We start from the raw sequence: 1,071,323 nt of genomic DNA on the forward strand, positions 1-1,071,323 counted from the left end.
CATCAGCAGCAGGCTTTTCAGCCATGAATACTAACTGACCGACCACCCTCCTTGTTTCTCATCGGTCACGGTTCCCACTGTCGCGGGCTCCCTGCGTCTAATTCGCCGCCTGCCGCTTTTTCTTTCATGCCGCTGGCCCTTACTCGATTCGTTGTATATCCTGTTCTACCGCCGCGTGGGTGTATATGTTTGGACGGAGACCCTACGGCGCAAGCCCACTAGTTCAACACCAACACTAACCCAACCGCAACTCCGACCTCTGGTTACTTACTGCGCCCCCACCGTGTCCGACAGTATAGCGGTGACGAGCTTCTTGCGCCCCGCGACATTGCGAGACCGCAGGGAACGTTCTCCGCCCTGTCTATATACATGTACACATATTCAACCGAACTACAACGAGGCACAACTTAGCTAGGAGGACAGCGAGGACAGGGTGCAGACCCTAAGGTCAGACGACACGATGGCGTCGTTCAACATATCCGACTTCCCCTGCCCGCCGCCTTTCTTGAACGAACTGAAGTTCCCGTCTGCTGGTGGTTGTGAGTAAAAAGTCTTGTCGAAATCTGGTGCTTCGCGCGCAAGGCTAAAATTTTGCAGTTGTGGACGGACGGTTATGTCAAACGCTTGGTGGTTTGACATGCTGCTTACCGTGCCCCATGACGGACTGGGCATATCCCGACAGCTTCAATTCGTCCAGCCAGGTGGCCAACTGGATCAACGTGGTGGGTGTGGTCTGCTGCGTCTTCTTGCTAGCGTCATGGGCTTTTCTCCCAGTTGAGAAAACGCACCGCCATTACCTTAGTATCAGTCTCACCTGTGCTGTGATGTTCATGAACGTGAGTTACTTCCGCCCCCGGAGGCGGCGTGGCAGGGAATCCTTTTCTAATGGTTTATAGCTTGGCTTCATCATTCCGCTCGCAGGCAAACCCGAGCAGTGCTTCAATGAAATCACGCCTCATGGCATGGACTCGAGCAGTATGTGCGCAGCCTCCGGGGCTTTCTTGATCGGGGGTGGCTGGGCCGGGGTCATGTGGGTTTTCCTGCGATCTCTGTCCCTGCATCTTCAGATCTGCTGGCAGACAGTGGTCGGACGGAGCTTCATGTGGTTGTCTCAAGTGTTAGGCTGGGGCATCCCCATCGTCGGTCTGATTATCGCCTTGATGGTGAGCGGAGTGTCGTTCCGATTCGGGCAGACGTGCCATATCAACCACCAGAACAGCTTGGCTGATTTCTGGATCCCGCTCCTGGTCTTTGCCGGTCTCACCGTCATCATCCAGTTCGCGACCTTTGGGTACTGCATCAAGGTTTACCTGGCGTCGTTGGCAGACAGCAGCGCCACCACCGAGGGCTCTGGAATGCCGTCATATACGGCCAGTATCCGTACCATGACCCCAAAGCAAGCGTACCGCCGAGTCAGGCGTGTCATTCAGCTACAGTGGCGTGGTATCGTCATTGTGCTGATCATTATCTGCGATGTTATCTTCTTCGCCGTCATCTTCGTTTTCCAGGACAACGTAGTCCAGGCAGCCAAGACAGGCACCAGGGCTCAGGCCTGGGTTGAATGCTTGTTTCAGACAAAGGGAGACAAGGCCGCATGTCTCCCATCGGCCAAGAACCTGGTCGTTCCACTTCCGACCGTCGTGGCTGTTCTTATTCTCCTTGCTGTGAGTTACCAACCCCCCATCCATCCACTGCGGTTCCAACTGGAGAGAGATAGCGACTGACATTGGCGGCAGATGAACGGCATTTGGCTTCTGTTCCTCCTTGGGCGCTGGTCTATGGTGACCGGCTGGCTCGAGACGTTTGGCATGACGGGAGGAACGCGGGCGAAGAAGGAGTTTGTCTCCATGGATGCGCGTATTGATTTGAAGAGCGATCCTCGTAGCTATGAAATGTTGTCTCATGACTCCGGAAAAGACGCGGAAGCTGGACTAACGCCGATTAGCCCTGCGATGTCGCCTATGAGCCCGCAGAATAGACGCCATACACCCGACTATTTCGGGCCCGGCGCCACTGCCACACGATACCAACCACATTCGCGATCCTTCTCCTCTCCTAGGCCGCCGCAGCAAGCGGCCCAGGGCGGATGGGGGGAGGCGGGGTCGCCATACCAACAACAACACAATTTCCCGCCGGTGCCGCAAGCAGCAGCAGCAACGCCAACATCGGCCACTTGGGAAGCGGAATCGCCATACCAACAACATCAACAGAGCTTCCCACTCCGTTCGCCGTCACGGCAGGCCTCGGGCAAGGGGCAAGTCCCGGACGGCTATGTCGATCCCCTCGGGATGAACAGGATATGAAGCCCGAGGCAGGTCAACTCTCGTGGTTCAATATAATACAATAACATGCTAAAAAAACACACGAGAATGGTATACTCGCATGCATGCAATTCAAGTTTCGATGTCCGAAAAGAAAAAGAAAAAGGGTTTTTTTTTTTAATATGACCAGGCACATACACGATCCCGCCCAATTGTGTATACCGGGGCCATGCATGGCCAGGTACAAAAGATTTCATTAAATGTCAGCATAGCGTATAGGGAGGAACGAATGATATCCAGGAGTGCTAGCCATGCTCATATAAACGAGGTGCAATTCCAGTTGAGGGTTTGACTGAGAGATGGCCTCGAATAGAGGAGGCAGGGCGCCGGTTTGATATTTTAGGGCAAAAGGGACAAGGGCACGGGTTTAAAAGGGGGAATCTGAAGGGATGACGTGGGACATCGCGTTCGACGTTGTTCACATGGAGATGTTCACAAGAAAAAAAAGGATAGAGCCACAATATGATGTACGACAGTCGATGTAAACAAGATAAGTAGTTAGTGACGGGTTGAGTGCGATTGATTTGATGGCAGTCGATTGAATTGAATTGAACCCTGCCTTATTATATTAGCCTTACCAGGCTTGCCAGTAGGTACATGTAGTCAGCCGGCCTTGGCCCCCACGCCCGCTGCCCCCAGACGCCCAGACGCCCATAGCTTTCCCTTCTCCCCTCAACCTTGGAACTCTGTCACAGGAGCGACATGGAAGAGAGCGCGAGAGCGAGAGTGGGAGTGAGAGAAAGTGTGTGTGTGAAGAGAGAGAGAGAGAGAGAGAGAGAGAGAGAGAGAGAGAGAGAGAGAGTCAGGAAGAGTCAGGAAGAGTCAGTCACCCGTGTCAGCAGCAATCCCATCAACCCATCCGGAAGCTTTCTTTTCATTCAATCCCTTACTCACGTCAGCTCGTGGAACCTCGTTTGCTCGCTGCGTAGCGCAACTCTTTTTCTCCTCTACTGCTACAATTGGCCGAGGGTTTGGTTAGGGTCGATCGCTATCAATTGACGTCAATCCCATTTTCCCATCTTCTTTTCCCATCACCAAGTATCAATCCAATAATACTGTTTTTCGACTCTTTTCCTCCTTTTGCTTACCCTCCCCTCAGCAATCGGCCAATGATGAGGCCTGCGTAGACTCGGCGCACCGTCATGATGTTGATTCTTGTGAGCCTGCTGCTGCTGGGAGGATACTTCCACTACCTCTTTAAGGCCGATGCCACCCTCGGCCAGCCCTGGACGCCAGATGCCGACGCCAGGCTGTTCAGTGAACGACCGCTGCCGCCACCGATCCCCGAAACCAGCATCGCCACCTACTCCCTGCCCCTCTCCACCAGGGGCCGCGACATTGTCGACACCGCCGGCCGCCGCTTCAAGCTGTCCTCGGTCAATTGGTATGGCGCCAGCGACGAGCTCTACATCCCCGGCGGCCTCGACGTCCAGCACCGCTCCGTCATCGCCCAGACCATCCGCAACCTCGGCTTCAACAGCGTGCGTATGCCCTACTCGGACGAGATGGTCATGCTCAACCCCCACATCCTCCCCCACCTCCTGACCGCGAATCCCGATCTCGTCGGCTTGCGCGCCCTCGAGATCTTTCAGGCCTGCGTCAACGCATTGACCGACGAGGGCATCGCCGTCATCATCAACAACCACATCACATCCGCCACATGGTGCTGCGGCGCCGATCCCTGTGACGCCGGCTGGGCCAACGACCACCTCGGCCCGCTGTGCAGCGTCTCCCAGTCCGAGGAGGACTGGATCCAACACTGGGAGACGGTCATGCGCCTGTTCTTGGGCAACCCCCGCGTCATCGGCGCCGATCTGCGGAACGAGGTGCGTGGCGTTTGGGGCACCATGACCTGGGATCGCTGGGCGACGGCCGCCGAGAAGTGCGGCAACCGGCTGCTAAAGATGAACGATGACTGGCTCATCGTGGTGGGAGGGACCGAGTCCAACAACGACATACATGGAGCCGCCACCCGGCCGGTGAAGCTGGACGTGAAGAATAGACTTGTCTACACGGCGCATGTGTACGCCTGGTCCGGCTGGGGCAGCTCGGAGGGGCGCTATTCCAAGCGGAGCTACGAGTCGTTCATCCAAGCGATGCGGCGCAACTGGGCGTACTTGGTCGAAGACAACACGGCACCGGTGTGGATAGGGGAGTTCGGGGCACCGCAGCACCCGGGGCTCGGCGACGCCAACTATTGGAACAACCTGCTGCGTTTTCTTAAGTTTCTCGACGCGGATTTTGCCTATTGGGCCATCAACCCGCGGAAACCCCACGATAACGAAAAGGAGAGCTACTCGTTGGTGGAGGATGACTGGGTCACGCCAGTCCTGGACTACCGAATGAGAGATATGACGGAGCTCATTGCTGGCGGCAGCAAAAGGGATGACCCGCCTACTGAGCTGTAGGGTTGTCTCCGGGCCGGCCCGGAGCGAGATGGATGATCTCATGCTATGATTGTTGTCTTGTCTGTCTGTATTTGTATTTTTTTGCTGGGATTGCATTGTACATGGGCAGGGGGTATTGCATACCTATGTGTGTTTACATAGAGATGTGGCATTCATCGGTTATGGCTGGCAAAAGAAAGGCACTACAAGAGAAGACTACGGCACCAAAAGAGCTTTAGATTTTTTTTTCTTCTTTTTTTTCAATCTACTCAGCGTTACTCACAAGGATGCTGCCTCTTCATCGATATCATAACCCGAGAGGGAACGAATGTGACCCTTCGAGATTGACAGACGTTACAATGCAGCCTATATACGCCTTTGTCTACGAGCAGTGTGTGACACACCAGCATCGTATTGGTACTATAGATGTGCTGCGCCAAGATTCTTCATCAAGATACGATATACGACGCCTGCATAGGCGCAGAAAAAGAAAGGGGTGCCTCGAACGAGAGTGAGAAATTAGTGGCACAATTCTAAACCCAGCACCGCTATCATGTCAATAGCCACCCGACTCCCCTCGACGTACATGTCTATAATTACCCGTGACACACTATACTGCCTGGACCTATCAATCCTTCTCGGTCTTTCCAATAGTGCCAACCCTCCTCATCCCTACGATACTTATAATCAACACTGTCGCGGAGCTGGCGAAGATGGTCCAGAACGCGGCGCGGTAGCCGTCCATCGTCGCCGTCTTTCCCTCGGCATTGGAGTGGTCCGTGACCGATGCTGCAATTGCAGCAGTTACGGCAAGGCCAACAGCGTTACCGAACTGCGCGACTTCGTTGAAGACGCCACCGGCAAGCGATTGGATCTCGGCTGGGAAAGCGTCGGATATGAGTAGATTCGAAACGCTGAAAAGGACTACAAACAATAGTTAGTTGAGGTTCATCTTTATTCGTTTTATCATGTTTTCTTTCGCTGTAATGAGTGAGGCTCTTACCCCAGGGGTTGACGGGGCAGAGGAACAATGCCCAAAAGGGTCTGAGCCAATAGTTCTCGAGTTCATCCGCGGTGGCCATGAGAGCCGGTGAAATGAGAGTGATGCAAGTGGAGACAGCCACAAGTGTTATAACCTTGACCCGCGAGATGATGTAGACCAGGACGATGTTGACAGATGTACCCATGACGATCTGGGAGAAATATCGGATAGAGGACTGGAGAGCCGATAAGCCCTGGACTTCTTGGAAGCTAGCGTGTGGTGTTGTGTCAGCAGATACATTCACGGCTCGAAGCATGCATAGTCCAGGGGCAGCGGGACATACTACAAGGTGGTGAAATATTCGATGCCGTTCAGCGAAGACCAGCAGAAGAAGACACACAGGCAAGCCGATGTGAAAGAGGCCTTACGCCACAGCCGGTTGGGTATAAGTGCAGGCTTTCCCACCTGAACTTGGCGACGCATCCATAGGGGGAAAGCTACAAGAAGCAGGATCGACACGACGAGGAGGACTATTTGAGCGGGTTTCTTCACGTTGCGCCACTCCGATGTGATCATGGCAAGCACATACACTGCAGGTTTCCGGTTAACCTTGGTCCTGTACGGAGATACTGGCTCGGAAAGAGCTTAAGGGGATTTTTCTTTTCGTTTCACAGAGCCCACTTACTCAATAAGGCCAAAGCAACGCTAAGGATAAGTACCCCTATCCAATCGACATCTTCACGGAGGCGACGCGCCCACGTCTTCTTAGACGGATGCCGGACGTCTGGGAGGGACCAAACCGAAATGACGGAGATGACGAAGTTCACCGTGGCCATGATCCAGTATGCCCAGCGCCAGCCGATGGTGTCGGTGAAGATGCCACCGAGCACGAGGCCCAGCGCGTAGCCCAGGGGCTGGGCCATGCCGCTCATGGCGAACGCCGTGTTGCGCCAGTGGCCCTTGGGGAAGGTATTGGTGATGAGGCTGACGCTCGTGGGCAGGCACATGGCCATGGCGATGCCCAAGCAGGTCCGGAACATGATGACTTGGATACCCGTGACGGAGAAGCCGAGGGCGACGGTGAAGACGACGAACAGGAAGCTGCCCACGACCCAGACGCGCTTGGGTCCCAGGATGTCGGCGAAGGAACCGAAGACGTGCAGGAGACATCCCGCCGCGAGGGCGTAGACGGCTGCGGGCCAAAGCATCTGGCAGAGCTCGGTGTCAATATTGCGTTCCCTTGTCCCAGGGGGGAGTGTGTGACACTGCAAGAAGTGGCGTGCTCAAGTCTGCAGAGACACACCACAAGAAAGGGCCAGGCTTGAGTCTCTGCTTACCAGACCAGTGGGCAAGCTGACGTCCTTGGCGATACGCGGAAGTGCCGCGATCAGGATTCCCGAGCCCATTGTGTTTAGGAAGTTGATACCGGCGAGGGTAGTGATGACGCCCACTCCCTTCGTCTTGGATACTCTCATCTGGAGAAGCGGAGGCGAGCCATCTTGGCCGGAGGGCATCGACTGGGCCTCCTCGTCGGTGGTAGCTCCTGGGTGTTCATTGTCGCTCGGTTGCGGGTTCGACTTCTCTGTTACAGCGGGAAACAAATCGTCTTTGGATGTCTTTTTGTCCATGTTGTTGATGAGGTCCTATTGAAGCTTTGCGGAACGAATAACGAAAGGCTCGAAGCAGAAGAACTGAAGCTAGCCGATGCCCCGTTTCCCGCATTTATCAGGACTTCTGGGACACAGGGGGAGAGATGGTTGCTGTCCCCTTTATGACTAATATTGAAGGTGGGTGACATATTGGACATTGCCCAATCCTTCCGTCTCCTTGTCGTCCTTGTCGTCCTAGGCCCGCCCATGTCCAATGTCGCACCAAACAAAAGGACGCGATGGACGAGGCGAGGTTTCTGGTCAAGCAAGTCACGGTGGAGTCTATTCTGCTAAGGGAAGGTGCGCAACGAGGGGGCAAAGTCAAAGCATTGGATTCATGCTTGACCGACGATGGACGCCCCCCCAGTGAGGAGTACAACCACGTTGAAAAGTGATACGTATAGTCCGGGTTGGGGATCCCTCAATGGATATGAGCATGTTTCTCTGTACACCGCCATGTCCCCTTTCGGCGGGTTTGTATATGATAGGCATACATTGCATGCAACTGAGCGGCGCGGCCTGGGGTCTGGCTCAGATACGTCGTCCCCAGGCGGTTGGGACACGATACGACACGACAGGACTATGTATCGGTGTAACGCAAATGCGGTGATACATGTATGCCTGCACTGCAGATATTACCAAAATAGTAAACCACCTTTGACCTATATATACATTGATCTACTAAGCTGCATTGGTTTGGTTCACATCGCCTCGATCAGGTACAGTATGATGATGCGAGGAAGGAAGGACAGGGGGTTGGATAAGTGCATTGCATGCCTACATTGTAGGTATGTACTGACTTGATGCATATTTGGAGTCTCGTATCCTCATGCAACATCTCCAACATCTAGGCCAAGCTGACTCATCTATGATGGCGGTTCCGCCCATGACCGTAGCTGAGCGAGGATACTTAAACCAACACCTTGCATGCCCAACCTGCAGAAACCAGGACACCATCACGATTTGTATTGATTGCTCCATCCGGCCCCCAAAACTTCTCAAGAACCCACACAAGGCAGACAAGGCAACGACTCAAGGCCAATAACGCAACAACACCAGATCAAAATGGGTTCACCCAGGACCGATAAGATAATTCTGTATACCAACCACACGTGCACATGTACGTCGCCGCCCACTGCACCACTCCCGCTCCCCGTTCCGCATCGTAGCAGCCTGACCCTGTTGAACAGGGGCCAACCGCGCTGACGTCGTACTGGCCGAGTTGAGGGTCCCCTTCGAGGAGAGAATCATCAACGTCGATGGGCCGCGGCCCCCGGACTTCTTGAAGATCAACCCTCGCGCGCTGGTGCCCGTCTTGATATGGAACGACAAGATCATCATCGAGTCGGCCATCGTCTGCCAGTTCCTCGTGGACGTGTATCCTTCGCACCTGTGCCCACCCCCCCACGACCGCCGAGGGGGCCCTCCGCCGCGCCAGCATGTCCTTCTTCACCGATGCGTACTGGAGCAAGTTCCATACCACCCTGTTCAGGCTCTTCGAGTCCCCCACTGCAGCCGATGAGGAGCAGGTGGTCGAAGAGGCTGTGCAGGGTTTGCTTCGGGAGGTCGAACCGCTATTGGGGGACGCCGCCCCCTTCTTCGGGAAGAGCCAGCGGCTTACCCTTGCCGAGGTGAGTGAAACCCAAGCACAGGGGTGGACAGGGACCCCGGTCTTACGTACATACCTTAAGTCGAGTTCCCCCGTCGATTTACTCCGACTCTGTACCCTGGACTGGCTTCTGTTGTTTGCTGTCGTTGTTGCTGTTGCTAATGTTCGATGAACAGGTCATCACCGGCCCATTTGTCATTCGGGCCGTCACGCTGTCCAAGCACGGGGTCTATCCCACCAGTCTGAACCGCCAGATCGAGGACAAGGCGCCCAACTTCCACAAGTGGGCGATCGCAGTGTCTAACCACCCCAGCATCACTGCCGTCTTCGACGAGCAGGTCCACGTTGCCCGCTCGCGAGCTAAGCGCGACCGCATGCGGAAGGCTGCCGGCCTGGCCCAATGAGGATCTACGGCCGGCCCTGGTTGGCTAGCCAAACCACATTTGGGAACTTTCCAAAAACAGCCCTCTGCACCTCGGGATGCCAAATTCCCTGTACCGGCGCGCGTGTGATACACGGGAAGCAGTACATAGGCGAGGGGATCATGATAGCGGGTCGGTAATCAAAGAGAGTTCAGTGATCGCTCGTCCTTGTATTGCCGCGGCTATGTGATTTGATGAGTGTGAAGTCTTGCTACCAATACCCAATCGTCTAAAATATACACGGCAGCGAGCGTTACATCCTTGGCCCCCATCACCTGCACTTTGCCTGCTTGCCTTGCTTGCCCGTACAAGATATGCATTAGACCCTTTTCTATCTATCTACTCGGCAACCTCGGGGAGTTGCACCCGTGGCTTTTCTCCAAGTTGGTCCCGAATCTCCTTTTCGACTCGTGCCAGGTCGCCCTGGTCCTGGCCGCCCCACACGATATCCGCCATGTGCGAGCCGTCGTTGTCACCACCATCTTGGCTCTCATCTATGGTCGCAGTGGCGGTAACGACAACACGCCCACTCTGGACCAGGGTGTACAGCCGCTCATAGATCTCGTCCGCGTGCGCCCCTGGTACTCGAACGCGGCGAACTGGGCCAGCGGCAGCCCGCGACGCTCCCAGAAGTGGCCCGCCATAAAGCAGATGGGCATGGACCCGGTGAAGCGCGCGTTGAGGTCCACGACGAACTGCTGGCCGCCGCCGCCGCCGCGCTTGTCGACGACGATGTCGATGCCCGCCCAGCCCACGAAGGACGCGGGCAGCTTCCGCGTCGTGTCCCGCAGCGTCGAACGCACGTAGTCCCCCCAGCCGCGCCTGCGCGCTGTAGTCGATGTACCCGCCCACCCACTTGCCGCCCGGCGTCAGCGTCTGGGTCGTCACGCCCAGGATCAGCGGGTCCTCGCGGTCGTGCGCCGTCCCCGGCGCGCCTACTAGGAAGTGCACTGCGAGGTCCTCGGCTAGGTCCACGTAGTCTGACACGAGCACCTCGCCGACGCCGCGGCGCTGGTACGCCGTCAGCGCGGCCATCGTCGATGCGCGCTCGGCTTCGTTACGCACTAGGTAGGTACCGAAGCCGCAGCCGGCGCGGCAGAGCTTGACGACGTAGGGGACGGGCCGGGCGTGGAAGAGGGATGATGACGAGGCCGAGGAAAGGTCTGTCGTCTGCAGGTCCACGATGATAGAGGGTGGCGTGCGCATACCGGAAGTCACGAGGTACTTCTTGGAGTTGATGTCGTAGGCCTCCTGTGGGTCGATAAGACAGTCGTGCTCCTTCATCCAGCCCTGCGGCCTCCAGAATAGCAGCTTCTTGTTCTGATTTTCAGTGCCGTGAGCCTCTCCTATCGCAGTCTTAGCTGTCATGCCTCGAAGCTGCTCAGACACAGGGCCTTTGTCTAGATCCACGAGCCGGGGTATGTGCCGCTGGCTCGGGTGCAGCTGCGAGAGCGCGGTCTTCATGCCCTTGGCCGTGATGTCGGGCCCGAAGAAGAGCACCTCCATGTTGCCGAGCCCCCAGGCCCGCCGTAGCGGCTTGAGTCCCAAAATGACCTTCCTCAGACGGTCCTGCTCCGCCGGGTCGTCCGAGAACGGCACCGGCTCCTCGTCCTCGGGCCAGGTGAGCTCCCGCGGGAAGTTCGCGTGGAGGTCCAGGTGGCCGAAGACGCAGTACATGGTCACGACGAAGGCGCCACGTATGCCGTTCTCGCGGTACAGGTCCGCCAGTGTCGTGTCTAAATGCACGCCGGGTAACTTGGGAATGATCATGGTGACGTAACGCTTCGTGCCACGTGGGACCGAGAAGGTGTGAAGGTGGATTGGAAATTGAAGTTCTATTACAAGCAATTTCGTCGCATTTTAATTGACCAGGTCTCTTTTTCTCTCCCTTGCGTCTCTCAAAAGGATCGTCCCGGAGATCAACTAGATCTTTCTTGAGAATCTGTGCCGCAACGATTCTTTCGCAGTCATCCCGTTTGGCGCTGACATGACAGAACGTAGATTTCTCTGTTCACATGACCCCGGGCTCGCTTACATCACGTCAGCTAACGACGACATGTCGGTGAGGCTCAAAGTTGACATTCATTCCCAGGGTCTCTCTCTCCTGCTCACCTCAAAGTCAAGATTCGTCGCCACTACTGCTTTGGTGCCTGGTTCCCGAAATCCGAGGACGGCGAATCCTCCCTAGCCGTCCACCGGTCTGTGTTTCCCCGGCAGCGCGGTCCGAACCCTGCCGTTCGCAAACTGTTGCCCTCGTACAAGAGGGGGCCTTGGCTCCGACGTGGGGCCGGCCCATGATTGGACCGCGTGCGCCGGGGTCTGTTATATGTTATTTGCCCAATGCGGCAAGACGTCTAGGGGACCAGGTTTGCGGAGGATCTACAAGACAAGGGACTGTAGGCAGGCAGGCAGCTCAGGCGCTTCTCTATCTTGCCATATGCAAAGCGCAAGGCAACAGGATCCTTATCACATTTCAGTATTGGCACCAAGTGATCCGGTGCATCTCGCGTGTTGGTTCAGCTATCCTGCGCCGCTGGGCTCCCTAGTTAGGATTCAGTTCCCCAGCTGGCCGGCTCAGAATGGGTCGAGCCACTCTCGCGAACTATTTCCCCAGATTCGCGGCCGGGGCTACTTTGTTGGTAGTTTGTTCGTCGTGCGTCTATATGCATGTTGGTTCACAGTGCTAGGGGTAACTTGCATATGCATCTACCCCGAATTGCACCCACCACCAGAGCAAATCTGCCAGGCTCGATAGTTTGGCCGCAGGGTCCCATGCCACATTGGCGCTATCGTATTCTTATGAGCGCTTATATCATTTGCTAATATATTTCAGGTAGGACGGTTTGGCCAGTAAAGCTATCAGGGTTGTTTGTGTTGGTTGCGGGGGTGATCACATTGTCAAAATAGGGGGGCCCCTTTTCTCCATTTAGGGGGCTGGTACATCATATTTCCCAGCCCGTTAGTCTTGTAAACTACGGTAGAAAAGTTCCCATTTCCAATAGCAAACTACTACAATGTAGCACCAGTACTGATGAGAGTTGTGGAATGCTGCATCTGACGTCTTTGCCATCTCTAAAGGGGTGTGTGAACGGGTGTAGTCCTGTCTTGGAGATGCAAGCCAGAGCGTACGATTGAATAAGACCCTGATGGCATTCCTTCGGCACAGATTATCAAACTCAAAATGAAGCTTCTCGATCTTTTCGAAATAGCGATGCTTCGTTTCTGTTTTTATAGTTGTGATCCTGGCTGCTCTTCGTATACCCAGGACTAGAGAAACCGCAATAAACAATTGCGAAAACAAGACCTCCCCAGGAGCCTACTCGGTATTCACACTTGGAGCCCTCTCGACGTAGAATACGAACCCCCACTGTTGAATAGAAAGATGAGAGAAAGAGAGATAATACATCTACCTATTAGCTACGCGCTAGGGGGGTGCAGTCTTGTATAGTAGCCCCATTCTGTAGTGGTTCTTCGCCATTTTTCATTAGCCCTTCTGTCACGGGGCTTCTGCTCAGCATTAGCTAGCGAAATGGGCAACAATATTGTATGTTTGTAAAGCTTCTCGCAAGCTTGTACGACCACGTCGGCGCCCACTTGGGTTTCGAGGATCAAGTGTAACGAAAGTTCAAATAGTAAGTTTCCGACAGTGAAAGTTCGAATGGCGAGAATTCGGATTTCGAAAGGCTAGATAGAGAATGTTTATTATATAAAATATGTAGAGTCTCTGTCAAGTAATAAAGGAATTGGTCCATTCTCTTCACAGAGAGAACTATTGCATCGCCAGCCGCTTCAAGACACCCTTCGCCATACGATCAAACTCCTCTCAATTGCCTTTCGACGAAGGAATCAATACTCTCTTTACCACTGTATCTTGAGTGAATACTATTCAGGATGGAGGCCAGCGGAGAACTCATCATTGGCCTTTTCGCCAAGGTTATGCAGGCCACGGAAAGCGGCTTCGGCAACTCCTGCTCATCAACATCTGCCCCCGCAGAAGCTTCCCCTCGACGAGGCTATCAGGGCAGGCCCGGATCTGGGTGTACCAGGCAAGATTTACAATACGTGAAAGGAAGCCTATGCTTCCCGTTTTGGTTCCGGGAAGGGCCCCAAGGATAGCGATGTCAGTACGGACTACATCTCCTACGCCAGAAAGACCTGGTCTCAGTAACGAGATGAAGTGAGGCATTGTCACGATGTATGGAGGCGGCTCGGATGCCAGCAATTATAGAGCGTACGCCAGTTATGACAAATGTATGACCCTGAATGTCCTTGACTACGCCGAGCTCTCGCTATTCATGATGGGGGCGCCCATCACAGTGTCTGACGCGAAGAGCCTTGACCACGTGATCTTCTACGCGGCTCACGCCCCATGAGACTCTTCATCACCACCCCGCAGTGACGGCCGTGGTCCGTCCCTCACGTCTTTGACTGTGCGGGCTTGGGATGATATTGGCAGCATCCAAACCAAGCAGGGCCAGTCCTGAGGTATCTGACAGGGATCCTTTGCCAGTGGCGCGCCTAAAGAGCTCGACCTCCCGGCTGGCAAATTCATTCAATTGTTTGAGGTTACGTACGGCCATAAGCTAGGTAAACTCAAGTTTGTCACCAACAAGGGTCGGTTCATCGAAAATGGGGGTGCGCGCCATGCCACCATTCAGAACAAGGTCGAGCTTACTGGCTACGAGTTGACGAGCATCATCGTTACCAATTATGAGTCTCACATTCCCCCCCGGCTGCGAGGGGATCATATTCGGTTTTAGCTTAGTACTCACAGACTCTTCGCGAAACTAGCGAACGAGATCAACAATGAGCCGACCACCTCATGGAAACGGACGGCAGCTTTCGATATTGGTGGGCGTGGGTGGGCTTGTTCATTCAACCATGAACCATCGTCTTATACTACTGGACGCTCATTACAGGGTTACCCTTTTTCGATATATCTGTGGCTTATATCTTATGGCTTTCGTTACTAAACTGATAAATATAGATGATATTTACCATTACGAGCCAATGTTCGAAATGAAAGATTTCATGCTCGAATCTGTTTTAAGAAGCTAGTATAACAATATGTAAACCCCATGTAGTCGTTTAGGGATAGTGTGAGTACGTTTCCCGTCATGCAATTGGTCGGTAGATAGGTAACAGAGACCTTCAGAGCATCAAACCAAGTCCGCGGTCCAATCTCTGAAACGACGGATAGGAACAGACTTGAAGTTGTTCATCTCGAGGAATCCAAGCTGGGCGTATTTGCTGGCAGCCCGCCACAGGCTTAACGTCAACGTCATTGGTGATATAGCAAGAAAACCACACTTGTATGGCTCTTGGTAAAAAGACCGGCTCCTGAGGTGCTCGAGTCGATATGGCGCTTCTTGATCATTGCACGGGTCGTGGCAGATTGACAAGTTCCCCAGGTTCCTGTGCGAAGGATGCGCCATAGCTGCCAATGGGGCAACACTATCCACCCACTGCACGTGCTGAGGCCGGCCAATGCTTGAATACTTACCGTTGAGTCTTGTCTTGGAACCGCGACTATCTAGCAACAGTGAGGTGCTCATGTGCTGCCAGCTATGACTCTGCAAACCTGGGCGTACAACCTGTGCAGCTACCAGCTGCTGCGCAGCGATACGTTTAGCAAATTATATCCCCATGAAGGCTCCCCGCTAAGTACGTACCTGAGCAATGGTCTGTGTCGAAGGAACCATGGCTCACATTTCGCAGTGAATTTGTCTCCACGCTACGGTTCGTATATTGGCTTGGGTGGTCGTCATTCATGCTCTCTCATATACTCCGCTCAACTAGATACTATAGGCAGGCTAAACTTCAATAAGCAATCAATCTCTGAACAGCTTCGTAAATCCATCCGCAGGGGGCTGCAGCCAATTTCTCTCGTCGTACTTGGTGCCCTCGCCCTCTATGACGTGGAAGGTGTAGATGATACGGCCCTTCTGGCTTAGGTTCTTCTCGCTCTTGTGCAGCAGGTTGCCGTGGATCAGGACTAAATCACCGGCCTTGACCTCGCCCATGACGTACTCGTCCGTCTCCTTGGCCCCGCCCTGCAGGTGCTCGCCGTACCCCTCCGCGTTGGGGAACTTGGGCCCCTGGTTGTTCATGAACGTCGTCCCCTTGCCCTCGGCGTCCCGTACGAAGCGCTGCTTCACCGGGGCCCAGAGGTGGCTGCCGGGCAGGAAACTCAGGCAGCCGTTCTCGACCGTCGCATCCTCAAGAGCGTACCAGAATCCTACGGCGCTCGGCGGGTCCGTATAGAGAAAAGTGCTGTCTTGGTGCGGCGGGACGGCGCCGCCAATCTCGGGCTGCTTGCAGATGACCATGCTCTGCAGTACGCGGGGGGTCCTTGAATCCCAGAGAGCGCGCCGCCGCCGCCGGGTGCGACTCCTTACGCCCGGCCTCGACCGAGCCGCCCGTGGTGCCGGCGCCCAGCAGGTCCGGGTTGTAGACAGGGTCGAGCAGGGCCGCGAAGGGCGGGGACAGGGCGTGGAGGTAGTGGCCGATCTTGTTGATGGCGCGGGCCTTGGGCTTGGTGAGCTCGCCCGTCTCGGGGCTGAAGGCGTCTTCCTCGAAGAAGAAGCGGACCTTGTCGCCCGAGTCGAGGAAGTAGTCGTCGCCGACGTGGGCCGACCGCTCGCCCGTGCTGAACTTGGTCATCGGGTGGTCGGCGAGCGAGAAATCCTCGAGCAACGTGTGGGTCTCGTCGAGCAGCGCCTTGACGGTTGTCGGAGGCAGCGCGTTCCGGACGATCAGGTAGCCGTCGCGGTGGAAAGCCTCGAGCTGCGACGGCTTCAGACCGCCGTAGGGCCCGTGGGGGCTGTCCTCGGCTGTGGTTGTCATGGTGGCAGGCTCCGAGGGTGCTTCGTGGGGCTGCCTGTCGGAAAAGCGCGAAACGCCGCCGAAGAGGAGATCGTCCTGCATTGGTCTCGGGTATGTCTAAGGAAATAGGCGAAACACGCGCGCAGTACGTTATCGGGATGTTCGTGCTTACTTTCGGGTTGGGCTGACGCGGGGCAGGACGGCCGGCAGGCGGTTATTGTCCAAGTCAAATACGGTTCTCCACTGAGGGGTACCTACCTGCTGTCGCCCCTGTACCTGTACGCCCCTGTACGCCCCTGTACAACGTATGCGACATGAACCAGACTGTGCCCAGATAGCCCCTGCTGCGTGCTGTGGCACAGTGTCATTTGTTTGCGCTCCCACCCTGCATGTGCTTAATCCAGCTTGCTTCATTTCATTGTCGGCCAAGCCGTTGGATCCTGTTTCTTTCCATATTCATTCATTTTCTTGGTCACATTGTAGGATCATTGTAATTACCGAACGAACGCAGTCTCGACTTTGAAGGGTACGAATATCCAGAGCTCACGTGTATTCTTGGACAGCAAGCAGTATGGCGTCAACCAACGAGGTCCTCGCAGGACCCCCAGCCCCCCGAGGTCTTGGACGACCGCATATGGGTTGATGGCTGCTGGGACTTCTTCCACCACGGCCACGCCGGTGCCATGCTGCAAGCCCGTCAGCTTGGCACCGAGCTGTACGTTGGTGTACACTCGGATGAAGACATCCTCGACAACAAAGGACCTACGGTCATGACTTTGCAGGAACGGTAGGGCAGCATCTTCCGACTTACGATCCCGCGTGAAAGCCATTGCTGATGACCTGTGGTTTCTACGCTCTAAAGACTAGCTGCGGTTGACGCCTGTCGCTGGGTCACGAAGTCTGTCTCACATGCGCCCTACGTCACGCAGCTGGACTTCATCAGCCATTTCGGTTGCAAATACGTGGTCCACGGCGATGATATCACGTCGGACAGCAGCGGCGAGGACTGCTATCGGTTTGTGAAGGCAGCTGGACGATTCAAGGTCGTTAAGAGAACCCCGAGTATCTCCACCACCGACCTGGTTGGCCGGATGCTACTTTGCACCCGGACGCATTTCATCAAGTCACTGGAGAAGGTCCTTTCCGGCGATGAGGGTCATGGGACCGAATCCGAGAGGAAGACCGAAGGCGACGCCATGTCGAAGCGGATCCAGCAGTACGCTACCGACGCATCTGGCAAGAACCCGGGCGCCGATGTCTGGTTCTGGTCGGCTTCCCAGGCCGCAAAAGCCGAGGCCGGGGAGGAAGAGAAGGGATCCTTCCGTCAGTTTCTGAGAGGAGCCGGACCTCAGCCAGGACAAAGAGTCGTGTACGTCGACGGTGGTTTCGATTTGTTTTCTAGTGGACATATCGAGTTTCTCCGTCTTGTCGTCGAGGCTGAAGAGAACCTGGCCCGGAAGGAGGGGGTGGTACGACCAGCAAGCTGTCGATGAGCGCAAGGGAAAAGGCGGCGACTATGGCCCCGTGTTCTTGGTGGCAGGAGTCCATGACGATGAGGTCATCAACCAGTGGAAAGGGGTCAATTACCCCATCATGAACATCTACGAGCGAAGCTTATGTGTCTTACAATGCCGAGTATGTTTGCCAAAATCCTTACATGACACAGTCCATTCGAATAACTAACATATGATCTCAGCATGTCAATGCGGTCATATATGGCGCTCCTTTCTCGCCTACCAAGGCATACCTCACCGCATCCCCATGGGGAACGCCCGATGCCGTTTACCACGGTCCAACATCCTTCATGCCGTTATCATATGACCCCTATGAAGCCCCCAAGCAGATGGGCATCTTCCAGGAGATCTCCCAGCATCTTTTCCAAGGTGTTAATGCTGGTACAATTGTTCAGCGCATCATGGAGAGTCGCGCCTTGTATGAGGAGCGACAGAGGAAGAAGGGCATGAAGGCCACCGTTGAGGATGCTGCACGAGAGCGGGAGATACTGGAGGAGGAGCAGCGCCGTAAGGAGGAGAACATGTCGAAGTCATAAAAAGTGAACAATGGTCCAATTTAGGAGCAACCAACCGGAAGCCCCGACAAGGATACGAAGACCCTTCAACAGGAACACATGGCGGGTAGGGATCCGGATCAGAACCGATCAGCCTTTCAACCAGTAATAGAATAAAAAATATACCCCAGGCTTCTGCCTAGGCCTCCCCCTGAACTGACGGTAGAAATTTTTACCGGCATCTCCGCGGTTGGAATAATGGCAAAAGCTGAAATTACACAATCTGATTGAATGGACCCACTCGCGCTCCTTTGGTAGCAAAATAAAACATCGTCAATTGGGAATAGCATGACCTTTATAGGTCCTAAAAAAAGAACTAGACAATGGCATCCTCCGAAGGGGTTTCTGTGGTACTTGGACAGACCAATCTGGTTCTACAAAAGGCGGCATTTGTCCACAAGGACTGGAACGTAGAGAGCATTGATAGCTGGAAGAAGGCGAATCCGAAGGCAAAGGCATAGGCAAGTCCGTGATTTCCAGCGGCGCGTCTTTTTAGTTTCCAGGGATTTTTGCGACAAAACGTCAACTTGCAGCTAGGAGCTAGGCCAGCCCGAAAGCATGGACTCGCAGGCGCTCAATGCATTTCCCGAGTGCTACCTACATACAGAAGGAGCTTGGGCCATGGCCTCTTCGCAGCTCAACACGGGAGCGTAAATGCAGATCAGGTCATCGCAGAATCACAGACCAGAAGATCCAATAGCCAGCTCATGGGGGCCGAGGACGCCGTGAACTACAAATGAGATGCATCGAACCGAGATTGGGCGTGTTGGGCTCGCTGCTGCGTTGGCATTGGCAATCAATCCGAAGCCGGGCTCGTCAGAGCGCATCGCAGCGCAGGCGGCAGCGCAGGCGGTAGCAGGCCTCGAAAAGGGGCTGCCCTGCCTGCTTTGTTAATGCACAAACGTTGCCACCAGGGCAGAGCAGGGAGCAGGGCCCAGGGCCCAAGGCCCCAGGGGTCCTCCTGTTAGTAAGAACTACCTGGTGCCGACCTCAGGGCTGCCTGGTCTGTGCACGGGACGGGTGCAGTGGATTTGTTCTAGAAGGCGTCAAGAAGTCCGGATCGAAGCTTTGGAAGGCGGCAATTGAAGGAGGGGAAGAGAGTCCTGAATGCAGAGCTGGCTGGTCGGAGGATGAGTGATTGGCCTGGAAATACGTCAATACAGCAGGTAGTCGGCTCGACCCCACCACCCTCACGACACGCTACGTTGTACACTCGCAGATGCCTTCCGGGCGCCATCATTGATCAGTTCTTGGGGTCGGGATCTACAAGGCTGTGTGCGTGTGTGTAGTGAGATCGCGTCTGTGCCTGCCACCTCACAGTCTTACGGAATAGAAAAGTGCAGGCCGCGGTCAAAGAAGAAAGGCGCAGGTTGAGACTTGAGTACATGCCGGATGCTTGATTGGGAAGAAGCGCTGGAGCGAGCCACCCGCATTGCATTGCATCAAAGAACAAACAATGGTAAAAGACAGTCATCCATCCATTGATTGATCTGACCTCTTTCACGGGCTTCCCCCCTCCCCCCATCTCTAAAAAAAGACAAATCTCGCAATCCAACTACTCTCTACTGCAGTTCGCCAGATAGGCATCAGATTGTCTATAATTCCATACCTACCTACATATATTCGACTCGTCGCCTCGCCCGGCGCCTCGCTACGGCATTCTTTTTGGAAATACCAAGACCTCTCTGCCTCTGTGCTCTACCCCTCCCCTTCGTTCCCCTCAATCAGCTGCTTCCCGGCGACTTGCAACAGAAACCCGACGCATTGTAAGAACAGGCTGAGCACGAATCAGTGTCTCTCCCTCCTTCTCGAAATAAACATCGGCTAGTTGTTGCCTGCCCAAACTCTGTGGATTGCGGAGTAAGTGACGCATCTCTCTCTCTCTCTCTCTCTCTCTCTCTTTCTCTCTTTGCCCGACTTCAACGAACCTCGACTCAATGAGCCCAAGCAATTGTGCATGCTGTCTGACTTGTCGTGTCTTAAGCCTTCCCCTGCTTTTTGCTTGATTCACACTTCCTCCTTCCTGCCATTGGATCGCCGGTATTCAACATCACTCATCAGTTCCAAAAGCAATTCGAGAAACGTACGTTGGAAAGACCGTTTTTAAGCACCTTCCCTAGCAGCGTCAATCTCCTGGCAAGTCCCGGTTGTTCGTTGATTCCTTCCCCTTCCCACCACCCCCATTTCCGCCGGTGGTCGCTAGTGCAGCTCGCTATCTTCAAACCTGACCCGGATCACTTCTGCACTCTGCTTCTTCAACTCCCTCCCAACAACACACACACACACACACACATCCTAATATCCCAAGACAATACCAACAACGCCCCCCTTGGACGTTGTCGCACACACTCCCCAGAATACCCTCAGTCGTTTCCAGTGCCTGTCCCAATCTCCGCCTGGCCTTGCGCTTCTAAATGAAGCGCACACGCACCACCGATTAGCGTCCTGCCCACTCAATTGCACTCTCCACAATCGGTAGTCCACCAGGTGGCATACCCCAGCTGGAACCAAACTTCCAATTAGCCACTACTTCTCCCTACTCTACAAGTCAGTCATATAATAAGTTGCCTTGAGCCACCAGCCTCGAGCAACGCAGCTAGGCACTGAGCCGTTAGACCAATCTATTCTTCCTCTCTCTACCCAACAAGTTGCGACTACTGCACCACTTCATCTTCTAATTGTCTGCGTCTCGTCGCGGTCGCTCTTACGGTCACCATCCATTTGTTCTCCCTGCCTTCCCACCTATTCAGTTTCGTTTGATCACAGCTTTTGTCTTCGCGGGGACTGTGTACCCCTTTTGGCGAGACACACTCGACCCTTTCCCTGAGAGCCTTGTGCTATCCTGCGCTACACCCTTTCACAGCACCTCGTACATCCTACGCCATGCCTGACACGGCCGCTTACCACAGAGAGTTGCAGGCGCTTGAGCAACGTCTGCTGCAAGACAGACCCACCGACATACTACAATTCTGCTCCGATTACTTCATCCGACGCCTTGCGGACGAGCGAACACACCACTTGTCGAAGAAGGCGAAAAACGGGCATACCCCTGAGCCTCTGAAGATGTCTGGAGCAACCTTCAGTAGCCCCTTTGCGGCCAATTCAAATCCCTTCGGTGGTAACAACGGAAAGACGGACACTGGATTAGGGGCACCCGCATCCAGCGAAATGCTGAACATCATCGAGGAGGACGAGAACGATACGGTCGCATCTCCCTCATCACCATCCTTTTCACTCTCCAACTCAGGCAACGGCGGCCAGTCGCGTGGTTTCTTTGGCGGTGATGCCCCGACAGATGGACCACCGCACTCGATGAGGAGCTCTCCGGACCCAAGTTCGTATCCTGCCCAGTACAACTTTGGAAGGCGCACGTCAGTATCCGCCGAGTCGCTCAAGCCGGTGGCGGACGTCAATGACAACTGGACTCCCCCTACCTTTCCCAAAACACCCGAACAACTAGAGCGTCTGAAGAAAGCCATCTCCGGCAACTTTCTTTTCAACCATCTGGACGACGAGCAGAGTGCACAAATCCTCGGCGCGCTAGTTGAGAAGCCAATTCCTGCCAAGGACATCAAGGTTCGTAAATCAGTTGAGAGATCAACGGAGATCTTTGACTCGATTAGATCGCTAACATTGTTGCTTCAGGTCATCACACAAGGCGATGCCGGCGATTATTTCTACGTCGTCGAGAAGGGCACCTTTGATGTGTACGTAAACTCATTGGGTGCTCTGCAGCCGGGCCTTGATGGCATGGGAGACAAAGTCGGTACCATCCCGGCCGGAGGCTCGTTCGGTGAGCTTGCGCTCATGTATAACGCACCACGCGCTGCGACCGTTACGTCAGCAGAGTCTGGCTGCAATCTTTGGGCGCTTGATCGCGTCACATTCCGCAGGATTCTAATGGAGTCCACATTCGCGCGTCGCAGAATGTACGAAAACTTCCTTGAGGAGGTGCCGCTCCTCAAGAGCTTAACACCTTACGAACGCTCCAAGATTGCAGACGCGCTGGAGACACTGAAGTTCCCTACGGGTCATGTGATCATACAACAAGGCGATATTGGGACGTCCTTTTACCTCTTGGAACAAGGCGAATGTGACGCCTACCTTGACACGAATGGACAAAGGAAACATGTCAAACACTACAAGAAGGGCGATTACTTTGGCGAGCTTGCTTTGCTTAACGACGCGCCCCGGGCCGCGAGTGTCGTGAGTACCACAGATGTGAAGGTGGCCACACTGGGCAAGAGTGCCTTCGCCAGACTGTTGGGCCCTGTCGAGGGCATTATGAGGAGAACAAAGTACCAAGGAGTGAAGTCGGGCGTGGAGGACATAGATCCTCTTCAAGCTGCGGCAAGGGATTAGGACTTGGTTGGGTTGATCAAATTGGGATTCGAATAGGTCAATGGCGCATAGCTTAACGGTAGCAGGGGTACGAGAGGGCGATTAGAAACAAGCCGTTGGCGGCACATGTTCATGTATGGGTAGCAGTTTTACCATTACTCGGTTGAGAAGGCGTTTAAAGATACCTTCGCTTTCTAATTAGATTAACGCCTCTACCAATGCAACACGACGCGATTAGAGTTAACAAAACTCCGTTTCCTGCTCTTCGTGTACCCATGACGACCCCATGCTGGCAGTAGTATTATTGCCTTAATAGGTCCTAGGTCTTTGTCTGCAACAAGATTACGAACGAGGAATTGCTCATATTTCTCAATGTACATTTCGCTCGTCACGTCACGCCAAGCTATTCCAACCCATTCATGTTCTGAGTGTGTGCCAAAGCTGTTATTCCTCAACGCCATTCCCCCTTGCGGCGGCCTGCCTTCGCTGCTCAATGTCGTGCCGTAACCTTTGCACGGCCACTTCTGTCTCGAGGACACGGCCGACGCCCCGGCGCCAGGTAGCGTCAAGCCCGCGGAGCTCCTCGCCGACCTCTGTCTGCATCTGGCGGCGGCTGTGGTTGACGAGCTCGATGTCGCGCTTGACGGCGGCCAGGTCGCGTTCGAGGCCGGCGAGGTCGGCCTCGGCCTGCCAGTTGCCGACGAGCCAGGCGTTCTTGCCGTAGCGGTCGAGCAGGCCCAAGTGGGCGTGCCGCGCCGTCAGGTAGGCCTGCGCCGTGTAGGCGCGGGCCAGGGCGGTTTCTAGCTCCTGCGGGTCGGTGGCGGCGTTGACGTCGTCCTCGTCGACTTCGTAGCGCGTCAGGTCGATGGCGGCCAGGGGCTGCTTGGCGGCGAGGCGGGCCTGTTCCTGCTGCAGGAGGGAATTGGCGGTGAAGAAGGGGGATTCGACCAGGGGCGGTAGGGACGGGTGGGTTTTTGTTGCGCTGTCGTCGGCTTGTTGTATGGAGGCGAGCTCGGCGCTTATGAGGTTTTCGGCGTTGGAGCGCTCGTCGGCTGTGGGCTCTTTGTCTACGTCTATAGAGTTTGTTAGCTTGGGGATGCTGATGCAGCACTGCGAGGGGGGTGGGTAGTGAAGAAGAACAAAGGCGAGAGAATTGGTGGTGATGTCGACTTACAGGGTAGAGACTCGTGGACGGTGGTTCGGATCGACATGTTGTCTGTCTGTTGGGCCGCCCGCCTGGTTCTACGACAGGTTTGGGCTGGGTAGTTGAATCAATTGCTGCTAGAATATATGCGTCGGTGTACAACTGCGATGCTATGTCGTGGGCGGTGTAGTCTTCTCTAGTCGTATTGATGTTTGGCAATGGGCAGTGAGCGCATCGCGATCGCGAGTTAACCATACTCTACCTATTTACCTACTCAGTATCCTCCTACCTAACCTACTCTGATAAGGCTTATCGGGATGCAACTTTCCAGCAGAGGCCCCACCTTGAGGGAACAGGCCTACGAAGTAGGTCAGAAGACCGCTGCTGGCTGCTGGCTGCTGCATAAACTGCCTGCAAGGGGAGGGAGGCACTTGTTGTTAGCTCTAAGCTTTTTAGGCGCGCAGCAGCATTAACAAGCGTTCCTTTGGCCTGCAATGCGACGGTCAATCGTGCTTATGACGACACTAGTTGGGGTAGCACCGGCTTGCCAGCTGCTGAAGTCCGAACTGCCGCACTTAGGAGTTGAAGCTCAGTCGTGGACAGCGCTGGCTGGCTGGAGAGCTTCCCGCCTATTCGTTAGGCAGTGTCGCCAACGCCACGACCTAAATCCAAGATGGAGATGGATCTTGATCGATGCTCGCTGGTTTGACTCATGAGCGCGTAACAGCCAGCTGCTGCACATGACAATGGGCCACAGAAAACATGAAGTTGAAATAGGTCCTGGCTGTCCCTCTCCACGGGTCTGTCGATCTTGCTACATGTACGAACCCATTCCATACTTTAAGTGCATGCTGTCCCTGCCAAGGATAACCTTCTATTCATTGTTCTATTGATTCGATTTGCCTTCGACTTTGGTTAACCCCCCCCACCCTACACTCGTCCGGGTCATGCCCGATGTGATGTTGGTGCTAGCTCCCTCGACCTCTATCATTACAATTACAAGATAGCAGTTCCTCAGGAGACCAACACATAAGAATACCAGACGTCGTGATACTGTGCAAGTTTGTCGAGGCTGGCCCTCCTACGTCACCTTTGAAATGGAGACTCCATCTCGTTCCAGGGCACCCTCTCGCAGAGATGCCCTTCTCTTCGCCGTCATGGTATTGCTAGTTTCCACCACAACACTTATCTCGTTATTGCCCAAGAATTTCTCCCACAGACTTCCGTGGAATATACCATCTGGTGAAGGCCACGGCGCAGAAGGGACCGGCCACTTACAGGACATTCCGGGGCCTGCGCAATATGATGGCACGGAAGAACATGAACATGGAGACGAATATCTGCTTGGCGTCGGAAAAGCCGACATCACCGGCCCTTGCGTAGAGATCAATCTTATGGGCTACGCCGACCCGAACCAGATCGGCACCGGATTGCGACAGAGGCTACATTCGCGAGCCTTTATCGTTGCTGACCCGCAGCGCCCTGATGAGCGCTTTGTCTACTTGGTGCTGGACACGCAGTCCGGAGATACCGCCGTACGCTATGGCATCCTGTCCGGTCTACAAGAGCTGGGGTCCGGATATGCCGGCTACGGGCAGCACAACATTGCCGTAACGGGAACGCACTCGCATAGTGGGCCCGGGGCTTGGCTCAACTATCTTCTGCCGCAAATCACGAGCAAAGGCTTCAACCACCAGAGCTATCGTGCCATCGTGGATGGTGCCGTCCTGTCTATTCGCAGGGCGCATGAGAGCCTCGCTCCCGGCCACCTGAGCGTGGGCTCAACCAAGGTCTTCGGCGCCAACATCAACAGAAGTCTGTTTGCCTACCTCGCAAACCCGGAGACGGAACGATCCCAGTACAACACTAGTGCTGAAGACGATGGCTCGGTGGAAAAAGACATGACCCTCCTGAACTTCCAGCGAGCTTCCGACAAGAAGAACATTGGTGTCTTGACATGGTTTCCCACCCACGGAACCTCGGCCTATGGCAACAATACCCTAATCTCTGGTGACAATAAAGGGGTAGCGGCAACCCTTTTTGAGAACAGCGCGAAAGGCGACGAGAGTTCTGCAGAAGGGTTTGTGGCCGGGTTCTCGCAAGCCAGCGTCGGCGACACGAGTCCAAACGTGCTCGGCGCGTGGTGCGAAGACGGGACCGGCCAAATGTGCAGCTTTGAGAATAGCACCTGCAGCGACGGCAAGCCACAAAAAATGCCATGCCCGCGGGCCCCTTTTCACTGCGGACGATACCGGGACCGCATCGTGCTTCGAAGTGGGCAGACGTCAGTTTGAGCCCGCCAGAACCCTATACAGCCAGCCGCACAAGCTGACTCCAATACGTGGTCGCTGGGTGAAGTCCTTCCACACCTTTCACGACATGTCGAACTACAAGTTCGCGCTATCGAACGGCACCGAAGTCGCCACGTGTCCGGCGGCTTTGGGCTACTCCTTCGCGGCCGGTACTTCGGACGGCCCGGGCGCTTTCGACTTCACGCAGCACAATGGCGGGCCCAACACCACCTCGCCCGTGTGGGGTGTCGTCTCCGGCCTCCTGAAGGCGCCGACTGAGGAGCAGAAGGCGTGCCACCACCCCAAGCCCATCCTCCTCGACGTGGGCGAGGTCCAAAAGCCCTACCTGTGGACGCCCAACGTGGTGGACATCCAGGTCTTCCGCGTGGGGCAGATGTTCATCGTCGTGAGCCCCGGAGAGGCGACGACGATGGCCGGGAGGAGGTGGAAGAACGCAGTCGCAGGCGAGGTTGCGGCGAGGTTCGGGCTCGCTGAGCCTGGGCCCGGGCCTCACCCTCAGGAACCGGTTGTAGTGCTGGGCGGCCCTGCGAACAGCTACACGCATTATATCACGACTGAGGAAGAATACGGGTATGTATCCGTCTTTAACTTGCCCTGCCCACCCCCCAAACATATTTTCCGGTCTAAGTTTGTTTACTTTTTTTATTTCTTCTGGTTGCTAATTTGAGTGATCCAGCATCCAACGCTACGAAGGTGCCAGCACCCTTTATGGTCCACATACACTGCAGGCTTATATCAACTTGACCCTGTCATTTGTGCCGTATCTGGATGCGACTTCGCGCAAGAACCCCCGGTCGGACCCGAGCCACCAAACAACGTGAATCGCAGTTTGAGCTTCGTGCCCGGTGTTGTATACGACTCGTCGGGACTAACGAAGAGCTTCGGGGACGTCATCAACGACGTGCCCGATGTTGTTCAGCGCGGTTCAGACGCCACCGTTGTCTTTGTGGGTGCCAACCCGCGAAACAATCTACGGCTAGAACAAAGTTATGCCACTGTCGAGAGGCTAGTCACGTCAGGGGATGATGATGCTACCAGTGATGACAACAAGGCAGAGCTCCGGGCTAAACAGACCAAGGAGCGAGGAGGAGGCAGCAGCCCTCTAGAGGAAGAAGAGAAGAAGTGGATCGCCGTCCGTGACGACAATGACTGGCATCTGGTGTTCCGCTGGCGCCGGACCAGCGAGCTGCTCGCGACGAGCGAGGTCACCATCACGTGGGAGACGGAGACGTGGACGGAGCCGGGCGTCTACCGCATACGGTATTACGGGGACTCCAAGAGCTTGGGCGGGAACATTACTCCCTTTGAGGGTGTCAGTAGGGAGTTTACGGTCACTGCTTGATCCGATGGTATTGTTGACGAAATTGCGATATATTTGTACATTCTAGGGTTTCGGTAATAAAACTGGTATATATTTCCAAGTTGTCATGGTATGAGTATCGTACCTTCTCTCTAGGCTTTCCCGCGTGTCGTCGACCCTGATGGCCACGTGGATCGTCGCTCTAGATCCGTGGGCCAGGGACGCCGTTCCGGGCTGTGGTATAGACAACACGCTACTTGCCACTGTCACTGTACATCGCGCTCTCGTGGAACTAGTTCTGGTCACCCGTCTTTGTTAGGGGTGGGGTTAGGGTTAGGGTTCGTAATCATGGGTCGACCGTACGTCCTCCAAACTGTTGGAATATCGTCTCGCCACTTTTTTTTATCGCGAACTGGCATTCTTTATCTCCTGGGTAGTTAGCATCGACGTCTGTATTGGTTATCAGATTCTCCAGAGAGTTATATTCAATCAACTCCAGGACGAGGCGACTGGGGCGTCCACACGCTCACGTTCGTCGAGTCTTGTAGCCGGCTTGGCTTGAGAACGCTCGACGGGCGGTGTTCTGTCAACTTGGACATGTGTTGAGACCCTATAAGTCTCTTTCCCATATCCGTGAACACTTCTCATTCCGTTCATGGTCCCTGAGTCGAGACAATCTCATCCATGACTAAGCGATCTACAAAAAGGGGTATCTGAAACAAAAACGAATCGCGCCACATGTTATGACACATGGAAACGAAGCTATAAGCTCAAGAAACCTTATCGTGTAGAACCTATACTCCTCCACAAATACAGCTGTGGTCTAGCCCCTGCTCGTTCTCCTTCACCACGAAGGCCTTGACAACGATATCATCGATGAAGCGGCCGCCCTGGTCGATATTTTCGCACTTGGAGGCGCCAAGGAAGGATCGAGTACTGGGCCCAGGCATAATGGCGTATCAATACCACCATGGAAAGCAGTATGCATGGGCAAGATTCATGATGTCTTCATTCAACACTAGTAGTATATACGTCTAGCGACCGACCAGATAACTTAGTATAGCCGTTCTCCCGCCCTAGCAAAACATATTTCATGAACTTGCTTCTACAGATTGATATGCAACGCCCAAACTCGCTAGTATGCTCGTAAAAGGGACATTATGCCGAGATGAAAGTAAAACTAATAATATAAAAACAACGATGATATAAGGAATTAACGATTGTTTTCTCAAGTTCCAGAAATGGGTATCATCTGATCTGACCGAACAGCCAATAGGGTTCACAAACAGAAAAGAAAAGAAGAAAACATGACGTCCAGCAGTGGGGAAATCACCACATATACGTTGATAAAAGATCCCTCTTTCCCTAGTTGGGCAGTGCCAGCAGCGCGAAGTGGCCACCCACGACAGGCCTGGCATTGAAGGTGATGCCGGGGAAATCGCCGGTGTTGCCGTCGAACAAATCGGACATGGGCCTGTTGGTGGGCGTCGCGCTGATCCAGTTGGCCAGCTTCTTGATGAACATGTCGCGGGTGTCGGAGCTCGCGATGGCCGCCGCGAACAGCATCCAGTCCGACTTGACCCACGTGTGGCGCGTGTCGAGCGGGACGCCGTACTCGAGCGCCACGGTCGGGTAGAAGGCGGACTGCATGTCGTACACGGACTGGGGCACGAACGCGGTCCCGAAGCCCAGGAGGCTGTTCGCGTACAGGTTGTACAGCAGGCCGTGCGAGTCGCCGTCGCCGTAGGAGAGGGTCGTGTGTGGCGGGTCGGCGGCCTGGTTGATGGCCAGGTTCTGCCACTGCGGCAGGTACGAGGTCGCGGTGTCGCCGAAGCTCTTCTCGTCGTCCGAGTTGCCCGTCATTTTCGCGATCTCCGACATGGCCCGGAGACCGATGATGCCCTTGATGGCAAGGTTGGTCTGGTTGGCCAAGGAGCCGGCAAAGTCGTCCGTGGAGATCTGGTTTGCGGGGACGAGGGAGTCGTCGACAAGGTAGCCGGCCCATTGCTTGAGTAGCTTGTAATGGGTATTCAGGTAGTTTGTGTCGCTAGTCCGCTGGGCATAAGCCAAAGCCATGATGACCATGTTGCCACACTCCTCAAGCGGCATCAGCTCGTCGTTCCCAGCTGGGTAGCCCTTGGCATTGGGGAAAGTGCCCAAGTCATGGATCGCATTGGTGTTGGGGTAGTGGCCGTTTTCCTGGTTGATAAACAAGGGGTCCATCATATAAGCCAGAAGCTTGGGGTTCGTGTAGAGGATGAGAGGCATTGACGGGAAAATGACGTCGACTGTCTGGATATCACTGTTGGAGCTGATTTCCTTGAGGAAGACCAAGGGGGCAGAGTCGGTGCCACAGAATTGCAGGGCACCAAACGTCTGGCGGACGCTTAGACTGGTGATGGTGAGGTAGTCTTGGCCAGCAGCAGCCAGAGAGTCACTGGCAACTCGGTTGTCAAGATCCGTGGATAGACCTGACGCTGTGGAGTAGTCGTTATAAAAAAATGTCATCTAGTCAAAGTTAGTCCCGAGCCCTCGCATCGAATTGCGGATAGTATGCATACAGCATCCAAACTGCTGGAAAAGTAGCTCTTCCATAAAGCCGGGACCTTAGTCAGACCATCGCCTTCGCCCAGGAAGGAGATGGCATTGTCTTGTGTCAAACCAATAGCGAAGAGGGTAGAGACACTTTCGCTACCAACGGCTCCGAGCCCTTTGGTGAATCCAAAAACTGGCCTGTGAGAGGGTTTAGTGTACGTTTCAGTACTGATAGAAAAATTGCCAGACATGATCGCTACTTACCACTGATTGCTGACTGCGCGAAAGTTGGTGTCTTTGCTGTTTGCAAGGGCCCCGTCCTTGGCGAAACTGGCTCTCACATCCACATCTGGCCCGCTCTGGTACGTGAGCTATTGACTATGTTAGCAATGGATTCAGAGGTTTATCGGATGGCCAGGTTCAGTGTGTTCTGCAAAGACTTACACCATCGCCATCTGCCGTAGCCCAGTACCACGTCCCCCAAGCTGCTTGTTCTCTATCCTCGGCCATCTCATTCTGCTGCTGCCGAGTGATTGTGTGATAAGCGACGCCGCTCGCAGTGTCGTAGTCCCACTCAAGGACTGCACTGTCGTCACCCGAAGCCCATTCTATAATTGTCATTAGTAAATCATGGGACCGTCTGGCATGTTCATGGAAGAACTCACCACCGCTGATATCGGTGTAAATCTCGACATCGTGTGTTGAGCCATCCAGTGAATGCACAGCCACGTCGAGGTACGAGAAGGTTAAGGATTGCCTCTTTAGATCGTTGGGTGTGACGGGGGACATGAAGGTAATATTCATCCCGACTTTACCTCCGACGTCCATGATGAAGGTGCTTCTGGTAGAAGTGTAGGAGAACTCCGTCTGATCTACAGCTGCAGGGCCATTGGCAGCAGCACCCATCCACGTGTAGGCAGTGCCATCCACGCGAACCATACCGACCCAGCCGTTGGTGTGCTGACTGTTATACTTCGTTAGCTTCGGAATCTCATCATCATCACCATCATCAGTAAACATGGTGAACAAAAGCGTACCTCCAGAACTGTGGCCACTCTCCCGCGAGATAACCACCATTGCCGCCGTCCTTTCCTACCGGCAGCCAGGTGTTGATATATGGTGACCGGACTGCCAGTGGTATGGCCGGTGGTCGTGCCGGAGAGAATGTAGAGGCAGCATGTACTAGTCCTCCAGTCAGCGCCACTTGGGCAACTGCGGCAATACTGAGCCTCATCGTGGGTGGTACACTTTCAACAAACTGCCAGCCAGGAGAGGAAGAGAGCGAGGTAGTGAGGTAGAGACGATGTCTGCCTTAAGAATATACGGAAGGGTAGAGAGAAACCAAGACAGGCATGAGAAGAAAGTTTAGGGCGATCTTAACCAAGGGCGGGCGGGAGTAAGAGTAATTATACGAGTCTGATTCACAATGGGGAAGGGAAAGGAAACCGTGCCGTTTTCCGTGGTATAGTCGACCGACTAGGGAAAAGGATCTTCTCAGTAAGATCAGACGCTGCTGCTGCTAAGCAGCCAAGTCTAGAGGGAGGAGTATGTAGAAGCCGGAGAGGCTGCCAAGTGGGTTGTCGGGTGTCATTGCATATCGAGTCGGGGGCCATACTCATCCACCTTGGGGGTGAGAAAAGAAATCATGGGACTTGCTATTTCGACGTGCAACACGGTCCTATTCGTCGGCCTGACCGCGGACGGCCGGCTTGTTAGGAAATGGGCTTCACTCCCATGTCAGGAGGGCCCATCTCGCATGCGAGGGAGGATTACTCGCGGCGGTAGAGCAAGGTAGACATACAGACAGGCCGGTGGGTAGGTTCGCCTCTTGGTGAGGTCCGCCCATGCGCTCGCCATCGTGTGAAGGCCTAGCGGGGGTGCCCTCCAAGGAAGAAGATGGCTTAAACGGCACGAGAGTCAAGAACCCGTTCAGCGCCGTGAGCGAGGCAGGCGGGTCGGGTGAGCCAGACCCAGGTATGTGGGTTGGGTTTGGATATCTGGACACGCGGTAATGAGCCCCTCAGAAAGCGGCGTCGCGATTGGGCCGAGCGACGGACATTACAGGTACAGGTCTGAGAAACATCCCGAACGGGGCATGGCAAGTGGTGCAACGAAAATTAGACTACGTGCATCTGTCTGTCTAATGCGTGCAACCATAGAGCAGTAGAGTTCGATAGGTGGCCGCGTTAGGAAAGTGATCTGCCAGTCATGGGAAGGAAAAGAAAGAGGTAGCATCATAAAATCAAAGACAGCAGGGATGGGTCACTCGACACGACAAAATGCGTTCCGAAGGGTGTCAGCTACCACCCGACATGGGATCTGGTAGGAGGGAACTTCCTGAATCGATTGTAGATGGATGGATGGACGGCCGGTGGTGTTTTCGCCCCGTCGTTAGCAACTTACATCGCCGTGAAACAGTGAGCGAAGGAGATGTTCAGCACACAAGCGTGAAAGAAGATTAATGGACGGAGGCTGGCCCATGGTACGAGCCGGCGAAAACGGGCTCGGGTGTCGGCCGCTTTCCGGACGAACACAAGAAATAAGCCTTATCAAGCAGCTACGCCATTTTCGACGGTGTCATGGAGAGTGCCTATCCTCAACCCGAGCAAGGCAAGCCACCTCTTCAGGCGCTGTTCGTCTGATGGAAGAATTCCTTATTTCATCCAGGACGTTCGCGCGTTTCTGGACGAGTTCGCGATTAGCGGATGCGTGATTAATCTGACCGCCTGTTTTCTATGCTGGTGCTACTTGAATCAGGAGCGCATGATTAGGTGCATGTCTAGGTTAGATCACTTTCGACGTTGGCAGCGCGAGTCCGCAAGTCCGTAGCTAAAAGCAAGGGAAAAGGTCCCGCACCGCTGTGATTTGTCGCCTCCAGCCTTACACGAGATGAACCTGCAATTAACAAGGCGAGTGCCGTTGCCAGCATTGCCCGTTTCAGCATCCGCAATGCGGCGTGGCTGATTCGCATCGAGAGACGTTCGCAACTCCTGCATTACGGGCTAAGGCATAACAATAACAGACGAAAGGAAGCCAGACCTCTTCCGCCGGCCTGGATATGTATACCTATACGCAGCATATCACCAACTTCCAATTGCCTGCTATGATGTAAAGATTCGATACCTCAACTCCAAGGGGAGGGGCACTCGATCGACCCTTGTTTCTTTCATGACTCCTCATCGTTGAACGCCCCTCTTCTCGATTACTACCTCAGCCAAGGATCAGACGTTCAGCTAAAACGAGTTGCACCCTAATCACACCGGGCCGTCTCTCAAGGTGCTTGTGGGGATGAGGTAATTCCCTCTTTTCCCATTCCCTGATTTCTCCAGCGAAAGGTACATACTGCGACTGACACACCACCAGCCCGCCAAGGCGTGACCGGAACCACGAGACGGCTCAGGCGGTTTTGCTCATGCCTGGTGCCGCCGCCGCTCCTGGCCCTGCCTACGGCTGTGGCGGCGTGCATATGCGGGCGTCTAGCGATGCAGAAAGTACCTCAGGTAGGTCGCATCTTGACGTGCTGCCTATATAACCCGGCCGGCCTGTCGAAATTGGTTAGGCGTTATGTTAGACGTACGCTACCGATTCCAAGCGTCGGCAGAGTAGGTATAACCTCATCGATAAAATGGAGTCAGGCGCGGTTCCTAGCAGCGCTATTGGTATTCCGTTGTCTTTCTATCAGGGCCGCGCTGAAGATCCTGGGGAATCCTAGTTGGTGGGGTCGAGGTGGGGGGGGGGGCCTTCTTACCAAGATCTTGTGGAGGGTCTGAGGCTTGGAAGAAATAGCGCCCAGTCGTCGGCAATTGGCTGCATACAACCCGACATGCAAGCCACAGCCCATACCTATGCAATGACAAAATGTCCTCGGCGCAAACACGAGCTCACGCACTGCATCATCTCCTGAAATAGCTTTGGTACGAGAATGCGCTTGCCTGTTGCCGATCGCAATATGTCACCGCCAGGTCCCGGGTCTGGGTACCATCAGCCTCCCTGCCTGCTGCTGGCTTCCTCTTTGCCTGCCCGGTGCAGTACCCGGTGGCTGGCGTCTTTGCCCGGCCATCCTTTGATCGACAACCAGATCGCCAGCTAGCCTGTTCATCCATCGATCTAGAAGCATGGGGACGGTCTCGCAAGCCAAGGACCAGCGGATGGGTCAAGAGGGTTTCCCCGCAAAGTTCTTTTCAACTAAGATGATATGATATAGTCTCCGCCCTTTTCCCTACATCCTATCAAACATCGTCTACTCGGTCACCTGCCGGAGCTAGTTGGATCACGGGCACGTTGCGTAGCTCCATTTTCGCGGACCCAATTCCGTAACAACACATAGAGAAGCCGCACCATCGCCGTCGCGGCCCAAGCAATAAGCAAGCAATAGCCAAGTGACGGGAGCGATGTGACAAGCTCAGTAAGAACGGTGGGCCAAGAGAGCCTAGTGGAAGGATTGCCAGCTGGGCATGATATCTCCAAAACCGCCAACCACCAAACCCCAACCTACCTTTCATCAAATTCTGGCATCGGTATTTTTGGAGACTCGGCCTTCCATTTCGATCGTCTACATGCTTTCGGACGAAAGTCGCATTCCATTGCCCCGGAACCGCTGTTGTTACGTGACATTGAAAGGTAGGACAGGTCCCTTTCAACACGTGAGTACATTCCAAGCGGGAAACTCCTGCCGCTTCTCACGATCCCATTTGTCGCCGCCTTCCGGATTAGGAAGGCGAGCACGGTTGAGCTGTCAGCGGTATATATAAGGGGTCACTGGGTCGGCAGCCTGCTGCGGGGGTGACAATCATCCAGTCAGCCCTACTACGATCCCAAGGCGTCGGGATTGTCTGCCCTTCTATGCAGGTATATGAGATCCTCGAATATGGTTGGGCGGGCTCCGGCAGGCTAGGCCATTCGATATGGGGCCAACGAAAGGCATACTTCTGGATGCACTATTGTGCCAGCGTGACAGGAAGGGTTCTGTATGTGTGTGTGTGTGTGTGTGTGTAATTTCCGATATATCTCATTTTCTCCGCAGCCTCGCCGCAACCCTGTGCCCGAATTCCTCGCCGTCGGGTCTATTTTCAGCGAGGTTTGGGGTAAAGATGCAAGCAGCCGAGACTAAGACTCGGGTCTCCGGCCGAACGTCAATGACACCACACGATGCCACATACTATACACAGCTGACCGCATGCATATTTCTCAACGAGCGAGTCCCAGGACCAGCAACTATCGATGAACACACCCAATTTCGCGGCACGAGTAATGGTCGCGTTTGCCTGTAGCCCTATCCCGCTTGCCAGCAGTCTGGTATTGATAGCTTCATATCGTACGATGCAACCGCATACATGCACTCTGTCGCGGGGTTTGCTTGAGAGGGAGGCTGTCTAACGTGGAGCGTAACCTCGGCACTTCAGCTAGTTGGTCTCGATACCTTCAAGATGACCGAGATTGTGAGGTTTGCGTGGACTCATAGCCCACCACGGTCTTGAAAGGATTTCGTTGGCGCTGGATACTGCCTTCTTCCACCCCCAACTTTCTGAGTTCCGCTTTGGAAGCTGGTGCCAAGGCGTTATTCTGTTGATGTGGTGATCGTCGAGACTGTGACTCGCATCGTAACTGTAACTCGGCCGGATAATAATATATGCAGGCGGTGCCGGTGCCAAGCGCAACGTGGGAGATGCAGTCGTAGAGACGAAGAAACGTGTGCTGCTCGTTGGGTAGTATAAGCCGAGAACGGTGTTTATCTGGAATATGAAGATCATATAGTTCCAAATACTGCGCTACCGCGTGGTCGACATCTTGACATTTGGGTCGTTTGTCTCAGATATCCGGATCTGCAGATCGGCGGCATGCGTTATGATGCACCTTATGCCAACCTCACTTCTCTAGTGTGCCATGGGAAGATCATTGAAGAGCAGTGATCGGCCGTTTAGGTGACATTTCGAGTCCTCCCAATTCCGGTTAAAGACGCAAAGCCTGACGTATGTTGGACCTGCGAGGCATATGAGCTTTACACCTAGCCACGGAAAGTACTCACCATATTTCCTTTCTCAACCCTCAATGCTATGAGTGACGTCTTTTCAGAGTACTGATTCCCAATTTATCGCAAACAACGCCAATGCGACAAGAACCAAAAACTCGACAGCCGCAAGGAGCGACACCAAGCCAGATTTTCTTTTCCGGTTTGGCAGTAGGAATGTCTTACAACGAACGAACGTCAAAAGTCAATCTAGCGTTTTGACAGAAAGGAACAATCTAGCAGATGACGTGAATGAGTCCTGGTGAGACAGCCCGGCTTCGTAGAGCGCACAACAGTACGTGGCACTCTTCTGTGTTAGCGAATGATGGCGGCTCCTGACTGGGAAGTCGGACATTATCATTCAGTAACACAGAACCATCGCATCGGTATGGTTCTACATGAAACCACATCACGCAGGGACCGCAATTACGTGAGAGAGAACACACCTGGATGAGATGTTATGAGCGGGAAAATTATATTTCCCAGATAGAGTGCAGTCTGGTCCATTTGCTTGGCGTAGGAACAACAACCGCCCAAGTGAGATGAATCAATCAATTCTAGGCGGCCAGTTGAGTCGAATGACGGTAATCGCGATTCCTCAAACCAGAGAGTGTGCCCATGAAGGCCCCATCAAGTAGCGTACGTCTGCGTTTCAGATAAGCAGATAAACATACGTACTCATCCGAGCTCCTTTTGGTCTCCGCCATCCACGATCGTGAAATACCTGGTTCGAACAACTACCGGGACACGGGGTGGGACTACGGTGAAGCTGATATTTATCCCAAACTTGACATAAATGATGTGGTATGACGGCCTGCCAAGTCTGTAGCCCTATTGAGAAGTTGCGCCGATCTGGTTCCCGGGATTGAGCTTACGAATTCCTCATCGTCGGGACTCCCAGTGGGACGGACGGCGATGGGCCCCTAGATCTGCTCTGTCCGGGTTCTGACCTTCATCGGCCGAAATGGAATATGGAGAATCGGGACAGGATGAGCCCCTCCACGAGGACGTGTTGCTGTCGGCGATGAGATGAGAGTCAACCAACCTGAAGCACGCAAAGAGATGAATTTGTCAACGGAGCGCAGCGATATCCCGACGCGTGCCAGTCGGACAGCCCATTTGATCGCTGCAGGCAACATCCTGCTGGTTGTCCTTGTAGACAGGATCGGCCCCTTTGCCGTTCTTAAAATTTGGACTGTTCGTCCCAACGCTGGAAAGGATTCTTCTCTTTTCATGCTGCAAGCTCATGCCTCTCCAGGTTTGACTTGCTAGGTTTGCAGAGGAGATGGAAGGTCCGCCCGTAGTCTGGAATCCAAACTGGCAGAGGTGATGTTATAGTGGGTATGGATGTTGCTCAGCCGCCTCCTAGCTGGGGACAGGGGGTTGAAACGAGGCTCAGCGGGTGCAGGGATCCGACTTCAGATATACAGGTAGGCATGGGTGGCACAGACGGAATATTCTCCGTGATGGGGATGGGACGAAGCAAGGGGAGGGAAACTTTGTTCGAGGACTGATGCGTGCGTGTCGAGTAATCGTCGACGACTGACTCTTCCTCCGGTGTCGTCAAGATATATCGAGAGAGGCCCACTCTTACTGTAGTACAGTAAATGGGAAGGCTTTTGCTGGTAGTGTCAGTGCAGCAGCCTTCCGATCTCAATCACGAATTGATCTTGCAGATTCTAGACGCCAGAATGGAACGCGGGTAGGGCCCGTCCCTGTTCTCCTTACTGGTGAGTGCAGAGTAATCAGCATGCGTCTCCTCCGTGATCGAGTTTTTGGTAGTTTGCCAGACAGACACACATCTTACATACTGGCGTATCGCTGGGTGTTCACGTTAGCTAGCGTCACCACCACATCAAGTAGCCGCGATGTCCACCACTTCGGGCCAGGTTGCCGTCGGCGATAGGGAGGAGGGCACTGGTGTGATCGGGCAGTGACAAGTTGCACACAATGCATGTTCCACCCACCGGTGTGTAGAACGGGAACATGAGAACGAAGACACATAGCCACTGGCACGATTGACTGATCAGCTCCAGGTAGGCGCCTGCAACGTCCGGCTGGGCAGTTCGGGATTTGGCATATTGAGGCATGAAGACCAATCTCCCCGCTCTGTACGCATAGCACAACAGTCTAAAGATCAGACAGCGAGCAGCCATGGGCCGTTTAGCTAGACGCGAATGGTGTGGACTCGTTTGGGCGGCGGACGTTTTACAATCAAGCGAGAACTGAGGCTAAGGGGGGTTGTTGGTGGATCTGTCCAGGGACTTGCCAGGTCCTGCCTGGGCGTGCCTGGGCGTGTTCAGGGCGTGTCCAGGGCATGTCCGTCCAGGATCTGCCTCCCGAGGCGCCAGTTAGTTCCCATTGGCCGCTTCAGCATCTCTATCGGGCAGGGCCCAGGGCCCACCCTCTCTAAGCCCAGCTCCAATTGCCGCAACCTAAACCAGAACAGCGTCACAGCGAGACCAGCCGACCAGCGACCAGCGACCAATCGACCTCCACTCCTGCCACCAATCCTCCCTCCAAGTAGGAACCCTTGATCAGATCAATCGTGGTTTCCGCGCCCGTTCGCATGAATCCGCCCAAACCGACCCTGGTCCATCTATCTACTCACGGCAGCGTTTCCGGACGTCTATCCAGACCTGGCTAGACCGCGAGAGCCCTCCTCTCGCTCTCTGACTCGTCCATTGCCCAGCTGCAATGTAGCCCGACGGAGTCCAATCCACTTCCGATCAATCCTTGGCAGGGGTAAACGAGCTCCAAGCACCATGCTGGCGTTCTAGAAGACGCTCAGCACCGGGTTTCTAGCCTGAATATCGTCCCTGCGCGGTTGCAACCAGGTATGATCATCGTCCTGGCCACCGGCGGCCATCTGGACAGCCGTCTCGGTGTAGTATTTTCCATCGTCAGCAGCGAGTGGAATCCGCCCGCAGTGTTTCTTGCTTCACATCTGGTTTGGCAAAAGCTTACTGGCCTTAATTCAAGTGTGTCTCTGATCTCGGGATGGTACAGTAAGGCTTGCCGGTGCAGATGACAGCCCATGTCAGCCAAAGCCTCTCAGCTCATTGTCGACGCCGTCAGGTCGTTGACGGAAGCTTAATGGCGCCGCAAACTGCTGGTCGTTGCAAGACGTCCGTTAGCGGTTGCTCATGATGATATCGGTACCGGCCTCGCACCACCCCACGCCGTTCTTTCTCTATCGACGGCAGCAAGTACTCAAGAACCTGGTCAGAAGAAGGCGCAGCCATGGTCCCACCATCTGGTGCCTGGATCGATGGCCAGGATACTGGCGATCTCTCACACAGCTTCTCCTGATCGGAACCCCTGGCAAGAGCCTTTTGGGAAACAACCTGGCCGAGAGACTAGCCGGATCACTATATACCACGCTCCACTATAGGGCTTTGGCGCAACTAAGCCGCCTAGTACGGGCTGGAGATGATTGCAGGGGTAATGGAGGTTCTCTGCAAACTCGACTACCAGCACGAGACAGGTTGATGGCAGGCAATGAGGTCAGAAGTATTAAAAGATGCGGCTTGACCTCATCACATTCACTTCTTTCTCCTCATCATCGCCTCTTGCTTCTTCATCACTCTTTCTTGATTCGGGTTTTCTGTTTCTATATCTGGTGTGCTCAGTCACCCATTTCTCTCTTTCTCTTCTTCATCAACTAGCTTGATCTTTCGGACTTTTTTCCAACCGTCTCTCACAATGTTGTTCAACACTCGCAGCGTTTACGCTGCTCTTTTCGTTCTTTCACACGAGGCCCATGCCGCAGTAGCAGGAAACCATACCCAGGCTGCCGCTCCCGCCGGCGGATACCCTGTGGCACCTCTGCCCCCCAACGTCGCGGCTCCTACTTCTCACTCCTCGTCAGCGGCACTGACATCTGCCGCCGCTTCTCTCTCGTCAGTCGCACTGACATCTGCCGTCGCCACCTCTCTTTCCGCCTCTCTGCCTTCCTCCAAGGCAGTTACGTCTGCGGCAGTATCTCTCTCCGCCTCGCTGTCCTCCGCCTCCGTAGCCGCCACCACCCAGTCTAAGTCGCCTGTCGTTCAGCCTCCCCCGCCGGCAACTGCGAAGAACGAGACTTCCCCGGCCGAGAAGGGCTCTTACCCCGTCGCCCCGGCGCCCAAGGCTAGCCAGACAGCTCCCCTGCCGCCGCCACCTGCTGCTGAGGGTGCCGTCAAGAATGGAACCGCTCCCCCGCCGCCTGCTGCCGCTATCCCGCCCCCCGCCGCCGAGGGTGCTAAGAAGAACGGCACTGCTCCCCCACCACCTGCTGTCGCTGAGGGTGCCGCGAAGAATGGCACTGCTACGCCCCCGCCGCCACCTGCTCCCATTGCCAACGCTAAGAACCAGACTGCTCCCCTGCCTCCTCCCCCGGCGGCTGTTAACGGTGCTGCCAACAAGACCTCCGCGGTTTCCTCGGCTGCCACCAGCTCTGGTTTGTTGTCTGCCAAGCCCTCTGCCGGAGTCCCAACCCCTGCGCCTGCTGCAGGTGCTCCCTTCGCCAACGGCACAGCACCTTTCCCCAACGCTACTGCTATCGCACCCGCTGGAACAACTACTATGGTTGTTGGTGTCACTCAAGTGCACACTGTGATCTCTTGCGCGCCTACTGTCACGAACTGCCCCGCTGCTACGCAAACCGCGGCCGTGTCTAGTGCTTTCGCCAGCCTGCCCAAGGGTGCCATTTCTAGCGTCGTTATCACCAACGTTATCGACCTGACCACCACCGTCTGCCCTGTCTCCAACGCCGCGTCCATCTCGTCAGGCATCATCTCCAGCATTGCCAGCAACCACCCCGTTGTGACCACAACTGCCAAGGATGGTTCCAAGGTAACAGTCACTGTTACTCCCGGTATGGGCGGCGGCGTGCCTGCTCCTACTGCTGCCCCTGGTGCTCCCGGTGCTCCCGGTGCTCCCGGTGCTCCCGGTGCTCCCGGTGCTCCTAAGGGCCCCGGTGCTCCCGGTGTTCCTAAGGGCCCCGGTGCTCCCGCTGCTCCTAAGGGCCCCGGTGCTCCCGCTGCTCCTGGTGCTCCTGGTGCCCCTGGTGCCCCTGGTTCTGGAAACAATGGTGGAATTGTCGCCCCTGGTGCTCCTGCTGTTGTCACCACCACTGTTGCCGGCGGCGCCCAAGTCGTCGTCACGGTCACTGAAGCCATGACCCACACTGGTGTTGTGACTGCCACCGCTACGGATGGTAAGGGCCAAAAGGTTACTCTCACAGTCACGGCCAGCCATGTTGCAAGCACATCGGCGAATGACGCTGTTGGCCAGAACCCTGCCCCTGCAGCACCCTCCACTGTCTACATCACTGCACCTGCACCCCCTGCTGCCGTGGCTTCCACTGTCTACATGACCGCACCCGGCGGAGCTCCTATCCCGGCTGTCACCGTCACTGCCTCTGGAGCCCCTGGTGCTACTGTCACGGTTACCGCTCCGGGTGGCGGTGTTGGCGGTTCTGCCAGCGTCATTACCGTGACTGCCCCCGCCCAAACTGTCGTTTCGACAGTCACTGTCAGCCCCGTCGCAGGTGGCGTTTGCACCTGTGTCCCAGAGACTCCGGGATCTGCAGCGCTGGAGAAGCTCGCTGGTCCTCCTGCCCCTGGCAAGCAGCCTCCTCGACCTATGGCTCGCCGCTCATTCGGCCACCACCGCTTGGCGTACGCCGCTTAAGCTTGATCGAAGGCTAGTCACGCAGCACAAAGCTAAAGAGTTTGTTTACCTCTGTATCTATCAAGACCAACACGCTCGTTACGATCTTCTCACTTTCACGACTCTCTTTGACGGAAACCTTTTTACGGGAACTTTTGGCGTTTTTTATACACACGGTCTTTCCTTGACATTGAGAAAAGACGATTGCAGGTTGCGCAATTCATTGTACATTATATTGGGAGCAATCCATAACACAAGTTATATGGGGAGGAGGATTCAGGAAACCGGTCCAGTCATTGGGCATCGCCAGGGGCGGGCCAGGAATGCGGGAACGGGAGGCATCATCGGGTGTCGACCACTCGTCTTGATTCTTCACGGATTCAATTTATCGATACCCATGCAAACATATCTTGGCTCATTCATTGTGTATCGTGACCTGGGTTTGACTTGTGACATCTTGGTGAAAGCAATAGTCGTAAACGAGACATTCTACATTACGTCTGAATATTCCGGAAAGAGGGGCATGTGCTGGTCACACCACAGCCTTCCTTGCTAGATCTTGTAAGTCCGTGTAAGTCCTTGCTCTCGTTTGCTTGGCTTACTAGCCTGTTAGGCCAGTTCGTCTGGGCATTGATCGGCTGCGGTGCCGTGGATTAGTTCATGAGCAGGCTCGGGGGCTATGCTTCGCAGTTCATACTTCCTAGCACATGCATGCCTCGTGGACCCCATCAGAGCGTGAAACTCGACCACTGGGCTCTAGCGGGGTGCTAAGCCGTTTCACAACATAATCAAATCTCAATCTTCAAGATCCTGATACCCGACAGTCAAGGTATATCTCCAGTCTTATATTTGATGCCAGGACAGCATCACTTTCTTCCTCTTTACAACTCTGTCGTGGGGCTGCCACGATAATGGCATGATGTTGGACCCGAAAAGCCGGCTTTGTATGCATGATGGACCCTGAAGAGATTTGCGTCACCTGGTACATAGGTTCACCTTGCAGCCAAGGGTGAGACGAAGACCTGGGCCGTCGACCTGGGGAAAGTCGGGGCGGGTTACCGCGGCAGATACCGATTCTTACCGGCTGTGGTCATCTGGTCTTGTTCTTCTGTTTCTGGTGATATCATCTGCTTCACTCGTTCTCGTTTCCAGCCCTTGTCGATGATGTACGCAGGAGGCGATGAACTCTTTTGCCTTTTGCTGCAAATAAGGATACGACTAGTGATGGCATGCAAGTAGGCTGTTTGTAGTGCTAAGTAAACAAGTAAATATAAAGTTGCAACTACTGCACTAGTGTCTTAGATGTGTGGTGGGCCGTGGAGGGAAGCCCCTATTTTCTACCAACGTACCTGCAGGAACCAATTCAACTTGCCGGCTAGAGGATTAGCACATCTTGAATTGACAGCAATACCACCCGCCGTAGTATAACCTCCAGTATGTTTGCTGATCATCAAAGCTGTACATGTACAGGGTATTATCTTGTGCGGGGAAGTGGGATGGCACATGTACAGCCGTGCATGACAGCGTGCAGCTAGGACAAATCAGAGGCTGGCAAATGTTCGTTGTCTGCGGTGACTGTTATCCGGAAGCAACGAAAGACTCGGTTCTTCGTAGGATACGAAATAGTCGAATCAGCGGAGGTGGCACACCACCATCACGCCCAGTCTGCCTACTTTTGGAAGAAGGCGGGCATGACAAGGCCCATCTGCCGGCCAGGTTGGATGGCATCCAACTTCGAGTTCTCTGTGTTGCTCGCCCGCACACTACGCGTCCCGGTCCATTATGTTCCAGTTATACCCAAGAGTAAATGTCGTAAAAGGTATACCTGGGTCATGGCGGAAGCTGCGCTGGGGGCTCTGGGGGGCCTTGTCATCTATACTTCAGATTGCTAACAGCCTGATTGATTCTACTCGCGAACTGCGGAGGAGCATCAAGACTGCGAAGGCGGCACCCAAAGAGATGACGTACTTTTACAACGAGGCCTCAATCTTCACACTTCTCATCGAAACACTCCATGATCTTGCAAAGGACGCGCCGAAGCCTACTGAGCTCGAGGCTGTACGGAAGCGCGACCGACTGCTGGGCAATATAAAGCAGCAATGCGACGTCGTGAGAGGCGGCGTGGAAGAACTGGTCAGCAAGTTTGATAGGACCTACAGCAACACGCGGGTCATGACAGTATGGGCCCGGGTGCTTTGGGTGATCAGGAGGCCGGACCTGGAGCAACTACAGCTCCAAATGAACGACACTAAAATGACGCTGAACACGCTCACAATAATGCTCCAATGGGATGATGCAAAGAGCAGGGGGCAAAGAGACAGAATGTATGCCTGGAAATTCTCAAGCTTCTTCGTGCCCAGTTACTGACTGACCTGTTATAGCCGCCGCCTCAAAAGACAGCTCAAGGAGGCGAGAGAGGGCATGGAGCAAGCCAAGAAAGAACTGCAAGCATATGTAGAAAGACAGTATATCATGGACAACCGACCTTCGGGGAAGATGGACGCTATGCTCGATAGCACTAGGGTGATTGAGGGTTTCGTCGACCAAGCCTTGGATGCGGATTCCCAGCATCGGAGAGAAGAAAGAAGACGAAAGCGAGCACAACGGGAGGAAAGAACACCACCATCTCACGATCTTATGGCCGTGAATCTCGGAGAACGTGGTAGGAGACCGCCATCTCCTCCACCAGACGACCCCGATAAGTTCGGTTCCGGGCCCTCTAGGCCTAAATCGCCTGGTCCGGGGCCTCCTCCGGGGGATATTGGAAGGGGTGCTATCACCTCCAATCCTAGCCCCCTTCAAGTTCCACCCGTAACCAATGGTGAAATGCAAGATGAGTTGGTGGAAGAGACACGACCTCGTAGCTTGTCACGTCCAAGACATAAAGTACACCAAGGATCGCCTGCACTACCGCTTCCTGTGGTCCCTCTAGAGCACGCGTCACCACCCCCGTCCCCTCCTACAACTCCACCAGGCAATGGTCTACGACAACAGAACCAGTCGTCTGAAAAAACGCGGCCTCGAGGGTCTCCGAGCCAATCACCCGATGTGCAGAGGGGCTTACCTCTATCGCCATCTCTTACAAACCAGATAGTCGATAATGTATGGCAGGATCTACTTTGGCGTGAGATGATGGAAGAGGTGCGGCCACCGGGATATTCAAGCCCATTGCCTGGAGTAGAACGTCACTCACCTTTACCGTCGCCGCCCCCGCCAGTCCCACCACGCCCAGAGCCGCGTAGGAGACGCCGACGAGCCGTGATATCGGAGGAGAGGGGCTATCGGCCAAGCGATGCCAAGGCGTATGTTGCAAACAGGACGAATGGTGCCCCGCCACCAGAGACTGAACCGAAGGAGGAGGAGCAGCAGCAGCAGCAGCAGCAGCAGCAACGGCCTCACGGAAGACCAATGAGACTAGCCAGAGATGAAAGAGCTTTGAGTTCCCAAGCTCGCGCGAAGCAGATGTTGCAGCAAGCCCAGGAAGAGAACGCGCCCCGGAGAAAGCTGTAGGAGGAGACTAGGCGGGAGCCAAATCCGGAGGAAAGCCGGCCACGGAGTTCGAGAAGCCGCAAGGAGAGAAAGGGGGCGTCTCCCTCTTCGCCTTCCAAGGACGAGGGGACTAGTCGGGAAAGCAGACCGAAGGAAGATGAACGGAGGTCTGGTCGCAATGCGTATTCTGGAAGAGACGCGAAGGGGGCCCGCAGCCATTGGTGAGGGTCATCATCACCCAGAGCGACAGATTGAGTATTGTTTGGCAACTGGCAAACTACCGCACAGGGGAGTCTTTAGTATTGCTTTCTTGGCTGGTGGAAATAGAGAAAAGATAAGTTTCTTCTCGTAATCCGAATGCCTGAGCTCGGATACGACTAATAGGACGTGGACAGTGGTTTGTAGCAGAGAGCACAAGATATGACGAAAAAGGGGTCGTCGGTATATGCAGTCCACCGTACCCAGATTCCAATCTGACTGAAACTACATTGCCTAGACATTGACATCTCAAACTGGCCTGAGACCCTTGGTCATTGCCCGTCCACGTAGTGTACGGTTGATGTGCCGCGTCTATAGCAGTTCATGATGCAGCGTGCAGGGCAAAGCGCGAACCATGGGGGTGCTCTGCCTCGATACGATATGGGCGTAGACAAGGGACGAATGTCGCCGGCTGCACGGCATATGAAGCCACCTAGCGTAGAGTAGAGCCCCAACTCTGAAATCACGGTCGATATCCACGGATTCCCTATACCCCGACGTGTCGCGCAGTGAAGACGAGATCAGTCAGATCGGGTGCCAATCTTTGAGCCGAGACAGAAGCCGTTCGTATCAATCAGATGGTGGTTCGGCGTCTTCATCCAAGGAAAGTTTCCAACGATGGATGCGACAAGGGCCCCTTCGCTTGCTTCGCGTCAATTTGCGGACAGATTACCCCGGCATTGGCATTTCTTAGTAGGTAAGTACCGACCAAGGCCTACCTACATCCTAGGTAAGGCCTAATTCCCAGCCCTAACTCCCTGGAGCACGCATATGCTGTTCATCTGGCGGTGATGAATCATTATGGAACCGACAGCACAGTCCGGCTTTGGTGTGCTGTCAGGTCCCCAATTCATGCTGGCGGCCGTCCAATGACGAATTAGCGGCATCCTCAAATCTTGATACTGTAGCGTAGCGAGCCGGCGCTATTTCACTAACAATTGACACCTTTTTCCTTACAAGTAACCTAATGCTCTGGTGATCCCTGCACCCACCCGCTCGACGCCGAGGCAAATGCGCTGCGAGTAATCTTTTTTCAGCCCCTGGCACCTGGCCTGGCCCATCCTTATGGAAATTTGGGCCGCCGGTGGCCTATCATTTCGGGCCTGGCTGGAAATTGTTGGATATTTGTTGTCTATTATTGTCCCTGATTATTGCTTCCGCTCTGCCTCTCCTCCGTTTCCGTTTCCCCATCCTCACAAAAAGTATTGCTGGCACAGGCAGACTATCCCTCCTCTTGTCCCTCTGTGCGCATCCTTCGACCGACGCGCATTGGATTGCCCGTCGTCCATTCCTTCTACCGCCTCATTTTTGGACCATTGCGCCGCTTGACTTGGCTTGTACGGAAGGTGAAGAAATAAAAGAAAAGAAAAAGTACCCCAAGATGTCGGGTAGATACTCCTTGCGCGAGACCCCTCGGTATGTGCATGACCTCTTTTTTTGTCTCTGGCGGCTTTGACTTTTGGTTGGCACCACGTCAAAAATGCTTAAGTGTGCACGGAAAAAGATCAATCGAAGTGACAAGTGTCGCCGTTGCCTCTGCATTGCAGCGGTCACTCGAGGCTAAACCTTTTTTCTCCTCTCTCGAAAATGTGGTGATGTGGCTCCATCGTGGCTGGCTAAAGCCGAGGCGTGAGGGCATCCACAATACCACACAGTATAGTTCTCTGGGTTATGTCGCACAAACAACTCGAGACCTGCAGCGGCTGACGGCAGATGATATCAACAGCAAGAAGGAGTTGTTCGAAGGCATGGTCCAGACCCCGGGCCGCCGCAACTCGCGACGCAAGTCACAGTTCCCCTCGGTCGAGTCCGACGAAGGCGACTCTAGCTCCGCCGCTGAGACTACCACTACTACGTCCACCGCCGCCGCCACCGGCAGCAAGAGGACCCTGCGACGCCGCGGCACCAGCAAGTTCGCCGAGAACCTTAGCGAGGACGACGAGGTGCCCTCCAAGGAGGAGGAGTTCAGCCCCGTCCCGGACGATAAACTGTCAACCATGTTGAACGGCGCCGACAAGGCCAGCACGGGGGCTCTTCAAAACGGCCACTCCGATCGCAGCGCCGGCGCCAAGATTGTCGATGGTTGGATCGAGGGTCAAGATCCCAAGCTCGACTACTCGGGAGAGAAGGAGTTTGGCGGCAGCCTGGGTACCCTGTGCCTCATGATCGGCTTCCCTGCGCTGATGTACTACATGTGGATTGGTTCCACGTACTACGACGGCAAGCTGCCTCTGCCTGCCGAGGGCCAGTCCATTGCCGACTTTGTCAAGCACATGGGCGACCTCATCTACACCGGTGCCTTCCCTCACCTCCGAGCGTGGCAGATCTACTGGACCTACTACGTCTTCGAGGCCGCGTGCTACCTCTGGCTGCCCGGTTTCTGGGCCTACGGCAAGCCCCTTCCCCATGAGGGCGGCAAGCAGCTTCCCTACTACTGCTCGGCCTATACTAGCTTCTACTTCACCATTCTCGTCATGGGAGCTCTGCACTTCTCTGGCTACTTCCGGATCTACACCTTCCTGGACGAGTTCGGCCCCATCATGTCGGTGGCCATTCTGTCTGGCTTCCTCTGCTCCTTCGTTGCCTACTTCTCCGCTCTCTGGCGTGGAGCCCAGCACCGCATGACCGGATCTCCCATCTACGACTTCTTCATGGGTGCTGAGCTGAACCCCCGCATGTTCGGCATCCTCGACTTCAAGATGTTCTACGAGGTCCGCATCCCCTGGTTCATCCTCTTCGGCCTCAGCGTGGCCGCTGCGGGCCGCCAGTACGAGCAGTACGGCTACGTGTCGGGCGAGGTCATGTTCCTGGTCATGGCCCACTACCTGTACGCCAACGCCTGCGGCAAGGGCGAGCACCTGATCGTGACCACCTGGGACATGTACTACGAGAAATGGGGCTTCATGCTCATCTTCTGGAACATGGCCGGCGTGCCCTTGTCGTACTGCCACTGCACCCTCTACCTGGCCAACCACCCGCCAGCCGAGTACGCCTGGAACAAGTACGCCCTGGCCGCCCTCTACATCTCGTACCTGGGCGTCTACTACGTCTGGGACACGTGCAACGGCCAGAAGAACTCGTTCCGCATGATGGAGCGCGGCACCTTCGTCAAGCGCAGCACCTTCCCCCAGCTGCCCTGGCAGGAGATCAAGAACCCCAAGGTCATCGAGACGGACTGCGGCGACCGCCTCCTCTGCGACGGCTGGTATGGCCTCGCCCGCAAGGTACACTACACCTGCGACGCCTACTTCGCCATCACCTGGGGCCTCATCACCGGCTTCAGCAGCCCCTTCCCCCTGGTTCTACCCCGTCTTCTTCTGCGGCATGATCGCCCACCGCGCCATGCGCGACATCCAGCGCTGCCGCACCAAGTACGGCGCCGCCTGGGAGGAGTACGAGAAACAGGTTCCCCTACCTGTTCATTCCCGTAAGTTTAATCTCTTTGCGTATATAATTCGCCTCATTTGAAAGATCAGCCACAGCTAACAAGTGTCCCATAGTACGTCTTCTAAACTCAGCAAAGACACACGCCGAGAGATGACAAAGACCTGAGCAGTTGCTATATCATCTCCGATATTTACTTGCTTTTCCTCGGAGCAACATCCATCGGCAGGCACTGCGCGTCTTACTTGCCCATGGGGAAGGGAAACAGATCCCCCTTCCTATAAAAAACCCATCACCACTTTCTCTTCAATGTCTATACTTGAAACAGAACATATTTGTCCGCAATTTACAACCCCCTTTAATAGTCCCAAGGCGACCGGACGGGCGTGCGAGGAGAAATGGGGTAGTAATGATGACCAGGAGAGGCACAATGGAACGAATGATATTTATCATTTGTGTCCTGAGAGTGCTAGTCGACCTGAGAAGTAGTCACTGATGCGGCATACGATGAACGTACTTAATAATACAAAAAGAAATTCAAACATAACATTCTAGTCTGCAGTGTGTCGTCAGCATATAAGAGGCATGTTGATCGTGCAGAGCACACAGAGAACTCTAGCACTAGGTTCTTGGCCAATGCCTCGGCACTTATGTGAAAATCATCGCAACACCCATGCTTAGGAGAGCAAGTACAGGTTGACATTTGAAGTGCATGCGAAACTACCCGAGAAATCTTGTATATAGGCCACTTCTGCTGTACAAAGGTCTGAAAAAACGTATTTCTCATTCTTCAAAAGTTCTTCAAGTACCAAGGCAAGTCAGACACAGGGTCCGAGTTCTTGGGAAGAATCAGCTGTACATATATGTGGTATCACGAAGGGTTGCGGACGATCCGAGACACTGTACACTTTTAAGGGAAAACGTCCAATTACCAGCCTAACGTACAAACCTTTCCCCATCCAAGCGTTCTATGATGAGAAACCGATCCGAAGTGGTAACAATATGTAGCAACAACAGTAATACATATGAGCTTTTACTCATCACCACGGCACACCTAAACACCCGCCTGTCTTTCCCGCCTCATCGCAAACAATAAGAGACGGCTTGACAGCCGCTCTCGAGCCACACCTCCTTTATTCGTAATATATTCTGAAATCTGATTCTGCGACGATTCAGTCCCAGATTTCCTCTCCTGTTCGCATCGATCTTCTCGAGGGCGTTGATAGCTTTTTGTTTTTTCATCGTCGTAGATACAACTTGTCGGGATCAAGTGCTTCTTTCCTCTCGAGACATCGTGCATGCCGCAGTGCAACTGGGATTACACTCCCGACTTGTTGAGCAGTCCTCGTTACGCTTAGCAGCTGGAGTCGAGGGTAGCCTTGGAGTTCATGAGAAGGGCAACAATGAGACCGTAAAGACCCAAGACTTCGGCGAAAATGAGAATCAGGATCATGCCGACGAAGAGACGGGGCTGTTGGGCAGTTCCGCGGACACCAGCATCACCAACAATACCAATGGCGAAACCCGCAGCCATACCGGAGAGACCGACGGCGAGACCGGCGCCGAGTTGGACGAAACCAGTGTAGAGGGAAAGCTCCTGCTTGAGACCGTCCGAGATCAGGACGGAGACGACCAGGCCGTAGATACCGATGATACCAGCCATAATGACGGGAACAATGTCTGTAGTGAAATGTCAGCGACGGAACGAACCAAGATGGATTCCGGGAAAGGCATCGTACTCTTGACGATCAGGTCAGGTCGGAGAACACCCATGGCGGCAATACCGACACCAGACTTGGCGGTACCGTAGGCGGCACCCAGGCAGGTGAAGACGATGGCGGCCGTGCAACCCATCGCACCGAAGAACGGCTACATGAACATGTTAGCTAATCAAGATGCGTGTTGATGATGCGAGCCCCCGAGGCTTTTTCTGTCCGATCGATGGGACGTCGTCGGGGAGAGGGAGCGTCGATGGCTCGGGGGCGTGATTTGTTTCAAGAGCGAGCAAGTACTAACCGCGTAGACGGGGCTAGAGAGCAGGAATCGTTAGCAAGGAAGCTCTACCATGATGAAAACGGAGGTGGACAGGAGGTTGGGAGGCCTCATGGCGATGCTGGGAGCTCGCGCGGATGGAGCTCGAAGCTCGCGAGGTCATAGCCATGGGGCAGAAAAAAGGCGCGGATCGATTACGTACCATGCCTCAGAGAAGGTTACCGACGACATCTTGAGAAGCGTGTTGTGGTTGTGGGAATGGGATGATTGGAAAAAGAGAAGAAAATGGAAGAAGAGGAATGGGAAAGAGAAGGACTGGCTTCGCGACAACAAGTAAACCGGGGAGGTGGTTGAGATGAGTGGTTTGGTTGGTTGATGGGGAGTTTTTGTTGTTGTAGGTAAGTAGCTTCGACTGAAGGCGAGTTGCGGCTTGTGCTGGAGAGCAGAGGTCAAGTTGTTCCAATGCCTGCTGGTCCTGCGCTCCTGCGCTCCTGCGCTCCTGCTTTGCTGCGTTGCTGCTGCTTTGCTCTCTCTCTGGCCTGCCCAGTGCAGCCCGTCCTTGCCAGGACTGCCTGCAGCTTCTGATTGGCTCTGGCTGGGGCCGCAGGGGGTCTCGTTCGAGTCATTATGTCAGCTCGTGGAGCACTTCGGGGACCCGGAGAAATACTAGGCCGACTCAAGCAGCGCCTCTATGTACTACTAGCAGGAGTCCTCTGCAAGGCCCAGCAAGACCCAGCAAAGCCCAAGCACCAAAACACTTCATGCAGCACCAGGTGGCCCGGTCTAGCTTATTCCAGCCTAGCCTTATCCAGTCTAGCGGCAACTCTCCAGTCCCAGACTCCCAGTCACCAGTGGCCAGGTAAGCACCAGCCTCGCACAGCACAGCACAGCACAGCACCGCCACAGCGATACGGCAGCAGACCCACTCCGATTGCTGGGAGCTTTATCATTTGCCGTAAATCTTTTTTTTCCCTATCGCGAAAAGAAGTTGCGAATCCTCTCCAACGAACTATCCAACATCTCTCAACCCCTTCCTTTCCCGTGCAATTCCTACAGGGCGAGCAATCGCAAGGAACCCTGACGATCTATTTGTCCAGCGCTTCGGTCTATTCATCTTATCCGATCCCAACCTCATCGACAATGTCGGCCGACCAGAACACCTCTGCCGCCTGGCCTCTGGCCTCTCCCCAGCTCGCCCAGGAGCTCCTCGACCTCACCCAGCAGGCCAGCCACTACCGCCAGCTGAAGAAGGGTAAGTTGTCGATACTCTTCTATATTTGCCCGCAGCTCCAAGTTGCCACCGACTTCAAGTTGCCCACACCTTCAGGACCCTCGACTAATACCTTGACCAGGCGCCAACGAGGTTACCAAGACTCTCAACCGTGGTATTGCAGAGATCGTGTTGTTGGCCGCGGATACCTCTCCTTTGGCTATTCTTCTTCATCTTCCTCTGCTCGCTGAGGACAAGAACGTTGTCTACGTGAGTACACCAGCCTGGCCAAAGAGGCCTGCTTCGATTGTGTCGAGAAAATGCCCACTAACAATCTCGCAGGTCTACGTTCCCAGCAAGATCGCCCTTGGCCGTGCCTGTGGTGTCTCCAGAGCCGTCATCGCTGCCTCGTAAGTCGAACCCGTCGAGTTGGAATCTGCCTGAACCGAGTTGCTAACGTCGTCTTAGAATCACCTCCAACGAAGCGTCCGATCTCAACAACCAGATCCGCACCATGAAGGACAAGATTGAGCGCCTCATGATCTAAGTCGCCAACTTATGACTGGTAATAGGCATATATTGTGTGGGCTTGGAGGAGGAGTTGGCTATGCAATCTTGCGTATGGACTAGTTGGGCCATGTCCCCATCTATACCCATGGAGGCATTATTAGTTGATAGCTGCAATGGACTAGGAAATTGCCCGAACCTTGAAACCTTATCTGTGAAGTAGAAAAAGGGGAAACAGTGGTAGTAACCGCCATGTGTAGCGGCACAAGGACGATGTGTTACATGTGATTGGGTGGTCTGCCACCCGTTCTGACCCGGCTCCTGATGCAGTCCCAACATATTGAGTGTGACCCCCACCATGCACGCCAGGCAGAGGAGGTCGACAGTTGACGAGCTGAGCATCTGCCCCACCATCGCTAAAGATCGATCGTTATGTCATTTGGCGCTTTGCTTGCAGTCGCACCCCATTCAAGACTGCACTATCGTCTGCTCAACAACACCACCAACTTACCATTACCCCCCTCTGCTCCTCGGCTGACCTTGGGTTGGGTTTCTTTAATATATACTCCTGCCCAAACCACTGCGCCCTTTTCTACTGCTCTCGGCCTGCTCTTCTTCACCGTATATCATTTTGTGCAGCCCATATGCATTAGTATACATAGCTTACTGTTTAGACTTCATCACCTACCCACCTGCCCCAAGAAAACATACCATGAGCAGCCAGATGAAACACCAGCCCTCGCCCAACCGAGTTTAGAAATCATAGAAACCTCTGGTGGCAAAACCACAAGCCACCCCAAACCAAATATGCCTGCCCCCTTGGCACGAAAGCTCTTGATATGCGCCGCCGTCGACGGTCTGGTTATCCAGCCGCTCGCGCAACAAAAGGGCCAGAGAGCACCCTCACCCCCGTCAAGGTCCGGTACGGCGAGGCGACGCTGTCCTCGTCTCTACCGTGGGACCAGCTGCCTGATGTCTCACGGCCGAACTCGTCGTTTGAGGCCTTTGGTATTATCGGTACGAGATCCTGAACTTTGTCTTTTTACAGGGAAGCGCATCGGGCCGTTCAAGCGCGAAATGGAACCTTCAAATCCTGGGCGCATGGACAAGGGAGGAGGAGGAGGAGGGACACCTCTCGAACGACTTCGCTTTGCTGACCAGTAGCTAACTTTCATTCCTAAGGGTTATTCACGGTCTCGCGACTTTCGTATCTGATCACGATCACCGGCCGCCAGCAGGTTGCGCAGGTCCGCGGATATCCCATCTACGTCGTCACCGACGTCGCCCTGACGCCCTGCACCTCCCAGACGGAGGCGGAGTCCGCGATCCGCCATACCAGCGTCCAGATCCGACGGGCGAACCGCGCGCGCGAGGGCCGTCAGGAAGGCGATGGCACGACCGACGACACGGACACCGATGCAGCGTCGATGCTGGACCCGGGAGGCGACGATGACGTGCAGAGCGATAAAGAAGATCCGTCATCAGGCAAAGACGGCAACAACAACAACGGTGGTGGCGGCGGCGGCGCCGCCCACGCATCAGAGGGGATCCAAGGGCGCAAGAGCTCCATCGCACAGGACGTGATCAAGCGGCGCGGTACGTACGGCCGCTTTGCGCAGCGGTGGTTCAGCCACGGCGGCTGGATGGAGGACCAGAAGCGCAGCTTGGGAGTTAGCGACACTGCGCCCGCCCCCGCACCTGCTGCGTCGGAGGAACGATCGCAGCAGGAGACCGCGAGTGCCGGTGAGGCGGACGCAACGAAAGAGGGGAAGGAAGTCAAATCGGACAAGGAGCTCGGCCAGGCCGTCGTGGCCGAGACGGCTGACAAGGGCGTCGCCACCGCCGTGTCCACGGCTGAAAGCTTGCTGCCCAAGCTGTTGCGCATGGCGCATATCTGGTTCGGCGAGAGTAAGAGCTTTTACTTCTCCTACGACATCGACATCACGCGGAGCTTAGAGAAGAACGGGACTCGCGTGGCAGAGTCGCCGCTGCACCACACGGCCGACCCCTTGTTCTTCTGGAACCGTAACCTCCTTCACCCATTCGAGGAGGCCAACGAAAGCGCCCTTCTTCTACCCCTGATGCAGGGGTTCTTCGGCCAGCGCCTCTTTGTAATGGACCGTAATCCGCCCCAGGTCGACAGTGATGCCGCGCCCAACTCGGTAGAGCTAAGCGAATGGAAGCCCCGCCAGGACTCTTCGCTGGACCCGGACAACCCGCCCGAGGACAGCGACCTGCGGTCGAGCGAGAAGAAGTTCCTCATCACCGTCATCTCGCGCCGCAGCACCGAGCGCGCCGGCCTGCGGTACCTGCGGCGCGGCATCGACGACGAAGGCAACACGGCCAACGGCGTCGAGACGGAGCAGATCCTGTCCACCGCGAACTGGGCCGACGGCAAGGTGCACAGCTTCGTCCAGATCCGCGGCAGCATCCCGCTCTTCTTCACCCAGTCCCCCTACAGCCTCAAGCCCGTGCCTGAGCTGCAGCACTCCGAGGCGACCAACTTCCGCGCGTTCAGCCGGCACTTTGAGCAGCTCAGCGCCCGCTATGGGAAAATGCAGCTCGTCAACCTCGTCGAGAAGCACGGGGTCGAGTCCCTCATTGGCAACGCCTACGAGAAGAACGTCGAGATGTACAACCAGGAGAAGAAGGCGGCAAGCCAGGAGGAGCTGGCCTTTGAGTGGTTCGATTTCCACTCGGCCTGCCGCGGCATGAAGTTCGAGAACGTGAGCTTGCTGATCGACATCCTCGGCCCGCGCCTCGAGGAATGGGGCAGCACGGTCGTGGACAAGGGCGACGACATCACCCAGAAGCAAAAGGGGGCGCTGCGGACCAACTGCATGGACTGCCTGGACCGCACCAACGTCTGCCAGAGCTCGTTCGGCAAGTACATGCTCGAGCAGCAGTTCAAGGAGGAAGGGTTCGATATGGGGGCCCAGCTGGACCAGCAGACGACCTGGTTCAATACTCTGTGGGCTGACAACGGAGACGCCATTTCGAAGCAGTACGCCTCGACCGCCGCTATGAAGGGAGACTACACGAGGACGAGGAAGCGCGATTACAGGGGCATGGTCAACGATTTGGGGCTGTCGCTCACTCGATTTTACAACGGGTAAGTCTTTTTTCTTTTCTGATTGAGAGATCAAAGGGATGGGATGAGAAGCTAATATTTCTTGTGGTAGTATGGTCAATGACTATTTCAGCCAGGCCGCAATCGACTTCTTCCTTGGCAACGTCAGTGCACTGGTCTTTGAGGAGTTTGAAGCCACAATGATGACCAAGGACCCGGCCGTCTCCATGTCCAAGATGCGCGACCAGGCAGTTGAGACGTCCAGGAAGATTGTGGTCGAAGAGGACAAGGAAGACTTCATCGGGGGGCTGGACTTTGCTAAGCCCTCACGATTCGGATTCCATCAAGAGCCTGCCATTTGAGGAAGTCGTGCTGCTTTTGACGGACACCGCGCTCTATTTGTGTCGCTTCGACTGGAAGCTCGACAAGGTCTCTTCCTTTGAGAGGGTCGACATGTCTCATGTACTGGGTATCCAGGTTGGTGCCTATGTCACCTCAACTATCTCCCCTGCACAGGCGGACGAGACGAAGAACATAGGCTTGGTGGTGACGTACGAGCCAGGGGAGAAGGACATCCGCCGCGTAAACACGCGATCGCTGTCCAGCGTGTCCGGACCGCGGCCCCAGGATGGCGGCATTGACGACACCAGTGGCACGCCGACTGTTGCTTCACCCCCCTTCTACCGCTGGTGGACCAGGAGGAATTCTCGGGCCGATCTTCGGCGGAGGGCGCAAGCAACAAGACCAGCCAAAGCAGCCGCCCAAGAGGATTGCACTCAAGGCCTTGTACGCGCAGTCGTCTCTCGCGGATGCGGCTAGAGCCAAAAACATGGCCAACAGTAATATAGACTCCAAGGTGTTGACGGAGGCACAGCATGTCGATATGATCGCGGCTGAGATCGAGAGGCTGGCCTTTGCCAACCAGCCGCTCGCCAGGGCCCAGGGCGAGGCGGACCGGAAGAGCATCGTTGAGAGGAAGGATATCATTTCGCTGGCGGAGGCGAAGCGAAACACGGGGTTGCTAGAGCAGTTGGGCCATTCCATCAAGAAGCTGGTTTGGGCTTGATTGATCATCTCTCGGAGACGTAGACGGGCTGATTCGAAAACAAAAGGGGCATTAATGGCAGACATGGCATGCAAAGCGAGGGCGTACATATCCTAGAGGCAAGGAGCATAGCATAGATACGCTTGGGGACCTAGGTTCAGCCGGTTGCGGTAGTGTCGTTTTCCTCGGGGGAAGTAGTAGTAATAGCAACGGCCTTGTATAGGTGCATCTGATACCGCATGTTCTCCAACTGGAACGGGTACCGCAGTTCCGGTGCCATACGGAACCAGATGGAATCGTGTGACTCCAACTTTTCCCAGCGACAACGACGAGCAGGGGTGGAATCACTGCTTGCCTGCTGTTGCGGCTGCTTCTTGTCGACGGTAAGCAGGGTGTGGTCCATGAGCCACTGCATGGGGTACTTCTTCTTCTGGGCATCGTCACCCTTGCCCACCGCCGCCTCGGAGTAGCTCCCAGGACTGTCCACCACGAGCAGCAGCGAGCCCTCGGGCATGCAGGCTGTGAGCTTCCGCAGGAACGCCGTGGTGCGGGCGATGCCGCCTCCTGTGTAGAGCTCGTTGAGCGTGAACAGAAGTGTCACGAGTACGGGTCCGGCCTTCTCCTCTTTGCCGAGCACGGCCTCGGTGAGCTGCTCCGCCGTCATGTCCAGGGCGTCCTGCTGCGCAAAGTTGCACGAGAGCCGTTCGGCCGGCGCGACCAGTGCCCGGTTTGCCTTGTGGGCTGCGGGGCTGGCGTGTATCGACAGACGTGGCGGTGTTGTGAGACTTTCCTGTAGCTTCGATACTACCGAGCCCCAGGGTCCTGTGTCCACGAGGCGGATGTCTCCTTGCAGTGGTTTCTCGCTGCTATCACTAGCCTCGGAGTCGTCTTTGCTGTCGCCGCCATCATGTCTCAACAACGACGCAAACGCGACGAGCTCGGCCGCACCGCCGCCAATGGACAGCATCCGGAGAGGTTGGCGGTTAGCCTCCTTAGCAGCAGTCGCATCAATATCATCCCCATTGGCGCGAAGACGACGCAGGCGATCCCCGTCGACAACCAGATCCTCGAGCTGTTCCCGGATCCCTTCCAGGACCTTGGCGTAGCACAGCGCCCGCGTGGGGCTCCATCGCGCGGCGTAGACCTCGAGGTACTGCTCGTTGCCGAAGGCCTTTTCGAAGTCCCGGTTGTAGAGGGCCGACTTGACCTCCTGGAGCACCGACGTGAAATTGTCCAGGCCCAGCACGTCGGCGAAGGTGTCGCTGAAGATGTTGAGCAGAGCTTGCTGCCGCTTGAGTTCTGCAGGCGAGAGCTTGGATGCCTTGACTGGTGCTTCCGAGGCTGATAGTTCATCTTCCTCCCTTTTGGACTCCTTATTGCTAGGTTTCTTGGGCTTGTTTTTCTGCGGTTTGGACTTGGGCGGGGGTTTTTTGGCCGCCGGCGCCCGGTCCGGCAACTTGTTGTGTTCTCTCGCCATGCTGAAGTTGGTGAGAAAACAAGAAGGGAAGACAAAATTCTGGCCTCGCAATGAATGGTACGAGTTTATGTGTTTTCAAGTAGCTTGTTGAAAAACTCTGAAGAAGTTTGAGCTGGTGCTGGAATTTCATCAACCTCGACATGAGTTTAGTGGCGGTGGGGCCCGGCAAAAATGAACAATACATACATCAAATATGGAAATCATGCAAATGCAGAACAGAATCATTGTGTGGTTTGATCATAGATGAATTATATCATGTTCTAGCTGGTTTGAAAGTCGCTAAAATGTTTTAAATAATGATAGGATGTAACCTCGGCTGATTCCTGGACTCTCGTTGAAATTCAAAACGATTTCTCAAATCCAGGTGCCCAGCAATGGGTCGATATGGTTGATCTTTGCCAATAACTAGGACCCTCGCACCATAGAGAAAAGGTTGCGAGTGCCATGGTACGCCGAAGCGTGTTTTGGCATGTTCAAGGAACATAGAAGCACGCATAAGCACATTCACGAAACATGCTAGACAGCGGGAACCCAAGAAGGGTAGCAGGAACGAACTGCTTTGTCAGTATTTGGAGAACTCCAGTTCCCTTTGATACTACCTGAAGTTCTACTGATCTCGTCCATTTTGAATGGATCGAGCTGCCTGCGACAGGAATACACATCTGTCGCTACCGGCTCTTGGGCCGGCCCATCTCGGGCTGGATGATGCAAACCAAGAGGCAGCACCATGGGGCCATTTCGACCGAGCCTCAGAGGAATCGGATACATCCCCTGGCAACGTCCTCAACACTACTCAGGGTTTACAGTCGCATAAAGCAACGAACGACCCAATAATATCATCTGTTACCAGAGTCAGCAGTAGCCCCATTGGTTAGTTCTCGGAATTGAGATAGGATGACAGACTTTCAGAGATAGTTGAGAAGATTATTTGATATGCGGGTTTTATCGGCATCTGCACTCGTGACACTAGCAAGCTAGGCCTGAGAGCACTAGGCTGGCCCCCGCGTATCTCATCATGCAAGTGGAAGCAAGGCAGTCAAGTAAACATACCTTTCAGACAGTCTCAGCCTTCCTGAGAAGCATCCTCTTGTGTTGGGGGACGGTAGGCCCGACGCGGCGTTGTGTTGTTTTTGGGTGTTTGTAGAAGATCCACAAAGCCTCAAGTGTCTGGCTGAACCTTGCGCCTCTTTTCTCGCATGGCTCTCAGCTTGTTCTTGTCTTCCTCAAACTCTCTCAAGAAAGCAGCCTGTTCGGCCTTCTTCTTCTCCCGCAGCTGCCAGCGGTAGAAGTTTTGGGTCTCGTCCTTTCTCTTCTCTTGCCTCTCGAGCATCTTCCTCTTGGCCTCTTCGGCCTCGTCCATACGAGCAGGAGCCACACGGCCACCACGAGTGACTGTGACGAAGCCATCCTCGTCGGGTTCGTTGCGCAGCTCTCTAGCCAGGCGTTCGGCCTCGGCCTCCTTCCTGTTGTAGACGGTGAAGAATGCATCAACGACAGCTTGCATGACAGCGTTGCCGGGGTACACGAGCTTGTTGTGGGCCTTGAGCCAGGTGGAGCCGAGAGCCGGAGCCTTGTCGCCAACGCCCTCGCCCCAGACAGGGTATTGCTTCGTCTTGTGCAGCTTCTTGACTGCTTTCAGGACGATGTCAACGCTGCGCTCGTCGGCGAGCAGGACAACGGCCGAACCGCCGCTTCGGTGAAGTGGCCGACTCCAAGTGGAGGGCATCTCAGCAGCCACCTCATCTCGTATCCGCTGGGCTTCTTCTTCCTCTTCTCGCTTCCTCTTCTTCTGGAGCGAAGCTAATCGCAGAGCCTGGGCGGGCTCGATGGAAGACTTTGTAGCCTTTGCATTGCACTCGAAGGTGACGGCCTCGAACTTTCCGGCGCCTACCAGACTGGTAAAGAGGGAGCGGAAGTGTGGCTCGGTGCTGTCCACGGGGGCATTTACAAGGTAAAGACTTCGCTTGTCGTCCCTGGTGATAACCTTTGCATTTCGGCGCAGGTAGATGTGATGTGTCGTAGGAGCGGGGAAGGATGGCAGTGGGGGGATTGAAATAGGAAGAGTCAGAAACTCTTCCTGCGAGGAAGATGGCTGTTCAGCCATGGTTGATTGAGGACTCAACGATCACGACAGCTCAAGCATGTTGTATGTGAGACGATTGGAACGGGGCGTTGCAATGAGAGAAGGTTGGAAGAGAAAAAAAAGTTCGGACATGGGCCAAAGGTTTTTTGAAGCTCCGAGTGGGGCAATTGATAAGATTGAGAGACCTACTAGAAGACTAGACCCAGCCGCCTGCATAAGTCTAGATGCACAAGCCCGTCAGTCAGTATCAAGCTTCGGCTATCAGATGCAAGGAGTCCAGATGGCAGTGATGGCAGTACCACGTCGTACATAGCCCGTCGCTCTGGCCCCTGGACATCAGGGTGTCTCCATCCCATGTCGTCGTCGATGCACAAAAGTAAGTATCAAACATCTACCGGACCTCGCGATGCTACATACTCTTTGTCGCCGCGCGAGTGTGATGCCCAAACGCGACCAAAATCTGTGCACCAGGGCCCCTGGTGCGAGAATCCGGCTTCCACTGCCGCCAAGACTATACCCAGCACTCTAGCCGTTAGAGCCAACTCCACCAACACCACCATGTTGAAGAGATTGAAGACCCCGACACCGCGTGAGCTCCCTCGGAGCAACGCACTTGCCGCTGATGGTTGTTTGGTTGTCCACCGCCCTGCGGGCCCCGCGGGACCGATGGATGCTTATATCAACCAAGTTTAAGTACCAAAGTTGAAATACGCTTGGAGTTCGTTGGTAACTCGGTCCGGTCTTATTATATAACATTATCTTCGCATCATCCATCTCACTGCCCTGCACCACTCAATCGCACGAGTGTGTGTATGCTTGTCTGCATATGTGAGAATAACTGGGAGGGAACAACAGACGGGACTGCTCTACTCTCACCATTCCTCTCTGATGACTGCCTCATAAAAAGATTGATACTCGGGTTTTCATGACAGTATCATGCGTCTTCTCGACATTATCTGGCATTTCCTGTCAGGTGCGCCCCAGGCGGGCGCCGCCTCCAAGCCCCCGTTCCTGCTGAAGCAGCGCTCGTCCTCCTTCACCATCATCCTGACCGTGTGCCTGGCCATCTTCACCGACATCTTCTTCTACGCCCTGATCGTCCCCGTCGTGCCCTTCTCGTTGACCGTTCAGGTGGGCCTTGGCGAGGACCAGGTCCAGGAGTGGACATCGATCTTACTGGCCTGCTACAGCGGCGCCCTGTTCGTGGCTAGCCCGCTGGCGGGCCTGTATGCCGACCACACCTCGTCGCGGCGGTGGCCGCTGCTCCTCGGCCTCATAGCTCTGGCCGCATCAACTTTGCTGCTTTGCTTTAGCCATTCCATCGGCCTCCTCGTGCTCGGACGCCTATTGCAGGGCGTCGCCGCCGCCATTGTCTGGAGCGTGGGCTGTGCCCTCCTAGTAGATACCTTGGATACTGCCGTAGGTGTCGCCATGGGCTATGTCGGCATCGCCATGTCCATAGGCCTAATTGTGGCACCGGTTGTTGGAGGCGCCGTTTATCATGCTGCCGGCTATTATGCCGTGTACTATATTGCTTTCGGTGTTGTGGCTCTTGATATCCTGCTGCGGCTCTTCATGATCGAGAAGAAGGTGGCGCGGCAGTGGATAAAGGAGGAGACACCCGCATCTGCCACCGGGAGTGATAGGGACATAGAGCACCAAGCACCGACAGCTGGCAATGCTGGTGTCCAGCCCCTGAACACACAAGTGGGAGCGCCGGTACACAGGGAAGGCAACCAGGAAAAGGAGGCAGAAGAGGGCGGGCAAAACCCGGAAGCTCCAAGTCACACAGCTGCAACAGCACCTTCTACCAAGCGGTCTAAGCTACGACCAGTCCTAGTCCTAATCAAATCACCACGCCTGCTTGCGGCCCTATACGGCCTATTCGCCGAAGCCGGCATCATGTAAGTCTCGAATCTTGCTCTATTTTTCCTTCCATACGAGTCCCCTCTTCTACCCCCGAATTGCATGCTAACCACCCATCTACAGGATGGGTTTCGATGCCGTCCTGGCGCTTTTCGTCAAGGAGACGTTCGGCTGGAACTCGACCGCGGCGGGCCTCATGTTCCTCAGCATCTTCCTGCCCGGCTTCATCGCGCCGGGCGTCGGCTGGCTTGCGGACCGCTACGGGGCCAAATGGCCGTCATTCGGCGGCTTCGCCGCCTCCGTGCCGCTGCTGGTATGTCTCCGCTTCGTGACCGAGGACACCATCGGCCACAAGGTTATGCTATGCGTCCTCCTGGCGGCCCTGGGCTGCGCGCTCGTCTTCTCAAACACGCCGCTGATGGCCGAGATCACCTACGTCATCGACGAAAAGGAGGCTGAATACCCGGGCATCTTCGGCGAGAAGGGCGTCTATGGAATTGGGTATGGGCTGTTCACCATGGCGTTCGCTCTAGGCGGTACCATTGGTCCATTATTCGCAGGCTATGTGCACGCGGGGCCCGGCTGGGGCACCATGACATGGGCTATCGCTGTGTGGGCTGCATCGGGGGCTGTAGTCGTGTTTTTCTGGCTTGGCCGCACGCATACAAAATCGGGAACAGACACCAGTCCTCCTGCTGGGAATGCGTCAGAAGGGTCGAGAACATCGGCGTAGGATTCAAACAATCATAATGTAATGAGATTCGGGTCGAACCCCAGGAATAAATCTGAACTCTACTATTCTAGAAGAATCCATGATAACATGATCTTCGCCCGTTCATTCTCCCTTAGTGATAATTCAACTCTGGATTCGCCCTGAGATTGCATCGGCAACGACACTCCGGGACTGGACATTCGACGTGGCGCGCGAACCACTGCCGCGCGTGATCCAGATGTAACACGTGCTCGCATTTAAGACAGAAGGTAGGGAACCTAGCCGCAACCTTCTTTTCGGGATCTGTAGCCGCCTCGGGCTTGTCGCTACGAGAAACGCCAACGACCTCGAGACATACTACGCAACGGGGTAGGTGCCGCCCGCAATTTGGACAAGCGACACCGGATTTCATGCTTGTCGTCATCAGAGGGTTCCTGAGACCTGTGACTGGTGGTTGGCTGGCCCCTGTTTTGGAAAGTTCGTACTCGGCGTCGCAGTAGACGCAGCGAAGCGCGATCTGTCGCGAGGGCGGCTTCACAGTAGGCCCGCCGTCACGCTTGCTCTTCTTGGTACTCTCGACCTCGAACTTGGTACGGTGATAGAAGGCTTTGTGACGCTGCAGGTACGCTCTGTAGGCATTCCGCCATGCATGACAACGGTAGTCATCGATGTATCGAGGCGCGCAGATCGACGTAATCAAAGTTGCTGTCTGGACATCGTTGAACTTCTCAACATACTTGGCCAGGATATCCACTAGCTTTTCCGTGATGCCCGTCAACACAATTCCCTCGACATCCCCTGTGTGCACTGCTCTGGCAACTTGCTTATCGAGCCATTTGGAGAGGGTCTCGTCATCGAAGTATCGGAAGGCCACGAATGTGCGCTCTCTTAACGGCAGCGAATCTTGGTTGGCAATTGTTTCCCAATTACCCGTAGCGATGAAGGACGATATAGCCCGCAGATACGGGTCTGTTTTGGAAGCAACGGCATCGTCAAAATCGAGTTGTTCCTTGGCCAGGTTCACATCCCCACGCCCGATAAGTTGTAAAGCGAGTGATACAAACAGGAGCTCCGGGTACTCTGTACTGGCACGCTTCAGGATCTGAATGGCCTCTTTTGTATCACCCCTGAAGAGCGCATGAGCAGTTGCCATGGTATGCCAAGAGGAAGTGCGTTCGGATACGGGTGTCTTGGTAAAATCAGTAAAATCAGCCTGGTTAGATCTGCCCCAGCTGCAGATCCGCAAACAGACTTGTCGGTGGGCTGGCCACTTTGTCTCAATACCCTCGTATTTCGGAACTCCGAATTGCTTAATGGTAGACTGGAGGCATCGTTCCCAAGCTGCTCTATCAGGAATAGACATCCCTTCGGCTAGCCTTGTCGAGCCTCGTTGCCCGAGATCATTAGCCCAGATGGTGCGAGTTCCCATGTAACCTATATCTATCCCCATAGCCACCATACCTTCGTCCTCTGCATCTTGTTCAGCACCAGTAATCCAGTCCCATACGTCTCGAATCCAAGGATCATCTGATACTATATCTCTGTTTGCTGCGAAGTTGAATAAATACTTGTCGCTCGCTCGGAGCAACGTCACATGATCCAAGAGAACCTGAGCATCTTTGGGAAATCCCGCGGTCTCCTGTGTTAGACTGAGCAGTCGCTCGTGTAATTGTCGATTGGAGGGCGGCCCAGGGCGGTCTCTCGATAAGTCATCCATCTCCTGGGTTATATCTTCGACGGTGGAATGTCGTTTCCCGCTCTTGCCGGTAGGTTTGTTTTCTCTCGTAATTTCTTTGGCAAATTGCCTTAGAACGCGTAGTTTCTCCGCCGTGGATGAACCGTTCGAGTACGTTTCAGGCAATTCCGTGTTACTTGCCTCTATATCATGAGTTTTGTGGTACTCCGAAGGTTGCGATGATAAAGTACGGTTCACAATCGCGTCAACATCTGCTGGCGTATCTCCGAATATGGGTACGTCGGAAAGGGCCTCATTCACAAGCAGCGGGCCAACCATCTCTGGGAACTGGGATGCATCGAACTGCATGAGATCATGATACGAGCCAGGCTCTGTTCTTCGTCAGCGGCGCTTGTCTACAAGGTTCGGAAATGGCGATACTGACCCTCAATTCCTCTGTATGGCGGTTGCCATGGGACCATATCGTATAAATGGTCAGTGGTATGCGAGGGCTTCTCGAGGATGTCGAAAGCACCGTTGGCACGTAAGACGATGGCTCTTGGCGTTAAAGCTGGAGAATCTACGGTTACCCAGTCGAAAGACACTATCCGATCATTCCTCTTGTCGTGACTCGAGTAGCCTAGATCAAGCTCGTAAGACCTGCGCACCTGCAACAGTTCAGGACTACCTTCATACTCCATATCAGGCGTCGTGAATTCCCTGTGCAAGTCTAGAACCTTGAGCTGACCAGTGCGAGAAAGTATGCCGAGCAAGCCTCTCTGATCTCGACAGAAGCGCAAAGAACGAATCAGCGAGTGCTTATCTGCAAACTGTTCTGGCTGAACGTCGATAGCCTGATCTAGCTTCAAAGCAGCACCCCAAGGCAGATCATCGTTATCCACGGCTTCCAGATACGACGGAGAGGACGATGGTCGAGATGTTGCCCGTCGGTCCCAGATAACGACACTCGGCTGATCCAATGCTGTTGATGCAAAGTAATTGGGGTCTTTGTAGTCAATAGACAAGTTGTTGTTCATCTTGGTCGGGTAAGTGATGACAGCACCGTTGGGATCTATAAGGGTCAGTATTCAGTGTTGTCGTCAAGTACTTTGAAATTCAACGCACCACGGAGATCGTATATACGGATGCCTTGGTTCTTGATTCCCGCGGCAAGCGTTTGAGGCGAATCCTCGAAGAACTTTACACTGGAGACGGCCACACTTGGCTCCAGCCGATTAACAGGGTCGAGGATGCTGGAGTTGTCCAAGGCGAAACCAGGGACATTCGCGTCGATAGGGGAAACACGGCTGACATCCCATATATGAAGACATTGGTCATTCCGGACACGCTCAAGACCGACGGCCAGCAGGCTGCCCGTATTAAAGGCCACCGCATGGCATAGTCGAGACACACGAAGGTTTAATTCCATGTAAGCGTTGAGTCATCGTCCACTCGAAGCAAGTTGACGACACCAGAGGAAGTACCAACGGCCACGAGGCCTGGTATGGACGGCGACCAGTCATAGGTGGTTAGGGGAGGGAAGTCATCATGCTTGGTGCGCTTCTTGAAGTCGAAATGGCCGCGCTGTGCGTGGCCGGTAGCCTCATAAAACTGAACAATACGATGTTGCAGATTGACGTGAAGAAAACTGTCGTATGCCGAGTTGGGCGACCATTTGATTAGTCCTGGCTCGGGGCGGTCCATGATGTTGGTCTTCCAAGCCCTGTCTATAGGGTCAAGCAACAGCTGTGATTCCCTGCACGTGCAACAGCGCCTCGATTGCCTACACGATGCAACTCATATGGCCCCGGAAGTGGCGGTGGGATCCGATGAGCATGGTTCTTTGACTACAAACAAATATCGAGCCTTATGAAGAACGAAACATGGCGCATATATTGGGCATCTTCGATTGAGCTGGAGACTTGCAGTATGAGAGGACTAATTGATCAATCCATCCACCGAACCGCAGGTAACTAGCGTGCTTGGTGTATGTACATTGGATCAATGTGAGTTTCCAAAGGGCGATAGAAGCCATCTCTCATTGGCCAGATAGAGCTGGAGCTCTGTGGGGCATATAGCGGAAGTAATTGCTACTTTTCTCCGGGTCCGCCAAAAAATTCCCAAAAGTTCAATGTTCCCGTCCATGGGCAAGTGCGATTTACATGCTGAAAGAGGCCCCTCCAGATTATCGCCAGTAAGTTGCAGCAAAATCACGAACAAACAACAACCAACCTCACTCCTGCAGAAAGAGATTTGCACCCAAACACAGCCAAAGCAACCCATCACCAGCACCTAGCCATGGCCGGCTTCAAGAGAAAGCATTCGGACGGCGACGCCAGAGAGAGCAAGCCCCGCGAGTATGTGCCTGGCTTACAGGCACCGAAGCGGCGCAAGAACAAGAACGGCAAAGTAGTCAAGGTCCGGCCGAACAACCTCAACTGGGTCAAGAAGCGCGCCAGAACCATCGAGCGCCATTTCAGGACCGGCCAGAACCTGCCAGCAGATAAAAAGAATGACCTCGAGCGGGAGCTCGCGCATTACAAGCAAAAAATTGAGGAGGCCAACGGTGGAAAGCAGAGGAAACAGATGATCAAGAAGTACCACATGGTACGGTTCTTCGGTAAGTCACGGCTCCCAACTTGGATCCTAATCTGCCTGTTCAGAAGCATGGACTGACTTTAGCCACAGAGCGCAAGAAGGCCGACAAGCTCGCCAAGCAAATTCAGAAGCAACTTGACGCATGCGAGGACGAAGAAGAGAGGAAGCAACTGGAGAAGGATCTTCACGTCGCTCAAATCGATGGCCAATATGCCAGGAACTTCCCCTATCTCGAGGCCTACGTCAGTCTCTATCCGGTCAAATCATTAGGCCTCACAACACAAGGCGGCGAACAACCAGAGACTGCGAGCACAGCAGCGCAAGCTTTGCGGAACGAGAGACCACCGCTGTGGCATGCGATAGAGAAGGCAACGGAAGAGGGCATACCCGCATTAATTGCAATCCGAGAGCGCGACATACACAAAGGGCATAATCGTAATTCGAAGAAGGCCAAGGCCCAGGCTGCTGCGTCCTCTTCGGCAGATGGCACACGAAAAGACGCGAAGATGAAGGACGCGAATTCTGCGGCCAAACCTGACAACGACGACGACGGTGATGATAGCGATGGTGGGTTCTTTGAGGGGGCGTAAAGAAGCGCAGTAAAGGAAGCCCCAGAACGAACTCTGTATGTATGAAGATCAATTGATACCCAACGCGCTCGGAAAGAGGCAGCCTACAGTTGCCATAGTCTATAAGTATGACCTAGGGGGCGAGTGGTGGTGAAGACTACGACGTCCAGGTTCAAGAGGAACAACTCCTGCGAGTACTACGATATTGGCGAATTCAATCTGAATTTAAGAGCCTGTTCTTCCCAATCCTACCCTGCACCTGTGAGGTGATGAACGGAATGCATGTAACCGTGTGTATAAGCCACTACTACAGGATGTACATGCGTGTAGCCACAAACCGGATGGAAAAAAAAACAGGCTCGCCTCGAGTGTTGAACGGCTCTGTTGGAGTTGGCCTGAAAGTTGGCCTGAAAGTTGGCCTCAAGACGTTGAGAATTCTGCCTCGTTGCCTACCTAACGTCCTTTGTTCGCATTCCTTGTTGGCGGATGCTTGAACAGTGAGTTGATGGTGGGCCTCTTGCAGCATGTAAATATACAAATGAGATGAGTGCCTGGTAGTTGCACTTGGATACCCATTTCCTCCCATAGTAACTGCACCAACTCATTAAAGCGGCTTAGAAATAATATTTATTGTTCTGCTTCATATATGGTCTTCCAAATTCGCCATAGCAATTTGCTTTCTTTTACTCAGTGACGACACATGCAGCCTGGTCGCCACGCTGCCATTGATAAAAGACCACCGCATCTCACTTTCTGGAGGTACTTACTTACTTGCTAAGGCTGCTACCAAACTCAACCCCACCAAGCAACTTTCATCAATATATAAGACATACTTCGCACCTTCTGATCTGATCTCTTCGTTTAGGAGGCAGTGTGACAAACTGGATGGGACCTTCACCGTGGTCATCATCGCGAGAAGAGAAGTAGAAACGAGAGAGTTGTGTCCCCCAAAATGTCTACTTCGTTTGGCGCCAATGTCTACAGCGACATCCTGCAATGGGTCAACATGCAGCAGCAGCTCGCGATCTCGGGCCAGCCCGCCACCATGACGGCCGCCCAGCACAAAGCCGTCAAGGACCTGCACCAGCTCATCAAGCCTCGGCCTAAAGTGACAGAGCCTGAGTTGGGAAAACAGGACTGGATCGGGTTGCTGAATCGTAAGTTCTTCGCTTATTTCTTTTTCTTATCGCCAAACGCCAATAATATGCTTGACCTTTTTTACTTACACGCTCCCCAGGCTACCGTCAAGTCAAGCCCGAGACGCATGGCATTCAATTCACCGATGAGCCAGTCAACGACCCCCCAGCGGCCCTGCGCTGGCAGTGCTTCTGCCTGATCGCGGAGCACCCGCAGCCCTTCCCGTGCGCGGCGCGGGGCGTCGACCCAGCCACGGGTCTCGTGCCGTCCTTCGCCAAGAAGCAGACCGCGAAGCACTACGCCGCTAGGTGCGCGGTCGAGTGGCTTGTGCAGCAGGGTCTCATGCCGCAGAGGCTCGCAGCAGAGGTTCCTGGTGCTGCCGCTCTAAGAGAAGCAGGAGCAGGAGCAGGAGCCTCGCCGCCGGCACCGGCGACGACAATGACGCGGCCACTGCCGGTGTCGTCATCGCCATCTTCGCCCGAGGCTAAGAGACAGAAGATGACGGCGTCGGAGCCGGTGGAGGCTTCGTCCTCGTCGGTAGTCAAACAGGAGCAACGAGACGTCGAGTCTGCTGCAGCAGCAACAGCATTGAATGAGGACGATGATAATGATGCGGTGGGAGGATCCTTCACCGGCACAGTGTACAGCCGGCCCTCCCTCATGAACACCACCGCCGTCGCCAAGATCCCACAGAGCCAGCCGCCCCAGCCGCCCTTGATAACCCTGTTCACCTCCTCGTCCGCCGACAGCAGCGCTAGCAACAGCAGCGGCGGAACGCCCATCGTGCCGCCCTCGGAGCCCCGCACGTCACCACCGGCCACCATCGCCAGCATCAACGCTGCCGCCCAAGAGCACAGCGGTGCAAAAAGGTCACGGCGCAAGTGGCCGAACTCTGCCACGCGCTGAACATCGGTGCTCCCTGCTACGAGGTGACGCCGGACCCCGAGAACCCGGCCTACTTCTCGGGCCATCCCGTCTTTCACTCCGTCCTGGAGGCCGGCCACTTCCCCCCACGGCACCGGCCATGTCGAGAACGTCTTCGGCAAGAGCAACGCCAGGGAGGAAATCGCGAGACGCGTGCTTCTGGAGCTGCGCAAGATCAAGCAGCAACGCGACGACATAAAGAAGGAGTTGATGGGGGGACTTGGGCCCGACAGTCGGCTGAGGAAGTGGAACATAATATGATTATCAGCAGAAATCAGCTTAGGAGTTTGCGCTTTGATTTTATCTCAGGGATTCATGCCCCCCCCTTATAGCGGTAGTTATAGCGGTAGTAGGGCTCTCATGATGCTACGATGGATATTTTGATGACTTGGACGTGGCGTTTTTCGGTCTCTGCAAAGGAGCTACATACACCTAAGGTACTTGTCCCCGTGTTAAATGAGCTAGGTAGATAGGGACAGGAGGCAACTTTGCAAAACACTCACGCTGCCGTAGACACAACCCCGATGATTGATGATGTTAGCATTAAAGCTACTAGTTCTGATCTGATGTGAATCTGGCCATGCTCATGTAATCCTGATCTCATGCAATTGCCAACGAGGAAATTTTCCTGTCCACCCCCTCCTATGCATCGCCTGCCGGCAAGCCTTCCAGGATCTTATGCAAAAAAACAAAACCAAGAAACAGGGAACCAAAACAGTCTATTCTACCGGGGATTCCTACAAATTCGTTATCGGTCTGGGGGATTCGAACATGTATGACTTGCTCATTCTCGCGAAGCATCCGTGGTCGTTGTAGATGTGCTCACTTTGCCTGCTTCTTTCCCATGTCGATCTTCCAACTCACTGCGCCGCGTATATGCTGTAGCTCATAGAAATCTGGAGAAACCGTCCATCGCGCCAAAGCACTGAAAACCTAAAAGCGGTCTTTCAGGGGTATCATCGTCAAATCAAGCACCTCGAGCGCCTTAGGCCCTTGCACCTTTGTTGTCCTTTCCTGCCAAGTATCATCCCCCCTCCAAAGCTCTTCTGTGTCGTCATGCTAGGCTCAACCCTGCTCAGGTGCTCATCGTCTATTCGTTCATTTGACACCAAGGGTGGTCAAGTACTTGCGTAATATCGTAACGCTGCGAGACGTCTCGGTTGAGCATGCATCGTATGAGATCGATACTCTCGTCGCTGATCGTGTAGGGAACCCGCAGATCACGATCCATGATCTCGTCGATGCTGTAAAACGGGTTCTCCTTGTAGATGATGGTGTAAAGAAGAATACCAAGAGCCCAAACATCTTGTTCTTTGCCACCATAGGGTTTACCTGCCAGGACTTCGGGCGCCGCATAATCTGCGAGATGGTTAGCACTCGTCTCAGTCACAGTAAGAAGGGATCAGGGTTGACGTACCAATTGTGCCCACGAAGACATCGAATGGCCCACTCTTGATGTATGCTGCACTTCCGAAGTCGATAAGCTTGGTGTGACCCTCACCATCCAAGATCACATTCTCGTCTTTGATATCACGATGCACAACCTTAGCTTTGATGTGAAGGTGGTGTACAGCTTTGGCCACCTGGGTAAAAATGCTGCGGCACTCGTCTTCTTCCATGTTGGCACGAAGCTCGATGTAGTCAAAGAGATCCATTCCCGGCAAACCATGAGGGACCATTTCGATATAGTAGTTGATGTCGTCCTCAAAGAAGTCTTCCATCTCCTGGATGTTGGGATGTTTGAGTCCGTCCCTGCGAAGGTAATCCAAGACGTGGATCTCTAAAGGCACTGTACCCAGGCGTCGGTCTCTGGTCCATGTGTCGACAAGGATACGCCGCTTGGTGACATATTTCAGTACGACTTTCCGGCCGTCCCCATACTTGTAGCGGGCCAACTTGACTTGGCCATAAGCGCCCTGGCCCATTTCCTCAAGTATGACAAAGTCGTCAATCGATTTCTTGCCTGGGTGCGGCTCGACAACTTGTGGCACGGGCATTGCTGGCTGTTCGGGTCTCGTAGTGCCAGTAATTTTAGCTGCTGCGGTCTTCGCAACCTCTTTGAGTTGTTGCGCCAAATTTGTAGCCGCCGAAGACTTGCGAGGCTCGTCTGAGTCAGACCCAACGTCCTGTGGTGTCGGCGCCGTTGTCTGTCCGGGAGAAGGCTGGTGCAATGGTGTCGCTGTGCCAGACAAAAGCGGTGTACCAGTTGTGGTAGCAGTCGTCCTCGGCGCATGGAGGTGTCTGGAATACGTTATCCATAGCGCATACACTATCTCCGGACCGTGTGCTGTTATAGCTTCCTCTATCGGAGAAGACTCGTCATCACTTGTACCACTGTCATGGCCGGATTGCCTCTCACTTTTGACGACTCGCATTTGGACGTCAATCTTGAGTGACGTCCCATCCCTATGCTTGGCTGGCAGCCCTTCGGGGTTGAGGAAATTGGTTGCGGCATCAGGCCGCCCATCTCGAACAGCGTGGAATGCGGCTGCTTTTCGGAAACTATGCTCAGGTATGACGATGCCATCATGCAAGTCCACACCTTCTTGCTCGATGAGTATTGTGACAATTCTGTCAAAATCTGGAATTAATGTGTTGATGGGGAGGCCCTCGGATTTCTCGTAGCCGAAGAGCGCGCCGCAGAAGACTGAGTTTGAGCTCTTGATCTTCATCTCCTCCGGCTCCACGACCACTATGCCCGCGATGTGAGGAAAACTTGACACACGTAGTTCCGTCTCGCCCATGGTCTGGTGGATTGTTGCCGGAATGTTGGCCATACCACTATTGCGGCAAGTGTAATATCTACGTTTCGCGATTTGCGCATAGTCAATAGCACCGTAGCGAGGATCAATCCCTTGGCGAGGTATCCGAGGTATAAGCCTGCCAACGTCCATACCGGGTTGCAGCATCTCATCGCCGAACAGAGGTCCGGTCTCGCCTCTGATCTTGGTAACGATGCCCTCTTCATCGAGAGTCAGAAAGGCGACATCCTCGTGGATCTCTTCGAGAACCCATATTAGGCCCACTCTCTTTTCTTTTACCCAGAGACTTGCTGATCCGGTCGCTCCATTTCGTTTTTGGATTGGCACCACATCACCACACAAGAGAACTCCTCTCGACTTCGACGAGCCGTGGCTGTTGTCAACCCGCGGCTTGGACGGCGTCGTATCTCCACTGTGGACAGTTTGCGCCCGGCGAGTTGGTGCTTTTGGCGGTTGCGACCTTGAATTGGGCTTACTCAATAACTGCGCAGTAATGCCGCCACGCCCCCTAATAGGCTTGATCCACTTGTAGGCGGTGGTGATGTGGGAGGGGTTTCTTGAGTCTGGACTTTGGACAACTCAGGTTCAGCGTGCGATAGTTTGCTCTCTAGCCAAGCCCGCCTTTCCTCTTGCACGACTTCCAAAATGCCCATCTTTCGAACCTCAGCTTTGGTGACACCAAATACAAGACAAGCTAGGTCATTGGCAGCTACAATGGTCCATGGAGGCTTCGATTCGGTGGTGAAAATGGCCTGCGCAGCAGGGACCCATCTCGTAGAGTGCCCATGCACCGTAGAGCCAAGACCTGGAGGACCATTGAACGCAGGCTGTGCCGACAGTATCGGAGATAGTAGTGCCTCGGGATACGCTGAAATTGTTGACGCAGCCTGGCCCGGTACAAAAGGCTGAGCCATGGCGTCCATCAGCTTCTGTTGCATAGAGACGGGAGCCACGTCTGTGTAGGTTCGTTTCAGACTAGGCTTTCTGGAAGATGGCGGCGAAGTCTTGGCGGTGGTCGCAGTGGCGGCGCTTTCGTTGGTAGGAGTGCGAGATGAAGCTTCGGAATCTGTCTGGTCTTTCGCCGTGGGGAGTGGTTTCGAGTTTTGTTCGTCGTTGGCCTTGGCAAGCGTTTCTGCTGCTGGTTCCTCCGCGCGAGCTCTTGTGTCAACGGGAGACACCATTGGAGTTGCATACGAGTCGGGGCTACTAGTTCTGGGAATGGGAATGAAGTCCTTTTCAAACACGTTGTCCCCAACCGCGTGAGCAGGCCCAGTCAAGGGGCCGGGCACGTAACTTGACTCCGAAGTTGATAGGTTACCGGCACTTACCAGTTGTGCCTTTGCCAGCAAATCGAGCATGCTCTGCGTCTCTAAATCGCCAGTCAACCTAGCCTGTGCGCTCGCCATTGCAGCATTCGATGCTGCGGCCCAGCCCATTTTATCTCTCATGAACTCTATCGATCGCTTCAGGACATTCTGGCGGCTATGAATGAAGTCTTCGGACTGGTGTGCGAACGAGAACGAGTGCAACGATTCGGAGGGGAAGCGTGAGAGATCCTCGGTGAAGCTAGGAGAGGCCGGACCGGATGATAGGCCTGAAGGCATCATGGAAATCATAGACGACGATCTCGGAATGCCAGCAGAGGGACTTCGGGAAGATGCAGCAGATGAAGGGAGGGTGGGAGTACGCATGGGTTGGTGCTGACGGATGCGTCGCAGACCAGACAGACCGAGGCCATGATCGTGGTCTGTTATGAGGGAAGACCTATACTTGCAAATCATCAATACAACATTCGTAAAAAGATATATTTATTTCTGTCTATGTGGCATTGGCATTGGCATGGCCAGGTGCGTAAGGCAATGGCCGTGCAAGACGTGGAATGTGACCAACGTAAGCAAATGCAGGTAAGGGACCTGGTGCATGTGATGTAACCCAGGTGTTGGAAGGACGGTGTACAGAGGGCTAACACAGCTGAACCAACAGGCACATGCCTGCCGCTCAAGAGTGCAGTGTACGGTGTGCTTCGGGGGAAGTCATGGTCGGGGTATAATCGTTCGGACGGGCGGCAGTGACAATGAGATGTTGGAGGGGGATGGGGACGTTTTCGCACCTTGTGACCGAGTCATAGTCTGCACTAAGTCCTGATCCCGCGTCGAAGGAAAAGCGTACTCTCGATGTCGAGTCCTGCTGCTGCCTCTCGAGGGCCTCTGCATCTTCCGAGACGACAGCGAGGTTTCCGGTGCTTCGGTTTTTGGGGATTTGCAAGGTGGGCGAGAGCTTGTTCCGGCCGCGGCCACGCTGTGGCTCTCCATCTTGAGGTTTGTCGTCGGAGTCGGCGCCTTTTATCGAACCATTTCCATCAGTGCCCATTCCTAAAAGCTGCGAAGAAAGGCAAAGTTCCTGAGGAGGGGTGCTGGGACCAGTGTGGAAATTTGCAGTTGCCGAGGGGAAGGTTGAAAATGGTGTTGGGAGTTTGTAGGTCTAGAGTCGCAACGATTCCAAAACTCACCGTGTCCCTGGTTCAACCCATGAAAATGTTTCATACTTGATCGCAAATAGAAGGTTTCTACAAGGAGGCCGCGTGGAAGCTCGAGGGAAGAGCGAGCGGGGGGCCAAGTAGTCTTTTTCAAGGAGGAGGAGGAATGGTCGTTGAAGATAATTAGGTAGGAGTCGATCCAATGGCGCAGGCGGGCAGGGCAGGGGGGCAGGCAGGCGGATTTGGCCCAGTCAGTGCACTGCAAGACAGACAGTCAGGCGGGCGCAGCACTGACGATAGTGGCGGCTACCAGGTGGTGGTGGGCGTGATGGGCGTCAAATGCGATGCGCGGGGTAAAGTGAAGTACAGAAGTAGGTTAGGTGCTTGGGTTCGTAGGTTAGGTTACTGCAGGCAGGTAATAATCTTCTTTTTAGTGGTCGGGGTGCCTGCGATGGAAGCCTTCCAGGAGGAATGGGCTGGTTGTCGTACAAGCTTTAAAAAAAAAAAAAAAAAAGCTGGTACTGGAGCTAGACGAAAGTAGTTCCAGGAATGGAGTCAGTCAGTCCCAGCCAGGTGATTCAAAGACGGGAGAAAGAAAGGTGCTCGCTCTCTTTTCGCGCTCAAGAGAGAGAGAGAGAGAAAGAGAGAGAGGTAACCTTTCGCGACCAGGCCAGGACAGAGCAGAAGAAAAGGACCAGACAGGAATGGCGGGCCTCCTCTGTATGGCTGGCAACCTCTCAAGCCAAAAACCGAGGATGGTCACCTGCTTGAAGGTATTTCTTATTACAGCAAGAAAAAAAGCCTGGTGGGCTGAGAGGTAAGTAGGTACCTTGGATTTACTGGACAGTATAGTGAATGTCCACGAATACGACAGACGGTAATGGTTAAGAAACAAAAAGTTTTCGAGGTTGTTGGCTCATGGATTCGTCTTGATTTTGTTCGTCTCATGGGCCGTCTCGGGGAGTAAAGATTTCCTGTCGGGGCTATGATTGGGCCCTCGTCATGTTAGTCAGGTGCTTAAAACTGCTCCGCGATGGGCTGTTGCTTTACCAACAGTCGGGTAGCGTGCGGAACCTATTCCTCAGACACGCTCGCTAGGACAGGGCTTTCCCCTCCCAATTTCTGAGCAGCAGATGCACTAAGGTAGGGGATCCGGTCCTTTGGTAGACTTGGCTTCTGCTTCGTGTCCGCTTGTTTGCACGTACAACGTAGTACAAGTAGTAGTAGTAGTAGTAGTAGTAGTAGTAGTAGTAGTAGTAGTAGTAGTAGTAGTAGTAGTAGTAGTAGTAGTAGTAGTAGTAGTAGTAGTAGTAGTAGTAGTAATAGTAATAGGTAGCAGCAACAGTATGGTTGTTTGCTTTGCTTCGCAAAGTAAAATATTACAGGTGCCGGTTTTTCCGTCGGGTCTAACACCGCAACGCTGTTGGGTGTGCTGCACGTGGAAGGATCAGTAGGTATTATGTAGTCCACGGCCCAAAAGTCTTGGGTTGAACAACACACGGCTAGAGCCGCACCTGCGCACCTTATAACATGAAAAACACGGAGTGGTTCCGTATTAATAATTCCCGGTCACTGAACCATAAATCTGCTGCTTGCTTGGTAGGTAATGCTTTGTGCGGGTTGATTACAAAAAAGAGGCCAACAGAATAGAGCCTGTGGCAAGACGGGAGGAGGCATCCAGCGCAGCAATTGCCCTGACAGACAGCAGTGCTGATAAGTAGGTCGCTCCTCGAGAAAGCAAAACGAGCAGTTGTCGGCTGCTTTCTCTGTGGTAGGAGATCGGTCTGCCTGCTAAACCGTCCTCGTATCGACGTCTTGCCTGTTCTATACTATTCAGTAGTCTCCCGTCTCAGTGGGGGAAAAAGTGAGGCTTGGGAAAAAACCGATGAATAAGTTGGGGAATCCAAGGTTTTGCAGTCCAAAGTGGAATAGAGGAGTCAGGCACAGTGAACCGATTTTTCTGATAGGATAGTAGTGTGTCGACTATATGTGCTCCAGAAAACAGTTATTATTAGGTCGAACAGGCAAATGTGTATGGTGGAGGTGGTTTCGAGACAGCAAGCAAAACAAGGCGCCTTTGTAGATATACGGGTGTCCATTCTCACAGCAAGCCTCTATTGCTGGCTCGCCGACAGCAACATCCAACCGAGAATCAAAGGCCGTCATCTTGTGTTATGATGTCACACAGCACGCCCTTTCGCGGGATGATACAGCTGCAAAGGGCTAGAGGTCTTCTTTCGTTCGGTATCATCTTCTGCTGGACCCGCTTCGCAAGTGATGCTAAGTACGTAGGGGTAGGCGCCTTCGATACTCCACTGACAGCCCTTCTCGAAAACATGCCAAGACGCGCGCCACAGGCGGCTTTCAGGGTAGGATCCAGATGGAGTTGATAGGTTGGGTCAAGCTATTCCGGTCCTAGGGGATGCAGCAGTACATCATTGCCATGGTACAGAGTCGTTCTGATTTGACCGCGGAACGTTGCTGCTGCAGCTGCAGTGTCGTTCAACACAGTCTGATGGGCGGCGACATTGCTAGATCCAATGAGCCGCTTCCCAATAAGCCAATCCCCCTCAAGCGGTTTGAGGAAGTGAGCATCATACTCAGTGGTAGTGGTGGGGGGGGAGAAGTCCAGCATGGCTCACGGTGGACGGGCAGTATGCGTTTTTATCCGAGCTGGCCTCGGTTGGTGGGGTCATTCTGATGTCTGTATCCTATGTGTAGCTGAACCTACTTACTTTGAGCAATAGATCTTCGCAAATATCATGATTGAGGCAAGTCAAGAATCACTGCAGGGTGATAAGGGGGGGGGGACGGACTCTTATCAATTTCGAGGTTCCGAGTGGCCGTTCTAATAGGAAAGGCGATTACTTGAGCAAGTGTTATCGGCAAACACCTGTGGCCAAATGTGGCAGGGGTAGCTTCCTGGTATGCATTCCAGCATTCCAGCCATTAGCCTTCCCTGATTGCGTGTGGGCGTCGATAGGATTGTATGAAGGTAATTTACTATGATGCAGATAGAATATCAGGTTTAGAAGACCCAGATCACCTACTACAAGTATGGGGACAGTTGGTGTTTCCTGCCACCCGAGGCCACATGTATTTCATGCTGAGTGCTCGTTCTCCGAGGGGATTAGTCAACCCAGAGAAGTGTTACCTGATAGTGCGAGTACGAGGTCCATTGTCGCTTCATTGCAAAGACATAGCTATGTTGAGGCATTAGGTTTTGTCGAGGAGGAGGAACCTCTCCGGTCCGATGTATCAGTACCATTCCTCCGTCTTACTGCTATGCTTTCGCCGAATTAGAATTACTAACAAGAGAAGTTTGCATGTTTACCGGGTATGGTATTCCCTCATATCAGTGCAACACCCCTTTACGAACGCATAGAATTAACATGAAATATAAATAATACTATACGATTGCACGTGCATGTTAATAGGTTACAAGAGCAGTGTGCAGTGTATCATTCTTGGCTAAATTCTATTTGGGTTCATTTCAAAGAAAGGGCGCAACCGGTCAGTCAGTATAGTCTGATATATCGTTCTACTACTATGGCAGAGTCTCTACGGAATATTGTCCTGATGTTGGGCCGTCAAACACTTGTGATAGCCTGCCTTTAGATGCCCGAAAGTTTGTTTACCCTTTTACTAGAGCTACCGTCTTCAAGGGCACCCACGCCTTCGTAATGCCCGTCCTAAGCTCCATACCTACTCATTGCGAGTCAAGCAACCAGGCCAACCGAGCCGTAGAACGCCATAGGTTGACATCCTCTATATGGGTCGTTCTACGACGTTGCCGGTTATTGTCTAACTCCCCTAACCACGTACCATTTGCTAGGGGTAACAGAGTTGACCTATCCCGTCAAGGGGATACTGCAAACCATTGGAGCGGTCGAGGAGTAAACAAGCACGAGTCATTTGAGCCAACAGAGAATTTGTCTATGAGCAGGTAACAGGAGCAACAAGCATGTTGCCTTTAGCGGTTGGCGTTGGCATGCTGTTGTGTAGTCCCAAATTTGCCCTGGCGAAATTCGCGCCGCCATTATACTTAGTATGGAGGGCTTGGTGGAATAGAAACCGCGAACGGAGCATTGCCCCAACATATATAGTAAGCCTCAGCAACTGCCTCCGGAGCGAGAGAATCCTGTCGCATGGGTTTGTGCCAATGAGTGAGTGCATGGAGCACTTGTGCCATAGACTTGAACGAATCGGAGATGTAGTCTTCGGTGGTCTCACACAAATACGCATGCGCAACAACCGAGGCACCTTTACCATTGCATCAACCAGTGTGTTCAAGTATACTAACATAGGAATGATATATCATTAAATTTGAGAGAAAACCCCGAGCACTCACATACATGTAGGCGATCTTTTCCCTTCTTCTTGACACTCAGAATGTCCTTATCGGATAAGTAACGAGAGAGACGCTGCCCCCCCTGCACGCCTATTCGCTAGGATGGAGCTAGCTGAGAGAAACTGGAGGCTTCTGCTGCCCCCAGCTTTTTCTGCAACAGCCAATAGTCAGACAGCCCTCACCGATTGCGCGCCGCCCGCAAAGAAGCATCATACTTCAGTCTAGCAACTCAATCCTTCTCAAGACCGAAAACGAACATTAGTGGAATACATGTGGCGGGTTTCCTGGCTATCGTCGATGGTAGGCTGGCTGCCCTTGCTAGCCTTGTTGCATACTGCTTGCTTCTAGGAGCGACACACAGTGGCATTACCCAACCAACGCGGGAGGCTGTCTCGGATATATCCAAGCCAATGTGGCTTGCTCGAGAAGCAGTCTCATAGGCTCGAACCCCCTTAACTTACTTACGGTAGCGCATCTGTACGAAGGGACCCCGTTGACTTCTTTCTGCAGCCGGCTGCATAAAAGTCCCACCACCCAACTCTAGTGCTCCGAGCTCAGGCGCTGCCGAGGAAATATGGCTGAAGATTCATCCAGGCCATTGTGGGAAGGTGACGGGTCTTGTTGGGTGCTGTTTCGAAATCCAGCTGGGCTGGGCCGTCGCTGGGTGGTCGCTGGGCCGTTTAGAAAGCCAGGTGGCAGGCTCGTTCATATGATTTTTGGCACAAAGCCGCGGGGTTCCGAGTCCGAGTCTGCAGTGTCAGCATTGAAGCATACCTATCCCATCAGAACAGCATGGTGGGCCGTACTTCTTGCCGAACTGTTTCCTTTCGCACATTATTCAAGCTGATAACTCTGTGTCCCTGGGGAAAGTCAGAAGGGGCCCTATCTTGAATGGTGAGACATGGTTTAACTGACGTTACTTTGGTCGACGTCCTGGTGACAAGGCCCTTATGCAAGTCACTTGGTCTGATAAGAGCAGAGGGAGATAGGGACAGCCGATGGCCGTTCCGGGCAGCACGCGTGATCCAACCCAGCCTCTTCCTGACCATCTGAACAACTGCCTCCCTGCTTCTCAGCTGGACAAACAGAGTAGCTGGATGGGGATTAGGATTAGCCAGCCGGGTCGCTGGACAAAGTCAAGCGCACATGTCGCATCACATTCAAAAGATGGAGGGTGGAGGGCGAGAAGCGCCAAGACACACACCATGCATGGAACAAGAACATTCCTTCCCCTCCGCGCCCTTTGGTGGGAGACAGGCCTGCTACTGTACATATAGTAGTAGGCCTGCTAGGCCTGGAGCCTGTAGCCTGTAGGCCGGCCCCTCACCGGGAAAAACAAGGGTCTCGGCTCACTCCCCCACCATGGGCGTCCCTCCCTGGTGTTGCCCCTCTATTGGATCACTCGTGTGTGTGTTTTCCCCACGATAACACCCGAGATTCTGGATGGTTGGATGTTTCCCGTCCGAATTGTATGGTCAGATGGGCAGGAACGGGGCCGTTACCTGGCGTTCCACCAAATATTGCCATGTTGATTGTACGCTTCTCGTGATGAGCCCATGGCATCCTGGGAATCATTTACTGATAACCCTTAACCCTACCGCTCTGCTTTGCTTCCACAGAGCTTCGGCACAGTGTGTTATGGACGGGTGTGAGAAGCCTTATCTCGAACCTGTATGCTGGCATGCTCACTCCCTCGTACATATAAGCGGGCGAGTCAGCTGGAAACCTGCCGACCTTCGCGTTCGAACCGACCGAGTCAAATACTAGAGCCCAGTAGCTGCCACGCCAGACTCAGCACGAGCCCGAACAAGAGACAGGCAGCTCGTTTCCCCGGCCCTGGCCAAGCAACCCCCCGACCATTCATATCTGTCCATCAGTGGATCTGTTTTGAGGTCTTTTCACACGCTTCTGGCTACTATATATCCATCTGCTACTACTAGCTGTCTTCCCACGCTCCACCTGCACCTCGCCTCGTCGGACTTCTCAGCCTCTAGTTTATACAAGTCTCAGGCACCCCCGACTTTCTCCATCCTATCTTCTCCTATAGAACGGCCCCCTCGTTCATCTTCCCTCTATCTAGATCTTCCAGGGAATGTTCCTGCATCTAGAAACCTAACCGGGACAGCGCTGGGAAACACCGACAGCTTTTGACTCTTTCGTAAACGTCAATCATTCGCTTTTAGACTCGTTCGCTCTCCAAATACACACAACCGCCCCGCTTTCCGCCCAGGCCGGTCCTACCAACGACAGCATCATCTACTGCTGCCGGTCCACAAGGGAATGCTGCTGTGAAAGGGCCCACTCGGTTGATTCTGTCCTTATCAATTGCCTTGGACGCCTTGCTTTTGCTAAATCACTGTGCATACTCCTGCTCGACGCAGCAGCTATGGCGGATATCTCGGCTGATACGCAACCGCCTCCAACCAGCCTGGTCGAGGGGCTGGTGAACCCGGAATCGCCAGGTGTAACTCAGCCTGAGGGTCCTATCAAAGGAAAGCGCCGTCAACGGCTACTGCAAGAAATCCAGCGTATCTCTTCGTCTTCTTCATTACGCCAGTCGAAACGCTCTCGCTCATCTCAATCACCCTATGCTACCCGGGGCAGCTTGTCTTGCGTCAGTCTCTCTGGAAACTCGCCATTTGCTCAGTATCCATCGGGTGCGGCGTCTCCTGGATACCTTGCCCATACCTCTCCCGGCACGCCGACGACCGAGTTCCCCAACTTTGGGGAGTACGAGACACGACATGCCGTGCGAAAGCTTGCACATGGATCTACGCCATGTCTGACGCCAAGCTCGATCGCGCTGCCTGCCGACTTAATCACAGCCCGCTCCCGCTCCGGCACTACGCGAAAGCCGCCTTATGACTTCTGGGCTAACATGCCTGACGAGATTCGGGTGCAAATATTGTCCTACTTGGAACCAAAAGAGCTTGTCCGCGTGTCTATACTCAACAGGGACTTCCACAGGTTTTGCTTTGATGGCCAGTTGTGGACCAACTTTGACGCCTCCGACTTCTACAAAGATATCCCTGCCGAATCGCTGGTCAAAATTATCACTGCGGCCGGGCCGTTCATCAAAGATCTCAACTTGAGAGGCTGTGTCCAAGTCGAGCACGAACGCAAAACAGAGGTGGTGGTTAGGGCATGCCAAAACCTGATCAACGCAACTCTTGAAGGCTGCCGGAACCTCCCAGGCGCCACTTTGCACTCTCTGATCAAGACCAACCAGAGACTTGCAAATCTCAACCTTACTGGCCTCCCTGCAGTGAGCAACAGTACTTGCAAGATCGTCTCTCAGCACTGCCCGCAACTGGAGACATTCAATGTGTCCTGGTGCAAATCAATGGATGCCAAGGGCATCAGGATGGTGGTTCTTGGCTGCCCCAAACTTCGAGATCTACGGGCCGGGGAGATCAGGGGTTTTGACAACCTAGAAGTCGCCAAGGCCATTTTCGAAACGAACGGCCTCGAACGTCTAGTCTTGAGTGGCTGTACGGAACTTAACGATGAAGCACTGCGAACTATGCTTCATGGTGTCAGGCCTTCTGTGGATATACTTACAGACAGGCCGATTGTACCGGCTAGAAAGCTGCGTCACTTGGACTTGAGTCGCTGCAAGAGCCTGACCAACCATGGTGTCAAGGCAATGGCCCATTTGTTACCAGATCTCGAAGGGTTGCGACTCAGCGGCTGCAATGCCATAACCGACTCTGCACTTGAGCCCATTGTGGCCAGCACCCCGCGTCTTACTCACCTTGAGTTGGAGGATCTGACTGAACTTACGAACGGCTTCCTGTCCAAGCATTTGGCTAAAGCTCCGTGTGCGTCAAAGCTTGAACACCTGTCCGTCGGCTACTGCGAGAACATCAGCGACACAGGCATGATTCCGGTCATGAAAAACTGTACCAGCCTCAAGAATATTGAAATGGACAACACCCGCATTGGCGATCTTGTACTCGCAGAAGCTTCCGCCATGGTTCGATCCCGTGCCGCCCGCTCATCAACCTATGAGTCTCGGCCGTATGTTGGTCTGCGCTTGGTAGTTTACGATTGTTCCATGGTATCTTGGACTGGCATTCGTGAGGTGCTCTCTTGGAACGCCGAGATCCGTCAGCCCTCGGGGACCACAGCAACCTACCCAACCGAGATCATCGGGTTGAAGTGCTTGTACAGTTGGCAACAGACTGTGGACCAGCACACGCAGAGAGTCCTGCGAGGCGATTTTCTCGCTGCTGGCAGGCTGGAGCGAAAATGGACGGACTATATGCAGGCCATTGAGGAGGCCGGTGCGGGTGGGGCCGGCATCCGCCGCAGGAGACGAAGGGCTCGGGAGGCTCAGCAGCTGCATGCCGATGAAGAAGGCGCCGGTGCTGGACGGCGGCGCGCAAGGACGATGGCAACGTCTTGTGCCATCATGTAAAATGGGCAAGCCGGCTGACAGCTTTCACATAAGCCGGTTTGTGGCGCAACGGGGCGAATCTGATACATAGGGTGGCTATTGGTTTTTGTGGGATTTTCTTGATGAGCGTTAGGCAAGGAGTTATGCTGTACAGGAGGCTGTTTCTGGAATTCCTCATTCTCTTGGAAGACAATTTGTACGGGGTCTTTTCAGGGTTACGCATCTTAGGTAAGTAGCTATGGAGAGTTAGATTGTTCTTATATGAGCTTCATCGCCAGTCGCACTTGGTATCCTGCTATGTTATACTGCCGTGCTCTTGTCAAGCTGGGAAGATGGGGGCCTATATCGATACGACTTACTACATGCGGACTTGGAGATGCAAGTTCATTGGCTGAGCGGAGCCGAGGTCCGATCCCTTGTATTCCGCCCACGTGATCCACTTCTAAATGAACTTCCAAGGTTCTTCACTCCTGGAACGCGGAGGCCGCTTCGCTTGCGTCGACGTTAGATGGACTGATGTGTGTTATCTTCCTCCTGTCTTCGACACTATCACTTGCCACCATTATCCTCATCAGGGGCGCCGACTTGCACCTTGATTACAGCCCAAACGACTTGGGCTTTCTTCCTTGCTTACCTACCTACCTAGAATAGCAAGCCGCTACTACCCATCCCTGACCATGTTAGTCGAGTTCATAGCGCAACCACAGCAACTTCCAAGCCTGCCGCAAGCCTCTCCCGCCTATCAAACGTATCCCGCTCTGGCTTCTCAAAACTGACATTGGCAACAAAGTTTCAGTGGCTTCGTGTGAGCTGCTTTCTGGGCTGGCTTCCTCAGATCAACTTGGCTCCCTTCTCGGATGTCTTTGGAGGTCATATACGTGACCCGGCATGGGGTAGGTAAGACGATGGGGTCGTAAAGAGTCCATCTTGGGTGCATCCGTTCATTCGGTCGGTCGTTCATCCAGCCGCAGAAGCGCTGCATACTTCATTCACTCCTCATGATTTCCCCAATGTCTCTCCATCGTTTCTGGGCATTGCTTACCAAGAGCCCCTGGCTGAGACTAATGCGAGCCGCTACATACGAAATGAGCTGCCACCAAGAAAAACATCTGACCCGATCGAGAAGCTGACTCCTTTGGGCAGTTTCGTCCGGCCTTCAATGTCGACCCGGCCACTGGGACCTACTCACTGGCGATCCGGTCTCCCACTGGACTGCCCACCGACCCTCCCCTGACTGCGTATGGCGCCGATCAGGCCAACGATCTGGCCCGGCACTTACTCAAGGTCGATCCGCCAATCGATCAGGTCTACTCCAGCCCTTATTATCGTTGCCTGCAGACAATCTCCCCCTTTGTGGCAAGACTAAAGGAGGGCGCTACTGCAGCTGCAGGTGATGGGCGCCGCCCTCAACCACCGTCGATCGCCCCCTCTCCAGACCCAGGCCCAGGGGGGTCTGGAGGGGAAGGAGGGAGAGAGGCAGGTGGAGGGATCCGCGTAGAGGCAGGCATCAGCGAATGGTACGGGCTGGCGCCCTGGGAGCACCCTACGTCGGCGCCCCTGTCCGAGCTGACAGCGCTCTTCCCCAACTCCGCCATCGACGCCAGCTACACGTCCCGCGTGGTGCCCCCGCGGCACGGCGAGTCCATCGCGCAGCTGCACGAGAGGGCGGCGGCCGCCATCGCCGCCCTCGTCGAGCAGAGCGACCGCGAGGGCGCCAGGGCCATCGTCCTCAACACCCACGCCGCCGTCGTGATCGCGCTGGGGCGGGTCCTGACGGGGCGCATGCCGGCCAGCGTCGAGGAGGAGGACTTCAAGGCTTTCACCTGCGGGCTCAGTGTCTATCGCCGCCGACGGCCAAGGGTATGTCTAGCAAAAAGCTCAACGTATGAAGTTACACAAAAGCAAAAGCAAGAGCAAGAAAAAACCAGACCAACTGCTTGCCGCTCTAAAGCAACTGCAAGGTTTCTTTATTGCTGTTGTTTGACTCGAGGAGACTTGCATATGGGAGATTGGCAATGGGGGCGACTGCGTTGGCGATCTGGGGAAAGACAGCTTGGCTAATATGCTTGTGTGTATAGTCGCCGCCCGAGGCAACAGCGGTGCCGGAAGGATCTCGCGTCCCCGGCGGAGTTTCATCCGGGTCGATCCAGAACACCACCAATCACACGACCTGGGCGGATGGGTCTGGCGTTGGTGGTGGCTGGGACTGCGAGGCAGATTCGGACTGCTCTTTTCTGCAAGGGGGCGAGGAGCGAGGATGGTAAGTGTAAAATTTCTGTTTACTCATCTTGTGTTTTCGTATTTTCTTATTCTGCAACCCCCGATGGTCCAACGAACGAAAGACTTCCGCTAACGTTACTCCTCCAGGCGATTTTCCGGTGACGAGGACTTCGTGTCGCTTGGTAGCAGAACACTGGAAGACGCACGCGCAGGACTCGGTGTCGTTGTCGAGAAAGGGGGTGGTGGTAGCAGCAGCAGCAGCAACAGGCAGCCCCAGAGTGGTGATGACGAGACAGGGAATAACGGCAAATCCAAGCTTTAGGGCCTGAGGGCGCTGCTAAGATGATGGCATAGTTGAGGCCTGTTCCTGTCTGCCCTGTGCATTTGGTGACGTGCCACCGCGGAGAGCGGGAGGGAGATCAAGAGAGAGCCTTGGTAGGTAATCATATGTCTCCGACCGGCTTTTCCCGATTCATCCGTGGCTTGAAGGGCGGACATGTACGCCCGCTGACTGGGATGTCCTTCTTTTTCTTTGGTCTCGTGATCGAGGTGCATTCTGTAAAGCCTAGGGTCCAGGATCGAAGAGGGCCTAGTGGTCGATCGACAAGCTGTCACAATAACGATTATGTAGTGGGTATTATGACAGGTCGCAAATGGTCCTTTAAGACAATGCAGCCGACAGGGGGACTAGTTCATCTTCTCATCTCAGCTAGGAAGGATATCTTCGTCCTTCTACATCCATCCATCCATATACAATAGCGGCAAGAGCCCCGTTTGCGACCGAGACAAGGACTAGGCCTCAGGGGCCAAAAGACAGTACAGTCCAATGGCTGCCAAAGTAGCTCTCTGCATATCAGAACGTTTCTTCCCCTCCCACATCGAGGTAGGGAGGGGGCACATCATATGATGCTATCGTTGACAACGCCGGCGACGATACAGTTCGCGAACCAGCCTGGTCCCGCCATATGTCACATTTACCATCGGCGTTGGGCTCAGTCTCTTCTTCGTTTTTCCTGCGGGCGTTGATGGCAGTTGGCTTTGACTGGCCGGACCGGATGCATGGGAACGCCTCGTGGTCCACGATCCGGCAAGCTGCCAGCCAAGCTGCAGGTCATTCTATTCTGGCCTACACTACACTGCTTCTTGCGTAGTACAATTTGTCTCGGCTTTTCCTTTGAGGCGCTATCAACCCCATCCTTGACGGGTTTGTTTCAGCTCTTGACTTGTTTGGTCCAGGTCGAGGGGCAGGAGGTGGGTAGAGGTGCCGATCTATGTAATAAGATCTGGGCCGAAAAGCAAAAACATGGTTTCACAATGGGCTGTCATCCACATACTTGGTCAACACACTTACAGGGGACAGACGTGAGGAGCGATTATGGACCACATCTGTAAGGATGTACCCCGCCGTTTCCTGCCGTCTCGACTACGGGTCCTCCGATTGATGGTTCTTTGCTGCCCATCTACTTTTGCTTTTGCGAGCTTCTTGCTCCGGCGGTGGCACTAGTCCTGTATTGCCATGTTCAACCCGTCGGGACCTAAAGGTCGTACCACAATCTGACCAGATGGCTGGCAGGGGAACATTGGCATCGAGCCTGGTGGAGATGACGATAGGAGCTGAATGAGGCTCGGGGTGGACCTTGGTTCTCGAGTGGCGGCAAAGTCTTGTATAACGTGCAGCAGCGTTTTTGCCAGCTCAACCTCCCAGGTGTCTAGTGTTACTCCATGCGTATTGGCAGTACCAGTGAGAGGTGCGGTGCATTGGGAGATTGGAGCTGCTTTCTTCTCTTTCCCCATGCAGTGAGGACGAGTAGCGGGCTTAATCATCGATGGGGCTGCGTTTCTTTCCATGCTCTTCTTGCCGGCCGACCAATTGAAACGGTGGGAATGCCTACATCCAGGACCGCGATCCACGCCACGTTGCCTTGCTGGTTCGCACTTTCCCAAACTTCCGCCCAAGATGCTGGCCTTGCAGAAGTGAATGGAAGGCCAAGATGCACACACACACACACTCACACTCACACTCACACACACACGGTGTCTTCCGTTTCCGGACCAGAATAGGCAACCACAAAGACATTGGGATGCATCCAGCCGGTCACTGGTCATCGATCGCGAGGAAGATTGCTTTTTCCCGCTGGCGGGATTTGACGATCGACCCATTGTCGCGAGGACTGGAGGTCTGTCTGTCTGTCTGTCTGTCCGTACAACTCAGACAGTGCCATAGTTCGGTACAGCCAATCTCGTGCTTGCTGGCGGGGGGAGGTTGATTAATTCTACGACTTGTCAGAAATTGGGCGGCGGGCGTCACCACCCAGGCCCCGATGCCTCACTAAATCCTGCTTGGCTGCAGATAATCTTCATTGGAGTGGGAGTGTATGACGAGAATAGGGGACGGGGGGGCGCGACCAGAGGAAAATGGGAGAGGGGCGGGGGAGAGGAAACCGAAATTGTCCAACCTCCCCGTCAGCCCGGGCCGAGTCTCGACCACGTCCAGACGTCTAGACCTCCTCACTTCGACTGGCCAATAATAGGGTCGCCGTCGGCTGCGCTTACGGGAGCCCTTGCCGCGCGCTTTGCCTGGCCGTTCGGCTGTTGTATTGGGGCTCAACTTTCAAGCTGTTGGTTGCACCGACATTCACACTTACATCCCAGGGAGGGCTTAGACGCTGTTCGGCCAGCAAATTGCGAAATGAGCCACGGTCCGTATTCAAAGGTCTTGCCGCCCGGGTCGCCCCTCGCGGGGGCTGGCTGGCAGCAAGGCTCATCTCATTATGTGTGTGTGTGTGTGTGTGTGTGTGTGTGTGTGTTGTCCTATCACCTCCTCGGGCTCGAACCAACTGCATATTCTTCTGCCCACCTCCCCGGAGCCCCAGAGTCGCAAGAGGTTGCAAGAGGTTGCAAGAGAAACTCCGGCCCGTCTTTTTTCTTGCTCATTAGAGACACGCACACATATAACCCGCATACAAATGCTCCCCTTTTGGGGACATGTTACCAGGGCTGTGCCATGTCTATGCGCCATCCTATTGGTTACCGCCAACACGGGCAGCTTTTCTACAGGCCATCCATCGCCCATCACATCGCAGGGTCAGCATTCTCTGCACAGTGTCAGCAGCTCCGGCCTGCCACGCAAAGTGCGGAGATGGTATGATCGGTGAAGGCATAACAATCCTGCAACGATCTCTGCGCTCCTGCTTGGCTGCGAAACAGGAGGGGGAGGAGACGAGAGCGGAGGTGTGCCCTGTTATCGTGGTTGCACTGCACGGCGCAACGCTACGGGCAGCGGGTAAGGATCATGCAAACAGCAATAACCCCATATCCCAGAAATGACGCCCGTGGCTGTCACGTACACGGGACGGCGTTGGCAGTGATAAGCATGCCCAAAAATGTGCCCGCTATCGAATATCTTGCATGGGGGTGGGAGGTATCATATCGACTTTGCCATCCAAGACAAGGGTCCTCCTTTGGCCCAAGTCTCTACCCCCTTGCGTGTAGAGGTACATGGATCTGGCACATGCTTACTCGCTTGGGCGTATAAGGCCGTCTCTCAACTGCGGTGTATCCACGACTGCTTGTAGGTAGTTCCTCCGCGCAGCAACCTCGCCCACTCCTCCAACGCCATCCTCCCGCCTTCGATGCTGGTGCAGAAAGTGGCTCACCCTATCCAGAAAAAGAGGCTGCGACATTTCTGGATCATCAATATATTTCAACAGAGATGGGCACTACTGTATATGCTTTTCTTTTCCCCCCTCTCCTTTCCCTGTTCCCAGTACGTACCGCTGGCAGATCTCGAGCCTGAGTGGGTGGAGAGACAGCACCACTACCGCTGTCATTCGGCCGTCTTTGCTTGATTTTATTTTTTTTCCCCTGGTCAGGTCAGATTTGACAGGACAGATGGGCCCTCCAAATCGAGATGCACACCCTCTATAGGCGAACCTTCCTGTCGGTAACACTGTTGGCAGTCTATATTAGACACTGGAGTCTGCCAACCCCATTTGTTCCACTTCTGTCCCTCTTCCGTACCATACCACACTTGTTGCTCATAAGTCCTCCGATTCCCTCATCATCCTTCATCTTATCTATCGGTTTTGATGTTCTTCATCGTTTGAGATTACCCTCATATTGTATTGTACACTCTTGGCAAGCTTCCCAGCTCTATCTCTGCGACATGGCGATTATGCTCTACAGCAGCTCAGCCAAGATGGGCGCGGATTCCGTTCTACAGAGCTTGCCCCAGCACTCAGCTTCTTCTCTCCGCCCGCTGGCTCTGCAAGCCATGCAAAAGGTCGACGAATCCAGTGCGGTGCGAGAATGGAAGCTCAGGCGTGACTCGGCGCTCTCCCACGATTTCTCGGATAGCTCGTCCACAACCCCCGGCTCGACACAGTCCTGCTACACTGAGTCGGACGCCGCCTCGACAGCGCCCTCCTCTCCTCGCACACCACGACGGAGGTCGGAACTCGCCGAGTTGAGCTTCTACGCCCTGCCGCTGGACACAGCCCATCATAAGTCATCACCACCATCGGCTCGGATGCATTCCAGTCCCGGACTATCAGGGCTACTACAGCCGGCTCCCTCGGAGCAACAAAGCACCTCCTTGCCTGGGCCTGCTCAACTCCTTAGCTCTGTTGCAGGGACGCCATGTTCGTCACCCAGCTTGGAAGCCCAGCATGACCGGCGCAAGAGCTCGACAGATGTGTCAGTAGCTGGTAGCGACGCCAAAGGCTCTGCCCTGGATCAACTTACAGACCCCATCGCAGCCGAGGCTCTGTCACGGCTTTCACTAAGCTGCACTCTTCATCGGAAACCAAGGCATCGCGTATACAGTCGCGGGCTGTTCAGCCGCCGCAATTCTGCCCTTAGCTCGATGGAGCATCACCCAGCTCGCTTTATGAAAAGAGAGAGCTACAACAGTCATCCCTCAGAGTATGGTCGCTGTCACGTACTACGACACGCCATTGGCGGATACGTCAAGAAGGAGAGACACCCACCTCTGCCACCTCACCGCGGCGGCGGCGGCTGTGGCGGGAGGATAAAACAGAAGAACCAGGGCCACTGCAACAAGCCCTACCCATGGGAACAGACCTGCTGGATTCGCTACCATTTCGAAGACCTGAAGCAGCCTTGGACCATGGTCGAGGAATTATTCGACCAAGAGTTCCAAGACCCGGATTTTGAGCGTACCAGGCAAGGCCTGCAGGGCTCCTTCTATCGCCAGAACAAGATGCTGCCGCGCCTTGACCAGGTGTCAGAGCGGTACATCGGCATGCCCAACGGACACATCGCACTCGAGGTCGTCAAGAAGCGGGACCAGAAGCACCGACGGGAAGGCTTCTTCAACTTTGTTAACCTGTACCCTGAATGGGCAGTGCAGTTCACTTGGGTATCGGAGGAACACAAGCAAGAAGCAGCTCGGCTTCGTATGTACTCTCCTCTCAGCCTCCAATTAAGGAGGCCACCTATAATATCCCATCCAGCAAGCTGACTTGATTATTTCAGTGGATCAGAGGTTGCAGGACCAAGAAACGATCAAGCAAAAGGCCATCGACGCCGGCCTATGGGTCAAGGACTTAGGCAAGGACGAATGTTCCTGCTGCGCGCCGAAGAAGTGGCTACCCAAAGAAGAGGATCTCCAGCGAACACAATCTACCACCCCTACTCGCCGGCAAAGCTTTTAGTGGCCATGCATTTCTTCGGGGCCGTACTCGTTCCAAGATCTATTTTCTTCGCTACTACTACTTCTTCTTCCTCTTCGATTCTACCATATGTGGCTGCTACTAAGCACATTCATGTCTATACATATTACAACCACAACACATGTCCATCTAGGACCAATGTGCTGCCTTCTACCACACACTATTCTTATTACGACGACGAACGCGAACTTACGAAAGAAATTTGGAACTTATTTTGCTGGCGGAGAATGATGAACTTCTTGTACTACTTGGGCTTTTGGGGGGGTATTACGGGCGCTTGAATATTCGTTGGTTGGCTACTGATTTTACGGGTACACTTCACATTTTCTTTTGTAAAACTCTAAAACAAGACTCACTCGATGCGCGAGGAATCACGCCAAAGAGGAACGGGTAATCTTGTCTGGTTTCTAGCATGGCGTCGTTGGTCCAGGGGGGAAAGGAGATAACGGCCCCCTCTTCAAATTACGAAATAGTCGAGCGATGGGAAAACGGTGGTAGTGAAATGAGCAGTTGGTTGACTTATCATATTCATCAAGTATGTGAAAATACAATACGAAAAAAGCGAACGGTACAACTACAACTTCTCCTCCAGATCCCAGACGGGATGGCCTAGCCAGAACAGTAACGAGCAACCTTCAACACCGCCAGCCAGTGAACGGCAAGCACTGTGAAATGTGCCAGACCAAGAGCCGAAATCTGACCCGCAGCAGCAGCGCCTCTGCAGCGGTTAGCAATCCAGTCGACCATGCCATACCCGGTCACGGTCCCAGGACGCACGGGCAGGGCAAGTCAGCCATGCAACAGTCATGAATGAGCAGGCGGCAATCGTCCCTCCTTTCCCCCCAGGTGGGGATTCTGCCCTATGGCCGACCCCCCTGTCCGTCAAGGCTTAGGACGATCTAGGGAAACCCCATAACGTGAACCCCGATATATGGCGAACGGGGCCCTGTCTTCATGTTGGGCGTTTTCCTGAAGCAAGGAGTTTCCCAGGTTTCTCCCCACTGGGAGTCATTCCCAAGCAAATAGGCGGAAAGAACAACGCCAAGTCCCTGCCTGAAGAGCCCTCGCCCAAGTAGCCATAAACCCCGAGAACAGGGAAAGAAGGGCAAATGGAAAGAAAACACAATACAACAACCAATCGTCGCCCGTCCGCGCCGCTCACACAGCCAACTTGACATTTTCGACGCGAATCCTTCCATCCTTGCTGCCGGGTCGCAGGATCATTATAGCAAACTCACATGCCCTCGACTCAGCCTACCCACCTACCACCTGCTGTCCAGTAGCTGTCCAACCATGAGCTCGCAGCTCCCTTTCTTCACCTGGCCATCGCTACCCACCCATCATACACCCCTGCATACCACCTACCACTGCTTCGAAAGATCCCATGCAGGACGTTGACCGTCGACCGTCGACACACACCCAACCACAAAAAAGAACAATTCCTTTCTTTGACTATTTGGCCCGATGGAGAAAGAAAAAAAACACATCCACCGGAATATATCAGAATAAGCGAGCGCGACCCTCCCCATTCCCATCCTTCCTTCTGCAAGACAGGTTTCGGAACAAAACCAACACGGCTCTCCCATAGGGCTGCCCGGCGCAACCCTACAAGGCGCCTTCGGGGCAAGTTGCTCATCTGTAGACCTGCTGCGTGCTGCGCATTTTTCGCTTTTCGAAAGGGGTTGCCCGCCCGTCTGCGCGCCCCCTTCGGCCCGGGGCTCGCACACCGCAGCTCAAGGGCCGGACAGAGGGGGGCCAAACGGTCTGTCCCCAACCTATCGACCCGAACAGTGATGTATGTATGCATCGAATGGAAGCGAAGTTAGATGGACTTCCAAGGAAGAAGAAGAGGAAGAAGAAGAAGAAGAAGAAGCCCGTGATTGACAATGCAATGCTGGGGCTATGTACCTACCTACCTGTCCCATGCGACCCCCCTCTCCCAATGCAACCCCAAAAGCTCGACGGCACGCGCAAACATTCATTCACTCATGCGCGCAAACAATTGTGCCCTTTCGCAACCATATTACTTCGACTTCTGTTTCTGTTTCTCCTGTACTGCTACGGAAAAGCAAACGCTCGTCTCCTCGGCCGCCAACTGAGCCAGCCCCATGGCATGGCATAGCATGGCAGTTCTTGATTTGTACATGAGATGCAAGTCACAAAACAACGTGGGCGGTCGTGGCCTGCCGATGCCCCCTATAGCACCAAAATTTCTCCAAGCATATGGCATGGGCGGCTTCCCATTTGCTTGCGCAAGTGCTTTATCTCTCTCTCACACACTCTCTCTTTCTCATTCGCTCGCTTGTTTCTCCAATTGTTTCTGATCCTTCTTCACCTTCCTTCGGGCCTCCCTTCCTTCCATGATTCCTCCCGGCCCGGGGAGAAGGGCCAAGGCTGATTTCGCTCTTTCTTGCCGTGAGAAGAAAAGGAGTTTCGCAAAAGAACCAACAACGACATTATGAGGGATTCTCGTCCTACACACCTATAATGCGTAGTGCTTATGCATGCGCGTACCTTGCTATCCCCGTTCGTCGGGCGGGCTTTTGCAGATCCTCCCAAAGATGACAAAAAGACAGCAACGGCCGTCCATGGTCATCGAGGCGGTGGCTGGGCTGGGCTGGGCTGGGCTGTGTGTGCGAGGGTGAGTCTAAAGGGGGCGCGACCAGTGACATCTTACATAACCTAAGACTGTCTAGTCCGCCAGATGCCGCCATCAGAAAAGGAAAAAGACAAAACCAACGCAGGTACGCCATCTCTACTAGAGGCACGGCAACGGAAATCATGTCAGGTTATTCTGGGCTGACAACGTTTGGTGGAAGGGGCGAAGCCTTTATTCAACCTGTCCCGCCGTTTTGGGGGGATTGTAAGCATGATCACTAGCAAACCACATGAAGAACCAACCGTCGAGAAGCAAGAGCGAAAGGAAACGCGTAATTATATATTGCCTTTTGCTCCTGCCTGATATCGCCAACCTTTGGGTTGGAGGATAGTCAGAATCAAAAGAAGGAATGCGGCATGTTTGCGTGACACCGACACTCTTTGCAATTCCATTCGCAAGTAGGAGAAGTGCTCATGCATATGCTGGCTTTTCATGATCCGGGAGAAACCCGTGGGAAATACCTACTCATTGGTTCGATCTGTTTCATCCGCCGCCGAGCATCCGAGAGGATCACGTAGAAAACCAGACAGGTCATGTCAGTTGAGTGGAAGAAGAAAGCAGATTGGGAGGTGTGTCAATGGTCCTCCATGCCGTTCAAGGGTCTCTGGGCGGGAGCTTAGGCAGGTCTCGGAATCCGGGGGTTAGTGTCGTTTCTGGTCAGTCCGCTCGTTGCTCTACGTGGCAGTCCGCTCCTGGCGGGAGAAAAGAAAAGAAAGGTGGCTTTTTAAGATATGTAGGATTTGCTTTTGGGTGCTTCCGCTCATCGATTAGCCCCGATCCTGCACTCTTGACTTGGAACTGCATAGCGCCATACGAGATGCAGAACGGTCTTTTTTTATTTTCGACATATATTGCTTATTCTTTGGAAAGCCGCTTGGCAATTGCTTGGCTACCACTCGTACATATCGTGTGTTGGTATGCATGCAGGAAGTACTGTGACATTGTCGCTGCAATAAAGCCATCTTCTTCACGCCTAGCTGAAAATAATGGTTCGACACAGGCATTAGCTCCCGAAGATGGGGACGTTTGGACCCGGTACTTGCTCCTGCTTTCTTCAAGGGACCTGTCCTTTCGGTGGTGACATCTCGAGGTCCTGCGCTAGATAGGGTTCTCCAAAGTCGAGACCAAATGCATACCAAAATAGAGAAGGGCCAATGCGGTGGCAGCCCGCCGTTGTTCGCCCGCTGGGTCGCGTCTCCTCTCCTCTCCTCCCGTCGAAATATTATCGTGGGTCATACATCAAGTACCCAAGTCCTGGACTTGCAAGGTATGTGTACGTATGGCTTTTGTCCCGTTTTCGGCCAGCCGCGAGTAAGTATGTTCTTGCATCCAACACATGGGAAGAAGTAACTGCCAATCCTCCCCTATCCGAGACAACGCATACATGTATCCATCCAGGAAAGGTGTCGGCTGGGAGAGAAAAAGAAAGAGAAAAGCTCATTTCGTTGTTTCTTGCCCAGGCAGTTAGTCATGTGTGGCGATCCCCTCATCATCATCGCCACCATCCGAGACCCCCTGGAAGATCCTCCATGTTATCCAAGTAAGACAAACGACAAGTTGGCGGCCCGTGAGGCCGCCAACCAGAAGGGAAGGATGGCTGGGCGATGGGCCGACTGACTACTCCATCAAAAAAAGGGGGCGTACATATGCCATCTACCAACCTACGCTGTTCTTGTAAAGGTAGGTGCCACCAAATGACCAGCTTTAAGCTGAAAGTGTATGTAATCGTAAGGAGGTCGCTGGAGCCAGTCGTCGATGAAAGGACACAGGAGACGAGATAAAGAAAAATGAGCTACATACTGCATAGCACAGGCAGGCATGACCACGCCAGACAGCCCGCCAGGGATAACGTGCAAATTTGGCCGCATGGACAAACGCGATCCGATGGTGGTGGAACCAAGTAAGGGGGTGCAGAGGAGGAGCGAGAGCTCTGCCCCCCCCCAAGCCAGTAGCCAATGGGCCATGTTGTTGAAGACGCAACACCGCGGCACTCTCGCCAATCAATACCATCCCGTAGGGCTATTGGCCGACCTTGATGACACGAAACGACACGCGGTGCTGCTACCGCCGTGGTGTCCAATCTCGCGTATCGTATCATCGAATGAACAAAGCCACCCAACCTCCTGACGAGGCACACATCTCGAGACTTTCGACGAGAACCAATATGCCTCATTGGCCATGCCACTGCCGTTGCCTCAGGATCATCATCATCACGTTAACACAAACGAAGTGAGTGAGCGCAAGGGACGGGCAAGATACTACACCCTTACACGTCCATCAACCCCCTGACCTCAGGCTCTTTTGCCACTGCATGGCCCAAATGCGACTCAAGTCGCCCAAGTTTGAGTGGATGACAGATGCTCATGCAAGAAATAGATGGGGTCGTCCCAAACACAAAACCAACCGCATACGATTTCATCCCCGTGACCTGGGAAATTTGGGCCGGGAATAGAACAAAAACACCATATATACTTACCTGCCCCCGTCTCTCTGAAGAGCCAACAGGTCGTTTATGCCCCTGTCTAGCCAGTCTTCACGAAGGCCCCGTGCCCTTTACCAATGGGTTGGTTGACCCCTGAGCCGAGGGGGCCACGGACATCATCATCATCACCAGGGGGTCTGCTAACGAGACCCTCGGGGGACTGGAATCATGATCACACTCTTTTTGGCTGTCAAGTTGAACAGCATATGTGTAGTCCTAACAGCACCATCGTGGGACAGAAATTGAGCCACGCCCTAATAATAGCCAAGACCAGCATGTGTTGTGGCTATGGTGAGGGGGTTACACAAACCAAACCGAATAGCATCGTGGACGGCTTTTAGTAGTAACCAGTACGCAAGTGGTATTCTAGTAACTATTCTATTACTTATTAGACACGGAGACTGTAGTTAATCCATACTGTCAATGTGTATGCCATACTGGGGCATTGGGTCACACCTCACAAATGCTTTGATATCAGACCATCTGGACCCCTGAAAGACTTGAAGCCGTCCTTATCAGATTCGTCGTCATCCAGGTCGTACTCCTCGACGTCTGAAGCATTGTTTCTAAATGAGTAAGGGTTCAAGCCGAATTCGTCATCTGAAGCCACCTCATCATCAGGATAGTCCGCCGTATAGTAGTTTTCCGCTATTTTGTCAGTCAGCAGTAGCTCCATATTTGCTTGCGGCATTGCTTTAACTCACCATTCTCATCATCCTCATCCTCAACCCATTCGTTTTCGCTATCGGAGCCCTCGCCATAGAACAGCTCTGAGTCGGGTTCATCGTCGAAGACTAGAAGACCGATGCTTCCTGGAGCTATATTCTGCTTTTCCATGGTGCTGAGCGGGACGCGGATATACGTCTCGATGATGTAGTCATCATCGTCCGTATCGGTGAAATCGGCCTTGGCGTCCGGCATATCCTCATCAGTCTTCGGCACCTCTGGATGGCGTTCTGTATAACGCTTTGCAGGCACCTTGGGTTTGTATTTAAGCTGTTGGGACCGTTTCGCAGCCGCCGCCTTCTCTTGCTCGGCTTGCTGAAGATTCAGACCAATCTGTTGCATTGTCCAGGCGTTCATATCTTCGGTAAACTTGTCGAGCTCAACATTCCGCCTGTCAAGCATCGATGCTGGCAACTCAGACTGGGTGGCAGCAGCAGCAGCATTCCCGCTCTTCTGGTTCCCCGTCTTTTGTGCAAGCTTATTCACTCCGGGCTTCTTGAATTTGCGCGGCTCTGCCTCATCCATGTCCACATCCGCAGAGGCTTGATCAGGGAGACTGGTTGGTTGAGCTGTGGCATCGGTAGCCAGCGTTTGGGCGATCCGGTCGATGCTCTTGGACGGCAAGCGCTTGATCTTGCGCTCCACGAAGAGGGCGGGCGCAGGGCGCTTTCTCGAAACGCCGCCATTGCGGGAAGTAGGGTATTGCGAAGCAGCCAACAACATCTCTTTCTTTGACATATGAAACCGTCGAGGCTCGGAGCTGGGAGAGACACCAACAGCGTCGTTGGGCTTCGTATCGGTGGCAGGCAGGTCCTCATCTTGCCCATTCTTGCGCTTGTTGTTTGGCTGGCCGACTCGCTGGGATGCGGCGCCCTCGTTTGTCGGCTTGGGACTGCTGTGAATGATCGGTTTCTGCAAGGCCGGGGGGATTTCGGCGAACACTGGCTCCTGCCGTTGGCGCTGGTAGACGTAGCTCTCGCTTCTGTGTCGCTTGGTGTCCTGCAACCCTGATTGCCAGTTATTTGTCAGTATTTTACCCATATTGCATAGCAGGATTCCAGCTTACGCAAAAACGATACTGGCTCGTCTTCCGAGCCAGCCTTTCGCTTGACGCGAATTGTCTGCGGCGGAACAGACATCGTCAAAGGTGGGTGTGGTGGTTGGCAGGTGGTGGTATGTGACAGGACAGTGAGTACCGATATGGCCTCTTTTGACGTTGCTGGCGTAACTGGAAATAAGGTGACTGGCCTGAAAGTAGATTTATTCGAGTGATGCAATAATTGGCACTCCTACGACAATGTCAATAGGTAGATCAATTGAAACAATATGGATTCCCCACGCACGAGCCAACGGTTAGTCGTTCAATTGCATTTGAACAACCTTCCCCGCCAGCTGGTATCTACCATCACTTCCAATCAAACTAAGCCATTCTAACAAATATGAACTTTTGAAGCGTCGGTTCTAATCAGTAGTAGCATAAAGAAGATACCACTCAGCCTTGGAAACGTCTTGGCTGTTGACTTGGGCCAACGTATCTGGGTTCCTCGAGCCTCGCGCCCTCCGAATAAGATCAATGCACACCCTGGTTCGTACGATTGTTGGTTGGTACCCAAATTGCCCTTTTCAAGCTGGAGAGATCGATTTCAAGCTTTCAATAATAATGCCAGAATATATTCCACGTTTTGAGGATAAAAGAGCCAATAAGAACCGAAGAATATATTTGAAAGACTTCTCCGTAGGACCCTAAGTCGAGGACCTCGAGGCCCTTATCTAACGTTCTTACGAACCGCCATGTACTGACTGAATGGTGGATTATGTCGTTGAATACCGCCTAGCCCAGCTCCAAGCAAGCAGTGGTGGGGCTTGAACAGGTTGGTGTGTACGCCAGACGTTGACTTCCTACTCCCGTTGTTAATTCAGTAGTGAATATTCAGGAGCCGGCAATCTTTGGCAATATCTGATTCCATACTGCCAGTAGCACGACGAGCAGAATGGTTCAAGAATTTATTATCTCATTGATAGCTGTAATCGTTTATTATCGGCTTACGCATTTCCCACCCTCTTTGGGACGTTGTGTGTTCCGGGTACCTACCTCCAGGACTGTGGGGTAAAGAAAGCGTCGTGCGGGGGAGCGTTGGAGCTGACGATCCTCCTCCCTGCGGAGATCCGATTCGAGCGGTTGCAGTGTAACTGCAAGTTCGGCAGGCAATAGAGTGAATCCAGAATAGATTTTGTTTCCAACCGCAAACGGGATGCGCCAGCATTCGCCATGGCATTCAGAAACGTCTCGCGGTTCTCCGAATATCTGAAAAGACCATTCTGCAATGACTGATGGCTGCGGTTGCGTGGTTGCAGGAGGGGCGTTTCCACTAACTTCAAATGTTCCTATCTGACTTTGGCTAGAGCATGCATCTCTGTATCTTCAAGACTCGACCAGGAGATACATTGGTGAGAAAAGGCGGGTACTGGCGGGCTGGCTCACAAGCGCTCAGCGCCCAGGACGCGGACGCGGGGTTGTGTGGACTTTGGACCACTTCTTCTGCAATTCTACCAGTACCACCGCCGGCTGGCCGGAAGTTCATGGGTTTGTGGGGACCATCAGCTCCCAACGTTCATGGCAGAACCCATGGGGACGTCGACCCGTCGTAGATCTTTGTGTCTTCGGGGATGAGTGAGATGTGTCGCGACAGGTAGTGCTCGGTAGGACACGACCTCAGAACTTCATCGCTCGACCTATTCACGCATTTCGAATTATCTGGGCTGCGGGTGTCGAGGTATGTATTTGAGAGGCTTGGGGGCTCTGGATCATGGGAAGCCTGGAATGGCACCATGCCGTCATCCTCGGGGCCCCGCCGGTCGTTTCATAGTGGCGTTATGTATTGGGCATCTTCACGTAAGCTAGCCGGGGAACTGCTGCAGCCGTGACATATATCTAGCACAACCCTGTTCTGCTCGTAGATACCTGGTCCCAGACTTTAATTCACTCAATCTCGATTGGTCACTACCTTAGTTGCAGGCTTCCGCTTGACATGGCTACTTGTACTTACCTGATATGAAGGGGAAGCTCCCACTGGCACACCCAATCTGTTCTTCCCGGTAATCTCTATAACTCTCGTGCAATGTCCAAGCCTCCAAGGCCTCCATCTACTGTACTTGCTGCCCAACAGACACAGAAGTAGACTGTCCGCACTCCCTGCCCTGCATACATTTTTCTGAAACACACACACCTATGGTTCCTACGGCTTGTTCCATCCAATCCCGTTATTTGCCCTGGAAGGCAAGCTACCCGAAGTTTCCTGTTAGTCGCATCTCCAGAATCCGGACGACGGCCTATCAGGCCCGAGGAACCCAGGAACCCGCCTTATCCGCTGAAAGTCTCCCTCCTCAACAACACGTCGGTATTCTTTCATCTGTGCCCACTTGTTCTGAGGGCCCTGGAAGAAGGTTCACGTAACGTCCTTGGCCAGCACCCGCCAACGCCAACGCACGACTGCTTTCAGCTTCTCCAACTCAGCCAAGCACTCAAAACCTTGAAGCCTCCTTCAAGTTGGCAGGGCGAAAACCTTGTCCAAACGTCCGCTACATCTGTCATGAGTACGTAGTAATCGCTATTTAATGAAGATGTCCGCCATGGCTTCAAAGCAAGTCCCAGTCACCATCACGTACCGCAAGCCCGGAACTAGCCCGCCCGTGTTTCTATCAGGTACTTTCAGCGATCCCCCATGGCAGCCCAAGGAGATGTCCTATGTGGTAGATGACGACAGTAACCACATATTCCAACTGAAGACGTCTGCTCCCGAGGGCTCCAAGATTGAGTATAAGTTCAGACTCGGCCCTGGTGACTGGTGGGTTCTGGACGAGACAGCAGGCACCGGTAAGTTGAGCAATCTTCCGTTTGGCACAGCGGTACAGGCTAACAATACCTCACAGTAGCGGATGATCTTGGAAATCTGAACAACGTCATGACGGTCCCTGCTTCACCCGGTGGTGGGAACATTGACGATGATCTAGATGATCTCGCCGATGAGGACACGGCTGATCCTCCAATGCTACCCCATGAGAGTTACAAGCCTGACGACATTGAGGAATGGCCCATCAACTTGCCGACTACTGATCAGGAGATCTTTGGGACTTCACGGAAAGGCGAAGATGAGATCGATACGAATGATCCTCGCTTCGAGCATTTCCCTTCCGAGAACCGCCACTCGATCATCGCTGCTCTGAGGAAGATCGAGGGTAGCGTGTCAGAGGATGGCACTTCCATCGCAGAAGACTCACTCTCTCACGGCCATCCACTATCTCCGCAGATATCTCCAATGACCCCGGACCCGTCCACGTCGCCTAAGAGCCAACGGCGGAGTTTTAGGCCGGATCTGCCGAGTGACCATGCGATGGAACTCCCACGTTCTCCACGCTCGCTGGCTTCTCTCCAGTCAATAGAGGAGACCATGGAAGAAGAGCCAAGTGACACTATTGAGGACAGGATCTCTGGAAACGACCCTGAAGTGCTGCAGGACAGGCGCATTAGCAACGTGTCGCCGGGGTCTGGAAACATCCAGACGATCAAAGGACCTGTAGTGACACCACTTGAACCGCGCGAATCTGCCTCCAGTGAAGATGAAGGCATTTCGATGGCACCGACTCGCAAGGAGAACGACACGAATGCTCTGCGACACCGGGGCAAAGCCAAGACTCCCACCAACAGTCGGTCCAAGACGCCGTCTAGTGTAAACTCTACGCACGGAGCCAGCAACAACGGTAACTGGTACGTGAAGAGTTTCACAAACGATGTGCAGAGCCATGACTGATTCCTACGATTTGTACCCAGGTTGCAAACGTTCCTCCATGTGGTCTTCGTGGATTGGGTGGGAGGTTTCTTCATCCGCTTCTGGAATCAGTTTCTACGCGGAAGGAAAGGACAGACGTAAGGCAAAAGCCCAGTGCGAACACGTAAAAGCCCGTCCTATCTCTCCTGATATTATACCACAAACGAGACCGCCTGGTGGTTAACATTATTACCACAGCGTGCTGGCTGTTGGCACGGCTGGGTTGCTTGTAGGAACGCTATCGAAGGAACGAGTGCTGCAACTGACCGGTTCATGGTGGCATCGGTTAAAGAAATTGATGTAGTTTTCTATATACACACACTATCGCTTCTCTATCTTTTATGCTCGGAGTTGTTATGGGAACGGCAGAACGGATGGTTCCCGTCACGACTGTGGCTGAGTGCTGCTTGACTGTACAAAATCGACTATACTGTATTAGTATAAAAGCATACATCTTACACAAGTATGATTAAGATTATATGCATTTCTCTGAATGACGGTGATACGACAATTGAGAAAATTTGTCGTTGCTGCCCAATGTGTCCAGTTTTTCCACTTATATGAGGAGAAAGTCGGTGGCACATGTATCCCATCCATTTTTTATACTTGCCGGCCTGCTCATCCTCGTGTTGTTAGTATGGTATCTTGACTGCTTGCATCTCCCGAACAGCACCCACAGCACTACACATATGAGTTGGCATATTCTGGCAGATGTCAAGTTGATCTAGCGTACCATGGTTTCTTTGTCTTCTCGGCTCTCCAGAGGGGGTGTCAGCCTATCATCTGGCTTCTTCCGGCTCCCTTCTGATCTATCACCGGGTCCGCCATCAACATAAAAACGAGGGCATTCATATGAAATGTGTTCCAAGGGCTCCCGCGGTATAATGTCTATTCTCTTGTGCGATGTTCTACGTAGTGGCTAGGGGTGTAATTGGTCCCCTCTGGTCGACGAGCTTTCTTATCACTTTTCCACAATGCTCCTCGAAACGCTTGATAGCAATGACACCGTCCGGCGCCATCAAGAAGACCCAAAAAGTCTCAAAAAGCCTTCTTACTTTTACCAGGGATTGCAAGGCGTGCGCCTCGCGCCGCCGCGCATCCTGGCCGAACCTCAAGCCCCTCAAACGCACCAGCACATTGGAACCCATCGAGGGTCTGGTGCACTTAGAAAGACTCAGGGCAGTCCTCCAGCCGCAGCCGCAACGGAGGAGGAACGCGCTGATCATAGGCTGCAAAGCGGTTGCGAGGCTGGTTTGGCGCCGCCGCCGATGGGCGACATTCGGCGGGACGACGGAGGCGATGATAATACCCACATTGGTCATCGGCGTCGAGTTCGGCAGTGCGTCGACTGGCAAGCTCGATCCCTTCTGGAGCAATCGACAATCGCTGAGGGGAAATCTTTGTGGCCGTGAGGGATGCCCTGGTGGAGGAGGGCATCACCGAGTACGGCCTCGAGGTCACGCTGTTGAGGTTGCTGCCGGATTCGTTTGTGAAGGCTGGCGACGGGCTGCTCGGTCAGGTTACGGCTGTCATATTGCCCGAACGGAACGTTTGACGATGCACGAGCGCGGCAAATCCATGGAATATTCTCCCCCATCCCTTCTGCGAATACTTCCCATCGAAGTTGAGCTTGTGGGCTCCACAGACTCTCTTCTGGCGGTATTCGGCCTCACGTCCTGTTGCATTGCCATCATTACCAGCGAACCTCAAAGTAGTAAATAAAGAAAGTTTACCATATAAACTTATTATGAAGAAGCTGATACGTATACAATAATAGAGAAGTAAATGACTGGACATGCCATGGCGGTTAGGTACATTGACGTCGGCTATATTGAGGAAGCACGTTTAATATGTAGATATGTAGAAAACGGAAGCGCCATAATCCCTGCACTGACCCCACAAGCGCCCCCGTAACGTCATATGCAAACGGAAAGCTCCCCCAACTTTTTTTTCTTTGACGGTTCTGCGGGCCGGAGGCGACGATGGGAATTCGATTTTTCGACAACTTTTCGTTCATTCATTTTCCAAAAACAAGCATGCAGTCCATTTCTGCGGCGCGGATATGCCCGCTGTGCAAGTGCAGCAGCACGGTCGCGAGACCTGCCCAAGCGCTGGGCCGGCCATGGCTTGCGCCGCGATACTACGGTGCCGTGAGCGGCGGCGGACGAAATAACCGGCGAACTTCGAGCCCGTCCCGCATGGTACTTTCCGACAACGTCTCCAGATCCCCGAGCTCGCGCTTCGGGCGCGGCCGCGACAGCGAAAGGCCCCGGCGCAAGATCGACGGGCCCTTTGCCGCCATGAATCAGACCAGCTTCCGCGGCAGCAGGGAGGCGCATTGCCGTCGGCCGGCAGATCGCAAGGAAGTGGTCGTGGCGGCGGCAAAAGGAGGATCGCAGGACGAAGGCCATGAAGATGCAGAGCTCGCTGGCCTCGGTCTCCTACGGCCACAGGACGCGCATGAAGGAAAACATCAGTGGGATCGAGTCCTTTGACCAACTGGACCTTCTTCCGTCCGTCAAGACCGCCATTACCGACGAGGTCCTCCAGGGCATGGTGGACATCAAGCCCACACCAGTGCAGCGGCTTGCTATCCCTGCTTTGATAGGGCAGGATATAGGATCTTCCAAGAAGAGAAATAAGACGGGTGGGCGGGAGGAGTTCCTGCTGGCGGCGGAAACGGGTTCCGGCAAGACTCTGGCATACCTCGTTCCTATTGTGAACGCTTTGAAGGAGGCCGAGGCGGCCGATCCGGCAATCCAGAAATACCGTGCGTACTTTGACAAGCAGAGAGCAGCCATGCAGGAGCCGGACTACACAGGGCCGCGAGAGTTTGACCCTCACCCGACCGCTGCGCGTCCTAGAGTCATCGTGCTGGTTCCTTCAGCCGAGTTGGTTGACCAGGTTGGTGCTGTGGCCAAGAAGCTTTCGCACTCGGTCAAGTTCAAGACAGATCTCTTCTCAGCAAACGTCGCGGCCAGGATCATCCAGAGGAATATGTACTCGCCCGGAGGCATCGATTTGATCATCTCAACGCCGCACCTACTGGCATCCATGGCCGATTCGGACCCGAACATCCTGTCTCGGGTCACTCACTTGGTCATTGACGAGGCGGATTCTCTTCTCGACCGAAGCTTTTCGCCAGTGACTACGTCTATTTTGGATCGTGCTCTGCCATCTATGAAGCAGCTGATTCTTTGCTCTGCCACGATCCCGAAGCGATTGGATAACTACATGGCAACCCAGTTCCCCGACATGGTCCGCATTACGACACCTAACTTGCATGCCATTCCACGTCGTGTGCAGCTCGGTGTTGTGGATGTGTCCAAGGACCCCTACCGAAACAACAAGAACCTCGCTTGTGCCGATGCGATCTGGTCAATTGGAAAGGATGCCGCCCAGCATGAGGGCTCCGTCGTCGGGGAGATGGACGTCAAGCGCATCATGGTATTCGTGAACGAGCGAGAGAAGACACAAGAAGTCGCCGACTTCCTGGTCTCCAAGGGCATTGACGCGGTGGCTTTGCATCGCGACACTCCGGATAATCGCCAATCTGAGATGATGGATTCTTTCACCACGAAGGACCGGCTCAAGACGGACGCGAAGCCGCTGACGAGGCCGTCCAATTCAGGAAAACGCTCTCTGCCCAATACTAAGGTCATGGTCGCGACCGATTTGGCGTCGCGAGGTATCGACACCCTGGCCGTCCGCCACGTTATCTTGTACGACGTGCCTCACACCACGATTGATTTCATTCATCGCCTGGGACGTGCTGGCCGCATGGGCCGACGAGGAAGAGGCGTTGTACTTGTTGGAAAGGACGATAGACGTGACATTGTCGCCGAGGTACGAGAGAGCATGTACATGGGACAGGCCCTGATCTAGAGCAAGAAAGAGAGAGAGAGAGAGAAGCTTTGAGGAGTTAGATATGCTGTATATCGCCTCTCAAGCTTTGTACTGTATGTTTGTACGTTTGTGTACGAGATTATCCGATACCACCCCCAATTATGTATATGTAGATATGTACTTATGTACTTTATGATGACTGTACTACGACGAACGTCTCAGTCCTCGCTCCCCCAAACCAGGGAAATCTGTAATTGAATATGGCCAATCAGTGATCACGACAACATTTGTAAGGTTGTCTGGGCTTTGACATGGTGGTGACTTCATCCAACATGAAGGTATCATCGATTGGAAGGATCATAGCTCAAAGGTGGGGGGCCTCAGCCAGGGTAGCTTAGCCTTAGCTTCCAGTGGTGGTAATCCGCTAGGCCCTTCCCCCCCCCCAAAACCCCCAATAGCCCTGGAGCTTGTCCTTAGGACCGTAGCACGCGTGACGCGACTTTGCACTTCCTTGCACAATCGTGTTTCTCCCACCTTTTTGTCTCGACAGCCCACCCTAAACCAAGCAAACAATAATACTCCTGCCACAGACAGCTCGGCTCTGTCTACATGCATGAGTAGCCCTGCGCCATCGCAGCATAGTCTGGTCAAATTTTTTCCCCCTTGTTTTCAATCTCTCGCTGATTGAAGAACGACTCTCCGCAAGCACACGCACGTACAAACACAATGCCGCGTCCGAAACGAACTCGGGTCGCGTCGACGCGCAGCGCCGCACCAATCGCCCAGAAAGAACCAAGCCCAGCACCGCTTCCCGTCGAGCAGCCATCTTCCAGCGCCAGCACCGACATATACGATGTGAGCGATCGTGAGAAACCAGGGAGGCGCTCGACGCGTAGCACCGCGGCCAGAACCAGTGCTGCTGCAACAACCAACCCGCGCCAGGCTGCCGCCATCGACGCCTCCAAGAAGAACCGCGACTCCGCAATGCAGCGCCTGGAAAACATCACCTCTACCGTCACAGGGACTACGGACACCACAGAGAATGAGGCGGAAGACTCGTCAGATTCGGCCGAGATTGAGGTTGGCCGGCGCGCCGATGCGACACCTCCCTGCGCTACTGCTGGCGGGCGAAGGACCGACTTTTCGGGCTTGGACTTGGACGATAGCATGTTCGATGACCTGAACACAACGATAAACACGGCGGGTCCTGCTAGCGCGCAGCGATCGCTGGACATGTCGACGCTGACAGCTAGCACCTACAAGCGGCGACCGCGCGGCAACAGTTTCTTGAGCCGAAATGACGGGCCTATCCGGCCCAGCAGTCGCGCCGGCCCCAACACGCCCGCTTTCGGCTCGACTTTCGACATCACCAATTTCAGGAGACGCCCAAGGGAGCCCAGTATTCTGGGCACGGCTCAAAAGGAACGCCCGCAGAGACCTGAGCCAGAGAGCGATAGTGGCGAGAAACCGGATGATGAAGACGATCTGGAGAGTGAGGAAGAGGAGGAACAAGTGCCCGCAGAGGACTTTGCACCTGAAGCTGAATCGACGCCGCCCCCGAGACGGTCTTCGAGGCGATCTGCGGCAGTTGTAGACGCCCGAGAATCTTCCCTCGAAATCTCGTTGAGCGTAAATCCACGCAAGCGCAAATCCACCGAGTTGCATGAGCACAGGCCTCGGTCTTCTCCCTTTGCAGACAATCCCCTGGCTGCAGAAGAGTCTGAAAATGAGACCGCATCGCAGACTGGCAGCCTGCCGCCTATGGATGTCAGACCATCAACGCCTGTGATGGAGGAAGAAGACGTTCCTCCGCCACTGAGCAGTTCCTCGGAGGAAGAGGTTGAAATATGGCCTCCATTGAAGTCTCTGGCCAAGGGGCGAACGAGACGGGCCCCTTCAGTCCAGCGAAGAACTCCAGTACGCGACATTGGCGGTGACAATCTATCTGATATGTCATCTCCGCCCTCTCTCACCTATTCCCCGAACTACGATGAGCCCTCCCCGCCACCCCCGCAACGCACTGTCAAGACCCGCAAAGCCGCAAAGGCGGAAGCCAAGCTTACGACCGCGGACCTCACGGGGCTGCTACCCCGCCGTCGTCACAGGAGCAACAGAGCCGACCCCTTCGCAGTTAATGATACGGAGGAAGAGGAGGTCGATGCCACTGGGCTGGGCAACGATGACGACGAGCTCTATCATCTGGACGGTCGGTCGACTCGGCGGCGACCTGCACGACCGCTGGCCCGTTCCGGCAACAAAAACCAGAACGAAACTGCTGCTGCCGGTAAGACCACAGCGGCGGCCCAGCGCAAGGGCAAGCAGCCGGCTCAGCCGGCCGCCAACAAGAGGTCAACAAGGAGGCGGACGTATGGAAAGAATTCCGACAAGGAGAACGAGGGGGACCAAGATGAGAACGACAACGAAAACGGCAACGAGAACCAAGACCCATTCCGCGAGGGGGAAACGACAGAGAACAGCGACGAGTTGGTGGCGCGCGTGGGCGTAGAGCTTAAGAACGCGTCCCGCAAGTTCGCCGAGGTGGACAAGTGGGAGCTGGCTTATGAGACGATGACACAGAGTAGCTCCCCGAGTAATGCTCGGTAAACTATGTTGGCACGAAATGTCACAAAGGAGAAAAAGAGTAAAGCGAGATATTCGGTCGAGGGAGGGACTTGGGGCAAAGTTTTTTCTTCATGGTACATGTTCCCGATTCTGGGTGTTTCTTGGGGGCAAGGTTTTATGTATGATGCCCTGGGTCTTGCACAGTGTTCTGTTCTCGTTTTGGTCAGCATGATGCGCAATGGGCAGGGCGTAAAGATAGCGGTCGCGGAGTTAAGGAGTTCAACAACATACCTTTCTATGGTTTAGCCTGGCATTTCTGTGCCACATCTCAATGCTACAAAACGGCGACTTGACATTTGGGGGCCCCTGGGCCTGATATCCTATCCTATTGACCCTCCCTCGAACCAATGCTACCTCATGACGCCTGTGCTTGTGCGTCGTGATCGCCAGCTTTCAGTGGTAATAGGAAGAGCCGCTCCTGTGTTGCACATGCATGTCCGCCGTTCTAGTATAAGTGACGCTATCCTTTCTGCCGGATGAACCCTGGCCATCAAATCTGGAGCGGCCTAAGTCTCTGGGAAAGGGGCAGACGTGTCACTTGTTCTTTGGGTATGCAGCTCGAGTTTTTGTTTCGGTTTCGCCACTTATTGTCGCCGTTCATGATTTCAGGGAAACATGCTCAATGGTTTGGTCGATGACGGGCAGCAGCTCGGCGACCTTGTTTCCATCGCGCAGGGCTACTGTGACGCCATCTGGTGTCAGGCCGGACATGCGGAAGGCCTGTATATGTCAACATCTCAAAACCATTGGGCTCTCCATATGAATGCACTGTTTAGGCAAAACTCACCTTCTTCAGATCGTCGTAGCTCCCTTCCTTGACCGTGTACTCGCGGATGACGTCGTCGGTGTCAAAGTCGACGTAGACGCGCGTGTCGCGGACGCGGGCGACGACGTGGTCGAGGCGCATGAAGAGGCGGCAGAGCAGCAGCATGCGCTGCTCGTGGACGCGCGTCTTGACGCTCAGCATGCTGATGCCGTTGTCGTCGAGCTCCGACTCGTAGAGGACGACGTCGTCGAAGAAGAGGATCGGGTCCCGCCGCTTCAGCAGCTCGAGCGGGATCTGCTGGGCCGGGCGGGCCGGGTCGTCGGCGGCGGGGCCTACGGGGGCTAGCTGCGGTATATCCTTGGTGTTGTTCTGTGTGTTGTTGTTGTTGTCGTGGTCGTGGTCGTGGTCGGGCGACGAAGGAGTGGAAGAAGAGCTAGGAGAAGTGGAGGAAGAAGGGCTGGTGGTGGTGCCTCGGTAGGTGGTGCTGTAGGACCAGTCGTAGGGCTTGACGACCTCCTTGATGCCCGCGCTCGTCTGCTCGCGGCTGGCGCTCCAGGACTTGGCGTAGGCGACCTGCAGCATGTTCTTGTCGGTCTTATCGACGGCGTCGAGCGCGTCGTACGCGTTGAACTCGATGCGCCAGCCGGTGGGCTCGTGGCGGACGGACACGACGTTGTCGCCAAAGATCATCTCGGGCACGGGGATGCCCAGCCGGGCCTCCATGCGCGCAATGGGCGCCGACTTGGAGATGGGCAGCTTGCGCGTCGTCACGGTGAAGCGGCCCTGCGTGTGTTGTGTTGTTGCGGCCGCCAGGTGCGCCGGGCTCGGGTACGGCTCCTGGGCCGAGGTGACGTGGCCCGGCGGGCCCATGCCGGTGGCGGGCACCGTGGTTGAGGCTGGAGGGGGCATGGTTGATGGTGCCGCTGCGGTGCGATGATGGGTCGTCGTCTGAGCTCGGTAGAGAATGTTGGAAGGTGGGATGAAGTTGGAAACCGGAGCCCCAAGCAGCTGAAGTGGAGGGCGGAGGGGTAGCTTGGGCCGGACCCACTTGCAAGGTTTCGGCGCGTCATCCGCTGGGAGCTCACTGGTGTAGTAGTAGGTTAGGTACTTACAGCAAGTCAGTATCAACCCCCGGCTGGAAAGGAGATGGCTCTGTGTTACTGCATGTAGGTTTCTTGTCATCCTTCCCGTTATACCCTCCCTCTACGCGTAGGTCTTAGTGGATAGAATGCCATATTCACCTTTACTTTATTGTACATGAAAAACGTCTAGCTACTGTTGTTTATTAGGTCTTTGCTGTCTAAAGTTATCCGACCAGAATATTTCATCTTCCCAATCCTTAACGTAGCCTTTCCTGCTAGGCGGCGTTTTGTTTTCAGCCTCCTGTATTGCCTGGTCCACGTATTGTTCATAGGTTCCCTTTGGCTTTTCCGCAAAAGTCTCTGCGAGTATAGCCAGGGGAGTGACTGGCTTCTCCAACATTGAATAATCGTGAATCTCGATGAACTCCTCCAGCTTCTTTGGGGCATGATAGGCCAAGCCATCGGCGATGTCAAGGAACTCCTTCAGGCGCTCCAATGTTGCCGTATCAGCCACCCGTGATGGGAGGCCGGAGTAGAGGTCTCGTAAAGAAAAGAAGTGGCGGCCTAATAACCGCGGAAGCCACTGGCCCAGCAGCGAGTCATGATCCGAATGCTTCGGATGGTATCGTGTTTGCCCTCCCAGGAGAATGCGCTGCTGCTCTTTCTCGAGCAGATGCCAGTCGCCCTCGCGTATCTTCCCGTCCTCCGCACGTACTCGCCGCAGCAACAAGGGTATTCGGCGATGGCCACCATCGCGTTCTGTTTCCAGCCAGACCCGGTCGACCATGATCTTGAGGATCTTGAACTCGCGCTGCCGAGCCTTGACCCTCTGCTTGTGGGTCTCCATGTCAGGCAGGTAGCAGCTTTGCTCGTTGTTCCTCATCGAGGCAGCCATGGAGTAGTAACAGAACTCTAGCTGTTCCGTCAAGTCGGCCGAGTCCGTCTTTCCAAGCCAGGCCCTCAGGATGTGGCATCGGTGGAGGGTATCGAGCTGTTCCCTCCGCTCCGACTCGTTTGGGTTTTTTAGCAGGAACTTCAGGTCGCGGATGCCCATGCCGTACATGCGCACCAGAAAACTAGTTCTCACCCTGAAGGGGTCGTTCTCACGCAGTATACCCTTTTCGAAAATGAAGACGTCTAGCGCGATGTTAGGACCCAGCCAGGGCCAATAACAATGCCCTTTCCGCGCAAAGCTGATCAAGCCCTCGACTGGCTGGCTGAGCAGATTCAGCCCGAGCCCTCCACGAGGTGCCATTGCTCGAAAGCTCTCAATGATGTAGCAGCAGCGCCACAGTATCTCTGAAACAAATTGCAGAAAGGGGAGCGAAGGGACGCAGCCCACGCTATCGATTCCCATCAAATCTCGATTGGCATTGATCACTTCTCCAAGGTGATCCTGTGACATTGCACGGATAACACCGGTCGGCCAGAATATTGGTTGCGAAATGGGCCCGTTATCCAGTAAAGCCGGATCCGTGTGCGAAGTGGCTTGCAAGGAGCATCGAGAGACGAGATGCCGAAAAAACTTGGCCATGTCTTCTGGTCCGTCTTGCCTGTGCAAATACAAAGGATCGAACGGAAATTCCAGCGATTTGGCATGTTCGAATGATGCGGCCATGCCGCAGTCTAATCTGGCGAGAGGGGATACACCGTTGAGCAGGTGCCCGGCATCGTGATGTTTGAGTGTGAGTCGAATCCCTTTAAGGCCCATAGCTGCTTGAGCGGCGACCCAGGCGATCTTGGGACCGGGCGGGAGCCGCACGTCGAATGTTGTCTCAAGGTAATATCGTATAGATTCCCATGGTTCACCTCTCTCGTCGGGTAGCCGTCGCATCGTTTCCAGCCAAAGCCCCAGATTTGTTGTTGCATCAAGAAGCCGAGTTGCTTTTTTCAGCGTCTCCGGCAAGTCAGTTCCGGTATTTGGCGTCGAGGTGACCTCCGAGTTAGGGGCTGCGGCATCACCGATGCTCTCTGAGCTGCTTTGCTCGTCCTCTGATACGCTCCTCCAGGAACCTTGTAAATTACTTGACTGCCGTTCACCACCACACAGTCTTGGCGGAATAAAGAAGCCCCTGGAAACCGTTGTGCGGCCATTTTGTGACCCAAAATTCGATATAGTGTTGTTGGTAGTTGCCGGTACACCCGCCAAGTATCGTGACTCGTTACATGGCATTGTATAGATTAATGGGCGCGGATGGAAGTCGCTAGTGGTGAATCCATTGTATATTTAGGTAACTCGAACTCGACTGCGTCCTCATGGTATATATAGCCAAAACATATAGCCAAAACATGCCGTCTCCGATGGATTTTGCTGGTGATGTATGCCATGGTTCCGGAGATACGTTGGTGTCTCAACCTGGATGCATGGATATTGTATAGTATTGAGTTCAAAATCTACTTTCCGTTTAGGGATATAACTATAGGAGACTGACCACTTCGAAGATGAACACCTCAAAATGTACCGCCAGTGCCTTGCTAAACAACCAAGTAAGCAACATCATACCGGCTAAAAGTCTGGCGCATATAAACCTGGAGCACAGTAATAGACTTTACGAGGTCCACATCCAGATCCACGGTACGTCGAAACCTTTATGGTAAGAATAAGTTCTTCCGCGCAACGGATAGTAATGCTGTGCATGAATAGCTGAATGGCGGGCGTGCTGTTTTAGTACGCCTGAAGATCGCCCTGTCATCCTGGAAGGACCGTGTCAAGAGTCGAGGAGCTGGAGGGATTCTGAAGATCCACATTTTCCTCTGTCCCAGCGCACCCATCTGCGTTGCTGCAGGACCTTCATTGCTTCTGGCTGCATCCCCAAATGCTGTCCAGTCATTTATGGCACCGGACTTGCTGTAGGCATGGCAACATACCAACTGCTGGCATTGGTAGATCAGACGAAGAACCCTATGACCCTATACACATTATAATGGGGAGAGATGAGCTGATAGAGTAGAACTGATTGGGCAACGTATACCTTGGTTCAATTGGTATAGATGACGATTGGGTGGATCGAGCCCCCTGTCTGACATTGCTTCAATCTTTCTCGTACAAGGTAGGAGGTTGTTGAGGCATTGCGACTCGCAACGAGCTTCTCGAACAAGATGCCCGTCCTCGAGGTTGCGAAGTGCAAGGCGTGAGCATCCCACCCTACTCTCTTGGAGCACCAGACGGAGTGAAACCATAAAAAATGGCTTACTCTTGATGTTCGGTGTCGTGACGATTCCTGGCTACCAGCTGCGCACTTCTGCCGGACCCCCAGCCACAATCTCAAACCGGACAGAAGCAATGGTGACCGAACATTGTTAGCGATTTCACACACGTTGGGCCAAACGCGCCTTCCGTGCCTCGTCGTCTCTCTTGGCGTCGACTCTGGCCAAGAAATCCTGCCTCGAAGTATACGATTGCTTCGACTTTCCTGCCAGCTGGAGCTCGTCTTTGATACCGGCCTTGTCGACGAAGCCTGCCCAGTCCATGCGACTCTTCTCGACCACGTTGAGCTTCTTGGCCTTGGCCTGCTCGCGTATCTGCAAGCGAGCGGCCACGTCGAGGTTCAAGTCACCGCGCGCTGTCAAGCCTTCGATGACTGGCTCGAATATTGACCTGAACGCCTTTCGTGGCTGTCGTTTCGACGGCTCTTCGTCGTCGGCGTTGAGAGCATCGTCTGCACCTGGCCCTAGTGAGTCCAGGTAGACTTTGGCTTCTGCCGAATCCCGCGGCACCATTTTCTCTTCAGTGTGGACCTTGCCGGCGAAATTATAGGTTCGTTTGATTTTGATCATCGCGGGACCCTCAGATTCGGTAGCGTCCTTCATTGGAGGAGCCTTCGAGGCCTCGGTTGGCTCGGTGGTCTCATTGGCGCCATCGCCCGGCAGTTTGTCGTTGGTGGCATCCTCGGTGGCAGACTTCGACGGCACAACTGGGCCGGCCATCATCTGAGCCCATATATCATTCACATCCACGGTAACGGGGCCTGTCATGGCATGAGATTTGCGCTCGGCTTTCTCAGTCGCTCGCATGCTTCGCGTCTTGATAAGACCGCCCTCACCACCTTCGTCATCATTGGCAGCTCCATCTTTTGCTGTGTGCTTCTTTTGTCGTTTCTTCCCTTTCGATATGATGAGTTCGTCGCCAGAGTTTTCGTAGTCGCCTTCTCCGTTGTCGGGCTCAGTCGTGTCGCGCTTCCGCTTCGCTGTCGCGCCGGGCTGCACGCTGTCGTCCTCGGACTCTGAGGCGTCTTCTTCCTTCTCGTCTGCCGCCACGGCATCGGGAGAGAAGTCAGAATCCTCCTCGGAGGCGTAATCCTCGTCCAAAAGTGGCTCTGTGGACATGATTATGTGTGTGTGGTTGAACGGCGTTTGGGCGGCTGTGCAAATGATTGGCGAACTTTGGCTGGTAATCGGGACGTTGAAATGCGACTATCGATCAGATCAATTGATGCAGGGATTGTTGATTTACAGGTGCTTTTAGCGGCTCCGCGGGGGAGCAAGCACTGATGGGCATCAGTCAGAAGTTAGGACGCGTCCAGTTAAGACGGCACCCGGGCAGGCAAAAAGCTTCGATTGGGCCCATCCAATCAAACCCTGTAGCTTCAAATGCCTCGCAGCTTACTGCCTCGCGGCCCAACGGCGGCGGCGGTGAGTCTATCTGAGATATTACGACGTTAATAATTTATGTCAACGTTGGCGACAGCAATTGATGGGATGAGATGTTCGTTTTAGACGACATAATTTCATTTCTAACGGTTCTATGGCCTTTCGTTATTCCCAATTGCAATATCCCATCGGTCGGTGCTGGAGGTTTGACGCTGCAACGTGCTCGACCAATGGAATATTTCTGCAATATATACATAGTGGTGACATAAATTACAGTACGAGAGGACCATGGTGCCGAGTGACTTTCAAACTTCCAATTGACATAGCCCCCAGGGCTGCACCTGAGTAGCTCCGGTCGCTCTGGGCTGTCTATTGCTCAAACTCATTTTCTTCGTAGACGTCGTGAGGCATTTCCCCCCATACAGCCTCAACCGCAGGCCTGCTCGTGATTGTGTTTCTTAGAATCCCCAGAAGCCCTTGACGAGGAAGGCGGCGTAGCCGGCGAGGCCGAGCATGGAGGCCAGGGTGCCGTAGTAGCCGACAGGGCGGCCGACACCAATGGCGTCCTCGCGCTGCATGCCGAGCTCGGCGTGGAGGACACGGAAGGCGAAGAGGGCGCCGAGGGCACCGGTGAGGATCTTGCGGTTGCCGCCGTTGAGCTCGACGACAGCGGCGAGGGCAAAGGCCAACGGGACGTTCTCGGCGAAGTTCTGGTGGGCCCGCGAGGCCACGAAGAGCTTGCTGTCGGACAGCTGCTCGCCCCGGGAGGAGCCCCGGGAGGAGGTGGAGCTTCTGGAGCTGCTGCTGGAGGAGCTCTTGCTCTTCTGGGAGCCGTCGCCCAGTGCCTGCTTGCCCTCGAGGCGATGACGGACCACGCGGGCGCTCAGGAAGGTGAAGTAGGCCGTGAAGGGGACGGCGAAGCTGCCAGTGATCGGCAGCAGCGGTACGAGGACCGGGTTGTTGAGGCCGAACTTGAAAGACATGATGTAATGATTCTCTGGAGTATGGTACGACGGTTGATTGGTAGCTGTGCGGTGACTGTCAAATGATCTTTGTTTATTGTGGCAGACTTAGTTTACGCGGTGAGAGTCTTGAAATGTCCATGCTTCAATTGTGGTCCTCTGCCGATTCGGCAGAATATTGTTCCCGCCTTTGGGCCGCCATGAATGCATCATACGGTCGATAGCTGCGATGATGACACTAGAACGTGCAAAAATCCACATGAGCTATGAGACGCGTCTTTCGCTCTAGGCATTCCCCTAAAGATAGATTTACTGATTTAGAAGCGATACCTGACCCAAACCCATCCTGACATCATTTCAAGATCTACAGCCCCGTGCAGCTGTGTTCCAATGCTCCAGATTAAGCTATGACATTGAAGAAGACCCGTAGATGCGATACATCAACTCGCGGGGCTGGTACGACGAGCTTTGTTCAAGATTGGCCCATGGCTGAAAGTCAAACTAAGGGAAGCCCCCGATTGAACAGTCGGCAAGAGCAGTATATTCAATACTCGTTCAAAACGGCATGTCATGCTACTGGCTGAGTATGATGTGTGACAGCTATACACCAAGTACTCATTATACATGTCATTCTAGTGGTTAGATGGAACGGCTTCTCGTAGCGAATAACATACACAGCTTGCCGATGTGGTGTAGCAACTAGCAACGTTATCCAATACTACATACATGACCAGTAGCCTGCGCTCTCCCAGCACCCATACGGTCGCAAATGTGCCACTGCGGCTATAGATAGAAATAAGGGCAAAAAATGGGTTGCGATCTGGAGTTGCGATGCCGAGCAACACCCGTTTGTGCTGCTGACCCCACTGAAATACCGTCAGTACTGTCCAAGTCGGGAATATATGACGTCAGCGTATACTCCTACGTCATGATCCTGTGGGAGTCTCACAGAGGCTCGACAACGAGTCGTTGCTCAGCCTGGCATTGCATTCTACAACCATCAGACCATCCAACGACTCGCATAGTCCAGATACACTGTAGCATTTGTCCGAATCGTCAAACGCCCATATCACGTCACGTCAATCAGGTACCCCATCATGTCCCCCAGCGATAACAACAACACGCAGCCTGGCCTGGTCGCTGGCCATGCCGAGTATGTCAAGGGCGCTGCCGAGGTAAGTCCGTCATTTTGGTGACACACGATCCAAACCCTGGAGTCCTATCCAAACACAGATTGCTGACCGACCCTGCGAGCAGTCCACCATTGGAAGCGCGACCGGCTCCACAGCCTGGCAAAGCTCAGGGGAGCAGGCCAAGGCCCACGCGGTCGGCGTCATGAAGCAAGCGAGCGAAGGTCGCGATCCGACACAGGGATACGGCAAACTCGAAGAGACAGCGGGCAAGGTCACAGGATGTGAGGGCATGCAAGAGGAGGGCGCGGCGAGCAAGAAACCGGAATAGGTGTGTCTTCATAGAGGCCCTCGACTTCGGCACTGCCGTGTCGGGCCTTGTCGTTGCTATTGCCAGCCCTGAATGGACTGAGTCATCACCCTGGCCAAGAGTCCAGAGCAATGTTTGTACTGTTACTTTTGATGGATTGGTCTTAATGAGTTATGAGATAGGAAATTTTTAAATTTTTGCAGCCGAGGGCAAGCCCAGTGGGTATCATTGAATCGGATGCACTCCGATCAAATACAAATTTGTTGCGGCCAAGTCGCGATGCCTGGTACCCAGGTCGGGGACCGTTGCGTGGCATGGCATGGATTACCTGGACTGACAGGCACAATTGGAGCTTCAGAAGGTGCTGATTGATGCAACAAGGACAACTTACGTATGGTATGGGGATAATACCCACTGCCAAGGGCGTATGAGGAGTCTGCATGGTCAAGTTCACGATACTGACAGTCAGGTTTGCCGATTACTGAGAAGTTCACATGGTAGCCCACTTTGCTACGCCATGATCTCAGTAACGCATGATCGTTTTGCAACCTCCTTACGCATTTGGGGACAACTCAACTCCAGACGATGTCATTCCTGGGATGACTATCATTGTGGCATTTGTCAATAATGTATAGCCTGATTCGTGGGGGGTACTCCGTATGCGGTAGGTGGGAGATAGATACCGTATCGAGCAGTCGGAAAAGTCCCAGAAAAAGGTCCCAGTGTCGGTCCCAGTGTCGGTCCCAGTCGCAAAGTCCGGGTGGGCAAGAGACGGTGCCACCAAGCTTCACTTTAGCTGAACTCTATTCGCGATGGAATCTCTGGCATGCGGCATGCCACGATGCGATGTCAGTCCTCGCCTGAACCCTTGGTCCCTTGGGCTGATGGAGTCTTGGCCTTGGAGGAGGACGCTTGAACGTAGCCGAGTCATCGCATCAGCCCATTACCCGTTAAGATGGTTCACTTGTTGGCGTGCTTCTAGGGACAAAAGCCCCGGCTTACGTACAGTAGAACCAGTGCGGCCCAGGGCTGGCTCTTTAGACTTCTGCGAGCTGGCTGGTGCAAAGGCTAGAAGGCTAGCCGGTTAGCAGGTCAGATAGCCGATCAGGATCAGGTCTAAGGTGGTCGGCTTTTCCTTCCTCTGTACTTTACTGACGACTCGGGTCCATGTGGCCGGTGCAAGGCTCTCTGCGGCCTGTTTCAGGGTTGCTCTGGAAGGAGTTGCTTTTATATCGGATCGTCAGCTCGCCTTTGTTAGTGGTAAATCGATCGATAGCGCTAGATCTAGTATGCCCTGGCTCCCCTACAGGGCCTACAGGGCCTACAGCCAACAGCAATGTAGAGCCTCGAATTACTTACTGTATTGCGCTACAAAACATTGGCCCGATACAGCCTAGGTAGCAAGGCATTAATTACAGAAGAAGAAAGAAAACCCCAGAACACAGTGACAAAAACAAAAGTCTATCAGCAAAGAAACAAAACACAAATCAGGTCAGGCGCACAGGCTTTTGGGCTGCAACAAAGTGGAATGTCGAGAGCCGCCCCCGACGACAGCAACGTCATTATCAGGAGTTCCAGGGCATTTACCCAGTAAAGGCATGCCGACAATACCTGTCAGAACCCCCAGGACCTGGTAAGGGACTTGGGGACTTGGCAAAGTAGCCTCTTTTGGCCCCTCCTGCTCGTCACGTGGGGGTGGCAATCTGGTGGCAGCCCCTGCGGTGCTGGCGGGACCCTGAACATCAGCCAAAGCTCGTTCGCCAGCGACTCCGCCCGCAGCCCGCACAAGGGTGAAGGGTCTTTTTTTTCCCATGAGGACCCCTAAAAGAAAAATCCGATGCTGGGATGGGCAGGTGCGGGCAGCACGACACTGCGAATTTCAATCCCGCATTCCCATCCCATCCCATCACCCCTTCTTGGCCGCCCCCCATATCTTCCACGCCCCCCTTCCTTGAAATCGCATGCTAGGATCCCAACGCCGCCTACCCAGTCACCCAGTCACCCAGTCCTCTTCTGGCGACTTTTGCACTACCACCTCCCAATACGACTACATATCTGCACTGCCTGCTAGTCGCTTCCTTACCAACATACCTTTCTCTGGTGCACGTCATAGGGTCTAGACCTTTTTAGTTCCTGGTCTAATTTATCAACCCTCGGAGAGCCGCTCTCTCTCTCCAGCTTCGATGCTCTATCTTTGCCATGGTGCCTTATCCTACTCTTTCTTATAGCACCCTACCTTTGTGATCAACACCAACCAACCCCTCGGCGCGCAGCGCGTGTTTATTCGCTCTGTTCCAGGTTCGCCTGTTGCACGAAACGCTCCTCGGCACACCCGGCGATACTTAGCCCCTCCTTTGGCGGGAGGACAACAGGACCCCTTGAATGCTACATCAGGACTTCGTCCGCTGCTAGGCGCTTTCGAATTCCACCTGTTCGGTTTTCATGTTTGTTGGCGCTCAAACCATTCCGGTACGAAGAAATCTTGCTCGAGTCGGGTTTTCCCGAGCTTCTACAAGTCCGCGAAACCAACATTAATACCCCGTTGGAGGAAGAGTTTTGCTCGACGGTGTTCCCCACACCAAAAGTAAATCGAGCAGTCAGTCTATACGGCAGAGGCTCCATTCAATACGGTCGATGCCCACAGTCATAGCACCCACCCACGCGAATCAGACCCCTGCATAATGGATAGCGAAAGCAACCAGGAAAGCGACTCCCGAATTGAGTTGCTGCTTGAGGAACGCCAGCAGTTGACTGACGAACTTGTGCGAGAACCCTATGATTTCATCCTCTATCTTAAACGCGCGGTTTGTTACACGAACCTGGCTTACCCAGATCTGGCAGCTGGCGATGCTTACAGGGCATTGATGCTGACGGACGAGGCGCGCGATGAGAGTTTTGAGTATCATGAGCAGGTCCTCGAGACTCTGCAAAAATACGGCGTCGATAAGCTTCCTGAGGTTTTCGACCATGGCCTACTGTTGGATCTGGCCCAGGATATTGCGCACGGCCCAACACTGCTGGCCAACCTGGGCGCAGTCCGCAGCTATCAGATCCTAGCGATGGGTCTGCTGCTTTGTGGCAGTCTGCAGAGCGCTTACAAGTTCTGCGAGCGCGGCCTCCAAGCTGCACCCACGAATTCGGAGCTGCGCCACATCCATGGCTACATAGAAACCGTCGCCAAGCGGAGGATACGCCGCAACATCACCAGCGTGCATGATCTGCCCGACTGGGGCATGGTCCGGAGAGAAGTGTACCCTTGGAACCACTACGAGCCCGACCGCTTCTCGCAGGACTCGCTTGGCTTTCTAAATGAACGACTGTCGGCCATGGCCCCCTAAATGCGCGGTTCGGGTTGCGACGCTCCCTGTGTTGCTCGAGAACGCCAGCAACACGGACGACTACGAAGTAATTCCAACTTGCAAACAGCTCGGTGTCTTTGCCACGGAGGACATTGCTGCTGGAGAGACGGTTCTTGAGGAATATTCCCTCATTACTGCCAACAACCGTCTGAAAGACACCGTCTGTGATGCTTGCAGTGGAGAACTTCCTCCACTTGGCTGCGAGTCCGAGGCCGTAAACTGTCCCGAGTGCTATGACACGGTCTTTTGTAGCCAATACTGTTTCGATCAGGCGCAAGAACTGTACCATCCCGCCGTGTGCGATAAGGAGGTGGATTCCATTGCCAAGGATACCGATGCGAAAGACGCCGATGAAGCTCTCCATTTGCTGCTTCTTGCCAGAGTGCTCGCCATGGCCACTCATCAAGGAATCCACCCTCTTGAAGTCAGCCAAATAAAGTACATCTGGGGCGACTTTGTTCCCACCAAATGGAATGAAATCGACCTGTCGCCGAATGCTGGCCCACCGCCAGACTGGACCCTACCATTCTCATTTAGTTTCAACATCGAAACGCCTCTACACATCCTCGAGAATATGGATATTGACATCTACGCCACCTTGGCAGAACACGATCTGTGGGTCCTCAATACACTTTACAGCAAGACTCGCGGAACAGCCTCAGCCCGCAAAAACCCCCGTGATGGCCGACCGGATGTTGCAGCTGTGCACCCCTTCTGGTGTCTAGCCAACCACGACTGCGATCCGAACGTCACTTGGGAGTGGGGAGGACGGATGGTGCTTTCTGCCAGAGAGCGGCGCGCAGTCGGTGATCGCCCAGGCGGAATCAAAAGTGGTGAGGAGATCTTGAATCACTACTGTGACGTCACACTCCCCGTTCAAGATCGTAGGGAATGGGCATCAGGTAGTCTAGGTGGCTGGTGCATGTGTGCACGGTGTAGAAGAGAAGCGGCAGAGCCCATCCCTAACGGAGTCGCCTCACAGTAAACTATACCCACAGCCCACCCCTAGCGGCATCGGCAAGATTGCAGAGCCAATGCGCTTGCAATGGCTGTAGCTGTAATAGGCCCATGCGGAGAAGGATACGACGAGAAAACGGTTGGAGGACAGCGTTCCGATTTATTCACCAAGCCACATTTCCTTCCGTACACGATACCCAATCTTTACATAGGCTTTTTTGATATGCGGGTGACGCTGGAAAAGCAGAGGCATATACGAGACGAGGACCAGGAAACACGGCAGATATTGGCCCCATTTCTGTGAAAGAAATACATTAGCAATAAAGATATAGTAACAACAACAACAACAACAAACATCACGCAACATCACTTGGGCCCCGGAACTGGTCCTTCCGGTGTCGTTCAAGAATGGATGCGATCATGGCAACAGGCAAGCTAAGCCACCCTGCGCCTGTGAATTAAAGGAGGATGAAGGCACCCCAGGTAAGGCAACCTTCATACCACCAGTACGCATTCTTTTATTTGTGTTGGTGATCTGCTGGAGACTGGACTTGCCGACACCCTGCAACTTTCTCCGCTAGATTTTCTCTAGTTACACATGAGAAATTGTGTTGTGTATGCATGGGCAGGTGCTTTTAGCTGCTATGCACGCTTCCCCTTAATCGAGATTAACATGTGGGCTGTGTAGAGCCTATCAAGGCCCGTGTTGTCGGGATTCCAGAGGGAAAACAGTTGAGGAAGAGAGGGGTAAGAGATCTCGTACTGTCCATAATAGCAGCTGACTCTTCAAGTTGTTGTATGGTAAAATTTTAGCAGCTTAGCTCGGGACGCCTTACATGCGTATTCAACGCCAGAGATTATCCAAGATAAGTTGCAGTGGCTGGCTTGCGCCCGCGCCAGACGAGTGTCTATTTATATCGTCTATTCTCAGGGGTGTCATTACTACGTCTTTGCCTTTGCCTTTGCGCGGATGTCCGACCACAGTTTGTCGATGATCTGGAAGACGGCTGTGACGTCTCGCCGCACAGTCTCGTTAAACCCAGCCCCGAGCCTCTGCTGGATCTTGTCCGGATGCCATCGAAAACGCTCCTCCTTCAGCTTCGAGAGGAAGACTGACTCGCCAATCTCGATTGGGTCTAGTCCGTTAACGAAGAAATCCCGTACGGTCTCGGGATTGATCTCAGCTCGGTCTCCATCACTGCTGCTGCTGCTGCTGCTTCTGGCAACCGGCCAGCTCATGCCCTCAAGAGTGCCATCCCAAGAGGCCCAGGCCGCGGCGTACTCTTCATACTTCTCCCGCCAGCTCCGCCTGCGCCGTCTCTCCTCGCCGCGCCGCAGGCTCTCCTCCATCTGCCGCGTCAAGCGGCGTGCCTCGGCCTCCTTGTCGTCCTTGGCCCTCTTCGCCTCTTCGCGCCGGGCGCGCTCCTCCAGCAGGCCCTGGTGCGTCTTCTCCCACATCTTCTGCCGCACGTACGCCGCGTACTCGTCGTCCGTCATCTGCTCCAGCTCGCCGCCGCCCTCCGCCGACGGGCGCGCGTTGGCGTACACGTGGATCGGCTGCCCGTAGACACCCTCCCAGTACGCCGCGCCCTCGTCGTCCGCCATGGCGTCGAAGAGCGACTGGCGAAAGGCGGCTTCCGGATCCAGGGGCGGCGGCTCGTGAGGGTTCGGCGGGGTGGGCGAGCGCGTGCGGGTGCGGTGGCGGTGTCTCCGCCGCCGGTGCTTGTGATGTTCACCGTGGTGGCTTCTGCGATGACTCCGTCTCGACTCGCGGTCGGGGTCGGGGTCGTCGTCGTCATGATCTTTCACTTCCCCTCCCTGCCGTCTCTGCTTCGCTCAGAGCGCCGCCGGCCTTCTCTGTCCCGGCGGCGGCAATCGTCATCGTCATAATCTCGTTCGCGACGGCGCGAGGAGCGATGTGAGCTGGAGTGTTTTGACTTGAAGCGGAATTTGGTGGTTTTGCGATCGCCATGTCTCTTTCCGTCGTTATTGCTGCTGTCTGGGTCTTTCGAGCGCGCCCTCTCTTCGCCGGCGCCGTCGTCGTCTGGAAGATGCGGCTCACTTTTTGGCGGGGCAGTGTCAGTGTGGTAGCTGTCGGCGCGATCCTCCACCTCGGGCGACAAACGAGGGAGGTCCGGATTGATGGACGACAGGATGTGCCGCCTCCTGGGAGACGACGGTGCGGTGGTCATGGCGGTTTGTTCATCCTGGGTTTTAGCCGGGTGTTGATTGGCAATGCGACGACGGGAATCGTACGTAAAGCAAGCCAAGTTGCTATCGATGTGTTGTTGAATGGATGGCGGACCCCTGCTAACAGTAAGTCCGATAATAAGCTTTATCAAGTCAGACCACCCCTGTAATTGTCGGTCATGGGTGTGGGTCTCTGTTTTCGGCACTCCAGGTCAAGCCAATAGCTACCACAGCAAGCAAGTACCTAACCTCTCCATCATCTACATCATTGTAAAGCACCGCAGCCACCGTCGCAAACCATTCCACGCCACTCTATTTCCTCGGGCGCCAATATGAGCAAGCCAGGTCTGTCGTACGGTTTAAATCTGAAGAAGGCGACAAACTCCAAACCTGCGCCGCCCAAGAGGAAGCCCATCTTTGGAGGCGATGACGATTCAGACGACGATGGTGCCAACAACAGTGGCCCCCAGGCCACCAAAATCACCGAACTCGACGATGACGGTTTCTCGTCCAAGCCGGCGGCGCTGAGCAAAAAAGGCCTCCAAGATCCAAGACAAACCGGCACTTAAAAAGAAGCCGCAAATATCCATGTTTGGCGATTTGTCGAGCTCTCTGGAGTCGCGCAAACACCAAGAGGCCGCGGAGGAGCTGGATCCCTCGATTTACGACTACGATGGGGTCTACGACTCGTTAAAGCCGGAGAAGGTGGCCGCGCCCGAGGATGTCGACCGGCGGCCCAAATACATGAAGAGTCTCCTGCAATCGGCTGCGGTACGCAAAAGAGACGCGCTGATTGCCGAAGAAAAGAAGGTCGCCCGGGAAAGAGAGGAGGAGGGCGAGGAATACGCGGATAAGGAAAAGTTCGTCACCGAAGCCTACAAGAAACAGCAAGAGGAGAACCGGCGCATAGAGGCTGAGGAGCGAGTACGGGAAGAGGAAGAAGCCAAGAAAAACAAGGGCGGTGGTATGACGGCATTCTACAAGGACCTGTTAAATCGAGGCGATCAACGACACGCCGAAGTGATGAAGGCCGCAGAGGATAAGGCAAAATCAAAGTCAGGCCCGGAAGCCCCCGACGATCAATCTCAAGACCAACAAAAAACGAGAACCGAGGCCGACATTGCAAAGGAACTCAACTCGAAAGGAGCATCGGTTGCTATCAATGACGATGGGCAGGTCGTCGACAAGCGCGAATTGCTCAAAGGTGGTCTCAACCTGGGCGCGAAGAAGCCCGAAGTCCGCAGAGACCAGCGCGAAACCGAGCGCAAGCAAGACCGCTCCTCTGCCGGGTTTGTTGGCGCAGGAGGCAAACAGAGCATGCGCGAACGACAGTCACGTATGATGGAGGCACAACTCGAGGAGTCACTCAAACGGTCCAGGGAGAACGAGGCTGAGGAGAGAGAAAAGGTTGAGCGTGCCGCAAAGAGCAGGAAAACCGAAGGCGAGATCTCGAGCGCAAAGCAGAGATACCTTGCTCGAAAGGCCGCGGCAGCAGCTGCTGCAAACGAGCAGTAGCGTGCAACTTCAAGATACCCAAAGCCGTTACCCAGGCAATTCCATCATATTCATGTTGCCGCCCGAGACGAATGTGATAGTACATGGCGATCTATGTTTAGGGATTCCGGTACCCGGAGATGCCCGATGGCAAATCCGAAAATCCAGCCGATAACCTCCCGCTGCAGAACTGCAGCCATAATATACAGTATAGCGCGGCGCACCCGATGGTATTGTGTTCTCGATTCTGGCTCTATTGTCCTCCCTCTCGCCTCAATCGTGTAATATATGTGGTGCTGACTTGGTTCCACGAGGACATGTACTTCTCCATGCACTGAGTGAAGCATGTCTGCTCGCCGCTGGATAGGGAAGCACCGGGTTTCGGGACACACTTCTGGAAGCAATGCTCGTTGATTTTCTGCGCCAATTGGAATTGTATCAGTTTCTGTGCTGCTTGGGAACCGGCCGATAAGACTTCCTCATACCTCAATCAGCTCGCGCGCATTGTTCATGGCATATTGCGTCTGGACCTGCTTGATGACTTCTTGCTTGACGCTCTCGGAATCCATGATGGCGGAGTTGGGGTTGGTTGTTATTGTTGGTGGGTTTCTATAACGGCCGAATTCTTCTGGTCCTTACGTTCCTCTAACGGGTCTAGGAAGAGTGATGGTCGACGGAACAAGCCCAATAGCAATCGATACAATCAATTGGAGGCTCGAAATGTGACTGTATTAAAGAGTTGAGCTATCAATGATGCCTCTTCGGGGCTAAGATATTTATTCCTCTAGCGCATCCGCCTGGCCAGGCATGTCCCAACTGGGTGAGCCGCCAAAAGTAAGTACCCGTCCCACTGTTTTCAGCGTTGACATGTGGCTTTGCCCTACCAGCTACAGTGGGGGAGTGGCTGAAGCTCTCCTCGTCCTCCCCCTGGGGTATGCCGCACCTATCCGCAGTCGATATCCTTCCTTCCTACACTTCGTCTGATGAGTGCCACTTGAAGCATCAGGGGCTTTCGCTCTTTCACAAGCACCCATCCCGCTAGTTGTGAGTTGACAACTTCCAACGGAAGATGCAACTGGGTTCACGACTCTGTCGGCAACGTCAGCCATAAACAGCCCGGTTGGAGAAGCCGCCAACGACCCCCTTTGCTTTGGCCCCATAGATCTTGTCGCCAATGTCTCCATTGGTGTAGGGCACCAGGTAGCCATTGTCGTCGCACTTCTCGGCTTCTCTCGCCACGACGATATACTTGACGAGTGGGTGCATCGCTAGCCTCTGTAAGGCCGCCGGAGCAGCGTAGCAAGACAGGATCACTACGCTCCTCAGGATGCACCCGGGCATTCCCAGCAGTCGGTCGCATATCAGCTTGATGGTATCTCCCGTGGCGATGACAGTGTCAAGTAGAACAAGCGGGCCAATGCCCTCGTCGTCTTGTCGAGGAAGCGGCCTTCTGCCGAGCCATTCCACGGCCACGTTCTGGCTGCTCTTGGACTTGGAACATCTCACCAAGACACACGTTGATGATGGGAGTGCGGACTGAGCTCCCACGTACATAGGTAATCCGGCCTCAAGGACTGGTATCAAGGTTGCCGAGGTGAGAGACGAGTCGTGATCTTGGGCAGCGGCGACGAGCTTTCGAGTGAGAGTGTGAATTGTACGTTGCATGATATGATTCGAAGCATTCGGGGCGCAGAAGGTTTCCATTAGGGAAGAAACTTCGCTTGCTGGGAGCGTCAGGATAGGAGCTCCCATGGGTTGCTTTGACGACATTATTCCAGTGGAATCAGGATGAAACGACTACTTGAACATTTTACGGTGCAATCAGTTAAAATTTATTTATCCGCCCATCGCCCTATGACTGGCCTGGATGGCCTGACTGGCCTATTGACTGTTTGGCTGCTCGTTGCAGTCTGGTTGACTGGTCATTAGTGGCTGGCAGGAGGGTTGGCCTTCACCAGGCGAGAGACCCTTGTGAGAGAAACCGAGAAACCTGCGCGGCAACACGTGTAAAGTACTACAGTAGGCTGTTGCGAGAGAAAAAGCTCGTCCTACATTATACACCACCACAGCGCAAGACTTGGCCACAAAACAGGCATTGCCACACAACACCAGCGACAGCTTGACTGCAACCAATTGTACACACGCCACGGGCGGCTCCGATCATGCCGATCAAACTCATCTTTGATTTCGATGGAACTTTGTTCGACACGCACCGTTCCATCTCTCGCTGTATCAAACTGACCTTCGACGCGCTGCTGCCGGCCCAAGCACCGTCCGAGGCCGAGGTGCACCGGTTTATCTCCAGCGGAGCGGGACTGCAGGATACGTTCAAAGCGCTGCATCCCGATGCTGGAAGTCACTTTGACGAAGATAGCTGGACGGCAACGTACCGTTCGCTCTACGCGGAACACGGCCAGCCCTTGATCACGCCATACCCCGGGGCTTCGGAGCTGCTAGCGACACTTAAAACCCGCAATATCCCTGCGGCCATTGTCAGCAACAAGGGCGTGGCGGCGGTCGTGGCGGCGCTCAGAAACAATGGCTTGGGCGACAGCATACGCGAGGATATGATCGTTGGCGACAAGACCCCTGGCGCTACGAGAAAGCCGGACCCGGGCAGCTATCTCAACTTGCTGATGCCAGCGATGAGATCTCAGGGACATGCCGACCCTATTGATGCGTCGAGCGTGCTGGTCGTCGGCGATACGGAGGCGGATATCCGGTTTGCGATCAATATCGGCGGCGCCATATCGGTCTGGTGTAGATATGGGTACGGTAATAAATCTGAATGCGAGAAGTTGAAGCCGACCTTCACGGTAGATTCTCTCCAGGAGGTAGAGGAAATCATCAACAGTTGGCAGTGATGTATTGAAAGGTGCTAGCATACATGTCAAAGCCATTGTATCTCTCTGTTAGCTTGGATATTTTGTGAACAATATATAGAACAAATAGATTGTTTCCTGCTTTGTTCCTTGGTATGTCGTATAATATACTATATAATGCACGCTTTATCTCCTCGGCTATGTTTGTTGCGTAGGACACTGGACTAGCCTCGTCTCGATCGGTATTGTCCCGTATCGATCAAGCGACAAAATGACACTCGAAACTATGTCTGTTCATCCTGGTAAGGGGAACTGTTTGATGATGGTTTTCCAAGAGCTGCCCCTGGAATTCGACCCATCTGAGCAGTGGCTCGACGGTCACTCGCCAGAACACCCATACTTCAATAATGCAGAGAAGGTTGAACGTTTCGTGGGGCTTATTAAAAAGGAGCTACTGGATTGCATTCTTGAAGGATGCCAGATCCTACTTAACCTCAACGGCGCCAGTAAGTTGCGTCTGACGTTCGAACACGATGCGCCTGTTTGGCGAGCAGCCGTGTCGATGCACAAGTATGGCGTCGTTTTCTTGGGCAGTCGGACAGACTGTCGAAACGATTTCATGTCCGTATTAGCGTCAAATAAGGAAGCCTTCGAAGCGGTTGACTCATTTCTGTGCACCGAACGAAATGCGATACGCGCCATCAACTACGGCGTCCACCGATGGATTACAACGAAGAACACCAAGGTAGACCATCCGGCCAAGCTTATCCCGGCCTACGCCTTTGCCTCCATCGACTTTCAGCATATTGCGGTAAGATCTCGTGACATTGAAGGCGACAGCGCTCGCCTGCTCGACCCCACCGAAGCCCTCTGGGACCTCCACGACTTTGCACACCATGCCGCCGCCGCCCTGTCACCGGCCCTGTATGGCAGCAAGTACTTCACGCACCTGATCAAGCTCCCTCCCCGGCTCACTGCGCTCATACGAAGCCCGGGAATGGGAACAGCTAAGCCAAACCCCCTTTGCTCAGATGGTGTGATCTTTAGCGAGTTACTAACACCATTGTTCGAGGACGAGATGCGCGCCGTCGCCAAGAAACAGAAGAAATACACATACGCCTCGCTGACCGACCATCTGGCCGAGTCGCTGGCCGCCTACCTACTGCAGCAGCGTGCGCTAAGACATGGCACGACGGGCGCCATGGTCACGATGGAAGCGCCCATCACGCCCGAGCAGCTCGCCGTGCTCGCCCAGAACAAGGCGTACGAGCTGGCAGCCTCGGAGGTCGAGCAGCGCGTGGTGACGCGCGGCGGGCCGGCGCGGGACGAGCGGGACAAGCTCGACGCGATGAGCTCGGCGGACAGGATCCGGCACCTTGCCGCGTCCCGCAGCTGGATGTACTTCGAGGTCCGGAACACCGTCAAGCACCGCGCTCAGAAGCTGGCGTACGCAAAAGTTGCCAGGCACATGCTCGCCAGGTCGGGAGAGGAGGAAATGGGTGATGCGGATAGGCAGTTGGCGCAGCTGATTCTCATGGCCAACGAGTACATGGGCTGGGAATGGGGGCAGGTGCCGAACTTGTGGGAGATACTACTGGGCATTGGGGTAGCCTAATAGCCGAACTTTGCAGGATGTCCCAATGCCAGCCATTGTAGAATAGAAAAGGATTGCCGTTCCAATAAGAATGCCATATCAGCTATGAATATGAATCGACTTTATATATCAGTGTGAACGTTTAGTATAAGGCATCGGGTGGTTAGCGCACTGCCACCCAAGCCACATGTAGCGTGAGAAGACAGGCAGTAAGGTACCTGGAGCAGAGCGCGCTTATTTACGCCAGAGACCCCAGTCGGGAGTCGGACAGCTTCGATTTTGGGCAGTTTAGCAGTTAGCAGTTACCCTAGCACCCGACATCAGGTGCCTCGGTGCCTCCAAAAGTACTTAGTACCCTTGTATCCGCTTAGGGACACTTACACTAGGGGACGGGGAGAGTTTAAGACAAGCCTTAAGTCTGACCACTGACAGTTGCACGTTCTCTCCCGGGCCCCGGTTTTATTGGCAGCTACTGGTGCTTCGATGGAGGACAGGCAAGAGGCCAGCTAACGATTGATGGAATTGGTCGAATTCGTTTTGATTCCAGTCCTCCCACGACCACGACAACTAGCTGGCCATCGTCGCACAGCACACTTCTTCTAGGGGCCTTCTTGCGCGGCAGACGCTCAACAGCACTCCTTCAGCTTCTTCTCCTTCTTCCCTTCCCACCATTCTTTTCGCCCGGCTCAGCCCACAATGAGGTGGCAGACTTGGTTGTCGTCGGCCTTGGGGCTGGCAGCGACTGCTCGCGCTGCAGTGAGCCATGACGAAGAAGGAAACATTCGCAGCATTTCGGTCAGTTCCATTGCCCTTCTACAGGCTCTGTCGCCCTTTGCATTGAGTCGAGTTGACTAACATGGCGCTCTCCCAACACAGCTGCGAACGCACACACTAGTCCAACCCTACCTCGACTCGGATATGGCCAGTCGCTGGTACGAGTTCGGAGGTGATACCATCATCAGGACAGATTCGTATGCAACCCGGCTCCGCTTGCCGCTCCGCATATCCCGACAGAGGCTAACCTGTGCCTAGATACGTTCGCCTGGTGTCAGACCGTCCCTCGCAAAACGGCTGGCTGTTCTCCCGCGTACCCCTGACGGCCACCAACTGGGAAATCGAAGTCGAGTTCAAGATCCATGGACAGCACCAGCTTTACGGCGACGGATTCGCCATGTGGCTTACAAAGGAGCGCGGAAAGATGGGCTCCGTCTTTGGGCATGCCGACAACTTCGAGGGTCTCGGTCTCTTTGTCGATACCTACAAGAACAACCGCCCGGGTGTCGTCTTTCCCTACGTCATGGCCATGTACGGAGATGGAAAGACCAGCTACAACAAGGACAACGACGGAAAAGACCAGGAATTCGCCGGCTGCTCTGCCCGTGGCATTCGACATGCCAGCGTCCCGACCAAGCTCAAGTTGACCTACTTCCAGGACAAGCAGCTGAAGCTGGAGCTGCAGTACAAGTCGGAAGACGAGTGGACTCTGTGTTTCGAGACGAGCGAGCCCCCGGCCATCCCATCGGTCACCTATCTCGGCTTCAGTGCCGAGACTGGCGAGCTCAGCGACAACCATGACATCATCTCCGTCAACGCAAGGAACCTGTACACGTCTGGCGGGCAAACCGGCAGCAAGTCTTCTCCCGGAGGACGTAAGAGCAAGCAGCAAAAGCCTGAGAAGCAGGGCGGCGGCTGGGGCTGGTTCCTGTTCAAGATTGTTATGGTTGGCGTGGTGCTCGGAGGCGGCTACGTTGGCTACACTGTTTACCGAACCAAGAACAGGTCTCACCGTTTCTAAATCTGAAGGGCCGAGGCGCAAACGAGTTACGACGAAAAAAAGGGGAGGACTTTTTCTACAGTTGTTACTACACGAATCGAATCGTATATACCACTCTACATCATTCCAAGTCGCGGGTCTCCAGGTGCAGTCAAGATACACGCGGCGTATGAGGTCTTATGTGCTGTATGGCATTGGGCACAGACTCGGATATAAGTACTTAGGATTAGGCCACAAATATGAATCAAAGAACGAAAGGTTGCTAGTGCACACACTCTTATTGGATCGCCTGCAGAATTTGGTTTTTGGAATGGTCCATGATACGAAATATGGCCATTTCAGGATTTGGCTTATGTAAGTCGTCAAACCGCGGTTGATTGGACTGGGCATCGTTTCTTGCTACCTAGAACAACACGAGAGTGCCGTGCTATAGCTCAGAATCCAGACGACCATGAAACGGAATACCAGAGTAGTTCATCCCGTAGAACAAATTATCCTGCGCAAGGGCAAAAGCCATGGAATGCATTGAAGATGCGGCTGGTCCTGCGATGCCAGATGATTTGCAACAAAGTGTAGCAAGATTCCTACGACGACTACTCACAAGGGTGTTGGCTATAGGCCCGCCTGGATCGATATGCTTGCAGACGTCCAGTCCTTAATATAGAACACATCGGCTAACCCCAACCTCCAACCTCCAATGACGCAGGGTTGAGGGCTAGAGGGAAAACTGCTACATGGTACCTACAGCTTTCTGTACCCCACATTCACCCACCCTTCTATTCAGTCAATCATGCGTACCATTCGTGCCCAAGCGTTGCCATGATGATGTTCCATGTCAATGGTTCAGCTATTATGAAGGGTGCAGGAGATATATGCCGGCAGCTGATATGTACGCCATCGAGGCTAGGTAGTAGCCAGGTATTGTATCTGTCTACTGACTGACCCAATGTTTAGCTGCTATGAGGCTACAGGCTACAGGCTACAGCACCCGGGTGAGAGTTGAGCAAGCAAGCCGTTGCGGGATGTCGATCAGCAATTCCTTCGAGGCTGATTTGGAGTCAAGATCACCCAAACTCCGTGTCTGCATGTTTGTTCCTATCAGCGGTATGTTTCCGCACCTATCAAGCAAGCATTCGCCTCCGTATCCTACCTCGACTGCACGTCAGTCTACGATAGGAAATTGGCAGGGTCAGATCTGGTCGTTGCATCGTTGCGTGTGTACTGTAGAAAAGAAAGAAAAACGAAAGAAGGAAGCGCGCGCTTGCTTTCCTTTAGCTCTCTCATCTCACGGGAGTGAGGCAGGTCTTCCTCTCTGCCACCCTCTCGCCTCCCCTTTCTCTCTTCGCTTCAACGCTCTTTCTTGCTTGCTTTCACTCCTGCCCCTTTCTCTATCCTCAACGAGCCAATGGGGAAGTTGAAAAGGTGAGGAGGGTGTATTATTTTCCCGATGCCATTGCCATGTTTTCGCAAGCTAGCTCAACTTGGCAGAGCGAGCTGAGACTGTAGGAGTTGCTCTGGTCAACCCCCCCCCCCCCCGCCCCCCGAAATACCCCACCCTGGCTGTCCACTCAACCAATTCTCTAACTATCTCGTCACTTTCGTAGCCCATGCTCGCCGTCTTTGAGGCTTCTCTTCGACTACGAAACCTTAATTCAGTTGAGCTGACTAGTTGATCGCTGCTCTGCTCAACCTTAAGAGCCTCTGCCGTCGGAGCCTATTGGTCGATCTGCCTATACCCTCCGGCAGACAAGGACAAGGGAAAAGCCTGTCAGGACCCGGGAGTTGCATCGTTTCAAGACACCTTGCCAATTGCTTGCTTCTTTTTTTTTTTTTTTTTTTTTTGCCTCCTTCCAGTCTCGGTCTCTCTCTCTCTCCTTTGCCTGGCCTGCCTCAATCGGACCCAATTGCAAACACAGATCGGTACTTTGTTTTTTTGGGAGGGCCTCTCCGGTCGAAAGTAAACAAGAGCCGCTGTATACCTACTTGCCAATCTCCGTCCTGGACTCCTTTTTATTAGTGCTCCAAAGATAACTCTGGATTCCAATTGCATTGGCAGCCGCCCGCGCCCACTTAGGACCTAGTCGTAGGTACTCTGCGGGGAAAGGCTTTGAGCGAACAAGGGACACACGACCTTTGGACCTACCTCATTAGCAGCCCACACAACTGTCTACCTACATACCTGCCCTTCCCTATATACCGAATCTGCGACACCTCTTTGTCTCTGGATCTCATCTTCTTTCTTGGACACCCGCTCCTGCTGATGAAAACAACCGCAACCCGGACCTCCTTCTCAGACCCGGCCACCAGTTGAGCTTCCTACCGTTGCACCCAAACCTTAAAGCAGCCCGGGACTAGGCTCGACTCTACCGTACCTACCAGCTTCGAACACACACACACACACACATACACACACATACACATACACGTCGACCTATCCGGCAAGCATAGCTGGGGCGTGCCAATAGCAGTTGCAGAGACTCCAGAGTGTGCCGTCTCGGTCGCAGCAGTGGCCCGCCGTCCATAAGCTGTTTACTTGACTCCCGCGCCTGCCCTCGGCTCCAAGCGCATCCGCCCGGCTGGTTCTTGATCGGAGCTACGATCCGTCACATTGGCACATTGGCGACGCAAGTAGTGCCCTACCCGAGTCGAACCCACCGCTCCTACCCACACTGCCGCTTTGCGAACGTCAGCTTCCTGCCTGACACACCACAGGCGCCAATTCCTGCTTCTCGCCAAGTCCCTCACACGGCTCTGCCAGCTTCCCAATTGACCGACCGACACGGTTGCTCTTGCGTACATAGCTGCTTAGCTTGGTAGTCGTACTCCACCGACCACAATACACCGAGGCCCTGACCCTTCGCTACCTTCCGCAAGCAAAACACATGCCGAGCCTAGGATTTCTTAAGAAGAAACGGACGAGGGAGGACAAGTCAGATCCCTCTTCCAGCCAACCCACAAGTCCGGTCACCCCAATCACGCCGACGTCCGCGAGGCCATTCGATAATTCGCTCTCGCACACCTCGACCCGGACGACTACAGGCAGCTCCCTCTCGCACACGCACACCAAGTCGACGTCTGGGAGCTATCAAGGACTCACAGAAACACAAACTCCAGCTTCGGCTGGGGGCGGGTCACAGATGAGTTCCCAATCGGGTCAGCAGCAGCCTCCCTTCGGGATCCAACACACCCCAAGCCCCGGCCATGTCGGCGCGCCACAAAACCTCCCCAGCATCAACAATCTAATACACCCTCCCCAGACTGATGGTACGAATGAGTATACACAGTTCCCCAACTATCCAGGCATTGGTCGTGCTAACAGATGAGCCAAAAAGGCGCAGGAAACAATGGCGCGCCTCCGGTCCCGCAACATCAAATCCAGGCACCGACCCAACGCCAACCGCATCACCAATCGACGCTGTCGGAGTCCAGAGTAACAAAAGGCAAATACTCACTGGGCGACTTCGACATGCTACGGACATTGGGTACAGGCAGCTTTGGACGCGTCCATTTAGTTCAATCGAAGCATAACCAGCGGTATTATGCCATCAAGGTCCTAAAAAGGCGCAGGTTGTCAAGATGAAGCAAGTCGAACACACCAACGATGAGCGGAAAATGCTGAGCGAGGTTAAACATCCATTCCTCATCACGCTATGGGGTACATTCCATGATTGCAAGAACATCTACATGGTCATGGACTTTGTTGAGGGCGGCGAGTTGTTTTCGTTATTGCGAAAGTCTGGCGTGAGTCGAACCCCCGCCCTACATTAACTACAGCCATGCGCAGTTCGGCTGACCGATTCTGTTGTAGCGGTTCCCCAACCCGGTGGCCAAGTTCTATGCTGCCGAGGTGACTCTGGCGCTCGAGTACTTACACGCGAAGAATATCATCTACCGAGATCTGAAGCCAGAGAACTTGCTACTGGACCGACACGGGCATCTGAAAATAACAGATTTTGGGTTTGCCAAGCGCGTACCAGACAAGACGTGGACATTGTGTGGCACGCCAGACTACCTGGCTCCCGAGGTTGTCAGCAACAAGGGATATAACAAGTCGGTTGATTGGTAAGTCTCCGGATCGGTGGTTCCGTGGATGGAGCCCAGCTAATGAGGGGTTGGCAGGTGGTCCTTGGGAATTCTCATCTACGAAATGCTTTGCGGCTACACCCCTTTCTGGGACAGTGGATCTCCTATGAAGATTTACGAGAACATTTTGAGGGGCAAGGTTAAGTACCCGCAATACATCAACCCGGATGCGCAGAACCTACTTCAGAGCCTCATCACGCCAGACTTGACGAAGCGCCTGGGCAACTTGTATAGTGGGCCACAGGACGTCAAGAATCATCCGTGGTTCGCCGAAGTCACGTGGGACCGGTTGCTCAGAAAGGATATAGATGCTCCTTACACACCGCCCGTGAAGGCCGGGGCAGGCGACGCGAGCCAGTTCGATCGGTACCCGGAAGAGCAGGAGAAGTATGGGCAGGAAGGAACGGACGAGTAAGTTGGAGACGCCGATTGATCAGGGGAAGAACGCGCTAACACTGACTAGGTTCGGACATTTGTTTGGTGACTTCTAAGTGCCTCCGGCACAAAGCGGCCGGGGTGTTTGTTGGTTGGTAGACCCGAAGCGGTGTGAGGTGTAGGATGGCGGGAGGCGACGGAGTATACGAGAGCAAGAAACATGGATTAGGGATAGAGATTCTGGGTGGTCAGTCTGGCCCGGCATCAGGTACAAAAAGGACCAAAGGTGAGTTTCCTCGAGGGCTGCATTATACTCTTATGCTCTATTATGGGACGACGGAGTTCATACGCTAGGTACGAGGGGTATTTTGGCGGCTACGACTATGGATAGCGCTTACCTTGAAGTGTTTGCTTTCCGATAGCAAATAACGAAGGCAATTATTTTCAGTTTGTTCCAGTGCGGGTTGGACCACGGCCTGCATCGTCAGGGGGCCGACCATGTCTTTCCATTCATGAGACGGAACCAGACGATGGCCGAAACCCCTGTGATGGGTTTGGATGGGCGGAAGAGACGTAATAAATTGGGAACCGTTGAAAGAAGCTTCAGGCAAGCAAACGAGGTTGCGTTGCTAGGAGGCGGACCCCCCCCCCACATGGCATGGCGGTGGGCCAAGTTGTCCCAGTCCTGGAGCCAGGCTCTACTGTAGCTGTAGTACAGAACTAGAACTGTAGGTCGAGCAAGCAGCCAATTCCAACAGACGCCGGGTCGGGGCCCGGAGGCTGCGAGGGCCTAGCAGCCTAGGGGCCTAGGACTAGGGGGACGTCGCGAGGTTTTATACAGATTAGGCGCTCCGTACGTGCAATGGCCGTTGCTTACTGGGTCGAAGTATAACGAGATTGAGGTAAACACGTCAACTCGCTAGCTCTGGAGCTTGGAGCTCGATCGATTCTGCCGGTGCTTTTTTTGCTTTGCATCGCGGGCGGGCGGGCGGTTCCATTCACCTACCATGCCCGTCACCGACTTACCGGTCTCTGACCGTACGTACGTACATGTTTGCCTGCTCTCGCTCGCCTGCTGGATGTGTGTGTGTGTGTCTCCCTCGTTCACCTGTTATCCCTCACCTCTCACCTTGGGCTACAGGTGCCAAAGATAGAGTGCGTGCATGCATATGCCTACGCATATACTTACAAGTCAGTATGTACCGTATACCGACCGTACAAAAAGGAATATCATACAACAGCAGCAAACCAGCAAACTGCGGCTCTCTCCTTGTCCTATTCCCCACCCATACCCATGCCACTGGGGAGAGAGGTCTTTTCGCTTCGAGCTGATCGACCCGCCTCGTCCATTATTGGCTTCCCGCTTATTCTTCCTTCCTGGGACGACTGGAAGAAGCGAAAGGAGCTGGGAAGCAGACGAATCTTCATTTCAACAACCCATCTCACATACCTCTTTTTCGCTGGCGGGACAAGGCGACAATTGGTCTGTTTTTATCGCTAGATAGCTGGAATTGTCCAGCTTTTATACTGCCTGCATCTTTTTCGTTTCTTTTCCCACTTCTTTGCTGCAGATCCCCCCCGGGTCCCTATCCAATATACGCGAAGCGGAGCGTCGTCGTCGTACTACCGCGAATGCTTGCTTGATTGCTTTGTTGGTGCTTCCATCCGAGCTTTCCTGGGCATCGATTGGTTCCAGTTAATCCGGGTTTGGTTTTCCTGCTTGGCTCTTCTTGCTGTCGGCTGGGTATATATCGTTGCGAACTGTGTTTTTTGCACTGCCAAACCGCCAAGAACCAAGAACCAAGAATCAATTAATAAGAGGAAGCCGGCCCAAGATGGATGATTATATGTTCACCGCCCACGTCAACCAGACCAAGGTTGTCAGCGAGGCGACGAGCTTCCTGGAAATCTTCAACTATGCTGTACGCGTACTCGCTCTCCTTTTTTGCCCTGTTCTCGACTATAGTCTGGTGGTGGTGGTGCCGCCCTCTGCCTCCTTTCCTTCTGCAAGCTTCGGGGATATTGTGCTTTTTCCTGGCACGCCGCTTCCTCGTTCTGGCATTGCCAAGATGGAAGGGAGGGAGGGAGGAAGGAAGGAAGCAGAGCGGTTTATTAATGGTCTTTCTGGAGGACTCACGGCAACTTGATATGATAAGACCGACTGACCAATTCACTACAGGATCCTGCCAAGAACACTATAGAGGAGCACCCGCTAGAGGCGCTGGAGTTCGAGAACTTTCTGAACCGCCGGGTAAGTGCCTCCGCGTCCCATCGTCCCGGTCTTGGCTCTCGATCGCAACGGGCCCGGCTCAAATCTTGTTTGGACGTTGGCTCTGCGCCATCGAACCGGTGCCGGATTTCCGGCAGTGGAGCTTCCTTCATTTTACCTGCACCCTTATTCGCATCGCATCTCATCTTATCTCATCTCGCCCTCCAGCCAGCCCATCCATCTACATGTCTGAGATCTAGATCCAGTAATTCCAGAAGCCTTCCATGGCTAGCTAAACACCCGTGTCAACGGCAAACCCCAAAGGCCTCTTGAAATTGACACTTGTTTCCTCAACCTACAGGGCGCTTTTGAGCCACCGAAGAAACACGACTCTAAACTCCTCAGCGGAATCCGCTTAGTGTAAGTGAGCCGTCATGCTATACCATGCCACCGCCACCCTTGTGTGAGACACGACAAGAGACGTTACCAATGCCTGACTAAAACAAACACGGACAGACTCCAGAAGAATGCCAAGCATCCCGAAACATTCTCTCCTCATCACATCTCGTTGGAGCAACACGAGTATGCCTCCATGGTGAGGACCTTGCGCCTGCCCTTCCGTGCCATAGAGGGCACAAGTGTGGTTGGCCCCTTTTTCTGGGCCTCTTACGACCACGATGCCAACGATCCTCATCTCCGTAAGAACGCCGCTTAACTCCATCCCTCCTTTGTTATGCATCTTGTAAAACTGCTATTCGGCCTGTGCAAGCTCGTTTGGCTAACACTCATTCTTCAGAGATCATCCATCGAAAGTCGGATGTCCGCAAGAAGGGGAAGACCCGTGGCTGGGAGCTGATGCTGTCACACTCCTTCAACACCAATATCACTACTGGCTATGTCAAGGGGACGCCGTCGTCTGACATCAACGATGCCATCGAGCATCTCAAGTCCTGCGCTGCCCAGGTGGCTCACCCCTTCCTCTTGCCCGTCATCATCTTGTCACATGACCTGTCCTCGCGCTCGGATCAGAAGCAGCGCGAGGCGCGCGCCTGGCTGAGACGGCTCGAGAACGCCGTCACCATGCGCAACGAGATCGACGAGAAGGAAGGCTACATGGATTTTGACCTCGACGCCATCAATCGGGACCTGGTCGAGTGCCACTCGCAGGTGCTGTGGAGGCGCCCGCAGGCCTACCAGGAGATCATCAAGGAGGTCCACGCCGGCATGGACAAGTACTGGCAGATGACGGACCACAACCGCCCCGACATTACGGCGCTCCACGACAGTCTCGTCAGTCGGCTGGAGTTCTACCGCATCAAGCTGACGGGTATGGAACATTATGTGCATACGACCCTGGAGAGATTGAACATCCAGCGGCAAGCTGTAAGTTGTGCCTCCCTTCTCCATCATCGTCTCGTCTCTGTGGCTTGGCCCTTGTGCCAATGTGCTCAAGGAAGACATGCTAATATAATCAACTTTCTTGTAGCTGTATAACATCATCGCACAGAAAGAGTCCAAATTGAACTTGGAAATGGCTGCCCAACAACGGCGCCTGGCTCACGCCAGCAAGCGCGACAGCACGGCCATGAAGACGCTCTCCCTACTCGGCGCTCTCTTCCTGCCGGGGACCTTCCTGGCGTCGCTCTTCAGCATGAGCTTCTTCGACTTCAACGTAGGCCCGGAGTTCCCCGGCATGGACCCCGACGACTATTCGGGCAAAGGCGCCCAGGTCTCCGAGTACCTGTGGCTGTACTTTGTCGTCACGATTCCGCTTACGCTGGCCATCGTCGGTGCCTGGTGGTACCTTGACCGCAGGCGGCAGAAGATGTACGCCGCCGAGGACATCGACATTGAGGAAGGCATCGGCCGTATGGAGACGGAGATCATGGCCGTTATGCGCAAGAAGACGATGAGCAAGGCGACGACGTGGAATTCGGGGACGTCGCCCGCGATCCAGCTGGTCAAGAAAGCCGGCTAATGCTCCTATGGCGCGCTCATCTGGGGAAAGCTGGCCGGCTTACAACCCCCTATACGCTGGTAATAGGTTTTGGGGGCCTGTAGCCTTGGAATAAATGCTTTCCCTATTGGGCCCGAAAGGATAGGATACGAAAGCCACGGGAAGACGAAATCAAGACAAGTCAAGGAACGCGGGCGCTACTGGCCAATTTGGAAAAGGCCGGGAAGGGAAGGAAGAGAGACAAACCCCAGACCAGACCTTTGTGGTCCTGGATAGATCTTTATGACACTTACGACCCTCACGAACGACTGGTACGAGACCCCAAAAGATCAGCATCGATATAGAGAAAATATTAGCAGAGCAGTACGAAATATTTATAATCCATTTGCGTGGATATAGTGTCAATATACTTAGTTGCGTTACACTATGACCCATTTACTTCTTTCTTGTTAGTTCTCGGCCATGGATATCTGCAAAGGCCATGGCAAGCAGCAGCAGCCGCGCGGTCCCTCGTATACGTGTCTGGCATACACAGGTTACCAATGGCGGTGATCATCGGCGCCCATAGTACCACGCAAGCAAGCTGCCCGCCTACCTGTCTGTTGAGGATGGATGGTGATGGATCATGACAACGTGGTTCTTGTGCAAGTCTACCTGCAGATGTGGTACAGGCACAAAAAAAGCTGATGAGTGGTGAGCGGTGTGCCACCACCGCATCACGAACCCCCTCCGGTGGCTCCCTGCATGGTCTGGTGGGTGGGCGGCTACGGGACCACAAAGCAGCATGCACGTATGAGTGTCACTTCTCCTTACTCCGTTCTCCCCTTGTTGACGACGAGAACAGGAGGGACAGACAGGGACGGGTATGCATCCAGAACATCCCGAGGAGGCTCTGGCTGGCAGTCCACCCCCGACTGGAGGTGCATCGTCGATAGAATGTTCTTTCTAAACGCCGATGTCTTGGCTGTAGGCTGGCTATACTATCGTCTCAAATAGGTAGCTGGCTCTATACTCGCTCCCCGTCGCCGGTAGTTGGCTGTCTTTTTTTAGTCAGCATACATACTGCACCCAACTCCTTGAGGCGAGGCAATGCACATACAATCATATACATGCAGAAACTCAAAGCTTCCTGTGTGTCCTATTCAGTCCACTGTCTCTCCCTCTCGCTCCCTGAATTAGGGTTCGGAAATTCCGTGTCCTTAAAACAACAACCAACCAGGACCACCACACACACGCCCACGCACACACGTACGCACGCATATACTCCGTCCATATTTCCGAACACGAAACACCTACCTATTATAGATTGCTGCCCCCCTTCACTCCACGAGATACCTTCAACGGTACCATCAAGATCGGATTCGACGATAGCGATCGAAAAATAGGGTTTGGGTACCCTACATACAAAACACGAGCGCACACACCAAGTGACCTAGTCAATGTTGTGTGTGAATGCACCATCATTTGTTTACTTTACCCACAGTACACACGACCTTGTCTGTTTACCAAATCACGGCAGCTGCCGTGGAATCCGTAGAATAGAGCGAATGGAGACACGCGACCGGGATGGGCCTGGTCTTGACAGCTCAGGCTGCCAGGCATAAGCTGTTGTGGGTAGCCAAAGCAGGAAAAACAACCCGATGGCGCCTTGCTTAGTTGGGTGGGGATCACAGTATAGTCTTCAACATTGTCAAAGCATAGGTAGATAGCTCCCTAGCTGTCCAGGCATACAGTCAGCGTGCGAAGAGAAGAGATGGACGAGCTGGTCGAACAACAACGTGATATATATTATTCCTCGGTGTGGGTAACGAGACTGCTCTCGGCACAAACACACGTACAAGAACAAAACTATCTAAAGTCCGAACAAAAAAAAGGCACTGGTCTCTTTTTTCATATTTCTTTTCCCCAGTGCCGGTAGTGGATTTTGGTGTTTGTGGGTGGTACTTGTACAGCCAGATAACCTAGCTGCTAGTTCCCCATCGATGCCCATGCATGTACAATGACATCGACTCGTGCCTTGCCGATCCATCCCGCTACTGGTCTATAAACCAATGTATACCATGTGTATATCGTGGGGTGTCTGCCTATCATATCCAGCACAGTGTAGGCAGCAGTAGTAGTACTATTTCGGAATGCCAAACTTAATGGTCATTTCTTCTTTGTTTGTGTTTTTGTCAAAAGTCCTAGCTCTTTCGTCCAAGACGTGGGTATTAAATTGTGTATATGGGTTGCGGTTGCCAAGCGGTTGCCACCCCTCGAGATCCTCTCGATTAGGTAGCATGTTGTTAAAAACCAAAAATATAGTTCCTCCAGGATGTTGAAGTGGAGAAATCACCCTACCTACAGCAGAACGTGGTTTGCTGCAAAGTGTGGGTGGGGGGTATTTGCAAGGGGGGGTATAAAGTTGAAAGAAAAACTGCTGGCCGAGACTGTCCAGAGACCGAGCACAAGCAGTAGCATTAGGACTACCGGCTCAAAGTCGCCAAAAACCCTCTGTCCATAGCAGGAGTTCCGTATGGATCCGTTCAACGTGCAACCTCGTAATGTCGTGTGGTGATGATGATGATGAGAAAAGGAAAACGTCGCTAAAAGTTCAAAGAGGCCCGCTGCCCGGAAGCGGCTGTTGACCAGAAACCTCCAGGGCCGCGGGCATATGCAATGCCGTTGTTGTTGTTTTTGATGTTGTCGCAAGGGGAGATTGCCGCAACGAATAAAACCGGACAAGGGCTTCCGCTAGAAGAACCACAGGAGGCCATGTGTCGAATGAGAACACCGAATAGAATGCCGATCAAGAGGAACGCCGCCTCGATCATGCCGTGCCGCGCAAAAACCATTCCAGCCAGCCAGCCAGCCAACCGAAACCGAAACCAATCCAACCGTCCAAGCCGGTGGTTATCCCCACCTTCAAAAACGCCGCCGATGCAATGCAGAATTATAAAGAACCAAGTTGCAAGAGTGCTTGGATGGCCTCCCGCTCCTGAGTGTTGGGGGAGGCGGCCAATGCAGCCAAGTCGATGTTGTCCAGTCGTGGCTCGCGGAGCATGCCAGTGCCGGAGAAGCTGCGGTAGGCTCCGGTGCTGTTCATGCGGGAGGCAAAGTCGCGATGAGCATCAGCCGGGCTCGAGTAGGAGCCTGCGCGCAATGCAGCAGCTCCAACTGCTGCCCAGTCTTCGTCATCGGTGGCATCTTCCGGGTCGTCGTTCATGGTCATGTCGTCGTCGCCAGCTTCGGAGCAGGAGGCCGAGGCGGGGCTATCCATGGAGTCGAGGGACATCTTGTCCGCCTCGTTCTCCATCATGTTCACATCATGATCATCATGCGAAAAGACTGCCGAGTTGCCAATGCTAGTGGCGCGGACGTTCAACCTGGATCGATCGTTCCGTCTAGCGGCCTTGTGGATGGGAATGCCTCCAGCAGGGTAGGATGTCGGGCCACTTGCTTCGGGGGACAGTCGATCGGGGGACATTCGAGATCGACAAGGCTGGCCTCGTCGCCTCGCGTTCCATCGCCCCCAACCGACCTTCTCAAACAGCACGTCACCGTTCACACCTCCTCCTCCTTGGACGCCGTGTCCGTGTCCATGCCCTCGACCTTCCAGCGCCGCGACGACCAGCCTCCGGGCCTTGGGCGGCGGAATGCCAGCAAAACCAGGTACTGATGTCGTCAGGTAGCCCATGATGTGACGGATGGCCAGAGGGCCGTGGTTCAGCACGATCTCGGGCAGATGGTACTTGGAGAGCAGAGCCGGAGTAATGGCGCCGGCCGACTCGAAGGTTGGGGAGCCTACCGAGTCGGTTTCGGTTCCATCGTGCAGATCCAGATCTGAGTCGATGGGCTCGAGGGGCTGATGGTGTTTGTGGACCGTCTGCAGCTGGGCCTTGAGGCCGTGGGGAGGCAGCGCAGGGGATATGGAGTTGGGGGAGTCGGGAGAGGGTGGTTTCGTGTCACAGGGACACTCCGTCCAGCCGCTACAGCAGTTAAGTTGTCTCGGGGGATGGAGGTCTTGGGGATATCGCGGGCAGCAGCTGATGCCGGGGACGCCATGTTGGAAATGTGTAGAAGTGCTTCAAGACGAGTCTGGATGGTGTCGCGACACAGAATTAGTATGTTTGGAAGATGCAAAGGGAGGGTTTGCTGTTGTGTGCGACGGGTAGGGTTGAGTCCGAGTCGGGCGAGGGCAACGGGCGATAACGACTTACAAAGCGACAGGTCCGGAAGTACACAGGAGATCAAGCGACGTGGGCTGTCCTTGCTTTCGGGGGAGGAAGGCAAAAAACGATTGTGGCGAGATGTTCAGCGCTGGCGCGATTATCTTGACCGTGACAAGAAGATGACTCTTGGGTTGCAACGAAATGCGTGATGTTGTTAGTTGGTGTTGGTTGTGCTTGGAGGAAGGGGGAGAGGGATCAGCCCGAAGGTGGAAGTGAGCGACAGTCGGGTCTAATGTATTGGCATGTGTGACTGGACTGACTGGCGGACGGCCTGAGAGAGAGTGAGAGTGAGTGACTGACTGACTGACTTGGATGACTGTGCAAGCCCAAGCCCAAGCCCAAGCCCGAGATAAGTCTGGTTAAGGCATGTAGGGAGGGAGCGGGAGGTACATGGCGGCAGGTACTTGGGGTAGGTAGTGAGTGTTGAGTAATACATGTACCATACCAATAATAATAATAGCCTGGGGTGGTGCTATTGTCACTGTGAGAGCGAGCGCGCTAGGTACCTACCCGGGAACTAGACGGCTAGAGGCCCTCAATGCTCCATGCCTGCTTGTTATCGTTGTGCTGGTGTATGCCTGTATGCCTGTATGCCTGTATGCCTGTACATAAACGTACAGTATGCAAGTGCGGTAGCTGCACTCTGGAACCTGTTACCGACATAGTTTGTGCTGCTGCCACTGCCCATCACCCATCACCACTCACCACACCCAATCAACATACAACACACGCACGCACCACTACACCTCAGTTGCAAGCACAGTACGAAACATTTCGCCTGGAACTCTGGCCAAACTGGGAAGAAAGACGCGCAAAAAGGACTATCGGTCAGAAATTTTCGCCATTGGGTAACAAGGAAAAAAAGAGGAGGAGCCGTTTGTGTGCGTTGTACCCCCAGGCCCAGGAACAAAGGGCGGTGGCTTCTTTTCTTCTTCTTTCTCCTTCTCCTGGCGCAGAGATCGCAAAGGTCGCTGTGCGCAGGAGCTCCTCTAGCTTCTGAAGCACTTACACGGAGCCAGGCCAGATTCCCAATTAGAGAAAAACCGGGGCGTTGGCCTAGCAAAGGCCGTGTGGTAGGCCGTGAATGGGCACAGAATGGCTTGCAGTGGCAGCAGCTGCACATGGACCAATCCCACGGACTCGACTGGCCCCCGTAACTTCTGTAGATTCTGCGCGACGGCTGAGAGGGATGGGGGGCCGGAGAGATGGATGGAGCTGATGGATTGATGCGCTGGGAATAGCAGCAACAGAATTACCAAGGCGGTCTGTACAGTGCACACTGTGCCGTCATCTCATCCCGTCCCATCGATCCCATCCCATCCCTTAATTCGGTAACCTAGGGCCTCTCATCAATCATCTTCTCAGCAGCCCCTGTCGTGCGTTCCTTCGAGACGGGTCGGAGTTTGGGTAGGGAGAAACCGGGAGTGTGTCGTTGTCAGCTAAGGCCAGGCCACACGGGGAGGGCCACAGGCACAGGGCCACTACTATCTTTCGCCAATACCGTGCCTCATATGACAATTACCACTTGACCTGAGCCACCTTGGATCAAGTGTGTGTCGCGGTCGATATCCTGTTTCCGTCGCACCTTCCTTTCTTCAGCGTGCAAAGCCTCATCCACCACCACCATCAAACCACCTTTTCTGTGCCTGCTCTATGGATTGCACTGCAGCCGGTTGCGTCATGGTTGCCGAGATAGTAGGATATTGCAACCAACAATCGGTTTGCTTGGGAATTACTCCTCTTTCTCAACTCTCTCGCTCACTCCTCCGCCTCCTCTCTCCCCCAATAGGAATCGTATGTTTCCCCAGACTGCTGCGGCCTTATAGGTATCAATGGTCGGTACATGGCTGCCCGTCCCGAATTGCGTGTGCAGGTAAGTAGCTACTAATGGTAACTGCGGCAAGTGGGCTTTAATGACGTACGCGCGTCTCCATCTGCATTGTAGTCTGCTGCGTCCAAACAGACCAGACAGCTTGCTGCCGGCTTGTTTGAGAGCTAGAGATCCTCACACGTGCAGGCATGTGAGGTGTTGGACTTGTTTCGGCACGCACTACTTCCCAGCATTCCCGCACCAAGCAGCAGCAGCAGCAGCATAATTCCAACGGGAGGAGGTACGAAGCAACAAACTCAAGCCACTACCAATCCGGAACCTTCAAAGACGGCGTGGCTCTAATGCGCCAACGGGGCGCGAGCCTAACACGAGGGAGCGACTCAAACCTCACCGTACAGTGTGACTGCGACTGTCTTTCGCCTGGAATCCCATGACCCTCAGTTCATGTACTTACAGGGTAGTCATTCTCCATTTTGAGGATCCCGACTGACTTGGATTACTGTACAACAGCGCATCGGACGCGAACAACAAAGACTCATCGTCGTTGACCGTAAGACACATACCCATCCACAGCGGTCATCAGATCAGGGGAATTTGCAATTTTGTAATATTCTTTTTTATTTTCTATTTTTGTTTTTGCTACCGCGCCGTTGTGTGAAAGGAAAATAAAGTGCACGATATCCACCCTCCAATTTCGGCTTTGATCCCTTTTGTGTGTGTGTAGGTAATTAAGGGTATATCACCGTCCAGGAAGTTCTTAGTATTAAACCTCTCCTTACTACCTAAGGTTAGAGAGTGCTATGGCCAAAAAGCATGCCCCCACGACGCGACGCCGTCGTTGATATCTAGGGTTTACCATGGGCCGCACCAAACCAAAACAAAAAAACGGTTTTGCTCGTACCTTATTATTATACGATCACTACGCTCAGCTATGTCCCAATAGTGCGTGGCAGAGTCAGGCACAGCATAGCATAGCGTGGCGAGGTAGGCCAAGTAGAGATGATCTCACATCATTCTCAAACCACCTGAACTCTACAGTAGATAGCGCCGTATTGGTTGATTCAGGGGCCAAACGTGGTCAGACTCCCACGATGCGATATCGTATAGGATTCCGATGTCGCAACCCCCCCCCCAGCCTCATCAGTCACATACGCAGGTGTGTCGGGATGGGACGGGTCAGATAAGGGAGGGTGCACACACGTTATCTTCCTTTCTCTCTCGGTTTCGGTCGTCGCACAACTTCCACTACCCTAATCGAATGCGATATTTTGCACAACTTGCCCGAGAGATATCTTGTTTCGGTTGCATTTCACCTTACTCGTACCTAACTTCATGCCGATCGCATCTCGTCGCATGCCCAGGTCAGGCTAGCCGAGCTAGAACATGTAAGTACGACGTAGTTGGGTACCTGTCAGCGCGATATGCTTTCTCGGCCGATGCGCGCGCGTGTTCGGATAGTCCGCCCAAAGAAGCGACTTGCACGTTTGGGGGCTCGCCCATCTGATTGGTCGCGAGCTGGTGTTCGCTACTGCTTGCTGCGGCTGCTGTCAATCCATCCACTGCTGCAGATCCAGAGGAAAAAAGACTAAATTGATTGTGAATGTACGTTTGCGGGGGAGGTATCGTCGGTAATGATTGTGCGTGCGTGTGTGTGTGTGTGTGTGCGTGCGACATGCGACATATGCAACAAAAGCCGGAGGACCCCCGCGCTGTTGCTGGAAGAGGCAAAAACAGCAGCAAGTTGGGTGAACATGTGTCCTGAACCATTTGCTGGGAGTTGATCCCGCGACCTGCTGCGATTGCTATTATTACCTAAGGTAACCCTTTCGCCTCCATTTGGGCTAAGAGTCCGCGCGGGATGGCAAGGCGATCGCTGAGATGGGAGAATAGAGTTCAGCTGCTGAGTTTCCATGAGACGGTCTCGTCTCAGGTCGCTTCGAGATTCAGATAGATAGTCGAGCGAGCGAGCCAATCAGCGGCGGGGTTGGGGGCACAAGACAACCTTGTTTGAACCAGTGGGTACGGATAGAGGTTGAAGAGAACTGGGGGTCGACTTACACACACACACACAGGTTCGTTAGAGTATTAAGTGGCCTATCCCTCTTGATTACAACAAGGAAACATCCAAGGTCGGACGGATCCCGGGAAGATGCCTATCCACTCATGTTTAGCGTATATGCTACACGCGTACGCATATACTCGTACTTGTGATATGCATGCATGTACTCAACTCAACTACAGTAGACCGACCACCCGGATCTGCGGATGACCGTTTGGCTGCCAAACGCACTAGCTCCACCGGGCGCCGGTCACTGGGACATACTTCGCACATTTCGTAATTCGGACTTGGACAAGTAGCGAAGGCATCCTTGACTTACACATTCCAAAGCTGTGGCGGGCATTACCCTAAGCTGGAAGCTGGAATGGCCAATACCCTTGCCATGTGTGAACGCAGAGCTCCCCGGCGCATGTTCATGCTACCGCTTTATCAGTCTGCCCAGCACAATGAGCATCGTCTCACGGCTGCACCATGTATACTCGGGCAAAAAAAAAAAAGAAAAAAAGAAAAGAAAAACAGCCTCGCTTAAAGAACAAGTGGATGGATGGACTTGGCTCGGGGTCGCTTGGCCTTGTCGTAGATACATTCGGCCGATATGGCGTACGCTCTACTTTAGAGCACCAAGGCTTATATGACGTAGCGATCAAATACCATATCATATATACCAGCATGCATGTGGGTTTAATATTAGGCCTTTTCTTTTGCGACGATGCCTAAGCACACGCACCATGAGGCACCACTAAAATGCCCTCACATCCATTGGGGGTTAATGACCATTTTGTCGCCATACACTTGCAGACCAATGCGGAAGGTCGACTCGGACGAGATGTATTATCAGTCCCAGTATGTGATACTGTGTTGCTGAGGAACTGTAACCGGTGGCCTTGAACTTGGTGGATCTGAATGCGTGCTCCGTCACCAACTACCAGGAAAAGAAACATGATCCCGTTGTACCGAAGGGCACTAGCCGTGGTCATGTAGTATAAAGATGCTCGATTGGGGTGCCACATTGAGGGGTTTCGCGTCTCCATCCCCAGCTTTCCCGTACAGCCCAGCCCGTACATAAGCCCGAAACCCAAGGCGCGGCTCGACTATCTACCCCGCTGCTGCTGGGCGACACCATTATCTCCTACCGGTCCCCCCACGTTGCCCAACCACGCGATGTGATAACATCCGGTTGCGTCGTATTTCTCGCGATTAGACCGAAATCCCCAACCATGTTCACGGCATGGCAGCTCCGCATGCGCACTCTCTTCCAATATAGCGCAGATAACCAACCCCAATGGCGGCTCAACCGCTTCCGTTTCTTTCCGCTTGACAGCCTGGTTGGCCTCTCGCTTTCGAAATGAGTTAGGCTTAGGGTATGCTTAATCCCTCACTTGAAAAGGAGGCTTCTTGATTGTGAATATCTGGCCCTCGGATATTTGCCGTGGGTTACACGCCGCCTGTCGAGTAGACACAGGACATCGCTATATGTTGTGATCGAAGAAGGGTTTGCCCTAATGTCACAGATAGCCCCAAGCATTATCCTGTAACCATACTATACACCGGATGTCGGTATCTGAATGAATGCCCCCGACGTTCCTCATACTGTTAGACGCCCCGGCGGATGTTGAGATGGGGTCTATCAAGTTAGTTACTGTCATGTGGCTGCTAAACACAAGGCCGAGACCGCAGTTTCTTTCACACGCCTGTTGTTGACGGTGAAATCCAGCCCGACAAGACCTGACGCAAGGCTCCTAAACGAATTACCAATCGCAGAATTTCTCGTAGCTAGCCTGCTGCACAACCTTTTCGAAACGGAAAAGATGATCCGTAGGAGGCTCAGGATCAGCCAGCAGCATTGTCGAAAATGTATTGTCTACAGGCCTAAGCAACGTCAGTTTCTCGTAGGTCATACAACAGGAGGAGGATGTGAGGGGGATGCGCTCGTACAGCTTTGAGAACATTGAGGTTCTCTTGTGATTGGTAGTAAACGCGTCGGTACTGGCTGATACTCTCATGTAATACAACCTGTTTGGTGGTATACCCGTCACATATAGCCTTCATCTTCAGTTCCATCTCTTTCCTCAGGAAAGGCTTGCCTAGACTGGTCTCGAAGTTCATCCTGTCAAAGCCTTCGATTAGAGCCACCCCCAGGCGAGTTGGGATAAATTCCATTACCCCTCCTCCCCTTGCTTGCTGCGGTGCTGCTGCCCCTCGTCGGCCTCCGCGCCCACGGGCACCACCGCGGCTACCGCGACCGCCACGGCCCCCTCGACCGGCCGGGGCCTCGTCAGAGTTCTCTGCGTCGTCGTCACCGCCGTCTTGCCGACCGGAGCGAGGTACCGTGCGCACATAGTCGCGGTCTTGTATTTTTTGAATGTGCTCTGCCATGGTAGCATCTGTGCCAATGCCATTCGCGTCCATTAAAGCGATGAGATCGGCTTCGGTCAGATAGCTTGGGGGGCTGTCTTCCCTTCCGTCATCATGGCCTCGTGTGGCTCGAAACGCTCGCCCAATGTGAACTTCGGCAGTTCTGCCGTCCCCGTCCATTTTTCGTAAACGTAAACCTCCAAATAGTTACGCTCGAGTACAATGACGCCATGAGCGTGGAAGCTCTCTTCGCCGTAAAGAATGTCGATGTCGGTCGCGACTCCTTTTGCATCCTCTGAGCAGCAAGCCAAGAATCGCCGGACTACGAATTCGTAGATCTTCTTCTCAAACTCGTTTAGTGCTGCCGACGGCCCTGCGTACGTGATGGGGTGGATGGGAGGATGAGCCTTATCGTCGTGTCGACCATCCCTGGGCTGTTGGAACCCGCCGTTCATCAAGTTCTGGGCGAATGCGCCCCATCGGTTATCCTGGGCCTGTTTCTGAACCAGGGTCCGCAGGTTCATCCCTTTGTCAAACCTGTCTGTTTCTGTTCTAGGATAGCTTATGAAACCTTTGTTGTAGAGGCTTTCGGCGGCAGTCATGGCTTGCTGTCCAGTCATGCGAAGAAAGCGGGTGGACATCTTCTGCAGCTCTACCGTAGTCAATGGCAGCGGCTTCCATTTTTTGGTCGGCTTCTCCTGCACCTTGGTAACTACTGCTGTCTTCGCCGCAAGACACCGCTCGTACAGGATGACAACGGAGGCTCGGTCAAAAAGTCGGTTGCGCAACCAGGAGAAGTTAACATCGATTCCGTCCTTTTTGTGCTTCACTTTGATACTCCAAAATGTTTCCGGTTTGAAGTTCTTTACTCGGAAGTACCGGTCAACGACAAATCCCAGAGTAGGGAATTGGCAAGACCCTGATTTATAAATAAGCCTCACCTTACCATCAATAAAGGTCAGAACTGCACTCACCATAACTTATGACCAAATTTGCCAACGGGCCGCCGAGGCTTTTCAGATTGTTGGACAAGAATCGTGTCAAGGCATAGCCTATCCTAAGGTCTAGCTCAATCCTCGCAGCGACAGCATTGACTTGTCTGTCATCAAGCATGATTAGGTGTCGAGCTGCGTGCAATATGTGCCTTGAGATCGATCAGTTTCACATTCCACAGCGAGGGTCTATCTCTCACTCACGCCCTCTCGATGTTGCTGAACCTGGCTCTCTTCACAGTGAGAGCAGCATTTCCCTTCCGAGCAGCCTCGCGGATCTCGTGGCCAATATGCTCGCCTTCTCTATCACAATCGGTCCAGATGCACAAGCCCTGAGAGTATCTAGCTTGGGTTTCGATGTTTTGGGCAATGTCTTTCTTGTCCTAAAAGAGGGATGCGTGAGCCTGGATAGTTGCACACAACAGTGGCACCGGAAGCTTACGTCGGCAATAACAGTGTTGACAGGAGCGTCAAATAGGCGTTCCGGGGGCGGGTGCTTCCAGTCTTTGTACTCGGAAGGAAACTCGACCGCAGTGATGTGCCCCAAAACCGAGGTCATGGTGACTGTGCAATTGCCCCAGGGCTGCCCGCCGAAATCGTAGTCGAAGACATAATTTTTTATATATTTGTTCCGCGTGTTACGCTAGCCTGCTCTCAGCAAGGGGCCCCGAGGACCATGCGGACTTGGGGGCACAAACTCACCGTTTCTGAACGGCCGCCAGAAAGATGCTCAGCAACAGCTTTGGCGATTGAAGGCTTCTCGGCCACGCAAAGGATCTTCATCTTGGAACTGTACCGCCGCTGGGTCGTGTTCGATACCTGCCGGGCTATCGCAACGCGCTGTCGCGCGGTAGACAGAAAACAGATAAACCTGAGCATTGACGGAAAGGTAGCTTGAAGGGTCGTATAGTCTTGCAATCCATGTCTATCACGGCAAGCCAGGCATCGATCCAAGTTGAGTCGGGAATCGGCAAAATCTGCCTCGAAGCATGTCAGGTGTGTGCAAGAGCTTTCCTAGTGCCTCTATTCCTGACTTCCCTGCTTGTTTTGAAGATGCCTTCGTTGCATCAGGCAGAATCTGCTTCAATGCTACTTTCAACGTTTCCACGATTGGGTGAAGATGAAGCTCAGTTGGTGATGCATACTTACCTATTGATCTAGCAGGTAGGCAGGTGGCAGGCACCTCAAGGGCATGTTTTTAGTGGTTCCTGCCCGTTGTAAAGTCAATATTGAATTGGGACGCGGCTAGGCAAATGGGCCTGTGCGCTGACTGCAAATGACTTAGCTCAGGGTCCCTTTACCGGCACGGCCGCGTCCGACGTTTCCATGACGTCCTACATACAACCATTCGTGGGCATATATAACCATCAAGTCAACATCATACCGCCCATGCATGAGGTCTGCTTGCCTATATCAAAGTGAACCAACGCCCTCTATTCAGTTCATTGCACGGTCATTGGCGTGATAATGGGTGTCCCTCTCCTCCAGACGCTCGAAGAGTGCGCCGACTATTCCAAAACAGTCGAGCCATATCTTCTTCAGCTGTACGAGTTGCCAGCAAGACTGGCGCAGAGCGCAAGTAGCTCAGATGCCCTGCTTGAAATCTATAAGAGCACAAATCCTCTGGTCTCGGGCTTTGCATTCTCAATCTTCTTGGGGTCCATCTTCCTCGTCGCGTCAGAATTCAACAGAAACTACTCCCAAGTAGATCGCATGTGGAGTTTGCTGCCGACCATTTACAACGCCCACTTCGCCGCATGGGCTCATCTGAACAAGTTGCCTACCCAGCGTGTCGATATCATCCTACTTTGGAGCGCTATCTGGAGCGTAAGTTTGGTTCCATGACTGGTTATGGGGATGAGCAGGCCGCCTACTAAAAATTGGGTTTCAGGCACGTTTGACCTTCAACTACTGGAGAAAAGGCGGTTATACTATTGGCTCTGAGGACTATAGATGGTGAGATCGCCCCTCTCATGACTGCACCACCATGATGTTCAGCTGACGCTTGCAACAGGGAGATTATTCGCAAACAAGTCCACCCTGCCTTGTTCTTCATCTTTAACGTGACGTTCATCTCCTTCATACAGAGTGTCTTGCTGTTTATGCTGGCAGCTCCGACATATATCATCCTGTTGACGACCCAACATGAGCCCGATCTAACGACTGCGGATGTGGTCTTCACGTCTGTGCAGCTGCTACTCGTACTATCCGAGTGGTTCAGTGATCAGGAGCAATGGGGTAGGCTTACTCACATCTCTCATGGTGCAGACATTCAAGCTTACAATTCCAGACTATCAATCAGCGAAGCAAGAATACCGAGAGTCCGCAGTGGTGCCCCAAGGATACACGCAACAAGAACTTGAGAGAGGCTTCATCACAACCGGCCTCTGGGCGTATTCACGCCACCCAAACTTTGCGGCAGAGCAAACTATCTGGTTCATGCTTTACCAATGGAGCTGCTACGCAAGCAAGACGCTTTACAACTGGACTGGACTGGGTGCCCTGTTCTTGGTCATGCTGTTCCAAGGGTCGACGTGGCTCACCGAGTTCATCTCGGCGCGCAAGTATCCCGAGTACAAACACTATCAGCGACAAGTCGGCGCACATATCCCCGGCTTCACTGCGTATAAGGCACCAGCACCCAAGGTCATACGGACCAGCGAGCTGGCCAAGAAGCATGCGGCCAAACAGGAGTAGCAATGATGCTCACGAAGCGGCTAAGGTATCGGCGCTCATCTTGCGAAGATATCCGCATCCGCAATGCACAGTGACGCAATTGTGCATCTTTAGCATGCCCAGATGTGCCAGGAGCTTAGCAGACCGATCTGGTCGTCATCTCGGGCAATTTTTTGAACGTGCCAGTTGCCCGATCGAAACGAGATTCGATACGAGGGAATGCTGACTGGTTTATATATCTTTCTGGGTCGCTCGAAATGAGATCCGGTTCGCCTAGATTATTGAACCGGTACACCAGCGGACCCATTGATTTGTTTGGTAGCAGAACACGAACCGGTGATGAACGAAACCAGAAGAGGCGTGTGTCTCGTGGCACTGGACTCGAAGGATGTGAGAGGGTGTGTTATCCGAGGCGAACAGCATTAATTGATTTTTTTGACAACTCTTCGTATGACGCTAGGGGTTCGCCCGGCATATAGAGCGCATATTTGAGTGGTGAAGAGCCCCAAGGCTAACTGTGGCTTTAGATCCTGAAGGAGCTGACAAATGCATGCGTCCGTCATTTACCAGGTGTTCAGCACGACCCCTCACTGATTGATTGTCGTCTACTCTGCAAGCGGGCCCCCTTAGATTAAGATGTCTTCATTTCGACGCCGCCCGGGGCTGTTGCCAGGATGGTGGAAGCCGTGGGCACGCGGGGTTCGACTATCACCCTTGTGAGCATGTGTAGTTATTATTTCCTATTTGAGGCTCTTTACCAATTGACCTCGTGCCCCCTAATACATGAGCTTGGGCGAACAGGCGATGGGTTACAGGTATCCGATTGGTGAGAGCAGAGATACCATCTCACAATCTGGCCTGGACCGAGTTGCGATATCGGTGGGTCCGTTCACTAAATAGGACAAGCTGGAAGGACAGGATCTACACCTAGTCAGTAGAGGACCCAGGACCCAGGACCCTACCTGCAGCAAGCACGGCTAGCGAGCATGTGCAGATCCCAAACCCTGCGGCCTCGCCCGTCCTGCGTCTCGTCTCAACAACCGCTTCGCTTCACTCAACAACAGCCAGACCACCAGCCGGCCCTCCTGTGCCACTCGGGGCGACGGACTTGCTTCACACTATTACGTCTTGACGACGGAATCTCGTGTAGGATGGATGCTTCTGCGCTGCAGATTGTTGATCGTCTTGAATTGCCATACGGGTAACCACAGGCGCAGTTGTTGAGTGGGGCACCGGCCTGTAAATAGCGGCAGTTCGTAACGCAAAGCACTCCCTCCCTTCAATGTTCCCCTGGCCTGCAGGCTAGGTCGTCCAGTCCCACCTGCCCCAATGCGTTGATGCTATCGTGAAGAAATTAATAAATACCCTCGACCACTCTTTCCCATTTCTCTCCATTTCCCCCTGGGGTCCTGACCTTCTAGACTTTATTCATTCCGTGTTATTGCTCGATACCCATCTCCACCCAGTTCCATTTGTTTTTTCTCTTCCCTTTGCGATTCTTAACTTTCAGACCACCTTGGACTAGAGGACGTTGAAGAAACTCTTCCTCACCTTACCCTTTGTCGGAAACACGGGGCACTACCACACCTAGAAATACTTACGCTCGACAACTCTCTCAACTTGTTGTTGAACGGCTGGCTGTCAAGTCACACGGACATACTGCCGAGACTGCCATCCTTAATAAATCCCCTCCATTACACCACCACTTGAAGATTCTACTTGGTTCATCGCGAGACGTCAGGAACGTTTTCTTATCCTTCTAATACCACACCACACACACACACACACACACACAAACCAACATGTCTTACATCGGCGACGCACTCACCTACATCACGGGGCTCCTCGCCTCCCCCTTCGTTGCCACTCCCTCTGCCACCGCTGCGCCCTACCAGCCCGCAGAGGAGGGCACGAGCTACTTCCCCAAGACCGCATACTCCTCGCGGCGATCATCCATCTCATCCAACTCGACCCAAACGAGCGCCGTCTCCGCCGAGTCCTCCCCGCTTCTCCAGCCGCCGGCTCTGACGAGATCCTACACGGGCACCAACCCGCTCCCTCCCCTGGCCCGCGACTTCCCCGCGCCCAAGGAGGACCTCGACATCGCCACGCAGCTGGCCCGCACGCCGCCCAGGCGCTCTCTCCACGACTCCCTGCGCCGCGCCGCCACGACGGAGCCTCGACGGGCCAGAGTCGACAGTCCCGAGATCAAGGCCAGAAAGCTCGCGGCGGCCAAGCAGGACATGCTCGCTTTGGCCGGACGCCACTGAAGCGCAACCCCAAACTTGACACAACACTTTCGGGGCTCAACTTGGGCCTCGACACTATACCCATGGGAAGCGACGAATTGGGCAAAATCGACTGGCGTATCGGAGTCTTGTCACTAACAATTCGGATGGGGGTATTCCGTTTTTCTTTTAACACATAGACGGCGACGGCGTTTTACTTGCGTGGCAAAAAGGTTTTGGGCCAGTATCTTTGTGTAATACCATACCACGCGGCCTTGACTGCTCCTGTTCTCTTGATTTCTCAAAAATTGATACAACATATTTACCTTGCTTCATCCTTGCATTCCCCAGTCGCGTGCCCTGTTTCCACTTTATGCCCCATCCTTTACTGGATTCTCGAGCGCAGGTTGAAGCCGTATGCGAGGATCGCGCCAAATGTAACCATGTTGAGGAGTGAGGAGATGCCATGCAGCTGGCCGAACTTCTTGTTCAGAGCGGCCATCTCCTGAGAGTGTGGCGGGGCGTCCCAGCTTCTCTTGCCGTCCTTCGTCTCTGCAGTTTGGCATGGCTGTTAGTAAGCCCCCTTCCGGCTTTGACATCTTGTGTTTCAGCTTACCCTGGTCCCTACGCTTCGCGGTCACCGCATTCGTCGCCGGCAGATAGTAAGCCCAGTTCACCAGTCCCGTCGCAAAGGCAGTGGCCAGCGGCGCCAGCACGCTCCAGCGGTTGTACTCGTCCAGGACGCCGCGCAGGCCGCTCGCGCAGACCCGACTGCCGGGGTAGGTCAAGGCCAGCACGACGGGGAAGATGGTCTGGATGCCGAAGTAGGCGGGGAACAAGGCACGCTGCAGGATGGCGAACTGCGGGCGCTCGAGGACCTTGAACGAAGCTGTGGCATTTACGAAGGACTGCGCATGGTTGAAACAGAACAGGTCAATATGTAGTAAGTAAGGAGGTAAAGAGGGGCATATGCTTTCATAGGCTATATGAAATCAGTGAACAGAGGCGAGGACGGCTTACATGGAAAACTGTTGTTCCTAGGAGGGTTCCATAGCTAGTAGGATAGAAATCGTCAGTTCCCAAGTGCTCCATTTGCTGAATACCTCCAAAGATATAAGCTCCAGTGGATTGGGGGACCTTGAACATACGAGATGACATGGTACGGGCCTGGCTGCCACAAGGGAGAAGCCATGTTTATTGGTTGTTCACTGACTGTGACGGGTAAAATGTATATACGTGCTGATATATCGAGGTCAAAAGGAAAGAGAAGAGGTCGGATTAAACGCAGGATTGAGCGGGTCTTTTGGGGCTGTTGATATATGCCTCTCGGAACATCAATACTGGGACCCCCAGGACATGCACTGTAAGTACGGAGGAGCATTCCCTCGATCTCCATGACGCTACGATTGATGGGTCGAACGTGGGAGCCAGGTTGGGAGCTTGGGCCCCTCTCAAGCTTCCCCGTTTGGTCGCCAGGCACCGCTAGCTTCATGCAGCTTTAAGTGCTGTGGTCCGACTTTCAGTGGAGTAGGTGGAATGTGTAGCACTCGCTCATGATCAAATCGAACAACCGAGAGCTACAGCTATGTAGGTAGCATGGAATACTGGATGAATTGATGTATGCAAGAGACACTGAGTTCTCAAGTGGTACTATTGTACTGAATCTGAATACAGAAGAAGTTTCTCGTTGCGATCCTCGATTTCTTGGTAATAGGTTGGCTTCAAACATTATCTCTCCATCGCCTAGAGCTCCAGGCAGGCAGGTTCATAAACCGTGATTCTGATCGTAGTTCGCGTAAAGTGGACCCACTCTAGCTGCCTCTCCCTTGACGTCTAGTCGCGCCTATGGACGTGAACCGTGCCGCGACTGCCTAATCATTCCTTGTCTGCTTCTGAGGCAGATCACTTACAAAAAATAAAAGACACTTAAGGAACTCACTCGCCCCATTGGTTTGTCATTTCTTGTACTTCCCGCAGAGACGTCTTTGATATCAGCCACCCTCACATCCCACGATTGCACATTACTGGGCACAACATGGCGGACAAAGAAGCTACAGTCTACATCGTTGACCTTGGGTCGTCCATGGCCGACTGCCACAATGGCCGAATTGAGTCGGACATGAGCTGGAGCATGCAGTATGTTTGGGACAGGATCTCCACCACTGTTGCTGCCAACAGGAAAACGTGGAACATAGGCGTCGTTGGCCTGAAAACGGATGAAACCGATAACCCCCTGGCCGAGGAGGATGGATACAACAATATATCTGTCCTGCGAGAACTTGGCCCCATGGGCATGGCCGGGCTTCGAAGCCTGCAAGAGAAGATCCAGCCTAGCTCGACAGATGTGGGAGATTGCTTGTCGGCTATTGTCATTGCCATGGAGATGATCCAGACTTTTACCAAGAAGCTCAAGTATAACCGCAGGATCTTTCTTGTCACGAACGGAGAGTCTCCCCTTGGCGAAGACGAAGAGGCCGTGACCGAGATAGCCGCAAGGATAAAAGAGCTGGGAATCGAACTGACAGTGCTGTGGGTAATATTATCCACGTTCTACCGAGAAAGTGCTAATAGGATTTTAGGGGTGTGGACTTTGATGACTCTGAGTTCGGCTTTAAGGAAGAGGACAAGACAGAGCAGAAGACCGCCAACGAGGTTTCGCTCAAAAAGCTCACCGATGCTTGCGACGGTCAGTTTGGGACCATTGCCGAGGCCATCGCAGAACTCAGCGTTCCGCGCCTAAAACCGGTCAAGCCGTACAAGTCATACGAGGGGCCCTTGACCCTTGGAGACCCTCAGCAGGGCGCCATGATTATCGAGGTCGAAAGATACTTCAAGACCCACAAAGCCACGATTCCGCCGGCAAGCAATGTTGTCCTGCAACAGAACCATGCGACACAAGCTGGGGACGGCGGTGCGATGGAGGGGGTTCAATCGACTGGTGGTGACTTTGCTGCAGTGAGCAATGTGCGGACATACAAAGTCAACGACCCTAGGGAACCACTAGGCAAGCTGGAAGTCAAGCTTGAAGATCTAGCCAAAGGCTACGAATATGGTCGGACTGCTGTGCACATTAGCGACACCGAGCACAATATCACCAAAATCGAAACTACCAAGGGATTTGCGATTATCGGTTTTATCCCCCAGGACAATTTCGAACCTTTCGTCAACATGGGAGATAGCTGCATGATCGTACCTCAGAAGTTCAACGACGAGGCTGCGATAAAACTATCTTCCTTCATCCACTCCCTTCACGAGCTTGAATCATATGCCATCGCTCGGCTGGTCATGAAAGACGGCAAAGAGCCTCTTCTCCTCATTCTGGCACCCCACATCGACTTGGAGTTCGAATGTCTATACGATGTCCCCTTGCCATTTGCAGAAGATGTTCGCAGCTATAAGTTTCCTCCCTTGGATAAAGTTTTCACAGTCTCCGGTAAGGTATTGAACGAGCATCGACAGCTACCATCGCATGATTTGTTGGAGACCATGAGCGAGTATGTGGATGCCATGGACATATCGACCTACGAAATGGATGATGACGGGTATGTGAACTGTCTTGGGTACACTATGCCTCCACAACCAGAATTACTGACGGGCATGTAGCAACCGGACACAAGAATATGCTCCCGTGGACGACTTATACTGCCCAACCTTGCATCGTATAAATCAAGCTGTTCGCCACCGTGCCATCTACCCCGACCAGCCAGTGCCGCCTATCCCCCTATCCTCGTCAAATATGCGAAGCCGGATGAGGCCTTAGAGCAAGCGGCCAAAACAAGACTTGACGACCTGATTGAGACCGCGGAAGTCAAGAAAGGTGGGTTGCCCTCGCATGTCCTGATCTTGGATTATACTAAATTAATTATACTAGTGCCACCCAAAGCTACTGGCAGACGACAGAGGGACAAAGTGGTCCCGCGTTCTGGGCTCGATATCGACGCCCTCCTCAAGCAACCAGAGCACAAACGCGCCAAGATCGACTCCAATAATGCAATCCCAGAATTCCGCCAGATTCTCAACACGAGTGACAGCGAAGATGCTGTCAAGGATGCTGCGAAGCAGATGGGTCAGATCATACGAGATCTCATCAGCGATAGCATGGGTGATCTCAACTATGAACGTGTCATGGAGGACCTGGGCGTGCTCCGCGAAGGTATGGTAGACTTTGAGTTTGCAGCTTTGTTCAACGCCTTCCTGCTGGATCTCAAGAAGAAGATTCTCTCTGGTGAGCTGGGGGGTGACCGGCGCGAGCTGTGGTGGATGCTGAAGGGGAAGGGACTCGGCTTGATTGACAACTTGACGGTGGAATCGTCAAACGTCACGCCTGAAGAGGCTGCTGAGGTGAGTGCCGCCCGCTTTAACCCTATGAAACTCGTTCAAACTGACCGTATTATACAGTTCTACAAGAAGTAGCGTTTCGAGTAAACCTCGATAAGCTACTGTTTGAAGTAAGGGCTAATAGCACGTGCAGTGCCGGACTGACCTCGCTAGAAAGGGGCATGGCTGTCAAGCCCCATCGTTGTACCTTTATTCATGTTCTCGGTTTCTGATTGATGGGATGTACGAGTAAATCAGAAATGTGTGTCACGTAGAAGCCATTATCTGCTGGAGAGCTCATGCAATGCGAGCAGGAGTGGTATTGTGCAATAGACCAGTATACCTGGCCAGAGAAAGCCCACCATATTACCCCCAAAAATCTTGTTGCCCGCGTGTCTAGATGTATTGAGATTCCAGTCAATTACATATTACTGGTATTGGCGTCCAAACATACGCCAAAAAAGTTGATTTTATTTTGTTCATTGCGCTTTTTTGCTTGGTGGTGGTCCTCGAAACAAACAATTCACATCTTCATTCCGGTCACGTTCATCTGACCTACTTCCAAAGTGATTATTGTTCACACTAGGACTAAAAACAATAACGGAACTGATCTGAGTGGGCTCTCGGTGAGTGAATTGGCATACAGTCTCAAGTACGTAGCTGGTGTCTGGGCTGATCATAAACGCATTGCTTTGTCACACCTTCCCGTTTGTACTGCGCTGGGCATCGACTTACGTTTCTTGTCTTATGGCAGCAGGTACAACCCTCCGGAAACATTCTGACCCATTGAAAGCACGTTGAACGATCTGTTGCAGTCAACCTTACATTGCACTCGATCTTCATTCTTCGGTAATTCCGCCAACATCCATCACAAGGGACAGCACTGGCTTTGGTTCGACCTACAAAGCTTATGAGGTAAACATGTCGTCGAAGGCTCACCATACCCGAGACTCTCCCGAGCCTATCGTTCTCTATGCAGGCGGCGCCAGTATCGTCTTCCCTCCCGATTCGGACACATCGCAGCCTGGTGGTCAGATTGGCTACATGAACAGTGACGATGAGGGAAGAATATTTGCTCCCCCGCCACAGAAACCAAACAAGAAGAACAAAACAAAACGCCGTCGTCAAAAGGAAACAGGTAAATGGCTGTTCTCATCTCACTTCACTATATCGGCTGCTAATTGTGGTAGTCTCCGCTCAAGATGCGACCACCACTATACAGGCATCCTCAGCGACCATCGATCTGAAGAGAGATGACATTGCTCCGGAGGGCCTACTCCTATGTCCGTTCAAGCTCGTCAGACAGTATCCTTACAAATATGTTGGGAACATGAACCGACAGAAGGTACGTTTCCTCAGATACCTGGGTAACCTAGGTCTAACTTGGCTATTAGGTGCAAGACTTCTTCGAAGACCGTCTATTCAAGGGTGAAGGCTGGAACATGTGGGCTGCCTTACTTGCTCTGTATGGGTATACCATACTAACACATGCATTGCTAGGTTCTCTATTCACGATCCCTCATCCAGACGGGAGCCACTGTTGCTGGTGCGTACTACCGACTTCGATGAATTCCTTCAGGGTGTGAATCGAGAACTTCGTACTCTCCTCGCAGTTCCCAGTGGGAAAGAAACCGAGAAATTCACCCTCCGATTCCTTGGTTGCCCTCGTCCGCAGTTTGCTGGTAAAGTAGGAAGCCAAGATGCATACTATGCATTGAAGGGCAAACTTGCCCAGTCTAGCCCCAACTACATCTACCTTCAACCTACAGTTCTGAGTCTCTTCAAGGACGAAATGGACAAAATCTACGAATCCGTCAAGACACCCAAGCCCAAGAAGGATCCCGCAGTCCAGCGAGCCAAGATCATTGCCAAGCAGAAGACGTTTGGCCAAACCACCAAGCGCGTGCAGCGTTATCTTGGTCTGCGTACCCGCACTGCGTATTCAGTCGGCCAAGGTAAAGGTTTCCATCTCCTTGAAAGGGTTTTCTGGAACTGACCATGCTTTCCAATAGATAAGGGATGGAACATGTCAATGCCACCGCCCTTTGAGACCGAATGGGATGTTCGGTTCGTATGCATCGACGTAGAGGCCCATGAGTTCAACAACAAGAATATCACAGAGGTTGGCATCGCCATTCTTGATACTCAGGATATAGTTGGACTGCCTCCAGGTGAAGGTGGGAAGGCCTGGTTTGACAAGATCCAGGCACACCACCTTCGCATAAAAGAAGCGGCTCACTTGGTGAACAGTCGTTTTGTCCAGGGTTGCCCCGAGTATTTCGACTTTGGGTAAGTTTCCTGCCTGTAATATTCTTACCAATACTGACTTTCTGGAATATGTGTAGTGAGAGCGAAATTATCCCTCGGAAGGACACCGTCGAGAGAATTGAAGCCATCATCGGCACCGGTCACAAGAACGAGACTCCAGTCGTCTTGGTCGGACATGAGATTGCCTCCGACATGAACTACCTCAAGGGCATTGGGTTCAACCTCTGGAGATCGCCTCTCTTTCTGGACGAGGTGGATACCAAGAGCATGTTCCAGCGTGTTCGGAGAGATCCCAAGGTCCGCAAACTGGCCGTCATGTGCAACGAGCTGGGCATTCCGGGCCGCAACTTTCACAATGCTGGGAATGATGCGATGCATACTCTCAGAGCAATGATTAACATGGCCGTGCTAAGAAAGACGGGGTATCCCGAGATCGTTTCGACCACGGAGGACCCTCGTGAGATCCCAAGGTATGGCCCTATTCCAGATGAAGTGTAAGACTCTCAATGTTGATGCAATATAGCGAATCAGAGTGGACCGACGGGGAAGGCGAGGATGGTGGTCAATGGTACAGATCAAAGGAGCCTGAAGATTGTAAGTGCCCGACTCGCATCATGTATTACGAAGAGCCTTCTGACCAAAACCAGCACGACAAGCCCCCTCAGGATCCTACTCGAATCATCAGCTGCAGTGGTAGAGGGCGTGGGCGTGGGCGTGGGCGTGGGCTTGTGCTAGACCAATACGTTTCCGCACAGCTTGAGGGCACATTAGCTATTGCGATATTTTGTTTTTATATGTCAACTCGGATCAGAGGAGAGAGAAGCCCTTGAAGGGCCGTCCGCGGTTTTATTCCATAGAATACCAACCCCGAACCAACCAGATGCGATGGCCACCTGCCGAAAATGCCCCAAAACCGATTCCTAAACGCCGTCGCTTTTTTACATGCCGTGGTGATTTCGTACACTATTTCTATACATGTGTCGCTCCGATCGACATTACGGGTTCTTCTCGAGGAACTCCTTGGCTTCGTTCACCTTGGTGGCAAGGTAGGGACTGCCTCCTCTATCGGGGTGGTTGAGCAGCATCAGAGTTCGGTGAGCCTTTCGGACCTTCTCTTTCGTCACGGCACGTTCGCTACGTCGAGTTAGCATATGGTTATTGGGCACTTCGTCGACCAAAGATCCGCCTTACTTCAGAGATAATATGAGGGACGCTTCACGTTTGGTCATGCGGGACTCGAAGCCGCCCTTGTAGAAAGCCTTGCCCATCGCTCCGACACCACCTCGCGATCGCCTCCATGCGACCAGTCCGGCACGACCCTGGGAAAGCGCAGTTAGTGGGGGATGTTCGCTCCAAAGCGATGACGGCGGTTAGCACATACAAGAAATGCGGCGACAGCAACGCCACCTCCGAGGGCAAGCATGGAAGCCATGGCGGTCTTTTGGTATCTGAATTGGAGAGAGAATAAGGACTCGCGACGGGAGCTGAGTGGAATAGGTTTGTGGTGAATGGGCAAAACGTGCTGTCGCAAGTAAGTCGCTGCTGGAGAGGTTTTGATGGTTAGCGTGGCGGCCCCCACTCTTAAAGATAGTCCCTGTTGACCCCACATGAATTTTTGTATCAATCAGAATCTTCCGCTGAGTTTGACATCTCAATCCAGGCAGCTACAAAGAACTTACCAACAACTTCAACGCAGGATCCCATCATTCGCGACACCTTAAAACCGTACCAGCTACTCCAAACCCACAATCGTGGTCTTCGTCAACATGCGTATAGAAATTTGCTCGTTCTGCTCTAGACCAGCATATCCTGGCAGGTACCCTCTCCGAATACTCTCAGGCGGGTGACAAGAAGGATACGCCTCACTCGATTTCCCTGGAGATACTGCTGCATCTCCACGACCTCTCACAACCCGATACTAAGAGGAATGAAACAGTAAAAATTACGTATAATACTCTCTGTTTATAACAAGTATTATGGGTGCTTTTTATCTATTTTATTTCTTAAGTAGGGGCTGATACGAAGTGCTGAATATCTGATTCCACGTCAAACGATCTATTCGCCAGAAACGAGACCAATTGGTGTAAGAGACCCTTGCAGCACTTGGACTGCCCAGTCGATCACGTGGTGGTGTGCTGTACGGGAATCAGATATTCAGCACTTGAGGGGATAGCTATCACTCGGGTTTTGCGGTCCTTGTTCTGTCACCCGCCTGCTCCTCGAGTGACGCTCCAGTCGTTTTCTAAACATGGTCGCTAACCAAAGATGGACTACAGGCAAAGGAATACAATTCGTGAGAAATGATGCGAAGTGCTTCCGATTCTGTCGCTGTAAGTTCTCCTTCCTCACTTGCTGTAGGAAATGGCGCCCAAGGAAACGCGCTGCCTGTCTACATGTCTACTGACACCTACCTCGCAGCTAAGTGCCATAAAAAGTACGTTGATTAAGTCCCTTCCTTTCGCCTGAGTAACGCCGTAGACGGAATATCGCCCTTAGGCAGAGAAAGCCACCCTCGAGGGCCTCTCCGCCAAGGGACCCCTCCTTGTCACCTTCTTACGGATATCTACGACCTCGTCCAGAACACCCACTAACATGAACAAAAGCTTCAAGATGAAGAGGAACCCGCGCAAGCTGCAGTGGACTAAGGCGTACAGAAAGGCGGCCGGCAAGGTAGGGAACTTCTTTTGAAGTAGACATTTTCAAAGCTTCTCTAACATCTTCTATAGGAGATGACGGTCGACTCGACTCTCCAATTCGCGGCACGCCGTAACGTCCCGGTCCGCTATAACCGGGATCTATGGAACAAGACGATGCAGGCCATGGCACGTATCAACGAGGTCCGAGCAAAGCGCGAGAGGGTCTTCTACAAGAAGCGCATGGCTGGAAAGAGGGAGCGAGAACTTGCGAGGGATCGCAAGCTTGTGCAAACGCACTCTCACCTGTTGCCCCGCATGCGCGGCAGCGAAAAGCGTCGCCTCGCTATCGAGCAGGGTCTGGCCCAAGAGGAGATCAACCGACTCGAGGAGGAGAATGTTCTGCCCGTCAAGACCAACAAGCCGTTCGGAAAGGAGAAGATACGCCAGAAGGTTCGCATCGACGGTGGAGTGGAGGAGGAGGCCCCCGACAACGACATGGATATCGATTCCGAATAAAGCGTGTGCTGTGGATCGGCTGTCACTGGTCAAAAAGACTGGGGGTGCTCATGATTTTGCACAGGAATGTGGAGGACTGTCGGCCAAGAATGACGGTATCATTCACCATGGCGTTTACTGCGGTTCTGCGCTTGTTTTCTTCCGGGGCATGTGTTAAGGCGTTGGTGGGCTACCCTTCTGGGAACCAAAAATTCATGGATGTTTTATTTCCCTGCGATGATACACCATGCCGAGTGAATCACAGGCTCAATTCCGTCAGTGTTCGTCATGGTGAAACTACGTTTGAAAGGCCAGAGCCGAGATGGCAAATCCATACCAGTAGCTATCGCCGTGCTGTCCACCTTGATCGGTATACGAAGGTAGTTTGAGGGTCCCGAGTGCTTGCCTCACCCAACTGGTAGCAGCCCGTTCCATTGGCCCGCCACAAATCCCTGTCGCAAGTCAGCAATGCCAATGGTGTGGATTCTCTGCTTGCATTTGTATTGCTCTGGCTTGTTCTGGGTTGAGCCATCAAAAGTATCATAGAAAAAGGGTATATTTGGTCTATGAAAACACCATTTGCTCCACTTAGATGTAAAGGGGTTCGGGGTCCTGCCTCATACTCGCCTCTTTCGCATGTCTTTCATCCCGGCCTGCCTCTCGGACCATACCAGGCTTCATGTGCAACCTCGCCAGCCAACAACGCTTTGCGTGTGCATATCCAAGTCCATGTATATTGCTATATACAATGTATGCAATGTTTGTAGAGGGTCGGGGCTGTGTAGCCCCTTTGGTGATCGACCCGTTCTCCGTCTCATAACTCCGTACAGAAAAAGAAAGGTAAAAGCATAGTACTTCTCTCTGACCACTTGAGTACTCAAATGTCCATCCCGTCCACATCGCCCCCCGCCCCCTTGGCCGGCTACCCCTACCCGGCCCCGCCCGATGTGGCCCGCCGGATACAGCTGGTAGGCCTTCTTGGGCTCCGCGAGGATCGTCTTCACGTCATCAAACACCTTGGCGTCGAGGGCGGCCTGGCGCCGCCGCCTCTGCTCTTCGTCGTACTCCTGCTGGGCCGGGTCCGCCGTCCAGTTGCCCGCCCCGCCGCGGCCCGAGTACCTTGGTTGCGGCTGCTGCGGCTGCGACGACGATGACGGCGGCGATTGGGACTGCGGCTGGGCGTGGGCGTTGGCGTAGGAGGCCGCCCGCGACGACGACGCCGAGGAATTGGCTTGATGGTGGTGCTGCTCGGCCTCGGCAGCGCTCACAAAGTTCCCGGCACCGCCCCGGCCCGATCGCGCATATCCACCGGCGGAGGAGAGGGGAGGCGGAGAGACCGAGACGGTGGCGGGATCGGAGGGGGGCGGGTCGTCGTGCAGGGCGGCGGGTTTCTGGGCCTCGAGGTCCTGTTCGCCGCCTCCTGCAGCCCCCTTGCCAGTCGCCTCCTCGATCTGCTGCGGGCTGTAGTAGTTGCCCGCGCCGCCGCGGCCGGCACGTTTGTAGGTGTCCATTACGGATGGGTGCCAAGCGCTGTGCGTGCGTGCGTGTGTGCGTATGCGTGTGTATTGCGCTCTTTTACCCCCTATTTTTTTTCTGTTTACTTCTTATTTCCTTTGGGGCCCCCTCTCTACGGAGTATCTCTCTCTCTCTCTCTCTCTGTCTCCTTTCTTCTGCTTCTTTCCCCCTTTATTTCTCGTTGGTTGGAGTAGGAGTAGTAGTAGTGGTAGTAGTACTGTATGTATCTCTCTCTTTGGGCCTGCTCCGTACTATGTGGTTGGGCAGAGCAATACTCCGCTTCGGATGGATGGATGATTGGGCGGCAGGGCGGCAGGGCGGCGCCTCTCCTATTACGACGGAAGGGGGAATAGGGTGGAAGAGGGCGTATCGCAAAAGGATTGGGCGCGGGCTTGTCCCGAGGCGGAAGATTGTGGGATGTTGGTGGGTAGGTGGTGTGCTCGCAGGTGGGTAGGGGGATGATTTCGGCAGTTGGGATTGGAAGGTCTACCTTTACTATTGAATTGCTTCGCTCGCCCGTGGTTTTTGCTTCTACGTATCGGAATGCAATGTAATGTGCAAATGTGGACAGGGGTAGGTAGTGCAGTCAGTGGCCCAGTTGTCATTTTATACGACGGCGAACTTGCACTCCTAACCTTACACGTTTTGTACATGTAAGCAGTGTCGCATTATCCAAGGTTGCGCTGTTGCTTTATTAGGTTGTTTCAATCAGAGTGAAGACGTCGCTGGCGGAACCCATTCCATTCCCAGACCAGACAGGTCAGCTACTGTAGAGCAATCCAAAGATACAGCACCAGGGCGGTGTGCGGGGCTGTTGCAATGCTGCACGAAACATCCATCGTGCACTCGTCCATGGGCTACTTGTACTGATTCGAACGGGTTGGCTTCCAGACTTCCCGTCATCCATTCCCAGCCCCCGGGCAGGTCAGGCAGTCAGGTCACTTGTAGGTACCGGCGTGCGTTGTTCCACCCCCTGAGAGATTGGAAAGAAGCTCTAGTGAAGCTATGGACCTTTTCGAAACAGCGTTCATGCCGTGGATCGTGGATGGGTCCCGGATGGGAACTGGGCTGCTGGGCTTCGCACGCGTGGCAAGCACCGGGTACGGGTTGTAACTGTACGCGGCCGCGTCAAAGGGGGAGGAGGGTCCCTCTCTGAATGTGGATGCGAATTCGATGGAGCTATCTGCAACTCATTCAATAATTCGTCAGGTGGTATGACGACACAGGCTTAGGAGAGACCAAAAAAAAAAAAGTTGTCAACAGCGCAATCAATCACAATTCCAAGCGCAGAACGTAACAGACAGGTGTGCCTGCCTCCTCCTGAGGTCAGCTAGACCTTGCTAGTACGAGGGGGATAGTCACCAGTCTCTTGCGCTATTTCAGCAATCCGGACAGCGCCGACCAGCGAACAAGCAACATTGTAGTCCGAAATACTGGCAGGTCAACTTTAACGCTCTTTTTTTTGGTCGCAGCGACGTCATTGAGGGGACATTGGTTTTAGAGCCAATATTGGTGAATACCCACCCCGAGAATAACGGTGAGATAATCGTGAGTCACACCTAGAAGCCCTCGATTTCCGTCGTATTCGAAATGAATCTCGTAACCGACATTTCGAGAGCAGAGTGGGAAAAAAGAGAAGAAAAAAAAGATAGAGAGCATTAAGAAATTATTCACTGACGCATGAACGCTCTGGTGCATAGTCTGTAGGTTAGTAGTGTTGGTTGATAGCAGCCTGGCAGCGATCAAATGTTCACCACCGACCATTTATACACACTTGCTACATTAGATAGCCTGATGGCCTAGCCACTAGGTTAGGGTTCAAACAGATCGAGCGCGATAGACGGTAAAGATGATCGGATCGCAAAACACATACTAGTGAACTTTTTTTCCCCGAGCAACGAAGAAGGGTTTTGCGATGTGAGTGGGATTTGTTGCATGGGAGTTAAGCAACTTTACCATTCAATACTGTATGGCGGCGCATGGTAATCTCGCGATGGTGGGAGGGAGGGCGAGTAGGGGTCATCGTCCGACCAAACGTGTGTACCTGCAGCATCTCGAACGACATGAACTCCCCGAAGGTCCCGAAGGCCAGGTCAGCTCAGCCATGTCAGCCCAGCACGCCCTTCCCAACAAAGGCTCCCAGAAAGGGAGAGAGAGATCTGTGGTAGGATGTGTGTTGGGAAGATCTACTGTAGTACTGGGAAAGCAGCCATTGCCCTGCAAGTAGAACAGCAGTCAGCGTATCACCATCCACAACAACACCACCACTACCACCACCACCACCATCGCCATGATCACCGTGCCATGTGCGCACGCTTACTTTAATCCTACCTACATGATTTTGCGCTGCATGATATCGAAAAAAGGCAATTGATGCATGTTATGAAGAAGCAGGTACGGAACTGACAAATAACCGACCGAGTTGTGCGTTTCATAGGTTTTCTTTTCCCGACTCTTTGGTTAGGCTAATGGGTTACGCCCGGCCACCGACGAACGATAAAACGGATTGGGCGGGTAGTAGATTGGGCCTACGCTGATCCCTCGACTATTTCTGGGTGTCGCTGCCAGGCACCGCAATGGCGAACACGCGCGACCGTTCTGCACGAACGGTAGAGGGGTGCGTACAGACAGACCGGCCAGGCCAGAGTCGGTCGGCGTTCTGAGACTCGTTAGCTGCATCCCATTATACACATCACCATATAAACTGGGAAACCTGTGAATAATGTCCGAGATGCCAATGAAACAAACAGGCCACGGTGGGGTCGTGACAGGCTGTCAACTATCAGGACGGGAAGGTCTTAGTGACAATCCGGCTGCGTCGGTCGATCGGAGGGCTTGCTGCTACTGGCTCTAAAACTTGAGACCTAGTAATGAGCAGCCTTCACGACGATGGTGCTTATGCTGCTTGTGGAGGACATATCAGTACATACCGGTCTGGCCAAGCAATTATTGCATTGCGGTAAGAAGGTGGTGTTTCCCGCACGGTACGGTGCTGCTGTGTGGTGACGAGTCCATCCAAGTTCCAGGTGTGGTGGGAGAGGTGAGGAAGAGTGTGTGTCACTTGATCCAAGTTCTGGACCTGCCCGCGTCGAACTGATGACTGATGAATTGGTCTTCTGACCTGGGACGGACTTCACCTTAGCTCCTACCGTCTCTAACGGCAATTCTTGCAAGGCGCAACGCATGTCCATTTATCCAGCCCACAATATTCTGATCTACGATCGCGATCTTGGTTTTGGGCTGCAAGCGCCAAAATTTCTAAAAACGCAAGTAGGCTGGTATAAAGAGAAATGGCGCAGCATCGTCAGCATGCAAGGGCGGTCAGGCAGTGCCACAATGTCCACGGTAGATAGCAGTGACACTATGTAGTTCTTTAGGGTTCGAAACTTGTGCCTACATAGTAGCAACATAGCGATAGGCGGCTACATACTCGCTATACTCTCCCAAGTAGCTGATCAGCACCTAGGCTGCGGGATCACCCGACTGTCAACAGAGTGGCAGCGAACGGCGGTCTTAACCTATTTAGAGAATGTTCCATTTTCTGACCCAGCGCACTGAGACGACCCTTCGAATTTTCCAATTCCACTATTCCTCACCATCGTTACTGGACAGAAAGCAGGCAAGTCATGTCCTCGCAGCCCAGGACACAATTAAAGTTTTCCAGTTTTTTTTCCCTGTTTTTTCTTCTTCCAACGGTCCAGAAACGGATGCTTAGCGTGAAAGCCGGCGATGAGTGGAATCCAATACTACTCGATGGAAGTTGAGCGCCGCAACGAACCCCGTGGGCAGCTTCACCCCTACCGAGGTTTAGATTCGTACTTCCCCCTCAGTTGCGGAAAAGTATTAGATAGCCCCATGACTGACTAAGTAGGCAGGCAAGTAGGTGCTGTCTAGGGATGCCGTTATCGAGCTTCGAACAAGTGCTGTGAAGTCCTCCACCATGTCCGTATCCAGCTTACTTTACCACACTAGCTGTCATCCTCTTCAGGTCATGTATCAATAGCTCAGGGGACATCATCTATAAGCTTTGCTTTTGGATTCGCCCGCCCCGGTTCCTGGCACTTGTGTATTTCTTCTTTCTTCACGTTTCCTTTTCCTCAAACGTCAGGCGCCCTCGAGTTCGAATTGCGCCAAGATACGTAGTCGGAAACATGACAGTAAGCACGCTTACCAGCTTACTGCCTGCGTCGTTGTCGGCTTCTCGATTCCTGACAAAAACCACTACTCGCACGTACACATGTAAACTGGAGCATTGCCAACACCAGTTTGATGGCCTTCCGGGATGGCAAGGAGCCAATGAGGAGAGAATATCCGTGGCCCGCGATACCACTGCTGGAGGGGATGACTGGATGGATCATGGGTCTAGTTCCCCATGCACGATAAAATGTTCGGACACCTGAGAGAGCGCACCAGGCCACGTTTAAATAGTACCTGCGTCCCAAAGAGTCGAATCCGCGTGCTGATCTCTACCACCCCTGGTCTCGTTGCACCTGCAGCGTTGAGAGCTGGTTGTCCAGACGTGCTTTATTCGATACTGGCCTGACAGTTCTAGATCACCTTCTACTGTTGCCGGTCCTCATAAACGGCGACAATGTTGTGAACCATGACAGCTACCATGAAGACGCATTAGTCGTTCATCCCGTCCCGTGTTTCCAAATTGGCAGCGCTCTGAAGAAGCTCAGTCACGATAGCGGCGATCATTCAGGTCCCATGTCTCGCTTGGCCCCGGAATTGCAAGCTGATTGCTGAGGGTGCTTCACTGCTCGTAACGACTCGAGCTCCGAAATGTGGAGAGATGTCGTTGCACCAAGTTCTGAAGTTGCATCTGAAAGCCGCACTACCCCTCCTGGAGACCCAAGTATCCTAGTCCTAGTGCACAATATCCTAGTCGTGATCTTTTGACCCGAATCGGATGTACCGTCGTAGATTGCGCGCACCACCTTACTGCAAGGACACAATTGTCGGGGATCCGTGATACGGACCTGGATCTATGCGCGTTACAGAACTCGACGAGTTGCGTGTTCAGGAATTGGCTCTCCGCGAAAGGAAAACCCAGTTGGAGTGTTTTGGTTTTTTTTCTTGCTGAATCTTGCGCAGTCCATTCTTGGAAACTTTTTTTTGTTGTCCTGGGTTGCTGACTGGCATGGTAGGTAAGGATCAGCATCACCCGTGGCATGGACAGGGTTTCCATGGTCGATTTCTGAGTCCATCCTGTACGTACTGGCAGCAGTATGCAATCATGAAATGGGCAGTGTGATCGAACCCCGATCGGCGTTTCTTTTCTTGGTCGGTTACAACAACAATAACAACAACAACAAAAAAACCTCGTATGTTAAATTCCGAGCTTTTTTTTCGTGGGCATATTATATTGCAAGGCTCATTTTGACTATTGTTCCCTAGAATACCTAGGCCAGATGTCTTCACACTATCGTTGCAGATCAAACATGGAAAGGGCAAAGCCAATATATTCGACAAGGGAAGATGGGTAAAACAAAGGGCTGACGTTCCGAGCAGCTTTGCCCTTATCAAATAACAGTGCCCGGAATCTCAAGTGCGGGGCATCTTCCCATTGTTCGTTTCACGCCCTTTGCCCCTAGTCTGACGCCCTGCTATCTATTTCAAGCGCCCGACCAATCACAGCCGCTGGAGCAAGGCGTGGCATCGCTAAGCAATTGCTCGCATCTGGCAAGGTCTGGCGGCATCGCCATCGCTACGGTTGTCTTTGGCTGCCTGGCTTATGGCGCCCGACATTGCGTGGTTGCTCACGTACCTGGCCTAACCGCGATTAGGCGAGACACTCAGCTGATGTAGAAAGTGCTAGAAGCAGGCAAGGAGACACAGCCTACAGAATGGGCAGATAGGTGAATCAGATCAATAAGCCCGCGAGGAGAACAGGTGGTGAGCTGGCGTCCCGAAAAACGGAAGAGTACTTTCTCTCTTTCTCCCTCTCTCGCCTATCACGACATTGACCGGGTGCATGATACAGTAGGAACCCATTCTAGTTGCAAAGCAAAAGATATACGAAGCATATCCTCGCAAGTCGGACCACTGTGCAGCGTTCCCCGTGTTCCTTCTCGCGCGGAAGCCAGCCTCGATAATATGAATCGCCGACCTGTATGTAGCGGCAGGTATGTAAAGGTAGTCGATACGCGAATGGAGCTTGTCCTTTCCCGGCCAGCCCGTTCGTTGCGTCAATGTTGTTCTCCGTTCCGGGCCAAGTTCAAAGACCTGTCTCCAAGAGTGTGCGAGCATTAATAACAACGTTAGGTCAAAGGCGAGTCTACGATATGCCCTGCCCTTGTGTGCCGCAGCGCTGGCCACTGTCCAATCACAGCGCCGAGCCTACGTGTAATACCTATGTAGGATAATTTTCCGAATCCAATGGCCAGGCCTCCGAATATGTAATTGGCAAATGTCGCCAGGCATAGCATGCCTGCCAGCCAAATCGAATGGTCTCGATCGCTGCTGTACCTTATACACGCACACATAGCATGGAGGGAGTCGAATCGAATCACGATCCCGCCCGCTCCTCTACAGTCTATAATCCACAATTACCTCCTTGGAACTTGAAATCATTCGAAACGGACAAGCCAGGGAAAATTAAATTTGAAATACCTATCGAGCAAACTCTATCTTATCTCGATGTTTTGTTTTCCGGGAGTCCATTCCCTGCCTATCCGGTGCAAAACATTGGGCGTCTCGAGCGGTAATTCTATCATTGCTGATGTAGCAGTACCGCTACCTAGAGCCCAATGAACGACGAACCGTTTCAATCCTTTGGAGGGGTTTCGCCAGTGCCAGTGCCCAGCCCAGCACTGCAATATGCAACAATTGCCATAACCTACCACCACCATGCAATGACATCTTGACATAAGCCATGTACTCTTCGGAACATGTATATCACGACTATACTGTTATGCTATTATAGTATACACTATGCGTCTCTGCTGTATAATATGCACACGCACACAATCCAAGACACGAGACGCACCTCCAATAATTTTTCCCCTTTATCTCCCTGGCCTCCTTTTTGAGCACGTACCGTAGAGCTATCCTACAACATGATTTCCAAATTCCAAGGCACGCCGGTAATTCTAGAAGTACCTCCAGTACGGGCTCGTGCTGAGATAATCCTGACAAGATTAAAGTACCTGCCCAGCGAGCTTCCAAGTGTCCGGTGGAGTCTGAAAGAGGGCTGTGGAAAAAGGTGGAGAGACTGAGGACCTGAACTGAACCACTGAGCCCGGACCGAAAGTTTGGGCTAGGTAAGGTATGGAGAGGATAGCTAAGGACACGCAACCAAATCATGAACCGCACGCCCCCCTTCTCCCTCTCTCTCCCTCTTCCCTCTGTCCAGCATCCAGTATCCCCCCCTCAGAAACGGAAATAGATGTGGTTAGGTTAGCCCCATACACTGTGCTGCTGCACGTTGCTGCACTTTACTGCTGCTGCTTGCTGCTCCTACTGCTGGCGGCGTCGTATGCTCAGGTGTTCGGTAACCTACCTACCTATCTCCTCCCCCTTCCCTGGCCTACCACGCCTACAGTATCATGCCATGCCTACTCCAGCGTGTGTGCTGGGGCCTAGGTAGGTACTTGCAACCTACCTGCCTAGTCCAGGTAGAAGTTAGCTCAGGCTAGACACGGGCTCTCTCCAGTTGATTACTCCAATGCACCCGACCAAATAGAAGAGCAGACAACGGCGGCGCTTGTTGCGTACCGACCGATCAGTGATGGACTGATACGTCCGTCTGTCGGGTGGGTATCCTGCGTATCCTGCCCCCCCTCTCTCCTTCCCACGACACACCCCTCCCCCTTCTCCCCTCTGCCTGGGCCAGCATTGGGCTTTGGGGTAATGATAGGAAGGAATCCAGGTAGTAATGGGTTGATTATGTACGTATGTACCAGCATGCATGTACATCCTCCGCCCGCTGATACGTGTGTTGGAAGGACAAGACGGGCACCCATCGCCCATCGCCCATCGCTAGGTACGCTGAGAGGCGCGAACAAGCCCGGCGCATGGCAGCTGCCGCTTTGTACACATTCAGTACCTCCCTCTCCCATTCCACGCTTCCAAGGCCATACCATTATTACCAAGGCGTAGTCCGGTCCTGGACTGTCCATGCCCTTCAACCACCACCACTACCACCACTAACTTACCACTCGAGCCTGACCTTTGTCTCCCTCCCTCTCCCTCTCCGACAAAAAAATAAAAATAAAATAAAATTTATTATTACTACAAATTGTTTCTATCCAGCAAAGGAACAAATTAGGCCTGGGCTTTATTCCACCACCTCTTCTTGGCTTCGACTTACTGGCCTGCCTTCATTCCCACCCACACACACTCGCACACACAATACCTACGGCCAATCACCCAAGTCACGCTCGCACCAGACCACTTGCTGCTACCACCCTCTCCAACCAATGCATCCACCCAACCCTCGCCCTTGAATCTCACCACCACTCTACCACAAGTTGATCTTCTTTGCTGGCTCACCTTGCTTCTTTGCTTTTGCTCACTTGCACGCTTGAACGACCGCATAAGTCTCGCATCTATGCTACTTTTCTCGTTGATTTGAAGTCATCACTACTCCTATCACGCGGCAATGGCCTCCTCTAAGGTATATATTCCCACTTGCTCCACGGGAGGCGACTTGGAGTCCCGGAATAGGACACCCGGTGCTGATCGCCTTGTGTGCCACAACAGGATATGTCGACAACAACAGTAACGAGGCCATTGAACCAACACCGTCAGTCGCTGACGTCGAGCTCTACGAACCCCCTAGCCAACACCCGATTACCCTCCCATTCTCGAAACAACTCCCACACCCACGCCCTCTCGGCCCTCTCCGGGGCCTTCAACGTCCATCGTGTGACACGCCGCAAGAGTATGACCAATCCAGGAGCCAACGTGGCCGCAGTAGCAGCTGCTCTCAGCGAGGCTGGTGACATGATGACTGCTCTTCCCATGACTTCCAACTCCCGTCGGGGCACCGTCTCGAAGCCCGCCGTCGTCCGGTCGACCATGCCCAGCAGCCTTCCTTCCCCGCCGGGCAGCCTCCCAACCCACAAGTTTATGATGTCTGGAAAGCCCGAGGGCCAAGAGAGTGCCATAGACGACGACTCCAACGATATGTCAGGCGAGGATCTCGGAGAGAACGGATTGCAGTCGGCCAAGGTTCGGCGTGCTAGTGACGGCCAGCCTCTGTCCAAAGACGGCAAGAAGAGCAACCGCCCTGACCTCCGCTGCGAAAAGTGCGGCAAAGGATACAAGCATAGCAGTTGCTTGACCAAGCATTTGTTCGTGCCCATTTTCTTGCCCATAGTCTCCTCCCCGCAGTCCCTTGTTACGGTTGCCGGCTAGAGTCGTGTCAGAAAGCTGAGGTCAAGGACCCGCTACCGGATATATCCTCCCTCCCCGAGCCCCCGGATTATGATTGATGGACAAACGTGTTGACTTTGCCTGGCTAGGTGGGAGCACACTCCCGAGTGGTCATACACATCCAAGCTTCTCATTTCCAAACACCAGCAAGTTCAGCTTCTCGAGGCCGCCTCGGTGCTGGTGCAGATGAACACCGTCATGGGCAACGACATGGATGCGACCACACCACCCGACTCGGCCAGAGATTTTGCCAGCGAAGCCGGGTCAGCGTCTCCTACCGCCTCCGGCTATTCTGAGCAACACGACGGCCACAGCTCGGCCGACACCACACCCCCGCCCCACGCCGACCCGTTCCGGAGCATGTCCAAGAGGTACAGCAGCGGCAGCGGGTATGCGCGGTCATACCAATCAACCACGTCGAACGGATTTCTCTCCGGGAGCATCCCAAGTGGATCCGGGTTCGGTCATAACCGCCAGGGTAGCACGGACCGTCGCCCTCCGTCATCGGGTATGAACAACACTGGCAAAGAAGATCGCGACCTTGCTGCAGCTGTCGAATTGCTTAGTTGCAGCTTCAACAGCAATGGAGGTCGGGATAGCAGGCTGCCCAACGATGCTCCCCCAGTGCCACCGTTGCCAGCTCAATACCTCGACCATGCGGTCACAAGCACGAGCTTCCTGGATAGCTTCTCCCCTTTCGCAAGTAGCTATACGGCTCGGCAAATGCCCGAGAGCTTCACGCGGGGCGAGTCTCGCTTCACTCATCACGACGAAGATGTCAAGATGGAAGACAGCGATGGCGGTAGCATGGATGACGAAGATGATCGTCGTTCCAGGGCTCGCAACAGTGAAGAGGACGACGAGGGCGTCTTCGGGCGTATGGAGGAGTAAGAGAAGGAAAGCCTGCAAATGCGGCACCATGGAGAAACTGGCGCAGTACGCTGACTCCCATGGGGATGACATGACACCATTATGGCATTTGTTGTTTCCTTTGTATACCACTTAAACGTATATTCACCACATGTTGTGAAAGTGGTGGTTCGCTCCGCCACCGAACCTCAGCACCGAAGAGAGGAGGGCCCTTGGCGGTACACTCCACGAGGTTAAAGTGAGGATCGGGAGGTGCGTCGAGTGAACACCGAATAACATATTCGACCCAAATAGATCCTTGGAGGATCTCTTGAGGCAGAGAGTAGAATGTCTAATATGAGAACTAAGACAAACTCGATTGTTCTCTGTATGAACCAATAAAGTCAAAAATGAAAGCACACATCTTACCTGACCCGCGTGAAATATAACAGAAATAAATTCTGGGGGGATGGAAGAGCCAAGCCATGGAAGAGATGCATAGAGGACGGACGATAAGGCTGTATGGATGGAATAAGGGACTGGATACTTGCGAGACCTGGATGGCATGCTATCTACAAGCCTGAGGCCCATGGACCTGCAATGTAGGTAGGCTGGCGGCAGACAGGGTGCTATGTTCTAGTGTTCCATTGGGAGAGGGTATGGGACTATGCAAGCTGTTGTCGCAAATCACCGGCTTATTGTAGGGAACTGGCTAAGGCATGGCATACTTCCAGACGGACCTTGAGGGCTCTGGCTATGCCTGTATGAATCGAATCACAGCTCGTGTAGTGTCGATATAGCGTTGTTTGGATGAGCCATCATACTTGCTCATCTGCGCCACCCAAGTCTACCTGGCTTGGCCTTTGGCACCCAAAAGCTGTCATATGTCAGTAGATAGAAACACAGAGGTTGTATGGATGGAGAGCGCCGAGATGGAATCCGGGGAGTATGGTGGATGATGGAGAAGTTTGCGTCGAGCTCCAATGCTACTGATATGAAACCGGGCACCAGATAAAATGGAAGGGAAAAAAATGCAAGAATTCACAGCAAACAACGTCAGGGAGAATGGATATGATATTGAGGGGGAGGCTCGAGGTTTATGAAAGAAGCAGCTGGGCATTCAGGATGAGGATGCTGAGTGCAAATCCCTAAACGACCTTCTTGTCGTGGTAGAAAGTGTTGGCGATCACAAATGGTAGTTGGTGGGCCCTTTGAGGTTGAAGACATCCTTTTCCATTGATGGGACTGCAATCAGTTTTTAGCGGTGGTGGTTGGCTCAATCAAAACCGCTAGTTGGCGTAGCGACCGACCGGTTGACTGAAGAACGAGGAACTTTTCTCGCCGGGAACTGGGAGAAGGAAGGGAAAGAGAGAGAAAAAAAGGCCAAGCTAAGCTACCTCTGGCCCGACGTCATCCAACGACCTGGCGAACTGCTCTTCTTCTCCCCACAAATTCCGCATCTCCATCTCGATGATCAACTCTGCAAATCTGACGATCGCCTGAATTTACCCTTCCCTTATCCAACCACTCAATCAGTCTCGCTAGATTGATCCCCCGCGCCCATCATTTCCGTCTCCTTTCCCATCGGAAAAAGCATCCCGTCCGCAACTAGCAAGGAAACGAAACTCATCACCATGCGCACGCGACGACAGGCTCAGAATAAGATGGCGACCGCGAATGCGGAGTACTCCGAGGAGCCAGAAAGCAGCCCGGCGCCTTCTTCGCCCAATGCTGTAGCTGTCACCAAGAAGGACAGCCCAGCCCCGGCTCCGACGACCGAGATGACGACGCGTCGTGGATCCAAGCTGCCCAAGCACGTTCAATTTCCTCTCGTTGTTATCCTGAGCCTTGCCTTCTCGTCGGTGGGCTATTCGCTCGTCTACCCTTGGACCAAAGGCGTACTGGCAGAGCATGCGCGAGTGCTCGACTCTTGGAACGAGGTTGCGCTCCTGACCGGTTGGAGAATGTAAGTTTGCGACAATCGCGCTCTCGCATATCCCACATTGAGAGCTCAGCATGGCTAACGACTACGCGACTCAGTTTCGAACTCGCGTTAGGTTGGTATGGCAACTACGATAGCAACGACCTGGTCTCGTTGACTCTGCTGTCCCACGGCCCTCCGGTAAGATATCGAACGGTCAAGTTTGCAGGCGTTTCTGGCTGACCCAGGCTCTATAGCTGTACCTCTTGTCGGCCTTTTACAACACGCCCGCCCAGGCGCTGCTCCTTGCCCTTGGCATTGAGACGCTTTCGACCTATCTCCCATTCCGGCTTCTGCGCTCGCTATCGCCTATGCATGCCGACCCCTCAAAGGTGCACAACGCCGAGCTGCTTACCGATAAACCCATCGCGCTGCTGACCAGCCTACTGTCGGGCGCCATCTTCACCATCAGCTTGTTTGCGGCGTATGCGACCTACCTGCCTGGATTTATGGTTGTGTACCTGAACAACCTGCCTTCGATTACGGCCGCGCACGAGGTCTATTATCTCAACCTTCTGCCGGTCACCTTGCCGCTCGGATTTGCCGCCACCTCGTTCATTTTCACTCCCGCCGAGGCCGAAGAAGAGCCCAAGGTGCCCGAGAGCGAAACGTTCGACCCTACTGAGGCATCGTTGAAGGAGACAGTCTGGTGGAACTTATGGGGATGGAGCAACAGAACCAAGATGGTAATGAAGAGGACAGCTCTGCTTATGGCAATGACTGGCGTCAACACTACGCTGCAAACCGCACTCACTGTCGAGGGCGCTGAGGTGCCTGGTGCACTTGCTTGGTCCTCGGTCTGGGTGGTTGCTTCAGCTTTTACTGGTGTGGCCTTGGGTGCTGTTGGAAGCGAGTAGAAATACGTATGGGAGATGTGCGTTTTGTGCCTCGTGGCCTTTGACCAGGGAGTCGACGAGAGAAGGAGCGAAAATGGTGCGCCCGGCGTATATGGCTTTCGCCCCGGATATGGCCAGTTTCCCACCTACCAGGCGGGCGAAAGGGGTTTCGCAATTCTTTCCAAGAACTTCTAGTGGTTTGACGGGCTCCGTGGTGGCCTTGGTACTAGGATATCTACTTATGAGCCCATACGGTTGGTACTTGATACCATTTTGGCTGATACTAGTTCAGAGAGAGGAAGATAGAACCATTGTAATGTTGATCGAGGAGTTAACGGTTATACAAAGAGAATACGAATTGTCTATTAAATGACACATTCCATACTACCCTTCGACCAGCCCACCTTTCAGCCCTACGATGTGATCTCATCAATTACATATAAAAGCTCCACCTCCAAGCTATTGATGCATCTCTTATTATAGTTGGTGGGCCTTGGTGGGAGGATAGCTACATTATAATTCGGGGTAATATCAGGTTTGACATCATCGGAGGTCCCATCGGAGCACCCAAGGAGGGAATGAATGCAATTCCACTTATCAAAGTCACTTAGAGTATGGTGATATGCAAATCCGGTGGATGTCTACGTGCCCGTCATGCCATGGGTAGTGAGTTCGTTAGACACTTACCCATTCGATCTGTTCGGTAGGTAAGGTAGTGAGTGTTAAGGCCGACGACAGTGTTGGAAGCCAGTCTTGTGAAGGTCACTATCAAGAAGCTTTGGAACCATCCAACTAGACTGCGGAATAACACTGCACTGTCCAGTAAAGCTTCAATCAAATGCTGTTACAACATATAACACACGACCGGAATCAAGTATTCACCAGGTTGTTTTGCCAGTCATTGAATGCTTAGACACCTCACATGCTCGGTGTTGTTCTACAGTACCGTAATTGAAGCGGAAGCTTCAGGTACTCACTCACCTTACCAGGTACATGAGGTATCGCCCAGGACCCTCATCCCCAGAAAGCTTGGGCCCCACGCTGACCTGCATCCAGTCCCGAAGTTTTTCCGGTGGAGGCTGCTGGGCGCGATTGAATGACGGGGCTTCGTGTTACAGCTTCCCTACCGTAGTCGAGGAACTGCGATGCCGACTTCTACTATCTACCTGCCGTCGCCAAGTCAGTGAGCCATCACCAGCTGGTCGCTTCATTCTTTTTCGCGCGCATTTGACCGCACTCATTTAACCATTACCATGGTAGTTTATTCTTGATAATATTCGTCGCAAGAACTTGACTTTGCTGCTGCACCGCAACATGGCGTCTGCAGTAGAGGCAAGCAGCCCTTCCGTGGCCGACCCTGCGCCCGCTGCCGTGGCCGAGCGCAATAGCGACGACATGGACATTGTCGATGAAGGGACTAGGTCGCCGACAAGCAAGCAGGAGCCTGCGATACCAGCTCAACCTATCGAAGCACCCACTGCCAACAGCACTCTCGACTCCTTCAACATGCGCGCCGATCCTGATGCGCAAGCAACCGTGTCCGATTACATCGATTTTGTCGACCATCTGCCTTCCGACATCCGTCGCTCTTTGACTCTGATCGGAAAGCTCGACCAGACGTATGCGGATTCCTCCATCAAGGTTAACAAGCTCACCTCGACCTGGAGCAAGCTCCCTACGCTTCCTGCAGATCAGCGGCCTCTGCCTGCTCAGCTGCGCGCCGAAATATCCGAAAACCTCAACCGTGCTGTCAGCTCACGCACATCTTCATACGCAGAAGCCTGCCGCATGTCCGACTATGTGAATCGACATGTCAACCGTGCGAAAACAATCCTGGCCAAGCTCCAGACGATGCGAGAAAACTACCCCACCGAGGAACAGAGAAGTCCTGTGCAGACGAGATCTCCTCAGATGAGTCGGACGCCCAAGGTCACGCTCCGAGTAGACAAGGATGGCCAGAAGGTCCGCGGACCGCCCAGGATAACAGTCCCCGGCGAAGTTCTGGCGCCATATGACATCGACTTCAATGCCTACAGCTCATTCAGCGAAGAAAGCTCGGACGAGGACGAGATATCGGTGTCGCCAGCAAGAATGAGTCCTGCACCTCGGATCAAGCTGGTCAAGACCCCCAAGGCGCCCAAGGATAAGGTCCCCAAAGCACCTCGCCAACCCCGCCAGCAGGCTACATCAGGTATGCCAATGCTGTCTACGAGCACGGCGCTGGCAAAGCTGCAGCCTCCTCCAGAGAACGCAGTGCCGGGTTCCCATGATGCACCATGGCTTCAGCTTACTGCGTACGAACTTGCTAGGCTCAGGAAACGCATGAAGAAGAATGCCGTATGGAGCCCGAGCGACACCATGATTGCACGGGAGCTCAAGAACCTGGGTCGCGGCATCGAAGCATACAGAGCTGCTGAGAGGAAGGCCAAGGATGAGGGTAGACCATTTGAGCCTTCGCTGCCCGCACCTGTTGTGGATGCCGACTCGGGTATGCAGCACCCCCCTGAAGGTGCTATTAGTGCGGAAGCCTTGGGTGCGGAGGAGGTTCAGCTAAGCAATCGCGGCATGAAGCTCAATGAGGCTAAAAAGCTCAAGAGGGAAGCCATGTCCAAGTTGGCCGGTGACGATGCCGAAGAGTCCACGAGGAAAATGATGGAAACTGCGCGCCAACTCCTTAATCACGAGGCTAGCCCATCGGTAGCTGGAAGCGTGCAAGGAAAGGGTTCGGAAGCTGGTCCATCTCAATCATCTTCGCAGTCACAAAGCAAAGCACCCAAGAAGCCAAGAGAGAAGAAGCGGAAGCGAGACTCTGAATCCGAAGTTCCCACCACGGTTAAAGCCGAGACTATTGAGACTGGCAACGGCGTTCAACAGTCTATCAAGCCCCAAGTGAAGCGCACAAAGACTGAAACACCAGTGCCGCCGCCTCAGATCCCCAGGCCTACGTCGCTGCCGCCTCCAGTCGAGACTCCCGTGCCACCACCGCAGGTTGTGCAGTCTGCCCCAGTCGTGTCTACAACGCCTGTGCCTCTTCCGGTGCAGCCGTCGGTACAGCCGTCGCCGAACTCGACTGCTTCGGCTGTCAAACCCGCAATCTCGCCGACGACAGGGACCAGTCCGGCCCCTGTGGCGATGCCTATGCGTTCGGCGACACCTGTCCCTGCGCCAGCAAACAACAACAACAACAATGCTGCTAATACGACGACTACGGTACCCACCAAACCATCGGCGGAGACGCCTATTCCGCCGCCCGCCAAAACATCCACTACCCCCATCCTACCCCCAACTCGGGATCTGGGCAAGCGGGAGACGAGAAAGGATCATAAGAGCCTACAACCTATCGCAACCAACGCGACCAGCGCAACCAGCGCGACCAACGCTACCCCGAAGCAACCTTCATCTCGTGGCAACACTCCAGTTACCACGCCTGTGCCTGAGCCGCAGTCAGCGACCAGCCGTCGGCCGGTCTCCCGTGGAAAAGCAGGCAGTCAAGAGCCGCCTGCTACTCTTACGGTAGAACGACCTCGGCGCGCAAGTACGGCTCGCAACACACCGGTACCCGCGGAACCTCGCCAGCCGAGTAAGCGGAACAAACGCCCAGCACCGGGCATCGTTACTTCAGCCTCAGGTGGCAAAAGCGCTGTCGGTAGCCGGAAAGTGCCGCCTAAGAAGCGGCCTCGTGGGCCGAACAAGTCCACTTCTAGCAAACAAGTTGAACCGGAAGCCGAGGTGGAGTTGGATGAAGATGGTAATATCATCGACCCAGATGAGCCAAGGTATTGCATGTGCAACGGGGTCAGCTTTGGCACCATGATACAGTGCGATAATGTAGATGTGAGCCGCACCGACAGCACTTCGATTGAACCCTCTACTCCAAGCCCGACTGCAACCCCAGCAAGTCACAGCACGCGCAGCAACAAGCGTCGCAAAGTCATACCTGATGATAGTCACAAACTGACAGGCCCGCGTACACAGAACTGCAAGCAAGAGTGGTTCCATCTTGAATGCGTCGGACTCAATGCTATCCCGGCCCGCACCACCAAGTGGTACTGCCCCGACTGCCGGGTAGCACTGAACATTGGAGAACGTGGAGAGGTTACTTCCAGAGGGGTGAAGCTGTGATGGGGGCCATTTGACAGGCGAGATTCGGAACGATTACATGGAGGGTTCACACATCGGGACACTCCCAGATACGGTGTGTATAGTTTACAGGGCAAGAGAGCGACTTTGGAACTCGGGAGTTATTAGCTGGAGTTGAGGACTATGCGTGCGGCAACGCCATTCACCGACCACGAAGCGTGATATTAGCAAGTAGTGGCCAGCACAATGAGAGAGAACCGTGGTGTAGGATCAAAGGTGTGTGATGCTCGCGGGCATTTAGTACCCTAGCCAATAAGGAATGCGAAGACAGTTGTGACCAAAACTCGTAGATTTGTCATATGATATTCTACCCGTGCTATCTAGTGGATGTGGGCTGTGGCCTCTTTCTCTGGTATGTTAGATACTTGTGTATGCTATGTGCCTGCATAGCATAATCAACACAATATGCCTGTCTGGAAGGCGCGAAACAGAATGGGCATCTGTGTGTTTTGTTGCGTACCCTCCTCGGGCTTTCCTTGCTTCACTGTCATTAATACATACATAGATGAGGTCAAATATGCAAACTGCAACTTCTGTGAATGGATTTGAACCTGTAAGTGGTTCATGCAGCCGGAATCTACCTGCCCCTTTGAAGCGGCAGCTAACGAGGAAGTCGAAGAGGAAAGAGGAAAGTAATTGGTGGCCAAGGGCAGGCAAGACCTGAACACACCTGCTCTGCTAGACGATGTTGAATCCTGGTAGTATCTATATTAGGCAAGCACCATTGGAGAGGTGAACATACCACTTCGACGTATTTCCTCCTCCTCCGTTCCACGTCTGGCCATGGACATCATCACTTCATCAAGACTTACAACAACATACAAGCACACTTCCACGAAACAACTCAAACAACAGCACACGACGAGCTAGGTTAGCAATGCTTCCTGGACCGGTACGCTTTCCGTTGGCTAACCCTTCTCCATCAGGCACAGATCCAGACCTTCCGTCACCGGCATCCTCATTACCGAAAGAGGATCCTACTACTGCTACTACTGTTGCTACTACTTACTGCAACTACACCTTGTGACTCTGTTATTATAGTTCATTCGCCTCCCAGCAACGACACCGACGAAATGCAGAGCCAAGGGACCGGCGGATCTATTCACAACCCTGTTGTTTATCCTTCGCCTCCCGGCGACGACAGCGACGACGAAATGCAGGATAACGGGGACGGCGAATCTGATCACTCCCCTGCTGTTTATTCTTCGCCTCCCAGCGAGGACAACGAGGACAACGAGGACAACGACGACAGCGACGACAGCGACGACGGCGACGAAATGGAGATTAGCGGGGACGACGAAGCTCTTGACGACCCGGAGCGGCCCCAACTCCGGATCATCGTCCAGCCACCCACTTACATGGACGAAGGGACGTTGCTCGGCCGCCCGCTCGTAGTCCTCGGTCCCCTCGACGTCGCATACTACGCCCTCAACGGCCTCAACCTGGAGACGGACGAGCCGGCAGAACTGGGAAGGAGGAAATCGGTGTTGTCCTCGGATGAGTCGGAGTCGGGCCGGAACGCGGGCATGGACAACGACGACCCGGACTTCCACGTGCAGCCAGAAGCGCTCCGGGTAGGCCTCGTGCGCCCCAGCGAACACTATCGATCCGAAGAAGAGCCGCAGGGCTACGGCTACGCCATCTGGCACAACCTTTCTTTTTATAGCAACGGTGACGACTTGCGGTTTTGGATACGTGCCATGGACGCGCGGGGAGAGGTCATCGCCGGCATCACGACGGACGCAGTTTTTGTAGAATCCATTGACAGCAACGAGATGGTCGGGCAGCCTGATAGTTTCGGTGGGTCATTCGTCTCTCCTTCCCCAGCTATATATAGTCCGCTGCCCCTAGGCATTTGTTTTACTGACTGGGTATATTCGCTCAGTCACCTTTGACCAGCTACTGTGGCTGCAGTCGCTGCATCGCAAGTACCCGCACCACTGAACGTTTGAGCCGTTCGGCGATGAAAAGTGGTATCGTTGTACGCACCCGGATTGTCGGATCAGAGCGGTCCATACCATGCTGATCGGAAGGTCGGACGCTAACTGGCTACACAGGGGCGAGAGTTTTCTAGGCATGGACGATTATTAGAAGGGACAAGTAGAGGCTTGGAAGAAGAGGAGGCAATGGAGGGTTGTGAAAGAGACTTCAGACTTGCGAAAGAATAAAATTACAACATGGGATAACAAACGCTAGAGCAATCGAAATTCATGTTTACATGTTGGAACCCGAACATTTCCTCGTACGCTTCCTTGCCCCCCTCTGATGATACGAAGTGACGATGACCCATTACCCCCTAAGCACACTACCGCGGTCATAGCTCTCGTCCAGCTGCACCCGGAACTTCTTGGCCTGCTTCTTCTTCTCCTGGAGGCTGTCGGTGCTGCCGAAGCGGGCGCGGGTGTCGTCCGCGAGCCCGTGGAAGAGCATGGCGAGGGCGCTGCTCTTGAGCGGCCGGGTGCGCGTCTTCTGGGTCTGGTAGATGGCGCCGACGAGGAAGAGGTCGGCGCCCAGGACGACGAGCACGGGCAGCACCAGGAAGCCCCAGCGCACGTGGATGTAGGACTCGGTCGAGACGGCGGGCCCGTGGACGGGCTCGGCGCCCCAGAGCGACCGGAAGGCCACCGTGACCGACGTCGCCACGTCGGCCATGAGCATGGCGAGGCCGTCCTGGCCCGGCTGGGCGTACTCGTAGTAGTTCCAGTAGAAGGCCGTCACGATGTCCGAGTCGAAGAAGGTGGTGCCGTTGGAGATGCCCACCGTCAGGTTGACGGCGACGGTGCGGTCGTTGATGGTGATGGTCGAGTTGTTGGTCGTGCGCGTGGCGCCGCCCGCGGCGAAGACAGAGGTGAACCAGCCCCGGAGGCTGAGCATGGAGTCTTGGCCCAACAGGTAGTAGGAGGCCGAGGACGGCGTGGTGTTGTTCTTGTCGGTCACGTAGACGCCCAGGTCGGTGCCCGATGGCTGCGTCGTCGTGTCGATGACGGTCTGGTTCACGACGGTGTGCGTCACGTTCTCGGTGAGGGCGCCGACGGACACGGTGGCGTTGATGGTCTGCAGGCAGGCCGAGAGGGAGCACTGCTTGGCCCAGGGGCTGCTGTTGCCGGCGGGCCCGTCGGCGGCCTCGGTGCCCATGAAGATGAGGCGCAGGATGGTGGAGTAGGGCATGTCGCCCGCGGCCGAGGGGATGTAAGGGGTCATGCTGAAGACCTGGCGGCTGTCGTTGAGCTTGGCGCCCTGGGGCACCTGCCAGCCGCAGTCGCTGGCGTTGGCCGGGTTGCCGCCGCAGTACTTGGTCAGCACCGAGGTCAGGGGCACGCACTCGTAGCAGACGCCCAGCGTGTCGAAGACGGGCCAGGTGCAGTTGCCGGTCTGGCAGTCGAACTTGAGGGAGGCGGCCGGGCGGCCGTTCTCGGCGAAGAGGCCGTTGTAGACTGCGGACTTGAGCGGCAGGACAGGGACATAACCAGCTTAGTCAAGTAAACCCTTTATCAGTACTCATAGTCTGGCTGGGGTTTGCAGAGAGGCGAGACGAAGAAACTCACTGGGTGATGTTGTTCCTGGCAGGGCACCTGTGAAGTTGAGGGCACGGGGTATCGTGGCGTTCTGGGGGTGGTTGACAGCCCTCAGCTCATACGTCACGATCTGTTGCGAAAAGGGGCTGAAAGCTAGAGTAAGGATGGCGATGATGGCACCGGCAGAGCCGAGTAGTCTGGTCGACACCTCACATATTAGCAGGCTTATAAGTCGAGATCAACAATGCAGTACGAACCCTCCTCGTCTAGATGCGAGCAACTTGATGGCGCCTACGACGCCACGGCTGGCTTCATCAAAGGTTTCCATGTCAGACAACGGCACCTTGGACTCCTTGAACCTGATCCACTTTATCTGCGACAGGCCGTTCTGGAGCGAAATGCCCAGGGTCGTCACCGACATGGTCGCCAGCACCGCTATAGCAGTGTTGAGAGTGAGGCGGTACGGCCACTCGTAGAGAGAGCGCCTGTCGTAGTGGGCGATGAGGCCGATGATGGCCGCCAGCGCCGCGAGAGAGACGAACATGGTGACGATCTCAATAGTCCACGTGCCGTCCTTGTACCACGCCCGTGACGAGCCGCTGCCCTCATTCGATGATTTGAGGGATGGCGTTGCCCCTTGCAAAGGGCGGACGGCGGCGAATGGACTGGCGCCTTTCCCCAGGGTGCCGCCGCTGCCGCTGGGTACTCGTGATGACTTGGCAGTCAGTAAGGCCGCATCGTTCCAAGAGCGCTCGACTTCTTCTAGCTCGATGCTTACTGTGTTTTCCTGGTCATGGTAGATGGCAAGCTCGGGAACTCCCATAGATGCGTCGCCCACATCCGCAGAATGTTCCTCTTGATGAGGGGTGCCGCCCTTGGGCGAGAGCTGGCTGTCATAGCTCAGGTCCTGGATAGGCGCGTAATGGGCCATGATGGGATATTCCTATCAAGTAGCAACACACACAGAGACACTGGTCCGAAACCTGAACGGAGAGCACTCGAACGATCATTGTAATTCCCGGCACCCACGAGGCTCATATACATGTGCAAGTGGTTCATGGTCTACTCTGACCGGGGTCTGGACCCTTAGCACCGTTAACGTCCTACCGGGCTGAGCAGCCACCACGCACCAACGATACGTTGAGGCTCTGTGGTTGGTCGAACCTTTTTTCTAGAACAGGAAAAGTTCGACGCTGCTGCATGCAGTGAGATTTGGAGACTTACAGCTCCGGGTGGTGGGCTTCAGCCTTCTCGTCTGCCGCGAGCAGCGCGGAGGCCGACCAACTTCACATGTGTGTAAAGCCGAGGCAGACAGCCATCCTCCCATGTCGAACTGTGGGATCGCTCCGGGGCCAGCGATGGACCTGTCTGTATGCGTGGACGTTGACGAGAAGAGACGAGACGAGGGCGAGAGGGAATAATCAAACAAGATTAGACATGGGCGGATTGGGTTCTGCCAAGTGGAATGGTTTGGTCCTCAGGGACCATGGCGGCGTGGTAGGATCAATACCAAGCCCGCCAGTAGATAGATTTCTATGGCATTGGATGCCTACCGTCTCGTTGCGACACCGCCTTAATTTCTGGTGAACTTCCTACCGGTGCGTTGTGCGTGGTGTGTGGCGTTGATCCCTCCCTCCCATCACCACCATGCTGTTTGGTAGTGACATCTGCAGGCTCTAAGTAAACACCAATAAGATCAGCTGCAAAGTGCCCGTAAGGAAGGCAACAAAAGCAATATAACCAGCGGATCTCCGGGCTCGGACCCTTCTCGATGCAGGCCGACCACCCACTCCTCCGCTCATAGCCCATTGCCACACACACACACGTGAGAGACGGGCCGTGGAAATCTATAAATATAGATGATAGACTGCTGCGCCTCGATCTATCTCCTTCGACTAGTCGGCTCGAATCTTCTTCCTGAAGAACTTCGAGGACGCCACTCTTGATTGTACACCATGTACGATGACGATATCGTAGAACCCGTCAGAGGACGAACGGCGATCCCCCAAATATTCGAGGGCCGGTTGGCTCGGTGAAGGTAAGCGACATTCGACCTCGTCCTTTGCATGAGTAATATTCGGATGTTACTTGTTCAGGCGACTGGAGTTGTCGGTAGATTGATTAAATCGCGGGGTGCAGGGGTTGCGGGGCTGCTAGTTGCACCTTTTTAGTTGCACTCCCGCAGTCACCCCCACTATGGAGAAGAAACCGAGGCACGTTGAAGATGGATCCTCACCTAGGCACGTAGTCGTCTAGCTAGTGGTCTAACCCGCGCGGGCTCCTGTCCGCTCCTTCAGGTATCAATCATATAGGAATCCCAAAATCACACATCAGTTTCTCATTGAGGATCCCTCAATGACCAATACGGGTTCAATTGCAGTCGTTTAGATATCCCACAAACAAAACACACCGCCCGTAACCATGACGGAACGTTCAGGCACCTTCACGGTCGAGTACACCGGCCGTGTCGCCATTGTCACCATCTGCAACGAGAAGAAGCTCAACGCTCTGAACTTGAGCGGCTACTACGAGCTTTCCCAGATCCTGCGCGAGATTGCCAAGCACGACGAGGTCTTCATCACCTTTCTCACAGCCAAGGGGCGCTTTTTCTCCGCGTAAGTTTTCATCAATGTCAGCATCATCTACTAGCGCGCATGTCATCTCCCAAATGTCAAACATGCCCGACTAACCACACACAACAAAAAGCGGCGCCGACGTGTCCATCTCACGCGCCACGCCCGAAGATGGCCCCTCCAACGACGTCTACCAGCAGTGGCTGCGCAGCTTCGTCGCCAACAACCTGAACACGACGCAGGCCTTCTACACGCACCCCAAGGTGCTCGTCGTCGGCCTGAACGGGCCCGTCGTCGGCCTCTCGGCGGCCCTGGTGGCCTTTGCCGACTTCGTGTACTGCACGCCGTCGACGTTCCTGCTGACGCCCTTCTCGTCCCTGGGCCTGGTGGCCGAGGGCGGCGCTCGCGCGCCCTGGTGCAGCGGCTCGGCATCAGCAAGGCCAACGAGGCCCTCATCATGAGCCGGCGCATCCCCAGCGACGAGCTGCTGCAGACGGGCTTCGTCAACAAGGTCTTCGACATCGACGTCAAGAAGGACGGCGGCGACGCCAAGTTCCGCGCCGCCGTGCTCCAGGAGATCGACGACCGCCTCGGCGAGCACCTCGTCGGCGACAGCTTGACCGGCATCAAGGCGCTCATCCGGAAGCCCGAGACGGAGGTCCTGGACAAGCAGAACGTGGCCGAGGTGTTTGCCGGCTTGGATCGGTTCATCACGGGCATCCCGCAGGCGGAATTTGCCAAGCTTGCTTCCGGCGCGAAGCGTCACAAGCTATAACCCAATCAGCTGTGAATGATAATTTGTCACCATGGGATCTTCTTGTAAAAAATAGCAGCGTAATCGCAAGCAAGCGCATATATGAAAATTCAATTGACTCTTGGGTATATCATACGAGAAGCCCAAATAACAGGCTCGTCCGTCTCCAGTACTCTTGTGTCGCCTTCCGGAGTCTTTCACTGGCTCCGTCCTCCAAACCAGTCTTCTTGAGCACCTCGTCTGCAAGCTTCTTCAGTTCTTCGTTTGGAGTTTCGCTTGTGCCCAGGTAGACCTTGAGGAGATGTATGTCATAGAGCCACTGAATAAGCAGATCCTGCCGCTGGTCGGTGCTAGAGGTCTCCTTAGTTGCCGCGCCAGAAGCCTTTTCAGATTCTTCTTTCTCATCCCCAGGTGTTTCATCTCCCCCGCTCTTCTCGTCCTTCTCTTCCTTCTCGCCCTCACGCTTCTCCTCTCCATCAAGCACCTTGTCCTTCACAGGCTCCTCCGTCTTGGCTATGGCACCTTCTGATTCTAGCGCTGCTCGCCAGGCATCGCCAAGCTGTTTACCAAATATCTTCTTCAGCAGGTCTACAGCCGAGGGGCTCCATAGATCCAGGCCAGCATACCCCATTGACCTGATCAAGTCTCGCAACAACTTGAAAACGCCGGGCGACGGGAGTGTGGGCAGGGCAGGCTCGCCCTCCCAGAGGCTTCGACCAGTGACCCGGGTTCTCGCCAATGCGCCCGACGAGAAGTCCTCCAGCGGTGCGAGTCCAACCTCCACAGCAAGCTTCTCTTGTAGAGATGGGACACTCTCCAGGCCAAAAGACTTGGTGCTGTCCAGCTTCGGTAGTTGCCTGCGAATGGCACGCAGGACACGAAGTAAATACATGGCGATATGGCCGCTGTCGGCACTGCCCATGTGCTTCTGCCACAGCGTGTTTAATTCTTCGTCAAGTTGTTGGAAAGACTGCTCAAGCGCTGTGTTCAGACGTTTGTTGATCTTGTCGGGGTCATCCTTGCTCAACAGCTTCTGGCGGACCTCGATCGTCTCTTCGTCTTCGATCTCTTCTACATCGTTGTCCCAGCGCTGGCGTTGCAGCTGGCCGACAACTTCGTTCACGTCGTCAATCAGGCGGTACCAAATCTCATAGCCCGTGACCGCCTTCGCGACCGTGTTGTTCTTGCCATGTAAACGGGAGAGGATTTCGTGCGTGACTTGGGCGGACCCAACGCCCATGTCCAGGTCCAACATTTCATCGGACCATAGACCATTGTACTGATCGGAAGTGCCCGCCCGCCATCCTTCCAGCGTGGCACCGACTTCGGATCCCACGAGACGAAGTTTGGAAACCTTGACATCCAGAACGCCCAAGAGCCGGTTGTTGATGGTGTCTCGGAGCCCGTCAAGCATGACGGAAGGGTCGAGGCCTCTCGCCTTGCCGCCGTCCTTGATCCAATGCTGCAGCACGTTGGTCCGTAGATCGACAATGCCCTTGAACTCGTTCATGTGCTCTAATATCTTCTTCATGCCCTCTAACAAAGCCTCACCTCCTTTCTTGGCCCAGGCGGTCAACATGTCCTTAGCCTGTTTACCGTCTAGATCGTCGTGTCTAATGAAGGGTGTGAAGTACTGGACCTCATCGCCGCACCACTTCTCGTAGATGTCAAGCTTCAGACCTTCCAGAGTTCGCAGCGATCCGTCTGCAAGAAGTGGGTTTTTCTTCAAGCTTGCCAGAGCATCGGAGAGCTTCGATGGGACAATGTACTGAACATCCAACAACGTCCTGGTGTAGAGGTCCAGGCCCTGGAGGACGTTCTCGGTCCCTCTCGTCTTCTCGTACTCTTCCACATCGAACTCGAAGGCTATCGCCTCGCCCCGGACATTGAGGAAGTGACGCAGGGCGTCTCGGGTGCCTGAGCTGGAGGCCAGACTGTACGCGCACAGTGCCTTGAGAATATCCGCTTGTTCGAGACCGTCGCTGATCCTGCCCAGCACTTTCTCGACGCCGCGCAGAAGCCGCCTTCGCAAGCTGCCCAGGTTCTTCTTCGCGGCCTCGACCGCAGCGCGGAGCTCCTCGTTCAGCTCGCCCATGTCGCCGAAGCTGGAAACCAGCAGCCGGCTCAGCAACAGCACCTTGGCCGCGAGCATCAGCCGCTCGCCCCGCCCTCCCGCGGCCCCCCCTCCCGCGGCGCCGCGCAGGAGCTTGCCGACGGCGAGCCCGCAGGCCTCGAGCAGCTTGACGCGCGCGACGCAGCCCATCTCGGCCTCGGCGTCGTCGAGCCCCCGGAAGCGCGCGAGCCCCGTGATCTTGCCGCCGACGACGGTGCGGCCGCAGCGGCCGCCCATCGCGCCCAGGATGTTCTGCGTGCGGGTCATGTCGTGCCGCATCTGCACGATGGTGTCGGCGGTGCCGAGCAGCTCGCGGTAGCTGTTGCCGACCTGGGTGCGCAGGCGCGCGGCCTTCTCGTCGATCTGGGCATGGAGGCTCTTGTGGATCTGCCGGATCTGCGGGAGCGTGTAGGTGGTGAAGACCTGGGTCGACGAGGTCAGGTTCGAGGTGTCGGGAGTCGCCATGGTGGGTGGTGCACCGCTTCAAATGTCTTGCGCCCCAATTGGGATGGGCTGGCTTCGGTAGAAGGGAACCGACACGTAAAAGCAAGTCGTAGAGCTTCAACGGAGCATACGCATCTCTGGGCGAGTGTTTGCGCTGTACAATTGCTTATGCAATTATAGCAGTTTAACTGCTTGGCTGAGTGAGCGTTGGTGGATTGTTGCTACGCTGGAAATAACATGTGGCAGCACTGACGTCCAGCGGGTACACTATTATTTACTAACGAAATACATGCAGGTAACCATAGCAATCCCATACATCTATCAAAACGTACGATGAACACTTCCAATATCAGCACTTTCTTCTCCAGGGCGAAGGTAATTGAATGTGAATTTTGTATATCAATTTGGAGGTAAATCTAAATCGTTTGCTACAGGCCCGCCGATTTCTTCAACTTTCCCAATGGCAGTACAAGTGGCTTTTCTCATACAGCTAAAAGCATTTACAGTATTGCTTGCTTGATGGCAATTTCACCCAAACTTCGTGACGAACAGCGATAAAGGGGTTTTACAGGACTATGAGGACCACTTGACCTCGAACTCAAAGAAGTTGACCTTCAAAGGATCCGAAGACGTCTTCGCAGGCCTCGCAACCAGCGGGCTAACATCCAACAGCCACTCCTCGCCATCCTTGTCGTTCTCGTCGGCGAAGATCCAGCAAATCTCCCGCAGCGGGACCTTTTCCTTCACGTTGCCCGCCTCGTCCAGCAGGAGCCGGTAGACCCACGCGCTCTTGCCGTTCTCGTCGCCCTCGCGGACGATCTCGAGCGTGACGCCCCTGCCCGGGTCGACGGCGGCGCCCAGCGGGCCGACGCTCCAGTCCGCCCACCGGTCCGTGGCCACGGTGCTCAGCATCGGCGCGCCCTGGTAGAACTCGACGCCCGTCTTGATCCACTTCTCGGACGACTGGTCGGGCGTCGCCGGCGGCGCCGAGACGCGCTTCAGCGCCAGCAGCAGGCCGCCCTGGTCGTAGCGCTCGGTCCAGTCGGCCCAGAAGGTCACGCGGGCTGACTGGAACTTCTTGAGCTGGCCCGAGGAAGTGCGCGAGATGGGGGCTATATGTCCAACCTTATTAGTCTGCCACTTGCCATGTATAGCTTATTCAAGGTTATAGGTACCGTTCCAGACATCCTTGGACGGAGGCTTCCTCCAGATATCAGTATCTGGGCCAGCTTCAAGGATAAAGGAGTCTTTGGTAGTGTCCATGTTGTTCACTCGATATACGAAATACGGGGGAAAGGTAAGGTTTGCTTCAGGTTTGGAGCTGCTGCGAGGAGTAGATATCGCACAGAGCAATCAATGACTCCCGAACGAGGCACCAGCTGGATTTTATGTAGCAAGCTAACCGCGAGGAGCTCAAGTGGCATCTGGCATCTTCGAGATTAGTCACAGTGTTCAACTATTTCGATGCTTCTGGGCTGAGCTGCGTCGTATTCCTCGCTGCTATATAGAGCACCCCCGCCTCGCTCCTGGCCAATCATATGTCGCCGAAAAACGTAAAGGACCAGCCGATGCGGTCGCCAAGTCCTCGAAATCCGGTGATGACCCGGGTAACCCGATATTCAGCCGCCCGGCCTGGAAATACCAATCATTTTCATGGCTAGAGGCAGCTTTGCCTCATTGATCGTCGGTTCGCAACGTGTCACCTTGCGTCAAGATGGGGACAGCTGAGCTTCTGCGATGCTTGACGAATGCCGGACACCTGGAGCCGAGAGCCGCTTGGCGGACACGGCCAACCAAGAGCCTAGACTCTGTGATGAGAGTGCGGGACTCTTTCGTTCTCGACTTACTGGGTGGGTACATGTCAGTTTGACAGAAGAAGCCAGTTATGGATTGATGTTGCTTTTGCCCAGGTTTGAGTAAGTGCTGATACTTAGCCGTCGGTTATATGCATCATTTGATGGGTTGATACCATAGCTCCGAGCCGAGGACCGGCTTTGATCGGTGGCTTGAGTGGCGGAATGCAGTCCGCATGGCGCGAGGCCCCGACCATATGTAAGCATATTTGGATGAATATGGGCGTGAGCTGGCCAGCGTCGTCCAGTCCACGGGCTGCTTCCTCCCGGGAGTCTACCTGCACGTGTACGTGCTCGCCGCGTTCGGGGCCTCGGGCTTCCGCTCGGCCTTGACGATCCTCTTGGTCAATATCACGGTCACCGTAGGATCCGTCCTCTTGGGATCGCTGTCCGACAGGCTGCACTTGAGAACCTGCGTCGTCATCTCGGCCCTCTTTGGCGGGACGGTTATGCTGTTGATTTGGGGCCTCTTGTCGTCGCGGGCGGTGCTCTACCTGTTCTGCGTCGTCTACAGCCTGTTCGTCGAGGGGTGGACGTCGATGTGGCCCGGTGTTATGCGCGAGGTGGCGCGGCGGGCGACGGCTGTGCAAGACATCAGTGAAGGCAGCGTCGAGGGCCAGGCCCAGGCCCAGGGAAACGACGATCCCGTCATAATATTCAGTAGCTCTGCGTGGGACGCGACGTCGGGAATGCCATTTCGGGCCCGCTCAGCTCCGGGGAATGCCTCGGCAAGGGCTGACGAGCGCGGGCTACGGCATTGGGTATGGCAGCTTGATTGTCTATACTGGTGTGACCGGGCTTCTCAGCGGAACCAGTGTCGCCTTGAAACGTTTGGGTGTACTTTGATGATCTCCTAATCTGGGTGTCTGAACATTTGGATATCAACTGTCTTGTATTCATAAGACCTGCTTATTTAGGGGCTCATATGCGCAGACTGAACATGATTAGTGCAAATGAACTCTTTCAAAGAAGATATAACAGCTAGCGCAGTGACAGTATTTCACTACAACCATGCGATCTGAAGACTGACACGCCAACGGTGTGTTGGAGTAAATTGGCAATGGCAGCTCTCCAAGACCATCATTTATACTTTACCACTTAGGAGGTCGCACAGGCACCATGTGCCGTATATCGCTCTACCAAGAACATCCAACGTAATCGGTTTCCCGAAGTATTTTATCCTTTCCTGAAGCTGAGAGGCCATAAAGCTTTCACTACGGAGTTGCCATGCCGGGTCGCCGACGGCTTACGAACCGGCATCATAGGTGGGTCTCCACCAACTTCGGCCTCCGCTCGGTTTTAAGATATGCCTGCCGGTGACGTGAATCACTGAACACCAAGTCGACTGGATAAATAGGTGGCAGCCCCCATTCATTCAGAAGTAATCAAACTGCATCTCGACAATACCAACGACCTTGATGCATAAGATACTCAGAACCGCTGCAGAAATGTCGTCAAACTTGACAATCCAGTCGACCCTCAAGCTGAACAGCGGCTATGAAATCCCCCGCCTTGGCTTCGGCGTAAGTTCCACTCTCCCTCCGCGTTGCAGCAGTTTGTAAGGAGGGTCATTGGTTGGAGAACCAACCCGCTAATGCCGGAACGAAACACACCAGGTCTACCAGGTGTAAGTGGCCTTTTCTTTTCTCGCCAAACCGCTAACCGCCATGCAATGCAAACCACAGACCGCAACCAAGAGAAGCAGTCCGCTAACACCCCCCTTCACCAGTCCCATCGAGCAAGCCGAGTCCTGCGTGCGCGAGGCCCTCACCGAGGGCTACCGCCACGTCGACTCGGCCGTGGGGTACAGGAACGAGGCGCCGTGCGGCAAAGCGATCCGGGACTTCGCCTCCCCTTCATCGTCGGGCGGTAGTGCTGGTGTCGCGCGGGAGCACATCTTCTTCACCTCGAAAGTGCGCCCCCTGAAGCTGTCGTACGAGAGCGCCAAGACGCAAGTCGACGCCACCCTCGCCGAGACGGGCCTGGGCTACATCGACCTGATGCTGATCCACGCGCCCTACGGCGGGCCCGAGGCGCGCAAGGGCGCCTGGCGGGCCCTGGTCGAGGCCGTGGACGCGGGCAAGGTCCGCTCCATCGGCGTCAGCAACTACGGCGTGCACCACCTCGACGAGCTGGAGACGTACACCCAGGAGCTCGCGGCCGAGCGCGGCGGCGGCGGACAAGAAGGTAAAAGTGGGGGTATCATCTCCGTGGGCCAGTGGGAGGTGCACCCGTGGCTGCCGCGCGACGACATCGTCGACTGGTGCCGCGCCCGCGGCATCGCCGTCGAGGCGTACTGCCCCGTCGTCCGGGGCGAGCGCGCCGGCGAGACGGTGCTGCAGGAACTCGCGGCCAAGTACGGCAAGACGTGGGCGCAGGTTCTGATCCGGTGGAGTCTGCAGAAGGGACACGTGCCGCTGCCCAAGAGCGTCACGCCCTCGCGCATCAAGGAGAATGCGGAGGTGTATGACTTTGAGATCAGCGAGGAGGACATGGCGAAGCTGGAGACGAAGGAGTATTCCCCTTGCGCTTGGGACCCCACAACGTCCCCTCTAGACAAGTAGGGATTGGGAAGTAGCAATAAACATGGGTTCAAGGGGGCAACTTTGGCTAGAGCAACAGTACACATCTTATAGAAACAGCACAACTCTAGATACAAACTATCGTGGTTAATCAATATGCCCTACCGCTATTTTCATTTTCCGTTTTCCCAGAACTCCGACTGAGAACCAAACTCATAAACTATATACGTTCTTGGTTTTGTAACCCTTGCGGGCTATACCCAGACCAACCCTCTTTTTGTTGCCGCTATGGCCCCTTCTTAGTTACCCAGTAAAGAAATACAGTTTTGTGCAAGTTAAGGTGCCCCGGATCCGGCCCGCTCCCAGATCGGTCTCTGATCCCAGCGTTCTTCGTCGTTGCTGCTGGATTCGGCATCCTCGACGTACGTATCATCATCTTCGTCATAATCGACGCCGCTGTAGATGAAGAACTGGACGAAAATGCCCAGATCAAGGAACAGAGTGCCCAGACTGCCTGCTATCCATGAGAGGTTGACGAGGATATATCGTCCATAAATCTGGCCGGCCTCGCCGGGCTGGCAGTGTCCAGGGTGGGCGCAAGTCGGCTCGTAGGCGAAAATAGAGAGAACGTATGTCAGGTTGCCCAGGCAAGAGAACAGGAAGAAGAGCATGGAGATGCCTTCGACCGACTTTCGCCGCCAGTTGAGCAGGAGCTGCGGTAGGCGCGATCCGAGGTACAGTATCGCGCACATCCAGCCGAAGATTTGACCCCAGAGGTTGAACTGCGGGCGGTCCGAGGGTCCAGATTCGTGTTCGCCCGCGGCACGACGGCTCAAGTACCAACCCGCCACACCGGCGACGCAGACCATGAGGATGGCCGTCGAGTGGGTGAAGAAGGTGCGCAGCTTCGTGGGCGGCGGTGGGGGCATAGACGGGACGTCGGAGATCATCGGCACGGCGGGCGAAAGATGTTCCCAGCTGTGCCAGCTCTGTGTGCTGCCACGTCGCTCCCTATTTCTCAAGTGTGCGTCCAGCAAGCCGGATCTTTCGTTCGGCTCGCCAATCTCCCGCACGCGAGTGGCCTTTGGCTTAGGCGGAGGTACTTCGTCCTTCCAAGTGAAGCCCTTGTAGTAGAAACATTGAGCCAGTAAAACCACATCAGCTATGGTGTAGTATATAGCAAGAATAAGCATAGTGGGCAAAACGCCCTGTAGTATGGCGCCGAGGATGTTGAAAACATCACCGACTAGCCATATGATGATGAACTGCAATGAAAGACCTTCAGCAGAACCGCGTCTGAAGTTTTCCGCAATCTGCGGGCTGAAGACGACTATCCATGCTGCTATGGATATAGACCTTGGGGGTAAGGATGTTAGCTGGCGTGTTTTTTTTTTTCGGCAAACGTGACTGCGACAGAAGCTTTCGACTCATGATATAAACCATGTCTGAATCTTCTCGAGTCTGAGAACGGAACAATACCGAAGTTGTTGCTGCTTTGATTTGGATGAAGAACTTACCCACAGATACCAGATATCGCTTCGACGTCCAAGTTCAACGGGCCAGTGGGAGGGGCCATGGTGGTGGTGGGTGATGTCAGTTGTAGCACAAGATGGCCAACCACAGGTATGTGTGTCAGACACTGAGCAACGACAGCCAATGTGAAGACTGGCTCGTAATCTGCAAGCAAATGCTTATTGGTGAACTATACAGCTGGAATCTGAATGAGCGATTGATAAAAAAAGGCAGTAGATGGCGTTCCAATTCGCGGAAACGAGCGAAGGCGACTACCAAACAAGAATAAGAGAGGCGCCCGTCATTGAACATGGATTTTTTCAGACTGGTGACTGAGACTCTCATCCCCAGTTTTCGTAGCGCAGCTCACTTACTCAGCCAGGACCACTGCGTCCCACGTGCACTGAAGGATTTAGGCCCGGCCAGGATAGGCTCAAGATGACGCTAGAGGGCAGTCTTGCGGGGGGACGGCCAATTGCAGAGCGCTCTGGTTCTGTTCCGGGGGCCGCAGGCTCTTGGGCTCGTAAGCAGTGGTTCTAGTGACAGCGGCATCCCCATGGCTCTGGGTTGGGGAGCTAATGTTTCGCTTGCCTGCTTGCAAATGCAAATGCCAAGCACGCCCATCCTTTTCAGCCGCCACTCAACCCACCCACCACCACACCACCACCCAACGCCGCGACATCCCATGTGGTACCTTTCCAGGGGTTAGGGGGCCATGGACTGAATGATCGACGCGGCGATAACCGAGCTTCACTTTCGTTCGTGATTGATACACGCGCAGTCAATCCTCTTCTTTGCTCGAATACGGCCCATTCTCGATAGGCTTCGTGCCTGAAGTGAAAAGCGCACTTGACAGGACAGAGTTTGGCTCAGTGGTCCGATCAGGTCCCTCCGGCCATCATGTCTGCCGACCTCTTCGCCGAATTCGCCGAGTTCGAGGCGCCCCCAGTCTCGCAAACACCCCGACCTGCCAAACCCTCCTCGGACCCGTTCGATCTCTCCAGTTTCGGAAGCAACAGACAGACCTCCTCGGCGCCGCCACCACAACAGCAGAACCAACCGTGGCCCGCGTTTCAATCGACTCCGGATCCTTGGGCGACGCCTGCGACTACCACATCGACAGCACCGATATCACTTGGCACCGGCACCGTAGGCAATGACGACGATGATGACGACGAAGGCTGGGGTGACTTCGAGGTGCCGGAAGATACAAAACCAGCAGTGTCAAATGCGCCGCCCGCTTTACCAGCAGCCGAAGTGGCCAAGCCGTACCATGACATACCCGCCAGGACAAGGATAGTGCGGGCACCGACTATAGATCTACTATCGAACAGCCTCATCTCTGTCCCAGGTGGCAGTAGCCAGGCGGGAAAAACTTTGCTGGCCCAGAGTCCAAAGCCGAAGCTTGAAACGATTACTCAAAAGAGCACGCGTAAACCGTCTAAACCAGATCCTAATGTTCTGTTTGATGCAGATGATTTTGACGGTGACAACCCGGAGGATGATGATGACTTTGGAGATTTTGAGACTGTTCCTCCACCCGTCTCATCGCAGACGGCGACAAACAGTGTGCAGCCCAAGAAGTCTGCTTCACAAATGTTAGCCGGTCTCAGTTTGCAACCTGCCTCAAACTACCCGCAGGCCCCCAAATCTCCGTCTTTCCGAGAAAGGAACCCATTTCCTGGGCTTGCTCTCAATACGCCTGCGCCATCCGTCTCTGCCTCCAAGGACGACCCCCAGTCGTCGCCCATAACTGCTTGGCCGACGCTGGATAATATGGATTCAGCTGGTAGCAACAAGATGGATGATGGATGGGGAGATTGGGACTCTTTCGACACGAGAAAGCCTGCATCGAAGAAGCCTGCCTTGAAGAAACCTGCGTCGAAGAAGCCTATCTCGACGAAACCTGGCAAGGCCAGTGCGCTTTCGCAGAGTACCGATGCGAGCTGGGATTGGGATGCTGCCGATCCAACAGCCGATGGGCCTAGAGACGACGGCAATCAAATCCCTCCGAGTAATGTCCCCCTCCATCCGTTCTGTTATCAATATTTCCCCAGCTTCTTGGAATGGCCAACGCATCGCTTTACAAGCCTGTCAGCGGGCAACCCTTTTCTACCAAGAACCGTATAATGGCCGATCCAAGGACGCTGGAGTTTTTGAAGGGTTACATATCACTTGCTACGGTTGCCGCTCGTATCATAGCCGGTCGAAAACAACGCTGGCATCGAGACAAATTTTTAGCCCAATCTATGTCCATTTCGGCAGCTGGCAGCAAAGGGATGAAGCTCGCCGGTATCGACAAAACCCAAGCTGCACGCGAAGATCGCGAAGCGGGCGATGTACTGGATGTCTGGAAGGAGCATGTTGGCCGCCTCCGTTCTGCACTCGCTGCTGCAAATTCAGCAGCAAAGGACCAGCAACTCAGGATACCTGAGTTGCGAGAGAACATGCCAGTTCAGACAGCTAAAGGCGTCCCTACATCCACGAAAGCCTGCATAGTATGTGGACTCAGACGAGACGAACGAGTGGCACGAGTGGACTTTGAAGTCGAGGACAGCTTCGGCGAATGGTGGGCAGAGCATTGGGGTCATGTGGCCTGCAAGCGGTTCTGGCTGAAGCATGAGAACGCTTTGCGTCAACGGTGAGAGCGGTCTCGACCGTACCAGCGGGACTTTTTTACGTACCCTGCCTTTAAGATGGATCGTAGCCAGCCTCCTCGGCTTCTGACGCACAAGTTTGGCACGGAGACGGAGACAATCTAGTGGCTGATCAGACGATCCGGTGAGATTTCAGCCGTTGTGGCCTTCGACGCCAATCCGCCCGTTCCATGCCAATCACTTGGATAGCCTGCGATGTCTGGATTTAAAGCTCTTACTAACAAAGATGGACGTCTCGTTCGTCCAATGGCCGCATTCGAGGTATCGAAAACCAAACTACTGCACGGGGAACTACTGCACGGGGACTCCTCTCTTCTGCATATTTTCCTCGTAAAATATTTTAATACCACACGATATACCCCCGTTGTGATTCGCCCTCCCAGATAGCTGGTTGCTAGAAATTAAACCAATCAAGGTATTTACTCCTACAGTGTCTCGAGCACAAGAAATGGTATGGATACACTGAGCTTGCACATATGGGCTCTTGTTTTTCCCGATTAGGCACTTTCGACATGGAAAGATGGAGCACCGTGCTGTTGTGACTAACAAATGCTACTGGATGACGGACAGGGGCCTACCTGAATCACCAGTGAGGCTTTTTCTCACCAATAGACTTTGCAGCCCATGTGTAATGCGATTTTCTCTTGGTACTTACTTGTTCTTCCCTTGTCGATGGTGACCAGTAAATACAAAAGGCCGCATGTGTCTCCTACCTTCTTTGGTCAGTGGATGTCTCGGAGAGAATGTTCTCTCCGCACTTTGCTGCCAGATAGCCTGGTCTCAAACCGTGTATGAGTGTTATTGGTTGGGAAGGGACCAATGGGCTCCACGAACGCAGGCCTTGCAGATATTACTGGCGTTTTTCCCACTATGAGCATTCGAGAGGGGTAGCTGGTTCAGAGAATCTGTAAGTACCAAGGTAGGTAGGAGTTCAAGTCACTTCGCTCGGCCAGCTCCCGTACAAAGCAGAACCATATACGTTTGTATAGTAGTTGTCTAAGAATACACATATTTGAATTACGGTGTGCTCTTATATGGTATTCCAGTGGCTGAAGGGGATATAATAATATCTAGGATGTTTTAGCGAGATGTTACTGAGCCTCAATAACCTACGTGGCGTGTCTTCCCATCTGCAAGTCGCTATTCTCAAAGAGATGCAGTATGGTTTCTTATCATTACACAACCGGGATTTTACACGCACCTTCACCCTTTCATAGTTCTGTATTTACTGGCATACCCCCTCGGGCTCCATAATTGGAGCGTTGTAGACGGAGAGTAGCCTGTGTGGAACAAATAGAGTTGAAGCTTCAGAAAGGGGCTCATCGTGGACTAAGAGCCAACGGGCGGGTTCACCGCCGACCTTATTCTAAAGAGAAACCCTATACATTTCACAGTTACACGGTCAAATACACACATATAAGACGTCGGCGACCATGGCTAAAACCTCTAAGCGTGAGCTGGAATCTCTGGGCATCGTGGTGGATGCCTCAGAGCAACCCACGCCAGGACACTTGGCGCACTCGAACATCCCCGTTCCAGATCACCACCAAGATAATGCGGTTCCGGCCCCGGCGCCTTTCGTCCCCCAAGCGCCAGCTGTAATGGACGGCGTTGAAGGCAGTGAAACCTCGGAAGACTACACGGCAGATGAAGATGTCGAAATGACTGAAGACGGCGAGTCCTCAGAAGAAAACGGGAACGAAGATGAGCTTGAGTGGTGGGAAAACCAGGAAGATATCGCAAAGGCGCTGCTATACCACGATAGATTGCCGGATTTCCGGGGGAATTCCTCTCTGAAAAGAAATACATTACTCACTACCAATGTCGTCAGTGGCGAGAAGACATCTTTGCCTTGTGGTTCGCGAAGACCGCATCGAAGACATTTCACCTGTTAAGCTGCAGGAAGACTTCCTTCATAACACTGCTAAAACAACTTGGACAATCTGGCTAGGTTAGTGATAAATAAACTGATAAATCCAAAGCACTGCAGCAGGAGATGCTCATCTCTTCACGGCTCTGTCCGAGCCTCCTATGAATAGTACTGGGAAGGAACGGACCGACAAGGTCAGGGTAACGAAGTATCTGCAAAAGCTCGGCACGTTGATGAGTTCGGGCTACATGGGTATTCACAGCCAGATCGATAATAGTCCGGCGCAGACTTATATGGACAGTCTGACCCAGCTGATGAGACAAGACGGCCGGCCCGGTACACGCAGTGAGATATTCGGGCCAGAGCACTTACGTGCCTTCCACTGGAACATTACCAGGAACCATCTGACACCGCTGTCGTACGCCATGAACCATTTCGTTTCCGTGGACCTCCCCGATCAAGCCGACGACTGTCACATGGCCTCGCTGAAAATCGCCTTCCACCTCATCAGGAAAGGGGCGGATCCACGGCGGGTCGACCCCGAAGTCCGCAGAAAGGTCCTGGCGGAGTACCAGAGACGGGCCGCCGCTGATTTACCTCCACAGCCAAAGCAACAATTGTTGAGGGCCTTTTGCCGGGACAATATGGCGGGGATGGCGGTCCGGCACTTTTGCGAGAACTCCGGGGAGTTGGCGTATATGCCCCCACCTACTTCGTCGCTCACAATACCAACGTACTTCCGGCTGGTCGGGTCTGGTTTAGGTAGAAGACAAGGGAAAGTCATAATGAATCAGTGTATTCCAGACAACGCTAATTGATAACGTTCCTGAGAACTGCAGAATGCCTACTTAGCAAGACGGCTGGCTGGTGCAATAAGTACGTGCGATAAGAGATATAGTAGCTTACCAGCAAGACTTCTGCATCCAAATGTCTAAATCCCTGCGTCTTTCAAAGGGTTGATAATGTACCTCAGTAGTGATCGGATGAGCTTCACTTCATCATCAGACAGACAGCTTGTAAATATGACACAGAATGCTCCCATATGATCCATGTAAGAGGTAGCCGCAAATAATGCAGCAGACCGACCATTATACACCAGGTCTGTACCAACATATTTTCACCACAGCAGCTTTATGCCAAGGCACGGATGCGCTTACATTAGCTTGGTGAAGGTATTAGTAGATACGCCCATACACCCCTTAGATCGTATCCCAAGCGGCTTCAAGCTGTTGCGGTTCTTTGGCTGTGCCTGGTAACCTCCCTACAATTTAGTCATTATGAGTCTACTACGACCCTCAAACTGCCATATGGCTGACTACATACAACCGAGTAGGTACTCATTGATGCAAGGGTCTTCCTGCCGCATGTGGAAGTAAATCGCCGTGTCAAAATAAGTAGGGGAAAGTCATGTTGACTGGCTATTGATTTGTCAATCACGAGCGTAGGTGCTCGCTCGGCTTTGTTTGAGTACATGTAGGCAGTTGATGCGTTGATGCAGCTTGAGCTGTCCCACGACACACTGATCGTGCCTGCCTTGCTCCTGCTCCAGGCCCGAACAAGTGCAGGCACAGGCAATACTACAAATATTGCCCGGGGAGGTACATGCAATCCCAACCCTCACCCTCTTTCTCCAAATTGCCCGACATCGACGAATCCTGCAAGCACATGCGGTCTTTATGCAAACAGGTCAATTGTTCTTGTTTCCCCCAAATCCACGAACGCACGAACGAATGAACAAACAAGCAATTGGCGGTTGAAACGAACGGAGCGATCGACTTTTCCCACCAGACCAGACAGGCGCTCTCTCCGCCCCCACAATTCTTCGACTCTCACAGTTGCGCTTGGGAACTTGAACACAAGAAACACAAGAAACACAACACACGCACACAATACAAAGAAACGAACGGGAGCCACATCAACCTCCTCTATTTCCTCTTCCTCCTCACCACCTCCATCACCGCCGCTACCGACCTTTTCCTCTGCTCTTCGCCAATAACCACCCCCTTCCCCCCTTTTAACGCTCCTCCTCCGTGCCGTCTCTCTCTCTCTCTCCTCGCTCGATCTTCCTCTACCCCTCCCCCAGCCGCCACCAAGACTCAGACCTCCCCTGTCACCGCGACCCGCACTTCTCCCGCATCCGGCCTTTCTCGTCGCTGGCATATCGGTTGCATTCCTACCGTCTTACAACGCTGGATGCCATCATTGCCCGCTTGATCGCACATACGGCCGCATAAACCGCCCCAGCTCCCCAAGGCGCGTGTGAAGCTCTGCTCTGACGTCCCGAGACCCTCTCCAACTGTGCCCTCAAACGGCCCAGTCCCCTGACCAAGCGTGCCCACGCGGCTAGTTAGTCCCCATACCCATACCTACCTTACCTCCAAGGTACCACCGCAACCCACGTACGACACACTACTGGACGTACGTAAACGCAACAATTGGAAGCAGACAGCTTGAGCTCGGTTCGTTTAATTTTTTGCGACCAACCAGACGCAGCAATCGTCAACCCCACTGCCAATTCATCCCACTCTCTTCCCCAAGGGAAAGAAAAGACACAAGACCAGGAAAAACTCCCGCGATTTACTCTGCGTCAAGCAACGGACAAGGTAAGTTGGTGGTGAAATGGCCGGTGATGCCCCCCGCTTTGGTCTTGCTTCCTCTCTCTCACACGCCCTCGCTCGCTCACCCAGCCCTGCCTTCCCCTTCCCCTCTCCCTCTCCACTGCCCGCCGTGGTCACTGTTTCTATTTTCTACTACCACATGTTGGATCGTGCAGCGCAGATGCACAGAAAGCCCACCGCTGGTCAAATATAGTCGACTTGGTCGTAGCCTGTCCTTACACCCGCTCACCCTTATTTGTGAATGTCACATGAAATATCCCATTTCCCATACCGTCATCTCCACCACCCGACCTGATCTACATCTTGTCTACTGCAAAGTGCGAGCTTATCAGAGCTAGCTAACGCCGCGACTCAACTAGCTAGGCCCAGAGCTCTCTGCTTCTGCCCACCATTCGCCAACAGCAAAAAGGGCAGCTCATTTGCGCAAATCAGCATCACCACCCAGCATCACCGTTTCGCATAGTGCATTGCTCCTGTATACCTGCATCGTGCGCTACACAGGAAGCTCGAGCATTTTTCTTCTCTTTCAAAGCTCGGCAGTTTTCGTTTTTGTTGCTTGCCGTTCTTCATCATGTCTGTCTCCCAAGACGTCATCCCGCCCAATGGCGACATCCTTGAACAAGGAATGGACAACTTGAAGCTCGAGGGGGATCTCGGCCCAGATGGTCAACCTGCTCCCAAAACCGACGAGGAGTATGCCGCCACCAGCCTGACGCTGCGCGCCATTGTTTCCTCTAAGGAGGCCGGCGTCATCATCGGCAAGGGTGGCAAGAACGTAGCGGATCTGCGTGATGAGACAGGCGTCAAGGCAGGTGTCAGCAAAGTGGTACAAGGCGTGCATGATCGCGTTTTGACTATAACCGGAGGCTGCGATGCCATTTCCAGAGCCTACTCGATAGTTGCGCGCGCGCTGCTCGAGGGTGCGCCGGCAATGGGCATGGGTGGCGTCGTGCAGAACAATGGCACACATCGTATGCGACTTATCCCCGAATCCCCAGATTCCACCTTGCTTTGGGGGTGGACTTTGCTGACATAATCCAGCGATCAAGCTTCTCATCTCGCACAACCAGATGGGCACCATCATCGGCAGACAGGGTCTGAAGATCAAACATATCCAGGATGTGTCAGGCGTTCGCATGGTGGCACAGAAGGAGATGCTGCCACAGTCGACCGAGCGAATCGTGGAGGTCCAGGGAACTCCCGAGGGGATCCAGCAGGCCATCTGGGAGATCTGCAAGTGTCTGGTTGATGATTGGCAGCGCGGTACTGGCACCGTGCTGTATAACCCTGTGGTCCGTACCCAACCGGGTGGTGCGGGGTCTCTGCCCAATGCTGCTGGCGCACCTGTCGGCGGGGTGGGCAATTACGGTGCTGCTCCAAGCAGAGACTATGGAGGCCCTCGTGTAACGAGAACAGGAAATGGTGCTGATTTCAGCAACGGCGGAGGACGTTCGTACCGCCGCTCCGATTCTGATGCGGGTACCCGGGATCGCCAAGGCCCTCCTACCCACGACGAAAACGGCGAGGAGATCCAAACCCAGAACATCAGCATTCCCGCAGACATGGTGGGCTGCATCATTGGCCGGGCTGGAACTAAGATCAGTGAGATCCGCAAGACGTCTGGTGCCCGCATTTCAATTGCCAAGGTATGATGACGCCCGAGAATTCATCGGCCTCTCTCTACGGTACGGGGCAATGTGCTAACAGTAAGGTATAGGCGCCTCACGACGAGACTGGCGAGCGCATGTTCACCATCATGGGCACCGCCAAGGCCAACGAGACGGCTCTCTTCTTGCTCTATGAGAACCTGGAGGCGGAGAAGATGCGTCGTAGCCAGACGCAGGTCCAGGAATAGAGAAGAGGCTTCGTGGATGGCGGAGTCTTCCGAACTTACCAGAGTGGAGAGGAGGGAAACCTCTGCGAGGAGTGATGCTCAAGCGTGCTGTTGCGATTTCCCATGTTCTTGTACATCAAGCCTAGCACTGGCGCTGGTCTAGGCTTACTGGCGGGTGCCTTGCACGCCCGCTCTTTCCAAAGACACGGATTGATATAATTGTCTGGAGTATTTCTAATGTTGGTTGGATTTGGCGAAAGGAACCCTGGTTGTAAGGCGGGGCGATTCCAGATCTGACTTGGCCGCAAGGCTGACTGACCTTTACACAATGCTGGCGGTCATAACGATACGACGTAACGACAACTACTCTCCCCATTTCTTTGCCCCCGGACGAAACGGCCGACGTGATCGGCTGCAGTCTTCATGTCTTTTTTCCTTGCTTGTTGTTTCAGATATCCAAACCTTCACCCACACAGAGAGAGTCTCACATAAACACCACTTCCCCCGACTTTCCTTTGCGCAGCTCTAGGCCGTCCATGAGGCGCCTTCGACAAGGAACCGACAACCGTCTCTCTCTTTCTCCCTCTCTCTCGACGGAGGGCGGCTATTGGACGCCAGTCGAGCTGAACGGATGGTGGTGAGCATGCGCCTACGTAATCGACCTCACTCTCATGCACCAAAGATTCCCGTTTGTCCTGGACGAGAATCGCCCCAATCTCGTCATATCGCGTACACCCCCTTCATCGCGACCCCTCCCTCGCTATCACCATTTCTTTTTCCCGCCCATGCGCACTTTGGAGGCCTGAGTCAAGAACTCTTGCCCCCCCTATACAAGACAAGCAAAGAATCATTAGTGGACCTCGTGTCGGTCCCCTCGACGGACTGGGTTGCATATTATGTTCACGTTTTGGAGGCATGGGTATAGCTCTCTAGGATTAAGCCTGCGATGAGGCGGGAAATTGGGATGTCAAGTACGCCAAAAAATTTAAAAATTTACCAAAGCCCCTGGGGCGGCCCAAAAGCACCAGTTTTGAGACGTGACCATATCATATGTAAAGTGTGTATCTAAGATACACATGCAGGCATATCGTATCGGGGTGCGGTGAGGTCGAACGTTTGTCTCTAGGTTAGTTTCTGATGCCATGCCGCCATGGACGGACCGAGCCTCCACTGAACGGACTGGACCCCTCGGCTAAAGCACTGATTGTACCTAGGCCGTCTCCAGCAGTACTTATGCACCCCACGTTCGGACAGGGCACTGGTGCTAAAAATACGTACTCGTGGGTATCCAGCGCGCTGTCCCTTGAATTCTGCCAATCTGTCATCAACTCTTTTGATGGATGATGGATAAGACGGACAATCCACCATAAGCCGAGTCCGTTTTCAGGGTTCAGGCTCGTTTTTCTCTCGTTAACCGCCTGCCTGATGGTTTGATATCCTAACTCGTGCCTGATTCTTCTTTTTTATACCTTCCTTTCCTCTCTGCCACCGCGAAGTGCAAAGCGACGACGCGACCAATTGTTGACTTGGCTCGTCTTCATCCTTGTCGTTGCCCCTTGCACTCGTTCTTTATTTACTCCAATATCCACCAAATACTCGGCTGCCTGGGGGTGCGCCGCGCAGTCCACCGACAATGGCGCGTACCAAGCAAGTTAAGCCCATTGAGCGCCAGCCTTCTTCCGAATACATGGATGGGCAGAACTCGACTTCGAGCAAGCGCAATGTCGATCCGATCATGGCGCATTCCGACAAGTCCAACGGCGCATTGAGCCACTCCACCAAGGCCGCCGTCGCCTCCGCCGCCCCCGTCGAGAAAGCAGATGCCGGAGTGCTGCAGCTGGTGATTGCCGTTGCAGGCATCTACGGTTCCTTGTACGTCACACCTGCCCTGCCATTCCCCTTCCCAAATCCCGCTTTGTAGAGAAGAGCTGTGGCGACTAACCCTACCCTACTCACGCCCGGCAGCTTGACATGGGCCTACCTGCAAGAGAAGCTCACGACGACACCCCACGGTCCCTCGGGCGCGACCGAGGTCTTCAAGTACCCCGTCTTTCTAAACACGATCCAGTCCCTGTTCGCCGCGACCACGGGCGCCATCTACCTGTACTTCAGCACCCCCGAGGCGCGCCCCTGCCGGCCATCTTCCCGTCGCAGCGCATCGTCGCGCCGCTGCTGCTCGTCGCGCTCACCAGTTCCCTTGCCTCGCCGTTCGGCTACGCCAGTCTCGCCCACATCGACTACATCACCTTCCTGCTCGCCAAGTCGTGCAAGCTGCTGCCCGTCATGTTCCTGCACATCACCGTCTTCCGCAAGCGCTACCCGCTGTACAAGTACCTCGTGGTCGCGGCCGTGACGGCCGGCGTCGCCGTCTTCACGCTGCACTCGGGCAAGAAGGGCGGCAGCAAGAAGCACACGTCGTCCGAGGAGCGCAACATGCCCTGGGGCCTGCTGCTGCTGTCCATCAATCTGCTGTTCGACGGCCTCACCAACAGCACCCAGGACTACATCTTCAGCGCCTTCCAGCCCTACACCGGCCCCCAGATGATGTGCGCCAATAACCTCATGAGCACCGCCGTCACGGCCTCGTACCTCTTCTTGAGCCCCTGGCTCGTCCAGTCCGGCATCGGCGAGTGGCTCGGTATGGATGTGGCCGGCAGCGCCGGTGAGCTCGGTGAGGCCCTCCAGTTTATGGCGCGCAACCCGTCCGTCTGGGCCGATGTGCTGGGTTTCGCGGCCTGTGGTGCGGTGGGACAAGTGTTTATTTGTAGGTTCCTTTCTACTTTGACCTATGCGACACCCTTACTAATGCCAAAATCAACAGTCTATACGCTTTCCACCTTCTCCTCGGTCCTGCTTGTCACTGTGACCGTCACGCGCAAGATGTTCACCATGATCCTGTCCGTCGTCGCCTTCGGCCACCGCCTGACCCAGATGCAGGTTCTGGGCGTCGGCCTCGTCTTTGGCGGCATCGGCGTCGAGGCCGCCATTGCGCGCCAGGAGAAGATGGCCAAGGAGGAGGCCAAGCGCAAGGCGAAGGCAGCGAAGGCGCAATAAGACCAACACATTTGCTCCATTTCTCTTCCTAAACTAAAGAGAAATGAGACTCGACGAGACTTGACGGGTATAGAGGGCGTACCCGCGCGTATTATTTACTGCGAGAACGTGAAGACCGCTTTTATCAATTAGTTAACTTACAGAGAGCAGAAACGGAGAAACGGGTCAGAGGCATGTGCTTTTCGTTTTCGGTTAAGAAGGATACCCTCACACGAATGGTCGATGTAACAAGCCTTGCAAGGTCGTCGAGAACCGGTCGGTACATAGAAATAGAATTCAAGTGACAACTGTCTACATACGCTTAAGCAGTAGTATTTACCCCTGTAAACTCAATTGTCTTGGAACTGGAAAGTCGTTATCGCTACCAATACTTATCAGTAACACATATCTGTATATACGCAGGCTGGCTAGACGAGTAAGACAGGGAATCTACGGAATTTGAAGTGTGTCTGTACGTTCCTTCCATCATCGGAGGCGAAACTGACTAAACCTGACTAATAGAGACCGTTGGAGAATAATACAGGCAAGATAAGTAAAGCCAAAATAACACAGGTTGCTCTCACGCGAACGGTCGCTCACAACCTGCAGAAGAACGAATGATGTTTTGATGTGTTTGGATTTTTTTTCGTAGATTTAGTTTGTCCTACGAGACTATATACAATTATTGATTGGTTGGCTTTAGTTGGATAAAGGAAAGCAAGCACTCGAGACGCAACTAAACCCACAGGGAAGAAACAGCTTGGTAGAGAAGGGCAGGTAGACGGAACGACCCGACAATGACAAATAGGATCATCGCCGGTCCGAAGAAGCCAGAAAGGCCCCTTCCCGTTTCCCCCGACCCCTCTGAACAAACTCCTCCCCTTCCTGTGTGCGTGCGCTTTTCCCTCGCGAGCTACCCCTGTCCTTCTTGCCAGCGTGAGCAGGTATATGGGTAAGGGTGTCTAATCCACGACAGCCCCCCTCAGCACACGCGCGTTTCCCATCAGCTGCACCAGCAGATTTCGCCTTGGTTCCCCTTTCCATCCGTTCCATACCGGCACTTTCCCTCAAACTCCTGGATTAGACCTTGCCGTTCAGGAAATGTGCTTTCAGTAGAGGAGTCCCTGTTGGCGAGGGGAAAAAAACAGGCTTCATGACCCGATCACGTAGACGCCTTTGCCACCACAAAGAGCCAAGATACTGCCCGGCCGGTTTCGGTAGTGAACAAGAAAAATGAAATGAAACGCGTTTCCGGGTATTTCCGGGTTTCGCCCATGACCGCCGGTTGCTGCGCTATGCCGTACTTTTGCACGAAGAAAATAAGAGAACTCCTGATTCTGCTGTAGAACGAACGAACGAACGAACGAACGAACACGTGGCTGGGTTTGCAAGTGTATGACAAAGAAAAATGCAGTTTGCTCGGTAAAGGTTCCGTAACAATGCTGTTTATAAAAGCCGTTCGGTGCTAGGTCAAGCTGTCCAAGAATCTCATGGACTAGGTGCTGCCTATTCATGACTGAAAGCTAGGGATGAGCTTAAAAACGCCAGTGTATGCCGTACAACAGACGCTTTGCAAAATGAGCTAAGTCGATTTGGCACGCTGGATTGAATGTATGGAGCAGATACACGTCTCGCAGTTATGTCAGGACGTATGGGTCGTAAGTCGTCGATCATTATGTGCCACATAGAGTACAGATCTCAGGTATTTTGATATCGAGTTCGCTACTTGCTTGCTCTATAACACCTCGTCAATAGATCGCACGATCGGCGTTTCTCCCTTGGTGGGAGGGCTTCTAGGGTCGGCGACCTGAGTAGGCCGCACAAACGGGTTGAAGGGATCGCGTGGGAACATTGATGACCTCGGCGAAAGAGGCCGTCGCTGGGCTCCTTAGGGGTTGGCGGTACTTCCACAAACTTCATCCCTGGTATCTCATCGAAGGAGTCGTGCAACGGATTGTTTGTCATGGTTTCGGCCCTGGGTGACAACAATGCATCATCGTCATGCAGTGCGTGTGCCATTTGCATATCTCTATCCATCGATGCGTCGGCATTTCCGTTGAGCGACATAGGTTCCTCACTGTCGCCGAAATGCAGTCTAGAAAACCCCATGCTCTGGATTCCATGCCCAAAGCGGTGCATTGCAAAACCTGGAGACGGTGGAGGCTTGGACTCATCGGAAGGGGGGAAACCGGGCGAAGGTGGAGGTTTGAAGGCGTCGACAGGCGGAAAGCCTGGTGATGGCGGTGGCTGGAAGAAAGACGAATTTCGTGGCGGGAAAGTAGAGTCGGGTTCTGGCTCCAATAGCTTCGGTGCCTTTAGTCCCATTTCGCTGTCCAAATTAAAACGACCAAACTTCCCTAGGTCCTTCTCGTCTTCTTTCTCAGCCCAGGAGAAGCTGGATGGGGCAGAAGATGGGCCAGGTGATATGGCCTCCAAGGCCGGTGTAGATTTCCCCCGAGCATGAACCGGGCTCTTCTCCGGGCTTTTGGTACGCCCTGTCTCGGGGCTTTCATCTGGAAGGGGCGCACTGAGAGGCTCCTTGGGGGCAATGTCGATAGCATCAGCCGAGAGTGTAAGTCTATGTTTAGTCGGACTCCGCCCGCTCTTTAGCCCAGCTGCAGACCGAGGCGGGAGCTTCTTCTTAGCAATCTCCTTTTGGAAGTCCTGCAAGCAGTACATGAGACGCATGTTAGGACTGATCCATCGGCTCTTGGACTGGGCAGCATAATAGGCGTCGTTGACGCTCATGCCGGGGTTCTGATAGAGACCGTACGCAATGATGAGACTGGCAGAGCGACTGGCACCCTGCTGGCAATGGACGAGCACCTTCTTGCCCTCTTTCGTCCGCTTCTCAATCATCTCGCAAAGCGTCATCAGGTCGGTTGCGATATCGGTGTTATGATCCCATGGCATGTGAATATACTCGGGCTCTTTGGACGTATCCGCTGCTTTGGGGGTAGTGGGCGTCTCCACACGATCCTCCATCGGATATTCAAATGCTGTAGCGAAACTGGAAGTTGAGACGGCGGTATCAGGGATAGGTGACTCAGCGACCGGCTCCTCCTTTGGTGCCTTGGCTGGAGACGACCCCGCGAAAGGATTAGTAACTTCTCGTGCCACGTTGATCACAACATCGAATTTGGCGGCCTCGTCAGCAGTCGGCTCCAGGTAGAGGTAGACGTTATCTTCATAGATGGCGATTGGGCCATCTGGATAGCCAGGGGATTTCTGGTCCTCGTTCGCTTCACTCTCATCGCGGAATGGCTCCATATCCATTCGGTTGGCAACTTGGGATCTGATGGGAGAAGAAGAATCTTCCTCAATGATCGGATCGTCAAACGTGGCTTTGGGGATGGAGTGTTTGGTCGATGGGCGAAGCAATTCTGACAGACCCGACTCTCCACGCTCCAAAACTGTAGGGAAAGCCATGCCGCCAGCGGGACCAAAGGTAGCAGATTTCATGCCGGAGAGCATGTGCGGTGAAGACGTTGAATGCTTAAGTGCCCGCCTTTGTAGCATAGGCAATGCAGGAGAGCTCGGCACCTCAAGCAGGGTAGGGCGTATGCTGGCACCGACATTCAAGCCTTTTGAGTCTGTCTTGAGGCTGAGCTGGCTTGGCTTGCGCTTCATAGCGGGGATGGCGGGCTTTATGAACGAAGGCGAGGAGGGCTCGGAAACCAGAGTCGAAGATAGAGACGTCTGGAACGGGGGCTGGATTGATAGGCCCTTCATGTTCCGCGCTCTTCTGGGAGACGGAGACGTCATTGGCCGCGGTAGGTCGCGCGGTGGCTGGGGTGCGCCGTCGTTGACCGTGAGAGTATTCATGTTAGATGATAGGCCCGATGACATGCCAGAAAGTCCTCCGAACGTGGTCGCCGGGAAGGAGTTGAGAGGTATCAAATTGACAGGCGAATCGGGTGAAGACGACGGTGACGGGTCAGAAAGAGACGATGTATCTGTCGTAAGCGTTGTAGTGGGCGAGGAGTCAGCCGATTCCGAGTTGTGTGTAGAAGTGCTATCATTGTGACGGTGCAAGTGATCTGCCAGCGGTCGCAGATGCTGTTGTTGCTGTTGAAGCTGGGTGGGAATCTGCGGTGCACAGGTCGGCTCCATGTCCATCATCTTTGAGTCCACCATAGTGACCATTCCCCTTCCACTTTCGTCGTAGGCCTCGGCTTCGGGGTCCAAAATGGACATAAATGAGGGGATTTGGTCCTCGTATTGTCTGCGGGCCGCAGCCGACGGCATGTTTGGGCTCTATTAGTCGTCTCAGTTGGTTGCCGGGCTTGCACACTCGGGAGTACGCTGTGTTTCTTTTGTTTGGCCCTGTTAGAGTTGGCGTTGTCTGCCAGACGTAGCGCGCAGGTCCTCGCGACCTGAATTAAATGTGCTGTAAAGGAAAGCTATCCAATGAATGTAGTGGGGTGGATAGACGAGGGCGATAGCCTGACTGTGGACAGCGCTGCTGAATCCTATGGTTTCTGTTTCTTCGTTTACCCGTCTTCTTCCTCTCGAGGTTGTCCCGGTTCCGTTCGGCTCAGGCGTTGACAAATATTACTAAAGGCGGAGGGAGGAGAAGAGGGAAGGGAAGCTGGCGTAAATAAAGGTGAGAATGGATGGTTGCAAGTTGGGGAGGCGGAGGTGGATGGCGACGGGGCGATGTTGATTGTGTCGTTTCCACGCAACCACTATCGCATGGCAGCAATTGGCTGTCAGCACCTTGAACCAGAAACCGCAAGTAGCATAATAGATGCAAGACACAAGTAAGGAAGACTCGGGATGGGGGGTGCGGGCGGTTATGGACGAGACGAAGCGTCCGGGTCTGGTCGCTTACAAGTAAAATGCGGGTGGGTTGAAAGGAAGATCGTTTGGGTTCTGACAGGTTTGACAGGAAAGAAAAAAGAGGTTTTGTTAGGGAGGCGGTCGAGAAACAGAAAACGGACAGACGGTGACGGTACTGCAGTACAGGCCTGACACAGGGCAATCTCTGTGTGAAGGTATCTGCGAGTTGTGTCTGTGTCTGGGTAAAGAAAGTAAAGTGTGGGAAAAGAAGACAACAGCGCGGGAGGAACAAGGAAGGGAAAGCGGGCGGGCGGCTTTTCCAGTTTGGTGTCGCGGTACCGATTCAACGATATCCAATCCAATCCAACCAATTGTCCTGCGCTTCCAGTCACTTTTAGTAGTATTCCAATGAAAGACCGAGGGAACTAGAAGAATGGGATTGAATTTAGGCCCATTGCTACCACTTTGTAAGAATGAGAAGTACAAGGGTCGTCTTAGCGACAATGGCGGGTCTCAGGTACCCCCCGAGTACAGCCACCCACCGTTTGATGACGGCTGCGAGGTATTGAATCATTTTGGCAAGACAACCCAAGGATTCCTTCTGCTGTCGGCGATTATTATTAGATTCTCGACTGCCTACCCATTCCTCGCCGGCACGAACTCCCCCTCCCAACTCTATAGCAGAGAGTCTCGACTCTGCCTGCGCAGACTTGGAAGCAGCATAGTTCAGTCAGAATCCAAGGTTGTCACCAGCCGCTGGTTCTTTTACCTACCTAGTCCTCTCTGCCTTAGGTCGAGCCTCCATTGGAACCCGTTTGGGCCAGGCTTGACGTGCGAACGGTACCTATTTCCTACCTACATAAATGCCGACGCTGGTTTCAGGGTATGCACTCCCCTCCCACCGACGGGCGCCTTGGCTCTTACTCTGCTGATGTTGGTATGCAGTAGTGCTTTCTTTCAAGATTCTGTTCAGCTCAACAACACTCAACAATGAGACCATTGGTTACCACCACATACAGGCAGGACTGGACAATCAACACGGAAGAGTCCATGAGACATACCCTCGAGGTACAAGGGCTCCCCTCGCGGCGTTACCTAGCAATTATTCGCAATTACGCAAGCCTTGCTTCTCCGGGGGAAGTGCTCCTCCCCCCTACAAGTGGGAATACAAGTAAGCAGGCCACCATGGCCTGGGAAGAAATCAACCAAGGACTCTAGACTGGAGGAGGCCTAATTTTGGCGGCCGCTGTCCATGGCGATACATGAACTGTACCGCGGCGACCAAGGCTAAATTAGCGGGTGGGAAGTACTGGCGGATGACCCAGCAAGCAAGAATAAACCCTCTCCCCCCTGTCCGTTAGCCCAGGTTGCGTTTTGCGAAACCTGCAAGTTTCTATTTTTAAATAGGACGGCGCTACCGCTGGCGAATCACAGCCCGGCACCCAAATTTGGACTCTGCAGCTGATAATTTCGCAAATGCCAATCATCTTCGCCGCCGCCGTGGATGCGCCGGCTTGGTATTCGTACGGCGGGCGGCGAATTGGATGTATTGGGATGCGAATATGGACTCGAAGCCGGTGGCAATCTGTGTCTGCTTGACTGAGCCTCAAGATCCAGAAAAGGCGAGCAGTTGGTAGGCAATTAAAGTAGCTTGTCCATAGGTACCTAATGGAATGGAATACCACGATTCGGCATTCCAGCACGCACCTTGCCAAACCCACGCCATCTAGATTACTGTTCAGCCCATCGCCGCCGTTGCAGGCAGTGCCAGTGCGCCGTCTAGCTTCCTTGCCCGCTGTTAAACAGTCGAATTTGGGAGCCTTTAACGTCCAGCCGGCTTCACACTTGTCAACAGTATCAGCTGGGTGTCGCTATTCGTCCTGTGCGCGGTTCTAGGCGTGCGCTACCATATACATACATATAACAACAGCAACGGGTTGCCGTCCAGAGATCCCCGTCGCATATTGATCTCCCAGTTCACCCGGCCAATTGGTATTTGTTTGTTTGACCGTCTATATGCATCCTGCTATTAACTTGTTTTTGAAGCATGTTCACGTCAGCTCAAACCTATTCCTTCCTCGCCGCCCGACTCTCGTTCGCGCCGAGCCAGGGACCCCAGGACGGTCGCAAGCGACCACTTTCATAATATACACGCGCTTCTCTTGTGGCACGACTCGTTGCTTTCTGGGCACACTCTGTCCATGGGATGAAACCAAACAGGAGCCATTCAAGGAATCAATCCTTTTGGTCAACCAGGGCGGGCTCATACCCTCTTCTGTTTCCTTTCAGCCTCATTGTTCCGTTGCCATCGACCATCGGCGCGGGTTGTTTGAAACGGCCGCTAGTCGGTTTCTCCAATGAGCCGCGACGGCCTGGTTGATTGAGCACCACGGCAAGAACTCTTGGGCTTGATAGACGCCAACCACCTCCCGGTAGCCAGGTACACGATCTCTAAAACTTGTCTTCCCGCGTCTAATAGTGGCTACATCATATAATATAATCCGATTCTAGCTGGTTCCGAAAGCGGTGATGTTGCCCCGTGGACGTGGCTCACGTGGAGATCCGCTTGGTCGCTCAAGTGACACCGTCAGGTAGACTGGGTTGTTTTACCTTCATGGCAGTCGTGTCTCAAATTCAGATTGTAGGAGCCGCATTCCAACTTACCCCTGCTTCAAGACTACGTTGATATCCTGTTGAGCAACAGCAAGCCATCTGCGAAATGCATTTCACAGTATCCGCACTGTACAAAAGAAAGAGGACGAGAGAGAAAGAAGAAGAAAAAAAACAAGAAAAAAAAACACGCTTCTCTCCAGCATTTGTTGCTGCCCGTCTCTTGTTGCCTATCAGGGCAATACCAGCGTTCGTTACGTTTCACCTTCCCGTCAGGACCTTTGATCAAATCCACGTCGAGCAGCTCCTGACAATCACTTCTCTTTTGAAGTTTTGACACATTGATGCGTACGTGCACAGCCTTCTGCTATGCACTGTCAAACAGTACGTCAGCTGCCTCTCGCTGCCTGCCAGATGGGGGAAACAACGGCTTTGAGCACTGAGCCCTCCCTTGAACTCGCTCGGGCTAAGCCTCGTTGGCTTGCTACCCAGTGCCTAGGCACTGCGATACCCACCCGATGCGTCGGCCGAGGTGGAGATGAAGTCTGTACCTCTGCTGTACGGTCGCATTCAAAATGGCATGGTCGATTGGCCGTGGGTCCTAGGCTATTCTGGCGCCGGTGCTTGGCGGATTCTGAAACACGGAGTTGGCTGCTCACCCCCCCTCCCCCTTGGCTTGCAGCCTGCAGCAGCAGAGCAACACACTCACTCTCAACTTGACCTCCCTCCCAGCAACCCCTCCCAGCTCCGGCCTTGACCGCAATATGGCTCCAACGTCCATCCATGCTCGGCAAAGGAGATAAGCTAATAAACACCTACAGAGCACATATGCGTGTAATGGAATACTCATGTATTATAATAGGTGTAAATAGTAACATATAAAACGCGTATATATATACGTATTATATTAATCGCGGTAAACCTCGGAATATTACGTTACGCTATATAAATAAGTGTTTTTTATATATAGTTAAATAGTGTAACGTGAATCCGATTAATTAATACGTTAATTTTATTATATAATAATATTTAAAATACTATTTTATAATAAATCGATCTTTTTTAAAAAAAAATTTATTTATTTAATAAAAAGCCGTAAAGACTTAAAAATTTAAGGTTAATTTAACGTTTTATTAAAAAGACGGCGTATATAAAAAATATTAAAATAAAGTATAACGTGGTTTACCACTACGCGACGCATATCACTTAGCGACGCACCTTTTCTATTTCTCGACCCTTTTATATAAATTAATTTAATTATAACGTTTAAATTTAATTAAAACTACTCGCTATTCGATTCTTCGCTTAATTTTATATCTTTTTATATATTCGCGTATTATAACCTGTTTCGCCGTAAATATTACAGCGCTTTTTACTAGTTACCCTCCGTTTCGACGAACCCTTATTTTTATTTTTATTGGGCGTTAAACGCTTCTTTTTTACCTTTTCGTTTTATAACTGCTAAAATTCCTTAATAATAAAGGCTCTTTTAAGCTAGACTCGCGATTTTTTAGCTCTCCGGCGCTTAAAAAGTGTTAAATTAGCCTCTTTTAATATATATATTTTATCGCGTATAAAAGTTATTTTATAAGCTATTTTAATTATATTTTTCGCTATTTAGTCTATTATATTTAAAATCGGTATCGGAGAGCTTTTTTAATAGGTAAATACCCTTTTTTAATATAAATAAAATATTTAGTTATTTATTAAGGGTTAAACGGGGTTTAAAGGTTATAGGTATTAGCCGTTTCTAAACGGGATAGGTTAAGTATAAACGTTCAGAGACGTATATTTAGTTTATTAATTACTTCGTTAAGGTTATAAAGTATTAAACTAAATATACTAAATCTAGATTTGATATTAATTTCCGTAAAAATAATAAAATACGCGGCTTTAAAAGCAATAAAAAATTTAAGCTTAATAATATAATTTATAAAAGCTTTAATAAATACGCTTTAAAAGCGAATAAGATATTATATCGAAAAATTAAAGTAAATACGATAAATAAGGAGGTATATTAATAATAATAATATCGTTATTTTAATAGTATACCTCGAATTCGGCCGAAATATAGTTTTTATAGCTATCGAGAATTAAAAAGCGGTAGCGACCCTTCGTTTACAATTTAATATATTTATCGAAATACTTAATCTAATTTAGGCTTATCTCGTTATTAATCTAGCTATTAAAAATCGACTTAATCACTTAATCGCCCGATAAATCGGTTTCGCGGAACTAATTCGCGAAGTAATATTAGTTTTAAATAATTAAAAACGGCGGAATATATTAACTTTACGAATTAATATATTTAATCGCCGTTATTTATTCCCGATTATTAAACTAAACCGACTTTACCTTTCTACGCCGCTCGGCGCGTATTACGACGAATATTAACCCGATTATACCTATTATAAAACCGATCTCGTTAAAATTTTAAATATTTTCATTAATAATCCCGTATTTCGCCTTTATATTTACAACTGACGTAAACTAAATAAAAATAACTTTAAAATCCTTATAAAAAGCCCTTTAATAATCGTACCGACGATTTATTTTAATTTTTAAATCCGGGTTATAATTAATAAAACGCTTAACTTAATACTTACTAACGCGATCGCCGCTACGTAACGCGGTAAAAAAATTAGCTATATCTTTTATACTAACGAAATCGGGAAGCATCCTTTAAATATTTAAATTAATTATATATTTATAAAATACCTCCTTTTTAATTAGATTTATTTTATATCGTTTTAGTCGAATTTCGCGTTTTAAAATTCGGCCGTAAATTCGATAATATAAAATTAATTCGGGTATATTATAAACTTTTACTACTGCTCTTTAGCTTATTTAATTCGGTCTGTTTCGTATCGCTTAAATTATTAAAACTATCCGATCTTTTTAGGATTAATTAAGCATTATAGTTATAAAAGTATTACGCGTTAAAGTTTAATTATATTAGAATTAAATTAAAATGCGTCGTTAAGTAATATACGTTACGTAATAGTAAACCACGTTAAGTATTTAACGCTATTTATAATTATATAAAAAGAGAGGCCGCTCGTAAACTATTACTTTTCCTTTAAAACTATTACCTTAATCGTATTACTATTATTAATGAATTCTTTAATTATTTATAAAAGCACTACTTTAACTATACTTTTCGCGAAAAGGTTAAAAAAAAAGTATAATTAATTAAAAATAACTTCCTTAGCCGAATATTAAAAGTTCCTATTCGACTTCATTTAATTAACCGGGAAAAAAAACTCCCCCGTACTTTTTAGAAAAAAAGTTTTTACGATAAATTTATACTTTATATTATAATTACTACCGTTATAATATATTTTAATGAAACTATCGACTTTAATATTTACGTTAAGTATTATAAATAGATAATTTAAAGCTTTATAAACGTAGACGAGAAAAAAACGGTCGGATAAACTTACCTCCTCGTTAAACGTTAAAAATAACTAATAATAAGAACGATAAAACCGCTACCTTTATAAAATCTATTTTATTAATAAGTAATTCCTCGATTAAGACTTACCCTCCTCTTATTACCGTTAAAGAGACTTAAAAACTAATAAAGAAAGGACGCTGCTTTAATTATTATTAAATTAATCACCGGAAAACTAATTATCCCTTAAAGCAATATAATATTAAAGGACGTAAACCTGTTAACATTAATAAAATCTATTAAAAGTATAAAAGATCTTCGCTTAACCTCCTCTTTAATAATCGTAAGCTTAATTAAGCCCTCGTTAACCGAAGGGATTAAAAAATTAATCCTAAGGAATAAAGATTCCTTTTTAAAACAAATATTAATTATCGGTAAAAAAAATTTAATAACGATACTATTTAATTTTTTATAAAAATTAATTAAAAAATCCTTTTTAACCTTTAATTATACTATAAGTAATAATAGATTATCGTTATTTATTATCGTAACCTTTATTAATATAGGAATAGCCGATTATTTATTTATAAATATAAATTTTATTAATAAAGTAATTAAATAATTAGGCGTAAAACGAATAATCGCCTCTCGGCCCTATAAAATTAAAGGTTTTAACGATAAACCTTCTTAACTCCTTAACGTAATAATATTCGCTAACCTATAAATTTATTATTAAAGCACTAGGCTAGTCCTTTTTATAATAATTAATATAAAATATAACTTTATTATCGAGCGGAAGTAATTTAAGGAATATAACGTTATTATTCGTTTAAAAATTTATTATTTTAATTATCCCGACGATTAAAACATTACTAAAGACACGGATATATTAATAAACGGGGTAAGCGTATTATTAAAATATTTAAACTACTAAAAAAATACGGATACTCGAAACCGGGCTTTAAAAGCTTAAATTAAAAAAAATAAACGGGAACGAAACGGCTAACTCTTTTAATTAAAAGCCCGCTTTATAAAAAGAAAAGGCGCGTAATTATTTAACACTTTTAGCTCCTCGATTATAAAAGAAATTTTTTTAAAAATCTTTCCGTATATAACTTATTAATTAAATAAAGGATTAATTAAAATATAACGTAATCTTAACGATAAATTATAATAACTAAAATAGCTAAGCAATAATTATAAATAAACGTCGAAACGTACGCTTTATTACGATTAAAAGGACGAACGCGGCCCTTATCGCCTTATTCGCGACGTAATTAATTAATACCATTAAAGACACCCGATATAATAATCCTAAATACCCTAAGCTTTTATCGGAGCGTAAAAAAAAAACTTTTACTAAATCTATAAAATAACCCTTTATTAAATTAATAAGTTTATTTAAAAAAGGAAACCTTTCGGGATAATTCCTTACTTAAAGATAAGGACGAATTATACCGGAAAATAAAAGAGATAATACTTAAAGTATATAAAAAATTTTATTACGTATTTAATAAAGCATAATTTAATAAACTAATTAAATACCGCGGATTAATAAATTATAAAATTAAATTAATAAACGGCACGAAACCGAGTAATTTAAACTATAGCTCACTTTATAAAATATTTATTAAAGAATTTACCGTAGCCTGAAAATATATCTCGAAAAACCTTTAAAAAAGCTTTATTATATTAAATAACGCCCTTTAAGTGGCCTTTATATTTATAGCCTTTAAAAATAACGGCGGGCTTCGCTTTTACGTAAATTTTAAGAAACTAAATACTATTATATAAAAAGTCTAATATTCGCTATTATTAATCGAAAAAACCTTCGATAAAATAATTAAGGTTAAAATTTATATTAAAATTAATATTCGATAAGCCTTTTATAAAATCCGCCTAAAAAAGAAAAACGAAAATTTAACGACTTTTTAAACTTATTATAAAGCGTATAAATATAGAGTCCTCTTATTTAAACTAATTAATAAACTATTTACTTTTTAATGGTTTAATAACGATTTACTATAAAAATACCTTAATAATTTCTACTACGCCTATATTAATAATATTCTTATTTATTTTAAAAACCTTTTTTAATATAAAGAATATATAAAAAAAGTCCTTTAAAAACTATCGAAAACTAACCTTTAAGCCGACTTTAAAAAATACGAGTTTAATGTAACGAAAATTAAATACCTCGGCTTTATTATTAAAATCGATAGCGTCGCTATAAACCTTAATAAAATCACCGCGATAAAAGATTAGTTTTTATCGACGAATATAAAAATAATGTAATTATTCCTTAGATTTTATAATTTTTATCGTAAATTCGTTAAAAACTATAATAAGATTATTAAACTATTAATAATATTAATAAAAACCGATAAGCTATAAATTTAAAGACTTAAGTAATAAATTACTTTCGATAAATTAAAGGACACTTTATTATAAGCATTAGTCTTCGTGTATTTTAACTATAAAAAAAGATAAAACTTAAAATTAATTCTTTTAATTTTATTATCGCTAGCGTCCTTTCTTAAAAATAAAATAATAAAGAATAACATTTAATTAAATATTTCTTAGAATCCTTTTAAAGTTTAAAGTTTAATTACCCTATTTATAATAAAGAGTTATCTACCGTAATTTAAAGTTTATAATATTAATGTATAGAATTAATCGATCTTTAATGCTCCGAGTCGTTTATTATTATTATTAATTATTATACGCTCGAATATTTCGGTATTAAATAGTATCTTAACTCTTAATAAATCCGTTAGACCGAAATATTAGCTTAATACGACTTTATTATTACTTACCGGCCCGGGAAAAATAATACTATCGCGGATACGTTATTTTAAAAAGTAGAGGAATTAAAGACCTTTAAAGTTAGGAAAAAAAGCGAAAGATATTAAGTTATTTTTAAACGTTTTAATACGCTATTAGATTTTAACTTTAAAGCTATTAAAAGTATTAAAATTATATTATTAAAAGATAATATCCCGCCCCTTAATTTATCGGGGATATTCCTTTTTAAATGCTTTTTTCTACGTTAATCGATAATTAAAAGACTTCGAAGTTTTACGCGAGAAAACGCGTATAAATTATAAAAATTTTATATTAATTAATAGACTATTATTTTATAAGGGAAAACTAATAATTTCGTCGAAAAATAACTTTTAAACGAGAATTATCGAGGACGTTTATTACTAAATAACGATTACTTACCCGGGAATAAATAAAATTAAAAAGCTAGTTTCTTAAAGCTATTAATAACTAAGATTAACGAACGATTATAATATATTTATCGTTAATCATATATATTTACTAATTAAAATTTTATATATAAAAATATTAAAAAAGCTCCAGCTATTTTTAATATTTAATTAATCGTAATAGGATATAATAATAAATTATAAAGCTATAAACCCTTTAAATAAAGAAATAGGCTACGATATAATAATAATAATCGTTTACCGTTTAATGAAATATAGTTAAACCTCCCTTTATAATAAAAACGTAAACGCGAAAAAAGCCGTTTAACTTTATTATTAAAAGCTATTTCGAGTATTCGAACTATTACGAACTATAATTAATAATAAAAGTACTTAGTTTATAGCCTTCTTTTTAAATAAAATCTATTAAATACTAAATATTAAATAAACGTTCGCTTTTATAATATATTATAATATAACTAATTAAATAAATATTATAAATAAATATATAAATTAACGGCTGCGATTATTCTTAACCTATTATTAAAATAATTAAATTAATATATTACCCGCTTTAAATTACGTTTAAATTACTATCCTATATAATTCCTTTAAAAGGATATCCCCTTTTAAGGTAAAACGAGGTTTTAAGCCCTAGAGCTATTTTAATTAAAAAAAAACCTAAGATTTAAAAAAGTTTCCCCTTAATAAAAAGCTAAGTCGAGCCCAAGCCTAATAAAACGTATAAACTATTAAAGAGTACGTTAAAACCGCGTAGCGAATAATTTTAGCCTCTTAAAAAGAATAAAGGAATAAACGAATAAATATTAAAAAAATTAAACTTTAATATAAGCGATTAAATTTATATTAAAAGGATCGCCGGCTCGGGAACGAACTAACCCGGTAATAAATTAACCTTCCTTTATATTTAATAATCCTTTTATGTTTTATCCCGTAATAATTATATTTATAAATTAAACGCTTTTAACTCGTAAAAGAATAAAATATATTATACCGATTAATTCTTTAAAGACTTTAATAACCTATTACTTAAATAGGCTTCGAAGCGCTTAATTAACGAAATTATAAACTTTAATAAACCCGAAAGCTCAGAATATAAAATACTTAAAATTAAAGTATTTTAAACTTATTATTATAAGTTATAATATAAAGCGAATTAAGTTAATTAAAAAAATAATAATATTTAATATCCGGCCTCCGATTTTAAAAACGCACCGGATAAATTAAAGGATTTTTATTACTAAAACCTAGATAAAGTTAATCCCTTAATTCGATTAACGTAATAAAAACTTACGGCCGAGAAAAACCGCTTTAATAAAGATTATTTAAATAACGAATTATTAATATCGAAAGAAAACCGCCGATTAACGAAATAAAGGGTTAAATAAACTATAATAAAAATTTTTAAAAGAAATAAAAGAGGAGGATAAAATTATTTTAAAAAGGCCTTATAATCGAGTAATTAAATAAAAACTTAAGATTATTTATAAAAAATACCTTCATTTAAATCCCTTTTAAAACTATTAAGGCGCCGCTTTTTTATAAAGGGGGGTAATAATATAATATATTAGCCTGTGCGCTAGTTAATATAAAAACCCTACGTTAACCCTATTACCTTATTACTAAAACCGACCTGCCGCATCGGCCCTAGCTCGAATTTCTCTTCCTTTTTTTCTTTGTCGTAAATTACATTTATTTTAAGACCTACTTGCAGCCCCGTTTTATTAAGACCTAATAGCGTGACTCGTTATAAATAATTAAACTTTATTTTTATATAAATGGAATAAGAAAGTTAAATCGAAAAATTACGAATAATTTATAAAGCGACATTAAAACTATATTAACGTTCACGTATACGTATTCTATACGCCCGTAATTAAATAACGTTAAAAATAAAATAATAATTCCGGCTTAAAATAATTTTTTTTATAAAATACGAGGCGAAATAGTTATAAAGTAATTAAAAAACTTTTCGAATTTAAACAAAATCGGTAATTCGAAGCCTCGTTAATAAAAACATTATAATTAATTTATAATTAAAAAAAGCTTAACGTGGTTTACTATTACGCGACGTATATTACTTAGCGACGTATTTTAATTTAATTTTGATATAATTAAACTTTAACGTATAATATTTTTATAACTATAATATTTAATTAATCTTAAAAACATCGGATAGTTTTAATAATAATACTTATAACCTTTAAACGCCGTTTAACCCTTAATAAATAATTAAACACTCTATTTATATTAAAGAAAAAGTTTTTACCTATTAAAAAAGCTCTCCGACACCGATTTTAAATATAATAAATTAAATAACGAAAAATATAACTAAAATAACTTATAAAATAACCTTTATATATAATAAAATATATATATTAAAAAAAGCTAATTTAATACTTTTTAAACGCCGAAAAACTAAAAAATCGCGAGTCTAACTTAAAAAAGCCCTTACTATAAAACAATCTCAGTAATTATAAAACGAAAAAGTAAAAAAAAAGCGTTTAACGCCTAATAAAAATAAAAATAAGAGTTCGTTAAAATAAAAAACGACCGGTAAAAGGCGCTATAATATTTACGGCGAAACAGGTTATAATATACGAATATATAAAAAAAATATAAAATTAAGCGAAAAATCGGATAGCGAATAGTTTTAATTAATTTTAAACGTTATAGTTAAATTAATTTATATAAAAAAGTCGAAAAGTAGAAAAGGTACGTCGCTAAGTAATATATATCGCGTAGTAGTAAACCACGTTAAAGATTAAACAGCGTTTAAAAATTATAAATATTAGCCGTCTTTAAACGGGATAAATTAAATATAAACGTTTAAAAATATATATTTAAATTTTTAATTATCTCTGTCACAGTTATAGCAATTCGGGAGGCAAAGCTATAAATTATTACTTTATTATAGAAAACCGAAAAAGATAGGGAAAAAGGAAAAGGTTTAGCCTTACCGGGACGATTTCCTTATTTAAATAGGTGGGGAAAAGTTAGGTGGCGCTCGGGCTATCTCTCGCACGCCCTTACCCTACTCTGGTTAGTAAGGCCATTAAAGGCCTGTTTTAAGGTGCGCCGTAGTAATCTCGTTAAAATTATAAAATTTAAACTAAAAACGTTAAATCCGGATTTAATATTATTTTTTATAAATATAACGAAATACGCGGCTTTTAAAACGATAAAGAATTCGAGTTTCGTAATATAGTTTATCGAACCTTTTATAAACAGTTCGATTTTTTTTAAATATATACGCTTTAACGGTAAATAAAGTATTATATTTAAAAGTTAAAAAAATAAAAAAAATTAAAGAGGTATATTAAACGTAATAATATTATTATTTTTATAATATTGTTCGAATTCGGCCGAAATATAGCTTTTATAACTATTTAAAATTAAAAGATAATACGTGCTTTTTATCCGCTTTTTTATATATTTATCTAAATACCGAATTTAATTTAAGCTTGTTTCGTTATCGGTTTAATCGTTAAGAGTTAATTTAATTATTTAATCGCTTAATAAATCGTATTCGCGAGATTAATTTACGAAATAATATTAATTTTAAATAATTAAAAACGGCGGAATATATTAGCTTTACGAATTAATATATTTAATTACCGTCGCCTATTCCCGATTACTTAATTAAATCGACTTCGCTTTTTTATATTAATCGGCGCGTATTACGATAAATATTAACTCGATTATACTTATTATAAAACCGGGTTCGTCGAAATTTTATATGTTTTTATCGAGGATATTATATTTAGCTTTAATATTTACGATTAGCTTAAACTAGCCGGAAATAATACCTATATTTTTATAAAAGGCCCTTTAATAATCGTATTAACGGTTTATTCGGGTTTTAAGATCCGGGTTACGGTTAATAAAGCGCTTAATTTAATACTTACCGACGCGGTCGCCGCTACGCGATTTTAAGAGAAAATTAATTATATTTCTTATAATACCGATATTAAAAAGTAACTTTTAAGTATTTAAATCGATTATATAATTACGAAGTACTTCCTTTTTAATTATATTTAATTTATATCGTAAATATCGGATTTCGCGTCGTAAAATTCGGCCGTTAATTTAACCACGTAACGTTTCGTATAAAACGTTATATATAGCGGTAACGCGTTTTTAACTAATTTAGTTTCGGCTTTTATATATCGCTTAAATTATTAAAACGATTCGATTTTCTTAGGATAAAATTAATATAATATTAATAGAGTTATTACATATTAAAGTTTAATAAAAGAGATAAATAGAAATGTTAAGCGTCTTAATAATACGGCCTATTTAATAGTAAACCACGTTATTTAATTTTTCGCTTTTTATAAAACTTTATAAGTTTTTATAATTTAATAATACTTTGATAACGTGCTTCGCCTTTTTTAAATAATATTTTTAATATTTAAAATACGAAACGATCGCTAGCATTTTTTAATTTAAAGTTTTATAATTTAATTCCGGCTTTAAAAACTTTCTTAAAAAAAGAAAACCGGGTATTAAAACTTTCCGTTATCCTTTTAAAAAAGTTCCGGCTATTACGAACCGGGAGGCGTTTATTTCGAGCTTTACCGGCTCTTCGGGGTTAAAATAAGTTAATAACGGCGCTAATTAAAAAAATTACTTTAAATATTTAAAAGCTTACTTTATAACGTTATTTAACGGGAATAAACTCTTATTTCTTTTAAAATCACGCCTTTTTAAAAGCTTTATTAAAAGGGTAACGATTCTCGAATATTCCTTTATAAATCGCTTATAAAAATTATAAAAACCTAAAAAAGCCTATAGGTCGTAAACGGAGCTTAATATAAGCTACTTTCGAATAATATTTACTCGTAACGGGTTTATTAATACTCCTTTTATAAAAATCTAATACTTTAAAAACTCGAATGAAATTTAAAAAATTAACATTTAACGCGCTTAGTATATAAATCCGCTTATAATAACCTTTTAATAATTTATTATATATACTTTTCGTAAATTCTTTTATTAATAAAATAAATTAAAATATTATTTAAGTATACCACGTAATATATATCGACTAATTCCTTAAAACACTACGAAATATAGTATTAAAATATAATTAAGGCGTTAATAAAACTTATAATTATTACTAAGAACTCGTAATAGTCGTATTAAGTACGGAACGCGGTTTTTTATTTATCCCTTAATTTAATACGAATACGGTAGTACGTATTCTTTAGGTCGATTTTAAAAAAAACTTTTAATTATAACACTCTATTTAATATTTTTAAAATAAAGGATAAAATATAACGATTCTTAATCGTAACCTTATTAAGCTCTCGATAATTAACGTATAACCGTAGCGTCTCGTCTTTTTTAAGTACGAAAAAAATAAAGGCCTTTATTAGGTTTTAAAATTCGCGGATCTTCCCTCCCTTTTTTATTTTATTTAGCTATTCGTATAAAGCCTTTAATTCGAAATACGATAACGAGTAAATAAGCTTATAAAAAATTCTATACCCGGTTCGAAATTAATAATATAATTTACCGATTAATTAAATAAGAAAATATTACATTTTTCCGTATTAAAAAAAGTAATAAGTTCGTTAAAACACTACGAAAAAAGCGCGGTAAAAAAACGGTTAATAACTTTTAATATTTTTTTATATATCCTTTTTAAGGATACCATGGCGTAATATTAAACTCGGTTTTTATAAGCGTAATAAAATATTTAAGGTATAGAAAGTTAAACCCGCGCTGTATTAATAAAAGACTAATAATAGTTTAGCCCCGTATTAAACACTATTCGTAATATTTATATAGCCCCATAAAATAAAAAAACGGGGGCGCCGGTATATTAAAGGTCCCGATTAATCGCGACGTAAAACCGGCGAATTTTTTAAATTACCCTTTAAAAATTAATAATATTAAACTTTACTTAATAAATATTATACGTAAAGATATATAATTTATTAACCGACGTAATCGATACTGCGCGGAATAAGGCTCGAGATAATTTAACCTTTTTAACGAAAATATAATTAACTATATTTACCTTTAAATAAATATTTAAATCGATAAACGTATAAATTAAAGTAGCGCGTAATAATAAAATAACGACCGTAATAAAGTTGCGTAAAGTTTTAAACATTTCTATAATTAAACTAATAATTAAAAAGAGTACTTTTTTATTTAAAATCTATAGCTATTTCCCGATATATATTATATTAACGCTATATTTAAAGCTATATATTTATTAACGTAATAACCCTTCTTTTTATATTAATAATAAATAATATAATTTAAATTAAAACGATTTATAGTATTATTAAATAAAAATTATACGTTACCCGGGTAAAACGGTAAAGTAATAATATTTTACCGAGCTTTAAAAAGGTTTATTTTACGCTATTTAAGGCTCCCCTTTTTAAACTTAATAGTATTCTCCTCGTTTTAAAACCGTTTCCTTAAAATTAGCTTAGTTTAACTATAAAGCCTTCCGTTTTTTATAAAAGCGGGGAGGATTTTTTATCGTTATTTCGTAAAGTTAATTATATTATTATATTAATTCGGGAGGTTATCGTAATAATTTATAATGTTTTAATATAAAAATAAAAAAAGTTTCCCGAAAAAATAATATACACGTTTTTTATCGGAATATTAATATACTTAGCTTTTTAAAAACGATAAATATTTATAAAACTACTTCGAATCTTAACGTGGGAATTAATAGGCTTTTTTAATTATAAATTAATTATAACGTTTTCGTTAATAGAGCTCCGAATTATTAATTTTATTTAAATCCGGAAAGTTTTTTAATTACTTCGTAACTATTTCGCCTCGTATTTTATAAAGGATTCCGTTTTAAATTAAAATTATTATTTTACTTTTAATATTATTTAATTACGGGTATATAAAATACGTGCGCGTAAACGTTAATATAGTTTTAATATCGCTTCGTAAATTATTTATAATTTTTTAATCTAACCCTTTTATTACGCTCGTATAAGAATTAAGTTTAATTATTTATAACGAAACTTAATAGGCTTATTAAAATCTATATTTATATTATTAATTAATAAAACCCTATTCGTATTATCGCTAAAGTAATTTAAGCTTTAATTACGTTTATTAAGTATCGAAAAAGTGTCGCTACTATTATTCGAAAACAATAAGGGCGAAAAAGGGTTTTTATTATTCCCCGCGTAGTTAAAACGTAATTATTAATTATTAAGTTTTTTAAAGCGTTATTTAAGCGAAATACGGTTTATTATAAATTATTTTATTTCCTTTCGTAAACGTGTTTAAAAAGATTCGAAAGGGAGCTTTTCTAGTCTCGTAATGCCCGAGACCCTAATTACGGCGTCGTTTATAAACTTAAAAGGATTTTTTTCCTATAGTAAATTCGGGGCGTTTTCGGAGCTTTTTTTACTCGGGTTTATATTAAAAAGGGCGCGCTTTATAAAAGCTTTACCCTTTCTTTTAAAAATCGATATCGTTACTAAGTAAGTTATTATAAAAACGTTAAAATTATAAAAGGTGCACGAGTTTAAATAGTAATAATCCGTAAAAAGTAATAAAAAAACAAAGTTAACGCTTACCTTGTTATATTTTTAAAGGGCTTAAATTTTTATATATATAAGGCGATTAAGTAAAGCCGGAACCGGTACGTAAGTACCCCGTTCCCTCTATTCCTATCATAATACGTAAATTCATTAATTACTTAATATAATACCTTATATATTACTACCTTACTTTTCGCACCGTATTAAAGTTAACTTTCTTTCCTTTTTCATTTTTCTCCTCTTTAACTTAATATATTCTAATTTCACCTAATTAATTAATTTCGTATATGTTATTAATAGCGCTATATAATTAATAAAAATATTTTTAAGCGAGTATTTTTTATAATAAATTTTATTAAAAACTATTTTAAAAATGAATTTTAAAGTAAAAAAATAAGTATAAAAGCTTTTATTTATATTAATATACGTGTATTAATATATATACGTGTAAGTATATATTCGCCGAGATTTAATAATTTTTAAGTTATTAATATAAAAGCTTTTTTTTAAAAAAACTTATATAATAATAAGCGTTTTATATTATAATTATATTAATATTAATAAAAAAATATTTCCCCTTTAAAATTAACGCATTAACTTCCTTAGTTTAATATAGAGTAGCCTAAGCGCTATTTTTTATGTAAAAACGTGAAATACATATACTATAATATACGTATACTGCGTTACGCAAAACGCATTCGTACATCGCTAGGTGTGGACGATGCTCCAAAACGACATGCTCATGCGACCACCGGCCCAGATGATCTGCCCACCATCCGCACATAGCAGTTGCCCATTTGCATGATGATAGTGATGGGGGCTCGTCTTCGCATGTTCCGTTGATCAAAGGATGGATCTACCTCGATTATGCGAGTTCATCACCGATCGCCAGCAACTGGTCCAGTAGCCCTTTTTTAGAATTCACCGCAGACAAGCAGCAAATCAAGACTCGAGCTTGTTCATTGATCGGGTCGAGTTGACCTTCATGCCAAATTCCGGCGTGTCCAGCAGCATATGAAATCCTAGGGCTGGCCAGACCTAAGCTTATGAAATTTTCGCGACGAGCCGACGTCGGTGTTCTTCTCGGCCTGCATACCTAGAATGGTCGTGATTCGTGTCGTGTCGCCGAAGCCCCGAAACCAGGCGGTCACATGATTTTTTTTCTCTTCTGCTGCAAGCTAGAGCCCTACTGCGATTGGCTCGGCGTCCTCTGCGTGAACAATCTAGGGTGCTGTTCTATTTGTGCCTCATCCCCGCGGCTTGGGCAACCGATCGTGGGGAGAAAAGATTGTAACCATTGACGGGACGGTGGACTTTGACAAAGTAGGAAACGGCTTCGGTAGTTCGTGGATCGTGAAGCGGAACGCCCACATTCACGAGCACCGGAACTCCGTGCGCGGCGGGTTGGGTTCCCACTTGCCAATAGTCCCGGTCCACCTGAGCCGCCGCCGTTGGAGGCGAGGCCCTCACGCTGCCTCGGCTGCCATGCTGCCATGCTTTCTACTAGCAGTGGTCTGCTGCTTCCGGGGTAGCATCGGGACGAAGTCACATCGTGTTCGTGATTATTGCCAGTTCCGGCGCATGTACACCACAGCATACCAGCTGCCCAGACCTCACTTAATCGCAATGGAATCCCACCGTAGTAGTAGGTTGCATCGGTCCTTTTCTATGGTCCAGTCCGTCATGGTTCTTGGTTACGAGCTGCCGGCAACATCGATACGGATGATGATGACGAGGGGTTTTTTTTGGACTATTTGACTATGGTTGTTCTTTGGGGTGCCGGGTATGGATTCTATTTTTGAATGCATTGTATATAGCAATGCTCCGCGACTTCGCTGGCCTGCAGTCTTAAAAAGGAGATCAAAGGTGCTGCTTAATACACGCGTAGCACTCGGGAGTTTTTGAAAGGTCTCTTCGAGGTTTTCTCAACCCAATTTCGCCAGAAATTCCGCTCTATCATTTGGCGAATTTCTACGGAACAATCTTTTTGCAGCTTTAAGAAGGTCTTCAGGTCAGCCCATATTCGCTACATCTTTGGGGTCTGACGAACCCGAGAACCGAGCTCTCCTGGAAAGTAACCTTCCGGCTTACACCAGTATACCCCTCAGGATATCAATCACGCAAGCTAGGTGTCAACAGTTGAGACAACTTTGGCCAAGTTGGTTTTGGTGTATGATCTTCTGTTCCCTCCGGTTCCGATTCCCACACTCGTCATTCGGGCGCCCCGATGCCCCGACCACCGAAGATGGGCAGCGCAATGCTGGCGATCCGCACGTATGAACACTGCGCTGTACACGGGAGGAAGAACATTGAATATGGTGGGAATGAATCTGCGCCATAGGACCATCGCGAGTCACTTGGCTATGCATGTATACGCTGTCAGACTCCCCATGCTGTGCACCCGTTGGCAGTAGCCAGACGATGGGCCCCGATTCTCCTCTGTTCACAATGGCTATTTGAACCCATTCAAGGTGAAGGTATCAACCAAAGAAATATTCATTGCTTTAGGACGTTCAGAAACTATGCAGATACACAGTCAACCAATGGTGGCGTTGCTCGCTCCAGGGGTCCTGCGGACTTTATGTTAAAAGGTATTCCTAGCCTCCCAACAGTACGGTGATGGCGTTTGATCTTCACTAGGCCCAGGTCCGAGGCCGTGCAACTGGGCAGAACCTATCACTTTTTGCGGCATTAGGGGTCATGTCGGTGGTACAAACATTAAAAATCAGAGAGGTTCCCCTGCAGGCGGCGCGGCAGAGTCAGTGTGTGTGCTGATCTAAATGAAGGAAACCGACGAACATATCCAAGATTGCGGAGCTGCCTCAGGAGTCTGGGGGTTCGATGTGTATGCGCCAGCCCTTTCGGGATAATGGTTGCATGAAGAGCAAATACCGGTACGGTGGTTCTGCTATCCTCTGGGGATGATTATGACTTGATTGTACGGGAGGTTTTCGGAGCTAGAAGAATGATGTCAAACTGGAGTTGGCTAGGGATACATGTGCGACCGCCCATGATGCCCCTATTTTGCCCACCTGCCCACGCCTTACTTCATGTGGTTTCTTCAATCTGCATAAGGGTATGCTTCACAACTCGACCAGGGTTGAGGGCGATGTTGAAGAGGTAGAGATCGACTTGTGCGCAGTGAGCTGAGTAAGACCTGGATTCTGCTGCCCTGGGCAAAATGGCGTCTCGGCTAAGTATGTGTTTCATCTCCTATTTAGTGAACGAATTTAAGCCCGGAACTTTTCGAGTTGGCTGTTTGGTTTTCTGTCACATGCAAAAAAAGAAGAAAAAAAAAAAAAAAAAAAGAAAAAAAGAAAAAAAAGAAAAAAAAAAAAAAAAAAAAAAAAAAAAAAAAAAAAAAAAAAGAAAAAAAAGAAAAAAAAAAAAAAAAAAAAGAAAAAAAGAAAAAAAACACTATATGTGACATTACCAGTCTGCATCTTTATCTCGGCTAAGTTTATATTTTGGCAGATCGGTTGCACCCTTTTTTTTTTTTACATAGCATCGTGGGTAGCGGGAAGAAGTGGGCTGAAACTCGATCGTTCTTTTCAAGATGCCCCATCAGGAAACCCAATCTGCCAGCCTCCTCCTGAGAATTGATGAGACCTTGTAATGGTGCCCATACTATGTAGTAGGCCAGTCTGGTTGGCCAATGCTGTGCATATGCCCGTGTGCAGTACGATATCCGAGCTCAACCCCACGCAAAGCACGCACTACGACTTGCTTTTCCGACCCTTACTACCAGTAGAAAGCTGTCAGCTCTGTAACTCACACGATGCGCCTTGGACGAAGCGTTTGGCTTGGACCGGCTGCTGCACGAGTGTGTCCGGCGCACTGCCCGATAGGCCAGACATTACGCAAGCAGTCGCCAGCAGGGGGGATGCAGAGCTCTCACTGGATGGACTGGCATCCCGACATGATGATGGTTGTTGAAGATCAACAAACATAAGGTTGGTGGACAACTCACGAATGCAGGCATATCGTAATATCGCAACAGCCTCGCAGAGTCATGGATCGTGTGCGCCAAATTCTCCATCTGGCCACGCCATAATCCCCAGTTCTGCCCAGTCCCGGTGCTAAGTGGAGTGGAAAGCGACCTCTTCATCGAGGCCAGGCTCTTTTAGCTGCTTCTTAGGCTCCTCATCGACGAGTGACTGCCCGCCCAGCTTACAAGATAAGTGGTGCCACCCCCATAGCACCCAGGCTGGCAGGCGATGAGTGGCAGCCGCCGGCCGGGGGAGATTAACGGCCTGCCCAGTCAACTCTCGTCATGAGGCGGGAGCCCAACCTTGCATGCTCACAATCAAACCGAAGCATGAATGTACATAAATGCGCGAGGGATACAAGCACATCACACCTTAAACGTACCATTCCGCAACCAGCGTCGTAGCCAGATAGATAGCCCTTACCTAACCTGAAAGTTTAGAGGGTTTTAGTCAAAAAGAGAAGCCGAGAGGGAAAATGCGACGGCTCTAGAAAGAGGGAGAGGGAGAGGGAGAGGGAACGGAACGGAACCCCTCACTCCTGCAGTCCACCTCCATCGTAGATCGCAGGCAGCGAGGTGAGGAAGAGATCTCAATCCTTAAACCATCTCCTCCATCGAACGACCCGAGCGCAGCGAAAAGAGAGAGAAAGAGAGAGAGAGAGCGTCCCGTCACTGTCACGCTGCCGATCCCTTGTCATGCCATGACCTTAACACTTTGATTTTGTCTTTGACTGCCCTTGTCAACGAACAGACCCCAATCCTACCCGAAGTAGTCGCTGCGACTGCTGCGCTGCATGTCGGGGTTTTCCTGTCGAATGGGATAATTTGACGAGTCTCGCTTCTCCGGTCAATCGACTCCTATTCTCACCGGTGTCGAAAAGGCAACCCCGAAAAGACATCTATCTATTTTCTTTTGCTTGTTTCTGTCGACCCGACAGACTTGCGCGAACCGTCTTGCCGTTTCTTCTTCCCTTTTCACCCCCCCCCCGTAGTTCAGTTATTTAGGTGGCAACGTGGTGACGCTGTCGGCAGCTTCTCTCCCTCATCACCTCCTCTCTTGAAATCTTCGTTTGCTCGTTCTCAGTGCATACATACCCACAGCGAAAACGCCTATGTCACCTACCTGCTAAAGCACTTACCACAGCCGCAGGCCTGAGCCACCGTTTTCCATGGATGTCCAGTCCACAACCACCCAAAACCCGAAAGCTCGAGCAATGCCAGCGGCCTGGAAACTCCACTCATACCCCGAATAATAATCAAAATCCCTAGAATACGTTATTAGGAACCCACGGCAGCAAATTCGAGCTCATTTGAGAGTTCGGATGAGCAGAAAAAGCGAAAGACAAAAGGCAGAAGGCCAGTCCAAAAAAAGAGGACCGGGGGTGCATTGCATTGAGAAGGCGAATTAGTAGGAACAGTGCGCGCAAGAATCATGGCAGAGACACCTGATACCGCTAAAGCATCAGCTTCAGCGGCCCTGGCCAGCAATCCCATTCCTGCCCATCAGCCGCCGGACAGCAGCGAACCACCCCCGTTTTCATCATTGTCCACCACCACATCCACCGCGGCCATATCTCCAACGACCTCGTCGGACGCGCCAAATAATCGCACCAACTATCATGATCATCGGCAAAGCCACAGCTCATCCAAGTTGCCAGCTTTTCGTTTCACTGACCTGAAAAAGGAAAGCTTGGCTCATCCATCCTTGTTGCACGGCATCCCGTCACCTGTCACCCCGGGCGATACCGAGACTGAGACGCAGATTCAACCGTCCTCCAACGCGTTTGATAGAGGACGAGAAGATCCTTCTGCTACTACTCCTGTCTCACCCGAACAATTGCCCGCTTCCCCAGACGCGGGCCCCGAAGATTCTCGGCTTTCAACCTTCCAGGCGCCTGGAACCAACTCCACCGTGCAAGGCGCGACAACCAAAATTGACGCGCGACACACTGGCTCGCCGGATCCGGTGTCGTTAACCCAACCTGAACCTGAGTCTGCGCCTGCACATGCAGACCAATTGATAACAACAAAACCATCGCCACCGTCCAATACCGACGGAATCAAGTCGCCATTGGCCACTACTGACTCCACTGAGACTGTCGTGGCTTCCCAACCACCGAAACGTCGCGCGCCAACGTCTAGTACTAGTACCAGCGTCCTAGATTTCGCATCTGGTCCGCGCCAGGCGCTGGGCGCTCATCAACGATTTAATTCAGCAGAAGGCAGCCGGAGTGCTGCAGGCGACATTGCGCAAGACTGCGCGCACGGCAAGAGGGAGCTCGTACTCCCCAAGTCGGTCAAAAGAAAATCGGCGTCTGACGATAAGAGGACGTCTGCCTTTAGAAGGCCGCCTGTATCCTACAAACCGCCAGGCTCAGCTGGCTTACCACCCACGGGACCCTCAACATCTATACCACCCATTCGTTCGTTTCGATCCTCCGGGTCAAGGCGAAGCTTTGGGATCGACATGAATTTCACATCACCTCGTTACGAAGACGTCAAAGGGGGCGATTCCAACCACCGCGACAGAACACTCCGGGCTTTGGAGGGAAGGCAAGACGACGATACGGTTCGCTGGGCGCCACAGGATTCCGCAGCAGACCGGGCAGAAATGGACGACGACAGTGGTGATGTCTTTCTCAAAATGGCACGGGAGGAACCAGAGTCCAACGCGGTAGTAAGTGCATATTCTCAATGGCTATTTCGGCACCTATGCGTGATCTATTGGCATGGGGGAAAAAAACACATGGAAGCTGCGCCTAGCACACATGACTAACCATACGTAGTCGCGAGTAATACGATCACATCGCCGGCCATTATCCGCGGCTGTTCCCTCCTATCTACCTCTATCTCCCCCTCAGTTCTCCAGGCGAATGTCAGACCAGGAAACTTCAAGGAATAGAGCTTATGGCTTGGACCAAATGGTGGAGAGGGCTTCACCAAAGCGGATCTTGACATATCGTCAGGACCAGAGTTCAGACGGCACCAAATCTAAGGTGAACGGCGCTGCATCGCGGCCGCCCATAACGCCACGAACAATACCAACCCAGGACGTCCTCTCGGAAGCCAGCTCTGCGTACGGTCGTAGGAGGCAGTCCATAACAGAGTCGGCTGCTGGTGCCCCCGCACGCACGTCGTCTACGTCTCTTAAACAACCTGGTTTGTCCTCCTACGGTACTGGCCGTACATACAACTCATCGCCACTCGTACCCCAGAAGCAAGAAACCCAGCCCGGGGATATCCAGACCGAATCATCCACGTCAACAGCAGCACCTTCAACTGTATGGGACGAGCTTGATGAACTCAAGTCCCGTATCCACCGTCTTGAGCTGACCGGAAAGATCCCCCCAACATCCGGGGCAGCCATGTCGCGTGCCTCGGACGACAGGCCACCGACTGCCACTACTAATGCGACCACCATGTCCGCGTCGCCCAAACGCGGCTCGACCAGTGGAGTGCAGCACAACGATGCTTCCAGCACTATTTCTACATCGCAACGAGAAGGCCACCCGTTGCTTCAGTCGGCCTTGGGCAAATCGAAGTCGTTCCTAACTTTTGATGTCTACAGCGCCCTAGAGACTGCAGCTAGCGATGCGTTGGCCTTATCGACCATGATCGGTGCTGCTGGCCAACCAGGTCCCATATCTAGTGGCGCCTCCAACACGGGCGCCGGCGCAAATGTCACCAACCGCCAGCTGAGACGGAAAGCGGACAGCATCTGCCGCAGCCTCACAGAGCTGTGTCTGGCGCTCAGCGAGGGGCAAACACAGCCCAAACAGCAATTGCAGTTACTACAAGAATCTACAACCACGCCACCTGCGGAACCTGAGCCTCCTTCGAGTCCCACTATTAGATTCACAGGACTGGCGAGCCCATCTATTCCTAAATTTACTGGCGTTGCCCCCAGCGACGACCGAGCGCGGCCATGATCGATCGAAGCCCACATTCTCTCGTCACGAGCCCAAGGGCCATGTCTCGCCTCGAAGAGAAACGCAGCAGCATGCTGCAGGCGAGCAATGTTTCCAGTCCCAGCAGGTATTCTTCGAATTTGCCACCAACGCCTTCTGATGCGAGCGGTCGGAGAACCTCGCTTCTGATTCCCCGTACTCGTAGAGCCGTGACGGAAGAACCAGAGGAGCAGGCTGGACGCAAATCAACACTACTCCGAACGCGTCGCGCAGGAACGGAAGAGCCGGAGGAGACACCAATGCGTTCCACATCGTTGCTCCGGACGCGACGCAACGTGGAGTATGAGGAGGAATCGCCTCGGATGAGAGCACCATCCCGTACCATAACCGAAGTCGCTGTCACGAGAAGTGGCCGAGAGTACAGGTCCAGCGTTCCACTGCCCTCCATCGAGACCAACCACAGCTCCAATGTTCCGCTGCCCTCCACCGAGATGAGCCCTTCGGCTTCTTCGGCCTTGCCCAGGAAACGATTGACACCCTCCACCCTCAGTTCGCGGCTCTCGCAGCCGTCAGCTTCGTCGAGCGGACTGAGTTCTCGACGATATTACAATGAGAGGGTGACACCTGAGCGTGAACGTAGTGAGCGTGAGACGAACAGCCTGTCGGACAAACTGGCGGAAGAACGCGGACAGAGGCACGTCTCTCTGGGGTCCATTTCACGCATTGCCCGAGCTGGGAGCCTACACATGAACGGGCGCAACCGGGAGAGCATGGCGGCGAGCAGCCCGACGACGGCCCAGAATGGGAGATATCGATGAGACGATTGCTACGATATTTTACGCTCATGATCTTTGTACCTATAGACCAGCCATTTGAATTATTCTGATGATGGCGTTTGCTCTGCGCGTGGACACGGCATAGGCAGGCAGGAGGTGGTTTTCTGGAAGGGTTCTTTCACATCACAATACCCCCATACATTCTCCCCGGAGCGTTATTATCCTGTCATTACAGGAACTTGCCAAAGCGGATTTGGGCCTGCACCACATGATTTTACTTGTATATCAGTTTAGCGAGGGCATAGGAAAGATTTTGATTCATCAGGCGGGGGGGATTCGGCATAAGGAAAAAATCAGCCATGGCTTGTCCACTAAGTTTATGCAAATCAAAAAGGCGTTACTGAAAGGGGGAAGGAAACACTCGTCCGTGTCTGGATATTCTCGGCCAGAAGCTGAGGGAGTGGAATTCACGAAGCTGTACCATGTAGATATGGGGTCTGTCACGGCCGACAATAATGTATCAATATTTGGGTTTTGTGGACAGGCACACTCGAACAACGATTTTCATGTTTTTCCGAAGCATCTCTAATGCTACGCGATCTTGATTTAGAAGCAATGTTTGGCCAGTGACTCTGGTGGCTGCCATGCTTTTACTATTTCTAGTCGTACGTAGGTAGTGTCTGGAGATCGTCTTGTTTACGTAGCGGGCCTTGCCAGTGACTCAGGCCGAACGTTAGGTAGCCTTCCAGAAGTCGTGCCCAGTGCCAGTGCCCCACCAGCCCAAGAGCAAACACACATTTTGATGTTAAAGGGAGTTCCAGCAAGAATACATAAAGTACACCTGCTGCTTGCTGATTCACAAGGCGCCCTGTTCCGGAATCAAATACATAAGACCGGGAAACTGGCGCTCATCAATCGAGCTAGGAGGGTTGCATTTCTGCCCGAGTCTCTTCGGTCTAGCAAGACCATCCACATCAGAGGAAATCGCCACCACTACGGCTACGGCAACGCAACAACAGCACGGCAGCGACTGTGTGACTATTCCGCCACCCCGCTGCTTTTCTATCAAAGCAACACCACACGGTTCTTTTATTCGTTTTCAAGCTTGTCGTCATCCAACCGCCAGCGGAGCAGTGGTGCCGTGTTGACCATGGCTGACGACGGTCTCATCGATGATGCCGCCGCCGAGAGGCTGGAGAACCTCGCCCTGCGAGGGGGCCGGCAAGGCGGCGGCGGCGGCAGAGGAGGCAAGCGAGGCAAACGAGGGGGCGGCGGCGGCGGTCACGAACCGGATCGCGAGGTCTTGCTCAGCAAGGCGCTCTCGGCCCTGCTGAGACACAAGGCTAGCGATGCCGGCATCGAGATGAACGGGGAAGGCTTCGCTCGGTTGGACCAAGTGGTGAGTTTTTATTTATTTATTCCCATCTTTCTGGTTTCAAACGCCTACTAACGCCCATCTCCTCCAGTTCCAATGGCCCCGGATCCGGTCTCTCAAGCCGACCCTGGCGGAGATCCAAAAGGTCGAGCGGGACAACGCCAAGAAGCGCTTCACCCTGAAGCCCGTCTCGGACGCGGGCGCCGACTCGACGGACCCCAAGGACTGGCTCATCCGCGCCAACCAGGGCCACAGCATCGAGCTCGCCAGCGAGGCCCTGCACGCGTCCATCACGCTCGAGGCCGCCAACGTGCCCGACGTCATCGTCCACGGCACCTACTTCGCCTTCTGGCCCGCCATTGTCGAGAGCGGTGGGCTCAAGAAGATGGGCCGCACCCACGTCCACTTCGGCACCGGCCTGCCCGAGGACGGCAGCCCCACCACCACCGCCACCGCCGCCAGCAGCGGTAGCGGTAGCAAAGAGCCGCAAGTTCACGAGGCCGTCGACGAAGCGGCTGCAGCGCCGGCGAAGGAGGAGCGGGGCGGCAAGCCCAAGGTGATCAGCGGCATGCGCGCCGACGCCGAGATCCTCATGTTCGTCGACGTCGAGGCCAGCCTGCGCAACGGCGACATGAAGTGGTGGCTGAGCTCCAACGGCGTCGTGCTGACCGAGGGCGACGAGAACGGCTGCGTGCCGCTCAAGTACTTCAAGGAGGTGCGCGGACGGCGGCAGGGGGTGGGCCAGCTCTGGAAGGACGGCGAAAAGGTCGCCGATCTCCCCGAGGGCATCACGATCCGGACCCCGCAAGGCAAAGACCGTCAAGGCGGTGGCCGAGGCGGCCGGGGCGGAGGCAGAGGTCGGGGCCGGGGCAGGTGATGATTGATTCTAAGCATGTACATCTCACGATGAAAATGGTGGTCACGCCTGTGCAGAAAAGGGGCCACGGTCGAGATATGACATAACGTCCTCTACATCTTAGACAGGGCTAGCAACAACCGACAGATTCTGTGCGCCAACTGCTTTTCAGGCCCATCAGGGGCCAGATCACGTAGCCCAAATCTGACGAGGCCTCTATGCGCCGCGTCAGTCCGCGGAGATTCAGACAACAATGAGAGGTGGAATCAAGTATAGAGGTTTTTATTCATTACTCCCCAGGACATCTAAGCCTCCCCGAATTGATATAAATGCGTACAAGGTGGGAGTTAAGCGTAAGAGGTATACAGGCGCAAGTCGAATTTCGCCTTCTCCAAAATACGACTGCGACTTGATAATGGATCATTGCAGTCAATACACAGTCATTCATGCCCGCTGGCTTCCATAAGGCAATAATGAAGCGCTGGTGTTGTACTCCTTGGGGGATACTGACCCCAACCCGCTTTCGTCCCATCGTCGTCCATGATAAAACTCTGATGTCGCTTACTCATAACATGTTCTTTTCCCATCTTTCTATCCGCATTTATTGCAAAAGATGAAATTTCAAACCACCATTCTGTTTCTTCATCTTCTAAAAGTCGACGCCGGAATTATCACGCCAGTCATCCTAAACCTGATCATCCCCAGCAACGGACTCGTACCCACCGCGCCTCCTGCCGGAGGAGGCCAGCCCGGCGTCCATCAGAGCCGGACTCTCGTAGACATCGGTCCAATTAATCTTGCGTCCACCGAGCATGGCCTCGCCCGTCTCGCGGCGCCCGAACATGGGCGCCGGGTCGCACCAGAAGTCCTTGCAGTTCTGCATGTAGCCCTTGGAGTAGGGGTTCTTCTTGTTCTTGCGCCTGTTCTTGCCGGCGCCGGTCGCAGCGCCCCGGCCTGTCGCCGTCTCTATGAAGGTGTCGATGCCCAGGATGCGGCTCCACTGCTTGATGAAGCCCTGGCGGTGGCGGTGGCCGGGCACGCCGTGGGGACGGTTGCCGAGCGGGTCGTCCGCCGCGCTGGGGGCGCACCGGCATCGGGATGGTTGGGGTCCAGCGGCGCGCCCGTCGATGTGAATCCTTGGGTCTGGTTGGCCGATGTGCCGTCGCTGATGCCGTACATGTTCTCGTACGTCGTCATGGCGCGGGCGACCTGCACGAACTGCACGAAGAGGAGCATACCGACCCACGTCAGCTGCAGAGTGGCCCAGATACCCAGCAAAACGAGATAAGGATCGGCGTTGAGGACCTTGCACACGCTTTCCGAGAAAAAGGTACATTTGTCCGAGGCGGACGACGTCAACGTCGAGAAGTAGCTGTAAAGCAACCAGTCAAAGGACAGGATACCGATGGTCAGAGATATGAGGTAGAGGAAGAAGTGACGATGGTTGTTGACGCCGACGCAGTTATTGACCCACGGGCAGTGGTGGTCATGCTTTGCCACACAGCGTTGGCACTTCTTGCAGTGCTTGCTTCGCAGAGGCGTTCGGATCATGCAAGACACGCAGAAGTTGGCTTCGTCAAACTTCCACAGGCTCAAGAGCTCGTCAATCACGGCCTTTTGCTCAGCAATCCCGTTCAGTTTCGGTACATAGCCAGGATCGTAGACCATGCACGAAATATAGAAATGCACAGTCATGCCGAAGAAGGCGGCAAACACGATGTTTAGGAAGAAGCTATCGGAGAATGTGCCTGATGAGAGGTTAGTACCAGCATGTCAGATTCGGATAAGCAATACTCACCTGGCAATACAGACCACAACCAACTCGTGCCGACCAAGAAGAGCGACGCAGCGAAGATGCCCGTCAGCCATGGCTGCGACAAGTTAGCAACGTTGGTGTTTGACTCGGGGAGGGCAAATACGTACTGTTTTGTGAAGATGTCTCATGTCTGGTGGTCCAAATTCGATGACCTGGTTAGTTACCCATTGGAACCCAAAGCCCGCTGCAATTGCGATCGGTACGGACAAGATGATGGGCAGGTAGGATAACACTATCAACTCGGACCAGAGCATAGCGACTGGTAAGACGAAGAGGAAGCGGTTCATGAAGCTGCGCTTGTCCTGGAGGAAGTAGGATGCGCCGGGCCACCAGGGTATCGCGGCATGGCCATCCTCGGTGTAGCCGCACTCCTTGAGGGCGCGGTGCCAGGCGTTGACGGTGTTGAGGTCCTGAGCCGTGATCGCGGGCGTCTTGCCCGTGTCAGTCTTAGCAAAGCGATCGGCACCGTACTCGATAATCTTCAGGATACACGGCGGCGACCCCTTGACCAGCGCCCAGTGTAGCGCCGTGAAGCCCTGCTCGTCCTTTGCGTGCACGCTCGCGCCCCATCTGAGGAACAGGTCCACGCATAGGGGAAATCCCTTATACGCCGCCCACATGAGCGCCGTGTGACCATAGCTATCCACAACATCGACGGGGATGCCTTGGTGGAGCAGAAGCGTGATCAAGAGTATGTTCCCACCAAAAGTCGAGATGTGAAGAGTGTTGTAGCCTTGCGAGTCGGTGATGAGAGGGTCGGCGCCATGTTGCAGAAGAAGGTTCACGGTGTAGTAGTTGGAACGTTGGGCGGCCCATTGTAGAGGCGTTGCGACAGACTCGCCGCCTTTCTTGTTGATATCGGCGCCCTTGTCGATCAGGAACTTGACCATTCCATACTGGTTGTTGATGGCCGCCCACTATACACCAGTCAGCATGCTGTTCTCGCCTCAATCCCGTGGCTCTGGGCGCTCACATGTAGCGGCGTGATGCCCTCCTCGTCGGTAAAGGTAGCATCGTACTCCTTCTGCTCAAATAGCTTCTCCATAGTGGGTATATCTCCTACTCTTGCTACTTGCATGATCTCGGGCTCTGATGGGGGAGTAGTCCCCTGCTGCATGCTCCCCATCTCGACGGCTTCTGCATTGACCTTGGGAGTGGCGGCAGCGGCCTTGGACGCCGGCTGTTTCGGCATGCCACCGGCCGAATTGCCGTTGGATTGCGACATGAGCGCCGTCAGTGTGTTGGTGCCTCGAGCTCTCGTGTGGTTGGAATTGGTCGCAGGCGTTCCTTTCGGTAAGGGGGAAAGTTGCTGACGAGAGAGACAGGTTTAGGGATAGACGTCCCAGCAGGGCGTTGGAAGTTGAAACGGAGTTTCTCGTCGCGTGGCTGCAGAAGGCAAGATCGGATGACACCACACACCCACTGGAGCGCAATGCAGGACGTGCGTCGGGATAAAGAAGACGAGCAGTTTCGCGCCGGGCTAAAAGAAAAGCAGAAGACTCAAAGAGCAGTCAGAGTATGAGCAAGACACAATACTTGTACATGCAGCTAGCCAATTACTTTTGCGTCAGCTTCTTCTGCCCAGGCGGGAGAGAGAGAGAGAGAGAGTTGGTCAGCGGCCTTCGGCAAGCTGTTGCCAGTCGTCAGTCCCTTAACTTAATCCACGAATCCAGGGCGTCTGAGCCACGGCTAGTGCTGCACTCGCATCCGAACAGCGCCCTGCCATTGGCCCAAAATACCCCGGCCGACCGACCAGGGTATGTCTGTCTATCATCAATGCTGTACAGTACCTAATCGAGCCAGATTGGAAGCCTCAGGCTTGGCAAGACAACTTTACCGACCTACATACAGGCTACAGTCACCTACTGGCCTAACCACACAACCACTAACCTAGCCTAAGCCTACAGCAGCACACTGGCCACTGACACCTAGCTCCAGCCAAACTATTCCCGTCATTGGTAGCAAGGATCTGCATCGTGCAAGGCTCCGACTATAAGGCCACAATCTTTCGAGAAACAACACCTGTGCTTCCCTAGCCTTGGCCCTGCCGCCCTATTTAACACCGACAGGAGCAACAGTGCTTCTGTCTTCCGAAGCATCGATTCGCATCTTCAAACATGCCGACCCCCATGGAGCAGTTAATCGAGTACATCGAGTACATCCTGACGCCTTCGACCCCCGTCTTCGTCGTCGGCGCCCTCATCGTCGTTCTCGTACCTATCATCGTCCATATCTTTGTGACCCAGTCGACGCCGTACACGAGCCTCCCCTCCGTCGTCCTCGTAGGACCCCCGGGCGCTGGCAAGACGGCCTTATTGACCCTGCTTGAGCGCGGAGATGCTGCGATATCCACCCACACCTCGCAGGTTCCCCAGTCGATCGAATTGACCGTCTCGGTCGACCAGCACCTGTCCTTCCGCGAGGCAGTCAAAGATGACGCTCCCGGCGAGCACAAGAAGTTCCTGCTCGTCGACACCCCCGGCCACGGCAAGCTGCGCAACTTCGCCATGGACAGCCTCGTTGCGCGAGAGGGTCTGAAGGGAATCGTCTTTATGCTCGACGCCGCCACGCTGGACGAGAACCTGGCCGCCACGGCAAACTACCTCTACGAAGTGCTGTTGGCTCTCCAAAAGCGCGTGAGCTCGGTAAAGACGTCGAAGACGCCTAGTGCTATCAACGTTTTGATCGCGGCCAACAAGTCGGACCTGTTCACGGCATTGCCCGCCACCTTGGTCAAGAGCAACCTGGAGGCTGAGCTGGGGAGGATACGAAAGAGCAGAAGCAAGGGACTGCTCGCTTCTGGAGTCGGCATTGACGACGTGGACAACGGGGAGAATGATGATTGGCTGGGCGAATATGGGTCGGAAAAGTTCACGTTCGGCCAGATGCAAGAATTCAACCTTGAGGTGGATATCGTTGGCGGCAGCGTCACCGAAGGCAAGGTCGACAAATGGTGGCACTGGGTCTCCGAGCGCCTATGAGTTTGGGGCATGGCATATACATCAAATGCCAGGGCCCCCGCCACACCGCGAATTCCGCAGTCGACTCGGCCTCGATAAACATACTAATACATAATGCAATGGACTGCCGACCAGGTGCCAGTACCGCCAGCCATGCCCGTTTCTCACATATTCGTTGGTGACCTCAACTTCAGTGAACCATTAGTCTTGGGCCATCCAGGGTTGGGATATCGCGACGTAGGACTACTTGATTTTCAGCCATGACTTCACGACAAAGCACTCTTAACGATTACTGGAAGTCAAAGGAACAGACTGCTGAAAACGATCTAGCTATTTCGATTGCTACAGCCACTTGCAAAACATACATTGTCAATCACACCAGAAGCTATCGCCCGACTACACCGAATATTGAACCCCTGACTTCGGCAATCGTAGCCTCTGCCAGTTGTCACTGGTGTTATAGACCTCATGCATTCCTCGTTCAGTTGCCAGCTTTCTGCGGTGCATTCAAATAGAGGCTTCCCAGGTCAGAGCAACGCCAGTTGTCATCGTCCTGCCAGCCATAGCGAGTACACTGGAATTTCCCAGGTGCGCAAGCGGCAGACTGGCCAACTAAGAAACCTGCCAAGATAGGCATACTGGTGGAGAAGCGCATTTTGCTCAATGGCAGTGGTTGGCTACGCCGAGGTCTTGGGATACGATGGTTGACACACGGCCATCCGCTGGGAAATGTCTGCCCCTTTTATACAACAAACCCATTTTCCGCCTCCTCCTACTCAGAGAGGCTCAGCCATGGACGAGACGCCGACTCTTCTGGATTACCCCTACTTGAGAATGCCGACTAGCTCTAGGCCGCCGGAGAGCATCAATCACTTCAATGGCGGTGCCAGTAATTTGACCGACAGAAGGTGGAGTGCTCGGTTCTGCACAATTAGTTTTGTCTTACAACGCCACAACTCGGCCGACTCAAGAACTACATCGTCAATCCGCCATCTAATCTTGAGGTAGAGGCGATGCGCTCGAGGTGGCAGGTATTTGTGAAGGAAAGCCTTTTTCCCAACAGTGTCACCAACCGTGCCCCTTTCGCGGGGCGTGGTACTGTGGTCGTCGGGGATCGCCCAAAGAGCCTGAAGCGTGTCAGGGTTTTCGTTCGCTCTTAGCGCAACCTCGGCAGTGTATTGCCTGTCGAGCTACATCACTGGGCCGAGGAGCTGAATGCGAAAACCAAGCTGGATCTGGTTAATGAGTTCGGCGCCAACTTCACCATCAATGACCTATCCGGACCCCATAACCTATACTTCAGCGAGACACAGTACAACGAGATCTCGCACATCAACTTCCAGTTCAAGACCGCGGCCAGCCTCAACTCGCGGCTCGCCGAGCCGTTGCTTTGGACTACAAGCGATCGAGCGTTGATGAGGACTGAGGCCAAGTTGAGCACGCTGTTCGCGTGGCCTGGCTCAATGCGTTGTATATGTACGAGGTCATGCCGGGCCCGGACCCAGAGCCCCTGGATGTGAACCAGACGGAAGCGTCTATTTACTGCGTCGATTTTGGGAACCAACCCGCGAGGGGCGTAGAAGAGATACTGCCAGGCTTTGCGGCGGCGCTTGAGAGGGCCGGCGGTCTTTTGTTGTTTGATGATGAGTACCATGCTGGGTTAGCGGAGCATAGCTCAAGGTCCTGTCACACCATCGAGCGTCTTTGGAACGAATGAGTATAAAGTTTCTTGTCGTTTGTACCATATTCTGGGTTCTGTATAAAGCTATTGGACACGACACGTAGTGTGATCACCCAGCACATTCCCGCAGCCATCATGAAGCATTCGATCTTATAGGTGACTCTAGTTGTCGTACTTGTCATCATGAAAGAAACAGCAGACCATAACTATGAAATTATTGCTCTGATGGTATGCTCAGCGTTCTGTGTCTTTTCCACTTGCGATTCTCTACGTTGCTGGCACATGTTACATTAAGATCACACATAACGGCATGGGTAAGCCAGCAACAGACCCGCGATGCCCTGGTCTCCTCTTTAACCATATCCACTTTGCTTTCTTCATATTTCAACGCAGCCCATCAACTGCTCTCCTATACATGGGTAAGCAGCCGGTAGAGAAATAGTTCTTCGCTGAATCGGGTTTCTCATTAGTTCCAGGGACCGTAGCACTATGTGCGACTATTGCACCTGGCTCTGTAGATCTTGTTGTTGCAAGGCTTCAGGACATTCACTTGGTGGCCACCAGCTTGGTTGACAACGGCCTTCGGCTTATTCAACGTAATCGATATAGCTGCACTTAGTACATTATTTATCCATCAGTCAGTCCATCAAGGACTTTAGCACTAGTGGTTTAGTGGTAAAATCCATCGTTGCCATGTTAAAAGCAGCGTTCGATGGGCCCCGCGTTCGATTCGCGGCTAGTGCAGCGTGGTTGTATCTCTTTTTGAGCATTTGTTTGCCTTGTTTTTTTATTTTCTTTGTGGCCGTGTATAGAACAGGATATCGTGGGATATGCGCTGGAGTTTTCCATCTAAGGGGGCTTCTTGTGGCTGTGGAGGATCGGAGCGGCTGGAACCAATTAAAAGGCTTGGACAGCTGCTGATGTGGGTCTACCAGATCTTACCTTCCCCCTATGGCCCTCCCTTCTTCTTCTTCTCCCCCTTTCTCTCCTTTCAATATTTAATTGTTTTCCATTTGTACTTCTAGTATTGGCTGAGACCATTTTCTGTGCTTGAACCGGCAAGGTATAATGAGGAACAAGCCCAGCATCGCGCTTCGTTACTACTCCGGGCTTACATAGTAGACTTTTGGTCCACGGACTCGTTGTGTAACTCTTCCGAGTAGACGATCGAGAGGCGAAAGCTGAGAAGACTCGGAAACCATCATGACTTAAGTTGAATTGGTAGAATGTGGTCACATTATATTCGAGCCCTCGCTTACTGAGTACAGCTTTGTTGCCACTGGCAGGCCGTATACCCAAGCTTATGAGGGTGATTCACACAACCTTCTCTCGTTGGGCTCTGTTTGAACATGGCTTGAACTCATTGTCATCCCTATCGTGAATTCCAAGCTTATTCGGACTTTCTCTATCTTTCTTGCCACTTCAAGACTACGTAGTCATGAGACTTGGAATCCATACTGGTAACGGTACGTGATGCAGATACAACAAGAATTATACGTCTTCTATGTCCATCCCATATGCAGAAAGCCCAGATGAAAGAAAGCATGTGAAACCCGAATACACGGGCACGATAGTGGCGGGGTGCCGGGGACCTTTCAAGTACATCCAGCAGATGCCCCCCCCGATACTGACCCTTCCGCATGAGCTAATAAGCGCGCCTATCCCCGGATCTGACACGAGGGACGGGCGTGGAACCCGGGTCGCTGACGTACACAGTTCAACGTTCCCGCAGTTGCATACCCAGATGCCGCAGCACGTAGAGTCGTGGGGTTCAGACTTCGCTCGTTTATGAAAAGTATCGGCCGCTAAGTGTTTTAAAAAGGCTTACCACAATTATATAAGTATGCAGAGCTGTCACGAGGTTGATAGCCCGGCCTTGGTCGCGTTCATGATTCTGCCGGGCTAGACAGTCATTTCACAAAAAAAGGGGCTGGAAGTAGGGGTTGGATACATGTCAGTATCCAATAAATGCATTATAGCGTGCAGCCGGCCTGAACCATCACTATTCCTTGATGACGTTGAGTCCATCCACTCTGTTCGTGCAGAAATCCTCATCTAGATACGTGAGTTGATCTAATCTACGTAAAGCTGGCATGATACCACTCCCCCAAAAACGCCGTTAATCATATGCGTGTATATATATATATATATATTCTCGTAATTCTTTACTTTTTCGTAACCTATGCCTTGACCTGCTTCACCATCCAGGTAAGCAGATCAACCTTGGTGACGACGGCCAGAGGCTTGCTCAGGGCCTTCTCAGCGCCGCTGGCGGGTTCCGTCACGACGGCGGCGCTGTTCCACTCGAAGAACTTGCTGAGGTCGGTCAGGGGGTGTTCATGGTGATCTCGACAAACTTCCTGCGCTTGCCGCCCTTGCCCTCGCGAAGATCGGTCACGACCTCGTCCATGCGTCCAAAGTCGAACATGACTTCCTTGACGGGGGTCTGGCCAGTGGCGCGGCCGCGCGAGATGTAGCTGAGCAGGTTACCCAGGGTGACGAGACCAACCAGCTTTCCGCCGGGGCCGGCCAGCACGGGCAGCTGATCGAAGCCCTTGTCTCGCATGGTCTCGATGGCTTCGGAGCAGAGGCTCGTCGAAATCACCGATGTCACGGGCTTGAGGCGAAGCGCGCTGACGGTTGCGCCGGCGTAGGGGTCCTTCTGGTCGGGTACGCTCTCCTTGGCAACGGTCTCCTTGGCGGCCTTGTCGGTTTCGGAGAGCAGGTCGTTGGCGGACAGCCAGTCGTCGTCTGCGAACTTGCTGAGGTAGCTCCTGATGCTGTCGGGGAGGACCACGACCACGACATCATCCTTGGTAAGCTTCATGTCCTTGACGGCCTGGATCATGGCCGACATGGCACTGCCGGAGCTGCCTCCAACCAAGAGGCCTTCCTCGGCAATGAGCCTGCGGGCCAATTGGAAGCTCTCTACGTCCTCGGTCTTGTACCACTTGTCGACGGCCTCGCGCACCAGCACTTCGGGAAGGAAGTCGTAGCCGATACCCTCGACCTTGTAAGGCTGATCCCGGTGCTCTTCGTTCAGGCTCTCGGGCAGGGCAAGGATACTGCCCTGGGGGTCGGCCGCCACAATCTTGACGTCCTTGTTGTGCTTCTTCAGGCCCTTGGAAAGACCAGTGATGGTACCTCCCGTGCCGGCGCCTGCGACCAAGCAGGTCACGCGGCCGCCAGTCTGCTTCCAGATCTCCTCGGCCGTGCCGAACTCGTGGGCGAGCGGGTTGTCCTGGTTCGAGTACTGGTCCAGGATGTGGGCGTTGGGGAGCTCCTTCACCAGTCGTCGCGCGACACCGATGTGACTCTCCGGGGCGTCCCAGGCGGCCTGGGTCGGGGTACGGATGATGGTGGCGCCGAGGGCGCGCAGCACACTGACCTTCTCGGCGCTCATCTTCTCGGGCAGGGTGATGATGGTCTTGTAGCCCTTGATGGCACCGACGAGGGCCAGACCAATACCAGTGTTGCCACTGGTGGGCTCGATGAGGGTGTCGCCGGGCTTGATACGGCCGGAGCGCTCGGCCTCCTCAATCATGCGCAGGGCGATGCGGTCCTTGACGGAGCCGCCGGCATTGAAGAGTTCGACCTTGGCGTAGACTTCGCATTCGATGCCGAGCGACTGAGGGATCTTGTTGAGACGGACGAGCGGCGTGTTGCCAATAAGTTCTGTAGCCGACAGAGCAGTGGCAGGCGGAGGAGGACGATGGGGGAGCGAGGTCGCGCCGTTGGCGCCGTTGGTGGTGGCCATGGTGAGAGAGGGCTGTTGTCGGTGGACAGTTATGTACAGTTTTTGTTATGGCCGAATGAAAGAGGGGATGGAATGTTTGAGCGGAAGGCACAAGGCAGAGACTTAGTGGTATTCTCTGCGGTGGGCACAACTGGGGAGCAGAGAAGAAAGAAACCGAGAATCAGTCGACTTTTTGTTTTTTTTTGTCCCGCCAAAGCCGACTTTATGCGAGGAGGCGATCGTCCAAAGTCTAGAAGGCGCAAAGGGTGTATATACACATGCCAACTTAGTGGGTCATCCCTGTCCAATTCAGCCCGCATGCTTCCTGGACACTCTATTGGCGCTCTGGACAGGCATCCAGCGTTGCACAGGAACCGTTCAAACCGGTCAAACCCGATACAGAGTCTCAGATGCCTACATTACTTAAGTAACCTACACCCTAGGTTACAAAGAAACACGATACTTGCCTTTCGAGCGGTGATGGCGACACCGCCTTCTCCTCAAGGAACTCATGGTCTTCTCTCTATACACGTGCACAATTGTAGCCCACCTATTTGCCTTTGGTACAAACGTGTGTTTGGAAGTTTGGGCGCTAAAAGACCAACACACACACACACACACCGACACCGCCGTTGGACCCTGAGAACGACCTAGACATGACAAATACGAATTGCCTTGCCCGCAACATCTACTTCTCGGGAGGGCCGTCCCTCCGCCGTGAATCCAACTCCAGCTCATCTTCGCGGTATATCACGCCATATTCAACCACCCACAGCTGATTCGCCACATATGTTGATGAAGCTGTTACGAAGTACTCCAGCGACGCACGGGCAGGAGCACGGCCAAGAGCGGTCCTTCGAGACATCAAGCCATCCATCGTCTGTTTGGTCCAGACAGGTACTCATGTCCAATATGCTTGGTACATTTCCCAGTGAGCTGCGCAATACCTAAACGAGCCCGAAGCTCCCCAACATGATAGTATAAAGCCTAGGGAGCAATGTCCCAATATTGGCCCCGAGAAAACGTTGAAAGTGTGCCTGTCTCGATCTCAAACCCCTTATGCGTTGTGTCATTGTAGTCGATAGAAACAGTTCTAGCATACATCCATGAAGCCGAGAGATATGTAGATGGAGATCCTCCCAAGCTCAACCCCGGGTGGTTGCGTGGACCGGCACCACCAGGAGTAAAGTGGCTGGCGGGTGCTCCGCTAAGCCACAACTCCATTTCTTGCACTGAATTTTCCCTTCGCGCGATCAATTCGATTTCCTCTTTTCTGCCTACAACATTATGCAGAATGATTTCCTACATTCTCACAAACGATGGTGGCAGTTTCCAAACATGCAACAACCTGCAAGTCTCAAGGAAAACGTCACATCTCTTTGAGAATGAAGTCCCCAGCTGGCGACGCGGAGGATTCTGGTAGATCCCCATCGTCGAATCAGTGAAAGCAACGGACTATCGAAAAGGTAAGCGCATAGCTCCCAGGTTCTTCTGCCAGGAAACATTACTTGTGATACAATACAAATCAATCCCGTCTTCTGCCATGCTCGGTCAGTGCTAGCTCTCTACGTCTGATCTTGAGCTGGATACCTCATCTCGAGTGTACAAGACAAGAGCAAACTCGCACAACGTTCTTTGAGTGCGGACCCTCCTGGCCACCAGCGTCGAGGATTTCGCAATTACTCTGTTGTCACATTTTACACTTCCCGTTTCAAGTAATCAAAAGTAATCAAGAGTTACGAGCATATAGAATATCAATGTCAATTATCTTCAACTTGCTGGGTAGGGTTCTATCAAAACAAGCATTCGAGTCCCTTATACTTTCTCGTGTGTTGTGAATGTCGTAATATAATTCTATGTCTTAATACAAAGAGTCTTCAACACATCGGCGACGAAGCCATCGTGGAAATACAGGTTAGGCCTTCCACTCACCACCGATCCATCGGTTGAAGAAATCCAGAGATCCCTTGGGCTGGTTGAAAGGCACCATGTGGCCAGCTTCATAGATGCGCATGAAGGTGAAGTTGCCACTGGTCTTGACCTGACCGTAGGCCTTGTCATCAACAGTAAGATCGGTCATCTTGGCAGAGTTGAAGTCCTTCTTGCCGTTCCAGACAAGAGCCTCGCTCCAAGCCTTGTTGCCGAGCCAGTTGCAGATGTAGTCGGCATCACCGGCGTAGATGAGGACAGGGATTTGCTTGAGCAGATCCGGGACAAGCAGGTGGAATGGCTTGGACCAATCACCGTTGAACAGGAAGTTGCGGTTGAGCTCGCTGTTGCAGCTTTCGTAGCCAGTAACCTCGGCACCGAGCGCCTTCATGACCTCGGGCTGGTTCAAGTACTGGGCGATCCACGCAGATTGGCTGTAGCAAAGGTTCTCGGGGTCCTTACACTTCTCACGGATATCGTACACGTTGTAGCCAGAGCGCTGGAAGGGACCAATCAGGGCGTTGTTGCAGTAGATGGCACTGGGAACGCAGTTCCAGACGCTCTGGGAGTCGTAGCAGCCCTGGATAAGAGACTGGCATCTGGGCAGAGCGTTGTCCATGGACTGGCACTCGCTCTCCTCGAGGATAGGGCCGTAATGGCTGCCATCGTCACCACATGCCATGGGACGGTACTCGGCATACTGAGTCTTGGGGTCTGTCAAGCCATTGCCGATGGCGATGCTCTTCAGGTTGATGTTACGGTTCTTATGGGACAGGATCTCGGAGGCGAAAACGGGAATGTAGTGGCCAGCGTACGATTCACCAGTGATGTGGAATGGCTGCTCGGCGTATTCGGGGAAGTTGTGGAAGAAGAGGGTCAGGAGGGCGTAGATGTCCTTGCTAGCAGCGACAGTGCTGGAAACGGAACCGCCACTGTACGAGTAGCCAGTGTTGACAGGCTGGTCGATGAAGATGACCGAGGCGTTGCTGTTCCACGAGTAGTCGTTGTACACCAGCTTGAGCTTGGAGTCGACGCTGGAGGGGGCCGAGCTCCATGAAGAGACCCATCATGGAGGAGCAACCGGGGCCACCGTTCAGCCAGAGGACGACGGGGTCATTCTTGGGATCGTTTCGGGACTCGAAGAACCCTGTATAGCAACCACGGGTTAGTAAACTGCCCGAGCGTGCGGCATCATCAGAAAGAGAGGCTTACAGTAGAACAAGTGCTTGTCGTTAGCCTCGTCATCAAGGTATCCACTGTACTGCTTGACCTTGTCGACGCCGAGGGACGAAGGGTCGACCTTCTTGGCGCGGAGGTTGTATGTCTCGAGGCTGCCATCGATCTTGCGCTGGTTGACGCCGTCTCTATCGACCCACATGCTCTGGATTTCAGCGCCCTTCACGACGTGATCCCACTCGCTGTCAGGCTTGCGCTTGTGAGGCTTGGGCTTCTGCTGGGCGATCATGTCCTGGGCCTTGTCCATGAAGCCCGGAACCAGCAGGCTCAGCTCATCCCAGAGGCCCTTGGCCTCGGTGGGAATCTGGAGGACATCGTCGACGACGTTGTGAATGGCGTCCTCGATGCCTCCGAGGACTTGCTGCTCCTGGGCAGCGACCGACGAGATTGCCGCTGACGAGGCAAGCACGGCGGCTAAGGTCTTGGAGAACCCCATGTTGGCCGCGCGACGTAGTGAAATGGGGGAGGCAAACGGGGTCTTTCGTGGATAGTGATAAAGACGATGGATGGATTGATGGATAGTTGTAAGTCGGAAGTACCAGAAGAGATGGATGGGATTGGGAATGCGGGTTTTATCAATGAATGCTTGACTAAGTTGCGTGGGTTGCGCGTTTCGGAGGGAGGGTGCTTGAGCTCCTGCCTCAACCTAGCTCTTAGTGTCTAGGTTCCTGGAGATAAGCCCAGGAGATGGATCTTGTGACAACAGCCAAGACCCGTACTACGGGGGCGGATCACAAATCCGGAGAGTCGCCTAGCTGCTTCCCATCTACCGATCATTGGCCCATCAAAGGCAGCAGCAGCAGCGTTCATGATTCCACATCGAAACATCTCACTGGATCAGAGTATTGTATGTGGTAAATCTATATATGATATATTGTGCAATACATACATAGTATACAGAGGTATCAAGGAAGCATCATGCTAAACCAAAGCCCCTCAAAAGCGAAAGCTAGGGGAACTCGCTCAAGTGCTCGCATGATGTAGGTAGGCAGGCACAATAAGCCAGGTACATTCAAGGATCTGCACCCAACAACAAGCCCAGCCGGTGCCAGCCACAACACCCAGCTTTCTCGCCCGTCTGCCTCGTCACCTGTCCAACGTGCCTAGCGGTTGGGTCCCACCAATAGTTCAGAGTCGCGCCCTCTTTCGTTTCACTTCTGGTACGGGATGCACCCGGCTCCAGGCCATGTCATCATCATTCGTTTCGGTAGCAACTCCCAATCGCGCGAGGCATCGGTCAAGCAGATACCAACAACAATAAAAGGGTCGCGTTCGCCCCTGCATCCCGGCCAAGGGGGTCTAGAAGCTAGCACGAGTCGAATAGCCCCTTCTTCTTCAGCTGAACAAACCCATTGTTATCTCACGAATCAAACAAAACAAGCATTCAACCGATTTGACAGAAATGACTGGCCTGGGAGTCTGGGACTTGCAGTCGGGTGTCAGTGAGGACCTTGATGGCCAGCCAAGTCGGGAGTCCGAGGTAAAAGTCCGTAAGAGTCAAGCCACTGTGGCTGGCTGTGCTAGCTGACCCGCAATGAGGTATGCTGCCTTGAATAAAAATATGTGAAGCGAACAACCCAAAGTCTAGTGCATCGCCGATAGACCCCTCCATACCAACCTGCCCCTCCATTCAAAATCCAGATATCCCATCCATAATCTGCGACCTAGGCAGAGGGGGGGAAACGACAGAGAGAGAGAACGACACTCCGTCAGCCCGCACCAAACAAACAGTCCAACCACCACCACAACAGCAACCATGTCGCGCCAAATAAATCAGCCCAGCAACCAGATCAAGCTCACCAACGTGAGTCTGGTGCGCCTGAAGAAGGGCAAGAAGCGCTTCGAGATCGCATGCTACAAGAACAAGGTCCTCGAGTGGCGCCAGGGCATCGAGACGGACCTGGACGAGGTCCTGCAGATCCCCAACGTGTTCCTCAACGTGTCCAAGGGCCAGACGGCCCCCAAGGAGGACCTGGCCAAGGCGTTCGGCAAGGACAAGCCCGTCGACGACATCATCCTCGAGATCCTCAACAAGGGCGAGCTGCAGGTGGGCGAGAAGGAGCGCGCCGCGCAGCTGGACCGCGTCCACACCGAAGTCATCAGCATCGTGGCCAGCAAGCTCGTCGACCCCCGCACCAAGCGGGTCTACACGACAGGCATGATCGACAAGGCCCTCGACATGCTCAGCTCGCAGGCGCACCAGGGGGCCGGCGATAAGAGCGCAACGGCCAGCGGGACGGGCACCCCAGCGACTGGGGAAGACGCCGAGGCGAAACCGAGAGCCAAGGAGCACGTGTGGACCGGCGTCGTCACAACCAAGAGCGCAAAGAGTCAAGCTCTCGAAGCCATGAAGGCCCTTATTGCGAACCAGCCGATTCCTGTGTCGAGGGCTCGCATGCGACTCAGAATCACATGTTCCACGACCGTGCTAAAACAAGCTATCAAGGCGCCGAAGACGACAGAGGCCGCAGATGGGGAGCAGAAGGTGGCACCAGGGACAGTCAAGGATAAGATTTTGGGCTACGTCGAGCAGGTCGAGTCTCAAGACGTGATGGGGTCAGAGTGGGAAGTAGTCGGCTTCGTCGAGCCAGGTGCCTTCAAGGCTCTCTCAGACTTCTTGGGCAACGAGACGAGAGGGCAAGGGCGGGTCGAGGTGTTGGACATGGCAGTAACTCACGAGGACGACTAGAGCTGAATCCTTTTGCGGTAGACATATAGCGTAGCTCGGTGTTGATGACTCCATGACACACACTATTTGATCTTAACGAATTTATTTGGCATAGGGCATAGCTACCACCATCCAGTTTCATCAAATATCGACGTCACAAACGTGCATCGTTATCATGGCTTTTGGGAAGACGATGTCTCTTATTTTTTTAGAGTACATCCATCACTGACCGAACCCTTTCCGTAAAGCAAAGTCGCATGAATTCATGACCATACGACAACAATGATGCACGTGTAATTTCAGTCCAGCCTTCACGCCAATATTCCCATCGCAATGAATGACCAGAGACCATGAAACCACCCTTTTTGCCATAGCATTCGTAACCGTTTAACCACCCTTCTTCTTGGAGACACCGACAGTCCGGCCGCGACGACCAGTCGTCTTGGTGTGCTGACCACGGACACGGAGACCCCAGTAGTGACGGAGACCACGGTGAGCGCGGATCTTCTTGAGGCGCTCGAGATCTTCACGGAGCTTGGAGTCGACACCGTTGGCGAGGACCTGAGAGTCCTTGCCATCGACGATATCGCGCTGTCTGTTGAGGAACCAGGTGGGGATCTTGTACTGGGTAGGGTTCTGGATGATGGTGACGATACGCTCGAGCTCTTCGGAGGTGAGCTCACCGGCGCTAGTAAACTGTATTAGTCCCTGCATTTCCTATTTCCCACTTGCTGTCGGTTGGATTGGATTGATCGTACCGCTTGTTCAGGTCGACATCGGCCTTCTTGCAGACCAAGTTGGAGTAACGACGACCGACACCCTTGATGCGGGTGAGGGCGTACATTACCTTCTCTTCACCCTTGACATTGGTGTTGAGGAGACGCAAGATCTGTGGGTGTTGCTGTTAGCCAATCCACTTCTTCCATGATATCTCGCCGTGATTGAGCGCGTAAAGTGATTGGGATGGGTGTCGAGGCAAAAAGTTCCATCGGGTGTCGCCAGCGCACAGGCTGCGGCGCTGGTGGGAAACTGGTTGCGGGCAATTGACTGGAGGCTAGACTTACGAACTGGAAGTTCGTCTTCTCTCCCGAGACGAGCGACATGATGGGCAACTGTTGGTGGTGAGTTGCCTTTGATTCTTGACTGTCGAGAGAATCACAAGTCACAGAAAAGGTGTGTTAAAATCCGGACTGGGTCTAATTTTCGCAATTGCAGAAAGTGTGGTGCGCTGCCCCGGCCCCGGAAAAACCCTTCGCATTTTTTGTGCGCCAAAAGTTGGGCGGGGGGCCGCGGCTAGTGGGACCCTCCCAAAACTTCGCTAGGGTCGACTACTAAACAGCTCTGGCACCACCTGCAAACTTCTCCAACTGCAGTTCCAGGCAGAGCTTCGACTCCCTCCAACATTTATTGCAAAGATCCCGGGTTGATGATTCATGTATCAGCTTTGGTCAGGAACCCGTTCCCTCACCATAATATGGGTGAGGTATTTCAGTATGCTGGGTGGTAGGTATGCAATTGCTTCAAAGCAGGTTTATCTGGCCAGCTTGGTATATCAGACGTCCAGCATTTCGGAACACCTGGTTGGACAACCAATGCACTCGGATGTCGGCTTCCAGGTGGTGGGAGCCTATGTCTCACTGTTTTTCTATTCTTCCTCATTCAAAGAGTACCCCTTTCAAGAAAGTTCTTGACAAGCCCAGCATCCTGGGCGGCCTATGATGAAAGAAATCAAAACTCTCGATCAGATTATATTCTATGTGAGCTATTCATACACTGAAAATTCTGAGGCCTGTTCAATTCGTTGAACCTTTTTGCAACTACATAGCTAGCTTAAGCGCAAATCCATGCATCTCAGTAATCGTATTACCTCAACAGTCTTCCTGCTTGGCCCCGTCCACCCATTCAACTTGTTCTTGCCTGTACGTCATCAGATGTATGATGGCGAACACACCGTACAGAGACGTTGCCATGGCAGATGACGGAGAATGCTGTATGATATACATTCTGCTGATGGTTTGACGGCTTCCAGCGTCTCTCACTTCCAAAATGGCATATGGGCACCACGATTATTGCATGGAATAACTGCTGCCACTTTCTCCAGGCTTCCTATATCCTGTGGCCAGCGGCTATCCCACTGCTACTACATATATATATCCCATCAGTGCTAGGTAGTTACCCAAAGGCGAATACGGTTACTATATTGGCACTCCTGCTCGAGTACTGGGGATGCTGTTGTATAACATAATTGCCATTACTCCCTGTTGCCATCACTACCTAAGTTGATGGCGATGTACATAATCCTCTTGAACGCCTAAGCAATGATTTAAGCCAGTAATCTCGTCAATCAAGTGGGTTCACTGTGCATGTGCCAGCCGTCCCATTCCATCGATAATCGCCTTACCGGGCGCGCCTGGCAAAGCGCATTTGCGGAAATTCCAGTGGGAGCGCCAACTTAGCAATCTGCATCTTTCCCTTCCCGCCTTCCGGATCCTTTCTGACGAGAATCTTCCCACCTATTTGCTTGTAGTATTGCGTGAACTCCTTCTCTGTTAAAGTGAGGTCATAGCGTAGAGCCTCGGTATTGAATTCGTAATTTTCCAGAATGGACACGAGGGCGCAGCAGTATGTCTTCAACAGATCCGTGTGGCGCTTTCGTACGTCTCCGCCATCCGAGAATTTCCGCCTGATGCTGTCGATAAGCTGCACGGGGGCTGGGTCCAGGAGCTCCTGCAGCTTCTTTCGGTCTGGGAGCTTGAACGAGCCTCGGTCCTTGCCCTTTCTCATGTTCTTCGAAATGGTAAGGAGACAGCTCAGGTACCGTAAGATGCGCAGGTTCTGAACTGGATGAAGACTCCTCGCAACATTCCAGAAGCTCTCTGTCACGTATTTGTTCGGGTTCGTGAGGGGGCTCTGCTTCTTGGCAATATCTTGCCAGTCTTTGATAGGTATCGAGGATATCAGATCGGCACCAATCAGCTCCTCGGCCTTGTAGACGTCTTGGATCTCGGTAGCATCGAAGTTTCCGGGGGAACTGGTTTGGCCTGGTCGGCCTGTGCCTGGAGCTGTTCTCTCGACGCGATGCCACGTGCGGCTTCCGAAATCGAATCCATAATCGCCATAGACGAGGAGTCGAGCTTGGTAGCACCTTCGATATTTGACCTGCCCGGGCCAATGGCATTCTCTGTAATAGAGGCGATAGCCTTCTTTGCCTTCTTGGTACCGAATTCCATACCAAGAGTATTTCGCTGTTCTGTCATAGTCTACGAAGCGGTTAGTACCAGCCAAGATGGAGGAGGGCTAGGCCAGAGGAAGCATACCTTGAAATCGGCGTCGGCAACATTGTCCTCCAGAGGTTTCTGCGCACAAGGGACCCCGCGCACTGTCATCTTCTTCGCTTCAATCACATCGAGCTTGCCCGTCGCGGGATCGAAAACGCCAATGTAATGCTTGAGATGCGACTCAACCCCGCCATCTCCATCTTCCTTGGCGGTATAATCGACTCGGTCGGTGCTTGCATGAAGCAACAGTTCGGGCGGAGAAGCCTTCTTGGACTTCTTCTGGTTCTTCGCGGGTCTGGTATAAGCCTGGAAGTTGAGGGGCGGCACGGAGAGTCCTGGAGTCGATGCGACCACTGGTGCGCATTCGCGAGCACTTCGTACTGATGCAATCTTAACGATCTGTGACTGTTGCGGTGCTGCTTGGCGAGCTTTCTTGACCTTCTTCTCTTTGCTGGAGCCGGAGCCCTCGTCGATTTTGCGCTTGCTTCCCATTGTCGGCAGTTGTCTGAGGTCCGATTTGCGTGGGGTGCGGAATCGTCCACGGGTGCCTTCCTTCGGCTTTCAAAAAATAATTTTTGGAGTAACAAATTCTGCCGCTCAATCGGCGCATACCCCTGCTGGCGGTGAGTTAAGGTTGAGCCAGTGGGTGCAGCAGGTGGGCTAGTCTAGTGGGGCAGATGTGCCTAGGACCCTGGATGGTTGGAATCAACGGTTTGCACTCTTGATTCAAAATGAAGTATTTATGTATGTTAGGTAATCTACTAGAGTAGCTGGACCGAATAATCAGTAAGTAGGTATTGGTGGAACAGTTGGCTGGAGGTAAGTATCAACGGAGTAAGTTGGTGGCGTGGTAACCAGGACACATCAATGACCCGTATGTCGCATTGTATATATAAGCATCCGCTAACGCACTGCACTTTGGTCTTGAATCAACATCGACGGAACTAGAATGCTGGTAGAGTGAGGCTTTGGTAGTCTAGAGAAATTGGCCGGGATGACCAGCAGCTGTAGAGATGGGATAACTGGCTACAGGTCAATCTTGGCCGAGTAGCTGGCGGGATAGCTGGCCCGAGAATGCGGACTGTTGCCAACGGTTGTTGTCCCGTCATGATATTTATCTGAAGAACCACCCACAAATACACACTCGCGCCCAACAATCGCTGAGTCGAGCGAGGCTTCGAACTGCTACGCATTGGAAAGTTTGCTATTAAGACAGCCAGCCCTGTTATGTACTCATACACCTGCTCTTCGCTATAAATACACAGTCGCATTGCTGCGAGCTGGACGCTATCTGTACAAATAACCCTAGCATCTAAGGGTTGCATGTTTTTGTCTCAATATTAACCCGTGTGAACTAAGACAAACACTTATCCTTCAAACTCCGGCATAGGTTAGCAGCCGGCAATACTCGTTATAAATCAGATACAAAGCGTCCCTCCAACGCCGTGCAATTTCCAAGTCGATAGTGCTGCGTTCATTGTTTGTTTTCGAAGCTTCATAGAAGCTGGACCAAAGAGCCTCAAGAGTGGTTGGAAACCACTCTAGCGACCTTTGGTGCGTTCGGGGAGTGCCTGCACGGGGCCTCGCTCCTGATCCGACTCCTCGCCGGGCACCTCTTGCGGTGCACTATGGGCCAGCGAGCTGCTGAACCGCGGATGCGGCTCGCGGCGATCGCTGCCGTGCGAGCGGGTGGCGGACAGCGAGGCGCCGTCGACGCTGGTGTTGCGCGACGCGCAGGGGCTGATGCCGCTCATGTGGCTGTGGGCGCCGTGGCTCGTCCGGCGGTGCTTCTTGCTGCTGCCGAAGCTGAAAGCGAAGGCGTTGAGGATCTTCTGGTGCTCGAGGTTCTGCTGCGTAAAGGGCCTCTCCAGGTGGGCATAGCTGCCGTCGTCTCCTCCCCGCGACGCCTTGTCCTTCTTGGATCGGCTGGGCCGGAAACCCGTTAGAGTTCGTATGAAGCGCGACGGCGACTTGGAACCTGGCTCTAGACCCTCGCTGTCGGGAGTGACAGTGCCTGTGCCTGCTGTTTCATTCTCGCCGGAGCTGGTGGACGGTTTACGCCCGTGGCTCCACCATTTGGTCTTGGCCATGGTAGAGAGCCGCGGCGGATGATGAGATGAAAGAACGAGTAATGAGAAAGGTTTCGATTTGATTCGCAGCTGAATAGCTGAGTTGCTAATCTGGAATGTCGATTCAAGAGATGACGTTCAGTCTGGTGTTGTCTGTTTGCCAGTCGTTGCACGCCTCGGCAGGCGATTGTAGGCCAAAAACATTGATTGATATACTGAGAAATGAGGAGAATGGAGGAGTTAAGTTTATTCCCCCCCTTGCCTCCCAGCAACAGCAGATGGAACTGACATCTGCCAGAACGTGCTTCGAACGAGCCCAGCAGTCATGCATACTTCCAGTGTATGGGGTCGGTCCTACGTAAGGTACGCGGGGAAGGTTTACGGGGGTTCGGTCACAGTCATGCACGATGGCGTCACTCCTATTGGACCCCAGTGCTATCTGTCCGGGCGAATCAACAACCGAGCATTTCCCCGTCCGCTGACGGTCAGCTGTTTACAAACAGCCACTCAGCGTCAAGGTTTGCAGGTCTTGCTGCTAACGAGGGGTCGGGACCGTCGGGGTAGTTGCCAGAGCCGAGCTGGCGTGACTAGAATCGTGCTGTGGTGGTGCCAGTATTACGTACGGTATGTCGATTCCACCGGTGCCTCTCCGTTGTCGCTAGGCGGTTTCCTCGAGGTTGGAAATGGAACGGCGTGAACTCTAGAGCGTACGTACTATGAACTCGGCGTTTTTCGGATGATGGCTGGCCAGGGGTCCTTATCCTGACCGTCTCACTTGGCGCTGACAGAACAAAACTTCGCGGTCGTGATACATTCAGGGGCGTTCTGTTCCTCAGAGAATCCACTCATATGTTCCCAGTCTTCTTCAAACTTATTCAAGGTATCTTCTTAGACTGGTAAAGGGGTCGTCTGGTCTGGTTGGGTGTGTGCTGTCTGTTGGCACAGACCGGCTTGAGTTTGTTGCTGTGGCAGCTGCTCTGTTCGTGTGGTGTGTCGCTGGGGGAACACGATACATAAAGTTTCGAAGCAAATTGGCATATGATTATTCCTGCCATGGCATCTGATGCGACCTATGGATTATTTACTTCATTCTATCTTAGATCCCTTGGAAGTCCAATGGGTTACCCGTCCGGACTCCCCATCTCCCCACGATCGCTGACCATTCATTCGCATTGCCGTTTGGATGGAAGTATTTCGTTGTAGGGCTGAACGTCGTGTGTCTAGGCTATTGGTAGATAGCTTCACATGGCGTAGTGCTGTGGCTGTCACGTTGGCTAGTAGTCTTCAACAGGAAAGCCGAACGATAGCCCGTTAACACTCGGTTCTTACTCGAGTCAGCCCCCTTTTCCACGGCTGTCCAGTAGATACGATACAGGCCCATGGCTCCATGGCGATGTGCACAGCCATCTGTGCCCCTCGGTGTCCAGGACCGGCTGCAAATCACCCGCACCACGTCGCTCTCGCTGATCTGCTACGGGCCGTAAGCCGCGATACTGTAGAGTAGCGGATAAGGGCAATCGGCACTAGATGATGTCAAATTCATCCCATGCCTTCGCCTCGTTCTGCGCTTTACCCAGGCGAAAAGACGAACAATAGTCATAGCCACTGCCCAGCACCAGCTGATGTTTTGCAGGGCTTGGACGGTTTGGACGGTCTTCTGGGAACAGAGAAGGAAAGAACACGCTCTCAGACCCAGTTCGTCTCGCTCGAGTCACACCATGCAGAGGTATTTGTCGTCCCTAGACACGGATGGAACACTCTCCTGCCGCGGTGATTGGCCGAAGCGTCGCTGGGCTTGCTGCGGCTGCTCGAGGCCACGCGCAATGCGCCCACGTTCGTCTTGTCTACACGACATGAGAAGGGGACTTCTTCATCCGAAAAACACTGCAGCGGCTACAGCGACGTTAATCAGGGGACTATGTCGGTACACAGTTATGCCAGGGGGATGAAGTCCACCAAGACTCTCTTGGCAAGAAGAACACTAGTCACCGGCATCATCAAGTCCGTTTGAAGTATTACAGTTGGCAAAGGCGGGTCTACCAATGAGGAGATGGAGCTGTCCTTGGTTTTCGTTGCTACTCAGAACGATGGTTCATTATTGCTTCACGGTGGCTCGGCATCCGATGAGCCCATCTAGTGCTGCGGAAAGGCACCACTCGTCCGGTTCTCGATGTTCAGCTGCGGTTTGGCAAGCCAAGACTCTTGTATATATGGCTAGGACGCTCAGCCTATCGAGTAGACATTATCTCTGCCCATCATCACATATTCTCAAGCTATCGATTCCATAAGCCATACAGCCAAAGAGTTCTACACTACGCATCTCTATCTTTCAAGCATTCGTTCCCACGTTAGTCGGCTTTGACGCCAAACATTCGAAGATGAACCCGACTCTACAAAACGACCAATACGACGGTGCTTGCCGGCATCCACCGTCGTATACAAAACTCCTCTTCCTGAACTTGGTCTCGCTGGTCTGCCCCGGGGTAGTCGGTGGCCATTTAGTTCGTCGGCCAGCCTCCGATCAAGACACCGACCCTCTGCTGGAACCACCATGAGAGCACCATGACTTCCCTATCTCAGAACACATACTGATCTGCAACATTTCTGCCCGTGAGAATTGTTCCGCTCGGCTCGTCTGAACATGCGCTGTTTCTCGGTCCGGCCCTCGGCGGGTTAGAATCGGACCCGGGCAGACCTCTCCTCTCCGGATCATCTAGAGATAGCACTGCTGCCAAACGCCGGAACGCAGTAGCCTGAGTCCCATCCTTCCGCTCACTCAATATTCATATCTTGGATGATATCACCCCCGACGGCCATGTCATGGCGTCCCACGCTCGCTCATACAATATCGTATGCGCCGGACGTTTACGGTTCTCTCGTTTATGACCATTAACACGGCTATACGTTACCTTTCGCCGGGCGCGATACGACATTCACTTATTTGCCAAACTTTACGTTTCTCATATCTGGGTTAGACCCGCCCACTTTCGTTCACTTCAAGCTCAAATGCTGGACTCGTCACTCTATCATGCCCATTGGCAGTTCAACGTTCATTCTTACGACGCTCGTTACGGTAACGCACGCACCGATAAACACACTCGCTTGTTCAACACCTTCGCTTATACAGCATACTCGCTTCAACAACCACACTCGCTTCAACAACACTCGCGTTCAACGGTACACTCGTTTACAACAACCAGACCACTTCTATATCGCTCGCTTTCTCAATACTCGGTTCCTCAACATCCACCTCAACAGTACACTTGCTACTACGACACTCGCTTATATACCACTTGGTTCAAGAAAACACGCTCGCTCGTACACCACACTCGCTTCCACAGGTTCACTTCTATGTCGCTCATTTTTTCAATACGCGCACCTTCAGCACTGGCTTCAACACCTTCACTCGCTTCTTTCGCAGTTCTTCAACAACACATTCATTACAACGACACTCGTTACTCGACACTCGCTTCCACGACACTCGCTTTCATGTCAGTTGATTTAAGAAAAGACGCTCGCTTACACAACACACTCTCTTACACACCACGTTCCTTTCCATGACGCTCGCTTCTTCCATTCTCGTTCTTCAACGCCCACTTCAACAATACGCTCGCTTCTTTAGCACTCCTTTAGCAACTCAACAACACACTCGTTACTACGACACTCATTACCATAGCACATGGTCCAAGAAGAGACTCTCGTTTTTGCAACACTACCGCTCATTCTACGCGCTTTGCTTTTACGTCACTCGCTACTAAGATACACTCGTTTCATCTGCATTCCCTGCTTTCAACCGCACTCGCTCTCACGGCAAGGAACTGCCTCTCTTGCTCCACACTCTCGCTATACAACAACACATACTCCAAGCCCCAGATTTGCTCTTTCTGTCGCTACTGGACATCAACCGTGGCCTCCTGCCTCTCTCGTTTCCGGCAGCACACCCATCCGCTCCTTCTCTCACCCCCATCAGGGGCCAACTACTACACTCGTTTTCAAAAAGACGACGTTCTCTACTAAACAACCAATGATCCGTTCTTCGGAACCATTACCACAGTCGCTACTTCAACGATGATCTCACGCATTATCACCACTCTCGCTACCCGCTGCCCAACTCGTTGGTTCCTCACTTTGATCTCGCCTGGCTAATATCACCACGCTCTTTGCTATTCCGACACACACACACACACACTGGTTCAGGGACACGCACTCGCCTAGCACACTCGCTCTACCTCAACCAACCCCGGGATATCATAATATCCCAGACTTCATTCGTTCATATCATGCCTCATTCCTTGAGCATTACAGTCTTTTCCAGCTCCCTAGGGAGCGTTTCTCTCATTCGACTTTACCAGAAACCGGTACATCACATTTTACAACTGTCAAGAACGACTCTTCCTTTCATTTACTCATGGTACCATGCTCACGGCAGTAAATTCCCTTCTTTTCTTACCGCTACGAGACTAGCACCTCGGCCTCGTCCACTCTTTATCGCCCCCTTCGTACGGGCAATAACCACACTCGTTTCAACCCCAGACTAGCAACGAAATTTGCTCCTCAGGAATCATCGTCACGACACTCGTTACCCAGGCCTTTCGACTTGACTGGCACATCTAACTACACACACTCATTTTTTTCGGATGTATGAGAGCTTAGGCCTCTCTATTTCTCTACTCCTTTGGAGGCAAAACAAGCCCGCCAAATCCCCGTACATCAAAAGTGTCGCTCCTTTTCACTTTCTGTACCACGACACGCATGGGACCGTTCTTTTTCCCACCCACACCGGCTACCTTGCCAATCGCCATTTTACGAATACTTTTCGTTCACTCACTTCATCACACACTCTTTTCATGCGCACATATCTCAGCATTTTCTGGCGTTCTGATGCGAGCGTTGTCGGTTACGGACTTTAATGAGTTTTATTTCTTTTTCATGTATTCGGTTCAGGGGCGGGGCGTCTGTCTTGGCACCCGTCCCAACTGGATGGGTCAAAAATAGTTGATGCATTTTTTTTGGAAAAAAAAATTAATCTATCGCAGGCAGTACAATGATTACAATGCAAAATAATGTCCCAATTATAAGCAACTTACTTGAGAACTTGGGCTGGTGAAATCTGTGACATGGTGTACAAACGTTTTGGTATGATCACATTGCTCGCCAACTGCGTCATATCAGCCTTTCTTTCCAGTGGACTGCCAACATGGAAAGCCTCCGTACCAATGACCTGCCCTAATGCCCTGCATAAGTTGAATGACACCCAGTCATCACCATTTGTATTATGCACGCAAATCGTTCATGCTCCACGGAGGGGTGAGTGGAGAGTAGCGATTGAAAATGATGCACAGAGGGGATATTCTGTTGAACTTGCGCCGTGTAAAAGTGTCCATTGACGGCGCATTGGTGAGGTGTGGGCATGATGGCATTGGAAACCGGAAAGACGACTCTATGGATACTGGAATGAAGCCAACGAGCCTATCAGCCATCCATCAAAGCGAAAGCTGTTCTGACGAAGTGGCATGTGATGTCGTCGAGACAAGCCTTGGAGTCGCAGAGCTCGAGCTCGAGCGTACTGTGGCACGCGACCAAGAAAGCCATTGTCAGTAGCACGCTGCTGACGCTCGAGTAGGTAGGTAGGTATTTATTCGGAAATTCATGTTAGGCAAGCACGTCCACACTCGAATAAACACCCAAACAGACAATATCGGTGCCATAACTCAGTTCACTGGCCATTGACACCTTAACGACTGCTGCATGAGGCTGGCTGTGGTGGTTACCTCGATCTTGCCAATGCCATTGCCAATGGGGACTTCCACGGAGCAAATTGATGTCACATACACATAATTGTCACCAAGCATAGAAAAACAAAACAAATTGGTTCATGTCATCAGAAGCAAGCTTGTCAATTGACTGCTTAGTAAAACCCATTCCATTTTCCGGTTCCTTCATGAAATCTCAGCAGATATTGCTTCTGAGAATCGTGTCGTGTAAACACAGCTCTGGGGTCCGCCCGATGGTAGCTTGACCAATCGGCCCTTCCGTGCAAGCTCTATCCATTGATGGCCCCGGGTCCTCCCCTCATTCCAAGCCCTGAGCGGCGTTGCCCTCCAGGTGATGCATCATTCTTTGGGTGCGTGAAGATGACGTCATTTTCGTTGACTGGTGGATTGGTCGACAAGACTGCTGCTGGCGAAAGGATGGGTGGAAGCGGTTGAATCATGGATGCCGCTCATTTGCTGTTGGAGAGGCGACTGTGATCGAGTAGAGGCGAGTTGTTTACTTGCTGCAGAGGTGGGAAAACACCATGTTAGTGGCCTGCGGGACATCGAAAGATGGTGTGGTCGTTCGGGTGACTTACGATCTGGCTCTCATCTTTCTTCTCTTGCGCTTGAGGCGTCTAACGCGCTTCTTTCTCCACTTGGCTCTCATCGTGAACGACTTGACTGTAGAAGGTGGTGGTGGTTAGCTCGTGTTGTGCGAGTTGTCCGCGGGACGGATGACGTCGGGAGCTTGTTGTAGTGCGACATTTGCGATTGCGACCTGCGCCCCTCCAAACGCCATCACGGAGGAAGTGGTGCGAGACCAGCTGCCGCCGTGAAGGGAAGGCAATGCGGGAAAGGCATTGAGGGCATTGGGTTGGCTGCAGGCCAACCGGGCTAGCAGAGGGAGCACACTTACTGGAAGTTTACGATGAAGGTTGATGGTGATGGAGGAATCGAAAGTGAAGCTGCGGGAGCGGGCGAGAATTACCTATGTAGGTCCAAAATCCAAATGCGCCAGGCTTTCGTGGGTGGTGGGGTCCGGCAAAAGTTTTGGCCGGGCAGAGGTAGGGTTGCGAATCTGGACTTTCGTGCGGGGCTGGTGTGCAGACTGGACAGAGACTGGAAGCTCCTTCCCTGCAAACCTGCAAACAAACCCGCCCCGATGACCTCAACCTTGGGCAACTTCGGCAGGCGTGGTACGGCGCATTACGTACCTGCCTGTCTGCCGCAACGTCAAACACCTCGTGACCTCCTGCCCAAGCACAACGTTTCATCCAAAACGGCTTATCGTCGGATAAATGGCCAGCCCAATGCTCACTCACACTTGCTCACATATCATGGGTAAGTTACGTCGGCTACCCTTTTGCATAGGTAGATATGGACAGCAGCTAGGTTAGGTCGATTGGAAATAGTGTAGATATATAAAGTAAGTACATGCATGTATTTAGTACGTGGTTCGCAGCAGCTCACGTCATGGCTCGGCCTTGCCTTACCTAGGTTAGGGGCTTGAATAGGTAACAAACCAGTAAACCAGCATTCACCATCATAATATTGTTGACCAGGCGCTGCTCTTCAACCGCAGCTCTCGAGTCGTCAGAGTCCCAGGGCCAGAAAGTATTTGTGTCCGTATACTATGCTTCCCAGCCTATGTAGCCTCTGGATGGGGCAGGTCTATATGCGTACCGAGGTTCTGGTCCATGCGCATAGGGGCGATTTGCCCTTCTACACCATACCAATTCGTCGTCCCAATGGATATCCGCTGAGTATCTTGAATGACATGTTCAAGGCCGACACCAAGAAGCTCAAGTAGACCGTCTTGGGTTGTGTAATGCGAGAGCTCTGAACGTCTCGGTTGTCTATACTAACCCTACAACACTCATCGACAAACGTACTGCCCTCAAGTGGGTGGCCAACCAATTGTTAGTAACAGCTTTTGGAGCCGACAATGCATTTGGCAAAGGGTGTTTTCCTCCCTTTGTTGATGCTGCCACACCTTGAAGTTGTGTGAAAACGGTCATTGTCTTTCTTGGTCGATATGGCGTCCTTTGTGAGCAAGCCCCCTTTGACGCCCTGTACCGGGACTGCTTCCGGGTCGCGCATATATTGAGTCGCGCTGGTACGCATTGTTTCCGAGACGATGAAGGTAGCCCTCGGTAATATTCAATATCGTCGAGATTGGTTGTTTCGAAAAGGTATTATTCCCACGGTAGAAAAAGAAAAAAATAAAATAAAATAAAAAACAATCCTTGTCCGAAACCAGAATGTCAGCCGTAGCTTCTTCTTCTTCTTCTTCTTCTTCCCCCGAGGTGCCCAAAGCAGCTCAAGCAGCAGCACATGGGCGGCAAAAACCCCACGACTCCATGTCGGACTTCGCCTGCCTCCGCTGCGAGTCCAAGGGCATGAAGTGCGACTTCACCAAATTCACGGTCGAGAAGGACCTGGACCCCATGTGCGTGCGCTGCGTCCGCGCCGGCGCCAAGTTCTGCATCAAGCAGCGGCTCCCGCAGCCCGGGGGCGACGAGCGGCGCATGATCTACATCGATCCCCGCGTCGGTGATGATTACGATCGGGATGAGGTCTTTGACATGATCGACGACTATTTGAGCGGGCCCCGGACGTATAGCTTCGACGGTACCCTGCGCCGGCCCAAAGACAGCAACAATTGGGCCCTTCCAGCGTGGCCCCAGGCTGACAGGTTTGCCCAATTCGAGAAGTCGGAGAAGAAGAAGGAAGGAGAGCCTGCCGAGCCCGCAAGGGAGGGCTCAGCGGTAGCCCAGCCAAGCGCAGAAGAGCAGCGGCAACAGCGAGGGGAACGACGTAAGAAGCTAACTCAAAGGGAGAAGGCGGCGGATGACTGGGTCGAAAGCGCCGACAAAAGTTGGGGGAAAGTGTTGCCTGCTAGGATCAACAAAAGTAAAACACAGATCCCGGCCTTGAAGACAACTGTCAGGGCTAGTCAGGCCCAGCATGATCTCGATTGGGATGCGTTCTGTGGCGAATGCGAAGCCCAGGGCCTTACGCCCCCTTCTCCAGAAGACAAGCCGGAGTTGGAGACAGCAGAGACGGCCATTTTGAGAGCGAACCTCCAGAACTACCCAGCTCGGCGAACTCATTTGACCGAAAACCTGAAAGCCATGCGCCCTGCCGCGAATGATGAATAGTCCTCTCCGTTGAGGACATTACGCATATAAACATACCCACATAGGGATTCATACTGGGACATTAAAGTTGGCTCATAATCAATTCATTATTTAGACCTGAAACTGAACTCGTGATAGAACGCACCGTTACTCAGCTGTACCAACCCTGGGATAGTGTACCCGGCGTCTACGTCGGCTATCAGTGACTTATCAGCACTGGTCGACGGATTGCAGTACAATTCGTTCCAAACAGCAGTGGTCCATGCTTAGGGGGTGTGGTATGTCGAGGTCGAAAATCATGAGCTACCCCTATTTGAACTCTATTTGAATGGGACCCTTCAGATCGAATGGGGGTAGCTCGTAGTTCTTAGGTGCCGCTCTCTATGGCAATGGGTAGAACTCACCACGCGATAAAGTCAAAGACCATACGACATGCATGATTCCATAGTCCAGGAATTAAAAACAAGAACATCTTAGTCCTTGAGTAAAATATACTTGTATGGACTCCGAGGTCAGGCTGGCTTTACTGCACAGTCGTCGAGCTTGATGCTGGGTTACGATACACAACTTTAGGTGGCAGTTTACGATGCTTGCATGTGGGAAAATTATCATATCGCATTTCTTCTTATGTTACTTACCCAAGTCAACACTTCACACCCAGTTTCTCAACACAGCAACAGATTTCTAAGAGTCCTTCTTGGCATCAGCCGCCAAAGCAAGCAGCCGCTCCTTCCGGGCCTCCCTCCGCTGCAACTCCCGGCCTCGCGAAACCACGTACCCGATCGAGTCATTCGCGACCTTCACCCCGGCCTCTTCGAGCTTGGCTGCCCGCTCCTCCAGCAGCCCGCTGCCGAAGAAGAACGCGTCGCAGTTGGGGCAGCTCGTACTGGTATTAGCGTCCCAAGGTTGGAGGCAGACGAGGCACTTACCGTCGGTGGCACACTTGGGGCAAACCCATCGGTCGCCGTCGCCCTTGCTGCGGTCGAGAGTGTGGTCGAGGACGTAACCGAACTCGTGGTCGCAGGGATAGACCACGCGGCCCACGAGCAGGTCGGTGCCGGCGGCTTTGAAGGCGGAGATGTTGTTAAGAGCCATAGCAACGATGCAGCGTCAAGAGCAGGTAATTGGCGTTCAGGAGGGTGAAGTTAGTAAGATGTTGATTTGTACACTAAATTCCCGAGAAGCGGGCCTGTGATATTTATACGAAAATGACCTTGCCCACCATGATGTCCCTGTATTGGTTTGTGCGAGTAGCTGGCCATTGTTCTCAAAGATCCATATTGTTTGGACAAAGGGGTATGTGATTATGAACGGAACCCATGACAAGGCCATAACTCGGGCCACAACTCAAGCTGTGAATGCAGTCTTTGGTATAACAAAGGAATGTTCTGACAAGTACAAGACGAGCCATGAAACCTGGAGACATAATCTACGTATACGTGATAATTAGGCACAAGTCTCGGTGGGCAGGTGGTCGGACTTGTCGTTAATCGGAGGGGCAGGGAGGACAAATACCATACAGATAGCAAGTGAAGCATAATCATACAAGCAAGCCCAGTGAAATCAGAAACACTCTTCAATTTCATTTAATTCGCAAATTGGTACACTATCTCATAATACTGTGACATAAATTCGTACAAGACATCACCACGTTTCATGTCGAACCATCATCCCTCAATAGAACCTCATGTATCATCATTAATACTGAATCAAACCATCCATTATCTCTTCTCATGAACCTCGCCATTCAGCCATAGATCCAATCTGTTCACTGGTTCATCCTCGTGCGAAAATGTTCTTGAAAGCAGCCCGGATACCGCTAGCAGGGGCCTGCTTCTTCTTCGCCTCGGCATCTCTGGTCCTCTGGCGCTCTTCGCGTCTCCGATGTCTCTCCTCTTGCGGCGGCCGCGAGGTCTTGGGTGGTGGTGGCACCGCCTGCTCGGGCTGAGGTGACGATGGCCTGTGGTGGTGGTGGTGGTGGCGCCTGGGCGAGCCCGAAGAGGGCTCGCGGTGCCTGTGGGATCTCGAGCGGGAAACACCGTCCGTCTTGGGAGGAGCGCTCTCTCGCGCCGTGCTCGACCGCTTGGCATGTTCCGAACGAGGCGAGTCTCTCGAAGAACGCGATAATGGTGCGGGTTCGGCGGAACGCGAGTCTACAGCGGGAGTGACAGTGCTCTCTCCTCTGCTGAAAAATCTCTTCTTGGGAGGGTTGGCAGGGGCAGCACCGACGTCATCCCTGGTTAGGGGTCGGTCAGATCGCGAGGAGTGGCTTTCTCTCCTCGAGCTGCGGTGAGAATGACGTCGATCGCTCGTTGGAGTTTCAGGGTCGTTGCTCTTTGCATCGCGATCCCTGTCGCGAGCTTCCTTGGCACGACGTTCTTCTTTGCGCTTGTCGTGGGCTGCTTGCTCTTCAGCGGTCCGCTGCATAGATTCTCTTCGTCGCTCTTCCTTGCGTTTATCGTGAGCAGCTTGTTCTTCAGCAGTCCGTTGAGTGCCGCCTTCTCGGGCTCGTCGCTCCTCTTTACGCTTCTCATGCGCAGCCTGCGCTTCAGGGGTCCGCTGCTTTCTGCTGGAGTGTTCCCGGTCGGAGTGTTCTCTGATAGAGTGCTCTCTATCAGAATGGTCTCTGCCGGAGTGGTGCTCCCGGGTGTTCTCAAACGAAACACCGCTGTCTGCTCTCTTCCGAGTCCGACCAGTGACCAGCTCAGACGCTGAGGGAACAGAGCTGCCGCTATCAGCCCGGCTTCGCCTATGGTGATGCTGAGAGCCACCACTGTCGCCACTCTTGCTCTCCGACGAACGGGAAGAATGGTGGCTGTGGCGGTGGTGTCTGCGACGTTCACTGCGAGACTTGCCTTCATCGTCTGTGGAGAGGAGGTCAGTAACAGGCACCGAAACGTTTGAAAAATCAACGGTGTGATTCCCTGCCACCCCGGATGCCATGACACTCTCAGACGCTATAGAATGGTGCAGTGCTGTCGCCATACGGGAACTACCCGGCTCGGCATCTTGACGCGGACTAAGTTCCTGCGCCGCGGCATACATAACTACCGCGGCAGCCACTTCCTCCTCTGCCCTCCTAGTCCTCTTCTTGCGTTGGCTCCTCAGACTTCGTGCGCGACCCAGTGCCTTTGCTCTGGGATCCGATAAATCTGGGAGGACCATGACAGGGGTTTCTGCTCGTTCGTCCAGTGAAGAAGCTAGATCAGACTTGTTCACCCGTAGATGCGCTGTTGACAAGTCGACCTCTGTTGGAGTGCCAGAAGGACCCGAAGTTGGACTGGTAGACTCTGCGTTTGTCTTGGCTACGCGATTCTGCTCAAGGTCAGCGTGATGTTCTGATAATGGTAAGTCGCTTTGACAGACCAGATGAGGTTGCGATTCTTGGGCCAACTCACTTATGAAGTCGCGTCTAGCTCGTTCGAAAGCACTCTCAGTAGAAAGCTTGTCTCTTCGTAGACTCCTCTGGAGATGGTCCTTCGAGGGCCATGAAGGTCTTCCATAGTCCGATGTCCCCACTGAGCCTTCACCTGAGAGCCCACGGTCGCCCTCCGTACTATAAACAGAATCGCGCAAGGCTTGCCGTGAGTTTTGGTGCGCAACAGTTCGAAGAAGATTTCTAGATGACTGATGGCGAAGTGTACTCTTAGATGACTGATGTCGGAGAGAATTTCGCGAAACTTGGTGTCGGAGAGACTTAAGAGTGTTTGTTGAAGGTTTGTGAGAAATCACAGCACCGCCAGCAGTGATCCCTGCTACAGCAGCTGCACCTTCAGCGATGAGGTCTGAGTCGCTAGCTTCAACTGGAATATCCTGGGCAGCCTGTTGCTCTTCTTTGACTTGTGGTACCTCGGCCTCTTCAGCGACAGCAGGAGCTTCGACTTCAGCGACTGTAGGCTCTTCGACTGGAGCAGGTTCTTCGACTGGAGTGGGCTCTTCGACCTCAACCGGTTCCTCAGCAGCATTAGGCTCTTCAGTGGCAGCCTCGACGGTGACCGGCACTTCCACTGGTGTAGGAATCGCAGCTGGAGCAAGATCCTCGGCTGGAACAACCGCCTCTATCGCAGTAGGCTCCTGTGCCACAATGGGCTCCACGGCGGTAGCAGCCGCTTTGGTGGCAACAGGCTCTTGAGCTGGAACGGGTCGCTCTACTGGGACAGGCTCTTCGACCGTAACGGGCTCCTCGACAACATCAGGTTCCGTGGAAACAAGTAGCTCTGCAGTTGTAGCAGGTTCTTCAGTAGCAGGCACCTTGGCGGACTCTTCGACAGCAACGGGCTCTTCGACGGCGACGGGCTCTTCGACGACGACAGGGTGCTCGACGGCGGCAGGCTCCTCGGCGACAGCATGTTCCTTTCTAGTCACTTCGACTTCGGCATCCTGGATATCTCGAGTCTGAGCCTCTGCCTTTTCGACGGCAGGTACCGCGGAAGGTTCGTCGACGACGTTTTGCTGCTCAACTTCTGTTGCGGCGGGTTCCTCGGGCTTGGACACTGGCTCTTGTTCAGCGCGAGGCACAGTCTCATCTTTCACGACGTCAACCACAGACTCTGCGGCAGAAGGTTGCGGCTGTTTAGCAACGGATGAATCCACGAAGTGTTCTGACTGAGGGCGGCTGGCTTGGTTATACTTAGCGACAGCTGCAGCGACGGCTCCGACTCCGACGGCGCCCAAAGTCCCTTTCTGAACGCCAGACAAAGTCGAATCTGGCCGAGTTTTTTCGGTGTCATCGGATGGGGGTACAGATATGTTGTCGACGGCGGGGGTAGTCTCTTCGGGAACATCGCTGGTCGGGGGCTTAACAGCCGCGGCAGTATCCTCCGGCTTCATGTCCTCCTGCACTCCACTGGCACCCAAAATACCTTCCTCCTGAACTACACTATCTTCCGGGGTGATTTCCTCCTCTAAACCAATCTCAGGGCTGCTCCCGCCAATATCAAGAGCCAATGCACCAGGGGTGGCTAAAGGGCTACTGGGGAAGGGGGACTTACCTTTCAGATCCTTGGCCTTCGATTCAGGAATAGGGCCGACTGTATCCTTGCTCTCTTCCTCCTCTTGTACCTTCTCAACTATAGGCTCGGCTGGCTTCGCGGGTTCTTCGGCAGGGCTTGCTTCAGTAGCACCAACGACTATGGCCTCCCTGGTAGACTCCGGCTCAGCAGCTGCGGGAGCCTCTGGTTCTTGGACTGGCTCGGGTTGAGCTGCAGGTTCCTCGACTGTCGCAGGCTCTTCGGCAACAGCCTCTTTTGGTGCGGGTTCCTCAACAGCAGCAGGGGCGAGTTCCTCAGGGGCAGCCTCTTCAACAGGAGCGGCCTTTTCAACAGGAGCCGCCTTTTCAGCAGGAGCCGGTTCGTCGACAGCACCCTCTTCTGGTGCGGGAGGCGCTTCGGCAGCTGGCTCCTCGGCAGCAGGAGCAACAGGTTCCTCGACGACAGCGACGGCAGGCTCTTCAGCGGCAGCAGTTTCTTCTACTACTTCAGCCTCCTCAAGCGCTGGAGGTTCCTCTGCTGCGACAGGCTCTTCAGCAACCGCCTCCTTTGGTACGGCAGGCTCGTCCATAGCAGGGGCAGCGGGTTCTTCAACGACAGCAGCGGCAGTCTCTTCTACTACATCGGACTCCTTAGGTGCAGAAGACTCCTCAGCAGGCTCTTTTGCCGCAACGGGCTCCTCAATTATGGCAGGCTCCTCAGCTGAAGCGATAGCCTCCTCTACCACAGCAGCCTCCTTAGGTTCAACTGGCTCTTCAGTATGGACAGGCTCTTCAGTGGCAGGAGCTGCCGGTTCATCGGCAGCAACTGGGGCTGGTTCTTCCGCAGTAACGGGTACAGGCTCCTCAGTGGGAGCAGGGGCAGGCTCAGCAGGAGTAGCAGCCTCTTCAACAGGAGCAGCAGGCTCCTCAACAGGGACAGAAGCAGGCTCCTCAACAGGGGCAGAGGCAGGCTCAGCAGGAGCAACCTCTTCAACAGGAACCGGTTCTTCGACAACAGCAGCTGCAGCAGGTTCTTCAGCTGAGGCCGGCTCTGTCTCTGCGATAGATTCCTCCGTTTTAGCAGGCTCTTCAGGGGCAGAAGTTGCGGGCTCTTCGGTAGCCGCGACGGAAGGCTCTTCCGTAACAGGAGCAGTGGCGTCTTCGGCAGGAGCGGCAGGCTCTACAGCGGGAGCAGGCTCTTTGGCAACAGCATCAGGAACCACCTCAGTTGTAGCAGGTTCTTCTACTACAGCAGGTTCCTCGGTCGCAGCAATAGGTTCTTCGACAGGGGCAGGAGTAGGCTCTTCGGCAGGAGCAGGAGCTGGCTCGTCGGCAGGAGCAGGGGTAGCTTCTTCAGCCGCAGCAGTAGTAGGCTCTTCAGGGGCAGCAGAATCTTCGGTAGCAGCAACCGGCTCCTTAGATGCCTCAGCCTCTGCGGCTGGGGCGCTGTCCTCCGCCGGCTGACTTCCAGCTGCTGTTATATCCTTGGCCTAGAAAAACCCAGTTAGTAACAAAGACTGCGAAAACAGCAGGAAACATTATGGGGACCTTTCTCACCTCTTCGGGGGCGTCAGCAACTGCCTCAGGCTCAGCCGCTTCGCTGGCAACTTCCTTGGGAGGCTCCTCTTTGGCCTCCTCGTTAGAGACCTGAGGCTCCTCGGGAGTGGCCTCGGCGTCAGGGGCTTGGCTTTCGGCAGGTGCAGTCTCTTCCTCAGCAACAACCTCTGTAACTTGTGGTGCCTCCATTGCGTCGCCCTCTTTCGACTCGGCAGTAGCTTCAGGGGCTACCTCTGTTTCGTGGCTGGCCTTATCATCGCTGACCTGAACCGAAGTATCCGCGGCAGCTTCCGCAGCTGCTGGGGTGCCTTCAGCTTCCGCAGGTTTCTGCTCTTCGGGGGCTTTAGGGACGTCTTCTGAGGTCTTCACGGGCACTGAAAGGTCCACGCTGGTCTCAGGGGTTTCGGTGGTTTCGATGGTTTCGGTGGGTTTTTCATCAGCGGCGGGGGCATCCTCGACAGCCGACGTCTCTGCAGCAACAGGCTCGGCGACAGGAGCATTTTCTACAACAACCTCATCTGCGACCGGGGTAGCAGCCTGGGTCTCTTCGACAGCTGGCTTCTCAGTGGCAGGAGTCTCATCAGCCGCAGGAGTCTCATCAGCCGCAGGAGTCTCGTCAATATCAGGATCCTCTTTAGAAGCCGGGGCCTCTTCAGCAGCCGGGGCCTCCTTGGCAGTTGTTGCTTCAGAAGATGCCTCCTTAGCAGTGGCATCTGGGGCAGACGTGTCTTCGGTAGTCGCATCCGCAACATCTTTCTTGGATGCAGATTCTTCGGCAGTAGGCTCTTTGACAACGGCAGCACCTTTGTCCACGGACGCCTCTTCGACCAGAGGCTCAGTGGCAGCAGGCTCGTCGGTAACAGGCTTGTCGGCAGGGGCGTCTTCGACAGCTGGTTTATCCTCGGCCGCCGGTACCGCTTCCGCGATGGGCAAAGTCTCTTCGGAAGTCTTTTCCTCAGCTTTAGGCTCTTCGGCTGTAGGTTCCTCAGTTTTAGGCTCCTCGGATTTAGGCTCTTCAGCTGCGGCTTCCTCAGCCTTGGATACATCGGCAACAGGCTCCTCGGGAACCGTGGACTCCTCAGAAGCAGTGCCAACAGGTACAGCAGGTTCTTCGACAACAGCGGGGGCAGGCTTCTCTGTAGCACCAGCGGTTTCTTCAGCAACGGGGGCAGGAGGAGCCTCAGTGACTGGAGCAGCCGCTGGCTCAGCGGCCGGTTCAGCGGCAGGCTCGGAGACAGAGTCCTTGGCAGCAGAAGCAGCAGGCTCCTGAGTAACTGGAGCAGCGGCGGTCTCGGTGGCGGGCTCCGCAGCTGGCTCATTAACTGGCCCAACAACTGACTCGGCAACTGGCTCTGCGGTAGGCTCGGCATCAGGCTCGGCATCAGGCTCTCGGACGACAGGGGAATCTTCAGGAGCAGGTTTATCGTCGACGGCGGGCGCTTCCTCAGCTGCTGGTTTTTCAGCAGCGACGCTCTCATCGGCAGCCGGGACCGTGGCTTCCTCGGTAGGGCTCGTGGTGTCTGCGGCCGCCTTCTCGGCCTCGGGGGCACTTTCAGCTGGCTCTTGCTGTTGTGGTTCAGGAGCCTTTTCCTCGGCCGTAGCCTCCGGTATCGATTCCTCGGCATCTGCTACTGGCGCAGCCTTCTCGGTAGGCTTGTCTTCGACTGGTTCAGGAGCAGGCGTTGGGTCAACCGGTGCCGCCTCTTCACCCTTATCATTGTCTGCAGGTTCAACCTTGTTGCTGCTCTCCTCGACAGCTGGTGCAGGATCAATTTCCTTGGCATCAGGGGCTGGGGTCGGTTCGACTGCTGCGGTGGCTTCTTCGTCTGGCTTCGCAGTTGCATCCGACGCTGCCTCTTCTTTGACCTCAGCTGGGTCTGGGGTAGCCTCAACGGCCTCATCAGTCGCAGCAGGGGCATCCGCAGCAGTATCAGCCGGTTGAGCATCAGCAGGTGCTGCCGTATCCTCAGAAGCAATCTCCTTCGGTGATTCCTCAGCCGGTTTTGATTCCTCAACCTTGAGTTCTTCGACAGCTGCTGCGGGTATGGCCTCTTCGGGCTCTTTGGCCGGTTCCACTGATTCGGTGGGCTCTGGTGTTGCTTTCTCAGCTGTGTGTTCGGCCTTGACCGTCTCCTGAGCGGGTTCGGATTCTTTAGATGCCGTGTCAGGTTCTTTGGCAACTTCCTCTGTGGCCTTGTCCGAGTCAACGGGGGCATCCGGAGCAGCTGCCGCGTCCTCGGTAGAGTCTTTGACATCGTCCTTGGGCTCCTCCTTGGGCTCGGCTGTTGGCTCCTCCGTAGGCTCAGCTGCCGGATCCGCGACAGGCTCCTTGGCAGCCTCCTCTACGACCTCAGCCTCTTTCCCAGGTACATCCTCCGCTGCCGGCACTTCTGATGGCTCGGCAGCTTCCGGAGTGGAACCAGCATCTTGTTCTACTGGCTCAACCGCTGATGGTTCAGGGGGCAGTTTCCTTTTGAGGTGCTCCCTTTGCCGGGGCTTCCTCTGCAGGGGCCTTTTCTGTGGGGGCCTCTTCTACTGGGGCTACCGCTTGAGGAACTACTGCGGTTGCGTCAGTGGGGGCATCTTCTGCGGGGACGGCGGCGGCAGCGGCGGCAGGCGGCTCTGTCACCTCGGTGGAATCAGCGGCGGGTTCAGCTGGCGCTTCTGCTGCAGCTTCGTCCGGTTTACTCTCGCTCGTAGCCTCGACGGCCGGTGGATCTTGAGTATCTGCCGCGCTGTCTATAGCCTCAGGCTGGGATTCAGCTGCAGGGGCATCCGCAGGGGCATCAGATGGGGCGTCTTCCTCTTTGGCTGCCGGTTCATCTTCTTTCGTTTCTGGAGCAGGTGCAGCTGGCTCTTCTGCCGCAGACGCATCTTCCGAAGCTTCTAGTGCTGCTGCTTCAGTGGGTGCTGGCGCGTCAGCACTTTCCGCCTCAGCTGTGGTTGGTTCAGCTTTCGCTTCCGGCTCAGCCTCAACGGCGGGCGCCGGTTCAGCTGGTTGTTCGGCGGAAGCTTCTGGCCCCGCCTCTTTCGTCTCCGGGGGATTCCGTCTGGGGAACCCCCTCTTCTGTTGACGGTGGAGGAGCTGCCACGTCTGCCGCAGCAGCAGCAGCAGCCGGCGGAGCACTTGGTGTCTCCTCCTTTACTGATTTACTGGATGTCTTCTCTGCGACGGGGTCTGCCTCAGCTTTGGCTCCCTTGTTAACCTTGTCCTTCTCCTTGTCGGCCTTTTTCTTAGACTTTTGCTTCGCTTTCCGCTTCTTCTTTGGGTCTTCTGGCCAATCCTCTTCGGGCTCGGCCTCTTCCCCAGCTTTCGGCGAAGTAGGCGTTTCTGGCTCTACCACAGGCGGCGGGGAAGTGGGCTCGGCAAGCGCCTTGTCCTTCTTCCCCTTCTTACCCTTTTTGCTCTTTTTAGAAGGGGTCTGTGGTTGTTCTGGCTCTGGCTCTGGCTCCGCTTGAGGCTCTACGGCCTCCTTTGCTGCCTCTGCCTCCTTGGCTACAGTTGGGGTTAGCATGCCAACGATTTCTCTTACAGTGCTGCTTTCTCGTATCAGAACTACATACCATTCTCGGCCTCGTCATCTGAGTTACTGATCTCTAGAAACTGGACTTTGGAAAAGTCGGCGACCTGTACGTGTGAGTATGGGTCGACCCGCGCGGGGCAATATGTGATTCCATCTGGGCTGTTCATACTTTCTGATCCTCGACCTGTTGGTCATTGACCGGTGGCTCCTCCTCCCAAGATAGGTCTTGAGAAGCGCTCCGGCTCTTGTTCTTATTCTTCTTCGCCATATGCAAGATGACTGATTAGGCGTGCGGAAGGGTGCAGTAGTCCCGCAAGGCGATTGGTCCCCCGAGTGTGGGATGGTCTCACGATATGGGTATCAAGGTCGTGGCCGCGTGAAACGGTTGCAGAAAGGATGTTTGCTTGACAATCACAAGCACATGAGGGAAATGGGCACGTCACTCCAGCCAGTGGATCGCTTGGAGACTCGACGGAAAGGTGTATAAAGAAAAGAATCCGATTGACTGGAAAATCACTGGCAAAATGGGGAAAATAAGTATCACAGTACCTCTGCCGTGCAAAAAGGTAGGGTTCCCATCTGTAGGTATGACACAAAGCATGAGTGAGCGGCGGTTGGGATCTGGTTGCCGGCTTTGGGTCGTCTATACTCCACCGCGTCCGATCTCTACGTAACCCAGATCAGCTATCCTTGCAGCACTCGCCGATGCCCCACGATGGCTTGGGCCAAGTCAAGTTTCCGCGAGGTGGAAGTTCTTGTGATCACTATGGTGCGCAGGCATAATTGGCCGGGGTGGCGGGACTGGCGCCACGTCGCAAACGCAACAACGGGGGCAAGCGCCGTAGCTTTCCAGACGCAGCCGGACTGACGAGAGACAAGCAGATGCAAGCTGGAGGATAGCGGCCCAATTCTTGCTGCGAGTAGACCGTAGACTGTGTGTAAGCCCTGCAATCAGATCCAAACATTATGGGTCCCTGCCTGGCCCCACGCGCATCGCATCGAAGCGTTGCGAATGGAGGGCTGACGGTAATCGGTTGGACGACAGGGTCGATGAGGGTTATGCTGGCTAATCATGCAGTTCGTTTGGATAGCGACCCCTCTATGATACCTGCCCAGATACCTGCCCCTCCGGGAGTGGGAGGCTAGGGAGGGAGGGACGCTTGACGAGTAGGGACGCGAACCACGCCGCCAAAGTTGGGGGATAATTGGGCCTCAATGTGCCCTCCATCTTGTTTCCAGATGGAATAACCAAGCGAGTGTATGCGCATATCGGTTATTGGTACAGCAGAGCGAGCATCGCCAGGAATAGCAGTTCCAGGCCCGTGGTTCCTGAACTGGGCGCTTCCGGGTGAGGCCGCAACCCAATGCGCATAAGGGCAAGCCGAAGAAGAGGACATGGCAGGAACTACAGTCATGCGCATACAGCAGATTGGCCCGGCCTGTACCGGAAACGTACCGCTAGCCGGAGGACTTGGAGGATCGACAAGCCGAGCCAAAAGACGCAAGAAGACGTTGCTTTGTGCTTTGTCAACTGCTACGTGGTCGTGTTTGTTTCCCTCGCTTGAGCGTCGCATCCTTGTCAGCTTGAAATGCCAGTCACCCAATGCCTGACGGCAGCGGGAAAGACCGGGGCCTGGAAGCTCAAATTGGACTGCCTGACAATCCAAGGTTAGGGCAGCTACAGCCCAGGCGCTAGCCAGTCTCGAACTGGTCAACACCATGTTGAAGTGCAAACCTTTTCACCTTTATCACATTGCAGTATATGATATTGTTATATGTCAGCTGCATTAATGCCAGGTTGGGAGAAGAGGTTGGGAGGCAGCCTATCGTGAACGTATCGCTTTGAACCGGTGATGAAATAATATTGTTGAAACTGCCAGCACACTCAACATACAGTGTCTTGGGCCCCCGACACAAAGCAGATGAGCTATAGGCACAGCACCCGGGCTATTTATTGTCACCGTATTAGCTGCCCAGATCGTGGGCTCTAGCACGTGTCCGGCGGTATCGTTCCACCAGATTGCCAGAAGGTTCGTCCGTAGAGACTCACTCCGCTCATAGGGCCTTGAGGCTTCACGTGCCACATATTGATGCCCCGACAGGGATCATTCCTTTCCGAGCCGATCCCTGGAAGCAGCGAGGTTGTCTACTCTGTTATCCATGTAACACAGCCATAGCCCGCCTTACAAATACCACTCAATCCTCCAGGATGTCTCTCGTAGACGAGTCAGTCTACGGTGATAACACATAAGCGCCGCTGCCGTCTCAAGCTGCCTGTCTTAACTTGCGCCTCAACTTGATTTTTCTAATGGAAAGAAGGAGGGAATCAGATGATGTTACAGGGTCTTAGCACTTACCGTACTCCATATGCACACCTGCTAACGATCGTGTCTATTGGTTTATACATGGCAAAGTCCTCTTTTTCCCACTAGCTTCTTGGTAAGGATTTCCGGGAGATATCAGGGACTTCGGGGGCCGGCAATGTCGCATGAACGCTGAAACTACCCTCATTTCACAGAGGAGGGCGTGTATTCATTTTCAGTGATTGATTGAACGCAATGTTGCTTGCGGTCCTCAAAATCAAACATGGTAGACATTACAAGATACGTTACATGTTCACTATATTCAAAGAGGCAGTATCGATTGGCACTTGCATAGTTGTTCGGGGAAAAGGTTATGCTTAAACTCAGTATCTATTCCAGTCGCCCCCCAAAGTTGGAAAACTGAAATGGTTTCTCCATGCATATGCCTCCTATTTTGAAGTGCTTGAGGCTACTGCAGTTGTCCTGAGCATTCTTGGACTGTCTTGGCGTTGCTTGATTCACGAAAGTTTGTCTCGAGAATGATACAGACCACGACTCCACTCTCGAGGGACATGGAGCGGTGTAACGCGATTTTGTCCAGATCTTGCAAGTCAAGATCATCTTGGGTAGACGGAGGAGAGAGAATCGATCTATAGTCCCCAACCTCCCCGGAGGGCTAGATAGTTTACTAAGCAATGGATTTGTCGGTGAGCCCAGTGGGCTCAACCTAACGTCTAACCTGAACAATAACCCTCCGTAGATCACAAGAAGTCTCAGAACTACTTCTGAGAACAGACGTATGCACGAACTCCTACGCCCCGGTGAAAACCAAATAAGACCAAAGCAACGAAAAGACAGGGCTAAGCGGCGGGCTCAGTTCCCAAGACACCCAGCAGCCCATGTACAAGCCCTGACAGCCGCCAAGAAGCATGCTTGGGTCAGAAAACCTCCATGATATTCACATGCCACCTTCATGTATCGACATCTGACTTCCTCAGTGATCATTTTATGTCTTGATCCGCAATAAAGAGGGTGAGTACACGTTGAGGAAGTGACTACATTGCCATTTCGGCTTGCAACTTCCTGAGCTCCTCTTCCTCGTCGTCCTCGGCGACTGGTGCCTTCTTCTCGGCTGCAGTCATTCGATTAGTCATGTTCTCCGAGGCCGGGTATTATGGTATCTTACTCTTTGGTGCATTGGGCATTCTGTGGATTTCATCTGCAACGGGGACCGTTCCGGACTTGAGCATCTGCTCATCCAGTTGCTCTTGTTGCATGTTCTCGAGCTCAGCTTCCAGCTCCTCGTCATCGATAGGGTCTCCGATCTGGTTTCCGGTGATGGCGTCGACAATTTCTTTGCTGAGGTCGTTCTGTACTCTGATCTCCTCCCTGTATTGCACAGTTAATAAGATATCCAAATGACAAGTGAAGTGAAGCGAAGTGATAGCAACGCACATAGTCTCGTCCACCTTCTCTGGCGTGAGCTTGCCATGGATCTGCTTCATGGCTTCGCCAGCCTTCTGCATCGCTGCGAGCGTCTCTCGGTTGATATTGGCCGACTCGATGGCGTTGATCTGTTGCTCTAGCGTTCCGATTTGTGCTATCGTCTGGTCGAGGCTGTTCTCGTGTGCCTTTTTCCGCTTCAAGGCAGCCTTGGCCGCTGTTTTGACAGTAGTATCAGTACCTGCTTGCCCGGAACAACAGATAAGCAACTAGACCACCCACCGTTCTTATTCGTGTTCACATTTTTCCGGGCAATGGCATCTTGCTCGTCCATCTGCGTCATCAGGTGCTTCTCGCGCTTCTGCAGCATATCAAGTTGTTGTCGTAGACCGAGAATGGCATTCTTGGGACTGTCCTTCTTCTTCTGAGCCGCTCCACCACCAAACCAGCCCCAAACGCCCGACATTGTGATTTTTTTTTTTTTTGATGAGGCGAACACGGAGGAGATGGGGGAGAATGAAAACCGGACTTTCGGCGGAACAACCGATTCGGTGGCCCGGCTGTCGTGTGCTTCGGAATTTGGCGCAACTACTGGGCGTCGAGTGCCACGATGACGATGGCGGGGTAGAATCGACAAGGCAATATCGCGCCTGAATCAAAGTGCAAATGAAGGTCGCTGTGGTGGGATAGGGGAATTAGGTTACAGGATTCTGGAGGATGGGTTGTGGACTCGGAATGGGCGCGCAAAAGTTAATCTGTCAACCTTTGCGATCAAGGGTCAAAGGATAGAAGCCTGGCGCTCCAGATTCGCAGCCGTTTCGGTAAGTACAGTATGATGCAACAGCAGGTGCCAAGCTTAGTCGCGGCCTTATCGGACAGCTGCGTGACCAGAGGGGCCAGCTGACTAAGAACAGCCTCTTATCAGCCTTATCGGGCAACGCCCCCTGTGAGAGTATACATCGGACTTAACACTGACAGTTCATTTGTGTATGCACTTGACTTTTACAATGCGAAAATGTTATATATTATTATGAATTGATTTTCAATAAAAGTAACTCTCAAGAAGAGAAGGACGTTCTTGATGTCCCTAGACTGTTTGGCTTAAACGTTGGGTCAAGTGTTCTGGGGAGAGAGTATCGCAGATGTTAGCCGCCTCTAAGCTACCGCCGCTTGCAACCGTATCAGCAGTCTACCACTGGCAACCTCCTTCTAGCACGCCCGGTAATTTCCCAAACCAACTTGCCAGTGACCAAGTCATGGGAACGAACAAAGGTAAACACGGCCTACTTGCTGTTTAACTCGGATCTCATGTGGGCACGATGCTAATCTGACACAGGCACCCTTCAATCGCCGATATGTTTGTGATCCTCTGTGTGGATTGAGAACGTGTTGCCTCTCCGCGCGTAGCTTGCCCGCAGCCTACCGGAGCTGCTGTTCATCAGGAAGAATCGAGATTTGTCCGTTCAAAGACTTTGATTATGTCGTATGGTCCTGTGCCCTCGCGAAGATGTCTCCTTTCCCATCTTCCACAGCATGAGGTGAGAGACAAGGTTAGATTCTTAGGCTGGTGAGTATATGTCGAACTATGTCGTCGAGCTGCCTAGCATCTTTTAACTGACTGTCAAAAGCGTAACATCGTACTCGACCGCCTCTGGGACCCTGATCCTAGAGCATCCGTACCCTCAGGACAGCCACGTGAAAGTGCACCTGGACGTAAAGCTCCTTCTGCAAAGCCTCGACCATGAACAGACAGACATCGGCCAGTGGGTCCACGTGATTGGCTATATCACTTTAGTACCGAGGCCATCCAGCAAAGCTCCGACCGTTGACTGTGGGAGGGTTCATGTCCAAGCTCTTGTGCTGTGGCAAGCCGAGGAATTGGATCTTGCAGCGTATGAGGCATCCTTTTGAGCTGACATATACAGAAGCGCAGGAGTCTACGTTCCTCGGTGCTACAGGCGCGTCTTTCGGGTGCATCGATGGCATCGCTGCCCGAAACACGACCATCCTTAGGCAGAGAAGCTGCCCACACATCTCATCGCAGATGCCTACGAGGCCTGTGTATTGTTCAAAGAGTCATATATATTCTGGAAATCATCTTGGTTATGCGAGGTCACTGGAACCGACCATTGGCCTGCCATTGACACAAAGACGTATGGTCATGGGCGAAAGTGGTTACCGTGGCATTCGCTCCCCAATGCCGATCGCACTTCACGGCCCTGCAAGCTTTGGAGGCATCTACCTATTTGGCCTGTGACTGTCACCGATGCATGGTGCCAAGTAAGAGTTTGCTTTCCTACGGAGGCGCATTATTGGATGTTTCTCCCGCAGCACGGGCTGATCAGGTCGCCCTTGGGCTGCCCTGCTGGCTGCACATGCAAGGACAATCGGGTCGGAATCTTGGCTTCATCAACCTGCGTTGCCTTGAAACCAAACATGTCCATTTTCGGAGTATCGGGCCCAGTTGAGGAGAGTTTCGAAATGCAATACGAGGGGAAAAGTGCAATATCTATACCTTGCAAAGCCCAATGGGGAATAGGTGTCGCCCCAAAACCGCTTAGTTACCATTCTCTTTGCAGCTGTGCAGTCCAGCCATTCAACCTCGCCGCATCCTGTGAGGTATCCACCAGGGTATCAGCACTGCCAGATGGCAGCTCATCGCTGGACGGCCATCCTCCGTTCGCAATTTGCACTCCTCGAGGTATTCGCCCGCTCTCGAACGAATCATCCAACAGTTCTTTCTCCCTGTTCGGCCAGCCAGAGAGCTCCCGCCATGTCTTGCAACCAACCGATCGAGTGACTTGAGGTGCTGGTGTCTCTGTCCGGCTCATGGTAGGGCGGTGGGTGCTTCCTGTCCTCGCCATGCGCCCGCCTATCTTCGAGATCCCTCACCCCTTCGTCTGTCGGTGTAGGGTTTCTGCGTATCGTGAGTCTTTCGGTCGCCGCTTCTCCGTTTGGACACACTCTCGGCCGGAGTTTGCGATATCAGGACCGGCTGGTGCAACGGCCGTTTCAGCGGTTTGTCCGGGTCCAACTTGGCCGCTGCCTGTTTCTCCCAGATTTCTCTCGACTTGATACATATATCATCAATTTGTTCCTTTCGTTGTTCTAATGTGTCAACGAGCTGTTGCGCAGAAGAACGACAGTAATTAGGGGAAAGGCTTACATCCGTCAAACAGTTCCCGGCTGTCGTGATGAGGAATCCATCTTCTCCCTGGGATTTGTGTGAGCAGCGGAAAACGGGGCCGTGAAGATCGTCCATGGATCAGCATACTTCTCGGGTGTATGTTCTGACGGTCGCATCAGGTCCCAGGTAGTACTGCAACTCTTGGGTGATCACTTTCTTGTGGATATCATGCCGGGGAATCCAGTACTTGTTGATCACGGAACCTGACATGTTCACTCCCTGCCAGAATCGCCGACGGACAGCTTCAACAAGAGAACCAACAGAGAACGGATACAGTAGTTTTGGACAGCAGCAGCCTGGCCATCTATTGTACATATTCTGTCTCCTCACGGAAAATTCGAGTCAACAAAGAAAACATTTCTGCACCTGGCAGGCAGCCTAGGCCGTGTATGCATGCACTCCATGCTTCCCCAGCAACCTCCCTCTCTGGTCACTGCCTAAGACAACCTGAACATGGGTCAGCTGCATCACTGTCAGTTTGGCGATAAGGATGTACAACCGGGTATACTGCGAGGCCCCTGATCTGGTAAGCGCAATGCAGTGCACTTGTACTGCATTATCTGCCTTGTCCGCCTCACTTACACCGCCCCGTTTTAAGCCAAGACGAATAGCAACCCCAGCTCCTTCACCTCTACGAAACAGAACTCCCTCAAGCTTCATATCGCCCATAGCGCCTATTAGAGCTTTTTCGATTTTAATTCATTGGACATGAATGAAAAAAAAGGGCCTTGATCTCGTCTCTTGCTCTACGCGAACCACCGCCAATTTGCGTGAAGGTGTATGTGGTAGTGACACTTTCCCGGAATTGCTACACGATCTCAGTCACTTTGTGACTGTCTGAACTCATAACAGCACCGAACATGATACGACTTGCGGCTCGTCCCGTCGTAGCAGATCCTGACAAGAGAAATGCAAAGCAAGCCCAATAAGTAGTTCATGGGTAAGGTGAAGATCACACGGATGACTGGGCCGTTCTGCATTTATCAAAGTAATACAGCCAGCAGCAGAAGCCCCGCTATACATGGACTGTGAATACTGGCAACAGTTTGGGATGCAACCGCTTCCTGTTCGGCTTACACCACTCCACACCACACAGGAGTGGTGGATGACCTGGCCGAATACCAACCCCTGTTTGGGAATGATTGGCTTTTAACTCAAATCCAACCAGATGTCATTGGCGCAGGTCGTCGCTTTGTTTGTATACCGTTGTTGACTTTTGAGTCATCTTCCCCCTAGTCGGCTCCGGCGGATATGATTCAATATCACAACACCGGTTATAACCGCACCAGAATTTCTCGCCTGAATCTTTCCGGCAAACAGAAATGAGGAGGTGCTAGTATGCGACCATACACGCGCAGCAGCAAGTCAGACCAACTCATCCAACCACGGATCGAGGAGATGGTCCGAATATGCTGGCAAAGCCCCCCTTGTCTGCGCCGAGGTTTCGGTATATCATCGCCAACCAGCCCGACTCGTGACATAGAATGGGGATTTAGGGAGCGAGCGACTGAGCGACTGAGCGAGTAGGCGCGTGTGGCCGACAAAGAAGCAATCTTGCCCGCCGCCTCCATCGATCGCCCTATCACGAGCAAGCTCTTAGATGGAGGTCTCATGGAGGACATAAACCCCCGTCACTGTAGACTCTGTTGGATCATTCGCCTTGGGACTAAATAATATCGCGTCATCGGCGAATGATGGCGCCCAATAACAACCCCCCGAGGCATTTACTTCTCCGGTTCTCTACCAATCTTGGCTGATGCCCAACAGAATGTGTGTCGTTGTATTGCTGCTGCGGGTTTGGATATCTCCCGTATTCGTGATAAAGGGTGTGTAGTGCGGTCAATCATGTACTGTAGATGTTTATTCCCGGAAACTGCCAGCCGTCTATCAATACATACACTGCCCAAACAAGTGAGGAAGAACACATGCTAGGTGGGCAGACCCCGATGGGTCTCTGCCTGGAGACAGCGACACTAGAATTGTCACGGAACATAGCCATCCAGATGCACCTTGTAACGTAGATCCATTCATCATTGACCGACATACTTCAATCCTCGATTATTTGGCCGAATCACCCAAGAACGTTTTAGTAATCACGTCACATGTGAACTTGTTGAACCGCTGCCAATCTTTTTACATGAAACTGTGAAGGGGCCTGGTGAAGATATTGACGGTGCGTCCGGATATCGGGAAGCAGCAGTATTGTTTTGGCTCAACAGGCATGGAGTAGGAGCTACATCATGCAGTCCTCGTATGACTTCCGCAGGTATGCCCAGCCAAAGCTCGCCTGACTGCCCAGATCGAACCAGAAAGCGGCTTCCTTTGGCCCAGCTCCGGATACGATCATCCCTTATCCGCCGGCCACCCCGCCCATAACAGAAGTACAGGCGTTTCTTCTTGTTGACTTCAACTGTTAGAGTCTGAGCCAGTGTGATATCTCTCGAGGTATCGAATCTGTCATTTATGCGATGTGATGATCCGAAAAGGTCGTCTTAACAGCCTCCGACTGCCCATCACCCCTATCCAGCCCCTGAGAACCCCTAGATTCCCAACAAGCGCCACAGCGCCAGTCAACCCACGAGTACCCATTATAACAATGGCATAATCGATTGCAGAATTGATTTCAACCTCACTCTACGCATCGAGTGGCATGACGACAAAGCAGAGCCAACCATCCGGGTAAGCCGCTTCCCGCATCAGCTCCTCGAGCGGCGCCGTAAACGGGACGTGTGCGCCATGGAGTATGACGTTGGCCAGCACCGGGTCCCGACTGCTTGGAAACAACTTAGGCAGGAGACTTCGGAGAGCGACTCCCAGTGTTTGCGGGGCTCCTATATCCCGGGTTAGTAAACGATACAAGGTAGGAAGAGAAGGAGAGACGCCGTTAAATGAGGAGGGGGTCAACTTGCGCTCGTTAGCCCGAGGCGAGACGAGCGACTGCACAACCTTGAAGGAGCCTGCGCCGTTGCTGTTCTCGGCAACTGAGTTGTCTGGAGACTGCGGAATGTATAGACGAATAGGCACATTCTTCAGATCCCGCGACGTATTCAAGAGGCGCGTGTTTACTTTGTTAAAAGCAGTGTAATCATCTACCGCACACAGACGGGAGATCAGCAAAATGTCCCAGGCGGGAATGGCAAATTGATCAGAACCAGAAGAGACCATTGCGGTTGATGCGGATTAATGTATCGACTTACTGTCCTGAACAGCATTCCACAGCGCCGTCGTGTTCTCCTTGGACAGAGACATGATCTGTTGCGCATTGCCATTCCGTACAAAGTCGGCCTGCATAGATATACTACTTTTTAGCATTTAACTCGATATTACTCATATTCACTAACATGGGCTTGCCACAACGAAACTATTAAGAGACAAGACAAGACAAGACAAGACAAGAACAAACCTCTTTGGCGCTATTGAGGAAGGTATCCCCGATATCCCAGCTCATGCCATCGCCGACAGTGAGGCGCCAGGGCAGGGTCGGCTGGTAGAGGTCGATGAGGAGCCCCGTGGCGAGGTTGCGCAGCAGCACGTCCTCGTAGTGGAAGCTGGAGCAGGGGAGGCCGAAGTAGGCAGCGAGGCGCGGCAGCAGCAGCGACAGGTAGCCGAAGCGCGGCACGGCCGTCACGAAGGGGGCATTGGGCGCGGCGGCGTGGGTGATGTAGACAGGGATCTGCAGGTCCCAGAGGGCCTGCGGTATCAGTGCGGACGACGCAGCCGACGATGACATGATGGCTGATAACGGACGGCGGCTATACAAGTGACAAGGGGGGGTGGATGGGCGGTGGCCGGTCGGTCTGTGTGTCCTTGTCTCAACAACAGATTGCTTCTGGAAACGATGCAGACGCAACCTCGGCCACTAGGCAAGCATCATTGCTTGGCTCTCTTTTTCTTATCTCCGATTCTCGATATATGTATCGCTCTCTCTTCCACAAAGAAATCGGGCGATTGTTTCGGTGGTGGGCGGATGGGCCAAATGAGTGACTGGGCATGCATGCTAGGTACATCAAATGTATGTTTGAATGGATGGGTGGATGGCTTGAGGTCCATGATCTTAGGTAAGGTCAATTAGGCCGTGAAAGCTGATTCATCAAACCAGCAACCGCTACGGATATCCAGTTGCCAGTACGGCATTTGTCCCGGGCGGCCCCTGCATAGGTTCAAATGTTTGATGTACCGCAGCGGCGTTAGATGTACCGGTACTTTGGATGAACTGGTTGCCTGATGAAGCACAGGGAACCATTGATTGATCATGCCGATTTGAAGCGCAAACACACATGCGCACGCAGCAGCAACAGCAGCAGCGTTTGGATGCGGGGCAAAGCAAAGCTGAGGCTGGGATCTGGGATTGAGATGGTGCTGGCTGGCTGGCTGGCTGGCTGGCTGGCTGGCTGGTGGGATGCGGGGCTGGAATTGAAGCTCAGGAAGATGAAGCTCTATCTTGATTATTCTTCTAGGATGTAGCAAGCTCTCTCTGCAGCTGCATCTGCAGCTCCTGTCCAGAAGAGGCAACCCGGCCACACCTCTTCCATATGACTCGAGCTTGACTCCGGGGCAGAGCCAGAGTCAAGGGGTCCTGCTGCTTGCTGCTGGCAAGGTTGATCGAAATCTTCACCATCTGAAACATCAAGATTCATCTCGTCGCTCCGCCATCTGCATTCTCTTGGCGATCCTGAAGTCCATCTCCGTTTCAGGGGCAGACCTATTTGGTAGATAAAATATCTAGTCAGATATATACATCCATGCTTACAAATGTACATAGGATTATGCAATGGCACGTCCCATTACGACAGCTAGTAGGATGTGCATCTAATATCAAGACAAAGGACACATGCACGTACGCACGCGCGTTAGCAACGCACACTCAGCGTTGTCTCGGCATGCATGCTGAGACACATATATATGCCTCCCCCATATGTACATGGCCATAGCCTTTGGCTCGAGTCAGACACCGCAGTCTCTGCTTAAATCTCGAGCCACCATTCATCTACGAACAAGACTGGGACCTGGACCTCGCATGGACGAAGACACATGTTTTACCATATACATTCATATATTGAATCTCTTTCAGACACACTACAGTAGCCGCTGTCCAGTTCATGCACACTACTCTCTTGGAGTCTTGATAGTCTAAGCCACATTACGACCTCAGCAGCAGCACCCACCCGCCCCCTGTTGCAACGACACCGCGCTCTGCTGCCCAGAGGCTGCTTGCTACTCGGCTGTGTCTACCGCCGTGTTCCAAACCATCATGTCCATCCCTATAGTCGACACTCCTGCGATCCATTCCCTTTCCAATGCATCAAGCCATACGCGCAAGTCTTGTCACAACTGAGACCATATTTATAACCCCTCCCTTCTGGCTTGCGCCATGAATTCCCGAGTCTTCGACACCCCGTATGGGTCAAGTTCGATTCAAGGCCAATACCCAAATCGCTTGTAACCAACAACCCGAATCAAATGAATGGCGTCAAATCCTCCTCGCGGGGTATTGCCAATAAAATGCACCAATGCCATCTGTATGTACTTGTCCACGCTCTAGTAAGCGGAAAGTATGCACGCTGCCCATTTCTAACCAGAAAGCCTGTTGTAAAAGAAAAAAAAAAAATAAAAAAATAAACCACTTCCTAGACCAACGCCGCCAATGAATAATGATGTGCAGATCCGAAGAGTAAATTTTGAGAAAAAGTTCAGTGCTATACCAACAATATATGGTCCGCCATGCTTTGCTGAAAATATATACCAAGCGTCTTTGTGGGCGAACCCTACATCTTTTCTTTTTTGTACAGGGTCCGGAAAGTGATAGCAGTCGCTTCATCTTGGCGACTGCCTACTCGTTTGCCGAACCGGGGGGTCGTAACACATAATACCATCTGAACCGGGCTGGGTTCATTGAACGGGATGGGGTGGTGGCATCGACTGCGGTGCGTTGCCTGGAGAGTAGTAGTCGCCATAGGGTGGTCCCATCTGCTGTGGCCCAGTGCTCGTCATGCTTGAAAAGCTCGAACTCGTCCCCGGATCCAACTCCTCCCTCGTAAGCCCAAGTTTCTCTGATATCGCGATCAGCATGTTGAGATCGGCTTGAAGTGGACTAGATGGCGACGAGGTCAATTTGAAAAACTCGATGGTTCGCGACAATAGTTCGGCGAGTAATTCGCGAGGGATGAACTTTGAGAGGATCTCATGCTGATAGCAGGCGGCCAAGCAGAGAAGGTTACCCCATTGTCTAAATAGTCTTATTAGTATTACAACGAAGAAATCGAGGAGGGCCAGCGACTTACGCATGAGCCGTGGTAAACACGTTTGTCACCAAAAGGCGATGCTTAGAATCGAGCCCATGAAAGGCGCGAGTACTCTCAATGAGTGCGTTGATTCCGCGCGCAGCATATGTCAACGCTCTTGGAAATGTCTCAGGCGTCATATTTGGCGGCAGGGGATACATCGAGACATCGACGGCATCGTGTAAGCGACGCGGAGTCTGGGAAAACAGGCCCTCCGACGACCTGTCCGGATGTAAAATAGCGTCGAGGAATGGACGGTAGAGGATGTTCTGGGATCCCCAGTATTTTGCCCGTAGTCGTGCGGAGAGAATATCTCCGGCAGGGGGATCTGAGTCCCTAAACGTAAACTCTGCGGGCACCCACTGGTGTCTGCTGCTTTCCAATGATGTCTGCAGGTATTCCATCTTCTCCTCCGTCGTACCATTATCCCTGGAGCTCGGGTTGTAGAAGAGTTCATGTATCAGGTTGAGCTGTTTGCGAAGATACAGCTGTGCGGAGTAGCTGGACATGATGGCGTTGCTGTATCCCTGGAGAGCCAGATTAATGTTCGGATAAGGCATCTGTTCTTCGTAATGTAAGATTCCAGTTTGGGGAACCCGCAGCTCGGCAAGAATATCGCTCTCGAGTTGAAGACAAGTCCAGAAAGCAAATGCAAGCTGGTTGTCCCTCGTTTTCCCTATTTTCTCACCGCGTATGGTGTATCGACTAAGCCGCGACATGCTCCTATGTAAGGTCAGTATACAATTCCCTCCAATGAATGGGGGAATGGGAACTTACGGGCGCAGACAAACCAAGAGCGTCCGACCTGCAAGCGCAATGTATGCCCAACTCTCCATAACCCGTCCCAGTTGTCCATGGTACAAGCCGAGAAATATCCAAGTGTACACATGCTTCAGATTCGCACCTCCGATATGGCTTCCCACAATATCAGTAGCCAATGCGAAGTACTCCAGTCCAGGTATCACGTCGAGGTTGCGCTTGAGCGTATGCGCACCCTTGGGCATAGAAGTACCCCCTTGGAGCGAAGAACGGCGACTCCCGAGCATCCGCTCATTTTCTTTCGGAGACGGAAGCCCGGATAATTGAGGAGGGTGAGGCGGCGCCCCCGGCGGTGACCCCTGGGATCCCTGCACAGGCGAGACAGGGACACCATTCCGTACAGATGGAGATTGGGTGTTGGCATTGTCATGCTCATTAACAACATCCGGAAGCTTACCCTTGTGAAGGCAGATTTTTCCGAGTGCAAGTACAGAGAGCACAAGAGCGCTGTGAATGCTCCTGAAGGGGAGATTCGCTTTCTGAAGTGATACCGGTTGGTTCGCATCCTCGACTGCAGGAGAGCGTTTCCGTTTTGTGCCCGATTCTGGCATGGTGGCGCTGGGGGCGCTACTGGATCCTACGAATTTCGCAGAAGGTGGTGCGCTGGTAGCCTGCTTCTCCTTGTCCCGAGGCAGGCTATACAGAAACCTCGCGACGAGGGCATCTAGCTCCTTTGGAACAATAATTGGGTGCATGCAGAGGATGTTATCCTTGAAACTCTGAACGTATTTTCTAACCTTTGAATGGTCAAAGTCCGGAGTGCCATCAACGTTCAAAGGACCACCCTTATATAAGCTGAGGCTCGGGTCGTTCAAGGGCGCACACTGTCCCCAGTTCTCGCCTGGCGGTGGCGTTGGGGCATCAGAACCTTGTCCGTCCATGTCGTTCACATCGGTCATAAGGTCGTTGTAGTGAGGTTCCTTTAAAACGCTTTTGACCTCCATATCAGTGCCTTCACCCTTGCCATGGACACGTAGTAATCCTCGCTGTTGCTCTTGCCGTATCGGAAACTCGTTGACGTGCTGTATCCTTTCTGTTTGTAGCGTGGATTCTACCAGTCTAGCAATTGACGGCCATCCTAAAAGTAGGCCTGCAAGTGTCGTGTGATTGGCAGGCATCGATGGCTTTCCCGGATCAACAGGTGGTTCTGGTTCCTGTTCTATTTCGATCTCGTTGGCTTGCTGGAAAACTTGGTCGGCGGCTTCCTTGGTCATTGCTGGCTCTCCGTTCGTTTCTCTGTCGGATTGGATTTCCTCCTCGCCATCATGCTCATCTTGAGATGTGTCGAGATCTGCAGGAGATTGCGCCAGGTCATGGTTGTCCTCGACCGATTCCAGCTTGACGTTCTCGAGTGAGCCTGCATTGGTCAAAGCCCTGTCGATTTTGTTGTCCATTCGCTTCAAATTGCTCTCCATCCGTTTGTCCATTCGTATCATGCGATCATCGAGTGAAGTCATTTGCGTCTTGAGACTCTGCATTATCTCCAATATGTCCGCGCTCACTTTATCGGGCCTATATTCCCGTTAACAACGACAACAAGACGACACGGGCCGGGCCGGGCACTTACTGTTTGGCAGGAGGCTCCCGGTAATTGCATTGAATCCCCTTCTCCTTGCAGTTCTTGCACGGCTTCAGCTCATCGCACTTGGCTTTCAGTTGCCGACAACTATCACATGCCTACAACAATAAAGGTCAGTGATGGAATGCAGTAGGCGTCCTCGTCTGGTGCCTACCTGAGAGGCGCGTTGCGCTTTTCTTTTAGCTGTCGCAATGGCCACCGGAGCAGGATATGGCACCTCTGGGCTCGGAGCATGCGGCCCATAACCGTGGGCTTGAGCCTCATAATGGCCAGGAAGCTGGACAGGTGTTGGAGGGGCAGGCGTGTAATTTCCGGGTCGGTACATGGCAGGCGACTGAGGGTATTGCGGGCCGTTATCGAAACTCGGGGGCCTTCGGTGGTCGTCCTGATGGTGGTTTGGATGAGGCATCCCTTGAGGTGTGGGTGGTAGACCATCTGGCGCATTGCCGGTCGAGTTCGGTCGGCGCAGCTGGGGGAGGGTCATGTCTTCTTGGGCAGGGTCAGGTTTCACAAGAGGCTCTCTGGAGTACTGGTGGTACGGCGGGGGATGTGCGCTGGTGAAGGAGGATGTCGATGGTGTTCCTGTATTGGAGGTGGCGCAAACCGGTCTGGCTCATGATGACGGCGCTCGTCAAGCTGGGCTTGCACCGGGTTGGGAGGCAGCTCGCCGGGGCGAGAGAACGGATGATGATGAGGAGGCGGCGGTTGGTATTGCGGTGGAGGTAATTGGGGGTGATGAAGGCCAGCAGAGTGCGGCGGTGGTGGATTGGTTGGTTGAGGTTGCGGAAGCTGCTGCCAGTGCGTCGGACCGACAGCTGTGAGACGAGGTCGTTTGGCCTCGGGCGGTCCAGATTCCATGTTTAGGTTGGTATATGTAGTCACATAGGCCGCTTTGAATTAAAAACCAGTTAAAGGAGAGGAAAGGCCATCAGTGAGACACTGCAGAGCCGGCTGGCATAGGATGTTGCCGGCAAGGTACCTCGCCGGGAAGCCAGGCAAATGCAGAGGGCGTAGGGACCCTATAGTGGTGCGTCCGGCGGCTCTAATTGGTTACGATGACATAGGAGGACTTGGGACTTTGTCTTTCGTGGAGGAGTGTTCGAGAAGCTTGTCACCCCTTGATGTGAGGCGCGGCGGCGAAAATAGACGTGCCAGGTTCTCGGGTGCAAGCTTCAAAGCCACAGGGGGGAAAAAAGCCCAAGGCAAGAAGAGGATCTGCAGTTGGGCAGAGACGACGGACGGGGCTGCGATCCTCAGAAAGGAACGTGCTTGGGGGGTGGGTGGAGAGGAACTGGCGTTCGGGTACGATGTGAAGCTCTCAAGGAGATGCCGAGTATCCCTCGAGGTGCAACAGGAGATTCGGAAATCAAGCAGAGGGAGAGAGGGTCAAGGTCAATAACACTTCACAACTAGTATGTAGCTGGCAGGTAGCTCGAGGTGTTGTTTTGCCAGGAGGACAAGCAGACTTGAACTATCGGACAAAAAGGCCGGTGAGAACAGGGTACCGTACCGACGACCCTGCAGGTCTGCCGAGTGTCTCGACAAAGAAATAATTAAAAAAAATAAAAACCGAAAGAGCTAGGAGTAATGAGCGAGCAGGGATCGGCTGACCAGGGCCAGCGAGCAAGTGGGTAGGCCAAGATAGGTACAAAAAGTACCTGGCCCGTCGCAATAGACGACCGTCAGTACCTCGATACACGCTTGGCGCCTCTCCACCCCCCTCGCGCTGCAATTGATATACTACAAGTGCTGTCGCTGTCGTAGCGTGGAAGGGCTGATAGCGGTGGTGATGGCAATGGAAATGGTGTGTATGGCCCGGCCACGCTCCTCCCAGACTATGCTTCTCCTTCTCCCTCTGCTTCTTCAGTACACCGCAGGTACAAGGTGAAACCAAACGGCAAGGTGCTAGGTAGTTGGTCGGCCTGTAGCTGGCTCAGGGCCGGATTGGAAGATAGAACAATCAATGGGCTGCGGTCAGTCCCGTTCGGCTAGGATGCAGGCAGACGCCGTGTGCTGAGTCTGTACCGGTGTAGGTATATGAAAGTTGGCGTTATGAGCAGCTCACGACTCGCGAGATGTAACTCGAACGGAGCAATTGAAGTGACGGTGACTTTTTGGTGAAACAAGTGGATTGCCTTAAGGTGATGAGTGTGAGAGGGAAGAGGGGAGGGAGAGATGAGAGCCAAGTACTACAGTACAGGCTGAGGTGACTGGCCTGGTCGGGTCTTCTCTTCTGGTCGCCGTTTGCTTCGAACGAACAAGAACAAGTTCGAGGTGCTGACATGGGTCTAGCTGAGAGGTAGATGGGATCTACTGCACAGGTACGCTGCTAGCCCAAGCCTCAAGAAGCAGAGCCCCCGCATTCGTTCTTGTGCCATCTCTTCTCGTCCTTTTCTCACTTTTCGACTTCCGCTGCATCTCACGAGGCGGCAACGGCGCTGCACGGCAAGCAGTGCTACGGAAAAGGGTGGGCAGTGATTAGGATTGTTTTTTATACTGCCTACTATACAGTTTACGAACATCATGGAAGGTTTCGTTATGAAGGAGAAAAACCAACACAGAAAATGGAAAGAGACATCAAAGGCAAATCACCAATGCGCGAGAGAGAGTCATGGGAAATGGAGATGCTGTCGCAGCAGAAGAGCTCAACCTCCATCTACAACTCCATATATGTAAGCCGGTGGAGAAGGCTGTATGGTACATATGCAGCCGGATCTATTATATGTACAGTACAGGTGCATGCGGTATTACCTGAACGCTTCTTTGACCGAGTTGGAGCGCGAACGCCAGGTACTCTACCTCAGGGTACATACTGTACATCAATGGGTTTGAACGAATTCATGGCGAACCCGTCAGCGAGCGAGCTGCCCAAACCTGGTAATGCAGAAAGTGGGGTAATGCTGATTTGAAAGGCAGATCCAAAGACAGAAAAAGCAAAGGCAAGAAAAAAGAAAAAAAAAAAAAAAAAGAGGCGCACATACACACATGAGGCGACCGACTGGCCGACAACCGTTGCTGACCGTTCGTTCCTCCAGTACATACATGTGTGTATGGCCCCTCAAGACCCCCCTGCGACCACCACTACATTACACAACCACTCCCAAGCTGTATCACAATCTTGAACAGCATCCTCGGCCGTCCAGTGATGCGGACGGATGACGCTCTGGCATTGAACCCATCAGGATGAGGGGATGTGTGTGTGATTCCACGCTCTCCATTCATTGCTCGCTCGAATGCAACAGGAAAAGGCTGCGCCATGTTAGACCTGTCTGGGTCTTTGGAATCTTCTCCATCCTAACGGCCAAAGTACTTTATTAAGCCCGAGCCTACTACAACTACCTTGATCAAGTCAAGTGACTGACTGACCTGACTTGACCTGAACATGGCTGAGAAAAATACCGTCTGGCTGGTCAGCAGCCTTGCTGCTTGCTTTTGGCAATCAACCCATCAAATCAATCTGAGGAGTGGTATGTAGTTACCAAGCCACAATGAACAGAACGAGATCGGTAATGGGATAGAGTATGATCAATGTGGGAGACGGCCGGCTCCCTCCTCCCAGTTTGCATATTTCGGTTACACGATCCGTCATATCGTTGGCAGTTTCCTGTGGCTGGCGGCCTAATAAAAGCCAAGTCCTAAGGTTAACTTGTCAACTGGTCAACTGGAGGGGTCAGACCAGCCATTGTGCTATGTGGTTGTCGTTGATCGGCCTACCTCGTACCATCATGAGACATTTCCTTTCTGGAACCTTGGGGTAGGTTAAGCCTCCGTGTATTAGGATGTCTACCTACATGTAGCTCACTAGTCAGAGCTTCGAATGGCAAACTCAATCGAAGCTGACAGGTAAGATGGATGCAGGTAGGTAAGTAAGTAGGGAGGTGGGGGGGGCTGGTTCACAACTATTTGCCCCTCACTCGTGTTGGGTGAAGACTGACTGCCTACCTCAAGGTATTTGTCTTACTGTAATTGCACTACAATGTATCGCACTCGATACAAACGGGGCCATGCTTCTCTGCATGTAGTCATCGGGGTTGGCAAGCTTCACACTTGTATGTATATATCAATACATATGTCGCGAGGCTGTGTCTCCAGCTATTGACTGTCAACTCTTGCTAAATTCTTCGGCCCATCATCACCGGTGCAGCCCAGGCACAGGCATCCTCGCTAAAGCTCAGCCCGAGCTGGTGTCCTAAGCAGTCCAACTGGGTTGCAAGATTCGGTTCTAGAATCTTTCAGAGGCCCGAGATTAACCTAGTGGCCAAGTGCCATCCTGGCGGTGAAGCTCTTTTGCTCCATTGCTCCAGTGTACCAGACACACAGACACCGCCAAATTGGCCCCGTCAGCTGTGTGTACTAAGAGGGCGATGATGATGATTGATCATCTGGTGACGGTACATCACTAATGAGAGAAAGCGGCGGCGATTGCGATCATGGGCAATGCAAGATAGCTGGCGATTTGCGAGAGCGGCTGTGGGTGCTCGGCTGTCTCTGTTGCTGCAAGGCTCAACGGCATGACTTCATGCAAGTTCTAAAAGTGGTAGAGAGTGGGACACATGATCTTCTTTTCGACGCGAGGGAAGCTGCAGCAGCATGGGTGCATTCAATTGACTTGCATACATACGTGAGATGGCTGTTCGATGCAATGGACAGGGTGCGCGAAAATGGCCGTGTTTTCCTTGGATAAATGTTGAACGAACGCAGCATTCGCAGCCCGAGTTACTTGATTGTGTTCCAGAAGCTCCAACGTGACTATATCAGGCCTTACTAAGTCCGTGAACCACTTGCCCAGTCCGTCTCCTGGTCCGACAGTCCCTTTGGGGCCTTGGAGCCTTTGGGGCCTCTAGGGTTCGCTTTGCGGCTTTATTTAGATGCGTTTGCTCATGGCCCCTTCGGTGGTGCCTATCCATACGTCCGTCCGCCACTACTCCGGAAAGGGCAATATACCAGACTGCATTGAACCTGTGTGTATTTCCCATCTCCCCTTCTTCGTCTACCGGCCACTGCCCGAAGGCAAGCGGTTGGAGGGAATCAATGCACCATGCTAGCCATGGCGGTGAAACCGTGCCAAAGAGGGGCAGCCAAGGACCAGGCTGCGAGAACAGGAACGAATTAGAAGAAAAAAAGGCCAATGACATAACTGGGGGTGCGACAACCTGCTTCGCGAATAGCTTATAACCTTAGTTGGAACATTGCGCCGATCTTCGTCTCAAGCCCATTGTAGGGGCCCATAAGCGATGTCGAGCAGCGAAGCGGGTCGCGCATTGAGCCACACACTCACTCACACACACACTCCCACCTAGGCACCACGAACGCACATGCGGATACATGGTCGTTATTTGAGATAGAATGACACATATGGATTCTCGTAGATGGCGGTGTAGGACGCTATAACATACTGCTGCGTCTTCCTTTGGAGGATAATCGCGCGCATGAACAAGACGCCGCCGGCAAATGCGGTCCTTTTCAACCAGCTATACCTCCAACAATCCGGTATAACGAAGAACACCGTCGTTATACCGGATCTAGCAACGGAGCCACGTGGTGGAAGGCAAACTTTGAAGACCCCTGATCTTATACATCCTGGGCGTCCGCGCCATGCCGAGCGCTGCAATAACGACTGAGGTCCCCCGTCACATTGAACCAGACTGCCTATTGCAGGCAGCAGCGAAGTGTGCCACCACCCGACTTCGACGGCAATCCATCACACACTGAGGATGGGCTGCAGGTATGGATTGAATGTTTAAAACGTCCGTATTCGGCTTCACCATTGTTTGCAGCACCTCCATACAGCATACATCACCGTTGGTCGATCGCAAGCGAACAGCAAGGGGTTAGGTTAAATATGAAGTTCGATGCAGGCCTGGGGTATGTAGCCAATAACGCGCGTCGACGAATTCCAGCAGGCTGGAACCTTTGAAGAATTGTCCTTTTTTGCTTCCTGGTGAAGCGACGGGCCCCTGCTAAGCCAAAGGTCGAGTGCGCCAGGTTGCTTGGTAGGTATGTACCGGCCGAGGTTTCATCCAGGAACTTAATCTTGCCCAGAGACAGCACGATGTTGGCGGAATCTATCAATTCCCAGCACTTTGGTGCCTCGGAGAAGGCAATGTCGACTTGACAGCTGAGCGAGCATTGTGGCTTGCAGTACTCGAAGGGCGGATGCCTCTCCCATATTGCATTACACCATCATCTGGAGTTGGGCGCTCGTATCAAAATGATTGATTAGGCCGACTGGGCATCCAGTTAGTGTCTTGATCTGCCCTAGGCCGACTGCTAGAAAGGCACTAGAAGCTTTCAACTCGTCCGATAACGACGTCAAAGGCCGGGCCAGGCTAGGCTGGAGGCTAGGGGGATTTCCTTCCAGCCTGCCGCCCGTTCTGGCGCTGCTAATAAGATGATTCGACATTGCAGCGTGCCTTGTCAGAGTTTAAACCGTGGGGCTGCGCTCATATTGCTCCATCGTCGCCCATGCGCCCCCTGTGTCTGTGTATGTAAAAGTTACTTCAGTGATCTCCGCAGAATGCTACATTCTCCTCTCCTCGCTCGCAAGGAACTCGGAGAAGCTCGCTCGCGGTCTCGTGAGCGTGGCAGGGTCGAAGAAGCATATCCATCAATGTGATACCAGCGAGCCAAATTGATCAACCTGAAGAAGTGGGCCGGCAAACTCTTTAGAGCCGGCAGTGCCGACGACGATCTCTCTTGCAAACCCGTTTTGGCTGCGATCCAACCAAGTAATAAAACGCCCAAGCCATCTTCCGAAGCAAGCTGGGCTAGCCAGCGATATTCCAATGACGATGGTGATGGTTGACAGGCTGCCCAATACGCACATTGGAGTCCGAGAAAGATTCAGGTTGCCCAAATGGATGGTCTCTTTCCCCTCTCCGTCAAGACACCAACTGCATGTCAATCCGCAGTGATGCATACTTCCAATTCTTCTTCTATGCGCAAGTACATGCATGTATTCCCATGGCATCATCCTGCTCAGTGTATCTGTAGGTATAATAAGGGCACCTTCTACCGCGATCCTCAAGCTGCCCATTGCTACAATGGGATACTGCCAAGACTACGGATGAGGGGTCTAGAAAACGTAAACGCCTACATAGGCACCGAGCAGACTGCGAGTTCAAATTGCCGATGGTATCAACTGATGGATCCATATGACCGATTCGAATCCAAACTTTGGCAGTCTTTGGTTCATTGCACTGTCCGTGACACGAAGAGGCGCGACTGAATACGGTCCCAGTAGCGCGCCGCCTGTGGATAGGCAGTGATGGTTATACCTTCTGCCTATTGCCTATACAAACCTACATTATTGCTATACGACAGTGGATACGTCAATATATGCAGGTATCATGGTGAGCAGCCAGCCTCACTTTCGCCAATAGACAATTACTTCTTCTATGTTTCAGGCCACAGGGCCATCCATCAGAAGAATGTAGTCGGAAATTGCACTCGAGATACTCATCAACGCCACATGGCTCCTCGTCGAGCTAGCAATCGAATCCGCCGGGCGTCCTTCTTGGTTGCTCAGCCCGCGAGCTGCATGACTGGCAGGCCTGGGTTGCCAAGTTACCTATCAAGTGAGGCGGGAAATGGGCAATCGCCAATGCTGCCGGAGAAGCCATCGTCAGGTCAGAGGCGAGCCCTTACCATTTCTTCCCAACTGGGGAATTGATGCGCCGTTTGTGACCATGGATTCGTCATGAAGCTTGGGAGAAGTGTCACTACTGCGTCGTTGCGGCTCTTCGCTTACACATTCATTAAGGATGTACTCCGTATATTCGCACCACGTCAACCAGGATCGCATCAATGATACATATCGGCTAGAGCCTCGAGAACGGTGATTTATCAATGCGGCGTCTTGTCTCACTTCATGTTGCACTGGTGCATGCTGGCTGGGGTTGGGCAATGTCCATCCAAGCCACTTTGTCGCCTGTCAGCCGGTGGATGGAATAGGTAGAACGATTGATTTACAATGCGTTCGTGGTTTTCAGCATCGCTAGGAGCCTTGTCCTTCGAAACAACAATTCCGCCCCTCTGTGCGGTCCAAGCGAAATGCCAGTCCGAGAGATAAGACATCATCGATTCAGTAAGCTCTGCTATCTGCATTGCAGCTTTTTGTTCTCATACTGGTTCTCCCATATCCAATGTAAGAGCCATTGTAAGTGCCCAGGCGTGCATCGTCCAACGATCACGACTGATGGTGCCGAGGTATAGGTAGACCAGGTGCATGCTGTACACATCATATCATCATCGTCTCCTCATATTCCACTCTACCTTCTGCCTCCGTCACCGAAACGGACGGCAAAATGCGGGCAACACTAGAGGTGGTAATGGAAGCGCCCGCTACGGATATACATATACTTAGTGGGATGGGTAAGTTCCAATCCCTCCACCGTGTAGAAGCCAGGATAAAGCCATGGTAGTTGTGCTCAAGTTATGCTAAAATACTAAGCGTTATTTAAAGATCTGGTTCGTGCGCGGTACACGACAAGGGGGTCGAAACTTTTGCCTGACACCAAGTATGTATCTCTCTTAATAGGTATATATGCCTATTATACGCCATCTGGTGAAACTGCAGCAGCAACCATCAAACCCCGACCAAGATTGATTGTCGACACCAATTCACAGCATATGCAGCAGAGAAAACTCCGAGCGTCAAACGACAGCACTACCCGGTTCTGGTCTTCCCTCCTAAAGAGGGAGCATGCCACTCACTACTGCAGGCCGTCATATGACAAGTCATATTGATGGCCAATATGGCAATCCTAGCAATACGGTACGAAAATGTAGTTTGTCCATGTTACTTCGATGAAACGATCTTCGAATGTACGTACAGTAGTCTGGACCCCGTCACCGTCAGGTCAGAATCAAGTAGCAGTAAGCGAAAAGCAATGAGAGGGAGAAGGGCTAGAACAACGAAACACGCAAGTAAGTGCCCAATCGGAGGGAAGATGCAGCAGAACATCTACATACTCTTGTGCGCTCTAGTCTATTGGATCATATGGACTGGCACTCGACACTGATCCACGGGGATGAACACAATATACGTGAACATTATTAAATCCGCCTCCTGCGGCACTGCGGCACAGCGGCCAGTGGCAGCCTCACTGCGAGAAGCCACGCTTCCGTGGCCTGATGACTGGCTCGCCCGAGAGTCCGGATAGCATGAGGACCCCTGGGGGTGGCCACCCACTCTAAATGCCAGCCAGCCAGTCTGGAGAACGCCCTCGCTCGCGATCGCGGTCGCATCAAGGCACGCTGGAGATCAGAAACCAAAAGGACGTCGATGTGTTAGGCCCCGGACCCCCCTTCTTTTTCGACATATCATAAAATTATCGTAATGTAGCATGGGGAAAATGTGTCAAACACACACGCACGCGCACACAACACCCGAGAAATACTACTACCCAACTAAGGCTACAGGAGGCGACTGGCTGCTGACTGGATGCGATGCTTGTCACCAACAAACAGTTGCTGCAGCGAAACTGCAGCATGGGGGGTGGGTGGTAGGACAAGGGGGCAGGTCCGGTCGGTGGGGTGTGCAATAGCCGAGAAGATCGGCTCAGTGATTGGACGGGCAAAAGGAAGCTGGACATAATGTCGACCGGACTATCCAAATAAGGAAAACACCTCTTGGGCAGATCGGCATGTACAGGTACAACTCGGAAGGCCGTCATACGGCGATCTGCTGGTTTGGTTATGGCAATGCAAGTGAAGCTGTTCGTTGGTAGCATGCGATTGCTAGGCGAATGCTATGCGAAAGCAACAATCAACCAAACACGGTTGGAGGATTGGAGACAGCGGTAGGCATAATGCACACGCTTCGAGGCACTGCATTTGCGCCAATCTCGCCAGGGCAGGTAGGTAGGTAGGTTGGTAGGTTGGTAGGTTGGTAGGTTGGTAGGTTGGTAGGTTGGTAGGTTGGTAGGTAGGTAGGTAGGTAGGTAGGTAGGTAGGTAGGTAGGCAGGCGGGTAGGCAGGTGGCATCTGTTGGGCATTTGTTGCCGAAACAACAGCGTGGTCTCGTTATCTCTGAAGAAAAGAACTGCTACTCTACTCGTCCTTTGCCACTGCTGTTGGCCGCCGTGTTCGTTGTCTGTCTCGACCGCGGCAGCGAATCAGCGCCCAGCAATCCGACAATCACATCCCGGGATAGCTCCTGGCCAACCGTCTTCTGCCCTTCAGTGAAAACCAGGTCGCCCCTCTTCCCCAGGGCGTCCCGTGCAGCTTCCTCGAGCAGAATGCCGAATGCGATCAGGGCCGTCTCGTCCATGCTCTGCTCATCGATGTTACTGCTGCTGCTACCGCGGCTCTCAGCAGCACCGGGGCCCCGTGCCGCCGCGCCCAGTGTTGCGTAAAAGTGGCTGGCGTAGCCATGGACCGCCTTGAGCATATCACTATCCGGAAGCACGTCTCTGCCTCCGCCGGGCAGAGCCTCATGTGCGTGATAGACATCCTTTTCCGCGAAGCGGATTGGCGCTTTCACTCGTCGGAAAAGGACCTCCTCAGGGGCGAGCGTGGAGTCGCGAAGCCTCCCGGCCTGGTCACGCCGATAAGGCGTCGCCGCATCAGAGTCTGATGCATCTTCCAGTGGAAGTGTTGTCGTAACTCGGCCTATTCGTCATTGCAATCGTCAGCGACTCTGAGAAAACGGTGGACGTGATTACTTGGCAGTCCGTTCCTGCCCAATGACGACTTACCCGCTACTGCGTCATAAACATTTGCATCTCGCTTGCGACGCTTGTGTTTCTTCTCGGCAATGTTTGGGCCTGAGGAATTCTCGGTCTCGGAGAGAGATGTCGACTGCGCCCTGGATTGGCTTCTCTTAGAATTTGACGAGGCCATCACCTCCTAGATGAAGTTGCCTGACCAATTCCTGCAAAGACGTGGCGGATGTCTCAGCCGGGCTCAAGCAGAATATGAATCTTCTTGCAGTGCACACCACCGAGCATGGTACGTTGAGGCAATGTAGTGTGATCTCACTGGAATGCCATATCATGTGCACGGCTTCAAAAATGCACGTGGGCGGCAATTGATTCCATGTCTGGCATCTCTCTGCTGTGAGAAAATATCCAGTTATTAAAGTCCGAAGACACTCTCCGAATTTCTGGAATGTGCACCAAAAAGAATGTGGGGTCGCTCTTACCTACACTTTTTGGGGTTGAGCCAATCACGGATGTGTTTTAGCCTTGGACCTTCCTCGGACTACTTGGAGGATGAAGCTCCATCATGGTCTTGTTCAACATCACGTCTCCTTAGAATCTCACCAACGGTCCTGCTTATCCTCTCCAGTCAGCGCAAAAAGCCCCGTTCCATCGGATTGAATCGCTCGGTTCTGGATAGACAAAAATCAGATGCATGAATTATCTTCTGTTTGAACGTTCCACTGGGAACCTCGGTCCCAATGTATTTGCCCGATTGCAGACTACACAGCTCTTACACTCGTTACAAGCAGCCCCGACGCTCCGGTTTGATGGGGGTGAGCGTGGCACTGTAATCCAGGATGACCAGGCTGGTCCTTCCGCCATCGGGGGCGAGAAGAGGGCAATATGGGCACACCAGTCTGGAGTTAACGCTCTAGCCATCGAAAGGTTTGATGGTCGGCTGATGATATCCGGCGGCTCGGATGCCTCATTGAAGATATGGGATCTAGATGCGTGTGCGAATCCAGGCATTACCGGCCACACTTACACTCCGATTGCAAGGATACCCCGTGGAGACAAGGGACACAAGTTTGGAATTACTCATTTATCCTTCTATCCCTTTGATTCGGCTGCTTTTCTTTCGGCATCGTTCGACCACACCCTGAAGCTTTGGTCAACAGAAACGGCGACTATCTCGGGTTCGTTCAATCTGGAATCAAAGATCTATACGCATGCTATATCTCCTATTGCCGACCATCTGCTTGTCGCGTGCGGGACCCAGTACCCCACGGTTCGACTGGTGGATCTGCGCTCAGGTTCTAGCGTCCAATCACTCGTAGGCCACAACGGTGCTGTTCTCGCAACGGCTTGGTCACCGCGGCGCGAACATGTCTTGGCTACAGGCAGTGTTGACGGTACCGTCAGGATTTGGGATGTGCGCAGATCCGGTAGTTCCATAGGGATGCTTGATCAAGAGGATAGCCTAGGACTCTACCGCAACGGGTTGCTTGGCCTGGACGGCAAGCTTCGCTCCCGCGTTTCCGCCAAAGCACATTCCGGCCCCGTCAATGGCCTGACATGGACGGACGATGGAAACTATATCATCTCGGCTGCCCAAGATCGCCGCATTAGGGTCTGGGATGCCGCCACAGGCGCGAACACTCTGGCAAGCTTCGGTCCAAGCATCAAGAACAGCCAACTTGCCTCGGTGACGATGTTTACTTCGCCGGTTGGCCTAACACATCCGACGAAAGAACTGCTGTTTTGGCCCAATGAGACTGAGATTCTTGTCCTGGATCTTCATGACGGAGCAGTTGTCACCAGGCTACGAAATACAGGTCCTGTTATGGCCGGCGTGCGCTCTGGCAGTGGCGCGGAGAGGACCGTCAAGAATAGAGTCACCGCTCTGGCGTGGCGTGGGGCAGGCGGAGGTGGTGAGTCAAGTGGGGTGGTCACGGGCGGCAACAACATGGCTGGGGCTATATTTAGTGCGCATCTGGACGGGCATATCAGAGCTTGGGTACCACGACTAGAAGGTCAACATGAAGAGGCCGAGGCCGACGACGAGACGAAACTAGCCGAAGGCCGGTCGAAGAAGCGGAAAGTGCTTGACGACGTCTTCCAGAGTCTGATGGGCAAAAAGATCACCTTTACCTAGCGTCTGGCGCAGGTGTCACACTCTGCGTGCAAGCACAGCTGGTACAGTGTTTGGTCTAAAGTGTACGATGCCAAAAGAAACGAGGCTGATGGATATCCGATTCCCAACTCCTGATCACATGACTCTCTGTTGCTGCAAGTGCCCCATTAATGTCGCACGTTTGCACGGTGGTTCAAGACGGCAAGGCGCCACGATCAAACGAGTCTTGACATGTCTCACTGAGGTGGCCATTAGGTTTGGGACCCGGCATATGCATTGGAAATAAGCAACATCGTGCTGGTGAGACACCTCCTGGCACTAATATTCTCCGACGCTAGTCGATGTGTCAAACACACAATCGAAGTCTCACCTGCAGAACGATCCGAAGGGGTCATGTCATACATGCGTTATAACATCATGATCCCTGATTCTGTCCGCTAACTAAGGGCATGATTGCGCCATATATTTGGAAGCCTAGATCCCTATACTTGCATTGTACTTATACATCAATATGAAGTATCATGTTATTCGCCCCCTCCACCTTCTTTTGGCACCTCACTGCTAATGTTTGCCATGTCGTCCCTTGCGGTGAGAAGGCATCGCGATCTGCAACTAGCGAGCACATCCGGGAACGACGTGTTCTCCACAGTCTGATAGATATGCGACTTAGAAAGGCATACATACTTATACAGCACCGAGTTATCCGTATAGAAGTTACCAAATGAGTCCCTCCAGGGGCTGGCTTACATCAAACCCGAATTCCCTGCAGCACGTCCTCCCAAGAGGGGGCCGGCTGTCATCCCGTTGCCCAATCAGATATTATTCAAGAATCTACATCCGCCAGGCTACTCTTCGATGCAGAAGATCATTGCCAACATGCCGTTTGAGATTATTCCGCATTCATGTGGATTTTCCATGGGTTCTACTTGCTGCCAGTGAACCTCAACACGTCGGGCTGTGGCCGGCCGGCTGAAGAGTTTGCGCAGCGAGTTTCCCAAAGCCCAAGACAGGCTCTAAATTGCACTCAATGTTCGACTCTATACATACTCGGTCAGCCAATTTATACGAAGTTGTTCCCGAGATGAAGCGCTGTGAAAATTTCCTGCCGATCAAAAGCCCAGACGCATTGCGGTCGCTGCGGAACAAAAGCAAAACGGGCCCCATGTAATGTCGATCATGGGTGCGTGCTATCTCGGTTCGGAGGCTGAAACCGAATTTGTACCTAGGTAAAGACATTCGATGAAGACTCTGCGCTGGGCTTAGGTTTCCTAACGCAGCGTCACGATAGCTCCATGCCGGCAAGGGAAGGGGCTGGTTTCCTGCCACGCGTTGGCACACCCGGCCACCACAACAGACGGCCAATATTTGGCAGCACGGCAGGTGCCATCCGACTCATTCCATTTACAACTATAGAGACGGTGTATTCTTTCTTTCAAGAACACCGTCGGGATAGCTCCGTATCGTCTCATCGCCCGATCATCTTCACAGGAATAAGATGACTACTGGATGATGATTGGTCATTGCCGATTATCGGGTACTGTAGTCTCTTCTACGAGAAGGCAAGACTAATATCTTCGATTTCGATGACTACTCAGATTATGACAGATATGGGAAATGCCTCCAATGGAAGGTGCACACGCCTGCGGTCGTTACTCCGCGCCAGATCTGATATCTTTCGAGATTCCAAGTCTACGTGGACAGATCTACAGTGCATGTACATGCCAAGTGGATGCAGAAGGGAATATCTCCCTGAAGGGGATAAAATTCCGAAGGGGGCCCGATACCTGGGCTGCCCAATGTTGGTGCCTACAGGCCGTGTTTTCCATACGGTTGCTTTTTTGAAAGCACGTGCTGACCGAGCGGCAGTCTGGAACCTGGAGTAGCCGCCGTGTGGAGGTCCTAGACATATGGCAGATTTGTTTATGCCGCCTCAGCGTGCCGCCGATGAGGTTGTGATGACGATTAAACGGCCGCTAGGGAACGCATTTCTCCGCTGGCGATTACATGCAAGGAAAAGCAAGTCAGCGCCCGTCCCCCCACCATGTCACACCACTTGGCAAATAACAAGTTGCTGCAGGATTGCTCTGAACGGCCAGATAGTCCAATTATAGTCGAGCCCAGCGGAAAACCTGGTCAGCTCGGAGCCGGGGTTAGCTCGGACGCTGCGCCGTATCAAGATTAGCCAATGAGATCGTCCCCTGGCTTCCGGGGAAAACTGGGCTTGACCTATAAGATGCTCCGAAAAACCCGACAGACTGGCTGGGACAGATAGCGGAGTGACGGCTCAAGCTGTGAAAGACCTACTACCCAGGTCTGGTTTCACAAGCCCGATCTGCAGCTAAGTAAGTCTGCCCTACTGTCCCGAGATGAACCAGCACTACCACCCGTACCGCCTGGACAGCATCAGTACATACGCTTGCCCTTACGACGTCGGCCGCCGCTATTACCAATTCCCTCGCCACTTCTCCCTTTACAGGGTAACCCGCCATTGCCTCATATCGCCCCTCCTCCCCCTTGGCCTTATGCAAGAAGCAAAAATGTTACATCCACGGAGATGCTTAGGATCTACAAAGATGCAGCTGTATGGCCAAAGAAGCAACACCAGCAAGTCGACGCCATAAGGCGCCAGCGGCCACCTCGGGGTTTATGTGAAAGATCCACCCTGACAGCCTGCCCATACTCGAACCCATCCCCTCCCGCATCCCCTGCGGCTCCTCATGTGGTGAACGGCTCCGTTTTGGTTCGCCCGCTTCATTCGCTCGTCCGCCCTGGACAAAATTGTCTGCCCTACCTGAAGCTGCCTGGTATCCTTCCTTACCTGATAGCTTTTGAGCACCGTGTAATTATCATGCTGCTGCCCAAGGTCAATTGATGGTGACAGTAGGTGGGTAACGAGACCCAACACCGAACCTGCAAAGATCGTGTATGGTCGGTCCCTTCTTCTTTTTGCTTATCTATGCCACCATCATGGGCCAACTAAGCAAGTACTTGTGCCTGTGGCCAGCCATCCTCATATCATTGGTTGGTCCAATGGACATTCTGTCACCTGCCGCCGATGCGCGCCTATAGTAAGCTGGCCCTGCCTTGCACATAGTGAAATCGGGATGGTCTTGCGAGTATGTTTGTATATGCAGATACACATGTAGTCATCATTCGTCATGCCTCCTTGAATCCCGCTGCTAGGGGAGTGGAGTATCGCTGGAGGATCAGGTCCGGTAAGCGGCGGGGGAATCTCTCTCTCTCTCTCTCTCTCTCTCTCTTGGAGAGGGTGGCTGGGCTCAGAGGAGGGGACATGTGATTGTATTTCTTTTGCTCGTTCTGGGTTCCTTTTTATGACTTCGTCCTAATTGAGTTTATGTATGGGCATAGATGCATGAAAGCGAAGAGAATCGCAGTCAGACGCCAAGGACAGGAGGCATAGGGTAATAGTTTGCGAAGGGCCCGCCAAGAGCCGCAACCAGCTGCCTGACCGATCAGCCAGTGATGTGATAGCATGGAAAGGTACTCCTTAGTCAGCAGGTGTCCATTGTCCATTGGCACGGTTGGCCGCCTGTAGACCGGAGTGGCTGTGGAGTTGTGGATGGGATGGGGTATGAAATGCGTGAAAGGTATCTTGACTGCTGGTATCGTTATTATGAAGGTCTGTGTGTCTTGATGCTACTGGCGGCGCGTTACTCTCCTGAACGAGGCGGAACTTTTGGGGGTGCCTGCGGAACAGCGGCTGGGAAAGCAGGGCTTTCGAGACTTTGGATGGGTGCTATCGTTCATGGGGAACACATACAAAGGACTGGATGAGTAATCATGTGCCAACACCTGGGCAGGCTACATTCGACAGCACGCTTATTGATGTGCTTTTCACCTCGAGGAGTCGGCTTGCGCCGCGACGTGGTGCAGCCTCTCGCTGTACCAAAAAAGGCTAATATGGCCCAACGCTTTCTATATTTCATCCACACACTCATGTGATGTTCGTAATGGGCCATTTGTGCCTCATATATAGTCATTAGGAGAAGTTCATGATGACCCCCAACGAGTAGGACCCTATAACACTCTCCCCGACGTCGAGGTCAAGCATTTGATGTTTGTCAATGCTTGATACTTGTATGGGACGACCAAGCGGTGCTGAATATGTAGTGTAAGTCAGCAGTAGTCTCTCCATTCAAGTATAAAGGAATCTGGGCAAGGGAAAACGTCAACTGTAGCGTAACCCCTTGCCCACCGCGATGACCGAGACGCCATATACTCATGGAGCCTACCATGGCTTGACTGCTTCGCCACTGTTACTCAGAGGTGATAATTGGACAAGCGAGCCAGACAACGATGGGTTTTAACCACATCACCCACTAGATCCTTCGCAGGTAAGTCCTATAGGCTTAATCAGCGAGCTCCTGTCGTCGTCCTTGCCCGCTTCGCGCTAGATGTGAGGGTGGTATTCGATGCCATGGGGTTCCCAGTATAAACTCTGTGAAACATGAACATTACCATAGCCCTATACCCATAGTTCACCAATCATATGGGCGTTCGTAGCTGGTAGTATGGATGCTCTCTATATCATTGTTCACGATGTCGTCGCTGTGGTTGCTGCTAGGTGCTAGTCAGGCTTCGACGTTGCGGTCTGTGAGCAGCGATCCGCGTCTATGCGTTCTATCCCAAGTAGAGCGATCGCTCCATCGAGAGTATATGTGATCTTCTGATGCTCACTCGGGTTATTGCGTCAAGCAAGTTGAACATATCAGCAGATTGGGATTTCCGAGATTAGGACTGTCAAGTGCTTGACGATGATGGAAAAGGGGGTTCGGGGGAGAATGCAGGAGCATGACGAAGACTCATAGTGAAGGTCAGAAGCTGCACAAAAGCAGACCAGCCTTATCACTAGTCACGATACTATCTGGGAAGGCTGGTTACTCGAAATATAATAAAATATATTAGCTGCCTGCAGCTCATACGGGACCTAGCTTGCCGCAGAAAAAGGGGACCAAAGCCTCAAGAGGCCTAAGGATCTACACACTCCGTATAGTGATACATAAAGTCCTGGATACTAGTAAACGAGCACCTCATGTCCAAGGATCCAATAGAAGCTGTTCGATATGCTACTGCTGTCGCTACTTACAAAGCAGCTTGTATCGGCATGTCGTTGAGCGTCGGGTCATAAAATGGATTCCCACTTGATAGAGGGACTGAGTCTCCTCGAAAGGTCCCCCAACAGACCCGAACGACAAATGAATACCATGATGACCATCTGAATCGCCATTAATACAGCTTAAATGCTCCAGGCAGCTTCCAATGTGAAGGGATATCGGAAGCCTCACGTCATGGACGCTACACTGAACCAAAGCCGAGCTGCCAGGCTCTGAGCCACAAGGCAGGCCTCTATCTATCCCTTAGCTGCTGGTTTCCTTGAAGAAGCCTAGTATCGACATACGATTCAGCTCCCCGCCAGCTATATGATACGTTATGACCAGTGTTTTGATACAGTCACATAAGTCCGTGTGTCATTTCTGGAATCCCTGTATATAAATCACCACTAACGGCACTTGATTTCTCACCAGACCTCTCAAAGCATGCCGGTTGGTCATTTTGGGCATCTCACTCCTACGGCTGCACGCATCCCTCACTATCCATCTCATCTCAGCCCAAAGGTTTCATCTGCCTCACGTTGTATAACCATGTAGAAAATGCCCTATTACAGGCAGTAAGTGAAGTGACTCAGAGGGGCCCCCCTAGTCTCTAAGCATGCCGCAGCAACGCCCAACTCGGTAGCCCAGCGCAGCCCCTCCGCTTTCTCACATGGAGGTTTATCATCTTACGCAACCTCTGCAGTGCTACCAATGCATGGGGCTTTGGACATCTTGCCGAGCAGCTGTTTCTAGAGGATCAATATCATTCATCGCCCGGGCCGGCCGGCCGGCCGGCCGCATGAGCTTATTCCAATAGGCAGCCCCAACGAAATAAGGCGACCACTGGACGAGGCCTGCCTTGCAGTTCAGCTCCGGCTACCTGCCGGCGCTTAGGGCTGAATCAACTTCTTACTGGCCGGTTGTAGGTAGACTCTTGTGTGACGTCGGGGGAAGTTGCTTGGGTTACATGGTTCGTGCAGCACCAAGGAGTCTATCCCCATCCTCCAATACAGATGACGAATGACCCCCATGGTGCACCGCGGAGTCACTCTCAGCCCTACCGGAAAAGTAGTGTAACCACAGACCTAATCTCATGGGATACATCAGCTATATACCCAACGGACCGGCGGTGTCTGCAGTCACCTGCATAGGCTGCAATGTGGTGGTGCATGAAGGCTACGGGCAGTGTACATTCGACCTGAAGGCGAGATACTTGTGAAATACACAGACGTCGATTTTGAGGCAAACCTCCGACCAGTTCATCTGCGTATTACTCTCAGGCTGGTCTCTTCACAAGCAGCCAGTAATCTCTCATCATCCTGATGATCCTACTCAAGCATAAGCATCAACCCATCGATCGATCCAACATACTTGCCTCGCCTGAACCTGCCCTCGGAACCAGCCTGAGCTACTCGCTCTTATTAGACTGCAACCCAATGGCCAAGTGACCGACCCATTCCCATTACCATTCCTATTTATCCCCTCTCTGCTCACCCGTGGCAACGTGGAGCTTACGACATCTTCTCAAGACGCGTAGTGCCCCCTGGATCTCGCCCAGCTAAGCTGTGCGGTTGACACAGAAATACTCGGACGTGGGCTTCAAGTCGGCCTTCAAGCCGCGGTCGCGGCCATCTCCATCATTATAGAAAAAGGCCCATCCCCATCACGACGCGATCCGCGCTGCCCTAGCGCTGCCCCGTCACGCGGCCCCCGCAGATGGCGCAGAAGGAGCGCAGGATCACGGTTCCCGAGTCGGACGACTGCGTGTCCTCAAACGTCTTGAGGACGGCCGCCGGGTCGTCCCCCTCCTTTAGGAAAGGTGATCTGGACTTGCTGTTGCATTTTGAGATGGTACCTGAATCAGATAGGGGTACTTTTCGGCTAGGTAAGTTGTGCGTACATCGGCTTTGTACATTACATTACTGGCCAACATCACGCCGGTTGCCTTCCGGTATGAGCCGCAGTGGCATAGATACGTCGACAAGGGCGCGCCGGTGACGTTGATCTGGACGGCGCCGCATATGCACGACGCTGTTCTGCGGGTGTTGGACATGATGGGCGTGACTGTATGTGTGATGCCTGATTGAGATTAGATATTTCGCCGCCACCCTTCCTTCAGTCAACGACCGGCCGGCATATGGAGGGGGCCTTTGGACGATGATGATCACATCATTTATTCATGCGTTTTGATCGACTTATCATGAGCTTGGGCATGCCGCCCTTCCCCGCACCGCCAGTTGGCCCAAGGGAATTGAAAATGGCATGAGGAACGGGGGGTTCTTTGTTACACGGCAGCCTCCAACATGGCGAGCAGATTACTACGACGGGCGAACGAAGGGGCCATTGCATGGTCCGGGTGCGCAAAGCGTAGGTACATGAAGTTGGCTATTGGGGGCAAGAAGAGTTGACTTCAATTCTTCCCACTGCATCCGGCCCTGTTTTGTTTTCTCTGCATCGCAAGGTCGGGGTTATCGTCACAATAGGTGCAATTTCCTCGAGTGTTGGCCATGCTGAGTTTGATGAAGGCAATATCAAGGCATACGTTTATCAGGCCACGTCTTCTGCTGCAGCAGGTGATGCTGATGTTGCAGCCTTCTGGTAGCATTCAGGGTTCAATCTCGATGGAAGTTGTTCAGCTTCGCGCCTGCCGCCTTGGCTTTCGGGCTTAAGGTTTGCGTGTGTATCCGTTGCTGAAGTTCCATGCTAAGGTTAAGGGATAAGGTTGCATTCGGATGGATGGACAGTCAAAGAAATGAGGCTACCCCGACACAATGTCTGAGCCCTATAGTTCAGCCGTGAAAGCTATAGAAGCTCAGCTGTGAAAGAAAACAACGAGGATGAGAAACCGCTCAGCAGCATAAAAGTGTAACCGCCGTTGTCCGCCGGTTGGGTAGAGAGGGCACTGTCGGTGCCGGGTGACAATGACAGAAATGAGTCAGGGCATGAAACTGGGTGTCAGCAGGTGGCAGGTGTTGCCCGCCATCGGCACGTACGTGTACGGGTTTCTCGTCATCGCGATTGACCGTCACGTCTTGTTGGCTTAGGTTAGGTATGGAAGAAGCCATCAATGCCTGTCGTTTCGTTTCAATGGCGACAGGTACCGAGGCCGGGTTCCTTGCAGTGGTCAGTCGCATTAAGGAGAGAAGCGACGGAGGTTACCCAGGCTCTGGGACGCTGGCTCTGGGACGCTGGCTCTGGGACGCTGGCATCTTGGCGTGCGTGTAGGTACTTAACATACTGTACTGCAAGTACTGCAAGTACTGTAGACAGCCAGTGCTGGAGCCTGTAGCCTGTAGCCTGAAGCCTGAAGCCTGAAGCCTGAAGCCTGTAGCCTGTAGGCAACCTGGCAGCCTCCGTCCCCGCTAGCGGCGGCAAGCATAATGCACTGTTTCGAGGGGTCCCGACCATGGATTTTAGTGGGCTGAGAAAAAAGAGCGGGGATCCGTCGTTCAATCCGATATTGCTACACTCTGAATCGTCCCGCTAGGCGACTTGAGACGGACAACGCATTAGATTTATATTGACTACCTATAGGATGGAATCAAGCAGGCGGGCAGGGCGTATGTGATGATCCAGAGCCGACAGGATATAAGCCAGTGCCAGCACCACCAGCCCGTCCCCCTGGGCCTGAAGTTTTTTTTTTGTTTCGAAATTACGATAAAGGGAGATTGCCAAGAGATTACTTATTTATAGCTGCAACTGGTTAGTGTCAGGAGACCGGACGGCGCGAAGTGCGCATCAGCAAAATTAACATTAACCCGACCAAACGGACGGGCGGCTTTCGATTATCACAACCTCACTTCGCCCCCAAGGTTCCCTCCTCCCGAAGACCCAGACTTCGCCAACGCCCACACAAGCAACATCACACAGAAGATGCCATTCACAGACCAGGAGTGGGAAGAGGTCTCCCAGGAAGTCCCCACCACCGGCGAACCCTTCATCCAGCAGTACCTCGAGGGCCGTGAGCGCCTCATCGCCCAGGAGGCCACCCAGCGCAGCGATGCCTCCTTCCGCCAGGGCCTCTCGCCCCTCGCCCGCCGCGCCTGCGCCATCGTCGAGCGCATCCGCAACCAGGAGCAGCGCACCATCTGGACCCCCCAGCTCGAGGACGAGCTCGCCAAGGAGAGCGAGAACATCACCGTCCACCCGGGCATGATGTTCTCCCTCTCCAAGGACCGCATGGAGCAGACCAAGCTGTGGCAGATTGTCCGGCGCATGCCCAAGGGCTCCCTGCTGCACGCCCACATCGACGCCATGGTCGACTTCAAGTTCCTGCTCGACGTCCTCATGAAGGAGCCCGGCATGCACATCTCGGCCGACATGCCGCTGACGTCGCCCCGGGCCCTCGAGAACGCCACCCTCCTCTTCCGCTTCTTCAAGACGGCGCGGACAAAGGACAGTCTCTACAGCAGGGACTACGCGCCGGGCACCTTTATCCGGATCACCCAGGCCGCGGACGCCTTTCCCGACGGGGGCCGAGAGGGCTTTCTGAAGTGGCTCCACAGCCGCTGCACCCTCTCGCGGACCGACGCCGTGGCGCAACACCACGGCGTCGACGAGATCTGGACCAAGTTTTACAAGTGCTTCCGCGTCGTCAACTCGTTCCTCCACCACGAGAACATCTACCGGCAGTTCCTGCGGCGGCTCATGCACTTGCTCAAGGATGACGGCATCATGTACGCCGAGCTACGGTTCGCGTGGGGGCTCGACTACTACCAGCAGGGCAGCGAGACGCCCGACACGGACTACGTGCACATGATGGACGTGCTGGACGAGGAGGTCAAGAAGTTCCAGGAGACGCCCGAGGGCAAGGGCTTCTGGGGGTTCCGCATCATCTGGTGCTGCGTCCGCTGGCTGCCGACGCGCGACATTGTCCACAACATGGACCAGTGCATCACGACCAAAATCACGCATCCGCACCTCATCGCCGGCTACGACCTGGTCGGCCAGGAGGACGGCGGCCGCCCCCTGCGCGACCTGCTGCCGGAGCTCTTCTGGTTCCGCAAGCAGTGCGCCGAGGAAGGGGTCAACATCCCCTTCTTCTTCCACGCCGGCGAGTGTCTGGGCTCCGGCAGCGAGACGGACCATAACCTGTACGACGCGGTGCTGCTGGGGACGCGGCGTATCGGCCACGGCTTCAGTCTGTACAAGCACCCGCTCCTGATCGACCTGGTCAAGGAGAAGCGCATCCTCATCGAGAGCTGCCCCATCAGCAACGAGGTCCTCCGCCTCTGCGGCTCCGTCATGAGCCACCCGCTGCCCGCCCTTCTGGCCCGCGGCGTCCCCTGCTGCCTCTGCAACGACGACCCGGCCATGCTGGGCCAGGACACGGCCGGGTGCACGCACGACTTCTGGCAAGCGCTCCAGGGCTGGGAGAACCTGGGGCTCGCGGGGCTCGGGTCCCTCGCCGAGAACAGCATCCGCTGGTCCGCCTTCGAGGACCAGACTGCCGACGAGTGGACCCGCGACGTCAAGGAGGCCTCGGTCGGCAGCGGCCTCAAGGCCAAGCGACTCCAGGAGTGGGCCGTCGACTGGGAGAAGTTCTGCCTCTGGGTCGTCGACGAGTTCGGCACCGACGAGGACGCAAACGGTGCAATACCTCCTCCTACTGCTGCGGCGCAATAAGCAGATCAAAGGGAAAAAGGGAAAACACGCCCAGTGCGTGTGTGAACTGCACGGAGAAACCAGTGTGGCCACACGGCTAGAGACGGGATCTGCCACTGTTGAAGTATTGGCGGTGATGGGAAGCCGTCATTATTTTTCAGTCTACAGATCCAGGAGTTCGCATGGTTCCGCCATTCCCTACCACTCCAATCTTGCGAGCTTTGCTTGGACGTCATCTGAAGGATACTTAAGGGACGCAAACAAGGGATTTGGGGGAGAAGGGTGAGTGGGGACCAGCATAGCCTGCTTTCTTTCTTTTTCTTTTGGTCAGTCAGCCGGCATATTATTTGGGCGCATATGTACTAGGTAGAGAGCAGCATATATCCCTTTTTTTTTCAACAAAACTGCTTCAGGTTCGACGCGGGCGGGGGCAATTTTCATGGAAAGGCATATAGAAGGGAAAGAGAAAGAGGTAGAATGTTCAAATGCGCAAAGAATCAAGAAGAAGAAGAAACAGCATAAGAAGCGGGAAAACTACATAGCCAGAGGAGTAAGGGGCGGTTGGGAGGGAGGGTGGCGTTGTCATTTTTTTGTTATTCAACATTTTTTCACAACATTGCATGGTGCATTTTCAAATCTTCATTCACATACCATTAGACTAGGTAGTAGTAGAATAGGTAGGTAGGTAGACTGCGAGCGATATTCAAAGCAATTTGATGCAGGCTGGTCCTTTTCCCCTCGAGCCTCCAGGCAGAAACCTGCGATAGTAGGTAGTAGCTACATGCCTGTGATCCCCTATGCACATTGTTGATTTACGGGCAACAGGCAGAAGGTCCGTCGAAGGGGGTTGTGAAACATCAGGAGGGGGGAGAAAGAGAAGGTGGACTCGGTAGAATGTGAGATTATAGCTACCTATACAGTCATTCGGCTTGCAGTAGCCGGTAGGGCTGGGTAGATGTGCGACGGTGGAGTGAGTAGGTAGGGCAGTCAGCGGCAGACCGGTGCGCAGCGCGATTTCGTATTTTCACCCATTGAATGAGCCTCCTTAGTCGACGTTGGTTTCATCCGAGGGAATGTGTGTAGGGACCGATAGGTTGTGCAGAAACATATCAACCAGGCACGTACCGAGGTAGTCTGGGGCGCGCGCCAGGCCCAGTGACCCTTTGTGCATAAAGTGTGCAGGGGATCCTATAACGATGGCGGCACTACCTAATATGGCTATATCCATCTGCAATGTAGGTAGGTAGGTCTGTAGGAATGTATTCACATCCAATACGCTTTTCGGTGTGGCGAGCGCCAGCGCAGAGAAGAGGCCCCGGTAGAGATGGGAGAGTGGGCCAAGGTCATAGGGCTATATCACTTGCAGTAGTGAAATGCAACAATGCGGGTTACAGCAGCGTTGGGGGGGGAGGAGGGAAAAACACAAGACCACTCAGAGGCCATTGGTGGGTTCCTGCTCGTACGAGTCAAGGCAATCGAAGAAAGCAGATTCTCAGGTCGGTCTGGGTAGATGTGGTAGCCTACCTACCTACTTACCTACATGTACTTAATACACATATGCAAAGCAACAACAGCCAAGAAGCAAGTGCGACTTGGCTGTGGTCCTTCATTGGGAGATTTGGGTGATTGCTTGCTCAGTTCGTATATGCGAGAAAGCGAATATCTGGTTCTGGGTCTGTGCTACAAGAAGGGTAAAGTACAGCAGAAAATAACAGTGACTGCCTATGACAGCGATTGCTCGCCTTCAAGTTGCCCTGAAAAAGAATCGGCAGTGCCTGCCATCACAGGTTCTGCCTCGAAACAGCCTGAATCTACCCTCGGAAAAATGTTGGTTTCTGAATTGTCCGATATGATGTTTGGATTTGTATAGATGTACTTGAAGTCGCCTGGACGTCAAGTGCTTTCGACAAAGATGAACCGGGGAAACGGACTAGGAAAAAGACATGTTTGTGAAAGAAGGCAAATGACAAAGCCAAAGGTGGGAGCTGCAATAGTAACAGGGCTCAGAAACCTGGTCCCCAGATCTCCTGAAGCCAAGCACGAAGCCCAACTGGTTGAACAGGAACCATCTCGTTGAGGTTTGGGTTGCTGAAATGGAACCGACCATTTGCTGTCTGAACAAGTTGCTGCATGTGGCACCAGTGTGTCCAGTCTTGGTGGTCCTCGTAATGCTGGAGCCATGAAAGGAGTTCACTGTATGGCCTGGTGATTTTATTGAACGTGACTTTGTCTAGTCAGTAAAGTAGTAGTATGACAGCGAACGGAACGATAGATGCGGCGTACCTCCTCGAACTTCCTCGCAGACCTCTACTAGGTGCTTTGTTGACAAAGAAGCACCGCTCATCTTGAACTCTCTCGGCCAGCTGTCGAGGCCAAGCTCAACGGCTGCGGCGACGAACCGGGCTACATCATAGACCGAAGTCATGGTGATATGTACCGAACGGCCCTGGGCGTTGACTTCGGGTATCTCGGCGGTGCCATTGCGAAGATTGACCAGATAGTCCCCCTCGTTCTGTACGTTGGAGTTGTATCCCATGCTGTAGGCATCAAGGCCTCCTGGGGCCAGCCTTTCGTAGAAGAGACCGCACGAGAACACGGTGAACTTCATCGAATGTGATCTCGACGTTGACCAACGCCGAAGGTAGTCCAGGGCTGTCGAGGAGCCCCGGTCCAAAGGGTCAGTATCACCGGGCCGGTGACTCAGGGCGCCTTCGAACTCGGAGGGGACGAAACAGCGTACTCGGGCTCGTCTGGCGGCATCTATAAGGTTGACTTGTGGTGTACCGCAGATCGTCGAAATCACGAGGTCGACGCCCTGAAGGATAAATCTGAGGTTGTCCATGTTGTCATAGTCGACAACCGCGACTTGACAGTCGAATTCGTCGAATTCGGGATGCTCCTGGATGGATACTCTGTTAGTTCTGAGGGAATAAGTCGTGGCACTCGGGGCTTACTTGAGTGGAAAGCACGATGAGGGCATGGGCGCTTTCGGAAAGCTCGCGGACGAGGATATTGGCGAAGCCGCCGCCCCCTGCAATAGCGATCCGCATCATGGCTGTTGCTGTCTTTGCGGACATGTTGAGGTAAAGTTCAGTGATCCGATGGCTTTATAGCTTTGCAAATCCTTTTGGATATCAGATCCAACGTTACCCGGGGTGCACTGGTTGTCAGTCACAGCGACGAGCAATCCAATTCACAAGCCACCGAGTCTCGCCGATCTGATACACCCGTAGAGCCGGTAAGTGTACCGCCTGACGAGACAATATTTGGCTATTACTCTGAGTGGTTGTCGGGACCGGCCGCAGGCGATAGTGAGGTTATTGAAACCATCAAGCACCGGCACCCAAATAATGGTTACACACTGGCATGTGCAGATGAGCAGATGCCTCAAAGGGAGATAGAAGCGAGATTCCCCAAGATGAAATACCGGGAAGTAAGGCTGCAAGCATAGATGTGGGTGCAACCCCTGGTGCATGTAAGGTACTTGATATAAGGTTGCGGCATCGGATTTCATAGGTAGGCAATCCCTCACGGGACTACTTCTGGGCCACTTTGAGTCAATGCTGGCACGAGCTCGCCACCACTCTTCCATTGAAGCTACCCGAGATCCCTTCGGCACTTCGCAACGTATCTATACCTGTAAGCAAGCAGTACTTCCGCAGGGACCGTTGGTTCCTTCTCAAGAACCATACCTCTTTGCCTTGAGTGGCTATCATGCCTTTAACTTCATACCGTAATCAGTCGAAGGTGATTTCAGGGCCTGTTCTGCCTAGCACCTCTGTCGAGTCCGCATTAGGCATGTTGTGCAGTGGCATACGTCGGCGGAGGCCGAATGAGTAATAAGTAGTACCCCCTGAATTAAGCAACCCCCTCCAGGTGGTCCTGATAGCCTTAGTACCACCGATACATAGACATCTCCACATATGCTCGAGTCCCAGGCACAGCCGTATGTCTCAGATATGGTGTAGGGGACTGCGTGGTCACGGTTGATACCCCGGCCGCAGACGCAAGTAGGTATGGTAAGCTGGTTGTGATTACCAAGAAGCGTAATGTGTTAAGGAACATCATCTTGTAGTCAAGTTCCAAGTCCATGGTAACGGTGCAAGCTAATGCCCGACTTGCATGTGAAGACAAAGCATCCCAGGGACATACGGGAGACTTGTCTGGTACAAGCTTGTCGACGACGACAGAACAGCCAAAGACAGTCTAGGTGGACCGCCATAGACCTACCTAGAACTGGCCTGTTCGGTGTCCGCCCGTTGGCGGCAATACTCGCATGACAGTGCGTCAGCACGCTTCAGAAGTACATGTATGTTCGCGTTGCCTTCTCAGTGCCATCGTAATCTCTCACCGAACAGGAGCAGGCTCCAAAACGAGGATAGCACCGCTTCGAGCTAGCCAGTAGGAGACGGGTGGTACAAACTCGATAATAAATTAGGCCGGCAAGGGTCGACAGGAAAAAAAGTAAAACGGTTATGGGAGGACTAGGTGGGCTGGAGTTGTAGAGCAGTCCCGGACAGACCATGACAGGGAGTTGGTACTGGCCCCTAATTGGCGAGAAAACGGGCTCGACGTGCATGATGTAAATAGGCTGCATTCTTGGATTCCCAGCCAGTGACAGGCGAGGGTGACAAAAAGATGATGATTTTCTCCGTCCGGGCAACGCGAGTTGTGTTGAAGATGATAGTCAAGCCAGGTGGGGGCAGAATTTGGTGGAGTGAGCGTGCCTACATGTAGGCAGCAAACCGTGTGTTGGAGAAAGAGTGCAGAGAGGGAAGAGAGCACCAAGAAGTGGAAGGAGCGACGTGCTGGAGACCACAAAGTAACCCCGTCCAATTCCCCCACAGGCAAGGCAAACTCGAACCCCCGAGGTCCTACTCAACTCGACTCAACCCGGCTCGACTCTTGTGAAGTCGAGTATAGGCTGTAGGTGTACGACAGGACCAAGTGCACTTGTTGTTTCTGGCATACTTCCCTAGCCAGATCATGTACTTTAATCAACCACATACGATTGATTAATGGAGCCCATACAGCCAGCTCCTCATGGAAACCACTGATATGCGGTCACTGCGGGGCGTCCAAGACAGGTGACTGCTATCGTGCATAGCATCAAGCGTTTTCCCATTCGCCCAAAACTGCAGGAGAGGCACTGCTTTTACTTCCTGCCAAAATGTGTTAGATTCTACGTGATAGATCCAATGGCTTTGTATCGTGTCAATACTGAGTCACTTACAGCACATCTAGAGAACCTCATGACCTGCCCGAACAGCAACGGACATTGTGAGCATGGTTTGCCTCCTTTCGTCACAAACCGCAAGGCTTACGTCAAATTTCCCTGTCTAACGTTGGATGAGATCTAACGTTGGATGGGATGGACACTCGGCCGAAGAATTGGTCGTTACGACCTTGTCGGTTTCTGCATCTTCAATGCCCTATTTCCGAGTCCTGTTACACGGAGATGACAAGTTGGGTGTAACTGCTGGCTCGACGCCGAGAGCCAATCACTATGATGACTGTATGTGGCCATTTCAGGTGTAGCAAAGTTGATGTAGGCGCGTACGAGGCCCGGGAACGCAGCCGTTGGTGATAGGACTTCGGGCAGAGCGAAGATGAAACTATGAAGCCAATCCCACGGCCGCGAATCTGACCATCCCCAAACGGCCCCCAAATTAACCAGCCACTAATGAGGCTTAAGCCAATCGTGGCTGGGGGTCCTCATATCTTGGTTACACAGCTCGGCGCTATAAAACCGGTCTCTGGGGCGGACACCATGTCAAGATCCCGTCAAGGGTGTCGTAGATGAGCTGAGGGTTAACCATGTCACCACGCCTACCAGGTTTGCAGGCATACTGGCCGGATGCCGGGATCCCAAGCAACATGCAGAAGCCCAATAGGAAAAGGTTACTAGATGCGGAAGGTTGCAACTGGGGAATAAGGTGCGAAGGACGGGTGAGCTCGGACGGTGATTGTCAATTCTGTCTGTTGACATTCGAAAATTTGATGGCTAAGGACGTCATGCTTCACGCTCACGTATGTCGATTGGTCCCTGGGTGAACATGATAATAGCCCCTTGTCAGCAGCCAGGGCACGCAGACTAGTAGACTGAAATTTCCTCACCAAGCCAAGACAAACATGCACCATCGTGAATGAAAAATATGTGATATCACATGCGCCTCTCCATCCGTTCTATTCTTGATGTGGTGGGTTTTCTTCTGTGCCTCTTTCCCAAGGAGCACGCCCATGTGTTTTCAGCCGCTTCGAAAGGCAGGGACGGGAACTCCCATCCTGGCTCGCCCCAGCGTCTATCCCTGTCGGGCCATGTTCCCTGCTAGTATGAAGAATACTGGAAGCCGAGCGGTAACGTAGTTTTCGACCTTAAGCAACAGCTCGACATCAAAGCAAGCCCATATTCATAATGGCCTGAAATGAAATAAGGGAAGGGACTAAAGCAATGGATGGGAAATAGAATCGTCCATAATCATTAACATAATCGTGTTCTGCGCCTGCAGGTGCACCTTACCTATGTAGGCCGAGGCAACATTAGATTTGAGGCAATTAGGGGGCCAGGTCCTCCAACCGATGCATCCTCTCCATCCCAAAAGACGGACTTCCACCACCGCTGGGACGAGCACTTCTGGAGGAGCGTGTTAGCCTATAAATCGGACCAGGGTGACTCCAAAAGTTGGAGTTGTTCAGCCTCCAATTGCCTAAAAATGTCTCTGTCAACTCCCATTAGGTAAGGTTCTGGTAAGGATAAGGACCAAGGCGTGATCATAGTGCGGGGTATTTGCCCACTAATAGCTTAGCCGTACTGCTGCTGTCGCACAATGGGAAACTACGTTCGGATGTGCGATGGTGGGATGGTGGGGTTCGTCGACAAGTAGTGGCGCTCCTCCTTTGAAGATCTGCCTCCATGTACCTTATCAACCCGCGCGCTCTTATCCTTATCAGCCTTCGTGCTCGCGATTACTATTACCACATGGCGGTTGACTGATGCCCGAACTACGACATCGGAGCTTTACCGGCGACCTGCCCCCAGGCATTGAAGTGCTCGTCATTTGCTGGGGGCCTGCTCATCGGCCTTGGGTCCCCGCGGCTTTGGTAGTGTGCTTAGTACAACTACCTCGCATGCTATACTTAGGTCTTAATGAACGTTGTCTTTAGCTACCTAACTTCCTTCGTCTTACAGACTTGCGTGAGCCATTGCTTTATCTCCGTTGCTTGCTAAGCACTGTCAACCAAATATTTCCCTGAAGCGCGCAACTTTGCTTTACATGTCCGATACCATTTGAACCCTCGGATTTACTGCTACCTAAGCTCCGCGAAACGAACAGCGCTTGTCCTTCAGAGACTCACTACCACAATGGCCGAGACACAGAAAGCGCGCGGGATCCGCATCGCTATAGACCGCGGCGGTACCTTTACAGACTGTGTTGGCACTCTGAATGGCGAGGACATTGTCATCAAGCTGCTGTCGGAAGACCCTGCCAACTATGACGATGCGCCGCTGGAAGGCATTCGCCGCATTATGAGCCATTTCACCAAGCGCGACATCCCGCGAGGCGAGCCCCCTCGACACCTCCCAGATCGACTCGATTCGCATGGGCACCACAGTCGCTACGAACGCCTTGTTGGAGAGAAAGGGCGAGACAATTGCACTGGTAGTTACAAAAGGCTTCAAAGACTGCTTAGAAATCGGCAACCAGAGTCGACCCAAGATTTTCGACTTGGCGATACGGAAACCGGATGTACTATACGAAGAAGTGGTCGAGATCGACGAGCGAGTCACCCTCGAGGACTACGCAGAAGACCCAGCACGGAAGGTCACAAAAGCCGATGTGCCAGCCAGTGATGAGAGTGCGAGCACGAAGGATTTGGTTATGGGCCTGTCAGGAGAGGCTGTCCGCATCTTGCGCCGGCCAGAGGAACAGGGGATCCGAGACAAGCTTCAGACCATCTTCGACAAAGGCATCAGGAGTATAGCAGTGTGTCTGATGCATGGTTATACATTTCCAAACCACGAGGCTTTGGTCGGCAAGGTTGCCAAGGAAATTGGCTTTCAGCACATATCCCTCAGCCACGAGTTGATGCCCATGATCAAGCTTGTCTCAAGAGCGACCAGTGTATGTGCCGACGCATACCTCACACCTGCCATCAAGAAGTATATCGCCGGTTTTCAGAAAGGCTTTGCAGGTGGCCTTGGCACTCAGAGTGTCCTGAATGAGGCAGGCAGCAAGGGTGCCAGGTGCGAATTTATGCAAAGCGATGGTGGCTTGGTTGATGTTGATAAGTTCACCGGCTTGAAGGCTATCCTATCTGGCCCTGCGGGTGGTGTCGTGGGTTACGCCATCACGAGTTACGATGATGAGACAAAGATACCTGTCATTGGGTTTGACATGGGAGGTAAGCTTTGAACCCAAAAATTGGCTACTGTACGCGCTAACGCTATGCAAGGCACCAGCACGGATGTCTCACGATATGGAGAAGGACGATACGAGCACGTGTTCGAGACGACCACTGCTGGGGTGACTATACAGTCACCTCAATTGGATATCAACACAGTGGCTGCCGGTGGCGGTAGCAGATTGTTCTTCAAGAACGGACTGTTTGTGGTTGGCCCCGAGTCTGCTGGTGCCCATCCTGGTCCGGCATGTTACCGAAAAGGGGGCCCAGCAGCGGTCACAGACGCCAATCTGTTCCTCGGACGCCTTTTGCCTGATTTCTTCCCCAAGATTTTCGGCAAGAACGAAGATGAGGCCTTGGATCCCGAGGCTAGCAAGCGTGCTATCCAGCAACTAGCTGACCAGATCAAGAACGAAACAGGCAAGGATATGAGCCTCGACGAAGTTGCTTATGGGTTCTTGACCATTGCGAACGAAGCTATGACAAGGCCCATCCGTTCAATTACCGAGGCCAAGGGCCATGATTCTTCCAAACACAGGTTGGCGACTTTCGGTGGCGCCGGTGGCCAACATGCCGTTGCCATCGCCGAGGCCTTGGGCATTCATCAAATTCTCGTCCACAGGTACTCGTCCGTCCTGTCGGCGTATGGTATGGCCTTGGCCGACGTCGTTGATGAGCGTCAAGAGCCCGAGTCAAAGGTCTGGAAGGAGGACAAGTCCGTAATTGACGAGTTGAAGACAAAGGTGGAGAAGCTGAAGGACAAGTCACGACAGGCTTTGGTTGATCAAGGTTTCAGTGACAGTGAGGTTGTCTTTGAAGAATATCTCAACATGAGATACCGAGGCACGGAGTCGGCCCTCATGATCATCAAACCCACCGACAAGGACTGGGACTTTGGCGAGGCGTTTGTGAAGCACCATCGGTATGAGTTCGGCTTTACCCTGGATGACCGAGACATCATAATAGATGATGTGCGAGTTCGCGGTATTGGCAAGAGCTTCAGCTACCAAGAGAAGACCGTTGACCAGCAACTCAAGGAGGTTAAGCGACAAGACATAAGTGGAAAGCAGCCTTACGGAACGTCGCAGGTTTACTTCGAAGGGGGCCGGAAAGATACACCAATCTACAAGCTGAAGGACCTTTCAGTTGGCGACGAGATCCAGGGGCCGGCAATGCTGGCTGATGGCACGCAAACTATCGTTGTGACCCCCAAAGCAAAGGCACTAATCTTGGAGACGCATGTCATCATCGATCTCGAAAGGGACGGCAAGGAAGAGTAAGTCCCATGAACGCGGTCCTGGCCGATTCGTTTTCTAACACCTCTCAGATCACAAAAAGGAACTTCCGAAAGGGAAGTCGATCCAATTTTGCTCAGCATTTTCGGCCACCGCTTCATGGCTATTGCGGAGCAGATGGGCAGAGCTTTACAAAAGACAAGCGTCAGCACCAACGTAAAGGAACGCCTGGACTTCTCCTGTGCCATTTTTGACGCAACTGGAGGTCTCGTAGCCAATGCACCCCATTTGCCTGTCCATCTGGGCTCCATGTCTACATGTGTACGAACACAAGCTAAAATATGGGAGGGCAAGCTGAAAAAGGGGGATGTCATTATTTCCAACCACCCTTCGTATGGAGGAACTCATCTGCCTGACATCACTTTGTTAATGCCGGCATTCAACGAGAAAGGGGACAAGATTCTCTTCTATGCCGCATCGCGAGCCCATCACGCAGACATTGGAGGCATCACGGCTGGCAGTATGCCCCCACACTCCAGGGAATTGTACCAGGAAGGCGCAGCCATCAAGAGCGAAAAGATTGTCAGCGAAGGCAAGTTCAATGAAAAACGCATCACTGAGTTGCTATACAATGAGCCTGCCCAGTATCCTGGCTGCAGCGGAACTCGTTGTCTCGCAGATAACCTCAACGACTTGCGAGCGCAAGTCTCAGCTAACCAGAAGGGTATCTCTCTCATCGAAGCTCTTATTGAAGAGTACGGCGAAGACACTGTCCAGTTCTATATGGTCAACATTCAGCAGAATGCGGAGAACTGTGTGCGCGATCTCCTCAAGAAAGTTTACAAGAGATTTGAAGGCCAGAACCTTTCGGCCGTGGATTTCATGGATGACGGTAGCCCAATTCGGCTTCGCGTCACTATCGACCCCGAAAAGGGGGAAGCCATTTTCGACTTCGAGGGAACAGGACCTGAAGTGTATGGCAACATTAACGCGCCCGAAGCCGTCACGTTCAGTGCAATCATTTATTGTCTGCGCTGTCTTATTTCCGAGGATATCCCGCTCAACCAAGGCTGCCTCAAGCCAATCCACGTACGGATTCCACCTCGGTCATTGCTTTCACCCTCGACAGGTGCCGCCGTCGTGGGTGGCAACGTGCTGACGTCCCAGCGCGTGACCGACGTCATCTTCCGCGCCTTCCAAGCCTGCGCCGCGTCCCAGGGCGACTGCAACAACCTGACGTTCGGGTTCGGCGGCAACCTATCGGGCAAGGAGGAAGTCAAAGGATTCGGATACTACGAGACCATCGCGGGCGGTTCGGGCGCCGGCCCAGACTGGGAGGGCACCAGCGGCGTCCACACCCACATGACCAACACGCGCATCACCGACTCCGAGGTCTTTGAGCGCCGGTACCCGGTCCTGCTCCGCGAGTTCTCGCTGCGCGCGGGATCCGGCGGCCGCGGCCAGCACCGCGGTGGCGACGGTGTTGTTCGCGACATCGAGTTCCTCATCCCCGTCCAGGTCTCCATCCTCTCGGAGCGCCGCGTCTACCGGCCCTACGGTCTCGCTGGCGGCGAAGACGCCCAGTGCGGCCTCAACGTCTGGGTCCGTCGCGTGGCCAAGGTGGATCCCGAGAAGGATCTTGCGAAGCAGCAGGGCCATGCGGAAGAAGAGGGTCATGATAGCACCACCGAGTTCGAGGAGCGCTATATCAATCTCGGCGCCAAGAACAGCGCGCCTATGAAGCCGGGTGATCGCATCATCATCAACACGCCCGGTGGCGGTGGCTGGGGCAAAGTGGGTGAAGAGAAGATAGCCTCGTCCAAGAAGGATCACACCGAGGCTTGGAGGAAAGGTAGTCATGCCGCTCGGGAGGAGCTGGCGTTGCAGGCGTAAGCGAGGGAAGGGGGACAAACAAGTCAATAGGGCGAAGAATTTGGATAGGTTGTATATGATCTGGGGCAGACTTGTGCATGAGCAAGCGACCTTAACCTATATCTGACGTATATGTACGAGAGGATTGATAATGTACGACCACGATGATAATACTTTGCCTGACCTCGTTCGCTCTCATGTACATATGCGATGTTAATACTCCGGTAAACCCTCCTTATCTTAAAATCTCCAGTGGCATGACACGGATGAACGAAGGAGATGCTTGAATGTAATAAAAGCCAAGTACGACGAAAAATCAGTATGACGAGAACATGTCACAGGCAACGCGAGGGGCTTATCGTGTATTTATTTGCCTTGTATCGATTGAGGCAGAAGATGTGTCTGTCTTTCTATTCATTCATAGCACGTTTCTCGTCAAACCCGCTCCGTATCGAGAGTCCAGGATCGTTCTGTGCTCGGCTAAGACAAGGTGTATTGTAGCGGCAATGCAGATACGGAATCCGACTCCCCAACACCTGCGCACACCTCTGGTCGGGATTACCTAACTTCTATTTATTCTGTTGGCTCAAACCGACTTCAATACTAACGACGTCGAATTGACCGTTCGAGAACAAGCAAGCGTGGCACCCACCAGTTCCTGTGGCAAAAGATCTACTTCTGCTTCATGCCGCTTCGCTGTGAAATCCAGCGTATGTAATTGACATGGGGTCAACAGTCATGAACGCCGGGCCGGAGCCAGCTTTCTATGCTGTAGATGTAACTCCTCCCATCAAGTCTTCGTCGTCCACGTGACTTTCAAAGCCCATAGTCGGATCCAGCTCGCTCTTATCGGCAGCCCGTTTCTGTTCTTTGATGAGGTGCTTGATATACTCTCTGCTGGTCCCAAGGCGCTCATTTGTGGCCTTGAATATAGGCTCGAGGTCTTTGAGCTGTACGGCCGTCTTGGCAAGCTCCTGGGCGTATTCTGCTTCCGAGAGGACCGTGGAAGACGGAAGAAATGTCAAGAAAACTGTTCCGTCATCATTCTTCTCCAAGACGCCCTTCAAGCTGTTCGAGATGATCATGTTCTGAATCAGCGCCTCGATGTCATCGTCACTGTTTAGAATTGCGCCGGTCTGGGCACTTTTGGTTTGCTGCCGGATTTCGGCTATCGAAATCTTCGAGAAGACCTTTTGTAGATTCTTGATCTGCCACTCTTGGTAGGCAGAGAGGACCTCTTTCATGAGGCCCACGTTCTGGTCATCTTGCCAAATCTGGCTTGACTTCTCGACCTCGCTTCTCAGCTCCTCTGCGTTGGTCGTATCGAATAGTGAGGCGACTTCTTTGTAGGGTTTGCCGAGGATCTGGTAAGCCTTGGCAGCTGCAGGACCGGCGTATTGTGGTATAGGTATGACCTTGCCCTTGGACAAGAGACTGACCAGTACCCATTTCTTGTATGCCTCGGCCATGATCTTACTGCAGCCACCATCGCGGGTCGGGAAAGTAAGGATGCGCTCGAATGCAGCATGCGCTTTCTCCCAGTCACGCTTGGAGCAGAACATCATACCACTCAGCAGATCGTACTCTAGTACAGATGTTGCCTTGACGGGATTGGTGAAACCAGTGTCCTTGTGTATGTAGACAGAGGGGGAAAGTGTCATGTCGCAGAGCATTGCCGGCCGCTTCGAGTTCGCCATGCCAGGGTAAAAGACGATATTCTTCTCCACTACCTTCAACGCCGGGTCAATGTTGTTCGTGTTGTAGGCAAGCTTTGCGAGCTGAAGATGTGTTGAAGTGAACATGCTTCCGGTCGGATCGATTTTGAGGATAGCGGCAGAGACGACCTCGACTGCTACGGCAGGCTGCAGCGGCAGCAATTATTAGCACATAGAGCCCAGCAACTCTCCCAGGCGGAAACAACATACAGGCAAAAGCGAGCCGTTACAGACGGCAGTCAGGATTTCTGACAGATGGGAACCCGCATATCTGATTTGTCGAGGATCGAACCCCAAGAGGAATCTGACCAGTTTGTCCAGGACAAACTCGCGCGGCTCTACTAAGCTGGGGACGCATAGGCTGTGAAGGACGGCGAGGTATGATAACGAGTTGTATTCGGGATCGGTGAGCTACAGACAACAATGAGTTAGCCAGGGGACAGTTGGAGCAAGGAAGCGCGCTCCCAAAGTAAGTCTCACTTCTAGCAGTTGGCCTCCATACTGGCACAAGGGAACCGGAGGGTCCTTGAGCAGCTTGGTCAACTTGAGGAGATGCGCTTGAATGGCTTGGTCGTAGGCGACATCATCGTCCAGAGGCCCCTCTGGAGGGAAGGCCAGGCAGGTGGCAAGGGCCTGGTCCATCTTGGTCTGGTCTGATTGAGGGTCGCTGATGCGAAGGGTGACGACGTAGTCGATGACGGTGACAAGGCAGGCAAAGGGGAATTTGATGAAGATGGTTGTGAGGCGTGGATATTTCTGCGGCAAAGAGGCGCCAAGATCCAACCAAAGATCGATTTTGGGGAACACTCTCGTGCCTTTCTAAGGCTGAAGGCTGGATCTGGATGGATTCATGACATCTAATCACTGATTGGAGATAATGGGGTTGAGAGTTGAGTTGAGCTGGCCTGGGTTGGGTTGGGTTGGATTGGATACAATACAGACCAGTGGCAGCCTGGAGCTGGACATCAAATCAATTGGACAAGGTTGTTTGTCGTATGTAGGCGGGGGCGGAGCTACCCTGCAGCTGCTGCAAGTACCGCCGTACCGATACCCCGCCATCAATCCTTTAGCTTCCAGGCTTAGCTTAGCTTAGGTAGCTTTAGGTAGGCGGCAGAGACAATTGACAGTTGAGCATGGAATTTCGGAGGGGTCTTCTAAGTTCTGGGTCGTGATGATCCTCTCATATACCAATACGGCTCTCAACCTCTTAAGTTTAATTCTGGCGCGGCTATAGACACGCCACACAACCGAAAACATGGCGCACGCATTCGAACCATTGAAGAATGATCTCATCCTGAGAACCGCCTGGGGTACAGCTTCCCCCGATGAAATAACAGTGTATGCATGGCATCTCGACTCATGGCTGATACAGCGTCCACCCGCAGGTCAGGATGTCGAACGAGCACCCATATGGATCATGCGCCAAGGTCAGTCTCCGTCCATGGATGCCAATCATGTTCCATAGCTGACCCTCGTGTTTTCCCTGAGGTGCAGCCGGCCGCTACCTGCCCGAATACCACGAAGCCAAAGCCGGCCGCGACTTCTTCGAGTGCTGCCGGGACCCCGAGGTGGCCTCGACCCTGACGCTGCAGCCGATTGAGCGCTTCGCCGGCCTGATCGACGCCGCCATCATCTTCTCCGACATCCTCGTCATCCCCCAAGCCATGGGCATGGTCGTCGAGATGGTCGACAAGCTGGGCCCGCACTTCCCGGAGCCCCTGCGCAGCCCCGACGACGGCCAGTACGAGCGCGTCATGCAGAAGAAGGTCGACGTCGCCGCCGAGCTCGACTACGTCTACAAGGCCATCACCCTGACCCGCAAGAAGCTCCAGGGCCGCGTCCCCCTCATCGGCTTTTGCGGCGCCCCCTGGACCCTGCTCTGCTACATGACCGAGGGCGGCGGCTCCAAGACACACAAGGAGAGCAAGACGTGGATCTACAAGTACCCCGAGGCCTCCAAGGCCCTGCTGCAGAGGATCTCCGAGGTCTGCGTCGAGTACCTGGCGCTGCAGGTCCAAGCCGGCGCCCAGCTGATCCAGGTCTTCGACTCCAACTCCGGCGAGCTGTCGCCGTATACGTTCAAGACCTTCAGCGAGCCCTACCTGGCCTACATTGCGGAGCACCTCCCCAAGCGCCTCCAGGAGATGGGCTTGGAGAAGGTTCCGATGATTGTATTCCCCAAGGGCGCGAACCATGCCATCGATTCGGTCTGCAATATCGGCTACAATGTCATTGGTCTGGACTGGGTTATCGATCCTGCTGAGGCTGTCAAGATCAGGGGAGACCGAAAGATTGTCTTCCAGGGTAACGCTGATCCCGGCATTCTCTACGGTTCTCACGAAAACATAACGGAGACTGTTGAGCATATGGTCAAGGGCTTTGGAGGAGGAAAGGGGGTTGGATAGCGAATCTTGGCCACGGTAAATAAGGCTCTCACCCCACGACGGAATACGAAAACAGCTAACATTTAAACCCCAGGTGTTACACCATTCGTCAAGCCGGACGATTTGAAGTTCTATCTATCAGAGGTTCAACGGTGCTCTAAGCGGTGACGGTCAGCGGACCCCCCTGTTGGCTATACTGCCGATGCGCAAGGCTACTGTAGCTGGGAGATCTCACTCCATTGGGACAGTATCTAGGTCGATTAGGCACCTGTAATGTTATTAGACTTATTAGAGAATGTCTCTGCTCCAAGAGCATAGATGAGCCGAGGGAATATGTAAATAATCAGTACAAAAAAGAAAGCTACTGTTGCTTACCATGAGACGGCCCAGCCAATCTTGCCGCCCAGACTTTTGCATACCCCTTGACTACTAAGGTTATTTGATGCAACCTCTGCACAGCACAACGTACTATCACCACCACCATAGTCTTTGAGGTGATCCTTGATAAGCTTAGTCGCGACCGCTTTGGCGTATCCACGGCCGCGGTAGGACTCTTCACAGTGGAGGCTGCTCAATGAGGCGTCTGGGCCTTGACTTGTTGTAAGGGTTTGTCTTATAAGAGAGAAATAGAGAGAGAGAGAGAGAGAGAGAGATAGAGAGAGAGAGATAGAGAGAGAGAGAGAACGCTAAGATCAGGAAAACAGGTAGCTGACATACCTAGGAAACACCAAGTAATAGGGGTACCATCCTCCAGCATGATTGCGGTGCTGGGTAGTAACTTGACTGTTCTCCTATAAGTCTCAGGGTAAATGGGATATATGTCAGCCCAGGCCCACGCACTCAACCATCTCCATCATTGATCATTTTCTTCTTTCTTCTTGAACAGTCGTTCATATCCCTACTTTCTCTTCCCCCTGTGATCGAGACCAAGTAGGCCGCCACTATCCACCAATCAAGCAAAGAGAAGAAACGATACGAATAGACAGCACTTACTCCTTCCGCGGCACGTCCGACCGACTCAACACCAACGCTATATCCTCCCTCCTCACCGCTCCCCACCGCATCCCAGGCTCCAGCAAGGGCTCCTCCTTACCGTTCCCAACAAGCGGCAGCCCCCGCACGTCCAGGAGCCACTTGTCGTACAAGCTGACGTGCGAAGAGGCGACGCCGGACTCATCCCTCAAGGCTATCCGCAGCGCCTCGTTCAGTGTGCCCGCCAGGATGCAGGGGCCTAGCGGCGAGGACTGCGAGGGCGTCGCGACGTGGTGCTCGCGGATGCGGCGGGCGGCGCGGAGGAGGGAGACGGTGTGGTGGAGGGCTCTTTGTCTCTGCTCCTTCTTCTCCTCCATCTCGCTGCTACCATAGCGTTCCAGAGTAGAATACATCCACATCTGCGTCTCGGGCCCGCGGGAGATGTCCAGGTACGCCGCTGTGAACGAGTGATAATGATTCTGAGTGTCGAGTCTTGTTGCCGCTGCTACCCCTGTTCCATTAGTAGGCGAAGGAAGCGCCGCGTCGGACGCGTAGAGGATGCGGGCATGCTCGGTGATGCCGCCGGGGAACTTTATGAACTGCAGCCGGCGCAGCAGGGAGAGGGAGTGGGGGAGGTGCGCGGACAGGAGCTGGAGGAGGGCCTCGGGGGGTTCAGGGTGTAGATCTCTACTACATCGCCGCCGCCGCCATCGGGGATAGACATGATTACGCCTTTAAGTAGGTATCTTGCCTGGATAAAGTGTAGGAGGTAGATATGCTGGGTTTCTCCTTCTGGAAAACTGCAAGGGATATATGTTGACTCCTTGTATGTATAACACCAAGGGAAAGAGAATGTGTAAGCCAGGGCGAGCGAATGAGGCGAGTCTATTAGTATGTAAGTAACCTCGGTATATTTGCTATTTGCAGCATGGGCGCCTGGTTTGTGAGGGACGGGACGACGGGCTGGGGTAACACGTGAGTAGACATGCATGGAGGTCATATACGGAGGTGTAAGTCGGCCCAGTAGCCGGCCGCCCGATGTCGCTATGTCTCGGCTCCTGTCACAAAGCCAGGCTGCCTTCTGAGTCAAACATAATAATACATCGTTGACTCGGCGTAAACAACCCAGCAAACAGCACATGAATCTCGGCAAAATATGACAAGTTTTTTTTTCTCTTTCTTTTTTTCTTTTTTTTTTTTTTTTTTTTGGTTGTCGTCAAAATGGGATCATCAGTCCAATTAGAAACCGTCTTGCCAACAGGCAGACCTAGACTGTAATTTCGCCAAAGCTCTTATCCAGAAAAACCCCAACTCCATGCCCAGAAGAGCACTCCAAAAACCCCGGGAAAGTCAGAAACCTGTACCCAACCTCCCGCCCCCTTTTTGTCGCCTCTTCATCGAAATGTGGTATATGTCGTAATGTGGAAGAAAGAAAAAGGAAAACCCTGACCGGCAAACCAAACATACGCCTCTGATTTGACCGAAAAAATGGCAGGATATTGGTATCGCATCATGTCGCACTGCGTCACCTAATAAATTCTTCTTCCTCTCCTGTTGGGTTGGACCACAACCCCTTCCCGCAGCATCCGCTGGACTCAACGGCTGAGAAGAAAAGAGTACGCCAGGTCAATAGGTGAGGAGACTCTGCCTTCGACTCTTCTTTTTCAAGCCTTCTTCCCGAAAAGCCACCCCTTGCCTTTGGCGGCTAGGCTGGCGTCGGGGCTCTTGGTGCGCTTAACGTCTTCGTCCTCGGTCTTCTTGACCTCCTTGACCTCGGGGATCTCAGGGCTGCCCAGCTTGACGACGTTGGCGGCGCCGCCTCGGCCGACGTGCGCGATCCCGTCGTTCTTCGGTCGCTCCACGACGCTGGAAGGGGCGAGCGTTAGCCATGCATGTTCTCAACAAGTACTGTCTGGGTGTTATGCGATGATGGTCCCGCGCACGCGCGGAAGGCATCACAAAACACGGTGCGAGGTGGTGGTGGTGGACGCAACAGCACTTACGGCTCGACGTCCTGGAGGGCCCGGGTCTCGGCGGGGTCCTTGTTGGTGCGCATGTTGCCCGAGCCGCCGCGGCCCGTCGTGACGACCGTGTGCTTGAGCGTGGGCGTCTCGAGGTCCTTGGGCTGGATCTTGGGGGAGTTGGAGGCGTCGCTGATGTTGCCCGCGCCCCCGCGGCCGGTGGATGTGAATTGCTGTTGCGACATGGTGCGCCGTGCCTCTCGCTTATGCGGTGGTAAAGAGTGAGTGTGCGTCGGTCCGTCGTCGTCGTCGTCGGCGTCACCGAGAACCCTTCTCTTCGCTTTCTGGCAAGCTTTGTGGATGTCTGCAGCAACAAAACAGAAAAAGTAGAAAATGGCGGAGTATGGGCAGTTCTAGTCTAGATCTACTAGCTGGGTGTGTAGATATTATCTAGAAGGTTAGTCGTATGTAGAGTGTGTCCAGGTGGATAATGCGATCACGTCACAGGAAGAGTTGGCCGCTTGTGACCCGACCCGGCTTGGATTTTGATGTTAGTCGCATCTGGGTTGGAATAGCGGGGGGTAGAAGGGTATGATGTATCTTCGAGTCTGTACTTCGGGAGGGAAACAGGAAACGAACCTTGGAAGTAAACAAGTTCCCGAATAAGGGTCCTCGCTGGAATACGATCCTGGTTTAAGGTTTGGCTAGAAGCAGAAGCAGGAAGGATCGAATAAATACCGTTTGTCTGTACCTGCCTGGGCGGCTGCTGCTGCTTTTGCTTCACACAGCGGCCTAGGCGGTCTTTTCTTCAATGTTCCTTTCTTCCCCACCGCATGACACGAACATTGATTGAGATTCTGCATACCCGGGCAAACATGGCGTTGACATCACACGCTCTCTCTTTTCCAATTCGGTAATATGGCGCATCGCCGTCGCCCAGTTTGTATATTCCATGCACCACCTCCCCCAACGCCGGAAATCGAGTCACCACCATCGCGACTAGTAACTGACACTACAAGCAGTCCCCCGTCTTACAAAGGAGCCCCATTGCCCATCGCCCATCGCCCGCCCTGCTTATTGATTAGGTAGGACCCTTCCGCCGCTAACAGATATTCTCCCTCTTTCTCCCTCTGTTCTTCTTGTCGCCTCCCTCTTCCGGCCCGCGGAAGAGGGAAGGGCAGGCGAACGAGGACCCCGCCAGCCAGCATACGGCGAATGAACCCAATAAGCCAAATACGAGTTACGAAGACGTAATGGAAACGCCCTGGGCCACCAGTTCAGGACACCACCAAGACAACCACCGACGCTACCCATCCAGGAAAAGGGACAAGGAACCATTCGCGATGCGGCCCGTCGATGGTGTCATTCGTTTGTTCCCTCTCCATGATAGCTACCAATATGCGATTCATACAGTCCATTGTGGCTTGAAGGATCTGCAATGCATATAGATATCTCAGACACTGTAGTATACTATGTTGCTTTCCCTATCCTGATTGGCTGCGACTGACAGTAATCGCTATGCTATATCCATGTGCTGGTACATGTGGTATTGCCTTTACGTTCGAAGGGGTCAGTGTATTTACCGCTTCTTCATGAGTATGTACATTCGTCGGGAGTAGTCTGATAACTCTCCCTGAGTAATAATAGCCGACTTTAGAGTAACACTGGGAGCAGCTTGACGTCTTCTATACAGGTCATGCGTGCGACACAGCTCAACGCCCTTTCGAATCCTGAGCCGGGTAGCTCAATGCTCTCATTCGTCGTCCTCCTCGTCAGACCCCTTGCCTCGTTTGGCTTTGCCATCAGCACCCTCCTTCCTGATGGGGATCTTGATGCCCTGAGTCGCAAAGCATTTGCTCAAGTAGGTGCTTTCGCAGACGCCGGGGAACTTCTTGGCACTGTAAACTTGGAACGGATCGCTAAAACACTGGGCGAGGACGGGTGCTTTTCCTTGGTTGACACGCTGGGGATCACTGGTCGAAGCATCGCCTACAGTGCCAGGAATTCCCACGCTGGTGAATGAGAATCGAAGACTGTGGGTGGTTGTCAGTAACGGTGCAGAAGCGCGATCAGACTCGTTTGAACTTACCGGAAGTAGCCCTCTGTTCTCACACTGAGATCCTGCAGAATGAACCAAATCCCAAACTTGTCCTCGGGATCCAGCAACCTATTCGCACTGGTCACCAAGCTTCCAATGAGATTCCTCGTATACATTCCATTTGGTGGTGTGGCGAGGGAGTTTGCTCGTTGTGGCGTCAAGTCCTGGGGATAACGGCCTGCATAGCCGTTCTGCGACGGCACAGACTGCACATTTGACGGCACAGAATACTGACCCACGTGCCCTTGGTACGCATAGCCATCTGACAGGCCATCGTTAGCATATAGGTCTGCATCTCCACCAAAAGGAGCCTACTTACTTGGTGCCTGGCCGTACCCGTGGCCGTATTGCTCGCCTCCATAACTGGAAGGAGGTTGCGATGGTGCCGCGAACCCTTGGCGGACCATTCCTGGGTAGGTGTCGTAAGACGGACCCCCTTCCTGCAACTCCCTAAACGACTGTTGCGTTGTTGAAGAGATAGATGGCGAATTCTGCGAGTGCTTCACCACGTTGACTTCCTTAAGACCGTTCCATGACCATAAGTCCACCGAGAGTATGAACATCTGGTGCTCGACATCGCTGTCACACTATTAGCATTTTTGCCAGAACTTCCAGCGCCGACAGTTTCGGGCACGGAGAGGTAAGCTGATCTACTCACTTGCTGCTGACTTCCCTGCCCGTCGTCTTGTCAATGACTTGAAGACGAATGCAGGGTGGCGGCGTGATGGGCCGCCTATCCTTATCACCGAAGCCACACATGCGAGCACGCTGAGGTTGCTGCACACAGACCAGCTTGTACTTCCACTTCGAGTCCTCTTTCTCCGTCGACATGGGACGCGCATGATCGGCCAGATTTTGTATATCCTCGTTGACAGTCTTGGTGTTTTCGGACAAGGCGCGCAAGGAGATCCTGGGCCCTTCGGGTATAGGGCCGTTGCCGTTCTGGGGGCGGTCGAGGACGCTAGGCATCGGCCCCTGCACATACTCGGTGCGGGTAGGAGGCAGATGCGGATGCGGACGCGGAGGACCGGAGTAGTACTGAGGATAGGTGTGATGGGGGCCTGGGAGACTGTGTTGCAGAGGCTCATGCGAAGGCGGAGGGTGGTGCGAATATTGGCCGGGGCCTGGCGGCGGCGCCTGGCCTGCCATGTGGTGTGGTGGTGGGTGGTGCCCGTGGTTGGGCGAGGGGTACGGTTGACTGCTCATCGTGCTATAGCTGGCAGGGTACGGGTAACGTTCTGGAATGCTTCTTGTGGTCGTTTCTTCCCGTGATGGACCGCTCTTGTCTTCTCGCGGGGGGACTCGCCGAAGCGCGTCGAGACCTGGTTCGTGGGGGCCCTATTGCAACACTTGTACCAGGCTCGCTGGCTCAGGGTGAGATGGTAAGCGTGGTACTGGGAAAGGCTGACATGGGGGGGGGGACGCCGACGGATACGAGTAAAGTATAAACCAGGATATAACAAAGACGGGATGGAGTGGCAGCTTACTTATATACTGTGGCCTTGAGGACGAGAGTTGAGCGATGCGGCGTAAGGTTCAGCTGATAAGAGCTCTCGACTTCCCTATCGGAGAAGGGCACTTGACAGTAGCTGATTCCAGGGTTCCGCAAAGCGTATTATATGGGACCGGCTTCTGAGCAAGACTTGATAGGAAGGGACGACCAAGTCGATCGAGAATGAAGATGAGAAGGATTGAGGAAGCCGGCAGCAGACCTCGAACACCTTGCGAGACGAGCCCAAAAAGACCGGTAAGAAAAACAATGTGAAGAACAAAAACAAGAGCAACCGACGTCAGACCAATAAAGTCAATAGGCACTTTAAGGCAGGTAAGTACCCAGCTGGCGGCTTATGTAGCACCGATGGCAAGGTAGGTAGTTGGTAGCTTGAGCTTGCTCTGCGGTTTTTCTGATTTGCTTTTAGAGGTAGAGGCAGGGCAAAGGTTCTGTCTTACCAAGATGCATATGGGCACAGATGATGTGAGGCTGGGGGAGGCGCAACTTTATTTCTTCTCTGGCCTCTTCTGCGCGGTTCAGCACGCAACACAACGCGACGCAACGTAACGCAATGCAGTCGATTTTGTGTGGGCGAGTGGTAAGTTGGTAGCTGCAAACCCAAGCGCCGAATCAAGATGGGGATTCAGGTGTATTTCGGGCGTGGGAGGCGACTGGGAAAAGGCCGGGTCGTTCGTACAAGTACAGGCAGTTTCATTAATAAGTAGCACCTACCCAGTACCAAACATACGGACAGTACATTACCTAACAGGCCTCTGTGGTTACCGTTAGAATGGAGACGCGGTAGACGGGGACGGGGACGAGGGGCAGCCGACAGGGAACAGGGGCCAAGACAGCGCCCAAATCGTTCGGTCCCCCCACTTTAAAAAGGCCGTTACAGCTGGCCAAGTACCTACCAGCCTACCTACACACACCCCTAACATGAAGTCGGTATGTAGCGAAATATGTACCTCCAGTCGCGTTGGATCACCACTGGGCTTCAATTTTGGAAGTCGGGATAACACTGACTACGTGGTGACATCGAACAATCAGTCGCCCATCGGAACCAACTCCATAGCAGATGCAGTGGAGTGGGACAGCCGCCCGCCCAGTAGGATGGCAGACAGGCCTATAACCCTATGGGCCAATGGGGTAACAGTCGCATAGTGGGGGGAGGATGGAGGATAGCCGGGACTTCTGCTCAACGCGCTCAACTCAAGGCATAGTAGTACGGACGGCATCCGCGAACCTCGGCGCGGTAGGGCAAGGAGGCGCCATTCGCTACACTGGACCCTGAACATCGAATGGTAGGTACCGTACATGAGGATATCGACTCCTGCACGAATCATTCGCCTGCAGGATCGTGGCTGTTCGTTTTGCCGGATCGAGGGAGGCCGGTATATTAACGCGCTTGATATATCATGCCGTGAGAAAGAGAGCAGGTGGGTATACTGACTAGAGTGCCATGGCTTGCTGACAGGTTGGCTACCTAACGTACAACCAAGCGGCAAAGGTGCAAGCAAGGGGCTGCAGCTGAATCAAGTCCCCCCCAACGTCTTTCCTCCCATTCCCGTCGCCAGTCTTTGTCAATTTCCCAATGGCGACTCAGCCATCCGATCAGAGAAAAGAGATTGATTCCCCCAAAAAGCTCGTGGCTGCAAACCGGGCGGGTCTTGTCAAATCCTATCACAGGCCGTGACGTCGGAGCACCAAGTCTGGTACGGGGCCCAATACCGGTGTCAACTGCAACCCACATCTGCACTGCAGACCATGGATGCGATGCCCAGGGCCAGTGGAATCGAATGAAAAGCTCGAGTCGCTCTCTCCACTGCCCCTACCCAGCAGGAAAGGGAGGGCCCAGAAAGGGCGCCTATCTAGTACCTAAGGCATGCAATGTTGTCTTATTGATTTCTGCGACGCGACAGGAATAGTCCTACATACGCGTGCGTGCAGTTGCGCTATGCTGATGCTACCTCCCTTGCTCCCTTGGAACTTCTCGACGGGCAGGATTGCGGGGGATCAGTAGCTGGCGGCGTCCGAGATTGGCACTTGGCAGCTGCTAATTATGCGCGGGATTCATGCCAAAGCCAGACTAGCCCCTGGTCCAGGCTAGAGGATGGCTATCCCACACATCCCACAGCCATCGTGGCTAACACCCCTGGCCGTAATGTGGGCAGAGATTTGCGTTAAGCGCGAATCACTGCGACTGTTTATCGCTATCTGCTTTTTACCCATCCCATGGCGACCAACCCCGAAAGCCATGCGACGGTGAGCTTCCTCCGGCCGGCACCGCACCTTGGGGCCCAGGCTCGAGGCAGTGAGCCTCCGAGTGACAGCAAATGAACCGAGTCCAGACGGCATTTGACGGCATGCAAATTGAGATGCGCGGCCAACATCGTATCTCCGCCCCCACCGTACCGGACGACTGGCCGACCTAATGTAGCATTTGATGTGTGCCTCTTCTGGGTAGATTGGTAAATTTACCATAGAAGCCCAATGTCGTGACGCAGGGAAAAAAAGACATACCGTACTCAGCGTTCCTAATCTCGGCCTTATTCTGCCGCCTTCAGGACAAAATAGGGAAGGAGAAAAAGCCAACCCCCCATACGACGACGCCAATATCGACTTCGTCATCGCTGAAGACCTACATACGTGGCAGAAGAGCAAACATGGGGTGGCGGAGGTTTCCGTACACTTATATCCGGCATCACTCGGGCCGGAGGCGGGCAGCATGGGCTAGATAGCAGGGACAAGAGCGCCATGTGCCAGCCGTCGTTCAGCTCAGCGGCTGTGGTGGCACGTCAAAAGACGCCCGGGAAGAAAGACTCCCAGGGTTGATGGCCATTCGAGCCCAACCAACCAACCAACCCTGCCTCGGTTGTCTACCGTTCTTGACCCGAGTTCAATAATGGCATGATGATGACGATGATCTATGGCGGTATACACGATTGATGTTTGCACCTCCAGTCCCCAAGATCGTGCTCCATGGGGTACAGCCCGGACACCGTCTATCTCCAAGGACACGCCACTGGCGAAAGAAAGAGAAAGGGCGCGCCGCAGCGCCTCTTGTGCTGCATTGCAACGGAAAGGGATTGCCGACCCACGTTCCTTCAGATCGATGATAGCTAGATTGTAACCTAGATGGGAAGGAAGAATGCAACCTAAGTGTGCGACTTAAACCACCACTACTACTGTAGCTACCGACCATTCCAGCGACAACCGGATTGGGCCAGCCCTAAGGGTAGAAGGAAAAGAGAAAATGGAACAATCTGTGGGGGGGGCAGGTAATACATGGAAACCACGAATCTTTCTCCCTCCCTTACGTGCCAAGTGATATAAATATATTTATTGCACGCTCCCTCCGGCAAGTAAACAAACGGTTTGTCCCTGGCGGCAGCCCCTGCCTCGGAACCAGAATAGAAACCCGTTGCATCATGTCGGATAGTATCCCTGCCTGGTTGACAGCCGCCCTTGACACCCCCATTCCGTTCCTGCTTTTTTCTAGGACTTTCTTCTTCTTCCTTTTTTTTTAATATTCGCATGGGGGCCATTACGATGGGCCGAGTGGGCAGAGACGTCATGAGCGCGATGGCAAGATAAACAAAGGACTTTGCATATAAATCTAATACACATCAAGTCAATCAGCTGTACCACGAGGTGTAAACTAAGAGTAACATCGGGCTATAATTATGTACTATAACTAACTCTCTTTGCTGCGTCTCTCCTGCGAGGCTGCCTGAGGATTCTGTTTCACACACACACACACAAGTTCTAGCCGGGGGAATCTACTGAGCCAGGCTGCCAAGGTAGACTGAAATTCCGACAGCTTTTCGTACTGTATCTCCTATCTCTGCCATCCCCGTCCCATACCCCCCGCCATCATATTCCGTAGCAGTGATGCCTCGTGAGGAGCCAGGAGAGTTCTTCCTCAAATAAGCAGGTCGACCGTGTAACAAGAAAGGAGCTCCATCAGAGAGAAGCAGAGGAATACAACAAGACACTGCCCCAAGTTGGCTGCAAGATTTGACCACTCAGGTGTGCTCCTTCAAGCCGAAAAGATTTTCTTGCAAGAGACCCTACCCGCCACTCTCTGGAGTAGGTAGGGGGTATTTGAAACGGAAGCAAAGAGTAGAACCCAATCCCAAATAAGAACCATTCATTGATCGATCAACTTTTTCGTTTGCCGAGCATCCTTGTTTTGCTCCCACTTGATCGTCACGTCTCCGCCGCCCTGAGTCTGCTTTTACGTCTGCCACAATGGATTTGCAGTTGCTCATGAATTCCATCAGACGTTGTTCGTACAGTCATATGCCGTTTCGGTCAGGAAGAAACAGACCTGGAAACGCCTATGTTCTCCCCACGCTTTGCAAAAACATAAAAGAGGATTATGATAAGATAAAAAAAGAAATGTATGGGCGCCGGTGCTGTTGTCCGTCTCGTTATGGTCTTGTACACGGGTGGCAGGTTTGAAAAAAAAGAAGAAAAAAAGAACCCGCCACCCAAAGGCTGTGGTATCGAAAGTAGAATGATGTGAATTCCCACTTCTCAGGGAACTACAAGTTCTCCAGTGACGAGGTGGGTGCGGTGCCATCAGGGCGTTGAAGGAATGGATTGCCGAACGTTGTTCGTGTGATGTGTGTGAAGGGTTTAGTCATCTGCCAGTTTGGCAAAATGCTTAGACCAGAGCCAGCCGACCAGATTATTCGGGTCGTCTTGGTTCTTAGCAAGCCATAGCTCACCCTTCTCAGCAATAACATCGAAGATCTGCGTTTTGTTAGCTTGGTCTTGAGTCAACGAGGGCATGGGGTAAGACTTACTTCTCCAGCTTGGTACGTCAGGTAAGGGTACCCTGCTTCATGCTTGGTGGTTTCGATGTTAAACTCGAAAAGGGATGCGGCTAGCCAGAGTACATTGTATCCGTTGATTGGCGCTCTCTCGCGGGACGAAGCACGAGAAGACGCTCGCGATACACGCACTGCTTTCTCCGGTCCATCTGGCAAGGGGAGCGCCGAGTGGAATAAACCCGAGTACCTCTGGGTCTCTGATGTAGACGGGGCTTGGGATGTGTGCGCGGCATTTGGATAGGGTCGCGTATGGAAATTTGATTCCAAACTTTGCCGTGGTGCCGCACTCGATTCGTAGCTTTGTCCGGTGCCTGGCCTTGTCGAGCCAGGAGCCGGTGGCCGAGGATGACTAGTGACCACATCTGCTGTATGTGGCGACCCTGAATTACCCCGTGTGTGGCCGTTGATTCCAGCATAATAGTCCTTATAGTAGAAGGAATGGGGGCTTGGAATCGAGGCTTGTGTGGGTGACATTGTAAGCTGGCCACTGTGACGCCGAGCGAAGTCTGGCGTAGGTAAGCTAGGGGCTACATCACTGTTGATCGATAGACCCCGACCACGGGTGGAAGCAGACGACAGCTCAGAGGGCCTCGAACGCAGCTTGGGTCCTGAACCTTCTGTGCTACTGCCCGCATTCGACGTACGGCCTCGCGAGGTCGGGTTAGCAATGGTAAGTTGGCCCATTTGGTCTTCCTGGAACTTGAAATCCCGCTGGAACGATGTGACGACCTCGGAGAGCTCCGGCACCTGCTGTCCATCGAGTACAACCTTTACCTTTTCTTTCCAAATCGAGTACCAGTGTGTCTGAATATTGACAAAGTTGCCGAGACAGATGTTTCCGACCTTTTCGGTCAATGCTGATAGCTTGGGCAGTTCCTTCTTCAAGGCCTCATTGAGAGCGTCATACTGTTCTACGCATTCGGACAGCTGCTTGTCCATTTTCTTGCCGGCCTTTTTGAGCTGGATTGATTTCTCGTAGTCGAGACGTCGCTTTGCTCGCTTCTTCATAGCCAACGAGGGATTACCATAGGCTTTAATGACGAGCTCGAAAGGCTCAATGACTTGTTTGCGCACTTGCGAGAGCTGTAGGACGGTTAGCATCACTTTCTAGAAACACAGCAGCAGTATGGTGGGGGCGGATACGTACATGTTGTTCTAACGCAACTTTTTCGATATCCCGCATGGATACATTGAAACGAACCCATTTGCTCTCAATCTCCGGGTGCGGCGAGGGCTGGAGGCGCATGACGAGCTCCATGGAAGAGAGATACTGGAGGAACTCGTGGACATATGTAGCTGTTTGGCGCGTGTAAAACTCAACATCTCGAAGCACTACCTGTAGCCGAAGATAGTCATCGCCAAACTTTTCATGGAGCTTGAGGTAGTCGGGATCCTCTGGCGGTCGGTTTGTTGACTGAAGCTTGTCGACACGTTTGCCAAATGCCTTGGCAAACCCAGCACGGACGTCAGACTCCTTACGTTTCCGTCCGACAATCTGGCCAACCAGCTCAAAGTTCTTCTTTGTCTTGTTTATCTCCTCTATCGCATCTTCGAGTGAAGCCTTGGCAGCCTCTAGAGCAGGCCGATCCGGGTGGTCTGGTGGCGTTTCATGAAGCAGCTGTATCAGAAGGTTCGGATATTTCGTGATTCTCTGCATCGGCTTTATCAAAAGAGAGTCCAGGTTCCAGGCTTTCGTCAGGTCCCTTGCAACCTCGTTGCATTCATTCAACCAGACCTTCACGGTGGCGTCCTCCTGTATCTGGATAAGACGTTTTGCCGCCTGGTCACTGTTCTTGAGAAAAGATTCATGAGCAACCTTCATTCTTTCCATGTTGCGCGAGAATATGGGGCCAAGGGATGTCTCTCGATCTTTGGAGTCGCTTAGATGGCTTGATGCTTTGGCGGATCCTGTCCCGCTAGACGTTGTGCCGTCTGAGAGTAACGAGACATCTTTCGCTCTGTGGCTCTTCGGGACGTATACGCTAGATACGCCCTCTTTGAGTTCTGCCAGAAAAGTCGAATGGAAGGCGATGATCTGATCCGTGTTCCGGAAAATCAACTTGATAGTCTGATCGTCTAGTCTTGGGCACGCCTCTGCAGTCCCCTTGTATATTTCTTCGACGATGTTCATGTCACGGATGAAGAAGGCTTCGGTATCCACCAATTCCTTGATAGTCTCGAGGCGTGTGAACAGTCTCTTCTTCTCCTGAGGTGATAGCCCAGCAGTAGCTTCGCTCTGCTCGATGCTGTCTGCAAGAGTGGTCTGACTGTCAAGACGGAGTCTCCCATCGGTAGTCTCGAAAGAGCCCTGATCCACTGAGCGGGGTGTCGACGCAGGTTGGTCAAAGTTCTCGCTTTGCGGTCTTGACATTGAAAAAGAGCTTTGGTCGTCCCGGGCGCCATGCAAATAGCTGCTGGGCCTGGTGTCGTCGTTATTGAAATAATCGCTTGGCGGTGCAGAGCTCAGGATGTCCGGGAATCTAGCGTCCTCGGGCGGTGGGGGGGAGGAGAGTGGTCTGGCAGGACAGGCACTGGGTAAGGGACACTGTTCTTGCGAGTAATATAGTCCACAAGGAAACCGTCCCCAGTGTCAAGTTCAGGAAGCTGAGGTTGGTCGTCATAAATGGGACCGCGATAGCTGCCATGTGGCGAAGTTCCCCGACTCGAGGGGTATGTCCTCGAGTCTCGATCAAACTGAGCTCCATGCGACTGGGATTCAGTCTCCGAAACAGAATCACGGTTGGGGAATTGGAAGGATGAAGGATAATCGCTCCGGCTCTCGATAGAATAATCCGTCCAAACGGTGTTCTGGCTCGCGCGGTTGGTAGATCCCGAGTTTCGGGGTACCGTGAGACTCGGTCTTGTCTCCAACGTCCGTCGCGTTTCGAGCGAGAATCGGGGCTCGGCAAGAGGTTCCTCCATCGACCAAGTCCGGTTGTGACTTCGAACAGAAGTGCCTGATGTGGAGTCGCGCAGCCCAGCTGCGGAGTCAGCAACCTTGGGACCGACATAGAATTCTTCGAGTTTTGTGAGCCCACGCTCCTGATCGCCGGAGCCTGCACTCAATGGGGTGGCTGTAGCATCATAGTCACCAGCAAGGGGCGAAGCTTGTACAGTGACAGCAGAATGTGACGGTCCTGCCTCTGCTTGTTTGTGGGCCTGAGTGGGATGTTCGGATACAATAGGGGCGGGAGTAGTATCTTTCGGCTTCGACTGGAACTCGGAATCCCTTCCAATAATAGTGACCCTCGTTTCGTACGATGAGGCAGTAAAAGGCTGCGGTACATACTCGTCATCCCTGTACGAGCCTGGAATATCTGGCTCTGTACTGAAATCGCTACGGGTCGGGGTAGGCTCGGCTGCCTTGTCAGGCGATGCCGGATCGAACGAAATCTGAAATGATACAGCGTCATCTTCTGGAGGCAGATCCTCGAAAGGAGACCTATAGCCCGGCGTTTCGCGAGAAGTCTGAGGCGCTGAAATTCCCAAATTATCGATAGCTGGTGGTTCTGGAGACAGTGGCGTTTGTCGAAGCGGTGGTTCTGTCTGCGGTTCGCCGTCGAACTCAGTCGTATTGGACACCGCGGATAAAGGTACTTCGTCCTGAAACTGGGGCGATCCCATTGGAAAACTGCCAGGTATCCCCAGAGTTGGCGAGTCTCTTGTAAGTCCGACCTCCTCAACTGCTTTTTCCCTCCCAGCATTTTCGAAGGTTGTAGTAATAACGAGGGCCGGCTGCTCAGGCGCGATATCCGCTACGGTCGAATGGACATCATTTGCAGTATCCTCAACCTGCGCCCTTTCCTGCCTTTGGATCTCACTCAAAGCCAAAGCCAGGGCAACTTGCTCTTGCTCTTGATCTCGTTCTCGGTCCTGTTGCCTTTTCACAGCGGCAATCGCAGCAGCTACCTCTGCTTCCTCGACTGCCCTCGCAGCTTCTATTTGTGCTGCCTGTTCTGCTTGAGCAGCAGCTTCTGCCTCTGCCTGTGCTTGGGCCTGAGTTTGAGCATGAGCTTCTGCCTCCGCTTCAGCCTCAGCACGAGCTTCTTCCTCCGCTTCAGCCTCAGCACGAGCTTCTGCCTCCGCTTCAGCTTCGGCTTGTGCTTTGGCCTCTGCTTCCTTCTTTTTCGTTCTCTTTCCGCCGCCGCCTCTCTCCTGGCGGCTGCTTTTGCTTCAGTTTCCCGTATGCTCTTTGTATACGAGAGCTTAATCTGTTCCCGGCGGGATGCGAAGTCGATAGGGCCTATTGATAGCTTCCTCCTGCGTGGAGGCTCATTAGCCTGCCTAGAACTAGTCCTAGGATCTACTTTGCTTGGCGACCGTCCCCTTTCGGCGGCTCTCATGCGTGAGCTGGTCGTGGTTGCAGCAGACACTGGCTGGCGGGGTCTTGAGCTTCGCAATGGCGGAGATAATTTTGGAGGAGGTGCGGAAATGTAAGCGTTCAATCTTGCTCCGCCATTTGAGGTAGTCGTGCCTGGCGCTCTCTTGCTCGTCGTTTGACTTGTGGGCGTCTTCGCTCTTGACTGGGTTGTGGGAGTCTTTGCTCTCGCAGTCGAGGCGGCCGCTCCAGTCGCTGCTGTTTTGGCAAGATTGCCTTGCGTCCTTGTTGGCGGCCTTTTGTGCGTGCTCGGAGAGTTGGATCTGGAGAACGGAGGGCTGGTAGTAGTGGAAGAGGCAGGGCTGTTTTGTTTCTGCTTTTGCTTGGACATTGATAACTTCGATGCGGCTGAGGCGGGTTGCGGCAGATTTGAACTCGGAGTCGACTGTTGCTGAGGTTTCGAGGCTTGAGGCGTTCGTGAAGATGACTGGCTCGATTTCGTACCTACAAGATCACTGTGAGCTCGAGCATGATGAGCTTTTGTAAGCTTCTTAGGCGATCTATTCCCCTCGTTTGCTCCGTTGGCATTTCTGTGCCAATCTGTCGGAGAGCCGGGCTCGATCCTGGATTGCGACAAGCTCCGATGTATACTGGAATCCGACGTCCTCCTCGGTCGTATACCTTCGATCCCAAATCCAGCAGCTGCTACATCACTTTCACCAGGGGGCAGCTCACCAAATAGCAAAGGCCTGCTTGGGCTGTTGTTGCTTTGGTTTAGGCTAGGCATAGGAGGGGCTTCGGTAGGAAGCGTAGGCGATGTTGGCGACAAGCTATTCATCGACTTGGATGTCATGTGGTGAGAGTTGTTTGAGCCCCGAGGCTTTGCAATCCGGCTTGCGAACGACTGTGAATTGCTTGACGTGTGGTCCTCGGCGACATATTTGTTCCTCTGCGTTGTGCGCGCCGAAGAAGTCGATTTCGAACTCCCATGAGTTGCTTCACGCGATATAGCGGAACGTGAAGTTGAAGGTGATGCGCCATTCGAGTGAGACGAGCCACCCACGCCACGATAGTTCGATGGTGTTGGTGGTTGTGAACCTTCACGAGCCGGAACACGTGGAATGCCGGTTTTTCGAGAGGCGCTGTTGCTGCTGCTGCTATTACTCGTATACGCGGTGGTGTTCTGATCGAAGCGCTTCTTGAGGTCCTTGACACTTGGTTGCTTCCCACCAGCAGACGGGGGCTTTGAGCCAGGTTTGCTGTCGACGTGCGGCTCGTCCACTGGCGCAGACACAGAGCGTAACGAGGATCTGCCTCCGTTTCTACTGCCCGCCCCAGCTTGCGAAGCAGGAGAGGGGATAGAAGTGGTATTGCCAGTCATGGTGCGTTTTGACGCCGGCGGCGATCGCGGTTGTGAGGAAGTCGAGGCAGCACCCGGGTGATGCCTCTGGGAAGGCAGCATCGTCGACGCCATCAGATTGCCGTGGTCTGCATGGAAGTTCTTGTAGAAATCGTCAGGCTCAGCCGCGCCATGGGGATTCAGGGGGTCGTTGTTCGTGAGGTTCGCATTGGCAAGCGCCGCCCGGTGATTGTTTGCAGCATAGGATGCAAGGGCGGCATCAATGTCTATATTAGAGCTCTCCCCTGGAGAATCCAAGTCGGAATAGTGGTGCTGGTCCAGCCGATGCCGGTGCTCTGGGCTGTAGCCGTAATCGTACTGGTTGTGATCGTCGAGATGGTGCTGAGGGTAGTGATGGGAGTAGGGATCGTGCCTTCGGTTTGGCGATTGAGGTTCGAAGGGACGGTCTGCCGAGTTCAGTGGGTGGGACGGTCCAAAGAATCGGTCCTCCTCGTCACGGTTGCCGGCCTCCATTCTCTAGTGGTGGCATCACCCTGGGCTTTCAGGTTCCAAGGGAAACATAAAGTCTCTTTTCGTGCTCTTGGTGGCCGAGCCAAAATGGCTGCAGGGACTGGCGTCTGGCGAGCGGCAGGCAGGGTTCGCACGTTGGATTGGGCACGGAAGGCAGGGACAGCGCAACTGCCCTCGTAGGCTCGCTGGTATAAGGCTGATTCGCTGACCCCTCTGGAATGGTGTTTCAGGAAGATAATTCAAGTTTTAGGCATTCACGTCCGCTGCTATGCTCGCATCCATACAAGAGCGACCAAGCTGCTGCTGTGTGCTTGCTGCATGTGTGTCAAGACGCACAAACTGGGGGACGTCGTCTTTCTCGTTTCGAGGCTAGTTGGTTAGGTCGAGAAGAAGCGGCGAGCTACTGCGACTGGTGGAGGCTTTTTCGTTCGGCAGTGGGGGGCGTGGTCGCAGGTGTGCAGGTGGGCGAGAGAGAAAACGGAACTGATGAACAGTCATCGGCCTCGTTTCTGCTCAATCTCCAATCTCGTTTCGTTTGGACGTCGACGTGGGATTGGAACAAGGTGTTTGGCCCAGGGCTCTCCTCCCTCCTATGCGCGAAGCAGGCAGGTATCCTTGAGTATGGGGATGGATGCACTGCATATGTAACCAAGAACTGGAAGACTTGCGAAAAGGGTGGTGCGAGCAAATGGTAATTGGGCAGAAGATATCCCAGTCCCAGTTCGCAAAAGCAATGATTTGCTGGCACGCAGCAGCGTGTTCAAGGGTAAGGGTAGGTACAGTAGGTACAACGTACGAGAGAGGCAGAGTGAGATTGGGATGGGAAAGAAAAGGGCCGGGGGTCGATCTGAATGTATGTACAACATCCATCCCATCCATCCATCCATTGATTACCGTAGCAGACCATGAAAATGTTTCTCAATACATAGGTACTTTTGACGGTTCATGGACCGTTCACCGGGGCCAACCGTTGAGAACTGACATGGATTGTGTGTTCATGCTCAAACTCTTACATCCATACTACGACCAGACCGGAGGAATTGAACAGAACAGCTCGTTGTGTAAAGGAATCTTTCTCTCTCTCGTGGGAACTTCCCCATGCCTCGTGGAGAGAAGAGAGGGCTCTACTTTGTTTTTGCTATACTATTGTAATATGTTTTCGCCTCCCTTACTTCAGCGTTCTTTCTTTTTCATATTGGGCCTTGGTCGGACGATGGAGACCCAGGCAGGTTTGACCGCGGGATAGGTAGTCAGTCGTCCGCATTTCTTCTCCACGCCAGCTCTGGAAACTGGCGGGCTGGTGGGCTGGCGGGAGCACATCATCATCATCATACCCCTTCGTTCAAGCCATGCCTGCATGCATGCACGCATATGCGCACGCATGAGCAGATTGGCTTTTCTTCATGGGCAGAAGTGGCAGAGTGTAGCCAAGAGCCTCTGGTTGCACCACAGGACCACAAATGTTGGCAAATGCCCGGCAGCGTACATAAGCGTGTGTTATGTGTACAGATCAGAGAGCAGATGGTGGTATGCGTGGAATCCTTAATCAACTTTGGTGTTGGGCAGGCCATAAGGTGCCTGGAGCCGTTCGTGCTAGTTTTGCTGTTAGTGACATTCTCGAGAGCGAGAGCGTCGCCCATGAGTTGGTGGCTTGGCGGGCCTGGGACGGTTCTTTTTTTGATTACATGAAGCAGTAGTAATCCGGGATCCAAATCAATCAAACCACCGTCCTACCTTGGACATGCCGTTCAGCATATATCAGCCGTATCGCAGGCGGTAAGTCATGGATCTTTCACTGTCTACGGAGTACTTACCCGGTAGACACTCCAAATGCGACTCGGCCACATTGAACCAGTACAGAATGTCAGCGGGGATGGCCTTTGTGTGAGCACGGAAAGGGTTCGACAACTGTGGCCGCACCTGGGGCGCAAAGTTGACCTTAAAATCCCGGAAAGCTTCGACCAAAGCTCCTTCCAGCGTTTGCCCAGCAGTCGTCCCATTCGGACGGACTAGCCTACCGGTTCCTCGGTGCAATGGTACTTTACATACATGTAGGGTTGATATTGTGCCAAGCATCCTGATCCTACCTCCTGCTTCCATCTTCCATCTTCCATCTTCCATCCAAAACGCTGTGAGAAGATATATGATAAGTGTGGCTTGGCAATCTTATTTCATTGCCCTGTCGCTTTATTCTGTGTCGCTCGAGTCTCTTCCCAGGGGTGGTAGGTTCACGCTGGAATTCCGATCCAGGCGGGCTGTCTCTTCTCGAGCGAGTCGCCAATTCGCCAGTCCCCCTTTTTTTGCGCTCGTCCGTTTCGCCTGCACCCGCGCACGCCCACCCGTATCTGTTCTGATGTCTTCAGACGAATCGAATGGTTGTTGTCGAGCCTGGGGAGCCTCGCTCGAGCGCCCCCAACGTCATGATTCAAGCCACTTGGGATGCTTAGATAACCCAATCACAGCATGCGATTCGACTCGTATGAGCAAGTGAACTTGTCTCTCATCCGACTTAGGTCCAGGGTTAGGAGGGAAGACATGCACCCGTCTGTGCCCGTCTGCGACGCCGTTTCCGTAGCGCAAGTATCGGATGGAGCGTCTCCTGTGAGTACCGTAATGGATCTCGTGGCCTGGCTGGAGACCGAAGAGCGCCCAACCTTAAAAGGCGGGCAGGCCCATCTGCTGGCGGCCGGATCTGCAAACTGCCTATCATCAGCGTCCACATGTATGTACTTACATGAAGACGATAGCGTGAGTGACCCATACAACCGACCTGACGAGGATAGTTGGGCGTCTGGGCTTCACCGGGCCCCTTTGCATTCTACTATCGCGCAGTATCTATCGACTGGTATGCCCACAGATAGTCAACTGCCCAAGTGAAAAGGGCTACCTTTTCATATCGATAGTGCGGCTGATCAGCGACGGCCTAGTCGGTAGGTATATCACCTGTGCTATTACTCATCTCTGTGCAGCTGTATGGCCAGACAAACAGAAGGAAGAGCGCTAGACTGCTAGACATTGCAGAACAAGGGTGCTCCCGTATGTATTGCGTCCTGTCTCTGAGCCAAGATCTTTAGAATGCGGAGCAAAATGCCACTTTCGACATCCACCGTTGTTTTACCTGAAGCAGCGATTGTATTCTCGACTCACTAGATCCAGGTCATTTGTGACAGCTGTCTGCAGGGCACTTTGCACAATTTTTATCAGTCGCCCACTGAGGGGCGTAGTAAATGTCCCCATTGCCCAATGGCGGCATAACGGAAGCATCGCAGGATCAGCTCACTATTCCTTGCGTGAGCAATTTGGGCTGAATGCACATGAGGTGGTTCCCAATGTTGGATGGTAGGTACATGTAGGTAAACAAACCCCAAAGTTTCGTTTTGTTCCAGTTTCCCATGCTCAACAAGCCCTAAAGCGTCGAGTGTCTCTCCCTCCGGCCCCATGTGAGTACAGATGGGTAAACAGAGTTTTGTCCGGGCGAACTCGGCTGATGAAATCAACACAATGGGCCAGACAAGTTGCGACCATGAGCTCAAGAGGTATCCAGAAATCGTGACAGTTGCACACTGCACTTACGTACTGCAGGCAACCAGAATTGCTAGATGTTGAAATCCAGGTTACGCGTGAAATCAATTTGATCGAATCTTGGGTCCGGATCAGCAGACCGTACGATTGATCCCTGATTTGGCTGGACCCAAGATGCCTCGGGGAGCCGCTAGGCTAAATGGCTGTTCATCAGATCAGTGGGCCTCCCATCTCACTAGTGGAGGAAACGCGTCCAAGACCTCAACCCGCGTTTCAAACCTTCAATGCCATTCAGCACTATTGACTGCAACTGCAATTGCAACTGCGACCCTTCAGACCGTCGTTGATTCACGGCTATATCCTTGTTTTGGTGGAAAAGAGAGGCCGAGCTGGCAGATGCGCTCCCAAATTCTCCCATTACAGCGGCAACAGAGACAATCTGTCAGAGAACCCGGTTGCTATGTAAACAGGGCTGTTTTACACGCCCAGACGGTTGGCTGCCAATGGCGATGATCGTATTGCAAGTGCAACATTATAACAAGCAGCATGCCGACGGCCAAAAAACGCAAGCAGGGCCAAGTCGCCCAGAAACATGCCCCGCAAGAGCCTCTGGCTAAGAAAAGGAAACACGCACAGGGGAAAGGATCTCATGAGTCAATACCGCTGACGCCTGTCGAGCATGTTGTACTGGATCAATACTATCCACAGCTGCTTACACTCCGCGACTATGTTCTCTTGAAGCTTCCAGCCACATCGCGGATCAGAAAGAGAAAGATTGCGTCGACCGGATCCAGTGCAGCTGTTTCCAATGGTGAAATCACGGACATAGAGCGGGCTGTAGGGCGAGTACTCGACACCACATTAGTTGGTGTAGCCCGGCAAACAAAATGCATCCCAGACAAACGATGGGAGCAGTGGGAGACATTCTCTCAAAGGGGAGACGAATCATACGTGACTCTATCTGACGGGCTTGCAGGAGCACGTTTCTCGCAATCCGAGGTGCGTCTGTCTTGTGGGAACCATACCAATGCGTTGGTGCCAATGCAGCTGATAAAGCGAATAAATAGATCGTGGACTTTGTCATCTGGATGATGTTCTCGAAATCCAAGAACACAGGCAAATGGTTAAAGCACCTACTCTGTGACGGTTTCCGGAGAGACTACAACTCTCGATTACAGGGGCCGTCCACAAACCACGCAGCTAGCATACCTGGCATATATTCCATCTACCCGAACCAGAGGGTCGAGCGGTTGAAACAGAGCCCATGGCCTGAAATTCTCAAGCTATTGGGTAACTCAGGTGACCGTATAATGATGGACTTGCTGCTAGATTGCTCGGTGTTTCTGCCTATTGGGTCGTGTCAGGGGAACTACTACCAGATTAGCGGTCAGCTCCTGTAAAATCTCAATTCCTTTCGCAATGCTAAGTATATCACAGGGCAGCCACTGTATGATACCGAACTCTTGGCGAAAAACCATCAAGACGCAAAAGCGTCGTCAACTGGTTTCCAGCGTTCGACTACGGATATCAAGTTCGTCCGCAACCGGATGATGTATGCCAGACCTGCCTTGAATGCCCGTGGCCTTGTTCATTTTGGGCTGAGACACATACGTGAGTGGATCAGGTGCCGTTCGAGTGATTATTCTCTGACAGACCGCAGATGTTTTGAATCGCTCACCATATGTAAAACCCGGCTCGGAATCTGCCTGTGATGCGGGCGTGCTGGCTAGTAAGAATGATGCCAATACTTTAAGGGTCATGATGTACATGTTCCCTCGACAATTTGGGCTACACAATGCATTCAACTCCAAGGTCAACTTCTCGGAAACCTCCCAGAGATTGAAAGACTACACTCTTCGTGAACAGGAAATACAGGACAAGTTTGGTGATCTTGCCGATAACAAAATCCGACTCAAGAAGGCGAACCCGAAGCGTTTAAGAGGCAGGGCGAAGGAGCTCGTGCGAAAATTGCAGATACTGCATTCTCGTTGCTCGTATAGTAAGCTGCTTCAACATTACTGCCCGGTATGGCTATTTTTGCTTAGGTTCCCTGTGAAATGCACTTACAATATCTAGGTGAATGAAGATCTCGATTGTCAGGAAGTCGGACACGTTCGACATGATAAGACGCCCAAATCGTCAAAAGGAGCAGAGGGGAAACTTTTTAAGAAAAGGCTTCAGCCGCAGCCTCCTTTTTGTTCTACACAGAAACTCATCGAGCTCTCAAGTCCAGTATCGCAGGTGTCTGCCTTCTGCCAATCAGTTTTGTCCAAGATCGTGCCTAGCTGGTTTTGGGGTGTCGGTTCGGCCCAGGACCACAATAAAGGGGTAGTCATGAAGAAGATTGACCAGTTCATTCATCTGAGGCGATTTGAGGGCATGTATCTTCATGAAGTGGTGCAAGGAATGAAGGTACGATATAACATCATCAGGCTGTGGAAGAACCGAAAGAGCTAACATCTCACAGGTCACCGACATTGACTGGTTGGCACCTGAGCAACTGATGGCCCACAAGACGTCACAGACCGACATCCAAAAGAGGATTGAACTGTTTCAAGAATTCCTGTACTATGTGTTTGATTCTCTCCTGATACCCCTGATCCGCAGCAACTTTTATGTCACCGAATCCAACACTCACAAATACCAGTTGTTCTTCTTTCGTCACGATGTCTGGAAGTATGTCGCAGAGCCTGCCATGGCGGCAGTAAAGTCGAAGATGTTTGAGGAGGTGAGCATCGACGCAGCTCTGAAGATACTGGATTCCCGCAGCCTTGGCTTCAGCCAGGTGCGACTGCTGCCCAAAGAAAGCAGCATCCGTCCCATCATGAACTTACGGAGGAGGATGGGCGCAAAGGGCAACAGCAATACACTAGGGCCTAGTATCAACACTATTCTCGGGCCTGTACATACTATGTTGCAACTAGAAAAGGTAAGTCTAAACATGGGAACAATGACCACCTATCGAACTGTACGACTGGCTGACTGCCACATAGTCTTTAAATCCTGCAAAATTAGGGGCTACTATGTTTTCTGTGGGCGACATCTACAAAAGAGTGAAGACGTTTAAGTCGAAGATGAATCAGTCGGCAAAACCCCTTTACTTTGCCAAGGTGGATGTCCAGGCCGCTTTTGATACCATCCCCCAGTCGGCAATTGTCGGCCTACTGGATTCCATTCCACAGCAACGCAGCTATCGTATCGCAAAGCATGCTGAAATATCTAGCACCATAGTGGATGGTTCCATGGATTGCAACAAAGCGGCCAAATCGAAACCCTCCCGGAAGTGGCTGTCGACTGCACTCCGAGATCGAGACACAAGCACATTTCTCCAGCTGATAGAGGGTCAACAAAAGACCGCGTCAAAAAGGAACACCGTCTTTATAGACAGTGTCGTCAAGAAGCAATACGACACAAGCGATTTGCTGCAGCTCGTAGCTTCTCACATCCAGCAAAACCTCGTCAAGATCGGAAAGAAGTACTACAGACAGAAGAAAGGCATCCCGCAGGGCTCCGTCTTGTCGTCCATCCTGTGCAACTACTTCTATGCCGATCTTGAGATGCACGTCCTAAAGTTCCTCGACTCGAACGACTGCTTGCTACTCCGCCTCATTGATGATTTCCTCCTCATCACGACGGACCGGAGCAAGGCCGCCCGCTTTGTGGAGACGATGCACCGAGGCGTGCCCGAGTATGGGGTACAGGTCAACCCTGCGAAGACCCTGGTGAATTTCGACCTCGAAGTCAACCAAACCACGGTTTCGAAGCTCGATGGACGTGGTGGTCACGACGGCTTTCCCTACTGCGGCACCCTCATTCACAGCAAGACGTTGGACATTACCAAAGACCGAGATAGGGGCAAAGGCCCCGCTACCATCACCAACCTGAAGCGTGCCGCACTTGGCCAAGGTGAGGAGGATGGGCTTGCCCCCGAAAACGCAACAAGGCCAGCGGCGCCAACACCATATACAACTCGCTCACGGTGGAGTTCACGCGTGTCCCCGGTCAGACATTTGAGCGCAAGCTCCTCAATGCCTTCAAGATCCAGAGCCACCTCATGTTTCTCGACACATCCCACAATGCCGCCAGCACAGTGCTGTCGAACCTGTTTTCTGCCTTTATCGAGACTGCCGACAAGGCGTGGGCCTACGCGCGCTGTCTCTCCTCCTCTTCCTCCCCTTCTACAGCTACGTGTACTGCGGCGGCCAGAAGGAAGACCAGTGACAACAACAACAACAGCAAACTGCAAAAACAGCAACGGGGCCCCGTCAGGCTTATGATCCGTGCCGTCGCCAAGCTCGTCGATGTCGCCTTCCTGCTCGCCAAGAGCAAGGCCCGCCGCGCGCGCTACCCCGACTACGTCTGCGACGTGCGCCGCAATGAGGTCGCCTGGCTCGCGTACCACGCCTTCCTGCAGGTCCTGAGCTGCAAGCAGGCTGGGTACGGCGAGGTGCTGGCATGGCTGCGGGCCGAGATCGACAGGCTGGGTTGTCTGAAGGATATTCGTGCGGGACGGGTTCGGCGTATCGTTACTTCGTGATTAGGCATGATGTAGTTGGTTGGCGCGTCGTGTTCGTCTTATCAACAAATGCAGAGTTACTGGGGGTAAAGAAGCCAAGATTCCTCGCGATACCATTTGTACGGGATCATACTCGTATACACGTGCGTGCATAGTTGGTTCGCTCACCACTGTCAAATAATCCAAACTATACGCCGATTCAAACATCTACGTGCCCAATCTTGTCATTGTTGTTTTCGGCATGAACAGATAACCACGCAAGATTAAGCACAGATTTCGGAATTCCTTGTTATCCCTCCTTTCAGGCCTGAGCAGTTGTGGGAAAACCGTTGATTCTAGTGAATCTCAAATCCAGATTCCATACGTTGTATATATTAACTCAGGGGATACGCAAGTTTTCATGTTTCTCCAAGGTATCCTCTTGCTTGAGTATGCTAATGATATTGTTTGATTCTCGCTTCTCCTTAAAGGGCGCGGGAAAGGGGGCCGTATCATTTCTTTCTCTCTTTCTCGTCTACATTCGCGTTATATGTTTTACACTCTAACACCGGAACGACAAAGATATTCCTGGGAACGGAGTTGAACCGAGAGTCCTGGTCTTCTGCCTAGTGCGATAGACACCTAGGAAGATGGTATCAACAACGATAATATGTCGTCCCCTCCGGCTTACCGAGTATCATCACCCGATCCCGTCCCGTCAGTTCGTAGATGTTTTGCTAGCTGTATCTAACCGCAGCACATTGACGACTAGTGCATCTCGGTTGTAGTGAGGGTCGGAGATCTCACCTAGGGGATTATTCGAGTCGCGTGTAGTCTATGGCGATAAGTTTGGGTTCAGCGTGGGGGTTTTGAGCTTGATGGGAGTTCAAATTGCAGCATTTATACCTGGTAGACATCCTCGAGGAGCATATTGTAGCATCTTCCGTAGACCAGCTCGTGAGAACAGGCAGGACAGAAGAATTCATGTACTTGAAGGCACTATTCGATCGCGGAATATGATAGACGCTAATACATATGCATGTGATGCAGGGGGTGATCACTACTAATGCATGCGAGTTATACATGGGAATGTAACATCGCACCTGTCAAATACTCAACAGGACCACCAGTCAGATGGCCTCTGGCTCAAGCAACGGACAAGATTGACCAGCAGGCGATGTCACAGTCGCGGGTAGATTAGACACCCTTCGGTAGAATAGCCGTGACCGAAACAAATGATACCAGGGCGCTTGCGGCTTGCCGTGGATAGAGTTGTCGATGGAAAACCCGTAGGCCTACCAGGCTCTTCTTCGTGATTGGAGCCGGGCCAGCCTCCACACTTGCATGGATGCGTGCCGCCAGTCTCGGTGTCCAAAAAGGTATCGGCCGTCGAACCCCATGCCAGTCCCAACCCTTCAACGAGGGCGGCATCTTTTGTAGGAAACGAGGCGCGCGCTGAAGGGCGCAACCATAACTATTGGCATGTGATTGACTGACTGACTGACTGGCTGACGGACTGACTGCAACTACAGGTCAGTAGGTAGAATGATAGCACTGTCGCTTTCGCCATCGCCGCCGCCATATGTTGTAACCTGAGGCTGTCCGCCTAGATCCTAGAGCGACGACGACGACGTATATGCATACGGGGACAACATGCGGACAAGAGCGGACGCAGCCTGTTCACCATCCCGCGAAGAGTTAGTCAGAGGGTATGGCATATCACGGTAGGTAATAGGAATCGACCCCCACGCAAAGCTGAGAGGCCTGCCGACCTCAGCTGGAAGGAACCCTGGCTGGCTGCGGATCATGGCGCGTTGCAATGGGCCGCTTTGGGCGGCGAGAACCCAAGGGGCCCAGAGATTTTATTCTTTCAACCCCCCCCGTTCCTCTCTTTCCTTCTCAAAGGCTTGCACCTCGCGGGATCATATGGTCTGGATCCGACGCATATACTATCCGTGCCTGTCCACAAGCCGTCCCGAAAGCGCAAGCCATTAGCACCAAAGCCACCCATGACTGAGTTCGAGACGGGCGGCGCCAGGAAGAACCCATACTCTCTCGTGCCTTTTTGTTTGTTCGTCTATTTCTCAGCCCACCCCGCTCTGCGAAGCATTACTATCAAGCTCCTGTCAGGGTGCGACAATGTAGCTGTTATCCTTTGCTTTTGTTCATCTTCGTCTTCAGCAGGTGGGCAAATCGACGAGAGCAGCATAGTATATGGCATGAGAAGCGCAGGAGACCGAAGGAGAGAGCGTGAGTGAGGCTTCATTCAGATGCAGGCAATCTTGCTCGGTTGCAAGAGTGGGAACCCGCAAGGGCTTCGTATGTCTATCGGTCCTGATTGGAGCCATTGTTTGAGGTTCGAATCAGGATGAGCAATGGATATTCGACGTCCTGACTCTCTTCAGCTAGCCAAAGCGAAGACCCAATTGTTTTCTCATAAACCTTGCTCTGCTACGCCCAAACCAGACATCCTTTCCACAGTAACCCAGTCAGTAAACAATGCAAACCAACCAACGGTCATAGTTGATTTGTAGATTGGGTTGACAAGTTGACAGGTATTTATTAGTCAGGATAGTCTGTCTATCTGTCTTGGGTACATATCACCGATCACTCACTTTGTTAGTAGCAGGCCAGCTGAATACGTAAGCGACTCGCTCAAACCTTAAAATTCTTCTTTTCCAGACCGGTCCGGTAGCGGTAGGAAGATAGTCGGGGTGAGCGATAACGACATTTCCTACGGAGTATACTATGCCTACATGTACCGTAGCACCGACAATAATTACCTAGGTATGTCGGTTAAGGTCGGTACATACCGGATCATGAGAAAAAGCCTCCCAGGCAGGGGATTGACCTAGAATTCGAGAGACCTCTAAGCGACTGGGGCACTTCACGATTGAATGAGATCCGAGTCCAAGCTTCCTCAGCCAAACGGTCGGAGATGGCTCCATATATCGTACTTTGTGGTCGGACAGGGGGGGCGGCCAAATCGAATGCATCCTCGGACCACATCCCATCTCTCCAGGTGGGCTGGACAGACCGAGCAAGGCACCGAGGGCGACCCCCACAGCCGGAATTATTCTCAAGAGCCAAATCGTCTCGAGAACGGCACCGCCGCCAGCCGCGCCTAAGGCGGATTTCCCGGGGGCTGGTCTGTTCTCCGACTCGCATGCATCATACTGTTCGTGAGCTCGTATGTAAAAAGGAAAAAATTTGCTGGTTAGGGACCCCCTGGTTGCGTAGAGAGCAGGCAATATGGAAGTTCCCGTCAAGGGATTTTGCAGGGGCGGATGGTTCCATGTGAAATCAACCTCGCCATAGGAGGACCCTGGAATATTGAACCTACCCACCACTGTCAGTGCTCTACTTGGTATTTCTGTCATGTTCGTGATATGTCTAGGGTATGCTGGAACAGTAGACAGCCAGGAACTTGGGCCTTGCTCGCTCGGTTCCTTTTAGCCATATATAGTAAACGAGCACAGGGCCATACCGTCTCGCCCGCCATGTCCTCCAGATCGTAGAAGACGCAGTCGATGGGCTGGGAGGCAGAAGTTAGGATGGATACCGGATGCCACCCAGGAGCTGGTTGGGAAGATGCTTGTTTAACAAGACTATAAAGAAAGAAAGGAGCCCATCGCCATTATAATACAGACACAATGCAATGCTGTGTGCAACCAACGCACAATTAGAATGTGGACGGGCGAAGGGAGGCTGGCAGGATGTAAGTTAGAAGTCGAAGTAGGGTAAGCTGCTGATTTGAGTGGGTTTGACGCTTGCGCAGTTCCCTGCCGCGACCCAGTCTGCCAGTGGGAGAGGAGACTTCTTCGGCGCATAGAACAGGGACCGGCCCAAGCCCCCCTATGCTGCAGGTGATGGGATACATAGATGTGGTGGTGGGTGTGGCACCATGCTTAAAAGAGCTCGAAGGACGCCGGACGCCTGGCCTGACATGGGTGAATTTGTTGGATGCCGGGCGCGCACTTGATGTACTTTCTAAAGCTTGCGTATTACCGTTCAGCCATGGCGGGGGGGGTGGTTCGCCTTTCTTGTGTACTTCCTAGGCCTAGCAGTAGTAGCAGTAGCAGCTGGCAGGACCTCGAACAATCATGTCTACGTTCTGCTCGCCTGGTCTTATACGTCGGAGGCTGGTCAGGACTCAGGATAGTATGCCATTTGACTGACATGACAGCTCCTCGCCTCACTTATAATTAGATTCCTCTGACATCGAGTCTGTCTGTCTGTCGCATCATGCTCTCTGCGTAACCCACTTCTCGAGGTGCTCCTCCAGTCACCGCTCCGGGTTCCCCCTCAACCCCCGCCCCATCTGCGACTTGCGCCAAATGCATCGGTCGGGGTAGTTAGCTCGCTGTAGGCTCATGTAGCGTCGTAGGCAGTCCCTCCTCCTGCTGCCCCCCCGGTTCACACTCGTTTCCTACTTAGTGTACTTCAAGATGCGACGCAGGATCCATTCACCGAAATGGCCTGCTTTGTCGCTTTTTTTATTCCAACATGGCCATCGACTGCTTCGAAAGCGTCGCTCTTCCTCCTCGCTCTGCAAGTCGCCTGCCTGACCAATAGTTGATTCCTCCAGTCTTCCTACCCAATCCTAGCTCAACTGCAAATCCGCCAAAACTAGTCCCGCCGCTGCCTTGTTCACGAGTACCTGGCCTTTTCTTCTACCTTTCGGCCTCGCTCCTGCGCCGAGAGCGAGCGCATTGCTCTCGCCTACGCAAATCTGCTTCGGACTCTCTCATCCGGCCGGTGACTGTTCTCCCTTACTGCCAGACACCCGAGACGGGCACTTCCAATCGGCTATTCCCGACTGCGAGACAGCTCCCGACCCGACCCGAAGAAGTTGCGAGTCGGCTTTTTGTGTTTGTTAATGATTTGATTGCGTGGAGGCAAAGTTTACGGTGAACTTTGCTCTCCATTCCGAGAACAAAAGGTCAAGGCAAAGGTCTTTTCTCGAGCCGGGCACGAGTGCGGGAAAACGTAGCCTGTGTTAGGCTTCTGCCGTGACTGACGAGTAACGCGACGGACGGCTCTGGTCTGCGACGGCCATAACGATAGCTATTCCAACTTGCTTGTCGCAAAGCTCGTCGCGAGGGGGCGCCGCAGATGTCGATGAGGAACATAGTCATGATGGACCCGAACAACTGGAATGGGCAGGATCATTCCATGACTCCAACGGGCGAAGATGACTTCCAACAGTTCTTTGAGTTGGGCGGGATGTCGAACATGGGCGACGGGCTGCAATTTGACTTCCAGGACTTCAATCCCACGACCAATCCTCCCATGATACACCCTCACCAAGGCCATCATGATCATAGGGACACAGCAATGAGTGGTACCGAGGCTGCGGGCATCATCGCCAGCAGTAGTATGCCAATGCCGACCCAGATGATCCCGACCACCTCGGAATCAATAGTACCAAATGTTCCATCCCAGATGCTTGGTTCTCAACACCCCAATTCTGGCGATGCGCTCTCCGACCTTGACGCCCAGATCCAATTTCTACAACACCAACGGATGCAAGAGCAGCATAGGCAACTTCAGGAGCAAAATATACAGTTCGAGGAGCAGCAGATCAACTTCTTCGCCCAGCAGCAGCGGAATATGATCCCTCCCACACCTCAGAGCCTCGAGATGCATCCTTCAAATCATTTCTACACACAACAGCAGCGATCGCAACAACAGCAACAGCAACAACACCGGCCGGGTGACCAAACCCCTCAACACTCGCATGGAATGTTTGATGGCTATCCGAGGCTGAAGGACCAAACAGACGTATGTCAAGCGACTCCCTGGGATACTAACAATCACTCACTAACTTGTAAACAGATGGCCTTCACGCCACTGGTATCCCCAGCTGTTACGCCGTTGGACACTCAGTTCTCGGTCGAAACACAATACACGGTGCCTGGGGCCTACTTTAGCCCTCTCACTTCGCCCGCTTTACATGCTCAGAATCCCGAGTCGATACCGAACTTCGATCCAACCCACCATGGCTCCACGGCCACAAACTCACCCGTGGAGATGGATCTGGAGTCTAACACTCCTCCCCCAGTGCAGTAGACCTCTCGAAGAAGGTGCGGCAGAAGAATGTGACCAAGGCAAGAAAGTCCGCCGTAAGACAGTCTCCCATCGTGAAACCGCATCGGAAAAAGACGGCTTCAACCCCAGTCATGAACGCACAGGTTTTGAGCGAGTTGGCCGAAACAATTACAGAACGAACTACTGTCAAACCCGCTCCTCTGTCCACGGCCTCAACGGAGGACTCAGAGAACGCTTCTGTATCACCGGAGGCTCTGTCGGAGATGCCGCCCCCTCCTGTCCCTCAACCCAGATCCGCCCGGCAATCGCCTTACATTCAAGCCCAGAACAGCAACAACGGATCCTCTCATCCCGTGCCCGCGACATTGAATGGTGGCGCCTCGCCTGCAACGCCAGCATCGTTGTTCAGAATATCGCCCAGAAACAAGTCAGCCGATCCCAGCAACCCCGGCCAGATAGCTTCGGAACATATTGAGAACTTCGAGTTGCCCGAATCTGCCAACTTCCCGAAACCACAACTTCCGCAAATTAACACGCAACCCGACTCAGCATCACCTGATACGGAGGCTGGTAAGAGCTCAAATCTGCAGCCATTGCTATCGCCTGTTTTTGCTCGTCCCTCGCAACCATCCTCGGCAACTGCGAGTCCACAGCTAACCCCGAAAATGTCGGGTAACTCGCGCAAAACACCACTTCTGGCCGCCAGAACGAGCCGGAAGAGATCGAGCGTGAGCTCGGTGCAGGTCTCACCCGCACTTTTGCCTCGGATATCACCTAACATCAAGCCACTGCTGCCCGGCACCCCGGGGTTATCAGCTGAAGATACTGCGTCGCGCCTATTGACTTCCAAGTCAAACTACCAGAACATTCTGGAAGGGAACACGGTACCGGGCGTTTCATACCCAAGCGAGCTTTCTACCAACCTCACTTCGAAACGGACGTCACACAAGATTGCCGAGCAAGGTCGACGTAACCGTATCAACTCAGCACTGCAGGAGATCGCAACACTGCTCCCAAAGAGCGTCATTGCGGAAAAGAGAGAAGAGGAAGGGGAGAGTCCTGGAAGCGATAAGATGGACAACAAGAAAGAATCCAAATCGACTAGTACACCGAACAGCAAGGCGAGCACGGTGGAGATGGCGATAGTTTACATCAAACAGCTACAACAAGAAGTAGCAGAGGCCAACAAAAGGGCCGAGGAGGCTGAGAAACGGTTGGCGGCATCCTAATATTATTAGGATGTCCCCACAGCTCGGCCTGTATTGGCGATACATGAGCAGGAAACGGATGGCTTGGGCTCAAAAGTAATAAATGGTCGCGGACATTGGGCGTTTGGTGACAGGCATAAATCGGTGGGAAGTTGTGGATGACTCATAACAGGAGGTATACATCTCGAGTATGACGCCTGTAGCGTGTTACTGAGAGACGGGCTGAACCAACTGCATTTTTGGTGAGCAGGTGTACATAACAGTAGCGTATATACGTTTTAGTGCAACCCTCGGGTGGGGGGGGTTGCCATGAAGGACTTATGATACAATACAACGATAGGTTAATGTATAAAGCGTAACACCCAATGTCTATCAAGGACTTGCAAAGAAATTACGAGATGGAGGGTCGACTTCTCAGGGGTAACACTCGGACAAACTACCAAGCCCTACTTACACTGGTGATGTCGAGGAGGAGCGGATTTCAGCAAAGACTAAAGACAAATGTAAAGAATACGCATTTAAAACCCTGCAGCTCTAATCATTACAACAATGCAAAACCACAGCAGGTATCTTGCTAAGGTTCAAGAGGATCTCACCGAACGCCACGCCAAATCCAAAGACCACCCATCCCCATTCCATACTCTAGAGTCACCGAATCAACCCCTAGCCGGGGCCTGGTTGCTAAGCACCGTAACGACGAAAGCGAAGAACCTGAAGAACCCTCCGACTCTAGGAAGACGAATGAGCACAGGCCCCCATCATGATGTTACACAATTGCGACTCTTTCTTTTTTTTTCTTGTCAGAGAACCAGTGTTCTACAAGTACTTCAGTTTCCGCGTCGCAAAAACGGACATCGTCGCGCTGACCGCCCCAATGAACATGCAGACCGCAATGGCATTCGGCCCATCCGTGGCGTGATGCTCGTCCGGCTGGGCGTCGTGCGCGAGCTCGGGGCTCTTGCCCGGCTCGAGGACGGCGAAGACGATGGTGCTGATGAAGGTCCCGATGAACTGGGGGATCGTCGTGTAGATGTTGAGGATGCCAAAGTAGATGCCCGAAAGCTCGCCGGAGCCGCTGGCCTTGTCCAAGCCGTCCTGGCCTTGCCCGTGAGCGCCGCCGTGTTCGAGATGCCGGTCCGTCGGGCTGCCGGGACGGTCCAGGTCCGTCATCTCCACGGCGGCGCCGTTGGAGATCCGCTGGTACGAAGCGTTCGACTCGGGCCCGCCGCTGAGCTTGTTGACTTCGACGCCGAGAAATGTGGTAGGAGCCCACATGGTGATCGTCCAAGGCAACCCACAAATGCACATGATGACCGTCGCAAATCGGAAACTAGTGGCAAAGGGGGCCAAGTAGAGGGCGAATGCGAACAAGCCATTGCCGAAAATCCATGCCGTCAAGAGACTGGGCTTATACTTGTTGAGCTTCTCGAGGTAAGAAGCGATACTTTGTGGAGGTCTGTGGGTGAAGTTGTCGTCCTCGGGACTCCGGATGACCAGTGGCAACACCCAGGAACCAACCGCCGTAATGCACGAGTAGATGACCAATGCAGTGCTCCCGATGCGTCCTATGTCACCGAGAGCATCGCCGCTTTTGGCATCTTCTGGAACATCGTAGCGGTAGTAAGTTTCGCCCACCCACGTGGTACCGTAGAACAGGAAAGGGAACCAGCCAATCCAGGCCCACAGTTGTACCATGCAGATCGCTCTTATCCGCGGGGGCAGATGAAGAATTGTAGACCAGATCTGGTGGACTACTTTAAACCTCCCTCCCGGCTGGTTCGGATCGTGCCTCACGCCCACCAGAACTCGCTCTGTAACAGCCCAGCATGTAACAGCGGACGCTCCCAGAATGCCCACAGCAGCGATAACGGTTAATTTCTTGAACTGTGTATCACCAAGGAAGCTGCCTGTGACCTTTTCCAGGTCAACCGCGCCGGCAATGTAGCCGATCAGGTGGCCAATGGAAGACATTCTACCCCCTTAATAAAAGTCAGTACACCCGTTGGACAAGACAGACGGGTTGACCTACCCCAGGCAGCACCATCTTGCTGTTTAGATATGGGAAGCGCATCGACTACCAGACTTCGTGCTGCGGACATGACTGCTATAATTTAGTGCCCATATTTACCATACTTGTACTCATGGTGGGGACGTACCAGCGTTGATGGAGAAATCGACAATGTAAATCGAAAGGACCGCCACGAATATGGTTATATTCTTTACACCTTCCCCTTCGCCGAAAAATGCCGTCATGATTTCTTTAGTGAATCCGAGAACGAGCAGCCCGAGCGCAACGACGATGGAGCCACCAGCTATAAAGGGGCGCCGGCGACCCCATTTCGACCTTGACTCGTCCGCAATCGCACCAACAATAGGCTGCACGACGAGCCCAGACAAGGGACCAGCAATCCATACCAACGAGGTGTGCGACTTGGACAAGCCAAGAGACAGTAAGTAGGGATTGCCATATGTCATCTCTACTCCCCAAGTGAACCTGTAAAGCAAATAGGCGCGGTCAGTCAAGGGTGGAGTCGTGACAGGAGCCCAGAGGTCTAGCCGACTTACACGATGCCGAGAGTGCTGAAGTTCAGTAACAGCATGCGCACCGTGTCCGAACTGCCCTTAATTGAGGGCTGCCCTGACCATTTTGACATTTCTGCAGGATTCTTTGGGTTGCGCACCCAGCCGTCGTCTTCGTCTTCGTCTCCGTCCTCTCGTCTGCCGTCTGCACTCTGAGATGCAGCTCGTAGGTTGCTAGTGGGTACTGCGTAGGGGTCGTCGAATGGCTCCCAGGCCTCGCTATCGGAGTGGTTTCCGTCGTCTCTTGGTCGGTGGGAAGAAGGGGTTTCGTTCAGGTTGGGAGTGCCTGGGATCGAGGGTTGGACTTTCAGGCCATCTGGCGTTGTCGTGGCCATAATAGGGCGCGGGAATGCGGCAGGGTATGGTGAGATGGGTTGGCTGCTGACATTGAATACAGGGATTGATACGTAATTGCGAGATCCACCGTCACCCCTTGGGCCCTTGGGATGTCTTGGGGGCCCGGGGCCTGGGGTTGGACGAAAAGGGAGACGGGTGGTACCGCGTTCGCGTCAGTGAGACATCAAGAAAGGCTCCCTCTGGACAGGTGGTGATCTAAAATGAGGATAGATGATACAGGTGTCTGCAGGAGGGCGTTTCTGTGATGATGGTCTCATCGCCTCGCGTCGCATAGGACGGGGCTTCCCCAAGCTGGAAGTGCATTACTGCTGAACTTATTAACCTCTGTCTAAGTACAGTACCTCTTGCTCACCCTTCTGAGAACGTCCCGTCGCATGTGCCTACCCCGGATTAGCTCTGCGCTGGCGATCATGACGTCGGGAATGACCGCTGGAGCTGGAGCTGGAGCTGGAACTGGAGCTGGGAGCGTTGTTCACTGGATACTTCCGTCGCTAAGAACGCAGCGCATTTGCGCCTACCTGGACATTCATATATCGTCTACCCTAGCATCCTGCGTTTATTTCAGAGGTTGGATCTGATGTGAGCCGTGCTTCATGAGAGAACCGGAGTAGGTACAGCCAGCTCCAGCCGGCAACTAACCAACACATGGCATGAGTTTGGGGGAAGTCTCGAGTAACAATAACTGAGTACACGTAATCAGACTCCAAGCAGGCATGGCACTTGCTTAAGTACATGCTAGGTACATGTAGCTAAGTTGCGCCTTGCTGCTCGTAGATGGCCTGCGGCATAACCGGCTCGAAGAATAGGTAGAGATGAAGGCGTCGGTCGCATTGATTGCGCTGGTTGGATAGGTAAACTAAACTGAAGAAAAGATGGCATTCTAAGATTCAACAGCGATCTCGCGGTTGACATTTCCCCCAAAAGACAAATGCGCATGGGTTGGGTATTGGGTTCCGATTGGAGATCTACATGTAGGTACCATATCGAAATGCTTCGAGCAACTCGCCGCAATTGGATCCATTGGGCAGGCGCTAATGGAGCAAATTAACGGCCCGGGTTCCATACCTACCTCTTTTGCGGGACCTAGGAGAGCCTCTTGGAAGTTCGGACTCTTCCAATGGAAGCATGTTTGCTGCGCCTGCCCCGCCGCGCCTTGCACACAGCTGGCCAGCTCAGCAATGGTTGGCTCCGATCTAGGAACGTGGGGTCTAAACTCACTTAGACACTCGCACCACCGTCACTAGGACAAAATTTGTGACCCCTCCAAAGCAGTCATCGTGAAGAGTCAATCGCTGCCAATTGCGTCCCGATCGCGTCGCAACGATTCCCCTGTACATCATTGCCCTCGCTTCGATATAAGGAGGCCAGCAGACTCGGTATAACAGCGTATATTCACTACAGCCTGCTGCGCGTTCGCGACGTCGACGACGATCCCCACCTCCACTGCCGGCTCGAGCTATACAAGTATCACCACAAGTCGCCATAATTTTTCGGAGCAGAAGGGCCAGCGTTTCAAAGCCTGCATCCCCCTCAGCATATTGCAGTAGTCTCCTCGGTATCCAGTAGAGAGCCACCAGCACGATGGATTTGGTCAACCAGTCGGTATACCCTTTTACCGCCCAACACCTCGAACTGTCCCTTATACCCAAACCAACATCACTCTGGAGTCATGGCTGAACTAATTACCCTCGGAACCAGCCTAGAAGGCCGCCTACTCTTCGCCGTTCCCAAGAGTGAGTATACTCCTTCGCATCGGCAATGATTGTCTCTGCTAACTGACACCGCCTCAGAGGGACGGCTGAATGGCGCAGCGCTCAACCTGCTCGGAAGGAGCCGACATCCAATTTAGGAGAGAAAGCCGCCTCGACATTGCCCTCGTTAAGAACCTTCCTATCGCCCTGATCTTCCTCCCCGCCGCCGATATCCCTACTTTCGTCGGAGAGGGCCAGGTCGATCTCGGTATCACCGGCTACGACCAGGTTCAAGAGCACGATGCCGGAGTGCGCGCCATCTACCGGCAAAGACGCTTCTCTGGCGAGATCACGCCAGAAGAGGAGAGCGCCAAGACCGCGGCTTCCGGTTGCGAGACCGTCATGGAGCTCGGCTTCGGAGCTTGCAAGCTCCAGGTACAGGTCCCAGTGAAGGGGCCATATAAATCGCCCAAAGACTTGATCGGAAAGAACATTGGCACCAGCTTCGTGAAGCTGTCAGAGAAGTATTTCGCCAACCTGGAGCTCGAGGCCGGGTTCAACCCTCAGGACACCCCGAATGGCAAGCTGCGAACCCAGATTATCGAGCTGAGTGGTAGTGTCGAAGCAGCCTGTGCTCTTGGTGTTGCAGACGGCATTGTCGACCTTGTCGGTAAGTATAATCACGGTGGTTGTCTGTTCAACAACAAACCTAGGTAACAATTACTGATCCTTTGGGCTCTAGAGTCGGGTGAAACCATGAAGGCTGCCGGCCTGATGCCTATCGATACGGTCGTTGACTCGAGCGCCATTTTGATCAAGTCGCGGTCACCGCGGAGTACGGAAATGGTCGACTTGATCGCATCTCGCATACGCGGTGTTATCACCGCCCAAAAGTTCGTCCTGTGCCAGTACAACATCGAAAGATCGTCCCTGGCCTCGGCACACACCATTGCACCTGGAAAGCGTGCCCCTACAATCACGTCCTTGGATGAGGAGGGGATGGGTAGCCGTTTCCGTCATGGTAGAGAAGAAGAAGATTGCGACCGTCATGGATGAACTGACCAAGGTTGGTGCGACGGATATTCTGGTGCTCAGCATTGCGAACACGCGTTGCGACTAGAGGAGCAATGCGAAGCTCGGGTGAAATATAGTAGAACCTTAGAGTAATATACGCAATCCCGTAAACAAGCGATTAGTACGGTCAGCTGTGGCACATTGCAGCGGATTTGCACCTAGTTGACCTGATAATCAGGCCATGATGCGAGTCGTGGCATACGTGGGCGAGCGAGGACGTGCAACCGAGCTGCCCACTGGTCACCAAGTCGGTGATATCGTTACTCATCGATATCAGCTTCGTGTGGTGTCAAGCTTTTGAGGCTGGAAGTTAGCAAGGGTTCGGCTCGTTAGAATTGCCCGTTGATCTAATGAGGACAGGCCCGGACCTGTGCTAGTGGAAATCACCAAAAGCCAGTACGATGCTGGAAATACAGTCTTTAGGTAAGTCGAAATAACCAGGTGGAAAAGGTCCAGCCGTACTTCTAACCCAGACGCATCTACCGGCGTGACGGGCTGGCGGGTTTTGGGAGAACTACATAGACCCGGCCAGTTGGGCGCGACTAGGTAATCGACGATTTAGGCCGAGTCGACGTCACATCTATTAATACATATGATGGGTTCCTGGAGGATCTGCTTACGCTTTTAACAGCCACAGCCAAGCCAACAGCTGTTGGAGCAATCGGAAGCGTTCGAGAAAAAAAGGCCGAATAGGGTCTAAAAACATTGATTTTCTTCTTTTGCCTTTTGGGAGCAGTCGTCGACTTCCACCCCGCGCAATCCCTTCTTGTACGCACCTCCCATGCTACTCGAGAGTCCCAACCGTTTCACTGAGGGGGCCTAATGAATCGTCGCTGTCTCGGGACTGAACACCATGCAACAACAACCGGCAGAACCAAAGAAGAAGGTGACGATGGCTGCTCCGGCACGCCCGGAACCCGCAAAAGATGCCGGAAATGAGAACGCGGAGGAGGCCCAGCAGCAGTCCAAGTTGTATCGAGTAAGTCACCACTTTTTCCCACCCCTCACCCCCATCCCGGTGATGATCAATTAGGACCGTTCCACGTACTGCAGAATACTGGTTATGTTGTTTATTTCCCGCAATGTAACATCGCTTGGCAATCGAGGCACGCTGTTACTCGAATGATGGAACTCTATTGCTAATTTTGATAGATCGTCATGACACCCATCAACCTCATCTCCTTCATCCTCGGGCTCTGGCTCGTCGACTTGCGGTATCGGTGTCAGCGAGAGCACGCTCATTCACATTCGCATCCGCATCCGCAGCAGCCATCCTCCTCATCATATTACCTACCGGCGTGGCTCTGGCGGCCGCGCAGACCGGCGGAGGAACCATTCTACTACCACACGAAGCAGAAGAAATTGATGCGGATGGAGGCTTCCGAGGCGTTCAAGTTGCGCAACAGCGTTCTCTTCGGGCTGGTGCTGGCCGCGATGTTTGTGCTCTGGGCGACGTCGTGGATGATTCGCAGCGTAGTGGCGTGGTTGGTGGCTTAGTGTGCGCGCCCCCCCCTTACTTGCCGATGCGGTCTCATGTCCCATCGCGTTGGACGAGCCTCGGCTCTACCGCTGAAGCTTGGTGAGAGGATGCGGTATATCCGAGGGGTCCCTTACTACACTTCCTGGCGGGTTGGTTATATGTCGTGATGAGGTTTTGTTAAAAAGTAGTGGTGTCTCTATGTAGCAGTCATCGTGGGGGAGCGTCCTAACGTGGGGTGCTTTTTTGAGCACAGGGTCATACTTGGGTGACCATAAAATGTGATGGTAATGCCATCCATCGGGTATGTAGATAAGTGCAGGGGTAACTACCTATAGGGAGTGAGTGCTATCCCAATTTGGTGGTATCTGTATAGGACTTCCCGTGCACCAAACGCTAGGTTTAAGATGCCCATGCCCGATCGGTATGCTGCCACTCCCGAGATTGGCTTGAATGAAACCGGGTAGGGTTCCTACACGGCTCCGGTATCCGAGACAGGAATCATTTGCATGGCTGCGGTAAGCTCATGATTCGAAGCCCATCTGGGCGTGCGATGCCTGACTCGGAGAGCCGAAGAGCTGGAGAGCCTAGGTATGCTACCGTAGCCGAGGGTCGCATCCCGAGGTTAGCTGGCTGGTGTTGGTCGATCGTCGGGTGCGGCGTATGATAGTGGCACCAGTCCATTGGAAAGCTGCATGGGCGAAGATTGCACCTGTGTGGCTACGCGCACTTGAGGCTCCGATCAATGTCAATGGAATGGCATATGCGGCTTTCACGCCTGTCTGGCCAATGCTATCTGCACGTAGCACTTGGGATACCGCGACCTAGAGGATGGTAGTACGACTAGGTACTCGCACAGCTTGTCGTGACTTGTTGCAGCCGTAACAGCATAAGGCGGGTTGGTTTGACGTCAACACTGCCGGGCTCGGTGCCCGGTGCCCGGTGGACACTCCCTTTGTCTGTTGGACTTTGGATGGTAATATCTAAAAACCCTGTACCACGTGTATAAATCTGAAATATGTAGCTGGAAAGCCAAAGTAAGGTACACACATTGATGCCTGTGCCTTGCACCACGGAGGAAAAGGCCTTGAGCCTTCTGAGCATAGGTAAGTAGGTAGGCATTCTTATAGATAGATCTAAGGCAACTCTACATGTGTACCTGAAGTCTATAAGATCAGTCACATATTACGGAGGACGGATGCTACGTTATTAGCTGGCTTCAGCTGGCTTCCAAGCAGGCAAAACTAAAAAGAACTTGAGGGCTGGCGTGCTGGCGACAGAATTATGGGCGCTCTAGCGTCGAATTTGCCGCTGTGGAACAGACACGGGATCACAGCGACAGAGGGCCAAACGAGTCGTGCTCCATACTTCTTCTGTACCTGCTCCGGGTACGAAACCGACATCATCATCGATTGCGAAAAGAGTGCCGGTTCCAGGTTGCCCGCCGCCCTCTCTCGTCTTTCGAGAGTCGCGTGTTCCGTACCTTGATAGCTTTTGCCTGCGCCTCTGCATGTGCCTATGCTTTTCTTGTTCCTAATCTAACATTTATCATTACCTGCGTCGGCCGCTCCGTCGTTCTGGCCTCTTATTTATTGACATACTTATTCCCTTATTACCCTCCCCTCGTAAATCCCGTCGTTGCTAGTTCAGGAGAAGCATGACTTTATAGACGAGTTAGGGTTGCAACCATCTCAAACGACTTTGGGTTAGGATCGTTGGAGCAAGCAGGCTATACCCGCCTTGGCCGTGCATTGCATGGTGCAAACCCTCCAACGAAAAATGACTCCCCTCATCGGTGGTGCTGACTTAGCAGACACCTACCGTCAACTCTACCGCCACCGTGCCCAGCAGGAGATTGATGCTGGGAACAAGATCCCTTTTCTCTTCACCTTCCACTTCCTGTCCACGCTTGTCATCCCCCCGCTATATCTAGCCATTCCCCATAAGCAGCGGCCCTGGCTTTACAACGCTCGCTGGCTGGTTCTGACACTATGCGTCTGCTGCAATGTGCGAATGGTCGCGTATTCTACTAGTGGAAACCCGGCTATGGGCTATGGCTGCGGGCTCATTGCAGCCTGGAGCACCATCCATATCTTTACTTTGCTGGTGTGGACAAGACCTCAATGGGACGCCAAAAGGGTAGAGAGGTACACGAGGACGACGACGCCCGAAACGAACGGAGTGCTGCAGGGCAACGGCCACGCAAAGCAGGCCTCGGAGGCCAATGGCAATGGTGTGAAGCACCTGAATGGGCATGCCAACGGCCATGCGTCACCGACAACTACAGAGACGACAAAAGCAAATGATGCTGTGGTGTCCTCCAACGGACATGCCACAAATGGACATGTGCCCAGCGGGCTGAGGGAGAGACACCCGACCGACGCGGAGAAGCTTCATCAACACTCTCTTGAGTCGGCGGCCGAATCTCCTGACGGCAAGGTAGAATTCCGTCAACAGGACTACTTCTATAAGTGGCAGGAATACCCAGAGGATGCACCCTTTCGTACTCGTTTCGATTGGGCATTTGATATTTCCACCCAGATGCGCATGACAGGTAAGCAAGCACCAAGCTGTACACGCCCAATGCTACAAGACACTTTTTACTGACCGCGAAACAGGTTGGAATTGGGCAATCCGTGTTATACCGCCCTACTACCCCCCTCCTATGGGTGCTGATGGCAAAACCCAGGAGCCACTGGATGTCATTCCCAACAGCACCCCGGAGGGGTATGTACGATACAGGACGCGCAGCGAGTTTATCTTGCAATGCATCGTTACCCGCCTCGTACCGTGCTATCTTGTTGTCGATCTCTGTGCCACGCTGATGACTCAAGATCCATACTTCATCTTGGGGCCTGAGCATAATGAGCCTTTGCCCGCGAATCTCGCCTCCTTGCCCGCAGCCGCCCTCGCACTCCGGCGCACTGTTGTCTGCTTCCCCGGCGTCCTCTTCGCTATCGACCTGGCCTTTAGCGCCGGCGCACTCCTGCTAGCCTGCCTCGGCCCGCTCGTTGTTGGTTTCCGCGCCCACCCCTGGCACATGCCCACCGCCAACGGCTCCTTCGTCGCAGGCGTGCTGGATCGAGGTCTCGAGGGGTTCTGGGGCCAGTGGTGGCACCAAACCTTCCGCTTCGGCTTCGCGGCCCCGACGAACTGGCTTGTGCGAGAGGACTACCTGAAAAGGGGCTCGCCCCTGCACGCCTTCGTCGGCGCCATCGTCGCTTTTGGCCTGTCGGGCTTCATCCACGCGATGGGGAGCTACTCGACGGTCCGCCATTCGCGGCCTTGGGACCCGCCCGTCTTCTTCATACTCGCGGGCGCGGGGGCGCAAATCCAGCGCACGCTGGCCCGTCACATTCTCCGGGAGCCCATCCAGAAGCACGCCCCGCGCTGGCTGCGTCGCACGGGCAACCTCGCCTTCACCTTTGCCTGGATGCACATGATCAGCTCGTACCTCCTCGACGACTTCAGCCGTTGCGGCCTTTGGCTTTGGGAGCCTATTCCTTTCTCTTTTGCGCGCATGCTCGGCCTCGGGACGCCTGGCGGGAAGTGGTGGAGGTGGGGGGCCTGGATGATGCCTACGTGGCATTGGGGGAAGCATTGGTGGGATAGCGGTATTGCGATGTAAAGCAGGGAAGAACAATGGTGTTGTAATGATGACTGATGATTTACTTTATATTAGAAGGGGATTTGATTAGATGCAGGGTTGGATCGATCTTGGAAAGAAGAAGAAGAAGAAAAGGGGGCAGACAAGACAAGAGAAGACAAGAGTTAGGTCAGAGCAGACCTTGGGTATTCTGGATAGGGGAGTTTGGGAGTTCGTTCACATATGCCTGGGACAGACTGTTAACTGGACCTGGAATTATCGGGCATGGGGAGGAAACGGATTGATTAGAACCAATATCAGCAAGCAATCGATAATGAGATCATAAAAGGACCACGGGCATTAGGCATGACACCGCAAACCAGTGAGACTAAGCGACTTGAGGATTTCAATGTTGGTCGTATTTGACTTATCTACTAAAAGAAAAGTTCTAGGGATTCCTAGGTAAGAATTCCAAGATACCGGTGGGCACGTATTGACAAGTTTTGAGACGGGACTGAGTATATGTGCTCTTGTTAAACATTCGAAAAGGGGGTCACGGTTTACAGAAGACAGAAAACCAAACCGCGATGCAATCAGAACGAGGAAGCTAGGCAGCTCAGAGGGTAAGATGATATTTCTGGATTGAACCGAATGTATTCAATCCCGATGGCTGCTGTGTTAAAATATACGTTCTGCCATGCCAATACCGCAGCCGAGGAAAAGCTATGTATACTACAATCTCATATGCCCATTAGACCAACATATTAGTATGAACAAACTGAGTAGAGAAAGCTCGGCTTCGTGAAATCCCACAGTACCTTGATTGTCGTGTGAAACCATAAGAAAAATTGAATCCGCTGCTTTAAACGTCGCCGCCCAGCTACTCAAACTGCCATCCCCTGAAATCATCCACGAACCGCACGGCTGCGGCCAAGTACCTTTCGTGAACATCTCCCCACGTTTCTGCTGCTTCCTTCATCGCTCTCACGGCTGCAGCGCTGTCTGTTAGTCTCTTTTCTCAACGTTGTCTATGCTGTGACAAATTGCGGATGGCAGGTCTCTCTCACCTTTCACGAGATGGGCGTCTGTGCGATAGGACCCGTTAAGCGCCTTATCCACGACGTAGTTCCACTGTTTTCCTTTCAGGTCCCCGGGCTGGACGTAGTCGTCGAAATCGATCTTGGGCCGGTTGAGGGCCATGTAGAGGGCGACGGTCAGGAGCCACCACTGCCGCACCACGTTGATGTGGAACTTCTTGGGTATGACGGGGAGTAGGATGCGCACTGCGTGACTCGTAGTCAAGATGTGGCAGATGAAGAAGTTGTACGAGTGTGCCCCCGGCGGCACGGAACCGACCAGAAACGCCACGGCCGCCTCCTGAGAGTCTTGGAACTGCTTCACGGGATCCTCAAACGTCCAGGCGTTCCAGTACTCCAGCAGGAGGTCCTCGTGCTTCTCGAACACGGAGTCGAAATTGTGCTCGCCGGGGGTCTTGAACAGGCCGTCCAGCCTCTTGTCGTTCCTCATCTTGTCGAGCAGCTCGCGGGGAGAAGTAGAGCCGCCGCTGGCTGAGGGCTTGGTATAAGACGGGTCGTCCAGATACTTGTGCAGGAAGTCATACGAGACGGAGGTCATGACGAGAGCCTCCATGCCGATTTGCCTGCTGTCCAGCTCAAAGGCATAGCCCAAATGGATCAAGGGGTGACCGACTGTAAGTCATATTAGACCGACTGAAAGTACAGGTGAGTTGTAAAACTTACGACCACTAATAAGACAGTTCACCAACGGCTCCTCGCCCTCAAACATGAATCGATGCACGACCTTTTCCATTCATAGCCGTCCTTGTTAGCTAGGTTATCCTCGTAGAAGTCCAGGTAGGCCCGCTGGTATTTCTTGTCGCCGAGGAAGTCGCGCCAGTCGCCCTCGGTGACCTCGGCCGGCGACGGCTTCCACGGGTCGAGCTCCTTGATCTCCTCCTCGTAGATGGCGTGCTGCTGGTTCTCATTGGCGCCCAGGATGTAGGCGGAGCCGAGGATGTGCGGCGTGTGGTTGTGGAAGTGGTTGGGCCCGTATATGACCGAGTGGTTTACATGGTTGGCCTTGAGCAGGTGCTTGAGCGTCCGGGTCCGCTTCTCGGGCGACGACTCCAGCTCGTGGACCTTGACGGGCGGGAGGTCGATGGATTGGACGGACCCGCCGCTGCCGAGGAACCGGTTGACGATGGGGACATAGGAGAGTAGTGAAGCCATTTTGAGTTGAGGGGTACGGCTCGGACCAATGGCGGTATGTACTTGGTGAATGATACCGCTTTGTATAGCAACAGCTCTCAGTGTAAGGCGCTGTTCTTATCTCATTCGCAGCTCATCTCCTAGCGGTGTCAATCCGGATGAGCACAATAAATGTCAGACTGTTTTTAAGATCGGGTCATCCAATGAACATATACGATGTCGGTAGCTGGGGAATCGTACTACTTTCGATGTTACTTCCTTATGATGTAAGTGTGGGCAGATGGGGAGAGCTAGCTTCTATTCTTTATTTAGAGGGGTCGACGATTCATTCACAGTGCGATGTTGGGTAAGCACCTTACTTCTAGCACCGATGAGTCCGAAATGCGACCCCCAAGGGCCCTAACTGTCAATTGCGCCCCCCCAAAGCTCAAGCTTTAAGCACTAGGCTAAACCCGGAAGCCGCCTAAATCCGACCAAACCTTGCCCTGAATTGAGTTCCAATTGGTCTGCGCTACAAATATCCGCCGCCAATTTCTCAACAACATCAACAACAGCTTTCCGAGATGCCCCAGTCGGACGATATACTCATCTACGCCGAACTTCTGTCTAACGTCGGGCGAGTCTCCGTAGCATGCGATGGCCCACTCGATGGAACAAGCACGATTGCTGCCACTGTCTCAGCAGATAGTCTGAGTCTGACAGTTGGGAACCATGAAGTTGAGAACACGTTGAAGCTTCCTGACCGGGTAGTATCTGCAGAAGACGCAGCGCAGTTCTTGAGAGTTCAAAGCAAACACGCCAAATCCCACCAATGGAGCCTTCCCCTTGTGCCCACGAACGGTCTGTCGACGCGTAATAGCCAGCGCCGTGCGGCACCAGATGCCCAGGCAGCAACCCCTTGGTCTGCCCAAGACCTGAGTCCGCGTTCCTCGATTTACTGCCGGGGTTGCCAGGCTCCACTTGTGGCAGAAGGCAGGATCGAGACCTGGAAGGACATGCCAAGCGAGAACTGGGCCGAGATGATGGAGTTCTGGCATTGCCACAAGCCTCACGACCATGGGCATCATGACAACCAAGGTCTTGCATCCAGAGGCTACGGCGCCAACTCGAGGCTCTCGGGGCAAAGCGGTGTTGGACTCGTGGACTTGGCCTCACTCTTATTCGCCCAGGACGACTGCTCTAATGTTACCGTAAGTTTATCTACCCCATGATGTATGGTTTTCCTTATCTACTGCTTGCTTCGTGGGTATATAGAAGGTGGCCAAGTCAGCTTAATCTGCATTTCAGTGGCGTGGTCACCGATACTCATACCCTAGATTAAATGATGTCTCCGATTTTGGCTCGCGGTTGCCGAACCCTAGGCTCTTCGGGACTATGGGTTTGGTTTCTGCTCTATGCCAGGGGCCGCCTTTGTATTTCACCAGGACTTTCTTTGGACGTGGAAAGCTTGGGATTTACCAGAGGTACATTTGCATACGGATTTCCTGTACGCATTCTCATGTAGTATAATCCAAGTTGAGCCCTCCAATAATACAAAATAATCTGACCCATCCAAAACCATCTCTATCCACGCAAAAGCTCAGCATCTTACTATGCATGTGCTAACTACGTTATGGACAGCCATCAACAATGCCGACTTCGAGTGACAGTATGGAGTTAGAGAGTACCGAGTCCAAATCCAGCAATGGCTCAACTCGCTTAGTAAACCAAGGAACTCCTCTGTCTTGTAGTAACTGCCGATGCGAGATAGGCGTGTCTCACCAGGGCCAGACGTCCGTCACGCTCTTCAAATGGGCCATATCGATCCAGAGTCCTACTAGCAGCAGCACAAGCTCCTCTCCAACCCTCCAGCCCAGTCTGTCGCAGTGCGTGAGCGCCATGCTCCTGGCGACCCTCTCACGCTCCGCCTGCTCCAAAACCGTCATCATCCCCTCTATCACCACTGCTACTAGTACTAGTAGCGCTACGGCTGGAGAGCAGCAACAACTCCTTCACATATGGCTCTTCAACCAGGACATCACCTTCACTTCGACCAAGCAGCGCCCGGAACAGAGGCCCGTGTCCGCCGTCAAGGTTTTCTACCGCTTCGTCAACCAGGCCGAGGCCGATAAGCTGGTCGAGTCCATGACCTCGGATGTTCAAGACGTCACGTTACCGGCCGCCGCCGCCGCGCAGCTCCGGGAGGAACTGGAAATGAGCAACGGTTATCTGCCTAGCCCGGTACGGAACTTCAACCAATGGAAGATAGGCTTGCTGGAGAAGTGGAAGGGGAACAAAGTTAGCTTAGCTTCAAGCAGTTTAGACAGACAAGGCCATAAATGAAGACAACACAAGAACCAATCCAGGTTTAGTCTATAGGAGTAACTCCGTACGAGCATTGCATGGGGATATATAGAAGTTACAGATGACTGACGTCCGATACGGTTACCCAATCACATCACGCAAAATGGCACAATCAGCTTTATGGTGGTTCTTCTTTTGACTAATGCACAGGGTGTATATGAACACGGGTGGTGGTAACAAAGGGAATCCTTGCTCTGCTTCTGGTATTATCTAGTCCACCGTCTATTGGGGCTTGGCAGAGACGATTCCTATATGTAACGATTAGTAACTGGACAATGTAGATGCTAGTATCACATTCATGATAACTTACGCTCGACATCGGCAATGCTCTGCTGAAGAATCTGCTGGAGGACCTTGGGGTTCTCAAGCTCCTTCTTGACCTTGGCAATGACGTTCTCAGCCAGCTCCCGCTGCTGGCGCTGCTTGACCTGACCCTCGTAGCGCACCCACGAGTCCAGAACGGTCTTGGCCTCAGCGGCCAGAGCGGTGGTCTGCTCGAGCTCGTAGGCCTTAGCCTCGAGCTGGGCGGTCTCCTTGGAGACCTCGAAGAGGGCCTTGGTGGTGTCGATGACGCCGCCCATCTGCTGGACGTTGTCGATGCGGTCTTGGACGGCCTGGGTGTGGTCGGCGCGGGCGGCGTTCAGGATGCCCTTGATCTTGGCGTTCTGCGCCTCAGCCCACTCCTTGTACATGGGGCCTCCGTACTTGATGAGGGCGCCCCAGACGGACAGCAGGCAGAAGGCGACGACGGACTCCTCGTTGACCACGTAGTACTCGCTGCTGATGGCGTAGATGGACAGACCGGCCGCGGAGGACAGGATGGCCGACTTGGACATCAGCGAGTTGCCGGGCAGCGAGTCCAGGATGGACTGGGCCTTGGTCTTGGGGTCCGGGGTGTTGGTGGACGGGACGTTAGAGGCATATCGGTTGGCGCTGACGGAGGAGGCGAGAGCCGGCAGTGCTCGCGAAGAGACAACTGGTCGGAGGCGGGCAGCCCCTACAGAGAAGATGTGTGTGAGCGCGGGTCCTAGGTGAGGCAATTGAGGCTCCTACGGGGAGCCTCGATGCGAATTGACTTACCGAAGGCGGTCTTTGCCAAGCGGGAGGCCATTGTGAGATGGAGAGGTGATGCGGAGGTGTACTGGCGAGGCGAGGCGATTGGTGTTGCTTGGAAAGTGAGGTTCTTTTCTCAGGATTGCTTGTGGGTCCGCTTGGGAAGCTCTGCGATTCGGATCAGGTCGGCAACCTTTTCTTCCGAGGCTTCCTTGGAAGCTGAGAACGAACCTGCTTGACCGGCCGAACAACGACACTCCCGGATTGCAATCGGGGTAATTGGAAAACAAAATACCTGAGATGCCAGACGATATACGATAGGAATATGGTTAAAATGAATGTGGTATGAAACACTCGATTCAATTCAACGATTGCCAATTGAGGTGCAGCTGCAGGCACTTTCAGATTTATGAAGAGGTCAGAGTCCCGTCCGGCTGTCCGCTGAGAGATCCTGCCAGGTCCAGACAGCTGCCAGCCGCTACTGGGCACTCAACCACAGATCACTCGTCAATTGAGGCCTGAGTTCAAACCTTGGACGCCCGCTAAATCCACTCTATGCTGTAATCCCGGCATTGGCCTATTCGGCCGATAAGCGATAACAGCCAAAAAATAATTTACTATCGATCGCTATCGATCGCTATCTATCGCCGACTAGCCTTGCGCTCCTACTACTATTCGAGGCAGCACCCATCGACGAACTGAAGATGCCGAGCAAAACGGCAGAAGCCCCTCTGAAGAGGAAACGCTCGAAAGGTTCAGAGAAGCCGAAGAAGCGTGCGCGATCAGAAAGTGGCAGCGGCAGCGATGCGGAGGACAATGCGCAGGCCGAGATCCTGCTCCTCGAGAACGGAATCCTCGAATCGAAGAAGAACTACAACAACATCACGAGACTTCTAGACCTGGCCAGGAACAAGAAAGATGGAGAGTCATCACTTGTTGCTACTGTGGCGTTGTGCCGGGTGTTCCTGCGTCTCCTTGCCCAGGGCAGCATGTCGAAGAAGGCCGATCAATCAGAGAAGGAAACCATTGTGATCCAGTGGCTGAAAGACCGTTTGGTGGACTATGAGGGTGTCTTGATCGATGCTCTGGCCGAGGAAGATACAGAATCAACTGCGCTCACGCTAGCCATGCGCGTATTGAAGGCCGAGGGACAATACCGAGACAACAAGGATGAATACAGCTTTCCGGAGCCGTTCCTGAAGGACATCGTCCACGCGATAATCTTCGATGGCTCTGAGGATCTTCGGGAAGAATTCTGCGAAAAGTACCTCGGTGAAAACTGTGACGTCCGTTACTACGCTTTCAAGGCTATGAGCGAAATCTTCGGCGCCGATGAAAGCAACCAGGCCACGCGGGAGTCTCTGTTCAACAACGCTTTCGAAATGCTCTCGTTCTTTGACGAGGTCCCCTCCACGATGGAGGAGATGGGTGAATACTACCTCGAGAAGCCACCGAAGAAACACCCGGTTACGATTCTTTCACAGCAGAAACGACTAGGCCAAGTGGCGTGGCTCGCAACCTTGAGGCTCGGCCCTAATAGAGATCAAAGGAAACAGGTGCTTCAGATCATGACGCGGTCGATCGCTCCTTGGTTCACACAGCCTGAGTTCCTGGCCGACTTCCTCACGGACAGTTACAACGCTGGCGGAAGCATTTCACTTCTTGCTCTGGGCGGTATCTTCTATCTGATTCAGCACCGCAACTTGGATTACCCGTCCTTCTATACGGTACGATATCTGATTCAAGACTAGCAAAATTGGTTTAGCTGCTAACTCTCCTACAGAAACTATACTCCTTGTTGGACAGTGACATCCTCCATTCAAAGCATCGGTCTCGCTTCTTGAGGCTGTTGGACACATTCTTGAACTCGACACATTTGCCCGCAGTCCTCGTAGCCAGCTTTATAAAGAGGCTCGCCCGGCTATCTCTCAACGCGCCTCCTGCTGCTATTGTCAGCATAGTGCCCCTATTTTATAATCTATTCCGGTAAGTCCAAAACCCTCCAGTCAATATTGTTTATAGGAGCTCATTGTCATCTAGGAAGCATCCGTCTACGACATTTATGATGCACCGTGTGCCCCGAACCAAAGAAGAGAAGACCTTGATCGAGAATGAGGGATGGAACGACCCCTTCGACATGGCAGAATCGGACCCGATGCTCACCAATGCGATCGATAGCTGTATATGGGAACTAGTTCAGCATCAGTCTCATTATCACCCTAACGTAGCTACGGTGTCCAAGATCATCTCTGAGCAGTTCACTAAGCAGACATACAACGTAAGATTGTCCTATCCAATCCCTCCTTTCTCTGCCTTTAGACCCTCCTTTTCGAATCATACCGGACAGGCCAGCAGAGACAAAAGACACAGAGTATCGTCTTGGTTCAACTTGTGCGGAAAACTAACAATCTCCACTTAGCTTGAGGACTTCCTCGATCATTCCTATGGTAGTGTAAGTATACCCCTGAAAACATCATACTTTGCGGTTTTGCTGATTGTATTCTCCAGCTTCTCGATGCGGAGCTCTCAAAACAGGTCAGAAAGCCACCTGTAGTAGAGTTCATGATACCCAAGAGAATCTTTCTGCCACAAGATCCAGCTTCTGGTGTCGAGGACAATCTTCTTACCAAAATCTGGGGGTTCGAGTAAGAATTAGCCCAAGTACGAAGCTCAAGTCGATTCCTTGGGCAGATACTGAAGAAACGATAACCCACGAGATGACCTGGAGTTGCCTTGCGCCACTGATAACCTCCGGCAGGCCAAAACCTCGCAGTCCACCGGAGCATCTCGATCGGCAGGCCCAACAAATGGGGAGTAAACCAGAGGCACCGGGACCGGGACCGGGACTGTGAGTCGATAGCAAGGGAGCAGCTAGCTACCTGGGACTATCCAAGCATGTCAGGCAGAAACACATGCATTGTGGCCTTGATCCTTAATGCAACTGGTTTGGTGATGCATCATGTGTCCAGAGTGACGTACAAACTCTTCCTTGGCTTAACTTTGCCACTCGTATTTTTGAACTTGGAAGGGATGGGTTACGGGAGGAGCTGATGACACAACGGGCAGTTGGTTGTGGCGCCCAACAGCAATCGCGGCCGACAAAAGAATGTAGTAGCAACGTGTTACGGGATGGATGCAAGGCACGGCACACATGAAGTCAGATTCTATCAATAGCCACCACCACCACCACTAGTCTAATTGAAGCCTTCGAGATACCAGCTTGTGACACGAATTCGGGTTCATGCTGCGCAACTATTCTACTGTTTCAGAATCGCCTCTCTTGGTTGAAATGACTGGACCAGATCGAAAGCAAAATCTCTTCCCATCATGATGATCCATGGGTAGCTTTTCGGAATCATTACCGGTTTCGTTTGGGGATGATGCTCGATACGGATACTGGCGACTTCTCGCCGTACACCGCCATATGGACTTGCGGCTGGCCTGGAATTTTTGGAAGCAATCAGACGTCCCAACCCCGGTTATTTCGGCAAGGCTGGGGTGTCTTGTTCCTTGTCTTGACGTCTTCTGGGCACGATCCTTTCGTAGACAGCCCTTATAATGGACTCTTGTTATCAAGTGGCGATGAGTCTAAATCGACCGTTATACAAGAATAGCAATAGCTCCCGATGCCTGGGGGCTATACGTGATGTCACACGCTGACCCGGCACGCTTTTTTGTTGTTGCCCCGGGTACCTTGCTTAACTGCCGCACTAACCCTGCGGGTGTCCGGGGAGCACAGGATTCTAGAATAACGCGTAAGCTGTGTGGTTAGATAACCGAACGAAGCCATCGCATCTTCCCAAGCATGGTGCTTCCTCGCTCCAACGTAGCGTCGAGCGTAGGGCGGCTCTCCCGTTTGACTTCCTTCAACCCATCTTCGTAATTACATTGGGTAGGAAGAGGCTGAGTGCCCGCGCGTCCAGAAATCGCACCTTGACTTGCGCCTAGCATCTCCAAATTCGGTCGTTGGTGTTTCAGCTGGGAATATCTGCTTGGCGGTGAATGTGTGTAATTTTTTTCTTCGTATGTTTTCATTGGGCCTCATCGGGGAAAAAGGGCAGGTGAAGATTCTAGATTGTCATTTCGACTTGCATACCCCTCATTCTCTGCTCGGCCAAATCTCTCACACGAGTCTCGGGAGCGTGTAAGTAGTGAGTACTTGGCACGGGCGTCGGGGCCGAGGCAAGCCCATGATCACTTGTGAGAGGGTATGTAGGTAGTAGGTAGTAGGTAGTAGGTAGTAGGTAGTATGTAGTATGTAGTATGTAGTAGGAAGCCATCGTGCCCGTCCGTGTGCCTTCACCGCAAGCTCGTGAAGAGGATCTGGACCTCTGCACGCCCAATGACAGGCGGTCGGCGGAGCACGGCTGGGCTACCGACTCGCCGGCACGCGTCCGCGTTTTTTTCCACAATGGAACCCCCGCCGGTTTCCCTCGCTCCTTTAATCCTGAATCGGCATGTCGTGCCCGCTAGAAAACCGAGTCACGATGACCTGGAGTGGGCGGGCGCGATGTCGTCGTTGGCTGGCGATAACAACCGATCTTTGCCATCCCGCTGCAAACGGGGAAAATCTACAGGGTCCAAGTTGCAAAACGCAATGGCCAACAAACCAAGCATCCATTAATCCTTCCCTTCATCTATCCAATGCTTTCTAAGCCGACGGCGCACCTTACGTACGCATCTTTTGTCTCTTTGGCTGGGCCGAAAGACTATCGCGTACACTATCCACCCGGGCTTTGATGGCATTCGGTGTTTCTCCCTGGAGTTTCCGAAAGAACGATCATTCATTACTTGTAATGGCTAGGAAATAAGCATTAGAGAGCAAGACGGAAATAGTAACTATACGCTCATGCCTTTGAAGCCCGTCGTCGTGCGTCGTCTGATATGCCGGGATAGACGATCGCTCGAGCACAGGCTACCGGGAGACAGGAAGGACCATTTCTGCTTAGCAAATCGCCTAAGGCGTTAGTCGACCATGCAAGGCACGCCGTTGGATGCACAGTGCAACAGTGTGCATAGAGAGCTTTTGATGAGGAAAGGGCTGAGGGTGAAAGGCTTCGTAATAGCGAGCAAGCCTACTGTCAGCTAGCCCAGCTAGCACCGGGAGAGAGCTTGGAGAACTCGGCGCGCCCAAGCCACAGGAAGCATCGTGCCAAGGTTGCAAGGCAAGGCCAGGCAAGGCCAGGCGACGGCGGCGGCGGCGGCGGCGACGACGACGACGACGACGATAACAACAACAACGACGACGACTGATGAAATTTTCCTGCGTCGCGTTCTCTTTCTCTCATCAAGGTTTGCCCACCAGCCCATCCTTGGCGGAAAAGGAAACACCGCCGCAGCAGCAACGGACGGGCTGGTGCAAAAAGTGAGCTGAGGGCATCTCATCCTAGACCAAGATAGATTGCTTGTCTGCACCAACGAGCGAATCCCCTCGCTTTGGGTTCCAATAGACGACTCACTGATCACTCACCGCCCCATGTTCAGCGCCCAATCTCTCGTCCAATGTCGACTGTACATATTCTCACTACGACCATTCGAGATTTCACTCGGGTCAAGCGCGCGACGGAAGAAAAAGAAAAGGAATGCAGCTACCGACGGCCTGCCTACAGTGCTAGGGATGGGATGGCGGATGGGGTTGGAAAAATTGGGAAATGGTCGATTACGGTTCCTCACTTCCGTTCAATGCTGTTTGTTCCCAGGGCCAAACCGGGTGTGTGTCTGCGTGTGTGGCCGCGGCCAGTCCAGAGGCGAAAACGCTCTGCGAACGAACGGGGCGTCGTTTCCCAAAATGTGACGGGCCGGCCTTTTATGCGACCTGGTGTCACACATCTTGGTAGTTCGTGCCCAATGCTTCGCCGTCAGCCAGTCGGTCTCCTTCAATGCAGTCCGTCCAGTCTTGTCCTGCTCTTCTTGGTACTTGCAAACGACCACCCTTCCCTTCGCAGCAGTTGTCGGTGAGGGTGCGCGCGTGAGACTGGACGGCCGAAACCCACCCGCCGCCCAGCGTCCGTCCAAACGGGAGGCGCTGCTTGAGTTCCCCGTCAGTGGGATTGTCTGCGTGCGTCCTCGAAACCGCGCACTGTACTGGATCTCGTTCCGCACGAGCCTTGCCTGCCTCACCTCCTTGTTTTGATTTGAGATTTCGCGAGAGAGAGACACACACACAGAGACCGTTGTCTGGCCATAGCGCTCGCTGCTGCTGCTCATCAATGCTAACTAAACCAGCCCACCGGCATCTGAATACCGTCATCCAGGCAGTGGCCGGGCCACCAACTTGAGGGACCTTTTCTCCAACGATCTTCGCCAGAAGATGGCCATTCGTCAGCGTCGGGGCGCAACTCCATGATTATGAGGAGACTCGATCCCGCCGGGTGCTTCTCCGCCATGAGTACGAGATCTCTGAAAGAACCGCGGTTTTTTTCTTCGTGGTTTACCTGGGTCGACGATGAATGAAAATCACATCATCACCTGAGCTTGGAGCGCATGTTCCACGATGTCCGAGGGTGCCGTATAGGCAGGCCATATTTCGCATCCTCTCCTGCCAGTCGACCTCGGAAGGAAGAGGCTGGCGCCGGCGCTGCTATTGCTGCTATTGCTGCCGCTGCCGCTGCCGCCGCTGCTGCTGCTGCGGCCCATTTGCCCGATGCAGCATCTACAGTATACATTTGAAGTTTGCAGTCACAGTATGCCTCTTAGGATCAGAGTGCATCGCGACGCGGGCATGAGCAGCGGCCCACCTTGATGGCATATGATACGCGGCCTGGATATCGGCCTTTGTTGATCAGCTCAACTCCTAAGCCTAATAGGAACTAGAGACCCGGAATGAAGCGAAAGAGCTCTAGAGAGAGAGAGAGAGAGGAGAGGAGAAAGCCGCTTCTCCTAGTTGCTAGCAAGGGCGCTGGGCAATCTGATGCCTGGGTTCAAGTAAGATCACGCCCATGAATTCTAGAGTCGGTCTCTCCGCTACTGTTTGGTTCCGCGGTTTGGTTCAAGCTCGAAATGTTTGGTCTGATGTCTAGACTCTATATGGGACGACGACTCTCCACCAGCCTCAGCCCAGCGCGGCATATGCGCATGGAGTCAATGCGCGTAGTGTTGTGTTCTGAAGCTGCACCGTGGTTTTACAGCCTCGAGTTTCGAGACGCAGAGGCTGGAGAAAGAACCGGGGTCTGCTTACTACTCCGTGGGACGCGTAGGTCTCCTCCTGTCGGAAGTGTAAATAGAGTCACGCATGTTGGGATAGCCATGGTACCCGTAAATTCTTCTTCTTCTTTTCCTTCTTTCGCTTCCTTCTTCCATTGAACAGTCGGTCAAACAAACTGTAGCTACCCCTGTAGCTCCCGGATACATAGCGCCAGGGCCCTGTAGCTCTGGCGGGGCCTTATTTTTTCCCTTCCATGTCAAACCAGAGCTACATACACGACTAGTGGGCACCTGGCCATTTCGGGCTCCATCGTCTGTGCTCCAGCTTGTTTCCGGATTCGATTCCATCTAGGGACAGAGGCCAAGAGCCCAGCAGAAACCGGAAGCTCGTGCTGGGATCAGCTTTCCCAGCAGTTGGCAGGTTGGCAGCAGTAATGCGGGGAGGTGCATCCCGGACCGTTTATGACGGAGACGGGCAGATTTTTTCTCTTGGCTGAACCGTTCAGCCATCTGCTTGGCTGAAGGAGTCTCGGTCACTCATTGGCAAGGTCGGGGAGGAAGGGGAAAAAAAAAGAAGAGGAGCTGGAGAAGGTTGCAATGCGATAATTGATAGCTACAGTGTGCGCAGTTTCCAGTGGTCGGAGATCGGGATCTGATAGCAGTGGGCAGGGGTGCAGAGATCGCCTGCCAGGCTCCTAGTCTCACATCATTGATCTGACTGACAAGAAGGAAAAAAGGAAAACAGTGTGTGATGTTCCCGCCCGTCCATCCCGAGGTTCCAAGGTATGTAAGGTAAAGGTCAGGTCAACGGAAGGTATACCTGCCCAATGCCTTTCTGTTTCTGGAGGAGGTTGGCAACCTGCTGCCGCAGGTGTGCGTCAATTCCATACAAGTAACTGATATACCATCCCCCAGGGACCGTCAGGTGTGACGAGGTGGGATGACGCGCACCCTTCTCGTAAAAGCTGGGAGAAGAAGCCCTCACTCCGGCCGAACAAATCGGCCATTCACACACGCGGTTGGTGAGCAGCTCCTTGACCGTCATCAGGCTCTGAAACACCCTGGAGCGTCATTTGGCATCTAACGGATATCATGTGACATCAGCTGGGCTTTGGGTTGAGTTGATCTGATGTTTGTAATGCGCGCATCGGACTGTTGACTGATTGATTGTCATTGACACTGCGGCCGGTTCTGCCACAGCCAGCCAGCCAGCCAGCCCCGGGTAGTGGCCCGGAAGAGCAGGCCGGCGGGCCTGGGTGTTATTATGATTATTCATTCTCTATTTCGTCCCAAGATCACACACTATCTCGCGCCCATGGCCTATCGCCGGCCAAGTCTCATCACATCGCAACCCAAAGCCCTATTTCTCAAACCCTCTCAACTGATCCCCCTTAAGGCCTGACATGACAGGCACAAGTGACCACAGATGCGAGGGGGATTGCAGAGAGGCTTGGTTCAGCGCTCTCGAGCACCAAACATGGCGCTCCGGGGTTGAGAGCCAGTCCATGAGGCTTGTCAGCAGTCATGATGACCCCACGGAGCCGCTGGAGCAAATAGGACTGAGTCCCCAAGATGGCTTCTAGTGGCTGTTAACCGTCGGTGGTCCAGTGCGAGAGCAAAGGGTTGCATGGCCACACACAGTACATGTTGCTATTTAGGTAGCAATTGCAAGCAGCAGCGCCGAAAAGTCGAGGTATCGCGGTATCTTTTGCGCGATTGATGCCCAACCGTGCCATGGCGCGAGCTCTCCCGGCAGGGCTGTCGCTCCTCAGGCGCTCCCTGACTGGAAAACGAGCTCCCCCACCCCCATCTTTTCCTTCTAGCCTTTGGCCGGTTTGGGAAAGCCTGTTTGCGTAGACTCCGAACCGTTCGTCTAGCGCCCGTTTCATTTCTCAAATGGTCCAGGTTCCCTATCATCTTGGTCGCATAGCATCATGGGCGTGTAAGTCTACTTAGTCTTGCAGATAGTACGGTCCTTGGGTCCTTAGGCGCAGAAGGGGGGATCAAGTTCCATGCCCGTTTGACCATGCCCTCGTTTTTCCCGTCGTCGCCTTTGTCATGCGTTACTTCAATGTTATTTACGGACGGACGGGCGGGCGGGGGAGAGTAATTAAGGATGAGGGTACGGTTGTAAGCTTGAATGCTGAGCCCGCCCTACCGTTACAGACAGAGCAGCCAGAGGAAACACAGCGATGGATCGATCCGATGGATGCGGTCTGTTTCTCATCTTCTTACTCGTCTATGGACGGGGTCATCTGGGAAAACAACTGGGCATCTCCCCCTACGCAAAAAATGGTAGGGGTCTCACCTATCGCCCAGTCTGGGGCCTCAATCGGGTTAGTCATAAGGTTAGAGCAGAGAATGAATGCGGCCGCGGAGACCAAGACGGACCAGCAGTCCAGGACGGTGTTGGGCTGGGCAGTCAGTCAGACAGTTCCGTCACTCAGCCAGTTCCGTCAATGGCAGTACAGAAGCAGACGGATGGATTGATTGCCTTGGTGCTTGGGGTGAAATCTCCCGCAGCAGCCAGATACGGTCGAGTTACATACCTACCCACGCCCCTCCCACACCATTGCATGTAGATGGGATGGCCCTACTTGCCTACCCACCCGCGATGCTAAGAAGCGAAAAGCTCCTGTTCGTCGGCCACAGGTCTCGCGGGCTCTCTGGCTCCCCACCCAGCAGGCCATGACATTGTAAAGTACGCAGCAATTGGTACCCCTCCAGTATCCAGCCCACCCCGGTCCATCGTCTCTCCCGTAGCAGCATCCCATCCCATTCCCATACCCATTCCCCTACATGATTAAAGCAGGTAACTGGGCTAGTGTCAAAGGGTCACCCTGGTATCCAGAAACCTGACCTGACTTGCACTTGCACTTGCAACCCGGCCCTGGGTCGCTCTCGCTCGCAGGCACTTTAATAAGTAGAAGAGCTGCTCCATCCCGTCGAGAGAATCTGCCCCCATCTGAAAAAAGAAGGGTAGCGAACTTATTGTTGCTACTCACAACTCGACATACCTGCGTCCATCTCTCTCTAACATATCTTATTACCCATCATATTTCTCCCACCACCCATCTATCTCAGTCTGGACGCCTGTGTCTGAGATCCTCTTTCTTTCTCTACGCCTGTTTTATTCTACTTCACCTTGTTAGAGTTCAGAGAGGTGAAATACTTGGAGACCATCCTCCCCCTCCATTTTCATCCCAACGAAGAGTGTGAGTCGATCCCGTCCGTTCCTACAACATGCATGCATACAGTTTTCCTGTTTAAAACCCTTCCCGGCTTCCCGCCCTCCCCACCAAAAAGTCACTTTCACCAACCTCTTATCACTGCCTCTTGTTCTGTCTCGACGCTCTGAGACTCCCATCCCCCTTCCCAGTTCGTGTACAAGCACACAGCGTGAGAGTGAGGGCAAGACTTGCATAGTCTTAAGGAACCGCCATTCCTTCTGCTTTGCTTGCATAAGAAACGGGCTCACGAACGAGCTGTTGGGACGTCATTTGCCAGAGCCACGGGACGAGTTGTCTTGTTTTCTACCTTTGACACTATAATCGCGTTGTTCTCTGTTATTATTTGGGTTGGGAGTTGGCCAAACGCCCCCAAACCACGACCGAGACTTGGACCAGCAACAGTGCACTAATACGGAAAGACAACAGCTTCTTATACTCTTCGGCGGCAACAGTAAAAGCGTAGCCACACGCACACCACTGAAGTTCGAGTGTTACCCGCAACTCTCGAACCCATCACCCTCACCCTCACCCTCACCCACCACCACTCACATCCACATCTTGCAATGGTCTCCAATTACCAGGTCCCGGCTTACTTCAAGCCCAACCCACTCTCAGTCGACACGGCGCACGGGCAAAAGTGCTTCGACGACGAGGACCATGGCATCTTTGACGACTCAATCATGGATCACAGCGCGATAGACTCGGGACTGGAAATGTCCCCTCCTATGGCGGGCAGCCGCAGAGACTCCTTTGCCGTCTCATCCTCATTATTCTCCCCAAAGACAGAAGACTGGCAGTCGGTAGACATGCAGTCCGTGCCGTCAAACAACCCTTTCCTCCCGCCCAACAACCCCTTCATGAACGTGGACCAGTCCCAAGGATACGGCAACCAAAATCAGTGGTCTCTCGGCCAGGCTTCCGGCACATGCACCCCTCTCCAGGCCTTCGACGGCATGCCCGCCGACTACGATGGCAGCGCCTCCCTCTTCTCGCAACGCCCCATGTCCATGCAAACGCCCTTCAGCAACCCCGGCGCTCAGGTCCCCCTCTTCCAGTCTGTCGGCCCCAACAACCACTCGATACCAACTTCTCCGCAGAAGGAGTGGATGGGCAAGGACGTCAAGAACCAGCAGGCCATGATCCAGCGCATGCGCCCAGAGAGCCCCATGATCCGGTCGCACAACGACCTGCGACGAGGCGATGGCATCCGGAAAAAGAACGCCAGATTCGACATCCCCGCTGAGCGCAACCTGAGCAACATCGACTACTTGATCTCCCAATCGACAGATGAGCAGGAAATCAAGGAGCTGAAGCAGCAGAAGCGCCTCTTGAGGAATCGACAGGCCGCTCTTGACTCGAGGCAACGGAAGAAGATGCACACGGAGAGGCTCGAGGACGAGAAGAAGCAGTACACGGTCGTCATCAGCAACCTGGAAGACGAGGTCGCCCAACTCAACCTGAGGCTCGATCAGCTCATGCGTGACCGCGAGTTCACCCAGAACCACATCGAGAACCTCCAGATGGAGAAGGAAGAGCTCATCCAGAACCACACCATTGAGAGTGGCGAGCTGCGCAAGAAGGTCAGCGTCCTCACCGACCATGTCCACAGACTCGAGGGTGCCGCGACCATCAACAACGGCAACGGCAACAGCGGCTTCTCCAATTCCTTCAACGGCATGGACGGCATGGCGATGGACGCAACCTGGGACAACATGAACTTCATGGGAGACTTCACCATGGAACAGGATGTTAAGCAAGACGTCCAGATCGTTCCGGCGAAAAAGCCCGAGGTGACCTTGCCTGCCGAGGTCGAGAAGCCTTCCACCCAGAACGGCCTTCTCTTCATGCTCTTCCTTGTTGGCGCCTTCGTCATGTCCAACCGGTCTGCCCCGAGCATCCCGCGCGTGTCGGAAGACATGCGCGAGGCCTCGGCGGCCGTGCTGGAGAACGTGCTCAAGGATGCGGGTGTCTCGCACGCCCCTAACGCCGTCACCGCTGCTGTTGCGCCTCAGCCCTCGGGTACGAACTGGGCCACTGCCACGCCCATGGAGCTCCAGTCTGGCATGGATGGTGTCGCACCGTCGATGCTGGGCGAGCTCAGCGACTCTCTTACACAGCCTACCCAAGAACAAACCACGGAGCAGATCTTCTCCATGACCTCTGCCCAGTACAACGGTGCCACCTCACAAGACTTCCTGCAAAACACCCCCGTGCGCTCGACGAGCCAGGGCCGGCGCAACCTTGCCGAGTCCCTTGCCGCCATGCGCAACAACGACAAGCAGTCCGCTGCCGATGTCTACACCCGCTCCCTTTTGTGGGACCAGATCCCTAGAGACGTTGTGCGAAACTTCGCCCGGATGGTGGCCGAGGCGAACCCCCCACAGCGATCAACACGCAAGTAACGACGCCAACTCATGACGATTTATGACAAAATGAACGACGACAGAAAATCGAAAATCTTCTTTTCGATCTACGCAGCGCTTTTTTTTCTTTCTTTCCTATTTGATAGTTTCCTTATTCCTTCTTGGTATCTGGTAATACAGTCCACGACGCTCACCGCGCAACAACAACTCAGACCAAATGTGTGCTCACGCACAGCAACGAAATCAGCTCTTGTCTACTTTTTGTCTGCGGTCGTGTCTCTTTTCATGTTTATGTGTCGAGAATTAGCAAGCGATGTCCAGCATTTTTTTGTATTTTGATTTGGAATTCCGTTTTCCTTGTGATGTGTCCAATAGCCAGTATATTGGCAACACCATCTCCTACTCTTTGGCTTAGCATGGCGAAAACGGGCGGTTGAGGGAACACATAGGGCGGGGCCAGATGTTTCTGGCCACCAGCTTATTACTTCTGTATAACGATCCTGGAGGTCAGGCAGGGCATAGGGGGACAAGGGGGGGGAGGAAATTGGGATATCGGGATGCGCCGGGTGCGCCGCTCTGCATTCAGGATCGAAGACAAGAGATCTATGAATAGCATATGCGCACAGGCGGGGAGGTAGGGGTGACCATTTTTTCTTTGGATGGAAGAGCGACCGGTTACGATGAATAATGTCTCACGACAGGTTGGATGGATTTGACGGAGGACAAGCGAGAGCGACGGGCTGATGCGATGGAACAGTCTACGAGGCACGAATCAGACGATTTTTTCTGAGCTTGGAAGCCCTCATCGATTGGCTCCTTTGTTATTTTTCTTCTTCCTGGTTATTGGTATTCGAGAATGAGCCACAGCATCAGCACAATATCGACAGCAACCGCAATCAGCGCAACAGTATGGCGACATTTGAAGGCCCTGTATGAGTTCGCGTATCGAGCAACGCTCCTTTTTCTCCATATACCTCTTGTGGCTAGCACAACGTGACACCCGTCAATGATAACGAACTACGAAGCTTCTATTCTCACATTTACATATTCTCACACACATCACATACAAGCTTTCCCATTACGCCGTGCACACATGTGACTGCATATACTTGAACTCAAATATATTCCTGAGGATTTCCCTGGTTACGTGGAGAGGAACACTCCTGCACCACCTTTGTGCCGTGACCAGAACTGAACCATTATAGTATAGACAATAGCCGGGGGACCGCGACTAAACTCGTAATCTGACGCAGCTCTCATCCTGCAAGGCCAATCTGTATACACTATGGTCCTCCCCACAGGAACTCTATAGCATAAAACTTTACACCTAGCCTATCAGCTGGCCTTTGCCTGTCTCTCCCTTGGGGGCGGAGCTTGGTAACTACCTGTACCTTAGTCATGTATGCTTAAGATAAAAATACAGCCAGCCGCTTTTGTCTATTCGAAACATGTCCGGTTGAATTCCCGTCTCTTGGTTTTCGTACGGGTAACATAACTCGAGGCAAAAAAAAGAAAATTCCCCGGGCTGGTAACCATACCATATATATCCCAGCCATATCTGTTGAGATGTTATAATACAGCCGACGAAACGGTAACCGGCGAAGGGGCAAAAACCAAGGAAGTAACAAGCGTGCCCCACGCCAGGTAGATCTAGTTCGCCATGTGTGCTGAGACATGCTCGTTGTGATGCTACACTTTTTCTTTTCTTCACTTTCTTTTTTTGATTTATGTTCGCCTTGAGACATACAGATACAGGGGGCAGGGTGGTGGGTTAGGCAGGCAAGATGGTGGCGGGTGGTGGTGCATACTTCCTGTAAGTCCAGGTGCTCGAGCCTCTGCTTGAGTGGATACGAAATGACGGTGATTGGCGACGAACTCCCATTCGGGAGTAAAACGCGAAAAAGAAAAAAGAAGGAACGGAAAGCACGCAAAAGGTCTTGCTTCGCTTCCAGTTCGAGAGTGCTGGAGTGGATGGGGTGGGTGGGGGGCGAATGAGGAAGGGAGGGAGGGAGTTGAGAAAAAGAATAGAGATAGTCAAGTCATCGATCGCCATGGTTCAGAATATGTGGTTGCGTTGCGTGACGAGACCTCGTGTCCGGAAGGAGTGGTTGAGCTGGTTTTGGTTACCGGTCGTTTTCTTTCCCCAAATATCAATTAACAGAGACGATGCTGTTCGTGTTATGGCTACAGGTGGGCGTTGCCATCTGCTTGGTACAAGGTTGTTTCTCTACTTGCCTAATGCAGTAATAATAAAGTACGTTGGGTCTGGTATGCCATCCCTCAGCAATGAGCTCTCAGCATTTTCCCTTTTGCTTTCCACTACATTCAGTCGCTATGGTTTATGCTATCGTTTTATCCAATATTTAAATACTGTACGTACCATCACGGCAGTAACTAGCCCGGGTCTTGTTGTTCTTGTTGTTCTTATTGTTCTTGTTGTTGTTGTTGTTGTTACTGATCATGCTCCCCGGCGCAGACCCCAGAAAGAGACTGGAGCATACGCCAGATACTGGCACGCAACCTCTAATAGTCTGTAGCTCGCATTGACATCAACCCGGCGATGTGGGAGTGGGTGGGCAACAGGAGCCAAGAGGGTGTATGAGCTGCATGCGCCGTGATATTTGGTGGGTGTAAGTGTACGTGCTGGGCGCTCTTGGAGGTCAGGCAGGATGTGGGGGGAGGCATGATCGACCACCAGCAGGACAATAGTCGATGCGAGAGCACTGGCTGGCCCCCATCACGGTGCGCACTGCAGCCAAGGCATATCTGGTCTGGGGTTGCCCTCCTGAGCAGAAAAGATGAAGAAGAAGGGGGACACGACCAAGTAGAACATCCAGCCAGCCGTAGTGTAGTGGTGTGGTGACGGCCAGACGGTATCCTTGGGTCTCTAATTTCCCCTCGTTTTCACTCATTACGGAAAGACATGAGAAGAGGGTTTCCAAAAAGGACTCGATATTGCCTGTCCGATTTGGTCGACCGCATCACGATGCAGTATCCCAATGGAGGCATTACATACGCTGCGGCGGGTTCACGAGGACCACCCACCCCCTTCATTGACAGATAGACACAGTGATCGACGGGCTAGGCTAGGTAGGGGAGATGCTTTTTGATCTCCTTTGCTGCTTACCACTTGACCGGCAACTTCATATGCAGGCAGCTTAGCCTCGGTGAAGTCATATCGCAGAACACGAGAAAGAAAGAAAAAAAGACTTATAACATGTCGAGATATAGGAACATGGCGACCACGAGCCAGCGTCATTCCGAAGTCTAAATTAAAATGTTCGGTCGGTCCCTTTGTTTCATGTTGGATCCTACCTCAAGTCAAATGCATTCCTTCTCTCAGCTCACACCCTCCTCCGGCAGAGCAGCAGCAGCGGCGGCGGGCAGAAGCACTCTAGTAAGCCGAAACAACGACGGCTTACATACAGCTCCATCGGGTCATTGGACCTGGGGACATTCCTCCCAAGACCAAGACCGCATTTCCTTGGTTTTCCGAAAGTCTGACGGTTCGTGACGACGCGCCCGTGGAAAAGCGAGCGAATCAGTATCTCCTGCTTATCTCTACTTTTCTGCCTGGGCTCAGGTGGGCGAGTAGAGTGATCGGATGCTTCCTTCTCTACCCATCCACGGCATTGGCATATCCATTGATGACCCTATCTCTGTCCTATCGCACGTGAGTTACTACGGGACAAATAAAGCACTGTTTTTTTTTTAATTGTGCCGGACTGGGCCGAGACGCGAACGAACGATACGATGGGGCAGGAACGATACGGCGAGGAAGGAGCGAAAAGCGGAGTGGACGGAGTTTTTTTTGTCTGTCGCGCGGCCATTTGCTGCTACCGTTTTCTACCCCGCCATGCCGACAGAGCCCCAGCAAGTCAGACGCGCGACTTACACCGAGAAAAGCAGCCGTTACGTTTCTTTCTTCAACCTCACTCGCTGGGCGCGCGCGCGCTCTCCATCGTTGATGCTTACCTGGGGACCTGAGAGCGAACCAAGGGCGTTTCTTTCTTGGGCTGCCTGCCTCCTTCGAATCCATCCTGAGGTTACCCGCTGTCAGTTCTCCCGCGTTTCAGAATGACCAACTAAGATTCGCAACATCCTCCCCATTCTCCAGTTACACGGTCCAGTGCAAACGGCTGCTTCTTATTCGTCATCCTTATGAGTACTCACTGCGGAGAAGAGGACGACGACGATGGACAAGACGAGATCCCGTCTTGTCAGACCTACAGAGTTCCATGGTTCCATGCTCTTTCACGTTGCGCCCTGGCTCGCTCGCTCCCTTGTCCCTGCCCGTTGTCTCAGCGACTCGTGTCGTTTCTCGTTGCTTTCCCGGCCGCACACAGCCCACCAGGGCCACCACAACCCCGGAAAAACCGGGATCTTATCAAGTCTAGAGCCACGGGCCGTCTCGTCCTCCTTGCTTGTGTGCTCGTCGTCGTGGGAAAGGGAAAAGAAGCTAAAGCGACGCAACGTCTTACGAGAGAGCGAGAACCACCATTGAAACGGAAGGGCGACACTGCGCCCTGCGCATAACAAAAAGGACCTGCCTGCCTGCGCCTGCACCTTCTTCGTGTGGTATGCGTATGTACTTGTGTGTATTACGAGCACTAGCGGGAAGCTGCGCGACCACATCTAGATGGACGAGGACAAGAATGAAACGCACAATTCCTTCCCCCGATTCCTCCTCGGAGTTCTGTATACCTCAGGTTTGTAATATAATAGTGGCCGGCGAAGGTACTTGTCCCCCCGTCTCGTTTCCTGATCCGAGTCGCTCTGCCCGCTGCTGTGCGTCGCGATCTCTCTCCCGTCGTAGAACCCTCAACCTTCGCCCGGCCAAGACCTCTCACGTGTGATCTCAACGAGGACGAGGATGTTACCTAAGTTTAGGAGACTAAAGAGGAAATGCACGCTCGTTGAGAGTCATGCTCGAAGAAGAACCGCGCACTCCTAATGCTTCCCTCCAACGGAGAGGGTGTATTTCCCGAAGACAAAATGAAAGAAGTGCCGACATAAACGTCGACTCAGCATTGCATATTTGGAGAGAGGAGAAATGTGAAGAGGTAAGACACTGTCAGCACTCTAAATATCCCTCACCTCCCATCCGTCTTCTCCCTTCTGTTCGTTGGTTGCTTTTGGCTGTCAGACTTCCGAAACTGCCTATCTATGTTTGTGCATTCACCCAGTGACACGCATTTCGCATTTCTTCACCACCGTTTTCTGTTAGAATCGGGTGCCATCCGGATGCCGACGACGCAACCCCCTTCCCTTGAAGCCTTACACGAAAAACGCGGTTACCATCCCATATTACACGCATGCATGTTCTTCATCGTACATGGACGACGGCCCTATCGATAGACTATCGGTTCCTTGCCTGTCTGCGTACATACCTAACTCGGGGTTACTGGAGTAAGTGAGTACATATGTAGTAAGAGCGGTAGTCCCTGTTCGGGTCAAGTGATTCGTCAGCCACTATAACACGATACGGCTACCGGCGTCATAGGAATAGCCCTGCCGGGAATAGATTGATCAAACGGAGAACTTCGAAAGCGAAGAAGAAACGAAGCAAACCGTTTCTAGAAGCAACAAAGCCTCTAGCCTCGACGAATCCCGCCGGGGCGGGATGGGCTGAAACTTCCCCTCTCTTCCTCAAGATAGTTTTTTTTCCCCGTCACGGGATGATGGATGATTGATTGCATGCATTCGTTTGGCTGACTACATACCCCAAGCTGACGGACTGAGTGAATGGCTGACCGTCAAGCCAATAAGTGTAGACGGGAATCTACCGTGTATGTGTAAGCTTGCATGTAGCAATATATTGGCCTCACACCCACTGTCTGCTATTGACTCTCGAGTCCTACGAGAAACGCGCCGATTCCTACCCCCGAGTCCACCATTGCTTGTGTATGTGTGTGTGCCTACGTACCTGTATGCCTTTTGTAACGATGACACCAACTGGCGAGAAGAACAAACCAGACAGAAAGGAATGCCGTCCGTCCAACCCTTTCCCCCCTACCAGAATGTTACGTTCCTCCCCCGCAAATAGGCATGCGTGCATTGCATGCATACTTACATATAAGCACATACAGCCTGCTGCTGCTGCTGCTTATTACCTACTTTGCTGTACAACATCCATCCGCCCCCCTTCGGCACAGCTTGTTTCGTTCCCCGATTTGTAGGTAGACAGGCAGGTAACATCCCAGTTCCGTCTGACCAACAGGTCAAAAAGCCTTCTTTTGCGTCCAATGGAAACCCCCTTATGCAGCAGCAGCAACAACAGAAAGCCCAGCCTCGATCGCGATGAATGTCTCGCCGAGCATACATACATCACACACACACACACACACACACAGTCTAAATCGAATTGCCGGCACCGCATATTGTCTACTGCAGGAGTGTGAGTGGTAGTAGCAGTGGTAATAGTGATATTGTAAGCAAGAAGCATCAAAAGGGGAAACCACCCCATGACGTGAATTATATTCTTTGTTAATTCTCATTTGAAGAAAACTGTAAAAAGTCCGTTTTTGGGGCATCCTCCAAAAACATCGTAAGATCCTAGCGCCAACTGGCTGACGAACCTGGCCTGACTTTGCTGTGCTACTTCTTTTTGCTGTGCTTACCACCATTCCCATTGGCGTCAGGGGGATTGTATTTGTCCTTCCATATCCTGCGGGTTACCAAGAACTCGTCAGTACAGTAAGGCGCGACGATACGAAGGGAGAAAGCAAACGAAAACATCATGAAGCGGGAGGAAATACAAATAACACAGCCTCGAAACGTCAACAACGTATGAGGCATTAAATCAAAATCAAGGGATGAAAAAAAGAGGGTGATCAGATGTGAGATCGCGCGCGTGCAGTGTGCTCCAAGGCAGATAGGCAGGCATCGGCTGTTGAGATGACAAGATAGCCCGGGAGGGAAGAGAGTAGCAGTGTGCGGGCTTAGGAAGGAAAGATGCGCGACTGTTTCTCCCTAATGTTCCGAGCTGTTTGTGTATCTGGGCCACCAATCAAGCCCCAGACGGGCTGGAATGGGCACTCGCCCGCAGGGCCAACCACAGGCTATGGAAGCAATATGAACGATGGATGGGTGATGAGTGACCCCAGGTTGGATTGCGACCACCCCAAGAGGCCCTGCCTAAAAGGGGTGGGAAAACAAGGCGAACCGGCCAAGAAAAGGGCTGGGCCAATTAATAGCCTATCAAAGCCCGCTGGCAGGTGTCATCTGCGACGGCCGTTCTGCAGGCCTCGGGCCGCGCCAATGACAAATGACGAAACGCTTATAGACGAAAAACAACAAGAGAATCGAAGGAAGGCAAGCTGGAGAATGCGACTTACCATGTATTCCCTAGCGTCTTGTTTCCGTTTTGCTCGGCTAGCCGGTAGTACTTCGCGGCGGAATACTGCGGAGCGAGAGAGAAGCAAATGCTGTCAGCCTCATGTGATAGATACCAAACCAGTTGGATGCGTGCGCAGCGGGCGTGGAGATCATGGCTTGCGCCGAGGGATCTGGAACCAGGGGGAGACTCCATGAGGCTTATTGATGCCCAACGTCGCCGTGATAAACATGACCCGCGATCCCTTGGAAGCCTACAGGCTCAGCCTCCCTCGGGCCTCGGGCCCATACGGAGGAATATCCCAAGCCACAGAGCCCGTAGGATCGAGGCTCCATCGTCCACTGGGACGCCGCCCGACCGCTGGACCGCCTCCCAATGACGAGGAATGACATCTCGCCTTGGGTCACTGGCTTCGACAAACAACCCGCCGGCGTTGGTTGCGTGATGTGAGATTGGGTAGGGGATCGGATCGCTTCATGCCCAACGTACCTTGTCCTTCTTGCAGCCGAAGCCCTCGACATAACACCAGGCAACCTCGTTCATGGCGTCTAGATCCGGCCATCTCATCGTCAGCCGACCCGGGGAACTCGTAATCAAGTTCGATCGATCGATGATCCCTTCCTGGGTGCCAAAACTTACCCGTGTCTCCAAGATTCGCGGCAGTCTCATAGTACTAATGATTTGCGACCCAACGCGCGTTAGCGAGCTGAAACCACCCCTTTCCGGTAAAACATCGCCCTTCGGCTGCGGGCAGCAGCAGCCTGCTCTTGCTACTGCAAGGGAACAACAGCCTAACAAGGAAGGCTATGAAGATGATCATGATGCGCACTCACCTGTTTCGCTGCGACCGAATCTTTAGGGATACCCCATCCATGACGGAAGCAGTTGGCCAGTTCGAAGATGGCCAGAACGAGCTCGCCCTTGGCCGCGCCCCCTTTCTTCATGCCGGCTTGCAGTGCCAGGTTCTCGACCAAGGCGGCATTGGACGCCGCCGCCGAGAGGAAGGTGATGGCGCGTTCAGGGTCTGGCGTGCATCCCCAGCCGTGCCTGATGTGATGCCAAAAACAGGATGTTAGCATTTGTCAGCCCCGGAGGCTCTCGCAGGATGAGATCATGATAGGTCGGATCCCAATCAATAGATAGATCGGAACGCCTCAAGTTTTGCAATAGGCAGCATCAACACCACATCCACCACCACCACCTCCACCAGCGTTGCCCAATGGGTCACGTCTACTACGACTGAAATCATGTGTCCAGAGGCTCGGGTCCGCTCTGTGTACTTCCTGGAGGACTACTGACCGTAATGCAAGCCCGTAAAGCACTTGGCTCAGGGGGTTGTTAGCCCCATTGGGATCCGCCAGAATGCCAAACTTGACCGTAGACTGCTCCAACTGCCCGTCCTCGTGTAGCCGTATCGCCTCCTGAATGTCAGCGTCGATCTGCTGGGACGACACCTTCCGCTCGTTGGTGGGCCTCGGCTCGTTGCCCGCCGCCGCCGTCGTGATGGTGGGGATCCCCCGGTCGCCGCTGTACTCGGCGCCGATGTTGAGCGGCGGCAGCTCGTACGGGTTCTGCTTCTCGGCGAGCGGGCTGGGCGTCACCGAGCCCGAGCGGCTGCGGGCCTGCTCGGCCTGCTGGGCCAGGATGGTGGCGCGCGCCTCCCATTCGGGCTCGGCGGCGTCGGGCGGCAGGTTGATCGTCGGCAGGTTCTCGGGCACGAACTCGGAGGTGCTCGTCCGGCGCGAGGACGACGAGCCGATGTGCAGCCGTTGCGACAGGCGCCTTCCCACCGTATCCTTCGGCCTTAGCGAGTTGTTCTGCTGCTGCTGCTGCTGCTGTGGCAGTTGCGGCGACGGGAGTGGGGGAGAAGGCGAAGCGGAAGCGTCGGCGAAGGGATCCGCCTTATTGTTGTTCGGGCTCGCGGCGCTGTTGCCGCGCGACCGGGTCTTGAAGACGTCGAGGCTGCGTCGGGGTTTGGCGGCGGGCGCGGCGGCCAGGGAGGAGTCCTTGGCCGTCTGGTACTCGTCTTCGGGGGCGGGCGGGAAGATGCGCTCCTCGGTATGGGTGTCGGATCGAATGAAGGTAAACTCTGGCGCCGCCAGCCTGCCCACCGTCTCGGTCGCATCGGCCGAATAACCTTCGGACAACCGATCCTTCTTCTTTAGCATGTCACGGAGGCCCATGTTGTTCGCGAAAGGTTGTTTGTGCAGCAGATGCTAAGTATGTTTTATAGTTTCTGGCCGAGCGAGATAGATGGAGCGACAAAGATAGAGCGAGACGCATGCAGCGAGACAGAGCGAGGGAGAGGATGTAAGCAAGACGCGGGCGTTTCTGTTCGGGACTGGACTGGTCCTAGTCCTAGAGAGCCACTTGATGGTTTCCAAGGTTATGGGTAATTGCGACGCGCGCGAGAGAACGGGAGAGGCGGGACGGATATATTATATATGTACCGGGACTGGAATGAGGCGCAACGCTATGGATATTAATAACAGAGTCAAGTACGGGCTAACGAGGTCGCTGCATTGAGCGGTGGTGCTGTCGGTCGCATGTTGCTGCTGCTGCTGCTGCTTGCATTTGCATTGCATTGCATTGCTTTGCCTTGCCTTGCTCTTTATAACAGAAAGAGATGGCGCAACCCTGTTGTGTGTGTGTGTGTGTGTGTGTTGGGTCCCTCTCCCTTCTTCGCCTTATCCCGCGAAGTCATTTTCAGCTGCTCCTTCCCTGCCCGCTGGGAGTCATTAGTGATCCCTGAGCAGTCCCAGCAGTCCCGCGAACCCCGCCTCTACTTTAAGTCTTCATCCCAAGGCAACTGGGTCTCTTTTGAGGGGCACTACTGTGGCTGAGCCAGCCCCCTCCTCCCGAGCGAGACGCTTGCATCGCCCCCCCCGGCCGGCCGCTAATGAACCGCTAGCCTTTGTGTGCCGAGACTCTGCTCTGCTTGGACGCTTTCAACAAACGCCGGCGCCTACTTGTGTCAAAGTTCGACCAGTCACGTACGGTATATCATTCTCGTTGCTATTAGACGCTGGGATCGAGCTCCTTCGCTGAATGCAGGAAATGAGACATGCCGCTGAGACCTGGGCAACGAGCTTCAGCAGTGTTTATGGGCATGTATGTACTTTGGTGAATCTCGTAGCTGCCATTAGACCCTTGGTCAGAATTGGGCGTGTACCGTCTCCTCATAATCACGCCATACCCGATGTTCTTGGTCCCTTCCAGAAGGCACAGGCACTGACAGAACTTTTATCACATTCGACGTAAGGCTTGGCGATAGTATACTTGGTAAATGAAAACGCGAACTTCACCGGCTGCATCAGTCTGGCTCTAGAAATTATGGGATGTGATGGCGACCCAAATAGGGGTAAGCACCAACAGTGATGAAGTGAAAGGAAGACGATATGCAACCAACAATAATGGCGATACTGTAAGAACAACCAATTGCATTTTATCATGGATCTTGATGATCTATCAGCTTCCATCATTTCTGTATATACGTCGAACTGGTAGCAGCGGACGTTGGGAGGTGTTGCATATATCACTGGTTTGAGTCAAGTCTCTTGATAACCTATGTCGATAAAGCCAGTCATGAACGAACTTGAACTGAGTGGCGGGTATATATTCATAGTAATGGTAACTTCTCCAACTCCGCATCTGGTCCCTGCTGAAAGCTCTTCTTCTTCTTCTTCTTCTTCTTCCTCCGTGTGTTCTCCGGCCTCTTCGACCTGTCCACCAACCCCCTCCACCGCCGCCAGAACTCTCTAAGCAGCACCTCATTCAACGATTGCAACTCCACCCCGCGTGACGTCGCTGCCTGAGATGTCGACCGAGGTGCTGCCATCCGGGGCCTTCTCAACTCCGTCGACGCTCGATCCATCCTGGCCGTCGATGACCGTCGTCAGCCCGCCGCCCGTGAGCTTCAGGGGCTGCCCGTTGACGACGAGGGACTCGCTGTTGATCTCGTCGGCCGTCTGCAGGCCGCCGGACGCCGTCATGACCTCGCCGACCCCGCCGCCGATGGTCCCGTCGCCGAGGAGGACGCCGTGGCCGCTGACCGTTGTCCGCTTGTCGGCGGCGATGGCGGCGGCGGTGTCTGGTTGGGTGATAGGGGATCTGTCCCCAAGTCCGGCTGGCGGGGGCAAGGGGATGGCCCTGATGGGGGCGGTTACGAGAGAGGTCGCGAGGAGTAGCCGTACACAGAACAGCCCAAAGCGGTAGTGGCTGATTGTGGCCGACATTATAGTCAAAGGTAATAATGACCTTAAAGGGAAGTTGAGTGTATAGCAGTGTGGTATTATTGTTCGTTGATTCTCATGCGCGTCCTTGAGGAAGTGGCCAGGAGGCCGTATATATAGACAGTGCTGCTCCTCTCCTCATATGTCCCCAAATGTTTCGTTTCTGGGGCAGGGATGGTATACCGATGTGAAGCTCGTTGGCATACATCTTGACGTTTCAGCTGACCCCAGATCGCACATGAGGTGTTTACACGTTCTTGGCGACGAGCAGTCCCCTCGAGATTACCATGCCGAATCTTGTCGTCGACTGAACGAGGATCAGGTCAGACTTCGGGTAGCCCTGAGAATCTAGGAGCTTGACAGAACGTACAGTACGTTGCTCCTCCGCCTCAGCGATGCTCATCTTTGGTTCGTCCGTACAATGATGTGCGACATGCTTGCCCCTGTTTCTCCTCCAGACATATGCCTGGCGCTCGTTCGAGATGCCACAATGTCTCGCTCCAGAGCTTCCTGATACCATGAGTTAATGCACATGAAGTTCTTATGCTTTTCTCAGGACATTAAGGGCAAGGCACGTTAGGGTCGATGGCTGTACATTACCTGCTCTCCAAAGCGAGCTACTAGTGTACATGTCTTTAACTGCCATACGAGTCAAGATGGAAGTGAAGTTTTGCCGTCATCCGAAACTGTGCTGCGTCTCATATTGAATATCTTCTACACATGACAGGCACGGGTTCATCGAATGTTGATTGGGATGACATATCATAGGTTACCTCAAAGCAAAATGAATTTGGCCATTAGCCAACAGAATTTGTGACGATACTATTCAGAAGGCCAAGACACTCAACAGTCGAGGCAACAGAATAGGGTCCATGTTCAATCCATGTTAAGTCAAGTAAGGTTCTGCTCTGCCGCGAAAACTTATCGGACGAGACTGCGCCCTGCTGGGCCAACTTGACTAGCCAACTTCTCACCATGTTTGACTTGCTATGACCAGCATTACTTATGGGAAATGACCTGGCAGTGATTGAACACGTCAGGCCGGAGTGGTACTATGACACACGGCTTAAGACGACGAAAGTGCTTCGAGTATACAACACGAATATCTAGATGGTAATCTGGCCTTGGGCACTTGTCCTCAGTCACTGGATAGTACAAGAACACATAAGGGAACATTGCTGTTGCTCACTTCTAGCGCTTGCTTCTCTTGTCTCGTCTACTGGGTAGCAACTGTCAAGTTCCAAACAACAGGCAATCAGTAGATGAATTCGCTAGATCATCCGCGAGTGATGACTACCAAAGAAACTGCCCGAGCACATAAATCTGCCTTTACAGCTACCGGAAGTTGAAAGTCTTGCCTCGTGGGTGTATTTTGTCAGTGGGTTTTCTGCGTTTCACTTCAATACCCAGAGTTCAGGCAGAAAGATCAGTCTCTCCCTCAGACATCACATCGAAGCTGACTTGCTCTAACATGGCCTTTTTCAAATGGAGAGGCCAACGGCCCTTCCCCTTGCACTCTCACCAGACTCAGGCCATTTTGGCTGGAGCCTGCAAAGACAACTTACGTTGGCAATACATATCAGAGGCGAGATACAGTACATATGGGGCAACGGTTAGGCAAAAAGGCGTGAAGCAACTCCTATAATGTATTGCCAGGAAATACGCGTCTATTCGCTCAACTGGGCAAACCCACCAAGCCTGCTACTTCTACACTCCATCAGACCGCTTCTACAGTGATGATGGACATATTGTTATAAATACTTCTCAATTTGACAGGCCGATCTGCTTGACAAGAGTCTCGCTTACGACTCACGTTTCTCGGCAGGCAGTAAAATACAGTACCAAGCCGATCAGTGCCTCATGGTGTCTGCTACGGCATCTCACGTTCTAGTCACCAACAATCTATTAAAATTACTTATTGAGTGAGTAGATAAAACTATTCTGTCCGTTTGGAAGATTGGACGACATTGTAGTGGCGGCTATTGTTCTTTTGAACTGTTGCCCTGCGGTGAGTTACACGCTGCAGTGGATCGTTGCCCTGCAACCCCTATTCATCACCTCGGCCAGATAGGCCAGAGAGGGCAGCCCCTATACACATATTCGTTTCTATAGGGTGTATAGTATGTGTAGGTTAGGTAAATAGCTGGTCTGCTAGAGGGAGGCCCTGGTAAATTTCTTAATTCCCTATTGTTGCCTATTGTTCCCCAACTCCCCCTCAGGTGCCAATAATTCCTACCTATGGATTGCGGCAGAAGGTCAAGACCGCGCCAACCACCTATGAATGCAAAGACTTCTTGCATTTAATCTTTGGTTGACCACCACCCTGTGGGCTTCCATCAAACATTATTTAAGCACTTAAGGTCCTCAACTTCGACCTTCAAGCTTCTCACCAAAACACAAAAGTGCCAACTCTGTTCTTCCCAACTTCCTTGATGACCGTCTTTCTCCTCCAAACACATCGCCTTCCCACCCTCAACACTCTTTACAAAAATATTGAGAGTAATTACATCCTCCCAAGTCGTCGCACATCAATAATTGAAGATGGCTTCATTCAACCAAGCTCCCAGTGGCCAAGAAAACCCCAACGAGCGACTGGTTTATAACCCGAGCATCTGGTCGCCCCAGATCAACCCTCCGCCTGGCCTAGGCAACGTTGCTCAGGCCAACCCGCCGCCGCCTGGTCTAGGCAATGCCTACCAAGTCAATCCATCGCCTGGCTTGGATAATGCCACCCAGGTCAACCCCCCGCCTGGCTTTGGCGACTTCAACGTCGTTGGCGGCCAGTCTCAACGCAGCGGCAATTATCCCGGAAACGTCGGCTACCCGGCGCCCAACGACATCTGGCGACCTCGTCCCGAGCCGAACAACTTCGTTCAGCAGTACCCAGAGGCCACCAACCCCATGGGCCAGTATCTTGAGCGCGTTAACAACTGGCAGCAGTACCCCGGATCGAATGCCGGCATGAATCAGCCTCTTATGCCCAGTGCCGCCGGCCAATCTCGCGAGCTCAGCGGCTTTATTGGCCAGCAACCTCGGGCCAATAATGCAACGGGCTATCATCAAGGTAACAACGCTGTCGGCCAGCATCGCGAGATCAGCGGCTTCACTGGCCAGTATCCTCAGGCCAATAACGCAATCGGTCATCGTCATGGCAACAACACTGTCGGGCATCGTCAAGGTAACAACGCTGCCGGTCAACAGCGGCGCGCCGCTTACCCCCTCGAGCCGCAATCGATCCCAACGCAGGCCGCGCCAGCAACGAGCCCCTGGAGTATGACCCCAACTTCACGTTCTCCGAGAACTACAAGGGATCTCGCCTGTCCCGCAGCAACTTCTCGGCCAATGTGAGCAACCAGGAGAATTGCAGTGTCTTTATCCGCGGCCTGCCGCCGACCTGCACGCCCGACATGCTCTTGCGCAACATTCGAGGATGCGGTACAAAGGTCTTTGCTCTGCACATTAACGAGCCCGACCGGAAGAACCCTGACCACTGCGCGGCCAAGCTGGTCTTCTTTGAGCCGCACGGAGTGGACTGGCTGTGGGAGCAGATTGAAGCTGGCACCTTCATCGTCGCCGATGAGAACGGCACTGAGTACAAGCCGAACGCCTGCCCGAACAAGATTCGATCGGCCCCGATAAGCAGCGAGGACCAGCGCACTCGCGTCCTCCTGATCTCAGGACCGGCCTCCGTTGTCTCCGCCGAGAGCCTCAACCGGTTCTTCAGAGCCCGTTTCCGCTACGAGGTAGACTGCGTCTACACCACGTACGAGGACCCCAACTGGCGCGCGATGGAGTTCCATTTCTCTTCTGCACGCAATCAGTGCGACAATGCGGTCAAGGCACTGAATCGCCTGGCTTTTTCTGGACCAGGACCTTTGGGACCCTAGGAAGACACCGAAGACTGGCGCCAGATCCAGTTCCAGTATGGCCCTGACCCTTGCGCCTAGGTTATGTCCAGAGGAAATCATAATCGTGCTATGCCATGATTATGTGAGGGATCGAGAAACTGAGGGACAAGGGGTTATGAGATGAAGTCGGCAAGCACAGCAATATTCTTGCCCTTCACAAGTTGCAATGAATCACGAAAACACATACAGACAGTTCCCACCCCGAAGCAACTACAACCTCACCCCATAGATAATCAATGAAATGGCAAACACGCCTTATCTTACTTGCTGGATGCATGGAATCGTGACTGACCTGACCTCTACATATCAACTGTTGTAGATCTTCATGTGATACTCTCGCCAGCCTTTGGCAAACAATGTATCCAGCATCTTCGACCCCGCACGAAGTTGACGATCTTGGAATGACTGACTGTTTCGAGTAAATACTAACCGACAACTGCGGGGATGCATATATGCTGTTGGCACATCATCGCACTGATTCGCCATCGCTTCCCGTGCAGGTACGGGATGGAGGTGGAAGATGTCGGATGATTGGAGGCTTTATCATCTGAAAGTCGCATTTTCTCAAACGGTTTTATGCATGATGGGAACAGGGTTGCCGCCAGCTCTCTAGCCGCATAAAGGCGACCGCGGGACCCTGCTGCGATCGAGTCAATCAAGAACTCACGAGATTCCTTTTTGGTTCATATTAAAGAAAGGCAGTTGCTCAGTTCTCTTTCCCACCCAACTTCTACTACATCCACAAACGGTTACGTTACTTGTCTGTCTGTCCTTCGAGCGAATCAAGAACCAACCAACATGGCTCTCCTGGACCTCGGCCTCGACAAGACAGGCATAGCCCTCGTCGCACTCGCGGCCCTGGTGCTGTGCTACGGCGTACAAGCCGTGGTGACCTGGTACCGCCTGCGGCACATCCCCGGCCCGTTCCTAGCCTCCTTCTCCTACCTCTGGCTCGGCAAGGTGACCCGGAGCACGCGACAGTGGCACACCTACCGCGACCTGCCCAGGCAGTACGGCAGCCCGTTGGTGCGAGTCGGGCCCAATGAGATCAGCACCGACGACCCGGAAGTCATCCGGAAAGTGTCGGCTGTCCGCAGCCCCTACGGCAAGGACTCCTGGTATGACGATTGCGGATAACATCTGCGGAAAAAAAAAAAAAAAACCTTAAAGGAGAGTATGTGTTGATGGTTGGTTTAGGTATATGGGATCACGATTCAATCCCTACGAAGACACCATGTTCACCACCCTGGACATCGCCGCGCACGACAAGCAGAAAGCCAAGACGGCCTCCGCCTATTCTGGCCGGGACACGACAGCGCTAGAGGACGGCGTGAACGACCACGTCAAGGAGCTAGTCGCACTAATCAGGAGGAAATACCTGAACAAAGAGGTTAAAGGCGGTGGCGTTACCCAAGAGCCGAACCGCCTGCTCGACTTTTCTAAGATCATCAGCTTCTTTACTATGGACGTCATCACCCGCGCCGGGTTCGGCCAAGAATTCGGCTACCTCAAAGCCGACGAGGACCTGCACGATTTCCTACGCAGCGTGCGGGAGAACTGGCCCGTGATCGCCGTCACGCTTGATGTGCCCTGGATACGAAACGTGTTGTATTCGAACTGGTTTCTGCGGTGGTTTGGGCCCCGAACGACGGACAAGGCCGGCATGGGGAAAGTCATGGCGTAAGTAACGACAACTCTCAAGGACACCTAATTCCTACTTAGCAACGAGGGAACCACGGCTTACACGGTTTTTCGTCTTGAAGAGTAGCAGAGAAACTTGTAGGAGACCGCTTTCGTCCCGACTCAAAGAAGCAGAGAGATATGCTGGTATGTACTCTTTCGACTTTGCATATGGCTTAACGTGGAGCTGACAGCGACTTGAACAGGGCGCCTTCATGGCCCACGGCCTGACTCAGAAAGAGTGTGAGACCGAAGGACTCTTCATGGTGATCGCCGGCAGCGACACGACAGCCTCCGTCGTCAGGAGCACAATGCTCCACCTCATGAGCAGCCCGCGAATCTACAACAAGCTAAAGCGCGCGATCCGGAAAGCGGCCGACGAAGGGAGGGCGTCCAGTCCCATCACGTTCGAAGAGGCCAAGGGCATCTCTTACCTCCAAGCCGTCATCTACGAGGGTCTCCGCATCCGCGCACCAGCCCCCGGGCTCTACCCCAAGACGGTACCACCGGGAGGTGACTGGATCCATGGCAAATTCATCCCAGAAGGAACGGCTATTGGCATGAACGCGGCCGCGTTGACGCGTTCCAAGGCCCTCTTTGGAGATGACGCAGACCTCTTCCGGCCTGAGCGGTTCGAGGAGGTCGACGCGGCCGCGCGTACCAAGCTGGAGAACCTATCCGAGCTGGTCTTCGGCTATGGCCGAACCATGTGTGCTGGGAAGCCCATCGCTTTCATGGAGCTCAACAAGGTCTATTTCGAGGTAAGTGTGTGCGTGTGCTGTCGGGGTTGTGCCAGATGTTTCTTGACCGGCCCAGGGAGGGTTCAACTCGCTAACTTGCTTCTACTAGCTACTTCGTAGCTTCGACTTTCAGCTGGCCAATCCCTCCAGGCCGTGGGATAGCAAGAGCTACGCCGTGTGGGTTGAGGAGAACATGTGGGTGAGTGTAACTGAGGCGTCAAGTACATAGGGTGTGTATGTGTCTGTATAGATCAGAGCCTCTGGATGTCGTTTGTTATGTTATGTACCTGCAATAAATTTAGAAGTGATCATCATTGGGACACCTAATCAAATACCGATAATTGTTTTGGAACAAGCTGTCGTGTAACCCATTTTCACCGTCTTGTGTAGCCTTACGGTACACCGACAATGCAGGCAGGGCGGGTGTGCGACGCGGAGTAGAGGATGCGAAGGAGTAGAGTCCACATGCCGATGAAGGAATGGGTGGTACGTCCCAGCTGAAGTGGACAAGAAAATAAAACAAAACATGTAGATTTCCATATGCACGCAAAGTGCATTCGAGATCTTAGTGGCTGAACCCTAGCGCCAACTCCCAACGACCATGAATGCACATACCGAGCGGAGGTGGAAACCCGTCATGAAGCTAGGGCAATAGTAGCTGGGATGGATGGTGTGCATCGGTGGACGATCCAAGACCGGCAGCAATTCCTTACCCCCGGTGGAATCCATCTGTCATTACTGGAGCGGTATTGTGAGATGGGGGCCCGGGTAGGCAACGAAGTCATGATCTGGGCTGGGCTGATCAAGGCGCCAACTAAAAAGCACACTCGGCATCTCCGGTCACCATCCAGCCGCCCGTGATCTGCTATTTGTCAACTTGAGACGGTGACTATCGGTAGTGATCACCGTCGTAATATGATGATGACGCGGTGAGGACAGAAACATAACCCCAGTGGAGTTGAGATGGATGGCGGATGCTTGCCTGGAGCAAGATAAGACAGAACCTTGCCGTTCCATGCGTATGCATGAAAGCCTTGGCAGTGACCTTCTAGTGCTCTTCCAGTGCCCTTCCAGAAGCCTTCCTGTTTGGTTCTGACGTGGTATATGCAAGGATGATGCCGCACATATCCCTGTCCGGCTGACGATCAGGCGGCGAGGCGGCTGGGGATGAGAGCCTTGAACCTTTGTTTTATTGCACCCTCCATCATGCCATCGTGGCCCACGTCCGTTTCCGACTGTATCAACATATCAAAATCCAGCTTGCTACATATGGTACTTCCTCAACTGACATTGTGATACTATTAGGCGATACCCGAGTTCCTAATTTCCGTTGCCGGGGTCACTCTGTCAAAACTATCAGAAGGCTGAGTAGAGACTGCATACAACTGTAACAATCAATGTTGCTTTGTCGATCTTTCACTCACCATTGGAAGATATGTGGACAGCCACACACCAGTATTTGGAGTCCCCGAGTAAGCCACGGGCCAGCCTACCAGACCGGTAAGAGCCGGCCGTGTGACAGGGGGAGGCGAATGATCACAAGCCGGAATTCTCAAAAGCCAACGCAAATAGATTCCAAAGGCAGAGATACCAGCTATGCCAAGTAAGTAGGAGGAAACACGGCATGCAATCTTCTCAAGCGGTAAGATAAGAAAAGTTGTGAAGGATAACAAGAATACGGCATTAGCAGCAGGCTCGCATTTCGTCGTCTATAAGTCAAGGGTCAGAGAGAACCTTACCAGGGCTGCTAGAGGTCTATACAGGAACACCACAATAGCAGCAGTGGAAAGCATCATACGTAGACAAGCTTTCCCCAAAAACTTCGAGACAAGGAGCCGAAGAAAGAGGAACTTGGGGTGATTTAGGATGTCTGGAGTGCGAGACAAACACGGCTGAGATGAACCAAGACGCGGTGACCAAAACGGCCACTCCTTTCGTCTTTACGTGATCGCTTTTTCTTTTTTGTCTTGTTGCTTTGCGAAACCTCACAGGCAAGGCAGGACCGTTTTACGTTTCTTTGGTGTAGGCTGCCCCTTATCCAGTAGTACCATACGCTGTTCTTCACTCAAGGTGAACAGAACCACGAAGAGAATGCCGTTTCTTCCGGCGGAAAAATGGTAACTCTGAAGACCTGCATTAGACCAAGTTCATGAACAATCAGGTGGGATTTAGGTCGATAGCATCACCATGGTGCCAGCCTTGCCGATCTTTACGCTCGTGGGTGCCCGATCTAAGAATCCCGAAAGGGGAAACCCTAGATCATCAAGGGGGTTTCCACCTCATTGGAAAGTCAGGGTTGTCATGTGACAGCTCTGCATCATTTGGTTTCGTAGCGGTGAAGGTAGATAGTAAACCAACAGCTGGCCAAGACATCATCATGGCTTTCCATCTCGCCAATGTCCCTGTTTTATATCATGTGAGAAGTCTAGAGTTACGGCCGATCAGAAGAAAAGAGCAAGGGTGTGACGCAGCTCATGTGGATTACGGAAATGGCGTAAACGACAGCCACAACCGCAGCAGCCTGTATAGGACTTGTGAAAGAGTACCTGCGTGAAAATGCGTGCTTGCAATTAGATTCCCTGTCAGCATCTACCTGGCCAGCCTGGTGGAGATGTAACCCTGAGGGGTCTCGAAATAATTGCAGCAAGAGACCCCAGTTGCAAAACTGACAATGCCTTGTCAAGGCTGCAGACCAAGCTATTGAGTTCCTTGGGGGTGCAAGACATGCTAGCATGGGTGGCAAAAGTCGATGCCCTGCAGGCACAGGCTTAGCATACATACCGCTCATCTCTTTGCACAGCCCAATCCAAACCACGTGGGAGGTGTTGTGCACCTCGTCGTTGCCCAGTTGGTGGTGGTGTGGTGGGCAGGGAGGAGACTGGAGACTGTAGGCCACATCAATTGAGCGTATCATTGCAACCAATTCATCCACCTTGTAGCGGGTGAAGGATTGGCTGCCGCCCTGTGGTTGGTGGTAAGCTTCTAGCGTGGATGGTGGTATCATTGCTGCATCTGGTATATATGATTAATAAGTGCGCCAGGTCGAGTCCTTGCCAAAAGCGTCAGTGGGAGAACTCATGGCTTGTCTGAATGCTGGGCTGCTGTGACGCTGTTGGAAAACTATTCGAGTCATCTGCCCCAAGCCCCTCCAAGCGTACAGGACGTTTAGTTTCCCAGCTCGTTTGACTTGACGGGTGCCATCCTATTCGGCGACAAGATACCCAGGTGGACAGGGGGGCGGAGTGAGACATTCTGTGATTCTTACATATGTAGGAAATGTACTGGGACTGTTCCTATTATCTCCAAAGGTATACCTAGGTAGTACGATTGATTGTGGTCCAGTTTTCGAGTACCCTCGGATGTGACGTTTTCAATAGGTAGAGATGGAAGCAGCAAAACTGCTGGTCGACAGGTGCAGCTGTGAAACGAAAGCAACTGTCCTTCCATTCCAGAGTGATTCCAAACTTTGCACGGAGTGCTGTGAGCCGTAAGTGCAGGCTTCATATGCAGCGCCCGCATGCTGCAAAACCGTGTACGCAGCTTGTGTTATGTATGGCCTTAATAGATACATAAGGACCTGCTTGCTTGAAGCTACTGCACCAATACAGGGGCGCAATTGATGATGAGACATGTAAAAGACCGGACAAGGTACTTGTTAAGATGGTAGTCGTAGGGCAGTAGGGCTAGCTAGGGGACGCCCAGGGAGCAGTAGGGAAGGAATCCTTCCAAATAACCCAGGGCCGATCCAACCAGCCATCCGGCGTTGCGCTTTCCTGCAAGCTTAAGCTGTTTAGCTACACCATGCAGCCGCCGCGTCCTGAGACATTCTATTGCGCCCTCCGAGCGAGCTTCGTTGGACCATCTTGATCTCTAGTCCAAGCAAATCCAAGCTCAGGGTAAAGAAACAATCCTTTTACGTAACATGTGAAGGGTGGCGGCGCAGCCTGACTGCCGCTCAGGTTGTCTGTCGGGCGGAAAGATCCAAGATATGGATATTGAATGACGGATGGCGATTGCGGCACAGCAGCAGGTCGATTCCCACCCACCCTGCCACCTGCACAAGAACTGTTTTCCGGGCCACCGACGCCTCCTTCAGGTAACCCAATCGCGGTTATGTAACTCAGCAGGCCCCATCTGCAGCAGTTCTGGTGCTGAAACCCTACCCCCGAAGACCTGCCCGTCTGGCCGAAGCAACAAAATCAACAGCCACGACATCAGCACCTTTTGAAAACCCGGGCTTGGTAGAGCGCCGAAATCACATGGTGAAATCTACATGTTCTTTTATGACCTTGGGATGGCGTTTCTGATCCTTGTTAGGTGCGTCGACATACGCGGCATACATACTGGGAGAGTTATTACAGACTGACGGGCAAAACATCCACGTTGAATGGAAATGCTGATGAAAGTGGTCTTGTTTATTCCCTGGCCCAGCATCCAATCAACCTACCTCGAACAAGATACAGGAGTAAATCCGGGCCAACAAGGAAGTTTCTTCGGTGGCACAAGGCCTTTTGCACCTGCTAGTGTCGTGCATCTTCCTTCTCATCGTGAGGTGCCAATGAGACATTTCCAGGTTGGGTGCCGGCTCTGGGTCTGCAAAGAACTTTTGTCGTCGACCAGATCAGTGCTGGGAAGCAAAACTTCCATGGGCTTACCGAGTGACTAAAGGGGCGGAATGCAGCCGCTAGACAGCACTGTTTTCCAGCAACAATCGTATCTCGGTAAGACACTACTCCATTGCTCGGCGAGAAAAAACCAAGTAGTTGGATTGGCGAAAGCGTTGTTTTCGGCCATTTAGGTGCTCTACCTGGTGCTAACGTGCCGCATATGGTATGCGATCTGAGACAAGTGAACTTGGGGGTTGCAGTGGGAAGATGCCGCGGGCAATTCTTCCACAAAAATAAGATATGATATGACGACAAGCATATGCACTGAAGAGTGTCAGTCACCCAGTTCGGTCGAATATGCAGGGACGTACACGTACCGTCTACTACGGGTGTACATGCCGCGGGAAAACGAATACTTGGGAGCTACATACCCAGGGATTTTACTCCTTTTACCTAGGTACGATTTCGGCCCCCGATTCGAATCCATAAAAACCGTGTCAGCAGGACTTTGCGGGGGAGCTTTCCGAACGCCTGCCCAGAAGCAGATCAGGCCCGAGAAAATACCGCAACGGACAGTGAGGCGGACATCAAAACCGAAAGTCGCTTTTGGAGTACCTAGGACTTTGAATTCCCATATCTAGACAGGGTTGTACTGCCAAGGTTGGTGCGACGTTGGATACTTGTGGTCAGGCCAGTATACCATTGAACGTTCTGACTTGCCCAAGGGAACCCGGAGCTAGACGCGGTCTAGGACGTTGGGAGCTACCGCCTCGTATTCCGAGAAAAAGAAAAGAAAAAGAAGGAAGCTCATTGCTCAACTGACATCTAACTGTCATGGGCATAGAAAGTCCTACCCAACACAGGTAAAGCTCGACATACCAGCTCCAGGTCAACACACGCGCACCGTATGATATAAAACCTTTGCTGCTGTCGCTAGCAAAACCCCCTCCTCGACACCACCCATCCTGTTGTATACTCTCCCAGAGACCTGCTGCGTTGTTCCATGCTTTGATGGGAGGCCCAGCACGCCTTGAAGCACAGCAATACGATCTTTCGCAGTTGCAACTTACACACTGCTTGCTCCCCTTGAGACAACCTCGCCCAGTACCCGTCCCGCCCCGAGCACTACAAACCACCATTGTTCAGATATCTCGTATCCCGTCTCGTCATCTGAAGACTCAACATGTCTGTATATAACACTTGTTACAAGAAGCGGCCCTCGGGTCGCAGCTCCCGGCACACCGTCCAGGAGGACCAGTTCACCCGACACCGTCCCCCGCACTTTATACAAGAGAACATCCCGTCGGGGCAAACCGCCGGGTCCTCAAACGAGCTCACAGACGAACTCGCCCAGGAACTCGAGAGCATGGCCATATCTGGAAGAAGAGAAACGGGTGCACGCCCGCTAGGCTCTGCTCGCACCAGCACCAGCACTTCCAACCGCACCCCGAGTGGCCGCCGCCCAGGCATTGCCCAATGTGCCCTTATACAGGCGCAAGACCCCGCCAAATACTCTCTGACGCCTGAAACGCTGGAGGTCTTCAACCATGAGCAAGGCGGCCATGAACACTACCCCGACTTCTCCAACTGGTGCTCCGGCACGTATAATCCGGGTGCCGAGCCGTATGCCATTACCGACGCCGCCACTGCCGGCCCTGGTTACAGCACGTATGCGACCAGAGCTGCACGGAGCCAAGCAACAGACGCATCCTGGGTTGTCGTCTCCACCCCGGACGAGAGACAGCACCGCATCGAGGAGAACATCAGCGGGGCCGGCGCCCTGTTCTGTGACACACCTGCCGAACTAGCCTGGAATGACTATGATACGATGTACGATATTGTGTATGGACGAACCCCTCGGTAAACGACAGAAAAGCAACGCATGGGAAGGAGTTGCTTGATTAGAGAAACCAGTCTCTCATGATTAGAAAGTTTGGACGCGCACGGAGTTAATGTTTCATTTTCGTCTTCTTCATTTAAATGTTGGCATTTCCCAACTTGGCCCACTTGGCTACACAAGAGCCAAAACGATCTGGGCTAACGATGTTACAGGGTCGGGATTGACAAGGGAGGGAGGCCTTTTTCTGATTCAGGGTACACGGTGTAATCGATCCAATGCTTCATGATAGATATCGACTTCATCTCGAAGGCGTAACCAATATAACGGTCTGGGCCATTTTGGTTTATCTTTACCCCTTATAATGATGTGACCCCTTAGTACTGGACACCTTTTGGCAGTCATGGCTCCGCCCCGTCTCCCAAACAAAAGTTGAGACTCGGTATAGGCATTCTCCACAGTGGACTGCTGCAGACCAGGTAGATCTCCCCTCATCTGGCAGCAGCCGGAAAAGCAAGCACCCATGAAGACGCTCGTCCACATACAGACAGGAACCCAAGAAAAAGAACAGCCAAAAGGAAGAAGAAGCCAGCCCTTCGGGTCCCTTTTTCCTCCAACTCCCGTTCTCCAATTCTCGCGTACCTTGGGTCCTAATTTTCCGTCGCCTCCCCACACTCGCGATGCGATTCATGGAGTCGCAGCGACGGAAGACATTCTTGCCGCCATTTAGGCTAATACCAAGCTCGATGACCCAGCGACAGAGAATATTCGGAGACTGACCAGGGCAGTTCGACCTGGGCATTGGAACGGGTCTGGAATTTCCCCAATTTTACCCCAACTTGGGGAAGGAGAGCGCATGGGGGTGCCACTGTTACCTCCAGCTTACACCAATTGCTCGGTGCAACAAGACCCGTTATAGTCGAGGGGCCACCAGGGCAGGGGAGCATGAGTGACAAACACCACGTCCCCTAGGCGGTTCCTGCATGTCGATGGCGTGCTTGCGGTGTCGCTCGTGAGGGGAAATTTGACAAAAATATGGATAGCAGCGGTGTGCGAGATAGAGAGGGAGGGGGGTATAAATATGTATATGACTGATACAATTGCGCCAAATGCTTTGATTGCCTCGAGCTAGAAGGTGCAAGTGTGGCACTCAATCCCGTAGACACTGGCCAACTTGCGTGGATATCTCATACCTTCGTCTTACGGCTTCGCCAATACGGCTGACCACAATGCATATCTCAAAATGGTCCACGCTCCTCCTGCCGCTGATTCTCAACAGCGTCGCAGCACTCGCCGCCACCGACGGCCATGTCAGCCATGAGGAGGGCGGCAAGAAGCACTGGACTGGGATGTGGGTAACGATGCCACAGCTCACTGAGCCGGCCAACCTGCCGCCAGCACCATACGTGAGTGGGGAGAGAAGGAAAGAGAGAAACCGGCATACCTCTGGAGATGAAATAGGGGGTATTTCCAATAGCAAGTACTCACACTGACAGCGCCCCTAACCAGAACGCCAGCGGCATAGTCTTCCACAACGCCACCATCCGCCAAACCGTCAAAGTCGCCCTGAGCGCCAGTACGATCCGTCTGCGCCTCTCCAATGCCTTCGGCGGCTCCGACCTGCCTGTCACAGCGGCGACCATCGCGCTACCGGCCAACAAGAACGGCTCGACGGGGCTATCAGCCATCGACCCGTCCACCGTCAAAACGCTGACCTTTTCAGGCGGGAGCAGCGCCAACTACACCATTCCCATGGGCGCCCTCGCAGTCACGGACCCGATCGAGTTCCCCGTGGAGAAAGGAGCCGTCGTCACGATCTCTTTGTACCTCGCGGAGGGCCAGATGACGAACCTCATCACGTCGCACCCAGGCAGCCGAACGACATCGTACTTCGCACCCGGGAACGTCGTGAGCGCAGCCGACGTTGTTTCTTCCGAGGCGGCCACCCCCACCAAGAGCGCGGACCACTGGTACTTCATCTCCGCCCTCGAAGCCTGGCTCCCGCGCTCCCAAACCAGCGCCCTCGCCATCGTCGGCGACAGCATCACCGACGGCCGCGGCAGCACCACGAACCAAAACGACCGGTGGCCGGACCGACTCCAAGCGCGCCTAAACGCTCACCCATCATCATCATCATCCACCGCCGCCAACATCGCGATCCTCAACCAAGCCGCGGGCGGAAACCGGGTCCTGCAGGACGGCCTCGGCCCCAACGCCCTCTCCCGCATCGACCGCGACGTCCTGGCCCAACCCGGCGTCCGCTACGTCCTCCTCTTCGAAGGCGTCAACGACATCGGCACCGCCGCCGCCGACCCCGCCTCCCAGCAAGCCGTCGGCGCCCGCCTGATCGCCGCGTACGACCAGATCCTCGCCCGCCTGCACGCCGCGCGCCTGCCCGTCTTCGGCGCCACCATCACGCCCTTCTGCGGCGGCGCGCCGGGCCTGCAGCCGTACTCGGACCCGGAGCGGGAGCGGACGCGGCAGCGGGTCAACGCGTGGATTCGCGACAGCGGCCGCTTCGACGCCGTCGTCGACTTCGACGCGCTCGTGCGCAACGCGTCGCGGCCCGAGCAGCTCGGCGACGCGTACAACAGCGGCGACTATCTGCACCTGAACCCGACCGGGTACAAGGCCATGGGCGAGGCGGTCGATCTGGCGCTCTTTGACAAGTTTGCTGACGGCGTGGATCGCATGGTATGAAAAGGGGCTGGAAGTGTCGACTCGGAGCTTAGGAGTGGAGTCTGGTAGAGATAAGTAGCAAATAAAATAGTGTTCAACACCAGACAAAGATACCTGCAGGGTCACTTGGGTGTGCCCCTAACTTATATACACAGGCTAGGTAAGGCCTAGCGCAAGAGGATCATCAAGTGGCAAATCAGACGCGATTGCTAGGATGGCCCGTAAACATTGGGCATCAAAGTGAGGCGAGGTTCAAGATCACCGCGTTGGCATAATCCAAACCAATAAGCAAAATCGTTGCAAAATGAATCCAAAAATCAAATCGTAACTGTTGAATGGGAAGAATCCTGAATTACATAAAGCTCGAAGGCTTTCTTCTCAATGAACGCCAAGCGCTATGACTCCGTTTTACCCCTTTTTCTATTGGCTACATCCTATCCCTCTAGGCAGCACAAGGTACGACAGTCTGACGAGCTTATGCCCATAAGCGGCACATACCGTCGGCACCGGCAGACACCAGCCATGGGTTGGTTGGGTGCCAGTCGATATCCATAACACCGAGGTTATTGATCACTTTGTGGCCCTTCAACTGCTTCAAAGGCACCAGCGTGGGATCCGTCATCAGATCGTTGTGGACACGTCCATGGAACAACTGGATTGTACCATCATCACTAGCATCCGCGAACAAGGGGAAGCTGCGCGAATACTTGACCTGTCTGATGGCATTGGGATGGAAACGCATTGTCTTGAAGGGTCGGGCAGACAGCTCAAGATCATGCCAAAGCAGTCGACGGTCGTAGGAACCGACAATCAGATGGTCACCAGAAGCGGCGTGGATGTCGAACGACGAAATCCAGCGAGCTCCGGGTTGTATGGCCTTAACCAACTCCTGCTTTTGCAGATCGTAAACTCGGATGGTTCGTTGCAGGGCGACGAATAGGAGCGGCCTCGAAGGATGGAACTGAGCTGTCTGTGCCAAGCCCGGAAGCTTACGGAAGGGGATTTGTGTCAAGTGCTTAGACAGTGTGTGAATCGCTACGGCAGAATGTTTGCCGGTAGGTGACACGGTACAGAAGAAGTCGCCACGTCTGTGCCAGTTAATGACCTTCACGTCGGCACGTACTGTGATCTTCAGAAGCACTCCTTGGTCCTCGAGTCGGGCTCCCGGACGGGCCCAAGTACCAGGCGGGTCCTTGCGAGCTCCGTTGCTGGTCAGGGTGGCCTGCTTTCCATTGGTTGCGTATCCGAAACCTGTGTCAAGTGCGGCCCGGTTCGCCTGCTGTACCTCTTGGTCCAGCAAAGGAGAGATAATGAAGTAGACGTCTTGGCCTGCAGCAGCAGTAAGAATAGCACTTCCAGGGCGCCATCGTACCACGTTGACAGGCTCGTCAGCACTGATACGGATGCTGGCCATCTGCTTGCCGCTGCGAAGTTCCCAGAACTTCACAGCTCCATCGTCGCCTCCACTGGCTACCCATTGGCCAGTAGGGTCGACTGCCACAGAGCGAACTCTGGTGCCGTGGTTGTACTCAACAGCACCAACCGTAGGGAATGGCCTCAGCTCATCAGCGCGGGGAAGTTTCGGAAGCAGCGAGTTCGGATCGATATTCAGACGTGTTCTCCGAACACGGGGGGCGAGGTAGAGATCGAGACACCTGCAAAAATTAGTGAGTATTGGCTCCCAGTTGGTAATGATGGAAACACGTACCGTTCAAAGGTTTCCTTCACGAATGTATCGTAAGCAGGTACCTTGCGCAAAGCGTCATAGCCTTGAGGCAGATATGGCTTCTCCCTCTCCTCAGGGTCTGTCTCTTCCCATTCCTTCTTCTCATCTTTGCTGGGAAGGTACTCAGGGGGAGGGCTAGCAGTGACCGTTAGTTTATATGTAGAGAAGCAGCGAGTGGGAAAGGGAGTGCATACTTGTATGACAGATCAAATCCTGGTGGCGCCACCTTCGGGGCCGGGATGTGCATCACATGTGGTGGTTGCGCTTCCTCGTTCGCCCATAAATCGTACATCTCTTCTTCCTCATCTTCGTCCTGCTCCCGCTCCTCCGGAGGCTTGTACGGTTGTATGCGTCCTTCACGGATGGCCCGAACAATCTTCATGATTCGTTGTTGTTCATGTTTACTCGGCAAGAATCGGCGCTTGGGTTCGGGTGCTGCCGAGATAGGCATCGTCTCCTCCTCATGAGTAAACCATGGAACATACTCGGGGTATGGGTCGTATTCCTCTTCCGGAATCTCCTGCATCTGAACCTTGCGTAGAAGCTCCAGTTCCTCCCGGCTGAGGTTCAGGGGCTTGCCAGTGGCAGGGTCGGTAAGGCCGGTCCAGCCCTTAGGGATCTCGATACTGAAATACTCATTAGGATATGCCCACGGCCAGATTATATTCCCTTGGAGTGACTTACGTATCCAGGAGGGCATCAAGAGCCTTGCCAGAAGCTGGCCTCATAATCTTCTTGCCGTCAATGTTGTAACCGATATGTGGGTATTGATCTAATACAAGCAGTTAGCAAACATGAACAACGGTATCCTGACGAGCCGTGGAAGCGCCAAGTGACCCTTAAGACCTCGAGGCTTGTAACCCGCCAGGAAAGGTGTAGACATACCGTAGAATTTCAACGGAATATTTCCTATCGTGTTTTCCGGATCTTGCGCGTCGGAATCGTCAGAGTCGTACACAGGGTCGATCTCGTCGTAAACGTAGCGTTCGCCGCCATTGGCGTCCTTCTCGACACGGTACCGGGGCCCGTCGTTCTCGTCGTCATCCTTCTCGTCGACATCTGGGTCGGACGGCACCTCGTCGCTATCGAGGTCCTCGTCGTCTTGGCCGTCGACATCTTCGGCCTCGTCGTCGCTGTTCTCTTCGTCTTCCGAGTCATCGGAGAGCACACCCTCCAGAACGCCATCGCCGAACTCATCGTCGGAAAAGGTAGCAGCTTCGGCCTCTGCCGCAGCAGTGGAAGCCTTGCGCTTCATTTGCGACCGTGGAGCCATCTTGATGCTCGGTTGCGTACTTGGACAAAAGTCGTTGCGCAGGTCGACTTTTACTGCACTTGAACGCCGTCTAATTGGGCCTGGGACTTTGCCTGTAACTTTTTTTCGAGCTAGGTGGGGTCCCTAATGTTTTCTGCCGTCCGGTAACTTTTTGGCTCCTTACCGCTTTCCAATCAGAGACTAGCATGGCTTCAAGCAATTGACCGCCTGAGCTGTCAGGCTCGACTCCCACCATTGAATCAGCGGGTGGAGCTTCAGAAGTTAGAGTGCTGGATAACGCGAATTTCAGACATCATCATTGGGGTTATAGCTCAGTGGTAGAGCGTTCGCTTTGCATTTGTAAATCTGCGAAAGGCCCTGGTTTCGATCACCAGTAGCTCCAGTACAAATTGAAAAATTCTCTTTTTGCCGTTCCTGGTCCTTTTTACTTACATGTATTCAGAAAGATCCATGGTTCAGTTTTGGACTTCGCTTCTCTATCCCCTTGATGGCGACAGCGCTGCTCCCACCATGCCATATCGGTCGGTCTATACACATTCAGAAATATTCAGTGCCCTGGTGTAAATGTTCATCCTCCTGGGCATATTGTCGTATCGCTTACAGCGTGTGGTAACTTTCATACTGCAAGCTGAAATCCTGAATTTATTATTTGTATCTGAAGTATTCCCAGCATCCAACAACAGCTAAAACTTCCTCTCGTACTTGAGATCCTTGAGGTCAGCATCGGTCGAGACCCGGACCCGCGAGCTGCGGATCTCGGATCGGGACATGATGGCCTCATACACGGCCGCGAACTCGGAAGCGGACGTCACACCATGCTGCTTCGCGTCTTCGTCGACCTCCACGCGCATGGCGAGGTAGATCTCATTGAAGCGCACATTGGTTTCGGCATTCTCCCGACTGGCGGCAGCAGCCATACTGAACAGGGGACCTTGCGTCATGGCCGGCAAGGGGAATAGACCTAAGTCGCCCTGGGCCCCGGTGCAGATAGTGTAGGTCGCAGGTTTGCCCTGCTCCAGTAGGTAGCCGATGGTGTCGCGGTATGCGACTGCGAGATTGTTGTGATCAGTAAGGTGGGATCTTACAGAGTGAGAGAGAGAGAGAGAGAGTAAGGGGCGGCTCGACATACAAAAGTTGGACTCAAAAGCCCTTGACATGTTGTCGCGAAGCTGAGCGGTGGTAATATCTTGCAGAGCAACTGGGATATAGTCGGCGCCAACTTCATAACAGTTTTTTGTTAGTATAAGCCTATCGTCTTACCAGTTACCCAGTAGGTAGGTAGTAGCAGCAGGAGGAAAAGCTTACCGCAGGTGAACACGTGTTGGAAAACTGGCAACTTCCCAGCCCGGGCCTGTTCGACTACGCCCCGTATTCCCGTGTCAGAGACCACATCGGCTTCAACCAGAGTGACCCCTTCGGACGTCCCGAGGTTCTTGAGGAGTTTCTCGCCCGACTTCTGGTTTCGAACGACGGCCAGGACTTGTCGCTTCGAGTTCAAGGCAGCCGTGACCGCAGAAGTGCCAATGTTGCCGGTCGCACCGACTACGAGTACGGTCTCCATTGCTGTTGGCGCCGAAGGTACTGTTTGGGGTGGTTGGGTTGGAATTGTCCTCTGAAATGTCACCTGCTCTAAGATGATTGAGTTTGATGATGATGATTTGATCTACAGCACTTACGGTCGGATGGACGAGTCTTTATATATTCTGGTTACATGGTCTTAATGGCTTCAGGGAACACTGAAGATTATTACTACAGACAAGAGTATAGGAATATCTCGTTGATGACATCCCACACCTGTCTGTTTGTGACGATTTGTCAACCCACGGAACAAACTCGCAATTCTCGCGCCTACCGCAGTATCATTTGAGCCGAAAAGTCCGGATTCGTTTGTCATCAAAATCATATCAGACTTGTGCCCAGATATGCAGCAAAAAGTCAAATACTTGGCAAGGCAGCATGTTACGCTGAGTGGTTGGTGGATGATGGTCTGCAGCAAGTCGATTGGTAATCCTTCCGGGGTTGGCACGTCACTCCGCGGGGGATTTAAGGCTAGCATGATCTGAAGCTATGTATGTTGGTTGCGATCTGATAAGGGGATGACGCCTTTTCCGATGGCGTTAGACTCCTCCTGTCCATGATTTGGCCATGCCGGTTGTCGCGTTACTTCAATTGCAGTGTGCGAAACCACATCTGGAATAGATGAATAGCTGCCGGGGGTTTTGGGTGACTACAGGCGAAATCGTGAAAACAGCTAATCCAACATGAGCCAGGGGATAGACTGCGGAGTTATTGGCGGCATTAGTTACTGGCAGTATCCCCGGCACTGGGTTCCGCGAAGCGGCCTCGGGTTCGTCGGCCGTCGGTTCGTAGCTCGGGGACTCCTTGACTAAACCCCGTACTATGGGTAGGATTAACCATGGGTATTCGATTCTGGCCATGACCATTTACACTCAATATAACAACGCTCCGGGCTAGAACCCACTCGCTCTCCCATGGAAACAGCTAATTCCGTGTCAGCGCCGAGTTGTACGAAAACTATAGCATGACGCCTTTGCCCAGGACTATGCCCTGCGCTTCGCCACAGACCCAGGTTCCCATGTGAGCCTCGTGCCATTTCTACGACGGTGTGTTATCTTGTAGGAGCGATATACCCTTACAGTTCGCTTGCCGATACACGATGGTACTTGCACACTTGCCCAACCCCATGCAAAGCTGCATGACGAAGCAACCGCTTTGCGCCATCGTCAAAAGAGGTCATCGAGCCTTTTGACATGGGCCTCATGCTCTAGGGAATATGCCTTGTGCCCGTAGGGAGGCATATTTCACCCAGTTCAAAGGCTGTACAGCCATAGCTGTTCCACGTAATCGTTCATAGCGTCTTGGTGTCAGTGACTGCGCCGTAATGATGCAGTTGTCCGTCATGTTAATGATCCAGAGGCTGATATATACTGACGAGCTATGTTGTCGACCTACCCCAATTGGTGGAATCTCTGGATGAGGCGATCGCAGGCCAATATATAACGAGGTTGATGGGCAGTAGTCACAACTTGGAAGTGAGCGTAGATCCAGTGCCGTTTCAGAATGTTCCTGGAAGGAATCCTGCTTGGTTCTATTCAACAAAATGACCACAAGTGGAAATAGTTGGGTACATTTGAGGTCAAACGACACACATCAACTGAAAGAACGCTGCGACACCGGCGTGCCTGTTATCTCAACTGGTGAGGAGTAAGGACCCTGGACGGGAAGTCCAGAGCACGCAAGACGGTTAATAATAAAAGTACCGGGGGTTGGGGTGGGGTATCCGAAGTGGGAGTCAGTAGCAGCCAGTGGCCATGGCCCGCGTACTTTAACCCGCTACGACTAAAGCAACTACAACTGGACACTCGAGGAGATTGCGGCGAATGTCCGAGATAGCTCTTCTTTGGTCTATGTAAACGCATACACAGTATATAGCCCTGAGAAAAGAGGCTGGATCTTCGGCTTCCATAGGATAATTTTGTACCTGGATTGTTATTTGTTGATCTTCTTTCCGACGTCATGCCTTCTTTCTCTGTAAGTACCTCCCTCCTCGGCTTACGGTGGATCCCGTTCGTCTCGTGTGTTGCCGATGAGCTTGGGGGAAGCCCGTGATAAAGTCGACTTCATTACAGCTCATATGCTAATGCAGATCCCTTGATCTATAGCGTCTCGTTCGGTTCCTCGCCAGAGATGGCAGAGTTTACTACGGTGATGCCATTCTGCCCCGTGGTGTCACGGATATCGCCAAGACCCGGCAGGCCCGCATCGTCACGGGCGATATCTTCGGCAAGCACGAGGTGACCGACCAGGTCGCCAATGTGCGTCTTTTGCTGGCGCCTCTGGCTTTGGAGGACGTGAAGACGGTCCGGTGTCTTGGGCTGAACTACGAGAAGCATGCCCACGAGGTACGTGCCACTTCCCACTCAAATCGAGAGTAACTCGACGTCATCGACCATCATGCGCCATTTGCTGAAATGTTCCAACTACAGTCAAAGATGGCCATTCCGAAGTACCCGGTGCTCTTCTACAAGCCGGTGACGTCTTTGGCCGGGCCGACAGATCCCATCCCCGTGCACCAGATCGCCCAGGAGGAGGCCGGGCTGGACTACGAGTGCGAGCTCGTCGCCGTGATCGGCAAGCGCTGCACCGATGTGTCCGAGGCTGACGCCCTCAACTACGTTCTTGGCTACGCCATCGGCAACGACGTCTCGCACCGGGACTGGCAGATCAAGCGCGGCGGCGGCCAGTGGTCCCTCGGCAAGGGTTTCGACGGCTGGGCTCCGTACGGGCCGGGCATCGTCTCGAGCGACCTGATCAAGGACCCGCAGACGCTCAAGATAGCGACCCGAGTCAACGGGCAAACCGTCCAGGAGGAGAACACGGCGGATATGATTTTCAACGTGAAGCAGACGATCTCCTTCCTCAGCAAGGGCCACACACTCTTGCCCGGAGACTTGATCTTCACAGGCACGCCGTCTGGCGTTGGTATGGGTCGGGAACCGAAGCTGTGGCTGAAGGACGGCGATGTGGTCGAGGTTGAACTCGAGTCTGTGGGCACTTGCACTAACACGGTCGAGTTTGCCAAGGATACCGCTAAGCTCTAAGCGAGACCGTGATAGACCGGATTCTGAATATGAGCTCATACTTGCTATGCCTCGTCCTACTACCTAAGAGGTGATTGGCCTGGTAGACTCCAGTAGATTTGAAAACCCCCGATTGGTACGGGCGCAATCCCAAGCCCATTTCATTGGAATGATGTGTTGAGGCTATAAGTTGGCACAGTAAAAGAAAACGTCCATATGCGACTATGACCCTTGGCATGGCTTTCTATACATGATGGATCAAGGCTTTCGGCGGCAAAATCGGCAACTGCGAGGCTTCTCTTGCAGGACTACGGCTGTTTTCCGTTTTTGGAATGCTTAAACGCAGCTGACAGGTTGGGGTGTACGCTAGAGCAGCCATGCACATGGTCTGGCGTCGGCGCAGTAGCTGTTGTGGTGTTGCACCGCCCGCCACCACAGCAAACCAATGGCCACCACGGTCTGCTTGTGTACAATCCTCCACAGCCTCTCCTTATCAGGCAGCTTGTCTTAGACTTCCATGAAACCAAGGTCCATCGAGCACATTGAACAAGGTGGCTTTCCCCACCCTCAGCTCCCACATGTTCGACTTTGCCAATCAGCCCACAGCGTGGCTGGAAAGGGGGGTCACGCCCGGTGACCACTTCTGGGCAAGGCTCACTTTCAAGCAATGCGCTAGAATTCCGGAAGGATTCGTTATAGGACAAGGGGCTAAGGCAAGACTTGACTTTTGTCCCTGACTGCTGGATTGGGTGACCGGGGCTGCATCACAAGCGGGCTTCTCCTCACCATCATGCCTTGAGCGCCGGCCTGCCTGGTGCGGCTGAGACTCAGTATTAGGCTCTCTGGCAGCAATGACCAAATATTTGGTGCAAACCAGCTCAAGTGTCAGAATGGGGTTGCGGCTGTCCCGAACATCTCATTCTCAATTTGAATATATATATATTAAAGCGGACCAAAGCGTCTTACTGTGCGATATTGATTGTCGTCCATTTCGTAAATGGTAGTTCTTATCTCGAGTAGGATTCTCAGGACCAACCCTCGAGATAACTAATAACCACCAAGGCCAAGTCCGAATCGAATATCAACAAACACAGCGGCGGGGAATGGTAGTTCGCTTTCCAATTGCTATGCATGGAACTGTCGGCCCTCACACATGAGCTCCGACTCTTCTCACCTTGGTGGCGATCTTGCTGTAATTGCCGCTACACTAATCGCCTATAAGGTGTTTGACATGCTGCTGGTCCCATCCAAGCAAGACGACCAAGATGCTCCGGCAATCGCAATAACCAAGGCTCCAAAGGGAGATAAGTCAAAATGGAAAGGAAAGGGGAAAGAGATCATTGGAAAGCCGGTTGCGACCACAGCATCTGCTATCAACGATGACGCAATAGAGGCTGGAGACCCGGTGGACTGGGCACAGTACGAGCCACCGCAAGGACTGACTGACGCTCATCACTTGGAATTCGATATCATCGAAACGCTCCTGAAAGAGTCTATTGAGAAAGTCAAAGCTCGTATAGTCGAAAAGGCGGTGCGCAAAGCTGAGGCAGAAGCCTTCAAGCACGAGAACGACGAGACTAAAGGGGAAGCCGCCGAGGCAGAACAGACGGAAAGCGTAGCACCAGAAGTTGCTCAACAATCACCGAGCACGGACGGGTCACAAACAGACGTGGCGACTCCGGCGTCCGAAGCCAGCCCTCGACCATCAGGTTCCGCCTCTGTCAACTTTGCCGGGACCAGACTGACAATAGACAAGCACGGTCTATTGCGACCAGCCCCTATTCCCCCAAATCGATCAAGCGTTCGCTCCTTGGCTTCTTGCGACGGCTTAACAACAGCGACAAAGCCGAGTCCAGCAGCACTGCCTCCTCACGTACTCGATATAGCTCAGCATCAAGTCTGGATCTGGACGCACGTTTGAACGCACTATTGGCCGGGAAGGGCTGCGATCACAGCAGGGCCCGAGACGAAAGCACGCCGGGCAACAGTACTGATGCCGAATCTTCTATCCACAATGAACAAGTGTAAGTTATATCCCGTCTCATCTTCACGCGCCACGCTCTCGAGTTGACCTCATCTTTAGCGAATGCGTATCCTGCCTTGACGACTTCGACCCCGACGAGATGGTGAAAGCGCCCTGTCACAATTACTGCCAGGACTGCTTCACGCGCCTCATCACCTCCGCCTGCGAGCACGAGCAGCACTGGCCGCCCAAGTGCTGCCTCAACCCGATCCCCGAGCCGACCATCCTGACCCTGACGGACGAAGACCTGAAACAGCGGTACCGCACCCGGGCCCAAGAGTGGAACATCCCTGTCTCGGAGCGCGTGTACTGCCACCAGCCCGAGTGCAGCGCCTGGCTGCGCCCGGCCCAGATTGACCGCGCCCTCAACGTCGCGCGCTGCCCCGCGGGCCACCGGACCTGCACGCTGTGCCGGGCCGCGCACCACGGCGGCGGCACCTGTCCGCAGGACACCGACGTCCAGCGCACCACGCAGCTGGCCGAGGAGGCCGGCTGGAAGCGCTGCGTCGGCTGCCGCGCCTACGTCGAGCACAGCGACGCCTGCCAGCACATGACGTGCCGCTGCGGCGCGCAGTTCTGCTACGTCTGCGGCGCGCGCTGGCGCACCTGCGCCTGCACCATGGGGCAGCTGGTCGCCGTGAAGAACGCGGCCCGGGTCCGGCAGGAGGCGCGCGCTGTACAGCAGGCTCGGGAGGAAACCGAGGCCGCCGAGGCCATACGGCTCGTGGCCGAGTTCGAGCAAGAGGAGGCGCGCAAGGCCGAACTGCTGCGACGGGAGCGCGAGCGGCGTAAGGCCGAGCGCCGGCGCCGCGAGCTCAAGGAGCGCATTGCGCGGGAGGAGGCCCGCCGCGCCGCGGTCGAGACCAAGTTCGTCAAGCTGCGCGACGCCCTCGAGGAACTGCACGCCCTGCAGCGAGTCGCAGTCAGGCAGGAGCTCAACCGCCGCGCCACGGAGCTGCAGCACGAGGCCCACGCGGCCCGGATCGCACTCGGCGAGAAGAATGCGACGGAGCGCGAGAGGCTCCGCGCCAGTGCGGTGTCGAAGCTGTCGGCGCGCGAAAAGGAGCTGGACAAGGAGCTCGCGGCGCGCATCAAGGAGGAGCGCCGGGTCGAGGAGCAATACCATGTGCAGCTCCAGACGCATTACCGCGGTTTCAGCGTCGGCAGCAAGAAAGGCAAGGAGAAAGAAACTAAAGAGACAGTGGCGGCAGATGTGGTGGCGGAACGTCAGATCGAGAAATTGATGAAGACACTACGCCGCCGTAACGACGAGGGCTTCGTGGCGTGGCGCAAGTGGATGGACGGCGAGTGGGAGACGTACCAGTGTCACGTGCTCGGCGGCCGCGACATCCGGCTCGAGTCGCTCGACGTGGTCGAAACCCGGCTGGAGGAGTCGGCGCAGCAGGAGCGCGCGGCTTTTCAGAAGGAAAGGAGGGCGCACCTGCAGTGGGTCGATGTCGTGGTCGAGGAGCGAGAGAAGATGCTCGCCGAGATGGAGACGGACGAGATGGACAACGGCGGCGAGGATATCGCGGGGTGGCTCGCTGAGCAGGAAGCGATTGCCAATGCGGCCCTAGAGGATTTGGCCCCTTCTCCACGTTCTCCTACATCTGACCATAGCTGGCCTCTTGCTGGCTCTATGCCGCGGCCTCTAAGGTCACCACTTTTGATACCTTCTTCTTCAGCCAGGAGGATCGCTCGCCAGCAAGGCGGTCTAATCCCAGAGACAGCGCCTCGTACCAGTCGCCTGTATAGTGTGACAACAGTCAGATAATCAGATAGATACAACAGCAATATGACACATCAGCTCTAGTTGGAGGCTTCAAAATTACGACCGAATTGACTTGGATCTAGTAGTATGACCTAGTACTCTCACTTCTATACTGATCTTGCGTACCCGGAAACGCCCCCGGGGGAGGGATCTTGGCCGCCTTCTCGTCGTCGTCGGAGCTTAGATGATCTTCGCCGTAATCGTCAATCCTGTCAGGGGGGCCCTCATCGCTTCTAGAGACTGTGCACTTAGTTTCGGCGCCTCGTAGGGCTTGATGCTGTGGATCTCTCTGCCAGACGGCAACCCTGATAATAAGGATGCCGGAGATGGTACAGTTTGCGTCATGATCTGTGAGAATGTTAGTAAACTTGGGGCTTTTGCACTCAAATAAGATCCATCAATTCTTACCGTATCGTTCATCTTGGTCCATTTCTCCTCCAGCATCTCGATCACCCGTGTCTCCTCTAGTTTGCCGGCATCAGCACCCCATCCAGAACCCTTTTCGACCTTCTTGTCTTCTCGCTTGTCCGACCACTCCTTCTTCATGCGACTGAGACTCAGTCCCTTCTTGGCCTCCTTGGGCTCGTGGCCCAGCTCCTGGAGGCCGCACTGCAGCCATCCCAATGCTGTGCCCGTCTGGCCCGACAACTCCGCATCGATCCCGAAGAACCGGCAGGCCCGCGCCCGACTGGCCATGCGCAAGTCCTCGATGTAGCGCATCAGTCCCTCGTTGAGCTTGGACGTCCCCTTCGTCGTGGCCTTAGCCAGCGCCGAAGCCTGGGCCGCGTGGTCGGCGGCAGCCAAGCACAATCGCGCAAAGAGGTGGGCGCGCACCTTGGGGATGTCGGGCGCCTTGTACATCCACTCGGTGTCGTTCTTGTTGCGGTTCTGGGCCACGACGGCCGGGTAGGGGTCGTCCTTGAGGACGGCGAGGAGCGTGGCCTCGGCCAGCGCCAGCGAGGCCAGGGCGCGCGTGGTGGTCGCGGCGATGTCCGCGCAGGGCGGGCTGGTGACGTGGGCCTCGGCCCGGCGCGCGAGGAAGTCGTGCACCGAGGCCGCGTCCAGCAGGTGCTTGGCCGCGTTCTGGATCGCCGTGGTCCGCTCCTGCGCGCCGAGGTGCGCGCCCGACGTCACGTACAGCGGGTGCAGGGCCGCGCGCGCCAGCAGGCTGTGCGTGTAGCCCAGGGTCGACAGGGTGAAGAACAGCTCGTACTCGAGCGACTGGATCTTGACGCGGGCTGTCTCCCGCCCGGGCACGGCGCTCTCGGAGACGGTAGGTCTCCACTCGATGCTGGGAGTGGAGGCCAGGGTCACCCCGATGGCTTCATCGTGTGCTTCATGCAGTGACCGCTGCTGGCTGAGACCGGCATCCACGGCCAGCAGGTAGGGGATGTAGTTGTCAAGGCTGTTGACTAACGATGGGAGATTGGGGGCTTGGGAGGCGGGTGGCAGGCGCTTGTGCTTCTTCAAGGCATCCCTTACCACCCCGCGATGGGTGCTAGCATTGAGGGGCAGTGAGGGGTGGGTTTCGCAGTTGAAGCTGGCGGAATATGAGAAGGAGGAAGTCGTCGGGAGCACAAAGGGAAAAGGCATGGTTGGTATGGAGAACGAAGATAATACAGGTCTCAGATTGCTATTATCGTACACCACCACAAAAGTAGTAGGAGCGGCAGTTGGACCTTGACAGAGATACTCTATTGCCGAAAGACCTCATCGTGATTGTATAGCCCAGCTTGAGTTCCTTGGCATCGCTGCACTTCCCACCTTCCAAGTGCGCCCTCAAGCTAACAAGCCAGGCAAGCTCGTGCCACTTTTTGGCCCACGCCAGCTGTTACGGCCCTGGAATACGGTAGCGAAACGCTGGGGTTCGAAATGACTGCGAGTCAATACGCGCAATGCTGCTTTGGAACCATCGTATCAAATCAACTCAATTCAATAGTACTGAGAACATATATGGTCTTAATAGAGCTATCATTGATGCAATGGTGGTCTGTCTTGCTGACAATTTCACTAATTGTTGTTGACCCGGCGCCAAATTCCAGGTAGGCTAGGCTACCCTAGGTGCTCGGTAGGTAGTACTGTACAGGGCGCACAGCACTGGCTTACTTGTAAGTACATCGCTGGATGACCCGCAGCTTCCAGCTAGCAATTGAATTGGGAACATGTTTCCGAAGCTCCTAAGGTTAGCTTGAGGTTCAGGAGACAGTCCCTGAACCCTAGCCCAGGTAATTAAAAGTCCAGAGTTGCTTTTCTGTCCAGCACTTGAAGCTGCCTCGTACCTGGTCGACTTCACGACTTTCGAGCCCGATGCCGACGACACTCTCTTCGACCTTTTCTACACACCGGTGAACCATGGCTGCGCCGTCGTCCGCCGCCCACAAACCTCGTCGCAAGGCAAAGAAGACCGCGATGTACGATGCCATCGCGAAGCCCGAAGCCCTCGTCCGAACACCCTCGTTCCCTCTTGCAGCTTTCCTCTGGCCTGCCCGAGGCTCGGTGTCACAATGGGAGGTCCTGCCGTTAATCCTTATGGCCGTTGGCCTCTTTAGATGGGCAGCAGGTCTTTGGGGTTACTCTGGTAGGCACACATCTGGATGATTATTCTGCACTTTGCGCGACAATCGCTAATAGCTGCGCAGGCTTTCAGGCACCCCCTATGTTCGGCGACTTTGAAGCCCAGAGGCATTGGATGGAAATTACGACACAGCTTCCCATCTCACAATGGTACTTCCACGACTTCCAATGGTGGGGTCTCGACTACCCGCCTCTGACAGCCTACCATAGCTGGCTGCTCGGCAAGATTGGAGCTATCATTGATCCGACCTGGTTCGAGCTGTTCGCCTCTCGCGGCTCCCACGACCCGACGTTGAAGATATATATGAGGGCGACCGTCATTGTCTCGGAATATCTGATCTATATACCTGCGGCTGTCATCTTCGTCAGGAGATACAGCAGGCTCTTTGGCGTGGCGCCGTGGACAGCCTGGGTGGCATTGGTTGCGATCCTCATGCAGCCGGCAACCATACTCATTGATCATGTCCATTTCCAGTATAACACGGTTATGCTTGGGTTTGTCCTCTCGAGCATGTCCAGCATGCTGGCCGGTCGCCATATCTGGGCTGCGGTATTCTTCGTTGCCGCCCTTGGCTTCAAGCAGATGGCTCTCTACTATGCACCAGCTGTGTTCTCCTTCTTGCTCGGAAGCTGCATATACCCCCGAATCAATGTCGGCAGGTTCGCCACAATCGCCATAGCTACAGCTATCTCGTTTGCGATCCTGATTCTCCCCATCGTTCTCGGTACCCTGTATGATGCTAGTCGTGGTATCGATTCTCAGCCAGACCTGGACGGCCCACATCCACCACTGCCCATCTTTCCGCAGCTTGCGGAATACCTTGATACGAATGCAATCTACTACCCTGTTGTTGAGCAACTAGTGCAAATGGTCCACAGAGTTTTCCCATTCTCGAGAGGCCTCTTCGAAGACAAAGTTGCCAACTTCTGGTGTGCAATCAACGTGGTTATCAAGATGCGCAAGTACCCTGCGGTCTTACTTCAGCGCATTTCACTTGCAGCTACCCTGGCGGCAATTGCGCCGGCCAACTTGACACTTCTCGTCCGGCCCCGCAAGGAACTCCTTCCATACGCGTTCGCTGCCACGGCCTGGGGCTTCTTCATGTTCAGCTACCAAGTTCATGAGAAAAGCGCTCTGCTGCCCCTTCTCCCCATGACAGTACTCCTTGCTGGCAATCAGGGCCTCGGCAAAGACATTAGGGCGTGGGTGGGATTCGCCAATCTTCTAGGTGCATGGACTATGTTCCCCTTGCTTGCACGCGTGGATCTCAAAGTACCCTACGCCGTCCTCACTCTGTTGTGGGCGTATCTACTAGGGCTCCCGCCGACATCTACGAGTGCGTATTTCCAGGAAGGCCAGAGCGCGTGGCTTCAGTGGAGCACCGCCATTGTTCACGGTGCTTTCTACCTTCTCATGATTGTGTGGCATGGTCTTGCGCAATTCGTTGCACCTCCCCTGATAAGCCTGACCTGTGGGTCGTCGCGAATGTCGGAATCGGCGCTGCTGGCTTCACGCTGTGTTATCTCTGGTGTCTTGGCAAATTGGTCCAGGAAAGCGGTATACTTGCAAGAAACGCGGGCCAAAGCCCAGGCGGAAAACCGAAAACCCAATAAGCGCCGTGCTCTTTACGCGAATTGAATTAGACTCTTGACTTCTGTAGTCTTGACAGAATCTTAACTCCATTGCTGCGGAAGTCTTCGCGGAACAGAAGCTCACAGACCACCTAGCTTGCGACGTCATCAACTTGAAATCGTCTCTGGTGGACGAGGAATGGAGCTAGGAAGGCGTCGTAAATACGAATCTTTTGACAGGAAGAAGATGCCGCAAAATGGCACTCTCACCTCTATAGAACAACTAAAAAATACCCACAATGACCAACAACAACGTATTGCAGCACACGCTGTGTTTTCCTCTTCCCCAATGGGCGAATACGCCGAATCGTGACACAGCTGATCCCGACAAACAGGTTCTCAATCTCACTGGTTCTTGGATATATCATATAAGCCGTGTGGTACCGGATTTGGAACCGTAGTATTTTCCGGGCAACCTACGGCCGGCGGGCGCTTAAGCATCTAATCTTAGGTACGCTCCGCGCCGTTCGAGAATCAACATACCGGATATTTTTGCCGATGCAACCTAGTCCTCTCCGCTCGCTATTTATACTGCGTGTATTATAGGCCAGTTATGTCCTGCAGGAAATAGATCGATCCTTCCTCCTGGGTAGATGATCCGACGTACTGACGATTTAGGAGTCCCTATGACCAACACCAGCTTACCAAGGTATTATTGATGATGCAGTCGTCTCTGATATCCCCCAGTATCGGTAGAGGGCGATTGTGTACACCTGGATTTGTGTAAGCAGTGTCAAGACCGTCAAGGGTATTGTCGCGAACCTACACGATGGTGGATGCTTCTGCGTCCAAAGTTGTATCAGCCCTGTCAGCCTCCTGAAATTTGCAGTGGGATGATGTGTATCTACTTTTAACTCAAGATTCACCTCGATCAGTTAGGTATGGAGATGATATGCTTGTTGATCCCACTCTTCCCCTCTGTCTCTTTGGACTACCACTTCCTGTCTTTTGGCAATATGTGAGTAGCGGCTTCCAGCTCTCGTTCACCCACTCGACAATATGAGACTGTTTCTGGGAGCGTTTGCCTTCGCGGTCGGAGCGTCTATGAGTTCGGCACATGACACAAATCCTCTTCAAACAGGTTCCCTGGCGACGCAGCCCGCTGTCACGCCGGTGATCCACACGATCAGTGTGGGAGCAGTACGCCAACACTATACCCTTTGAGAACATACGTCCTGACTAAATTGTGTACAATCAACAGGCAGGGCTTTCCTTCAGGCCAGACTCAACCACGGCGAATGTGGGAGATATCGTTCGTGAGTTGCACCTCCCGCTGTCTGTGGCATACATCAAAGGATGGTGTTTTCTCATCGCGATTGATGGCAAACAGGTTTCAACTTCTACCCTACGAACCATTAGGTCGCCCGAGCCGAGTTCAGGTATCCATGCTTACCATATGAGACCGTTGAGACCGGACGACGGGGCTTCTACAGCGACCTCGTGCCGGTCCAGGCCATCCCGAACGAGCCTCCCCATTTCGATGTCAGAATCAATGATACCGAGTCTGTTTTCTTCTACTGGTACGATCATAGCACTGGACTCACACGCTCGACCCTGTATTACTGCGTCCATCTCTTCTTAACACTCCTTTCTTCCCAGCACTGCACCTGGATCGTGCCTTGAAAACTCGATGGTCGGAGTCATTAACCCAGTACGCATTGCTTTCTCTCTGTTGCTGAAATTATAATGGTGTATATAGGCTAATCAGCTAGCAACCAAAAAATACAGAATGGGACTTTCACACTTGATATTCAGAAGCAGTATGTCCTTAACTCGACGTTCGAGTTTGCTCCAGGGCAGCCACTTCCTACCGAAATGCCGCGGTCCGACCCGAGGGTACCTGGCGGGTACATGCCATTCGCAGCAAACACGACAGGGTCTCAATATGGGGGCGGTGGCGGCCAGGATTTGATGTCAGGGGCTGTCATTGCCGGTATCGCCGTGGGCGGCGCGGCCTTGCTCGGGTTGGTCGCAGGCCTTTTGTTCATGGGCTGTCGTAAGCGGCTCTTGTGCATGGTCCGTCAGCAACGAGGCCATATCGCGCCGCGGTCCGCGCCGTCACCGTCCCCGGTACCTCCCGCCCGACCGCCGCGGAGCCCGCATAGGGGTTCGGAGGGGCTCCTCTTCGCCTGCCAGGGAGAGCGAACACCGTCTTCTCGGTCCGTGACTCCGCGAGGAGGCGCCGCCGCATCAGGATCAGCCGGTAGAGATGTTCGTCGCATGAACCCGACGGCACAAGAACAAGGTGACGAAGTAGTAGTGGCATACTCGAGTCCCGAGGCTCCGTACTACGGAATCATTAGCCCCATGCGCGAGAAACCGGTGCACTACCACCGCCAACAGCAGCCGTCACATGGTACTGCCACTTACTCGTAAGTGTCCTCCTACTCCCTTCATCCTCTTATCGCGCGAGGAGGAAGATGACACTGCCAAAGCAATGGTGCCTGACCCATACCATAGCATGAGCAGCAGCCAGTACCACCCGAGAGCTCCCATCATGCTGGCGGCCTCTACCACCCCGCAGACACCGCCACCGGTCGAGCTGCCGGCCAGCGCGGATCCGGGAAACTCGCCGCTTCCGCGGTACTATAATAACAACTGGGGCGTTCCGGTCAGTTGGCGGAGGGGCGTCAACTGTGATTACCGGCCGGATAAAGTGAACGACAACATGATCTGACGGTTCCTAGTTTTATGGGACGCAATAACGCTCCAACGACGATAAAAACAACGATGACACCAACAATAACCACAACCACCGCAAAATCTGTTGGTGTCGTGGCCGCCCCTCACTCCCTCGAAACGTCATTATATACCAATCTTGTATTCATATGGGGGTCCTTAGCCATTGCCTTGCAAAGGCGTTTTGGCTGCATGGTCAAGCAATTGTACAATATGCTTTCTGTATTAGTAACATATTCGTAACTCTCTGTACGGTGATGCGCGTCGGGCAGCGCAGACATACTTCGGATTACCTAAGGTATTCGTGGGTAGACGGGGTTGGGCAGAGAGTTCGGCGCATGGGGAAATGGCAATGTTTTGAGTTCTGCCAGACTTGGGCAATATGAAGCAAAATTCGATGAGACGCAATCGTATCGTATGCAGGGCTACTAGCTGGTTCGCACATGATCTGGAAGCATTGCCAGCTGTAGGCCATGCAATAGAGATGGGTTTCTATACCCATCGAACAATTGGACTGCGAGAGCACGTTCAATGTGGTTTCGGTTCAGAGCATTGGCCTATTGTCTTGCCGAGGTCCCCGAGGTGTAAATGGATGTCTTACGTTCACTCCACCGTACGGAGTGTAGTTGGCAATGCAGGGGTCACCTCTTCTTCAGACCAATGGTGGGCTCTTGAGGTTCGTGATCATGTCCTCCTTGCCCCAAAAAGGAGTTGGAAGCCGGTGCAGGCGCCTATGCGACAATAGCAGACTATTTATGGATTGCGGGGCCCTCGCAGGCTGAGCTGCAGGCACCGGAATCCATCAGGAAGCATGACTGATGATCGCGGCATCACGAAATGACGTAGATACGATTGCAGCCCTCAGGGTATAATGTGTTCTGCTAGAAGAAGAAGAAGAAGAAGAGGAGAAGCTCGCCAGACGTCGCCAGCATAAGGGCTCCTACTAGAGGCTGATTACTGTTGGGGGGAAAAGGACACCCGAGTATACAGAGAAAAGTATTAGGTGTTCTTTGTTCTATTTTGGGAGCGGCACGGCACCTTGCATCGACTCGCCAATTGCTCGGGAGGTGCGGAGGTGGCTGTAGTGTAGCATCACCATCATCCCCTAACCTGGCCTCTGTGGCTTGTGGTGGGAAAAAGAGGACAGCATGCCCATGCCCCCGGCAGCCGGCCTTGTTCAAGGCCCTGACCGATGGACACTGACTGACTGAGAGACAGACAGGCAGACAGACCTCTCCGTAACGGTTGCTCGTAAACCAAGCAACAAACACCATGCAACTTGACTCGTATCAGAGACAGGCCTAACACGAATGGAAAAGACTGCGAGAGGTCAACCATTACTGTTCGTTGAATGTATTCATTAGGTTAGAGCATGGTTCAGAAGATGGATCACATAGCTCTCAGCATCAGCCCTCTTTACTCAGCTGTTACCCACTGAAAACCACTAGACCCAACCAATTAAGGGCCCTGGGTGGACGTGCCGAACGGACCAGGTGGTATCTCCCGTGTCTTTGAGCTCTTTTAGCGGGCACTTGGGAGTACTCTAGGTTGCCTAAGGTACTTGAGTTCTGCTTGCGCTCAGGGGCCTTCTCTGGTAGTTTCAAAGTATAGGCCCTATGGAGTACATAAGCTGCTCGGCTCATCGTCAATCACTAGCAGCAGCAGCAGTAGCAGTAGCAGCAGCAGCAGCAGCAGCAGCAAGCAGCAAGCAGCAGCCACCACCCTTGCAATTGCTTTTCACCAATTGAGCAGAGTAAAGGACACGGTTGTGCCTGCAACGGACACGGAAGCTTACCATTTCGACAGTGAGAAGACTGAGCGTGCCACCACTGCGCCAGTACCAGAACTGCTCTCGGCATCACATCACCGCGGTCGCCTTCAAAAAGGATTTCCTTTTTTTTTTAAATCCCACCACCCTACCCTACTTCCCGTCATTCCCACTCACGTCGCTGGCTGCCGTTACTTTCTCTCGTCTTTGCCAGCCTTTCTCCGCCCGCGTCTGCTCTGCTATCCACATATTTTTTTATAAGAGCGAGCTTCCGCGCTCCGTCTCCGTGTGTCCAACCACTCCCATTGAATTTCTTGGCGGAAAGAAGAAGCCCCCAGCTTGGCGACTTTTGATTCTCTCTCCCCTCCGCCGACCCAATTCAGCCAAATCACCTCTCTCTACCTGCTCCTCGACGTGATAGTCTCCACGGAAGCTTGATCGTCCTCACAACCACCTATCCGCGCTCGCCGAACAAGCAGGTCTATATCGATTTGCCTCCCCCCCAATTTCTCGACAACATGGCACAAATCAGAGGCACTGCCGGGTACCACCTGGGCGGCCAGAACCCTTTCGGGGGTGCACAAAGAGAGGGTCCTGCAGATCCGAGTCCGCTCGATGCCATTCGCGAACAAACCTCCAAGATCGAGGACATGCTGGATACGTTTAGTGAACCCATCAAGCCGTAAGCTAGCCTTTGGAATTCCTCTCCTCCCACGCGCTCTAAGCTGCGTAGGAGCTCGAGTTGGTGATTGCAGTAGAGCTGACAACGTCCCTGTATCAGGTACCTCCCCGTCATTGGACGTTTCTTGATTGTCGTGACTTTCCTCGAGGACGCTCTCCGAATCCTGACGCAATGGAACGACCAATTGCTATACCTCCATGACTACAGGCACTGTATGTACATCCCTGACCTCGCGTCTACCCTGTTTCGCGCAACTGCGGAGTGCTAACCTTGAGCATCAGTCCCCTCCGGCCTTAACCACACCTTCCTCCTGGTCAACGTCCTCACCATGGTCGCCTGTGCCACCATGGTCATCATCCGCAAGCACTCCGACTACGCCGTCGCCGGTCTGATGGGCGTCGTGGTGGTCCAGGCCTTCGGCTATGGCTTGATCTTCGACCTCAACTTCTTCCTCCGAAACCTGTCCGTTATTGGCGGTCTCCTGATGGTGCTCTCCGACTCCTGGGTCAGGAAATCCAAGGCTTTCGCTGGCCTGCCTTCGCTCGACGAGAAGGACCGAAAGATGTACTTCCAGCTCGCTGGCCGCGTCCTCCTGATCTTCCTGTTCATTGGCTTCGTCTGGAGCGGCGAGTGGTCTCTCTGGAGAGTCGTTGTCTCTCTCGTTGGCCTGGTTGCTTGCGTCATGGTTGTTGTCGGTTTCAAGGCCAAGTTCAGCGCCATCATGTTGGTCGTCATTCTCAGCATCTTCAACCTCCTGGTCAACAACTTCTGGACTGTAAGTAGCATTTACCCCCTTGGCGCGCCCTTCCAATTGGACCACATACTGATTTACGTAACAGCTTCACGAGCACCACCCCCACAAGGACTTCGCCAAGTACGATTTCTTCCAGATCCTGTCTATCGTCGGCGGACTCCTCCTGCTCGTTAACAGCGGCCCCGGTCAGTTCAGCATCGACGAGAAGAAGAAGGTCTACTAGAGCGAAGCTATATACCACCAATCTGGGTGGTTCAAGAGGCGCCCCCAGGGGCTTGGGGGAGGTTATCAGCGACTGGCTCCTAAGCTATGTTGAGGTGGATCTAGCGCGCATCACTTGGCGTCCAAGGGCCTGAAACGGATCTAGTATCTCAGATTAGCAGACGGGTTGAAACGGCGCAGCCTGACCCTCTGTTTTCAGTATTGTTTGTAAAAAGTGTTACAGTTAAGGATGAATGAAGAAGTATGACGGCATTTTTCTAATGATACAACATCTACCTGAACCCCCTCGATCAGAGGCCCCAATCAAATTTTTGGATGGAGTGAATGTGTGAGCCAAGTTCAGTTTGTAAATTTGTATTCGATTCATCGTCGAGATGCCAATCACATCTGCCAGCAGGAAAGGGGTTGGATATAATCAGCATTGATCAGAGCTACAGTGAGTGACTAAGGTGTTGGCTTGCATCGCAACTAATGAGTGGTAGTGGTACCCCTTTTTAAGAGACGGGCCGAGCTTCCAGGGCGAACCCCGAAATGCCTCTTTGGCATGAAGAATACGAAAGAATAAATTACCGAACGACAGTAGAAGGAAATAGATGATGAAGAGATGGGCAGCCCTTTGCCATATTGGGCGAGCTTGAGTACGGCGTAAAGGGCTCCCGAATTGCTCGAGGTCGCAGCCGAGCTCTTCCAGTCGCTCTTTGGCATGGTACCAATACCTGGTGGCTGCCGTAAAGGCAGCAACGCGGACGGGGTCCCCTTTGGCCCGCTCCTCCCCGAAGGCTTCGCGAAACACAGCATCGGGGTATATCGCCTCGTTCACCAGACCATGACCGATCAGCTGGGCTATGTAGTCGTGGAGACGTACATAGCTGCCGAAGCTTTCCGGGTCTTTCCATTCTTTTAGCATGGCCCTTCGTCGAGTTCTGCTGTCGTGGGGGTCCCGGCTTGAGGTCGAACAATACATCCTCGTAAGTCATTGGTAAGAGCCCATGCTTCGTACTCTTCATCCGATTCCTCCATATTCGGCTGGCTTTCTTCTTCCGTTCGATTCGAAATGTATACCAAAGTGGAAAAGTGGCTAGACGAATAAGCCAAACGATGCCATGTTGGCTTGACTTATGGCTGCCATATAGGGACAAAGACCTGAGATGGTTTGCTTTGGTCGCCGAAGACAATCTCTACCAAACAGTACGACGTAGCTGTATGAAAACTGCATTCAAACAAACATTGATGTATTCTTGCAGCACATATAACGAAGCGCATCATCACGCACACAATCCTGACCCATGCGGCGCATATTTGAGGGCTCGAGGCGATCTCGACCGTTTGCTCGACATTGAGAAGCTACAGTGAGTGACCACCTTCTTGCCCCTAACTGATCAGGAAGTCGGCCTCAAATCACAGCTACTGAGTGGCAGGGCCCTATCCAAGAACAACATGGACCAGAACAGAGGCTATCGACATCTAAAGAAACTCTTGACCATACGTGTTGCCGCGTAGCGACTTTGGTTGACTGCGAACTGATAGGATAAATACAACCTTGGCTCGTATGGCAGCACCTCTATCCAGCATGATGAATCTGGGACAGGCTTCAGCGTTCAAGATCAATTCATTCGAATTATGGTGTTACAATTTCAGTCCCAGGAGCGCCATCGATGCGATCACACATTCAACATTCTGTGTTTTTGGTTGTTTCTTTGAGCAGAGCCCGAGCCCCTGATGGCGCTCATGAACTGTCAGCCAACAATGACACCCCATGCACTTGCGATAGAATCAAGTATGATAGTAATAGCGGCAAGATACGCTCAAAATAGCGACAAGCTAAGCACAAGTGACTATACCATCACCATGTCGACCTAAACTAGCCGACCGCTTTTTCATAGCCCCCTTCTGCCCGCAGTTATACATAGCGCCAACCTGCCAACTGCCACCGGTCCTGCAGGCTATACATACTTACCTATAATTGGCGCCGTAATCCACTGCACCCACCCCGTATCGCCGCATCGCACCGCCCCCGGAACGATCGTTTCCCTGCCTGTGGTGGTTTTCTGGGGCTCCGTAGTACTGCATTGCAGTTGTCCTCGGCGAATCAACACCACATTTACGGTTACGGGTGCTTACTGGTTTCATACATACTTACCTATACCCATTCCCGCTTTTTGTTGCTGTTTTGTGTGTGTCTTTGGCCACCAGACATGCTGTATCACAGCCAGGAGTACCAGTAGCACATTGTCTCTGGCACGATATTGTTATTACTATTACTTTTATCAATCAGCATACTCAACCACCCTACTCTATTTCCCTCTTCCTTTTCCCAGCCACACCCCCACACCACTTAACAAGATCTCCAAAAAGCAGCAACAGGCACCGTGAGACATGGCAGAAGCCGTCGGCACGGCCCTAGCCGTCGTAGGCGTGCTGGGCCAGATCTTCGACGGGTGCGTGAAAGCGTACGGCCACTTCACCACAGCCGCGCAGTTCGCCGAGCAATCGCGGGGCCTGGCCTGCAAGCTGCGCATCGAGGAGATGCGGCTCGTGGTCTGGGGCCGGGCGTGGGGCGTGACCGAGGGCAAGCTCGAGGCGCATCTCATGGACGCCTACGGAGGAGGTCCTTCTGCCGGTCCTACTGCTGCCACAACGAGACTGGCACCGATAGGGCCAGGTCCGCGGGGGGGGAGGAGAAGGCCAAGGTGGCGCGATGATGAGGTCCCTGGCCGTGCAGATCCTGAGCGAGCTGCACCGCACCATCACGGACGGCCAGAGGTTGCGGGAACGGTACGGGCTGGTGGAAGACGAGGATAAGGGCATTATCAATGGCAGTAAAAAGGGGGCGTCGGGAGGAACTAAAGAGGCGCTGATCAAGCGGTCCAGCGATCAGAGTAGTAAGAATGGAGGAAGCAGCAGCAGCGGCGGCGGCGAATGGAGCTGGCGAAAGGAGTTCTCGATACGCGCAAGATGGGTGGTAGCCGGTAAGTCCAGTTCCGATTTACTGTGCATTCACGCCTGTAAAACAAGAATAGGAGAGAAGAAGTATGCTGAGATACCGTGTTCAATGGCAACAGATAAAGACAAGTTTACATCTCTGCTCACAGATCTAAAAGGTGACTAAATAACCCCTCCCCCTTTTGACTCAGCCAGCCCCCGCAAGCTGACACCAGATTCTCTATCCCGTCCATCAGACTACAACGACGGCCTAGAGCAACTCTTCCCAGCCTCCCGCATCCCCGCCATCCAGCGGACCTGGGTAGCCGAGCTGCTCCAGTCGGCCCAGCGCGACGTCGAGCAGCTCAGCCTGCTCGAGAACGCCAGCGACGCCGTGTACCCCAAGCTCAACGCCTCGGCCAACCTGAAACGGCTCCGCATCAACCTCGACAACGAGCCGCACGGCAAAGCCGCCTTCAAGCCCACCTTCGCCTGCAAGGTGGCCCGGCCCGCGCTGGCCGTGTCGGACCGGGACCCCAAGCGGAGCGAGGGCTTCCACCAAAGAGGCAGCGGCAGCGGCAGCAAAGACGACCAGTCCGACGCGGTCCTGATCGAGTGGGTCGACTACGACCGCGAGGACCTCGACGAGAAGTTCGTCCACTTGCGCCGCCTCGACCAGCTCGCCCGCATGATGAACTCGGCCACGGACCGGCACCCGGACCTGCACACCATCGACTGCCTCGGCTACACCGACGACGCGGCCCGCAGCCGGTACGGGCTCGTCTACAAGGCGCCCGCGCCCACGTACGCGACCCTGCAGACCCTCATCTCGAGCAGCGACCTCAAGACCCCGGACCTGAACGAGCGCGTCCGCCTCGCCCAGACCCCTCGCCGTCGCCCTCTGGTCCCTGCACGCGCTCGACTGGCTGCACAAGTCCCTCTGCTCCAACAACATCCTCTTCTTCCCCTCGGCCTTCACCGCGGCCGCGACGCAGCCCACCGCCGCCGCCGCGCTGATCCCGGACATCTCGAGCCCCTACCTCGTCGGCTTCGACACCTCGCGGCCCGACTTCGACACCGACATGTCGGTCGCGTCCAAGAACCCGTCCATCCTCGACCTGCACCGGCACCCCAAGTCCCTGAGCGGCCTGTCGCGGCGGCCCTACTGCAAGAGCTACGACGTCTACAGCCTCGGGCTCGTCCTGCTCGAGATCGGGCTCTGGAAGCCCCTGCAGGCCTACTACAAGCCGAGCTACTCGGCCGAGCGGTGGCGGGACCGCGTCGTCCTGCCCGTGCTAGTCCCGGGACTCGGCAACAAGACCGGCCGGGTGTACCGCGAGGTGGTCGAGCGCTGCCTAACGGCCACGGACGACATAAGCAGCGAAGAGGCGGGACAGCTGATGGAGAGCGTAGTGGCGGCCCTAGAGAGCATCCATGTATAATACATTATTTTACACATTTGTTTGAGCGCCTGTCCAAGCATGCGTGATATAGCAGAGGCGACATCATAAGCATAAACCCAATATCAGTACCATTATCATTATAACGGACAACCTCAAGCAATGACCAGATTGTCAATAGCCTGTCTAGCCAACGCGATAATGCGCTGACAAGTCGGCGTCTCGCCCTCCTTATGGAGCTTGAGCACGGCGCTGTAGTTGCCGCACTTGGCCGCGTGGACCGTTGGGTCCATGACGGCGTGGCGCGCCCTCGACCGGTTCTCCATCTGGATCACGAGGTCCTTGAGGCCGAGGTGGCACATGTCCATGGAGACGGCATTGCTGGCCGGAAGCCCGCTCATCGTCGTGTCCACAGGCTCGTTGATGCCGTAGACGTCGACCCGGAGCAGGGCCCGCACCGTCAGCCGCCAGATCGTCGGCTCCATCAGGCGGTACTCGAGCAGCTTCCCCGTGCCGCAGCCGCCGTCCTCGGCGAGCGGGCCCCAGAGCCCGCCGTACCCTTCCATGCGGAAGGGGATCTCGCGGCGCTCCGCCTGGGCCCGCGCGGCCTCCTTGTCGACGAGCCCCAGGATCCGCTCGTACGCGTGCGCGATGCTCGGGATCAGCGTGCCGAGCAGCATGAGGTTCTGGAAGTTCTGCATGACGTGCGGCGAGAACTGCGACATCGACTCGGCCAGCTCCGCCTCGGACGCGAGCATCCGGTCCGACGCGCCGTTGCAGACGGGGCAGTTGACGACCTGGTACGCCGTCTTGGCCGCGACGCGCGCCTGCCGGATCCCCTCGGCCACGCTGTTGGACAGCCGCTGCATCGAGTCCAGCGCCAGGTACAGGTTCGCCGTGCAGGCGCACCTGACCACCGAAGAATTGCTGCTGTTGCCGGCGCCGGCGCCGGCCGTCGTCGTCGTCGTCGGAGGCGAGTTGGTGTCGCCGCTGGTGCTCTCGGCGGAAGCCGAGGAGCCCGAGGACATGTTCGGCACGCTTCCCGGCGGGGTATCGGCCATGCTGATCAATGCCGGGTCGAGATTGGACGACGACAGGGATGGGGCCTGCTCGAGTCCCCCTGCGTCGCCAAAGTTCACCTGGCCGAAGTTCATCTCCATGTACCCAAACTGGCCCATCTCGGGCGCTCCCTTGTTATTATTATTGCTGCTGTTGAGGGCCATATCGTCATGTGGCGGCAGCAGCGCCATGTCATCCAGGAGGCCCGAGGGCAGCGACGCATCGAACATGGTGTCGCCGCCGCTCAGGAAACTCAGAAAGGCGAGGCCGGGGTCCTCGGTATCGGGCGGGACGCTGACCATGGGGGTCTTGTTCGGGGACTCCTCCAAAGTAGTGGGACTGGCGGAGGCACCCTCGCTGTTAGTCGCCTGCTCCTCGCGCGGTCGTTTCCGGGGTCGGCCCATCTGTTTCTGGGGCGAGTAGTGGCAGACGATGCCCTCGCGCTTGCACCGGGCGCACCCGTCGGCCTCTTTCGAGCACGCCAGCTTACGGGAACCTGTGTCGATGGAAAAGGATCCGTCCTGTCAGTGGTGTGGTGGTCTTCAGAAGACCCACTGGGCAAGTGAGGCGACTTACGGCATTCGTCGCAGGCCCGATGCTTCGGAGCCGAGCTGAATTGCTCTATCCCAACATTTGCGGACGACATTATCGCCTTTCACGTACCGGCTTGCCACGGCTTTTGGATCTGGGTGGGTATAGAAACGGGCTTGCACGACAATGGTCATTCCATGAGGCCTGTGAATGTTCAAGTGAAGATCTGGCCGCTTTGCTGCTCATTCCTGAGGGTACAGTAAGTAGTCGTAGGTAGTGAGTAGGTAGGTGGTGGGGGGAGAGAGGGATTGGTCGATTCGTAAGCGCGGATGACTGGAGGTGTTATACACACCCCCAGGACCCTAAGCCGCACACCCCGTAAGCTGAGAATTGGACTGCACAACAAAGACGCCCGCAGCCATGTACTGGATTGGTCGAGTGTATTAGAGGATACCGGCCTTCTGCAAGACACAACTATGATGCCACGGTGAAGCGTCGCTTACATGTTTGTTGCACAATCCCTCATCCGCCGAATCACCACCCTTGTAAGTCTGAAAGACCACCAAAATCATGACAAAACCAAGTCGTAGCATTTCAAGGACACAATAGTGATAGGTACAGGATTCCTACTTTGCGTGTTCATGGTAATACTTCATGCAGCGTAGACTCCTATTAGCTGGCTGTTCTCAACGCCTTGTTTTGTTCTTGCCCTTCTTCCCCTTTGCTCTGTCACTCACCCGCTCCAGGCGCCGTTTCTCTGCGCGTTTCTATCTTGCAGGTTGCTCCTCCGTAATCTTGTCATTGTCCAATACCTCGACAGAACTCAGGTCTGCAAGGAAGCGTCTGATTCGCAGACCGGTCTTTTGTCGAACCTGTGCATCGAATGAATCGTCAGCCGCTGCGTGAACAGCTAGCTGAAGGCCTCGGAGTACATCTCGATCCTTGATGTCGCTGTCGTCGTAATCGAAGAAGACATCCAAGTCACTCAGGGCTTCTTCTACCGCACTTCTCTTGGGCTCTGGAGTAGTATGAAGTTGAATTTGGTCGCTATGTGGCGGAGGGCCGTTTGGCTTCTTTGGTGATGCAACCTTTGGCCAAGGTTGCCCTTCCAATTCGACAGGTGGATGATCCTGAGCGGCCACAGCCTGTGCGTCTCGACAACTCTCATTGTCTTGGATGACTGGCAGTGGATGAATATTCTGACGACGCTTGCTGACAAGGACACTTCCACCTTGCCAATGCCTCGGCCTATTGGTTGAGGGTCCAGCGAAGCTACGCTGTCCAGGGTATGATTCAGGGCGATGGTTCTCGTCCTCCCTTTTCTCAGTATTACGAGACACAGCATCCAATGCACGCTCTAGAGATGAGGTAGTGCTGATAGTATGTTTCCATGTACGAGGAAGCTCCGGTGCAGGCGAGTGCTTCTGGGGACGAGCCACTTGTTTTATAAAACCCTGGAAAGGGAGATTGCTATATTTTCCCTTCGCGGCTGTCTGGTTGTTCTGAAACTTGGGCCTTCTCTCCATAGGAGGTCCATCTTGTACTCCTACTCGGGGAATTGCAGCCAGGGCATCTTCTCGTTTCAACCCAGGCGGTCGTTTTCCCAGCGCTTTGACTGGCTTGCTCAGTGTGCCAAGAATGTCCAATTTTGCAGGTCCCTGTGGCGAACCGTTTCGAGTGGAATCTCGGCGTAGGTCTTGAGGAGGGGTCGGTGGTACCTTTTTTATCAAGGGCAATTGCGTAATATGATCAGTAGGTGGGAGGTTTTGGTGGCGGGATTGGGTACCCTCAGGGATGTTTGTTTCTTCTAGGTTGGTTCGAATTTTGCCATCAGAAATGATCTTGATTTTGTTGGCCGAATTGGGCTCAGGGCTTGCCGGTTTCCCAGCTGCTTCTTTCTTCCTGAGCCATGGAAGCGGCCTTCTTTGAACAGTATCCTCCTTCTTTTCTCGCATTAGCTCCAACATAGCCGTCGAAACACCATCTTCTGGTGTGAAACGGATATACGTATCGTCGCTGTAGATAGATGATGTACACCTATCATCATTTTGCCCGTCTAGTTCATTCACAAGGGGAAGTGAACCCCGAAGCTTGTTGTCCCTCCTTGAATTGGGGCCTGGGAACTTGGCCGCGACCTCGGCGGGAAGCTTTCCCCTTTGCTCCTCGGAGGTCACGGCGAGGCCTGCAGCTTGAAACTCGCTTCGATAGGGGAGCAGAGGTTTGACGGTGTGGATTGATGGTTTGGAATCAGACTCGGTTGGTGTGATGACCGGAAGTTTGCCTGCTGCACCAGCCGCTTCCGCGTACTTTTCCAACTCCCTCGTGAAGTGCCGGAGAGCCTTGCACTGGCTAGATGTGCGAGATGGTATGCTGGGCGACCGAGGTACCTCGTCGGCGAACTGGCCAGGGGATATTATGGATGACAACCGTCTTTGCTGAGCAAGTGTGCGGTGAATGGAAGCCCAGGTCGCCGGGTCTGAGATACCGAATCGTTTTCGCTGGTCTCTCTCTCGTTGAGTTTTGGCGAGGGGTTCGTCAGTACTGGGCAGTTCTGCTGGCAAACTGTCTGTTCGTCTGCGAAGAGCACCGGCCGGCTGCCCTTTTGAGGGAGAACCCTCGGGAGGCGGGAGTGTGCCCCAATATGGATCTCCTAGGAAACTTCCCAGGAGCCCAGACGCTTGCTTCAAAGAGAGCCGTTCCTCTCTGCTCACGGGCCGCTTCCTTGGCTTGCTTACTTGACGTCTAGGAACCCGCCTACAAACACGAAAGCCGCAACTCGAACGACCCGTGCTACGATTCTTTGGGCGTAGTTTAGCGATCTCTACCGGCAGCGGGTTGCGTATTACTTCAAGAGCGGCCCTGTGTGGGTGGCTGTCGCTGAAATCCCGGGAATGGGGGGAGGTTTACCCTTGGCCGACGATGAGGGCTTCCTTTCTAGGGTACGTCGAGTGTAGACATCGTCTGCAGTCCAAGAAGGAAAATGAGACCAGAAGACCAAAAAAGCAGATAGGTGGTCGACGTTGTATAAGCTGCAAGTAAGATAGATGGCTGTTGGGAGCGAGGTATGCGCCATTTGAGCTCCTTTGCGCGCATTTGAATCGACGGCGTCTGGCTGATGCGTGTTGTTTGCACAAGCCTCAAGTACCTAACTTCCCAGGATTGTGCCTTCCCATCACGCCCATTCTACTCGTGTTGCGTAACATGGTGATTCCATCGGACTAAACAAGCCTTATTAGCTCCTTCGGTGGTGATCTAGTAAATGCACGAAGGCTCCCCTGCTCCCCTGGCCGCAAAACTTGGTCATTGGGACCCAAGGCTGTGATTGTTGATCAAGAGGGTCAGAATTAATGGATATCTGTGATCCCTGGAGCAGAGTATACTTCCAATTGACGACGACCTTTGCGTAGTAAGAACTCTATGGCTGCGAAGTCCCTCTTATCGATTTTGACGCTTTTGTTCATTTCAGACCTTCTTTGGCGTCAGTGGTCCCATCAAACGACGGGAGAAGAAAACGAGCCTTACCTGGCAAACGCCTGGAAGTGAGAGCGTGTCGCCTGTTTTGGAAGGTTAGCACACTTGTTTAGGCAAGTAATTGAACTGGCTCCTGACGGAATGGCAGAGTACAGTACCTCTGGTTTTGCACGAGCTGCACGGAGACATTGTCGATAAAGTGAGAGGACATCTCTCTGCAACCCCGACAACCGCATTCTCAGCTACAGATCTCGGTAAGTATTTTCTTCAGTCGCAGTGGTTTTCGACTGTAAAGTTACGTTGAAGGTGAAGATTCGAATGCCGCTTAACTTGTCGGGATCTACGTCAGTCAATGTCAATGTCGTCAGTACACTTGCTACTCTGCCGACCGTGCTTCTTTCCTGCCGGCCCGGTCGCAGCTGCCAGCCCATTACACCGCACCGTGCGACTGGATTGGCGACCTTCAGAGGAAGTGCCTATCCCGAATCATCTACTCGCATGATGCATGCACCATGTAAGATGCATGCATCTCCTTACTAAGGTTAAGCAGCAGCTGCCACTTCTGCATCTTCGGTCAGATCATCCCTTGTATTAAGCAAGGTTTCGACATCCATCATACTTGAGACGCCGCAACCGACCGCGGCTAATCGGCGACGTTCGGTACGACCGGACGAGAACACGTCCCTCTCGAGATACCGGTACTCGTGAAATCGGGATCCCATGGGTTCCTGTAACGGCCGGCAGGTCGCGGGCTCTCGGTTGTAAAGATGTGCTTACACCTTAGGATCGTTACTCGCAACCGACTGCTACCCTGTAGCCAAATAGGAGTGACTTTACATGCCTATGGTGCGCTTGCGGCAACCCGCCTGTTGCTTGTCTTGCTTGAACCCTTACTTGCGATTCGATGTTAGAAATAAAAATAGTGAACCAGCCGTCTAAAACGTCTCCGTAAACTGTACTTTCTGACACACATCGCTCTTATACCTGCAAAGAACCCTTCCCCCTTTATCCGACTTGACTGTGATAGCAAACCGTGTCTACCGCCACCGCTATCCCAAACATGGACAGCAGCAGCAGCAACGCCCTCGTAGAGGTCGACTCCCTCATCATCCAAGCAATCGTCAACGACGAAATCGACCAGATCTCGCCCTCGCCGCACCCAGGCGTCCGTCACCCCCAATCCTTCATGGGCGCGCCCCTTACCACCATACCATCAGCAGCAGAAAACCCAGGTGTCTCTCCTCCTCATCACGACCATGGCCGAGGCGGCGTAACTAGGGAGATGCGCATGGACACCCTCTGCTGCGGCGCCCACGGCCTGTCACTACTCATCACCGCCATCAAAGCCGGCCGCCCCTGCCGCAGCCTGCTCTTCGACGCCGGGCCCGAGGGCGAAGTCTGGGCGCGCAACGCGCAGCGGCTCGGGCTCGACGTCGGGGCCATCGAGCACGTGGTGCTGTCGCACTGGCACCGCGACCATTCGGGCGGGCTGGTCAGCGCGGTCAGGATGATCTCCGCGGCTGCTGCTAAGAAGGCAACGTCCACATCAACAGCAGTGGTCGTCGACGTGCACCCCGACCGGCCCGCGTTCAGGGGCGTCATGATACCGGCGATGCAAGAGCCCATCTCGCTGCAGGCGGATCCAACGGTCCGGGAATTACAGGACGCGGGTGCCGCGGTGCGTACTGAGGACGGGTTACAGACGGTATTGGATGATATGTTCCTGGTGTCAGGCGGGATCCCGCGCGAGACGGACTACGAGGGAGGCATCCGCGGCGCGATTACCTTCAACGAAAGTAGTGGGAAATGGGAACAGGACGAGCTCATCATGGACGAGCGCTTCGTCATGTGCAACCTCAAGGGAAAGGGGCTCGTCGTCTTCACGGGGTGTAGCCACGCTGGCGTCGTGAACGTCTCCCGCCATGCAGTGCGGTTGGGTGGTGGGGACGTTCCGCTGTACAGCGTCGTTGGAGGATATCATCTGGCAGATGCAAGTAATGAGAAGATGGATAAGTCCATGCGGGATCTAAAAGCACTGAAGCCTGAGATACTTATGCCTGGGCATTGCACCGGGTGGCGTTTCAAGGTTCGTATAGAGAACGAGATGCCGGGGCACATGGCCCCTATCTTTGGTGGGACGAAGTACGAACTAATCTAAGATACTAAGCCCAATGGTATGCTGCCATACCTCTGCGGGTAGGAGTAAGACTCGCGATCGTCCGGCAACTTCTCCTATGTATTATGTCATTCGCTTACTGTTCGCCTGTCTACACATGAGCTACGTTGATATTGATTCCGAGTCAACATGGGTGCAGTGGTATATATTCCAAACAAAATTCCAACAATTGACTGAGAGAGGTCTCGTCGTCTTAATCTATATTAACTCCTTGGCATCGAACCCCTTTCCCTGACTCCGCTTCAACATCATGATCTCCTTATATTTCTCCAATAGCAACACAAACCAATCGTCAAACATTCGGAGACGCCAACTCACCCCCAACCCCATAAAAAAGCATCAAAGGCCAACTGAGAGACAGAATCGTGCTTTCGTCAACATATCTGAGCAGGTATCCGCAACCCTGGGCTCAAGGGGTTCCGGAGCGGATCGCAGTTGATACAAGCCCTGGACACCCTCGTCATCCAAGTTCAGGCTGCTCAGCCCATAATAGCCGTGAGAGCTTTCGTGACCGCCTGGCAGTGATGAGGACGACGGTGAGACCACAGGGGTCAAAGGGGAATGGACAGAGTACGGAGAGGTCTCAGGTAGTGAAGCTGTCGAAACACCCCGGTGTACTTTCTGGTCCCCCTGCTCCTTCTGCTCCACCACGACCGGAAGCTTTCCTTCCTCTCTCTTGGTCTTGGTCGCCATCTTCTCGAGGTGCTTGTTGAACAGGGTGCGGTTGTACCTGCTACAGCAAGCCGAAGCCGACCGCCGGCCCCGCAGCCGCTCCGCGATCTCCTCCCAGTCCAGTTTGCCCTTCTCGCGTAGCTCCAGCAGCTGGCGGTCCTCCTCGGCCGTCCAGAAGAAGGAGGCGAATCCCTCTGGCTCATATGTTGGCAGCTTTGGCGGTGGAGGCGCTGGTGGTGCCCGTGGCTCTGACATGATTGCTGCATTGCGGGGGCCGCCGTGCGGCGCGACGGCAACTGAGTAGCAGTAGCTGTGGTTGTTATTGTTGCCGTAGCGGCCTGGGTCGTCGAATCCTCGCGGGTGGAGCGGATCCGGCGGGCTGGGTGCGCTATCCCACAGTAATCCGGCTCTTCTAGACTGGTCATGGGTGATCAGCTGCCGAAAGCGGCCCCGGATGGTGCCCATAGTTTGGACTTCGCGGCGCCGTGGATTGTCCCGGTGGGCAGTCTTCAGCGTGGACGTGGGCCAATTTCCAGCAAAAGACAAAAGAAAAGCCTTTGTTTTGCCTCCCCAGATAGCCATCCGATCTTCTCCTCCCTCTCCATCCCATCAATGTTTGTTGGATGATGGTGCAGACAGGGATCTGGGAGTTGTGTGCGAAAGCCAACAACGCCATTTACCGAAGCGCCGGAAACCAATTGGCATACGGTTCAACCCGCAACCTATTTTTATACAATCGCATTAGCGGGTGTGATACCAGTAGGGAGGCCATTGGCATACATTTCTAGCTTCAGTTATTGATAATAGGCCAGGAGCTATTCCAGTTCTCGAGGTTACCGTCCACATTCGGCCGTGGAATGTCGATCAACAAGAGAGAATTGCGCGGAATTGACGAGTGGTCCTGTGCGGAATCAAAGGCAGTCGAGGCCACAACCCGTCAGGAATGCAGATCCAGTCCTTTCTCATTCACCTCGCCTTCCGCATCACCATTATGTGCCCGAGGCCCAGGTTGCGAGCCCTGCCATCTGGACCACTCCAAGAATAGATAAGCGAAGGATAACGTCGAGATTGGAAGGCCGAGCGGGCCGAACAGAACCAACATCCAGATATGTCGCTCGATCGTTCTCGCAGGAGAGTCGTGAAAGAACCTGAGGAAGTCAATGGCGAACAGGGACGATATAAATGTACAAACGCCGAACAATGTCAACATCCACAGCTTCTCTGCGTCAGAATAGCGGGGGCTTCTCTTAGCACGGCGATTGGCAGTGGGCTTCAGAGACGAGCTGAGGGACCAGAGGATGAAGACATTCATCATCAGCGCTATCGAGAGCACCCAATTCTCGTACGTCATCGCAAATGGGGTGTATTGGTACAGTCTGTGGGGTTTTCGGCAGTGGCTCCTGCGTGGAGGAAAAGAGACCTCTTTGTGTGTTTGTACTGGAGCTTTGGGGTATGAAATTACATTAAAGAGCTGAAATAGTCATATGAATCGGACAAAGATGCTCGTTTGGTCAGCTCAGAGCAGACTTTTGGCGTCCAGAGGTGCAAGAGTCCAATATGAAGAGCCAGGATTCAAGTGAAGTCAACACCAGTTTCCGCAGCCTCCAACCACTTTGTTATCTCTGTCCGCCTTGCTGCAACTGGCAGCTGCTCCAGAGGGATGTTGTGCTGAGACAGACATGACCACACAGTTTCCGTCTTGACGAAGGGCACCGAGCATCTCGCACGATAGATACATAGCTAATTAAGGCAGCCATCGAGCCATGTGAGATGGAGCAGTGCACGAAACTCTTCTGTCTGTTTACGCAAGCAGTGGTGGAAGGCATGACTTAGCAGCTGCATGAGGGCTGACCAGCCCTCGGATGTTTAGTGATCCCTCGTACTTGTTCCATAGACAAGCTACCTCATGGTTGATGACCGACCGCATGCATGGAAGCAATGAACCAAACCGGGGATCTGGAGGGTCTGCCACTATCCTTCGGGAAGGAGCATCGCGCTCAGTAGCAGGTATCGTCCGTTCCCACAAGCAAGCAGACCTTCGCGGAGGCGCTGTTTCCCAATACCGCCTTCATGCACCGCTCTGGTGGCAAGTCGACAAAATAGCAATCAGGAATTTTCGGAAGCTGCAGCTCCTCAAACATAGGTACCCTGCTCTTGTGCCGTCAACTCCCTTTCACCCCCAGAACCCCGCGATTCTCTCCTTCCAGACGACAGCAATCATCGCCAGCAGCGTCACACAGAGAAGTACATATAGGCAGGGGCTCTTGACAAGTCCCCCCACTCGTCAAATCCAATTTCGATGGAAGCCATCAGCGAACTGACCGGCCCTGCTTTGTGCCAAGCAAGCTGCGAAGGGTTGGCTTGCCTAGGTACTTATTCAGAGGACGCTACAGCTCAACAGAGTTGAGTATTGGAGCTTTCATGTGGCATACAACCTTCTTCTGTGTGAAATTCACAACCCTTTTGTGGAGCAACCAATCGCCATCGGAGGATCGAGCCCGGCTGGCAAAACAGATGTTCCTTTTGATGTGTTTTTATATGTTGCTTGACCTCTCCTGGGCGTATCTGAGCGCTCAGTCGGTCCTGCAGTGTGGTAGTCGGTAAGAGAGAGTGTGGAAAGGTAAGGCGTGGCGAGCGCCATTGATCTCAAGCTAGGCCCCTTTTTCCGTAGATGGGTCAATATCTCGACATATTCAATATTCGCTTCCCACGGGCCTAGGTCAATCGTAGCTGGAACTCATGAAAGGGAATCCACCAATGATCATCGCGATGATGAGCACTCCCTCCATCTGGGCAAATAGGGGAAGACTTGTATACAACTGTTGTGTGGGACACGGACTGGTGCGTACATCGAATACTATGTGAGTCTTGATATCCCATTGAGAAAGGTCATGCATTACAGGGGGCCTTACGGATTAGCTAAGTATGTCCCTTACGATATCCAAGACCCAATACCATGCCACGAGCCGTTTCAAGCTTGGATACGAAACCTCCTCGGCATTTTCCGACCGTTCCACTACGTCGTCGCCACGAACGGGCATTCACTAATCAGTGATAGACATATACATCTGTGATTAGCAGGTGAGGCTCCGGCCGGGCTCGAGCCTTGCTGCGAAGGACGTCGTCCATTAGTTTCGTATCAAGAGGGCTCCGCACCGTACAATGTGGGAGGAAAGTAAATATGTCGTTGAGATCGATCTCCGACAAGCATTTTACAAGGGCCGTTGAGTCTGAGAGAATCCCTTTGGATCGCGCGGCTTTCTCATCAAAACCTACGACCTCCACAGCTAATATCATGAATTCTTTTAATAACAGTCCATTGCTCGACTAAGTAATAAGTATCTGTATGTCTAATCCGTGTATTCCCCCTCACCCGGCCGACCCAAACAATGCATGTGTATGTATGTCGATACCATGACAAACGCATAGAATAAATACGCGGTAAGAAAGCAGCATGTAGCCCGTTTCCGTGTAACAAAACTGCTTTACATTCTGTTGTTCTTCTCTGTTCCCGCACGTACGGGAATGCGCATCCATGTCCAAAAGGTACATATGTACGTATTAGGCGTTCCTGTAGATATAGAGACCTGCCCACCTTGGGCAGACCATTACCCCTCATGCCGACGACGCCCCGTGTGACCAAGCCCATTACAAGAGGTATTACCCGAAGCATAGAATCGAGCATAAGTTAGTAGCAGGGGGATGTTGGCCTCCCCTTTACACAATCTTGTAAACCCTCTTGGCGATGAAGAAGCACCCCATGCCGAACATCAGTAGCCCGCCCGTGATGCACCAGAACCAGGTAAGGTTGCCCTCATACTCCTGGCCCGGCACCCACACGTTCATGCCCCAGAGACCCGTTATGATGTTCATAGGCAGCACAATGGTGCCGAGCACTGTGAGCTTGCCGAGGGTGTCGGCCGTCTGCTCCGAGCGCTCGTTCATGCGAATGTTGATCTGCGCCAGGTAGTTTCCATGAGAGCGCGCCAAAATCACCTCGTAGTGGCTCAGGTTGGACGTCATGGTCACAATATGATCCTGAATATCGCCCAGGTACAGCCCGATCTCGCTGCGGGGCGCCACCTCCCAGTGCTCGTTGCAGCGCTTCGCAAAGCCTTTGATGACGTCGGCTTTGTTGCCCAGCAGGCGATAGAGACCCATGACCTTCTTGCGGCAGCTACCGACACGCTGAAGCATATCACCGTCCGACGGGACCTCGCCTGCCATTGTATCGCCTGCAATGCTTTTCTTCTCGCTGGCGTCCTTGTCTTTCCGACCATCCCTCTGACGACCGTCCTCGCCATCCGGATCACCGCCCCGATGTGCCATCAAGATCGCGTCGTCAATGTCGTCGACCTCTTCCTCGATCTTCTGGATGAGCGGTACAAACACATCGGTGATGTCGTCGATGATAGCGTAGGAGATCCAGTCGGCACTCAGAACCATATAATCCTTCAGTTGACGGATGCGTCGCCGTACATTGGCGGGGTGTGGCGTTTGCTGGAAGTGGAAGGATATGACGCCCTCGCGAAACACGACGAGGTACAGGTTCACAGGCTCCAAGTGGGTGGCTGATTCGGAGTCCTGATCGAAAGAGCGGTAGTTGACAAAGTAGTAGTGTCGGAACAGTTCCACCTTCTCGCGCTGCTCCTGTAACATAATATCCTCGGAAGTTAAGGGATGAATGCCAAAAGTCTTCTGAATGACTTTCATCTCGGCCTCGGTTGGAGACAAAACGTCCAGCCACCACACAGGTCGATCGCCATACCGGATTGGTTTCTCGGGCTTGGGGCTCGTGGACTTGGTTGGCGATTTGATGCCCATCGGGAAGCCCATCGGCGTGGCTTCGCCAGACTGATGTCGTGATGGCATGGACGAAGGTACATGCTCAGACAGGTGAGTAGTATCAGTGGATTCATTGCGAGTTTCTCGATTAGAAAAGGCCATTGAAGGTACCTTCGACAAGGTTTCTCCGTTCTTGAGCGAAGAAGTGAAATGTGAATTCATTATAGTGGGCATCTGTTCCAACTCGTCATCTTCGTCCGAAGACGAATCGGATAGAATGGGTCTCTCCGGGACGAAGAGCTCCCTGAAGCTGGCGTCTGGCTGTACCAACTCCGAGATGGTCTGGCTGTGAACGGTGCTCTGGAACTCCTCATTGAAGTAGGTGAAGCGGTAGGGAGCATCTTCTTCGGCCCTGAACCATCCCTTGTGTATCGGCCGCAGTCTACCATTGATGAGCTGGGGCTCGGTAATCTTCTTGATGCGCCTCTCATCGCTGCGGCCCTCCTTTTCTATTCTGCTCCACTCCTCCAAGATAGCCAGGTCGGGCCATTTCTCGCGGCGGCGTCTGCTGCGGCGCATGTTGTTTCGCTGGTCCCGCGCCTGGTTCAGCTCATCGTCGGCGATCTCGGACATGCCCTCCTGCGGGAAGCACACATCTTCCTGGGCCTCGAGCGCAATGGTATGGCGACGTTGAAAGCTGGGGGACCCATGCATGTGGTGATCGCCCGTATCCTCGTCGCCGAGGCTATTCACATCGTCTTTGGACGCTGATGCCAACTGGTCTAGCATGAGCTCATCTCCAAAGTTCACATCCATGCGGTCCAAACCACCCAGCCGTGGCGACCCAGGCATGGACGGCGGATAGTTAACATTGTACCGTTCAGTCCCCGGGGTCGGGGGGCCTAGCAAGCCTGATTGACCACGCCAACTCGATTTGCTAGAACCACGATGCATGCTGTCGCGGTGCTGCCGGCCACCCCAGCTGCCCATACCATCGCTCGAGCCATATATCCTGGAAGACGATTCGGTTCTGGTTGGGCCCGGAAGGAGCGGCGCACTCTCACTCATGCGCGCAAGTTCGTCTTGTTCCTCGTCGTTGTTGTCGTCGCCTGCCTGGCTGTCATTCTTATAGGCAGTACGCGGTCTGGGTGTCTGCTGCTCGCCGCCGCCTCCTCGGGAGAGTTGGAACGAGGCAGCCATAATCGTGGAAGGTCTCCGAGGCCTCGAGCCCCAGGGGTGTTCGCGATGATCTAATAGGGCTTCGCTCTCGATGCTGGTGTTGCTCAGGTTGCGCCCGCGCATATAAAAGTTGTTGGGGCGGGAGGAGGTGGGCTCGTCGCCTCCTCTGTGCGGGGATGACGGGCCGCCATCTTCATCGGCGGGTGCTGCAAAAGACTTGCGCCGTGGTCGTCGGTGCTTGCGGCCGCCTCTGTGCTTCTTTTTCTTGGGGATTTGTGAGCCCGGCGAGACATTGGAGGATTCGGCTGGGGTCGTCTGAGATGGACCAGCGAGAGTTGGTCTCGCCCGGTCCAGCGGGGAGAAGGGATTGCCGGAAGTAGCCATCGCGCGACCCTCTGCTCGGATCTATCTGATCAATTGCTGGTGGATTGCTCTCAGAAGTGAGCTGGCGTTGACATTGACAATATGTATGGCGGATTGAATTTGGGAATGTCCGGACAAAGAATGCCGGTCAAAAAAAATGACGGGATGAAAATGCAGCTGGGATTTTCAGGAGTGACAAGGTTGGAGCTGCAAGTATGCGCTGGAAGTGCTGGAAGTACGGCACCTGGGATCGAGAACCAAGTATTGGATTATCCAGGACCTGTAAGCCGCTGATAGGATTACGGGAAATGGATATGTACTGTACTGATCATCGAGGTCCAGGTACAACTCCTACAACTTAGGGTGGCCTATCCCATTCTAGGCCTAGCGTTCGTTCCTGGCTGGACAGAGCCGTCTTCTGCATCAATGGATGGATGGATGGGCTTTCTGGTTCTGGGACACAAGGCCTGGAGGGGTGATCAATGCTCTGGTGAGATTGTTTAAGTATGTATGCAGAGGAGGTGGTAGCAGAGAAAGAAGGAGAGGAGGAGTTCAATTTTTCTGGACACAAAAAGGCGGTAATTCACAGCCGGCCTGATGATCTTTTTTATTACCGCGTTTTTCATGATTAGGTTGAACTCTATTCTGGATGTTTCGTTTGGGAGTCGGGCGAGTGGTGAGGCCAGCGGAAAGACCAGCAGGCCAGCGCCTTGCTAGCTGTTAGACCTTCATCCGATATGCACGTAGTTCCGGCTCAATGTATTATTGATGTACAGTACTGGATACTGTCTGCAAGTACCCTATCCAGGCCAGCCCTCTGAGCTTGAGCTCTGCGCTCTGCCTGACAGGTGGGACTTGGGAAAATACACCATCCAAGTACGTCATCGTTCGCTCTCCACGCCACTACTTGCGGTCGGGCAGGAGACTGGTCGTACGGCTTATCGTGTTTTTCGTGTCCGGTAATCACTTACGGGCCGCTACCAGCCTGCTACGGCCTCCCCCTTTCAGTTCACTGTCATAGCAATAGCTGCCGGCAGTCCACCATGCCAAGACCTAATCGATCGAAACAGGCCTGACGAGAACGCAGCATACTTTAAAAAAGTGTTTTTCTCCTTGCATAAGTTGACGCAAGTACAAACTATCGCAGCACTGCTTGCGGGTGTGCTAACAAAACTGCGCATTGAAGCTATTACCATATTGAGACACCCCATCGAGAAGCAGAAGTAGGTTTAGCCTGGCTATTGGCAATATTCGAACTTCAGACGGTTTTATATTCTTTTCTTTCCGTTTCCACCAAAACTGCAATCCGAGCCTTTGGGCTCATATGGTATCAAGTAGACCCTATTGACCCCTGCCAAGATCGCCACACGTCCAAATGAACTACGCCTAAAACGCCTTCTTTGACCCTTTCGGTACTTATCTTGCTTGCTTTATACTGTTACAAGCTCTGTCGTGAACCGGCCCTCATGCTGCCGAACAAGGCCCTAGAACGATGCTCTGTGCTTCAACGCTGAGGCATGAACTGAGCACGCAAGCCCATGATTGTCTGGCGCTCGGCTTCAGGGAGTTGGTCGATCGTAGATTGAGGTAGCTCCAGAACCATCTTCATGAGCTGCTCCGGATCTTGTCCTGCTGCTGCTGGTGCCGGCGCATAGCTGGGCTGAGGCGCCGCCACAGGGGGTGCAAACGGAGCACCAACCGGCGGGGTCGAAGTAGCAACACCAGGGAAACCAGGCATCACCGAAGGCGGGTAGCCAGCAGGTGGTGCCTGGACCGGAGGTGGCGCATTCTGATCAACCACAGAGTGAATTGTCTCAGGCGACACCAGTCCCATAAGCAGGAGAGCCTGGAAAATGGCATAGGATAGCTGCGGGGCCTGGTTGAGGAGCTCCGTTGCGCGTGCAGGGTCGGTCGAAGCCAGAGATTTCATCTGCGTGAGGATGTCTAGCAATTGGGCCGGGGGCAGCGTGTGCAGGGTCCGGGAGATCGCATCGTGGAAGCTCACCCCAGGGGGCAGCTCCTTTCCGGGGGGCAGCGGAGGCAGCGAGCCAGCAGGTGCGGATTGGGGTGCGGCGTTAGCGATGCCATTCGAGTGTTGGCCGTAGGCCCCGGCATTGGCGGCATTGCTAGGTCCAGACTTGTCCTCGTCCTGGTCCACGCGACCCTCGGTGCTGTAGTCGACGCGCAATTTACGATTCATGACTTCGTAGTCGTTCAGGTTTCTGACTGCCGAAGCTGCCGAGTCTAGGACAAGATGCAGTCAGTATCATGGGACAGCAAGAGCTTCTGCTGGGAGAACCTACCTGCGTCTGGGTATTCTGCGAAGCCAAAGCCCTTAGGTCGGCCGGTTTCCCTGTCGTACACGAGTCGGAAATTGAGCACCTTGCCTGCCGTACTGAAGATGTCGGTGATCTGTTCTTCGGAAAGGCCTGTTGCGAGAATGACGGTTAACGGCTGTTGGCTGGCAGCAGGCAACGGGGGCGCGCAGGTGCAGATTGGGCGGTGGACTCACCATAGGGAATGTTTCCCACGAAGACGACTCGCGAGGGTGGTTTCGTAGACATTTTGCCTGGCACTATGGAGCTCGTTCGCGCGGGTCTAATGCAGCAAAGGGAAAGAAGCGATGGGAATGCGTACTGCGACTACACGCGCAGCTCACTCGCGGGCTAGGTTGGGATCACGTCCAAAGTCAAATACAGCGAGCTACAGGAAGTGTATCGTCACTGTATTATGGTAGGTGCTCTTCAGGTGAATAACTTAGGAGTAAGTATGCCCCCGTCCCCAAGCCTGAGCTTGAACTGGTCTTCTTCTGTGTTTTTCCCGGACCGAGATCTGCAGTCGGTCACAAATAAATGTTGCGTGCAAGATGGGATTGGATCGCACCTGGACTTGCAGCTCAAGGTTGCGGCGTCAATTGATGGCAGAATTGGCCGTCACGGACTGGCTGTAGGTACTCTGAAATACCTGGCCCCACTTACCCTACGCAAACGCGCAAACAACCATCCCCTGCTCCGGAAAAAGATTAGGCCCTTTGGCCTTCTTAGTTGCCTGTTGGGGTTAGCGCGTCTGACTGAGAAGCTCCTACCCTTGCAGACGGGGCCCAGGCAGCGGAAGAGCTCCAATCAAGTGCACAGATCATCGACCATGGTGGGTTGGACCATCTTGCCGAGATCATCACTTTTCGACGTAAAGCTCAGGTCCGATCAATCGCCTCAGCAAGGCAAATCCGACTGAAAGCAGCCCGACCAAGCTTCCACTCAGGCAGACACCAGACCCAAAGGTCCAGCTTGTCAATATGTCGCAGAACCCATTCCAGGACCAGCTCAAGCGGCTGGAGGCCATTGCCCGCCGTACCCGCATGCCCGGAGGTGGAGGAGCCCCCAACCCTCGCGGTGCCGCAGGCATGTTCGCCGTGGCCGCCGTGGGTATCGGTGGCGCCATGCTCTTGCAGAACTCCCTTTTCAACGTGGATGGCGGTCACAGAGCTATCAAGTATCGGAGGATAAGTGGTGTCAGCAAGGAGATTTACAGCGAAGGTTTGTCCGGTCTACGGCGCCTACGTGATGGTATGATCTGACCTGCTAATACTCCCCCACCAATACAGGAACACACATTAGAGTCCCCTGGTTCGAGACGTCGATCGACTACGATGTGCGCGCAAAGCCGAGAAATGTGTCTTCACTTACAGGCACCAAGGACTTGCAGATGGTGAACATCACCTGCCGTGTGCTGTCCAGGCCCGAGATCAACGCTCTGCCGCAAATCTACCGGACTTTGGGACAAGACTACGACGAGCGCGTCTTGCCCTCGATCGTCAACGAAGTCTTGAAGAGTGTGGTTGCGCAGTTCAACGCCAGCCAGCTGATCACACAGCGTGAGATGGTGGCCAAGCTGGTGCGAGAGAACCTGTCGCGACGAGCAGCAAGGTTCAATATTTTGCTGGATGATGTCTCACTCACGGTAAGTCCATAGCGATATGTGTCGATGGGATCAGGGTGTACTGATGATTGCATACAGCATCTTGCCTTCTCTCCCGAATTCACAGCAGCTGTGGAAGCCAAGCAAGTGGCGCAACAGGAGGCGCAACGGGCCGCCTTCATTGTCGACAAGGCACGACAGGAGAAGCAGGCCATGGTTGTCCGAGCCCAGGGTGAAGCTCGCTCAGCACAGCTTATTGGTGATGCCGTCCAGAAGAGCAAGTCCTATCTTGAGCTGAAGAAGATTGAGAACGCACGTCTCATCGCAACAACGCTCCAGGAAGCTGGCGGCCGCAACCGATTGATGCTTGACTCCGAAGGTCTTGGCCTCAACGTGTTTGGCGATGATTTTAGCAAGAAATAAGGACCAGACATGAGTTGGGATTGCAAGCAAAACGGCGCCAGACATCTCCCCTGTATTCTAGGATTTTATAATATTGTAAAGTAGGTCTTACATGCCTGTGTCAACTCCAAATATCCGAGGTTGCTACGAGCGACATGTATAGTTGCTCTATGACACTATGACTGAGATGTTTCCTCGCAACTAGAGCAACCGTTACTTAGTTCATTCGGCTGAGACAGCAGTACCTGATAGGGTGGAAGAAGTTGACTTGTACCATAACGTCCTTCTTCGAGCCCTGGAGTACGGATATTGGAGAGTGCCATCATCGATCAATCAATATGTACGGCAAGCACCTAGTCCATTATAAGCGACCCACCCTGCAGTTAGCAACCCCACCATTACCAGGCCGCCAGTGCGCTGCCTTCCGCCGTTTCGATCATCAAGCAGCCTACCAAGCGAACTCATAACTCAACCTTCCCTCTCTCAATTCACCAAATATTGGAGCGGCAAAACCATTTCCTTGAGCGCCAAAGTCGTCTCTTACGTTTGTTCTACAGAACCCCCATCGTCAGTCCTTTACAGCAACCGCCACCATGCTTATCAAGTAAGTCAGAGCTACCCCGCCAAGATCGGCTCCGTGGCCTGCTTGCCTTCTTCGCAAACAGACGGACGGACGGACGGACGGACACGCAGACAGAGCTCGTGGGCGGATATGTAGTCCAATGTTGCTAACATTCGTCCAACCCAATAGAGTGCGTACCCTCACGGGCAAGGAGATCGAACTCGACATCGAAGCCGACTACAAGGTCTCGCAGATCAAGGAGAAGGTGGAGGAGAAGGAAGGAATCCCGCCTGTCCAGCAGCGCCTCATCTTCGGTGGCAAGCAAATGTAAGCCGAGCCCCCTCTGTTGCTCTCCCTATCCTGCGAGTCACATTGCGCGCCCGCCGCCACCCATACGCTTTCTCTCTTGCTGCGATCTCATCCCTAGGCCTCTCGGCCATGTACATGTACGTAAAACTGACGCAAACAACTTCCACTCCCAGGACCGACGACAAGACGGCAGCCGAATACCAACTCGAGGGTGGCGCAACACTACATCTGGTTCTGGCTCTTCGAGGAGGACGATAAGCTGCCGCTGGCCTTCAAAGCATCCTTCGTAACTGCTCGCGGCGACCGAACCAAAAGGGAGCTGCAGGCGCATTATGTTTATGGAAAAGCCCCATCATTCAAACGCTACTCACGCCACGACGACTGCTGTCTGTTTGGCGGTATGCAAGATCTAAACATCGCAGGCTTCTTCCGAGGTTCGGAAAAGGGGCAGCGGCTTTCTGCTTCCTGTAGAAGCAGACGGGGCAGGGCTTCCCAGGCAGATGGAGGAATAGCAGAATAAAACCACTTTCTTCTTTCGGGCGTTCAAGGCGTCAATATCACGATTCTCCATTCAAATAGAAATGCACGCAGCATATGGGCAATGAAAAGGTACTGGAGTCAGCAAGACTATCCCTAAAATGTCTCGCCAGGTAGATCCAGAAGCCAGGAAAACCCAGGTGAGGCTGTGTGGACAGGAGTGCCACAGGATATGACATGCGTATATGCCAAATTATCACAGGTGCTAATTGTCTTGCCTCCGTTTTCCATACTTGTGAGATGACAGTACGTCTTTGAGGTCGTAGTTGAAGCAGTGATAGTCTGCCTTCGTAACAGCAGAAGAGGACTGACTAATAAATCATGAACTAATACGATATGGGCCCTCCTATATTGGGGCCCCCTATGCTTGCTGAGTGTATAGGTAGATAGTGTTGAGTGTTTATGTACACTCCTTTTTGCATCGATATTACTAAAATTTATATACACTTAATTTCAGTGTCCAACTCGATTGTAAGCCATATCGTGAAAACGCATCTTACCCATACTAGATTCATATCAGATAAACCCAGGAAATGGTCCTCACTGTGCCTGAGGCACCCAATCCAACAGCAGGTGTCCTGGTCGGGGGGCAATGATGACCATCCGTCAGATCGACGCCCCTCTATTCGGTGTCATTGAGTCATTCAGGGATTGGAAGAAGAGTAGGAGGAGATGGAATGGGGTAGTTCCTCGCATCTCTACTCCGTACCAGGAGCACTCGTACGAACCATCTCAGTACTGTGGCTTATCCCCTCGTCCCTCAAGATGTTGCCAGTCAGGCTAACTGCTTACTGATCTAGAGTTGCTTCCCGAATATCGATTTCTCTTTTCTTCGACTCCAGCCCTTTCCAATGGGACAATTATGCTCTGGGGTATATACACTGTATGACTACGATTAAATCGGCCATCTACCTCTTAACGGCCAAGTTGAAACGGCTGTCAAGATCGTTGTCCTTCAGCGTGACGGAGGTGTTTAGAGGTAATGTCAAGTAGTTTCCATGATATCCTGTCTCGACGAATGCCTGCTCTTGCCATCGAATATGCGCAGTAAATTTTCACGTACTAAATACGGCATCGAAAGTCACCATGTATGCAAGCAGAGTTGCAGATGTGTACCACTCCTGAAATTGCAAAGACGCTTTATACCTGGCCCCATGCTATGCTGATGATTTCTTTATTATACAATCCATGTTCTCGCGGGTATCTCGAGATGCCAAAACCCAATCACTTCGCTCTTCCAAAATTCTACCCACTTTGTCTTTGCTTGCTTACTTATGCATATGAATTCTCTGCGTCTTACAAATCCCAAAATGTTACCATTGAACGCCTGCCTGACCTATCTTCCCGAAGAAATTGCGAGCCCAATATTACCGATAAACTACAAACGAAGGCATCGCCCATGAACCCGATCCATAGACGCTGAACGTCCCATGTCCGGGGGCACCAATCTCGAAACAACCCCTAATTTGGGCGGGGAGCTTTGCCCTTGGGCTTCATGAAGACATCCACGGCCTTCCTCTTCCGAGGAGGCATCGAAGGCTTGAGAGGAGGGCTCGCGGCCTGGGCCTTTGGTGGGCTTGAGGGCGGAGATGACCCTACATTATTGTTTGCCGGTGCCTGGCGGATCTGTGTCTCGACGCGGCGCACGGTGGACGATGTACTGCTTCGTTGTTTCCCGGGCAGAAGGGGTCTGGACACCTGTCTGCTCGGCTCCGGCTTGGCGGGTTCGTCGTCGAACATCGCTTCCAAATCGTCCTCGTCCAGTAGACCACCGCCGCCGCCACCATCCCCGAAGACATCGTCGTCGTCGTCATCCAGATCGGAATCCGACACAATCGTGGGCTGCTTGCCCGATTTGATGTTGCGCAGCCGCGCTTCTGCCTCCTCCAAACTCTTGCCTCCGAAATCGCGGTCCTGGAAGGTCCGTTTCAACGTCGGGGGCTGGATTTTCAGAGACGGCTGCGACTTGATTCGATGCTCGTTGACCAGGCCTTGGGGTGCATGCTTGATCTGACCACTGTTGACTCGAAGGGCGTTGGTCGGGGTTGCAATCTTGTTGCGGCTGTGTATCTCCTTTGCCTCACGCTTGACCTTGCGCATCAGGCTTTGTGCCGTTGTCACCTTGGTTCGCGTGCCACTTGTAAAGCGCAGCTCTCCCGTGTCGTTGCTGCCACCTCTTCGCCCGGTACTTACCTTCTTGTCACCCTTGAATCTGGAATCCTTCGGCGGCTGCGGCAGCTTACGACGGTCGAACGTCACGATCTCGCTCGTGTTGGCCTGCTTCTTCGCCTTGATGCCGGCAAAGGCATTTCGGAGTTTCTCTGCGGCCTCGGCCTTGTTTTTCGCGTCCATCCGGCTGTATTTTGCGTAGACCCTGTGCCAAAGCTGCGGCCTCGAAGGTTTGAGATTCTCCTTCTCGTGGAGGGTGGGGAATTCCCGCTTAATTAAGCGCAGCCATACTTCTTCATCCTGTTCCTCGAGGTGCGGGGAGGCTTCTTCGATGGCACGCAGTTGCGCGGCTGAGTCTATACGCAGAAGGATGGGTCGAATTAGATCGTAGTGTGCCGACCCGACGTCTCTGATATCTTTGAGTTGGTTAGCAGTGATCTTGGTGCAGTCGACAGGACTGTCGTTCTGCAAATCTGGATTGTCTTGAGGCATGATTGTACACAGACGGGCAGAATGTTGCGACTGTCTGAAGCAAGATTGCAGCTGGTAGTGATGAATGGAAGAAAGGAAGGAGGCAGACGGTAAGATCTGCGCGAAAGCATGGAGGTAGGACAATGAATGGAGGTTTGAGGCAAAGGACAGTATGATACCTCGTAACGGCAGGTACTCGGGAGGAAGCAGCAAATAGGAGCGTTGAATACATACCTCGAACATTTTTGATGCACACTGCAGTGCATAACTCAACAAGAGATTTGACCATTTTGCTGTTTAATAGGTTCTCGAAATTGTAGGGGCTCGGTGTTGGAATATCGATACTTGGGTATCGAGGTGCTTGGCCATCCAGGCGCAAGACTATCGGGGTTGTCGTCGAGTGGCTCTAGCATAAACAGCTAATCGACTCGAGAATGTCTTCGTATATATGTGGACTAGTAAAGCATGGGTTGGTGACGGTAACCAATGCAAATCAGCGGACTATAGAGCAAAGAGCGAAAATGGGTGACATGGCTTTATGGCGTCTGACACGCTCACAAAAGAAGCATTGCTTGTGTTGATGACAGAGTGAGGTTCCTTTGGGACGTCCAACTTTAGCATCGGAGTTGACTGTGCCCCATTATTAGCCGCCCCTCCACTATCCTACAGGAGATGCCCCCCCATAGTGGCATTATCTGACGCATACGGCTAGGCCACACCGACAACACAGCCTATTGGCATCGTAAAGCCGAGACATGGAATATGCACCTGAATGAATATCTGCATGTGATGTCAGGGCGTCTCGGTTTAAATGATTGTTCAAGGACTCGCATTCCACTATGGAGTATATTGGAAAAGACACTAATGACATACAGCTTCGACCAAAGTTCTGCTGTATAGAAGAAGGTCAACACTATTCTACTAATCGTCCTGACATGGACGCTACACTAAAAACCCTCCTCCCCCTTATGACACAATCCACACAATGAACCCTCTCGCAAGATTGATTTTGATGACCAGAAGACCCCCAGCAGTTTGTTGGTATCTCCCCGTCTTCCCGAACTCCGCAAACGCCACCCTGCCGTGGTGCGATGATATAACCAGAGAAATATCGCAATAAAGTGCCAATAAGTAATGTGTACATGAACCGTCAAGCTCGTCGAATCACCCGCTACAATGCCGTACGCCTCGCATAGTCGTAATGATAGCCATCAAACGCCTGCTTATGCTGCTGCCGCCACTGCTCGAGACGATCCCGCTATCGCTGGCTCTGGCTGTGTTGCCTGTTCCTCTTCTTGGCTAGCAATCTCACCACCGGCCTCGCGCTCCGCCCAAGCACCCCACAGTCCACGCTTGCCGCGCACTCGGATCGGACCACCCAGGACGCCTTCCTTCTGCTCCACCTTGATCGCGTCCTTTGTTGCAAGGACCAGGCACTCAAAGAACATCTTGGTCGCATCGGCCTTGATCGTACGGTTTTCGGGCAAGAGATCTTGGAACACCACCGAAGTCTTTGTCCGCTGCTCCTCGCTCTCGGCAGCATCCGCCCCGAAAAGCTCGCGGAGGACGTGGACAGCGTGCTTTGTTCCCAGGGATACGGGGCCGCTGTCGGCAGGGTGGACGATGGGCGCAATAGTTTCGTCGAAAGCACGCATAGTGCTTTCGTCACGGGCGCCGTCGTCATCGTGCGTGCCCATACCATCGTCGGCCGGGATTTCCAAAATGGTACCTTCTGGGCCGACACTCGGCTCGCCGAAGCCTCCCTCCGGCATAGCCAGGCCATCATCCTCTTCTAGCTCCAGGCGAGGGGACTTGGATGCACCTTGCTCTTCCTCACCCATGTCCGCAATGCCACTATCACGCTTTCGCTTCAAGTCGTTGGCGGGCCGAATGGCTTCGAGAGAAAGCAATCCTCTCAGCTCCGGAGCCCAGGGCTTGCTGCGGGCGTCGCCCATGATATTAGGAAACGAAACTTCCAGTGCTCTTCATCTCCAAAAGAGCCAGGAAGTAGGGATCGCGCGGGATGAAGCTTGGTGCCTTGAGGATGTTGGATCTGTCTTGTTGTTGCTCCTTAATGTGAGCACTTGTGAGTTGAGTTGCAGCATCGAGACCGAAGACTTTGCGCTTCTTCGCCGACTTTCGCTGCTGTTGGGGCTCTTGTATCTCAGTCTCTTGTCCAGGTTCGTAGATGCTGGTGTTGTTAATTCGGGTCCACTCCTCAACATCCCTGGCAATGTTCTCGTCGATGTCCGAGAGCGGGGATTCAGAGATACGGGCGCGGCTAGGGAGACCGGCTCCGCCCACTTCTGGCATGGCTGATTCGTCGCCAATGTTGAACTGGAAGTCACCCTCCATGGGAATATCACCATCGTCGTCAGCGATTCGGATGGCGCCTTCTCCAAGATCCATTGCGGTCGAGGCATCACCCTTCTGAACGCCGAAATCAGCTTCGCTGAAGACGTCATCTTCGATCGAGCGAGCGGCGGGAGCATCTCGACCCATTTCGATGCTCATATCCTTGCGGGGCTGCTCGTCGTCATCTCCGAAATCCAAGACCAGGTCGAGGTCGTCGTTGTCGATAATTGCAGGACCATCGTCAATGTTCATATCGTCTACTTCAAGGAACTGGCTGTTGTTGAAGTCTTCTTGTAGGTTAATGTTTTGGTTGCTCGGACGCCCGCGACCTCGCCCTTGTGCCTGTGAGCTACTTTGTGTCGCCTCGACGTCCATTTGCGCCAACAACCAGTCGGCATTCGGAGGAGGCAGGATTCCCAGGTTGTCGGCAGGTGTAATGCGATCAGGAAGCATCAATGCTTCACGGTTAGGTAACGGGAGGTTCTCGGGGATATCATTGTTGCCAGTAGAGCGAAAAGCCTCAAGTTCAAGTTAGTCGAGCAGTCAGCGACGGGATCCTGGGTATTACGTACCATCTTGATTTTCAAGAGAGCCTCGTTGCAGTCGTCAAGGAGATAGCGCGCCTTGCGACTATAGATTCGGACCACACCCAGCAGCAGGTGGCCACTGAGTCGCAGAGCCATAGGGGCCTGGTTGGGGTCGATGATGTCTTCGACATTCTTTTGAAGGTTGGTCTGGAGAATACTGGACTTGTTGAGTCTACGTTCTAGGTTGGCCGACAGCCAGACACGGGCGAGAGGCCCGGTCTTCTGCAGCAACGTCTCGGAATAGAACATTGCGACCGCGACAAAGACGGCGGTGGGCTATGCAAAGCAGGAGGTTGGAGGGCAGATTAGACGGTATAATTCAACATGAAAGGCAACAAGCAATGACGACAGATGCGACAGCGCGTCAACGCGGGCAAAGGAGGGGTGCAGTGCGTGGCGGTGATGAATGCTGGAGGTGGAGTGTAAACAAGTGCTCAAGCGCGTTGCAAGCTGTTGACTGGGGGAGTGGAAAAATCGCGTAGGGGCGGCGGATCAACGGTTGCTTCCTCGCTTTTGGGGAGTCGGTCAGGCGCGCAAGCTTGCGGGAGCCAGGAAGAGCGCGAGATCAGTCGGCTTCTTCGGCCGGTGCGAAAAAATTCGGCACTGGATAATGCAATTGCAGTAGCGATCGCGACGAGAGTGAATTAGGCGATCGACTGGGAACGTGGTGTTAAAGCGATGAAATGGGCAGGAGTTTGAGAATTGGGAGAGAGGACGGAGAGCAGGTAGATGGAGGGGGACGGGGGACCTGGACCTGGACCTGAACCTGAACCTGGGCTTGCGCAGTGTTCGTGTGTGTGGCTGCAGTGCACTTGGACTGGAGCCAGAGCAGAAAGGTCTGATGTGCAGGCAGACGGTGAATGAGGGAGTCCAAGGGAACAAAAAAAAACCCAGTGGCTGGGCTGGACCTTGGAGACGACCCTCCCGATTCCCAGTCGCATCCTCGTTGCACGAGCCACATTACGGGGAGATTGAGCAAAACGGAGGGCTCTGATTGGACCGAGTCGCTCGGCAGCGGAGCATGATTCCATCAAGGGTAGCTCTGTTCCCTGCATACGGACTAGCTCGTCACAGCTATTCATGAATTCATGACGGGATGTGAATAATTGTGTGGCTGGTAAGAGTTCAAGAATTGGCATTGGTATGCGCTTCTGTTCGCATCATCATCCCGGCCAACGACATGCATACGTTCCAATACATTGAGTAAGCATCCAGGAACCATATGCCCACGCCAACTGGGTTGAATTCCATATGTCTGCGGAGGTATGTAGCTTACCGCCTTGGCTAGATATGCAACCTCTTCTGCTCGTCGTTTGTCCGTGTGCATCAATGACCAAGGGCGATACAGACATCCACAGACATAGTTCATAGGTGGTATGTTGAGGCTGTACTCAGACACGGCATCTACTGATCACATCCCTTAGGCAATAACTTGAGCTTAATTCAACCACGCGTTGACTTGCATCCCGAGGAGACATTCCGTCATGGGTGGGCGAGACACATGTCCTCTGCCTACTTCATACACCGGATTCAACCAAATATTCACGACCATGGTATCTATACACACATGGGCAAGAGCATAGATTGGTATCATTGCCAAATAGTCCGACATTCTCAGTCGATCAATGGGTATGAGTCGCGGACTGTCATGCTACCTAACATAACTGCGTTCCTGTTGTGGGCGTACGCCCGAAATATATAGTATGTAGTAACTTTGAATTACTGCAGAACATACCTACACCAATGCAAGTCTCCAGATATTACGTGGCCGTCGAGATTGTATGTGCATAGCCAAGAGGCATGCATCTATGTTCTACATATTTCTGTTGGTATCGTGCAGTATTCTCGGCCACTACGTTGTGAGTATTTGGGTAGCATACTGTATGGTCCCTAGCTATCCCATGTGTATGTATTCCACTAAATGTTCTAGCTTCCGATGATTTGGTCTCGACACCTCTCCATCCCTAGGACTTTGTGCATGTATGCATGTATCAGCGGATGACACTTTGCAAGGTTCTCCTTTCAGCCTCATGGGTGCTCCTCGGTGCACTGCAAGGGTTAGGGGCGACATTTTTAGCGTCAATCTCCCAAGCCAAGCAACAGGAGCCAAATTGAGAAGTGCCTAGGTTAGGTGGCGTCAGAGACTCAGAAGCCCGGGACAGAAGCCCGGGACCTTAACCAGTCCCCAGGGCCCAGGGAACGCAACCAGAACCAGTGCAGCTTAACTTCAATGTTCCCGCATAACGGAGGTGAACACGTCCACGCTTCACAAAAAGTCATCCCCATTTGGGCCGAGTACCAAACCAGACCAACGCTTAAATCGATCGGCGAAAACGCGCCAGTCCGCCTGTCTGTCTCATCTGGAGAGTGCCAAATACTTCATTATCGACGTAGCCACTATGATGTGAATAACGAGAACACATTTCCTCCCTTTTGCGAATCCCCTTGCATTGACTTACCTGGCTTCAACCTTCCCGACCAGTGGAGCTTGGCAACCATCAGCTTGGCTCTCTGCACCATCGCCATCGCCATCGCCATCGTCTTCGTCGGCTGCCTTGTCTTCCGCCCCATGAAGCATTGCGCAGCGACAAGTTCGCGGCTCCCCAACACCGGCCAAGATGCCTCCCTGGCCATTCAATAAAACCGAAGAAGGCGGCATCCCGCTTCTGCCCGTCGCAGTCCCCAGCATCACTGGCGGCGATCGGGGTTTCGATGATAATGAAGAGGACCACGCCGGTAGGTCACATACAAGGAGACCAAAGCACGAGAGGACTACCTCGGCGCAGTCGCGGGTAAGTGGTTACACTGTCGTCCCCCCTTCCTCCCCAAGGGACTTGACGTTAACCTATCTTGTTTGCAGTCGGTGGCAGACCAGTATTCTTGCATGACCGCGAGCGAGACCGCAGCACAACTACGGACATCCCTCAAGCATGGCTTAACCCCTGTCGAGGCCCTGTCCCGATTGCGTGACTTTGGAGCGAACGAGATACCCCACGAAGACCCTGAACCGCTATGGTTACGATTCATCAAACAGTTTCAAGAGCCGCTTATTCTTCTACTTTTGGTATCCGCTCTGGCGTCAGTGGTAGTAGGGAATATGGACGATGCCGTCAGTATCACTGTGGCGGTCACCATTGTCGTCACCGTCGGATTTGTCCAGGAATATCGCTCTGAAAAGTCTATCGAAGCTCTGAACCATCTTGTTCCTAACCACGCCCATCTGGTACGATCACACGTCACAAAATCTGGTTCTAATGGCAAGAGCTCTGTTTGGCCCGCGGTCGGTAGCGAAGACGCTCCCCGGGAAGATGGAGATCTTGGCGCATCAACCCCTATGGAGGAGGTTTCCGAAGCAGCTTCGTCAAAGGTCATGGCTGCAACATTGGTACCTGGAGATTTGGTCCTATTCACCACTGGCGACCGCATCCCTGCCGATATACGGGTCACACATGCCTCGGATCTGACGATTGACGAATCGAACCTGACGGGTGAGAACGAGCCTGTGAAGGTCACGGCTCAGTCACGGCTCAAGAACCTGCAATCGCCACAATTCGGTGACTATAGTAACAAGCGACTGCCTAGCCCTGCGGCTCTCTCGCCCTCATTCCATAACGATGCATCCAGAGCGGAGCCAGCAAAGGAAGGTGCGCACAACATTGCGCACATGGGAACGTTGGTCAAATCCGGACACGGACAAGGCATCGTCTTTGCGACTGGTGGCGACACCCATTTTGGCACTATTGCTGCGAGCGTGTCGGGTACCGAAAGCCCACGATCGCCGCTTCAGCTGTCCATGGATGAACTAGGCTCCCAACTCAGCAAGATCTCATTCGTTATCATCGGCTTGATTTCCATTGTTGGTTGGCTACAAGGAAAGAAGATCCTGGAAATCTTCACGATTTCTATCTCCCTGGCTGTGGCTGCCATCCCGGAAGGCTTGCCGATTATCGTGACTGTCACCCTTGCACTCGGCGTTCACAGAATGGCTAAATACAATGCGATCGTGCGAAAGATGCCCAGTGTCGAAACTCTTGGATCAGTCAATGTTGTCTGTTCGGACAAGACGGGCACCTTGACGATGAATCACATGACGAGCGCAAGGATGTGGTATTTTGGAAAGAAAGAAGCGATTGACGTTGAATCGGACGATGAGTTGGCGGAGAAGAGCCCAGATGCGGCGGCACTCAAGATACTTCGAATCGGAAATATCGCCAACAATGCACGCCTATCCCATCATGGGGGTCCCAACGGGGCATTCGCGGATAGCCAGCACAAAGATCCGACCCACTCACGATGGGTCGGCCAGCCTACCGATGTCGCTATGCTTGATCTTCTCGACAGGTTTAAGGAGCACGATGCCAGAGAGTCCACGGGTCCGCGCACTGCTGAGACACCCTTCAGCTCGGAACGGAAGTGGATGGGTGTTGTTATCGGAGCCGAAAATGCGCACCACGATAAGGAATACGCGTACATGAAGGGTGCCATCGACAGAGTCCTTGATGCCTGTGATACATACATGGCAGCTGACGGTCGTGAGTTCGTCCTGGACGCAAACCGTCGCCGTGAAGCAACCGAGGCGGTGGAGCGTATGGCCGAGAAGGGTCTTCGTGTTTTGGCCTTTGCCAGTGGTCCGATCTCGTCCAAGTCGCACAGAGGAAAGCCGAGCTTCAACTCGAATTCACGAAGCAACACGCCTGCAAGCCATGAAAGGAGCGAGAGTCCTGCCGTGCCCAACAACGAGGAGCTCTTCAAGGGTCTTACATTCGCGGGTCTTGTAGGAATGAGTGACCCACCCAGGCCTGGCGTTGCTAGGTCGATTCGCAGATTGATGCGTGGTGGCGTCAAAGTCATCATGATCACCGGAGACTCGAGCACCACCGCCCTTGCCATTGGAAGACAACTGGGAATGCACATCGCCACTGAAAGAGAAGCCTCCGCCGGTCAAGCGGTCATCAAGCCTGTACTGCAAGGAGATGAGGTCGATGCCATGTCCGAGCACGAGCTCGCATCGGCCATGCAGACGACCACCATCTTCGCTAGAACTAATCCTGAACATAAGCTTAAGATCATCCAAGCACTGCAGTCGCGTGGCGACATCGTTGCAATGACGGGCGATGGTGTCAACGATGCGCCTGCGCTGAAGAAGGCAGACATTGGTATTTCAATGGGTATGCACGGCACAGACGTTGCCAAGGAAGCCTCTGACATGATTCTTACGGACGACGACTTCTCCACCATCCTGCACGCTATCGAGCAGGGTAAGGGCATCTTCAGCAATATCCAGAACTTCATCACATTCCAGCTCAGTACCTCTGTTGCCGGCCTGTCGCTGGTCTTTCTCTGTACTTGCCTGGGGTTCAGGTCACCCCTGAACGCCATGCAAATTCTCTGGATCAGTAAGTCGACGCACAAATAGCTACGTCAAGCAACTGGTCGATACTAACTCCACGACAGATATCATCATGGACGGCCCGCCGGCCCAGTCGCTTGGTGTCGAGAAAGTCGATAAAGACGTCATGTCTCGGCCTCCTCGCTCCCGAAGCGAGCCGGTCCTGACCCGGAACCTGCTCGTACGCGTCATGACGCAGGCAGCCATTATCATGGTCGGCACCATGATCATCTACACGCGCGAGATGCTGTCGGACGGCGAGGTGACGCGCCGGGACACGACCATGACCTTTACCTGCTTCGTGCTCTTCGACATGTTCAACGCGCTCAGCTGTCGCTCCGAGAGCAAGTCGCTGCTCCGGGGCGAGGTGGGACTCTTTTCCAACACGCTGTTCAACTGGGCCGTCGCGCTCAGCATTGCGGGCCAGCTGCTCGTCATATACTTCCCCTGGCTCCAGGAGGTCTTCCAGACGGAGGCCTTGGGCTTCTGGGACCTGATGCGGCTCGTCGTGCTCTGCAGTACGGTGTTCTGGGCGGACGAGGTGAGGAAGTGGTACAGGTACGGGAAGAAACGGCTTGGCGGGTATAGCCAGGCCGTGTAATTGATTACATATAATTACAATATTATCAATAGTAGGTAGTGAACAGCTTCCACTTGGGGAGGGAAGAGGTTCGCACACGGTCTGTGTGTGGCCTGCATTGCCACGCGTCATATATAGCGCTGTATTATTTATTCATTGTATACACTGATGGGAAACACTGGCCCGATGACGTTGCTCGAAGTGTACATACATAGAGAGGAACCACTTTAGAGTTGGAAATACCATTGTCAGCAGGCGACCGACTTAGCATTGGACATAGTCTACCCCTTTTTAATATGTCAAATTACCCTCATGGCTATGACACATCAACAGTATAGCAAACCAGTTCTCCGATATCACCATCGGATTGTGTAGGCAACGACCTCTCCTTGGATCCATCCCAGCTCAGCCCAAACATTCGTGCACATCACCCCTCAAATACCCCTTTCAGATCTTGGCCTTGGAGTGTCGAGCGTTCTCAAAGTGGTTTAACCCGACAAAACTACTCCATCAGTTTCTCCATTCGCGCGCGCACTGTCTGCTCGCCTTGCATGAGCGGCATGCCGCCTCCCTGCTGGGCTTGGTCGGTCATCTCGACCCCTTCCTTGCAATGCTCGATTCTCTCGGCGTAGAGGGAGCTGATGGCGTGCTGGAAGGTTTCCGCCTCCTGCCGTACGGAGGCGACCACTTGCACCATCCTTTTCTCGAAGAAGGCCTTCTTCTCTATTTCCAGATCGAGCCGCAGCAGAAGATCCCGGGTACGAGTCTCCCTGCCAGGATGCGTACGGTTTGTTAGCCACCGTTCATGAAAGGTTTGTGAGAGGAGTTATTGAGATGATCAGCCACGAAGGAAATGCTCCAACTCACTGTTGATTTTGCTCCTCCTCGAAGCGTTGGGTGAGTTTCTCCATCAAATCGGTCAGCTTCTCGGCATACGCTTGCTGCTTTTTCTCGCTCTCGTCGGCGAAACTAGCTCGCAGGCTTGCCTGTTGCCCATTAGCTTTTAGCACCCAGACGAAGAAGAGGACGAAGAACGACGGCGACCAAAAGAAGCTGGGGCATGGTGAACAGTATTCTGTCCTCGCACCTTCTCAGCCAGGTTGGTAGACCTACGATGCTTTGCATGATACATATCGTCGCTGCATTCATCTTTGGAGGCACCAGTTTGTCGACCTCGAGGACGGTGGGGGCTTCATCTCCATCTCCGTCTCCATCGGACGAAGAGGGGGACTTTTGCGCTGGGCGCTTACGACGAGGCATGGTGAAGACTTGTTGTGTGCTTGCTGCTGGTGGCCGTTGCCCCAGGGAAGAAAGCCAGGGTAACTGGAACCAACTTGGATGTGTCCTAAGTGGGAGTGAGGAAAAGTGAATTCGTGGTATTCTGTGACGTGTACCAGGCCTGGGGAGATATCGCTTGCTGGAGAGCAGGTTCACTTCTACTGCGGGATGGTAGCAGAGGCTGCCGAGACAAATTTGTACGTGCTTCTATCAGATGTAGCTGAATATGTGTGCAAGATGCAAATTAACAACGGAAGGCAGGAGCAAGATCACAATTGTGTGGTCCCCCACATGTCGTGCCTTCCATCTACCACCCCCAAATGGCCCTTCCATGTAGGCAGCTCCAAGTATTTGGGTTCGCAGGCCTGCTTCCAATTTATTCATCTACCCAGAGTGTCAGTAGTAGCGGGTTGTCTGTCCTCCTATCTCAAACGAGAAAGATACACTAGATACGGAAATGCGTATACTAGACTAATCATATTGTAGTCCATAAGTGGCATCAACAATTAGCACCATGCTAGAAGTAATATGAACAGTTATCTCATGATCATCTCCGAATTACGCCTGGCTTCAGTTGAGGCCATCACAGGCAGACAATGATTGCCTCTGTGATTGGCTGAGACGCTGAGTAGGGAGGGAGGCAGGGGTCGTGGTGAACGCACAGGGATGCTAAGGTACAAGTGGGCCCGCTAAGCGGACAAGCGTGCCTTTGCCTGCCTTGGGATTTGATAAAATTCTTATCAGTCCCGTCCCCGATTAGATTCCCAAAAATTTCCCAAAGTCGAACGGCAAGACGGAGCCCCACCAAAAGGACATTGCTACCGCTTTCCAGGACTCGAGAGAGACGAAAGCAGTCGCCTGCTACTGATCGATTGCAATGGGTCTCGCCGGGACGAAAACGTAAGAATCACCCTTGTCCGATCCGCGGAGAAGAGGACGCAGAAGCTAACGTGACCTTCCAAAGGCGCCGGAAGTTGGCCTTCGACCCCAACAACACCAAATGGAGTCGGGATGAGACGACCTTCGGCCAGAAGATCCTTCGGTCCCAGGGCTGGGAGCCGGGCCAGTTCCTGGGCGCCCAGGACGCCTCCCACGCCGACCTGCACAGCGCCGCCAGCGCCGCCCCCATCCGGATCACCCTGAAGGACGACACCCTCGGTCTCGGCGCCAAGGTCCGCCAGAAGCAGAGCGACGAGTGCACCGGCCTCGACGTCTTCAAGGACCTCCTCGGCCGCCTCAACGGCAAGTCCGACGACACCATCAAGAAGGAGCAGTCCCTCCGCTCCGAGATCAAGACCAGCGCTTACGTGGAGCGCAAATACGGCCTGATGCGCTTTGTCAAGGGCGGTCTGCTCGTGGGCGACCAAATGTCCGAATTGCTGAACAAGGAGGAGCCGGTCAAGGATGAAACAGTGAAGGGGGAGCCAGTAAAGGAGGAATCCAAGGACCAAATATCATTGGCTCAGGTGCCGACGCAAGAGGACGACGGAGCTTCCAAATCAAAGAAGGAGAAGAAGTCCAAGAAGCGGAAGGCAGAAGAATCCGAAGGCCCAGAAGAGTCGGATGTGAAAAAGGAGAAGAAGAAGAAGAAGCGTTCCAAGGAGGAGCCCGCTAAAGAGGATACCGCCAACAGCTCCACACGCGAGGAGGAGCGCAAGGCGAGAAAGGAGAAGAAGAAGTCCAAGAAGTCGAAGTCGGAGGAGACTTCCGCAGTAGATGACGAGGAGGAGAGCAAGAGCAAGAGCAAGAAGAGCAAGAAGCGGAAGGACGAGGCAGCCGAAGAGGCCGACGACGTGTCCGAAGAAGCCAGCGACTCCAAGAAAAAGCAGAAGAAGGACAAGAAGGAAAAGAAGGAGAAGAAGCGGAAACTACGGGACACCGCGGACTCGTCGAGCGAGGAGGCCGCCACCACAGTCGTCACGATGGCCTCCACACCCACCGCAACTCCAGTCGAATCGGGCACCTCAACGCCCCAGGCTCTGTCGACCCGTCACTTTGTGCGCTCGCGGAACATCGCATCCAAGAGAAAGGCATTGGATGCGGCTGCCTTGGCCCAGGTAAGATCGCCGCTCGCTCATTCACCATGCTTCCGCCCTATACTAACAATGTTGCAGATTTTCATGGTGAAGCCGGTATAGAGCAAACCTAGACATTAGACACATGATACCCGAATGAGAACGGTGACTTACAGATGCCTCGATTATGTTCCGACTGTTGGTCCTCACCCCGAGCTCTTGTTCTTCCTAGATGGCAAAGGCGATTCCAACTACGACTTTAGGGGTGCCCTCTAAACAACTAGAAGGCCGGTCTTTGAAGCGTAATTAATTATCAAAGGTGGTTGCGAAGAATCTGGACAAGCCCCTAAATCTTGTATGGCAACACCTATATTCCCAGGACTCATAAGGTCAGGGCGATTAGAATTTATCGGTTTTGGAGTAGCTAGCAGCGAGGTGATGTGATGACTGCGGTATTGATCTTAACTCGGGGAAATGCGATGAGATTAGTACGAGACAACATAATACTTGGTCAACCCCTTATATTATCAGATACTATACAATGAACAGATGCCAAAACCAAAGCAATCGTATACCTATGGGAAGCACCAGGCCTGATCATTGTTTTGTATCCCGGCGCAAGTCGCCACACGTCAAACAAAACCCGAGAATTTGTCTGTCAACTGCATCGTATACTCAACTAAGCCATATTCCCGATGAAGCCGAGTGAAGATACGGGTAGGAAAGAGGAAGGTATTTCTCAACCTCGTGTAACATGTCAGTGGACTCGGGGGCGCATAGAGATTCGATGCCAGAGCCGAACCAACTTGAGAAATGAAGATTCCTGTGCTGACATGATAGCAGAAAACTTGGCATCCAATGAGATTGATAGAGACGAGCGGCCAATGCATCATCTACATACAGTACCGGTGAGTGGCTTGGAGAGGCCCGATATCTGTCTTAGCTACTCCTGGCTCGTCTACTTCCTGAAGGGGCCCAACAAACCACTAGATGAGCCATAAGCTTTTCTACATCCATCATATAGCCCCTTAACAGCAGACTCTTCAACAACAACTTGACCTATCAAGTCTTTGGTAGTATAGTGGTCAGTATGCGAGCTTGTCATTGGGTTTCTCCAGTCACAATTACCAAGGTCGGTACCCAGGTAGGTATGTAGGTACCAGCGTCCAGGCACGAGCTAGCCCCAAAACGGATATCGCCCCACCCAGGGTCCTCCAAATTCCCGGCCTGGAAAAGTCGCGTCTCTGGCACGTTCTATGCGAACTTCTGTCGTGGTCACTCGACCGGGGTTCAATTCCCCGCCAGAGAGAGACTTATCTTTTGCGTCGCGTTGCGATGATTTCTTGACCACATCTTTTTAATTCCTCTGTGTTTTATCTCTCTTTTGCTTGCTATTTCTTTTTGTTGCGCTCAAAGTCTATTCGATGGCGCGACGGTGACGGTTATGGTGGGGAGTGCGCAGAATCTGCGCTGTCGGAGGAGAGGACGAGACTTTCACGTAGACTCATAAAGATAGGCACAGGAGAAAAATCACGAAAATGGGAACACTGCATGGGGTAATATAAGATAATTTACGTCTTTTCATTGCTTCTATATGCAAGGCGGGAAAGGAAGACGGCCTATTGAGATGACGAGTAAAGGTCGGATAATCAGCCAACCTCGAGACGAAACTCCCCTGATGCGACGCAACGCAAACGCTTTGATGAATCAATGGGCAGATAGGCCAAGTGAAGGCACACACCACAGCTCGTCATGGGCACCTGGCAAGGCCACCAGAAGTTTCCCTCTAGCAGAGCCGGCGCCCTGATGCTGAGTGAGCAGGGAGGAGCCAAAAAGACGGTAGTAAGCCTAGAATCTGCTAGATCTGCTGGATCTGCTGAACCCAGCTAAACTATCTCCGGGCCTCTCCATCTCTGTGGACCGTTGGATATGCATGATAGTACAGATATACAATTATAACATGGTTGCTTAAGTAGTTGGTGGGGTAGGTGGCGGGTTATGGTGAGCTGGGGGGAGAGACGATAAGCAAAAAGAGCAAGCAACGCTGCTTAGAACTCCCATTCGTCGTCCTGAATGGACTTGATGGCCCAGTTGAACTTCTCCCTCAGAGTCTTGGAGAAGAACTTCTCAATGGGGACATCGAACTTCTTGCAGAAGACAACGGTCAAGCGGGGATCGATGTAGTTCTGTGTAAGGCAAGTTAGTACAGGGTCTTCTCTTCGTCAGGGGGTAGGTATGTGGCTAAGTTCAACTTACGATCTTGGAGGTACCCAGGGCAACCTCCTTGTTACCCTCTCGGTCGGCGGCAGCGATCTCTTGAGTGTGGATACGCTCATCGATCTTCTTGACCGCAGTCTCGTACTTGTCGACGGACGGTGACTTGCCCTCGGGCTCCACCTTCTTGGTCTTGGCCTCCTTCTTCAGCTGCTTCTCCAGCTCATCGACCTCCTTAAGTCTTGCCTTGAGCTCTTTCTCGGGATGTGGCTTCTCACCATCAGCCTTGCGCTTCTCGTTCTCTTTCTCAAACTTCTTGGTCGTCTTGGTCCGTTGCTCCTCCACCAGGAACTTGATGTGGTCCTGGATCCATTGCTCGTCGAGTTCCTCGTCAAGGGCAAAGTAATCAGCACCCTTCTTCTTCTTTTGCTTGGGGTCCACAGCTAACATCATGGCCTTGGTGCGCCACTTCTGATACTTCAGGCCCTTGATACGGTCGCCCAACTTCTCCATCTGCGCCTCGTGGTTGGCACCAACTGTTCTTTTGTGATTACACAGGATGGCCACTTCGCGGTTGGCTTTGTTGTAGACGGCGATTTTCTCAGCCATGGTCAGATGGGTGTTGGCCTCCATCTCTCCGAGCAGCTTGCTCATCGTATATGAAGCGTTGTAAGTACGGAACACCTTGGCAGTCAACCCCTTCATGTACGTGGACAAATGCTTGTTCAGTGACGAGGTTGTAAGTCGATCGAAGATATCGTCGCCTTCGGACTTGGGCGGCTTCTTGAACATTTTCAGGTTCTTGAAGACCTGGCGCTCGACCTTTACCTCGTCATAGTAACGAATACTGTCCTTGCCCAAGAAGTCGAAAATGACCGTGTCGGGTTCCCGTAGTGTGATGTGCTCGTACTTGAGAGAACAGCAACCGACAGTTTCGGCCTCGTTTTCAGTGTCCTTCTCGTTGCCGGCTCTCAGGGCGAGCTTGTCGATCAAGTAGATGGCTGTAGCCCTTTGTCGATCGGCCATAACCTCTGCACGGAGATCGCGGGTGTAATCTCTGCGGATCTTGTCGATATACTTCTTGAGCTCACGAGCTTTTTCAAACTTGTTGAAATCGGCCTGTCCCTTGACATCGCTGTTCGCGGCAAGCATAACATACTTGTACGCGCCGTTGATGTTTTCCTGCCACATAGCCAGCCAAGTGGCGGTCTTGTCGTGCTGGACTGCTTTCCACTTGTGGCCGGGCGGAGGCGCAGGCACCTTGGCCTCTTTGCCGATGTTGATGGTGATCTGCTCAGGCGCTACACGCAGCTTGAGTCTGCCGGTTTTGGGATGCTCGCCACGGCCGCGGAACAGACTGGGAGGTTCGACTCGGAAGTTGCCAACCTTTTGGGTCCTTCCATCCCACTTGCAGAAGTTGTAAGGCTTCTCGAGCTCTTTCTTGGCTTCGCTTTCGGCCTTTTTCTCCTCTTTGCTCCGGTTCTTCTTCATTTCGCTCTGTGCTTGCATATATTCAAAGATGGGTTTGAAGTCGAGCTTGTCGAACTTCTTGATGTCAACCTTGTTTCCTTGTTTGTCCTTGGCACCGCCGGTCTCATCGACAACCTTCTTAAAGTCGGCGAAGAAATTGCTCTGGAACGTAGGGTTTTCCACATGGTGAGGTTGATGGAGCATACCGCCAAAGAAAGTCGCGACCTCTTCGGCATCCGGATGAAGGGTGACCGGTGTACCATCGTAGAGAAGCTTGACATGCTTGGGCAAAGGCTCGTACGGCGGTGGGAACATGACTCCGTTGTGTTCGAGGGTCTCCCACTTGGTAGAATCGTCCTCCTTCTTGGGTTTATTCCACCATTCGAACTCCCTCTTCATCGCCTTCCGCGGGCTCTTCGCTTTCCTCCTTCTTGGCTTTCGTGCCCTTCTTGGCAGGAGGAGCGGCGGCTTTGCCCCGGACCGGAACGGCAGTCTTGCCCTTGGCAGGTGCAGGTGCAGGTGCAGGTTTCGCCTTCTTGCGAATGGGCGCATCCGAATCGGATTCCTCCTTCTTGACCCCATTCGTTTTGCTCTTGACAGTGCCGTTAGATTGTCGCTTCTTACCCTTGGCACTGGCAAGAGGGGCGTCTGAGTCAGACTCGTCCTTGACCACCTTCTTTTTCGGTGTAGGCTTCTTAACATCCTTTGCTGCGGATTTCTCGATGCCCGCCTTCTTTTGGGCAAGTTTCACGTGAAGAGGCTTGTCGTCATCGTCCGAGTCCATATCCAGCATGTCGCTCTCGCTAGCCTTGGGCGGCAATTTCGTAGTCCGCTTCAGGGGAACATCATCACCGGAATCGTCTGAGGCGGCGGTCTTCTTTTTTTGGCGCTTAAGCTAAAGCATGTCAGTACGGATTCAAGGCTCGACGCAGCTGCGTAGATGAACAAAGAGCAGGTGCATACCATAGGTTGGTCATCACTGTCAGAATCATCCTTGTAGCTGGGCTTTTGGCCGATTGACGTTCGTGTCTTCCGCTTGTGACCGTTGACCGCAGGGCTGTCTACATCCATCGCATCGCCATCCTGGACGGGACCATTGCGGATAGACACCGGGGCAGCCAACGGGGTTCCTGCCGCATCGCCTTTGTCCATGGCTTTGTCTTCCGACTTCGAGATGGTGTCTGCCGAGACTAGAGGAAAAGAAAATTAGTTTGATTTGTGAGGCGAAATCATTTAATGGTGCGAATGAGGCCAGCCAGAGTAGAGGTCGCGTGAATGGGTCGGTTCGAGGGTTGCGAAAGGAAGTGGTTGGAGCCGCGGGTTACCGCATCGTGGGCAGTGAGTCGCATTACGCGATCTGAACGTGGCCCAATAAAGTCGGGGAAAATACTTACGCTTGCCATTGGGGCGTGCCAAAGGCATGTCGTCGTCAGATAGATCGGAAGACATGATGCTGGTGGTTGGGTGACTGTGTCGCGTCGTGTGGGAGAATCGCCGCTCTTGCGAGATCTGCGTAACGAGGCTGATTTCTCTAGGGAGCTGGTGTGTTAGTCTTGGAAAGCCGGGCGTGGAAGCGAGTGTTGAAAGGTTGGCGTCAAAGGTAGTAACCGTATGAGGCCAGGCTGGATATTTTCAACACAGGCGCTGGAGCCAACGGTTATTCCGCAGTGCTCGTTGGGTAAACATCCACGATGAGTTTCCCAAAGGTCGAATAGAGAAAAGGTGAAGTCGACTGGTTGTTAGCCTAGAGTGGTGTGAATTGTTGATCGATTGTCCATTCAAAACCGAGTTTTCTTGCTGCGGAAGCCAACCGAGTCTATAGAAGAATGGACAGCAAAAATCGAGAGAAAGAGAGAAAGGGAAGAGGGAAAGTGCGGCTCGCTGCGACTACCGGGGGAGAAAAGAAGAAGAAGAGAAGCCTTACCCAAGTCTGGACTTGCGAGAGGCAGTTGTCGCTAGGTTCGCCCCGGTGGTGAGATTAGTGGAGAGTGGATGGCTGATGCAGATGGAATACTGCAAGAGAAGAGAGAGAGGCCAGTAAAGAGAAAGGCTGTCTACCTGGGTATCGGCTCCGCGCTTTCCAGTAGCAGGATTATCCACTTTGTACCTATTGTAGCCAAATTACTTACTCGCGAATATAGCATGGATCGGTACGTAGGCTGAATGGCAGGTAGATGACAATCATTGCAGGAACGATTATGTCACGAGATTGAATACAGACGCAGATGTCAGTATTGTTGTTCATATTCTTCATCAAGCAAGGTTCTTCTATTGTTAATGGTAAGAGATTCAATGTTATGTAGATTGGCGGCAGAAGGGAGTGCATTTGGGCTTCTGGGCTTCTGGGCTTCTGGAAGCGCGAGTCGGTAACAACAGGCCAATGAGAGGCAATGAGAGGGAGAGGCTCGGCTGGTGGAAGGAAGAATGTGGTTGTTCTTCCACAAAGAATTGTCAGTGTGACATGAATGACGAGAGAGAGGGCGCGCAAGGAGTCTAGGAGTCTAGGAGTGCACTGCTAGGAGCCGAGGAGCCTGGGAGCCTTGGAAGCCTAGGAGCGCGGCATCCACTCCGCCGCCAGGGCAAGAAAAAAATATTGCTAGTGTCTGTAGGAGGAATGGCTGGGCTGATTAAGTGGACTCTGTGATTGCTACTTTCGATGCAAGTGAGAGGCAGCGTGAGCGTGAGAAGAGCGTAAGCATGCAGGCAGCATGGGAGGAATGGGTGGTCTCTTTCCGCTTACGTTAAACGCCGAGAGCAACCAGCCTGCGATAGAAAGCAGAACAATGGAGGCCACGGAAAGGGAGGGAGGTGTGCGGGTATCAGAAAAATCTAAAGCGAACCACCAGCCGTCACATAGTCTGCGAACAGGTGGCAAGATCGCGGTGGAGAAGCGAAACGATCCCATCCCATCGGATAAACATTGAGTGCTTGGAATGTGGCTGGTCCTTCGGTGTGTGGCTGGTGTAGATAGCTCCAGTCCTGGTCCAGCGGAGTTTGCGAGATCTGAGTGGCTCACACAAAACCGCAAGTGCTCAGTGCTAGGTCACTTCTGGGTACTTACGGAAGCTTAGTCGGAAAGAGTTAGGCCCGTGCCGAAAATTGACGAGAGGGAAAATGGAGCTTTGCTTGGTAGCAAGCAAGACAGAGCCAGACAGTTGAGCCCGAATTGAACCGACTCCAAGTAAATCAATTTGATCCATTTCAACCACCCTCCATCGACCCCAGACCAATTGATCGCGAGGAGCATCCGTGGTCAACCGTGTCACCGCTGAGATTCGAACCCGGGACACCAATTACCTTCTACTCCCCTCCACGATGTTCTCGAGGGCGGCAAGACCGGCTCTGCGCGCTGGAGCCGCAGCTGCGGCTATTCCTGCTCGGTACGTCGGTCATTTCCTGCGTGGTGTGTCAATTTTGGAGCGGAAGAGTTTGGGAAGAACACAGTCGCTTGTCAAGGGCATGGAACCGAAGAGACGGATCTCATTGACCAATGGGTCCGGTCCGGGGGGACGAATGCCATATGACGACAATTTAATCCCGGAGCGTTGGGGTTGCGGTTTTGAGTTACATATCGAACAATTGAAAAGCTGACCACTATTTCGCTCGACGCAGCACTGCCAACAATGCGGCCACCTACGCCACCCTGCGAGAGATCGAGGGTCGTCTCAAGTCGATTCGCAACATTGAGAAGATCACCAAGACCATGAAGATTGTCGCCTCCACCAAGCTCACCCGCGCCCAGCGAGCCATGAACGAGGCCCAGAACTACGGTGCCGCTTCCAACGAGGTCTACGACGCTGCCGAGACCAAGCCCCTCGAGGGCGAGGAGAAGAAGCCTCTCTACATCATCTGCAGTTCCGACAAGGGTCTCTGCGGTGGTGTCCACTCCGGTCTGTCGCGATGGGTCCGCCGCAACATCAACCACGGCGAGGCCGACCTCGTCGTCATAGGCGAGAAGGCCCGCTCCCAGCTGGGCCGTACCAACAACCAGGACATGGTTCTGAGCTTCGCTGGTGTCGGCAAGGACGTCCCTACCTTCGCCGATGCCCAGGCCATCGCCGACCAGATCGTCCAGCTCCAGACCCAGTACTCCGGCATCAAGATCCTCTACAACAAGTTCATCAACGCCACCAGCTACGAGCCCACCGTCATCGAGGCTTTCTCTGAGGAGGCCATTGCTGCCTCTCCCAACTTCTCCGCCTTCGAGGTCGATGAGGAGCTCATCCCCAACATGCGCGAGTACGCTCTTGCCAACTCTCTGTACTGGGCTCTGGCCGAGGGTCACGCTTGCGAGATCTCTGCCCGCCGCAACGCCATGGATGTAAGTCTTGTCTTCCTGGTAGTGTATTTTAGATCAGATATTGACCACATTTCGCAGAACGCCTCCAAGAACGCTGGTGAGATGATCAACAAGTACCAGATTCTGTTCAACCGAACCCGTCAAGCCGTCATCACCGGAGAACTGGTCGAGATTATCACTGGTGCCACGGCCTCCGCGGACATGTAAATTGCTGCTTGAAGCGACAAGATAGAGAGACGGGAGGGGAGCGGTTCACACGCATAATTCCCTTTGTAACAAGTACCCTAGGCCCTCCGTGTACTAAAGCCTCAATAAACTATTTCTGAACTTCTGACCCTTGTTTCTTTCTATTGCCCCTTTTCTGGGCCGGCGTACGCCGTTCGCCACGCGCATGCTGGTGTGATATCGCTACATGAGTGCATCAGCGGCTTGACCATCTTTGAGAGTATGTCATCGATGCTCTATCTCGAGGCAACTCGAAACTTCGATTATGAGAATCTGCTCATAATGAGTGCGCAATTCCCGCAGGCTTATGTCTCCTGTCCGTAATACTAACCCTATGAAGATTGTCCCTGGAGTTGCGTTTACGTGACTTCGGTTCTCGTTGACTGATTCGAAGTAGGATAATTAGCAACGGGATAAATGGTAGACAGTAGAACAGCTGCCTACCCAGTTATGGCAACTGTTGCCTGCATCAGTCCTGGATAGAACGTTGTTCAATTTTCTAGTCTTTTCTTTCTTCTTATTCCTGAGCCTATATCAATATAAACACACCTCCCCCTTGGTAAGGCTCTGAGGCACCTCCCTGCCAGAAACCCGATACGAGACAACAAAATAAACATTCGCTACCGCTGGGCCATACGGTGTATCCTCTCCCCTTCTCTTCTTCCCCGGGCCGTCGTGCAGCAACATATACAGCCGAAAGATGGCTTTACGTTCTGACGACATCCCTTAAGGGGGCAGAGACGGAATACCAATACAACCAACCCAGCCCAAAATCAAATTACTTAAACCAAAAAAAAAACTCCTCGTCTTCTTCTTTCACCTGCCCCGTCAGCAACTCCAGGAAGCCCGACGTATTCCGGGGTTTTCAATCAACCTGCATTCCCTCGTTCTCGTCGTCGCCATCCGTCTCTGGCAGCGGTGGATAGTCACTGCTGCCGTAACGCAGTCGTCGTCATCGTCCTCGTCGTTGTTGTATCCGTCTACTTCTTCTTTTTCTTCTCCCCCCCTCTTCCCAATCCTCCATCTCGGTATCGTCGTTATCGCGCTGCTGGGCGACGGGGCGAGCGCGACGAGGAGGGGCTGGAGGCGCGGAGGCGGGAGCGGGGCCTTCCCCGAGGTACGGCAGCTGCGGTAGAGCGATGTTGCTACGCCCCGACGTCGGCGCGGACAAGGGGGAAGATGGCGGCGGCGTCGTTCTATCAGCACTACTGTAGCGGGGGCCGGGGTGGTAGTGACCGTGTTGCGGGCGGTGCTGGGGAGGTGGAGGCAGCGACGGTGCTGGCGGTTGGGTGGCGGCGACATTACTAAGCATTTCCAGGCCATCTTCATTGCCGTAGCGAGGAGCAGCGCCATCGTCGTTTCCGTGGCGAGGAGGAGCATGGTAGCCGGCGCCCTCGTATGGGGTAGGGTAAGGGTTATAGTTGCTGTAGTTGCTCATGTGCCGATCATCGTTATTGGCAGCATTGAAAGGTCGCTCCTGAGGACCATACGCGGTGCTGTGCATCCTCGTTGGTTGAGGATGATGAAAAGCGCCGTTGTTGTAGTAGTTACTCTCAGCGGCCGGGTGTGGGTTGTAAGGAGTACTGTCGTTGCGGTAGCCCCCTTTGTGAGACGTGGGTTGATGGTGGATAAAACCACCAGCGTTCATGATTCCACCATCGCCTAGTCTTCTGGGGGAGGGCCAAGCGGGACAATCGAGGGATAATTCCATGGCTGAACTCGGTGAGTTCCGGGTTGTCTGTATGGACTCTGAGCGTTAGCATATAGTTCCGGTGGAGTAAGCCCGAGACGTTGAGAGAAAGCAGTTGCTTCCAAGATAATTAGTGACAATGGGGATAAGCGGCCATCGACAATGGTAGCTAGCTTATGATGGAATGTGACCGCGGTCTATCTGAATCCGAACAAGGGGCAGCGAAGCTGTGAAGTTTGCGACTTGGTACTCATGAGACTGCGAAGGAGGCGAAAGCTCACATGGTGCTAGCATGGGGATTGCAGTATCACTTGACTACTCCCACGACGCCGGTGTTGCATGAAGCATCGACGGCCGAGAAGAAGATATGAAAAGGGGGTGGGTATCACGTACGGACTTCCAGTTTGTTCTCCTCCGTTGGGGCGCGGGCGTCTAAGATACCCCCCGACGCCTCGCTCCTCCGTGGCGGCAAGGGCAGGATGTCTCCGGGCCGGGGGTGTGGTATTCCGTCATTGAAGTAGGTGACCGGCGTTTGGTTCCACTCGGCCCTCGTGGGTGCCAGCCTGACCACGGACTCGAACGGCGCGCGTGGCATGCTTGGATTCCAGCGGGACGGGCAGGCTCGCCGTGCCTCTTTGCTCGCAGAAGCAAACTCCAGTTCTTGGGGAAGGAAGTATGCCACAACGATAGTATCTTCTGGGCGCGACACAGCGTAGGACCCGAAACCCGGAAGCTCGCCTTCCACGTCGAGGATCTCGGCTTCTCGTTCTCGTTTCTTTTCTTCTCTCTTCGCTTTGGACTTGGCGATCAGTTCCTCGTCCCGCTGCTCTTCCGCGCTTGGCGGGGTCAAGGTATCGGCAGCAGAGGTGGTAGAGGAGGCAACGGCGTCGGCGTTGGTGGTGTTGCGGAGCGGGGATTTGACAAAGGGGGCCTTCCAGCGCTTACCCACGCCGGCATTCGTCCTTAGTCCAGCTGACGGAGGCGGTGACTCGTAAATTTCTGAGTACAGACTAGACCACGGAATCTGCAGCCTCGGATGGTGAGGGGCCCTCCGCTGCTGGTGCCCTTTGAGCCGCTGCTGCTCTCTCAGATGCCGGTCTTTCAGTCGGCACCTCTCGTCCTGTTGCTGCTTCAGGAGCCGCTGCCGCTCCTCCGGCCGAGACGAAGCCAGCGCCTGTGTTTGCTGAGACGCCAGGCGCTCTTGCTCTCTCTCTTGCTGGTCCGCCAGCCGCTGCAGCTCCAGTCGCTGCGGTGCATTTGGTTCGCCGATAAAGTCTGTTAAGTTATAATCCCCATTCCCGTAAGGGATCTCAACTTCGCCGTCGCCATCCCCTGCTGATGAGTCCTTCTCAGTCATGTTGGGCCACACAAGCACAACGGCCCTCGTAGTAACTAGAAAAGAAGGCGGAGGAAAGACTCAAGAGTGGTGAAGAAAAAAAGGGCATGTCCTGGTTTACTCCGCTTCCACTTGATTATGTTCGCCCTGAGCAGAAACTTGATAAGGCCTCTTGCAATATGAATATAGCGCAAATATGTTTTTTGCAATAGAATGACAACTGGTAGGTTGATCGATTGGATTTGTGGGTGAGGACTCCGAATAGTTAGGTTTTTCATCGTGGCACTTCTGTTTCTCAAACCTGGGGGGAGTGGTTTGACGGGACAGTGATTATGCCAATGATGTTTGGTTCATGTTTCCATTTTGTTATTCTACATGACTAAACACCACTATCATCGTATTATCCCACCGTATGCCTAGATATACAGTAATACATGTATCTAGAGTCACCCTTCCACATAGACAGTAATGACTGACACGAGATGGCGATAATGCGGCCTCTAGTAGGGCTTGGTGTTGACTCAACTCGACCCCCAACATCTATCTCCCTGCCTGAAATCCGACAATCACGCAATCAATCCTAGAGAACGTGCCCTTGAAAATCTGAAGTATAAATACGGTGGAACAGATGCCACGTAGTAGACATTCACAGCCAGCCCTGCCCTGCCCTGCCCTGATGCCCTATGCATATATTCACGGTCCCAGGGGCAGCAGCAACTCAATTCTCCTGGCCCACACACACACACACACACACACATATATATATATTTGTAGATATGACCTACACCAGAAGTCGGAAGCTGTTATCCTCTTGATTCGAATGCGCTTTTCCTATAACACTTTTTGTGGGTAACCGACCGCCCTGTTGATCCAATCAGTCATTATACACGATGGGATAAACATCGTTATACCCTGCGGAATGGACATATCATAACGTTGTGTTACTGGCACCAACTTATCCATGGACAGTACAGTATGGCATAGTCCAGTGGGAGCAGCGCTCTCTCGCCAATAAGGGACCACGGCAAGATACTCTAATTACACCATCACTTAGATATCAATGAAAACAAACATTGCTCGCAACATGTATTATTATACTAGTACTGAGAATTTTCGCTTGCGCCATTCCATGAGTGAATGAAGGTACTTGTCAGCAGCAACCACCGATGCAATGAGGCGAAAAAAGGAGAAGATGGAAGGAAGTAAGCCCCGGCCAATGATGAACTCCGAGCTCCAACCCCGTCTCCCGTTTGTGCAACCCGAACCTCCCCCTCCATGTGTGCGCCAAACGGCCCGACCATATGTGCAAAAGAAAAGTAGCAAAACGAGCTAGGTAGTGGCTCTCATTTGGCTATTTCGACATCCGCCACGCTGCTCTTCGCAGATGTGCCGGCCTTCTGATTCCTCTTCCTCTCAGACCGTCCCGAGAGGCCGTCCGAGCCGGTACCGCCACTAGCGCCATCCTCGTTAGCCTCGTCTCCGGTGACAAGCTTATTGCCAGCCTCTTCCCAAGCCTGCCGCACCTCGAGGGCTCGGGCATCCCAGTCCTTGGCTTTGGCCTCCCACTCCTTAAGGTCCGTGGCGTACAAGCGCTTCTGCTCCGCGGCCTGCTCCTCAAAGGGTTTCTTCTGCTCCGCCGTGGCCTCCTTCCACATCTTGCTCGTCATGACGCGCACCTCGTTCGGGCTGGGCTTCCCCTTGCCGGGCCGCCGCCCCAGGGCGCAGCGCTGGCGGGCCACCTCGAATTGGGTCTTGCTGTACAGCAGGTACGCGTTGCCCGCGACTTTCTGAGGGAGCCAAGGCCTGTCGCCGATCTGCGAGTATATGTGGGCCCAAGCTGCGTCCTCGTGGGCGTCGAGCTTCGCCTGCTTAGCGGCCCTGAGGGAGACCGGCGCTGCCGCATCCGAGGACGCTTTGCGCTTGACACCCTGAGGTGCCACAGCGGCCGTCGATTCTTTGGGGATGACGAGAGGTACTGGAATGTCGATGGGACCAAGCATGGCATCTGCGACCTCGGAAGCTGCACGAAGACCTGAGAGATAGGCACCATGAACTGTCGCCGGGTGCGTCCCAATGGTATGTTCTCCCGCAAAGTAGAGATTGCCAACTGGGCGTGCCATGGTTTCGTAGTCGTCAGGCTTCATCCCAGGCCCTGCCGAAGAGTAGGAACCACGCGCAAATTTGTCCGAGCCCCAGCGTGTGACGATCGCTTGGGTAGGCTTGGGAACCTTTGGGCCACATATGCTGCGCAGAACCTCCGTAGCCTCGGCCACCAGGTCGTCGTTCTTGGTGTGCTCGGTATCGAATCCGGCATCACCGGCCATCAGGGCGAGAAGAACCGGCACTCCACTCATGTTGGATACATTAAACCACTGGAAAAAGCGGCCTCGCTGAGAAGTGTACTCGCTCTGTCGCAAGCTGTGGCGAGACAGGGGATTTCGTAGTACGCCGAAGATGTCGCAGTTAGAGTCCCAGAAAGCTTCTTGGTATACGAGGATGATCTTGTTCAGGATACCAAACCCGAGTCTCCCAATGACGTCTGTTTTCCACGGAGGTAGGGGCGGGTCGAACTCCACGTTACCGTGCTTCAGCACACCTAGTGGGATGGTCGACACGACGTAATCAGCCTCGAGGGAGTACTGCTCGCAATCAACTCTGGCTCTGCCCTTGCCTTCAGGATCGTAGGTAATCTTCTTCACTGCAGATTTCTTAACAATGTTCAGTGGCGAAGGAGACATGGACAGGCCCCAAGGCACATCCTGATACCCGCCAACAACCATGGTGTGCTTTCCTTCCCACTCGTTGCCGGCATCGATATCCCAACCGCCCAGGCTCAGCTGGTTGTAGTTAATAGCATTGCTGTATTCCAGGTTCGCAATGTGCCAGTTGATCAGCCTGTAGTCCTGTGGCGTAAGGTCGACGATCTCTCGATATTGCGAGATCGCCTCATCCATTAGGGACCCGAGCGTGGTTGTAGGATCCTTTGCTGCGGCCTCGAGATCCAAATCTCGGTCTACCGTCACGCCTTCCTTCAGAGCCCACCCCATCTCCTTGGCCTTAAAGGCAGCCTTATGAGCAGCTGGCGTGCCTGGCTCAACATGCGTTCGGCCTGTAGCTCGATCGGTGGATACAGGCACGAGGTCAACTCGAGGTCCCAGACTCTGCTGAGACACTGGCGGGGCCTGTGGTAAAGCGGCCGTGGCTTCTTCCGTCTGTGCGATGGTCTTGCTTCCTTCTGAATTGCCGTCCTTGCCTTCGTCCATCAGACCTCTGTTGCCCTCGATCAACTTGGTAGGCTCATTCTTGAATTTGTAATCGCTGACTCGTTCAAGGCAATCGTTGTAGAGTTTCTCAACTAGCAAGTCGCGGTGAGAGTCAACCGGCTTGCCGTTAGCATCGTACAGTATCGTCTCTGGCTTTAAAGCGTAGTAAGGCAGTGCCATCTGCCCCCTCACCAGGACGTGGAGGGGGTTGCCCCGGTCAAAGCCTGTGATGATCATTCCTCCGGCTTCCACGCTGTGCCGTTTGCCCTTGAAGTCGAACAGCCGCTGACTCCGGCTTCCATCGACAGCTCGCGAGTAGACACGACCGCCCAGGCGACTCCTGCCTTCTAGCATAATGACTATTGGTGGGTCTTCTCCTAGTTCCTGAAACTGTCTGGCATACTGCTTTGCAAGTGCATCGAGATGCCGGGCACAGCCGAGACCGGACAGCCCCGCGCCTATCACCGCTATTGTCTTCCTCTTCCGGTTCAGAGGAGGCTTTTTGGGACGCGTTTTCGACAACGGGACTTCGCAGCAGCCATAGTTGATGTATCCGCGGCGCAATAACCAGTCGTAACATACATTGGCAACATCAAACCATCTTACATCTTTCGCACAGCCAATTGCCTCGTCACGTGCGACCCCTATCCGGGGGTTGTTAAGCCACAGCCGCAGGATGCCATTCCGTATGTTCAGGTAGGTTGTGACCTGTGCGTGGCTGATGTGGTCTCGTAGCATCAAGTACTCATCCTGATGGAGGGCGTAGGGGTTCAGTCGCGACCGCTCGGCCGCCTCAATGCACTGGTGTGCGTAGTCATACGGCGCAACGTCAGTGGGTATTGACACCTTGGGGCGTACATCGAACACTTGTCGCGGCTTGGCTTTAGTAGGCGTAGGCATTGGTTTCGTGGGCACCCCCGTATCTACTGCTTCCGTAGGCACCTCTGTATTTACTGTTTCCGTAGGCGCCGTGTCCGTGGGCAGCGCTTCCGATGTAACGGGGGTGGTGGCTTTGCTCGATGGCGGCGAAGGTGGGACCGATGAGAGCTCCGAATTATCTGACAGTGCCGAAGCAGTCGAGGTGGTGGATTTCCTCAAGCTCTCTCGGAAGCCTAGCAGGCTTGCATCGACGGCAAGATCCTGGCCCTGGCGTGACCTATGCGACGACTGGTCAAGAACGGGGTTGAGATGGACAGTATGGAATGAGAGCAACGAACAAACGCAATGGAGATTCGCAAGAAAAGAAAACACCCCAGAAGAGTACTTACTCGGTCTCATCATGTGATGCGGAGCCGGATGCTTGGCTATTCATGTCATCGGTATCCATATCCATGCCGTCTATTCGTACAATGATTTCAGATTCGGTCCTCGGCGTGCCTTTGGATGTGGGCGGGCCGGTGTGGGTGTCAAGCCCGGAAGGCGAAGAAGGAGTAGACGCGAGGTCGGGATGACGATGGTCACCGTCCTTGGAGGAGGCCAAAACCGATAGATGTAGGTCCAGCTGGTCCAAGTCCACGGCCGGCTGGGGCCCCAAGCTTTTCTCCCCCTCCAACAGCGTTGTCCCACGAGTGCTACTCATAGTCCCTCGGGTATTCCGCTGTTCCGCTAGAATGATCAAAGTAGACGATTTGTTTCGGTATCAGGTGTATATACGGATCAGGATGCTGGTGGGCTGGGACAATGATGGGGATGACCGCAACTTGGCGACTGGTGGTGGTGATGGTGTATAATACGGACGCTGTTGTGTCCATGCGAGTTCAGCACCCCTTCCGCTCGACACCCCAGCTATGCCACAGAAGGTGCTACCGTATAATCATATCACGAAACGGGTGGCGGCTCGATCTACTCGGTCTTATTAGCCCCGTGCCGAAACAGGCGGTTCCATCTGAACGATGGCTCTTTATAACATTGAGTATCCCCAATGGCGAAGAGTAAGAGTGGTCGGAAGGGACTAATCACAGTGAGAAGACTTGGCAAGTGGGCACTGTACCTCTCTAGACTGACTGAACTGCCCGGGTTATTACAGCACAGCTTACTCCAGTGGCAATTGGCTATCAGCCGGGTCGAGGCGAGGATTATTCGGTGGAGGCGAAGGGGATTAAGCCGTGCCTACGATAGTCAATTGGCATTGGTCGACTCAAGCGTGCGTTTGACTATATGCACCGACACAAAGGTCATTACGGCAGAGGGCGAGGGAGATATATATGCAGTAGAAAGACAGGCAGGTAAATTCGATGTAGTGAACGGCTACAGGTGCGCAGGGTGGAGCCACTTCCGAAGCAGTTCTGTTTCGCCCGTCTCGTCACGTGCACCCCAACTAAGCCAACCTACTGCTTCTCGCATCATGGCATCGGCAGGCCACGTCCGGAACGAAAAACGCCGACCACTTACACATACATCCATCATCATCGTCATGCCACCTGTACAGTTCTATGGTTCGAATATTGCTAATTCCTCTCTCTTCAAGGGGGATGAAACACTGAAGCAGTGTTGGAATACTCGTGTATATTTCTCGACGGGTAATGACGGCACGAACACTACCCAGCTATCAACGTCACGATCGAGCATTGTCATTTGTTGCATACGACGCAAGACGCCAGATCGACACGCTGGCCTATTCGCACTGCTCGCGAATAACTCCTGCGACTACTCCCAGCTGGCTCCCAGGAAGCTGCTGGCATGGATGCAATTTCGGTATAGTTGCCAATCTGACAGTCTTCAACACTGTACTTCAATGTATTGCAAGATATGGGTATATCGGTAGCGTTTACCCGCCACCATCATCACTACTCGCTTGGCGGGCTGCAGTCTCAACTACGCAGTGCCTGTCGCAGGAACCTTCGGCCGTTCTTTCGCATACGATTCCTTCTCGATCGCCGCATCCATCATCTTATTTCCGCTGATGATCGAGGTCGTGCAAATAACGATATTTCGTCGGGCTGATGAGAGAAGCAAAAATATTAGCAGGGGGAGCAATATCGTGTGAACAAGAACGGGAAAACCAACCTTCCTCCTTCTTGGCTATAAATCGTAGCGCGGCAATTTCTGTAAAAGTAATGCCTCCAACGAAGACAACAAACACGGTCTTCTTCTCACCGCCTCCAGACAAGAGAGCCCGCGCCTTGACTGCCTTATCCTCGCCCTTTTGTAAATCATCAAACGTTTGGCCCCGTGCGTGCTTGACGGCTTCATCGAACCCCCGCCAGCCCTGTGCGCCCCCACCCGTGGTTGTGCCCGTTGACGTTACACCATTGCCACGTGTAATGCCCAGCAAGTATTGCTTTTGTAGTATACACTGGACAAGCCGAATTGAGAGTGGCGCATAACCGCTGTATGTATATGCGATATCGTTGGGATCGTGTTCGTTGACTTCATCGACAATTAGACGCAATTGTTTCCGGAGGTATGTGTAGTTGGTCTTTGTGCCTGTCGCCGTCCCAGACCCTGGTATCGGTATCATGCTTGCCATTGGTGATGCTCGGGAGAGGAATAGTTGCAATTTCTCCAGGTTATTGAGCGTGAGGAGGTGCTGGTAGCCGTAGCCCTCCAAAACCAGACGTCGGAACTGGTCATATTCTTTTGACTTGATTCCACCAGAGATGCAGGAGTAGATACTAATAAGACGCAACATTTCCGCAAGAGGCATGTCTCTGGCAATGAGTTCTTCGATGGCATCAAACTGGGAACTGGGGTCGGCGCCGGCGGCCAAGTTCTGTTGTACCTCGAGCATCCGACTGAACTCATCCGTCTCTGTATACTTCTTGATTTCTTCGGCGAGGCCTGTATGAATCTTGAGACTTTGCTGTTCAGCTTGGTAGCCTGGCAGTTTCTTCACAAACTCCTTGAGCTCAGCCGTGGTTCTCGATGTATGCCGGCTATCGTAGTCGCTCTGAAGACGCCTAGCAACTTTGTGAAGAAGAACACCGACGATGGCAAAATTGGTATCGCGCAGGCCATCATACAACTTGTCGGAAGAGTCGAGCTGTATCTTCCGCTTCCTCGACACTGAGCTCGCTGCTGGCGGTGTGCTGGACGTACTGGAAGATGGTTGTTGAGCCGCGGCTCCCACAATGGTCGAATCAACGTCCGCTTGGTTGTTCTGGATCTTGAAAACTTCATCAATGAGGCCTTCGTAGGTCAGCTGCTTGAGCAAAGGGGTGACCATATCGACTTCACGGTCGATAATGATAACACTCTCCATTGTGTTGCTGGGCGTAAGCCTGGTCCTGCTGGATTCAGATGTGTCGTCTCCGGCCAATATCTCTTGTCGCATGCGCGCAAGAAGTGTCGAGACCCGCTTGGCGTTGTCGCCCTTGCCAATAACCCTAGGAAAGAGACCATGTTTGGACTGAATCTCCATGAGAGCTTTGGCCATGAGAAAGGCCGGCGTCGTGTCCTTGCAGAGGTATAGATCCCGAAACGAGTCCTCGAGCTCAAGGGATAGAACGTCTCGTTCGAGAGGGAAGAAGTATAATGGAAGCTCATGAATGTTGACGTCGCCCAAAACACCGCTCTCCTCCAGCAGCTTGTCGGCAACCAGTGTTCGGCGGGGCACCCAGCAGATGTGAAATTCGTGGCCGGTTTGGCTCTCACGTTGCAGTCGCTTCACGTGCTCTATATTATATATTGTTAGCAAACCACAACGGCATCTCACGTCTCCAGCATGCGATACACGCTGCGAGCTACTCTTGTTCTGTTCTCAATCGCAGTGGGGCGGTAAGGGACTCCCCATGTGCATGCCAGACAGACTGGGACCAAGAAACAAAGGACAGGTGCTCACTCACCAGCAATAGCCCCCGCATGGCGGGCGCATTCGCCTCGCGCCATGAACACCACATTGCGCTGGCTTGTATCGGCATTGTTGTTTTCGATGAAGAAGAACTTGTTCACACCGTAATCCTGGAGCGTCGAGACCTTGACCACGGTGCCGATTGGGCCGGCAAGGCTTCGTTCAATGACGAGGTTCTTCTTACCGCGGACCTAGAGAGAGAAAAAGCGAAATGGTTATTGGACGTTCGTTCGTGCGGTTCACAGCTATCGGGGGAGGGGAGGTTGGTTGGTAGAGGTAGCCTTACTTACAGATTCTAGAAGATAGAGAAGGTCTTTACGAGCCTTGTCCTTAATCTGTTCGGTGTCGAACCCCACATGAGGAGACATTATGTATGCGCTCTCTTCATGGGGGTGGGAGGCTCGAGGGTGAGGAGGTGGAAGCGTGAGCTCGCGAATGAGGTCACCAGGTAATCAGTGTGAATCCCAGGTGGGAGCGAGCGCGAGTGAGCAGCAATCACAATCAGTTGGGCGAGCTTCCCGAGCTTCAGCACAGCATGCACAGCACCGCGACCGGTGGATTCTGGGGTTCGGGCGAGCTCTAGGCCCGTGTCGACGTCACAGGGAGGTACACGCTAAAATTAGCACTGTATCGTATCGCCGGAGATCATGTGCCAGAACCCCACCAATGCCTTCCTCTAGCCGACCCCAAAGTCGGAGGAATATGGGATTTCAAAGAATTCCATGCGGCCTACATAATCATCTACGGATATACTCCAGATACAGAGGCTATCGTAACAAAACGCAATGCTGATGTCTCAGATTGCCTCGTGTAGATAGTTGCGCAGCCGCACTACACTACTCTGATAGCAATGCAATCGCAATGAAGCCCAGGACTAATACAAGGAAGAATGACAGACCGCACTCTTGATGTGATTGTGCCGGCTTCAAACCTAGCATTAGAAGCTACAGTACGATATCTTTCACCAATGTTTCTCATATCGTTCCCCGTGTCGTATGAGTCTTCGTGACCCTGTTTGCCTTTGGTCGGCAGGCGCCAGAACCGCAATAGCTATGTGCCGCTCTGCTGGGGTCTGCTGTAGGTAGCCTCAGAGTGGCCGGAAGAGGAGATTCGCCGCCTATACTTCGTTATCGTGATAGTAGAACTCGATATCTTTCGGCCGCGCTTTGTTGGTGCTGACGAAATCCGCGTCGCCCTCGGGCCGGTGGTTCTTGGTGTTGCCCGTGAGCATGCTCTGGATGCTCATACACACGCTCTCGACGTTTTGTACGGGACTCCAGCCCGAGGAGCCCAAGAGGTCCAAGCAGATGATGCCGTTGGAGTAGATGTGCGGGTGCATGGGTATCGGCCGGTTTTCTTGCTTAGTGAAGACGACCTCGGGAGGTTCTGTGGCGGCGGAAAACTAGGTTAATACCTAATTCGTGATGCTTGCAGATTCTGGGGCGCACAAGGGATACGCAAATGCCTGCATGCACACCTACATACCAATTGGATATTGCTTGCCGAACCGAAACTTGAGTCGGTAGGTCTCGCCGGCGTAGATGGGGTTTTGGTCGAGGACCTGTATGTCCAGCAGCCATTCCTGCAGGTCGTCGGCCTTGACCAGCGTTATGCCGGGCGGTAGGCTCTTGGATACCTGCTCGCTCGAGAAATCATCAATACCTGCCGAAACGCCAACAGCAGCAGTGACATGGTGGTGTAGCTTACTTTTGCGAGCTCCTTGCCCAGCCTCTTTGTGCCCAAGGAGGACATTGTGGTGGTTGTTGTGGTCTGCGGCGCAAAACAAGGTTGGGGGGTGACTCTCCTCTCTGTGTGTGCAAGTTTCGATGGTGGGGGTGTGATGGTTGGCGGCAACGTGATGTGACGGAAGCGCTCAACTCAACTGGGTCGGATGTAGAGAGGCGGTGCTCAACGCCTGGTGTCTGCCAGGCAACCACTTTAATCGAAAGTTCGAAACAACCGGCCGTCTGTTTCGATATCCACCAGATGTTGGTGCAGTGTTGCTTCGATCTCTGCGGAATGCTCGGTGGATTGCCTACATGTAGGTAGGTAGTCGCTTGCTGTGAAACAATCAATAATCGGCAGCGCAGGCGTAGGAGAGTGTCATGCCGCACGGGAGGAATGTTGAAAGTGCGGCCGGCGCGCAGGATGCGATGCAACCCCCCAGTTATGGGACCTAGCGCCGAAGTGGCGTCAACTTGGATGGAGAGCCGGGCAACACTGTTGATCAGCAGCACCCATCCATGCCAATGTCTTCAATGGAATGGACGGGCTCGTCGTCTGGGACTTGACCGCCAGGCAGGTAATCACAATGAGGGGATTGCTGGGTGTCGTGGCAGGTGAAGAGAATTGAGCTGAAACGCATTTGGAGTGGAAGAGGTTTAACTAGCCCTCAAAACAAATTCGGTGCATGCTGTACAATCAGGATGGATGCATCTCAACTGTGACTAGATGTAACAAGTTTGGATGAATTTTGAATTTATTAGTTTATTAGGGTGTTAAATGAATATACGCGTGGTCAACAAGCTGTATACGACACCCTGAATCGGGAAACCATCTGATACATCCAAGTAATACCACAGCGGGCAGGTCAGAAAAAAAAAAAAAAAAAAAAGAAGAAAACACCGTCTGGCCACCGCTGGCCACCTGAGATGTAATTTCAACGTTGCTAGTGGGAGTATCATTTACGATATTTTACATTGATGGCACCACCGCTTGCAGGAGGGAATCGCCAGAAGCGCAGATGCGTGTTTGAGCAGACGGGCCCCTAGATCATTGTCGGAAACCACATACTCAACAAGTTGAAAGGAAAAAGAAACAAGAGATATAGCTACCGGCTGACTAGACCATGGTCGACAACAGTGATCGTATTGTATGTACTTCAACGAAGTTACTGATGGACATGGAATCGAGAGAGTCCAGACGAACATGCGGCCACTAGCAGAAGTATTATCCACCCCGCCGGCTAGTTGGCTTAGGACCCTGACTTAGGTACATGCTTATCGGGATTCTGACAGGATGAAAGATGTATGTGAACATCGATCATACACCCCTTGAAGCTCAGGTATGTAAGTCGAATCGTCAGCCATATCGATGAAGATACCAGATGCTTTTCTATAGGCCATAATAGGCCATGGTCGGCCAGGCACGTGTCACGGGCGAAAGAAACGATCTCTCCTCGTTGCCGTTTATTGACCGTGCTTGTGGAGAGCGCGCTTACGAAGACGAACCACCTGGCCGGATCCTGGTGTAACTTCTGCTGCTGCCAATTACTGTGCTGGCGTTGGCAGCATACCCATCTGTTGCCGACTTCCCGGCTTAGCCACAATGACATTCTCCAGGCCAGTCAGTACTCCGCGGGCCCGGCCCCTGCTTGCTGTTCTGGTCGCTCCGTCCCGCCGTTGGAGAGATGTTTTGTTCTACCGTATCAGTACGCCGAGGAAGGGTTGCAGCCAGGCAACTTCCTTGACGGGTATGTCGCTGGTAGGCACACAGCAGATTTCGCCTAAGAAGGCTGGATGTTGGGCTGTCGGTCATTGCGGCTGAGCAGCGACATGGAAGTCTGTAACCTATATGGCCATTCCCCTGCTGGTTCGTAGCAAGGCTTTTTTCCGTAAGCCAACCTGGCTCAGTCCAGCCCCGTACAGTCCAAGTGAGTCCCAGGGTAGGTAGGCTGTGGGCAGCAGCTCGTATCGTGTCGCATCGTTTCATTCGCACACGCCAGGCACAGCCTTGTTTGTTCAATGTGACGGAGTAGGAGAGTTATGACTTGTGTCATCGTGCGTGTGGCCTCCGGTGCGCATTGAATAGGCTCTGGGAGAAAACCTGCCAGCAGCCATACCCGACCGGTCGCATCCTTGTTGAGGGAGTGAACATCAAACAATGAGTACAAGTAAACAGCGCCCTCCCTTCGTCGATCCTTATCGCCATCTTTGAGACACTTGCTACCCAGCAGCGCAACTCTCTGGACCCTCTATTACGAAGGCCAGAAACCAAATTGATTTTCACATAGAAGACAAAACCTTTCCTTCTTCAAAGCTTTCTTTTCGTCGGATCATATTTCAGTCAAGCCAGGTTACCACGTCTATCCGCACCTGTTCAGAGTTCACCCCTGCTTCTGATTGACTTATATCGGGACCCCCGCGGCTCAGCCCCTCCCCAGGCAGACCCTCCTTTACGCTCTAACGTTGGACGCCAAGCAGGTTATATTTACGTCCAGCTGAAGCCCACTCTGAAGCGGCTTCAATCAATTGCTGCTTCTGGGTTTGAAAAGTGTTATTTTTCAGGTGAACCCGCGCCTGGCTTCGGGCTCCCAAGTGTTTCCCCCAAGACGAAAGGCTATCCAGTTTTCCCGTCGGGTCTCCAGGCCTCCCAGTCCAACAAATACGACGCACGCCGCTGCGTTTACGGCCAGACGGACTGCTTTTCTTCTTCTCCCTCGAAACCACCAACCAGCATCATTACCCCACCTTGACCCTCCTAGTTCGATTCTCATCATCTTTCCTCAGTAGTCGCGTCCCCCTAAATTACATACTTGTTCCAAGTGCACCCTTCGCCAGTCCAGCGACGACTGCGACCTGCAAACACCAGAATCCGCAGGAACAATGAGTTGTAAGTCCATGATCTCGTGCGCAGTCGCTTTCGGCGGGCGGCAAAACTGTGTGCTAACCCGTTTGTTTGTTCGCCTGCAGTCTCGGGGATGCTCAGCCGCCTTCAAGGCCAGCCCGACAGTTACGATAAGAAGGCAAAGTACCGATTCGGAAAGACGCTCGGAGCCGGCACGTATGGAATCGTCCGAGAAGCCGATGGCCCGACCGGCAAGGTCGCCATCAAGATCATCCTGAAGAAGAATGTCAAGGGCAACGAGAAGATGGTCTACGACGAGCTCGACATGCTGCAGCGCCTCAAGCACCCTTCGATCGTGCGCTTTGTCGATTGGTTCGAGTCGAGGGACAAGTACTACATCGTCACAGAGCTCGCGACAGGCGGAGAGCTGTTCGACCGCATTTGCGAACAGGGCAAATTCACGGAGAAGGACGCCTCCCAAACCATCAAGCAGGTGCTTGGAGCGGTCGACTACCTTCACCGCAACAATGTTGTTCACCGAGGTGAGTCTTTCCCCACAGTGGCGGTTGTTGACTCTTTACTGTGTTGCTAACGCCAATGTCAGATCTCAAGCCCGAGAACCTGCTCTACCTGAGCAAGGACCCCAACTCCGATCTGGTCCTGGCCGATTTTGGCATTGCGAAGATGCTCGACACCAAGGATGAGGTTCTCACCACGATGGCCGGATCTTTTGGCTACGCCGCCCCCGAAGTCATGCTGAAGAAGGGCCACGGAAAGCCCGTCGACATGTGGTCCATGGGCGTTATCACTTATACCCTCCTCTGCGGTTACTCCCCATTCCGTTCAGAGAACCTCCAGGATTTGATCGACGAGTGCAGCAACGCCCAGGTAGTGTTCCACGAGCGATACTGGAAGGATGTCAGTCAAGACGCCAAGGATTTCATAATGCACTTGCTGCAACCCGAAGCCGACAACCGCTGGACGAGTCAGGTACGTGAACAATATCCGTGCTCAAGCCAACAGCCGGCATACCAAAAGAAGCAGTTACTAACACCCTGTATAGCAAGCACTTGACCATATCTGGCTTAGCGGCAAGAATGCGACCGACCACAACTTGTTGCCCGAGATCAAGGCCTACATGGCCAAGGCGCGCCTCAAGAGAGGTATCGAGATGGTTAAGCTGGCCAACCGTATCGAGGCGCTCAAGATGCAGGAGGATGATCCCGAGAACCCCGACTTGCCTCAGAACCCCGCCACCGCCGCGTCGGCAGCGGCTGCTAGTGGCAAGGACAAGCTCAACAAGGCAGTCAAGGGTGCCATTTTCCGCGAAGTGGTCATGGCCAAGGTTCGCGAGATGAAGGAGCAGGAGCAGACGCTCAAGGTCAAGGAGGAAGTAGAAAAGGAGGCCAGACGAAAGAGCTTCGGCGGCTAGAATGGACCGGCAGGAGTTTAGCAAGGGGGTGGGGAAGGGGGGACGTTGATTCGGAGATACCCTTTTTGAGCAAGAGTTCACGGAGGGAAACTGCGGGAACTACATAGAACTGACCACGCAGGGTCTGCTTGGAAACTACCTAGTCTTTTCGCGCGGAGTCTACGAGGTATCGAAGGAGGATGAAGGCCATTCATTTTCACAAATATCCAGAATCGCTATTTCATGTGCGGCTATCTATCAGCTTGGTGATGATTCGATGAGCAAAGCTATGTCCTGGCGGCCCGTCATGCTGCTATCTTGTCTACCGTAACACTGCTATTTCAGTCCGGTACTTTGCATAGCATACGCAGTGTATTACTAGGTCAAGTGACAGCTCAAAGCGCAATTTTGATGCCCGTGGATTTCACTTGAAGTCATAAAATAGGGTTGAATGGATTTTTTGATAGTCGTATTGCTCTTTAATCATTAACCACTACCAGCCTAGGTATCATGCAAATGTTCCGTCCTCTCTTGGTACAATAGAAAGAAAGGGATAAAAACGTCTCAAGTCGTAGTACATGTACACACTGCCTTATTATACAACACAGTACACATACATTAGAAAATGTGAAAACAAGAATAGAAAATAGAAAACAAAAAGATCAAAAAAGACCTTGACGATGATAAGAAACATTATTGCGACCTCGCAAATGCCTCCCCTGTTCCGTCTGACCCTTCGCCGCCCTCCCCCCTTTTCAAAGATAAAAATGGCAGAGAAAATGACAGAGAACTTTCTATTGGTGGTATTATGCCGAGAACGCCTTTTTCCCCATTTGGAAACGTTTTGCTTCCTTCCTCCCCTGACCCAAGTTTGGTTTGGGGGAAGAGGTAAGCCATAAGTAATGATTGGTCATAATAGGCTAAGTTTGAACAAGTTTGGGTCATTCTTCAAAGCGCAATGGATGACCCGATAGAAATGCCGTGTAATAATGTAGGCAGGGTGTTGATTATGTTTAGGTGCTAAGTCCCTGGGACAGAGGAGCAGTTGGTATCTAGACACCGAGCTCGCCGAGGACTTGCTCACGCAGCGCCTCGTAGCGTCGGTTGTCGAACCGCTTCCTCTGCCAGCCGCCAGCCCGGAGACGCTCGATCCGGTCCCGCAGCCCCTCGTCCGAGACCGTCGTCCCGGGACGGGCGATCGAGGCGGCGGACGCGGGCAGCTGGATCTGGACCTGGTGGTGGTAGCTCGTCTCCTGTCGCGCGTTCATGGACGGCGTCATGGTCGCGTCGGACGAATCACTGTCGCTGCTGAGGGGGGCGCGCGTTCCACGGCTCCGACGGCCGGGTGAAGGGGATGTAGTAAGGGCCCGTGCTGGACTGCGACCGGCCGTGGCTGAAGTTTTTAACATTGTTGCTGTTGCCTTTGCTCCAGTCCGGCATCGTGAAGTAGGTCGGGTGCGGTTGCTGCCGCTGCTGCTTTTGTTGCTGCTGCAGTTGGAATTGGTGCTGCTCCTCCTCCATCCTCCGCATGTGCGCCTCCAGGTCGAAGAAACCCGGCGACGCTTGCGTCTTGGGCGAGTAGTTGGCGTGCTGCTCAAAGACGGCCACTGTCGTGGACGTGGGCGTCGGCGGGCCGTCTGAGTCCTCGGCCGAGGAGGACGAGGCGGAGAAGGGGAGATGTTGCGCGTCAGGCCGGGAATGGATGGCACGGGCGGCACTTCGGGCACGGAAGGAACCTCAGCGGCCTCCTCGGACGTCACGAGGAGGTCTTCGATGGCGTCGCGGTGGTATGCGATTTGCGAGCGCAAGGCCGAGAGCTGCGAAATGAGGCGGTTCATGGACCGCGTCTGGAGGAAGAGTTCCAGGTTGAACGTGTGGCCGTCATCGTCAGCCGGTGGGGCCGGTGTCGACGACCGCTCTGGGAAGGTGAGCCTGTCTCGCGGTGAGGGTGCTGGCGATGCCGGTTCCGGTTCCGTCTCGGCAACTGAAGCAAGCGGTGCCGATACAGAAGCCGCAGATTGTTGCTGCTGCGGTTCAGGCTCGGGCGTGCCGAATATGTAGTAGTTCTCCTCCCATCCCAGGGTGGGACTGTCCGGGCGCATGTAGGGATCTGGCTGCAGCGAGGGCTTGGTGACTTCCTCGAGGTCTGGCAGGCCCGAAAACGAGACCTTCTTCTTCTTGGTGGGGCGTTTGCCGCCGCCCGGCGTTTCGTCGCCCGAGGACATTGAAGACCGCGGCGACATGGCTGATGCGTTCATGCAGGAGTTGAGAGACAGCGAGGGCGAGTGCGACGCAGTCGAGGACACGGACCCCGATCGGGACTTCTGGGTGGTAACCTCCTCCGCTTTCACGATCAGAATTGCCGCGTCCTCGTAATGCTCCCGTGCGTCCCGCAGCAGCTTGGTGCGGTAGGTGGAAGACTGAGACAACGGCCGGGCACACATCTCGAATGACGAAGCGGCGTAGAAGTGCAGATAGACCAGGTGGAGGGGCTCCACGTTGGACAGGTCTTTTAGATTCTCGAGAATTTCGCAGCACCTTGCTGAGCAAGTTCGGTACTTGCGGTTGAGATACTTTTGTTTCACTTCGCTGAGTGTCGTTTTCCACTCGTCCGCGGTATAGGGTAAGACGGTAAATTGCTGGACGGATGTCGATATCGAAGGGCGCCTAGGGTTCCTTGATACCGCGACGGGCAACGAATGCTGTCGACGATGCGTCGGGGCCGGAGGACTCGAAGGTTCCTGTACAGAAGCTCGCCTCCTCGACTGATAACCACCGGAAGGGACTATTCGAGAGGCGCCGCCAGACGGCAGGAGGAGGGGTATAAGTCCACCCATCGTGAAGGATGCTGGAGTATGGCCGGGTCCGACAATGGTCCAAGTCACAACGGAAGAACTCTCAGAAAGCGGTTCCTAAAGGAGGGAACGCTCACGGGACACCGCCCGAGTAAGAGAGGTTGGGGTCTGTTTTTGATGAGGCCTCGGTGGCGAGACTAGACGGAACCCAATCTCTGTCTATACGCAAAGGAGTTGGAGCGTACAGCTGCTATGGCGCAAGACAACTTTACTTAGAAGAGCGTGCAGTCTGAAAATAGACTTGAGCTGTTCGGACTGCGTCAGGACCAGAACGGATGAACAGTATTTGTGAGATCAGACCAAAGGAGAAGTATGGCGTGGGTGCTGACACTCGACAGACGACAAGAGGCTGTCTAGCGTGTGCGTGTGTCGGGAGACAATGCGTCTTGTCCTGGGCCAATAGTCCGTGAGGGCGAGGTAGGGACTGGAATGGGGAATGATGTCGTAGTTGAAGCCGGGGCAACCCAGACTATTCAGAAACCACGGGGTTTCAGACGCTGAAGCACAGGCCGGTAAGGCTCAAGCCGACCTCGACACTCCAACGTGCAAGAGGATGGGCCGAAAGTGTCAAGTCAAAAAATGCAAACTTGTTCAGTGTTTCCTTGCGTCGTCTGAAGGGCGGTTTCGCGGAGACCCGATTAAATCCCTGGGAAGTGTGCAGTTGCTGCTAACCTGGGCCGAGATGGACGATCCGGGTGTGGTGTGAGAGGTGTGTGGGTTGCGTGTAAGTGATAAGCGACTGGTCAGTCCCGTTCACTGTAGATTCGCAGATCTATCTCCCTTTTCCGATCCACGACAACCCAGTTCAACACGATAATACTGTAAGAGTAATAGTAGGCCTTTGCAAACTTGGAGAACCCGATGTGAGACGTTGGCAGGAGTCCAAGGGGGGAAGAGTAAAGTTCGATTCAAGAAAGAGGTTGTCGGGTCCTGTCTTCCACGCAGCCTTCAGTACACGCGGCAGCAGCAGGCTAAACCTTAAAGCGGGCAACGGACGGGCGAGGGGCGAGGACTGTCTGTGTGGCTGTCTGGGAGGTTGACGGTGATGGCTGGTTGGACGGGAAAAAGTCTGTGAAGAAGCAAGCAAGCAGCCAAGGAACGGAATCTTACACAAAAGCAACTAGAAGAACAAGAAGCCCAAAAGTGGCGGAGCAAGAAGGGAAGAAGAGAAAATAAAAATAAAAATAAAAAATACGAACATGCAAGAGGCAGGTTGTAGAATAATAAGAAATGATGGAACACCACGCTCATACTACACATCAAGCAGGAACCGACAGGAAAGATGGATAAGGCGACGCTACTCCGTACAAGGTGTATTGATGTATCGTTTCTGGCCCGGGCCAGTCTTGTACGGTGCATGCAGCATGTACTACTAGGCACAGCTGCCATACCACCCAGTCCAGGCTACCCCCGTTCGCCTCTTCCCTCGAATCCGTCCCCCTTAAGCGAAGCGGATTATACTTCCCTAAGTACCGGCATCGAGCTTAGACTCAAGCCCCAAAAGGCACGACGGGGTAGTCCCTGTATGCCAGTGGCCAGGTAATGATGGGCGTGCATATCCGGTTTAGGTACTGAAAAACAAGGTCGAGACGGGGGAAAAAAGTGACAGAAGGGAAATAAATGAACACCCATGCCCGATTGACCAATCTGCCATCTACCCTGTCACACACCCAGCCAGCCATGCCGAGCCGATCTGCTTTTGTTCAAAATCGGGCGTCCCTGGTGTATGAGCTAGGGCCTGTGCTCCCTTGGCCCCCTGGAAGCCCGAGAAAAAGAGAGACGGTGCGACGGCTCACCCACCGTATCGTATTTCATGCTTCATTACATCGAACCCTTCGCCGCGTTGCATACTCGTGGCAGTAGAGTATAGTAATGCTTCAGCCGCCTTATTAAGATCCCCGTCTGTTTGGCATGGCAGGCGAAAAAAGGGCAGAAATAGCATGTTTGGCCGAGTCTAAACATAGCAAAGCTCCTACATTCGATGCAATTTCCCTGTTGCAGGCTTGCTTCTATTTCCAAACGAACTTAAGCAACTAGATACGCAGACTATTTCGTGATGGCTTTGCTTATTCGGGTAGCAGCATTTCCAGCCAGGCGTTCCAGTTGGGGTGTGCAACCAAAGTACGCCGCACCGTATTGTACGTAACCGCTTGCCGGTCGCTATGGCGGCTTGATTATGTCCTCTTGCAAGCCGCAATCCAGAGGCTGGAGGAGTTCCATGTGGGATGTGGGAGCACCGATGAGATTTAGAAGGGCCTGGTGGCAGCAGAGCGGACAATGCGCGCTGATTGGCGATTGGCATGCGGGTTTGCGAAGGGCAGGGCTCGAACCCCCATCTTTGCCCATCCTTACCGGGAGGCAAGGATGAGCCAGTCGCGTCTCGTAGGGAAACCCCTGCACATGATCCTGACTAAATCAAGGGTCACCTCCTTTACCCCTGCGCAAACTCCCAGCCTAGTCGGCACTGGAGCTGGAGTACAGCAAGAGCGAAGTCGCAACGACGACAAGATCACACATCACCTTGATTGGACAACAACAGCAACCCGGCTATCTCCGTGGCCCAGCATCACCGAAAAGCAGAGTCCGCAATTGGGCACCATTGGTGTAATACGAACACCCATCTGACTTGATCCCCAAGTAGTAGGTACAGTATGGACGCCGGCCGAAGTCGCGAGAACCCACTCGCGTGCTTCTTGTTTTCTTTGGTGATCTACATGGCATGCAGGCGATAGGCCTCGTTCGGGTCCAATCGTATTCAAGAGCTGCGCCATCAAAGTCCCGCCCCAAAGGATGAACGAGAGATTTTTACTGCGCAAAAAAAAAAAAAAAGACCCGTTGGCACTATCGTGAGGGTTTCCACGATCCAACCTTGCTTTAGTGTATGCCCTCTTCCTCTCGAGGTGCATTAGACTGCCCTGCTTTCCGTCCAAATCTGGTACGCACAAGTGCCGGGGGTTGGCAGTTGGTGCCGTGAACTCCTCCCATGAATGCCACAAATAGGCACTGCAACCACCAGAGTACACTTGCCTAGAAAAAGAAGCTGGTGGCTCTTCTATTGCTCACCGACGTGATTGTGTTGTTCACTTATTCCCTCACTCATCCGTGATCAACGGACACGCGTTCAGCCTGCCCCAGCCGCAAGTCGCACCTGTGTGTAACGGCGTGGGTATTCGGTGTTGCTACTCGAGAATCAGCACAGATGAAGCGCAGTCTGTGCCAGTCCGTTCTGCTTGCCATCATTGGTCCCTTGGGAAATAAGATCGCGCAACGATTGCTCGCTCTTTCCCTCAAGTTGCACCACTGACGGATGGCCGTGCTGGACGGCCGTCTCCAGTCTGTAGGTATCCAAAAACGGAGTCCCATACCGTACCTAGGTCCAAGTAACGATTGGAGCCCAGCGCAGTTAGTCCCAGTATCTTGGAATAGTGCGTCAGAAGTTCAGACGACCAAGCACCGATCGATGCGGCGCAACCGACGGACGACCGTAAGGAACGCCTCTTTTTTTTTACTCTTCTCTTTTTCTTGCCTATATCACTTATCATATACTGTATGATATTCGTGAGTACATACGGAGTTTCCCCCAGTCCAGCCTAACCTTGCTGTTGGCGACGGATGATTGCGACGCTATTTCCCTCAGCCCACCAAAAACCGTTGCATCAGATGTGCCTTTAAGGTCTGTTCGCGGTGGGGGGGTTTTGGGCTTCCTTCCTTTCATGAACAAGCACAACGCTCTGAAGCGCGGCGTAATGAAAAGCCCACATACACCAGATCCCCCGATGGAGTCGAACCGACATTACTCTGGGCTCTGGGCTTTGGGCTTTGCTCGGTGAGGCGGACGAGTGGTGAGGCCCGCCTTTGCCATGTGGTTTTTGGTCGCTCTCCTTGATCGGTAGTTGCACACAAGATTTTCCAATCGGGGCATCTGGATGAAGCATAGGCTGGTCGGCCTCGACCCCGCCTTGTCTCCAGGCATGCGTACAGATGAGATGGATGTCCCATCCGGAGAAAAAGCTCATCTGAAGCGCCATCACAGCTGGAGATTTCAGCGCTAGGCTGGCAAGGCTGGTTTCTCCGGCGCGAGGATAAACATTTGCTGGCTTGCTGTTATCAGCGCCATTGTCCATCAATCAGATGCCTGCCGGAAGCGTCGGCTACAGAGGCCTGCCAGCCAGTGCCAGCCAGGCAGCAGATGGAAGAAGCCGTACCTGGGCCAAAGAAAAAGGCCGAGTCGTCCGTCTCTCGGGTTGGATTCCGAGGAGTATTATCTGCAGGTTCCCGCATACGCGAACCAAACTAATCACAAAGTGTATTCCTACTTTCGTCCCTTCGACGTTGCAGCTGAAACATACTCACGGCCTAAAACCTTTTAGTTGCAGCTGCAACCTGGCCGCGGATTCAAGGGTCCATGGCCCGACTAAACATACCTGCACATACGACGATACGTGACCACCGTCCTGTCAAAGCGTTATGACAGGACCTACTATCACGCTCGCCAAGTTTCTGACAGGTCTCGTGAGTTCGAGAAAAGACTGGTCGACCTGGATATGCTGACCTTTTCCAAACTGCGCGCGCGTGTGCGTGTGCGATAGAGAGATCATCGCCGTGGTGCTTTGGTTCAATGCCACCATAATCTCGACGAGCCGGGGGGCAACTGGGAAGCATCCTGGAAGTGGTATCATCACGATTGGCATTGGCCATCGCTACCTATACGACTATCTTGCCCCCTATATTCCCAATGAAATGGAGATCTCCCGCCTGCCCGCGGTCGCTAATACTTTCTCGTCTTATGCTTGATTCAGAGCTGAGTGCTCGATGAAACTTGACCTCTGCAGTGCGCGTCATTGGGCACCGGAGATTACACCGCAGCAAAGACCGCAGCAACCAGAACTGTTGCACGCATGCATTCCTACGCCCACCGGCGGGCAAAGAAAAGGCCATGATGCAACGACGTACATGCATCGCGCAGTCCGGAAGCACAGTCGTGCGTCAACTCTAAGACATCTGCCACGCAAGTTTGAGAAGAAAGTGATCCAGATAATCCGGGTCTGGAACCACTGCATGCGCCACGTTTTCTACCGGTATTTCCCGTCTAAGCCGACCTCTTTCCAGCCCTCTTTTCATCCGGCCAAGCCGACGCTTCTTTCATGACTCTTGCTCCCGCTTCCTGTGCGCCGGCCCGTCGGTGCGCGTTCTGAGAAGGGATATCCCAGCCCAGGCGACCTGTTCATCTGTCAGTTCCCGAGTAAGGGATGCGGCGGTTCATCGCAAACCACGACACGGCCGCTTGTCAGACCAGTGAGTGAGCAACGAGAACCAAAGCACACCTGTGATGGACGGGGCGTCCATGCATTGCATACTACGTATGGCATATAGGAGGATTTAGACAAGTTTAGGCTCCCTCCAGTCAGATGAAGATGCGATACTCCTCTACTGCATCGTCACCCAGATAAGTCGCACTATATCAGGGCAAGGATAATTTATATGATGTTGAGCTCTGACAGCGGGACAGTTATTAATTTACAAGCAGCTCAGCAGCCACCAACTGACTTGGCTACTTTGGATGAAAAGTTGGCAGTTCGTACGTAATATACAGCCCCCTTACCACGTGTGTGTGTGTGTGCGGCTTTGAACATTGCAGCATACATCAATAGCCAGGCTGCGCAGTCTTAGGCGGGCCTCGACGATTTGAGGTCGGTAAGTGGAACCGACTTTCGGAACACCAGGCAGATCGGTCATTCAAGTCTCGACTCTACTTGTAGGGTTCTTCATTCCCTCTGACGGAGCGTTAAGGCGTCTATCCATGCATTCAGTAAGAAACTGACCGAGTTCACCGACGGGGATTACCTACACCCAGAGAAGGATGGGCCGTTATGTAGTACCAATCTCGACGAATATCTGGTTTTACGAGACAAAAGAGGATTGATACTGGAAAAACTCCACCATAAAAGAACGAGGATGATGCACTGTCCCGACCTCTCTTTCCAAAGAGGGAAATCGGCTCGCAATTTGGTTCGATCTCGCGCCTCAGCCAACCCATGATCCCTTCCCCCCTCACGGGCCATACTAGTAGTACACGCACTGCTCCCCCGCACTTGCAACAATTCATGGCGGGGCCCTTTTTGGTTGTTGTTCCCTCTTCCGTCTTTGCAGTAGTTAGGGTACCGGATTTGCGATCGGGACGGAACCGGGAGGAGGAGGAGGAGGAGGAGGAGGAGGAGGAGGAGGAGGAGGAGGTCGTGATGGTGGTTCTTTATCGGTCAAGAGTTCCCATCTAAGCAGATGCATGAAGATATCTCTCGGTCCTTATTTTTCTTCTCTCTCACGAGTCCAAGCGGTCAACAACAGCACTCTCCTCTTCACGATTTCTTTCTCTTTCCGATTGACCATGTTACGTTCCGCGCAGGTGGGAACCAAAACCAACCACCTTCTTTCTCTGCAGCACCTAAGAACGGTGACAGGGAGAGGGGAGCCATTTGGAGCCTTGTGACCAGAATTGTGACTTGTGACTAGCCTGCGTTGCCGGCCTTGCCTGTAAAGAGACGTCAGGCAGGTCGCGGAACCATGGTTTTAAGTCTGTAGGAAGTGGCCAGCACCGTGGCAAACTGGCCTGACGCCCGTGGGCTTTCTCTGAGCACCCGGTATAGCATCGTTCGCTTATGCTGGTACAAACAAACAGACAGACAAGCACACATGCACACCGATAGAAATTCTCCTTATCACAATGTGACAAGTCGCATATGTGCGCCTGCCCAAAGTGGCTTCGCCTACAATGACACACTACTGCCCTATTGTGGACAGTAACCATCCATCTTAACCATTGACACACCAAACTTTTTCTCGTCTCATGTGTGTATTGTAGCAGCCCGGGGAAAGGATACCCTGCATCTCTGCACAGGTGGGTGGGGAGGCAGTTATGTAGCATAGCATATGTGTGTATGTCTACCTGCTTGCGCACCCGAGATGGATATTATCAAAAGGAGGGGGAGAGAGAGAGTCAAGCATAACGGCTGCGCTCTGCACACTGCGCGGCGGGCATACGGGATCGGATGCCTAGGATTATGAATATGGGTTTGTTAGGGAGAAATGCCGCGATTGGAGCCTACGAGCGCGTTCGTCGGCTCGTCGTCGAATTCTTCAGGATTGATCGACGTTCCTACTCTCGCGTTCCTTCGCTATACCTGGGTATCTACCAGCCACCCTTGCTCGCCCGCCCTGCCGAGCCCGAGCCCGACCAAGGACCCAAATCCCCTTTTGGTTCTTCTCTCGCCTGGACTTGGAACTTGGACACAGATCGGATACCTTGGCTGGCCTTGTCCTTGCCCAGCAGCCGCAGGAGGCAGTGTAGAGGTAGGCAGGTGACAGGTATGTGTGAGGTGTCCAAGGTTGGGATGGGACCCCCTCAACTGCTGCAGCAAGCTGCAGTAGCCGACCCGAACTTCTCATCATCGGCTAGAGACACCGACTATTGAAACAACAGTGGGGGTGTTTCATCATTCGGCAAGCCCGTTCGTCTCGTGGGGTTTGGTAGATACCGCTGTTTGCAGCTGCTTGGGAATGGGCCTGTATCGCGACTTTACGATGGGATAGGTAAATCGCATCATATACACCGCAACAACGAGATCTGGGTGTGATGTGACAGAGTGGTTCTATTTTTTTTGGACTTCATTCTTTCATCTAAATGCCGCTCTAAGCGGAACTGCCGTCGACAGGCGCAGCCGGTTCCACCGCTGCGGCAGTCTCGCCCGGCGTGATCTCCTCACCTCGGATACCGTGGACGACGCGCAGTCCGTCGGCTCGAGTTGTCATCTCGTCGAGCTGTTGCTTCCGCTGGATGCGCTGCTTCACTTCCTCGGCAACGTTGGCCAGGTCCACAAGCACGCCTTCCTTCTCCGGGTGACCGTCTCTTAGACCCATCTCCTTGATCTTGACCTTGCCCTGCGCCAGTTCGTCCTCGCCCAGCACGATGGCGAAAGGGACGCCATTGCCCTCGGCTGCCTTGAACTGGTTCTGCAGCTTGGGCTTCTTCTTGTAAAGGAATTCGGCCTGTCCCAGTATTAGTTTTCGGCTTCCAAATTGATTATGTCCCGTAACGGATCCCAGCTGCGGGAAAGGAGCGAACTTACGTTGATACCCGCCTCCCATAAGGTATTGCACACGGACATGCGCTCCTTAAGAAGACCCTCGAACCCTTTACCGCCAAATGCCATTACGTAGACATCGACTTCGTTTTTCCTGACCTGAGCAGAGGTCTTGTCGGCCTCCATGCGTGCTTTTGTGATAGAGAATATCCGGTCGACACCGAACGAGATGCCCACACAGGGGATCTGAGCCTTGCCAGAGAACATGCCCACTAGATTGTCGTAGCGACCGCCAGCAGCGACACTGCCGACACCAACGGACGGGTCCGCCGATCGGTCCTCGTCGGCGTCTGTTGTGCCCTTCTTGCCCTTCTTCTTCGGCGCAGGGACGACCTCGCCGGCTGCGGGCGTCGAAGACGGAGCCGAGCCTTCTGTCACCACTTCGTAGATGACACCGGTGTAGTAGTCCAGGCCACGGGCCAAGCTCAAGTCGAAGGACACGCAGCCGGCGGCGTTGAAGGCGTCGAGGTACTCGAATAGCAGATCCAGCTCATCCATGCCCTTCTTCATGAGCTCGTTGGCCGACAGATCGGCATCCGCGCGCAGCTCGGCAATCAGGTCTTTGCCTCCCTTCTTCACAACCCACTTGCCAATCTTGTCGGCGCACTCCTCGGGGAGGCCCTTCTCCTCGACCATCTCCTTGCGCACTTCGGCCCAGGGGAGCTTGTCCAGCTTGTCCACGGCGGAGGAAATGGTGCGGATCTTGTCCTCGGGGACACCGCAGACCTGGAAGATGCCGTCGAGGATCTTGCGGTGGTTGAGCTTGATGGTGTAGGTGCCCTGCCAGCCGAGGGCGTCGAAGACCTCGGAGACGATGCGCAGGACCTCGGCGTCGGGCAGCATGGCGTCGTACTCGCCGGCGATGTCGAAGTCGCACTGGTAAAACTCGCGCATGCGACCCTTGGTCATGGCGGGCTGGTCGCGGCGGTAGACCTTGGCGATGTGGTAGCGCTTGATGGCCTGGACGTCCTTGTTCATGGCGAGCCAGCGGGCGAAGGGGACAGTCAGATCGTAGCGCAGCGAGGTGATCTCGCCGCCCTGGTCGGCCAGGTCGTAGATGAGCTTGCTATCCTCGCCATACTTGCCGGCCAGGATCTCGCGCAGCTCGAAGACGGGGGTATCGATGGTAACGCCGCCGTGTCGCTTGAATACCTTGGTGATGGTGTTGAAGATGTGGTCGCGGATGACCATATCAGTGCCCTGCCCTGGGGATATATCAGTCTGCTGTCGCGCACCCTAACATGGATTGCAGGTGCGTGGGTGCCGCTTCTTACAGTCCTTGGTGCCCTTGGGGGTCTTGAGGTCGAATTTCTGTTTCGGCGCCATGATGGGCTCGAGGGCTTCGAGGGATTCGTGGGGAGGTTGTGCGGGCGAGGAGGCTGTGACACTGTAGGCTCGCGGGGTAGCGGCAGCCTTGGCAGCGCGAGTGCTGATAGCGCTGGTCTGGGTTGCGGGCAATCGCTGTCGCCGTTGCAGAGGCAGAGGCAGAGACAGAGACAGAGACCGAGGGACTGTGCGAGGCGAGGCAGCAGTGAGGGATAGTCGTTGGGGGCTTGCAGGAGGCCTAAAGACGGGTCGAGGTAGAGGAGGCATTCAACAGCGAGTTTCGATTCTGAGTGTTGCGGCAAAAGGAGCCCCGCAGTCGACCTTTGCTTCCCTCTTTTTCCAATTCTGACCTATGCCCCTCCAAAAATTGAAATCTGTGAGTCAGGCGGGTCGAGTTTGCAGGGAGAGACGCCGGAACCAATGCAAGGCTGATAGCTTAAGTAATGGGTAAGGTAAGGTGCTGCTGCTGGTAAAGGTGTTGGCTCTTTTAGAGGCAGTTATTAGTACATATACATTAGGTGAATTTTCTGACCAGCCTAACGCTGAACGAACAGGCGACATTACTACTAATTCATTTGGCTGCCGGAGATCGGCGGGCCTGTGTCGACATCCCACCTTCAACGGGCCTCAGCATGGAGGGGTAAAACTGTGACGATATTGCTTGCGCTGCATAAAAAGGTACCTACATACCTACTTGTATACAGCGCATAAGTACGTGTGCAGATCTGCATTTATCTACAGCAACTTCATCCATAAGGCAAGCAAGACGAGTGTGGTATCAAATCCAAAGTTTATGTGGTACAGCAGCGCTCTTATGGGAGACTCTCCTTTCAAGTGGCGTGTCAAGCAAGCGTAGAGTGTTTACCCCCCATCCTCCTCCCTCCCTCCCTTTCTTTCCAATCAGCAGGGAGTGCCTCGGCCCAGCCTGTCCAGCTCCAAGTGAAAGGGAGAATACAGCACGATGCTTATTCATCCTCGAAGGGCGCGGCCTTGCAGTAATTGACGTTTCTGCCGGGCTCGGGGATGGAATGGGCCTCGACCTTGAGCCACTCTCCCACCTGCCATGGCCGCCGGCGCAAAGAGTTCTACAGAATTTCGTCATGGATCGGAACACGTGTGTGGGCCACACATCGGGTGCCTGGCACTCTTTTCCCCGGGAGGTCCGGCCAGCAATGGTGGTCCCAGGCGGGGACATGTTCATCTCCATCTCGTCGTTCTTCGAGGTCGCTGATGGTGGTGTTGGAAGCCAGCAAAGCCGGCGCCTCAGCCGTGGCCAAGCCGGCCGACGCGATGGCCATCTATTCTTCTTGTTTGTGTGGAAGGGCTAGGCCTGGTGCGGCGGTGATGACGGCTGCCAGCAACGCCAGCAAAGCGGGACGTGGTGAGACCATTTTGTTGCAGTGAGTAAGAAACTAGAGGGCGAGTAGCAGGTGTTATGATCACACCCAATGTACGTGATGAAGAACTAAAACCCACGGATGGTATGGCTGGTACATAATGACACTGGAACTGGCCTTTATACTCGGGCATGCCGTATCCTCTTTGCGGGAGTTAGATATCAACTCTCGACGAGTTCACGAGGACCTCGTTGGACAGTAACTAAACCCGAGCAAACGAGAGCCCCTTCCCTCATGCTATAACTAAAGTCGAGCAATATCCATTCCCCTTGATTTTCCTCTCAAGTCTGCTCTTACGATCTGAGTTGTTCGAATCTTGATGCATGATGGATCGATTTAAGACTACTGTATCTAAGATTGTAGATTGCACTCCATCAGGATTTATCGGGAGTAATTGACCGACGTATTGGTACAAACACCTATTGAGGGCATATTAATGACACAATGCCAAGGTAAGTAGATCATGCGATCCATCGAGGAAATAGAAGCCGCTTAAAGGTGCACTCATATCTTCTCTTATGAATACCTGGCTTCCATTACACCGTACTTACTCAGTGAGGTTTTGCTGTTCTCCCATGGATAGATTATTGCTCTTGTTAGGGACCTGAACCTAAACCGTGTATATACGTCGTTTCTCGAACCTCCCTCCGACACAGATCAAATCCCCATATACTGTTTGATTGTCGGAGGGTATGATGCCCTGTGTGGATAGTTGATCTCGTCGTTACTTTTGCACGTCAATGCACGATCATGTCTGCGCGACTGATCAGAACCCTCGCTCTCATAAGTCTACCCCCAGCCTTTCCACCCACATGCCCCACTCAACGGACAAGTCCTATATGCCGGACGGCATCATAATTTCATAGCCCATTTTATTCGGTGCTCAGCAGACCAGTAGGCCGGCCAGCCAGCTCTTCAAGAAGTCGTCGGTACACAGATGAGGTCGCCGATCTCCAGGTTATCGCAATCGAGACCCTTGTTCTCCCTCAGGATATCGTCGACCTCCAGGGCTTTGCGATTCGCAATGTCCCAGCACGTGTCGCCCTGCTTGACGCTATAAGTGCGCGCGCCCGGCGCACACTTGGGCACCACCGGCGCCGCCGCACCGCCCCCTCATTCCCGCTGCCGCTGCCGACGGTCTTGTGCAGGAACCAGAAGACGCCGAGCAGGAACAGGCCGATGATGGTGAAGAAGTTGAGCAGGGGCATCATGTCGGCCCGCCACGAGATCTTCTGGTTGCCGCTCCAGCTGTCGTCGGGCTCGGCGTGCTCGTCGTAGGCGTAGGGCGGGGGCGGGGCGTCCCCGTCGCTGTAGCTCTCGTTGGGGCGGCTGGTCGGCGGGGACGCAGAGGAAGAGGGCCCGGAGATGCGCGTCAGGCGCCCGTACTGGCTGCCCGGGGCGCTCTCCCAGATGCTGCCGTCGCTGGTGTCTTTGAAGGTGTAGGTCTGGTCGTCGGCGTCGTACCCGATGCGCACCATGCCCTCGGGCAGCCGCTCCTCGTCCGTCTCGTACTGCGACCAGCGACCCATGTTGGTTGGTTATGTGATGTGACGGATGTGATTGGTGCACGTCAAAAGCTGGTAGGTTTTCGGGATGTCTTTCTCGAATAAAGCAGGGATTTCAAAAGCGAAGTTCTGCGAGTACCAGCAGCAAATGATTGATTGATTGATGGATTGATTGAGTGATTGATTACCTATCTTTTGGATGAATTGAAGAAACAGTTTGCTAATATCTGCGTCGCTGCTTGGATTTCATTCCCGCATGCACCGTTCGATGGTACGCGTCAAGGGGTGCCCCCGACGCCCGCTCAGCCACCACTGACTGCATTGCCGAACAAAGTGGTCTGACGTCAAGCCGGGGCCCCTTTTGTTTCATGCACCACACCTCACTCTAAGGATTGAACTTAGCGTCTTAGTAGTTAAACTACTAGGTTTTTCCAATTAAACTAACATATTTTTAAATTATCACATTAATATAATAATTTGAATTAAAATAACTCCAACCCACGATCAAACAACGACAGCCACGTACTCCGGCTGGCGAGGCTCGCTATTGCCGACAACACCACACTGCGTGCCTTGTTTGAGGCGACGATGAAGCGAAAAAAAAATCCGGCTTGTTGTATTCTGCCACGACGGCGTCTCGAATCATTGACCCATCCGCCATGCGACCATGCTCGACGCAATTCGTGCTGCGCGATGCCGATCTCAATTCAATGTATCGCAACCCAGGCAAATGGGATACGCACGCGCATGTCTTCACGGCCGGTTTACCAGTTGCCATATGTGAGAAATGGGCAAAACTCCTGGTTACGTTACAAACCGTCTGGCGAGCCAGATCCAATGCCAACCTCGATGTGAGATGCAAAGCTTATGTGACCAATAGCAGATGCCATCAATGCCAATGCCAGAAAACTGTTGGTGGGAAAAAACGTCTTCCGGAGATAGGGTGATCTGACTGCATATAAATCCTGACGTTTGACGATTGATGGTTTTTCGGATTCGTACTTTGAACTCTGCGCCGTGACCACCTGCAAGTTCCTACACTCGAGTTCATCCGTGCGAAAGCAACGATCCTTGACCTCTGCAGCCTTGAAAGCCCCGAGGGCCAAGTTACGAAGTGATCATTACGCTGCTACGAATTTTCAGAGTTGGCATCATACCTCATATCCTAGAGGATAAAAACAAAATTCGACGAACAGGGAGGAAACCATGACTGGCTTCTACGACAACCCCTTGGCCTCCATGGGCACCGGCTTGCTCGGATCAATCTTCGGCATCGATGTCGAGTCACTCTTGATCTGGGGCACCGGCCTGGCCTGCCTATCCAGATTCTGCTACGGCGTTTACAAGAAGGACACACTGGGTTGTGTGTCGTTTCGAGAGCTGTTTCTTGCCATGTCGGTCTTTTGGTTTATGGGCATCCTGATTGTGCTGATAGCAGAGGACTTGATCAAGGACGGACAGCGATCTCTTCCAGCAGCTGCTTTTGTGTGAAAATGTAAAAACCACTGGTTGGAGGAGTTCTGGACGAGCCTCTTCACAGGCCCTCGGCTATACGTTTCTAGCAAGAATGGCGCTGGCATTGTCAAGGGGGAAGAGCATGTCCAGGCTGCGAAATGGTAAGCGACAGCTTTCATTTGTCATATGAACACAGAAGTTTAGCCTCCTTCAAATTCCCTTTACGTGCTGTACAGCTTCTCAACCTCGTCTTTGTAGTCCGCCAACACCCATATCCGATCCAGCGTCCCCTTGCCCAGCCTCCTGAATGGCCGCGCAGAATCCGCCACAATCACCTTGTCCCTGGGAATGCGAACCTGGCCCACCGGCTGCTCGTTGACTTCATGAATCAAAGGCCCAATCTCTTCCTCTCCAAGCTGCGTTGTTTCTCGCTCATCGCTGCCACTACTGACCAGCTCCAGTATGACGAAGGGCACAGGCCTGCCCTCGCCGCCGACCAGAGCCGTGGCGACGAGCGGGTGCCGCTCGAGCCCCCCTCTCCATGTTCGTCGCCTTGACCTGCTGCATCCACTGGAGCTTGAACAGGTCGTCGGCCCGGCCCCGGTGCAGCCACAGGTGCTTCTTGGTCGGGTGCGGCTCGTACAGGTCCTCCGAGTGGTGTACGTCTCGGTCTGGGAACAGCTCGAACGCAGGCTGCCACCGCGCCCACTCGGGCTTCTTGTCGAGGACCAGCTCAAATCTAGGCCATCGTACGGACGAAATGAAGTCATGTAAACGCCACATTTTTCTCGAAACTCTATCAGTACTATAAATTGCTACTTGCAAAAGGGAAGGAGGTTATCCAAACAGCCTGTCAAAGAGGGGTCGTAACAATCCTCAGCCGCAGGAAGGCTGGTACAGCCGTGCCATACTGGCTGGCGCAGCCGCTTCGTAGTAGCTGTAAGTACCCATATTCCGGCAGTGCCCTTTCTCCTGCTCATTCTATGCGTGTCTTTTCTCCTGCTCAACTACCTCCTCAAGACATTCGAAAACGACATCAAATAAGCGTCCCGACCTGATTGACTGGTAGACACGCGTGTTGTATAGTCCGATACTTGGCGAAGTACCACTAGGCGTGGGCTTGGTCGAGGCCAGGTGCTCCTCTCCCAGAAAGGGGATGCCAAGATCTCTTCGGAGGAACCGATATATACGTTTTGCGGCCTGACCAATGTATGGCGACGCATCGGGCGGACCGTGGCCAGCTTTCCGACCTTCTATTTCTATGCTACGTAAATCTAGCGCTTGGCATACTGCTAGGAGGTGTGCTGATGCAATTTGAGAAAGGACGTCCACGGCCTCGAGCGTATAGCGTGCCGATACGAGCGCCAGAGAGTTGAGGGATTGGTTGCCCATTTCGGCTGTCTGAACGTGTGACCCGACGGGGTTGGCTAGGAATCCTAATTCCGAGGTGAGGCCGGCGATAACCACGTCAAGCCCTTTGAACAGGAACGAGTCATTGGTATCGTCAGAACACAGATTCGGCGGCAAGCCCCAGCTAGTAGCCGGGTTGATCATCTCGGTACATTGGGTAAAAAAGCATGCGGCCGATGCTTTGGAGGCCTTGGCGGAGCTTTTCGACCGCCGACGTAACAGCGCGTGCCTATCCAATAAGAGGTGTCAGTCAGTGCCTTTGATGTCTCTGTATAGATGACATACAATGCCGCATCCAAGTCATATTTCGAGAGGCGCGCCAGGAAAGAGGGGATAGGGGCGAGTACTAACCTGAAAATTACCGCCGTGGAATACTCGGCTTGTTTCCGGATCGATCACAGGGTTATCCGTCACAGAATTGAGCTCGACGGTCAATTGGTGGTATGCTAGACAAAAGTCTTCCAGTACGGGACCGATCCATTGGCTAGACGTGCGTAATGAATATCGATCCTGTCGTAGTGTGACATCGCCGCCATCGTGCCGGTTGAGTAGGCGCGACCCGTTCAAGAAAGCCTTGATATTCCGGGCGCTATCCACCTGCCCCGAGTGCGGCCTCACCCGCCCGATAAAAGGCTCGAAGCTTTCATCACTGCCGCGCAATGCCTCCACGCTCATGGCTGTTAATACCTGCGCTAATGTCGCAAGGTTGACTGCTTCGTACGCGGCAAGTGCTGCGACCCCCGCTGATACGGCCGTCCCGTTTACGATGGCGAGGCCCTCTTTTGCGTGTAGGCTGATGGGCGTTATATCAGCCTCCGCCAAGGCGACGTCTGCTCTTGTAGCCTTCCTTGTCGTGCCGAGCCGTGGGCCAGTATATGCTGTAGCGCTCGGCTTGCCTTGCATCACGGCGCCGATCCAGGCGAGGGCGCTTAGGTCCCCCGACGCCGAAATGCTCCCACGAACGGGGATGCGCGGCACCACATCCTTATTCAAGAGGTCTACCAAAGATGCCGCGATATCGAGCCGGATGCCTGACGCGCCGCCGGCCAGGGAGTTTAAACGGATCAGCATCGATGCCCGGGACCACGATTCCGCCATGCAGGTGGAAGAGAGCGGGTCGTTCAGGGGAAGCGAACTTCTCATCACGGCGCGCTGCTCTTGCCTTTCAGAGAAGCAATCGCCAGGGGAGTCTCGTCCATTGCTCTGACCAGCATGTCCATTAATCTTCGGGACGAGCTGCTGAATGTCGTCTGCAATGATACCACACGTCAGGTGGCTAATCAAGCTTTGTTGGACCCTCTCAACATCGTCCGATCTCGTATCGGCGCTACCTCCAAATCCCGTATTGACGCCGTAAATAGCATGGCCCATGGCAATCTTTTCCGGAATGATTGTGGTGCACGCTTTGATAGAATCGATCGACTTGGCCGTGAGCCCCACGTGTACAAGATCTCTTGACACTGCTATTACATCGGAGACTGTTAGGCTCTGCCCGTCAATAGGCAGGCTCGTCTTGGAAAGTCTGGGCTTTTGAGACAGGACTAGGTCTGTAAACGACCACACTGGGCTGGACATGCTAACGGTTTCAATGAAAAGGACACAAGGTCAAGAATGTTGAGAAAGAAAGAGCTTTGACGGTGAATTCTTGTTCTCAGATCGGCCGATGAGTCCATTATTTGGTCATATTTATGACCCGTCAACCGCCAGCAAGTGTTTTAAGAAGCAAACATGTACATTGCGATCCCCAGTCAGTATATTTGCCATCCTGTATGGCTTACACTGTAACAGAAAGCAGATACAATCGCCCACAAGCAATGTGGTTTCCTGGACGGATGCACGTGGCGTTTGAATGGCACCCGAGACTTTCGGGTGACGTTGCCAGCGTTCATTCTCATTGCAGTCACTCTCCGCGGTCTTCACCCCTTGGACGTTGGCAACAGGGACACTCAGTGTCATTCCCGAGCCCTACTTGGAAACTCCGGAAGGGCTCAAATCATCTGACGTGGGCACTACATGATTACGCTATAATTGGATTCAAATCGTTAATTACACCGAGCCCTACGGATCATTCAAACGCATCCGTATTCACAGCCAACCGGTCGTTACGGGAAGACTCCAAACGCCGAAAAGAGCAAAACAGCCTGCCCCTGTGTTCTTTGAATGAGCACACTCAGCTTCGTCCGGTCTATCATGCCGCCGGCTCCTTGCAGCCAATGACAATCAGAGACTAAAATCCCGCGCCAGGTATTGTATTACATGAATTCCTGATCCGTCAGCACTTGAAACCTGGTGTCAGATGGGTTCCAAAACATAGGACTTTTCAAGAAAGGAAATAGGAAACAGACGGTCCGGGCTATGTGGCTGAGCTTGTCAAGTTGCTGCAGTACAGCTTCACATCTTGGTGCGTTGTACAGTCCGAACTGCGCATCCGGGAGTGGCTTCGGAGGTCTGGCAAAAGGGGGAATCGGGAGAACCCATGCTGGGACGAAGGCACACCGGCAATCCTTGAGACGCGGCCCAACCAAGAAACAGCCCGAGACTATGGAAAAGTATTTCGGTTTCGATCCCGAGCAGATCGCGCAACCAGCTTCTGCGCCTTCAAGGTCAATCATATGCCCTGCCACATTTTGAAGCTGAAGTCGGATTGCTTCCAGAATCATATCTTGAGCCCGTCTGGTACAGATGGTGCTCGCCACCTGCTGTAGTTATGCTCTCTTTTGATCAAGATCAGAGCGACCTGCTCGATCGATCGAGCACCTTTTCTGGAATTTCTTGTGGAGTGTGGAATAGACAAGAGGCCATGACACATTGGGCGAACAAATTGATTATATGCGACACCAACGTAGGGTATCTCCCCACCGTAGATCACCTGCTCGGGCATAGCAGATAGCTGCTGTACGTTATGGACGTACTAGCCCACGCCGAGCGTGGTGCTCCCACTTTGTGATAAGGCTTAGGGTTATCGTGGAAATATCTTCTCAGTGCATTTCTTTTGATGCTCTACAGGATCAGTTCGGACTTTTCCTCTGCGTCCTCCTTTTCCGTGATGCCTTCCCAAGTCGGCTCGGATGAAATTACATCAAGAAGCCTCTCGGATCCTTCGATCAGCCGCACATCCTACTACGACCTCATGATAGAAACGAGCATTCATTTCAAGGCTAGCTGGGGTTCTCTCCAATACTTATGCCCAGTGGCTGAGCCATTATCATCTTGATGATTGGTCAAGGCAAAAGAGTGTGACTGACTGCAAGTCCAGCCTCACGATGCTTTCTCGGAATCATTCTCGGTGAGCATCAGAAGGATCCTCAGTGAGGTGTCGAGGGAATCGAATTCTGAGGCGCTGTCTCGGGACGCGTCCAAAATAACAACTCAAGTTTAATCCATGGTTCCAATATAAAACTAGATTTGGGCCATGATATCTGTGTCTGGAGAAGAAAGAATGATTTCGTCCTGCTGTTGACTATTATTATCAAGTATTACTGCAAGGGAAACAGAAATGCTGTCATTTAAATTTATTCTCGTGGCCTATGGCCTCCTGCTAGTGCCACAGTCGGTCATTAGTTCACCGGCAGTGCCTCGATATTTCCAGAGAAGCTTGTTCTCGAGAGGAAATATATCAGCAACCACAGTCGAGACAGAGCTGGGCCCCCAGCTCTCCAGTGGCTCCCTCGTTTTCGGGCCTGATAGTCCCCAGTGGTCCAACGCAACCTCGAGATTCGACACCCTTGTGCGTCCCGACGTTCAGGTCGTCGTAGAACCAGCAAGCGAGGCTGATGTATCGAAAATTGCACGTTCTCAACTGTGGACAAAGGCTCCGTAATAAATGTTGCTAACCTCCATCAACGTAGGTCGCATACTGCAATGAGAACAGCTTCGGGTTTCTGGTGCGGAACCGAGGTCATGGCATCACGACTTCCTTGTCAGCCTTCTCGGGCATACAGATAAACATGAACCAGCTCAACGGCGTGAGTATTCTGCCCGATGAAGGGACTGCTATACTTCAAGGCGGCACATTCGCGCGCGACCTTGTGCCAACGCTCTGGGACGCGGGCTATGTTACAAGTACGTACTCCATGACATGACCTGAATAGTGGTCACTGACTTTGATTTGGCTAGCCACCGGAGCCTCGCCATGTGTCGGCATCATTGGTCCCGCCCTCGGTGGTGGCTACGGGCGCTACAGCGGACTCTATGGGTTGGTGCTAGATGATATACTGCATTACAATGTCGTTCTGGCAAACGGGACAGAGATCGGCGTGAACGAGACTAGCCATCCAGATCTTCTCTGGGCCCTCAAAGGGGCAGGCCACAACTTCGCCATTGTCACCAGTGTCGTCAAGAAAATCTACCCTAAAGAGATTGACACGTGGCATTACCACAGCTACGTTTGGACACAGGATAAGTTGGAAACGGCATTTGAAACACTTAACGGTTTTCACAAGAGCGACAATGGAACTACACCGCCCAAGATGGGTGTCAACTACGGATCCATCATTATGAACACGTCCGTCAGCACGACCGAGGTAAGTGACATCGGACTCCCATTCTATGGCAATTGCTAATCGTGCGCAGGCAGTACTCGAATGGAGCTTCTACTATGCTGGCCCAGCTGGTGAAGCGGAAGAAATCTTGAAACCATTCAACGCTATTGGTGCTGTCGCAGAGGATGTGTTTGATGCTTCATATCCCGAAGTATCATCACTGACAGACGGCAATTGTGCTGGCGCCCCTATCGCCCTTGCCAGTGTACTGACAGTCGAGTATAATATCACAGCAGAGCGGGCTCTGTACGAACTTTACGTAGCAAATGTGGCTCGCTATCCGGAGCTTGCAGCTACTGCTTACGCCTGGCACGAAGGATACGCGACTGCTGGGTACCAAGCGGTGCCTTCCGACTCCACCGCCTTTGCTCACCGTGAGGAGAACCACATCATGTAAGTTGAGCAACAACATGCCAAAGGACAGAGCTGTGACTTTTCTTACTATATTCACTGACGCGAAGCAATATAGGTTCTTCGCCACAGTGGTCCCGGACGGATCTGGGCTATTAGATGCGGCAATGACATGGGCTAAAGATTCAAGGGATATATGGAACGGTGGCCAGCCTGATCGTCTGCCAGCAACATATGTCAACTACGCCGCCGGCCACGACTACGAAGCACTGGACTCAATCTATGGTTATGAGTCGTGGCGTTTGGAACGGCTGCGCGGCCTCAAGGCGGAATATGACCCACACAACCGTTTCCGGTTCTATGTTCCCGTCATTTGTGGCCAGTAATAGACCATGTTGGAATAGAGAAACTAGTGCGGTAACTCTCCATTCATGTATATTATGTCCCCATCAATACAATGTCAAAGATGTGCCTTGTGTGTCTGCTACACGTCCCGGCGTGTCTGTTTGGGGTATTGTGGTGCCAGCATTGTGATTCATCCGTCTTTTCAGAGAGAAACGTAGACAAATGCTCATATTGATTCATACTGCAATGATGGTATTCTTGAGTGTGGAAGCTACGTCATGAAATATCCTAACTCGCCGTTGCTGATATCTCTTTCAATTTGGCCGGGGTGGAAGCTAGAAACCCCTGTTGGGCCATCTCTTCGATCCGCGAGCTCCTTCCATGGCCCTGGCCCTGGCGCTCGTTTCCTACAAACACTCGCTTGGCCTCTTGCATGGGCGTGCCTTTGGAATAACCAATACACCAACTGAAGGCGATGCTATCCCCGAGGGCGCCTAGTCCTGAACGACCCCGAATCGGCAAAGCAGGCTTTGATTCACTCGTCTTCAAGCGTCGGGCTCGATCTGAAGCAGTTTGGCAAAGCAATCCCTGAGGTCGTCGGCAAACTCTTCAGAACTCTCCATGGCAGGAAAATGACCACCGTGATTGTATTCTGGACCCGGTTAACGACGTTACTAATGAGCAGCAAAACTTGCAAAAACAATACCTTTGAACCATCTGCAATTGCCTGTCGTGGCAGCCGCTCGCTGACTCACAGGCGCACCATCATATATGTAGCTAGAAAAGCCAAAAGGGACTTTGATAAAGTTTTCTGGCTTCCTAACGAACAGTGGATATTCATCGTGGCTGATGTTGGAGGCATAGCACAATGCACTGGTCAAGATGCTCGGCGGGGTGAAGAGGTACAGACATAATGTGGTGCAAATGTCGTCCACGAAGTCTCGGTCCTCAAGATCATGATATTTCGGGTCGACGAGTTCGTGGTATTTCTCGCCCATCCACATCAACACTCCCAAGGGGCTGTCGAGGATGGCGATGCCTATTGTCTGGGGCCGAGTCCGCATCTCCAGCCCATAGCCAATGTGTCCCGCAAGAAACCACTCGATCTTGGCCTGGGCTGCAACCTCTCGGTCGGTCCATTCGTCTCTCGGTACGTCAGGCACTGCGGGGCACATGTTGGTGTGTATAGCCTTGCAAGACTGGCTATACCTGGCCCCGAGCTCGCGCACGACAAAATGGCCCCAGTCTCCTCTTTGCGTGACGTACGTCTGATATCCGAGGCCTCGCATCAGCTTGTCGAAGATTCGGGCGGTGTCTTGAAGGGTCCAATCGCGACCGGGCGCTGAAGACCATGTAAATCCCGGGAGAGAAGGGAGAACTACATGATAAGCCTGTTCGCCATGCTCCGGATTGGCTAGGAGATCGATGACTCTGGAGAATTCGAACCACGTCCCTGGCCATCCGTGGACCAGTAGCAAAGGAATGGCGCCCTCCTTGCCTCTCTTCGCTGGCTCATGGAGGAAGTGGATGCTTTTCTCCTCAATTTGAGCTGTATAGTGCCTCCAACTGTTTATCCTCTTCTGCGCATCGCCCCAGTTGAACTCGTTCAGCCACTTCTTGAAGAGCTTGTGCACCCATTCCAGTGGCGGGCCGTAGTCGACACCTGCGTCGGGAACAATGGGAGATTCTGGTAAACGGGTGTCTTCCAGCTTTCTCCATAGTCTATCTACCTCGGATTTCGGAATTGTCGGATCGAATGCGCGAATATCCAAAGATTGGGACATGATGGCTATGGGCACCCAACGGGATGATGGTGATCTGGAAATCTGGAGAGCTCTCGGAGGAGTCAGCACAGCCTTTTTGAAGGTTACACGAAGTATTCACGTCTCTTTCTGGGTGCGCAGAAGCGGTCCAGCTTTGCCCAGGCCTTCAAACTGCAGCGAAACGATTCCGACGGCGTATCCTTGTTCGGCCTTTCGCGAAAACGGGCGAGAGGTCACTATATGCAGTACAAATGGATGGCATCCAATGGGGCCAGACGATCGGCTCCCATCTTTGTTTCGGACTTTCCGCAAGAGGCACGCTCGAACTCTACAGAGCTAGAATGTGATCGCAAAGGGGTTGCACAAGGCTACTAGTCCAAGGTAACACCAAGTCAGTCTCCGGAGAATCCGTCTCGGGTTTGAACTCATGCAGTATCCGGAGTACACAGCCGAACTTCAAGGCTGACAAAGTGTCTTCCAGCAGGCCACGTCAAGCAGATTTGATGCACCAAGGGCCACCAGGCTCCTGCATGGCCCCGTAAGCGGCAGTCGCCCGGATGTGGTAAGATTTGTGTAATTTGATGAAATAGTAAATGTTATAAGTGGATGGTTAGATGGCCCTTTTTTGGCGATGGGTAGCTGAAAGTCTCCGACAGATTATCATATTTCCAATTCACCTAAAGCGCATCTGCTTGATTGGCCCCGTGAGATTGGTGGCTTGCACGAATAAGACAAGGAAATACCATTGCATTAACAGCTGTACATGTTTTTACCAAGCAGGTTCCAATGATCATTATATATATAAGCTAGCTGAGCTCGCTAGATCCCGAGTCAAGTCAGACGATATTTCATCAGAACAGCAACAATCACTCATCATGTCTGTATACGTTGTGACCGGAGTATCAAGGGGAATCGGGGTGAGTCTGTCCTGCGCCATCCTGTTAACATTGTGTGCTCAAGCCAGCCTAGTTTGAATTCCTGAAGCAGCTGTCGGACGATTCCCATGGCTCAGTTATCGGCCTGGTTCGCGACAAAGCTGCGACCGAGAAAAAGGTTGCTGCAGAGTTGGGCGGGCGGTCCAACGTCCACATCCTTGAGGCCGACCTCACCAAGTATGCCAGTCTGAAGGATGCCGCTGGCAAGACAGCCAAAATTGTTGGCGATCGTGGCATCGATTACCTAATTGCGAACGGCGCCTACATTCCCTCCTTTGACGCGTTTGACGCGATCGGAACATTGTAGGCCTTGACCCCCCGACCCGAACCCAGGGTCTTGCCTGTCAGCCGCGCCCAAAGTTAACTGCTCATATTCGATAGCGCCGACAAGCCTGATGAGCTAGACGCCGTCACCAAGCAGCTGATGCAGACCAACGTCACTGGCAATATTCATCTCTTCCACCTTTTCCTCCCCCCTTGTCCTGAAGGGCAAGACCAAAAAAGGTCATCTCAATCACCACCGGTCTCGCAGACGTCGATTCGACCAACTTGATGGAGGTTGAGATTGGTTCCTTGTATGCTGCCTCCAAGGCGGCTTTGAACATGGTTGTGGCCAAGTTCAACGCCCAATACAAGAAGGACGGCGTGCTCTTTTTGAGCATCAGCCCGGGAGTGGTCGAGGTAGGCCAATACACGAACAGTACGTAATGCAGTTTCCACTACTCGATGCTTCGGATGTTGGTACTGATTTCTACCCTAGTCACTCCGGAGCAGGGGCAGAGCCTGATGAAGTTCATGGGAACAGCCTCAACCTATGCGCCTGGCTTCAAGGGCCCATCCTCGCCGGAAGATGCGGTGCGACAGGTCAAGGCGACCTGGGAGAAGGCCACCATCGAGAGTGGGTTCGGTGGTGCATTCGTCTCTCACCATGGAGACAAGAATTGGATTTAGGCTGGGTGCCATGGAATCAGATAGTACTGCGAGAAAGAAACTATCTCGCAAATGGTTTCCGCTTATCAGAAACCCAATTGTCCAATAAAACACGTTTGTGGGAAAGACCAGCAGGAAACGATTGCTCCTGTATGTCTCACCCGAGCCAATCTGTGAAGGGGAAGGGAAACGAGCAGGTGAAGAATGAAGTCTGAGATGATCCTGAAGAGCTACAGAAGCGAGGTGCTGAAGAGCATGCTGATATAGCCCAGCAGGTGATCTGCGATGGGTGGTATCTACGTCAGTGTGGCAACCTATCAGTGCAGTTGACTTCCACGTTGAGAACGGCCCTGCTTTTCTTCTTCGCGCGCACCACGAATGGCCAGTAGTTGTGTCGTTGGCAATCGATACGATCGCGACGGTTGCGTTATATTTGTCGAGAATATTGGCGTAGATATATCCTTGGTGGGTACCGATCGTCAGTGTGTCTCTAGTCAACGTTGCCCGCCCGACAGCAAGTCTAAGGGTTTTTGTTGTAAAGGAGATTGAGTTTGACGAGCAGGCTATTCATTCAAATGCGACATCTGATGTGCACGCCTTGCTTTTGAGCGAGGTTACGATTGAACGTGCAGATGGGATCGGTGGAGTCCGTCTTGTTTCGAGCCAACCGAACTTTCATCCTGCCCTCGTCACGATGACTTTCGAACGGGTAATGTGTATTTACAGTACGTGAAGCATGCAGTGAGGTATCAGTTTGCTTGTAATACATCTGTACCTGGTTCCAAGACCGTGACAAGCGGCCAGCCTGTCAAGCTGCAAGGTCCGAGACCGCATTGGCTGCTGGGCTCGGCTGCATATCGTCAGCCATGCCAGCCTCTTCCGTCTAAATGGGCTCTCGTCTCCCTTTTCCTTTCGAGTCGACCTTGTGGGCAGAGACTGCAGGGAGGGCAGCAGGATCTTGTTCAGTAGTGGTCCACTGCCCGGTCAGTGGATCGTACTCGAGCAGGTACAACGCATACGTCGCATCCGCGCTGTCGTATAAGTGACTCAATTCCAGGTTCGGTTCTCCGTAGTGTCCCATGAACTCCAGGACAAGGGTGAGCTGTGCCCCGATCTCGAGCTCGTCTCGCAGGTTGATGGTGAAAGGTTCGGCGCGCACCACACGCCGGTTGTTCTCGAGCTTGACCGACTGCAAGAAGGTAGCAGGTGTACCGTCGACATCGACGCCTTCAACTTTCACAGAGTGGCGCTCTGCCTCGGAGCTGATCCGAATGACGAGGAGACGACGGACCACGAACTTGGGGATGGGAAGCGAGAGTTTCTCCATGACGCGTTCCATCAGGTCGTCGGTCTTCCCGAAGATCCTGAGGCTCGACGACTTGTCCAGGGGCGTCCCTTGGAGATTGCAGATGACGAGCTTCGAAGCTTTGCGCTTCCCGACCGTCTCGGGGGATCTCGCTAGCGGGGGAATGGCCAAAGAAGAACCGAGAGCAATGCATAGATCGGCCTTTCGGGCATGATCTCTGGCAAGCTCCAGTGGTTCAGCAGATAGAAACTCGCCAAAGTTGATGACGGTGTCAAGTAGGATACCGCCACATAGAGCACACTTGCGACCGGTGCGATGGTCGTGAGTGCTCGTTTCGAAGGCGGATACTGCTCGGAAGTCTGTCTCGATCAATCCTAGCAATCTGCACGGAGGCGGGTGTCGAGAAAGCAACGGATTGGCAACGACTCACCTCGAATATATTGCTTCCCACAGTCTTTGCAGTACTCCAGGTTACTGTTTCCGTGAAGTTCCGAGATATGATCCGGAGAAGTCAACACTGAGCTGAGTACCCTCAAGGCTCGATTGGAGGCTCACATGTAAAATGCCGCTCCTGCGGTGCAGGCCGTCGCAGTCCTGGCTGACGACATACTTCAGGATACCACGGTTCTGTAGCTCCACCAGGGCCATGTGGGTTGGCGATGGAATGGCTTGCAGCGTACTGGCGACCTTGGAGGTTCGCAGTCTCCCCTGCCTCCTCAGCGTCCAAACCCCTTCCGGTCCACGGAAGTCGGGAATGCCTGGCTGGCCGGTCAGCGAAGGTCTCCCTTAACGCGGTGCCACCGGAACCTGCTTGTAGATGTAGATATGCCGGCGCCCGTAAACACAATGATGTGCTTGCTCTTGTTGATGTAATCCACGAGCGTTTTGGCTTTCTGGTCCATGACTTCGGGCGCCTCCTGGCGCTTCTCCGCGGCGATTATGGGAGCGGAGTCTGCCATGGCGAAGTCTGAATGTGGTGTTGTCGGGGTCGAGGTCTGCGAGATAGGAGAGGATCAGAGACGAAGGGTATTCGTACTTAGCCTTTGTTGCGACTCAGCACGGCGAATATTAATAGGTCAATTCAGACTAAGATGGCCATTCAATTGGGTGATTCGCAGTCTAAGTACAACTCTTATACGTATACATTATTAGGTAGATTCGAATATGTTTGCTGTCACACTGTTCCGGTTGGGTAGAATCGATTCGCTGAGGCTGCCCCACGCTAGATGGTTGCCTAAAGTTCGCAAAAGTTCACAGAAGTTCACAGAGATTTACTGACCTGGGCGCACCACTTTGATTCGCACCACCTAGAACGCGCCTAGAACCCTGGTGGCCGTGGATAACCACCCAGCTTTTATGCAGGTGAGCGAGCCGCAGGTAGACCCCAGGTTTGACTGCATGGTTGATGGGGTATCGACTCCAACCCGGGCTGTAAAAAGGCGACATGCCAACGAAGCTTGCAGCGTACTTGGTCTCTGCCCCACCGGCTGATTACTCTTACCCCTAGCAGCAGAGCATCGTCTTTGTATCAGGCCAAATTTATTTGGATATCCATTTCTTGTACGAATGCTCAACACAATGACATATCTTACCTCAACCAATCGTATAGTTTCTGTCGCAACACCAAGAAGAAACGATTAGTGCACCACGACTGGTTGGCAAGCCTGGGTCGGGCAATGAAAATGGGCAATTCTTCAGCAACTGCCGTCTGCCTTGCTGCGCCTCTCATGCAGGAAAGGAGGCCTGCTGCCTGCTGCATGGGATCAACTCGCCTGCTTGCTGGACCGCTGGGGATAAATTGAACTTACCTCCACCACAATCTTCAAGCCGGCGGCGTGTAGTTTGCGCATGGTATTGATGTGACAGGGACAGAATGAGGTACGTCCATCGGCCCATTTGACCATAGTTTATTGTCTGCTATGCGCAACTAGTCAGATTTTGAAATCCTAGCTCTTCAAGCGACAGCATATTCAAGGCGGCGCAGGATGCATTTCGTGCCACACTGTCAGCCAAAGACCAGGCTCGATTTGTCGCTTGTAGCACCCCGGCCGAGCTGGTCATATCGCTCCAGAACCTGGAGGCGTTGACGAGGCAAGGCCAGAAACGAAAGCTGAACCAGTGCCTGAAAGTCGTCGAGCAGCTGAACAATCGTCTTCAGATCTACCTTGACGCCCTCAATGTAATTGCTGGGGTAGATGATACTGCCGCTCTGGCGTACGGGGCGGTGCGAATCGTTCTGCAGGTTCGACCACTCAGTTCCTTTCGCATCGTTGATATGGTTTGCTGATCAATCGAGATTCTTATCTGATATCGTACAGTTAGCTGCGGCTTTGCCGACTTTCTTCGACCGGCTGCTTTCTGCCATCAGTCGCTTGGCCGACACGTTCCCCCAGTACGAAGCGATAGTGGATATCTTCGATGGAAGCCCTTCGCTACGCATGCGGCAACATCTGGAGAAGGTATATCAAGACTTCTTTGAGTTCCTCAGACTATCTGCCAAGGTCCTTACTGCCTCTAATGGACGTAAGTACCCCTACTAAAGTACTGATTCAAAGGCCAACGCTCAGCATCTGCAGGAGTTAAACGACCCATCGGAATGATCGCGAATGTGATATGGAAACCTTTCGACGCCACATTCAGTGACATATTGGCCCAGATGGACTATCATCGAATGTTCATTCTAGAAGAGCTGGAAATACTGCAAGCCCAACGCGCTAAGGATACAGAACGAGCAGCGTCTCTTGAAAGAGCTTACGCAGAAAAGGAGAGACGGAGAGCAGAGGAAAACCGAAAGAGGACCAAAGAACTCAAAGATATCACTGAGGGAATGAAACAAGCCCAGGAAAGAGAGATCAAAGGTAATGTATACTCCCATAAAGACCAAAACCTCAGCGTTCTAACCTGAACAGAATCCTCTGTGCGGCGGATAAGAGACTGGCTCGCAGCACCGCCGTTTGCTGAAACTCTCGAGTCTTCCCAGGAGCATCGTATTGAGAACACCGCGCAATGGATCTTCCAAAGGGACGAATTTACCAAATGGGTCTCCATGGAAGTGGATGTGAACGATCCCGCGAAGTGGAAAAGATGCCCCCATGGGTTCTGTGGGCCCATGGTGAGTGTGGAAATTTCCTCTCGATATTGTTGACTAATTCGGAAATACAGGAAACCCTGGGTGTGGGAAGACAATGGTGGCCTCATCTGTCTATGATGAGCTGTTCGAGGAGAAGTAGCTACAACAACCCGGCCCCATGGTTTGCTATTTCTTTTTCAAGCATACCGACCCGAGGAGCTCAAATATAGATGCAGCCTACCGTTCAGCTCTTGCACAGATACTCCACCGCTACCGCGAGGACAGCGATATCTTGGAAAAGTTCCTCTTCATTCAGTCCGATCCAGGGCCATCATCCGGTCAGCGATATGCAACTTCTAAGCAACTCTACGATCTCATGTGCGTATCTGCGCAGACATTGGGCCATATCGATTTTGTGGTAGACGGCGTCGACGAGGCAAACGATCCCAATGACGTTAGCGGGAGGCTCAAAGTGCTAGTTACAACAGCTCCGGTCAAGTTGATCTGCTTCAGTAGATCCAACGTCAACCGCCTCCAGCATCTTGTTCCGGCTCAACAGCGCATCATCTTCAGTCGCGATCTTACCAACCCCGACATCCGAGCCTTCCTTCATTGGGAGTTTTCAGACATGGTTGAGGAAAACATGTTGCCTACTTCATCTGATATCCAAAGCTTGGTGGAATCATTGTTGAGAGGCGCCGACGGCATGTTTCTTTGGGCCAAGCTCATGGTTCAGTACCTCCGCTCACCTGCTCTGAGTGGACGTAATAGGTTGCGTGAAATCCAGAGTGTGCGTCTGCCAGAAGGATTGGATGCGATATATGACAGGATTGTATCACTCATCATGGGTTTCAACGAATCAGAGTTGAAACTGGCGAAAGAAATACTGCTCTGGATCCAGTATTCGACAAAGTTACCACACGAGATGGGCTTCGATTGGCTGCGTGTAGCGGTTGGGCATGACTGGGATCCGAATGAGAAAGACGCATTTGTCGCTGCGGCCATCGCCGCGTGTAATGGCCTCGTTGAGTTTTCCGACCGCGATGGTTTCGGCTTCACGCATCTCACTGTAAGGGAGTACTTTGAGCAGAAGTCTCTCGATGCGAGCGGCCAAGAAGTTCTCGTTCCGGATAAAGCTACGGCGATGTTTGAGCTTGCCTCGAGATGTGTCGAACATCTGCTGACAATTGCACCCTCAGAACTGCCACTCGATCACTGCTCCAGAAGTATCTACGAGTCGGGCGAAACCATGTTGAGTTTTCACAAATCCTTTGAGGCGTACGTCACCGAACATTGGGTATACTTTCTGTCGAGTATACCGCGCGAGAGCGTGTGGACGCTGGACCGTTCTGGTGGAACGATGTGTGTTGAGGCCCAGCATGTCGCCCAACTCAGAGCTACGATCGGCCGCTTTTTGAGAAATCCACTTGCTGTAGGCCTCTGGATAGAGAACCTCTATGCCCTCAGTTTTTTCACCGAGAGAATTGTGGCAGCAATCACCAAGCTGACCTATTCTGGCGTTACTCAATCGCACAGCACCGACAAAACATTGGCAAAACAATTGGCCGCCATCGCCAAGGACCTACAGTTGGTGGAAAGGGACTGGGGAGCTAAACTTCGAGAGAAGCCATACCTCATATGGAGCGATGTTGCGATTTTTTCCAAGCTCGATATTCTATCGAAATTGGATACATCAAGATTCGGCACCGTCTCCAGTCTACTCCCAAGAGGTGCGAAGAACAATGGCTGCGACATACCTCCCCTCTGCTCAATCTCATCAACGTCGAGCGCTGCAAGAGTGACCGGGGTCCTCACTATCATCCCTCCTGCCGAGTTCGTTCGATTCTGGCGCAGTACAAATCCTTCACAGGCGTATACACAGGGCGAGAGCTTTTGTGAGGGATGGGTAGCCAAGTATGAGGTATGGGCTCAAGATTCGAAATCCAGGCTGGCCAGTTTCAAAATACCGCTTCCACAGAAGGAAATATTGGTTCTTTTTCGGCAGTCTTTCCGACACGAATTTCAGTACTGCCTTGCCGGGTCTGAGAATCCCGACGTTCTTGGTCTTGGGCACGAAGTTACAATTGGCCCCAAAAAGCACAAGACCTCCTTTCCATTGGCTATTGGCCATGACTGCCTTACTTTCGCCGTACTCCGGACCATTTACAGGATAACACCAAACCAATCTGAGCCGATGGGGACGTATGAGTCGAGTCTTCTTCCACTGGAGTGTCTTGACCATTTCCCAACCAAGTGAGGGGACGAGCTGCAGACGTTCAACCCAACATGCTCTGGCAATCTTCCGGACTTTTTCCACATCGAGTGGCGAGATTGGTACACATACTCAACCTCATTCAGCCCTAATGGTAAGCTGGTGTCTTTCGTAGACTACAGAAAGCCGTGCCAGGTTACCTTGGTTGTTTTCCAGCTTCGACTTGTGCCTGCACTTTGCCTGCAATGCATTCAGTCGACGAGGGCAATACTTGGTCCGTCCAAAGTGACGCAAGTGCATTTCCATCCCTGGAAACCATTCCTTGTTTTCTTGGCGGAGCACAAGGTGTGGCTGTGGGACTTTGGAGGAGGTGAGTCCTCAGTTTCTTCATCACACGCGAAATGAACCCAACTGTTTTTTAATCCTAACCAACGGGTTTAGGGGTGACATCAAGACCCGTACATCTTAAAACCGAGCTGGACGTATGCCCAAATAAGCGTTTATACGGCAGAACTGAGCCTGATTACTTGGCCAGTCTCTCATTCTCGGTCTGTGGAGATTTCATTTTGGCGAGGAATGCGACAGACACTGTTGTCCTGCCTCTACCAGAAGGAGTGAAATCAAACACAGACCTCTCGCCAAACTTGAGGCCAGGAAAACGAAAGAGGAGTATAGGAGAACTAGGACCCGATCCCTCTCTTGGAAGTCTTGTGCATCTGGCGAGTGACTAGCATCTGCCGGAGAGAACACTCTCGGGCGCTCATCTCTCCATAGCAAGGGCTAACACTACCACGGTTTCTCTCATACCTGGAGGGAACAACATCAGTCTCGAACTATCTTCACAAGGCCCTCTCGGCGAAAAGGCGCGGCGCCAACTCGTTGCGTTACCAAACAACATGGACACCAAGGACAAGGCAATCACTGTCAAGTTTCCCGAAACGCCCGATGAACACTTACAAATCATTCTCAACAAGATTGGCACAGAAAGCTACACCCTGGACGAAGACCGACGGTTCTCTCACCCTACTGTAATAGAAAAGAATGTGGGATTGGTGGAGCCAATGAACACTTCAGCCGCTCCGGGCTTCATGGGTTCGTTCTTTCTAGACTCCTCTATCCCATAGCATGTCTTCGGATGCTGATACACAGGTGTAGAGATATTCAAGCGACCTTCCAAGAAGCGACTGGGCCCCTAGGCGATATCGAAAAGTACACAGGTTGGAGGAAATGATAACATCTTGGAACACCTGGGTCTACCTGGCTTTAGACTGGATCGATAATGTATATTCATCCACTTGAGAAGGAACATATATGGTTGCAATCGTTTGGTTTCTTGGGCATATTACTTAAAGTGCATTAAAATATTGCATTGCGAAAAGATATTAGGCGCTGGACTTTGTGAAGCTGGTTGAAATACTCAAGTCAGTACAAGAAAGGGGTTGTGTGTTCTAGTAAGAACAGGGCTTTGTGAATATATAAGAGCGTATAGTCTTACCTTCCTTCCTTACTCATCATTGTAGTGCTTTCTAGGCAATATGCACGTAGACTCGGACTGTCATTCTAAAGGAGGTGGGGGCGGGAGCTCTTCTCCTTTAGAAAAATACTAGTCTGTTGCTGTACATTGGCTTGATAGCTCTTTTCCTTTCGTTTTCTCTTTCTGTTTCCCCCCCTCATTCATAGCAGGCCAGCCCCGCAAGAAAGAAATGCCCACAAAGAGTAGGCCACCCTCATCGAGGACGAGAAACAACTTTGTCATTGCCAGACTGGAGACATATGACTGCGCCGAAAACAACGCAGTTATTAATAACTATCGACTTACTCCTCCCATCATTACTTCTTCCCATTGCGAATATTTCGTGTTGGGCGCTCTAAACTTCCATGCCAGGTACTCTAGGTATTGTACGTTGTCTTCAACAGTCTAATTGCGACCCCGAGAATGCAGACAGACCAAAACATCGTAGCAATCTACCCGACCCTATTAATCCTTCATGGCTTTCTCTCCCAGCATCTGTCTGACAAGAGGAACCCATTTCTCCGGCTGATCTCCCAACCAGGACTTTTCTTTTGGTATATACTCCAATATTAAATCCCTGACCTTGCTCGTGGGCGGTGACACGATACTGACTTGGGACTTTGGAGTTTCTAGTGCCTGGTTTTGGGTCATGACCAAACCATCATCAGCCTTTGCTTTTCTCTCTCTTTAGTCTCTCACTCACCTTGGCAATGGCTTCGCGCACCTCTTCTTTCGCTCTATCCCGTTCTGGTAGACCACCGTACGGCGGGCATTTGATTCGGACCTCCACCTGGTCGCTGGACACGGCGTACAGGCCGGGCCGCTTACACAGCCACTTGACCCGGCAGAGTATGCGGATAGAAGTATAAGGGACCCATCCGGAAGTGAAAAAGCCCTTTGTGCCTCGGCTGGCAGGCTTGACGCCCTTGTACAGTTGGATCGCAGAGGATGGGGAGATGGAAGAGGACCGTGAGGAGATTGCCATTGCGTTTCAAATTTGGCAGAGGAGATCAATGGAACACAACTACACTCCTCACTCCACCAACGCTAGAAACAGAGACAGCTGGTTGGAGACAAGCAAAGTTAAGCCTATTGATAGGGACAAGATTATTATCTTGGATGCTTGTCGTATGGGAAGCCGAAGGTTGGGGGAACACCAACGGCTACAGTACCTTGGGGGGTTTAGCTTTATATCGTTAGTTGCGGGGTGTTGACTACCTTGGTTGCATCGGCGCTAATGCGGCGTGCCGGAAACGTACGAGGGGCAAGCGGGAGGAGGGGGGCGCAACAGGCAGTCAAAGGCAGCCTGGGAGCCAAGAACTGTCAAGGGGAGATCTACCCCAACATGAGTCCTCATCTGTTTCGGGAGCCTGGAAGCCCACCTGCAGCCATCTACCGCCGTCGGACTCGAATACGGGATGGAGACATCCGGATGTTCGAGCTGGTGTCTTTGTGCACTTCGTTCACAAAACAGAACAGAAAACAAACGGAGACGGTGGCGATCGAGAAGTACCATGGGCCATCATGATTGTCAATTACTACGTTACACACTGCCAACAGTAAATAGGGGAAATTGTGCAAAACGAGCGGCACCCTAGATACAGGACTGATCTGCACAGGCGTCCAAAGCAAAACGAAAACCATCATCATCATCCATCTGCCATTATTATTCCCACCCGAATCGGCTCAATTACCGGACGCTACCCGAGAGAGGACCCAGATGTCTTCCCGCTTTGTCTGAGGGAGTCTTGCCTCCAAGAGACCAGCTTAGTAGTTCTTCTTGGGAGCCTGCTGCTGGTATTGATCCTGCTTCTTGGGCTTGTATTCGCCCTGCTTGGGTTGGTACCCCTCCTGCTTCTTGGGGGCTTGGTAAGACTCGGGCCCCTTGACGGGTTTGTACTTCTGCTTCGGTTGCTCAACGGGCTTGTACTCGCCCTTGGCAGGCTGTTCGTAGTGCTCAGGCTTCTTGGGCGCGTACTCCTTGGGCTGCTGGTACGACTCTTGCTTCTTGGGCTGGTATTGTTCCTTGGGGGCCTCAGACTTGTATTCGTCCTTGGGGGCCTGGTAGGGCTGGGGGTTGTAGTTGCGCGCCTTGTACTGACTCTTGGACGAGGGTTGCTCGTAAGGCTGAGGCTGCTGGGTAGGCTGCTGGTACCCACTCGACGACTGGACGGAGTAGCCGCAGGACTTTCCGAGGAACCCGTTGACCAGTTGGCTATAGAGAGAGAAGGAAGACCCAGTTAGCACACGTCATCGTCGATGAAGACTTTGCCTTGAAGAAAGAAGACCTACAGATCCTTGGGCTTCTTGCACCGCTGCTCGATGCAAGGCACCACACTTCCGTGGAACTGCTGATCCCTGGAGAGGAAGGTAGTTGCGTTAGTAAAGTACTTGGTTCGGCGACTTGGGCTTGGGAGATGAGGCTACTACGCACTTGCAGAGGCATTCCCAGTTGGCCTTCTTCAGCCAGAGAGTGCGAATGTAGTGCTTCTGGTTCTGGCACTGGGAAGACTCAATGGCCTTTTTGAAGCAGAGCTCGGCACACTGAGGGGGTCCGAGGTTGCGGTCCTCCAGGGTGGAGGCGTTGACGCCGGCAGCAGCGGCCAGGAGGGCGATGAAGGCAGCGTTGAAATGCATCTTGAATGTAGTTGGTGATGAGGTACTGTTGGCTGCTAGCGAAAGTGCTGGGTTTCTTGAATGAATGAATGTATTGGGCTGATGAGCTGTTGATCTGTGCAGTGAGTCGAAGCTTGTGTGATGAAGAGAAGGAATCGGGGAATGTTGGAAGCGAGGGCGTGGTTCTTATAGAAGAGCATTGGTATCCTGACATGAGTTGCTGATCTCCATGTAGGCTTGCTGAGCACGGGGCTACCACTCATCGAATGCCAAGTCACCGCATGCGGTGATGTTTACTCTTCCCACTGACGCTGCGAAAATAGGAGAACATGAGGAGAGTTTAATTTGATAGGCGTCTCGCTTCTTGGCAGTCTTCTTCTAGACATCATCCTACAGTGCAGGGTTCCCCAATGTGCAATGCGCAAGCACTAGTTCCCAGCGGCCTCTGACTAACCTGGGAAAGGGGGTGGTGACTATGGCCTGTCGCAGGAGATCAGAGCCTCAACGCCACGTTTTCCATTCGCCACCTTACCCTTGGGGCTGGTCAAACCATATACTCACAGCCCATCTAGAACAGCCACCAAATAAACATACGACGAACTAACTATTAACCACCATTAGGTAACAGCCGCCCGACTGTGGGCGCCAAGCCGAGCCGGGTAGCGCCCCAGGTTTACTCCGTTGCGGTAAACGAGACGGATTCAACTGTACATATAGCTCGAGCCTCAAACCTTGGGAGATCGTTATAAGTTCTAAGGGGAAAAACACAGTTTGTGCCCCACAAGTGGCTTTGGCACCTAGGCGACGAGATTGGGAAGCGATCTTTGCCCCTGAACGTGTCAGAGTCGGGGGAATTTGCTTGTCCCTAGGTTCCATCGTGACAGCGCATGTCCGAGCCGGGCTCCGATCTACTTCAACAGCAAGGCGAACGCCCGGAATGTGGCACGTACAGCCCAAATGCTCAAGAGCGGCGGCATCAGGAAAGGGTCCAGGGGTACAATATGGGGCTGACATAGGCCAAAGGGATAATTGGCCACAACAAATCACAGCAACCCAGATGCCTCTTTCTGCAATTTGCGTTGTTACTACAATGGTATGTGACCAGTCTCATACGATGATTGGCAATACCTACCTCGCCGCGGCTAGGGATAAGCCCACGAAAACAAGACGTGCTTACGAAGCAGCCTCGGAGCACCTAAACGCACATCACTTGGACTTGCAACTGTTTATTGACAGTTGAGACAAGATGTCCGTCTGTCTCAGTGACAAGTTGCGGATTTCCTATACTTCGACTTTGGCCAATCAAATGAAGTCATGGCTATCGTGAGATGGTTCGTCCAATCAGCATCCCGCCGATAGGGAGAATGGGGCAATGCACGTGATAGCCCGCACTTTTTCTCCATATCCTTATTCTGACGACCCGAGCCCTTCTTCCCGCTCAAGCGATTCCTGAAACAGTACCCCGGGGGTGAGTAAGCCGGAGTTATCCACCGGAAATGACGCGATAGGGAAGTGTGCGATGAGCTAACCTTTCCCAGAACTGACAGTGATCTTGCTCTGGACAGCGCGCCATGGATAGTAGGAATGCCACCAATGGGGCCATGAAGCTCCTGCCAAAGGAGCTCCTGGAGATCCAACTGGGTCAAATTGATCTACTCTTGGCAATGTATGCCGCGGAAGAAGAGTTGGTTGTGGATGACACTGCGCGGGCATATGTTGAAGAGCTGAAAGACTGGTGCTTTGGTGACGAGGTCGCACTACCCGGTGGCAAAATCTGCCCAAGTATCACTATGCTGCTCACTCTGCAAATCCATACCGATGATGAACCTTCATCCTCAGGCAGGCCTCTAAAGCTGGACATATCGGTACCCCTGGCTGTGGAAAGCTCCCAAGACGTCACCGGAATGGAAGAACCGCCACCCGTCAAGTTCCGGCTGCAACAGCCAACCTGGCTGAGCAAAGCCGAAGCCGCCCAGCTCATGGCCAGCATCCCGCAAGATGCACACGACAACAGCGACATGTTCGCGACCATCGAGCAGATCAAAGACGCCGCCTCCCTCCACCTCCAGACCCAAACCAGCACAGCCCCCGCCGAAGCGGAAGAGGAAGCGCCCAGCAACAGCACCCTCCTCCGCGTCTGGTTCTACTTCCCCTCCATCAGCACGCGCGCCAAGCGCGACGACCTCGTGGCCAACGCGCCGCGGTACGGCCTGACGGGCTTTCTCCTGGCCGGCAAGCCGGGGATCTTGTGCGTCGAGGGCGGCTCCGCCCGGGCCGTCGACGACTACATGCGCTTCATCAAGACGGAGAGCTGGGGCGACATCCCCGCCCACCACAAGAAGGTCAGCGAGCGGTACCGCGAGACGCTCGCGCCGGGCGCGGACGGGCGGCCCGCGGCGCGCGCGTTTCAGGACATGCGGGAGATCACGGATACCCTCGGCGAGCGGCGCGGGGAGCGCGCGAATCGCAATGATATGAGGGCGCTGGAGGCTTGGTTGACGGAGAGGGGGCTGGGGGACGCGATGACCAAGGTCCTGATCTGAGCTGGGGTGAGGAAATACGCCAACGGATGGACCCAAGCTCTGTTCAACTAACAGTGTCTTGCCAAGAGGATGCACATTCGAATCTACTTTGACCATACCCTAGTCATCTAGTCTACATTACACCCAGGCCGACACGCACCCTACCTAGATCGTGTAGCGGAACCAAGGAACATTGTCCGCCAACTCTCGCTTCAGCATCTTCTGCTCTCCCGTCGGTTCCTGCGTGCCCAGCTGCTGCGCCACAGCATCCCGCCTGGCGTTTTCGCGACGACACCAGATGGTCATGAATAGGGTCAAGAAGAATGCCATGCTTGGCGATACGTTAGTTTAGCCGATTCGAAGACCAACGACAGAGGAATGAACACGTACCCCACGAAGCCGATCAAGATGCTGTGTCCGGTAACGTAGCGAGGACCGTCGCGAGTCAGGTACACGTAGCTCGCAATGATACCGCCGCAGTTACCGCCCATGACCTGCATGGCAATGCCCGTACCTCGCTTCAGGCTGCCCCCGATATTGGCGCCATTCCAGGCCAGGCCCAGAGGGATTTGCGGATAGATGCCTAAAGCCCCCGAACCATGAACGATTAGCACCTGTTTTACGGACGATAACCTTCGTTAGAGAGACAGAAGGAGCAACAATGCTTACCGATAGCCGCAAATACCGTCCCAGTATACTGCACCGTCGAGTTCCCGCTCGCCGCGAGGAGTGCGAAGCCCAGGATGGCGACGAGCTGGAACCCCAAAAGAAACACCCCGCGCTGGCGGATGCGGTCGGCGAACCAGCTAGCGCCGATCGTAAAGACGCAGGCGAAGACGTAGGGCGGCACGCTCATGAGCTGCGCGTTGTTGGCCGAGTAGCCCATGCCCTTGATGATGGTGGGCAGGAAGAGGGAGAACGAGTAGATGGGTGCGAACCCGGCCATACAGATCAGCATAAAGACGTAGATCTTCCAGTCGCCGAGGGCTTGCCAGACGTACTTGAGGTCGAAGTCGTTGGAGAGGTGGCCGTGGTCGACGGCGAGGCGGCGCTCGACTTCGTCGCGCTCTTTCGCGGTGAGGAAGGTTGCTCTGGATGGTAGGTCATGTGAGCCTCGAGAAGTTATGATGGGAGCAGAGCCCATATGGGAATGGGGGCGGGCGCTTACGTTGAGGGGTAGTCGTAGATGGCCCAGTAGGCTGTGAAAGATACCAGGATGCTAAGGAGGCCTTCTAGGATGAAGATCCAGGACCAAGCCGAGAGGCCGCCCACACCGCTGCGCATCACGGTCAGTTATGGGGCAACATCCAAAAGGGAGAAGGACCTTGGACGCACTTACCTCATCTCAGCTATGCCTCTCGCTAGTATGCCACCGAAGGCGCCAGCAAGCGTCGCAGCGGAGAAGAACAGGGCCATGCGAAACCCGCACTCGTGTCGGCAATACCACTGCGTGATCTATAGCCGTGGTTATAGCACAAGTCAGCGCCAATCGATTCCTCCTCGGCAGCGACCGATGTGCGTTGCTGCGAAAGCGACTTACTGCGTTGACTCGTTAGCACGACAGGCTGGCTCCTCGTCGAACCACGCAATACCTGTGGTAATACTCACCATAGTAGTTGACCCCAGGGAACAAGCCGCCCTCGAAGACGCCGAGGAACACGCGCGTCGCCATGAGCCCCGAGTAGTCCTTGACGAACCCCTGGCCAATCATGCAGGCCGACCAGGCGACCATGATGAAGGTCAGCCAGACGGATGGCCGCAGCCGTTTCATCATCATGTTGGACGGGATCTCGGCCGCGATGTAGAAGGGGAAGAGGGTGGCGAGGCAGTCATTGTACTGCAGACCCTTGAGGCGCAGGTCTTGTTCCAGGTTGTCGAGGCGCGCATTGCCGATGTTGGTGCGGTCGAGGAAGCATAGTCTTGGAACAGTTTGCGATTAGATCAGACCAGACGTCAATACCCTGCGCGAGGTGCGGGTCATTTCGTGCTGGCGAGAATGCGACTTACAGATAGATCAGACTCATGAACGGAATAAGATGCCAGTCCAGCTTCCTCAAGAGCTTCTTGGTCGCCTTCTGGTCGAATATGGGAACTTCCGAGACGTGCGTCGTTGCCACCATCGATGGAGTCTCGTCGCCCTTGGTGGCTGTTATGCCGCTAGTATCGGGCGTCTTCTCACCCATGGTATCGTCGCCTGGAAATGCACGGGATTCTGTGATACGGAGTTGGAGTGGGAGCGCCAGAACGGGACACTGACTTCGCAGGGGCTCCTGTCGACTTAAAACCCCCCGACAGGGACTTTGCTCCCTCGAAAGCTGAAAATCCATGCCCAGCTGATATGCAGAGAGCGTGCAGTGAGACACTGAAGCGGGCCCCCGTTGCACACAACTTGGCATACTGTACATCTAGATAGGCCAGCGCAATACCTACTCCGTACAAGCTCATAACATGATCTGGCCGGCCCGCGAATAGCAAAGCCCGATAAGCAACAAAGTGGCATGCAGCTTGTACGTCGTAGCTTCTTCCATTCGACGCCACGGGTCTGGGCATAAGCCTATCTACACCAAGCTCATACCATACCCCAGATACCAAGTCTTTCTTTGCCGGGGTCTGTTGGGCCAGGCCGGGCCATTGCAGAGTCCGCGAGAGCAAGGAAGGGCTATGCTCCGGTGTCAGCAGCATTAGTCTTTGCAGGTGAGACCTAGGCCTGGCTGTTCGAAAAAGCAAACCATACATAGTGCCGGCTCAGCACAGCAAATTTGTGACCTCGATTCACTGGACAATAAAACGCGGGAGGCTGCGTCTGCCGGCCTTCTCGGCCAATTGTGGCGCTCACGACTAGTCCCGGAAGGTCAGTCATGCCGTAGACGGCTTCACTAAGGGAGATGCAATACCTCCCTACTTACCAATGATCGAACACCGGTCGGGCTATCAGTACTTGAAACGGGGGCCTTTCTGGCGATTCCAACAGTATTCGTCACAGCTTACGTCGTGCCCCTTCCTGTCGACGCAATCATCTGCTCAGCAAAACGTCAGGCCGTAACAGTGGCAAGCTGTGGATTCATCAAAAAATTAATACGCAATTCATTTTCGCGGGACGGAAGGGTGCTGCGCGGACTCGAAGATTGGAAGACCAATAGGGGCGAACACCCTGCAGTAACCCTCCTGTCGCGCCTTCAGCCGCAGCCTAGGGCGCAAGAAGCAATGGTGAAGTGGTTGGCTCTGACTGAGACACGATGCGGCATCCCTGAGCATGCATATCTACCTTGTCAATCACCATGTCGTACCCCTATACTCGAGCAAATGGCCGCGAGATGGGCTCCTCATTGCGCATTCCTGTTGGCATGACCCTTCCCCGTCTGTTTGACCTCGTTGAACCCGCCCACGATGCACCCCAGAAAACCCCCACGCCCCCTTCAAGGCACCCCCCTCCCCGACCGCGTAGCCTTCGCCAACGCACTCTGCGCCACGTCGTCCGCATAGCGCTGGTAAATAGGCAAGTAATGCTCCCTCTCGCTCTCCGTCCGCTTCACACTGTCCCGGCTCTCCAGCGCAGCCTGCCACTTCCGGAACCTCTCCCAGCCAGCCTCATCCTCCCCTGAAGCTTGACCCGGTTCCGGCACCGCCGTGATGCCCTTGAAGTGCGCAAACACCCAGTGCCGCAGCACCCACGGCGCCAGCGCCAAATCGACCATCCCGACCTGGTCGCCGCCGTCCCCGGCGAAGAAGTACGGCCCCACCGGATCCATCGCGCGCGCGAACTCGAGGAGGAACCCGCGGTACTCGTCCCGGAGCCCCTCGAGCCGCTTGCGGCCTTCTTCCTCCTCGCCACCAACTGAGGATGGCTGGAACTGCAGGAGCCGGTGCCAGGCCGGGATGATGCGCGACGTCACAAAGTCCATCCAGATACGGGCGCGGGCGCGCCGGAAGAGCCGGTCCTCGTTATTGCCATCGCTGTCGCTGCTTCCGGTGATGGCGGGCAGCAGCTGGGGCGCGCGGTCCGGGTACGCCTCCTCGAGGTACTGCAGCAGCACCGTGGACTCGTACAGGGCCTTGCCGGGCCCGACCTCGAGCGTGGGGACGAGGCCGCGCGGGTTGGCCTTCATGAGCTGCTCGCCCTTGTGGTAGGGGTTGACTGTGGTGGCTTGTTATCAGTACAATCTTCCTTGCATTTGAAGTGACAACTCGTTTCTTCTATCCGAAGAGAGCAGGCTCACCTTCGATGTACTGATACGGGATCTCCTTCTCCTCCAGCGCGAGCCAGACACGCTGGACGAAGGGACAGAACCAACCAGCAAAGAGCTTGAGAGGCTGCTCTGCAGCATGTTTCTAAAGCGGGTTTCATGTAAGCAAGAGCTTGTTGGGCGGTAGGCATTGGAATAGTATCAACGTACATCGACGGTCTCTTTCGCAAGCCCCGTAGCCACAGGGTGCAAGTCGGCGTCGGGCATCGGCATGGTGTAATACTTCGGGCTATGTTCCAGTGTATGGGATTATTCGTTCAAATGACAAGGCGCCTTATGTATTGACTATCAAAAAAGTAGAGAATGGCTTGAAAAGAGATCATTCTTATAGAAGACGAGGTATCATGATGATTAATGCCATTTACAGTATTGAATGATGCTGGGTACCCCAGATGATGACGTGATTTTCGTGCGGGACAACATTCAACCAAGTCAAAACACACATGCATTAGTAATAGCAACGCGGGCAAAGTTGGAAACGATTCTCTGTTTCATTGTGATTCGCACTGAATCGAGCTTTCTCATTATACATATCTGGATGCACATCGTTTCCAAATCGCAAACCACCCATATGGGTGTGTGGTATACCATACTGCGTTGAAGCAGCGAAAATCAGACCCATATGGCTCTCCCAGACTCCCGCTGGTCTCGCGCAAACATAAACGCCGAGATATGCAGCTAATTGACCCTTTTTGTTACCGCCAGTTCTAGTGTTAAACCAGTTCATGAACCCCCGAGCTTGATTAAGTTGATTGCTCAGTCGTACCCTTTCCTCTAAAGGTTGAATTTTCCAGCTCCGCTGACTCCGCTTTTGCAAAACACACACTGGCATTTAGAAGCCAGCCTCCGCTCTCCAGCCCTCAACCGGGAGGGGGAAGGTGGAGCACCACTCGGCGATTTCCTTCTTGATCTCGTTGATCTTGGCGACCTCGCCGCTGGCAACCTTGGCCTTGAAGTCCTTCAGCTTGTTAGCCTCCTTGGGAAGCTCACCCTGGATCTCCTTGCACAGCTTGATGCTCTGGTCAATGTACTCGGCCACACGCTCGAAGTCCTTGGTGCCGAAGCCACGCGAGGTCATGGCGGGGGTACCAATACGGATACCGCAAGGGGTAAGAGCAGATTTGTCGCCGGGAATGCTGTTCTTGTTGCAGGCAATGTTGATCTGCTCAAGGATGGCCTCAACGCGGGCACCATCCAGGGCCTGGGGACGGAGGTCGAGCAGGACCATGTGAGAGTCGGTACCGTCGGAGACCAGCTTGTAGCCAAGCTCCTTGAACTTGGTCTCGAGGGTCTTGGCGTTGTCGACGACCTGCTGCTGGTAGGCCTTGAACTCGGGGGACTGGGCCTGCTTCAGGGCGACAGACAGAGCAGTGATGGTGTGGTTGTGGGGTCCACCCTGGTGACCGGGGAAGACGGAGAAGTTGATGGGGTTCTCGAGGTCGTACATGACCTCCTTGCCGGTCTTGGCATCGACGCTGCGGACGCCCTTGCGGAAGAAGATCATGGCACCACGGGGACCACGGAGGGACTTGTGGGTGGTGGTGGTGACGACATCGGCGTGGGGGAAGGGAGACTGGATGACACCAGCAGCGATCAGACCCGAAATGTGGGCCATGTCGACGACCAGATAGGCACCGACCGAGTCGGCAATCTTGCGCATGCGGGCGTAGTCGATCTCGCGGCAGTAGGCAGAGGTACCAGCAACGAGGATCTTGGGGCGGTACAGCTGGGCGTTGGCCTCGAGAAGGTCGTAGTCAATGATGCCAGTGTCGATGTTGACACGGTAGGGCATGGTCTCAAAGTAGGTAGAGACAGCCGAGATCTTCTTGGCGGGGGTCTGGTAACCGTGGCTAAGATGGCCACCGTGGGGCAGGTCGAGACCCATCAGACGGCCGTGGACGGGCATCAGAGCCTGGTAAACCTGCAGGTTGGCAGGGCTGCCGCTGAGGCACTGGACGTTGACACCCCACTTCTCGGAGTCGAGGCCGAAAGCCTTGAGGGCACGCTGTTGGCAGAGGATCTCAATGGCATCAATGTGTTGGTTTCCACCGTAGTACCGGGCACCGGGCTGGCCCTCGGAGTACTTGTTGGACATGGGCGAACCGAGAGCATCGAAGACAGCGCGCGAAGTGATGTTCTCCGAGGCAATGAGGACGATAGACTCCTTCTGGCGCTGGATCTCTTTTTTCTACAGGGCAATCAATGCGCGTCAGTGTCGAGTCCGGATAGAGCAACGAATTGGGTCGTCTTGGACTTACCATGATCTCAGCGACCTCGGGGTCAGTCTCGAGAAGGGACTTCTCGAGCATCTGGTGACGGTCTGTCAGCATTCCATTGGAACATCGCGAGGCGGGGCAGTAGTCGGCGAAGGACTTACATCCTTGTGGGCGCCCGAGAGAGCGTAGGTGGAACCGTTGGCAGCCATCTTGTCTGTATGTCTTCTTTTCGGGGGAGAAATGAAAGAAGCTGTCGTATCTTGCAGGATGGTCAAGGGAGAAAGAAGAAGACAGCAGTGAAGAATGCAGGGAGAAAAGAGAAGGGATGGAAGAGCAGGAAAAGAGAAAACTTAAAGGTTTCCTGAAGGCGGGAAGATGGACTTTTCTTGGTGGGGTGAACTGACAGGGCAGGACCAATCGCGGGGTCCATGGGGTCGACGCTAGGGAGTCTTGGGAGTCTCAAGAGTCAAGGAGGGGTCTTGGGGGCCCTAGAGCTAAGCGTAAATCAATCGCGGGCGGCGAGATCGGCCCCGGGAAGCAGCCAGCAGCAGACAGCAGAAGCCAGCAGCCCTTCTGCCCTACATCTCTTGAGTGCGCGCTTGACTTCGACTTCGACTTCCCTTCCTTTCCTTTCCTCTTCTTTTTTGTCACTCTAATCTTTGAATTAGATCAATCGATCTCTGCCACGGAGCTCAAATATGTGATTCGCTCGTAGATAGCCTGCCAGCCCTTGACTGCTACAAGTTAGCGGAAGTCTCGGACACAATGGATGTCATCATAGGGTCGCGCCAATTGAAACTCACGCCGAGATGCACACTTAGGGTGTGCCCAGCCACACACACCCAGCACCGCAACACCGATGCCCCGGACACGAACCCGGAAACGAAGGCCCCTGCCACCAATCGGCCATTTTACTTCCATGTCAAAGTCGCCGGGCGCTATGATGCGTTTCGGGGGTTCGCAGTTACTACTATTCACCGCCAGCTATGTGTTTGTTTGTTTGATACTCATGTAATTGTTCCATCGTTCGGACGTTGCTCAGTGACCAGAATCATCAATCCGCCCGAATCGTAACCACACCTTCCAACTGATTCTTTCCATCTTGTCTATGCGGTATCCCATTTGCTGTACAAGTACAGAGGAAGCATCGGCTTGCCATCCATTCTCTGGATAACCAGTTCATCCGTCGCCTCGGGGTGATAACCGATCACACATCTTCCGCCCAGGCCTTTGACCACCTCGACAATCAGTCTCATCAACGCGGCCAGTTTCGTCAAGGCCGGCTGGTTAGCTAGCTCCCATCTGTTGATCATAATCGATGTGTCCTCCACGAAAACGTCGTTGAACAAGCCCCAGCTGTAGTAGGCGCGGACGAGCTTGGGCGTCTGAGAGATCCAGAGCTGAGGCGCCATGTCGACGATGCTGATGGGCTTGTGCACAATGCGTGTCTTGATCTCGAGCGTCGAGTCTAGCGGAATAACGCGGCCTTGCTTTCTGATGGACAATCTTGAGCCAACTGGCCCCGAGTCCAGAATCATCCCATCGTCCAGAGACAAGTCATCAATGTTGCTGGTCAGTGTTGTGACGGAGGAGTCCTCTGGAGCGTCATCGGTCATGGGTACCGACTCCTGGGGGTCGACGTAAGCGTCGGCCTCGTAGCGGACGACGTAGCTGAGACCTCCGAAGTTGTAGTTGATGATCCGGTGGTGTCCCGTGCTGTTGGGGATCTCACGTGTAGTGTAGGCCTTCTCAAACTCGTGGCCGTATCCCACGAACTGGCCTGGTCCGATGAACTCGGTAGTCTGAGCCTCGACCCGATTGAGAATGACAGTGCCAGACTTGCCGGCAACTTCGGCCTGGATGGCAAAGGGCTCGGGGCTGTAGCGGGTCAATTGCGGGTCCACGAACGAGAGCAGCTTGCGGAGGTTGTTCCGGTCCGTCACGACGTCGATGCAGCGCACGTCAAAGGTGGGATCAGCCTCGTAGATGGCGCGGAAGAGAGGCTCCATCGGGATTTCGGGGTGACGGGCAGCGTTCTGGGCAACGTATTGGAAGCCCGAATCCTTGGCCAACTGAGTTCGGGTCATGGGGGGCTGCCACTTAGGCGGTATGCCTGGGACAGCGATGATTGGCTCCTCCGCGGACTTGATCCAGCTGTAGGAGGATAGATGCCGGACATCAGTGATAGTTGCCGGGGATAAATGACCTTTAAGGTCATCGCGAGAGATGTTGACAGTCATTGTAAGTGAAGTCTGGCTTGATATTGTAAACGAGGTTGAACAGAAGGCTCAGTGTACCATAGTGGACAAATGGAAAAAGATAAAAGTTGAGAAGGTCAACTGCCAACGGGAAAATCAAGAAATCTTGACAATCACAGAAATAAGACACACGATGATGTTCCCACTACGTCCACAAAGTCACTGAGATGGCAAAGGATGTGTGAGAGGTGAGTCAAAGGTGGCAAGAGAAGCAAACGAAACACAGAGATGGACGCCAATCTCAACCACGTCCAGCAGATTTACAGCTTCTTCAGCAATAAATCAAAAAATAAAATGGCAAAGCATGGAGAAAAAGAAGGGTGAAGTGATGTGACTCATGAAAGGGAAGTGAAAATAGAGTGATGAAGAAGAAAGCTGGTTAGGTCTACCCTTCGTCAGGTTCGAACCGTACGAAAAACGACCAAATAAACACCCCCGCCTCCGTGTGTTGTGGATTGTGCCATCGCCCCCTTGTACTTGTTCACCTACCTACCACTCCCACTTAATACAAGCGAGGAATCGACATCATGTCACTTGCCAACAAGATCATGTCGTCGCAGGGCAAGTCGATGGCCACGAATGCAATGGAAGCATACTTCGAAGACCTCATCCCATGGAAGCGGGCAAGATAGACTCGAAGATGGCACCGTAATCCAATACCTCAAGATATGTACAACAACAAAGCAGATCACCCTGCAATACAACACGTAGCCATCTGTCTTCATGCAAGCAGTCGTCAATCATATCACTGGTCTGTATTTTTATAACAGTATGGTCTTGGGTATATGTACAAAAGCTGATCCAGCCATCGCCACGGAGCGACGACCAGCAAAGAAAACCAAGACCCCTTTTGATTCCTCCTTCTCGCTACATTTCATATTTATCTAGCCAGGCCATCGTCGTGTCACCGTTCACTATCAACCATGCGTCACCCCTTGGCTCATTCCATCTAGCCAGCCAGCCAGCGAGGTTTCCATGTTTTCGTTGTTGCACCTCTGGAGAACATCGTTCCGACTTCGTTCCATCAGCTCGTGATGCGGCTATCACGTGTGCTATTTCCCCTCGAGGCTGAGACGATGGCAAAATAGGCAAGGCGACCATGTGATAGGCTTAGGAGAAGCAAGAAGCGCAAGATGGGAAGAAAAGCTGGCTCCCACCGACCCCCTTACTCCTTTGCTCCTCTTCCCCCATGACCCAGGGGGAAAACCATCTAGCCGCGTAAATCGCTCCTTGAGAAAGAACCGCCGTCGATATATGCAAGTGTCGTCCAAGACACACCATTAAATGCGTCGTATGGTCTAGGGCGAACAACCAGAGCGCGGTAAAAGGCCAAGTGCTGTGAGAAACAAACCCAACAACTCCAAGAACACCGGTATTGTGTCAACGACCTGGTGTTGATCTTTTTCGACTTGCTTCAGACGCCCAAATGCAGAAAAATAACCTGGTGGACCGCCGTAAAAAAGATAAGTCACATGATTTCGGATTGTAACTTTGTCGTAAGAAGTGTCCCCGGTTGGAATCGGCCAAGATGCCCTATCTTGGAAGAGACGTGACAACCAGGGCCTCCCCGACGTAACCCAAAAAACGCAAATATGGCCACCAGACAGGGTATAGAGTATAGGAGGTGAAACGAGTAAACGAAGAAAAGGGAAAGAGAAGAAAATTAAGGAGAAGACCCTCGTAGGTGATGAGAGACAGTAAGGAGGAAAGAGAAGTGGCCGTTCAGATCAAGACGAGGTATAGTGGACAGCTAATCCGAATCCAGATCCATTGGCTCGCTCCCCAGAGTGACATCTGAGACCACCGAAGAGCTACGGACACCTCTCTAGTGCTCCATGCTCTCGGGGCTCGGTATGCCTGTATCGTCTTTGTCCGTCTGGCTATTGCCGCCCTGGCTCTCCATGTGGGTCATCTCGGGTGGTGCTGCAGGCAATGACAAAGAGCCGTCAGCCGGCGCAGAGGAATCGGATTTGGCTGGCGGCTTCTTCGCATCGCCTTTGCTGGGGCTAACATTTACGCCGCCATTGGCCTTTTGCGCGGCGGCAGCGGCAGCGGCAGCAGCCTCCATCTTCTTCTTCTTCTTGTTGATGGCGTTCTGCTCCTTGGGCGGTCGCTTTTGCGGTGAGACAATCTTGCCGGTGGCGCCAAGACGAGGTCGTGGACGTCGCTGCTTCACCGGTAGATCCTCATCTTCGACCAAGGGTGCATCCCCATTGGCGTGCAATTTGGCCAAGAAGAAGTTCTTGACGAGCCCAATCTGGTCTTGGATGTTCTCCTTGGTGACTGAATCTTGGGGTGGAAGATCTTCGAATAGTACTGCATCGATGGCATCGGTGGTTGGGTTCTGGCTTTGGTACTGGTTGTGCACTCTCGACTGGAGGAGATGCAGGGGGACAGATAGCATGCCGCCCAACTCTCCAGCAAGACCCAGCTCCTTGAAGCCAAAGAAGTCTTCTCCCAGCTCTTCAGCGAAGTCACCGCCGACGAACTGCTCGCTTCCATCGTTGAAGGCAGCAGCGCCACCATCGGTCGTCGTTTGGTCGTTCAGTGCAGGGCGTAGAATCTCGGCCAAATGGTTCTTCATACGCTCGTGGATCGAAGTCAACTTGTTACCAAGTCGCTCCACTTCGTCTTTGGCGTAGCTTTCCAGTGTTTCAACATCGTAACCATTTTCATGCAGCGTATGGAGCAGAACTTCCTCATCGGTGTACCGCGGTTGTACCCGAGCACCGCGCTGGGCGTACTGGGGTGTGGGGTCCTTTCGCTCGGCTTCGTTGTACATCTTGAACGTACTGCCAAGCTTGGCGAAATAATCCGCAGCTATATCCGTAACAGTATCCAAGGCCGAGGGCTGCATCTCTTCGAACCCAGCGTGGTAGAAGATCTTGGCGACAGATCGCTGTAATGTCGCCCTGCAAAGCTCGGGTGCCATAACAAGATCATCGCCACAGGTAACCTGCGGGTCGACGTCTTGTTCTTGGAATGGCTCAGGGTTGTACTTGGGAAACTGATTTTGATAGACCTGAGGGGTGTTAGTGATATGTCCGTCACAGAAGGTGCACATTTCCTACCTGTTGTTGAATCTGCATCTGCTTGACGACGCCGATCTTGGAGCATAGCTTCCGTGTCTCTTGCATTTGGCGCAGGTTGGCGTCGAACCTCTCCGCCAGAGGAGCTCGTGGGGCTGTGAAGTATCCAGCTGGAATGGCCCGGAGGTACTCCTCGTGTTGGTTGATGACTTGACCTTCATTGTCGACATGCCACTGAAGTTTTGGCGGGATATCAGGAATCATGCACTGAGGGTCGTACCAATCAGGTACCACAAGTTCAACGTCTTCTTCCATGCCCTCGGCCAAGGTCTCGGAAGCTTTGATATCCTTAGCAGCCGCGTCGTCAGCCGTTGGACTAAACGCCCCACATGCTTCTGCCTGTTCCTTGTGACGCAGATACCTGCGCATCGCCGGCTTGGTTCGCAATAATGCTGGTTCGTCCACATTCAGCTTGCGACCTTCGAAAAGCTGGAGCCTGCGCTTTGCGATCTTGGCACGGCCCGTCTTGGTGATCTGCTTGTAATGCTTGTACTCGTCATCCTCATAGACCTGCTCCTGCGCCTCATTGAAGGCCTGGTTAAGAGCCAGTCCATTGAGGGAAGGCCCATCAATGTCCATAGCGTCGACGTTGCTGCCTATACCCGACTGCCCATTTAGGCCACTGGGAGTGCTGGATCCGCCAACTGGAGGCGTTGCGAAGCCATTGCTTCCGTCAGCCTCGGACCCCTCCCTTTGCACTTTTCCCAGTAGGCCGTTGAGCTGGAGGACGGGCTTCTGTTCGCCATTCGGTGTGTCTTCTTTGTGATCAGAGGGGGCTTTCCTGGACTTCGTACCCTTGGCTCCACCAGTAATGCGACCTCGGGAGGACATGATGGGTTCATCGTCACTATCGTCGCCAGCGTCGTCATCTCCGCCGTTTTGCTTGCGTCGTTCTTCCGCCTCAACTTCGGCGCGAGGTCGGATTACCAGGTCCGGTATTAACGGGATGAGTTTCTCCGCCTCCTTGCGCATGCCGTTCGCCATACGGCGCAACGGGTGTGTCATTTCTTGATTGTATCGCAGGCAGTTGTCCCAAATCAGGTTAAGATCGACGACGAAATCGGCCTTAGATTTATAGGCAAGCGACTTGAGCTTCTTGGTCATGCTCCCGAGATCCATAGGCTTGGTAATGACTGTCGGGGATTAACATGGTTTGCGTAGGTATTAGACGAACACAGGATTGACTCACGGTTATAATAATCCGGCGCATCTCTTTTATTCACCCTCTGCAGGAAAGGGGTTGAATACTCTGTGTGCGCCTTTAACTCGGTCAAGACCTTTTCCAGAGCCTCGTACAGTTCTTCCTGGTTGACATTTTCCTCGCTGGCCCATTTGCTGCGATTCTTCCGGACTTCATTCATGAGCGAGCGGAGTTCAGCATCGGAGGCGCGCACGAGTTCGCGCTTCATGTCGATTCGCGCAATCAAATGCTTGAGGGTTAGACTGGATGCGCCGAGGTTGGCGCTGCTGAGCGATCCGTAATTCTCGCCGGTGGGACCGCTGGCGGCGCCGGGGTTGTTGTTCTTGTCCATCTCGGCTTGCAGCATCTTCTCCGACTCTTCAAGCTGCTGCTGTTCTATCATGGCGGCTCTGTCATCCTGCAGCGTGTAGAACAGGGTATGAAAGCTGCGCTTGGCTGCTTCCTCGGTAGCGGTGCGCGCCTCTTCCAGCAACTTCCGCGCATCTTCAGAAGACTTGGCCTGGGCCTGGGATATTTGCGAACCTTGCGACGACTCGTCTTTTGCCTTGTCCAGATGTCTCCCGGGCGAATGAGGCGCCTGTATGGGAGAGCTTCCGGATTTGGAGGGCGACGGCAAGGCGCCGACGACCTGTGCAGTTTTGGATTTCAGCGGCGAGGCATTGGAGGTGTTGGTCGCCTCTTCTCCCTCGTCTTCATCATCGTCATCGTCGCCATAGTCGTCTTCATCGATGGTTCGCTTCGCCCGTTTCGCAGGCCGCTCTTCAACGGGGCCATGGTCGGTTGTCGGGGGCAGCAGGGGCGCGGAGAGGGTAATGGGATGGCGGAGGGACTCGATACCGGCATAGTTGTATCCGCCCTCATCATCAAACAAAAGCGCGATTTTGGATGCGGTGCGGCGATAGCTGTCGGCGAAGTAGGCGCGTCGGCGGTCTTCCTCTTGGTCGAGAGATGCCTCAGGCATCAACTGAATGGCGCCATCCGTCGTAGGAGTCTGGGTTCGCTGCTGGCCATCATCAGATTGATGAAAGCTACGATTACCGTTGATGGTAGTTCCAGATGACGGTTGCCAGCTGTGGTGACCGTTCATGATGGACATGATGGCCGTGGGCGTGTTATAGGGATGGGCTCCGGATGGACGCCATGCGTGTGCAAATGGCGCGTTCTGGAGATGGCCACGGGGGGAATCGCGCGCCTAAAAGAGAACCAACGGAACAAGCGACATCGAAATAGATGGAATCACAAAAATTGAGGCCAATACCGATAAGAATGGTGATGCCTCGATGGTTGGAAGTCGAGGGCGTTTTCGCGTATGTCGAGAGAGGAGGTTAACAATTACTGGGCCGAAAAGGGTAGTACCTCTGGAATCACGCTTTTTTGGCGGGAGAGTGTTAGAGACGGCCGTTTTTTGGTCCTGATTCCAGATATGACCGCATCCAGACGGCCAAAGGGTACACGCGACCAATTGTTCACAACGGAACAATCACGACCGCGCAACAGCTTAAAAGCGGTGCATTCGCGTCTAATCTGATCGCTGCCTTACTCCGAAGCCTTCTATCTACTTTTCGCAAGATGGCCCCATTCCCTCGGCCTGCAATTGAGCTCTGGTCGCCGGCCCAGCTCGGTACCTTGTCCACCCATTCAGCAGCCGCATCCGGCCAATCGAGCCAGTTGGCCCAGGCTTCTTTGCTTGATTTCAATCAATCCATCCATCCTTCGCCAAGTGAGAGCGCATCGGCTTTTTCTCCGTCTTACCGCAATCCATCATCATATCTGGTAGGTATCGTTTGATCAAGATGACCTGAGTGAGGCTCACAGGCTTGGCAAGCCATCACGTGTATTACGGTGCCAGAGGCCCTGGGCTCGCCCATTTGCACCTCACGGCATCAGTGAGTTGGATGCGCCTCGTCTGAAGATTGCTATCAAAAGTAGTAGCCAGATATTTGATACGGACATGTGAATCGCGACTCTCAAACAGGCGCTCTCTCTCTCTGCCTCTCCACATCCGCGTCCCGCATGAACGTGAAAGAACCTTGAAACCCCATGTCCAATCGAGCGTAGCGCTCTTTGGGGGAGTCGATGCGTGATTGTGCCCCCACTGATCACTGCTTGGGTCGCTGAACGTGGCAGTAAAGCCCAGCCACACGGCTCGCTAATCAGTGCGTACAGAACAGCCTGGACAATTGATGGAATTGAGCCTCTCTGCCATCAGTGCATCAACCTGCGGCAAGTGCTGTGCTTGGCCCCTTGCCGTAATTCCGATCACCGACCACCTCGAGCAGCCAGCTACCCAGAAAGAGTAGAAAGAGTGGGGGCTCTGATGCGGCGCAAAGTGGGAGAGCTCTCTGTTCTTCAGCTGGTTGAACGAACCCGACCGAACATCGAGAAAAGAAGAGATGACCACCAACCAGGCTACACTACATGCTCAAACCTCCCCCGTATAGCAAACGAGCCCATTCCCCGAAGCTCTGCATCCTTTCCAAAGCTTCGTCCCTCCTGAAAACTCTATAGATATATTCCCAATGATGCATTATACCAGCTGCTTGCGATTCTAGCCTAATCCCAGCTCCAACCAACACATACCCTACCTTACCTAACTCTTGCATCACAAAGACAACGATGCACATCCGCCTACCCTTTGCAGGTCAGTACATCCAAGCTTTCCACGTTGCTCACTAAACCAAGCGAGCATCGCCATCATTGCTACCAGCTCCGAAAATGCCGCGCGTCTCACTTCTGACATTTTCCCTGCTACAGGCGTCTTCTTCCTGCTCTGCCTGCTTGCAGGCTACGTCGGCCTCTCGTCGCTGCAGCTCAACTACTATGTCAACGACAAGGTCCTGCACCTCTTCACCTTCTTCCTGCTGACCGTGGTCTTCTACTGGATCGTCGACACGAACCGCCGGCGCACCTCGAACCTGACCCTCGTCGTCTGCACCGCCGTCCTTGGCATCGGCTCCGAGTTCCTCCAGGGCTTCCTGCCCAACGGCCGCGTCTTCGACCTCTACGACATCGTCGCCAACGTCGTCGGCAGTCTCGCTGGGCTCGCGCTCTGCAACTGGTACCACAAGCGCATGCTCGAGCGCAAGCGCTCCCGCCGCTACAACGCCGTCCCTGGCGAAGATGTTGAAGACGTCGAGCTCGGCGAGAGCTCGGTGCTGACCGACGCTGACCAGGAGGAAGGCATAATGTCTGCAGCCCCGGTCACCAGCGAGCGAGCGGCAACCGGCAAGACATTGGAAGAAGAGGTCGATACCTGGGACGAGAACGCCGTGGACAACTGGGACGAAGAGGACGATGGTGACATCGGTACCATCCCCAAACCCAAGGGCAAAGAACCCGAACCAGTCAATGGCGCAGACGGCGTCGATGCGAAAAAGCGACTCGATTAATTTCTCGGTCACAAAAACTACAGGTGAGGACACGAGAGAAGGAGAAGGACAGGGAGGGAAGAGGCGCGAGCAGCTGAACATGACGATGCATTGACACTTACCTTATGATACCTTTCTCTGGCGTATGGGCGATTTGGGTCACTTTTTCCGGTCAATTCGGTCTTCACGTCGGTCACACCACATGTACGAGTCTAGATGATTTCAACGAGAACAAGAGGATCGTTCCACCGCAGCACCGGCGATCAAACACAATGCTCAATAAGCAAAAACCTATATATTGTTTCGTCGGAACGTGCTCGTTAGTGAAAATAACGATGCGGGTGCAAATTCACAACCCACTTCACATCCTGATCCTCATGCAGTCCATGCAGTCTTGTGTGTGAGGTCGCCGGAGAGCCCAGTGGCTTGCAGTAGTTAGGCCAGAATCTTGCCGAGGCCCCATATCGCACACAACTCGATATCCGGGTGGAGAGACGAAGAAAGACTCGACGAATTTCGTCGTACAAGTGAGATCTGATCTGTGATATGCAATGGGGAATGGAGGGTCCACTGGTGCAAGGATATGCACGGCAACGGGCAGGGAGGATCAACAGCTGATCTGAGACATCCTACTGCACGCGCGCCTTAACCAGGTAGTTCCTTCTGACCATCCTTGATGCTATTACCACAGAACACGTCCCTGAGATAGTTACACAGAAAAGCCATATGTGAACAACTTCCGCTGCGGTTAAAACCCTCTACGGTGATGAAACTGCAGACAGGTCCGTAGACAATAGCTTCAAAAGAAAATAGCCCCATTGTTTTCAGCTATGGCACCATCTAGCTTACTTGCCCCATCCGGCAAAGGCTCGGCAAGATGATTCATGGGGAGAAAAATGGGTTACGGGAACAACATTCGGTCTGATGGAAGGCGACGACGTCCACTTTGTTATGTAATTTATGAGTATAGAATTGTTTATAGATTCTTCATCTTGCTATATACTACCTGTTTTTGACAATTAGAGTTTGGGAAGCAGATCTACTGAAAAGACAGTTTACACGGCGTTAACTATGGGGTCTATTGCTAAGGAACTCAACGGCTCTACTGGGGAGCCCCTCCAACGTGCCGATGAGCTCGAGGATGTATGTATTGACTGGCTCCTTCGTTCAACATCGCAGTATACTCACTAACCAAATTTACAGTTGATCGATGCCGTCAAATCTCTCATAGTACCGTACGTCAGGTCAGCAGATCAAGCCGCCTCTTTTAAAGCGACTGGCCAAGTATCGAAAGGCGCCGATGGTCAACCACAAAATGTTTTGGTCGATACACATAAGCCGGCCGAGCTGATCGAGAAACTGAAGCTGTCGCTCCCAGAGGCGGAAGGCAGAGGAAAGGAGGGCCTTCTCGCTACGATCCAGGATGTGCTCAAGTACAGTGTAAACACCTGGGATCAGGGGTTCCTGGATAAATTGTACGCCAGTACCAATGCTGTAAGTGGTCGACATCATTGGAGTATTGAGTTGGATTATGTGCTAACGAATGCTTCAGGTCGGTGTAGTTTCCGAACTTTTACTATCGGTTCTGAACACCAATGTTAGTCATCACGCGTCTCATTACCCCTGAAGCCCTCTTACCCTTGACTCCCATCCCTATCACAAACCCTCTCCCGCATCAAACTCACCATTCCTAGGTCCACGTCTACCAAGTCTCGCCCGTCTTGACCCTCATCGAGAAAACCACAGCCCGCCAACTGGCCAACCTCTTCGGCTTCACCAGTCCCCGCGCCGGCGGCGTCAGCTGCCAGGGCGGCAGCGCGTCGAACCTGACCTCGATCGCCATCGCGCGCAACGCGCTGTACCCCGAGTGCAAGAGGTCGGGCAACGGCGCTCGGCGCTTCGTGCTCTTCACTAGCGCGCACGGGCACTACAGCGTCGAGAAGGCGGCCGTGACGTGCGGCATGGGCGCCGCGGCGGTGGTGCCCGTCGCCGTCGACCCGCGCACCGGCTGCCTGGACCCCGCGGCGCTGCGGGCCGCGGTCCTGCGCGTCCACGACGACGGCGAGGGCCGCACGCCGCTGTACGTCAACGCGACGGCGGGCACGACGGTGCTCGGGTCGTTCGACGACTTCCGCGCCATCAGCGCCGTCTGCCGCGAGTTCGGCCTGTGGCTGCACATCGACGGGTCCTGGGGCGGGCCGTGCATCTTCTCGGCCGCCCAAAAACACAAGCTCGCGGGCAGCGAGCTGGCCGACTCCATCACCGTCAACCCGCACAAGATGATGAACGTGCCTGTGACGTGCTCGTTCCTGCTCACCAACGACCTCGCCGTCTTCCACAAGGCCAACACGCTGCCGGCGGGCTACCTGTTCCATGGCGCGGGCGACGACGGCGAAGTTTACGACCTGGCGGACCTGACGCTGCAGTGCGGGCGCCGGGCCGACAGCCTGAAGCTGGCACTGGCGTGGATCTACTACGGCGCGGCCGGGTTCGAGAAGATGATCGACCACGCCTTCTCCATGGCGGCGCACATGGCCGACTTGATCGACGCCGCGCCTGACTTCGAGCTCGCGTCCTCCAATCCGCCCCCGTGCTTGCAGATCTGCTTCTACTACGCACCCGGCGGCAAGCTGGCCGAGACCAAAGAGGAGAACACGAGGAGGACGCGGGAGATGGTGGGTCTGCTGATAGGGAGAGGGTTCATGGTGGACTACGCCCCGGGGCCGAAAGGCAGCTTCTTCAGGGTCGTGGTCAACTGCCAGACGCTGAAAGGAACAGTAGAAGGGCTGGTGAAGGCATTAGGCGAAGTAGGTAAAGAGGTTGTAGAACTTTGAGAAGTGGCAGATGCGTGTTATTACACCGTCAAAATAGAATAAGGCGCCTCCTTTGATATGAGGTTGAACCTTGTTAAGTACCCACGAAAAATTGAGAGCGATTCTGATTCAGAACCTTGATACCAGCCTACTACTAGCCGAGTAACATGAACCTCCATTTACTTCCGATTGGTAAACCATTCCGCCTGAGTAGTAAAAAGCAAACATGAAATATTAAATTACACCAATGTTCTCGACACGGTAGAAGGGAAGAGGACAGAAAAAACAAAAAGAGAATCGAATTATCCTATTGAATAGGATGCATCGGGAATTGAGCCCGATGCGGGGGTCGAACCCGCAGCCTTGAGATTAAGAGTCTCACGCTCTACCGATTGAGCTAACCAGGCGGGAGCGTTTAATGCTTGTTGAAGAAAATGCCACTTAGATAGCTTATGTAGCATGCAACTTTTCTAATGGCACTTGCCAATCTAATCGCTCAGTTTGTAACCAAGCTTCCGCCAAAACCCATCTCTACCAGTCCAGTGTTTGCATAATGGGTTGTTCTTCTCAAGTTAAGCATCTATGGATGGAAACCCGTCAAATTGCCGGATCTTGTTATAGCTTACCCTTATCGGTAATGCAGCCTAAGTATTTGAAGCTACCATCAATGGGATGACGGTTTTTTGTTTATGTTTTTGTTGTTCTGCCCCCGAAACTCGTCTCAATTAAGTCAGCTCAGCCGAAACGGAAGCCTTACAACAATAGTTGGGCATGGGAACAATTACGACAGTGCATCCCATTGCAACATCCTGGCAGAGGCCACGCTTCACATCATATATATCCCCATACGAGCCTGTCTGAATCTGTCATGCTTCATTTCCATTCTTGCGTACTTCTCTTTGTTGACGAAAACCATCCTCCCCAAGTCCATTGACTAAAGTCAACTACACCATACCTTGAACCGCACCACGTCAACATCCTCGGCGACGTTGAACTAGAAGTCTACCTAATAGTTCATGAGACACCGCATCTCTTTCTCCAATGGCCCAACAGTCTGATCTATGAAGGCGTCCACGAAGGTTTTGTCGTTGAAGTTTGCCATTCGGTCAATGGAGCTCTGCAGACAATGTTCAATGGCTCTTGCCAGCCCGTCCGTCATCACTCCCTGGTGGTGCCGTTGGTGAAGCACCCTCGCCGCCACTAGGAGGTTCGATCCCAAGCTAGGTGGGCCATCCTCGGGTTTACGGAAATCCTCGAGACAGTGGGCACTCTCTATTTCCAATAGCATGATACCCAACATCAGGATGTTGCTGCGATCAACATCGTTCCAAGGTGAAGTCGCACTGTCAGGAATCGCAGCTATGAAAACAAGTAAGTACGTGCGACCGAGAAATCATAAGTTGGCTTATCTGGAGGATGCTGGTTGATCAGGTACGGATGGAGGATGTCGAGATTGCCAGGAGCACTGCCCTGGATCTCAAAGAACATGATGTCCTTCTTCGTCCAGGGCTTTCGCAGCCATGGCGTCCCCCCAAGCTGAACCAAAGTGGTTATCAGGTTGATTACCAGTGTGTAAACCTCCATTACAGCTCCGATACGGAACGTGCGTTTAGGCAGGAGTTCTTCTAACGTCTCGCCTCTCTTGTCGTGTGACAAGGCCTGTCCGGTGCTGCGGCTATGGTAACCCAGGCTGCCTTCGTTATCGAGACGGAATTCAATTGCTGAAGCGGAATTCATTTTCAACGCAGAGCAGATGTCTGTAACATGGACCAAAGTCCGGGATACCTCTAAGGAGAGGTCCTCGAGAGCTGTGTCGACGAACATGACTTTTGGTCCTTGCTTCGGGCTATTGACGCATCAGAAAATCGCGTTGACAGGCGAAAGCCAAGAAACTCACTGTATCACCGCCTCAGTCTCGTTTTGGCAATTGAACTCCGTGTGAAGCCAGACCAAATGAGACGAATCCAACACGGAAACGTTGAAACGACCTGCCTCACTGGCTCCAGATTGGCTCACAGGTCGCTTTCCGACCTTCTTCCGACGCCTGATCCGTGAATCGAGACGCCAAGCTGCAGAATGCGTATTGTGGAAGGCGCACCATGATCGTGTGATCGTGTTGTATATCTGCGTCGCATTCTGTCGTATCTCATCTAGTGGTATGACGAAATTGATCTTGGGAGGCGGCGGACCGAAGTCGTCTTGCATCTTTCCCGCTTTATCGATGAAGTCATCCAACCTTTCATTGCACCTCTTCAGTTTCTCGATAGACTCCTTGATCTTCCGATGTGAAACTGTGTAGCGCAGACGAGTCGCGAAATCAAAGCGCTTGACCCGACCCAGTTGAAGAGGTGGTATTGTTGAAGAGGTGGTATTGTTGAAGAGGTGGTATTGAGCACTGCTCGCAGACCAGCCTTCTGTACCTATACATATCGACTGTTAGACTCGAGGAGTATCACGATGCGGAAGGCGCCGTACCTGACTTGAGCCACCCAGCTCATCAAAGTTGCTGGCAATCTCTCTCATGACCAAATCCATCTCCAGAATGGTAGACATGCAAGAGTCGTACGCCATTCCGAGCTTGGCTTTCAAGTCCCGTTCGAGACCAAACCTTCCCCATGTGCCGCATTGTGGGTCTTGGAGCATGTCGCTGAGTTCCTCCTCGTCAACAACATTCTTGAGAAGAAGGCGTAGCGTCTGGTCATAACTGACAGAGCAGTAGTTTAGCTGAAGGATTTGGGCATCTCGATACTTTTTCCACCTTAGTATCTTGTCGATAGGACGGGCAATATCTTCGGAGTGCTCTAGAGCAGTTATCAGCAATGGAATTGCTCCGAGAACGAGGCCAGCAACTTCAGCCATCCTTGTGACTAGAGGTTGGATTCCATATACACTCTTCTTCTAAAAGCAGACGATGCGTGGTTGCTACTGCGGGGTTTCTCGGGTGCAGGTTCGAGTTGCTGGGCGTGGTTTGGGGGATGAGCGCGTCGCCAGCCTATCAAATCAACGAAGCACAAGAGGGGTACGTTACAACCAACATGCTGGGTTCCGGTCCAACTTGAACTCGTCGACGTGCACTCTTTCAGATCATGCCTTTAATTCTTGTTATGGCAGTTTGAGGGGGACAGTATCAATTATGGCGACGCTCCGTGCTCAGACTACATCATGTCTAGAGCTTTTCGCTAGTCTTGCGATACTGCTAGAGAACGGACCTGCAGAGCATCGTAACAACCTACCCGTCCCACAGGTGGAAGACCAAGCTGCACGCTTGAAAGTATGGGCCGGCAACCTCGGTGCCTTGAACACAGGCCACTCGGCACTAGACCATCGCCTACGCGACTCGACAGCGATCCGAAATGCCATTGACAGAATACTTGGCATGGCGGAGGATCTCTTGAAGATTAGTGAGTCTTCTCTCTTTGAGGAATCCTCGCCCTACTGATATTGTCTAGGCTGTCTGATAGTGAAGGGTGATCGCGTCCCCATGGAAGATGCCATAGGCGACTATACCGACATAGACGAGCAGAATGATACGGAAAGCGACGATAGCGGCAGCACGATCATCGACAACGAACTGTCCTTCAATTAGAGCAGAGTGGTTGATTTACTCTCAGAACTGCGTCGGCTTTCGTTCAGAATTCGAAATCCTGGTACTAGAGCCACAGCGGAGTCGACACTCAAAGCTCGGCTTTACCGCGAGAGGGACCCTCATACTAGAGAAGATGTGTTCGAGCAATATGAAAAAGAGGACCAATTGCGTATCAAGGGCCTGGTGGCCGACTTCCATCTCCAGGGCGGTCACAAGCTCGACCACGCGTCTAATTACTTGATCAAGAGGGCCAGCATTGCGAACACCAACCGACGCCGATGCTTTGCCTATTGGAAAGCACATGCGTCAAAGCTGGCCAAGGTTTCGGGAAAGCCCCAGGGCTCTATGTTAAAGATGCGACCGGAGGGTGAATCAGCACCACACACGGAACGCCCCCTTTGAAAACCCCCGTTCCGAGTGCAGTCCCAAAGACCGTGGTCTCCGAACAGAAGACAGTCACCTCAGCAACCGAGGCTACCATGTTCGCACCAAACCTCGACATAGATTGGGATTCGAAATCGCAAACATCCTATATGTCGATAAGATATGATACGAATGGGTTATATTCCTATCTACCACCATATATACCCCCTCAAGCAAGAGAGTATACTTGTCCTTATTGTCAACTCACCTGCCCCCTGAGACACTTCAAGGGGCAAGCTTGGAGGTAAGTCGGACGCGTCATAACTCTCTAGGTTACCACCTTTAATCATCGAAGTAGAAAGCATATTCTTTAAGATTTCCAGCCATATATATGCACGTATAAAGAATGCCCAGAAGATACAGCCTTGTATGCGGACCGTATCGCGTGGAGAGAACACGAGCGTTTGGTTCATCGCCGAGTTTGGCACTGCATTGAACATCCCGGTGTATGTGGCTCAGAGTCGACAGTGTTCCACCATCTGATGGATAATTACAAAGAGCTGAACACGTCTCAGATACAGAGACTCCTGGACATGACTGTTTCGGATCAACCGGACGAAAGGTCGACATGCCTATTCTGTGGCTCGGAAGGGCCTTTTGAGGTTGACTTCACCGACCACGTTGCATCTCACATGGAGAAGTTTGCCATGCTTACGTCGCCTCTGGATTATGAAGGGGGTGAGGATTCCCACGGTTCTGGCAGTGGTGTGGCCATGTCCGGCGGAGCCGACTCCAGGCTATCACTGTCTTCTCTTTCAAGCTTTGACAGTTCTGCCGGTGGATCCGAGGATGAAAAATCTCCATCATTGGACACCTTTGTTGATCGCGAGGCCGAGTCCCAGGTGATGGCGGAATTCGAGCACGAGTTGAAGCGATGCACCAGGTTCTCTGTCATTGCTGAGAAACCATTCGTGTTGGACCATTGCTTACTCAAGTGGTTTCGCAATCCCGACATAAATGCAACCATGACTAATGCCGGCCGTATCCTTCGGGCCTTGCCTGGCCCTTTGGCTGACATCATCCCTGTTCTGGAGGAGCATATGGGAGAAGACGACAAGAGGCTGTGGCTCAGAGTATTTGCCATATTGTTGCAACTGGGAAAAGGCTCATACATCAAGAGCTTCTGGCTATTGAACACCCTAGATTCCCAGTTACCCATTACTGAGACCCAGTTACAAAACATATGGGGCCCAGAAGACATGACTTCTGATGAGTCCCTGCGCCTAACCGAAAGGTTTTTGAAACTCCAATATCAGCTTTGTACGAGTATTTCGGGGGAAGTTCTTGACCTTCGCGACGATGACCACACGATTCTACCGATCACGATGAAAAGCATCATTGGTGGTTCGACCTACAAGGTCAGAGTTCCGCTCGCGTGTGTCAGATTGACGAGGGCGCATAGAACTGGCGATCCCATCATTGGGGACGATGGAGAGGTAAGTGGCCCATCATTTTGATTTGACTCTTTTTGGTATCGAAACTGATTCGTTACTAAATTAACAACAGTGCTATATCAATGGGCCCTAAGTGTTCGGGATAATATTGATCTGGACGAACCCGAAGTTGTAGCCCACAAATCCCTCCCAAGCCACCCCTACATCATCCAATGCTTTGGGGTCTGGAATATCCTTAACAGGACTTACATATTGAGGGAACGGGGAGAATTCACCATGGAAGACCTTTTCATGTCACCAAACGACTTACACTCACCTTACAAGCTCCTTAAATATTGGACAACTCTGCATGACATTGCTTCGGGATTGAGAAAGGTCGAGTTACACCAGACCAACCTTCCTGAAGATATTCAGTAAGTCATCAACCCAATTATGGTTTATATTTACTGATGAGGATCGCCAGCTGGCATTTTAATATTAACCCATCAACTCTGTTTGGCGGTTTTATTAGCAGGGGCAAAGATCCCGACATGGAATGGACTTTAGGCGCCATGGAGTCCATGGACATCGAAAAATGGCCTGAACATAAGGACCAAGAACCACTTACCGAAGCTAGAAAACGCAGGCTTATTTACGGTAAATTATTACGATTTCTGTTGACTAAGGAGAACTAGCTAAATCGGAAGTGATGCAGGCGCACCAGAGCTGGTCCATCCCAACACCACAAAGCTCACGTATCAATCCGACGTATGGTCTACGGGTTGTGTATTCTCTGAAGCAGCTACATGGGCTATTCTAGGCTCTGAAGGAATTGCCGAGTTCCGATCCTTGAGATTGTGAGTCTTATCGAGATACACAGGTCGGCTATGGATCAAAATTGACAACTGAAGCAGGACTTCATCACCATCCGGTTGCTTTCACGATGGCACCAACGTGTCACGAACAGTACTCGAGTGGCACAAGCACGTGCGAAGGGTAGAGAATTCCGATGAACATACGCGTGAGCTGCTGGAATACGTGGAAAGGAAAGTGCTCCTGGGAGACCCCACGGATCGCGTCTCTCCAACCCAGTTATATCGAGATCTTTTCAAGATACTCCGGGAATATGGTTCAGTGTCACATGGCGATTGAGCAACCAAATCTAGGGTATTTGGGATGATGAAACCCAGTTCACACTCCAAAGCTTTGTGCCTTGATTACATCTCACCAAGTTTTGCGATGGTTGAAGTATTTCGGAAATTGGTGCATTAGCTCACTACAAGTTAAACCGCCAAGACGGTGAGGACCTGGAATCCAGGGACAGCTTTTTATATATATGACTACCAGCCTCCAGCTGACACGACTTGTGCCAACGCTCTGGACGACATATCCAACATCTGGAGCTCCTACATCATCTATGAGCCTCCCCAGCTCTACGCTGCCTTGGCATCTTCGTAGTCTGTGGCGTGCTACATGGTCTTATCATCGCTGTGTACCGGTGGCTCGTCTATCGCAAGAGCCGGCGTCTCCACCCGGTGGCCCGGAGCAGGTCGCCAGGGTGGTCAAGCGCAGCGTCATCAAGGAGATGATGGCTTAACTTGGATATTAAGAGGTAATAATTTTATAAGCGGGATTGTGTGAAGAACCCCCTTTTGGAGTTAGTATTATTTTGGACTTTCTATTTTCCACCACCCCTTGCAGAGGTATCGTCTTGCTCCTTAATACAGCGTAGGTGATGTAAGCTAAGAAGGAACATACCACTAATTGAAATGAAGCGAGAACCCCTTCAACATGTTCATCAATGCCATCAAAAACAATCCTACAGCGCTTTTATCACGATGTAACCACACACGCCGTGCTCTATATATCGGTTCAAGATTCTCGGGACTTGTACCACCGAGGCTATATGCATCGGAGACGGATGCAGTCATCACGGATGGTGAGTAAGAAGGTTTGTTAATACAGATATGACTACGGTATCAATGTATCGAACAACAACCGGAATACCCTCACCACAGCATCATTTAGGCCCCGGGGTATTTCTCGGGTTTAGCCCCTATATCAAGTCCAGACACGAGTAAAGTTTCATTTTTGGCATTACGTACAGAAATATACGTACATATGTAGTTAATTCAGGGTGCCCTGGTCGCCCAACGGCTTGCTGGGATGGCCTGGAAGATGGTTTGACCTACTTGACCACCGATGCAAGATGATCAACCGGCCTTTGGTCATGCAAGGAAGGTGCTGTCTACCCCCCCCTTCCCCCATTCACTGTCCGTAGCTTCCCTCTGAACTTCATCTTCCTCCCCAAAGCTAACACCAACTTCGAATGGGCTGCAACAGGGCATTTACCAGTGAACAACACGTTTTACAGTCAACAACAAGTTTTACAGCAAACAACACCGTTACTGCATACAAACCAGCAAATGCGACGACAGGCCCAGCAAAGTCCCCAGCACATCCGTTCCAAAGCATGGCTTCACAGCAAAACCACCCGACCTCGAGCGCCGATCGCAGGGCCTGGTCGACTCGTATCAGCGCTCGCCTCACTGTAGCTATCAGGAAATCCAAGACCCGCCTTGAATCGACTGCTTACGCGAACCTCAACGTAGAAGGCCAGTCGGCCGTCTGGGACGCCGTGAACAGTGACCTTCGTGCTCAGTTGTAAGTCTTCACTCCTGTGCCCCAACTGGTCCATATCGCCTTTTTCTTTGGTACATTGGGGTCTTGGACTGACGTCGTCGATGCCAGGGAGTCCATTGTGCCCCATTTGGGAGCAGGCGAATACATCCCGTACGACAGCATTGTCGAGAGCGCCATCACCAATGCATTCAACAGCTACATTCACTTGTTCCGATATGAGGGCGAGGATCACCCGACTGTGGAGGAGCTTGTCAACCGCACGGCCTGAAGATGCTGTTGTTGTAAGCCACCGTTTCCCGCACACACTGCCTGAGGCCTAGGTCCTCGTTGGTTGGCAGACCAAGCTCTGATTACGTTCTAGGGATCTGGCTTTGAGACGGAACCACACGCCGATACTATGAGCACACGACATAGCACTGGTGAATTGTTCGAAGAGCGTCGGCTTTTCTGCATTACTCCATGCAGGTATCAGTTGGGCAGATCAGGACGAGAGCTTATAACACCAAGAGATTATGATTTATGGTGGCCTCGTGCTCAATTCCACGGCCAGAAATAGACCAAGGCATTCAATATTATGTATGGCGCTTGTGATATTCAGGACAACAGTCTGAACCATTTATTGCACCTTGATTGTGCAATCCTCGCATCGAACCCCCACGCCCCTCAAAGCTGTCACCATCCATCCAAAGATCAACCAGAGCTTTGCCTATCAGTCGCGTGCGACGTCCTCGCTGTTTCATTAGCCAGCACCCCAAACCCATCGCCAAACTCGCCCAGACCTCCGACTTCAAGCGACGACACGGTCCCTGTCATCCGCGTAAGGGCACCACCAAGCCCAACCGCCAATGTTCCCTCACGGAAACCTGTCCTGGATGGAAGCCATTCCAATCAATATGCGTATGTGTATGGGAGCTGTATCGGAACCAGAGCTTCGCCGAAGATCATATTTGGGCGGCAACGGTAGGCCTGCTTCCCCCGCGCCGGGCCCGGACGTAGCCCAAAAACACCATCACCACGCACAACGCGAGGCCCACGAAGTCGAAAGAATAGTCCGTTACAGCACGCTGGCATCTTGGTATCGTCGGGTCGGCGTTGAGATCCGAATCCGTGAACTCTAAGTCGGCACACACCGGGGCAGGTGACGAGTCCGTGGTCGGACAACCGAAATTAAGGACTTTGTTATATCCTCTTGCAATTATCTCATCGTCGCTGGTTCCGGTACAGCTCGAAACGCTCTTGAGCGCGCTCGTTAGAATCTGATACCCTGACATGTCAGCTGAATATTTCATCTATCGACACACTTCTCGTGCATGGAGGGCCTAGAAGAAGAAAAGACTTACGATGCCGCCGACGAGGTACACCACCGCAGCAATGCCGTCCATGACCATAGTGACTATCCCGGGGAGGGAGTCCACCCACAGTCCCGCCGCCCCGACCAGGCAGGTGACTATGGCGAAAGCGCCAGCAAAGCTGCTGAAGCCTATCTCCGGTGGCGCAGAGCCCACGCGCTGCTGGTTCGCCAGGCTGACCGACAAGCCGAACACGACCGCGCCGCAGATGAGCTGGGGTTCACGAGGTTAGCGGTGATGGTCTTCGGATCTTGCTGTGGATCGTGGGCGTGAGAACTTGCCATGACAACGCGCAGGCCGAGGGCTATGACTGACAACATGTTGATCCCAGATTCTTGGTCGTCTTGTTGAAGGGCAATATGATGATGTCGAGGATGTTTCAATACAATAAGGTCAGAAGTAAGAATCGTCACTTGAAGAATCTCCAGGACTGGAATTGGGCAAGCATCTAAAATATGGCCACTCCTCCTATTGTTCCCCCTCTTCCTTGCCGACTCGTCTCACGGTCGAGAATTGCGTGTAGCTTGTTTACGTCGCACCCAACGTACGTGCGTGACAACAAACCGCATCCCCCGTAGCACTGTCGCAGCCCAAACCTGCCCCAGATTGAATCGTCTGGGAGGCATGCTGCAGATGGGCAAACATTCGTGTAGGACGGCCCCTTCATACAATGAACGAATGTCGATGCTGTTCGGCGTATATGGTCCAGAGGTCATCCCTCGCGCCCGGCCGTTACACGGTCAACAACAGTTTGCCCAAACGCATCATGATCCTAACTTGTTCTGGCATCTCCCCCAACCGCCCAGATCCCTTTGTGGCTCCCTCATAATCTCGTCTCGCCCTCCACGGAGCCACCTCGCGACACCAGCCTCCCTAAGCCGCGAGATTGATAGCAAACCAATACGGCACTCCTGTCGTGGCAACAGGTCCCGGTATCCCGCGTTCGGGTATGACGCGCGATAGGCACCCCTCAAATTGGCACTATCGGCTACCCGTCAACATGGCCTTTACTTCTTCTGCTCCGTTTACTCGCCTTCCGATGCCCAATTACTGCGGTCTTCATCCTTCGTGGTTCCCAGCGTCGCCTTCAACCCTGTCCCAGCCGCCCGATCTCACTGACGACACGGCACCGAACGCCCAAGTGTTTGGTTGACTCCCGTGTACTAGGGAGCGTTCCTCTCGCATGGCGCGGCGGCTGCACAAATCACGTGAGGCAGGCCCCGGGACCAGGACCGCGGCTTTTGGTCGTTGGCCGGGGTGGAGGCGCCTTCTGATGGATGATGATCGGAATTACTCATGATCGGGTTTGGATTGCATGATTTCCGATCAGCAGATCCGTGACAACTGTTAACAATCACTTCTATGACCTGGACAATAACCCCTGGTTCGAAAACAAGTAACTGGCATAGGAGAGCGATTGTAGGATCCCGTTCGAGGTTCACGATGACGAGGTCCACGATGCACCGTTGCTTGGGCGGCCTTCACGATCGATCGGCCGCGATCCAAGCAGGCCAGCGTCTCTGCATCGGGCGCACGCCTAACAATATTCTGTCCCACTCCGTTTGATTCGGGCTTCAAGATGCAAAATGTCGTGAATTATAAGGGCCCTCGAGTTTGAAGACAGGCAACTCTGGAAGCGATTGCGGCCGATGAGCACCCAGCCTTCCAGAAAATGGTATCGCTGTTTTTATTTTTCCTTTGGTCCGTCCCGGCAAGATCTTCGATGTCGTCCTATTTCGGTTGAGACCAATTCCCACGCTACGGTGAGGCTAAAGCCAAACCAACTTTCCAACAACCTGCGCGCAAACGCGGAGTCACGTCACTTACAAAACGGCCTCGTATCTTTCCTTCTTCACGCTATGTCTTGTCTTTTCTTGGTTTAGACCAGGGCAGGAAGAAAAGAGGGCCCCGTTTACCCGCCTGCCTAGCCCTGCCACTATTCGCGGCGCAAAGGCCAATGGATAGGGGGCTTAGCGTAGCGCGCAGGCCAGCGCCAGCACCTGGGCTCGGGACCGAGCCAAAATAGGCGCGCGTGCAAAGGTCCTTGTAGGAGAAGACATGATGGAAGAACAGTTCAGGAGCGAAGCTTACCTCCACCGAGCTGATCCCGCATCGTTCCTCGCAAGAAATGCATGCTTTCAGATCCTCACCGTAAAGAAAGGCCGGGAGCTGGTGCAGGGGGCATGGGACTGAAACATAACTTCTATTTCGATGGATTCCTCGAGTATTCCAGACGGCATCTACCCTTGCTACGTTACCGCAGCGTAAGCAGCACCCGCCCATGCAGTGAGTCAACCCAACAATAGGTACATGCAAGGAATTTGAAATCAGGAAACATGCTGAACATCAGGCCATCTCAGTTCCTCGACCCGACGATCTGGTCTGGGGCGCCCCCACATGATCCGGATCGGGAGCTATGCATTGGTGTTGTTGTCTTGGTCGCACGGGAGGAGAAGCCGCCTTAGGCACTCTGAGAGAAAAATAGGGGAAAAGCAAGCACCCAATTTTGATGGGCGTAGCTCGCATGGGCATTTGACAATCGGATTTTTTATGGCATCGAAGTCCAGTCCTGGGCGGGGGAGATTGGTTCGAGTGTCATTGGCGCGTCCAAACTCCAGCCACCCACGTCCGGAATGGTGCTCCTGTCAACTAATTGACGTAGTCCTGCCGATAGACTAAACTTTCCACCCGCGACAACGCTCACAGATAGTCAAGTCTCTCATTCCACCATCTCGTAGGCAATTTGCGAAGTACTTCATGTGGCATGGTCGTCTTCAATGGTCGGCAGCAAGCCAGAACTGACGTCATTTTGTACAGCGAGCGATATATTGGTGTAGCTTGAGATCAGTGAGGCCAAACCGGCGAGACAAAGCCAATAGCGCGGCACATAGTCACTGACATCGTCTTTAAGGCCTACTGTGATAGAGAAAGTAAAAGAGAGCCGGGTGTGGCCTCGGTAAGGGCTCAATCACCCGAGCTTCTTTACCGGATTCCATAGGCATGATGCTCGGCAGTTCAATGCCAAAACCTTCGTGTCATGATAACGCAGGAAAGGCGCCTTCTTGAGAGGTGAGCCATATGGTGGTAAGTGATGAAGAAAGCTGAGTGGTGGACACGGGTTCATGCCTTCCAATTCAACAACGATGCCGCGGAAGCGGCCGGCCCCAACTCGCAGTCAATACCGATATAAGAACCGCAGACAAGTGACCTCCTATTATCTATGTTTCTCAGTGCGTGTTGAAAAGACCGGCGTATGCATCGCTCGTGATAGCGTTCATAGGTCATTCTCGGAACGTCTGCCCGGCCGTTGAGCTGCACAGATCATTGGAGTCCCATTGTCACAGGCTGGCTACGGTAGTGGAGCCATGTTTGTTGTTGGGACGCCGTCCAGGAACGTGGTAAGTGGTCTGATACCGTGCAATGATTGCCGGGACATCAGCCTTGAGTGGGCAGGCAATTGTGTAGTGTGGCAGGTAGTGAAGCGACGGGCGACTCTGACCGGGGCGCCAAGTTTCAAGCGTTGGAACCGTCCATGCCTCTATTCGTACTTAGTCTCGACCGTGCTGTCAGTATCGAGATCTGCCCCAGGAATGTCGATGATGCGACCCGTGAACTCATCTATGTGCGGACATTGCGGCGTACGGCTGATTGATTCGATTTAGTAGGAGATCTTGAAGTGCCAATCTACGCCATATTTTTGTGGACGATTTGCAATAGATTCCCGACAGATCTCTTGAGCGGGAACATACCGATTTGCCCAAACGGCTGGTACCCTATGCTTGCTTCCTCACCCGACGCTAGGGCGGGGTTCGAAAAGAAGCGCACCTTCAAACTTTTGCCGACGGGTTCTGGTAGTTACTATGGTGAGGCTGAAAAAGAGGCCGTAAGGAGTGTCGAGGACCCTACCCGATATTAAAGTTCAAATAAGGATGAAGAAGCTGCCCGCTGTCAGTTTGCCCGCTCCCCTGGAAGTTGAAATGCCATCAGAACTCTGTCGTCTCGGCCTCATAGAAGAAACGGGCTTGCAGTCATATGATCTCATCTACTGACAAACATGGTTTGATGCTATGCTGGGCCGCATATGCCGGGCCTCATGCGTGACGGGCACTGGTTATGCCAGTGAGGAAATCCTTTCGTGCTCTTTCTCAACCAATGGACCCCGGAGGGCTCCGACAGGCTGGGACGTTCCTGATTTGCTGAGAGGATTCGGAGAGGCAGACGACCGGATTCAGGGCCAGATACCTATGTACATACATACTCAACTCTAAAATCCGCAGATAGTTCGGGGAGGTCGTTGATCTTTTGGAGGTTGCGACGTCAGGGTGGGTGCGGGCGGGCATTACGTCGCCGTGAGCCAGCTGCGCTACACGCAGAATGCGAGAAATAGATAGATTATGGAGACCCGGAGAGCAGGACCGAGCACACCATGTCAAAATCCCATCTGCCAAAACATGGCATTCTCTCGAAAGAAATGGGCGAAAGGGCCTGGACGGTGGCGACTCGGTCGGTTTAGGAAAGAGATCGGCGGCGTGTATTGAAAATAAGGAGGGCGCGGTGCGGTTGCTAGCCTGCTCTCTGTGGTTTGGTAGGTTGGGTGATGGGTGGCATGCAGCGCAAGTCGTTCAACGGACTATTCAGGTCGTACAGAATACCGAATGTTGCTGTGGCAAGTGATTACAAAGCCACGGAATTGCTATGCAGTTGAGGGGTAATGTGGCTTGGTCGATGTCGATTGACGAATCGCCTCGCGAGTGCATGGAGCACGAGCTGGGAAAAAATTGTTAGAGCAACTTGTATCTTTTCGGAGCAGAATGTCCGGACATCTTGCTCCGGAGGGGTCAGAGGTTGTTACCCGACAGCTTGATTCCTGCGCACCCATTCCTGTAACAGGGCTGAGAACCGGGACTTGAGGGTGCCATCCGCCCACAATGCCGTCCACAATATGCCCATCTATGCCCATCCCTCCACTGGAAACGCGGGACCGCTTTCTCCAGAATACCATCCACTACTCTCTTCATTGTATTGAGCTTGGCGCTTTGCGGCTCGCTTTTGTTTTACTGCCCCACCGCTGGCAGGAACAGTCGCAAGCCCCCGATAGCGCGCATCTAGGGGACCTACGTCAGAATCGAGAATTGCGAGCTGATCGTTCGAAGAAGAAGAATCTTGGTATCTGCGTCTGCCTCCCCTATGCACTGCTAGCTCGGCCTCATTCGGCAATGGCTTCGTGGTGCGTGGTCCAGGCAGACATGGGGAGCCGGACCTCACGACCGGGTTTGGCGACCTAATCAAGCCTGCAGGTTGGTGCACTCCCCTTGGCTGCTTGGTTGGCTGGTCCCCGTCTCGGCAAGCCACCACCACGTACGGAGTATGCGAGAGAACCCTTCTTTTTCTGCAACCGAATCCGAGTATTTATTCTCTTATCGCTGGACTGATCGACCGTAAGCGTGGTCCAACTCGTAAGCAAAGCCGGTGACAACTTTCACTTGACACTCGCTCCAGACCGCCCACCCTTGTCCAGCCCCTTCCTTCTCAGCAGGATATTCCTGCAGATTCCATTTCACAGCCAATGGTTGAGTTTGCTGCTCACATAAAAGACACAAAATTCAAAGGGTGCCTGGATGGCCGAGCATGCTGCATGTGTACATGTAGCGCGCAGCGTTGACTCGGGCTACGGGCTCTTGAGTTCTCCGCTTATCGTTTTGTTCTTCGAAGCGTCCATCAACCCATGCAACCAATGATTGATAAAAACGCTGACATGTGTACATAGATGGTGAGATGGCCGAGCAACCACTCCGGTATACACAGGGCCATCATCGCGATCTGCAAACTCATGTATCTATCATAATATGGGATACGTGGGCAGTCTTGAAGTAAATGACCCATTGGTATATTGAATAAATACTCGCAGCAGTGGAGGCGCTGCTGTTGTCGTGCGCGTAACATCGAACATCTGAGAGCCACGCGTTGTGCGACACGATCACAAAAAATACGACTTGTCACCTCTGTCACAAGTCTTAGTCTTTACACCGTGTGCTGGGGCCACAGATCCTGGTCCAGCAGTGCGGACGACATGCGGGCGCTCCGCTCCAGCTTCTCTTCTTCCACGGACTTTTCGAAGAAAAGCGCCTTACCTACCTAGGTAGGCTTTTCGCTACCACTCTCGCCTAGAGAGTTTTGAGTTTGCTCCAGCTCATCCAGCATGCTAGACCCCTCGAAAGCAGGCAACTAGGCTTGCGGCAGAACCCCTAAACCCGAGCTTCTGGCGATCTACCACTATTACCCTGCTAATCTTGACCTTGTGGTAGTGGTAAGATGCTGGAGGAGATCCAAATGCTGAAGTACTGTAGTAGTCTCCATCATTAGCCGCTGATGCTGGGTGGGTGTACTGTACTTGGGCCCCAAGGCCCCCACCACCACCACTGTGATTCTGGTGGCAGCAGCTGGGCGTAGCAAGCGAGGTAGTAGCAGCAGCAGCAGCAAGTGCTAGCCAGCTTACACGGCTTTGTGCGGCTTACAAGATCAGTGAAAACCAGAGCAGCCCGTCAGCTAATTCACTGCTTGCGTAATAAACTGAAATCTGTTCTCCCAATAACTGAAGCATTCAATTCAGGTTTGATCAATTGGGGTTGAGTCGTGCAATGCAACTCGCTTTCCGGGAGGTGCTCTGTTTGCTCTGCTGTCTGTGGGGTACGAGTACGTTGCCAGGCACCCCTCGTGCATACCACGCAGATGATTGGTATGCTCTCGGTTGAAACCACCGCATTTCTATCAGGGTGTACCCATTCTATTCCAGCTCGGATGAGGCGGGACATGCAAGCGAATACCTGGGTGGGATGGCGGAGCAATGATTGACATATCGAAGCACCCGCAACGCAGTCCAAACTTGCAAGACTTGCTGTTGACGATGGCTGGGTCTTCTGGCTGAATGGGTTCGTCGTGTCCCGCCTGTTTTTGTGTCCGGAGCTGCCCCTCTAAAACCGCCAATCCTCTGAATAGTGTGGGTTGAGTGGGAACTTTGAGATGAGGAGTGATGTAACAGTTAAACAACATCGTCGTGACTGTCGTCGCTATCGCCTCGGATCAAGGAGGATTTGCGTAAATCGTTGCGCGCCAAATCAGGGCACTCTCATGAGTCTCGTCCATCCCATAGCGTAGGGCCGTCCTGTGCTGGGCATCGGAAGAGGGAGAAGTTTCTCAGCAATAGACTTCAATACCACAGTACGGTAGACTTCTTCGAGACGGCATTGAGACAGCCTACAGCCCGATGGTCAGATTCGTCTGGCGTGAGCTTGCTCCTCGAACAAGAGGAAACCTACGACAGCGGTCGACACTTGGTTCACGATATAGTTTCTGGTAGCTTCAGGTTCATTATTTGCCGCGCATATCGTAAGTCAGGTCCATCACAGTCGTCACAGCGACGCCTCTTGCATGTTACCTGCATGCATTGCACCTTTTACGTAGCTGCCAAAAAGGAGCTATGTTCTCATTCTTAGGTAAGTCACAAGGAAACAAAACGCCCGATGGGCAACAGGCAGTCAGAAGCAATGCACCAGTAGGAGACGGGCTACAGGTGGGAGAGGGTCCGGCCGGAGCAAAAGGTACGCCCCAGCAAAGGCGCAAAGGCAAAGGACTGAAGGAGGAAGAAAGAAAGAAAAAAAAAAAGCACTGGGGCAGGAGGAAAATTAGGTTCAGTGCCTCCCAAGCTTCGCTAAGCCCAAGTCGGAGCTACTACAGCAAGTACCTGGCGCTCTATCAGATGCCTTCTCCGACCGGATCCTTGCAACGTCTCAGACCCAGCATGCTCTGCCATTGGTCCCGGGCTGACTTCATCTCGATCGATCGCGCCCTCGTGGAGTTCCCGCATCAAAGTCTTTGAGATCCCTGCCGTTGCGGTTGATCGGAGCTGGCTGGCTGCTGAGTACTTGCGAGCGACATGCTTTCTGGCGCGCAACGCTGCGCTGCCTGCGGTACCTCTGCCCTCCTTCAGTACTCCATGCCTGTCCATTGGCGGGCGTAAGTTGCTTATTGCAAGGTTGCCAGTCGGAGACGGGCCATTTCCAGTTCCTCTTTTGTATATATAGATTTGGTCCCTGAGCCTGCCAACCCTTTCGGCCACCTCTTGAACTGCTTCCACTCCCAGGATAACTTTCTACTCACTCAGCATTCCGTCGTCAACACCAGAACTTTACTAGAAGTTTCTGTCACCAATGCTCAGCTCAACGTCTTGAGAACCCAACCGAGAACTCCAGCAAGAAGCGCCATACACTGCCACCGTCGCCCAACCACTGCAATACGGTCTACCGTTCTGTTAACTTGAGCAAGCAACGCGCGACCAAAACTACCTAACCAACCGATCAATCTGCCAAAAGCAAAGTGTGTTCCTACACCGTCTTAGGCAGACTGGCAGCATATCCAAATAGAAATATACTTCCTCTACTTTGTGGTGTGGTGCTCTCCCAAGTCATACTTTCTATACCCCGCCTCCCCGAAGCGTACCAATCGAACGCTGCAGCAACACGGACAGCCGAGAGCGACATACCAACTTGTCTTGTATCCTCTCATACAGTTGATCGTGCCGCGTGAACCAGCCCATCAACCTACTACCAAGCAGCAATCAGGCGTCATATTTGATACCAATCACCCAAATGCCTAAGCGATCCTACGACAGCTCGGCTGCAGCAACCATGCCTTCGGGTGAGCGTGCACCGCCTGCCAAGGCCTTGAAGGCAAGTTTTTCTTGCTGCAACTCGACAATTTAACCATCGGGCTCAATCAGCTGACTGTGTATGACTCTAGACTGAGCGGTCTCACGAAGAGAACCAAGAGCGTGCTTACATCGCCGCTTCGAGACGTGCGGACCGCAGCCTGGAAGCTCGTGTGCAATCAGCAAGGATGGCTTCCGAGATCCACCGCCGACGAACTGGCCGAGGCCTCAAAGTCACCGAAGAGATTGTCATCAAGGAGGAGATGTACGAAGAGGAAGAGGACGATCTGCCTCGTCAGTACAAGTACTTGACTGCCCATCTCCAGACGAACTCGCCTGCCATGAACCACCGAGTCAATGCCTACATTACGACACAGGCAGCAATGGCGACCATGGCTCGCTACAATGAGGTGAACAAGCTATTCAGCGAGTCGTTTCCTAGTGCGAGTGCGTACCAGCAGCAACTCAATCAGTCCATGTACATGAGCCCGCTCTTGAACAATGGCAGCTCGCACTTCACGCCCACGTCGCCAACGCAGGCTGCGACCCCAACAAGCCATGGCGATCAGTATGGGAACATGACCCGGCGAATCTCGACCGCAAGCACTCACGCATCCGCCTCGAACGCTGTCTCGTCGCCTCCCGCATTGTCGCCTGTGTCTGGGCCTACAGATACTTCCGAGTCTCGAAGCACTCCCTTCCAGACCCCTACTCAGGCGTTTCCCACACTCGATCCCCAGCTGCAGCAATCTACTTCGTCGATCTTCACTTCTGAGCTTCCCAACGAGGTCAAGATGATGGCGAATGTTGACATGAACGATCCGATGGCTTCTCACTTCTTTGGAGGTGCCAACCAGTCGTCATTCCAGCTTTTTGGCCAGCATCCCGACGACGATTTGAAGCTCGACACCCTGAACGCTGCTCAATTGAGCGATGTTCAAAGTGGGCCTGGGTCCCCGCCGCAGTCGCTTAACTACGGCCCCGATTCGGCATTGTACTCTCCCATGGATCCTTTTGGCGGCCTTGATGGCGATTTTGATTTCAGTCGCATGGGTACCCCCGGCATGGGCATGAACGAAGGCGCTTGGGAGAGCTTTGTCGACTTTGGGTCGGAGCAATAATGAAGGCGCGATCGCGTTAATCGCAACGAACAGTCTCCGACTAACGACACATGCACAGCATCGCGCGATGCTTTTTTCGACTTTCTTGTTAAAAGTCATTTGTTTTCTTTTATTTATCTGTTCGATGATACCACGCATAGCGACCTATTATGGTTTGATTTCGTTGTGTTATACAACCCGGCATAGGCCGACCAGGTTGCGATTGCGTAGCACCTGAGGGGGATATGGAATGGCGTACGGCACCTTTGGATTTCGGCATTTTCTACTCTTTTCGACATACGATACCAAGTTACGAGCTACGTCATCTCGCCCAGCGACGTTCACGTTTGTTCCGATCGGTTTCGCGCTTTCTTATCTGTTCACAGTGCACCTGTTGTTGGTCGCACGCACGGTACGCACTTTGGTTGCTTGCGGCACTCTACCTAATGTCTCGAATTGGACGACTTGCCAGACGCCGACGATGCATTTCCTTACGCTACCGACACCATTTGAATACCCACGACATTCGAATATCACGAGACACGCCTGGATGTTATTAGACATCAGCGATGGAAGGAGGGGGGGGGGACACTCATGAGATGTTTTCTTGAAGCTCGGAGTATCCCCACACAAGCCTGGCGGTTTTAGTCGCCAGCACGCAGCGGTACATTACCCTTCCACGGCTGCCTGCAGATCCCTGAAATACGGCTGCATGGCTTTGCGTGGGGTTACGGGATGGGAGAGTAGGGGATTGGGCGCTAGCTGCGCTGGGTGACCTCAGCGCGCGAGGTGTGTCACTGTTAGTTATGAGTCGGGCAACTGGGGTTCGACGCTCTCTCTGGTCATGTTGCGATTGAATTTTGGAGAAATGACATTTATCGCAAGCCAAACGAGGAGACCTGCCACAGGCATATATGGATGGGTTTGCGAATTGCTGCTCGTTACCAAGGCTCTTTACTGCCGCGGTTTTCAGACTGCAAGGACTTACTTTACTGGCAGACAAAAAATACGTAAAATATACAAAAGTGGCAAAAATTTGCGTTGCTCTGCGCCTCATTCCCGTGAACTCTCCCTCCGATATCTTGATGTTTTTTCGAGCCTCGGGCCGTCAACTTGACTGCTTCAGCTCGCCGTTTCAAAATAACCCGACCATGAACTCTCATAGACAAGTAAGTTTGCCTCTCTGTTTCTGGATGCTCCATGGGAAGCTTTCTATTCGTTATTATCCGGTGTTGCAACGTCTTGACTCTCTCAGCCCCGATTATCAGCAACATGTTCCTCCTTTCTGCTTTTCTCCTCTTGTTCCTCGTTCCTCACCCCTCGTACTTCCATTTGAAACCTGCCGAGAAATTCTCCCGCCCCCACCCCCTCAAGCCAAGAACGAACATGTGGGAGCTTAACTTTGGGAAACCTTATTAAAACAAGATGTTTGAACTGCGGGGGAAGGGTCTCTGGGGAAGGAGGCCGGGAGGGAGGAGGTTGGATTATGCGTTCGTTCAGTGCATTTTTGCGCGTCCGTCTCATGTACGGTTAGTAGACTTGACTTGACTGCTGCGGAGATATCGTCGAGCATGAGCAGATGTTGAGCTAAAACCAGTAGGCCCACGCGATGAATGTTGAACGCTGCAGCTTACCCGATGCACAGACGTCGGAATTAGTTCGAGCATGGGAAGATCAGGGGTCTAGGGTCGAGTGATGAGCAGGAAAGGGGAGAGAGGGAGCACATTTAGGCTTAATAACAGCATAAGTAAGGGTCCCGGCTTTTATGCACGTGTGAACTCTCACACGTGTCCTTCTCTTCTTCTTCCTTCTCCAGGGCTGCGGCGGAGTGGAGATGAATCCTTCCTTATCTGAACTTCAGAGAGAGAGATGTTGGCAATGGGAGGAGGTAGATCGGAGAGGGGGAGCCGTGCTGGGGAAAGTTGGGATGGTAGCCCCAAAGGAACAAAGCAATGCATAATTCCTCGTCTCTTCGCGCGGAAGCCGAGGTCTAGATGGAGCGCTGGTAGATAGGAACGACCTGTTCGAGGTTAGCTTCGTGGAAAAAGAAGGTTCGTCCCCTTCAGGAGTCCCTCGCGACCTGGCCACTTTGCGACTTCACCGTCGCCGGGGCTTACGTGAGCGGGGGACTCTGTGATAGGTCCCGAGGAGGCCTGCCCGCCTCGCTCCGCCGCAGGACACGTAAGGCAAGAAGAACGAAACCAGTGCATAAAGAGGTTCGGACGACAATCATGTAGATAAGAACCTTTTTTTGATTGTGGTGATGATTGTGTTATTCCGCGATCGTGGTCGTGGTCGTGCCGACAAGTGTCTGGTTCGCCTCGGTCGTATGTACCTGCCTCTTTCGTTTCTGCGGATAGCCTAAAGGTCCTCTCAGTAACCAGTAAAAGTAGCAGCGTCAAGGACAACACAAGGAAGGAGGCTGGCCTTTATCAAGTGACTCTTCAGGGACTTAGAGGTTCCCCTTCATGACATTGGCCTCTAACGTGAACAGTTGCGAAGATGGGTGCACTACAAGAAGTAAGTGACCAGATCATGGCATGGAGGGTGTCAGTGTCTATCATCAACAGTAAGCAAGCTACTCAAACAGATGGCTGTTGAAACGACACCTACGGCTCACGCCCTCCGCCAGGCAGCTCGATGGGCCCCTGACGCGGGCGCTTCATCTACGTAGGCTCGACCACCAGCTCTGACAGCGGCCCATCATTTGCCTCGTGTGACTGACGCTGATGCTGCATCGTCTTCCCCGGAGCCTCCCCGATTAACTCCGCGTTGCCATATCCAGTCGGTGTCTCGGCTTCTGCAGAGTTCCCATTAGTTGCACGCCGAGCACGTCGCCTAAACCACAGGAAGACCATCCCAGTAAGGAAGCACAAGACGGCACCAAGCAAAACCCCCACACCCACCGCCGCCTTTGGCTCCCGTCGACAACCCCGAGTCGGCCTTCCCAGTGTCTAGAGACTGGAGCGTAGCGTCGCCCGTGGCCTTGTGAGACGACGACGCTGATGACTTTCCCCGCCGTTTTCGTTGCGCCGACAGACTGGGGTTGCTGCTACTTGTCGTCGTTGGCGGCAAGACCGTAAATGTGTCGCCGTAGGACGTCGAGGGCAGCGGCTCGGACGACCACGAGGTCTGGCCCGCGACCCTTGCCGCCTCCTTGACGGCGACGTAGTGGTAGTCGGCCGGTCTTGGCGTCAGCTCGGCAGCTATGGCCCAGTTGTACTCCCTCATTGTGGCCCTGCATCTGTAAAGCCAATTGCGGTTGCGGGGCAGGAAGCCAGAGGCTGGGGTAATAATTGATTCACAGATTTGGAGGGCGAGCACGTCTGTGACCAATGATGAGGAAGTAATTATATCGTCAACCAATCATCCAGCCAATCCCCACAGGTTGTGTCAAACAGAATCCCTGAGGTAGGGAGGCCCATGTCATCCTGCCCTCTCTGTCGAACCCATGCACACCTCCCGTCTTTCTGGGAGGATGATGTACTTACCTCGCTGTAGTCACTAGGATATCATCGGTCTCGTTTTACTCGACCAGGACCCATGGCGCAAGCAGACACAAAGAACGATGGGGTATATTATCGTCAAATCCGCACTCGAAACTAGCCAACGTGCTTATCCAGAAAGGCATTATACCTCTTGTAGAACTCCTGCGTGTCCGATAACGTCGGGACAACCATCGCGAAGCAGTGCGGCAGACCGGGGTACGCATGAATCTCCACGTCCACGCCCGCCGCCTCGAGCACTTCGGCGTACGCAAAGGCGTCGTCGCGGAGGAAGTCGTTGCCGCCGCATTGTATGACTACGTATGGTATCAGTTCGAGCCCGGTATTACATACATGGGCGAATGGGGGAGACTGTTCACTTACGCGCTGGAGGGAGCTCCCGATGCGAGTCCGCCAGTAAGGGCCAGTGGTCTCTGGCGTCCGGCGCGCTGATGTCCGGCACGCAGGCGTCGAGGAAGCACTCGTCCATGGCGAGGTTGAGGACGCTGGCCTTGGCGTTCTGGATGTAGCTCCCGAACTCGTACCGGTCCTTGGGGAAGAACTTGGGGTGGCACACTTGCGGGAAGTGCAAGATCTGGGCCACGATGCCAATGATGCCCCGGTTCCTGGCCTCGATGGCCACTGCCGCAGCCTTGTATTTTGTCCGTCAGTAAGTAGTTTACATAGTGAAGATAACGCATGGGTTGGATCTCACAAGATTGCCGCCGGCGCTGTTCCCAGCTACTATTATCTTCTCAGGGTTGACACCAAGCTTATTGGCGTTTTCTTTGCACTAAAGGGGGTATTAGTTCTCAGTGTTCCCTTTCATTAGCCCATTGGTGCTGGATTTCTTATCATTTAGCTCACCCATAATAATGCGTCGAAGCTATCGTGTAGTTGCTGAGGAGCAGGGTGCTCTGGTGCTCTGTTGCTGGTGTAAGTAGCTCAACCTTGTAATCATAGGCACCAAATGGATGAAACGTACAATCGGTAGTCGACGCTGACAACGACGATATCGTGATCAACGGCGGCATATACATTCTCTGCTCCGTCAGTCTCATGGCCCCCAACGCACCAACCTGTACTCGCACCCGAGATGAGATTAGTTGGGATATCCAGGCAGACTCGGGGGCAAAAAGCGAAAAAAGCGTCCTGGATTGTAACCCACCTCCACCGTGCATGCGCAGCATAAGCGCCGCCCCCCTTTTGCACCCGCGACGACCTGTACACCTTGAGCTCCACCATATGCCCGTCGCGCGCCGGGAAGTGCAGGAACTCCGTCACGACGTCGCGGGCCCGGTCCGGCCCGCCGGGCGGCATGAGCGCATCCACGCCGCCGCCGACCTGGCGAAACGCGTCGAAGTCCGGCAGGGCCCAGATCTGGTCGTACATGGCGTCGATGGCCGGCTGCACGACGGCGTACTCGGCGTGGGGCTGCGTGAGGTGGCCGTGCTTGGGCAGCGGCACGAAGTCAGCGTCGAGGTCGACGTAGTCCGGTTTGGGCTTGAGAACCAACGGGAACGGCATTTTGTATGGTCAGGGTGCCGCGGATATGTTTACAGGAGTCTATTGAAACTAAACTTATTTTGCAAGTGTATTCTGGCTCTTTTTTTATACCATTGCATTTACCGTGCTGCTCACTCATCTCAGCCTGAACATTGTTGCAGTCAATCATGACGGGTTCATTATGAATCATCCGGCGCTAACCAGTTTTGGCAGGGTCCCTGTAAGAAAGGGGGCGGCATCATCCGAACGGCCCAATGGGAATAATACGTGGAATATTGTATCACAAACATGGAATGGTACTGAGTTTCTATAGCCGTTGTTCGGTGAGGCCAAGTACCCATTCAATAAAATACACTGGAGTAATCACGACCACCACCTCACTGCAAATGGCCGTCCTGGGATCATCACAGAATCGCACCACGTCTCCAGCGGGCAGTGACCTAGTTGCTCCTATCTCTTCATTGCAGTCACATGAAGTCAGCTACTTCGCCTTCTTCATCATTGTCACACTCCGTGGCTAATGGATCGCCATGATCAGCGGGATCTGGCGGCAACAAGGTTGAGGTGTACCGATGATAGGGCAAGTCGAAGTTTACAATAGACAGCCCGTCAAGGTCTGGAAAACGTTGTCCAGATAAGCCCCTCCGTTGCTCATTGCACCCCTTCGGAACACTGCCAAGGCTGCGTCGTAGGGAAGGAACCTGCTCAAGACTGACAGTGCCTACACTTCCCAATAAACTAGAGTCACCAATTCTTTCCATCCTAGGTGAGCTTGTAGTACTGGTAGTTGCGTTCCTTTGGACTGAAACTAAACCAGACATAGAAGGAGCAAAAGGCGTTCGAAATAAACAGTGAATAAAACCTATTCTCTGTCGACGTCTCTAAACTTGAACTTTTTCTTTCCTCGGCTATATACTAACCATTAACCAGCAGCAGTAGTAGTAGCAATAACAACCACAACCACAACCACAACAACAACATGGACGGCGCCACCGCCACCACCATCGCCCTAGCCGTCCCCGCCCTCGCCCTGGGCTTCCTCACGGGCTAGGCCCTGGTAGGCTGTTGGGACCCCGGAGCAAGACTGTTGTTCCAGGTAGACGTTGCCGGCCAGGCCCCCGAGGAGGATAGGTGATCCCACGGTACCGACACCCAATAACACCGTCCCGATGGGACTGGCGTATTCTGCTGCCAACCCAGCGAGAGCGACCTACTGGTGTTGCATGCGGTGGAAGTTGCAGTACATGAGACCCATTCGGAGAAAGAGATGGATCCAGTAGTGGTGCACGTCCTTGATCACGAAGAAGACGGCGATCTGGCCCGCCACCGTCTGCCAGGGGGAAACGGCACCTCGATGCTAATGCCGAAGAACTCACACGGGATTTGGAGGTTCGCCAGAAGGTGTATTACGCCCACTAGTGCCGCTCCAGCATGGAGAGGTCGGAGTGTAGGGCTGCGGCGTACATGACGAGTTTGACGAAGATGGTGGGGGTCATGGTGTTGTTGTTGAAGAACCTTGAGGACACTGTGCTGCAACACCGAGGGACCCTGAGTAATTATATGGTAGGCAAGCTTGATGGAATGTTTGGAGAAACCACCCCTTACAAGTTGGACGCCATTGGCCGGGGGCACCTAGGGCAATTTGCACTCCATTCAAAGAAATCAATTGCATGAAATGAGGGAACAGGCTCACAATACCCAGAACAAAGCGAATACTTCACGTTCCTCTCTCTATCTCGAAATGAAAGAACGCTGCACGGATGGGCATGTGGAAATGACACTTGGTGTCTATCTAAAACCCCCTACCAACCTAAGAGGAAAGACCCTGGACGACAGTATGTGTATTTACGTGTGTAATCGATTATCCTGTCGACCTATATAACGTGGTCGAGGCAGCGACAGCTCGACCAGTGTAATTTCAGCATATGGAAATACCTTACAACTCCGTCGCAACCACCGCCGCACGCTCCATACGTTTCCACCCAACATGATCTTACCTACATGTAGGGTACCCAAACTATCCCGTGGGGGTGTGCTTACCATAAAACAGTGTTTTTAAAGGGTGGGATGCGGGGGCTGCCTGGCTAAACCGCAGGATATTATGGCAAGTGCGCTGCAAAGAAAGATCATGTCGCCCACTTGAGTTTCAAACTTCTCTGTCATTTAGTAGCCACGAGTTAAAAGCACCGGTTCACTCAAACCAGCATTTCAGACCCAAAAGACTGATGGACCTTTCTAATTGATCGTCTCTTACTTCTGGCATGTTTCTTCAGGCAACCAAAATGCAATCAGTCTCACCGTCAATTATCACCATTCATGGTTCTCCACATAATGGCCACGCTTCTTCTTGATTTCTATTGGACTACCGCCGTTGGCAATTTCGTGATGTGTCCATCTTTCGTCTCAAGAATTCGGTTTTGTCATTTCTTCGGTGCACCTTCCCAATCATCGCTCTCCAGCAGCAGCAGCAGCAGAAGCAGAAGCTAGGCATATATTTATACCTCCATTGTCGGACGGTCTCATCTAATGACATACCCTTGCCGAATGCTGTCACACAACTTTCCTCGCCAGCATTTTGCTGCCCACATCCAACTTCAACCCCTCAACATCAGCCTTGTCGAAACCTAATTAGGCTTCCACCACCAACAAACACAGAACCAGATACAGGCTCTTGTGGTAGTGACTAGAGGTAGTTTTGTAGATACCACGTATCCGAGAGTGCCGGTCGGTTTCACTAATAGTTAGAACGACAGATCCCGAATCTCGCCAGAAGCAACATCACCAGTCTTCTCCCCAGTCACAACGTCCTCTGCTTCGTCATCTATACTTCTATATCGCCAAAGGCATCAGAGTATGAGATAGCTGAGAGCTCACTATGAACACGCAAGCGCCACCGGTATAAAAGCACAAGAATACAGGGACGCGAGGGACGCAGGGACGTAGGGACATGATTTTGAAGCACTCCACCATGGAACAAAAGGAGGGCAAGGCGAGCATCACCAAGCCATACACCACGGGCATGGCAGGCAAACACCACCAAGGCACTTCACCAAGGCACACCAACGCGGACAGAGCGAGCTTGCATTCTTAGCGACTCCCAAGTCAAAGTACGTATCTCATCTGCTGCTGCTGCTGCTCTGGTTAGTATGTGAGGCCTCCAATCGTTGTCATACGTTGTTCTTCTTCTACTTCTTCTACTGGTTCTACTTCTCCTACTTCTGGTCTCCTTATGACCAAGGTCTCGTCTTCTGAGGCAAAAGGTCAGAAACTTGGAGTCGCACCGACGTGCCGACGGCGTGCGGTGGATAATAGCTCCTATCGACACCCAGAGATTGGGAGAGATCGATCTCAAGTGAGTCCTGTTCGAGGCCTGCGGCATAATGATCTGGTAAGTCGTATCTCAAGCATAGCAAACGCAAATACCCTGAAACGGAATGGAAAGACTGACAATACCGGATACAATAGCCTCCACATCTACCCCATCGACACGCACACGATCAAACCTGGTCACGACGCCTTCGATACGGCTTAGACTTGACAGCCTGTGTTTCAACCCAACAACATTCTGAGCTTGGCTGACGGATAGTCCCAAGAGCACGGCTTGCCGACTATACTCATACCATCATCGACGATAGTGATTACACCAGCAACGATGTGAACTACAAGACACTGTAGGGCATAAAGAACTTTGGCGCAGAATTGGATGTTATCGCCGGTTGGAGTACCCTCACGGGGGAGAATTGCGTCCACTGCTAGGCCGCCCAGTCGGACGCCATCAGCGCCCAGATAACCCATGTCGCCTGGGCCGGACTAGCGGGTTTTTGCTATAGGTATCGGGTTGCTTTCGGTGTAATGTTATGGACTGTCGGCGGACATGGACGAATATTGCTTAAGAGTGGGCAACCTATAAATGCGCTCGTGAAAAGCTTGACTTTTAGTTTGGAGCATAATTGGGATGGATGAATTATGTGTGAGTGATACAATACAAGCGGCACCCTACCCTGATGTCCACATACGATCAGACGCTTACATTCCCAATTGAAACCTCCGAAACTCTCCCCAGAGCGAACTTTCGTCTGATTGAAGTAGAATCGTGCCTCTTCTACCCAGATCACAAGATTATTGACATTCAATCCCAATAATCGTCACGCCTCCGATCCTAGCAAACAGTCATTATGGCATTAGAACCCTCCGCCCAAAGCCCCCAACCCAACTGTAGCCGGCTTTGCCTCGTCCTCGCGACCATTGTGTACACTGGTCTTCTAGTGGCCTGGTCCTGTCGTGACGCTACCACGGACGATCTAGTGCATTGCTATACCTGGTGCTGGGTTATCCAATTAGCCAACCCTTTTGCCTCGCTGGTTCTGTTTTGCGTGCATTCTGCACTACGTTTTGCTGAGCCACAATACAATAAGTCCACGTGGCCGTCATTTAATAGTAGGCCCGGTGGCTACAATGGCGAGCGCTACGGGACCTTCTACCTAGGAAGGGTAGGCGCTGTAAGACTTGAGAAGGTGCTTTCCCTACAAAGGTAGTTGGTTAGTCATTGCTAGAAAGTATGGATTGGCGGGCGGTCACACCTGGTACAGCTGAATCAATGAAAAGAAGAAGCGAAGCTGGCATGTACTCAGGGCCTATGGATTGCTTACCTATCATTTCTTGTGTCGGCGGCATCAATGAGATATGTGTGTTCTTGGATGCCCAATTGGGACAGTAATATGTCGTTGTCACCATTTCATGATTGCTTGGTGCCTTGACGGTGCTTATCAATAAGCCCTGGATAGTAGTCACTGAAGCACAAGGCCTGATAGATACTAACAACAAACAATTCTTCCAGCAATGGCCAATTCCATTGCCTGAAATCATTTCAATTGTTCGGTTGGCTCAGTTGGTACACCAGGAGAATGCTGTCAACGAATTACCGGAGACCTCGGGTTCAAGTAGCCCTTGAGACCAATGGAACGTTCTCGTATCAACTAATAAGGTCTTTAACCTCCCGTTTCTGACCTCTGGGGCATAGATTTTTCGGTCATCTACCCCTTGCCGCTCCAACCGACTAGCATTCGCACCCTCGATCATCTATTAACCGTCTCCTACTCAGCGAGCGTGTGCGCGCAGACCAGTAAGCACATACCTCGCTGAAAGGATCGGGATCTTGGGCAAGGCGGCCTGACCCGGCTGCCGGTCGCGAACCTGGGTCGTGTTGGAGTCGGCAGTGGCTAACCATTTTATAACATGTTTACCTTCTACCTACAAGCAGCGTCCTCTCCCGTTTTTCCTTAGACTTTCCGACACTAGTACATGCATTGGCTTGAATTTGAAGTATTCATACTGGTGAGGCGCGTTATGTTGTCCCGGTTATGAAAATATGGAGTGTACCAGATGTAGGTAAGTTGAACTTTGCATCGCAACAATCACGGCAATTTTACCAGACTCGATCTGACGCCGCCTCCGGCTCTCGGCTCGGTCGACACCTCCCTGGCATTGCTGGCCGACTTAGCTTGGAGCCCGAGCCGAAGCCGAGTTCCATTGGCCAAGGACCGGACCGGAATTGCCCGCTTGCGGCAATGTAATCTATGGACATAGCTTCACACGGCTTTCCTCTCCACATGAAAACGTCATTCGAACATAGGGAGGTAACAATCCCGAGAGAAGAGCCTGGAACAATGGAGTCTGGTCAGAAAAGGGGACTCCGAATGTCCGTTGTCACGTGACATGTAAAATGTCGTGTCGTTCGCGCCTTTGGGAATCGGCCGAAGCCGGATGAGTCACGCACACAATTCTCGCGGGCTCCACATGGAGCATCGTCACGAAAGTACGGGGTGTTAGCCCCGGTGGGCATTTATAAAATAGCCCCCAGTGCTTACACTATACAATCATACGCCGCTCATGTTAGCTCGCAAAGTCCCTGAATATTTCAGATACTGTCTTGGCGCTGACCTGTCGTCTCCTCTAATCGACCCTCCCCTCGTTTTTTCTAAGCGAGCTACATACCTAGGTATGGAGGCATCTGCTACCACCGTCCTGACCCCTGACGTGACGGGCACCCAGGGAGGAACGTCACTTCTGTTGAGAAGCCGGCCATCACCCTCGTGCCGTGGGACCCCGACTCCCCGGACCACGTGGAGCGTATGAGACTGCAACGCGTGGTGTGCGGCTGGAAGCAGGACGGCGCCGAGAGCTGGCGGCCGCTGCAGCGAGCAGGAAAGATCGGTCTGCACTGGATCGTGAGTTGAGTGTGTGTTTGTTGGGGAAGGAGTTTCTTCTCCCTTTCCTTGGATGCTGATGCTGATGCTGAGCTGGTTGTGCATTTGCATCATCCATTTTCCGTTTTTCCCTGTCCTGTTTCTTTCTCCCCACCGGCGATGATACCCTTTGGAGTGTCACTGCATTGCATGTGCATGATGACGCCCCTCTTCCCTGCGGTACCCGGATCTTCAACGCATATACATGACGGTTTCCCCGGTTTATTTATGCAGCGGTGCCCGACCAATAAAGCTGATTACGAGTTTCTCTCCAGGTCCTCGCCCCCGCCCACCCAGACACTGCACCGCGTCTCGCGGCCCACAAAGCCCAGTTCCCGAGCGAGGCCGCGCCGCTGCGGGACACGTCCCGCAGCATCCTGGGCCGGCCGCACGCGGTGCACCCGGACATCGCGGCCGCCGGTGACGACTTTGTCCCAGTGGGCCACATCTCCCTCGACGGCTGGCATGCCGACCCGTCGCTCTGCACGTCGGCCGCTGACGGTGTGTACTCTCTGACGACGTTCTACGTCTCAAAGGCGATGCAGGGCGTGGGAATCGGTGGTGCGGCCGTGGCCGAGTGCGAACGGTATGCTCAGATTTTCTTTCTCTCCTATTGACATTGAAAGGGGGGAAGAATATTTCAAACTTGCTTCGGGTCAGCTGACCAAACCCACCATCCTTCCTTCATGACACGTTTCATGTTTATGCCTAATGAAGGACTATGCTTACCTTCTTCCGGGTATAACAGGATGGCCGTGGACGATTTCGGAGCCAAGACGATGACTCTCGACACCATCTCCAACGAGGACGTCGCGGTCGACAGCCCGCGCCGCATTGCACTGAACCGCCCGATCCAAAAGGTGAGCTAGCTTCTTCTCTATCCCTTCCTTATCTCGGTTCCTCCTACCCTCTTTGCTATTATAAGCCCTCGAAGCCCGCATGGTTGTCTGCCTTCTTCCATCAGTCCTCCTTTCTTTCTCTGAACTGTGTCAAAGAGTCGTGTGCAAGTGCGTATTTACAAAGTGGCGTATCCATGTTGACCGGGTTCTCTCTTCACGCAAACACGCACCCTCTCTCTTCTTTTGATTTCAATTACTTACGAGAATCACAGGTAACGAACCAAGACTGGTACATGAGGCGCGGCTACGAAGTCTACCAGCGGCGTCCCAACTCCTGGTTCGACACGGACGCCACAGGGAAGGAATGGTGGTGCACGGCGGTCTGTCTACGTAAAGCCCTCGTCTGATTGGAATCGGACTTCGCTTCCAGCGAATTCTCTCCTCCTATCACACTGCCGCCCTTCCAATGCTATACTCACGTAGCAGAGGTTATCAGTGTGGGGGTCTCAGGGGGAATCGGTAGGGGGTCAAGATTGGGGGGGGGACAGGGTCAGGTCGGCACTTTGACGGCTCGTAACTCGTGTCATCCTTCGAATATTCCGTCGGCGTTCCCTTGGGTGTGAAGACACAGCAGCACACTATGTTTCATGCCAGTCATCGTTAGCCCTGCATCAACTAAAAAAAGGGGCTGCTAGTAAAGGGGGGCCGGTGTGTGTTTGTGTATGTGTGTGCAAGCAACGTAGGTCGGTTGGCCGGGCAAACGTCAGCTGCGACCGACGCGGGTGCTTTCCGATACAAAATCCACCGAATACACATATGATAAGCCACCATGTGCTGTATGTAGCCATGCACTTACCAATTTCCCAAACACTTGGCTACCTATCGGCCCGTTGTACGTGCCGACTCCTAAAGGACCGAAAAAGAAAAAAGAAAAAAAGCTAATACGGGGGCCCAGTTGGCAAGTTCGAATCAGCAAAGTCTATAACGTGGTGGTGGTGGTGACCCCGGATTCTCCGCTCCGCCGTGTGGCCATCAATATTTCTTTTGAGTTCTTCGTCTGTACGACATTGGCTTACCGATAATACCCTTTTCGAACGTGCGTGATGGTTGCAAGATTCCTAATGAAGACAAACCTCGGGTTTCCGTGTCTCGGCCTGCTTCCGGGAGAAGGGCACGGTCAACAATCAGTCAATATCGGTGTCAGCATAATAACATTTCCCAGCTTTGCCGTGGTCTTGGAGGCGGAGCCAATGTTCCGAGTCTGTTCTTTGTGTGCATATGCGTGAGTCTCCGTAAGACGAAACCGAGTCTCTGAGCCTGATCTGATCATGGCAAAAAAAGCTCCGGACGAAGCTCGGTTATTAGGGTAAGGCAACAACAAGTGATATTACGTCGCTCAGATTGCTTTATGTATCAGTAAGCCCATTGGGTTTAGAGTTTGCAAATCCCTTTACTTGCCGTTCCCATCACGCCGGTTTCTTGTCACAGCAGTGTCCGTCCCTGATTCGTCAGTCGTCCCAGCTCGCCCCCTGGTGCGTTTCCGTTATTTGCTTTTGGCTTTTCCCTTACTTAAGCCAGCAGGTGAGACACGGCGAGCGCACGCCCTATAGGGCGTAAGAGTAACGTTACACAGATGCGTGTGAACTGTGTATAAAGCCGACCGCACAGGGCTTAGCTCGGCCATGAATGGGTGTTCTCTGACTATTGTGTGCATGCTTGGGCATCGCTGCTGCTGAAGTAATCAGCAAGTACTCCCCGGTATTCTCCAAACGTGTCTCAGGGGTTTCTGACTGCCACGCACCAGCCCAATGTGAACAACAAACCGAGTGCAAGAGGTCTCACTCACTGCACAAAATAAGCTTTCTCGGCTCGGATATGGCCAACACATCGACGGTTGATCCCCTTCCCCTAGCACAAGATACAGGATAGTCAGATGCGCTGAAGGATACAGGAACGCCCACTACCGGAATAGGTTGAGGAATTGGGTACGTAATAGGCTACCAACCACCAAGGTTCCTGTTTTGCGGTCGCTCAGACAATGAGCCGCATCTTCATGCCGTGCCACCATGAGCGTGGCCGGAGAGCTTTCGTGTGCCTATACCCTGTTTGTGGCGCTTGTCATTGGAAGCAGGCCGAGACGAGACACCGCGCCACCACGAGGATGACGCGAGCAGAGTCAGACCTGAACGACGAAACAGTCTTGTTTTCAGCCATTTCTTCACTGCGCGTGAGGGTTTCTTGTCTCGCCTCTATTTGTCTGAGCAAGACCTGTTCGCCCAGTATGTCTAGGTTTCGCCCCTTTTACCCCGAGGTAACACATCACTAAGCAAAAAGCAATGTCGGCCTCCACGAATAGCAACTCCCGTATCGGGACCCCTATCTCCCCGGACTGCAGCAGCTGACCTGATTGGCCGTTCAAAAGAGATGGGCGTACCCCCTTTACACAAGGCGCTGAAAATTCTCCGCCGCAGTAATCATCCTTTCGTCTGTGTGAGTCTCTTATGAACCCCACAGTCTTAATATAGCAGAAGGGGGAAAACAACACCAGGGCAGCCGATTCACTTGCTCCTTGAAGCCCGACGACCAATTAGGCAATCGCGCTCGAGTTGCTACCGCAAATGGCAACCACCTGAAACGGCTCTGTTTACTCCGTCACGATGAGGTAAGGCTTCGGCATTAGGTGCCTGACAGCACACAAACTCCTGAGCGCCAGCACACCCAATTAACTACCCTGTCAATAATATGTCAATTCTTCGATTGAATTTCTACAAGAAATGACCGATTGAGCTTACATGCGTATCTTCAATTTTTCTTCTGTGTCGAAGGGAGCAACACCAAGCAGAGCGCTCTTGGGACTGGTGCAACTCGACCGCGGCGCATTCAGCGGTTGTGATTGTTCTTGTCATATGATTTCCTCCTTGCGCATACTAGGGCATGATATTGCAGGCATGGGTGTCCGTTGGGCCACGCCATACCCGTCGGGTCTGACCAGAGGAATCGGCAATGGGCCAGATCGGATGAAACCCAGGGTTGCGTTAAGCGATAATCATATGATGGGCTTTTCTTTCCCCACGTAGCTCTTTGCCCATGAAACTTGTAGGAGGGTTACTCGCGGGCAGCTGGGTGGCGTTCATCCCATCCCACTGGGACCGGCAAATGCTTGCTGTACATGGCGCACATTCAATTCGGGAAAAGCTGAAGGCTGGCAGGCCGTAAGTAGGCATTCTATTCCAAGTTTGGGCAACGACGTGACCGTTATAGACCTCGAATTAGCCCCGAAGATCCCTATAGTTTCGAACGGGCGGTAGAAGCTTGTGGTAAGGGTGTTGTCAAGTACCCTAGCTCGCGTCGACGGTGCAATGGGTTCGTAAAGACTGGTACATCCAAGTCACTCGGTACGGCCAGAGCAAGGTCAAATTTGAGTTGACGACTTTGTGCTAACTGCAGATTGGGAAGGGTTGGTTGATCTGCGATAGAGTTCGAAGCTAGATACCGTGGGGCTGGCACAACAGATGCAACCAAAAGATAGACACCGCCAATCGTGCAGGTTACTACCAACTGACAAGGCCAAGGAGGGAGCCAGAGAACATTCCTCAACAGGCTTCAACTCTAATCTCTGGCCGAAAGCACTGGCCCACAAGATACGCAGAAGACGTTTTCCAGGTTAGAAGCGTGGTTGGCAGCGCATGACTACTACCATTGTGCCTGGCGGTGCTTCAGATCGCGATCAACGTTGTAGATCTGGGGTTCCAATGTGTGAGCAAGCAGGGAAGCAGCTAGCTTCTGGCGAGGCGGGGAACAGGTGGAAAGTCTTTATTGTCCCGTCTCTGCGCGACCTTGTATCTTGTCCAGTGAGTGGTGTCGGCTGCCAGAAAGTACCTGCCCAAACAGCCTCTGAACCTATCAACCTGTTGGCACGCGTCGCCAGCCTTAACCGTTGGAAAACTTCCTAAAGCGGTGAAGGAATCGCGGGGATCAACCCTGTCGATAAGCGTGATAGACAGAGGGTAGATATCGCAAGGATAAGAAACTTGGTCGTAGCTCACGTCATCAACTTTCGCGAAGTCAGGGTCCTCAACTATCTTCTTAGCACTCTGTGTGGGAGTCACCGGGTAAAGTACAAGCCCAGCTAAGGTTGGAACAGCCCAGCGATGCAGCCCTCAGAAAACGGGAGATCAGCAGAGACGCGAAACATCCCGGTGTCGGCAATCGGACTTGCGCCGACATTGCCACGATGGCGATACGGAATGGCGTCGGGCCCGGTCAGAAGCCCGCGTTTTCCAGAAGACGCGGACGAGCACGTACGCGTACATACAAGTGTCATGACTTACTTGGATGATGATCAGCACGGCGCCTCCGGGACTTTGCGATGATTCGTAATCGCTGCAACGAGATTCCCTTTAACCAGTCACAGGGGTGAATATTGTCGTAACGCCGAGGGCCACCTTGCCCAACTGTGGACACCAGACTCATCCTCACCCTTCCCATATCGTATTGATCTTTTGCCAATCCATTTTAGGAAACAAGAAGCGCTTGGAGAGATCACTTCTGGACCAGTTATGGGCAATTGGCGATGAGCACCGAAGGTTTGGAACAGGATTCTCGTCCGAACTAGAGCGACCGGCGCAGCGGACTAGGGATTAGACGAGTCCACGCGAGGCCTGACGGAGAGAGGCTGGCTTCAGGCTGGACGTTGGTAGGTGGTCAGCCTGGGGCAGGCTGGGTCTCGACGATGCTGATGTTAACTGGCGACGGAATCCACAGCGGGAGCCCTAAAGGGTATATTTGGAGTCAATCGCACAGACGCGGTGAGGGATCAAGGATCAACCCCGAACAAGGTCACCATCACGTTGCCCGCCTCCGCGGTCCAAATGCAGCAGCGAAGGCAACGCAGAGCGCAGCAGAGGTAAAGCCATACACGTCCTGCCCCCATTGCGCTGCGAAAAACTGCACGGTGCTGTGCAAACTCAGCCGCAGACTTAAACAGCCACAATTGCGCGGCCTTGACGCGGCGAGATAGTGCCAGAGTGAGCTGAAAATAGATGGACTCTGCAGCGTTCAGATACGGCGACGGTGCTAGGAAAGGTGGTTAGGTTGGTCCGCTCCACCCTCCAACGAAAGCGACATGAGCTAATCTGAGATATTGTTGACGAAAGATCCCAGCGGTGAGGCTAAGGAGTTTTCGGTGGGCTATTTAGCTGCCGTTCGTGTTTAGGTAATGGAGGTACTGTGCAGTAGGCGTCTGCTATGCTATTAGGTACATACCTATAAGATGCGACGATGAACTGGATAGGACATTGGCCAGCACATGAACTCTGTTTTGCGAGCATAATGCAGTCAAGAGCGAAATGGGTTACGGCATGGCGATCTCCAGAGGATGTGTTCGTCGTGGCCATTTCGGGGTGAAACCCACCTCCCACTGTACAGTAAGTGCGGCAAGCCAAGAGAGAGCGCAGGAAGAAAAAGAAGGAAAAAAAAAAAACCTTCGAAGCGTCGTGTGTCTGCCTGCAAGGTGGGTGGATATGTAGGGCACGGAGAAGTATGGGCGAAAAAGAATATGTAACGACATCTCGAAAGGAGGCTAGGTATGTAGCAGGTCTTCAGCAGTGAGATTCTTACATGATGCATACCACTACGGCGGCATCGTGAGTGGGTGCAGTAGGTATCTGAGGTTCAGGTCTGAGGTCTGAGGTCCAAGGTCGGCCATCTTGAAAGTGGGTCGGCGTCTTAGCTCTTAGACAGCCGAAGGCACAGCACTGTGACCTCGAATAGTGGAGTGGCCTCGCCCACTTACAAGCTGCCTGCAGGTCGCAGCATATCGGCCACACGATACCACACCACGCAGACACAGCCATCAAATACAAGATCAAGAGCCACAGCAGCTGTATCAAGCAGTTTAATTGCAGCCTGTAGCCCACCCTGCCTGGACTGCCTGGGCCTGCCTGGGGCCACAACCCATAATCTTGATTTATCAAGGCTGCTTCTTCACATAAACAGGTCTTCAAGACATGATAACCACTGTTTGCACAAGACCGGTTCCGTGATGGGGAAACACCGGCGAGGAGGGGTATAGAGGGGCAGCCACTGGGTACTCTCAAGTACTGCATGAGCTCGGCCACTCTGGTGCATGTACCTACCAGACTTACACTAAGAAGGCCCCAGTCACTGCCCAGTCGAACTAGGATTTTGTCCAGACTGCCATTTGGTCTTATTCAGTCAAGTGCAAGGTAGCAGTGGATGCGCTCGCTGCTCAGGGTGGCATGGGATATCAAAAACACAGAAACTTCAGTATCGACTCCATTGGATGCTGCCGATTCCAAATCGTCCAGTTCGGCCGAGTGCTAGAGGGCGCCGTCAGCTCTCCGTCACCTCCATCTTAGCAAAAAGCTCAGTCAGCTATGTAAAAGCCGTGAAACATGATCCTGCAGGCGAGTTGTGAGCGTGACAGCACTGCGGAAGCCAATGGGAGTTGGTCCTACGGGATGGAGTGCCACATAGCACCCTGAGTGAGGGAGTGAGTGAGCGACCTACTACTGCGACTTGGCCCGGGCCTGTGCCGTGTTTGATTAAAGGGAAAGGGCTTTGATGAAGAACCGAGAACTCTGGATGCCGGGCGTTGGTGGTTGGAGCTGCAACTGATCTTCAACCCTCACTTTTCCCACCCCATGCACCATGTGCATATAGGCCGACATGGGAGGAGTGGGCCTCCGTGGATCCTCCAGCGACTCCATCCCACTACTATACGGCACGAGTAGGGATCGGTGATTCGGTGCGGCGTGAGGGCGCTGAGAGCAAGAGAGAGTTGGGCCTGCCGTCGACCTGGCTGTACAGTATGCGCATGTAGCCATGTTGTGTTGGAGATGGAGGGTTGCGGGTCGACTTGGAGGTATTGTGAAGCTTAAAGCGTGTCGTACCCGCATTATGCCCATGTGTCAAGCACACACTGAACGAAGGGAATTTTGGCCAGGGCAAATAGTTTTCCCTTGTCGCATTTCGGTGAAGCAGGAGCATTCACTCGATGCCTGCCGTGCCGCGTTGTTGCACGAGGCTCTGGCGTCTCGTCGTACGGGCGAGCGACCCTGTGACCGACTTTGAGCATGTCTGTGTTAATCCTGGCCTGTCAGTAGCCGTGATGTCGCACGAGAACCCCAGATTCACTCTGGACGACTCGCAGTCGGATTTTCTTTGCCATCATGGCTTTCCTGATTGGGGCAAACCGTTCGTCTCTGCCGAGCCACTCCCATGCAAATCCATCAATCAGTGTGCCCTCCTCCAAGGTCAGTCTTAGACATACAGATTTTTATGTTTCGAATAGTGTCCTGCAGATTATGTAGGCATGCCCGTAGCTGCTCCGATTTGCCGTCCCAGGCTAGTGAGCCAACAGGAGGGGTCCTGTTTACGGGGTGATTGGCTCGCAATCACAGCGATGACGCCATTGCGCAGAGTAAGTCGTACGGTTTGACCCTCGTATGTGAACTCTGGTACCGTATGCGAAAGGCCATAAAAAAAGAGATCGAGAGAGACAGGTAGACAGGCAGACAGACAGAGAGTGCGGAGATGAGGGTCGGTGTTTGGCCGATTCTGTAGCCGGCCTTTGAAGACTAGCGCGTGCCCTAAAACTGCGCTACTGGGGTTACACACCTTATCCCAGGCAGGAGGTGCATACATCCTCATCCCATGCCCCTAGCAGTACCAGCAATACCAAGACCATTTATGACTGCAGTCCATCAAATTTTTTGATGCGAATCACTGATTGATCAATCTTCCTTTCTGTTGATAAGATAGCCCTGTCTTTAACTAGGGACTGGTCCTAGTTGGTATGTTTTGCAGTAGTCCTGCTCCTTCATGCCTACTTCGATACATGTACTGTGCTGGTCCCCTCCAGCAATACGATCAGCTGGATCAAATGTGTCCTTGCATCAACTGGTACTGAAAGTTAGTATAAAGTGAATCTCCTTGGTGGGGTTCCAGAGAAATGGATTCCAGCAGTTCCGAAATATCCTCGGGTTAACCCCCTCGCCAATTCTGGGGTCCGTCATTACAGGCCCTGGAAAAGATCCGAGAGCCGTGTGTTAGTATTCTCCTTGTGCATACCTCATTTCCGTAGATGAACCAGGGAAGTTGGGTTGAGCAACCGCGACATTGCCAGAGAGGAGGACTACCTCCTACCCAATTGTAACGTCCCTTCTACTTTCCTCACCTGGCCTCTCACCTCTTCCTAGCCTTGCAGTACAGTGTAGGGTATGCTCCAACGTGAGCGCGTTTTCATTGGCCCAGGTCCATTACTCTCTGTTGGATGTGCGCCGAGCAGCGTCGCACTGTGGAGCGAAGCGCGTTGGGTATGCCGCTTCGAAAGCCACGCCCAGGAAGAGGGTGTACCAGCCGGAAGATTGTCGAGATCTATCTCCTCAAGTGATGATGCTACATACATCATACGCACCTGGCGACGTGGGGGCTCCATTACGTGTTGGCGCAAAGAGCAAAATAAAGTCCGCCACACAGCTTTTGAGGATAGCACACAACGTACCGGCTGAGCATTATCGATAACTTCGTGATATGAGTGATCCCAATCCTCCATTCACAAAATCCGTCTGAAAGTCCATGCCGTAAGCGAAAGCTCTCCGGAAGTCAGCCAGGGTCAATGTCGAACCCAGAGTCGCGTCGGATAATGTGCGCCAGTCTTGAAGCGAGGCCAAGCCCCCCATGATGTCGATCTCCAGGGGTTGAAAGCTCTTATTTGTAACAATTTCAAAGGTTGAGTCAAGCAATGCAGACGGCGTTCAAACGAAGCCCACTCGACCAACTCGATAGGTTGGCAGCGTGAAACATTCGCAAGGTGTTTGTTGGTATGCTGGCAGGAGTAGGTACTTCGCATGTTAGTCGGGCGCCGGGTGAATCTGCAGCCGATATAGGCAGTTGGGTACTTCCCGAACCCATGTTTTCGGCGCCAACATTCGATATCTGCACAGTTCTACGTGGCGCCGACGGTGGTTGCTGGACATGCCATTCATCCAGGTGGCCAGCAGGTATTCATGCATCTCTCTCTACCTTACCTTTCTCTGCCATGGGCTTTTCGCATTTTGCACATCCACATGGCGTTGGAGATCTGGTGTTACGTGTACACAGTAATGCAAGAATATGTAAGCAGATAAGGTATGATCTTTGATCAATTCGAGTAGCGACAGCCGAGTCCTGGTCCTGCCGCGCCATGTGATGCGATGTGATGAGATGGCGCGCCGGCCGTGTCGTTGCTAACTCGATAGCCCACTGCCAATCTCAAACGCCGAAGTACATGTGAGGTATTACCAAACCGACAGACAGACCTATCAAAACGGGTGACGGCGGGAAGATTAGCGCAGGGTCCCTGTTCCATCCCATTTGCAGCCCCCCAGTCCGTCCAGGCCCCCGTTATTACTGATTGAATAGGGAAGGGACCGCGCCCGCAAGGCCAGTGCCAGCCCTGCAAAGAAACGGGCGCCTGTGCAATGCAGCAGCAAGCCGCCTGTGCCCGGTGCCCTGTGCCCTGTGCTGAGTTCGACCTCCCTCCCACCACCACCAGCTCGAGCCCGAGCCTAATTTGGCTCCCGTCCTACCGTGCTGGGTGCTTTTTGCTCAGCGACCCATCCCCGTCCCTGGTGGCATGGATGCCGCAGCACCTCATGTTGGAATCCCTCAAGATCGAATTAGGCGCATGGGGGCGGCACGCCACAGAAGCAAGCAGGTCTTGGAATACCTTCAACAACATCAACATTATCTGTGTGTATGTGCGCGTGGTTAGTAAGTAGTACTTCCAATTGTCTTATTGGCACTGGCGTTTATGTAGGCGGGCCACCATCAAACACACCCCCCTCGGCATTGGCCCGGCTGCCCGTCTTAGCCGCAGACGAGTTCCAGCGCCCCCCGCACTCACGGTTACTGGGCCATACCAGTTGAACGAACTGCTCGCTCCCTACCCGGAAGATATATGCACAGACCGCACTCAGCCAACAAACGAGACCTTCATAACCTCTAAATATAGGGTCGTGTCTACGGACTACCAATATCGGGATGAAAGATGACGATGGTCGATATGCTGCGCTGTGCTGTGTACAGCGTGGCTGGCAATAACCATAGCCAACCGCATAATCCCATCGTGGAAAGATTTGTCTCCTGTCTCCGACTGACTGCTTGCTCGCTTGCTTGCTCGCTTGCTTGCTGGGTTGATGGGAACACAACCCGAAGATGCAGCCATGCATGATATTTCCTAGCAAACTGCATGACCGGCTTTTCATGCTGCTACCAACCATGGCGCCCAGAGAGATTGTGAGAGAGTCGCATCTGGCATCTGCTTTGGGCAACCCTGATATAGCCATCCGATAAGCACCCTGATGAGCTTAACCTCTGCGGCGCAGGCTCATTCGCTCAATCAGCTCGTCGGGTCTGTTTCGTTGTTTGCTGACGGGTTCGGGCCGAGACCTCTGGAGACATGCGGACGCAGGTATGGAGTTGGACTCGTTTTATCTTTCTCTCTCTCTTCCTCTTCGCGTCAGCCGTCATTACTTAATCCTCCTATCGGCCAGCCCTGGCTCCCAGGACACCACCAAGTGACATGATACGAGCCTACATGGTCGCACAACAGCGCTCTGACCTGCAGTCGTCCAGAGTGGAAGACGGGCAGGGTACGAGGGGCCAGCATTGGTTGCCGGCGCGGTGACATCAGTCCAGCCACGCGGGGAAAAAGACACCACCACCTCTCTGCTGGGCACGGCATGCATAACATGTAATCACCCCTCCGGTGCGATTCCGACTTGGTACTGTACGTTGCTGCAGCCACTACAACGGCTCGCATTTAGGCTTGACCCGTATTCAACATGGAGGCGTAGCCAAGTATGCATCGTTCATCCATCCACCCCCACTCATCATCATCCGCCATTCACCCCCATCACCTGCTTCTCTCCAGACAAGCGAGAACAGAGGAAACAGAGAAAACCAAAAGGTTGGCAACACAAGTGCAATGCACAACCCCTCTGCTAGGGTCGGGGCAGCGATAGTTTTGTCCGATCAAATCAACGGCTGCATGCAACCACATATGGCCCAATGTCTTAAAAATAAATGGGCAGTGCCGTAGTTGTCTATCCAGATTGCTTCATGTTTGCCGGAGGCAGAAATACGATTTTGATTATGATTGATGATATGATGCACTGCGCCTGCAGCGACAAGGGCAGACGGGCAACAGACAGGCGGGTGGCGTATGATACCCGACTGACAGATCTGATAGAACCTCGTTTGCTCGCTCTCTCCCTCGGCGAGTGGCCGAACCCGTACGGCGCCATTGATTGACCGAGAAGCGCCGACATGGAGGGAGTTGAATTGGCTCGTGCCATCCATCGGCCTTTGACACTTTTATTCTCCTCTACTGCTTGCTACCAACGACACCACCACACCTTCAGGAAGCGCACGCACCTTTGGTATTACCAAGGTCGTTTCTGAGGGGTGGGGGACTGTTTTCCAAAGTAGCTCGGCAGCCTCATCAGATAGTATCTGCTGTGTGGCAGGACGATGTACGTTGAGGTAGACTGCCTTCACTCTATTTCTTTTATTTCTTGCATTGTTTGCCAATTTGCACAGCGCACAGCATACATGATACGAATCGAAACTATGTCAATGTGGCCCGACAAGATTTGATTCCCTGTTTTCGTCGTCCCCATTCCACTCAACATTTGCGATGCGGATCAACATGGAATTTTGGTTGAATACCATGCACAATCATGTGCGCGACAAGGCGCTGGCCAAGGTTGAAGGTGCTGGAGAGACAGTGTCGCGTCGTCGGAGGAAATGGCCCTCGATGTCTTGGAGGGAGGGAGTGAGAGGAAGGCCAGCGCAAAGGAAAAAGAGAGAACAAAAAAAGACTGATGAGTGTGTTATGCAAGCTACATTGTACCTCTCGAGGCTCTCGACGACCCGCCGGGTGGTTTGGGCAAGTATCGCGATGTACCGCAGGGTATCTCGCAGGGTCCCGCTAGTGAACGCTAAGAGCAGTAAGTGGTTGGAAGCGCTTAAGATGGACCGACGATGGCTGCAAGGGTAGCGACATGGGTTGATAGGTGCCAAGCTTGGACCCCATCCCCTCCACATCCACCGCCGACGCAGTGCAAAGTGCAAAGTGCAATGCAGCTCTTCCAGTCTTCCAGCTACTTGCTGCCTGCCTACTCTACTGCCTGTACATTTTGATCCATCCCACTAGCAGCGCATCCTACCCAGCCAGTCGACGACTCTGCACTTTCCTTCTCCGGCGGGCATGTAGGGGGTATGTACCTACGGTACCTACTGTACCTACCTGTTCTCCATGTCTCTCAACTCACGCACGCTGCTCGACTCGTGTCAATCTCTTCTTTGGCTCGTAACCAGTTCAACCAGCCATGGCGGCAGCAGCAGCACCGCAGAGCGGACATGAACGATGGGGTGCGAAACGAAACGAGACACTGGGAGAGGGACCAGGGAGAGAGAGGAGAGGCCAGGAAAGTCCTGCTTCCGCCCCCGTCGCCCACTCTCACTGCCCTGTCCTCACACACGACACAGACAACAGCCATGTAACGAACTTGCCTGCCAGCATGTCCATGTCCAGTCCATCACAGGCCTTTTCCCGCCCCATCAAATACATGGCTTCGGCCTACGGCACGTTGGAGCCACGATAGTAGTACCATCTTCCTCCGTCCAGCCCTCCTCCGCCTCCACTTCCTGTTGTCTAAAGTATCATCATACCTTGCTTTGCTCTGCCTTAGCCTGTCGCCCACCTCTGCCATGTACCAGGACCCAGTAGGACCTTGGACCTAGGGGGACTCGGGGTGGAGCAAGTCGCTTCCATCATCTCTTAAGCCTTTTGTCGTCCTGCCCAAACGAACCAACCCTGCGCCCTCGAATACACCCCGGTCGCTAGTACATAGATGGGGCAGCGATGTGCATCTCCCGTCGATATCTCTTCTGTTTCCGCTAGCGGACCCATGGTATCAGACATTCACACATACACACATCGCCCGAGAATAAGACCCTCTTCCCATCACAACTACTACCCTGATCTTGAACCCCTCTGCTCGCCCGAACCCTTTCTTCATCGGTTCACATCGCCGCTACAGCGAGACCCTGCACTGCTGTCTCGAGCACCCCCTTTTCCCTGCTGCTGTCGTGTCTGGCGGCGGAAACCGGGCAGCGCTCCTTGCTGTTGTTGTTGTTCGATTTGGATCATCGGCCCCCCATATGTTGATCAGCTCTAGCCATCCCCACCCTTTCCTGCATGACCTCTCGTCTAGTGGGCCTATGACCTTGGCTAGGAATATCTGATCCTCACTTCATAACGCCACGCTCCCTCGAGGAGCTCCTCCGGTTCTCTGTTTCACTTTGCTCCTCATTCTCCGCGAGGACTGTACTTCTGCTGCGACTTGGGTCGAAGGAGACCTTCGTCCTCTACACACTCAAGAGCCATGGACTGTTCATCAATACCTATGGTGCGGAACCCGTCGGGCTTATCGTGGACAGACAGCCAGAGCTCAACCTCAGAAGACAACTCTTCCATGTTGATGCACTCAGCATCCCTCTGGTCGACGAATACCGCCACGACAACACGAATAGATACCGGACAGCTCTCGCCAATCAGCACGGAGCTAGACATGCCCTTGGTTGAGACGACGCATTGTGGCATGCCCAACATGGTTCATTCGGCGACTTCCTCCTGTACGAATGATTCATGGGGTACGGGCTACGGCGAGGGGCCGGAACACGATGATGCTGGGGACGACGTGCACTGGGAACAGGATTCCGACGATGTGCTGACGGTCCCCAAGATGGAACCTGTCGAGGACGACGATTTCCATATGGACGACCTCAAGGAAGCACCACGGACCCCAAGGCCCGCTTCCACTACGGTGACAACTGTGGCCAAGGCTAAGAGACCCAGAGGCCGGCCGAGAAAGCACCCGTTGACACCCCAGGTCTCGGCCAACAAGATTGCCAAGGGCAGGTCAAAGACCGGTTGCATAACGTGCCGAAAGAGGAAGAAGAAGTGCGATGAAGCGAAGCCTAGATGTAAGCATGTTGAAGCATGTCATTGATTGTGTGCTGGCTAACCCTTGGCAAGGCATGAACTGCGAGAAGAATGCTGTCGTGTGCGAGGGTTACAACGAGAAGACGATTTGGAAGAGCGGGAGAGAAAAGGCCGAAGAAGGTATGGTACCTTGTCCCTTGACCAAGCAATTCAGTGTCCCTCTCTAATGCCCACGATACAGAGCGTCGGAAGAGCCTCCCTCTCATCACCCTACAACCCATATTCAAGGGAGTGGAGACACCCGAGGACATGATCTTCCTCCATCACTACATCAATCACCTCAGCGGCGTTCTGACTGTCGAGAGTCAACACAAGAACGCCTTCAAGGACATGCTACTCCAGATGGCCGTTGAACATCGCGGCCTGATGCACTCGATCCTATCCCTGGCCAGCGAGCACATCGATTATGAGACGCCATACGGGGCCAAGATCCTTGAATCAAACGGGAGGGTCACCAAGGCCAGCCTCCAAGCAAGGTCTGAGTTCCACCACAACGAAGCCATGCACACGTTCTATGAGGATATCGGGCGTGAACAGAGCAGGAAAGCGGACGATGGGACAGTGAACCTGTCGGTCCGGTACGGCCAGATGCTATGCCTACTGCTCAAGTCCATCGCCAATGGTAGCCACAATGGCGAGCATCGTCTGCATCTGCAGGCGTACAAGAACCTCATCCAAGACTCGCCTCCCGATGACTCGGCTTTCCTTATCTTCATCACCGAGTTCTTCCAGTTCTACGTGTTTGCCGACGAGTTGATTCGCTATCCCCAGGTCCAAGTACCCCGCCTGGCCCTCGAGACTTGGGAACCGTGGATGACGATTGAACCCGCTCGACTCATTGGGGTTTCCGATGGCCTTTTCAAGTACCTCACTCAAATCACCACCATTCGGAATACGATCCGGACCAACATCCTGAATCAGATCGACCCCGTAGTCGATTACACGTCGCTCTACCGTGCGGCCGAAATCGACGCGGCCATCCGGGACTGGACTCCACACTGGCCCCCTGGCGACAGCCGCGAACGCGTGGGACTGCTGTACAAGCAGATGATGTGGGTCTACCTCTTCAGGACCATCTACCCCCATCGTCATCGTCGCCGCTGCCGGTCGCGGTAGGCCAATCATTTGGAGCTACCACTTGCTCGGGAAACTCGCCGCCTTTATCTCCCACATCGCCCGTGCACCCTGATCCTCCGACTGCCGACAAAGCGGCATCATCGTCGCACCGTGCGGACTCGCCGCAGCCAATTCGCTACCCGCCTCATCACGACAGCCGAATCACTGTCGCGGTGGACGAGTCCCTGGCCATTCTGGAGTCCTTCAAGCCTAGCGACCCTGTCCAGACCTTGCTGTTGATACCTTGCCTCATTATCGGCTGTGCTAGCTTTGCGCCATCCCAGCGATCCAAGGTCCAGGATGCTGTGAGGGCTGTCCGGGGCTACACTGGACTACGCAATTGCGATCTGCTTCTGGAGGTATTGACCATGGTCTGGCAGCTTATGGACCAAGGCGAATGGACTCAGGTCTGGGATTGGCAGGGTGTCGCCCAGTCCATGGGCCTCGACTTTGCTTGCGCGTAGCGGCGCCCCAGCCCATCTCTTCATCGAAGATGATACCTACAGCCAGCCAAAGCAGCAAACACGGCAAACAGCTTTGGCTGCGTTGAAACCACACCCCACTTCATCTCCTAACTCCTCATTTCCGCACATACATCTGGGTTTCGACTTGCTTCACACACATACGTACACGACACACACCGTTGTTTATTTTCTTATACCCCACTCATTTTGTGCACTTTCCCTTTCAGCGTCGGTTGGCGGTCAGACTTCCTGCATTACTACACGGTGGCAATAGTGCTTTTGAGCGATTGGCGGCAATTGTGGGCTCATCATCTATTTGGATGGTGGGCTTCAGTGATACCCTTTCAGCATGTGTTCACGCGGAGACGATTGTATGAAACGAAAGCAGTCACCGCGGGCACGGAGGCGAACGAGAAGGAGGACTGCTCTACATAGTGATGATATAAGGTCCGGACAGGCGGCGTTTTTTTTTTTTTGATATAGGTCGGTTCGGGCGGGGATCGGGAGGGAGACCGGGATGCACGGAACCAGTCGGCTCTTTGCACTTACTCATTTCTTCGGGGATCCCATGGAGGATCGGACAGGCGGGGTTTTCTCACATCATGAATTGCATCATCGCGTCTTCGGCTTTCGGCGTTAGATACATGCCCCGTACGTAGATAGTCTACGGTGGGCTGGGTGGCCATTTTCCTTTTTGTTGGCTTGGTTTCCATCATGGCTTCTGCATTTACATCCTCATCCTCATCCTCATCAATATATATAGTTGATTTACTGTCTACTCTGCTCTGCTCTACTATTAATCATACACTGGAGCAGGAACTGGCCTTTGTTCTTAACCCTTCATGTTTGACTTGGCTTTCTTCCAGCCACCTTGTCCCCGGGAAATGTATGGTCACAGTCGCTCATGTACATCACACAGATATAATAGCCCAGAGAGCACCGTCGGTTGCCTGTATTTGATGAGACCATGTGTAAGGGTAAATCATTACTTTACATTAATCTTCCAGTGTTTGGTACATATCTTGATTCCCTATCTAAGTCGATATGGTAAGTAGTCACCGGCAGTACACAGGCTCGTCTGGCGACCAACTACGCCCCTCTAAGACTCTTCTCGTTGGGGCTCTTCCAGCACTGTGTATTCAAGATCCATATCAAATGCGCCTCATCCAGTACACGTCATTTGCCAAAGGCTTTGGCAGCAGTCCAACAGTTCATTTATGCGTCCCTCCCATTTCAGCCAAGGATTCATGTTCCCATATGATCACCTCAGTATCATATCGACACGCACCACTTGGGGTCCGGAGAGGCACGGGCGAGACTTCTCGGGTCGGTGCACGAATCGTCGTCATCATCTTCTTGGTCGCCATCGCTCACGCTCTCACCAGCAGGACAGCCGTCTCCGCTGCGGATTGCTTTTGATGCGTCCTTGGCCGCGTCTTCGCCACGATCGCCGGCGGTGGCACGAGCAGCCCTCTGCAGTACGGCGTAGGAGGCGCGCCAGCCGCCTACGAGAGGGACGAGGTCGTCGGGATGGGTATGGTTACTGTCGAGTTGGAGAGGGGAGTCAGCTCGGCTGTGGACGATGGTGGATGGTGAGGATGGTGAGGATGGCGAAGCTGCGCTTGGGTCGCCGCTGTGGGGGGCACTCACTGCATTATCGCCACCTTTGGTGGCGTTATCGACTTCGCTCTGAGGGGCAGTAGCGAGGTCTCCGCCGTTGGAGGTTGAGGACGGGGCTGCGGATGTGGCTGGTTGTGATGGTGCGGTTGCTGCTGGCTTGCTCGGACCGGCGACGCTTGCCTCATTGTTGCTATTGTTCTTGGTGACAACTTCCTTGCCTTTATTCTTGCCCTTCTTGGTTGTGGTCTGCTTAGGCGTCTCAGGCTCAGGCTTAGCCTCAGGCTCCGGTTGCGTGCCCGATCCTCCCTCTTGCACCTGCCCCTCCGTTTCTTTTGGGTCATTCTGCTTCGTCCCCGGTACTTCTTTCGGCTTCTTAGTCGCATCGCTCTCCCCGGCTTCTTCGATCGTCTGTTGTGTCTTGGGCAGACTCGTCGGGTTCTCAGTCGGCTTTCGCGACTTGGCACCGTAAGTTTACCTGGGTCCACGGGTTCGACTGGTTTGACTGGCTCAACTGGATCGACTGGATCCTTTGTACTGCCGGACTTCTGCTTCCTGGAGGAACGTGGAGTCTGCTCCTTGGCCGGCACATGCACGTGCACGTGGGCTGTCACTCGTGGCCTGGGTGCCCGTGACGAAATGGACGAATAAGTCCTGTCAGAAGTAGAAGTTGAGCTAGCCGTCGTCCGAGTCCTCGTAGAGCGGCTACCGGCGCGTCGTCGTCGTCGGCGGGGGCGGACATTTTCGGCGCGAAGGCACCACTGGTAGGTATCGGGGCGTCCACCTGTAGGGCTGTACCAGAGCCAGGGCAGGCAGAGGCAACAAGCGAACAGCTCGAGGACTGAAGGGTGCTCAGAGGCTTGACGACTTGAACTAGAATGGGCACGAGATGACGATCCTGAGGATGATGATGCAGTCTTTGGCGTATCCTGATCTTTCGGGCGGGGTTGCTTCTTATCAGTACGTTCCCCGCGTTTCTGGCGGGCTTGGTCCTTCGGCGTGTGGTAGTAACAATGGAAGTGGACATGGTTGGTCTGAACGTTGTTGTTGTTGTTGTTGTTGTCGCCGGCAGATCCGGATGACGAGGACGAGGTGGTGTTCTCCGATAGTGGTACCTCGGATGCATTGTCTTCATTGCTGCCCTGACCTGCCATGGCTCTCCCTTAGTCTCTGGATGGACTCCAGGACGGCCAGGATTTGTTTGGTTTGTTTGGTGCGTTCTTTTCTGGTGCGGTGTATAGTATAGCTTTTTCTTCGTATGTATTGTTTTGGTTGAGACTGAAGAAGGTTCGGTTAGGTTCTCTCTGGGACTCGAAAGGTGTGTGTTGTTAAGAGCGGGCAGTGCTTTGTTTTGCTGGAAGAGCTCATGGGGTGCTTGAGGGGTTGGGTTGACGCGGTGCAATACGCGTTCTGCCAGATACTGCGGCTTTGCTGAGCAACTATCTGCTATCTTTGGCCTTGCCCTGGGTAACGGTAGGGGGCTATCACTATCAACACCTAAGCATCCCTATCAAACACGACTAAGCCTGCTAGTAACTCGACGCGTGTACCAGCTTGCAACCTCGACTGTCATATAAGCTAAACCATGCCAACTTCCACAGTACCTCCTTTCTCTACATGCATATTCTACCAATCCATCTTCTTACTTGTCAATATCCCACTACTACTCCAGAATAGCGACAAAGCCCCCAGGATAAGTGACATAGGAACCGAGGCATTCTGCAAGTCCTGAGGGAAGGACTTCATCCAGCACACATAAAATACCAAAGGTCCAAGAATCATGAGGCAGTGGTAGAAAGAAACATACGCAAACGAGACATCATAGACAGTGCTAAGCCCCCAAATTTTCTCCGTCATGTCGCGTTGGAATGACCGGAGCCTTTTGGGTATGCGTTCGAGCTGGTCCATGCCCCCTGGAGGTTGGAAGCAGTCGTGTGGCAGTATACGGATGCAGCCGATGTCACAAGCATTGAAGAGAACGTCAAACATGTGTTGCGAGATAGGCGGATTCTTGGCAGCCGGTACTTTGGGTCTGTACCTGTACTCATCATGAGTGGGAAGGTCAGAGTGGTCGCGGACCATGCGATCGAGTGTCAACCGGTGAAACTGCAGCATGTTAGCTAGCTTATTGGGTGCAAGGTTCTGGTCTTAGGTTTGGATCACCTTGACAACTTCACAGTAATGCAGCCGACAGATCGAGAACCACAATCGCAGCTTTCCACGGTATCGGCGGTAGGAGGCCTTCAACGATTTGAAGAACTGATGATCAGTAGTCCACTGGCCGATGGGTATTTCCGCGGGGTCTATAGTCCTCCTTTGCCCCTGTACCCCTAGCAACACCCAGTTGCGAGTAGGGGCACTTTGTTGCGCTGGAGCAGCCAGCGGATCGGGACTTTGCCGCGTACCTGAGGATGGAGTTCCGTTATTCGGGTCTGTGGCTGGATTGCTTCCGGACCGGACTGAAGGCTGTGTCCATGAGGTCGAGGTTGTGGTCAAGGAAACTGCAGCTGGCGAATACCTTTGGCTAGCAAAATCCCCCGGATTCAAGGTAGAAAAAAGAAATAGATGGCCAGTAAATGTGTTCCAACCTGACATCTTTGTCCTATTAGCACATTTTGATTTCTCCTTGTCTTCGCGTGGAAGTGACATTAGCGTTTTCGCCAATTTGTAATCCTTGTTAGAAACCTCTTGCCATAAAACTCTACCACAGCTCTGTTGCGTGTCAGTCCCTTGCTGAAGTGGTCAGAGGTTAAGCTTACACATCGCCAGAATATCCGGGCTTCCCCGTCTTGTAACACGCGCCTCCGTGGAGTCAGGGGCCACCAGATCCAGGTCCTTTGTGTCTTCCCCTCAACCCAAGTCTTCATCGTATTCGGCAATGAATCATCCTGAGTGCGGGAGGTCCAAATATCACTCGCTGGGATAACAGACAAGGCATTGGCAATCTCGCTTGGAAGCAGATTCATCAAGTATTCTCTCTGAAGGCCATGTGGAATTTTGTTCCCTTCTTTTGAGCCAGAGATGGGGGAAGGAGCTGTCTTCACGTTAGAAAGAAGGCCCTTGGGCTTGAGCTAGGGTTTTGAGTGGAAGAGGAAACACTCACCTTCGTATTCAGTAGACTGAACTATCATGTTTTCTATTGCCCGCCTGGGGTTTATTCCGCGGTCTGAGTCGAGCCATTCTCTGCGGTCATTCCGCAACATGACTAGAGCTCGGGAAGGAACTAGGAACTCCTTAGAAGCCCCTACAGTGGTAACAGGGAATGCGACGATGCTATCTGATTCGTCCGACTCTGCTTGGCTTGAATCCTCGCCACTGCTGTAATCAATATCATATCCACTCTTGGAGCCGATCTGACCCTCACTTATACGCCTTTCCTTGGGCGTGTCTAGGGTCTTGTTTTCGGCCTTGGTGGCCTCGTTTTTGATGATAGACGGGGGGTCTGTCCAACTAGTCAAATGACCCGAGCTGTCAGGTAAATGGCCCGCATTCCCCTCTGTATTCGTGTAATCAGGCAATACCATATTCGCCTCCAGTTCAACTGCGATTTGGCTTGCATATTGTCGGATGAAGGCTGCGAGCTGATTCTGTAAGTCGCCACTCGCCTCACTCTGGAGTGAGTGGCCGAACCTCTTTAGATGCCGGCAGCAGTTTCTGACGAATCGCTCTTTACCAAATTTGGCATTGGCTGACTCAAAAGGATACGGAGCTCACTCTCCTCGAACAAAACGGTAGCTAGGTGCAAGACAGCCAGTTGAATGCTGTTGCTGGATAACGAGCTGTTGTTGGTGGAAGTGTTCGCAAAACCAGCCGGGATCAAACTCTTGGTATCGCTGCAACTGTCGTCATTGCCGACTTCATCATCGAGAAAGGTATGGCAATTGCCTTGGCTGTCATCTGATCGGTCGGCGTTATCTGTCAGCCCATCATCAATCCCTTGTATTGTCTTCCTAGAGGCTGTAGGATCCCAAGCTAGGTCTGGTGGTGTCCGTCTATGGCTGTCGGAGACGTCAAGCGTGGCGCCGTGTTTAATCAATATTTTAATCAAGCGTTGATGTCCACCTTCCGCGGCGTAGTGCAATGGTGACCGACCTCTGTTGTCTACGGCGGAGATATTGGCGCCCCTTACCAAGAATAATTCTGTAAGGCTAGCATCTCCAAATCTCACTGCCTCGTGAAATGATGTCCGGCCGGCTTTATCTACGGCCGAGATATCCGCGCCCGCTTCCAAGAGAGACTCGGCAACCTCGTAATGACCGAAGGACGATGCACTGTGCAACGGCGTTTGACCATCGTTGTCTTCTGCTGTGGCGGCAGCACCCGCGTCCAGGAGAGTCCTGACAACCTCGAGATGGCCGAAGAGTGATGCATCGTGTAGTGACGTGCGGCCGCTGTTGTCTACGGCCATGGTCCTAGCACCATTTACCAGCAATAGTCTAGCGACTGAGAGATCACCACACCTTGTGGCTTCGTGAAGTGGCGTCCGGCCAACGTTGTCAACAGCGGAGACGTCAGCTCCATTTTCCAGGAGCAACTTAGCAGCAGCGAAGTTCTCTGATGCATCGTGCAGTGGTGTTCGACATTGGAAGTCTTTGGCGTTGACATCAGCTCCGGGTTCTGATATGAACCGCGTAATGACGATATCGTCACTCCGTGCAGCCATATGAAGGTGGGTCTTGCCGAGGAAATTCGGGAGTCTTATTAAGCCTATAGGGTCACTCTCTGACGTAGTTGCCATTGTGGTTGAGGATCGTGACGGGGCAGCAGCAGATCTATTTGGACCGCCTGGAAATAAAGACCGCTGCCCAAGCACGTGCAATTTGAGTCTTTCGATGCCGATAGCAATCATGTTGAAGTAGTGCGCCTTCTTGCCGTTGGCAAGACTGTCGTTATCCCGCTTAACCGCCAGCAGACCCGGCCTGCCGGAAAAGTCAGGACAAGCACACAAATGGGAATACAATGGATGAAAGCGTAGGCTCACGTGTAGTCAAATCGAGAAAGAGACCCAAAGAGATTCGTGGCCGAATCTAGGACTCCAAGTGAAGCTTTCAGAATCTGTTGACTTTCTATTCCAGGTTTCCCGAGTAAGTTCTCGTCTCCTGGGGCGCCAATGAATTCGAGCGTTTCTATACACCAATCCAGAACCGGCGAGAGTTGCTTGATACAATTGCGCTTAGCATCGTCGCTTGCGTGCGCTAGAATATCGAATTCCAGTGTCTTTAGAGCTTTGGTAAGTCCAGATGGAGTGCCCGTGAGCGCATTTGGTTGGTACCGGCCATCGTCGGATCGGCTCGTGAATTCTGGTGAGAACTTCAACCCGGCACCGGCAAGTTGAATAGCCTGGGCAATTCTGGCGGTAAGTTCCAGCTCTTCTGCCATTGAACATGAAGCCCTGATCAATGATACGGGCCATTTGTTTAGCGCTCAAAACTAACCGATTCTCAAAGATGAGAAACGCAATCTCTCTTAGTCCATTCGAAGTAAGCAACGAAGTAAGCAGACAGTCCCACCCAATCTGGCCTGATCATGATTGGGTAAACTGGTATGATGAAATCATCAGGCTGGCCACTGTGCACCAGAAAGCTTCGTCAAATCAGCATTGCATTTTCAAATAGCCATATCCGGGTTTCCAAGCCTGAAAGTGGATGCAGCCAGTTCCTACGTACGCAGCGGCAGTTCCTGAGTTGCACGACAATTGAACAGACGGATGCAACCATGTTCAAAAGCTGAAGCCTGCTTTCCAAGCACTCCCAGTGCTATCTCTCATTCCAGAAGGCATCGGCATAAGGCCTTGTAACTTGAAAGCCTCGTCGTGGCACCTTCATCGATTCTGGCGGAATCCGCCCACGAAGCCTTTCCTCTTGTCAGCAATGTGGTCGAGAGAAGCTCATGTGGAAATATCTCGGTCATTGAAGGGCCAAACCAGACCGAGTAATCTGAGTCTTTAGATAGACAGGTAGTTGTAAGAACTTGGCGAAGTGGCTTTTTATCCCATCGCTTTGAGGGTTGCATTCAAGCCTTCTCGAAGCGCCCAAAGTAGAAGTTCCGGCGCACGTTTCAGCAGGGTGCGGCACACCTGGACACCCCCACCTGCTAGCAGCTGATGCGCTTCAGGATGGATCAGGCCACTGACAGCCAGCCGACTACCGAACCCGCCGTCTGTGATCATCCTGTGATCATCTCAGGGATCTCATCAAAAGAAACTCGGGCTGTCAAGAATCATTGAGTTGTCAATACCCCAAGCGCCCGAGTTGCGGGGCAGATGCACCTCGCGGGCAGAATAGGTGAGGGCTTGCGAAAACCTTCATACATTGAGCTCATTTCAATTGGACAAGGCGCGACATATGACGTTGCAGCTAATCACAGAGAGAATCCGCCTGAAGATTTTCAAGAAGGTAGTATTTACATTGCAACAACTGGCACCGCATGTTATTGTGCATTCCTGAAGAAAAAGAGGCTATGTACAGTTCATAAAGTCACTCCTAGTGGTTCGCTCTTTGGTTTCTTGGACTGGTCTTCAAAATGGGCCCATCTGGTGGTGAGGTCCTCCTATCCAGCGAATCTGCTCAAGCACGGCCACCGAAGCGCTGGGGACCGCCAAAGCCACCGAACTGGCGGTTGTTGCCGCCGAAGGGGTTACCACCGAACTGGTTGCCACCTCCGAACTGGTTGCCACCTCCGAACTGGTTGCCAGCGCCAGCCTGGTTTCCACCAGCGGCAGCGCCTTGGTTGCCACTGGCGGCGGCACCGGCCTGGTTGCCGCCAGCAGCGGCGCCGCCGGAAGCGGATACCTTGCTTTTGATGAAGGCCAGAGCCTCCGAACCGTACTTTGTGACGTACTGGTTGTGGGTGTTGCTGTCGTTGCCGTTGCAGCAGAAGGGATCCGCGGCGTCGCAGTACGACTGGATGAGCTTGGTGTCGTAGGGGGCGCACTGGAAGCCCTGAGGGCGGGCGGCGAACTGGAGCAGTGTGTCAGTGGAGGGTTCTGAAGTTTGAGGAAGAGTTGGAATATTAAACTTACACCACCAGCCTTGCAGGTGCCGACGTTGTAGGGCAGACCATTCTGGTTGTGGGGGTCGCCCATGAAGATGGCGGCCTTGACGGCGGAGAGGGCGGTGCCGGTCAGGGTCTGGCCCTGGCCGCCGCAGAGGGCGTTGTCCATGATCTGGCCGCCCTGGGAGTAGCCGACGAGGACGATCTGGGTGTTGGGGCAGCGCTGGTTGAGGCTGTTGACGGCGTTGAGGACGGCCGTGGTGCCCTGCGCGGCGGACTGGTCGTACTGGACGCCGCCGCACGACTGCTGGCCGCCGCAGGCCGGGTAGTCGATGGCCTGGGTCTGGGTGCCGGGGAAGGCGCTCTGGACCTGCTGGACCAGGCCGCCGGCGGTGCCGAAGCCCTTGGGCGCGGTGGTCTCGCGGGCGCCGAAGACGAAGACGTTGGGGCAGTTGGAGTTCTGGCGGGCCTCGATCTCGTTGGCGATGGGGCTGGCGCTGGCCAGGCCAGCGAGGATGGGGAGAACAGCGACGGTCTTCATGGTGATGGTTGGATGGATGATGATGGAGGGATGGAGGGATGTTGTTGCAAAGAGAATAAACGTTGGTATAAACGAGCGACCAGGCGCGGATAGAATCAAAAGTATGTGAGGAGAAAAAGAAGGGATATTTGTCGAAGAATGAATGTACTACACAGCAGCGTCCGTCTTGGCAAAGTCAGAGTGGTCTATGAGATGGGAGGGAATTCATCTCTTATTATACTCTGCCCTTCCCAGCTGATGAGCCGCCGGGATCAAGGCCGAAGGGGGGGCCATCTGCTCGATTGGGCCATCTTTTACACGGAGTTGTTTCGTGATCCCAGTTAGCTGCCACTGTTGGTGGGACGAACGTATTGACATGAGCCGACGGGCAAGTCTAACCACCCCTGCCCCCACTCTGCCGTCGTGGGTGGCGCGCTTCGAGATTACATTACCCTTTGCCCTGTGCGGATGCTGGCAGGCAAGAGATCAGGGACAGACTTCCCAGGCCACGATGATCGGATGAGGGAATGACTTCTTGCTATTGCATACTGTGATCCGTTTTACCCGGCGCTGCAAAGTTCGGGTGCCACCGAATGATTGGGGTGTTTATCTACTGTGATACCCGACGTGGCGGGCACTATATGCGAGACCCGGGTGCCTGGCGAGGGGTGGGCCACTGGTTCCGACTGCCGCAGCCCCTAAACGGCAATAGGGTTAATGGCGCCGGCAGATCGTCGAAGTGATTCAATCTAGTCCTGAAATCTGCGGTCGTTGGGTGAGATCAATCTTGATTTCATGCCCAGTTTGGAATGCCTATCATTATGGCAAAATAATCCTCCGAAAGGATCTGCCGCAGCAAACTACAATACCAACGCAATGTTCATACCGTCCATATCCTGAGGCAAGTGTCTTCTGTGCCTCCAATCCCAAAGCAAGCTGGACAGGACCCCCTTGGTGTCTCAGGAGCCCCCTCGACCGTTGCAACGACCGCGGGCGGCGCATGCTGTCGTCCAACCTGCCAAGAAGTGGTTCGGCCCAGGCCATTTCATCGTAAGACCAGCGACGAGGCAAGGCACTGGCAAGGCAAGCAGTAGTGATGCGTGATGTAAGTATTACATTGCATTGCGTGCATCGGCCTGGCATTCATAAACTCCTGTCATTCAGCCTGTATGCTCCTATCCGTCGCGCTTGCCCTTTGTAAGCCCGGTCCGTCCCCCAGCCTTGATTTCCAGCTGCGTTAAGCCGTCGCACGCCCTGCACATGCGAGATGAATGGCTAATTCAGGATTTGTCAGTATCTGTCCGACGCCAGGCTGGAATATCTTTCGCGGAATCGTAGCTGTGAAATAGCCATGCATGCTTTTGTCTTTTTCTGCCAGGAGGCAGGTGTCAATGAGCACACCGCATCTTCTCCAGTTCAAATCAAGACATAGAATGTGGCTTCGGGAGAAAGTGCCACTTGCGTTCGCGATGCCCTGCTCTGGCTCGAGCCGTCTTCAGCAGTTGGATGCAGAGCGGGACCGCAAAAGCAACGAGGAATGAATCAAGGCATGATGAAGATAACTCGGTCAGTAGCATTCACGCACATCGCATATTTGCAGACTGCGCCTCTGACAAGATATGCGATCACATAGTTAGCGCCATGATTGCTAGATTAGGTAGGTAGGTAACCTAGCTGGTGAAAAGGGTCCTTAGCGGGAACTGAGATAGTTTGTAGCTACAGAAAGCTCAGAATGCTATCCCGCTGCTAGGGCGTCTGATTAGAACGTGTGGCGAAAATTGTTCCATCGCTGCTCATTGGTATGGCAGAAGATTGATGATTGGTTTCATGCTCCGACTACCTCTTAAGTAAGGAGTGCTTGCTATCCGGCGAGGAGCTGGCCAGGCCAATAAGATGGACGTCGGCAGAGCTGGTGATGCGACAAAAGGAAGCTGCAATTGGCGCCATCGGTCCGGGAACTTTGTGGATCCGGTCTGCTTTCACCTCTGCATTTCAGCCTCTTGGTTCTTGCATTACTCGATTAAGCAACTTCTGGGCAGCTTTCGGTCCATAGGCTCTTGCATATCGCTACCCGCCCTTGAGAGAGAGAGAGAGAGCTGAGCCCAGGGCTAATCTTGATATCGGAATGGCCTCCATTCCTCGTTGAACCCCTTCCACGAATACAAGAGACGGAAGGGGCTTCCCTGGGCACGTCGCGTGGTCTCATAAACAAAGGCACACGGGACTTTTTGAGTGGTTGCAAGGCAGCCTTTAGGAACAACAACAAGCAATCCCCTGGTAACGTTAAGGTCTGCCGGGCATGGTAGATTAAGCAGAACACAACAACTTCATTGTTCTTATCGATTCAAAAGCACATTGTTTACTTGCTCAATAGGTACTAGGTAAGCGGTAAGTGTGCTTGATGTAAATACTTGTATCTAAAAGAACATTCAAGTTAGCCATCCCGTACTTGGCGATTGGACTGCTACTAACGCCGCACCAAGAAACCAGTCCATTCCTTCCCGTCGACGACCAGCGCCGAGTCCACTGTTAGACCAGTTCCACAAAAACCTTTTTTTTTTTTTTCTCTTCTTTTCCTCGCAGCGACGCCCGTACCAAGCCACTCAACTACCCTGTAGCAACGCCGAATCTCCACTAAACTGGCGTGTCGCACTCAAACCATCACCGCGAAGTGATCGCGTTTTCTCCATCACGAACTCCCCGCTAAGATTCAATTGGTTATCGCAAGGCCATAGCTCTGCAGGCATTGCGTAGCAACCGGGTCGGATTCATCCACGATAGTCGCTCGCCGATAAATTTTTCTTCGATCTTTTACTGGTGCGCGCCCCCGGCAGCACCGAACAATGTCCCTTTGAGCAATGGGAGCGCAACAGAGTCAGCTGGTGAATGAAGACGACGACCGATCCAGCAAAATCACCCAATCCCATTTCTCACAAGAAGACGACGACCACTCGGATCGCGCCGACCATCACGGCATCAACGGTTTTGACTCGTCCCAGCAGGACAAGCCCGTCTTTTCCAGCCAGCTGCCGACATCTGCACGTCGCGACCGTGATCTTGCCAAGATGAACTCGACCAAGTCTAGAAAGCGTCGCACGCGGCGGTCTTCCGACGCCGACCAAGAAGCACCACCCATCTCCTCGCAGGACTTTGATCCGCCTTTCGTTAAGCACAAACCCAACGGAATTCAAGAGGACGATGAGGATGAAGATGCAATCACCCAGATCAAAGGTGATCCTGGTGCTCTCGACGAGGAGCCTGTCGCGGTCCTCGAAGACGAAGAATTCGGTGCCGAGATCCTGGAAAAGGCCAAGAGAGAGCGACGAGAGCGCAGAGAGATGAAGAAGGCACGTAGGGCAGAGAAACTTCGTCTCTCGCAGCAGAAGGCCGACTTTAACGGCATGGACGAAGCCGATTCACATGACGCCTCCCAACTGAATGGTGTGTCTCTGGAGATGCAAAGAAGCAATGGGTTTATTGCTGTCAACCATTCGGTCCCGGCCAGCTCAGAAGCATTGGAGGCATCGAAACCTTCGAAGAGGCGCAAGCGCCAGTCCAACGCCGAACCCGTTGCCGAAGAGGCGATCCAGTATGACGAGAATGGACAGGTCAACAATCTGGCCATTCTCACGAGCAGCGCCAATGACTCGATTATCCCTGTATCCTCGCCCTTGAAACGCAAAGGCCGGAGCTCGTCGGAAGAAAAGCAGCATAAGAAGCAAAAGAAACAAATGGACGAGGTGGAGGAGGACGAGGATGAAGGCGTGACACAAATGTCAGTTCCGTTCGCCGATGCTGCCCAGGACATATACTCCCAGCGATACGGAGAGGCGCAATCCTCTCCTAGCGAGGCTCGTCTCCTGCGCCGCTCCCAATCACGAGCCGGATCAGTCGAGGCTGAACAGTCCGAGGATGACATTGCGCAGCACATCAAGCCTGACCCGGTCCCTGAAAGCGATGAGGAAGATATTGTGCCTCAGACTATGGACGTCGATGAGGACGACGAGGAGCACTTACCTGCCAACAACTATGGCGCTCGGCGAGATGTAGCAGAGAATGGGGCCGATAACGATGTCGAGAACCACCTCGGCTCCGACGACTTGGGCGTGGCAGATGCGATGGAAGTTGATCAGAATTCTTCGGATGATGCCTCGGAAGGAAACGCCGTTCCCACTCCTGCCCCCCAAAGACAAGACTTCAGGTTCAGCCAAACGTCAAGCTGCGCAACAATATGGGTCCAAGCCTAGCACCGGACGCAAACGCCACGCAAAGCGTCCATTCAACGAAACTGAGCACAGCGAGGAGAACAATCGCCAAGCTTTCGATGAGCTGCCCGCCGCCTCGCCCACTGCTACTGCTGCTACCAAGCGCCGGCGTGGACGAAATGACGCAGCAGCAGAAGAAGACGACAACGCAGTGGCAGGCCCTTCAAGTGCCTCCAAGGGCAAAAGTAATGCACATGGTAGCTTGTCAAGGGCACCTTTCCTAAGGGCACCGCGAAAGGTGCAAGACCCTAACAAGGGAGAGGAGACCACTGGACCTTTCAGTGATTTTGAGCTTCGTAATATCGACAGAGCCCTGAAGCAGTGGCAAGAAGACCACGACCTTACGGACCACGACCGCAACGAGCTTATTCACAAGAACCCGCAACATGCTGCCGCAAAGGCGGCCTATTGTGGTGAGATGTGGGATGCCATCCAAGCCGTTGTACCACAGCGCAAACGTCAAAAGATCATCAGCCAGTGCCGTCGAAAGTATCATAACTTCGACGCCCGAGGCTCCTGGACCACTGAACAGCATGAAGAGCTGGTTCAGCTCTACAATGAGCATGGGCCAAAGTACCGCAAAATCGCCGATTTGATCAACCGTTTTGCTGAAGACGTTCGCGACCGCATCCGCAACTATGTGGTATGCGGCGATGCGCTGAAAACAGCCGCATGGGATCCAGCCGAAGAGCAAAAACTCATCGACATCATCAATGCATCACTGGAACAGATTCGTGCAACAAGAGGAGATCCTAATTCGGAGATGAATCGCGGCACCAATGAAGAGGACCTCATCGACTGGCAGGGTGTAAGTGAAGGCATGAATCGATCCCGCAGTCGTCTGCAGTGCATAAACAAGTGGAAAAAGATCAAGAGGCACATGAACGGCGAGAAGGACGCCGACGTGAACCCAGATGAATCAATGGAGGAAATTATTAACAACGCCCGGGAGGAGGCCATACAAATTTCTGGCCATGATCTTTCCAGGATTGCCAAACGCATCAAAGACACCGGCGCCGTCAGCTATGGCCGTATTCCCTGGTCTAAAGTCCATGCCGAGGGCGTCGGAGCTAAGTACTCACGGCCTACTCTGATAGTGGCATGGTGTCGCATGCGTATGCTGGTACCGGGATGGGAGCATGCGACCCCCGTCGACATTGCGTCAACACTGCGGGCAAAGTTTCGCGAGGAAGGAGATTTGGAGTTACCGACCGACATCAATCTCGAAGAAGAGTACCAAGAGCTGGAGCACAAGATCGGGTTGATGCTCAATAAGAACAAAGCCACCAAGAAGTCGCCCAAGAAGAAATCGGCCAACCATCAGGAGAGGCGCAAGTCGGCCTACCTCGCCATTAAGAGTGACGATAACGAGGACCAAGACGAAGACGACGAGGACGTCCCCGAGGACGCTCCCGAGGACGAGGATTCAGGTGCCGATATGGGAGTCGGCCCTTCGTCAGCCAAGATCCCCGCCGATCGCGAGATTGAGGAGTCGGACCTGGGTGAAGCACCCCCGACCAGCACGAAAACCAAGGGGAAGGGCAAGGGCAAGGCCAAGGACAAGGCCAAGCCAACCCGCAGGCGACCTACCAAGGCACCCAGGGGCAAAGGAAAGGCACTCAGCCAGAGTATGGTGGTGGATGAGCAGAGCAGTGACACCGACGCTGAGGATGCTGAAGATATCCCGGCCCGTATCAGCTAAGCGTCTTTCCTTGAGGAAGTAGCGGCATTGGTGGCCGCCCCTCATGATGTTATTGGTGGATGATGCGTGAATGACCAGGGAGGCGGTTTTCTGTTTCATTTACTACTAGTACTATTGCAACTTTTCGGCGTGTTCTGGCCTTGATCATTCACAGTCGAAAAGAATGAGGAAGCGATAGACTGGAACGTGGCATTGTTTCTGTCATTGTTCCTGGGTTCGGCGTTCGCTCAACAAGACGACGATTAGCGCCTTTCCTTGGTTATAGCCAGCTATATACGGTATTCCTATGGCTCGAGACCGTTGAGTGTATGAGTACAGGTAGTTTTTAATCAATCGGGGTTGAGTGGTCCTATTTGTAACTGTCCCAGTGTCAACTTTACCATGTCGTGTTTCATGGCCAGTCAGCCGCCAGTTGAGCTACATGTGTGTATCCGTTGCTACCTGTCACGGAATCACTGTCAAGTGTGCATTGTCCATATCCGAACCGTGAATTGATGTGAATGGAGAATGCCCCTTGGGCTGTCATCCTGTTGTGACTTTGTCTCTTGACTGTTAAGTTTGGCCTGGACTATGGGATGGCTGTCGGCGTCAATGTCATCCAGATGGTGTGTTTACGCGGCGTGGAACATCAACCTCGACAAATGACAAGAGGTCTAAGGACATAAGAACATCACGTGTAACTAGAGAACAGTATTTGGGATATCATAATTTCGTTCCTGTAATATAACATGCAAAAGATGCAAAGAGTCCTGAACTACCGTACAATGCTATGTGTGATCAAAGAGGTAATCCCAAAGAGACCTCTCATGTAATTCATACCAGCCACATCAGGTTTGCGCTGGCTGAGCCAGTTCCGCGTCCCTGGGCTGCAACGGCGCCCATAAGGGTGCCGTCTGTCATCCACCATCCGTCTCTTTCTTTATTGCGAAAGATGGAAAAAAAAAAAAACACTTACTACAACCACACACTACAGTCAGCACACCATTCTACTCAAAAGACCGTTGCTCTCGCCCGCTTGATTGAAACCAAATTCGAAGGAAGTCGCTAAGTTTAGACCAAAAATCACAAGCGGGAACCACCTACGTTGGCCTCGTAAGGCTTGACCTCGACCAGGAGCTTGCCGGTGTTCTTGCCCTCGAAGAGGTGGCTGAAGGCCTGCTCGGCCTGCTGGAGGCCGCCCTTGACGATGGTGGCCTTGCGCTTGAGGGAGCCGTCGGCGAGCCACTGGCTGAGCTCGCGGCGGCCCTCGGCGTAGTCGGCGAGGAAGTCGAAGACGATGAAGCCCTCCATGTGGATGCGCTGCGCGGTGACGTTGAAGAGGTTCTTGATGCCGGCGCTGGCCTCCTTGTTGGGGTTGTTGTAGCCCGAAATAGAACCGCACATGACGAAGCGGGCGCGGAAGGCGGCGCGGGCGAGGGCCAGGTCGAGGATCTCGCCGCCGACGTTGTCGTAGTAGACGTTGATGTAGTCCGGGGTGGCCTTGGCGAAGTCCGCCTTGAAGGTGGGCGACTTGTAGTTGAGGGCCTCGTCCAGGCCCAGGTCCGACTTGAGCCAGGCGCACTTGTCGTCGGTGCCCGCGATGCCGACGACGCGGCAGCCCTTGAGCTTGGCGATCTGGGCGACGACGGAGCCGGTGGCGCCGGCGGCGCCGGAGACGACGACGGTGTCGCCCTTTTGGGGCTTGCCGATGCGGAGGAGGCCGAAGTAGGCGGTGAGACCGGTCATGCCTGTTGGAGAAGAGGGCAAGGCAGTTAGTACGTATGTCCGTCATGCTTTTCATTACACTGTTATGAAGCATGCTGTGGGAGCCGACTTACCCAGAACACCGAGCGCATCGGTGACCTCAGCGCCCTCGGGGAGCTCGACGACCTCGAACTGCTTGTCGCCGAGGATGGCGACCTCGGTCCAGCCGGTGAAGCCGGTGACGAGGCTGCCCTCCTTGACGTTGGCGTTCTTGCTGGCCAGGACCTTGGCGACGGAGGCGCCGCGCATCTTCTCGCCGATGGCGACGGGGGAACGTAGGAGCGCATATCTGTTTTACCCCACCACGGGATATGTCAGCGACAACGAACTTTAAACGCAGCCAGAGAGAGCGACATCGCAGGATCGAAGCTCCTCTAGGGCCTCAAAGACGGGTGTAGGGGAGCGTACCGTTCAACCAGCCGCGCATGGCGGGGTCGAGGGACAGGTACAGAGCCTCGACGAGGATCTCGCCGTCCTTGAGCTGGTCGGCGGTAGGGGCAGGGCCCTTCTCCATCTTGAAGGTCTTGCCGACCTCGACGTTGCCGGTAGGCCTCTCGGCGAGGACGAAGGTCTGGATCTCGCGGGCAGCCATCTTGCCGATTATGTGGTGTTGATTCGGGTTCGTGGGGGTATAGGAATGTGGGTGGTGGTTCTACAGAATCAAGGGGTAGGAATGAGGAGTAATACAAAGTTCAAGACAACAGCAGGAACGGGAGAGGAAGGAGAAGGAGGGGTATCAAGTCTATTTCAATCCACGCCTTTGCCTCTGCCAGCGCCAGGTATGCTCTATCGTCTCATGATCGCATACGTACTCTTGTACATACCTCTCCTCCTCCTCCGAACCCTGAAGGGTCCCTGAAGCAGAACAGAATGCTCCCCTAAAATAATTATGGGCTGGGCCGTATATGTGTCCCATCCACTACGACACCCCATCAGTCCGACGTCACATCCACATTTTGGCTCGCTGGCGCCGGAGAGTTGTACGGAGGCGGCAGTCGAGGTGCGAAGAATTGGCGGGATCGCCGGTCGGAGGATCCCCAAAGCAGTAGCCGAATCCACCAGCCTGCCAGGAAGGGGCTTCTAGAAGGGAGCGACACAACAATGCAAGAGAAAAGCCGAAGGCTGGTGACAGCTACGGTTCAGTTTCAGATAGCCTGCCAGCCCAACTCAGTGAGTGCCATTGATCGAGGCGCTCTCAAATCATATCATACATGTATTCCATGTGGTATGCAGGCAAAGTTACACAGCGCCAGCCGAGGGTTGATCAGCATATGTGCATGGTACATCCAGGAACGCAGTCGCGGTATATCGCACTCACCGTCTCCCGCTGTAGAATGTACGACAACAGAATGGCGTCATCCACCCGGCTGCCACAAGGTAGCTTTTTCTTGCTGATTCCCCTCCAAAAGCACCCCTCCATTACTGCTCCATGTCGCCATGAGCGACGGACGGCATTTCCAAGAAGAGAAATCACAATCCGATGCTGAATCATACGAAATCCCGCACATCATTCCGCTCCTCTCCCCCCTCCAAAGCACCCCCAAGGCCCCCAAAAGCCCTCTCCACCCCCTTACCGACCCGATCCCCAAGAGATGCGAAACGCAGAGAACTCGCAGAAAAGTCTCTGAACCCCTGTCGCCTGCCCACGGTCATTGGCCAATGGGGACGGAGTTGCACGCCGGATACAGTAGGCGGAGACCGAGTCTTAGACGATAGAAACTTCCCGGGGCCTGGGTATGCCTGGCTCTGCGTTGGCCCGCCTAGCTCTCTCGCTCTCTTCTGTCTAGCGTATGGAACCAATAGCTTGCGCGTTCTCCTACCTACGGAGGATCTAGTCTCGAAGTCGCCTGCTGTCTGTCAGATATGCAGCATCAGCACTTTATTCCGACATGCCATTTCATGTAGCCACGGCAGTATGGACAGAGGCAGCTATTCCACCGCCGTTCCCTTCGGAGACGGACGCACGATGCTGCATATGCAATGCCACTGTAGTATGTCCTATCTGCACGGAAAAGGGTTCGATGGTTGGCTGGCCGGCTTGCCGGCTCAGAAAAAATCCCCGAGAGAGAGATCCATTCCGTCCCAGCCATCTCCCCAACTGTGAGAGTTTCTTTTTAGCTTTCTTCAACGTTTTTAGTGCTCCCGCTTTCCCTCCAAAACACTGCTGGGGCCTGAAAGGGAATGAGGGAAGCGAGACACGAACCGACCGGCGACCGCCCCTGGCCTCCTTCACGACAGCCGAGGCACGCGGTGGGGCAGAGATCGTCTTCACCTCGACCTCGGTCAATGCATTTGTAAGCCCATGCCGATTATTAATGCGCCGTTCTCCACGAGGCTATCTAGTAGTATTAGGTGTCAAGTGCCAGTCGTGTCTGTCCAACGAGATAGCTAGCTGTCAAGAAGTGCTGTCTTCTGGGCTATCTGGGACTAAGAACGTGAACCGGCGATGTAGCTATTGCCGGTGGTGCTAGCAGGACTAGTGGCCTATTACTCGTGTACGTTGGGCGATTGCCAATACTTGAATCATGAATTGGGTAACCTAAGACGCTGCATATCTACGTCTCTGGATTAGAAGAAGAAGGGTGAGCATCACATATCATTCATACTTATTCTTGTCCGTCTCTGAAAGCAGAACTATGACTGTACATAGGTTTATTTGCCTACTCTGTTGATGAGTCGCCTCCTCTGATCTGGCTGTTCGCTGGGGTCAAAATGCCGGACATCGCCTCGCGACTCACAAAGCACAATGAAAGCACCATCGACCAGACCAATACGAAGGCTGCCATATGCATCAAACAGATGATTCGCCGGACAACTTGAAACATTATCGTATTAGCTACTCTGCTCAATTGTGACGCGATCTGGCATGCGCAGAATCGAGCAACGCGAACAGCCGGGTCCCTAACAATTCGCCCAATTGGCAGCGTGAGATTTAATGGACGCCCCACAAGAAAGTTGGCCCGCGACGCGCTCAACGCCTCTGCCAGACGCGTCAAGCTCCCACTCACGTAATTCCATGTGATCCGTCAACTATTTCCACCACCAACAGCAACGCGTCTTGAGCCGGCAATATTTTGGGTCTGCTTCAACGTCATAATGCTTGTATAATACTCTGTTCCTCTGGTTTCGTTATTGGATTGGTATGCGCGTAAAGCCATCCACGTAACCTCTAGACCCCTGATTCGCACTTTGTCAAAACGGAATGGATCGCGACGCGCCCAGCAGTCGAGTTGCCAGCAGGTACGTTCTCTTCTGCCAGATGCAGAATGGTGCAGCGGCCTGAGATGCACAGTCTGCAATGTCCTGGCCGAGAAAACATGGCTAATACGTATCACTCCAGGCCTCAGCTACGCACATACAGCAAGCGCACGACGCCAAGGGACGATAGCGAACCCCCTGCGAAGAAACAGAAAACCGCGAGCAATGTCGCGAAGCCGACATCAGCGGGCGGCGTACCAAAGGCCACCGCACCTGACAAGCCGATGCCATCACCCGCGAGGACCCTGAAATCAAAACAGCCGGAGCTGCCGACGCCGCCCCGTGCTAGGGAGCCCGCGAAGAAGGGCACCATCTTGAGCTACTTCAAAGTCACCTCTCCTTCCTCCGGAACCGCGACGCCCTGCGAAGTCTCTTCCGAAGCCGTACATCCTCCGTCCACACCACCTTCTTCACCACCGGCTCTGTCACACGACCGAAAGAGGCGACGCAGGCTGACTACAAAACCCTCCTACCAAACATCACCCGAACTCGAGAGCGAGAGGGATGTATCCGAATCGGCAGCAGAAGACGAGCCCGAGAAGAGGTCAAGGAGTGCTGTAATTCTGAACGAAGCAAGCGCACAGAAACTCAACCAGCAGGACCAAAGCGAAGAGTCCCGACCCGAGGCCGGGAAACGCGGGGCAACCAAGAAGACTGCGAAGCCGAAGAAAACAGCGACGGTACAGACGACCATAGTCTTGTCCCTGAATGAGACGGGGTTCGTGGAATGTGAGGAGTGCAATATGCTGTATAACTCGCTGCACGAGAAGGACGTCAAGTTGCATGCGCGACGGCACGCTGCTGTTCTGCGCAAGGCAAATCTAGGAAAAAGGGAGGAGGAGCAGGACTAATTCTTGTGTTGAGCATATGGAGCATTGGGCGGCGTTTACGGAGGAATACTTAGGGAATGGATGGATGGATGGATGATACCATAGAGTCGGCGCGCAGCCAGTCTTGAATTTATACCAGAATATTGGTCACAGGTACAGCTCTTCTTAATGTGCTCGCGTCGTGCTGATAGAATTTATAACGGCAAAGTTCAGAGAGTCCCTCCCTGCCTAGTTCATTCTCAGAATCTTTACTATCATGGCCTGAGCCTATCCTTCCAACGAGAACCGAAGTTGTGGTTTGGATATAAGGACTTGAGGTTGCAGGCATGCGGCAGCTAGTCCGTGCAAGTACAGTTGCGACTCAACTCATTCTAGGCGCTATGATGGTGCAGTTCTGAGGGATCAAACTTGCCACATCACAGCTGAATGTCACATCTCAGCCGGCTTTGGCGACTGCAGTTGTTCAATCCGACGCGTAAAGTGATTTCTTTCCGTTTCTTCCTGTCAGCAAGTACTTCCCTCGATTTCCCAGGTTCCCTGCAAAGGATTTCGCATTGCCTGCTACATCTATTTCGATTTACACATAGCTCTGCGCCTATGGCGGGGCCTAGCGACGATAAACGATAAGATAAGATTGTCAAAAAATAATTTGGGACCTGGGAATAGCGTCAATCAACACCAGTTAGCTGCGTCTCTCGTCCACATCTCAGCCGATTACACACAAATCCAACCAAGATGCCGAAGCCACGCTCGAAGCGCCAAGCCATCCGAGAGGAGCGCAAATCCAAGCGTGAAGAGAAGCACGCCGACGATGCCGAAGCCGAGGAACGCCAGGCTGCCAAACGCCAAAAGAGAATAGAGGCACTCCAAGAAGCCGAAGAGAATGGCGCCGAGCCGGCATTTGCGCCAGGCCACGAGCAGCCCGAGAAGGAATTCTTTGGCATGCTCACCGATGAAGAGCAGGAATACTTCCGTTCCGTAGACGAAGTCCTCGACGTCGACGAATTCCCATCGCAAGAAGACCGAGACATTTACCTTAACAACGTGTTTATCGAAGCCCAGGGCAAGGAACTGAAGTTGGCCTGCAGCCAATCTTGTTCTCGTCTGTTAGAAAGGCTGATCCTCATGTCCAACACCCGGCAAAAGAAGAAGCTGTTCGAGCAATTCGCGACCCATTTCCTCAACCTGCTGCAACACAGATTCGCAAGTCACTGCTGCGAGACGCTTTTCGTGCAATCCGCGCCCATAGTAACGCGTGAGCTCACCGGGGAGCGAGACGATCAACCTACAGAGTCCGACGAGCAGCCATTGCCTTTAATGGAAGAGCTGTTTCTTCTCAGTCTAGACGAACTGGAGGGCCACTTCAGCTATCTCCTGACCGACCGATTTGCCTCCCACAGCATCCGAGTCCTGCTGATGATCCTGTCCGGCCGGCCTCTGGAGGAGTCTTCTACAAAGTCGCTCATGCACAGCAGGCGGAAAGAGAAGATCTCCGTGCCATGGACGTCAAATACCACGGCCGACAACAGCGACGCGAGTGCCCAAGCGCGCGCCGTCCCCTCAGTCTTTACGTTGGCGGCGAAGAAGATCATCAACGATTCTACAGATGGCATGGATGCGACGGCCTTACGAGTTCTTGCGACTCACCCGACAGGAAACCCCGTTCTCCAACTGTTACTGGAGCTCGACATTTCCCTTAACCCCAAAAAATGACGCCGAAGGCGGCGAGATGACACTCCTCTGGCGACTCCTTCCCGGTGCGCCCGCATCCCTGAAGGATGAAAAGTCCCCGGCCAATGACTTCGTAAACGCCATGCTATACGATCCGGTCGGATCTCGCCTCCTCGAAACACTAGTCACCCACTGCCCTGGAAAGGTGTTCAAGGCCATGTGGAAGACCAACTTGGGACCCCGAATCCACAGTCTGGTGCGCAACGACATCGCTTCGTACCCTGCGATCCGGATGTTGAACCGTATTGGCAAGGAGGAGCTCGTGGCTGCTATGGAGAAGATCTTCCCAGAAGTTCCCAAGCTTGTCTCCTTGTCGCGATTCAATGTTATCAAGACTCTGTTCGAGCGCTGTCAGGTTCGGGAGGCCAAGGCCGAGATTGACTCGCTTATGAGGGTCCTTACCGCCGCGTTGGGCCGAGATAAGAAGGAACTCGTTCCCAAGCTCTGCATTCCCAAGCCGGCTGATGAGTCGGAAACCAAGAAGGGTCAGCCGTCCATCTCGAAGGCGCAATCGGTAATTGCTTCTCATGGATGCCACCTCACTACGACACTTCTCTCAATTCCTGGGTTGCCCTCCAAATCGATACAGACATCGCTACACAGTCTACCACGGGAGGTTCTTCTGAATCTTGCTACATCATCTGGACCAACCGCCCACGTCCTGTTAGCGGCCTTCACCAGCCCCTCGCAAGACAAGGTCTTCCACAAAGCGCTCGTCGCTAACCTGATACCCCACACCATGGACCTGGCGCAGTCGCAGTACGGCAGCAAGGTTCTCAGCTCCATCATCTACATGCCGACAAGGAGCGAGGGTATCATGCTGCCGTTCCATCTCAAAGAGCAGATCATGACGCGGCTGAGCCAGCACGAGCCCGAGCTGCGCGAGACATTCGAGGGCCGCAAGGTCTGGCGGGCGTGGCAGGGCGACATGTGGAAGACGCGGAGGGTGGACTGGATCGCGTGGGCCAAGGAGGTGGACAGCCAGTCGGGCGAGGCGGTGGAGCTGCCCTGGCAGAAGAAGGCGGCGGAGAAGTCCGCCGCTGCTAAGCCGAAGCATGGTAAGGGGGGGTGATGAGAATAACCCGAATATGGTCGATGTGGATGAGGGGGCTAGGAAGAGGAAGAGGGGGGTGATGATGAGGATGCGGAAATGAGCTAGAGAATTTCACGTTGATGTACACTACGTATCCAATACACGTTGTCCTATAGTAAGGGACAAATGTTGAGCCAAAGCCGTATCACTGTGCAGGACATTTACATTTTATCTACAATGGACTACGTTGTGTTACTTAGTAGCACGTACGAGCCTGTCCCCAGGCATCTACCGGTTTATCCTAGGGTCGCAAACAAGAACGAGGTCATGTACAGGCATTAGGTCTCTTATTTATCCGAAGTGCGTCATATAGGTCTCTCAATTGCAGAACGTCGGCGAAATCTCAGTCTATGTGTGAAATGGTGAGGAACACCATCTTGAAGTCGTATCAAGGAGGACAATCCGTCCTAGCATCCTCTCTCATCCCAGACCCCCACAGCTCACAACCCGACGCAATCCTCTTCTGCAGAAAGGCATGGATAGCCTAGTCACTGTAAGGACTCGTCCACTTCCTTCACTGCATATCGCGGGGTATGTACGAGAGGCGCCTTAGCTCGGTCGATGGAACCTCGTGCGTCTTCCCCAATGGTAATAGATGGGTCCGCGTGGTTCGTACATCCTCGGTTCAGGCTTGTGTTCAGGTAGATCCTCCAGCTTGAACTTTGAGTCGTAGTCAGACTCGACCTTGGGGTTGACATCGGGCTTCTCATCAGGATCCGACAGCTCCACCCGCTTGACCTTGGAATCGTCGGCACTATCGTGCTCGACCTTCATCACAGCCTCAGGCGCCTCCTCCAGCTTAAGCTTGAGGCCATCGACATCGTCGTGCTTGAGCCCGGTCTTAACAACTTCGGAAGGCTGCTTGACTCCAGATGTAGCAGGAGACGGAGATGCTTCGCTTCTAGATCTTTTGGACTCTGTACCATCGTCCGAGACCTCAGCTGCCTTTCGTCTCTTCTTCTCTCCTCCCTTCTCCTCCTTGTCGACTTTGCGCCGATGAATGGCGTCGCTGGAGACGTCCTGAGCCTTTGCTATTAATGGCACTCCAATAACACGGTCGTGAAGCATCAGCTATGTATGTACTTACTTGGTTCTGGCCAGAGGTACTCTCTTCACTCATGACCCCGCGTTCTGCCTCGTCAACAACCTCGTCAATGGCGTTGCCAAAGGCCTCGCCAGGGGAAGCTGGCTGGTTCATTTTAGTCAGCGTTTCACTGGATAATAATCAAAAAGGATTTGTGACGTACAGTAGCCATTTTAGGAGATGTCGTAACTGATTCAGCTGGATTGGAAGAGGCGTAGCCAGCCGTGACAGAAAGCGAATATGGTCGAAAGTGAGCTTTGGATGTTGACGTTGAAGCACGGCCAGCTTTTATTCACCTCTTGACGGGAACTAATTGCAGCATACTGCAATCGACACAAAATGAAGGCGAGAAATCAATGTTTATGATCCGGGTGAGTTGTAAAAATAATTATCTGGCCGGGGAGCTTCACGTTCTTGACTAAGCGAGATAGGATATTTGGGAATTAGTATGCGTTTTACACTGTTTCTTCGCCCGATGGCCACTTTGTTGATATAGAGCTGATTTACGTTTACAATTAAAATAGATTTCATTGCAGAGAATGTCTCGAATCTCTGTATCTAGCCACATTATTAACGGGTATCGAGTCGTGATGCCTTCTCTATAACAATGCCCTAAACACCGACCAGAAGCCATTTCAGAGAGAGAACCCATCTGTTGAGGGTTTATACTCCTTGTCGGGGTGTCGAACGGCAGCCAGCGCCCGCGGTATGTAAGGCTGCTCTGTCGACGGCTGTTGAGCTGGCTCCTCCTGCTGCGGCTCGCTCTCTTTCTTCACGGCATGGTCCTGCGAACGGAGCGCTTCATCTCTCCGTGCCAGTCTCTCCCGCAGTCGGCGATAGAAAAACACAGTCCCGACTCGTTTTCTCCCATGGCACTGCGGAGGCCCGGCTTGCTCCTCCTCCTTCGGCTTCGGGCGCTTCTCCGCACTGCCGCTCTCGCTGCCGCTCTCGGTCTTGGTGGAGATAGTACCGCCCGGGATTTTCTCGGTCTTAGATGTGCTGGGAGGCGAAGACCCGGCAACCTTTTTCTTCTTAGAATAGGGCTCGACATCCCAGTCCTCATCCTCGACTTTGACCTCGTCGTCCTGGGATTCAGAAATCGCCCGCTTTTCTCTCTTGATGTCGTTGTCGATGCATCTCAGCTTTCGGTGCCGAGGAAAGACGGGGCTGGGAGCACGAGGAGGATCGACCTCAGTCTCTGTGGCTGACGACGCTGGTGATGGGGGGCCGCTGGGGGTAGCGAGCTACAAAGGGATGTCAGTATGGGCATAACAACTTGTGAGAGGCTATACGTACATAGTATCGCTGTCATCGTCCAAGGCCTTGCTGACTGCCTTATAGACGGCTTTGTCAATAACCCTTCCAACGACTTGACCGACAGCCTGTTCAGTGGCCATGTCAGCCATCTCGGGCTGGGGAGGCTGCTAACAAATGTTAGTGAGGACTTCCTTCAATAGTAATGGGGGAGCGACGAGGCCTTACAGTATTCATTGTTGTTGGTTTTGGATTGTGGAATAGCGCAGTGTCTTGGCCTAGAGGTTGCGAAAAGTGTTGCCTCGTTGAACCTCGCTCAATCTGGTATCTTCTGGATTTGAAGGTTGCGATAACCAGGCCTCCTTCAGCTGACTTTGAAAAGGTAAAGTTGGTGTATTTTGCAGCTCGCAGTGGGAGAGATAAATCGCAACTCGGTGAATAGAAAGTCCAGTGAGAATGGGATTCCTTGTCAAGTCGAAGTTGATAACCAGGTTGGACGAATCCTTCCACAGAGGAATTTCAGAATAGGTTGTTCGCCGAAGAGGAATGACAATCAAAAATGTGTGGTCAGAGCTGTATAGTCACAGCTATTGTCCGTATGTATTCCAGACTGTTCCCTCACTTGTCGGTCACAACTGAGCATTTGAAACATAGACGCACTTGAGAAAGGGACAATGACCAACACCAAAACCTTCCTTGATAATTATCTTGAAACCTATGCTATCTCCGAATGACGAACCACAAGCAGAACCTCCTACAATTATGGCGTCCAGGTCGAACCCTTTCGGAGATACCTGAAAGCCTTTCATCGTCGGTGTACCATCCTGAAATACCCAACATCCAACCTTGATTCTCCATCAACCGTACGAAGGATGCTCCAAACCAACGTAAAAGTGAGTAATCATTAATAGTCGTCGAGTGATATCAGCATTCTAGCATCACCGAGAAGTCTGCAGATGAGAATGCCCCGTGATAAGGGGGCGCGATTTCGAGGTCAATGTGGTCTTCTTCTGCCTAAAGGCAAGATCCCGGGCTTTGGCGATGACATCCAGCATATCATTATCGGTAGGGGATCGGGTTTGATAGGGTCACATTCATCTGTCCAAGTCGCGTCTCGGAGGCGGCGTGTACCTCGGTCTCAGGCGAGCAGCTATTGCAGCAGCAAGCGAAGTGCTTTGGAAGTCGCCAGCCCGCCATTGGTGCTCATTTGAATTCGGGTAGGCATTCTTCTAAAGGTAATTGGTCGTGACCTCCTTGTTCGGCTGGATACTTCGGAGGGCATGAACTATCTATGATTTGGAAAATGAAGCAAAACAAATAGTCCAGTAACAAAAGGAGTATATAATCAGATTAAATGTGCAACCGTTAAATGAAACAACGAGGAATAGAAGGTATGGAGAGAAGGGACAATTATATTCGTTGATTTATTGACGACGTACTGTCTATGAGTGGCATTATCTGACCCTAATTCTACACACAATTTCCATCAATGCCACTCGTTTGTCACAGCACATTTCCATCAGCGGCAGAAGGAATGCTCTGCGCTAATACAGAGGTCACGATGAGTCGCTTTTCCTGCCGAGTGAGTGAGCTGGGAGCAAGTGAGAGAAATGCCAGAAAATTTACGTACATGAGTCTTCAAGTCGTTATTGAACGAAAGCCTTAACGGCCTCGATCTCGTCGATTGACTGTGACAGCATCAGTGATACCCCAGGGGAGGGCGTCAGATACCAAGGGACTTACGACGTTGAGAGCACAACGCTCCAGGCGCTTGCGCAGGGCGTTCTCACGAGCAAGACATTCTTACCACTTCTCAGGAGTTTAGAATGCAAGAAGGGTGGTCAAACCCAACACAGAGCCGGCGGATAATCATGGCCTGGCGATTAACCCGCTCTTCACTCTCATTGTCGCCCAAGGTGGCGAACATGCGGGCCTGCTCTGCCAGGCACTGCGACATGTCGAGACCGACGAGGCCTTCTTGCTCCAAAACCCCCACTAGCTGACGCGATGTAGCGATGGCGAGACGAGTATCCGCCATCGATGGTGACTCGAGTCGGTGGTACTGCGTCAGGACGTCGCGGAAAGCCTTCAAGTTGCCTCTGCGTTGTTCTGAGGCACGGTGGGCATCGTTGTTCGCATTGCAGCAGTCACACCGACAGACAAAGTTCTAATTCGCCAGTCGAGCACGTCGCTCTGCTGCGGTCAGGTAAACTGACTCCTGGAAGTAGCTAACGCTGATCTCCTCGCCAGCGTCGATGTCATGCAGAGCGTGCAAGTTGACCGAACCGGTGTTCGGATTGTAATACATGAAAGCATTAGGGGCACAACTAGACGCGGTTAGAAATAGGTGTATCCATACAGCATGACCGGGTTCTTACTCATGATTGATGGCAGCAAGGCCGGGAGAGAGAAGGCAACCGATGCCAATGCCCTCGAAGCTGTTAAGCTGGGCGATTTGGCGGAGTCGACGCGGCTTGGTGGCCTGGGTGTCGCGAACTGCACCGGCAGGCAGCAAGGCGGCCACGTCGCGGTGGCCAGCGTACAGCAGGGCGAAGAGTTGCTGACCAGCTTCCGGGAGCTGCGGAAGCTGCTGCGTGATGGCGGCGACGAGCTCGTCTCGCGACTCGTACACCAGCAGAGGCTCCTCGGACACCACCTTGAGGCCCTTGGTCAGCCGGTGTGTGGCGAACAGGCCGAGACACTTCATCTTATCGCCGCATTGGCGAATCTCGACATTCCAATTGAGCCGATAAGTAGATTCCATTTTGTGGAAAGGACTAAGCAACTGTCCGAAGAAGAATATTCGGTAGCGAAGGAAAGCAATGGGAAAAGCAATGAAAGACAAGTCAGTTGCTCAAAAAATGGCTGCCAACTTAAATTAACTGTGTGGAGGATTCCAGGAAAGTGGCAAGGAAAAAGGCGAGTTGATCCCAGTTGGCTTTTTGTGCTGCTAAGGCTGCTAGGGCTGTGCATTGAATGCAAGCTCGCTGATAGAAGTTCGCTCATTGTCTGATAACAGACATTGTTTCCACTCCCAGCTCACATTGGCATCAGATACAGTTGCGCTACTATTATTCGACAACTTATAAGAGTAGACACTTGGCATTTGGGCAGCCCAGACCCTTCGCTATATAATCTTGATTGTCCCACGGCCATTGTGTGACCAGGAGAGACTTGAATAGCAGAAATATTAATGTGATTATCTTGGGTTGACAGTAATTACCACAAGACCTGGGTTGAGACTCCTGGGGTCCTAAGCTGTTTATACGTAAAATGCTGACACTGGCCTGGTTCCTGGATGACTCTTCCTCCGAGCCAAACAACACGCAGTTGGATATATATCTGATCACTACTGCAGCAAAGCCTGGGATACAGGGATTGCTTAGGCCAAATATGGTTGCCCACTTACCTACACTCATGGCAGACAAACGTTGGTTGTCAGATTGGTGCAGTGAGTCTTAGTGACCAACACGACTGCTTGTAATCAAACCAAAGCCTTTTGTTTCTGCTTTGTCAATATAATAGGTTGTAATATGTGTAATGGTTTCCCATCAGCATTATTCAGGACAGATTGTTGAAGCGCATAATCCAAGCCAGAGTGATAGCACGTGGGTGTAGCTACATACTACCTGTGTTCTTCAACATCTTGACCACCAAGAACTGCAAATCAGCCTGAACAAACATTATGATATCCCAAATGTGACACTGACACATGGGAAGTGGAACATACACATCTGCTGTCTGGTAATTACTACGTCGATTTATCACGGAGCCCCCATTTTGCCTCTGCGGTCTTCCACGCATACTGTAGAAATTACCAAGGAACCAATGTTGTCTTTTCCTCTCACATTAAAGGAAAGGAGTTTGTATATATTCTCTATCTAGACTGGAGAGAAAAGCCGGGAACTTCAGGGAAGAGGTATCCAGTCGTAAGGGACTATTACGCCCTTACCTCTGTAGGCACCTCAGTGTCCCCCTTGAATACTATTCGTACATGTTTTCGGACAGAATTTCAGCTTTCTGACCTTGGCGCCAGCATAAGCGGTGGCCACCAAGGCATCTCTGCGGTGTCAGCGAGAGAAAGATGCGACTGCCCGAGACCGTGGCTCTGATCCTGACAGGTTATCCTAGAATAGGTTAATGAGGCTCGTGGCAGAAAGGATAAAATTGCTTACACCTAAGAACCAATACAAGCATGAATCTCAACGAATCCCTTGAACAATGACTGCGCTCATCCTTTATTGTGCCTCTAACGGCACGAAGGGTGATCGGCACCAAGGCACAGGCGCCGGGTGATCATGGCGCGGCTATTGGTAATTCTCATACCATCAATATCGCCGATCATAGCTTGCAGCCGGGCCTTCTCTGCCATGCGCAGCGACAGCTCCAGGCCAATCAAACCCTCGGCCTCCATTACCTCCCCGAGCTGGCGAAGGCTGTGGAGGGCAGCCAGTGTGTCATCCGGTCTGGCAGATGCCGCCAGGTAATAATCGCTGAGCTCGTCCCGGAGTCCCTTCATACGGGCGCGGCGATCGGAGTTTCGTCCTTGATGGTTTGTGTAAACATATGTAGCAGAAATGCCTTGCGAGTCTCCACAGGCGACAGTGTATTCTACCCGTTGACAGTTAAGAAAGAAGAGAAAAGAGGATCAGTTGTGTGGTTTATACACGTATCAGGTAAGAATGGTTGAAATATAACAAAGAAAGGCGCAAGGTGTATAAGGAGAAATGGCACTTAGATTTATTGCCTTCTCGGGGATGTTGTCTGTGCTGTGTCCAATATGGTTTGGACGTTTAGCACAAAATCTATAGCATAATGACTCCTATTATACAATATTCTCGACCGACTTCCGTAGTAAGATAACCCACTATCTACAGGAAGGATGGTCAGCTCCGACACAGAGGCGACGTACAACCATGGCGCGTCGCTCCGTCATGCGGGCGCCAACGCTATCGCCGGTAGCTCCCTGGAGTCGACCTAGCTCTCCGATGCGAAGCGATAGTTCAAGGCCGACGGCCTCTTCCTCCTCAATGAGCTGAATGAGCTCACGGAGCTTCGTGATGACATTCAGCGTGTCATCATCCGAAGGTGATTCGGCCTGGTAATGACGAGTTATCTCGTCCCGAATCTCCTTCATCCGTTCACGACGCGTCTCAGAGGCGGCGTGTGCCTCGGTCTCGGGGGAGCAGCGATTGCAGCGGCAAGCGAAATTCTAGTTCGCCAGGCGCTGTTGGCGCTCGATCGAGTTCAGATAAACGCCGTCTTGTAGGTAACTGACGGTTACTTCTTCGTTGGGTTGGATGTCACGCAGGGCGTGCAGCGCGACCGATCCGGTTTCGTAGTTGTAGTACGCGTATGCATTGGGAATGAATGCATCTATGAGGAAATGTCAGATGGGGTCCGCGGTGAGAGGGTTGTGCGTTGGTGTTTACTTACACGTGATTGACAGCTGCGAGGGCCGGCGATATGAAGCAACCAGCTCCAGCTCCTTCGACACTGTTCAAGTGTACGATCTGCTGGAGGCGAGCAGTAGCGACGGAGAGGCGGGCACGTTGCTCGCGTTCATTCTCTCCGGTCATGATAGGAACCAGATCAAGTGGTCCAGCGTACAGGCGTGTGAACAGTGCCTGAGAAGCAAGTGGAAGGGCATGGAACTCATAAGCGACATCGTTGATCATGTCCTGTCGAGTTTCATCGACGAGGAGGGGCTGCTCGGACAAGATCTTCAGGCCCTTGGAGAGCCGAAGCGTAGCGAAAAGCCCAAGGCCTCTCTCAGGCGAGTCGCATTGGCGAATGGCAACATTGCCATTGACGGGATGCTCTCTGATGGCTTGCGACATGATTGGCGATGGGTTGAACGCAAGAAGGAAGCAATTGCAAGAGTGAAAAGTCTTAGCCAATTGTAGAAAGAGAGAGCAAAAGGTTGGGCAGAAATCCTGTGGTAACAGTTGGGGTGTTCCACTGGAGGTGCGTAGGAAAATTCTGCAAGCAGAGCAGGAAGTGAAATGAGCTAGATGAGAAGCTCACTATTTAATGCAGTGGACGGGGGAAGCTCAACATTGAATTCAAGATGATTATAACCCACTGATAAGCTGAATTGAATACAGGCTACTGATTAAGGCATCAAGTGAGCTCTGAGGTTCCAGTGCCTTCTACTCCGGCCACCTGATTATAGCCAGACGGAGCAGACACCTGAGCATCACCTCGGAATCACTACTTCGGCGTATCCTATAATTAAACGGAGACGGGCTTCTAAGCTCCTAATAGATTGAAATCAGCCTGAATGGCTTTCATTTATAGTGGGATGTGTATAGTAATCACCGACGTATAATGACTTACAAAGAATACGGAAATATATTTTCATTGGCCCCTTACTCAGACGGACAAGCATATGCTCCAATGGCTATGAATTGGTCATAAAAACACAGCAACTAATTTTTCGCAGTACCATGGAGCGTAGCAGCGAGTGGCTAATTTGAACAACATTGACTGTAAACCAGTTTGCTAACACACATGGTGATTCCCATGAGCAAGCAGAACGCTGGACCTCAACCATGACACATCTTGTTTGACGCTGTACATGGTGAATTTACTGGCACAAGATGTAAAGTGGGCAAATGTGATGAACATGACAGCGCCCAGTTACCAGAAGGCCCGGAAACAACACTCGCCAAACCAGCATGCGTTACTGATCTCACCATCACCAGAAAACATAATGTAATGTGACATTCGTCATGGGTGCCTGCCACCTGCGAAGTGAAACAGACAAATCTGCTTCCTCGGCCTTATTCAGGGGCTGCCGGACCAGGACTTTGCACAAATGGAATGTTCGTTTAGACAACCGAGTGCCGAGATCTACCGGCAATGCAGATCTGAACCCCTAGCTTCGATCTTAGCCTATCTTGGATCAGTGTTGTTCGGTAGTAAAGTAGTAAGATTCCATGTCCCATTCCGCGGCCATACGCTGCTGGAGGATTTGCCAAGCCGGCTCCTTCCGAGAAACATCCGCTCTAGCTGAGCGTATGGCATGTAGAAAGATCGTATAACACCAATAAACAAGAACCTCTTTGATCATCATGCATCAGATCTCTGGGTATTGGGATATGATCTGCATGTTCCCAAGTGCCAGAGTTCGTTGCTGCAGAAATCGCGACAGATTCCTTATGATCCTAATGGCTATAAGTAGGCATTCCCCGGCCGCCAACAAATAGATCCCGATTAAATCATCCACCGCCGCCATTAGGTTTACTTCACTTTCAGTAGCTCTTTATAGTTACGCAGTACCAACCGTTCTTGAGAGTACTCATTACGGGCTCGCCTTGTACGTCATGTATACCATCCTCACACTGATGGGGCTATTACCCCTCTTCACCATCGCCAGGCCAGTTGGTGATGGTGTTAAGGATGTCGGGAGCCCCGAGTGGTTGAGGAAGCTCCAGGACGGCATGTCCCTCAAGAGGGACGAGCCTTTCTGCCAGATCAATGCGGTCGTCATCAAAGCGTTGCTCGCGGATGTTGGCGGCATAAACTACTGCTCCAAAGTTCTGAACTTGGCCACTACGACACTGTGAGTCACGAATCGTAGTTGCAAGATCGGAAAATAGTGACTGACACCGTATTATAAGGACAACCACCGTATATGTCACGTCGTCGGCCGTGTCTACGGGACTAGTCTCTACCATCACGGGTCCGACTGTATCGGTTGACCTTTCAACAATCACTAAGGCGACGAGTACACCTGCGCTTGCTACGAGCTCCAGCGCAATCTCTCCTGTTACATCATCTGCACCTGTGAGCTTCGTAACGAGCACCACCACGAGGGTGGAGACCATCAGTGTTGACGTGACCGTCACCAATCCAGTTGTTCAGGTAGGTTGAGCCGCCATCCATAGCTGTCCAGATACCATCCCAATCTCCTGCTATGCTAACCACCATCACTACCAGACCGAGACCACGACAACTACAATCACATCTCAGACCCTCCTCACCTGTCTCAGCACCGCCATCACCGCCAACGAGCCCCCTCCGACTCTGGTGGCGAAGTCGGCAAGCGTGCCAGTGACCCCAAGTACGGCCCCAAGCCCATCTACATCCCGATCATCTGGAACGACGCCGACATCCTGCAGGCCTGCAAGTGCCTCGCGCTGCCGCCGCTGTTCATCACGGCGACGGTGTCGGTGGTCGACATCCCCCGCCCGACCGCTGCGCTTCCAGCCGTTCCCGTCGCCGGGGCCGGAGGCCTTCTAGGCGGTCAGGGCGGGATCCTCCGCCGCATCAACGGCGACGACGAGCGCTTCTTCACCGTGACTTTGACCACGACCGCAACCAACACCGTGACCATCACGAGCCTGTCGACGAGCACGAAGGTCGAAACTGCGTACGCGACGTCCACGAGCATCGTCCCCAACGGTCTGGCGTACAAGAACTACACCCACTCCTTCGACGCCACCGACCTCTCCAGCACCAACTCCTTCACCTCCGCCTTCTTCAAAAAGCGCACGCCCGTCGCGCAGGGCACCCTCGGCGGCATCTCGTTCGCGACGCCCAACTGGCCCTCGGATCAAGGGTTCACGCCGGAGGGCGGCGGCCGGATTGAGATCCCGGGGCTCGCGGGGTACATCGACAACACTCGGAACGACGCGTTCCTGATCCAGGCGTTCTTCGTCGCGACGTTGACGGGGGACTACGCGTTCACGTCGGACGGGGGAAGATTGATAACTGGTAAGCTATGTCCTTGGTACCCTTCCAATGACTTCAATTTCTCTACCAAAGGAAAGGGATAGGAGAAAAAAACAGAAAAGGAAAAAAAAAAAGGAACCAAGAAGCTAACAATACCCACACAGGGGCATGCTCTGGCTAGGCGATCCCGCCTACAGCGACTGGGACGACAGCAACGCCGCCCTTTTCGCGAGCCGGACCGTGTCCGGGGGCGCCGTCGGTGAGACCACGATCCTGAGCCTCAACGAGGGCGACGCCTTGCCCTTGACGTGGCTCTGGGTCAATGGCGGCGGTGCTGCGCGGAGCCACCTGAGCATCCGGCTGCCCGACGGTACGATTGTTGACGAGGGCGATGTGAGCGCTTACTTCGTCCGGGCTTGCGACGACGGCGTGTTCGTTTGATTTCCTTTTCCCTATTTTCTAACGACTTGATTTATTCGTTTTGGACGACTTCATGACTAGGACTTATTAGCACTTGCTAACTCGGTGGACAATGAAGAAAGAGTATGGAGTGGATGGGCGAAGAGGTGTTTCGACTACACGTTTCGTATTCCAAATCAATCGCAAGCTTATTGGTTCAATGTGGTTATTCCATCGGTTCGTACCTAGCAGACTGCTACATAGCGACAGTGATGGGTTGCACCTCGAGGTAGGAAGACGCTGTTGCAATCCCTCTGTTCCAAACGGGGGCTCGTGAAGGTGCAGACAGCCGACAATCTGAGAATCACTAATGAATGCACTGAGCGGCATTCGTTTCAGAATGATGGACATGCCGCTGCGAAAGACCGACCCGAATCAATGGCAACCTCAAGCCATCTTAATGTTCCCCGCCTTAAGCTCCTTCTCCGGAATATTAGCCAGCGGACCTTTCTTGTTGAACGCATGCTTCGCCCGCTCAGCCCGCGTCCACTGCGTAATGTCGTACTCCTTGCCCCCAAACTTGGCGCTCAGCTTCTTCAGCGACGCGAGCGTCTTCTCCCAGCCCCACCGGTCCGCCTTGGCCTGGCCGGCCAGCGGCGCGATGCTGGCGCCATCCTTCTCCTCCAGCGAAGTCACCAGCTCGTCGGCCGCGAACACGCCAGAGGTCGCGAGGTCGATGCTGGCCTTCTTGGCGTAGGTGACCACGCTGGTCCGCCAGTTGGGCTTGGCGTCCTCCGCGTCCACCTCGCCGCTGTCGTCGTCCTCGAAGCCGTAATCGCCTAGGTCGGAGGGCCATTCCAGGTAGACGGCCATGACGAGACCGAGATCCTTGATGGGCGAGTCGGCCTTCAGCAGGCCGGCCTTGTCCAGCTCGTTCAGCGCCGTGAGGAACATGGTACCGATGGCTTTGATGGTCTTATTGACGCGGTCACCGTCATCGCAGCCTAAGTGCCGACTTGTCAGCTTCTTCTTCTTCGTCTTTACGGGTTGAACGTAGATTCCATGATCTTTGTTATCTTACCAATCCAGGGGCCGAGTTCCGTAGTCATGAGCCAATGAGCCATGGCAGCGACGACGACCGCCCACATGTGCTTGACCGTATCCTCATCCTGTCCTTTCTTCTTGAACTGGTTGTCGAAGGCGACCATCTGAGCAACGGATATATATATCATTAGCAAAGCACATTCTCATCGGTGTCTGATAAAGCATTTAACCACGATCGTACCATTCTTTCCACGACTTCCTGCAACCCCGACGTCATACCCCCTTGGTCGAGTGCGAACGCGTCGCGTTTGAAAATCATGCTAAAAAAGAACCCTTGGACCCCAATAGTGATCGTCCAATTGACGCCAGGGCCAAATGGTGGTGCTCGAGCGCTGGACTTTAGCGCACCGCAGCCCTACGGTGCAAAAGCGTTAGGTGATATCACCAGCTAGGTTACGCCCCAACCCAGACTCGCAACATTAGCAACCATTCCAGCAAATGGCACAATGCCATTGCGACAGTGACCTATGCTTGCACATCATGAACAAATGATGCTCAAAAGAGGAATTGCAGGATATAGACATAGGCAAACAGTTGTCTGTCATTCGCTTTTTGTATCAGTGAGACGTGTGCGTGTGCGAAGCCCTGCTTCAGGGTACCCCTGCCTTGGAACAAGTGTTAAGTTTGGACCCCGAATATTAGAACATCAGATGAGAACATCGTGATATCACAAAGAAGAGCCTCGAACCACCATCAGTGCTCGCAATTGGGCACTCGTCGCACTCTTTGGGGGGGGAGAACCGTGTCGGTAATGGCGCATTCTTCGTACGCACCAGTGATATCCAGAACTGCTCATCTCGAGCAATCCCACCCGTTAGCCTCGACAAGTGATAAAATGCCAATGCGCAGATTGAGAACCCGCCAGTTGGACATATGTTGAAAGACGGCAAATAAAGACGCCATGCTCTTATCACCATCTGACATCACGGGTCATCGTCAAACACGACTGAGTCCCAATGCCGCCGCTTTGCTGACCTATCGGCCTCACCCACATCATGCCGATCCCGCTTCGGACTCGCAGCCCCATGCTTGCCCTTGCCGGCACTGCCAAGATTGCTAAAACCCAGCCCCTCCAGTTCGGAGTCGGAGTCTTGGTCAAGTAGCATGTCCAGATCGCGGTCCACGGCAGCTTGGTCCTGGTCCTGGTCCTGGTCCTCGGTGTTTGGGTGTACTTGCAAGACCCCGCCGTCATGACCATGGTGCACGCCGGTAGGTCCTAGAGGGTCCGGGTCGTTGAGTAGAGCTTGAAAGGACTCTGTTTCTTGCTCGTGGTGATGGTGGTGGGAGTGGTGTACTTGTAAGTGCGGATCGTAGGAGCTGTCGGAGAGTGAGGTGTGCGCTACATGTGGGCTTTGGTGTGACGGGATAATATGCGTCGGCTCGAATGCGTGAAAGTGACTATGGTGATGGGCTTGCTGGTGAGGGGCTTGCGATATGATTTGAGGGTCTATTGGCTGGTAAAGGGCGTGGGCATCGTCGTGCAGCCCGATCAAGGCCGAAGCCGCCTGCGTGGCACGGTGGACTTGGGTCATATGGTCATGGGTTTGGTCTTGTAACATGGGGCTGTGCGACTGCAAGACAGAGCTGTTATGAGCTTCCAGTGGGTGGACAGGATTCAGTAGCGAGGCGATGTCACCAGGATTCGCGTAGGGGTTTGCATTGGTATGAAGCGGGGCTATGGTGTGCTGGTCGATGGCCTCAATGCCAACTGTCACATCCGGCGTCGGGAGTGGTGAGATGGCGACGGCATCTGGGGTAATATTGAGATCATCTAGGCTGGTACTGAGGATCCCCCTCCTTCCTAGGCTCGAGGCAGGCGCCGACACTTTGCTCAGCTCCTTACACTCAGGGCAGAGTCTAATTACATCGGACACAGTTTCCTTGATGCGACTCCAGTGGTACCGCTCGGCAATGGTGGCCGTGGTCTTGTTGATACCGGAGTGGCTCCCATTTTCATGCATGCGCTTGGCTATGTCCATCTGCTGCACAGGGTCGCTGATGACCTCCTTGCCTTTGAGCATGAGGACGTCGTTGTCAAGGAGTTTATAGTGCGTCGCAGCACTACGCAGTCTACTTTTGTCGGCACGGTTAGACCCGTCTGGATAGCGCCCATGCTTGAGGTAGAATTTGATCTTGTCGAAACGGTCTTCACTCACCGGCCCCTCGGCGTCGTCTCCGACGAGGTCCCGACCGTAGATGATGGCATCCACCAATCGGTCAGGGTAGGACTTGAGCCTGCCGCAACCCTTGACGCGGCCTATGCGCTTGAAGCCCAGAGCATCCCAGATCTTGCATGACGCCACGTTGGTCTCGTACACGAGGTTGAAGACCGAGTAGGAGTACCCAAGCTTAGGGGCCCAATCAATGTAGCTCTCGCCCATCAGTCGGCCGACGCCACGGTTTCGCGAGGCGTCTGTGACCAAGAAGCCAGCGTTGCAAACATGACTGCTCCGGCCAGGATAGTTGGGCTTGATGTAGAAGCTTCCCAGGCATTCCTTGGACCAATCTTTCCCTTCGGTGACATCTTCAAGGCTGCTGATGTCGCCGAGGAGCATGATGCCCGCAAAGTTCTGGAACCAATAGGATGAGAACTTTTCCAGAGGCATGGGGTCGATCATGGGGTAGGTGTCGCCACCCTCAATCTCCTTGGCAAGTTGGTCCGAAAGATACTTGAGCAGAGTCTGTGGCACTTGGTTTTTGGACACAAATGGCAAAATGGTGGCCACGGTTTGACGGTCTCGCAGCGTCACTTGACGAGGCCGGACGTCAGGAGGCAGCGTGGGATTGCTCGGGTCCGGATATGGGAGAGCGCCAGAGACTCGATGAATGGTCGGGCTCTCTGGGTCATCCATAATAGCCGGCATTGTGTGTATATCTCAAACGGCCGCGCCAGAGCCAACCAAGTCAACGAGACTGGAAGTCTGGGTCAGCAAGAGTCACAGGTATCTCGAGAGCCCCTTGCAACAGAGACGCGTAACAAGCCCAGGGGCTGGCTCATAGTCGCTGCCATCGTTGTGTGATGTGTAGCACAACTACTTGCTCAGCTCTCAGCTGGTCTTGTTTGCTGGCATGGCTCTTCAAAAAGCAACTTGGAAGCCCAATGTGCGCACTTACTTCTGAGAAAAAGGTGGTACCAACACAAGGTCCCTGAAAGTACGATCACGTAAGTGGATGCAGCCGCCCAGAGCAAGGTTCCCTTGGTTGTCTCCCTGCTGTTCTGAGATGTTCGTGGTGATGAATTGTGCGCAGTTTCCAGCACACTGCCCAGGACCAAAAGGCCGAAGGAAACAGGCGGGGTAACTGCCTACAGGCCTAGTAGGCCCAGCAAGCCCAGCTGCTCGCCAGCTGGGCCGGGCTTATGCGTCTGAGCAGTCACTGGAGGCATAGCGTTTAGGCGATAAGATAGCCCAACCATCCGTAAATCGGAGGATACCTAGCGGCATGCGACAGCAACACCCGATACATTCGTCTAACCTACATTCCGCAACATACGTTCGACATGCAACCCGATCCCCTGGCAGGCATTTGAATCAATGTTTACTTTGGAACACTCCCGATGATCGGGCAGGTAGTAGGCGTCAAGGCTGCCCAACTTGGTTATTGCAGTATCTTCCCTTTGACCGCGAAAGCAAGTCGCATGAGAATGGGGGTTCGGTCCTTCTCTCGATGCGAACAGTGGACAAATCCATGTCAGAGCTGAACTACATATCCACATGTCTATTGCTACGTCTACTGCGCTCTGCTTCCCAGTGTGTTTCCTGAAGCCGGCGCTATAGCTTGCTGTCGAAGACTCATCGGGCCCAGCCCCTCCGCCGAAATAGAAGATGATGCGATGCTGGCAAGTGTTACTCGTCGTTCAATGTCCTTCTCCAGCGGGTTTGAGCATGGAACCCCTCGTTAATTAACTGAGTACGGAGTTCCAGATGCTGGATGCGCGAGCGCGCGAGCTGGACAACGTACTCAGGATGCGGTGCGGGGCCTCGTGGCATCGTCAGTTGACAGGGTGCCCCGCGCGATCGTGAGGCGTACTGGCACTAACATCGCTTCGAAACAGGTACAAGTCCCCATTCCCACCGCAGCCAAGCGGGTTTGTTTGTTGGAAATGACGCCCTCGGCCCATATAGGCAATCAGCTGCTGCTAAGTATATACGATCTACGGGCCAAGATTGATAAGAGAAGAGGTGGGACAGACCGCTAGAAAGCCCCTGCGCCCATGGTGACACCACCAAGGTACCAACAAGGTTGGGCTGGAAGACGTGCGCCATTCGCGGTAGAACACGATGCGACCCTGGCGATCTCAACCCGACCCAATAATAAGCTGTCTATCCTGTCTATCTTGATCCGAGATAGCGGTCTGGCGCGGTGTCTGAGGCGACGCCTGGTGGTGGTCTCGTTTCAAGGCGAGCAGTCGCCTGTGTCGCACACCTCGGGTGGGGCGCCGTCGGGTGTGTGGTGTCGCGTTCGACAAGCCGATATGCGCTGCCATGCGCCTGCTGCCTGCCCAGCTGCTGCCCTGGAGGCGGTGGAGACCAGCAGCCACTCACAATCCCGCATCTAGGTATACCCCGGCGCGTCAGATCCGGGACAGTCTCCACCGCCCGCAGGGGATAGGCAGCCTGGGTCTCTCTCCAACATGTACGCTGCGCAGCTCCGCGCCATCACTGCATGTCCAAGTCGCCGTACCCGCTTGACCGCCTGGACAGCGGTCTGGACAGGCATGGCAGAATCCGGGATGCCGTCCAGCAATTGGATGTGTGATCTACTTCCATGTTCGGAAGGAGTGGCAGGCCTGACAGAGGCCATGGTGCTAGGCCGCCTCTGCCGTGGTTATAAGTTGGCAAGGAGACAGCCTCCCAGTTTCACCTTTCTCTTGTCCATCACATCCCACAGTTTGCACAACAATCCAACATCAGTTCGACATCTCTCTCTCTCTCTCTCTCTCTCTCTCTCTCTCTCTCTAAGGTCCTCTGATCTTCATTCTAAGCTTGTATCTCATTATATACCTTGCTTGTACCTAAGCCCCATTTTACAATGGCTGCCGCAGTACTCATCCCTCTTTCCACCATCAACCAGAATGGCGGCATCCTGCCTGCCAGTGCTCTGACCCAGCACGTCCCTCGCCATGGCCGCAGCCGGGGCATGAGCATGAAGGGCAAGAGTGCCAAGGGACGAAGCTACAGCATCGTCGAGGACTCGGACGTCACTGTCGCCAAGGCCATCTCCTTCCTCCTCAAGCGTGCCGCCAAGGCCGATGAGACCGAGGCCGAGTCGGCAGATGAGGAGAACGACTACCTTGTAGCGGACGCCGAGGGCTGGGTCTCTGTTGCTGATCTTGTAAATACCGTAATTCGTTCCGGTGTTCAACAAGGGACTCTTACTAACAACGCTGCTTTAGCTTCAACACCCCAACATGACGGAGCTTCGAGTCGACATCGAAGGCGTTCAGCAAGCTGCTGCCTCCATAAGGGCACGCTTCACCCTCCGCCAGAAGTCCAACACCGATGCCGAGCGGGCAGACAGCTACCAAGTCCGCCAGAATGGCAAGAGGACCAGCCTGCAAGCCCCCGTCCTTGAGGGTACTCCCCTTACCAAGAACTCGGACAACCTCCCCGAGTACGCCGTCTACGAGACGACCTACCAAGCCTACCCCCTCATCCTCGCCTTCGGCAGCATCAAGCGTGCCGATGGTGCCACACACTCCCCCTTCTCGGCCGTCAACACCACCGACGCCGAAGTCAGCATCTGGGTGCACCTGCGCACCGCCATGGAGCAGGCCCCCGAGATCACCTGGCAGTTCACCACCACCGGTGGCCTGGTGACCTCGGAAGAGGTGCCCAAGAGCCTCTGGAAGAAGGTCGTCGGCCGGCGCCAGGACATCGGCCTCCTCCTGGAGGACGGCGAGGTTCGCAAGGAGGTGCCCGGCTACCTGCGCGGCAAGGGCGGTAAGGGCAAGGCCAAGAAGGGCAAGGGCATGCTGCGACAGGAGGGTCAGGAGGGCCGCGTCGCAAGTGAGTCCTCGGACAGCAACAACGAGGAGGAGATATAAAACTGAAGGGAGAATGGCAATTCGAAAGATACCTGGATAGACATGAGACATGAGAACTCATTTAGAGCAGACGAACACCACAGACACAGTGGATGCCGATAAACCAAAGGCATCTGGCCAGAGGAGGCCGAAACATAAATAAGAGATACCCGTTCGCATTCTATATGGTTTCTTCCACAGACTATTAAAAGCACTGTGAGTATTGCTCGTTCGCCTAACAAACAGAGGCATGGCGGAACGAGTTGTCTTAATCATTCTTAGTCACCAAGTTAAAGGAAATAGGTATAAAAGAAATTGGAGGTGTGATGGTCGTCACCCTCGCTGCCAGACGTTCACGCCATAAGCTTGGTGTTCTTAACATAAAAGCGAATAGTAGTAAACACGGTCTCACAGAACAGATGGATGGTAAAAAAGAAAATATAGCAGGTGAATACTAGTGTGACAAGAGTGGGATTCGAACCCACGCCAGTTTCCTGACTACGATGTTGAGAGACAATCCGAAGATTGATATCCTGAACGTAGCGCCTTAGACCGCTCGGCCATCTTGCCCTGTTGTGGGAGCCGGAGGTAGATGATAAAATTCTAGCTTATTAGGCGATCTATCGGAGACATCGGCGAGTGTGCAATTTTCAATCCTGTGAATACAAGATGCATACTTACACCTTTGTCAGCCTCAGTAACAAGCAGCCGGTTTCTGTCACGCGGCTCATAGACACCATTGGATGCATACCAAGTTGTGTGTTTGATAGTAGCTGGTCTAAGGCCAACAATGGGAGACTAGCCTATATACGCCATCATCTCCCTGCGTCATCCGACTACGCCACTTCTTCTCCGTCGCCGTCAGGGGCCAGGGCAACGAGGAGCTCCCTTCCTCCTGGCTCTGTTCAATCTCCCGTTTCCTCTCTTCGAGGAGCCAAACAATGTCCGGATAGTTCCTCTTCCGGGCCTCCTCCAGGGCATCAGCTCGCCGAGCCCGCGGCGACATAATCCCCCTCCGATAACCGTCGTGCTCGGGCCGGGTGCGGTGCTGTTTGTACTGCGGCGCCCCGAGATGGGCCCCGGCGTCCAGCAGCACCTTGACGGTCGCGGTATCTCCGGACCTTGCCGCGAGCTGCAGGCACGACCGGGGCTTGTTGTCCGTCTCGTTGGGGTGCGCGCCGTACTCGAGCAGCACGCGCGTCGTGTCCGGGGCTCCGCGCTTGCAGCTGTAGATTACGAGGGTGAAGTCGAGCTGCTCGAGGGACTCTTGCTCCGTGTGGTTTTGCTTGTAGTGTTCCAGTAGCGTCCGGAGGGTTCTGGGTTGGTTCGCGGACGCGGCGTAGTTTATGGCTTTGGACACTTCCCTTTCCACACTGGGGTGGTGGGACTTCCCCTAGGATCAGGCGGACGATGCTGTCGTGGCCCATGTAGGCTGCGGCGCCGAGGGGGCTGTCGCCGAGTATCAGTCGGCGGTTCCATTTGAAAGTGGGCTCGAAGGGTTTCGCGCCTCGCTTCAGGAAGAACTCGAAGAGATCCACGTTCCCACTCACGGCGGCCGCCCACGACGGTCTGCCGAAGAGGGAGAGCGGGTCGGGGTCGGTTTGGGCACCCAATGCGAAGACGTCTCCGACGAGAAGGGACTCTATCAGCTTGGATTTCCCCATCCATGCTGCTACAGCAAGGCTGTTTTCTCGAGTGCCTCCTTGCAAATGCTCTTTTGCATACGACCGGTCGTGGTTCTTTAGCCGTAAGAGGGCCTTGAATACCCCGTCGCCCGCATTGACCGCCAAGCAAAGGCAGGCGCTGGCTTCTATCCTGTCCGACGGTACGTGCTCCCCTAGAGACGCCATAGATTTTGCGAGTAGCTCACTAGTTTCGCTGATGGTAAGAATCCACGGATGACTGTTGTCGCATCTATCCGTGCGAACTCGATGGTGCAGATAGCGCGCAATGATATCGAAGTTGGGCCGCAACCTCTCCAGCGCAGTCTCATCAGCCTCTACGATTTCTTCGATGACTCTTGTCGTGATGAGGGCGTCGAGAACTTCGTTAGCAAATGCTCCTGCGAACCATTAGCAATGTCTTTAATCCTTGGCTGGTGCCGTGTTCAGCCAGTCGTCTGCCGTGCGAATCTTCTAACAGTGGTCCGAGGATATAGTATACATACGGCATACGGCTCGAGACTTCATCGACTGTCCTCCTTGGTCTCGGACCAGGTTCCTGATGACCAGTCTGAAGACATCCAATGGGAGTTCTAGGAGCTGCATCCCTTGGTTGGGGCAGCTCTGCAGGAGGTGGTCCGGGCAGCAAGAAAAAGGGAGGGAAGTAGGTGAATATGATTATAAGGACTGGAGGTGATTTGTTTATAAGTCAAAAAAAAAAAAGGATCGACCCCATGCGATTAGGCAGAAGTGGGGAACGTATAGCTAGTACACAGCCGCTCTGTTTGCTCAGCCCCCCGAGAGGACGGGGTGATGTCTCGGCTCCACTCAGTCAAGATAACCCGAGGTTTCTTGGCCACAGAGACATGGAGCACGTGCATCGTTGGGTACATTTCACAGTTCTGCGTCGTAGGTATGCGGTGAACATAGGAAATACGTAGTTTGAAAGCGAGTGTGCTGCCTAAAGGAGTGACTATAAGAAACCCACGAAAACAACCGCATCCGAAGCATCCGTGCCTCCCTCCCTCCCTGTGTTGTATAAACGAATGAACCCCCACGGATTTACCCGCACTGAAACGCGGCCCGGACGCGGTATACCTCCTTCACCTACGAGTTCGGACCCAGCTAACAGGCTCTAGTAATGGCCATAACCACCGCCACCACCGCGACCCTTTCCGGTATTACCACCGCCATAACCACCGCCGCCGCGTCCAGCACCGCTGCCACCTTTAGCACCGCCGCCTTGACCGCCGCCACCTCTACCGCCGCCGCTGCCTTTACCACCGTTGCCTTTACCACCGCCTTGACCGCGGTTGCCGCCTCCATGGTTGCCGCCGGTCTGGCCGGCACCGCCACCCTTGCCACCTTTGCCGTCCTCTGTAACACATTGCATGTCAGTAAACAAACAGAACCACGAAATGATCAGTCGTGCCAAATGGATCTAGTCTAGAGGGTTGTTTCGGGTAACTAGAAATGAAGAAATGGATGGGTAAGACTGACTGGCGGGTCCAGGTCCCGGCTGGCCGTCTTGAACGACAGCACTCTCATCCTGAACAGCAGCATCTTGGTCAGTAGCCTGAACGAAACTGCTGCCGCCGTCGCTATCCTGGCGTGGAGCGATGGACTCGTCGCGATACTGGATCAGGGCGTCATTGTCCGCGGCCGGCACGGCGAGAGCTTGGGCGTTGACAGACAGGAGAAGCGCGGCGAGGAGGAACTTGTTCATCTTGGGTGGTGATTCAAGAAACGAAGCTTGGGCCGTTGTAATTTGTGTGAGTTTTATAATATGGATTGATGAGTTTGTGATGCTGGGGAGAGAGAGAAACAGCCCGATATCGTGAGGATTCCAACTCACTTATATACCCAATACCTCTCTGTCTCTCCCTCATGCATGTTACATTCATCGCTTCGTAGGTTCTAAGGCCATGACACCATCGGAGATCATCGTCATAAAGCAATGATGAGCCTCCTTGTCTGCTCGCAAAACTCCGTTGTTCCTCGGTGAAGACACTTACGCGTCGATCCCGACTTCACCTGTGGTGGATCGACGTGCAGTTGTGAGAATATGGACGGGTAATTTCACGACGGCGCGGACGGACGTAGACATCCATGCTTTAGACTCTTCAGATGCCAATTTGAGGGTATAGTTGCGAGATCACGGCGCACCACACGATGGATAGGAATGAATCTTGATTTTCAATCAGTTTGTACAAAACCACATAACCTCTACTTGTCTCGCGGGTAACAATTAAACTAAACTCGATACTAGCCTCTAGAAGGCTGGCAAATGCAGCTAACCATCTGTTCGTCTACTCGGATAAGCTATGATCTGATTATAGAGTTGAAGCCAATGCAGGTTCTTAACGCTCTATGGGTCAAGCCATCAGACAAACACTCGGGTACCTGCTCGGCTGCAGGAGCTTGACGTCATTCAAGTGGGAACAGTTGAAGTTTTACGGGAATATGCCCGTTTCCTACGGTGGTTTCAGATACGCATGTCCCGCCCTGGGTAGCACCTCCAGTCGAGACCATCGTTAAGTTTATCAAGGTATTTCGACGAAGGCATGGCACACATTCCCTCTACACAATCGATGTTTTTGGTTTTCATCTCGGTGACCAACTGTAGATATCGCGCTCAGGTGAATTTCCTACCCTCTCCCCCAACGTAACTTTCCACACTTGCTCTCGCCAGAAACGGGCTTTGTCAACGATAGTGATACCAGTCGTCGAGTACGGTCTAGACTACTACTAGGGATACTGGAGAACTTAAGGCAACTTCCTTCATCCTATGTGGTGCCTCCCCTCCCCGAAGGACCCGGGACCCCGGGATTCCCGTCTGAGCTATACGACTATTGATAAACTTTGCCGATAATGCATGTCTTATAATTATCCATCAATCATCTGCCCAAGGCCACCATTCATCTCTTCCTGGTGGCTGTCTAGAAATCCAGCTGCATCGCCAAGTCCTTGAAACCTTGAAGCCCACCTCATTCCAGTTAGGAGAAGCAGTGGTGTGATTCCGAGTAGGCGTGCCCGGGCCGCTAGCCCGCTATCTCCCCAGAACTGCGGCACTGCGCACCCGTCCCGTAGCGGTTCCCCCTGCGGTGAGGAACTTCGGACACTGATGCTAACGTGAAGGGTGATATATCCAAATCGAGTATGAATAGCGACATGGTGGCTTGTTCACTGTTTGAATCCCAGGTCCTTCCTCCGGATTATGCCGACGGCCTCAACGATATCATGCAGGCTCGAGCGCAGAACGAATAGAGGCACTTGTAAACAGAACGAGCTTGTGTCGATCAATGATGCTAGCACGACTCTTTCTTATTGGTCACAAACTAAGAACATATGCCGGCAACAACACCGTTAAAAATTACGGTTACACGGAAAGTAACTGATGGCTTAATCAAAGTAGGGTGGTGTATTGGGCCAGGAACAGCACCATCAGCTTCGGGTCAACTACAGTAACCCTCCAATGCGGCTTAGTTATCCCTACCAAGCTGCAAACAGCAAAGAGCAGGCGAGAGCTCAAGGATTGCAAGCTTGACCATATCATTGACAATGACCAGAAGAGTTACTCGAATCAAAGACAGAGAAGGCTACCCATAGTGAATCAACGATAATTGTACATTCTGATTTCTTACACTCAAGTATTACTGGAACTCGTTCCACTCTCGTACAGGTCCGTCGACAACTCCGCTTCGCTGGAGCGCAGCTGTTACCTTTAGTGGTGCCAGCCTCCGCCCTTACCACCACCGTAGCCCGCGCCGTAACCTCCACCCTTACCAGCACCATAACCACCACCGTGGCCACCGTGACCACCGTAGCCACCACCGTAGCCTCCGCCGTTACCAGAACCGTAACCAGCACCGTGGCATCCACTGTGACATCCACCGTGACCTCCGTAACCACCATCTTTGCCCCCTATGTTGGTTACGTATCAGCCGTCGAGTCAGAGGAAGCAAAGTCCAATCGAAGTGAGATGGCGGGTTGGAACAAGAGGAGGCTTGGGGAGCCAAATAGGAGACCACTTACACTTGCCGAGACCTGCCGCGTTCATCTCCCCTGCTTCCTTGTTCTCTCCTGCCACGGCTTCCTCTCCTCGTGCCTCGTTCTCTTGAACGACGGCATTGTCTTCTTGGAACGCTTGGATGGGGGGATCATTGGCCAAAGCGCCCTCGTCTCGTTCAAGTGGCTGGTTGCCATCCTGGATGAGGGCTTCGGTGTTTCCGACAGCCACCGGCACGGCAAGAGCGCCGAGGTCGATGGCCAGGAGGAGAGCAGCGATGAGCTTCTTGTTCAACATGTTGGAAGAGATTTGTTTGGGAGACTTTATGAGGTTGTGTTGGGTAGGTAGATAGTGTAAGATGTAAAGGTCTGATGGGTTGTTGTAAGGTGCTTTGATGACGATGATGATGATGAAGAAGTGATGGATGAGACCCAGGAGAAAGGGGTTTCGGTGCCCCTTAAGTATCCAAACTGGCTGGCTCTCTTCCTCTTAGGAGAAGAACAAACTCGGCATCTGAGCCAAAGACCTCCGTCACATATGCCAATGCTTGGACGTCCGTTGAGCTTGAAGCCTGGTCTCGAAGACATGTCTTCATCTGTTTGCATTGTTCTCGACATCAACTACTACGCGTCAATACTGCCCTCACAGGACCCCTTCTCTCGTAATCCAGCCCGCATTCGTAAAAGGGAAAGAGGTCGAGGGACTACAATTGCATCGTAGCCACTGCGGAGCTTAGTGGTCCGTCAGACATCAGTTGAGTCCTGTCTTCTCGAGCATCGCATCGCCCCCCCCAATAGGGACGTCATAAGCCGAGTAGAGCGCTCAAAGGGACGAATTCGGAATCTAGACTTTTGTCCTAAGCCACCAGGGGGTGACAGATACGAGAATAGCCACCACGCGCTAAGCTCATCCGAGAAATCTGATCCCGAGTCGAGGCTGGAGTTCGGATCTTTCACAGCCCAGTTCGCTTTATACTCCGGCGCTCGGCCCCCTTTCACCTTCAGCTGGCCCATGAGGGGGCTCAGGGCCTCGGCTTCTCGATCAGTTCAGTTGACGCCCTCATCGACGTCACAAAGGCTTCCGGCTGTCAGTCCAGTTTATCAGATGCACGTCAACACGAGAACTCTTCCGATGGGCGGATGACAGACGGCGTGACGGAGCGTGCGCGGCGATGCGAGAAACCCCTCCCACGCGCCGCCAATCATGCGGCCGGCCATCTTATCACCGAGCAGTCTGGATCAGCGCGGCCCCGGCCGCACTTCCAACGTCCGTTGAGCCGCGGCGATATAATTGGAGGGCTTAGGAACGCTGGCTTCGGCAGCTAACACTAGCTGAAAGGAAAAACAATCCGAACACGGCCTTGTGAGATAGAAACCTCAGCTGGTCTAGGCCTCACTCTTGGGCCCTCTCTCAGTCTAGGTCACTGCTAAGATACTGGCAGACCCCCTCAATGCTTATTTTCCCCGCTCCCGCTTCAAAGCATGTTATCGCAGCGATACTTAGGCTTATATTGGTGCCTAAATCTGTGTAGACCGCGGTCCAGATCTCGTCGGTTGCTGGGAAGTCTATGAGGGGCCTCGGCTTCATCCCATGTCGTAAGGTCCTCCATTTCCGATAAAGCCGAGCATTTCGTCCAATATCTCACCTTAATCTAATAGTCTCCCAATGGACTAGCACATGTGTGCGCCAAGGCGAGGCCTCGTGGACAAGCCCTGCGTTTTCCTTTAGATAAGGTCCAGAACGGGAACCCCCGCTAGATGCCAGTTCGAGTCACCCCTTTTAGTGTACGCCCCCAGGGGGTGCACCCCTTTGTAGCCTAGTATGCCGCCTTTCGGTGTTAAGATACTGATATGGCACATACATGCATACATGCCAGTCGAAACCGCGTACCTGGTCACAAGTCACAAAGCTACCGGTCGTTACTCATGTGAGCATAGAAATTTTCTGTCGGTCTGCCAGGCGTAGTCGTAGGGTAGAGCCGGCCTCCGAGCTCACACGTTATTGAGTTCCCTCATTGGGGCGAGGACGGCCTTGTTCTACTTGTTTCCTAATTGGCCGTTTTAGGCCACGTAGGAGCCTCTCAACTAGAAGTGAAGTATGTTGAAAGTGAACAAATGTTTTCACCTGTTTCACCCCTGCCGCCCTGTAGCGACCAATCGTCCCCCGCTCTCGTCGTCCTGACGGAACTCGGCCAACAATTGACGGGCCTCTCCCTCTAGACCGCCTCCACCGTCATGAGCGACCGGCCGTTGGTCGAAACCGTGGAACAAAGCGGCCAATATCCCGTTTCTCCAGGGCGCCATTCTCCTCCTTTTAGTCTCGACCATTACGGTGACCAGAAAGAGGAGGCTACCGATAAGCTCGAAGACCGGAAGCGTGAGCCAACCCCACCTCACGAAGGCAAGATACAAAGCCGTTGTAGATTGGCCTATGGCTGAGGGTTGATCGGGTATTTCTCGAAGGCTGAGAGAGAGGCGGTTGGCAAGGTTGCCCATAAGATCTGTGAAGCCAGTGGTCGAGCTGTTCATGGCTTTGTGAATGGTTTCGGCTATGCTATTCGAATATGAAACATGCTGAAACCTGGAATCATGAGCAGCGCTACCAACCAGAACTCCAGACAACCAACGCGTTATTGACCCTAAAACGTCCTCACTGACATCAAACACTAATCCTGTCTTGGGCGATGGAATGGTAAAAGAGTAAGGGTATGAATTGCTCAGGGCAATTGCAGGTATCATTTGTCCAGCTTGATACAACCTCCTCGCGGAACGTGTTATTATTCCAGCTTGCACGCATTTCTTGGACGCAAACTTGGAGGAGACATTCGTATGCAGCAGCTGGGGTGTACGCAGGGCCAGGCAATTTGGAAAAGCCGGGTGGTTGTTCAGGTACGGTGCCTGGGGACACGCCCACGACGAGTACGGTGAGCAGCTGCGAGCCCTTGTTGCCGAAAGCAACCGAGCCCCATCGCGGCATTGAGAATCCGCCTTCCCTTCTGGTGAAACTTGTAGTCATATTCAGGACCGCCACACCCTCCTCATCATGAGTGAGCCCGAGACCATTGTGTAGCACATAGCCACCAAAGGGGTCATGCTTCTTCTTTGCCAGACTGGAAGATAAATTCTTGCAGGTGTTGCAAATTGCCAGAGTCTCATATGACGCCCACGTACAGTTGCCGGTGCCGCAATGCGCCTTGGGAGTGAACTCGGTATGGGGAGGGCTGAATAAAGCAGTGTACGGAGCTGGCGTCAATTGTGACACGAAGCCAATTGTGGTCATGTGGTTAGCTTCAACCACCGTAGGATCTGTTTCATTAATATGCCGTGCTATAGGTACTGAAGCCTCGTTGCTGATTGTATACACGGTATGGTACCTCAGAGTCTGTTGGAAACAGGTCGCGAGGCCCAGTGACAAGATCGTGATAAAAGCGCCAAGCGATGCTACTAAGCTACAAGAAAGTGATCAAGGTCAGTAAGATAAATGAAGGGGGCTCGGAAACTGATTGTCACGTACCCTCCACGGCAGCTGATGAGAAGCAGTAAACTGCCCCAGGGGCCTCGACTTGATTGATCCAGGCGATGAAAAATCGTCTAGAGGCCTTTCTTGACGCATGCGCAGCCACTTAGTCTGTCCAATCCCAGCACTAACTGAAGCCATCAATAGTGCTTGGGAGAAGGTTGCCAGTAATTGTATGACAGCGTTGGGGGCGATTTCGAATACCAATTCGGAGACTCTTTGTTGTTAAGGTTGGCCAATACAACTACTATGGCGATGAAACAGCTGACGCTGCCGGACCAAGTTAATAGCTCAATCTGCCATAACAGTGGCCATGACGAGCGGATGTTCTCCTTTTGCTTCGCTTGTTCTTCATCCTTGACGGGGTGGGCTGGGCTTAGGGTTTCCTGTGACATGGAACTTTGCCTAGGAGTATGCTGCAGAAGTGGCTGCGCGTTTTCTGAAGATAGCCTGAGAGTACCGGGCTCACCTTCATGTGAGCCATGGGCCATAGTTCGAAATGCCACAAGGCCTTCTCAGTGAAGCCGCAGAGTGATAAGCAATCAAGAGCTGGGACAATTGATGACTCTGAGGACGTGTTTACTCTAGTCAGCCAGCTTCCAGCTTATCGGCCGACGCATGTACCTTTCAGCCAGCTGATTCGAAGCTTATTCGAATTTTATTCGAAATAAGAATTAACGTTTCGGGAGATCGAGCGCACGTTAAGGGCCGAGTATAAATAATATTATTATATTTATTAATTTTAACGTACGCCGGTTTAAAAATTAAATGTGAATAATATTATATTTATTTTTATAGTATTTTTTATAGTATTTTTATAGTATTTTTTATAGTATTTTTATAGTATTTTTTATAGTATTTTTATAGTATTTTTTATGGTATTCTTTATATTAACTTACGGCTTTAAATATTAAGATAAGCCCTCGGCCCTTAACGGGCCGACTAGTTTAGCGCTACGTATAGACGTTTAGAGAGCGTCTTTTTTTAAAAACTTTTATTTTTAATCTTTTATTTTTATAACTTTTTAAGCTACGTTTTCGTTATATAATTACCGTTATTTAAAAAATTATAATAATAAAACTAATATCGCTTTATTTATTTTCATATTTAATTACCGCCCGTAATATTACGTAGCTTTTTTATAAATATTATAACTTATCGCCGTAATAATTACCCGGCCCGATATTTTCGTAAACGTTTATATTTTTAACGCGTTTAAAAACGTAATTATATTTAACCCGGAAATTTAATTTTAATATAACTTCGGCTTTTACGATTACGTTAACGGGTTAAAAATTAAACTAAATTTAATAAAATTTTAATTTACGAATATATAACGTAGTTTACCACTACGCGATATATATTATTTAATAATACACCTTTTCTACTTTTTAACCTTTTTATATAAATTAAATTAATTATAACGTATTAAATTAATTAAAACTACTCGCTATTCGATTCGCTATATTCGATTCGCTATTTAATTTTATTTCCTTTTCGTATATTCGTGTATTATAACCTATCTCCCCGTAAATATCGCAACGCTTTTTATCGGTTGCCCTCTATTTTAACGGACCCTTAGTTTCGCTTTTATTAATCGCTAGACGCTTTTTTTTATCTTTTCGTCCTATAGTTCTTAAAATTTTTAAATAATAAGGGCTTTTTTAAGCTAGATTCGTAATTTTTTAGCTCTCCGGTATTTAAAAAGGGCTAAATTAATCGCTTATAAAGTATAAATTTCTACGCGTATAAAAATTATTAAATACGTTATCGTGTTTATACCCTTTACTATTTAATTTATAATATTTAAAATTAACATTAAAGAGCTTCTTTAATAAATAAAAACCTTACTTTTAATAAAAATAAAGTATCGAGTCGTTTATTAAGGGTTAAACGGTATTTAAGGGTTATAAATACCGGCCGTCCCTAAGCGTAACGGGTTAAATATAAGCGTTTAAAAACGTATATCCAGCTTATTAATTACTTCGTTTAAACAATAAAATATTAAACTAACTGCTTTAAATTTAAAGTTAATATTATTTTCCGTAAAAATAATACAATACGTCACTTTAAAAGCGATAAAGAACTCCAGCTTCGTAATATAATTTATCGACGCCTTAATAAATAGCTCGATTTCTTTCGAATATACTCGCTTTAACGGCGAATAAAATACTATATTTAAAAATTAAAATAAATAAAAAAATAGGGAGGTATATTAAATATAATAATATTACTATTCTTATAATATTCCTCGAATTCGGCCGAAATATAGCTTTTATAATCGTTTAAAATTAAAAGGCGATAAGGGCTTTTTACCCGTAATTTAATATATTTATCGAAGTATCGAATTTAATTTAAGCCCGTCTCGTTATCGGTTTAACTATTAAAAATCGATTTAATTACTTAATCGTTTAATAGGTTATATTTAATAATTTAATTCGCGAGGTAATATAAGCTTTAAACGATTAAGAACGGCGGGATACACTAGCATTACGAATTAATATATTTAATAATTATTAACTATTCCTAATTACTAAGCTAAACCGACTTCGCCTTTTTATATTAATCGGCGTGTATTATAATAAAAATTAACTTAATTATATTTATTATAAAGCCGGTCTCGTTGAAATTCTATATATTTTCGTTAAAAATACCGTATTTAACCTTAATATTCGCGATTAATTTAAACTAACCGGAAATAATACTTATATTTTTATAAAAAGCCTTTTAATAATCGTATCGACGGTTTATTTAAGTGTTAAAATCCGGGTTACGGTTAATAAAGCGTTTAATTTAGTATTTATTAACGTAATCGTCGCTACGTAACTTTAAAAAGAAATTAATTATATCTCTTATAATATTAATATTAAGAGGTAATTTTTAAGTATTTAAATCGATTATATAATTATAAAATACCTCTTTTTAATTATATTTAACTTATATTATAAGTATCGGATTTTATATCGTAAAGTTCGGCCGTTAATTCGATTACGTAACGTTTCGTATAAAACGTTATATATAACGGTAACGCGTCTTTAATTAGTTTAATTTCGGCTTTTACGTATCGCTTAAATTATTAAAACGATTCGATTTTTTTAAGATGAAATCGATATAATATTAATAAAGTTATTACGTATTAAAATTTAATAAAGGAGGTAAATAAAAATATTAAGCCTCTTAATAATACGGCCCACTTAATAGTAAACCACGTTATATTTAATTCGCGAATATATAAATCCGGCTCGATTAAAAATAAACTATTATAACTTATTAAAAAAAACTTATTAAAATAAATCGTTTTCGAAAAATAAACTTATTAAATAATTACGTATAAAAGAAGTATTAGTTTTTTTTATCGTTATTTTTACCGTAATTACCTTTTAATTACTTTTACTTTAAATATTTTTATATTCGCCCTCGTCGTCTTAATTAACGTTAATTTATTTATAAGTTTAACACCGGGATTATATACGCCGTTTATTACCCGCCGTTTCGGATTTCCCGTTAAAAATAAAAAGCTTTTTAATTTAATAAAATTCGACGGATTCCGTTAAAATTTCCGCCGCTTTTCCGTTTAAATATATAATAAAATAACTTAAAACGAAAACCGTTTCTCGACCTTTACGTCCCGTTTAATATATATAGCCGGCCGTTTAAAAGGCCGGGTTTATAATTTAATTTTATTTCGCGTTTATAGAACTATCCCCGATTTTTTTAACTATACCGACTTTTTAAAATATATCGAAACGGCTTTCGGTAACCTTAACCCAGTTTAAAACGCTTATAACCGATTATATTAATATTATTAAAAAAACTAAGACTTTAACGTATATTACGCGGAATTTTAACGTTTCGCGTTTAAAAAAAATACCCTTTAAAGCTTTTTAAAGTAACCCTATAAATTTAAACTATACCTATAAAAACGGATGATATAAACGAGAAAAATATTTCCGCTATAATAAAAAAAGTTATTTAATATTTAACTATTTTTTATTTAATAATCGTTTTTAATTTCGACTTCGATCCGTTAAAACTATTAACTTCTTACTAAAACCGGTCCGCCTTTTTACTCGTTTCCCTACTCGATCTTTTAGTTTAACCTTAAACGCTTAAAGCTTAATAAACGAAACGAGTTCAATATAAATCGTTATTAGGCTCGTATTATACGTATTCCTCGAAATTAAACCTTCCGAATTTTAAAAATTATAATACGAAATTAATTCGTATAAAAAAAGCCGAATGACGATCGAATTCTTTAATTTTATTTATTATTTTAAAACTAAATAAAAAACAATTATCGACGTATATTATAATTAATATTAACGTTAACGATATAAAGTTCGTAGATTAAAATTAAATTAAATACTATAATTTATCCCTAAATAAATTATTTAACTCTATTAAATTAATAACTTTTAATAGTTTAAACTATAGTTTCGGCGTTATTACCTATTATATTATTACCGATTTAATTATTAAAAACTATATTAAAATTATTAAACTATTCATTATTTAATTAACGTATTACTTTATAAGATTAAGCTTACTTTAATTAAAAAAGTAAGACCCGAAAATCGGGGTTTTTAAATATATTATTACTTTTAATAAAAATTATTACCGAAAAATTATAATACGCCGAAAAGGTCGGCGAAAATTAAAGCGATATATAACGTACCGTTAAAAATCGATTAATAAACTTACTCGTTTAGCCCGAAAAATTAAAATATATAAATATCGCGAAAATATCCCTTTACATTTATTAATTATATTAATAACGTAATTATTATATATTTATTATTACGTAAAAAAAATCGATTAATTATTATAAAAAAAACCTATTAAACCTATATTAATTATCTCGCCTAAAATATCCGATTATATAAATACTTTTTCGCCGTAAAAAGTAAAACAATTACCTTTACACTATAATTACGATTATAATATTTAACTCGTAAAAAAACCCGTTTTTTAAATTATTATACTTAATATTAAAAAACGAATTAATTACGTTAAAAAAATAATTAAACGAAAATTTATAAAAGGAATTTATTCGCCTTAACTTTTTACTCGCCGCGTCCCTCGTTTTATTTATTAAAAAAACCGATGAAAACCTCCGATTTTATATCTATTATCGAAAACTAAATAATATTACCGTTAAAAACCGGTATTCGCTGCCCTTAATTAAAAAATCGTTAAATAATTTAAAAAAAAGAAAAATACTTAATCGCTTTTTATACCCGTTTCGGCTTATTTAAAAGTTTAATTATATTATTTAGCTTAATAAACGCGCCGTTAACGTTTTAAAGGTTTATAAACGATACCTTAAAGTTTTATTTAAATTAATTCTATATCGCGTATTTAAACGATATTTTAATTTATAATAAAACGCGAGAAAAATATATTAAATATATCCGAAAAATCCTATAAGCCTTAAAAGAATTAAAGCTATTTATAAAACTAAAAAAGTGCGAATTAATCACGCTATTAAGTCTTAATGAGACGGGGCTATAAGTAAGTCTTAAAATAAATAGAATTTACGATAGAGAAGGAAAGAAAGAGAAAATCGAGCTAGGGCCGATACGGCAAGTCGGTTTTAATAATAAAATAGTGGGGCTAGTATAAAGTTTTTATATTAATTAACGTATAAGCTAACGTACTATATTATTACCCCCCCTTTATAAAAAAGCGGCGCCTTAACGGCTTTAAAAGGGATTTAAACGAAGGTGCTTTCTATAAATAATCTCGGGTTTTTATTTAATTACTTAATTATAAAACCTTTCCGGAATAATTTTATCCTCTTTTTTTATTTCTTTTAAAAATTTTTATTATAATTTATTTAACCCTTCGTTTTATTAATCGGCGGGTTTTTTTTCGATATTAATAACTCGTCGTTTAAATAATTTTTATTAAAGCGGTTCTCCTCGGCCGTAAATTTCTATTACGTTAATTAGATCGGGGGGCCGGTTTTATCCGGGTTCCGGTAGTAGAAATTTTTTAATTTATTTAATATATTCTTAAAATTAAAGGCTAAATATTAAATATCGTTATCTTTTTAATTAATTTAATTCGTTTTAACGTGGTTTACTACTACGCGACGTATATTACTTAGCGACGCACTTTAATTTAATTTTAATATAATTAAACTTTAACGCGTAATATTTTTATAACTATAATGCTTAATTAATCTTAAAAAGATCGAATAGTTTTAGTAATTTAAGCGATACGAAACGGACCGAATTAAATAAGTTAAAGAGTAATAGTAAAAGTTTATAATATACCCGAATTAATTTTACGTTATCGAATCTACGGCCGAATTTTAAAACGTGAAATTCGACCGAAACGATATAAAATAAATATAATTAAAAAAGAAGTACTTCGTAAATATATAATTAATTTAAATATTTAAGGGATATTTTCCGATTTCGTTAGTATAGAAAATATGGCTAATCTTTTTACCGCGTTGCGCGGCGGCGACCGCGTTAATAAGTATTAAGTTAAGCGTTTTATTAATTATAACCCGGATTTAAAGATTAAAATAAATTATCGGTATAATTATTAAAGGGTTTTTTATAAGGATTTTAAAGTTATTTCTGCTTAGTTTATATTAGTCGCGAATATAAAGGCGAAATACGGGATTGTCGACGAAAATATTTAGAATTTCGACGAGACCGGCTTTATAATAGGTATAATTAGGTTAATACTCGTTGTAATACGCGCTAAGCGGCGTAAAAAAGCGAAGTCGGTTTAATCTAATAATCGGGAATAAATAATAACGATTAAATATATTAATTCGTAAAACTAATATATTCCGCCGTTTTTAATCGTTTAAGGTTAATATTACTTCGCGAACTAGTCCCGCGAAACCGATTTATTAAGCGACTAGGTAATTAAACCGATTTTTAATGGCTAGATTAATAACGAAATAAGCTTAGACTAAATTAAGCACTTCGATAAATATACTAGATCGTAAACGAAGGGTCGTTACCGCCTTTTAATTCTCGACGGCTACGAAAACTATATTTCGGCCGAATTCGAGGTATACTACTAAAATAACGATATTATTATTATTAATATATCTCTTTATTTATTATATTTGTTTTAACTTTTTAATATAGTATTTTATTCGTTTTTAAAGCGTGTTTATTCGAAAGAAATCGAGCTATTTATTAAAGCTTTTATAAACTATATTATTAAGCTCGAGTTTTTTATCGCTTTTAAAGCCGCGTATTTTACTGTTTTTACGGAAATTAACATTAAATCTAGATTTAGCGTATTTAATTTAGTACCTTATAACTTTAACGAGGTAATTAATAAGCTAGATATGCGTCTCTAGACGCTTATATTTAACTTATCTCGTTTAGGGACGGCCAGTATTTACGACCTTTAAACGCCGTCTAACCCCTAATAAATAATTAAGTATTTTATTTATATTAAAAAGAGGGTGTTTACCTATTAAAGAAGCTTTTCGACGCCGATTTTAAATACGGTAAACTAAATAGCGAAAGGTATAATTAAAATAGCTTATAAAATAACTTTTATACGTAATAAAATATATATATTAAAGGAGGCTAATTTAACACTTTTTAAGCGCCGGAGAGCTAAAAAGTCGCGAGTTTAGTTTAAAAAAGCTTTTATTATTAAGGAATTTTAGTAATTATAAAATAAAAAAGTAAAAAAAAGCGTTTAACGCCTAATAAAAATAAAAATAAGGGTTTATCGAAACGGAAAGTAACTAGTAAAAGGCGTTATAGTGTTTACGGCGAAACAGGTTATAATACGCGAATATGTGAAAAGGATATAAAATTAAGCGAGGAATCGAATAACGAGTAGTTTTAATTAATTTTAAGCGTTGTGGTTAAATTAATTTATATAAAAGGGTCGAGAAATAAAAAAGGTGCGTCGCTAAGTAATATACGTCGCGTAGTGATAAACCACGTTATACTTAATAATCCTTTTATATTTTATCCCGCGATAGTTATATTTATAAATTAAACGCTTTTAATTTATAGAGGAATAAAATATATTATATTAATTAACTCTTTAAAATCTTTAATAACCCGTTATTTAAATAAGCTCCAAAGCGCCCGGTTAACGAGATCGTAAACCTTAACGAACTTAAAAGCTTAAAATATAAAGTATTTAAAATTAAAATATCTCGAATTTATTACCGTAAATTATAATATAAAGCGGATTAGGTTAATTAGGAAAATAATAATATTTAATATTTAGTTTTTAACTTTAAGAACGTACCGGATAAATTAAAGGATTTTTATCGTTAAAACTTAAATAAAGCCGACCCCCGATCCGATTAACGTAATAAAAACTCGCAGCTAAGGAGGACCGCTTCGACGAGGATTATTTAAATAATAAATTATTAATATCGAAGGAAACCCGTTAATTAACGAGATAAAGGGTTAAATAAATTATAGTAGAAAATTTTAAAAGAAGTAAAAAAAGGAGGATAAAATTATTCCGAAAAGGCTTTATAGTTAAGTAATTAAATAGAAACCTAAAATTATTTATAGAAAATACCTTTATTTAAATCCCTTTTAAAGCCGTCGAGGCACCGCCTTTTTACGAGGGGGGTAATAATATAGTGCGTTAGCCTATACGCTGGTTAGTGTGGAGATTTTATACTAGCCTTATCACTTTATTATTAAAACCGACCTACCGCATCGGCCCTAGCTCGATTTTCTCTTCCTTTCCTTCTCTATCGTAAATTCCATTTATTTTAAGACCTACTTGCAGCCCCGTCTCATTAAGGCCTAATAGCGTAACTAATATTTAATTATTAAAAGTAAAGTAATCGGCGTTTTTAGTTCGTATATTTTTAATTTAATAGAATTAAACCTCGAAAAGAATTTTATTCTTATTTTTATCGTTATAAAAATTATTAACTTTTACTTTACGATTTTTTTATAACGGGTACCTTTATTATTAGTTATAATAAAAGGAATATTATTACGTTTATTTATAATTAATCGGGTAACGGCGGTTTAAACGTTATATAGTTATTTTAATCGGTTCGTCGATTCGATATTAGTTTTTATAAAGTCGGTGGTTAAGTTATTTGTAGTTATTTTTATAAATTCCCGGGCGGTAATAATTTCGTTATAAGCTTTAATTAATTCCTTTAAGGTGGATTTTAACGAATCGAGTTCGTTATTTAATCTATTAATTTTAAATTATTCTTTTATTAGGTTTTCGTTTTTATAAATTTTATAATAATCGAACGGAGGGAGAAAATTTAAGTATTTAATTTAAGTAATAATTATATTTAATTAGGAGTCCGTTTAACGGGTTTTAATATAAAGGTCGAATATTTATATTATATAAGTATAATTTAATAGGAAAGTAAGGCGTATTTCTTAAAATAATTCGTTCGGGTTATTATATAGTTATAGTTTTAAATTTATCGATAATTACGAGTTTATTTTTAAAAAGTTATTTAATTTTTTTAACTTTAGTTTACGGAGCGAAAAAGAAAGTAGTTTTATTATTATCGTATATATATCGGTCGAATAGGGCGTTTAATCGAGCTTATAAGTCTTCGTTATTTAAATTATTAATAGTGGTATTATATCGCGAGGACTAGGCCTCTTTTTATAATTATTTAAAATCGGTAAGGGTATAAAAGCTTTATTTATCTTTTACGTTATCGGGGTTATTTTAAGTAGTTTACGTTAACTCGGTCTTTAAGTTAATTAATAGGCTATATTAATTAAAAAAACGGCGGGAAAAGCGAGTTAATTTTTTATTAAATTCTTTAAGTTCGTTAATAGGCTTTATAAAAGTATTTTAATTAAATTATATATATTACTTAACCTCGGCCTAAGAGGTATAACCGTTCTCGTTACGCGCTATAAAGTATTTATTTTAAAGTAGATTATTAAATACTAAAAGTTTTTAACGTCGGTTAATTAAGGTTTATTTCTTTATCGCGTAACGATAAAAATAATATTAATTAATTCGAATAAATAGGTAAAATATTATATTATTAAATAATAAAAGAAGCGGTCGTAAATAGTTACACTATTAAGACTTAATAAAATAAGGCTATAAATAAGTTTTAAAATAAATAGAATTTACGATAAAGAAGGAAAGGAAGAGAAAATCGAGCTAAGGCCGATACGGTAAGTCGGTTTTAATAACAGGGTAGTGGGGCTAGTGTAAGGTCTCTACACTAACTAGCGCATAGGCTAACGCATTATGTTACTATAAGTCGATAAAATTAACCGGTCTCGAAACGAGACGAAAAATAAATAAAACGACGGTTAACCGGCTTTTTTAATTTTTAATTAAAGGGTTAAAATAAATATATTATTAAATTTTCGGTTAATATATAAAAAAAGGGGGCTATTATTAAACGTATATTTTTAACCTTTTTAAAGAGATATACGCGGCTTAAAAGCTTAATTAATTAATTAAAGTAAATACGTTTTAAGTAAATATAATAAGGGTAGAGGGAACGAGGTGTTTACGCACCGGTTTCGGCTCTACTTAATTACCGTATATATATAAAAACTTAGGGCCCCTTAAAAATATTATAGGATAAGCGTTAACTTTATCTTTTATTACCCCTCACTTACCGTTATTACTTAAACTCGTGCACTTTTCACAGTAAAGTTATTTATAAACGTGTTTATTTTAATTAATTAATTAAGCTTTTAAACCGCGCACGTTTTTTTAAAAAGGTTAAAAGTATACGTTTAATAACGGCCCCTTTTTATATATATTAAAAATATATAACTCGTATAAAAAAGAGTTATAATCGGCACTTATTAACTTTATATAAAGTATAAAGTAGTACGCGGCTTATTATATTATCGTAACTAAGTGTAAAAGTATTAAATAATCGTACGTAATAAAAACTAAGTGTATATTTTTAATTTCATTATCTTATAATACTAAGTATTAAGTTTTTAATAATATACCTTTTAAAATTATATATAGCTTAATTATTTTAAATTATACTAAGCTTTTTAACCTTTAGCTTTATTATAATATTAATTAAAAATTTAATAGTATATTTATTTCGGTCTTTTAATTAAAAGTGAAAAAAATCCGGTTAATCGTCGTCTCGTTATTTTTTCGTCTCGTTTTAAAACCGGTTAATTTTATTAACTTATTTAGCTTTCTTTCGATTAATAGTATTAACTACGATTTTTTAATTAATTTAATTTTTTAAGTATTTTTTAAAGCTTTATAAAACGTAAAAAGCGTTATAAAAAGTATTATAAAAAGTTTTATAAATACTATAATTTATAAAAAGTATTATAAAAATAAATATAATATTATTTAGGCTCGGTTTTTAAATCGGCGTATATTAAAATTAATAAGTATAATATTATTTACGCTTAGCTTTTAACGTACGCTTAATCGTGTGCTTAACCTCTTAAAATATTACTTTTATTTCGAATAAACTTCGAATTAACTAATTAAAAAAGTGCGTGCGTTAACCGATAAGCTAAAAGCTAGCTGATTAAAGTAAACACGTCCTATATCTTTAAGCTTAATAAAATCTAAAGCATTAAAGAAAGGCCTCTAGGTAGCTAGTATTATATAATATAAATATATATTAGCTATCGACTTCGGTACGGCTACATGATAATATGACAGAGTGTTAGGATCCCCAACTGCTGAGCCTTGTTCTGCACCCTCACTTTGACTCACTGACAGATCAGCCTAACAGAAATTAAAGACTGCAATACGGCGGCGCCAAGGATATCGAGATGGCGGCCGGCGCCGTCAGCAACCACAGCAGGAACAACAGCACCGGAAGCCAGGCCTGGGTGGAAGCCGGCGGCGTTGCTCCCAAGCGGCCCGAATACAGTCCCGCCGCCGCGCTACGACGACAGCAAGTGGTCGCTCGGCCTGCCGCATCACCGCAAGATAAGCCAGGACCAGAACGTTGAGTCCCGCCAAACCAACAACAGCAGCAATAACGCGAGCCTCCGCTCCTCTCGGCGGCCGTCCTTGGCAAGCGCGGTACCCAGGCTGGGCTGGACGCGCTTCGGGTACGGCGACGACGAGGAGGACACCTCGCTCACGAGCAACACGCGGGAAGTGAGTGGCAGCGAGCAAGAGGCACAGCACGCGCAAGAGACGGGGGAGCGGTATACCGCAACCGCTTACGGCACCCAGTAGGCGTATTCCGACGCCGATAGGATCGAGGCGGCCCTCGGTGGCTCCTTGAGGTCGTGTGGGATACTTATGTGGCTTTATGAGGATTGTATTTGTAGCGGTTCGGTTTTGGGATGACGGCACGGTTGACGGTGCCAACTTGTAACATTACAGGGGTCTAGGCTCATGGGATGAAAAGGACATGGTGTTCTAGGGACTTGCCGAGACCACAGGGAAAGGGGGTTTCGTTGAGGGTCCTCGTTGGGCGTTTTGTTAAACACATATGGTAATTTGGTTGGGCAGGTGCCTTTCAACATCCTGATATCTAATAACATGCTCTGTGAGCCTTATGCTTCTGCTGGGCTGCCCGGTGATTGGAGGAGAAAATGAAGAAAATATTAGATCAATAGTGCGGATCGATCCCCAATACGCCTCACAAACGTCTCGCGAGGACTTTCACGCCGGCCCAAAATCTAACTTGAACTCCTCACTTGCTCTGCACTCCTTCGTCCGATGGTGGTGGACAATTAAGCCACCCCGTCGAATATAGTGCCGGACACTGCGTCTTGAGGAGCTCCACGCGCGCCCGGTCAAAGAAGGCAAAGCCCAGCCAGCGCCATCGTCGCAGGATATTATACGTCCAATGGATCTGGTCGTTGGTGAGCTCCCCCTGCTGGCCCGGCGGCAGCACCTCCCGGGCGAGCTGATGACCCCAGCGCTAGCAGTCGACGCCGCCTAGGCCGTTCACCCACGCGAACGGAGGCGAAGCCTCGTCTTCGTCGGCGTCGAAGTCTAAGGGAGGTAGGTCGTCTTCGCGCTGGTAGAGTTCGTCGCGAAGTTGGCGGAACGCGGGGTTGGAGCGTTCCATCCAGGGCAACGGACCCCCCCCATCAAGAAGGTATACTGCAGAATCTACCGTTACCCCCTCGGGGCCCCAGAGACGACCGGCTCCGGGCCTGCTGGACCGCTCTGCGAATAGCGCCGAGGTCGCAAGCTATTTCCCCTATTTCCGCCTCCAACGACACTCGCCCTATCACTGGCCGGTCTGCCGGATGATTTTGGGCAGGGGTAGTACTGTAAAGTGCCTGGTCTATCATGCCGAACACGAAGCGATGGGCATCAGCCAGCTGATGTATCTCCCAGGGAATGAACAGCTTGGGGAACTGCCTGTACACCGCACCATGCCTATCATCCGTCCCGCAGTCGATCCGCATCAGGAACTGCACGTCGCGGTGCGCGCGGACGAGCTGGTGGCGCTTCTTCCGGGGCAGCCGGGGCGGCAGGATCGGCGGCTCCCTGCGGCCGCGGCGCTGCGCCACGGTACGACAGGGCGGTCGCGCGGATCCGGTGGTAGTTGTCCCGCGTGTTTTTGGCCAGCAGCCCGGCTCCGAGGAGGTCGCGGAGGCTGTAGCGGGCGGCGAGGGCGGCGGCTATGCCGTCCTGCAGCGCGGCGGGACCCAGATCCCGGGTCAGGATGTTGAGTAAGACGATCCGCTTGGCCGGCCGGAAGACGCGGTAGAGGACGGGGGAGGCGCGGATGAGCGGGTGCAGGTCGCTCGTCGAGCCCGAGGCGGACATGATGGCGACCAGGAGGTCGACGGCGAGATCCTCTAGGTGCAACGTCCGTGAGGGCGCTTGAGACGGGTCCTGCTTCTCCTGCAGGGTGTGAGTCGTTGTGGAATATGAGGTTCCGTTCAATGAAGAGTTCGCTCAAGACTGCTTTCGGTGTTGGATGCGACGCAGGAAGCTTGTCGTAACCGAAGTACAGCAAGACAAGATGGCCATGGCGGTGCGATCGAAGAGGAACCCCGCACCTGAGGAGTTTGCTTGTCCCCATGTCGCAGTGGAGTTCTCTTCCCGTATCAGATAGATTCGAATTTCGTTTTCTTTCTCTCGCGCCGGTCTTGAAACTGTAAGCCCGGTTTCCATCATGTTCGAAGGTGGCGACCACTGGTAGAGCCCCTGTACCGCAGTGCGGTGAGATATCTCTCGCCAGGTTCGACCTGACCAACCATGATCAACTACACCGAACAGGAATTCAATCTCAAATCGACTCTTGAATAAAATCCATGGTGTTTGAAACTGAGCTGGACGTCTTGACTGAAGCAATGGTTCTTTCTCGGTCATTTCTTTCGGGCCAGGCCACCTGCATTCACACCTTTCTCGGAAGGGTGCCTACCTATAGGGTATGCAGGTGGTGGTTTATCGAGTCTGCTTTATTGGTTCGATAATGGTGTAACCCGGTGTAGCCTCGTCTGAGTCAGATAGGGGGATGGGATCGACATGGAGCTATTTATGCATCAGCACACAATTGGGACATCGCCTACTGTTCCTTGGAGGCATTTCAAATCCAAGCAGCTTCATTTTCATCTCGCACTCTTTACAAGCCACACCCTGTTGAATTCTCCAATAGCTACCATCGTCTTGAATTCTCTCTTTATTGCAGTTGCAATGGCAGTCTCGGAGCCTTCCTCGACACAGATAGCACCCTCGTCAGCATGGGACTCGTTAGTGCGTCGTAGCATAACGGCCTGGGAGGCAACTGGATTCTCAGATCCTCCCGTAATGGTCAGGGAAGCCTTGGAGAGCTACACCGATATGGACGAGTTCTTCCGTGCAACGCCCATGGGCGTCATGTACTGGTTCTTCCAGCGGAGAGAGCCATTCTTGGCGCAGAAGACAATGACCAAATGGAGCAGGGACCGTATAGATGACTACGTTTTACTCCCTGCCACGCCCGGATTTGTTACGCGGACGGAATGCTTCTTCGTCAGCCACTTCTGGCACTCCTCTCAAGACCCGGATCCCGGCGGCAAGTACTTGCAGCTCATGCAGCACGACCTCGAACAACAGCCCTGGTCCTTCATCTGGGTCGACTGGTCGTGCGTGCCGCAGCATCCCCGGAGCCCGGAGGAGGAGGCCTACTTCACCCGCGTCCTGCAGACCATGTCGGCCATCATCCGGAACAGCGGCTTCATGTACTTCTACCCCCCGTTCGAGCCGCGCCTCTGGATCTTGTACGAGGTGGCCGAGCAGGCCCTGACCTCCGTGGGCGTCCTGCCCGAGACGCCGGACTACCAGCCGTTCATCGAGCACGTCCGAGAGATGGAGCGGGTCAGCGTGCGCCCGACGCTGGAGCGGCATGGGTACCGGTGCACCTACGACGGCGACCGGGACTTTCTCGTCTCCTGGCTCGAGCTGCTCGTGCTGCTGAAGCGGCTGTCCATCTATGTGGATGATATCCGACGGATGCTGGACTACCAGACCTGGTCGCCCACTTTGATCGCGATACTCCATCAGACCTGGAACGGCCAGCTGGTGCAGATCCGCCGGTTTGAGGGCGTGGTGGAATAAGCTGGAGAGCGCCACACGTTCACGCCGTTCCCGGAATGGGTAACCTTCTCCTGTCTTCGGGCATGTTGATTAGGTGTTGACTAATGCTGTACAGGTGAACGGCAAATTCATCCCAAAGAACAACTCGGACAGAAAAGACACAGGATTTTAATCTAAAAAGAGACTCGGGTTCCTAGTTGTTTGTTAATCCCAATGGAGGTAGTTCGTTTTATTGGAGGGATGAATGTAACCAGATGAAAACCACAAACAGTGATTTAGTGTGCTAGCCAACTGAGAATTGTTTCACTACATGCCACTGTAACTGACGGTATTTCGGCTCAATCAGGTTTTCAATGCCATTTATTCGAGAGAAACGGAAAAGTGCAATGCTTGTATCATTCTAGACGTAGTAGTAAGTCGCGACGTTGACTGTGTAATCGGATACTTGCCAGGTTTTCTCTGGAAATGGAATATCTTCAAAGATAATTACAGGGCATTCCGTACGATGAGGCTGAAAGCACACGACCGAAAGGCCCCTTTCTGTTTTACCGGCACTCAGGTAGCTCCACACAATTCAGTGCTGGTGGTTCTAGTCCAAACCGTCGTTCTTTGTTACATTCCTCTTCAACAAAGAACGCGTGGGGAAAACGTGAACAAAGGGACGATTTGGGTACTACGGCTATAATTCTATACGATTAAAATTCTTCTTTCTAGCAATTCTAAACGTCCCAACACTCAGCTTAAAAGAGCCGTCAACCATCCTATTGTCGCCCAACCGGCTTGTGCCACGAATAGCCCGACGACAAAGACGGGATGCACGATGACGAAGACATTAGTTCCGAGATATCAAAAGAAGAGTGTCGAGTTTCGCACTTCATAATGGAGCAGAACCTCGTCGGAGACCGAGGGCCACGGCAAGAGCCACGGCAAGAACAACCGAAATCACCCAAAAGACTTCACGAAGACTTGACTCGAGGTAGTCGAGGTCCTAAATCAGCAGCCAAGCGACGCTTCCGCCCCGAGAGCGTATCCAGCCGCGTTACAGACTGGATACGGCAATCCTCAACGGACATCCCCGAGACTGCTCTTCCCCTTCCAAATCAAGACTATACGAGCCCAGAGATAGAGTCATCTGTCCCAGTCGAGATACTGGACGGTTCGCAGAGGTCATATACCCCTTTATCCAGGTCCATGACGCCAAGCAGAACACCCACTGCCAGCAGTAGGCGGCGGCTGGTTGAAAGATCAGACTACAGGACCATGAATCTCGAAATAAATGGCATCCATTTGAGCTTCAAGGGCGAAGGCCCCGCTGTCCCAAAGCCCGTCATTGTTGCTTGCAAGCGCATACAGAGCGCCCTGAGCTCACCACGCCCTTTACCTAAACCGATGCAGGAGACTCTGCAAGAACTGAAGAATATGCGAAAGCAAGCACAAGGCCCACTGGAGTCCAAAATTGACAACCTGTTCCAGGAGAGTGTGTTTCCGACGTTGAGAAGGTCCCATGCGATGGGACTGGAAAGGCAGGCATATGTGTCATTTACGCGTGGTTGTGTCCCCGGCGCCAATCACCCAACGCGCCCGGTCTCTGTGCCAAAGCCAGACCTGGTCTACGGCTATACGTCCTCGGGTCCCGGCGTGCATTTTAGCGACGCGCAAAAGCTCGCCGGCAGTACCATGAGTCCAAGCATGGGCAGGGCGAGCGAAACCGAACTGGCCTTCCCGTTCTTCATCATTGAGTACAAGTCGGATCAAGGTAGCCACTCGGTGGCCGAGAATCAGTGCCTAGGCGGCTCTGCTACTTGCGTCGCGATCATCAACGGGTTGAACGACATGCTGAAGAAGTGCGATGTAATCCGAAGGGTGAACACCACAGCTTTCAGTTTCGTGATTGATCACCGTGGCGCGGAGTCGTACGTCTCGTGGATGGGGGAGGATGAGGAGGAATATCGCATGCAACCACTCTCAGAATTCCGTTTCATCAAGGGGGGTCAATCCGAACTAGGCGAGTTTGCCACGTGTGTCAGGAACATCATAAACTGGGGCAAGGGCGCCCGTTTACGAGAGATCAAGTGGGCTCTAGATGCCATTGGGGAAAAAGACCGAAAGGCGAAACCAACCAAGGCGAAGGCGCGTGATCCCTCTTTAGACACGCAGTCCTCGAAGCGTCAACGGAGTAACGCATAGCTTCCGTAGGGAACCTATAGGTTGGGGTTATTTTCATTGCTTATACTATCTACATAATTTTAATATAAATTTGTATTTATCCGAAAATAGATAATACCGATAGCTAAACTCACGGACTGACGGAGGGTCTTAGCTGAGGTAACTGGCCCCCTACCCATACGGCGAGAGCAGTTCCAACCCCACACGACCATGTTCCGCTTGAAAAGCACCGTCAAGCCGTATCGACGGGTAACCACCGCCTCTCTGTCCAGGAAAGTACCGAAAATGAGGTCGAGAAGTAGGTCGTCAGTGCGGGACTCGGGTGTGTAAGATGTGGCGGTCGCCGCATTCGGCGGAGAACATCATTGAGCCTGAGCTGGCCTGGGAATTCCGGATCGTCATGGAAATCATGAAAAATTTGGTATGGAGGAGTTGGCGAGGCTTGATGCACGTGGCTCATTTGAGATGCAAAGGATTGTGAGTCCGATAATAATTAGGATTAATATTCAGATATGTCTATATGCATCGTCGTCGTCATCGTTGGTCGTCATCTTGGTCGTTAGGAAAAGAAGAAACGAAAAGAAAAGAAAAGAAACCCCGCTATGCAAAAGACCTAACCCCCAACTCCTTCGCTTGCCCATTTTCCGATAAGTAGGAATGCTTCTACAACTGATGCATGCATTCATTCATTTACTCCTTCTTGACCTTGTACTCGTTGGCGTCGGGCACCTGGTTCGCCCGCACGACGACGGGCTTGCAGGCCGCATCGAAAGCCGCCGCGCCGTGGTAGGTCAGGACGTCGTAGCGCGGCGGGTTGCCCTGCGGGTAGTCGCAGAGGGCCCAGGCCTTGGTGAAGTCGGAGTCGCCGGCGCCGACGAGGTAGTTGGTCTCGCCCGCGGCGAAGTCGCCGCCCGTGTACTCGCCGTAGAAGGCCAGCCCGCCGAAGCTGGGCTGCTGCACGCCCTGCTGGAACGTCATGGCGGCGGGCGCCGCCGTCTCGGGCTCGGCCGATTGGGGGGGACACATTGCTCCACTGCAGCCGCGTCGAGCCGGGGCAGCCGGTCGGGCTCGTGCAGGGCAGCGAGGCATAGGCGTACAGCTGGGTGCCGTAGTGGTTGCCGGTGAGGGTGTAGTTGGCGCGCGGGGTGGGCGCGTACTCGGGCTCCGTGGCCGACAGGCCCATCAGGCTCGTCTGCATGTCCAGGAAGGTCGGGAGCAGGTAGTACTCCTTGCCCGCGCCCGCGCCCTCGGCGCCGACGATGTCGGCCGTCAGGTAGAAGGGCTTGGTCGGGTCGACGCCGTAGACCGTCTTGGGCATGTGCGGGCCCTTGCCCTGGCGCGCGCCGATGGGCGAGGCGGACGCCAGGCCGGCGAGTGCCGGGAGGAGGATGGTGGAGTAGATCATGATAGGGTTTGTGTGAGTATGGAAGTGGTGGAGTTGAGGGATTGATCGATCAAGGGATTGATTGACGATCAGGATGCGAATATCTTTTGATCTGCAGGTGCTTTGGATTGACTGCTGGGTAAAGTCAGAATCGAAGACGGCGGTGGTGGAGTTTTATATAGACATTCGATCTAGTGGGCTCGTGATGTCGGCGGGGTGGCCCAGCCATCGACGTAGTACATACTTGCAGCAGATATGATGCTGATGCTGATGCCGTACGAGCGGGCTAGAGAGTGGCTGGGAGGGGGGTGGGTGTTTTTGTCTCTTGTCGCGATCGGGGATAACATATCTAGGACAATCCGTATTTGTCTCGGGCTAGTGATGTAATGTCGTGTAGGCGTGTAACCTAGGCGTGTAGGTGTAGGCTCGTAGTGGCATCTGCCCGCATCTGCTTAACGACACTAGCGAGCAGCTGCGTCTTAGGCGAGGCCCGCCTGCTGGGTCAGCGGGGGATGCGCTCTTTTTGCGGGTCGCTGATTGGACTGTGCCTCTTTCTGTTTTTCACTTCCTTCCTAGTAGTACATCGCATGCAACCGGACCTAACGATATCGGGCCACTGGCAGATACGAGAAAGAGAGAGAGAAAAAGCTGCCATGGATGGGCGGGCATGTGCAGAAGACGGCATTCGGCAAGTGCCAATACGGGTTTCTGACGTAGCCGAGATATGCTCACTCAGATTCCATCCCACTCGGTTCGATTTTGCCGCTTTTGCTCTGCTTTCGCCTTTCGCATTACGAGACGCCCCTTCCTACCTAATCTACATCGTCCGTTTATCCGTCTCTATCCATCTCTACCTAAGCTACCGAACGCCTGCATTCATGGGTGCATGCACTGGCCATGGCATCGCCCCAACCCTGGCACCGAGAGCGAATGGCGCAAAGGCTTAGCTGAGGTCCATTACGCACCCACAGCATCCAGCCAGCGCCCGGCTTCCGCTGCCAGGCCATCACCCCATCCGTCGGCCATCAGCGCGGCGGTATTTTGCAACCTTGCATATGGACCGTCCGACGCACCGGCGGAGGCCTGTGAGCTCCCAACGCTCCTCGCCAAAGAGTTAACAATTCACGGATCATGGCCGGATCATCCATCCAGTCAACCATCCAGGGGGTAGTATTTGGTCTTGTCCACGACACATCGCTTGCTGTATAGTACCCGGGCGTGTTGGTTGTCCTGATTGTTTGCATCGTGCCCGCCGCCTGCACACGCACGTAGTTGCAGATGTAGTTGATGTCGGTTTCGTACAAGACCGGACCCGGCAGGCCCGCCTGGTTAGGCTGCGCCGTGCTCCCGGGAAACGGGTGCGGCACCCCGGTCATTGGGTTGGGCGCCGGGGCTGGCCCACCAAACCTGTTCGCGCCGGGAAAGGGCACCCCTGTGTACTGGATACCGGGGATCTCGAACGGCTGCAACATGATGAGGAGCCTCTGGGTGTACTGGAAGTTGGCCGGCTGGGGGATGAATGCAATTTGACGGCTGTCTGGGCGTTCGTCCCTATCGAGCCACATCGTCAGCATGCATCTTCCACGTAGCGAAACGACCTCCCTGCTGGTGGCGGAGAAAAGAAAAGAAACGGTACGAGGGGGGGCGTAAATAAATGTCGCTTACCAGCCTTGTCCCTCAACCAATACCTGACCCGGGGTCGGGCACGGATTGCCTACCGGGTCCCAGAGCGGAACATGGGCCATGAGGAGGCTGCGGGCGATCTGGCCGAATGCCATGGCGTCTTCCCACTCGACGGGATCCTGGCCGAACCTCCCTGCGGTTATTCGTGGCCGCCTGTCACCCTCCATACAAGAATGGTCCCAATCGCCGATGCGGACGATCGGCAAAGCGTTCCTGATCTGCCCAGTGTTGGGAGTGGCTCCGGGGCCACGAGGCTCGTAGTGGAGGTAGATGCTCTTGAGAGACTGCAATTGCCTGTCAGTAGGTGGCTCGGCGACGATGGCAGGCGGAGGAAGGTGTCCGCCCCATTCTGACTCACGAGGTTCCGGTGAAATAGCTTTTGCCACGCTTGCCCCGGCGGGTAGGGACCTGCTTCTGGGTCCGGGGGAACATCACCCCTGCCACGGTTGCGGTACATGTAAAGCAGAGCCTCCGACAGCTGGTGCAGCACATGCCTTGTGCCTGTCAGTAGACGATCGAAGGGTTTTGTGGTTGCCGAACAACTGGCTTACCAGATAAAGGGCTCCGGTATAGCTCGCCCAGCGAGATAGTGTTTCTCAACCAGGTCGTACAGCGACCCTCCATTAGGGGCCCTTTGGCGTAAACTGTCAGCAAAGTTTTCAGTCGATACAGAAACCTCAGATTCCGGACTTACTCTATATAAGTGGAATAGACCTGGATGTGCTGGGGGAACGGCGGAAGGGGCGTGGCCTCGGCACATACAATCTTCTGAAAGTATGGCTCATCCGGAAGGACATATGCAGGATGGAGTATATTGGGTGGTAGAATCTGACCGGGCCACTGTTGGGGATGGAAGGATGAAGCCCTGCACGTCAGTCATGTCAGCAAATGAGTCTTTAACACCCCACATTTGCAGTTGAGGTGGCCGTCCGGGTATATTTGGCTACATACCGGAACTCTGGAGGCAAGAAGAATCGGACCGGTACCATCCACTTGTGTATATACACTTTACCATCTTCGAACGACTGTACAAGACACGCTGTTGAGTACTGCAGATTAGCGTACACTCATCTCGTTCCCTACTACTCATGTGCTGTCCAGCTGATCCAGGACTTCGACATAAAATGCCAGCTCTCTCGGTCCTGCTCGCTACACACTTTCGGTGCAAAACCGAAGTCAGGACAGGGGGCGCTACTCACTTGTTGGCCCAAGTTTGTCCAGAAGAAGCAGCTCTCGATCCCTGAGGCCCATCGTACGTACCCCTGTTGTGATTCTGGGTACATAGTTGGGGTCAGTCCAAGGCAGGACTATACCATGGAAACTGAACGGCTCGTCCCTACGATGCGTCATGTTTGGTGTAAAATTGCTCTAATACGGCGAGGACGTGGCTGAGAAGAGGATGGGGAAATAAGACTTGCGGACAGAAACGGATTCGTCCCTTGTGAATTACTGGATGTGCACTTCGAAAGGGGGTTGATGATCGAGAGCTTGGAGAGGGTCTGGGGGAAAGACTTCGATAGTTACGTGCAACGCTGGTCTTTGTTGTGCGAGCACAAGGAGCTTGGGGGATGTACCCGAAAGCAGCCACGCAAAAGGGGTATTCTTCGTGTGGACTCTTTGTTACTTGCCCTCGAGGACAAAGCTGTCGATACAGGCACGACCATGGGTAGAACGGCCCTATCCTAATTCCCTTGACTTACCTCTATAGAGGGAACTTCCTCCATCGAGTGCATGAATTGTTTCGAGCAAGGCGTAGTCAAGCAGCCAAACTGCTAGGAAGGCCCTTTGTTCCGTGAACACCCAGTGATTTTGGCTTTGATCTAAAATACTGGGCAATGAAGAAGGACCGGCAAACAATTGGATTGTGACGATTAAATGAATCAAAGCAATGCTTTGTTGAACATAAGCAAACATTACCGCTAGTATGAAAGATTCCAAGTGATGAACTGTGTCTGTGACTAGAGATATATAAAGTACCTCCCGGATAGGCTCTGGAGGATCTTGAGCAAATCTACAAATCCCAGGCATATTACACCTAGTGACTCTGGAGATTCACTAGTCCTATTGCAACACACAACTGGCTGGCCCATTTTACCTATCTTCTATCCTTGTCGCCAAGATGGACTTTGAGAAGTTTATCATGACTTCACAGGCGCAACGGGGGTTGCCGTACCTAGCAAACGTGGAATTCCTACGGCATCCGATCGCCTGGAGGTTTGGGGTCGAGATAAAAGGGATTATGTTCATGTATCTTCAAAAGCCGGATGAGGAGTTGCAAATGCTACGCGAAGAACACCCAGGCGTGTTCATCCTGCCTAACCAGTACAGCAATGCGGACTTCGGGCAGATGGGGCGTGAGGAGCTCGGGAAGCAGTTGTTGCGTGCCGGCATCCGCTTGAACAGACACATCGACGCTGCAGACGGTACCGGCGAGCTTGCGGTGCCGGACCCGACCAAGGACGCCAATGTGGTTGACGACATGATCCGGTTGTCCGAAGCGAGGAACAAGGGGATACCGCATCCCGAGTACCGGTGCTGGACCATGAAGGACAACGCGGGCGTCGGCATCACCCCCGACGACATCAACGACTTTCCCTGGATCGCCGGCTACCATGCTTTCAGCTTCGAGCTGACCTCGCCGATCCTCGGAAACACCGACCAGGGCTTCCGCGAGCTGACCAAGGTAATGAACCTCCTTTACTCGTCCAATCTGCTCTTCAATAACACGGGCGGTATTGACGTGCATGTTGGCCTGGACCGGTACATGATTCCCCTCCCCGTCGTCAAGCGCATCGCGGCCGTCTGCCTCGCCTCGGACGCGGCCATGGCCCAGTACCACTACGATCACATGCAAGACAACCAGCACAGCATGATGGTCCGCAACACCTCCAACGTCGCCCACGGCCTCTCGGCCCTGCAGGCGTCGCTGGTGCGCGACCCGGCGCAGCTGGACGGGACGGTCAACTTCGACAACCGGAGGCCGCCGCCCACCACCATCGAGCAGTGCGTGAAGCAGATCCTGAACGCTGACTCGTACGGCGCCGTGAACAGGCTCATGAGCATCGACCGCGGCGTGCTGCCGGCCAACTACCAGTTCCCGACGTACGAGGGCGTGCCCGTCCGGAACGGCCCCCGCTTCGCGACGACCGTCGAGTTCCGCCAGTACTCGGCCAACCTGCAGCACACGGACGACGTGATCGCGTGGATCAAGGTGTGCCTGCGCGTCTGCAGCTTCGCGGCCGACGCCAACCAGGCCTCCCTCAACAACCTGGTCGCCTGGGGCCACGACTACGAGTTCCCGCAGGACGGGGGCGCGCCCCAGACCAACTGGCGCGACCTCTTCCGCGGCTACGGCGGGCTCGACGACGTGCTCGACTACTACGAGAACAACGTGCCCCTGTTCCGCCCGGCGCCGCCCGACACGCCGGAGCGGCGCCTGGCCATCCGCAACGGCAAGCGCCCCGAGCGGCCCTCGACCGCCATTACCGCCATCTGGAACGGCCCGACGGCGGCGGCCTCCGAGACGCCGCCGCCCCAGATCGAGGTGCCCCCGACCCCGGGCTTCGACCCCGTCCAGCCGACGGACCTAGGTAGAGCGCCCACGCCCGAGTCTCTCTACAAGATGCACGGGGCCCTGCTCGAATCGTTCACGCCGCAGCGGCCGGTGGAGAGCATACTCCAATCGTACGAGCCGCAGCGGCAGGGTTTCCTGGCCGACTATCAGCGGACCATGGAAATGCAGAACGCGCGGCTATCGCCCCGGAGTACGCGCGACGTGGGCGGCCGCAGCATGGACGAACTGAAGCGGATCCTCGGCATTGGGAACGGCAGCGGCAGCGGCAGCGGCAGCGGCGGTTTCAACAACAACAACCAGCAGCAGCCGCCGCCGCCGCCGCCGCCGCCAGTACCGCCCCATAACCCCAACACCGTATCCTCCTTCGCGCCGGAGCGCTTCCTCCAGACCGAGCAGCAGCCGAACGGCGTCGTGTGGTGGGTGCACCCCAACGCCCGCGCGATCCAGCAGGCCGACCAGAACAACAACAACAACGCCAACAACGGCAACGGCAACGGCCAGGGCAACCAAGGCGTCGGCACCAACTACAACAACAACAACTCCTTCTTCGTCGCGGACCGCCCGCGCAACGCGCCCTTCCTCCTGCTCCACCCGTCCGCCGCGGGGGCCAACCAGGAGCTGCAGACGCGGCTCGTCGAGCAGATGCAGGCGCCGCCCATGCACTCCGGGCTGGACCCCACGGGGGCGCCCGCCGTACTCTCGCAGCGGGACGAGGGGGGGCGCGCCGGGGCCGAGCCGGTACCCGCACAACCGGTTCCAGCTGCCGCAGAACCCCGTGGCCCGCGAGGGGCCGGTCCAGCAACAGCAACAGCAACAGCAACAGCAGGATCCGGGGGCGGAGCGGAGCAGGCTCCGGCGGTTGAGGGGGAGGGATTCAGGCAGAAGTTGAAGAAGCCGGGGTGTGTTATTAGCTAAGGTAAGGTAAGTGAAGGTAAGTGAAAGTACATCACGAGGGGGGCGAGTGTCCCCTAGTATCACGGCGGTAATTATCCTTGGAGTTTATTGAACAGGCCAAACACATTTCATAGGGTTACACTTGTCTCTTGGTTTCCACATCAGTGCTTTATACGTCTTTTGCTACGCCCGTTCAGTTCAAATTCTCGTGAGTCAATATGTGTTGGGTTTGCTCGGTTTTGAATCACTTGCTTCTGCTGGCCTGCATTGGTATGAGTCGAAAAGCAAAAGAATGAAACAAAAAAAGTCAAGTAGTCCTCAGTGCTTACAGCCTAGTACTACATGTTACCGAAGCTCGACGAGGCATGGGAACCAGCACATCGTGGTAGTTAATCGTCGGCTCACTGAGATGGTTGTGGTAAAGCAACGACTGAGTATATTTTACCTGCGGCTTGTAAGTTTTCCATCTCTACGAAGCTGCTGTGGGATCCCTCTTCACGTACGCCTCTTGGAGGCCCCTCTTTGGAGTGTAGTGTCTCGTCTCCGTGTATATATTAATACAGCACACATACATCTCTGCTAAACTGACCTCCTATTTGCCGGGATAAAACAACAAACCATTATCGATAATCTTACATTATTTCGTCTCAACTTCATATGAGTGTGACAACTTCATCCGCCGCCTATTCTCGATGAGTAAGTAGATGCTCACCATATGTTGATTTCGCGAGGATTTATCGGATTTGTTTCGATTATGTGGGTGTGTGAAGTCATATCCTGTTTCCCTGACTGACGTCAGACACGCACCTTTTACTGCATATCGGCAACAGCCAGCAAGTACCAATGATAGTTCAATTATACAGTTCCCTGTGAACGGGCGTGATCCTCTAATTTTGGCCCGAAACCTCCATCCGGCTGCCGGCCAGGGAGATCCCGGACGGCTCGAAGGGAGGAGGGAAAACGGGTACCTTGATTTTGGGCCTAGCCCTCCGCGTTAAACTTTATAACATACGACAATACGGAGTAGGAATAGTTGCAACTCAAGCGTCGACCAGAATTGTGCGGAATTTGGTCGACGCCGCCATCAACTTTGGCGTTTTTGACAGCGGCGCTCATTGCCGAATTGGGGATCCTTCGAGGAAGGCCCCTGTAGCCATAGTCCCAACGGCGTTTTTGGGCTACTTTAGCGTACAGTGCAGGGCGCTTTTCTGGGGGTTCCTTGACACTTGAACGCGTTTCGTCCTGTTTTCCCAACCCTTTGCAGCGCGCCGCAATTCGGTAATGGGCCGACAACTGCCGTGACGAGCCCACCATTCATTTCAGCAAGAGTCACTTGCATGCACGCGCGACACATCCTATGGAGCCAGTGAGAGCCTTATGTAAAGCACGCAATGCAATCATACATGCTAGCCTCCCGAGGCCTTATCGTGATTTACTTTTTCTTTTTTTGTCCACAAAAGAGTGGCGGCTTGCACCAGACAAGAGCCACACTGTCGGCTGTCGGAAATCGAAAGTGGGACAAAGACAAAGGTTGACAGGAACTGGAACTGGTTCACGACGACCCAGCCAAACTGCCAGAAACTACCGACGGGAAGTAAGGGGACGAACTTCATGCGAAAATTGGCCCGCTGAACAGTAAGTACCTGCCGCAAATTGTCCCTGTACGCTGGTTCCCGGCTGTCGCTTGCTAGCCCGGTTTGCCGGTCGCCATGATCCCGAATGGGATTGGCTTTTTTTTTTTGTGTTCACCTACTACCTGGTACTGCCGCATCCTTCTAATTACACCCTGAAAAGATTCCTACCCACTTCTACCAACAGGGCACCAGGCAGAGCAGCGTCCAAACCGGATCGATGCCGACAGCATGGCAACAATTTTCGCCTCAATTGGATTCAAGGCCTCCCTACTCATGCAGTTGAAGTCAAGAAGTCCACACCTCTGCTGACCTGCTCCAGCGCCTCGGGCGAGTCCCGCAGCGCCGACGCAAAGAGGTGCCCCGCGCCCTCCACCTCGGCCATCTCGCAGCGCACGCCCTGCTCCCTGAGCTGCGCCAGCAGGTGCCTGCTCAGCCCGATAGGGACCATGTCGTCGCCCGTGCCGTGGACGATGAACACGGGTGGGAAAGATGAGGAAGATGAACCACGCACATTCAAGGCAGGATCGACGTCGCTGAGATGATCACCATTCGCGGGCAACGTGGCCGCCTCGAAGATTGAGCTGCCCGGGGCTGCGTCCAGGCACAGCAAGTTCGGATCCGTGTGCTTCTGCTGCGAGGGGAGGCGTGACGTTGCTTCCTGGCTCGCTTTCCACTGATCGTCGCTCAGGTGGCAGGGGCCGGCGACGTCCAGAATTCCCGCGACTGGTCGGGGGACGTTCCATCCCTTACATTCGAGATGCATGAGTCAGCCAGCCTATCCTAATTATGTTGGATCTGATCGTTCCCATATCATCGCCATATGAGGATTGCCATCAGGATTAGACAACTCACCAGTGACAACGCTAGCAGCCCGCCGTAGGAGATCCCCGAGGCGTACACATGGTCGTAGTCCGCCGGGTAGTTGCCCGGGTGCTCCGCGTCCAGGGCTCGCTGCAGGCCGCCGTCGTAGATCCAAGCCAGGAGGTCGCGGCAGTCCTGGATCGGCGCCTTGATGCTTCCGGCAGCTGCTGGGTCCAGCGCTCTGTACTCAGGGCTCACGACGACGTACCGCCGCTCGTGGACGAGGGCTTCGCTGTGCTTCTTGTTGATGATGGAGTACGACACGCCCAGGCCGGCTTCGCTGGGGATGTCGATGACTTTTTGGGAGGGCGCCGATTGGTGTTAGCACCAGGTATTAGTGCGACCCGGTTGGTCGGGTGACTGGTTGATCAAGACTCACAGACTGGACATTTCACACCGAAGGGCTTCCCCTCCTTTGGGTACGGGACGCGGATGTCGGCTTCGAGCTCCCGGCCATCGATGGTCTTGTAGACAGCGGTCAGGCAAAAGGGGTTCTTCATGTTGGCAATTTCGGGTATGCTTTCTTTCCGTTGCGGTCACTATTCAAAGTCACGTTGCAAGAGCCTCTTCATTGAGTCGGTGTGGCCTCTTTTTGTAGTCCCATCGTGTCGCACGGTTGCACAGCCACATATATCCATTTCGGTGGCGCGGGCTGGTAGGCAACAGCGGACCAGAAGCATCATGACTCGGTCTGAAACGGGTGAAGTTTTAGCAGTAGATAAAGTTGATTACGATTGCTACCAAAAGCTACGTGTTTGATTAAGTAAGGGTTGCTTGAGATCTTCTTGAGCCCCAGCGGCACAGCGACGTGGCGTGAGAAGAAGCCAGATAGGCCCAGACCAGAGAGGCCGCCGCCGCCCTCTTAGAAGGCGAAGCCACTCTTGGCGGCGCCGGGGTACTTGTCCATGAGGCCGGCCATGAAATCCTTGCCGTCCATGGAGAGGTCCTTGAACTCGGGGCAGGACAGGTCGAGGAGCGGGTTGAGGACGGCGTCGTTGACGAGCTTGAGGGGCAGCTCGAGCGTCTTGAAGAGGGAGGAGAGCGAGTTGGGCGCGAAGGTCTTGACGACCTGCAGCACGAAGCAGACGAGGTTGTTGCCCTCCAGAAGGGAAGTCGCGTTGAGCACGCCGCCCGTGATGTCCTCGACATTGACGCCCGCGAAGCTGTTGACCCGGCCCATGTTGCCGCCGACGCTGGCGAGGACGGGGTGCTGCAGGATCCAGTCGACCAGGTCCAGGTTCGTCTGCACGAGGCCGTAGTCAGCGGCGATGCGGTACCAGTTCTCGGGGATCTGCTCCCAGCCCTTGTTGTAGACGAGCTCGCCGTTGTCGTCCTCGTGCACGCCGTAGAAGCTGCGCATGACCTTCTTGGCTATTCGGACCATCGCAATCAGTAGCTATCTTTTGGCGGGGCAGATCATTTCAAGGTGTGGGCGCTTGGAACTTACTGAGCTTAACGCCGATGGGGTTCTCGTGGGAGTGGTTGCTGAGCAGGCGCCCGGAGAAGATATAGGCGGCGTTGCGCGCGACGAGGCCGGTGTAGGGCCCGTAGTAGAAGTAGGGGTTGAAGGCGACGGCCTCGTCGAAGCGCTCGGCGGCGCGCCGGGCGATGTCATCGAGGGTGATGACGGCGTCGTCGCCGCCCTCGACCGAGTCGTACATCATGCGGAAGAGGGTCATGTTCATGGTCGAGGCGTCGCCCGTCACGTACAGGTCGTCGCGCGTGCCCGACGCGTCGCCCTCGATCCAGTTGTGGCTCCCCTCCAGGCCGCGCGGCGTGCCGAGCAGGCCCAGCAGGTTGCCGAGGATGTTGGAGGACTTGCGGCTCTTGCCGCCGATCGAGAAGCCGGGCGTCAGGGATAATGGGTTGCCGACGCCGACGGTGCCCATGACGGAGAGGACGGTGATTAGCTCGATGCCCATACCGAAGACTGCCGGTTCGTTAGCTTACGCCATCGGGGTGTCTATGGCTCATTCAGCATTACCTTTGTTGCCAGCTTCAACAACATCGAGGAACTGCGCACATGGATTAGCCAATTGGAAGGGTAGGTTCTAGGACTCTGGCTTACACCGGCGATACCGTCACGAGGGAGGTAGCCGTGGTTGGCCATCGCATTCAGCCCAGGGCAGGGTCCGCGCTGGTCGCCCTTCTCGAAGTTGGGCGGCTGGAAGGCATGTTCGCCGCTAACTGCACAATATGTCAGCAGTGGCCGGTTATTCATGAGGGCCGTAGGCTAGTCACGAACCATCGATGGGTTCGGTCAAAGGGTCGAACAGAAGGCGCTTCTCCTTCAAGTGCAAGAGGCTCTTGTGGAGTTCCTCAGGTGAGAGGGCGATGGCATCGCGACCGGCCAGTTTGGCAAAGTTCTCGGCCGTCGGGAACGAGTGCGCCAGGGACGAGAAGAGCACGGCGCCGAGGCCGCAGGTAGAGAACGTGAGCTTCATCGTGAGCAAGCAAGCAAGTGCGCGACGGGGCGCGATTGAAAAAGAGCGACAGTGGGTTGGAAGGTAATGAACGGCTTTGAGGGTATCTCAACTGCGATAAGTTGTAAATCAACGATATCTACTGATACATCACGACAGGATGGGACGGGATGAACAATTGGACAGACCGGATTGGACGTCGCTACCATGCTCCAAGATCTATGGGAACGGTGACACTGATGAGTGGCACTGTGACAGTGACACCCTTTGCTGCCACGCTCGCTGCCCGGCTCCGCCGCGGGTTGCGACCAAGATCCCCAAGGGGCGGGCCAGCCTATTTCAGGATGAGATTGTACCTGGCATGGGTGTGGCATGGGTAGTGGGCAGGCCTCGAAGAATCCGGGCAAGATCGTCACCCAGGCCCCTCAGTGTGAATATGGCAGGGTTTTCCCTCCTGTCTTGCGAGTCCTGCTGTTATTACCCTGTTCCCCGTCACCGCCAAGATCTCGTCACTAGCCTCGGGCTAGGATCGTTTGATAAGACTAGGCCCAACGGCTCCAGGCTGTGGGCCCAACTATACTGGACCCGGGGGGTAGCAGTGGATATCCGTCAAATGGGCTTGTCGAGTATTCCACCCCTGCCCTGGCAACGAAACAATCCCAAGCCGAGTTGAATGACGGAACTCCGCAGCTTCTCACGACTTACCCAGCCCCCCCTTTTTCGTGGAAGGAGCTTCGAATGCTTCCATTACTCGTTCGACCCGTATTCTCTGCATTCACCTGGCAGGGGACACATCTATTTCCCTCGTCGGCTTTGCACAATCCCCCGCCGGCAGATCAGAATTACAGCGGCTCGTCGATTGCATCGTATCGGTTGGGATCCTCACCGTGGTGAGCGTCGGTGAGCCCACTTGGCAATCTCTGGTTTTGCAAGAGACCCCTTCGGACTTAATGCCGTGACCCGGTCCCTTGGGCACTGAAAACAAGGAGAGGGCAGAGAGGGGGAAGCCGGGACTGGTCCCAAGGTGGTGTTCGTAAATACATACGTAATTGGCCCGGCGGCCGTGTGAAACCCACGAAACCCCGGTATCGACCATTCTGTGGTTCAACCGCCCGTCGGTTTTCTGGTTGCGCTAGTCGACACCCCCGCGAGCACCAACAGGGCAGAGACGTTACATTCGGACCCATACATAGTCTGGCATGGCAAAGTCGTACGACCGTCGGTACCTCGACAAGAGCGTGCCATGATCTTCATTTGGCGTTGGAACTGCCAGCTCTCCCAGTAATCAGAAGGGCGCCACCAGAAGCCGAACGAAGACTCCGTACTATCATATCAGCAACATTATGCAAGCAACCCTTACCTAAGTTCGAGCAAACCTTCTCCTCCAGTCTCCTCACCTCCCCCCTCCCAGTATAACGGAGAGTTCCATGATCGTCAGTCCCTGGCTCCGAGCCGTTGAACCTCTCGGCCGAATGCAAGTCGATATAGGTCGATATTGCCCAGGAACCTCCTGGATCTACCGGCCGGTTCACATTCCTTTTTAAATCCCCGGATTTCCAGTCTTTCGTTAAGCTGCTTGCCGTCTTTTCGTTCCCATCACGCCCTTGACGGACTCACTCAGGTCCTGATTCTTGTTCTTGGTTAATCCTTTTAATGGTTGAACAGGTTGCGGTGTAGTCATTCTTTATTCACCTCCTTCTATTCTTTCTTAGAACCCGCCCCTCGTCCAGAGCAGCATTCTCCGGAACAAGATGAGACTCAAGGCTTTTGCGCTGGCGGCCACGGCCTTCCTGGCGGGCGGTGTCCAAGCCATGGCGGCATCTGACGCCGTCCCGACGACTTCTGCTGCGGCTAACCACCCGTCGGCGACGCCGCCGTCTGCAGAGGCAGCGGCAGCGGCAGCGGCGAAGGCGGCAGCCATCAAACAGGCCTTGCAGTTGTTTCCTCCTTGCGCTGTTAGTCAAATACTCCTCCTAGTATCTCGCGTGCCTTTTTACTAACACATCAAATAGCAAAAATGCCTCGCACAAGTTCTCCCCAGCTCACCCTGCGAGATGACAGATGTGAAGTGCCAATGCACCAACAAGCAGTTCAACGCGCAGTTGGGAGTGTGCGTCCTCGGTGGATGTACGAAGTACGATGCCCTGAGTAAGTACCAACCGTTTCCAGCTCCCTCTCCACCATCGTGCCTTGTTTCCACCCTTACTGCCATGCAAAGGCAAAGAACCGTGCAGCTGATTCATGCGGTTGATGATGTGCAGTGACCAAGAACGGGTCCATGACCATGTGCCAGCCCAACGTGCCGCTGCGCGACGAGACCCTGACGCCCCTGCTGATTGGCGTCATCGGCGGCGTCGTCGCTGTCGTCATCGTCGTCCTGCGCATGATGTCGGGCCTGCCCGCGGGCGGCCGCAAGCTCGGCTGGGACGACTGGACCATCCTGATGGCGCTGGCCCTCTCGATGCCGCCGACCGTCTTCTCGGTCCTGCTGTCCAACAACGGCCTGGGCCGCGACATGTGGACGCTGCCCATGAAGAACATCGAGAATGTGCTGCTCCTGTACTACCTCGGCGAGATCTTCTACTTTGCCGCCCTCGCCGTCAACAAGATTTCGATTCTCATCTTCATCTTGCGCGTCTTCCCCGACCAGAACTTCCGCCGCATCACGTATGGCGTCATCGGCCTCTGCTCCGCCTACGGCATCGCGTTCGTCTTCGCCACCATGTTCCAGTGCCAGCCCATCGAGTACTCCTGGAAGCAGATCGACAGCACCTACCCGGGCAAGTGCAACGACATCCATCTCCAGGGCTGGATGTCGGCCATCTTGAACATCGCGGTCGACCTGGTCGTCCTGGTCCTGCCGCTCAAGCAGCTGTACCAGCTCCAGACCAACCTGAAGAAGAAGATTATGATTATGATTATGTTCAGTCTCGGTATCTTGTGAGTCTTTTTCCTCCCCCCTTTTTTTTTTTTTTTGTTATGGATGAAGATGAACTAACACCCCCTTCTCAGTGTTACGATTGTCAGTGCCATCAGACTACGATCATTGATTGTGTTTGCCAACTCTCAGAACATTACCTGTAAGCCTCTAACTCTCACCCCTTTCTAGTCTTCATCTACTGACCCATCCGACTTTGCAGGGGATTACAACGAGGCCGCCTACTGGTCCACGATCGAGATGCACGTCGGCATCGTGTGCGCCTGCCTTCCCGCCCTGCGCGCCCTCTTCGTCGCCATGGGCGCCAAGGTGCTGGGCACGACCAAGGGCGCCTCCAAGGCCTCGGGCTACAGCACCGGCAGCTCGAGCAAGAACGCTCCCCGCAGCGGTACGTTTGGCGGCGGCGGCGGCGAGAAGCTGTCGGCCCAGGGCGTGCCCCGGCACGGCGACGAGTCTGACTTTGTGCCCTTGGTAGAAATGAACTCGCAGAGCAAGACGCCCGTCGGCGTCGCCGTCAGCGACAACGACAGCTTCGACTCGCATTGCCACCACCCCCAGAAGCGCGGCGATGGCTACTGAGTCCCTAAGGGTATTTATTACGGGATAAAACCTTGATTAGACAGATATTGTCTTCTACCTACTTCTTCAATGATACCTATCATTATTATCATTATCATTCTCATTCTCATTGCGAGTAATTTATCACCGCATATCAAGAGGGCACAGCAGCGACGTATTAAAATAGAGGCATTCATAACCATTACCAGTCACCTGGGTGGGCTATTTTTGTATTACTATCCAATATCCATAGAGCGTAACAGCCAACATTCGTTTACTACCTCCAACATGATTTCCGGTTATTTTGTTGCAATATCAAGAGCCCGCCACTGGCATCTATGCTATAATGCCTCTCTTATCTCGTCCGGCGTTTCACATTCATGTCCCGCAAACTCTCCTCTTGAGGCTCCAAAGCACACCCGTGGTAATTAGACCTGGCTTCTAAAAATATTTCTCGCAAACTGTACTTGTGCGAGGTTTTGTGTGCGGCCGTTCAATATCTGTACCAGGTGTATCGCTGTCGCCGTCGGGGGAGCTGCCAAGTTTCACAACGTCCGACAGGGGACCTCCACTCCCAATGCAACCCATGGCGCTGGGATGAACAGTTTCTGTGCTGTCGATCACTTTCTCCACTCCTCAAATATTCACTTGTCACTGTTGCATTCTCACCCAATGCCGGCACGGGCCCGGACCTGGCACGCCCTCTTTCTGGAAAGTATTAGACAGGGGAGCAGGGGAGAACCCCCCCTCTCTCCAAAGCAGTCATCCTCTTGTTATTCGTTCGTTCTCCTCTTTTACAGAATCACAACAGAATCCACTCTGGCCCCCACCGCTATATGAGATGCCCACGATATCGGGGTTGGCCGCCGGTCACCAGATGCCCGCCCAAAGGCACAGAGGGCGAAGGGGGAGCCAGCAAGCCTAGCAGGGCAGAATGCTCTCTGTCTCTATACGGCAATTTTCTCGTGAGACGGAGCGGTAATCTCCTAACCTACTTATCCCCTTAAGCGCCGAAAACACCTTTAAAAGTAGGGTTAAATTCCATAGTATCCAATTGGATGTATGAGCGCGCATAAGACAGTTTGCGGTACGTGCCAGCTACTCCAACTCCTCTTCACCAAGATGCATTGGATAAAAAAGCGTACTCCACTCTTAAAGGTGTTTTCGGCGCTCAAGGGGCTACTTATCCCCCTCGCACATGGAGTGGACTCTTATCCATGTGCGAGCAGACCGCTTGTGTGATCTGCGCCGAGAAAAATCGTGATAAGTCCCATTCTGCGGCGCTCGATGTGGCAGAAGAACGGCAGTTGCAAAGTCTATTGACCCCTTATCGAGGGGAGGTTGTTGTACGGCCTTTGATGACCAGGGCATCTACGTGCATGTGTAAGAGAACTTGGCGTCCCGTATGCGTGGACGCGACGTCAAAAGACGCAGAGCGAAGTGACATTATGCATCTTTGACAGAGGCCGTGTGTTCGTTCCCCTGAGCCAAATCGATAGATCATAGATCATCTGCTGATCGTCTCTCCCTTGCTTGCATGCTGGCAACGGCCTGGCAGCATTCACAATGGATGCTATAGACGGTCTGATCTCGCAGCATGAACATCGCGTAACCGGCGTCCTGGCGCTGTGTTGCTTAATTGCCTGCGATATTGTGCACTGGATGGACCACAGATCCACCTCGCCCAAATTCGCAAGTTGAGAGGAAGAGGACGCCCAAACTGTTGGGTCATGACGACGCGCCGTTTTGCCGAACCATTGTTGTGATGCTGTGCCTCGTGCTGTGCCCCTTAAGCCGTTCGACTCCCAGGCTCCGTCGAGCCATTTGCGCTATTATCAACTGCTGTGCCGTATTGTCTGTGCAGTTTTGACTTTCGGGGTGGGTTGCATTTCCCCACCGTGGATGTTTGCTGGACCCCCCCTGTCGAGATTGAAGGATGGACACAGACATGGTTCCCAACACCCCGATCCCTGCACCCGGGCAGCACCCAGTGTGAAAGAGAGTCAAGCTCGACGGTCGTCAGCAGTGTATCAGACAACCAGGTGCTCAAACGGGCGATGGCGGCCTATAGCCCTATTGGTCCCCGATGGCCGGGACAAGGTTGGGAGCTTCTGGAAAATGAACTGCGCGTGATGATCGGTCAACGCTGACTCGTTCGGGAAGCCATCATGTCCATCACACCTTTACTCGCTGGAGTTGGGCTGTGCAGCTCTGAGGGAGAGAGGGTAGGGTAGGGGGTCGCCATCTGATGATACGGTGTCCCGCGCAGCCGGGAATGCAAGCTCCCTCCTTGAGCCTCGGGATCTTTGCCCCGTGGGTCAGCCGTTCTCCTTTTTCTGGGCCTGCCGAAGCAATCCCACGGGTTCTTAAGCAACTTGGCGCCCTATCTCGATCTGAGTTACATCCGGCTCTCTACCACCTCACCACCATCCAGCTTCATCGCTGCGTCACTCCTTTTGGTTCCAGTCTGGTTTTTGCCCGCTGCCTCGTCGTCGTGTCTGTCACTCGTTTACCGCAGCTCGACCAAAGCGACCTCATCGTCGTCGCATCCCACGTTCTTTTTCCCCCTCTAATCCCCACCCATAATCGACATCTGTATTCGTAGTTCATAATGAAGCCCGCCGTGTCCGCTGCCCTCCTGGCAGGAACCGCCTCTGCGTAAGTTCCCGCTATCCATCCGGCCCTACCAAGAGATCGTATACTGACTCACTACCCGGGCAGATTCAACGATTGGACTTTCCCGATCCACCCGGAGCAGGACATCTACGGTCCCAATGGCGACAACTACCCGAGTGCTGGCCCCCCAGGCCAACTCGACGTACGAGTACGTCGTTGTCGGCTCGGGTCCTGGTGGTGCTCCTCTGGCCGCCCGCCTGGCTCTTGCCGGCCACTCGGTCCTTGTGATCGATGCCGGTGAGGACCACGGAACTGATAGGCAGCTCCAGGTGCCTGCCCTGCACCCGTACGCCAGCGAGTACAACCCCAGTCGCTGGGACTACTTCGTGAACCACTACGCCAACGAGACCCAGGCCATCCGTGATACCAAGATGACCTACGTCACCCCCAAGGGCGAGTACTACGTCGGCACCAACCCTCCCGAGGGCAGTGTGAGAAAGGGTGTTTTGTACCCTCGTGCCGGTACCCTGGGAGGCTGCTCCCAGCACAACGCCTTGGTCACCGTCAAGCCGACCAGGAACGATTGGAACCACATTGCCGAAATCACCGGCGATGATTCCTGGGAAGCCGACAAGATGCAAGCCTACTTCGAGAAGATGGAGTCTTGCAACTACCTCCCCAACAGCATTGCCGGCCACGGCTTCGGCGGCTGGCTGCAGACCCGCCTGACGCCCGTCGGCCTGATCGCCGAGGATCTGAAGGTCGCGTCCCTGGTCGTCGCTGCCGCTACCGCCATGGGCAAGGGCCTCTTGGGCAAGCTCGTCCACACGGTCACTGGTCTCCTCGAGATCTTGGCTCTGGACATTAACAACCCGGGCAAGGACCGAGACTCGCTCGAGCAGATCTACCAGATCCCCCTGGCCATGGACGAGAACTACTCCCGCAGCTCGCCCCGCACGCTCCTGCTCGAGGTCGCCCGCGCCACCAACGACGACGGCTCCAAGAAGTACAAGCTCGACATCGCCCTCAACACCCTGGTCACCAAGGTCAAGTTCGACACCAGCGCCACCACGCCCAAGGCTACCGGCGTTGACTACCTCGTCGGTAAGAGCCTGTACCGCGCCGACCCCCGTGCCAGCACCGAAGATGGTGGTATCCCCGGCTCTGTCTACGCCAGCCGCGAGGTCATTGTCTCTGCCGGTGCCTTCAACACTCCCCAGCTCCTGAAGCTGAGCGGTGTCGGCCCCAAGGAGGAGCTCGAGACCCACGGCATCGAGGTCGTCAAGAACCTGCCCGGCGTCGGCGGCAACATGCAGGACCGCTACGAGGTCGGCGTCGTCGGCAAGGCGCCCACCCCCTTCGCCCTACTCGAGAAGTGCAAGTTCCTGAACGGTACGGACCCGTGCTACGACCAGTGGACCCATGGGGTCGGCGGCACCCTCAAGGGCGGCTACACCACCAACGGCATCGCCTTCGGCTTCCTGCACCACTCCTCGCAGGCCGACAAGAACGGCGACCAGGACCTGTTCTTGGGAGGCGTCCCGGCCTTCTTCAACGGCTACTTCCCCGGCTACTCTGTCCACGCCACCTCGGACCTGAGCATCTGGACCTGGCTCACCCTCAAGGCGCACTCGCGCAACAACGCCGGCACCGTCAACATCACCTCGGCCAACCCGCGCGACACGCCGCAGATCACCTTCCACTCCCTGGGTGAAGGCGTCGGCGGCGAGCAGGACCTGCAGGCCGTGCTCGAGGGCATGAAGTACGGCATCGAGGCCTTCGAGGGCCTGGTCCCGCTCGACGGCGCCTTCGACCGCGTCTGGCCCCCGCCCGAGGTCACGTCCGACGAGGACCTCAAGCAGTTCGCCCGCGACGAGCACTGGGGCCACCACGCCTCGTGCACCGCGCCCATCGGCGCCGACGACGACGCCATGGCGGTCCTCGACGGCAAGTTCCAGGTCCGTGGCGTCGAGGGCCTGCGCGTTGTCGATGCGTCCATCTTCCCCAAGATTCCGGGCATGTACATCGTCGCGGCCATCTACATGGCTAGCGAGAAGGCCGCCGATGTCATCATCGAGGCTGCCAAGTCCTCGTAAGTGCACACGTAAGGTGCCACCGCGAGGCGCTCAGATTCGGGGGATCGACAAAAGAACAGGACCCAATGGTGAGACCCGGGTGTAGTAAATCGGGCTCTCTACTTGTACGGAGACCCCAACAACAATTCAATAGATTGCTGCGCAGCCCGAAGGTGCGCATTTGCTTAAAAATAAACAAGTACACATTAAATTCCGTGTTGCATCTGAATTGCTTTTGAACCAATTGTAGTAGCCCCAAATCGTGTTCAGAGCACCTCCAAGTGTGTCTGCCCCGACTGTTTCCTGCTTAGCGCTTTACCCCAGGCGGTTTGCTTCTAAAAGTAAGCGCTAGACCACTGTATCACGCCTGCCGTCAGTGACTGTGTGACGCTTAATAGGGAACCTGATATTGAGGGGATGTTTCATTTCCACACTTCATCGTGGAGCTCGCGCCTTCACTCACATCAATCCGATCACGAATTCGTCCGACAATGCAATGGTAACGTATCTACCATCTGAGCATACCTACAGTAGGTATTGAGTTCCGTGGCCAAGCTAGCTCAAGAATCAGTGCCACCGAACGGAAGCCACTTACACTTATCGCCAACGAAAACCGGTCAGCTCAATGTGGCGGCTGACTCACTACCATCCGAAATCCAACGTTGGACGCAGATCCCGCCAGTCACTTGGGACCTTTCACTCTCGCAAACCAGCCAGTAGACTGGTGGGAAGTCGCTCAAGTGCACTCACTCCACCCAGAAGCAGAGAAGGCCACTGCCGCGACGGCCGAAATGTCTTTGTCAGATTTCCCGGTCCCGTCTCTCCCCCTCGTATCCGACACCCTCCTCCAGCTCAGCGGAAGCTTGGCGCATGGGGTGAACCGTACCCTAGACCGGCATTTGGGTGCGTCACACACACACACACACGCAGAACCTCACAGTGGTATGTGGTACAATGGGGTTCTGGAAGCCCAGTCGCCCTCTGCATGGGGTTTCACCTACACAACTTGGACATGCATGGAAACAGGCTGTCGCTGTATAAGGGTCTTACCAACGCTGTCCTTGGGTGGGGTGACTCTCTGTCTGCTTACCTACTTCTCCCACTTTCCCATCAACTTCCTTCTTTTCGGAGAGAATGAGAACGAAAGAAACAATACGCAGAGATGCCAGGTAGCTGCGCAAAGACAACATGATATTGTTGCAGCTGGCTATATTGTCTCTAGTGTCGACGGTCTGGGCACTTGGCGTTCCACTGACTTCGGCAACGGGACTGGATCCGGTCAACCAATTCTGCAGGTATGTCAAACCAAAACGTCGGCCCCGAGAAAGTGTTGCCCCGCCTGTTCAACCCGGTCTCCCTCACTCGGTCCCTCCTTTGGCAGTTTTTCATCGTTGGCTAGAGCTGACTGTGGTCGTGAAACAGTCGATGGTATCACCAGAGCCAAGTGAAGAACGGCATCTTGTACATTGATGGCGGACAGGCGTCTTTCTCGGATCGCTCACAATTCGACAACGTACGTGGCCTATCTCATTGCCTGTAGATAATGAGGCAGCATTAGGACTGTGACTAATAAGATTCAAGCCTGCTGCCCACGATGACCGACTGAATTACACAGGCCCCATCACCCTGGGTCAAAGTAAGTACTCAAGTGCCTCGTGTCACCGCTGCCTGTGGCGTCTGCTAACGGGGTTTGAAGACAACTATGTCGTTGCGATTGACATGACCAAATCGTGGGACTGGAAAAAGAACATCAGTGAAGTTGTCATCAACAAGACCGTCGCCGAAGGCACATCAAACTACGTCCCAAAAGTCGGATCAGGGGCTCTCTTCCATGGTCCGCCCAACGACCCTCAGATATACCTCTACGGCGGTGTGACCTCCGCCCTCAACACCTCGTTCATTGATTACCAAGCGCCGACGACAAACCAATATGCCTTGTAATGTGCCAACCTCACTATCGCCATGGCTTTGCTAACAGCTATGCCCAGATGGGGATTCAATACCCAGACGCATGGGTGGACTCAATACGATGTTTCGCTGGCCGCGCCGCAGCGCCCGAGCTGGGGAGCTTCCGCCGAAGCTCCCGAACAAGGCATGGCGTTCTATCTTAACGGAATGATCTCGAACATGTCGTCGGCGGTCACTGCCAGCGCAAACACTCCCCCAGACCAATTTGGCAGGAATGATAGCGCTGGATCTACAAAAGCAAACGGTAGGAGGCCCCTCCACTAATCTCCGCTACGCGGAACTGATGATGTTCCAACAAAGGCTACGAATATATCAACAAATACTCTCGGCGATGGGTCTCCAAGAGTACGGGGTGGAATGGTCTACATACCACAAATCGGCCAAAAGGGTGTGCTGGTAACCGTCGGAGGTGCCACTGGCAGCCAGCAGTCACCGACTCTAGGTAAATCAGGTACCCCCCATGCTTCCACTGTATTGTTTCTGACAGATCCTTAGTCAGTATGAACCAGGTGAGCATCTTCGATGTCGCTACTATCGGCACTTCGAATGCGGCGAATGGTTGGATGTCCCAGACCATTACAGGCGCTGCCCCACTCCCACGGGTCGACTTCTGTGTGGTCTCAGTTTCTGCACCTGATGACTCCAGCTTTAACATCTTTCTTTATGGAGGTGTGTTACCCGTGTCTTGACCGAAAAGCTTGTGCTGATCTTTCCAGGTTGGGACCACACCAAGAACGCTTACTATGACGACATATGGGTTCTCAGTCTGCCATCATTCACCTGGGTCAAGGTGCGTATTGCGCATTCCAAGTCCATGGCGATTTCTTACATCTTGATTGCTTCCATCGACCTTCAGAAGAGTCCTCAATCTGACTACTACTGCCCTCTAGATCTACGAGGGCGTCTTACCTCGTCTAGGACATGACTGTCATCTCGTTGGAGGTCGGCAGATGATTACGGTCGGGGGGCATCAACAGCACAGATATTGCAGGAAACTGTGACTGGGAATGGATGGGGGTAGCTATACTAGACCTGTCGACGAATGCTTGGGGGAGCGTGTTCGATTCCCATAAGCCACCGTACGAGGTTACCCCGGAAATTTCAGCGGTAATCGGTGGCGGACCCAGGGGGAGAGGCCACGAAACTCCTTCCCAGCGGAGGCTGGACCTCGTTCCAAATCGCGAACCTCTTCACCGGCACCAGCAACCAGTCTGCACCATACCATGTACCGAGCGACAATAATAGCGCAACACCACGAATAGACAATTCGGATGGCGGATCGAGCTCGACCAGCGTCGGCGCGATCGTTGGTGGCACTGTTGGTGGAGTTGCGTTTCTCGCCATTGCAGTAACAGTCATTTACTGTTGGCGAAGAAGGCGGCCACGACAGGGCCAACCGATGCCAGAGCTGGCTGCCCGCGAGGACACCAAGCCAGAAACGGCGCAATTTGCCACGGCGGTGCCTCCAGCAATCGGTGATCCGCAGTACACCCCTCATCCACCCAACACGCCAACGTCAGAACTTGCTGGAACGAGCGCCGTCAACGAACTCCCCGGGGAGCAGAGACTGGCAGAGTTGCCTGAGAGCCGCTTCGCGAGGCCATGGAACGAAGAGAGCGCCGTCTATCACGAAGCGGGATATTAGCATCAAGGGGCGCAACACGAGGGGTTGCACACGCCGAAATGGGGAAAACATGGCGGTTGAAGGATATTAATTGCATGTGGCTTTCTCGGAAACGGGCTGTTGAAAGCTCTCCGACGTGGACGGAATCTTTCGCGGATTGATTGCTATATTTGGTGTCTTTACTAATGACGGTTGATACTTCATTACGCACAGCTACAGGTGCAAGATCACGCTACAGACCTAACAGACCTCAGAAAGGGTGGATGTTCCACACGGCTGATGCGAAAGGGTCCAACATTATCAATGATCACATATCCGGTCTATTATTAGACATCACGATAAGGGCGACGGCCAAGATAATGCAGGAAAAAGCCACATTGAATCGTCCCGAACATGTCAAGCCTGTACAAACTGGGCCAAAGAGGTAGAAAGTTGATTTGAGGCGAAAAAGCAAAGGCGTTACCTGCAGTGTGGCTTCACTTGTCTCCCAGAAGCAGACGGACAACGAGTCATCGCAATGCAGCAACGGTCTCGGTGCTATTCGGAAAGTGCAATTCAATAGACATGCTGACGGGCTGCTTATTGTGCAGGCGCGGAACGCGTAGCTGCGAATGAGACCGCCGGAACTGCCCATGGCTGCCTGCATTCATTCGTCAGCAACTTGCATTACACCTCGCATAGCGATCGATGTCTTGGAAAAAACGCGCCTGCTCACACTAACCTGCCGAAGCTGCATGTCAGCATCGGCTGTGGAACCTCGAGGTACAGCAGCTTCACCTTCCCAATTCTCCAGCTAGGGATTTATATTACTCTCTTGATGAAGCGACGGAAATCACTATGCTGGAGCAGTCTCTCATCGGTTCGGGCGCCAACCCCGCATGTGGTCTATTTTTGCACGCACGCACACCCACACTCACACACCTGTCGCCGGCACGCGGTCCATACTGGGGTTCAATTCCTTCGTGAGCCGGCTGGAATCTGGGATGGCGGACGGAAAGTGCACTTCTGACCAGGTGAGTGGCAAGGATTCTGTCAGCCTCGGATATCCGAGATTACTACATAACGCGCCTTGGACCTTGGACACCCTGATGCATGAAGATCGAGGCGAGACGCTCGCATAAGGAGCGCTGCGACCCCCTGACCGAGATAATCGAAGGCTGCCGCAGTCAGGATCAGTTTCCGACGAAAGTACTACAGTGCACCCCAGTGGTCCGAACGGCGGCCAATCGATCTTCACTACCGGACCAGTAGCAGCCAGGCCAGTGAACCGGCCGCCAACCAGTTCAACATGTCGGCAGAACTGATCAACAACGTTATTGCACAAGGCCAGCGCTTGGCTATCCATAGCTGGGAGTATGGTACCTTCGCCGAGGCTCTGCTCGAGTGGCACCATCCGCAGTTCTCCGTCTTCGGTCCCGACCCGTTCCCCAACGGCAAGGTGCCTGTGCTTCAGGTTGACGACGTGCAATCGCTCTCCTACGCGAAGCCTCATATCTGGACGAACCAGAGTACGCTTGTCGATGGTGATGGTGAGTTACTGGTCTTCTTGCTCCATTGGTGTCTTTGTTCTTATCGCGGGAGTGTGTCCTGTTCGTGATCGTGCTTTCGCCTCAAAGTTGTGGGAATAGTTGGGGTGCTTATTCCCTGGCCCCCATCTCGCTCATTCGAGTGAACAGTCCGCCTATCAACCTCGTTCAGCTATTGGTCGGGAGAGTACTCAAGCTTCTCACATGCTGACTCCCCAACCCCAACCCCCAGGCGCCGCCGGCGATCCCGCCTCCCTGGGCGTCTCGGCCATCCTGATTGGCCAGACGCAGCCCGCGTACCTCGCCGCCGCGGGCCGCCAGGTGGACCACCTCCTGACCGCGGTGCCGCGCTGGCCCAACGGCGCCATCAGCCACCGCGAGGCCGTCGCGGAGCTCTGGGCCGACTTCGTCTACATGGCGCCGCCCGCCCTCGCCTACTGGGCCGCGCAGACGGCCGACGCGGGCCTGCTGGCCGAGGTGCTGCGGCAGTGCTCCTTGTACCGCGACGTGCTGGGCGTGCCCCTGCCCCTGCCCCTGAAGAAATCCGGTGCAGGCGGCAACAGCAGCAGCAATGAGGACCCCTTCGCGGCGGGCGGGCTGTGGCACCATATCATCGGCCCGGAGACGCAGGACCTGGGTATCTGGAGTACGGGAAACGCGTGGGCGGCCGCGGGCATGACGCGGGTGCTGGCGACGGCGCTCAAGTTCCCCCAAAATAGCAACAGCACCAAGACGAAGAAGAAGTCCAAGAATCTCGACGCCGGGATCCAGACCGTCAAGGCCATCGTGCGCGACATCCTCGACGCCGCCATCGCTCTCGACCAAGCGGAGCCCAATGAGCCGCTGCTGCGCAATTACCTCAACGACACGACCTGGTTCGGCGAGCTGTCGGGCACGACCCTGCTGACGGCGACGGTGTACCGTCTGGCGGTGCTGGCTCCCGACGAGTTCGGCGGCGGTGCCGGCGGCGACAAGAACAAGAACGGCAGCAGTGACAGCAACAACAAGTACGTCCAGTGGGCCGACGCCAAGCGGCCCGAGATCATCGCGCGCGTCAACGCGCAGGGCCTGCTGTCGCCCGTCATCAACCCGCTCAACTGGGGCGACCGCACGCCGGGGACGGAGTCGCCCGAGGCGCAGGCGTTTGCGCTGCTCATGTTTGCGGCGTGGCGGGATTACCAGGAGGCGGGGCGGAAGAAGGGGACGGGCACGACGCCGCCAGGGAAGGGGAAGGACAGAGGGAAGGGAAATTTGACCTAATTAGAGAAGTGTGGATTGGTTAGTCAGTGAGCGCAAAAATGCAGCCAGTGTAGATGTGCGTAGAGTTCCATGAGACGTAGAGTATGATCAGCCAATGCATGGCAATCGCATCACATCGACACATGAAGACCGTTTCACACGAGTAGACATGACCACGCAAATTTGAAGTTTGGCAAGAAGCCATGAGGTTTCATTATTTATTAATATTACAAAATGGTGCTGCCAGTTTGGCATGAATTCCTGAGAAGGGTTGATATCCCCAATGGTAGATGCATATTGCTCCTGGCAAAACTCCCCTGTCAACAACAACAACAACGACCCCTCGTGTCGTAATCGGACTCCTCCGCAGTCCTGCTCGTCTCGATGAATGAAATCGAATGGCCTGCATCTAAGGACGGGAGAATGTGTCCGTTCAAAGTGCCGATGTAGATAAAGGGGAGACGTCGGTCCAATCCAGTCACGGGGTTGGGTGGTCTTCCCAGGGTGCTAGCCACAGCATGAAGGAGTAGTAGCTTCGACACCTGCCTGTCCTGCAACACGGGGGGTCCGAAGGAGAATAGGTTAGGGAATGGGCTGATATGGGCGGCCGTCGTTTTCTCCATCCGAACTCGAGCCACCCGGGAGTGGGTACGTTTCGGCAAATTGTGGAAGTGATGCTTGCCTATGATATCACGAGCTCACAAGGCGAGTTGTGTGTGTTGTACGTCGGTATGCCGTCGGCCAAGTACCCAAACCCGCCGTATCAAACAGCGGCACAGCGTCATTTCCAAGCGTAGGTGCGACCATTTGGACGAGGTAGGGATGCGTGTTTCACGCGTTTCCTCGTTACGGCGGTCGAGGAATGCGTGCTTTCGGTCCATTTACCGACCGCTGGCAAACGTATCTGGAATGCTCGATCTTGATCCTCATCGCGAAGTCGGCAAGGGCCGCTGACACGGGATGACGGAACCGAAACGGGATATCGCGTGCAGCATGTAGTGCTGGCAGCCCATCGGTAGCAGCGGGACACGAGCGAGAGATGGCGTAGGACGGGTATGTGGATGGCGCAGTAGAATATCCCAAATGGATGGTTCTGACTCCTTCAATGACGATGCCTCACCAGTCTGACGGCTTTCCTGCAGTAACACTTCACGTGCAGCTTGAGATAGTGCAGCTCGATCTCGAGGTGGCCGGCTCTCTGGAGCCTCGGCAGATCGGAGACGGAGACGTAACGGTCGCTCCGGCACTCGTGTTCGTAAATTGATGCCATTTTCCCCTTCTTTCTTTCAGAATATCGAAAAGATGGAGAGGTTGACGGAATGTTTGTTGCTGCTGGTTTGGCGATGTGCCGGAGCTGTAATTGTAATAGCTGCGATAGTGGCAGTGCGAGATGGTCACGCGAACCGGGTCACAGACCACTGAGATCGATGGGCAGGTTCATTTCATGTTAGATTGAATTGATGGAGGAGAAATTACCATTCCGTAAAATTGACAGGTCCTGTGACTTTTAACGTGTCCTCTCGATTGCGGCAAATCTAAAGTAACAAATAATACGCACGCATCGTGACTTCGGAGACAGCTTACAGCAGCTGTCAATGACGAGCCCTATTATTGAGTTGACAGGAAAACTGGTTCCTTGAAACGGAATGGCACCCAAACTCAAAGCTTAACTCTATCCTCCGTGTCGCACCATCGGCCGCCCCCGAGCATATCTCACGAGATCTCCGAATGTTAATCGACTCGAGTACGCTGCATCAACCCTCGCAGGTTGCACGCAGCTGGCCTAGAATGTCAGCTTTGGCATCAATTGTCGCACTTGACCCCATTTTCTCAGGTCACCAGCCAGTGCGCCGGTTGTTGAGACACGTTTCCTCGCCCGCTTGAATGGACAGCTGATATCATTTGGCCAGCACAACTTGGTTCCCACCAAGTAGCCGGCTGTGGACGGTCGTGATGCCACCATTTGAAGCGAGTTAAATGCCGTCGGCGATTGTTATTACACGCGCTGGCTTCAGGCAGAGCAGGAGACGGGGTTTCATTTTCTGGAAATGGTAATTTTCGTCCTTGGCTCTTGGCATTCTAGGCACAGTGGAGTGCGGTCTCTCTTTACAGTAGCTGTACCAGGGCCATGCGGCTAGTAAATTCCGAATTAGGGGCCTTCGTGGGATCCATACCCTAGCCGGCAGCGCTGCCAATCACGACTGACGAACTCGGTTGACAAGCTGCTACTGTCCTCAGAAAAAGTCCCAACAACAAATATGTTGATGGCCCTAACAACCTGTCCCGAGGGACAGAGTGGGACTGTTGCTGTCGATATGCATGTGACAAATGATGCTGTCTTCTGCTCATCGTATTAAGCTGTCCGTATAGCACATCTGTAAAAGGCAAGTCAGTACCACCACGTGTTGCTGTCACGTCTGCATCGCCACCCCGCATGATCCAACTGTAAGGTTGTGTGATACCAACTCACCGGGACGTCCAGCCCACTCCCACCCGCTACCCGTCGCACAAAATGGATCACACAACCACCACCACCAATAGCAACCCCTTCAAGGGCTTCACAAAGATATCGGACCAGATTTACATCCATCACTCCGATCGCAATGACAGCACCGCCGCGAAAGGTGGGGATGATGAGTCCTCCCCTGATATCATCATTATCTACGGCTGGGGCGACGGCCGTCCTCGAAATGTCTCCAAGTACATCGAAGGATACCAGGCGCTGTTTCCGCGGGCCACAATAATTGCGGTTTTGGCGACGACCTTCAAAGCGGCCTACCAGCCACTGCACGAGCGGACAGAGGGCATGATGCCCGTCATCGACGCGGCTTTCTCCGACAAGGATCAAACGCAGCAAAAGAAGCCGCCCCGCGTGCTGCTCCACGCCATGTCAAATGCGGGCGGCATCAATCTGGCGTCGACGCTCAACGCGCACTTGGCACGATATGGAACACCGTTGCCGCACCGTGTCATGGTGTTGGACTCGGTGCCAGGCGGCGTTGTGTTCCACCAGCAAGTAGGGCGTTGGTCGCGGGCCATGGCCATCGGTATGAGTCGGTCGCTGCCCCGCTGGGTGCCACAGGCGATGCTGCAGGCTGTATTCTACGTGTTCCTGTGGGTACATAAGTTGTGGGAATTCATCCTAAGGCGGCATCATGCCGGTGCCTGGAGTCGCGAGGCGGTAAACCGCCATGAGATGGTTCCTGTGCCGGCCCTGGCAGCCAAAGATAGCAAGATTGGCGATGAATACCACGGGCCAAGGCGCCTGTATATGTATTCCAAGGAGGATGATATCATTGGATGGGAAGACATCGAGGAACATGTCGAGCACGCCAGTAAACTAGGCTACCACGCCGACAAGGTGCTTTTCGAGGGCTCAGGCCATGTCGATCATATGAGGCATCATCCGCAAAAGTACTGGGAGAGTATAGCGATAACCTGGAGAAAGGCACATGGTGCTGTACGACCGGTTTGAACTGCATGAAGTGTCATCCCAATACCGGCAAATTGCTGTTTTGGATTCCAAACTGGACAAGGCTCAGCACCTAGCCATACATCATATGCTGTGGCATAAGCAAACTGTAGCATACTTCTCAAGGGGCTGCTTGAATCGATTCGAATGCCCAATATTTACCGAGATTCCATCATGTCTATCCTCCATGTGTGCAACTCGTAACAGTGTATACTGTCGTGCAACTCGTCACAGTATAGACCATCATGCCGAACTCGTCCACGTCTACGAGCCATTGGTCGACTCTAGCGCGCCTCTGCGTGATGCTAGCTTCGTCAAGGTCGCGCGGCGCCGGCCAGAGCTCATCAATACACAGGCTGCCCTCAGGCCATTGCGCCAGGTGATCGTTGTACTTCTGTTCCCACTCCCGTCGGGTCTTGGCTTGCCACAAGGACTTGCTCGAGGGCGCCGGCAGTCCGTATAACTCGGTTTCTAGGAAGTTCGGTAGGCCTTCTTGCCGGGAGAGGACGGTGTCGAAAAGATATAGAACATACAGGGTCCGCTGCTTTGCTTCCGCGACTAGCCAGGCCTCCCAGCTTGGTCGGGGATGTTGCGAATCTGCCGAACAGATGAGACCCTGATGTGAGGTTATGCAGGCCAGGTCTTGAAGATGCATCTTGGCTTGATGGAGGAATGACATGTTTCCGCCTTGGCTTAGATGGAAGAATGTGATCAGAGTGTAGATCAAGTAAGCTTGGAAGGTGGCCAGGATGTCAATGTCAGTAAAGGCCGACGCCGCCAGCTCGCTGATCTTGGACATTTCTTTCTGCAAGATCTCGGCGGCAGTCTGTTCGTCCCCGGAGCGCGAGTTGTCACATGCACGGGCGATATTGAAACAGTTGACAAGTGTCTGGCTCGGCACCGGCGCCTGCAGTTGCATTGCATGAATGAAGGGCGGATGTTTGGATCCGCTGACGGCCCCGTTCGCATAGGATTTGAGTACCCGGAAGATCAAGTCGAAGATTCCGGGGTGATATTCCTTGGGGATCTGTCCGGGGACAGGCACGTAGGGATTGAGCCATCTCGTAGCGATGTCGTTCAAATTGATGGGGCACATGAGGTCCAGTCCACTGAAGTCCAGACTGTCCCGTGCATCTTGGCCACTGCTCCCAATGTCATCAGACGCAACGACAGTCCTCGCGGGCGACGCGGGCAACGTGGGCGACGCGGATTGCGCAACCGGGCCATCAAGCGTTGGGCGAGCATGTCGACGCGCCGATTTTGGTAGCAGTGCTGAGATCTTGGGTGGCAGAGTTGAGGCATCATCAGGGTAGATGCAAATAAAACGACTCTGTTTGCACCTGGCGCAGCTCTCTGAGCCCGTGCTGTTGACGCACTTGACTTTAGCGCCGGCGCACTGGTTGCAAACCTTGTGGCTCGAAGTGGAATCTCTCATGCCGTACACTTGCCAATGGTATTGCGAGGAAGGTGGTGTGATGGATGATGGGTTTCTGGGTCTGGAGTCATCAATCAACTCCATTGAGTGATTTCAATTCAGCCATTGGAAGTTGGCAAGCTGGCCGGTTTCTGAGGCAGCGACGGGCTGGAAGTGCTTGTTCCAGTGAAAAAGTGCTCCTCTCCAGCATGAGTTAATTTGGCAGGAGACACCCTCGACTCCTCAGTTATGGGGGGAGTGCCTGCCCTTTTTTACCAGAGGCCTCCTTCCATTTATCATCGACGCAAATTTGACCGTGAAAAGGACGCTCGAGAAGAAGCACCCTCGAAATTGGACCTGAACATGCATTCACTGACTGGGGGGGGAGACTCTGATAACTTGATAACTCCTGCTACCAAAAAGGTAGATAGGTATATATTTTCAGTGTATTCTTGCCCTCCAGAAAGGGGTACGAAACCAATACGCACAGTGTACCTAAAGAAGGGATCTATCTATCGATACAACGTAAAAGGGGGCGCCAATGCATTGAACCATCCATTTCACTTCCAAGCAAGCATCTCGACCTGCAGCGCCACGTACCAAGCCTCCTCGTCATTCCCCCAAACCTCGAGCGCTTTGCACGTCCTCTCCACCTCCTGGTCCGTGATCCCGGCCCTCCGCCAGCTCTCCCGAAACGTGTCGCCCGGCTGCAGCCGGCCGATGACGGACTCGGCGAACCGCTTGACCTCCTCGCGGCCCGCGTGCACCGTCGTCCCGGCCCCCACCACCATCTTGCCGCCGTCCTCGCTGATCTTGGTGTAGGCAGCCGCGCGACCCTTTCCGTTGCCGTAGATCTCGTCCAACCCAACCCCCTCGCCCCCTCCTTCCTCTTGGCCTCGACCCAGGGCGTCCCGAACCCCGCGGCCCGGAACAGGCCCGGCATGTGGCCGCCGGGCAGGCACGCGCCCTCCTGCCCCTGCCGCAGCAGTTTCGCCATGTTGGCGGCCCAGACCCGGTCGATCTCGCAGCGCGGCGGGTAAAAGTGCAGCTCGGCCACGTCGCGCGTGGCCAGCAGGCCGCCCGGCTTGAGCACGCGGCGCATCCCCGGAGGGCCGAGGTGCGGTGCCACGCCGTCGGCAGGTGCGCGAACCGCTGGTTCGCGTGGACGACGCTGAACGCGCCATCAACAAAAGGCAGGCGATCGAGGTTGTCCTCCTTCATGAACTGGATGGTCGCGCCGTTGCCGAAGCTCGCGCTCGTGATGTGGCCGTTGCCGTTGCCCAGCTGGATGGTCGCGGGCACTTCGGTCTGCGCCAGCTCCCGCGCCCGCTGGATCGACTCCTTCGAGCTGTCGATGCCGATCACGTGGCCGCCCTTGGTCGAGTCGACGAGCCTGCTAAACCCGCACGTGACGGTGCCCGGGCCGCAGCCGACGTCCAGGATCCGGTCCGACGGCTTGAGGTAGGGCTTCAGGAAGCTCGCGTCCGTGTCCACGGTTCGGGAGGTGCGGTCCGATATGGTGGCCGGGGAGTAGCCTTGGGCGTCTTTCTCCATCTGTTGCTCAGACATGATTGAAGCTAACGATTCCTTTTTCTCGGGCGTTGCCCAGGCTTTCGGTGGCTGTTGCTCAGACATTGTTGCGGAATGAAACGACGAATGGATGTTTGCTTGTGAGAGTAGTAGTGAGATGGGTTATAATCCAAAAATGACTTGTTCACGAAGTCTTGTTTTATGACTCCAAGGCGGAATAGAGTGTTGGTGATGAGAAAGTTGGGTGTTGTTGTCTGTTGCGGTTTTCTTTGGGAGTCATGTTCAATGCAGAGCAAATAGACAATTGGGTAGATGACGTTGCAAGTATGGAAAGAGGATCCAAGCGAGGAACGAGTACGGGTAAAGCTATGGACGAGGAAGGGGACATGTGTGTCGTTCATACATGTGCGTAGTGCTTGCCGGTTCCGTGTAAGTGAGATATCAGGCATGAGCAGGCGCCGGCGAAGTTGAGGGCACTCACACGCTCCACCAGATCTGTAGCAACCGCAGCAGGAGCGAATTACGGATTACTAAACGCAGAGTTCCACACACAGTGTCATTCCGAAGTGTTGGATAAGACGGTTGATATCATATCTGCTAACAATCTAAGGTAAAACACTGTGATGAGCTAAGTATGAATGCGATTCCAAGACTATGACCTCCTCCGCCTTACTCTCAGGGTGTCGCCAAGCGGAGGTGCAATGTGCCCAAAGAACCATTGGTTCTTGGGTCGTTCAGGAATCGGCTCGATCTCGTACCGTAATGCGATGTGCCCAAGGGCAATCTTCATCTGGTTCGCGGCGAAGAATCTCCCAGGGCTGAGGGTATTAGCATGTATGATACTAGCTACGAGCACATTATAGATATTTGCGACAGGATTGAAGACGTGGGAGAGCAACTTACCAAGCATGCGACCCATGGCTGAACCCCATGAAGTGATCACTCGTGTTGATCAAGGCCTGCGGCTTGCTCTTGACATTGTCATCACCCTTGCCGGAAGCAGAGCCTTTCGCGAACCGAAACGCGTCGTACGTTGTCGCATTGGCGTAAACGTCATTGTCATGATGCACGCTCCAGCCCGAAATGCCGACCTTGGTCCCCCGAGGAACGTGCGAGCCGTCCGGTAAAGTGACACCCCCGGCCGCAACGACCATCTTCATGATACCCCTCTCGATAAAGCCGTTCAGGCGGAGGCTTTCGCGCAGCGCCGAGTCCACGTGGGTTAGGCGAGCCATCATCGCCCGCGACCACGATGGAGCAGCAGTGGTAGCGCCGGCAGTCTCGTCCAGAACCTCGCGCCGCATCGTGTCGAGAAAGCTGGCGCAGTCGGGCGACGAAGCGATGTCGAACACGGCGTTGGTCAGCGTGATGACGGAGGACTGGATGGCTGCGAAGCAGAGGATGGCGAAACGGGTCGCGATCACGCGTGACTCGAGCTCTCTAGACTCGAGGCCTCCCTCCTGTACGGCGTGGTCGATGGCCCATTGGATGTAGTCACTCTGGTATCAAACTCCCTATTAGAACTTGATGCCAGACATTTGTTGGGAACAAAAGTGGCAACGACTTACAGGAGGGCATGGATCAAATACCGGCAACTTTTCCCTGTTCTTCAGAATCTCCAACCGCTCCTTTATAGTCGGTAGGATGTACCTAGCGCACTTCTTATAGCGAAGGTAGTCCGCGCCAGATACTAATGGTGCCAGGAACCTATGCAGTAGTAATGTCAGGTTTGGGTAAATCGGACTCGACATCCACGCATGTAAGAGAAAAGCGCGACGTACGGTTTCAGAAAGCTCGGGAGAAGATTCAGGAAGGCGCCCGAAAGCGCGACGTTCCGATTGAAGGACTCGCAAGCCTCGAGGAACTCGGGCTCGCGACACAGGGGCAGCCCGACAAAGACACGAGTCGAGAGCCGCGCGACTATGCGCAGCAGGGTCTGGTACACGTTCACCTCGACCCACTCGTCGGTGTCGGTGCCCCAGCTGTCGACCAGGGCCTGCTCCACCTCGTCGACGACGTCGTCGGCGAAGCTGTTGAGCTTCTTGGTGAGCTCATGGCGGATGATCTCCGGGTGGACGGGGTCCTTGACGAAGCTGGGGTGGGGAAAGGTGTAGTCCGACTCGAGGAACTGGCGGTTGACGTCTTCCTGGCTGAGGGCCGAGTCTGGCTGGGCGAGCAGCCAGTCGATCTGGGAGAGAGGAAGGACCACCTGGTACCCGTTGAGGAAGTAGGGCAGCACGTAGGCCTGGTTGTTCCTCGAGTACTGCACCAAAAGAAGATATCAGAGAGTGATCCCATGAGGTAGGCGGGTTCGGATGCAGTAGCATGTGCTTACCTTGTAGTAGCCCTCGTCAAGTAGAGTCTTGAGACCAAAGAAACTCTTTAGGTTCGCTTGGGCACGACTAAGCGGGCCGCTGTGGGGACCTGTGCCGACCCATGGCAGGCTCGGCGGCAGCGAAGCTCTGGAGAAGAGACGCCGCACAAGGTTGGTGAAGATTATGAGAGGTATAGCCACGGCCAAAACCTCTAAGGAAAGAACGGCTATGCGTGGCAAGTCCTCGATGTGGCCCAGCATTTTGTATGACCAGTCCGAAGCAGGAGGCACGTAGTGGTTTTGAATTCTGAGAGCTGATCGGAAGGAGGATGGCCAATCTAGAGATGAATGAGAGTATCCGGTGTCCAGTAGGTTGTTGATCACCTTTATACTACCTAGTTCATGTAGTCGGTTCCCGTTATGGTTGAGTGGTGGATGCTTTGCTACGTACGACTAGTCCAACACCGAGTGCGAAATCTCCAGGAACGGCCGAGAGTGGAGGATGTGTTCTGACTTGTGACAATCTAAAGAAAGAGAGGCTGATATAGGTTCTAATGGGACCTAGGTGTAAACGAGTGTATCTAGACGGGTCGCGGATGAAGATGCTGTGATCTCAGAGCTTCAGATGCACATAGCGAGGTGGTGTCATGTGTCGACAGAGGCTCCAGATGGAAAGTACGATGCATCTCTGCCGGGTCACGGAGAAGCATGACCGTTTCCGTCACTGCGGCCATGGCTCCCAATCCTGACAGCGATGCCCGTGAAATATCGGAAGATCTCCACAGAATAAAGCAAGTACGATCAGATCTAGCAGCAGTTGTGGAAGATCAGCCCCCGAGTAAGTACTTTCTTTTCCTTAGATCGTGGGCGATGTGGGCTCGTGAGCGACCCGCTTGTGCTGAAGACCAGCTGGATTGAAAGCCTCGCCAACGACTTCAGCTGCAAACAGGGTGGGGGGCTTTTAATGGCGTTCATGCAGGGATCTACTGAACTCTATGCATGATGTTCCGCCATGCCGGGTATATGTATATCGAGTTCATATCACATATCAGGTGAAGGAGTCCGCTGGATGAACACTCGTTCTTCCAGTGTGGTTGCAGCAACGTTGCGATGGCTTGCTCCCCCCAAGGGAATATTCGGTCGAGTACCCAAACTTAGCGTCAAGCCAAGGCTCGGTACTGACTAGTGGGCGCCGCGTTCCTGGCCCTGTGTTAAGCATCGTCGCATTGGCCCAGATGGCTGTCTATCCACGATGTGGAAATACTGGATCACGATTGACGGACTCGTCTCCTGATCCGTTGCTTTTGATTATTGGATCATATGTCGTTCGTGACTCCAGCACCAGAGCCCAGCAGAGCCCAGCCTTTTCCTTTCAGGGGTCACCCATCCGTAGGTATGGACCCATGGCGGTGGGTGATTGGCGAACCGATCTGCTGCAGGGATCAATGCGGACCGCGGGCATACTTGTGCTGTCTACAGCAAGTTCACCCCCGAGTCAAGATATTCTGACCACATCCCACATGCGCGAGTCGAGGGTGAAATAATGTTGGCCTGCTTACCGAAAAGAAGAACCTCTTCGAGTCGCTTGCTGCGTACCTACGTAATCTGATATTGCGACCATTTTGATTCCGTCCCGATGGTGGATGGGTTGTTCCTCACCAGGGTCGGTCCGTTGTCCGTGGAAAAGGAAGGTGTAGTTCGGACGAGGGCTGCCTGCTGCGAGAGTTCATCCCATCCCATCACGATAAGGCAATGTTTCCCTGGCGCTGTCACGGCGAGGTATCCCGAACCAAGTAAAACCCCCGTGCGCCGACAACAATACCAACGGTCAAGTCTCAGCGATGCGAGATTGCTTTTCCAGCCGCAACACCCTGGCAGTACTTCGTATATCAACCTGTAGATCATCTTGAAGGACCCGCTTACCTACCGCAAGACATGAATGCATGATGCTGTTGTGCAGCGGAGAATTGCCAGTGCAGTAGACGAACACGGGCAGGGTCACTCGCATACCAACACAAGAACTTGGTAGTGTTTCCGTGTCTTGCTCTATTATCAGATCCTGATGTGGACATGGACTCGTACAGTGGAGTTTTCGAGACTTTTGGTATGTGACTGGTCAAAATACGATCTCCCAGGGAGTCAGTCACCACTCATGTCTCGCTACTTTGACGTCTTTCACGGCCGCGTAAACCGCCACGGATTCAATAATTCTACTTTATATTGTCCTTCACTGGCACAAGTAAATAATAGCCTCTCGTTTAACTTACAGGCCGTCCAGAGATCGGGAATCTGGTGCTTTCTTGTCTTGCTAGACCGGCAAAAGAAATCATGGACATTGAAGCCCGTATGCAAATTTTTTGGAGTACAGCTCTCCCGATTGGCTGAATGAACCAATGTCCGCCCCTGGTGAATTTTCATACATCTAAAATCCATGGATTAATATGTCGCATGATATGAGAAGAGCATCGGAAACGAGGAAGAGATTCCTCTCATCTGCCAACACGAGGACTAAGGGTCACACAAGCAGGTGGTGGGTCGGTATCACTATTGACGATGGTGCAATCCCAAACCATAACGACAGAGAACAAAGAAAAGAGCCGAAAAGAAATAAAAGATAGCGAGTGTAAAAATAACAGGATCAGAGACCAAGTTCGGCTCAACTTACCAAAGGGAACCAGCGCCGAGTTATGAGACATCGCATGACCAACCAGCGCCGGAAGATGTATGGCAGGTAGGATCAGCGCATGGAGTCTATTGTATTGAGCGCAAAAACAGTACTTTTTCTTTTTCCCTGTTCTCGCTTGATTCTGCAGCACCCACAACGAACAGTCAACGGCATTCCAGAAGCCATTCCACTTACCTCGTAAGCTAGAAGGAAGGGGCGCCAGCGACACGCATAGCTCTAGCGCCGGCCGAACGCTGATGCGCAGCCCAGCTAACCCGGCCGTAGTTTATTAGTTGCTCGCATATTGTAGAATCTATAGAGTTATATACTCAATGTAGTCTGGTGACGAGACTAACAAATTACATGCGAAATGTTGCCGTGTCCAACGCAGACAAGTGAACAGCATTGAACAATACACCTATCTCAAATCCCCCGCACATCCCAACACCACCCGGCGACTTACACCAGCTTCTCTAGGCCCCTATCAAGATGCGTCCCACAACGTTTCCCACCACCTTCCTGGATATCCTCCTCCTCGCCCTCCTCCCCATCACGACCCAAGCCAGCCCTTCTCCCTCCCCTAACCCCGACCCCGCCCTGATATCCGGCCTCACGGACGCGACCAAGACCCTGCTCGGCAACCTCGGCAACGCGCCCCCTCCCAAGCTCCTCTGGACGCCGCGGCCCTCGCCCCAGTGCGCCGCCGTCAACGGGGGCGAGCTGCAGTGCTGCCGCGGCGCGCTGGCGGGGGACCAGCCGCTCGTTGTGTTCCTGGCGCAGCTGTACGGGTACAAGCTGAACCCCAACGATGTGAACGGGCTCGTTTGTGAGTATATACCGTCCGTCGCTCTTGGGGCGCTGAAGCCGCAAAGGTAGTAGATGAGACACGACTGGCAATGAGGCGCTAATATAAACACTTGGAATCACAGGCGATGGCCAATTGGACAAATGCCCTGGTGTGAAAATGTGCTGCCAAGTCACGGCGCTGGTAAGCACTCTACCCCTGAAACTGATGATGAGCAGCGATGGCAGGCATCCCGGCTGACCGGTTTACCAGAGCCCCTTATTGTCGCTGTACTGCCAGGACTACTGATAAAGAAACGTTTGGCGGGCATTTCGGACTCCGTACTTCTCATGGGGTTACTTCAGATACGCTCATGGATATTTAATTGAGGCGAGCATTGGACGTAATGTAGTGGTCAATCATCTTATGTTTCTTATGTCGCAGATTGAGCTTTGATGGTCTGGCAATGTCCTAATAGAAGGGTCTATATCTTTTTATCTTCCGCTTCTCGCTCTCATAAGCCGTTTTGTATTGTCGTACACAATAGAGTGGTATCAGAAATGCCTGCTCGCCAATGCGCCTCACCTCCTTCTTCATGCACCCATTTTCAGTGAGAAGCCGTACCCAAATCATCCCACATGTACAGAGAGATACGGCTTCTCCACCCATTGATTTACACAAGAGTCCACCCTTCCATGTCAAGGGGGAAGGGATATGTCTAAATGTTGGTGTCTTAGGTAGTAGTACAGTTTATGGCGATGTTGTTTTTAGTAATACATGAATCATTTCTTGCGTTGCAGCGTTTTCATGGCCATCTCGATCAGTCCATCCTTGGCGTCGCTATCGGGGAACGAGTCCAGCGACGCGATGGCTTGTGTGCAGTAGTCCTCAGCGAGTGCGCGAGTCTGCTCGATTCCGTCGGATCTCTGAACAATCTCTCGTGCCTAAATAGTAGAAGGTGTTAGTCTCGTCGATGTGCCGCAAAAGGAGAAGGCCGTGCTTCTGGAGTGGTAGGGACTTACCCGTGTCACATCGCCTTCCTGCTCGAATTTCCGTCCTACGAGAGCACCGAGTTCCGGGTTGGTCTTCCACGCGAACAGCAGCGGCGCCGTCGCCAGACCCAGCTCCAGATCGGCACCGGCCGGCTTGCCCAGCTCCTTCTCGCTCCTCGTGTAATCCAGCAGATCGTCGACCAGCTGGAACGCCAAGCCCAAGTTCTTGCCATACGCATACGCAGCCTCCACCGTGGTCGCATCGCCGCGGCCAAGCAGCGCCGCCGCACGACAAGATTTGGATATTAAGCTCGCCGTCTTCAGGTAGGTCTTCTCCAGGTAGTAGGTTAGGGCATCCTCGGACCACTTGGGGTTCCGCTCGTCGCGCTTTGTGTTCTTCAGCTGCATGAACTCGCCCTCCACCAGGTTTGCGATAACCGTGGCCAGAAGCTCCACGACCTCGGCGTTGCGCAATCGCGCCAGGGCTACGGAAGCCCGTCCCAGCAAGAAGTCGCCGGCCAAGACGGCCATTTTGTTACCGAATTCGAGGTTCGCGGAGGGAGACCCGCGGCGTGCGACCGAGTGGTCAATGACATCGTCGTGCAGCAGCGAGGCAGTATGGATCAGCTCGGTAATCTCCGCAAGTCGTCGTTGGGAGGGCAGGATGTCGCTCTCGGTCGACTCTGGCTGCGAGGAAAAGCCGGTCGTCAAGGGGTTCGAAGGGTTGGTGTCGTTTAGCACATTGGCTGGTGATATCGAGGAGTCGATCTGGTGCTGTGTTGCGGAAAGCACCTCGGGCGTTTTGGGACATAGCGCGGTTGCCCTCGACATGAGGAGGACGATCATGGGGCGCATGTGTTTGCCCTCGGCCTGGGTGTAGTATTTGGCGGCCCGGTCGAGCGAGGGGTGCCCCGACCCTAACAGTGACCGGATATTGCCGGTCAGGAACTTCATCTCCTTGGCCACGATCCGGAGGGGGTCAATGGCCATCTCACCCTTGGTGGCCCTCGTCACGGCGTTGTTCACCATGTTCCCCGCTACCTGCACCGCAGCGGCCCATGCCGAGTCTCGTTTCGGGGTGTTGTGATAGGCGGCCCGTTGCCTCCGTAACCTCAGATCTAACGAGGCGGCTCTGAAGCAGTCGGAACATGGCGAAAAGACGGAGGGCCGGCTGGCGGCGCGGCTGTTGAGGAGCAGCGAAGCTCCATGACGAAGCTGCATGGCGGGTTTACTGGGCTTGCCGGCGGTGGCGATGGTGCGGTTCCGAGGTTATAGAAGAATATGCTCCCGCTCGTTCGATGGCATGGGAGGGGTATGTTCTGAGGTCGAACAATTACACCGGCAGTCAGCTTGTCGGGCGGATTGGACAGAATTGCTGGTACCTCGAATTCTTGTGTCGCAACGGATAGCCGCATCTGATCTCGAAAAAATTCATGGGTCCAGTCACTCTAGGCCCTGGCCACTGAATGATTCGCCTGGACCGATCGGAAGCGCCCTCAATTCGCCCGCTCAGCTGCTGTGGGACCTCGACAGCGGGGCCAATTGCCCCGACCTGTGGCTCAAGCTTACCCTGCAGGCGCTGTGGTGCTGTCATCGATCAGCCTTGGCCGTGCTATCAATCAATCAATCAATCGCCAATTGACCGTTTTGGTGGCTGAAGCTGCAAGGTACAGATGCATATGAGCTTTAAGGTCAAGCATCGCAGTAACGAATAATATTACAATTGGTTTTGGGCAGACTTGCGGTGCTGACACCCTACTACACAACCGACAGAGTTGATATAAGATGGTGCTCCTTACAATGACTTCCTCCATCGTGGAGGCATTACAGAGAGTCCAAGAATCCGAAAGCGCCCAGACGACCCACGACATCAAGCCGGAAGAAGCATCAGACAAGGCCACCACTGTAGAAGTCTCTAGCGAACCTTCACTTGCTGATGCTGCCGTGGGAAAGCCCGTTTCCCATGGCCAAGTTATCGATCTATGGAAGCAACTGAAAAGCCTGGGTCATACGAAATACAGCCTTGAGGATCTCCTTCGGGGCGCAACCGTCTACATCCCGCCACTCCCTCCAAAGCCAGAACCAGTGCGTATACCAATCCGTCTCCTGGTGCAATCTAGTTCTGGACAATGAATTGCTAACGTAATCGCCTCTCCAGACTCCCCAATACAAAGCACTCATGGAACGCCTGCGACGCGACGAAGAGGAACGATCCTACGAACGCATGCTGAAAGCCAGCCCGACCCGCGAGACCTTCTCCCAGCGCTTCCCGAATGCGCCGCCGCTGAGTCTAGTGGAATCCTTCGCTGCGGCGAACCGGCCGCAACAAAAGTCCGACCTCGGCGAGGAGACTATATCGCAGGAGGAGATCCAGCAGCAGGTCACGCTCATCATCAACTTCCTCATCAGCATCGCCGGGTGCGCCGCGGCGCTCTGGATCGCGGCCCAGTGGTGGAGCACGCCCGCGCGGCTGTTCCTCGCGCTGGGCGGCAGCATCGTCGTGGCCATCGCCGAGGTCGCGGTGTATAACGCCTACCAGTGGCGCATGGCGAAGGGCGAACAGAAGCAGCAGACGAAGAAGGAGGTCAGGTCGATCGTGAAGACTTGGATCGTGGGCGAGGACGAGCCTAAGGAGGGGTACGAGCCGGTCTTGATACAGCCCACTGAGGACGACGTGAACCAAACGACCGATCAAAACCAGGAGCTGCGGAAGCGCACGGTGCCAACAACTTGATTGAATCTGCAGCTCTGCCCAAGAAGGAGACGTTTGCCATGCGATATACCCCGTATCAGATACCGCTCTTTGAGATACATACACATGCGTATGTATGATAACAGACCTGCAGGTTATTCACACGCTGCAAACATACAGAGACATCTTACGTTGACGCCAAGAAGACCTCTGTTTGTTACACGTTTACGCCTGTTTTTGGCGTCCTATAGTTCACTGGGTCACCTAGAGCTATGGCGACACATCCCTTCGGATTCCCAAATATGCTTTCCCCGTATCAACATATTTTGGACGGCTTTTTCAGCCTAAGGCAGCACTGAGCTTCAAACGAGTTGCTATGTGGGTCAACTTGGGTGTGTTCTCAGTAGCCGCCCTGCATGAGCCGTTGATATCCTCATATCCCATGATCCGCTGTCTTACTCTGCCATATACTTCATCGGCTTGGTAATGACTCAATCTTCGTTATGACACGGTACCGCTTTTTCTTTACAAACAGCTACGTGCCCGTAGAAACATCGCGAGGCCCAACTGTCTTTGCCCAGTTCAATTAACAAGTGGGATATGTGCTATAGCCATGTCATATCTTGGGCAGCACTTCAACACGCGAACAGATAGATGCCTCTGGCCAGCGGATTCCTGCCGCAACTCTGTTCAGGGGCCCTGCCACGTCGGAGACCCCTGGCAGAGCAATGATCATTCATATCACTGTACTAACAAACGCACACGCAAACGCCTTATGCGTGCGGCTGGCAGTATATAGATGTCAGGGAAGGAGAGCCAAAGTCCACGATGGACATCAGATAACACCACCACCACTACCATTACCAAGCACTCTTCACTCAAGCACAGTTTAAAACACCTCTTGATCGCCGTTCACAGTTCACCATGGCACCCGACAAAAAAGACCAGCACTGTCCCAGAAACCTCCTGCTCAGCGAAGCATGCAGACGTCAGTTCGAGGCCTTCCTAGCAGCAGAAGCGCACTACCGAAACATGGCCAAACAGTTCGAGGACGATCTCGAGGAAGTCGTGAAAACCGTGTCGAAGCTCGTCGAGGAGTACAAGGAGGACACGAAGAGGGGCATCGAGGAGCAGAACAAGAGCTTCGAGAAGCGCATCGAGGAGGTGAAGGAGGACATGACGAAGCAGCTCAAGGGCGTTAGGGAGCGCGTCAAGGAGTACGTCGAAGAGCGTGTCGAGGAGCGCTTCAACACGATCATGACAATGGAGTTTGAGACGTTCGTTGAAGGCATTGCAAAGGAGATCGGCAAGGAGCTCGGTGCGGAGGGCGGCGAGAAGATTGGCGAGAAGTTCGGCAAGAAGTTCGCCGAGGAGAAAGCCAACGAGCTCCGCATGGCGTTCGCCATGAAGCTCAGCGAGGCAAGAAGTAGGCGGGCTTCATAGGAACACGCAGTTCTTCCGGGCCGGGTTTTACAGGAAGTGGGGGGTGATACATATGGGCGCGTTGCACTCTTCACTCGGGCCTGTTCGCCGTACCGTTGGGAACATGGATGTCGACTGGCGGCAGGCATGTGCCTTGATGTTCTAGTCCCTGCGATTGCTTATCTGTCATGTAGCTTTCTACCAGCAGCTGGCCTAGCTGGCATAGTCATCAATTATCCTGCGAGCCTCAAACAGCTGATCGTCTCATGTCGCCTTGTGAGGCGCAATATTGTGTTGAGATGATTATTGTTTGACCACGCAATATGCCATATCTCGCGTTCATTACTTTCACTCATCTGCGTTTTGTCGTTCCTGCATTCGTATTTCCGTAGAGTTCAATCCCAATTGCAACCGATAACTGCGCTAGATGGCCCTTTGTTGTTTAGCGAAACCGCACCGTCCGCTAACCTTCGTATATTTCTGCTACCGGGAGCATTGCCTATTTCGTGAGCGCATCAGCAGCGGTTCTCTGCAAACAGCAAAGCGGCGTTGATCTCGGGGCATATTATTCGGATTTGCACGAGTCATGCATCGGCGTTAGTGACGGCGGATTATGTAAACCCCCATGGCTTTCGGGCGGTGCGGACAGCTGCGGACCTCAAGCTTCTAGAATGACGTCTGGCGGGGTCGGCCACCAAACGATCTACTACTGGTGGGGTGGTTGGAGGTTTGGAAGCTCCCTTCTTCTTGTTTCTCTGCTACACACCACTACCACACCAAGGCCCGTGGCTCGTATCGTCAACTGCCCAGCTGTCACTGTCTCCTCATCGCCCCCCAGACCCTGATGGCAAGGCTTCATGGGGCCTTGGGGGGCCTGGATCTCGGTTTATCCCATACACCACGTAACCAAAGCACTATTGCGGGACTTGCCGTAAGTATGCACGCCTGTCATGCATTGATGGCCTGGTTGCCAGTGGTTGCCATGTGTAGCATAGATCATCGGCGATATGGCGTAGCCGACACATCACTGCCAAGCAATGCGGCTTTCTTTCCTGCCAGCTTTGGGCGAAGAATGGCATAGAAAGAATCGCATTGATGTAATAAGTGGATGTAATATGCAGGCAACATCAGGAACATGAGTGAGAGCTGGGTAGCTAAGGTACTTGTATATAGAGCCTCCACGCTTCCCAACTTTCTGGTGTCACTTTTGCTTTCGAACCCATTCCCATATACCCGTACCTACAATTCAACTGTCTGCTTACAGCATTCAATCCGATCAACTTCAACAAACACCAACACCCATATACCCAACAACAAACAACACGCACAATGGCTCCCAAGGTTCTCGTCGTTCTCACCTCTTTCGGCCACATCGAGGCTGCCAACTCTCCTACAGGATGGTACCTGGTATGCCCCACGAAGCTTCCCCATCACCCTCTGCAAAGATGATCAGCTTACTAACATCGCACCCGTCCGACAGCCTGAGCTTGCCCACCCCTACAACGTCCTGGCCCCCAAGACCGAGCTCGTCATGGCCCTCCCCAAGGGCGGCGAGGCGCCCCTCGACCCATCCTCGGTCAAGGCCTTTGCGCAGGACGCCGAGTCGGTCGAGTTCCTCAAGTCCAAGACGGACGTCTGGAAGAACACGCAGAAGCTGTCGGCCTTCCGCGGCAAGGCCGCCGAGTTCGACGCCCTCTTCTACCCGGGCGGCCACGGCCCCATGTTCGACCTCGCGACCGATGCCGACAGCATCGCGCTGATCCAGGAGTTCGTCGCGGCCGGCAAGCCCGTCGCCGCCGTGTGCCACGGCCCCGCCGTCTTCACCGACGTCACCCTGCCCGACGGCACGCCCCTGCTCAAGGGCAAGGAGGCCACGGGATTCTCCAACGTCGAGGAGGACCAGGCCCAGATGACCAAGCTGATGCCCTTCCTGCTCGAGGACAAGATCAAGGAGGTCGGCGCCACCTACAAGAAGGCCGACGAGGCCTGGGGCCCCCTCGTCCTCAGCGTCGACAGCGGCAAGCTCATCACCGGCCAGAACCCCGCCAGCGCCAAGGGCGTCGGCGAGGCCATCCTCAAGGCTATTGGGCTGTAAAAAGAAAGGGTGTGCGTGTATGAGACCGGACGAAGATGATGATGAATGTCCATTGTATATACAGCTTTGCGAAGCCTTAGCTCATGAGGATTACGAAACAAATATCACAATTTATACCCCCACTACTGCACCATGTTCATTTCACGTTGAGGGCGCCTTGCAAAGTGCTGACGGGAAACCCCTTATACTTGATATTGACTTACCTGTTGGGCCGACTTACCTATGCGTAATACTGAACGTCCTGGTCCCACAAAGTTGCCATATACCCTCACCTTTGGAACGCCTTTGGCGTCCACTTACCGAAGCTGCATCCAGGGCTTAGTAAAGGGGCCATCATCCCCAAAGAGCGACGGAGAGAAATACGGCCTACCTCTGCCCCTTTCCACGCGCTCCCGCTCCTCCCACTGGACTAGCAGCTCCGCGAGCTCCTCGTAGTCGGCCGCGCCCCAGGGAGACGACGACGCCTTCGCGGCCGCGTAGAACCGCCGCGCGAACACCACCTCCGGGTTATATGCAGCCTGGCAGAACGCCGGCCCGACCGCCGCGTCGAAGGCGCGCTTGGCCTCGGCGGCGGCGGCGTGCGTCGGTCGGACGGGCGGGACCAGCGGTTCCCACGGGTCCCGCCGGGGGTACCACCCGATGACGCCCGCCGGCATGGCTTCGGGAAAGCTGCGCCAGAACCCGTCGGGGGCCCGGCGGTGGCCCGCGAACCGGGCCGTTTCTTCTTCTTCTTCTTCTTCTTCTTCGGAGGGGAAGCTCCAGAGCCAGTCCGGGGGCCGGCAGCCTGCGAACCGGGGCTCGAAGGCGGTCGATGCCCAGTCCGCGATACCCATGATCTGGGGCGCGCCACCCCCGCTCCCGCCCCTCGTCCCCGGCGAACTCGACCATGATGTTCTCCGCCGCGCCGAGGGCCGGGTTGTGCAGGCAGATATGGTCCGAGTCGAACACGTCCGGGTTCCGGCGCGTGATCTCCTCCACAACCGTCAGCGACCGCTGGAGAAGTCGCTCGTTCGCGTCCCGCTTCCACGGCGCGATGGCGGAGGAGGAGGAGGAGGAGCGGCGGTTGTGGTGGATCCAGCGCAGGAACGAGAGGCGCACGAGCTGACGCGCCTTGAGGTGCGGCGTCCCGTCCTTCGGAAAGCTGGCGCGGGTCAGGGCGGCCGCCGGGTCCTCTTCTGTGTGGTCCACGTCCGTAGGCAGGGAATTTATCATGGCGTCCCAGTCTGTGTTGTCGGCTTCGGTGTCGTGCTTCTTTATCTGGAACGGCTTGATGCACCTACCTTCTCCGTCGTCTTCGTTGGGGTCTGTGGAGGGGTACCCGCAGAAAGGGGCGGGATCCACCTGCACCTCGCAGAAAGCCCGGCCCAGCTCCGTGGCGACTTTGACCTTCTGCTCCTGGGACATATCCTGATACACCTTCCCCAGGCTGCAGCCGGGGTGCTGGGTCAGGATCAGGTAGGGGCGGCCAAGCGGGTTATCCGGGTGCGGTCGACATAGAAGGCCTCCGGGGTCAGCAACTGGACGCCTTGGCCACCAAAGGCGTCGATATGGTCCAGGAACGCGGCACGATCCGCGACCTCTTCCGGGCTGCGGGGGGATCTGGAGCACGTAGCGGTCGTGGTTGAGATGTTGGTTCATGCCTTCCAGATAACTGCTGTAGATGACGGCGATGAAATATTCTTCGACGGAACAGTCCCGGTCGCCGGGACTTGTTATGGAGATAGCTGCGCCCGGCCAGAGATCCCGACAAATCTCGAGGATCTTTGGGCGGCGTTCTTCAAAGCTCGTCGCGTATTCACCGGTGCCGCTCATATTGCTCTGCGTGCTTGAGTGGCTCTGAACCGTCGGCATCGTGGGGGGTATGCAAGTGTGAGCTTTGAAAAGCTGCGGTTTGATTTGTTGGATGAAAGACGATAACAGGGCGCTTGTCTCTTAACTACGTATTTTATTATGATATGCAAAGGCTCGTGGCCACTTTGACAATCTGACAATGCTTTGATTTGCTAGAAACAACCCAGGCGGAGAACAATGGACACGAACAAGGCAAAGATGCCAATATGTATCCACGGCCAGCAATGAATACGACAACAAATGTTCCAGCCCCTGGCATACATACCTTACGGTATTACAGTATTGTGCAATTAGAAGACACTTCAATGGCAAGACCTGTCATTGCCTCTTTCTCGAGGCAGACAAAGTAGACACCCATGTTCACCCGACTATTGCAGATTGCTCACAGTCTGAGAGGTGACAGCGGCAATCCATATCGCTATAAAACTCAACAATCTCAGTCGCGGTACAAAGAACTGACTTCTCCAAGGTCTGTGAACTGTTTGTGATAGGGTATGTACCAATTCCATGGGAACCCAACGATGATAGAATATATACAAGACCACGTAAGTTAGGCCTAGACTTCATGCAAATATATACAGACAGTTGCTCCTAGTCCCTCCTTCATTATAGCATCTCTAAATGAATAACGCGCCATCCAATGCCTGCTTTGAGAAAATTCGTTGCACCTCCGCTCAAGCCTTTATCGCGGCTCTCCTCTTCTCCACCACGCTCTTCCACCGCGTCCGCACCATCCTCAGCAGCGCCCAGGCCACGAGACGATACGCCACCACCACAGCCGCGAGGCAAATGATATTGATAACGCCGTCGACATTGAGTTTATAGAGATCCAGGACCTCCTCGCCCGTGGAAATATTACACTTCCCAGACCCCGGCTGCCGCTGCGTATCGTCGCACGTGAACTCGACCCCCTCAAACTAAACGGCGCAAGGGCGCGTGTGGCGTAGCGGATGGGGCTCAAGTAATTGAAGGCGCGGAACAGCACCGGCATGTCGATGGACATGATCCCCGCCATGATCTGCGCCACACTCAGAAGGACGCTGATGATCTGGACCGCGAAGCCCGTGTGGTTGAACATGGTGTTGAACATAATGCCCAGCGACTCGCCGCAGTTGACGATGGCAAACGCCGCAAAGACGCACACAAAGTACATCTCGACGGTGCGGGGGAACCCGACCGCGAGGTCGGCGAGGACGCCAAAGATCAGGCTCGAGCCGATCTCGAGCGGCAGCTCGAGCACCGTGTACGTGGCCAGGAAGGCCTCGACCCCGTAGACGGCGTCGTCGTCCTCGCGGTAGAAGACCTCGCGCTCGGCCGGGTAGGCCGCCACGTTCTGCAGCATGCCGACGAAGTAGAAGGCGCCCACCTCCTGCACGAAGCCGACGCGGTTCTGGATGCTGGGGTAGTCGTTGTGCAGCGGCGCGAAGAAGAGGGCCAGGATCCCGGCCAGGCCGACCACCTGCATCGTACGCGCCAGCAGCAGCGGTGGCTGCCGCCGGAAGTTGATGAAGGCTCGGTGCATCAGGATCGGGAAAGCCGCCACGAACGATGCGCGCTTGTGGGCAAGGGCTCCGAGCTCGGCTGGGGTCGATAGGGTCTCCTTGTTGAAGGACTTCCGGGCCGGAGGGATGGTAGCGGCGGGAGTAATTTTCTCGGTTTCTGTTGCATTTCCTTCTGGCTTCTGGGTTTCGAGGTTTTCGTCATCGGATGCAGCTGACTTCTCCCCTTTTGTTTCATTCGCCTCTGCTATGTTGGAAAGCAGGGGTACTGTACTGTGAGCACCCGACTTGGCAGCGGTATCCGACCAAGTCTGGATTAGACTCTTAACCTTCTCACGACTTTCGGCCTCCCTCTGCCCCTCCTGCAGGTCGATAGTAATAAGGTCCAACGCGTAGTCCGCCGGGTTCGTGTGGTGCGGACATTGGTATCCCAGTCCTCCAAAGTACCCCAGCATATCTTTCGCCGGCCCCGCATACGCCGGCGAGCCGCCGCGGGCCAGCAGGAGCACGTTGCCGAAGTGCTTGAAGATGTCGGATCGGGCTTGGTGGATGGTCAGGATGAGCGTGCGGCCTTCCTTGGCTAACCCCTGAAGCACCTCCAAGATACTACTCGCGGTGAATGCATCGAGTCCCGAGGTCGGCTCGTCGAGGAGTAGGACACGCGGGTCGGTGAGGATCTGCACCGCAATACTGACGCGGCGTTTTTCGCCACCCGAAATGCCCTTGACTAGTTCACTGCCCACCAGGTTGTCGGCGCAGTCCTTGAGACCCATCTTCAGCAAGACTTCTTCGGCCCGGTCGTACTTCTCCCGCTTGCTCATGAAGGAAGGGAGTCGCAGCCCAGCAGCGAAACGCAGTGTCTCCCGCACGGTGAGAGATGGTAGCAGAGCATCGTCGTCCTGGCAAACATATGATACCACAGAGCGGATGACCGACTCCGAGGGAAGAGCGCCGTTGAATGTGAGCTTACCCGCCGGGCGGTAGCGCGTGCCCAGAGAGCCATTCAATCGCTGCGCCATGGCGTTCAACAAACTCGTCTTTCCGGAACCGGAGGGTCCCATGATAATGTTAAGGGTGCCGGCCTGGAACGTCGCTGTCACCGGGTTAAGGATCGTCTTGGTCGGGAGTTTACGGCCCCACACCGTCCTCTTGTCCAGGTCCAAGGCGAAATTGTCCAAGCCTACGTCGATGGTGCGGACCTCTTGAATCGACCGCGCAGTCATCTTTTCCTTGCCTGCCGAAAGATCCGTATCGGACGCCCGGGCCCGCGCGATCGTCATCTCGACCTTCAGGAACGCGAGTCCGATCCAGCACGTAACGCAAAAGAGCCCGACGAATCCCAGCATGGCCACAATCGGCCGGATTGTCCAGTTTCGTGGGAAGCCTAGGTTGTCCATGACGAACTGGCCGGTGTACGGCAAGCAGGCCGGGTTATTCTGTCCACCTTCAAATGGACAATCGTAAAAGTTGTCCTCGAACTCGTTCCCGCAAAGTGCACCGAAAGCATAGTATGTGTAGGTGACGTACTTGAGCCAGCGCACGTACACCGGTATCGTGTTGCTCTGGACGAAGTAGCCACAGGCCATGCTCTGCAACGTGTAGGTCAAGTTGCCGATCAAGCTGGCGCCCGGGAAGTTTCTGACCGCGGCCACAGAAGTCATGGCCAGCGTCACAGCAATGTAGTGGTTGAGGAGCACGATGGAGAAGAAGGTGAAGAACTTGCCCACGTCACGATCGAATCCGACCATGAAGTAGTAGATGACGCTGTATAAGAATGGTACCGGGATGTCCTCGGTGAGAAATCGCGCGATGCGGCGCGACAAGATAAAAGGCAGGGCGGTGACGCATCCCTCGCTGTGTTCGCGGTCGAACGTGGGCACGTCCATTGTGAGTCGATAGGTCTCGAACATAAGAAATAGGTAGCCCTGGAGCCCGACCGACGTATACAGAGCACCTTGCCTGGAGCGAATACCAGGCTGGTCACGTGGTAGGTTGTAGAAGATGTATCCGGTGATGATGGCCATAAGTATAGCCTCGATGATAGAGCCGGCCATACCCATGGGATCGCGGAGTGTGACTTTTAAAGTCCTGTTGGTGAGGACTCGTACCTGGCGCAGAAAGCTCGCGTGTTGTTGGGGTTTCGGTCTTTTGGAGTTCGATATCGAGCCCTCCGCGCTCGTTCCGGACTTAAATCTAGTTGGGACCGCTTCTGCCCATGCCTCCTGTAACCGTGTGACCCGAGCAGTGGTCTCTTCCTCGAGCTCCGGGGTGCGATTGTCGACAGCGGCAATATCGACGATGAACTCGGCCGGGTTGACGAAAGGGGGCAGATCGAAACCCATCTGGGCGAACCAGGGCACACATTCGTGCATTGGACCGGAAAACACGGGGCTGCCCCTCGACAGAATGACCAGATTGTCAAATAAGTCCCAAATCTCGGATCGAGGCTGGTGTATTGTAGTGATGATGGTTCGGCCTTTCTTCGCTAGTGTCTTCAGGGTACGGACGAGTTGGAAGGCGCTGGTCGCATCCAGTCCTGTCGTGGGCTCGTCCAGAAAGAGTATTGACGGGTTGGAAAGTAGTTGCACTCCTATGCTGACCCTCCGCTTCTCGCCGCCACTGCAACCCCTATGTTGGCTGTTACCTATCCGGGTGTCGGCGCAGTCCTTTAATCCAAGCTCCAAAATGACCTCCTCGACGATCTGCATCCGTTCTTCTTCGGTGGTCGGCGGGGGTAGGCGTAGGTTAGCTGAGTACCGAAGGGTTTCCCGTACAGTCAATGTCGGGAGCAGCACATCCTGCTGCATTACGTAGGCATGCCTAGACGAGTGCACACCTTCCGCGCCGTTGAACCCGACTCGTCCCGTCTGGTAGAGCCTTGAGCTGAACATGCGCTCGGCCACGGTGTTCAGCAGAGTGGTCTTTCCGGATCCACTCCCTCCCAAGATGGCAGTGAGACTCCCAGGCTGGAAGGAGGCGTCGACGGATCGCAGGAGCGTTTTCGTTGTAGGTCCTTTACGCGATTTGCTGACGGAGAAGAGCTCGGGGTAAGTACTGGGGTCCAAGATCGACGGCGAGGTGTCGACGGTAACTGTGAGATTACGGATTTGTACGTCCATGGACTCGACGTCGTCCAGAGAGAGGTGGTTCGCAGCACCTAGCGATTGCCGCGGCTCGGCCTCGTGTGCTAGGGCATCCATATTGGTCGAGATGGAGCTCGCACGCTCAATATTGTCGTTGTCGATGGCCGCCGGGTTGTTGCCCGCAGTTTCGTTCCGTTGCGGGCCAGATTCAGCTGTCGTGGTGGTCATTGGCGCCAGTTCCGGTTCCGGTATGTACAGCAAAGCCGATGTGGAAAGACCAGACTTCTAATGGATTTTACGAATGATCACCATGTAGAAGAAGGGCGTTGACAGCTAGCAAACATTGGCCCAAACTTCAGATCACCTCATACTACCGGGCCGGTCCTGTCTTTACATGAACAAGGAAGGTTCGAAAGACAATCAGGACGATGACTAAGTAGGTAGGTAAGCCTGGGGGGGGACCTTGGGACTCATATGGGTTTCGCTTGTGCGGCTCTCAATTTCTTCTATAAATGCAGACCATGTCAGTCAAGTCATCTATGTACCTAGGGTTCATGAGAAAAAGGGAGACTGTTATGGCGAACAAGACGGGACCCATACATGTACAGGGTAGGTAGATGGAGTGAATAGTCCTTCTTGCAGCAGGTATGGATCTCGGTACTACGTACCTGGCAAGCTTGCTGGGGTTTATTGAGTGGAAAGCATGGCATGGGGCGCCGTTGAAGCGGGTGGGCCCTAGAAACTGGCGGGAGAATGAATGAACTGGGTGGCCCTGCCTCGGCTGCTTGCCGAGTGTCTTCAAGCGAGTCTGGCGCCAGAGAATGTGTGATACTGGTCGGCGACTCACCGTGGCTACAGATGTTAACTCGGGTGGGTTCGAAGAGGTGAAGGCTTCGGAAGCAGCAGTAATTGCCCTACCAATAGATACGGACAGACATGCAATCGACTGGCTGCTCATAGGGCAGACAGATGCATGCATCTTCAATGTGGTGGTTATGAAGTGAGGGGGTTAGCTGTGAAGGGTATTGGAACCTGTCTCCTTGCCTCGGATGTGCTCCAGATCACCCCAGCAGCCCCCAAAGATGAGAGGATCTGATCTTATCCATACCACTGACGCAGCTCTTCACCCCATGTCGGGTCTGTCGCGAAGTTCACCCATGACCTACTACTGCCTACTGGCATTTTAGTCGGGCGCGGGTAAAGAGCAGAACCCAAGTAAGCGACATGCTACTTGTAGGTGTCAAACGGTTAGCGAACACGAAAAGACGCAGCAACCTACAGCTGATTGGGCCGAGCAATATTAAGGCCACCTGGAGATGCAACCAGACATCGCCAGTGTTTGGCTGGCTGGCACCGGCTGCAGAAGGCGAGGAGGGAGGTCAAGAAAAGAATGCGATCCTAGCTTCGGAAACGAAACGTTCCGTGCGCAAGCGAGGCTGCAGGGTCTTTAGTGCGCTCCTTCTTTCTTTCTGCTCTTTCCAACAACTCGCGCTCTTGCTACTTATACAGGTGCCAGTGCCAGTGCCACGGCCCACGAGCCCACGTTGGCAGTTGCTGCAGGACTTGAATCCAGACCCCTGCAACTTCCAAGATTGGGATGGAAATGCTGTGCATGGAACGAGCATGCAGGCTACAAACGATATGTCTCATCTTATGGGGGTTCGGTAGCGTAAACGAATGTGACATCGTCTAGAAGGTTTCGGCGGGCTCATTATTTTCTGTTTCATCAGCTCGCTAACCTAGCCAGCCATTGGATGCGGTAATGCCCAGAACTGGATCCCAGAAGTGCATCCGACAGGTTGGGTTTCCGGTGGGCTTATTATCACGGCGACAAACGGCAGTAATGACCTTAATCCCTATATTGGTGGTTTTATTATTTGAATGTAAGAACCATTTCTATCGCCCGCTCTCGTATAACAGACAATTGCTATCTACTCGCTTGTCGTTCATGCTGTTGAGAAGTATTCTTCAATTAAATGCTTGCTAATTAGACTGGCTGCAAGCGCATTTTCTTTATTTGCCGTGCGGACTGCTCTGCAGAAACCTCGCGCAAATAACATTACTTTCTGCACGACGAAGTGAGGTCTGCGGGGGAAGGAGGGCGCCGCCCCTCAATTCATTAATCCAGGCCTTGAGAACCAGGCTGAATGCGGTAAGAGTGTCGTCGGTAAGCGAGGGCGGGCCTGCCCAAAAGCGCTAGCCAACGGCTTTTTAGGGCCTGTGGTGCTTCTTAATGGGGCTTCAAAGGCTGAAAGGAGCAAAGGAAAGAAAGAGGAGCCCAGCATCTCGGCTCTGCCGTTGTTGATCCATCATCTTACGCCTTATGTAAACTCTCGCAGTTAACTGCTTTCCTTGCTGTGGACGATTTTCTGTAGACAAGATACTCTCACTAGCCGGAGATGAACCGGATCCAACGCAACAGTATCTCGCCTTCAACTACGACAGTAATCGGGCACCGAGTATATTTATACTTGACTCCGAGCCGCTGGCAAACCCAGCCGCCGTGTTGACGTTATGGGGCTTAGCACGTAGAGGCCAGAAAGTGGTAGGTAGAGTCGTGCGTGATGCTACTGTCAAGTCTCGTCTCATCCATCGGGTGTTCCAGTTCTGCCACGTCGAATAGCTCTCCCGAAGCCAGCAATTGCGGTCAGCGCATGCAATGCAGTCTGCCGAGGCTGGATGCATCTCTACACCGATTCGATGTCTCAACCAGACTTGACACCGCCATGGACATGGTAAAAGTCGTCAAATCAAACTGCATCGGGCGCATATAGAGCCACGTGCAAGACACGGAAGCCCATCGGTCTGCAGGTTTCGGGTTTGCTATCGGCGGCCACTAGAAGCAATGGAGTCTTGACCGAGCATATTGCATGCTATTGATCCGAGAACGAATAGTAGCAGGTAGCGATCGCTTCTTTTTCTTTCTTTCTTTCTTTCTTTTTTTTTCTTCGCCCTTGCATCGCGTACATATCATTCGCGTCAACCTGTGGTACTACCATCAGATGACGATGCAGATTCTGCTACTGCTACTGCTACGCTCTCAGCTCGAGTCATTTGAGCCGTCAACGCAGCGTTTCAGTTGAATCTCCGTCTGTTAATGCGGACGAGAGAGCCGGCTCCGCGATTTGGCGACGGTGCGATCTAGGGCTCTCGCTTGTCCCCTATCGGATCTCGTTTGCTGTCCTTTTTAGAGCCTCTCTGGATTTCTAACCTACCTGGCCTAGTAGGTAGGATCTGATACGACTGTCGCATTGGATGGGGCGCCATGCCCAGCCAGCCGGGCGACGTGCGTGGCTATTAGTGGAAACAGACACCGCCCCTAGGGATGCAATGCCCGAAGCTCGCTTAGAATAAAACCCTCAGGCAAGACGGCTGGCTGGCTGAAGATCTCGTAAGAGCGCAGCTCGGTTAGAGAGAATCGACCAAAAAGGAACTCCTGACCATGACACAATTTATAGTTCTTTGCATCTGCTCGCCCACCTGCAACCGACAGGAGGATCCAGTGGGGATTGTTTTTAGCGTAGCTGATGGACGCTTTTACTCGTTTGACTGCGCAGCCAGCCAATGTCAACTTGCAAAACTATTGCGAAGCGAATATCAAGAGCGTCTTAAAGACCTACCCAGTCGGATATCACATGCGATTTAGGCATACGCTGGACCTCTGACCAACATGGGAATTGATGGCAGCATTATAGTAAACCCAAATTACAAACATTCTCTGCAGCCGCAACTCACCGTGCAAGTTTACCAGGTTAGTGCCCGCTGTCAAGTAAATTCTCCGCCGGTATCCCGTAACCCCCCACCATCAATGCTACTTACTGGGAACCCAGCCTCGGGGGGTTATTTATATCGTTCTGTTATATCATCACCCTTTTCCTTTTGCCTGACGCACATTCATCCACCGGTCGCTCGCTCGTGTCGCGTGTCGTCGTCTTCACCTTGATGGATACGAGATAGTTACGACCCGAAGATCACATCGCGAGGCACGGATCTACGGCGAGAATAGTTGATGATGTATCTGATTTCAAGACCAACCCAAACGTAACGTAAATGCTCCTCGCACATGAAAATCGCCTCATCCCGAGTATGTAAAACGCCTCTACCTATGCCCAGCTCGCTCTATACGACCAAAAGCAAACAGGAAAAGCAAAAACTCCCCGTAGTCGTAGCTCATGCAATACCACCCAGCGACCCATGATTCTGGAAAACCACACACTCTCTCCATTACTCCACGTTACCCCAAAGCGTGAACCACCGTTTATGGTAGACGTCCTTGCAGCTTTCCTACCCCGCCTGAAACCTTCCGTCCTGCCGGTCACGCAATATGATGTGATCAATCAGACATCTTAGACCCAGACAGAAGCAAAAGCAAAAAGAATAGCTCCTCAGCTGAAGATCAAGACGTCCGCCGCTCAACAATCGCCTGCCCAACCGGCTTCCCCCCCACGAACCCCAAGTTCCCGGCGCCGTGCTCATAGACCTTGCGGCCCCGTAACCACGTCTCCCGGACGCGGCCGCGGAACGCCTTGCCCTCCCACGGCGAGCACCGGTTCTTCCAGTGCATCCCGTGGCTCTGCAGCACCCACTCCTCGGCCTCGTCGAACACGCAGACATCGGCGTCCATGCCGACTTTGAGCGCGCCCTTGCGGTGCGACAGGCCGACCTGCTTGGCCGTCGCGGCGCAGCACAGCCGCACGATGTCGACGATGTCGGGCGCCGAGAGCGACTCCTGGGCGCGCCGCACCGACGCGCTGTGCAGGATCGGCAGACCCAGCCCGACGGACGAGATGCCCCCCCAGGCGGCGAAGAAGTCGCCCTGCGCCGCCGCCGCTTTCAGCTGGGCTTCCTGGGCCAGTTCGTCGGCGTCGGCGTCGGCCGACATGTCGACGCCCGAGTCGACGTGGTGCATCGCCGCGGGCTCGGCGGCGGTCTGGAGGTGCGACGGCAGCAGCTTGAGCTCGGGCGTGCAGGGCGAGTGGTCCGAGACGACGGTGCGGATGACCGAGTCGGGCCCGGCCTGGAGCTCGTCCCAGAGGCCGTCCTGGTTCAGCTGCTCGCGGATGGGCGGGCAGCACTTGTAGCGGCAGTCGCCCTTGGCGACCTCCTCGGCCGCGAGGCCCAGATAGTGGAAGCACGTCTCGGCCGTGATGTTGACGCCGGCCTTGCGGGCGGCTTTCAGGATCGGGATCGCCTGCGTGGCGGACAGGTGCACGATGTGCAGGTGCAGCGCCGGGGCCAGGGGCGCGAGCGAGACGATCTCGTCGATGGCGCACGTCTCGAACACGGGCGGGCGCGACTCGAGGAAGGTCTGGTACGCAGTCAGGTCGCCGTGGGGCGCGGCGGGCGGCTCGGAGGCCTGCACGGCGTCGCCGACCGAGTCGGCGATGGGCGGGATCATCTCGGCGTGGAACATGAGCGTGGTGGGGGTCCCGTTCAGCGTCTTCATTGCCAGGGCGATATCGTTGGATGAGACGCAGGGGAACTCGTCGACCTGTGCGCTGGTCAGTAAGAATGTCTCCCTCTCTAGTGTTCAGAAAGTATTTGCACTTACACCTGATTCGATCAAGAACCCTTTGAATCCACGTACTCCGGCTTCGACCAGCGGTAGCAGCTCGTCGGCATTACCGGGAATGACACCGCCATAGAAACCGACATCGACCCAGCACTGACCCTGGGCGGCGGCGAGCTTCTCCTTGAAGCCAGCAACTGTGGTAGTGGGAGGGATTGCGTTGAGCGGCATGTCAACCACCGTAGTCACACCGCCCGATGCGGCCGCGCGAGTGCCGGTGTTGAAGCCTTCCCATTCCGTCCGGCCCGGCTCGTTGAGATGCACGTGGGCGTCAACCAGACCGGGGATCAAGAGCTTGGAGCCGTAGTTCAGATAGGTGGCGGACGAGGGGAACGAGGACTGCGGCAGGACGGCCGGCACGATCGCCACGATCTTGCCCGACTCGGGAGAGACAGAGATGGAGGCCGGGGTTAGTACGAGGCTCTCGTCCGGGAGAGTGAGGACGGCCCGCGTGGAGACGAGGACCATGAGCGGCTCGGCGGTGCCGGGAGCAGCATACGCAATGGACCCCATGGCTTCTGGCAGTGTGGGATAGTAGTCGCACCGGTGCGGTATGGATGACGGCGATATAGGGGAGACTGGGGGCCTCGATAAGAATCTGGGGTGCAGTAAACGAAAGCTGGAAGCGGACAAGCGCAGCAACGGCTACGATGGCGACGATAGATCAAGCTGCAGTGGCTTATCGCGCAGCTATTGTAGTGGCGGTGGTGGGTTGACGAGATAAGATCCCGGCTATGCGTTCCGGTCTGCGACTGGAACAAAGAATGGGAAGAGTTGTGGTCAAAGAAAGCACGTTGTAGTAAAGAAGGGCAGTGGTGCTATCGTGGTCTCAGAGAATGACACCAACGAAGAAAAGACAAGTCACAAGCAACTGATATGGGGCAGAGTCTACAGGACGAGAGATGGTAGAGAAAAAGGGAGGTATTCAAAAACCACTTGGGCCAGGCAGGGCCCCTTGGCCCAGAAGTGTAAGACGAAGGGCCCTGTCATCGAGTCAAACGCATGTTCTCGTGCCCACCGCTCCTCCACGAGCGACATCCGACGCCGCCCGCCGCCCCTCGGCAGAGGCGATAAGAAAGCCAGACCAGCCTGTGGTGTATTTTGGGGGTGGGTCGCATGAAGGATGGGGCCAGCAGCGAGGTTATCTACAATGGGCGGGAACGCCAAACCAGGCAATGCCATGGTGTGGGCTGGGGCCCGGCTAGGCGGTGCTAGGCGCAAGAGATAAGGAAAACGTCTCGGACCCTGAATCTACATACAGCAGTCGCAAGTCTATCGGGGCGCTATGATTGGCCCGTCATTCTCCCGGGGGGGGGCTTGTGCTACTTTAGTAAACGTTGCGTTGACATTCCACCATCGGGTCTGTGGAAAATCGGTTATCGCCCACTTATTCCTGATTCCCCGAGTCAAGAATTTGATCATTTTTCGCCAGATCGAGGAAACCAGGGACGTGGTATGCAACACTCATCAACCGAGATTTCCATTGGTAGAAAGACCTCTGGACTCTGGAGACCGCAGAAGCGCCTGCACGGAATGCTTGTTTGTTTGGTCTAGCCTCTGCTGCCCAATTTTTGTGCTTGCGGTAGCGCGCCTCAGGGCTGCATGGGGACAACTAACAAAGAGGATCCGTCAGCAAGTGGTATGGCCTTTTTGCCCACTCCGGTATCTTATCGCCAAACGATTGCTCGATAGAAACTCCCAAGAGGCCGAGGCGAACGACTCCACGTAGTTTTCATCGAGTAATCGTGACCACACGACCAATGGGAAAGACAATGGTCACCTGCAGGATATTATATTCAGTTTATGGAAGCCAGTCAGCCAGTCCCTCTCTAAAAAGGACTCCGCGGCAAAAGGAAAATCGACCAAATGATTCTTCTACTGTACGGACCCGACACTACTACTGCCTGTACCTGCTCTTTTCGCACATGGGCAACTGAGGTCCCGTCAGAGTCCACCCCCGTCTTTCGGTCAAGCCTTTCAATCAATGACATGCCCCAACGAAGATAATCTCCTTGTGCCCGGTGTTGCAAATCGACAAACCGAACAAGCAGATTCTATCCACTAAAGCATTATCAAAACTAGAAAATACGTCGATCCTATCTTTCCCCTGAACTGAGTCGTCGTTGGAAGCACGATCAAATCAAGAGCATCTTATCGGTCGGCCCTGTCACGAGCCGGATCTAGGTAGTCGGTCGTATCTCAGATCGCTGACTGTTTCTGTTTTTCTGTCTTGGAGTCAAATCAGATAAACCGATAACGAGATCCTCAGCATTTCATTCGCTCTTGAGGTGCATGGGCTTTCTGACATATCAAAGCTTGTTTCTCGTTTATGTCGAAGGCGCGCGAATTGGAGCACTGGTCGCAGCGATTATCTTTCTTCTCTCGGATTCGCTGGGGGCTTGGCTGCTGCGGCGGTTCGTCACCTGCCTGCTGGGCTGCAGCGGTCAAAACAGAGCCCTGATCCGAAGTTGGGCGCCACTTTTACCGCCTAAATCTGGCTGGCTGGTGGTTGATCTCGTATTTCCGGTGGGAGCGGTCGCACCTGCAATGAATGAACATTATGAGTGTCTAGATGCATACTTTGATATCCATCAATTAATTGGATGACCTCTCCCCTGGCATTGTTGAAAATGATTGAATATTGCCGTTCCCCCTCTCTCCCTCCCTGGCCCTTGATATCTGTCCGCATTTGGAACTGTTGAACAATCCGGGGTATTTGCGGGGGCGGGTTCGGCAGTAGAAGACAGACAGGCGATAGCTTCGGGCGAAGTCCCATCCGGATTACAACATCTCACGATTACCTCAGCGCCTGCTCGTACGTTTTTTAGAATGATTCAACTTCATATTCCGTCGTCGCCGCCCTGCGTAACCCGCTGCGTCAGCTTTCGCCCGCCTTCTGCCAGGAAAGGAACAGGGAATGCGGGGTGAGAAGTTGTGATGTAACCAAACATCGTGAAGGCTCTACGTATGGCTGTTGCGATTGATTCTCTACCTACCTATTTCAAAGAGGAGTGCATACGTTCGTTGGTTGCTGGCTTTCGTGTACACGACGTTTTTGGCCAGGTAAGCGGTTACAATGACAATGATGACCATCTGGATATTTCGAGCGGCCCGGCAATCAATCTTCGATGTAGGTATTCGTAGAAACGTTGTCGAAGATATGGATATAAGAACGGGTACATCGTTGTGTTTATGCAGTATGCGTTCAATAGATACCACTTGCCTCAACAATTGTTATCGATTATATAAAAATAATGGCTGCCGACAAGCACACGAACCCCTTGCTCCCCGTAGCAAATCCCACGCTGTCTTCCTGGTGCTCAGAGCCGCACCGCCTAGACTCGCACCGCTCCACCGAGCAGCTCCCAGAAACATGCGACGTCGCGATCATCGGGGCCAGGCTCTCCGGCGTTTCCGTGGCCTACAGCCTCTCCTCCCCCGCCTCGCAAGACCCCAGCGACACCGGAGCCCCGCCGCCGTCCATCGCGCTGCTAGAGGCGCGCCAAGTCTGCTCGGGGGCCACGGGCCGGAACGGCGGACACGTGAAGCTGAAGACGGCATCCGTCCTGTCGATCATCGAGGAGCACGGGCTGCAAGCGGCCGAGCAGTTCGCGGCCCTCGTCCGCGCGCAGATCGACGCGCTCAGGGAGGTCGTCGAGACGGAGCAGCTCGACTGCGAGTTCGAGCTGCGGCGGAGCTACGACGTTTTCCTGAACGCGGACGAGGCGCGGGAGATGGAGTCCAAGTGGCGCGAGAGTACGCAGAGAGGCGACAAGTGGACGCGCGAGCACGACTTCGTCGGCGAGAAGTTCGCCGAGAGGGTCACGTCCGTCAAGGGGGCCAGGGCGGCCTTCAGCGGGCCGGCGTGCTCGCTGTGGCCGTACAAGCTCGTGACGCAGTTGCTGGAGAAGGCGATGGAGAGGAATCCGCGCCTTAACCTGCAGACGGAGACGCCTGTGCTGTCTGTCGAGGCTATGGACGAGGGCAAGTCGGGCACTGGGATCCATACCGACCGTGGCTCGATCCGGGCGAAGAAGGTCGTCTTCGCCACGAACGCATACACGGCCGGGTTACTACCTCAATACCAAGGTATGCCGAGATGAATTTTTCAAAGCAGAAACGAAGCCAGGTCTAAAATGGGTGGTGGTGTGCAGGTGTCATTAACTCATATAGGGTAACGGCCTCCCATCTCGCGCCCCCGAAGGACGCCGAGCCGGTATTTCCCCATCTCAGCCACACGTACAACATCGAGTACGGTCTCCAGTATCCGGACACGTCGACCGTGGACTACCTGAACCCTAGACCCGACGGCGGCATTGTCGTGGGTGGCGGCAGGTGGCTCTTCCAGGAACCCCGGGAGCTCTGGCAAAACAACATCGACGACTCGGTCCTCATCGAGCCTGTCCTGGAAGCGGGTTACTTCGAGGGGTACATGCAGCGAGTGTTCCGCGGCTGGGAGAGCAGCGGGACGGAGCTGGACAGGGTCTGGACGGGAAGTAAGTTTGACGCCAGCTCCCCATTTGCTTCCCTCAGCTAGTCATCTCGCTAACCGACTCCGATTCATCTGCAGTAATGGCAGCCACCAAAGACGGGATGCCGCATGTCGGCAAAGTGCCACAGCGCGAGAACCAATGGGTAATTGCAGCCTTCAACGGCGGCGGGATGGCTCAGATTTTGATATTGGGCAAGGCAATCGCGGACATGGTCAAGAATGGCAAGCCGTTGGAGGAGATGGACGCCGTCGTCCCGCGGCTCTTCCAGACGACGTTGAAGCGGATGCAGACGTAAGGGAGGATGATCGTGTTGGAGAGATGCACGCTTTCTGGGCAGAACTCAAGATACGAGGTGCTTAGAAGACATATATCTTTTCCTAGCAGGTAGTTGCCTCGTTGCACATGTTTGCCGTTATTTGACTTTGGTCCGTCTCTTCGGGTTATGTTACCAGCGTCGAACCATTGAAGCTTGGATCACAGGGGGTCTGCCCCTGGCAATTAGGTACCTGGCCCTGGAGGATGTACGTCGCAATCGCGCCAGTGGCCAATTATACCGGGAGCGCATCACTGACATCTCAATATCATCGCGACCGTTCAAGGTTTGGTGTATCGACGGGATGTTTGTTCTGTCGCTGTCGCACGTGTGCCCACTTCGCTAATAATGGTGCCACCCAGCACCCGCCTCCCGTCTCCCGTCTTCCGGGTGATTTATCAGATCAACACCAAAACCCATTCTGGTTCTGATCGGCCCTCCCTCGATTTCCCATCACGCGTACAGGGGACCGAAGCCAAACAAAAGCAAGATGCAGCGCCCAATCAATGCTACCCTACCCAACGCTCCTTCCTAATCGAGTATTGGCAATCAGGGAAGCTTTTATTATCGAGTCAGGGAAGCTGCATGCCGAAGGAAATCAAACGCTACCCCTCCTTCTTTCTTCAGTTCTTCTTCCCCAAGCCGCGTGCATTGGAAATTTGATGCACGATATCGGTCCATGTTGCTCTGCTGATCCAACAACACCAAAGGGCCAAAAGCTGCATAACGGCGTCGCAGTCACGCTATCTACCCATCGGTTCCTGCTTGTGCATGAGCCTGCGGGTGACTCCCACTTTCGCCATCATGTCGGCCAGAGGCTCATGTCGCCAGCCCGAGCTTTCCGCCTCTCGCGGGCAAGCATGTCTTATTCACTAATTTCCCGGAGCGAGTCTCCCCCTCTCTCAGGTCGTACCATCTCAATGCATCCGACTGGAGGTTCCCGTGACTGGGTTGAAGATGGATGGCTACTGCAGGTCGATCTGCATATAGACTTCGGGCGTCCTGTGGTTCACTATGTCAACAAGGGCGCTGCGACGAGGAATTCATTTCCCTGGCTCTCCGTCAAGTAAAACGGGTCCTGCTGCCAAGTTAACCTCCTATCACCTGTTTGGCTCGAACTGCTTTTCAGAGGGCGGCTTGGACCAACATCGGGGTTTTACGATATTCTTAATCAAGCAGCTGGCGGGTTCGACATTCTGAGGACGAGCATGATAGCGATATCCGTTATGGCTACTCTATGGGCTCCTGTATTGGCTTATTTGGTAGTTGGTGCTCTTGGAGATGCCACCGCAGCCGAGGACTTTGATCCCCTTCAGTACGTCGATGTTCTAATCGGCAGTACCAACGCTGGCAATGTCTTCCCGGGTGCATCTCTGCCTTATGGCATGGCCAAAGCTGTGGCCGACACCAACTCCAGCTCCAATCAAGGTGGCTTCACTCTCGACGGCAACCCGGTGCACGGCTTTTCGGTGAGCAACTTTGGGCCTTCATTCTCCATATCTCAGTGTGTCACTAGAGCGTCAAGTACCTCACAACTCATTGGGGAGCTGCTCGCGTCCCCCCCCTCGCCTCCCAGAGTCGCGTGGTCTATATTTCGAAAGAGCAATACTGACACCCAGGGTCGATAGGTATTGCATGACTCTGGAACAGGTGGTTCGCCAAGTCTCGGAAATTTTCCGTTATTCGTCTACCCATCCTGCCCAGGAGATGATCTCAATCTGTGCGACTTCCCCAAGAAGACGAGGGTCAATCATGGTTCCTTCAAGCCCGAGAATGTCAAGGCCCAGCCGGGATTTTTCTCCATCACTTTGGACATGGGCGTCCAGGCCGAGATGACGACAACTCAGCACACTGCCCTCTATCGGTTTACCTTCCCGAACGGGCCGGGTTCAAATGGAACGTACCCTTTCGTAATGCAGGATTTGTCCGACTTATCAGACTCCAGGCAGGACAATGGCACCGTTTCCGTGGACGCGCAGACTGGTCGAATCTCTGGTGGCGCCAAGTTCCTCCCCAGTTTCGGATCTGGCTCGTACACTGCCTATTTCTGCACCGACTTCTCCGGCCCGGCCATCCAGGACAGTGGTATCTACGTTAACAGCCGCGCCACCACGGAAGCAAAAGAACTCACCATATCGCGGTCTATCAACGGCTACCCTCTACCCGGTGGAGGTTTCGTCAGATTCCAAGACGCGACAACTCCCATCCTAGCGCGAACAGGTGTCAGCCTCATCAGCACCGAGCAAGCCTGCGTGAATGCCGAGGCCGAGGTCCCGGACTTCAACTTCGACTCTGTGACTAAGGCCGCCAAGGACGCATGGAAAGCCAAGTTGAGCCCCATCACTGTATCCGCTGGTGGCGGTGTTGCAAAGGACCTGATCATCAACTTCTACAGCGGCATCTATCGCACCATGGTGAACCCGCAGAACTACACCGGAGAGAACCCTCTGTGGAAGAGCGATGAGCCGTACTTTGACTCGTTCTATTGGTTAGTTGGAACGTGATGCAATGCTAGAATACATACTAACAGCTCACTACAGTCTTTGGGACAGTTTCAGATCTCAGATTCCGTTCCTTGTCATCCTCGATCCTGTTGCGGTAGCTCAAATGATCCGGTCATTGATCGATACGTACAAATACGAGGGGTGGCTGCCTGACTGTAAGATGTCTCTATGCAGAGGATACACACAGGTAAGCCCGCATTCGCGTTCTATAGAACCTCTACCCTAACACATACGATCTAGGGTGGCTCTAACGCAGACAACGTCTTGGTCGACGCGTACTTGAAGGGTATCTCAGACGGCATAGATTGGAATGTAGGTTATCAGGCGATCGTGAAAGACACCGAAGTGGAACCTTACGACTGGGCAACCCACGGTAGAGGTGGGCTCGACAGCTGGAAATCGCTTGGTTACATCCCAGGTAAGCTCATGGTGGCCCTTTTGGAGGACTTCGTACTCCCCGTTACCGGGAAGATTGAATTGCTTCGCCTGAGACTGACACTCTCGCAGTGCAGGACTTGGACTACAAGGGGTTCGGCACTATGACGAGATCCATTTCCCGTTCTTTGGAGTATGCCTACAACGACTTCTGCATCTCCCTGATGTCGAAGGTGGGGATCTCGATTACCTGTCAATACCGCTCCAATCGCAGTCCGCTGATATTTCTCAGGCCATGAACAACACAGCTGATCAGGAGAAGTATCTTGATTCCAGCGAGAATTGGAAGAATGTATTCTACCCTGATCAGACAAGCTTCCTCCCAACGGGAGCGGATACTGGCTTCAAAGGATTCTTCCAAGCCAAGTACCTGAATCAGACATGGGCCTCGCAGGATCCGTTGACTTGTTCGAACCTGGACACAACCGGTATTGCTTGCTCTCTGCAGAACACCGGTCGGGAGACGTTCGAAGACAGTACTTGGGAGTACGGATTGTAAGCCAACTATCCAGATCTTGATTGAAGTAGTCCCTACTAATCGGCATCCCTCTAGTTTCGTTCCGCAAAACCAGGGGGATCTGATTACCATCTATGGGGGGCCTAATGAATTCGTGCGACGGTTGGATTATCTGCATGATCAGAATATCACTAACATTGGCAACGTAAGCACGCTTCACCAACATATGCTCATACACAGTAAACTCTTCATCGAAAACTGACGCTACCACTGATTTAGGAGCCCTCGTTCCTCACCGTTTTCCAATATCACTATGCTGGCAGACCAGGCAAGAGCGCGGCGCGGTCGCACTTCTACACTCCTCGTTACTTCAACCCGACTCCAGGAGGACTCCCGGGAAATGACGATTCCGGCGCGATGGGCTCGTTTGTTGCATTCTCGATGATGGGACTGTTCCCCAATCCCGGGCAGAACGTGTACCTTATCACGCCCCCCCTTTTTCGAGTTTGTCAACTTGACGCACCCGACGACTGGCAAGACCGCCACGATACGCAACGTGAACTTCGATCCTAGCTACGAGGCCATCTATATCCAATCCGCCACACTAAACGGCGAATCGTATACGAAGAACTGGCTCGATCACAGCTTCTTCCTGGAAGGCAAGGAGCTCGTGCTTACCCTTGGGAAGACTGAAAGCACTACTTGGGGAACCGCGGTGAAGGACCTGCCCCCGAGTACGGGAAAGTATGTTGGGTTTAATGGAACTGCTTCGGACCAGAGACTAAGGAGCAGGTCGGCTCTGAAGTATCGGTCGGATACGTGGAAGATGGATGCTTTCGCGCGCTAATTAATGCCTTGGATCACTTGATGAGTACGAGGGCGGCGATTGAGCCGATGGGCTAACTACATAATTAGTCATAATATCATCTTGAATATCCCTCCGCCTCGCCTTTGGTGCCGTCCGAGAACACTTCTGCATCGCTATGCTTGTGATCAAGTCAAGTAAAGAAGACGGCGGCAGCAGTGACGCTCTCGCGGTCCGCATCTCCGGGCTAAGTCGAGCTCCACGTCAGTATACCCAACCCCAAGACAAACCAGCAACCTGCATGCCGGCGCCGCTATCAACATCGCCTCTTATACCAACGACGCCTCGATTTGTACCATACTAGCGACCCCTAAGCAGATGTGGCCGCTAGTCCTTCGAACATGGTCGCCGCCTGACGATCTCTTGAGGGTCAATTCCGACACGTGCGCTGAAGACCAGGCTTACAGTCCTCTATGGGCCCACGCTAGCTCTAGCAAGCCGTGCTGCTGTGTCCCGCAACCCTCTAGTACGACGGCGGACACGGAGCGGCAGGAGCAGCCATGGGTTTACTGTCGGTCCGGCACACTCCGTGATGTCACCTTTCCCTCCGGTAGGACGGCCCAGTCTGGGCAGCGCGTTTTCGCTGTCGCGCCGCCGCTCGATACTAAAAACTACAGCCTGGTCGTGGCTTAGCTCTGCACGGCGTTCGTCGATGAGATGCCCGAGGGTGTGGCTGGTGGGCCGATGTTGGTGTAGACACAAGCGTCGAAGACCGGTGCGACATCGCTGGCGCGCCGGGTCTGGGGCTGCAGGCGCTGGATAGCAGCAGTATCAGCAGTAACGGGCATTTTGATGTTGTTGCTGCCGCTGGACGATGCGGCTGAGTCGAGGCGAGAAAGCCCTGGGTACCCCTAAGGTGGCACAGCGCTTATGACTTTTGGGCCAGGAGATTGCCTGGTGTCGATCAGCTTGGATACACCTGAGCTAAACTCCAGGCACCCTCAGGCCTCTGATCCTCATGACGCAGCAAAGCTCCGAGGCTTATTCTGAGGTGGCAAGGTTGCGGAGCGGCCTGATTGTGCCGCATCCTGTGCCGCACCCCTTCCGATAGTTTTCGTAGAGGCCCGTGGTTGATGAACTCACGTGACCGGTCGAGGACCCGTTGTATAATGGGTGCGGCACAGTTAAAATGGGATGCGGCGCAGTCACGCCGGTGGCACGGAGAAATGGTAAGATAATGACGCCCGATAGCCGGTGTGCTCAAGTGCAGGCCGGAGGAACCTGAGCCAAATATAGCAGTCACCTACGGCGATATCAATGAAAACAATGATGATTCTCTCCAATCTGAAGTGTAGATCAGCTCCTTTTGAGGGGGCAAGGACCGACCTAGAATCAGCCGCAGTGATCCCGGCGGCACATCCTGTAAGGGCACCGGACTATAGCCCGCTACATTGGGGCTGAAGTGCAATATTAATCCAGACACATCAGTTTTTCTCGGGATGTATCCTCAGATCTTTGATTATAGTGTGGAAATCTCTTGAAGACAGTCCGCGGAAGGATTGGGGGATCGCCACTTGTTTGGTTGCGGGGCCCCTAATATGGGCCCGGGCCTTGTTCCGCCCCCCTCGGAAGGGGTATTGTACGGTTCGGAGGGATTGAGGTTTGACTATAGGCCCGGAAGGATTACTATCGCGCTTTTGTTCGTCGGCGCCGCAACCAAACGGCTGCGGTGGCTGTTCACGAAGATCGCCAGCGTCATGGACGAACGACGTTGAGCAACTAGAGTAAGGTGCTGCTGTCTGTAGTACGTCTGCTGGTAGTCGTGGAGTGGAAGATCGAATGTATAAGAAGGGCGGCTTGTCCGCTGGTAGAAACAATCTTCTATCACTCACCAGCAACACAAGTCTCATAACAGTATCACTTCCTCCAACTATTACTACCACTACCACCACTCCTACTACAGACAGCTTCATCGCATCAGTCCTACTGTACCACCTTCCTACCACACTACCTTTCATCAGACACATTATCGCACAATGTACGCCGCCAAGATCATCTCCATCCTCTCCCTGGCCCTGACCGCTTCTGCGGGAGTTATGGCCCCTCGTGAAGTCGACCGTTCCGGCGACGGGATCTGGACCAAGGCCGGCAGGGTCTCCGGACTCGTGCAAAAGCGAAGCGTCGAGGCCGACGGCATCTACAATATGACCAACGTTGAGCTCGCCGACCGCTCCGCCGGAACCGGCAACGAGACGATGCACGCCCTGCAGGCACGCAAGGAGCACTTGGAGTGCCACGGCAAAGGCAGCCACAAGTTTGCGCTGAAGGTGGAGTACGAGGAGCAAGCCCGGGACTCTCTGATCGCCTGTAAGTACCTGCCACAGCCACAACAACAGCAACGAGAACAAGGACAGCCCAGCTAAGACAGGGTTGACAACAACAGACTGCAACAAGCCCCAGAACGCCGGCAACTGCGACCAGTCCATCTGGGCCCGCGCCGCCGACGTGGCCGTCTACTTCTGCCTCTACCACAGCCCCGGCAAGTTCGAGGAGAACCAGGCCCGGTACTCGCTGTCCAAGATCGCCAGCAAGTGCCGCGAGGGCTTCGCCGGCAACATCGGCGACGACGGCTTCGCCTACGGTGTTACCCGGTTCGACCTCGACAGCGTCTGCTACTTCGAGGTCGGCTACGAGGGCTAAAGCGTTTCCCTCTTGACTGAGAACGGGGGGACAAACCAAAGTGAATGGAGAAGTGGTTAATTCACGAGAACCACGATGGCGGGAAGGAGAAGGGGGAATTCGCACCCATATAGACACACACACACACACACACAGAGAGAGAGAGAGAGAGAGAGATAGGGCATGCATTTATTTCTGAGAACGGCAGCAGATTGGCCGGTAGTTGGAGTATTTTAACTTTTAACCAATCTACACACTGTGCCCTTGATTTTGTTTGCTCAATATGTTTTCTCGTCCAATATTAACTAGCCTCGGAACGTTTTCATTATGACCACGCATTTATACTCCTCTACCTCTTCCAGCGTGGAAGGAGAGCCAGCGAGCAGAAAATTTACTCGACGACGTCCTATAAAAAAACGGCTATACCTCAAATATCAAAATCTATAACACCCAAAACATGTATGTAGTTGAACCTCGATGCCGAAACTGGAAGTCAGCCACCCATCCCATTGGCGCCAAGCTTCGACAGTTTTCAACAATACAGATGGTCACCTAGCGTATCGCCCGTGCGAGTGGGTGGGGTTCAGCTTCAGTGCCGACCTTTATGACCATGGGCGCTTCGCCGGGGCGATATTGTCTGTTTCTTGGTGCGCTGCGGCACAGGCCGGAGGATCCCCCCTGTCTCCGGAACAACTACCGACCCAAGAACGGGTTTGATGACACTAGTTTGACATGTTGAATGGGACCAAGATTGTCGAACACATTACTTCTGGAGACGAACCCTTCAGCTGGCGCGGCGCAGGATGCTGCAATTCCATCCTTTGCGCATTATACCGCCTCGCGATGATGCGTACGGTGGCTATGTCCCTAGTTTTCCATAAACTGGGAACAAAGCCACACAGTCTTGGTGAAGATCTTCCTATGATGGCGATCACAACTCTTTCGGGGTTACTTTGCGAAGAATCCTGGCATTCTTTTCTTGTCATTGTGAGGACGAGACTGCGCCCTCTGCCTGGCAGCGCTCCGGAGGACCCAGCCGGTCCTGCCAAAACCACCTCAATTCGACCAAGAAGAGACCATCACCGCTGCCAGGCTAGCGAACCGGGAAGATGGCTCCCGACCGCACGTCTTCGAGCAGTGTCCCAGCGTTTGCGACGAGCTCGAGCGCGAGATCTCGACGCTGCCGGGCTGGATCTGGCGGACGCTGGCCAAGGAGCCTGTCGCTTCCCCTTGCGGTGCAACGGTGCCTGCCAGACACTGGACTGCAATCGATGCAGCGGGGCCATGGGTCTTGGCATCATCGCCGCCATGCACATCATTCTGATCGGTGTCGTGGAAGAGAAAGAGAGGCAGGGAGCCGAGGCAGCTGCCGCGGAGTGAAAGGGCCTGCGCGGAAGCAGAAGAGAGACGAAGAGAAAAGGAGACGCTGGCAAGTCGTACTACATTTATGATACTACATTTATGATAGATGCGCGGCTGGGTATTCCGAGCCGGGAGGCAGGGGTTTAGGCCCTTGTGTTGGTCCTTTTGAAGCGGTTAAGGTGATATCCTCAAAGGTGGGAGGAGTCTGACGAAGACAGTTCGGGGAAATATACCTGACTTGGGCCACAAGAGCTTAGAGGACAAGATTTCAGAGATATCAACAAATATTTAATTCTCTGACTTGAGACGATCCTCAGTTGTGAAAACGAAAAGGAAAGAAAAAAAAGGAAAGAAAAAACTGTGTAGTTGGACTATATGCCGTACCGTCGGACTCACAGAATTAAACATATTAGAGAACGCGCATCTACACGTAGAAATACAGGTCCTTGTCAAGCGTTCAGAACCAACGAGAGTAGACAAATTAAACACGAAAAAGGAAAAAGAAAAACATACAACACCGAGGATTCCCAGATCGTCACCGACTCTAGTACTAATTCGGCGCTTCTCAGCTTGTCTATGGGAGAGCGGACGGGATCCCGAATACTCTGAGAGCTGTGGTCGTATGTGAGAGAATGTCTGCTTGCCGTATTACTTATCCCCTCCGTCAATTGCGTGATCCTATTCCCCCTTTCCTTGGGAAACCACTTCAACGATTCCCTACACTACACTGGACCATACAGGCCGCCCCCATGTAAAATTCAGATCAAAGCTCACAGTGTGCTCTCTTTCCTCCTTGCTCCGTATGTCGCTTGCATCTAATACTGCTCGTTTTGATCGAGGCCTGGTGGGGGACGACCACCTCGTCATAATTTGAGTTTACCCCTATTCAGGGCGACCCGACGTTCAACAGCACAGCACACGCTTCCCTCTGGTATTTATATATCTAAATTACCTCTTGCTCCCTTGACCGGGCCGGGGTAGCCTAGCGGTAGTAGTCTTATTCCTATACTTAGAGGCAAGAGGGTTCAACTCCCTCTGCGGTCACTTTTTCGGCCCCCTTTCGGGCCACTCTTTTTGCCTGCTTTTTAATCTTTTAACCCTTTTCATTCAACACACTTTACTATTTACACCCCTAGCATCACACACACACTTCGCATTTGACGATTCAAATATTTTTTTTATTTGCGAATATTCATTTTTGTTAAATTACACATGAGCATATTTGCACTCTAGAATCCATTTACTTCAAATTCATAATGAAACACCATTTCAAGACGAAGGCACCGCCGCCTTACCAACCGAGAAGCCTTCCGTCTTATACATGGCCTGGGCCCGCCGCTTCACCCACTCGGAGCAGCTGATCTCCTCGTAGTGCTTCTCCTCGCCCTCGGCGACGCAGCTGTCGAGCACGCCGCAGCTCTCGTTCCAGTTGAAGCCGACGAAGAAGGGCATGCTGACGCGCTCGCGGCCGCTCCAGTTCTGGGCTCGGTGCACCGTGCTGATGTAGCGGTCGTTCGTGATGCGCTGGAGGTAGTCCGCGATGTTGACGACCTTGCGAGGGAGTCAGTACTTTTGTCTATGCTTGGTAAAACTAACCTGCATAGAACCGATTGTAGACACTATTGCCCCCCGGCACAGGCTCGTCATGGAACGTGTAGGGAAACGGTCAGAGAAATGAGCGAACTTACGAGCGTGCCCTCAATGGGTTTCGCATTGATCCACTGCCCCTGTCGGTTCAGGACCTGCAGACCCCCCATTGTCGTCCTGCCAAAGGATGGTGAAGAGCTGGAAATCCGTGTGCGACCCGATCGAGACTTCCTGTTCCGACTGGGACCGAGCCACAGCATCAGCATCCGTGGGTTTGGGGATGGGCGGGTAGTAATTCATCGCCAACACGGCGTCCGGGTAGGTCACTTTGGAATCGAAAAAGTGCTCGTCGAGATCGAGGGCCAGCGCGAAGGCGCGGACGAGGGCGCGGGCCAACCCCAGGCAGGACCGCCAGTAGTCCACAATGGCGGCCTTGAACTGCGGCATGTTGGCCGTGGCCTCCCAGGGGAAGTCCTCGAGACACAGGTGCGCCGCGGCCTCGGGCGGAATGTCGGCGACGTCGGCCACGGCCGGGTCGAAGCGCGGGTCGTAGGCCCAGGAGAAGCTCTCGCGCACGTCGACGGACTCGAAGGGGTTGATGCGCTGCGTGGCGGCGGCCTTGTAGCCGTTGAAGCGCGCGGAGCGGTCGATGCTGGCGCGCTGCTTGACGGCGGCGGGCTGGCGGAAGAAGTCGAGGCAGGCGGCGTGCGCCGCGGCCGCGGTGGCGCGCGGGATCCCGTGCTGCGCGATGTAGAAGAAGCCCGTGTTGGTGGCCGCGTCGCGGATCTGGCGGGCGACGGCCTGGCGGTTCGGCAGGGCGGGGCTGAAGAGGCCCGAGACGTCGATGACGGGGATCTCGGACGGGTGGGCGTCGCGGAGGGGGGTTGGCAGGACGGTGCGGGCTACGGGCCCGTTTCCGGAGGAGATTAGGAGTTGGGTGGTGGGAATGTCGCTGGTGGCCATGGTTTTTGGTGGTTTCAATCAATATTGCTAATTGCTGTACACGGCGACTTTTGCTCATGCTTTCTAGACGAGGAGGGGGACATTAACAATGCTGGAGAGATTCAGAGCATGTTTCTTTCATCTGTCCTCTGTGTGAGTGTACCAATGCAGCTCTTGATTCATTGGCTTCGCTGTTTCTCCATGCATGGTAGCGAAGCTGCAGCAGTGTTACTTCCCGAGCCCATCGAGTCAGTCAGTCAGGCATCGTCGGACCAAGCCGACGGCATATCTTTCCCGTCATTATCAATGCTACAGAACCACCCCCACCCCCCAGATCACACTAACGACGTCCACTAAATGCCCCCCCCGCCAAGTCTCTACCTAGCGCAGACCCTTCTGTGCAATCGGTACCACCACCGTCTCTTCTGCAGCAGCAGCCCCCCATTGAGCTTCCGCCCCATCCAGTCGCTTCGTCTTGCCGTGCTCGGCGCGCAGCTCCAGAGCCCGCACCAGCACCACCCAGACGCACATGCCGCCCACGAACCCCAAGCTGGCCTTGAACCCCTTGCCGAACGCCGGCGCGTCCGTCACCGGGTACAGGAACTGCTGCATGACGGCCGAGACGGCCCCGCCCCACGAGTTCATGATGGCGAGCGTCAGCGCGCGCACCTGGCTGTCGCCGCCCGTCAGCAGGTTGGCCCAGCTGTAATAAATAGGCGACAGGGGGCCGTCGAGGCCCGCGCACATGTACGCGGCGACGCGCAGGCCCAGCGGGATCTGCCACACTACCAGGCAGATGGTGCCAAACAGGAGGATGGCGAGGTTGAGCATCACGGCGGCCATGCGCCGGCCCGTCGTGTCGACGTAGATGTTCAACAGGAGCACCATGACGATGTTCCAGCCGTTGATCGCGGTCGGGATGTTGTTTACTTCGTACAGGGTCCAGCCGTGGTCCGGGTCGTTCTTCAGGTACAGCTGCATCACCGTGTTGGCGACTTTACCGACTGTGGTGTTCCAGAACCTGTTCGATGGCGCGTAAGCATAACCCAATCAAGCTTATGTTCCGCACGGTAAAGGATGCTACTTACATCCACAAGACGGTCAGGACGTAGAGCTGCCACGACTTTACACTTCGCAGAAACAGATCCCAGGTGAAATTGGACGTCTCCTCGCGGCCGTCTTCGACCAGTCGCTCTATACAGCGAGCCTTGTCCTCGGCGCTCAGGTAGAAGGCCTTGGTGCTGTAGGGCGTGTCCGGGAAGAAGACGACCCCGTAAGCGGCGATTACGATCGTGATGATGCCGTCAATGATAAAGACCCTGTCCGCAGTTGGTTATTTCGACACTTTGACCTTGGGGGGCGAGCAGGCAGAACTTTTACCATCTCCACGCGGATATCCCATTCTTGCCATCCAGGCTGGCCAGGACTGCGCTCTGGAGGTAGCCCGATATCATGGTGCCGACATATGCGGCACAAGCAAAGATGGCGGCGCGCTTTCCCAGCTCCGTTCTCTTATACCAGGATCCGAGGACATACTGGATCCCGACGAAGCAGGAGCCCTCTAGGAAGCCAACAATGAACCTGATGGGGTATAGCTGATACCAACCACCCTTGGGATTAGTCTAAGAGACACCGGTTTTCGGCTGCTGTCTGACCGACACTCGTGTTGGCCTACCTGATTCACATTGGTGACCGCATACGTCGCAATCGTCAGTATCCCCCACACGAGCTCCAGCCCCGGCAGCAGGAACCGCGGCGGGACCCAGGTCAGCAGCAGGTTCGCCGGGATGGGCCCGAGGATCTGCCCGACGGCGAAGCAGGTCTGCGCGAGGTTGAACTCGGTGCCGAGCATGGCCAGGTCCTCGCGCATGCCGCTGACGTAGGCGTTGCTCAGGTTCGACTGGTCGAGCCACTTGGTGAAGTACGCGAGGCAGCCATACGTCAGGATGAAGAAGTCGATCTTGAACAGGAGCTTCTTTTCGGAGGACGGGGTGCCCTTCGGGTGCCAGATAAAGAAGGCGGGGCGGTTTTGGCCATAGGAGGAGGCGAAGAGGTTCTTCGCGTAGTAGGATAGTGATAGAGCCATGTTGCGATGTCCGACTGGGAAGCGATCAGCGATGTGATGAGGGTTCTCCGCAATGTCGTCTTTCCCCAGTGAAACAAAGCTGATGTTGTCCACGAGATGAGCAGGATGCACCTCTAACAAGTCGTTAGGAACACCACCAAAGACATTGGCTGAAAAGTGAAAACGTCCCGAAATCTACCAAGGGCAAAACAACCACATGGCTAACATGAGGACTGGGAACAATATTATGCAGTACACGATCTAGTTGGTAGCATGTCCACTCGCAGAAGTCGGTAAGTGCTCCCGATGCGTCCATCCTGATACCGGGCTTGATCACCATGGCCCAAGCCAGTTCCGGATACGTGGGCGGTATCCCCCGCTCGCGTGTCTATCGGAGCCAAGGGTGTCAATCAGATAGGGGAGTCCCGTCGGCCAGTTTGCGACACTAACGCTACCCGGCTATCGCGTGCAGCATCCTGCGAGGGGTGGGGATTGCGGGGAACCCTCCGGCATTGGGGTTCTTCGTCCAGGGCAACATGACTTATTGAACTGCGAGGCGAGATTCAATCGTGAACAGTGAGATGTCGCTGACAGTGAAAAGAATAAGTTGAAGGGGAACATAAGTTGAAATGGCAGAGGTCCTCACTCCAGTATCTTCTGTTACCCAACCTTCGGCGGTGCCCCGTCAAGTAAGTCGGCCATTAACATACTTTGAGACCATGACAGGTGAGGTATACTAACAACATGCACAGGACAAGAAGTATGTCTACTTCCACTCCGGCTCCGAAGCAACCTACCGCGAGGTCTCGGACGCGTCATCGTCCTCCTTCACTTCGATCCCGACCGTGGACCTCGCGGACCTAGACAGCGGCTCGCTCGAGGCACGGCGGCGGATCGCCCGCGAGATCAGCGATGCCTGTAGTAAATGCGGCTTCTTCTACATCAAGAACCACGGCGTCCCCGAAGACGTCATCCGGCAGACCTTCGCGCTGCTCCGGCGCTTCTTCGCGCTCGACCACGACGTCAAGATGGAGGCCCACGTGCAGAAAAACCCAGCTATTCGGGGGTACGAGCCCATGCTGGAGACGAACTTGGATCCTAGGACGAAAGGAGGTAAGTCAGTCATTTCTGTTCACTTATTCCTCCACTTTGAGTCAACTCTGAACTTGTCGCAGATATCAAAGAAGCCTTCACCATGGGCGACTGCTACCTCGAACCCGAGCAAAACTACACCGGCAAGACCGGCGCTCCGGGCCCACCACCGCACGTCACCCAGCCCCAAAACATCTGGCCCTCGGCAGCCCCCTGGTGGCGCGAGGGGCTGTACGCCTACTACGCGCACGTCCTGCCCCTATCGCTCAAGCTCGTGCGCATCTTCGCCCTAGGCTTCGGGCTGGACGAGGACGACTTCGACGCCATGTTCCGCTTCCCCATCACGGGGATGCGGCCGCTGCACTACCCGCCGACGCCGGGCGTATCTTCTTCTTCTTCTGCGGAGGAGGAGGGGAACGTGGGATTGGGAGCGCATGCTGATTTCTCTTGTAAGTCCAGGCTTGGGGGGGGCGTGCTTCCCCGTCTGCTCGATTTTAGATAGACGCCAACTAACAGATCAATAGGGCTCACCCTAGTCCTCCAAGACGACGTCCCCGCCCTCGAAGTGCTGAACCAAGCCGGCCACTGGGTCGACGCTCCTCCCGCGCCCGGCACGTTCGTGTGCAACGTGGGGCAGTACCTGGAGCGGCAGAGCAACGGGCGGTACCCCGCGACGGTGCACCGGGTGCGCAACAAGACGGGACAGGAGCGGTGCTCGCTGCCGTTCTTCCTGACCCCCGGACCCGAGATCGACCTCGAGGTGTTGCCGTCTTGTTATGATGACCATGACCCGGAGAACCCGAAAAGGTACGATACTGTTAACGTAGGGGACTTGTATATCCGTCGTGTCCTCTCGGCGCGCAAGAAGCACCCCACGAGCATCAAGTACCGGGACGTGCCGCAGGAGCAATGGAGCTACAACATGCTTCTGTCATGAAATCCAAGTCAGATATTCGACGATAGATATGGTCAAGGGACAATAGCAGTCACTTAAGGTACATGTAGAGCCCGAACGAACATAATACATGGGACGTAGCGCGACGGAATACACTGGCCATTCATTCCCTCAAACTCGGGTTAAGATTCAACCCCCCACCACGGCGTTCATCAGTCTCACCTGCCCATTGGCCGTCAGCGTCCTAGCCGCGCTCAGACGCGGATTCGTGTACTTGACCGTAGCTGAGACACTGGGATTCGAATTGCCAGAGACGCTATACGTAGCCAGAACGAACGTGTTTGCCGGAATCGCAGTCGGCACGTCGACCGGCTTCAGAGAGCCGCCGTTACTCGCGGTAACCTGGAACGACGCGCCCGTGTACTCGACGTCATCGAAATTGCTGACATTGACGGCGAGCAGCCGGCCACCATTACCAGACGTAGAGGCCAGGGAGACCCACCCGTCGGCGAGGCGGGCATCATTAGTGACCGGACGATCCGCGCGACGCCCCGGCAGCACGCCCGAGCGGTATGCGTTCTTCTGAGCCTCGGCCGAGGTCTTGGTGATGTCGGAAACAATATAGTTGCGCAGGTACGTATCGCCCTGAGTCCCCGAGCCGTTGGGCTTGCCGTCGAGGCCCTGGCCGGCCTTCCCGTAGTTGTCGATGAGGGTGTTGTTGCCCGTGTGCATGGGCCCGTTGCGGTTGGCGACGTACCAGCCCTGGTTGCCGAAGAAGATGTTGTTGAGCTGGACGTAGCTGTTGGACCCTTCGTCGTTGTACAGGCCCCAGTACCCGGAGTCGTACACGTAGTTGTTGGTCACGTACGTCGACGGGCTGGTCGACAGCGTGTACACGCCGCCCAGGTCAGTGTGGCTCTGGCCGTATCCGTGCACGAGGTTGCCGTCGATGACGTTGTTCTTTAGCGTGGTGGGTGTATCGTACTTGGGCTGGTACTTGTACAGGCCCCGGTTCACGTACTCTTGGCTGCCGCCGGCGTCGTTGGAGCCCCACCCGTAGCCGTGGCAGATGCCGGAGTAGGGAGTGGTGTAGATATCGTTGTGCGAAATGGTCGAGTGTTGGAGGTACGACAAGAAGATGGGCACCGTGGAGCTGAAGAGGGCAGAGTTGTTGGTGAAGATATTGCCAGAGATGTTGATGCGCGTGACGGTTTGACGCTCGTTGGACGGGTGGTGAGCTTCGGCCTGGATACCGCCCACGCTGATGCTGTTGCCCATCACTTGGGTGAAGTACCCATCCGTAATGGAGATGCCGCTGGCGCCGAGGCCAACTTTGGATAGGTGCGCATTAGGGTCATTGCCAACACCGATGCCTCCGTTGCCAATCTCCGTAAATGTGCAGCCCGTCAAATTCACCTTGGTGGCTGCGCTGATTTGGAAGGCGCTGGGCATCTGCCACCAGAATGGACGAGTCGCCTCGTGTTCGGGGTAAGTCTTGTCTTCGCCAATGTAGCCACCCGTCTGCTGGTCGGCGAACCCAAGTTTGCCCGGCCGAAGCCAGGTCGAATGGGAGAAGGTAAGCCCCTCAAAGTTGATGTCATGCGCCGGGTTGTCGTAAGAGCCGCTGATGGAGATTAATACTTCCTGTACCCCGAGATAAGTGTCCAATTTGCTCAAGTCCTCGCCGCCGAGGGGCTTGTAGTAGACCTTGCCGGCTTGTGAATCCAGGAAGAATTGGCCGCCCTCCACCAAGAGGGCCAGTGAGTTCTGTACCCAGACTCCGAAGTCGGCAAAGGGGCTAGACACGGTGTCCCAGCCAATTATTTGGTTCGACCAGCTGTTTTGCTTCATCACGAGCTCTCGGTTTCCGACAGACACGATCGGGGCATAGCGATCGGTGAAGGACGAGATGAAGCGGACCTCGGCACCAGCGATACCTTTAGTGTTCATGAGCCAGTCGTAAGTGCCCGAGTTCCACCTCATTGAGGTGCTGGTGTAACTGAAGTCCTTGCGGTTGGCAATCTTCCTGCGCGCATAGTTGGCTGCTTTTCCGCCGACGAACAGATTGCGGGACTGCGTGCCCACAGGGACCGAGGCCGAATAGACGCCATTGCTTCCCGCCGTCCAGCCAGTAACCTTTAGGCCACCCGATATGACTGATCCCTTCTCTCCAAGCCAGTTGACTTTGTGCCCATCTTTTCCCGACTCGGCATTCGTGAAGTTGAGGGGGGCCGTGAGAGTGTAGGTCCCAGCTGCGATGTGGACATTGATGTCTTCGGTCAAAGTCTTGCCGAGCTGGGCACGAACGGCCTCTTTAGCCTTGGACACAGTCTTGAAAGCCTGGTCTGCCGAGGTTCCTCCATTGCTGTCGGAGCCGTCCGGCGATAGGTAGAAGTCCGTAGCAAGCACGACGCTGGCCAGGATCGATCCGATAAAGAGACTCAACTTCATCTTGATATGTCCAAGATTAAACGAAAACAATGCTCCGGTAGACCAACATGCTGGAGATCCCTGTGTCGGAAATATGTGACTGGCTTTGGATTTATAGATCATCGATTGTCTTTGGCCGTGTCACTTCGCTTGTGGGCAGGTCTGGCCACCCGTGCGTGTGTGTTACTGTTTACGGCGGGGTCATGGTGCAGCATTCCCAGGAGGAGCCGTCTCCCGCGGCAAAAGACATCATATCGTATACATCCCGTGTGCTTCCACTTACACGGGATCGGCGAGAAATCTCCGGTCGGAGTGAGATCGCAATAAGGCTATAAGGTTGTCGGCCCAATAAGAAGCCACCAATCCGGAGAATTCTCCGTCAAGGTCCCGTTACATCAATGTAACCTGCGGACATGAGGGGGAATGGGGAGGTGCAATGACGACGAGACGATACACGGCAGGATGGTGTCTAGAAGACGGGCTGCACATCATGCTTCTTGGTAGCGAGTGATGATTTGAGCGGTAACAGGGCCCTACCCGGCAGGCGGGTAATATGGTGGGCGAGAGATTATGAGCGAGGCGGTTTGAACGACAAATGCACTAGTAACATGATTGTGTGGGTCAATGCACCCATTCAGGCGAAGTAGGAAAGCAAAAGAAGTCGAGTTTTGAAGCGCATGTACGTAGGTTAGGTAGGTCACCTAGCTTTGCTTCCGATATAGCTGGATTGCGAGTTCCTGTGCAAATGAAAGTGACGAGCTTCATGATCCATTTTCAGCCCGGTTCGACAGTCGCTGCTTGAGATCATGAGGTGGGGGGCCCCGCGCCGCGCTAATACCTCCACCCTGCAACTTACCCTTTTTTTCGCTATTGACGCCTGTTGGTTGTTCAAGTTGAAGAGGCGCCCTGAACAAACAACGGTCTACGCTCATCCTGGTAGAGACATGACAGATATATGGCTTCTAAGCATCTGGAGCAACACTTCTCTCCACAACACGTTGGCATGGCTGGCCCAGGGATGAAGTTGTTAGTGATCTGTGCGCGGAACACAACCCATTTTGGAGTCGTAGTTAGGAGCTACATCATCATCTACCCATCAAATTGTTTGCTTTTCAAAAGTGACCGTTGCGTGTCTTTTTTGAAGGGGAAAGGATGGGGCGTGGCCGCGTGGATAACATAACTGCTGCCATGGTAGTAGCGGGCCAGCCATCGATAAGACCTGATGCGCTCATGTGCTGAACTTGAAAGCCAACTTTCTGGATTTGGTCCATCACCAAGTGCATTGCATTCACTCGTGGCAGAAAACGAAGCAGACAACCCGCCATTGGGTGACTTCCTGGCCAAATATCGCCAATACAAGGACGACACACTCACTTTGTCGTCATGGCTCGCCGAGAACGCCCTAAAATGCGGCTTCGACATCAAGCCTGGTGCGGCCCCAAGTACAAATACGACCAAAGTCGGCGGTGGTCGCGTGAAGGGCAAGGACCGCAAGAAAGCAAAGGAGGCTGCCGCAAAATCTTCGTCAGCTGCTACTGCCTCGGGGCCTCAGTAAATCATCCAGGTTTCCCAGTTCGTGCCCATGGCACAAGCCATTGCAGCATACAAGCCCAAACCCAACGTGCCCCCGGCACTCAGTCGCCTCTTCGATCGCGTCATCGACGCCCGGCGCCAGTTTGGCCGCTGGTATGCTGGGATGAAAGCAACTGGGCCCCTCTTGGCTAGCAATGAGCGACACAGCCATTTCATCGACGTGCTGCAGGCTACATGGGAGGTCCTTGTCCCCTTCGAGGAGGCCCGGAAGACGTCCAAGTCGTCGCCCAAGACCACGGATGAAAATCGGAAGAAGGCTGGCTTCCTGTCCTCCTTGGAGAACCGGTTTGCCAATCTCCATGTTGAATCGCCTAGCGATTCTTTTGGCGCCCATGCTGCCTCCGCTCCTTCTGCCGGGGATGAATCTCCCAAATTGTCCACCAGCATCAATGTCCAGATCCAGAGAGATGAGGACGATGTCGAGAAGGACTTCTTCCTTGCCATATACACCTTCTTGAATGAGCTCAACTATGCTCGGGGTTACGTCGAAACTGCCTGGGAAGATGTGGCAACAGACCCAGACGTACTGGCCCAGGCAGATTGCGGAGCAACCTCATCATCCAATTGGTGCGCCGGGCGGAAATGAGCCTCGAGAACTTTGTTGAGCGCCCAAAGAGATTTCCTGCTTCCACCTATCCGACATGGACGTTTCCTTTTATCTTCTTGTTCAATATACTAGTACTATAGATAATGGGCTTTCTAGAACAACCGCTAGTCAGGAGACTTCCCGCAAAAGCGCGGCTAGACAACATTACAAAACCGGATTTCCAGACCATAGGCAACAAGGGCATTGGTACCTTCGATGCGGCTGGAGAACGGGCCGACTTATGCTTCGCCAAGCCATTCATAGTCTTCCACTATGCTATCCACAGGTCCAAGCCCACCCCCAGGGGAGGCATATCACTTGGGGCGCTGAACGCGGACCAGTGGTGTAGCGAAGACGATGCCGAAATATTCCAAACTTTCAACCCTATCCAAGCCGTCGCCCTCACAACCAACAACGAGATGGCAGAGGACGAAGTGACAAGAGGCGTCCGTGCGGCCACGGAGGCAAAAACAGTACCAATATGGGCTCTTTTCGGGTTTCAATGTCGTCTTGACATGAATCATCTCTTCAAGACCAATGAGGATACCATGTTCGGTAGTCCACTACTTGAGCTTCACAGACATGTTTCAATGGCAGTAAAGAATATGAACAACATCGACATTGAACGTAACCTCAAACCACCAATTGGACCTACCCCTCCTGATGCTCAGGAACTGATGGCATTAGTTGATACTGTTAACAACGAGGCACTGGATGGGGCTTTGGCCGAACAGGTAATCGAACATAACGCAGGCATATTACCGTTCTACCTCGAAGATCTCGACTTTTTCCTAGAGTACAATCCTATCAGGTGTGGACTTATGCTTTACAACCTCCGCCTCCAGCTTTACGACCGAGCGTTGACCTTCGATACGGGACTCCTTATGTTGATACCCATGATCCATCTTTACAAGATGTGCCGGCTTGGCCGGACATGGAGTTCCTCCTGCTACACCAAGATGTGGAGCGCCTCTTCATCGGCGGCTTGCCACCCTCACTCACTGAGTCGACATCGAAGTACGCCCCAGCAATGGGCATATCGGCGCAGGCGCTCTCCAAAATGAAGCGCACAGAGAAAATGAAACCCCCAAATTTCGACAAGATGCGTTTTGCCCAGAATACCAGCCCAATTGGCAGCATTCTGGTCAGTTCACTCGGGGGGTATGCTAAGGACGACGACATGGTCCTTTCAGAACTTCTGTGATGGCTAAATGACCCCAAGAAGATGGACCTTGCCGACTCTCTTATTAACCGACAGCCGCGTCCTTCCGCAGAAGTCTTAGAGAAAGATGACGCTCTAGTCGAGACAGCGGAAGAAGAGAAGCAGCTCATACGCGAGAAATTCAGCTTCCCTCATGCTAACATATCCGACACAATCGCCTTTTCCGAAATCTTCATCCACAGTGAGCGTGATATTCTCAACTTTGACTGGGTCGAGTTCATGCACACTGCCAATGAAATGGCCACGCATTTTTCGTCCATTCTGGGTCGTTACTACCCTGACCAGTATCAGGAAACCAACGGGCTGTTCTGTGGCATGCTGACAGAGCTCATGAGCGAGGCCGAAGGTGCAGAGAAACGAGCCAACACCAAAGGCCGCGACCGAGCCACACTCGCTGAGCTCGCTCCGCCTGCGCTGAAGGAGATCCGCGACGCAATGCAAGCTAGGGGCCTGGCCAGCGGGCCTCATGATAAAAGAGAAATCGACACTGAAGATGGGAAGAAGGAGGTTGTTTGGTGGACCATGGACCGCGGCATTGCCTCCGTCATCCGTCGTTATGGTTTCGGCCCCATGTCTCTCCTCGCTACTTCAGAGCAGTCTCTGGGAGGCCGCTTCTACCAGAACTGGCCGGCCGAGGACCTCGAGCGCAGCTATGCCGTACAGGAAGTCCGTGCCCTTCATGGACTGGTCGATTATGTCGGACTGGACAAGGAATGGGATGAGTGTTGCCAGACGAGGGGCTGCATTCGGATGTTGATGACGACAACGACGACGACGACGACGACGACGACGACGACGACGACGACGACGACGACGAGGGCAGTGGCAGCGGCGACTCCCTTGGCAATACTCCAGTTAACATGGAGGCCTTTGTGCTATTGAAGCGACGCACGGAGGGGGGATGGGGCGGTATGTGGGTTTGGACTTGCTCACGAGTCGGGTGATGCAGAGGATGACGCCGGGCAACCTCGTTGCAATTACGAGGCCTCATACTGCCGAGTTTCGGGAAAAGGTGGGGGATGAACTCGCAGACTGTATGTGCGACGTCTTGGACGAGGGTATAACGTTTTATGAGTGATTTGCCACGAAACCACTGGTCTTCCTTGTCAGAATCGGAGTCGATAAGGGCTTGTGGGATTCTTGGTCATAGAGCCTGCGATCCCCGGGGATCGATTTCAGTTCTGTACGGATGTACACGTAAATGGGACGGTAGTGGGAAGCTCAGTAAATGGGGATGATACGCACGTCGCATACGGCCGCTCTCCGCCTAGATGGACAACAGGACGACATTTTCTTTACTCAGTCTACATTGATCTAGAAGGCCGACATCTTAAACATTTCGTTAACAAGACATGCGAGCTGGAATCGTTAGAGCTCGCTTGCTCCGCCCGCCCGCGGGCTGTGATCTCTGGCCACCGGTTCAACTCTACTCGGCGTGTCTCCTCCTACAGTGCACGCCAACCAGTCAATCCACTTCGTAGCCAGTGACGGCTGAAGACTTCTCCTCGCAGTGGAGTCCTGGCGTCACTACCGAGAAACACAAGTACGCTGAGCTGTTATTTTCTCCCAATTGAGATCCAGAGAAGCCCAGAGCCTGACTGGTATAGTGACTTGTGTACGTCGATTATTGGTCGGTGTTCTACTTTCGTAAAATGGTCCAGGTCGCTATTGGGTCGCGTTCTCGTTGGACGCCAGTGCTTGACGTGCGAGGCACCAGTCCGATGCTACCAAAGCTTGGCCGCGATGCCCTTAATCTAGCCCTTGGACCTCGCAGCAGCTCCAAGACGGGTTGTTATTAACCTATATCAGGCAAAAGCGCTGGTGGACGTCGTAAGCAAAGGCTACTTTTTAACTGCTCGCTCGCTCCAGGTATGGCTCGGGCTTCCGAGGGGAGACAGGCCATTAGGGTCCGAGAAGAGGTCGAGACGACTATGGCATTGGCATCCTGCCATGCGTGTCGGCGATTCTCTCACGTCGCCAGCTCGGCTGGCCGGCGTCTACCGTCGGTGCTGCTGCGCGGAGTCAACCTCTCGGGGGCGTCGATGAACACGTCTCTGTAATTACTAAGAGATCTTGGCAGAGGTCTTTGGTCGTGCCGCACGGCGGCGCTTTCGAGTTCGCTCCGGATGCCGAGGTCTGGCGTTGTGCTGCCACGCAACTCGGCCCTCGGGCTGGTTATGTTCATTCGTGGGGCTGACTTGCCCCCGTCGAGCTCAGGTACGCACGTGGTGGGCATGGGCTCCTCGGGCAGCTCAGCGGGTCCGTCTTCGGGTCGAGACGTCGACTCAAGCTCCCGTAAATTCCCCAACGAAGAACCCGGCAGATCAGTGGATTTGACATTGACAATGGTGTCGGCCGCCCCCTGAAGGATCTCCAGTTGCTTCTCACTTATGTCCCTCCTCGGGATCTCTCCGATCGGGTCGGGCTCTACCGATCGCATAGGGCTGCGGTCGTGGTCTTTTGGCCCCGGCATCTCGGTCGACGAGTCGCTCTGCATGGCCTCTTCGCTCAAGGCTGCACGTTTCTTCTTGCGCAGGATATGTCTGCGAACGAAGAAGATGCATAGGGAGATCATGGCGACAAGGGCGATGGAGCCTACGACACTGCCGACGATGTGTCCCGTTGTTATATCTGATAAGGTACGCCTGTGTTAATACGCGGAAGAGAGGATCATGGGGAGATAGATGCATGTACTGACAGTGTCGAGTATTGGAGTCACGGATGTCTCGCCCGGTTATGTACATGTTTTGTTTCACTGGGGTTATTCGCTTCTGTTGAACCAGGCAACAAGAACCATCAAATAGGGAAGTGTAGGTGAACAAAGGGAACAATCATAATTTCACGTGGCAAGCCATCGATGAGGCCGCCGCCCCGTTGATTGCTGGATCTCCGAACCAGAGGAAGTCTTTTAAGATTTGGTCCCCTAGTCGCATCTGGTTTCGCGGTGATCATTGTCGGTTCCGGGCCTAGACGGGAGAGATCAACTCTAAAACACACGCTATCTCCAGCCCGACGTGCGGAAGTTGGCTGCTCAGCCACGCCGCAACAGCAAAGATGAGGGTTTGGGGGGGGGCGCTTTCATCGCTCGAGAGCTGGGTGGTTGCAAATCAGGATCGCCGAGATCAACTTAGCGAAATCTGCTTTCGGCGGCATCTGTCGTACGAGAGCAGCTCGGCATCTGGAGCCGTTTTGGCGTCATTCTTCTTATATTATCCCACTCCCCTTGATGATGCCGATACTCATACATCATGTAAGTGCTACTAGTGTTGTCAGTTTCGGGCTCATCTTCCCAATTGTGTAGGTAGATGAAAATGCTTCATTGGACGCGGTCGTCGAACAGAGATTGGATCTAGCCACAGGAACAAACAAGTTTCAGATGGCAGACTGCGGCCAAACACAAACTCCACCATTCAACGTCATGGTTTCCAAAGGTTCCGAATTGCTGGGCTGTTGGGTTGTCTGCCAGACATCGGATTGGACTGGGCCCGTCGTTGTTGTCCCCAGCTGGAGGAGCTGGTGGGAAAGGTCGTCTGAAGAATATCAGACCGCTCACCGGTCCAAACTCCCTCGCCATTTACCCGGGTCTCCCTGGATGACGTATGGAGTGAGGTGCACAGCCTGCACAGCCGTTTCGTTTCATTATTTGAACTCCATCGACATACAACAACCCTCTGCACAACCTACCAGCCCACCATCTGTGCTTTATGTCTTACTTACATGTTAATATCACCGGCGGCAAGCGATAAAGCACGAGCACGAGCACGAGCACGAGCACGAGCACGAGCATGGGCATGGGCAGCTGCATGGTGGCGGAGTCTGACAAACGAACCATGGACCAAAGCACAACCGCGCAAACGTGGGGGCAGCAGCTGTAATTTTTCTTGGGCAGTTTGGCAGTTTGGAAAGCGAGAGCAATTGCAGACCCGGACCTCGTTGATTGGCTGGCTATTATGCCCGTTCAGGGACCCCTCTCCCATATCCAGCCCGTTCATGCACTCGCTTTCTGCTTGCCTGCCCGGATTCTTTTTGGTTTTTAGAGTGCTGCTGGCCTGGACAAATAGATCCGAGACTAGGAAGGCTAGGTAAAGCATATCGGTATTTGGTTGTGTGTTGCTGTTCGTCCCGGGCATGATCAACAGCGCAAGATTCAATAAAGCAGAGCCAACTGCACTGTCGACGATAGATAAGGATTGAAATGCGCGATAAAGCCATGTTCCTTGCATCGGCAGGGATGGGCGGCTCTCAGCGAGCGCTTGTGCAGGCTGGCAGGCTTGTGATAGTGGATGGGCAGGCATGTTGGGAGGCACGGTATAGTAGGCAGGAACTCGTGCTCGCTCCGGCCAGCCATCGTGTCGCGGCATGGCTCTGCCTGACTTTTTTCGCTGGCGCTAGAGCGGTGCAGCCCACATATTCTGCATATCAGGGCGGGAAAAGTATCGTCGGATTGCCCGTCTAGCCCGTACACGCCCACCGCTTCTTCCCAATCAGCGGCGAGCCTTTCCCCATTCACCTAAGATTTCCTCACGGAATCTTTTATGCAATGCAGATGGATGGGTGGGCTGTAGTGTAGATGGACAGATGGACAGATGGGAAGAGACGGCCAAAGACCGGGCACGCTGTGAAAGTGAAAATTTTATACTCGTACGTGAGGACGTGAAGCCAGCGAGTAAGAAGCTGCCACATCCAGGGCCAGTCACCATCCAACCATCCCGCCCGAGCCCGCACTGGACACTCGCTCAACATCCCACCACCCCTCCAACTAGCCCTCTATCCCCCTCTATCCCCTCACTGGCCAGGACTGACCAGGACGACGTCCATCAACGCTCAGGTCCTACGCAGGCCCTCGCTGAATGGATTGAAATTGAATGGGCCGGCAGACCTACCGCACAGAAGGCAGGCAACTGTCAATCAATTCGATTCATGACAAAACCATCAGCCTCGAGCCCTGTCAAGCAACTGTCAGGTCAAGCACCAAGCAGGCACTACCCCTCCAAGTCCAGTCGTTAGGTCGGGTTCCCTCTGCTAAAAATTCCCCCTCCTGCACGGTCCCTCATTTTATCACCACGGTGACCCAATTAAACGGGGGGCAGGAAGCATTTTTTTCTCTCTTTCTTTTCCATGCTCCAGGGTACGGCTACCTAAAAGTAAAAGTCATAAACTAGAAGGAAGTCGGTCACCTTGCAAACAGCTTCAGGTCCTTCACCTACTTTTCCCTCACACCTCTTCCTGTGATCCCGCCCCAAAAAACCAAAGTCGTCGAAGGAAGGGATTTGTCTTAGGTCCCTCGTCTTTCTTCGTTTGTGCATCATCTCTCTGTTCTGGAGTTGCTGCCTTCCTCACTCTTCCCCCCCCTCCCCTCAGCAATTTTCCCAGTAGTTGCACACCCCACTTCACACACAGTCCAATACAATGGGTAACGTGCTCTCCAGTTTCGCCAAGGGTGGCCTGACCGAGCAGGAGAAGGCCGCTCTTCTGAAGGGCATCACCGAGCGCGATGAGGCTATCAATGCCCGTAAGAAGGCCCTCACCGCCAAGGAGGATGAATGCGAGACCCTTACAGACCAGATCGAGTCTTTACAAAAGAAGATCGAGTCCCTCGAGTCCGAGAGCAAACAGCAGATTGAGAAGCTCCAGTCCGAGCTGAGCAACGCCGGCTCCAGCACCGACGCCGAGGAGGCCAACGCCTCCCGCGCCCAGGAGCTCGTCACCACCAAGGCCCAGATCGCCGAGCTCGAGGAGAAGCTCAGCACCCTCGAGTCCGCCAAGCAGACCGCCCTCGCCGAGCTCGAGGCCACCAAGCAGGAGCTCGCCGACGCCAAGGAGCAGCGCCTCTCTCTCGAGGCTTCCTTGAACGAGGAGCTCTCCAGCGTGAACCAGAAGTTCACCGCTTCCGAGGAGAAGTACCACGCCCTCCAGGAGGAGAACAGCAAGCTCGCCGAGCAGCTTGCCTCCTTAACATCCGCTTTGGAGGAGCAAAAGAAGAGCGTTGCCGAGTCGCAGGAGAAGATCGCATCCCTGCAGGGAGCTACCGATGAGACATCCAAGCAGTCGGAGGAGGCTTTGGCCACGGCCAAGAAGGACCTGGCCGAGGCCCAGGAGAAGCTCAACAGCTTGCAACAGGAACACGACCAGCTGAAGTCGGACTCCGAGGCTGCCCAGAAGGCCGTCGCGGAGTGGCAGCAGAAGCACGAGGCTCTCGCCCAGGACGTCGAGGCTGCCAAGAAGGAGGCCGCTGACGCCCACGACAAGAGCAGCTCGCTCGAGGAGGAGCTCGAGAAGCTCCGTGCCGACCTGGCCAAGTACCAGAAGGAGGTCGAGGCCTCCCAGGCCGCCCAGGAGGCTGCCAAGGCTGAGCTGGAGAAGGTCAAGGCCGAGGTCGCCGAGTCTCAGAACACGAACGAGGCTGCCCAAGGCGAGACAGAGACCCTGCGACAGCAGCTTGAAGAACTCAAGAAGCGCTCCGAGGAGGCTCAGCGCGAAGCCGCCGAGGCCAAGGAGGAGCTGGAGGAGGCCGAGTCTTCCCACGAAGAGGACATCAAGAAGTTCAAGTCTGTGGCTGAGGCCAAGATCAACGAGACCAAGGAAGAGCTCAAGACTCTGCAAGGGTCTCTCGATGCCAAGACTGCCGAGCTCCAGAAGCTGGTTGACGAGGCCAAGAGCGAGACTGCCGAGACCAAGGAGCAACTGGCAATTGCCGAGACAGTAAGCACACTTGACCCATTTGCAACATTTCTTGTACTAACTGCATCATCAGGAGAAGAAGGACATCGAGGCCAAGATTGCCGAACTCGAGTCGCAGGCCTCCAAGGTCTCTGACCTTGAGGCCAAGCTGGCTGAGTACCAGTCCGAGAATAGCAACAAGGATGAGGCCCAGTCTGCTCTGAAGGCCAAGCTGGAGGAGTCGGAGTCTGCCCTGGAGAAGCTCGAGGGCGAGAAGAAGGCTGTCGAGTCCAAGATCGCCGAGCTCGAGTCGGAGAGCTCCAGCAAGGACGAGGCCCACTCTGCTCTCAAGGCTAAGCTGCAGGAGTCGGAGTCTTCTCTTGAGAAGCTTGAGTCCGAGAAGCAGACCATCGAGTCCAAGGTCGCCGCCCTCGAGGTGCAAGTGGTGGAGAAGCAGGCTCTCGAGTCCAGACTCGCCGAGCTTGAGGCCGCCAACGTCAACAAGGAGGAGGCTTCCGCCGAGCTCAGCGCTAAGCTGAAGGAGGCCGAGGCCAACCTGGAGAAGGCTACTGCTGACAAGGAGGACGCCCTCGAGAAGGCCACTGCCGAGCACAAGGAGGCCCTCGCCAAGGCTGAGGCCGAGAAGGCCGAGGCTGTTGCGAAGGCCGAGTCTGAGAAGGCTGAGGCCGTCGAGAAGGCTACCGCTGAGCAGAAGGAGGCCCTCGAGAAGCTCGAGGCTGAGAAGGCCGAGGCTGTTGCGAAGGCTGAGTCTGAGAAGGCTGAGGCTGTCGAGAAGGCTACTGCTGAGCAAAAGGAGGCCCTTGAGAAGCTTGAGGCTGAGAAGAAGGAGATCGCCGACAAGGCCTTCTCTGACAAGAAGGAGATGGTCGAGAAGGCCGTTGCCAACCAGAAGAACGCTGCCCAGAAGGCCAAGGCCGAGAAGGAGCAGGCTGAGGCCGAGAAGAAGGAGGCCGTAGAGAAGGTCGAGGCGGAGAAGAGGGAAGCTCTGGAGAAGGTCGAAAGCTTGAGCCGGGAGCTCAAGGCCCTCAAGGAGAAGGCGGCCGGCTCATCGACGCCTACGAGCGAGCCCGATCACAAGACCGAGGCCGCGCCCGCCGCAGTTGAGGCTGCCGCGTGATGATGATGCCCGACGAACTTAACGACTCTCCTCCATCCCCCCTCATCTTATACCCTCACACACTCTCTCACTCTGTCACTCACTCACCCACATCCACCGCCCCCCACGTACGACGAGATGATGACGCATCATGACAATCTGCATGGAGATTCGATCTAAGCAACTGGTTTTTTCTGTTTTTTTCTGTTTTCATGATGAGGGACGGACGGCTCATGGCTGGTTGTGTTTTTCTGCTGTACTTCTTACCTTTAATGTCTGTCGTCCTGTCATGGTCTATACCCATCGGAGTAACGCCGAACGAAAAGCACATCGTATTTTGCTGATAAAAATTGAGGTTACTTGATTTCCCAACTTACACACATCTGACTCTGTCTGCTCTTGTTTACTTGTGCTGCCATCGTCTTTGACATGATTGATGTAGTATTTGAAATGCCCCCAAAATACCTGCGTACGTGACACTCGTGTTCTGTGCTCGTTGCGCTTTGACGATTAGGAGACCAGCCCCGCGTGTCCATGGCGTCTAAGCTAGGATCCGTTCAGATCAAAATCCCAGATAGTGCCAAAAGAGCCGCGTAAGATTATCTGGATACCCTCCTCTACTCTACGTAGACTTCGCGAATACTTCACTGCTCGCCAAGACCACAACCCCGCGTACAAATTGGCTGACACAAGCGCGCGGGCTGGGTCCCAGGTGTTTCGTGAAGGTATTCCCGCATACAGTGAACCGTAGCCAGTAGCCCTCAATGGGGTTTGCTCCGGGTCAAGCAAACGTGGGCGTCGTAGCACGTGGCACACAACGTTCCGAGACATTTGGCATCGTGCCGCCGGCTGTGTTCAGCCCTTTGCGCCCCTTGTGTGACGAGTGGACAGCCACCTTCGTCGAGGTACCGAGACAGGAACACATGTACGATTCGAATCGAGCCGTTGCCCGGTCAAGGACAAAAACAGAGGGCGTTGTCAACTCCTAGCTTAACGTGTCGTAGCTAGCGTTGAGTGTTCATCTTTCAAGCTTTTTGCTCAGAAGCTACGGAGGACTCAGCTACTACTACTTATACTATCGAGCGATGGCCCGGGGGCTAGCCAGGAACGACGCTATCATTCGCAGACCCAGCCATGATCGACATGCGATCCCCATGATCTGGCAGGAGAAGACGCGCTTCCTCGAGTCCCCTATATACCCACCGCGGCATCGTGCATGTGCATATGCGTTGAGCGGGAAGCCCACAGGGGGAAAACGGCAAGCAGCGTCGAGTTCGTTGTGCGTGCTTACAGAGAGGTGCAACGGTGCAACAGCAGCCACGTAAAACGCCAGCCAAAACAGCCAGCCACGCTGCGGATTTGCCTTTTCACGTATAAGTAGGTCGGTTCCTGTCCTCGGGGAACGGCAACGGAAGGTCGTTAGCGCCTCCTTGGGGCCTGTCTTGATCCCTGCTGAAGCTGCCTGCCAGCCACCACTCACAAACGTTTTTGGCGCTTCCGACCCCACTTGCACCCCAGGAATGGCAGGATGGGGCCCGGGATGGGACGCCAATTGACTTGCCAACCACCGACTTTCTTGCTTGGACAAACAAAAGCACCGCTACTGCGACCATTTTTTTGCATCGCATCATCGCAGTCGATACGATCGCTACGTGGTGAGACTTGGATGGGCAATTTCACAATGCACACCAAGACACTTGATGACGCCCTTGCAATCAAACCGCACTCGCTTGCTTCTCCACTGGCTTTTTTTCTTGATCGGACAGGCAAGCCTAAGGTAGCTTCCGTCCCAGTTCCGTGGCCCGTTCCAAGAGCTTGGGCGCGCGCCGTGGGACTGGGACCCGTATGACGATGATGCCTCATGAATTCTGGTGGCTGGCATCTGGAGTACGGTAGGTCACCCTGTTTTTTTTTCTCGCTTGCCCTCCCATCCACCATGGTCTTCTAATAGACTCGAGGGACTCGATAAGCCCTTTTTCTTTCCGTTTTCGTTTTTTGTACTCCCTCCTCATTGCTAGACAAATAAACCTACACCAACTCCGCCAATCTACGTGCATACCGACAGTGTTGATCCAAGACCAAGGGTCAATCATCGCGTACGGCAGACTCCGGTCCGGTGTACATACCCAACCATACCTTACCCCCCCCAATTGCTTTTTGCAGAAGCGAACTGGTTCTGCAGGCACACCATTTTTGGGCTGCCATTTTCTTCTCTGTATCTATCTTTTTTGCTTTCTTGGACATATATCATCCCTTTTCGCCAACATGTTCTTCACGACACAAAAAGCAGTATCAGCCCTGACGGCTGCTGCTCTGTTCACAAGTCAGGCGACCGCTCAGACATGGTCGAATTGCAATCCCACCCAGCAAAGTAGGTTGCCGCACTCTTGGTTTCCACACGAATGCAACCCACAGACCTCCGGTACTGACAGGTTGTCTCAGCATGCAAACCCAACCCGGCCCTGGGCATGAAAATCAACGTTGATTTCACCAAGGGGGCAGTCGACGCCTTTGTGCCCTCCGGCGGCGCCCCTACGTACGACTCGGAAGGCGCCAAGTTCACCGTCTCGAAATCCGGCGATGCGCCCCAGTTGAGCTCCATCTTCTACATCATGTTCGGACGCGTCGAGTTCTACATGAAGGCCGCCCCCGGCGCCGGTATCGTTTCCTCCATGGTCCTGCAGTCCGACGACCTCGACGAGATCGACATGGAGTGGCTGGGGTCCGACGACTACGAGGTGCAGACCAACTACTTCGGAAAGGGAATAACGGGCTCCTACAACCGCGGCCAGTTCAACCCGGCCAAGAACAACCAGGCCGAGTTCATAAAATACGTGGTGGATTGGGATCCCAACCGCATCGTGTGGACGGTCGGAAGCACCGTCGTGCGCGAGATGAAATACGATGAGGCGGAAGCGGGCCAGTATCCCCAGTCGCCTATGCAGATCAAATTCGGCGCCTGGGCCGGTGGCGATCCCAGCAATCCCGAGGGTACCATTGGCTGGGCTCGTGGGCCTACCGACTACTCCAAGGGGCCGTTCAGCATGTACATCAGGAGCATCTCCGTCACCGACTACAGCACCGGCAAGTCGTACAAGTACGGCGACACGTCGGGCAAGTGGGAGACCATTCAAGCCGAGGGCGGCAAGGTATACGGAAACCAAGGCGGTGCCGGAGCCCTGACCACCAATGCGGTTGCTGCCTCCCCCACAGGAGGCTCGCCCACCGTGCCAGCTGGTGGCATTGGCAAGGGCACCAGCACCCCCGCCTACACTGGATCCTACGATGTGCCCGAGGGCTGGAGAATGACTCCATCTGGAAAGGTCGTACCGTCAAGTTCGGCCACAGTAAGTACGTTTACAGATTCCGCGAACCCCCTCCCAAACTATGGAATGCTTGGTTTAGCGCTTTGAAGTCCCCTTCTTAAGCGGCTAGCTATGCAGGAAAGCAATATGCTAACAACGAACCCCCCTTTTTAAGGCCCTAACTTCGCCCTTGTTATCGCCGCTGCCTTCAGCGTCGCCACCCTCGCCTTCAGCTCCATCTGCTAGTGGAGTTGAGCTTTTGACGACGTACAACGACCAGGGCTTCCTGACGACCATGACGGTGCCGGCGGGGTTTTCGACCATGGCTAAGAGCTACGATTCGAAAGGCTCGCTGGTGATGCCCACGGCGGCTCCCACCCAGGCGCCCGGAGCATCCCCGTCCGCGGCGCTGGCCGGCAGCAAAGTTGTTGACCTTGGGGCCAGCGACAATGCTGCTGCACCAGCTCAGACTTGCAAGGATGTGGTTGGCTCTGCAGTGCTTTGGATACCTATTTTGGCGGGTCTCCTCGCCCTGTAGGAAAGAGTATAGTGGTGGATTGATTTAATTGCATTTAACAGCGGGATACGGCGTACTGGCGCTTGGGTTCAGCATCATCTCGTCAATAGATTGGATGAATGCAACGACACGATGCTACGATATGATAGACAGGAAAAGCATATAGAATAGTGTGCCTCAACAGGCAAAGAGTGCTACTGTACTGGATGAGCATTGGATTAATAGCAGTGGGAGTCGTTGGATGAACAGAACATAATACGAGCGAAGATATGGCGCACGGATGGCGGCCCAACCCTGCAATTTTCAGACCATCCATGCCGGCGTCGGAATCGTGACTTGCATAGAAATTGCAGCCAGCTGATAGCGAGCCCCTGATAGCCTGATAGGGGCAGCCAATGACAGGCTTGTCCGACAAGTCATCCACGCCCTTTACTACCCCGGATTTTGCTGATTAGGTACGGCCTAGCCTAAGGATGGGCGGGACCGGTCGAGTCGGCGGCCTGGCTAGGGCCGCTTATCAGCGGATGCCCGCCTGCTCGTTATCGCATTCCGCGCTCCAGTACGGGGTTCCATTCGCCCATTGGGCACAGACCGGGGATCGCCTGTAGGACGACATCAGCTCGTGACCTTCCAATCAGTACTTTTCAGTACTTTGGCGACCGCCAGTCTCCTCCCACACTCTGTCTTGTTGGTTGGGATTTGGTAATGAATACATTGATACGGCGCTAGAATCGGGTCGCGGCGTGCGCTTTCCTCGGGTTAGAGTTCAAGACCACGCCTAGCACGCCTGCTATCTTGCTCGAGGAGGGTCCTATTGGATTATTTCATATCTAGCGAGGTGGGCCGCGCTCACCACCACTCGCTCCAGTCATGGCCCTCGTCCGTTGCCGGATTCGTCATTCCTGGGGAGCACTGACACCTGGAATTCCAGCCGTACTAATAACGCCGCCACGAACAACAATAACTACTGCTGCTCCTACTCCTACTACAACACCAACGACATCTGCTACTGCTAACGCCACCCTCCTCACGAGATTGCCTCTTGCTGTTGCTGCTGTGGATGGGAGGAAGACGATACGACGAAGACGCACTGCAACTACGACTCGACCCTTCTCCACGTATCTGAGAAACATGGCTCCGACCAATGTGGGAGGCCTCGGCTTGGTCGCCGAGGATGTCCATATCGGCAGGCAGGCCCCGGAGCCGCTCACGCTCGAGGGCATAAGGACCCGTCGGGCCAAGGCCGGCAAGCTGGATGCTCCGACCGCGTCCTACTCGGACAGCGACATGTTCAAGGCGCCAGTAAGTAGCTAGCACCCGACCCCAATGCTTCGTGCATACATATATGCTGACAAATTGCCACTAGCAATCATTCAAGAAACCTCTGGCAAAACGATGGGATCGTAAGTTGATGATGGAGCAATGCAACGCCCTTGCCCCATCGGATGTTGGGATGTTTGGAGTATGTAGTGTCTGACTTGGTGTCCCAGACCTCTTGAGCCCCGAGTCGGCCGCGCGGAAGCCCTGCGTGCTCAAGCAGGCCGCCAAGCACCTCAAGAAGCCCGGCCTGGTCTCGCTGGGCGGCGGCCTGCCCTCCTCGGACAACTTCCCCTTCGAGTCGCTGAGCATGCAGGTGCCCACCCCGGCGAACAAATTCAGCCAGCACGCGAGCGACCTCAAGGAGGTGACGATCGGCAAGCACGACGTGCGCGACGGCGTCGGGGAGGGCGTGCTGGACCTGTCCATCGCCCTCAACTACGGCCAGTCCATCGGCTCCGCGCAGCTGCTGCGCTGGGTCACGGAGCACACGGAGCTCGTGCACGACCCGGCCATCGCGGACTGGCGCTGCGCGCTGACCATCGGCAGCACCGGCAGCCTCGAGGCGGCGTACCGCATGTTCGGGGACCGGGCGCGCGGCGACGGGATCCTGACCGAGGAGTACAGCTTCAGCACGGCGCTCGAGACGGCGGCGCCGCTGGGGCTGCGCGTGTTCGGGATCCCCATGGACGAGCAGGGGCTGCTGCCGGACAAGATGGACGAGCTGCTGACGGGCTGGGACGAGGAGGCCCGCGGCGGGGCGCGCCGGCCGCGGGTGCTGTATACGGTGCCCTCGGGCCAGAACCCGACGGGGGCGACGCAGAGTGAGGAGCGGAGGAGGGAGGTGTATCGGGTCTGCCAGAAGCATGATGTGTTCATCTTTGAGGATGAGCCGTACTACTTTTTGCAGATGCAGCCGTACCAAGAGGGGGGTAGTGGTAAGAGCGATACTACAGCACAATCATCATCCACCACAACCACCGCAACGAAGCCCCATGGCGAATCTGTCAACGGCAGCAACGGCGACGCCGACGTGGAGGCCTTTATGCGCACGCTCATCCCGAGCCTGCTGAGCATGGACACGGACGGCCGCGTGCTGCGGCATGACTCGTTCAGCAAGGTCGTGGTCCCCGGCTCGCGCGTCGGCTGGGTCACGGGCAGCGAGCAGGTCATCGAGCGCTACATCCGGCACGCCGAGTGCTGCAGCCAGGGGCCCTCGGGCTTCAGCCAGGCGGTCCTGTACAAGCTGCTGGACGAGGAGTGGGGGCACGACGGGTACCTGCGCTGGCTCATGCATCTGCGGGACGAGTATGCTGGAAGGCGGGACGCGATTCTGGGGGCTTGTGAGAGGTTTTTGCCGGGGGAGGTGGTTTCTTGGGCGCCGCCGAAGGCGGGATGTTTGTGAGTTTTCCTCCCTTTTCTCTACCACGTTCTTCCCTTACATTCCATCCCCTACATCACGGAGGCAGTTGCTGACGATACCTCTCCTCGAATCCAGTTGTGGCTCAAGGTCGACCACACGCGCCACCCGCACGCGTCGGACAAGAGCCTGCTGGAGCTCGAGGAGGAGATCTTCGACTCGTGCATCGAGCGGGGGGTGCTGGCGTGCCGGGGGTCCTGGTTCCGGGCCGAGCACGACCGGCCGCTGTCGGGGGCTGTTCTTCCGCACGACGTACGCGGCGGCGTCGGAGGAGCAGATGGCGGTGGCGATTGAGCGGTTTGGGGACGCGGTGCGGGGGAGTTTCGGGATTTGAGAAGGGGGGGGCGGGGTAGCAATGGATGATACGGGGTTGGTGGTATGATCGTTGAACCTCGGCGTTGATGGGGGTTCGCACTTGAGAGCTACCTCGGTCTTCTACGGACGATCGGGCGGTCTCTGTATACATCAGGATCGAAGCAGATCACTCAGGCTGGAGACTAGACTGACGCGTGGTCGAGTATCGGGTGCGTCTGGTTTGGATCATGTATACAGTACGGCGATTGCATTTGCTTCTTTGCTGGATAATGAGCACAGGGCGGCTTAGTATTGTATTAGGGAGACATTCAATGCTAGTCTATATACCAACCTAGACCTCGATGAAACCTCGTATGGTCAATTACGCCCCCAAGTCAAACACGCAAGGTAAACCTAACCATCTTCTGTTGGTGGCATTGAATTCAGGCATGAGCCAGAGCCTGGTCAAGGAGTGTTAGGACCCAACTAAGTGGGCGTTCAATCTATGGAACTCTAGTTCGAGGACAACTGGGGAATACATACGGCGACACATCCATCTACCGAAACAATATACAGCCCTCCAGTCACTCCAGCTCACTCGCCTCCTACGGCACAGTCACAGACAGCTGGTACGTCTTACCCGCCTCAAGGCCCGTGAACCTGGCCTCGGGCAGGACCTTGCCCTCGTGCTCGACCGTCACCTCCCGGACGTCGGGCGACCGACGGATCTCGACGTGGAAGACGGCGCCGCGGAACTTGCGCTCGACCTTGACGTGGTCCCAGTGCGAGGGCAGCTGCGGGCGGACCCGCAGGCCGTCGGGGTCGCCGCGCAGGCCGCAGAGGCCCTCGATGAAGCACCGGTACACCCACGACACGGTCCCCGTGTTGAAGAGCTGGCTCGACCGCCCCGCCGTCCGCGGCAGCTCGCGCCACCCGCCCCGGTAGTAGTTGGGGATGTAGACGGGCATCTGGCCGCGCTGCCGGTAGTCGGCCTCGTCGGGGCCGGGGATCATCTGGCGGAGGTAGCGGTACGCCCGGTCGGCGATCTCCTGCTTTTCCTCCTTCGTCGCGGCGGATGCGCCATCATCACGGCCGCCCAGGGCGTACAGGCTGTAGATGTAGAATACGGCCGCGTGGTTGTAGACGGACCCGTTCTCGCCCTGGCCCGGGTACTTCTGCGTCACGCGCCCGACGTCCTCGCGCATGGCCGTGTAGGGCGGCGCGAACATGACGAGGCCGTACGGCGTGCCCAGCTGCGCCTCGACCTGCTCCATCATCGCGCGCCGCTGCTCGCGCGTCGCCGCGGCCCCGCCCAGCAGCGCCCACGCCTGCGGGTTGAGCCAGAGCCGGCCCTCGCGGTCGTCCTGCACGCCGAAGGGGGCGCCGTCGTCGGTGATGCCGCGCGCGAACCAGGACCCGTCCCAGAAGTGCGCGTTCGCGGCCCGGTTCACGTCGGCGGCGCCGTCGCGGTAGCGCTGGGCGAGGGCCGGGGCGGCGGAGCGGTGCCGCGCGCACACGTCGGCCCAGAGGTTCAGGGCGTAGCCGGTCGCGACCGTCAGCCAGCCGGAGACGCCCTTGCCCTTCCAGCCCGCCATGTTCATGGGGTCGCACCAGTCGCCCTGCGCGATGTAGTGCAGCCCCCGGCCGTCGCGCGCGGCGTCCGAGAGCAGCCAGTCCATGGCGCGCGAGAAGCGCGCGAAGGCCGTGTACGTCGCGCCGTGGCCGTCGGGAATCGGCTCGTCGAGCAGGGGCCCAGTCGCCCGTCTCGGCCAGGTAGATGTCGAGGGCGACGGGCAGCCAGACGCAGTGGTCCGTGTGCGGGACCTGGTTGATGTACTTGAGCTCGGCGCCCTCGACCAGGATGATGCCGTCGGGCATGGCGCCCGACTTCTCCTGCTGGGACAGCGCCGTCACGAACGCCCGCCGCGCCACGCCGGGCCGGATGTAGCTCATGCCCATGTTGTCCTGCAGGTAGTTGCGCGTCTGCGGGTCCGTCGTCAGCCGGTTCACGTCGCCGTGGTAGTAGCCCTGCCGCGGCAGCCAGTGGTTCACGAGGTTGTCGAGCTGCGCGTCGGGCGTCGCGACGCGCAGGCACCCGCTGCCGGCCTCGATGTAGGCGGCGTAGTCGGCCGCGGTCCGGGCGAACCCCGCGGCGCTCAGGTACTTGGCCTTCATGGCCCGGATCTCGGCGTCGTCGAGCGCGGGGCCGAAGAGGAACCGGTACTCCTCCTGCTCGTCGGGCGCCAGCTCCACGCCCTGGTACTGCACAGCGGCTACGGGCGTCTCGTACAGGGCATCGCTCTTCTGGAGCAGCGGCTCCTGGACGGCGCTGGGGTTGTGCAGGCCGCCCTCGCCCTCAAAGGCCTCCTGCATCGCCTCCCAGGCGTCGGGCGGCGTCTCGCACAGGAGGTACGTCTTGTCCTTGAGCAGCTTGTTCTTGAAGTAGTCGGGCGCCTTCTGGTACGGGGTGATGCTCGTGCCCACGATCCCGCCCAGGTCCTCGCGGTAGACGGCGCCCTGGTTCATCCACGACATGTAGCCGATGGTGAAGTAGGGGTAGACGCTGACCCTTCGCGGCCGGCGCGACGTGTTGACGACGCGCACGCGCCACAGCTCGGCGACGTCGTGCGTGGGGATCACCAGCGTCATCTCGACGCGGAGGCCGCGGCACTCGGCCTTCCAGGCGAGGTCGGCCTTGCCGGCGGAGAAGACGTAGTCGTCGAGGGCGCGCGCACGGGCTCGTAGGGGGCCGAGAACAGGTCGCCGCTCTCCTCGTCCTTGACGTAGACGAAGCGGCCCGGGTGGTGCGCGTAGTAGGCCTGCTCGGGCTGCATGAAGGTCCTGGCCTCGAGGTTGGGCGCGTGCGCGTACTTGGCCGGCTCGGGCTGCATGAACTGGGCCACGGCGTAGCCGCGGCACGTCATTTGGATCATCATCCGCTGGTTCCACAGGAAGCCGCCCGCCTTCGGCAGCGCCGTCGGGCTGTACAGCTCGTACCGGCTCCCGTCCTCGGTCGGGCCTAGCAGAGGGGGCGCCATGGCTGTTTGCGGGTTTTGGGCCACTCACGGCAACGGGAGGGTGGGCTTCCCGTGATGCTCGTCTAGATTCGGGGACGATGGCGTGGGCGAGAGACTTGCGCGCTGTTAATGACTCGGGTCCAGCGTTCTGAACCGCGGCTTGGAGAGTATAAAACGGGGAGCTAATAATGAATCGAGGGCCCAAGAAAAAGGGGATTATTAAAAGAGGGAATCGATCAGATGTCGTTCCATCTTCTCGTGGTTTTCGGAGCCGGACTTCAGGCTAAAGGAGCGGCGGCCCGGTTTGACCGGCTGGGTCATTCCGCATCTTCGGGAGCCGGGTTGGCGTCACGATGTCTTTTCGGTGGATCTACCCTGTCAGCAGGAACCACGTTGCAGCTTTTTGACAGAACGGGCAGAACAAAACCAACCGCATCGTGTGGTCACATGCCATCCCGGCAAGACCCGTCCAATTGATGGCGGTTTATCAGCTTTTTTCCCTTCTCACTGTGCTGTTCACTCCTCGGAAAGGGGGATTCTCGGCTGGGAGACCTCGATACTGCGTCGCCGAACTCCCTTGCCGAGCATGCCAAGCCCAAGGGAGGCTCTTCCTGCATGCTTGGCGCTGCGAGCAGGATGCTCGGCTTCGGGAGGATGCCCGAAACGATTATGCCGCAATGTGATGTCCAATTCAGCAAAAACGATATAATTGCACAATCGTCTCCTTGATTTTTCTTTCGCAAAGGATCTTCCTGTCCACCATTGTCAGTAGGTGACAAAGCATCGTCATCTAACCTAGGGGATGTCCGTTCCCTGTTCACGAACAGGGCACTGTTCCGAGAATGCTGTGAAATCCCTTCGCAGGCCCAGATCGGAAAGTCTGGAAGCGCATGTGGCGGACCAGGCGGTTGAGCTCGGCATCAGCAAGGGCCGTATTCTCAGCGTCATGACATGGATGGTACATGGAATTATCCAGTGTATTACGACGTTTCCTCCCTTTCCGGGGCGCCTCTGTGTGCCAATACTAGGAGGATGATACCGACCGATGGGTGTAGTGGCCATTCGTTGTAGTAGGAAAATCACTTTTGCGCCGAGACGGCGATGTACTCTGGCGCGTAATGGGTACGTGGCGGGCTGGGCAGAGGCGGTATTTATTTGACACCATATACGGAGGGTTGATACATATAATTGTTAACAAGAACTTGGCTGCATAGATTGTGCAATGATGAATACTCGCTCGGCCTGCCTTCAACAAATGTCATTTGCCGTAGACTCCTGTCCAATACCAAACAAATGCTGCAAACTTCAGTTGACCGGGCTTTGAAAATTCCCCTATGATCGCGAAGTGTCCTAACTGACTGTATAAGGCTTCGTTCTTGCACTACCTTCTCACTAGCCTCTTGCATCGCAAACTTTCTGCCTGCTCACAGGTTGTTAAGCGCACTCGATGAGGAACATTACAGCTCAACACACCACTGTGAGACCAGTCGTATGTTCATCATTAACCAACCTATAACTGGATTCGGTCTTTTCAGCCTTCCACCGGCTTTGGTTCCCTTTACTCAGGCTTCGAGCCTATGGTCCGTTGATCGACCTGCTTTACCCATAGCTTACGCCCAACTTAGCTCCTCATCTAGGCATCAGATGACGGCGAAGCTGAAAGAGGTGAGCCCAGAGGTGCTGTTGCTGCACAGAGATGGCGAAAGACGATACTATCGAAGCTGGCGGGTTTCAATCTCCGTTTGTAGTATCAGGGGGACTGGCCGGCCGTTCCTCACCACACCGGTCGGGTTCTGCCACCTACGACGGCCACATGCCTCCTGGAAGACCTCCTGAATACGGAAAAGACCTCGAGATTTGAGCTGGTGTACACGGTCACGGTCACATGTGAAATGGAGAGGATTGGGCGCGGCTATTGCCGTAACTCCACGAGGGACAGGTTTCGACAAAGACGTCCGCATATTCCCAGGACGTCTCCTTATGTTTTCATCAAAGTACCGCCGAGTGAGTTCGATTCGGTTCTCCTTTTTCCCCCATGCTCTATGTTTAGTTTCGTCCCCCTCTTGAGTCGTCGACGTAATGTGAAATGCGTACGCTCTTCCATAACGCCGGTGCTTCCACTACAACGCAGAATCACCTTGGGGAGTCTGATCAGCCTAAAAGCACTCAGAGAGAGAGAGAGAGAGAGAACGAAAAGTGACGCACAATAGGCCTTATCGATAGCTCTTCTCACCATACCTGGGAAGTGACTATTACATAAACACCTTGGTACGCCCTCCTTGTAGTACGACCTGGGATTCAGCCGTTTCACATAGTAGACTGGCGGCTCATCTTGGCGGCTCGAGAGCCCGTCGTTGATACGTCGGCTGAGAAGGCGGCTCCAAACCCGGGTATGTCTACGGGAAAACAAGCTAGACAGAGTGTAGAGGATGCACTGTTTCCTATATAACCAGTAAGAACCGCGCCAGGCGTCGTAGAAACGGTGAACCTGGAATATATATATATCGAATACGGCAAGGAGATCTCGCTGGAACCTGGCGAGTGTAAGTGGATGTGTAGGCATGCCGTTTATCCCTGAGTTATGTGGCACCACATTATCCATCAGGGTCGCCAACCGCGCCGAACTTATATTCTCAGCACTTGATGCAATTATATGATGCTCTTGACGCCTACTTTGAGTGTTAAAGGTCATGTATCTCATCACATGTCCAACCTCGATACCTACTGATGTGGATCGGCAGAGCAACCCCCTTTATTAAGCGTGCTGGACAAGGAGAGCAGTGAGATGCAGTGGGTTCAAACCACGAGAAGAGTGTACGAATAGCTCGATTCATCGGTTTGGTTAAATAGCTGGGTACATAGAACATGTAGATTCGCTGTGAATAGAGCCTTCGATGGGCATATGTTCCAGTACGTTGACGACCGTCATCCAACGCAAGACAGCTTCGAAAAAAAACTACAATGCTCCAGGAAACCTCGCTGCCTCATTGCCGTCATCCTAACCAGCTTGCCAGCCACCCTTGGCCAGACTTGAAAAGAGCGAATTATTTTGGGGCCATACAGGACATACGAGCTACCCCTATTTGACCTCGTATGCCACTCACTGCCCCGTTTCCCCGGACGCCCCTTGGGATAGGGGTAGCTCGTATATTGACTTTTCGACCCCCCGAAAACTGGATGATATTTAAGTTCATAAACATTCTGACCTCTCTGACCTTCGTTTGCATGGTCTAATTTGATAGGGGTTATTTTCTAGGGTTGGCTCGAAACGGAAAGCCACTCGCACAAGGGGGAGATGCGCGGGCCACTTGCGGAATCTCCGACAGAACCACAGAAGCAGATGCATCTTGAGCGATGAGATGTGATTGCCGTGATTCACAGGATGATCGCAATCATAACGAATGCAATTGAATTCTGCTTCCAGTTGGCACCGATCTACGTCCAAAGCTGTTTCCAAAAACAGACACGGGCGATCCACGGCGGGAGCGGATCAGCTCGCGCATCATGTTGCGACTGCAACGTCGCAGTCAGTGGCAGGTTAAACCGTCAGAAGCCGCCTGGGCCGCGTCGGATCGGATGCAAGGTTCGGTTCAGATTCAATCAATCAATCAGTCACGTTCCACCTCAGCCCGGTCCTCTCTACATAATTGACCTTTCTGATCTTCTCTCTGCCCGACCCTTCGTGGCTGCTCAGCTACGCACGTGTACCATTCGATGTGAATTGAGTTGATTGACAGCTCACCAAGTTTCGACAAGGGCCAGTCTCACAGATTACACCGGCCCCCCCCACCTGGGCGTGTCACACAAGCGCCCGGGCGGCCACATGACGTCACGGCATTTTTTTTTTTTGACGCTCTTGAACATCCAAAGCGGAGCCGAGTTGTCAATATCAAATAATCTAGGTACCCGGCAGACCGAAAGACCAGGAAAAGAAACGACTGACACGCAAATGACAGCCACACACACACACACACACACACACACACACACACACACACAAGCAACTGAAAAAAGAAAAGAAAAGAAAAAGCATGATTGGGGGGGAGGGCACGGAAACCAATTTGGATGAAACGCCGAACCACGTCGTCATGACTAACGATTTCCGCTCTCGCGTTGCTAGCAAACACACGCGCAGAGCAGAGCACACGCATCTGGGATCCACTGCGGCTGCAAAGTATTTTCAAGATGAAGTCACTGTTTTCATGGCTGCCGATCCATAGGCGATTAGGTTGGAATGTTCCGCATGGCAGATAAGGAAAGCGGGCAGTACATACATACATACGTACGCACGTACGTACGCAACCATGGTGAAGCTGAAAATAGTAGCCATTGGTCATGGACGGAGTATCACTTGTTCGGCTAAGTGCTGTATGTAGGCTCGGAGAGTAAGTTGATTAGTCGCAGATCATCTCAGCCAAAGAAATAAAAAGAAAATAAAAAAAACATTTCCCCTTTCGAATGCCCACATATAAATAAGTATATAAGAAAACCCCGCCCTTTGCCTCCCGAGACGGTTAGATCGTGCCGAACGCCTCGTCTTGCTCCGAAAGTGGACATCGCGGATGCCGATCTCCTGGAGCTGTGGTTCAGCAACCTTTCCACCCATCTCCGTGGCCCGCACCGCCATTCTTGCGTCACTTGCAGCTTCTGCCGATCACCGCCTCCTCTTTTCCCTCACCTTTTCCCTCTCACCCCTCCGCGCTACACAGCAAAGTGGCTCGTGGTAGATACAGTAGACCGACAGCAGCGTGGCTTTTGCTTTGAAGCCCCCCCCCCCAATCGCAATCTCGGCTACGCTCAATGGGCTGAAGATATTGATACTAATATGGCCTGCCACATAATCCTTGACTCATATCTGCTCATCGTGTCTGACGGCATCTGGGCCTGGCTCGAAGCGACGATCCGCGCCGGACGTCTTTCCGAACAGCGATAGTTGATCTGGGAATAGTGGTGAAGCGCGACGACGACGGCATCTCTCGGTGGCCAAGTCCGAGCCGGCGCTCCTCCCTCATTGGAAGAATGATGAACCTCTTTGGTTGGCTGGCTGCTTTTACTGAGCCACACTTGTCGCTTGCGTTGATGACTACATACCCATTCATACGCCGTAGCATTGATCGGCCTCCCCAAAGTTACATGGCGGCATCGGGAGAGTTTTGGCTAGTCAAGCTCCCAAACAAAATACATGGGCACCTGTGGCGGATGGCTCTCGAGGTTGCCGCATACGGCAATTGCGACGGGGGTCCCGGCCCTTCATTGGCCATCGCCGCCTCAGTTTCCCGCTCCCGGAAGTCACTGTGGCTTTCCGTCTCTATCCCTCCCTTTCCCCCCTCCCCCTCCGTGGCGAATTTGCCGATAACCTCAAGCAGCAAAGATCCTCGCGTCCCGCGTTCAAGCCTCGCTTCTGATGACATCTGGCATGCTGCTGTACGCCGTCGTCTCCCCCTTTCACCCCGCCTTGTGTGGCTAGTATTCCACCCCAACCCATTCCCCCAGCGTATCATCCATCATCCCAAATATAGACTGTACAAGACGACAAGAGCGCGGGTACATCAGCGTAACTCCCACCGCATCCCTACCCGGGGCGTGTTGGTAAAAGTGTGGCACTAATGTAGAACCTGCCTGCCGCCGCCCCCCCTCCCTCCGTGCATCTGTGGCGAAGGGGAGGAACCCGGGACCCTGAGCGTCGTACCGACGAAGGCTATTCGTTCCACCACCATTGGACGACGAGGCAACGGCGCAGATTTACTCAAAAGAACAGCCTCCAGCCGACGAGAAAGTGTGGCAGAGTGGCGAGTGCTGAACAATGTGTGGCTCGCGTACGAGAGTGAGCCACAACTCGTAGTTAGTGTAAGGTTTCGGCCGCCGGTACGTCGCCCCCCCAAACTCAATGTCGGTCGCGTGTTGTCCATGTTGTAACTACCGCCCTGTCTTGTCGCCCAAAAGACGCAAACACCAACCCCGGACCAGCTGACCAGCAATGTCCCGCCGCCCGCGCTCCCGGTCATGATTGGGTTTCGAGCCTCAGTGAGTCAGTCGTCGACGTAGGCCCTCTGCACGCCAACTCATCATCTCCCGAGCCGGGCCTCTCCAAGGGGAGGCGTAATAGGAGTAGGAGGGAGGCCTCTTTCCAACCAACGTTCTAGATTGTCGCCATCGCAGTCGTCCTGGCATCATTGAGGCGAATATGTTTTGAAACCACGTCAGTCACCCCTTCTGGCAAGCAGTCTTTTCTTCTGCAAGCGACCGGCGTGGACTGCGCCTCGCCTGGGCCCAGCGCCTATTGCTATGGACTTCTCACTTGTGCAGTAGAACCCCCTAGCTAGGACTTACATATGTAGAGCGCTGCCAGCTAGCCCAGGCCTGCCCCGACAGTGTGGCATTTGGGGCGTCTAGTGGACGAGAGAGGACGACGGCCGAAGTGATCGGCACCGATATCTTCCACTTCGGGGGCCAATACGCGGGGGTTCCCATCTTGCGACCGCACGCTGGACGCTACGGACGGAGGGTCAAGCCTCCCGAGCCTGGTTCAGTCGCAATAAACGAAGCCGTCGAAAGTGGTGGCAACTGTGGCGAGTGACCCCCGGATCCCTGCTTTTCGTTCTTGCGGTCGGGGTGGGGGTGAGCCTGTCCTAAGTACCTGTACTTGCGGTGGCTGAATCGGTGTTTTTATCTTTTCATCGGGGGGCCTTCTAGCACTGAATAAATCGATCAGTTGCCCACTACACACCCCCATGACCAGCCGCTGCAGCGCGTCACGCTTGCATGATGCACGCAGCAAGGGACCTCATGTACCTAATAAGGCGCCTTGAAGGGGGACGCGCTGTACCGGACCCTAATTGCTAGGTAGGCAATCAGCGCAACTCTCTCCAGCGTCGTTTCTCGCTCTGCAGCTGCAGCGGCGCCAAGGCTAATTGCAGCAGCAACCCTCGACGCCCTACCACTACCACTTGACTCGGAGCACACACATGCCATGCCGTAAGTTGAGGTTATGCAGGCCAGTTCTGCCCAGTACTCTCGTGCCGCTTCAGCGCACAATGGGACCAGGGGATAGGTAGGCAAGTAGGCTGGAGATGCACACTCAGGCAATAACCTTGGCGACTCAGTGTACCAGACGAACAGCCCTGCCCCCCTAGAGCCAGTGCATTTGCAACTCGCCTTTCCATGCGTTGCACATCCTATCCTGGCAAACGTGTTCGTCAACACTTTGTGTCCCGCGCGTGGCTGCCCGTCACGGATATTGCGAACGTGTTTGAATCATTCCTGCATCGGGCCAATATAAAACGACTCGTGAAAGTGCGAAAGAGGAGTAGAAAAAGCAACTCGGGCTGCAGGTGCCCATAATATGCGCGCGCACGCTGCTGCATGGGTTTTTGTTACTAAAGAAAGTAGCCTAATAAGGGAGAGACGGAAATAGAAGCGGGCAGCAGCGCTGAGTTGCAAATAATCAGACGCCGGTTGGAACTGTTTAGCGGAAGGCGATGGGGCCCCTAGAGAATACTGTAGGTACTTGCCACCTACTGTAGCACCTAGCGAAGGGCTGACTGATCGCTGGGACAAAGAGCACTGGACGCTACTTACCACAGCGCCGTTGGAGAGATAAGCTAGCAGGCTAGGCCGGCTGGAGCGCCTAAAGACTCTAGCGCACCTTAGCGAGCACGCCTTTTCCTCTTCTTTGCTTTCTTCCCACTCCGCAGAACGCGCTCCCCGTTCCTTCTTCGCACCTTCGGGCGCTAGCAGATGATGGCATGCTCTCGCAGCGCCGACCCTAGAAGATTATTTAAAATGAACAAGCCGAGGGAGGCGGGAAGACCGGTGAGTGAGCGACTGGTAGCCGCGGACCTTGTCTGCTGTGTCGTGCTGTTGTTTCTGCTGGGTACAGGCGTATGTAGTCCACAGCAGGTGTCAGTTAGATGGTAGATCGGCCATCTTCCACCCTTGATTGGGGAGAAAGCGATATCGTATCAAAGGTAGATCTACAAGTTCCTGCAGGCAACCTCTGCAGTAGCAGATATACTGACTGCTCAGCCACGCGATGTACCTAGGACTTGGGATGGGCAACTGAAGTATCGTCGACTTCTGGGTGCAAGTAGCTTTGCGCTTCTGTCTACTTCCTCCTCAAGAGATTAGTTTGGGTGTCAGGGTTCTCGATTGGTTCCTTCCAGGCGTTCGAAAACCGACTGATGACTGAATGGATTCCATCAGCAGTAGTAGTACCTTGCTCCGTAGTGTCATGGAGTCGAGCCTTGGTGCGCCGGTGCCGTTTAGCCACAGGTTTTTTTGTGCTGCCTTTGCATTCCGAGCCGAGATATGCAAGAACGCGCAAGCCACTCGCCACAAGTGCCATGCCACAGTCTTTCGGCGGGCTAGAAGGAGGGCGGTGCACTCGGAGCCCGAATCGACGATGCCAGCGACGGGATTGGCTCGGTCGCCTGTGGCTTGACCTCTTTTTCTTCTCTCTGTCTCTCACTCTCATTTCCCCCTTGCCCACCAATCCGGTCCCAGCATCTGTCCTGTGCCCGGCTGTACCCCCTTCTCCATCCACACCTGGCTCGTTTCTCGGCCGGACGGCACCGGGCACTTCTCGCGAATGAGGGACAAGAGGTTCATTGGTAGGGGAGTTCGTCGAGGAAAATGGGACGAGGGATGTCCCTAGGCGGCGGGGTAACCGGGGCCTGGGAGGAGGAGGAGGAGGAGGGGTGTGAGAATACGAAAAACGTGCGCTTTCGCTGCTGCTCTGCTGTGACGGACGTACTTGCAAGGCTTTTGGTACTGTGGCTGTTGCTGCTGCTGTTGCCGTTCGTTGCCGTGCGTGCGTGCGCGTGACTCTGGTTCAGAAACGGAAGCCCGTGGTAACATTTTCTGTCGATTCGAAGCAGTGGGATACCACCTCGAATCGGGTCACATGGAGTAAATGCAATTCTAGGCCTGTGACGCTGGTGAGTTGTTCCTTTGATCCTTTTTCTCTTCGATATAACCCTGATACTACGCTATGTTGCCGTTCTCCTCTCTTATCCGTCTCTGCCGGTGCGAGCGCAACAGCAACAGCAGCAGCAGTAGCAAAGATTCGATTACTGGACACACTCTCGGTCAATGCGATGCGATACTGTGCGGTGCGGTTGCGCGGATTACTTACAAGCCCTTCGCGTGGTGCCTACCACACACTACCACCCCCCCGGCCAAGGCCTGGGCCGAGGTGTGAAACAGCCCTTATTAGCGCAATTGGACCGGGTTGCCGGTCGTTCTTTGCTTCTTCGATTCTTACGGTTCATGCGTGATTTCAGAACACAACCACCCTTGGCTTGCCTGGGCCCTGCCTGGGGCTTCATGTTCTGTTCTAACTTCTGTTTTGCCTGAGAGCTGATGTATGTACCTTATTGGAGAGAAGAGGAAACCGTGAAAACGGCAGTGCGGGCGGTTTCGAACTCTTCGCGATGTGGCAGGGGGCGGGGGTGTGAATAGAGCGAGGGCGAAAAAGAAGAACAGACAGCCGTATAGGTACGGAGTACATTCATTCATTACATGAGATCCCGAAATGTTTGAAGTTTCTCGTCACAGCAGCCGTCCATGCAGACAAGCCAGGGACGATAGGTGGAGAGTAGAGGTAACAGGCAACAACAGGGCAGAGGCCGTATCGCGTGTCAGTATCGCGTGTCAGCAATGTGTAAGCCGTGTGCCGTACTCCGTAGACCTAGGTATATATCATTCTCTGCATGCAATACAAAGGACGTGCCTGCGTCTGCTGCGTGGCTGGTGCGGACGGCCAAGTTCCGGATGCAGGGAGAGGGGCGACGAGACAGGCAGGCAGGTAGCACAACCACAGTCCCTGGGATATGAGGTATGATGTAGGCTCAGATAGAGCGCTGCTCTCATTCACGGATAGAGCGCCGTGGCGTACAGGTGTACAAGCCACACGAAATTGGCCGAGAGGGCTTGCACCAATCGATGTCCGTTTTCGTCTTGTCAGGTTGCAGATTGATAGCCAAGACAGACGCGTCCTCCTGTCAAGTTCGTGTAGCCTGCCGGCAAGGAGCCTCTTCTCCTACTTGCTTGCTGTCATGGATGCCAACTGCTGTCTGCTGCACAATATCATCAGTATCTGCAAGACGGGGTCAGCCACTCTTGGTTGGGGCTTGCGTGTTATCCGCCGTCGTCCGTTCCACGGGCGGGCATCAGTTTCTAGGCCCTCACTCTCTGTGTGTTATTAGTAAGGAATTAGTGGTCTGGCCTCTGGCTTACATACTGGCTGTAGCCTGTTAGCGCTCTTCCAGCACACCCCCCTCGGCCCTCTGCCCTCTCCCCATCGACGAGCGCCTAACCGGTAACAGTAACGGAGAAATCCACTTTTTCCGACACCCCAGTATTAAACTCTCCCCAACCCCTGTTACTCGATCCTAATTAGAGTTCTGCTATAATTCCCAATTCGGGCGGGTTGCGCTCTGCAGCTGCTGATTGAGGACGTTTGAAGGGGTCAATCGGTCCATGGCCAGCATACTTGGTGTCAGGCCGAAAAAGGGCGCTCCGCAACGTGTGGAAGAATTGGCACTCACGATACGCTTAACCAAATTTGGGTACGATTTTCCACGAGGTGTAGATACGCACTTATATTATTACGGTTAGCCTACAAGCGCACCGATCACGGGTACCGTACGGAGTGTCGAAACTTACCCATCGCACGTATTAGAACATGCCCGCACTCTCAGCAGCGCAGCACACAAATGCCCACCACTACTACCCATCAGCCCATCCACTCCTTGCAATAACCCAAGCAAAATAATAAAACACCAGAACTTCGATGCCCTCTCAATATCTCGATCAGCGCCAATGGCGACAATGGAACCCCCATCGTCGCTTCTAGAAGGGCATTGGGCGCTAGCAGCAGATGGGGGTTGCATGTACTTGCTTGCATTGTACCTACCTCCTTAAACGACATAATCCTACCAAACCATCTTGCCGGCTGCAACGGTCCCGCCATGTAGGACAGACAGACAGACATGTGCACATAGTAGCCGGAATATTGCGACCGGTTCAATCAGATCCCTCTCCATGTCCTTGCCATTTCCGAACGGTACTGACTGATCAGAAGGAGGGCTGTATGTGGGCGTGATTTGCTCGGACTAGCTCCGGAAGCGACTCTCTGGCAGTCAGAAAGCCGTCTTGATGACGCCAGCTCGAACCGAGATTGACACGGAGAACGCAAGCGTGCCGTGTAGTGATGTTGTTGCCTTCCATCAGAATAGACTGGCTGATGATATTGATGAAAATCGCTTGTGTTGCTGCCCGTTGCCCTCCCTCTCATCTCCGGCCCTGCGACCTGGATTGAGTCGAGTTGGGCGGCTCGGGTAATAATCCCGTCAGATTAGCGTGCCCTCCCTCCCTCCAGCACACAAAGCCCAACCAAAAGCGCATGCATCCCATGTTCCATGCAATGCAATTGAGCGCAAATGCCATGGGAGCCAAGCCGCAGCACGACCCATCTCGTTTCTACAGCGCCTGCCTTTGCTCCCCGGACGATGTGCTGATCAACCCGCCCTGTCCAGAGGGCTGCAGAAATGGCAGGGCTGCAGGGGCATTATCCATGCTCCCCCTGTGCCGCCCTCGTCCCTCATCCTACCCCTTCGCATTGCTGTCACATTGTAATAAAGATGCTGGAACAGATATTAGGGTGTTAAAACTAGTATAGTAAAATATTGGTACCGAAGTAGATAATTTGACCCGGCACGGGGTCCATATGTATCAAATCATGCTCGCGGGAAGCTCATCTTGCGTGCATGCTTCCCAGCAGGGTCGGCGTGTCAACCTCTTTTCCAAGTCCAGTCGAACCACCATCCATCCGTACAGACCGGGGGTATGTGCTCCAAGGAGTGTCGCGGCAGCGTTCATCTCCATCCAATAACCACTTCATTCTAATAGTAACCCAATAAGGATAGCCGGAAAGTCGGCTGAATTCAAGAAGCGTATCGAAAAAGCTGCCCATGAAAGGGAGTGGTATCTTTAGAAAATGTCCTCAACGCCCAATGCTGTCAAAGCAAAAACGCCCACCCGTTGCGTCATCGTGTGCGATCCTTTGATATGCTCGCCCGAGCAAAATATAAATCGTTGCCGTATTGCGAGGTTTCCCTCCCACAAAAATGTCTATATGTCGTCGTGTCGTGACCACCGGGTATTAGAATGTAAGTCGTAGTTCGTAGCCTTGTGTCGTGCGTAGTACGCTGTGGGTCGACGACGTCTCGCCTTCGTCGGCGCTGTCGACGGCCATCTCCCACTCTCGTTTCGGCTGTGGGACGCTTGCTTCTACTTCAGCAACGCCCAGAACCATGTCTTGCCCCTCAGTCATTTCGCGAATAACATCGTCGTCAACTTCGATCGGCAATCCGCTGCCCAGGATATGGACGACGCGAACAACCTTGCTGGCATCCAACTCCCACTTCGCCGCAACCCGGGCAACGAACTCTTCCAGCGTCCTCTTCGAAAGGTATACCGCTCGGTGGAGCTTCTTCTGGTTGCCATTCGAAGCATCATTTCGTGCCACGTAGAAGCAAGCAACCGGCTTGACCTGTCGCTCCGGGGGTGCCTTGTAAGCAGGGTCCACTCCAAGCGCCTCGATCCAGCCGTTGAGGTTTCCGGATTGGTCGACCTTGCCGACCTTGGTGGGCTGGTCGGACATCCGTCTTCCGGGCGATCGAGACCCTGTCCCTTGGAAATCGTTCCATGCTGCAGGAGCCCCGGCAACAGAAGCTTGTGATTGGAGCGACATGGAGCTTGGGGAAGGCGACACAAGTAAGGAGTTGGCCGCCGAGCTTCTTCCGCTTCTGACCTGCCAGCTGTCCTTCGACTCAACCTTGGTAAGATCCGTCGGCTCCCCGGCAAGGCTCACCGGGTGGAGATCTGGGTCGTCCGTCTCCTCTCCGCGCAGGTAAAGGACACTGACGGGCCGCGTGCTGGTAAACATGTCCTGTAGTGTCTGAAGCTTGAAGTGAAGGTCTTCTTCGAGCGGTGGCCGACCGCCACCTCCGCCGCCTGCTGAGCTCGTCGAGGACATTGACCATGTTCGCTTGTGCTTCGGGGCCTTGCCTGGGCGTTGAGCGTCTTGCGCCTTTGCTTGGGATGCACCGCCACGCTTTCTCTTGCCGAAGTCCTTCATACCGCTTTCTGCCTGGGCAATTTGCTGCTTCATTTTATCAATGCTCTTCTTGACATGGGCAACATCGTTCGAAAGCTTCCGCTCCGCACCGTGGTCGCGGAAAAGCTTCACTTTGCAGAAGCAGATCTCCTTGTCGGCGTCAGATGTCGGCGAGGTTCCATCGGGAGCTAGCATCTCTGTCTTGGCGCAAAGACGGACGGGAATACCCTTCACACCCTTTGAGTGGCTGAAGTCGGTCGAGAGGAAGTTGAAACGAACAGCGACGTTGCATTCCGCGGTGCCATTAATGCCTGGTGTCCAGACGACAGAGAAACCGTCAAAGGATGCAGTGTCAAGCTCCACCCGGGTTCGCTTGTCGTCTCCCTCTGCCGGCTGGCCAGCCTCGACGTACTCTACTGCCTGCAGTTTGCCGCCGCGTTGGTGGGCTTCATTAGTGCCACGCCCCTCCTTCCAGAGGCTCCAGCAGACGCCGGGCTTCTGCCGCTGTCGCTCGTCTTCGAATGAAATGCGCACAAACGTCCTGTATCTCGTGCCCGGAACAATGGGAAGCGTGGAGGCGGTGTCCGCCACGGATAGCGAGTAAGCCTGGCCCTTGTTAAGGTACGTAACGGGAATCTCATCCGCATGTTTGATCATGGCGGTAGGAGCATTCAGAGTGGCGTGGAATCGGAATTTCTCGGCAGACGCCGGAAGCGCATGTGACATGGGCATGCCAAAGTGTCTCGGCTGGAAACCCATCATAGGCGGAGACTGGGAATGGAAGTTCGCATCCAAGGAGCCTATGCGCTCCTCCGGGTTGTCCGAATCAAGGGGAGATCCATCGTGGTCCATGGTCTCGTATCCTGTGTCCTGATGCACGAACGACGAGGGCGCAAACGAGGACTGTGCTGGCGCGGGCTGGATGAAGGGGTTGAACGGCTGGAACTGGTGCGGTTGGATGCCGTGGTGGAAGTGGCTCATGTCCATCATGGGCGCGGCACCCGAGTGGATGCCGGCTTCGCTTGTGGGCAAGGACAGCGGAGTCCCAAGGCCCATCCCCAGGCCGAGAGTAGGTGTATGCAGATCACCAGCCTGGGGATGGTAGATGGTGTTGGTACCACCCGGCGTCGGGGTATAATAGCCTGGCGGTTGGTTTGCGAAGGTAGCAAACGAGAACGAGTTGGGGTCTAGAAGCGACGGTGTGAAACGCCATTGTTCAGCGGTCGCCCGCGGAGTCGGGTCTTGATCTCGAAAGGCTTCATGTGCTAGAGCGTGGCTGTGAAGCGCGACTTGAAGTTAGTTTATGTAGAAATTGGGCGGAACACCAGCCCCAGGACCCAAGAGGGATAGAATCTGGACAGTTGAAAAAAGCAGCGTCGAAACATGAGACGACAGGTTCCAGCTCCGTTGTTGCGACATTTTCCCGCCTTTGGCGATTCATTTGTGCTGATTTTTGGAGCTCCAGAATCCCAAAGTGCATGCATGTGGTGTCGGCCGAAAACCCCAAGTCAAGTACCCCACGTCGCGCGCATCGTGGATGGTGCCTGCACCGCCTCACACAAAATGCGACAGCCATGGCAAAAACAACCACCACCCGCGCGACAACAAGCGCCTCTAGGAAGAAAATAGGGGAAAACAAAAAGAACATACCCGTCTACCACATGATGAAGGCCGCCTGGCAGTGTAGGGTGGTCGGCCGCGGTCGTGCCTTGCGCTGGCGCAGCAGTAGTCGTTGCCTGGCCTGGGACAGACACCTCTGGAAACTGCTGTCGGAAGTTGGCGAGAAGCTCATCGCCAGGCTTCTGTGAACTTGTTCTGTAGCACGCGCGGGAGAAGTCAGTACGCCCGTTGACCGAAATAAACAAAAGCAGGATCGCGCAGTTGGGAGCGACAGCATTTTGCGTTGGTGCATCGCAACTACAAAAAGAAGAGAGTTGCCTTTTCTGGGCCGGACCTTCCCCAAAGATTGGTGGTGGTGCCGGATCGCCAGGCTGTAGTTGTGGCTTGTGTGCGCCGTCCAAAGAGTCAAAATCAAAGCGATGAAATGGGATGCTCACCTTGATCGAAACATCTGGGGTGGGAATGCTATGCACTGTCTACGGACAGCGAAACCGAAGGGTCTTCAACAAAATAATAGCCAGTAGCTGTGCAAGTTGGTGACGATGCGGAAAGGTTTCAACCAGGTCCGAATAAATCCCTCCGTGGTAGGCAGCTGTAGGAGTTGATTAAGTTGTTGCTGAGCGCTGCAGGCTGGGCCAAGATGGGTGGGGGAGGGGGGAGATGGCGGCTGGCTGTAGAGTAGTAAGCGTGGTGGTGGTGGTGGTGGTGGTGGTAATAGTAATAGTAGTCGTTGTCGATGTCGTGGGAAAACGATTGTGGTGTCGAGGTTCGATGCGGCATAGACATATGGCTATGTATCCAAAAGACTAGTGATGCAAGCGAGAGACAGAGTGATGCCAGTGAGAACGGCACAGGTCGGCTTGCGTCAAGAGAGGAATGGATTATTAGAGTCCTCGAGGGAAAACAAGCGGTAAAACGACCAGAGCAAAAAGATTATATGAGTAGAGGGTAGGCAGTTAGGCAAAGGTGCTTAGATGAAGGGCCAATGTATATTAGCACACTAAGAGACCGCCGATGGGTTGGAGGGTGGGTACGCCGTACGCTCTTCACATAAGATGATACCAGCCGGGTGGGGAGCTACCTAGTCGAGCAGACACAGTCGCATGCCTCTTTTGTACTTGTAGGCAGCTGGGTAGGGAAGTACAGCAGAGCAGTTGAGTTGGGTAGTAAGTAGTATGGAGCAGCTGATGGGCGTGAGGAGCGTCTTCTGTCATCGCCGGTGGGCAATGTCGGTCGTAGCAAAGTAGCAGCGGCAGCAGCTTGACTTGACTTCATCCTTACTGGGGGTAGGGGGAGGGAGATGTAAGGATAAGGCCGGTAAGGTAAAGGTCAATGGAAGTAGAGTGGTATTGGGAGGTACATGTAGACAGGTACTTAGCAGAGAACCTAAGGGGGGTGGCTCTAGCAGGCCGGTGGGGGTGCTGTAGATGATTGACCAGAGCAGAAAGTACAGGGTTCATGTACACAGGTGAAGTCCAGCCGAAGAGGAGCTGCTAGGTATGTACGCGTCAATGGGGACGAGAACAGAAAGAGGAAGGGCAGAGTCGAGCGACAGAGGGCGAGACGGCGAGCGAGAGAGGGACAACGCTGAGGTGCGGCGCATGAGCTGGCGCAAAGCGTCGTTCTGGGTTCATGGGGTTCTAGATTCTAGTTCCCATGCTCTTCACCTTGGGCGTAGTACTAAATCAGGCCACAGTGATTGATTGCTTCCAGGCGTGCCATGTTCTACCATCCCATACCTACTACAGCGGGCTGGCAAGGCAGGCAGGGCCAGACAGACCGACACAATTGATCGATTGACCAATCCATAAAATTCATGCCATGCCCATCCCTCCATCCATCGCCGTCGGCCGGGGCGAGGAGATGTAATTGTCGTACAGTAGAACCGAACATTAAGGCCGGCCAGTAGTATTTGGTACAGTCGCGACAGATGGGCCTGGTCTTCCAGCGACCTCCTCTTGCTCCTCCTCCTCTCAGAGCGGAAGGTACTGGACTACAACATCGCTCAAGGCGCGGTACGTACCTCCCTCAAGTTCTCTTTTTCTTTTTTTCCTCTTTTTTCCCAATGATCCATCCATGCATTTGGGTCCCGACCAAGCGCGTGAGAGCGAGCTGGGCAGTCAGAGAGAGAACACTCGCAGACAGCACCAACCAGGTACGTACCGCGTTAGTACCTCGACCCTCTATTCCATCAATGGATCAAGTTAGACCCTCTTTCCCTGGCCCCCTGTCCACTGTCCTCCGAGAACAACATCCATTTCCGCTGAACTGGCCCCCCTCTTTCTGCATACTGGGTCTTCCGTCGTTTGTGGTGTGTGTGTGTGTGTGTGCGACATTTCTTGGCATTCTCGGCCTGCGAAACCAAAGTGCGTAGTCGCTGCCGATTTATGGGATCCAAACATCGAGGCGGTTTGATATAGCCTCTCTCGCTCGGCGTATTATTCTGCTTATTGTGCATTTCAGTGAATAGTGACAGGTGATATAACCCTAAGAGTGGGTGCGGCCGTCGGCTTCCTCATTTTCTGCCTCCGTGACTAGTCTGCCTGTCTTGGTCTTTATTGGTTTGCGCCGTCGGGAATACACACGTTGCGTTCATGCTATCTCCTACGCCCGCATCGTGATGAAATTGATAAGTCATCCATACACCTTGCGATGGCTGGCAACTGGATCTGTTGTAGCGGTACAGTCCACGTAGAAGGGCCAGAAGCACGGGCGAACCACCACCACCCCGCCAGCAAAGCAGCACAGCGACGACACCGATAGGTAAAAAGAGCGGTGCCCAGCGTCAAGCCATTCACCACGAAGGGACTAGCTGCTGGTCCTCTGATACCGAAGCGGTGCCGCCTAGCCGCAATATCAAGTGGTGAGCCCAGCAAAGCCCAGAGCGCAAGTGCGCCACCACCCAGCGGCCGACTTGGGTCACGCCAGGACATGCATGACTGTGGCGGCATCCGGCGCGCACTTAGGCTGCTCGATTCACTTGTTAGCCACAAATTTCACCACAGCCGACATTAGCATGCCTACATAGGGATTACTGTACATACAACATGCAGAAGCGATGGCGAATTTGCCATGCATGCGAATGAACGAATTGCTGCTTCATACCGTCAAATGTGTTTTGACTTATCCCCCTCCCCTCCCAACATCCCTGCTGCTCGGACGTTGAAGCCATAAAGAAGCCTGGGCCCGACGTCAAAAAGAAAGCGACTGGCCCAGGCAAGAAGGGGACGACTAGCTAGGACTCCCTGGAGAATCCCGCATAGTCGAGACGTCGGATCGAGCCGATCAGGGAGAGAGAGGGAGGGAGACGTGTGCTCTGCTCACCGCGACTTGCTGTTTGCAATGGGCCCTGTGCCATCACCAGCCTGGCGGCCGCAGATTATGTTTGGTGGCATCGACGTCATCCTCTCCTGCCTGGTAGCCACGAATAATGTGTCTGGCTAACACGGAATGGCAGCAACGTTATTGGATGCGGGCTCCTCGAATCGCCTTTCTGCTGCGTGGGCGGTTAACCCTCTCGCACTAGCACGGCACAGAACGGCGGGTTGACCCCTTTTGCTTTAGCAAAGCATGCATGCCATCACTAACCAGTAGCTCATCTACTACTCTACTGTAGCCATGTAGCGGCGTGCCCTTTTCCCCCTTTCGAAGGGGCCTGTTCACTTGCACCTTCTGCTCAGCCTCCCGAGCGGGAGGCCGTATTTGCTAGCCGACGAGGGTCGTTCATGACTCGCACCGTCGCATCACGGCAACCATTAAAACGGGCCGAGAAAAGAACATATTCCTTTCGTAGGCCGGCGTCAGTTCTGCGGATACATACTACACATGTATAAAAGTCCCATGCGGATGTTTGACTTGCTCGTCAGCAGCGACAGCATGCAATTCCCGGGGGCGTCCCTTGTCAGCGCTGAGGAGATTAGGCGAATCTGGGGTCAAGCTCGGCCATACCCAGCACCAAGAGCGGGCAAGCGGGCAGGGGGCTTGCCACCATCGTGAAATGTTGTGCCCTTCAGCCCGACGGACGTACTCCGAGCATGATCCCGGCGACGGCATTCTCCTCAAGGCTCGTCCATGTCTAGGTGTGAATTTTCTGAGGATCGCTACCGAGTTCAGAGGGTGTAAGCAGTCTTGCCTACGTCATAGGCGCGCCGCAGCTGCCATCTGAATCTCTTCCGTGGATACTGGGCCGAGTCACTTTATGCGGCGCTACGTGGGGATGTTTGCGTCGGGCCATGGCCTTTGCGAGGTTCTCCCCATTTGGAGCCCGACATGACCGGGTTCGGGTCAGCAGGCTGGTTTAAGATTGTGATGCATTCGATTCCATCATCGAGACTGGCCTCGCGGTGGCCTTTTTTGGTTATTGTCTTTTGCCAAGAGGACGCGACTAGCTCCATGCTCGTCGGGTTCGGGCTACAACCGTCGTGACTTCTCTGGCTGTCTGGGTCTCTGGGCGGGCGATGAGACTTTTTTAGTGGCCACTTAGCCTTACCGCCGTTGGAAGTGTCGGGCGATGTTAATCTCGCAGTGAGCCCGGCACGTGGATATAGCGTGTTCTTCTACGAGAAGTGTGCGGCGCGATGAATAAGACCGTTTGGGCTCGACCTGGCGATGAAATTGGAGTTGACCCTAGTAAGTTCCATTAGCTTGGCGGCGCGTGGGCGGCTGGTACATAAACATTGAACAGCGGGCGGCGAAGAGGGAAAAAACAGGGGGGCTAGGAGGCAGGGAGGCTCGCGACCGTTTTTTTGGACATGGTACCTCCAAGACGCGACACGGAACTACCCAGAGCAAGAGGAACACCGTGCCATGATGCCAAATTTGCCTATGGAAAAAATGCAAATGCTAGATCTCGTCCCGAGTGGCAGACACGAGATGTCGTTCAGATGAAGTTGGACCAAAAGAAGATCAATTCTGGGAGCCCAGAAGCTGATATGCACAGATCGGCTCTAGTGATGTCGACTTTGTTATTTTTATCTGCATCTCAGGTGAGTGATCGTTGATCATTCAGATCCAGCGATCTACCGCAACGTTGTGGCAGAAACACCAATCCAACCAAAAAGATCCTTCCAGGTTCCTGATCTAGGGCCTGTGTGGCTGGTGAAGAGACCATCGCCGATAGCAATCGTTACCCTACTTGCTTCAGCCACGCCGACAGTCAATCAATCAGCATTAACGGTCGCAAATGAATTGGACCGCGCAGCCGAGTCTGGTCGCGAAACACAATTAGCTCGTTGCGACCGCGCCAGGAACCCGACACCAATTGGGGAATTTGCCCGCTCACCATCGTCCTGAGGTCGGACGAGAAACATTCAATATCAATGCAGTCGTTATGGAAATCCTCCCAATATCCGACGGGGACCAATTAATAAACACATTTCCCCAAACCCGGCTGCCAGCCGATAATTCCAGCCTTTGCTAGCGGCGCCAGCGCCGGGGTGGGATATATCGGAAAACCCAGGCCCCAAACCGTTGCCGCGCATGATAGATGCACACGCGGACGGACTAACGGGTGTGTGGCGAGGGAAAGCGACAGTCGTTGCGACCGTGAGGACGGAAATTGTCGTCGCATTCCGCAAAACTCCCGAAATGATCGTCGAGTAGTGTTCTGTAGCTCGAGGCAAGCGCCCATGGAACCAACACGGCCCCGACAGAGACTGGATCCCTTTGGAGTAGTCGGTTGGATCGACTGCTGTGTGTGTATGCATGTGCAGACTCGGACTTATCAATGTTGCTACAGCCACGCAACTACCAAGTCCCCAGTACGGCTGAGCAAGGTGTCAATGCATCGCGCACCATTGACTGCCGAGTGCACCGCTCCCACTGCCGGCATACGTGACAAGAGCAAGACTCCTAGTTCGTGGTCGCTAATTGTTCGCACGTCTGGGGCGGACGGTAGAAGGGTTTCTGCAGAGGGGGCCATCCAGTCCAATCATTCCATAACTCGCAGATAGATTTGATCAGCACGATCGCCCAGCTTCTGAGAGGTCATAGCCGTGGCTATGCACCTCCTGTGCAATGTACCTTTTAGTTGTGCGACGATGGTGACCGCGTCCCTGTCTCTTACCAATAAACAAAGCCAAGAGAATACCCCCATCTGTGTCATACCGTCTGAAACCCAGCCAGGAATAATAAGCTTCCGATAATAGACCCGAGCAGACGGGTTGTCTGAGAAGAGACAGCTGCCCGTCATTCATTGCCTGGATACGTCATTTCGTGGTGATACGTCAATGGGAATGCAAGATACTGACTCGGTTGACGAGCATACCCCGTATCATGAAGCTTCAAGGTTGTTTCGTCGCATCGCGTCAAGACGAACGACACAGCCGCACACCCATGTACCGGACAAGGCTGGTCGTCGGCGTGCCGTACACACCCCCAACTGCATGAGGAGCTGTCGCAATCAAAATTCAAAGGCGGATACCAAGAAAAAAAATTGAACACAACTCCTCCTGCAGCGACAATCAGCGCGGAGAAGGGCGTCGTCGTCACATGAGACGAACGAGGAGCAAGGCTGGAAGATCGGCCCTCCTGCATTTTTTGTTACACCTATCAGATCCGAGGACGGGGTGGATTGGAACATGCACACGACACATATGGAGGAATAGCAACCAGACCCATGGCAGGCTGGCTTACACCGTAGGTACTTCGGCACTTCATCAACGGCACGAGAGTTCCGAATTGATTCTTCGTCGAGGTCGGAACAGGGGCATCAGAACAGCCAGACGAACGTGCAGAGCCCGGCTCTCGCGCACTCCCTTGTCGCAACCAGCAACCTCTGCACTCTGTCAATCGTACTCTCCACATGGGCGGAAATTTTCATCTGCGTGAGCAAGGACCCAGGCGCAAGCCATTTCTGCGAATACATGGAAGGCGGATGCTGTGTGCGCGCGAACGAAGTTCATTTCTGGACATCGCGGCTGTTGCCGGTGACTGTTTTTTGGATGCCTCCACCGCTTTGGTCGCATGATGTCATCCTGATGACTGTATGCACAGCGCCTATGGGTATCGCGAGTCAGGAATTGCAAAGATCGACAAATGCCCAGATACCTATGCAGTGCATCGTTGTTTAGGCATGGAGCTCGTCGACACGTCCAATGTGTGGGAATGCTGTCCAAGGTTGGACTTTTCTTTCTCTCTTTCTATTAATGGGACGCGGAAGAAGAAACAGCCACGGCCTTTCGAAGGCACAGATCATCTGCCGGCAATTCGCCTAGTCTGCCTAGCCTGTAGGCCGTTTGGCTGTCCAGGCTCCTCCGAGCCAGGCACCGCGCACTCTACAGGCCCTAGGCTGCTGCTGCCAGGCGGTGGCTGGGCTGGGAAAGAGCGCTGCAGCTGCTGGGTGCTGGTGACCTGTGTCCTGCACGATTTGGCGGGGTCACACTACGTGGCAGGCTGGCAACTGCAGTTCGCATTCGTCGGGGTCGACTTGAAACAAACGCCTACCACACCGTCACGTCCAATGGGAACGTCCTCACGACTCCCTAAGACTCCATGAGACCGGCAGGGACGTCTGAAACTGGCTGCACTAAAAGTCGGTCATGTGCGTGCATTCGTAATGCCACTACATCCTACGGATTGAGCGATCCGATGCAGCTGTTCGATTCGAGTTATCTAAGTATACATATCGATTGATTCAAAAGGGCCTTGGCTGATAAAGACACGCCGAATGAGGCTGCCACTGGTAGGTATTACATATCGGCCGATAAAACTGACACGTTTCCGGGGAGGCGGGCTTGTACCAGAGGTCTTGCTAGGTCTTACTCACAGACCCCCCGTACAGCGAGCGCGATTGTCAGATTGTCCCTTCTCAATACTACCCGAATCCACACGGGGGAGATTCAGCCATGGGTGTGCGCGGCGACGACTCCAGCAAATCGCCCGGTAAAAAGTACGGTCTGCTGTGTCCAATCTGCCCTGGGCCCAACTCTGCTCGCGAGTGCCTCGCCGTTGACTCGTCTTTCGTGCGCCGCCAGTCAGCACAGTATCGAGCCAACATGGCGTATCACTCGGAGGACCAACCTCTCACGGTCGAAATTTCTCGATATGCCGCCGCCCGGCTGGAGTCTGGACACACTGTCTGCCAAGGCTTTGCAATGCAACCTCTTAAGGCTGACCGGGACTACCTGCCAACTTTTTCCTTCAGCCGAAAAACTTTGGGGAGATCACGCCGAGTATGCCAGGCCACAATGCCACTTGAGATGGTAAGCAAGCCCCTTGAAAGATCTATGGGGACCGCTGCCCGCACCGCAGGTAGCATCTCACGCATCTTATTGCCTTCGTTAGTGCTGCGAAATCGCCGTTGGCCCCTCATTATCGGAGGGCCCAAGACGCGCGATGCCCCGAGATGGTCTATATTGCCCCTATGATAAGATATGCGCATGCCAAAGCCCGGCCACCTTTCGCCCCATCCATCGCATGTAGAGCCGAAAACGTCCAAGGGGACGCCAATCCGGTACGATTCGACTGAAAAGCAACGATCTGTGAAAGAGGTTTTATCGTCGTCCGCATCGTGGCAGGCAGGCCCTTCCCGGAAAGCTGGTTTTTCCTCCTGTTGTAAAACACCCAACCCACACACAGGGGCTGTCAATCTAGCAGAACCCACTTTGCGCGAGAGTCTGCACTCTGATGAGAGGGATGCAGTTTCGGAGAGCCATGGCTGCGCGACAGATCCCCTACAGTAGGGGGTTGTTTCTCGACTGCAACACTCCCATCTGAGCCTTACCTGTTCCTGAAAAAAGGTGACAGTGGCAGTGACAGCTGAGCCGGGGTCCCGTCGTCCCTGCAACATTCTTCGGTGATAGCCCCGTTCCCATTCACTTGCATCCGTCAATAACTGTTGTTGTTGTTGTCGTCGTCGTCGTCGTCGTCGTCTTCATCGCCCACCTGCCCCTGGTGCAACAACCGTGCACCGCATAGCTGGCCAATGACCGTTGCACTAATTGCCGCGAAAAACTTAGAGCGTAGCAGTCGGTCGGGCGCCCACTCCGGACTCCATCCCCAGTCGGGCTACTACTTGCGAAGTATTGGATACTTGCATCGCATGGTTGCATGGCGGAATCAGAAAAGGGCTTCCCTTCCAAGGCCAGGGCCAGGGCTTGCACCGGCCGCCAACCTTGTAGCTGACTGTTGTTTGTGGGGGGATGCTTTTATTCCCAGTTGCCCACGCGCCGATTTGTCGGATATCAGTGAACAAACAATATCATATCTGCTTACACACCCGGCAGCCCACATGACACTATCTCGGATTCATACCATGTCGGTGCCTTTATTGACCCATCTGCGTTACAATTGCGACGCTGTTTACTGTGACAGGAATAGTGAATATTGACAACCACTGACCAAGAGGCGTTTGCTGGCTGCATTGTTGATCGATGGGGCATGCAGCTCGCGCGCCGAGTCGACTAGAGGCTTTTGGGATGCACGAGCAAACTATCCACCATGCCGGCGTCTGCCGCTGCTGGGAGGGAGGCTTTCCTCAGCCGCAGCACGATCAGATCCCGCGTGTTTCTCTATCTGGACCTGCTCTTGGCAAATCTTCCTTCAATTCCATCCATCTTTGGTCGACGACGGGGTGGCCGCCCCCCTGCTGACGACGACTGGTACGATTTCCGGTCTAAACTTTGGTTTCCCGTCACCTTAATGTTTCAGGGCGGATCCGCGCGCTACGGATGGCAGGACCACCGCGCCGGCGCGTTTCCTTTGTCTCGACACACGGCCACCCCCTCCAACGCCGAGCCGACTCCTGAACTCCGTAGGCCAATATCGGCGTCCGCTGTTGCACATGATGGTATTGTCCTGTACATGGTCAGATTTGCCACTGGGGGTGGACTGTTTGTTGGACGCCGACGGTGAGCCTCTGCTCTGCACGCAGCGTTTGTTCGTGTTCGGAGGCTTCCATGTAGGATTGTCCCGGGAATTACATCATAATGCCACGATCAAGCACCAGCACAGCCTCTCCGGGCCGCCGATCACTGCCCTTTTCCATCGCCAAATCCGCTCCCGGGAACAACCAAGCCCAAAAGTCGATTGGCCCGCGCCGGAAATCTCAGGGTACCTCCCCCTCCCAAACGCAGAGAGAAGGGTCCAAGCATGAATCTATTGAATCTTCGTCCGTTCCCAACCCTGGCCGAAGCCCTTCTCGAAGCCGCCCTGGAAGCACCACATCCCGCATGCATTGCGACCCTGACGGCCGCTTGGCGAGTCAAGGAAAACAACAGCAGACGCCCATTCATTCTGGCTCTTCCCACTCCCCCAAGTCCGAACGTCGGCTCCGGTGCTGGCCGCACAGGGTCGGTGCAGGTTTGGCTTTCCCATCGCCATGCAAATATCTAGATTCGGAAAATAAAACCGAACAGGTGGCAGAGATCGGCGCCGCGCTACGCTGCGTGATCCAGGCAAAACAGGCACGCCCCAGATATTACGCAAGCTCTGATTGCTCACCACCACCCCAACTGACGTATGCACTCGCAGCAATTCCGTCAATTTTTATTTTTCTTGTTCCTATTCCGGTTCCCCATTCTCTCTTCTGCGCGCACGCGGGGGCATATGCAAGAGACGCACACACACCCCCCCCCAAACACATGCCTACCAAGTACGAGGCACCCCCATTTTCCATGTCGGCGAGTTGCCAGGGCCCTTAGGGATGTTGTTAGAGGACTTGCAGCAAGGACCCCTGAACCCTTATTACATATGTACACACGTACATTACATGGTGCACATAGTGACAATGCCTATTTCCACGCGCTGACTGGCCCGGGATGATCTCTGTCGGAGTGGCGATAATTGTGTTGCTAACTATAGCACTGCATATACTACCACGTCAATGCTGCCAATACAATACTACCACTCCCAATGCCCTGCCCCCCATGCCGTCGTCGCACCGAGTCACGCGCGCGCCGTCGCTGCTCTCTCTCTCTCACCTCACCACCCACCCACCCCCCGGCACTTGTTTGCAGATCCCCGCGTTTAGCAGGGCACAGTTGTTCGCCATCGAGCTCGTGTTCGAGATGTTTTCCATTCCCAATAAAACCCTCCGTTCCTGCAGCCCGTCACTGCAACTGTAGATCAATGGATCATCGCGGAAGGGAATGCCATTATGCGTAGAAACGCCAGATGATGTGATAAAAAAGGAAATGGTAAAGTGAACAGACGGCGGTGAATGCGACCGAGTCAAGCAACATGTGCCGTCGGTAGATGTAAGGTAGATGACACACAAAAAGTGGAGGGCATTCGGAGGTGGAGGAGGGGGGTGTGTGAGGATAAATCTCACGACGGGATACATATCGTACATACATACGTACGTACATGCCCTGATACCCATACCGCGCCCACCAACTAATCCCACGAGGAGAATTTTCGTTGGCGTTGGCACCCTCCCTCGAAGGAGGTCCCCAGTAGCCTATCGGTGCCCTCGCCGAGTCAGACAGTGATCGACGTCGGCGTTCGGTATCGTGGCCCGAAGAAGATGTGCTTCAGGTTGGGGATTCGTAAGCCCTTCTCGTGTTTGAAGCGGCGCTAGATTGCTGTATATGAACTTGGCAGGTTGGCAATTCCCCCCACAGGTGGTGATGATCATCAGCCCTATAGGTGGGAGAGGGAGATGCGGTGTTTGCTCCAGCGCCGGCATGCCGCATTATACTACCGAGAGAATGGACGTGTGAGGGTAGTATTCTGTCCTGTATATCCCCATCTCAGTGTTAGGGGGGTAATGAAGGAGGAGGGGGAGGAGCAACGGGGTAACATGGCGCTCGATTACCTGGGAACAGCGCGTTGCGGTGAGGAGGTCGAAACACTCTCGAAGGTATCAGGAAAGAGTCAAACCCCTGCCGGTGCGTGCATTGCCGACCAGTGTCTAGTGTCTAGTGAGGTTGCCCGGCGACGACGCTGCTCTGGATGGGAGGCGGCGGCCGTCGGGATATCCCCTGGTTGGCGTCTCGTTGTCACCCTCGGGCGTCTCTGATAGATGGCGTCAAACAAGATGTTGCGACGTCTCTCGCATGCATCTACATGGAGTACACGTTTGCCGGGCCGGTCAAACCGCTGCACGGAATGCCGCTATGGTTTGGACGGCACCAGGGTTCGTTGACTGCTCGATGGGGTTGGTTGACCATGGCAATCAGGCGCCACATGGTAGGATGCTAGCCTATAACGTGTTTGCTATCACCAAGTATTGTCGGTATCCGGGTGCGCTGTTGTTGCTGCCAGCCCCGCTGCGATACATCTGGCTATACAAGTCCGTTGGGGGAAGGGCTTGATGAGTGAGAGTCAAATAATACTAGGTTGTGATTGGATTCTTGGTATGTAGATCCGGAATGGCTTGAGCCTGAACCATAACCTTTCACCATCTCTTTCTATTTTAAGTCTAGGGTGAGGTTGTTGAAGATTCGATGATTTCTAGAAGGGAGTTCATCGGGGTCGATCAACACCAAGGGTATGTTGGAAAAAGGGGGCCGTGACTGAGTAATGCGCATGCTCCACGTCCCTTCTAGAATATATATCGCAAGTGCCGGACGGGGACCGAGTGCGTGCAGGGTTTTAGCGACGTGAATAGAACACTTCGCGAACGGTGGCGGAAATTTGAAATCGTAGGGGATCTATGAGACGAACGGAGGAAGCCCGCACATCAGGAATGGGGGGCAGTCTGCCACCCGACCTCATTGGCTGCAGCGCTTGTTCATACTCCCCTTCCCCAGAGCAGATGCTACCCTTTTCCCTGTTTGGGGAGGGCGCTTGAGATTCATGTCCATATGGGATTACAACCTTAATCAGCCGACGTCTGGATCAGTCAGTATCGGGACAGGCAATCAGTCTTCAGCTCCGCTCGGCGGCATCGCAATCTCGTGGCCGACGACTATTTGCTGCTAGTCGTCTAGCATGAGGGAATTTCCAGGCGGCTGTCCAAGTATAGCCAATTCTGAACCAAGGCTCACGTTGCAGCACCAGCAGACCGCATCCATGCGTCCATAGAAATCATCTTGGACAATTATAGCGAGAAGAACTATAGAAGGAGCCTTTTGCCTACATGTCCCAGATCTGTCCTGAACTCTGACTTCCGAGACGGCGCGAGATAGTGGAACGACAAACCAATGGTGTAAGGGCTAGGGCCCTCGGTGTGTACCTATAGCATTAGTAAAGGATTGAGAAGAAACGGAGATCGCATGACTTGATTCAGGAGGACCACGCCGGCCAGGTCTGATGCATAATGTAGGTGGCCGGCGGGAAGGTGTACTACACGTAGGGAGGGATAGCGAGGCTGGCGTCGACGAGGAACAGCTGGCAAAGGATGCTGGCGTGTGCTGCCGTCCCCCTACGACTTACTGGCATCGACGGCAAGCACGGCAAGCACGGCAAGAGGATGTGCCCCTTAGCGCGAAGTGCTTTCGCGAGGAATGCAATGTTCGGCACTTTTGAACAGACCAGGGAACTATGGCCGTGAAAGGGGGAAGGGCATAGAGATTGTGTAGTGTAGAATTACGGACTGATATGAGCAACCAGGGGTCCTGAAGCGCCTCTTTCCTCAGAGTTCCTGCTGTCGGGGGCTGTGATGTGGAATTTACGTTCCCCTATTCTTTGGTGAAAGAGCTGCTCGCCAGATCCAAAGTGGTGTTTTATTTCAATAGCGCAATCTGAAGCTTACCGTACGTACATGGCCTTGTCCAAAACCTCCAACCAAAAAGGGCTCTTGGTCTGTGGTTACTCACGCTTTTCGGTCCCAGCTTGGTCAGATACGAATTCCTGAGTGGTCGTATCTCTGGCTATCATGAAGTGCATGTGCTGCTGGGTCGTAAAGTGTCAGTAAGGGGCAATACATATGGGAAACTCCTTTCAAACAAATGACTTCCCCAGTCGGAAACTGTCTGCAATTCGGAGTTGAAAGGTTCGTAGTAAGCCCAAGAGCAGTAGCCAAATTAGGACTCGAGCCTACGGTGGGAGTTGCCTTCTTTTCTAGGCTCTAAATGGAAGATGGTAGGATGTCATAAGATGGTCATGCTCAACAGCATCAAGTATGGGGACTGGAGGATGCTTACACCCTGCGAGAGATATGTGTTGGCTTTCCTAGCATAATACCATGTTCCGCTGGAGCTCTCCCCCCCCTTTTTTTTCTCTATCTACAAAACCCAAAGCAAGATTGCAATCTATCGAGGAAACGGCTTTCTGGGCTGTCTCTATGTCAAATAGGAAATGGGCTCTAATTTAAGACAGCTTGAGGATTTTTGGATGAAACATGGTTCTGGTTATTCCAGTATAAGATTGGTTTTATATAGATAGGATTCCTATCCCTCCTGGCAACCCTCCATTGAATGGCATGTTGGCTACTTGAATGGACTTGCCATGTTGGCCCTAAGACCTATGAAGAGCATAGTGATTCTCCTGGCAAGCGGGCTTCTGAGAATAGGCAAAGTTATAATATAAGAGAGTGCCATGCATGACTATATTCTTATAAGACTGGAAATGTACTTGAATCGGGTCATGAAGCTATAGAAATTTAAATCATAGCTACACACTTCGTTTCGGATGGCAACTGCCCAGGAACCCACTTCTGTTAGCCAATGGACTCACCCATAGGTGTGTGGTCAGTTACCGGAGATATAGAAATCCTTGAAAAATCCCTTCTCCCTGACTATGTACGCAGGACTGATGGAAGACGGAAGGCCTGTCGCTATAGACACTCAATCCGCTAGCCCCAAAACGGATATCGCCCCACCCAGGGTCCTCCAAATTCCCGGCCTGGAAAAGCCGCGTCTCTGGCACGTTCTATGCGAACTTCTGTCGTGGTCAATCGACCGGGGTTTAATTCCCCGCCAGAGAGACTTATTCTTTTGCTTTTTTTTTTTTTGCATTTCTCTTCTTCTATCTCTCCCACGTATATTTAGACCGAGTAGAACGTGTCTTTATTTTTCTTCTTTTTCTCCCGTGGTAGTGAATACACGCAACTGTAAAAAGGCTACCAGGCTGGTTGGTACCGTTGACTCCTGCTAATAAGCAAGATCTAAGAGTGAATAACTAAACCACCGACCGGGGAAGGATTGCGCGAGGGGAACGCAACTTGCATAGCAAATTGATAATGTTTCGACTTAAAGAAAGCAATGAGGAAGGGAGGCTTCAAGTCATGGCAGCCCGTACTTTTCATAACGTACGCCCGCTATGGGGAAGGCGACAACGATCGTCCATCATACTTTCATCTCGCGACACAGCTCCATGAAGAATCCAAACTGTCATCCTTCGTATCGGGTATAAGGTCTGCTGCAGTGAAATATTCTTTGGCTGAACATTGCCTAATACTCCTAGCGAGCTCTAGCTCGAGCTGGCCTGTTATCCTGGGGGGGAAAGTCGCCTCGCAGCTTTGTAAGAACGCCCTGCGGTCAGGGGTCGCCTCCCTCTGCAACTGCAAGACACTCATCGCGGACACTCAATTCGTCAGAGGCAGGATTCTGAGTATGGTGAATGTACCAAACAAACAACGTTCTTGTGCTTCGGGTTCCGATGAAGGTCCCTCTCTCTATATACCTGGACAGACAAAATCAAACGCCAATCAATCAGCTCAATCTGCTACCAGCTACCGGCCAGCCACAGTAAATAAGATGCAAATGACCATATGTCCTCTCAACCCCGGAAACAGAAAAAAAGCAATGTCAAACGAAAGGTCGCCATGAGTTTGTGGTGTGCGGCTCGATGCAAAGGTTACGTCTCTCTTGTTGTTGTTGTTGTTGTTGCGTGTGCGTTGTGTATGAATCCCAGCCATATTCTTCCCGAGCCAGCCATCTAATATCCCGCGTCTACGTAAGTCCTCTGTCTGGTCCAAAAACGCTTCTAGTCTTTCTTTGCGAGTTCTGCTTACCGTGCCGTTTAGAGAGTAGGCTACGAGATACCCTCCAAGCTCCAGTCACCCTTCTGTATCCTCTCGAGGACCTGGCGGCCCTTCTCGCTGAGCTCGGGCTTGCCGCCCTTATCCGTAACCTGGCTAAAGAAGATTGGCTGCCACGTCACATTGTTCTTCTCCCGCTCTCTCGCCTTTTCTCTCTGCTTCTCTTCGAGCTCTTGCTTGACGGTCGTCGCCTTGGAGAATTGTTTCGAGTGGATGGCTTGGGTCACGCCGTCCCACAAAACCAACGACTCGTTCTCAGCCTGCTTGTCCATCGGCGGAAGGTTCTTGGGCGCCATCTCTAGGGGGTTCAAATCGATAATGACGGTCTGCTTCTCCGGCGGGTGCGAGTCCTACGCGGTACGTTAGTGATTGGGGAGCCCAAACTTTCAGTAAACGTGTATGGGGTACATACCACTGGCTTGGGGCCATGCGTGAACACGATCTTCTCCTTCCAGTTACCAGCAAGTCGCACCAAGACATCCTTATCCGGCACGTCCTTGATGCGTGTCTTGTCATCCTTGTCGGGGTCGTAACGGAAGATAACGCCCTCGACCTTGTTCTGAGCCCGGCCTAACCAACCGTCTTCGACGTATTGCAGTATGACCTTTATCTTGGTCTTGGGGCAGGTCACGAACGCTGCCTCGCCAACGCTGACGCTGAGCGAGCCGCGGAGGATGCCGCCCAAATGCGCCGCGGGGTGTGTGAGCTGATACGTCTCGTTGTCGCGCTTCTCGAGGGTGATGAAGATGCCCAGGTTGTGCTCGCCGGGGGCGACTTTGATTGTGGTACCGGTGAACTTGGCGGAAATCTGATCGTAGCCGCGGGCGTGCACGCCCTTATCGGGGCAGCTGATATAAAAGGCACTGACGGGAGGGTGGTGCGACGTCTGCTCTGTCAGATACGCGATGCGTGTCGTGCCCGAAGGGTTCTCCGACATGGGAGGAACGGATACTGTGGAAGCAGCCGACGAGATGACGCCCTTGCCTGACTTGACGGACGATGCGCTACTAATGTTACCGCCCGCCGCGGCAGAGGGGGAGTTGATAGGGGGAGCATTGTTCTCTGCATCCCATGTACACCGGAAGAACTCGCCAAGACATGAGTTGTATGGCTTGCAGGGCTTTCCCTTGACGTATTTCAAGTCCTTGGTAAACCAGAAGCGCAGCACCTCCAGCATGCGGTCGACGGGTTCTTCGGCGGTGCCGATAGCGGCAAAGGCATTGGGGACATCGAGATAGGTCCAGTATTCGAGATTCGGTCTCGGCTCGAGAAGTTGAGAGGGTAGGGAAAATCGAACAGCTGCCAGATCGGCAACACCGATAAATCTGCGACATTGAGATGCGTTAGACTCAGATTCTACCGGGTACGACCGTTCGCCATGGCGACATGGCGTAGTGCAGGAACAGCATCATGTTGTTGCAGAGGCTGTCTGTGAATAGTGTCCGTCATCGGCTCCGCACGCCCGCGCAGGAATGTTGGCCCGCTGGGGCTGCTGGGCGGTGAAGCTATTCAAGAATGACATGCAGCGGCCGAAGAGCAAAGGGGGCGGCTGGGCAAAAAAACAGAGCGCAAGCTCACCTTCTCAAAATGCCGATGAAAGTCCTCAGCTTGCCGCTGTCATTCTGAGGAATATCCTCGTTGATGGTTTCGGGCGGTGCTGACGCCATGATAATCAAAAAGCCAGCGGGTGGGTGGATAGGTGCTTGGCGGTTTTTCGATTTCGATTCGGGGTTCTGCTCAGCGAGGCGAGAGCACAGAATGCTGGTTCAAGTAGTACAACGCAACACCGAGTCGCAGCCGGTCGGAGTCTGTCGTCTCGTTTTGATGCAGGCAGAGATCAAAGGAGCCGTGGTTGTCTTTGATTGCTCGCAAAATGAAGGAGAAAAGGCAGGGTTGACAGCTCGACTCGCGGATAGCGGAGATACTTGAGAGAGAAGATGTGACGTTAGCGCCTGCCCCTCGATAAGCATCAATTCTTTTTCAATGTTCCCTGAGGGTCTCCAGTGTCAAAGTGTCCGTCCCCAGTGCTCAGTGCTAGTACAGTGCAAGTGCAGCCTGTGCAGGCCCCTTAGGCTTCAACAGGCCTGCATGTTGGTGTTTCGTGGCCTGCCAAGCCCTCCCCAGCAGCAGTCTGGAAGCTCACCTTTTTCTCTTTGGTCTCGTTTCGTCTCGTCTGGTCTCTGCCGCTTCTCGACAGCCGAATATCCGCCGTGCAGACAAATGCGACGACGCAACGCAGCCCACTTAAATAAGTCGTCGAAGATGTCCGCTTCCTCTGGCCTGATTTACTCAGGATGGGGAACGACACGTCGAAGTGAAGAGAAAGGAGGGAGGATAAGAGGGCCCGGTGATCGGTAATCAGTCAACCAGTGGTTGAGCAAAGGCTGGATGGATGGATGGGATCACTGGGATGGATGTATTGCCGATCAACTGACCTTATGCCTTATCGTCCGCCCGCCTGCCCGCCGTCTTCGTCTTCTAGCCGTCTGGAAGGTTTAGTTCGTTTCAGTCACAGTGTGCAGCGTCGCGGGGGTTCTTGAGGTTGTCGCTGTTGTCGCTGCCGTCGCTGCCTGTCACCGCCTGACTTATACAGTACGAGTTTCTGCCTTTGGAGGGGGTTTACGGACACCAGGAACCCTGCAGATCTCATCTGGCTTTTGCTGGCTGGAGTTAAGCGTCCAGGGCAAGACACTCCCGTCTTTTTCCTCCCCTCCCCCCTGGGCACTCCCCTGTGTCTCCCCTGTGTCTCCCCTGTGCAGCCTGTGCCTCCCCCAAACCCAAACAACCGCCGCTACGACGTTTCCAAAACCCGGAAGCCAATCAATGTCCAACGTGGGTCTACCCATTTGACAACACCATCTCAAATATCGATTTTTGGCCAAACCTCGATATCGCTCGTATTCTACTCATAATAATCTGCGCGATTTCCCTGTCCTGCCCTGTCCTGCGTGCACATGCTGATTGATTAGTCTGCATGTGCCCAGCATGGCTTCTAATGGTGGTCGCATTTCCTGACGTCACGCTCAACTTCCCAATTCTTTCACGAGGCAAGGGAAGGCGGCAGCTGACAGTCAAGATGTCGCCGTTCGACCAGCGCCGTGATGGATGGATGCATGGATTGTCCCTACCCAGCATCTATGGCTAGCTCGCATCGACTTGCTGCAATGCATCCACACGACACCACGCTGCCGGCCAGACCAATGAGAGCATGGGTAACACTAAGAGGTTAGTCAACCACCACTCTTCTGGACTTGGCACATTAGGTCCAACCTATGGATCGATTCTATTGCGTGCATTTGCCCAAAGTGAAGGTATATGTCAGCGGTCACGCCATGGCCTTACAAGAGCCGGAAGTTACCCAGCCAAAGAAGCCCTACTGTCATTTTCCTGAAAAATGAGCAGCCTGCTGTTCCCCGACGATGTGCCAAGAACTTCGAGCCACTCGACAATTTTGACTTTGAGGAAGCGAGTTCCCGCCAGGCCCCCTGGCAAAGGTTGAGGCCGACTCACTCTCCTTGCCTATGGCAAACCGGATGAAGATGGCCGGTGCCAAAATTTGGCTGAAAGAAATGGAAGAACATATTTTCGACCTTTTCGTTTCACGAATGCCCCTTGGTGAAGCAGCGACAACTACCAAGAGATGGAGTTGACTGCGCAATGGTTCATCGCTTTTCCATATGCCCTGCCCGAAGAGAACGTGGCAGTGCTTCCATGGGTCATGTGATGGCATCTCATGTTTGCGGCGCTTTGACGGGGGCCCCGACTGCCAAACACGGGAAGTGAAGCTGGACGTGCGCCACGAGACACCGAAAACAATTGCGCCCTGCATTGAATCGGCCGAGACACGCAACAGCCACCTACAGCGAGTATGGGGCGTCTGAGAACATGTCTCCTACTCCTTGACAGGTCGCATTTACAAGCTTACGACGTGGCGTATAACCATGCTGGAAACAGGAGCTGTCTACAGCGCCGCCGCATGAATCGCCACCACCACCAAGCATGTTGGCCGAGTGTTTGCTTGCCAGCGAAACAACATCAGTTGACCAAGAGCCGGATATGATACATGACACGGCTGTGGTTTTCGCGCTCTACAGCTAATCGCAGTCGATTCCAGACACGAGCCGTTCAGCCCCGACGTCATCGGCGAGCTTTCCGATTCCGTCCATCTGGCGTACCCACGGATGCCACTAAGCATACTTATGGTACACTGATGTCCAACAATACCGACGAAACTTTCTCTCCATGGCTTCTGCGTTGAGAGAATTGACCTTACTGCAGTCATGGTGCGGCATCACCGTCTTCCTTGCGGCGATGCTCATGAGGAGCCAACGTCCGCAATCCTTCGTCCAGTACTTGCACCACATGAGTTTGGCGCTCTCTGGCTTCGCGCTCTACTCTGTCCTTATGATCTTCAACATCTTTCACAAACGCCTTCTCGAAGCCACGTATCTCATTCCCAATCTGTTTCTCGTGTTTGTGTATATTTTCACTCAATTCTTGAGCGCGACCCTGGAACATCATCTGTCATTGGCATCAGATCACCAGCAGCTTGGGTCGCCAGAAACTTACCTCTACACGTTCTTTCAGGCTCTGGATGGTCCCGTCCAGGCCTGTCAGCTTAGTGGCAATCCCTTCCAGCTTGGACATGTCGAAACCGCCGACCTTGCCCATGTTGGCCTGCTCCATCCTTCTCGAGTTGGTCACCGAGGTGTAGCCGTCGGGGGTGTTGACTTCGATCTCCTCTTTGACGTGCGTATACATCTTCTCGACCGTGCTCACCACCTCGTGCACGTCCAGCGTGCAGCCCTCGCGCGAGAAATCACGTTCGCGCTGCTCGATATATTCGCGGATCTTCTTCCACTAAATAGCGGTGGGTTCAGGGTCGTCAGCTTCTTGGAATGGTGCCATGTCCGGTACGCAGTCCTGTACCGGGATAGTGATTGAGAGAGAAAGCGACGAACCTCGTTGCCATAATACTTGAGTCGACCCGGAAGACCCGATCCCTTGAGGAAGGTCAGGAAGCCCGCTATTATCGTATTGATGGCGCCAAATGCGGTAATGGCCTGGCTGCTCGTGCCGGCGGCTCCCATGGCAGTCAATGCGGCAGCGACGATGATCTGCAAGAAATAGCAGGCATTGATGACGGTCGAAAACACCTAACAGCTCAGCAAGTTGACCTTGGGGGTCAGCTTCTACACCACAGAACATTAGGGCCTGAACCACTGGCTAACCTTGAAGCTATCTTTGGACTTTTGCTCCGAATGCACGACGCGTGCGTAGATGCCGATGTTGGAAGCCGGGCGCGTGCCTACCGGGTTCTGCTCGGCGAAGCCTAGCCGTGGCGCATCCGTGATGCCCAGCATCAGTCGGAACATGGTGAGCGGGTCGTCGCTCGGGATCACGACGCCCTGATGATGGTTGTTGCCTCCTCCGAAGTTCCACGTGTGCAGGTGCTGGGCGGAGCTCTGCGCCTCTACGGCCGGCGACAGCGTGGCGGACGTTCGCCGCGCTGCGGCGGATGCTGCGAATGCGGATGGAGCCGGGGCTGTTGCTGCGCTCTCAACATCTGACTTCAGGGTGCCCTGCCGCGGCTTGCGCTTGAAGATCAGGCGTAGCGTAGCCTCTATGAACGAAGCCATGGTGAGTCAAAATGGACCTGTGATCTCTCACCCTCCTTTTATATTTGCGCGATGCTCAGTTGAGTGAGATGAGTTCAAGAGTGAGCTTCAGGAAGCGAAACTCTGCTGCAGTGGCAAGCCCATCTTGAAGTAAGCGGGACCGCGTCGTTCGGAATAAGCATATTCTCACGCATGCCAACTCGTTTCTTATGCAAACATAGCAATGGTCCCGTCTCTGACTCCTCTGTTGGTGTATTGATATGTCGATCATCATCGTTAGTCTGTGCGAAGACCGAGGATGGTGGTTCAGCTAGCCATTTGCCGATGCATATGGCTTGCTGGGCCGTCCCGCGTGGAGCCAATGGCATGCCATGATCCCACTTCGATGGCTGCAGATTGGACGTTGGCGGACTAGCGTGCCAAGAATATTATATGCACAGATATGCACGTTCGATCACTGCCGCTGTTTTGTCATTTGCCTGGTCGAGTTGCCGACAGGGATGCTTACAATATAACGACGGTAGGACTTGATCGGTTGATAAGCAGAGTCCGGACTGAGCAATGGAAAGAGGGTCGTTGATGTCAGGCTGTCGATCAATGCCAATAAGTATTGACATCTTGCATCTAGCTGCCGCGAACGGCTTAGACGGGATTCTACAGACAAGCTGGAAGTTGACGTACATGAACGTAGGTCTATATGATGAATGGCACTATGAAATCGGTACTCAGCTATCGCAGGAAGAAACTCCATAACCTTCTCTTTGTGGAGTCCAGGCTGGCTTCGCTCCCATTATCAGGACTTGGACTTGGGGCATATATGCCACAGACCACGTCCGAGAAAGCAAAAAGCGATAAAGGCGAAATTAACTATGTGGAAATACACATATATCCTTAATTGCATTGTTATTGTGTGCTGATTGCTTTCGTTGTCATGGAACGCGGTTACTGTTTCGTCCCAGATAGCAACAACCGTATCCGGAGAAGAGGCTATTCCAATGCGATTCCCAGGCGTGACAGATGGGATACACAGAGCGAAAAATCATTTTATGCTCTTACTCTCTGATTATGTTCCACAGGTTGGACATGGACAGGGCCGTAGCTTGGAGTACAGGTGGAAACGGCGGATGAGGCGACGCATATCCTGCAAGTTCGTGCTCTACCATGATCGTTGCAGGTCGTCTATAGGGTCAGCAGTCGCAAAAAGTAAATCCGACTTCTGGGCGAAAATGAACTAAAGCCAGATCTGCCGCTTCCCCCGCATAATGCTGCGCGCAAGTGATACTTGCGGACTCCTAAACGGCTGGGTGAAGTCGGTTTAAGGTTTTGTAAATCGTTGGCCATAACCAAATAAACCGAGGCGTGTAAGGCAAGTTGACTCGCAGCATACCAAAGAATGCTCGATACTTATGCCCCATCGGAGAAACCAAATAGAGCCAGAAATATATGTAGCAAATTCCGCTGGTCCACTGGTGGCCATCTCTTTTGTTGTGAGTAGCCATCTGACCTTCGAATCGTTAGGCTCCATCCTGCGAGGCACTTCAGACTTACACGAGCCCCCCATGCACGAACTGAAAAACATCCTCGCCGAGCTTGACCGCGGCAAGGCCGACCAGCACCCCAACGGGAAATGGGGCTTCACCATCTACCGCACAGGCCACAAGGACCAGAAGCTCTGGATGGACTACCAGCGCCACCTACTCGACACCATCGCCGTCGCCCCGAAGGCTGATGGCCATGGCCCTGACACCGACGCAAATACCGAGCCGGATAAGAAGGCCAAGGTCCGGAAGAGCATCAGTAAGAGGATCCGAACCGCGTTCAAGCTCGTCGTTGTCGAGGACCCGGTGCTGGAGGGACGCACGACGGCGGAGGTTCGGCAGTATCACAGGGAGAAGGTACGGGCGTATCTCGACGACAAGCCGTTCCGTTTCTCGGGGTTTCCTAGGGAGGAAAACGACGAGGATGGCGCTGGGGAAGGGCAGGGCGACAGTCACGCCGAAAATGCCGAAGCGAAAGTTGAAGATGGCGATGAAGAACACGAAGGCGAGAAACCACAGGAAGAACAACCGGAACAGCCACTACCGACACCGCCGCAATCCTCACCACCACCCCTTCCGCGTGATGAAGAACGCGTCGGACACGTCTGGCAGGACTACTTCGTCCACGTCAACGACGACGTCCTGGCCAAGTACGAAGAGGCCCGGGAGTGCGAGAAACTGCTCCTCGTCAACCCCGCACTCTACGCCCGCGCCGACAACGACAAGCTCTTCGTCGCCATCGTGGCCGAGGCCGAGCGCTTCGATTATAGGCAGCGCCGCTTCGGGGCCTTTGAAGGCGACGGCAGCGTGCCCGAGGCGCGCATGGCGTGGCAGTATGTCCAGATTGGGCGCCTGTGGGTGCTGTACGACTACCTTAGCCGTCGACCGCTGGGTGCGGCGCGGTTGGGGGCGACGCCGGAAACTGTTCATTCCCGTGGTGGCGGCGGAGGTGGAGGAGGGGGAATGGAGGCTGAGGTTTTGCGGAACTTGCGGTATGGTAGAACTTACACGGCGATCGAAGCGGATGAGCATGGGCCGTGGTACGACCAATTCTATTTCCCGCCTGATGTGAACAGTATGTGAATATTGGCGGATGCAGTTGCTGGACGAGTCATACCAAGCTTAGAAACCCGCTTGCCTCGGGATACGACAACACCGTGCACCAGGTCCCCCTTTCCTACATGTTGGGCCCTTGTGAGGCCAACTTTTCGGTATGGCCGTTGGATCTCACGTAACCCGAAGGTTTCGACCAATGTTGGTGGCTTTCCATGAGTACATATATATAAATATCACTTATTACTGATATATAAAGGGAGTTGATGACAAGAATTGTACATATACGGGTGTCGTCGGAGTATCTTTGTGAAGAAATAGACATGTTTTCTCGCAAATAGATGTTGCAAGCGGGTATGCGCGGCGGACCTGCTGGGTAGGGATCGTCGTTAGGCAGTGAGTAGGAGACCTCCAATCTCTGCATGTCGTGTTCCACGACCTTGCGTGGGATTGTGGCTGGTTTGCTGCGGCTTCTTAGGCGTTTTCTTCAGCCTGCTGATTTATTGCCGAGGCTGCATGCCGTGTCCATGTCAGAGTAGCACCCCCTCTGGAATGGTTGAATAAGCAAGTATGCATAATTTTTTTTTAAAGGATTGAGTGATACCTTGCGCATGCTGCCTTGGCAAATAGAATGCAGCTTATCCATACATCGTTAAGGCCCAGATCCGCTATATATGATCATTTCTTGCTGAACCCAACCGTTTGTCAGTTATTTGTCTTCTCTTCTGTTCTAGATTATCTAAGTCGATGCACCCCCCTACGCTTACACCCCCCAACGGATATAGGTAAAAACACTATCCCTGATCAATACCACCTTTTTTCTGTAACTATATATAAGTTAGTTTTTGTCGTACTTTTAATTGAATTATTTCTTTTTCTTCGTTTTCTTTTTCTTTTTGCATTTAACGCTATAGTGAGCGAGTTAAACCTTAATCGTGCGATTTAAGACGTTTCCCGCGGCGCGCGTGTTAATATAGCTGTTTTAAAGTACCGGGTTAGCCGTACGATTTTAAAGGCTCGGATAAAAGGCCGGTTAACTCGAAAAGATAGAAATAAGTCGCTTTAAGTGCTAATTCCGGTAGAGGAGTTTCGAATTACGTTTTAAGCTTTTATATAGGTTTTATTAAGTATCGCACTATCGTATATTTATTTTAAGATATTTATTTAACGTATACTTAAAGCTAATAAAAGTTATTATATACTAGGAAAACGCTAGATTAATAAATTTTTTAAGCGCTATTTTTATTTAGATTTTATTTTTTTATACACTATAGATTTTCGGCGTGTTAATAGTATTTTTAAGGAGAATATCCGAGAGTTTTTTAAGAGGCTTAAGCACGATTTTTTAAAGTTTATTTTACCGGCCTTTATTTAGAACTATAACGAAGTTAGTATATAGCTAAGTGCCGGTAATAATTAAATAGTAATCGGCTTTACCGAAGTGCGAAGAGTTATCGTTAAAAGCTTTATTAATTAAGAATAGGTAATTATAGTAGAAATAATTAGTGCCGATAGCCGGTTTATTAAGCCGATAGTTATATTTAAAGGCTAATAGCTTTAATTATAATGGTTTCTCGAGGAAAATAATATTTTTATCGATTAAATAAAAGGTTAAACCTTCGCGGCGTTACCGAAGAGCTAAACGAGTAATAAGCTAACGTTAATATATTATTATTATTATTATTAATAGTACGCCGTATGCCGAAGGCCTTCGGTACATCTACCTAGTTCCTCGTGTAATAAACCGTGCCGAAGCTGGACTAAAAATACACGCTGCCAATATCGTAAAATCTACCTCACGTGTTCGACGTTACCATACTGGTTCTCACCCACCAGCCTAGTAACCCTTACTTTAAGGCCTAAAGAGAGATTATCCAGGTTCGGGTGGTCCCCCAATCTCCATTGCCAACTTATACAGCGGCAGTCGACCGGTCCGTAAAAACCACTTTGCGATAACCTTCGCCGTATCTTTTTCTACAGTAAGCGCCGCTAGATCGCGACGAGTTCGCAGCGGACTAAGTACTAACTGTCTTGCTAGCTACTCTTGTCTTCCCTCGAAGTCTTTGCAGTATAGGATCAGGTGTTCGGCTGTCTCCCGTCCTTCACCGCAGTTGCATAGCGGCGTCGGGACGTCTGGAACCCGACAGGTGAACAGGAACGACTTGAGCCTAACGTTAATATAGTTTAAATAGACTTTTTTTTTAAACTACCCTTAATAATATCGATTAATAGCGTTTTTTTATACTAAATAGCTACGCTTTTTATTTAACCGAGGAGTTTTTATTAATGTATATTAAGAATAAGGTTTAGCTTCTTTTTTTTTTCGGTTTATACGTCGCACTTTTTATAACCCTTAAATTTAAGGGTGTTTAATATATTTAAAAGGAAATATTACCGAGAGGTTATACTATACTGTTTAGGGTTTAATAATATAGGGATGAGTAAAAAAGAGTTTTTAGGGTGCTACGCGGCGGTTAGGATTTTTACTTTTAAACTATATATTATCGCCGGCGGATAAAAAGTAGCTGGTATTTTTTCTCGTAATATTAATAAGCCTTTAAACTTTCGGTTTCGAAGGTTCGAAGCCTCGTAAACGATAAGACCGGCTAAAAAGTTAATACCGGATCCGGAGGCCGAATATACGGTATTTTTATTAGCTACTTTAATTAGTTCCTAGTAAATTAAAGATTTAGCCGAAAAGTTAAAGGATAATGATATGCGATTCGATGGCGTAATACGAAGGGTATTATTTCGGAAGCTTTAAAAGAGCCTAGACTTTTTAAACGGTTAAGTCGGCTAGCTTCAGCACGAAAAGGCTTAATTAGAGGCTAATTTAAAAAAAGAAAAAAGAAAAAAGAGGAAGAGGCTTATTCCCGACCCTAACCGGAAGTATATATCGATAATAGAGGTAAAGAAAGCAAAGAGGGAGGATACAGGTAGCTCGTATGCGCCGGCGCGTGTAACTCCGCCGGCATTATTATAAGAAATACTAGAATTAAGTTCTAATACGGAAAGTGAGGCCTTTAATTTAATTGAAATAGAATAACGTTATTTCTATGTTTTTACTATTTTTCGTTATTTTTCTATAAACTAATCTACTATGTTGTTGCTTGTGGTGTTTTTGTTTTTCGCCGATGACCGTTAGGGGGTGTGAGCGTAGGGGGGTGCATCGACTTATGCGAGTGGCTGGTGCCAGACAAGAAGATCCCAGGACTTCAATGTCACAACAATACTTACTAGACCTGCCCATCTCCTAGCCATGATGAACGGGGAAAAGAAAACAGACCGAGCATGCGACAAGGCAACGACAACCCACGCAGATTGCTCATCGTCTACTTGCAAGTACAACCCAGGCAGCAGCCTAACAACACAGAAGAAAGACAGCGAGGAAGAGATCCTCAAGTTACTCCGAGCAATTCAACGCAACGGCGAGCGTCAGATACAACTTCTCAAGAACCCTGCGTCTGAGAAACCCCAACTGGAAGGAAAGCAAGAGCAAATGGGTCCCCCGGCAGTAGCTCCTGAGAAGAAACCGGATTTGGCCTATAAACCCTGGTCTTCCTACGAACCATGGATGGGGAGGCACGAGGAGGCTGCTACGGATCTATTCGCCAGCTCTGACGAGGACCAGAAGCTTTCCATGGTTATAATTCTTGGCATATTGCGGGTGACACCATCGTTGATGGATAGATTGAGCGTGGGTGAAAAGGCATGGAGCTTCCTTCAGCACCACCAGCACGTCAAAGCCCCATGGATGTCCAAACCAGCCACAGAATCGTATGAAACTGGAAAGGGGAATCGGACGAGAAGGTTGAAGGATTTTATCCGACAGCTTCGATATCCACTGCTGCGCAGAGGCTTGCCCGAGGTCGTACTAGGGCGAAATGGGGCTTTGGTACAGCTCATATTCTCTGATACCGAGTCGCCCAAAGGCGAGATGAACACAGGGTTGGCTCACTATATCATACGGGAAAGGGTCAAGAGCCCCGATCTCGGCTTCTCGCCCTATGGGGAGACCCACGAGATACCCCCCCCCACGAGATATTCCGGCGTACATGCAAAGCTGGCACGGGGCCGGTCCGAATGTCGGACAACCTTTTCCATTTCCAACACATGGCTTTCATCATGGAGTTCATGGCCACCCAGGCGCCAAGAGGTCCCGTCTCTTCCAATATCGACGCTGCTTGGGACTTCACTCTCGCCTTTGTGGCTCCCTGGAAGACGGTACTACAGCCCTCTTGCGCAAGACAAAACGGATTTTGGACTTCGCCGAAAGACCCTGCCCACAGAATTCCACTTGAAACACTCACGCTTCAACATTTTATGCGGGTGTTTTCCACGATCCAGAAAGACTCTGCCAAAGGCAGATGCGGTGAGGAGGGCGGAACTGGGCGGTGTGCGAATGTCGCGTACTACGGGTGGTTTAGAAAGAACAAGAGCCAACAAAGCCAACCAGCCGTTGATCCGACGCTTGGAGTTGACGGAGAAGAGGCTCGGCCAGATGATGGTGACCAGCATCTACCTGGAGTCGCCCGTGTACAAGATGATTCGCCTGACCGACTTGGCCGTGGGCGTTTCGACGTCGGAACCTGAGGAGGTCAAGGCAGACAAGCAGCATGGGGCACATCGGTGGCACGGTGGAATCGCCATCTTCCAGGAGGCTGTGCTAGCACACTTTATGACTTGGTACCAAGAGTGGGAGGAAACCATGTATCATATTGATGCTGTGCTAAAGGTGCAGGTGGGCTTGCTCCATTCTCTCCCCCTATTCCATCGACTACTGGCCTCTGACGACTAACAATCAATCACAGCTGGAAGACGTCTTCGATCCCACGACCAGAATGCATCTAATGTTCGAATCAAGCTCCAACAGTAAATTCGAGCAGTCGGAGACCTATTTCTTCGTCATCGAATTGCTTCGGATCGCCTCAGATTGGATTACCGAGGCGGTGGCCGATCTGGACGCCTTATGGGTTTGGACTGATCGGATAGATTGTGGACATGAGGAAATCACTGCCTCGATCGAATCCAAGTGGAGAGAAATCATTGACGTCGCCAAGAAGCATGAGCCCGAACTCCTGGCCAGAATCGAGAAGAAGCGGTTGGAGGTGAACAGTTTACGTGATGGAGTGAGTATCATGGAGGCATACCACTTATTTGATGGTCTGAAAACTGGAACTAACTGACACTTTTTCATAGCTCTTCAATGCCACTTCCGTACGCGAGTCTACCAAGGGTACTCATATCAACGAATGTATCCTGGTGTTTACCGTGATGACGGTTCTCTATCTTCCTCTGGGATTCTTGGCAGTGAGATAAAACAGTATTCCTGGAGCATCACGATGTGGATTGCAACGGACAGATATGTGCTAGACACCCTACGGGGTTGACATGTTTGACTTCGACGTGCCAGGCCAGCCTGAAGAAGTCGTTCTTCGCCGACTCCGGCCAGGACTCGGATAATTCAGGGGAACATCAGACCAGAGAGCAGCGCAGACGCCACCCATGGCTTAATGATCTTAGCAGGCGTGGTGGTAGTGATACTCCTGTTCCTGGTGTGTAGCAGACTCCATAAGAAGGCTGCCTTCTGAGGGTAAAAGTACTTAGTATATCAAGTAGATTAGACTAACCATTTAATGTTTAGATTAAAAAAGACAAATGGCTAACTATAGTAATACTAATGTCAATCCAAGGATCGCTCCGCGAAACTGCATGCTGTACGCCTGAAGTGGCGTTACAATCATCCGCCATATCCGATCCTTTGGGCCGCCGCTGTACCCCTCGTGGTCAACCCAAACAGGGCAATGAGCACCATCGACTGTAACCCAACGTTTGAGGGGTAAAAGCGACCCCCGAAGCTTTCATCCATTTGCCAGATTTAAAAATAGACTCGTTCCCTCTGTAACACCCCTTCCCAATGTCCTGACACTCATAAGTTTCCGGCGATGGCTCTCGTTCAGATTGATACGGACGCTTTCTCAAGTCTGAAGGATAAGGTGGTGGTAATAACTGGTGAGATCAATGCTTTACCCTGCTGCTCAAATTGAGGCCACTCTTTGATAGCCAGCTCACTCTTTCTATTCCGATTACAGGTGCGACAACCGGCATTGGCGCCGCCACAGTCACGAAATTGGCCGGTAAGCGTCCTCATGCCGGGCAGGAGGAGTCAGGAAAACAAGATATAGCATCAACATGCCCTTTTTCGCCGCTAACGTTATATAGATCTCGGGGCAAAAGTCGTCTTCGGTGATATCAAGGCCCCCGAGCAACCACCTGGCTCAGATCATGTCACCTTTGTCCATACCGACGTGACGAGCTATGCCTCGGTCCTGAACCTCTTCAAGCAGGCCTGGCAGCTGCACGGCCGCATCGACTACGCCATCTCCAACGCGGCCGTCGTGGAGACCGGCAAACTGTTCGCCACCGGGGATGACGACGGCGCCATCGAGGAGCCCCCCGCCAACGCTAGTCTTGGACGTTAACTTGAAAGGGTCAGTTTTCTTCACACGCGTCGCCGTGCATTTCCTCCGCAAGAGCCTCGCCCGTCACCGTGAAGCGACTGGTGACGCCGCCCAGAAGGATGCGTCCATAGTCCTTGTGGGCTCGATTGCCAGCTTGGGCGAGTTCCCCGGCTTGTTCCAGTACAGCGCTACCAAGCAGGGCGTCATGGGCCTGTTCAGGAGTACCAAGAACTACCTCCCCGAGACCGAGGGGATCCGCGTCAACGCGGTGCTGCCCAACTCGACTCGTGAGTAACAACCTAACCCCGAGCCCCCGCCCCCGCCATAACCTGTCTAGATTCTTTTGGATGTTAAAGCTCCGTTCCGTTTTCAGGGACGAAGATGGTCGCCGGAGTCATCGACCTGTACGACGCCAACGGGCTGCCCAGCAACGACCCCGAAGACGTCGCCGACACCTTCCTCCACGCCCTGTCGAGCCGCGTCAGCGGCGAGGCGCTCTACGTCTCCGGCGCCAGGACGTACGAGGTCGAGAAGACGCTCGCCCGCGTAAAGGGGGCCTGGCTGGGCCAGGAGCTGTACGACGAGCTTCTGGCTTGTCAACGTGCGCTTGGAAGGGTACGTTGTTTGATCTGATGACTTTCACTCCCGTGCGTGGGACATGGCACCACGGAGCTCGGGCTAACCTGTGGTTTCTTCCAGGGCGATAATTGGACGGACGAGAAGGGTGGGGAGTGAATCAGAACGGGATGCGAAGCTTTGAAATTGTGCTCCCTGCACCCTTGGCGGTACTCAGATTCGACATTCGCAGCTCACGAGGCCCATGGTGGATTGGTGGCTACTACTGTAAGACAATGAAGGCGGGACGACATGCGCTTGGTTTTAGTACTCCTGTTATTCACTGCTACGTGATGGACAATATCGAATTGTCATTTCAATCCACTCCTGCTTGAGCCCACATCAGCGATATCACAATGTCGAGGTTTCAGAGTAATCAGCGACACGGTCCCCTGCGACTTGCTTGCGCAGGGCTGCTGCTGCGGTACTGCACCTAGCTCCGGTTCTTCGTGTACCACTCGACGCCGTACCGGGACCCGGACCGCGGCGACTACGACGAAGTCACGCCGCGGCAGCTGCTGCACTCCAAGGACACGCTGGAGGAGATCGAGCTGGACTTTGGGGAGACGTATCCGCGGTCCGAGGAGCCCCTCGCGAGCGACGACGACGACCTCCAGGAATTCACCGCGTGTCGGGACTTTAGGTACAGTGCCGCCGACGACCTACCGCCCGAGCCCTGGGTGGACACGGATGCGTCTGATTGGCGTACGGGCTCGATGGATAGCCGGTGGTGGGACGGGTCCTGGTGCGGAGACCCGGGACGCGAACCAGCCGTCTCGGATCCGGCTTCGGAGGGGGCACATGGCGAACCTTCCGAAGCGTATCATGAACCCGCCCCGGGCTACTCGGACCCGGACTCGTCTTCAGACGGGACATATGACGAGCGTCCCGAAGCAGAGGGTCCGCCCCCGGTCCCGGCGTCGGATTGGGACTACGACACTTATCCGGACTTGGAAGCGTACTTGAACAAATATTGAACATTCGTGCCCAGTTGGATCCCATGGAACTCCGTCGTGGGAGATGGCATCTATACAGGAACATGAAAATTCTTTACCGCTGCCCCGGATCGCGCTTCCTTCAAGGTGCGTTTCGAAGCAATTTGCGGCCGCCAAGTTTCCTTCATCATTGAAACCCAGAAATTGGAAGAACAGCACGGCGTTCAGGTGGGTTCCAGGCGGCAACCGAGATTGCGGGAACCAAGGATTGGCGAGGGCCGGAGAAACACGCATACCCCTGTTACCCTTGGAATTTATACTTGTACAGGGGAGCGCTACCTCGAGCCTAGAATCTGGTACCCAAACGCACGCCATAGTCCGTCAGATCCATGTAAACCCTATCTGCCATCGCCGTCCTGGATACGGATGAAATGCAAAGAGGCCAAGCCGGCGGCACTCGGCCGTCTCGGCGCCCTCGTGACCGACGGGGAGCCGGGGAGCCGGGGTCGTGGGGAGGGGGAATAAGCTTTCGATTCCCCATGGACGGACGGCGACGGCCCACATCACGACGGGGCCGCAAGATCTCATCGATCTCACCGCAGGTTACGCGAGGTCCCACCAATACGTGACTCTGCTATAGCAGATGCTTGCACGCTCATGATGTATAAGTAGGCGACTCTCCCCCATCTTAAGTGTCAATAGCTAACACTCCAGCACACTCAATCGATCCTCGCACGCTATCATACTTCTCACTCCAGCAAACCAACTTTGCCTAAACAACCATCCTCTCACTCATCCCCAAGCAACCATGCGTTTCTCCATCCTGACCGCCATCTTCGCCACCGCGCTCGGTGTCGCAGCCCAGGAGACCTGCGAGGTACGTTGAAAGACTGACCGATTTATTCCAATCCGCTCTTCCTCTTTCCCCCTCGCCTACTACAATTCATTCCATCAATCTTGTTTTTACCCGTCGGACTGACTCTGTGGGCACGTTACAGGCTTGCTGCAACATCTGTGCGGTCCAAGTCGGCGACGGCATCCACTCCAACCTCGAACTCGGCAGCTGCTGGGGCAACTGCCAGGCCTACCTGTGCCACCAGAGGTGCCCCGGCGAGAAGTACAACCCCGAATAGGGCGGCACACGCCTTGAGAATGTGCAGGTTCGAGAGCACAGGGGCAGGAAAGGAGGATGATTTAGGGGGCTAGTTGGAAAGGGGGGTCCGGGGCTCTAGACGCTTCAGCATGTAAACCATCTTCTACTTGGACGTCGACCTTTTACAATGCAAACAGCGCTACGAAATATAAATAGAAGCAGCTTTTCTCCCATCGTAACCAGTGTGGCTAGCCTTTGGCTGATCAAGGCCATGTCGTTCCCTCTCCTTTTCTCAATGTTGTGCGTCCCGATGGCCTGTCCCGGATGCTACTGTCCACCAACAAGACTAATAAGCGGGGCCCTAACCAGCCAGTTACGTCCGGAAATAATGAAGATGGTGGTGGTGTGTGGGTGGATGCATCCATCGCCCCCTCCTTGCAGATGCAAATGCAGTGCGGGACGGGGCGGGTGCTTGTTTTGTAGATGGGAAGAGGGGGATAAACCGAGTCCTCATACGATACAGTTGTATTCTTGTCTCCTTTGGTCAGTCCGTGCAGATAGGTATATTGAATGAGTGGGGATGGCAGGCCGGCCCCTTGGGCCATATGCTGCAGCCCTCGCGTGTTCTCGCGTCGATGTTCGGCTTGCGAAGTAATGTGGTGGGAGGGGAGTCCGAAAGCAATCTCCGCCCTTGCATGTCGAACTGCACTGCACTAGCATATATAGACGAAGGGTTGTCCCCCGGTGCAGTAGCCCGAATTCGATGCTTTGTTCCATGTCACTCTGTGCTGTGTGATTTCCAGCCATCTATCAAATCACCGCTGTATCCATTCAAGTTGATATGTCTGCCAGCAGAGTAAATGTTCACCCATATAGACTGCTCGTCATAACGCACCATAAGATTGTATCTCATTGCTCCAAAGCCATACCCCCCAAACGACAGACACTGACACTTGCTTATGCTCATTTATAGAAACGAATGGAGAGAACATGAATCGTAACATCAAACAACATCGCAGACCCAACCACCACACGACCGAACGAAACCAAACCAAATCATCATCAAACTCAATGATGCGGGTGCTTCAGCTCCAAATGCCCCAGCGCCTTCCGATTCTTCTCCATCAACTCCTGCGGCCACGTCCAGTTCGCGAGGAAGTCCGGATCGACCCCAAACTTGAACGCCTCCGTCGCCGCCGAGAGCTGCGCCGTGTGCAGCCGCTCCCGCGCCGTCGACCCGCGGTTGCCGAGCTGCGGCATGCGGTCGATGGCGTCCATGGCGAGGCTGAACCGGTCCGTCTTGTTGCGGATCGCGAGCTCCAGGGGCGTGTTGATGTTGCCCTTCTCCTGGTACCCGCGCACGTGGATGTTGGCGTTGCCGGGCCGCTTGTACGTCAGCCGGTGCACGAGCCAGGGGTAGCTGTGAAAATTAAAAATGATGGGCTTGTCCGCCGTGAACATGGAGACCCACTCGGCGTCCGTCATGCCGTGCGGGTGGTCGGCGTGGCTGATGAGCTTGAACAGGTCGACGCAGTTGACGCAGCGGATCTTGAGCTCGGGGAAGTTCTGCAACAACAAATCGATGGCCGCCAGCGACTCGTTGGTCGAGATGTCGCCGCAGCTCGCCATGACCAGGTCCGGCTCCGCGCCCAGATCCGTGCTGTACTGCGACCAGATGCTGATGCCCTTGGTGCAGTGGATCACGGCCTCGTCCATGGTCAAGTACTGGATGTGGTTCTGCTTGTCGGCGACGATGACGTTGACGTAGTTGCTGGAGCGCAGGCAGTGGTCCATGGCTTTTCACGTGGGGTCAGTATCAGGTCTGGACAGAAGGGAAGGTGAGTGGACTCACTCGAAAGGAGACAGTTTCCATCGGGAGGTAAGTAGATACGAACCACTTCGGGGCTCTTGTTGGCAACGACATCAAGGAAACCCGGGTCTTGGTGCGTGAACCCGTTATGATCTTGGCGCCAGACGACGGCCGTCAACAAGATGTTGAGCGAAGCCACCCTGACACGCCACTCGACCTCGAGACACTTCTCGATCCATTTGCAGTGCTGTGGATTTCAAGTTAGCCATTGTAGCAACTCGACGCAAGCAAGTGCGGCTGTGGATGGTGCTTACTTGGTTGACCATGGAGTCGATGATGTGGATGAACGGCTCGTAGCTGTTGAGCAGCCCGTGGCGGCCACTGAGGACATATCCCTCCATCCAGCCCTCGACGGTGTGCTCCGAAAGCATCTCCATGACGCGGCCGGCGGGCGCCAGGTTGCCGCCGTCGCTGTCCTCTTCGAAGTACTCGCCCAGCCAGACCTTCTTGCCGGCCTGGTAGACATCACCTAGCTTGTTGGACTCAGTCTCGTCGGGCCCGTAGAGGCGGAAGTTGTTGGGGTTCTTCTTGACCACGTCGCGGAGGAAAATGCCAAAGTTGGACATGCTGGCCCCGCTGGTGGCGCCGGGCTCCGGGACTTGGATGGCGTAGTCGCGGGAAGTTGGGCAGCTTCAGTGGCTTTCTCAGCGCCCCGCCGTTGCCGACGGGGTTGGCACTCATGCGTCGGAGACCCGTGGGGCACAGGCTCTTCAGTTCGTCGGAGATCCTGGCATCCTCGCCAAAGATTCGTTCGGGCTCGTAGGACCTCATCCAGTCCTCCAAGGTCTTCAAGTCCTTGGGGTTGGTCTTGACGCCGGTGATGGGGACCTGGTGGGCACGCCAGTACCCCTCGAGGTACTTGTCGTTGATCTTGCGCGGGCCGGTCCATCCCTTGGGCGTCCTGAGGATGATCATGGGCCATCGCGGGCGGAAGGGCTTTCCGGAGTCACGAGCTTTCTTCTGATAGCCCCTGATGTCATCGACGCATCGCTCCAAGGTGGCAGCCATTGCTTGGTGCATCGACTCAATGTCGGAGCCCTCGACAAAATAGGGGGTCCATCCGTAACCCAAGAACAGTTGCTCAATCTCCTCATGGGGGATACGCGCCAGCAGGGTGGGGTTGTTGATCTTGTAGCCATTCAGATGCAGCACAGGGAGGACAGCGCCATCTGTGATGGGGTTCAGGAACTTGTTGCTGTGCCAGCTGGTGGCCAGTGGCCCCGTCTCGGATTCACCATCGCCAACCATGGTCAACGCGATCAGATTGGGGTTGTCAAAAACTGCGCCAAAGGCATGCGAGATGGCATAGCCCAGCTCACCACCCTCGTGGATGGAGCCAGGGGTCTCCGGGGTGGCATGAGAGCCGATGCCGCCGGGGAAGGAGAACTGCTTGAAGAACCGCTGCATACCCTCGAGATCCTCCGACATGTCGGGGTAGACCTCGGAGTACACGCCTTCCAGGTATGACTGGCTGAGAATAGCGGGGGCACCGTGGCCCGGTCCCGACACGAAGAGGGCATCGAGATCATGCTTCTTGATCAAGCGGTTCATGTGCATCCAGGTGAAGATCTGACCAGGGGCAGAACCAAAGTGTCCGAGCTGGCGACTCTTGATGTGCTCTTTCTTGAGAGGTTCCTTAAGCATGGGGTTATCGATGAGATAGATCATGCCAAGACAGAGATACAAGCTGGCCTTGAAGAAGTCATCGTACTGCTTGATCTCCTCCTTGGACAGCGGCTTGCCCGTGACTGTCGATCGGGCCACACCGTAGGGCTGGATCTTCTCGACCGTTGCCTTGTCGCACTCCATTGTGGGCTATGGGTAAAGAGTAGGGGCTAATAAGACTCAAGAGGGGATGTGGTCGCTAGGGGGAAATGTGGTTACACTTCGCCTGAGGCTCCGTGTGCCTATATATGGGTGTGTAAGTGCGCGTGAGTACCAAGATAAGCCTTTTGATGATGTGGGATTGAATGAGGAAACAATATGTCGCTGATCCAATGTTGACGTATGGGTGGCATTTCAGATACCACGTCTTATTTATACGGGTGGAGAAGACTGCATGGTGTTAACGCATGTTAACCTTTGACAGGAAGCGCCGTGTGCAGCAGCAGTTGATCGCCTGTTAGGCATGCCTATCCGGGAAACTTCATGCCTGGTTCCTTCGTACCGCGGCGCAACATCTCACGTAGCCGTACTCGCGACCGAGGCGGCCCAGGCCGTCGGGCCAAGAAGGGCGTGGTGCGGCAAAGGCATGGCATAGATGATTTTGCCCGCCGCCACGGAGTATGGCCTGCAAGTAAAGTTTCTCTTGCCTCTGATGCTGGCCTAGATGGCATGTTAGTCAGCGACCAATGAGAGCGGTACCACCCGACCTCGATTCGACATTGGCGAATCAACGGCTTGGCAACGGCCAATGAAGTCCAACTGCACACTGATTTAAAAGCAGATGTGGTCTGATCCGGAAGCTGATATGGAACGACGTCAAAAAAGTTTGGCAGCTCTTGGGGGGACGTCATGGGCCGGCCGTACAGCGTTTGCCCCGCCAATAAACCCCAATCCGCCCCGAGCATCCGGGAGGTCTGCCTTGCATTGGCGGTTGATCCAACCCTCCCCAGACTGGCTCCTACCCCTCCCCCACGCTCTTCCTACTCCACACACATCTCCTCCATGTCTCCGGGCTCTCTCAACGTCCATCAGTCTCAGAGTAGGGCCCACAGCAGTGCATCAGTTTGGCAGCTGCACCTGCAGGTCTTCTGCGCAGGTCTTCTGTAATCCGGCATGTTTTCCCGCTCGGAAGGATTCAACTCACCTAGAGACATGCATATGATATGCTTGTTTCCTGCTCAATCCGTCTTGACAGCCCAGGTGCTCTGCATGCCGGTCCACTGAAAATGGCCTGATTCATATCCTCTCAAGCCGCCCTCTCGATGCATCCAGGACTTGGCCTCTCGTAGAAACCTTTGGTGACATGTCACAAATTGTTAGAGGTAACGTTGGCATACGTAAACACATGCCACATGGGCAGCCCAACATCTGAGCATCCATCTATTAATCTCGCAGTCGAATCAATCAATCTCGTGAAATTGACCAAGACCTCGGGTCAGACAGACAGTGGGTGATAGAGTCATTGTGACAAGAAAAGGGAGCTATCCCGTGGGCTGCCACCTAGCATCATCTGGCCCGCAGTCCTGGTTTGAGGAACACAGTACCCGAACGATCGCTCTTATCGAACCCATTGCGAATGTTGAGCACGTATGGCTGTGCTCTTCGGGGAATGAACAATCAGCGCGTGCTCACCTGCGAGCGCAATGCCTCGGCGAGTGCAGTGGCGGCCGTCGTGGCACAGTAGAGAATGGACAAAGCAACGGTAAGCATGTGGTTCAGCAAGCGATCTCGGGATGCCGCAACTCTTGGACGCCTGATTTCTCGGGACATCGTGGGAAGATAGAGCAATTCGTTCCGTGGTATGACGTGTACGAAATGCGTCTTCTTTGATCTTTGACAGTCAACGACTCGATTCTCTCGCCCCGAGTGCGCGGGACTACCCCAGGGTAACCCATTCAAAAACTCCAAGGAACCTGTCGCCCAAGTACCCGTCGCTTGGGGTATTATCGGAAGCTGCCGTGAAACGACGTAGAGCTCCCCTCTAGAACTCCGCTGACAACCGACGAACTTCTGCGATGGTAAAAGAACAGGGACAAATCGACCTCGGCTTGCACGTTCGCCGTCCGCTGATAAGGCCCAGTGTAAATATCCTGGAGCACGTCGCTGTCAATCAAACCGACTGTTGAAATTTTCACCAGGAGCCTGTTTGTCATTGCATTTGGCATCAGGTGGGCTTGCGAACGCCAGATGGAAGAGCCACAGCATCCCATAGCGATCGCCCTACATCGGAGAACCACCGAAGCCCCACCGAATGACAGCAAATGGCCAGGCTAACCCGCAGCGGAATCTGCACCCTCTGGGGACTGTGGATATCTCCCTAGAACCAGAATCCGGGGGTTAGCTTCGATCGTCATCCAACAGAGTCCAGGGCAGATTCGGCACGGATGCACCGATCGCAAAGGGCCGATTCCAGAGCTGCACATTCAATTGAACGTGCCCCTTCGCTCCAGTCGAGGATCGCGGGGCAATTGCACCTGTGCTCTATTCTCCTGGGGGAAAACGTGGGGACCGCGGGGACTCGAGAACGAAGCTCCTCCCCCGCGACGACCATGGCGGAGGTGCACCCGCTTGAGCGGCATCCAGCCCAGATGTTTAAGTAGTACGGCGGACTGCTCGGTCCTGGGTCCAGGACAACTGCGGCATTCTTCGCCGGGCGCTTGGACTTTCACGAGCACCCTGGGGCCAACGAGTTCCGGCGGGCACTCTCGGGAGAACAGCGAACACAAGTTGCGCACGCACCAGAACAGGTGACAGCTCACATTTGACTGCCATTCCACAGCCAGGACACGCCCGCGAATCCTTTTCAGAAAGAGAGGCAGAGCAACGATGCCAAGTGGCAGCTGAATCGTCGAGCCACGCCTAAGTTGAGGTCCGTGGGCTGCGCATCCTCGTACTCATGTTCTGTGGGCAACAATCAACGCGGATTCGGACGGTGAGGAGGCCGCGCGCTTTGACTCAAGAAATGAGGATTTGGTCTGCCTTCTATTTCGTTGCTCGAGCTGATGAGAAAATGAGAAAACGAGGAAAAACATGTAGAAATGCGTAGAGATTTTCCAAGAGGTGGACAATGCTGTTTGGGATGCGCTTTACCTGACAATCTGGGGAAAGAGCTGTACCAATCGAGCTTTCCTCAGGCCACCATAGATTGAGCTTCGACAGGAAGGCGCCAAAAACACCAACCCACAACTTGGTCGCACCTTGGTCGCACCTTCTGGCTTTGCCAATTGTATTTCAGAAGAAACTGACTACTGCCGTTGGCTGTGTCAAACCCCCTCAGAGATGGAGGTAAAGAGTCGCATACTGAACGTGCTTCTACAGGAATGCCGTTTTGGAAAAAGGGCTGCTGGCGATTGGTGTTGCTTCTGTTCCAACTCGATGACCTTCGAGCGGAGTGGTGGATTATGTATTGGTTGGGTTTTCTAGTATACATGTCTCAGGTCTAGGAGTGACCTTTTTTCCCATCTACTCTACACGAGAATTCGCACATTCTCTTTTTTCCGTACGACGCAATTGTGTTCCCCATTGCGTGTTTGTACAAGTCCGTTCCAAAGCCTACTCGATCTCCGCCCGCATCAGAATCCTCCTAACCGCCGCCTCGCCCGCCGCCTCGTCCTCTGCCGTCGTCTCCCGAATCCACTCCGCCAGCTTCTTCCGCAGCTCCGCGGGGCTCTGGCTCGCAACATCCATAGCCCGGTCCTCGCACGCCATCACGACCTCCTCTTCGACCAACCGCCCCACACCACCGCCATCGCGAATGCTGAAATCGTCCGCGACGAGGCGCCGCACCGCGCGGTCCGCGCGCGCCTTCACAAACGGCGGGTCCACGCCCATCTTGTCCCACAGGCTCAGCCCGAGCCCCAGCGAGCGCGCGACGTGTCCAGGCGCAATCTTCTCGCGCGCCGCCGCGTCGTCGGGCCCGACGTGCCGCAGGTTCCACCGGGACGCCTCGCGTCGCCGCTGCAACTTCTCGCGCAGCTTCGCCGTCTGCTTCGGGATGCGGCACGTGAGCGGCGTCAGGGTCGGGAAGACGAGCACGATGAGCGGCGTGAACTCGCCAAAGACAACCACCAGGACGCCAAAGATGGGCAGGCGCACCAGGTCGTGCGACGTGCGCTCGCGCAGCAGGACGGCGGCGCGTGTCGGCTTGATCGGGGAGGCGCCGGCGGACGAAGCCGAAGGCACTTTCTCGAGACCGGGGGTCCCTTGAATACGTGGTTCAGCTCGGACAGCAGCTTCCGGTTCGTGAAGATGGCCTTGAGGCCCGTTTTGTAGAAGGTCATGTACGCCTTGCCGAGGCTGTAGTAGTACTTGAAGGCCGAGGCCTGCGGGTCGCGCGTGGGCAGGTCGAGAGGCGGCGGCCGCGTGCTCGCGGGCGGGTTGAGCGTCGTGGAGATGTCGACGTCCGGGTCGAACGTCTTGGCGTCTGGGGTCGAGGCGGTCGCGGCATCGAGCGGCGTGATGACGGCTTCTGTCTCGGCTTTCGAGGTCTTTGCGGTCGCGGCTGCTGATGCCGCGGTGGTATTGGAGGCATGGCGGCGCCACGACAGGGAGGTGGCCTGTTGGTGGTGTGTTCGGCTGGCTGGGATCTGCGACATCCTGGAAGATCGGCAATTCCTAACGAGCGAATGCTGGACGCGCATCAAGCGCAGTCCCGTTTGTTGGTTCATGATTGCTGATTACTAAGAAGCGAACATAGAAGAAAAGTTTTTCAGTCTGATGTTGTTGTGCAATGGCAGCCGGAAGATGCAATCGAAAGTTTTCATTGGCAAGGGTTTGCAGTTGAGAATATTGCAATGCACTGGTCAGAAACACTGCTCATCGACGTCAGCACAAAAAGAAAGAGGCCCAAGCTCCACCGGCAATCGATCGCCTGCCTCTTTCTCCAGGTACCCAATGGAAGCCCGTCCGGGGAAATGTCTCCTTGCCTGATAGGCGCCGGCCCGACCCCGCTGCTGGAAGCTTAAGCGTGGTGCTGTGAAACCACCAGTTTTCGACCACGGGAATTACGTACATGCACAACGGTATACGGGTTGATGGTTGAGAGGCGACAAATCTTCAATTGGCGCCAGATTAGCCTGCTATCTACAGTTTGGGACCTGGGCTCAAGAATGCAGTGCACTCAATCTCGACCAATGCCTGGAAGGGCAGTTGGTACACAGCGACACAGGTACGGCACTTTTGCGCAAGATTCGAGGGGTTAACGACCGCACCGAGGAAAAAGACGGTCTGCCACACGCTTCGCCGGGGGCTTACTCACAGGCTTCACTTCCTGCTTGAAGAACTCATCATACGCCTCGTTCATGGCCGCAAAGTTGTCCATGGTCGTCAGGAAGATGTTGACCTTGACCACGCTGTCCAAGCTGCTGCCCGCAGCTTCCAGTACCGCCGCGAGGTTCTGCAGTGCTCGTCTCTACATAGGCAGGAATTGCGCAGCGGGTCAGATCCAGAGCTATATTTCTTTCGCGGATTCATGAATGAAGTCAAAGGGAAATTTTCCTTACCGTCTGGTTCTTCACACCACCCTCGACGAGCGAAGACGTGGCCGGGTCGAAGCCAATGCTGCCGGAGCAGTAGACCATGCCATTGTACTTGACGGCCTGGGAGAACTGTGGCAGAGGCTTCGGCGCCTTATTCGTCAAAACCTTCTCGGTGGGAGACATGGTCACGGTATGAAAAATTAAGGTGAACTTCGAAGTAACGGGACAATAGTATGTGTTATCAATTGGTATTCATTCACTAGAGTAGGTAGGTAAGATCACAGCTGCTAGCGGATGGGCGATGCACCAATGTCCCGTTCGTTCATGGGTGAGGGGCAGGAAACGGTCCGCTAGTAATCGTTGGCAGCGCGAGCGCTCCGCCCTTCCCTCCTCCTACCGGTCGCTTATCGCCGACGGTCTTAAGCTCGCACGCTCGCTCGTTCGCAACTCACCTCACCTTCAAGCAATTACATACACGCGAACGAGAATCCAAAGTGCAAGGAGGGAAGCGGCGAAGGGGGACGCAGGGGAAACACGTAACCGAACCTGGGTATGAATCAACCACATTAGTTTTACCATGTCCAAGAACCTTCTCTTCAATATCGTATTTGCAGAATAGTAGTGTTTCCCAAGAGTCAGTGGGGGAATCTGCACGTCTCATCATTCAAAAGACTGTAAGGAAGGGAAATCGTGTAGTTTCTTTCATCATTCGGATCGGGTGTTGGTTTTGTCACACACAACTAGATGCAGTAAGTAAAATCGAAATGAGATGCCAATGACTTACCCAATCAACAAGCATACACACCTCTGCTGCCGGGGAGCCGGGCTTCTGGGCTCCCAGCCATCATCAATGTGCATGCATAAGAAACGAAAGCCACTCGGGTGCCTCCTGTTTATTGTCAGCCGGCTTGGCCCTCGTCACCGCGCTGCCGATCACTTTGTTTAGGCGCAACACCACGGCCCCTCCGCAGCAACAACAGAAATAACAATACTCATAGAGAAGAAGAGATAGAGAAGAAAACTCAAAACAGCAGCGAACGCCCGGAATTTATGCAACTCTCGTGAACCCCGATTTTTGAGCAATTCATTTCGGATGTCGCGGTTTTTCCTCTTTCTTCTGTGCCGTGCTTCATTCTCGTCACACTCCAAAATCGGGCCCGTCACCAGTTTTCCCACGTCACAACCCAGCCAGCCCTACTCCACCGGTGGTCTGATTTCCAGTGTGTGCGAAACAACCCGGTTGCGCGTCGACGGCATGCTTTGGACGCGACGAGGGATTACTGCCGGGCACCCGAGCGTGCGTGTCTATTTTAAGTAAACTAGCAGATTTGGGTTGGTTGCAAGATTGCCGTGTTCGGCATTGTCAGCAAGTAGGTTCCCTGCTGACTGGGACCTCTTGCTCCGGTCAGTAGGCGCTCGCGGAATTCCCATTGGTGAACCTGTGCCATGCTCCTCAATCCCAAGGTCAAGTAGTCGATCAGCCTCATCAGCATTGGGCATTCTGGAATGCCACTTCCACCTTATCAGAAAGCTTCAGATCAGATCAAGATTTGCACTGGTCAATGAGATCTGTTAATCAAGTAACGCCAATATGATTGCTTCTGTGTCTCATCTCGGATCGCTATCGGTAGTATTACAAGTTGCTGTATGTACAGAGAAAAAGGATGCTTTCCCACATCGTGTAAGGTATCATAACTCGTGACTGAAAACTTCTGCAAGCCCCCTAAAGTAGTAAAACTCGCTAACGCCGCCCAAATCCAAGGCGAAGCTGTCGAGTTTGTGCGGTGTGGTTGTTGTTGTGATGATGACTCGCGTTCAGGTCCATATAACTCTTGAGGACCATATAACTCGTGGCTTGTCCCGCAGAAACACTGGGGATCAAAAACCGTTTGTCGGGTTGAACTAGTATTATAGGCCAGGGGGCCCAGGGGGCACAGGCACCGCTGTGTGTTTGTGTAAGTGCGATATAATAGTAGTAGGTTGTTTAGGCACCATCACTGTCTAAGTAGTTAGTATCACGATGGTCAATTTGTTTTACTCGAGGAAAAGGAGGTCGGGGTGTAGTGCGTATAGGGCAGAAACTTACAGCAGTGCCAATGTAAGATCACCATGGATACGGGCCTTGAGGGTGACCTCGACCTCGAGGTTCAGATCGAGACGGAGCTTCAGGGTGTCGCTCTTGCCGCCACCGCCGCCGCCTTGCTGCTGCTGCTGCATTTGTTGTTGCTGCTGTTGCTGCTGCATCATCTGCTGTTGTTGGAACTGCTGCATTTGGTTGTCGTCGTCGTCGTCATCCTCCTCCGACTCTTCCTGGACGGGAGCCCGGCGGCGCGGCTGGCGGCGACCGCGGCGCTTACGGGGGCGGCCACTTGCTTTTCCTGTTCCTGCTGCGACTCGACGCCCTGGTCCTGCTCGGACTCGTCGGAGGCGGTGGCCACCTGCGGGGCCTTCTTCTGCTCGGCTTCGGAGGAAGACATGTTGTGTGATGTGGGGTAGACGGTGTTGGTCGTTTATGGGTGCAAGTCTGTGTGACTTTGGTTGCTGTATGACAAGAGACAGTTGGTGGAAGAGCTGAGGCCTTGTAGGATGTGTGAGATACTGGGCTGAATTCGAATCGTACAAACAGCGAGCAGCCGGGCCTTCTTTATAAGCCTCCTGTCGCCGTTTCGAAAAAACCGGTTAATGCAAAGCAAGCCACCAGAAGTCCAGACTCTCGAGCTGAGGGCGGTGGGTAGCTTACACCCGTGGCGTCACGTAGCGTCACGGAGCAGATGGAGACGTCACAGCCCATTATCGGATAGGTCTGTGGGAGTGCTATTGTTGACAGTTTTCCGGGATCAAAATCTTGATTTTGGGCCTCGATTGCATGCACTGGCTCGCGCCTTAGCGCCATGGGCGGGTAGTCTGGCATTGGCAGGGGGGCCTGGTGGTCGTTCCCGTAGCGGGCGATCGAGATGGTGGGCGGGGCCAGGTTACATCATTTTCCAGTGACATATCCTGGAGGGGGTGCCCGAAGCGGTGCTAGTGCGCGTCGGCGCGGCTGGTGATTCGACCCCCGGGGGTGGCCTTGGACAGTCTTGGAGGCTCCTTGGAGGCTCAGCACGCAAGCAGCGCCAGCACGACACGCAAGAAGCCCACTGAAAACGGGCAGCAGCTGGCCCTAGCGGCCGGTTACTGTAACGGTTTCCCAGGGGCTCCCCGGCCAGCCGTTGCGTCATCCCCGTCGTGAAGAGTGTGTTCAGCCACATGTCATCGTGTCGAATGGTCGTTTCTGTGTCTGCTTTTCGGGCTTGATCAGTAGCTTCATGTTTCATTGCGTCGCTTGCTTGGTCTCGCAACTCGTTACTTGTAGAGCCGTGAGATTGGGTGGGTTGAGGAATTTCGGAGCTGGAGACTGGGCCCCCATGTGGCTCGTCATCTACTTCATCATTGAAATTTTCCAACAGGATTTTCTTCTCTTGTTCGTTCAGCTCGTATTCTGGAGGACGGTCCGCGAGCTTGGGAAGGCCGGCTCGCGAGCTTGGGAAGGCCGGCTCACCTAGCATCGTTCGAAAGCCAATATTTTGAGTCGCACTTGCGCTGGCACTTACTTATTGACTTTGACTAGCCATTCGACGTCTCAACGGTTCTAACGTCGCAGTCTCGGGGTCAGAAGGTTGGCATGTTCGTTTCGCCGCTCTAGCTCGCGCTCGCTCATCCCAGCCACAACTTTAACCTTACTTCAAATCATCTGTCAAACCCGTCATCCCGCCCAGAGCCCGTCCTCCTCGCCTAACCAGCCAACATTGAACATTGCGACAGAGCATGATTGATTGAGCCGCTTCGGCTGCTACTCAGTCGCAAACTGGCGATCCACTTCCAACTGTCTGAACGATCCACGTTGTATCCCGCCGTTTCTCTCAACGTGAAACTACTTTAGCGCTACTAGCTTCCTTTAGCGCTGTTAGCTTCCCCTTGGCGCATTTTAAATTCCACCTGGACATACGGACTTGGGTCGATGAGGCCGCTGGCAAGCCCAGTAGTTGTACACACCTTTCGGCTGCCGGTTGACAGGGTTGAAAATCACCTCCGGTGATAGCCTCACCCACCTTTAACATATCTTGTATGCGTGCTGCTTCTTCGTATTGTCATCGTGTTGGCCATTAGACCCCAGTGGCCGAATCCCTCTCTCTGCCTCCCCCCCAACAACAACAACTCTGGCCTAGGCGGAGAACCCGCAGTGATGGAAAAGCACAAACCTGGGGACTGGGGGCTTTCCTCAACTCCTAGCAGCCAAGGGGCATTTGGAAACCGCAGCATGCATCTCTGTTTGTAGCTGCGTGCATATTGTGTCTTCAGCCTTAAGAAGCAGTCAGTGAGATGCCACCTTTTGAGTCCCATCCTAAATCCGCCAGAAATACGCCTGACATATATCCGAATTACGCCTCGCCTTGGGAATCATAGTTGCCTCAAATCAACCACCCAATCAACACAAATGGGGTAGGGCCTCACCCAAAGTCGAGTGACTGCATCTCGTAGGCTGTCATCCGCGATTCCGTAGCCATGCGCTCTTTCGCTTGCACCACACATTGAATAAGAGGTCGGGCCTTTCCTTCAAGACGGACGTGCTTCATCATGTATCAAGTCGTTAAACCAACGATTGCAGCCCCTTCAATAAGGCACGTTAGTGCAAGTAGTTTATCATGTCAATTAGTCAACAGTGGTTCGATTTGGCTTGTGGCCCTGCTAGTGACCCAGAGGGGGAGGCTTTCTCCTTTCCACGCCTGGCAATGAGACCTCTGCAGCACAGTTTCTCTGCGTCAATGGGCAACCAGCATTCCCCGACAGTCAAACGGGGGTGCCAGACGTTGGTATCTACTTCCCTCAGCATACTTACCCGAACATCAACGTCTTCAACGCTACACTCGCCAATCCCCCTGTCTAACTAGTTTTATACCATCTATTCTATTCGGGTCACAATATTGGTGTACGTCAGCAACAGGCAGTGTCTACGGGGACTTCCGCTTGGAAACCGATGTTTCTGAAAACCCTCTTCCCGCACCAACGAACAACTTCGGTTCCCAACCCTGGAACGATTCTACTGCCAATGAACAGCGTCGAATTGGCAAAGGAGCCTCGGTTTCGTAAGTCTATGCCGTAGTGCTCATGTTCAGCATTGTTTTGACCTCGTACGTGCAGATTACACAGCGGCGCAAAGACCTGTCACCTCTGCAGCTTACAGACGCGCCATGGAAAAGATCTCCGGCGTCATGTCATCGAAACCCATGAGAAGCCCCCTCCCGGAGAGACGAGGAGGGGTTGGTATCGCTGCCGGTGCGGGAAGATGCACTGCTGCGCGCGCAAGTCAAACCACAGACGCCACCTTGATACTTGCAAGCCGCCGAAATGGCACCTAGAATCTTTCTTGTGCCACTGCGGGGAGATTGACCGAGACAAGCGTGAGCACCTTGCCCATATTGAGCAGTGCAAGGTTGGAAGAAGGTCGGTTGGGCGCCCGAGATCGACCTTGGCTGCCGAGCTGGGCTCAAAGTAGACCTTCGACGTTTGGCCGAGCTCTTTGAACCTTTGACACTATTCTTGGGCTCAGTTATATTGAGTCTATGTACGAATCTTGTTGTGCTTTGCTTTTGTCTGCTTTGTGGGTGGTTTAGCGTTGCACCAATGTAAAGACACACATGGAAGGCGGATATAATGGTTACCAACTTCGGGTTTCTGGGGGAATTTCGATAATCTCTTGGCATGGAAGGATAGCGTTGTCGTATTTCAAATGTGAGATCTTGAGGCGTTAAAATCACCATTCTTTTGTTTCTATGCCCCTCTTTAGACAATGCATTCCAAACATTGCATCGATAGCGACATAGGAATGAGTGCTGAAGAGTAAGGAGTATGAATGTTATTTGATGGTGTGGTTCGGGGTCAGCTGTGGTGCAACTTCAGTAGCCTGGCCTGCGATATGGCTGGATACAGAGCTGTCTGTCCCTGTGCTATGAGCTGGATGTGTTCATATGAGAAGGGGCACTCAAGTTGTGTGCTCCATCCGGCGAGGATACGCTGTGCTGCCCTTTGTAATTTCTTGTATCAGATGAGAGATTCGTGGTTTCCGTCCGACGATGAACACAAGAGCGAGATGTCTAGCATCATATACCAACGGGACCGTGGCGTGTTATGTATGGTCACAGCAGGGCTGAAAAGGGCGTGGGGGGTTGTGGGAATTCCTATGGAACAGTATCACGACAAGATTGCAATCAGGTAATGTTATCATGTAATGGAAATCTACCACCCTGCCATATCATGCATGGAGGCGTGGGGGAGGCATGTCGAGTAAAGACGACGGTGACTCATCGCGTGATGCTCACACACAAAGGTAATTGAAATCAAAGGGGTCTATAATTGGTCCTCAGGATGGGGCCTCAGTCTATCTCAAAGTGCAAAATGGTCGGCGAAGACCCCAACTAATGGTGGGCTCATGGGGTTTCAATTGATTGGAGGCATTCCGCTGTGAGGCCCTTTGCGGACTTGCAGGCTGCATGTCAATCAATTGCCGCGCATGGATCAGCACGTCCATTACGCCCGAGGCGTTCTGCTGTGAGCAGTGAGGCCATTTCTCGGGGTGATCACTGAATTGGGCCTCAATCTCGTTTCTTCCGGTAAGGCACTCTTGACAGGCGAGGCTCCAGCTAGGTTGAATCTTTGAGGCCAATTTTTCTGGATCTGACTCGTCTGACTTGCGTCAAGTAGAGGGGGCCCTACTCCGATATAACAGTACGCAGGCATTACTATTATTGGCTCTTTGCAAATAGTCTCCAACGCACCCCGTAAGGAACCCTGCCGACTCGCCAAGGCTGCTCTTGCTTTCGAACTGAGACCAAGGCATATTGGGATCGGTATTCTTCAATCGCCTCAACCAGCCGGTGAAGCTTTAAGCCAATCACCTATACTATTATCATTCAGGGGTTATAAACACTCATGTATGTAGGCTGGGTAGGATCACATGAAGATGGCAATTTGAAGTAAGTGAGGCTTCACCAGCAGCCGAGTGCGTGGGGGTCACACCCATCCTAACTCACCGCTGCCTCATGTCGGGCAACGAGGATCTGTGTCGCCGTCATTGCAACGTGTACTGCATGATCCAGACGACGACAACCTCCTCGATTGGCCTTGGCTGAATGCCTTTGCTGCTCACAACCTCCTGCGGCCAATACCGCCTTCTCCTGGATGTGCCACTCCTATTCAGAATCGCTGGGCTTCTATGGTTGGGGTAAATGTTAGACCCAATCTCTTATGTACATGTCTATTGATCCATTCCCACGATCTAGCTCTTCGCGAAATGCCGTTGCCGAGAGGCAGTGCTTAGGCGGAGCTGTCTGGACTAGTGCATGCTGCTTGCCGCGGTACTGCTGTCCATGTTGATCCAAGGATCGAGGCCGGCTCTTCTAACTAGCAGCGGCTGTTGTTTCCCAACACTTGGGCCGCGTCATCATGATAGAGCACCCAGCCACTTATAGGAAAATCCAGAAGAGGCCACGATTACACAGGTTGAGAGAAAACCTTGCGCTGGTATGAACCGAAAAGCAAAAGAACAAGAAAAAAAAGGGTTGAGAGAAAAGTTGAGTTCTGGGTTAATACGTGTAGAACTTGGCACTCTGTACTTGATCAGAACCACCATCCAAGACATGCTCTTGTGGTACACGGCGCAGTTTAGCAGCAATTCGATGTCGCGCAAGCGTTGATAGATGACACTCAGCTTTAGTATTGCTTTATTCCTGACCTCGGCCACGGCAAAGCTTTGGGTAGAAAGCGGATGGTTGATAACACGGTCACCATTCCACCCTCTTAGACTATGCCGCATATGGGACAGAGCAATTTGTCGTCTTAGATGGACAGCAAGTTGCAGCACTTCGGCCTATAGGAGTATATTCTATAATGGGCACCACGCCATCGCCCACTTATAGATAAGTGTGCAGTAATCTATGAGATGAACGATTTCTCAGGTCATACGCACGGCCAGTCAGCTCGGGGTATTCGAATGGAGTATATTCTCAGAAGTAGCGTCTCCGGAAATGAACAACCAAATGCCTGAGTGAACCCCAAATCATATTTGCTTATTGATGACGCCACCCACGACACCTGTAAAACGTATCATGGAGTCTACTATTGGACTCAGGTTTGATGTCAAGGCCAGAATCAGAAAGACGGCGATCAACCAAATAGGTTCATTCTCAGCCTCTTTTATTACTCGACAAAGAAGATACTGAATCCAACGCTGGGGAAAATAGCACCTTGAAAGAACTCGGGGGTTGCGATTGGGCTAGGGTTGAGTAGGGGAAGCAATTGAGGTAATTATGTTGATGTAGCCAGCCATGCAGACTGAATTGCTGCATCACTTCCTCTGTCTCCCTGATCTGTCGTCCAATCAAGGTTGCGTCTGCGTGTAAGTCGGCCCGGCCACAAACACGTGGGCTAAGGGGCCATATCGCGACTAAAGAGTTCGCTAGCACCAAACCTAACTGCCGCTCCCATCTGCCATCGGATGATTGAGTTTAGTCAAGCCTCTCTGCACGTGTGTTACATGTGGCCGCCGCCCCTCTGGATGGTGTCGTGTACCTGATGTTCAAAGAGACGAACGCATGCATGAATCATGCGCGTGCGTTTGTCTAGCCACCTCTGCAAACGTAGCGCGAACACCCCTCCATAGACCAGCATCTGATACGATCGGTGCCGGCATGGTGAAAAAGAACAGGCCCGATAGAGATGATGGGCCCATGCCGTTTCGCGGAGGGCAAAGCGCAGGCGGACACGGACTGCCGGCAATCTTAGCGGCGATCCACTCCTGGAGGGCGCCCGGGTCTCGGATTGGATGGATCGTGAGAGCCAAGATGGACGGGCGGTTCCTTCCGTGCTGTTTGAATCAGTTGCGTTATTCTGACTAGAACTGTGATTACCAATGGTCAGGTTCTCGAGTGATTTCATCACAGGAAGTGCTAGAGTAAGAGAAAACGATTCGCCAAAGTCAAGTCCGAGTGTGCGTTGTGTTGCACCCATTATGGGCCCCTGAGCTTTTACGGCTTGGAAGTCGATCGATATCGAGGGGAAATCGGCACGAACCCACTCCGGGGCCACAGCTAGTCAGCTAGTCAGCTAGTCAGCTAGCGGCCAAGCTGCTGTGCCATGTTGACTGCCCACGCCCTAGCAAAACAAGGGTTCAAGGGTTCTGGAGTCCGAGAGCCTGGCCCGAATCGCAACCCACGTCCCAATGAATAAGAATAAGCTAGTCTGGAGGGGGGCGCACACCCCATGAGAACACCGTTGCGCGAACCGGGGAAGAGTGTGTGGCCTGGTCCCTGGCCCTGGCGAACCTACGGTTACGCTTTGTCCCTCCTTCCCTCCTCTGCCTCTGTCCCCGCTGCTGGCCCCGGGACATCCAAACCCTTCTCGGACACAGGTGCGTACCTGCACGTAGGGTTAGCCTCTTTCGCTTCAGATGCGACCCTCCATGCCGGCGAGCTACCGCTTCGGCATACGACCTGAGAGACCACTTCTCTTCATTTCCCGACGCTCTGCCAAGCCCGGCACCAACGATGCACGATGGTCGCTCGGCAGATGGAGAACTCCCTCTTCAGGATGAACTCATCTCCGCAGCTATGCCACGCCATTGGTCTGGTCCGTCCGAGGGCGCATGCAGCTCAAGCTCGTCATCCGTTGCATCTAGAGGCAGGCCAAGGGAGTCCCTTTAAAGAGGCCTGCATGCGCCCCCGTTGTCTAAAGATGTTTTGCTTTTTCGCCGATCTACGCGCAACTATTGGACGTCTTCCAAACACACTGCAGTAGTACCGTATCACACGCACACCATGCGCGGCCAACCCTTCCCTAGCCTGTGCGGCTTGCTTCTGGCAGCCGCGAGCGCAACGTCGGCTCTTCCTCCTCCTACAAGCCCCCCGGGTCCCCGAGGCCCTGCTCCCGCTGAGACATGCCGCCCGGAAACGGCAGGGTACGACTACATCGTCGTCGGTAGCGGCCCCGGCGGTGGCCCCCCTGGCTGCCAACCTGGCCCGCGCCGGCCACAAGACCCTCCTGGTCGAGGCTGGCGACGATGAGAGCGCCGATCCCGACACCAACGTGGCCTCGTTCTTCAAGAGCACAGGCATCAAGGAGAGCCTGCACTGGTCAGTACAGCCACTTACTGAACGATACCGAAACGGCCCCGGTTGCTGACCCTTTCACTGCAGGAGCTTCTACGTCAAGCACTACGACGACTTGGAACGCACCCTCAAGAACGACCACCTGGTCTGGAAGAAGCCCAACGGCGACCTCTTCGTCGGCCCCGGCGGCACCGAGCCCCCGGGCTCCGAGGTCCTCGGCGTGCAGTACCCGCGCGGCGCCACGCTCGGCGGCTCCTCCATCATCAACGCGGGTGCCGTCCACCTGCCCAGCGACAGCGACTGGGACCTGATCCAGGACCTCACCGGCGACGCGTCCTGGAGCGCGGCGCACATGCGCTCACTCTTCGCGGAGATGGAGCGCAACACCTACCTCCCCGCCGGCACGCCCGGTCATGGCAAGGACGGCTACCTCGAGGTCACCATTGGCGACGGGAACCAGTACCTCGCCTCGGCGCAGGCGCGCGACATCCTGGCCGGCATGGTCCAGGAGATCGGCCAGGACCCCGCGAAGCTGCCGGCGCTCCTGACCGCCGACGTCAACGCGCTCGACCCCCAGCGCGACACCACCACGGGCGCCTTCGCCCTGCCCTTCCACGTCAATGCGACCTGGGGCCGCTACAGCGCCCGCAACCGCATCCTCGACACCATGCGGGAGGGCCACCCCCTGACCCTCCAGCTCAACGCCCTCGCGTCTCGCGTCCTCTTCCAGCCGGGCCCGCCCGGCCCCGGCCAGGTCCCCCGCGCCATCGGCATCGAGTACCTCGAGGGCAAGAGCGCGTACCAAGGCGACCCGCGCCACGACGCGAGCAAGAAGCAGCCCGCCGCCGCCCCCAAGCAGGTCTGCGCCAAGAAGGAGGTGATCCTCGCCGGCGGCGCCTTCAACACGCCGCAGCTCCTGATGCTGAGCGGCATCGGCGCCGCGTCCGACCTCGCCAAGCTCGGCATCCCCGTCGTCGCCGACCTCCCCGGCGTCGGCACCAACATGCAAGACAACGAGGAAATCGGCATTTTCGGCCTGGCCAAGGAGGACTTCACCTTCGCGACGCCCGCCGGCCAGACCCCGGACCCCGTCTGCACCTTCCAGGGCGACGCCGCGGACCCGTGCTACGCTTTGTTCCTGCAGGGCCAGGGCCCCTATACCCGCGCCGGCCCCAACAGCAACGCCTTCATGCTCAAGACGGCGCACTCCCCCGACGGCGAGCGCGACGCCCTCATCTTCGCGGGGCCCTTCACGTTTCGCGGCTTCTGGCCCAAGACGCCGGGGCAGGACTTCACCGAACCGCCCAACACCTGGGGCATGCACGCCGTCAAGATCCACCCGCAGAACCGCGCGGGCACCGTGAAGCTCCGCTCGGCCGACCCAACCGACACGCCGGAGATCAACTTCAACTACTTCACCGACGGCGCCGCCACCGATCTCGGCGCCCTGCAGGACGTGGTCGCGTGGGGCCGGCGCGCGTTCCTGAACGTTCCGGCCAATTCCACGGGCGGCGCGAGGCCCGTCAACATCACGGGCCCGCCCTGCCGCGACATCAACACGGCCGACGGGCGCTGCAACGACGCCGCCGGCAAGGCCGACGAGGACTTCATCCGCAACCAGATGTTCGGGCACCACGTCACGTCGACGTGCGCGATCGGGGCCGACGATGACAAGGGCGCGGTGCTCGACTCCAAGTTCCGCGTGCGCGGGGTCGAGGGGCTGCGGGTCGTCGATGCCAGCGTGTTCCCGCGCATTCCGGGGGCGTTTCCGGTCGTGCCGGTGTACATGGTTAGCGAGAAGGCGTCGGAGGATATTCTTGAGGGTAAATAGGGGGAGACAACCACTAAGAAGCAGATGAGGGGAAAGGGGGTCGGAAAAGACGATACACACGAAGTCTATATATCCATGTATAGTTATTGCGTTTAAGCCTTTTGCACTGTAGTATCATATTTATGATAACATTTAATCGTTCAACTTCTGCCGCCATGCTGGGCCCTCTCTGTTTGCAATGGCAGACTGGCGCTTCCTCCAGTTGAAAGACCTGAGACCGACGAAAATGTGACTCCTGGATCTCCTGAACCAACCAAGGAATCAACTCAGCTCAATCCTCGTGTGCAGGTGCCCGTCCCTTCTTCGAATTCAGGTACGCATTTCTGGAAACTTCCAATCAGCCAATATGCCCCCTGCTCAATTTTATCCGACAATCCAAAGCAATAACTCATCCTGTTTCCTTCTTTTTTTCTCTTTCAGTCTATTCCCAGACCTTGTTCAGTCTAGCCTCAGAACTGACGACCTCGTGAACAGCAGGGTCCGATAGGGGGAAAAGGGGCGATACCACAAATACTCTTCCACTACTTCGCACACACATCTAAAGGGTAAAACATCTGAAGACTCACCGCTTATTAGCCCAATCCATAGCATAATACGCCGCCACCAGCGGCGGCGCCCAGAAGAGGACCTGCCCCGCAAAGCGGCGCCACGTGTTGAAGACGGCGGCGTGGGCCGCGCCGGCGAGGATGTTCTGCCGGTTCGACGAGAGCGCGTAGGTGATGATGCCGCGTTCGGGGATGGCGACGCCTGTGGTACGTCGTCCCGGAAGGTGAGTGAGTGGATACTATGTGTAAAAAGAAAAGAAAATCCAAGACGAAGGGTGGAAAGTGTTGTTAAGGGAGAGGCCGAGAAGGCGTTGGACGGAATAGGTACGGACACCCAAAAGGGGCAACAACACGTCCGTCGTGCCACATATACGCCGATGATATAGGAGAAAAGGAAACGAGGTAGCATTACCTAGATTTCCCCAGGTAGCCTTATTGAGGTATCTAGATAGGCACTTCTTAGTGATTATGACCTTACTTTAGGGGTGAGCGAGAGAGAGTTGAGCGGACTTACTTGCCGTATTTTCCCACCGGGGGCTCATCGCTACGCAAGATCTGGGTTGGTCGCATGCTGTGTAGGAGATATGATAACCCTTTGAGCGACAAGTTTTGTCAAGACCGCAGGTCTGTTGGATGATGTTTTCGTCTTTAAAAGGGGCAACTAATTGAGTTAATAGGGATCAATATCAATGAGCATGGTGTGAGCAGGACTCTTAGGTATAACATTTGTAGAAAGCCAACCCAGCTTTCCAACCAACCTTGAAATAATGGAGTCCCCCCAAACGGGTAAACGGTCGGGACCCCAGCAGCGGGGAGCAGTCGACAGCCCCCACGAGTGATGTTCCATCGCGTATTTTCTCGAATGCATATAAGCTTACTCTGGGTCTCTCTTCCTTTCAGCCGCCTCCCAGTAGAGTCTGAAAACGGGTAAGGAAGGTCCTTTTCTGATTTGGGAATAAGTGCCGTCAGCGAAACCACGGATCGATTACAATCATGGCTCGGAACACCAATGTGTAGTACCCATTCCGTCTTGTACATACGGGCAGTGTAACAGACGGTGCCATTCCTATTCTGGGTTTAGACCGTTCAATTGAGTACAGACGTCGACAAATGGCCCACAATGCCGAGTTTGGCAGACCCAACCCCGGATTCCGGAAGCCTGAGCCGGAGTAATACGGCGTGATGTTGGTCCGCCCGCGGTTCCACTAAGTGACTACGCGCAGGAGACCCCCAAGACCCTTGGCGTCACCCCTTGACTAACAATTATTAGGCACATAACCGAAGTCACCTCGCTAGCATACATCAGACGGCAACTCATCAAAGGTGGATATCTTAAATTTCAGATCATCTACTTATTGGTCCGCATCTAGGACCGGGGTATTCATATGCGACGTTTTACACACCCTGAAATAACAGAATCAAGCTCTTCTCGTCGTCGTCGAGGGCTCAAAACGCCAAAACAACCTGAAAATGCATCTCGAATCGATGGACTTCATCGCCGTATCGTCCATCCGCTAGAAGCAATGCTATGTCATGCCCCGCTGTTCTAATGACCGCTGCCTGCCCGCCTACCTCTCCCTCTCCCTCTCTCTCCCCAATCGTTGAAAGAGAACAAAACAAGAATTTCGAAGCTCTGCTGGAAGGGCCAGCAGCGAATAGGATACCTCTCCGGCAGAAGGGCCCGAGATGAACAGCTCTCACTGCCGGTATCTGGAAAGCTGCGCCATAATGTTCTGTACATGCTGGGCGTTGTCGCCGGCATGTGAAGGGTGCTGAGGTGGCATACTGCCATATGGCGCTGACGCCTGCGCCCAGCTGTTGGGAGGCTGTGATTGGGGAACATGGTGGGGCATCGCCGGTGGTGCTGCGTTGTTGCCTCCCAAAGCGCCAAGTATGGAATTAACATCGACTCCGGCATTGGGCATCATAGGTTGACCGGGCACTGCGCTCTGTGGACTAGACTGCATCGCAGCCAATACTTTCTGCAGCGTGGCGTTGTCAAGGCTCGCCAATCCAAGCGACTGCTGTTGTGCTGCATAACCATGGGCCGCCGGGGGCCGGGCGCATAGGCAGCGGGGGCATACGGGCCACCGCCGTAGGCTGCAGGCAATGGGACCTGAGGCAAAGATTTGGCCCGCGCCACGAGTTCAGCGGCGATGGCGGGGTCCAGGTCCTGGTACTGATCGAAGCGGGCATTGTGGCGTCCGGCGGATCTGTCAAAGACCTGAAGTGGTATCTTGGCTATCGACTGGGCTCTGAAATCCAACTCCGAGACACCGTGTACACCTTCCACTATCTGCCGTTGGATCACGAGATCGCGGGGGGAACCGAGGGTTGAGGAACATAACATCAACCTTGAGGCCACGCTCGGCGAAAGATCGCTGTACCCAGGTGACGAAATCTCTGTCCACCTCCTGCAGCAGCAGTAGCTGCACATCCGGGACATCGCCAGCGTACCTTCGAGGAATGTCGAGATCGGCTTCGGTCGTGGGTGGACCCCGATAGCGCGGGCTAGGGCTGCGTCGCCTGTACCCACCGTTATAGGAAGATGGCGATCGTGAGCGGCCTCGACTGCGGCTACTGTATGATGAAGAATCCCAGTTGTTTCGGTTCCGGCCGAATGAGCCTTGTCTTGAATGGCTGGCGCGAGCAGGAGACGGCGAGCGATGACGGTAATCATCCCTGCGACGTCCATCACCACGGCTGCGCTCGTTGGCATTGTTGCCCTTGCCTCGGTTCCCGCGCTGTCGATCGCCATCGCTGTTCTCCTTCCTCTGTGCACGGGTAGGCTCAAGGTCTGTAATGAAATGGTAAGCATCGACTAGCGACTTCAGGTTGCAGGTTCACTTACTGATCTTGCGACCGCCAACCTCGGCCCCTTGAAGGTTATCCATCGCTGTTTTTCCTTCGGCAACATCATGGTACTGCACGAAGCCGTAAGCCTGCTTCAGTGATATCTGGGCCATGCGACCGTAACGCGAGAATATGTCAAAAACTTCACGCTTGGATACTCTTTCACTAGACAGATTACCTTGTTTGGGATCAGCAACAGTCTTGATAGGGGCTGGGCTGATGGATGCTTACCAATGAACAGTCTTGATCCTTCGGGGAACCGGTCCCATTTTGCCTCGGAAACATACTTGCGCTCCTCTTGTAGGAATATTTCGTACGTCTGCTGTTGCGATTCGGACGGGTGTGGGTTACTGGGGAGACCTGGGGCGGAGCTATATTGCGCCATGGGCATAGGCGGATTGGCAGTTGGATTCATGGTAGGAGGTGTCGGATAACTCGCATCAGTACCATAAGGGTATGTCATACCCGGAGAGGGTTGTACAGGAAAGGTCGTTGGGGCATTGGCATGCGGGAACCGCTTGGCCTCTTCAGCATGCAGGGACGCCGAAGTTGGCTGTTGGGATACGGGGGGCCTAGGGGGCAAAGATGAAGTTTGGGTGGGCGCTTGCGCCTGTGGGTGCTGGGAATTTGCGGCCGTTTGTGCATCATCAGGTTTGGGCGGGCTGGTTGCTTGATTGGCATCTGACGCAGCTGCCCTGGCCGTGATGTTATCCACCAATGCCTGAATATCAATAGGATCACCAGCCTGGGTAGCACCAGACGTATCCGGGTCCGACTTGGAAGCTGCCTCTACTGCCTGGGCAGGTAGACCTTTGGAATCGGTCTGGCTGGGCAAGCCTATACGAGACTGATCATCTGCAGCTGGCAGCTTTGAGGTAGACTGTACACTGGAATCGGTTGGCTGCCTGGACTGTTCAGTGGGCGATGCGACTTTGGACGATATGGCATCAGATGAGGATTCGGTGGTCGAGGGGCCTTTTACATCGGCGGCGCTAGCAGTGGATGTGTTGCCTTGTGGTACATCGTTTTGAGAGTCATCCGCAAGCTCGGCAGCTGGGGAGTCGAATGCCTTCGCGTAGTCGTCTCCATCCACATCTGCTGTCCCACCCTGCAAGTCCTTTTGTTCATTTTGTTCCTGCTCGCCCCCAAACATTGGTGCTGCGGCTCCATGCGGCTCGTCGCCATTCAATTGGATTGGAGAGACAGCCAGGTACGGCTGCATATGACCTATGTTGTTTGCCGCAGCGCCGTGTGCAACCAGAGCCGCAGCCGTACTCAGAGAGTCGGCTGCGGGTGGCTGTGACATGGTATAGTAGGTGTCGACCTGATCTTGCAGAGCTGGAACGGCGGCGGGCGAAGATAGGTTGATTGGCTTCGGTGAGCAGGGCTCCAAATCAGCAGAAGCAACCACTTCGGGCTCGAGCTGATGGTGGTGTTCTGTCATCAAGTCTTGACGGCAGCAAAATCAAGTGGGATTCGGTAACGGGCAGAACGTAATCGTCCTGTATATGACAATGTTTTTTCCCGCCAAGTCGACGGCACAAGTGGGCTCGGTTGGTGTGTCGAGAATGGAGTCAGTTCGGAAGACAGGGTCGAGAATCCTGTGATCAATCGCAACAATTGGATCGCCGGGCGGGTCTACTTGCGTAAGCGTCAATGTCGCGCAGGTGATATCCGAATAATGGAGGCCGAAGCTATCATCACTGTTCTGTTGGTTGGCAGTCTGGCAGTCACTCTGGGCGCAAAGCTCCGACAATGGAGGGTTGCGCGGGAGAGAGCTTGGTTGGAGGTCAGGACCCCGCGGTGGGGTTGGGATGGATCAAAATGGATTGACAGGTAAAAAGGCCGGATTGGGGGAGGGGTGGCAGGTGGGAGACTGCAGAGAAAATCACTGAGCGTAGCGTTACTTTGGGCAGTTGGCAGAAGACGGTCGTATGCGTGTCTTGGGTGGGGTATTGGTTGGTAATTGAGATACTGGAGTGGCAAGGAGGAATGGGGTGGGTTTCTTGATTGCGAGGACAATCACACGGATTGGATTGTTGATGCTTCAGGTTTTCCGCTACTGACTGCACTCGTGAAAAAGACGCGGCGGATGGAGGCGTGCCCGCCAGAGGTGGTGGTAGTGGAATGGCTGATTGAATTTGGTATCAATTTTAGTCCAGTCATGCAAAAGGCCCTTCTCGAAGTCAGATTCGCTCTTGTTCCTCTCCCTCTTGCCAATTGGGAAACGCTGGATCAGAGTTTTCCGGAACGCAGGGACTTGTGCAGGGTAGATTGGCCCTTGTTTGCTGGAATATAGATGTGAAGCTGACAAGAGGGTGGTGATGCGGCAGAGCTCTGTCGGGAGGTGGGAGAAAATATAGTTGACGTAGAGGGAACGGTGCGCACAACGGCCGGCCGGCTACTGAGCTGTGCGACGTGACGTAAGCTTAGCCTGGGGTTTTGCGGCTGACGAGAAAGGCAGAAAGCACAGGCTAGTGTGGACCCTGAGATTGAACGGCGTACGGTGGTCTCAGACAGTAAACTGAGGAGCAAATAGTAAACTGGAAGGGGAGAGAGGAGAGCGGTGATGAAGTGGAAAGAGAAACGAAATCATCAGCAAAATAAGGCTGCATTCGAAGCGTAGAGGAAAATTTTCCCTAGAAACGCGCCGTACATTCCTCACATGCGAGGGTAGGCTGGGTTCAGACACGCCCGTCGCCGACCTTACCTTGGGTCACTGGAACCCTGTCAATTGACGACACTGATAAGTGGCATGGGCGAGAGATAAGGACGATGGCGCCTCAGCCGAGCTTTTACCGACCCGGTCCCCGGGTAACAGCAACGAGCATTCATCCTCTGTGCCTTCAAGGTACCTGGCCACGATACATCATTCCAGCGCCCATAGATCCCATCTCGAATTGTTCTTCGGTGTTTGTTAGTTTCAGCCGTCTGCTCACGAACTTTGTGGTTCCTAGGCACGAGGGAGATGGGGCGTTCATGGGCTTGGCTTTAGGGATACGATCGTGAACCAACCAGTGGGCAAGCGTATTATTGGGCAGTCTGGACTCAAGCTCCCCTTGTTAGCAACCATGTTCCAACGACCACTGCGTCTTCTGCCGTCGCTAGGTTCCTCGTTCAATCTAGCTGGCAGGGTGCCTTATCGATCGGTTCGGCATCAAGCATTCGATGCCGCTTTTGAACAGGACGAGCTTGATGAGGCCAGGAGCTGGTATGCCTCCTTCAACGAGAGTAAATTGCCGAAAGGCCAAAGCAGCTACTCCCGTTCGAGCGGGCCGGGAGGACAGCATGTAAACAAGTACGCCCGTCTTCCCCCTCTTCTGTTGGCCGAGGTGACCCTCTGATATCAGGCTGCAAGAACGGAATCGAAAGCGACGACGGTCTGGTCGTTCAATGACCTGACCAAAGTCCTGCCCAAGCTGCTGCACCCGGGCCTGCGTGCTTGCAAGTACTATACAGCCAGGACGCACTCCATCACCATCCAGGCCCAGACGCAGCGTAGCCGGACGGCCAACACGGACGAGAACCACCAGAAGCTGTTCGAGGAGGTGCAGAAGATATACCGCGCCAGCGTCCCAGGCGAAACGAGTGACAAAAAGCGAAAGAAATACGAGGCGCTGTAAGTGCTTGTTCCTCTCCCTAACAGGGAAAATGGGTTTCCCCAAGTGGCTTTTGAGTTTTCACCATAACTTACAGCCAAATCAATAGCGAGAAGCAGTTCAACGCGGACAGGCTCAAGACCAAGAAGCAGCAGAGCGCTAAGAAGGCTTCGAGGAAGGCGTCGTTTAGTGACTGAGGTGGGCAGGAGTAGGTATCGCTTGGCGGCGTCTCAAACTCGCAGACAGCATTAAAAGGAAAACATCTGTGTTTATAAGATAAGAATATGACGGCCAGAAACACTACTATCGGTGTTATATTCAACAGAACGAATAAACTTCGTTACTTGTCAATTTGAAGGGTCTCGAAGGATCAGAAGCGCCATTGGATGGCTTTCCCCACGAAACTGGGCCATCGAACGCTATGGGCTTGCTAGCCCGGCCTGGCCAGCTCCACTGCAGGAAGCGTCGGGCTGGCCAGCTCGCCCAGAATTAGATTGGCTGTTCATTGGGCTGAAACGGGGGACGGCGAAGGGTCATGCTAGCTGTTGCGGCACCGCATCCGTTCTGTCTGCTTGTCTCACGGGCGCGCAGCGTTCAGGCCAGACTGGGAAAGAGGGGTGTCCCTGAAATTTCTCTAGCAAGACACGCGAGGGGGAGGGGATGATACATCAAAACTGGAGATCAAATGTTTCGACGCTGTCTTTTTCTAGTGCATGTAGCCAAGCAAACCTACCGACAAGACATGAATGACAGGACCCCATAGGCGATCTACAAGTCCTTAATTTTCCGCCCTCTTCAGCAGGCTCTAGCACGTTAGTTTCTGGGTAGATTTCTATTTCCATCCGATATATCTGAAATCGGCCTGCTCTTATCTGAGGTCGAAAGAAAACAGAAGACAAACCCATCCGGTACAACCTACCGTCGCACCGCTAAGGAGCATCTATTGGCGGACCAATGCCGAGTGCCTATTAGCGATCATCAGCTTATTGTGCCTTGCTCGTGTTACGCCAAGTGGTGGACGATCGCCCCTCATTTTGATATCTCTCTCCTCCCTCGGTCATTCGATCAGCAGCAGCAGCACTTTGCTCTTCACGTCGCATTGCCCATCGAGATACCCTTTTTTTCGCGTGCATCCGGTCCTTTCGAAAGTAAACGGGCAGCTGGGAAGAAACAACGGTGCGCCTCTCGTTCGCCCTGTCATCCGGTTCAACCAACAGCAGAAGAGGGTCACACTTTTCCGACGGGACCTCCGAAACTTACTACATCACACCGACATCCCGCACCACCTTTTGCAGCGGACGATTCCCCATTCGCCCGCCCAAGAGACAGATTCTCGAGTCTTGACTCGACACCACCGCCCTTTTTCATCCCAACTCTTCTATCGCCAAAATGAACACAACTCCAGAGCTCCAGAACAACGGCGTCGGCGGCAAGCCGAACCCCCAAATACAACCTTGCCGGTATAAGGTCGGAAAGACGTTAGGGGCTGGCTCCTACTCGGTCGTGAAGGAGTGTGTACACATCGATACCGGACGATACTATGCCGCCAAAGTCATCAACAAGCGATTGATGGCCGGTCGCGAACATATGGTACGTTGGTTTCCCCAGGTCACACTCAGCAGTTGACGATGCCTATCGTCAACCCGCTCTCTCTGTGTGTGTACATTGGGTTTATCTTCAAGCTGACCATCAACCCCACCGGTCGCAGGTTCGTAATGAGATCGCCGTTCTTAAGAAGGTGTCCATGGGACACCAAAACATCCTAACCTTGGTCGACTATTTCGAGACGATGAATAACCTATATCTCGTAACGGATCTGGCACTGGGAGGCGAGCTCTTCGACCGCATCTGCCGTAAAGGTTCCTATTACGAATCAGATGCTGCCGACCTGATCCGGGCCACCCTCTCCGCCGTCGCATACCTGCACGACCACGGCATCGTGCATCGAGATCTGAAGCCCGAAAACTTACTCTTCCGCACGCCCGAGGACAACGCCGAGCTGCTGATTGCCGACTTTGGCCTGTCGCGGATCATGGACGAGGAGCAGTTCCACGTGCTCACGACGACGTGCGGTACGCCGGGCTACATGGCGCCCGAGATCTTCAAGAAGACGGGCCACGGCAAGCCCGTCGACATCTGGGCCATGGGCGTCATCACCTACTTCCTGCTGTGCGGCTACACCCCCTTCGACCGCGACAGCGACTTCGAGGAGATGCAGGCCATCCTCAACGCCGACTACAGCTTCCAGCCGACCGAGTACTGGCGCGGCGTGAGCGAGCACGCCAAGGACTTCATCCGGCGCTGCCTGACGGTCGACCCGAACCGTCGCATGACGGCGCACGAGGCCCTCAGCCACGCCTTCGTGGCCGGCTTCAACGTCAGCCCCGACGGCGACAAGGGCCAGAACCTGCTGCCGACGGTCAAGAAGAACTTCAACGCCCGCCGCACGCTGCACGCCGCCATCGACACGGTCCGCGCCATCAACAAGCTGCGCGAGGGCCAGATGCAGGCGCAGATGATGGACGGCTCGCGCAGCAACGAGCCCGCCCGCGGCGCGCCGGCGCTGGCGAGCCAGCAGCAGCAGACCAAGAACGACAGCGGCGTGAGCGTGTCCGATTCGGGCTACGGGAGCAAGGCCGACGGGGATACGGAAATGGGCGGCATGGGTGCTTCGAGCAGCATTCCGGCGAGTTTGCGGCCGGGTATGGTCGCGAACAAGGTTGTTGAGACATCTAAAGGACTTTGGAGTGCTGGTCACGCCAGCAGCAGGCGCTGAGCTTGTCCGTCCGTTTGGTCGGATTAGCATGTAAAGGGGCGCGAAGCAGCTCAAGTGGCTGTTTTCTGAACTTATCCAGCCGCAGCAGCAGCAATTGGAGGAAATGGAAAGAGCACAACTAGTATAGGGGCGCTGTACGAGGCTCTCTACTATACGGATCGAGCCAGAAAGCGATGTATAACAACCGCCATTGACCAATGGCCTCGTCGTTTGGAGACAAATGCCCCCAGTGGGGCGGGCTATGTCACAACAGTCGGAGGGCGCATCTTCCTATATACCCGCGCCAAGCAAATGATGGGCGATTTTTCTGGATCATGTGGGAAAAGAGAGCTTCTTCATTTTGGGAATGCGATAAAACACGATCAACGCTTGCTATGTCGAATGGAACGTCCTCGCAACCTCTTGCTACATATACACACCATGATGGATTATGATTTGGCAGGCATAATCGTTGCCAGCGCGGCGAAGTCCTTCCAAATGCTTTAACGGGCATAGAGCAAGCTGCGTTCTCTTTATGTACTTATCTACATAGCCTAGCGATGGCTGTTTTTGGCTATAATACTGAGCGTTGAGAACGGAATGAGATTTGACGATGGATGGGTCACAACCCACTCTAGTACTTGGCACTGCTACTTGAGTCCGGTTTTCATTGCGGCCACGAAGTCTTTGGTGTCGTTCATGTGGAAAGCGAAGATGTCTTGCTGGATTGGCGATGGAAGATATAATCAGGGTTTACGGGCAAAGCCTTGTCATGCTCGCAGCGCACTGCAGCCGCGCCAAGGTTCGGTACCGGCTCTGGTCATTCCTGGTGAGTATATTGTCCTTGCCCCTTATCCTACATATGGTGCTTGCTCTGCTTATTCCCAGAAGGACGAGCCTGCCTTCAATTCCCTTTTTCTGTGTAATGTTGGCGGTGGGGTGGCATGGAGTGCTGGCATAGACGGACCTCACCAATATGTCAATTGGCAATCCGTCGACTCGCAGCATACATAGGGGCAGACCCAGCCCCTATCCGGCTCCGGCCCGGTTACATGGCACACAACTACTAGTAAGAAAAAAAATCAGACAAGATAATGCATCTCACGATGATAAGCTCCTATTAACTCGCTTGGGGTAGTTCAGTAGGCTTGTTTCGGGTGCGGGCCGTCAGCCGCAAGCAGCCTCGGGAAATGCACCTGCCATCCATCGCCCAGGGTTCAGGTTCCGGTCACCCTATACACCCTATGAGCCAGCGGGCAGTAATAGTGCGCCGCCACTCTATTCACCCTGCCTCAGCCTTCTTCCATTCTCTTCTCGAGTTTCCAATTCTGCTGTCGTTTCCCCAACTTGACTTCTCGTTCTTTTCCCAACTTTTACTCACCTTCACTCTCCCCTCGGTATCTTCCAGACATCGACCGAATCAACTTGTTAACAGCGTCCTCCACCTCTCGCATTCATATATTGACCGTTCATCGCCAACCAACCCCTTCTCCACGCTTCCTCCACGCTCGCGAAACCGTTCATCATGGGGAGCTACCAGCCAGCTCATCCGACGCCGTTCCCCTCGACTGACGATCAGGAGGATTGGAATACCTTCTTCGACTTCTCAGGCGCTGCCCAGCCTGGCTTTCCGGTCTATGGCCAAGGCATGTTTGGGGGATTTGCCGGCATCGTTGAGCCGCCCGACTACTACGCAGGCTATGCACCAGACATGCAGGGTCCGCCAATCAGCTTCGAGAATCATACCTCTCGATTCTTGGCTCCTGACGACACCCAATGGCATCCGTGAGATTTTTTTTAGTGAGGCTAATTCATAGGGTGTAAAGTACGGGCGGCTACGGCAGCAGCCCTCTCAAATCTCCCGCCAATCCTTGTGTAACGGAGAATTCTGAACCAGCTAGACTCTTGGGAGGATTCGAGAGCACAGGAAATCATGGCGAGCCAGCCGGGGCCAGTATGATCCAAAATGACACCATAGTCCCTGACCAGTTGGAAGCGTCTACTGGCAACGGCAACACAGAATTCCAGTTCACGATTGGCAATGGATTTCCGCAGCCCTCACGGCCAGCCTCATCATCCCCCCGCAGATGCATTTCATTGTGGAATGCATAGCTGTCACATGACCTTCTCGTCGGACAACTTGTTGGCGAGACATCAACGCTTCCACGCCCCACACCATTGGGTGGTTAGCGAGACCCCATTCAGATGTGAATGCGGAGAGAAGTGTGCCAGACTCGACACACTCTGTCGCCATATCCAGAGATTTCAGTTCTCTATATTGGGCTTCCGCTGCCATCAACCTGGATGTACCAAGGTCTTCAAGAGGAAGGATCACCTCGTGCAGCACTTGAGGCATCTCCATAAGTTCTCGGATGGGGAAGTGCGTGAAGAGTTCCCCATCCATCGCAAGGTCATCAGGCTCACCAACCCTGTCTGTCCCTTCCCATCATGTCCCTATCACCGAGATGAAAGTTTCAAGAACCAGCCCCACGATTACCAAGAGGCAAATATGCCCTTCGCCAAGCAATCCGACTACACCAAGCACATGAAGAATGACCACGATTGGTCGCCCTATCCCTGTAACATCTCATATTGCGACAAGAGTGGCAAGAAGGGATATTTCAAGCTGGAGAATCTGCAGAAGCACCGAGACGAGCAGTACCCGGAGGTAGCGCCGCTGGACACGGAACAGTGAAAAGCCCCAAAGTTGTCATGCGAAGTGTTCGGGATACCAGGGAGCACGCCGCTCACAGTACCAGGTTTGGTGCCAGCCATCAACTTACTCCTGGGCACCGAGCTCGAGGGCTCAAATAGTTGGCTGTGATGAGTTTTACTGAGGATGAAGGGTTTCTTTGTGCCATTTCTTTTGTCGCTGGGGGCTTTTGGTTTCCTATACCATCCATCAGCTCGCTCTACCCCTTTCAAGCCTGTGTTCATTCCACCCCTGGTCAATTCCTTCGACACAAGTTTTCTTTCGCCTCTCTACCCCTGAATATCTTCGATGGCCATTTTCCGTACATGCCTGATTAGACATGGTCACACTGGTTGTGTTGGATGTTTCAGATGTTCGTCAATCCTCTTGTCCTATTTCCTCCTCTCTCTCACTTGCTCATGTTTTCACTTGCATTCATTCCTTATTCACCAGAACACTGGCCGTTTCAATTACTGTCGCTGGCGGGTATCCCCGTGTCTCATCAGGTTGTTTTGTTTATTCTTTGGTAGCTCAATGGAAATCGACATTTCAAATCAGAAGTAATACCGGGTTCAGTGAAGATCCATGCTCAATTCAAGCCCACTGTCAACCTACATAAGGACAGAAATCGAAATGGCCTGAAAAGGGCAGGACATGATACGAATCATGACTATGTAGGAGAACATGATTTGATCTAACGGTGTTCCCAATGCCAGCTCTTGCGTACCTTGAAGGGCAAAGATTCACTGCTTCTGCCTGCTTCATGGATGGCAACGAATGCCTGCGTTGCAGGCCAACCAGCGCTATTTCTTACCAGTAACCCCTACTCATGAATTCTATGGTAAAGCTGAGCAGATGTCGTCGGAATTGCTGCATATAGACTACTTCGCAAGCAATCTGGTGAGGTGCGCGGAAGGACATTGTGGATTGCTGAGTCCAGCCTGGCGGGATACGAACACGGAGAGCCATGCGAATGTCGAATGAATAGAAGTCAGCCGCACGAGATAGAATATTGAAGGTCTTCCTCTTTTCACGCTGGGCCAGAGTGTGGCTGCGTGTGTTGGAATGACACCATCAGATCAACCGCCCGAGGGGCGTGGGCGTGGCTGTGAGAACGGCTGTGCCTGTTTCAATACGGCACAATGCCATCACCAGCAGAAAGCACCAACGCGACGATGGCAAAAAACAATATGACGAGACGATGATCATTCCTCCTCCTCGGGAAGCAGTGCCGTAAGGGGAACTTCATCGAATTTCAATGGACGTGAATCTGATCTGATAAGGTGGATCTTCCGCGGCGGAACCTCTCGATGGCAATGATGGAGAGACGTTGGTATGGGGACCACGGGTCGTACCGAAAGAGACGAATGACATGGAAAAAAAAGTCTATTTTTACGGATTCGCCGGCTTTGGTCTAAAAGTGAGACACGTATTACCAAATCAGGTAGGTGGTCATTCTGAAGGCTGTGTCAGAAACGCCAGCAGCGAGTAACTCGGTTTCCTCGAAGGTCGCTGGCAGGCCCAGGCTCGCTCGATACGGTGCGTGTGCACGGAATTTGATCACGACCCCCACGATCAGGTGGATACGAGTACATCATCTCAAGAATGGAATCGGAATGAAGGCCAGATGGAATCGTAGTTTGCGGCGCAGAAGTCGCAGAACATTGTTCTGTCTGGTCTGGGTCACGAGTCGCTTGGAACGAAAGCGGGTGCTCCCGAATGTCAGGTTGCCTGCGAGAGAGAGAGAGGGGCCCTGCCTCTCCGATTGTGGGAAAACTCCACGCCAAGCGATCTGGATTACGGTGGTTTTCAAATAATAAGAATAATCTGGACACACACAACTCTTCAGATGCCTTCGCTCAGCTCGGCAGCTTTCCAAGGATTGCGCCTGAGGCGGCTTATCCAAGAGTCAGGTCAGGCCAGGCGACTCTAGGCAATTATCTGATGGAGGGGTCGTTCTTCAAGCCACAACCAGTGGGTAAGCGTCCATGGTCACATGCCGCATGCGCATGCGGCGGTGAGTGAGCCAGCCATGTTGGGGGAAAAAATAAAGAAGCGGTCATCAAGTACAATGCTGCTGCGTTTCATTCGCCCAAGAGCGCCGTTTCCGTCGGGCATCGATTTTCGCAGCTAGTTCCCCAAGGCCGAAACACCAAACGCCCATGAACGGAAACCTTCTTATTCCAACGACAGGTCCTGGCTAGACCGCAATGCGATGCGATGCGGTGCATTGAAAAAAGGAAACAAGCCCACTGACGTCAGTGATTTAGGCTTTACGCTGATCTGATGGTTGAGTTAATGTTGAGAGTGATACGGTAACCGTTTGTTGTCTAGTGTCTTTTTTTGCATTGTTCTAGCGCCCTGCTCCTCTTCGAGACATGTTCTGTGGATCGCGCCTCAATAAAAATGATCGTGAGTGCGAACAAAACATAAAAAAGTCCGACGGTGGTTCCCGGTCGAAAATTGACCTAGCGCGCATGTCGCATGGCCAGAACGGAATCGGGCTGCCACGAGCCTTTGGTTCGGTAGAGCCTCATCAATGCTGCGATCCAATCATGAGCCGCCATGAAATATCTCCTATGTATGCCATAGCAGATGCTTTAGAGGGAAAAGGAGAAGTGGCAGCAGAGGTGGAAACAGTTTTGACTACTCGCGCTTTGAGACTCCATTCAATGCCCACAGCAGTAGCAGTCGCATGAAGCTGAGAGTGTGTAGCGCGGCCGGGTTGTCGCCATCTCGGCGGCACGTGTCAACACTCAATCACTGCTGCTGCTGTTGTAGAACTCACGATGGCGTCTGTATGGGATGACTAAAAAGCAACGAGAATTCAAACTGCGAGACAGACACGCCCTAGTTCGCTTTCGAGGCAAGCGAGTACATGACTGATCATGATGACACCGGCTTGGCGACTCATTAGTCGCTTTTTGACAGAAAATTTCTGCAGCCGACTCAGCGTCGACAGCGACATAGCGGCGGGTCAACCGGGCTGAGAGCAGAGGCCGAAAAGGCCTCTCCGGGTTGGGGGACAGACACAGACAGCAGCACAATGCACACGATCAATTTCCCTAGTCGAGCTGGCCTGTCATCTCCGATAGGACCCCGTCGCTGGGTAAGTGGACGTGGACGTACCCGAGCCCGCGTCGCCCGTGCAGCTATGGCCTCGGCAGCCATTATGTAGGCGATCCATAACGCAGAGGGAGGGCCCGCTTCGAATGGGAGAGCATAACGAACTGCATTATGGCTAACGAAATTGTGCCAAGATCTCATCTTAACTCGCCCTGCCGAACCCCCGAAGCACAATGCCAGTAAGGCCGGCGAACAATTGCAGAAGCAATTCCATGGTAGGAATCCGTGCTCGATGCCAGATTGCTCCCCCTTCTGTTCGGCTATCAGGCAGGCAGGCATTGCGATGCGCGGTACTCTGTGGGTTGGAGCTTACCATGCATCGATCCGCATTGTAGGGTGTGCAAGGTTGCGAGGTAGGTACGTTCGTAGTGGGCTTGCACGCTGGCGGTTGGCTGTTGGCTGCTGGCAATTGGCATCTATTCGAGACTGGCGATTACCCACCAACCGCTGCTACTGTAGCACACAAACTCATGCCCTCTCACGCTTCTCTCACATGGCGGGCGCCGGGCGATGGAATGGAACAGTAGCACTGGCTTATGCTTATGCTGCGGTGTCCCGGATGTAATCATCATCCCGTTGGCTGACCAAGAAAGAAGGCAAAGGAAGGGTTCTGACAAACCAGAGGGCAAGATCGTGCTTTTTCCGATCCAATGCCAAGGCTGACCGGATCAACCGGACTTTCGACCCAACCATTGCCTCTTGGCAGAATGGATACTGGAGAGTTAGCTGGAGTTACCAAGGGAACCCAGCGAAAAGAGAGCCCACGCGCGCACGCGACATGCAGTGTTCGCGAGTAATGCCAGCATTGTTTCAGAGGTCGCGAACTGCAGGTCCAACCTCGGGATGCTGCGACGGGCGAGAAGAGCGTTCGAATGATCATGGCATGCTGGGTGGGGACCGGCAAAGTTGCAACGTCCAGGCTAATCGGTAATGGATCGTCAAGCAGAAGGGCTGCTGGCAGCAAGCAATCCCGTTCCTTGAAGTCGGCCTGGCGGGAACCCCGTGCATTTCCGTTTCGCAGATCAGACGAGTGGGACGCACCCAACCAGGAAAAGCCAGGGTCGCCGGTCAATGGTCGCTGGTCGGTGATGGGAGGGATGCAAGCTGCAGCAGTAGGGCCAGATGCAAGCGCCTGGCACCTGGAGCTCTCGCTTGCTGCTACCAAGCCCTCTCGCTCTTATCTCTCGCTGGACGAGTATGGGTGATGCCTGTACTTGACCCGTGAGTCAGTCAGTCAGCCAGCGATCTAGTCTGTTCTCTGCTTGTAAGCTGATACGCCTTTCCCGCAATCCTGGTGCAGGTGATGACCGCCCAGAGATCGATCTATCTACCGCTCCTCTGTGTGTGCTGTCGGATTTTGCAGTGTCGGGCTTCCGTTAAGTTCGGGTTTGTTTTATGCAAACGCCGTCTCGTCTGACCCTTGCAAAACATCGGTGTGCAGCTTCCATCCGGCGCCCGTTTTGCTCGTGCAGGCGCCACCTACGAGCGCTTGCTGGTTAGCCTTGAGGGGTGGAGCTTGACGATGACGAACCCCAACTCCAAGTACCTGCCACGTCCCTTGGTTGGGATGCGTTTTCCCTATTGTTCGAAATAGTTGATGCTAGTTGCTTGGTGTTGAGATGGTACCTGGGGGCGATGGGCTCATGAGTCTGCCTGTGTGTATGTATGCGGCAGGCTGGAGTGGTGTGCAGCTGCAGATATATCTGGACTGTCTCAACAAGGAGTCTCTGGTGTTGCACAACGTTGGCTCGACCCTCAAACCCGCCTATCCCTTGGATAAAAATACATGTACGTACCGTACCGATGTTGAATGAACGGTCAATGGACAAAAGTGTGGCTCTGTCTCTCGCCAGGCTGTTCATGTGCCGAATCCCGATCCTGGAAGAGGCGGCTAAGACTCCTGGCGCCTGCGAGTTACAAGTAGAAGTAGGTTAAATGGTTGAGACACGAAAAGGCGGAACCCTTCCATGCTTCGCTTCCCATATGCTGTGGGATTGGTTATGAAATAGGCAATGAATAATGCGATCAATTACGGGTCGTATTTAATAGTTATTCTTCAGTTACAATTGATACCAAGCTAGCACGATACTTTACTGTAATGGCCCTGGCCGCCTGGCAGTCTGGCGTTGGAAACTTGCTGCTTACCTGACCTCGGACTCTCGGGGTTTACTTACAGTAGTACTTCACAATTTGGCTCGGCACATGCAGCAAAAGGCGAGACGGATTAGGTGGTCACGAGGATGAGGGGTCAGCACTCAGCACTCAGGCCTGATTCATTTGGATGGGATGGACGACTGGACTTGATAGGTTTGTTTGTCGCGCTGTCTGCCTGTAGTGGTAGCCAGAAAGTACACTTCTGGTGACTGCATCAAAATAAGCAACCCGCGCGGCGAGGCGGACTGTAATTGCAGGTCTTGGAAGTGGTTGCGAATGAATGCAAGCGAGTGAGTGACGATGAGTGTCAAGTGGTGCTTGGTCCCTGTTTGGTTTGTTACTGCGCAGTGTGAGCTGTTCGGCCAAGCAACTGGTTTTAGCTCAACTCCACCTTAGGCCGTGTTAGAACATGCGGCGAAGAAGGGACAAAAAAAGAGAGGGCGACGGGCGACAAACTGGCTGGCTGGGCAAGGAGGCGGGTATGGGCTCTACTCTGCTGCTACTGGCAGACTGGGTCGAGTATTCCCAGTCAGTCAGTCATGGACTTGTTACTTTGCTCTACTTTACTGGAGGTGCCGGGGTTCCTTCAGTCGATGATGGGATTTTATTCCACCACATCCACTCGCACATCCCTGCCTCCCAGCCGATCCGCTTATGGGCCCGGGTTCCAGTTGCATGCTTCTGCTGCTTCTGCTGCCTCTGCTGCTGCTTCTGCTTCTTTGGCCAACCCACCCATCCACCCCCATTTTGAATATGTAAAGCCTTGCCGTTCCCAATATCTGCTTCCGACTCTCTTGCTTTCCCGACCTTTCTCTATTTCCTGCCTTGCGTTAGTTACGGTTAGCTGGACGGTATCTCTTTTTTTGGTGGCTATCCCCCGAGGAACCTCACTCGACCAGTCCTCCCTGCCGCTCGAGCCGATAGCTCAGCATCTCCAAGCCACCTGAGCCTCCGGCACCTCGTTGGTTGTACGCATTTTAAGCTGGTCGTTGGTGTTGGTCCACGATAAGCAGAAGGCAGCGACAACAGCAACAAAAAAAAAAAAAAAAACCTGTGCGACTCGCCAGACTGTCCGCTAAACTTGCTCAGCCATGCAGTCGCCCAGCAAGCTGCATTTCAAATGGCCCGTCCCTCTGGACCTGGCAGCCCTCAACCCGATTTCCAGCATTAGGCAAGGTCGGAAACGAAGCAATTCCAAGGGAAAGGCCCGCACCCCGGGCACCGAGAGCGTCGCCGCGCTGCAGACGTCCTTCTCCGTCTCCCAGTCCCTCCGGGCGCTGCGCAGACACAGGTGGAGCTGGTTCGATCTGCAGCATGCCTTCCTCGCCTGCCTGTGCAGCTTCTCGCTGTTCATCATTGGCGTGCATGCACCTCTGATCAAGCTCGCGGCCGCCCTGGGCTATTGCTTGCTCTTGCTCATGCCGGCGACGAGACAGTTTTTCCTCCCATCCTGGCCCATTTGGACGTATTTGCTATACTTCTTCTCCAGTCGGTATGTCGTGCCCCATCAGCCCCGTTTTGGCGATTTTGAGAACGCATCGCGGGTTCCAATCCCAGCTAGCCTCAATTACGTCACCCGTGCCCACCTTGCAATCGACTGACCAGCCACTCCCCCACCACAGATACATCCCGACTGAAGTTCGACCGCACATTTGGGTAAAGGTGCTGCCCGCCCTCGAAAATGTCTTGTACGGCGCCAACCTGTCCAACATCCTGTCCGCGCACACCCACCCGATCCTGGATCTTTTTGCATGGATTCCGTACGGCATTGGTCACTTTGCGAACCCGCTCATTTGCTCCATCTTGATCTTCCTCTTCGCCGCGCCTAAGACCCTGCCCGTCTTTGCCAAGTCGTTCGGTTGGTTGAGCATCTTCGGTGTCACCATGGCATTGGTATTTCCTTGCACGCCGCCCTGGTACGAGAACAAATACGGCCTAGCCCCGGCGCACTACGGAATGCCAGGCTCACCCGCCGGCCTGGCTCGCGTCGATGCTCTTTTCGGGGTGGACATGTACACGACCAGCTTCACGACCGCACCCGTGCCGTTCGGCGCCTTCCCGAGTCTGCACGCTGCCGATGCCACGCTCGAGGCTCTCTTCATGAGCCACTGCTTCCCCAAGTTCCGACCCTTCTTCATCTTCTACGTCACCTGGCTTTGGTGGGCAACCATGTACCTCAGCCACCACTACGCTGTCGATCTGGTCGGAGGAAGCTTGGCCGCCGCTGCCATCTTCTTTACCGCCCGCACCCGATGGTTGCCCCACCAGCAACTGGAGAAGGCGCACCGCTGGGAGTACGACTTCGTCGAGGTTGGCGAGATGAAGAAGGCGGCCGACGAGGAGTACGGATACGGTCTCGGCTTGTTGGAGCGACGCGGAACTGGCGATAGCGACGAGTGGTCGCTGAGCAGCGGCTCTGCTTACAGCTCCACCGTGATCGGAAGCGACTCTGGCCCAGCCTCTCCCACCGAGGACCGCCGCAGTGGAGAGTCCTCGTTCTCCAGGACCACTCCGGGCTCACCAATCAGCCAGCTGAACGGTGTTTCCATACGATGATCTTTGTTGGAATTCCTTTTTTTCCCACCGTAATACTGCATCAGCATTTTGGATCAGCATTAAGCGCGGCGTTTTTTGTTTAATTTTTCTTCTTCTTCAGCCGGGTACCCCCAGCCTCGACTGGATAGATTGGGGTAAAACCCAGAATAGGGGGTCCACGTTACCGAATATCAAACGGCGATTGGATTATACGCTGTTCGCAGCCATGAAAGGATAACGACAGTACGGCTTATAAGTCATAATCATATACGAAACCTGATTAGCAAGAGAGATGAGCTGAGAAGAAGGGCAAGAGGTGAAGGGGGTGGATGGGGGGTTACGATACCTGCACATAAGGACCTCCATCCTAGTTGGGTCCAGCTTCACACAATCCTGTGGGACTGACTGACCACATACGATATCTCCATGATAGCGTTACTACGCAAGTGATACCAATACCAAATACACTACCACCTTTGAACATCTATCCCGACTGTATCCCGTTCCGAGATGTCCCTGCCCATGTGAATGCTCTTGTTCGTGACACCCAAGTCACATTGATGAGAGCGTGAGCGCGGAGATGAGATGCCGCCGTTATAAAAGCGCGAAACGTCCATGGTCTGGGAGTGATGCGGTGTGCTGTCGAGTAGCAGTACGATGCGCCATGACCGCGCTGAGACCCGAAACGTGGCGACGGGATAGAGTGAAGCGCCGTGACGATGTGTTACCGTTGTAACGACATGGACTGATCGATATCCGACGGCCGTGGTGTGGTGGACTGTCGAATGCGAATATGCAATGCCCTATTTGCGGCGTATCAGCCAGTGATTCGAAGGGTCATGTACTTCTGGAGAGACAAGAAGCCAAGCCGAAGAGGTGACGGCAAAAGTGGACTTGGCTTTGCCACGTTTCCTGGCGAGCGGGAATGAGGGCGTATTTATTGTCAATCCTCGGAGCTGTCTCGTACGGGTCCCCGGGAACCGTTTCTTGGCAGGGGTCCCGATTTAGGGTTTGGGCTTGGTATCGTGTGCCGGTTGTTCGGTATTCTCGGGGTGCGCGGCGCGCGCGCCGGCGGTGGGCCAAACCAGTAAAATAGGCAGCCATTGCAGGGGGGTAGGTAAACGGAGGGGCCGTAACGGAACACACCCATCCCTGGCGGCTGAAGGATGGCGCGCAATGTTTCAGTCCTTACGCAGAAGAAACGCGAAGCTTCGGGAACGTGGCTTGATGAAGAAGTCGATGCTATAAGCGGCGGCGGAGTCAACATCGGTGAAAATGAACGACTCAGGAGCCGGTTTATCTTGGTCTTCTCCTGTAGGCAGAGTGGCGCTAAGTTGGACACGTGTATGTACCTACTCTGGCCTTTGACTACAGTGTGCGAATAGGTGGAAATTGAATACATGAGTGCGATAAGGATTGAGTCCATGGATGATCTGTTCTATCAACACACTCGAACCGCCTCACACGGGCCGTCCGAGGGACGTCAAGGTCGGACCCTGTCAGAACTTGAGCATCTCGGCGAGACTGGCTGTACCCGAGTCCGCAACCATGCGCGCATCTCTTGCGATGCTGCGATACCGTCGTTGGCTGGTATGTCCCAGCTCAACAAGAGGTCTCGTGAGAGCTTTCCGCCGGCGGCCGCAGTAGTCATGATTGCTGCCGTTCAAAGATGGGCCATCTATGCTCAAACCAGACCAGCTCCCATTCTCCTCCCTCGGGAGCACCCGCACCCGCAGCCAGTGTCTGGCTGGCTGCTTCCGTCGGTTCAACTCGCTGGTCCTAGGCTTTGGTGAGTTTTCTGCGGTTGAGGCGGTCATTATGAATGGAGGAGAGCAGCCGCTCAGGCTCACTTGCCGACCTTCTCGTCATTGAGCGAGAGGCGAGAATGAAACTAACCGCCTCGAAGGATGGCGGTAGTTTTCCTGGCAGGCGTTATCATGGAGGTCTTGTCCTGATAGGCATACATGCTGGCGGCGATGTAACCGTCAAACACAAGCTGAGACTGCAGGCACAGCAAGGTGCGCCCAAGAGACCGACATTCGCGCAGCTCCAACCTCTGAGGTTATCAACCTTTCGAGAACCAAGAACTCATGATAGTGCTCGATTACCAAGAGCGCTCAGAAATTCCACATTGTTCATATGGGGCTGGATAATTCAGGGGTTAGCATGACCGTAGCTGCCAAGATATAAGTGAGGTTGAGATTCGCGATTTCCTGCGATATATAGATGTGTAGCTACCATTCATATGCGAACCAATGTCTATCATGCCTATTATTGAGCTGTAGATGTCTTCGGAGTTCTCTGTCTAGATTCGGGCTGACTTCGAGAATCTTTAAATGTCACGTTATTCAGACAACACCTTTGGATGGTCTGTATGCACGTATCAGCAGGTTCTACACGTACACTGGAAGTTAGAGAGAACAATCGAGAGATCTCATTGGATTGCTGCGGTGAGGTTTAGCATCACATAGGGGATCAGGCGCTGTGGGGTCTGCACAGGGCAATGGCTTTAGCGCCGTCGTCCCCTGAAGTGAAGTATCTGCGCAGTGGGCCCCTGTTGGTCGTCGCGCGCATGAACAGCAAACCACCGACTTTTCACCATTCCACTCATTACCGCCGTTTCCCGTTGCCCAGGCTGCGATCGTAGGATCTCACTTACCTGAGTGACTTGGAATCCGGCCCTCGTCTATCGCTAAATTCAAAAGACCATGTTCCATCATTTGCCGCTCAGGTCGGTAGCATGCGCCGTCGCTGCTCCGACCCTGCTGTACGCCCTCTTTCTCGCCCTGCTCACCATCCCCTATCTCCAAAACCAAGTCATCTACCTCCACCGCGTCAACCAGACCGGCTCGTCCGACCTCAACGTCCCGGAGCATTGGGGATTTCTCCGTAACCAGGTCACGCCCTTCCATCTCCGCACCCCAGACGGCGAGACCCTTCATGCTTGGCACATCCTCCCTCTGGGCCTGTACCAGCAGCACGAGGACCGGCTGGTCCAAGAGCCGGCGTCGGAGGTCGCTCCCGACATCACCCAGCGTCTGAGCTTCCAGCTGCTTAGAGATGACCCCGAAGCACGGTTGGTGCTCTACTTCCACGGTGCGGGCGGCTCTCTAGGTTCCGGATGGCGCCCTCAGAGTTATCGCGCCTTGTCGGCCGGGGCATCCGACAAGATCCACGTAGTGGCGATCGATTACCGCGGCTGGGGCATCAGCACGGGATCCCCTTCGGAAGCAGGGCTCCTGACCGACGCCCAGACGCTGGCCGCGTGGGCCATGAACGAGGCGGGGATCCCGCCCTCGCGCATCGTCTTGTTCGGGCAGTCGCTCGGGACGGCCGTGTCCATCTCGCTGGCGCACAGCCTGGCCACGGCCGAGGGGAGGGACCCCGTGCTGTTCGCGGGCATCGTCGTCGTGGCCCCCTTCGCCGACGTGGCGACGCTGACGGCGACGTACCGCGTCGGCAAGACCATCCCCATCCTCGGGCCGGTGGCGCGCTGGCCCCGGCTGCTGACCTGGCTCAACACGTGGATCGTGAGCAAGTGGCCCTCCAACGCGCGGCTGGCCGAGTTCGTGCGGGCGTGCCAGCGGATCCCCGGGGACGGGCCCAAGTACGACGTGACGATGATCCACGCACAGGACGACTACGATATCCCCTGGGTACACAGCGACATGCTGTATTGGTATGGCGTAAACGCGTCGAGCCCGGCGGGCATCACGCTTGGGGAGCTCGAACAGGAGAAGCTAGATTCTCGAGTCGAGCTAGGGGACGGGGGCTGGGCTGTCACTTCTCGCTCGCCGTCGGGTGTCCTCAGGGAGCAGATTGTAAAGTATGGAGTGCACGATAGGATCATGTCGTACCCGGTGGTGAGCCAAGCTATTGTGCGTGCATTCGGCTATGAACGTATTTGAAAAACATTTCGTCAGACAGAAGCTTTGGGCCCAACCGGGTCCCGGTCATAAACGGCCTAATCTCGAGCAATAGATAAGGTACTTTTGTTTCCTAGTTTCATATTTCAGTTCAGGGGTGTATAAACTTTCTGGGAAGAGTCATAACAACTCGCTCAGTGGGCCTTTTCAGCTCGTCAATTCCCTCGGCGCATTTGATGTTACCAATCTCAATTTTTACGACTTCTCCCACTTCACTGTTGAGACACAGAATACAACCCCCATCATGTCAGACGAGTCCACCACCCTGGGGTCGTTCCCCCTCGAAATCTGGAGCCATATATGCGCCCAGCTCGCAGATGAAATCTCCCAGGCTCCCAGCCTACGCTATCGCCCTTGCGGTGGAGGCCCCTCACTGGCGCTGATGGCTCTATGTAGAGTGTCGAAGGGCGTTTCGCAGGAAGCGGCACGCGTTTTGTTCAGATCTCTCGACTCCACATGGGACTGGGGAGATGCGAAGAGAGACGCCCTGAGAAGGCACCTCCGCTACCTCCGCTTCGCCTTGGACCATCCTCACGTGCTGTCGTATGTGAAGGAGGTCTTCCTGAGCGACCGGGTTATGCACGACGACGAAAAGACATACGAGTTGGTTGCAGAGATATACTGTCGCCTTGCCTCGCGTCTTGGGTTTAATCCCGCCGCCTTTCCCCTGGAAGGAAAAGATGGTGATTTTTCTTTGGTTCACAATAATGTCCGAACGCTACCGGACCATGTGAAGCGCGACGCCCTTCTGTTCTTGGCCTTGCCTCTTTTTCCCAACATCCAGGCCCTGACCATCAGCGGCACTAACTGCCTCACGGTGCTCCCACCTCTTCGGGCGGCGGGCATTACCAAGCCTTTCGAGTCCATCGTGGATCTGACGCTGGGCTGGGACTATCACGTGAGGTACAACAAGTACGGACACTACAACGACTGTATGCTCGACAGCTTCGGTCCCTTGCTGTTGCTGACCCCCCAGGGTTGAACGGCTACGTCTGCGGCGGTGCAACCATGTTCCTTGGGGCGGAATCCTCCACCACACCCCGTTTGTAGCACAACATTTCCCCAGAAACGTCAAGTCACTAGACATCGACAAATGCCATTTCAACTACGGGGGGATGTCTGACCTGCTCAGACGCTGTCCGCGCCTCGAACGTTTCGTGTACCGATCGGCCGAGCTGGGCGACAGCCCCTTGGCGAGTGTCTTTCATTGCCAATGCCGTGACCCCAACGTGCGCGAGCGGGAGGAAGAAGTCTCGAAAAGGGACCTGGTCGACGCCCTGCGGTCTGTCCGAACGACGCTGAAGGAGGCCGATCTGACGTTTCAGCTGCCGCGCCCGCGTTGTGAACCCGGCGAGCAGGTGACGCGGGCCGATTTTGCTGGCTTCCCTGTCCTTGAAACGCTCCGGGTCCGGGACACCATGCCTGCGTTCCCTTACCCTCTTTAGATACACCTTCTGAAGCTTGCGAGTCGAAGGAACTGAGGAGGGGTAGCGAAGGAAAAGGTAGTGGAAAGGGAAGGGCTGGTGTTTCAGAGCAGTGAATAGCATCGCCGTGCAAATTGGATTCGCACTGAACGTGAATTGACAGTGAAAGCGTTGTCTACCAGTGATGGAACCAGCTGGGCCGAAAACACAAAACAAACAGTTGAAAAAAGCACACTAATTGCGACCTGGACATCCTATCAAACCACCTTCACTTCACAATTCACAATCTGTCACCAGGCCTACCAAACAGGGAAATTGTCTGATGGTCATTGTATCACAGTGACCGCTTTCTACTCAACCGTCCATCGCCTTCCGTGGTACGTCGCAGTGCAACGATGCAGTCGTTACATAACAGCATCGTCTTACCGAAAGTGCGCAACACACATCCACGTCGCAGCACCCCATCTGACATCACCTCTCTCCCAACTTTGCGAGGAGGACCCACCACGGCAGCCAGGAAGAAGATATCGCCATACCTTGACCTTCGCAACAATCCAACAGAGAAGGGCATCATGGCGAAAGACCCCAAGACAAGCCCACCACCAACTAGCAGTAGTGCTCGAAGAGACTATCATCGATCCTCACGTCACTCCCACCACCGCTCGAGCAGCCACCCACGAAGTCAACGCCCTCCATCGCCACCAACTTCGATCATGTCGGCTTCAGGCCAACGAAGAGGAAACGGTACCTCCAGCAAATCTCACCGCAGAGCATCCTCACCACACCAACAACATACAGGCCGATCATCGTCCCCATCACCAGCAGCAGTACCACTGCCCCCTTCATCATTCCACCAAGGCTCACAGCCGCCACCCGCTTCACGCCACAACGTCCCCGCGAGCAACGTCCAGCCCCCTACCACGCACCAACACCGCAGTGCCTCCTCTTCGTCGTCAAAACGCCATCGCAGTAGTCACAACGGCAGCCGCCGCCGCAGACCTCGTCGCCACCGCCGCCGCCACAGCACAAGTAGCGAAGCAACAACAAGACACCTCAACCCCGGAGCAGCATCAGCGGCAGGACCGTCCCACGACAACAATAACAACAATAACGCCTCATCATCAGCGTCACCCTTCCACGCCGGTCTCCAAGAGATCCTCCAAGGCGTCTTCGGCCACGGCGCGGCGGGCCCCACCGAGGCCGAGATGCGGAAGCTGGCCGACGACTTCGGCAGCCTGATCGAGGGCGCGCTGCTGGACCGGCTCGTGGCCGAGCTGCGGGCGGGCCTGCTGGAGAAGCTGCTCGTCGAGTACCTGGGGGAGCTGGTCACGGGCGGCGAGCAAGAAGAAAGGCAAGGGTGGTGATGATGAGGGTGGGTCGGACTGGCAGAAGACGGCGTTGAAGCGGGCGGTTAGGGTGCTGTTGGAGCGGTTTACTAATAAGTCGTCCTGAAGGGCAGGCTAGGTTGGATTCAGGGTCTGACAGAGTCGATTAAGGAGATATAAAAATGCGTAGGGGGAATTGGTTATATTCTAAGTTGTACATAATATAGAACTCTATTGTATTAATCCATTGGAAAACAGTGGCAGATGATATATGAGTTCTCCTCAACATTCCAGCTATGGCCTGAGATCGTAAGTAGTCAACGAGCTAAGGTGGTCTTTATGTTGGGACTTTGGTGAACGTCTCGTATTACGAGTAGCAAGATAGTTATCCCGATACTCCGGCTTCTACCGACAAGGAGGATCCGTTGGGTGGGTTATCCGTTACTGTTCCACGGGATTCCACTAGACGAATTCCCAATGCCCCGGTTGGTGCTTCCCTTTCACAACACAGCTCCAGCATTCCATGCCCGCCCCCAAACTTTCAGTCGGAATGCGGAGCGACCAGCCCCAAGCAAGTATCTATCGCCGTCCTATGGGCATAAAAGATCGAGGGCCTGATTTGTGCTCTATGGCCCATCATGTGAGAGGTAGCGTTCATGAAAATATGAACCCTGCTGCGAGCCAGCGGCCCAGCCCAACTGCAATACCCGGGTTACCCACCTCTTGGATCAGCAGACGCGTGTAGTGAAAGGTCTGATGTTTTGTATCCTCCAAGCGTTTTGCTGCTGAATGATTGCCCATGCAAAACATTCCTGGAGCATAGACTTTCCGAAAGCAAACAAGGCCACCAAGATCCGTCGCCCCAAGCCTTGAAGGACAGCACTACCCAAATCTGGGGACTACTGATGTGACACAGATGCCGAACATGACCTCGAGATCCAGGGATACCCCCCATCTATTAGGGGATGTTTGGAAAGATGCCGTGAGAGCGCGCACAACCGCTATGGATGAATAAGCTTGGATGGGGATTCTATTGAGCCATCATGTGTTCCTTTCCACATATAAATATCTCTTACAACTCCGTCTCCAGGAGTTTCGTGAAGACCCCGCTCATGAATTTACAATAACATCTCCTTTCCGACATCCAGCCGAACTTCACTATATAAGGTTAATCGCGGTTGCTCATAATGGATACGACGGAGTCAGGTAGGGTCAAAGCGTATGTCGCTGCTCTCGTATCCGCTATCAACAATGCTATATCGAGCCATCCACACGACAACCTGAAGCGAGGAATGGCAGAAGAAGTGGAAGTTGGCAGATCGGTTGAGGTCCTAGAGCCACTAGTCACCCTTTACGCCAAACAGAAAGATACGGAGGCCGATTTCACGGTAGATCTGGAGAAAAAGAAAGTGGAGCTAGCCAAGCCCCAACTCTTGACCGTACCCTCCGATGGTGTTCATACAGAGGATACCGCCGGATACGAATTACGTTTCGTACACGGTTAGTATCACCACGCCTCTTTCTCCATCCCAGCAACGCATCAAACCCCAGATCACTCGTATTAGACCAGCCTTGCTGATACTCCATCTGACCATAAGTGGTATCCGGCTCAACCTACAGTTATAGCGGTGGCAAGCAGGGCAGTGCCGGTACCGGCGGCCGAGAGTACCGCCCACCAGCCTATTAAACACCTTTCCTTTCTTCCATCTAGAAGTACTTCGCCAAGTTACTTCGCCAAGTGTTGTTCTAGATGATCGACTGAGGGCTGAATAGGGGTGGGAGCGAGGGGAAAGATGCTGGCCTGCACCATTGGGACTTTTTACCTGCTATTCTGGTATGATCAACGTTTTTGTTTGTTCTTTCCTACCGGATACGCATTCAACATGCCCCTTATTGGTTCTGCGGCTTAAGTACACGAATAAGTCCTAGATATGTGATTTATCTATCCGTTCATTATCATCTTTCCGATCTGCAATAAAGTATTAACTGCGTTATACCAACCTCCTGATGCGTGTGACTCGTACTAGTCACATAATAACACTACATTCGATGAACTGCAAGTCCCATTTGTTACCTCCCTGCTATGCTACTAGAATGATCATGTACTTGCTAATTGTGAGACTTAAAAGGTTTGTCTCTCTCCGTGGTTTGTAAGATACTGCTCCTCATTGACTATCATGTGAGTTATCCTTTTGCTTGTCGGCACTGATGCCTTCAGATCTGACTGAGGGGATTGCCGGCCGATCACTTGGAAACGCCACATTATCAAACTTGACGACTTCAGATCGCGATTGCGTCTCCTACACTGGTTGATTGTCTTCATGGCAAATGCTCAGGTACGGCTGTGACACATTATTGCCACGTACTGTCATGCTGCATACGAGGAACTATTGGTTTCCTCACTGCAAGCGCTGCTGGGGCACGGTGAGTCCAGATTTTAGAAACTGGGGAGACAGGTCGACTGCAAACCAGGTCAAATTACCCCTGAAAACCCAAGGGGGGGGACCTTTCGTGATGACTTATCACTAAACTTAATAACGCAATGCAAACTAAACAGACGAAGATTGGAAGCAATAAATTGTGACTAGCATCTGAAAAACCAGAATGGAACATTGTTTTACGTCTATATAAGCGAGGAAATCAGACGATACACTTGCTCTGACATGTTGACGCAGCCTCTCGCAAGGGGGTGTAGGCTGCTGAGCATGTTTAATCAATAAAGACTGCAGGATTATTTGAGGCAGCACCTAATAAACTCGATGACCGTCAGAAAGACCTTCGGGGGAACTAGTACGCCTGTGTTCGTCCGATGGTGACTTTGGCCGCTTACTTCATCTTTCTTTCTCTACTCCGATGTTTCAGCCGCCTTCCAGCTGATGATTCAGATCCATCACGTCTCTACCCTTCCTTCCGGACTTACCCCCTGCGGTATTGTTTGGTAAAGACCAAGTCTAACGGCTATTGGAACCGCATCCTCGACAGTACGGGTGGAGCGGCGTCTATTCTACGGTCCCCTTGAAAGAAGTTCCGACTGGTTTTAGCGGGCTATTCACGAACGAAGACTGGGTCCATGTCACTGGCTCTTGGTTAGGCTGCTTTACGGCCCAGTCTACCACGGAGGCACCCAGATCCTGGTACGAGATGATGGCATGTGAAATCAACTACGACAACCCCTAGTTCTTTTCTCAGCTAACAAGGTCCTAGACTACTGTAGCACCTGAATCAAATCATACGAGGCCAGAGAAGCCGGGAATAGGCAACAACCCTTAAAGCGGGCCCGAAAGATAACCGCCGGCTGCGTGGGCACGTTGGACATGCCACCGGCCGACTTCACCCCGGAGATGGTGGGATTATACCCCGACGCCAAAGTCGTCCCCGTTAGGAGAGAACCGCAGGGGTGGCGAGAAATCACCAAGACCGTCACTGCCGGGACTGCGCCGTGGTGGTTTGGCATTGTGGTGGCGCCAATTCCGGGGTAGCGACACCTCGCGACGTTTGCGAGCGTACATAGCCATTCTGCCTTGCGGCTCGCAGGCCTGGATCCGGTCATGGCTATTCCGTCCGATATGATGCTTCATGGAGGTCCTCGTAAGTGTCTATATGGACAAACTTGCAGTATCATTAATAGCTGACCGTTGCGTACTTCTTGTTCAGACATTTTAAAAGGTCATCACAAACGAGGGAAGTCAATTGTGCCCGAGGGGCACTTGCTGGAGATAGATCTGAACGACGGACGGGGTCCTTTGCGTCGATTCTTGGCTGTACCTATGCCCGACACGCCATTCCCGAGAGTCAACGACGCTGAAACGGCAGACAGATATGCCACCAACGTCATAGCTAAGGCCCGCCTTTCATGTCTGGATTGGCATACTCTCTACAGTCGCCTCCACGTTTTATCTCATTATCACATAGGAGTAAATTGTGGTTTCATAAGCTTAACATACGTGCGAGAGTTGCACCTCGTTTTGCTCTTGAATTTTAGTGCCCCTTTTCTATGCCCAGATACTTTGTTGATTGCTTGGCTCCAAAACGTGACATTGGGGATGAGGTAAGGCTCTCTCCTCGTCAGCTCACAGGTTGTTTTTTGTTATCCATGTACATCTGAAAATCTTGGTATAGCGCTGGAAATAGTTCAGGAACGTTGCTTTGTGTAATGTTAATGTTTGAATGTAGCTGGGTGTCTTGCAGCTTCACGTACTAGGACAGAACGAGTCGTTATCCATCGCAGCGTCCACATGGTGGAATATGTACCTAAGAAACCACGTTCCAAGGTGGAGACAAGACTCGTTGCAGCTCGCTGTAACCACGTCGCCGGTCATACCAGTCTGTATACTATTCACATTCAACGAAACCACTGCGTTCACTTCATACTTGAAACATATATAAGTGTTCCCTTCCTCCCTGCTCTTGAACCTTTCTCTTATGCTCAACATCAACAACAATAGCCATCCTCGATATCCTTTCGAGAACCGACGAGACTCAACCGTCACCACATTGCTCCACTCATACACCGACAAACACGCAACTCGCTCACACCTACCTGTACTCCATCCAATTGCTAAGGTAATGCCAACCCCCTATACTGACTTTAAACCTTGCTAACCCTTTTTGTACAGATGGAGACGTTCTACACACTCGCCTCGCTCCGTGAGGGGCTCAGAAAGACCCCCGGGGCTTCAACTCCATCACCGATCTCGATTCCTGGCTGGCGAGCGACGGCGTCAAGCCTTTCAAGGAGGAGTTCGTCCGGGATTACCTCGCCAGCAACCACGCGGACGATGATGCAAGCTACAGCACAGTCACGAACCTGCTTGGCGCCAATTCGCTCATGGATTTCACTTCCTACGACAGCACTACCACCCCGAACAAGGCAGGATGGTCCAGTGAGAAGCATTGGACTCGCTTCATCTGGCAGATGGGTTCGTATGCGAAGCGCCATGCTACGGCCTGGAAGGCTCCTCGTGAGGAGGAGATGGAGGTTTGGTTCTGGCATGGTTACGAAGTGGTCAAATTCTTCAAGGCCGAGTATGCCAACGACCAGGAGCTGGAGAATACTGCTTGAAGAGTGGTTGGCGATGCAGGAAGCTCAACGGCAAAGCAGCCGGCTAGTTAGTGGAGCACCAATACCTATCTGTACTCCATAGTATGCATCGTACCGAGAGAGATTAGTATACTCATATACTGTCTAATAAATACATCCTCTCATACCAAGTATCGACGAGACTTTGGTCCGATTACAGTCGCTTTAAACATCAGTCTTATTTACATGCTTCCACTGCAAGTTTAGACGTGCAGTGAAAAGTGTAAGGAACGGACGAGTGTGACAATGGGACGGATAAGACCCAGCGGGCCGTCCCGTAACTAAGACATGCAGCAAGTATAGATGAACTTAAAGTGACAATGAGTATATGCAGCCTCCCACCCGCAAACGATTAAGACTAGGTATTATTGAGATGTTCTACTATGTACTCAGGGTAGATTTATTGTATATGTTGTAGTGCAATTGCAGGCCACACCTCTCCTCACATCTTGAACCCACCAGTCCTCGTCGCCCACAGCCCCTGAGGATCCAACTCATCGCGCACGCGCCGCGCCAGCGCCGCGTTCTCGGGCTTGAGACGGCCAAAGTAGTCCTGGCGGAAGTAGCCGTCGTTCATGAAGATGGGCAGGTACGCGTCCTTGGGCAGCTTGTCCTGGGCCTGGAACTCCTTGACGCGGCCCGCGAGCCCGTTGTACGTGTCCTGCATGGCCTGGTCGACCTTGGGCTGGTCGCTCGGGATCCAGTAGCTGTAGTCGTACTCGAAGATGATGCGGTCGATGCCGTCGTCCAGGTCCAGCATGTCGCCGCCCTTGGCCTGCGACTTGGCCGCGAGCCGCTTCGGCATCGGCTGGAAGGCGACGCTCGCGACGAGGCCCGTCACGGGGAGCACGCCCGAGCTCACGTTGCGCCACGAGTCGAGGTAGGACTCCATGATCTCGGCGCCGTGCTCCTTGCTGGGCAGGGGCGTCATCTCGGTGCCGATGGTGTAGACGCTGCCGCGCAGGACGGCCCAGTTGTTGCCGGTGAGCAGGTCGGCGTAGCTCTGCTTCTTGACGCTCTTGAGCAGGGGGCCGACGTCGGTGAAGTTGCTGAAGATGCCCGCCGGCGGCTCCGGCCCGTTGTAGTAGACGAACAGGATCCAGATGTCGAGCAGGCCGCCGACGGTGGTCTCGGCCGTCAGGATGATGCCGGCCTTCTCGTCCGGGTAGTACTCGGTGAAGTCGCGGACGGCGGCGAGCAGCTTCTTGTTGTTCTCGGTCGTGGCGCTGAAGGTGTAGTGGCCGCCCCAGACCTCGGCGGGCTGCTGGTACACCTTGAGGGTGTAGGCCGTCACGATGCCGAAGGCGTTGCCGCTCCCCTGCAGCGCCTTGTGGATGTCCGGGTGGCTCTCGGCCGTGACCGTGATCATGGTCGCGTTGGCCAGCACCAGCTCGTACGCGACCACGCTGTTGGCGGCCCACCCGTACTCGGTGCTCATGAAGCTGAGGCCGCCTAGATGTTACGGGCAGTTAGTAAGACGTCATTCTCTAGAATGCAATTGGATAGTTGACTCACCTCCGAGGAGATATCCACCGACACCGACATTGCCGATACGTCCGCCGACGGCGGAGTAGCCGGTCCCGTCGAGCTTCTTGGCGACGTCCTCCCAGCGGTTGCCGGGCCCGACGCGCACCGTCTCGCTCGCCTTGTCGAAGATGACCTCGTCGAGGTGCTTGGTGGAGATGAGCGGGCCGCCGTCGACACTAGCAAAGTAGTTGTTGGGGTTGTGGCCGCCGGACTTGACGGCGAAGGTCTCGTTGTTGTCGCGCAGGATGGAGACGATGGCCTGGACCTCGCTGGGGCTCTTGGGGAAGAGGATGCACGAGGGCTTGAGCTGGTTGGTGCAGGCGGCGGACCAGTACTCCTGCTGCTCGTTGGTGTAGTCGATGGAGAAGCGCTTGTTCATCTGGATGCTGGTCGTGTCCTGGACCACGTCGCACGTGTTGGCGGCGAGGGCGAGGCCCGTGGCGAGCAGGCCCAGGAGGACCTTGGAAGCCATGGTGGTGGGGGAGGGAGGGAAGAGGTAGGGGGGTAGCTGAAGAGCAGAGGGAGGGATGGGGGAAAAGAGCGACAGTCGATGCAGCAGATCTATGGAGACCTGGGTCGACGAATATATACCACTGATCTGTCTGGGGAAAGACGGTAGTCGGACGAAAAACTACAATCGGGACCCCGGGGCAGGTGGTATATTATATGCGGACAGCGCGCGCGACGGAGGGAGAGACAAAGGGGGCGACGGTATAACGAGGTGCTTTTAAGAAGGGCTGACTTATGAAGGGGCTCGGTGTCTCTCGCGGAACCCTCCTCGAGGGCCATCTTGACTCTGCCATGACCCCGTTTTGTATGTGACGTCGGGGAAATCCATCATCTGCTAGACGAATGCTACAGGAACAGGCCAGTTCCCCGGCTTGCCCCAGATGCCAGAGATTGCTGCCACCGTCCGTCTGTCCGCAGATGCTCTGTCACATGAATTGCACTTCGACCTTGGCGATTTTGTTTTCCCAAATCGTCTCATCGTATTCGGGATCTCTGCCCAATTGCCTCGGCAGGCCCAGGACAGGTGAGAAGAGGGGGGTCAGGTCACCGCAGGATCGCGACTATTTTGCAGAGCTGAATGAATGGACCGATGCAGTCAGAGTTGCAGCGGATGCCGTAAACGGTTCTCGCGTGCTTTCGCTTCAGCCATGGTTTTCGTATCTTGGTGCTTGGGACAGCTCGGCCGGGAGAAAAAGAAAGTGGGCATAATGCGGACCCCTGGAATTAAGCAGCCAAAAGCCCCAAAGCCCCCCGAAAGCCGCCCCAAAAAGCCTCCAAAAAAGCCTGCATGCGGGTCAAAGCCCGAACCCATCACCCACCTGCAGCCCCCCTCAACTGGGCTGCAGCTGCAGCCACAAGGACCGCTGTCCAGGTCATAGGTTCGGGAGGGTGAGCCTGCATTGCACTGCATCGGCTGGGTTTCCCGTTCCAGAAAAGGGATTTGCTTCTTCCATTTCGACAGCTCACTTTCGATTGAGCTGCATCTCGACCAGCGCGTTGCATTGCCAATTGCCACCTCGATCTCCTCTGTATGCAGTTGCATTTTGTTGCTTACCCTCGGCTGTGGAATCCCAATTCCATTTCCCTCCGACCCTCCCTCTCTCCCTGCTCCCTGGCCCTGGACAGGCTGATCGCGATAACGCGACCGTCGCAGCGCTTCTGGGGCCGCAATCTCTCCAGGCCGTGCCAAAATATGCAACGCAGCAATAGCAAGCTGCAAACAAACAAACACACACACACAAAAAAAAAAAAAAAAAAATCTTTTCGTAGATAGGTAGATACGGCACGTAGCACTACGACCTTCCTTGTCGCTTGCCTGGCTTGCCAAGAAACCAAGAAACTCCACAGATGTGCGCTGCCGTTGGTTGGCATAGCCGTTGCAGCCGATTCAACAAGGATGCATCTACGTGCTTTATGCATGCAGGTGCGGCGGACGGACTCTGCAAAGAAACCACACCAATTAGACGGGCTGCATAGCATGGTCACCTCACTCGACGATCCAACCGGTCGAAAAGGAAATCATGAAAGAAAAGAGGAGAAGCAACACTCCTTGCACTAATCTCTCCCTCCGTCATCTTTAAACTTGCAAGCCAGTACCACAGTAATCATTGAAGCACATTGCCAATAACATCCAACTTTTGTCGCCATCATCTCGCTGTGCCAAGTTCCATGACTCGATTGGCAGTTTACCGACAGGGGCATGACTCGATCAAGATCTATGTATAGCTGCTTCGCTTTATCTAATCATTTAAACAAAGCCTGAATCGGTTGCAAATTCGACGAACCGTACTGCCTGCTTCCATGGCGCCGGCCGAGTCGGCACCGTGGGCCCCCTGTCTCAATCGTGCCGCCCGATCGAGTCTATCGTAGTCTGGGGTGCCGGTTCTAGAACAAGCTTGATTCATCTACCAAGTGCAGTTGGGGTCAACAGGATCAGGGGTTTGGCTTGACACCGGCTTACTGTTTAGCTAAGCAGCTATACTAGTGGAAACGGAATAGGCAGTGAGAGAACCGACTGAAGCGAAAGTCGATATGAAGTGGGTAGGTCTTCCGCTGATCTGGGTACTCATAGCGCTCAGGGTAGTACTGTTGTTGCTGCTGTGGCGCGGGCGGCTGTTGTTGGTGATACGGCGCAGGTTGCGGCTCTCTGTAGCCGTACCCAGCTTGGGACTGCGGGCCGGCCGGGGTCCATGGCTGCGCCCCAGGGGCAGCTCGCGGAGGCGTTGTTGCCGGCGGCCCCGGGTCAGCCACCTTGAGTCGCTTCGTCAGAGCGTTGGGGGCCTTGGGCATGCCAAACGCATCGTAGCGCCAGAGGTTCTCGCGGGCCCGGCGGGCGGCGTCGGCGCCGTAGACTTGCTTCAAGTAGTTCAAGAAGCCCTTGTAGGCGTGCGCGACCGTCTCGAAGTTCTGCTTGCCCAGCACCACGGTCCGGCCATGGTCCGTTTCGTCTAGGATGTCGTCCGTCCCCAAGGCGTCGAGCTCTGCCAGGGCGAGGGCGGACTGGAACGCGTTGCGGATCTGGCGGCCGTTCCATCGCCCGTCCTTGTTCGTGTCGAAGTAGTCCATGGCGAACTGGGTAATCTCGGGTTCCTTGATCTCGAGCTTCCTGTTGTTCTTCTCGTACCGTGACTTGATTCGTTCCCAGTGCTTCTGGAAGATTTGCAGCGTCGCGTCCCGTTCCAGGGGTGGGTAATAGAGACTGATGTGTATACGCGAGGTAAATGCTTCCTATAGAGGCATGTGTCAGTATTATCGCTTCTAGGAAAGCCAAGGGACTGGCGCGTTGTCTGATATCTTATGCAACATGGTTCTGAGGGACGCCATGGGCAGTGACTCCTTCCTGTGAGACTTCCTGTGCAAGAATAAATCGATGCGGCATCCCAAAGATTACTTACATCGAAAACTCCAACCCGGTTGGTTGTCAAGAAGAGTACACCGGCGTAGTACTCCATCATGCGAAGGAAGACTGATGAACATTAGCGGGCTACGAAGCCGAGTTACGTCCGGTCTCCATGGCTTGCCTGCGACAAGACTGTTCCTCACGAAGTCCTCTCTGGTTCTTTCTCCCAGGAACACATCGGCCTCGTCGATGAGAAGGATCGAGTTCCATCGACTTGCTAGGTTGAAATTCTCCAGGGCTTCCTCGACTTCTTCGGCCGTTGTGCCAAGGTCGCCTGTAAACCATCAGCCTGTGAAAGAACGGTGGAAGGGCAGGGCGCGATGATATTCTTACCACTTGTTATCTGGAATAAGGGCCTGCGGAAGGAGTCGGCCACGCATTCTGGGAAGGGGTATCAGTTGTGCTCATGTAAGCAGGCTTACCCAACTCACCCGCTGTCGACGTCTTTCCGACTCCAGGTACACCATGCAACAGCATGATCAGCCCTCTACCTGTGTCCGAGAGTTAGCGCTCGAGTTAATAGGGGTAGAGCAGGTTGCATCGTGCCTTTCCCGCGAACAACATCCAGCTTGTCACCGTCTGTCGAGGCGAGCTTCCGGTCCCGGAAGTGCTGTCTGATCATGGACTTCACCATGTTCACATGACCAGAGGGCAGGACAAGCTGGTCTAACCCCTCCCCTTCGCCCAGAATGGCGACCTCGGACATGTTCGTCAAGTCCAACCTGTCTATTTGCATATATGTTAGATATAGGTTCAGCTCATGAATAATATGAGATAGGTTCTTTTACTTACGCCATTTTCGACTGCGCAGAACAAAACCAAAAACTCGGTAAGTCATGACGAGGAAGTCGTCATCTGCCACAGCTTTCTGCTTGCCAATGTCCTCCAAATCCCTACTGGAGCAAATCAATGGTGTTGTAGAGGGTAGTTTATCCAGTTGTTCGGCGATGAAGTCCTCCATTATCTGAATCACCAAGTACTCGTCGTTGTGAGTTGTCTCGTCGAGACAGCATTCCTTGACACATTGCTTTTTGAGTGCTCTTCTGTGCGCGGTGACTCTTCTGCGAACAATTCCGTTGTTCCGTGTCTCTCCGTCAGAGCCGGAAGCGTCAGAACTGTCTGGAGTGGGCAACGACGCATGCAAAGCTCTGTCTGTAGCCCGTACGAAGCGGGGAGTCCACCTGGGGTAGGGTCGAAAGCCTCGTAAAAGTCAACCACTACCTGGCTGTCGATTTCCTCTCGTGTGCCCAGAGTTAACCCTGTGTAGTGCATATGCTTGATTCTAGCCACTTCCAAGAACATCTTGCCCCTCTCGATAAGGATGTCTCGAAGTCCCAATTCTTCAGAACAACGCAGGATAGACTGGCAATGATATTATCTTCATTTTACCACCAAAATCAAACCTCGAGATCGTAACGACTTTTGTGATTGGTCCCGTCGAAGTCGATGTAGTTGAGGAAGACGAGAATTGGGTTGTCATCGAATTCCGCCATAATGTCGTCCTTCCAGAAGTCCAAGCCGCCCTCGTCGCGATTCTTGACCCGGTGCCGCGTGCTGGCAATTTTTATTATTTGGTACGCTTGCTTGCGGTCATCGGAAATAATGAGATCTCCTGGAATGTAAAGGAAAGCCAGACCGCCAAATGCGACTGATTTACCTCGATCGCTTGCAATGTAGTCCTGCTTCTTCTTGATGTAGTTATCGATGAATGATAGAAGGCATTGTAGTTCTTGCAATTCCACGGACGATTTTCTAAGCCAGTTCGTCACGGTCTCATCGGTCTCTGAGTCGTTTTGGGTCCCTTCTGAACCTTTTTCGATCCCTTCGGAATCGTATCCGGTCTCTCCTGGTGGGTCCTCTGTATATTAGAGTTCATGTCAGCAATTGTGAATGAAGGCAGGGGTTGTTATTCCACCTGGGGTTTCACCTTCGAGAAACTTCTCGCGTTCAGCCGCCCTGTCCCCAAGATCTTGCTCATAGTAAACCAAGGTCCTGAAGGGCCGGAACATCAAAAACGCCCCTGAAAGTTCCTCTTTCGTAATCTCCGAAATAAGTCTGATAAGGCTTGCTGCGTTGATCCGGATTCTCTCAGGTAACGGAGCCTCACCAGCAACGACACTGCATTTAATGGCTGGCATCTGCAGTCGCCTGGGGTGCCTTGTTGCGTCTTCGGCGTCGCTTGCTATCGATTTTCATTTTGATCAGGGGTTCTCCAACAAGAACGTCAATGGCATAGAAATCTGTTTTTCGAAACAAATCAATGGTGCGGCCGGCCTTCTGGAAGGTGTCCCATCCGACGCAATTGAGGTCCGGAAAGCACAAGTTCGGATCCTGGTCCAATGTCACAGGTGACAATGGCTTGGCTTCGGGAAGTTCCCCTCCTCGAGGGGGTTTTAGGGTAGTAAGTGGCTCCTTCGACATAAGCTCCAAGAACTGGTCTGTTCCTGGTTCTCGTGGTGGTTTTTTTTTTTTTTTTTTTTTTTTCGTCTCACACCCGTATTGCCGCCTTTCATAGTCTCGTTGAAAACTCTGACAGGTCCCGTTGGTTGCCTCTAAAGGTGGGCTGGGGGACGGGATGGCTGCGCATTTTGTTGCAAGCTGGGAAGAATAGAACGATCCTCTGGGGAGCTGGAGATTCCTGCCTCTGGTATTCGAACGCTGGCATCCATGAGTTTATAGAAGTTATCGTTGCGAAGTTGCCAGTGTCGAGCTCTTGTCGCTTAGTCGCGGTCGAAGGAAGCCATGTATCGACGAAACTCATGGGCCATATTCATGGCTTCTTTGAAGTGCCCATCCTCAACTGTTATCGTGTCCCATTCGTCCTTGTCTTGTTGCTTCGGCCCTGACGTTGCCAATGCTATAGCTGATTTGAAGCAGTGACTCATTTCATGACCATTCATATCAACCTGTGACGCCGAAGCCAGCAGGAACCGAGTGGCACTTCGACTCAGAACAATCCTTTTGTCTTGGGCACAGAACCGCTGCTCTAACACTTGCCATACTCCTCGGCGCTTGGGGTAGTCCAGCTTCTCGAAGAGAATTGCTAGATCCACAAAAGAGGAGATACGGGCATCCATATTACATATTCTGTTGGTTGCCAGAAATAGGAGGCCGTTGAATAGCTTGAGAGCACCGAGTAATGCTAGATTCAACTGTAAGCATCGTCGTGAATGCTAGTCTGAAATTCGATTTCTTCGGGGTTTTCATACCTTGCTTTACTGAATACTGGCCTTTTTCTTTTGTATTCTCAGCGAATATTCCGTCGCAATCGTCGATGAGGAAAATGGCATCCCATTTCTCGCCCAGGGAGAACCGCCTTGCCAGAGTTCGTTCCAGATCTTCACGCTTCGTGTCCCGGTGCAACTCACTGAGAATTAGCAGTGGTCGACGAACCCTCGTTGAAATGTATTCTAGAGACATCAGCTGGTTTCTCTGCATCGAAATCTTATAATTTTCGGCACTCACCCACTGTATAACTTTTCCCAACGCCGGGCGCGCCTTTGAATAGTTAGCCTCAACTATGAACAGTATATCGACAAGTGATATTACAGACCGTGGAGTAAAATGATCATCCCGTCCCCCTTGGTTGTTGATGACATTGAAGCACGCGGCGTATTACCGCGACACTTTGCATCTACCATTGCGTTGATTGCTTTAAGCTTGCTGTCATCAATAACTGGGTCTGGGATGCTTTCGGGAAACTCCAGCGGCCGGATGTTCTCAGCATTTATAAGCACTATATCAATATCAGTAACCATGTCCATCATGGATGCGATCAGCAACTGTGGTTGCAGCCACTTCATCAGCAACTCGAGCTGCTTTGCTTTGGTAGTGTCTTCTTCCGACTCTAACGCCTGCTCGAAGTTAGGCATGTGGTGCATGAGGCACCCGTAAGGTTCATGTATGACCAAACATGTTCCAATCAAATTCTGACTGTAGTTTTACGTGTCAGCAGATAGCAAGTTTGGAAGGGAGGGTATCCTACCCAGGATGGAACTGTGCTACGTCTCTGATGATCTGCGACAGAGTTCCGGAGTGCACGATCAGATGGCGGCCTCTGGGTCTGGTACTCGTGGCATAGTCGAGTAGGTCTGGGGGCTGACCGGCATTTGCCTTCGCAACATCAGCATTGGCAGAATTGACGACAGTTACAACCTCAATAAGGGGCTCAGGGTTTCCCTCTAGATCCACAGGCTGCAGGGTTGACGAGGGGTCGCTTCGTGAAGAGCTGAGAACGGTATGTTCAGAAAGCGCGCTTTCCACCTTCGGGTTGAAGCATTTTGTCGTGAACAGGATATCAGCAGGTTCTGACTCTTCCGTTATTCAAGACATCGTCTCAGTGGAAACTGCTGGAGAAGGACAGCGCTACTATAAAGGTCAAGACTCAACAATGAAACCGAGAGTCCAACTTCTTTCCGCCCAAAATAATGCGAGCTGAAATTTGCGGGCAGAGAAATGTCTGCTGGACAGCCCTCCCCCTGGACATTATCCCTCTTCATGGTTACACTTGATAACCAACAAACCCGATGTCGCCTCCACTCGCTCTCCAATCATGCAGCGTAGCACGGAGAATCTCCATCACAACTTCCTGCACGACCTCCTGCAGGAAGGGGTAGTGTCTCATATACAGGTTTAGGCAGCAATTAGGCCAAGGTTGGCGCTTGAAATTGCTAGTGACCTCCTGTTCGCCACAGCATCATTTGCTTCATGCAACGCCATAGACTCTGGCCTCTCGTTGTATTGCACAACTCATGTGCATCTCAGTAATAACAAAGTAAGCGAACGAGGTAGAGACGGTCATGAGCCTATTGATTGAGGCCCATGCGAACCCCTCAGCGACAGATATCTACCAATTTCTCTCCGTTCATTCTCACACATGGCGACGACTCCAAGCATCAGGGTCACCGAAAATACCACACAACTAATGATATCCGAGTCGGCAGCTCTGCCTCGACTCGAGGTCAGACCACTGGTAACCTCTCCGGCTAGCCCAATCAAAGAGTTTCCCCAGATCATGATCGAGTTTAAAGAACGGTACCCAATAGAGCCCGAGGCACGCATTGAAAAGAATGCAGCATCCGTTCCAAGACCAGTTGGCAAGAGGTGCTAGAAGTATTGGATGATGCAGCGACAGGCTATGCTAGGAACAAAGGGTTTAAGGGGGCGTTGAAGAAAACCAAGGAGTTTATCGAGAGTAAGGCGGATACAGTGCAACGAGTGTCTAGTATCGTCCCAGATGTGGACTACGCGAAGCCGATGCTCGGTACTCTGACTTTCCTCCTTCAGGTACGTTTATGTCCAACACTTCTTCGTATGCGTGAGACTGACCAACGATGATACTAGGCGTTTCAGCAAACTTGCAAAGTGCGCGAGGACGTCAAAGGCGGGATAGAAAAGCTGAAGAAGAATTTTGGCCTCGCCGAAGACTACATTGCAATGTATTCTGCCAACAGGAAGGTCGTGGGGGCGGTGAACACTCTTTACATCACAATACTCAAGGCTATTGAGGATGTCATTGGCTACTATACCCAGCACATGTGTGAGTTCTTATTCCACCCACCCACCTCCGCGTATTGCTGATAAGACACAAAGTCATAAAGGGGCTAAAGGCTATGTGGGACGGCAAGAACTACGAGAAGTCGCTCCTCGAATGCTTGGAAAACATCAGCAAGGATGGCAACGAGCTCATTCACGAAGCTGATACCGCCCACAAGCAAGCGACCAACAAAGTAGCAGAGGACCTGGAGAGAGGGTACGTCATGATATTGATGATCCCGTGGCTAGAACCTCCATTCTAACAGCATGTTTAAAGGTCTGGGAACTATGGACACCATTGATAAGAGGACTGAGAATATCGAAGTCATGGTCAAGGGTGCCAACAAAGGTATCATGGGTATGGTCAAAGATCACCTCGTAGCGATGGAGGCCAGATACGAAAAGGAGAGGGCGCGCCATGAGAAAGAAAAAGCCAGGAACGAGCGAGATATGCAATTCCTTCAGCGCCAAATTGGACAACAAAATGGTGAGATCTCAGTTACGTCCTGAACGAACCAGTGCTAACGAGAACCAGCCGAAAACAGGGATTTGAAACAGCTCTTCTACCGAGTCATTACGCCCGAACCCATGCCACTTGCAGCACCAACTGTCGTCACTCAGCAGGATCTACTCGGCTTCCTAGACTCGACAGACGTCGACACATCAGACATCGAGTACATCATAGCCCAGCGCGAGCTCATCATAGCAGGGGGTCAGGACCGCACCGAGCAGATCATGAAGTCACCGCAGCTTCGGGAGTGGTTGGTCCAAGCTGAGAGCAAGGAACTTTTGATCCACGGCAACTCAGAGCCCGAGCCCCTCTCCCCCATCTCATTCTTCTGTGCCTTGTTGATGCAGAACTTGCGCGGCGTCGACCAGTTCAAGTCTCTTGCCTTTTTTTGCGGGCTCCACTCCTACGACGATTTCGGCGGAGCCCGACCGATGATCTTGAGCCTGCTCGCACAGCTTCTGCAGCAACAGCAGTTTGACCTCGGGTTCGTCGACCATGAATTGGCCTACTGTATGGACGACGGGGACATCGGCGCATTCTGCTACGTCTTCGGGCAACTTGTGCGCCAGGTAAAAAGCACGGAGAGCGTGTTCTGCGTGATTGACGGCATTAACGTCTACGAGGCCCTGGAGGAGGAGCTTCTGCAGGACACGGCCTGCGTGCTCCGGCCTTTGCTCGACTTGACCAGGGAAAGGGGCTCCGTCTTCAAGATCCTGGTGACCAGCCCCTCGATCACCGAGGACACTCGACAGGCTATCGAGGATGAGAACTACCTTGCCCTGCCAAAGCCGGCGGCGAATACTCTTGGATACAGTGATTTGCGGTTCGAGCGGCAGTGGCAGGAAGGCTTCAAACCCAACCAACACTACCAATAGTTGTATTCAAGTCATTATTATACAAGTGCGGGAGAGGCTCACGCCTTTAAAACTAAAGGTATGCTAGGAGGTGCAATAAGGCCAAACCGAATCCAACAGAAGCTGAGGGTGTGATGCACTATCAACCAAACAGCTTTGTACTGGGCGACTCCAACACCATAGACTGGGTGTGTTTACTGGTGTTTCCAACAGAACAAGCGACGAGCCAATATTTAATGTACCAAGCTAGATCTCACTTATTTATTTATCCGGCAAAGCCGCCCGTCTTCTTGGGAAGCCCACTGTTCGCTCCCTACGGCTGTCAAGCCATAGAACAGCCCGTTAGGATCATAATTGTCCTTGACTCTTCTCAGCTCCGCATAATTGCTGCCGTAGAATACGTCCTGCCACCCAGGTTGTCGGAAATCCCCTTCATTAATGTACGCGCCACCGCCTGGCGTAAGTGCCTCGAGTCTCGGCGTGATATCGTTTGTCATTTTTTCTTGGAGGACTTTGTTTGCCTGAAAATCAAAAGCATCGTATGCTCTACACAAGGCAGGATATATTGTTAGTAAAGACTTCTGCGGTCTTTGTTGCGAATAAAAAAAGAAAACAAAAAAAACAAGTGGCTTCTTCTAGGAGTGCTTCAGGCCACAGAGGTGGAAGTCGTAAATAAACCTACAGGCCGATGACCATGTTTATGATACTGCTTCTCCAAACGGGGTTCACCGAGTTTCGAACCCCACCAGTCGGAAAGCCCGAGACGTCCATGGAGGATCCGGAGACGGCCCCCCCCTTGTCTATTGATATACCGAATCGCGTCCATGAGAGCCCTAGCCGTGGAGTTGGTTTCGACCAAAGATTTCGGGATCAAGCGGCCGCCTATGTTAAACTCTGTAATATTATTATAAGGAAACATTGAATGATAGGCCTTGAGAAAAGTATCAAACTGTTCCAGTCGGAACTCTGCTGCCATGGTCAGCCTCTGAAACCTACGTTTGGTGACGAAAGGATTGCGGGTGTGTCGCACGCAAAAGTGGAACTCCACCAGAGCGTACAGCAAGAGCGGCATATGTAAGTACTCAATGCGACAGGGTGAGACACAAGGCCCGGGATTTCCTTACCGTAAGAAATGCCACTTTTGTTAAGAAATACAAGAGTGGGCCTCAGCAGTGCCTCGAGCTCAGGAGCCCGGAGATCGGGCCCAACAACTGGCGAAAGACTGAAAGTGCCCGGGGTCAGCAGCCAGCTGTTCCATGTCCCCTTGCGCGTCAGGGCGGGTAGTGACATGATGTAGGTCTTCGCGGCCTCGTAGAAGACGTCGTCGGAGACGCCAACGGTCGTGAAGTTGAGGCTTGCCGCCGACAGCACAGCCAGCCGGTGGGCGCGGACAGTCACCGACACGACGGCGGCGTACGTGCCGCCGCCGCCGCCCGAGAGGGCCCAGAAAAGGTCGCTGTGCTGCACGGGACTTGCCGTCAGGCGCTTCCCGTCCGCCGTCACTACCTCCCACTCCAGGGCCTGGTCCGCGCCCAGGCCGAAGCGGGAATTGAGCGGTCCGTGGCCTCCGCCCTGGAGGTAGCCGCCCGTGGTGCCGACGGTCGGGCAGGCGCCAGCCACGACGACCAACCCGGCGGCGTCGGCCGCCGCGTAGACCTCGTACCCCGACACGCCGGCGCCGAGCTTCATGGCCGGGCCGCGATAGCCGGGCGACTTGTAGTCGTCAATAACGGCCGTGTCCTTGAGGAAGTGCGTCCAGAGGGCGAGTGCACCGGCGCCCGTCGACTTACCAAAGTAGTCGTGGCCCGTATTGCGAATGACCAAGCGGATCCGCCGTGTCGTCGCGAAAGCAAGCGTGGCCTGGTAGTCGGCCGTGGAGGCGGCCCTTACTGCGTACTGGACATAAGCCCCCTTGACGCACTGGTCCTGTGGCCGGGAGAACGGGTCGCAGCTGGCGTTGGCGAAGAAGGTGCCATGGGAGATGAGGAGCTACTAAGATGGGTGTCGGGGAACCACCAGGCCGACCTCAGGGCAGCGCAAGCGGCACCGTCGTAGGGGGCCAGGGAGGAGTGGTGGCAAGGTGCAGCGATAGACACCGTAGCGACGAGGCGACCGCCGACCGTGCGGTTGAAGGCGACCCATTCTGACTCGGATGGCCAGCATGTGTCGCCCGGGAAGCACTTACATTTCCCAGTGTCTGCAGGCTGCGTAGGATACCCTGGCGGTGGCACCGGCCCGATTCAAGCATCGGACACGGCAGCGCCGATGACAAACCAGAGCAGGACAGTGGGGATCAGCATTTTACGTCGAGGCACGGAATATATGTGGCACAGAATACCTATCTATGGTGCAGTCAAGTTGTGGTTGTGCGTTCTGTTGGAGATGTAGGGTAAGTATTTATAGTGGGAGCAACACGCATGGCATCGCTTAGCTGATGCAAGGATCCCGTTCCTTCCGATGATACATTTTCCATGCCGCTGACAATATTTACATTCTTCCTGCAAGCCCAATTGGCAATGGAACCTCAGCTCCGGCTCAGCTCTATGGCTGATGTGCATGTTTCGGGTGCATAAGATCCCAGCAAGCCACATGGGATTGGAGCGTTGCATCCGGGGCGGATGCTCCATCACGCCCTACATGTCCATACAACCCGTGCTGGCTCTTAGTTCAGAGAACTGCGGTTGCGGGGGTGCCATTTCGGCGCTCTTCCAATCGTTCGATGCGATCCGATGGAGGGAAGAGACAGAAACGAAAAGAATCGGAAGGGTTTCTGGTGCCTATCATTAGCAGATCAGGTTGCACTTTGTCTGAGGCATCATGTCGCACATTCATGATGCACTTCAGCTTGAAAATAGACCGGTTCAAAATGCAATGGCGATTCGCTTTGGAATGCCGTTTGTGCTGATCGGTAGGTAATGAATGTACTGTATTCTGCTCTCTGCCTACGCGAAACTATGGCTACTTGGTATGTAGCCTATGTAGCATTACTACATCACTCTTCAGGGTCCAGCTCAATAGGCCAGTTCCGTACCATCGAAATTGTAAAACTTGCCCGAGGTCTTCTCTACCGTAGCTTCGTCAATCTTGCCCATCAAGGCAGGTACAACGTCCTTCAGAGCATGGGGAGCCCCGGGCATGCCCCAGAGCTTGGCGGACTCTTCGCCCGATTCGGTCTGGAAAAATCCAGGGTTCATCACCCAGCAGGCCAGCCATGGGTTCTCGAAGTGGGCACGCCGCACAAGGTAGTTGAGCGCGGCCTTGCTGGCCCCGTAGGCGCCCACCTTGACCGGGATCGTGGGCTCCATGTCCATGATCTGCGCGGCGTTGGAGCTAAGGGCCAGCAACTTGGGCGGCCCGCGACGGTCTGGGCTATCGGCGGAGGCTTTGAGCAATGGGAAGGTTGCGCTGAGAAGCGTCACGAAGGAGAAAGTGTTGACTTGGAAAATCTCCTCCATTTTTCCCGGGTCGATATCCTTGACGTCGGCAAAAGCGCTCGGGGGTTAATGCCTGCAACAGCGATGACAATGTCCAGCGCGGTGATTCCTGCGGCCTTGACCTGCTCGACCGCGGCGGCCGCATCTCCGGCTGATGTGGCGTTGATCTTGACGAGCAAGAGGCTGCTTCCCGCTGCAGGCTTGAAGGCTTTGAGGGTTGTGCTCTCGGGGTTGCGAACACTGGCAACAACGTTGTGGTTCGGCCGCGACAGGTAGGCCTCAGCCAGTGCGCGCCAATGCCTGATGTGAAAACGCCATATTGTCAGTCTCGGAAGCGGAAAGGGCTGCAAGAAAGGCCCGCGAATATTTCAGATTTGGATGGACTCACCACGGTTAGCACCGGTAATCAAGACGGTACAGGATTTCAGCGCCATGACAAGAGATTATTTGATGCAAATGGAGCAAGTCGAAACTGGAAAGCTGAGGGCCAGCGAAGGCACACTATTTCAACTACTTAACGGATGTGAGACCATTTTACAGAATCCTTTGCTACCAAATGCGGGGTGCCGGGCCAGGACTTTTGGGACAAATCAGTACGTACACCGGTCCCTGTTATTGTGTCACGATATGCGTATACTTTCAGACGCAGCATGGTCTGGAATGATCTCTGCGTCATGACGCCGCTTTTACTCTGTCTGAATCGGTGCGGCGTGGTACCAATTTTGTTTCCTCTTGTGACCTTAGCCGATCCCTCCGATCCTGGGCTCTCACAAGCATATATTGATGTCGGCTTGGGTGTAACACACCCAAGTCGGACTTGAATTGGTTCGGTGGCCTCGGATGTAACCTGTGGAGCCTTTTCCTCAGCAGGCTGCCTCCCTTGCTGCAAGCCATGGGGATTTACACCGCTTTGGCGGCTAGGCTACGTGGATCTGCGAATGCGACGGGGTTTCTAGACATCTCGATACTAAAGCAGAAACACGGGCGCATGATGACTGTGAGCTTGATGAGCTATCGGAAACGTGAACTACGTGTACGTACATCACAATTGCAAAAGTGCAAGGGAATGCTGCAGTATTTCGGGACAAAGAACGCTGCTCTGATTCGTTTCACTTGCCAGTACGTAGTTGTTGTCAAACTGGTCCTAGCCAAGGCTCTACAGCAAACAGCAGACAACTTTGTCATTTACCTAACTATGGCGCATTTCAAAACACAGCCTTAAGCCTCCCGGGTTGGGTACAAACTGGTCTTTCAAGTCCCTGTCCATGCCCCTTCCGTCCTCGCCTGGAGCCAGCCGGAACTTGTACTTCTTCGTAATCCCTGCCACCGCAAGTCGGAGGGCATCCATTGCCAAAGGCCGGCCAACACAGCTCGTGTGGCCCGTTCCAAAAGGCCTAGCCGCCAAAGCGTTGAGCACCATCTCTGGCGCAGTCGTCCAGCGCTCCGGTACAAACTTGTAGGGCTGAACGAAACAGTCGTCTCCTATGATGAAATGTTCCAACAATCGTCGGTTTAGTGTCAGGATATTGCCTGTGTCTTATGGGCATCCGCGTCACGCGAAGATCAAGGAAAAATGGGGAGGGGGGGACCGGGGATAAAAGGAGACCTACTCCGTGAAATGAGATACTGGGGCGCCACAATGTTGGTGTAGGGAGGAATCCATCTCCCACAGACCGCAAGGCCTCCATGCGTTGTCATGCGGGAACCCCCGGTCATGAGAGCCGGGTACAAACGCAGCGTCTCCTCAATGCAAGCGTTCAAGAAGGTCAAGCTGGCAAGTGCTTTCGCATCAGCCACGTCAACGTCCTTGACCTCCTGGTATAGATGTTCTAGCACCTTTGGGTTTCTGCCCACTTCGGTGAAGAGACCAACGAGTGCATTTGCTATCGGCCCACTGGTAACAGGGCCACATTGAATTTGTCAGTGCATATGCTTTCTGAGAATGCAGATACGATAAGGACGACTGATCCAAGTCGCGTTACTCACCTCCCAGCAACAATGGTCTGCAAACTATCCCCGCTCAGCCATCGAAGTGCATCGTTGATGACTTCTTCACTCTCCTCGTCTTGCATCATAATGTAGTGTGTGATGTCTCGCCCCTCATGGCGGGACTTGTCTTCAATACGACTCTTCATCTGCGTCTGGCACCAGAAGACCATGTCAAACCAATCCTTGAGCTGGAGAACCCGGGGGCCAAGTGGAACCCAATATGGATCAGCCAGGGCGCTGGACTCAAGGGGCCCAAAAGAGACAAGGCGCGTTGTAGCCGGACGATGATGATATGCCACTCCTGGCTCTTTTGCATTCCGAATGGCTTTCCGAGTGCAAAGTCACCCATGGCGTCGAAGGAATACCAGTAGAAGAGATCCCTCGCGTTGGAGACACGACCAGACTCAGCGTCGGCGGCGATGTTGACATAGAGATCTTCTAGATGACATAGTATTCGCTGCAGGTAGTCTTGAAGCGCTGGTAGCAACAACACCCATCAGATTCCAGCCATTGGCAAACTCATATTCAGAGAGGTTGGGGCAATTTGGGAGTTAGTTGCATATAAACACGGCTCACCTTGCGAAGAGAAAGCACGATTCCACTGACGGCGGCGGGCAGCATGTACGCCTCCTTTCTCCCTAGCCGTCACCAGCGCAAAATTTGGTAGAAGAAGATCGTACCACTTTGTGACGCATATCAGCATAGTGTCGGCTAACTGATTATAAAGGAAAAGAGAGAAGTTGGGATTACATCGGTCTTGATGCACTCGGAGTGAGGGCCATCAATGGCCATGAGAATCTCCGGTCGATATACAGTAAGCTCGCTGGGGCCTGAGTCGTCGCAGCCATGTTATGTCAGCTCTCTATGTTCGCATCGGCTGTATCAGAGCACCATTATGCTATTACTCACCGGTTCTCACGAAGTCGCCGTACTGCTCGTGCAGTTTGTGCAGCACCACATGATTTTTAGAGTCCCGGCAGGCCCAGACGTGCCACAGCTTCGTGACACGGGCATACCACGGCCCCGGGAATCCGGCTTTGGTCAGGCGGTGGTGGAACGCGCGGTAGACGACGATGCTGAGAAACAACCCGGTCAGGTAGCTACAAGATATGAGGACGACCCCGTAAGGCGCTGCCAATAGAAGAGGGCTAGAGCCCATGACGAAACGGTCGGCCAAGATCAGACAAGTAAATATCCATAAATGTGATAAAACAATCCAAGGGGCATGGACATGCCACTCGCCTCTGATGAAGACCCCATGGTGCGTGGTGAATCCGCAAAGAACGCCGGCGGCACCAAGGGCCGGGGACACGGTCCAAGCAAATGTCATGTTGAGTTGAGAAGTGAAAAGATGGAGAAAGTCCGAAGATGCTCCAGTCGGCCAAGTAAGTCTCAATGCTCCTTTTTCTTTCCCCTCTCCCCCCTTTCCACCCCCCTCAACTCATACAAGTAAGTCCATCCAAATCAATCGACTCGCAGAGAAAGTCAGGTTACCTTGGAGAACTACGTGGCATGCAGTCAGCTTCGTACGTGTGAATAGTATCGCGTCACCATGACATGATACCTATTGGACAAGGCAAACAGAACAGGATCAGCTTCCTGCATTGGCAATTGGGGTAGGACACGCTGCAAGGCTGCAACGATTGTTATCAACACTGTAACACAGGTCCGAGGCTGGATTCATGTTGGTGACCTCTCCTAGTAAGATCGTGTGCGCGCATATAGCCTGTCGTACAGCATACATACAACTGCTCATAGGGGGTGAGCGGCATGGGGTAGTCCATATATTAAACGCTTGCACTTTTCTCTATGCTGGGCGGAATCAATGTTCCCTGCAGTGCCCTATTAATATATGCAGTTTACTTTGTCATGCAGACAGGAGTTGGAGAATGTAACGTATTACCAACACCAGCTCCATGAAAAGCTACTTAACGTAACCTGGCATCTGCGGGGAGGTACCTTTCCCCATCTCCACCCCCACGGCCCGTTCCGCTGCATTGCTTTCTGTTCCAGCCCTGTAACTACCTAGCATACCCCCAGGCTAGCTCTGGCCGTTGTGTGATATCGCTCTGGATGCGGACCACGCCAGCCTCCAAATCCTCTGGCGGGGAAACGTGGCGCCCTGCCGTAGAGACAATTTCCGTAGTCAATGCCGACGCCGGCGCTGTTAGCTCATCGGATCGGTTATGTGTGGTTCGTAGTATGGAATCGTCGTGGATCCTCCCGTAAAACTGATTTCTGGCCTGCTGGTGTTGTGGCTGGTCCCGGAAGTGGCGGACGGGACGAAGTTTAGACAGCACATATGATCCAGACCCGGACCCGGACCCAGAGCCAGCCCCGGACGGATTGGAGCTTGCTTTGCTCCAGAACGGCTTCACGTAGGCTTGGAGAAGCGGGCCCAGGGTGGGGATGCAGGCCGCGATGATACCGAACCATATCTCGAAGGAGCTGATCAGGCCGATTAGCGCCAAGTGTTTTGTAAAGTCTGGGTCGTTTCGGGTGCGGATGGTGGCCGTGATCCGCCAGATCATGAATGCAATGGTTCTAAAAACATAGGAAGATATTATGGCATTAGTGTAATCCGGAGGCCTCTGACTCCGGCAAGTTATATTAACCACTTACGCAAACCCAAAGCTGAACATAATGCTAACGACGACCTTTTTGCGGCGAGGGATTCGCAAACTCCACAGTGGCGGTAGGGGAAGGACGACCATGGAAAAGTCCATGATTAAGTTGATGGCAACAGTTGCGTAATCGCTGATTGCCATGTCGCGACAATGGCCGTCCGGGCGCGGGTGCCAGAGCTGATCGATGGGCGTGCAGTTGGTGAGATAAACGGGAAGGAAGGCGATGCCATAGCACGAGTTGATGATGATTAGTGCCTTGGACCAAAGCTTGAACCGTGCCGTGACGAAGATGCGGCGGAATAGCCACAAGAGAGACATCTTGACGAACACGCTGGCGAGAAGCCAGCATACGTTTGATGTCATAACAAGCTGTGTCATCCCATTTTAGTTTAGGTGCTCTTCTATCTTCTTCTGGATCATACCATTGAGTCTACGCACCTTTGCACTCACGGCGATCTCGTCCTCGGTCAGTTCTGCCCCTGATTTGCCAAGCCCATTGACAGCAGCCCAGACAGCCACGCCGTGGAGAGCTATTGAATTTGCCTATGGAGTTTTCGCGCAGTCAGTCTCGCTGGTCTAGGCTTCTGTAACCCTGTTTGGGAGCGGAGCATACATAGGCGAACAGGACGAAGCCATCGTCCAAGTACCACTCTCGCCGCGATATTCTGGCAGCCCAGAGGCGTAGTAGTAAAAACCCTCCGCAAATCGCAGTGAAGATGGCAATGAAAACCAAGAGAACTAGGCCACTGGAACTAAAGTTTGCCATTCTGCCAAACTTCAGCGCGCAAAGAATGCGATTTGGATATTGATCCCCAGCACTCGGGTTTCGACAGGCAGGCAGTGCGTAGGTATGAAGGTGGGTAAGTAGGTAGGACAAAAGGCAGGAAGGAAGGACTCCCAGCCGTTGAGCAAGCGCCCGTAACTCCCAGAACTAAGTAAGTTATGTCTCACCAATCGTACAGCAGGTCGTGTAGTCCATGGCGCTTACCCTCCCACTCGGTATTAAGTGTGGCATGATGCTGCTTCTCGCCGGATACGTGCAACGACAAAGCCGGATCCAAGAGCTTGGGGAAAGGGTGGATGCACTCTTTGAGTGTGTATTTAAGGGGCGAGTCGCCGGTCTCTATTAGCACTTGCTAGATACGAATAGTCACACGATTTGAACAGTCGATGAATTGGCTACATTGAGATACTCTTACATTATTCACCATGGCATACCACACCTACATGACCCCTGTGAACTGGATATTCAAGTCATCTTTGCTCATCTGGCAGTTTACTGAAAGCGACTTTGCCACTTTTCTTGGTCCGGATACTGCTTTTGGCATCTTCGGGGCCGTGAGAGGGGGCCGCCTGTCGAGCGGCATCCCACCATCCCTGGCCGAGATCCTATGGCGATTGCCCCTGGTGGTCGTCTACAATTGGGCCAACCTCTTGTGTTTCAATATCGCGAACCAATGGGAGCCCAGGTCGGTCGAGGAAGACCGCCTGAACAAGCCGTGGCGTCCGCTCCCCATGGGCAACATCACCAGCCAGCAGGCCAGGCACGCAGTGTTGGCCTTGGTGCCCGCCACCCTATGGCTCAACTACTGCCTTGGGGTCTACGCACAAGGTACCGTCATTCACGTCATCATATGGCTCTACAACGGCCTGGGTGGCTCGGATGAGCCCTTTGTGCGGGAGATCCTGATATCGGCAGGGTACGCCATGTTCAACGGCGGCTCGCTACAGATTGCGCTAGGCAGAGAGGCACACATCAACAGCAACGGCGTGATATGGACTGCGGTCATCAGCGGTGTCATCGTAACCACCATGCAGATTCAGGATCTCAAAGACCTGGCAGGGGACCGGTTACGCCAGCGTAAAACACTGCCGCTTTATCTGGGCGAGGAGGTGTCGCGTCGGTCTATCGCCGTTTGTGTCTGCTTATGGAGCTGCATATGTGCACAGTTTTGGTCATTTTCTGCCTGGGCTGGCCTCGCCCTGAATCTTTTGGCCTTATTGATAGCCTGGTCCGTGTTGCAGCGGCGGGGTTGGAAATCTGACAGGATGAGCTGGCACATTTGGTGTGGTTGGCTGATTTGCCTTTATTCGTTGCCAATTATTGGAATATCGCACGGCAGAGAGCGTTCCGATGGTATATTGAGTGCTAAAGTGCTGTCTAAAGGAAAGAAAGAAAAGGACAAAAGAGAAAGGTGCTACCGTGCTAATAAATACACAAATGAAATGTCTAGCGTAGCGCGCTAGGCGCGTCAAGGGGCGACCCCCTGTCTCCATCCTCCTGCGACATGGAAGCGTGTAAGGTTAAAGGCATTCACACCGCAATGGTAGAAGCATAGCATGCGGGGTGTCCAAGAAGCTTGCTTACTGTGTCAGCCAACTACTGTTTGATAATTAATATGTATGTCTCATGTAACCATAAGCAACGCCCGGGTATCCGATGCCTTACCCGTGCTACATTCTGCCGTACCCGCAAAGTACCTAGGGCGATATTGAAAACCCCGAATCCGACTGACCAGGCAGGCTACCTAAGTAGCGCTGAAGAAAGTTGGCCTTGCGGGAGCCTGCATATTGGGTCTCATCCGGTTTCTTGGCCACATACACTTTCCCCCTTGAACCCTTTTTAGTTGGTGGATACCTTTTCGCCCTTCGGATGAAGCATCGACAGGCTATTTTGTGTTGGAGGTACATTGACGTCTCATTCGAAACATGAAAAGAAAGCAAAGGGAATATCAAGGCCACAAACTGGGCAACGAAGATATGTTTCAGCACTAGAGGTGTCGGCGACGCAGAAAATACCTGTACTAGGGCCCTTGGACAAGGTATAGGTAAAAAGAAATTGAATCAAGGATTAAGATGCAACCCTTACTGGCTGCCCCCCCTCTAATTGACCCCTCCTAATTTCAGATAATTCTAAAGCCCCTGAGTAATAATAATAGTATATAAAGGGGTTAAATCTCACTCGTTTCTTAATTAAAGTAAATTAATTTCTTCTTTTTTTTTCCTCTTTTTACTATTATTAATAACGTGGTTTATTACTACGCGACGTATATTACTTAGCGACGCACTTTTTTATTTCTCGACTTTTTTATATAAATTAATTTAATTATAACGCTTAAAATTAATTAAAACTACTCGTTATTTAATTCTTCGCTTAATTTTATATCTTTTTTACATATTCGTATATTATAACCTATTTCGCCGTAAACACTATAACGCCTTTCACCGGTCGCCTTCCGTTTCGACGAACCCCTATTTTCATTTTTATCGGGCGCTAAACGCTTCCTTTTTACCTTTTCGTTTTATAATTATTAAAATTTTTTAATAATAAAAGCTTTTTTAAATTAAACTCGCGACTTTTTAACTCTCCGGCGCTTAAAAAATATTAAATTAGCCTCTTTTAATATATATATCTTATTACGTATAAAGGTTATTTTATAAACTATTTTAATTATACCCTTCGCTATTTAATCTACTGTATTTAAAATCGGCGTCGAAAAGCTTTCTTAATAAATAAACACCCTCTTTTTAATATAAATAGAGTACTTAATTATTTATTAAGGGTTAAACGACGTTTAAAGGTCGTAAGTACTAGCCGTCCTTAAACGGGATAAATTAAATATAAACGTCTAGAGACGCATACCCAGCTTATTAATTACCTCGTTAAGGTTATAAAGTATTAAACTAAATACGTTAAATTTAAATTTAATATTAACTTCCGTAAAAATAATAAAATGCGCGGCTTTAAAAATAATAAAGAACTCGAGCTTAATAATATAGTTTATAAAAGCTTTAATAAATAACTTAATTTCTTTCGAATAAATATACTTTAAAAGCGAATAAAATACTATATCGAAAAGTTAAAGCAAGTGCGATAAATAAAGAGGCATACTAATAATAATAATATCGTTATCTTAGTAATATACCTTAAATTCGGCCGAAATATAGCTCTCGTAGCCGTCGAAAATTAAAAAGCGGTAGTAACTTTTCGTTTACGATTTAATATATTTATTAAAGTGCTTAATTTAATTTAAGCCTATCTCGTTATTAATTTAACTATTAAAAATCGGCTTAATTATTTAATCGCTCGGTAAATCGGTTTCGCGGGATTAATTCGCGAAATAATATTAACTTTAAACGATTAAAAACAGCGGAATACACTAGCCTTACGAATTAATATATTTAATCGCCGTTACCTATTCTTAATTACTAAGCTAAACCGATTTCGCTTTTTTACGCCGCTTAGCGCGTATTACGATAAGTATTAACCCGATTATACTTATTATAAAACCGATCTCGTCGAAATTTTAAATATTTTCGTTAATAATCCCGTATTTCGCCTTTATATTTATAATTAACGTAAACTAAGTAAAAATAATTTTAAAATCCTCGTAAAAAGCCCTCTAATAATCGTATCGATAATTTATTTTAATTTTTAAATCCGGGTTACGATTAATAAAACGTTTAACTTAATACTTACCGACGCGGTCGCCGCCGCGTAACGCGGTAAAAAAATTAGCTATATTTTTATACTAATAAAATCGGGAGGCATCCTTCGAATATTTAAATTAATTATATATTTACGAAATACCTCCTTTTTAATTAGATTTATTTTACGTCGTTTCGGTCGGATTTCGCGTTTTAAAATTCGGCTATAAATTCGATAACGTAAAATTAATTCGGATATATTATAAGCTTTTATTATTACTCTTTAACTTATTTAATTCGGTTCGTTTCGTATCGCTTAAATTATTAAAACTATTTAATCTTTTTAAAATTAATTAAGCATTATAATTGTAAAAATATTACGCGTTAAAGTTTAATTATATTAAAATTAAATTAAAGTGCGTCGCTAAGTAATATACGTCGCGTAATGGTAAACCACGTTATAATTAAAGAAGTACGTATTACGTAAGCGGTTTAAGCCGTATTAACCGGCGAAAATATTAACCGTACGGCTAAAGATTATAACGTTAATAAAGGTACCCTTCGTAATTAATTTAAAGGTTAACCTTTAAAAAAAAAGAAATATAAGGCCCTTTAGCTTTTTATCCCTATTAAAGAGACCTTTTTAATTAAATAAACCCTTTTTAAGCTAGCTTAAACTATACACTAACGTACCGGCTATTTTATATATATACTTAGCGTATCCTCTTTATAAAAGCGATCGATTATTTCATTAGTAAGCGATAGGTACACCGTTTTTTAAAACGTTATCCGGCCTTTAAAATCGTGCGTATTAAAGCGATAAATTTTCGGCGCCTTATATATATATTAAACGGGGCCGTGTAAAGGTTTTTTTAATTAGTTTAATATTACTATTATTAATAATATACCCCTTTAATTTAAATTTAACGCTAATAAAATAGGAATTACGATAACAATAAGGGAAAATATTATAATAATCGGACTTACCGCTTATTAAAATTTAATACGGAACGACTCGGTTAATTATAAGTAAGTAATCATTTTAAAGTGTATTAATACTATTAATAATATTTTACCGCTTTTAATTATATTTAAAAGTTAATCGGTCTAATAATAATAATTCCTTTAAAAAGAGGACGAGGTTAATTACGAATATAACGATTAAGCTTTTAAAGTATTATTAAAAGAATAAACTTTTAATTTTATAGCTTTAAAGTAGTTAAAAAAATCTTTATCTTTTTAACGAAGCTTAATAACTTTAATTAATAAAGGCTTTTAATTTTTAATAAATATAAAAGTTATATCGACGATAATTTTATATTAACGGCGTTAAAGGTTAAGGTATAATTCTTTTATTTATTATTATATAGTTTTTATATGTTTTAGCCTTTAAATATTAATTATTTTAAAGTTTTAAAAAAAAGGTTTCGAAAAGAGCTCGATTTAATATATACTATTATTAATAATAATTACGTTAAGAAAAAGGATTTTCTTTAAGCTTAAGTTAAAGTATATAAAGTAATTTTTACCCTTAAAGTTATCGCTAATAAATAGGTAATAATTAATATTTACCTTTTTAATATTGAAAAGCCGATAAATAATAGGCTTCGGCGTTTTAATATAATATAAGTTATTAACGAGGCTATTACTATTAAGGATACGCGTTAACCGGTCGAATTAAAAACTAAAAGAATCGAAACGCCGAAAAATAGCCGGTAAGTTAAAAATTTAAAGGTTACGATATTTAATGTAAAGGTTACTACCGGTAATTTAATTAAAAGGTTATTATAAAAAAGCTCGGTAAAAGTATTAATAATTTAACGGCTTAAATCGGCCGGTTAAAGTAAAAAAAGGCCGGTTTAAAGGTAGATTTAAAGAAAATAAGGGTTTAAAAGAGGAGGAAGGTTAATAAGGACCTTAATAAGGGCTTTATTTATATAATAAATATTAAGGAAATTTAAGAGGACGTTAAAAAAGGAAAGCTAAGGAAAAGGCCGAAAAAGGGCGCCGGTAAAGTGGTGGAAATTAATATAAATCGAGCTAGTAATAAAGGTAACTCTATTATAATACGCACGAGCCGAAATAAACCTTAAAATACAGTATGTGTTACTTAATTGACCTATCTATTAATATTGTTATTGATTTTTACATCTATTTTAGGGGGGTCAGTGAGGGGGGGTCAGCCAGAGGGGGGTTGCATCTTACCTAATGCAACTCGCCGTAGCTACACGTGCACATCATAACTAATAGAGTGTAACGTCGGAGACTTGACGTGTTTGCGCCGCCCCCAAACGTGTTGGTTCTGTCCAAAGGTCGTTCCGCAGGTCTATTCTTGGTGGCGTTCAAGGGTTGCTTCGTTTGATTGCGCCGCTGCTTTGCTCGACGTCGTCCCAAGGCCCCCGATCCGTTATGTTCATCGTCACTGCAAAGCGCGACCCTGCTTTGTGTCTACCCCCCTCACACACCTTTTCGTTTTGACACCTTCCTAGTATGAATAATGATAATATTGAGATACCATGCTAATTACTATTTAGAATCCGGGGTTTAGACATTTTGCAGAGGCCTTTTAAAGTTGGTAAATTTTAAGGGGGGATAGTTTAAGTGGAGGGGCGCCAGACGGGGTCGCATTATAACTGTTGCCATACGAAGCGGCGACTCGCCCAAAACACCTATTTCATGCCGTATAAGAACTCCGAGGCTGAAGTCAGTCGTTGCAGATTCGGTGAGGAACAGAGCTTCATCACTACCGTATGGTCAAAGCTGCTTGTGCATATCTCTATCTGGCGAATTCTTGCCGCCCTCATTCTCATCGCCCTGGTTTCCGTCTTGCTGCTCTTTGCAATATGCCAAAGCTGAGCAACTTGGCTATATATCTATTCAATCGTGACAACCGTTGTCTCAGAGTTGGAGAACATACCATCATTTTCTCCTTCCTCCGCCAAGGAAAGCCCCAGGCGTATGAAGCGCTCTGGGCTTTTGGCGAGGTGCTCAGCACTAAGGCAAAGGACCGAAGCCCTCTCGGACAACGGCTCTCTTCTTTTCCTCCAATCTGTAGACACCATACAGGTGCGAAAGTATGGATCGCATTGGTAGTGTCCCAGTGACTCAGAGTAGCCACCGGCGTGAATTGGAACGAAGACCTCACTGCATGCCATGTTGTTAAAGTAACTCTGCTCTCTCCTGGGACATTACCATTTTATTGTGGCTTTTCGATCACCACACCGTCAGGTATGAATTTGCCAATCTGTCTGAGACCGTCCAGATCGTCATCTCCATTCTCCGGTGCCCACAACTGTATGAACCGGCCCGGGGTGATTCCATGGGCAGATAATCCTACAAAGGTTTTGACCAGTGGACCGCGAAGAGTGACAAACCCCTCTTTCACCTCGCCCAGGTCATTAACGCCCAATGGCACGTATTCCGCTTCAAGACATTGGGAGTAAGCCGTGAATTTTGACCTGAAGATGCGACTGCAAGCTGGCGCTCTGACAGCACACCATGACCAACTGGGTGCGATATGCCTCATGGCTCTCCCAGGAAATGCGGATGCGCACCGAGCTTTGGGTCTGTCTGCCAACACAAGCCCTTGAGGAGATCCTGTTTCCATAACCCGGCCAGATAGGTATCTTGGAGCTTGGCCCGGAACACTTGCGCTACTGCGGACAACGCAGGTAGTCTGTCGGATACCATGGATAAAGCCCGTTCTGAATAGTGAGGGACGATGGTGTCGCGCCAAGCATCATAAGCTTGGTCTCAGCTCGGTTGCGTGCTGCAAAGCTGCCGCAACGAGTAGGTCTAATCTCGATCTTCATTGCCAGCCCCGTCGCTGACCCCACATTCGCAATGCAGGGATGACTCGCATTCCCAGTGTAGTTCTCCCTTGTTGAAAGAAAGGTACCGGCGCGCGAGAAGTCGCTCCTGGTAGGCCCAGGCACGCGTAGTGAGAGTCTCGCCCCGGGCTGGGTCGTATAGGTGTATCCCCGACGTTGCATATAGACCCCTCGAACTTGAATCGAGGGGGGTGGAGCAAGGCAGCAATACAGGTGTCATTTCCTTCCCTCCTGATACTGATGACGTTGCAAGCACACCTATGGTCGCGTCCTAAGCGGCGTACTAGCTGTCGATGCCCCTATTTCACATATCGCTCAGACAAGGGTGTCAATTAGCTAACCAAACCAACCACTGTCAGATGGCTGTTTGACAAAAATATACTCTTGGTTGGTTGGCCGACGAGTTGGTGTATTTCCCTTTCAAAAAAACTTCGTAACAATAACACACAGTCGCCTAGTCTCTTAACATGTTTTATACGTCATATAAATCTATATTTGCATTGATTCCATCATGGTGCTTTCGTCCTGGTTCCCGTCACCCTGGCTCTCGCCGCCTTGGTTTTCGTTGCCTTTCATCGATTCGTCCTGCTGTTCTTGACCCTGCTGCGCTTCACCCTGCTGCTCCCCGCCCCCCTCCTGTTCCTCCACAGTCCAATCATCCACCCTATCCTCAAAGTCGAACGCGAACGTAGGCGCGTTGAAATCCGCATCGAAGATGAGGCGCTGCACGAGGTCGCGGATGGCCTCGTCCGAGTTGATGGGGTTGTTCGAGGCCCGGATGTTGTCGCAGCCGTGCGCGCACAGGGCCATGGCCTCGTACAGGTCCGGCATGTACCGCGGGCGAATGGACAAAAAGTACGCAATCATGTCGCACAGCGCCGGGTCGATGGCCTCGTCCATGAGCACCTCGCGCTCCGCCGTCGTCCGGACCCGCCGGTTGCGGTCGAAGACTTCGTTGGCGGCGCACACCCACTCGATGTAGCCGTTTTGGGATTGGCGGATGGGGTGGAGGAGGTCGCTTAGGATCTGTTGGGGGTTTCGAACGGGTTCCCGCGTCAGTTACCTACAGGCTTTCTTTCTTTGTGGGACGAGAGAGAGCGAGAGAGAGAAAGAGAGGGGGGCAACTCACCTCGCCAACCCCGCCGAGATTATAGAACAGCGCAATCTTCTCGCCCCAGACCTCGTGGTTCGGGTCGTGCTGGATGCCGCGGCCAAAGTCAATCAGCTTGAGCAGCGGGACCAGGTTGTGCTCGATGTCGTCGGGGAACAGATCGCCCACCAGCACGTTGAGCCCCTTCATGGACATCTGCGACAGCGTGCCGGGCGGCTGCCTCGGGGTGTCCTCGGTCGGCAGGCTCGGCAGGTACTCTGGCGTGGTCTCGGTGGCGCTTTCGAACTGTTTGCCGTAGGCCATGGCTATACAGGCCCGAACCACTGTGCAAGTTTTGGAAAGAAGATCCACTTAGTTCCTTCACGATTTCTTCATACCATAATTAGCTCGGCAGGGGGACGACAAGAACTTACAGCATAACGCAAAGTGCCACACCATACGGTCCGGAATCCTCAACCCGGCGGCCCGGAACCTGTGCTTCACCTGCGACAGCGTGCCGTGCTCCATATACTCCATCACAATGACCGGCCGCTTCAGCAACTTATCCACCCCGCCCCCCTCCTGCTCATCATACCACAGCTTCCTAGACTCGGGCGCGAGCTGGATGATATGCTGCGCATACACAAACTTCTCGAGCCAGAACATCTCGTTGCTCAGATCGTCGTCGTTGTTGGTCGACGCGTCGTCCCGCGTGTCGAGCGCGTACTTGACCACGAGGCTCTTCTCCAGCACCGGCGGCGTCGTCGACCCGTCGTCGCTCTTCCTCTTCTTCTCGTACCGGTCGAACAGCAACGTGCCGCCGTGGTTGCCCGTCGCGACCGCCTTGCGGAACCGGAGGCCCGCGTTGGTGAAGTAGGTCTTGACGTCCTCCAGCCGGTTCTCGGGCTCGTCGACGCTGCCGTCGGACTTCCTGGACGAGAAGCGAGACGGGCCGGGCGCGTTCGGGTCGTTCACGGACGATTGGGGGGGAGGCCGCATGTTAGGTGTGTTATACGGGCTCAGGTCGGCCCCCGCATTCTCGACGTTCATGAGCTCGGGGGTGCTCGGAGGAGGGCCCCACCTGGGAGGCGGACTTGGTGGGCTTGGTGATCTTTGGGCCATGTTCAAATACTTCAATACTCGCAAATATTCAATGCCTCAGCACATGAGAAACGGATGCGAGAGTCGAATGCGGCAGCCGGGCTTACACACGCGGATGAAACATGTCGTCGACAGGTAGCGTTGAACTAGTGGCGACTGAGACGCGAATCATGGCAAGAAATCAAGCCTGCCAACGATCTAGAATAGAATTTGCTGGCCTAGAGTGCGTAAATATGCTGGATTGTGGCTTTTTCTTTGTCGTGTATTGTCTAGGTCAATGTGTCTTTGTTCTGTCTGTTTGCGAAACCGAGCGATGTAGTATTGCGAACAAAAAAAATTCATCTTCTATTATGCATTGTCACATGATTAGCTTAATTGTGTGTGCAAAACTACATTGCATAATGTGATGCGGTAAATGAAATTGTAGGGGGGATGAAAAGGGGGAAGGAAGAAAAAAAAGAGGGGAAAAAAGAAAAGAAAAGTGACCGCAGAGGGAGTTGAACCCTCTTGCCTCTAAGTATAGGAATAAGACTACTACCGCTAGGCTACCCCGGCCCGGTCAAGGGAGGAAGGGTTAATTCAGATACATATTGACTCTTGGGAGGGGGTGTTTTGCTGTTGAGAAGTATTCAGAGTTTGGAGTGGCTGTGGTTGCGAATAGGGGGGTAGTGGTTGGTCACGAGCAGAGGTGAGCACATTTACTCGCCGTCTCGCAAGATCACGCGAATGGAATAGAACGTGCAGTACCTAGTCTACATACTTATGCGAGTCAAATGACTTTCAGTTTCCCAGATTGGATGCTCTGTGTTGAAGCATTCAGGCTCAATAGTCTGAGCAGCCATATGCAGCAATGCCTTCGAGACCCTTACACGGGACAATGAGGAACTTCTCGAACGGATCCATCCTCCTTGGCGTCGACGCCGCCCAGCGCTGCGTGTATGCATCATAAGCCAATGCCTGGTCCGACTGTCCAACAATGCTTGGGCGCCGTGTCAGGTGAGTGGTTTTGGACTGCCACGACTCCGGCGAGGCCGACACAGGGAGCTTCGCGAGCGTGGGGAAGTCGGCGCAGAACCCGTGCACCGCCAGCGAGTACATGCTAAAGAACATGTAAACGGTCAGTACTGTGCGGCGGATGCTCTCGGCGACGAGCCAATCGTGCCAGTCACTGTCTGATGCCATCGGGTGGCGGTGATGACCTCTGGCGTCGTTGGTTTTGTTGGCGACGAGATCGTTCTGCGACCGTTTCAGCAGATGTTGCGCCCACGTCGCCAACAGATCATGCTGCTGCTCGACGATGACGCGCTGCTCGAGGCCACCGCCGAACATGCGCATCATTTGGTACAACGTGAGGGCTTGTAGACGCGCAAGTTCCTCGGTCAGGGTCAATCGGTTACTGACGTATCCGTTTTGACTACCGTTACGGCCGTCTGCATCTGCACTTGTGTTCAATGTCGCAGAGGCTGTCTTAAGCAGCTCCGAAACCTCAGCGTCCACGACTCGGAACAGCATCTGACGATTATCATCATTGAGCAGGGCAAAGATGGCTGAGATACCCAGTACCGCCCGGATCGGCCGAGGCATCGCGTCACGGTACAGCTCTCTGTGCATGAAGAGTGTCTCGCCGCGCGTGGCCAAGTCGCGCGGGCAGCGCTTGAGCTCGTTGATAACCCATTGCCAGCTTTCCGAGCTACCCTCGACGCGCTGCAGCTGGCCAAGGCTACCCAGGTAATTGGGTATGCTAAACGGTGGTATCGTCACTGTCGGTGCGTGCGGCGATGAAGACGCGGGAACGGGGCAGCAGTGGGCCCAATTGGCAACGAAGCTATTGCTGCCGCATACCCCTGAGGCTGTCGCATTATGGTAGTCTGGCCACTGGTTACCGGGAAAAGGGGAAGCAGATTGACCGCCTCCGACTAGATCAGGGAGCAGGCCACTGTCTGCAAGCTCGGGAGGACCCGTATCGGTGGGGTCTCTAGTGGGTTCCGCCAGGGTTGTTGCAGCGGAGGCGCTATTCGTGAGTGGCCGAGTTCCACCACCATTGTCCACGTCTGAGGCTATTACCGAGTAGCCGGGCTCGCTTATTACTGCGGTGATGGGCGAATAAGCGAAGTGGCAGGTCTTTTTGGTCCGGCGACAGGTCCCGCATACAGGAAAATCACGATCGCACTTACGACGGCCGTGGTAGCAGGCGTCGCAGGACTTGCGCCGCAGCGACATGGCGGCCATGGCCCGAGAGTGTGTCAACGATATCTGGATACATAAAGAAAGTGTCAAAAAGTGATTGAAGCTCAGCCGCAGAAGGAGTTGCGGGGGTGGACTTCTAGCTGGGTGGTTTGTAAGATGCGGGCGAAAGTGGATCAAGCGGCGATGACAAATCGACAGGGTTGATGTAATCATTGAACAGCTTACCACGATGCATCAGTGAGCACATCCCGCTCAGATGAACTTGGCCTCAATCTAGTTCATCAGTTCAAATATCGCCAGCCTCTCTTATTGGCAGTCCTTAAAATCGCCCTGGAATGTTGCGTGGTGCGATAAAGTAGCGTGGTAGAAGATCTCGTCCCTGAGCCCCTGAGCTGTCGTTGTGGGGTGCGATTGAGCTTGTTCGATAGTGCTCGTATTGACTTCGGATATCCACATTAGACCGCAACGACCGCCGCATTCCGGATGTAGCAACATCAGTAGGCACCATATCCAATACACATAATCCAACGATCCCGCAATGCATGCGGCTTGAGATGAGGTAAAATCGATAATCCCGCCCACAATCATCGCAGTCGTGATGGTGGGAGTTGTCGTTCTTGCAGATGTATAAATATGCAGCTTGACTTCGAAATTTCAAGAGGAGTCACGGCAGAAGGTCGCCCATCAAGTCATATTTCGAAGGTGCACGTTAGACTCTATCCCTTAGGACAGCCAAGTCGCATCAATCCACAGCCATGCCCCGTATCATCACCATTGTCGGCGCCACAGGCATCCAGGGTGGCTCCGTCGTCCGAGCGTTCTTGGACAAGCCCGGATACTCCATCAGAGCAGTTACGCGCAACATCAGTAGCGATGCTGCCCAAACGCTGGAAGAGTGCGGCATCGAGGTAGTCGAGGCCGACATCAACGACGCCGAGTCCCTGCGGGCCGCCTTCGCAGGCAGCTACGCCATCTTCGCGGTGACCAATTTCTTCGAGGCCCTCCCAACGATGGGCGTCGACAAGTCCATGAAGGTGGAGACCCGCCTGGGTCTGAACCTCGCCGACGCGGCCGCCGCGACTGAGTCCCTGGCCCACTATGTGTGGTCGACACTGCCCAAGTCGCGCAGGAACACTGGCGGCAGGGTCGTGGTCCCGTTCTGCGAGAGCAAAAACCGCGTGGATGACTATATCAGGGCGAAGCACCCGCAGCTGCTGCAGAAGACGACGTTCTTCTGGGCCGGCTGGTACGCGAGCAACATGGACTACCCCTGGTTCAAGCCAATGGCGGTTCCGAATGTTGGCGACGGCCCTGGGTCGTACGTCCAGATGCTGGGTGTACCGCCGTGGACGGTGATACCGCTGGCGGGCGACGAGAGGACCAACGTGGGACTCTTCGTCCGGGCCATCCTCGACCAGCCGCAGAAGACGCTGCCGGCCAAGACGGTCGCGGGCTACGTCGAGCAGGAGACGTTCGGCGAGTTGATGCAGGTGTATGGGGCGGCGCAGGGGATCCACGTGCGGTGTGTGCAGATCCCCAAGGACGACTATCGGGCGCTCTGGCCGGTCTGGGGAGAGCTGATGGACTCGAACAATTCATATTACGAAGTCATGAGCGGCAGGGCGTTCAGTACTGTCGGCCATTATGTGCTGACGCGGGATGATTTGGACGTGCAAGGCTTGGTCGGAACAGCGGAGGCTTTCGCAGCGAAGAAGCATTTTGGGTGAGCATGAATTGCTCTCGCGGCAAATCAGCAAGTGAACACCCACTTTGCGTGTACCTTCATGGAATTCAGCAAACAAAGATTTCGATGCTTTCACTGCAAGATAGTGCATGTAGAGAGAATGTGTCGGTGGAGTGATTGGAACCTCGAGTGCGGGTCTGAATTGGAACATGCAAGGAAGTAGCAAAATTGCAGAGGCAGAGAAAGCAGGAAGGGAGCAGGACACGTGGAGGTTTTCAATTAGTGCACCATATCATGTACCTATCAATTAGAGTTTGGACGGTGTCTTGGGGCTGCTCAAGGCACCTCGCATCCATCGTGCACGTTTCCTTCAAATGAGACAGCAAACAACCAGACAGCTTCCTGCTAGGTATCTTTATTGGGTGGCTACCGACACCCTGTGCAAGGGTGTTATCCAGCGGCAGTGCATGTCCTGCTCATCTTGCCAGTTGTGCTTCAAACTTGCACCTACTCAGGCCCGATCCGATGCAAGATACGAGATGCAAAACCAGAGATCCTCAACGATGGCGCTACGATTAACGTCGTGCGAGACGCGTCAGGGATGTTTGTTTGTTCGACTGACACTTATGTTTATTCTAAAGAGCGGATTTGTTGAAGCTGGACTGGGGAAACATACGCACTCCAACTGGAGATCCCACAGACCGCATAACGTATGTGTACGGCACGCCGCATATATTCGGGCCAACATGTTGGTTCGGGGATCCTTGGCACTTTTGCCAGACACCCATCATGGCCGACGGAACTGAGACAGTCAGTTCTTTGATGGCAGAGAAATGTTGACACGATGTTTGCCCTTCAGACGGTTCCTTCCCGACAACCCTTGCATAAGAGCATGTCCTGCATAGCTCACGAGCATGGCCGTGCAAAGTGCCCAGGGGACGTATCCCAAGGCCACCATGTTAGCACTGGACCCCAATCTCTTCCCCAAAACCATAGCCCAGATCGTCACTACGAAGAACACGACACTTTGGTATCGGTCTCTCTCCTGCCGATGATGCGCATACAGAGTAACACAGCTTCCCATTACCAAGCACGCCCCAATCACAGTCTCCGGGCTTGGGTGAGTGACAGCGGATGTCAGTCGCTGGACCGGGTTGTCGCTCCCGATTCGGACTGGCATCTGGAAGCGTATGCGATCCATTATCAGCTGACTGAAATGCCTCGAGGGTAACATCGACAATTTGGGAGAGACTTGACCAACATGACTGCCACCGCTCTGCTCTATACGCATCATATAGGACGTAGTCAACGCACAACATAGCCCTCCTATGATGATTTCTGCTGCTTCCAAGAACCCCGGCATCCCGCCTGTTCGTGCCGGAGCTTCCTCGAGCCTCTGCTTGGGGCGCCATGGCGGTGCGTACATTGGTATGGGTTATACGACGTATGACGAGATCATTGGCACTGGGGTTTGGAAGATTGAATTTGAGGATCGAGATGCTGACATTTGCTAGAGCCGCGTCTCCTGTATATACTGCGAACCTTCCTCTTCATGTCGGGGTCGCCAACAACATAACATCCGATTTCGCCCCCACATCAGACCGTTTCACACTTGGGTTGAATTTTACTTTAGAAGCGAGGGCACCAACTCAAGCCTCGCAGATGCGACAGCCACCGGTGAAATGGTTGCAAAGCAATACCTTATCCGTCGTGTGACCTGGCACACTCGTACCTCAAGCAAGCATGCCACGCGGAAAGCCTTGCGATCAGCAATCGAATGACCCATGCGAAGAACATGAAGGTGCGCTTCCGTCTCCAAGCCCAGGCAGGCTTGCATATCTCAAGGCTGACTTACATGCAGGGGTGTTCTGACCAATCACGTACCAACATGGCATAGAGTGCTGACAGTTCGCCCGGTTCGCCTGAGGCTCACATGTAGGCAACCGGGAACTAGCCAAAACACAACTGCGAGGGCCGGCTTAACGTGGCGAACTCATGTCCACACGTGCTCTTCGCCCTGCGATCATGGACCGTTGAGTCGGGCATCAACACATAAAGCTATCGACCTCTCGTAAAGTGAAGCAATCACCAAGCTTCACTCGCCTTGCCTGCAGAGTGCTACTCGACCGTCCTCGTGGGCTCCTTAGGCAGCATGTGTTTCCCCTAAGAACCATGCGGGGCCGAAGACCTCTGCGATGGCTCCCGATTTGCTGCCTCATGGGGGTAGGAGATCTGTTATCTCGTCCATATCCAACCCTTCCATGGGGACGAACTCATTTTCACATTTCCATTCTCAACATCGTTGTCATACATATATACTTGGGTTGGGCTGTAAGAAGTGGCCTCGACACAGAGAATTCCACAGTCAAACATGCCTATAGGCGGCCCCTTGCTGGATTCGGAGGATCATCCCCGTTTGGATGTGATCAAAGCCATGGGCAGGGCGCTTCCTCGGGGCGGCATGGCAGTATCAATTTTGGTCCCTGTCTTCTTCACGGAACAACCACAGTACTTTTGGGGGTAGGTGAGACATCGCCCCTCGAATGAGCTTTGGCTGACTGGAGACGAAGGGTGTTAGTCATATTCTTCACATGCTTTCTTGTTGCCGTGGTATCTTTTAGGAAAGAGATCCTCCGGTGAGAAACAGGTCTGATGACATCCCCTGCAGAGTGACTCGCTGACTGGCAACAGGAACCTCTGGCCTTCGATAATGCTTGTCCTTTTGACGGTCATCACCTGGTATCCATTCTCAGGGCCTCCGATGGAGTTTGTGCTTCTCAGAATCCCAGTGCTCCTAACGGTGGCGATCAATTCTGCTATTGAGGTCGACCGAATCCGGGCTAGAGCTGATCTACTTCATGAACCGCCACGACTGTTTCCCTCTAGCGTTGGAAAACCCCCAAGCCGCTCGGGTAGCCCATTGTCATCAGTAGGCAGCGTTGTGTTTGCGGGAATCTGTGGTGGCCCAGTTCCGGCACCTTCTTTTATGGACTGGCAATCCGATTGTTCGCTGCAATTCGACGAGGTAGTGGAAGAGGAGTCGCCGGTGTCCAATGTTGAAGTCATCGTGAACCCGGACCTTGAGGTGGCTCCTGCAGACTGGCAGCTGCGGTTATAGCCGCCGCGATGAATACGCTGTTCCAGACACCACCGGCCCCCGGAAATCTAGTGAATGGGGCCAGTCTGGCCGTTGCGCCACATCTTCACTTCATTTTCTTGACAGTCTTTGCTGGCTTCCTTAGCCCTCGCCAGGTATTCGGGGACTCCTTCAAAATCCCTCGGCAAACTGGATATTGTACATTAAGAGACCTTGGATACTGGCCACTATCACCAGCCCAAGACGATCTCCATCTATCGCACGGCAGAGAGCGTTCCGATAGTATATTGAGTGCAAAAGTGCTGTCTAAAAGAAAAAAAGAAAAGGATAAAAGAGAAAGGTGCTACCGTGCTAATAAATAAATAAAATATCTAGCGTAGCGCGCTAAGTGCGTTAAGGGGCGACCCCCTGTCTCTATCCTCCTGCGACACCATCCCTTGGACAACCCTCTCCTGGCGGGTGCTCTGCGTTCTGCTCTGCGCTTGCTGTGACACACCATTCACCGGGATAGACTGTTCACACAATATGCGGCCTTCTTACGTTATACGACAACATCTGGTCACCTGGACGATGCTCACTATCTGCTTGGCATGTATCGTTTCGAACTGCTAGAACCGAAGGCTGTGGTTATCGAATGAGGGACAAAATGGCGGGTTTCTCCATGTTTGGCGGTTTGTTATGTTTACTAGGAGCTTTCGGCGTTGGTGGTCTCTATGGCATCCTGGCCGCCGTTGGTCGGGTTAGCGCTGTTGGCGAACCGATTCTTTATTCATCCGGAATTAAATCGAGCCGACAGAACAAGCGCTGTATTTCTACAAAGAACTTAGAGTTATAGCATGTCATAGATGCGCTCACGCGCATGGGGTATTGCTTTGAATCATGATTCGAATTCAGCATAGTCTCCATTAATGACCGAGTGGAATTAACGTCGTGATATAGGTACAGTAGTTGTAGTGCGATAAGGTGATTGTCACATGGAAGAGGGCCGATCCGTGAGTGGGAGCTGATTTCAGCGCATTCCAGCTACCGCAGCTTGGACGCCAGGTGGGGCATCAGGTACCTGCATGTTTGAGCAACAGAGAAGCAGCTTGACGACAGAGCATTCAATGCTCCCCCGTCAGTAGTGTGCGGTCATAACTTGATTGATTAAACCTATTCTGGACAAATAACGATGATAGCAGATTGGACCCTCGCATCTATTCTCTTTAGGCGAAAGCCATATGGATATCGTCTAACCTTGCAACAACAAGTCCTAGGTTGGTTACCTAGGTCTCGAGAACAACAATCCGACCCCGTAGCTGAGGTCAGAGTGGCAGTGTGGCTTGAACTTCCCATTCAAGCCACACCCACCTCGATAGCAGATGACTGAGGGGGCTGGGGATAGATACCGACGGCCGTGTGGGGCTGACGGAGAAAGAGCAGCACCAGCACCAGCAGCCAGCAGGTACCCATCCCCAGTTCGTGGTGGTCAAACATGTTCAGCCTGCCTTAGCTCACTTCGGACGCTTTCCCTCGCCTGGACCGCATTCCTGCTCACGGTCGCCCTTTGAGCTTTTGGATTTTTCCGGCCTGCCCATCCATCATCGATCGCGTCTCATCATCCGAATCCCCAGAACGAGCAGCACCTGCATACGTGCCACCTCACATCCTGACCCAACGCCCGCGGCCTTAATCACCACCAGAGTCGAGTCTTTGTCATGCCGAGGACACTACGTACCTTCCTTTAATTCCTCGATTGACTTAGCCTTTCGGGACCCAGCCGGGGCTTCAATATTCTCTCGACTGCTGCTCACCCAACGACGACAACCGCATCAACACACCACCCAACGTCTCGCCGATTACGCAAATTTTCCCTCGCGCCCAGCCAACTCGACCGCCTCCTTCCAGTCCCCTCTTTGCCTTCGCCACAGTTGCGATTCCCGCCCGCCATCTTTCCACGCCTCGGGGACCTTTGCGCCAGGCCGACCAAAATCGGACACGACCAGCGTCGAATGACCCAGTTCACCAGCATACCCCAATCGCAAGACCTTGGTGCCCTAGCATCCGATTCTCCGCTGGCGCCAACCCAGCCAAGGCGCCTTGTGGCGGAAGGGGGATTAGCGACATAGTTGATGCCTGGTGTTCTTCACCATGGAGAACGGTTTACAGAATGGCATCTCAACAAATCACGATAAAAATACCGGCGCCACCATGAATGGCGATACTGCACTACGATCGAACAGCGCTCCGAACGCGCCCAACATGGCAAACGGCGCCCCTTCATCATGGCGCATGAACGACCTCCCCGATGAGATTCGGCACATCACCGAGGGCTTTGTCCCGTTAGGCAAGTTGCTATCGCGACTGGCCCAGGCGACGCACAACCAAGTCCAGGCCAAGATCCTAGAGTTAGCTAAAATGCCTCTACCTCCATCGTCTGTCTTGAATGGGAACTCGGGCGGTTCTTCCGAGGACTTCGTCCAGGACAGCGTGTTGAAGAAGAAAGTGTTGCTGGAATTTATTCAGGACACCCACGCGAAGTTCGTGAAGGCTCTTGTTATTACTTCCTGGAGTAGGAAGGTCGGTGATGTCAGCAAGTTGATCGACTTGATGGCCCATATCAATGAACACCGCATGTGCTACGAAGACACTCTCGGCACATTAATAGACCTCAAGCGCGACCTTGTTGGCGCCCGACTTCCGAATCCAGATCTCCAGACGGCCCTGCAGGTACTTGCCACTGGCGAAGCGCCGTGGCTGCCCGACTACAACTATATCCCGCCTCCGCCTATGACCGCCGAGGAGCAGATGCGGTGGATCGAGGAGCTGAACACCCTGCTATCTATCCGCCTAAACCTCGAGGACCACGCGAAGATCCCGTACCACTTCCGCGACTACAACATCGAGTCAGGCCGTGTGACGTTCAAAGTCCCGGGGAGTTCGAGGTCGATCTTACCATCGCCGACGAAGATTTCGACAAGCAGTTCTGGTTCCTGGATTTCCGCTTCAGCTGTAGCCCAGCTCCTGCCAAAATTACCGACACATTGTACTTGTTCATGGAGGCCAGAGTCAATGACGCTCTCCGGGACGATGGCTTACAAGGATGCTACAACTTCCTCCACGAGTTCGTGTTGACGCACAAGGTCACCGAGTTCTCTAGGCAGGCGTTCGAGATGCAAAGAGGTCTCTGGGTTGACACGCTTAAGGTGGAACGACTCAACCGCGCCATGTCTATTCAGTACTGGACCAACCGTTTAGCAGCACCCAGTGCGCCGAAGAGCTGGATTATTTTGGGAGTCCACAGTGGCAAGCGTCCAGGAGTGGCTCCTCACCCAAGCCACACCAGTTACATCAGCCTCCGATGGTTCAAGGATGGCAAAGAAGTCAAGGATATCCCGATTGACTTCAACGACGCCGATATTTCCGCCGAGTCACTGCTCAAGCAGGTCATTGCGAGGGCATACGGAGCAGATTCTGTCGAGCATGTACCAGAAACTGCAGACTAAGGGTCGTTACATGCGAAAAGAGGCGTCAGTCTCGTTGCATGTATCCACTCCTGAACCCGCTCAAATGGCACTCAAGATGCAGCTCGTCTCCCGCGATTCTGTCACTATTCACGTTGTACCGACAACAGGCTTATTCTGTCTATCACCTCCTCTGCCTACCATATACCCGTCGGAAAGTCGCCTGAATGCTGCTAAAGACCCATCAGAAGACGGGCTCCAGGCGCTCGAAGCACTTAGGTGCACGTACGTTATGAAGGAGGTCAGCCGACGTGGAAAGAGTCTGGATTGGAACATCTGTAGGGGGCCGTTGCGACCAGAAGAAGTCAAGCCCATCTTGCAAACTCGGGAGTTCCAGAACCTATGGTTCACCAGGCGTGGTTGGCCTGCGCAATGGTTCCTCATGTTGAGCCTGAGCCCGAGTGGTGATAGATGGTGGTTGATCGAAACGTAAGTTGGTGACATGGATAGCATCTCTAATTGCCTACTAACTGGCTGGGAATAGGACACAAGGTGCCACCCCGACCTCGGGGCCCAAACTATCGACCTACACCCAATTACCGCTCACTCCCGGGTTGCCAGATTTCTCTGACAACTTCTTCCACAATCTAACGGTCTTCAGTGCGGCGCTGATTTCACACGTTATTGACCTGAAGACCCTGCACGGCCAGAAAGTCAAACATCTCGTCGGCAACTTGGGGACGCGCTCGTTGCCGCCGAATGTCCGAATCCCGGCAGTAGTGGTACGACTTTCTGAGATAATCAGGCTGGGAAGGACTACTGGAAGTACCCGGATTTCGTCGTGGGCCGAGGACTATGTTTACATTGAATTCAAGGGTACGGGGAACCGAAACCGACGACGCCGAGCAAGGGCGGCCATGGCCGATGGCACTCCCGGACAATCAGGACAGCAGCCTTGGAACGACGCTTCGGACCAACAGCTTGATACTATGGTTGAGGCCCGGTTCAAGGTGTCCGATCATGCCAAATTCAGTCTACTGCGAGGCCATGTAGAACGCGACGTGGCTTTTAGCCCACGCCTCGGCGTGTTTGCTCTTCGACTGGGTGCTCAAGTCGGCAGTACTATTTTCGAAAGCCTGGCGCATCGCCTCCAGGCTATAGAAAGGCTTGTGGATTGCATCGACGCGATTAGAAAGAGCGATAGCGACATCAAATGCGAAAGCATCACGCTCTCTCAGGTGGTTTTCAGCTACAGCGACGCCATTGGGCGCAAAGCCGGTCCGCAGGCCCAAGCCAACCTGCATCGTTGGAAGGCGACGCTGGATCTGCGCAGTGATCGGATCGCTCTGAAGTTGGAGAAGGGCAATCCCCATCTACGGATCCTGGACGGCTTCACTACCGTGCTCAACTCTAATCTGGGATTCGCCAAAATACCCTTATATCTCGCCTTCACCTTGCCCATCCTCAAGGCACTCGATAACGTCGAAGATGCGTGGATTCCTCTGGAGGCGAACAATCAAGGTCGCGTCGAGATCTTCTGTGCAACCATTGATTGCTTCAACGTTAGATACACATTCGCCGGACCGGATAAGCGACCATCCCGACAGGTCACTATCCAGGCTAAGCTCCAAACCCGGCATGGCCGTAACGCGCAACCATTTTGGCAAGTGACGCGCTATCAGCCTGGCCAGACGGCCAACAACCAAGACGACGAATTCGCAAAGGCGCTGAACAAGGTCTGGGAGCCGAGCAGCGATAAGAGTTGGAAAGGCTTCAACAAGAGTGCCGCGTGCCCAACGGACGACACGATTGCGCTCTTACTCCAGGCCACTGACCAGGCCATTCGTGAGGCATCCAAGAAGATGCCGTCGCCCAAGGTCGTCAAGCAGCAACCTCCTCCGCCTAAGGGCGCGGTTAAGAACCAACAGGCGCCGATGATGAACAACAAGCCGCCGATGAACCTCAAGATGCCGCCGCAGGCCTTGAATAGAGCTCGCAGCCAGCAGCAGGTTCATCGTCCGGGGCCGCCCCCACAGCAGCAACCTCAACATCATGATAATCTCGTGGTGATTGATTAGAAGCAGTCACCCGGGCCCGCCGCACCCAATGACGAGGATGATAATGGCGGGGAAGACAAATCCTTGACCATGACTAACGGACCACGATGAAAGGGTCCGTCAGAATGGTAGCGACATGCGCAATGTTCTTTTACTTTATTTTTTTTCTTGCTATTTTTCGTGTGGATGCCACAAGCCGGCGCCCAACAACTACTGGGGCGGCTGGTGATAGGATACGGCAAAGAGGGGAGAGAGCGAGAGGAAGCGAACGAGAAGACGAAGATGGCTTGCTATGCATAGACGAAGGAAGAAAGAAAGGCCAAGGTCCCTACAAGTTGGCAGAATTTGCGTTTGAGATACCCAGAAATAGGCGGTACTGCATGACTACTATCCTCAATCATCATCCTTGGCGGCCCGTAGGTTATAGCGAAAATAAAAAGATAAAAATAAATGAAGAAGCACGTTAAATAGCAGATGTGTCCAGAGGGTCAGGGTGACTGACTGTACGAGTCGGGGTATATATAAATGGATAGTGACGTGGCATCGACGTTGCTCGTCACTTGGACTCGATATGCATCATACTGGCATTCATTTGTACATACATACATGATGTGATGCGATCACGCCTTGGCCGTCAGCACAGCGGCCGCCCCCGCCGTCGCGGCGGCCGTGCGGTCCTCGACCATGGCCTGGATCAGCTTCTCGTGGACCTGCTGCCAGCCCTTTTCGACCTGGGCCTTGGTGAGGCTGGCGAGCAGGCGGTTGCAGGTGCAGACCAAAGTCTGGACGAGCTCGAGGCCGTCGCGCTCGTCCTTTTTGCCCCGCTTCTTCTCGCAGATGAACCAGGTCGTCTCGAGCACGATGCCCAGGGGGCTCCGGACGCGGACCCAGATGCCCTCGGCGCAGTCGACGAACTCCTCGAGGCTGGTGACGTCGCTGGACCAGACGGGGTTGGGGACGTGGTCGTGGACTTCGTAGACTTGGACTTGGTGGCGGAGGGCGGTGGCGGTGATGGAGGGGGGGACTTGGTAGGAGGCGTAGTCGGGGGAAGAGGAGGAAGGGGTGGTGGTGGAGGGGGGAGAAGCTGGTAGGTCGTCAGGTGCGGGTCCGCGCGCAGGAACTGGCCGTGGTCTTGGAGGGCGGCGATGGCGGCGGGCTTGGTGACGCCGGCGGGGAGGGGGGTTTTGTTGGTGAGGGTGAAGCCGCCTTGGAGGACTGGTAATCTATGTCAATCACGCGGGTTCGGTGGGTATCCTATCATCTTCGTCCCCTTTGCTAGCAGAAGTGATGATAGGCGATGGAGCTGGGGGAAGCTCAGTGTGGGGTACAAGACCTGCGGGCGTGGGTAGGGGTTTCAACAGCGGGTGGGAGCCAGGATAGCGGGGTGGTAGGTGATTGTGGTACGGGAGATCGGGAGCAGCCGTTTTTTTTAGCTAGAGCTTGAAGGTTGCTTCTAGAAGGAAGTGCTTCCATGGTGGCTTTTTTGCTAATAACTTACACGACATGATGTTCCTGGATTTCTCGAAGCCCGTCCGCGGTTCAATTGGGGGAGTTGTGGACGAGGTGAAGGTGACACGATACAGATGTTTTGGCAGAGATGGGTTGATATATGTTCAAGTTGTCGATGGGTTTGGACAAAGATGGAATCGATTCAACTAGGCACCGAATGCCTAGGGAATCGCGTCTAGTCTAGCCAACTGCGAAAGTCTCGTGATTCAGGGCCGCGCATCCCGACGTTTCAAGGGTCTCTCGCTCTACCTGCGCTTGCTGCATGCTACTGTATTGTTTCAGCACGGCCCCCTCTTTCCGTCACTACGTACCTGACATGGACTATTCATGCAGTCGTCACCTGTGCCTGCATAGAGATTGTTCCGACATCGACTTGTCGTTTTTTTCGGGGCGCATTTGCATGAACTTATAGGACCGCCCCAAGCATCGTCGCGCGGGCTCAATAGCGATCCAGCGCGTTGTCGCGCCACGCTCTGGTATCAGCATACCGGAAGAGGGCGGGGAGGCCAGCGGAAGAAAGCGCAATTGAGCAGATGTCCTGTCCCAAGACCCTGACGGGCCTTCCCATCCAGTACACGCTCGCGGCGGTTCTTACAGCAGCGAATCGTCCCGCCGCACGTCCCACGTCCAACAAGGCTCAAGCACAACCTCCACGCCGGCCCGGCTGAAGAGCTCCGCAATGACGGCCCTCTGCGCCGGGTCGAGCCTCGTCGTCTCCAGCGCCTCCGCGAGCGTCTGGGGCTCGTCGTCGTCGGGCGCCACGCTGACCCGCACGACGCGCAGGCGGGGGAACCGACCCTCGCGGCCCACCGCGTCCGCGAGCCGCCGCAGGTCCAGCTCCAGGAGCGGGCGGAACTCGACGATCTCCAGGATCCGCAGCGTCCGTTCCGGTAGCAGGTCGAGCAGACGCCGCCCGCCCGCCTCGTCGTCGTTGGTCTCGCTCGTCGTCTCCGCCGTCGGCCCTCGGGTCCCGGACGCCCAGAACAACAGGTCGTCGCTGTTGAGGCTGACCTGGGCCAGGCGGGGAAAGAAGTCGCCGAGGTTGTCGCCGCGAATGGACCGCGGCTCTTCGCCCGTGTCGTCGCGGAGCGGTCGCGCGCCGCGGCCGGAGCTGAGGAGTTCCAGGCGCTGGAGCGAGTCCCGTGCCGCTCCCGCGCGCAGAGCATCCACCACCTGCCCGGGCGTGATGCCGTGGCAGTTGCTGGCGAGCCGGGAGGGCCGACGGGACCTGACGGGCCTGGACCTGGGGTCGGTCGGGCCGTCGTCGATGTAGGTGAAGCACCGGAGGTTACGGCATCTAGCCAGGGCTTGCGTGAGCTCGCCAACATTGAAGTGGGCGTGCACGAGGCACAGCTCTTGCAGGCTCGCAGGGAACGTCGGCGGCGATGATGATGATGATGATGATGATGGCGGGATTACCCCCTCGAGGGCACTGGTGGATCGGGCAGTGATGCGTGACTGACCCTCGGGCTCGTTCCCCTGGCAATCGACGAGGGCAAAGGACTGCAGATGCGGCGACAGGTCCAGCAACGGCCGTACGGTGCTGAGCCGAAATGCGTCGCGCCTGCCGCAAGGTGGCCGCCGCTTGGACGCGCCCACTTTCAGAACGGTCAGTGCAGGCAGGGACGGCAGACACCCGCTCCGGTACAGGCGCCGTGCAAGGTTGAACGTCTCGAAATGGCGCCCTCCGAACAGCCAGCACTCCCTCAAGTTGGGCAGCAAGAAGGGCAGCCTCCCGACCAACGGCGACGCGCCCCATCCATGGGCCATGGCGCGTTCCACGTCGTCCTGGGAGCATCGGAAGCGGTCGGCTACGGTCTGCCGGATAAGCTGGGAGAAGATGTGATTTGTGGTGTTGCTCCTTTCAACTTCTGCCTCGTCCTTGCTTTTGAAATTGCACGACAACTCCAGGTATTTCACCAGCGCAGCCAATCGTGGCGACTACAACACGGTGCGGTAAAAGTAGACGAACGATCGCGTCAGTTTTTGGCTGTCGGGGTCGTCCGGACCGATACCCATCTCATAGTACGCGTACAGGACAGGCTGGACGAAGTCACGCTGGGATTTGCAAGTTCTGCAGAGGCGCGCAAGAGCAAGCCGATCGTTCTGGTGAAGAAGCTCATAGATCATGCACCAGACCTCGGCAGGGAGCCGGGAAATTGGATCCATGACTGCTCCAGTGAAAGGTTATAAGGGCTGTAGGTGCATCTAAGAAGTCGAAAATGGGAAAACACAGCATTGGGACCGATGTGGCATCTGGTGGCGGGGACAATTGAGCATCATTGAGAGGTGAATTGTTCTTTAAGTAGGCGCTGGGTAGAATGTAGTTCTCTTCACCGAGCCCGAGTTTAAAGTTCACCCCTCACGATGTTGCCTCTTCATATTAGCTCCACCAGCCCATCTATGGGATGACGCACAAGTACTACTACTGGAAACGTGTGGACGAACACCGTCATTACGCCCGATCGTGGGCATGATTCCCAAGGATGCAGATCGTGTTTATATATAAGCCGAGGCCGATATCTCTCTCTATCAAGGGGAAGCGCCAGGCAAAGCCGACCGCACAATCCATCACTAGGCATTTTCGTTGCCTGAGTGATAGCATATATAGCATCACCTCCTATCATGGGGTCTAGAACATGTAATCATAGCTTGTTAATCCGCTTCCGCGCCACCTCGAGCACGCGCCCGAGCTCAAACGAGATATCTGAGACGGCGAGCTTGGCGTCATCCTCGTCCGGGACGCCCCCGGCATCCATGGCGCGGATCCGGGTCCGCATCGCCGTGCGGAGCTTCGACATCTCGTAGTACATCGTGTCGAGGAACGTGCCGGTGTCGAGACTGGGTAATGAGCCCGTGTCTAGACCGTTGGATACGACGGTAGCGGGATGAGCTGGTGCTGCTGGTGGCCCGGCCGCCTCCCGTGCTTGCAGGGTCTCCTGCACTTGGCTGAGTTGCCTCTGCAGATCCGTCAGCCGCGTTTCCATAGAGTCGCCACCCTCGGTACGCTGCACGTTGCAGTTGCTGGAGTGGCTTTCCCATGTATCCTGGTAGGTGCTTGTTCTTTGTTCCCATTGACGCTCCAAGCGCTGCTCGGCATCTTGAATTTGCCGTTCCACTTCCTGAGACCGCCTCTCGACTTCTGCAAAACGCTGCCCGTTCTGGACATTCGCGTCTGCGATTTCCTTCTTGGCGCCGTCGATGGTCGTATCCAACTGTCGGAACACTTCGCGGTCGGCCTCGCACTTCTCCCGCAGCTCCCGCCGCAGCTGGGCGATGGCCTTCGAGGCCTCGTCTGATGCAAGCTCCACGTCGGAGATGTGCAGCCCCACCACCCTCTGGACGTCCTTAACTTCGCGCGCGGTAGCCTGCGTTGTCTCTTCCAAGCGGCGGTTGATGGACGACTGCCGCTCCAGCTGCTGCCCATACTGATCAGACTTCCCCTGGATGGCCCGTACCTGGCCCAACACCACGGATTGACTGCCCATCTGCGTTCCCAGCTGGGCAATGCGCTTCCGGTCCGCCGCCCACTGTTCCAGCAACTTCTTCTGCGAGTCCGCCGAGGATTCCAGGGCGTCTAGTCTCACCTGGCGCTGCTCCAGGCATAGGAGGAGCTCGCGTATGGCGTCGACCGATTCGGCGGCTTCTTCTGTTTCCATTGGTAACTCCGTCTTTTCGACAAAGAGTGATTCTGAGATCGCGTCGGGGCTCCTGACCCTGTCGGGTGCTTTGACCATAGCAGCCTCATCCGGTTGGCATGAGGGTTGATCCTGGGCCTTGGACTCCATCGATGGCTCCTCTGGTACTCCAGCGACTTCAATGGCGTCCATGATCACTTCCTGTTCCTCTTTCTCCTCCACTTGTGGATCGGCCACCTTTTCTTCCGGTTGAGGCTCCTGAGCCGGAGGATCCTCAGTGGACGTGGGCTCGAATCGCGAATGGGTGTTCTCGTGAAAGGGTTGCTCGGTCTCAATGGGAGGCAAGGTCGGGGGCGATTGGGTCGAGGCGAGCTAATGGCTCCAGTAGCAAGACGTTTGTTGGGCGTACCGGCTTCCTCCGGCAGTTCGTCTCGAGATCGTTTACGAGAGATTGCGGCGGTGGCAGAAGTGTCCTTATACGTAGCCACCAATTCGTCCAGCGACTGAGCAGCGCTAGACGACTCTCGAGATGTTGCAGCAGTCGAGATGGTTGGCTGTTCGCGGCTCGGTTTCGTCATCGCCTTCTCCTTTACTGCGGGCTTCTGCTCTGTCGGACGCGCCGGTGGCTTGGGGGTAGCCCAGCCTTAGCCCCCGGGATGGCTTCGTCGTCTCTCGGCCGCTGGGGCTGGTCTAGGGATGGCCCCCGTGGAGGGCTGCGCGGTCGTCGCGGGGGAAGGGCTTAGAGGTCGCCTTGTAGGGCTGGACTGTCGGGGTTCGGGCCGATCTCGTCTTTGTGTTTCCGATCTTGGGGACGCGGGAAGGTCGCGAAGCTCCGGGGCACAGGTGCCCTTGATGACCTGCTGGGAATGCACACCTTGGTCGCAAAGGGTGTAGTACAGCTTGCTCCGCCACTTGGCTTCGCAGTGTTCCCAGTCCGGTATCGAGATGGGGCAGTGTTCGCCGGCGCGGAGGTCGTTCACAATGTCGGCCAACTCGGCGATCTTGCTCGGGGGCTTCCCTCTCTTCACCACCTTGGACAGGCAGCTGCGGCGGCATTCGCAGTATAGTTTGACGGCGTCCTCGATGGTGTCGGCGCTTACGGTGGTGTCGAGGCGGAGCAGGGTGCGAAGGTTGCGCCAGAAGCCGCGCTGGCCCCAGAACTGCTGGAAGAAGACGACGGCCTCGAAGAGGACGCGCAGGGTGGTCTCGAAGCGCAGGAAGCTGTCGATGTCGCCGCGCGACTTGCGCCAGGGCATGAAGGCGGGCTTCTGCAGGAAGTCGTGGACATCCTGGTTCGTCTTCATGGGGTCGCCATGGTAGAAGGAGAAACCGACGAGATGGAAGCGGCTGTAGTGCTCAGGGCGGACGGCGCGGGGTGCGCTTGGGGCTGGGCCGGTGTTGGGGGCATGCTCCGAGTGGGCCACATTGATGTATTTAGCCATGGCCAAGTGACCTCATCCAGGGCTGCCTAGGTCAGTGTCTCCCACAGGGCGCGGCGTCGGCTCTGGAAGCGGAAGCGGAAGCGCTAGAGGAGCCTTCGCCAAGGTGCATCCGGTGCAGTACTTGGAATTGGTCGGCGAAATGTAGTGACCAGATTGAAATTTACGGAGTTGGACGCGTCTGGTCCCATCGGGGGGGGAGAAGATGTTGCTGCACTGGCGACTGGGGCCCTGGGAAAAACGATTTGCGGGAAACTTTGACCAAATGCTCCAGCCGGGAAGGACCTTGCACACACACACCCTAAAAGCAAGTACGAGGGTACCTAACCTAGCACCTGCAGCAAGTGTGGGGGCAGTTTCCCAGCGGGGTCGATAACGGTGGATCGGCGATCTCAAGTCCATCTCAGAATTAAACGGTTCAGGTATTGGACATGTACAACCATCACTCATTACTCTGAGCAACTGGACGGTGTAATCCACGCCATCCCGGTGCTGCTTTCTTCGAGGGCTTGTCAGCTATCTGTTCTGTAGGGGCGGTAGAATTTCCCATTCGCCCGTACCTGCGTCTCCCATGTCCGTGTCAGGTACTGTACCTAGCTGCTGTGCGACTGACAACATGCCCTGACCAAGTACCAATACATTAGTCAGTAACACCTATGGCGACCAGGGCTGCACAGCGCTCCACCAGAGTTATGATGCTCCAGCAGCAGGCCTGCTTGCGCTCGCCAGCTGAGTAATAGTATGTACACAGACTGGTGCTTCCTCAAAACGGGGAGACGCCATCGTGAGGCTCAGGAAACCTCAATCGGCTCGTCGAAGAAATCGTCGACGACCTCGTACCCGAACCACCTGCCGTGGTGCGGCTGCGTGTTCTCCGTCGACGGCGACAGCGTGTCCTCGTCCAGCTCCTTCATCAGCAGCCACTCCTGCCAGTCGTCCCAGATGATGACGTCGTGGAACAGCCGGTCCTGGTGCTCGGGGCCCATCCACCGGCCCGTCTCGCAGTGGGTGGCGGCGAGCTCATGCCCATGACTCCGCAACTCCTGTCGTTGTCTTGCCGTTAGCCCCGGTAGAACCGCAATGGCGCAGTGAAGAGACGGCGAGAGACCATCCCTGACTCACCCTTGGTAGATTGGTATCACGACAAACTTGCCGCAGGTGTTCACTTCGCGCTCGGTGGTTAGCATCCTCATCTTCGGAAGGTTGTTGGCCAACGCCACTGCGCGAGCTCGAGAAGGGGCAATCTGAAAGTGTTCTTATGCGTGTTCCTGGGGCGCGGGATCGAGAAGCTTGTTGAGACTTCATCCTGGTCGCCGACGGTGTGTTGTACCGATGTCTCCCAGTGACTCTCCACCGCGCTACCCGTACTTTCTGACCATTCTGACTTCATCGTGTGGGTATCTGTGTGTTGGTAATCGTAGCGCACCTCGCCCGTCACAAGACCTTTATAGCCCCCGCCAATAGAGAATCCTCCGCCGTGCATATCCGCTTTGGCATGATCCTCTCCCCCGTTCTTTTCACTACCTGATGATTTGGTTACACTTCCGCCCCACGACTGTCCGTTCGTTGTACTTTTCAAGAACGTGTGCGAATGCTCCTGGGTGATGCTGCACTCCTGTTGTTTGCGGCAGTCTTGGGCTCCCTTGTAGGCCTCCGGTATCCCATAGTGCCAGAAACGTGTCGTGACACAGTAGTGGAGTGTAGACTTGACTTTTATCCACCGCTCCTTACAGGGACTTTGTGTGACGGGGTCGCACACAGGTTCGTATGGACCGTCAGGACCGTTGGGTTCAGCCATGGGTGCACAGGTCTTTTTCAGATCCCAGGGCTTGAGCGTGTGGCTAAAATCCATTTTGAATCTCGGACGCGGATTTTCAACCTGTTTCTCCCCAGACTCCAGGCCTTTACCTGGGAAGAATTTTGCACAAGCCGCGTTGCTGTTTGTTTGGAACGGGTTCTGAAGGGGGGCGTCAGCTTCTTCTGTATATACCATATATCCAAGTTGGGAACAACTGTACGCACACTATCGAGACTGGGTCTGAAGTTTGTAGGCCCGGCTCTGTCGATGTCGATGCATTTCGGCCCGTGTCGTAACTACAGCGAAGAGGCCACATTGCTGCCCCCATTGACTAGCAAGCAGTAGAAGAGACAGAATAAAACAGAGACCCACTGAGACAGTCTTGCCATTTTGGTGATCTCGCAGTTCAACTGATCGCAGTATCTTGGACATGGTTTGTTTAGGGTCGAGGATATGGGTTCACAATGGCAATTCCCAAGAGCCTCTTCATATAGGGTCCATTTCTATCTAAATCGCTGGCCTCCGCAGTGCTGTAGAAATACGAGCCCCCGTGGACATGCTTGTGGTTTGCTGTCCTCAAGGTCATGGCCGTCGTATTCAACACGACCTGTCGTATTCGACATGCCAATGACTAAAGAGTTGGCATGGCTCAAAGCGACAAGTTGAACATCACACCCCAAACAACTAGCACTTGCCGATATATTTCTCGCTCATGTCGACCCTGCCGCATTCCTGGGTGAAGTTGGGACCGTTGCAGATTCGGATGAAATCGCTGGGCCACTCGGGCTTGGGCACCGGTACCAAGCCTTGAATGTTGAGACCCGCGTCATCTTCTGCCTGGTCGTCTGCTGCGGCGACCAGGCGGCCACAGGTACCGGCAAGCCAAACAAGATGGGCGATCTTCATGTTGTCTGTTGCGACAGCTATAATACGATATCAATATACAAGTAGCTGAAGGACAGGGAAGCATCAAAAGGGTTTTGGGAAAGAGAGGAAATGGGACAGCTTAGCTAATAGTTATGGTCAAGTTACGACTCAGGGGTATAGCCAGTTTCTCCCCGAAGCGGGAAAACACCTTGCTGATAGGTCTGTTCAAGTCCGTTATTTACCTTCTGAGACCCATGTGCGGAATCGTCAAGGTATTCAATAGGATTCTCACCATCAAAGGTCGTCTAGTTCGCGGCATCATGTAGAAAGTCAGGCTAGTGGGATGGATCGGCCCCAAGCTACCGGGGAAGCCCCGGTTGTGGGTGTTTCATGCACCGGTCAGCTGTTCGTATATGTTCGGCAAAGAACCGTTGGCTGCAAAGTTAGTAATTACCACGAGCTTGGCACTCGATGTTTTGGTTTGTGGGGAAAGTTCAAGGCCGTTCCAGACGGTTTGTTTACAGACCTGGATGGACGAGGCCCGAATCAAACCCAAGATGTTTATTCTGCTCATGCCTTGTGATCCAGTCATACTCATTCACGTTCAAGAGTTCGTATTCGCTAAATGCGTAAAGTGTAACATGTCTATTTGTTTACGGGTATAGCCAGTAAGATTTTTGAGTCGATATGTGTTGGGTTTGCTCGGTTTTGAGTCACTTGCTTCTGCTGGCTTGCGCTGGTATGACTCGAAAAGCAAAAGAGCAAAAAAAAAAAGAAAGAAAAAAAAGTCAATAGCCAGTAAGATAACCAGGAAGAAAGGTCCGAAAGGGTCCAAGAAGACCATGGTCATGAATCTCATCTGCCGGCCAAACAGAGGAACATTTTGATGCCGCAGGGGTAGATCACCACTCATTACATATTTTGTTAGACTTAAAGTCGAATACGAACTCTTGGTGGAGCGTAGGAAGCTTTGGTAAAACCCACCCTTGTGCCGAACAAGTGTTAAACATTCGCTATCCTTCCTCAGGTGGGCAATTCCATCGGACATTATCATTTTCCCATAGGCCACATCCAGATTCAGGGGGTGCCTATTTGAGGCAGGGGTCGGGATCCTTGCGAACCCCGCCCGGCTTACGATTGGTGTAAAGGTACGGGCTATCGACGACGGGTACGTCAGCACGTAGGCAGCTAGATTCTTCAGAAACAGGAACTTTAAAGCAACAAAAATTTACAATATGTATGTTATGACAACCATCTTTACCAAAGTTTTGAACTAGCTCCAGTCACAGTTCATACGATGGACTTCGACCCCCTTACTACAACGGCAACCGAGCTGCAGCAGCTTCTGAGAGAGAATAAAATCACAAGCGTCCAGATAATCGAGAGGTACTTGCTCCAGGTTGAACAGCATAACCATACGCTCAATGCTTTCATCTCACTGGCGTCGCGAGAGCAGCTGCTCGCACAAGCGGCAGCCCTTGACAAGGAACGGCGGGCGAATTGTTACCGGGGACCGTTGCACGGAATCCCTATAGTTCTGAAGGCGAGTAATCGAAAACAGGATGCTATCAATACAGTGAAATGGGTGCTGACTTTGAACGGCAGGATTGCTTCATCACGTCGCACGAGTTGGGTATGACCACCACCGCCGGGTCGTGGGCGTTCTTGGGGGCTAAGGCGACTAAGAGCTCGGGAGTTGTCCAGAAGCTCATGGACGCCGGCATGATCATCCTGGGGAAGACGAACATGACGGTACGCTCAATTTCGGGGGAGGGCTGTTGAACGCACATGACTAACCTCATGGCCTAGGAACTCTGCGGTATGAAGATGATGAATTCCCCGGGGCGGTCCGCAGTCGCAGGACAAACACTATCTCCCTACGTTGGCGCCATCGCAGATGGAGACTCCATCCTGGGCCACTCGGTATGTCAAAACACGCTGCCTCCTCCTACTCCAAACACTGGCTGATGTATTGTCCGTTAGTCTCCAGGTGGCTCTTCTACCGGCTCGGCAGTGGCGGTTGCAGCGGGCTTCAGCCCCCTAGCGATAGGCACAGAGACGATCGGGTCGATCATGACACCCTCGTCGCGAGCGGCACTCTATGCCATTAGACCAACCACGGGCCGGCAGGATACGTCTGGGATGTACCGGATGACGGAGTTCTTCGACAGTTACGGACCCATGGCGAAGTCCCCTGCGGATTTGGCCAGCATCCTGGAGATCATACTTGGCCGCTCGTTCCAGGCACAAACACCTACCGGCAAGTGGAAAGGGCTCGCAGTGGGGTTCGTGAATCCTAATGTTTGGAAGTTGAGCCCGGAGATGTGTGAGCAGAAAGAAGGCACCTCGGAACAAATGGTAAGAACGAGCCCCCCCCCTCTGAGCATGGTTGCATGGGAGCATTGACCAAAGCTAGGTGGACGATTATGCAGCGATGATATTCACCCTCCAGAAAAATGGCTGTGTAGTCAAATACCCCATCGAGCTTCAGGAGTGTTCTGTGCTCGCAGTTGACGGACAAGACGCAATTATGCCAATTGCATGTATGCTATCCGCCATGAGTCCGCCATGTCCCTCGCATACTGACCTTACAGACTGGGAATTCAAGCACATCGGTCTTCCCATGTTCATCGAGGCATTTGATGAGTGTCCTGCCACGTCCCTTGAAGACCTCATCAAGTTTAACAAGGACCATGCCGAACAAGCAATGCCACGACGTGAGTTCAGCCCCCGCGTCACACGTGCAGTGCAACTCTGATATGATCTTGTCTTCCCACTCATATAGCATATGAGGACCAGACCGACCTCATAAAAGCCCAAGCAATGAGCGAGCCGGAGCAGGAAATCAAGCTACTCGGGGAGAAACTCCGTGTCAAGGCCAGAGAGATCCTCGATGAGATCTACGAGAAGGAGAACATTGACCTCATTGCCGCCCCTGTAGACTCTGCCTTTTGCATATACGCTGCCGCAGCTGGTGAGTGACGCGACTGGTGGACATTATCAAGAGCGACAAAGGCTGACCTAATATAGGATATCCTTTGGGACATATACCGCTGGCCCAGCTCCGATACAACGGACGGCCGTTCGGGCTTTGCCTGATGGCCAGGGCGGATGGCGAAGAGGCGCTGCTGCGGTTCATGTCGTTGTACGAGGCAACGATCCCACCGCGCCCAGTGCCAAAGTTATCACGCTGAGTAGCATATTTCGATGCAAAGGGAACTGGAGCTGGTACAAATTTCAAGAGCGGCCGTGGTTTTGTTCCGTTGAGAATTTCGAGATGTACTCGAGATATAAAAAGCTAAGTTAGCCCGGGAGAATCAAACAATCAAGGAGATTCGCTAACGCTATGTGATTGATAGTAATGGGTATCTAATTGTCTATAGTAATGTCCGATGCTTTTGGTAGGGCCCAGAAAGGTGATTTGTTGTGCGCGGCTTCTGGCCGACGAACTGTGTTGTTTCTCAAAAACTGTCTAATGTCCCAAATCTTTGGGGATAAGGCCTCTCGGCCCAGTATCTCTCAGAGACCCTGGGGATTCAACCCGAATTGCTCCGCGGGTTGTTATGTATGAGCTATGTCGCATATGCAGATGGCATGGGCGTTGGCATCCCTCGAATTTGTAGCTTCAGGCTCCAAGAAGGCTGCCCGTTCTTTCATAGTATACCGCCAGTTTGCGCCAAGCGACCGATTCCGTGACAGGAGTAAACCAAGGGACAGCTCTCATTCAAGCGTCATCCGATGCGGCAAGAACGGCGCGACTCCGTAGGCGGTATTCTGCAACAGGATGGGGTTCTCGCTCGGGTTCCGCGATTGGATTTCCGCCCGCGCCGTCGGGTCGGCGTACGTCTTGAGGCCCTTGTCGTAGTTGGCCAAACAAAGAATGGCGGCGACGATGGTGCAGGCGAGCATGAAGAGCGTGATGATGCCGAAGATGGTCAGCATGTAGTAGTCGGGCTGCTTCAGCAGCTTGACCACCTTGAAGACGAGGTAGGCCGCTCCGCCGAAATAAACAAACTGTTTTGGTCGACCAGAGTTAGCTACATGGTCGTTTGCCCAGTGACGGTGGTTCAAACAATACTCACGAGAACTATGCCTGTACCCCATTTGTTCTCCCTCCTCGCGCATAAGATGCCGGCAATGGCTACGGACCAAGCGATAAAGGTGCCGCCAATGGTGATGCCATACTCGGGGTCACTCGAATCGGGCATATCCACAATGTTTTGGATGAGAAAGCCGAGGATGAAGAAGAAATTGAACTTGACAAGCGCCACGTTGATCTGGATGATAGTGGTTAGCTCCATTCCAATGGACAAAGAATGGCCGGACGATATTCCGAGAGACTTTTGACTTCATACCTCCAGGGTAAGAACACGCCGCCGCATGCTGATGTCGGCGTGAATGACCTTGTACACCAACCAGGCGAACTCGGCATGGAGCTTGTAGGCCAGGAAGCACATGAGGCCAGTCCCCGCGGCGAGGACCCAGATCAGCGCGATCAAGGCGGGCTTGATCTCTACCCACACGGCATCGGGATCCACCAGGATGGGGAGCTCGCGGCCCATGGGATAAGCGTCGTTGAGGCGGTCCAGCGCGTCGCGGATCTGCCGGGGCTGGAAGACGGCATAGATGGTCAACAGGAGGTTGTATATGCACAGCCCGACGACCTGGATCATGCTGTGCAGCCGCAGCGAGTCCCAGAACAGCAGGAGCTCGTACGCGAAGCCGAAGATGAACAGCGACGCGTACATCGGCACGGTATGGCCAGGCCGGACCTGCACCGCCTCATGCGGCAGGTGATCTTCGACGGTCAAGACGACATAGCTGCATATGTTGTTACGTCAGCCATTGGTGACTGTGAAGGGCGAAGTCACATGATTGAACACGGGTTGGGTACTCACGCTTCGAGGAAAAGGGCTCCTGCGCATTGGACCACGGCAAGCAACATGAACATGCGCGTCAAGGTTGTATTGGGATAGTACATGGCTCCGATGAGATGTCATCAGACCGGGGTATATCGGGCGATGGAAGGACGAAAGACGGAAAAGACGATGACGCAAGGAAATAAGGAAGGACAGGGGGGATGCAAGAGGTCTAGACCCTGTTCTCGGGCTGGGACTATTGAAAATGACGTAGAAGGAGCGTGATGAAGCAGAAATAAGAATAGCGAATGACTAATGAAGGAAGGACGGGAAAAGCATGTGTTCTCGTTCGGGCCTGGTAGCCAGATGAAGAAGAGTTGAGCTGAGGTTAGTTTGTTCGATCACAGCAGCGAGTGCCTTCGCGACTTCGCCCGTGACCTATTTGAGCCGGAGTGAGGTCCTGGCCCGCCGGCATCTCCTTACAGTGGGCCGGCGCATGGTTTCAGCACCAGATCGGGCGCTGCCATTGGCCTGCCGTCGTCCCCGGAGCCCCCCCGTCGAGTCGAGCGAGGCGTTCGCGTGCCCACCATACCCGATATTTTCAGGCGACATCCAGGGGGGGCGCCCACTAAGACACCCCTGCCAGATGCAGGCTACGGCTGCTAGCTCTGGTGCTGGTCCCAGCAATGCACACAATTGCAGGCCTACAACTGGGGCTCGGTAGTATCGGCCTTAGCCCCTTAGAGGCTGGCTCCCTCAGCACAACTCAGCCCTTGGCCTCTCCACCCAATCTGTGCTGGCACCGAAAGCCCAGTGCCCAGTGCCCGGTGCCCGGCCAAAGCCAGGCACGCATTTTTTACTCGCCTCGACGGTCGATTACTGCCATTTGTCGCTATTTCCACCTTGCCTTACTCACAACCTACCTACAACACCTTATTTTCGCTTCTTCTTCTCTTTTCTCTCTTTTTTCCCCCCGTCCCGCTCGGCCGGTTCCCAACCCATACCCGGGCTCTGCCAAGACTTTGGACGCTGTAGCCAAATTGACTTTTTACTGTTGTTTACCGGCTGCTGGATTCCCACTTCCTCCCCCAGCACGAAAGACTCCACGTCGCGAAATAACAGAACCCGCTGTGGACGGAGCAAACCGGTCATCGCCAGCACCTCCCCCCACGGGCGGTGTGGTCTACACCATCTACCTATCTGATCTTCATTTCACTCACTTACCGACAGCCATGGCCGCCAGGACGACAGACCCCGGCAGCGCGCCGACCAAGACGGTCTCGCGCGGCGCCGGACCCCTCACGACCGTCTTCCACACGCCCGAGTTCTGCGCCTCCGACCGCTGGACCGACATCGGCACGCCCGCCCTGTCCTCATCCATCTGCATGCCGGACAACTTCATGAACTACTACGGGAACAAGGCCGGCATGTACTCCCCCGGCATCTGCCCCGACGGCTACGCCGACGGCTGCGCCCTGCCCACGGCGCTGCCGTCGGTCGAGAGCGGCACGCCGCTCTACGGCGGCCCGCTGCTCGCAGGCGAGACGGCGCGCCTCTGCTGCCCCGCGGGCTACACCTGCTACACGGGCCCCGCCACCTACCCGGACGTTCCCTACAGCAAGTGCATCCTGGCCGAGGCGAGCTCGCGGACGTACGTCGAGTCGCACGTCACGCGCACGACGAGGAACCTGGCCTACGCGATCCAGGTGCGCTGGCAGGAGTCGGACCTGAGCATCCTCGAGACGGACCCGACAGTGCCCGGCTCGACCTTCTCCGGGCCGACGGCGACGGCGACACCGAAGCCGGGAGACGACGACGGCCCGATACACATGCCGTTCCACACCATCCTGGCCATCGCCATCGCGCTGCTGCTGTTCCTCATCCTGCTCGGCATCGTGGCCTGGCTCGTCTGGCGCCGGCACTTCTGGAAGCAGCAGGTGATCCACCGCGAGCTCGCGTCGACCCCGGACCTGCGCAAGGGTGGCGAGGCGCACTTCGACCACTCCGCCGCCGGGCTGGCCCGCCGGGACGAGCCGACGCCGCTGCTCGACCGCCCGACGCCGGCCTACTCGCGGCTTACGGCGGCGTCGAGCTACGTCGTGTCCCCGCTCACGCCCGCCACCAGCGAGATGGGGGCCGACATGCTGCCCAGCATCCACGAGGCGCCCGCCGACGCGCCGCCGCGCATGGAGCTCGAGGCGCGGGAGGAGGTGCAGGAGCTGCCGGCGATGTCGTTCGCCGTGGAATTGGAGGGCAGCACGCCGGCCGACCTGATACAACCACCGCCGCCGCGGACGCCGTCACGACAGCAGCACCAGGAGGGAGCGTACTCTACCAGCAAGAGCGACGGCGACGCGGTGGATGACGAGAAGTCACCGGGCGGTGGGACGAGGAGGCGGAAGTCGTTGGGGACGAACCGCTTGACGCAGGCGAACCCGCCGCCGCCGTACAGCGACAAGTCGCAAACCGACCACGTGACGGACTGAACGGGCTAGCTCGGCAGGCAAAATAGAAAGACCGGCCTTCCAAATACCACAGTACGAACATGACGAATTGGCGAATTCCCACAAGGGTTGTATTTCAGATACCATGCAATAGCAACACTGGTGTATTAATATATAGATAATGTTAACTCCTTTTTTTTTTTTTTTTTTTTTTTTTTTTTCGTCCAATAAACAGGGCCCTTTTTCCTTTCAACCTTTATCGTTGGCCAGTGTGTCGAGACCCAAGGAAGAAAGAGGAAGACATTTTTTCCGTGGTGCTGGCAAATCTGGCAAAACCGTCCCGTTGGAGCCTAGCTTCAGGAAACTAGCGATTGCGGAACTGCGCCGACGGCGGGGCCTGGCAAAGCCGGGGTCATCCCTGCTTGAAACTCGTGTCAAGCAGCCAGGCTGCCTGCGTTCGGACGGACCCGGTGGCAAGGGAAACGAGGGAAATTGATTCGCTCCAGCGTCTAACTAACTATATTGCGGATTTGGTCATGGGGTGGTGCCCTGCGCAGCGACGGCCCCTATTTGATGCTCACGTGACCGCCTGCAAGATTGACGATCCGCCTCATTAAGATTAACCGTGGTGTTGCTTTCAAAATTTGCTAAAGTGTGACATCGTATCTCGCTCCTCATATGGCTCACTTCTATTGCCATCATATAAACACATATAGTATGTAAATGGGAAAGGATCATGTCTGCTGCTATGCTGGAGCCGGGTCCGGGGGCGCCTAATGCATCGACGTGAATGGCCGCCGAAACAGGAAACTGATGATCAGCCTTACCATCTCCAGTCCGCCAGTGGATAGATATCGGGAAGATCTGAAATCGCACTACCCGGCGGCACTACGGTCAGCCCACGAACATCTCACCCCGCTGAGTTCTGCCAGAGGGGGTTTATACCAAAGATCAATGAATGGAGTTTCTCCTCACTGGCAATCTCTCGTCAGATTCGAATAATACCGCCGTCAATCTGATCGTATTCCTGGAATATCATTACAAGGTCAGAATGCCTCGAGTCAGTCGGTCTCGCAGCATCTGTGGTGGTGAAACGGCAGCTGCAGCTTTCAGTCGCTGCTTGGTTTGAAGTATGTAGAAGACAAGATCACACCGAGCGCAGAGAAATGATCCTTCACCGGCCTAACTGTTATGTGGCGTCAATGAGTCCTGCGGAAGGTAAATGGATAGGCCCGCCGGTAGCTAGCACTCCTACCGCCCTTGAACTTAATGTACCTTTGATGCTGCCTAAAGCTTGCGACAGACCTCGACAACCTCAAACTCAATTCAGTTTTGGCTGTTTTCTTTCAAGTCGCTCCATTTGAACGAATCAAGGCAGGGCATCCCAGTAAATGTTGTATGCAGTTACATAGACGTTGGATTGGGCGCTGCTTATCCAGTCCGAAGGGTGGGTTGCATAATCGGAGGTGGATGTTGTACAACTAGCCAATCTCGGCATGCGTAAATCGACCAATCATGGCAGCATGCAATATTGCGCATGAGTCCTGTATCTTTCCGTGTTCCTTCCGGATGGCTGTATGCTTCTTCTTTCCCCCTCTCGTTCCAATTGTGAGTGTGCCCCGGAATAGTTCATCCAACGAAGCATACTCCGAGGCAGTCTGTCCAGCGCCCACGAGAGTCTGGGATGTGAATGACTTGATCGCAAGCACATACACCGAAGTGTGTTGCCAGAGGTATGTTGAAGAATACCAGACGTTTCAGGTTCCTGGTTATTGTCAATATTTAGAAACAGGCCAGGACTAATAAACGCAACGCAGCGGGTTTACATATGATCACACATACTGCGTTAGAAACACAACCGCTTCGACTCAAGTACCGCGGAGTTGTCTGAGCTCCCTGGGACTACATGAAATGTACAGCAGACATAGCTTTACAGTGCAACACCCGTCTGCTTGCGGCAGCATTCCCGAGCCATCCATAGGGTCCCAGTGACCTAGGTGGTGCCAAACAACCTGAACAACTTTTGCGATAGGATGAACACACCTCCACCCCCTTCGACAGGGTGGAATACAACTGGTGCAGCATCAAATTTGGCCACGAGGACTACTGTTTCGACAGGGCGTTGCTGATCAAGAAGGGGCGGATGAGTGATTGCTAAGCCCCTGGATGGAGGTTCTCTCATCTCATTCATGCTCCTTCTCCTTTTTTTTTTTCGTTCCAAACACAGGAGAATACCAACTTGGACGGACAGCGGGGAGTCTGATCTCAGCGAGGGGAAGCGCTCCGACGACCTGGTCCAGATGGATGCAAACAATACCGTCGGCACCTTCCAAGACACAACCTGGGTGGACGATAAGGTTTGCGGACGTGTTTCAGGCTTTTATTTCCTTCAGCAACGCGCTCCGATACAAGTACTTCTTCAACAATGGTAGATGACGAGATCGCCCTGCCCACCACCGCCTACCTTGGAGGCCGAAACCAGGATAGGAAGGGCCATGGTCCGAAGGGGTTGAAAGGGGTGACGCGATCAGCACATAAGTCGTTTCTATTCTCGAGCCAACTGAAATATGTGCAGCTAAGCCAGCCATGTTCAATGAAACATCAGGGGGTTTGAACAAAGCCTTTGGTCACGGCCAACAGTCCAAACATCTCACAGCACAGTAATATTGTTGGAAACCAGTTACATTATTGGACCCTAGTTACAAGCCATTCTGGCATTGATCATTGTTCTCAAATAAGCCCCTTGACTTCTTACAATCCCATTGTTGAGCAGCTTCTTGCAACTATATGATGAACTGACATCGCCAGTCTTAGTCCAAAACTCGACATCCTCTCAGGAAAACCACATCCACACTTACTCACACGCACTTACAGCACCCTTTTACACACCGACTTACCAACACCGTCAACATGGCTTCTTCAGGAAACTCCTCTGGATCCGGCAGCAATGGCCAGCCTCGAAAACCCGACGCGCCCTTCAGAGCCGGCGATATGCCCCCGGAGCTAGTGGAATTGGTCTTCAACCACAGCGGCCCGGTAGACGGTGCCGCGATGGCGTTCGCCTGCAAGGATCTGAAAGAAATTGGCAAGATCAACTTTGAGGATTTCTGGAAGGATCAAGACACGGCCTGGGAGTTTCTCCAGCGCCTAGAGCCGGAGGCAAACCCCCGTCTGGTGCCGTGCCGCGAGTGCCTCAGCCTTCACTCCCCGCAGTTTTGCCTCCCTTCCTTCGACGGCGACGGCGAAGACATGAGCGCTTACAAGTGTCGGAGAGTCCGACGATTGGAACCCCAGGGGCTGAAACACCAAGAGAGAAGCCCCGACTTCCTCTTGAATATCCAGCCTGCCTTGTATGCCATGGCCAAATATATCCGCCTAGGAATGGACACTTCCTTCTTCGCCGCCGCCGAGAAGGACAAAGAGGAACGGTACCGGGTTCAGTGTAGTCTAATTGGCACAGTCGACAGCATATGGACCGATGTTTGGGATAAGGTCAATGTCAACCAACACGGCCTGTTCTGGCGGCAGCAGCACGTTCTCGAGCTGAAGGCTGCATACCCCCGAGACCCGGACAATGATAATGATTCAGAGCTCGACTACCTGCACGACAAGTTAAGATGCTACTGCCACCAATTAGCGCCGCGCCTGGTGGTCTACAAGGACCAGACTGGCACCTCGAGGTGTGCGGTTCATGGTGCCGACCAAACCAGCGGAAGGGGGCGGTGGTCCAGCGGGCCTCCGAGGTTCTGGCGAAACACCACCCGTTTTCTTGCAGAAGACTTCCCCGTCCAGCCCAGCCAGCGTGCACCTCTCAAGGGCCGCGTCATCGGCTGCGACAACTGCAGCACGGACATGCAGGCCGAAGTCAGGTTCCGCCCGGACAACACCCCCCCAGTTGGTGCTAACGTCCTGGGAGTTCAAGGGAGAGATCTCTACGCCTGATTCTCTCCAGGCCATTGTGAAGAACATGATCCGTTCTACCACCAAGTACCGGCTACCCGTAGAGCTCGGCAAAATTGCCGAGCTATCTGGTATGATGCAGTATTAAGAGTCTGTACGGGCTCATGCTGGCCTAGCTCTAGTCTCTACCCAGTGGTAGAGAGGTACAGGTAGGTGCATGTCTTCGTTACTTGATAACACCCTAGACTAGTATGTTAAATTAAAGATTAATGTGAGAAATATACCGGTAAATATAAGAATAGAAGGTAAAATAGAGAATTGTTCCTTTAAGTAAGCTTAAAAGTATTTATATTCTAGCGTCGTTATATGCGTAATTAATGAATTATGTAATAATCCCGTGAAATTTTATTAAATCTCACTTTCGAAAGTTTAACGCTTATATTGTAAGTAAATAAAGTTATTATTATTATATTAATTAACGTTAAAAAAGTTACCGCGATAACTTTAAGCTTTTTAAAAGGTATTAAAACGTATTAAGTTAGTATTATATTAATTATTTAATTTAATTCAAGTTTAAGTTTTATAATTAATATATATTATTATTTAATAAACTCGTAATATTTTAGCTATATTTCGATAGGTAATTTCCCTCGTTTAAGTAAAAGTAGTATTTTTTAAATTTTATACTTTTTTAACGTTCGCTTTTACCGTTTTAATATATATATCGTGTAGTTTTATAAATATTTAGCTTATTAATTCCTTATTTATTACCGGTATAACCCCTCGTTTTATTTTTAATTTATCCTATTATTAATATAAATAATAAATGTACGCGAAATATAACCCGTGTTTATTTATTATTTTAATAATTTTCGGGCTCGTAATATATTAAACGCGTAGAATTATATATTAATATAAATTATATTGTGAAAGGTGCACGAATCTAGGTGGTAACGATAGGTAAGGGGTGGTGAAAAGACAAAGCTAACGCTTGTCCTTCTATATTTCTAGGGGGCTTAGGTCTCTATATGTATAGGGCGGCGGAGTAGAGCCGGAACCGGTACGTAAGCGCCCCGTTCCTTCTGCTCCTGTCACATATATATCCTTTCGAGCGTATCGTTATTTTAATATTAAATTATATTAATAAAGCTAAGTCGGCTTAATTTTTATTAAATATTAATAATATATTAAATATTTTATTTAATATACCTTTATAAGCTTTTTTTTACTACGTATTTATTATTAGTGTTCCGTATATTATAGTATATATATCGAGTATATTATAATTATATAATGAAACGTTATTTATATTATAATATATTAAGTATACTTTTAAAATAAGTAACGTAGTTTACTACTACGCGACGTATATTACTTAGCGACGCACTTTTTTTACTTTTCGACTTTTTTATATAAATTAATTTAATTACAACGTTTAAAATTAATTAAAACTATTCGTTATTCGATTCCTCGCTTAATTTTATATCCTTTTCATATATTCGCGTATTATAACCTATTTCGCCGTAAATACTATAGCGCTTTTTACCGGTCGCCCTCCGTTTCGACGAACCCTTATTTTTATTTTTATTAGACACTAAACGCTTTTTTTTTGCTTTTTCGTTTTATAGCTGCTAAGATTTTTTAATAGTAAAGGTTTTTTTAAGCTAGACTCGTAATTTTTTAGCTTTTCGGCGCTTAAAAAGTGCTAAATTAACCTTTTTTAATATATATATTTTATTACGTATAAAAGTTATTTTATAAGCTATTTTAATTATACTTTTCGCTATTTAGTTTACCGTATTTAAAATCGGCGTCGGAGAGCTTCCTTAATAGGTAGACACCCTTTTTTAATATAAGTAGAGTGTTTAGTTATTTATTAGGGGTTAAACGGCGTTTAAAGGTTATAAATACTGGCCGTTTTTAAACGAAATAGGTTAAATATAAGCGTCCGGAGATACATATTTAGTTTATTAATTATTTCGTTAGGGTTATAAGGTATTAAACTAGATACGCTGAATTTAAATTTAATATTAGCTTCCGTAAAAACAATAAAATGCGCGGCTTTAAAGGCGATAAAGAACTCGAGCTTAGTAATATAGTTTATAAAAGCTTTAATAAATAGCTCGATTATTTTCGAATAAGTACGCTTTAAAAGCGAATAAAGTATTATATCGAGAAGTTAAAGTAAATACGATAAATAGGGAGGTATATTAATAGTAATAATATTGTTATTTTAATAGTATACTTCGAATTCGGCCGAAATATAGCTTTCGTGGCCGTTAAAAATTAAGAGGCGGTAGCGACTTTTCGTTTACGATTTAATATATTTATCGAAGTATTTAATCTAGTTTAAGCCTATTTCGTTATTAGTTTAATTATTAAAAATCGGCTTAATTATTTAATTGCCCGGTAAATCGGTTTCGCGGGATTAATTCGCGAGGTAATATTAGCTTTAAATAATTAAAAACGGCGGAATATACTAGCCTTATAAATTAATATATTTAATCGCCGTTATTTATTCTTAATTACTAAGCTGGACCGATTTTGCCTTTTTACGCCGCTCGGCGCGTATTACGACGAATATTAACCCGATTATGCTTATTATAAAGCCGGTTTCGTTAAAATTTTAAATGTTTTTATTAACGATCCTATATTTTGTTTTTATATTCGCGATTAATATAAACCAAGTAGAAATAATTTTAAAATTTTCGTAAAAAGCTTTTTAATAATCGTACCGACGATTTATTTTAGTTTTTAAGTCCGGGTTATAGTCGATAAAGCGCTTAATTTAATGTTTATTAACGCGGTCGCCGCCGCGCGACGCGGTAAAAAGATTAGCTATATTTTTTATACTAATAAAATCGGGAGGTATTCTTTAAATATTTAAATTAATTATATATTTACGAAGTACCTCCTCTTTAATTAAATTTATTTTACGTCGTTTTAATTAGATTTCGCGTTTTAAAATTCGGTCGTAAATTCGATAACGTAAAGTTAATTCGGGTATATTATAAGTTTTTACTACTGCTTTTTAGTTTATTTAATTCGGTCCGTTTTATATCGCTTAAATTATTAAAACTATCCGATCTTTTTAGAATTAATTAAGCATTATAGTTATAAAAGTATTACGCGTTAAAGTTTAATTATATTAAAATTAAATTAAAGTGCGTCGCTAAATAATATGCGTCGCGTAGTAGTAAACCACGTTAACGTTTTTTACTAATCGCCCTCCGTTTTAACGAACCTTTATTTTTATTTTTATCGAGCGTTAAACGCTTTCTTTTTATTTTCTCGTTTTATAATTATTAAAATTCCTTAATAATAAGGGCTTTTTTAAACTAAACTCGCGACTTTTTAGCTTTTTAACGCTTAAAAAATACTAAATTAACCTCCTTTAATATATATATTTTATCGCGTATAAAGGTTATTTTATAGGCTATTTTAATTATACCCTTCGTTATTTAGTTTATTATATTTAAAATCGGCGTCGGAAAGCTTTTTTAATAAGTAAACACCCTCTTTTTAATATAAGTAGAGTGCTTAATTATTTATTAAAGGTTAAACGGCGTTTAAAGGTCGTAAATACTGGCCGTCCCTAGACAGAATAAATTAAATATAGGCGTTTAAAAACGCATATCCAGGTTATTAATTACCTCGTTAAAATTATAAAGTATTAACCTAAATACGCTAAATCTAAATTTAATATTAACTTTTATAAAAATAGTAAAATACGCGGCTTTAAAAACGATAAAAAACTCGAACATAGTAATATAGTTTATAAGAGTTTTAATAAATAGCTTAATTTTTTTAAATAAATACGCTTTAAAAGTAAATAAAGTATTATATCGAAAAATTAAAACAAGTATAATAAATAAAAAAGTATATTAATAATAATAATATCGTTATTTTAATAATATACCTCGAATTCGGTTAAAATATAGTTTTCGTAACCATTAAAAATTAAAAAGCGGTAACGACCCTTCGTTTACGATTTAATATATTTATTAAAGTATTTAATTTAGTTTAAGCTTATTTTATTATTAGGTTAACTTTTAAAAATCGGTTTAATTACTTAATTACCCGGTAAATCGGTTTCGCGGGGTTAATTCGCGAAATAACATTAATTTTAAATAATTAAAAACGGCGGAATATATTAGTTTGACGAATTAATATATTTAATCGCCGTTATTTATTCCCGATTATTAAACTAAACCGATTTCGCTTTTTTACGTCGCTTAGCGCGTATTACGACGAGTATTAACCCGATTATATTTATTATAAAGCCGGTTTCGTTAAAATTTTAAATATTTTCGTTAATAATTTTATATTTCGTTTTTATATTCGTAATTAATATAAACTAAGTAAAAATAACTTAAAATTCTCGTAAAAAGCTTTTTAATAATCGTATTAACGATTTATTTTAATCTTTAAGTTTAAGTTACGGTCGATAAAGCGTTTAACCTAGTATTTATCGACGCGGTCGCCGCTGCGCGACGCGGTAAAAAAATTAGCTATATTTTTTATATTAACGAAATCGGGAAGTATCCTTCGAATATTTAAATTAATTATATATTTACGAAATACTTCCTTTTTAATTAAACTTATTTTACGTTATTTCGGTCGGATTTCGGGTTTTAAAGTTTAGTTGTAAATTCGATAACGTAAAATTAATTCGGGTATATTATAAATTTTTATTATTACTTTTTAATTTATTTAATTCGGTTTATTTCGTATCGCTTAAATTATTAAAACTATCCGATTTTTTTAAAATTAATTAAGCATTATAATTAGAAAAGTATTACGCGTTAAAATTTAATTATATTAAAATTAAATTAAAGTACGTCGCTAAATAATATACGTCGCGTAATAGTAAACCACGTTACGCTATTTTTTATTTTTTATTTTCTATTAATTATATTTTATAATTTATTCGTAAAGGTAATCATTTTTAATTTACGTATAAATTAAAGATTAAAGTTATTTAAAAAGCGTTTTAATATTATTAATATTGTCGTTATTTTATTTAATATACTATTTAATTAATTTTCGTTAACGTAGTTTACCACTACGCGACGCATATCACTTAGCGACGCACCTTAATTTAATTTTAATATAATTAAACTTTAACGCGTAATACCTCTATAATTATAATGCTTAATTAATTCCAAAAAAATCGGATAGTTTTAATAATTTAAGCGACACGAAACGGACCGAATTAAATAAATTAAAAAAGTAATAATAAAAATTTATAATATACCCGAATTAATTTTACGTTATCGAATTTACGGCCGAACTTTAAAACGCGAAATCCGACCGAAATAACGTAAAATAAGTTTAATTAAAAAGGAAGTATTTCGTAAATATATAATTAATTTAAATATTCGAAGGATACTTCCCGATTTCGTTAATATAAAAATATAGCTAATTTTTTTACCGCGTTACGCGGCGGCGACCGCGTCGGTAAACACTAGGTTAAGCGCTTTATTAACTGTAACCCGGATTTAAAGATTAAAATAAATCGTTGATACGATTATTAAAAGGCTTTTTACGAGAATTTTAAAGTTATTTTTACTTGGTTTACGCTGGTCGCGAATATAAAAGCGAAATACGGGATTATCGATAAAAATATTTAAAATTTCGACGAGACCGGTTTTATAATAAATATAATTGGGTTAATACTTATCGTAATATACGTCGAGCGGCGTAAAAAAGCGAAGTCGGTTTAGCTTAGTAATTAGGAATAAATAACGGCGATTAAATATATTAATTCGTAAGGTTAATATATTCCGCCGTTTTTAATCGTTTAAAGCTAATATTACCTCGCGAACTAATCTTACGAAACCGATTTACCGGGCGATTAAATAATTAAGCCGATTTTTAATAGCTAGACTAATAATAAAACAGGCTTAAATTAAATTAAGCACTTCGATAAATATATTAAATCGTAAACGAAAAATCGCTACCGCTTCCTAATTCTCGACGGCTACGAAAGCTATATTTCGGCCGAATTCGAGGTATACTACCAGGATAACGATATTATTATTATTAATATACCTCCTTATTTATCGCACTTGCTTTAACTTTTCGATATAATACTTTATTCGTTTTTAAAGCGTGCTTATTCGAAAAAATCGAGTTATTTATTAAAGTTTTTATAAATTATATTATTAAGCTCGAGTTTTTTATCGCTTTTAAAGCCGCGTATTTTATTATTTTTACGGAAATTAACATTAAATTTAAATTTAACGTATTTAGTTTAGTATTTTATAACCTTAACGAGGTAATTAATAAGCTAAATATGCGTCTCCGGACGCCTATATTTAACCTATCCCGTTTAGGAACGGCTAGTACCTACGACCTTTAAACGCCGTTTAACCCTTAATAAATAATTAAACACTTTATTTATATTAAAAAAAGGGTGTTTACCTATTAAGGAAGCTTTTCGACGCCGATTTTAAATACGATAAACTAAATAGCGAAGGGTATAATCAAAATAGCTTATAAAATAACCCTTATACGCGATAAAATATATATATTAAAGGAGGCTAATTTAATACTTTTTAAGCGCCGGAGAGTTAAAAAGTCGCGAGTTTAGTTTAAAAAAGCTTTTATTATTAAAGAATTTTAACAGCTATAAAACGAGAAAATAAAAAAGAAGCGTTTAGCGCCCGATAAAAATAAAAATAGGGGTTCGTCGAAACGGAAGGTAACTAATAAAAGGCGCTATAGTATTTACGGCGAAACAGGTTATAATACGCGAACATATAAAAAGGATATAAAATTAAGCGAGGAATCGAATAACGAATAGTTTTAATTAATTTTAAGCGTTATAATTAAATTAATTTATATAAAAAAGTCGAGAAATAAAAAAAGTGTGTCGCTAAGTAATATGCGTCGCGTAGTGGTAAACCTCGTTATAATAAAATATTAATACGGCTTTAGTATTTTAGTTTTTATTAAAACTTTTTAATTCTAGCCCTATAATTAATTAAAGGGGTGGTGCACGGACCCGAGCTTACGCTCAAATAATAATTAGGAAGGAAGGTGCAGTTAACAAAGTATCAACCACACGGATAGCTAATTGGCATGTCACGACAATCTCAGGGGCATCTGAAGCACGGATCAGCCTCTCCACATACGTTTGGCGCATAACGTGCCTCATCGGATACATAGCAAGAAGGGGTGCATCAACCCATAGAGTCTATAGCTCTGAAGAAGATATGGTGAGAGTGTTTAGCATCTTTGTCATTCAGTACGTTGACTGCATGCATCGAGGGTGGTGACAATGGCTTACAACAAAGGGCACCGGCCAATGTCGGAGTGTGTAAGCAAGCCATTACTCCAAAGCCGGTGGCAGCTCACCAGCCAACAATGGAGAACAATAAGACTAGGAAACCTCTCATGCCTTTCTAAATGGCCGCAAGTACGTAGCAGAATTGCAACCACTCAGGACATCAGCAAGTAGCATCAACTGCGAATGACTCTGGTTGAAGTCCCAGAAGTCATCATGTCCCGCCCATCATCTCCAACGCATACAAGCCAAAACTCGAAGTCGAGGGCCTTCCGCGATCTCGGGGATCTGGACTACGGTCTTGACCTGACATCGCCCCTCTCGCCGCCTCTCCCGATCCCGCCCTCGCCCTCGCGGAGCTACACGGACGAGCTGAGCAAGAAGTCCGTCCCCGTGCCTGCGACACCCGTGATCCGGCTGCTGGCGCCGACGCCCGAAGCCACCTCGCCCCGGATCCTGCTCCATCATCGGCGGGCCGGGTTCACCGACGAAGACGACGACGAACCCTTCCCCGAGTTCCTCGATCCGACCAACACACCAGCGACAGCGAGTCTACCGTCGAGCCGATACGACGGCAGCAACGGCAGCAATGCGTCGGGATTCCATTACTCCGTGCCTTGGACCGATGATCTGACCAAGACCTCTTCCCGGCGCCACCGCCGCCCGAGCTACGTGCAGCAGAGCGTTTTCGAGGAAGATACGTCGTCTTCGTCATCGTCGTCCTCCGATGACGACTCATCCTCCTCTCCATGCTCTTCTCCCACATCCAAGTCCGCCACGGAAACCAATGACAACAACGGCTCGAAGGCGAGAACGAAACCTGAGACGGGAGATGAAGTGAAGGATGGCGAGTACAAGGAAACTAGAGAGGCCAATTCTTCTGCCTCAAGGAATTTGACTGCGTTCCGTTTCCCAAAAGCGTCAGATGGTCAACCATGACTTACCTGACTCTGAACGCGCCTGTGTTTCATAGTCACTAGTCATGGTGCACAGACACCGGATGAGTGGCGAAATAGGGAAAGGGAAGATGTATGATAGTCAGAATCAAAGGCACATTACCTCCTCGTTCATAGAATTCCTGATGAAAATGGGCGGTGTTTATCCCGGTGTCCATAGAGGGAGGTGTCGGTAGGTGTCGGTGGATGCAAAGTCCACAACTCAGGGGCATGCATGTGATCTACCGGCGAACCTAGTAGCATCGCGTAACAGTGCAATATTGCCATAAAATGAATAAATTGTCTTGAACTGCATAATCCGGCTTTCTTGGCTCGCATAATCATCGGCCAATCGGCAAAGGTTGCCAGCTATTCCGTGGACCAGCATTCTCGTTCCAGCGACAGAGTCTTGGTGGTATCCGATCCGACCAGGAAGCTATTCCACGGAAAGTACGGAGCAACAGTACATGAAATGGCATGTCCCCACTATGTTGATGCAATTCCAACAGTCACATGAACGTAGTCAGCAGCTGGTAGCAGCTGGATGTGCCAGTCATCCCCTGGGGACCAACTCAATGATTACTCCAGATAACTTACCTAAGCCGGACCACTCGAAGCTGCCGGGTACCTTACTTGACAGTGGGGTTTTATTGGGCTTGGCGCTGCGTCACTTGAGCCGACTATCGGATCATGATTGGCCGATCACTTAGGCGGTGGCCTAACAGCAGACGGGCTGGAGTAACCAGGGCGATGTGTGGCTAGTGCGTCCAATTTGCCCGCATTGGGTAGGACCAAGTGACGAATATGGCAGGCGCTGGAGGCCGCGCAATCCGCCGCCCTGCGTTTATGCAGTCGTGCAATCGCCTCGAATAACCGTACAACAACTATTCCGTTTCTCGCGTAAAAGCACCTGTATCATCAATTATCGCAGCTGCCATTATACTACTAGATTTGATTAGTAAATTTAATCATATTCTCGCATAGTTGAAATTTGTTCGGCCATCCTTCTTGTATCATCTTGCTTATCTAGAACGTGTTCTGGGGATGGCCGAGTGCTGCTACCCCGGCCTCCCCACTTTCGCGTTGCTGTGGTGGCGCGTAGCTGCCTGCGCACCCCAGCTTGGGCCAAGCTTATCTCGCTCGGATCGGCGCAGCTACTGCTTGAAGCACCCACCTCCAAGTCGTCATACCTAAACTCCCTCTTCCCTTTCCATCCTTCCATCCATTCATCCTACAACTTCCATCACTTCCATCCATCAACAATAACCGCCAAGTTCGACGTTGACGTTGGCATCTATCTCTAATTTATTTTTGATTTACCACGAGCCGACCTAAAATGAAGGGAGCTCTGCTCACAGCAGCTGCGCTGCTCGGCTCGGCTGACGCCGCAGTCCACAAGATGAAGCTCCAGAAGATCCCTCTCGCGGATCAACTGGTGAGTCCTACTTTGACACGCGATCTTCTATTCGCTATGGCGACATACTGATTGATGAGGATTCCAGGAGTCCATTCCGATCGATATGCAGATGCGAGGCCTCGGTCAGAAGTACATGGGCGGCAGACCTGAGAGCCATGCCGAGGCCATGTTCAAGGACACTTCCATGCACGCCATGGACAAGAACCACCCCGTTCCCATCAGCAACTTCATGAACGCGCAGTGTACGTCCGAATCCCTATGCGCTCGATCCTGAGCAGCCGATCTTTGACGTTACATGACTCACGTGCTAACATTAATCCCTCGATTGAAACAGACTTCTCCGACATCACCATTGGTACACCCCTCAAGAGTTCAAGGTCATCCTCGACACCGGTAGCTCCAACCTCTGGGTCCCCTCCCAGCAGTGCGGCAGCATCGCCTGCTACCTCCACTCCAAGTACGACTCGTCCTCTTCGTCGACGTACAAGCAGAACGGCACCGAGTTCGAGATCCGATACGGCTCTGGCAGCCTGAGCGGTTTTGTCTCTCAGGACACCATGGCCATCGGTGATTTGACCATCAAGCACCAGGACTTTGCCGAGGCCACTAGCGAGCCTGGCCTGGCCTTTGCCTTCGGCCGTTTCGACGGTATCCTGGGCATGGGCTTCGACAGGCTCTCTGTCAACGGCATCGTCCCTCCCTTCTACCAGATGATCAACCAGGGCTTGATCGACGATGCCGTCTTCGCCTTCTACCTCTCCAGCAACAACGGCGAGGATGACTCCGAGGTTGTTTTCGGCGGTGTTGATGAGGATCACTACACCGGCAAGATCACCGAGATTCCCCTCCGCCGCAAGGCCTACTGGGAGGTTGACCTCGACTCCATCTCTTTCGGTAAGGAGACTGCCGAGCTCGAGAACACTGGTGTCATTCTGGACACCGGCACTTCCCTGATCGCCCTCCCCACCGATATGGCCGACCTGCTCAACAAGGAGATCGGCGCCAAGAAGGGCTTCAACGGCCAATACACTGTTGACTGCTCCGCCCGCGATTCTCTGCCAGACATCACCTTCACGCTCAGTGGCCACGACTTCGCCATCGGTGCTAACGATTACATTCTGGAGGTCCAGGGCAGCTGCATTTCCACCTTCATGGGTATGGATTTCCCTGCCCCAGTCGGTCCCCTCGCCATCCTGGGTGACGCTTTCCTGCGCAAATGGTACTCGATTTACGACCTCGGTAAGGGCACCGTTGGCCTGGCCAAGGCTAAATAAGCGGGCGATGAGCTATGCTGAGCCTAGGTGGCTGGCTGGCAAGGGGCGACGAACGCTGAAGATCTGCGCTGTTGTGGATACGAGCCACACTTTCATGCTGTTATAGGGGTTATGTGGATCTGAGTCCACCAAGTTGTTTCCTAGCACTTGAGATTGGTAATTCTGTAAACTATGACATAGCATAGGAACATGAAGCTTCCTTGTTTCGCTCCATCACTGCACCAATGTGCCCCGCCCCTGTATCCTGCCAGTGACTTGCTCTATCGTGCATTTGTCCGTTTAACAACTGGGATTAATATGGCGTTCCGCTGTTCGTATATATGATCCCATTGGACCGGTGCGTTATTCGATTGGATTACATAGTATTATTCTATTAGACACATATTGTCATACGCGATTAGTCTCTTTACCCAATCACTGTATTGCTCTATTATTTTACTGAAGCATTGCGTCGTACCTTGTTCGGTGTTTACTTAATATGCCACTGGAGCTAACCGGATGCCCCTGTCCGATCATTGATCATACCACTGGAGCAATTGATGTGCAGTAGTAAAGGGTTAACAGGCTGGCAATGGAATAGCCGTTTGGTCAAAGACTTGGACTCATGTAAAAGACTAGGTTTTTTATGCTAGGTTATATTTGTCCACCCGTTCCAAGCAGTAGTATAGTCATTCTTGTGGCGCAGCCTCTAATGTCAGTCGAGTAGCTACTCATGGAATTGGACAATGGGATAGCTGGCAAGTATTGATGTGGCCACATTCACAGAAATGGCCCCTTGCCAAAGCCCTCGGTGAGGGCATTCGACACGTGGTCCTGTTTTGGTGCCGTAAGGGGCGCAAAGGGGCAAGAGGTGACTGTGGCGTACCAGCCTACGGAGGCTACAATAATTACAGTAGAATCAACACCACGACACACTTGGGTGGCTGCGGAGAACACTGCCAAGAGCCGTGTCGTGTTGGTAGCGGCGATTGACGGTGGTCTGTTCTTGCTTACTGTCGACTCGCTCAACTCTGGTCATGTAAGGTGTCCGAGTTTCGCTCTTGACTCTCTCCATTGTGAACGCCAGACGCTTCCGGGACGTTGCTCATGGCTGTGTGGAGTTCTATGCAGGTCGACCCTCACCCCATGGGGATTGTGGGTATCGGCATGCTATACAAGTACAAGCAGCCCCCCAAGCCCCATCACCCCCACTCCTTTCCAACATCATTCAAGGTCTATCTGGCCGGATGGCAGACAGATCAACAGACTCAAAACTTATCTTTCCTATTATTGTCTTAACCTAAGCTTGTTTACACCACGAGATTCGTAGCCCATTGTTCTCAAGGGGATTCATAAATAGTATCATCAGGCGGGGTAGGTAGCATCAGGCTGCTGCTTCTGCATACGTTTACCAGCGTGCGATATTACAAAGAGCCCAACGCTGCCTGTGATAAATTACCTCCGTCGCCCGGGTTGTACGAGGAAGGAAACACGTGCCACTGGAGACTGCAGCCTGCGAACTGGCATGCGATAAGTCATTCTGTCAGCACGTAACACAAATGCGACCTTTCAGGCGGCCCAACAGACAACCATTGGTTCTAAGACCTCGGAAGTCATCTGAAACGTAATGCCGTCCATGGCCAGTGCATATAACACTGCAGCAAAGGAACCCTGATGCGGGGAGAATGCATTGAGAAGCTCCCTGTTTTTTTCGGCAACGCAAAGGCTGCCGACCACGGCAGTGAGCGAAGAGTCTACATTGAACATGGCTGGACTGTTGGAGGCCTCTGCTACATATGTCCCTACTTCATGTCCCTTTGAAACCCATAGTCTCATCCTCAATCGCATCTCGTACTCGAGTCATCACAGCATAGAGTACGAGCAAGCAACCAACGGCTGAGCCCGTCCAGCATGGCAGCCCCAAGCCAGGCGACTTCAAGTCAAGCCGAAGGTCCGGCCTTTGATTCAAGGACGCTCGAATCCACTTTCCGAGCCGAAGAAGCATCCATGAGTAAAGAGAAAGAACATCTGTTCAACCATCTGTCAGTCAATTTCGAAAAGAAGAGATTGTTCGTCTGTTGCGACGGAACCCGGAAGAATACATCGGGCACAATCTCGCCTTTGACCAATGTGGGAAAACTGTCCCGGGCGGTTTCTCCGTACGGACGGGATCCATTCTCTCTGCCTTCGATACCCGAGGGTCAATTGGATGCTGCCACCCACAACAGTGCATCGCCGAATCCAGGCAGCTGGTATGGGCTTGTGCGACAATTGGTGTTTTATTCGGATGGCAAAGGGAGCCAATCACCAATCTCCCCAGGCAGTTGGTTTGCAGCGCTGGTTGGGACGGGTAAGTGTTCGACACTTAACCTACTGATCCTTATCCAACGGAACATTTATTGACACCGCATTTTCTCTTGCGTGACTGCTGACAAGTCTCAGGGTTGGGCTCAGACATGCTGGATGCGTATTACTTTCTTTGCCACAATTACAACTTCTCTTCTCGGGTAGACGAGTTAATACTGATCGGGTCTTCGAAAGGGGCATGCACTATTCGCTGCCTAGCCAAATTCCTCAACGACATCGGCCTGTTGGGCGGCAAGGGCCTTGTGTTTCTTGGACCACTCTATCAGCTCTGGAGACAAAATCCTGGCTACAAACCTCAAAGCCACTCTCTAAACAAACCAGAATCTTGGATAGAGCTGAATGACCTGTGCCAGGCGCTTCGGGAAGCGGGCTTGCTCGTCGGTCCAGTGGCGTCTTCACGATCTGTTGTGTACCAAATGTTTGTGGCCCCGTCCGTGCCTTGGGTCTCTCGAGGATTTGCTACTGATACATCAAGGATAGGCCGCAAGAAGGAATCGCCCGAGGGACATTGTTGGAAGCTTCTGCACAGACTCAGGCTGTCCTTGTGGGATGGTACGCGTCACCCGTTCTCAGACAAGGCGAAGGAACCCCGTGTGGAGATAAATCTACACCCATCGGTATACTTCCTCAACAACAAGGACTATTTCGATGACTCGTGCCCTCTCAATGGAGAGCTGAACCGGAATATGAGATACCTGCAAGTCAACAAGCACGAACGGAAGCACCTGGAAACATGGAAGGATCGGACAAGAGATACGATGCTGGTTGATTTTCCCGGCCGGTATATCGTATTCGACGCCCGAGACAAATCTGCTAACGACCCCCAGGGCTGGAAACGTGGCATCTTGAGTGGGAGCAAGCCATGGTTGGAGTTCAACAAGGAGTCGCACTGGAGTCGTGGCATGGTCAAAGGCTCTCTGCCGGAGGCCCAAGAGCCTTTGCAAGATCTGCAGGGGCTGCGGCGTCTGCTTTTAGACATACTGACCAGCCGGTTTGTCGAAGTTGACCAGACGACAACAACGACCACAAAAACGAGCAAAGTAGCACCGGTCATCCCACCCAAAGCTCGGCAGCCCTCGGCAGGAAATTCAAAAGGGAAAGGGGTAGATGGAGACAACAAAGGGAAGACGAACAGGCCGAAAAGCAAGGACAGTGAGCGTATTGCTGGAAGCGTGAGTAGCGATAGTACCATGGAAGTCGTGGTAAACTGGGGAAACTGTAGAAGTAGGAAGAAAGTGGAGAGCAGCTCAAGCAGCTCGAGCAGTGATTGCAGTGATAGTGATGGCGATTAGATCAAAAGCGCGCAGGTTTCGATTCAAGATACTGCTATCTGCTTGAGTCGGCACGGTGCAAAGTACAATGCCAAGACTTCCTCATCTTCCAATGTCTAGGCAGACACCAAGGACGTGTTTACTTTTTATCAGCCAGCTTAACTTTTTTTCGATACACGCACCTTTTCAGCCGGCTTATTCGAATTTTATTCGAAATAAGAATTAACGTTTCGGGAGATCGAGCGTACGTTAAGGGCTAAGCGTAAGCAATGCCACACTTACTAATTTTAACGCACGCCGGTTCGAGGACCGAGCGCGAGTAATGCTATATAATACCCTTTATAAGCTATAGCACCTTTTATAGGCTACAGTACCTTTTATAGTACCTTTTATAGTACCTTTTATAGTATTTTTTACAGTGCCCCCTTTACGCCCTATAAGGCCTTGTAAGGTACTCGAAAAGCTGGATGAGCTGGAAAATCGTAGCTAATGCTATTAATCGAAAAAAAGCTAAGTAAGTTAATAAGATTAATCGATTAATAAGACGAGACGAAAAAAGACGAGATAACGGTTAGCCGGCTTTTTTACTCTTTTAGCTAAGGGGTCGAAGTAAACATACTACTAAACTATTGGCTAATATATAAAAAAAGGGGGCCGTTACCGAATATATGCTCCTAGCCCCTTTAAGGGGACGTACGCGGCAGAAAGTTAAGCTGGCTGACAAAAAGTAAACACGTCCTAACATAGGTGGGGCTTCGGACAAGGGTGTAATTGACGCGTCTCTGTCTCACTTCCATCGATCATTGATTGATGCGCGTATCATTGCAATACTTGGACACAAACAATGGACACCTCATCATTGGACGAAGCAACCAAGGCGCGGCTGCAGCGCGTGGCCGATCTGATGCTGGACATCTACCAGACCCGCGCCGAGATGCGCTACATCGACGCCGCAGCCATCAAACTGGGTCCGCACGATATAACCCACCTAATGCCATTGTACCAGTCCCTGAAGCTGGACCCGACCGTGACCTACCTCTACAGCATCCTCCCGTACGTCGATGAGATCGAAGCAGGGCAGAGGGAGTTCTACATGGGCGGGACCTGGTTCAACCAGCTCGACAGAGAGCAGGTGCAGCAAGGCCGCGATCCGTTCTACCTGAGTCCCGAGGGCGACGACTTTTCGGACCCGAAGGGCCCCTACATGCGGCCCTGGTTCACGCCGCTCTCGGTCCTGTGCGAGCGCCAGCAGGTCATCGTCTACGACGCCAAGGGCGACCGGATCTGGACGATCGACCAGGGAAGCTGGAAGAACGAGGACCCAGCGCTCCGCGATGCTGCTGAGTGGGAGGAGACCCAGGAGGACGTGGATCGCTGTCGCGAGCAGCTCGCGCACTACGAGAAGGCGGCCGCCGCGTCGAAGAGCACCAAGGGCAAGTGGCGGGGCAAGTTCGACGCGCTGAAGGCTTCCTTGGAGCTGCAACGCAGCCTGATGGAGACGCAGGAGGCAGAGGCGGACATGGCCGGGCGAGACCAAGGGCCTGGCGGCGGCGGCAATATGCGGGTGAAGGAGTGTCGCGTGCTGATGCGTCGGCTCAAGGATCGGGAAGAGGCCCTGGGGACGAATAACCAGGCTTTGGTTACGGACAGAACGACGGTGCGCCGGATCCGGGCCGAGAGGCGCCTAGGGGAAAAGGAGGCCGCGAGTCTCGTGAAAGCCGTCGAGGCCGCCAAAGCGGACGTGGAGCGCCTGTTCCCGGGCGTCGAGGTCGATCTCGACGCACCGTACGACGAGCCGTCTGACCAGGACACGGCCGAGCGGGACCACGCCTCGACGGAGAAGCTCATTGCGTCTTTGGAGTCCGACATCGTCGCCTGTCAGGATTGGCAGGCTACGGTTCCGCGGATGCAGAGAGATCTCATCCGATCGGTCAAGGATGAGATGGATAGGACCAAAACCGTGATCGAGCGGCTGCGGGGCGACAATGGGCGGTTGCGGGATGAGATTGAACGGTTGGCGCATCGCAAGGACTTGCGGGGGAATAGAGGACAGTTCGGGACCATTTAAAAACAGACAACAGATACAAATGGGCAACATTTTCAAAAATAGATGTAATATGAGGTGCAGACTTGATATTCCTATAAAAGTAGATTTGCTTCGCTGCGGCATTACGACAAATGGTATCGTAGAGTCGCAATAATATCTCTCCTGTTATTCGTATTTACTAGCTCCTCCCGTATTGAGTCATCCAGAAGTCATAGTTCAAAGCGGAGAAGTGGTCACACTCCCATCCTTTGTCTCATCACATAGCAAGCTGGCATGTGTGCGGTCAAGCCAAAATACGCCTCGTATTGCATTTCTTGCTCCGGCTCCACCTGGCGGAAATCGTAGCTGCGTATCAGCGTCGCGCAGAGCTTGGACAATTCGATCCGGCCCAGGTTCTGACCTGGACAGGAACCGTAGCCCAGGCTGAATGGGATGAAATGCTTCTCGAGCCGGGCAACGTCGTCGCCCATCCAGCGGTCCGGGTTGAACTCTCGTGCATCCTCGCCCCTGTTGACAGGTTAGCTGGCTTCTTTCTAGCCTTGGCGTAGACGCAATATCTTGTCCGCGATGGGTTTGGATGGCAGTAATTCGACTTACCAAATCTCCTTCGAGAGATGTATGACCCATGGGTGAACAGAGAGGATCGTCCCCTCAGGGAACGTCTGGTCTCCAATGGTAATGCCATCCTTAGGAGCCACCCGCGGAAACCCCACTATGGAATGAGTTAGCCATGTATGCGAAAGCTCAGCCAACCCCATCACCCCATCTCACATACTCGTAACCGGCCCAAACAAGCGCAGCGACTCCTTAATACAAGCCTGCAAGAACCGTAACCCCTGCGCATCCGCGTACGAGACGACCCGGTCTTCGAGCCCCGCAGCGGCGATTTCCGCCTGCACACGCACCCGGAACTCCGGGTGCCGCACCAGGAAGTACATGAACGCCTGGATGGTTGCGGCTACCGTGTCGGTGGCGGCCGAGATGGCGTTGAAGGCGGCCGAGTCGATCTCGTGGCGCTGCATGCGGCCGGGGTTCTCGGCGAGCATGCGGAACCAGTGCGCGGATACGTCGTAGCGGCCGTCGGGGTTCTTTTTGGCGGTCCTCGAGGGCGCGTTTGGCGGTGTTGAGGGTGTGGCCCCAGGGGACGCTGTTATTTGTGCCTCACTCGTCAGTAGGAGACACAAATCTGTGGACCGCAGCGTGGGCACAGCAGCGAGATTAAGACTTACATGCCAAGCCAAGTTACGACTGGGTTTGCCAAGAGCAGGACGTGTACCCAGCGGAAGAACCCCATGACCGACACGTAAGCGATCTGGACTTCGTTGTTGGCGAGACAGCCGTCGATATCGGCGCCCTTCTTCAGGAAGCCGAAGGGGCGGGAGAAGAGAACATCGCCAACGATGTCGTTGGTGGCGTACCGCAAATAATCGCCCAGCTTGATGGGGTGGCCGCTATTGGCAAAACGGTCCAGCCAGTCTAGGAGAAGAGCGATGTTGGAGTCGATGGCCTGTTCGGCTTGCAGGAGGTTGGTCATGGTGTAGCCTGGGGCGATGTGCCGCGTGAGTTCCATCTTGGTCTTGGGGTTGGTCTCGGCGAAGGTGTTGAAGAACCTCCCATCCTGGATGAAGTTGTCACTACCAGCTTAGACGTGCGCTAGCCCGCGAGAGTACATACGGGGAACGTGGCGATCTTGTACCACTCTGCCTTGTGGAGCGTAGCCAGCAAGATCTTCTTGGGGCCATCTGGGTGACCGACGCTCACTTCGTTTGGGGCAATGCGGACAAAGTGACCTGAGTCGACGGTTAATCACTTCATCAGGAACCGACGGTTTGAGGACGCATACCGTATTGATCATGAGCAGCCAAGATATCCACGTTGATTTTCCCCTTGAGCAACCGCCGCACATACCAGAACCGCGTGACAGCGGCAGGACCCGGACCAGGAATGTGGCGAAGAGGGGAAAGATAGACGCGGTACATCACCACGAACACGCCTAGCGCGACGAAGCCCCCGACGGCAGTCACAAATAGTGCAGGCATATTGCATACGTATGCCGTGGAATAGGGAGCCAACAACGACGAGGATTGGTAACACCACAGAGCCGTCGTAGTAGGGTCGGGGAGCAGCTGGTTTTGTTGGAGTTTTGCACCCCGGCAATTGGCATTGTGGAGACCATGCATCTCTGGCGACATTATACGAAGCCGACAGGTACGATGGACGCTGCACCAATCAGCGAGCACATATGGCATGTCGGACGCACCAATCGTGAAGTTGTAGTGGGCGCAAGTGGGTATCTCTTCCAGATTGCCAATGGCGCCTGGATGCTCCACGACAGAGATAGATATGGTAGTCCAACACTATCTTATCGGGACAAGCACCATGGGCCGTTCTGCTGATGTTAGCCAAAACCCTGGACTGTTTGCGGACCCGGGCGGACTCATGTCGTGCTTTAAACTCCCGGATCCCACCAACGCGACGCCCCAGAAACGTCAGTGAACTTTGCTCATGTTGGCGCGGGCCGGCAACTTTATCTACGACCCACCGTCCCCAGGTCCTGTCACGGAGCAACCCTCTTTTGAACACAAGACCGAGTTCGCTGCATAGCAACAGTGGAGCACGCTTGCTTAACGGTGGCCATGTAAGTGCAATAGAGCAGAGAACATCACGTCGTGGGGTATTCACTCCCGCGAAGCTCAGATATCTACTTGGGCCATTCGCTTCTCGCTGAGCTCATCAATTCCTTCACCTAGTTCTATTGTACAAGTGCGTGGGGATTCATCAGGGAACCCGCGATCTCATCTAGCTATGTTCAGTATTGCCTCAAGCTTCTGGTAGCGCTCAAGGCTCGCGCTCTCTCATTCTTCGCAGTTGCTCGGCCAGTGCCTGCGTGGTTCTGGTCTCAGGTGCCATTCCTCTTGACCGATACAGGGTGGGCGTTCCTTGACCATCGGCCAGTATCACTTTCTGGAATCTGGACAGCCACGCGGCCTCGGCCATCGTGTCATCGCTGCTGGCGACTTCTTTGCTGGCGTCTTCATCATCACTGCTGTCAACCTTGTCACCGCCGACAAGTTTCAAACCCCGTTTCCGAGCATCCTTGGCCACTTTCTTCTTCTCGCAGGCTCGGGTCCACAGAGTCTTTAGCAGGCCAACGTCATGCTTGCTCCGCTGGTACTCTTCACTGCTCAGCCATACCTTCTCCAGAACTTGAGATTGCTCCTTTGTCTCCGCGGCGTTTCGAACCCAGTCTGCACCCCAGTACATGCGCATCGTCTTGGACGCTGCAAGCTGGGAGAGGCCAGCCTCCATAGCGTGTCGTGAGGCCTTTACGACCTGGTCTTCCAAGTCCTCGAAGTTGCGGTCACGTAGGAGCTTGGTAACGGAGGCGCTCGTTCCCGGTTGCTGCTTGTTGATGGTGTCGATGATGGCGACCATCATGTTGTTGACCTGCTTTCGCCGAAACTCCTCAACCTTTGAAAAATAGCCAGCGGTACCCATCGCGTCAGCAGCCTCGTTCTTTCTGTTGGAGATGTAGTTGTGACCCAGGTGGGAAACTGGGCCGTAGGAGCGATGATCTACCCAGGCTTTCCAAGGGCTCACTGGCTCCTGCCAGCCAAATTGGGCGCCTGCAAGGTCAATAGCTACGCTTTCTTCGGAAGAGAGCTGGTCTTGTAGCACAAAGTGGCCTGTCATCATGTTGCAGATTGTAGTCTGTGGGTTGATTGTCAGGGTTGGGCGGTGGACGTTGCAGGCGAAGACGTCTAACTCGAAGATTCGCTTGCAGATTGCTACAAAGTCAAACTGTTAGTCCATAGACGATTGATTCCACATAGTGACATAGTACTTACGATTGAGGAAGAAGTCCACGATACACTTGAAAGTGCTGTAAGCTTCCGTGCAGTCATGCGCCGTGATGGCCGCTCGAAAGGCGTCTTCCGACGAAACCAATTCATGAGGGAATGGATGGGGGACGGTTTGGCCCTGGAAGGCTGACTCCAAGTAGTCCGAGACGAATCGGTATGTGACACCGTTCTTCTCAATGACGCGGCTGACGGGCGTCGTGTAGTTCAGACCCTGAAAAATGATAAACAGATGGCGAAGCAGGATGGCGGCACGTCCAATCATCTTGCGCGGTGTACAAACTGCTTTGTGCTGGCCCCAGTCGGCCTTCTGGCAAACCTTGCTACAGTACACTGTCTTGAAGATGACGTGCTCTGAGTCGAGAGTCACGAGGCAGCCCGTGCAGGCGAAAGTGTTGCCGCTACCACATGCGGCACAAGACTGCGGGTTCATGACATGAGCAGGAAGGTAGGCCAACGAAGAGCTGTCCTTGCTGTCGGTGGTGGTCGGTAGGAAGGGGCATTCTGCGATTTTGCGTCCTTGGGCAATCCATCGATGGTACCGCAACTGCTTCGCCTTGGCGGAGCCGTCGTCGGGGATCTCGGGTTTCCACAGACTGAGTCGCAGGAGTTGCTGGCGGAAGTGTCGCAGGGCGTCCAGGTCATCACCAGCAATAGCTTGCTGCGCGTTCGCCTTGAGAAACGCAAGGTCTGGGTCTACAGAGGCGACACCAGGTCGATTGACCAGCTCCAAGAATGGCTGAAGGTGGGTGTTGAACTTCTCGTATGCCAAGTCCAAGCGCCCACGGCCTTGGCGACGAGCCTCAAGCAGTTCATCTTCAAAAGATTTGGGATCCGGGAAAGCCCGAAACAAGTTCTCAACGGCATCCATCGTATCATTTGATGAGATGGAACACCTGAACAAGTTCTTTGACGGGATGATGGGATGCCGGTATGCAGATGAGGTGAGAGGGAAAACAAAAGAAAAAACACAAGGTTGGCCAAAAGAGATGTGGTGGGATGAAGGAAGGATGCAGGGTGTGAGGGAAGAATAAGGCAGGAAAAGAACAATAGGTGAACCATGATCAGGCAGCTACATGTATCTAAGGTTTCGAACAAGAAACCAGGCCTGAATCTAACATTTGAATTCCAATTTGAGCATCCTTCCAGTTCTCACTGAATTATACCATTATTGGGATGCCGGGCGCCTGCATTTACTTTTACAAAACACGTACATACAGTCCAGTAGTAATAGGTGCATGACGCCTAGACCATAGTCATGATCAGCAAATGGCTTGATATTCCCTGAACGTGACCACTGATGGTTTGTATGTATCCAAACCTACCTCACTGCCTCGGCCAGTTCTTGTTGAAAGCAATAGAACTCCCATTCACCCCCGCCGCGATCCGCGGGTCGGCCAGAAACACACAGTACCTCGCCACATCCGCCGTATCCGTAACATTCTCGCCGGAGGACGTCACCGACGACGACTTCGCAAAGGCGGCCTGGTTGAACCCGCCCAGCGCCCCGACACCCTCGGCGATGTTGGTCTGCATGACGCCCAGCATCAGCGCCACGGCGTAGACGCCCTCGTCCCCGTAGAAGCCCGCGGTGTTCTTGACGAGGGCCGCGACGCCGTGCTTGGACGCGGTGTAGGCGGCGCCGGACTGGTGGCCCATGGTGGACGCGTTGCTGCCAATCTGGATGACCAGGCCCTTGAACTTGGCAAGGTCGGAGTCCTCCGAGCCAGGCGTCTTGGATTGTTGTGTCTGGAAGGCGCGCACGGTGTGCTTCATGCAGAGGAAGGAGCCGGTCAGGTTGACGCCGAGGACCTTGTCCCAGTTGGCTTTGGACAGGTCGCCGACGGGGTCGAAGCCGTCCATCATGCCCGCGTTGTTCACGAGGATGTCGAGGCGGCCGAACCGGGAGACCGTCTCGGCGACCAGATGCTCCACGGCCTCTTCCGAAGTGATGTCCGTCTTCAGCGCCAGGACGCGGCCCGTCCCCTCGAACTGCGCGCGCGCCTCGGCCAGGCGGGCCTCGTGGATGTCGCAGATGGCCACGTTGGCGCCCGCGTCGAGGTATGCCTTCGCGATGGCCTTGCCCAGACCGCCGGCGGCGCCGGTCACGAGCACGGTTGTGTTTTGCAGAGACGGTGAAGCCATGTTGTGGTGGTTTTCCTATCTAGCAGTATTATGATATATATGATGCAGACGAAGACGCCCAGGAAGGTTGAGGAAGTTGAAGTTGGAGGGGAAGTCAGATTGGGAAAGTTTCACGGCATGGCGGAAAGTTCCCCTTCGAGGAAGAGTTCCCTATCCGACGAAGGATCCCGTAAGCAGCGGGGGTTGGTGGCGGCTTACATGCATCTACCGTGCCTCGTTATCTTCGCGCGCTGGTGTCAGCTCGTCGCCCCCAAAGCTGCAGGTCTGACTATGTAAGTACTTCTCACTTGCCTCGATCGGGTTGGTCTCAACTGACAGAACCAATGTATATGTCACATAGATAGTCGCAGCGGTGAGGATCCCTGCAATGAGCTACAGCCATGTGGCTGGAGTGGGACAAAGTTCGCGATCGTCGTGTGTCGATAAAAAAAGCAGGCGGAAATACAGTTGCCGGTAGTCGAACGCCAGGCAGTTGCAGTGGCTTGGCCAATCAGTTCTCATTGGACGCATGTGCCTGATTGGGCCAATCAGGGCAAGTAGCCGGGTCTTGGGGTAATGACTTTAATTAGCTTCATCTTGTCCTTCGCGGTGAGGCCGCTAGAAGTTGGCCCGAGCATATAACGAGTAATGTCGTTAAGGAATCCTACCAGAGCTTGATTGATCAACTTCCCGGCCCGCCCGGCCTCATCCCAGCGCGACATGCAGCAGGCCGCACTAGACCGGGGCGTAAGCAGCATGCATCCCTTCCCAGAACGACAACGACAATGCAGGTCAAGGGTGGGTTGGCGTGGTACAGTCAGCGGGTAATCAACCAACACATTGTCGGGGGGAGGGTTTTAATCTCCCCTCGCTTCCGCCCGTCAAACGCATTCATCCCCCTTTGTAACCGTCGCTTTTCTAAACTGGCTATATCAATCGTATATATCATCTGTTATAATATGCCGCCAGCAAAGGTGCCCACGTCCGAGGCCTACCCATTAAAGGCTTGGCGCCGGCAAGCCAAGGCCAAATTGGCGCCTCCGACCCCGGCCGCCTACGAGGGCAAAACCGTGCTGCTGGTCGGGGCTACCGGCGTCATCCTTTCGGATGCCGCCCGCATCTTGTCCAATCTCAAGATCGCCACCCTCATCTTCGGCGTCCGCAGTGTCAAGAAAGGCGAGGCTCTGGCGGATACCCTGAAGCCGAAACATGCCGACGTCGACTTCAAGACGTGGGAAATTGACCTCTTCTCCTTCGAGAGCGTCAAGAAGTTCGCGGCGACGATTAACAGCTACGGCCGCATCGACGCCATTGTCATGGGATCTGCTATTATGAATGAAGAGTCCAAGGTGACCCAGGACGGCTGGGAAGAAAGTAACAAAGACCCCAGCATTCCTCTCCCTCCGGCCTCTAACCGCAAGCAACGCTGATCATTATCCCTTGCTTCAACCATCCAGCCCTGCAGCTCGTCCACCTGTCCGCAGCGCTGCTATTCGCTCTCATTCTGCCCAAGCTCCTCGCCAACGCCGAGGATCCGACAGGCCTGCCGCCGGTGGTGCTCAGCAACGTCAGCAGCCTGTCCATTCGGTCGACGTCGCCGTTCCTGAAGCTGCCGGCGACGCCCGCGGAGTCGTATCTGGGCCATCTGAACCGGACCGACGCGACGGCGACCGAGAGGCGCAACCAGTACGGCTACGCCAAGATCCTGCAGACGTGCTGGCTCCGGGACCTGTGCGCGCGTCTGCCGCCCGGTGCCGGCGACCGGGCCGTCCAGATCCACTCGGTCGACCCGGGCATCTGCCCCTCGCCCCTCAGCAAGTTCAGCATCTTCTCCAAGATCTTCCTGCTGTGGGCCGGCCGGCCCGTCGAGATGAGCGCGCGCGCCGTCGTCAACTCGTGCTTGCCCGTGACGGGGTCGCACGGGAAGTTGATGGTGGACTATGATGTCGTACCGTGAGTCCTCTTCCGTCCCAATCCTTGACACAATTACACATGAAAGCTGACAGAGTAACCACATAGATATCCCGAGTACATGGACCGGTAAGCTCTGGCAGATTTCGCTTGCACATAGACCCGTCTTGGCTTGTTCGTATGGTACTGACCACTCACTGTTGGCAGGGAACTCGGGTTGGAGCTGCGAGAACGAGTGTGGAGTGAAACCAAGAAGTTTTTGATCGAAACCTTCGCCGAGACTGAGTCCTTGTTCGCGACTCTTTCCACAGAGCCGGTAACATCGTCGAAGTAGGAAGCATGGAGAAGTCATTGCACTGGGGGGCTGATTCGTGCTCAAATTCTCATGGTTAAGAGCTCGCGGGACCGGTAATTTGGGGACTAATGTCGACATCCCGCCCGACTAGATGATGTCCGGGCCTCTCCCTGTTTTACAAGCAGGACAGACAAGTCTCAGGGGGGTGTCCGGCATCCGTCATTGCAGTTGGATAGAAGATAGATTGGATAATGGTCAAATTCGCCCAATCACTCGTGAGGCCTACTTGACCTTATATGTCCCCCTTGGTATTTATACTGTGCGACTTAGAAAGGCTTAGCCTCTCACTATCTTTTAAGTAAGCCGAATTTAAGGCTATTAAAAAACTGGGGTTTTATTAATTTATTAAACTACTCGAGTATTAAAAAAATTAATTTATCTCACTTTATTAGTTTTTTAAAGTTATTTAATTTTAATTTTATTCGCGCGTTTTTAAAACCTCGGCTTTTTTAAAATAATAATAAATTTTTTTAAAAAAATCGCGTTTTATTAATAATTTATTTTATTAACGTGGTTTACCACTACGCGACGCATATCACTTGGCGACGCACTTTTTCTACTTCTTAACCCTTTTATATAAATTAATTTAATTATAACGCTTAAAATTAATTAAAATTATTCGCTATTCGATTCCTCGCTTAATTTTATATCTTTTTTATATGTTCGCGCATTGTAACCTATCTCGCCGCAAATATTATAGCGCTTTTTACTAGTCGCTTTTCGCTTTAACGAACCCTTATTTTTATTTTTATTGGGCGTTAAACGCTTTTTTTTTGCCTTTTTATCCTATAGTTACTAAGATTCCTTAATAATAAAGGCTTTTTTAAGCTAAATTCGCGATTTTTTAACTCTCCGGCGCTTAGAAAGTATTAAATTAGCCTCCTTTAATATATATATTTTATTGCGTATAAGGGTTATTTTATAAGCTATTTTAGTTATACCCTTCGCTATTTAGTTTACCGTATTTAAAATCGGCGTCGGAGAGCTTTTTTAATAGGTAAACACCTTTTTTTTAATATAAGTAGAGTGTTTAGTTATTTATTAAGGGTTAGACGGCGTTTAAAGGTCGTAGGTATTAGCCGTCCTTAGACGGAATAAGTTAAGTGTAAGCGTCCAGAGATATATATTTAGCTTATTAATTACCTCGTTAAGGTTATAAGGTATTAAACTAAATACGTTAAATCTAGATTTAATATTAACTTCCGTAAAAATAGTAAAATACGCGGCTTTAAAGGCGATAAAGAACTCGAGTTTAATAATATAGTTTATAAAAGCCTTAATAAATAGCTCGATTTTTTTCGAATAAGTACGCTTTAAAAGCGAATAAAATACTATATCGAGAGGTTAGAGTAAATGCGATAAATAAGGAGGTATATTAATAATAATAATATCGTTATTTTGGCAGTATACTTCGAATTCGGCCGAAATATAGCTTTTATAGCCGTCGAAAATTAGGAGGCGGTAACGATTTTTCGTTTACGATTTGGTATATTTATCGAAGTACTTAATTTAGTTTAGGCCTGTTTCGTTATTAATCTAGCCGTTAGAAGTCGGCTTAATTACTTAGTCGCCCGGTAAATTAGTTTCGCGGGATTAGTTCGCGAGGTAATATTAGTTTTAAACGATTAAGAACGGCGGAATATATTAACTCTACGAATTAATATATTTAATCGCCGTTATTTATTTCTAATTATTAAGTTAAACCGATTTCGTTTTTCTACGCCGCTCGGCGCGTATTACGACGAGTATTAACCCGATTATATTTATTATAAAGCCGGTTTCGTTGAAATTCTAGATATTTTTATTGACGATCCCGTATTTCGTTTTTATATTCGCGATTAGCGTAAATTAAGTAGAAATAACTTTAAAATCTTCGTAAAAAGCCTTTTAATAATTATACCGACGATTTATTTTAATTTTTAAGTCCGGGTTACGGTCGATAAAACGCTTAACTTAGTGTTTACCGACGCGGTCGCCGCCGCGCGACGCGGTAAAGAGATTAGCTATATTTTTTATATTAGCGAAATCGGGAGGCATTTCTCGGATATTTAGATTAATTATATATTTACGAAGTACCTTTTTTTAGTTGGATTTATTTTATATCGTTTCGGTCGGATTTCGCGTTTTAAAGTTCGGCCGTAAATTCGATAGCGTAAAATTAATTCGGGTATATTATAAGCTTTTACTACTGCTTTTTAACTTATTTAATTCGGTCCGTTTCGTATCGCTTAAATTACTAAAACTATCCGATCTTCTTAAGATTAATTAGGCATTATAATTATAAAAATATTACGCGTTAAAGTTTAATTATATTAGAATTAAATTAAGGTGCGTCGCTAAGTAATATACGTCGCGTAGTGGTAAACCACGTTAATACTTATATAATAAAACTATATATATTTAAATTATTTATAACGATATAAATAAATTAAAAATATATACTAAGGTTAATCCTTATTATAAGCGCTAACTCCGATAGTAAAAACGAATTCCTAACTAACTAGATTAACCATTTAGCTAGGCTCTGCTAGTACCGTATCGGGGATCGTATTTTGGCTTTCGGGCAAAAGACTGCTTCTGGACGAAAGCGGATGTCAGTTCTAGACCATTCCGCCTGTTAGTCCACATTTTCGGGGGCTATTTATAGCCATGGCGGTCGCGCTCGGACACGGGGTGGGAAGGGGGGTCATATCCTGTCACGAATTTCCCCATTTCAGGGTGGGACGACCTCGTATTAAGAGTCCGCCATGTGGGCAGGTCCCGTTTACTCTTCCGAGGGCGGTCCGTCCACGGCTCCGCTATTGGATTCAGGGGGCATAGCCGTTCAGATCGGTCGGTACTATAGGCTGTATTGAGAAATGGATTTTACAGACGATGGAGTGCGTAGATGATTATATAGCAACAGGCTTGCGTCTTTCTTCCACGAAATATGATTCGAAGCCACCAACACAAAGTCATTTCCAGACCGAATCAGAAAAAAAGAAACACGCTCGCTCCTCCTTTCATCCACCGACTATATTCCCTTCGCTATCTAAGCTCGTATCGGCAGCTGCCTTGCTTCCAAAATGAAGTTCCTGTCCATGCTAATGGCCGCGGGTGCCGTAGCCCCAGCCATCGCCCTGCCTGCCGTCCAGCCTCGAGAGACAACCTGCACCCATCCGGCCAAGAGGGTCGAGTGGCGCCAGCTAAGCGCCGCCGACCAGCAGAGCTACATCAAAGCCGTCCTGTGCCTCAAGACGAAGCCCTCCAAGATGGGCCTCAACACCAGCCTTTACGACGACTTCCCCAACGTGCACTTCAACTACAACATCTACAGTCAGTCCTGGCCGCACGAGCCCCCTCCCCCCCGGGCGCCACATTAGGGAGTTGGTAACTAATACACATGCCACACAACAGTCCACGGAAGCGCGCCTTTCCTGCCTTGGCACAGGTATTTCACCCACGTCTACTTCAACGCCCTGCGCGAATGCGGCTACGAGGGACCCGGCACGTGCGTATTCCTCCATCCACCACATCGCCCCCTACTGACACTCTCCCCCAACAGGTACTGGGACTGGACCCAAGACACCGCCGGCCTCCGCCACTCCGCCATCATGTCGCCCACCGCCGCTGGCTTCGGCGGCGACGGCAACCCGGACAAGACCGAGCTCTCCCCCGACGGCGAGTCCCGGCTCCACTGCGTCACCGACGGGCCCTTCGCCGGGCTGCGGCCCGAGTACCTCGGCATCACGCCCAAAGACATGGTCGGCGGCGGCCACTGCATGTTCCGCGACCTGCCCGAGGTTTCGGAGCCCCAGGCCTTTGCGACCATGGCCGGCACGTTCGGGCCCGAGGGCGTGGCTCAAGTCCAGGCGTCGGCGGATTTCGCTGTCTACCACACTGCGCTCGAAGGGGGCCGCACGGCGCGATCCATGCTTGCCTTGGAGGGGAGATGAACCCGACCACGTCTCCTAACGGTAAGCAGCCATCCTCTTGTTGTTGCCCGTTTACTGACAAAGAAACAACCCCGTAGACCCCCTGTTCTTCCTGCATCACGGCCAGATCGACCACCTCTGGTGGCAGTGGCAGCAGAAGAACGCCAGCCGGCTGGAAGACTACAACGGCAAGGCCTCGCACCTCCACGAGGCCGAGGCCCGCGAGGTCAGCCTCGACGACGTCGTGCCCATGAACGGACTGGCGAAGGATATCACGGTTCGCGAGATCATGGACACCGTCCACGGCGAGCTGTGCTACACTTATTAAGCCCGTGCACCCGCACCGGGAGTCCCAGGAGTCTTCTGTAGGATGGAAGCTCTGCACAGTTGAACTGTGCTATCTATCTCAGGCCCTCATGAACTAGTTGACTAGTCAAATCCCTAGAACTCATAAATATACTTGAAAAAACGGCTGCCTCCAGGGTGGCAGTGTTGTTCTGATTGTAACTCAAGTAAAGGCATGTCCACCAAGTCACCAAACGCCTGCATGTTGACTCAGAATCATGGAAAATTATTAAGAAATTGCCACCATGTTCCTGGCGTTCTCGACGCCCCAATCCATGTCTCGTTACCAAGTTGAACGAATTTCCCCGATCTCATGGTTCTCTGGGGGCACAATCTTGTCCAGCTCAGCAAACCAGTACTCCCAGGTCCTTTTGTTAACCGGAGGTTTCCGGGAGGGTGCAGGTTTTGGTACATCCCAAATAACTCCTACCTCCTCCGCACCGCGCTTAACATCCTGAGGCAGATCGTCCCTCTCAAGCCCCGCCACTTCTTCTTCTATCCGAGGACGCCAATATCCTCTCCAGAAAGATTCGAATTGGCCAATATTGAGGGGCAAAGTCTCAACAGTCGCTGAAAATTCGCGCTCGAAATCCGAGACCAACCTCTCATGGACTTCCAATACAACCCTTTCCTCCTCTTTGACATCCTCAGCTGCCTCGGCATCTAGCGGCCCTCCCCGTCTTGAACAGCAGGTGTGTGTGGCACCCAACGCCCGGAATGTCAAGTAGCGAATAGTGGCTTTGTCGAAGCCATCAGGAACCGCACTGAAACCCCTCCCAAAATAGCGAACAACAATGGTACAAGTTTCCTCTCCGCTCTTGTCATACACAAATTTGAAAAGAGCTTTCAGTTGATGCGCATATAGAGTACAGGCATCGGTGGAGCATTTGCATATGCACCGATCAGCCCACTCTAGGTGTAGGAATCGGGCGTTAAGGGCCCTCGCTGCTTCCATCTCCCGCATGGATTTTCTCTCAACAGCAAACCAACTTCCAATTGCGCGGACCACACGAAGGATAACACCCGGATCCAATCCCAGCCGTGTTTTTCTATTACCCGATGTTGTAAGAACAGGGAATTGTGGCGTTGCTCCATGCTCAACGAGCCAGTATAAATAAGATGGGCGTGGGGGCGCATAGTCCTGTACTCGTTCAAGGGCATGAGCCAAGTTCTGAAATCCTGCGCGCCAAAACAACTCCGCTTGCCAAGGAGTTGATAAGCGTCCATAAATCGAGTCGGGGAAAGAAATACCATCGGACTTCTGTAGGACATATTGAGATTCCATGCTCATAGGTCTGTCCATCCTTATAGGTCTCAAAGCGTTAGGTATGATAATGTCATGTTTGGTCAGGGTAACCACAAGATCATCTGCTCGGGCGTCAAGCAGTTCGTTGGTCCCAATCCGGAAACCCTCGGCATCCAAAATTGAACGGTATTGGAGTGCGAACTGCTTCAGCCGTGAATGGCGGTCAGCCATTTGATGTGCATATATTCTTATAGCGCGGCGCGATGATTTCTCCAATATCCAATCGCTAGGTGTAGTGACTGCGCAATCTGCCTGCAGTAGTATCCCAACAGAGTGAGCACATGTGCATTTCGAGCATTTGCGGCCTCGAGGGTTAGAGTTGCAATGTTCCTTGCTAAGACACATTGCTCTATCGAGCGGTGAGAACAGGAACTTATCGACCTGATTCAAGAGGGCGCTAGATCGCCCGGCAGCCATGACTACCAATTTCAAGCAATATGGAGTACCCACAGCCAGGTGAACTGGTGTGTGACCAGGGATACTTCGTTCATAGATCGTATTTGGAAACCGTTGAAGAAGATATTCGACCTGCTTCGGTTTATTGGATAGTATCGCGAGGCTTAGTGGTCCGCATCCGAAGGCTGTCGAAGACTCAGCAGCTAGTCAACAGTCAGGGGTATACTCCATATTAAGCACCTTCAGCCAGTCCGGGCAATATTACAAGAGGTTTCATTTCATAGAGGTGTTCAGAATTGTCGCTCGCAATGGCTGGGTAGCCTTCTGTGTCCGCCTGTAAGAGCAGTCGCGCACACTCATCTCGGCCTGTATAGCCTCCGCTATATATATTGGCGAGAGGTAAACTTCCTATTGGACACATACATGAGCATTAATGCGGAGCCACAGGACCAGATGAACTTACCTTGTAGATCGTAGGTAAAAGCACGTTCACACCTACAGCGAGGAAGGCCATCAAAAGCTCTTTAAGCAACTCATCAGTCTTTATTCGGCTCATAGAATAACGGAAAAACTGCGAGCTTAAATCAGCAACGGTAGCAATGTCGGATGTACTAGGACGTAAGAGTTCGAAACCCGGGCGACAACGTACCAAGTGAGCTAGGACGTGTGCAACTGACTCGTTCTGAGAGTTTGTTGCTAATGGCGATGAATGCTTGCGCCGGAATGAGTGGATTATTTTCGCGTGGCAAACTGAAATAAATTCATTCAGTCTATCACACAATTTACCATCTAGGTACTCATAGAGGCACCTATCAAGCAACCCCAAGATACGGAAGACCGGATCCACTTCTTCATCGACGGTTGGGCGGAGGGCAACATTTGGGCTTAAGCTCCACCCACCTGCCCCGTAGCTTGAAGTAAAAGACAGAACGACTCCAGTTCTGAGGATCCTGGATAGTCCACCGTATATGACCCCAAGTACGCGACGATCTTGATTCCCTGCTATACGCGCCAGTGGGCAGGAAGGCCAATGTCCATGCGATGTGTTTGTGTTGTACCAAATAAACGGACCGAGCTTCGTCACGGCCTGGGAGATGGTTCTGTATGCCAGCAGGCTGTCTTCGGGTTCCCGTTTACATCTGCCGGCATCTTAGCTTTGACACAGCCCCCTCGTTAGGCTCACTGTCTGGCACAGCCCAGCCAGGCATAATTGCTCCCGGGTTTTTCCCACAGGCAGACATGACTTTTGTACCAATGGGACGCCCAAATTCATCTGCTGTCCTACAATGAACAGCCAGGCTGTGCTGATATCACTGCAATCAAATGCATACGAAGATCATGTTGCATCGAGTGGTACTTACCGACATACATAATGATCGAGCCAGGCTATCTGTCCATGCTGATCGCTGCAGACGGTGTGCCAACTAGAAATACTACCAAACTCTCAAGCCGCCCCGCCCTGTGTCAAATCGAACGCGCATGTGTATCCAAAACCAGAGAGGGAACTGACTTCTTGCCAAGCAATGCACGTCGGTGTACCAAAGGTCGGGTAAAGCCTGGAACTCCAGGTAGGCGCTGTGTATCCCCAGTTGGCGCGCACTCCCAGTGCGAACTCGATCCCGCCCACACGGAGCTCCTGCACCCCCAGACAGGGACTCTGTGGCCGCCGCTCCAACTCCGGTAGACCGCAACGTAGTGTGTGCCGTCGTCTTGGCCGTCGCCATGACGCATCCGCCGTCGTCGTCGTTCTGGGCATTGGCCACCTGGCTCCGGAGAGGGCATTGCTGCTGCCAAGGTGGGTAATATCTTCCGTGAAGAAACGGAGAAGAGGAGAAGGCCGACCTTGATCTGTTTGGAAAGAAACCGGAGATAGATAGGGCCTAGCTTCTATACAAACGACTTCCCGCTTCTGGCGATGACGTGGAACAAACTGTAATCGAAAACGCGATGTCGCAACTCCCAGGTTCGGTCCCACTCCCCAATTTGGTTGACCCTTTCTCGGTACTCGCCGAAGCTAGAACCACCTCCCCCCATCTCGTCTTCCTTGACATTCTTCGGATTCGCCGAAACGATCCGCCGTCCAGGCACCGTATCCGTAAACGCCCCCTCAAACGTCCCGTTGATCGACCGCCTGCCCATCTCGGCGAAGCTGTCGTACTCGTCGTCCGCACTGTTGGTGCCGGCGATGGCCGCCCACTCCCTGTCGGCGTCCGGCCGCCGCGCGGGCCCCAGGTCGCTCCAGCGCGTGACCGTGAGCGCCAGCCGGAAGCGCCCGGGCCCGTTGGCGGCCGCGACGCTCCGGTCCTCGGCCGTCTTGAGCTCGAACAGGTACTCGGTGGGGCAGCAGGGGCAGCGGCGGATGGGCTTGCAGTGGCCGCAGGTGGGGATGAGGCCGGCCGGCTTCCTAGGCACGGGCGCCGCGACGAGTCGGTTTTTGAGGTTAAGGTCCAGCTTGTTGGCACCGGAGTCCTCAACGGGGATGTGGTCCAGCGCGCACTTGGGCACCGACGTCAGCTCGCCGGCCTTCCAGTGGCTGCACACGCTGAAGTAGGGCGTGTACTCGTCCCGGCTGAAGAGCAGGTTGCGCTTCGCGGCGTCCGGCAGGCCGCCCTCGACGAAGACCTGCGACGTGACGCGCATGAGGACGTGGCCCTGGTCGGTGATGTGGTACGCGGTGCTGTGCGCCCAGTTCGGGAACGACGGCTCTTTCCACCGCCGCCCGAGGGACTGGTACGCGATGCCGTAGTCGGGTCCTAGGGCCCAGTGCCGCTTGGCGAGTTGCACGAACGCGAAGGGGAGCGTGCGGCCCTCGGTGATGCGTATGCGCGGCGGCGGGAGCATGGCGTTTTTCCGATTGGGGCACTCGAATAGCGGGTTGAGGACGTTTTGGGGTCTCAGGCTCTCGAGGCCCGGCTGGATCCGCAGATGCCACTGGGCGCAGGGGAAGCAGAACAGGTGCCGGGGCAGCTTTTTGTCCATGGCGAGCAGGAAGTCGAGACGGTCGGAACGGTTCGACTGGTCTCGGAGCAGCCGGTACGGCAAAGAGCCCAACCGCGCTGCCATGGTCCGGCATGTGGAGGAGAGCCTGGCCACGTCCAGCGGCGACAGATACTCGGCCACCCGTAGCCATAGTTCGGGAGACAGAGAAGCCAACCTGGCAGTGCCGTCGGGTTTGGACGGGTCGTACTCCAGGGAGTCCCTGTGGTGGTACGCCTCATCGATCGCGTCGAGGTCCTCGCTGTACGTGAGAGCGTGCATCATCTCGGTCAGATCCTTCCGTTCTCCGGTGTCCTTGTCCAGAAGGTGGCGAGGTTGGGTTGGCGCCCGCTGGGCCTTCGTCAGCCGAGACTGCTGGGGGCTCGCGGGTCGCAATCTGCTGGCCGAGTCCATGCTGCTGCGCCGGGTCGAGATGCTGGCTGAGTCCAGCTTGTCCGGGTCGGGGCTGGCAAACGTAATCGTCGACTTCCTCTTGGTCAGCTTCCGCCGGGTGCCCGGCTCTTTGCTTGATCGCAGCCCCAACAAGGCCCGGAGGCCGCCCTTCTTTGTCGCGGTGTCGGCCATGGCGAAAGGATGGACTCGAGCGTGTCGCTGATGCGTTAGAATGCGCCCCCTAAGGGTGCGACGCTCCAGGCCTTCTACAGGCGGTCCGCGTGGGGATCCACTACGGCGCTGGAAGGTAGAGCTGAAGGCCTAGCTGGACCAAGAAACGGATGCAGGGCTTGGCCGATGCTTGGCAACTGTGGGGTGAATGATTCCGACGCTCAGGGGCGCAAGACGATGATAAAGAGGGAGAATGGCGACGAGACCGACGTAGAGAAGAGTTCACTCAGGATGCTGAACCGAGGAAGACTGAAGACGGTCGTCATCGTGGAGTGACTAGTGCCACCCTTAGTCATTGCTCGCACGTCCCACACTCCGCGTCATCCGAGATTGCGGTCGCCGTCGGCCCGGAACAGGTTCCCCATGTCTTCCTCCTGCGGTCCTGCGGAGACGCGATGCAGTCGCGGATGCGCGTCCTTGATCCCGCTTGCTGGGCGTCTGGAGATCTACTTTTCCCGCTGGGGCTGAGAAAATGTCGGATTCCCTATCGATAAGCCCATCTGAGCATCCCCACCGTCTCTGTCATCTATCATCCTTGGGAATCGACCCAGGCGGTTAGGAATACACACCCCAGGCGGACTGTAATAGAAGCCTACAGCTGGGGATAAACCCATTGCTCAAATCTGCCAATCGGGGCAGGGGCAGGTGGGGCACAGCGGCTGAGCTAGCTGCTTGGTCCCTCGGTAGGGTGGCAGCTGATTAACCTGGCGATCGGGACTTGCTGATGTTGCCATCTTCTGATCCGTCTCTTGAGCATCGCGAGTTAGTTCTCGATTCCTCCCGGACGGGTCTTGAAATGAAGAAGTTCTCTTGCCCACGGCATTCATGGTTTCGGCGAGCCGGTGGTGGACGCAGGTGTTGATTGTTCAGACGCAAGCGTCGGTCGCACCCCGCGTCCAACCTTCTACAGCGAACCTGACATGTTTGGCAGGTCTTCAACAGAGTAGTACACCCCGGACCATGGCTTCGATCGATGCGTTTGGCGCCGCACGGTGTTTTTCCTGGAGGTATATGGACGAGCTCATCGATGATGCTGTGAGACTGCGGACTGTCTAATTGGCGCCATAGCCAGAAAGTTGCCCGTTGATAAATCGAATTGGATCTTCACCCCTGCAACGACAACCACGAGGTCGTCCGGCTTAACCACACATACGCGCGCGCGCCTCTCTCTCTCTCTCTCTCTCTTCTGTTTCTTTTTCTTTTTCTGTATGTTGTTCTTTCTTTCGTCGCATTTTTTTGTTCTCTCTCTTTTAGTTTTGTTTCTCTTTTTTGGCGTTCTTGTCCTTTGGTCTTCTTTCACCAACCGCAACATCATCCCCACCGCGACCAAAATGTCCTTCATCCATCCAGCCCACCCCCGCATAGCCTCAAACTGGTTCATCATCCTCAGAATCCTCCCATTCGTCGCCTCGACCAGCTCGTAGTCGTGCGCGTAACACTCCCACGACGAAGTGACGAACCCCCCCCGCATTCCGCATCGCCGCCTGCTGCGCCGCGTCCTCGGGACGGCCCTGCAGCAGCTCCGTGACCTCGTACCTCTGCTCGTCGTCGTCCCGGACCCGCACCTTGGGCCCAACCACGAGCGCGATCCGCGCGATGGGCGGCACGATGCCCGTCGCGATGATGTAGGGGCACAGCATGTTGACGCGCACCCCGGATTGCCATCCCGCCATGCCCCGCAGGGAGCGGAACAAACCCATGACGGCGTGCTTGCTCATCGTGTACTGTGTCGACTTCGCCACGGGCCAGAGCGAGGCGACGGAGCCTACTAGCAGCAGGTGTCGGTCGCGCTCAGGTCCGTCGGGCGTGCGCGGCTTGCCCAGGTCGTGGGCGGTACTGCCCGAGTTGCGCGAGAGCCAGTACATGGCCAAATGTGCCGTGTAAGCAGCGCCCACAAGATTGACATCCAGACATTTCATATCAGGCTTGCCAGGGCCAGGGCTTCCATTTTGGTTGTTGCCGGACCCTTTCTTCTCCTCTGCCCTGCAGAAAGCAAAATCCGTATCCGAGATCCCGGCGTTCACGACGACAGCATCAAGCCCCCGATGGGGGCTCAGCGCCACCGCGTCGCGGAAAAGGACGGCCTGCGACTCCCAGGACGTCACGTCGCAGTGCCGGTAGTGCTGGTGCGGCGTCGCGCCCGCCAATGTACGCAGCTCCGCGGCCAGGGCTTCGCCGGCCTGGTCGTTGACGTCGCCCACGATGACGTGGGCGCCGTGGGCGGCCCCGCCACCAGACGCGGGGTATGCTAGCTCCTTGGGGTTGGCATTCTCGTATCCGCATCAAAGTTCAAATGGGAAACAACTAATATTATTCGGCATTGGGCTCATGGTTATTTGACAATATCAACCAACCTGTTTCGTTGGACGAGCCAACCCCTTCCATGGCTGATTCAAGTCTGATCTTTCAGGGGTTGGACTACTAATTACCAATCACGGTAAATGGCCTAATTAAAGTATCTAGTCGTAGGCAAGCGTAATGGTACGGGTTTATGACATTCGTAATCCCCTGAATCCTCATTCCAGACATTGAACTCACCGTGCCGATGCCTCTGTTTGAAGTACAGGCTAATCCATAACAGCGTCATAATCAAGGACAGTAACGTAGACTAGGTACGAGAGTCCTAACCTTATTCCAACCTCCGTGTTCGCTTCGCAACTCATTCGCCCAATGGACGCATTACAGATGCAAGCATCCTCGATGAAGGAGCGCTTCCAACCTCAAAGCGAACAATACTGCTGAAGCGAACCGTTCTCACTGGTCTTTCCCAACCCCTGACCTGAGAACTTGACGCACGCGGACCCGGAGACCTGCGCCTGGCCACTGCCCTTGACGGGGACGCGGCCTTTACCGCTGGTCATTACGATGCAGTTGCCGTTGACGACGAGGGTGCCGCTGCCGCTCATCCACACCCTCCCGTTCCCGTTGAGGATTACCATGCCCGGGCCGGTGATGTTGACATAGCTGTCGCCGTTGATGACCGTGTTGCCACAGCTCGAGACCATCACGTTGCCTCCTGTGGCCTCGGTGTTCGCGAAACCTGTCACGTGGACCGGGGGCTGGGACGGACATTGCATCGTGATCGGTGGGGGCGAGATTGTGAGTCCGCATACAAGGTCATCCAGCTGTCTCGAAACAGTGGTGGGGGGCTTGGTGACAGTCGTGATAGGCTTTGATACCATGGTATCCTCGGGTACGCAGAGTTCGGTTTTCTTCTCGATATCGGCGGTGGGAGAATACATTCGCGAAAGAACCCTCTTGTCGCCACTCGACAATACCTTGTTGACCGGCACGTACTTATTCATGTCAATCGTTTCGCCCACTTCGATGGGATAGTGCATAATGGATTTCTCATCGTAGGGCGTCAACCTCTCCTTGGCGGCCTTAGGCCCAAGTTGGATTCGTTCAAAGTTCAGATCGAAGTGTGGCTGGCTGACGTCTATCATGAATCGCTGCCACCGGAAACCGCAGCGTGGATGTTGGTGCTCGTGCCATAGGCCCAGCGCGTGTCCAAACTCGTGAAGGATGGTGTGTTGTACATAGTCGCGATCCGTATAGTCCAAGTCGAGGTTCATGGTGGGTTCGCTTTGGGGAACGCTCGCGCAGTCAAGGCCGACGGAGCTGTAGGATCCGTGCGAGCCGAACCTGATGCGGATATCAGAGGCGCTGGCATCGGCGGATCCGAGAAATACAAACCGGATGCGCATAGGAAGCGTATTGTAATGCTCCGTGACCAACTTCTCGACAAGCTCTTTGTATTCACGGGGCCCGTTGAGGAACCGCACTTTCAGGAACTCTTTTTCATCAGGCCAGAGCTGACTTTTCTTCCCAATGAAACCAGCCTGCTTGCTTGTTACCACAGGCGTTTTGATGTTGTGCTTTTTGGGAGCTTTAGTGACATGTTGATGTCTGTTTGCAGTGCTGCTCTTGGAACGGCCTGGAACCCAAGTTGGACTTTCATTGCTGTTGTCGGAAAGTGAGTAAGAAGGTGACGACTTGGGCTCGGATGAAGACGGGGATAGCAACGACCGCAGGGAATCGTGTGAGCCCGGGTGATAGGGCACGGCACCACCATATGTTCCTCCTTGAGGCATTTTGCTGTCTGCAGAAACCAAGAACTGAATGTTTGCAAGCGGTAGCAATGGGGGTGTGGAGTAGATACGGCATGGCTTTATATTCAAGATGAGGAGAGAACATGGTATTTATGGCCTAGAGACCTTCATTCCAGCTGCGTTTGTATGCTTCGTTCACCATAACCTCAATTTTCCCTAGCTATTCTCGAACATTGCCATATTTATTCTAAACGACTCACCTGATTTCGAAAGATAACACGGGCCAAGGGGATGATCATTGTATACTAACGCTCGCTTTGGCGTCCGCTTCCAAGGATATGTACCACCCCTGGTTTAATGTGGCATGCTAGGTAACTGATCAATGTCTCAGGCGGCTCCAATCATAACGAAGAAGACATGTAAGTCTTTGATATCCACCTTCATGTCTCCACTGGAAAATATCGCACGGCAGAGAGCGTTCCGATGGTATATTGAGTGCTAAAGTGCTCTCTAAAGGAAAGAAAGAAAGGACAAAAGAGAAAGGTGCTACTGTGCTAATAAATACACAAACGAAATGTCTAGCGTAGCGCGCTAGGCGCGTCAAGGGGCGACCCCCTGTCTCCATCCTCCTGCGACAGAAAACGAGGGAAGGAAGTAATAAACTGTTTGCAAAGTGAACATTTGAAGGGCCAGGTTCAGAAGTTACCGAAACACTCCTTCCCAAGTAACCAACTGTCAAACAGCACATGGTGCGTAGCACAACATCTCCGATAAACATATTTTGGGTGATGGACCAATACTAGATGCAAGCCATACCAGTTGTATATCGATTTTCCCCTTCGATTGACAGGCCGCCCTTGACATCGCAATCTTTGTGCACCAATGCGATGCTAATAACCAGGCCAAAGTTCAAGTTCAACTCCTTGTATTCTACAACCACGAATACCTAAGATCCGTAGCCCACAGCTTCCAGCCTTTTCTGGCTGAGCTAATTGCAGATTGTTCGGTAGATTTACTTTTGTACTTCGAACGTGGAACTCCGCAACTTCATCGCCCCTCGAACTCATCCTTGGAACTCCAGTCATCCGCATTCCAATTTGTCTCGGAATTCCAATCCTCATACCGCGTCAGATCTATTATGTCCTGGTCTGATCCCAACATATCGGGAAAGTTCCTCCGTAGTGATGACATTACCACGGCAAAAAAAAATGCCTCGTATACCGTTCGAAGAAGTTGAGAACCCCAAGATGACCGCGTGCATGCCGGAACGCGCCATCAAATTCAGTCAGCCCTCTGCATGTACTCCGCCCGCCACATTCCATGAGAAACAGTACCATATCCAGTCTACCCATGGTCGCGGCCCAGTCGAGGGCCGTCATCCGCAGTGGCTCGCCACACAAACTTGTGCACTCGGTATTGACCAGGGCATTATGACTGAGCAGTAGGCTGGCAACTGCTATATAGCCCTTAGACGCAGCAATTTGTAGAGGCGTCGTACCTGGTGTTGCTGTAGAGGGTTCCACCGTAGCCCCTTTTTGATGAGCAGACGGATGAATGACTCTGATGCATTACTGGCACAGGCGTTCCAAAGAGCGCCTCGTTTGCGATATGTTCCCCTGTTGATATCCACTCTTTGCTCGATGAGCCATTCGGCAAGTCTCGGCTGGCCCAGGGCTATAGAGTAAACCACCAGATTCGAATATTTGTCTAGTTTCCCAAAGCCGGAGCTGGCCTGGATTACCTCTTTCAAGGTGGAGATTGGAGATCTGTGCAATAGCAATAAGGAGTAGACGCTGCGGATTTGATGGAACTTGTGCACCCAGTCCGCGAAGATCCTGAAGTATTCTTAGCGACTGTTTCTGTTCCACACGCCATTCGGAAATGGACGACGAGCCCATCGACAGGTCGAAATTCGCAGTGCTTCGAAGCGCCGCCTCCAGGTACGATAACTCCGCGTGGTCCACGGCATGATCTGTATCAAGATCGAGTAAGAGCTTGGCGATAGTATATCGATCTATCGACCTTGCCAGGAGCGCATCATAGAGCATGTTGGGCCTCGGTTCCATGCCGCAAGAACCCAAGGCTTTGACCGCCGCGAGACTACAGCTGAACCTGATCGCCTTTCTTAGTGTATCGGACGGGAATAGCCGCGTCAAAACGGCGATTGCTGATTGGATGAACAGCCTCTAGTCTACCTAAGGCCCTCATGGTGAGATGGAGAGTGTCGATGTCGATGTTCAAGGGGGCAGCCATATTGCCAGCTGTCGTCTGTAGCAGTAAGTTCATAGTGCTCCAAAGATTGGCTGTATCGTGTGTTGTCAGCGGTTCGGTAGTAGCCACTACAAGGTACAGCGCAAGAGGCCGCAAACGTTCCAGGTCAACACCATATTCAATGAGTATAGCGACGAGTTCGTGGTTGCGAAGTCCAGCAGCTTTGGGCAAGGCACCCAGGCATGTGTCGTTGTCAGTGACTTCGTACACTGGGAGCAGGGATGTATCTGGATCAACACCAAAGTCCAGGAGCGTTCTTGCGATCCCAAAATACCCATACCGATCGCTTCGGAGAGTGTCATCTGCAACGCAAAGTCTTGTTCTGCTGGTGAAATACGGTCAAAAAGCAACCGCATCTGTTGTTCCAGGGGTTCGGGGACTTGCATCGCGGCGCTGTATATCGACCAAACTACCAAAGCTATCCGAAACCATGTGCTACGCTCTTCCGAACTTGCTTGTGGATGACGAAGGCCGGATAGGTATTGCATTCGCTTCCATGTGGAACGGGGAAGGGGTTTCGTTGACCAGTCCGGAATTAGTGGACGCATTGCTGGAACCCATAGGAAGTCAGGATCTCCGCTAGCGCCTGCTTCCAACAACCAAAGTACATTGTTCACTTGCAGATAGTCTTGGATCAAGAAACTGCGACCGAATTCACCCTCCAAGTCTAAATTGTTGGTGCCCAGCCGATTTCGTGCTTCGACCCAGATCCTGATTATCCATGATTCTTCAGAGTCTGAAACCCCCATGGTCCCTCTATGGACGGAGGCTCTCATCTCCCCAGTATAATGACCCCTTGGAAGAGTGGTGGTGATGTAAACATCCATGGCCCGCTCAGCCCGAGGGTTTCGCCCACCTACCAGAGCCAAGTTGAAGAAGTCGGTATCGAACTCGTATCGGAACCACTCTCCTCCTCTCACGTCAAGTCCCGCCTCGATGAGAGTCAGATACTGCTCAGGATTCTGTGTCGGGCCCATAATCAGGTCCCACCAGAGAGCTGCCACTGCTGGGTTCTCTTGACGGAAGAAATCTTTGAGTAGTGAAGCGTCGGCAGATCTACCGATCCATTCCAGCAGACTGTATGTGCTATGGGCGTGATTGGTATCTTCAAACCCGTTGGACAGCTTGAAGCATGCAGTCTCAAGAATGACGACTGAATCGTTCTTTCCGAAGACTCGGGGATGCGGACATGACCGATGCAGGTGAGAAGCCTCCCCCTGAACAGGTCCATGGGAATGGTGGGTCGCGATATAGCAGAGACGATACACAATCTCTAACGGGGCATGAAGGTTTTCCTCCACTAGATACTCGTATAAGCACAGTCTAGCAATAAGAGCTTATTTCAGAAACTTACCGTATTTTCGCAGATGATGTATCAGTTGCTTTGACGGGAGTGTCGATTGTATCTCAACATATGCATCCTCAACCTTGTAATCCAAGACGTGATCGATAAAGCTCGTCACACATTCAAAGTCCGACTCGGTCCGGCCCGAAGTCGAACAAGAGCTTGTATTCATGAGGAAGCTTGAACCTATCTTTGCCATGCTTAGATTCGGTAAAGCACACTGATCCTTGCTCCAGGCTGGTTTCGAGTGAGGTATTGGCATGATCCAGCTTGGTTGAAGTAATCCTGATATAACGATTTTTACGAAGTCAGGCAGCTGGTCTTGGCTACCTAGACACTGAGGTGTTAGCAGTTGTGAGCATTAATCGCGATCGCGATCGCGTTGACATACTGATCCGGAGATAACCCCTTAAAGACTCTTTTCTCGCCCGTTGGACTTTTCTCGTGACAAGACTTTGTTTAATCTTCATATCACATAGCAGAACTGTGCATATCCGTCCATGTTGCATTTGGTTCGTTAATTCCCGGTCGACGAGAAGCCACTGTTTGTAACTGAGATTCTTGCGATACTGAAAGTAGTCCCGTAAGACTACTTCATATATGCAAGACCTGGGTAAGGCTTAGACACCACACTGTAACTGATCAGCTGTGCGGAATACTCACTCCACCTTAGGAAACCCATGGTGGCTTTCCATTTCCCTTATCACCTGTTTCAGCGACTTTCCCTCGACCAGATACAACCTTCCAAGCGTCTCTTTATGGTCATCCCAAGCACTGAAATCTCTCGCATCATTGGCACATCGAACAGGACCACCGAGCGCCATTCGGATGTCGGACTCCGAATGACGTATTGAAATGTAATAACTGGGGTGACGAGATAGAGGCTGTTGATTTGAGCGACGCGATCAAAGCAAAGAAAATGAAGTTTGGGTAAGAATAACGGGAGTCTGTTATTCAGACCAAAGTTTGTTTGATTTATCTTTTTTGGCAGAGTTTGGCTTCAATTGGTACTGAATCGCCAGATATGTCTTTATATAGGATGCGCCTGACCATCTTGACAGATTCGACTCATATCTGAATCCAGCATTGCCTGCCGCTTCATCCTAGTGTCCAGCCTAGGAATTGCGGTGAACGCTGCAACTCTGATGGCGGTTCCCCCTTCTCTGAAGGGTGTACTACCAAATATCTCTGATTGGCATTCGTAATCAGTTCGGAGTGTGGTACCACCACTGGATGCAGTATTATTACTACTTCACCTTGCAACTTGCAGGTTGGGGTATGACACTCGGGCTTCGCCTATCAAAAGCCATGATATTGAATCTGAAATTGACCAGCTCAGCTCCCAATCCGTAATAAAACTCAAATTTAGATGCAAGATGGCCCTTTCAATGCACCCCAAAGCGGTCTCTTCCTTAAACAGCTAGCGTCGGCACACAATATGCACGCACACAAGCCAGGGGAAAGCCATGCCTATCTAGCCCAGCGCTCAAACCCCCTTGTTGACAACCTCATCTCAAACATGTGGTCAATATCCATCATGCTCCGCCCCTTCAGCTCCGGCACGCAGAACCACGTTGCGGCCAAGGCGAACGCGCACAGCCCCGTGTACACGAAAGCCGTCTTGGCCCCCAAATTCCCCCGCGTCCGAGTTGTAGATGTACGGCAGCACAATGGCCATGACGGCGGACAACAAATGTTCCATGACGCCGCCGAGGCCTTGCGTGGGCGACCGCAGCAGCAGCGCGCTGGTTTCGCCCGCGATGGCGTAACTCGCGGGCCAGACGCCCACCCCGCACACCAGGATGACGCTGAGCATGAGCGCCACGGCTAGCCAGGCTGTGGTCTCCGACGGCCAGAACCCGGAGATGGCAAATGCGGTCCACAATACCAAGGCCGCGCTGAGGGATAGTAGGGTTATTCGCCGCCACCGGAAGCGCGAGACGACCCAGATGCCCAGGCCGTTGGAGATGATTCCCGCTACGACGCCACCGATCATAATTAACAGGGCCGTGCTCGAGGATAGGCCGAGGAGCTTTAAGAAGTAGCTCGCGCTTGAGAGCAGGTCCAGGCCGAATAGAGTCGGCATGACGTGCGCCAGGACGACGATCAGGGTCCGTCTCAAGTTCGTGCCTTGAAAGCAAGCCCGATAGGATGCCTGGGCCGCCATGGCACGCTCCTCCTCGATGACGACGCGGATACTCTCCAGCGTCCCCTGAGGGTCCACCTTCGGCGCATAGAGCGCCTTCGCCGACTTGAGGGCCCGCTCCTCGAACCCCCTACGGATCAGGTAAGCTGGGCTTTCGGGCATGACGCAAGCCAGGACGAACGGGGCGATCGAGAGCGCCCACTGTGATCCGAAAGCCCCGAGATATCCCGTCTGGCCCTCGACGCCGCTGACGACATAGACGACGATGGAGCCGATGAGCTGGCCCAGCAGCGTGACGGACGGGAAGAGCGCCATGGCGGGCCCGCGCAGACACGTGGGCGCGTTCTCGGACACGTACGTGATGGCCGTCGTCTTGATCATGCCGACCGAGAGGCCCTGCACCGTGAGGCCCACCGTCAGCATGGCGCGGCAGTCACTTTGCTTAGAAGGCAGGTGCGAGAAGAAGATGATGGCGACGGCGGCGGCGGAGACGACGCTGCCGAGCATGAGGTTGACGCGTCGGCCGACGCGGTCTTGGAGCCAGCCGCCCAGGGCGGAGCCGGTGATGGAGCCGATGGGCGGGAGGCCGAGCCAGAGGGAGAGCCAGGTCGAGGGGATGATGAGGGCGCCTTCGTAGAGGTCGCCGTAGTCGCGTAGGAAGGAGTCAACGGAGACGATGGAGCCTACCACCACTAGGTCATAGCCCCAGCCGATGATAACTACGGACATGGCGAGGCAGTACCCGGTCACCTTGGAAAAGCGGCGGATGGCGGGGATCAGGGGTAGATGCTCGTCGATGGCGGCCGTCTCACCAGGGCCCTTGGAGGGGGTCATATCTAGCGGTGTCATCAAGTCGGTCTTCGGGGTGTTGTTGGTCGTTTCCGGTGTGACTGAGGATATTTCGCATTGCTCTGATCCCAGACTCGGCGTACTATTAGGGAGCCGACTACTTTCCGTAGAAAGGGTATGCTGCTTAGGCATGGCGAATTTCAGAGTAGCCAGATTACTGAACTCAATAATGAATCATAGTGAGGCATTCACAACAAACAGCCTACATATCAACTGCCAACTCAATTGATACTGGTAATATATGAATGAGAACCAGCCTGTATTTCCAGATCACGGACATTACAGCTGGTCACCAAAACCCCGACGGACGGACTTTAAAAATGCATCTTATTGCTTGGCTACCTTACCTTCACCCTTGTAGTTAACCAGTCGCCAATGCATGAGCGTTGCGCGCACGGGTGGCATAAGTACGATTTCCCCAACTGATTGGCCTAGTACTACACAAGCGAGCACGAAACGGCGTATAGGGGCTCCATTGATCGACCATTTTCCTGCCTTCAAATGTAAGTAGCCACGTCCGGGTGTGGCAGTGCCTCTTGTCTATTGCCGGGCGGGCGCGGGTGTTGAGAGGCGCCAAGGGATGATGCATGCATGCCGGTCGGAAAACCGCGTCAGCATTAAGTGCCGCGTCAGCAATGAGGCCAGTACTTGGCTGCATTTGGTAAAACGAAGTACGTCGTGCCAAGAATGGAACATAGCATAGAAGCGTTCCGAATTAAGAAGTGTCCAGTCTTACGGGGTTATCTACAGCATGGCCTTCTATGACCGCACTCTGCTGCCGCTTTATTCCCCTTATATCAATCAGCTCAAGGCTCGAATCAAGCATCGTGTTGACACAGGGTGAATTGTGTGAAAGAATCTGATAATAGATGGCAGACTAAAAAATCTACGCTTTTCATACGTCATATAATTATTTAACGACAACCCCGGCACTGGCGAAGAACTGGTCATAGTGATGGTAGTGAATGACATTTTAACCACTGAGCGATAGAGTGTAAGAAGCTGCAAAAGGCACATTCCCTGACTAAAATCTCTTCAATCCCCTTTCGTCACTCGCAAGCGTGTTCGCGTATACCGTCAGGCACGAACCAAAGCTCGTGGTACCAGTTACTCGGTAGGCATCGTAACCTATGCAGTGACACCGATGGGGGTGTTGCAGACGAGGGCTTGCCCGAGCTGATAACTCAGAAGAAAGCAATATGTCAGGTCCAACGGTATCCTTGCTAGATTTCACACGAGAAAGGTGACTATACTTACAACGGGGAGGGTGCAGCACTTGGCTTGCTGGCCAGATCCGGCACAGATCTCCTGGAAGTTCTCAGCGCTCTTGGGGAGCTCAGACACTGGGTGTAAAAGACTCGTTAGTAATCGTTTACATTATGGTTCATCATTGATGGGCGTGGAATGGCAACGGAAAACAAGAAAACAAGAATTATAGATTAATTTTCAGGAAAAGGGAGGGAAGGGACTACAGGAGAACGAGACTACACATACCGTTGGCGCAGTTCAGGTCAGCAACTCCGCCCACATCGGTGGCGCAGCACTGCGGGACGCTGTAGAGGAGGACGTCGCGGCAAGCGTCGTAGACGCCGCCAGGGGGAGTGCCACCGCCAGGGTAGTCACCGTGGTCTCCGCCGCCGGTGCGTCGGAGAACGGGATTGGCAAAGGCAGTAGCCGTCAAAGCAAGAAGGATTGCGGTGAACTGCATCCTGAACGTCGGTGATCGGGGGTGCTGGGGAGTGAACTTCAAGAATTGGGGGATGTTAATCAGGAAGGAAGCGAAGGTTGTCCGAGCTCTGGTCCTTGTAGTCTTATGCGATGATGAGGGAACTTCAAGTCAAGCTGGATGGCGAAGAGAACAGCTCCTACTTATAGACGTCTGGCCCTGGATCCTGGAAGTCAGACAAAATCTCTTTCTGGCTAGGTTTGGCCACGACGATGTCTCCTTCTCCATGGTGGTATGATAACCCTCAGCCGCTGTGACCCAGGCCAATATACCTATTGGTGACATTTCTCGATTACATGCTCAGATCGATGAATTCGTATGTCATCGACGATCTCAGGCCTATAAAGGGGCATAAATCTTGATTTTATAGACTATATTCGCCGGCTAATACCCCAGTCTACAATATACGCTGACTGATTTGGGCAAGAGATCGACACAAACCTCTCGTGCCATGCATTTTATAGCAAAGACAAATGCCGCTGCGCCCAACATTTCATTTTACCGCCAGCCCCATCGACCCATTCGACGATGAAGCCAGAGACTTCCGCCGTGTCTCTTCCGCACAGGCGCCCAATCAGACCGGCTTCTACCCAGAGATCAAGGCGGCAGGTGCTGCTGTGGAACATCGCCTCGTAATGTGCATGGACATATGCAGCCTCTGACGTCGACTAAGCCGTCCTCCTGTGAACGATGAGTGAGCGTCGGGGGGTGCGATGCGTATCCATGATGCTCTACGGTATTTTAAACCCGGTCGATGATCATTGGACTGTGATTTGGAAACCGGCTATTACCTGGCGGGTCAGGGGTAGCCGGTTCGCCAATGTGTTGCGATTTCAAGCCGCCGTGTTGTGATTCGAGTACTGGATGTGTGCCTAGCCGGGAGATAGGTGAGTCTGGATACTTGCAGCTTGAAGCCTGCATTGAGCCGGCCCTGGTTTGTGCGTTATCCTTTTGGGATTCGGCCCCGAGGACCGCGTTCTTGCCGTTTTGCGTTCACCTGCAAGCCACAGTAGTTATTCACCTTGGGCTGCGCGTTTTCAGATAGCTCATTCGGTGTCTCTGCCCAGGGGAAGGGACCAGACATATCAGCTGGTATAGCTTACTCGGAAGCCGCATGGCAGCAGGTCGCACAACATGCCGTGGCACGGGCTCTAATCTGCTAACAGAAGCAGCTGCAGTGCAAAAGTGTCGGAGTGGAGGGTGACAGTATCCGATAGAAACGAGATGCTGGATCAAGTACTATTCGGTTAATGAGAAATGCGCTCGCTACAGGCACCGCGAACCCGTATCCACCAATAGCTCTTTCTGTGATGGGCCATACCCCTCCTCAGTACCTGTGCCGTCCACAGCGGCTATTGGGATAGTATTGAGACCACTCAGGCAGATCAAACCTTGACACATCGGAATCGCTGCTCACCAATCGAATGTTTTGTTCAATATCACCCGGATCGGGAAGACTTTGACTATTTACCTTCAGGGGTGAAGACGGGCCCAGAGTCCTAGAGAGCCCCTCGTCAGACAGGAGTGGAGAATATGCAGGCAATATACACTGCAGAGCAGTTTGCCAGCAGTTCAAAAAAGAGAAACGGTCGACAGGGGTACAAGCTCGAGTTATACTCTGGTCCGCCGATCCGGACAAGGCTCTCAACGCGGGTGGGGCAGAAAAACAAATACCACGGTAGATCTGTCACGTCTTCGAACATAAAGACCCAGATTCGCATCTCGCTTGGTGGCTGTCAGGGGTTCCCCAGAGCGCGGCAGCCGGCACAGTCTCTGCCAAGCATTTTAGGTCGCAATCCAGGCCCCCAAATGGCGCCAAAGGGGATGGGTCAAGGCACGGGCCCAAAGTGCCGTTGGAGATGGCATCTCGGTCTTCACCTCGTTTTCTATTCCCGGCCTACCGATTTAGCCGAGTTTGGCGAGGGCGTTGGCTTATTCTCCATGACGTCAGGCCACAGCCGCTGCGGATATTGTATCGTTCGATTCAATCGAACACTTATGGTACCGTTGAACAGGCTGTTGTCGGACAGCAGGTGCCAAGAGAAGTCACCGGGGGTAATTACGAGGGCCAATGTAATTCGCGGTTGCGTCTTACCCTGCAAAGTCATTTACGGAGTCAGAATATGGAGCCCTGCAGCTTGACTGCCTGCGAGCCACAACATAGGGACCGTCAGGGTGGCGCGTCCAGAATGGGAAAGTCAACAAGGATGTGGCTGTTGCCATATAGTGGAATGAGGTATGGCACGCCCAATTAATTTCTTCTGGCTTTCGAGTTGCGCAACAGGCGGCTCCAGGATCGTGCAGAGACCAGCACACCTCTCGGTCCCGTCAGCTGGTGCAAGCTGCTGCACTGCAGCCTGGGCTGAGAAACATTTCGATAAGTCACATTGCACAAGTATTGTAGTCGGTGCAATAAGGTGCCCATCCTTGCCGAAGCGACCTCCTTGGACATATCAGATGTCCATTGGTCTGGTACGTGCTCCAATTAGATCAGTATAGTCCCCTGTGTAGGCTTGTGACATGAGGGGAAGCCGGCCATAATGATCGTGACGGGTGCCTCGCTTCTGCGTTGATAGACTATTACGGCCTTTGCTAATTCACAAGAGCAATATTACTGGTGAAACATGCCATATGTGATTCACAGCTAAGTTTTACCTATGTAACCCACTGGTTGAGTCCATGTTAGTCGATACAGGCCATAAACAACCAAATGAGGATGCGGGGGCACTTTCAATGATATCGGCTTTGGTGATCTAATAACAGAAGATATTGTTGGATTGGGGGAATTTGTTGAGCAAAGGTGTGACAGGACTAACCTCGTGCTCGTTCTATATATTGGCATCTGAAATCATGATGTCCTACAGGATAGCATCTCGGTAACGAAGGAATATTCGGGATATCCACATTTATCACGAATCCAATGTCTCTAAGATCTAACAAAGGAGGATACAACCACCACAAAAACCTCGATCTTTAAAATACCGATCCCTTTAATATCAGACTTAACTTCAACTCGAAAGCGGGTATGTATGTATGAATGTTCGGTGGGATCTCGGGCATCTCTACTGTAATGGGGTTAGCCGAGTGGAATCATGTGAAATGTGCCGCCTGCTGCCTAGTGCTTGACAGGGAGCAGTGGATATCAGTAAATGTAGGTTATATAAGAAGCTTATACATTTTAACACGCCACTTGCTCTGCGTATGGTGATATCTAGATTAGCTTCCGCTTGTGGCCTTTCTATCTTCGCCCTGCCTCGCTTTGGCATATCCTCAGCACCGCTATGACGGCCCCTGTAAGATCCCTTGACGACCGGCTGGAGGGTGTTCAGAACTCGATACCGCCACTAGCTTCCTACGAGGCCCTCAAGAAGGATGAATGGTACATCAACGTGAACAGGGAGATTCGTCGTCTCCAATGGTCCCTCGATGGCCCCCTGGACAAGGCCGTCCGGGTGATGCGCCACGCATACTATGACTCCGACGACCCGCCCCCTGAACCCTTCTACTGTCCCCGAACCGATGATGACAAGACTGGCTCCGAAGGAACCTGACATGCCATATCGGAGCTATCATTGTTCGAACCCAAGGTGTCGTCGGTGACAATAGATGTCCACTGCCTCGCCGAATCGGCTGACGTATGGTCGGACATACACCTCGAATGCGACTGGATATCATTCGAAGACGATCCGAGCGAAGCTGATGGGGAAGACGACCACTCCGAGACACGGTCAACATATCCCTGCGGCGCGACGGACCCGGCCAGAAAATACGACGTGCTGACGATCCATGCGTTGTCGACAGCAGAGGGGGCCGTGGCGGCTACGTCACCATTCGCGACTTCGTGACGGCCGCGCACCCGTGGTTGCTGGGCCTGCAGGCGCTGATTTTGCGGGCTCCGCGGGGAGTCGAGCTCTTCGATTTGGATCTGTTATATGAAGATCCTGAGTCCGAACGCTCTCCGCCGGCCGACACCAAGCTGATGGTGTTGGTGGATGGCAGTCTGCGTACGGTCGGTGTCGACGTGATGCCGGAGTCGGAATGGCTCGTCGAGAGCAAGGAGAACCCGTTCCCGGAACAACCTTGCCCGTCGTTGCCAAGGAGATATGCACCGCCGCCGCCGCCTGACATGACGCCTGTGGGTGGGGTCGACCCCTCGGTGGAACGCTGGAATAGGGAACGACCGCCGCCTGGGCTTTTGCATGCGCAGGTTTGGCCGGGTGTATAATTCAAGTTGGAATGAGCAGTAATCATATTCAAGATAACATTTTTTCAAAACCTATGCGAATAATAGTGTAAAGGATATCGTACAGGCGGTCTCATGAAGAAAACATTCGCTTGCTAATAACAATCACCAAAATGAACCGGACATATCCCCCAAGCCACATGATCTGACCAAACGCTTCCACCATTGTGCGACGTTTGCAGGCACATCTACCTGTCGTAACCATGGTGGCCCGGGTGTCGCGGGCTGCTCTGACCAGAATGATCCCCGCCAGCAGCCGGAGCGTATCCCGCATAACCACCGCCCCCGCGCCCCGCCGGCATGGCCGTGAGCGGCGCAACCTCCTCGTAGATACCCCGGCGTCTCTGGGTGTTGCTGCGCATCTTCATCCCGAACCGCAGACCCGCGACGAACTCGGAAGGGTTAAAAATTCCGGCCCAAGCCCAGACGCCGAAGGGTCCGCCCTGGTAGCCCGAGCCGGCGGGATTGATCCCGTTGGGAGCGTGGCCCGTCTCGGCCACGTCGGCGAGGGGCTTGTGCAAGGAGGCGCGCTCGAGGTAGTACGGGCTGACGCTGTAGGCGTGGTGGAAGAAGACGGAGAAGGGGACGCAGAGCAAGGACAGAATCAAGACGGGAATGCCGATGTACTCGTCGGACCAGGACAAAGTGTCGGTGGGTTGGAGCGGATTGTTGTGGACGACGGACGAGCGCAGGATCCAGTAGACCAGCTGGATCAGGCCCGTCACGGCGACGAGCAGCTTGAAGGCGAGCAGCTTGGCCAGGGGGCGGTGGTGCGCGAGCTCCTGCTTGAGGGCCGAGTACATGCGCAGCGCGGCCAGGACGGCCATGGTCAGGCTGACGTTGTGCGCGATGTCGAGCCAGAGGTGGGCGAAGTGCGGGCTGCTGCTGACGAGGCAGTAGACGCGCGCGCCCTCGGTGACGTCGGTGAAGACGGAGATGCCGAACTGGACGACCGGGTACTGGAAGATGCACCACCACAGACTGCGGTACCATTCCAAACCGTTGGGCTCCTGGTTCTTGCCGTCCTGGTTGCCGCGCCGCCTCCCGCGGCACAGGCCGGCCTTGCTGGCGGGCACCTTGAAGACGGCGAAGAAGGCGTCGCGCTGCTCGTCCGAGGGCGAGATGTACTGGCACATGAGCAGGAAGAAGTTGGCGAGCGCGATGGCCTGGAAGAAGTCGAGCCAGGGGCTGAGGTAGGCGTAGCTGTTGGGGAACGCGGCCTCGAGGAAGAGGCCGATGGCGAAGATGGGCAGGTAGCAGCAGATGCGCAGGATGTTGAGCTGCTCGTTGGCGCGGCTCAGGTGCGTCGCGTGCCGGAACATCAAGATCAAAATGGTGACGGTCGTGAAGGCGGCGCACCCGGCCGTCACGTACAGGCTGAGCCAGTAGAAGGTCTGGCCGCCGGCCAGTGCGGCTGTCTCGGTCTCGACTAGGGGCCGGGGCATGGCGCAGATTTGGCCGTTGCCGGCCGTGTAGCTGAACGGTTCGGTCTTCTTATCATCTCGGGGGAAGTGGTGTAAGAAGCGACCGACGAGGTGGTGTAAGTGAGTCGGGTCCATGGTGTGTGTGTGTATGTGTTTGGCCGATTCGTTGTCAATGCTTATTAGGCGCAGATGTGTTTCTGTGAAAAGACTTGAGCTCAGTCAGCGCCAAGGAGTGCGAATAGCGCCTATTACTTATACCGCTGCTGAACGGTCGGCCCCTTGCGAGGGCGGCGGCCTTGCGGCACAGCCATTGCAGCGTCCTTTTCGTCAAGCTGAGCTGAGTTGGAGGAGGGGGCCGCGAGTCAAGGAACTGCGCAGTGGCTCTCTAAGTTCTCGACCACTCAGCTTCCGCGGCGCAAACTCTAGGAGGGGAGGCTTTGCGATGAACCGCAAAGCTTAGCCATGTCGTAAGATGTTAGCGTGTCAGCCAGCTCAGAGCCAAAAGAAGGGGGGGGGCAGCTGAATGAAGATCCGTAACGTCAAGTAACGTCCGCCATTCATTCCTTTCCTGTCCTTCCTTTCCAGATTGTAAATGGAAACGACCCCCCTGGGGCTGCCGGGGCTACAAAAAGAGTAGTAAGCAATGCGCCTCGAGATTTGCAGATCATCGACGGGAACGAAACCGACGTTCGTGAAATAGTGCTCAGCCTCTTTCCCTGACTCTTGAGCTAGCGCCGACGGTTGATGACAATGAACCATTGGGCACATCCGTCTTGCCGTGTAGGGCTGTACATAGAGGCCGACAACACCAATTAAACCAAAGTGCATAGCCACCCCTATTCCGGCCATTGGGGGAGCTGGAGTCGGCAGGTCGGGGGTCTTACTGGCGACTTACAGGGATCGATTCCGTAACCCCACAGTGGTGGATGCGCTAAAAAGCTTGACTTTCTTCCTAAACGATACCGAGATGTGCCCCCATGGACCCATGTCGTCAGCAATGGAAGAGGAGTGCAGCGACTAATAAGCAAAACATCCACGTACTTGAATGCAGTGTTTTCTCGCTGGTTGGGGCTATGTACGAGCAGCCTCTGCCTCACATGGTTCGGTATCGTTTAATTGCCAATTGCGTGTGGCTTTATCGCCGGTACGGAGGCCAGATGGCCGTCCGGGACATAGTAACGACCGAATGATGACTGGGAGGCCTTCCGTCACGTATCAACTGGGAACAACGTTCGAAAAGCTTTACATAATTTCATAAGCAGTGCTTCGGATACGAACCAACCGATGGTGTCAGAATAAGATGAAATAAGCCGGGTAGTAGTATCTTCCTGTAAGGATTCCTGTGTTCGGGATACCCGCGGCGGCATATTAGTACCACATCATCTGTCGATAAGAGTCACCCAGGAGCCCGGCTGAACACAAGAGAGGCAGCTGCGGTTCTTGAAAATCGCCATGACAAAGGCCTCCGCGTATGGAATTGGTCAATAAATGTAATTTCTTGCGAAAGTGCTTCAGGGTTACGCATATGTAAGTGACAGGCGTGATATCAATATTATTCGATATCGGGGAGAAAGGACCAGAGCTGCGGCCTACGAACGACAACTAAGTCCTGATAGTAAGTCCATACAATTGGACTGTGCATATAACCTATGCCGAGAGATGCTAAAACATCATAGTCTCATTTACAAAATTAGGCATTGCTTTTATTCTGGCAGATGCGACCGATGACAACGCCAAAGTCGAGAAGAGTCCAACGTCAACTTGGAACGCGGCTTCCTGTATGCACAGTCGTACTTTTACTTCGTCTGGGTCGCTGGTGGCGGTTGATGGACAGGGATATTCCACCCTTCCCTCTGTCGCAAGAAGCTTTCCACTCGCTCATGCCGGCTCAGGCCAGTCTGCTCGACCTTGCGCATTTGTATGTCGTGGCTGATGGCCTCGTGCTTCTGGTCGTGCATCTCGACAAGGCTCATGCTGCCCTTGTTGGCCCTCCTGGCCTGGCCCATGCTGCCCACTAAGACGAAAGCGCACAGGACCACGACGAACATCTCGTTGCTCATGAAGACGGTCTGCTGCTTGGCCTTCGCTCCGTCTCGCTCGCCGTACCACCGCTCCCAATCTTCCCAGGTTGCGTTCATGCTCGGATTGCCCGGTTCGTTCCGCCAAGACTTCTCGGCATGGCGGTAGGCACTGTTGTCCATGGACAATTTCGAGCCCCAGCCGGCGCCGTACAGATCGTATGCCCTTTTCTTGGTCGGATCTGAGAGAATCTGATTGGCGGCTACGACGAGACGATAACGCTCGAGTCTGACAGCGTGCGAGAGGGAGTCGACCTTGCCGGTCTGGGTGTGGCGATCGGGGTGGTAAATCTTGACTAGGGTATAGAACCGGGCTTTGCTGTAGGGCGCATCGCGCTTCTGGTCGAAGATCTGATACGGGGTGGGGTGCGCGACCGAAGGCCAATCATGATGGCTCACGGAGGTCTCTGGTCGTTTAGGAAATTTGTCGGAGACGGTGGCATATCGTCGACTCGGAGCTCGCGTTAATTGGCAGCTCTGTCGTCGGAGGGAGGGGGGTTTGGAGCCGGATTGGACCGGTCGGAGCGGGTTACATGATGACGTCGTAGACAAGTTGGGCCATATGAAGGTCGGCAGGTTTGAAGAGGAGCAGAGGACGACGGGCGACTTTTTCAAGAGCATTTTGATGGAGGGCTGATAAATCGATTGATGCTACATGGTAGAGAAGTCATGGCTCTGAGGAAGGAGGAGAGAGGATGCGGCGAACCAGACGTTGATGAATGGGTGAGTCGGGGGAGAGGGCTCGGGCCTCGGACAGGGTCTATGTCGTAGTTGGTGTAGGGATGGTGCTTCTGCTGTAGTCATCTTACTAACGTTGAAGTAGGTGGGCGAGTTGTTGCGAGCCGTTGCTAGTCGAAACCCAGCAGACTTGCCGACTTGCAGACTTGCCAGGAATCCCCGCGCTCCGAGTCCAAGCGACCGAATGGAGGGGATTTGGAGTGGCCCATGCACAGCCTACCGAAAGTGTCAAAGTGCTTGACGATGGGGAATTGCAGCCGTCAGTGGTCACAGTCACATGGACATGGGCCAAGCTTTGAATGGCCAAAGTTCAAAGCAAACCACTCAATCGGGTCGACTCCCTTGCCGTCAATGGATGCTGGATACGGCAATATGTATGTGGAAAAGGTAAAAAGAAAGCTGGTGATATGCACATTTGGTCTATGTACACAGTTCATCCAATACAATGGAAGACATGCATTCCGTTCAACGTTTATGTGACAGACCGACGAGACAGGCCGGCCCTTGCTGGTTGCTGGTGTCCCGATCTCAGATTCGATAGTTGAGCTGACGGGCGGATTGATTGGCTGGTTCACGCAGGACCAAAACGCTGCCCTTGTTTTTTTTTTTTTTTTTTTTTTTTTTTTTTTTTTTTTTTTTTTTGCTCCAGCTGTTAGACAAAAACCAGGCAAGCAGCGAAGGTGAGTCGTGGGTGAGAGTGTGGTAGCGGGTGAGCACCCAATCAGTGCCGGGCCTTTAGGTTTCCTCTCCACCAAAGGCCGCTAAAAATCCAACTACGACTACATGCACTGCGCACTGCGCACTACGCACTACGCACTGCACACTATCTACACTTCCCATCCCTCACACAAAAACACCCTCCACACACTAACCCTCATTCCTCCAACCGCCACGGTCCATCAACAACCAGCAATCAAACCACATCTACCACTTCCGTCTTGGTCTCGGAGAGCAGCACTCGACCTCCCACCCGTCCACCTTTCCTACTCACCCTTGCGCCTTGCTTTGCGGAGACTCTCGCCATCTTACGGAAGCTTGTTCATCTGCCGGACAGCTTTTTCCAATTTCCACCAACGTCCACTCCTCATCCACCTCTCGTTCAGCTTCACCATCTTGAGGCTGACCAGCTGCAAAACTCCTCATCACGAAGCCCTGTCTTTGTCACGTTTCTTCGTACTCGCGTAGTCCTCCGGACGAGAGCCTCATCGAACCCCGGCCACAAACCCCGCCATCTTACGTCCCACCTCCTGCAAGTAGCAAATTCGGTCTTGCACCGTCTTCTCCAAGGCGCCTCTTCAACGTCGACCTGCCCCGGCCGACTCTCGACTCGATTCTCTACACTGACTGGGATCCGCGAGTTCATTGAACTCGACCAGTTCCGGCATACCACTCTTCACCCCTCCCGACGGCCGTTCATATCCACACACCGGACGGAAGGCCAGCCTTGACCGCTCAATCCAACAAGCCTACCCTACTTTCTCTACACACAACCCACATTCGCCATGACGGACGCATTAGCAGACCAGATGCGGGCCTCAACCCTGGCAGACAACAATGGCTCATCAGAAGAATGGAAGCAGACTTTGAACCTCCCCGCCAGGGACGGCAGACAGCAGACAGAGGTACGTGCCTGCTCCGGCGATCCCATCTCCGTCCCTCTTGCCCCTAGACCTGGAGGCTTCGTAACTAACAAATTGCTTGCCCTTCTGCTTAGGATGTGACGAACACGAAAGGACTCGAATGGGAAGACTTTGCCTTGAAGCGCGACCTATTGATGGGCATTTTCGAAGCCGGCTACGAGAAACCCTCCCCTATCCAAGAAGAATCGATACCCGTGGCCCTGACCGGCCGTGACATCCTCGCCCGAGCAAAGAACGGTACCGGCAAGACCGCCGCTTTTGTTGTCCCGACTCTGCAGCGCATCAACCCCAAAGTCAACAAGATCCAATGTCTCATCCTCGTGCCGACTCGCGAACTTGCTATGCAAACGTCGCAGGTCTGCAAAACCCTCGGAAAACACTTGGGCATCAACGTTATGGTCACCACTGGAGGAACCGGCCTACGAGATGATATTATCCGTCTGCAGGATCCCGTCCACATAGTGGTGGGCACTCCCGGACGTATTCTGGATTTGGCGGGAAAGAACGTGGCCGATCTGAGCGAATGCCCCATGTTCATCATGGACGAGGCTGACAAGCTGCTGTCCCAAGAATTCACCCCCGTCATCGAGCAGCTGCTGCAGTTCCATCCCAAGGACCGCCAGGTCATGCTGTTCTCCGCCACCTTCCCTCTGTCCGTCAAGGACTTCTCTGACAAGAACATGTCCAACCCCTACGAAATCAACCTCATGGACGAACTTACCCTTCGTGGGATCACCCAATACTATGCGTTCGTGGAAGAGAAGCAGAAGGTTCACTGCTTGAACACGCTCTTCTCCAAGCTGCAGATCAACCAGTCCATCATCTTCTGCAACTCGACCAACCGTGTGGAGCTGCTGGCCAAGAAGATTACCGAGCTCGGATACTCCTGTTTCTACAGTCATGCCAAGATGGCGCAGCATGCACGAAACCGAGTCTTCCACGACTTCCGCAACGGCGTTTGCCGAAACCTCGTGTGCTCCGATCTCCTGACCCGTGGTATTGATATTCAAGCCGTCAACGTGGTCATCAACTTTGATTTCCCCAAGAACGCCGAGACCTACCTCCATCGAATCGGTCGATCCGGTCGCTACGGTCATCTTGGTCTGGCTATCAACCTGATCAACTGGGAAGACCGCTTCAACCTCTACAACATCGAGCGCGATTTGGGCACCGAGATCCAGCCCATCCCCGCCACCATCGATAAGGCCCTCTACGTTTACGAGAACCCCGAGAACATCCCTCGACCGGCCAACACCCTGCCGCAGAGGCAGCAGCAGCAGCAAGCATCTTCTGGTACTGCCCAGAGGAATTCACAGGACCAACCCCAGCGTCAGCCCACCGTGCCTGGCGCTTCCCAGGGTCGCGGCCAGCAGCAGCAAGGGCCGTCTGATTTCCGTGGCCAGCCACAGCAGCAACAGCAGCCCGATGGTCAGCCCCGTCAATACCGTGGTAACAACAACCACCGTGGCGGAGGTCGCGGGCGTGGTGGCTACCAGGGTCGTGGTGGATACAACAACTACGGCAGAGGAAGGGGCCAGCAGCCCCAGCAAACCGCCTAATTGTCCCACCACCACAATGCTTCGACAGGCCACATCCACCAAGACGACTTTGCGCAAGTTCATTCAGCGTGGCCAACATTTTTCTTTTCCCCTCCCTCATCTACATTGTACATAATTCCCTTCTTATTTGGCTTGTTGATCTGTATCATACCCATCGCGCCGTCTGCATTGGTTCTCTGTTTTTCTCCAGAAACGTCCCTTGGAAGGGTTTTTTTAATCATAAAGAAGATTTCTCGAGATGCATCTGAGGACTGGAGGCCCAAGCACGGTAGGGCGGGAATGATTAATCAAAAGTGGCGTTCTGGCGTTTTTTTTTTTTTTTTTGGCAAATTTCATGGAAGCACGGCGACCAAGGCGAACTCGGTCTCCTGGGCAGGGTCGGTCCTTCAACGGATGCCGCTGGCCTTTGCTCTTGGTTGGCAAGGCAAGGCAGAGTGGTTGATACGAATAGGGTAATGACGACTCGGATGACACGCGATTGCGCAACCCCGCGGGTTGGCACTCAACGTTGCATTTTCATTCACATGCTTGGGGCATGGTCGGTTCTTGTCTATCCATATTATGCGACGGACAGGAGGGGATGGCATTGAATACCTCGATCGATATCGTGTGATACGGTATATACGTGGTTTTTGGAGCGGGAAAAGCAGGGGAGGGCTGCAGCTGGCCGCCTGGTGTGCTCCCCTACTCTTATAGAATGTCGGCCATTCATTCTTGGACACCAGCTAATGTCCCATCTCAACTCAACGGGGTGAGACTTGGCTGGCGTGGAAATCAATTGTCCGCACTCTTTCGGCGACGGACTTGGCAATCTGGACTCAAGTTGGCATCCACTGTCGGTCGACGCATCTATCTCCGGATTGATGGCTCGACAGACAGACTGTGTCTCCTTGCATGGTCTACCCAATCAATGAGAAAAACGACGAAAAAAATCCTTTTTCTGGAGGAGACGCTGGATCGGCGAGAGGGCTTTTTCGCACCAGTCAACTACGGTATTGCATCCGCCCTACACGGATGTAATTGGCAGTTCTGGTAGGCTCTCTGGTCGTCTGAGCAATATGTAGTGGCTTGAATATATGTCACGTTCTCCTTCAGCTTTCCGTGTTCCAGGCTAACCTTGACATATGCTGACCTGACTTGTAGATGATGGTGACAGTCAGGGCATCGCTCAATTGATGATGCCAATGTAAAAAAGTATTGAGTCAAAAAGGGGAGCTTTCCTGGAGCTTTGCTTGGTGGGGCAGCAGCGCGGGGCATCCGTGGGCGGGGCGGGCAGGTGCCAAATAACCGTTCATTGCTCCTTCATGGCCATGCTGGTCCCTCTTGGTGCTGGAATGCGGGAGTTCCAGGTAACTGATATCGTGACAGCGCACGATACTGCTCGCTTTGCGACCCCCGTCGCGTTATCGGGCTCGTTGGCCCCCTTGTCCTGGGTAGATAGGTCCAACTGGGTGGCCGCGACAGGGGTTGCGGGCTGGCCTGCCCGTCGGGGCTCCTTCGGGCCAAGATGGACCCCGGCTGGTGCACGTCGTAGCATGCCTTGATGAACTTGCCTCGCACTGCATCGCCGTGTCAGTCAGTCGCCCAACCATGATCGTCATTACGAATGGGAACTCGGGATGGTTTACTTACACATGGACGTCTGGAATTCAATCTCCAGGTATCCCAGGCGCCGGACATTGGTGGGAGGTACCTCCCCTTTCTGTTCATACAGCACCGATGCCGTCCGACCGCTGGCCGAAGGCGATCGGGATCGGCTCGAGTTTCTTCGCATGATTCTCTCGCCGAATGACGGTCTCCTCGTCGGCTGTTCATCCACGTCGGGCCCGTATTCGAGATCGCTTTCTGGCGAATACATCCGCAAGAGGAGCCGGGTCTCCCCCTTGAGCTCGGGCGACCGCTTGAACCAGCGGATCTTGTACTCGACGTGGTGGCTGCCGTGGCCCTTTTCGTGGTGGGCAAACGAGAGGATCGACAAGTCGTCCGCCGCGTCCGTCCGCAAGATCTTGAGGTGCACGTCCTTGGCGATGTACTTCTCCTCGCGCGAGTGCACCACCAGCGCCTGCACCATTTCGAGGAACTGCCGGTTCCGCACCCGGCGCTGGAACGTCTCGCGGTCCGGCTTGTGGGTGAAGTAGTACCGCGGGATCTCTTGCGTCGTGCAGGTGCCGTGGCCGTCGGTGATCTCGAAGGTGTGTTTCGTGCTTCGGGGCAGGAAGGACACTTCCAGCGTCTTGTCGTTGGGCTTCGGGTACGGTATCCGCGTCTCGTTGCGCGGGACTTGGGCTTGGAGTCAGCAGATGCAGCATCTTCTTGTCGGGGAGGGGTTACTCACTAAAGTGTCGCAGCCGAATGCCCGCCATGGTCCATTCGACGATTCTGAATTCGCCGGTTTCTTGGACGGAGTAACGATCGGACATTAGGTCGATTTGGCCACTTGAGAAAAGGACGCTGTTCGACATTAACACCGTTCTCATTGTCGGGGGGTGGGGCTTTGGGGTATTTACAATTTCAACGGCCGGCCTTGGATCCCGTTTTGAACCACTGTGATCTCCTCAGGGGCGGATTGAAGCCGTGGTGACCCACCGGCTGATCGTCGCGACGCGGTCGGCCTTCCGGAAGGACAACCGGGTCTTCTGGGACATCTTCTTCATCTTCCGCAATTGATGCTGGATAGCTGGTTGACCCATTTATCCCATGGCTAATTTCGGCGACAAGAACGACGATGTACTGTTGCACTCCACTCTGGATGATCGAGAACTCGCTGGACCGGTGTCCTCCAGAAGTGGCACTACCAGCTGTTCCAGACTTGAGGTGACGGAAAACGGTCGCGACGGAACGTCCAAGATCGGCGGTCGTGGATTGGGCAAGCTGGTGCTCCCACCTTCGGTCAGAGTCTCGCCCGTCAATCGTCTCTGAGATATTGTCTCAGGAGATGCAACGAGTTGATCCCCATGGCTTATGCGACGTCGGTTCGGCCGGGATAGTGCTACCTCATCAACCAGTCTGTCGCTGTGGTTTCTATCAGTCACAAAGCAGATACGATGTTGGGTTCATGGAAAAGCTGCCCACTTACATAAGTTCGACGTTCATGTAAGTACTGAGCTCCTGGAAGTGGTCGTCTATCCGCTTGTTGAAGCCTTCCAGCCGACTCTCGCTGAAAAGGAACCCGGTGCGCTGTACGGCAACCCGGATCCCCGATTTGGAGGACAGAGTCGCGTCGTAATCATTGAGGAACGCCTTGCATTCTCTCAGGGTCGTGGCCGTCCCCAGGTACTGCGCATTCAGAAGCGCGATTCCGGACTTGGCGATCTTCTGCAGAAGCTCATGGAGGCCCTGCAGTCGCACGTTGAGACGTTGGAGCTTCTTCACGCTTGGATCGTGCCCGGAGAATTCATCGTACACTTTCGATCCTAGTTTCAACGCCGACGTTGACAGCTCGATGATGGACACGATGTTGCTTGGGTCCATGTCGATTTCCGATAAATTAGAACTAGGATGTAGGTATGGAGTCAAGTGGTTCGGGTGGAGGAGGAACGCTGGGTCAAGCCCACGCGCGATTGCGACATCAACCCTGCCTGCCATAAAAAGGAACAGGCAAGGGGGCGGGGCAACCTCTCAGCCTTTCCACCCCCTCGTGTCTTACAATCGGGCGCACTATCATCAGATAGATGGTCATTTGTGATGTGTGCAGAGGGTGCTGCCTGCGGCTCTCCTGATCCTGATGCCGGGGCTATTTTTAAGTGAAGGCGGCTGCACGGCATGGCGGGTTCTGGCCAATGGCGGGGCCCGGCTCGGCCACGTTTTCGCATCAACGGTCGAAAGCCCCAGACATTCCGGCGCACCACCTCGTCGACCAAAATCGATAGTCCAGACGGCCAAGCTCGTTTATGTCTGTCCCAGGAGCGCGGTAGGAGTGTCAGCCCAGAGACTCGGTGCCGCAAACGAGGTCGTCGGCACCTGATCTGGATCGGTGAGAGAGCCCAGCCTCAAAGCCAAGCGAGAGCTGAAGACTGACTCCAACTGTCGCTAAGCAGGGGCCTCGGTGAAGAGGAGAGATCCAGCCACAGCCGCAATGGGCGAGAGATTGATGGAAGCCTACGGGGCGACGGTCGCGGGCTTATATGGTGCGGTTCACCACGCGTGGTACGGCCGTTTCGTTTCGTTGATGTGTCTATCTGCTGACAACGTCCTTCGGCGACCAATCTCTTTCTCACATTGACTTGGGCTTCACACTCAAAGACCGGGATGGGGAACTACTTTTCCAGTCTCGATCATGATATACGTCATATCGAGGAAGTGATCATTTATGTAAGTATCATCCTGGTCATCATCCACTTAAGTCTTCGGGAGTGTTCCGATCGCTGGCCCCAGCAACTGGCACAGTCACGAGGGCTAACAGAGATCGGCAGGACCCACTGGACCCGGAAGCCGCCGTGAGGTCCGTGATCGATCGTCCGGGGCTGGACGGCTTCAAGTGGAAGGTTTGGTGGGTCGCCGCCTCCGGCTTCTTCACCACGTCCTACAGCATCTTCGCCACCAACGTGATCAACCCGGCCCTCAGCTACGTCTACCCGGAGTGCCAGCATGGCTCGGACACGTCCTTGGTCATCAACATGGCCACCTTGGCCGGGACCACGGTCGGCATGATCGTGTTCGGGTTCCTGGCCGACGCGTACGGTCGCAAGAGCGTGTACGGCATCGAGCTGTGCATTGTCGTCATTGCGACGATTGGCATGACGACTGCATCCACTGGGTATGCTGGCACTATGAACATTTACGGCTGGATCGGCTTCTGGCGGTGCCTGCTTGGGTTTGGTTCGGGGGCCGAGGTGAGTGAGCCTGCCGCTTTGCCGTTGGCTGCCAAAGTGCCTTTGGGGCGGCGTACTGAACCACGATCTAGTATCCCCTTTCTGCGGTGATCTCAGCAGAATGGTCATCTACCAAGTCCCGAGCGAGGATGATAGCGTCCGTGTTCTTGATGCAGTCTGTCGGCCAGGTGGCTGCAAACGGGTTCGGCTTGGCGATCCTCGTGGGCCTGAGTAAGCAGATGGCCCGACGGGAACGACGTGGAAACTGCACGCATTATCGACGTTGCCTGGAGGATCATCATTGGCATCGCGGCCCTGCCCGCCTTGGTTTTGTTGTTCCTCCGACGCCTGATCCCCGAGACGCCCCTTTACCTGGCCAAGACAGGTAGGGTTGCGGCGGCCACCGAGGCGGCCGGGCAGATCTACGCTCCTGATGTCTCTATCCTACTCAGCGAGCAGGAGGGGCTCATGGCCACGGAGCGCCATTCGACCAAGCCGACACGGGGTGTGAAAAAAGTGCGCCAGGGCTGGTTTGGTTCGGTCGCCGCATATCTTGGCTGCGCCAGGGACTACCTCCGGCAAAAGGATCGCTGGCGGGCACTGCTCGGCGTGATGATCGCATGGTTCCTGCTCGATGTAGCCTATCACGGTCTCGGGCTTGATAGTCCCAAGACGATCTCTACCATCTGGCTGTCCAGCACTCCACCGAGCTCGAATCTGACCAACCCGACGCGGTATCGGCCCGGCGCGTGTCCCAATTCCAACACGACCACCTGGAAGGCCGACCCGTCGCAGCCCGACATCTCGATCTACCGCATGCTCAAGCAGGACAGCGTCCGCAACATCGCGACCATCTCGTCGGGCACGCTCCTGGGCAGCGTCGTGGTCCTGCTGGCCATCGACTACCTGCCGCGCGTGACGTGGATGGCGTGGACGTTCGTCGCGCTCGCGGCCCTCTTCGCCGTCAACGGCGGCACCTTCTTCGTCACGTTCGAGACGGACAAGCACGCCCTGACCGTCGCCCTCTACGTCCTGGCCCAGATCCTGTTTAATCTGGGGCGCAACACCATGACCTTCATCGTGCCCGCCGAGCTCTTCGGCACCGAGTACCGCGCCGCCTTCTACGGCCTCGCGGCGGCGGCGGGCAAGCTGGGGGCTATTTTGGCGCAGCTCCTGCTGCGGCTCGTCGTCTTTAAGGAGCACCCGGGCGGGGGGCGATAGCAATAGCGGTGGCAACGGCGCTGGTGGCGCTGGCGAGGACGCGGTTTGGAATCCGGGTTGGAACAGGGCCAAGTTCGCGGGGCTGCTGCTGGGGCTTTGCCCGGCCATGTTGTTGGGGGCCTTCGTGACTTGGGTCTGGATTCCCGAAGTCCAGTTCCCGCGGGGACACGGGCATGGGTCTGGTGGGTATCGCCGCCACCACCACCGCCGTCTAGTCCCGTCGACCTCGCACGTGCGCGATGGTAGGGGAGTGGAAAGCGGTACCGACGAGAGTGGGGATGATGAGGACGATGGGTCCGATGACGGTAGTAGTGGTGGTGCGGTTGGAGGGGAGGGAGAGCCGAGGCAGCCGACGCAGTGGCGGCGGCGGCCGGGCGACATTTCGCTAGTTGCTGAAGCTGCCCAACCGGCCGCTGGAGCATATCCAGAAGTGCCCCGGCGAGGGGCAGATCTTGGGGGCGCGGAAGAATCTGGCGCGGCTGTTTCGGAGGGGGAGGGGACGGGGGAGCGGCACTGGGAGTCGACGTGTCAGTGTGCGGGACGATGGGCATTGGGAAGGACAGCTTGCGGATGGGTTTGAAGATGGGCGTATACATGGTAATGGTATGGGTAGTGGGGAGATGATGGAGATTGAGCTGAGGGAACGGTAATCACTGATGATTGCAGGCATAAACTACATGTATTAGTGACGACCTTTAGCTTATTAGTCCGCCGCACCGCCCCATCATCCAGTCTTCATCTCGCGTCGAATCTGCGCCGCTTTATCTATGGGAGTAACAGCTGCTAAGGCCAGGGGCGCCATGCTCAGGTCTACAATGGCCAGGGGTGCATTTGACCCATCGTCGACCATGGTGTACACATCGAAGACGTTATTGCCCGCGGCACCCTTGATGGAAATGATGGCGGCAACATCGCCTAGCTCGGTCACGGCACCCAGGCCCTCTCCAGCGATGGGAACGAAAGATAGAATCGCGCTGACAATGACCGCCATAATTGCATTGCACTCATGTTCCTCGAATTTGTTGGGGGAGTGCAGGAGGAATACCCGGAGGTCAGATCCCTGACATAAGGTCAATGCGAGAAAAATTGCAATACTGGCAGGAGCTGGGGTAACTCACGTCTGAGTGTTCCCAGTCAAAGCCGACACCATATATGCCCTCCTTGGTCAAGACGGTTAAACTGGTGTCGATGAACACATCGTCTTTGCATAGGATCTCCAAATTGCATTATGAGTATGAAGCAGCCCTTTTCTTCGAGACACAGGGTGACCTACCACACATTGATTCCCAGACGAGGCTAGCTTCGTATAGAATGTAAATAAATACAGGCCAAAGCGGGAACACGGCATTCCACGAGGCGGCCATGGCAGGGTGCACAGTCGAAGACCTAGAAGAACTGTTGCGGGCCGGTATAGACGTGAATCAACCCAGCTCGGCTGGCCGACTACCTCTGCATGCTGTTTGCGGTGTCGGATATTGGGATCCGGAAACCACTCATAGGGAGACTAAGTCGGGCAAGTGGATTATTCGGCATACTAAAAATGTCGACGAGTGCGATGAAGAGGGCATCAGGCCGCTACACATCGCGTCCATGCTATCTGAGTATTTGGTGAAGGAGCTCCTGGAGGCTGGTGCTGACCCGTCGGGCGCGACGTTCGAGGGCTTGACGCCGCTGCATCTGGCCGCTCGCGCGCGAGAAAGCAACATTGTCGGCATGATCCTAGAAGCACTCGGCGATCCCGACAAGAGTACCACTACTCATAGACAACGGCACATCGATGCCAAGGACCAACTTGGACGGGCGCCACTACATCATGCGTGCCGCTCTGGCCGCTACGAGACGGTGTCGCTACTCCTGACCGCCGGCGCGGACCCGACGCTGCGAGACAAGGAAGGGCTGACGCCATTGGACGCATGTATCGAGTTCGAGGAGGAGCAGGCGCTCTGGGCAGATTGGCATAAGCCCGACCAGGTTGAGTCCGAAGTGCTCTGGATGACCGTGATACCTGAACGCTGGGACGAATATGCTGCGGGTGGCCTCCTGACTGGGGATTCGCTACGGCCGTGGGTTGCACCGGGAAGGATTCTCACCAAGCACTGGGATAAGGCATTTGGCCGATTTACGCCTGACGACCTGCGGATATGCTCGCCCCAGCATACCGCGCGCCTCGATGAGACCATTGGTCTACTTGTCGATGCCTTACTCACGCGAGGCGGGGAGAAGAAGCCCCAGTTTGTCGCGGCGCAATTAAGAAATTGCATTGAGCGTTGCGAGTCCAAGAGACTCGCCTACACCAGAGGAACCCTTTTCCAAAAACAGACACAACTACTTCTGGGTCCAGGCGACAGACAGATATCCATACCGACGCCTTCGAACGATGAAGTAATCGATCGTCTGAATCTCCACGTGGACAAATTCGTGGAAGTGTGCTCCGCGTATCTACCGGGACGGCGCATCGGATTCGGAGTAGTCGAGCATCTACTGCGGCAGAGAGAGTACGCCATGCTTGAGCGCCTATTTCGCCGAGACGGCCCACCCTCGTTCCCACCCCTCGCGGAAGAAAAGGAGGGCATCCCCAAGATGGCGCGGTTCCTGGCGCAGCACGGGTACGCGCAGCTCCTCGCGACGCTGCTCGACTCCGAGTACTACGGTCCCGCGATCCTGGCTTCCTGCTCCCAGGCCCATCATGAACCCCAGTACGGCCGGTACGGGAACACCGCGGACCCGATCCTGCTGGTGGCGGCGCGGCGAGAGCTGCCCAACATGCACCTTCTGCGCCTGCTCGTGGAGAAGAAAGATGCCGAGGGCAAGAGGAGCTTGAACCTCGACGCCAAGGGCCTGATCGGCCAGGCGTTCTTCGATGGTGAGATTGACCGACCCGGCTTATTCTGGGGCAGCGACCACGAGGTGGAGCCCGGGAAGAACACGGCGCTCCACGAGCTCGCCAAGGGACGTTGTTGGTGGCACGTGGTGCAAGGCCTGCCCTACTTGTTGGCGGCGGGGGCGGATCCGTCGCAAGGGAACGAGGCGGGGAAGACGCCGCTGGAGATGGCGGAGGGGATGTTTGTTGCCGTATGGTGGGGAGGAGACTTTTACGAAGCGGGCGGTGACAGTGCTGAGAGAAGCCTGTTGAGTGGTGCGTCCACGCGAGACCTATCTAGGGTGGCAGCATTTTCCCAGTAGAGGCGACAGTGATACTCAGCAGCTTGTCAAGATAGGCAGCCCACGGGCGGATCGGATCAGTAGCGCCTCTGCTTACTATCTATGTAATAAATGCACTCAAACCACCAGTTCTATCACCGACCGTGAGCCCAGTGCTTCCGAGTGACCAGGTTCTGAGACGCCGGCGGGTCAAATCCCACTTGCAACGATTGACGTCTATTTAAGATTTTTAGTCTCCGCTCCAGCCATCAGCCAATGTCTTGGTGTCAGTCGGTGATTTGCTGGTGAAGTATCTTGACTCGTGATACCGAGCTAAAGAGGTAAGTAGTAAGCAAACCCTCTTTTGTTGCTTATCATCCCTTTTAGAGGGGTAATGATTCTTCCTCCCACAAAAGCCCACATTCCCTACAAATCCGATGCCTACGCTTCCAGGCTCAGCACAAGGTCTGGACGGCTACACTGAAAGTCTATGCAACCTACTCGAGTCTCCCCCTGGTGCGTCAGATCACGGGCGGCATTCACGTCAACGATGCCCTGATTTACAATGCGTGGGGTGCACTGCCGCAAGAGTGGACTGCCTGGTGGTCATCGCTACCTGACCACCGCCTTGCACAGCACCACTTGATTGACAGCATTGGCGGTGATACCCACACATCGGCCGCCGCTGTGCCAGGTATCGAAAGCCCGCCCGAATCACTCACAGAATGGCTGGAGAAGCTTCGTTCGGCGTCTTTGCCCCGTGCGCAGCGTGCAGGGCCCTGCATTGACTTGCCGCCTGAACTAGCTGCTCCGATGAACACCAAGAAGACAGCTGAGGTATCGGTAGCTGCGGCTTTCATACGAGATGCATGCGCCGAGAGAAACATCACCCGTGTCATTGATATCGGTTCAGGTCAAGGCTACCTGTCGGTTACGCTTGCCCATCTGTACCCAGAATTCCGGGTGTTGGCAATCGATGGCAGCGAGTCGCAGATCGCGGCCTCGAAGTCGTCCGCTGCGGCATTGGGCGTCCCTGAGGAAAAGCTCACTCACCTGGTTCGCTATGTGGATAGGAAGACGTCCGTCTTGGCCGAGGAGATGGCGGCATGGGCGGGCGGGCAGAAATGCGTTCTGGTCGGACTACACGCTTGCGGTCAGCTTTCCGAGCACATGTTACGCTATTTCACCCAGCTTCCGTTCATCGACTCCCTCGCGGCTGTGGGGTGCTGCTACAACCACATCGTCCCGCGCTCCGCCGAATGCCCAGATGGCTTCCCCGTCAGTGCGAGATTGCGAGACAGAAATGTCACTTTAAGTGCGACCGCCCTGATGACGGGCTGCCAGGCGCCCAACAATTGGGAGAGGACAGACTTGAGCCGCCCGGACTCGACGTTCTCGAACCGGCGCCTCTACCGTGCGATTTTCGAGAAGCTCCTCCACGATAAAAAGATTGACATCTCGGGCAAGAGCCGCATACCCTGGGGCATCAGGAAGGGCGACACCGTGAGCTTTATCAAGTTTGCGCGGCGCGCCATGCACAGCCTCGAACTTGCCGAGGACGCCGTTTCCGACACAGAGCTTGCCGAGTACATTGACAAGTACCATCACTGCAAGGGACAGATTGCGATCCTCTGGACCCTCAGCGTGCTGTGCTGCAAGCTGGTGGAGAGCGTCATCGCTCTGGATCGCTACTGTTACCTGGTCGAGCAGGGGACTCAGCATGTCGACATCGTGCCAATCTTTGATTACAGTATCTCGCCGAGGAACCTGATGATGGTAGCCAGCAAAGGAGCAGAGAGCTCTGATTGTAAAGTAGCTGTCCCTCCCACCCTCCGAGTCTTGGCAGCCTGTTGGAGACGCGAATGAGAACCAAGCCACCCACGTGTTTGCTTCAGGCATCCAACGCTAAAACTGCCCCGCGCGCTCCAACTGTTATGGAAACGAACGCTCTTTGTCGCAACACCAGCCTATAGATCCGTGGTCAATGGGGCAAGATTGGGATCTGCATGATGGCCGACGACGACGATTCCGACTGGTACTACGAGTTCGACTACGAAGCAGAGTACGATGAGTACTTACGCCCACTTCCAGAGACATGGAGTGCTCCCTACTGCCGATACTGTGGGTTTGACTTCGAGATTGACCAATCGGTCCTGGCCGGCACGTTGAACCCCCCCCAAAACCCAAGACTAACGCACGTGTGCATGAACACGCAGGCCTGACGAGAAACCCACAGTGACCAGAGGCGGCTTGGTGTCTAAGCCATACACGCACCAATTGAAGACGCCGCTGCCCAAACACGTGTTTCCGGGGTGGTCGGGGGAACTGTCCGATTTGATGGTCCCCGTCCGCTTCTTCGTCGACTGGCTGGACGGGCGACCCTACGGCTGCCACGTCGCGTGCTTCGAGTTCGCCGTGCCCAAGTTCCTGGACGTCGCCCAGTCCCTGCTGTACTTCCGCGTGACGGAGCGCGGCCTCGCGATGTCGCGCAAGTGCAACGAGCGGCGCTTCGCCTGGATGCGGGAGCAGCTGGCGTCGTGCCTCCAGCGACGGCATCCGGTCCTGCCCCTGGAGCTCTGCCTCATGATCTCGGACAATCTCGTGCCGGAATACGCTGTTGCTGGGCTCGTGAGCCAGTGGCCGCACGTCGATGCCCAGGAGGCCGAGCGGCAGCGCCAGTGGTATCTGGGAGGTCCCCGCATGGAACGTGCTGCTTTGGACGACAACCGGGGGCGGACGCGGGTGGACCGGACGGCCGACGTCTGGGCTCGGTACGTGCACATCGACGGCGTCCGCTACGTCGCCAGCCTCTCCAATGAAAGGAATGGCAACGACAAGGACGACAGCTCCTCGGCGGCACAACAACAACAGGGTCACGTCGCGGAGGCGAAGTTGCACGTGGCCAGCGAGCCCGCGGCCGGCATCAGCATGGTGGAGGACCATCTCGGCATTACCGACTTGCAGTTCTTCCGGGACAAGCCGGTGTTCGGGCACGATTGGACGGTCGAGTACGTGGACACGCGGTGGCGCAGTTTGAAATTTGGCGATAGCTCGTTCATTAGTACCGTTTCCGATGTGTGTATATCCTTTCTTATCAGCGGTGCTTGCTTGCTTGCTTGCTGATGTGCTATTGCGGCAGAGTGTGAAGTTGCGCGATATCACCGACGCCAAACCGGAATCCGGAGCTGGTGGCGGGGCAAGCCGTGACAAGAACAAGGGCGAGGAATCTGATCAAGCGACCTGAAATGGAAAGGGCATGTCGGTTTGAAGAGTCACGGGACTTTGGGCTGGTGATTAAGCGAAGACCGTAACGACCAGCGGTGGACTGAAGGGAGCCAAAAAAAAGCCCTGATTGGGATTAATGGAAGTACTTTACAATGTCTCATGAACATGGCGCATATTCACATTCCTCTCAATTTCTAGACATGACGGTCAACGTAGCCCCCTTATTGATAATCATCCTAACAATGGCATGGACTAGCCGCTTCAGTGATACGAGGTAACACACAAAGCTATGACAGGCCCTCGAAGACACGATAGAAGTATGAGAACGGTCTTTCATGCTCGTTCCTGCATCTCATAACAAGTAAAGCCGCTCGTCAACTATTCCTGGGTCAAGTACCAACTAGCTGCCAGCTCCATGTTGCTACCATATCAACGAACGCGATAGTCTGTCAAGACCTGCCTCCCCCGCCCACAATAGCGACAATGGTCTGCCGGAGGCATGAGCGAACATGCAACGCCGATGGCGGTAGGATGGACGCAAGTGCATACTAGCATGTACATTACCTGCATGCCAAGGCGACCCAGAGATTTGCCTTGTCATTGCGGAGTATCTCGTGCCCGCGTACGCCATCTGCATCCTGGGCAGCCTAAGGACCAGTGTGCATCCCCGTATTGTTTGGGTGACACCGCACGAAGACATCTGGGCTCGCTACGTCTACTTTGAGGAGACCCCGTACCTGGCCGACTTCTCGAACGCGCCCGGGCCGGAGTATCCCGTCAAGATCCACGGCGGCGACCCCGACGTCTCGTTCCTGCTAATCTTGGAAGACCATCTGGGCGTCCGAGGGCTGGTGTCGTACACCATGGACCCCGCCCATTTGCAACTCCTGGTGGCGAATCCGATGCAGGGCCAGTTTAGGGTGCGTGTGTACAAAGATGGGTAACTGGTTTTCCGCTACGACGTAAGTGATTTAAAACTACCACTACTGAGTACTAACCAACACACCTACTTCCAGGCCGACTGGGGTATGTATACATTGCTGACAATTTCAAACCAAAAGGGATTCAAGTTGCGTCACTTGAGCCCGGACGCTCAAACCGACTATCCAGAGCTTGGGGAAACATTGGAACGAGTGGGATCCCGGTTGTCGTGAGGATCACAGCGTTCCGTGGGGGGGCTTTGCGGGTCCAGGCACTCCTGGTACGGGATCGATGATGGGACTGGCGTAGCTGTACCTAGTTGGAAAACGAACGCTGACGACGGCAGCGGTTGCTATTGCACATGAACAAATGTTGTCATATAGAGGGGCTGCTTCCACTCATTGTACAGGAGCGAGGAAAGACACCCGAATAGCGTGTTCATTGAAATGGTTTTGCTGTGTTAGGGACTTCAGAAATAAAGTTAGGCGCTCCCTTCCCTCCAAGTCGTGCTGGTCAGAAAAGGACCATCATGGAAGCTCTATACGTGCTTGCTTGCCGGGAACGAGGTAGCCAGCCTGGTCGTCCCTGGCAACGAGCGCGGCGCGGACGGCCATGGCGGGTGAATGCTCCGGCTCTGCATTTGTCAGAGGGGCCGCCGTGACAGAGGTAGCCCACAGCATGAAGACGCAGGTGAGGAGGGGTTTTGAGACCATTGTCGGTTGGCTTCGCTGGCGTGGTGTCGGTGTGATTGACGAATAGATCAGCAAGACGAATCTAAGAAGATGGAGCTTTGGTAAGGGTATTCGTGTGTTCCGGGGTTGTCTATGGCGGTTTTGAACACTTGACACTACGACATTGGTAGATGGAGCCTTTTATAGGCTGATGGTCGACAAATCGTCATGTGTTGGCAGTCAATATCGTCAAGATAGGTGGATAGCATTCTCGGGTTACATGTGATGGAAATCTCCGTTTGATCTCCAATGAAAAATTTCGTGTCTTTGACCAGCTTAATCGACGTCACTCCCGTAGTTACCACAATGTGAACGTTGGACAGAAATGTCTCAAGGGTTGTTGCCCAAAAAGGCGGGTGTATCAGCTCAACATTTCCCCGGTAGATGTTGATTGGGTTGCAGTAGATGCCATAGTACGATTCGCGCCGACGAAATGTAGTACACCTCCTCCCGAGGCCCCAAACTGCAATCTGGATCTGCCGTCCCCGCACTTGGTACGGAGACGGCCGCTTCTGCCGATCGGAGTGATTTGGGCTTTGGACTCTGCGAAACGACACACCTGTGCACCAGTAACCCACCTTCCCCCAAGTCAAGGTGCACCAATATAATGATACAAGCAATAACGACAGGCTTTCGATACACGGCTAGTTCCAGAGAAACATTTCCGACAGGCTTCCGGCATTGTAAGCGTAACGGTATGATCGGTAAGGCAGGCGAGTATGTTACGTTTACGAATATATATATTATTACGAAAGCTTACATAATAATGCTCAACGAATATGCATAACGATACGGTATATGCGGCACATGTTACATACTTACCTACCGGATATGCTCAAAGTGCAGCTCACATGCTATGCGTATACCAACACCATTGTTTGGAATTCGGCAACTGAAACTCAATGCAAGGACCTTGCTCTCCATAACGAGTTGCACATGTTTGCCTCGACGTACGGCAGATATGGGCGAGTAATATTGCTATCCCTAGGCTGATCCTACTAGCAGGCAACAGCTCTGGAGAACCGGAGGCAAAAGGACAGTGGGAATCAGCATTTCCTTCAGCAATCTCGATATAGAAACGAAGCATATGTTCCCCTCCAACTTACAGCCAGTCAGTAATTTCCCCACATGCTCAAGTAGCCAGCGTAGAGCCAACACAAGCAAGACCAACCAATAGCTACCATGGACGGCAAAGTACGATGCTTTTATGGGTCACTCATGGGAAGCGATCCATCAATGGAGGAGGAGTATGTCGGGTCAGATACGCAAGGCCTCATCTTCGAGAAGCGCGTTGAGAGACCCTACACCTCCTCAATAGCCAGACGAGCCGTTTGGTCTGTTTTCCAGATTGCTCTTTACACTGTTCCACACTCTTTACTCAATTTCCCAAGAAGAGGTTTGCTAGCATGAAACAATCGTTGAGGCAATGGCTCAGGGGCAAATGAACTCATGTCACGACCCGAAGCTTCGTCTGTATTGCTCACTAAAAGTGCATGCGAGTTGTGGTGACACAACCCTGAAAAGGCTGAACAGTACTACTGGCCAGAGTATGAAGCTGGCCATTTGGATCAATGATGTACGAGGAGTAGAAGGAGAAGGGGCATAGAATAAGATGCAAAAGAAAACAAAAAGATTATTTCCGATGCGGGGAATCGAACCCCGGGCTAGACGGTGAGAGCGTCTAATGTTAACCACTACACCACATCGGACGTACGCATTGTGTATCTCCTTTGATGAGAGAGTGCCGTGCTATCGGTTGTTATATCCATAAGCAGCTGCTTGTGGAGTTTGGTCGGTTGCAAGGATCGTCGACTATTATGCCGACAGGAAAACACTAGCGAGAGGCATAAGCATCCTGCCAATGCAAAGCATCTCTCTTATGTATCAACTAGCTCTGAATGAAGTGTATCCCCAAAGTATCCCCAAAACTACTTATATAGCAGACACGCCCAACCTACCTATGGCTCGTCCTTAGCATGGCCACAGCTTTCGTGTCGTCCGTCGGATGCGGCAAGTAGACTTGGCCCATCCATAGACTTTGGGTTGGTGACGAACATGGCCAGGCCAGTGTACAGGGCGGTTCTGTACTAAGCTGCTATGACTGCCGAGGAAGTTGTCTCATGATGCGTTGCCTCTCTCCGCCGGCCTATCGGAATCCATCGTGGTATCGGAAGCGTGGAGAAAGTCCCCGGTATGAAGTGCAAGCTCAAATGCTAATCGTGGCAGCACTCAGTTTATGAAGCCTGAACAATACTGGCCATTGCTTTCCTAACAGGATCTGTCTTTACGGTGGCAGAGCAAAGGATGGGCCTGAGTCTTAAACCAACCATGATCTACGACAGAGCTGTCGAATTGACCCCCTTTAGGCCTCAGGGTATGTTCACACAATGTAGGCCGTGGTCTGCGTACGCTCAAGGTTCTGTTCGTCATGCATGACTCCATGCACATACGCGTCCCCAACCACCGAGTAGCAAGGCCAGTGCACGCGGTTGCATATCCTCGCCTCCCCCTTCAGGGTCTGCAACATATCCTCGTTCGCATCTCTGCCAGCCGGGATGTACTGCCGCTGCCGGCTCTTCCTGAAGAGCGGCTCCGGTATAGCGTTTTGACACGCCCGCGGCTTCCGGGAGGTTTGGCGCAGAACAAAGGGCACCGGGCTACCGCACAGGATGAAGATGTCATCTCCTTCCGTCACATCCTCCGGACCGATGCCAATGTGCGCTTCGTCCGTAACGAAGAACCGCCTCCCCCAGAGGCACAGCTCAGAGCGTAGTTGAAGGCATTTCTCTTCTTCTCGTTGTCTGTCAAATCAGGGACCTCCAGCCAGTGCCTTCCGACGAGGGACGTTGTCCTGTTGTGCTTCTTATCTGCCGATCGCCACTGTATCCAACCAGACTCAGCACTGGACGAGGCTCTCTGAAACTCTTGAATTCCAGTGTTGTCATCTCGAGGCGTCCCCTGGTCAAGTGTGTATTCGAGGTCTCCGCAAATGGTCCGCCAGAAGGCTCCCTTGAGAGACTCCCCTGTGATATAGGGATCTTCGGCATAAACCAGTAAGCTCTCCCACGAGGACACGGCCTTCCTCATCTTCGTTGCCGCTTGCACTACCAGCTCGTCGCCGACAATTTCCACTTTCCCAACCCAGTAGGCCGGTGATTCGAGGATACCACCACCGTGCAACCGCACGCTACCTTGAAGGTTGGCACCTGCACTGTACAGAACAAGGGTTTTCAGTCTGCTATACTCGTTTTCTTCTTCGGGGAAGCTCCAGTCGATGACCCATGAGGGAGCCCGTCTTTCCGCAAGACAAGCCCGGCCCGTCGAGCCAGCTAAAACAGAGAGGCTTTCTGTGCTGGAGATCAGCATCATCATGGTTCCCAACAAGGTCGTCTCGATGCTATGGCTATAGTCGGCGTACAGGGGCTGGCTTCGCCCCCAGTACTGGACTAGGCCGAGCAATGCGAAAACCTTGTCTTTGGGGTCGCTGGCCTTGTGCGAACGAAACTTCCGGAGCAACTGGAGTGCCACGAGGGGTGTCCTGGACCTCCATTCTATTCGTGTCGACTCGATGTTGTCGATTAGCCGAGCAAAGTCCGATAAGGGTTGCCCTTCCGTTAGATAAGGATACATGGAATCAAGGTGACAGGTTTGGCGGCTTCTGTGTAGTTGTTTCGCGGCCCTGCATAGTAGTTCCCACGGGACCGATATGTTTCCGTAAAACACCGTGACCTTCTCTGCAACGACCACTTCCTGTACCACCCATACACGCTCCCACTGGACACAGGGTTAGCGAGACTGATATTGCAGGTGCGGGGGGATAATACCTACCCAAGATCTTTCGGCAATGGCTTCGAAGCCTCTCATGATGGGTCCCGCTTTGTCGAGGCTGCGAAAGGCCGGGATATCAAGAGCAAGCTTGCCAGAGGCTAACGCCTGTACGACACCGAGAGCACCCCACACATCGCGCTCGACAAGAGACACCGAGTCGGCACCGGTAGGTCCCAGCCTATCTTCGGCCTGGCTATCTCCGAGCCAAACAATGACCTCTGTGCTGCGCTGGTAGATCTCGCGCATGATCTTGACCTGATGGGTTCGTTCCACATCGTCTTTCTGATTGATGCACAAACCATCGACCCAGACCTTGACCGGTCCGGTATCGCTTCTCAGCCGGTCCAGAGCTTTGTAAAGGTGCAGACTAATCTTGACAGCGGTGGAGTTGCAGACGATGGTTATCTTCTCCTTGGGGTCTGCATCCTTCCAGGAGTACGACAAGGCTTTATATTCCATGCTGTCATCGTTGACGTTGAACTCGTCGATTGTGCAGACCATCCGGCGGGACAAGCTGGCCGGGGCGGCGGTAGAGCCAAGCGTACCGTTGCCAATCAGCACATGAGGTTGGTCTGGGAGGATAGTGACTAGTCTGGTGATGCTTGAGTTTTTGGGGAGTTTTGAATACAGACTAAAGGTCTGTTCCGGACGGAATCTCCTGGACATTGTCGAGGAGTGAAATGCCAGCCCAGGGGCTGTCGCATCGTGGAATGGTGGTATTTCAGTCTCCTTCGAAGATTTCGGCAAGAATCTTCGTCAACAAGATCAATCCCATCATTGTGGGCTGTGTGCAATTGGGGTGTGGCCTACGAGCGTGACTGGGCCTTTAGTCGCTGGTGAGAGAGATAGCCAGTGAAGTTGGAGGGTTGCAAGGGGCGCAGCTCTGCAGCAGTCTGGGCGGGGTACGGGCATCGGCCAACAGAGCAAGCAAGCACTGCCTTTGTTGCCGATCACCACGACTGGTTGATAACGAGCAGTTGCGTACCAAGGAAACTTATGTATTCTGTTCTGAGACCGAGATAAATATATGACGGAGTGGTCTTTGGATATCCTTTTCACGATTTTGCAAGCTTGTAAGTGGAATCATCGGTCTTGATCATGGAATTAGCGCTCGGGGGGGCTATCATGTTGTGTGCCAGTCAGGGGCCGCTACCTGTTGCTACCCCGCCCAAGGCCAACGGTCAACCGCCAGCCGACCGGCAAATCATCTGTCCAGCCAAAGACTCGTCACATCCAGATTCTGCCTTGACACGTCCATATATTCTGTAGTCTTACTGCCACACACCTCAACAAGCCCCACGCCCCCTAAGGTCTGGATTTCGTCGAAGCCACTATAGTCGAGCTACGGGCGATCCTGTAACGAGATTTGCTGTCCCTGCGATTGTTCATCTCGCGGATGTTGAGATGCGTGAAGAGCCCGGGGATCGGGTTGCCTCGTGGTTGCTGATACGTCGCCTGCCAATGACTTCCCCTCCACGGACCGGCGTGTTCTTTTGATTTAACGAGCAAAAAGTTCGGAATGGGAGATATATTAGAATCGTCATATGTGAGTGAGGTGCGGCCGTGATGTTCGTTCTTGCCCATCATGGACGGTTCTAGAAAAAGTCGCCCTCTCCGTCCAACTTCTTGCTTTTCGGCGCCGAGTCGGGAATGTTGAGCCCCGCCTTCCGCTGGTCCAGCTTCTTGACGACGGCGCCGAGGACGACCTTGAGCAGGTCGTCGGTCGAGAGCGAGCCCGGCTCCCCCGTCCACGTCGTCGTGTCGACAATGTCGCGCGTCTTGGCCTCGAGGTGCAGCTCGTCGTCGAGGTACTCGAACGTGCGCTGGACCTCGGGGCTGGGCTGGCCGATCTGGAAGAGCTGGATGCCGACCTGGTGCTCGGGCACGTCCATCTGGTCGAGCATCTTGGCGGCCTGGACGAGGGGCGCCTTGATGTCGTCGTCGAAGCTGCCGGCCGTGATGACGATCAGGTTCAGGGCCGCGTCCTCCTGGTCCGTCTTGAGCTTCTTGCAGTACCACGTCAGCAGCTTGGACAGGCGCGCGCCCAGGTTGCACTTGCCGGCCGGCTTGACGCGGTTGAAGATGCCGTGCACGGTGCTGACGTCCTTGGAGCCGTCGGCGTCGTGGTCGCCGTAGCCGCCGATGCGGCGGTAGCCCGACTTGCGGAAAGTCATGCCCGACAGCAGGCCCTTGGGCCGGTGGTTGAGGAAGAAGATGTCGATGCCGTCCGGGTCGTACTTGACGGTGATGGGCGTCAGGCGCTCCAGCAGGGCCTTGACGTCGCCCCAGTAGGGCGCCATGGCCGCCGAGTCGTCGATCAGGTACATGGTGTCAAAGGCCCGCAGGAAGGCCAGGGTCTCGCCGTAGTCGTCCAGGTCGATGCCGGCCCCCGCCTCGGCGTCGGGCTGGGCCATGGCCGGTGCGGGCCACAGGTTCTCCTCATCGACCGGGGGCGGCGCCTTCTCCCAGGGCTTGTGTAGTACGGGCGCCGCCGCGTTCTGGAGTTCCCTCGTGCTCATTTTGTCTCTGGGGGGTTGGATTCGCGCTGCAAAAGAAAAATAGACCAGGATACTAAGAAAAGAAGATCTGATCTGAGATCCGAGGCGGTGGCTGGTTTGTGGGGTATATCGGCCGTTAAATGTGGAAGGTTCGTCAATAGTGTCCGTTGGATCTCTTGTCCTGGGAACTGACCGATGTTTTAATATGGAAAGAGCATCACCGAGAGTCTGATGGTGTTGCGCGTTTGCCCCCTTTCAGTTTTCCCCTAACTATTGAGATCATCTCCCGGGGGCCCACCCTGCCCCGCCAAGGCCACTAATTCGGGCGGTGAGGGACCCTAGGGACCCTGACAGCTGGCCCGCCCGCCAACAAAGAAGGCAGTGCAGGCAGTCGAAGTACGTGTCGCATGGCGTTCGGTAGCGTATCAGAGGACGAGCTACGGCTAGGTTAGGTAGGTAGTAAAACGCATCAATGGCAGAATGCCGTGCGATATGTGACCAGGTACGTACCTATATATAAGTAGCGTGCACGTGATTTTCTTGGAGCGCTGAGCTGCAAAAGCGACGTCGAGCCGCTCTTACGGAACAAGCCCACGACGTCAGCCGCCAATCGGAACTCGGCCATCTCTGAAATAGGACAAAACCATATAACCCATCAATGGATGTACGACGTTCTCGGGTATGATTTGAATCCCATTACCAAGTTCGATTTTCCAGAGGTAGCAGTCAAAATATCCTATCCATGGTATCAATGCGGCTGCACCACCAGATGGCCCGAAGGTAGGCGCAAGATCTGAGCTAATTAGACCAACGACCCGACACTGAACTCGGGACGGCGCGGGGCCGAGATTGCCCAGTGGCATGGCACGTTGCTTTCAAAACCGCAAGACCGTAACTCCGAACCACCTCGGCCGTGGTTCCAGTTGAGAAGCTTCGGTACATTTGGGCCAACCCGGCCTCGAAATCAGCGGAAGCCACGACTCCCGGAGGGAAAGGGGTCGTTCTTAGTTTTGCCTTATCGTCTTATTTCCGTATCTCCGTTTTACTTTTTTCCTTTCTTTTTTTTTTCTTTTTGCCTTTGTTCTTGGTACGCTCCGACACGATGAGTCTAGGTCAAGCCTGCCACGAGCCAAGAACTCCTCATCAAGCCATGATAACCGAACGAGACTTCGCAGGAGGACCCCCTTGCTGAGGATATGCACGCATAACGATCTTGCCTTCCACATTCGGGCTCGCAAGTTTCGAAAGTGCTGCCAGCTAGCTGGATAAATATAGGAGGATCTCACGCCTGGCGTCCAGCTTGCCCTCTTTCGATCCGACATGGTGGCTCGCTTGCTATTTTTGGGTCCCGCGAGGTTACATCGAAGCGACCCCAACCCGGGGCCACAGAGCCTAGATGTCCTATTCTTCCGACGTCAACTGGATAATATGGGTAAATGGTTACCCACCTGGTTAAAGCGATACCTGATTGGTGTTTGCGGAAGACATAGATGTCTGCTTTTGAACAGCTAGGACTCCCTTACATATCTATGTCTCGTAACCTTCGAGGTGCAGGCCAGTGCGGTTGGTCAGATCAGGTGAAGCTACCGACCGTCGTATGCTGGCCTCTCCTCCTGCCTGGTATGGAGTTGATGCAACCAACTATAAATGCACCAAGATCCTCTGTATTATCGCCTGCGGGTAGGGTCGTTACAAAGTAGATATAGATTTATTGCAAGAACAGTTCGCAGCAAGCCATCAAGTCTTTAGTGACATACAGCTTGGCGCGATGCATATATCCACAGCTCTGGCCCTCCTCGGAGCCCTTGTCTGGAGTGTCTCCGCCTCCGCCATTTACCCACTCATCACCCAAGACAGTGACCCGCCCCGGCCGGAGCCCAGGCCCAAGATATCGCGCCTCCACTTTTGGGGCAGCGGGTGCACGCGCGCCTCGCAGGAGCACGGCAGCGTCGACGTGGTCGGCGCCGACTACGAGCACGTCACGGTGCGCCTGAGGGACTTCGCGGCCCGGATCGGCCCCGGCACCAACGTGACGGAGCGCACCACCTTCTGCCAGATGAGCATGCAGTTCGAGGGGGCGGAGCCCGGGTGGCAGGTCGCCCTCGATAGTGCAGAGTTCCGGGGGCATTTGTCCATTACGCCTCCTGTCACCATGCATACGTGGATGATCTCGTTCTTTGTCGAGGATGCTGCTAAGACGGTAAGTTGTCGGGCAAAAGTCCCCCTTCCACACTACCCTTTCCGATCATTGCCCTCGGCTAATGTACGCCTGCTCTGGCCTAGACAACGTCGACGGCCAAGACGGAACCCGCGAGAACGTCGGACCGCGATATCACGACGAGCTTAGAGATCCCCGAGCCCAAGTCTGTGTGGTCTCTGTGCTCGGACAGGTCGGGCTATACGGGTGTCATTGACGTCAATTATAGGGTCGCTTTCACTACCAAAGAGCAGCCTGGGACTGGGTCGTATGGGAAGACGGGGCGAGGTGCGGTGACCGAGTCTTTGTACTTCAAGTGGAGGAGGTGCGAATGAGTCTTTTTCAATGATGTTGATGTTACATATTATACGATTCATGGCATGAGAAACAAACAGCTAATTCTGATATGGATTAAGATAAGTAATGTTTTGCACATTGGGAGTCATGAGACGTAGAGCTAAAATTCATGAATACACAAACTTCAATTCCTAATCGCTATGAACCGTATTGCGAATATCCTCATACACATGATTTAGATAACCGCGTGCGTCTACTTACGCATCATCACCTTATCTGTGCAACATACCCAGCGGGGAATTACGAACCAAACATTGTTCCCCAAATCCCCAAACCTTTGCGCCGCCGGGTCCGGTCTATACGAACATGAAGGGCCGCGGCACCGAGGTGGTCATGCGAACGACCCTCAAGGACTGGCCGGAAGGCATCAAGGCCCCTATCGACCATCGAGATGTTGTGGCGTATCTTCGGGATATCGCGGACACGTATCAGGTTCGAGACAAGATCCGCTTCAGAACCCGCGTGGACTCGATAACGCGGCTGAGCGAGGGTTGGCATGTGCAGACCTCCAGACCCCTCATCGCCGAGACGGACTGTGTTGCACGGCAGAGAGCGTCAGATGATACATAAAGTGCTAGCTAAAGGAAAGAAAGAAAGGACGAAAGAGAAAGGCACTACGGTGCTAATAAATACACAAATGAGATGTCTAGCGTAGCGCGCTAGGCGCGTCAAGGGGCGAACCCCTGTCTCCATCCTCCTGCGACACGAGAAGGTGGACGCGTACTGCGTCACGCCGATGAACGCGAGGGAGGGGTCGGGGATGTAGAAAATGTCCTCGTGCAGGTTATGGACAGTCTTGGCATCGGCCGTAACGATGACCGCCTCGTCGGCGTCTTGGGGTTTCGTGAGGGGCTGCTCGAGCACGGGACCCAGGAAGGGGAAGCTGGCTAGGTATCCGGTGGCAAAGGGGACGTGGTGGATGTCGTCCAAGACGCGGCCATCTTGGAGCACAATCCCGGCCGGGATGGGAGAGTCATCTTGCAGAGTCGTACCTGAATCCAAGCTATCTTCTGCAAACGACGCGAAGTCCTCCACCATGGCCACTTTCTCCGTCGTCTTATGCCCGCTACTGTTACTCACTAAACCTCTGAAGTCAACTTCTGTCGGCCGGGCGCTCTGGTATACCTTGACAGCACCGCCCCCCCCCACGATCCCGTTGGTAACATCCAGCGCTGAAATATGTGCACCGATGACCAATACCGTCTTGCCGCGATACGGCTCCGGCATCCGGTACTGCTTAGTGTGCTTTATCCGGGCCGGGAATCTTGCTTTCCACTGCTCTAGTCCTGGCACATCCGGTACGCGCGGGATACCATATCTGCCGGTCGCGACGACGACAGCGTCGAAGTCCTGCGCCTTGCACTTCTGTACGCAGTCTGTCGCAGTAGGAAGGAGACAGGGGTTCGCCCCTTGACGCGCCTAGCGCGCTACGCTAGACATTTCATTTGTGTATTTATTAGCACGGTAGCACCTTTCTCTTTTGTCCTTTCTTTCTCTCGTTTAGACAGCACTTTAGCACTCAATATACCATCGGAACGCTCTCTGCCGTGCGATATCTCGCTATACGATATCCAGGCCCAGGCCCTGGCTGCCGTGTGGGCGGGCCGGGCGCGCCTGCCTTCGCTGGAGGCTATGCGGGAGGAGCAGAGGCGGCGGAAACATCGGGTCAACGGGGACGTAACGAAGGACGGCAGATGCGAGGACGGCAACGCATTTCAAGGACCAGATGCGAAGTGGTGGGCCGTCTTCCGGGCCGAGAGAGAGAACGCTCGGCCGCTTATCGGCAGACTGCAAGATAACTATCTGGAAGCATACGGAACGAGCTGGGAGGACCTTCAGTCTCGAGATTTGTATCGCGGAAACGTCACGGAACCATGTTGACCACAGGGTGCTTGAGTACTGAGGTACCAATTCATTCGCTATTAGTACAAGGCGAGGTAGCCGTTGTAATGAGACGGGACAGGATAGAAAAAGATATCAAAGCGTGTTGAATACTTCCATGCATTTCTCAGCCGTGACATTCGCGCTAGCTGGATTGGCCTCTGTGACGATCCTGCCGTCTGACATTGCGAAGGCATCCCATGGGCCCGGGGGAGACACGTCTGGGCAGTAAGATGTGAGCCTCTGCGCACGATAGGCGGGCCGTCATATACTGACAGGTTGCACCGGCATCGGCAGCGGAGGCCTCGATAGTCGGGCGCTTCCAGCTCTTGATGGTATCCAAGACCCCTTCCTCTTCTTCGCCCTTGGTGGTGAAACCGGTGACCCGCTTCCCGGAGATGACCGACTTGTTGGTGACCGGGTCGATAATCCCGGGGAAGATGGCGCCTCCGTGACAGCTGCATCATCGCCTTTGCTAAGGGAAATCCGACATAACCTTTTTGTATACCGTAGGTAAACGCTTACACAGCCGAGACGATACCGCCGTTACTGTAAATCTTTGATGCGACACCCTGCAAGCCCTTGACATCGGGGTAGTCGATCAGGGAACCATGGCCAGCGGAGGCAAAAAACAGGCCATACTATCATTTCCCAGCTCTTAGTCAGCATTTTTGCTTCCACTCGCCTTGGTTTGGCAATATCATTGTCATCAATGGAGGGGAATAGCAGAGATATTACCTCACCGGGCTTGATGACCCCCGGCTTGAGCAGGTTGTCAAGCTTGGAACGGAGCGTGCTGGAGTGGTTCTCCCATATGGCCCGTTCGGTGTCCGACAGCCAGTTCTTCGGCTGGGAGAGCCAGTCTGGCTTGTATTGGCCAGTCTCGGACGCGAGGTCGACTTCGAATCCGGCCTTTCGGAAGACTTCGAATGGGTGCAGGGCCTCGGTGATGAAAAGACCTATTGTTACGTCGTGTCAGCGCTTGGGGAAGATAGGTATCCAGATGTCCGGGCCTCGGACACATACCAGTCTCCTGTCCATCCGGATACAGCGGTGCGTGAGCTGACGTGACAGCGATGAGGGCCTTCTTGGGCGGCGACATCCCGTTTTCGTGTGTATGTCCTTGTTGATTTTGGCGTTGGTAACAAGCGGATAGACAATCAGTCAGTGGCGAGCAAATCAATGAGTGGAAGACAATTGATCAAGACAACCCTTTACATCATTCGGGACCATTGCAGTGATATATAATTCCTGGTAGCTCTTCTTTCTCCCGCTCCAGCCTCCATCGTCTCAATCTGATGCCATTTCTACGTGTTTTGCCTTCAGTGCATCCATGCACAAGTGAGGGGATCGCAACCTTCTTGCGAATTGACACCGGCCTTTAGAGTTTGGATGGTGTCAATTCAAAGGGCTGATTAACATCGGCGACTCTTTCAGCTTTGACGCAGGGCTTCCCCGCCATGTCCCCCCTCCCCCCTTTTTGCCATAAGCTTGCATCCCGGCAATCCCTGTGTAGTACGACTGGTATGCGTTCTCATCAGCCCTATGGACTACCATCCTCTGATGCGAGTTTTACCCTAACGTGCCGGTATGATCCTCAATGGCTCTTCCTCCTCCCCTTCGTAGCTCCTACAGATCTCACACGGTTCCTGCTCCTTGATCCCAGACAGCCGCGCCGAGAGCTTGCCCCATTCCCTCCTCCACCATGTGTGCTTCGCCCGCTCCTCTCGGCGCTCGCAGCGGTCGCATTTCACCAGTGCGATTTTCCGAGTCTGGCCGGAGACAGGATGAATAATTTGAACGTAGGCCTTTTCCCCGGGTCTTCTTTGGTACAATATTGGGCAAGGCCGGGGATACACCCCGTGATTCATACAACAGGCAGGGCAGTGGTCTTGGATCGCGGTGCACATGGTTACTCCGAATGTTATGATGTGGCTTGAAGCCAGCAGTTTTACAGCAAGAACATCCAGGAAAGAGGATGATGTGTTCTGTAATGTTCGAAAAGCAGTTGGGTACGCCGTTGCAACACCTATGTTGGGCAGCAAATATCATCGGCTTTCCGCATTGTGGGGGCTTCTCCAATGACCGGGAGTGCTGACAAGGCCGTGCCGTGCCGTGCCGTGCCGGATCATTTGCATTGCCAAGTATTTGGAGATAACGACATGTGTATTCCAGTAGCTAAACAACCTGAAGAGTCACGGGTATCAAATCCTGCAAGAGGCAAATGAGACATCCAGCCCAAACAAACTACTACTCAGCAAACTCCCAACTCATCTAACCATCCTTCCATTCTCTTAAAGTCTTACATGACATTGCAACGTCCCCGACTCTCCAGATCCTCGATCCGCTCCCGTAGCGACCGCACCGCCTCCTCATTCATGGTGCGCTCATCCCGTAGCGTCTTCTCGAGCTCGACGAGCCGGCCGTGGTAGTGCTCCTTAAGCGCCTCCACGACGTTGCGGTTCTCCTCGGCCGAGTTGCGCAGCAGGTCCTCCATCTCTTTCACCTCGCGGCGGTGCTCCTTCTTGAGGCGCTCCAGCTCCACCATGACCTCGCGCCCGGCGGCCGTGTCGCGCAGCGCCTTGTTGTCCTTGCCCATCTCCTCCTGCAGCTGCAGGTAGAAGGGCTTGTTGTCCGCGAGCATCTGGGAGACCAGCCGCTGCGCCGACTCGGTGGTGCCGGCGTAGCGCACGGCCTTGGCCTCAAACGCCAGCAGCACGCGCCAGAACTTGTCTTTTAGTTCTTTCTCCCGCGCCGTGCCCTCCTCGGGCGTGACCTTGTCCCACATGCTCGTCGTCAGCACGACATTCTTGAGGTTCTTCTCGCCCGTCAGCTTCTGGAACATCTGCAGGTTCTTGGTGGCGTGGTGCGTCACGCGCGTGTCCGAGATGGGGTGCAGGTAGATGATGCCCGAGAGCTTCATGTCGCGCTTGTACGCGGCCGCGAGGTAGTCGGCGATGAGCTGCAGCACCTCGGTGTCGGACATGTGGGTGTCGGAGAAGCCGGGCGTGTCGACAAAGCTGACGGTCTGGCCATCGATCTTGGTCTCGATGACCTGGATGTCGCGGGTGCCTAGATGGAGGAAGCGGCATGGTAAGTTGTGTGCCACTGTTGATAAGACAACAGGGTTAGGCAGGGTTAGGCAGGGAGCGCATGCATACATGATGTAAGGCTGTGGCCGATCTCGAGATCGGTCCGGCCCGTCACCTTGGAGATGAAAGTCGTCTTGCCGGCTCCGGTCATGCTGAGCTGCCGTTAGCTAACCACTGGCTTCCCGTCACTCATCCCAACCGGGTGTCAGTCATTTACCCCATAACGGCGATTAGCGCATCCTTGCTACCCCACAGCTTCTGGTATACCGATTTGGTATATTTCAAGCCGGGGATCCCTTCCCCTGAAGACTGGCCCTGGCCCACGTCGGCGGTGCTGGACTTGTTAGCGCCGAAAGTGGAGGCGTAGGTGCGCTGGTCCTCGGCGCCCGTCGCATCGCGAGAAGAAACGGGGGCGGCTTGGTTCTTCTCAGTGTCGCGCGGCGCCCGAGAAAAGGTGCCCGGGGCAGAGAGCTTCGTGGTTACGGATTCGGTGCGCTGCGGAGTGATTGGGACTGGGAAGTTGTGCTTCTTGCCGTGGGGGCCTGCGGATTCAGGGTCCGACATGTCGCTAACGGGCTCTGGGTCGATCAAGTCGAACTCGTCGTCGGATATGTCCAGATTGCGGATGACGGCCATCTTGTGTTGGTCCAAAGTGTCAAGTGCTCGCAGAATTATTCGAGTAGAGAGACTTCCGATTGACTGTGCGTTTCGTCCTAGAAACATTAATAAGGGGGGGGGTTTGTCGCGAGCAGCATTGCATTTGTTTGAAAAAAGGCGTTGGCCACCCTTTAGGCAGCGCCCGCCCCCAACAGCAGATACACAGCCCACTCCCCCAATTGACGTCATGCGCTAGCTAACCGCCCAGCGACACGTACTGTACTTGGAAACGGCCCCCAGCAGTCACCAATGAAGGAATAATTGCATTTTGAGCGTTTGGCTGAAGTCGTTCAGGGGCGACAACATCAGTTGCGATATAGAAGTCAGACGAGAGATAGGGGACCAAGGGACTTGGGGACCTGGGGAGCCTGAGCATGAAGAACGTTTTTAGCTGTCACGGCTGTCGGCACTCTGAATACGAACTTGTTTTCGGCCCTGGACCCTGAGGCACAGCACTACAGCACTGGCGAGTCCCCGCATTTCGTTTCTTTCTAGGGGTCTGACAGGGGTTGTATTTTAGGCACCCAATTGAGAGGCACGCGCCTACACTCAAGCTTGGAACATCTCAGATCAATTGATCTCGAATGCAGCCAGGCAGCTTTCGTTATGTGCACGTTGTCGGTCGATACTCATGCAGGTGTCTATCTCCGTGATCTCTTCATTCGGTTATTCTTGGTTCTCTATCCACACACCAATGTTTCCATCTCCGTAAACTATCTGAAGAGGACAGACCTCAAGTCCAATATTTCCATTCCCAATGGAACGGAAAAGCCCCCGTCGCGCACGGAAACACCGGTGGATCAATCGGGCCATGTACGCCTCGTATACGGGCATCCACACACCAGCTGATAATAGAATTAATTACCGCTGTTTTTTAGCTGACGGTAGACTTTAGCGGCTGACATTCCCATGCAGCTCTCTGTCAGCATCGTGCGACGGCTGAAGGCAGCCATATAAAGCGAATGCGGCGGCGCCTCAAAAGGCGTCGCTTGCCACGATGATGATGACGGTGTCTCATGTCCAATTTCTTCGCCCTGCTGCTGCTATAAGTGCCCGAAGCTTTCATCATCACCATCGCGACGTCGACAATAGTAATAATGCATCATCTCAGTCTCTTCACGCTGGCAGCGTCATGTCTTTCGGTCTTGGCGGCGGCGGTTCCAGTAATGCCCGGCGAGCCCATACCCAGCGAACCCGCGGCCCCGAAGGTGTGCAGGAATCCGCCCAAGCGGCTCGAATGGCGGCAGATGTCCAAGTCGCAGCAGATGTCGTACATTGACGCCGTCATGTGCTTGACCATGACCGAGTCCAAGTCGGGGATCGCGAGGGCCATCAATCGCTTCGACGACCACCAGGCCGTCCATAGCGTCCAGACGCCCAACATCCACTGGGTCGTAAGCTTACCTACCTACTCTCTCGTCCACTCGTCGCTGGCGTTGAAACCTGCCGTCTTTCGCTCACACTCTGCAGGGCCATTTCATGCTATGGCATCGCTACTTGGTAGCGACATACGAGAAGGCGTTGCGGGAAGAATGCGGATATGAAGGTGGCCAGCCGTAAGTTGTGCCCCATTTCATCTCCTGAACCACTGCCCCAATTCCGATCTGCGATGTGGACCGAGCACCCCTCTAGAAGCATTCCCCATCGCTAACACGTGTGAGGATTCTCAGATACTGGGACTGGTCCCTCGACGCCCGCCCCCACGATCCCGACTCCTTGTCCGCCTTCCCCGACACCGTCTTCGGCCCGGGCGCGTACTCCTTCGGCGGCAACGGCGACCTCGTCGCGCCCAGCCCGGAGCAGAACCCGCTCAACCTGACGGGCGGCACAGGCGGTGGTTGTGTAAGGGACGGCGCCTTCACGCCCGACCGGTTCCGCGTCAACTACGGGCCCGACCCGGGCTGCCTCAAGCGCGACTTCGTGCCCTGGATCCTCAACTCGTTCGCGGACCCGGCGCGCGTGGCGGAGGTGCTGGACCAGCCCGACTATGCGTCCTTTGCGCGCAGCGTCGAGAAGGTCCCGACGTTTGACCAGCCGAATATTCACGGCAGTGGGCATTTCGGGGTCGGGGGTGTGTTGGGGACGATTGGGAATGCGGAGAACAGCCCTGGTGGTACGTTAGTTCTGATCCCTTCGGGTTGTTGTCCTTGTGTTTTGTTCTGAACTGACCGTTATGTAGACCCCCTCTTCTACCTGCACCACGGCAACCTCGACCGTGTGCTGTGGATGTGGCAGCAGAAGGACCCCGAGACTCGGCTGAACCAGGTCGGCGGTCCCGTCGTCCCCTTCGACTACGGCGGCCAGAACGTGACTTTAGACTTCACCGTCAACCTGGGGGTACTGGCCGGCGACGCGACGCTCAAGCAATTATTAGATACCCAGAGCGGGGTGCTTTGCTACACTTATTAGAGTCACACTTCATGGTTATGGGAGCTCGGAGTTGGGGCGCTAAGTTCAATTGCTCATTTCTCTGTGCCAAACGTCCGCCCGTTAACTGTGCCCAATCGCTGTGATACAAGTAAACGACTGTTCGATGTGCGCTATACTGAGTGTCTACCAATTCGCCGAAGAGATATTCGCTACCCGACTAGCGGGACTGAAGTAACGACATGAGCTTGCCGGCTCGCTCAAGTAGCCTGTTGATCTGCACACCTTGCTCCTCGATCAGCCCAAGTTGCTCCCCGTTCTGCCCGAGTTTTGCTCCGTGATCAGTCTATTTGCCTCACTGATCTGCGCACCTTGCGCCCTGATCCGCGCATCTTGCGCCCTGTTCAGCTCGGATTGCACCCTGATCCGCGCATCTTGCGCCTTGATCCGCGCATCTTGCGCCCTGATCTGCTCGTCTTGCGCCCTGATCCGCTCGTCTTGCGCCCTGATCCGCTGGACTTGCCCCTGATCCGCTCGTTTTGCACATTCAACCGCCGAACTTGTTCCTGTTCGGTAATGTAATGGTCCAAAATGAGCGAATTACCGATGATGAAGATCAGAATCGGCCACAGACGGGCCATCACCTCCCGCGGCACGTCCTCTCGCAATTCGAGCATGATGAAGGCAACCATCGTGCTACCTAACACTCCCCCGACGACGTACAAAGGGTTCCACCCCACATGTTGGTCGAGTAGCTGTGCGTGATATCGGTGGCGGGTGCTGCAGGCGAAGCTGTATCGCCGACTTCGTTGAGGTTGTTCTTGATGGCAACGGTGGCTATGGGAATGCTGCTGGCGGACATGATTGATTGGTGCTCTGCAGGCGCGGCTCTGGAAACAGTGGCTACTAATGGGGAAAACTCAATTGAAAGATGGTTTGTCTGGAGATGCTTGTGTGTCTTGATGATAAAGAAGATTGGATGATGCTTGGGTTGCAATAATGTAGACTGTGGTTGTAGCAGAGATGTTGGAGTGATGATGAAGATGGTCCAGCAGAGAAACACTCGGACTTGAGGTAGCCAGACAGATGGATCCATGACCTTACCCAAAGGCCTGTTGGTGACTGCCGCATGTTTGGTCGAGCGCTGCTCTTTCGACCGTCATGGCGATGGGACGGTCCTTTCCTTGAGTTGTGGCCATGTTGATATGGGAGTGCGCAGGTAGGGGCGCCGCAGGAGAAAAGGATGTACCTGCTCAACGCACGATGGGAAGCAACTGTCGTTCAATCGTACTTCCCGAACCCTTGAGTGTTGGAGGTATAGATATTGGGATCGACGCTGCTGCCACGGCTGTTTAGTAATTGAAAACTTGAAGCGTTGAGAAATATCCAAATGTCGCTTCCGCTTTCAGCGTCTCTTCGATGACCGAGGGACATGAGGATGCTGCGTCGGTGGCATGGTGCTGCTGGCGTTCTTGCGAAGCAGCGATTGGCAAGAGAACATCATGTGAGCATATTTCCCTTCCCGTGCTATGCTTTCGCAATTGAAAGCGTCGCGGCTGCTTGCTTCGACGAGGCGAGACGCCTGTATCCGAAGAAGGACTATTACAGCATTGCAGCTTCCTTCATTCAGTATGGGCGGTGGTGTACAATTGCGATCTGGGGGCAACAACTGGGCATATCATGGGGTGTCAGGCAATCGAGCTGGATCGTACATGGAATCAATGTTGGAATCTCCAGACTGGAGGTGTGAAACGATGCTATTATCTACCTATGGAAGGTGCAGCTCAAATAAAAAAGCCTCATGGAAAAGGAGGTTCACACGGTCGATACATTAACTAAAAGTAGAGATTGCATGTCACGATATATCCGTCGATGGCTTGAACAATTCCACAGATTCTCTACCTACAGTTGAATCCGATGTGGTGTAGTGGCTAACATTACACGCTCTCATTGCAGATCCGTGTAGCCCGGGGTTCGATTCCCCGCATCGGAGTCAAATCTCTTTTTGCTAGTTTTTCTGACATGTCCCATTTTCAGGAGAGAGTAGCAGATCGAGATACGGTATATAATAAACGCAGGCGTCAGAAGCAGATTTGTCGTGCTTCGCCCAGTGGTTCTTCTTTTGCAAGACGAAGGATTGTAACTACATTCTGGAACCCATTATGGTTGGCTGTTTTGGAGCAATGGATCACCTGCTCAGGACCCGACTAAGCCGATCTGCAGTGAAAGGCGCACGCCCAGGGATGCTGGCAACTGTTAGAGGCTATCACGAAATCGGTAAATGCATACCGATAGGGAAACACGCTGCAGTACAGAGTCAGAGGTAAAGTGACACAAATCTTCGAATTATGGCCTCAGGGGCATGCTGATTACCATTGCTCCCGCAAATCAGACCACTGAATTTTACCTAAACGCCAACGCTATGCAACTATAACAAGGTCCATGATGCGCATTCCTCCACTGGCAAGTCCATCAAGTCGTCGGGCGGTTGAAGAGATTTCTAAGCCCTGCCGCCACTGCCCACCTTGAAGCCCTCCATGACGGTCCCCCACGACCCCCTTCTCGCCCGCGCTGCTGACCTGGCCCACGGCGATCTGGCGCATCATCAGCGTGTCCTTGGCGACCTTGAGCTTCTTGCCGGCGCCCGTGGTCAGGAAACTCGTGAACCAGCCCTCCTCGACGGCGTCGAACGGCAGGGCGGCCAGCTCGCACGCGCGCTCGGCCGTCTCGGCGCCGCGGCGCTCGTCCAGCACGTCGGCGACGAGGCGCTGGAAGAGCTGCTCGCGCATGGCGTCTGGCCGGGTGCGGGAGAAGGCGAGGGCCTCGGACACGTTGGAGCGCACCATGGCGTCGAAGAGCAGCTCGATGGCCAGCGGACTCTTGAGCACCGGCTGCACGGTGTGAAAGTAGGCCAGCGGCAGGGTGTAGTCCTCGTCCGGGCTGCCGTGGCGCACGAGGGTGGTGACGATGTCGTCGGCGAACTCGGCCTGCAGGCTCGGGTGGGCGAGGTGCTCGAGCGCGACGGCGTAGGCTTGGTGGTCCATGTTCCAGAGGCCGCGCATGAAGATTTGGTACTTGGTCGGGACGCCGGCGCGGTGGGCGAAGGAGTCGGCCTGGTCTTCGTCGAAGTCGAGCAGGATGTAGAAGATGACGGAGAGCTTGTGGTGGTCCTCGATCGAGCTGGACCCGGTGATTTGCTCGTGCAGGTCGCGGAGGACTGCTTCGGATTTGGGCGGGTACATTTTGCTGGCTAGAGGTAGGCAGACACGAGACGATTAGTTCAAGTAGATCTACACGGTATGTACCATAGAGCTCGTCGGCGGCATACCTTTGGCGAAGCCCAGAGCGGCAAGGACTTTGTCAATAAAGAGGACGCCCCCGAGGGTGCGACGGTGATTGTCGGCCTCTTGTAGGGCTTTGCGGCCGTAAGGGAAGCCGTCCATAGATCCGAAGACCCGGTCGAAGTTGGTGTAGTCGATCATCTTGGGCGGTGTTGAGGCGCGAGAACTATCGACGACAGGAAGCCAAATGCAGAAACAGGTTGTTGATCGACCTGGGGATTGGATTGAAGTGGCCTCAAATGTATGCGAGACTCTCTACGTCTCTGTCTCTTTCGCAAGCTGAAGTGAAGATGCGCCGGCCTTTCTCCGGGATAAAAGAGAGCAAACAATTGACGATTGCAGCCAGCAACAGGCAAAGACAGTTGAAGCTTGGCTGCTTGGGCACGCGAATGACCGACAGCTTAGCTACAGTAGACGCGCTAAAAAAAGTTGGGCTGGATTTTAGGCGACGACTCAATTAAGCGACAGGGGAGAGTCTGAGAGAGGGGCGCCTTGTCTCTGCTGATTTGGCGGTCTGGTGGGGGGTTCATGTTTTTGTTTACTTTGGATGCCAAATCAGATCGGAGCCACTGCCACCACTGCCTGCCACTGCCACTAGGTTACAGGCACCTTGGATGAAAACTGTCTCCGCCCGCCCCAAATCATGAGAAACGTCCAGTTTCAACCACCAAGACACCACGCCGACCACCACTAACCCACAGGTCCAATTCCCCCGCTCAGCGCAAGTCCGAGTCGCATTTTGCTCTGCCTCTGATTGCATTTTGCGTGCGCACCATCGCAGACAATGTCCGGACGCCCCTCCCGCCGCGCGGCTGCGGCCCGCCGTGCCGTGATCGAAGAATCCTCCGAGGACGACGGCGTCGGCGACACCACCGGCATCAAGAAACAAGAGGACGACAGCGAGGATGAATTCTCAATCGCACCACCACCGCCGCCACCCACCCGCGCCCCGCGCAAGTCGACTGCCGCCAAACGAAAGACCGCCGCCTCCGCCGGCGCCTCCACCACAACCCGCGCCCGCAGAACGCGCAGGAGTGCCGCGCCCTCGTCGGCAGAGCCCAGCGAGATATTAGATGCCGACACGACGTCTACCACAGTCAGGTCCGCGCAAACAGACGAGATAGCGGAAGAGCCTGAAGTGGAAGAGCCGGTCAAGAAGCTGCCAGTTCCGCGCAAGAGGAAGACCGCCGCAAAGACCGCTGTCCCGCGCAAGGCCTCCAGGAAATCGGAAACCCCGGAGGTTCAGCAGCCACCGCCAGATGTTGAACAGACGCCGGCACGGTCAACATCCGAGGCCCCTCAGGAAACACCAGCACCTCCAACATCGGAACCCCCTCAGGAGACCCCGTCTGCTGCTCAAATACCCGACCCACAATCACCACAACCGACACCCCAGTCCACCATGCCGCCAACATCAGCGCAGCCGCCCGCTACGCCCTTGCCCGACAACAAGCAACTGAAGAACGAGACGCCTGCCACTGTCAAGCATATCAAGACTGGGGACGAGACACCTGCTACCGTGAAACCGATCAAGGCTTTGGACACCATCCTCGAGAGGCCCATGGACATTGTTTTGAAGTCGCGATCCCAGATGACCGTGCCCATACCAGAAGAGACAGGACCCAAATCTCGAACAGTCATCAGCTACCTTATTCTTAACAACTTCAAGAGTTACGCCGGGCGACAGGAGGTTGGCCCCTTCCATGCTTCCTTCTCTTCCGTCGTCGGACCCAACGGTTCCGGCAAGTCCAATGTCATTGACTCCCTGCTGTTCGTCTTTGGCTTCCGAGCCAGCAAGATGCGACAGGGCAAAGTCTCGGCCCTCATCCACAATTCGGCCCAGTACCCCAACCTGGACCACTGTGAAGTCGCAGTCTACTTCCAAGAGGTCATGGACCTGGTATGTGCATTTATCCCATCAGAGAATCGATAATTATATGCTAACTGTTGATAGCCCGGTGGCGGTTCCGAAGTCGTGCCCAACTCACAGCTCGTCATTTCAAGAAAGGCCTTCAAGAACAACTCTAGCAAATACTACATTGACGGCAAGGAGTCAACGTTCACCATCGTCACGACGTTGCTCAGGGATCGTGGCGTTGATCTGGACCACAAGCGTTTCCTGATTCTGCAGGGTGAAGTCGAGTCCATTGCGCAAATGAAGCCCAAAGCAGGCAACGAACACGAAGACGGTCTGCTGGAGTACCTCGAAGATATCATCGGTACTTCCAAGTACAAGACGCCGATTGAGGAGTCAGCCACCGAGGTCGAGACCCTGAACGAAATCTGCATGGAGAAGAGTGGCCGAGTTCAGCACGTCGAGAAGGAGAAGAACAGCCTTGAGGACAAGAAGGACAAGGCACTCGCCTTCATTCGCGACGAGAACGAGCTCACTCTGAAGCAATCCGCCCTCTATCAGCTCTACATCAGCGAGTGCAACGACAATGTAAATGTCACCGAGGAGGCCATCAACCAGATGCAGGCCCAGCTGGACGACGAGCTGGAGAAGCACCAGGGCAGTGAGCAACACATCAAGCAACTGCAGAAAACCTACAGCAAGGGCAGTAAAGAGTATGAGGCTATGGAGAAAGAGCACCAAGCTTTGGCCAAGGAGGTCGCCAAGTTTGAGCAGGAGCGTGTCAAGTTTGACGAGAAACGCAAATTCCTGACAGACAAGCGGAAGAAATTGGAGAAAACCATCGCTAATGCCGAGAAGTCTTCAACGGAAGCTGACGAGACGATCGAGCAATGCACCGAGGAGATTACGACCAGTACCGAGCAGATTGGTGCACTCGAGGAGACCATCCAGGAGGAAGAGGCCGAGTTGGCAACCATCCGTGACAGCCTGAAGGGCAAGACCCAGGTGTTCTCCGACCAGATTGCGACCAAGCAAAAGTCCCTGGAGCCATGGAAAGACAAGATCAACCAAAAGCAATCCGCCATCGCCGTTGCCCAGTCTGAGCTGACCATCCTCGAGGAGAAGGCCAATGCCGGTGCTGTCGCCCTCGAAGAGATGAACGCGAAGATTACATCCATTGCAGAAGGCCGAGAGGCAAAGATAGCCCAACTTGAAGAATGTGAGAACGAAAAGGCACAGCTGGAGAAGGAAGCGAAGAAGGTCGAGTCCGATCTCGCCCAATTCGCATCCAAGGAGCACATCATTCGCAACAAGGTCTCGAACGCGCGCCAGAAGGCCGATGAAGCTCGGTCGAGTCTCGCATCCAACCAGAACCGTGGTAATGTTCTCACTGCGCTCATGCGTATGAAGGAATCTGGACGTATCGATGGTTTCCACGGTCGCCTGGGCAATCTCGGTGCCATTGACCCGAAGTACGACGTTGCCATCTCAACCGCCTGCGGTGCTCTTGACAACTTCGTGACCGACACTGTCGAGGCCGGCCAGCAGTGCATCGAGTATCTGCGCAAGACGAACCTCGGACGCGGAAACTTCATGTGCCTGGACAAGCTGCGAGCTCGGGGTATGGACGCGATTCAGACACCCGAGAATGCGCCGAGGCTTTTCGACCTTGTGTCTGCCAAGGACGACAGGTTCCGTCCTGCTTTCTACCATGCTCTCCAGGACACTCTTGTGGCCAACGACCTGGCTCAGGCAAACCGGATTGCCTACGGTGCCAAGAGATGGCGTGTTGTTACCCTTGCTGGTGAGCTGATTGACAAGAGCGGTACCATGTCCGGTGGTGGTAACACTGTCAAGAAGGGACTGATGTCCAGCAAGCTTGTGGCCGACACGTCTAAGGAGCAAGTCACCCAGCTTGAGGAAGACCGTGATGTCTTGGAGCAGAAGTTCCAGAAGTTCCAAGACCAGCAGCGAGAATTGGAGTCTCGTCTGCGGTTTATCAACAACCAGATTCCTCAGCTTGAGACCAAGATGCAGAAGCTCAACCTCGAGATCCAAAGTGCCGAGAAGAACATAGTCGATGCCAAGAGGCGCATCAAGGAGCTCGGCAAGGAGCACCAGCCATCCCAGACTGACGACAACCGTGCTGCAGCCCTGCAGAAGGAGATCGCCAAGCTGGAGAAGGAGGTCACGAAGCTGCATTCCGAGACGGAAGATGTCGAGGCCGAGATCAAGGAGCTCCAAGACAAGATCATGGAGGTTGGTGGCGAGAAGCTGCGAGCGCAGCGCGCCAAGGTCGACTCCATGAAGGAAGAGATGGCGTCCCACAACGAAGCTATCTCGGCCGCCGAGGTCAAGCGCGCCAAGGCCGAGAAGTCCAAGACCAAGCTCGAGAGGGATCATGCCAAGGCAACTAAAGAGGTCGACGCCGCCATTCGCGATCTGGAGAAGCTCGAGGCCGAGGTCGAGAATCAAGGCGAAAAGTCTGAGTTGCTCCAGGGTCGTGTCGACGAGGCCGAGGCCGCTCTGACCGAGAAGAAGGAAGAGCTGGCCACCATTAAGGCCGAGCTTGATGAGAAGACGACGGAGCTCAACGAGACCCGGGCGGTCGAGATCGAGATGCGCAACAAGCTCGAGGAGAACCATAAGGCTCTGGGAGAGAACCAGAAGCGACTCCGATACTGGAACGAGAAGCTCAGCAAGCTCCACATCCAGAACATCAGCGACCTCGAAGGCGCCCCGGCTCCCAAGAAGGCCGATGGGGCTGACGCTAGTCAGATCGCTGAGGGCGCCGAGGCCGCCGAGGCCGCCGAGGGAGAGCCTACTGAGCCTATGGAGGGCGAGGAGCCAACAAAGAAGGGGGACAACGGAGACGAGGCCGAGGATGACGAGGATGCAGAGGGTGAAGACGAGGACGATAGTGACGAAGACGAGGCGGAGACTAGCAAGGTGAATGCTGGCGATAAGACGAGAGGACCTGATGAGCTTCCACGCTTCACTGATGACGAACTCAAGGACATGTCCAAGGAGAGGCTCAAGGCCGAGATTGCGGCCCTCGAGGAGAAGGTCCAGAACGTCAACGTCGACCTTGCTGTTCTGGCCGAGTACCGCCGCCGTGTCGAGGAGCACGCCAGCCGGTCATCCGATCTCGCCACCGCCGTCGCGCAGCGCGATGCCGCCAAGAAGCGCTGCGACGACCTGCGCCGACTCCGCCTGGAGGGCTTCATGGAGGGTTTCAGCACCATCTCCCTGCGCCTCAAGGAGATGTACCAGATGATCACCATGGGCGGTAACGCCGAGCTCGAGCTGGTCGACAGTCTTGACCCCTTCTCGGAAGGTATCCTGTTCAGCGTGATGCCGCCCAAGAAGAGCTGGAAGAACATCAGCAACTTGTCGGGTGGTGAGAAGACACTGTCCAGTTTGGCGCTGGTCTTCGCCCTGCACCATTACAAGCCGACGCCGCTTTACGTCATGGACGAGATTGACGCTGCGTTGGATTTCCGTAACGTGAGTAACGAACCCCCTCAGCTTACCCTACCTATGCTAACATATCTACTCAATCAGGTGTCTATCGTGGCGAACTACATCAAGGAGCGTACCAAGAACGCCCAGTTCATTGTCATCTCCCTCCGAAACAACATGTTCGAGCTTGCCGCCCGTCTGGTGGGTGTGTACAAGGTCAACCACATGACCAAGAGCGTGACGATCGAAAACAAGGACTACATCAACCGACCGGTGCCTGCGTCTCAGCGGCCTGCCGGTGGTGGTATGACTATGACGGCGGCATGAGAACGTGGTACATGATTGCATGATGAACGCGTGGGAGGTTGTTTGAATTGAATCCGGTGGCAAACGACATGGATGATTCTATGGTTGTGTATACGAATGGATAGAGGAGATGTGCTTGGATACCCCCCAACTTTGTCTTTCTGCACCCGGCCATCCCCTGGAAGCGAAAAGGGGGGGTGTTGTTGGGTTTTGCGTTAGGTGGCAGGGATGGATTGGTTTTCTCTCGGCTGTCGGTGGGAGGGATGCGTGTTGGACTTTAGCGGGCGCGTGTGCGTCTCATGAGTAATGATGGTATATGCTCTGTTGGGTTTACGGGAAACGATACTTTTCTAAATGAAACGTTTGATGCTACGTGTGTCCGAAGACTGTACTGGGTTTGGGGATGGGCTAGTCTCTTCGTATTCAGCTTCTTGATCTGACCGAGACTTTCATCCACTGTTTGTGCCATTGGTGGGGTTTAGAGCTCTGCGGTAGCTCATGTCATTACCTCTTGAGGGGAGGCCACCTCTCGCCGGTCATCAGCAGTGGTACTTTTCTGGATTAAGGGAACAATTTATCAGTACCATCTATGTATCGTACTGTCGTCCGGCCACGCCCTGCAGAAGCGACATATCTTGTTCCAGAACTTCAATCAGCTCCACATCGCGCCGGCAGAACTGGCCGTGAGGCGACCAGTCGGAGGAACTGAAGTACGAGTAATGATCCCGCTGTTTCCTATGTTCCCCCCGCCATGCAAGGCAAATGGCCAATCCATGGACTAGGCATTCGGCTTTGGGTGGTCCTTTGCCATTTTGGATAATCCGGCGATAGGCATACGATGCATCGAGGGCCATGTCGATTCGTGCTTCGCTTCCTTGAACGTCCCGTCGGCCCACTGTCCAACCCTTCGAACAATGCGCCGCATACTTGCCGCAGTGCGGCGTAGCTTCTTGACCTTGACCTTGGCTCGCTTACCTGCCCATATATCACTATGCCACACCTTTTAGTGCCCAGACCAGCGCCCAGACCGGAGTGCAGTCATCAGTGCAGCCATGCCCGACAGTTTTGAGACACGCCCCGATGGGCGCGAGAGCTACGAGCATCGGAGAAAGCTTCAGAACAGACAGGCACAACAACGATATCGTAAGCCATGAAGAGAAACCCATCGTCTCGCCTGCTGGAAACGGCTGACTGACCCCGCACAGGAGAGAAGAATAGACAGCGGAATAGAGCTGGCAAAAATGCGTTCCATGCTGAACCGGATGCCGTTGGGCAGCCTGGTTATGAGAATGTTGACGAGTGGCTGGCATGTGCCAACATCAATGCCGGCCCCCAAGCAGATATGGGCTACGGAGGTCTGGCAGGCATGGAAATGGCCAGGTACGATAACACAGATTGCGAGAGCTACGATGGATGTGCTCGAGGTCACTCCAACATGCACATGCACGCGCCCATGGCGGCCGAACAACAGGAGTCCAGTGCAGGGAGCGGAATGGGACTCGATGGCTTCTGGCCGAAAGACAACCTGCAGACAACCACCAGCCTAAGACGTACCTCTCCTCCCGTATTGAGCCGTAGCCAATCGGGCTTCGGGCTTGCCAATGACCTCGTTCACGCGAGCGGAATGGTTGGAACGGGCCCAGCCGCCTCGGGCTACCTACAACACTCGCCTGGTATGCAATCCCACACTGCCACAAGCGCATCCGACGGCTTTACTCCACCCGAGACGCGGCCCCAGACGAGGAGGAACGCCGGGGGCCGGTCTCGTCCCCGCGTGGCCACCACGTTCTCCTCCTCGTCGTCGGTGTACAGCCATCGCCTGGTCTGCAAGGCCAAAGGCCTCGTGACGGAGATGGCGCACCTGTACGACATCGGCGTCGACTTGGGCATCTTGCAGCCCGACGAGGACTACGCGGAAGACCTGGAAGACATGTACGAGCGCTTCCTCGCCCTTTCCGCGCCCGCGGTGGACGTCTCCTCCATGGCGAGCAGCTCCGCCGGGTCCGGCAGCGAGCCCAACAGCGGCCATCCGTATGACGGGGTCCCCCGAACCGACTTGGGCCACCTGTGCACAGTTCGGGGGCTGAAGGCTAGTCTCTCGCCGTCTTCGCAAAGTTTCCATGCAGGCGGGTCCGCCCATAGGAGTCGACCGTACCCCAGGCAGCAGCAGCAGCAGCAGCAGCAGCGCCGCAGGCGCGCGGACACAGCCCCGCCTCTTTTCGCATGCAAAGCGACGGCGGCAGGTGGAAGAGATGAGGCGGAGGAACCCTCGACGTCGATCGTTGATGAAAATGGCCGCACATGGGACGGCTTTCCAGGACACTGTCATGGGATGGCGATAGACGATAGATAGGAGGAACTACCTGGCTCCTGTGGCGTATCCACACATGTTTTGGCCACAGGTGGAAAAGGACCAGGAGCATGTACCCCCTGCAGGTAGTATGCGGCGCAGTACCGGATCTGACGGACCTGCCAAACCCGGCATGGTCTGCCGGATTGCGGATTGATGGTATGGTGCAACGGACTCCACTTACCCGCTGTATCTACTTAGACATGTAGATAAGGCGCAATAGGGACACGTGAGCTTACTCTGCGCCGCACGTCAGCCATGGTGTCGGGCCATAATCGATCACATACATGGAGATGGATCTGGAAGATAAGGAAAGAGGATCAAAACAATATCATCGCCCGACGCCGGGAGCCTTCCGTGGCCCAGGATTTGGGCTTCGAAAAAAGGGGATAGTATGGGGTGGTGAAATGCTTTGCTTGCCAGGTAGTCCGAATGACAGGGACTTCAATTTGACTGTACTCGCTGGCTCCCCGATTGCCGGAAAGGGGAAACTGCAGATATGAAAGAAACTTTAACAAGTGGAATAAGCTGACAGATCACGGTGAAGTAGCATTATGCCCGCAGAGTTACTGTAGAAGACATTTTGCCCAGTATGCCTACAGGGGTCTGCATGCTCGGAGTGTCCTTACTAAACACTCCTACCTTTACGAATGGTCACTTCTTGGAATTGCTTTGAAGAAGACGAAAACGTCAATTTATTTCAAAATCACATTCATGTGTAGTGAGTAACGTTCGATTCGGGTGTTTATGGTATTCATACCCAGGACAAGATGTCTCAGATTTGGGTAGGCATTGTTGACCCAGGATGACAGTATCTCCAATCTCACAATGCGGATTCTCTGTCTCCACGGCCGTGGAACCAACTCGGACATCTTCGAGAGACAACTAGGTAAGCTCTCCCCCATCCTGACTCGGGGGACAGTGAAAAAGTATAAGAAAAGAGAACAAGAAATCAAGGCACCATCCAAATCACGAGCTTCCCATCATCGTTTGATCTACATTGTATTAACCCATGAGGTTCACCCTGCAGCGCCCCTGATCTCGCGTCTCCCCCAAGGACTACGCCTTCGACTTCCTCGACGGCGAGGCCGAGGTGAACCCCGCCCCGGGCATCGAAGGCCTCCTGCCGGGGCCCTACCTGGCCTGGCACCGCCGGCACTTCGCCCCCGAGGTGGCGCGCGCGCACGACCTCGTCCGCCAGGCCCTTGAGGAGGACGGACCGTACGACGGCATCATCGGGTTCTCGCAGGGCGCCGCCATGGCCGCCAGTCTCATCCTTTCGTCGTCGAAGCCGTCGTCGTCGGCGGCGGCGCATGAAGCTGTAGGGGGGCTTCAACCGCCCTTCCGCTTCGCCGTCTTCATCTGCAGCGTGCTGCCCGTCGCGCCGCCGCCGCCGCCGCCGCCCGAAGCCGGGCAGCAGGGCAGCGTCGTTGACGGCACCGCGCCCATGCTGGCGTACGAGCACGAGCACGCCCGCTTCCTCGGCCTGAGCGACGAGGAGCTCCGCCGCGGCGCGCCGCCGGGGCCCCAGGGCGTCGTGCATCTCTACAGCGGCTGCGAGCCCCTGCTACGGACAACCGGCGGGTCGACGGCGAAAGCTGCTGCGATTATGCCCTTGCCCCCTCTTCGTCGACGTTGGTGGACATTCCCACGCTCCACGTCTGGAGCCAGGACGACGAGTTCGCCGATTTCTCCAAGTACGTGGCCACTCTGTGCGCGCCGCGCAAGGCGGCGACGTTGGTCAACAAGTGCGGTCATGACCTTCCGCGCTCGGGGGAGGCGCTCGATTTGATGGCTCGGATGGTTGAGCATACGGCGGAGATGTCGAAGTTGGATTTCTGAAGTCGTCTATGAACGCTAAGCTATCGGGAATGAGGATGAATATACGTTCCTGGCAAGCAGTCTAGGAGAGCCATGGGACCTCGAATTAATGTTGAAAAACAAGATTACCTTAATTTGGATCACTGCCTTATCACGAAACTGTTATCTAACGTGAGTCTTCTTCATCCCCTGGTGTTCTTAAGATTGTAGTATATCTGCGAGGTATTATAAGTCCGAGGACTATTCCGATCACGCTTCGTATAGGCCAATGTGATTATAGCATTCATTAACCCCTATAGATTGGATACTATTGTATGCTATTACTTTAACAATAGAAAAAGAAAGACCCCAATATTCCCCCTCCCTCTATTGCATCAAATCCGAGAAGCAGGATTATATAGTCCACGGTTATACGTAACGCCGTGATGGGTGGAACTCCAGGGAGTAGGTTAGGTATCGATTATATCGTCAGGTATAGAGGGTGTAAAAGAACAAACCTTGCACTTGTCCGTCAAGACAAGTGAGTGCGTTACAGGTGTTATATACGCCTGAAGGGTCGGTGACATACTTCCGATCCAGGTGGTATTCTAGTGTGACGTGACATGTGGCTATTTACCCAACCATAACGAAGTGGAAGGAGTATTCGGAGCTGAAAGTAATTGGCTAAAATTTTATATGATAAACTATCTTGCCTTTTAACAGTAAAGTTGCTTTGACGCCTTGACGCTAAAAACGAGAAATACTAGGCGAGTATAAGGAAATCCGAATAAGGAAATATAATGCCATTTAAAGAAATATTGGCTGTTTCTATTCCTTTTTCTTCTTCTTTTTTTTTCCTTGAGTCTTTTACTTTTCGACTCATATTAGCGCAGGCCAGTAGAAGCAAATGACTTAAACCCGAGTAAACTTAACACATAAAATGTAACCCCTATCGGCTGCCCCCCCCTTAAATGACATACTTAAAATAGATGTAAAAATTAATAATATTAGTAATAAATAGGTTAATTAAACAACGCACACTACATTTTAAGGCCTGTTTCGGCTGGTGCGCATTATAATATAATCACCTTCACTACTAGCTCGATTTATATCATTTTCCACCACCTCATCGGCGCGCCTTTTCGGCCTTTTCGGCCTCTTCCTTGGCCTTCCTTTTTTAACGTCCTCTTAAACCTCCTTAATATTTATTATATATATAAAGCCCTTATTAAAGTCCTCGTCGACCTTCTTCTTCTTTTAAGATTTTGTTTTCTTTAAATCTACCTTTAAACCGGCTTTTTCCTACTTTAACCGGCCGATTTAAGCCGTTAAATTATTAATACTCTTACCGAGCTTTTTTATAATAATCTCCTAATTAAATCACCGGTAGTAATATTAGTACTAAGTATCGTAACCCTTAAATTTTTAACCTGCCGGCTGTTTTTAAGCGTTTCGATCCTTCTAGTCTTCGGTTCAGCTAGCTGGCGCGCATTTTCGGCGGCGATAACTTTATCGATAGCTCGCATTATATTAGTGCGACGAAGCCTGTTATTTATCGGCTTATCGATATTAAAGGGGTAAATACTAATTATTACCTATTCACTAGCGATAACCTTAAAGGTAAAGGCTATTTTACGTATTTTAGCCTAGGCTTAAAAGAAATCCCCTTTTTTAACGTAGCTATTATTAATAACGGCGTATACTAGGTTAAGCTCCCTTCGAAACCTTTTTTTAAGACCTTAAAATAGCTAATATTTAAGGGTTAAAGTATATAGGAGCTGTATAATAGTAAGTAAAAGAGCTATACCTTAGCTTTTAACGCCGTTAATATAAAATTATTATTAATATAACTTCTATATCTATTTAAAATTAAAAGCTTTTATTAATTAAAGTTATTAAGCTTAATTAAGGGGATAAAGATCTTTTTTAGCCATTTTAAGGTTATAAAATTAAAAGTTTATTTTTTTAATAACGCTTTAAAGGCTTAGTCTTTATATTCGCAATTAATTTTATCCTTTTTTTAAAAGAATTACTATTACTAGACCGATTAGCTTTTAAATATAATTAAAGGCGGTAAAATATCACTAATAATATTAATACACTTTAAAATAGTCACCCACTCGTGATTAGCCGAGTCGTTTCGTATTAAACTTTAATAGGCGGTAAAACCGATTATTATAATACCCTCTCTTATCGTTATCGTAGTTCTTACTTTATCGGCGTTAAATCTAAATCGAGGGGGTATACTTATAATAATAATAGTATTAAGCCGATTAAAAAACCCTCGCACGGCCCCGTTTAATATATATACGAGGCGCCGAAAATTTATCGCTTTAATATATATAGTTTTAAAGGCCGGATAACGTCTTAAAAAACGGTATACTTATCGCTTACCGATAAAGTAATCGACTTTTTTATAAAGAGGATACGTTAAGTATATATGCGAAAAAGTCGATACGTAGGTACGTAGCCTAAGCTAGCTTAGAAAAAAGCTTATTTAATTAAAAAAGTCTCTTCCGTAAAGGTAAATAATTACCGAGTTTTATCCTACTTTTTTTTTAAATATTAACCCCTAAATCGGTTACGAAGGGTGCCCCTATTAATATTATAGTCTTTAGCCGCACAGTTAATGCTTCCGCCGGCTAACACGGCTTAGACCGCTTAAATAATGCGAGCTTCTTTAATTATATTAATAGTAGTGAAAAGAGGAAAAAAGAGGAAGAGATTAATCTACTTTAATTAATAAACGAGTGAGATTTAACCCCTTTATATACTGTTGTTATTACTTAGGGGCTCTAAAATCATCTGAAATCTGGAGGGGTCATTTGAGGGGGGGCAGCCGATAGGGGTTGCATCTTATCGACTCAAAAGGTATCATAGCCTGACCCCCCCAAACTCACAAAACAACTCAACATCATAACCATAACGCCACCAAAGAAACAAATACATTCGCCAATTTGGCCCCAAAAATCGTAGTAGCAAATGATATCGATTTCACGATCAGTTCAACATGGCTTCCACCATAGCAGCTTGCGCCCGAATGGTGGGCTGGGCCACAACGTCCTCCACCTCCAACGACAGCCCCTGATCCTTGAAAAGGGCCGATAGCTGCACCTCGGCCGTGGCCGACGTGCAGAGCGCGAAGAACGAGACATCCGGGTCGAGGCTGAGGCCAAGACTCTGCAACATCGCCCACAGAGAAACATTGGACTCAGGTGGAACCGCAGCGGCTTTAGATGCAGGTGTTGTTTTCCCTGGACCGCCTGTTCCGACGGGGGTCCCTTTGCCAAACCGCGCTGTGGAAGGTTCTGCGGGAGAACTGAGGTTGGTGACCTCGGTAAGTGGCGTCGAAATCCCGGACACGGAGATGGCCGTCATGGGCGCGTGGTCGCCCCCGAGCGAGAAGAAATCCGTCTGGCTGTCGCTCAAACCAGCATCGGAATCGGAAGATGGCAGCTTCGAGGGACTCCCGACGGATGCGGCAGACGCGACGGTGGTTGGGCTCGGATAAGACGAGGTCGGTGGCTCGGAGTTGGTGGTCGTGGTGGCTTCCGGCGATGTCGGCGGCGGTACGCCTAGCAGAGCTCTCCATGCAGCCGCTGTTAGAGCCACTGCGCGGGAAGAGAACTTGGTATTCTCTGTAGCAGGTTCGTTCTGCTCGTCTGGCATGGTGGTAGATGGGACCACGACGGGTGTACTGGCATCAGCCTGCGGGAGCGTCGACAGCCGGCTACTGTCAGTTGCTGACAACTTCAGGTAGGAGCAAAGCGTGTCGAGCATCGTTGCGGCGACGTTTGTTTCCATGGTTGAGCTGGAATATTGCAGGTCGATCTTCAAGGTTCCGTCGGCCTGGGGGAAGCTCCAGACCCAGACATCCGCGCCCTCGTGGGGTGGTAGATGGTTGCCGACCTCGCCAGTGGCGCCCGCGAAGGGAATGCTCCCGTCGATCGGGTCGTCCAGGTTCTGGTGTTGCACCACGGAGCTGAACCGTTTCCACCTGGGCCAGTCGGTGCAGTGGTTAATGATCGACCGGAAACCAAATGTCTCGTGCGGTAGAGACGCCATCTCGTGAGACCTCATATCTTGCAGCATGCTCTGGAGGTCGCCGGTGTCCGACCGAACACGGACCGGGATGATGTTCAGGCATGGCCCGACGATGGACTCGATGCCAGGGACCGCGGCCGCGCGCCCAGATGTGATGAAACCAAAGACCACATCTGTCGACCTGGACAGCTGCGACAGCGTCAGACCCCAGCAGGTCTTGAGCGCCGTGGCGAACGTGGTCCCCGCCAGCAGCGACGGCGCCGGGACATGGCGGGAAACGGTCCGGTTCAGCACATCACCCGTAGACGGCGCGCGGCGCCCGACCACCTCGGTCATCCTGCTCCCGCGGAGGTAGGCCGCCCACAACGCGGCGGCTCCCGGGTCCCGCGCGCGGTCGCGGATGTGGGATACGAAAGAGGAGAACGGCGGCGGGGCGGAGAGGGTGCGGCCCTCGTACGCGGCCCGCAGGTCCCGCAGCAGGCACGGGAGCGAGAAGCCGTCGTACTGCGCGTGCGAGAGGCGGACCACGAGCGTGCTGGCGTGCGCCGACCGCTGCACAAAGAGGAAGCGGGTCGGCACCTCGCCCAGGGGCAGCGCGCGGGCCAGGTCGCGGTCGATGACGTCCTGGACCACGTCGGCGGACTCCTCGATGCATTCGTAGCGCGCGACCGCCTGAAACTCGACGGGGGCTGGGCGGAAGACGACCTGGAAGGTTTGGTCTTGCCAGCCGGAAAAGGCGGTGCGCAGGATCGGGTGGTGGTCCGCGAGGCGCTGGCAGGCTGCTCGCATGGCGTCCGCGGAGCCGCGGGTGTCGAAGTCCAGGCGGAAGTAGTTGATGTAGCCTCTGGATCGCCGATGGCCGAGGGAGATGGCCCAGTCCTGGTAGTCTGTGGCCGCGTAGACGTCCTCTACCACGGCCTGGGGGTTGGAGCGAATATGGTGTGTGCGGTCGACCACCTCGCGTATGTCCACTGATGGCGCCACCGCAGAGAACGGCTTATAAGTGGCCGCGGCCGAAGCAGCGGCCGGAACGGCGGAGACGACCATGGCCATCTCGTCCACGGTGGGGTTCTGGAAGATCTGCGAGACTGTGATGGCCATTCCCGTCTTTCTGGCAGCGCCCACTAGCCGCATGGACTTGACCGAGTCACCTCCAAGGTCGAAGAAACTCGTGTGATTATCGATACTTTCCGTGTCTATTCCCAGAATCTTGTTCCAGAGGGCTTTGAGTTCCGTTCTGACGCGGCCCAGTCCTTCGTTCTCAAGGTCCAGTGTCGTAGTATCACGAACCATTCCATGACTTGGCTGGTTGTGGGTTGCGTCTGTGTTGGATCTGACCACGCTCCCCAGGCGCTCGTCGTCTTGAAGAGAAACCAGGTCGCATAGATGACAATCACCAGCCGAAACCCGGTCGAATATGGTTTGGAATTGGTCAGCAAGGGATTCGACTTCGCTGCGAGAGAGTAGTGCGGAGTCGTAGGAGAACCGCAGCAGCGTCGGCGCGTCCGTGTTGACGTGGCATTCGAGCGCGAGCGGGTAGGTCAGGAATCCGTTTTCGGGGGTGGCGTTCTCGACCCGCTCCCAGGCGACCACCGGCTGGCTGCGACCGACCTGGATGATGAGCAGGTTCCGCAAGTCGCAGGCCCTTCTCGTTTGGCTATTGAGAGACGAGATGGCCGGCAGCCCGAAATGCTCGTACGGGATGGTCTCGGCGTAGCACGACTGGATGCGGGAGAAGTATTGGCGGCTGGTAAGATTCATATCCACCGGCAAGGCGACGGGGATCGTGGTGATGGTCGGGGCCGCCAGGCAGTCGATCGTATCGATCGGGATGTTGCGGCCGGCCAGGGTCTCGGCGAAGAGGGCGTGCTGCGAGCCGGTATGAGACGCAACTAGGAGGGCCCAGATTCCCCGCAGGAGATTGGGCAAGGTGGCCGCCTGGTTTGGGTCCGGTGTGACGATGCCGAGCTCCTGATCAACAAAGTCGTCGGCGAGCGGGTATACGCCGGGCTTTATTTCGCAGGCGGGGAATCGTGGCATCTCGGGAAGATCAAGTTGCTTTATCCAAAACTTCGAGGCGGCCTCGCGATCCAAGCCGTTGATGCTCTTGATGAATTCATGGAAATTGACCCGAAGCACATGGTCAACTGCGGCTTTTGAAGTTTGTCGGAAACTGTCGTAGTGCTTAATCGCGTGCTCAAAGACCAAGGGCAATGACCAGCCATCGAAAAGAGCATGGTGGATCGTCATGACGAAGTGTGACGGCTTTCCGGCCGTTTGGATCAGCCCGACGCGGGCAAGGGATGCGCCCAAGTCCATAAGGCTCATGCGGTGGATGGCGTCGCCGACGGAGTCGTCAATGGCGCTCTCGGCGTGGATGGTGTGCCACTCGAGCGGTCCACGAACCACTACTTGCACGACTCCGCTGGCATCCGTCTCGCACAATCTGGTGCGGAGAATGGGGACGTCCTGGTATGTTTGAGCCCACGCGGCCATGAAGCTCGCGACATCGACGTCTTCGGGGAATGCGTAGACGTGGTTCGCGACGTAGGGCATATTCTTCAGGGACAATGCCATGAAGCCTTCTTGGAGTGGCGTGCAGGGAAGAATGTCCTCAATGGACTCCCGACGCAACTCATACGCAGACTGAACATCGTGGAGCATGCTTTCTGCGTCGGCCGCGGGGTAGAATGAAAAGGGCTTGTAAGGCACCTCCTCTTTGGACCGATCCATGACTTGTATTGACAGACATAGATCAGCAAGTATAGGAGAATGGAAGATGTCAGCGACCGTCATGGATAGACCACGGCCTCTGACCGCCGCCGCCAATTTGATGGCCAACAGGGAATCACCTCCTAGGCGGAAGAAGTGGCTATCGCCGGCCACTTCGTCAGCATTTATTCCCAGGATGCTCGACAAGAGCCCTTTCAGTAACTCAGCATACGGCCCCACCAACTCTTGTTTGGATTGGGCCGAACGACGATGGTTTTGCAAGGAAGTTATATCGAGGGTGTCGACCCACTGAGCGACCTCTTTGCGGAAGAGCTTTCCGGTCGGCCCCAGCGGCATCTTGTTGACGATTGCCCACACCGACGGAACCATATAACCTGGAACGAGAGCAGACAGGTGGTCTTTGAAGCGGCTGCTCTCGGCATTGCATCGCATGACTTCCTCCCGGTCCAGTAGTTGTAGGGGTGCAGTGTCGCTTTCAGCCGCGTGGTGCAAGGGTGCCACCACGGCCACCAGTCGCTTAGCGGCCGAGCCCGACGCGGGGACGAGGACGAGGGCCTGGCCGACGGCCTCGTGTGTCCGTAGGTGGAACTCGATTTCCTCCAGCTCCAGCCGCTGTCCGTTCAACTTGACCTGGTGATCCCGACGGCCCACAAACGTCAGGTTGCCGTCGGTGTTGTAGCGCACCAGGTCGCCCGTGCGGTACATGCGCCGGGGAGGGTCGGACGGTTCGACCTTCATGAAGGCCGGGTTGGTCACGAAGCTCTTGCTCGTCTTCTCGGCGTCGTGGAGATATTCGCGCGCCAAGAGGGGGCCTTCGACGCAGGCTTCGCCCACGCAGCCGATGGGTACTTGGTGGTTCGGGTCCTGGGCCTGCGTCACCCAGATCCGACTTGCCAGTCGCTTGCCAATGTTGGCCGGGTTGCTTTGGGGCTGGACCGGCCCGTTCCAGGAGCAGTGGATAGATACCTCGGCGGGGCCCCAGCAGATATTCAGTCGGACGGCCTCGGACCACTGGTCGAGGTTGTTCTGAGTCACGGCCTCTCCAGCCAGGGTTAGCGTCTTGATAGAAGGGATCTCGACGGGGTTGACGAGACTCGCGACGGTCGGCGTGAGGAACATCCAATTGGCATTCATGCGACGCACCGCGCCGGCAATGTCGTTCATCCTCTCTTCCTCCGTAGGAATGCAGATGCAGCCGCCCCGTGTCAGAGTGGTCCAGTGGTCCTGGATGCTGATGTCGAAAATGTACGACGCGAACTGGAGAACCCGGGACTCCGGCCCGACGCCGAGCACGCTACCATGGGCCGCGCAGGATGTGCTGATGCTGCGGTGCTCCAGAACGACACCCTTGGGTCGCCCGGTACTCCCAGATGTGAAGACGATGAAGGCCATATTGTGCGGCTTGACCTCTGGACATATCGTGTAAATGGCGGGGACCGGGTCGAGACTGTCAATGAGCCCCTGATCGAGGACCAGCGCAGGCACCAAACCGTCAAACAAGTGCGCATTCTCCGCCGACGTGATGACAAAGGTAGCACCGATGTCTGCCAATATCTCTTGCTTGCGCGCGCGCGGGTGCGAGGGATCCAATGGCACATTGCCTCCGCCGGCCTTCAGCACGGCCGCCATGGCGACCGGCATCCAGGACGATTTCGCGAAGCACAGCGGGACCAGCACCTCGGGCCCCACGCAGAACCGGTCTCTCAGTAGCAGGGCGAGTTTCTGCGAAACTGAGTTCAACTCGCCGTAGCTGTACGATCCGTCGGCCGCACATACGGCTGCCGCGTCAGGCCTCTGCTCGGCCCAGGCCTTGAACGTGGTGTGCACGCAGGCCTCGACCGCTGGTGTCGGGTCCCCGTTCCAAGACGCCAGCTGCTCTTCGTGGGCGGGCGGCAGAATATTGAGCCTCTCTATAGGAGCTCCGGGGTCGGTGATGAGCTGGCGCAGGATCTGGGTAAAGGTGGTACCGACGTAGCCTGCTTGCAGCGACGAAAGCTTGTCTGTCTGATGAGTGAGGTTCACGAGAACTTCGGTCGGCGTGAGATCAATGCCAACCACCACGTCGTATTCCGTCGGGTCGTTGCCTTCAAGTGGTGTGAGGTCCAGGCTATATGGGGAGTCTTTAGACCCTACCGTATCCTCCTTCCTCTGGATGGACATGATGGTGTTGAACAAGACGCTACCGCGCAGTCTGTCCCGAAGTGCATGATGCACTTCAACTAACGAGGAATACTGGTGAGGTAGCGTTTTTGCGTAGTCCTCCTGGACAGCGTGTAGAGTTTCCATAACGGTAGCATCACCGGCGAGGCACAGTCGTGAGATCAACATGTTGATCAACGGCCCGGCAATTCTGGACACCCCCTCAACCGGAGCATCACGGCCAGAAGCCAGGTACCCAAAGCAGACCTCATCATTGGCAGTGTAGGCCCGGAGAACCAAGGCCCACGCGAGGCGCAGCAGGTTGGGGATGGTCACGCCGTTGGCCTGGCTGAAAGCGCTCAGCTGTTCCATGGACATGTCGCACGGGACAGGATGGACTTCAAAGGATCCTGGAGGCACTTCACCTGCAGCAGGGAACGAAAGACAAGTCGGCGTCACGTCTCTCAGGTAATCTTTCCAGAACTCCATAGAAATGGACGGGTCTTGGGAATTTAGGAACGCGATGTAGTCCCCGTATTGTGGTCCCTCAGTCGAGAGCTTGCCATCGTAGGCCAGGAGCAGGTCTTCGAGAATAATAGTCATTGAGTTGCCGTCGGTCAGGACGTGGCTCATCTCAAGGTTGATCAGAGTCTCGCCCTCACCGGTGCGACAGATACGGAGATGATGCGGCAACGATTCGACAGCCCGCAGAGAAGGCTTGGAAATTGACTGCGACAAGAAGGCCGGATCGTTCGGGTCACATTGTAGGACCTCTATCTCTGGTTGGATCTCTCGGAGAACGACCTGATGGAATGTCGACGCCGAGTCGGTCGTATCGACGAGAATGGTTCTGAGTGCGGCGTGGCGGGCAAGCACCTGTGCCCAGGCTTTCTGTAGCTTATGGAGATCGACCTCGCCTCCAAGGCGCGGCGCAAGTTTGCAGACAAGATGGAATCGATATAGACCGGAAGATCTGCCCTGGCTCAATAACATGCCCTGCTGAATTGCGCTGCAGGGGTATACATCTTCGACGTTCCTGAGGCTGGAAACATCCTTTGACGGGATTATATGGGATATAACGGACTGAATAGCATCGTAGGATACTTTAGCGAGCGGGAAATCGCTGGGGGTGTATGTAAACGTAGACGCCTGCAGCTCTGCCACGAGCCCTTCAAGGGCCCCGCGGTATGCAGAGATCCATTGCTGGACACCATCCAGCGGGCGGATATGCTTGCTGAACAAGAATCGAACTTGAAGCTGTCCTTCCACCACGCCGACCTCAATATCGAACATTGAGTCCCTCTTTGCAGTCATGGATACGTCGGCCCACTGAGGGGCATGTCCAAGAGGTCTGAAGATGGAGTCGGTGACATCCAGGGGCCCCGATTGCCCCAGAAAGTTGACGAGGACTTCCACGACTGGGCTGGCTGAAAGCGCGGTATCGACCAGGCTGCGGAAGTTCTGCAAGCCTCTGGACTTCATGGCTCGTCGTGTGTCTTTCGTATTGATGAGATTGCGGAGAAGACCTGACTGGAGGTCAACGTCAAGGTGGAACGGCTCCAGAGTCGTGAACCAGCCGACCGTTTCGGAGGCGTCGAGGGCTTGCGACCAGCCTTCCCTCCCATGGCGTTCGTTATACACCATGGGCGAAGGCCGGTCATTGAATGTTTGGCAGAACGAGAACACCAAACTGCTTAGAAGAATGTCCATTGTTTCGGTTGAGAAGGCCTCGTTGCATGGGCCAAGAAGCGAGCTTGTCAAAGCAGTAGGTAACGTGAAGGTCTCGCGAGAAGCATTGGCGAACGTGTTATCCTCATTCTCTATCCCCCAGTAGTCCGAGAGGGTGGCAGGCTCCATCACGTGCTCGGCGAATGGGACAGGTGTAGAGGCATGGCCGAGATGGGCATCCAGTGCCGAGTTCCAAGTCTGGAAAGGCAATGGCGAAGGTCGGAGGACAGTACTTGATGTGAGCAAAGTGGTTAGATCGTCGAGTATGATGCGCCACGAGACCAAGTCAATCACCAAGTGATGCGCAACGAGAAACAGGATGGGGTCTGTCCTGCCGGATATCTCGAAGACGGCTGACTGGAGCATTGGACCGGCGCGTATGTCTAGGCTCTCTTCAAGGCACTGAGCTGGATGCCCCATCTCACCGATACTGTCGATCTTGTAATGATTATGCTTGAAAGAGCTCTGAGCGTCGTTGGTGATCCTCTGGCTCCAGTGCCCATCGTCTGCTCTAGTGAACCGTGCCCGGAGCATCGAGTGCCGTTCCACGACCGCCGTCATGGCATCCGGGAGCAAGGCAGTATTGACATCGCCGCGCAAGCGAAGCGCCATACTTTGATTGTAATGGTTCTCGCCCTCGGGGTAGGCGCTGACGTGCAGCTTCTGGATGGGAGAAAGGTCGAAGGGGCAGTCGATATGTTCGGCCTTGAGGGTCTCGGCCGTCGTCGCTCCTTTGATGGGCTTGGCAACTTGGGCAATGGCTTGGATGGACTCCGCGCGCAGCACGCTCTGTACCGTGACCGCCCACCCGGCCGTGCGGGCTCGCGAGGCGAGGCGCATGGCAGAGATGGAGTCTCCCCCACGCTCAGGAAGGACTTGGCAAGGGGCACTTGGTCAGGCGTCCTATTCAAAATCGAAGCGCAGAGTTCTTGGATCTGCCGCTCCGCCAGTGTCGCCGGTGTATTGGACGATGCTTGGGCTGCCAGGCCTCGGAGGTTGTCATATACCGATGGAGGCATCTCCGCGACCCACGAGTCCACTTTCTTCCTGTCGAGCTTCCCCGACGCCATCAGAGGTAAGGAATCGACCACGGCCCAGACTTGAGGAACCATATGACTCGGCACCCATTTGGCAAGCCATTGAGCGGCGTCCGCTGCGAAGCCCGCGGTTCGGGCGTTCTGGATGATGGATATTGCGTCCTTGTCCTTGCGCTCTCCGCTTGCTTCCCCGTCATTCATCGCCACAATCGCGACCAGTTGCTTGGCGCAAGGGCCACGACTGGGGAAGCACGCCACCGCATTCTGGACTTGGGATTGGCGGGTAATGTTCCATTCAATGTCGTTCAACTCGACACGCTGGCCTCGGATCTTGATCTGAGAATCGGCCCTCCCAATGAAGACCAGCGTGCCTTCGGACGTGTATCGAACCAAGTCCCGCGTTCTGTACAAGCGCATAGGCTTGTCGCCAAACGCCCACTCGGGGTTTTCCACGAATGACGCCGCGGTTTTCTGCGGATCCTTCAAATAGCAGCGGGCCAGTATGGGGCCTTCGATAAGCAGCTCGCCGATGGCACCGACTGGCGCGAGTCGGTTGTAGTCAGCCGGATCGACAACCCAGGTCCTGCAGCCAACACCAGCGCCGATATTGGCTGCCTCAATGGTGCCCCCGAGGTCGTCCTCGGAGCATACGCAGGTCACGCTGGCTTCGGCTGGACCATACCCGTTGATCAGGTCTACCTTGCCTGCCCAAGTATCCACGACGTCCTGCCGAACTGCTTCTCCGCCGAGACAGATAGTCTTCAGCGACGGGACGAGATCGGGCTTGATTAGAGCGACCACAGTAGGCGTCAAGTCTCCCCAGGTCGCGCCGTAACGGGCAATGGCAGCATTGATATCGTCCAGCCTCTCGCTATCGGAAGGAACACAGACCGTTCCACCTAGCTGCAGGACGGTAAATATCTCCTCCACGCTTACGTCGTACGTGTAGGATGCGAACTGTATTGCCCGTGTCGACGAATCCACGTGCATTGCCATTCCATGGGCCTTGGAGGAGGTAGCAAAGGAATGGTGCTCAATCACGATCCCCTTTGGGGGTGCCCGTACTGCCGGATGTAAACTGAACGAACGCGGGGTCGGAGGGACTGCCCCCTATTTCCAACTCATCGCCAGTGGGTAGGGCGTTGAGCATGGCAGGTGAAATGACGACGACTTCATCCGCT

General features: G+C 53.1%; 355 protein-coding genes across 355 annotated transcripts in view; 165 read left to right on the forward strand and 190 right to left on the reverse strand.

The window, feature by feature from the left end:
- Window positions 1-460: 460 nt before the first annotated feature.
- Window positions 461-2,303, forward strand: PG986_013519 (g-protein coupled receptor; the record flags this gene model as incomplete). Its single annotated transcript, XM_066849741.1, has 4 exons — window positions 461-539; window positions 598-836; window positions 897-1,664; window positions 1,737-2,303. The coding sequence occupies 4 exons, from the start codon at window positions 461-463 to the stop codon at window positions 2,301-2,303; spliced, it is 1,653 nt and encodes a 550-aa protein (XP_066693884.1).
- A 1,163-nt stretch (window positions 2,304-3,466) lies between these two features.
- On the forward strand, window positions 3,467-4,729 carry PG986_013520 (family 5 glycoside hydrolase; the record flags this gene model as incomplete). Its single annotated transcript, XM_066849742.1, has 1 exon — window positions 3,467-4,729. The coding sequence occupies one exon, from the start codon at window positions 3,467-3,469 to the stop codon at window positions 4,727-4,729; it is 1,263 nt and encodes a 420-aa protein (XP_066693885.1).
- A 607-nt stretch (window positions 4,730-5,336) lies between these two features.
- On the reverse strand, window positions 5,337-7,318 carry PG986_013521 (uncharacterized protein; the record flags this gene model as incomplete). Its single annotated transcript, XM_066849743.1, has 5 exons — window positions 5,337-5,632; window positions 5,712-5,959; window positions 6,034-6,319; window positions 6,376-6,955; window positions 7,028-7,318. The coding sequence occupies 5 exons, from the start codon at window positions 7,316-7,318 to the stop codon at window positions 5,337-5,339; spliced, it is 1,701 nt and encodes a 566-aa protein (XP_066693886.1).
- A 1,086-nt stretch (window positions 7,319-8,404) lies between these two features.
- Window positions 8,405-9,352, forward strand: PG986_013522 (uncharacterized protein; the record flags this gene model as incomplete). Its single annotated transcript, XM_066849744.1, is given in 4 exon segments — window positions 8,405-8,459; window positions 8,530-8,683; window positions 8,703-8,970; window positions 9,125-9,352. The coding sequence occupies 4 exon segments, from the start codon at window positions 8,405-8,407 to the stop codon at window positions 9,350-9,352; spliced, it is 705 nt and encodes a 234-aa protein (XP_066693887.1).
- Window positions 9,353-9,709: 357 nt separating this feature from the next.
- PG986_013523 (solid-state culture specific protein) lies at window positions 9,710-11,140 on the reverse strand (the record flags this gene model as incomplete). The annotated part of the gene is made up of 1 exon (XM_066849745.1): window positions 9,710-11,140. One exon carries the CDS (start codon window positions 11,138-11,140, stop codon window positions 9,710-9,712), a length of 1,431 nt encoding a protein of 476 aa, XP_066693888.1.
- A 2,423-nt stretch (window positions 11,141-13,563) lies between these two features.
- PG986_013524 (uncharacterized protein) lies at window positions 13,564-13,743 on the forward strand (the record flags this gene model as incomplete). The annotated part of the gene is made up of 1 exon (XM_066849746.1): window positions 13,564-13,743. The coding sequence occupies one exon, from the start codon at window positions 13,564-13,566 to the stop codon at window positions 13,741-13,743; it is 180 nt and encodes a 59-aa protein (XP_066693889.1).
- A 1,458-nt stretch (window positions 13,744-15,201) lies between these two features.
- Window positions 15,202-16,297, reverse strand: PG986_013525 (Phytanoyl-CoA dioxygenase domain-containing protein 1; the record flags this gene model as incomplete). The annotated part of the gene is made up of 2 exons (XM_066849747.1): window positions 15,202-15,702; window positions 15,782-16,297. The coding sequence occupies 2 exons, from the start codon at window positions 16,295-16,297 to the stop codon at window positions 15,202-15,204; spliced, it is 1,017 nt and encodes a 338-aa protein (XP_066693890.1).
- Window positions 16,298-16,509: 212 nt separating this feature from the next.
- Window positions 16,510-18,245, forward strand: PG986_013526 (Ethanolamine-phosphate cytidylyltransferase; the record flags this gene model as incomplete). The annotated part of the gene is made up of 5 exons (XM_066849748.1): window positions 16,510-16,521; window positions 16,795-16,982; window positions 17,058-17,664; window positions 17,696-17,830; window positions 17,892-18,245. The coding sequence occupies 5 exons, from the start codon at window positions 16,510-16,512 to the stop codon at window positions 18,243-18,245; spliced, it is 1,296 nt and encodes a 431-aa protein (XP_066693891.1).
- A 2,901-nt stretch (window positions 18,246-21,146) lies between these two features.
- Window positions 21,147-22,625, forward strand: PG986_013527 (cAMP-dependent protein kinase regulatory subunit; the record flags this gene model as incomplete). The annotated part of the gene is made up of 2 exons (XM_066849749.1): window positions 21,147-21,839; window positions 21,909-22,625. 2 exons carry the CDS (start codon window positions 21,147-21,149, stop codon window positions 22,623-22,625), a joined length of 1,410 nt encoding a protein of 469 aa, XP_066693892.1.
- Window positions 22,626-23,048: 423 nt separating this feature from the next.
- On the reverse strand, window positions 23,049-23,815 carry PG986_013528 (breast carcinoma amplified sequence 2; the record flags this gene model as incomplete). Its single annotated transcript, XM_066849750.1, has 2 exons — window positions 23,049-23,677; window positions 23,779-23,815. 2 exons carry the CDS (start codon window positions 23,813-23,815, stop codon window positions 23,049-23,051), a joined length of 666 nt encoding a protein of 221 aa, XP_066693893.1.
- Window positions 23,816-24,905: 1,090 nt separating this feature from the next.
- On the forward strand, window positions 24,906-27,402 carry PG986_013529 (uncharacterized protein; the record flags this gene model as incomplete). Its single annotated transcript, XM_066849751.1, has 4 exons — window positions 24,906-25,915; window positions 26,031-26,630; window positions 26,737-26,877; window positions 26,940-27,402. The coding sequence occupies 4 exons, from the start codon at window positions 24,906-24,908 to the stop codon at window positions 27,400-27,402; spliced, it is 2,214 nt and encodes a 737-aa protein (XP_066693894.1).
- A 1,323-nt stretch (window positions 27,403-28,725) lies between these two features.
- On the reverse strand, window positions 28,726-31,129 carry PG986_013530 (uncharacterized protein; the record flags this gene model as incomplete). Its single annotated transcript, XM_066849752.1, has 6 exons — window positions 28,726-29,868; window positions 29,922-30,093; window positions 30,160-30,266; window positions 30,340-30,503; window positions 30,561-30,859; window positions 30,933-31,129. 6 exons carry the CDS (start codon window positions 31,127-31,129, stop codon window positions 28,726-28,728), a joined length of 2,082 nt encoding a protein of 693 aa, XP_066693895.1.
- Window positions 31,130-39,607: 8,478 nt separating this feature from the next.
- Window positions 39,608-41,578, forward strand: PG986_013531 (uncharacterized protein; the record flags this gene model as incomplete). Its single annotated transcript, XM_066849753.1, has 1 exon — window positions 39,608-41,578. One exon carries the CDS (start codon window positions 39,608-39,610, stop codon window positions 41,576-41,578), a length of 1,971 nt encoding a protein of 656 aa, XP_066693896.1.
- A 1,761-nt stretch (window positions 41,579-43,339) lies between these two features.
- PG986_013532 (uncharacterized protein) lies at window positions 43,340-45,067 on the forward strand (the record flags this gene model as incomplete). The annotated part of the gene is made up of 2 exons (XM_066849754.1): window positions 43,340-43,881; window positions 43,939-45,067. The coding sequence occupies 2 exons, from the start codon at window positions 43,340-43,342 to the stop codon at window positions 45,065-45,067; spliced, it is 1,671 nt and encodes a 556-aa protein (XP_066693897.1).
- A 1,618-nt stretch (window positions 45,068-46,685) lies between these two features.
- On the forward strand, window positions 46,686-49,177 carry PG986_013533 (ergosterol biosynthesis ERG4/ERG24 family protein; the record flags this gene model as incomplete). The annotated part of the gene is made up of 3 exons (XM_066849755.1): window positions 46,686-46,720; window positions 46,965-48,731; window positions 49,054-49,177. 3 exons carry the CDS (start codon window positions 46,686-46,688, stop codon window positions 49,175-49,177), a joined length of 1,926 nt encoding a protein of 641 aa, XP_066693898.1.
- Window positions 49,178-50,042: 865 nt separating this feature from the next.
- Window positions 50,043-50,911, reverse strand: PG986_013534 (vacuolar ATP synthase 16 kDa proteolipid subunit; the record flags this gene model as incomplete). The annotated part of the gene is made up of 4 exons (XM_066849756.1): window positions 50,043-50,368; window positions 50,428-50,557; window positions 50,705-50,717; window positions 50,883-50,911. 4 exons carry the CDS (start codon window positions 50,909-50,911, stop codon window positions 50,043-50,045), a joined length of 498 nt encoding a protein of 165 aa, XP_066693899.1.
- Window positions 50,912-51,820: 909 nt separating this feature from the next.
- PG986_013535 (uncharacterized protein) lies at window positions 51,821-52,437 on the forward strand (the record flags this gene model as incomplete). Its single annotated transcript, XM_066849757.1, has 4 exons — window positions 51,821-51,932; window positions 52,033-52,160; window positions 52,233-52,300; window positions 52,359-52,437. 4 exons carry the CDS (start codon window positions 51,821-51,823, stop codon window positions 52,435-52,437), a joined length of 387 nt encoding a protein of 128 aa, XP_066693900.1.
- Window positions 52,438-53,236: 799 nt separating this feature from the next.
- Window positions 53,237-56,533, forward strand: PG986_013536 (uncharacterized protein; the record flags this gene model as incomplete). Its single annotated transcript, XM_066849758.1, is given in 5 exon segments — window positions 53,237-53,414; window positions 53,580-55,509; window positions 55,580-55,739; window positions 55,750-56,253; window positions 56,264-56,533. 5 exon segments carry the CDS (start codon window positions 53,237-53,239, stop codon window positions 56,531-56,533), a joined length of 3,042 nt encoding a protein of 1,013 aa, XP_066693901.1.
- Window positions 56,534-56,669: 136 nt separating this feature from the next.
- Window positions 56,670-57,989, reverse strand: PG986_013537 (uncharacterized protein; the record flags this gene model as incomplete). The annotated part of the gene is made up of 1 exon (XM_066849759.1): window positions 56,670-57,989. One exon carries the CDS (start codon window positions 57,987-57,989, stop codon window positions 56,670-56,672), a length of 1,320 nt encoding a protein of 439 aa, XP_066693902.1.
- A 1,159-nt stretch (window positions 57,990-59,148) lies between these two features.
- Window positions 59,149-60,093, reverse strand: PG986_013538 (ribosomal small subunit assembly protein; the record flags this gene model as incomplete). Its single annotated transcript, XM_066849760.1, has 1 exon — window positions 59,149-60,093. The coding sequence occupies one exon, from the start codon at window positions 60,091-60,093 to the stop codon at window positions 59,149-59,151; it is 945 nt and encodes a 314-aa protein (XP_066693903.1).
- Window positions 60,094-61,008: 915 nt separating this feature from the next.
- PG986_013539 (MFS transporter-like protein) lies at window positions 61,009-62,671 on the forward strand (the record flags this gene model as incomplete). Its single annotated transcript, XM_066849761.1, has 2 exons — window positions 61,009-61,976; window positions 62,062-62,671. The coding sequence occupies 2 exons, from the start codon at window positions 61,009-61,011 to the stop codon at window positions 62,669-62,671; spliced, it is 1,578 nt and encodes a 525-aa protein (XP_066693904.1).
- A 112-nt stretch (window positions 62,672-62,783) lies between these two features.
- Window positions 62,784-66,029, reverse strand: PG986_013540 (uncharacterized protein; the record flags this gene model as incomplete). Its single annotated transcript, XM_066849762.1, has 4 exons — window positions 62,784-64,717; window positions 64,771-65,397; window positions 65,451-65,695; window positions 65,842-66,029. 4 exons carry the CDS (start codon window positions 66,027-66,029, stop codon window positions 62,784-62,786), a joined length of 2,994 nt encoding a protein of 997 aa, XP_066693905.1.
- A 594-nt stretch (window positions 66,030-66,623) lies between these two features.
- PG986_013541 (rRNA-processing protein efg1) lies at window positions 66,624-67,513 on the forward strand (the record flags this gene model as incomplete). The annotated part of the gene is made up of 2 exons (XM_066849763.1): window positions 66,624-66,945; window positions 67,014-67,513. 2 exons carry the CDS (start codon window positions 66,624-66,626, stop codon window positions 67,511-67,513), a joined length of 822 nt encoding a protein of 273 aa, XP_066693906.1.
- A 1,412-nt stretch (window positions 67,514-68,925) lies between these two features.
- Window positions 68,926-74,685, reverse strand: PG986_013542 (serine/threonine protein kinase; the record flags this gene model as incomplete). Its single annotated transcript, XM_066849764.1, has 7 exons — window positions 68,926-69,548; window positions 69,589-69,790; window positions 70,418-70,486; window positions 70,680-70,912; window positions 70,971-72,722; window positions 72,842-74,079; window positions 74,426-74,685. The coding sequence occupies 7 exons, from the start codon at window positions 74,683-74,685 to the stop codon at window positions 68,926-68,928; spliced, it is 4,377 nt and encodes a 1,458-aa protein (XP_066693907.1).
- Window positions 74,686-81,528: 6,843 nt separating this feature from the next.
- PG986_013543 (F-box/LRR-repeat protein 2) lies at window positions 81,529-83,562 on the forward strand (the record flags this gene model as incomplete). The annotated part of the gene is made up of 1 exon (XM_066849765.1): window positions 81,529-83,562. The coding sequence occupies one exon, from the start codon at window positions 81,529-81,531 to the stop codon at window positions 83,560-83,562; it is 2,034 nt and encodes a 677-aa protein (XP_066693908.1).
- An 836-nt stretch (window positions 83,563-84,398) lies between these two features.
- PG986_013544 (uncharacterized protein) lies at window positions 84,399-86,083 on the forward strand (the record flags this gene model as incomplete). Its single annotated transcript, XM_066849766.1, has 4 exons — window positions 84,399-84,434; window positions 84,685-85,401; window positions 85,620-85,801; window positions 85,909-86,083. The coding sequence occupies 4 exons, from the start codon at window positions 84,399-84,401 to the stop codon at window positions 86,081-86,083; spliced, it is 1,110 nt and encodes a 369-aa protein (XP_066693909.1).
- Window positions 86,084-89,926: 3,843 nt separating this feature from the next.
- Window positions 89,927-91,436, forward strand: PG986_013545 (uncharacterized protein; the record flags this gene model as incomplete). Its single annotated transcript, XM_066849767.1, has 2 exons — window positions 89,927-91,178; window positions 91,258-91,436. 2 exons carry the CDS (start codon window positions 89,927-89,929, stop codon window positions 91,434-91,436), a joined length of 1,431 nt encoding a protein of 476 aa, XP_066693910.1.
- Window positions 91,437-97,052: 5,616 nt separating this feature from the next.
- Window positions 97,053-98,460, reverse strand: PG986_013546 (uncharacterized protein; the record flags this gene model as incomplete). Its single annotated transcript, XM_066849768.1, has 3 exons — window positions 97,053-97,243; window positions 97,300-98,328; window positions 98,388-98,460. 3 exons carry the CDS (start codon window positions 98,458-98,460, stop codon window positions 97,053-97,055), a joined length of 1,293 nt encoding a protein of 430 aa, XP_066693911.1.
- Window positions 98,461-100,951: 2,491 nt separating this feature from the next.
- PG986_013547 (Pt repeat family protein) lies at window positions 100,952-102,249 on the forward strand (the record flags this gene model as incomplete). Its single annotated transcript, XM_066849769.1, has 3 exons — window positions 100,952-101,195; window positions 101,252-102,086; window positions 102,150-102,249. 3 exons carry the CDS (start codon window positions 100,952-100,954, stop codon window positions 102,247-102,249), a joined length of 1,179 nt encoding a protein of 392 aa, XP_066693912.1.
- Window positions 102,250-103,146: 897 nt separating this feature from the next.
- On the forward strand, window positions 103,147-103,702 carry PG986_013548 (uncharacterized protein; the record flags this gene model as incomplete). Its single annotated transcript, XM_066849770.1, has 2 exons — window positions 103,147-103,486; window positions 103,539-103,702. 2 exons carry the CDS (start codon window positions 103,147-103,149, stop codon window positions 103,700-103,702), a joined length of 504 nt encoding a protein of 167 aa, XP_066693913.1.
- A 481-nt stretch (window positions 103,703-104,183) lies between these two features.
- PG986_013549 (ATP-dependent RNA helicase MRH4) lies at window positions 104,184-106,032 on the forward strand (the record flags this gene model as incomplete). The annotated part of the gene is made up of 2 exons (XM_066849771.1): window positions 104,184-104,519; window positions 104,554-106,032. The coding sequence occupies 2 exons, from the start codon at window positions 104,184-104,186 to the stop codon at window positions 106,030-106,032; spliced, it is 1,815 nt and encodes a 604-aa protein (XP_066693914.1).
- A 687-nt stretch (window positions 106,033-106,719) lies between these two features.
- On the forward strand, window positions 106,720-108,597 carry PG986_013550 (uncharacterized protein; the record flags this gene model as incomplete). The annotated part of the gene is made up of 1 exon (XM_066849772.1): window positions 106,720-108,597. One exon carries the CDS (start codon window positions 106,720-106,722, stop codon window positions 108,595-108,597), a length of 1,878 nt encoding a protein of 625 aa, XP_066693915.1.
- A 615-nt stretch (window positions 108,598-109,212) lies between these two features.
- On the reverse strand, window positions 109,213-110,290 carry PG986_013551 (uncharacterized protein; the record flags this gene model as incomplete). Its single annotated transcript, XM_066849773.1, has 2 exons — window positions 109,213-109,335; window positions 109,403-110,290. The coding sequence occupies 2 exons, from the start codon at window positions 110,288-110,290 to the stop codon at window positions 109,213-109,215; spliced, it is 1,011 nt and encodes a 336-aa protein (XP_066693916.1).
- A 363-nt stretch (window positions 110,291-110,653) lies between these two features.
- PG986_013552 (uncharacterized protein) lies at window positions 110,654-111,718 on the reverse strand (the record flags this gene model as incomplete). Its single annotated transcript, XM_066849774.1, has 1 exon — window positions 110,654-111,718. One exon carries the CDS (start codon window positions 111,716-111,718, stop codon window positions 110,654-110,656), a length of 1,065 nt encoding a protein of 354 aa, XP_066693917.1.
- Window positions 111,719-113,772: 2,054 nt separating this feature from the next.
- Window positions 113,773-114,789, reverse strand: PG986_013553 (SWR1-complex protein 5; the record flags this gene model as incomplete). The annotated part of the gene is made up of 1 exon (XM_066849775.1): window positions 113,773-114,789. One exon carries the CDS (start codon window positions 114,787-114,789, stop codon window positions 113,773-113,775), a length of 1,017 nt encoding a protein of 338 aa, XP_066693918.1.
- A 722-nt stretch (window positions 114,790-115,511) lies between these two features.
- PG986_013554 (uncharacterized protein) lies at window positions 115,512-116,036 on the reverse strand (the record flags this gene model as incomplete). The annotated part of the gene is made up of 1 exon (XM_066849776.1): window positions 115,512-116,036. One exon carries the CDS (start codon window positions 116,034-116,036, stop codon window positions 115,512-115,514), a length of 525 nt encoding a protein of 174 aa, XP_066693919.1.
- Window positions 116,037-117,112: 1,076 nt separating this feature from the next.
- On the forward strand, window positions 117,113-117,476 carry PG986_013555 (uncharacterized protein; the record flags this gene model as incomplete). The annotated part of the gene is made up of 2 exons (XM_066849777.1): window positions 117,113-117,190; window positions 117,249-117,476. The coding sequence occupies 2 exons, from the start codon at window positions 117,113-117,115 to the stop codon at window positions 117,474-117,476; spliced, it is 306 nt and encodes a 101-aa protein (XP_066693920.1).
- A 2,660-nt stretch (window positions 117,477-120,136) lies between these two features.
- On the forward strand, window positions 120,137-121,799 carry PG986_013556 (uncharacterized protein; the record flags this gene model as incomplete). Its single annotated transcript, XM_066849778.1, has 2 exons — window positions 120,137-120,774; window positions 120,842-121,799. The coding sequence occupies 2 exons, from the start codon at window positions 120,137-120,139 to the stop codon at window positions 121,797-121,799; spliced, it is 1,596 nt and encodes a 531-aa protein (XP_066693921.1).
- A 914-nt stretch (window positions 121,800-122,713) lies between these two features.
- PG986_013557 (uncharacterized protein) lies at window positions 122,714-123,963 on the reverse strand (the record flags this gene model as incomplete). Its single annotated transcript, XM_066849779.1, has 2 exons — window positions 122,714-123,518; window positions 123,581-123,963. 2 exons carry the CDS (start codon window positions 123,961-123,963, stop codon window positions 122,714-122,716), a joined length of 1,188 nt encoding a protein of 395 aa, XP_066693922.1.
- A 330-nt stretch (window positions 123,964-124,293) lies between these two features.
- PG986_013558 (uncharacterized protein) lies at window positions 124,294-125,476 on the forward strand (the record flags this gene model as incomplete). The annotated part of the gene is made up of 2 exons (XM_066849780.1): window positions 124,294-124,462; window positions 124,515-125,476. 2 exons carry the CDS (start codon window positions 124,294-124,296, stop codon window positions 125,474-125,476), a joined length of 1,131 nt encoding a protein of 376 aa, XP_066693923.1.
- Window positions 125,477-125,708: 232 nt separating this feature from the next.
- PG986_013559 (Tim10/DDP family zinc finger-domain-containing protein) lies at window positions 125,709-126,024 on the reverse strand (the record flags this gene model as incomplete). Its single annotated transcript, XM_066849781.1, has 2 exons — window positions 125,709-125,873; window positions 125,941-126,024. The coding sequence occupies 2 exons, from the start codon at window positions 126,022-126,024 to the stop codon at window positions 125,709-125,711; spliced, it is 249 nt and encodes an 82-aa protein (XP_066693924.1).
- A 532-nt stretch (window positions 126,025-126,556) lies between these two features.
- On the reverse strand, window positions 126,557-127,159 carry PG986_013560 (uncharacterized protein; the record flags this gene model as incomplete). The annotated part of the gene is made up of 1 exon (XM_066849782.1): window positions 126,557-127,159. The coding sequence occupies one exon, from the start codon at window positions 127,157-127,159 to the stop codon at window positions 126,557-126,559; it is 603 nt and encodes a 200-aa protein (XP_066693925.1).
- Window positions 127,160-127,617: 458 nt separating this feature from the next.
- On the forward strand, window positions 127,618-128,319 carry PG986_013561 (phosphoglycolate phosphatase; the record flags this gene model as incomplete). The annotated part of the gene is made up of 1 exon (XM_066849783.1): window positions 127,618-128,319. One exon carries the CDS (start codon window positions 127,618-127,620, stop codon window positions 128,317-128,319), a length of 702 nt encoding a protein of 233 aa, XP_066693926.1.
- A 280-nt stretch (window positions 128,320-128,599) lies between these two features.
- On the forward strand, window positions 128,600-129,892 carry PG986_013562 (uncharacterized protein; the record flags this gene model as incomplete). The annotated part of the gene is made up of 1 exon (XM_066849784.1): window positions 128,600-129,892. The coding sequence occupies one exon, from the start codon at window positions 128,600-128,602 to the stop codon at window positions 129,890-129,892; it is 1,293 nt and encodes a 430-aa protein (XP_066693927.1).
- Window positions 129,893-130,567: 675 nt separating this feature from the next.
- PG986_013563 (uncharacterized protein) lies at window positions 130,568-131,666 on the forward strand (the record flags this gene model as incomplete). Its single annotated transcript, XM_066849785.1, has 3 exons — window positions 130,568-130,666; window positions 130,748-130,842; window positions 130,904-131,666. 3 exons carry the CDS (start codon window positions 130,568-130,570, stop codon window positions 131,664-131,666), a joined length of 957 nt encoding a protein of 318 aa, XP_066693928.1.
- A 2,861-nt stretch (window positions 131,667-134,527) lies between these two features.
- On the forward strand, window positions 134,528-136,219 carry PG986_013564 (uncharacterized protein; the record flags this gene model as incomplete). The annotated part of the gene is given in 6 exon segments (XM_066849786.1): window positions 134,528-134,909; window positions 134,984-135,195; window positions 135,207-135,386; window positions 135,454-135,707; window positions 135,765-136,139; window positions 136,192-136,219. 6 exon segments carry the CDS (start codon window positions 134,528-134,530, stop codon window positions 136,217-136,219), a joined length of 1,431 nt encoding a protein of 476 aa, XP_066693929.1.
- Window positions 136,220-137,938: 1,719 nt separating this feature from the next.
- PG986_013565 (uncharacterized protein) lies at window positions 137,939-140,290 on the forward strand (the record flags this gene model as incomplete). Its single annotated transcript, XM_066849787.1, has 6 exons — window positions 137,939-138,025; window positions 138,283-138,354; window positions 138,674-138,732; window positions 138,829-139,010; window positions 139,109-139,695; window positions 139,799-140,290. 6 exons carry the CDS (start codon window positions 137,939-137,941, stop codon window positions 140,288-140,290), a joined length of 1,479 nt encoding a protein of 492 aa, XP_066693930.1.
- A 2,911-nt stretch (window positions 140,291-143,201) lies between these two features.
- PG986_013566 (Sin3 binding protein-domain-containing protein) lies at window positions 143,202-144,313 on the reverse strand (the record flags this gene model as incomplete). The annotated part of the gene is made up of 2 exons (XM_066849788.1): window positions 143,202-144,237; window positions 144,309-144,313. 2 exons carry the CDS (start codon window positions 144,311-144,313, stop codon window positions 143,202-143,204), a joined length of 1,041 nt encoding a protein of 346 aa, XP_066693931.1.
- A 5,926-nt stretch (window positions 144,314-150,239) lies between these two features.
- On the reverse strand, window positions 150,240-150,746 carry PG986_013567 (DNA topoisomerase III; the record flags this gene model as incomplete). Its single annotated transcript, XM_066849789.1, has 1 exon — window positions 150,240-150,746. One exon carries the CDS (start codon window positions 150,744-150,746, stop codon window positions 150,240-150,242), a length of 507 nt encoding a protein of 168 aa, XP_066693932.1.
- Window positions 150,747-150,802: 56 nt separating this feature from the next.
- PG986_013568 (DNA topoisomerase) lies at window positions 150,803-152,500 on the reverse strand (the record flags this gene model as incomplete). Its single annotated transcript, XM_066849790.1, has 5 exons — window positions 150,803-151,644; window positions 151,700-151,869; window positions 151,922-152,100; window positions 152,160-152,360; window positions 152,420-152,500. The coding sequence occupies 5 exons, from the start codon at window positions 152,498-152,500 to the stop codon at window positions 150,803-150,805; spliced, it is 1,473 nt and encodes a 490-aa protein (XP_066693933.1).
- A 684-nt stretch (window positions 152,501-153,184) lies between these two features.
- Window positions 153,185-154,414, forward strand: PG986_013569 (uncharacterized protein; the record flags this gene model as incomplete). Its single annotated transcript, XM_066849791.1, has 4 exons — window positions 153,185-153,544; window positions 153,609-153,673; window positions 153,732-153,955; window positions 154,008-154,414. The coding sequence occupies 4 exons, from the start codon at window positions 153,185-153,187 to the stop codon at window positions 154,412-154,414; spliced, it is 1,056 nt and encodes a 351-aa protein (XP_066693934.1).
- A 1,781-nt stretch (window positions 154,415-156,195) lies between these two features.
- On the forward strand, window positions 156,196-156,663 carry PG986_013570 (uncharacterized protein; the record flags this gene model as incomplete). Its single annotated transcript, XM_066849792.1, has 1 exon — window positions 156,196-156,663. One exon carries the CDS (start codon window positions 156,196-156,198, stop codon window positions 156,661-156,663), a length of 468 nt encoding a protein of 155 aa, XP_066693935.1.
- Window positions 156,664-157,006: 343 nt separating this feature from the next.
- On the reverse strand, window positions 157,007-157,813 carry PG986_013571 (uncharacterized protein; the record flags this gene model as incomplete). Its single annotated transcript, XM_066849793.1, has 4 exons — window positions 157,007-157,173; window positions 157,238-157,529; window positions 157,642-157,675; window positions 157,770-157,813. 4 exons carry the CDS (start codon window positions 157,811-157,813, stop codon window positions 157,007-157,009), a joined length of 537 nt encoding a protein of 178 aa, XP_066693936.1.
- Window positions 157,814-158,656: 843 nt separating this feature from the next.
- Window positions 158,657-161,034, forward strand: PG986_013572 (ATP-dependent DNA helicase II subunit 2; the record flags this gene model as incomplete). Its single annotated transcript, XM_066849794.1, has 5 exons — window positions 158,657-159,150; window positions 159,201-160,163; window positions 160,329-160,438; window positions 160,493-160,962; window positions 161,020-161,034. 5 exons carry the CDS (start codon window positions 158,657-158,659, stop codon window positions 161,032-161,034), a joined length of 2,052 nt encoding a protein of 683 aa, XP_066693937.1.
- Window positions 161,035-161,859: 825 nt separating this feature from the next.
- On the forward strand, window positions 161,860-163,903 carry PG986_013573 (uncharacterized protein; the record flags this gene model as incomplete). Its single annotated transcript, XM_066849795.1, has 8 exons — window positions 161,860-162,076; window positions 162,129-162,283; window positions 162,333-162,382; window positions 162,439-162,893; window positions 162,951-163,227; window positions 163,284-163,676; window positions 163,730-163,800; window positions 163,854-163,903. 8 exons carry the CDS (start codon window positions 161,860-161,862, stop codon window positions 163,901-163,903), a joined length of 1,668 nt encoding a protein of 555 aa, XP_066693938.1.
- A 298-nt stretch (window positions 163,904-164,201) lies between these two features.
- Window positions 164,202-164,638, reverse strand: PG986_013574 (mitochondrial import inner membrane translocase subunit TIM14; the record flags this gene model as incomplete). Its single annotated transcript, XM_066849796.1, has 3 exons — window positions 164,202-164,340; window positions 164,398-164,525; window positions 164,588-164,638. 3 exons carry the CDS (start codon window positions 164,636-164,638, stop codon window positions 164,202-164,204), a joined length of 318 nt encoding a protein of 105 aa, XP_066693939.1.
- Window positions 164,639-165,798: 1,160 nt separating this feature from the next.
- PG986_013575 (ribosomal protein L24e) lies at window positions 165,799-166,358 on the forward strand (the record flags this gene model as incomplete). The annotated part of the gene is made up of 2 exons (XM_066849797.1): window positions 165,799-165,876; window positions 165,933-166,358. 2 exons carry the CDS (start codon window positions 165,799-165,801, stop codon window positions 166,356-166,358), a joined length of 504 nt encoding a protein of 167 aa, XP_066693940.1.
- Window positions 166,359-166,744: 386 nt separating this feature from the next.
- Window positions 166,745-167,848, reverse strand: PG986_013576 (Protein of unknown function (DUF3602); the record flags this gene model as incomplete). Its single annotated transcript, XM_066849798.1, has 2 exons — window positions 166,745-166,789; window positions 167,270-167,848. 2 exons carry the CDS (start codon window positions 167,846-167,848, stop codon window positions 166,745-166,747), a joined length of 624 nt encoding a protein of 207 aa, XP_066693941.1.
- An 8,713-nt stretch (window positions 167,849-176,561) lies between these two features.
- On the forward strand, window positions 176,562-178,124 carry PG986_013577 (uncharacterized protein; the record flags this gene model as incomplete). The annotated part of the gene is made up of 2 exons (XM_066849799.1): window positions 176,562-177,151; window positions 177,323-178,124. 2 exons carry the CDS (start codon window positions 176,562-176,564, stop codon window positions 178,122-178,124), a joined length of 1,392 nt encoding a protein of 463 aa, XP_066693942.1.
- Window positions 178,125-179,716: 1,592 nt separating this feature from the next.
- Window positions 179,717-180,920, forward strand: PG986_013578 (uncharacterized protein; the record flags this gene model as incomplete). The annotated part of the gene is made up of 3 exons (XM_066849800.1): window positions 179,717-180,048; window positions 180,123-180,204; window positions 180,261-180,920. The coding sequence occupies 3 exons, from the start codon at window positions 179,717-179,719 to the stop codon at window positions 180,918-180,920; spliced, it is 1,074 nt and encodes a 357-aa protein (XP_066693943.1).
- Window positions 180,921-182,213: 1,293 nt separating this feature from the next.
- Window positions 182,214-185,021, forward strand: PG986_013579 (PHD-finger domain-containing protein; the record flags this gene model as incomplete). Its single annotated transcript, XM_066849801.1, has 1 exon — window positions 182,214-185,021. The coding sequence occupies one exon, from the start codon at window positions 182,214-182,216 to the stop codon at window positions 185,019-185,021; it is 2,808 nt and encodes a 935-aa protein (XP_066693944.1).
- A 423-nt stretch (window positions 185,022-185,444) lies between these two features.
- Window positions 185,445-186,991, forward strand: PG986_013580 (uncharacterized protein; the record flags this gene model as incomplete). Its single annotated transcript, XM_066849802.1, has 3 exons — window positions 185,445-185,481; window positions 186,081-186,839; window positions 186,954-186,991. The coding sequence occupies 3 exons, from the start codon at window positions 185,445-185,447 to the stop codon at window positions 186,989-186,991; spliced, it is 834 nt and encodes a 277-aa protein (XP_066693945.1).
- Window positions 186,992-187,328: 337 nt separating this feature from the next.
- PG986_013581 (Carboxylic ester hydrolase) lies at window positions 187,329-189,485 on the reverse strand (the record flags this gene model as incomplete). The annotated part of the gene is made up of 3 exons (XM_066849803.1): window positions 187,329-188,509; window positions 188,585-188,751; window positions 188,812-189,485. 3 exons carry the CDS (start codon window positions 189,483-189,485, stop codon window positions 187,329-187,331), a joined length of 2,022 nt encoding a protein of 673 aa, XP_066693946.1.
- Window positions 189,486-190,975: 1,490 nt separating this feature from the next.
- PG986_013582 (delta3-cis-delta2-trans-enoyl isomerase) lies at window positions 190,976-191,902 on the forward strand (the record flags this gene model as incomplete). The annotated part of the gene is made up of 3 exons (XM_066849804.1): window positions 190,976-191,169; window positions 191,261-191,513; window positions 191,549-191,902. The coding sequence occupies 3 exons, from the start codon at window positions 190,976-190,978 to the stop codon at window positions 191,900-191,902; spliced, it is 801 nt and encodes a 266-aa protein (XP_066693947.1).
- Window positions 191,903-192,011: 109 nt separating this feature from the next.
- On the reverse strand, window positions 192,012-194,459 carry PG986_013583 (uncharacterized protein; the record flags this gene model as incomplete). Its single annotated transcript, XM_066849805.1, has 1 exon — window positions 192,012-194,459. One exon carries the CDS (start codon window positions 194,457-194,459, stop codon window positions 192,012-192,014), a length of 2,448 nt encoding a protein of 815 aa, XP_066693948.1.
- A 552-nt stretch (window positions 194,460-195,011) lies between these two features.
- PG986_013584 (uncharacterized protein) lies at window positions 195,012-195,701 on the reverse strand (the record flags this gene model as incomplete). The annotated part of the gene is made up of 2 exons (XM_066849806.1): window positions 195,012-195,550; window positions 195,614-195,701. 2 exons carry the CDS (start codon window positions 195,699-195,701, stop codon window positions 195,012-195,014), a joined length of 627 nt encoding a protein of 208 aa, XP_066693949.1.
- Window positions 195,702-196,467: 766 nt separating this feature from the next.
- PG986_013585 (uncharacterized protein) lies at window positions 196,468-197,030 on the forward strand (the record flags this gene model as incomplete). Its single annotated transcript, XM_066849807.1, is given in 3 exon segments — window positions 196,468-196,490; window positions 196,530-196,938; window positions 196,956-197,030. The coding sequence occupies 3 exon segments, from the start codon at window positions 196,468-196,470 to the stop codon at window positions 197,028-197,030; spliced, it is 507 nt and encodes a 168-aa protein (XP_066693950.1).
- A 709-nt stretch (window positions 197,031-197,739) lies between these two features.
- PG986_013586 (aldo keto reductase) lies at window positions 197,740-198,855 on the forward strand (the record flags this gene model as incomplete). The annotated part of the gene is made up of 2 exons (XM_066849808.1): window positions 197,740-197,814; window positions 197,977-198,855. The coding sequence occupies 2 exons, from the start codon at window positions 197,740-197,742 to the stop codon at window positions 198,853-198,855; spliced, it is 954 nt and encodes a 317-aa protein (XP_066693951.1).
- A 293-nt stretch (window positions 198,856-199,148) lies between these two features.
- On the reverse strand, window positions 199,149-200,389 carry PG986_013587 (PQ loop repeat protein; the record flags this gene model as incomplete). The annotated part of the gene is made up of 2 exons (XM_066849809.1): window positions 199,149-200,169; window positions 200,331-200,389. 2 exons carry the CDS (start codon window positions 200,387-200,389, stop codon window positions 199,149-199,151), a joined length of 1,080 nt encoding a protein of 359 aa, XP_066693952.1.
- Window positions 200,390-201,225: 836 nt separating this feature from the next.
- PG986_013588 (uncharacterized protein) lies at window positions 201,226-202,970 on the forward strand (the record flags this gene model as incomplete). The annotated part of the gene is made up of 2 exons (XM_066849810.1): window positions 201,226-202,418; window positions 202,469-202,970. 2 exons carry the CDS (start codon window positions 201,226-201,228, stop codon window positions 202,968-202,970), a joined length of 1,695 nt encoding a protein of 564 aa, XP_066693953.1.
- A 1,445-nt stretch (window positions 202,971-204,415) lies between these two features.
- PG986_013589 (uncharacterized protein) lies at window positions 204,416-205,670 on the forward strand (the record flags this gene model as incomplete). Its single annotated transcript, XM_066849811.1, has 2 exons — window positions 204,416-204,699; window positions 204,965-205,670. 2 exons carry the CDS (start codon window positions 204,416-204,418, stop codon window positions 205,668-205,670), a joined length of 990 nt encoding a protein of 329 aa, XP_066693954.1.
- A 2,371-nt stretch (window positions 205,671-208,041) lies between these two features.
- Window positions 208,042-209,325, forward strand: PG986_013590 (KH domain RNA-binding protein; the record flags this gene model as incomplete). The annotated part of the gene is made up of 3 exons (XM_066849812.1): window positions 208,042-208,441; window positions 208,512-209,116; window positions 209,188-209,325. The coding sequence occupies 3 exons, from the start codon at window positions 208,042-208,044 to the stop codon at window positions 209,323-209,325; spliced, it is 1,143 nt and encodes a 380-aa protein (XP_066693955.1).
- Window positions 209,326-210,937: 1,612 nt separating this feature from the next.
- On the forward strand, window positions 210,938-212,358 carry PG986_013591 (uncharacterized protein; the record flags this gene model as incomplete). Its single annotated transcript, XM_066849813.1, has 4 exons — window positions 210,938-211,176; window positions 211,270-211,464; window positions 211,497-212,068; window positions 212,126-212,358. The coding sequence occupies 4 exons, from the start codon at window positions 210,938-210,940 to the stop codon at window positions 212,356-212,358; spliced, it is 1,239 nt and encodes a 412-aa protein (XP_066693956.1).
- Window positions 212,359-214,072: 1,714 nt separating this feature from the next.
- On the reverse strand, window positions 214,073-216,585 carry PG986_013592 (tyrosine-protein phosphatase pmp1; the record flags this gene model as incomplete). Its single annotated transcript, XM_066849814.1, has 2 exons — window positions 214,073-214,196; window positions 214,253-216,585. 2 exons carry the CDS (start codon window positions 216,583-216,585, stop codon window positions 214,073-214,075), a joined length of 2,457 nt encoding a protein of 818 aa, XP_066693957.1.
- A 22,729-nt stretch (window positions 216,586-239,314) lies between these two features.
- On the forward strand, window positions 239,315-241,811 carry PG986_013593 (uncharacterized protein; the record flags this gene model as incomplete). Its single annotated transcript, XM_066849815.1, has 2 exons — window positions 239,315-240,559; window positions 240,669-241,811. The coding sequence occupies 2 exons, from the start codon at window positions 239,315-239,317 to the stop codon at window positions 241,809-241,811; spliced, it is 2,388 nt and encodes a 795-aa protein (XP_066693958.1).
- A 41-nt stretch (window positions 241,812-241,852) lies between these two features.
- Window positions 241,853-242,608, forward strand: PG986_013594 (uncharacterized protein; the record flags this gene model as incomplete). The annotated part of the gene is made up of 1 exon (XM_066849816.1): window positions 241,853-242,608. The coding sequence occupies one exon, from the start codon at window positions 241,853-241,855 to the stop codon at window positions 242,606-242,608; it is 756 nt and encodes a 251-aa protein (XP_066693959.1).
- Window positions 242,609-243,716: 1,108 nt separating this feature from the next.
- PG986_013595 (uncharacterized protein) lies at window positions 243,717-244,818 on the forward strand (the record flags this gene model as incomplete). The annotated part of the gene is made up of 2 exons (XM_066849817.1): window positions 243,717-243,965; window positions 244,033-244,818. 2 exons carry the CDS (start codon window positions 243,717-243,719, stop codon window positions 244,816-244,818), a joined length of 1,035 nt encoding a protein of 344 aa, XP_066693960.1.
- Window positions 244,819-245,482: 664 nt separating this feature from the next.
- Window positions 245,483-247,838, reverse strand: PG986_013596 (Palmitoyltransferase; the record flags this gene model as incomplete). The annotated part of the gene is made up of 5 exons (XM_066849818.1): window positions 245,483-245,933; window positions 245,987-246,545; window positions 246,596-246,668; window positions 246,721-247,530; window positions 247,587-247,838. The coding sequence occupies 5 exons, from the start codon at window positions 247,836-247,838 to the stop codon at window positions 245,483-245,485; spliced, it is 2,145 nt and encodes a 714-aa protein (XP_066693961.1).
- An 892-nt stretch (window positions 247,839-248,730) lies between these two features.
- On the forward strand, window positions 248,731-249,594 carry PG986_013597 (uncharacterized protein; the record flags this gene model as incomplete). Its single annotated transcript, XM_066849819.1, has 1 exon — window positions 248,731-249,594. The coding sequence occupies one exon, from the start codon at window positions 248,731-248,733 to the stop codon at window positions 249,592-249,594; it is 864 nt and encodes a 287-aa protein (XP_066693962.1).
- Window positions 249,595-250,442: 848 nt separating this feature from the next.
- On the reverse strand, window positions 250,443-251,227 carry PG986_013598 (uncharacterized protein; the record flags this gene model as incomplete). Its single annotated transcript, XM_066849820.1, has 2 exons — window positions 250,443-250,755; window positions 250,905-251,227. The coding sequence occupies 2 exons, from the start codon at window positions 251,225-251,227 to the stop codon at window positions 250,443-250,445; spliced, it is 636 nt and encodes a 211-aa protein (XP_066693963.1).
- A 2,207-nt stretch (window positions 251,228-253,434) lies between these two features.
- Window positions 253,435-255,011, reverse strand: PG986_013599 (CYS4-cystathionine beta-synthase; the record flags this gene model as incomplete). The annotated part of the gene is made up of 2 exons (XM_066849821.1): window positions 253,435-253,570; window positions 253,612-255,011. 2 exons carry the CDS (start codon window positions 255,009-255,011, stop codon window positions 253,435-253,437), a joined length of 1,536 nt encoding a protein of 511 aa, XP_066693964.1.
- Window positions 255,012-256,905: 1,894 nt separating this feature from the next.
- Window positions 256,906-258,591, reverse strand: PG986_013600 (uncharacterized protein; the record flags this gene model as incomplete). Its single annotated transcript, XM_066849822.1, has 3 exons — window positions 256,906-257,877; window positions 257,915-258,066; window positions 258,132-258,591. The coding sequence occupies 3 exons, from the start codon at window positions 258,589-258,591 to the stop codon at window positions 256,906-256,908; spliced, it is 1,584 nt and encodes a 527-aa protein (XP_066693965.1).
- Window positions 258,592-259,911: 1,320 nt separating this feature from the next.
- Window positions 259,912-260,844, forward strand: PG986_013601 (uncharacterized protein; the record flags this gene model as incomplete). Its single annotated transcript, XM_066849823.1, has 1 exon — window positions 259,912-260,844. One exon carries the CDS (start codon window positions 259,912-259,914, stop codon window positions 260,842-260,844), a length of 933 nt encoding a protein of 310 aa, XP_066693966.1.
- Window positions 260,845-261,210: 366 nt separating this feature from the next.
- PG986_013602 (40S ribosomal protein uS13) lies at window positions 261,211-261,926 on the reverse strand (the record flags this gene model as incomplete). Its single annotated transcript, XM_066849824.1, has 3 exons — window positions 261,211-261,511; window positions 261,582-261,712; window positions 261,888-261,926. 3 exons carry the CDS (start codon window positions 261,924-261,926, stop codon window positions 261,211-261,213), a joined length of 471 nt encoding a protein of 156 aa, XP_066693967.1.
- Window positions 261,927-263,220: 1,294 nt separating this feature from the next.
- On the reverse strand, window positions 263,221-264,593 carry PG986_013603 (uncharacterized protein; the record flags this gene model as incomplete). The annotated part of the gene is made up of 3 exons (XM_066849825.1): window positions 263,221-263,854; window positions 263,899-264,083; window positions 264,141-264,593. 3 exons carry the CDS (start codon window positions 264,591-264,593, stop codon window positions 263,221-263,223), a joined length of 1,272 nt encoding a protein of 423 aa, XP_066693968.1.
- A 1,049-nt stretch (window positions 264,594-265,642) lies between these two features.
- Window positions 265,643-266,191, reverse strand: PG986_013604 (uncharacterized protein; the record flags this gene model as incomplete). The annotated part of the gene is made up of 1 exon (XM_066849826.1): window positions 265,643-266,191. The coding sequence occupies one exon, from the start codon at window positions 266,189-266,191 to the stop codon at window positions 265,643-265,645; it is 549 nt and encodes a 182-aa protein (XP_066693969.1).
- Window positions 266,192-274,187: 7,996 nt separating this feature from the next.
- PG986_013605 (uncharacterized protein) lies at window positions 274,188-275,087 on the forward strand (the record flags this gene model as incomplete). The annotated part of the gene is made up of 1 exon (XM_066849827.1): window positions 274,188-275,087. The coding sequence occupies one exon, from the start codon at window positions 274,188-274,190 to the stop codon at window positions 275,085-275,087; it is 900 nt and encodes a 299-aa protein (XP_066693970.1).
- Window positions 275,088-275,750: 663 nt separating this feature from the next.
- Window positions 275,751-276,161, reverse strand: PG986_013606 (uncharacterized protein; the record flags this gene model as incomplete). Its single annotated transcript, XM_066849828.1, has 1 exon — window positions 275,751-276,161. The coding sequence occupies one exon, from the start codon at window positions 276,159-276,161 to the stop codon at window positions 275,751-275,753; it is 411 nt and encodes a 136-aa protein (XP_066693971.1).
- A 681-nt stretch (window positions 276,162-276,842) lies between these two features.
- Window positions 276,843-285,283, reverse strand: PG986_013607 (uncharacterized protein; the record flags this gene model as incomplete). Its single annotated transcript, XM_066849829.1, has 5 exons — window positions 276,843-281,525; window positions 281,593-284,094; window positions 284,153-284,659; window positions 284,739-285,088; window positions 285,157-285,283. 5 exons carry the CDS (start codon window positions 285,281-285,283, stop codon window positions 276,843-276,845), a joined length of 8,169 nt encoding a protein of 2,722 aa, XP_066693972.1.
- Window positions 285,284-286,258: 975 nt separating this feature from the next.
- PG986_013608 (uncharacterized protein) lies at window positions 286,259-286,837 on the reverse strand (the record flags this gene model as incomplete). Its single annotated transcript, XM_066849830.1, has 2 exons — window positions 286,259-286,521; window positions 286,573-286,837. 2 exons carry the CDS (start codon window positions 286,835-286,837, stop codon window positions 286,259-286,261), a joined length of 528 nt encoding a protein of 175 aa, XP_066693973.1.
- A 1,637-nt stretch (window positions 286,838-288,474) lies between these two features.
- Window positions 288,475-289,328, reverse strand: PG986_013609 (uncharacterized protein; the record flags this gene model as incomplete). The annotated part of the gene is made up of 4 exons (XM_066849831.1): window positions 288,475-288,551; window positions 288,606-288,808; window positions 288,875-289,079; window positions 289,145-289,328. 4 exons carry the CDS (start codon window positions 289,326-289,328, stop codon window positions 288,475-288,477), a joined length of 669 nt encoding a protein of 222 aa, XP_066693974.1.
- Window positions 289,329-290,340: 1,012 nt separating this feature from the next.
- On the forward strand, window positions 290,341-290,773 carry PG986_013610 (uncharacterized protein; the record flags this gene model as incomplete). Its single annotated transcript, XM_066849832.1, has 2 exons — window positions 290,341-290,429; window positions 290,491-290,773. The coding sequence occupies 2 exons, from the start codon at window positions 290,341-290,343 to the stop codon at window positions 290,771-290,773; spliced, it is 372 nt and encodes a 123-aa protein (XP_066693975.1).
- A 3,910-nt stretch (window positions 290,774-294,683) lies between these two features.
- Window positions 294,684-295,800, reverse strand: PG986_013611 (uncharacterized protein; the record flags this gene model as incomplete). Its single annotated transcript, XM_066849833.1, has 3 exons — window positions 294,684-295,138; window positions 295,247-295,334; window positions 295,453-295,800. Coding segments are annotated over 3 exons (891 nt in total), but the record flags the coding sequence as incomplete, so codon positions are not given.
- A 2,138-nt stretch (window positions 295,801-297,938) lies between these two features.
- On the reverse strand, window positions 297,939-301,586 carry PG986_013612 (uncharacterized protein; the record flags this gene model as incomplete). The annotated part of the gene is made up of 6 exons (XM_066849834.1): window positions 297,939-298,275; window positions 298,331-299,053; window positions 299,108-300,661; window positions 300,717-300,826; window positions 300,883-301,282; window positions 301,333-301,586. 6 exons carry the CDS (start codon window positions 301,584-301,586, stop codon window positions 297,939-297,941), a joined length of 3,378 nt encoding a protein of 1,125 aa, XP_066693977.1.
- Window positions 301,587-310,776: 9,190 nt separating this feature from the next.
- Window positions 310,777-311,573, reverse strand: PG986_013613 (uncharacterized protein; the record flags this gene model as incomplete). Its single annotated transcript, XM_066849835.1, has 2 exons — window positions 310,777-311,342; window positions 311,429-311,573. 2 exons carry the CDS (start codon window positions 311,571-311,573, stop codon window positions 310,777-310,779), a joined length of 711 nt encoding a protein of 236 aa, XP_066693978.1.
- A 513-nt stretch (window positions 311,574-312,086) lies between these two features.
- On the forward strand, window positions 312,087-313,529 carry PG986_013614 (DNA excision repair protein ERCC-8; the record flags this gene model as incomplete). Its single annotated transcript, XM_066849836.1, has 1 exon — window positions 312,087-313,529. One exon carries the CDS (start codon window positions 312,087-312,089, stop codon window positions 313,527-313,529), a length of 1,443 nt encoding a protein of 480 aa, XP_066693979.1.
- Window positions 313,530-320,307: 6,778 nt separating this feature from the next.
- PG986_013615 (uncharacterized protein) lies at window positions 320,308-320,675 on the reverse strand (the record flags this gene model as incomplete). Its single annotated transcript, XM_066849837.1, has 2 exons — window positions 320,308-320,430; window positions 320,523-320,675. 2 exons carry the CDS (start codon window positions 320,673-320,675, stop codon window positions 320,308-320,310), a joined length of 276 nt encoding a protein of 91 aa, XP_066693980.1.
- A 1,820-nt stretch (window positions 320,676-322,495) lies between these two features.
- Window positions 322,496-324,247, forward strand: PG986_013616 (uncharacterized protein; the record flags this gene model as incomplete). Its single annotated transcript, XM_066849838.1, has 1 exon — window positions 322,496-324,247. The coding sequence occupies one exon, from the start codon at window positions 322,496-322,498 to the stop codon at window positions 324,245-324,247; it is 1,752 nt and encodes a 583-aa protein (XP_066693981.1).
- Window positions 324,248-326,229: 1,982 nt separating this feature from the next.
- Window positions 326,230-327,303, reverse strand: PG986_013617 (uncharacterized protein; the record flags this gene model as incomplete). The annotated part of the gene is made up of 3 exons (XM_066849839.1): window positions 326,230-326,456; window positions 326,510-327,125; window positions 327,181-327,303. The coding sequence occupies 3 exons, from the start codon at window positions 327,301-327,303 to the stop codon at window positions 326,230-326,232; spliced, it is 966 nt and encodes a 321-aa protein (XP_066693982.1).
- A 4,286-nt stretch (window positions 327,304-331,589) lies between these two features.
- Window positions 331,590-335,757, forward strand: PG986_013618 (uncharacterized protein; the record flags this gene model as incomplete). The annotated part of the gene is made up of 4 exons (XM_066849840.1): window positions 331,590-331,839; window positions 331,901-332,629; window positions 332,681-333,905; window positions 333,957-335,757. The coding sequence occupies 4 exons, from the start codon at window positions 331,590-331,592 to the stop codon at window positions 335,755-335,757; spliced, it is 4,005 nt and encodes a 1,334-aa protein (XP_066693983.1).
- A 743-nt stretch (window positions 335,758-336,500) lies between these two features.
- On the reverse strand, window positions 336,501-338,093 carry PG986_013619 (uncharacterized protein; the record flags this gene model as incomplete). The annotated part of the gene is made up of 3 exons (XM_066849841.1): window positions 336,501-337,598; window positions 337,662-337,862; window positions 337,932-338,093. 3 exons carry the CDS (start codon window positions 338,091-338,093, stop codon window positions 336,501-336,503), a joined length of 1,461 nt encoding a protein of 486 aa, XP_066693984.1.
- A 613-nt stretch (window positions 338,094-338,706) lies between these two features.
- Window positions 338,707-339,856, forward strand: PG986_013620 (uroporphyrinogen decarboxylase; the record flags this gene model as incomplete). Its single annotated transcript, XM_066849842.1, has 3 exons — window positions 338,707-338,761; window positions 338,837-338,878; window positions 338,946-339,856. The coding sequence occupies 3 exons, from the start codon at window positions 338,707-338,709 to the stop codon at window positions 339,854-339,856; spliced, it is 1,008 nt and encodes a 335-aa protein (XP_066693985.1).
- Window positions 339,857-340,206: 350 nt separating this feature from the next.
- Window positions 340,207-341,531, reverse strand: PG986_013621 (uncharacterized protein; the record flags this gene model as incomplete). Its single annotated transcript, XM_066849843.1, has 3 exons — window positions 340,207-340,429; window positions 340,829-341,406; window positions 341,499-341,531. The coding sequence occupies 3 exons, from the start codon at window positions 341,529-341,531 to the stop codon at window positions 340,207-340,209; spliced, it is 834 nt and encodes a 277-aa protein (XP_066693986.1).
- Window positions 341,532-342,471: 940 nt separating this feature from the next.
- Window positions 342,472-343,013, reverse strand: PG986_013622 (uncharacterized protein; the record flags this gene model as incomplete). Its single annotated transcript, XM_066849844.1, has 2 exons — window positions 342,472-342,673; window positions 342,811-343,013. 2 exons carry the CDS (start codon window positions 343,011-343,013, stop codon window positions 342,472-342,474), a joined length of 405 nt encoding a protein of 134 aa, XP_066693987.1.
- Window positions 343,014-344,521: 1,508 nt separating this feature from the next.
- PG986_013623 (uncharacterized protein) lies at window positions 344,522-346,072 on the reverse strand (the record flags this gene model as incomplete). Its single annotated transcript, XM_066849845.1, has 4 exons — window positions 344,522-344,801; window positions 344,858-345,128; window positions 345,186-345,445; window positions 345,525-346,072. 4 exons carry the CDS (start codon window positions 346,070-346,072, stop codon window positions 344,522-344,524), a joined length of 1,359 nt encoding a protein of 452 aa, XP_066693988.1.
- Window positions 346,073-351,002: 4,930 nt separating this feature from the next.
- PG986_013624 (RhoGEF domain-containing protein) lies at window positions 351,003-353,570 on the reverse strand (the record flags this gene model as incomplete). Its single annotated transcript, XM_066849846.1, has 3 exons — window positions 351,003-351,119; window positions 351,173-352,282; window positions 352,347-353,570. 3 exons carry the CDS (start codon window positions 353,568-353,570, stop codon window positions 351,003-351,005), a joined length of 2,451 nt encoding a protein of 816 aa, XP_066693989.1.
- A 92-nt stretch (window positions 353,571-353,662) lies between these two features.
- Window positions 353,663-357,390, reverse strand: PG986_013625 (RhoGEF domain-containing protein; the record flags this gene model as incomplete). Its single annotated transcript, XM_066849847.1, has 4 exons — window positions 353,663-355,188; window positions 355,507-355,982; window positions 356,026-356,140; window positions 356,199-357,390. 4 exons carry the CDS (start codon window positions 357,388-357,390, stop codon window positions 353,663-353,665), a joined length of 3,309 nt encoding a protein of 1,102 aa, XP_066693990.1.
- Window positions 357,391-361,455: 4,065 nt separating this feature from the next.
- On the forward strand, window positions 361,456-365,446 carry PG986_013626 (uncharacterized protein; the record flags this gene model as incomplete). The annotated part of the gene is made up of 8 exons (XM_066849848.1): window positions 361,456-361,908; window positions 361,977-362,199; window positions 362,347-362,520; window positions 362,570-362,934; window positions 362,986-363,321; window positions 363,377-363,838; window positions 363,903-364,910; window positions 364,949-365,446. 8 exons carry the CDS (start codon window positions 361,456-361,458, stop codon window positions 365,444-365,446), a joined length of 3,519 nt encoding a protein of 1,172 aa, XP_066693991.1.
- Window positions 365,447-370,519: 5,073 nt separating this feature from the next.
- PG986_013627 (helix-loop-helix DNA-binding domain-containing protein) lies at window positions 370,520-372,684 on the forward strand (the record flags this gene model as incomplete). The annotated part of the gene is made up of 3 exons (XM_066849849.1): window positions 370,520-371,188; window positions 371,243-371,376; window positions 371,469-372,684. The coding sequence occupies 3 exons, from the start codon at window positions 370,520-370,522 to the stop codon at window positions 372,682-372,684; spliced, it is 2,019 nt and encodes a 672-aa protein (XP_066693992.1).
- A 795-nt stretch (window positions 372,685-373,479) lies between these two features.
- On the reverse strand, window positions 373,480-375,578 carry PG986_013628 (uncharacterized protein; the record flags this gene model as incomplete). Its single annotated transcript, XM_066849850.1, has 4 exons — window positions 373,480-374,642; window positions 374,693-374,764; window positions 374,820-375,157; window positions 375,229-375,578. The coding sequence occupies 4 exons, from the start codon at window positions 375,576-375,578 to the stop codon at window positions 373,480-373,482; spliced, it is 1,923 nt and encodes a 640-aa protein (XP_066693993.1).
- Window positions 375,579-377,402: 1,824 nt separating this feature from the next.
- On the forward strand, window positions 377,403-378,347 carry PG986_013629 (uncharacterized protein; the record flags this gene model as incomplete). Its single annotated transcript, XM_066849851.1, has 2 exons — window positions 377,403-377,961; window positions 378,034-378,347. 2 exons carry the CDS (start codon window positions 377,403-377,405, stop codon window positions 378,345-378,347), a joined length of 873 nt encoding a protein of 290 aa, XP_066693994.1.
- An 871-nt stretch (window positions 378,348-379,218) lies between these two features.
- Window positions 379,219-379,862, forward strand: PG986_013630 (uncharacterized protein; the record flags this gene model as incomplete). Its single annotated transcript, XM_066849852.1, has 2 exons — window positions 379,219-379,344; window positions 379,518-379,862. The coding sequence occupies 2 exons, from the start codon at window positions 379,219-379,221 to the stop codon at window positions 379,860-379,862; spliced, it is 471 nt and encodes a 156-aa protein (XP_066693995.1).
- Window positions 379,863-381,621: 1,759 nt separating this feature from the next.
- PG986_013631 (uncharacterized protein) lies at window positions 381,622-383,470 on the forward strand (the record flags this gene model as incomplete). The annotated part of the gene is made up of 2 exons (XM_066849853.1): window positions 381,622-382,396; window positions 382,461-383,470. 2 exons carry the CDS (start codon window positions 381,622-381,624, stop codon window positions 383,468-383,470), a joined length of 1,785 nt encoding a protein of 594 aa, XP_066693996.1.
- Window positions 383,471-384,308: 838 nt separating this feature from the next.
- Window positions 384,309-385,677, reverse strand: PG986_013632 (uncharacterized protein; the record flags this gene model as incomplete). The annotated part of the gene is made up of 3 exons (XM_066849854.1): window positions 384,309-384,430; window positions 384,496-385,137; window positions 385,215-385,677. The coding sequence occupies 3 exons, from the start codon at window positions 385,675-385,677 to the stop codon at window positions 384,309-384,311; spliced, it is 1,227 nt and encodes a 408-aa protein (XP_066693997.1).
- A 542-nt stretch (window positions 385,678-386,219) lies between these two features.
- PG986_013633 (uncharacterized protein) lies at window positions 386,220-387,978 on the forward strand (the record flags this gene model as incomplete). Its single annotated transcript, XM_066849855.1, has 2 exons — window positions 386,220-386,846; window positions 387,277-387,978. 2 exons carry the CDS (start codon window positions 386,220-386,222, stop codon window positions 387,976-387,978), a joined length of 1,329 nt encoding a protein of 442 aa, XP_066693998.1.
- Window positions 387,979-388,221: 243 nt separating this feature from the next.
- PG986_013634 (ATP synthase subunit 4- mitochondrial) lies at window positions 388,222-389,110 on the reverse strand (the record flags this gene model as incomplete). Its single annotated transcript, XM_066849856.1, has 3 exons — window positions 388,222-388,247; window positions 388,310-388,996; window positions 389,080-389,110. 3 exons carry the CDS (start codon window positions 389,108-389,110, stop codon window positions 388,222-388,224), a joined length of 744 nt encoding a protein of 247 aa, XP_066693999.1.
- A 646-nt stretch (window positions 389,111-389,756) lies between these two features.
- On the forward strand, window positions 389,757-391,701 carry PG986_013635 (uncharacterized protein; the record flags this gene model as incomplete). Its single annotated transcript, XM_066849857.1, has 5 exons — window positions 389,757-390,779; window positions 390,836-391,038; window positions 391,093-391,330; window positions 391,472-391,504; window positions 391,561-391,701. The coding sequence occupies 5 exons, from the start codon at window positions 389,757-389,759 to the stop codon at window positions 391,699-391,701; spliced, it is 1,638 nt and encodes a 545-aa protein (XP_066694000.1).
- A 2,326-nt stretch (window positions 391,702-394,027) lies between these two features.
- On the forward strand, window positions 394,028-394,305 carry PG986_013636 (uncharacterized protein; the record flags this gene model as incomplete). Its single annotated transcript, XM_066849858.1, is given in 2 exon segments — window positions 394,028-394,132; window positions 394,147-394,305. 2 exon segments carry the CDS (start codon window positions 394,028-394,030, stop codon window positions 394,303-394,305), a joined length of 264 nt encoding a protein of 87 aa, XP_066694001.1.
- Window positions 394,306-394,873: 568 nt separating this feature from the next.
- PG986_013637 (uncharacterized protein) lies at window positions 394,874-395,396 on the reverse strand (the record flags this gene model as incomplete). Its single annotated transcript, XM_066849859.1, has 2 exons — window positions 394,874-395,264; window positions 395,323-395,396. 2 exons carry the CDS (start codon window positions 395,394-395,396, stop codon window positions 394,874-394,876), a joined length of 465 nt encoding a protein of 154 aa, XP_066694002.1.
- Window positions 395,397-399,988: 4,592 nt separating this feature from the next.
- PG986_013638 (bZIP transcription factor) lies at window positions 399,989-401,827 on the forward strand (the record flags this gene model as incomplete). The annotated part of the gene is made up of 1 exon (XM_066849860.1): window positions 399,989-401,827. One exon carries the CDS (start codon window positions 399,989-399,991, stop codon window positions 401,825-401,827), a length of 1,839 nt encoding a protein of 612 aa, XP_066694003.1.
- A 6,558-nt stretch (window positions 401,828-408,385) lies between these two features.
- On the reverse strand, window positions 408,386-411,307 carry PG986_013639 (uncharacterized protein; the record flags this gene model as incomplete). Its single annotated transcript, XM_066849861.1, has 6 exons — window positions 408,386-408,455; window positions 409,126-409,190; window positions 409,614-409,672; window positions 409,764-409,797; window positions 409,958-410,171; window positions 410,424-411,307. The coding sequence occupies 6 exons, from the start codon at window positions 411,305-411,307 to the stop codon at window positions 408,386-408,388; spliced, it is 1,326 nt and encodes a 441-aa protein (XP_066694004.1).
- Window positions 411,308-412,894: 1,587 nt separating this feature from the next.
- PG986_013640 (uncharacterized protein) lies at window positions 412,895-413,359 on the reverse strand (the record flags this gene model as incomplete). The annotated part of the gene is made up of 1 exon (XM_066849862.1): window positions 412,895-413,359. One exon carries the CDS (start codon window positions 413,357-413,359, stop codon window positions 412,895-412,897), a length of 465 nt encoding a protein of 154 aa, XP_066694005.1.
- Window positions 413,360-415,897: 2,538 nt separating this feature from the next.
- Window positions 415,898-417,243, forward strand: PG986_013641 (Enoyl reductase LovC; the record flags this gene model as incomplete). Its single annotated transcript, XM_066849863.1, has 2 exons — window positions 415,898-416,534; window positions 416,603-417,243. The coding sequence occupies 2 exons, from the start codon at window positions 415,898-415,900 to the stop codon at window positions 417,241-417,243; spliced, it is 1,278 nt and encodes a 425-aa protein (XP_066694006.1).
- An 819-nt stretch (window positions 417,244-418,062) lies between these two features.
- On the forward strand, window positions 418,063-419,913 carry PG986_013642 (Fumagillin dodecapentaenoate synthase; the record flags this gene model as incomplete). Its single annotated transcript, XM_066849864.1, has 5 exons — window positions 418,063-418,382; window positions 418,462-418,944; window positions 419,028-419,091; window positions 419,139-419,705; window positions 419,794-419,913. 5 exons carry the CDS (start codon window positions 418,063-418,065, stop codon window positions 419,911-419,913), a joined length of 1,554 nt encoding a protein of 517 aa, XP_066694007.1.
- A 5,561-nt stretch (window positions 419,914-425,474) lies between these two features.
- PG986_013643 (uncharacterized protein) lies at window positions 425,475-426,155 on the forward strand (the record flags this gene model as incomplete). The annotated part of the gene is made up of 1 exon (XM_066849865.1): window positions 425,475-426,155. One exon carries the CDS (start codon window positions 425,475-425,477, stop codon window positions 426,153-426,155), a length of 681 nt encoding a protein of 226 aa, XP_066694008.1.
- Window positions 426,156-427,357: 1,202 nt separating this feature from the next.
- Window positions 427,358-428,828, forward strand: PG986_013644 (uncharacterized protein; the record flags this gene model as incomplete). Its single annotated transcript, XM_066849866.1, has 2 exons — window positions 427,358-427,534; window positions 427,638-428,828. 2 exons carry the CDS (start codon window positions 427,358-427,360, stop codon window positions 428,826-428,828), a joined length of 1,368 nt encoding a protein of 455 aa, XP_066694009.1.
- Window positions 428,829-429,282: 454 nt separating this feature from the next.
- On the reverse strand, window positions 429,283-431,806 carry PG986_013645 (eukaryotic ribosome biogenesis protein 1; the record flags this gene model as incomplete). The annotated part of the gene is made up of 5 exons (XM_066849867.1): window positions 429,283-430,462; window positions 430,516-430,668; window positions 430,728-431,159; window positions 431,218-431,305; window positions 431,419-431,806. 5 exons carry the CDS (start codon window positions 431,804-431,806, stop codon window positions 429,283-429,285), a joined length of 2,241 nt encoding a protein of 746 aa, XP_066694010.1.
- A 683-nt stretch (window positions 431,807-432,489) lies between these two features.
- Window positions 432,490-433,367, reverse strand: PG986_013646 (uncharacterized protein; the record flags this gene model as incomplete). Its single annotated transcript, XM_066849868.1, has 3 exons — window positions 432,490-432,854; window positions 432,936-433,025; window positions 433,067-433,367. The coding sequence occupies 3 exons, from the start codon at window positions 433,365-433,367 to the stop codon at window positions 432,490-432,492; spliced, it is 756 nt and encodes a 251-aa protein (XP_066694011.1).
- A 1,976-nt stretch (window positions 433,368-435,343) lies between these two features.
- PG986_013647 (uncharacterized protein) lies at window positions 435,344-436,428 on the forward strand (the record flags this gene model as incomplete). The annotated part of the gene is made up of 3 exons (XM_066849869.1): window positions 435,344-435,358; window positions 435,490-435,729; window positions 435,814-436,428. The coding sequence occupies 3 exons, from the start codon at window positions 435,344-435,346 to the stop codon at window positions 436,426-436,428; spliced, it is 870 nt and encodes a 289-aa protein (XP_066694012.1).
- A 1,132-nt stretch (window positions 436,429-437,560) lies between these two features.
- Window positions 437,561-440,204, forward strand: PG986_013648 (uncharacterized protein; the record flags this gene model as incomplete). The annotated part of the gene is made up of 3 exons (XM_066849870.1): window positions 437,561-438,208; window positions 438,294-438,394; window positions 438,437-440,204. 3 exons carry the CDS (start codon window positions 437,561-437,563, stop codon window positions 440,202-440,204), a joined length of 2,517 nt encoding a protein of 838 aa, XP_066694013.1.
- A 177-nt stretch (window positions 440,205-440,381) lies between these two features.
- On the reverse strand, window positions 440,382-441,794 carry PG986_013649 (pH-response regulator protein palC; the record flags this gene model as incomplete). The annotated part of the gene is made up of 2 exons (XM_066849871.1): window positions 440,382-440,549; window positions 440,610-441,794. 2 exons carry the CDS (start codon window positions 441,792-441,794, stop codon window positions 440,382-440,384), a joined length of 1,353 nt encoding a protein of 450 aa, XP_066694014.1.
- A 759-nt stretch (window positions 441,795-442,553) lies between these two features.
- Window positions 442,554-444,414, forward strand: PG986_013650 (dolichyl pyrophosphate Man9GlcNAc2 alpha-1-3-glucosyltransferase; the record flags this gene model as incomplete). The annotated part of the gene is made up of 2 exons (XM_066849872.1): window positions 442,554-442,779; window positions 442,841-444,414. The coding sequence occupies 2 exons, from the start codon at window positions 442,554-442,556 to the stop codon at window positions 444,412-444,414; spliced, it is 1,800 nt and encodes a 599-aa protein (XP_066694015.1).
- A 992-nt stretch (window positions 444,415-445,406) lies between these two features.
- PG986_013651 (extracellular serine-rich protein) lies at window positions 445,407-447,112 on the forward strand (the record flags this gene model as incomplete). Its single annotated transcript, XM_066849873.1, has 7 exons — window positions 445,407-445,547; window positions 445,613-445,663; window positions 445,767-445,927; window positions 446,007-446,058; window positions 446,136-446,779; window positions 446,868-447,018; window positions 447,095-447,112. 7 exons carry the CDS (start codon window positions 445,407-445,409, stop codon window positions 447,110-447,112), a joined length of 1,218 nt encoding a protein of 405 aa, XP_066694016.1.
- A 2,260-nt stretch (window positions 447,113-449,372) lies between these two features.
- On the forward strand, window positions 449,373-450,513 carry PG986_013652 (uncharacterized protein; the record flags this gene model as incomplete). Its single annotated transcript, XM_066849874.1, has 4 exons — window positions 449,373-449,536; window positions 449,636-449,748; window positions 449,818-450,311; window positions 450,376-450,513. 4 exons carry the CDS (start codon window positions 449,373-449,375, stop codon window positions 450,511-450,513), a joined length of 909 nt encoding a protein of 302 aa, XP_066694017.1.
- A 2,375-nt stretch (window positions 450,514-452,888) lies between these two features.
- On the forward strand, window positions 452,889-454,876 carry PG986_013653 (uncharacterized protein; the record flags this gene model as incomplete). Its single annotated transcript, XM_066849875.1, has 4 exons — window positions 452,889-453,132; window positions 453,191-453,481; window positions 453,647-454,238; window positions 454,318-454,876. The coding sequence occupies 4 exons, from the start codon at window positions 452,889-452,891 to the stop codon at window positions 454,874-454,876; spliced, it is 1,686 nt and encodes a 561-aa protein (XP_066694018.1).
- Window positions 454,877-454,989: 113 nt separating this feature from the next.
- Window positions 454,990-456,539, reverse strand: PG986_013654 (uncharacterized protein; the record flags this gene model as incomplete). Its single annotated transcript, XM_066849876.1, has 2 exons — window positions 454,990-456,389; window positions 456,470-456,539. 2 exons carry the CDS (start codon window positions 456,537-456,539, stop codon window positions 454,990-454,992), a joined length of 1,470 nt encoding a protein of 489 aa, XP_066694019.1.
- Window positions 456,540-457,191: 652 nt separating this feature from the next.
- PG986_013655 (heat repeat protein) lies at window positions 457,192-459,627 on the reverse strand (the record flags this gene model as incomplete). Its single annotated transcript, XM_066849877.1, has 2 exons — window positions 457,192-459,074; window positions 459,570-459,627. The coding sequence occupies 2 exons, from the start codon at window positions 459,625-459,627 to the stop codon at window positions 457,192-457,194; spliced, it is 1,941 nt and encodes a 646-aa protein (XP_066694020.1).
- Window positions 459,628-460,955: 1,328 nt separating this feature from the next.
- PG986_013656 (uncharacterized protein) lies at window positions 460,956-462,053 on the forward strand (the record flags this gene model as incomplete). Its single annotated transcript, XM_066849878.1, has 1 exon — window positions 460,956-462,053. One exon carries the CDS (start codon window positions 460,956-460,958, stop codon window positions 462,051-462,053), a length of 1,098 nt encoding a protein of 365 aa, XP_066694021.1.
- A 357-nt stretch (window positions 462,054-462,410) lies between these two features.
- On the reverse strand, window positions 462,411-463,208 carry PG986_013657 (uncharacterized protein; the record flags this gene model as incomplete). The annotated part of the gene is made up of 1 exon (XM_066849879.1): window positions 462,411-463,208. The coding sequence occupies one exon, from the start codon at window positions 463,206-463,208 to the stop codon at window positions 462,411-462,413; it is 798 nt and encodes a 265-aa protein (XP_066694022.1).
- A 3,252-nt stretch (window positions 463,209-466,460) lies between these two features.
- On the reverse strand, window positions 466,461-469,091 carry PG986_013658 (cora-domain-containing protein; the record flags this gene model as incomplete). Its single annotated transcript, XM_066849880.1, has 1 exon — window positions 466,461-469,091. The coding sequence occupies one exon, from the start codon at window positions 469,089-469,091 to the stop codon at window positions 466,461-466,463; it is 2,631 nt and encodes an 876-aa protein (XP_066694023.1).
- Window positions 469,092-470,574: 1,483 nt separating this feature from the next.
- Window positions 470,575-471,634, reverse strand: PG986_013659 (hinge domain of cleavage stimulation factor subunit 2-domain-containing protein; the record flags this gene model as incomplete). The annotated part of the gene is made up of 3 exons (XM_066849881.1): window positions 470,575-471,314; window positions 471,374-471,499; window positions 471,583-471,634. 3 exons carry the CDS (start codon window positions 471,632-471,634, stop codon window positions 470,575-470,577), a joined length of 918 nt encoding a protein of 305 aa, XP_066694024.1.
- Window positions 471,635-472,365: 731 nt separating this feature from the next.
- PG986_013660 (uncharacterized protein) lies at window positions 472,366-473,411 on the forward strand (the record flags this gene model as incomplete). The annotated part of the gene is made up of 3 exons (XM_066849882.1): window positions 472,366-472,606; window positions 472,675-473,030; window positions 473,088-473,411. The coding sequence occupies 3 exons, from the start codon at window positions 472,366-472,368 to the stop codon at window positions 473,409-473,411; spliced, it is 921 nt and encodes a 306-aa protein (XP_066694025.1).
- A 572-nt stretch (window positions 473,412-473,983) lies between these two features.
- Window positions 473,984-474,519, forward strand: PG986_013661 (uncharacterized protein; the record flags this gene model as incomplete). The annotated part of the gene is made up of 3 exons (XM_066849883.1): window positions 473,984-473,994; window positions 474,142-474,279; window positions 474,435-474,519. 3 exons carry the CDS (start codon window positions 473,984-473,986, stop codon window positions 474,517-474,519), a joined length of 234 nt encoding a protein of 77 aa, XP_066694026.1.
- Window positions 474,520-476,259: 1,740 nt separating this feature from the next.
- Window positions 476,260-477,459, reverse strand: PG986_013662 (RNA polymerase II transcription factor SIII subunit A; the record flags this gene model as incomplete). The annotated part of the gene is made up of 1 exon (XM_066849884.1): window positions 476,260-477,459. One exon carries the CDS (start codon window positions 477,457-477,459, stop codon window positions 476,260-476,262), a length of 1,200 nt encoding a protein of 399 aa, XP_066694027.1.
- A 1,202-nt stretch (window positions 477,460-478,661) lies between these two features.
- PG986_013663 (uncharacterized protein) lies at window positions 478,662-480,629 on the reverse strand (the record flags this gene model as incomplete). Its single annotated transcript, XM_066849885.1, has 3 exons — window positions 478,662-479,332; window positions 479,412-480,312; window positions 480,366-480,629. The coding sequence occupies 3 exons, from the start codon at window positions 480,627-480,629 to the stop codon at window positions 478,662-478,664; spliced, it is 1,836 nt and encodes a 611-aa protein (XP_066694028.1).
- Window positions 480,630-482,695: 2,066 nt separating this feature from the next.
- Window positions 482,696-482,958, reverse strand: PG986_013664 (uncharacterized protein; the record flags this gene model as incomplete). The annotated part of the gene is made up of 2 exons (XM_066849886.1): window positions 482,696-482,777; window positions 482,840-482,958. The coding sequence occupies 2 exons, from the start codon at window positions 482,956-482,958 to the stop codon at window positions 482,696-482,698; spliced, it is 201 nt and encodes a 66-aa protein (XP_066694029.1).
- A 40-nt stretch (window positions 482,959-482,998) lies between these two features.
- PG986_013665 (uncharacterized protein) lies at window positions 482,999-486,370 on the forward strand (the record flags this gene model as incomplete). Its single annotated transcript, XM_066849887.1, has 3 exons — window positions 482,999-483,172; window positions 483,241-485,776; window positions 485,835-486,370. 3 exons carry the CDS (start codon window positions 482,999-483,001, stop codon window positions 486,368-486,370), a joined length of 3,246 nt encoding a protein of 1,081 aa, XP_066694030.1.
- Window positions 486,371-486,851: 481 nt separating this feature from the next.
- On the reverse strand, window positions 486,852-487,609 carry PG986_013666 (uncharacterized protein; the record flags this gene model as incomplete). Its single annotated transcript, XM_066849888.1, has 3 exons — window positions 486,852-487,119; window positions 487,217-487,335; window positions 487,463-487,609. 3 exons carry the CDS (start codon window positions 487,607-487,609, stop codon window positions 486,852-486,854), a joined length of 534 nt encoding a protein of 177 aa, XP_066694031.1.
- Window positions 487,610-488,504: 895 nt separating this feature from the next.
- Window positions 488,505-489,765, forward strand: PG986_013667 (Pin2-interacting protein X1; the record flags this gene model as incomplete). Its single annotated transcript, XM_066849889.1, has 3 exons — window positions 488,505-488,527; window positions 488,592-489,684; window positions 489,742-489,765. 3 exons carry the CDS (start codon window positions 488,505-488,507, stop codon window positions 489,763-489,765), a joined length of 1,140 nt encoding a protein of 379 aa, XP_066694032.1.
- A 1,925-nt stretch (window positions 489,766-491,690) lies between these two features.
- Window positions 491,691-494,775, reverse strand: PG986_013668 (eukaryotic DNA topoisomerase I; the record flags this gene model as incomplete). The annotated part of the gene is given in 5 exon segments (XM_066849890.1): window positions 491,691-491,828; window positions 491,899-493,713; window positions 493,808-494,221; window positions 494,239-494,516; window positions 494,721-494,775. The coding sequence occupies 5 exon segments, from the start codon at window positions 494,773-494,775 to the stop codon at window positions 491,691-491,693; spliced, it is 2,700 nt and encodes an 899-aa protein (XP_066694033.1).
- A 1,866-nt stretch (window positions 494,776-496,641) lies between these two features.
- On the forward strand, window positions 496,642-497,833 carry PG986_013669 (ATP synthase F1; the record flags this gene model as incomplete). The annotated part of the gene is made up of 3 exons (XM_066849891.1): window positions 496,642-496,706; window positions 496,939-497,647; window positions 497,705-497,833. The coding sequence occupies 3 exons, from the start codon at window positions 496,642-496,644 to the stop codon at window positions 497,831-497,833; spliced, it is 903 nt and encodes a 300-aa protein (XP_066694034.1).
- A 970-nt stretch (window positions 497,834-498,803) lies between these two features.
- PG986_013670 (uncharacterized protein) lies at window positions 498,804-499,499 on the reverse strand (the record flags this gene model as incomplete). The annotated part of the gene is made up of 1 exon (XM_066849892.1): window positions 498,804-499,499. The coding sequence occupies one exon, from the start codon at window positions 499,497-499,499 to the stop codon at window positions 498,804-498,806; it is 696 nt and encodes a 231-aa protein (XP_066694035.1).
- A 427-nt stretch (window positions 499,500-499,926) lies between these two features.
- PG986_013671 (uncharacterized protein) lies at window positions 499,927-500,898 on the reverse strand (the record flags this gene model as incomplete). Its single annotated transcript, XM_066849893.1, has 1 exon — window positions 499,927-500,898. The coding sequence occupies one exon, from the start codon at window positions 500,896-500,898 to the stop codon at window positions 499,927-499,929; it is 972 nt and encodes a 323-aa protein (XP_066694036.1).
- A 1,322-nt stretch (window positions 500,899-502,220) lies between these two features.
- Window positions 502,221-505,719, reverse strand: PG986_013672 (flavin containing amine oxidoreductase; the record flags this gene model as incomplete). The annotated part of the gene is made up of 2 exons (XM_066849894.1): window positions 502,221-505,296; window positions 505,409-505,719. The coding sequence occupies 2 exons, from the start codon at window positions 505,717-505,719 to the stop codon at window positions 502,221-502,223; spliced, it is 3,387 nt and encodes a 1,128-aa protein (XP_066694037.1).
- Window positions 505,720-506,954: 1,235 nt separating this feature from the next.
- On the reverse strand, window positions 506,955-509,297 carry PG986_013673 (Sec1 family protein; the record flags this gene model as incomplete). Its single annotated transcript, XM_066849895.1, has 4 exons — window positions 506,955-507,079; window positions 507,147-508,754; window positions 508,925-509,120; window positions 509,220-509,297. The coding sequence occupies 4 exons, from the start codon at window positions 509,295-509,297 to the stop codon at window positions 506,955-506,957; spliced, it is 2,007 nt and encodes a 668-aa protein (XP_066694038.1).
- Window positions 509,298-510,046: 749 nt separating this feature from the next.
- PG986_013674 (ubiquitin-conjugating enzyme) lies at window positions 510,047-510,681 on the reverse strand (the record flags this gene model as incomplete). The annotated part of the gene is made up of 3 exons (XM_066849896.1): window positions 510,047-510,315; window positions 510,415-510,568; window positions 510,637-510,681. 3 exons carry the CDS (start codon window positions 510,679-510,681, stop codon window positions 510,047-510,049), a joined length of 468 nt encoding a protein of 155 aa, XP_066694039.1.
- Window positions 510,682-513,533: 2,852 nt separating this feature from the next.
- PG986_013675 (uncharacterized protein) lies at window positions 513,534-514,927 on the forward strand (the record flags this gene model as incomplete). The annotated part of the gene is made up of 4 exons (XM_066849897.1): window positions 513,534-513,540; window positions 513,621-514,037; window positions 514,100-514,485; window positions 514,559-514,927. The coding sequence occupies 4 exons, from the start codon at window positions 513,534-513,536 to the stop codon at window positions 514,925-514,927; spliced, it is 1,179 nt and encodes a 392-aa protein (XP_066694040.1).
- A 1,031-nt stretch (window positions 514,928-515,958) lies between these two features.
- PG986_013676 (uncharacterized protein) lies at window positions 515,959-516,186 on the reverse strand (the record flags this gene model as incomplete). The annotated part of the gene is made up of 1 exon (XM_066849898.1): window positions 515,959-516,186. One exon carries the CDS (start codon window positions 516,184-516,186, stop codon window positions 515,959-515,961), a length of 228 nt encoding a protein of 75 aa, XP_066694041.1.
- A 16-nt stretch (window positions 516,187-516,202) lies between these two features.
- Window positions 516,203-517,743, reverse strand: PG986_013677 (uncharacterized protein; the record flags this gene model as incomplete). The annotated part of the gene is made up of 2 exons (XM_066849899.1): window positions 516,203-516,513; window positions 516,567-517,743. The coding sequence occupies 2 exons, from the start codon at window positions 517,741-517,743 to the stop codon at window positions 516,203-516,205; spliced, it is 1,488 nt and encodes a 495-aa protein (XP_066694042.1).
- A 7,704-nt stretch (window positions 517,744-525,447) lies between these two features.
- Window positions 525,448-527,225, reverse strand: PG986_013678 (histidyl-tRNA synthetase; the record flags this gene model as incomplete). The annotated part of the gene is made up of 3 exons (XM_066849900.1): window positions 525,448-525,804; window positions 525,885-527,104; window positions 527,174-527,225. The coding sequence occupies 3 exons, from the start codon at window positions 527,223-527,225 to the stop codon at window positions 525,448-525,450; spliced, it is 1,629 nt and encodes a 542-aa protein (XP_066694043.1).
- Window positions 527,226-529,537: 2,312 nt separating this feature from the next.
- Window positions 529,538-530,151, reverse strand: PG986_013679 (peptidoglycan-binding LysM domain protein; the record flags this gene model as incomplete). Its single annotated transcript, XM_066849901.1, has 2 exons — window positions 529,538-529,702; window positions 529,729-530,151. 2 exons carry the CDS (start codon window positions 530,149-530,151, stop codon window positions 529,538-529,540), a joined length of 588 nt encoding a protein of 195 aa, XP_066694044.1.
- Window positions 530,152-531,333: 1,182 nt separating this feature from the next.
- On the forward strand, window positions 531,334-531,618 carry PG986_013680 (uncharacterized protein; the record flags this gene model as incomplete). The annotated part of the gene is made up of 1 exon (XM_066849902.1): window positions 531,334-531,618. One exon carries the CDS (start codon window positions 531,334-531,336, stop codon window positions 531,616-531,618), a length of 285 nt encoding a protein of 94 aa, XP_066694045.1.
- A 185-nt stretch (window positions 531,619-531,803) lies between these two features.
- Window positions 531,804-532,365, reverse strand: PG986_013681 (uncharacterized protein; the record flags this gene model as incomplete). The annotated part of the gene is made up of 2 exons (XM_066849903.1): window positions 531,804-531,961; window positions 532,035-532,365. 2 exons carry the CDS (start codon window positions 532,363-532,365, stop codon window positions 531,804-531,806), a joined length of 489 nt encoding a protein of 162 aa, XP_066694046.1.
- A 198-nt stretch (window positions 532,366-532,563) lies between these two features.
- On the reverse strand, window positions 532,564-533,136 carry PG986_013682 (uncharacterized protein; the record flags this gene model as incomplete). The annotated part of the gene is made up of 1 exon (XM_066849904.1): window positions 532,564-533,136. One exon carries the CDS (start codon window positions 533,134-533,136, stop codon window positions 532,564-532,566), a length of 573 nt encoding a protein of 190 aa, XP_066694047.1.
- A 156-nt stretch (window positions 533,137-533,292) lies between these two features.
- Window positions 533,293-534,567, reverse strand: PG986_013683 (phenylalanine ammonia-lyase; the record flags this gene model as incomplete). Its single annotated transcript, XM_066849905.1, has 1 exon — window positions 533,293-534,567. The coding sequence occupies one exon, from the start codon at window positions 534,565-534,567 to the stop codon at window positions 533,293-533,295; it is 1,275 nt and encodes a 424-aa protein (XP_066694048.1).
- Window positions 534,568-536,488: 1,921 nt separating this feature from the next.
- On the forward strand, window positions 536,489-538,270 carry PG986_013684 (FAD binding domain-containing protein; the record flags this gene model as incomplete). The annotated part of the gene is made up of 5 exons (XM_066849906.1): window positions 536,489-536,808; window positions 536,864-537,054; window positions 537,109-537,515; window positions 537,565-537,926; window positions 538,003-538,270. The coding sequence occupies 5 exons, from the start codon at window positions 536,489-536,491 to the stop codon at window positions 538,268-538,270; spliced, it is 1,548 nt and encodes a 515-aa protein (XP_066694049.1).
- A 504-nt stretch (window positions 538,271-538,774) lies between these two features.
- On the reverse strand, window positions 538,775-540,013 carry PG986_013685 (uncharacterized protein; the record flags this gene model as incomplete). The annotated part of the gene is made up of 2 exons (XM_066849907.1): window positions 538,775-538,881; window positions 538,936-540,013. The coding sequence occupies 2 exons, from the start codon at window positions 540,011-540,013 to the stop codon at window positions 538,775-538,777; spliced, it is 1,185 nt and encodes a 394-aa protein (XP_066694050.1).
- An 854-nt stretch (window positions 540,014-540,867) lies between these two features.
- Window positions 540,868-541,878, forward strand: PG986_013686 (uncharacterized protein; the record flags this gene model as incomplete). Its single annotated transcript, XM_066849908.1, has 5 exons — window positions 540,868-540,909; window positions 540,962-541,230; window positions 541,309-541,406; window positions 541,460-541,627; window positions 541,688-541,878. 5 exons carry the CDS (start codon window positions 540,868-540,870, stop codon window positions 541,876-541,878), a joined length of 768 nt encoding a protein of 255 aa, XP_066694051.1.
- Window positions 541,879-542,665: 787 nt separating this feature from the next.
- Window positions 542,666-545,013, reverse strand: PG986_013687 (uncharacterized protein; the record flags this gene model as incomplete). Its single annotated transcript, XM_066849909.1, has 5 exons — window positions 542,666-542,707; window positions 542,780-543,526; window positions 543,719-543,921; window positions 543,975-544,158; window positions 544,972-545,013. 5 exons carry the CDS (start codon window positions 545,011-545,013, stop codon window positions 542,666-542,668), a joined length of 1,218 nt encoding a protein of 405 aa, XP_066694052.1.
- Window positions 545,014-545,036: 23 nt separating this feature from the next.
- PG986_013688 (uncharacterized protein) lies at window positions 545,037-549,641 on the forward strand (the record flags this gene model as incomplete). Its single annotated transcript, XM_066849910.1, has 9 exons — window positions 545,037-545,041; window positions 545,129-545,441; window positions 545,482-545,686; window positions 545,740-546,021; window positions 546,073-546,275; window positions 546,436-548,435; window positions 548,592-548,599; window positions 549,292-549,537; window positions 549,601-549,641. 9 exons carry the CDS (start codon window positions 545,037-545,039, stop codon window positions 549,639-549,641), a joined length of 3,303 nt encoding a protein of 1,100 aa, XP_066694053.1.
- Window positions 549,642-550,423: 782 nt separating this feature from the next.
- On the reverse strand, window positions 550,424-550,943 carry PG986_013689 (uncharacterized protein; the record flags this gene model as incomplete). The annotated part of the gene is made up of 2 exons (XM_066849911.1): window positions 550,424-550,594; window positions 550,662-550,943. The coding sequence occupies 2 exons, from the start codon at window positions 550,941-550,943 to the stop codon at window positions 550,424-550,426; spliced, it is 453 nt and encodes a 150-aa protein (XP_066694054.1).
- Window positions 550,944-551,725: 782 nt separating this feature from the next.
- PG986_013690 (uncharacterized protein) lies at window positions 551,726-552,595 on the reverse strand (the record flags this gene model as incomplete). Its single annotated transcript, XM_066849912.1, has 3 exons — window positions 551,726-552,173; window positions 552,251-552,316; window positions 552,393-552,595. 3 exons carry the CDS (start codon window positions 552,593-552,595, stop codon window positions 551,726-551,728), a joined length of 717 nt encoding a protein of 238 aa, XP_066694055.1.
- Window positions 552,596-554,145: 1,550 nt separating this feature from the next.
- Window positions 554,146-555,117, forward strand: PG986_013691 (uncharacterized protein; the record flags this gene model as incomplete). Its single annotated transcript, XM_066849913.1, has 1 exon — window positions 554,146-555,117. The coding sequence occupies one exon, from the start codon at window positions 554,146-554,148 to the stop codon at window positions 555,115-555,117; it is 972 nt and encodes a 323-aa protein (XP_066694056.1).
- Window positions 555,118-555,261: 144 nt separating this feature from the next.
- On the reverse strand, window positions 555,262-557,279 carry PG986_013692 (uncharacterized protein; the record flags this gene model as incomplete). The annotated part of the gene is made up of 7 exons (XM_066849914.1): window positions 555,262-555,427; window positions 555,487-555,679; window positions 555,766-556,187; window positions 556,265-556,372; window positions 556,436-556,551; window positions 556,679-557,015; window positions 557,104-557,279. The coding sequence occupies 7 exons, from the start codon at window positions 557,277-557,279 to the stop codon at window positions 555,262-555,264; spliced, it is 1,518 nt and encodes a 505-aa protein (XP_066694057.1).
- A 1,233-nt stretch (window positions 557,280-558,512) lies between these two features.
- On the reverse strand, window positions 558,513-559,553 carry PG986_013693 (uncharacterized protein; the record flags this gene model as incomplete). The annotated part of the gene is made up of 3 exons (XM_066849915.1): window positions 558,513-559,231; window positions 559,314-559,425; window positions 559,491-559,553. 3 exons carry the CDS (start codon window positions 559,551-559,553, stop codon window positions 558,513-558,515), a joined length of 894 nt encoding a protein of 297 aa, XP_066694058.1.
- A 619-nt stretch (window positions 559,554-560,172) lies between these two features.
- On the reverse strand, window positions 560,173-561,765 carry PG986_013694 (serine hydroxymethyltransferase; the record flags this gene model as incomplete). Its single annotated transcript, XM_066849916.1, has 3 exons — window positions 560,173-561,528; window positions 561,599-561,649; window positions 561,718-561,765. 3 exons carry the CDS (start codon window positions 561,763-561,765, stop codon window positions 560,173-560,175), a joined length of 1,455 nt encoding a protein of 484 aa, XP_066694059.1.
- An 897-nt stretch (window positions 561,766-562,662) lies between these two features.
- PG986_013695 (uncharacterized protein) lies at window positions 562,663-563,796 on the reverse strand (the record flags this gene model as incomplete). Its single annotated transcript, XM_066849917.1, has 1 exon — window positions 562,663-563,796. The coding sequence occupies one exon, from the start codon at window positions 563,794-563,796 to the stop codon at window positions 562,663-562,665; it is 1,134 nt and encodes a 377-aa protein (XP_066694060.1).
- Window positions 563,797-565,639: 1,843 nt separating this feature from the next.
- PG986_013696 (uncharacterized protein) lies at window positions 565,640-569,200 on the reverse strand (the record flags this gene model as incomplete). Its single annotated transcript, XM_066849918.1, has 3 exons — window positions 565,640-566,836; window positions 566,886-568,036; window positions 568,093-569,200. The coding sequence occupies 3 exons, from the start codon at window positions 569,198-569,200 to the stop codon at window positions 565,640-565,642; spliced, it is 3,456 nt and encodes a 1,151-aa protein (XP_066694061.1).
- Window positions 569,201-570,720: 1,520 nt separating this feature from the next.
- PG986_013697 (uncharacterized protein) lies at window positions 570,721-571,493 on the forward strand (the record flags this gene model as incomplete). The annotated part of the gene is made up of 2 exons (XM_066849919.1): window positions 570,721-570,745; window positions 570,859-571,493. 2 exons carry the CDS (start codon window positions 570,721-570,723, stop codon window positions 571,491-571,493), a joined length of 660 nt encoding a protein of 219 aa, XP_066694062.1.
- Window positions 571,494-572,543: 1,050 nt separating this feature from the next.
- Window positions 572,544-574,306, forward strand: PG986_013698 (uncharacterized protein; the record flags this gene model as incomplete). Its single annotated transcript, XM_066849920.1, has 4 exons — window positions 572,544-572,615; window positions 572,676-572,966; window positions 573,025-573,069; window positions 573,167-574,306. 4 exons carry the CDS (start codon window positions 572,544-572,546, stop codon window positions 574,304-574,306), a joined length of 1,548 nt encoding a protein of 515 aa, XP_066694063.1.
- Window positions 574,307-575,291: 985 nt separating this feature from the next.
- Window positions 575,292-577,144, reverse strand: PG986_013699 (uncharacterized protein; the record flags this gene model as incomplete). Its single annotated transcript, XM_066849921.1, has 4 exons — window positions 575,292-575,628; window positions 575,721-576,131; window positions 576,183-576,718; window positions 576,761-577,144. 4 exons carry the CDS (start codon window positions 577,142-577,144, stop codon window positions 575,292-575,294), a joined length of 1,668 nt encoding a protein of 555 aa, XP_066694064.1.
- A 274-nt stretch (window positions 577,145-577,418) lies between these two features.
- Window positions 577,419-577,871, forward strand: PG986_013700 (uncharacterized protein; the record flags this gene model as incomplete). The annotated part of the gene is made up of 2 exons (XM_066849922.1): window positions 577,419-577,686; window positions 577,735-577,871. The coding sequence occupies 2 exons, from the start codon at window positions 577,419-577,421 to the stop codon at window positions 577,869-577,871; spliced, it is 405 nt and encodes a 134-aa protein (XP_066694065.1).
- A 4,269-nt stretch (window positions 577,872-582,140) lies between these two features.
- Window positions 582,141-582,578, forward strand: PG986_013701 (uncharacterized protein; the record flags this gene model as incomplete). Its single annotated transcript, XM_066849923.1, has 2 exons — window positions 582,141-582,331; window positions 582,419-582,578. 2 exons carry the CDS (start codon window positions 582,141-582,143, stop codon window positions 582,576-582,578), a joined length of 351 nt encoding a protein of 116 aa, XP_066694066.1.
- Window positions 582,579-583,510: 932 nt separating this feature from the next.
- On the reverse strand, window positions 583,511-583,979 carry PG986_013702 (uncharacterized protein; the record flags this gene model as incomplete). Its single annotated transcript, XM_066849924.1, is given in 3 exon segments — window positions 583,511-583,543; window positions 583,651-583,872; window positions 583,884-583,979. The coding sequence occupies 3 exon segments, from the start codon at window positions 583,977-583,979 to the stop codon at window positions 583,511-583,513; spliced, it is 351 nt and encodes a 116-aa protein (XP_066694067.1).
- Window positions 583,980-592,343: 8,364 nt separating this feature from the next.
- On the forward strand, window positions 592,344-593,484 carry PG986_013703 (uncharacterized protein; the record flags this gene model as incomplete). The annotated part of the gene is made up of 2 exons (XM_066849925.1): window positions 592,344-592,385; window positions 592,456-593,484. The coding sequence occupies 2 exons, from the start codon at window positions 592,344-592,346 to the stop codon at window positions 593,482-593,484; spliced, it is 1,071 nt and encodes a 356-aa protein (XP_066694068.1).
- Window positions 593,485-596,301: 2,817 nt separating this feature from the next.
- Window positions 596,302-596,694, reverse strand: PG986_013704 (uncharacterized protein; the record flags this gene model as incomplete). Its single annotated transcript, XM_066849926.1, has 1 exon — window positions 596,302-596,694. One exon carries the CDS (start codon window positions 596,692-596,694, stop codon window positions 596,302-596,304), a length of 393 nt encoding a protein of 130 aa, XP_066694069.1.
- A 371-nt stretch (window positions 596,695-597,065) lies between these two features.
- PG986_013705 (uncharacterized protein) lies at window positions 597,066-598,475 on the reverse strand (the record flags this gene model as incomplete). The annotated part of the gene is made up of 5 exons (XM_066849927.1): window positions 597,066-597,265; window positions 597,333-597,600; window positions 597,664-597,741; window positions 597,816-597,873; window positions 597,934-598,475. 5 exons carry the CDS (start codon window positions 598,473-598,475, stop codon window positions 597,066-597,068), a joined length of 1,146 nt encoding a protein of 381 aa, XP_066694070.1.
- A 988-nt stretch (window positions 598,476-599,463) lies between these two features.
- Window positions 599,464-599,950, reverse strand: PG986_013706 (uncharacterized protein; the record flags this gene model as incomplete). The annotated part of the gene is made up of 2 exons (XM_066849928.1): window positions 599,464-599,629; window positions 599,871-599,950. 2 exons carry the CDS (start codon window positions 599,948-599,950, stop codon window positions 599,464-599,466), a joined length of 246 nt encoding a protein of 81 aa, XP_066694071.1.
- Window positions 599,951-601,681: 1,731 nt separating this feature from the next.
- Window positions 601,682-602,249, reverse strand: PG986_013707 (uncharacterized protein; the record flags this gene model as incomplete). The annotated part of the gene is made up of 2 exons (XM_066849929.1): window positions 601,682-601,839; window positions 602,075-602,249. The coding sequence occupies 2 exons, from the start codon at window positions 602,247-602,249 to the stop codon at window positions 601,682-601,684; spliced, it is 333 nt and encodes a 110-aa protein (XP_066694072.1).
- Window positions 602,250-604,120: 1,871 nt separating this feature from the next.
- Window positions 604,121-605,945, forward strand: PG986_013708 (Acyl-CoA N-acyltransferases (Nat); the record flags this gene model as incomplete). Its single annotated transcript, XM_066849930.1, has 5 exons — window positions 604,121-604,130; window positions 604,506-604,681; window positions 604,975-605,285; window positions 605,448-605,559; window positions 605,811-605,945. 5 exons carry the CDS (start codon window positions 604,121-604,123, stop codon window positions 605,943-605,945), a joined length of 744 nt encoding a protein of 247 aa, XP_066694073.1.
- An 11,991-nt stretch (window positions 605,946-617,936) lies between these two features.
- On the forward strand, window positions 617,937-618,212 carry PG986_013709 (uncharacterized protein; the record flags this gene model as incomplete). The annotated part of the gene is made up of 1 exon (XM_066849931.1): window positions 617,937-618,212. The coding sequence occupies one exon, from the start codon at window positions 617,937-617,939 to the stop codon at window positions 618,210-618,212; it is 276 nt and encodes a 91-aa protein (XP_066694074.1).
- Window positions 618,213-618,919: 707 nt separating this feature from the next.
- On the reverse strand, window positions 618,920-619,213 carry PG986_013710 (uncharacterized protein; the record flags this gene model as incomplete). The annotated part of the gene is made up of 1 exon (XM_066849932.1): window positions 618,920-619,213. One exon carries the CDS (start codon window positions 619,211-619,213, stop codon window positions 618,920-618,922), a length of 294 nt encoding a protein of 97 aa, XP_066694075.1.
- Window positions 619,214-619,220: 7 nt separating this feature from the next.
- On the forward strand, window positions 619,221-621,195 carry PG986_013711 (C6 zink-finger PRO1A; the record flags this gene model as incomplete). Its single annotated transcript, XM_066849933.1, has 4 exons — window positions 619,221-619,596; window positions 619,649-619,735; window positions 619,797-620,702; window positions 620,732-621,195. 4 exons carry the CDS (start codon window positions 619,221-619,223, stop codon window positions 621,193-621,195), a joined length of 1,833 nt encoding a protein of 610 aa, XP_066694076.1.
- A 1,272-nt stretch (window positions 621,196-622,467) lies between these two features.
- Window positions 622,468-623,966, reverse strand: PG986_013712 (uncharacterized protein; the record flags this gene model as incomplete). The annotated part of the gene is made up of 2 exons (XM_066849934.1): window positions 622,468-623,271; window positions 623,337-623,966. 2 exons carry the CDS (start codon window positions 623,964-623,966, stop codon window positions 622,468-622,470), a joined length of 1,434 nt encoding a protein of 477 aa, XP_066694077.1.
- A 2,480-nt stretch (window positions 623,967-626,446) lies between these two features.
- On the reverse strand, window positions 626,447-627,550 carry PG986_013713 (uncharacterized protein; the record flags this gene model as incomplete). The annotated part of the gene is made up of 1 exon (XM_066849935.1): window positions 626,447-627,550. The coding sequence occupies one exon, from the start codon at window positions 627,548-627,550 to the stop codon at window positions 626,447-626,449; it is 1,104 nt and encodes a 367-aa protein (XP_066694078.1).
- Window positions 627,551-629,378: 1,828 nt separating this feature from the next.
- On the reverse strand, window positions 629,379-630,346 carry PG986_013714 (acetylxylan esterase precursor; the record flags this gene model as incomplete). The annotated part of the gene is made up of 2 exons (XM_066849936.1): window positions 629,379-629,771; window positions 629,834-630,346. 2 exons carry the CDS (start codon window positions 630,344-630,346, stop codon window positions 629,379-629,381), a joined length of 906 nt encoding a protein of 301 aa, XP_066694079.1.
- A 2,837-nt stretch (window positions 630,347-633,183) lies between these two features.
- Window positions 633,184-636,292, forward strand: PG986_013715 (myb-like DNA-binding domain-containing protein; the record flags this gene model as incomplete). The annotated part of the gene is made up of 2 exons (XM_066849937.1): window positions 633,184-634,526; window positions 634,573-636,292. 2 exons carry the CDS (start codon window positions 633,184-633,186, stop codon window positions 636,290-636,292), a joined length of 3,063 nt encoding a protein of 1,020 aa, XP_066694080.1.
- A 1,062-nt stretch (window positions 636,293-637,354) lies between these two features.
- Window positions 637,355-638,627, reverse strand: PG986_013716 (nadp-dependent leukotriene b4 12-hydroxydehydrogenase; the record flags this gene model as incomplete). The annotated part of the gene is made up of 3 exons (XM_066849938.1): window positions 637,355-638,019; window positions 638,110-638,324; window positions 638,485-638,627. 3 exons carry the CDS (start codon window positions 638,625-638,627, stop codon window positions 637,355-637,357), a joined length of 1,023 nt encoding a protein of 340 aa, XP_066694081.1.
- A 2,610-nt stretch (window positions 638,628-641,237) lies between these two features.
- On the forward strand, window positions 641,238-642,144 carry PG986_013717 (uncharacterized protein; the record flags this gene model as incomplete). The annotated part of the gene is made up of 2 exons (XM_066849939.1): window positions 641,238-641,275; window positions 641,376-642,144. 2 exons carry the CDS (start codon window positions 641,238-641,240, stop codon window positions 642,142-642,144), a joined length of 807 nt encoding a protein of 268 aa, XP_066694082.1.
- Window positions 642,145-642,858: 714 nt separating this feature from the next.
- On the forward strand, window positions 642,859-644,926 carry PG986_013718 (pumilio-family RNA binding repeat domain-containing protein; the record flags this gene model as incomplete). Its single annotated transcript, XM_066849940.1, has 2 exons — window positions 642,859-643,785; window positions 643,853-644,926. 2 exons carry the CDS (start codon window positions 642,859-642,861, stop codon window positions 644,924-644,926), a joined length of 2,001 nt encoding a protein of 666 aa, XP_066694083.1.
- A 570-nt stretch (window positions 644,927-645,496) lies between these two features.
- On the reverse strand, window positions 645,497-646,145 carry PG986_013719 (uncharacterized protein; the record flags this gene model as incomplete). The annotated part of the gene is made up of 2 exons (XM_066849941.1): window positions 645,497-645,973; window positions 646,035-646,145. The coding sequence occupies 2 exons, from the start codon at window positions 646,143-646,145 to the stop codon at window positions 645,497-645,499; spliced, it is 588 nt and encodes a 195-aa protein (XP_066694084.1).
- Window positions 646,146-646,666: 521 nt separating this feature from the next.
- Window positions 646,667-647,437, reverse strand: PG986_013720 (uncharacterized protein; the record flags this gene model as incomplete). The annotated part of the gene is made up of 2 exons (XM_066849942.1): window positions 646,667-647,275; window positions 647,324-647,437. 2 exons carry the CDS (start codon window positions 647,435-647,437, stop codon window positions 646,667-646,669), a joined length of 723 nt encoding a protein of 240 aa, XP_066694085.1.
- A 1,661-nt stretch (window positions 647,438-649,098) lies between these two features.
- On the reverse strand, window positions 649,099-650,049 carry PG986_013721 (uncharacterized protein; the record flags this gene model as incomplete). Its single annotated transcript, XM_066849943.1, has 3 exons — window positions 649,099-649,384; window positions 649,502-649,612; window positions 649,664-650,049. The coding sequence occupies 3 exons, from the start codon at window positions 650,047-650,049 to the stop codon at window positions 649,099-649,101; spliced, it is 783 nt and encodes a 260-aa protein (XP_066694086.1).
- A 1,485-nt stretch (window positions 650,050-651,534) lies between these two features.
- PG986_013722 (uncharacterized protein) lies at window positions 651,535-653,125 on the reverse strand (the record flags this gene model as incomplete). Its single annotated transcript, XM_066849944.1, has 4 exons — window positions 651,535-651,896; window positions 652,161-652,497; window positions 652,564-652,661; window positions 652,762-653,125. Coding segments are annotated over 4 exons (801 nt in total). The 3' UTR covers window positions 651,535-651,894.
- A 1,488-nt stretch (window positions 653,126-654,613) lies between these two features.
- On the forward strand, window positions 654,614-656,405 carry PG986_013723 (uncharacterized protein; the record flags this gene model as incomplete). The annotated part of the gene is made up of 4 exons (XM_066849945.1): window positions 654,614-654,852; window positions 654,911-654,972; window positions 655,230-656,006; window positions 656,146-656,405. The coding sequence occupies 4 exons, from the start codon at window positions 654,614-654,616 to the stop codon at window positions 656,403-656,405; spliced, it is 1,338 nt and encodes a 445-aa protein (XP_066694088.1).
- Window positions 656,406-656,810: 405 nt separating this feature from the next.
- On the reverse strand, window positions 656,811-657,571 carry PG986_013724 (uncharacterized protein; the record flags this gene model as incomplete). Its single annotated transcript, XM_066849946.1, has 2 exons — window positions 656,811-657,367; window positions 657,445-657,571. 2 exons carry the CDS (start codon window positions 657,569-657,571, stop codon window positions 656,811-656,813), a joined length of 684 nt encoding a protein of 227 aa, XP_066694089.1.
- An 819-nt stretch (window positions 657,572-658,390) lies between these two features.
- On the reverse strand, window positions 658,391-660,331 carry PG986_013725 (putative SPT10-transcription regulatory protein; the record flags this gene model as incomplete). Its single annotated transcript, XM_066849947.1, has 1 exon — window positions 658,391-660,331. One exon carries the CDS (start codon window positions 660,329-660,331, stop codon window positions 658,391-658,393), a length of 1,941 nt encoding a protein of 646 aa, XP_066694090.1.
- Window positions 660,332-662,498: 2,167 nt separating this feature from the next.
- PG986_013726 (uncharacterized protein) lies at window positions 662,499-663,513 on the forward strand (the record flags this gene model as incomplete). Its single annotated transcript, XM_066849948.1, has 2 exons — window positions 662,499-662,801; window positions 662,863-663,513. The coding sequence occupies 2 exons, from the start codon at window positions 662,499-662,501 to the stop codon at window positions 663,511-663,513; spliced, it is 954 nt and encodes a 317-aa protein (XP_066694091.1).
- Window positions 663,514-664,270: 757 nt separating this feature from the next.
- Window positions 664,271-665,759, reverse strand: PG986_013727 (uncharacterized protein; the record flags this gene model as incomplete). The annotated part of the gene is made up of 3 exons (XM_066849949.1): window positions 664,271-664,777; window positions 664,851-665,554; window positions 665,660-665,759. 3 exons carry the CDS (start codon window positions 665,757-665,759, stop codon window positions 664,271-664,273), a joined length of 1,311 nt encoding a protein of 436 aa, XP_066694092.1.
- A 535-nt stretch (window positions 665,760-666,294) lies between these two features.
- On the forward strand, window positions 666,295-666,891 carry PG986_013728 (uncharacterized protein; the record flags this gene model as incomplete). Its single annotated transcript, XM_066849950.1, has 2 exons — window positions 666,295-666,581; window positions 666,666-666,891. The coding sequence occupies 2 exons, from the start codon at window positions 666,295-666,297 to the stop codon at window positions 666,889-666,891; spliced, it is 513 nt and encodes a 170-aa protein (XP_066694093.1).
- A 1,986-nt stretch (window positions 666,892-668,877) lies between these two features.
- On the reverse strand, window positions 668,878-669,459 carry PG986_013729 (uncharacterized protein; the record flags this gene model as incomplete). The annotated part of the gene is made up of 2 exons (XM_066849951.1): window positions 668,878-669,077; window positions 669,189-669,459. 2 exons carry the CDS (start codon window positions 669,457-669,459, stop codon window positions 668,878-668,880), a joined length of 471 nt encoding a protein of 156 aa, XP_066694094.1.
- Window positions 669,460-671,291: 1,832 nt separating this feature from the next.
- PG986_013730 (uncharacterized protein) lies at window positions 671,292-671,690 on the reverse strand (the record flags this gene model as incomplete). Its single annotated transcript, XM_066849952.1, has 1 exon — window positions 671,292-671,690. The coding sequence occupies one exon, from the start codon at window positions 671,688-671,690 to the stop codon at window positions 671,292-671,294; it is 399 nt and encodes a 132-aa protein (XP_066694095.1).
- A 130-nt stretch (window positions 671,691-671,820) lies between these two features.
- On the reverse strand, window positions 671,821-672,441 carry PG986_013731 (uncharacterized protein; the record flags this gene model as incomplete). The annotated part of the gene is made up of 1 exon (XM_066849953.1): window positions 671,821-672,441. The coding sequence occupies one exon, from the start codon at window positions 672,439-672,441 to the stop codon at window positions 671,821-671,823; it is 621 nt and encodes a 206-aa protein (XP_066694096.1).
- An 11,815-nt stretch (window positions 672,442-684,256) lies between these two features.
- Window positions 684,257-685,669, reverse strand: PG986_013732 (uncharacterized protein; the record flags this gene model as incomplete). Its single annotated transcript, XM_066849954.1, has 4 exons — window positions 684,257-684,278; window positions 684,352-684,524; window positions 684,583-684,897; window positions 685,550-685,669. The coding sequence occupies 4 exons, from the start codon at window positions 685,667-685,669 to the stop codon at window positions 684,257-684,259; spliced, it is 630 nt and encodes a 209-aa protein (XP_066694097.1).
- A 320-nt stretch (window positions 685,670-685,989) lies between these two features.
- On the reverse strand, window positions 685,990-686,379 carry PG986_013733 (uncharacterized protein; the record flags this gene model as incomplete). Its single annotated transcript, XM_066849955.1, has 1 exon — window positions 685,990-686,379. One exon carries the CDS (start codon window positions 686,377-686,379, stop codon window positions 685,990-685,992), a length of 390 nt encoding a protein of 129 aa, XP_066694098.1.
- A 987-nt stretch (window positions 686,380-687,366) lies between these two features.
- PG986_013734 (uncharacterized protein) lies at window positions 687,367-688,155 on the forward strand (the record flags this gene model as incomplete). The annotated part of the gene is made up of 1 exon (XM_066849956.1): window positions 687,367-688,155. One exon carries the CDS (start codon window positions 687,367-687,369, stop codon window positions 688,153-688,155), a length of 789 nt encoding a protein of 262 aa, XP_066694099.1.
- Window positions 688,156-689,013: 858 nt separating this feature from the next.
- Window positions 689,014-690,321, forward strand: PG986_013735 (uncharacterized protein; the record flags this gene model as incomplete). The annotated part of the gene is made up of 1 exon (XM_066849957.1): window positions 689,014-690,321. One exon carries the CDS (start codon window positions 689,014-689,016, stop codon window positions 690,319-690,321), a length of 1,308 nt encoding a protein of 435 aa, XP_066694100.1.
- Window positions 690,322-690,990: 669 nt separating this feature from the next.
- On the reverse strand, window positions 690,991-691,705 carry PG986_013736 (uncharacterized protein; the record flags this gene model as incomplete). Its single annotated transcript, XM_066849958.1, has 2 exons — window positions 690,991-691,333; window positions 691,398-691,705. The coding sequence occupies 2 exons, from the start codon at window positions 691,703-691,705 to the stop codon at window positions 690,991-690,993; spliced, it is 651 nt and encodes a 216-aa protein (XP_066694101.1).
- A 936-nt stretch (window positions 691,706-692,641) lies between these two features.
- On the reverse strand, window positions 692,642-694,717 carry PG986_013737 (serine/threonine protein kinase; the record flags this gene model as incomplete). The annotated part of the gene is made up of 8 exons (XM_066849959.1): window positions 692,642-692,767; window positions 692,953-693,235; window positions 693,350-693,651; window positions 693,726-693,861; window positions 693,919-694,011; window positions 694,062-694,232; window positions 694,319-694,416; window positions 694,628-694,717. 8 exons carry the CDS (start codon window positions 694,715-694,717, stop codon window positions 692,642-692,644), a joined length of 1,299 nt encoding a protein of 432 aa, XP_066694102.1.
- Window positions 694,718-695,486: 769 nt separating this feature from the next.
- Window positions 695,487-697,856, forward strand: PG986_013738 (amidoligase enzyme-domain-containing protein; the record flags this gene model as incomplete). The annotated part of the gene is made up of 1 exon (XM_066849960.1): window positions 695,487-697,856. The coding sequence occupies one exon, from the start codon at window positions 695,487-695,489 to the stop codon at window positions 697,854-697,856; it is 2,370 nt and encodes a 789-aa protein (XP_066694103.1).
- A 1,884-nt stretch (window positions 697,857-699,740) lies between these two features.
- PG986_013739 (Alpha/Beta hydrolase protein) lies at window positions 699,741-700,830 on the reverse strand (the record flags this gene model as incomplete). Its single annotated transcript, XM_066849961.1, has 3 exons — window positions 699,741-700,214; window positions 700,322-700,626; window positions 700,710-700,830. 3 exons carry the CDS (start codon window positions 700,828-700,830, stop codon window positions 699,741-699,743), a joined length of 900 nt encoding a protein of 299 aa, XP_066694104.1.
- Window positions 700,831-701,192: 362 nt separating this feature from the next.
- PG986_013740 (uncharacterized protein) lies at window positions 701,193-702,774 on the reverse strand (the record flags this gene model as incomplete). Its single annotated transcript, XM_066849962.1, has 5 exons — window positions 701,193-701,701; window positions 701,778-702,260; window positions 702,315-702,345; window positions 702,399-702,517; window positions 702,576-702,774. The coding sequence occupies 5 exons, from the start codon at window positions 702,772-702,774 to the stop codon at window positions 701,193-701,195; spliced, it is 1,341 nt and encodes a 446-aa protein (XP_066694105.1).
- Window positions 702,775-704,504: 1,730 nt separating this feature from the next.
- PG986_013741 (uncharacterized protein) lies at window positions 704,505-706,270 on the forward strand (the record flags this gene model as incomplete). The annotated part of the gene is made up of 5 exons (XM_066849963.1): window positions 704,505-704,708; window positions 704,766-704,901; window positions 705,015-705,693; window positions 705,766-705,833; window positions 705,894-706,270. The coding sequence occupies 5 exons, from the start codon at window positions 704,505-704,507 to the stop codon at window positions 706,268-706,270; spliced, it is 1,464 nt and encodes a 487-aa protein (XP_066694106.1).
- A 2,753-nt stretch (window positions 706,271-709,023) lies between these two features.
- On the forward strand, window positions 709,024-710,961 carry PG986_013742 (uncharacterized protein; the record flags this gene model as incomplete). Its single annotated transcript, XM_066849964.1, has 1 exon — window positions 709,024-710,961. One exon carries the CDS (start codon window positions 709,024-709,026, stop codon window positions 710,959-710,961), a length of 1,938 nt encoding a protein of 645 aa, XP_066694107.1.
- Window positions 710,962-712,515: 1,554 nt separating this feature from the next.
- PG986_013743 (uncharacterized protein) lies at window positions 712,516-714,553 on the forward strand (the record flags this gene model as incomplete). Its single annotated transcript, XM_066849965.1, has 7 exons — window positions 712,516-712,877; window positions 712,929-713,152; window positions 713,209-713,350; window positions 713,396-713,577; window positions 713,625-713,698; window positions 713,799-713,850; window positions 714,036-714,553. Coding segments are annotated over 7 exons (1,554 nt in total), but the record flags the coding sequence as incomplete, so codon positions are not given.
- A 1,267-nt stretch (window positions 714,554-715,820) lies between these two features.
- Window positions 715,821-717,318, forward strand: PG986_013744 (uncharacterized protein; the record flags this gene model as incomplete). The annotated part of the gene is made up of 2 exons (XM_066849966.1): window positions 715,821-716,061; window positions 716,291-717,318. 2 exons carry the CDS (start codon window positions 715,821-715,823, stop codon window positions 717,316-717,318), a joined length of 1,269 nt encoding a protein of 422 aa, XP_066694109.1.
- A 2,491-nt stretch (window positions 717,319-719,809) lies between these two features.
- PG986_013745 (uncharacterized protein) lies at window positions 719,810-720,772 on the forward strand (the record flags this gene model as incomplete). The annotated part of the gene is made up of 1 exon (XM_066849967.1): window positions 719,810-720,772. The coding sequence occupies one exon, from the start codon at window positions 719,810-719,812 to the stop codon at window positions 720,770-720,772; it is 963 nt and encodes a 320-aa protein (XP_066694110.1).
- Window positions 720,773-720,947: 175 nt separating this feature from the next.
- PG986_013746 (C6 finger domain protein) lies at window positions 720,948-722,204 on the reverse strand (the record flags this gene model as incomplete). Its single annotated transcript, XM_066849968.1, has 1 exon — window positions 720,948-722,204. The coding sequence occupies one exon, from the start codon at window positions 722,202-722,204 to the stop codon at window positions 720,948-720,950; it is 1,257 nt and encodes a 418-aa protein (XP_066694111.1).
- Window positions 722,205-722,743: 539 nt separating this feature from the next.
- On the reverse strand, window positions 722,744-723,818 carry PG986_013747 (uncharacterized protein; the record flags this gene model as incomplete). The annotated part of the gene is given in 3 exon segments (XM_066849969.1): window positions 722,744-723,070; window positions 723,085-723,354; window positions 723,372-723,818. 3 exon segments carry the CDS (start codon window positions 723,816-723,818, stop codon window positions 722,744-722,746), a joined length of 1,044 nt encoding a protein of 347 aa, XP_066694112.1.
- A 547-nt stretch (window positions 723,819-724,365) lies between these two features.
- PG986_013748 (uncharacterized protein) lies at window positions 724,366-726,288 on the reverse strand (the record flags this gene model as incomplete). The annotated part of the gene is made up of 5 exons (XM_066849970.1): window positions 724,366-724,555; window positions 724,617-725,212; window positions 725,282-725,420; window positions 725,495-725,976; window positions 726,049-726,288. The coding sequence occupies 5 exons, from the start codon at window positions 726,286-726,288 to the stop codon at window positions 724,366-724,368; spliced, it is 1,647 nt and encodes a 548-aa protein (XP_066694113.1).
- A 2,893-nt stretch (window positions 726,289-729,181) lies between these two features.
- PG986_013749 (uncharacterized protein) lies at window positions 729,182-729,785 on the forward strand (the record flags this gene model as incomplete). Its single annotated transcript, XM_066849971.1, has 3 exons — window positions 729,182-729,518; window positions 729,622-729,680; window positions 729,750-729,785. The coding sequence occupies 3 exons, from the start codon at window positions 729,182-729,184 to the stop codon at window positions 729,783-729,785; spliced, it is 432 nt and encodes a 143-aa protein (XP_066694114.1).
- Window positions 729,786-730,258: 473 nt separating this feature from the next.
- On the reverse strand, window positions 730,259-731,689 carry PG986_013750 (uncharacterized protein; the record flags this gene model as incomplete). Its single annotated transcript, XM_066849972.1, has 2 exons — window positions 730,259-730,420; window positions 730,499-731,689. The coding sequence occupies 2 exons, from the start codon at window positions 731,687-731,689 to the stop codon at window positions 730,259-730,261; spliced, it is 1,353 nt and encodes a 450-aa protein (XP_066694115.1).
- A 579-nt stretch (window positions 731,690-732,268) lies between these two features.
- PG986_013751 (uncharacterized protein) lies at window positions 732,269-733,202 on the forward strand (the record flags this gene model as incomplete). Its single annotated transcript, XM_066849973.1, has 2 exons — window positions 732,269-732,553; window positions 732,627-733,202. 2 exons carry the CDS (start codon window positions 732,269-732,271, stop codon window positions 733,200-733,202), a joined length of 861 nt encoding a protein of 286 aa, XP_066694116.1.
- A 963-nt stretch (window positions 733,203-734,165) lies between these two features.
- PG986_013752 (uncharacterized protein) lies at window positions 734,166-734,708 on the reverse strand (the record flags this gene model as incomplete). The annotated part of the gene is made up of 2 exons (XM_066849974.1): window positions 734,166-734,595; window positions 734,635-734,708. 2 exons carry the CDS (start codon window positions 734,706-734,708, stop codon window positions 734,166-734,168), a joined length of 504 nt encoding a protein of 167 aa, XP_066694117.1.
- Window positions 734,709-735,911: 1,203 nt separating this feature from the next.
- On the forward strand, window positions 735,912-736,677 carry PG986_013753 (uncharacterized protein; the record flags this gene model as incomplete). Its single annotated transcript, XM_066849975.1, has 2 exons — window positions 735,912-735,989; window positions 736,036-736,677. 2 exons carry the CDS (start codon window positions 735,912-735,914, stop codon window positions 736,675-736,677), a joined length of 720 nt encoding a protein of 239 aa, XP_066694118.1.
- Window positions 736,678-736,973: 296 nt separating this feature from the next.
- Window positions 736,974-738,528, reverse strand: PG986_013754 (uncharacterized protein; the record flags this gene model as incomplete). Its single annotated transcript, XM_066849976.1, has 2 exons — window positions 736,974-737,433; window positions 737,507-738,528. The coding sequence occupies 2 exons, from the start codon at window positions 738,526-738,528 to the stop codon at window positions 736,974-736,976; spliced, it is 1,482 nt and encodes a 493-aa protein (XP_066694119.1).
- Window positions 738,529-739,202: 674 nt separating this feature from the next.
- Window positions 739,203-743,338, reverse strand: PG986_013755 (ABC transporter; the record flags this gene model as incomplete). Its single annotated transcript, XM_066849977.1, has 2 exons — window positions 739,203-739,445; window positions 739,514-743,338. 2 exons carry the CDS (start codon window positions 743,336-743,338, stop codon window positions 739,203-739,205), a joined length of 4,068 nt encoding a protein of 1,355 aa, XP_066694120.1.
- Window positions 743,339-747,506: 4,168 nt separating this feature from the next.
- Window positions 747,507-749,192, reverse strand: PG986_013756 (allantoinase; the record flags this gene model as incomplete). The annotated part of the gene is made up of 2 exons (XM_066849978.1): window positions 747,507-748,601; window positions 748,662-749,192. The coding sequence occupies 2 exons, from the start codon at window positions 749,190-749,192 to the stop codon at window positions 747,507-747,509; spliced, it is 1,626 nt and encodes a 541-aa protein (XP_066694121.1).
- A 2,741-nt stretch (window positions 749,193-751,933) lies between these two features.
- Window positions 751,934-753,467, forward strand: PG986_013757 (FAD dependent oxidoreductase; the record flags this gene model as incomplete). The annotated part of the gene is made up of 3 exons (XM_066849979.1): window positions 751,934-752,768; window positions 752,834-753,175; window positions 753,250-753,467. 3 exons carry the CDS (start codon window positions 751,934-751,936, stop codon window positions 753,465-753,467), a joined length of 1,395 nt encoding a protein of 464 aa, XP_066694122.1.
- Window positions 753,468-754,711: 1,244 nt separating this feature from the next.
- On the forward strand, window positions 754,712-757,728 carry PG986_013758 (glycoside hydrolase family 92 protein; the record flags this gene model as incomplete). Its single annotated transcript, XM_066849980.1, has 9 exons — window positions 754,712-754,954; window positions 755,114-755,973; window positions 756,026-756,176; window positions 756,230-756,407; window positions 756,497-756,597; window positions 756,657-756,919; window positions 756,978-757,086; window positions 757,161-757,355; window positions 757,387-757,728. The coding sequence occupies 9 exons, from the start codon at window positions 754,712-754,714 to the stop codon at window positions 757,726-757,728; spliced, it is 2,442 nt and encodes an 813-aa protein (XP_066694123.1).
- A 647-nt stretch (window positions 757,729-758,375) lies between these two features.
- PG986_013759 (uncharacterized protein) lies at window positions 758,376-758,773 on the reverse strand (the record flags this gene model as incomplete). The annotated part of the gene is made up of 2 exons (XM_066849981.1): window positions 758,376-758,597; window positions 758,666-758,773. 2 exons carry the CDS (start codon window positions 758,771-758,773, stop codon window positions 758,376-758,378), a joined length of 330 nt encoding a protein of 109 aa, XP_066694124.1.
- Window positions 758,774-759,722: 949 nt separating this feature from the next.
- PG986_013760 (uncharacterized protein) lies at window positions 759,723-760,386 on the forward strand (the record flags this gene model as incomplete). Its single annotated transcript, XM_066849982.1, has 2 exons — window positions 759,723-760,053; window positions 760,130-760,386. 2 exons carry the CDS (start codon window positions 759,723-759,725, stop codon window positions 760,384-760,386), a joined length of 588 nt encoding a protein of 195 aa, XP_066694125.1.
- A 711-nt stretch (window positions 760,387-761,097) lies between these two features.
- Window positions 761,098-761,745, forward strand: PG986_013761 (uncharacterized protein; the record flags this gene model as incomplete). Its single annotated transcript, XM_066849983.1, has 1 exon — window positions 761,098-761,745. One exon carries the CDS (start codon window positions 761,098-761,100, stop codon window positions 761,743-761,745), a length of 648 nt encoding a protein of 215 aa, XP_066694126.1.
- A 1,251-nt stretch (window positions 761,746-762,996) lies between these two features.
- On the reverse strand, window positions 762,997-764,277 carry PG986_013762 (2OG-Fe oxygenase superfamily protein; the record flags this gene model as incomplete). Its single annotated transcript, XM_066849984.1, has 2 exons — window positions 762,997-763,278; window positions 763,450-764,277. 2 exons carry the CDS (start codon window positions 764,275-764,277, stop codon window positions 762,997-762,999), a joined length of 1,110 nt encoding a protein of 369 aa, XP_066694127.1.
- Window positions 764,278-764,637: 360 nt separating this feature from the next.
- PG986_013763 (MFS general substrate transporter) lies at window positions 764,638-766,342 on the reverse strand (the record flags this gene model as incomplete). Its single annotated transcript, XM_066849985.1, has 4 exons — window positions 764,638-765,277; window positions 765,345-765,575; window positions 765,637-765,878; window positions 765,932-766,342. 4 exons carry the CDS (start codon window positions 766,340-766,342, stop codon window positions 764,638-764,640), a joined length of 1,524 nt encoding a protein of 507 aa, XP_066694128.1.
- A 608-nt stretch (window positions 766,343-766,950) lies between these two features.
- Window positions 766,951-768,350, forward strand: PG986_013764 (uncharacterized protein; the record flags this gene model as incomplete). Its single annotated transcript, XM_066849986.1, has 4 exons — window positions 766,951-767,010; window positions 767,074-767,434; window positions 767,497-767,862; window positions 767,938-768,350. 4 exons carry the CDS (start codon window positions 766,951-766,953, stop codon window positions 768,348-768,350), a joined length of 1,200 nt encoding a protein of 399 aa, XP_066694129.1.
- Window positions 768,351-768,497: 147 nt separating this feature from the next.
- PG986_013765 (uncharacterized protein) lies at window positions 768,498-770,759 on the reverse strand (the record flags this gene model as incomplete). The annotated part of the gene is made up of 1 exon (XM_066849987.1): window positions 768,498-770,759. The coding sequence occupies one exon, from the start codon at window positions 770,757-770,759 to the stop codon at window positions 768,498-768,500; it is 2,262 nt and encodes a 753-aa protein (XP_066694130.1).
- Window positions 770,760-771,960: 1,201 nt separating this feature from the next.
- On the forward strand, window positions 771,961-772,293 carry PG986_013766 (uncharacterized protein; the record flags this gene model as incomplete). Its single annotated transcript, XM_066849988.1, has 1 exon — window positions 771,961-772,293. The coding sequence occupies one exon, from the start codon at window positions 771,961-771,963 to the stop codon at window positions 772,291-772,293; it is 333 nt and encodes a 110-aa protein (XP_066694131.1).
- A 27-nt stretch (window positions 772,294-772,320) lies between these two features.
- PG986_013767 (uncharacterized protein) lies at window positions 772,321-772,917 on the forward strand (the record flags this gene model as incomplete). Its single annotated transcript, XM_066849989.1, has 1 exon — window positions 772,321-772,917. The coding sequence occupies one exon, from the start codon at window positions 772,321-772,323 to the stop codon at window positions 772,915-772,917; it is 597 nt and encodes a 198-aa protein (XP_066694132.1).
- A 1,297-nt stretch (window positions 772,918-774,214) lies between these two features.
- PG986_013768 (uncharacterized protein) lies at window positions 774,215-774,607 on the reverse strand (the record flags this gene model as incomplete). Its single annotated transcript, XM_066849990.1, has 1 exon — window positions 774,215-774,607. One exon carries the CDS (start codon window positions 774,605-774,607, stop codon window positions 774,215-774,217), a length of 393 nt encoding a protein of 130 aa, XP_066694133.1.
- Window positions 774,608-776,108: 1,501 nt separating this feature from the next.
- On the reverse strand, window positions 776,109-776,714 carry PG986_013769 (uncharacterized protein; the record flags this gene model as incomplete). Its single annotated transcript, XM_066849991.1, has 1 exon — window positions 776,109-776,714. The coding sequence occupies one exon, from the start codon at window positions 776,712-776,714 to the stop codon at window positions 776,109-776,111; it is 606 nt and encodes a 201-aa protein (XP_066694134.1).
- Window positions 776,715-779,548: 2,834 nt separating this feature from the next.
- PG986_013770 (uncharacterized protein) lies at window positions 779,549-781,937 on the forward strand (the record flags this gene model as incomplete). The annotated part of the gene is made up of 2 exons (XM_066849992.1): window positions 779,549-780,841; window positions 780,894-781,937. The coding sequence occupies 2 exons, from the start codon at window positions 779,549-779,551 to the stop codon at window positions 781,935-781,937; spliced, it is 2,337 nt and encodes a 778-aa protein (XP_066694135.1).
- A 2,244-nt stretch (window positions 781,938-784,181) lies between these two features.
- PG986_013771 (glycoside hydrolase family 16 protein) lies at window positions 784,182-785,759 on the forward strand (the record flags this gene model as incomplete). The annotated part of the gene is made up of 3 exons (XM_066849993.1): window positions 784,182-784,287; window positions 784,359-785,263; window positions 785,397-785,759. 3 exons carry the CDS (start codon window positions 784,182-784,184, stop codon window positions 785,757-785,759), a joined length of 1,374 nt encoding a protein of 457 aa, XP_066694136.1.
- A 1,110-nt stretch (window positions 785,760-786,869) lies between these two features.
- On the forward strand, window positions 786,870-788,769 carry PG986_013772 (aromatic aminotransferase Aro8; the record flags this gene model as incomplete). The annotated part of the gene is made up of 4 exons (XM_066849994.1): window positions 786,870-787,040; window positions 787,105-787,141; window positions 787,229-788,421; window positions 788,554-788,769. The coding sequence occupies 4 exons, from the start codon at window positions 786,870-786,872 to the stop codon at window positions 788,767-788,769; spliced, it is 1,617 nt and encodes a 538-aa protein (XP_066694137.1).
- Window positions 788,770-789,374: 605 nt separating this feature from the next.
- On the reverse strand, window positions 789,375-791,807 carry PG986_013773 (family 94 glycoside hydrolase; the record flags this gene model as incomplete). The annotated part of the gene is given in 3 exon segments (XM_066849995.1): window positions 789,375-790,593; window positions 790,607-791,463; window positions 791,505-791,807. 3 exon segments carry the CDS (start codon window positions 791,805-791,807, stop codon window positions 789,375-789,377), a joined length of 2,379 nt encoding a protein of 792 aa, XP_066694138.1.
- A 12,142-nt stretch (window positions 791,808-803,949) lies between these two features.
- Window positions 803,950-806,977, reverse strand: PG986_013774 (uncharacterized protein; the record flags this gene model as incomplete). Its single annotated transcript, XM_066849996.1, has 3 exons — window positions 803,950-806,182; window positions 806,557-806,823; window positions 806,964-806,977. 3 exons carry the CDS (start codon window positions 806,975-806,977, stop codon window positions 803,950-803,952), a joined length of 2,514 nt encoding a protein of 837 aa, XP_066694139.1.
- A 7,393-nt stretch (window positions 806,978-814,370) lies between these two features.
- Window positions 814,371-814,993, forward strand: PG986_013775 (uncharacterized protein; the record flags this gene model as incomplete). The annotated part of the gene is made up of 2 exons (XM_066849997.1): window positions 814,371-814,727; window positions 814,781-814,993. 2 exons carry the CDS (start codon window positions 814,371-814,373, stop codon window positions 814,991-814,993), a joined length of 570 nt encoding a protein of 189 aa, XP_066694140.1.
- A 971-nt stretch (window positions 814,994-815,964) lies between these two features.
- On the forward strand, window positions 815,965-816,858 carry PG986_013776 (uncharacterized protein; the record flags this gene model as incomplete). The annotated part of the gene is made up of 2 exons (XM_066849998.1): window positions 815,965-816,374; window positions 816,576-816,858. The coding sequence occupies 2 exons, from the start codon at window positions 815,965-815,967 to the stop codon at window positions 816,856-816,858; spliced, it is 693 nt and encodes a 230-aa protein (XP_066694141.1).
- Window positions 816,859-822,384: 5,526 nt separating this feature from the next.
- Window positions 822,385-824,058, reverse strand: PG986_013777 (uncharacterized protein; the record flags this gene model as incomplete). Its single annotated transcript, XM_066849999.1, has 3 exons — window positions 822,385-822,741; window positions 822,804-823,716; window positions 823,970-824,058. 3 exons carry the CDS (start codon window positions 824,056-824,058, stop codon window positions 822,385-822,387), a joined length of 1,359 nt encoding a protein of 452 aa, XP_066694142.1.
- A 2,611-nt stretch (window positions 824,059-826,669) lies between these two features.
- PG986_013778 (uncharacterized protein) lies at window positions 826,670-828,030 on the reverse strand (the record flags this gene model as incomplete). Its single annotated transcript, XM_066850000.1, has 4 exons — window positions 826,670-826,912; window positions 826,961-827,251; window positions 827,353-827,547; window positions 827,623-828,030. 4 exons carry the CDS (start codon window positions 828,028-828,030, stop codon window positions 826,670-826,672), a joined length of 1,137 nt encoding a protein of 378 aa, XP_066694143.1.
- Window positions 828,031-829,568: 1,538 nt separating this feature from the next.
- PG986_013779 (uncharacterized protein) lies at window positions 829,569-830,630 on the forward strand (the record flags this gene model as incomplete). The annotated part of the gene is made up of 1 exon (XM_066850001.1): window positions 829,569-830,630. One exon carries the CDS (start codon window positions 829,569-829,571, stop codon window positions 830,628-830,630), a length of 1,062 nt encoding a protein of 353 aa, XP_066694144.1.
- A 4,095-nt stretch (window positions 830,631-834,725) lies between these two features.
- On the forward strand, window positions 834,726-835,919 carry PG986_013780 (uncharacterized protein; the record flags this gene model as incomplete). The annotated part of the gene is made up of 4 exons (XM_066850002.1): window positions 834,726-834,824; window positions 834,964-835,341; window positions 835,412-835,729; window positions 835,800-835,919. The coding sequence occupies 4 exons, from the start codon at window positions 834,726-834,728 to the stop codon at window positions 835,917-835,919; spliced, it is 915 nt and encodes a 304-aa protein (XP_066694145.1).
- Window positions 835,920-836,545: 626 nt separating this feature from the next.
- Window positions 836,546-838,653, forward strand: PG986_013781 (uncharacterized protein; the record flags this gene model as incomplete). Its single annotated transcript, XM_066850003.1, is given in 6 exon segments — window positions 836,546-836,612; window positions 836,693-836,737; window positions 836,823-837,077; window positions 837,097-837,348; window positions 837,435-837,676; window positions 838,114-838,653. The coding sequence occupies 6 exon segments, from the start codon at window positions 836,546-836,548 to the stop codon at window positions 838,651-838,653; spliced, it is 1,401 nt and encodes a 466-aa protein (XP_066694146.1).
- Window positions 838,654-839,419: 766 nt separating this feature from the next.
- On the forward strand, window positions 839,420-839,744 carry PG986_013782 (uncharacterized protein; the record flags this gene model as incomplete). The annotated part of the gene is made up of 2 exons (XM_066850004.1): window positions 839,420-839,488; window positions 839,610-839,744. The coding sequence occupies 2 exons, from the start codon at window positions 839,420-839,422 to the stop codon at window positions 839,742-839,744; spliced, it is 204 nt and encodes a 67-aa protein (XP_066694147.1).
- A 1,028-nt stretch (window positions 839,745-840,772) lies between these two features.
- On the reverse strand, window positions 840,773-843,383 carry PG986_013783 (phosphoketolase; the record flags this gene model as incomplete). Its single annotated transcript, XM_066850005.1, has 4 exons — window positions 840,773-841,500; window positions 841,557-841,761; window positions 841,829-842,164; window positions 842,241-843,383. The coding sequence occupies 4 exons, from the start codon at window positions 843,381-843,383 to the stop codon at window positions 840,773-840,775; spliced, it is 2,412 nt and encodes an 803-aa protein (XP_066694148.1).
- A 1,362-nt stretch (window positions 843,384-844,745) lies between these two features.
- On the reverse strand, window positions 844,746-845,009 carry PG986_013784 (uncharacterized protein; the record flags this gene model as incomplete). Its single annotated transcript, XM_066850006.1, has 2 exons — window positions 844,746-844,832; window positions 844,872-845,009. The coding sequence occupies 2 exons, from the start codon at window positions 845,007-845,009 to the stop codon at window positions 844,746-844,748; spliced, it is 225 nt and encodes a 74-aa protein (XP_066694149.1).
- Window positions 845,010-846,791: 1,782 nt separating this feature from the next.
- Window positions 846,792-847,834, reverse strand: PG986_013785 (uncharacterized protein; the record flags this gene model as incomplete). The annotated part of the gene is made up of 2 exons (XM_066850007.1): window positions 846,792-847,382; window positions 847,451-847,834. 2 exons carry the CDS (start codon window positions 847,832-847,834, stop codon window positions 846,792-846,794), a joined length of 975 nt encoding a protein of 324 aa, XP_066694150.1.
- A 487-nt stretch (window positions 847,835-848,321) lies between these two features.
- PG986_013786 (L-psp endoribonuclease family protein) lies at window positions 848,322-848,899 on the reverse strand (the record flags this gene model as incomplete). Its single annotated transcript, XM_066850008.1, has 3 exons — window positions 848,322-848,465; window positions 848,497-848,649; window positions 848,741-848,899. The coding sequence occupies 3 exons, from the start codon at window positions 848,897-848,899 to the stop codon at window positions 848,322-848,324; spliced, it is 456 nt and encodes a 151-aa protein (XP_066694151.1).
- Window positions 848,900-850,700: 1,801 nt separating this feature from the next.
- PG986_013787 (uncharacterized protein) lies at window positions 850,701-851,193 on the reverse strand (the record flags this gene model as incomplete). Its single annotated transcript, XM_066850009.1, has 3 exons — window positions 850,701-850,713; window positions 850,803-850,927; window positions 851,074-851,193. 3 exons carry the CDS (start codon window positions 851,191-851,193, stop codon window positions 850,701-850,703), a joined length of 258 nt encoding a protein of 85 aa, XP_066694152.1.
- A 2,609-nt stretch (window positions 851,194-853,802) lies between these two features.
- On the forward strand, window positions 853,803-854,112 carry PG986_013788 (uncharacterized protein; the record flags this gene model as incomplete). Its single annotated transcript, XM_066850010.1, has 2 exons — window positions 853,803-853,839; window positions 853,895-854,112. The coding sequence occupies 2 exons, from the start codon at window positions 853,803-853,805 to the stop codon at window positions 854,110-854,112; spliced, it is 255 nt and encodes an 84-aa protein (XP_066694153.1).
- Window positions 854,113-858,294: 4,182 nt separating this feature from the next.
- On the forward strand, window positions 858,295-860,686 carry PG986_013789 (GMC oxidoreductase; the record flags this gene model as incomplete). The annotated part of the gene is made up of 3 exons (XM_066850011.1): window positions 858,295-858,376; window positions 858,648-858,879; window positions 858,943-860,686. 3 exons carry the CDS (start codon window positions 858,295-858,297, stop codon window positions 860,684-860,686), a joined length of 2,058 nt encoding a protein of 685 aa, XP_066694154.1.
- Window positions 860,687-861,248: 562 nt separating this feature from the next.
- PG986_013790 (UcrQ family protein) lies at window positions 861,249-861,773 on the reverse strand (the record flags this gene model as incomplete). The annotated part of the gene is made up of 2 exons (XM_066850012.1): window positions 861,249-861,433; window positions 861,746-861,773. 2 exons carry the CDS (start codon window positions 861,771-861,773, stop codon window positions 861,249-861,251), a joined length of 213 nt encoding a protein of 70 aa, XP_066694155.1.
- Window positions 861,774-862,934: 1,161 nt separating this feature from the next.
- On the reverse strand, window positions 862,935-865,528 carry PG986_013791 (uncharacterized protein; the record flags this gene model as incomplete). The annotated part of the gene is made up of 5 exons (XM_066850013.1): window positions 862,935-863,187; window positions 863,316-863,486; window positions 863,560-864,028; window positions 864,083-864,262; window positions 864,316-865,528. Coding segments are annotated over 5 exons (2,286 nt in total), but the record flags the coding sequence as incomplete, so codon positions are not given.
- A 1,627-nt stretch (window positions 865,529-867,155) lies between these two features.
- Window positions 867,156-867,880, forward strand: PG986_013792 (uncharacterized protein; the record flags this gene model as incomplete). Its single annotated transcript, XM_066850014.1, has 3 exons — window positions 867,156-867,382; window positions 867,443-867,703; window positions 867,781-867,880. 3 exons carry the CDS (start codon window positions 867,156-867,158, stop codon window positions 867,878-867,880), a joined length of 588 nt encoding a protein of 195 aa, XP_066694157.1.
- A 1,192-nt stretch (window positions 867,881-869,072) lies between these two features.
- PG986_013793 (calcium/calmodulin-dependent protein kinase type I) lies at window positions 869,073-870,459 on the forward strand (the record flags this gene model as incomplete). The annotated part of the gene is made up of 2 exons (XM_066850015.1): window positions 869,073-869,273; window positions 869,392-870,459. The coding sequence occupies 2 exons, from the start codon at window positions 869,073-869,075 to the stop codon at window positions 870,457-870,459; spliced, it is 1,269 nt and encodes a 422-aa protein (XP_066694158.1).
- A 1,504-nt stretch (window positions 870,460-871,963) lies between these two features.
- Window positions 871,964-873,133, forward strand: PG986_013794 (uncharacterized protein; the record flags this gene model as incomplete). Its single annotated transcript, XM_066850016.1, has 2 exons — window positions 871,964-872,223; window positions 872,467-873,133. 2 exons carry the CDS (start codon window positions 871,964-871,966, stop codon window positions 873,131-873,133), a joined length of 927 nt encoding a protein of 308 aa, XP_066694159.1.
- A 6,368-nt stretch (window positions 873,134-879,501) lies between these two features.
- On the forward strand, window positions 879,502-880,966 carry PG986_013795 (uncharacterized protein; the record flags this gene model as incomplete). The annotated part of the gene is made up of 2 exons (XM_066850017.1): window positions 879,502-879,902; window positions 880,033-880,966. The coding sequence occupies 2 exons, from the start codon at window positions 879,502-879,504 to the stop codon at window positions 880,964-880,966; spliced, it is 1,335 nt and encodes a 444-aa protein (XP_066694160.1).
- A 1,478-nt stretch (window positions 880,967-882,444) lies between these two features.
- On the reverse strand, window positions 882,445-882,762 carry PG986_013796 (uncharacterized protein; the record flags this gene model as incomplete). The annotated part of the gene is made up of 1 exon (XM_066850018.1): window positions 882,445-882,762. The coding sequence occupies one exon, from the start codon at window positions 882,760-882,762 to the stop codon at window positions 882,445-882,447; it is 318 nt and encodes a 105-aa protein (XP_066694161.1).
- An 891-nt stretch (window positions 882,763-883,653) lies between these two features.
- PG986_013797 (alpha/beta-hydrolase) lies at window positions 883,654-884,853 on the forward strand (the record flags this gene model as incomplete). The annotated part of the gene is made up of 1 exon (XM_066850019.1): window positions 883,654-884,853. One exon carries the CDS (start codon window positions 883,654-883,656, stop codon window positions 884,851-884,853), a length of 1,200 nt encoding a protein of 399 aa, XP_066694162.1.
- A 262-nt stretch (window positions 884,854-885,115) lies between these two features.
- Window positions 885,116-886,316, forward strand: PG986_013798 (uncharacterized protein; the record flags this gene model as incomplete). The annotated part of the gene is made up of 2 exons (XM_066850020.1): window positions 885,116-885,803; window positions 885,922-886,316. 2 exons carry the CDS (start codon window positions 885,116-885,118, stop codon window positions 886,314-886,316), a joined length of 1,083 nt encoding a protein of 360 aa, XP_066694163.1.
- A 692-nt stretch (window positions 886,317-887,008) lies between these two features.
- On the forward strand, window positions 887,009-887,659 carry PG986_013799 (uncharacterized protein; the record flags this gene model as incomplete). The annotated part of the gene is made up of 1 exon (XM_066850021.1): window positions 887,009-887,659. The coding sequence occupies one exon, from the start codon at window positions 887,009-887,011 to the stop codon at window positions 887,657-887,659; it is 651 nt and encodes a 216-aa protein (XP_066694164.1).
- A 1,148-nt stretch (window positions 887,660-888,807) lies between these two features.
- PG986_013800 (uncharacterized protein) lies at window positions 888,808-889,125 on the forward strand (the record flags this gene model as incomplete). The annotated part of the gene is made up of 1 exon (XM_066850022.1): window positions 888,808-889,125. One exon carries the CDS (start codon window positions 888,808-888,810, stop codon window positions 889,123-889,125), a length of 318 nt encoding a protein of 105 aa, XP_066694165.1.
- Window positions 889,126-891,855: 2,730 nt separating this feature from the next.
- PG986_013801 (uncharacterized protein) lies at window positions 891,856-892,682 on the forward strand (the record flags this gene model as incomplete). The annotated part of the gene is made up of 2 exons (XM_066850023.1): window positions 891,856-891,943; window positions 892,273-892,682. The coding sequence occupies 2 exons, from the start codon at window positions 891,856-891,858 to the stop codon at window positions 892,680-892,682; spliced, it is 498 nt and encodes a 165-aa protein (XP_066694166.1).
- Window positions 892,683-893,142: 460 nt separating this feature from the next.
- On the reverse strand, window positions 893,143-894,699 carry PG986_013802 (FAD binding domain-containing protein; the record flags this gene model as incomplete). The annotated part of the gene is made up of 2 exons (XM_066850024.1): window positions 893,143-894,152; window positions 894,216-894,699. 2 exons carry the CDS (start codon window positions 894,697-894,699, stop codon window positions 893,143-893,145), a joined length of 1,494 nt encoding a protein of 497 aa, XP_066694167.1.
- A 2,018-nt stretch (window positions 894,700-896,717) lies between these two features.
- Window positions 896,718-900,057, reverse strand: PG986_013803 (uncharacterized protein; the record flags this gene model as incomplete). The annotated part of the gene is made up of 10 exons (XM_066850025.1): window positions 896,718-897,464; window positions 897,632-897,702; window positions 897,780-897,910; window positions 897,970-898,017; window positions 898,128-898,362; window positions 898,429-898,751; window positions 898,802-898,998; window positions 899,040-899,494; window positions 899,552-899,814; window positions 899,891-900,057. 10 exons carry the CDS (start codon window positions 900,055-900,057, stop codon window positions 896,718-896,720), a joined length of 2,637 nt encoding a protein of 878 aa, XP_066694168.1.
- Window positions 900,058-900,356: 299 nt separating this feature from the next.
- Window positions 900,357-902,215, reverse strand: PG986_013804 (uncharacterized protein; the record flags this gene model as incomplete). The annotated part of the gene is made up of 6 exons (XM_066850026.1): window positions 900,357-900,778; window positions 900,846-901,046; window positions 901,102-901,134; window positions 901,190-901,569; window positions 901,622-901,864; window positions 902,160-902,215. The coding sequence occupies 6 exons, from the start codon at window positions 902,213-902,215 to the stop codon at window positions 900,357-900,359; spliced, it is 1,335 nt and encodes a 444-aa protein (XP_066694169.1).
- A 297-nt stretch (window positions 902,216-902,512) lies between these two features.
- Window positions 902,513-904,557, forward strand: PG986_013805 (uncharacterized protein; the record flags this gene model as incomplete). Its single annotated transcript, XM_066850027.1, has 6 exons — window positions 902,513-902,739; window positions 902,862-902,922; window positions 902,980-903,175; window positions 903,229-903,388; window positions 903,438-903,658; window positions 903,707-904,557. The coding sequence occupies 6 exons, from the start codon at window positions 902,513-902,515 to the stop codon at window positions 904,555-904,557; spliced, it is 1,716 nt and encodes a 571-aa protein (XP_066694170.1).
- A 292-nt stretch (window positions 904,558-904,849) lies between these two features.
- On the reverse strand, window positions 904,850-906,784 carry PG986_013806 (FAD-binding domain-containing protein; the record flags this gene model as incomplete). The annotated part of the gene is made up of 3 exons (XM_066850028.1): window positions 904,850-904,855; window positions 905,692-906,525; window positions 906,722-906,784. The coding sequence occupies 3 exons, from the start codon at window positions 906,782-906,784 to the stop codon at window positions 904,850-904,852; spliced, it is 903 nt and encodes a 300-aa protein (XP_066694171.1).
- Window positions 906,785-907,547: 763 nt separating this feature from the next.
- PG986_013807 (NAD(P)-binding Rossmann-fold containing protein) lies at window positions 907,548-908,404 on the reverse strand (the record flags this gene model as incomplete). The annotated part of the gene is made up of 3 exons (XM_066850029.1): window positions 907,548-908,009; window positions 908,060-908,163; window positions 908,359-908,404. 3 exons carry the CDS (start codon window positions 908,402-908,404, stop codon window positions 907,548-907,550), a joined length of 612 nt encoding a protein of 203 aa, XP_066694172.1.
- Window positions 908,405-909,159: 755 nt separating this feature from the next.
- Window positions 909,160-911,289, reverse strand: PG986_013808 (benzoate 4-monooxygenase cytochrome P450; the record flags this gene model as incomplete). Its single annotated transcript, XM_066850030.1, has 7 exons — window positions 909,160-909,452; window positions 909,581-909,864; window positions 909,957-910,196; window positions 910,223-910,436; window positions 910,536-910,641; window positions 910,710-910,789; window positions 910,869-911,289. The coding sequence occupies 7 exons, from the start codon at window positions 911,287-911,289 to the stop codon at window positions 909,160-909,162; spliced, it is 1,638 nt and encodes a 545-aa protein (XP_066694173.1).
- Window positions 911,290-911,995: 706 nt separating this feature from the next.
- On the reverse strand, window positions 911,996-913,352 carry PG986_013809 (uncharacterized protein; the record flags this gene model as incomplete). The annotated part of the gene is made up of 4 exons (XM_066850031.1): window positions 911,996-912,503; window positions 912,582-912,955; window positions 913,025-913,129; window positions 913,200-913,352. Coding segments are annotated over 4 exons (1,140 nt in total), but the record flags the coding sequence as incomplete, so codon positions are not given.
- A 443-nt stretch (window positions 913,353-913,795) lies between these two features.
- PG986_013810 (uncharacterized protein) lies at window positions 913,796-914,631 on the forward strand (the record flags this gene model as incomplete). Its single annotated transcript, XM_066850032.1, has 2 exons — window positions 913,796-914,486; window positions 914,612-914,631. 2 exons carry the CDS (start codon window positions 913,796-913,798, stop codon window positions 914,629-914,631), a joined length of 711 nt encoding a protein of 236 aa, XP_066694175.1.
- Window positions 914,632-921,333: 6,702 nt separating this feature from the next.
- On the reverse strand, window positions 921,334-923,056 carry PG986_013811 (uncharacterized protein; the record flags this gene model as incomplete). Its single annotated transcript, XM_066850033.1, has 3 exons — window positions 921,334-921,870; window positions 921,974-922,278; window positions 922,369-923,056. 3 exons carry the CDS (start codon window positions 923,054-923,056, stop codon window positions 921,334-921,336), a joined length of 1,530 nt encoding a protein of 509 aa, XP_066694176.1.
- Window positions 923,057-923,857: 801 nt separating this feature from the next.
- On the reverse strand, window positions 923,858-925,264 carry PG986_013812 (uncharacterized protein; the record flags this gene model as incomplete). Its single annotated transcript, XM_066850034.1, has 1 exon — window positions 923,858-925,264. The coding sequence occupies one exon, from the start codon at window positions 925,262-925,264 to the stop codon at window positions 923,858-923,860; it is 1,407 nt and encodes a 468-aa protein (XP_066694177.1).
- Window positions 925,265-925,977: 713 nt separating this feature from the next.
- Window positions 925,978-926,949, forward strand: PG986_013813 (nitrogen metabolic regulation nmr; the record flags this gene model as incomplete). The annotated part of the gene is made up of 1 exon (XM_066850035.1): window positions 925,978-926,949. One exon carries the CDS (start codon window positions 925,978-925,980, stop codon window positions 926,947-926,949), a length of 972 nt encoding a protein of 323 aa, XP_066694178.1.
- Window positions 926,950-927,695: 746 nt separating this feature from the next.
- PG986_013814 (uncharacterized protein) lies at window positions 927,696-928,420 on the forward strand (the record flags this gene model as incomplete). The annotated part of the gene is made up of 2 exons (XM_066850036.1): window positions 927,696-927,716; window positions 928,205-928,420. 2 exons carry the CDS (start codon window positions 927,696-927,698, stop codon window positions 928,418-928,420), a joined length of 237 nt encoding a protein of 78 aa, XP_066694179.1.
- An 857-nt stretch (window positions 928,421-929,277) lies between these two features.
- On the forward strand, window positions 929,278-930,024 carry PG986_013815 (uncharacterized protein; the record flags this gene model as incomplete). Its single annotated transcript, XM_066850037.1, has 2 exons — window positions 929,278-929,426; window positions 929,598-930,024. 2 exons carry the CDS (start codon window positions 929,278-929,280, stop codon window positions 930,022-930,024), a joined length of 576 nt encoding a protein of 191 aa, XP_066694180.1.
- Window positions 930,025-932,133: 2,109 nt separating this feature from the next.
- On the forward strand, window positions 932,134-935,524 carry PG986_013816 (mediator complex subunit MED14; the record flags this gene model as incomplete). The annotated part of the gene is made up of 5 exons (XM_066850038.1): window positions 932,134-932,861; window positions 932,912-933,428; window positions 933,484-933,731; window positions 933,789-933,935; window positions 933,991-935,524. The coding sequence occupies 5 exons, from the start codon at window positions 932,134-932,136 to the stop codon at window positions 935,522-935,524; spliced, it is 3,174 nt and encodes a 1,057-aa protein (XP_066694181.1).
- A 599-nt stretch (window positions 935,525-936,123) lies between these two features.
- PG986_013817 (uncharacterized protein) lies at window positions 936,124-937,008 on the reverse strand (the record flags this gene model as incomplete). The annotated part of the gene is made up of 3 exons (XM_066850039.1): window positions 936,124-936,587; window positions 936,629-936,718; window positions 937,002-937,008. 3 exons carry the CDS (start codon window positions 937,006-937,008, stop codon window positions 936,124-936,126), a joined length of 561 nt encoding a protein of 186 aa, XP_066694182.1.
- A 595-nt stretch (window positions 937,009-937,603) lies between these two features.
- Window positions 937,604-939,181, reverse strand: PG986_013818 (uncharacterized protein; the record flags this gene model as incomplete). Its single annotated transcript, XM_066850040.1, has 2 exons — window positions 937,604-938,897; window positions 938,958-939,181. 2 exons carry the CDS (start codon window positions 939,179-939,181, stop codon window positions 937,604-937,606), a joined length of 1,518 nt encoding a protein of 505 aa, XP_066694183.1.
- Window positions 939,182-939,657: 476 nt separating this feature from the next.
- PG986_013819 (uncharacterized protein) lies at window positions 939,658-941,228 on the reverse strand (the record flags this gene model as incomplete). Its single annotated transcript, XM_066850041.1, has 2 exons — window positions 939,658-941,022; window positions 941,139-941,228. 2 exons carry the CDS (start codon window positions 941,226-941,228, stop codon window positions 939,658-939,660), a joined length of 1,455 nt encoding a protein of 484 aa, XP_066694184.1.
- A 66-nt stretch (window positions 941,229-941,294) lies between these two features.
- On the reverse strand, window positions 941,295-942,092 carry PG986_013820 (uncharacterized protein; the record flags this gene model as incomplete). The annotated part of the gene is made up of 1 exon (XM_066850042.1): window positions 941,295-942,092. The coding sequence occupies one exon, from the start codon at window positions 942,090-942,092 to the stop codon at window positions 941,295-941,297; it is 798 nt and encodes a 265-aa protein (XP_066694185.1).
- Window positions 942,093-942,880: 788 nt separating this feature from the next.
- PG986_013821 (uncharacterized protein) lies at window positions 942,881-943,282 on the reverse strand (the record flags this gene model as incomplete). Its single annotated transcript, XM_066850043.1, has 2 exons — window positions 942,881-943,121; window positions 943,212-943,282. 2 exons carry the CDS (start codon window positions 943,280-943,282, stop codon window positions 942,881-942,883), a joined length of 312 nt encoding a protein of 103 aa, XP_066694186.1.
- A 1,289-nt stretch (window positions 943,283-944,571) lies between these two features.
- Window positions 944,572-944,793, reverse strand: PG986_013822 (uncharacterized protein; the record flags this gene model as incomplete). The annotated part of the gene is made up of 1 exon (XM_066850044.1): window positions 944,572-944,793. One exon carries the CDS (start codon window positions 944,791-944,793, stop codon window positions 944,572-944,574), a length of 222 nt encoding a protein of 73 aa, XP_066694187.1.
- Window positions 944,794-946,051: 1,258 nt separating this feature from the next.
- Window positions 946,052-947,948, forward strand: PG986_013823 (amidase; the record flags this gene model as incomplete). The annotated part of the gene is made up of 7 exons (XM_066850045.1): window positions 946,052-946,288; window positions 946,360-946,506; window positions 946,564-946,677; window positions 946,738-947,112; window positions 947,171-947,471; window positions 947,540-947,728; window positions 947,785-947,948. 7 exons carry the CDS (start codon window positions 946,052-946,054, stop codon window positions 947,946-947,948), a joined length of 1,527 nt encoding a protein of 508 aa, XP_066694188.1.
- Window positions 947,949-948,474: 526 nt separating this feature from the next.
- On the reverse strand, window positions 948,475-949,735 carry PG986_013824 (uncharacterized protein; the record flags this gene model as incomplete). Its single annotated transcript, XM_066850046.1, has 4 exons — window positions 948,475-948,768; window positions 948,837-949,031; window positions 949,110-949,575; window positions 949,653-949,735. The coding sequence occupies 4 exons, from the start codon at window positions 949,733-949,735 to the stop codon at window positions 948,475-948,477; spliced, it is 1,038 nt and encodes a 345-aa protein (XP_066694189.1).
- A 1,110-nt stretch (window positions 949,736-950,845) lies between these two features.
- On the forward strand, window positions 950,846-952,099 carry PG986_013825 (uncharacterized protein; the record flags this gene model as incomplete). The annotated part of the gene is made up of 1 exon (XM_066850047.1): window positions 950,846-952,099. One exon carries the CDS (start codon window positions 950,846-950,848, stop codon window positions 952,097-952,099), a length of 1,254 nt encoding a protein of 417 aa, XP_066694190.1.
- Window positions 952,100-954,967: 2,868 nt separating this feature from the next.
- PG986_013826 (uncharacterized protein) lies at window positions 954,968-955,999 on the forward strand (the record flags this gene model as incomplete). Its single annotated transcript, XM_066850048.1, has 1 exon — window positions 954,968-955,999. The coding sequence occupies one exon, from the start codon at window positions 954,968-954,970 to the stop codon at window positions 955,997-955,999; it is 1,032 nt and encodes a 343-aa protein (XP_066694191.1).
- Window positions 956,000-963,464: 7,465 nt separating this feature from the next.
- On the forward strand, window positions 963,465-964,187 carry PG986_013827 (uncharacterized protein; the record flags this gene model as incomplete). The annotated part of the gene is made up of 1 exon (XM_066850049.1): window positions 963,465-964,187. One exon carries the CDS (start codon window positions 963,465-963,467, stop codon window positions 964,185-964,187), a length of 723 nt encoding a protein of 240 aa, XP_066694192.1.
- A 1,332-nt stretch (window positions 964,188-965,519) lies between these two features.
- On the forward strand, window positions 965,520-966,874 carry PG986_013828 (uncharacterized protein; the record flags this gene model as incomplete). Its single annotated transcript, XM_066850050.1, has 3 exons — window positions 965,520-965,618; window positions 965,686-965,846; window positions 965,935-966,874. 3 exons carry the CDS (start codon window positions 965,520-965,522, stop codon window positions 966,872-966,874), a joined length of 1,200 nt encoding a protein of 399 aa, XP_066694193.1.
- A 759-nt stretch (window positions 966,875-967,633) lies between these two features.
- On the reverse strand, window positions 967,634-967,928 carry PG986_013829 (uncharacterized protein; the record flags this gene model as incomplete). The annotated part of the gene is made up of 2 exons (XM_066850051.1): window positions 967,634-967,752; window positions 967,790-967,928. The coding sequence occupies 2 exons, from the start codon at window positions 967,926-967,928 to the stop codon at window positions 967,634-967,636; spliced, it is 258 nt and encodes an 85-aa protein (XP_066694194.1).
- Window positions 967,929-968,764: 836 nt separating this feature from the next.
- PG986_013830 (uncharacterized protein) lies at window positions 968,765-970,487 on the forward strand (the record flags this gene model as incomplete). Its single annotated transcript, XM_066850052.1, has 3 exons — window positions 968,765-969,203; window positions 969,419-970,392; window positions 970,449-970,487. 3 exons carry the CDS (start codon window positions 968,765-968,767, stop codon window positions 970,485-970,487), a joined length of 1,452 nt encoding a protein of 483 aa, XP_066694195.1.
- An 848-nt stretch (window positions 970,488-971,335) lies between these two features.
- PG986_013831 (uncharacterized protein) lies at window positions 971,336-972,559 on the forward strand (the record flags this gene model as incomplete). Its single annotated transcript, XM_066850053.1, has 1 exon — window positions 971,336-972,559. The coding sequence occupies one exon, from the start codon at window positions 971,336-971,338 to the stop codon at window positions 972,557-972,559; it is 1,224 nt and encodes a 407-aa protein (XP_066694196.1).
- Window positions 972,560-972,771: 212 nt separating this feature from the next.
- On the reverse strand, window positions 972,772-974,577 carry PG986_013832 (uncharacterized protein; the record flags this gene model as incomplete). The annotated part of the gene is made up of 6 exons (XM_066850054.1): window positions 972,772-973,045; window positions 973,136-973,250; window positions 973,314-973,639; window positions 973,768-974,156; window positions 974,213-974,328; window positions 974,382-974,577. 6 exons carry the CDS (start codon window positions 974,575-974,577, stop codon window positions 972,772-972,774), a joined length of 1,416 nt encoding a protein of 471 aa, XP_066694197.1.
- A 799-nt stretch (window positions 974,578-975,376) lies between these two features.
- Window positions 975,377-977,269, reverse strand: PG986_013833 (zinc finger MYND-type; the record flags this gene model as incomplete). The annotated part of the gene is made up of 2 exons (XM_066850055.1): window positions 975,377-976,326; window positions 976,387-977,269. The coding sequence occupies 2 exons, from the start codon at window positions 977,267-977,269 to the stop codon at window positions 975,377-975,379; spliced, it is 1,833 nt and encodes a 610-aa protein (XP_066694198.1).
- A 455-nt stretch (window positions 977,270-977,724) lies between these two features.
- Window positions 977,725-978,543, reverse strand: PG986_013834 (3-beta-hydroxycholanate 3-dehydrogenase (NAD(+)) 2; the record flags this gene model as incomplete). The annotated part of the gene is made up of 1 exon (XM_066850056.1): window positions 977,725-978,543. One exon carries the CDS (start codon window positions 978,541-978,543, stop codon window positions 977,725-977,727), a length of 819 nt encoding a protein of 272 aa, XP_066694199.1.
- A 938-nt stretch (window positions 978,544-979,481) lies between these two features.
- Window positions 979,482-980,767, forward strand: PG986_013835 (NAD-P-binding protein; the record flags this gene model as incomplete). The annotated part of the gene is made up of 4 exons (XM_066850057.1): window positions 979,482-979,896; window positions 979,980-980,475; window positions 980,542-980,562; window positions 980,641-980,767. The coding sequence occupies 4 exons, from the start codon at window positions 979,482-979,484 to the stop codon at window positions 980,765-980,767; spliced, it is 1,059 nt and encodes a 352-aa protein (XP_066694200.1).
- Window positions 980,768-983,853: 3,086 nt separating this feature from the next.
- Window positions 983,854-985,030, forward strand: PG986_013836 (uncharacterized protein; the record flags this gene model as incomplete). The annotated part of the gene is made up of 4 exons (XM_066850058.1): window positions 983,854-984,103; window positions 984,185-984,278; window positions 984,333-984,657; window positions 984,830-985,030. 4 exons carry the CDS (start codon window positions 983,854-983,856, stop codon window positions 985,028-985,030), a joined length of 870 nt encoding a protein of 289 aa, XP_066694201.1.
- A 300-nt stretch (window positions 985,031-985,330) lies between these two features.
- On the reverse strand, window positions 985,331-986,770 carry PG986_013837 (uncharacterized protein; the record flags this gene model as incomplete). The annotated part of the gene is made up of 1 exon (XM_066850059.1): window positions 985,331-986,770. The coding sequence occupies one exon, from the start codon at window positions 986,768-986,770 to the stop codon at window positions 985,331-985,333; it is 1,440 nt and encodes a 479-aa protein (XP_066694202.1).
- Window positions 986,771-988,636: 1,866 nt separating this feature from the next.
- On the reverse strand, window positions 988,637-990,310 carry PG986_013838 (uncharacterized protein; the record flags this gene model as incomplete). The annotated part of the gene is made up of 1 exon (XM_066850060.1): window positions 988,637-990,310. One exon carries the CDS (start codon window positions 990,308-990,310, stop codon window positions 988,637-988,639), a length of 1,674 nt encoding a protein of 557 aa, XP_066694203.1.
- A 1,406-nt stretch (window positions 990,311-991,716) lies between these two features.
- On the reverse strand, window positions 991,717-992,734 carry PG986_013839 (uncharacterized protein; the record flags this gene model as incomplete). Its single annotated transcript, XM_066850061.1, has 2 exons — window positions 991,717-992,597; window positions 992,704-992,734. 2 exons carry the CDS (start codon window positions 992,732-992,734, stop codon window positions 991,717-991,719), a joined length of 912 nt encoding a protein of 303 aa, XP_066694204.1.
- Window positions 992,735-993,069: 335 nt separating this feature from the next.
- Window positions 993,070-994,443, reverse strand: PG986_013840 (uncharacterized protein; the record flags this gene model as incomplete). Its single annotated transcript, XM_066850062.1, has 1 exon — window positions 993,070-994,443. The coding sequence occupies one exon, from the start codon at window positions 994,441-994,443 to the stop codon at window positions 993,070-993,072; it is 1,374 nt and encodes a 457-aa protein (XP_066694205.1).
- Window positions 994,444-995,829: 1,386 nt separating this feature from the next.
- PG986_013841 (uncharacterized protein) lies at window positions 995,830-996,449 on the reverse strand (the record flags this gene model as incomplete). The annotated part of the gene is made up of 3 exons (XM_066850063.1): window positions 995,830-995,847; window positions 995,900-996,075; window positions 996,143-996,449. The coding sequence occupies 3 exons, from the start codon at window positions 996,447-996,449 to the stop codon at window positions 995,830-995,832; spliced, it is 501 nt and encodes a 166-aa protein (XP_066694206.1).
- A 52-nt stretch (window positions 996,450-996,501) lies between these two features.
- PG986_013842 (uncharacterized protein) lies at window positions 996,502-998,189 on the reverse strand (the record flags this gene model as incomplete). Its single annotated transcript, XM_066850064.1, has 3 exons — window positions 996,502-996,899; window positions 996,953-997,972; window positions 998,027-998,189. 3 exons carry the CDS (start codon window positions 998,187-998,189, stop codon window positions 996,502-996,504), a joined length of 1,581 nt encoding a protein of 526 aa, XP_066694207.1.
- A 1,353-nt stretch (window positions 998,190-999,542) lies between these two features.
- Window positions 999,543-1,001,144, reverse strand: PG986_013843 (MFS transporter fmqE; the record flags this gene model as incomplete). Its single annotated transcript, XM_066850065.1, has 1 exon — window positions 999,543-1,001,144. One exon carries the CDS (start codon window positions 1,001,142-1,001,144, stop codon window positions 999,543-999,545), a length of 1,602 nt encoding a protein of 533 aa, XP_066694208.1.
- A 996-nt stretch (window positions 1,001,145-1,002,140) lies between these two features.
- Window positions 1,002,141-1,002,720, reverse strand: PG986_013844 (cerato-ulmin; the record flags this gene model as incomplete). Its single annotated transcript, XM_066850066.1, has 3 exons — window positions 1,002,141-1,002,188; window positions 1,002,270-1,002,355; window positions 1,002,507-1,002,720. The coding sequence occupies 3 exons, from the start codon at window positions 1,002,718-1,002,720 to the stop codon at window positions 1,002,141-1,002,143; spliced, it is 348 nt and encodes a 115-aa protein (XP_066694209.1).
- Window positions 1,002,721-1,006,019: 3,299 nt separating this feature from the next.
- PG986_013845 (uncharacterized protein) lies at window positions 1,006,020-1,006,289 on the forward strand (the record flags this gene model as incomplete). The annotated part of the gene is made up of 1 exon (XM_066850067.1): window positions 1,006,020-1,006,289. One exon carries the CDS (start codon window positions 1,006,020-1,006,022, stop codon window positions 1,006,287-1,006,289), a length of 270 nt encoding a protein of 89 aa, XP_066694210.1.
- Window positions 1,006,290-1,006,344: 55 nt separating this feature from the next.
- Window positions 1,006,345-1,006,963, forward strand: PG986_013846 (uncharacterized protein; the record flags this gene model as incomplete). The annotated part of the gene is made up of 2 exons (XM_066850068.1): window positions 1,006,345-1,006,373; window positions 1,006,543-1,006,963. 2 exons carry the CDS (start codon window positions 1,006,345-1,006,347, stop codon window positions 1,006,961-1,006,963), a joined length of 450 nt encoding a protein of 149 aa, XP_066694211.1.
- A 206-nt stretch (window positions 1,006,964-1,007,169) lies between these two features.
- PG986_013847 (uncharacterized protein) lies at window positions 1,007,170-1,008,540 on the reverse strand (the record flags this gene model as incomplete). Its single annotated transcript, XM_066850069.1, has 1 exon — window positions 1,007,170-1,008,540. One exon carries the CDS (start codon window positions 1,008,538-1,008,540, stop codon window positions 1,007,170-1,007,172), a length of 1,371 nt encoding a protein of 456 aa, XP_066694212.1.
- A 1,661-nt stretch (window positions 1,008,541-1,010,201) lies between these two features.
- PG986_013848 (uncharacterized protein) lies at window positions 1,010,202-1,011,104 on the reverse strand (the record flags this gene model as incomplete). Its single annotated transcript, XM_066850070.1, has 1 exon — window positions 1,010,202-1,011,104. One exon carries the CDS (start codon window positions 1,011,102-1,011,104, stop codon window positions 1,010,202-1,010,204), a length of 903 nt encoding a protein of 300 aa, XP_066694213.1.
- Window positions 1,011,105-1,012,723: 1,619 nt separating this feature from the next.
- PG986_013849 (ATP-dependent RNA helicase DHH1) lies at window positions 1,012,724-1,014,420 on the forward strand (the record flags this gene model as incomplete). The annotated part of the gene is made up of 2 exons (XM_066850071.1): window positions 1,012,724-1,012,843; window positions 1,012,936-1,014,420. 2 exons carry the CDS (start codon window positions 1,012,724-1,012,726, stop codon window positions 1,014,418-1,014,420), a joined length of 1,605 nt encoding a protein of 534 aa, XP_066694214.1.
- A 1,291-nt stretch (window positions 1,014,421-1,015,711) lies between these two features.
- PG986_013850 (uncharacterized protein) lies at window positions 1,015,712-1,016,840 on the reverse strand (the record flags this gene model as incomplete). The annotated part of the gene is made up of 3 exons (XM_066850072.1): window positions 1,015,712-1,015,979; window positions 1,016,049-1,016,700; window positions 1,016,756-1,016,840. The coding sequence occupies 3 exons, from the start codon at window positions 1,016,838-1,016,840 to the stop codon at window positions 1,015,712-1,015,714; spliced, it is 1,005 nt and encodes a 334-aa protein (XP_066694215.1).
- Window positions 1,016,841-1,016,931: 91 nt separating this feature from the next.
- PG986_013851 (uncharacterized protein) lies at window positions 1,016,932-1,017,891 on the reverse strand (the record flags this gene model as incomplete). The annotated part of the gene is made up of 2 exons (XM_066850073.1): window positions 1,016,932-1,017,304; window positions 1,017,497-1,017,891. The coding sequence occupies 2 exons, from the start codon at window positions 1,017,889-1,017,891 to the stop codon at window positions 1,016,932-1,016,934; spliced, it is 768 nt and encodes a 255-aa protein (XP_066694216.1).
- Window positions 1,017,892-1,018,823: 932 nt separating this feature from the next.
- Window positions 1,018,824-1,020,452, forward strand: PG986_013852 (inorganic phosphate transporter; the record flags this gene model as incomplete). Its single annotated transcript, XM_066850074.1, has 2 exons — window positions 1,018,824-1,019,338; window positions 1,019,471-1,020,452. Coding segments are annotated over 2 exons (1,497 nt in total), but the record flags the coding sequence as incomplete, so codon positions are not given.
- A 724-nt stretch (window positions 1,020,453-1,021,176) lies between these two features.
- Window positions 1,021,177-1,021,443, reverse strand: PG986_013853 (uncharacterized protein; the record flags this gene model as incomplete). The annotated part of the gene is made up of 1 exon (XM_066850075.1): window positions 1,021,177-1,021,443. One exon carries the CDS (start codon window positions 1,021,441-1,021,443, stop codon window positions 1,021,177-1,021,179), a length of 267 nt encoding a protein of 88 aa, XP_066694218.1.
- Window positions 1,021,444-1,022,042: 599 nt separating this feature from the next.
- PG986_013854 (uncharacterized protein) lies at window positions 1,022,043-1,025,459 on the forward strand (the record flags this gene model as incomplete). The annotated part of the gene is made up of 3 exons (XM_066850076.1): window positions 1,022,043-1,023,588; window positions 1,023,927-1,023,934; window positions 1,024,047-1,025,459. The coding sequence occupies 3 exons, from the start codon at window positions 1,022,043-1,022,045 to the stop codon at window positions 1,025,457-1,025,459; spliced, it is 2,967 nt and encodes a 988-aa protein (XP_066694219.1).
- A 143-nt stretch (window positions 1,025,460-1,025,602) lies between these two features.
- Window positions 1,025,603-1,026,837, forward strand: PG986_013855 (uncharacterized protein; the record flags this gene model as incomplete). Its single annotated transcript, XM_066850077.1, has 3 exons — window positions 1,025,603-1,025,655; window positions 1,025,810-1,026,601; window positions 1,026,735-1,026,837. 3 exons carry the CDS (start codon window positions 1,025,603-1,025,605, stop codon window positions 1,026,835-1,026,837), a joined length of 948 nt encoding a protein of 315 aa, XP_066694220.1.
- A 501-nt stretch (window positions 1,026,838-1,027,338) lies between these two features.
- PG986_013856 (uncharacterized protein) lies at window positions 1,027,339-1,027,762 on the forward strand (the record flags this gene model as incomplete). Its single annotated transcript, XM_066850078.1, has 2 exons — window positions 1,027,339-1,027,344; window positions 1,027,427-1,027,762. 2 exons carry the CDS (start codon window positions 1,027,339-1,027,341, stop codon window positions 1,027,760-1,027,762), a joined length of 342 nt encoding a protein of 113 aa, XP_066694221.1.
- A 213-nt stretch (window positions 1,027,763-1,027,975) lies between these two features.
- Window positions 1,027,976-1,028,452, reverse strand: PG986_013857 (uncharacterized protein; the record flags this gene model as incomplete). Its single annotated transcript, XM_066850079.1, has 2 exons — window positions 1,027,976-1,028,091; window positions 1,028,284-1,028,452. The coding sequence occupies 2 exons, from the start codon at window positions 1,028,450-1,028,452 to the stop codon at window positions 1,027,976-1,027,978; spliced, it is 285 nt and encodes a 94-aa protein (XP_066694222.1).
- Window positions 1,028,453-1,030,850: 2,398 nt separating this feature from the next.
- On the reverse strand, window positions 1,030,851-1,032,964 carry PG986_013858 (uncharacterized protein; the record flags this gene model as incomplete). Its single annotated transcript, XM_066850080.1, has 4 exons — window positions 1,030,851-1,031,231; window positions 1,031,288-1,032,034; window positions 1,032,173-1,032,244; window positions 1,032,299-1,032,964. 4 exons carry the CDS (start codon window positions 1,032,962-1,032,964, stop codon window positions 1,030,851-1,030,853), a joined length of 1,866 nt encoding a protein of 621 aa, XP_066694223.1.
- Window positions 1,032,965-1,033,893: 929 nt separating this feature from the next.
- Window positions 1,033,894-1,034,817, reverse strand: PG986_013859 (uncharacterized protein; the record flags this gene model as incomplete). The annotated part of the gene is made up of 1 exon (XM_066850081.1): window positions 1,033,894-1,034,817. One exon carries the CDS (start codon window positions 1,034,815-1,034,817, stop codon window positions 1,033,894-1,033,896), a length of 924 nt encoding a protein of 307 aa, XP_066694224.1.
- A 1,747-nt stretch (window positions 1,034,818-1,036,564) lies between these two features.
- PG986_013860 (uncharacterized protein) lies at window positions 1,036,565-1,037,328 on the forward strand (the record flags this gene model as incomplete). The annotated part of the gene is made up of 2 exons (XM_066850082.1): window positions 1,036,565-1,036,996; window positions 1,037,080-1,037,328. 2 exons carry the CDS (start codon window positions 1,036,565-1,036,567, stop codon window positions 1,037,326-1,037,328), a joined length of 681 nt encoding a protein of 226 aa, XP_066694225.1.
- A 318-nt stretch (window positions 1,037,329-1,037,646) lies between these two features.
- Window positions 1,037,647-1,038,577, reverse strand: PG986_013861 (uncharacterized protein; the record flags this gene model as incomplete). The annotated part of the gene is made up of 2 exons (XM_066850083.1): window positions 1,037,647-1,037,703; window positions 1,038,143-1,038,577. The coding sequence occupies 2 exons, from the start codon at window positions 1,038,575-1,038,577 to the stop codon at window positions 1,037,647-1,037,649; spliced, it is 492 nt and encodes a 163-aa protein (XP_066694226.1).
- Window positions 1,038,578-1,039,327: 750 nt separating this feature from the next.
- Window positions 1,039,328-1,040,333, reverse strand: PG986_013862 (plasma membrane heat shock protein; the record flags this gene model as incomplete). The annotated part of the gene is made up of 5 exons (XM_066850084.1): window positions 1,039,328-1,039,452; window positions 1,039,508-1,039,689; window positions 1,039,757-1,039,872; window positions 1,039,970-1,040,190; window positions 1,040,258-1,040,333. The coding sequence occupies 5 exons, from the start codon at window positions 1,040,331-1,040,333 to the stop codon at window positions 1,039,328-1,039,330; spliced, it is 720 nt and encodes a 239-aa protein (XP_066694227.1).
- Window positions 1,040,334-1,041,533: 1,200 nt separating this feature from the next.
- PG986_013863 (uncharacterized protein) lies at window positions 1,041,534-1,042,474 on the reverse strand (the record flags this gene model as incomplete). The annotated part of the gene is made up of 2 exons (XM_066850085.1): window positions 1,041,534-1,042,303; window positions 1,042,393-1,042,474. The coding sequence occupies 2 exons, from the start codon at window positions 1,042,472-1,042,474 to the stop codon at window positions 1,041,534-1,041,536; spliced, it is 852 nt and encodes a 283-aa protein (XP_066694228.1).
- Window positions 1,042,475-1,042,536: 62 nt separating this feature from the next.
- PG986_013864 (uncharacterized protein) lies at window positions 1,042,537-1,042,959 on the reverse strand (the record flags this gene model as incomplete). The annotated part of the gene is made up of 1 exon (XM_066850086.1): window positions 1,042,537-1,042,959. The coding sequence occupies one exon, from the start codon at window positions 1,042,957-1,042,959 to the stop codon at window positions 1,042,537-1,042,539; it is 423 nt and encodes a 140-aa protein (XP_066694229.1).
- A 1,187-nt stretch (window positions 1,042,960-1,044,146) lies between these two features.
- On the forward strand, window positions 1,044,147-1,045,389 carry PG986_013865 (uncharacterized protein; the record flags this gene model as incomplete). Its single annotated transcript, XM_066850087.1, has 4 exons — window positions 1,044,147-1,044,374; window positions 1,044,451-1,044,536; window positions 1,044,651-1,045,093; window positions 1,045,160-1,045,389. The coding sequence occupies 4 exons, from the start codon at window positions 1,044,147-1,044,149 to the stop codon at window positions 1,045,387-1,045,389; spliced, it is 987 nt and encodes a 328-aa protein (XP_066694230.1).
- Window positions 1,045,390-1,045,644: 255 nt separating this feature from the next.
- On the reverse strand, window positions 1,045,645-1,046,024 carry PG986_013866 (uncharacterized protein; the record flags this gene model as incomplete). The annotated part of the gene is made up of 2 exons (XM_066850088.1): window positions 1,045,645-1,045,913; window positions 1,045,952-1,046,024. 2 exons carry the CDS (start codon window positions 1,046,022-1,046,024, stop codon window positions 1,045,645-1,045,647), a joined length of 342 nt encoding a protein of 113 aa, XP_066694231.1.
- Window positions 1,046,025-1,046,047: 23 nt separating this feature from the next.
- Window positions 1,046,048-1,046,546, reverse strand: PG986_013867 (uncharacterized protein; the record flags this gene model as incomplete). The annotated part of the gene is made up of 2 exons (XM_066850089.1): window positions 1,046,048-1,046,237; window positions 1,046,452-1,046,546. 2 exons carry the CDS (start codon window positions 1,046,544-1,046,546, stop codon window positions 1,046,048-1,046,050), a joined length of 285 nt encoding a protein of 94 aa, XP_066694232.1.
- A 1,221-nt stretch (window positions 1,046,547-1,047,767) lies between these two features.
- PG986_013868 (fungal specific transcription factor) lies at window positions 1,047,768-1,048,829 on the reverse strand (the record flags this gene model as incomplete). The annotated part of the gene is made up of 2 exons (XM_066850090.1): window positions 1,047,768-1,048,597; window positions 1,048,676-1,048,829. The coding sequence occupies 2 exons, from the start codon at window positions 1,048,827-1,048,829 to the stop codon at window positions 1,047,768-1,047,770; spliced, it is 984 nt and encodes a 327-aa protein (XP_066694233.1).
- Window positions 1,048,830-1,049,472: 643 nt separating this feature from the next.
- Window positions 1,049,473-1,054,332, forward strand: PG986_013869 (structural maintenance-chromosome 4; the record flags this gene model as incomplete). The annotated part of the gene is made up of 2 exons (XM_066850091.1): window positions 1,049,473-1,050,588; window positions 1,050,643-1,054,332. 2 exons carry the CDS (start codon window positions 1,049,473-1,049,475, stop codon window positions 1,054,330-1,054,332), a joined length of 4,806 nt encoding a protein of 1,601 aa, XP_066694234.1.
- Window positions 1,054,333-1,055,089: 757 nt separating this feature from the next.
- PG986_013870 (uncharacterized protein) lies at window positions 1,055,090-1,056,921 on the reverse strand (the record flags this gene model as incomplete). Its single annotated transcript, XM_066850092.1, has 5 exons — window positions 1,055,090-1,055,286; window positions 1,055,866-1,055,968; window positions 1,056,020-1,056,376; window positions 1,056,846-1,056,854; window positions 1,056,901-1,056,921. The coding sequence occupies 5 exons, from the start codon at window positions 1,056,919-1,056,921 to the stop codon at window positions 1,055,090-1,055,092; spliced, it is 687 nt and encodes a 228-aa protein (XP_066694235.1).
- A 568-nt stretch (window positions 1,056,922-1,057,489) lies between these two features.
- PG986_013871 (uncharacterized protein) lies at window positions 1,057,490-1,058,453 on the forward strand (the record flags this gene model as incomplete). Its single annotated transcript, XM_066850093.1, has 3 exons — window positions 1,057,490-1,057,550; window positions 1,057,611-1,057,663; window positions 1,057,719-1,058,453. The coding sequence occupies 3 exons, from the start codon at window positions 1,057,490-1,057,492 to the stop codon at window positions 1,058,451-1,058,453; spliced, it is 849 nt and encodes a 282-aa protein (XP_066694236.1).
- A 3,008-nt stretch (window positions 1,058,454-1,061,461) lies between these two features.
- Window positions 1,061,462-1,071,132, reverse strand: PG986_013872 (uncharacterized protein; the record flags this gene model as incomplete). Its single annotated transcript, XM_066850094.1, has 2 exons — window positions 1,061,462-1,069,894; window positions 1,069,969-1,071,132. The coding sequence occupies 2 exons, from the start codon at window positions 1,071,130-1,071,132 to the stop codon at window positions 1,061,462-1,061,464; spliced, it is 9,597 nt and encodes a 3,198-aa protein (XP_066694237.1).
- A 43-nt stretch (window positions 1,071,133-1,071,175) lies between these two features.
- PG986_013873 (uncharacterized protein) overlaps window positions 1,071,176-1,071,323 on the reverse strand; it is a gene marked incomplete at both ends in the record, with an annotated part of 13,208 nt that continues 13,060 nt past the window's right edge. Inside the window, one exon of the mRNA XM_066850095.1 lies at window positions 1,071,176-1,071,323. This exon is cut by the window's right edge and continues 11,638 nt beyond it. Within this exon, the coding sequence (XP_066694238.1) occupies window positions 1,071,176-1,071,323 (148 nt within the window).

The sequence above is a fragment of the Apiospora aurea genome (assembly GCF_038362705.1).
Source record: "Apiospora aurea strain CBS 24483 chromosome Unknown utg000009l_segment0_segment0, whole genome shotgun sequence".
NCBI lineage: Eukaryota > Fungi > Ascomycota > Sordariomycetes > Amphisphaeriales > Apiosporaceae > Apiospora > Apiospora aurea.